The 1,153,433-nt window shown below is 48.7% G+C and overlaps 3 protein-coding genes and 2 long non-coding RNA genes across 9 annotated transcripts in view; 2 read left to right on the top strand and 3 right to left on the bottom strand.

Moving 5' to 3' along the window:
• Window positions 1-447,891: 447,891 nt before the first annotated feature.
• Window positions 447,892-1,044,136, bottom strand: IMMP2L (inner mitochondrial membrane peptidase subunit 2). 2 transcript variants are annotated; one of them, XM_028525640.2, is made up of 7 exons: window positions 1,044,074-1,044,136; window positions 1,043,534-1,043,606; window positions 1,020,725-1,020,861; window positions 1,005,284-1,005,387; window positions 641,306-641,371; window positions 581,663-581,765; window positions 447,892-448,185 (listed from the first exon to the last, which is right to left on the bottom strand). In XM_028525640.2, exons 3-7 carry the CDS (start codon window positions 1,020,857-1,020,859, stop codon window positions 448,066-448,068), a joined length of 528 nt encoding a protein of 175 aa, XP_028381441.1. In that variant the 5' UTR covers window positions 1,020,860-1,020,861; window positions 1,043,534-1,043,606; window positions 1,044,074-1,044,136; the 3' UTR covers window positions 447,892-448,065. The 2 variants fall into 2 exon arrangements, with proteins under 2 accessions (XP_028381441.1, XP_035866287.1); XM_036010394.1 differs by lacking the exon at window positions 1,044,074-1,044,136 and adding an exon at window positions 1,043,800-1,043,931.
• On the top strand, window positions 745,954-779,954 carry LRRN3 (leucine rich repeat neuronal 3). 2 transcript variants are annotated; one of them, XM_036010393.1, is made up of 3 exons: window positions 766,725-766,735; window positions 768,338-768,341; window positions 776,320-779,954. In XM_036010393.1, the coding sequence occupies exon 3, from the start codon at window positions 776,374-776,376 to the stop codon at window positions 778,498-778,500; it is 2,127 nt and encodes a 708-aa protein (XP_035866286.1). In that variant the 5' UTR covers window positions 766,725-766,735; window positions 768,338-768,341; window positions 776,320-776,373; the 3' UTR covers window positions 778,501-779,954. The 2 variants fall into 2 exon arrangements, with proteins under 2 accessions (XP_028381439.1, XP_035866286.1); XM_028525638.2 differs by lacking the exons at window positions 766,725-766,735; window positions 768,338-768,341 and adding an exon at window positions 745,954-746,462 and having other exon boundaries at window positions 776,016-779,954.
• Window positions 967,037-986,664, bottom strand: LOC118497016. Its single transcript, XR_004899558.1, has 3 exons — window positions 986,235-986,664; window positions 984,904-984,912; window positions 967,037-967,057 (listed from the first exon to the last, which is right to left on the bottom strand). It is a non-coding gene; the product is annotated as an uncharacterized LOC118497016 (long non-coding RNA).
• Window positions 970,125-970,715, top strand: LOC118497015. Its single transcript, XR_004899557.1, has 2 exons — window positions 970,125-970,168; window positions 970,418-970,715. It is a non-coding gene; the product is annotated as an uncharacterized LOC118497015 (long non-coding RNA).
• Window positions 1,044,137-1,095,854: 51,718 nt separating the features above from the next.
• DOCK4 (dedicator of cytokinesis 4) overlaps window positions 1,095,855-1,153,433 on the bottom strand; it is a 278,124-nt gene continuing 220,545 nt past the window's right edge. Inside the window, exons 28-53 of one of the 3 annotated variants that reach the window (XM_028526081.2) lie at window positions 1,151,665-1,151,740; window positions 1,149,513-1,149,613; window positions 1,149,024-1,149,082; window positions 1,142,112-1,142,260; window positions 1,140,290-1,140,375; window positions 1,135,930-1,135,956; window positions 1,135,688-1,135,783; window positions 1,134,849-1,134,909; window positions 1,130,898-1,130,991; window positions 1,124,939-1,125,087; window positions 1,124,531-1,124,617; window positions 1,122,540-1,122,644; window positions 1,118,914-1,119,055; window positions 1,117,386-1,117,552; window positions 1,114,818-1,114,904; window positions 1,111,096-1,111,272; window positions 1,109,728-1,109,811; window positions 1,108,513-1,108,632; window positions 1,108,094-1,108,215; window positions 1,107,680-1,107,800; window positions 1,106,697-1,106,778; window positions 1,106,501-1,106,610; window positions 1,104,954-1,105,026; window positions 1,103,201-1,103,314; window positions 1,101,159-1,101,220; window positions 1,097,994-1,098,446 (exon numbers count right to left, since the gene is read on the bottom strand). In XM_028526081.2, the coding sequence (XP_028381882.1) occupies window positions 1,097,994-1,098,446; window positions 1,101,159-1,101,220; window positions 1,103,201-1,103,314; window positions 1,104,954-1,105,026; window positions 1,106,501-1,106,610; window positions 1,106,697-1,106,778; window positions 1,107,680-1,107,800; window positions 1,108,094-1,108,215; window positions 1,108,513-1,108,632; window positions 1,109,728-1,109,811; window positions 1,111,096-1,111,272; window positions 1,114,818-1,114,904; window positions 1,117,386-1,117,552; window positions 1,118,914-1,119,055; window positions 1,122,540-1,122,644; window positions 1,124,531-1,124,617; window positions 1,124,939-1,125,087; window positions 1,130,898-1,130,991; window positions 1,134,849-1,134,909; window positions 1,135,688-1,135,783; window positions 1,135,930-1,135,956; window positions 1,140,290-1,140,375; window positions 1,142,112-1,142,260; window positions 1,149,024-1,149,082; window positions 1,149,513-1,149,613; window positions 1,151,665-1,151,740 (3,004 nt within the window). Of the gene's footprint in view, window positions 1,098,447-1,101,158; window positions 1,101,221-1,103,200; window positions 1,103,315-1,104,953; window positions 1,105,027-1,106,500; window positions 1,106,611-1,106,696; window positions 1,106,779-1,107,679; window positions 1,107,801-1,108,093; window positions 1,108,219-1,108,512; window positions 1,108,633-1,109,727; window positions 1,109,812-1,111,095; window positions 1,111,273-1,114,817; window positions 1,114,905-1,117,385; window positions 1,117,553-1,118,913; window positions 1,119,056-1,122,539; window positions 1,122,645-1,124,530; window positions 1,124,618-1,124,938; window positions 1,125,088-1,130,897; window positions 1,130,992-1,134,848; window positions 1,134,910-1,135,687; window positions 1,135,784-1,135,929; window positions 1,135,957-1,140,289; window positions 1,140,376-1,142,111; window positions 1,142,261-1,149,023; window positions 1,149,083-1,149,512; window positions 1,149,614-1,151,664; window positions 1,151,741-1,153,433 lie in introns of all 3 variants that reach the window. The other 2 variants (XM_036010391.1, XM_036010392.1) reach the window with 2 other exon arrangements.

Raw genomic sequence — 1,153,433 nt, 5'->3', positions numbered from 1 at the left:
CATCCATCCCCAGGAGTGTCTGCATCTTGTAAAAGGGAAACTCTGTCCCCATTAAACAAGAGCCCCTCATCCTGTCCCCCTCTCGCCCCTGCACCCACCAGGCTGCCATCTGTCTCTGTGAATTCGATTCCTCTGAGTACCTCGGTTAAGGGGAATCACATGATATTTGTCTGTTGTGGAACTGGCCTATTTACTGAGCACAGTGTTCTCAGAGTTCATGCATGGTGCACCAGGTGTCAGAGGGTCCTTCCTTTTTAAGGCTGAAGGTTATTCTGTTGTACGTGTGTTACACACTTTGCTCATTCATTCATTCATTCACCCCTGGGCAGTTAGGTTGCTCCCACAATTTAGCTGTTGTGAAAAATGCTGCTGTGAACAAATATCTCTTTGAGGTCTGCTTTCAGCTCGGTTGGGTGTATACCCAGAAGCGGAATTATGGATCATATGGTAACTGTATGTTTAATTTTTCTGAGGAAACTCCAGACCCTTTTCTGCAGCAGCTGTACCATTTTACATGCCCATCAACAGTGCACAAACGTCCCAATTTCTCTGCATCTTTACCGACATCTCCTACTTTCTGCTTTTTAAGGACTTTTGAGGGGGTATGAGGAGAGACCTCACTGGAGTTTTAGTTGTGTTTGATTTCGTATTTTATAAATTTGGTGTGGGTGATTTGGGGTTAATTTTCTTTAGATCGGTGTATCTTAAAGTGTATTCCAGGGATCACAGGACCAAAGTCAACCACAGTATTTGCTAATGGTGTCCCAAAAATTTACTCAACAGTTGATATTGTATGCAGAATCCTCAGGTGGTTTTTTGACACAATAACTTTTGCCACAGAAACAAGTGAAAAATATTCCCCCTGCATCAAGGTTACTGTCCTCTCCATAATCATATTGTCTACCACTATCATCTCCAAATCGTGTGAACAAGATCATATATATATTTAAATGTTATTGATATATTACCTGCCCCCCCTCAAAACCCTGGCTTATTTAGAGATAAATCAGATTCACTGAGGCAAGGCTCCTGGCAGCGGTGGGTGATTTGTAGGTCAAAGGAGCTTAAGCCCCATTTCGTCCTCAGGTCCTCCCGGTGACAGCCTGCCTGCCGCGTTACGCAGCCTGGGCCGTGTGTTTGGGCTGCCGGGCCCTCTGTCCGGGATGCGTGTAGACCCTGAGTCTCTGCGGGGTGTTTGCCCACGTCTCACATGCAGTCCCTGCGCCTCCTCCACGACGCTGTCCTCAGCTGAGCCCAGCCATGAGGTGCCGACCCGTCCTCCACTGCACCGGGCCGGACAGGGCTTCCCCGTGGCACTCAACACTGTGTGGCGATTTCGGTTGTTGGCAAGGCGGCTCTCAGTGCCTTGAGAGTAGAAGCTGTTCTAATTGTAATTATTATCACTATTACTATTATGGCCTAAGGCCGCGCCTTATATCTGGTACATAAAAATATGTTCTTTCTTTGCAGCGGAATTGTAACCAGTCTCAGTGCTCTGTCGGCCGAGCGGCCATTGCTACGGTGATACTGATGACAATGTCATACACACTGAGGGTTCAAGCTGAAAAGTCATATAGATCTCTTCAGGTTGGAAACTATGAGAACTTAGATTTTGTGAATAAAACAGAACAAGTCTAAATGACATCTGTAAGAAAAAATATTTTCTTCGTAATTCTTTTGCAGTAATAAGCAGTAAATGACGTTAGTAGGTGGGGAATAAGAAGAGAAAGATATTTGAACGTTTCCCTTTGATGCAACACGCAGGTGGAAAATGCCCCGCACGTGAGATACTAACACAGAGACCCTGCAGTGTACGGTGTACGACACAAGACTAATGATTAACCCACGGGCTTTGGCAGCCAAAGTGTTTCAATTATATGATACTGATGGAATGTGATTCTGAGATGCTATTTGGAGAGCATTTTCTAAGCCATAAGATGGAAAAATAATTACAGGAGGCCGATCTCACTGATGGCTGGTTGTTTTTGAGAACACGGTCCGGTCCTGGGGCCACGGAGCCTCCCCCCCCCCCCCCCCCCCCCACCCAGGGAGCCCACACCGGCTCCGCAGACAGCCCAAGGCTTCCTAACGTCCATCCCCTCCTGCGTCCTCGGATAATTAGTTGCAGGTGAAATCGATCCCTGTTTCCCCAGGGCTTCCCATTGCAGGGACAATAAAATAACCCTTTTCATTGTGTTTGCTACACTCTCCTTTCACTCTGGTGAACCGGTCCAAGGGCCAGCCCACCCAAAGTACTCGGTTATAAAATAACATCAACCACAAAACCACCATGCGATCTGTAGTGCCCGTGTAGAAGTGAAAATTTCACATGTGGCCATAGACAGTAAACCATCCATTTCTGAGCCACGTTAGCACTCAGAACACCAGCTGTGTGCTCCGGAGATTGGTGGCCGTCTGCTAGCTGACCGGGAATTGTGATAAGGTAGCAATTGACCAGGGGCTTCAACACAGTGAGCCAAGCGTTTTGCAGAAAGCCTGGGGGAAACAGAGGTCAAGGTCGTGCTGATAATGAGGACGTGAAATGCCTGTATTAGAAATAAACAAACCTACATCTGATGCATTATCTGGTGCAAAAATTTCTGCAAGAAGTCCCTTTAAAAATCAATGCATAGTGGCCCTTTACCTTCAAATCTGCCTCCTGGGAAACATCTGAGGGTTTTCAATTTGAGATTACAAAAGAGAAAAAGGAAAGAAAAGGGGGAAAGAATGATTTTTTTTTAATTTTTAGTAAAAGTTCTCCCAGGGGCTGCATGTGAAGTTTTAGGACTCCTTTGGGCCACCTGAGGAGCGTGTACGTTGGCGACCTTGAGAATGTCAGCTCGGCCCTGTGCCTGTCCTGACCTTCTCTCCTCCACCGTGTCTTCGTCCTCACCCTGTCCATTCCTCAGTCTCTACCTGGGACATGGGGGTGCTGGGGACGCTTCCGGCCTCTGTCGTCTGAGAGCTAGTGACACTCAGAGCTGCTGTCTGTCATAGAGTGCCATACAGAAAAAGAGTACAAAATGATGCCAGCTCTGCCCGGGTATCGGACGGTGATGATAAAATTCTCTGTCCAACCCTTCTGCCGACTTCCCACCACGCTGACAGGTGAGCCCGCCTGCAGCCTCACTGCATCGCCTCATTAACGTTGTGTTCCCTGGGGTTCATCCTCTGTCAGGGAGGGCCCTTCCTTCCCGCCGGCAAGTGGGTGGCGGGCGAGCGATCGTCAGGTGGGACAGGTAAACAGGTTGCTCGTCCTCCCCTCGGGGACATGGGTCGTCAGACCAAGATGGTGCCACCGTTCTCTGCACTCGTGTGGGTTTTGACAGATGGGCGGGTAGAGGCTGCAGGGAGCTGGAAAGCCCCTATGATTGATTCCATCATGTGCCGAAATCAACCTGTGGATTGGCTCCAGATGGGGGCACACGCTGGGGACATGAACCCCAAGTGTGTCTGCACCTCACTCCGGTCCTTTGGTTCGCTCGTGGCGTCATTTCCCTCGGTGGCCTCGGCGGTTTCTCAGCTGTACACGCTGTGACTGGAGCTCAGGGAGGAGCCCGTCTCGGACGCCCCGGCTTCTCCCTGGAACTGTGCTTCGTGGGCCCGGGAAAAGCCAGCCAGGTGGGCCTTCAGGGGACACCTGTCACTCGGGTCCCTTGGGGTCTATGTCTATCGGAGTGTCTTTTCCTTAGCTGACTCCCTTCTCGAAAGCACGAGACCCGCTGACTGATGGGCAGGCTCCGTGCTTGACGTAGGAAGGATGATGAGTACTTTCTAATGGTCGTGGATGCAGAAATGAGGAAGGAAAGGCCCCATAGAAGGTGTCGGTTCTGATTTTGTGCCACCGAGCCTAGGCGTCTGGTCCGTGGAGACGGGGTGTGCGGGTGGGCTCTGCCCCCCGCCCCCCGAGCTCAGCCCCTCTGCGCACAGGCCGCTGCCCAGACAGGCCCTCATTATCAATCTAGGGCATCGTGCTGGTTCCCGTCGTGTTTTGAGGCCTCAGGAGAACTCAGCCTTGCCTGTGCCGGCTGGAAGGGCCGGGGGAAGGGTGGTGGGCGCACAGGTTCGGCCTCGGTGTCCTGGGGAGCTGTGCACCCCCAGGGCGGGGCTGGGCGTGCGTTTTCTCCAGGCTGACCGAGCGGCCACTCGGGGACCCACCAGGGCTCCTCAAAAGGGCTGCCCGTGTCAGCACGGCCCAGCAACGGCGTCAGCCTGCTGCGGCCTCCGACCAACCGCTCAGAGCGCGGACCCTGTTGTGTGCACGGCCCCCCCAGCTGCTAGAGTTATTTTCCCATGAACTCGAGGGCAAGGACACTACACCCCCCCCACCCCCACCCCCACCCCCTCAGCCAGGCCCCCTTTAGCCATGACCGCAGCTGGAGGGACGAAAGCCCCCCTGTCCTGCCCGTGAGCAGGGCACCTCCGAGGAGGAGTTGACCGAGTTCCCACGAGGGACCGGGCTAATCTTCTCCTCCCCAGACTTTGCCTGGAATCCTTCCTCAGCTTGACGCCTTTTCCTAACTGCATCCCCCCCTTCAGTGTTTCCCAGGGGTCTTCAGGAGGTCACTTGCACTAGAATCCTGTTCCAAACAACTTGACCAAGAACGGGGGTCAAGGGTGAAAGTCGCCTTAGACCGAGCGTGCTCTTGGTCACCTGGCCGCCAGCACTCAGTGCCCGCGGTTTTCACTCATGAGAGCGGGCGTGGTGAGCACTTGGAGTGAAGTGGAGGCATCAGTCACCTGTTCCTGGGACAACTTACGTTTTAAGTGACAACACATTCGTAACCTCCAGCTTCTGGGTGCCAGGAAGTCTCTCCGTCAGGATCTCGTAAGCTGTAACCCAGGCCCAGCCGGGTGGCGGTCACCTCACGGATTATCTAGGGTCACACGCAGTCCAGGCTCACTCGGTGGCTGGGGGCAGGATTTGGTCCTTGTGGGCTGTTGGGTTCACTGCCTCTTCAACATGGCAGCCCGTGTCTGCAAAGTGGGGAACGACCAGAAGAGGGGAGAGAGGGAGGGAGCTAGAAAGACAGAGTCAAGGTCTTTGTCACCTGGCCATGGAAGGGCTGTCTCATCACTCTGCCATCATTCTGTTGGTGACACGCAAGTCGCCAGGTGCAGCCCCCACAGGAAGGAGACTGTGCAGGGCGTGCACACGAGGAACTGGGGAGTGGGGCTCTCCCTCTCCCTTCTAGATTGTTCCAGCACCTGACAAAAGGATCTGCTGACATTTGTGCACGCTCTCAGTTGTCACTCGGTTTCCTCCCATTAAAACTTTATACCCCAATGCTCATATTCAGAAGTAAATCCTGTAGAGTTCATTATTCTCCATAAAGAATTAAAGCGGCCGTTGACACATAAATACCACTTAAATGTCAGCATAAGGAAGAAATACTTGTAGTGGTTTTATCCTTGGGATTCCTTATAAAAAATAAAACAGTTGTTACACCTAAATCGTGCAGTTTAGAAACTTAAAAAAATCTTTGCTGCCACTTGGCATTTTTTTTGACATTTTCTGAAATGATGCTCAAATAATTTGCTTCTGTGCTTAATCTAGCTTGACAACTGGAAGGTGTTTTATGCTGGTCTTCCATGAAAAAGCCTGTGTCCACTTCAATGGCTCCAAAAGGAAGCCGCCTGTCTCCTGGTTATGAATGATTCATTGAATCTTATCTCCCCATGCTGGCTGCTGGGCTCTCGACTTGCTAATAGAATGGTTTCTAAGTGCTGCACCCAGATGCTCCCCTGGGAGAAGCCGGGCAGGGAATACAGGTGTGTGCAAAGACAAAGTTTATTTTGCCGTGGATTTTTAATGTGAAATCATCGTAGCCACGGCGTACAGTTAGACCGTGCTAAAGCCTTCCGTGCAGGGAATCAAACAGCCCCTTTGTCTCCACCCACGTGACGGTATGTTATAAGTTATATGTAACTTACAAAATAATATACACATACATAATTTGTATGTGTCCAGGTATTATTATATAGGTAATAAATTAGGTCTAGGGCCCGCACGGCAAAGCTGCCAGGATAGCCAGCATTTTGAACGTGGCCTCACACCTGTCTGAATTTTCAGAGGAGGTTGAGATGTGTCTGCCCCCACCATTTAAGGAGAAGACCAAGTGGCATTAGGAACCATCAGCTCCCCTGTCCCCCCTCAAGAGGCCCCTACACTCAGCGGGTCTGGGGTGCGCTGTGAGTGCTGACGGGGCGGGGAGCTCGCTTCAATATCAAGTGCGTGCGAAGGTCATCTCTCTGGTTTCCAAAACTTCCATCCACGGCATAATTGATTTTAAGTGGAGTCACCGTTGTGGCTAGTCATTAATTTAAAACATATGTATATGCATTTTCCAAAAATGGCAACAGCTAAGAAAGAGACCTGCATGGTGCTGGAATATTGAAAATGCACGGGACTCGCAGGGCACTGCCCGTGAGACGGCCACGCAGCTACACAAAGTGACGGAGCCACGCCACTCACACCAACACACACCCACGTGCTGCTGGAAACCCATGATTTTTCTTGCAGGACACTTCCCGTCACAACAGGAACAACATCATCACAACTGTCCAGTCACCCAGAGGCAGCTTGCATTGTGCCAAGGGCCCCAAACCCGGATTCTGGGAGGATTAGACAAGGGAGAGAGCTCTTGTCTCGACTGGAAGCCCCGCACTGGCTTCCCGGCCCTTTGCACCACTCCAAAGGGATGGACGAAGGTGCAAGTCAGGTCTCTGTCTGCCGCCGGAACTGTCCCCCGCGAGACCGCGTGCTTGCTGAGCAGGAAGCAGATGGCACCTCCTGCCCAGTGAGGTGAGGATCTCTCGCAGCCACGTGCAGGGGGCGGGGATTTGGGCATTTGGGATGCTAAGACCCTGCAGGCGCAGACCCCAGCTTGACGGAAGACTTGGACTATTTTCTAAAATCTAACAAATTCGGATGGAACAAAATATCTTCTTATTTTCAAAAAAACAGTATAAATCCAGCATTTAACATCGAGGTCAGTCGTCCAAGGGTTAACACAAAGAAACATTTTCATTTACAAACGCACGTGTGTGTGTATCCACACGCAGAGGCACCCACCCACACCCTTTTGAAAAACAAGGTCACCCTGTACCTGTTGTTTGTAAACTGCTCTCTGAACTCTAAAAGACATCACGAATACCTTGCAGATTGTGGTAGAAACTGTTGGTTACCTACGACCTGGTTACCTAACCGTCACTCCCTTTCTTCCTGCAAAAGGGCAAGTGTGAGGCAGGGGGTGGGGACCAGCACAATCCACTCCCAACGATCCCATTCCCTGCTTTTCCAGCTCTTCAACTTGTTGAGTGAACACTGGTCCAGTGAGGCGGGAGTTGGACGGGTTCTGGGAGCCTTCGTTTTCTGATTGGACGAGTTAGATGCACCTGGCGTGGTTCTTTCTCCTCTGTGGTGGCCCGGCCTCTGTCAGAGCATCACACGGAGACTCGGAGGCTGATGTGCTGGTAGCCACCTGACCACGAGGGAAAGGGGACGAGGTCACAGAGCAATGGCCCTAAGCCTAATCCCTGCCACCCTCTCCAGACTCCTTCGTTCATGTCAGGTTTATCACGAGAAAAATAAACAAACTACTAACACTGCTCTGATTGGGTTTTCTGTTACTGGAGGCCAAATATGTGTCTTTTATTTCTAATAAACCTCAGTGTTTTTCTAAATGTAGGATACATACTACTTATGATGATAAAATCTAATTATATGTTGTTTAGAACAGGGCACTGAATAATAATCATATAACAACTTTATCCCACTTTCTCCTTTATTTCAACTATTCTGTTCATTCTGATATTGTAAGGAAGAGGGTCTCTTAGTCTAACGGAATCAATCATCTAATTTTCACTAATCACTCTTTTAATAAAATACCCTAATAAAATACCCTAACAAGCTTATCGAGCTCAAATGTAATACTACTGTTTTGAATGCATTTATTTTTTATCATTACTCTTCATTTATATTAAGCAATATTGGTTCCTACTTTTGCTGAGACTTGGGGGAATACATTTAGAGAATATTAATGCAGATGGCCCATGCCTATGGCGAAAATCTTCCCTATGGAAAGGCAAGTGGCTCAAGCCAGGACTCCTCATGCTGCTCTGTCCCTCTCCGTGGTTGAATTCTGTCTGTGCTCTCAGAGGCTGAGTGCATGGCTGATGCTTAGGGGACTCGACAGCTGGCGTGTTACAGGCACCTGCCATCCACCAATGGCCACGAAGCTACTTCTCAGCTCTGATTGTATCAACCATGCACTTAATTAATTAATCTCGTGTCAATCATGAAGTTGTGACACACTAGTGATTAAATCTCTGCTAAATGTATTTGACAAGTAAATATTTGGGTAATTTCCTCAGGATAAATGTCTGTAAGTTAAATTTCTGGGAAACAAGCATAAATATTTTTAATCCTTTTCATATGTATTTGCATAATTATCCTCAGAATGCTTATACCAATTAGATCTCCACAAATGTCATAAAAGATGGCAGTTTTTTTCTGAATCTTCCTGTCATGCTTTTTGTACCACTCCAAACATAGAGGGGTATAAACTAATAATAACAAACTCAAATTAACATATACAAATGTACTCACACACTTTCTTTTGTTTTTGTTTTTGAAATGGGCCTGTTCATTCCTAATATTACCCACTTTGTTTTATTTGCAAAATATTACATCATAGCAATCATCCAATTCAATATAATTGATCTAGCCAATTATTTCAAACTTTCTGTCTATTTTAAATGATTAAAATCATCTGTGCATTTTCTAATCCAAATAATGCTGAGGTAGGAAAATAAAATGGTAATGGTCTCATCCTGCCCTCAAAAATAGCCGCCTTGAATTTATCTTATTAGCATAAATATCCCATATCTTCCTCTATGGTGAAACCCAAGTATAACAACATATATAGGCATAGGCAGGACCTTCAATTACTCTTTAGAAAAATATAGTTTTACAAATACAGTGTTCCATTTCTTGCTTTTAGTGTATCATTTATAACCTTCCGCATAAATAGTAAGAGATATAACTCATTTTTAGTAGCTACATTTTCACAATATTAATATTTTATAGTTAATTCAAATGTTACCCTACTGGCATATATGCATCTTCTTTCAAAATCTTTTACTATTTAAGAAGAAAATGTTCCTGTAGATATACAGGCTGGCGCAGAAATGGGCTCCAGTTGTGAGCACACAAAACACGGAGCTCACTATCACATCATTATTTATTAATTAGTGTATTATTTTCCACATGAACAACTGTAAACCTACTTTTGCCCCACTTTGTACACTTTTGTATTTCTATTTGTTTGTTTTTTCTCTAGGTTAGAGATCCTCCACACACACACAGAAATAGTGTTTATTCATCAGATTATGTATATGTTTACCTTACACTTGTTAAAGAATACGTGAGATCTCATTTCACCACAAAATGTCCCAGTACACGTTTCCCCATTTAATATTGGATGCTACTTCTTTTTAAAACTTCGGTAATCTGAGCCCGTATCAGGCATTTAGGATACAATGGCAACTTGTATGCATTGTCTATGATACATCAAAACTATACATGTTTGCCAATGCTACTACTTTTTCACACCTATTGTCTAATTTTTAAAACCCCTTAATAACTTGATGGATCATCTATAAAGTGAAAAATGATTTTACCAAGGAAATACTGATAGTGCACACGGAGTCCTTTAAAGCCACATGTTTAAATTCTGCAGATTACACCCCGATAACACCCAAAGGATTTAGGTTCTACAAAAAAAACTCTGTGGGATGTACTTGGCTGCACTTTTTAGACAATTTTTTGCATCATGGGGCTGAACTCTGAGTGCAGTTTGGGAAACTGTTGGTCGAAGAGCACAGGAAACCTCGCAGGTCATTTAAGCTCCTCTCAAACTGCTGGACAGAGTAGTTACACACACCTCACTGGCTAAAATATTGAGCAGAATAAGGAGAACTCATTACATACATAATTTTTCCGCCATAGATTAACAGTGGAATTTGCTGCACACAGACCCGCCCCCGCTCCCCCAGGATGACATACTGATCTAATCCTCAGCTTGTCGAATGCCAGGATGCGCGTCCCCAACACCTGATGGAATTTAAGACACCCTGTAATTAATGAGCTAAATAGCCGTGTTTATCTACACATGCAGTGATTCTGCAAAAATCATCTCACTTCCTGTTGTTCATTTTTTTGTTTTCTAGAAACCAACCACACAACACAACCCTTAATTCCAGAGCATTGTAGATTGTCAGCTGTCCAGAATTCATATCATGAATTAGCCTGTGTGGAATGGGAACCGTAACCATGGCTAGCACGCCTAGTAAAATGTGACTGTGACAGAGGACTGATAAATATCTATTTGTGTAATTGATATTACATCATATACGATCAACTTGGCCAAAGGAACAAATGAGATCAGTGATTTATGTTAAAATACTATAATTGATCTATAATACAAGCATCTAGAATTTTTCATAAAACCTTTTAAGTACTGATTTGACCTCTTGTGTCAAAAATCAAATGACTAAAAATCAACTAACGTTGACCTTTGAACAACATGGCTTTAAACTTTGAAGGTCTCCTTATATGCAGATTTTTTCAATAAATACAATAGTACTATAATGTATTTCCTTGTGATTTTCTTAATAATACTTTCTTTTATCCAGCTTACTTAACAACCCAGTATATAATACACATAAAATAACATACAAAATATGTGTTAGCAGGCTGTTTATGTTATTGGTTAGGCTTCCACTCACTCAACGGTCGGCTCTCAGTAGTTTAGTTTTCAGGGAGTCAAAAGTTCTACATGGCTTTTCAGCTATTTAAGGGTCAGTACCCCTAGCCCCCACATTGTTCAAGGTCAGTTGTAATCATTTGACAAAGTATTTACATTTATACACTATTCAGCAATCAGGGAAAGAACCAGTCAGTAAATATGTAGAGAGTATCAACCATGTCTACATGTACAGAATGTTACTCCTGTATATTCTTGAAGGTAGTAGAGTGGCTCTTTCTCTTATTATTATTATTTTATTGTTATTATTATTACCTACTAGAGATAATATTTAGATCAATAAAGGAGAAAAATCACCTTGAAATAAGCAAGAGTTTCCTTGGACCCACACGGTGTTTGCGGATACTAGTGTAGCATACTACTGATGGGCGTATGGATTGGGGCCATTCTTCATGGTTATTGAATTTTCTCAGTAATACTCCTGTGCTTCAACAGACCCCCTTAGGCACCTAAAAATACTGACTGGCTGATCAAGCCACTGTTCTCCATTCCTTCTCCTATTCGATTTGGTTCTTTCCCCCATGGTATCTGGGCTCTTTTAATAAAGTCATTATTTTAGTTTCCGTTGTTATTCCTTAAGAAATAAAATGTAGGGTTACCATATGCATCTGCAAATACTTAAAACTTACAGAAGAAAACTAAAGACTGGGCCTTTGGACCATCATTGTTGAAATAGGTCCATTGTCAAGACTCTCACTAATTCACCAACGAAACAGAGAGGAAGAATATTTTATTTAGTGCCCCATTACCTGGGCAACTCTTGCATTATTTTAAATATACTTTCAGAATGCTTTGTTGTTATTGTTTTTTAAAAAAAACTTTTTATTTATGCTCTCTTTCATTTTTAAATAAACTGTCCCACCTTGGAAAAATGACTGAGTTTAAAGGCTCACATCTTTCCTCTCTTTTAGGACAGCCTTACTGTGTTTCACCTGGGACATGGTATGATCATTAACATCCCTGTCCGGAAAACTGGTCCTTCATGTGCCGAAATTTATGACTCAGGGGACATAATGCATTGTACTATTGCTTTCATAGTTTATTTTACTCACCATCCCAATTTGAAGGTTTACAGTCTTAATAGGAAATTGTTTCGATAATATCAGTGTACTTTTTAACCAATTTGGGGGGCATGACATAATTTTCATAGAAGAGCAACGCAAAGGCATCGATGTTCAGTCTTGCTAGGTCAAAAAAGGATTGTTTTCTGGCTCTAAATCTTCAACAGATTTATAAGTCAATATGAAGGCTCTTAGTTCTTTCCTCCCATGAAAAGAGCTTTTCCCCAGGAAAATCCCTGGGCCCACGGAGTAGAGGATGAGCGTGGTGCCCAAGATGGAGACCGGAAAGTGAGCAATGGCAGAATTTCTTTGGATGGAGTCCACATCTCTCAGAGTTGTGGGATGGCACCCCTCCATCCCTCTGTGCAGGTTAGATTTTGTCGGCCAGATGTAGCTGCGACATCACTCAAACTATGGCCTTGGGTCCAAGCTGCTTCGCAAATTGCCCTTGAACTCTAAGGCAACGTTGATGATACGGATTCTAAGAGCAAATGCTTTCTTCCGAAGAGTGTCGATTTTTATTTTCACTGGCCGTTTTATTGGCTTAAGTCCTAGCTCCGCTGTTCCTGTTAGCAGCTGAGACCCCTCTCTCCATTCAAACACCCCTCTCTGGCTTCACACGGGGCACCGTGGGTTCTTCCTGGCATCCACACGGTCTGTGATCATCCAAGGTTTGGAAGAAATCTGACTTCCTTCTTGCTACAGCTCACCTCTTCGAGTCCCAAACACTCTGGAAGCCTTCACCCCAAACCTCTGACTTCTCAAGCCAGTAAAATGGTGGATTTCAGTTTAATTTCCAGCTTCTTTTACTTAAAAAACCTCGTCATTCCAATTTTACCCCAGTGTAGTTTTTCTTTTTTTAGGCATTCTCTTTCATTTTGTGAACATTTTGTCTGGGAGTTCCCGTTGCTCCACATCCTCCCCCCATTTAGGGCTCTCCGTGCCCTGCATTTTGTCCATTCTAAGAGGTGGGTAGTGGTATCTCATTTTTATTTTAATTTGCTTTTCCCCATGGCATTATTATATGGAACATCTTTTCATATGCTTCATTTTTTAATTGCAAAATTAATGTAAAATGCTTTGAGAGAAAAGCTTAGAGCTTTCATTTATATGCAGTGTCAAAGTCTTCAAATAGACAATTTAAATACAAATATCTACATTTTACAGCATGTAATTATGTATAAACTTATGAAGCAGAGGAAGATAGGTTGTAAAAAATATATAAAATGTGGCCAAAATCTGTGACACTTTCCATTAGCTTATAAGCAGTTCGATATAGTTAGTGGTAAAGGGAAAAATCGGTGCTTTTTGCACCCTCTTCTTGCCCCCCTCATTAATCCACCTGCTGATTGAGTACAGTTTTTAAATGTCATGGTTGATTTGTGAATTAAAGGACACTGTGAAAGTTCAATGCTGGATTCTGCCCTGCAAATGCTCATTTTGGACACTTCTTCCAGTTCAGGTGGAGCTTTAACTTCATGTGACTCTGCAGGAATTGCCATTAGTTTAATGATCTTTAGAATGTGACAGTTTACTCTGTGATACATGTCTTATTACTATGCTCACCAAGCTATCTGCTACATGATTGCCACTTAATGGGAGGAAGGCGGAGGACACCTGGGGTTTCGCGATGAAAAGAGCCACTTAAACAGTAGAGACCGCCGGCTGTGGAGCAGCGCTGAGCGCCACACCGTTAGAGGCAGAGGAGTGAGAATCCCGAAAGTGAGGAAGGGTGGGAAAATGAATGTAACTGCATTCTATCGCACTTCCTCATTATATTCTTTTCTATTTCTACCTGCACTTAAGAATTCTTGTAACTTCTTTTTTGACTTTGTGTTTCATAGGCACTAGGATCCTTCCATCTGTAAACGCCTTTAGATAACTAGGCCACAGTTTAGACACTATCTATGACCCTAGCAAAGAATTGAAAGTGCAAAGGTGGTCAATGCTGTGACGCCTTACAGAGGGGTCTCGGACTGGACGGTAGAGAGTGGGTCCTTCGGTCGCTAAGCTGCACTGCTCTTCCAAGAAGACTGGTTGCTCCTCACGGCCGCTCACGGCACACACCCCGCATCCAGTTCTCCCTGCTCTGGAGCTTGCTGACACCAGAGGTCAGCCCACACCTCAGAGATTCATTCTGTCGGGGAGGAGAGCAGGGCTGTGGCCTTGTGACGCTTCTCAGTGCTATCGTGCTTCTGCATAAATGTAAAACATGGTTTTTATTTTTTAAAAATGTTAAACACCCCCACTCCTTCAAAGTAGAACCCTCCGCCCATGAAGCAGTGTGTCCCCAGTTCTTTCTCTCTCCCCATCGCCGTCCCCGGGCACCGACTGATCTGCACCCTGTCTCTGTGGGTTTATCTACTTGGGATGTTCCTTCTAAACAGAATATAGAATATGTGAGACAGAATATGTGAGAATTCTATATTCTAAACAGAATATAGAATTGTTTTGTGTCTGGTTTCTTTCATTTAGCAAAATGTTTATGAGGTTCATTCATTGCAGCCTGTATCACTACTTTGTTTTTATGGCCGAATGGTATTCATATATACCTAATCACAGTGTATTTATCCATCCATCTGTTGCTGGACATTAGGGCAGCTCTCCCTTTTGGCTTTTGGGAGTGGTGCTGCTACAAATGTGTGCAATTTGTACAAGCGCTTATTCCAATATCCCTTTGCCATCCACTTGGATCTACATCTAAAAGTGAAATTGTGGGATCAAAATGTAATTCTATGTTTAACTCTTGGAAGAACCAACGAATGGTTTTCTATGCGGCTGAGCTAGTTCACATTCCCCTGAGCCATGGCCACCTGCTGCCGGTTCCCTACATCCCTGCCGACGCTTCCTTCCTGTCGGTGTGGTGTTGCACTCATTCTGGAGGGTGTGAAATGTCGCCTGCCGGCTGTGGTTTTGCTTTCCGGCTCTCCGATGACTAATGACCACGCTGAACACGTTTAATGTACCTGTTGGTCATTTCGGAGAGATGTCTATTCAAGACCTTTGCCTCTTTTTCAAATTGGGATGTCTTTCTGAATTGAATTGTTGACTAGTAAGAGTTCTTTCTGTATTCTGAATAATAGATATTTTCAGTTATATATGATTTTCATGTGTTTTCTCCCACTTTGTAGTTGTCTTTCTACTTCCTTGATGATGTCCTTTAAGGTACATTGTTTTGTTATTTTCATGAAATCCAATTGATCTGTTTCTAAAAGGTTTGTGCTTTGGGTTTCTAAGAATATCTTAAGAATTCATTATGAAACTCCAGGTCACAAAGGTTTACCCCACCCCCCATGCTTTCTTCTAAGCTTTGTAGGATCTCAGCTCCTCTAAGTCACTGACCCATTCTGATGGTGAGAGGTAGACACCAAGCTGTTATTCTTTTCATTTTTTCCTCATGTGGACATCTAGTCTCAGCACCGTATCTGAAAACACTGTTCCTTTTCCATTGAACGGCCCTATGTCACAGAGTATGCTGGCCCAAAGAATGAGTTAGGAGGTGCTTCCTCCTTTCACTAATGGAGAGTTTGAGGGTTGGTGGCAATTCTTTCAATATTGGTATATTTCACTAGTGATGCCATCTGGTCCTGGACTTTTTGTGGGGGGGGGGGGGGCTCCACCCACAGGGCCCCCCTGGCCACCATGGATGAGAATAAGTCTACCAAGACATGGTCTGCTTGGGGAGGAAAGGTGGCCGCTCTCAAAGCCCATTTTCCACAATGGGCTTTTATTGGGTTCAGTTTGCACAGGAATACAGTTAACGCTCATTGTCAGGCAGTAAGGATCAAACAATAGATGACATACAAAGAACCACAGGGGTTTATTCTAAGTCAGGGTCTGTTAGCTAAAGGGCTATAACATTTTGGAAATAAACTCATTTCCTGCCCAGACTCCTATCAGAAAATTGAGAGCATTCTTAGCCAAGCAGTTTTCACAGGAGTTTATGAATTCTTTCTTAGGCCTGATCACCCGGGGAGCCCACCCTTTCCAGCACAGGGCTGCACCGCCCTCTGTCGTTGTTTCAGGCTTAAGTCAGGCAGGGGAAGTAAGGCAGCCAAGAGATTAGGAGACTTCTTTCAGACAGAATGGGGACTCAGGCTCTGTCAAAGCCAAGGGGCAAGGGTCCATCACCCCCTTTTGCTATAGCTCCCCAAGGTCCTTCTATGAGAGCCCCTCATGACCATGCCTGTCTTAGGTCATCCCTTCCTTGAGGAATCTTACCCTTCATTGGCTAACCAGTCATGCACTGGGGGCCAGGCAGGGTGAAGTAAAAGGAGCAGAAGCAGCGCCCCTGCCAGGGAGATAAGCTTTGTCTCCTTAGTGGCTTATGGTCCCAAAGTCTCACTCAGCTTTAACCATGGGGGGGGTTACAGCTTCTGAAACCAGGCAGGGTGGCTCCCAACAGGGGTGGAGTTTTTGATTACTGATTCAGTGTCTCTACATGTTTTAAGTTTGTTGAAATTCTCTTTTTTTTTCTTGAGTTAGGTAATATTGTATTTATAGAAATTTTTCCATTTCATCTAGATTATTAATTTTCTGGCCAAAAATTTATCAAATTCTCTTTTAATCATTTTTATTTCTATAAGGTTAATAGTAATGTTCCCACTTTCATTGTATCCCTAGTGGACCTGCCTTATAGGAAATGCTACAGAGAGCCTTTTATGCTGAAATAAAAGGATGCTTGGTATCTCTTCATTTAATTATGCACAGTGTTTTTATCATAGGAGCCAATATTAGACTTCAGCTTCCCCCAAATATTTTAAATGTTTATTGAGTAATGGTGTTCTTATAAAGTACATTTATAATGGTTATGGCTCTTATCAGAATCATATTGTTTCTTTTTTGAAAAGCCGATAACGTATTACAAAATTTCCCGACTTAGAAAGTGAAAGCAAAGCTATATATACTGTCAGTGTTATCAGCTACATACATTTTAATGTGGGAGCCTGCCTTCCGTTGTTTAAATCCTAAAATATAGGAATATAACTAAATAACTCTAATAACTCTACATATCATAGAGCTCTATTATCTACAAAACCTTGTTAAATTACTTCTTTTTCATGTCTCCATCATTTCTCAGAGTAATAAGTTCAAATTATGGTATAAAGCAGAACTTCTTACAGTTGTCTTTAAAAGCACCCACACAGACAGTTGCAACTGGTTTGAAAATAGCTGATTACCGTGGCTCTCTTGGGATTCACGGGGAAGGATCGTAAAATGAAGAACGCTAAAATGCCTTATGTGCTTTATGTGTGGGAGTACGAGCATCGTGCACACAGGGGCTCCTGAAGTTTGGTGAGTACATCCGGCTCTCTGTGGTTCTGTAGATATAACTCACCGTCTTCCGGCCTTGATGTTTCCAAGATCAAAACCTCAGCTTTCTTTTTAAATTAATTTTAAGACTTTATTTATTTTTTTTGGAGAGAGGGAAGGGAGAGAGAAATATCAATGTGCGGTTGCTGGGGGCCGTGGCCTGCAACCCAGGCATGTGCCCTGACTGGGAATCAAACCTGCGACACTTTGGTTCGCAGCCCGAGCTCAATCCACTGAGCTATGCCAGCCAGGGCTAAAACCTCAGCTTTTTTAGGTTGCCCTTTCAGAAACTTCAGCCAAACTAGTCTTTATTAGTGCCCACTCTCTGCCGAGCGCGTCACTGGCTGGTTCTAGTTCACAGAAGAGCAGAGCAGAGCCCTCCTCCGCACCCCCTTTCCGACCTCACTGTCGCTTACTCAGTGCTTCCAACAGCCGCCAATTCCCTCTTGGGTGCGTCGTGGGGTGCGTCTGGGGTGGGGCAGCGAAACAGCGGGAGGATGCATGCCCTGTCATGAGAGGGAAATAAAATCCTCTTTGTGTCCCTCAAAACAGCAATGAATGCAACCACCCTCAGTAATTTCAGTGGGACTGTCCATTAGGAGAAAGAGATTTTCTTTCTAAACATCGTATCCAATTCTTCTCCTTTGAGTTTTTTTCTATGATGGTGACTTTTTCCCCCTTCCTGAAGTATAATGAATAAATCTCTGCTCCCATAAATTAGCTCTCCAGTCTTGACCCTTAGCCTAGTCCAGTCAATCAGTTAATACACTCGTGTGAAAACATGGAGAATAAAAACACCATGCGTGGATAAAAATTGGGTGCAGAGGAAATGTATGTACTGTTAGGGTGTGAGCACGGCACGGTAAACATCACAGTGTCCCCCACGCCCCTCTCTGGACTGCCCTGGGACTGTGCTCACTGTGTGCCTCCCAGCATGCAGTAGTGCTTCTTCCTCCATAGACACAAGGGCAAGATCTTACCCTGTCGTGACCAAAGGTGGGTGTTTACTCTCTTACGAATAAAACGAAGCTACAAAGCATGTACGGGGCCGCCAACCCATTTGCCGTGCCTGCCTTTGCCACTGTAGACCTCACCAGCAGTGTGCACTTTCACGATCGTGTGCTTGAAGGAGGTTATAAGTGAGAGATTCATGTGTCTTTTACCAAACTTGGACGAGAGGCCCCTTTGAATAGTGATCGGAATAGAAGATGGTCTAAATCGCCTGGAAATCCACATTCGTGTTTCTTAGGTTCTCATCAGTTCTCACCATCGGTAAGAATACGCTAGGTATGTAAGACCACTGACTGGATCTCTTCCCAACTCGCCGCCGTGTCTGAATTTCTGAAGGTGCGTTAGCTCTGCCGAGGAGGGGCTGACTCGCCGTGCGGGGCTGTGACCCTGGGGTCCTCCCGCAGTTTGGTGCGTCCCTCGCTCTTTCCAGCTTCTCTTTCCCTTCCAGCCGGTCTGAGCGCAGACACCGGGAAATAAAGGCGCATTAAATGTCCCCTCCAAACCTGTGACTAGGTAAATAAAACAAGTCTGTCCAGAACAATGACTCATTTAACAACTCTGTCGTCTCAACACCTCTGCTTGCTTAATAAAGTTGTTTATAACTGTATTCTCAACAGTTTTTTTTAAAAAAGCTTACCACTTCGTGGACTTGTCCCATCTTGTCCCCGCCGTGTTTTTGCTCTTGCTGTGCCTGTGCCACCAAACTGCCGAAGCCGTTCTTTTCTGGGCCAGATCGTTTTTCAAAGGAGAAGGCAAGTGCCGTGAGAGCAGCCGGTGACCCCGAGAGGAAGGAGCCGTTGGGCAGGGCCGGTCGAGATGGCAAACATAAAATGCACCATTTGGAATGGAAGACATTTGGGTCACGCCATTCTCCTCCTCTCCCGTTTCCAGGAACAGGCCACTGACTCCGGCATCTCGGTGGCGTTTCCGCGGTCACTGTCCCAAAAAGAGAAATGTGATGGATTTAGCTGCGAGTAGATAGAAGATGCAGAACACCCCGATGTAACAGAAGTCAATGGAAAAGTTACGAGGGACATGCTCTTAAATAACATCACACAGTGAGACACGAAGCATCTTCATGCTGTTAGCAAATGTGGCTGCATCAGGAAGCTGCGCATTACACACTCATTAACCGACCCCGGCGTCTCCTTTGTCAGGCGTTTTGATTGGAATCTCTCCCACCTGCCTAATCACCAGGTGGCAGTGTGGCAGCGCTCATCCCTGTCTGCGTTGGAGAAGCCTCGAACAAGTGCACTGCGGGGATCCTTTTCTCGTGGCGCAGACAGAAGTGTGGGTTTTAAGCGTGTCTAGTGTTATTCTCTCCCAGTGTTAAAATAGACGTGCATACATTTCATCAATTGCCTTTTGCTGGGAGTACAATGGAGATAGTTCCCTTCTCTAATTTTCTAAACTAGGAAATCTGAATATATATATGAATGCACAGTTCTTTGTTGTCTTATAATTTTACATGTGAACATTTTCTACATTGTAGTTGGACGTGAGCTATGGGATTTTTTTTTTCCCACCCAGCACTTTCCAACAATTGGATTAAGGCCGGGTTTCCCACGGCTTCCACAGAACCACGCGCCTGCTGACTATCAACCTCCACGACGAGCATTCTGACACTTCATTTTTCCTTATCGAAACTTCTCCAGCTGTCGTTATGCCATCGGAGACAAGTTCTCAGTCTATAGCACGATGCCACTCTATCAAACCCTTTGTGTTTGCACAATGTCCATTCAGCAGTTTAACTGCGACAAAGAAGCCAATTTCAACATTTGGTTTCAGATACCCAGGATTTGTTATGTATTTAAGGGATGCCTGGCTCCTTCTTTTTTGCAGATAGGGGTTCAGAGACCTGGGTAATGTCATCTGATCCCGTGTCAGCTTGTGGGTATAAGACAAAACCTAAAATGTGTAACGTCTGTGTTTTCTCTCTGTCTGAGTGGAGCGTTGAATCATCCCCAGATGCCCTTGATGGACTGGGAGGTTGCTGGGGAATGCCCCCAGAGCGGTGTAATGTAATCTTTTCCTGTATTTGGAGTTAGAAGGAGACTGTCTTTACCTATGGTGGAACTATGCAGGTACCATATGGGAAGCATAGGACTTGCCTTTTTCTGGAAGCACTGGGTACGGCCCTTTAAACGTGGACCACACAAAGACCTCTAGAAACAAAAAGAAAAGGCAGTACTAATTAATATATGACCTCAGAGCTGCAGGGGGTGGGGGTCTTAGAGAGCCCGTTTGAAGAAGACTCAGATCTGACAGGGAAACCTTTCTCCTGTAGCCAGTCTGCCTCCAGCGGCTTCGGGCACGATGCAGTCACGATCATGTCAGGTTCCTTGGCAACAATTTTCACTTGTTCAAGTTTATGAAGTGTACTGTGGAACATTTTGTGGAACATGCTAACGTTAAGTTAAAATGGTCAAGGCCCAAAACTAGGATCTTAAGTTGTAGTTGCTCAACTCAGTTCCCATGATGAAGTTTGTTGCCCCGCCTTGAGGAGCTTTTGGGGTTGTACCGGATTCCACACGTGTTCGGGACAAGACTCAGCCCTGCGTCGCGGTCACCAAAGCTCCTTGCTGGGGAAGCAGCCTTCCTCTGGGGAAGAAGTGCATGGATGGGTCTGCATTTTCAAAAGAGGACCACTGTTGCATGCAAAGGCATTTTGATTTATTGTCTTCCAGGATGTTCCTTCCGAAGTTCTTCGAATTAAGGCTAGTATAACGAAAATACATTAAGATTAATTCAACCTATGCGATACATACTAAGATGGAAATCTACATATAGCTAAGGGGTGAAAAATATTATGAATGATAATTTTAAGATATGAGATCCTCAACGTTTCCGTTACTTTTTATGACTGGTAAACTTTCAGATAAAGCCATTTAATTATTTCAGTAACTGGGAAGTCATGTTCTTAAGAATAATTTTATATAAATTATTTTAAAACAAATGTTAAATTAGACCTTAAGCAGTGACATTACATGGATTTTTTCCTACTCGTGGTATAAATTGACCAATAAACATTTCTAGAGATCTTACAATTTGAAAGAATTTGAGAAAGTCCCCTAGAGATATTACAGAAAAGCATGCATATTTTATAAATTCAGGAATTGAGACCCATTAGGTAAGTGCCTCGTCTAAAATGATACAAATAATCAGTGGTGAACTTAGGTTTAGAATTCTAATCTCCCAAGTCCAGCACCTTCCATAAAATTGTCCAACTTTTTTTAATAGAAATACCTGAAGTGTTTCATTTCATTCACATTTTATATTTTATATGTGCAATTCCTAATGGATTTCTAAAGTTTATTATGAAATTTAAGGCATGTTTTTTTCCCAATTTTTTCTTAGGAAAAGTTACTATTCTGGATCATTCTTGAGATCAAAGTAATTGACTAAATGTAACAAATAAAGAAACAAATAAGCCTGGACTCAAATCTCATCCATGTTTGTAACTAATTTTGGACAAATCATTTAACATCTCTGCTCTTTAATTTTGTCATTTAAATAGAGAAAATAAGAATTGTGCCTTTCTCCAGGCTTATGGCAAGGTTTAAAGAAAAAACATCTTAAGTGTTTGCATTTAGTTTTGCATTTATTATAATAATTATAACAACAATAGTGATTATGATTACTATTATTACTATTGTTATTATTAGAATGTTGTAAGTTTTCATCTGACCAGCAACAGGTTTAAATGACTATATAGGATTGACTGGATTTGAAAACACAAATTCACGCCCTGGCTGGTGTAGCTCAGTGGATTGAGCGTGGGCTGCGAACCAAAGCATCGCAGGTTGGATTCCCAGTCAGGGCACATGCCTGGGTTGCAGGCCACCGCCCCCAGCAACTGCATACTGATGTTTCTCTCTCTCTACATATATATATCCCTCCCTTCTCTCTCTAAAAATAAATAAATAAAGTCTTTTTAAAAAATTAAAAAAAAAGAAAACACAAATTCCTCATGAAATCCAGTGATTAATTCTAACTCTCAGTTGACTTGCATGCAACAGATAGGCATGCATTTTTTTAATTGAAAACTTATGAGGCATAGATACCACATAAACTGGAGAATAATTCAGTTCAGTCCCTGAGGCTAACAGTAGTCAGAAGATGTGAGGAGTCACACAGCAAATCAGTGGTCAAGTCTGGTGAGGAGTTCAAATCCTTTACCTCTGGTCAGAGCTCTTCTCTCTCCCGTTAGTGGTTTTCAGACTGTGCTTAAGGAACTGTGGGCATTCTTCTGAGGTGTCTCAAGGCCATGACACAGAGCCCAGGCAGCTCCCAGAAGCTAGGGCACCACAAACAAGGCTCCCTGACCGCCCTGCACGTCAGCCGGACCGTTGTGATGGGTGTGATTCCGTGTAAACACACCTATGTGCTCTGTGTGTGTGTGCCTGCACGTGCACTGCACCATCAGAATAGAGGAGTCGGTGCAGAGCCCCCGTGGCCCATAAAGCCTGAAATACTGACAACTGGGCCCTTGGAGAAAAACGCGCCAACCGGTGCTCTATGCCACGCCTCCGACGACAGCCTGACCGAATATATGCTACATTCTGACATGTTTGTCTGTCAGCTTTATGGGAGCTCCGTGAGAGCAGGTGTCCCCGTCTTTTTCAAATCTTTACCTCCGCCATTGCGTATGCCATTGTGTAAATATTGTTCACATCTTCAATGAACAATATTATTAAAACATGTTTAGATTCTGCGGAGGGCTGGCCGATTGCCATATCATTCAACATACTGGCTGCTTCTCTGTGGGCGGGATAATGCCCCACTGCATCAGAACCTGGCCTGGCCACCTCGTACGCTCTCCCCGGGGAATGGTAGCCCCCACCCTTTACGGCTGCCGCTGGGGAATTCAGACTGGTCACGTGACTAGGTTTGGTCAATGAAAGGCGGGTAGAGATACGCAATGTCAGTTTTTGAGTCAGAAACTACAAGATCCAGCTCTTGGGTAACCTGCTCATTCTTTTCCCTTTACCATGTGACCCACGAGGCTCAGCACGGGCCCTGCCCACCTGTCTCCAGGTCCCAAGAAAAGACCTGCCTGAACAGAGAGCCATGTGAGATGTGCTGTTAGAAGGGAAAATAACCGTTGTTACCGTACATCACTGAGATGAGGGAGGTGTGTTGTTCCAGCCCCACTTGGTCAAGTCAGGTGATACAGAAAGTCTGGGGGTGTGTGGAAGGAAAAAAAGAGAAAGGTTGTTAGGCCACTGCATTGAGTCTTCTTCAAATTACGTGGATGTATTTCCTCGGCCGAGCCCGGGCCGCTCTGCGTGTCTGTGCTAACCGTGGTCTCGCATCTCTGGTAACGCGGAGCAGATGGCGGCAATGATTCTCAGATGATGCTCTCTCGATCAGGGACACATCGAGCCATCTCGAGCCATCTTGAAATTCTTAAGAAATAATGTATTATTGTAAAAATGAGCTGCAAGGTATTTTTTTTTTTTTTTGCTTCAGGAATGACTTAGCCTAGAGAGTACTCACGATTAGGGAAACTGTGCCATAAGACAGTACGATTCAAGAATTCTAAATCTCACCTGCATTTTCTTTCATATCAATGTTGAAGTATCTGGGTTGTAAAAAAGTTCTGAATATTAAGCAGTTCCTGAATAAGAAGCACTGGAGACTGACACAGTAGAATGCTCCGGCATTCCGGGGGAGCGGACTCCAGGGACCGTGTACAGGAAGGCCTTCCCGCACAGACACGCAGGGCACACTCGTGAGGCGCAGGAGCCAAAAAGACAGAATTAAGCAACGTGGTTTGGCTTTCTAAATCCTTCCGTATAGACAGATGCCAAAAAAGAAAAGTAGCAATAAAAATACACTGAAAAAATCCTTCCAACATCTGGACATAATGTCAAGATGATAAAAACTTCATTTTTTTTTTCATCCTTAGTTTGCTCTCCTACCTAAGTTTTGAGCTGATGGATGAGTGTTTTTATCCTGTTAATGAGATAAGGAGGGAGGGAATGTACGAGCCTGCCATCCATCACCATGGACCCGATCTACAGAAAACACTCCAGTGGGCGTCACGTGATTTTCCTGGGGACCCTTTTAAGAAATGGTTTCATTAAAATGAATGACTGCACAGCTGTCGCATAGACCAGGATTTTGAAAAGTGCCCACTTCTGCCTGATCAGCCATTAAATACAGGTAAAGGGAAATGCTACTTTCTCGCTGCTGACCACGTAGGCACTGGTACCACCATTTTAACTTGAATAATCCTACAGATGTGGGTAGCCCTGCTACCTGGTTCCAGTTTAATTGTTATGACTACAGTAAATGTATCTTTGACGTATCCTAACTTATCAATATGTGTCTTAAAATGTATGTTACTATTCTTTATGTGTAAGTCTTCCACCTAAAAAAAGAAATATTCAAATTGTTTCACCGAAAAAGTACTCTATAGATCACACACGCTCGGAGAATGCCAAATTAAACAGTTAAATCGGTTTCTACTATATAAGAGATTTTAGAGCCTGTAGCCGTGAATCTCTGAGAGGAGAATGTGGTGGGAAATCCCCCTTCTGCTGTTTTTATGACAGAATTGTACGTGTGTGCGGAAGGCATGGGGTGTGCGGAGAATATGTGAACTATCTTGGGAAACACAAGTGTTCCACAGAACATAACTTGGGAAGATAGTCCGGAGTCTCGTGTGGAGGGACACCTCCGGGTAACTACCCGTGCCCTGTATGTAGACTCCTGACAAAATGCAGTTACGTCAGTCAAATAGTCTACCGGCCCGGCCCCCCTGCCTGCAGTGATGATGCCCACCAGCATTTCGATCGTTTCCCCAATGCCGCTGGTCACGCAGACTGCAGGCGATCAGGTCCAGAAGTCACTCTGCTAACCAGTTTCAGGCCATTGGCCATTTTCTCAGAAACATGCACCTAACTTCTGGGCTTGAATTTCAGACCCCTTGAACCTTCTCAGAGTACAGAGAGGGAAAGGGGCCACACTCACCAACAGTCTTGGGGTGGGGGTGGAATCTCTGCATTATAAAATTAAAGCCTGCATGATTCTGGGAACCATTCACATTTAAAACCAGGAGTCAGACATGGGACTCTTGCCCTGCGGCCCGAAGAAACGTGAAAAGAACAAGTGAGGGGAAGTGAGAAGGGACTCGTGGTTTACACTAACGGATAAGGAGAACCCTGCCTTTGAACACTCAACACATGCCCCCCCCCCCCCGCCCGCCCGCCGTGCATGGAATCAAACGGGAGTGCCCGTGTGGAAGCTCTCGGTCGCACCGCGGCGGAGGGCCTGGGTGAGGGCGCTGTCTGAAGGGCGTCAGGGGCAGAAGCAGGGCTTGGAGCACAAGCTCTGGGTGCGGACAGCGTGGCCCAGCTTCTGACCCCAGCAGGGCTGCCCGAGCAAATCGCTGCCTCACCTGCAAAACTCGAGTCTTAGACTAGCTCATGGGGTTGGTGGGATGTCCCAAAGAGTTCAATTGTTTAAAGGGCTTTGAACGGTACCTGGTCTATCTAGGTGGAAACACAGACGGACATATGTATCACTTACTGTTTGCTCTTATCATCATTTGTTTTGTTCTATATCTAAATAGATGATTTTGCTCAGTGGAAGGAGACCCTTACCTATGACTGATAACAGTGAAGTTCACATCACGTCAGTCTCTCTCGCTCTGCATATAAAGGAGCATTTTCCATGAAATGCTGCAAAAGACGATTTGGGGAATCGATTTTACCATTAGCCGGAAACCTCAAAAGGCACTAGCTGGTCTTTTATGGCCTGGCTTGAGAACATTATCACCATTTGTAAAATTATTTCTAGGAGGAAAGCTAGTCCTACTGTAAACAGTAACGACTTTTGCATAACAACCTATGCACGATGACGACAGCTTGCCACATCCGCGCTCTAACCTTCACATTGAAATGGACCCTTGGGGTATTTGAGTGCCCGTGTGTTGCACCAAAAAGACCTGAGGCGGACCCGACGCTGTGTGGGGGGAGGGCTTTGAGGGAGAGCAGCGTGGAAAAGCCTCCCAGCAGCTGGGAAACTTCTGTAACCAGAAAAGACACCAGCGTTCGGGCGGCCTGTCACTACCAAATCCAATAAGCAATGACAGTGATTGAATCTTTTATGGGCGCTTTATTCAGATGGCTGGCGATCTGAGAAGATAGCAGGTTCTCACCCTAACAAACCGTCTTCCCCTTTCTTTCCTGGCCAGATCTTTTATAAGGGGGTTGGGGAAGACAAAAAAGAAGTCAGTGAGGGTCCTTGAAGTTCGCAGCTGCAGCACTTCTATCCTGGGCAATTAGCTGTCTCCAAGTGGGAGGGGCAGTCGCCTGCTCTTCCCCACACGGATGTCTCCTGGGGGTAATCTCTAGCCAGCACCCCAGGAGGTCAGCCGCTTTTTCTCAGGCGCCAGAGGCTCCTTATCTGTAGTTTCTGAAACAAAGAGCTTAACTACGCATTACTTGCTAGATTTATGGCTATTTACCTTAAGCTAAAAATTTTCAAGTCTTAAGCCCCCTATCACTTCTAGGTTAATAAGACATCTTAAATCATAGGACATTCTTCTGCCCATTGTTTTTCAAATGGCCAATCCGTTAACTTGAAGATTCAGAGCAAGTCAGGCAGGAAGTACAAACTGACCGGTGGGCTGTGGTCAGCTGAAGCTGGACGTGGCTCTGAGCAACACGCCCAAAAGGAACGCTTGTCCCAATTCCGGCATTTTTCCGATAGAATTTCGTTAAACATCAACGGACAAACACACACACTAATTTTATTTTCAAGGAATTCGTGGCTTTGGTTCACGTGACTAGCAGTATTTGTTGATGCAAACCCCAGCCTGTGGGGTCCGCGTCATTGTGGAGGAAATACGAGACAAACTCACAGGGGCTACCGAGTCCGGTGGAGGAAAAGGGATGGGATGGCTTTTCTCTCAAGGGGAGCAAAAGCCTTGGTCCTTGTTCCAATGAGCTGTCATTGTCTTACTGGGCACATTACAAGAAGGATCCTCATTAACTATGCACAGGCTCGCTTTAGGTGGTTACCTTATACAGAAAACAAAGGAGAGGATGCTGGTAATCACATCACAGAAGAGGGATGTTTGCAAATGAAAAGGCAAAAATAGTTGGACAGGTTACACTCATCCTTGGAAGGTTTAGCAAGGTTTTTAGAAAGTTGCTTTGCAGTAAATGTCCTCAATTCAGGGTGAGCGAGTTTTAGCAAAAAGCAAGCCTCATAGCGGCCTAGGTACATTGCAGGCTTGATTCCCCATGGGAAAACCTATTCATGGGCGTGGGTCCTGTGCATCTCCCAGTGGGAGCTGGGCCCACGCCACACAGAGAGGCCTCCCACAATTTGTTGTTGTCTAAGGGAAACAGACATTCAAACATTAGTTTTTTCCTAGCATGTAAACTTTTGAATTTTAATTGTATTTTTCAGTTATAGTTTGCATTCAATATTCTTTTGCATCATTGGCTAGGAACCATATTAACAGTGCTGGTTTGCAACCCAAACCGTCTGGGGTCACATGCCCGTGTCATAGGTCATTGTCGTTTGCCCTGGCCAAATGCCCTGAGCATCCTGGGTTGTTTCATCAATATAATGGGAATGACAATTGTTTCTTACTAGACAGTTGTTGTGAGCATTCGATGAGAATACATATTTTAAGCACTGAGGAGAGAGCTTGGAAAACACTAAGAATGGATTTTGACTACTATCCGAGTGGATCACCAGACTGCACATAGACTGAGTCCCGAGCCTTTGTTTTTCTGTCTTTGCAAGCTGTCCTCCCCTAGGCCCTGACTCATGAGTTCAGCCTGATTTTCAGTGAGAACAGATTCCTTGTCACAGTGTGAAGACATTTAATAGATGTGATTCCCATGAAAAGATCGGCGAACTGTTAGCGCAGCACTTTCGGACTCCGCCGGTATTACTTTTCATTTACCGGAGCCGCCGCTCCCGGGTTTGCAATCATTATTGTGCAGCTTAGTGTGGAAGGGAGTGTTTAGCTTCAGTAAATCACAGATCTCGCTTACACCAAAACTAAGGTGCCAGCTGCGTCTGGGCACATCCCTACACATTTCTATTAGTGGTCTGGTGCACGGGTTGACGGATCACTCGAGTAATGACATCTGAAGTGTAACCCTTGCAGAGGCTCCACAGGTAGAGGTCTGACGGGGCTCATTTGGGGGAACTCTGAAGTTTGTAATGGGAACAGAGAGCCATTAGACTCTGATGTTGCAATATTATGAAACAACTCAACACTGTGCACCCGTTCAATTCAGTGTGGTAAGGAGCAGAGAGGAGTGGAATTGTTCCCTTAACAAGAGTCAGCCTGAGACTGAGGCAGTGATTTACATAATGAGAACCAGTTCTTGTGAGAGATGTACCAAGCGGAGCCTTCCTGTGTGTATCGCACTCCAGCAATTGTCAGACGGGCACTACCAGCACATCAGAAAGTCCTAGTTACCCTTAACGTCGATGAGGATCATCTATTCAAATGCCAAGTTCTTATAAGTATAGTTAGTGAAGTAACTGTAACTGGAAAAGACACCAGCATTTGGGCTGCCTGTCACTACCAAATCCAATAAGCAATGACAGTGAATGAATCTTTTATAGGCGCTTTATTCAGATGGCCAGCGATCCGAGAAGATGCTGGGTTCATACCCTAACAAACCATCTTCCTCTTTCATTCCTGGACAGATCTTTCATAAGGGGGTTGGGGGAGGACAAACCAGTTGGCGAAAGCCTTGAAATTCAGCAGCTGTCTCCAAGTGGGAGGGGCAGTCACCTGCTTCTTCCCCATATGGATGTCTCCAGGCGGTCATCTCTAGTCAGCACCCCAGAAGGTCAGCCGCTTTTTCTCAGGTGCCAGATGGGCCTTATGCGTAGTTTCTGAAACAAAAACTTAACATATACATTACTTGCTAGATTTATGGCTATTTACCTTAAGCTAAAATTTTCTAAGTCTTAAGCCCCCTATCATAACCAGCAGCAGATCTTTAACTACTACTGGCTGATGGCCAGTGCTGGGAAACAGGTTAGGGTGGGAATCCTGCCTCATCTGAAGATCGGGGAATTAATTCATTCACCGGTCAGTGTCGGTGGACTACCTCCAGCATACCCAATGTCCACGACAGTGTGGTACTGCCGTGTTGATTAAGGAAGCACTAAGCCTGGCTAATAAGGACAGTTTTTTTTTTTTATTTTGGAGACACCAGTTAGAAATGATAATTATCTATTCCTCTCCAACTTCATGTCGGAAAGACGTTACTCTCCAGATAGGCATTCAGAATTTTAGAGCAGATGGACCTTCAAAGAAAGGGAGGGACACTAAACGCTCTCATGTTAGAGTTGAAGGAACTCAGTCCGCCCAAGCGCAAGTTATTTGCCTGAGCCCAGGTGCCGGGTAGCCTGCTCCCCGGGTCAGTGAGGAAAGCTCTGAGGTTGCTTCATTACTTCCTACATACCCCTCGTTTGCTTCATTCCTCCTTTCTTATTACTCCCAGCAGCACTGACTGGGCAGCAGCATCTCCAGGGCACCGCACATCAGAAGTGTTTTCTACTCTCCATCCTGGATCCCAGCCTTTGAGACCCTTTTAGTGTCCGCCATCAGGCGTTTAACAGGGAAGAGAAACGCCAGGGTTAGGAGATAAGAAGCCACGGCCCGAGCGGTGTGTACTGCCCTGGGTGGCACGTGGGTGACTTTCAGTCATTGCCCTCTTCTCTCCGGCCTCTGCTGGCGTTGTGAGAAAGGCTCCGGCTTCTTTGACAGAAGCTGCCCTGCTTTAATCGTAGGTAACACCTAGAAACCATCCACATACTTGAAATTGTTTATCATCGCTACAGGAAAAGATCTAAGGAGAGATCTGGTCTATTTTCCCTCTAAAATATATTTGCTAATCTCTCCTGAAACAGTGCGTGGTTGGACCATCGGGGCCGATGTCTAACTCATAGCCTGAGTCTCTAGGAATCGAAATCCACCCTCGTCCATGATGTTCTCCTTCACTCTTTGTTAGAAACCAAGACATCACTAAAGTTTTAAAGTATTGCAAGCAAAACAAATATGAGTAAATGTCTGAGACACATCTAAATTCATCAAAATTTCTTTTGCCATGTTGGATTTCTAATGCATTTATATTAATATGTCTATATATTAATAAAGTATATAGTATATGCACGTTTAAACTTTGAAACATTGCATCATTTTGTACTGTTGTCCCTATAAATAGTGTTTTGCAATTCATCAATGTCAATAGATAAAACTTCAGTTTACTACCTACTACATATATAGCATTTATTACATAAAAATATCACGATTCATTTATTTTTTTCTGCTCATTGATGCTTAAGGTTGCTTATAATTTATTTCTATTAAAATGTGTTTTTTAAAGATTTTATTTATTTATTTTTAGAGAGTGAAGGGAGGGAGAAAGAGAGAGAGAAACATTAATGTGCGGTTGCTGGGGGCCATGGCCTGCAACCCAGGCATGTGTCCTGACTGGGAATCTAACCTGCGATGCTTTGGTTTGCAGCCCACACTCAATCCACTGAGCTACACCAGCCAGGGGCTATTAAAATGTTTTAATAAAAATTATTAAGGAATTAAGCAGAGGCAAAAAGTCTCATAGACACAGACAGCAGCCTGGTGATGACCAGAGGGAAGGGGAGGAAGAGGGTAAAGGGGAAATAAACGGTGACAGAGGGAGACGTGACTTTGAGTGGTGAGCACACAGTGCCATATCCAGATGATGTGTTACAGAATTGTACACTTGAAACCTATATGGTTTTATTAACTATTGTCACCCCAAATCAATATAATCATAATAAGTTCAATATAAATTTTGTAAAAAATTTACCTGTTTTACTATTTTTTGTTCATGTCTCATGTGTACCTGCATGAGATTTTCTTAAAGGTACATACCCAGAGAGTGAGCACGTTCACAAAGCGATTTCTGTTTCTACTCATCAGATCTTGTCAGATCGTTCTTCAAAATAATGGCAATAATTTAGTCACTAGTGAGCAGGTGACGAAAACCTGTTTTGTGAGACACTCTCAGAACACTTGCTGTTGTCACCTTTTTTTTTTTTTACCAATCAACAGATGTAAAATAATGTCTCATTGTTTTCATTTGCATTTTATGGATAGCTATGAAAATGAACATCTGTTCATATGTTTATTAGCTGTTGTGTTTCACATCTGTGGTACGTTTGCTAATGTCCTATATATTTTTCATTGAAATGTTTGCCTTTTCCTATTGCTTTTTCAGTGGTTCTTTATATATTCTGGATACTTAGTCTGTGTTTATGGCGAACATGGCAGGTATCTCTTCTGAGTCTAGGGTTTCTATTTTCATGTGTTAATGGTATAGGTCGATGACCTCTGAGTACTGTGTTTGTTTGGTTATACACAGGCGGATCACTGTTTTCCTCCTTTGGTTTGCTAGTTAACTACTGAAAGCGTTCAAGGGTCAAGGATCAGCAGGCAGCTATTAGCACTAGGCTGGGGAAGAGTGGACATAAGGGACCTGTGGACTTAGAATTTGTTCCTCCTAAGGATGAGTTCGGATCTCTTCAAAGAGGGGATGGCAGCCAAAACACCCAGGGTGCCCCCAGCAGAGAAAGTCATCAGAGGGCGCGGGAGGGAGCTGCTACCCAGAACTGACCAGCCTACGGCAGAGACAGCTGCCTGAGAATGTGCTGGAACCATGTAACAGAAAGGGTCTCCCGACCTGAGGGTGTGGCTAGAGCTGGCTTGTGCAGGCTCCCCGGCCTCCATGCTGAGCCGTACAGGAAGGCCGCACCTGGAAATGGAGGGCCTTTCTGGGGCTAGTGCCTCGAACCCTCTCTCCAGCAGCCTCGGCTGGCAAAGGCTAGCATTGCGCCAGCTGGCAGAGGGGAAATGGCCATGTAGTTTGGCTCCAGTATCACAAGTTTGCTGAAATACTCCAAACTGTCCGGTGAACTTGAAAATACATATAATATGCTAGTAGCATGTTAAGATTGTTGTCATGTAATGTGAGTCTTTCACCTATATTTTCCTTTTACATTAAATGGTCATAATACGGTTCTGTGAGATTTGCTAGTGAAAGTGCTGGTATTCTGCATTCAGCAAATCTCAATGAACAGTGACAGTTAAATGTCTTGAAGCACGACTAACTTCAACAATGAGATAGATTCAAAATGTTAAGCCTCTAATTTAAAAATACTTAACTTGTTAGGTCCTTGTACTAAAAAAATAGGAGATGTGTTTGTCTCCGTGGCTTTAGTTTTAACCCAATGAAGTTGGTTTTTCTATGCTAAAGCTTTTAGGAGCACTGTTTTTAGAACCAAGAGAAATGTGCCTAATGATTGTCCTTCTTCTTAAGGATTTCCACACAACAGAGTAAAAGTGGGATGTTGTTTCTGATTGTCAAGTGCATTATTTCTAAGGAAGAGAAGTGATATATGTTCCTTTTGACATCAACAAGTTTTTCTTAAGAACAGTCTGGGACACATGGATGAAACCCAAGGGGGTGAGATCGAGGGTGGGAAGTGGGGATGGTGGGGTGGGGGGCAGAGAAGTGAGGGGAAAATGGAGACAAGTGTACTTGAACAACAGTAAACAAAAAATAGTCTAGGGCCCCTTTTCATGAGAACAAATCTAGAAATTAGTATCCTTTGATCATGGGGAATAAGCAAGGCTATTCAATACCTCGCCACCTAAAAATGAGAAAATACGCTGTGGTTAAAATCACCAGACTTCAAGCAACCTCATGTCACCTTGCGGACCTCAAGAACTGTCTACCTAACAGTCAGCCGTATTGCATACCTACAGTGGCTGGTTTCCGGAGAAACCCACGGGCCACCTTTTCGGTGGCCCTTAAAAGTCTACTGTGTAAACATTATTCATCTGGCTTACAGATTTAGTCCTTTTTAAAAATGCACACATCTTGGGAACAGAAACGCTAAGAGTGTCATCTTTTCTTTCCATTTTCCCAGTAAATATGATTTAAATATTTTCCTGATAGGACCAACAAGGAGAAAGGGCAAGCCCGCCGGCAGCAACAGAGCGGTAGCACGTACACACTGCCCGGGGGCCTTAGTCTGAAAATTAGGGGCAGCAGGGCCCAAAGGGCCGACAACCACTTGGCAGGTGTGTCCACGCGTGGGCTCCCTTCCACACCTGGTGGCACTTGTGAAAATAATAATGCCAAGTAATGTGGATATCACTCCTGAAACATGTTTAAACATTTAGAGAACTGAGCACATCGAAAAATATAGATATTCCTCTTTTTTCTAAGATTGCTTAACCCAGCTGAAAGGCGCAACGGGCATGCTTATGCCTGTTTTATTCATCGTCCGTCCTAACGCTCAGATCTCTCCAAAGCGCTTTTACCTGGAAGAGCCAGAAGCTCTTGGAATGAGTGTTTTCATAGTTCTTGGGGAGAAATAGGGGATTTTTTTTTCTGTTCAGCTCTCGGGTTGAATAAAATGCTCCCTTTGTCTGTGAGTTTTTGCTTTTTATTTTATTTTAAAAATGTAGCCACTTTGGGGAGCCACAGAGAGGAAGGCTGGAAGTGGAGGGCTGGAGATCACACACGAGGGACTAGAGCTGGAAAGGGGAGCACAGAGGGAAGGCAGTGCGGACTCCCGGCCAGCTCGTGCTGCCGTGTCCTTGCGGGTTCGGCCACTTTTGTCCAAACTCTGCCTCCTAGATCTGCCCGCGCTTGGGCCGCTTCGCTCCTGGGCACCTGGGCCTCTGCCCCGTAGCCGGACCCTGCACTTTCCTTCCAGCACTGACCTATTCCCTGTGAACCTTCCCTCAGAACCCCCGTGACAACTAGCAGATGGATGGTTGGGCCGTACCGGGAGATGCCCATGCCTCAAACAACCTCTAGAATCAATGCTCAGTATTTGCTTTGATTCAAATCAAAACAGACAAAACAAACAAAAAGACTAACTGGAGGGAGAGGAACGTTGTAGAAGCATGCATTTGAGCAAAGCTACCCAGGGTCAAGCCCCAGCTACCCACTGCCTCTGTCCATCGCTTCTGTGCTGAACTCTTATTCAGCATCTTAAAACGTAAAAATGCTTCAGGGAAAGGTCCCGGTGATTTGAAAAAGTGAGCTGACTCTCCAGAGTCATAATTATGAAACTTGGGTTGAGAATATATTTTTGAAAGTTTAAAAAAAATCAGATGGCAATTTTTCTTGGGATGGATATTTAATGCATTTGTTGTTAGCCCTAGGAAGCTAGCTAACCTCAGGGGGAAAGATCCTTAAAATAGCCGGGACTTTTGAATGCTAGGTGGAGAAGAAAGCAGACTCGACTGCTCACCATAAAACGAAGTGAAAAAGGATGTTATCAGCAATTAACTACAAAGCTGGATTCTAAAGGAAACAAAGAGTCAAAGTAGACACATTTTTTAAGGAGACGAAAATGCTACCGGGCGCTCCACGGGGCATGGGGTTTCTGAGAGGTGAGAATCAGTTCCTGTCTCCTTGTATCTGGGCGGCATTGGGCTCGCAGTTGTTTTGCAGAGACGAGGAGTTGCACTGCTGGGAGCACGTGGAAGAACTGGGCTCGGCCAGGATGAGCCCGGAAGGTGCACCTCTCCCGCCTCCCCTCCTTTCCCCTCGCTGTGCATGGCAAAGAAGTTACCACCACGGGCCAAAACTGGAACTGGAACACCACAATGCAAGGCTTCATTAAAAATCAAACGCCATCCGACTGCTTGCAGTCATCACAACAAGACTTATGATTCACTGTGAAGCCACTCGGAGGAGGGCTGGCCCAGAGAGAAAGCAGTGTGCTGGCTGATAATTTAAGGGAGGAAAACACCAAGTCAGTAAACAAGCAGAGTCTTGTTAGAGACGTTGCAAAAAAAAAATGCTCGTGTCAGAAAGAAATGATTTTTCTGATAAAATAAGAAGGCTTCTGTTTGCCAGAATTTTCACGAAGTCTTCTAGGGGTGCGTTTCCGCATAACCGTGGCGTGGGGAAGCTCCCTGGGGTCTGACCTCCGCCCAGTGACACAGTGGGGCCGGATGGGCAGCAGAGGGAACTCGGCAGCGGAGAATCTGGGCCAGGTGTTAGGGAAAAGAAACATGTCAAAGGTCTCCCGAGAAACAGGCCGAGCGTCTTCAGACGCGCTGTAGGTCTGGGCAGGAGCTGAGCCGTACGTCTGCCATCAAACTCCCCGGGCTGATTCGTTACGACGCAAGCGTAACAGTCTCCAGGTTTCTTTCCTGTTCTGGCGCCTCCTCAGATCTCGCAGTCTGTCAATGTGCAGACAGAAGGTCTAACGGCGTAATTGCAAATTACGGTGAAGAGATCCAGAGAAATGCGAAAATTTAGTAGCATATGCCACAGATAATAGTTGTGCTTATTTCCTGCATTTCACTTATTTTTTCCAAATGTCAAGACGGTAATGGAAAATCACCACTCTTAATAGCCTCTTAACAAACAGAAACGGCCAAGGGAAAAAAAAAAAAAAAACTGTGACTCATCCTTCTCTAGTCTCCTCTTCTTCTCTTGCCTTCAAGTCCAGAAGTTAACCACGCCTTAGCGCTTAAACCTTAGGGCCGAGAGCGTGCACCCCCCCCCCCCCACCTTCCTTCGGTTCTGTCCTCTTTCAACGAAATTGCGTGGAGATTGTTCTGGATGTAAGCCACGGTCCCTTATGGACTGGCACACAGACACACGGGAAGATGACTCCAGCTGCCGAGTGAGGGTGGCGTTGATGTTGCAGGGCAGAGGAAAATGAGGTCCTGCCTGTCCATGGCAATTCATTAATGCTATCGCATAGGCATGGCCTGGCAGATTCGCAGGTGGCAGAACTAAAAGATTAATTGTTTGACTTTCGTTGTGCTTGGAATGGAACTGGGGACTAAGTGCTTTGATTCCCGTCAGTAATCTGTTTTCTATTGTCATTTCCCAACACCTGTCTTTCTGTTCATTCATCCTTCTGCTTATAAACATTAGGCACCTGAAGGAAGAACATCTATTTTTTTTCAGTCACTTATCTTGAACTAGTAACTTGGGAAACTTGCCTCTTTTTATCTGATTTCCCCTTAGTAGGAACAAAAGATACATTGTAAAAGACCACAGTTGGCCACAGGAATTGTTTTTCTCTCCCTAAGTTATCAATACATAAGACAAAGAAATGGGCCAGGGTAAAAGGACACAGAAAAAAGAAAACCAATAAAAATAACAATGAGTTCTACAAAACCCCGCCTCCTTGGCCGTCTTCTGTAGGCCTAGCCTGGTTTAAGAGCCAATAGCAAGGATTATTGACAAGTGAAAAGGTATCCTGTCTTCTTTTTTCTTCCTTTTATTAACCCAAAGTAGGCAATTTTTCAGATTTTAATTCTTTTTCTCCCATCTTCAATCTGTAGCATTTAAATATCCAAATAATACCAAAGAATGCCAGCCACTATATCTACCCAACACTTCCACCCAAATCCTGTGCCAGCTCCGTCAAGAAGGAGTGCTCCGCAGGCCTGGGGGCTGGGGGGCGGGGGCAGCCCCAGCACACCGCCTGCCTGTTCTGCTGTGTGGCTGGGAATTTCTCGCTGCTCACTTAATAATGCCGGCATTACCTGCAAATGCAGCCTTTCAGCAAAGGGCCGGTGCCCTAAATACCAGGATTGGACAAACCTACGGCCTGTACAAGCTACCTGTCTTGCTCCAAGAGCAAAGGCGCCTCTGCCGGTCTCCTCCTCAGGCCTCGGTAGTCTTTCCAGGTGAGTGGCATGTCTGACCAAACAGGAGAGTCAGGACTTGATGCTGGGCACCGTGGGCTACCCCAGCTTCTGTGTCCAACTTACAGTTTTCCTTCTTTCCATCTGTCTCTTACTTTCCTTCTGAAGGTACCTTCTACTTTTCCTTCTGTTTTCTCCCTGGGTGGGCTGGATCGTCAGTGTTAGGTCACGGACTGTGATGAGTGGGGGATGCAGGGGATGCAGCTAGCCAGCTGACGAGAGAGCACATCCCCGGAAGGCTGGTGTGATACAAGCAGTGTGGGTACTGTCTTCGAGTCAACAGGGAGCAAATGCTAAGTGGTCTTTAAAACAATAAGTGATCCTGTTTGTGAGGTGGGTGGATAATAGCAACAGCAGTAGGAAAGGCTAAGCCCTGTAGCAAGAAGAGGCTGTTGCATAATCCGGGCAGTAAGTATGGAGAGAGTCCATGAAGGAAGCATAGTATGAACGGAGAAGAGGAGGTGGATTCTAACAGTGTTGAGACCATCGGTTTAACTAGAGTAGGTTACCAGTGATATATGTTTTTAAAAAAGAGGACTAAATCAGAAATAACCCCCAAGTCTCTGAAGCTATGTTCTTGGCAGGTGACTGAGATGAGAAGTTTCAGTGATGAGTTCAGCGGGGGAGGGTTGACGTCAAGGTTTGGACAGCCAAGTGAAGTAGGGAGTTGTATGCTGGGGTATGCAGATTAGGAGATAGGGGACCAGTCTATAGATTTGCAAGTGATTGGCCATTACGTGGTCATGGAAACCACTTCTGTGGGAAGAAACCATTGGGAAGCTCTAATGATCATTGGAGCTATTCTCCGATCCTCTGACTTACTCTTTTTGTACACAGAATAGGATGATATTGACCTTCCCTTTTTTTTGTAAGATTTTATTTTTATTTTTTTAGAGAGGGAAGGGAGGGAGAAAGAGAAAGAAATATCAATATGCGGTTGCTGGGGGTCATGGCCTGCAACCCAGGCATGTACCCTGACTGGGAATCGAACCTGCGACACTTTGGTTCGCAGCCTGCGCTCAATCCACTGTGCTATGCCAGCCTGGGCTGACCTTCCCTTTTGATGTTAGACTTGACCATGATACTCACTTTGGCCAACAAAAGAGGAAGAAATGTACGCCTCTCTGGGGCAGAAACTTTTCAGTTGGCACACTCGTTTCCAGTGACCAAGAACACCCCAGGTGGGGGGAGGGTGTGTTAGCCTGTGTACCCGACTGAAGACGATGCAACGGAGACCCTCGGCCGACCTGAGGAGAACATGTCCTATGAGCAAGGAGTAAATGCCGATTGTTTTGAGCCACTGAGATTGTAGGGGTTGCTATCTGTGCCTGAGCTTGTCCTGTCTTGACGGAGTGACAGCGTGATTAGGAAGACTCCGGGACAGAATCATAGAAAGCAGTAGCTTGTAAACAAGAGGTATTGAAAGAAGAGTCTACAGAAAACACTGAGGAGAAGCAACAGGAGAGGTAGGAGGAGAAAGAAAACGAGAATAAAAGTCCCGGAAGCTTGGTTCCCAGTGGGAAGGGAGACCGGATGTTGCGGGCACCGACGGGCCACCTGGGCCCGGCCCACTTAGATGGGGTGTGATGTGGGCAGAACCCAGACCATCCCGGGCCGAGGAACAAAGGCAGGTGAGGGGAAATCCACACGGTGCATCGTACTTCTGAGTAGCTTGCTTCTCTTTGAAAGAAAAGGGAGAAGTATTATGTCAGCATAGGGGAGAAAAGGCTTGGGAAAGAATTCGGTTTTGTTGTTGTTGATAGATGGACACTTCTACAGCATCTTTATAAGCTCCAAGGAAAGGGTAGAGGGAGAGGTTCAAGGGTAAGGTCAGAGAGGGCCATGAGTGGCCGACCTCTCACACGTTAGAAGGGACTAGAACACTTGCTCACTTGAACACACTGCCTGTGGAAAATAATAAAGGGAGGGATTATATGTTGACGCTCATGAAAGACAGCGCTCACTGAGACTTAGCTATTGTGAATCCATTCACTAAAGTCTCCTCCATTGAGTTTACTCTGGGGCTTAGACCTGAAGTAGGTCTGAACGTGTAAGAATGCCGTCTGCATTAAAACAGAGAGGATGCGAAGCCACGATTGCCTGCGTTGGCATTGGAAAAAATAGTAGCTATTCCACATTTATCCCATAATAGTACAGGAAGGAAGTAGGTTTATTTGAGATTAACTGCATGTACGCTACATTTCTGTCTTTATAGTGTCTGGTGGCAGTGGTAGTGGTAAGGGACAGTGATGTTTCCTTTAGGATTGTGTACTAAGGAGGCAGATCATTTCTGAAGTTCTTGCTGATATAAAATATCAGCGCCTCACTGATCCTAAGGGAATGTGTGGATGAAACATTAAATTTCTCTTTAGAAAATTATCATATTATGAATCTCTGATTAGGTTCAGTTCTTGTCCTCAATATATTATGCTCTTCCCTGGAGGAGTTATTCACTCTGTATATTTGTTATTGGGAGCGATGCACTGCATACATAGTAAGGATATTTGCGAAAAATGTACTTTGTGCTTGTTTATTTGCATTTAGAGTTTTGATGATATTTGTGCTGATCTGATGTTTATAATTCTTTTAGATAAGGATTAATGAGTTTTGGGCAAGGGCTTGAAATTTTCAAAGTTCACTTTTAAATGTTCTTTTATGGTTTGGTATTTACTATCCTAAAATAATGATTCTCATACTTTCTTAGCACTATAATTTTGATAGATGGCCTAGAATTGTATAATTCTTTCTCATTAGGTTTGCTTTTCATAGTATCCTAATACATTTTTAAAGATTCTCTTTATGTTTTGGAAATTCTTTGGGTCTGACTTTGCACGCATTGCAGAACAAACCAGAGCGTGCCAAAGTCTCCTTCTCATGTTGTCATTGGGAGACTGATGTAATTGACTCCCTGGTACCTTAGCCTTCCAAACACGAGGGAGAATGCCAACATCTGACACAACAAACATGATTCACTCAGAAATGCCCTCATTTTTTTGTTCTATAAGTATGAAGATTATGCAGTCAAAAGTGTACAATGACAAAGCTAACCTAGACACTTGATATTCAGAAATAAAGTAGTAAGTATTGCAGAGTGCCTTATGTGAGAAAACTTGTGTGCTGTTGCACCATTTCCAGCCAATGTCCCATTTATTTCACTGCCGTGTCGAACACCCTTCCCAGCACGCTCTCCTGGTTGGCAGCGACTACTGGGTAGGGGGATGCCATGGGAAGAATCCTGCTTCAGACGTGAGCTCAATGAGACAGATGATGCCAGGGTCCTGGCCCAATACCATGACTTGACGACTCCCTGAATTCTAACCATTTTCGCCACTCTCAGTCCTTGTCTGACCCTCCAGCAGATTACTCCAGACTATTTCAGAATTTTTGGACTCCCCCTTAACCATCTCCCCGACTTCAACCTTGCCAAGTTAATTACTCAGTGTTGGTCTAAATTACTAAGCTTATAATTTGTGGTGGTAAGATAGAGCTGCGTTATTTATGCAAAGGAGGCCAGAACATTCTTTTGAAAGCAAAAGCACAGAATAAAACATATAAAATGAATAAGCAGTCATTCTAACCTTAAAATTTAATAAACAGTAGTTCTAAGACGCTGGGGAAGTTCTTCCAGGATGGCCAAACCAGCTCCTACCAGACAGGTTTCCCTGCAGATTAAAAACGACAAACCCTGGATAAAATATAATGACTACTTAAAGGTTCTAGAGTCAACAGACCCAGAAATGGTGCAGGGGTGTCCATCCCATGGCCCACAGGCTGCATGCAGCCCAGGATGCTTATGAATTTGACCCAACACAAAATCATAAATTGACTTAAAACATTATGAAAAAAAAATTTTTGTGATTACGTGGCACAATGTATTCAATGTATGGCCCAAGACAGCTCTTCTTCTTCCAGTGTGGCCCAGAGATGCCAGAAGGTTGGACCCCCCCTGGCACAGCAGATGAGCCGTGCTCCCTACAAAGGCTCTCCTTCGCCCACCACTGCCCCCTCCCCCCACCAGGGTCCGAACTACTTCTGGGGCAGGGGAGGGGCGAGGGAGCAGAAAGAACTTGCCAGAGATTACACTCCGCATGTGGGTGTGAAATTAAGATAAACTAAAAAAAGTAGGGGCTCTTCAAGATGATACAGGTACAACCTTACTGTGATGCTGACTGCCGCAGTCCCAGATCCCTAGCCAGGAAGAGGGGGTTTCCGGGCGGCAGTGAAATGTTCCCGGAACGTGGGTACGGGTCTCAACATCTGATGAGTGAGGACACGGTAGGGGAGCCGTTTTCCCTGAATAGAGGTAGCAATTTCTCTTTTAATATGTTATTCTGCACTCACGGAAAATACATATTTGTCATCACCCACAACTGCTATTTAAAACTTTTGGGTAAATAACATGCCTCTTTAAACAGTGCTTCTTTTAGGGAATTCAAATTATGAATTTGCATTTTTCAAAACAAATGTTTGTATTCAAGGAAAAATTGAAATTTCAATAAAGCATTTCTTCTCCATTTAAAACAATATATCCTTTACTAAATAAAATACATATAATTTTTCATTAAAGAAAGTATGTCGGCAGAATTATTAACAGAAATATCTTGAAGTAGCAAACCTCCTAAAATAGTGTCAATTCTTAAACACAGTGCCCTGATTTAGAGGGAAGAGGCTAATGTTATTTCCTCATTTATTTCAATGCCATGCAAGCCCTTTCCTCGGTCGAGGTACATTCTCTATACTAATCGTTACGTTACAATCACTCTGTGCTCGCCATTTTTGGGTCCTTGCCCTTTCAAAGCTGCTGCCCTTCAGCGACAGCCACTTCCAGCCTTGATCTTTCTCATCCGCCCTTTCCTTTCTGACACGGACTTGAACTCTAAAAGATCCTTGGTCCGCGGGACCACGGCTAACATTCTCCGCAGAACACGGAGGAGGCTGGGGTATGCTGCTGCCTCATTTCCAGCAGTTTCTAAGGGCTTGAAAAAAGGAGGGACCTTTGAAATAACAAAGTCAAGTCCAGGCCCAGAGGTCCCTGGGGGCGAATGAATGAGCGACAGTAGCGCCACCAGCTGGCGGTGTGCGCTGGGAGCCAGGAACACATTTCCCCAGATCGGCACGTTAGCACGGACTTGTTCGGTTTCCGACGTTGGCCGGCCGTAGGGAAACAGATACTTCACACGGCAGCTTTAAAATCCCGCCATGCGGATGGCCTGAGTCTGAATTTCAAGGCATCCCTTTCTCCGAGCTACTTAGGATTCCCAGCAGGTGACACGGGCCTTAGTGAGCCACACGCACCACATCCAGGAGACTGTGCATCAGGCTCCTGCAAACGTCTTCTCCCCATCCTCACTATTGTGGGGTCCGATGCAGCTATTTCTTAGAACCGATCATGCCTTATAAACGCCCTCGCTTGACCACCATCACAGCTGGGAGCGGGAAGAGTGGAGATGGCTAATGTCACTAGTTTAATCGACACCCATTGATGTGCCGACTAATCTGTGGACCTTATTATTCGATGTAACTCTACACCAAGCTAACTCCGGTCAAAATTGCGAATGAGGTAACATTTTTAACTTGCTTACCTGCTTCCACCACGACAGACTTTTTCCGTCCTTCTTCCTGATTTTGCCCCATTTCCTTCCTTATGCCCTTTTCCTGAATGTCCCCTCCTGTACTATTTCAGACATCCTAAAAGTAATGAACTAGCCCCCTCTAACAAATAATGTATCTTCTTATGAAAATAATTTTACTTACATGATTATATTTTATTTGATCCTTAGACAAATTTTTCGTGTAATTTCCATTGGCTATTTATTAGACATAAATAACTTCTTTAAAGTTGCCTATCGAGTTCTTAAAAGCTCTGAAAGCTACACTCCTCAATGCATGTGCTTTGAAAAAAACAGGTGTCCAGGAGGGTGACATTTAACACAAATGACAGAAAGTTTAGAGTGGGACTTTATGCTTGAGAGACGCTGATCATTGTTGTTGTTATGACTCAGAGCACCACGTGGCACGCCTACCTTAGGCTGGACCACATGCGTGCGTCCCAACGTCAGCAGCCTCATTACCTTATTGCTCTGTGGTGTAGGATACTGTGTTTCGACTTTCCTTTCACTCACACATCACATGGGCAAGTTTTGAAAAAATTTCTCAGCAGAAGAACTTTCTGTTTTGATTTTGTTTTTAATTTCCAGCTTTATTGCATTGCGCTATTGCAAAGCCTTTATTGAATTCTGGGCCTCGAATGTATCCTTATGTTCTCTGACTGTTTCCTGAGCCCCCCAGGAGACGCAGTATCCTGCACTCTCGGGGGACGAAGTGCCCGTGTTTGGCTGTCTGGCTCTGTTCCGTGCCTTCCGCAGCCTTGGTCCTTCCTGTCCACTTCCTGTTTAATGTGCTGCTAAAGACGCATTCAAGTTTCCTACTGTGTTTTCTCTATCGATTTCTCCCTTTGTCCTTATAATTTCTGCTTTCTCAATGTTGCTGTTGCACACTACATACACAGCCATTCAAGGCTATTATAAATGTCTGCGGAACAGAAATATTTTAGAAAGCTCTTTCTTATTCAGTACTTTCTGGCCTGACTATCAATATTCACAGTGAATACCGCTCTGTTTTGGTTTAAAATTGATCGTTATGTTTCTGTTTGCTATTTTTTTAAGCTTTACTTTTTTTTAGAGCGGTTTTAGGCTTACAGCAAAGGTGGAAGGGAAGTGCAGAGACCTGCCATGTATTTCCTACCCCCATCCATGTGCAGCCGCACGCACTGCCGGCATCGCTCCCCGGAGTGGTGTATTTTTACGAAGTCTGAACTTGCATCAGCACATTATAATCTCCTGAAGTCCACGGTCTACCTTAGGGTCCCCTCTTAGTGATGCATATACTGTAAGTTTGGGCCATAACCTTTTATTTTTAATATTTTATTGTTTATGCTTTTACGGTTGTACCAATTTTTTCACCTTCAGCCCCTGCCCCCAGCCAGCCCCCACTGCCATAGTCAGTCCCCACACCGTTGTCCATGCCGCCCACGTCTGTGGGCTTCATGTATGTTCTAGACAAGCCCCTACCCCTTCCCTCCCCTCTTACAGCTGTTCCGTGATTCCAGTGCCTCTCCAAAATACGTAAAGAACTTATACAACTCCACACCAGGGAAGACAAACAATCCAATTAAAAAATGGTCGAAGGACCTGAATAGACACTTTTCTAAGAAGGACATACAGAGGGCCCAGAGACATATGAAAAATGCTCAGCATCACTAGCCATCAGAGAGATGCAAATGAAAACCACAATGAGATACCACTTCACACTGGTCAGAATGGCCGTCAGAGGCAAATCAACAAGCAGCAAGCGCTGGCGAGGATGCGGAGAAAAGGGAGCCCTCATGCACTGTTGGTGGGACTGCAGGTTGGTGCAGCCACCGTGGAAAGGTGGAATTTCCATACCCTTTTATTTTCAAGCTTTATGAATCACTTTAATTTAGATTTGACTTTTCTAAAAACAGTGCTCTTATATATGGTGATATAATTGAAGGGTATCTTTTTCCATAACTACATTAACCCATTCACCATCATGGATGTGACAGACAGGTTTGATCTTAAATCCACAATACTAATGTTTCCTTTCCAATTTTTTTAAAAAGCATAAGAATTTGTATATTCTATATGAGTTCCTTGCTCTGAAGTGTGTGTGGTATGCACGTGCGTGTGTAGATAGAAAAGAGAGACAGAGAGAGTGCACATAAAAGCAAGGTAGACAGGTTTTGTTTTCGAAGCACTTTTTCACTTAGCGCTATATTTTGGGTATATTTGGATATATCAAGTACATTTCAGTCATTTTTAAAGTGTGACATCCTTTCCTTCATGATATCCCAATATATAAGTTATGGTAATTTATTTACTTGCGAGAAAAGGTGATTTCCAAATATTGGCTCTTATGAGTAATACCCTTATATTCAGCTCTTGGCCCATATTCTGGTTAGGACCCTACGGCAGATTCTGGAAGGTAGAATTAGCACCCTACACAGTAGGGACATCTTTAATGTCCTGTACACATAGCAGCATGTAGGTTTTTGGAAAATCTGCAATAATTTCTGTTTTGTCAGTATTAAGTGTAGCTGCTTATCTTCCAGCAATGGTCTGTGTTTGTTTAATATCCGACACATTGTCGGGAGAAAAATTGTTCTTATCTTTTAGTTTGTCATGGCTTCTATAACAAATTATGTAAGTTTAGGGGCATACAAATACCTTTTGGTTGTCTCAGAGTTCTGTAGGCCAAAGGTCTAGGCACACCGTGGCCCCACCGGTCCCCTGCCCCTGCTCTCGTGAGGCTGAGATCAAGGCCCCAGTGGTGCTGGGCTGCTCTCTGGGGCCTCTGGAAATTCACGCCTTTCCAAGTTCACCGAGGTCGGTGGGAGAGTTCAGTTCCTTGTGGTCATAGGGCTGAAGTTCTGGGTCACTCGCTGACTGCCAGCTCTCCGCTGTTAGAGGCCACTCAGGTTTTTGCGTGGGTCCTTTTTCTCCATCTTCAAAGCGGGCGAAGGCAGGCCGAGTCCTTCTCCTGCCTCTCATCTCTGAACCCTCCGTGTGCTTCAGTCATCTCATTACTGCGTCCATCCCATCCCTCTCACCCTGCGCTGCTTCTGCTGCTTTTAAAGGCCAGTGTGGTTACATGGGTAATGATAGCTTCTTATGATGGCTTTCAATTGTATGGGTAGAAGAGGAATTTATTTCTTGCAGTTTTATTGGTTGACTATATAATTTCTATTTTTTGTGAGTAGAAGTTTTGTTGCTTTCTAATTTTCATTGAGGGATTTTATTTTATGGCTACATATTTATATAGAATATATTATTTTGAATAAAATTTATATAGCATATAAGCTTATATGCATATAAGTTTATATGCTATATAAATTTTATAGTAAGGATATTGAATCTCTTTTGTTTTTATAATCATGTTTTAGAATTAGCATTTATGTTTTCTGGTTTTATTTTCATGTTTGTTGTGAGGTAAGTGTCAAGGATAATGATTTCAAATAGCAAATTTTCCAAAAATCTTTTGTGGACTAACTGGTCCCTTATTTAACATAAGTATTTTCACATATATTTTAAAGTCATCTTCTAGAAGTATCTATCCGGTTCCATTGATCTGTTTATTTCTTTTTGCAACAATATCGTTACTTGTGAAATACTGCAGTAATGTCCGCAGTAAAAAGTTGAAGTGCTTCCCCATCATATGTGTCTCAAAATTTACAATGCTACTTTTCTTTCATTTTAATTCCAGAATTATTTTCCTCTAAAGAAATCTATTAGATTAGAACTTCAGTGGGAGCTTCATTAATCCTAGAAGTTAATGTAGACAATCTTTCCTTTTTTTTTTTTTTTTTTTGAGGGAAGGGAGGGAGAAAGAGAGAGAGAGAGAGAAACATCAATGTGCGGTTGCTGGGGGCCGTGGCCTGCAACTCAGGCATGTGCCCTGACTGGGAATCGAACCTGCGACACTTTGGTTCGCAGCCCGCGCTCAATCCACTGAGCTACGCCAGCCAGGGCTAGAAGTTAATGTAGACAATCCTTCCTCCTTATGGTGTTCCTTTCCTAAAATGGTCCTTTTAAGACTGTGTACGTGGGTGTGATTGTCTCTCTCTTTTTTATATGTAGTTTCCACACACTCCCTGTTATGGTCATTCTGAGGAACTTTGTTCACACTATTGTCCCCAGGATTCCGTGGTTTTTGATAAGCCAGTTTGTGTATTTGGCCTTTGACCTGCCGTGTTTATAAATGTGTAAACTTCAGAATCATTCTACTGATTTTTGATATCGTATGCATAGATTTATGTTCTCCACAGGAGCCATGATTATTCTGGTTATTTTGACTCTTGCTTGCTAGTGATTGAATTTGCTTATATTGATTCTTGTTTTTGTGATGGTTATACTTCTCATTTATTTTTCTTGCTTATTGCAGGAATATTATCTTTCAATATGACAAAAATTAATTTTTGGAACCTTATTAATTACATTGTGAAATCATCTGTCATTTACTTGGTCTACTTCTTGTTAAAGAAACTAAAAAAGCATGTTAAATTAATATACAATTATGTTTGTATCCTTGTCTTCTTACATTTTAATAATATTTGCTTTACTTTTTAATATTCTTGTTATTTAAGCCATAATGCTTCATCAATATTACATTTTCTTCATACATTGCACTTTTAATGAATATATAATCACCTTCTTTCTCATGTAGTGTTGTTTAATATGTATTTTATTTTGCATAGAATTAATGATACTTATTTTCATTTAATTTGAATGAAACACATAAACATATTTCCACAAAAATAAAGATAATGCCTTTCAGATGAGTAACAAAATATCAATATTTTAGATGTAGTTTTATTTAACTGTGTTAAATGGTCACCGCCCGTTTAGATACACTACTAATTTTCTACCCTTGGGTTCCTGTTTCAGTGCAACTCTTAGCTGACTGAGCTATTTTCCAATCATCATTTTCAAGAATTATGCATCGTCCGTAACGTGTGAGTCCTTGAGGCTTTCGAGGTTGTTTTAGCGTTTCCTTGAAATACAGAAACCAATTATGCTCTTATAAAATTTTGAGGTCATCAGACTCTTGTTTCTATAAAAACTATTAGCTCATTCATATTTTTCAGAAAATGGAAAACCAAGAACAGCTAGATTTTGTTCTTTTGTAAGTGATTTGAGTAAGTGGAGCATCGTTTTCATTAATCTTTTGTAGAAAGTTTAAGAGGATTTTTCTTTGTGCCTCTTTCCATTAATTAAAGTTTATTAATGAGCTCTTTTAGCCTGCATATTCATGATTGTTTTAAACCTCAGGAGAGAGTCTTTAAACCATTTTATCATTGATCATTGACCGTTTAGCAGGTTCTGCTCTTTCATAATCAGACACATCTTTAATTCTTAGTGTGAATTCTGTTCTCTGTGTCATTCTTGTCATTTTGTGGATAACATTTTTTTTCTTCAGGTCTAAATATTAAGTAATTATTAGAAACCCACAATTTTAAAATATCTTTGGTACAGGGATTTACTGTTCCTGCTCTTCAAGAATATTCTTTATAAAACCTATTTTTGTTTTTCCTTTTTTTCTAGCTTGCCTATAATTCAATAAGGCGACATTTGCATAGATCTGTGCTGTGCAATACAGCCACCAACGGTCACATGGAGCCCTTTATATTCAAATTAAGATCAATGAAAAGCTAAGTTTTTCATGAGGGTAGTTATATGAAACTGCACATACGTGAAAATTACACCGAATGTTGGGACAGCTAGCTGTCCACTGGCAAGAAGATAAAATTGGTCTCCTACCTCACGCCATATACAAAAATTATTATATATCATATATTTAATATACATTTTTAATAGTTACATTTATTATATATATATAAACAGTGTGTTTTGCGTCTTAGAACTGGTAATAAGACACCTCCAAGTCTGTAAGGAAACACCACCAGTGCACTGTGAGGCCTCGGAAGACCGAGAAAATCTCGTGGAAGTAAGGCTGTCCTTGGTGACCTAGGGAGATTCGTGGGGGGGGTAACCGCCTCCTTATTTAGTGCGCATTTATTTGCGTTCAGATGCCAATGCAGAAACACAAGTAGAGCGCCACCTGGCTTTCCATAACGGATGGATGTTTGTCCAGCCGGTTGGCCGAGGGCCTGGGGTGTCGGGGTTGAGATCAGTGCCATAAACGGGCTTCATTCTGCTGCTTGGGGTGGTTGATGGCGTCCTTTGTTAAGTACCATATGAGGCAAATTGGGGGGGGGGGTGGGTGGTGGTCCTAGCTTCTATTAGCCATGTAATCTGGTGGCAGACAGAGTGTCATATGTACGGGAAAATCCCCCAGGAGCCGAGGGAGTGTACAAATGAGGGAGGGGTGCTGTTGGAAGACAGTGCTCCATGGGTTGCTTCTAGTTTTGTATTCCTAGCAACCAGCCGTGCCATCTTCCTTTGCTCCAGACAAGTTCAAGGATGGGTCTGCAAAAGGGCTGTATCTGTTTATTTTGGCTTATTGTTACAAAATACAAAAACCAGGTGGCTGAAAAATGACAGAAGTTTAAATTACACGTTATGTTTTCAGGGCTAATTGAATCTTAATTTATACCATTTTTCATAAAGTCCACGATGAACTCGTGGGTTATGCATCTGTATTAGGCAATCCTGATGTTAGCCCATATCCACCATCTCTCGCTCAGAACCTTCTTTCGGATGTGGTATGCCTGGCATCTGGGACACAGATATTTAGAAGATAAAATTGATCAAACTCAGGATGCTGTCCTTAGAATTACTCCCCGTGTACTAGGTTACCAACCATTATAACCCAATATAAACAATGTTCCCAAACATATCCGATATTGAGTGTGACTTGGATTAAATTAGGTTTCCAGGGCTTTGTCCTGGGCATAGTTATCTCTGCCTCTAGCTCCTATTAAAGAGAGGACGATATGACATCGTTTTTAAAGTTCACCTTGCACTCAAATTGATTCTGAGTTCAGGCTGCTATTACCAAGAAAAAAAACATGATGGTTTCAATGCATTCTTAAGTGCTACTTTCCCCAAGGTTCTCAGGACTAAACATTTATTTTTGATATTTGGGAATAGATGTTTAGTCCCTGAACTTTCTGCCCCCTTAAAAGGAGCTGAACATCTTCAATGCCGAGGCACTGCAGCTGTGAGCGGAACAGCCCTGCTGGAACACATGCAAAAACAACTGGCTGTCCCCTTTATAGGAACACCGTGCAGGAAGGGAGATGATGCCCTAAGATATTTTACGTGGCATCTCAAATGTTAAAAAAGATAAAATGGGACATTAAAAATATAATTGAAACCATTTAAAATAAAATCCCGTGACTTCGACACCATCAGGGTCAAGGTGGATGTAGGTATTTTTGGGGCCAAACAGCTAAGGATGGATAAATTTATCTTCTGTGTAACTAATTTCTGTTTCTGAATCCTTCATCTTGACATTAAATAATAATAATAATTAACAATAATAACAATAGCCTTAGGTACAATGATTCTCAAACACCTGCTCAGTCAGAATGAGTTGACAGTTTTTAAAAAATGGTGATTCCTATACCCTGCTTCACAGTGCTAGGATTTGGAAGACTGGGCTGGAGGCTGGGAAACTCGTGCTTTTTGGAAACTTCACCAGGTCATTGCCAGCTCGGTAACCACTGCAAAAGGGGAGCTGCCCCGGTCTCTCAGCCCTGCCAGACGTCACCACAGCTTCATAAGAACAGTAAGAAAACATATCAGTGTTGGAACATGACGCGCTTCTCAGCTAGCTTTCCTTTAACAGGCATCCTCTGTAACTTGAAAATGCTTCCCTCTGTGTGGACGTGCAGATGGGCTAGGCTGAATGGGAATTTAAGAACGGCCAGGGAGGGAGCAAGGCCTGCGTGCTGCAGGTCAGACCTGGACATGCGCCCTCCACGGACGATGCAGCGATGGCCCTGCAGGGATCAGATGAAAGGCTCTTACGTGGACTGGTTCAGGCTGCTATTTTCTGTTAACTCTCGTTTTTGGTTTGTTGTTGTTGTTGTTGTTGTTGTTGTTGGAACTGGTCTTCCACAAGTTCTATTTTTTTCTTGCTTCGAGTCCCTAGTGATATGCAGACTGTCAGTTAAGTAGGCACTCACACGAGCTAGTCACAAACCCACCTACAAGTTCAAGGGTGCGGTCATTATGATTTTGGAGAAATGCGGTGTGGCCCTTTGGATGGGTTTGATCCCCGATGAACCTCAAACTCAGAATGGACCTGCACCCCACCCCCAGCTTTGTCCTGTGGGCCCTCCAGCTGTGCCCAGGGGTGGTGCCTTCAAGACGGAGAGCACGAGACCAAGCCGAGAGAGCGCCCCCTGGTGGGTGGGGCTCTCTAAAGGACAAGGCAGCCATCTGCTCAAGAAGGGGTCAAAACAGGAGAACTAGGGACGGTACTCTACGGAACTCTGCACCATCCTCCAGGGCAAGACCAGAGCTGGGCAGGTTAGGAGCACCGAGAAACCTTTCCCTGGTCTCTTGGATTCACTGCCCCACACCTGGGGCCTTCCAAGGGCGAGGGAAAGGCCGGGGACGACTACGTGTAATCCCTCCGCTAGTCTCCAGGCCACGTCTTAGTCACAGCCGATGTTTCCAAAGGCGACATCTGTCTGACTAGCAGGATAGAAATCCCCCAAAGGGCAGGAAGCTGGATAGTAGAACTGGGGAACGAAGAGAATGCCCCCAAGTGGGTAGTCAACCAGAAAAGCAGGTAGAACTCTTCCAAGGTGCGGAGAGCCGGCAGCTCCGCTCACAGAGATGTACAGACTGCGGCTGCTGCGCAGACCCTGAGTCCTGCCCAGGAAAGGTCGGACCACACCCGCAGGGCTTTTGCAGAAGGTGGTGGAGTGAGAGCAGGCAAAGCCGCAGCAAAATCTGGACCCAGACCAACCTCGGACTAGGTTCACTCACCCTCACATACTAACGGTCTAGCAGCAGAATGGGTAAATAGCTCATGGTAAATAGCATTTTACTTTCTGGCTGTTATTCTTCTGAAGATCACATCTAATACGCAATCAAAAATTACAACATGTGTAAAAATGCAAGAAAATGTAAGCGTGTGGGGTTTTTTTTGCTCCTAATTTAGAATCAAGTATAATGTGAAATTTAAATGAGATCTTTTATGTGCATTTAATATTTCTAAGTCAATGAATTCTTAGTAAGTAAGGTTTTTAAAGAATTGAGATCATCAGTTTAGCATGATAAGAAGGCTGGGCAAAAGATATTGATTTAAAATTAAGGGGAAAGTAAAAGGTAATTTGGGATGGTTCAGAGGACTCGCAGCCCTGTGTTGCAGGTGAAACCCCCTTCGGTTTACATAATCAAGGCAGTTGTCTCCGTTTGCCGTGTGACACGATGAGCAGATTTCTCTAGAGCCCTATGATGCCATTGGAGAACTGCTTCGTCAGTGGGCTTTTTCCCTTTAAATACACAAGCACATTGATCTAAATAATCTCTGAAATGTATTTAAATCATGCCATTTTAACAAATAAATCAATATCACAGAATCATCATGTATCAACAGAGAGGATAATTCAATTGGCTTAAGCATGACATCGGATGCATCCCCACACATACCGAATCATCACATTTTGTGGTGTATACATACATGTGATTGCATCAGTCTCCATTTACAGGCTCACGAAGCCACTGAAGATTCTCTGAGTCGTAAAGAAACAAAATAATCTGAAATACAGCACAGATTCGTGCTTTCAAAATTACAGCCCGTGGCTTACTCGTCTTGAGAAATACTTCGTTAAAAGATTGAAAGTGGCTCATTGTCAAGTACATTTAGAAAACGCATCCATCCACTAGACGTCCTTATTTGTCCCCAGGAATAAATAACTGTTTAACTCAGTATTTCCCAAACTTCCTTTACCTTGAGAAGGTTTTATCCAAATAATGGCATTAAGTAAAGTTTCATGGGAAGGTGGTTTTGAATCGTTGGCAGAGAGTAATTCCTGGAACATAAAATGGCTTTTGGGAGGCAGACAGAGTGACGAGGAGAACCAAAGCACCGATTCTACTGTCAGCAGATTGGCCCTGAACCCGGCTCCCCCGCACGCCCAGAGGGTTGGGTTGAGGTGCCTGGAGGCCCATAGTCTCTCACTGGTGAGAGGGGGCGGAGGGAAGGCGGGGCCAGTTAGGGTGACTGGCTCTGGGGAGAGAACGGCTGCGGCTGCATTCTTCCCCCCACACCCTAGTTGTGTGATCTTGGACGTCAGGAGTGTCCAAACCAACGGCCCACAAGCCACATGCAGCCCAGCATGGCTGTGAATGGGGCCCAACACAACATCATACATTTACTTAAAACATGAGATTTTCTTTGTGATTACATATCACGGTGTATTTAAGGTGTGGCCCAAGACAACTCTTCTTCTCCCAGTGTGGGCCAGAGATGCCAAATGGTTGGACGCCCCTGGATCTTCACCCTGTCCAAGCCTCACGGGTAATCCTAGTACCTGCCTCAGAGGACCATGGGGTTAAGTTCTGAAATACACGCGAAGGACTTCAGTGCATACTTGGAAAAACAAAGTCGCCCCTCACAAAGCAGGTGTATAATAGTTTTCCTGGTGGTTCTGATAGTGAAAGGAGACTACTCAGGAAATGTTTAGAGGAATGCCAGACATCACTGGAACTCCATAGGGACCCTGGCCCCCTTCTTTTTTCCTCGGAATTGGCATCGATTCTCCCTTCTTTTCTAAAATAAGTTTTGGTCCATTTCAGAATTTCCAAAGTATTTTAAATAATGTATTCTATTGGGTGAGGTCTCATTTTCAAGGAATTTGGAGAAAGCAAATAGATGTGGAAATTGGGTCAGGGCAAAAGTGATGGTGTGGAGACAAATGACATCAGGAACTATTAGGAGAATGTATAGTCATTAAACCCACAAGTCGCTAGTAACAGGTAAATAATCTTCTTTTGGTTTCCTAGAAGTGAAAGTAAAAATGTGAATGAGTTCAGTGACAAGCTCTTACTATTTCCTGTATTTTTAAAGTTGGTCTCATCAAGTAATACTATTTTCTGGTTCTGAGACCTACAAAAACCTCCATATATCAGGAAAAAGACACTTCTGTGTTCAACCTGAGCACACTCTCTTCAATGCAAGGTGAAGACACAGTCACACAAGTCAGTCAAGTTTTCTACAAGCCCCCCCGATGGTTTCGGAAAACCGAAACAACGAATTAAGTGACTCAACAGTAATAAGACGATCTAGTGACACGAGGGGACACCCTCGCCCATCGTCACGTCCAACGCTCAGAGCCAGAGGTTCCATTTTGTGCTGAAGCCTGAAGTGCAGCTGACCTCTGCTGCCAGCTGGCGGCCCGACCACACTGTGGGTGACATCCTCGCACACACGGTGTGACCTGTCATCTCACGGGGACGCCGCGGCATCTCCGCACCAAGTCTCAAAGCAGTGCGGAGGTTTCCTTCTGACGGTTGAGTCGATGCCAACACAGGGGTAAAACGGCCAAAGGATCTGCCCGTGGACCCATCTTTATTATTTTTGTCTAGAATGCATAACTAACATTTTAAACTCTCAGCCAAGCCCCCCATCAATATTAACTGTTCTTTAATATGGACTCTTGGGTCATACTTTCATGAAGATTCCTTACAAACAATTTTTGTAAAGAAGAGTTGGAAGCAAGCTGGTTAGATATTAATTGTTGTATGCACAGAAGGATTTAATTTTAGGAGAGCTTTCTTTAACATTGTTCTGACAACATTTGGTAGCAAGACGCTTTGCAGCTCTTTTAGGTGACAATAAAGCTGTGTCATCAGTATGAAAAAATACATAATATTCATTCCTCAAAGCAAGAGGACATGGCTCTGAATCTTGCAGGAGCAGTGATAAGTCATGGAATGGACGTTTATGAGAGCCGGTTAGGACATGTCTCCGCTTTACACCACCGGAAATTGTCACCCTGTCTGTAAGTGACCGTTTCTATAGATTTGAGCTCAGCATATTAAGATGTAGGCTCAGTTTGAGCAAAAAAATAGGGGAATATTTACTTATTTCATAGAATTTCTATTTTGACTGAAAATAGTAAAATTAAAAAATCTTTAAGAGCCCATTTAATATCATCACAGAAACTTACAGTTTTGATAAACCAGAACATTAGCAAATTTATTAGCAGGGTTCTTAAATGTCATATTGATGGTAAAAACAGTAATAACAGTGATTTTAAAACAATAAAAAAGGATATTTTAAGAAGTTTTTTTTTCTTATAAGATCTCTCACTGTACCCCAGAAAGTGATGTTAGCAAACTCAGACTCCTTTTCTCTATAAAACACAAGCTGTTCATTTCAACATATAATTTAATTTCCATTCTGAGTAAATGAAATTCTCAACCAGGAAATATTGCAATCATTAATCTAGGATAATTAAAAAATGATTTTCTTTAAAAGCTACAGTGTGGCTAGATAACATAATTTGAAATTAATTTTTAAAAGAGAGTAACAGATACACCGAATCGTAGTGGGTTTGCTATGGACAGGAAGTTGATAGTGAGATGCCGGATGGGCATTCGCTGGAAACCCCGGGGGCACAGTGCCGGCCACGGGCAGGAGGGAGGAAGCCTGCGCGTTACTCTCCATTGCAAGAAGTGGAGAGATAGGCAGCCTGGGCTCTTTCTTTGTATCTTATTCTTCTGAGCATGTTCAAATAAACAGGAGTCAGAGGTGCCATTATTATATGTAGAATCTGTCATATACGTGCCAACCAAGGAAAGGTTATACATACTTTGTAAAGGTTATACAAAGTAATGCATACTTTGCATTAATAGGAAGAAACTGAGAGTCTTATATAACAAACACCTGGTGAAGAAGAGGTTTTGGCTAGGTCTCCTCAGAATGTTATAAGGCTCTCCACATTAATGTTTTGTAGTTACGCTTGATGTGGACATCTAGATTGTTTCATTCATCAGGGTCCCTAATTAAACGACAGTAGCTGGTGTGTTAACCTAGCCCTATGCTGGATAGAAAGGTCGCCTGATTGAAGTTAAGGCTGCTGTGTTACTGTTGTTGCTAAATGTTTTTGAAGTAAACCTGTCATGCTGTCATGCATGTTTCATCTTTATTTTTGATTCAACGGGCATCCATCAAAAACCCTATTGCGATGAGGAGACAGGCAGAGAAACACGACAGCCTTCTAGAAAGAAACACTCTCATTCTGCAGACATGAGCTAACCCCATGGAATAACCATCATGCACTGCCTGGTGTCAATACTTAATGAAGTGCGAAAACAAATTCTGCAGAAAGTAATGGCCAACACGCATCTGCACGGGAGAGATCAATAGAGGATGGGGCAATGAAGGAGAGCCCGATGAAGGGGGTGAGACTGGGTGCTGAGTTATGGCTGGCGCTGGGATAGGCTGCAGGCAGGGCGGGATGTCCGGTGGAAGACAGAGCTCGGGGGGTGGAGGCCTTCATCCCTGGGGAAGGCACACACTCAGGGCCCGTGCCTAGCGGAGCAGGCGGCATGCACCACGAGAGCTGTTTGGGTAGAGAGGAGGCAGCCAGATTCGGGGAGGCCGGGGCTTGTTGAACAATGTGATGGAAAGTTGAGGCATCATTTTACTTGCAAAGGAAAGAAAGCGAGAAGGAGAAGAATGTGGTTTCAGTCAACGCCCCAGTCACCAGTGCCACTCCTCTAAAATTCGTTTTCTCTCAGAATTTTCTAGAAGACATTGTAGGGGTGCCAAGATGTGGCCCCTCAGGAGAGTCGGGTGGGGTTTATGGAGGCTGAGCAAGTCTGATCTGACTCTGGGCTGACTTAACTCGTACAGTCACTTAAATATCAGCATTTTCTTTTTTTTTTTTTCTTTTTTTTTTTTATTTCAATCATTGTTCAAGTACAGTTTTCTCCCCCCTACTCCCATTCCAGCCCCTCCACCCAACCCTCCCCCTTCCCCCCATTACCCCCCACCCTTAGTTTTTGTCCATGTGTCCTCCAAATTTGTTCCTGTAATCCCTACCCATTCCCCCTTGAAATTCCCTCTTCAGCATTTTCTACGTGGGCTGTAATGGGGGAAAGAGTGAGAAGCATTGCTCTATAGTGTCGCAGCCATGTGGAATCCATCTCCTGATTTTTTATTCATTCAAGAGACGTTTCCTTCAGAAACATTTGACATGAGGGTTTCTGATAACAGAGAAGGCCTTGAAACACTCCCCTCCGCCTCACTAATATCGACGGGTTTCTTCTTGATCTCCTCTTCCCTAACGCACTTACTTTAGAAAACCTATAGTTATAAGTCCTCTCCCCGCCCATTAAAAATAGACGACATCTTTTTAACATCCCTAGCCAGTGTTACAGCCCAGGAATGTCTTTCTCAAGGACTTGGGAGCCATCTCTTTGAAACGTAATCATCGTAACACGCCTACTGTCAGTCTGTTGGGAGGGCAGGAGCCTGGTTTCAGCGGGGGCTTCTTGCTTCTAGTTGTTAAATCACCTCCTGCCATAAAGACAGAACACAGTTTACTGTTCTTTTCGGGTGCATTCAATTCACAAATGCAGACAGACCCTGATCTCCCCCCTCACCCAGGTCTTAGAAAGCCCCGTGGACTTCCGTTCCGCTGGGGCCGTGATCGGGCTGAGTTCTGCCCTCACGCTGCTGTGGCAGCAGCCTTCAACCAAGTCTGCCTCACCCGTGTAACACAGTCCAGTGCGGTTTCTGCTTTGACACTGAACTTGTGATTCTGCTTTGCCCTGTAAACCCTAACGGGTCATTTCCTGCTGGTCATGTGTTAAGAGGAGCCACAGGCGAAAGACCGTGTGCAATACACCGTTTGTATCTGAATCATTGCCATGGCCATTTCCAAGAAAAAAGTCTTACTTGCTGTGTTCTTTATTCCTACTTTATCATACAGCCACAATTTAATGCCTTCAAACAGACTTTTATTAGATAATACAATACACACAAAATAGTTCCTAACAGCCACCACTGGATGCATATTCTTATATATCTATTTAATGGTAATCTTATCCAGTCATGTAGTTTATCAATAGGTTTCCTCTAAATTCCATAGAAATTATGGCTGTAAAAAATATTTCCCATGAGTCTCATAGGAAATACTTATGATACAGACTATACCTCATCATAATTCAGCCAGAGCATAAAAAGATGAAAATATATGGTCTGACACCTTGCCTTTTAAATTTACTGTTATCTATGTTCGAAAGGAATCAATTTTCTATATTTTCGGCATTATTTTTATAGATAACATCTAAATATTCATTTGCATGGCTCATTTCCCAGCCTGTTCACCCATTTTCTGCAATACAGAGGTTTTATATCCATAGTAAAGGAAATATTTTAATTTGTAGATGAATGTTATATTCCATAATGAGTCAATTACTGGCTGAGCATATGTTTTCTTTAAATGTTACTATATCATTTTAACAAATACGCTGTATTAATTTATGAAGAAATGTACAAATCATCAAAACACCCGACAATGACATCATAATATGCTTCTGAAATGCTGTTTATTCACTTTATGGCTTTATTTATACGAAGCAGCAGTGAAATTTGCAAACCAGCTGTAGTGGTACCAGGTGTGCGTGCCCCCCGGCCATCCGACGGATAGACTCACTCGAAGTGGTAGTCTAATCACCCAAGCTCCATGGAAGACTAAATTTAAATCAGATGCTAATTGCCTCCAGAGTTCAGCTGATCTTTGCATTCAATTATCTCCAGGAAAGCCAAATGGAAAAAGACTTTGACTCAGGAAATTGTATATGAAATTCGCATCTGCTATAAGAACAATAGGGTGACAAACTGTGTCCATTTAAAAAGAGAAAAACCCTTACTCATTCTCAAATCTGATACCGACCCTGCTATCTCTTCGGTCTTGTCTTCCTCAAGCAATTTCTATAAAGAGATTATCTCTAGAAAAATTTCTAGGTTATGTAAGTCTATTTGGCATTACAAGCTTCTTTAAACAAGGAACTGGGGTCTTGTTTTGTTTGTATTGGTCTGTAGTAGTTCTGGCCTAGCAGAGTGTGCTGTCCACAGAAGGTGCCCCACGCACCTACGGCACCCTCCCTTAGACAACTGCAGTGGGCCTACCCCTGAACAAGTTATGTTCTCAGCTCCCTCTTCCTTCAATTAACTTAGGTTCCAACTTTCCCAGCTCCTCTTCCTCCCTCCTCCCCTGTACTTTATATGTGCCAGCCCTGGCCAGCGTGGCTCAGTGGGTTGGACTTCCTCCCACAAATGTAAAGGTTGCTGGTTCGATTCCCAGTCAGGGCATGTACCTTGATTCCTGGCTCCATGCTCTGTCTCTGGTTGGGGTGCTAGCGACCAGTCAGTGTTTCTTTCCCTCTCTTTCCTCCTCCCTTCTCCTCTCACTAAAATGACATTTAAAAAACAGAAAAAAAAATGTGTGTGTGTATTCCATGATGGACGAGTTCTCAGGACTGCTCTGCCCTGCCTTCAGTCTCTCAGAGGCTGGGGCAGTTTATCTAATGTCACCTCTGCAGATATGACTTCCAGGTCTCCGTCTTGGAGTTTGGTACCAGTGTTCTGGCTCTAGTCTGGCTCAGCAGGATGGTCTCTCTGGCAGTGCAGCTCCATCCACCACCTCCCCACCCATCCAGACGTCTGCCCCCTTCCCTTTTCTATAGAGCTGGTCTTTCACTGTTACCCTAACGGGTGTTGGAGTTAAGACTTCCAAAGGGGATTGAGCTCCGCACTCATCTCCTGTCATCCTTAACCCCCAAATGATCCACCCTTTCTTAAACTATTTCTGCTTTCTAATTTCTGATTTCTCTTTCTAATAAAAGTTCTAGTCCTATTGAGCTCTGTACAATTGTTACTCTGTGAGGAATGAGCATTGTCTACCAAACTTACATTTTCAAACCTCGTAGTGGCCACCATAGCTCTGGGAAGCAAGAATCCATGATACGCCTCTACATGCCTTGATCATATGGGTTTTGATTTTCTCGTCTTATAGACAATAACAACGTCACAATGCTCTTTAAATGTCCTGTCTGATGTATACCTTTATTAAAAACGAAGGGAGAAAATCTGCTTTAAGTTCAGAACTATTGGAATCGCTTCTATACAAAGGAGGCTGCGTGAAAACTATTACATTTCCAGGCCAAACAAAATAAAATCTATACTATGATAAATGTCTGTTCTAATGCTAAGCCAAATTAAAAGCCAGGAGTTGCAAATATGCAAAAAAAAAAAAAAAAGAAAGAAAGCTCAGGTCACTTACTTGTGGAGATAAAATCAATCGAGGCAGAACAGCATTGGTGCTGAGTGCCACGTGCCACCCAGCAAGCCCTGATTCGGGCATGCCGCAGAAGGCTCTGTGAGAGAGAAGAAAACACGATTAGTTGAAAATCCACCCAATTACCAGAAACCTATCTTGTATGCTTGGATTCTATCATGAAAGACATGTCTATAAACCTATCTTTTTATTTTATTATTATTATTACTTTTTAAATCCAGGCAGGCATTGAGTAAAAGGAGCTCAGATGTAATTGAAGACTGGAAATGCTGTGGGGTTTTTTTTTTCTTGAAAATCCCATAACATAAAACAGGCAAACCAATTTAAACTAGATTTAGAAAATAAAAAGTTGCTATCTACCTAGTTTAATCCCAGCAAGTTTTATATCAGAGCAATAAATCTCTAAAAATGCAGGCTTCCAATGGAACCTTGTTAAATATTTAATCATAGGCACTAGGCCCATAACCATAAGCCATGCTCCTTATTCTTATTTATTTCAACAGTAACTTTTACTCGTTTGATGGAAGAGATCAAATGATGAGGAATAATCTCTAATGTGAGCTTACCAATACCCATCACGGAGATACTGCTGCATACAGATTGCGTGTGCAAGAATGAAATTATAATAATGACTACTTCTGCCACAGGAAGACGGGGTGATCCCCCCCTCCACACTTGCTACTTGTGTGACATTAGGATAAAAGCGTATCTGTTTGGGGTTGTGTTAGCTTTCTATTAAAAAAATAAAAATGCTATTTTGAGCTCTCAGAAGGCATCAATTTAATGCTCAAGTACATATAGCACCAACGCAGGAGGTGTGCACACATCAAAGTTACTTCTTACTCGTCTTTCAGAGCTTAGCGTCAATGTCACTTCCCTAAGACAGCCTTCTTTGACCCTCACCCCCGAGTAAGTCTACTCTGATCTGTGTTCTGCAGAGACCTGGGTTTTTCTCTCATCGTATGAATCTCAGGAATGAGGGCTGTCCAGTTAGCTTCTGCTCTCCGTGAGCACAGAAACCGCGCCCGACCTGTTCCAGTCCACCCCTCCCCGTGGCGGCCTCGCCCTCACACATTACATGCTCTGGAGGCGGAGGGTGCAGGGCCACGTTCATGGCGAAGAGCCTGGCAAGTCCCGTGAGTCGTCGGTGACTGAACAGCGAGAAGCAGAGCTACGGATGGCTCAAAGGAAGTCTTTAAACTCCACCTGGCATGGCCGGGCGAGGCTGAGACACCCCCAGCTGCAAGTTCAAGAAAGAAGAGGTGACTTGGCACACTTCCAAGTCCAGCGGGGGAGCAGAGGGGAGCACTGGACTCCGGGCAAGGAACTGGTGAGCAGAGCTCTGGCCCATTTGGAATTATCGATGATGAGTGACAGCTGAGTGCCTCCCACCACCCCTCTTTAAATAGAAATGTCACTTCTGCTACCCTGGGCCTGAAGATCGTTGTGTGCTGGGTGATTCGGGGACAGGTAACTGCTCTCTTTAGACCACAAGTCTTCAGATCAAAAGGCATCATACCAGGGCACCAAGCCCAAGGTCCCCAGGCACACCTGGACCTGGCACAGGCAACAAGGTTCTGATTCTTGAACCTGACTTTCTAAGGAGATGAGATTTCTTACAGAGGTCTTTGTATTTTGATTTGCATAGTGGAAGAAAATAATTTACGGCCGCAAATTCTTTAGTATTCTTCCCACCGAGAGATGGAGGCTTAGGCCTTATCCTCCTGAGCTTGTGGCCACTTAAACAATAGACTAGGATACAAATCGTGCTATGTCACGGCGGGGGCTAAATCATAAAAGGCCATTGAGCACCTGCCTCGCTTGCTGTGACATTTACAAGGATGTTGTTTAAGACGTCCAGCCAGTCTGATGCCGTCATGCTATCAGGAACCCCAGTTACATGGGGAAGCTAGGCTGAGACCTGCCGGTCAGTAATTTCAGCTGAGCCACACTTGAAATTATCCCAGCTCAACAATAAATGAAGATGAGCGATTCATAAGTTTAGTCCATAAACCTCTAAGAGCCATTGAGATTCTTTCAAGGAGTCCGTGAGGTCGAAACTACTTTCTTAATAATGCCAACACACTGTTTGCCTTTTGTGCTGCGTTGGGATCGGGAGTGGTGGAAAAGCTGCTGATATCTTGTATGAGTCAGGGCAGAGACTTGACTCACACTGTACTGGCATTCTTGGCATTCTCCACCACCAGGCGCGTGCAGAAAAACAAAATGTCATTTTCACTTAAGACGATCCTTGGCCATGCAGAAAAACTATATTAATTCCCTCAACTCACAGTCTTTTAGTACTCATCTTTTTAGGATTCTGTGGACAAGATAGCCATGAATATGCATGAGGTTTATTGCCGCATTCCAAGTGTGGTGTGTGTCTCGAGGAAAAGCAATCGTGTAATGGAGCCGTGGGCTGAGCAGGGCGCTTCTTTCAATGAGCAACATTTGTGCACGAGAGAATGACTGGGAAACTATGGTGATTCATCACTAGATGTTCGGAAACTCTTTCCCTAAAAAGAAAGAAGTATTTCAAAGAAAAACATGACTATGGGCCGTCGGTGATACAGTTTTAGTGTGTATCTGCCACTATCAGCCGCATAGCTTCCCAAGACTTTTCTGATGAGATGGGCGAGGATTTTCATAAATGTCATTCTTTGATTTTTATAATGAAATATATCAACGTTTGCAAGATCTGCATAGCTCGATGAAGTAGGGCTTTCCTAATGAACTGTGCACATTATAAAAATCATTGATGGATAAAAAATCCATTCCAAGTGGAGGATATATCAATGGATTTTAATGTAACAGTGCAAACTGTTCACTAACACAGTTTAGATTCCTCTGCAACAGAAATTTAAGGAAGTACCTCTTATCAAGTTCTAGTGTAGTACTGAAGGGTAGTATTCACAATCTGTAGAGGTGATTAAAATCCCTCCTTTTCCATTTTACATCTGTGTACAATCAGATTGTTCTTCACATCATTTCAATCAAAACAAGATATTGTAGCACTGGACTCAGAAGCAGATGTGAGAAACTGACTGTTTTCTGTTAAGTCCAAAATGAAGAGATTTTGCAAAAATGCAAAACAATGTCACCCTTTTCAGATTTTGTTTTTGTTTTGGAAAAATACAGCTTTTTAAAAATGTTACATAGATATCAGTAAAAGAGCTTAGCATAGCTATTTTCAATAAATTAAAAATAAATCCTTTAAACATTTCTGCTTTAATTTTCAGTACGGCGACTATCGATGGTTGTAATGCACGTAAACAAAGACCCTTGCAGGTCCTCGGTCATTTATGACACACGTGAAGGTGACCCGAGGTGGAAAAGAAAGTGGCTCCAGATGATTCCAGACACCAGGGGTCCCGCCCGACCAGCCCTTCGGCTCTCATGGTCGAGGTCACAGCCCAACAGGAGCAGACACAGGCCGCTCCTGGGGGCCTTTCTGGTCCCAGCCCTTCAGGAGCCATGACTGAGAAGGGGCGGGGCTGCTTCTCTGGTCCGTGTGAGAGGACCACTCTGCGGTGGTAGCTACGGAACCCTGGCCTGCCTTGCCCAGCTCCTCTCTAAGCCTCAGGCATCTCACATCCCCGTTGTGACTGCTGTCTCCAGTCACCTACACCGGGATGCTAGAGTCTCCTAAGATTCCTCTCGGCCCCTCATCCCATTGCCTGGACCTACCAGGTTCGATAGATTGTACCTATTTGGTAGCTCACAAAGCCCTTTGCTGGCTTCAGCTTTCACGGCCAGGAGTTTATATCTCTCACCTAAAGACAGCAACAGCCTCTAATGGGACTTCCCAACACTGGTCGCTCTTGCCGTCAGATTGATACTTTAGGTCGGGGGCACTGTGATTTCCTTTCAAGAACGTATTTGGCATTATTAGCTTCCCGGTGAATGGCCTTCAGTAGCTAGTGTTCACCTTCAGGATACAGAGGAAACTGAGGGGACAGCACCTGGTCTGACGCCTACTGTCTGATTAGCATCATCTCCACCATGAACTTTTCTTAAATTGCAATGTTCTGCTTCCGGAAGAAACTACTATCTCTGTCAAAAACTCTGTGTTTGTGTGTTAACCTGTAACTCTGCCATATCCCACTGAACTCTCAAGAGCTGTGTTAGTAACCGTCTCTTTTTGGAAGCAACATATGATTCTAGAAGAATATGAGGTTTCCTCCCCATGTATTTAGATTACAGCAGTTTGCGCCTGCATTTTTACATTTATCAGGACATATAACTTCATACTGTACTGAGAGCTCATTAGAGATGGAATCATGTTCTGTGTTTGTGCCTTTGAAATGCTCTTATCTATCACAGTGACAAACAAGTATCTGAGGAATGAATAAAGGAACTGCTTTTCCTACAGTAGACATTTTCCGCAAGGATCTGAAAATAATTTAACCGTCTGTAGTGAGAATGCTGCATTAAACAAAGATTCAGAGTTAAAGAGTTAGACATTTTCTTTACCAAGTCAAGAACAGCAGCCACAAGAGTTCATTCGCAGTCAGAGTAGATGTTATTAGCAAGGACGTACCACAGATTCGGCTCATTTTCTTGCACTCTCTCTGTTTACCCTTTAACACCTGCTCAATCTGGCATTCCCAAGCTGATTCACATTTTCCCGTGCTTCCAAAGATATAAAACTGCATAGGATCAGTTAGCCACTTAATTCTACGACCAGATATGCTTTCCGGTGCAATATTCATGCTTCTACAGCTATACAGCATTTTAGTTTAGCACAGAACCATGATCCTTTGGAAATTGTCAGCTGATAACCTATCAGCTCCCTTAGCAAGCGGGGCAGCTGGGAAAACCATTAAGTGGAATGAGGGGAATAGGAAGGGTTTTGACCAAACGGTCTGGTCTAGCTCAGCTTTTAACATGATGGTTCTGGCTGCTGTTCTGAGATTCGCCTTTCAAGGAGGTGTGCTGATACCTTCCACGCGTACCTCCATGTGTATTCTCCATCCTACTCGGTGCCCCTGGAGGCCGCCCCCTATGAGTGGCATCAGCTGACAATCTTGCAGCTTCCAGTGGGACCCGGCCAGTGGCGCTGCACCACATTCCTTTTTTCCAGTAGCAGTTATAGTCATCCACAGGCTTTCCTCACTGATCTTCAATGCCCTGGGCTACCCCTCCCACGACAGGGGATGGGCCCAGATGGGTAAATGCCTTTCCCTGTCGCTGTTTGGTTGACGCATCTGAAAGTCAGCGTGTTATGAGAAGTTCCCAGAAGGATCAAGCTCCAGCTGCCTCTGGAGGGGATCCAAGCCAGAAATACACCCTGGCATTGCCTCTTCCTCTGTTTCATTTCCCCCTTCCAACCGTACACTCCTGGGTCACCTACTGAGTGATCCGCCTGCCTGTGAGTGCGGTCTTTGCTTCGGTCTCTGCCTCCAGGAAAACCCGGGCTAAGACCCGGGTAGGGAGGCGCTTCCGGGAGATCCGGAAGTCGTGAGGGGGATGAGGTCAGGAGAGCTATTTCTTTGGCTTCTCTGCCAGGTCACTGTGGGCTCACTCCATCCTGCTACTTAAGGGCAAAGACAAAGTGACAATAAGAGATGTACTTCTCTCTGCTGAAAATAAGAGTCACCTTCTTTTCCCTTGTCTTAGACTATTTACCGTAGAAACGTATAAGTATCAGTTGGAAAAAGGAAGGGACTCGTAAAGTGCTTAAGGTTATATAAAAAAAAATATGTTTGTAATGGCCTGGGGCGATGAGGGGTGGAGCTGCTGATGACTAATGGCCTCATTAGGGAAGAGATACCGTATCAGCCCGGAGACAGGGAGACGCACCACCAAACACACCACTAATGGCTTTGTAACTCTGCACAGATCACCTTATACGGCTCTGTCTCCCCGTGTGCAACCGGAGGATGATAATTAATTGGGATAATTTTAGATTGTTTATTACAGTGCCTGTCACATTGTAGATATGTGATAAATACTCATTATTCATATTGACTATAAGCATTAGTCTCATAAAGTTGTTTATTACAGCCAATTTGACCGAAATCACATATCTAGATATGATTTAGATATTAAAATTCTTTAATGATTAAAATGTTGAAGTCCTCACCCATTTCTGGACAGTTCTGATTGAATATCAAGTAAATGTAGTGCATACTTATTACATGCACATACACTGTCGTCTGTGCTTGGTGGCACATCCTAAAACCATTGCCAAGGCCGACATCAAGGACTTTTCCCCTGTTTTCCTCGAAAAGTTTGACACCCTTAAGTCCCTCTCTGTGCACTCACTCCGGTGACCCCGCTCCTCAGTAGGAGCGAAGGCCAAGGGCCCCGCAGGGCTCCCACAGCAGGTTGTGACCCGCCTCCCCGTCTCCCCGTTCTGCCGCCTGCGTCTCCGCCGTCTGTTTCCACTGTTCACTCGGGGCCGGCCTCACCTGCCCGCTTGCGCGTTGCTCCCTGAGTGACCCGCCGGGACCACTCGTTTTCCATTCCTCCTTCCCCCGCCTTCAGAACACCGTTACCGTTTTCATGCAGCTGTCGCCTTCTGAAGCACAACGTCGCTGAGGGGGCTCTTCTCTGCCTACCGGGATGCAAACTCGATGGGGGCGGACACGCGCTGCCTTCCTGGTTCACCGACGGTTTCCTAGCACAGAGGGCACGGCCTGGCGCAGAGATGCTGTTCAATGAGTGTGTGTTGCGTCAGTGCGTTAGTGCTTGGGAGACTGAGGGTGTTTGTTGTAAGATGCTCTCTAGTAATTTGTGAAGTAGCGGGAGCCCCTAACGCCGGGGAAATGAGGGACAGTCCCTCTTCGGCAGCCTGGAGACGCTCTACGAGCGATGACCTGTGAATGTGCCACCCAATGGCAGTTTCAACCGCAGGCAGAGCGCATCGTCACTCTGGAGGTCCGTCGGTCCCCTGCATCACAAGTGGTTCTTGAGAGACTGCGCGCAGGGCTTATCTTCCTGGAAATGCAGCCCCATGCCTTTCTGCTTTGGACACCGTAATTGCTTTCTTTAAAGCATCTTTAAAGAGGAGGTGCAACCGTTTCTGTAAGAGCACACCTAGTGGTCAGAAAAGAATGCCTGGCTGGAAAGCCTGTCAAAATTGTTACCACGTGCCAAGTTCACGGATTTCCTGTCCAAAGACCTTAACAACAGTGTGTTTTGGGCTTCCCAGGCCTTTTTTTTTTTAGAAAATCAAATTCTTGTTTTAAAGATTTTATTTATTTATTTTTAGAGAGGGAAGGGAGGGAGAAAGAGAGAGAGAGAGAAACATCAATGTGCGGTTGCGGGGGGTCATGGCCTGCAACCCAGGCATGTGCCCTGACTGGTAATCGACCCTGCAACACTTTGGTTCGCAGCCCGCGCTCAATCCACTGAGCTACGCCAGCCAGGGCTGGCTTCCCAGGTCTTATAAAAGATGCGGGTTCTTCACTGACACACCTGGGTGCTCATCACATCTGGCCTTTGGACCAGTTGTTCTGTTTAGCACAGAAAATAAATTTTCTTAAAATCTCTGCATATTTGTGCATGTGACTATGTTGATTAGATTTAAGGAGAAAACACACATTGCTCAGATACAGCGGTCTTCACAGAAAGGCCATGCATGCCAGCGAGTTCACAGAATGGACTCTGAAGGCAACTCCTTAAGCTCATATCCCAGCTCCACACTCAGCAGATACATGCCATTTTACACAATTTACTTAAACTCTCTGTGCCTCACTTTCTCATGATGGAAATACTAGAAACTATAGTAACAATCTTCATACAAATGTTGTTAAAATTATATGAATTTCATTTGGTTAGAGTGTCATCTTGATACCCTAAGGTTGTAGGTTTGATCCCCGGTCAGGGCATATATAAGAATCAACCAGTGAATGCATAAGTAAGTGGGGAAAAAAGTCTCTCTCTCTCTCTCATCAATAAATAAAAATATAAACAATTAAAATTAAATGAACTAATTGGTACAGAGCTGTGAATGATATGTGGTCCAAAACTACTTATCAGGTGTGAGCTATTAAATTAATACTTTGTTGTCGTATTGTCAGAATATCCCTAAAATCAGTGTTGTGATTAAAATCTTCGACAGCTTGATAGCTGTCAGAGGGGGCAGTGGGGTTTGGAGGGCTCAGTGAAATAGGTAAAGGGATTTAACAAAACAAACAAACAAACAAACCTTGTAGACACAGACAACAGCGTGGTGATTAGCAGAGGAGAAGGGGGTGGGGGAGGTACAAAGGGAAAAGGGGGAAAATGGTGACGGAAGGAGGCCTGACTTTGGGTGGTGAGCACACGGTACTATACACAGCTGATGTGTTGTAGAACTGTACACCTGAAGCCTATGTAATTTTATTAACCAGTGTCACCCCAATAAATCTGATAAAAACTATATTAAAACAGAATCATTCCTAAAGTGGAGGAAACGAAGATTGTGGCAACATCTCTGCTTCCACTGGACAGTGTTGAAACAGGAAGGGTGCCTGAGAGGGGGTGGAAGCCTGGTTCTTCTGCAGTGTCTTCTGGGACGCCTCCCTTCTTTTGTTTGTTGTCTGCTTTTTTTCAAATTTAATCCCCTTGCTGCAATAAATCTTTATCGTGTGTGTGTGCTGACTGCTAAATGCAGCCATTGATTGCTCTTGTATGTTCTACTAATGAGCCGTAAGAAATCGCTCTCCTGTCGCTTGGCACCGCTGACTTCGCCCACACCGCGTGAACCAACACCTGAAAACAAAGCACTGTCAGCTCTCATTAACATGTAGCAGTTTTCGGATTACTGGTGTCACAACCAGAAAGCATATTTGTGGGTGAAAAGTGCAGGTTGAAAAATGATGCGTTTCTTAGGATTGTATTCCAATTACCCCTTTCGGTGACGTGAGTGCTGGAGGCAGTACGGTCAAGTGCACAGCACCCAGGGGAAAGCAGGAGACTCGAGCTTGGACACCAGACCCTTCCCGTTACTGGTTATGTGAACTTGATGGGATACTTAATCGCCCTGAACCTCCAATGTTCTAGCCGTAGAATAGAATTCTTTTCTCAAACCCAGGCTATCCAGGGCAATCAGAAACCCTATTTCCAATTCAGTGAGAAGCAAAAGAGTTTGCAGAGCATGGAAAGTAGGACGTCGCAGTCCCAAACACTTGGCATTGGTGAAGCAGGCGTAGAGGGAGGGGCGTGTGGCTTGCCAGATCTCAGGACATAGAAAAAGGAGGTCCCCGGGCCGCTAGGTTGCCTTTGTGCGTACCAGCTGGCTGTTCCCGGTTCCACGGTGGTGTCTCCGGGCCGCCGGTCCCGGCACCTCGCACTCGTCCCTCCTGCCGGTCCACTCTTCTATGCTGTGCTGGGCTCTTGGGAAGCGTAGGTCACCCACCTTTGCTGAGTTCGGTTGCCCTGGACTCCTACTTACCTGCAGATGTTTAAAGATGGGCACGTGCTCCATCTAACGTAGCTGACATTGTCTGCCGCCAAAATCTTTCAACGCCACCCTTACCAGGCTCCCAACAGACTCACAGGCTCCCGGTTCGGAGTCTCAGAGGAACTGTGGGGGAGTCAGGTGTGCCCACCAGGGCTGGACCATGGCCCTCTTACGTCACTTTGTAGGTGTGGCCTCTACTCGGAGTCTCCCCTGGTGTCCCGGACCCAGGCAAGGGCTCCGTGCTTTCCTTACTCCCATCGTTTCATCAAACACCCGTGCAAAGGAGGCCCCGGCACACTGTGCCTCAGAGCACTCAGCCCAGAGCCCCTGGCTGGCCCGGGTCTCAGTGCAGGACTTCGGAGTCGGGGCCAGAAGAGGCGTGGCCGCTGCCGCCCCAGTCTTTGGGGATTCTTTTCCAGGGGCAAGCAGGCCGCTCTGGGAGATGTCTGAGTGCCCTGCAGGTGCCCTGTGGCGGAGCCCACGCTACCCGTGTCTGGGGATCAGGAGGAAATGAGTGTTCCACCAGGGTCAGCGCCTGCAGACACCCTGGGCCAGCCAGACCTGTGGGCGAGGGAGCCTTCCGACCCCTCGGCCCTCACTTGATTGCAGCCGCAAGGGAGAGGTGTCCTGTTCGAGGTCGTCCAACAGGGCGATCTTCAGTACTCACTGCTCCGAGCCAGCCTGCCGTGGGGTGGTACGCTCTGCAGCTCCAGGCGAGCAGGGTATATTCTCCCGTTTAAAAGCCGCAGAGGGAAAACTGGGGCACAATCTGCTCCTCACACTTCTGTCTACCTCTCTTCTTTTCCTGTCTCCGGGGGCTATAAATACACACCCGCAGTCACTGTCACGTGGTGCTGGGGACCGAGGAGAATCGGCGCTGGGGCGTTGGTGTTGGTGGGTTCGCACTGTCTTGTCCCACCCCTCTTCCTGTCCCATTTAAGTCTTCGTCGTTCATGGATTTCCTTCCTCACCCCAACACTCTCTGCACTTTGTTCTCTAATACTCTACTAAACAAGAAAACATGTTGAGAAGTCACGTGATTTAAGAAAACCGTACTCAAGGGGAGAGATCATTAGAGAATGGAAGAAGCAGAACAACGAGGAAGAGGCCAAGCAGAAGTGCGATTTCAGACTGTCCCGAGAACCCAGCTTTCGTCTGACCCTGCAGAGCAGCCCCGGAGTGTAACATTATGCCTCAGGAGTCAGTCCTGACTCGAGGCAGGAAGCTGATCTCGCACAACCCTGTCTGGTCCCAGGCAACAGAGGACGGCGGGCAGATGGACCTCCAGGACTTGGAGCCCTGAGTTCCAGCGGGCGAAGGTGCTCCAGCAGCGGCTGTCCACAGGTAGCCTCAGGTGTGCACGGCTGCAGGAGAACACGGAAGCCAGGGAGGCTGCACACAGTACGTGGAATCCAGGGGGATGTCTGTGGCACCACCAGTCTCTGCTACATCCCCCAGTGGGGAAACGTGAAAAGACATACAAGGGATTCGAATCTGGACTGTACTTCACAGGCAAACAGTTTAAGTTGGTTTACTGACACATGAAATTCAAGGAGCTTGGGAAAACCTCTTGTTGGGGTAAGGGAGGGATAAGGAAGAAAGCAAATTCTCATCTTCATTTTTAAGAAAGTCTATTTTTTCCCCATCTTCTTGTAGATGTCAATAGATATCATTCCCTTACTTCACAATATGGCCAACTGTGTATTCCTGTAAGAAATAGAAATATCTATGTTGTCAATCTGTGTCATCAATTTCTTGTCTGGTTTGTGGGTGCCATATCCTTGCATTGTAGGTGCTACCTTCAAGGCGTGGCCTTATTCCATGAATTGTTTAAGCAACCTGTGCATTTCGTAGGGAGTGTACCTGTTTGAAATGAGAGGTAATGATTTGTGTGCCCACTTCCCAGGCACTCATTACTGCAGTATGTCACACCATGCTGAAGGTCAGCCAGCCGGTGAGGATGTCATCCTTTGTGACAGCCCCTACTGAGGCCCGCTGAGTAGCTCCTAACATGTGGGTGACATATGAGCCTCTAACATAAGAGACAGAATTAAGATACCCTTTAAAACCTGTATGTTAATAGTAGTGGAGTATGGTCAATTTATTTTTCAATAAGTATTACATTTAAATATAGCATGCCATATATAGCATTATAGCATTTATCAAATTATGTTCTGTAACTCCCAGGGAATATAGAGGGTTTGGCAGAAGTAATGCCTGCTTGGTAGGGCAATAATATAGGTGTCATGGTTTATAGTTTTAATTTGAACACGTCACCTAAAATGTCATAGGGTGTGCTTGAGTGTGATATTGCTATGTTACAGAATCACATGCTTATGGTTTTGTAATTAAAAAAAAAGATGTTATTTTTGCCTGACCCTGGATAGATAGAAAAATGATAGATCGGTAGATCTGTATCTATACCTATCTATCTATCTGTCAATCCATCAATCTATCTGTGTCTTGCTTTTTTTGTATGCCCTCCTTCTTCCTAATTCTGGCTAGACCACGCCTGTGAGCAAGGGTTTCATCAGAATCCACACCATAGAGTAAACTCTGTGAGCGGAGTCCTTCAGGCCTGGCACTTGATATGCTAAAGAGATAAGATGATTTAGCAAATCCTCTCTCTCTAAAAGGCTTGCTTTCAAGGTTGTTTTTTTTTTTCTTTTTGCTGAAAATCTAGTGAATGTATTCATCCTCATTTGTATTTACTTAAATGGCTCTTACGATTAAGGGCCCGCTGTAAAATGTGATTTCAAAAGTGCTTTTTAGCCTTTCCTGCACAGCAGAGTCACCCGGGGAGCTTTTAGAGGCCCCGGCACCGGGCCCCGCTGCACGGGTGCTCTTGTCATTGGCCCACGGTGCAGCCTGGGCAGCAGGAGCTCTCCCGGGCTGCCAAGGGGCTCTGTGTGTGGCCACGGCTGCATGCCACCAAGGTTGCATGCCACCACGGCTCCGTGCCACCGATCCAGAGGGCAACATTGAAATAATTAAGTTTAATATGTGCAAAAAAAATACCATTCCTGCCGCAACATCTGCTATTCCCATAAGCCACGAAGCATGTTAAAGAGGTCACTTATTGCCAGAGGTTCCTTTTCCTTCCCCCACCCAACACCCCCCAGATATTCAGTTTGTGGCACAGGGGGGCCTGGTCTCGTGACTTTGTCAAAACGTGGAAAGTGGGAAAGTGCTCAGATTCAAAGTGCCCCCTGCTCCGTACCTCCCTTATTTCAAGAAGACACAGCCAGCAGGGCTTCCTACCGCTCCCACTATTAGCCTCCCATAAGTGTCCCATTAGCCTCGCTCTGAGCATCGCTGTCGTGATTACACAGAGCCACAGACAAGGCGCCTAATCTCTGGGGGTCATGTGAATGGGGTCATCTTTTTTTGAGTTTCTAGGTGTGAATGTAATAAAGATGTGCCACTTGAACCATTTTTTTAAACGTATACTTCAGTAGCATTAAGAGTCTTCATAGCTTTGTGCAACCACTATCATTATTTATGTCCATGAATTTTTCATAACCCCGAGAACAAAATCTCTGTAACCATCACACAAAAGCCGCCCATGTGTCCCTTTCCCCCAGTCTCTGGTGGTCTTTAATCCTGTGTCTCTGTGAATGTGCCCCTTCTAGATACCCATGTGAGTGGAATCACACAATGTTTGCTCTTTGGTGTGAGTGTTACCTCGATACTAGCTGGAATTCTTCTCTTTCTGGGATGATGCTTTTTGCTGGCCTACTTGTCCCAAGCGCCACCAGCTCCTTGTTCTTGTTCTCAGCAAATGTTCTCTGTCTATGTAATTGTGAATTCAATTCTTTATAGTATTATGCAAAGCATTATATACTCTAAAAATACACAAATGCATGCATGGATAAGTAGAACCCTTCCACAATCTATTTTAAATACTGCGGTATTATACTATCCATTATGAAATGAATTAATTGAGAGAAAAAAGTGTCTTGCTCACAATATTAATTAATGAAATAGCACATTATGCTTATTTGCATATCTTACTGCTAGCTGAAACATGCCAATTGAGCGATTATCTTAATGAATGGTTGTTCAGCGAACCACACGGTTGCAGTTCATAAAGAATTAAGATAGAGCACTAGCAATTTCATTCTCTTTAGTTCTGACACAGTTACACATCACACTGAACCACATTAAATGGTGGCACACTTGTGATACTCACAAACACGCACTCACACATATATATGTGTGTGTATATATGCATGCATATACACACACATATATTTGTTTATTTAAAACAAAAAATGTATTATGTTTCAGGCTTCTGGTGAGCCTCAAAGAACAAAAAAATGTGTAATAGAGTAATTATGTTTATATTTGTAGTGGCAAACAACAAAATGTGTTTTTTTCTTTTCTAGCAGAAAATTCAGTCCATCAATTTACTCGCTTACTCTGGAAAATACAAAGCAATTTCTTTGCTAAATGAAATTACTGCCTGTTTTGCTTAAAATTTTGACTATAAATTAGGGAGAAAAAAAAACGAAGCCTTGGTCTTCAGAATCCCCAGAAACAATCTATTTTCCCCGGGGATAGATTCATAGCGTATGGTCAGCTAGTAACCAGATAACACAGCCATCTCAGTGACAGCAGACTTATTTCTGGGGGCCGTGTTTTAGTAAGCATGTGGTTAGATGTCTTGGGGCCCTCTGAGTTTGGCAGGGCTAACTTCAATGACTCCTTCTGGGTCTCTGATTGTGAATGCCCTTCATCCGAGAAAAGAAATGCAATATCCCCCCTGCGTGGGTGGCCTGAGGCCATGGGGAAATTGGGCCCTGCTTCTGTCACCGTGGCGGGCCTCCGCGTGGCTTCACGGGAGAGGCACATCTGTGTTCGCCCAGCGCGCTCCAGCCCGCCCAGGGGCGCCAGTGAGGGTGCCCGGCGCAGCGCGTGCCCGGTGCCCGGAGCTGGGCCCTCTTCTCGTGCCTTATCTCGCTGAATCCTGATGACTCTTCAAAGTTGGTAGCAGTCGAATCCACACCGTCTTGTGTTTAGCTGGGCCTCGGAGACGGGAAGTGACTTGTCCACAGTCGCACGTGTGTAATTTCTGAGCAGCCGGGGAACTGGAGGACACGTAGGGTCCCCTGGACACCTGGCGGCTGTTACCAGCGCCCACGAAAAGGGCGGGGCCCGAGTCAGTAACTTCTCTGCCGCCACCGCTCCCCTTCAAAAGACGGTGTGCTTGCGGGCGACGGTCACCTGGTTACTGCGTCAGCGGCGGCGCAGGCCCTTCAGTCCCCTTAGAGTGGGAGCGGGCTGTGAAAACAGGTCGCACTAGCTTCTTTAAAGTCAATGTTAACAATTTTCACTAGATTAAAAAACCCTCAATCATTGGCTTAACATATTTATCTCTGACAGTATACACCTTAATCTTTATACTGAAAATATATATTTCCTACAACTCTGAATTATGTCGTATATAACATTGCCCTTCAAAATATTATTATTACTATGTAATATTTGCACATAAAATATGTAAGATCGGGTTTTCCTTCCTACTGCCATGCCTCCTTTCCAAGTAAAACAGGAGACATACCTTTGAGACAATTGGTAATAAACGGAGCCCTTTCAAATGGAGGCAGAGCCGCCACCCCGAGGAAAGACCTTGAACAGCTCGTTCCGTGCACCTTGGCAACTCAGGAGCCTGCGGACTGAGCCAGGCCCGCACTGGCTCACACACAGCCGTCTGTGTCTGCAAGGCTGGCAGGAGAGCAGCCGTCCGGGCCGCAAGGGTGGGTGGTCATGAACATTCTGTGGAATCGGTAAACAGCCACGTGTAGCTAAAGAATCACATAGCTTAATAGCACCAATAGAAATTCCTCTCTCCTCTTCATGTAATTATTTCCTTTTCTTTTCTCGTAAAACCCTATCCATGCCTTTAGCCCATTCACCCTATTATCAGGACATAATTTGGGATTCTGCCTGAATCTACACCCCGATTGAAATTCTTTTTTTTTCCTTAAATCGCAAATGCATGCTGCTGAATCTCACTTTGGCCTTTTATTTTTAGGTTAACACCTTCTTTGTCAATGTGCGCACCCAGCCTCAGCTCCGTCTGCAAAGCTCTGGTCTTCCTTCGCCGAATAGGCTCACCTAGGAACTCTCTGTTGTGTTTGTTTGTTCATGAACTCCTGTCTAACGCTGCCCTGCTCCGGAATGTCAGGCTCCGGGCAAACCTGGTTGCCCTCCTCCCAGCGGCGACACATGATACTCCCTCCCCACGGTCAGCCAGAGGGACCTGGGGGGGAGGGGATGAGAGTGAGGCTGAGGGAGTCAGGCCGGGCGTGGGGTAAGCTGCGACACAGAGAAGAGGCTGCCCAGCACATAACCAAGAGACCCCAAAATAGTGCTCTGGGGAAACTGTATCTACCAGAACTCTTTGCAAAACCATACTGCATGTGCCGGGAAGGAATACTTCTATTATTTAAAAGTAATTTTCATTATAGCCCTGGCTGGCATAGCTCAGTGGATTGAGCGCAGGCTGTAAACCAAAGTGTCACAGGTTCGATTCCCAGTCAGGGTACATGCCTGGGTTGCAGGCCATTGACCCCCAGTAACCGCACATTGATGTTTCTCTCTCTCTTTCTCCCTTCCTTCCCTCTCTAAAAAAATGTATTAGATGACATTGGTTAATAAAGGTATATAGATTCCAGATACACAATTATACAACACATCATCTGTGTATAATACTGTGTGTGCAGCACCCCAAGTGAAGTCTCCTGCCCATCACCATTTATCCCCCCTTTTCCTTCTTCTATCTCCCCTACCGCTTCCATCTGGTAATCTCCATACTGTTTTCTGTGTCTGTGAGGGTTGGTTTTTGTTTTGTTTTGTTCTGTTTTGTTTTGTTCCTTCACCTTTTCCCCCAGCCCCCTCCCGTAGGGAAGGGATACTTTAGAGGCCATCTGGACCTTAGAGTGGAGGTGGGGACAGGGAAGAACACTCCTTCCAGGAGCGTGCCCTTGGCTGCATCCGTAGGAGGAGGCTGCTATGGAAATAGGCCAGAGACGCTCCCACAGCAACGGCCTAAAACAGCCCCTGGGTTGCGCACAGCAGGCTGGAAACCTCCGCCTAGAGTGCGCTGGGGCCAGACTCAAACTCTCATGCTCCGACCACTTCACACACACGAGGTTTCGCTGTCCAGAGCCCGCCTCCTTGACATCCGCCTGAAACTTCGCCCCAAGTCGCTGGCAAGCCATTAGACAAACACAGGAGCTCGAAAAGACGGGCGGTTGCCCTCAGGAGCGCCCTGTCCAGAGACGCCCCGCCCAGAGACGCCCCACCTTGCTGCTGAAGGACGTCGTCTGAACACACTAGACCCTCTCCGAGCCCCCAATCTGGGCGGGGGCCTTGTGTTTCTGTTTCTAAAAGGTGCCGTGCTAGGAGGGACTTCCACTGCCTTGTAATCCTGTCCAAATACCACCCGTCCAGCGTGTGTGTTGCCAGCTCCTACTCCTGGCTCTTCCTGGATCACCCTCGACATTCTCGGGTCACAGGTCACTCCTGGAGATGGAAGTACTTTCTGTGTGCTCTGCTGGGGATATGGAAAAACAGGAAAACAAGGAAACGAGCATCCTCAGCTCTATAGCCCTTGGACCCATTAATAGAAAAGAGCCAAATTCAACCAACAGAAATGGTCCTTCTCCTCTTCTCCTCCACCAGTCCCTTCACGCAATAAACACCGAAGAATGATTTAAAGTGTGTTGCTTGGATGCAATACCGCAGTGTTAGCAGTTGACTCACTTGGGGTACCCCTGCTGGTGGGGACACGCAGTGAACCTTCCTGGGCCGTGAACAGGAGGCGGGGGGGCTGTGGGTGCTTTGGGGTGTCGACAAGAGATTGTGGAGAGGCTGACACAAAGCCAGCCACCCTAGCGCTTGAGCAGGTACCTGTGGCTAAAACCCAGGTAGGGCTTTCAGTTTGTTTAAACGCCTTAGTTTCTCCGAGATTATCCTAGTTCACCTACTGTGAGCGAGTTTCTTCTGCGTGCCGTTGATGGTGTTTGCCGTATCAGGGACTGCAGTGAAAATTCCGAAGTGGACAGCTCTCGCGTTGCCCAGGGAGGTGGGCTAGGTGCTGATATTTGCAGCAAGATAAAAGGGCAGGTAGGCTCGTCTCTCTCCGACATGAATGAAGCTTTTCTTTCTAAACTCTCCTGAACCGGGATTTAAAAAGCTCCTTCTCAAAGGGTAAGGTCTATCTATTTCTGGATTAGAGCTCTCCCGTTGAAAGGGGAGAGGAGCTGTCTCACTCCGAATAGAGCATAAGGCCTCACGTGCTAAAGGCGAACGGCAGGGGGGAGGGCACCGGGGAGAGCTTCGCAGAGAGGTTTGGCAGGAAATTAAATGCTTCATCTCAGCTCACTTATCATGCGCTCACCTTTAGCTGTGACACATCCCCAGTAATGGTGACATTTGCAAACTAATTTAATTGCATATTCTTTTTTTAGGAATGATATTACAGGACATAACTTCTAAATAATTACAAAACCATATTGATCATTAATTTTAGTTATTTTTTATTCAGCTTTCTACAGATGTATAATTATGGTCGATATCAGATAAAAACTAATTGGTCCAAATGGGTTCCTAGAGCACTGACTTGGTGGGGGGGCCCGCAGTGCCAGGGACCCACCCTTCACAAAATAATGCCGTTTTGGGGGGGGGTTCCCTGCTTGTGTATGTAGAACTAACAGTCTAAGGTCCACTGCTGTTTAGTCAAGCTCCTGAACCCACCAAATATTCAGCTTTCAAACAACCGAGACTTAAGCTCTGCTCCTCAGATGGACACATGTTTTGAGGAGACTCACCGACGCTGTGGTGGCAGTTTGATTGCACCGGGCCCCTTCCACCTGTAGGGGGCAGTGGGTCATCTTAACCGGAATGGACTCACTATTCAAAGGAAAGTTTTGCCTATTAGGGTCAGGGGTCCCCAGCCAGTGTCACTCTAAAAAAGATTTAAAAGTGTTGGATCCACTGACTGAGGTTCCCATAAATTATTGCATGAAGAGCACTCAGGTGATGGCCCCTGACCACGGAATTCGCTGCTTCCATCACGGCCTGGGCCAGCCGTGATTTCGGATAACTCGGAAGGGACGATCCAGCAAAGCAGCTTCCTAGCTGTCAGCTGAGCCGCGCGGTGCACCCTCAACCCTGTGCGATCAATCATGCTTTCGGAAGCCTCCATTCTGTACAAAAAAACTTCCTGCAAATCTCTGCCTCAGAGTGCATTTCGCACCCCCCAATATTCACCCCCCCCCCCATGGCAAGTCTAGAAACATGGAGCAAACCACGGGGGAGCCATTCCGCAGAACTGCAGGCTGCCCCGCGTCCTGCAACCAGAGCACGCTGCGGCCTGGATGTGAAGTATGACGCATCACACATAACAATCCCAGACAATAGTGTAGCTAAACTAAATTAACAGACACACAAATTCCTTTCCTCGTCATTGATTTAATAGCATAAATAATAAGAGGGTTGAGCAGAGCTCTGTTTATATGCAGTGCAATGTGAATGAAACCGAATAAAGGATTTCATTTGTGTTTTTATGAGACGTCAAATTAAAAGGCTGATGGGATGGTAAATGAACTGAAGCAGGAGAAAGAGTAAAAAAAATCCCGCATTATTTTTTGATTGCTGGTCACATAAACATTGTAGAGATTATCAGAACTAGGCTTTATTTAACAAGCTAATCAAAAAGAAGCGGGGATAAATGAACATTAATTGCATTTGCATTGGATATCAAATGCAGAGAAAATATTTTGGGCAAACGGGGCAATACCAGCGATCACACTGAAGGAGCTAAAGATCACTTTCCTAGATATGTCTTCCCTGGATGTGGGAGGTTGCTCACGTGACCAGTAGACACGGGAGTTCCTCACTGCTAAGAATCTTCAGCTTTGTTACAGCTGAATCTTCTCCTTAGTGTGGCTTCCTCCCAGGCACAATTCTCGTTGTTTTGTGACTCAGGCATGAATTGTGTCTAGCATTAATATAGCCCAGTCCTAATTTTAATCACCTGAACAGTTACTTTTGCTGGGACCTCATAAGCATGTTAGCTCAGGGTCATTTATGATCCAGTGTTTTTACCTCCAGCTAGGAAAGCCTTTCCTTGAAACACAAATCTAATATCCTGTTGGTAGGATTTTGCCATCTTCGGGGCACGCAGGGGAAGTTCACCGCCCTAGGAAGAAGGTCTCTGGACTTGACAATAGAAGAATTCAGGAGGGGGAGCTGTTTTGTCTTTTCATCGCAAATTCCATCACCGTATTATCCAAAGTCACTCTGAAATCAAGCTACATGAAATACTTTACGACTATGTTGAGTGTGTCCAGGTGTTTTTTTTCTAGCTCTACCTTGAGTAAGTTACATCAGCGTAGTCTCATCTGTAATAAAAATACCACAACAGGAACGTAGGTCCACCTGAAAGACTTACTGACGTATGTGAATGAGAATGAAAAAAGTTTAAGTGCTAAATGCATGTTCTCAGTAAAAACAAAGCAAACAAGCAAAAAAAAAAAAAAAAAAACAACCCAACCCCAACTATGCTGACAATTTTAAGTGAAATAGAAGGGGGGCATAAATAGTCAGGTGCACGGCCATCATAGTGAACGCATCTTCCCTCTTTGGGACCCCAGATTCTGGCTACCCTCTGCGTGCCAGCAGCAAGGGGTGGGGCAGGTTTCCCCAGCACTCGCAATGCAAAGGAAATCAAGGCTTATAACACAATCCCAATCTCAGTCTCCTGAAAAAAGGTTTAGCTCAGTGATGGATTATACCGTGGGCGCGGGGACAGACATGCTTTCTTAAAATACAGACATTGAAGTGCTGGGAGCTTGTGTTTGCCCTTCGCCTACCACTCAGAGGCTGTGTTTGTTTTCCTCATCGCTGTAGGGCCATTTATTTATTTAATAACACCATTGAGTTGCCATCGCATCATGCATTTCCAGCTTAATCCAGCCAAGGGGAAAATTGTAACCAATGGTTCATAGACCATCGCCTCCCGGTGCCGTGGCCAGGGAGCGTTCACAGGCAGCGAAGTTGTCAGTTCAGCTCCGGGCGTGGGCCTCCAGCCAGATGGCTTCATGCCCCATTACCTTAGAAGTATTGCTTAAACACCTTTTTTCTCCTCTTTCTTTTACTTAATGCTCCTTTAAACAGTATGCTTTCAAGTAGTGTTTTTTAGATACAGTGGGCCGGGAAAGCAACAAAATCCACCCAGTCACCATTTGGGCATCCGTAGTATCCGTCCCCATTCACGTAGCATGCTGGTGCGTCTACCCTGCACCAGCGAACAGGCTTGTTCTTTGAGGACACTGTCCTGTAGACTCTAGTCTCTGCTGTGAGTGACGCCAGTCTTAGCTGATGAGGTTCCACTCTAAATGTCAGAATGAAGTGACAGTCTCCAGGTTGAATGGGGAGACCATGTCACTGCTAGAAACTTCATCTCTTGAATCAGACTCTGCTTTCTTTCCTTTTGGTTCAGAGAGGCCTCGTCCAGCACCCTGCCTCACCCACCCCTCGCCCTTTGCATGTCCATGAGCTTAATCATGAAACCTTCAGGACAATGAGGGTCTGGGCTGCATCAAATAACCTCAGGATCAAAGCCGCAGGTCTGTCGACCACAGAGACAGAGTTTCGGTCAAACTGGAGATGACATCCAGGCCTCCATGGTGTTTCAGCTCCAGGCCCCCCAAAAATGGGCAACCAGATGAAGGAACACCCTGGCTGACATCAGGACCAGACGCACTGATCAGCTACCTGCTACCCTAGTGCCGACCAGTCAGGAGAGACCACAGCCCTGACCCCGCCCCTGGCTCCCTTAGGCACCCCGATGAATGATTTTTCTCCCCTAGGCAACCCACCCCCTGGAAGCCGCTGGGGAGCCAGGTTTTTGAGCATTAGCTCACCCATGTCCATGGGCATGGGCCGATTCCTAAAATAAACCCCTATTTTCTTTGCTGCAAACTCCTGTTTACGTCCCATTGGGCTTTGATGTGTGCAGGCAAAGGTACCTCTTCGGTCCACTAACAGCAGTTAGAGGGGTGCTAGATGCCAGGCTCATGGCCCCCAATGGGGGACCAGAGGGTCCTTCCGGAAGAAACTGACCCAAGAAAGAGGAGCGTCAGAGGTTGACATTTGCTGTCTCCCAGAAGACAACTGCCAGCCATGCTTGGATGGCGAAAGACTCAACCAATGACCAGTGACAGCACGTTGACAGTCACCTAGCATTAAGGACGCCCCTTCATACTTCACTTTTAACTATTCAGAGAGCTGAGAGTTACCAGACCTCTGGTGGAGCCTCTGGCGTGAAAGACAGAGACCAAAAGAAACTAAAAATAATGAACTCAAAGGAAAGAGCCAGACAGAGGAAAAAACAAGCTCAAAGAAAACTGAGCAAAAACAACAAAAAATTATAACCGATATCATCAAAGAGATGAAAGAAGATACTATGGACATGAGATGAGGAGAGGTTTAAAAATGGAATTATAAAAATGTAAGAAGGTCTTGGAAATAAAATTTAATTTTTTAAAAAATCTATAGATGTCTGGAATATGCACTTTATGACATGATTTTGAAATAGGATTAAAAAGACAAAAGCTGGAAAATAGGAGAAAAGAGTTAGGAAGGTCAGAGGATAAATCCGGGATGTCTGTCTTCCTAATGGAACTTCCAAGAAAATAGACTTCAAGGAGGAAAAAACTTATAAAAGACAAAATGTCAGTAGTACAAATCAGTGCACCAGCACACATTATGGTGCAATGGTTAGGGGCCCAAGCCTACGAAGACCACCCTAGAAACTTTCACAGGGAAGAAGTATTACACGGAGAGGAATAGGACCAGAGCTCACCACACATCCTAACACCCACCGTGGGAGTCGAAAGATACTGTTCCCTGCTTGAAAATTCTGGGTGAAGACATTTTCTAACTTTGAATTCAACGTGCCCATGTTCTCTTTTTGCCTTCATCAAATGTAATTTTTTAAAGCGTTTTCAGACCAGCAAATGGTCCCAAAGTATATTTCCATTCCACTCGTTTGACAAATCCACTGGTGATTATGTTCCACTGAAACAGGGAGGTAAAGTAAACAAGCAGGACAACGTGGGGCCGTGAAAGCATGAGTCTCAGACCCAGGAGAGGGGTGAGTGGGACTTCCAGGGTGACGGCAAAAGAAACACACAGGAGAAGACCTGTTAAGAAGCGGAAGTCTAGACGGAAGTAGGGCTGTAGATAACAGAAATATAAATAATAAAGGCAACGGCATATTTGGCCATATTAAAAGGAACTTTTACAGATTTCCTTTACAGCTCAGCTAGGGGTGAGTGATAGCTAATTAAAAAGCAATCAAATTGTGAAAATAAAGCAATTGTAAACCAATACTTTCTATGCTGGCCAGGGTGGTAAGCTATCACATTTTTATGTGATATACTATAAATAGCAGCTACAATTTTTCAGTCTTCTGAAAGTGTGCCAAACGTGTTTTCCCTCTGATCTTTGAACCTTGAAAGTAAGAATTATTGTTATTATACACATAAGAAAATGGACACTCCAAGAAGCTAAGTGACTTAATTCACACAGTTAGCAAGAAGTAAACTGGGGTTCAATTCGATCTTCTAAAGTCTATGCTTTTTCCAGTAAACATGCTTAATTAGCTGACACGTGTGTATGCATATTACATACACAAAAATGCGGCGTTGCAAAGCACGCTGCCATCTACTGCTGTTGTGTTCACTGGTGCTGTGTGTGGGTATGTGCAGTATATAATTTTCCCAACTAGATTATGAGCATTTTAGTAGAAATAAATTATATATTCTACACTCAAAATTACTATTTTTGTGGGTCCTTTACAACCTAGCAGAGAATGCTATAAACAAGCTTCCACATGCTGTTCAACTGCTAATATTTTTCTGAGCTCTGAAGAAAAATTTTAATGTAAAAAAAATATATATAGCATGAATACGTGAAGTAGTCCTATTCTTATGTGTGTTTCCTTTGGACTTTACTTGCAAGGTATTTTTACCTTAAAAAAACGAAGTACAGTGAGTAGGTAATAGTTCTTATATCTGCATGTGCTGGGAAAGGCATCAACACTTACATAATGGAGTTTCAGGGCCAACTTGACCTTGGATGGCATTAGATGATGCAATGATGAGGGCCAGGTTTCAGAAATCTGTAAATCTGAGGAATGACCAGAGAAGGAAGAGAAGGAGTACCCACAAAAAAGTTTGGTGTTACAGAAGCTCAGAGCAGTTTTTTAGGAAGAAGTATTATCCGACTGTTAAACAGTGCTGTAACGATTCCAGAAGGTTCTGCAGCATGCAGACCAATGGAAATTTCAAGAGCTGTCTCGGGGAGCAGGGCAGAGGAGGTGCGAGCCATACTGCTTATGTTCTGACTTCCCACTGGAACTGACGCTGCGTCAGGACCCGGCCTATTTCCTTTCTTCCTGGGGCTGTCTCGGGCGCCTGCTGGGCGCTGGACACGGCAGGCACTCCACAGTGTTTTCATTCGGTAAATCGTAAGCACAGCTGTACTCCAGGCCCTGTGCACAGGCGCTGAGAGCTGGGACTTAACCAGAAGAAAACAGAGTATTTATACAGCAGACCAGGGGATAATGCGTCCTACGGAGCAAATGTGGGGCGGGGGGGGAAGAGGACGGGGAGGGCAGGAGTACAGTGTTGTTGACATGCGTGCCACCGAGGTCACTTTTAGATATTTGGTTATGTTTGCACAAAAAACAGAAGCCACTGGGATGGGAAGCCGCAGCTAAATCTGTGGAGAGAACATTCCAGGCAGAAGACAAAGAATATGCAACATTTTTGATGTGAGACTCAGCCTGGAATGCTGGAGAAACAGCAAGAAACAAATGATTATTATAATTACTATTAACTTTTTTTTCAAACACGCTATGAGGTAATTCCTCATTCCAACTTGCAAACAATGGCATGCAAATTCAGAAAAGGACCCGCCCGGCAAGCTACAGTTCAGTGTCCTTGCACAAGGTCACGGCGCCTGCTGTGGCCATGGTTTTTCAGCAGGGGCACAGTTGATATTTGGGGTTAGATAAATCTTTGTCATGAACTGTCCTGGGCATCGTGGGACTCAACTGCCTCGATGCCAGGGGCACTGTTCCCCACCCCAAACCCAAATGACAATGTAACCTTCCTCCGGATGTTCTTCAATGTCCCCTGGGAACGCGCAAGGTGAAACCTCCCCCAGCTGAGAACCACCACCATGGTGCACATGGAGTGAGCAGGCGGGGCGTCATGGAGAATAACTGATAGTTAACTTCGGCCCTATTTTTAAGAAATAACTGAATTAGTTGCAGCCCGGTGGTGGTACATGAGCCTATTAATGGCCATTTTATGCCTAACTGATTGACTCAGCTACAAGGCCGTTTGAATCGGCTAGATAGAGAGCCCCAAACACCAGCGGGACAAGAGGGGGCTCAGGCTTTGCGTCACAGAGCAAGGGCTCCTGCACCCGGTAAAACTGAGAGCGCAGGGTGGGAATTCTGAGGGCTTTCGCTTCATTTTAGCATCAGAATATTTATGCACGCGTTTTATTAGCCTGATTCATTTTATTAGAGCATAAAAGGTATTTTATATTCCAAGGTTTAGGACAAAACTCTCATTAGGTTTTATTAATTTTCCCAGTAAATCAATCTCAAGATTCATGGACTCGTAATGAGTGTGTGCTCACTTCACAGGGTCCTGAGCTCTCCGAGGATGGTTTATACACCTCGCAACTAACAGAGCTGGGGTGTTTTAAAACACTGCCCACGCCAAGTTGCTGTGCGTGCGACATGGTAGTGTATTCACTGAGGTTTACCTGGTGTCTCTCCTTAGTAAGGGAATGCGTCATTGTGAATGAAGGAGGCTCAACTCCCGTCGTTTAAGTAAACATATATAACTTGTCGTTGCCTTATAAAGGCAGGTACCCATTTCTTCACTGGGTCCACCCTTGCCCAAATGAGTGTCAGTGTGAAAACTGTTTCCGCGGGACAGGAGGTCAAGCAGCCTGAGCGCATTCACCGTGGACGGAGGAACAGCAGGTCGGAGGGTTTTCCTGACCCTCCTTACTGTCTGCAGACCGGCCCTTACCTGCCTGACTGTGCGTCTGCCCAGCACCCGGAGCAGAGCCTGCGGGCGCTGGGCCAGGCGGAGGAGCGCGCCCCGGCTCTGTCCCCCCCACAGGCACTCAGAGCTCTCGCACGGGGCTGAAGACACAGCAGAATGTCGGAGAAGGGCCTGGGCACTGGAGGTGTTGTTTACAACATGCCTTGGTACAATTAAAACTTACAAAGACAAAAATGCATGGAGAGCTTCTCAAAGAGCCAAATGAGAATTCTAGTGCTGTTTAATCAAGCCCCAAATCGTGAGCTGTTTCGGGGAACACCACGAGCCTCTGATAGCATTTCCATTGAGATGCTTACTATGCACCCACAGTGTTCCTACACATAGAGCAAACATCGTGAAGCGTGTCACTGCGACCTTCAAGCTGATTGAGGAGCTCCACATAACGGAGACGTCTTTATGGTGGCCAAACTGATTTACGCAGCAAGGTTCATGACATCAGAATTGTACAGGGCAATTATCTCTCTTAGATTTCTCAAAATCTGGGCCCCCATCCTACTGATGTACACGCAAATAAAAAAAGAAAAAGTTCCTTTTCTCCCCAAAGGATACTTATTATTTAATGTGTGGCCATCTAGTAATGCTACCCTTTGATCATTTCCAAAAACCTAAAAAATAATAAAATCCCGATATTTGAATTTAACACAACAAATTCTTATCATCATCTCTACCAAGAGCAATTTTCAATCTAATCTTAACATCTGCTCTCTCTCTTCTTTTTTCCTTTATGTTTTTTCCTGCCATTTTCTAGAGAAGAATGTAGCCGAACAGAACTCTGTATCCTCCTCAATCAGGGACTTTGTTTATTTTTTCAGTATGCCAAAAGCAGGTATTTTGAGTAAAACCATTTCTCTGTTCTCATTATTGATTTACAGATTAATAAAATAAGGAGGGAAATTGGATGTGGGTTGTGAAACTAAAATAGGGTTTTGAGCAAGGGGGCGAGTTTCATGACCTACTATATGTTCCAGCGACTCTCCCAAGCCCAGGAACCCAAGCCTGGCGCAGGCAGCTCCGACAAGATCCACAAGTGAGGAACTCGCGTGTTAAGCAAGTGCCGCTTGTATTACTGTTGCAGTAAACATAGCTACTGCCAGCGGGGTGAGGCAACCCGGCAGCCTTTTTATCAGACTCTCTCCCCAACCCCTTACCTTTTAAAATCCACGTAAACAAATGAGAGGTATTTCGGTAACAGATTGCATGCATATTTTTTTTTTCAAAATAATTCACAGACTTTTGTTCGTTCTAGAAGAAGAAGGTTTAAATCTGGATGGCTTTTGGCAATTACCGAGTCTCGCTCTGGATCACAGTGCTTAGTAGAAGTAGTAAGCAGTTTCTGTTAAGATGCTTAATTGCAAATTAGTCTTTAGCACTAAAAGTATAGGCTAAGTCCAAGCTCTCGGTTCTGTGGTTTTCTTTGTCAGCAGTACTGCAGAATTAACTGAAGCATGTCTTATCAAAACTTTCAGCTGAGAAAAACAGTTTGCTTTTCTACCTCGGTGTTATTCTTCAAGTGAATGTGAATGAATGTCCGTGTGCCCGTGCATGCTTATGTGTACATGTGTGTAAGAGAAAGAGAGAGAGACAGAGAGAGAGAGAAGAGAAAGGGAGACACAGAGAGGTAAAGGTTCCAGAATTTCGTGAAAGATATTGGAATCTGCTGAAGACACTTGTTGAAATGAGATGGTGCCAGCACTCCCGGAAGGTAATTCACCGCGTGCTGCAGGGCACGGCCACTGTTTCTGAGTGGCGCGGAGGGAGGCGTGCCCTGCACGGCTGGCACGGATGCAGGCTGTGCCCCTAGCAGGTGCATCCGGGGCAAAGACTGCTCTCCAGAAGCTGTGCAAAAGACTGACATTTCACCGTGAGCTGTGCAAAACGACAGCTGTGTGACTGACATGTCACCCTGAGATTCACCATGTTGTCACCTCAACAATCAAAGGCGCATTCTCTGGGGGGTGTGACAACGAAGGTGCGACAGCTGGTTGGCTCCCCTCCGCTATTTCTCTTCGAGTGGACAACAGGAACAGGAAGGCTGTCTGCCCAACCTCACCTTCACCCTGTCTACCCCCTTGACTAGACTGGCCCTGGCAGGTGCAGGTAGGGTGTCCGTGATGGCGACTGTCAGCGTAGAAGTTCACGGGCCAGGAATGCTGTGTCTGAGAACTTAACTGAATGTTGCAATTTCCACTTATCCATAAATAGCGTCAAAGCAACATCTTCATTTGAACATACCCACTCACTTCTATAACATAGTCGCAGTTGTTTATGAAGAAGAAAAAGGGAACTACCTAAAATAGTTCCAGCGTGACTCCAATGTTAACGAGGAGTCTGATCGAGTTCCTTCATCGAGGTTGCTGTTGCCTTAAAATAAGCCTGTGTACAATACGGGGAGTTCAGCGGCTGTGTCTGGGAGTGAACGTGACCTGGGTTCGAGAACAGTGCCGCAGGGAAACCACATGTGGCACCTACAGGGGCAGCACCATCTCTGTCCTTGCTGCGTGATGACCTCACCCAGGAATTCAACTGAAGTTAAAAGTACAATTTACTTTTGTCCTCATATTAAGTACTCAGGAACAGTTTCTCTTTCTTCTGATTGCAAATTAGATGATGTGCTCGTAGGCGATTTCCCTTCAGATACAGCCGGGCTTTTCTCCTCATTTTTGAAGGTGGGAAATCAGTGTCATTCCAGTTCAGTGACGCTTTTGTACTGTGGAGAGATGTAGATCATGCTTTGGTTAATACCTGAAAAAAATTAATGATCCATGCCATTAAAAAGGTTTCCCAATAATTTCCAAAGGTAAAAACCATTTTTCTGTTAGGCTTGCCTTTCACTTTCCAGCTCTGCTTTATGGCGTTGTGAATAGAAAAGCTGATTTCAAAGAAGAAGATTCAAATACGTACTGAGCTTCTGCCACGTGTCATGCAGTGTACTAGACACTTTTTAAAATAAAGGAGAAGCATGAGATGACTATGTGGGCTATGACAGGCAAAAGCAGGTATAATACACCGTTTTTGAGAAATCCTCATCCAAGTATATGTTCTTATTGATTTTAGAGGGGGAGAGAGAGAGACATTGATGTGGGAGAGAAACATCGATCAGTTGCCTCTCATATGCTCCCGGACCGGGAATCCAGCCCACAACCTCGGCATGGGCCCTGACCCAGGATCGGACCCACGACCTCTTTTGGCGTACTGGACGATGCTCCCACCAGTTTAGCTTCCTAGCCAGGGCTGATAAAGAAATTTCTAATGAATTATTATACATGCACTTTCTTTTCTTTTCTTTATTTGGCGGATATCTTTATAAATGCAAGTTAGTATAAAATGCATCCTACAATGCCATAATGTAGTCATAGTGATTTGTTTAAAAAATCGAAACATTCTTTATTACACATATTCCCTGACTTTTATTGTATTCCACATTCCCCTAAAACTCAGCGGCTCAAAAGAAGCCTTTATGTCACATTCGCAGATCCTGGGGGTCAGGAACTCGAATAGGGCCCGGAGGAAGCATATATGTATGTGTGCTTTGTGTAGCGGATATTCAACCCGAAGGACTAAGAGCGTGAGCAGCTGGGTGGCTGGGGATGCGCTCGCAGGTCCTGGACGTCCAGGCCCGGCACAGGCTGCGGATGGAAACTCCAGGACCGATGCTCTGAAGACCCGCCTGTGGCTCCGCCCCCTCGCGGCAGCCTCCGAGTAGGGACCTTCTCACCAGGTGGCTCAGCGCTCCGCTGCTGGCTGTTTCTGTGACCCGGAACAGCCGCTGTGACCGTGTACATGGAGGAACCAATAGCGCAGCACCTTCAGGCATTTCAAAAATATCCAACTGCCCCTTGAATACGTTGAATTCTGTTCCTGTTATTTGCTCATTATATCAGTTTGCACGGTTTTCATCCTGGTCTGAGCCTTTCCCCTACGTGGAAGTGGCCTTTAATAGTCTTTGGTTCCCAAGTGAAACACATTTATTACGGTGAATTATGAAGCTCGAATTCTAATTATAATCGATCACAAGTTAGCGCTATTGACCGAAGTCAGACTTGTAGCTTGCAATCCGCTTGGAATGAGCAAACAATTAGACCCCGGGCTTGAGCTGAGGCGGACAACCAGTAAGCATCTCGCTCAAGGCAGCGGGTTGGCTCCCTTGCTTTTTCCTCTCCATCCATCAATGCTGTCACTGCTCTAGCGAATCAGAACCATTATTTGGGGGATGCATCGCCAATATTTGGAGTTTTTTTTTTTTACTTAGGTAATACTTCCTCACATATTTTACTTATCATCACACACTCTTCTTTTCAGTAACCTCCCAGTCACTTCTCATCACACGTAGAATAAAATCAGTCTGTCCTATCACAGCCTAAAGAGCCCTATGTGTGTGTGTTTTTATTTTGTGTTATCTGTTGATATTTGAATGTAGTTTTACTATTTGTCTACCTTGATTGACTGTCATCGCCAGGAAAACTGGGACATCCCAGAGCTGTCGGCCACCCTGTCCCTCGCCCTAAATCGGGACGTGCTTGGGCAGACGGTGCGGCTGGAGTGCTCACATAACTCTCCACCGTGGGAACTGGGTCCTTGTTGGGTTTCCCCCTCAGTTATTTCTCTAAACGTTAATAGATGTTTTGAGTGGAGTTTGCCAATTAAAAAGCCTAGAGCCTCCCACCAGAGATTATAACATTCCTAAATTTGTCACAGACTCTCTTCGTGTATTGCCGATTAACCTCTCCTGTATCCAATAGCAGTGCTGGTAACTTTCTTTGTCTTGGTGGTCTTCTCCATACAGATTATTAGGAAGATTCAAATAACACTCCTTTTCATTTTTGTAGCGATGATACAGTCTCTTCAAATGATCACCAAATTCTTTTCAAGATCCTGGCAAACCATGACAAAGTCTGAGCTTGAAGGAAACCCAGATCATCTTTTAAAACTCTATTTATTGATGTGGGCTACATGTTTTTAATGTATGTTTGCTTTAAGGTATAAAATGATAGATTCATTTTCTATTTTAAAAAAGAGCCTAAAACCACAAATCTAGGGTGAACTCTCATTTCAAAAGTAAGTGCTTGATGAACTATATGCCACTGAAGAATAAGAATATACTTGATTTTCTCAATTAGGATAAATAAACCAAGTTTAAATTTAAACTGTCTCCAAATATTGATTCTTATCTAGTACGTGTCTCAAGTTTAAAACAAAATTATGTCAAGAATTAAAATTCAAGAAGTGATATTTAATCGTTAGTTGTCTAAACTGTAAAATCACATCATTCCATACATTTTATAATCAATTTCTTTTTTAAGAAATTTTATTTAAATTGTTGTTGCAGTATCAATTTCTAGTAACTTTAGAATTTTAAGTTTTAAAATAGGAAATGTGATCTTACTTTTCTTCAAGCTTTAATTAAGGATGGAATATTCAAAAGTGTTGAACACCTGCTTTATAATAAATAAAAAATTATTTCAAATGCCAGATGGACCAATTAAAATATTCTTTCAAATGATGTAACATCGTGTGATGTAGGTAATTTTCTCCAGTCCAAATTAAAGTATGCACTATAAGAATGCAAAACTATCCAGTTGCATGTTAATGAAATACCTTCATTTTTACCCCGGAGAATGTGCAAAGGACTGAGCCACTTTCCTTCTCCTCCACTGCTCCCTCCTCCTTCTCGCCCTCCAAGGTCACAGCTATCACACCCCTGCTCTTGCTTCCCCGACCACTGCTGCTGGAAGCAACTCAGATTTTATGTGGAAACGAGTCCTCCAGAACAAAGGGAGAAGTACAGGTTTTTAGGCAACAAGTAACTGAAAATTAAAACTGGTAGGAGATAAAAACCATGAGAAAAATACACCTGAATTTGTACGTGAAATATGATGCAGACACCGGCCCACAGTGTCCGTGTCATTGTGGGTGAAATGAGACATTCACACAAACTAGCGAGTCCAGTGGAGGAAAAGGGACAGCGTGGTTTTTCTCTCGAGGGGAGCAAAAGCCTTGGCCCTTGCCGTGACCGGCCTTTAATGGGTTTCTCGGCACATTACATGATGGTCCTCATTTACTATGCCCAGGTTCGCTTTAGGTGGTTACCTTTTACAGAAAACAAAGGAGCCAATGCCACTGATCACATCACAGAAGAGGGATATTTGAAAATGAAAAGGCAAAAGTGGTTGAACCGGTTACACTCATCCTTGGAAGGTTTAGCTTGGATTTTAGGAAGTTCCTTTGCAGTAAATGTCCTCAACTCAGGGTGAGGGGGTTTTTTCACAAGAGCAAGACTCAAAGCAGCCTCAGTACATTACTGACCTGATTCCCCACGAGAGAACCTATCCATGGACGTGGGTCCTGTGCATCTCCAAGTGGGAGCTGGGCCCGTGCCACGCAGAATGGTCTCCTACAAAAATACTTACCAAGACCACGCCCTCAGCTGGCTCCCAGTGTGAACCACGTGGACGCATTTTGTTCAGCTCATACAGCAGGAGTCCCCTTCTACCGGGATCGCCCGGTAGCTTCTACCAGAGTCTCCCATCCAGCACATATTTCCAACAGTCTCCAGACAGTTCCAGGCAGAGGCCCTGAGAAAGCTTTGTTCGCAGCCCCGAACACCTGTCTTGTACCCACAGTTGTAAACAGCCGATTCTGCACTAAAGTGGCATAAGACAAGTCTTGGTAAAGGAGGATCGAGAATGGTAGCGGGGAAACGTAGAATAATTCAGGTTGTAATCCTGGGCGACAGAAACGTGCTTCTATCATTAACAAAGGAACGGTGTTTGTGTTGAAAGGTCAGAGTATCTGCGTGATGGAAGTTGAGTCCGGGGTCACAATGGATTACCCAAAGGGACATGGGTGTGAACAAAGGCGAAGCTATAGAACCAGAGATCAGAACCAAAGGGGTGTGTGGATAACGACGCCTGATAAAAAGGCGGGGATTTACTGGTGGGAGGGATATTGACGATGTCGGTGTCGCAGGTTCCATGGCGGGCGACAGACAAAGCAGATTTGGGGACAACAGGAAAAGGGAAAAGCAATGCAGGTCAACTGTGTTTAAACCACTTAACAATGAAAAGGAGAAATAGTGGAAAATATGAGTAATACGAGATATTTTTGAGTGCACTACATTTAGCCAAGATGTTACTCATGAGTGAAGACAAAAAAGTTCATTCTCCTGCATGCAAGTCCTTATAATACACTTACACTACATATACTCTGATGAATGGATATCACTTGAAATTTCACAATGGGTGACGATTACCTGTAATCCAGAATTCACGAATAGTGAAATGCCAGGAAAAAGAACTCATCAACATTGAAACTCTTTCAACATGTGGGCACATCAAAAACTGTACGTGTGAATGTGAATCTCCACATATTTACGTATAGGTTGTATCAATACTCCCAGAGCTTCTAAGAGAGTCATGGGAAATGACTGAAAAACGGACCCACATCTAGCGTGAAATCAGTGTGGTATCAGAACGTTTCAAAGACACTCCCGAGGTGGACTCAGAGTCTTTGGGCCTCAACAGCCCATTAGCCAAGGTGGCGCAGGGCATCCAAGTCAACCTGCCAACCCATTGCTCGTCCACGGAGGAGCATGGCTGCTGGGTCCTTAGCGCGGGGGCGGGGCCTTTTGTAAAATGTCCCGTTACGTCAAAGGAAAAGAATGAAGGCAAAAACAGGCAATTTGAGAGTTTGGACTACAGTTTACTTGACTTGGATGTCCACCATGGACTTAAAGCATAGTAGGATCTCAGTGAATCACTTTTAGAAGAATTAAAGAGCCCGGCCCTTTAGCTAACCATACTTGAGCATTACAGTGTTTTTGCAAAAGTACTATGAAATTAGAGTCCTTTCTTTTCTATAATTGATTAAAGCTTTAAAATTCTCTTTGTGCATTTTTTTTAGGTGACATGGCTAACACCAAAGGGAATATTTATTTGGGGAATTTAATGACATAAAATTAATTTCCATCGATCTGATTCTGATTTAAAATTCAAGGACATCCGAACAGTAGTTTTGTGAAAAAGGTGCTAAAGGCCTTCTGGCTGTTTCTTTCATCAACTTTTTTCCCCCCTCTACTCTCCTGCCTCCTGTCTAGCAGGCCTGCCGTAACATGACCAGGAGTTTGAAAAATAAATGATCGCAGCTGTCAGCGCCGACCGCCTGCATCCTCAGCTCCCTTTATGAATATTTGGGCCCCGCACAGCGTTTCCGAGTAGCGAGCCATTTCAGGGGAGACGTGATGGGCCTTTCATGTAAATGAGTTCCTCCAGCTGGAACTTACACGCTTAGCCCGGGGCTCTTCGTCGTGACTTTTGCATTTATTTAAAGCGGAGCATTTTGAAAATTGAAATGTATTTCTATTGAGTTTAACTTGTACTGGAGACAGCTGGAAATTATCACTCGATCTGCCTTTTCAAAACAGCTAACAAACACGCCCCTCGTAAGTGCTGGCTCCGTGGCTCTTTCTCCGCTCGAGGCTTGCTTATCTCCCCGGGCTGCATCCAGAAGAGCCCTCCCGCCCTCTTCCCGCTTCCCGCCCTTTGCCGGTATTTTTTCCCATTAACCCAAGCGGACTTTTAGTCCAGCACGTGACCCAGCCCGAATTTTAAAAGATTACCTTTTCAGTTGTTTGGAAATGCAGGCTTTCCAAAAATTGCAGTGAACACCCCAGGCACTTTATCCTGACAGACCGTACGCACTGCATAAAAGAAATATTTTTTTTCTGACTTTTGTCTAGTAAATCTCCAAATGTTGTCAACACTGCTGACCTTTACAGAATGCACTCTAATTGTTTTAGATATAGAAGTTGCCACTGTCATTTTAGCCTGTTTATTTTCTGTATATAATCTTGAATTCTTTCTAAGAACGTGAGGGATAGTTTTATTATTAACTATCTGGTTTACATTTGGAAAGAATTTCTTTTCATATAGTAAAATAGCAGACACCCCTGGGCAAGCTCCCTGTGGCGCTGAGACCCATCAGCACTGAAGAAAGGTGTCTGTTGAAGGCAATGGCAACTCTTTATTCCAGGAGACAAACACTTGTGGCCAGCAAACGTATGAATTAAACTTGACTGATAACAGGGAACACTTCATCTGTATGGATATGCAGTGCTTTCGAAAGATGATCATCTTTCAGTGTTTCGTCTCATACAAGAAGTAGAACTTGGGGTTTGGAAATCAGGAGAGCAGGTTTGAGTGCTGAGACCGCCACTGCGCTGTGTGCACACAGGACAAGTTCTCTGATAGCTTTGAACTTCACACATATCATAGGGAACATGGGCGGGGTAGCAGTCCCTACTTAACAGGTGTGGGCAAGATGAAGTGAGAAAGCCTGTCGAAGGCCTGGGTAGCGCCCAGCAGACTTGCGTGCTCACTGAGAAGAGAGGCTGTATAACAAAGAGTTGTAGAGTGACCGTGTGTGCTGGTGTGTCTGGCTACGCACTCAGATCTGTGTAAACAGACACTGGGTGAACTCATCCCTTGATTTTCCATTGAAATCGAGTGTCCATCTATGTCTCTATGTACACATGTATTGATGGTAAATGCATACGAGATGTGGCTTCTGGACAACTCACCTCTGGAGAAAGGTATCCAGACCTATAACCAGGGGAGGCCCCTGGTGTTCTGAGTCGGACGAAGAGTTGGTGCTGCACCAACTGTTATAACTCCTGACTGCCAGTCAGTGGTGATGGCTGATTCTCATTGTCGCTTTACCTGGTGCTGGTCCGCAGTCCCCAGTGTGTCTGAGTGTCTCTGCTGACATTTGCTGACATTTGGTTGGATGTGATATCTTAGGTAGTGCCTACCTATGTCCCTTACAACCTACTGGCTGCTTGCTCCCCTTCATCTTTTTTGTTTAAGGACGTACCCGAGCTCCGGGTACCACACAGAAAACCGCCCTCGCTGTGTGCTGAGTGCTGCGCGGTTTCCCCCAAATCGACCCTCAGCCCGTTGTCTTCGCTTATGATTTCCTTTACTACTGAAGTTCCTCACTGTGTGACCGCCACCCCAGTGTCCTCCTCTGTACAGCAGAGATGACGGTGACAACTACCGCATAGCATTGTTGAGGAAATTAAGGTACATTCTGAGAGTGCTTAGACCAGTGTCCCCATATCGTAAGAGCTAGTGTGTCTCCCTAGTAGCTGCAATCAGCCATCTGGGCATCTCTTTTGCCACAAAAACCTTAAATCTTCAGTCAGTAAAACAACGAGAGCAAAACCTCTTGTGTTTGTGCTGTATGTCAAATTTCCCGTATGTTCTGCAGAGAATTTTTCTATTTTCTATTTCACAGAGCTTTATTTCCAGATACCTAGACAGGTACACTAGTGCTGGCTGTGACATAATCTTGTTTTCTTGCTGAGATGAAATGCCAGTCTTGTCATTTAATAAATTCGTATATTATGAGATCTACCGTCAGATTCTGTTTTCTGTACCTCTGCTCCTAAGCCAATACCATCTTGATTTTATTATAGTGGCTTTATAGTTGTTCTGTGATATTTATTCTGTTAAATTATGCCTCTTTTTACCTATTGTTTATTTGCACTTTTCCTAGTTATTTTTGGAAGTCTGTAATTTCATATAAATTATAAATAATTTGACAAGTTTTCTCACAAAATCTAATTTGAATTCCAATTGAAATGACATAATATATGTATATTTATTTTGAAATATCTACTGAATTTCATTGAATTCATTTTCATCATTTATTGATATGATCATATGATTTTTATTCTTTAATTTTTTTGATGTAATGGATTATATAGGTTTTCTGATACTGAAATACCCTTTCATTCCTGGAATAAACCCCACTTGGTCATAGTGCATGTATTTTTTTTTGATATATTACTAGAATACATTGGTTTATATTTCAGCTAAAATTCTGCAGTGTAAGTGAGGCTAGCTTATATTTTTTCTTTTCTCCTCTATCATGTTTTGTCATTGAAATATACTGGATTCATAAAATGAACTGTATACTTCCCCCATTTCTCAGCTGCCTGGAATAATTAAAATAATATTGGAATTATTTGATTTTAAAACTTCAAGGAAGTTCCTCTAGGAGCTCATTTTATCCTGGCATCATTGCTTTTCCTTGGTAATTGGCCTATTTTTTTTTATCACTCCTTGGATACGAATGCAAGAAAAATATGCTTTCTTGAGGTTTTCAAATGTGTTACCATAGAGTAATTCCAGTATGCACTTACAATTATTTCATTTTCTCATACATTTCTGTAGTCATTCCTCTTTTCTTTTCCAAATACTGTCTACTTTTGTTCCGTGCCTTTTTTCTTTACTTGTTTATGAAAGAGATTTATATGTTTTATTGCATTTTTCAAGGTAACAGCTTTCTACTAATTTTTGTTGTTTACATACATTCCATTTGTTTTAGCTTTGATCTTAACTGTGTCTCCCTTTATATATTGTGTTTGTTTTGATGTCCTTTGAATATAAACTTCATTGAGTTTTCCTCTTTTCTCTCTAATGATAAAGACATTCATGGCTATAAACTTTCTGTTTAGAGAAGCTGTCACTGTACCTCACAGGTTTTGAAGTGGTGTCCTTTCATTACTTTCCAGAAAGGTTTGTTTTTTAAAGATTCTATTTATTTATTTTCAGAGGAAGGGAGAGAGAAAGAGACAGAGAGAAACATTAATGTGTAGTCGCATCTTGCACATCCCTTACTGGGGACCTTGTCCAAAACCCAGGTACGTGCCCTGACTGGGAATCAAACTGGTGACCCTTTGGTTCGCAGGCTGGTGCTCAGTCTACTGAGCCACACCAGCCAGGGCTGGAAAGTTTTGATTTACATTTTCATTTTCTTTTTGACCCACAATTTATCCACATGTATTTCTTTATTTCCAAGTAACCAAATATGTGAATCATGTTTTTATTACATATATCCATTTTCTTTTATTATGATAAACCTATATACCTTGGAAAACCTCTACTTTTAAAATATTATTAAGGTCAGAAAAAAAGAAGGAGCTCCTACCCTTTGCAACGGCATGGATGGAAATGGAGAGCATTATACCAAGTGAAACAAGCCAGGCAGTGAAAGAGAAATACCATATGATCTCACCTTTAACAGGAACCTAAACAACAAAACAAACAAACAAGCAAAATATAACCTAAGACACTGAAATAGAGGACAGGCTGACAGTGACCAGAGGGGAGAGGGGAGGGAATTTCTGGGGAATTTCAGGGGAAAAGGGGAAGGGTTTACAGGAACAAGTATAAAGGACACATGGACAAAAACTGGGGGGTGGGGTGGAAATGGGAGGGAGGTGGGGAGGGATGGAAGTAAAGGACAGAAAACTGTACTTGAACAATGATTAAAATAATTAAAAAAAAAAAAATCTGCTCACCTGTGGTGATTGGCTGATTGGCATTTTCTCCAATTACAAGAGAGTCAAACAGACTGTACAGAGGTGCACTCTTTGGAAGCAGTTATAAAACAGTCAGAAAACTAAAATATATATATATATTATTAAGGTTGTCATATATTTTATCAGTTTTTAAAGTCTCTTGGATATAACATAAATAATACCTACTTTCTGTCAGTAACAGGAGGTTCTAAATGTATCTAGCAAATCAACTTTACTTATTATGTGATTTAATTCCTCTAGCCTTTCACTTACCATGTTTTAAAAAATCTGTATTAGTCATGTCTACATTTAAAAGAAATATATTGAAGATTCTTATAATTGCATAGTTTTTAAGCTCTTGCATTTCTAATAGGTTCTGGCCTGATATTTTCCTGCTAAATTGTTTGTGGCTTTCAAATGGTTAGGTCTTTATATCTTTTATCATAATCTAATGCTTCCTCTTATCCTGTTTAGCTCCATTAACCTTGGAAACTACCTTGTCTGGCATTAATGCTTCGACTTCCGCCTTCTTTCTGTCTGTGCCTCGAGACTGTCAGCTCCTTCACCTTCAATCTGTCACACTTCGGTTTAAATATGTTTCATGGAAACATCTTATAGGTATTTTTTAAATATAAAAATGTTACTAGAAATATTTCTATAATTTTGTTTCTTGTTCAGTTTTTACAATGGTATCCTCTCTGATACTTTTTTAGGTCACAAATACAATGAAAACCTTTACTAAAATGTATAAAAATAGTAATGATGTCTGTTTAAACAACACTGAATTTCCACAGCTTTGGGGAAATATTAAAAGTATTTCATGCATAAGCCCTATTTTTAAATCAGATATATCCCAATTTTAAATACTACCTCAAGCAAGCTTAAATATTTAATTAAAAAAAAATGTTAAAGCCTATAGATTAAAACATGCATTTAAAAATAATTAAGGTGTTAAGATCATTTGGAATAACAATGAGGTTTCTGCTAAGAAGTTTTAGATTTGCTTCTAAAACATTAGCAGTAGTAAAATATCACATAATGTGGATCCATTAAATAATCTACCACTTAATAGATTATTGTTTCATTGCACGAAAGGAGGAATTGAAAGAATTATGGGGACTTCCTAAAAAAGTAGTTACTCTCAGGGGGACAGTATAAACCCGGGACACGGACAGGGACTCAGTGCTCTCTCGTGCTCCCTCCACGAAGACAGCAGCTCGCCGGAGGTGAACTCGAAAGGTCGAAAAGTGTTTCGCACTTTCCACAGAAATGTTTTCCAGCCTCTTATTCTATGTACATTTCTGTTGTCCTATTTTTCACTTTAATTTATTTCACATGAGACTACTCGATGTTCACATTTAGCCAGGAAGAATCTTCTCAGCATATGATTTTAGAGGTTAATGATAAAATAAGGCACCGACCATCTGCATGTCAGCATTCTTGGCAGATTCTGCTTCCAGACCAGCTCTCTATCTCTATATAGATAGATAGATAGATAGATAGATAGATATAAGTTGCTTTTGTGGCCTTTTCCCTCAGTTTCATTGACATCAGGAAATTTTTGGTGAAAATATGTTACCTTGGAATGTTCTGTGTTTACTGTTAATTTGGCTCATTAATTTCAATGTCATGTTGCATTAGTTCAGTGGTCCATCAGACTGCCTAGGAAGCTCTTCAATGAGGTGTGTCTCACAGACATACCTTGCGGGTATGGTGTGACTTATACCTGAATTGGAAAGACTAATTTCCACCACCGTCCGTGCTAATCCCGATCATGCAGTGAAAACTTACAGGCAGATTGTGGGTTACCTCTGTTACACGCTAAAGCTTTAGTTTTACCATTTCTTCACCATTGTCATTAATTTATAAAACAGTCTATACAAATTGCCGTGGGTATAGAATGTATGTTTCTTTTAAGTTTTTTTTTTTCAAATACCAGAAATGTAAATCGAAATCTTACTTCTGAGAAATCCTATACACGAGTCCACAGGCAGGTCATTTTCATGTTCCTAATCTTCAGTTTCTTCATTGGTTAAAAGAGGAATAATGATAATAGCTGAGGGGTAAGCCAGGAGGGTAGGTTTTCATGCTGTGCATCACCACCCAAGCAAGTACATGGGAGACTTCTCTGGCCCCGTATTCCCACCACCTCTCCGGGCATCAGGGAGCTTCATGTCGGCTTGGGAAGAGACGCGAGTGCGGGTGAGCACGGGTCAGCTCAGGCTGGAGCCAACACTGTCCTGACACAGGCAGGCATGACCCCCTGCCTCTGAAGGTCCCCGCCCGAGCAGGACAGCTGACTGAACTCGAGAGCAAAGGCTGGTTTCCAGGTAGATGTCTGGCTTTCAAGCACTTTCTGGAGACTTCTAGCAGGTAATTCCTTTCTTCCCCGCTTAGCAACACCACCAGCTTTTCACAGCCCCTTCCCAGTATGTCGGTTTCTCCAAAGCTGACCTCTTCTTCTTTCCCCCTGTGCTGAACAGAGGAAGCACCAAAGAACCCTTTGTAGTCATGCTCAGGAAGTGTAAAATAGAATTAATTAGAAAAATATATGCAAGCAGAAAAGCAGCCTCATGCTGGCCATCTCTCTGTTTCTCATTTGCAAACAGAGTAGCCTGCCTCCGTGAGGTTTGCTTGTGATGGACATACTGGGAAAGGGCTTCCCAGGGCGAGATGGCTGGAATGCTACACACACTTGTAGGAAGAGGCGTCAGGGAACACCGTTCCTGCTGGAGGAACCAGCTTTGTCTGGAAGGTGGAGCCTCTGAGGTCCCTAAAGGGAGTCTGCAGGCCGTTCTGAGATACGGTCCCTGGTGAGACAGCTACTATCGATGGAGCTCTGGGAAGTGTCAGGAAGAAAGCACGAACACCCGCCACTGACCTTAGAGCTTAAACCAGACAGAGACCAGCTCAATCCGACAGAGCCACGGATTTCACCCCAGGTAACCCCTGGCCTCGTTATACACTCACTGTAATACATTAGCATACTCAACAATGCACCGTACACTGCCGACACGATCGGAAAGAGAAAGCCCACAGATGGACACAGAATGGCCAATGAGGCTCTTCTGAGAAATCTCCACCCCTTTCCTGGGAGGGTTCTGAATGTTACCCCCCGCCCTCATCGAAGGTCCTAACCCCCAATTAAATAGAGGTTAACGCAGGGAGCAAATCCCACGGAAGGAGCTGCACTGACTGCGGAGTAGCCCATCCCCGGCTCACCGCTTCGCTGATGACGCACTTGCACGTTCAACTCCGTGCTGCCTCGCGTTTGAATTCGTTCCTGCATGAAGCCGAGCGCCCACAGCTGGGGTGGTTCTCAGTTCCCTGACCCCCAGAACACCTGCATCACTTCTCTGAGCTCTCACTTGAACTTTGGGGGACAGACGTTTACTCACATTCTGAAAGGGAAAGGAAATGAGTCCCCAGGTGTGTCCATGGTGTTCCTCCTCACTGTTCTAGTTCATCAACCCTCCTGTTCTACAGGTTAGGAAAGAGCATGGGAGGAGGAGTCGCCGGTATCTTCTTTCTAGGGTTTTATTTTCCATCTTCCCTACCAGCTTCCATGGTGGCCCACCCTTTTGATTCTCAACTGTCTGATGAGATCTCTTTTTAAAACACACAAACAACAATAGTTGCTTTTTAATTGCATTCTTCTCAAGACAGTGCTGGAAGGGGCTAGACATTCTGGAAACAAGAAAAGCATGAAGATAAATATGTCAGGATCTTATCTTGCTACTTCTATTTCACACAGTTTTTCTTGAGAATTAAATGAGATAAAGTATGAGAGGCATTTATCCTAATGTCTGCTAAGCCCAAAGGAAGGGATTGATTTATTGAGCTTCATTTAGGGAGCTATTAGTTAGCAGTCAAGTCTGTCAGGAAGTGCCCCTTATACAGAAGTTAAAAATGAATACAATAGCCCATTTCAGGCACATTTCAATACAGCCACTTGGTGATGCCCACTTCTTTCAGTTCAATCCCTTTGAGATGACTTGTTGAGTTAGGTGCTTCTCTGTTAATTTTCAAATAAAACTAGCTTTGTTATTCAGCCACTAACACTTCTATTTATGGTCATTGAAATGTATGGAATGGGACGCAATCTAGAATAATCAATAAACCAGTTCAAATTATATTAGCAATAAAAAAGTTGGATAAGCAAATAAAATAGAATTTAATAATACTTCTGATAACCTGTTGATTTTTAAGGATTATAAATAAAATACATTTAATATCCTTATAAAGATCCTAAACATTGGGTGTGTTTAGCTCCATTTCTTGGTGGGGAGAAACAAGGGTAGGACAAAATAAATTAATGACCCAAATACTACCTGACGACCCAAATACTACCTGACTACCCAATGAAAGGGTCGAGACTTGAGTCTAGGTCTACCCCATTCTCTAAATTCAGCACTTACTCTTAGACCAAACCACCTGTGTCACTCATTTTTCATTTCTCCAGAACCAGCAGCTTGGAGAAAATTTCACTGTCTGCATGTACCGTGTGCTTCTTTTCTGAGAGTTATGTAAAATGTCATATCCTTGTAGTTCTTCTAATGGGAAAAATAAACAGATGAAAATGCCATGGGAATACAAAAGGATATTTATCTTAATTACTTCTCAGCTCCTTTGGCTGTACACAAGTGAGGGCTTTCTCATCCGAAATAAGAATTAAGCACCCAGTTAACATCAACAAACAATAAAATGATGCCTGAACCTTAAGCAAAATTAATGAAGCCCCATAACTATCTCATCTATAACCCAGTGGCTACAAGGTATGACAAAATTCGAGTGGAATTTAAGCGAATTTCCATTGATTACTCAAACAGCAATGTTCTTTTCCTTCAACACTGTCAGTCCAGATAGGTTACATGGCTTAGAATTTTCATACTGAATAAATCTTACATTCAAAACTTACCTTAGTTTTTACTTTAATGAGTAAGCCGCAGAACTCCTGTGAGGTTGCTAATAATAAATGCTTAGCAAAAGGATTACTCTAACAGCTCCTCATAGCATGCAACATACAACCGTCACTTTATGTACGGAATAGATAGAAATGAATACCGTAGAACGTGGTTTATGTGCATCAGTATTTGGGAGGAAGAGACCTTTATTTTTGCCAAAATGGCACACGTCACACAGGCATTAAATGGTCTACATTGTCTCTGCTACATTAAATTCCCATCCTGAGTCCCTCAGTCGATGCATCAAAGATAGCCTTCTGACCCAGTAAAATAAGTCTCACAATCAGGGGGCAAACACCAGCATTAAAGACCCCAACAAGGGGAACAAGATGTAAATCGTCTTCTCAGTGTAAAATAGCAGGCTGAAAGGAAAAGTATGCTAACTTCAGGTCTTACTAAAGAATCAAGTCTACCTTCAATACACAGGGTCTGGCGCCAATAACGCCCCTTGTTATTACAGAATCTTTTATTACAAAATCATGAGCATGTAATTCTCTAACATAACACTATCACACTCAGGCACGCCCTATGACATGTTACGTGAAATGTTCAAATTAAAACTATAAATTATTACACCCATATTTTTACCCTACCAACCACACTCGAGCGGGCCTTACTTCTGACGGGCCCTGTATTTCATACATTCATTCACATCTGCCTTCATCTAGCAAACATTTATTTAGCCCCCACGTGTCTGGAACAATATCCTAGGCTTTGGTGATCGAGCAGGGAACAAAACAGGCAGAGGTCTCTGCACTCTTGGGGCGCACACCCCAGTGGACTGTGGGGTAGGAAGATAAACACAGACTGTCAGAGGGTAAAACAAGTTGCAGAGAAATTGCACAGGGGAGAAGGGTCAGAGTGGGGGTGGGAGGAGGTGGGGAGAGCCTGCTTGTACACACAGCCACCCGAGCTCGGGATCCTAGCAAAGGAAGGCAACCTGGGAGCCCTTGACTGCCTGAGATGATTGACACAACAACTGTAAACAACACCGTAGCCATAGTCGTGTTAGTTTTCGGGTTCCCCCGAGGATGATTCTGGTGCTGCTGTGAGGTCGCTGCTCCTCCTGGAAGGTGCAGCTGTCTCGGTACCCCCTGCTCCTGCTGCAGCTGATGTGAGGGCTCCGAGAGGCACAGTCTCTTCTGGGTAGCGAGAAAGAAGGTAAAAATTCCACTTAAAGTTATGTAACTCAATTTAATACTTGAGGAGAAAAGGGAGACATTTAGAAATTTAACTATTGGGGAACTGGCAGAATGATGAAGTTTCTTAAAACTTGCACTGGGAGTGACGCGTGACATCCTCGTGGCTATTTTGTAACTACTAATTTGTACTTCTTAAACCCTTCACCTTTTTCACCCACTCCCCCTACCCCACTCCTGTCTGGCAACAGTCAAAATGTTCTCTGTGTTTGTGAGTCTGTTTCTATTCCACTCGTTCATTTATTTATTTTTAGATGCAAGTGATGATAGGTATATACCTATTGCCATTTTATCATTCATAGTTTTGATTTTTTTTTCTTTTTCATTTTAAAGATCCTTTAACATTTCATGTGATACTGGTTTGGTGGTGATGAACTCTTTCAGCTTTTTCTTGTCTAGAAAGCTCTTTATTTCTCTTTCAATTTTAAATGACAGATGTGCTGGGTAGAGTAATCTTGGTGGAAGGTCCTTGCTTTTCATCACTTTGAATATTTTTTGCTAATCCCTTCTGGCCTGCAAAGTTTCTGTTGGGATATCATCTGACAGTCTTATAGGAGCTCCATTCTAGGTAACTAACTGCTTTTCTCTTGCTGCTTTTAAAATTCTCCAGTTCTCTTTAGCCTTTGCCATTTTAATTATGATGTGTCTTGGTGTGGGCCTCTTTGGGTTTATCTTGTTTGGGACTCTCTGTACTTCCTGGACTGTAACTCATGAATTTTCCTCTGGTTAGCTTTGGATTATATTTACAGTAAGTGGCATTGTTAACTGCATCTTCTAATTGTACATGCCTTATTAAAACACAACTTGTGCATGGGTCTTATATCTAGATAGCCTGATAAAGTCACTTAAAAATTATGACTATATATAATTATATATATAACATGACTTTCATACAATTCTGATGAAATCCTTATATCATTATTCTATTACTATTTTCCAGGTCTTTCTGTCTGAATCTCCTAATTAATATCTCTATTTTAGATAATTTTTCATAAATAGACTTACTAAAATTCAGTAACTTTTTGCCTAAGTTTAATCATTGTTTAATCTACCAATTAAACCTGAATTTAATTATGCATTTTTAATTTTTAGATGTACTGTTTAGTTCTTGTCAAATCTTTTTTCAAAATATTTTATTTATTTATTTATTTTAGAGAGGGAATGGAGGGAGAAAGAGAGAGAGAAACATCAATGTGCGGTTGCTGGGGGCCATGGCCTGCAACCCAGGCATGTGCCCTGGCTGGGAATCAAACCTGTGACACTTTGGTTGTTCTTGTCAAATCTAATTGGACACATTGGTATTCTCTGGTTCTTATATCCTACTTTATCATTTTAATCATACTAAACATACTTATTTTATATTTACCAGTAGCATCCAATTTATCCTGTGTCCCTAGTTTTAGTGAGACTGATTCTGACGGCCTTTGAATTGTCCCTCCCAGTCATGGCTTGTTCCTTGCATAGTCAGTGCTTTTTGATTTTGATCACACATTTCTTGAATTATATCTGTGGGATATTTTTTCTTTGGGACTAGGTTTAACATGTTAATTTACCTCTATCTGGTATGCAGGAGAAATATTGATGTGGGGTCTCCTTGGTATTTTTGTGCAAGGTTTTCAGATAACACAGCTCACGGGATTCTCTCCTCAAAGGAGCATGAGTGTAGGTTAGCCGTTAAAACTTTTCAGGACATACTTTTCTTTTTAGAACCTTCAGTTAAATTCAGTGTCAAATTAGGCAGACATTATATTAGATACATCTGCATGGTATGTTTCTCGTGTTTTGGGTTGTGTAGGTGATGGGTGTAGCTTCCTTTCACTCGTCCCTCCCAAAATTTAGCAATGATCCAACCACACATGAACTTAAAGCTGATCGTTATTAGTATATACAGTTCATTCAGCTACATGGTTACCTATGAAAGGGTTCAATATTTTCAAGAATGTCCATTTGTCTCACAATGATTATGTTTGACTTTATTTGCATTCTACTTAACTTCGTATTTGACTTTCTTATTCGTGATTTTTACTAAGGTTGATGGGTCAACATTTTAAAGTCAGAAATGAAAAAAAAAATGGATCAAATCAGAAATGACTCTAAGCTCCTTTCTTTGTATATATCCTAGATTGGGAAATTAAGTGACTTTCCTAAATGTCAGCCTGTGCTTCTCTTCTACTTCATCCTCTTCCATTGGTCTGGGATACTGTCCTCACCCCCCTCCCCCCAGCCCTATGCGGTAAAAGTCTGTGATGACCTCAAAGCCCAAGTGAACAGAATTCGAGAAGAACCTCCTCACTGTCTGCTCCCACAGTCACATCACACTGACAATAGTTATTTCTTATATCTATATATTTGCAATAGTAATAAAAATTATTTCTCCTTATTGTAGTGTTAAATCCATGATTATAAGATCTGATTAGAGAAATATTGATCATACTTGCTGTATGTTAAAATAACATGGAAAATATGTTCCTTCAGACAGGAGAGTTCAGAATTCAAAATATTACATATAGCATAAACAGAATCTGTAGTTCAAAGAAGGAAAATCGTCTAATGGTGCAAAAAGGAGATTGATGCGGAGTGACTTGAAGTAACAGCTGTGTAACTAGAAGTCTCAGGGTGCGCACTTGATGAGCATTCTTTTTTTGAACACAGTGCAGTTTTGGAATAACAAAAAGAAATGAGACTTGGATGCAATTCTTTTCAACTCTGGCTCTGAGACATACACTACTTTGAAAGTGGAAAAGTTACATTTTAGTAATAGAAAAACACGAATTAGCACATCTGATGGAATTACCCTAGAGACGTTAACACAGAGAAGTAGAAACCAATAAATCACCCTTCAAAGGGATACAAAGCAAAGCCCTCTCACAGATGTGTGTTTGGAAAACAGACCTTGCGTCATGCAAGCGAACACCTGAAGGAGAAATGGAAACCGGGTGCAATTTAATTGATTGCAGCAATCTCACGATGACAAACGCGGCAATGGCTTTTCATGAAAATTTATAAAAGAACCACAAGGTTACAAACAGTTCATGGCTTTAATGTGCCTTCATTACCCTCTTTCTTCACCTTCTTTTTTCTGCTTCTTTTATGTTTTCAACCATATTCATTTAGCATTCAGCCAAAAGAAACATCAGGGCTCTCTTGAACCTGCCACCAATGATTTATTAAGCTCATTTTCTATTCATTTGTTTATAGATCAAACGCAGAAAGAAAAGCTCAACAATATTGAACATATTTAATAAAAAGCACACACACCAAGTATTTCAACTTGGTGTTGTGCTAGGTTAGACATTTTGGGAGAAGACAATAATTACACATAGGCGATGGCTTCGATGTAGCCTGTGAAATCAATACAGCTGCTTAGCACGAGGTGGGCATTCATGCATATTTAACATTGGCTCTCCTTCCAGAGGGTGACATTTCAGGTGAATGTGCTTCATTGCAGACATGGGGAAACAGATAAATGAACTTCTTATTGACAGCCTTTTTCTCACTTGCTAGCCTTTATAAATGGGATGTCATTAATCTCCCATTTGCTACAACAGTGGTTTCCAAATGGGTTGACTGTGCACCCCATTAGGAAAAAGTTTTTGTTTTGGCTACTCTACAGTGTTATTTATAAGCACTAAAGCATGCTTCTCTATGCAGATTATAAAATGCACAAAAATTTCCAGAAGTAGAAATTTTATATGGATGCTGTCAACACTAGCAGATGCTCCAATCTCTTCCTTCCATGCTTTGTGGAGCACGTGGTTCACTCCCTGAGGTCCGCATGCATCCTCGTGAAGGCTGTCATTTTAGAACGTCCGTGTGTCCTTATGGCACACAGCAAATAACTAATAGAGTAAGTGCCTACAGAATGTAGAAAACTACAAGTGCTTTTCCGAGAGTTTCCCATGGAATCTGAGGGTTTTCACTAAGTTATCTTCATGTTTAATGAACATTATGAGTCTCTGACATCATTTCCACATAATACCCCATCCACTGAACAGATGTAAAAGCAAATGGCTCACCCATAGCTGGTAATGCAGAGAGAAAAGGCTGATCTAAGGTCCAGGGTAATTATGGGATATTCTATACAGTTGAGCCTGTTTTTTATGATACCATTGTTTAAAATACAATGATTCATTTATCCATTCTGCAAAATGAGCTCAGGCTATATTATCAAGCTGTGCATCCTGGTTCTGGTATATTTAACACTTATGTGTGGGGAACGAGGGTCTAAATTTTGAGCTTTATGTGATTCTACCATTGGTTTCAGTTCTCACAGTTTGTTCTATATGCAAAAGTATGGATGGCAGCAGTCAGCTGTATCTATTTCCCCTCAGTAATGAGGGCAGAGAGTAAGGTTGTACACTTGAATTATTATAGAGGTACATCTGCCCAGAAATACATTTAAAAACCCAAGTCCTCAAAATCTGAATTACTCAAATAAGGGGCTTTAGTGGCTAGTGCATTTGCACTAAAATCTCCCTTCACTTTGTACACCTAAGAAGTGGCAGAGTGATGAAAGTGTGTGCCATTTAGAATATTCCCTCATTTTAAACTCAGTGTCCTGTGTCACGTTAATAGTGTTGCTTTTTCATGATAAAAGTAGATCAATGATTCAGTACAGATGATACGTCTTTTTACAGAGGCCAGGATAGACTATTACAAGGTCTACATGATTACTGAAAAATTCAATTTAACCAGGCAAAGTATTTTAGCCAAAAAGAAATATGGATTTAAAACTGCATTTCGACACCTCCAATGCAAAGCTAGGCAGGAAAAGGAGGAGGAGCATTTTGTGTTGTGTGACCATGGGGAACTGCGTTGACAAATATCCCGTGGTGACCATAGCCCGTTTCTTTCATGCAGCTCTTTGGGCACCCACATAAAACGATGTGTTGCATGAACACGAATGAATGTGAGAATGAATCTCAACCTCTGAGGGTGGGAAGAAAATCAAAGACACAATTTTAGGATGCATACAAGATGGGATTATGATATTATGGGGCCTATTATTCTTTTCAGGAAACACCTAGAATTCTAGAAACTTAGAATATAGAGATCAGTAGATGCATCAATTTAATTCAATCTTCTTTTGTTTTTAGAGATGAAGAATCTGGGGTAGATGGGTGCAATACCTGGCTCAAAATTGCAAAGTGGGATAATACAAACCAAGACCAAACCCTGGATTCCTAGTCCTTGGTCTAAAATGAGCTTTTTATTATCTCAACTGTAGCATATTTCCTAGGCTACTGCATATATTGTTTTATAACTAAAAAGTAAATTTTACTCATTTTAACAATGAAAAGCCACTTTAACTTCACTTTAGGAAACACAGTTAATTTTTACAAAAGAAAGTGCCCTAACTATAAAATTAAAAAAAGCTATTTCCTTCTCATTATTCTTTTTATACGACAGCTCCAAAATGTCTGGACAGACAGAATAACTATGTTTATAATAAAATATATAAAAGTTGCCCTGGTTGGCGTAGCTCAGTGGATTGAGCACGGGCTTCAAACCAAAGTATCGCAGGTTCGGGTCCCAGTCAGGGCACATGCCTGGGTTGCAGGCCATGGCCCCCAGCAACAGCACACTGATGCTTCTCTCTCTCTCTTTCTCCCTTCCTACCCTCTCTAAAAATAAATAAATAAAATCTTAAAAAATATATATAGAAATAAAATGAAATATACAAATTAAAACAGAAAATAGGAATATATAAATAAAATAAATATATAAAAATATATAAACCAATGTATATATAAGTATGTGTATTACATATATACACATATGTACATATCCGATATACATTCATAAAGATTACATTGATTTGAATCATTGTATTTGCACATTTTCAAAAATCAGGTTTTCATTGTTTTGTACTCATTGCCTGTGAAATAACAAATGATGCATTTCATCGGCAGGAAAATCTCAGACATTCTGTGTGGCAGCATCTTCACTGACATGTCCCCTAGAGCAAGGGACATAAAGGAGAGAATAAACAAATGGGACCTCATCAAATTAAAAAGCTTCTGCATGGCTACAGAAAACAGCATTAAACTGAAAAGAAAACCAACTATATCGGAAAATGTAATTGCCAATGATACCTTGGACAAAGGTTTGATCTTCAAAATATATAAAGAACTCACACGACTCCACTCCAGGAAGACAAAAAACCCAAATAAAAAATGGTCGAAGGACCTGAATAGACCCTTCTCCACGGAGGACATACAGAGGGCCCAGAGACACATGAAAAGATGCTCAGCATCACTAGGCATCAGAGAGATGCAAATTAAAACCACAGTGAGATACCACTTCACACCGGTGAGAATTGCCATCATAAACAAATCAACGAACAAGTGTTGGAGAGGTTGTGGAGAAAAGTGAACCCTGGTGCACTGTTGGTGGGAATGCAGACTGGTGCAGCCACTATGGAAAACAGTATGGAATTTCCTCAGAAAACTAAAAATAGAACTGCCTTTTGACCCAGCAATTCCACTGGTGGGATTATACCCTAAGAGCCCTGAAACATCAATCCAAAAGAACCTATGCACCCCAATGTTCATAGCAGCACAATTTATAATAGCCAAGTGCTGGAAGCAACCTAAATGCCCATCAGCAAATAAGTGGATCAAAAAATGATTGTACATTTACACAATGGAATTCTATGCAGCAGAGAGAAAGAAGGCGCTCCTACCATTTGTGACAGCGTGGATGGAACTGGAGAGCATTATGTTAAGTGAAATAAGCCAGGCGGTAAGGGACAAATATCATATGATTTCACCTTTAACTGGAACATAATCAACAAATGAAAAATGCAAACAAAATATAACCAGAGACATTGAAATTAAGAACAATTTAACAATAGCCAGAGGTATGGGGGAAGGGGACAGAGGGGAGGAGGGTTTTCAGGAACTACTATAAAGGACGCGTGGACAAAACCAAGGGGGAGGGTGGAAGCAAGGGAGGGAGGTGGGTTTGTCTGGGGTGGGGGGGAGTGGTGGGGAGAAAATGCAGAAAACTGTAATTGAACAACAATAAAGTAATTTTAAAAAATGAATTTCAATCTGTGACGTGTTGAAACACAAACAAATGTATGACAAGGTATATGATGTCATTATTTACAAAGGAGACTGGACCAGAGAGCAAAGGAAGAAAACTGATCAAATAGTAGACTCTCCTTCTGATCAGCAAGAACCTCCAAACTTTTCAAATGAAGCAACTCTGGAAGATCTTCTCTGTACCACAAATTATACCGTTTAAAAGCTTATGGCTGTAATTGTGGGAGCCGTCTTGCCAAAACTGAAGCAAAATAAGGCATCCTTTGCAGGTTGATGAATTTCCTACCGCACAGCAATTTTGAGGAAACATAAATAAATAGTCCTGTAAAGTTTGTTCCACCGTGATGTTTGGTTTGATATGATTTTATTTGAATGTCTGCTTTGTTTCCTTCCTGATATCCCAGTGAGATTCATGGCTTCCTTGCAGGAAAGCCACATGATTTGTTATTGTCCTGCCTGTGAACGTTAAAGAAAAAATATACTATTTCAACCAGAACGTATCCCCAGGAAGGAGTCTGAAAAGAAAATATTGCATACATACATTATGTGTCAAGGGGATTGTATCAGAAAAAATAAAGTATTTGTAAAGATACCTAGGTTGCTCAGAAGAAAAGCACCACCACCTTAATCTGAAGACAAAAATTCTAGCAGATGAATGGAGGACATAAATTATGCTTTACAACTTTTGCCTTCTCAAATTAAACCAAGGAGCCCTGGCCGGGTGGCTCAGTTGGTTACAGTGTCACCCTACCGCCCCACGATTTCTGGTTGGATCCCCGAAGGCATGAATAAGCGGAACAACAAATTTGTGCTTCTCTCCCTTCCTCTGTCTCTCTAACAATCAATCAATCAATTAAAAATATCAATGCAATTAAAAGTACTCCAGTAACATTATCAAAAAAGTGACTCCCCACCATGATACTGAGCGCAACGGGGAAGTGCCGTGAGGGAGAGTGGGGTCCTGCCAGGGTCGCTGCTGCTGACAGCCCCTCCTTAGCCCTAGCCCACCTTGCAGGGTCACCTGGAGTTTAATGGGCAGAGCATGTGCATTGCTGGCCCGGGGCTTTTCGGTCTTGCCCCTGCGCCTGGTCTGGTCCGGTACTCAGCGTGACACAGGGGGCCATGCTCAGCCCATCCCCCTTTCCAACGCTGTTTTATCTAGGAAGATTTTATGGTGCATTGCCCTGGAATTTCCTCAAAAACGCACCAATCTCTAGGTGGTTCTCCATTCAAGAAACTTATGAGGTCTATGCAGGAGTATCCAGACATATAATATGAAAAGCAGAGACATTTATTGAAGAAGATACAATGTACAAGGAACATTGTACACAGGACAATGATGCCTCAGTCCCCTTCAAAGCAGGCAACTTGGGACCTCACATGGTTCTCCCAGTCGTCATCAGCTGCCCTGTCATACTTTCTTGAATATAACCAACAGTCTGAAATCTCTTCCTTTCAAAGGTGATTTTAGTTTTGGGAAAAGCCAGAAGTCACAGGGTGCCAAATCTGGGCTGTAGTGGGGCTGAGTCATCTGGGTGATTTGATGTTTTGTCAGAAAACTCTGCAGGAGGTGTGATACAGGACCAGGCCCACTGTTGTGGTGAAGCTGCCAATCACCAGTTGCCCACAGCTGCGGCCTTCTGAATCATCTATACAGTTTCTTCAGAAGAATGTTCAAGCTTGACACAAAATCTGATGTGGATTCACTGCTCTGCTCACTCAGTCATTTTGAATGTGACAGCCACACAGTGCATATGCTCATTCAATGGCATCTGCTTCCCCCAGTGACTAGTACAGTGAAGTCGTCATTGTTCACACATGTGCATTCCAGTCCACTCTCCTTGGCTGCCAGGTTAAATCAATGTTGTGCAAACCATTCTCATTATATTAACAGTGGCTGGGCTTTTTCTGGACACATGTCTCCATGTATACATCCCTTTCCCTTAAGTGAGTAACAGATCTTTGAGTGCTTTTGTCCACAATTTCCATGGAATACAATCACTACCAGGAAAATGGCGTGTTGCAAGGTGATTTCAGCATGACATTAGCATCAGAAACAATACTTTGAATTCAGAAGACCCAGACTTTCAAGAACTGATTAAATGAGTTATATGTGCCAATTAGTCACACTGTGGATTGATTTTAATTTGTAAAAAATTTAATAGGGGCTTTCCCATTTGACCTTTAATGAATGGACATGTAACTTCTAGTCATGAATTCTTTTGCCCTGAGAAAAGAAAAATTATTGTACATAAAAATATTACCATGAAGAATAGTATAGGAATTATTGCTGTACCACCAATGTTACCAATTATTTGTATATTTAGTCTTATGTGAGAAATTAAATATTGCTCTTCAGGCAGCCCACATTAACTAGAGAAATCAGGAGACTTAACTGAGATTTATCTCAGCTTCAGTCCTGGCCCTAATATCAACGCATGGAACAATTTAGACTTTATGCTCTGTGAAGCTTTACTCATACTCGACTGCAGCAATGCCAGCCCGGTTTTGGAGATAGGACTCTTCTCAAGTTACCTCCTTGCATAGAAACAATTCACAATTAATTTGTGAACTATGATCCTTGTTTTTATTTCTCTGAGGGTCTGCAGTGAATTAAGACTCATTATATTCAAAGTTAGAGGACAATGCTTCCTTCCTAAACAAGTTCATAGACATTGCTCAGGAATTTTCAGAAGATGTTTTCTCTATTGAAATGCATAATTGCTTTGTGAACTTTCAAATTTATTTTGCTTTGCAAACACTATAATATTATTTCTTAGAACTCACTTTTAGGTGTTGTGAAGCTCAACTTTAGATTAATTCTGAGAATCTAAGCAATTGTCTCTTTTTTGTATAGTACTCTAGTTTAAGATAATTTATAATTAAAGTTTTGGTACTAGAGTATTTTATAGCAATTTATTCACAATTTTGAAAAACTGGGATAATTCGGAACAATGTATATAGAATGATTTAATTAAACACAAGCATATATAGGAAATTCAAGTTCTATACCTATCAATTAAAATAGTTATGCAACACCATTCTGCTTAACAAACTGATAAAAATTAAATACAAAAGTTCATTCACGATGTTACATCGACAATAATTCTTATACATTGTTGGAAGTAAAGAAACCAAAATGCCAAGATAGTGACCATTTGTCGAATTTTATTTTAAAGGTAAGAAAGCTATATCTAAGGAAATTCCTTGATTACAGAATGTTTTGGGAATGATAATCCTTTAGGCAGAAATAGCCACACTTCTGGAAATTGTCCCAAGTCAGTACAGCTGTCTGTCACTCACTCTCCTGTGCCCGCTCCCACTCTTGCTGGTCCCAACGCCCTTTCCACTCCCAGAGCCTCCTGCTCTGTAAGGAGGACAAGTCGGGCATGCTGGTAACTAGGTGAGCCTTTTTCAGTATAAATTAGCTCCATTCAAGGTTTTATCTCGTACAGGTATTAGGCCTTGAATCAATAAAGGCTTTCATTTTAATTCTTTAATTTCTTGTTGTGAGATGACACAACAGCTCTCCATCAGAGAGACTTTGGTGACGAGCTCTGCTGTACAAACACGCAGGTGATGGTGCTGCGAGCACAAGACGTTCACGCTCCACCTAGACAGTTAGATACAGTAGACAATTAGGAAATGGTGTGAAGAACACCGAAATAGACATCAATGTAGAAGTTCTGAGCACAACAAAGCAAACTACTTTCCTCGGGGAGTCTGTGTAAGATGCTGGCACTTGGGAAAATGGGGTGGAAACAGGGATCCGAGGCAGAGGGACGCACCCAGGCCCAGAGGCTGGGAGACAGGGACCGCGTCTCAGGGAAGAGGCTGGGCTGCCGTGACTGCACTCGGTGCAAGAGGTGAGCTGCCGATGAGCTGGAAGGGCATGCTAAGAGGTTGACTTTCGTGCTATGGAATTAAAAAGCAAAGGTACATCGTGAAGGTAACTATGGTATTAGACCCTTGAAACCTTAAAATTCATTAGTAAATGAGGTTTTGCTACTGAGTGGAGGTCTTTTAGGGCTCCAAAGGGCTCTAGGAAAGACTGCAGGGGTGACGGAAGAGAGGTGGCAGAAGATGAATCTACACTAGAGGCCGTACAACTCGGTGTGGTGTGCAACTCGTTCCTGTGATGATGGATGACAAAAGAGAGACTTCTGGTCATAGTTGAAGGGCACCTGGAGGGGAAGAATGGTGCGCCTCTCAGAAAACTCTTGGAGGAAATAAGAATCAATGACAATCCAGATGTTCTCATTGGGGAAGGCGGATCACGGTTTACTCCCGTAGGTCGAAGTAGATTAAGCAGAGCTAGGCATGGCAAACTCTCTTCAGGGGCTGCTCCCAGGACCGCGTCAGCTTGGGAATGAGAACGGGGCTGCCCAGTGCCTCCCACGGTGCGGGCATCGAAGCCGCAGGGGGTTGTCGGGGATCGGTCTCGCGGTGGTGACTGGGAAGCGCTAGGAGATTCGGAAACTTCAGGGAGGCTGAGAATTCCAACATTGTTGGCAACTGGACTAACACACGCCACATCCTTGGTGACCATTGTTCTAGAACACTATATATTTGTGCTATTCGTAAAATATGTCAATCGAGAATGATTTCTTCACGAATACTTCCTGATAGCGGGTCCCATCTATGATACATGTATAGGCTCACCTTTCTATATTCACCTAGCATGTCCACTTTTACCACGTGCTGTTACTTAAGGAACTGCATGAATTTATGAAAGGAGAGAGAAACATGTAAATATCCTGAATCACATTTTTTGCTCTGCCAATTCATTGAATTATGGATAGGTTGTTTGGCAAGTACTCTCTTACATCATAAAAAAATATTTTTTAATTGGAAGCTAAAAGCTCTCACTCGATCTTGGCCAACACGGGACGCCATATAATTCACTATTCAGTTAAACCAACAACTTTGAAATATTTATAATAATTGTGCCAAGGTCCTGCCAGAATCATTTTGCTCAAAACTTTCAGCCTTTATTTGCGTTTAGTCTCGTACAGGATTTCTGCAGCAGATGGGGTCTTAAAATCATTATTGATTTCCCAATCTTTTTAAATATGTATGTGCTAACAAAAATTGTCTCTGGCCAAGGGAACTAAAAGCTGGGTAAATAAGTTACAAGACTAGATGAATCTCCTCACTTCCCTATCTTAGATACCTTCAGTCTTCCGAACCTCACTCACACCTTGTCGTTCGTAATTTAAAATATTCAGCTTCATGATTCCAGTGACAGAACACGAAACATTAAACACTTTCAATTCATTAACAAATACCACAAGGTGACTGACTTGACTGTATGGTATGAATTGATAAAATCCCACTCAAGGCAACACAAAATGAATAATGATTCTAGTTTGCAATAAAGTGTATTTTCGAATCATCCCTATTTGTTCATAAAAAATGAAGTGCTGAGGGTTGTTCCCCAAAGTCTGCACTCCAGTTATCATTTTATTGGCTTTCAGTTTAAAAAGTAGTTTGATTCTGCCCCTTGACATCCTCGATACGTACCTTTATTTCAGTAAAACTGAGATGTTTTTATCGTGAAATTTTTATTTATTTTATTTCTTCTTTCTACTTTTGCTACACACACACACCAGCACAAACAAGCACTGACACATACTCAAAAACAGATACAAATCATTTCTGTTTGAAATAATAAAATTTAGAGATGAGACTTCGGTTTATTTTCTCCTCCTGATGTGCTGTTGACTGTCCCCATGTGGAGTGTGAGTTCATAAAACAAAAGCCTACTCTGAAAAGTTGAGTCATTTTGAGTTCATCTTCTGGTTGTATTGTCAATGACATACAGTTGGATAAGTTTTAAAATAAGTCAGAGTCTGTGTTCTCCTATGTGAAATGAGAAGATATAGGACTCCTTCTACTGATACTTATGAAAAATAAATGATCCGAGGTGCCCAGCTTTTCCCTTCTGGTCCCGCAAAGACTAAAGAGAGTGAGTGCAGAGGGGCCTCTGAGTGGAGAACCAAAAACCAACTCAAACTTTATTTGAAGTATTATATTTTACATGAATATTGAAAGATACAATATTAATATTTGAAGATTCTCAGACTCCTTTATCTCCTTTGTGATTATCACCTCTCCTGCTCTATAAGGAATAAAAGATCAGAACCTTTGAAGAGTATTTTACTTGAAAGGCAATCAGAACAGAAGAAATATTATGCCATACACTGGCTAGGACAGCTTCACAATGAAGAATTAAAAAAATCGTAGGAAGCATATCATGCATAACTCTGTGTGAAATGAAGGAGAGAGTTGAGACAAGGGTAGACTGTGGGGACGTTCGGCCACGGTCAAGGGAGTTTTTTGAGTTTGCAACTCCCTGGAGCGTGCAGGTGCTAAAGAAGAGGGAAGGCGCCCGGGCACTCCAAGCAGCAATGTACTAGCGTTGTGATGTTGTGTTAAGAGTTGTGACATCTGCAACACGTGAAGACACCAGGGGGGTTAGCCATGTCCAAGCCAAAGAGAAAGGGCTCAGAAGCCATCAACCCTGAGGACACCCTGATCTCAGACGTCTGGCCTGCAGACTTGCGATAAATTCCAGTTGTGAAAGCCCCCACTCTGCGGTCCTTTTTTACGACAGCCCCAGCAAACACGACCACAGGACCTAAACTCCTTTAAACAGCAGTGCAATTATTCCCTGACCCATATCACAGAGCTCCGTCCCAAACTACCAGTGAGAGACATAGATGATTGAGTAGATCCATTAGTAAATGCATAGTAGATTAGGAGGCTAATAGGTGCATTAGTAAATCAGTAGGCTCTGGGGCTTTTTAAATATGCCACTTATTTGAGAGACGAGGTTTGAAAGCACATGGTTCTAAAATTAAAACAAGTAAACACTCCAGAAATGTTAGGGTGACCTCCGCAAGCACAGCTGCGTGCCACGCGCCTTCGCCCTTCACAGCGCGACCTCGCACGTGGCTGGAGGGAGTCGGAAGGCTCTGGAGAGAATGACACAGAATGGCTTGATCTTTATGATCTGGTAGCAAAGCGATTGCTATTTCTCATTTCTGGGGCAGCTGGTCCTTTTCCCTTTAAGAGGGAACAGTAAACACTTGAATCAGTTTTTGACAGCCCTCCTAACATCAAACTGGATTTTATTTTCCCAGGTTACTATTCCTACTGAGGTTTATAAAATGTTTTGAAGCATTTAAGAGCCTCAGATGTAACATATAAGTTGCTTATGTGTCGAGTGCACCCAGGAAGACAAGCGATACATCCTTCCAAAACTTCTATAGGAAGATTATTTAATGAGTAGCCTTGACTGTGGCATTATCTCCCTCCCTCTCTCTCTCTCTCTCTCTCATACACACACAGATGTCTCAGTGTCACAAGGTTGAGTTCAAAAATCAATTTATTTAAAGTGTTTTTAGTAAAAATTTGTTTTTATGAGCTTTGAGCTTTGCAATTTGCTTTACCATTGAGTATATACCTGCAATCTTAGGAAATTTTTGTTATCATTTAACAGTGCTAGTTTAAATATAACTGCCTGCAAAATTATAGAACTCTACCTGGTTTCTTCCCAGTTGTTTTTCAGTAAAACTTTCTGTGCCCTCATTTTATGAATATCAAACTAGTTTTAAAATATTGATATAAATGGCATGTGAAATGAGTTCCACAAATACATCTTAAGATATTTTAGGTATTAGAAAGTATACTATATTCCAATTTCATAATACTTTATTGTTTTACTAAATGATTTTATTGTTACTTTCATCAATCTCATTTTTCTGAAGTTAAATTTCTCCTCGGGAAGTTTACTGCCTTTAAACACCCCTTCACATTAAAAGCATGTCTCCTACTATGTTCTAGTTTCTTCAGAATAGTAGTTCCCCAACTCTATCTTAGGGTTTTGTTTTGTTTTTTAAATAATACTTCCTTTGTGTACATTTTGCATTAAGTTAATGACCTTTTATACTGTTACAGCAAATTTGGAGCTTAGAGTTCATAGTTGGCATTCTGAAGTAGATTTAGAAATCCGAACCCTTACCGTGGGGTGTTTATTGGAATGTCTCCAAACCACCAGACCCGCTATTCGAACCCAACACGCACTCCGGGTTTTGAACGCAGTGCAGGCAGCAGCTGGTTTCGGAATGAACCGCCCATCCAGGCTGTTGCATTTGACAGCCTCTCCCTCACTTTCCCTCATTGTGGCGCCTGTAGATGTTCGGGACCGATTATTAGCTTGAGAAAACCAGGCCCAGTGCGAAACATCTGTATGTGCTCTTTTGTGGACTTCCGGAACCATTTCTATGAAATCACTTAACCTCTCTGGGCATTTTATCTTACTTCTGTAAGAAAGTCTCTTCAATAGGTTAGAGAAATGTGGGTTAATGCATTTTAAGATTGCTGAATAAAATGTACAAATTAATCCTATACAGAGTTTATAATTAAATTCAATATAATTTAATCATGGCCTGTGTCAGCTCAGAAAAAAATCTCCTCTAAGGGGAAAAAAATCTATTATGGCTTTTACCTTCAGTTTCTCAACAAGTAACATTTTTACACTGAAGATTTATTTATGTAAGTGCTTTTTGCAATTTCCTATTACCTTCACAGAAGCCAAACACTCAGTATCACCAATTTTGCAAGTTGTTTTAAATTTGATATAAAATTTAATTCTGGGGAATGCATACACTAATGTAGACATTACTATGTTTGCTGAATAGATAATTACTATGTAATCTGACAGCTCAAGAAAGAGGTGGGAGAAAAAGCAAAGCCATTATAGAAATGAAAGTTAAATGGAAAGGAGTAGTACAAACAGACCCTGCTGAAAGCTGAAGTAAACTAAATAATTGATAGAAAGGAAACAAAAAGGAAGAAAAATTAAAAGTCACATAAATAAAATTTGAATTATTTGAAGAATATTCATGATAGATTGAAGATATCGAGTAAAGGCAATTCCACATATTATTATGAAATAATCATATTTGTGATAAATGTTTACAGTTATAATGAAAGGCAATGTCCCAGAAATGAAAGAAAACGTAAATCTACAGCTTGCAAAGAATGTTACATTTGTCTGGAAAATCCATCAGAGAGCGAGGCTGTTACCAGATTGGGAAAAAAACAGAAATAGTAGAGGATGTCTAGTAGTTTTAGGAGATATTGAGGTTTCAGTTTGGTAATCAAAGAGTTTTGTTTCTCCTTTTTTCCTGATCACAAGACATTGCAGAAAAGAAAGCAAGATGACCTGGGTGAACTCCCTTGCAAACATGTTAATATTATCTTGGGGAACTCAGAGAATGGGCCAGTTCTCACCTGTGGAATAAATACATCTGGCAGAATGTACCCAGATGTGCTAAGATGGCTCAAGGAAAACAAGCCTGAAATCTACGGATTTGTGGGGGGTGACTTCTTGAAATGATGTTACTTGTGGTTTGTAATTTTAAGTTAATAAAATGGGGATGTTTGATGACCAAATTAGTTCCCTTTAATGTAAGTGGCATCCTTCATGAATAACTAAGTCACTCATACATCAAATCTGGGTGGTCCAGCGTGCCCTCTCTGTCCAAGGACTTGCACCCTCGAAGTGACCCCACCCCGTCTGATGCTGGGAGAAATCGCTGACCCACGTGAATCGGATTCGACAGTCCAGCCTTCATGTTAACTCCAGTCATCACTGTGGGCAGACTTTTCTTTCAGTCTTGGGACTCACCACCGCTAAGCATTTTTGACAAAGAAAAGCAAAGGATGAAAGAAACTGCCAGCATTTGATGCCAGGATGGCTGTTTACCTATTCTCTATACAAAAGTAGCCAAATCCTTTGTTTAAATGAGTAAAATCTTAAAGGGGCAGGACGTGGGGACCAAGGAGTCTTTCCAATGGGATTTTGAGAAAATCGACCTGGATTTTCACTGAAGATGCAGAGCGTACAGGACAGGAGGAGAGTTAGTGAAGATTTCTATCACCTGCCTTTTGCTAGCAGGCTTGATAAAACCGAGATCCCAAAAGTAGAAAAGCTGAAGTAGTGGAGAAAATAGTGTAAATACAGTTTTTCCCATCTCTGGAAAATCTTCATGCTTCGGTGGCTAGTTGGCTAGATGTGGCTTTCGCTCACAGCTAACTCAAGGCCACTGATTAATTAATAATTAAACAAACAAACAAACAAACAAACACAAAACTATACAGGTTGTGGGAGCCCCAGCCAAAGCAAATACCCATGGAATTCCAAGAGCACAACAATGAATGGGAAGGCACTTTATAAAAGATATCAGCAGAAATCTGATTAATCATTATTGGCACAGGTGCTTAGAATTAATGATGGAAGAGACCATCACCAGTTTTAGAGGTTCGTAAGTGGTAACCAACGTTGGTGAGCACAGCCTCTGATGGTGTGACAGCTAACGTGCCCAAATGGGTGAAACTGGGGGGTTGGCCGCCCGACCCCGAGAGGGTGTCTTCCTGAAATCCGTGCCCCTGGCACATACTAGCAGGACAGCCCTTCTCCGTGGAATGCTGGAAGCACACTGTGTCTGAGCCCTAGCGTCCGGGAAATGTCACATGAGCCGTGCAATTATGAAAGGAAGGTGTTTGAGGACGGAAAGAGTGCCCTTTCCTGTAACTGATGTCCCACATGCATTATGGAAAGACCCCGCGCGTAAAAGCCAGACCAGAGCGATTCCAACACACAGACCTGGATCCGGGGAAGTGGGTTATGATCCCAGCACCTCCATGCTTTCTCTCTGCCCCACACCACCTGCATCTTGAAAATATTAGCAAATGCTGGTATTCTGTGAGATCCCTTTTTTTATGAGTCTGACCCGACCCTCCAGTCATCTGTGTTGTGGAATGAGCCCACCAGACCTAAGCTGCCCTGTTCACATGCCATGCATTCCACTAAGACGAGCGAGGCCATCCCCGGGCCAGCGGGATCACGCCCTAGAGTAAGGACTACTGAGACCTGTTCTTCAAAACAGCTTGCGACACTTAGTTTAAGAGAGTTACTATTTTAGTTATAAGAATGTCGAAGAATCTTGTGGTTACAAAATCGGGTATTTATGAGAGCCTTTTCAAGGCCCTATATTTTGTATCATGTCCAGATATTATGGGTAAATAACATTTTTCTAAATGCCGTTCCCTTGTGTGTGTTTTATTTCTACTCATTTAATAAAACTGTATATTGAAATAATCGCACCACTTATTATTTCACCTGAAATCCTGTTAAGGATATTTTGCAGCAGCTTGCTTCCTTCTAGCTCCGCTCAGCATAAAACATGAGATTTTTTAAGCACCTTCAGGCTTTCAGCAGCTCTGCGTGCTGTAACAGGACGAAGCAGCACATTCCGCCTAATGCTGTTGGTGCACTTAAGCCAAGACAGCAGTGACTCTTCCCTTACTTCACACCGTGGCGTATCGCTCTGCATTATAGTGCCACCCTTCCGCAAGGACACAATTCCTCCAGCCCCTGGCTCCTGGACAAAAGCTCCACGGACACTTTCATGGTCTCAGCACCTGCCTCCCCCCCATCCGGGACGTGGACCCTTGCAGCGTACACACCCCATGCCGCCACACTTCTTTCCACAACATAACACAGCGCGTGTGTCGCCAACGCTCTGAGAACCAGGCGGGACGCAGATGTTTAGAGACAAAGGGATAACTGCTGTGTTGAAGGAGGCGGTTAATGATCTCCCGCGGCCGTGCTCCCATTAATAAGCCCACGTGCCTGAACTGCTAATTGAAAAAGTGGCGGTCCACACCTCTTTTATTATCTGTCCCTGTGTCCTAGAACTAGAAATACGCCCTTCCATGTGTTATGGGATGTTCTTGGCGTTAAGTGCTTTTGTCTCGGTTTTAAGGTTTATAAAGGTCCCTGAGACAGACATTTGCTGAAACCACAAGGAAAGGCAAGGGCGACAGTTCCACCAGGTGCGGTGAGCACTCGATGACAAGAGCGACCCACTCAGTCCCTCTGGGTCCGTACACCTGCGTCCTTGCCACAGACACTCTCTTCGGACTCAGCCCTTAGTCACAGTTTCAGTTTAGTGGGTCCTGTGTCACATGCACCTTTACAAGGAACTTCCAGGTGGTTTTCCACGGTGGGTGCCACTGTCCCTCCCACCAGCAATAGTGAGGGTTCCAATGGCCCCACCTCCTCCCCAACACTCGCCATTTTATTTTTCAATCATTGTTAGAGCCACGTGGGTGAGTTTGAAGTGTAATGTCATCGATTTGATTTCCATTTGTTGAGGGACTATCACTGTTGGGTGTCGTTTCTTGTGCATATTGGTCATTTGTATGTTTTTGGAGAAATGTCTACCCAAGCCCTTTGCCCTTTATAGACTTGGGTTACTTGTCTTTTTATAAAGTTGTGACTGGTCTTTATATAACCTAGCTATTAGACCCTTAGGAGATATTTGATTTGCAAATATTTCCTCCCATTCTGTGGATTGTCTTTTCACTTTCTTGATAATGACCTTTAAAAAGCGAAAGTTTTAAATTTTGTTGAATTCTAATTCAACTATTTTTTTGGTTGCCCATGACTAGAGTGTCAAAACTAAGAAAGCTATGGCTATGCCAGGGTCATGACGATTTACCTCTATGTCTTTCTTTACCATATTTATAATTTTAGCTCTTACAGTTAGGTCTTGAATCCATTTTAAATGCATTTTTGCATATGATGTGAAGTAACAGTTCAAAGTTATTCATATGCATATGGATATCCCAGAGCCACTGGCTGAAAATACTGTTCTCTCCCTACTGAACAATGTTAGTACCCAAGTCAACTGATCATAGACAGGTTTACTTCTGGACTCTCAATTATATCCCATTGGCCTATATGTCTGTCCATCATCACACTGTATTGGTTATAATAGCTTTGCAGTGGGTTTTAAAATTGTCAAGTGTGAGTTTTGCAACTTCATTTTTCATTTTCGAGATTGTCTCTGCTGTCCTGTTTATGGGTCAGACTTTCTGATTTCTTTGCATGTCTCACAATCTTGTTGAAAACTGGAGATTTGGGCTAATGTACTGTGGCAGCCCGGGAAATCAGGTGCTCCCACATCCAAACTTGGTTTATGTTGCCACTTACTACATCACCATTGTTTGTTAGGTGATATTTCTGAACCAACCCTGAAGAGACTGGCTGTTTGTCAAGTGTGGCCACTAAGGTGTGTACTCATCCTACTTAGGGGTCAGTTAATAAGTAGGCAGAGATTCCCTTAAATACGCAGAAGAGTCTCTGAGCCTTTGCTGGGGTCTCAGGTGGGTGTTGGGTTACAGTTTCCACACTCAACCAGGTAATTGACAATCCCCTCTTAGCCTCTACTTCCTGCTCATAGAGAACACCGACATCAGTCAGAAGGAAGGGCATAGAATCTGTTCATATCTTTCCTGAGCATGTGTAGGGACCGATACATAGACATGGTCTTCTAGATTCCCAATTATGTTGGAGCTTCCCAAATCTCCTATGAATAACTTGTCCTCAGCTTTTCCTCTTAATTTTTTTGGAGGGTTAGTCTATTGTTTGCCCCGCTAGCTCAGAAAGGTTCAATGACAAGACATTCAACAAAGGCCCTACTGGAGAAGCTTTGTGGCAAAGTCAAGGTCAAGTAACGACTCCTTTCTCAGAAAAGGCCTTGAGAAAGTTCCGGCTGTGCTCTTCCAGGACTGGGGAACACGGGCTGTTATTTTTCAACAGCTCGGGAACAGGGCATTGGACTAGGACCAATTAAAAGACCACAAGTTCTCTGATTTTAGCAAAATTCAGACAGTTTTCTTGACTAAATGTACCCTAAGTGGCTGCAAGTCTTGTAAATTCCTAGAGTTCTCTAAAAGTGCATTCTGACCATTTTTTTCCAGGTTTTGCTGTTGTTGTTGCACAAAGGAGTTAATTTTTCTGAGTTCTTTATTTTTGTCTTCCCACTGATGCCACAACCAGTAACTTTTTATTCATTCAAACAATGTCTAGGTTGAATCTATGGAGCCAAATATTCACTTCTCAGAGGCTAACTTGAAGGACATCAAAGTCTTTGTGAGTGTAGAGTATATATGAGTAACAATGAATGTTTTAGGCATTTTACCCGGAATAAATTTAAAAATCTGAAGAATTTTATTAGCATTGTCATCTGAAAAGATCAACTATATTCAGCCTGAATTTGGATAATACATTCAGAGACTCTTAGCGATGTTCTACATAAGATGTTTATTTAGTAATAAACATTTTATCAAAGCCAGGCACGGGAGTTTTACAAAGAGGTGCAATAGAGGCCCGTGATTTCCACAGGCGACTCAGAACCATTTAAGTGTAATTTTGTCTCACATTTTCTCTGTCAAATCATTATGTATGCCAGAGGAATGAAATGCTTTACATCCATATGGCCCTCTGAACTTTTTCAAGTTCTGAGTTATTACATGCTGAGTAAATTGTCATCTATGTTAAAGCCAACCCTACTAAAGGCATAAAAATTGTACGCAGAACCAATAGATTTTCATACTTAAAACTGACATTTTACAATGCATATTGGGGATCTTGTGGAAAATCCACTTCAACATTTTCCTCTCCTCCTCTGGACTTAGGCATGCGCTCTGAGCTGAATATGTAACAATTCTCCACACAGCGGGTACTTTCTGAGAGCTTCTCAATGGGAAGACAGGAAACTAATGTCTTTGAAAAATAACTGATTTTGCCCTGGCTGGCGTAGCTCAGTGGATTGAGTGCAGGCTGTGAACTAAAATGTCGCAGGTTCGATTCCCATCAGGGTACATGCCTGGGTTGTGGGCCATGACCCCCAGCAACTGCACATTGATGTTTCTCTCTCTCTCTCTTTCTCCCTCCCGTCCCTCTCTAAAAAGAAATAAATAAAATCTTAAAAAAATAAAAAATAAATAACTAATTTTTATAGACATTCACTAAACCCTAGCTGACTGCAGGGGAAAGAGTAAGTAACTACAAGTCGGGAAAGACAGTACAGGGATAAGACGTTTAAACTAAATTTTGCAAAATGAATAGAAATTTGTCATTTAACATGAAGCCACGTGTATTCCAGAAATACAGAACTGTATACATATGTAAAATATGAGGTCTGTCTGCAAAAAGTCCAGCCATTGTTAATATAATGAAAACAGTTTGTGTGACATCAATGTAACCTGGCAGCCAAGGAGAGTGGACTGGGATGCACGTGAGTGAACAATGACGACTTCACTGTACTCGTCAGTGGGGGTGGTAGATGCTGTTGAGTGAGCACGTGCACTGTGTGGCCTTTGGATTCTAAATGACTGAGGGAGTAGAGCAACAAATCTGCACCAAATTTCACATTAAGCCTGAAGATTCTTCCTGGAAAATATTCAGATGATTCACAGGGCTTTCAGGGACAATGCAATGAGTGCAGCCCAAATAAAATCGGGGCACAAATGCTTCAAAGATGTCTGAGAATCTACTGAAAGTGATCCATGTTCCGGAAAGACTACAACAAGCAGAACACCTGAGAATGTTGAACTCAGCCCCTCTCCAGCCCCGATTTGGTGCCCCGTGGCCTCTGGCTGTGCCAAAAACTAGAATCACCTGTGAAAGGGAAGAAAGAGATTTCAAACCATTGATGAGATACAAGAAAATACAATGGGGAAGCTGATGGCAATGAGGAGAACTGTGTGAGGTCCCAAGGTGCCTACTTCGAAGGGGACTGAGCTGTCATTGTCTTATGTACAATGTTTCTCATATCTTCTTCCATAAATGGCTCTATTTTCCATGGTACCTGGCTGGATACCTTCTGGAGACACCTTGAATGTATCACTAAGTAGGTGCACCCCTTTGGATGCCTGATGAGACAAAAGGTAATGACAATTTTCACCAAGATGATTTGGTTTCACGTGGAGCAGGAGTGGAAATTAATTCTAGGAGGCAGGGAGAACCCCCTTCTCTGTCTGAAGTGGCTCCAGGAAGCCCACCCCCTTGGCAGCAGCCCCCAGCGCCCTGCCCCAGCGCAGGGGAGCCGCCGTCATGCTGAGGACCCACTGGGAAAGCATGCGGTCTCGGTTCTGCTTGGGTAGCTGATGGAAAATGAAAGACATGTAATGCCTTTTGACGTGTACCTCCAAATACCTTAAAAGTACCGTCTCACCAGTTTAAAGTATTCAGATACAGACTGTCCCAGAAAGTATGAGTCACTCCCAAAACGTCCAATCACAGCATTTTTCTCTTAAAGATAACGTGGCAATATACATTCAGATGACTTCAGAAAACCCAATGGTACTCCTCCGCCTAAGTAAGTGATTACTTTCTTTGCTTCTACGGCAAATGTGGCATTTTTTTAGGCATTGGTGATAGAGTTTTAAATAAGATGGTGCAATTCCTGTGCCTGTGGGCTTTTAGATTTTATCATTAAACAGGTAGTCACACAATTATTCAATTATGATGTTCATGAGTATAGCAAAAGAATGGTAAACAGTAATTTCAGAGCATGCTGTGGTCATGTAACCAGAGGCCGGAGGGCGGGGGCTGATTGAAGAGGAGTGGAAAGAGAAGGTATTTCCCGCTCCACAGTCCTTCAGAACAACATAGCCGGAGTATGGCATGGAAACAGTCACGCTGTCTTCAGTCACCCGGGGAAGCTTCTCCTAACCTATTTTTAATGTTTTTTTTTCCTTTTTTTAAATTTTAATCATTGTTCAAGTACAGTTTTCTCCCTTTTACTCCCCATCCAGGCCACCCACCCCACCCTCCCCACTTCCCTCTCATTACCACCCTCCCCCTAGTTTTTGCCCATGTATCCTTTAAATTTGTTCCTGTAAACCCTTCCCATTCTCCCCTGAAATTCCCTCTTCTCTCCCCTCTGGTCACTGTCAGCCTGTCCTCTATTTCAGTGTCTTTGGTTATATTTTGCTTGTTTCTTTGTTTTGTTGATTAGGTTCCTGTTAAAGGTGAGATCATATGGTATTTGTCTTTTCACTGCCTTGCTTATTTCACTTAATGTAATGCTTTCCAGCTCCATCCAAGCTGTTGCAAAGGGTAGGAGCTCCTTCTTTCTTTCTGCTGCATAGAATTCCAATATTTTTAACATTTTTCTAGCTCCCTAGTTGATTATGGAGAAATAGACAAAAATATTTTCCTGGACTCAGTACGTATCATAAGTCTTACTAAAATTATCCTTTATAAAAGTGAAAAATGATTTATTATACTCTTGGAAATAAGTAGCAAAAAAATCACCATCTGGCATCCTTCCAGTTTGCCAACAAAGTAGTAAAGTTTAAAAAAATGAGTCTCTCAGTTAGTAATTTTAAACAAATCACTGCTCACTGCAGTCCAATTATAAGTGTACTATTTATAAGCAGCACTTTTTAAAAAGTGATTAAAATTGACAGAGTAAATAAATGGTCAAACAAAAGATTGTTTCATTTGTTTTTCAAAAAACATACTAAAATATTCATTAAGTTTTTTTGAAATAGGACTAATAATCTTAATGAAACAAGACCTTTACACACACACACACACACCCCACAGTGCTAACTCTTGTGCGTTAAAAAAAGAATATTTTATTTGTTTGACTTGGTTGCAAATGAGGAGAGTGGCAATTTTTAATGACACTGGGGGTGCTGGAGGAAACATTAGAAGTACTTGGATGAAATTGGGAACAATTATTAAAGAAGGTGGGGAAAATGAGAAACTGTCTTTAGATAATTAGAAACATAAAACAGCTACCTCTTGGATAGAGAGACCAGGGTAACAATAATTTATGTGGTAAGAAATGGAAAAATAGCGCCGACTGAGAAAACGCCAGGAACAATGGAGACCAGCAGAATCGCTAACACACACATAGTTGCCGAAACAATAGAATGTAGTCACAAATGCATCTGAAATTTTAGCAGGAAACAGAGGCTTGTAGGCCAAGAGAATGTTGAACTCTAAAAGATTGATTGCTGTCCGGGCAGAACCTGTAAATCCACTACTAATTCTCTCAGTCCCGTGGAAACTAGTTCTAAAACAAGAATAAATTGCTGCTAAACATTCTTCTTAAAATTCATAATGAACCTCTAGGCACCTTGACAAAGGGCGGTAATGGCGCGCGCACCGGCACCCCGCGCTGATGGATACTCGCACGCAGGGAAAACGGCAACGCGGCCCTTCTGCAAGCTCACATCCATCACAATGAAGACAGAGCTCTGGGAGCTCTCCTGCCATTTCCAGAGCAATGTGACACGGAAAATCCTCACATTAAAATGCTCTCTATTTAGCAGCAATTATCTAATGGATTTCACTTCCATGGATGCAGTCCAAGTTTCTTATTTCTAAACGGGAAGCGTGGGGCATGCTGCCTCCCTGGGAGGTTGCGTGAAGTGGGGGGCCCTGCTGTTCTGCTTCTTTGAGCAGAGTTCTGGGAAAAGCATTTCGCAGGATGAGGCAGCAGAGGGCTGGAGCGGTGTGTGAGAGCTGGTGATTGTCACCTGGGCTGGATTTTCTGTGTCAGCTGTGCTGGATAATGCATGCGTGGAGTGTAATACGGACCAACATTCTGATGCAAGGCCCTCACTCCGCATGCGATTTAGTTCAAGCTAAATTAACTGCCCCTCTTTTTTAATTCTCAGGCAGCAATCCTACAAATTGAAATATGTTATTAATGTGGTGTATAAGCCGTACATTCAATTCCACAGAGATTTTTTCCCTTATTAATATTAGAAGCCTTCTGAGCTGACTACCTAATTCGGCTTTCTATTTTTAAGAGAAATAATAATTAGAAGAATCATAAACCCTTATTAGTTCAATCTCTTGGTAAGAGAAAGATGAAGCTTTAAATTTAATACTCAGCTTGGCTTCCCAGGAAATCAGAGCTGGAAGGGAGAGCGGATGGGATGACACTTTATTTGGAAGCGTAAACTCAGGACAACAAGAGCGTGCAAAGGGGAACTTGAGGTATGGGTAGGGGGAAAGCCATGTGCAGTCATGAGCAATGACGCACAGCAGGTCACCCAGCAGGGACGCCCACCGGGTCTCACTGTCATCCCGGGGAGGAGAAGAGAAACGCATGGTAGCTTCCTGATTCTCCTGTTCTCTCGTTCCCCACAGGTGGGAGTTTGGGGCCATTGGAAATAATTCCCTTACACTTCCACGTTGCAGCCCTGGCCCTTTCAGCTGTATTTCAAATGTCAGACACCGTGCTCTACAGTGTCTTGTTCCATCCAAATCCACAAGAAGTAGAAGGGGACGGAACCCTAGGGCATGTGGCTGACCACTGTGGCTACAAGGGGGACAGAGAAGGAGAACAGTGCAACACTCTCATGGAAATGCCTGGTCAGCCACAGACAGCGGACAGTTGGGCCATAGGAGTTGGGTTAAACATGTGAAACAGAAGAAGTAGCTGAGAGGATGCCAACCACCCCAGAAAGGACCCACAGTTTGAGTCTGACACAAGGACCAATAAATGACAAATACACAGAACGCATCGGTAATAATGAGGACGCATCCGCATGTAGCGAATGAGAAGGAAGACCGAGAAGTCAGCATTGCTGCACCTTCAGGGTGTGCTGAACCAGTGATAAGAGCAAACAGACTGGGGGAAAATGGTTTCTGAATCAGCAGTGAAAACAGAGTGATTTGCTAACTCTTCTTTTGATTTGTAGGGGTGACTGGTGAGGATATTCTATTTGTTTTATCACTCAACAGAGGGGTTTGATTGAAATGTTTAATGGAAGGAATCATGAGGGAGGATAGAGCAGCTTTCACCTCGTGGAAAATGATAGTTATGAGTAATTCAACGGCGGCACAACTGTGAAAATAAAAGGGGGCACTCACCAGAGAAAACCTCTGTTGAGAAAATGCTTTCATTTTCATCATTCGGCAAAAATGTGTTGAAATATAAACCTGCCAGGTTAAATGCCTCACAGAATTCTTTTTTCGTTTTGGCACTGTGTTGGGGATTTCAATTCCACATATAAAGCTAGTTTTGTTTTATCTAGTTGTATATTTTTCCAGAGATAAAGTCAGAAATAGAAAAGTATATAAAAACCTTCACTTGACTGGCTCCTGTTCTAAGCCCAAATAAGAAGCACTTTCAATGCGTACATTTGTAATGAATTCTATTAGAATATTTTCACCCCTGGATGACATAGCTCAGTGGATTGAGCACAGGCTGCGAACCAAAGTGTCGCAGGTTCGATTCCCAGTCAGGGCACATGCCTGGGTTGTAGGCCATGGCCCCCAGCAACCGCACATTAATATTTCTCTCTCTCTCTTTCTTCCTCCCTTCCTTCTCTAAAAATAAATAAATAAAATCTTTAAAAAAAGAATATTTTGGAGGCAGAGAAAAGAACTCTCAGAACATGTGTAATATATCATTAGAAGGTATAGCGTACAGTAGAACCTCGTTATTCACAGAGTCCATACTTGTGAATTCATCCACTTGAAAAATCTATAACCCAGCCCTGGCCAGCATAGCTCAGTGGATTGATTGCGGGCTGCAAACCAAAGTGTCGCATGTTCGATTCCCAGTCAGGGTACATGCCTGGGTTGCAGGCCACGACCCCCAGCAACCACACATTGATGTTTCTCTCTCTCTCTCTTTCTCCCTCCCTTCCCTCTCTAAAAATAAATAAATAAAATCTTTTAAAAAATCTATAACCCAAATATCAATGCTCAGTGTACCTTCCTAGGCTTTCTTGGACATAGAGACCACTAGAAAATTTGAGTTGCCCAATATGTATGTGCCCAGCTGAGGCGAACACTCTGCCCTTCTCACCATCTGTTTAGTGCCACATTGTTCACTTTTTGTGCATTTTGTTAGTTGATTTCACCATTGTAAATGGTCCATCATCACTGACCTGCCACTTAAAGCTACCAAGAACACAAAGGCTGTGATGTTGAATAAGACTGTGTGTTGATCAGTTCACATGTTGCCACCGGAGGCTCCTAGGAACCTAACTCTGAATCTTCTCTCGCAGCAGTGGCTCCGTATTCGATAATTCGGTGTTCCCGATGACTTTGTAGCACGAAGTTCCCATGGATGATGCAAACTGAGGGTACTTGGAAAAGAGAAACAACTGAAAATCATATTAACATTATCCTATACTCTTTCTTCGCTCCCTTCTTTACAAAGAGTTTATAGGCTCATCAACAGGAAATGCTTAGGATAGCGATGGGACAAAGAAGGTACAATAAAGGACATTCTTCTTAAGCTCAAAACTAATGGAGAAGTTGACATAAGCATCAGATAGAGCTCAAAATGTGTGCTTTATTACTGACAGAGGCTACATGAAAGGACATACATTAGCTTCTCATTTAAAGGTGCCTTCAGTACTGAACTCCATTCTAGAACTAGACTCCAGACTTAGAGGCATTCATCCACCCGGGCACCGGCAGTGCTGATCCATTGCAGGGACCCCTTAAACAGGGCCAGAGTCTCTTCTGCAAATTTTAGGCTGGAAGGGAAGAGAGGAGGGCTGCTCCTCCAAAATAAAATGAGTGAAGAGTGAAAGTCGAAGGACTGCTGAGCTAATTTTGATCCCATCCAACAGATAATGCACCCCTTCTCTCCTGGGGAAGAATGCTGTGAGGTTCCGGGAGTGTAACTCCTCCTCCACACAGAATAAGGAAATGAGGAAGAGGAGGGCCCTGCCACACCCTGTGGGGCCGTACACTGCATTGTAAGAGGAAGTCATTTAACAACATTCGGATCCCAGGAGGATACCAACAGGTCTGCCGACCTGTATAGAAAAAGTTGGCAATCACTGCAGAAAAAGCAGCCATCAAAACACTGTCTTCAAATGCCAACTCTCAAATCTATCTGGACAAATGACAGACTGTGACACAGAAATAATAAAAGCTAGAAGACAATGGAATCTCATGCTCAAGGCACTTAAATAACATCCAACCTTTAATCCTATTTCCACACAAAGAAAAACTAAGAGAATATCTAACCAGAAAATTTGATTATATTAAATAGTAAAGGATTTTTTCAGGTCAAGAAACTGAGCCTTGTAGGAAATACAGAACTGTAGTGAGAAATAAATAGAAACAGAAAAATAGATGAGTTTGATTCAAAATGAGTATTGGCTGTTTAAAACAATAACACTTTAATCTGAGTTTAAATTATATGTAAAAATATTTACTTCTACTCCTAACACATAGGAGTTACTCTTTGAGCAAAGCGCTGTAGTCTGAGCTAAATCCCTGAGGTGTTTAGCAAGACTCCTATGTTTTGAAGAATCCCTGAGACTTAACCTATACATTGCTAACATTGTGAAATTTTACATATGTATATATAAAATTATATTTTATCCACATACTTGCTACTGTTACTTGTTTCTTACAGCATTCCCTCACATCTGTAGAAAACAACAAATATGCCAGAAAAAAAATTGTGAACAGTGTTTTGAGTTCATCTCTATGTGGTTTCCTCCTCATTGATATTTCAACCCCTGGAAATCCGAGTTGCCTCGCCTGCTTGGAAATCCTGCTCTGCCTACTGGAGAGCACTAAGCAACATGCACTTGGACGGACTTTTAGTCCCTGCATTAAGAATGATCATTTTTCTAAGAATAAGAAAATGAACGTAAGTCCTGGCCAAGTAGCTCCGTATATTAGAGCATCGTCCCAACATGCCAAGGTTGTGTGCCGATTCAGTCCCCCATCAGGGTATGTGTACGAACTGACCAATGAATGCATGAATGAGTGAAACAATAAGTCTCTCGCTCTCATCAATTTTTTTTTTAAATTTAAAAAGATAATATAAGAATCATTCATGAATTTTTCAGGAGCAGAGAAGAAACCCTTCAAATACTGGCTGCCATAGTCACTATTTTCATGCTTTCAAATAGTGTTTTTGTATTTGGTGTCCTGCTGTCCTGGCTACGTTTGTGAAAGACCTAATCTGATACAAACTCTATTGTCATGTCTGGAAGCAGAGCTCTTATTATGATATTTTCGTGGTCAGATTTATCCTAAACAATAATACAATGAATCACTTCAAATTTGTTTAATAATATTGAATAATAATATATACCTGATGAGAAATCTAAGGAAAGTAAAAGTGATTTTTTATTTTTATTATTTTTATACTATCTGATTTCCCAAATATCTAAATTAAATGGATGCCTTTGAGTTGTGGGAGGGGTGTCAAAATAAAAGAGATCTAATTTTTACCAAACATCATAGCAATTTCAATAAGCATCATGTATTGTTATTATTCTATTCCATTTGTTTGAAACAGTCAGAGCCAGGAAATGGGTGGTTGCCAGATACTGGGCTGGCGTAGAGTGTGGAGTAAGTGCTTCAGGGGCCTGGGGTTTAATTTAGGAGTGAGGATAATGTTCTGAACCAGACAGATGGGGTGGTGGTGTGACATTGTAAAAGTGCTTAAGGTCACTGAATTGTTCACTTTAAAATAGTTACATGAACTTCATCTCTAAAACAATTAACATATGGACATATAGTAAAGCCATATTACTTTTAAAAATTAAATAAAAGTAAGTGCTTTTAGGAATAATAACATTTAACATGTGACCCAAATCTGAAAAGCTACAATAATTTTAGAACCATAAAGAAATTATACAGGGGGAAATTTTAAATGAACTTGGCTTGGAAAAAAAGACAAAGGCCCCAGGGCAAGGAGCATAAGAGTTCCCCTGAAGGAGGTAACAAGGGTAATACAGCCTGATGTGGACCCTTGGGTTGGTTCTGTGGGAAACAAGGAAATATTGGTGTTTATTGTCATTCTGAGCCTCCTAATCAGTACTTACAACATTATAAAAGGACATTTAAGCTTTCCCTTGATCCTTCTTGTTAATAGTAAAAATTTCCAGGGAGGGAGAATATGGTATATTTGGCTTTTATCCATCTGTAAAATGTCTTCATACAAAGTGATGGTAAAAAAATATGAAAAGAAGCCACGATTGAAACTATTCAATCAACTTCCACTATTTCCCTATTCCATTTTCTATGTCCAATTAAAACCCAAGAAACATACAATTTAGGATTGCCAAACTACCTGGATTTTATGAACACTAACATGGTTTTTACATGTATGTGTATGCACGATCCTACTGTCACACAATCAGAAAGCAGCAATATTCATTCTTATTGAAGTACCTTCCACGTGCCATACAAATGGACTCCTTTGCTACTTTTGCCCGAGAAAAATTATTAAGTCAAACTAGAAATTGGCACAGATGCAGATATAACAGTCAATCCAAAGACAATATATGAGAAGACCTAGAAGACTTAGGTTAACTCCCTCGAGAATTTAAGCAAGATAAATTACAGGGCTGTGCAGAATGCATTAGAGATGTGTCAGCTTTCAGCAGATGCTTCTAAAGCGAAAGGCTTGTTCAAAATGAGGGATCTCTGTGATACGAAAAGGATGCCAAGGAATACCAGCGTGTCCTAAAATTGCAGACGCTACTTTGCTCTCAAGGGCGGGAAGAGCTGGCTTCCTGGGAGATCAGTGGTTTTATCAAAAACGGTGTTTGAAAACTATGGGGGAAAGAGCAGTCACCATATCAGCGCTCACCATAGGACAGGCCACATGCCTGTCCCTCGCACCCCATTTCCGAAGGACGTTGTCAGTCGCACTGACGGAGAACGCTGCGGCTCACTTCACGGTGGCCAACTCACGGAACCAGCGTTTTAGTAGTTGCCATGGTTTCGCTCCTTCAACGAGGCAGAGCGATTTGGTGATAGCCTACCACACTCAGTGTCTATTTAAAACTCGAAATATTTTTTGTCACAAAAACCCGGTCTTGTCATGAATTTCAAGTGTAAAAGGTTTAAAATGAAAGGTTTAAAATGAAAGGAAAAGACCACCAGGAATCAAGTCATCTGCCTCAAGTCCTCATTTAACTTCCAATTCTCACCGAAGTCACTAAAGAGATAAAATAAGAGGGAAAGTCTGTATTCCATCCTAAGCTGTGAAGAAGGACCGTGCACATTTCCAACACTTGGAGTGTCGCACAGTTGACCCTTAAATGAGACGAGGGTTGGAGGCACCAACCCCGCATGCAGTTGAGAATCCCAGTATAACGTTTGACTCTCCCCAGACTTAACTACTAATAGGCTGCTATGGACTAGAAGTTTTACCCATAACATCAACAGTGAATCAACACATATTTTGTATGGTATATGTATTATATACTGTACTCTTACAACAAAGTAAACCAGAGAAAAGAAAATGTTATTTTAAAAAATCACAAGAGAAATACATTTATAGGTTGGTACTGTATTTATTGGTACCATAAGTTTAGGCTGCCTGTTTGCAAGATAAATTCTCTGTCGGTACCCACATCAGTGTCGTCTTTTACAAAACAAAACACTGTAGATGTTGCACATATTTGTAACACTAGACCTCAACAACGAACAGACAATGTAAGAAAGAAATTCATGTTTACTTACAGGAAGGATGACTCACGCACTGATAACAACAAAGCAGCCATCTGATGGCTCTATGGTAGTCAGGTGTGACTGATATGGAGTAAGTATGGAGGAGTAAGGAAATCTAAAAAAAAAATGTTCCAAAATATTTATTGGAAAAACCCTGCAAATAAGTGGGACCTGGTCAAACCCGAGTCGGTCAAGGTCAACTGTATTAGTTTTCCATCACTGTGTCACAACGTATCCACGAGTTCAGTGGCTTGAAAGAGCCCCCATTTGCTGTTTTATGCTTCTTTGGTCCAAGTCCGGCTGGATGGGATCCTCTGCTCCAAGTCTCACGAGGCTAAAGTTGAGCAGTTGGCCTGTCTCCATGTCCTTCCGAAGCCTTCTTTCTGTTCCAGGTTCCTCACGGCGCCATCCTCCTGTCCTGGGTCCCGGAACTTTTCTGCAGGAAGATTGCCAAAGCATCTGTCCCCTTCTGCTAGGTCAGCAGGAGGGTGTCTCTTTAAAGGGCTGGCCCCGTGAGGGTTAGGCAGCCCCACCCAAGTTATTCTCATTTGGTTCGACCCGGAGCTAAGTGATTGTCGCAGGAGTGACATCCTGTCATATTTACAGGTCTGCCCACTCTAAAGTGTGGGGGGGCAGCTGAGTAGGGTGTGCACCACACTGTGTGGGAACCCTGGAGGCCAGCTGGGAATGCCGACACCCACAGGTGTTACTACTGAAGGATGCAGGGCAGGTAAGATGACATTTAAGAAAGCGTAAGTCTTGAATTCCTTGTATTTGAAATAAGCGGAAGGAAGTGGTACCGTTATCAAACTTAGTTGCGTGAGGAACCATGTATAAGGATATTTGGGGGCCACTCAGAAGTGCGCCGTTTGCTAGCGCTCAAGGACACAGAGAGAAGAGACAGTTCCCCAGGGAAGGGCACCATTTTTCGGGGACCCTCGGGCTCTGAAAGGAGGGACCAGGCAGATGAGGCCGGGTTACTTGAACGTACTCTCCTTTCTTTGCTTGAGGACTGGCCGCTGTCTCCTCTCCCATGGTAATTCAAGGAACCCCGATTTGTATGTCCTAACTTTCTGATCAACTTCCTTGCTTGAACTTGTGCAATTACTCGGGCAAAGGAGTGGATAAAAGCGATGCCCCAGCTTTGGTCCACGCAGTCACTGGCTGATTACAGTAAAGTTGCATGGATGAGTGCAGATGATGGCTTACTAGGGATAACGCTAAAATGCCTTTACTTAGTGTGTGTGCATAAATGCTGCAGAGATTTAAATTTAGAAAGGTTCATTTCCATACTAAGCCAATTAAATTTGCCTGGCCCTTCAATAATCCAAGATCCAGTTAGCTCTTTTAGCTATCTAAATAAATAAATAAATAAATAGAACCTCTAATGTCAATATATAAATGTAGTATTAGGGCTTAAATGGAGAGAGGACTAATATTTATAAGTAAGTCTTGTTTAAATCAAAACCCTTCCATCACTTCTTGGGAGAGTAAAAAAGAACTATTTTTTTCTATCATCTTATAAATCTGCTTTTAGAAAATAACTATAGTATTTGAATTACTAATCACCTCCATTTTGTTTACAAATACTCTGTACAAAAATTAAAATAATAGATGGATAATAGAATAATCTTTTGTTTATATCATCACATTACAGAAACAAAAGGGCAGTTTGGAATTATTAAAAATAATCTGCTTCACATATCTCATTTGCTGTAAGAGAACTTACTATCTGAATAACGGTAAGTTCTTCAAGTGAAGGCACAGGCACAGAATCAGAGCCCATATGTGGGAATTATCCATCTAAATTGTCTAAACAAAGCAATCGTAAGATACAATGAATTTCCTTCTTTCTTTCTTATTGAATTTATTGGGGTGGAATTGATTGAATTTATTGAATTTATGGACGGTGCACAAATCCATACAGGTTTCAAGTGTGTAACTCAGCAAAACATCATCTGCACACGGCATTGTTATTTAAAAATCATTAACATTTCTCATTCTGTAAGAATTAGCATTTCCTAGGACAGTCTGCACCTGGTTTGGGGAGACCTGGCCCAGGGAGTATTCGGATCAGCGAAGGGAAATCCAGCTTTTCCCAGGCCTCTCCCACTTGGGTCTTAGCACCCAGTGGCCCTCAGAAGCACGAGAAAATGAGGGTACGTCGAGAGGCCCTGGCTGGGCAGCTCAGTTGGTTGGAGCATCGTCCTGTACACCAAAAGGTTGCAGGTTCGATTCCTGGTCAGGGCATATAACCAAGTTGCAAGTTCCATCCCCTAGCCCCAGTCAGGGCGGGAGCTGGTGGCAACCAATGGATGTTTCTCTCTCACGTCAATGCCATTCTCTCTCACTCTCAAATCAATGAGCATATCCTCGAGTGAGGATTTTTTTAAGAATTTTTTAAATTTTTATTTTTAGAGAGGGAAGGGAGGGAAAAAGAGAGAGAAAGAGAAATATCAATGTGCAGTTGTTGGGGGCCGTGGCCTGCAACCCAGGCATGTGCCCTGACTGGGAATCGAACCTGCGACACTGGTTTGCAGCCTGAGCTCAATCCACTGAACTATGCCAGCCAGGGCTGAGTGAAGATTTTTTAAAAATAAAGAATAAGTACAGGCATTCAACATCAGCTCAATTCTAGCCTCTAAATAGTGGCATACGTGTAGGTTTGGGGCCAATGAGCACAATTTTGCCAAAACTCCCCATCCCTCCAGCCCCGGAGTTAGCCCTGCCAATGCCATCAGAAGTGGGGCGGGGCTGAAGGGTCCTCACACAGTCCAGGCCCTGCTGAGGGAGATGGGCAATGAAAGGCCTTCTCACAAAATAGACTCATTTGTAATGGTTTGACTTTACTTTGCGGCACGTCAATTTTGTGAGACCGTGAGAGGGTCACAGGCCACAGCTCCTTTAGTCCCCAAAGGTTACCTGACATCCCTCAGAGACACCACAGAAAGATCATCAGCGGTCATCACACTGGAAAGATTATCCTTGACTTTGTAGGAAGAATCTATTTCATGTTCATTTCACTTTTTAAATAAGAACACATGGTACTCAGACAGAGTCAACTCTTCTGAAGGATTGAATATTTGTGTGTGTGGTTCTTTATCGAACTCATTTCCAAAAGGCCGTCTGATTTCTAAGCCACAGTTTCTGTCTGGTTGCTTCTACGTGCAATGATTTATCAGCTGTCATGCACCTCTCAGATAAATTTTGAAACTGTTCCCTGCAACAGGCAGGGCCTTATTTTTAACAGAAATAATTGAAAAGGCACCAGGGGCTCCTTCTGAGCTCTGTCGGAGCCACTGCAGGAACACAGTTTCCTGAATCAAGTCAGGAAGAGCAATGTGAGAAATAGGTTGCAAGCAATGCCATTTTTCAGGAGAGCAAGTAGATACCGGTGCTATTTAGAGAGCACCCTGCCGTCTTCGGAAAAAGGCAGATCCATAAAATGTCCTCCCCAGCCAAGTCCAGTTGTTGACCAGCGTCATTGTAGGGTTGCAGTCATCACAGAAAAGTGCAAGTGCCCTGCTCGTTGAAATTCCTGCATCACGACATAGTGACAACGTTCTCTCTCCTGACCGGTCTGCTGCTCATCCACGCTGACCGGCGGGGCAGAGCTAACTGCCCCAGCACCAGACCTAGGTTCCCAAGAGCACTGCTGTTCCTTTAAGGCTTGTGTGTTTTTTCTGATGCCTTCCTTCAGCTACTCAAGCAGGTGAGCGTGCACAATAAATGCAGCGAGGAGAATGAGTTTATTTGAAAAGAAAATGTGATGTTCTGAAACAACCAAAGCCAGAGAATGAGTTTGTTCCTGCATACTTAGTTATTTCTGTGAAGGAAAATGTGCGCTTGAGACAATTGGCAATGGGGGCAGGTGTAGCAATCTACGGGAATCATAATTCTGCAGCTGCAGCTGGAATAGAAATGGTATTTATTGGCTCTCGTGCACCGAAATCTGCAGACCTTGATTTGTGGAAGATCATGCCTTGTGCTGCGGGGTCTGTTGCTTCGGTTCTCCTTCCCTTCCCTCCGCCTTCCTTTTCTCCTCTTATTCCAATTTTCCTGTCTATTTCATTGTAAATTCATTACTGGGAGAGAAGATTGTAAAATGAACAGTGGTGGTGAGAGTGAGAATAGAATTTCTTCTGCTTCCTCGGGCTGAACTGTGGCTTCAGAGTGGCTCAGGAGAAAAACAAAAACAAACACACAAACAAAAGTAGGAGTACCTCGTCCTTGTTTCCTAAGAAAATTGCTTTGGAACATTTTTTTTTCTGAAACCAATTCATTAGTAGGAGAGCTTATTGAGAAAGTTTTTGCTACCCTGAGTCCATATTCTTTTAAAGATACAAATGAAATGGCTTTTCAGCCTGAATTTCTCCAGATAAAACAGGTCAATTATAAAATTCCTCTTCTTTTTAATCTGTTTTTGTACAAACAGCCGCAGTAAAGTGGTTCATCGAGGGCATCAGGGTTAGAACACGTCCCCTGGGACTCTGACAACAACACCCCCCAGTGTCCCCCAGTCATCACCTCTGAAATGATGCTGTTCTGTGGTGCTAAGACCGTTGCAAATCGGACAGCTGTGCATTTCATTTTAACTGGCATGTTGAATTTATTTTGCCTTTTAATTGCTAAGTTTTGATTCTTTACTTAATTCCTTACAACGATTCCATGGATATTTCCTCATTCCGAAATCGTCCATGCATGTTTATGTGGAAATGGAAATAAAATGGGTGACAGAAAGGATATTGAAAAGACGCCAAGTGACTTCGAGGATATGTAAATAGGCAGCTGGAGCAGTTTCTGACCATCACAATGATGAATTATGCGCTTCCTCAAAGGCTGCAGGCCAGGCAAACAAAATTGTGTTTGCTCCATTTCTTCTCACGTCTCGGCTTCCTCCTCATCAGTTCTCTGTCATCTTAGGAGAAGAAAAATTAAATCATTCCCTAAAATCTAACTGAACCAAGTTCCAAATTATATTTTGTCATGGGTTTTCCAGACTTTTATAGAGATCTGAAAGTGTTTATACATACCCATTTTTTTCAGTTACGTGTATTACTTTTTTGTTGGTAATTCTCTTTATAGCCACAACCACAAAATCCCTTCTTTTTTCTTACTAAATTAAATGCCTGCCTATGCTATTTTCCTATAAGGCTGTACTTAACCTCAAGTTTCTAATAACTTGTTATTAGTTAAAAACAACACTATTAATAAAACTGCCAATATATGAGTATTTCATGTGGCACATAACAAATATCAATAGACATCTCACTGGTCCTCATAACATCCACACAATCTGAGTAAGTAGATATTATTATATATCATTGTATGGAAAAGAGAACCAAGGTTTTAAGAAGTAAATGCTATTTTTCTTAAGGTCACTTGGTGATAAGTACCAGAAAAGGAGCCCAAATGCAGGTATTCAGACTCAGGGTCTCAGGATGCACCAGCCTCGGAGAGGCCCCGGGGCCTTAAGGACGGATCAGTCATGCCTGCCCTCCTGGAGCTCACAGTCCACTGTCGGAAATGTGCTCAGTGTCCTGTGGGTGGGGACAAATGGTAGGAGCTTTGAATTCACTGTGGCCTAGTCTGAAAGGATGGCGCACTGAAAACGAACATCCTGAAATGAGACTTGAGGACTGCAAAGGAGTTTGCCAGGTCAAGTCTACAGGGATGGGATAGGGTGTATCCGAACTGCTGCTCCAATACATCCGGTTGCCTGGTAAGAGAGGGTAGTAGCCCGCACTAGGGCAATAGCATGGGACTAGGGAGGAAAAGATGCATTTGGGTAAGATTCAGTGGGAAGGAGTTCACACGTGACTGGACTTGGGGATGAGAGTCATGCAGGGTTCAAGGCTGACAGATCGAACGGAAGACAGTAGACCCCCAAATGAGTGAAGGAATTCGGGAAAAGCCAGTGGTAGGCACCTCCCTGGGGCCAGAAGTAGAGATGTTAAACTCGTTCTTGTGACTACGGGCCTTCAGGGTAGCAGGCGAGGCATGGGCTGCGCGGGTGTGGAAGCCACCTGGATACCTGGGAAAATTAAAAACAGGAGTAAATTTCATCGTTCAGGAATTGCCTGTCACGTGAGAAGAGTCATGAGCGGATAAAAGAAGGCTGAAGAACACTGAAAGTTAAGGATCAGAGCAGCAAGAGTTCAGGAAATTAGAAGGACCGATGGCATGAGCTCGGGAGTGGAGCTGAGAGAAGGGAGTGGTCACCGGCCTCACGTGCCGGCAGAGGCTCAGGAAATGGAAGTGGTACCGGCATCTGCCAGTCACCGGAGCTTTCGTTGTTGATGTTGACAGTGATCTTCAGAGGTGTGCTTTCCCTTGGAGTCCGCTGGGGAGACGCTTCTCTTTACTAGAACCGCAGGGTCAGGGTCGTTCTTCTTGCTTCATTAGTTCCACAGGGAGGCGCAGAAAAGACAGCAGAGAGGTGAGGGCTCCCGGGCCTCCTCCCTGGCCACTTGGGTCTTAGCTCTCAGAGGGAATCCTTGAGCAGACGGTAATGCAAGCAGCGTTTGCACCCAAGCCAGGGGGAGATGCAGCCTGTGACTCGTCTCTGTCTGAAGCCAGCACAACACATCCCGAAACACCCCGCTCCCAGCACCCTTCCTGACCTCCTGCCTGTGCACCAGGGTCTCCGAGTCGCCTTTCCCTCCCTGGAGGCGTTCCATTGCATTAACACTTGTTTCTGCTCCTGGTGATGGCTTGTGTAGTGAATACATACGGTTCCTTTTTATTGCCTAGACCCACAAGCCCTCTCTGAAATGGGACATGCCCTCCCTTTTGAGTCCTGGGAGAGGCAGAGCCCATAACTCTGGATGAAGTGGGCAGTTCCAGCTCCTTGCTCTCCCAACTGTTCAGAGGAGTTGCCCGTTTTCTCTCAGATCCATTTTCTTGCTTTCTCTGCCACCCTCTGTTTTACAGGAAACGAGGACAGACTTCTGGGGAGGTTGGGCCAGTGCAGGCAGCAAAGGATGTTGGGAACATGGGAGCAATGGAGTTGCTGCACAAGGGACGTGCCTCTCTGTTCAGGGGGCACCTTGGTTGCATCTCCTCGAGGCCTCTCTCTCCTGGGCCAATTTGTCCCTCATGGTCCCAACATTCTCTAGGTGTCCCTTAATGTAATCTCCCTCTCTTCTGGGTTCTGGGAACACCCCTTTGTCCCCTAGCCCCAAGAAGGCTGGAGTTTGCTCTCGTTGCTAATCTCTGATGGTCTCGCTGTCCTCTTCTGGCTGCTCTGCTCCTCCATCACCTTCTGTTCAGCTTGCAAACTGAGGTCCGGATTGGTGTGTCTACCTTCGGGGATATTTCCATGGAGCGTTAGGAGATAACTTGGCCCTGCTTATCAGCCACAATGTCACCAGAGTCCCCAGTCCCTGCAACTCACGCTACAATCGATTGTTTATGTGCCTGTCTCTCTGACGTGACAGTGAGCTGCTTAACAACAAACACAGTGTCACCTCGTTCTATAGTCTAAGACCTAACAGACAACAGGAAAGATGTTTGGCAAATATTTACCAAACAAATGAACGGGTCCCGGAGAACCAGACTGAGAAACTAAAACTGTGTTCTGTTTTGTTTCTGCAAATGCAGTCACACCATGTAGAACATTGTGCTCGGAGAGGGCATGCCGTGCACTTATTTCAGCTGTTTTCCAGCCTCCCCCAGGCCTCTTTCCTCCTGTCTGTTGATAGTATATCTCCATGACGGCTGCTAGCATGTCATGTCCGGGAAACTTCCTTGTAAAGCACCCGTTGTTATCTCCTCTGTGCTACAGTACCACCCTGCACTTATGCTGATAATGAGAATGATTGCCTGGCGCTGTGGTCACTTGTCTGATGGTCTGTATCCTCTGTGAGACTTGGGCTGTTTCAATCGCCAGAACCACAGTGCGGGACATGCCTCAGCCCTTTGCAAGACCTCAGGCACATTTTAGGACTGGGGCTCTTCACAGATTACTTGGAAGGATTCATTGAGGCTAATTTTTAATGCATACGGCATGCGTGCAGATGCATGCAATTTTTTGTGGGAAAGGTTCATAGGTACTTGAAAATATTTATTTAATTTGATCAAACTATATTAAATATATTTTTGGTTTATTGTATTTTAAGGTTTTGCAATACATTTGACACCATCAGATCTGATTTATGTTGTTTCCATGGATACTCTTTCCATAATGAAGTATAGAAATTTGGAAAAAGGGAAGAGAAGGAAAAACAAAGAGGAAATACTCTGTTCCTCTGGAGAATGTCCTACCTGCTCTCCTGTTACTCTCCCGGGCAGGAGACTGCGGTCCACTCTGAGCTGAGGTGTTACCTGTTACAGAACGGGGAGGGGAAAGCACAACGGCCCTGAGCTAGTGGTTCCGACTGGACTCCGAGGAGGCGTTCAAGTCACTTCATTTAACTACCGGGGTTACAAACACGTCGCTGATTTTTCTTGCCAGGATTTGTTCAGTCCACAGTCCTTTATTCATGTGAACTTCTTAGGGACGGATGGGTTTTTCAGTGTTGGAATTTGCTAAATTTGAGTTTGACTAAAATGCTACTAAGATAAATGGATTGCATATTAATTAAGCAGCACCTTAGCAAAATGTGGGGCGCTACGCCAAAACCTAACCCACTTCAACACTCTAATGCTGTGACAAACTGTATGGGGGGTCAAAGGAGTGGGATAGGTAAAGACCATCAATAAACATCATTCTAGTCAGATTTTGAAGCCAAGTAGTTCAATTAAGTCAAGTTTTGCTGTCCTTCCCCCCCACAAAAGCACACCAATTTTCAGAGTTATCTGGATCTAGGAATTTCAGATATGTATTCAGCTTTCACTATGAGAACCTTTATTATCAATTTTGGAGTTGAATTCTTTGCCTTAAACTATATCTTCTTTATACTCATAATGGAGCTTATGAAAAACTATCACTTCCAGAAGAGCAGTAATGCGTACAGGAACTCTGGAGCAAAGAAACTCAGCATCATCTTAAATCAGCATCTACTACAAAAATGACTTAGAGATTCAGAATGGATGTACATACGTGTGTCACAAACGTAAACTCCAATGCATGTGCACACACACCAAATCAGCAATGGCAGGCGGAGAACATTCCGTGTCCTACAAGCCTGACCCAGCAAGGTGACTTTGGATGCGTGTACATACGGGGTGGGGCAAAGGGAGGTTCGCCGTTGTTCCTGTGGAGAATCATACAGTAATTACTAACACCAGGGCAAACTCTGTGTTTCCTGGACTCGCAACTGTAAACCTACTTTTGCCCCACCCTGTACACCTCGGTGGTTGAGTGGTGGGGGGTGGGAAACGGGACACGGAGCGATGAGATTTTCATGGTCTCGCCCCTCACAGCCTTCAACCTTCCAGAAGGAGAGCGACGACACACTCATGGAGCAGTTACAAAAATTAAGGACCCCGAATTTCTGAACAGGGTGGTGTTCGGAACCCCTCTGCTCAGTGTGGACTTAGTGGTTAAGTGGCTTTCAGCAAGCTGACAGGCCAGACATTCTAGTTAAAGCCTTTCTCTTCCCGTGCTCTTCAGCAGAGAGACATTCTAGTTAAAGCCTTTCTCTTCCCGTGCTCTTCAGCAGAGGACCTGCTCCGAGAGACACCTTTCACAAATCACTGGGACGTGTTTCACTGAGAAAGTAAGAGATAAGCAATATAAGCTTCCTGTTAGAAAGTAATTTCAGATGAATAGAAACAAGAAATACTGAGATGAGAAAGTGAAAAATAAAAGAGCGTTCTCTCACGCCCATCATAACCATTTTATGTCAACTGCTGGTCTTTTATTAATAGTTCTTTGAACCGTAGCGGCCTGCTCAAGGACACATGAATCCACACACGGGAGCCTAGGTCACGTATGAAAATGTGCCATTATTAAGACAACATGTGCCATCTACCAATTGTTATCAGTTATAATTTAGAATACAAGTAAAACTTGCTCAGTCAGATAGTTAGAAATCAGGTTTAGCAAAGTCATTCTTGGTAGTAGTGTTCTGAAAAAATATTTCAAAATCATAAATGTTATATATATACATATATAAATGTTATATATGTATATATATACATTCCTTCGATGGTATCATGTGCCTGGAATCAAACTAGCAGCCAGTGCGTGGGACATAACCAAATTCCCCCTGCTTCTGACAGAGAGGGAAATATATACACCTGGGATATGCCGGAGACCACATGTTCCGTCTGCAGATACGATTTTCTCCCCAGTAGTCGCTCTCTGCCTTGGAGTATCCCGCTGCACTCTTTCATCGTGGGTTGTTGAAAGCAACCCCTCTGGGGGAAGCAGCGCTACCTGTCAGGGCACTGGAGCAGATGGCAGGTGGCACATGTGTCCCGAAGTCTCTCTGAGCACCAACCACAGTAGCTGTAGCTGACGACAGCCGAGTCTCCCACATCTTCCTCAGGGAATATTTCTTTCCTCCTTTGACTCCTTTCCTTGTTTGCTGCTGTCACTCCAGCATTTTTACTGTTTCAGTTCCCTGGCTTTGCACTTCTCCCTCACTTCATGCCTCTTCTTCTTCCGTCTCCCTCAGAATCCAGTCTCGAGCCAGTATATTAGAAAGGAAAATCTAAATACAATTGTGTTAGAAAATAATGAAATAAATCAATATGGCCTCCTTAAATGACCGCATACTTGATTTGGAAACATTATAAAGCAGTATACAGCTTAATGACTGTAATTGTCTTGTTTATATAGATAAGTAACACGTATAAAATGTGTGAAAGACTTCACTTGAACTAGTGTTCCCCACAAGCCAGTATTACTAAGCGCTTATTAATCAGGATACCTTTACTGTTTTGATTAACAGTTCAGCTCAGTCATGCACTATTAATCCAGCTAATAATAATTTCTGTTTAAATACTTTCAGATTTTAAATAAAAATTAATACAAAAGAGAGAACTAGGAAGAGATTCAAGAAAGAGAAAGAAATGTGGGTGGCATTTATAAAGAAAATAGTTATCACTGAAATTGTTACTCTATTTTATCATTTTGAAATCATAGAAGATGCCACTGCCGGCTCTAGCCCCAGAGGCCTGGGAAACAACATATTTGGGAGTTCTTTGAAGTAAACCGATGGAACATCGAAGCTTCTGCAAATTCCTCGGTGGGAACGGTTGCTCTCACTGTCCCCGGCCCTTCTCAGCAACTGGCGTTCACAGCGGATGAAAAGCCATTCCCCGTAAGCTGACAAAAACAACCAAATCATCGAACTCATCATTTTAATTGCAAAATAATTCATCTCTTTTCATAGACCTCCCACAGACTCCAGTGAAATTTCGATGCAAGAATTCAAAAATTCAGGCAGCTCACTCATACAAAACTTAAAAAAGAAGGTAAACTGTATTTTGAGAAGGATAAACATATACCAGGCCAAATCAACAGAGAAATTTCTATCTGCTGTGATCAGGTTCACCCATCTGAAAAATACTTAAAAGTTCGTTTTTAAGTTTCTATTGTCAAGATCAGTGTCCACAGCTACTGCTGGTCCTGGCGACAGCGCTGCAGCCTGCCCTCGGCCCACACGTGGGCAGACGCTCTCTCTCTTTATTTTTTAAAGTTTTTATTTATTTATTTTTAGAAAGGGAAGGGAGGGAGAGAGAGAGAGACATCAATGTGCGGTTGCTGGGGGTCATGGCCTGCAACCCAGGCATGTGCCCTGACTGGGAATCGAACCTGCGACACTTTGGTTTGCAGCCCGCAGTCAATCCACTGAGCTACACCAGCCAGGGCCTAGATGCTCTCTCTTCACTGGGCCAATAGGACAATCGGCTAATGCCTTTCTAACATAATTTACATATCATTCTTTATTTTTTTACCTATTTATTACATATCCTATCCTTTTGTATTCTAACAAGAACAATTAATTTAGTAACCCTCACCTCTTATGAGCATTTCTAATTAGGTTCTGATTCATAAAAGATCACCAAGTGTCTGCATTAATTGAATTCATTTGTATTCAACGCTCTATGAGATGCCGTGCAAAATAAATTCACAATCGTATCTCCTGTTTTATATTCCTGAAAGCAAACAGCCTCAGTGAGGGGAAGAGAGAGGTCAACGAGAAACAACCACCCACGTTTGAGCGATGACAGCGAGAAAAGGTGAGTGACAGAATCTCTTTGGATTTACAATTTTGCCTGCAAATGACATTACTATTAAGAAAACACTTATGTTGAGATGCACATTTAAGACTCAGGAGAATAGATTCTGAAGTATTTTATGAAGCAATTTTTTTAAGTTTAGGAGAATGAGAAAATTTTTAAGTTTAAGATAACACGTTTGTTCCATGTTGCTATTTTTCATTGGGACTAAGTTGTGCTATTTGGATTAGACCATGGAATGAATTACAATTTAAAATGTCATCTTCAATCAATATCTTACTTATTTTTATAATCCTTCTTGCCAGTACATAGCACAGTTTTTTTCCCCACAGTAGGTACTTCTAAATATTTCAAAATTGAAATCTGTTCAGGGAGTAAGAGATGTTCATTTATTATAAATGGTCAGAGATGGAGAGTTTTTACAGATAGTCTGTGTATCTATGCGGCTAGAAAATAGAATCATCTGAAAAAAAATAAATTAAAAAAGAAACCTTCCTGGTGGACTAATTATTGACTGAAAGGCAACTTCCGTATACTCTCTTCTGCGAGAATCTACAAACTGCATTTCCCAGACTCTCCGGAAACAGAAACCGCGGGAAGGAATGTTGCCTTTCTTCCCCTGGCCTGAGAGTGCTCGGCAAAACTGTTTATATTTCGTCCCACTTAAAGCGGAAAACTTCCTTTTATGAACATTAACCAAATGTTTTGTCTGTTTTTGAACTCTATATGAATTCAAGATAAGCTAATAAAGGTGAAAAATGTAGCACAGCGGAAATATTTTTTAAATTGGGCCTTGGTAGATTTAGATTTTAAATATCAATTATGCTATTATATGTAAAATTCTATACATTCTAACTAAAATGCAGACATGTTAGTAAGAATTAATTAACGATGAACAGAAAATAGTTTTCCCAAGATATGCTAAATTAGATTTAAAAGTTGAGGGAAAAAAAAGACGGGAAAAAAGAGAAACATGTATAAACTAACCACATGGAAGCTGGTGTAGCTATATCAATATCAGTAAAAAAGACTTTAAAAATGTACCAATAGGGGATTTAAACATCAATTTTAGACTCACTGATGTTTTCTTCCTCTCAAAAGTGATGATCTCTTTTTCAGCAAGTAATTACCTTGATTAGGCTCAAACTGCAGTCTCTGTTTCACTTAAAATAGATAACAACCCAATTCTCAAGATGAAAAAAAAATGTTTTAACCTGTTAGCCAGATGTCTGCACGGGCTGTTCCGAGATCCAGCAGAGCCCTGGGCCGCGGTCGTGCACACAGCACTGGACTCTCCTCCTGCGCCCCCTCCTGGCCGGGAGAGTCCTCTCTCTGATAACATGGTTATTACAGCATCAGCCTCTAGCAGTGGGCTGCCCACATGGGCCACCCCCCAACACTGAAACTCACCCACCTGTCCCCAAGTTTCAGCTGCTCCCCCAAATCTGCCTCCTTTTGTGTATTGTCTGGGGCCCTTGGGTAGTAGGTTTTCCTTTTTCCGCATTCGTCCAGAGTTCATTCATATTCGGTTTGGGATGATCAGAATATTAGATCTTTATTTACCCTGACAAATGGTAACAGAACTCCGCCCATTCTCTATTTAATGCCATCTTTCATTTCAGTCAGCAATTTCATTCTAAAATTTGGTGACCATCTCTTTCCTTTTCAAATCTTTTGTGGCTTCCTTCCTCATTCTTGTTCTTCTTTTCTCATTGGTCTGATCATTTTTGTCAGTTTCTTACTCCTTTTTATGGTAATGATCTATGGTTTTTAAATCTATATTTTTTATTCCTTCAAGCGTTTTAAAAACAATTATTTTATATTCTATATTAAGGAATGCCCCTGTCAAGAGTCCTTAAAAATAAAGGGAGATTATTTGAACTTGAACTTGCTTCTCTGTCACAGGCCTTCCGGTTCTGTAAACTCACACCCTCTCCAGTTTTCTGCTTAGAATTTTCTGAACCTTGACATGAGAATAAATTTAAATTAGAATTAATGTGAGGAAGGCCCTATGGTTACCAATTCTTGGAGATTTTGTTTTCCTATCTTGAATCTGCATAAAATAGACAAGTTGTCGTGTCTTCTTCCTTTGCCGGAAGGTCAACATTTCTATCACCCTTGTATTGACATCGCAGCGCTTTGAGGGTCCTTGCTTTATACGTGGGTGTCAGTTCCAAGCCGTCACCCTAAGAACTCGAGATATTGTATTAATTTCACTTCAAAGCTTTTAAAATTCAAGGGCAGTTCCCAGTAAAAGCAAGTGTGCCAAAGCATTCACAGATTCCAGATTTGCATACTCTTTTAGTTACGTTTCTCATTTTTAAAAAACATCAGCTATTAATGTTACAGCCTATTTGGTTTATCTTTTCTGCCCCATAAGCTTTACGATGACAGTGCTTTTCCGAACATGTAGCCCACGATGCCGGTAGAAGTTCCAGATTCTCCGCCCACCCCTGCAGCCGAGCATTTCCCTCATTCCCGCTAAATTAACAGAACCATGTCAGGAAGCTAGACAAATGGGCTTATTCCAGCACTCTCTAACTCACCAATGATTTATTCCTATCCAGTTGATTGCCTTTTCTACTTTCCTTAAGTCCCCGATTCCTTTCAGCGGATAATCTTATCTTACTTTTCTCGGAGAAGGCCATCCCGTATTAACTGTGTGTTCTTCCGGTTTCCCTGCCTCACATTTTCTGTATTTTTTCTCTTTTCTTCGCCTTCAGTCCACAAGATGAACTCTGACGCCGTGCCTGGCTTTTGCTCTTCCTGTCATCTTCCTAACCATTGTGCTTTGCAGGTTTCTTCGCCATGCTTTGGCATAGCCAGCCTCCCCACGCTGTCTCACTGTACCGTACAGCCCTCACGCTCCTCAGCCTCCTTTGAACTTACTGCTCCTTCAAGCAATACGTTCCCCTCCCTCTGCTGTCAGATATTTTCAGAAAGCGAGATGTCCCTTCATTATTACCCACTTTATTTGAAATCTTGCCGACACAAATTCACCAATGATTCACTCCATTTAAGCTCGTTGCCCTTTTTTCTCGTCTCCTTAAACTTTCTGCAAATTATCTTACATAAACGACATGTCATTAACTCTTCTCCCTTCCGGAAATCTCCTTACTAACTGTGTTCCTCGTTCATGTCCTTATCTAACGTGTAGGCCATGCTCAGGGGTCTGGGTTGTGTTGTCAAGCTCCCATCCCCATGCCTCTCCACACTGCATCACTTACTGATCTCATCGTGTGGTTCAAAATAGTACCTCCATAAAGTCCATCCCCAAGTTCAAGGTCCCAAGTTCCTCCTTTTCTAGCAGTGCTTTAAGCAGAAACTGCCTCAGACATTCTTCATTCCTCCCTCCTTCCTTCCACCTGGCCGGCAGCAGTTGCTCCACTGGGATGCGGGTCCTCACACAAAGTATTTTCTCCATTCCTGCCGGCGTCACTTTACGTTACAATCGCAGCCCCCAGTTAGCCTCCTGACTTGTCTGCCTGACTTCCTTCCCTCAGTCTGGTCTGCATGCTGAAGCTGAGTTGACATTTCAGGAGCATCGCTCTGCTCCTGTCACCCCCATCCTGCTCAGGAACCTTCTGTGGCTGTCCCCGGAGTAGAAATACTGATGGGCACCAGGGACTTCTGTCATCTGAGCCCCGTGAGACCTCGCAGTCTGTAGCGATTCACGGCAGGCACTCTGGTTACCCACCAGTCCAGACTCACCTGTGATCATAACGCCTTAGCCAAGACTCGGACTTCAAGGGATGGAAACCCACTCAAGCTGGTTAAAACAAGGGGTGGGGTCTACTGAATTGGTGAAGCGTCTTTAAATAGGGCCCAAACAGAGTGAAATCCCATGAAACCTGAAGATCAGACTTGGGAAACGAAATATTAAAGATGGAGGCAATCTCTTATAAATGTCTCTACTGCTCCGTAGCAAGCCTACCGGATATCGCATCCAGTGCCAGGAACCTACTGTACTCCTGTGAACTGTCGCAGTTCCTTTGTTCCGTATACATTTTGAAGGATACAGTCTTAGTGGCAGCTGGCCAACCCACAGGAGAATTCCAGGCAGGTGCCATGTCCTGAGAAGGAGTCTTAACCTAGGCAGGCCATCACCAATATAAAGCCAAGAACATATACTGTTTTCCATCTCTCAACTATTTTTTTATTATACCTTTTACTTGTGGTTGTATGTACTTTCCCCAGGACCCCTCCATTTTTCTAAGCACTCAGAATTACTCATCCTTCAAGACCTACATGCTCCTTGAAGTTCTTCCTGACCTTTCAACTGAACTGAATCTCTGCATCCTGTGACTCCCATGGGTCTTCTTTGGACACCCTGTGGTGTCCTCTTACCTCCCAAATTCAGCTGAAAGCAGAAACTGTAGTGTTTATTCCCCTGAGGTGCTTCGGTCAGTGCTAGGAACACAATAACCACTTGGAACGTGTTTGCTGAATGGCAGGTAGGACTCTAAAGGATAGTTAAAGGTGTGGAGTACTTCCAGACTTTACACTGAGCTGTTTCAGAAAGTATGTCATGTCTTGTCACAAATGTTCTTAAAAGAAAGAAAAAATTATGGGCATTTGAATTCATTCTAATTCATTCTCAGTTTTTTTTAAGAAGACTGCTTTTATGTCCAAAATGATAGATTTACTTTTAAGAAGGAAAAAAATAAGAATAAATAAATAGAAAACCATTCAATCATTCAGTAAGAATTCACTAGAGGCTTAGAGGGCTCTAGTCCCGTGTTACAGCCCTCCTTGTAGGGACATGTTCCTTCTTTCTCATCGAGAAAGGGAGTCGGGGAGGTGGCAGTGGGCCGAGGGGAATAAGGGAGGACTGAAAGGGGCTTTGTTACCATGGGTAGTTAGCTACTTATTCATAAAGGAAGGAAGCAAAGGGAATCAGGCATAGTTGAGCGGAATCCACTATGGGGAGCACAGCCTATGGGCTTCATCAGGGAGCTGCGGCTTCACACACCCCAGGGGACCACAGCATCGTCCCACCAAGGATGACACACCCCTTCCTTCCCCTCTTTGGTGCCAGACTTTCGGGGGGTGGGGGTCAGTGCAGGGGGAGGTAAGCACATGTGCAATAGAAGTCAAAAATGGCCCAGGAAGAGGTGCTTGACCCTAGAGGCCTGTGAGTCCCACCAGGGGGTGGACCCATAAGAAGCCTGTGCAAGTTTGGGAAGTGGATTGGTTATGTTGAAAAAGCTCCCAGTAGCCGAAGCCTGAGAAAATATAAACTGGCTTAACAAAGAAGCATATTCTCTCTCTCTCTCTCTCTCTCTCTCTCTCTCTCTCTCTCTCCCTCCCTCCCTCCCTCCCTCTCTCTCCCTCTCTCTCTCTCCCCCACATACACACCCCTCTCTTCTCAGTGACCTGTGCTCATCCTCTTCCTTTGCATGTTCTTTCCACTGTCACCACGTGGGCCAGCAGCTGTGCAGCCAGCAGCCACACTCCACTGTCTCCAAACACAGGCTCCAGGTGGGAGCGTGGGCGAAACGGCACAGCCAGAAATAGTGCTGAGCTACCCAGATGGGGGCTGAGACGGCCCAGCAGCTGCTTGTGGGCCCTACAGGACTCATCTCTAGTATGAAACAAAAGCTTTCAACATCGGTCTTTGTTCTGGCCTTGCTGAAGACACGGATGCATGCTTTCCATGGCGGGATAGACTGAGATGGGACCCAGGGGCAGCCCTCCATTTCCACCCAGAAAAAGGTTGCCTCACCACAGTCCCTCGTGGGTGGGTCCATGAGATGCTTTTCTCGGGATCCCGTGCGAGAGCCCCCCTTCCACCGGTAACACCTTAACTTTGGGTGGTGAGCACACAACGATGTGGCATGCAGACAATGCTTTACTGAGTTGTACACATGAAACCTGTGCGATTTCATTAACAAATATCACCCCAATAAATTCAGTAAAGAAAGAATGTGGCTGTTAGTTAACCATTCTATTACCCTCTAAACAGAACAGTTGTCAGACTCTGTTGGATCGTGCATCAGCACACCATCACCTGTGGAAAGAGGCAATGCCAACATGGCACAGTTCTTTAGTGTCTGCTAGTTTTTTAAACTTGAACTTGTATACACTGACTATGCAGTTATCTAAGGGGACGGGCTAGACAGAGACTGTCTAGTCCATTATTCAGCAAGGGCTTCTTAAGCATCTCTGTGCCAAAGTGCTAAGACTCATTAAATTACTAAAGTGGCAGCTGTTATTGTGCACGGGAGCAGGGGCAGCGCACACCTGTCCGCTTCAAGACAGGTGTTCAGGCCCTCTCCGGCACACCATTGACAAGCGGGCCGGGGTTCAGGGGAGCATTCTGTTGGCTTTTGGGATTAATAGTTTAGCACGACTTGATCTCTGCAAAGTTCATTCTGTTCACTCTGCTGTTTCTACTCAATGTTTTACCTCCTTACCCAGGCCCCTCTCCGGCTTCCTGGGGAAGTTTATCTTTCTCACACATTTTAAATAATACTTTTGAACTGTACACGGTGACATGTATTTGTGGTCTGTCTGTATTCAAGGGTTTTGACCCCTTCTGTATAATTCTTAGACAAAGAGAAGTAAGTAGCCTTTCAGGGGACCATCATGTATTTACCATAGCCCCTGCGCTCCTGGGAATTTCTGACGAAACGATATTGTCTCCTCTTGCAAAGCTTGCTGCACTTTCGTGCTTCCCTGTCTGGACTAGAGTCTTTAGCAGGAGTATTTTCAATGTTTGCATTGTTTCTAGACAACATTTCTCCATGGGAGTCCTTTGCACTGGTCCTAGATTTGTCAAATAATATTCCAATGTCATTCTTGTTGGATTTTTTTCCTTAAGTAAGTTTTTTGGTTATAGTCAATGCTATCACCAAGGTATGACTTTAACCCCATAAACCTAAGGGATCCTCTCCAAAGTTTCCTCTTCCAAAATAGGCATACAGTATAAGGGTAAATGGCAGCTTCTAGAAGCAGTTTCTTGTGATGCTTCCCTTCTGACCAGACTGTTATCCTCGCCCCTCACACACATGCATCCTTTCTTACACAGCTTTCCACGCACTCCTTCCTTTGAAGGGGGAAGGATTTCATCCAAGCTTATGCCTGTCTTGTAGCATTTGTCACTGTCAAGCACGTGTACCAGATTCGCAATGGCTGCATGATGAACAGAGCTACTTTGGAGAGGTTCTTGTCTGCCTTTGGGCGGAAAACATTTGTGTATGAGGTGGTCTGTGTGCATGTTGTCAGTCTGATCACTGGGTGGTCGGTACACTGAGATGTGAGTATAAGTTGATTCAGTTTTACTTAGATGTAATAGAACATAACGATGTTTAAACTTTTCTTTTAGAATAATAGTGAAATGGATTGTTTCCCCTAGGCGTAGCCTGCATAGGTCTTGACCAGATGTAGCACTTTTTTTCCATTATTAATATGTAAAGGTACCAGTGAATCTTTAAGAGATGTAAAAAAGTTATGCGATGCTTCAGAATTAAGTGTGTCACACCATTGCTAGTGACATGGTGTTACCAGTCCTTTAATTTTTTACACTGGGTCATCTTACAAACTTATATGAATACCAAGCAGAAACTTGGAGTCCTGAAAAATACACCTCAAAAATAAAAATTCCATTGCCATTGGTTAACCTACTTGTTACATGTATAGTACCCTGTTTTTCTTGGGGGGATATTTTTCTGTTGTTAGTGCCCTCTGCTTGCTTTTTCTTTGTGAAGAATAATTTAGCCATCCTATTCTTATACTTCCAGACCCTGTTTAAAGATTATCTGCTTCAAGAAGGCTTTCTTTATTCTTTATTTTCATCTTTCATTGTCTCACCTTCACCAAACTGTGATAGCACATACATATGTTTTATTAAAGTTATTTTAGTTATTTGTCTCATTAAACCAGATACTTATTGAGATTAGTGACTTAGTCTTATTTTCTTTGTATTCCTAAATCCTCAACTAAGGCCTGAACAACAAAATTACCTCTCTCTCTCTCTCTCCCTCTCTTTGTATACACACACACACACACACACACACACACACACATATATATCTTGATATGTGTGAATATTTGGGAAAGTTGAGCTGATGTTGCATCTGTATTTAAAGCCTATGCATATATTATAACAGTAGTCTTGTCAAATGTCATTTCAGAAGTACCATGACAACAAGTGTCAATTGTCAACTGCAGATTGCTAGTTCAGGAATGATTTCTGATTAAGACAATTCATCCTTGTCATTGCAAGGTCACTACTGTACATTTAATTTGCATATTCTTGGGTTAATTTCTTTTCATTCTTTAATCTTGTAATCACTCCCTAGTAATACTTTTGAAAAGGTGACCTTAGGAGGCTATCAACATGTATGTTTAGAATAACAGAATAATTGATTGTTGATTAGTGTAGTGTTTGAACAAATAAGCAATAGATTAACCCAGGAAGAATGCTTCTCAAACTGGACAACTGGTGGACAATGCTAATCTACACTATGTTATCTTTTTAAAGAACAAGTAATGTACTTATTAAAACATTAAAGGAAAATAAGCTTTTGGTATAAACTGACATTCAACAGCTAGCTTTCCATACAGCATTGCTTTATCACGCTTTGTCTCCTTATATTTCCCTTTGTTTTCCTCCTTGATTCCTGTACCATTTCTTCCTGAAAATACTCATTTGTACCTTAGGCTCACCCCCACGCTTTATCAATGTATTTTGGTAGAATTCCTGTTGCTATAGTTTCCACAGTCTGTCTTCCATCCTTTCTCTCTTTCTCGTTTCTTCCTGGTCTAGTCCTTCTAAGTTTCTTCTTTATTTTTACTTCCCAGGATGCTTTTCACTTTTCTGACACCCTCCACATCATTTGTCACGTCTTTTTCTTCCTCCTCCTGCACCACAACCTTCACGATAACTTGCAGTTCTCTTCCTGTATCCTGCAATCCATTCTGATTCATCTGAGCCTATTGCTTCTCAGACTCAAACTTCTAGTTCAAGTGTGATTCTGACTCAGTCTCCCCTTCTTGTTTAAGGGGCCACACCTAACTGTATTGCAATTGCCATCAAAAGAGGGCTTTGCACAGGGATCTTCCACATATTTCACACATTTGAGTGTTTTCTCCATTTCTGATGGAAAGTCAGTTCATGGTTTTGAGAAGATGAATCTGGACCTTATGGTAAACAGCCTATCTTCAGTCACTCCCTACCTCATCTCTATTATTTTCATTTTATTGTTCAGAATATAATAAACCTAATTAAGAAGTTGGAAGTTGATTTTTTTTTAATTTTAAATTCAGTGACAATATAACACTAATCAACACTAAACCATTTAAAATATGCTGAGCCCACTTGATTGCAGCTGATTATCCATTTTTATGAAAATAAAAATATCATGTGTAGCCAGGCACACTCTTTGACACGAGATCTATTCTCTGTGGGCTATCAAATGGCAGTGGTTATTTTTACAAGAGCTGACTTTCACAGAACATTTGCTCTTTGCCAGGTGCTAGCCTAAAAGTTTCAAATGTATCAACTGAATAAGTCTTCATTGTGACATTATAAGGCATACATTATTTGTATCCTCTTTCACACAAACGTGCGGCACAGATAAAAAATACGTGCATAAAAACGTTGCCATCAGTTGCAAGGCTGTTAAATAATAATATGCAAATATTTCCATACATTTAGTAAGGTAAAATTATGATGCATTTCATCCCAACCCAAGACACTCGATTTTCAAACAGACGACTCTGTACATGCAGTAGCACAAAAGCTTATTGTACGAATCGAAGGATGAAAAGATGACTCCTTGACTCCATAGCAGATGGAGGGAGGTGGAGAAGGGAACAAAGACATCATCCCAGGGAAGGAGACAGAAAACCAAAGAGCCAAGGTGACTGACTTTCAGACTGGTAAGCGTTTTTTGGAGGGACGTGGTTATTTTGCACTCAGATTGCACTTAAAAATAGTTATAACACAGGAAAAAACATTGAAAGCACAAAATCAAGACAAAGCCTGAGAGCACTTCAGAATAAATGAAACTGCTGCAGGCTCACGGCAGAGGGAAGCGTTAAAGACCCATCTCTCTCTGTGCCCCTCGCTCTTGTTTCAAGTACAAAGCAGACGTGCTAACACTGTGATTGGAGGTTGCGTATAATATCCTTTAACCAGAGGCCAGTGTCCTGGAAAAAACATCCTGTCTTTGCCTGAAACTAACACATAGTAGGCTGTTCAACACAGAGTAGTTATTTCCTAGGTTGTAGGATGCGTATACTGAAGTGAGGGGTCACCTGAACAGTGGTATAACTTTTTAAGTCGTTACGACTCTCGAGTAATTGAAGAGTTAACGGTCAGGACCATGCGGGCTGTAGAGCTGAGTGTCAGCACGGATCACTCTCGTTTTCCATGGGGGCAAACGAGACTGGGAGAGGCTGACCAACCAGAGACCTTGCTCCTAAAGGCAGTAAGGCACAGAGTCAGAGCTCCACCCCAGTTCTGTCCCACGCCAAAGCCTGTGCCCACAAGAACTGCGGTATGTATGAAGGAGTCCCTTGTTTATGTCCACCGCCAACGTCTGTATGATAAAAAAAGAATGACACAATTTTCTATCAAAAAGTGGGCTAAGAAAATAGTCCAATTGGCAAGGATCTGCTGTGTTAGGTACAGGTGAAGTCAGGACGCCTGTCTGCTGACCACGTTAATATGAAGGTGACCTTTCCTAAAATATTTCCATGGCAAATACTCCCCTGCCAATGCTCAGATTCTGCCACGTGACAGTCTTCTGGCTGGGTTTAAGGACGGTCCCCAGTGCGATGCGTTCTGGGGTAAAACCCAAAGGAAGCAGATTTTAGCATGGACAGGAGACATAACTAGCCAATGCCTTTCCACGGTAGAGCAGGGGAGTGGGTGCTGATGGATGGGTCACAAGACCCGAGTTTCAGTTCCACCTTCGCCACTTACTGATTGGCGTTGGTTATGTCACTTGACCTTTCCGAGCCAAGTTTCTTCACGCAGTGGAGGTGACAATGCCTTTCTAGCTACACTGCAGCGTTGCTGTAGAAAATTCCATGTAATTATGCAAGCTAGTGTGTTCTTAAAGCGACTTGCCCCATCCACTTGCAAGCTCTTAGATTTTGGGGGGTAAAAAGGGGATAGATTCTTATTCCATGTGCAAAGTTGCATTGAGATGGGACAGAAAGGGGCTTCTGGGTACCTGGTGTCGGGGTGGGAAGTGCAGAAATTGAAAGGCGCTAAAAATCAGATAAAGGAAAGAACAAATGAATGTTTTACAGTTTTGTTTCCAGATGGCCCTGTGATTTAATGTACAAGAAAATAGAAGACTAACTGAGTAAATAAAAACTAAGATGCACGTTCTCTTTCATATGCTGTCTAGAACTCTCTTATTCTACTTACTCTGGAAATGTGAGTTCCTTTAAAATAAAAATTATTTTCGCATATTGTTTACAAATATAAATCAATTCTAAGATAAAGACTAGGATGGTTCTAGGAAGAAAGGAAGGGAGAGGGAGAGAGAGGAAAAGTAGGAGCGAAGAAGGAAGAGAGGAAGGCAGAGGAAGAGATTTAAGTATGAGTGCTACAAAACAGGCAATTTCTCGTTTAGTGTCCCTGCCGGGAACTTTGGCTTTAAACTTCTGCCGTCACACTATTCCTCCCGTGTCATGGGGTTTTACTTGCCAGCACTCGCCCTGAATGCTGAGCCATTTAGCAATCATTCATTCATAGCTTGGAAACCAAATAATGTCAGAACGTTTTCAGAGTAGAGATAAATTACGACTCTCATCTTACCACAGTCACCTCGGCTGGACTGCAGGATGAATTTAAATTAATCTGTCACTTTAAACCGATAGGAGATAGGACTCAGGCTTTTCTGCAATAAAAATCAGTTGCAGAAAAGTGATTTTGTTTCCTTAGTACACAGCCGTGACTTCACAACTATCTAGCTCCTAATTAATAAGCAGGGACTCATCCTGAAGGTACCCAGAGCACAAGACATAAAGTAGGGCAACTTTTTTCTTCTAGATTTATTTCAGCACATAACTGAAGTTAATGATAATTTTAAGGAGATATGTAACTTACAAACATACCCATCACTGGGTTGTATTTACTATAGCGGATGCTTTTACTTTTGTTTGTAATACCAAAAATATCCCCAAACTCAAGAAATATTTTAAAAATTATGAAATGTTAAAAATACCTTCTTTATAAACTCACGATCGTAGTGAGAAATGAGAGAATATTTCGTTCCTCGTGGACTTCCCACGTGTCATTATTGTGCCGCAATTTATCAATCACCCACGCAGTTAAGCGTCTGCAGCACTTACACCGTGACCTTTGCCACCGCCTTCGCCCTCCCGATGTCATTGAAAAGGCGTACAGACCTAAACGGAGAGTGATCCTTGATCGTTCTTGCAATTTTGGCTGTATGAGCGGGACTTAGAGAAATGGAGGGCTCTCCCGATACCTAGTAAGAAATCAATATAGAAAATTGATAACTCCCCACGTGGTTTTTGCTCCTTTAAACGGGAAGAATAGACATATGATGGAAAAAGAGAGATTTTGTTGTCCAAAGATGCCAGTTAGATATTGTATTAGTAATGAATATATAAAATAGTAGTGATTGATTAAAAAGGCCTAGGGTCTGTCCCCCCAAAGTGTCTTTACACGGCCCCCAGAGCCAGATAACGCCAGTGGACCCCGGGATAACCCTTGTGTTCAGTCCGACCCACCGGCCAGGAACCCCGCCGAAGCGAACAGCGCCCCCTAGCGCGCGTGACGTGCCCCTTCTCTCTGCGCTCAGACTTCCCCGGCCATTGGCCGCATTGTGTCTCCCGGAGCGAGCGAGAAACGAAACCCCAACGGTGGCACAGTGACCACATCAGAACTTCTTTCGGAATACAGGCGGGTACCTTCCCTAACTTAATGTGAAAGTCCTTACTTCACACAGGACTGAAGTTATCACTCATTTCAAAGTAAAAGTCTGAGGCTACAAATATAAAACTCATGTGTATTTGCCTTTCAATCATATACATATATGTACTGTGTTTGCAATGTACAATATGCACATGGTATGAAAATGGTAAGTGCCATGGGCCATTCTTCTGTGGTTTTTGAATGTTTTTCCATCTCGATAGAGTTCAAATCAACGTTCTTGCCTGCATAACACGTACAAATACTATCCCGAACTATGATCAAGTACTAAGTGATTTTAATATTTCCCAAAACAAATGAAAAAGAGTTAACAGCTTTGAAAATATGTTTGTTGGGTGTTAAGCTTGTTTCCTGTGGACTTTTCTGCTAGAATTTGGGCAATAAGTGGGTTATCATTTTTCAATATAGAACCTATGTGAATTTTATTTAATCTCATAAATGTCCATGTACTAAATGGTACCTGTTTACACATCATTTTCCGGAGAGCATTATGCTAATTTAACCAGGGGATAGTGGTTTTTAAATAGCTTCCTTGAGATATAATTGACAAAAGATAAATTGCATATATTTAATATGTATCATTTGATGTTTTATTATACGTACACAATCAGGATAATGAACATATCTACCAATCCCCCTTCAAAGGATACCTCTTGCCCCTTTATTACTCATCCCTTCACCCCACCCACCTCTACCCCTGCACCCCTGTCCCCAGGCGACCAATAAGCTGCTTTCTTTCACTATACATTGCATGCTCGCTCGCTCTCTCTCCCCCCACCCCTTCACACGCATGCACACACACACACACACATAACCTACTGGAAGCCTCTTGGTCTCTTTTAAGGTGAATTAGAACTAATTTTTTAAAAAACTGTTACAATATCTGATCAACAAACTGATTTCACTAAAGAGGGTTTAAAATTACTTTATGCCCTGACTGGTGTGGCTCAGTTGGTTGGACGTCATCCTGCAAACTTAAAGGTCACCAGGTCAATTCCCAGGCAGGGCACATGCCTGGGTTGCGGGCCAGGTCCCTGGCTGGGGACGTGCAAGAGGCAACCAACTGGTTTTTCTCTCTCCCTTTCTCCCTCTCTTAGCCTCTCTCTAAAAATAAGTAAAGAAAATCTAAAAAAAATTAATTTATATCTGTTTAGTGTTTTCACAGCCTTTCAAATTTCTCCCTGTCCATCATGTTTGATCCTCACAAACTATTATTAAATTTATACACATGTAATACCTATTAATAACTCTCTAACAAAGACCAGCACAAATCCTTCTAACATTGCATAGTAATTTCTAATTAACTCAACACCGACCTGTGTTTGTTGTTTTGCTACAATCTATTTCATCCTCCGTTATTATATAACATGTTTTTGCCTTTTCAGATTGTGCTGTAGAGTTCATTGCATATTCATATGGTTTACATATTTTTTACTGGTGGAAAGAGCTGGAAGCTTGAAAGCATCAGTTCTTCCTTCCTCACCCTTTCCTTTTCACAAAAATCAAAGACATTTTCCCATAACTGTAATTTACACATTTCCTCCCGGAGCATGAATGATTGGCTTTAATAGCCATTAAAAGCCTTTTGAAGTAGCACAGTCAGGCGCTAAATGCCACCCTGTCTCCTCTCTCCCTCATGTGGGCTGAGGCGGTCCTCTCCACCCCCAAACCTCAGCTCCCCTCACCCGCTGCTCACGCCAGAGGCAGCGCACACGACACCTCGGCTGTCCTGCACCCCGTACAAACACCTGTCTAGGACGGGTGTTGTGAAGAATAAGTAGAAAAGCACGTGTAAAAATAAGAATGTCGGACATTCAGTGATTAATACACAGTACCTATTAATTTATTACTCTTGCTGTCTCGTAAACATATTTTAATGACCTCATTCACAAAACTTATTTTCTTACTTATAAGCACAGGTGTATTTTAATTTTTTCTAAGTAATAGTTCTCTGCCTTCCCACACTTTTCAGTACTGCAGGATTCATTATCATCATAATGTCTTCTTCTTCACAGCCTGGCTTTTTGTTTGGAAATCTTCCAGTTAGTAGAAAGCTTTCTCCTTGTATTTTAATAACAGTAGGAGGAACTGGACCTTGAGCAATCACTGCCCTAAGTTATTTTCTGCCTTGATATTGAAAAGCCAACTATTGTACCCTAAAAACAATTCCACACCAACCAAGCCAACCTGTCTTTCTTCGTGTGAGGTGATCTATTTTTTTATTCAACAAATATTTATTAAGCACCGCCCTCGTGCAAAGCCTGTTGGGAAAGATAGATATGACCTAGACGCAGAAAGTGCCTGTCGGGCGCTTGCTGGGTAGCAAATATCTACTTCTATTTTTAAACAATTTTATTGTATTTTTCCTTTACCATTTAACCCCTTTATACCACCCCCCTCCTGCAACCCCCACACTGTTGTCCATATTCACGAGTTCTTTTTCCTTTTTTGCTCAATCCTTCCATCCCCTAACATACAGACAAGGTCCCGAACAACAGGATACATTGCAGTGAGAGGAGTAAGTCAGAAGACTCAGGTGGAATGCTTCGGTCATACCTGGAACATGGTACCTGATCCTTAGAGGTTAGTACTTTGCTGCGGTAGCAGCACATCCAACCGAGGGCATGGGGGGAGACCTCAGCGTCTTGAGCCACCAGCACCCCCGGTGGTTCAGTGGGCATCCGGAGAGGAGCTTTGCTCTGAGCTTCAAGGACACCCAGAGATACAGCCACGGCAAGTGGGAGCGGAAGAGAAGCAAATGACAGCAAGGTGAACGAGAGGAGGAATTCTCAAAGCACGTGAGGTGCCCGCTGCAGGTTTCTGACGGTTTGGGGGGCATGTGGCCATGCTGATGCTCAGGCTTTGTCAACAAATAAAATAAAATAAAATAATAAAATAAAATGCCAGTAGCTGTTGCTCCGCCCCAGTCTCAGCACTTACTTTTCTGGAGATAGCGCAGTAAACACCCTGTGTGATGTTGGATTTCTTCTAAATACAGTAAAAAGAAACAACAACTGCATCTTCTGTATCAGCCCCTCACCTGCTTCCCCCAGCCTCAGTAAGAGAAGCTCTGGAAACTTCTTTCATCGCTGCCTGAGGCTGCCAAAGAGCCCGGTTTCCGTGCTTCTCTATCGCTGTCATTAAGGATCACCAACGCGAGTTGTTTGGGAGCTCTTGCCATCTAGTGCTGGAGACGGCACCTTTCTTCCAGGTGCCACGGAAGGAAATAAGTGTAGTGCCCAGCTTCAGATAGTTTTCATATTTTCAGAATTCAGCTTGAAACGCAGTAGTTTGGTTCACTGAAAGTGCCTGGAAGGGGTACCACACGGTACTGTGAAATGGGTTTCGAAGAGGTGGCTTCTCATTTAGCAAGTCCCTGCTCTCAGGGCTCTGATACAGAGCACTGAGGGAAACCCTGGTCGGTCTCACCCAACATTGCGAGACTCCCTGCTCACCGAGGAACTAGACGTGGCGGAACAGTGGCTGATGGGACATGCCAGTCCCACACACAGGTGTCTGCAGCCGTCATCCTGACTCCAAAAGAAGCCGCCGTGTCCTCCTAACTCAGGGGACAGTTCTCTCTGTGCATTCCAGCGTCCTTAACACACGTATCTTTCTGGAGAGAAAATGTTTCCTCTTTAAGATTTCATTATGGGATGACATGTATCTACTTCCATTCTTTAAAAACAATATGGACTTCTTTGGCAAAGCCGAAGAAATATCGTAGGGGTCAGTGTAGCTACCCCATTTGCATTATATTCTGATTGGTGTAAACACCAATCAAATTCTGCTATAAATCCCTCCAGATACTGCATTTTCGTAATCCGAGTGAGAAGACAGACTTTGATGGCTTGTTTACATGCTTCAGCTTCGAATATCATGAGTAGATGGTATCACCCATCTGCTTCTCTTAGCACGTTTATAAAGATGCCCGCAATACTTCCACAAGATATTTCTTCTTATACCACAGATTCGCCTCCCTTAGGTGTTGTGCTTGTTTTTGCCAGACCTCATTCTGATGGATTCCTTTGTGTGGTTAAGCACATATGGTGCCATTTCGTCACATATTATTTACTAAGTATAACAGGCAGCCAAATGGGGCTTTATATTTATATCGATACTTTCACGTTGTGCACTGTAGAACATATTGGTGGTCTGTGGCAACTTTGGGTAAGTCACCGGGAGAAAAACCACGTGACTTCTTTAGTCTAGAGGAGGAGCTGGAACGTGCGTGTGTAAGATGCTCGTTCAGATGCTGTCAGGTACTAAGACTGTCATTTTCTAACACTCAAGTCTTCCCAGTGTTGGACCAAGCCACCTTCCTGCAGGGCCCGTATCGCAGTGAAAAGCCTTCTTCTAGAGATGATGAGCTCTCTCAGAAGCAGAGGCCAGAACGGCCTGGGTAAGGCTTCCCTTCACTTCGCCCTGTGACATAGTCCTGTTTTTCGGTAGGCAACGTAAGTGAACCCACTGAGCAACTGGGAGAATCGCCACATCGACCTCCCAGGCCCTGCAGCAAACGTCGTGAGGGAGAGGACCAGTGGAAGCCGTAGGACTGATTTCCTGTCCCTGCCGGAATAGTGAGCCATGGCTGTCCCACGTGCCCAGGGAAACTGGAGAGGTAAGAGCCACCAGCAGAAAGCAGATGGGTCTCAGGAAGTAAGTGTGCGCGATCATAACCTTAATCAGGTGATTATACTGATTACAACTGCTGCTCTGGAAAGAGCACATCTTTATTGGAGCAAATTGGCGGAGCCTCTGGCACGTGGATGCGGCTGGGATGGGGGTGCCTCTCTGCATTCTTCTCTCAGAACTGGGGAGGTGGGGAGGCGGGACGCCATGGAGGGCAGCAGGAGAAGCGGCGGGAGGGAGGAGTGGCAAGCGTGCTGAGCTGAGACCAGGGCAGCGGTTCCCGCGGGTGCCCTGGCTCCTGGCCCGTAGGCTGGGCGTCCTGGCCAGAGGCTTCCCGGGGACAGGCGCAGAGCGAGCCAGACTGCGGTCTCTCTTCTGCTCTCGCCCCGCCAGGCATGCCCCGTGAGTGCAGAATGCAGCAGGCCCGTGGCCTTCTTTCTGCTTTTCCTTTGTGAGGCGAGTAACAGCACGCTGACATGAATTCCACTAGAAAGAGGCGGACAGACCAGAGGCCGGAGGGTAGGAGGGGGGAGCCCAGGCAGCGGCCTTCCACCTGGCAGCGAGGGAGGGCTGGTGGGGTTCGTGCAGCGTTCCCAGGGTGCTGCTTGTTTCAGAGCCACCGCGGTCCTCCTACCCCCTGCCCCCCACCCCGTGCGTCCACTTCCTCTTTAAAAAGAAAACCCCAATCCATTTATTTAAATGATTAGTGTACAGAAGTTACAGATCCTCAGTGCTGCCATTCAGCTAGAAGGTTTCTTCAAAGGCCTCCATTTCCTCCTTCATCCTGTTCCCACTAATAATGCGAAGCGCCCGTCTGCGCGTTGAAGGTCAGAGCCCAGTAGCCCGCGCAGGTGCAGGGGCAGGTGCCTGGGTGGAGACAGGCTGCCGGGGAGGAGCGGGGCGGTGGCACGTGGCCTCACGCGACAGCACGGGGGGGGGGGGGGGGGGCGTGGCCCCACCCACCGGACGTGAGTGCGTGGGCAGCGGGACTGGAAGTGGACCACTGTGCCGGCGCACGCGCAGACGCTGAGCAGAGGGACGTCCCCCCGTGCAGCAGTCCTGGTCTGGCCGGACCCGGAGGCGCCATGCTGCTTGGCTTCGGGTCCAGGTGCCTGGGAGGCCACCTGTGGCTGGGCAGGTGCCCGCGTCCTCTTCAGCCCCGAGAAGGACCCCCGGGGGGGGGAGGCGGGTGTTACCTGACTGGGCTGAAAAAATGCTTGGAACCAAATTGATGCTGCAGTTCCCCGCCAAACTCCAGTCTGGGCGAGTCTGGGTCCTAGTGAAACCCTGTGGAACCCCACCTTTCTTCGCTGCATTGATGACAGCACGAAAATGGACCTGAAGAGGAGGAAACGGGAATCACCTTAGACGATTTCATGAGACACGTGCGCCCGAAGGTAGGGGGAGACGAACCCTGGGAAAATGCAGGGGTGGATCACTTCTTGACGGTTCTGGGATCTGGTTGTTTGGGAGGTGCCCCCCAAGCGAAGATAAATCGCTGCCTTTCCACCTGTTACTCTGCAAAACAGCCAGAGCGTGGGTGGTCTCTCCGGGTTCCTGAGACAGTCGGTGGACGCCACTTTGGGGGGAGCTGTTCCGCCACGAGGTCAACACTTTTGAGTGGGACCTGGAGCCAGAGAGGGGCCTGAGGTTGGCCCCGGGTTCAATGCCAGTCACGCTGCTTCCTGAGCCCACTGACACGGTGGATCTGACCATGCTGACAGTGTCTGACAAAAACAGGGCCCCGGCGATGCCCAGCATGCCCAATGCAGTGCACACGCACTGGGGCTGGGGAGAAAACCAGGCGCCTGCCACAGAAACACCCCGAACACAGCCCATCTCATCTCATCTGGGGAATGAAACCGCGGTTCTCTTCCACGGAACATTATTCCCTTGGCAACTGCTCCTTCTGCGTTGTCTCTTCTCCCTCACGCTCTGTCTGTGCCTTCATGGAAAGTTCCAGCGACACGCTCAGGGAGGAGGACAAAAACTCTGACTTTTATGCATGTGTCTGCACCATATTCCTGGAACCGACAGGAGGACTTCCCTGGCATCAGTGTTCCGTCCAGGAATGTCCTTGAAAAGAGTGTGGAAGGGAAATCCTCCCAGGAGGAGAATGTAGAAGCATCCCTTTGGTTTTCCAGTTCGTCCAGAGCAAGAGAGAGTTTGAGTATGCCTCTGTTCTGATGCGTGGGCAGTGACGGAGGATGTGGCTGGGTTGTCAGAGACATGGGACCAGGTTGGAATATTCCCAAGGAGAGGCAGGTGGATGAACTTCACCAGTGTGCACAGAGTATAAGGATCTTGGAACCCCACGTCCATGCCCCTGAAAGGGCGTCCGCTGTAGATGCGAGTTTCAGCTTTCAGGTGGAGAGGATATAACACCTTCTAGTCCTGCCGGCTCCTTCCTCAGCCACCCAGCGCTCGCCCAGTCCGTCTACAGGAACAGGACCTGTGGGCCTGCTCTGCACGGTCAACACATGAGCTGCTCCTCCTCTGACCCTTTCACTGCTCCTGTTGGAAACTTAATCCGCCCACATCAGAGACCAGAACGGACCCTCATTCCTTGGGGGTGTCTGGAAGACTCGGCCAGCTCCCTTTGGACCAGCTCTTCACTTGGGCTCCGCTTTATAAGGCTGCAGCTGAGATTCCTGCCAGCAGGAGGAACCAGCAGGAGACTGCAAGGTAAGAGGACAGAAAGGGCACCTGCTCCACCCGGGTTGCCTCCTACTGGTCAGCAGCATCCTAGCCATGGTGTTCCTTTCCATTCTAGAAGCCGCAGTCGGTTCCCAGTCCCTGACTTCTTTGGCGGTCTTAGGGACCCCCACCCCCTGATCCCATACCACCAGACAGACCAGCAGAAGCCAAAGGGTCCCCTGCTCTCAGCCTGAGCCCCAGCTTTGCGGGGCTTCCCCTTCGGCGTCTTGTCAACAGCAGCCAGGCAACAACCGTCCCTGCCAAGTGTGCACCCCGCTCTGCATAGCCTCCGCCTTCACGTCTGTAACTGAACATATTTTCGGCTTCTTCCCATTGTCCCCCGGTCGTCCAGGTGGTAGCCCCTTCAGTCACTCATTGGTGTCAGGGTTCCCTTTGGGTTTTTTCAGTCCCCTCAGTACCTTGGTAACCAATACCCTGTAGTAAAATTCTTTCTGTAGTAACAGCCAACGTGATTTCCATTTTTTCTGACTAGGACTTGAGGATACAATGAGAAAGTATGTAATGACCACCTGGTACAGCATCATAAGGTTGAAAATCTGAAGTAGCCCCTTGACTATAAATGTGAAAAGGGCTTTGAAAATAACATGGTCTTTGTTCTACCTAAGGGAATTCATGGGGAAACTCTGAGTGTAATGAGTGTGGGAACCCTCTTACCAAAAGCCCACCCCCAATGGTTGTCAGTGAGCGCAAGAATACAGAGGGAAGAAACCCTGCAAATGTAACAAAAGTGGTGACTGCCTTCCATCTGAAATCCCATCTCATTAAAAACTAGCAAGTACACACCCAGGAGGACCCCTGTGAACGTAACATGTACGGGAAACCCTGCCAACCATCAGCCCTCAACTTTTATTACAAATACACAAATAATCGTTGTAATAAAAGCTTTCGCATAAGACACATTAGAGCAGAGAGCACAGAGCAGGGGAGAAATGTGATAGAAACACTGAGTGTGGGAAGTCCTTCAGCCAGAAGCTGTATGTCACTGTCTCCCCGAGCAGTCCCATCAGCACCATCTCCAGGCCTGCGAGGCTGGTACTGGCTCCAGGGAGTGACCCAGTTGGAAGACCCCCTTGAGGCCATGGCTCCTCCCGGGGCACTGAGTTCTGAGAACCAAACGTAGGGTCCACCCAGCGCTGATGGCCTCCCTTCTGAAACACGCGGCTTGTGCCTCCGACCTCCTGACTCCCCGTGCACATAGCGTGGGGCCGGTCCTGGGGCCTGCCAGGGCTCGGGCCGTGGGCTCGGCCTCTGGTGATCCGCACTGGCAGTGGGTACCCGCTTTGGCAACTGGAGGGAAGAGCTTGGTTGTGGAGTGCCACACACGGTCGTGACCTGCCCCTCCCAGGGCAGCTTGATGCTGGACATGGGGAGAGAGGGGACAGGGAGCTGCAGGCGTGGGGGAATTCAGCCGTCCCAGTGACGATGCCCATGAACGCAAGGGCGTCAGTGCAAGCGCTGGTGAATGGAAGAGAACGGAAATAGGATGAAACACTGACCGTGTGGAAGTTGGAGTGCCTTCCGCAGTAAATGAAAAACACATGTCAGGGAGTTCATGCTCAGGGAATATCTTATTAAATATGATGTTATAGGGAAATACAGCTTTTCTCTTGGATATAATCTGTTGTGACCCATGTTTCAGATGTGATACCAACTACCTTATAGAAAAAAATTACATATTTTTTTAGTTAATAAGTTTAGTCCCTGTGGAATAGAAAGGTATTTCAAAGCAATTGAATAACTTTAATAATCAGATAATGTACATTAGAATACATACTTTCCCTGGGATAGAAAGAGTTTATATAACTAAAAATACAGAGGTATTGGGCCTTTTGTTAATCTGACATAACTGTGACTAAAAAATAAATGTAGTAAATAATATCTTAACTGGCACACATTTATCAAATTTATGAAGATTTTGTACATTCATACCACCACTATAGTATAATACACATTGGATATAAAATAATACTTTAGAAGTTTAAGCTGTCATTCCACAAACTTTGTCTATTATTTCTTAGAAAATATAAATGTAGCTCTCACATTTGTAACTCAATTGCCCTTTCAATTAAAAAAAAACTTATTTGGAGTAAATCGCAAAAAAAAATGGACTTTGCATGAAAAGTGCTCAGTAGAACATACCAGCAAATTGAAAAGTTTCAGGACTAAGATTAGGTTCAGGGCATTGCGGCGAAGCAGGTATTTTCATGGTAAAGTTTCTGAAACACGTTTTCCTGAGACCTGGGTTAAAGAGAAGTCTTGGAAATTCGGAGGCAGACGAATAAACAAGGGCCCCAGGGAGGGACTGGAGATTTAGCTCTGTGAAGGAGGTCGGGGAGGGGGGTGGACGAGGTGGACCCTGGAGCTGCTCCAGGGGTTGGAACGGGCAGAGGCTTGCCCCGCCCCCTCCCGTGCCTCCAGGTGGTGGCTCACGTTCTAGAACCTCCATTTCCAGCCTTTTCCTCTCACAGCACACACACACTAATTACCAAAACTCTGCGGCCCACCAAGAAACATATTTTTTCCCCAAGCTGACAAAAGAAAATAGGTGTAATTTTGATTCATCCTCACCAGACGGCTGTGGTCATGTGGGCCGCTGGCAGTCTTTTATTTGACAGTCTCAGGGAGAGGAGGTCGGTGCCCCTGACCGAATGGCCAGGTGCTGCAGGTGTGCACACCCGCAGCGTGCCGAGGCACGTGGCTGCAAGTCACTGTTCTTGAGACAGGAACCCACACTCCTTCCCTCTCTGTCCCAGGAGAATTCCTTTACACCAGGGAGTCGAGGCTGCTCTCCCGCTGTCCGGAGGAGAGAAAGGCAGTCCTCCTGTCTGAACTCCCAGCTTCTCGGTTTTCGTGGTCCTCCCTTAGAGGGATGCAGGGCGGGTACCTGGAAGGTGACACCTGCCTGCCTTTCACCACATCACCCAAGGAGCGGGGAGTCTGAGGCAGGGGGAACCAACGCAGGTATCGCTGTATAAGTCATAATCTCTTCCTGCCTCAGAAGCCTTGTGCAGTGTTTGGGACAACACAGATAAATACAGGTATGAGCATCTAACAGGTAACACCTCTCTACTTCCCGTTCCAGACAGGCTCACGTTCCATACCTTTTAGTTAACAGGGAAAGATCCTTGGAGGCCAGAAGGGAAGGAAGAAAGGAGGGGGAAGGCCAATGCCAAGAAAAGAATTACAGACGAGGCTGCTGGCACGTGGAAATGAGGGCGATCTGAAAGACAGGAAGCCTTTTAAGATTATGAGAGGTATACTGCTAAAAATAATCGTAAATTTTGCCTTATAACGCCGGCGATTGTTCCACATTTAAAGTCCTTGGCTCCACAATTCTCCAAGGGGAGGAACTAGACTGGCAAAGCTATGCAGCCAGCAAAGAGAGTACAACGCTAACACCCCCGTCAACTATGCCCCCAAATGGCACAAAATAAATGAACCTTACCATGAATGAACCCCAGGAGCCTCAGATTCCAGAGGAGCTCAAGGAGCATCGCCCCGGGGCTCCCACACTCCCGCCTGGAAGAATTGCAGAACTGCTTTAGACTGGGGGTGTTTGGTGCTGAGAAATGAAGCAGACGTTCTTGGTCACCAAACACCTGCGTGTCCCCCCAAACGTTCCCCAGGCCCCTGTGCCGTTAGGAGAAGTCGTGTTAGGAGTCGCTGCGGCCGACAGATGAAGAGGAGAGTGATGTGAGTGGCCGTGGGCAGAAGCATTAAGATCATACCCTCTGCTTCTTTGCACGGTCACCTGCAGGCCAGACGGTGTTGCCTCCTGAGACGGGCCACCTGGATCCCACAGCTTGGAAGGAAGCTGCCCTTGAGAACCCTTGGACTCACTGCAGATTTTGAGTGAGAGGTACCTACGTGAGTTCACTCCCGAGATGTGGGGGGTTTGTTCTCACGGCATTGCCTGTCCCAGGTCCGATGAGGGATGCTCTTCTCCCACACAGAGCTCAGGCTCACCCGGAATTTGGCTGCATGTTTTTTGGTTTGTAATTTCCCTCACCAAAATTAACACCATAAGCAGGGGTTTACTATTTTCCCCACATCTAGTAGATCTACAGTCATGACTAGATCATAGTAACTACCCAGTACATGTTTGTTGAGTGAATGCATGTACATATCTTGAGGGACAGCTGGAGCTATGTCAAATGTTTTAACATCGGTCATCCTTGGGTTGTACAGTTTCAAGGGGTTTTCACTTTCTTACTTACAGGTTTATATGCTGCCTCATGTCCTACCTATGTTACCTTTAGAATTCAACTTTTTTAGTTTTTACAGGAAAAGTGCAAGCTTAAAGGTCAAATACAGGAGGGCTGACTTGTGGAGGCGGCATCTCTGTTAGAGCCAGGAATGGGGAGATTTGTCACGAGTCTCCAGTCTGGCCCATGTCACTCTCTTGGCATCAAAGGGAACAGCTCCGATTCCTCTAGTTTTGTATTTGATAAGGATTTTTTGTTGCTGTTGTTAATAATAAGTCCATCTGCCGAAATATCAAAGTACAAGGAATTTCCTCTAATACCTCAAAGGGTTTCAACGCAAAGTACCAGGATAAAGTTAAAAGAAAGTCCCACAAATAACATGTGGTTGTGAAATAATGATTCCTGCCCAACCTCATTGATCAGAACAGCCCTTAGAAGCTAAGGACGGTCCTATGTCCATCACAAATGGTCTCCGCATGAACTGCCAAACAATAATAAAGAAAACATGAATGCATCCTAATGAGAAACTCTGAGTGCAAGCCACACTTGAGATAGTTAAAAAAACAATGGGCATTAAGTCCTGAGCAAGGATGCTAATCTTCGCTAGTGAATGAGACTGTATTCTGATGTTGCAATTAAAATGCCTGTATTTTCCTTTTGAAATGATGAGCACAAACAAAATAGGGAAGCTTTGAGATGGGTTTGTGAAAGTCTAGCCTGTGCCTGTCTCTGAAGACAAACCTACAGTGAATTCGGGTTGAGTGAATAAAAAAGAATGTGCTTCCTTTATGTACTACAGTGAGAAATTTTCAGGGAGTCAAAATAGATATTGAAGCAACGGCATTCTATGTTATCAGGTTACGAAGAGTTGTAATGAAAGAAGGGGAAGGAATTAGCCAAAGAACATATGCGTAACCCATAGACACAGGCAGCAGTGAGGTGACGGCCGGGTGGGGGTGGGGGGAGGGCTGGGTAGAGGTGGGCAAGGGTGCGGGGAAGGGGGACATCTGTAGCAATGTCAACAATAAAAGTAAATTCACAAATAACGTGGTAACCAAAGTTTATAAAAATGAAAAACTTTAGTGTTCTTTATCTCAATCAGTGAGTTCATTTTTTAAACTATGTTTTTTTAAAGATTTTATTTATTTATTTTTAGAGAGGGAAGGGAGGGAGAAAGAGAGAGAGAAACATCAATGTGCAGTTGCTGGGGGCCGTGGCCTGCAACCCAGGCATGTGCCCTGACTGGGAATCGAACCTGTGACACTTTGGTTCACAGTCCGTGTCAATCCACTGAGCTATGCCAGCCAGGGCCCATTTTTTAAACTATGTTTAATAGGAGAAAAAATACAAATGAACAGCTAGAAAGTACTTCAGACTTTAAAAGAAGGTACAAATGACAAAACTGATACAGAATGTTGAATAAACAATATTCATGGCAGCACAAGTATTTAGTTTGTATCTTAAAGAACATAGCCGAACTACTGAATCATTTACTTTAAAAAAAACAAACCTCCCATGAAGAAATAAAATGCCTCTTCATATAAATGACCGTTCAATCAAAATAGAACGAAAAATATTGAGGTTGTATCTCCACGTATCTGGAGAGCCGGTAATGAAATCAAGAGCAATAAGCCAGTAATGTGACCAAGCTCTCCTTAATAGATTTTCTCTTACTTAATGGCATTACCCAATTAAAGGATGTAACTATGAGCAGGGCACAATAGATGTTTTATGTTGGGCTTTCATTAATGACTTTGACATGATGTCCCCTGATATTTAACTTCCAAAATGAACACAAATTGGTTTGTATATAAACATAATCCTGTAGACAGGAAACTGACTTTTAGAGGAAGCTGAAGTTAGCCACAAATTAATATTAATGAGCCCATTGGCTAAGTCTCCCGTTGGCTCGCATAGCAGTGAAATTGTGCTTTGGAAGGCACTGGGTTTGATGGTAAACAAAATGTGTAATGGAGGGCTGACTAACAGGTAAAAAGGGCGTTTAAATGGAAGAGCAGTGAAAATGGTAAGGGGGTGTTCTGTGGGCTGTGGCAGGAACGGAGTTCCAGGCATGGGGACCGGGGGTTTAGGCAAGTGTCTCCTGGGGTTCCGTCGCAGGGAGCTGCCCCTTGGGTCTGGGGACTAGTCACATCTTCCTCTCCTCAGGCAGCCACTGTCTTTGCCCGAGGAGAGCAGCAACCGCCAAGGACTTGGCAGGTTCGGAGATTCTCGGCTGTTTTTAATTCTGTATTTTATGAGTTCACAGACGTGATCTGAAACTGGAACTTATTGGACAGACTTGGGGCATGTGAGAATGGTCAAAATGGATCACCGTGAAAAAACATGGAAACGTTATTCATTCATTGATTCGTTCTACACACGTTTACAGCGCTCCTCACCTGTGCAGGTGTGGCTCTAAGAGTTCCCCATACCCGGGAATGGGAGAGAGTCATCTTCGCCCCCGTGGACCTGACCCGGCAGTAGTCACTCCCCCTGGGTCTCCTGTCCCCCCCCCCCCGGGTGACACTCTGCAGACTAGGACGAGAAAGTGTGACAGACGTCCTCGAGGCTCACACACCGGGGAGGGGGGAGGGAATTTGCCTTCCCACACGCAGCACCCACTGGTTCTCTGTGCTGCGTCTCGGGAGACGCAGAGACAAGAAGCACCTGCAGCTACTCGGAGGAGTAGACGGGGCAGGAACGGGGCAGGGGCTGCGGGAGACCCTGTGATGGAACTCCTCAGACCAGCACATGAGGGGAGAGGGACCTGGACGGCAGGTGCAGCGCCTGAGGAGGTGGCGAGACACGAGGCAGCGTGACGTGCTCTGTTCTGGGGTCGGAGAGGGTGGCCGGACAGGAGGGTGCACAAAGGCCAGGACACAATGCATCACAGTGTGTGCCATGCCGTGAGTTCGGAATGCGGTCACGGGGAAAGGGGACTCACTGAGGAGTTCACGGCAGGGAGACAGGGTCATATTTATACACGGCTCATTTATATACGGTGACAAGGAAGGGGGCCCAGGCGCGGGATGGCGATGACACTGCAGTCACCCTGGGAGCGGGTGAGAAACCTGTGCTGGGGAATAGGGAGCTACTAGTCATGCGTACTCAGTGTAAGGTGGAAGGGATTAAAATCAGATGAAAAATCTAAGAGTCGGTTCTTGCATCACACTAAGCGGGCCCCAGATATCGCACAGAGCGAATGCAGAGCGTTGCTGTCATCCAAAAACAGTCCGTCCGCGGCAGCTTCAGGTGCCTCCCCTGGACGGGACGCCTCCTTTCGGGAAGAGAGGGAGGAGGTCAGGCTGAAGGAGGGAAAGCGGGCATTTGAAGGGGAGAGAGCTTTCTGATGTAACTAAATTTACATTTTTTTATTCTTTTACGTAACGAGCCCTTTTTTAATAGTAGAAAAGGAAAGATAAAGCATTCTGTGACTCAAAGGTGGATACCTCTCCTGTGATGTGGGGAAGAGAACCCAGGCCCCATGATCCTTTGTTTGAGATGAGGCCTTTGCAGAAAATAATCCCTTCGAAGTAAAACTGAAGGGGTTTTTTTGGTATGCCACTGCCCCAAGTGGGGTATTTCCCCATTGTCTGCTGGCTCTTCCAAACAGCGTGCCAGCCCGTTTTCATCCGGTCAAGGTCAGTTGGTGTTTCGGCGCCTCCACGGCCATTTCTCACATGAGAGAGACACACCCGGGCCAGGCCGGACAGCCCTGCTCTCCAGCAGCAGCGGCGGGGCTTCGGGCCGGTTCTACCCGGACAGCTGGACTGTGGCTCCTACGTAGCCTGGAGGTCTGGCGCACACACCTGAAGTCCAGGGAGTTCTAGAAGTCTGCATATAGGCTGGTTATCATTTGCTGTGGATTTAAAGGAGTTTCACAGAAAAGATGAAACATATATTTTTCACGCTGATATGAAAAAATATTTGTGGGGCTACATATATGGTACACACATATGTGTTAGGTTCAGTTTCCACAAATTTGAACACGTGTGGGTGAGCACTCGGCTCATATATACTTATAAACTGCAAGCTATGATTTTTAGGAACTGACAGTGTAACTAGCAGGTCAGCCAGCTTAGGGCTAAAAGTTGTCCGATGTCATTTTATTTTTGTTTCTATGTGATGGGATATAACTCACACCTGATGGGGGACGGGGGCGGGAAACATGAGGCAAGTAGTGAAAATAATGAGTGAATTTTCCTGCATAAAGCTTCCTATCGTTTGCTGAAAACAGCTAAATGATAAATTCTGATTTCCCCCCAATTCATTCACAAGTATGAATAGCTTCTCTTATTTTACATATAAACCAAAGCTTTGAGGTTCTGAGCTGCTTGCTAACTTTACATTTATTTAGATATCTCACTTGTTGAGGCTTCTGCCCGATTAATAATGGAGACATTCTTTAAAAACGTGCAATATTTAGCCACTCTTAATCTCACCAAGCCCAGAACGCCTCCTCAGCCAAAGCGGGTGTGTTCTACATTATGCCGTTGTTCCCAAATTCCATATCAAAATGAAAAAGTGAGGGAAAAAAACTGAAATAAAACTGGAAATAATAAACAAGCCATAAAATAAGTTAATGAAAGTAGGAGATGAAAACGGAAATGAAATGCAAGATTTAAAAGGATATAACTCTGTGTGTACTGTCTGGTCAGATGAAACTTCTCATCACCGGGCAGCACCGCGGGCTGCTGTGCCCCCCCCCCCGCCCCCCAGTCTTCTCTTCCTCTCGTTCCCTGGCTGCTCTACTCAGAAGCGATGCATCGTCTCATTGGTGCTCAGCCTCCCCGTACCCGTGTCCTCTCCACTGCAGCCACCACACAGTACAAACCCCCACCCTCTCCCTGAGCCCCCTTCCCATTTGTGTCCCAGGCTTCAGCGAGAAGTCTTCACCCTCTAGCTCTACTGTAAGCACAGCCTTTCCCAGAACACTGTAGCCAACAGTGATTCCCGTTCCCCTTTGTCATCACACCGGGTCTGGATCAGATTTCCCGTGGCCCCGCCCAGGCATTGCTCTGGCCGCACGTGAGAAACAGCCTCGCGAGTGTGCCGCCCCCACTCCTGCCGCATTTCCTGACTCCGTGTCCGCACCAGCTTGCACACTTCTAAGGTGCCCTGAGCATCTCTCTGTTCAGTGACATGAAGTACAGACACAGACCCCTCCTATTCACTGGCTGGACAAGCCCATGTTCCCCATTGTCTGAGCACGGATGTGGCATTTGTGGCCGTTGTGTGAGCCAGCACCCAGGGAGTCCAAGTGTTGTTTCGGAGCTGAAGAGGACCCTAGGGGCTACTGAGCAAGCCCGGTTGTTTCTCTTTCCCCAGTGAGGCTCAATAACCAGTTATCTCAGCTAACGTTCCAATAGTCACACAGGCAGTGACGGATCGGGTTCCCAAACCACAGCTTCTTAACTGGAGTCCACCGTCTTCCTGCGGGGAGACGCAGGTCAGGTGTGTCCTGGGCGACTCCTGGACCAGCCCTCTCCTCCAGCACGCAGCCTCCTCCAGCCCCCACTTCCCCGTGCTCCTCCCCTAGTCTCGTGCTCCCTTCACTGTTCCAAACTCGGGCCACTCCGTTCCTGGTGGCATTTATCTCCTAAATGCCCCTCGTCTTTCATTTACATTATTATGATGCGTGGTAAAGAATAAATACATATTCTTGTCGCGCTTTGCTGTTAAGAAGTCAGTTACTGGAGACACACTCACCGTGTCTTACGGGTCCTCGGAGCCCTCGTGGTCCCCGGCAGGTCAGTGTTCCACCGCATGCAGCTGCACCCGTCACAACATCCTGCTGGGTGGGAGGCAAATTGGTTAGCACTCCACATTTAATCTATCCGATTTGCCGCGGTTTAAGATTTTTTTTTTAAGTCTGGCACTTCTTATTCCTTCCGTTATTTGCAGGACCACAATAATAAACTAGAAATAGAGCAAATGGAAACTGAACTTCTTCAGTCACATCCAATTCGATCAAGTCATAGGTCAGGCATTCCCAGAAATAAAGCATCCCGCATTTTCCTCACTTCATGTCCCCGAGACCACGGCCACACGCAGGAGAAGTTCTGTGCTTATGTTTGTGTTGATATTAATGTTCATGCGGGGACGGGGAGCCGCGGGGAGGCTTGGGCTCAGCAGGGCCGGAATCCCAAGGGGGTGCTCGGAATGCTCAGCGATGAGACAGAAGTTCTGGTTGGTGCTTGCTCTGACCGGCAGAAAAAAACAGAAATGACCTCAGTCTTTGGATTTTCATCATGCTGTTTGAATGCTATGTGGTTACCCAAGGTTCACTCAAAGTGACCACCGTTTGAGAACAAGCACAGGGCAGGCTAGTGTCCAGGTGGTTCTCACGGAAGGCTCACTGTCTAGTTTACACCAGCCCATCCTGGGGCTTACCCCGTTGGCGTCATCTTTGATGTGTATTTGCCCTGTGAGAAGGGGAATTTTGAAGCTTACATTTATTTCATTTGCTTTGCAGCAGGTAAAAGGAATGTAACACAGTTGTTCTTAAGGACAGCCGCTTTTTCTTTTAGAACAAGATACGTCTGACACACTTTCTGTCTGTCTTCACAGGGTTCCTGAACCATCGTCTCAGTTCCCCGTCGTGCAGAGGAGCGGAGCCCACAGCTGCTTCGGGACACACGCCGACGCCTACTCACCTGCGCCAGTGCCTCGCGATCTCAGCTAAGCGTGAGTAACCCTCGTAAGAAAGCAAACGTTCTGTCGTCCTCAGAAGCCAGAGCACTACTTGTCTTCAGAGTCATTTTCTGAGAAAAGAAAAAAATTACCCAAGAGGAATTGTGCTGTGAACAGCTCACATATCTCAGATAGCGAGAAAATGTGAAATGTGTTCAAACTGGTTTTTGATGACCTATTGGAGTTTGACATGGTCATTAGCGTATGCAAATGTAGTCAGCATCCAGGTGCTGCCTGATCCTGCTCTCATGCCTAGCTGTGGGTCCACCTCCTCCTAATGCTTTTGCAGCTCTCTCTGCACGTGGTGCACACCTCTTACTTTGTGTGAAGTAAGTTTGAGTGTCACTTGCAAGACAACAGCCCCATAAGCACTCACAAAGGAAACACAACTCAGACACTTGTAACTGGGGCTCGTGCTAGCGACCTCGTTTGCAAGGGGCCTTCCATGCAACGGCAAAAGGAACTCGGTGCGGCAGCTGTGGGAAATCTTAATGCGAGTCGTTCTGTGTCCAGGCACCTCCGCTCCACTCTGCTCTTCCCTTGTACGCATTAGCCGCCCGCTCCAGGGGGCATTAGTGGGGCACACACCGCTGTCAGGCACTGTGCCGCGCACCGAGACGGAGCGAGAGCGCTGTGATGGCGTGTATGTAGATCAGTTCAGTGAAACAAAGCCCTTCTTTAACATAAGCTTCTTTTGTAATAGGAATCCATTCAAATGTTATTTAGGAGAGCTTCTTAAATCAGGGGTATTAGGCTTTTACACTCATGAATCTGATATATATATAATCATATATAATCATATGTAATATACATATACATAAATAAGGGTATTTTAGGCCCTGGCTGGCGTAGCTCAGTGGATTGAGCGTGGGCTGTGAACCAGAGTGTTGCAGGTTCGATTCCCAGTCAGGGTACATGTCTGGGTTGCAGGCCATGACCCCCAGCAACCACACATTGATGTTTCTCTCTCTCTCTTTTTCTCCCTCCTTTCCCTCTCTAAAAATGAATAAATAAAAATAAAATCTTAAAAAAAGAGAAAGCTATAGAATCCTTAAAATTAAAGAAAAAATAAGGGTATTTTATATATAGTATAGAAGGCTATTACGTATATAAGGATATATATATATATATATATATATATATATATATATATGGGTAAGAAATACCCTATGTCAAATGGTGCAAGAAAAATATTTACTCTTCTTTGGGCTTTGTAATATCTTTCCCCAGAATTCATTTCCACAGCCCGTCCATCCTTCACACACACACACACACACACACACACACGCGTGCGCGGCCATAGAGCTGGTGAGAGACCCTACCAAGTGGCCAGTGGGTTCCTGTAATGAGGCCTGGAGAAGGCGAAATGGTAATTTGGCCTGAACGTCTTCCCTGGGGGCTAATTGCGGGACAATAATACCTGCATCCAGAGAGCCCGTGGAGATGCAAGAATGGGTTTGATTACATCTAGAATAACTCTTGGAATGGCTTAGCGAGTAGAGCTATAATCATTTGCAGCAATATTGTGATTATCTATTGCCATGAGAGTGTTCACTTGTGTTTATGTAATGCCTTCCTTAGATTAATTGGAAATGCCCCATTTGAAAGCAGAGCAGTCTCTAGAGAGTGCCTCGGAAATGTCTGATCCATTAAAAATAATTCAGAGCCCGTTAACTGGCCAATGGAAAATGTAATGCTCAAGGAAGTCCCTGTGAAACACTTGGTACTTTGGGCCACCATGCGTGGATCTGGCTTTTGAATTAGCCCTCCGCGGAGTGCATGCCGTGTCAGGCACGGAACGCCAGCAGAAAGGGAGAGACCCTGTGTGGTGTGAGGGACTGTTCCAACGATTGAAAAGACCCCGCCGCTCTTCTCGGTCTAGGTGCGTCGAAGCAGCTTGTTGGAAAAATGGCCTCAAAAGGAAGCAACCACCTTATATTTTAATTGTATTTTATGGCAATTAACACGTGTTAAACAATGTGTATGTAATCCCATGGGGTCCTCGGAAAAACTCGATGAATCCACATAAGTAATAATAACGACAACGACGTTTTATTCAGGAGCTGCGCTGTGCCAAGCACACGCTAAGCAAAGGCACAGGTCCGTCTCCTAAGGCCCCTGCGGTGTGCCCCCAGGCCGCCTCTCGGGACCCAGGCATTCACTCCCCGGTGGCCGAAGGGTTCGCTCTGAAGCCCCTTCCTAGAGAAAGGGCTGCCTGCACCCAGTGCGTTGTTGATGAGAAGGTCCGGAGGCCTGAATCACTTACCCGGAGCCCCCTTCTTCAAGAGCCCTCCCCCCAAGAGTCTGGCTCAGGCCCTTGCTGTCACTGTATAGAAGTCGGCTTCTCTGCGTACATCACTCCTTCACAAATGCCGTTTCCGAGAGCACCGCCCCTACCCAGCAACCCTCCGCCACCTCGGTGTCTGTTTCCTGTCGAACCTGACCGAAGACACGGACCTGGACATCGTGGCCGAGGAGACCGAGGACTGGAATGGACACAGGAAGTAAGCGTCGAACACACAGCTGTCTGGGGCTCCCTGCTGCCTGGCCGGGAGGGCGCAGGCCCCAATCCCAGCACGTCCTCTTTCCCAACGGAGGACTATCTGAACTACAGGGGTGGGCAGACCTGTGTCTAGTCCTGATGAAATGAATGTAAGAATCTTAAAAACGAAGGAAGTCTTACATTTCACGACAGCAGGGCTGGACCCGGAGAGTATTACGCTAAGTGAAATAAACCAGTCAGAGAAAGACGAACACCATATCATTTTACTTACTTACGCATGGAATCTAATGAACAAAATAAGCCAACAGACAGAAGAGAAACAGACGCATAGATACAGAGAACACGCTCACAGCTGTTAGAGGGGAGGGAGGGTGGGGGCCAGGTGAAAAAGTGATGGGATTAAGCAAAAACCAAAACAAAACAACTAACAGTGCGACAGTGTGGTGATTGCCCGAAGGAAAGGGGGTGCGGGAGGTAGCAGAGGGTAAAGGCGGGAAAATGGTGACGGGAGGAGGCGTGACTCGGGAGGGGAGCACACAGTACCACCTGCAGATGACGTGTTGTAGAATGACACCCCTGATGCCTGTATAATTTAGTAGCCAGTTTTACCCTGATAAATTCAATAAAAATGCCTAAAAACCTTAGTAAATGGAAAAGCTATGAAAGAGTTATCCACATCACCTTTTTAAAGTAGTGCTTACCTCCGTACTCAATTTATTTATGAAGGTAGCAAATCTTAATGGACCCGTGCACTATTCCATTAATTTAAAAATCTAGAAGATCTAATACAAAGAAGTAGAAAGTAAGGAAATAATGCAAATGTGTGCTGTTTTGAAATGCATGAAGAAAAAAAATAGTCTGTGAATGAGCAAATTCCATCTCAAAAACCTAGAGCTATTGGCTGCCGTACCATTAAGAACAAATGACAGAACTTGGGTTATTTTCCACTTTTGCTTTGTCTTCATGCTCATTTAGAGAGAGCATTAGTTACTTTGTTGTTATAAGTATGTATTAGCAGAACAAACTAAAAATATTCCTTTCCTACAAAATTTCCATTCAAGAAACAAGAACCTAAAATATACCCAACATCTTGCTTGGCACAAAAGTCACGGGCCTGCATAAAGTAGGGCTGAAAGTTCTATATAACACCGTTGCTAACAAGTTTTTTTTTTTAATTCCAAAGTTAGAGCAGTAAAAGTCTTCCACAGCGGTGAGATATTGCAGTATGTAGGTTATTTGCATAATGAACTTGGGAACTAATACATTATATATTTTATGTCCTTATAATAACACTGATGCCGTGCAACACGTCTGATTTCTAGTGTAAGTAGCTTGTGTTATAACTGATAAAGGGTTCTATAATGTACAGGGCCGGGGTCCCAGTGTGAGGTCAAAGCCTCCCTGGTCCAGACCGTGTCTCCTTGGTCCTTCTCTTCCTAACACTTCCCGCGTCAGACCTCTGAGCCCCGCTTTCTTGGAATTCAGATCAGGAAACGTTATAACAGCAATGCAGTTAGATAATGTGGCTAAAAGCTGTTTGGTTTTTTCCCCTCTGTTTTCCTGCAGTAAAATACAAAATTGTAATATATGCCAGAAAGTAGAATTAGATGAGGGAAAGTCAAATACACTGTAAATCCCGAAAGAAGGCTCAAAATTGGAAAGATGCATTTTGCCAAACCACCTAATTGCTTACTAACCTCAGCCACAGATGGACATGAAGGATAGGAAATATTCTAAATCAACCAATTTGTCACGTGCACCAAATTTTTGCCCGAACCAGACCAACTACGGTGACCCCAGTCAAGCAGCGTGACGATGGCTCAGGAGCAGTGTATCAGTTCCAGATGCGGGGGCTGCTCCCTCCTTGAGTCTGGGTGGATGAGACACTTGATGTGGTCGGGGTTTTCACTAGTACGGGGTCCAGCCAGAGAGCTGCTTGGAAGAAATTCACTCATTTTCACTTAATGGCACAAGTTATTAAAATAGACTGAAACTCAGTGGAAAAAAAAAACTATCCCAGCGTATGAATGTAGCTGCTAATGATTAGTCACTGGTCAACAGGGCACCATAAGTCATAGCTTGCAGAAGAAGCCAGCATTTTGATATAGTAACCAGTGCGGGGAATTTTCCGGAGAGCTTTCTACTCTGGGAAGCCGGGATGAGTGCAAGGAGGTGCACATCAGCACTTACTGCAGAAACAGATGGAAAACCCACGGAACCACAATGGTTGCATTGCTTGTCCTTTTCATAGACTCGTTGAAGTCACCACGACCTTGATGGCCACAAAATGAGCCTGTTAGCCCTGGGGACTTCCCCCCATGCCTGGGCTCCGTGTCGCCAGCGATGCTCACAAGGTAGTACCTGCTTACCTGAAGGAAACAAGCACAGTGATTTAAGCAAGAAAAGGGCATTTGTTGCTACATATTAAAACACTATTGTACTTGCTTTCCTAATTAGCACCACCAAGAAGACAAATGCCCTAATTAAGGTCTGGGCTGTAAGAACTGTTGCTGGGGGGAGGTAGCCTGCAGGCCACACAGACGGGGTGCAAAGCTGGAGAACCTCTGGATTCTTGAAGGCAAAGCCGGGGCTTCACGAAGGACGAGGAGACCCCCCCGCCCCCGTCTACATTCTGGAGACCATTTGAGGTCCGTGTGCGTAGAGCTGGCACGTGTGAGGACACACCGAGCCTGGCTTTATTCAAGTTCAGTTAGCAAGGGTCCCTGCAGGTCTGCTTCCCGTGTACTCCGAGTCTTTGCTCTTTAATTATGACGTGCGTATTCATAGAAATGACAGAGACGTGGCCACAATACCGTGTTGTCCCTGCCCATGTGGTGTCACCTCGCCCCCTCCGTCAGCCGCTGTCCCCAGGGTTCTCAGAGCCTCACTCGGTGTCACACAGTCACCGGAGAGTAAGGGCCGCAGTGACATTGCCCAGTGGCTTTGGCTTGTTTTTATCAGGCTGCTTAAGGGAATATTCCTCCCAGTGGGCGCGTTTTCTGAGCGAGAAAATTACCCACATTCATTTCAGAGAGAAAGAGAGAGAAAGAAACAAAATTACAGAGCCAGGGAACAGAAAGGAGAGAAAGAAACCGAATTACAGAGCCACTGTCCTCGGGGAATTCCTGTGGTTTGTCAACCGCCTGGTCTCCAGGGGTGAGGGCTGGAGAGGGCTGCCCCGCTCCCAACCCGGGGAAGCCGAGATCCGGCCGCTTGCTCGGAAACCACCAGTGTGCGCTCACACTTGATCTTGTCTCTTTGTCCTTCCCTTCCGTCGGCTGTCAGGTCTGCCGCACTGGATGGCTGCGAGTTTAAGGAGAGGGCAGGAGGGAGGGAGAGGGTGAAAGGATAATAGACTTGTGGTGAGTTTATAGGCTTCCCTCCAGTCCTCTGCCGCTAGAAACGTAGGACCTCGTGCCATGAGAGTTCAGGAGAAATCAGGAATCCCTGGTTCTACCTCTATACAAGGTGCCTAGTGCTTGAGAGAAAACAACGGTGCCCTCTGAGAGTTCTCAAACAGGCAGAGCATTAAACAAGTATGATATAAAAATTATATATATATATATATTTATCTATGCCATGAGGTCAGGTGAGGCCCATCTTGAAAGCATCAGAAAGGGTGTGAGAGGAGGGGAGGGAGGGGTCTAAGAGAAGCTGTGTATGGGATCGGGGCTGACAGGACCGGCCGGCACTGAGGTTGGAAGTTTGGGCTCGGAGGGACAGGTGAGTGAGGAGTAGAGGAGAGAGCGTGCAGGGTGGTTTTGCAGAAACAGGCATGACGGAAAGACACTGAGAGCAATGTGTGCGGGAAGACGTTAAACCAAAACAGGAATGATGACCAGGGCCTGAGGGACAAAAGGAGAAGCCCGTCCCTAGGACAGTGCTCAGGAAGTCACTGAGGACGAGACGACGGAAGATGTCCCTGAAGACACGCACAGATGGCACCACGTATCACGGATCACACACGCAGCAGAGAGAGGAGACGAAGGGTCCCGTGGAGGCGGAGGAGGTCAGCCAGGACGGGGGCGTAATTAGGGAAGGGGGGCACAGGATGCAGGGGTCCCGTGTCCAGGACTCTTGGGGCTGGCCGGGGTGCAGGAGGCAGAGGAGAGCGTGGAGACAAAGCTGATGCCCGGCGCTGAGCCTCAAGCACGCGGGTGGCAAGAGGAAGAGGAAATAGCCCAAGGGAAACAGCACATCCAGGTTTTGTTATGTTGCTGTTGAGGGCCGTTTGAAGCAAACTGTTGGAAAGGTCCAGCTTGCAACTCAAAGTTTAAAAACGCCGGGACCCATCGGTCTCGTGGTTACGGCAATTAGATGCATGGAAGTCACAGGTAGAAGGTGTAGAAATGGAAGAAATTCCCGGGAGGGAGAATGCAGAGCCGTCCACACAGGAGGGCCAGGTGTGCGCTCAGGAGGTGGGAGGTAAGGAAAAGAAAAAACAAGAAAACAAGAAAAAAGGAATGTCCAAAGGGAAGAGGAAGATGAGAAGGCAAAGAAGGGACTCCATGTTTTCATATCCATGGGGCTCAATATTGAGGACAGTATTGGTGGCATTCCAATCTGAAGGAAATAAAAATAAAAATGGTCAACTAATGAAATATGAGAAAAGACCAATCAAGACCAGAGTTACTAAACAGCACGTCCATATACAGGAAAGTAGCATACGCTTATTTCCCCAAGTCTGGCGTATATTTGGATTTTGACCACTTACATTTGCGGAGAATGTTAGGACAAGGTTTTCATGAAATATTTGCTCCCCCTTTTCATTTCTTATTAGCAGTCCACAGGACAGATGTCTGAAGGAGATAAAAAGCATACCTTGGAACAACACAACGTACTCATTTTATGTTTGTGTCTTCAGAAGGCAGTGAATAACGTCAGAACATAACAATCAATGAAAAGTAATTTAGGCCCTGGCTGGTGTGGCTCAGTGGTTGACTGCTAGCCTTCAAACCAAAGGGTCGCTGGTTCGATTCTTAGTCAGGGCACATGCCTGGGTTGTGGGCGAGGTCTCTGGTAGGGAATGCATGAGAGGCAACCATGCATTGATGTTTCTCTCCCTCTCTTTCTCCCTCCCTTCCCCTCTCTCTAAAAATAATTAAAGTCTTTTTTTAAAAAAAGTAATTTAGCATTAGACTGGATATACAATAGGAGCACAACCAATTTGGTGTGAATTTAAATTTTCTCCTGAAAACTGCAGAGCTGCAGCCCTAGGAAAGGGTTGTGATGAGATTTCACGCTCCGTGCTCCACTGAGGTGGCGTGGAAACTGGTGAGCCCTCGGTGGCACATGAACTTTGTGAACACCAGAGACTCATATTCAAACGCATGGGACAAAAGGAAAATTTTTAGAAGATGCAGACACTCTACAGACCGATTACCTACATTTCCCTGCAGTATTAGCCAACATTTGGGATAAGTTTTCTGACAATGTTGCAAATATCAGCGGTCTTTTGACTTTGATAGGAGGGTAAAATGTGTAATTAGCATTAACAGTCTTTTTGAAACACTCTCCCGTGATATTTTATGCTACCCTGGAGGACACCGATATGGTGGCTTTGCCTCCTAAAGTATTATTTAAATCTACCTAAGAAGAATTACACAGGGCTTGAAGAACATCTCATTATTTACAACTCGCAAAAAGCAAGTCGGTGCAGCTACCTCTGAAAATACACTCACAGGAGATGGAGCTGTGCATTAGGATGGAAACCGTGATGTCAGAGTCAACGGGGGGTGAGAAATAGTCCCTTTTAGAGAAATGGGCGGAAACACAAAAGGATCGACACCATAGAGCACGATTCTATCCATGAGAAACCGGCAGGGATGATCATATCATTTTAAAGTGGATTTTATAATGTGCTCAAAGCTTAGAAACTCTGCCTGTGGTACCTGGCTGAGAGGGGCAGGCGAAACCTCCTGCTGTCCCGTTCTTCCCGAGTTCAGGTTGGCAGGAGAGAACATCCGTGAGAATTAGACCGTTGAACTGTGACTTGCGGGCTTGCTTTGGGGTGCCCGTGGCTTCAGGACCCCTTCTCTCCCAGGGACAGCTGCTGCCTTCTTCTTGGTCTCTGTTGTGTCCTGGGAACATGGCTTGGGGACCGTCAGGCAGGGGCCCCCAAAATACTGTTGGACAGAAATGCGGGCTGTACCCCACTGGTGGCGAGGGCCAGGTCACATCCTGGAGCTGCACGCTGTTCCACGCTCCACGCCATCCACCGCCACTGCTGTTGCTTTTCCCGACTTCAAAAGCCAGCGACCAAACCCGGCTGGCTAATGCCGGCCGCGTGGCCGCAGCTGTGCAGAGCCGCCCGGCTGAACCGTAGGATGAGCGGGCGGCCCCCGCTGTGTGCGGCGAGGACACTGCTCTGACAGGGGTTTGCTGGTGAACAGGCAACAGCAGGAAAAAAAATTTACATCCCTGATTCGTTGCATTTTCCCCCTGTGACATAAATATTCCCAGCTTGGCAGGTGTCAGACTACTAGTGTGATTTAACAGTCCCTGGGGGATGGGGGAGGAAATGCAGATCAGCCTTGGGGAGCAGGCCAGGCAGCCCCAGCCCCCTGCTGACAGCTGCTGTCTTTTCACCTGTCTCCATACCCAAGCCCCCGGGGCTCTGGGTGGTAGGAAACTGAAAGAAAAGTTGAACTGGGATTTTGGCACAGGTCGTGTGGACCAGTGGGTTTCCATGTTTTCCATCTCAGGGCACACATGAACTAGTTACTGAAATTCTGGGGCCCATCTGACAAAAAATGTATATTATTTCAATTCATTCACACCAGACAGTTATTGTTGTGTTGACTGTCGTCATTTTTTTTTGGACAATCTGAGGGAAAAGAGGTCAGTGCCCCTGACTAAATAGTCATGTATTGCATGTTTTACAAATTTTTTCAGGATGCCGGTTGAAAATCTCTGATCTAATCTAAAACCTTGAAAGAATTAGTGCAGAGCAATGGGAAACTATTGAAAATATAAGTACACACTCTAAAGACATTCTCCAGGTTTCGTATACAGCACAACCCAGAGAAAATAAATAACTCCCCCTCCTTAAAGGCAACGCGGGAACGCACAGGTGTCTTCCTCCCCGTGGGTGTGCGAGGCTGAGGCACCCTCCAGGGACCCGGCAGAGCGAGCCCCCAGTGCCCGGCCCCCCACCTCCCCGGGGCCATCAGCTTCCCAAGGAAAGAAGAAGATCACCACAGAGCCCTTCTCAACAACCCTCACCGCATCCCGAGTGTGGCTCGAGAACCTCAGCTCGCCCCCTGCTTGCGAGTTCTCCTCGGCCCTCAGTAAATGCGTCTTCATTTTCCTTCTACCTGACAGCATCGTTATTTCTTCCCGGCACCTGACTTATCTTGGGGAAGGGAAACTTTAATCTTCACCAGACAGAGAAAGGATACTAAAGGAAGGAGAGGAGGGCCCATCCCTTTCTAGCTTGCATCTGTCCACACAACACCCCTGGGCCTTTGAGACACTCAGCTTTTCTCCCCGCTCCCAGCAAAAGCAGGTAGAAGCCGGCCACTGTGTAAGCGTCGCCCCACTGGGGTAGAGAAGGAAGCAAGGGCTGGCTCTGTTGCTTTGTAAAATTTACAGTCGCCGCACACATCCTTCATCCTTGCCGCACACATCCTTCATCCAATGAAGAGAAAGAATTATTTAATGCATGGGTATTGGTTACAGAAGCTTAATAAATAATTTTATAGAGATCACAGTAGATACTTTGACTCAGACATGCACAAGGAAGAAAAATCTGCGAATGATAAAATATGTTACCCATCCATCGTGACTTCCACTTTCCCTTATGACAACGACCTCCGACTTGCCTGAGCCCCCGGCCGAGCTGCAGCCATGCGCGGAGGTGACAGGTGACACTCTCAGCCTGGCCACCGGACCCTGTGCGTGAGCACCCTTGTCCTGGCCGCACACCGCGAGCGCCCTCTGTTTGCCTGTGTTATCTAGTCCAACAGACAGCATAACGTTGCCGGTAGAAGCACTGCATAGAGCGTCTCTGAAGGAAGCTCGTCTTAGCCTGTCCATTTTCTTACTTGGGTGACAAATCATAATAAAGCCACATGTGACCGTTAACGTAGCTCACACGTTCCTTGAGGCCAAGAGCGATGCTGTGGCTTTTTCAGAGAAAAAGCCTGCAGTGACTGAGGACCTTAAACTAGTCCACACAGTTGGACAACTTGGAGAACACTGAATCTTCCGTACAGTCTTTATTTGGGTGGGGACTAGCATAGTACTTAAAGTGCTCATGCCTTGAAATGAACCTATTTCTCCTGGGCTGGGGTAAGCCCACTCTTTCCATCCGTCATGTCTCCTGCATTGACCCTAGCACAGGCATCGCCGAGGGGAGCTGCTTCTGTTAAATACATGGTTTCTGTGCTGTTGATGCCGTGTCGACAGAGGGCGACCCTGGGGATCTGGGTTTAGCCAGTGCCTCCCCGGCGCTGGGGATGGTTATGATCTGGTGAGTTTAGGCAATGCTGCTTTGCCAGCCCGGCCTGCGGTAACCACGGCCGGCAGAGACCTCGGAGGGCGGGAGGAGAAGCTGGGCCAGGAGGGCTGCTCGGCCCTGACGGACCTTGTCGCATCTTCAGGGGAAGCGGAAACGACGGCCAGAAAAGGACGAGGGTCCGCAAGGGGCAGCGCTGCAACCACAGACCGCTGCGGCTCTGGACCCACGTGCTTCTGCCTGCGCACGCCGCTTCGCTGGGACTCTTTCCTGTCCCACAGACCCCCGCTCATGCTTACATCCCATGTGGCTCCGGACATGCTGCTTTTTATAGTCCAGGTGCTCACGGTCTTCCGCTGTGGACCCCTTGACCGACGATCACAGTCTGCTGGCATGTCTAGAGATCTCAGGACGCCCAGCACCTCAGGGCCAGGAGGCATGGCTCTGGAGGAGGGGCTGCGTCCCTTCCGCCACAGGAGCTCCGTCTGCTCCCGCTCACCGCCGCTGGGGTCTGTTCTAAGCCTCCGAGCTTCATCCAGCTCCCTAAAGAGGGTCATATCCGTCCAGACAGGACCGTACCTGCCCTCATCTCCTCCACATTTCTTTCATGTAAGGCGTGTCGCTTCTCTAATTACAATTTGAACGCAAGATATCCTTGTAACAAATCCAAGATTCAATGCCAGTTTCTGTGGTGGTACAATTTTGCAATTGTTTGCAAAGTTGTCCAGAAAATAATTAAAAAAAAAAAACAGTACAGGTTTGCTTATAACCCTGTGGGGAGCCATACCCCGGACCCTTCCCCTGCAGCCCTCGGGTAGGGGAGCCTGCATCAGGACCCTAAATACAAGGGAACGCCAGCCATTGCGCTCACGTGTACAGGCGACGGCTGGACGAGCCTCTGTCTCTGATATTCGTCACTGCTCCAGACCCCTGGGGTCTGCAGGGCAGCCGTTGGGCATCTGAAAACAGACCTGAGAAAGTCAAAATGCTTCAGCAGCAATTACGTCAGCCTGATGCAGAATTCTGGCACTCCGGAAACAGGTGCTTTCAGAGTCAAAGGTCTATTGCAAAGGAGGGAAGGCAGTTGGACCGTGCTCTAACTTTGCCTCGCTGATTTTTTCTGTGAGTGCTTTTCTCCCTTTTTGGTTCCTAATGCTAATGGGGTCACGTTCCTCTCATCCGTCAGAATCACAGGAAATGGAGAGAGAAGATTTTTACCTGTGTACGTGTTGATTGGCTGTATCAACTTCTCCCACTAACAGGCCATCTCAGACTACAGCTGGCTGCATGCGATAATATAATCAGCAGTGTGTTCCCGCCTGAAAATTGAAGAAGGAAGCAGGCCACTCGTTCTGCTCCCCTGTCTGGCAGGGGAGCTTTGACAAATGGTGGGCTGGCTTGTTTGAATTTCAAAACAAGGACGGAAAATTGTGGTTTTCGAAATCGTCACTCAAGAGGAGTGTCAAGTTGTGCTATTCTGGGGGTAGATGCGAGTGATTTCAAACAGTGGTGATTGCATAAGGAAAATGAAAAAAAAATAAGGAAGGATTCAAAAGCTTCCTATTTTGTGATAAACAGATCATTTACAAGCTAATATTTAATCCTAAGGCAACACCGGTGTTAAAGCCAGCTTGAACAATCATGGCCTTTATTCTTGAATCACATCAAACTGTTCACAGCTTCTTAAATATTTACTTAAATATTTAGTTAAATCTACAAAGTGGGGAGGTGGTGTTGTTTTAACTGTCTGAGAGGAACCATGGGAAAAATTAAAGATATAGCTGGTTCAATGCAAAATTTTTGAAGAACCCTTTAAAGGTCATTAAAGATAGTTTTCAGGATAAGATTTCAAAGCTTGCATCAAGAGAACTGATTTTAGCACATTACTATCAAGCTTCATTATCCGTAAGCTGGGGGAGAGGGCAGAGAGCTAAGCAAACAGCTCAGATGATCCATTTATGGCCTTGCGGGGTGGTGGAACAGCTCCCGTGGAGACAGTTACGTTCTGACCAGTCAAGCTGCTGTTTGGGAGAGCAGTGAGACATTTCATTTCCAGACTGCTGTTCTCCTATTGCAGGGGCATAAAACTAAGAATGGGATCTTGGGGATATGTATATGCGGTATTCCTTAGGAGGCCAGAAACAAATGCAGTGATGTTTTCAAGCAGGTTCTATTCTTTGGTACATCGGGGTCCCACCCAAAATTTAGACACAAAAAGGAAGATGGAAAGGGTCAACTTTTTTCCTTTCCGTGCATCAGATTCATATGAGTGCATCCTTCCAATCTCTTTCTCTGTGTCTTTTTTTTCTCCCCTGTGACTGAAAGAGAGGGCTTAGCAGAGTAATCAGGGGCACGCACAGGTCATTGGTCAAGGGACTGATGAAGGTTATTGCAAGTTACTAGAGAGAAGCCTCCGCAAAAGAGTGATACCGTATTGATCCTGCACCTGGAACTGTGTTCCAACGCACCCCAAGCATGAAAGGCACTCAGAGCCTTATCTTTACACTTACTATAGAAATATAAGGATTCCTTTACTTTAAAAAAAAAATAAGTGCATTAGAACTTGTTGTGTTTGTATTGGTCAAAGCAATCCATGTATATAGTTTAAAAAAGAAGATAACGGTACAAGGCTTTATAGAATTACTGTTGCCTAAAATCTTAATCTTCGAGACACTTGCAGAATGTCAAGTGTTTGACCTTTCCTCTAGCTGAGCAGCCCTTCATTCGGGAATGTGCTCGTAATTGGAAAAGTGGTCTGGAGAATTGGAAGGTAATGTGTGAGAATATAGTCATGCCTACAAGCATTGCCTTGTTTAGGAAATTGTAATGTTGAAGAGAAATGCTAGGCCCAAGGAGTGTTCCAGTACATAACCAGAGGGTCCGAGTGCAGAATGCTCTGAAAAGGTGGTCGTCCTGGGTGGGAATCACATTTTCAGGGAGTCTGACGTAGCCCTCACGTCTCGGGCATTGTTTTCTTGAGACAGTGTCCCTCAGCAGGTTTGGAAGCCCGGACTCTGCAGCTGATGACAAATCAATATTCATAGTCTTCTGAATTATTTAGAGAAGTGAGTCCGATGCATAATTTATGAACATGTTTGTAACTGATGTCATTCCCAATCAATGGTTATGCACCTTTGTCGAAATAGCGATATGGACACCAGCAATCCTTCCCCTCCCCCGTGTCTCCTTTCCCCGGTTCTTGTCAATGTGTCCTTTTTGTTGTTGTTGCACTGGGATCCGTGGTTTTCATTGAAGCGTCCGTACATGTGTGGTCCCTCGTTGGTCCACATTTGTGCACTGCGGTCTTTCCTTTATTTGCAAATGTTATCCTTCTCGGAGAGAATAACTCCTCTTGCATTTTCCGTCTGCTTGCTTTTCTTCCAATCTCTTGCATACTTCTGACCTCAAATTCCAGACAATCTGTCTATCAGCTTTATTTCTTTTCTTCTGTCCTCAGCTTCCTGTCTGGCCTAATTGTCTACCAAGTCCACTTCTCAGACTGTGACCTTGGAAAGCCTACTTCTCTTTCCCGTGTTGGATCCCTTGTTTCCTGGACCCCATATACTATTCTATTTTTTATTCCTCAATTTTCTGGAGCAGATCCTCTAGTGGATTCCTAAGAAGGGGTACAGAGAAACATGGTATTTTTGAAAATTTGATATTAATAAAATGTTCCATTGTTACCTTCATATTTGGTTGATACCTAGGCTAGGTATAAAAATTTGGGCTAAAACCATTGCACTTAGAATATGGAAGGTGTTATTCTATTTTCTTCTTGTTTCCAGTACTACTTTTGGGAAGTCTGATGCCATTTTGATTCCTAATCTTTGTGTGTGACTAGTTTTTTTATTTCCGTGTTTATCTCTGACATTCTCCCATGTCTTCAGGGAGATCTTTGTTCCAAAGCTTTCAGAATGTATAACTATAGAATTTAGTTCTTGAAAACTTTTTGGGGTGTTATCTTTATTTAATGCCCCATCCATTTTCTTAGTTTTATCGTTATAGACCCACTATTACATGGATTTTTGATCCTCTAAACCTACACCGTATCATTTTATTTCTCTTCTATTTTTATCTCTTTTGTTTTTTATGAAAGGTATTGAAAATTTGAAGTACAAAAATATAATGTCAGTTGCGACATATTGTCAGAATGGGAATGGAGATGCTGGGAAGAAAAACATGCATCATGGTATTGTCATGTGTGTGTACTCCTAATGGGTTGACAGTTGAATAATACAAAAATTGTGGTTAAAAATAACTAAAATGAGCCCTGGCTGGCGTAGCTCAGTGGATTGAGTGCAGGCTGGTAACCAAAGTGTCACAGGTTCGATTCCCAGTCAGGGCACATGCCTGGGTTGCAGGCCACGGCCCCCAGCAACCACACATTGTTGTCCCTTTCTCTCTCTCTCTTTCTTCCTCCCTTCCCTCTCTAAAAATAAATAAATAAAATCTTTAAAAAATAACTAAAATGTATTTCAAACATAAACTAAAACAAAGAGAGGTTCTTGATACATAAAATAACACCATACAAAGGTCACCTATTATGTTATCAGTCGGAGACCTGTCAGACATACCGAAACCTCCCTAGATCTTTCGAGTAGGAACGTGTTCAAGGGAATGGGTTCCTCAAATGAAGGGCTGGGAGACATATAACAGGTTGGGTAAAGCCACCCCTAGCTCTCAGGAAATAAGGCAGGTGCAGATGACCTCAGGAAACCGTGATGGATGTCTTCAGCACCGAAGCTGTTCTCACGAGAGGATGCTCAAAAGCCGCTGGCAAAAGGCATGGCTGCTGCCTGTGGAAGCCAGAGGCTTGCCTTCCAATCCTCAAGGCGTCGCAACAGCTTTGGTTGTCCTCCTGCTTTCTGACTCTGAATCATGAAAGGGCCTCTCCTGGGCATGACACCCGCTGGCAAAGGGTTTGAGAAATGAGGCTGCCCCGCTTCCAGCCCTGTGTGACAGGAGGGGGCATGCTGGGAAAGCGTGGCTGAAGGGCAGTCCGGAGTTGTTGCAGTTATGGCGATGGTTAGCATCAATATTTCCCTTTTGAAATGTTGTGCTGCTCTTCCTATTGTCTCTGCTTTTCCTCTGCTCTCTTGCCTCTGTTTGCAGCTCTTTTTCGTGCTGCCGTTGTTGTTTGCTTACTCTCTGACGTGCCTGGGAACTCGTTCTCAGTGAGACACGGGGAGCCTCCAGAAGCCCTGTGTGTGGATGGGCTCGTTTCCAGGGCGATGGAGACCATTTCCAGATGGTCCGCCAGTGTGTGCCTTTGGAGAGCAGGCAGATTTTACGCTGGGAAATCCCAGATGCCGGTATCCTCCTGGAAGGTAAAGGGCAGCTTCTCCACAGGTGGGCCCTCCAGCTCTCTCAAGGGCGTGGATGACGGCCGAAAGGACGGTCAGCCTGTCATTAGGGATGACGGGATTGGTGCCTCCCCGTTGCATATGTAGATATTAATGCAATTTCATTGTTGGTGCCAATGCCCCCTCCCCCCCGCCACCTCTTGGCTTTGTGTCCTGAGCCTGGAGGCGCTCCGCAGAGCCAGCACTGTGGCCGCAGCAGCGGGGTAGCTGCACGGGGCACTCACAAGGGCCCCGTCCCTGCTTGAGTTCTCTACGAGCCACCTTGAGATCCTTCAGTTTTGAACAAGGGTCTGACGTGTCATTTTGCACACGGGCTCCACGCGTCATGTAGATGCCCTTGGCTCGGTCTCAGTGTCTGCAGTCTGTCTCCTGACTCCCAGAGGGACCGCCGATGGGGAGTTGCCCACCTCGCTCTGGAGGTGGGAGAGGAGAAGGGAGGAGGGAGAGCAGGGTTCTCACCGCTCCGTACTCAGCCTTTCCCTGAGCGCCGAAGACCGCCCCACGTCCAAGTCTTTCTGACGCGGCGCGGGTGACCCCCTCCTCGGACCCTGGGTCCGGTGTTCTGCTCATTGTGTCACGTGGCGACTCCGTTGGCTCTCACACCCTCTGGTTAGGGACACTGATGTTTCCAAGTCTCACTGAAGATCAACTTTGTGTCTTTTTTGGCCTTCTTCGATATTTTGGGGGTCACTTTACAAAGCAGAGGAGAACAGGAATTGCTGCTGATTGCTGCTGCCGTGACACGAGATGCCCACATAATGTTTTCACTGCAGGATCTGGAAACGGAAAAGTTAAGAGCCTTCCTCAAGCTGATCAGAAGGCTGACACTGATGGTTTTGAAACCTGTGGCCAAAAGGGGAGGTCAGTTACCTTTTTAGTATTTCAACCAAAACCGCTACTTGTTTCGTGTGTTGTAAACGCTATTTTCTAGACTTCTTTATTTACTGAAGTTAAGCAGCTAATGCATTGTTGACAAAGAGAAGCATGCCTCCCCCCACCATTCCAAGTGGCTTCTGCTAGATGTGGGGTTCATTATTTCCTTGTTTCCAAACCGAGAGCTTCAGCCATTTGTGGCCATGTATATTTTATTACGTTACATATAGTCCGCCTCATCAAAACATAATTTAAAATATTAATGATATACAAAAACAGTAAAGTCATTTAATAAAATATGAAATTATGTTCATAAAAAGACTGTGGGAGATTTAAGAACTTAGACATCTCCAGTGATGGATCATCGCATTAAGATCTGCATTTCCTGAGGACCAGGGCAAAAGAGAGAAACAGTGAGTTATATCGTGGTTAATTGTGGTTCTAATTAGTCGCCGTTACTGGAGATGATTTGCTGCGTGTGCAGCCGACCCCACTCCGGTGTTTTTCAGCAATGCCTGAAACCCTGCCCCACCCCGCCCTTCCATGAGCAGGACCCTCCTTTTCCCTCCGTATCAAGTCCCCAAGGGCTGTGCCCCTCACGGGCGTCTCTGAGCCACAGCCTTAGTGCCAGAGACTCACGCTGTGTTGGGAGCTGCTCGCTTCAGTCTAAACTCTTGAGGGTTTTTTTTCCTTTTTTTCTGTGCAGGCCTGCATTGAATTAGTTTGGATTTTTAGTATGCCAGTAGTCTTTACCAGAAGACCAATATATACATCATTAACCCATGCATTCCATCTGTGCAGTTAGTTAGTTATTTGTAATATTGTCCCGAGCAGTCTTTCCAAACCAAGTCTGGAACCTTAAGAATAATAGTCATTTTACTGTAGAGTTCAAGGAGGGACCTCTTCTGACTCCTCCCCCTGTGCCCCCTGTAACCTGAATCCTGCATCTAACATTCCCTTGCTTTCCTTTGTTTAACATACTACAGATATATCTGGTGGGCATAGGGGGCATGGGGGCTGTCCGGGTATGTATTCATTGTCATAATTTTATAAAAAGTTACGCTATACGCAATTGAGGGTCCTTACAATTTCTCCTTCCTACTATATTTCTAAGACTCATTCCTGTTTCTGTATGTTTCACTCACTTATTTACAGCCATATGATGTTATATTCTGCAAATATTCTTCCTTACCCCTTTCATTCATCTGTTGGTTCGTTCATTCAGGCAGTATCTATTGCACGCACTCTCTCAGGCACTCTGTATGCAAAGGTAAACAAAACAGCTCTTTCCTGTAACTTCAGACCCCAGCTAGGAGATGAATGTGTCGTGCTCCCCAATTTCTCTTCCTCTGTACTGATGGAAATTGTCTTGTCAGTGCATCAAACTATTTGTCTATTCATGAGCAGTAGCCCAAAGCAGTGCGGTGTTGAAGACGGAGTTTCAGGGGCCGGCGCCGGGGTGGGCGAGGAGCTGACAGAAGAGAGTTCTCGTCCCCCTCAAAGTCCACACCTTTGGGGGTCATCAGTGCCATATGCTTTCCACAGCCCCGCCCAGAGCAGTCTTCACATGTATAAAAGGACACGGAGCTATCGCTACATTCAGATTACATTCATGAACTATTGGAAAACGTGTAATCCCTCAATAAACCCTCAAACCTGAAACAGGGACTTTGAATCTAGCATCCAACGTGTAGGGCAGAACGTAACCGTTCCAGATAATGTGAGCGCATTTCAGAACTGGTACCAAATGAGAAGCAGGAATAATGAATAGTGTATGTTCCTTGGATGCCGAAGACTTCTTTCTTTCCCCCAAACTGTGTGCGTGTGCCCCTCCCCTCCCTCACTCCAGGCCAGTCTATGGAAGGAGCGTGCTTCTCCCAAGACACAGCTTCCAGGCATTTCATCAAAACAGCCCTCGCTTCTCTCCTGCAAACTGGAGCTGTCTTTACTTCAGGCTCTATCTTCCTTTATTATCTGTCTCACAAGCAAGATGTAAACACTATTCATTCTACAAAGGGAAAAATGACTAGTAGATTTTACTCCCTCAAAACTCATGTTTTAAAAAACACCATCATAAGAAATTAAAAGGCAAAGCTTTGATTTGAGAGAAGATATTTGCTAATATATAACTGTCAAAGGATTAGTATTCAGAATTTATAAAGGACTCCTAAGTTCAGTTAAGCAAACAAAGGAACACAATCCGTTAGAAAAATTTGAAAATTATAAGAACAGGACATTCACACAAGAGAGAATTCAGAAAAACTTCATCAGAAATCTGAGATGTACAAGTAAATACACACACACACACACACACACGCAATTTTTCAGGCCACAGATTAGCCAAAATAAGTCAAACAGAACAAAGTTTTGGAGAAGCTATGGAGAAATGGAAACCCTGTATAGTGCGTAGGTGTTTGCAGATTGGCACAGGTATAGAATGTATCGATAGCAACAAAGCAAATGTGCATTAATGCATTTACCCTTCCGGGTATATGAGGCAGATAACGTTTGCACATCTGGGTACATAATGCAGGTAACTCTTGCACATCTGTACAAGGAAACGGACTACAAGAATTTTCATCACCGTATCATTTCATAATAACAAAACAATGCTTTAAAATACCTATGAACAGAAGAATGGACGGATTAGGGTATAGTAGTACTGAAGACAGCGATTAAAATAAAGGCACACAAATTAACGTGGCTAAACCCCCAAAACATAAGGCCGGCTACGAGGAGCGTGTTGCCGAGCATGGATGCAGTGAGCCTGCGAGACAGACAGCGTGATGTAACTGTCTGCGGGTACATTTGAATTTCGTGTTGACATAAAACATGGCTGGAATGACAAATATCAAGTCCAAGGAAGCAGCCACAGCTTGGGAGGAGGCATTGGTTTCAAGAGGTGGGGTGTGCATGAGGGGGTCTCCGAAGTATCTGTTATGCTTCAGTCTATGCAGAAGTTCTGAAGCAAATACATCAAAGTATTAAGATTCGATAAAGCCTCTGAAGGCAAAATGAAACGGGCAGGACAGACCGTCCAAGCCAGAAGGCAGGCGGGGAGATGGAGTCGAGATAGGCATTTTAGTTCAAAACCTAGAAAACAGGAGGCGGGTTCTGACGGACGGGGGAAGTGAGGCCAGGAAAAAGTCCCCAAGGCCTCGGCCTGGACCACAGGCTCTTTGTGTAGGTCCCATGCGACCTCTGGGAAGTGGAGGCTGCCTTTGCCATCCCGCCTGCAGAGGTACGGCTCCAGAGACCTTGGAAGGAGCCACACCGTCACTGTCATCCACCCAGCGTGTCGGGAGTTGGGAGACCAGGCCATATGATATGGTGCCTCTGAATGCCCGGGACAGGCTGGTGCCAGGCATGTGTGATCGCTGCCTGTGGACAGCCCCCTGTTTATACAAGAGATGTGGAGACCTCCCCCATGGGGCAGCCAGGAAATCGGGAGGAGTGAAGCAGCACCAACTCCATCCCAGCAGCTGGTACGGAGGGAGGACAATGGGCCATGGGTCCCTGAAACTGCCCAGTACTGTCTCCGATTATTTGAATCAAGGCAGAGAGAGAAGACGATGAAGGACATTTGTACATAATTCACCAAGCTCATTTCCATGTATCATACACCATGCACCTGCTCTGCCTCCTTGGGGATCACAAAGACCTGGGCTACTTGTATGGTGTGGGAAGGCCTGGGGAATACTAGGCTCCTACTAATCCTTGTTTTCCCCAAATAATCTCTTCCTGCAATGCACTCGGTGAAAGCCTCTCCCAGGGAGATGGATGACATGGGGAGATGCGCTAAGTCATTTATTTTCTCATCCCATCACGAAAGGGTTCGAGGCTCCTGCTTTCAGCCAGCAGCCCCCTGATCGTGTGACTGCTGAGCATCCCTGACCCCCTCCCAGAGTACCTGTATGTTTTCACGAAGGCAGAAAGCATCCCGAAAAGCCTTGGGTGAGGCTGCGTGACATTCGCCGGGCCTGATGATCCCCCCCCTTACAGCTGCGTGCGGAGTCCGAGGGATACCCTGTAACCCAGAGGAGGCACAGTGTGCGTGGAGCCCTTGTCCGCGCCGCCTCCTTGGAGGGGCTGGCGCCGAGGCGCAGTCGCGCCCCCAGACCGGAGAGCCCCAGAGCACATTAAGCGGAGATTACTGATGCTCTCGAGATGCCTCCAGTCCTGTAGCTAAACATCTGTGATGCTGTCTCAGTAGGTGTAATTTAAATTGGTTTTTCAGAAAACATTTCAGGGAAACCCACAGGAATGTTGGTGTTTTTTCAGTACATATTCCACTCTCCTCGGTACCTAACGCAGCCATAAAATGTGGCTATTTTCGAGGGTCAAATATTCTCGAAGGCTAGGCTTCCTTCCAGATAAAAGACTTTTCACATTCCTGCTTCCTCATGAAATTTCTGTTTCGTAATCAGGCCGCAAAACCCCAGCTGCCTCCTTAAATGCCTTTCAAATGGTCGCGGGATGGAATCTGTGTTGCTGGCCCCTGATTGCCTGCTTGGCAATTTCTTTTCCTCAGGTTTCACAGCAGTGGGAAGTACCACTAAAAAAGCAGTCATTTTCCTCATGTGTGCAAAGGTTTAAAAAATCACATTTAAAATGAGAAAATCCCAAGCATTTCCATGGGTATGAATGCTCACCCATCCTGTATTCCCATCAACCATTTGGGGGGATGAAATATGCATCTAAAGGTCCTCAACATGACTAATCAACAGGGAGATGCCAATTAAAACCACAAATGAGAGATCACTTCACTTCTTCAAAGTGGCTATTACCAAAAAGACAAGAAATAGCAAGCGTTGGAGGGGATGTGTACTGTCGATGGGAATGTCAACTGGTGTAGCCACTATGGAAAACAGTACGGAGGTTCCTCAAAAATTTAAAAATAGGACTACCATACGATACCTCAATTCCACTTCTGGGTCTTTATCTAAACAAAACACTAATTCAGAAAGGTGTCTGTATGCCCATGTTCATTGCACCATTATTTACAAAATCTAAGGTGTAGCAACAAGCTGATCACCCATCGATTGGATAAAGAAAATATGGCACATATGTAATGGGTTAATATTCAGCCATATGAAAGAGGGAAACGTCGTCATTTGTGACAATACGGGTGGAATTTGCAAGCATTGTGCTGGGTGGAATAAGTCAGACGAAGACGGACAAATACCATATGATCTCACTTGCATGTGATCATCTAAAAGCGAAACAAAGCAAAAAACAAGTTCAGATTGGTGGTTCCCAGGGGTGAGGATTGAGGTGGGGACAAAGTGGGGTACGTGGGCCCAAGGATACAAACTTTTAGTTGTAAAATAAATGGCTAATGGGGATACAACGTACAGAGTGATGACTATAGCTAATAATATTGCATTGCGTATTTGGAAGTTGCCAAGAGAGGCAATGTTAAAAGTTCTCATCCCAGGAAAAAAATACTGTCAACTGTGTATGGTGACAGATACTAACTAGACTTGAGGTAATCATTTTACAACATATACAAATATTGAATGATTATGCTGTATACCTGATACTAATATCGTGTTATATGTTAATTATCCCTAAATTCAAAAAAAGAAAAAGATGAACACACTTGAGTTCCCCCTTGACTTTGATCATTCTCTAATGATTTCAAGCAGTTTTTCGATATTTCGTCCAGAGTTACAATCGTTATCTGCAGGAGGATTAGCCCAATAGCAGTTTCTCTGATATTTCTGAAAACAGAACTGAGCTCGAAGTATGGTTTCCTTTAAGTGGTTCTGCTTGCAGTTTTTAGTTGCTTCAATCTGTGCTGTGTCTTTTGTCAGTTGTAGGAATTTTTCAGCTTAAATTATCTCTTCGAATGTTGTATTTCTGTTGGCCTATCTTTCCTCCTTTTTTAACTCTACTTGCACAGATCTTTGACTGTGTCACATGTGCATCCTTTGCTTGTTTCTGTTTTTAATTCTCTTTCTCTCAGCGTCCATCTGGACACTTTCTTCTGACCTATCTTCTGCTTCGCTAATTCTCTCTTCGTTGTGTCTGAATTGCTATTAAATCATTCGTGGAGTTCCCAATATCCAGTGTTATATTTCCCTCTGGTACCCTTTATAGTTCCCAATTTCCTGTAAAGCTCCTCATTTTAGCATATGTCTCTTAAACATACTAATAATCATTATTTTAAGCTATTTGCATAATCCCTCCAATATGTGGATCTCTCGTGTGTCTGTTTCTGTTGTCTATTTTTCCTCTTGGATTTTGGGCAATTCTTGCAATGTTGGATACGTCACATGTTTTTAATTCAGTCTGAAAAACACGTGTTTGAAAAATATTTTGAATAAGAGAAGGCTAGTTAGAGATAATAACAGAGATGATTCAATGAATACTAGCATGAACCAGAGGAGATGTCTAGTGTTTGATCACCCCCCACCCCAGGTTATAGCCCTTTGGGTCTATACAGCCCTGTAACGTTCACTGGGCCCCCCATCCTTTCTGAGACCACCAAAGCCTTCGGTCAGCTGTTCAGTCTCTCTGCTACTGCATTCACACTGGCAAGTGCTTCAAGGAAAAGCAGGAGCCAAATGCTGTCGCCATCTCTTGGCTTCTCTTACGTTCAGGACACGGGCCCAGCAAGTCCGTGGTAGTGCTCACTAAAATAAAGGGCTTGGGTTTCCAGCGATAGTTGGTAGAAAGGTTGGTGCAAAGAAGGTGCTTCCGCGTTGCACGACCTGGACTCTCAGATGGCTGTGATGGGTGTCATGTGGGCCCTGGAGAGGGCTAAGTGTGCCGGCAGGACACACTCGAACCTCCTCCTCGAGTTTTGTGACCCAGAACAACCTGTTGGAATTTTGTCCCTAGTATACATTACTTGTTTATGTCTTGTCTAATGCACATTGTTATGAGAACAACATAAATTTTATGTAATGCGGTGTCCAAAAAATTAATTGATGTTTACGTACATTTCATATCTTCCTAGATATTCAAAGGAATCATATATAGCAGATATTTATTTCAAGTGCTTCTATTCTATTACACATTTCTTTGGTTTTATGTGAAATCAGATCAAATAGTCATTCACATGAATGCTTATTATGTGCCAGGAACTACTAAATAATGGTTAGCTAAAACCAGTGGGGAAAATGTCAGAAGGGATAAAGAAAGGCAGATGCCAACATTTAATATTTTTAATTTATGTAGCTAAATAATTCTTACTTGCCGTTTCTTCTTACCATACACCCTAATAACTTTAGAGTAGATAGATGTATTGGTGCAACACATCTACAGTGGAGTAATATAGTGGAGTAATACAGAGGACGGAGTAATTACAATCCTTTATTTATGGGCCATTATGATTTTTTATGCTGCTTATCCCACTCATCAGTTCTCTCCTAATAGTGAAGAGGGAATTAAGGTCGCAATAACTATGTATGGTGACAGAAAGTGACTAGACTTATTGTGCTGGTAACTTTGTAAAGTATGGAAATGTTGAAACACCATGTTGTATACTTGAAACTTATATCATACTGTATGTCAACTATAATTTTAAATAAGTAAATTTAAAAAAACTGGGAAAAATAAACTCAGGTATGTCTGATGATGATAATAATAATAATAATAATAATAATAAATGGTTTAAAAAGAGAATACAGGATACCACTTATATAAGAAACTTTTTTAAAAGGTTTTATTTATTTATTTATTTATTTATTCATTTTTAGAGGGAAGGGAGGGAGAAAGAGAAAGAGAGAGAGAAACATTAATGTGCAGTTGCTGGGGGCTGTGGCCTGCAACCCAGGCATGTGCCCTGACTGGGAATCAAACCTGCGACACTTTCGTTCGCAGCCTGCGCTCAACCCACTGAGCTATGCCAGCCAGGAAGAAACTTTTAAAATGCAGAGTTTTCTGAGTGGAGGGGGAAGGAGGGATGTGGAAGCAATGGTGTTACATAGTTTTCGTTGGAAAAAATATAAGTATCATATTAAATAATATTTTAGCATTTTGATTCTGCTTAACAGATAGCAAAGGTATTTTTAAGTTTTTAATCTTATTTTATAATGATGAGAAATATTTGATTTTGTAAACTGAACATTAAACTTTTTGCATTAAAGTTAAGTAAGTTAATCTAGCATAAATGGAGAGAAGTCATAGGAAATCTGTTAACAAACAGGAAATGTGTTCTTGGATGCATTGCTCTTTAGAAAACAGTGCTGATCATAGTCGGACAGCATCCCTGGCACCGCCCCCCCTTCAGCATCTTCCCAGAAGTCCTTGCAATGTAACTTACCTCAGTGCCTATAGGTTCACAAGGACTTTTGTAACAATGAGCTGATTTCCCTCCCTGCTTGTCGTACACAATGAGTGATTATACCTGCATCATCTCACCTTATCCACTCCCTTTGTCCATTTCTCATTACTATTCCCACAGTCAGAGGCCATTTCTTTTCCAAGACTGCCAGTAATCAGCTTCATTCTTACCATGGTAAGAAGCCTTCATGCCAATTGACTACTACTCTTTATTACAATTCTAAATTTCCATAGGTTGAAGCCCAAAGAAGAGAGGAGCCTTTGTTTTTTGTAAGGTTCAATAGCAACAAAATACTTTCATTAAGTTTATGTCAGAGCATACTCTAATACCTGGATTATAGGCTCATATATATATGTATATATAAAATATATATATGTATATAAAATCACCATTGGAATTCTTTATTTGTCTAGAAATATTATTTCTACTAAATTCACCAAATGAAGACGTTTTAGTATAATTCTTCTATCATAAAAAATAGAGAGCAGTTTTTTAGAGACTTAGAGTCCTCACTTAACAGGTTAGACTTCAGGTATATGGTGAAAAATATCTTTTTTTTAAGATTTCACTTATTTATTTTTAGAGAGGGAAGGGAGGGAGATGGAGAGAGAGAGAAACATCAATGTGCAGTTGCTGGGGGCCATGGCCTGCAACCCAGACATGTGCCCTGACTGGGAATCGAACCTGCGATGCTTTGGTTCACAGCCCACACTCAATCCACTGAGCTACACCAGCCAGGGCAGTGAAAAATATCTTAAAGTGACTGGCAGAAGTAGGAGCTAATAAGGCATGTGCACTGACTCTGGGTTACGTCACGCTAGAACCAATTTGAAAGTCATTTATTATTTGTACTTTAGACTGTTCCACCTTCAGATGATAAGCTGTGTTCACTCACTTGTCTTCATACACTCACTTCCAAGTGGCCCAGTGTGGATGCGCCTGGGATTTCTGTTTTCATTTTCAGGCTCAAACCACTGATAGATTGTGTCAGGAATGCATTTTCCCCCCGAAGTCCTCACCGCCATTTCCCTGTGCAGCTTCTCTTCTAAGCCTCTGACCATCTAGTGTCTAGTTGCACAACAATTAGGCAATTATAATATAGTTGAGGTTTACATTTTAGGGGATTACTTTGCATTATCATCTGAAGAGTCAATATCCTGTCATTAATAATAAATGAAACAAATGACAGTAGGGCTTTTTTTCTTTCAAAAATTTCTTCCCGGATATTGTTTGATCAGGAGTGGATATCATCTTCACATAAATTGTTACTGAATAATCCTGTGGTTTTATTAATCCTGTATTTTGGCCTTTAAAGATCTAAATCCTTCATGTGCTGCTATCATTTGATTAACATACTTTTGATGAGGCTCTAATTAAAGAAATGGATTTCCCTTAGCGCTCATTTAGTCTCTAAATTTAAGTGCCTACCTCTTCCTAAGACTGAGATTTTTTTTATATCTCCTCCATTTTCCTGTTGCAGCCACACATACTTTAAATCAAATTTGGAGACCTTTATAGCTAAACCTTATTTTTCTCATTAAGTTAGGTGGATATGAGCACACATTAATTTTTATTGAATTTAATTTTTATATGATTTTTAAAGTAAGGATATTAAATCTCCTAAATGGGATCAAGTTGCTGAAATTATACGATGGTCTGACATATGCCGAGTGGATGAGATCATTTAAATATTTGGGCCTTTTAAATCTGAATTTTTGGTTTCTCATTACTTCTGATTTTCCCTTCGAGAGAAAGCATTGTGGTTTCTAAAGTGTTGCCTTCTCTCCTGTGTAGTTCTCTCATACTCGCGCGACCAGTCTGATTTTCCCCACAGTTATGGCCGTGGGAGAGCACTGTGCAGGTGGGCGGGGCCTCGAGTACCCATTGTTCCCCATGACAGCATGATGCAATGTGGTGACAGCTTCCATGGAGTAAGTCCAGCCGGTGAAGCGATGGTGACAATGACAACAGTGGCAGTGACAGCGGCCATTCTCTGTTGAAGGCCTCTCATGTGACAGTGATCTCCATATTATCATCCAAACTTCCCAACAAGACCTCCTTAAAAGGTCTGTTGCCACCGTGACTCTGAAGTTGGAAAGGAGGAGCCTCCAAGAAGCGAAGATGTGTCCTGGGTCACTTGGCTTGGACATAGTGGGACCAAGAGGGACACCCAGTGTCCATCTGGCCCTCACCCTCACTGCCTTTCCTTTATTTTAGTGATTTCCCAGCTGGAACCATTGTCGCAGTCTGCTGGGGATCTTTCCTTTGAAGTACAAATAGTCGTGGATTCTAAGTCCACCATGAGTCCCAATTCCATCATGGCGTCTCCTTCAGCCAGAGAGCAGCTGCCGGAGGCCCGGGCAGGGAGTTCTCGCTTGCAGAGCTTTCAGGAGCTGCTTGCTTCCTTCCTGGGCCGCCCCCAGGGGCACCCGGAGATTCCCCAGGGGGCCTGGGGCCTATGCAGTTTTAGGGAATCATTTTTCACTCTAGCGATTCCAAAATTGCTCTGCTTGCCTTATTCCCACTCACAGAAGAAAGGCCTGCTGCCCCAGCCTCATAGTGTGGTACACTCCCGCACACTGTAAAACCTAGAGGCCAAAGAATTTTTAAAAATGGAAAATTTCAGGTGTTGGGAAGTGAGTGAGTCTGATAACGAGGTGGACATAATTTTGTGATTCTTTCAACAGAATTGAAGGAAGTCGTTTCTAATACTTTCAACAAAAGGAAGCCCTAAACTGAGCTGTCAGTTATTTTTTTTTTTTCCTTATGACTTGGACGTTCAAAGACTTGAACTCCTTCACGTAAAAAAAAAAGTGCATTCACATTTATTTATTGATCTGAGAAAGTTTCTGAATCTTTACATATATGACATTGAAAAACAGAAATTGAATTTGTGGTGAAACTTGTCTTATTCTGCCGATAGTATTAACCCATGGATACATGAAAATAAAACCTTATATACAAGATCATTAAAAGATAACATTTCAAAAAATTTTACTTTTGACATTTAACAACTATGAAAACTTGTAAAATATTGTTGATTTCATTGTGTACTAGTAGTAAATATATGCTAAATACCCAGTTCAGAAAAATGTGTTAATATCCATAGTCTATGGTTACAAAAACTAGAAAATATACACTTATATGCATATCTATATGTCATGTTAATCTATATTTACTGAAGTTTAGTGATAGCTCTAAAACAGGAATATTTCATGGACTCTTCAAGGTCTATAGTTCAGCTGCTTATATTTGTTTAGTAGGAAAGGCATTTAATTTTAAAGTTAATTCAAGGGCATTCCATAAACTTAATGAAGAGATTGTGTGGAATTCAGTCGCTATTTTGACACTGCTCTTTTGTAGCGTTTTAGCTCTTTAACTGCCGTGATCACAATCACGGGTACCAGGTCGCCCAGCCTCACTATTAGCTGCTTGTACACATCACCAAAAAAGCGCAAAGCCACTCAACAGTGTGAACAGCGGGTACCCTTATCTGTCCGCGTGTCCTCAAGAGATGAACATTTCTCAGCCTGAAGTCTCCTAAATTACTCTGGTGGTTGGCAGGGATACTAATATGAAAAAGCACATATTGACATTTTCCACATCATACCAAATCATTTTCCCGAAAGTCTTCGTTCCTGTTATAATCACCTCAAAAGACCGCCACAGATACTGGGCTAGCAAGAAAACAAAAACCTCTACCAAAAGGACGGTCTTAATAATATCTTGCTAAAACTAAAAGGAAAGGACTTGAGGACCAAGTTAGCTTTGCTGAAATTAGCTGCATTGTACCAGACGGAGCCATTCTTGAAAAGCATTTTTCTCTGAATTTCTCAAGATTATGTCTGAGTCATTGACCATACACCCTTAGCAAGAATCAAGTTGTTTCTTGGGGAACAAAATATAGAAAACCTAGGTATTGTATTCCAGTTTCCAAAACTTATTTTTTTTAAATAGCATTACTCATGAAGGGCTATGTAGACAGATGCTCCTTTTTTTTTATTTAACGATAGTATCACGTGAGGCAGAAATTGTGACGGGCGGAGTTAAACAGACAGAGGAGACTGCATTCAAGACCGTTGTAACGGGAGCGAGTGCAGTCGTAACAGAGGAGGGGGATTGAACTCCACTCCCTTGAAAGGGAAGCAAGATGGGACCGTTTCCCAGTGCTGCGTGAGCTATGGGAAAGTTCTGGAAAGTGCGAGAGGGGAGGCTGGTCGGGGCGATCAGGCGGGCTGTGTTTGACGGTCGGGACTGACGGGCGCTGGGCTTCCACTCTCCCACCCAGGTGCGAAGCGGGGGCACAGTCTCTCTGGATGACTGCGTTTCGAAGGGAGGGCTCCTAGTGCTGGGGAAAGACCTGCCTGGGTTACACAACTGGCCAGAGTTTGGGAAAGAAAGAGCGGCATCAGAGGGATGGAAAGGGATTTACGGTGGCCAGTCTTCTAAAGCAAATGCACTGAGAGAAGCCAGGTCGGAGCCCAGAGTTAGGAAGAAACCCGCCTGCCGTGGTTTACTCAAGCAGAGGGGAGCATTGAGACTGTCTCGGTCGGTCATAACAAGCGTGATTTGGACCCTTGAAAAAGTCCAGCAGAAATATGGCTGTTCGTCCTTGGGGAATTTAAAGAAAGTGGACATTATGTGGCGAGGACAGCGGGGTGGAACGCACGTCTACCCCTGGAGGACCTGGTCAGGCTCTGAACCCTGCAGGTCACCCGAGCCAATGCTACGGAATCGTCTAATGGGAGAACGACAGTCCTGGAGCCGTGGGTCTGCGAGCTGTCCTGGCACAGGGCGGGCCGGCGGTCTGCCTAGTGGAGCCGGGGAGTTCTCCCAGGTAAACCAGGGCCTGCAGCTAGAACGGGCCAACGTGACCGGCTCACTGTGGGCGATCCCGCCAGGCACCACCCGTGGGTTTCCGGGCACAGAGGAGCTTCGCACACTCTCAGGCAGATGATGGGTTCGGACCCCATGGGAAGGCACGCCCGGGCAGCTCAGGGACGGTAGCCCCAGCCTGGACCCGAGACCTCTGGAACCTGCCTCAGTGCACGAGCTCCTGCTCCTGCTGCACCGTGGCTTTTCCTCGTGACGAAGCTGCTCAGGGACTCTGAGCCCAGTCTCGCGAGTCCTTTCAGCAACGGAGCGCTTAAGGTAATTACCATGTAATTAATACGTGTCATATGTATAATGTATGCAGAAACATTTTAATTTATAGAGAGAAGCTGTCCCACGCAAATTAAATAGAGATCATTCATTTTAATCACTAGAATTTATCTGGCAGACGTTTTGATCATGTTGATAGTTGATAAATTGTTTTTCATGTTTGGACCGTCTATACATGGATTAATTTCTGCACACGGACTCTAAAATACGTGTGTGTCAGGGCCTAAAAATTTTAGACGGAGTTTTATCAATCAGAGGCCTCCAGGTCAATGTTAAAATAGGAGTTAATTTTTTAAATTTAAAAATGAGGAGATTTTCCATATAAATGCTGATTGCCTCCTTCGTAACAATCCACTGAACACTGGCTTCTCTCTCTGTACTACACGTGGCGTTTTCTCTCTGTCATCATCCACACTCAGCCTATTACACACATTCACGCCACCAGCCTGGCTTAGAACCATGAGGCAACTCGGAGATAATGTCGTTCAGAGAATCATTGAAAGAGATGGCATGTTTTACACTCGAGAAGAGAAGGCTTGGGGATGACACGATGGAAAATGGAAAATGTAATAAACATATTTTGTGTGACTCCAGTAACAATCCTGACCCCTGAAGTCTCCATAGTAACCTATCATTTATTTCTCTTAGCCACCGTCTGTAAGAGAGACTAAAATTCTGAAACCCACTTGACAGATGAGAAGACCCAAAGGTATTACAGAGTGTGGCTGTGGCCACAAAACTAGGCGAGGCGGAGAGCTGGGGACTGAACCCAGTCCCTTGCTCTCAAGGCCAACCAGGGGACACAAAACTTAATACTTCAGGGACCAGATAAATCACACAAATGTGTGGAGGAGCAGGAGGTGACAATGGGGAGAGTTTGGGTAGAACGCCAGAGAACAGCTGTGTCAATTAAAATTTAACTTAGAAACAAGGAGGAGCCAAAACACACCAGGACGGGGCCATGAACCTTGAACTTCTGTTCTCTACCATATGTTCCCTAGAATGGATGATGGATGCTACTTCATAGCAGGACAATCTGAAAGTGAGGTTACTTTGGACCACCCGGGGATGCTGTAGCTAGGATACAAAGTCATGACAAAGTAGGTGACTTAACACCTTTCCTGACTCTGACTCTGTGAGTCCATTTTTAAAGATACGCTTCAAGTATTTATCAAATACAGGATGGCCAAAGCAAAATAGGCACCCTGTTGAGGCCATAAGGGGATGTGCCTGTGCTACTGAGGAAAAGAAGTTCCATTGACGTGCTCCCTGGGCAGTAGACCAGCCTCCTTATCCAGCCCAGGGTGCCAGGGTGTTGTTGGTGCTGGGCAATCATACCAAAGAAGGCCACGCTAGCTGCTATCTGAGATAAATCCAAAAATATTATTACCAGACACAACAGAAGTGTCTTTCTCCCTCAGATGACTCCCAGGGCAGGGAGCAGTTCTGAACAGGGCTGGCCCTTCCCATGGCAGAGATTCAAGGACCTACCTTGCTCCAGTCACGTGGATTCCTATCTGTTTGTAGCCCATAGGTGGCCCTGGAGACCGTCTCCTCCCCTGCCAGCAGAGGTGACAGGAGTACGGAGAGTACTGCACAGAGGAGGTACCGTGGGCCGCGCCTGGAGATGGTGCTCAGCATCCCTGCCTACAGGAATGCCGCTGGCCTGGCCTCACTCACAGGTGCTAGCACACCTGGCCAGCACAGGAAAGGGCGGCAATGCTAGCCTACCCGGGTGCTCAGGGGGAGGGAAACTGGATCTGGTGAGTTTCCGTCATGGCAGTGCTCGGGCTAACTCTGAGATAAGCATAGATTCCCGAAGTTTTAGAAGCTACACAATCAAATAGCTCACCTTCGTAGACAGTTATGTATACTCGACTCTATAGGTTCACATTCTGTATTGCAGGTGGCCCTCACGACCATCCTGCACGAGTAACTAGGCTCCTACCCTTCTCGTCTTCTCTCATGCTGTAATGCAGACTCAAGCCCATGACCTCTGCGCTCGGAGATGCTTGGGTTCAAATCCCTCTTCAACTGCTTTCTAGCAACGGAATCTCCGGGGAATTCCATTCCATTACCTCCCTAAATCTATTGTGTCGTCTGTAAAACGATGATCATAGAAATGATGGGTAACATTGGATGATTATCATGTGTCAGATGCTCGTATTAGTGTTCTCATTAAATCGCAACGACTCAGTCAGGAGGTTCTGTCGTCATCCCCGTTCCACAGACGAGGACACAGAAAAGTTAAGTGGCTTTGGGGGTCACCTAGCCGGGGAGCAGCAGAGCCAGGGGTTTAACCTGGGCCTGTCAGACTCTCAAACCCTGACAGCGTGTGCTCTTCTCCGCCTTGCTATTCTGTTTTTACTATGCCGCGTACTTTGCATGGTTACAGGGAGGGTTACATTTAAAAATAAGGAAAACTATACATGCATGCGTGAGTCCTCGTGTTTATAATGGGACCATGTAGAACTAGACAGATAAAGATATCCGAGCCCTCTCCCCTCACCCGATTCTTTATCATCCTGCAGGCGGATCGCTCTGGAAGACAAGGACCGAAATGTTCACACGTCTTTGTGACTTTCACAAGATTATTCTACTGTTAGGATAAGAGATCAAATAATGCTGCCCAGGAAAGGCGTTTGCTTAGCATTCTCCTTGCTCTCTTATCCACCTCCTTTTCTAAGGCACATGGTGGCATTTTGTGGTAGTTCTTAGGAAAGATCTCAAATACAGTAGCATTAACTTGTGTGTGTGTGTGTGTGTACACATATATATATACACATTTTTTTAAACTTAGCAACTTTAAAATTTGCTATAGAAATGCCCGTGCAGAGCCGCAGTGGCAGTGGGGACTAGAAATGATTCACCTGCAGAATGTGACTCGCAGCCTGGAGTTGGTGCTCCCGGCGTGCATCGCGCACAAGGTGCTGGTGCCCCCGTGAAGGTCTGTAACTGGTGAGCGCATGTCACAGGATATGCTTTCTTTTCTTTTTTTTTTTTCTAAGATTTTATTTATTTATTTTTAGAGAGGGAAGGGAGGGAGATAGAGAGAGAGAGAGAAACATGAATGTGCGGTTGCTGGGGGCCATGGCCTGCAACCCAGGCATGTGCCCTGACTGGGAATAGAACCTGCGATGCTTTGGTTCACAGCCCGCATGCCATCCACTGAGCTATGCCACTCAGGGCTAGGATATGTTTTCTTGCCAGGGGAGAAATAAAAAATCTTATGTCTCCTAGCTCCAGCGTGGCTCCTATCACTTCAGTGTGGGGCAGAGTTACCTGGTTTTACCTGTTACCCCAGGCAATGCCCCGGAAGCATCTGGCAGAGTCTGCACCCGCACCCCAGGCAGGAGGTGTGCCACTCAGGACAAATGTCTTGAGGTTTCATTCCCAGGGGATGGCGGTTCCATTTCCCTGGGGAGGGAACTAAACTTTTAGTTGCAAGAAGCAAAGCTAGAAATAGCAATGTTCCTGGAGAATAAATGAGGAGCCGGCGGCAGCTAAGGGCCCTAGACGCATTAAAGACAAGGCCGTGTTTCTGATGAGAATGAGCCGTCCTTGTGCTTGCGGGCCGAGGGCCAGTGGGAAAGATAACCGGGAACCCTCCCAGTCCAGCCTGAGAGCCCATCTCCGCGGGGGGTCCCATCACCTCGTTCTGCTAATGGTTGAATCTGCGACTCTCGTTCCCTAGTTCTCGCCACACTAAGCGCCTCTGGAGGAATAAAAAGTTAAGCATCTGAAATACTTCCCTGACTCTTTCTGGAAAAACAGCGCTGGTGGCTGAACTTCCCAAGTAAAGAGAGGCTTGTGTCCGTCTTCGAATGGATCATTATGCACACAGCATCTTTCCTCTTGGCCCAGAAAGCTCAGTGCAGTCACCTGGAGCTCTTGCCGGCAGCTGGGGTCGAGCAGATCACAGACAGAGCTACACAGCTTCCTTCCCCTTTCCCAGTTCCTCCCTTAAGCTTCCGTTTCTGAATCGTCATTTTTTTAAAAAGATTTTTATTTATTTATTTTTAGAGAGGGAAGGGAGGGAGAAACAGAGAGAGAGAGAAACATCAACGTGCGGTTGCTGGGGGCCATGGCCTGCAACCCAGGCATGTGCCCTGACTGGGAATCGAACCTGTGACACTTTGGTTCGCAGCTCGCGCTCAATCCACTGAGCTACGCCAGCCAGGGCTTGATTTGTCATTCTATAAGGCAAGATGGGAAAGATAAATGTTAACCTGTAACATGGGGGAAGTGAATATGATAGATGTTATGCATTGCGCCAACTCCTGCCACAAATTTTCGGTCTGTGTTCACCATGGACCTCGAATACTGATCATATTGTGATGTGGGGTGCAGCTGGGACTCACCGTCCAGCGGGCGAGAGAACAGAACTGGAGTCCCGTGTGCTAGGTGCATGCTTTGGAGGAAAACAGTACAGGGAAAAGAGGCAGAGCAGGATGTAAGGGGGGCGTTGGGTTAGGGTGTCTCTGAAAGGTGCGTGTGACTTGAAAGACCAAAGGGAAAAAACGTGCTTCAGGGCTGGGGATGAACGCGCGTGCCAGTTCTGGCGTGGGAGGAGCTCGTCAAGTTCGAGACGCAGCGAGAAGGTCAGGGCGGCTGCGGCGGAGGGAGGCGGCAGAGCGGGGTCAGGGGTGGAGGAGAGCTGACGGAGAGGCGGGGTCCACGGCAGACCGCCTTCTCTTCTCCTTCCCTCCTTCCCTTCTCCTCTTAATCACCTTCTCGTCTCCTGAGCCGGCCCTCGTTTCCTCTTCCCCCTCCTGGCAGAGATCTACCGACCCTGCGAGCAAGGCCATGTTATCCGTCTGCTTTATGCACCCCGGGTGGAAACACCTGCGCCTGAGGGGAAGATAAAGCACGAGGACAGGACACCCCGAAGCCATAAAGCAGGGCCGCAGAGCCATCCTGACTGCCGAGCTCGCGCCAGAACGCCGCGCTTTGGGTCTGCGCCGCACCGCACCGCACCGCGGCGGGGGTGGGTGATGAGCTATCGCCCTGCTCCTGGACGCGGCACTGCAGCGCTTGTGGTTTGTAAAGTGACTGTGACCTTTGCGACAGAAACAGCCGGGTGTCCTTCCGAAGAAATTATATCACCACCAATATGCATTTACAAAGTGTGTTTTCCCCTCTCATGTTCTATCAGATAAAGTGGAGGCTTTAAAAGGCGACTCCAGGACGAGGAAGGAGCCTTATACAAATGTGCACGGTGATGCGAGACCTTGGGCCCCCCCTTTCCGATCCAAGGGCAGTGCCGCCCTGTGCTCAGCGGGCTCAGCTGCACACAGGGCCTCCCCACACACCCCCTTTCCTGGCCAGGGCCGCACTCCGTGCCCCGGGAGCCTCGGAGTCCCCGCCTGAAAACACCCACAGCGCTCGTCCGTAAACACACCTCATTGTCATGACTGCGTTGCCTATAGAAGCATCATAAACATTTTGGGAAATGATACTTTTCCTCAAACATTTAGACCTAATGGGAATTTTAGAATAGAAGAAAATTGAAACTTCGAGTCGTGTCCTTATGAAAGCTCTCTCTCCCCTTAATGAAAAAGTGCTCTATAAAGCTAATGTTTTTCTATCACCATTTATAGCTCTTTCCCGAATTGTTGAAGTCTGAGACTTCCAGGCTGTGAGATTGCGGTCGGTCAAGTAGGAAAGGTGCCTACCCGGGAACCCTGCCCCAGGGCCGGGACAGCCACTGCCTGCCTGCCCGTCCTCCGGCCGTCCTGGGCAAGACTCCGAGGGCACCCCATGACACTGTCAGATTGGCCCTGGCCCCCTCCAGAGTTGCCGGGAATGCACACATGAATAAATGCATATTTTCCTCTTTGGAGCTTTCTCCCAGCTGCCTGGTGGACTGGGACACAGGCCCGTCTCCCTGGTGTCCTTCGTGGGCTTGAACCGCTCTCTTTATCTTAGCGGTTTATTCTCATGCCGCCACCCCTGGCCTCCTTGTCCACAGCCGGTTCCTCAAGTCAGCTACCCTGAGCTACAACATCTTCCTTTCTTTAATTCGTCACAGCAGTGAGCCCGTTGTCCAACAGTAATAGTTGCTTTATAAATAGGTTGAATCCAATGCATCAATGATTCGACGATTTACCTTGACGGTGTAGCATTCATTTGCTGATTATAAGAAAGATGATGTTTTGCTACAAATCTAGTAGCTGAACTATCCTAATCAACTTTCCATCTCACGGATGACCGGTAGAACTTTCTGCAGTGGTGGAAATGGCCTGGATTTGTGCCAGCTGCTACCATCATCACCAGCTTCCCGGGGTCACAGAGCACCTGACTTGTGGCTGCTGCAACTGAGGAACTACATTTTTAATTTTACTTAATTAATTAAAATTTAAGTAGCCACACAATGAATGGTTCATGTACTAGACAGTGCAAATCTATACTGAAGTCACAAAAATATTTCTAGGAGCAGGGGAAATCCCCAGCCAGGTACCTCCTTGGTTAGAACTTCGTCTCTACATGTGAAGGTTGCAGGTTCGATCCCCAGTTGGGGCCCATAGAAGAAGCAACCAATGAACATGTGAGTGGAACAACAAATACATATTTTTTGAGTGTGCTCTCTCTCCCTTCCTCTCTTTCTAAAAAAATAAATAAAAACATAAGGGAACCTCCCTGTTTATATAAGTTGTGAAGGTGGCTTCACCTTAAACTCTGATTTCTATAGGCATCGATTTCCTTTCTAAATACTCTACACAGAACAGACCAGACACTTATTGGCTTCATGTGCGTTCCCCGGGGTAGTTGGCAAAGACAATGTTTCAGACGTGAGACGTCTTCCTGTCGCTAAAGCTTCCACTTTCAGGGGCGACATTATGAGCGTTTCAGTGATCCCCAATTCTCAGAAATGACTTTGGAAAATACTTTGAATTCCTAGACATCCCCGCAAGTGAGGAGAACTTAAATAATTTTCCAGCGATGCTGCGGGGTCAGCGCTGGTACAGGCACCGAGGGAGAAATATTTGAGCCTGAGAGTCAAACAGTATTTTCCAGTGAATTCCTTTTTTATCTTCGCCGGGAGGCAGTCACACATGGCGAGCATTTAGATGTATGTCTTTGCGACTACATTCTTCCTTTCAAAAAACAGCCAACTCTCAAAGCCGTGGTCTTTTTAGATAAGGCCCCTTCAGCGCATAAAACCAAAGCCATGATTGAAAACAACAGACAGGGATGGACCAAATGCCCTGAGCCCACAAGAAACTTATAATATGAAGAGACTTGGGTTTGACCAGAGCAGACACAGTGAATTCAGGATCAGCTCTGCACAGAGTGACCACGCGCGGTGAGAGATTCTCCACGCCTGGACTTGTCGATTGTGAGAAGGGGCACTCTTAGTGACTCCACCGCAAATGTAGGGGGGCACTGGAGTGAACACAGATGTCTGGTCCCCCTAACTTTTTGGGAAAACGTGTTCCAGGTCAATATTTATTGTTTGATTGCAGTTATTAATGGTTATAACAACGCTGCTCCTACAGAATGTTCTGGTTCCTTTCAAAAACTTCTGTTTTCAGAGTTACCAGGAACTGGGCTTTGAAAGTCAGTGACAGTTCCGGAAGTCCCGGATGCAGCTGCCTTTTGAGGAATGACCTTCATAACCATAAAGCTCTGTGTCCAGGTTCATGGTGGGCAGGAGCTGGGTGGGATTTTTAGATCACGTATCAACAAACTCTTTTCTGTAGAGGGACAGGTAGTTAATATATTACATTTGGTGGCATATGGCCTTTTTTGCAGCTACTTGGCTCTAGTTGTAATATGAAAACAGCCACGGGCATTATGTGAATGAATGGGCATGTCTCTGTTTAATAAAACTCTATTTACAAGAACAGGTGGGAAGCTCTTTAATCTAGAATAGACTCTAGTGTGAGAGACGTAGAAGTCAGATCACATTAAGGTTCCCTATATTGCCATTAGCTCCTGCTCACGCACACACAACCTCCTTCTTTCTTTTGTCCTCCATCCCTCCCTGTCTCCTTCTTTTCTTCCTCCAGTCCTAATTTTATTCCTTCCTCATTCATTAAGCAAACATATATTAAGAACCAACTCTACGTCAGCAACCGGAACTTCAAAGAAAGATAAAGAAGACATGATACTTCCTGCTTTTTCTTTGAATGAACTTCCAGTGTGCTGGGTACACATATCTGACTTGTCTTAGTGTCAGAGAAACGGGGCCAAGGTCACAAAGCGGTTGAAGCGGAGACAGCGCCAGACCTCACCGACTGATTCGGTCTACCGCGCCCTCCCTCACCGCTGCACCCGGCACAGGTCTGTGTGATTGAGAGAAACAGCAGACCAACACCAAACTATTTTTATCAGCCCCTTTCATCACTTACCTTCTATGCAGAGTAGCATTTCCTTCGTCTCCCACAGAACTTGGTTTTTAATACCCCAACATAAAATTAATAATAAATATATGCTTTCTAGATGGTGCTATGTTTTTTATCAAAAACCACTGGAAATATATAAAACAATATAATGGCAAAGTAACTGACCCAACATTTTTATAAAATTCAGCTAAATACTCGGCTATGTGATAAGTATACACTAATTAGTAGGAACAGTTATGCAAAAATGGTCTGTTGTTCTGCCATTCTTTAATTTTTTTTCCCAAGTGGTATTTATCTTAGAGTTGCATATTTTCCTTAGGTCTAATTCCTAAAAATAAAACCAACTGTATTGGGACGTAAAGTTGAGGTTGACCTTAGTCGTAATTACTTAATCTCTACGCTGCAATTGTATTAACCACCACGCTCAAGACTCCGGGGCCACCCCTGTGACTCTCCTCATGCAGCGCATGAATCGTGCTGGAGGGCAGCTTCACGTTCAGGCAGGGGGCGAGTGTCTGCCGCCCACCTCGCTTTACTGAACTTGAACCTGAGCTCTCCAAGAAATCTCACATAACACCCATAGCCATGCAGCTTCTCCTACGTTGTCAGGGTGGCCTCCAGGAATATCACAGCATCGTCCTGGTGTGTATGCAAATAACCGTTAGTCAGGATGGGAAATATTTGTTCAGCTTACCCTGAGTACAGAATTAATTAGGATATTATATAGAATAAAATGCCAGACTTTGTGTTAACATCTTCCATAATTCTTATTTAATCCTCATTAAAACCATGTGACTGTGGAGAAATAACACTTCCCCGGATTTTGCAGTGCTCTTGTGAAAAGCCCTCACTTCCTGAGACACCTTTCCCTCCATCAGGAGAGAAAAATCCTTTCTCCTCGCCCCTCCCCCTGTGCAGTGTCCAGCTGGGCACACAGGACAGTGAGCATGGCCTCATCGAATGGCCGTAGGGTGAGGACTAGAGAAAGGGGTGAAATTACTTACTATTTACTGCAAAGTTATAAGAAATCTGTCTGACTCAGTGTACATTCGGGATAAAATTAATATGAATATAAAAATCAAACAATGGGACAAATTCTTCATACAGATGAGAAGATGGGTATTTACTAGTGTATAAGAAAGTTTAAATTAACAGGCCAAGTGTGGATATTGAAATCCCTCCTGTCTTCATCCCCTTGGGCTGCTGTAACAAAACACCCAGGCCTGGGTGGAAGACAACAGAAACTTATTTCTCACAGTCTGCAGGCTGGGGAGGCCAAGGTCAAGGCCCTGGCTGATTCCATGATCAGTGAGAATCTACTTCCTCATTGCTGGCTGTCTTCTCACTGTAGCCTTGCAAGGGGGGAAGGGGGGAGGGTGAAGGGAGCCTTCTCCAGCAGCTTTTAGAAGTTCACTAATCCCCTTCAGGTGGGCTCCACCCTTATGACCTGATCCCCTCCCCGTGTCCCACTGCCTAACACCATCTCTGGGGGGTTAGGGTTCAACAGATGCATTTGGGGGCACACGAATATGCACCCATAGCACCCATTGATCCCGAGCTTGCACTGTCCTTGCTCCTGGCTGTTGAAGCGACAGGACAGTTGCTGAACCAGCTTTGTCTTGGCTCTAGCTGGCTGCCCGTGACCCAGGGCTTCAGCCCCCTGGACCCCCATCTGCCCCACCTTCTCCTCCGGTGCTTTCGGCCCTGTGGGCTGCCCTTCGGTCTCAGAGGCACTTGCACCACCTGTTTCCTGCCTGCGCCCCTCATGTCCTCAGGCCTTGCCATGGCGGAGGTTCCCTCCTCTCTTCACTGTTGCACTTGCCCCCCTCACAAAAATGGGGGTCAGTCGTCCATCAGTCTTCATGCAACGGAAGCCTTCGCCGCTTTTGTTTCTGCTTGCTTGCTCCCTTGTGCTTTTAAGCCTTCTCTGCCTCTCTGCATATTGCCCTCTTCATGGTGCTGGTCCGCCACATCTTACCCACAATTCCGTGTCTGAATTGTCCTCATAACTGAGATCTCTTTGTTGCTTGGTCGGTCGGTCAGTTGGTTGGATCCGACCTATTTGGCAGCACAACTCGCCGGATCTGCACTCATTGGGAGCACAGCCTGGCCTGAGTCCATCAGAGGTTTTTCAGAGATCATTTTCCCAGCCCGGGGTGGACGTTCGTGCATTCCCTGGCAGCCCCTGGAAGTGCCGGCCTCTGGGTTGCCGCTGGTCGTCCGGCGGTGGGAAGGGGGGTCTGCGGTCTGTACTATGAGCTCCATATTACCGTTCCGAAGTCATAAAAATATTTTAACTTGTAATTTTTCTATCAGTCACTTATTCTCACTCAATTTAAAGATGCAAGTATGAGTTAATACTTAGCTCAGTATGCTAAGTTTATTTTTAAAGAGAAGCAACTGTCTCGTTATAAAGTTAGTTAAAATCCACATTTAATGGTCTTTTTTTGTTTGTTTGTTTGTTTTGTTTTTTGTTTTTTATCCCCATGACTGTTTTTATAACTGGCAGTTTGCACATCTTAATCCCTTCCTCTATTTTTTTTTATTTTAATCATTGTTCAAGTACAGTTTTCTCCCCCCTACTCCCATTCCAGCCCACCCACCCAACCCTCCCCCCTTCCCCCCATTACCCCCCACCCCTAGTTTTTGTCCATGTGTCCTCCAAATTTGTTCCTGTAAACCCTACCCATTCCCCCCTGAAATTCCCTCTTCTCTCCCCTCTGGTCACTGTCAGACTATCCCCTTAATGGTCTTTTTTAATGTAATCAAGAAAATGATTTAAATGTGTCTCCTTGGGCAAGCATATTCATGGATTCTTTTGGACTGAAAATTTCCCTACAGCAAAGTTCTGGCATACTCAGATTTACTCTCCCGTGCTTGTTGAGTAGCCTCAGGAACGTCATTCAGAGCAGGACCCAACAGTGACCGCCCGCCGTGGAAGGTAATTAGGAACAGGTGGGAACTGGGACTGGGCATGGGACTCAGGAGATAAGCACGGAGCTTGGGCACGTGGTTGAGCGGGAGTAGCAGCTGGTTGCCGTGGGGGGACAGGAAGTGCCCTGGTTCTCAGCACCACTTCCTGTGTGGTGGAGGACCGAACCCGGGCCCTGCAGGAGGAGCCGGTGGCGTCAAATCTGGCAGCGCGGCTGCACTCCGGGTGCTCGGGTGAGTAGCCTGTGTTCAGGGCTTTAAAGTGCACCCCGTTTACTGTTCAGCCCGGTGTGTTAGATATGATAACGCCAGCATGAGGTCTGCGGCATGAAGCGATTCCATACCCATGCAGTGGAGTTGGACTTGGGAGACGGACACTGATAACTTAATTCATGAAATTAGAAAGAGACTGACCTCTGGGAAGGAAGAAGAGGCTAGCAGAGATGTAGTGTGGGGGCAGTCCCTCTCACGATGCATAGTTCCTACAATAAAGCGCAACTCTTGTCAACTGCTTCTTTGAGAATCAATAAAAGGAAGACGCTGAGCAAGGGACTACATAAAAATTGCGCCTCAGGACCAGTTATTACTATTCAAGTAAAAGTTATTGATAGCTGTGTTACTACATCTGCTGTGTGTGGATGTTTTTATTGTCTTAGATTAGCAAATGTATAAAGTATTTTAAGATTTTCTTTTATGATCTTAGTCATTCTATCATTATTTATTTCAGGAAGCTTTTCTGCTCTTCAACCTGAAACTCTCGCGGAATGGGGGGTTTTGGGAATGGAGTCTCTCCAGCCGTGCTGCGGGTTGGAGGCAGGGACGCCGGACATCCGATCTAAGGACGTCCGAAGTCCTTTACCAGCACAGAGTTCCCGAGGAGCAGTTACCTAAGTGTCGTGGCCGTGCCTCGAATCATGGGACAGTGGCCGCCACCCATAGAGTCCATTTCCTCAGACTGGGGTATTTGTTTCAGAGTTGTCTTTATAGTGGTCTAAAAGTTCCTCATGGGCAATTTCTTCTGCCCTCTGAAGCGGCGAAAGAAAGAACTCTACGGCCTTTCCTAACTGGTGACAGCTTTTATGGGTGTAGCCCAGTCCCTTCCTTAGTGGCAAGTTCCTGTGCTTCCGTCATTGTAACTCTGTTACCTCTGACCTAGCCCAGCAGTTTCAGTCCATCTCGCTTGGTCTCTCTCCCCGACCCTTCCTCCTTGCCCTTTCCCCACTCCAGCCCTTCCCATTCATTCTCCAGCCCTTCTTCCCACTCTCAGAGCCTCCTCCGCTCCCCGCCGACTACTCCTCCTTTCCTGCAAACAAGCACACGAGAGCCGGGCCTGGCACAAGCCGGCTTCCAGGTCAGGGAGAATCATTAAAGCTGACGTGGCTCATGGCCACCAGCCCAAGCAGAGGAGCTTCCCCGAGGCCGTGCCTCTCAGAGGCCCCACGGGAGCCGAACCTGCCAGATGGGACTGGAACCCCAGGGAACTCGGAGCCTGCAGCTCGGAGGCCCCAGAGCCCCGAGCCGGAGCCCTAGGAGCCGGGGGAGACCAGGGGCATGTTTGACAGTGTTTGTACACTTTGCATTTGAAATGCTGTCTGAACTCGGAATCTCTGATTTTCACAAAAACAGATTCTGACACTTAAAAATAATGAAGTCTCCGCGGCAATCCTGGCGGAGCAGTCTGGTGGGAAAGGACAGCAGCCGCTGCTTGGAGAGGGCGTGTGTTCTGCTGAGTGGCCCCGCCTCCTCCGGGCCTCCCTGCCGGCAGGCTTCACCCCTCCGTCCGTCCGTCGGCTTCTTCCTCTTCCTCAATGGCAGCGTCTCAGGCCCGTCTCCCAGCCACTGCGCTTGAGCACCGGATAGTGAGTTTGTGTCACCGACATTGGCACCCACCTAATCAAGACAGCCGGTAGGTGTTCATTCAACAAAGACGAGTGGCTGGCGGCTGGGGTTCCGCAGTGACTGAGACAGAGGGTCAGCACGGGGCCAAGGTTAAGTCTGTGGGCCGCCCACCTTTACCCCCGGCCCACCACTTCCCAGCTCCTCCAGCTCTTCTGTCCCATTTCTGTGCCTCGCTTTCCTCATCCACCTAATGGTGGTAAGAATAGGAATTACTAGGTAAAATTTAATTGTTCATTAAAATCTAACAGGGTTGTAAGGATTTTTTAAAAGACTTTATTTATTTGTTTTTAGAGAGAAGGGAAGGGAGGGAGAAAGGAGGAGAAACACCAATATATGAGAGATACATTGATCGGTTGCCTTTCACAAGCCCCCAAATCGGGGGCCCGGCCTGCAACCCAGGTATATGCCCTGGCTGGGAATCGAACTGGTGACTTTTCAGTTCACAGGCCAGCACTCAATCCACTGAGCCACACGGGCCAGGGCAGGGTTGTAAGGATTAAATGTCTTCAGACCGATACATGTAAACCACTTACAACAGCACGTGGCAACTACTGAAGATGAAGTGTGCCCTCAAATTCTTTATAGTTTAGTAGAGAGAAAGAAGTTCCAATGGACAATGATACGCTGATTGGAAACTTTGGTTACGATCGTTAGGTCAGCTGGGCTTCTCCCAATAGCTCTGCTTTTCAACCGCCATTTTTTATTTCTCCACCTGGTCCATAGAGGTGTGTTAAGGTGGGCCAGTGACCTTCAGGTGCCTTTGCTGGGTTCGTTATGATCACCAGTACTTGACGTAGGACAGAAAGCATCGCGGTCCTTTTGAAAAGGTGTATATTTGCTGACAGAGGGCCTACCTAGTAATTCAGTTTCTGTAAAAAGTTGGGCAATGCCTTAGCTTGGGCCGTGTAACAAAACACCACAGACGATGTGGCATAAACAACAGACACTTCTCACACTTCTGGAGGCTACCAAATCCAAGGTCAAGGTGTGGGCAGAGGAGGTTGCTGGGAGGGGCCCACTTCCTGGCCTGTGAGCAGCTGCCCTCCGGCAGTGTCCTCACAGGACCTTTCCCCAGCGCACACGAGTGCAGAGCGATTTCTCCGTCTTCCCCTTCTTACAACGGCTAGCGTCATGTGGCCCACCTTCAAAATGCAATCTCTGCCTCATCGTGACCGTAGATAGTTAGCAAATTGTTAACAAGGAAGGGAGCAAAGGGAATCGGACATTGTTGTCCCTAAGCAAGCAGGGAGCACAGCCTGGGGCTTCCCCAGGGAGCTGCAGCTCCACACACTCCAGGGGACCTCAGCGTCGTCCCCTGGCAAGGACTAACCGGAACCTCCCTCTCCCCTCACCCCCCCGCAGTGCTAGATTGTTGTGGGGGCAGGGGAGGTGAGCACACATGCAACGGAAGCCCAAACAGTGCAGGGGGAGGCGCTTGACCACGGAGGCCTGTCAGTCTAACCGGGGGCGGCGGACCCGTCCGAAGCCCGGAAACACGTGGGAAGTTGATTGGTTATTTTGAAAACCAATCCCAATCATGGCCCTTCCCAAGATAACATAATACCAGGGAACCAAGAAGCTTTCTCTCTCCCCCGCTCACCTCGCGCATTGCCCATTCTCTCTCCGTGGCCATGTGGCCCCTGCAGCCACGTAGCCAGCAGCCACACAGACCACCAACCCGGGCTCCAGGCCGGAGCGTGGGCACCGCAGCACAGCTGGGCACAGTGCTAAGCTACCTGCCTGGGGACCGAGACCCCTTGGCTGCCACCTGGGGACTCAGCGTTACAATGACAGAAACTCTGGACACTGGCCTTGGTTCTGTCCTAGCTGAAGGAGAAACTGGGTTTGTTCAATGAGGGGGACGGATTGGGACAGGACAGGGAGGCAGCCTTCCACTCAGAGAAACCACCACAGCACAGGCTCCCACGCATGGGGCCATGGGGGGCCTTCCTCTCAGCGTAACCACCTCTCCAATATCCTGCCTCCAGACACCATCACACCGAGAGTTAGGGCTGCAGCATAAGCATGTCGGGGGGTGTGCACACATTCAGCCCGTAACAGGCAAGTTACAAACTCACCGATGGCTGCAGATGAAATCCTTCACCCGTGGAGTGAAAACCAACAATGCCAACGCTGCTTCCGAGGGCCGTTGCGGGTCCGCAGTGAGACGGTGGATCCAAAGCCTGGTCGGCGCTCGGGGTCCCACAGGGCCTTCCGTCCGGGAGCTGATAACCAGTGTGTGTAGAGGATTCCCAAGACTACGTATGGAAGCTAGAAACAAGTGTTCTGTATTAATTTGCACTGGGTAGATGGGTAATGTTTAACTCTTGTTCTGGCATTATCTTTCCACTTGATTTTTACAAGCAGATCAAAGAATTATTTCCATATTCCAAGAGGACCATGCGGGTGTCTTTCCAGAGCACAATCCTATTTAGTGGATGGCAGCTGAGAGGCATTCCAGCGATGCTTGTCACGCAAACATGGTCCGATAGACTTCTCGTTGTCCTCAAACACTGTCTTTCATCTGCAGTTTACTTTTCTTCAAGAAATGCGTCCTTCGCTTGGGAAGCCTTGGGCGTTGTGTACAACACTGAACCGGGCTTCTCGTGACTGCCGCGAGCCACGCAAACACCCTCAGACACGCCTGGCCTGGCTCGGTGGCTTCACGCTGGGTCTGAAGGTTCCCACCAATGGGCACTGCGGTGCCCTGGGAGCTGCAGGCCAATGGGAGCTTCCAGAAGGGGAAGAGAGTCTGTGAGCGGCCGGCAGCCTATGGGCACACAGAGAGGATGCCGTGAGGATCACACACGGGGAGGGGGGGATTTCTGCATTGACCGTGGATGTCTAGAAGGCAAGCAAGAACACGCGGCGTGCAAACTCTCAGGAGACCGCTGAAGAGCACTCAGATGCACGACCTGGCTCTAGCAGACGCTTGGTTGGTCTTTTTTGAAATTCTAGCCTGTGGACATACTTGTTTGCAAGAACATTTTGGCCTTTTTCTATCCACTAAAAAAAAAAACCCCAAAACCTTCATTGCACTGCGAAGCAAAATAGCATGTAAGAGACAGCCAGGGACACCCAGGCGGAGGCCTTGGGTTCCCAGCGCCTTCCTTCACTTCCAAGCCGGGCTGTTGAGGTCGAGATGCTCAGTCGTGTGCCACGCCGTGCCCGTGTGTGTTAAATGCCCGCCCGAGAAGGCTCGTGTGAGGACGGAGCGTGAGAGGGTCGCTGGGGGCCAGGACAACCGCGAGTGCTCTCAAAGCCGCGCTTTAAGTCACAGGCTGGAGGCGCAGCCCAAATTCCATTATGTTTATTACTGTTTCTGTTCGGTGTGAATTTAATTTGCCTTTTTTTCCTCCCCAAGTAAAAGCTTTTTATAAGTTAGAGAGCTTTAGGCTGCGCTAATGGAAAACCTAACTAAAAGTGTTTTAAATAACAGATAATTTATTATCTGACCTAACAAGAAATCTGGAGGCTGGCGGGGCTGGTTCACTCGGCAGGGTGATGTCATCGGAGACTTGCTTTCTTTCCATGTTCCTACTCCCATCACCAGCGTGTTGCCTTTGGTGTGCACCTTCTCCAGAGGTCTCTCTCTGCCCCTGTCTGTCTGTCTCTCTCTCAGTAAAACCAGGGAGAGGGTGGGGCAGGCCGCCGGATGCCTTAGACCTCCAGGTATCTAAACAGCAGTTGCAAGCCTTGTGGTGCGAGCCAAGAAAGGAAACAATTGCTTTGAGTAGGCAGTCAAGGGCAGTTCAATAGGCAACCCATTTTCAACTGTTGCCTTTCTCTGCGTGTCAGTATTATTCAAAATAAAGTAGCAAGTGGGAAAAGACATCAGCGTTTTCACAAAGCGGGTTTACAGAGGAATGCTTAGACATTGGAGAGGGAGGAAGCCAACAGCAGCAGGGAGAGAAATGTGATACATTTGCATCGAGGTACCAGGTCGGGTGCCTAGAAGCTGGAGACTGGGATAGCTTTGGAGAGCTGCGGGGCTTTCTCTCCTTCAGGAAACAAGACAGGCACGTCCCCTTAGGGCTGGGAAAACCAGAACGGTGTGGAGTGCTGGCCTGAAAGTGTGCTCCGTGTCTCCATTCCGCATCATTCAGCTTCTGCCCCGGGAAAGGGAAGCCAGGGAAGTCGGGCTAAGGAGCTAATCCTGTCCCTGTCCTTGTTCTCAGACACCCACAGGAGGGAGACACCCAGGGGCCCAGACTCGTCTGAGATGGAAAAGAAGCCACCACAAGCCTGACTTCCAGGAGAGCCCAAGAACTGGGGAGGAAGATCCAAATGGTTGACAGATAAAGGCCTTACAATCACCCTCCCAGCATCTTTCATACTGCCAGAAGATAATGAGGCGATATCTCCCCTTTAAAATTAAAGAGGGGCATGTATTATGTATAGGGAAGAATTAACAGCCAATAACATCTGTGAGATCTATGAGCATTCCAGGCTCAGATGAGAGGGTTGGGGAGAACGGGGGGTGTTGGCTTCAGATGCCGAAAGTGCTGTTTGGCAGAGAATAATGAGGTCTGGTTGCTTGTGTACCACACTGAGGTCTCGAGTGAAACCGGAGTGTACATTAAGGTGTAAGGGTTTGGAAGCTGTCACAGAGAAGGACTTCTGGGGCATCTGTGCTTTCACAGATCACAATTTGGTTGCTCCTGGAGGCCATATCCTATTTCTTTACCAATTTCCCTCAGAGAATAGGATCTCTGTTGTTTCTGTTTGATTCAGGAAGGCCAGGTCAGATTATGTTCCATGCTTCCTGCTAGTCCTTGAAAATAATTCTTAGTCATTCTAGGGCTTCTGGAGGAAACGCAAATGTTTTCAGGCTTCCCTCCGTGAATAGCAGCGCTGGCACGTGAGTGGTGAGTGCCGGCAAAGTGGTGACCAGAAGGGGGTGGGCTGCTTGCATTCGAACACACTGGCGAGAGCGTGTTTTCTCCACACGCGTTTATTTGTCTTTCTCAGCCATGAGACCGCTGTGTCAGCAGAAGCCCGTGTGTGTGTGTGTGTGTGTGTGTGTGCATGCGCACATGCGTGTCTCCTTTGTACAACAGACAATAGGTGCTGGGTGAGGAGGGTGCTGGTCTGTGGAAAACTGGAAGATGTTCCGCGCAGAGCACATGGCCAACCCCCTTGGAAATCTCTCCTGGTTTTCAGATGGCACCTGTTAGTTATATTTAGAAAGCATGTTCTCAGAAAATGAAAACGGAAACTGACGAATGAGAAGGGAGCCTGCTTCAGCTAGTCTAGTTCCTGCCAGAATGGAGATTCAAAATATCTCAAAAGGATGGAGGAAACGAACTTTCAGAGGGACCTACTTCGAACCCTTCATCTAATATTCCTTTAGCAGAACCCAGGAAGTAACGCGCTCACAGGAAGCTCTCCACCGCCCTTCCGTGGGTGCAAACACGTTTCCTTTGTTTTTTGGTTTCACAGACAAAAGCTGGTGATGCGAACATCACTAATTGGCTACCAGGGGAAACCACAGCCGCTCTTACAATCAAAGCTCTCGGGGGCTCGTCCCAAGGCTTAGTCTACTGCAGGCCCTGCCGACGCTTTAAAAAAATGAGTTGGATAATTCCCATAATTAATTTAGAAACCGGAGTCCATTTTCTGCTTTGAAATTACGTATTAACTTTCAAAGGCGAGACTGGCGTGGTAATGAAGAATTAGACGCACGAAAGAAGTAAACAGTTACTTTGCACGGTCAGGAGAATGCTGCTGAAACAGCGTGATCCGGGAAGTTACGATCCGAAGGGACCGTATAGAGACAATGTCATCATAGTTTCTAGAAACTCGTTGTTTAAAAGTCAAACTCCAACGATGTAATACTCAGAGTTTCTATAGCCTCTGAACTTCATTATCAAAATGAAGCTCTAATTATAGCTACTGCTATGCCCTGGGTAATTAATTTAGTAGTGACACCGTTTATTCATGTACACTATGATGCTTTATTGTAGATTATACTCTGAAAAAATTAATGCTGCTGCTGGAAGAAGACCATGTTTCAAAATACTAGGCCAACCTCAGGTCTATGAGCTGGATCCACCATATTTTAGGGTGTTCATCAAGGTTGCCTCACACGGGGAGAAAGTGAAATCCCCAAAGCCAAGTCCTCCAAGTCAGAGGTGAGTGAGGAAGGCAGGCAGACGCCCTCCCCGAGCCAGGCGTCCAGACCCCCGTCTCCCCTGTGCAGTGGGAGGCAGGGAGAGAGAGACCCCATTTGCCCATGGCAGGTGGCTGCCGCGTGGGAGCTGGAGGGAGGTGGGTGGCTGGAGGGTAACCTGTTAAGTCCCTTCTCTGGCTTTCCCACTGGATGGGCTGTTGTTATCTAGATCTCTCAGGTGACCCCTGAGCGGCCCCCAACCCCCCATTCCCACCCCCAGATCTGCCCTCACAGGGTGCATCCCGAGGCCCAGCGGTGACTGTGGTTCTCTGATGCGTCTGTCTCCCTGCGCCGGGAAACACAATTCTGGTGGGCCTCGGTGCCCAGCCACGCTTTGGGACTCGGCGTCCACGGCGCTTGTGCAGAGAGGCTCCCCCTGCCGGTCCGACTGCTGTTGGCTTCCCTCGCCCCGCTGCTGGCTGGCCTGGATCTCCTGAGCACCAGCGCAGCTTATAATCATGTGTTTGTTTTTCTAGAGCTGGGCTGCCCGATGCATTCCCGCACGAGACTCCCGCACGCGCTTGGCCTGCGCCTGGTCTGAGCTGAGACACGCCGGGAGTGGAGAACACACTTCGACAACCTCGAGCACACACATGGAACGTGAATGATCTCATTGGTGGCATTGAATGCTGACGACAGAGTAACATTATGTGGTTACCAGAACATTGGAAATAAATGCAATCTTTCCTGCCCTCTCCATGCCAGCTGGGGCGGCCCTCCTGGCCCTTCAGGGCTCCCGTCTGCCCGCCCCGCACCCCCCGCTTCTGCACAGGGTTTCTCCCCATCGCATTTGGCTGGGCTTTGTTCTCCTGCAGAGCGTTTCGGTTTCTGTGGCTGCTTCGTGTATCCACGGTGTTCCGGCCGCACCCTCAGCGTCGGTGTGTGGCTGGTTTCCCGGCTGCCGTGTCCTCGAGGCACATTGCGGATGCTCAGCAGATACTTGGTGAAGCGGGGAGCAATGGAATACATGGTCCGGAGCCTGGGAGGCGACACGCGCTCGGATTCACACTCCCGGGGTCTCCCTGCGCCAGGCCCGGTTCCTGGGCGCCGCGTGCACTACGAGCCCATGCGATTTACCTGCGCTTCCCAACCTCTCTCCGGCGGGGTCTGCAGAACCGGACTCACCACCCCTTCCTGGAGCCCCACTCCGGAACCTCCTCGTTCCTTCCAGCGTGGTCTCCTAAGGGGCCAAGCTGACTTACCCACGTAGTACATGTTTTGAGTAAGAAAAACAGGTGATTGGGCAGACTAAAGAATGAAATAGAAAATTGGAAAGATCTCCATTTTGAATTGTTTTTTTTTTCTTTTCGTTTTCACAGAATTCCACAAACTGATGTCAGTGGCTTTGAGAGTTGTTGCAGAATCCAGACACATGACAGGAATCCGCATCAGGAATGCTAGAATACAGTGAAAGGAGGCCCCATACTTTATCATGAATGACTTCGGTGATTCTTCTATTAAACTTACTCAATAAGCTTTTACTCCTCGAGCTGGCTCGTAGCCACACGAGCAACCCTTGTTTCAAGCCCTGTGAGGTTTCATTTTGGAGTTTTGCCTTTAAATACTGAAGGGCTGGTTCTAGAAGCCGGACTGATGTAATGCTCCACAACCAGGCTGAAGAGCCGGCTGAAGTTTGCTGCACTGGGACATCCAGACTCCATGATGAGTCTCGGTTTAAACTTTAATGTGACACTTCATAAATAAGCAGGGAACACTGCGTAATTATCCTAAGCACGCGTTCTTGCCCGAGCAATACTTTAACACGTGTAGTCTGGCTGCATTCTGTACAAAGAATACCTTTCAAACTTTAATGTGGCATCCCAGGGATGGAACAGTAACCGTTACCACGTGGCTAAGATGGTAGGCTTCCCCTATGAGTAGGGAAACAATTCTAATTAGGCCAGTGGGAATGTGTGGTATGGATTATCTATAAAAATGGGAAAACTGGACATCTGATATTCCTTTTAGGTCACGTAAAATCAGTGCCCCTCCAAGGTGGCAAGAGTGAATTTATGGATCACTCAACCTGATTCAACATGGTGCCCCAAATATGTGTGTGTGTGTGTGTGTGTGTGTGTATCCACACACAGATACACACTAATGATTACTCACTATTATCATAGTGACAATTTGGGAAGAGGGTAATTATCCTTCTCTTTACTACTACCCCAATCGTCTTTATTCTGTGGAATATCTGTCATGCTTATGTATCCAGAGGGCTCCCCCTTCCAACAACAGAAAGGAACCCCCATCCACTGCGGTGGGTGGACAGCATGGACTTTGGGGAGGGCACCTGTCAGGTGTGTCGGCTCCTTCCCATGCGTCTCCAAACCTGGGCAGATGATCCAGGTTGGGGCAGTCCGGTTCCCGTGTGCAGACTCAAGTTCAAGATGTGAAAAGAGAACTTTTTCTCTTCTCCAGTCATGAGCTCTGGCAGCACGAGCCAGATAAACCCCCACGGAGAAAATTGTCTGAGGGAATGAAGCCGACGGGGAGATCCAAGAGGTCAAACATCAACCAGACCTGTCTGGGACCTCGGTCTGAGGCCCCGGGGTCAGGCCCCAGGGTCAGGCCCACGTCTGCCTTTTCAGCAGATGGGTTATACGAGCCAGTCAATTCCACGTTGCCCACACCGGCTGGTTCACCTGGGATTCCAGCCACACAGGAAGCGCCATGACCGGCACATCCCACTCACAGGGCAACAAGCACGGCCAAGTCCAAAACCGTGTACCATGTCCGTCCCATGGAGCTGCTGCTCTCCTCCAACACAAAAGCAAAAACACACAGACAGAACCTTCCACGAGACTTGAATGAACTCCTATTCCTGATGAGGAGTCTTTTAATTAAAAAAAAAACCACGGCATTTTAAAAGAGTTTTATTCAACCTACACTCTCAAAAGATCCTCCCTCAGAAGCAGTCAGGACTGTCCAAGATCAATATTACACCGTTGATGTCAAGTGGGATTTGCATCTGAATGTTCCGCTGCGAGTTGCCAGCAGCATTTGTCCTGATGTTTTTCAAATCCGATCGCCCTCCAGCAGCAGCGTCCTCTGCCTTTGCTTGCAGGGACTTCGGTGCAGCAGCGTTAAGAACAAACTTAATTGATAGTCAGCAGGAGCCCGAGAGAACGGAGCTCACGAGTATCATATCCCAAGGTTCTTATGTAGAAAGGTTTTTGTTCTTTGGTGGCATAGGGCTATCACCTAAACCTGCATGATTTTTATTTCAAATCCATATCCCATGAAAATTCAATAATCGTTCCCATTTGAAATCTTGAGAACGTAACCAATGCAGCAACAGAATCCTAAAAGAGAGTTACCAATATCAAGTGTGATAATTCCAGCTGTCAGGGGAGGGGAATTCTGGGGCTGGGGGGGTGGGGGAAGGTGAAGGGATTAAGCAAAAACAAACAAAACCCGTGAGCACATACGGAGGTATGGTGATTACAAGAGGGGAAAGGGTGGGGGAGGTAGCAGAGGGTAAAGGGGGGATAAATGGTGATGGAAGGAGACTGGCCTTGGGGTGGCAAATTTGTAACTCAACAAAAAATTAGGGGTCCGGCTGCCTGTCACCACCACAGCCAGACTCGTGAGGCAGATGCCGGTGCAAAAGGAAAAGCGGTGTTACTCAGGGGCTGCGTGAGTTGGGAGAACAGCGGGCTCCGGCCCAGGCCCACCTCGTCTTCCTGCCATGGAGGAAGCCCAGCCATCCGCAGCACAACCAAGACGGAAGCCAGTGTCCAGAGTTCCCGCTCCCCTTTAAAGGACAGTCCTTCGGAGCCCACAGGTGGCTGCTAAGCAGTCGTCGTCCCCATCCAGGTGGCTTAGCTTGTCCCCTACTGCCGCTCATTCCAGACTCCCTCTTGCAGCCTGTGTGCGGAGCCAGCGCCACCGTGGGCCATGTGGCTTCTAGGGCCGCAAGGTCACGAACTCCTGAACGCACTGGCCTGTGCATCGCCAGGTGGGCAAGTGGGAGGGAGAGAGAGAGGTTCCCCCCCCCGCCCCCCTGCCCAAGGCTGAGGGGCCCAGGGAAAGCACAGCCCAGGGCACCCACCCCAGGAGTGCAGGTCACGAGCAAGAGCCTCTTTGTCCCCCTGGGTGGATATCGGTTTGGGCGTGGCAGGGGCGGAGTCCTTTCTCAAGATGACCAATCAGCTTCCTAGACTTTCCTCCCAACCAATCCCTTCTTTGCCCAGGCCGGACTGCCAGGCCTCTTGGGTTAGCACCTCCCCTGCCCCATTTACCTTCTGTGGCCCACGTGCCCGCCTTCCCCCAGTTCCACTCCCAAGCTGGTACCAGAAAGGGGGCGGGGGGGGGGGCTTTTTCCTATCCAACTATCTTGCTAGCTTTTTACCCTCGGGCTCCGTGCATTGACATTTCTAGTTTTCTCCAGCTCAGTGTAAGAACCTCCCCCACCACCACCTTGGACCGTAGTGGGGACACCCTGGTGGTTGGGCAGACCGGCTACCAGTCAGACATACGATATACAGGTGGTGGGTTATAGAGTCGTACACCTGAAACCCATATCATTTTATTAAGCCGTGTCACCCTGACAAATGTTTCTAAAAGGTTAAATGCAGCCATAAGGGTGTGGCCCTAACCTGATAGGGTTATTGTCCCTTTAAGAAGAGACGTGGTTAGAGCTGCCCCCCCCCCAGGACGCCCCCAGGACACCCCCAGCACACCCCCAGCACACCCCCAGCACACAGCAGGAAGGCAGCTGCCTGCGAGCTGGGGCGAGTGCTCTGACCAGAAACTCAGTTTTCGGACACCTTGGACTTCTCGCGTCTGTAACTGAGAAAATAAATGTCTGCTGTTTGAGCCGTCCGAAAAGAAAAAGAAGAAAGGAAAGGAGAGAGAGTTCCTGTTCGTAAACTCTTTTGTGAGTATTACTCTCGTGATAGAGGATTCTTAAAAGCCCCTCCTTCGGCCGCCTCACGGGTTCTGTGCCTGAGCTCGCACAGTCACGTGCTGGCAAGGAGAAGGGACTCCGCTGTGGAGACGAAATGCCAACATCGTTTTTTCTCTGGATTCAAAAATTATTGGACATTGAGTCTTTGCTTGAAAGTTATTTGTAATGGTGGTAATTCAGGTTATTCCAGTCAGTCATTTTGAAAAACGTGATTGATAATGTGTCAGAGAAGAGCTTGCATTTTCTTTTTTTTATTTTTTAAAAAGATTTTATTTATTTATTTTTAGAGAGGGAAAGGAGGGAGAAAGAGAGAGAGAGAGAGAGAGAGGGAGAGAGTGGGAGAGAAAGAGAGAGAAACATCAATGTGCAGTTGCTGGGAGCGGTGGCCTGCAACCCAGGTATGTGGCCTGACTGGGAATCGAACCTGCGACACTTTGGTTCGCAGCCTGCACTCAATCCAAGAGCTTGCATTTTCCATGAGAGGTTCCAAACAGCGTGCTCAGGTTGTGAAGGCAGGCTTTGGGCTCGGGAATTGGCAGGTTTGGGTTTGAACCTCGGCTCTGCCTTTACCAGCTGTGTAATGCTAGGCAGTTTCTTAACTCTTCCATTTCTTAATTTTTAAATTGAGTGATGCCAGTAGCACCCTCATAGGATTGTTCTAAGAATACATGTGATAATGTTGAGAAGGACTTAGCGCAGAACTGAGCAGAGGGAATGTTCAGTACTCCGTGTTTCTGTAAGAATATATCTATCACCCCCAAGGGCTTCTTTGTTCTACCTCCTAGTCTGTCCCCCCGGACCCCCCTGCAGCACCCCAGTGCCATGTCTGGGCAACCACTGATCTGATTCCTGTCATTATTATGTGAGTTGGCAGTTCCCAGAATTCATATAAATGGAATCACGTAGTCTATGTTCTTTTTGTCTGTCTTCATTCGATGTCATCGTTTTGAAATTCATTCAACTTATAGTGAATACTGAAAGTTCATTTCTTGAAAATTTCTGAGTTGCATTCCATCGTATGGCTATAGCCAATGTGTCTGTCCACTCACCTGGAGAAGGACATTTGGGCTGTTTCCAGTTTGGGGATATTCAAAATAAATCTGCTGTGGACACGTATGTGCAAGTCTGTATATGAACATATGTTTTCCTTTGTCCTAGATAAATACCTAGGCATGCAATGGCTGGATTCTATGGTAGGGGTGTGCTTAAATTTTAAGAAATTATCGTACCCATTAGCAGTGCATGACACTGCGCACTGCTCCACGTTGCTGCCTGAACTTCTCATACTCAGTCCGTCCTTTCCATGTCAGCCGCTCCTGGGCATGGGGAGTTGTGTCTCATTATGGTTCGGATTGCCACTTCCCTAACGACGAGTGAGGCTGAGCATCTCCCGTGTGCTCATTTGCCACACATATCTCCTTTGTTGAAGTGTCTGTTGAAATCTTTTGCCTATATTTAAATAAGATTTTTCAATCGCATTGTTGAGTTGCACAAGTGCTTTATATATTCTATACACAAGTCCTTTGAGGGATATATGTTTTGTCATTGTTTTTTTTTCCCAGCCTCTGGCTTGCTGTTTTATATTCTTAACAGTGATTTTAAAACCCAGAAGTTTTTAATTTTGATGAAGTCCAATTTGTCATTCCCTTTATGGATCACGCTGTCCATGTTGCCTCTAAGAAACTTTCCCCAAAGGTACAATGTTTTCTCCCCAAAGTTTTATGTATTGCATTTTTGTCTACTGTCTATTTTTTGAGTTAATAATTTTTATATAATGTGAAGGATGGATTAAAGTTTTTTTGCTGGGTTTTTTTTTTTTTTGTCTTCTGGATGTCAGCACCGTTTCTCAGAAAGACCATCCTTCCCCCACTAACTCACCTCTGCAGCGCTGTCGGGGTGATGGTTCCCGGGCCCCGGAGGAAGAAGGGAAAGCCAAAAACTCCGTGATGTGCCGACTCTGGGTGGAAGGATGTGGAGCTTTTCGATGCCTTCCCCCATTTCATAGAAACCTCCTTGGCCAAAGACCAGGGTTCTCCCGTCGGCATTTATGATAGTCATCAACTCTGGGGCCCGGAGTCTGAGCTGCTTTTGAGTCACTTGCTAATTCAAGTATTCATTTCCTCTGATGCCAAACGTCCATCTGTCAGTCAGGGGGATCCAGGCGACAGTGCGGCCTCAGCCGAGGAAGCCCTGTCATCATCCCCGGAAGAGCCCACTGCGATCCCCGCTGTCAGAGAAGTGGAAGGAGAATATACTAGTGGGAGCAGGTGACACCTGATCCAATCCAAGGTGATGAACGTGGTTTCCTGGTTTAAGGCAAAATTGCTGAAATGCCAGGGGCTCAGGGTTTCATTCGTGAGGATTTGGCTTCAATCCCAATTTAAAGAAGACAGTCCTGAGCAGAATGCATTTTTAAAATAACTCATGATCGATTTCCTTATCGTGGTTCATTATTATTATCATAAGAAGGTTAATTACATCATCGGCAATATAATCATCATTAAGCTACGGAGTCTAAGATTCATCATACGTCAACTTTCTCTTTTTTTAAGATTTTATTTCTTTATTTTTAGAGAGGGAAGGGAGGGAGAGAGAGAGAGAGAGAGAGAGAGAGAAACATCAATGTGTGGTTGCTGGGGGTCATGGCCTGCAACTCAGGCACATGCCCTGACTGGGAATCGAACCTGCGACCCTTTGGTTCGCAGCCCGCGCTCAATCCACTGAGCTACGCCAGCCAGGGCAATACATCAACTTTCTGATTCGAGAAGGGATCACTGGCCGAGACCTCGTGATCGGTCATTTACTATTTCTCATTTGGAACTGAAGATCGATTCCTTCCAGTCCACCCTGCGTGAATACGATGGCTTTGTTTGAGCGCACCTGTGGTGGACAGGAAGGGACATGTCCTCAGTGTTTGGTGACGCTGCTGTTTCTGTGTCTCTAAGAGGAGAAATGTGTCCTCTTTTTAAGCCAGCGCCGCGTCCCGCCTGGGGGAGCCTGACATTCTCCTCACTGTGCCATCTGCAGGGGCGTCGGAGAGGCACAGAGATGTCACGCCAGATGTGTCTTCGGCTTCATCCCTTGGAGCGTTTGCGGCTGCTCTTCCTACAGGGAGGGACGGTTGTGTAACCGTGGCCCAGGGCTGACTCCAGACTTGATTGAAGACACCTAAATATGTTCTATTTGGACAGGAGCTACGTGTCCCTTACGGGCAGAAGCCAAGTCTAATTTGTCTGGATGTCCCCAGAGTCTACTGAGAGAGGACAAGGGCTCGCTGTACCTTTATGAAAAATTGTGGGCAAATATCACAGGTATTTTTAACCGACGGACCGGGACCAGCTTGGTCTTCTTATGAGATGATGGGGAACGTCAGTGGATTTAAATTGTGTATGCCTACTTTGACTTTTAGAAATGGCAATTACATAAAATTATTTGGGAGAGTCCTCCTTGCAGGTGTACTGGCTGAGGCTGTTTTAGCAGCCAGCACTGTACTTCATGTGTAGCTGGTTTACGTAAAAGCAAGAACCGTCGTCTTATTAACGAGTCCGGATCCCCCTGCGGCCCCTGTCCTGCTGCGGGCCTCGCAGTGCATCTACTCAACTGAACGTTGCGGGGAGCTTGAGCGGAGCTAGCCTGCAGCAACGGGGCCTCTCTGGCCGGGCAGGTGCTGGCTGCGGTCCGGCTCAGAAACACCGGCACTCTGGAGGGCCTCTCTGGGACTGGCCTCCCCGCACTCCTGGAACCGTCACATCCTCACAGACAGGTGTCTGAAGCAGGTGCCAGGGGTGGCAAGAGGTAGAGCCGCTTCCTCCTTTGCCTCTTGTTTATCCAAGAAGAGACCCACCCCCAACCCCCAAGTCTCTCTCTGCTCTCACGGGCTTTCGCAGCTTCTCTCCTACCTGCGGGGCCAGACCTGGCTCCAGGCTCCGCCCCCTCCTCCTCCCGTGGATGCAGGCGCTGTGGGGCCCTGCTCACTGTCCTCTCCCTGGTCCTGAACAAAACCAGTGAGAAACGGGTGGCGTGACGTGGCTTTTAGATAATCAGCCGTGTCTCCGCCTCCGTCACAGAGCGCGCGCCGGGTGCAGTTTGCTAACCCGGGAGAGGCCTGCCACTTTGGGCACGTATGCTAGCTCATCTTGGAGTTCTAAGACTTTTAGGTGTTTTCAGAAAGTGGTCAGCGAACTGATGCAAAAGATGTTCAGGGTCATTCCGTCCGCCGTCCCCCTCTGAGGGTTTAATGGTCTTTCACCACATCCTAACCTCCACCAGATACACGCACACATCTCGTCTCTCTGTCCTTTGGTGTGTTTTAACCTTGGTTGTATCAGTGTAGTGCTTCTGTTGTCACGACCGTATAAAAACCATGTACGGCCGAGCCGTGCAGTGCGCTCTCATTTTCCTTCCCGTGTAGCACTCTGTTTGCTGAGGCTTTTCACAAACTTCATTTCACGAAGCGTGTTCCAACCCTTCGGGGTCCTCCGGCCATTCCGGTTGCCTTCTGATTCTGCGCGGAGACCCTGTCTTGTGCCCTCTCTCCGCCGCCGCCGCCCTGGAGGGCGTCGCACGGCGTCTGAGTTCAGCGCCGTCCGAGGACCTCCTGCCTTCCTCTTCCCTGGTTGCTCCTTGCTTCGAGGGCACGTGGCCATCAGGAGATTCCTGAGCTAAGGCCACGTAGGTCAGCAAGTAGAATATTGAGAGCCTCTGAACATTTGAAAAAAAACTGGTTTCTACCTTCACAGTTAATTGAGGATTTAGACAAGTAAAGAATTTTTCTTCAGAATTTTTAAGAAATTGCTTTGTTGGGTTTTGTGGTTTTTTAAAAGATTTTATTTATTTATTTTTAGAGAGAGAATGGAGGGAGAAAGAGAGGGAGAGAGAGAGAAACATCAGTGTGTGGTTGCTGGGGATCATGGCCTGCAACCCAGGCATGTACCCTGACTGGGAATCGAACCTACGACACTAGGGTTTTGGTTTTTATTGTTGCTCTTGAAAAGTTGTGTCATTCTTATTCTTGATCTTTTGTATGAATATATGTATTTCATATCCTCCTCCCAAGAAACTTGTAGACATTTTTTATTGGTCTCCAGAATTTAGAAATTTCACATGGATGTACATGGGGGAAGGATTACTTATTTATATTTATTTTAGTAGTAATTTTATTTAGGTAATTATAGATTCAGAGATAGTTGTAAGAAACAATATGGAGAGATTCTGTATACACTCTATGCACACTCTTCATCCAGTTTCAAATGTTAACATTTAAAAAAGCAACAGTTTCACTTCACAAGTAGAATACTGACATTGATACGATCCACTGTTATTCAGATTTCCCTGTCTTAGTTGTATGTTATGCTTGTGTTTCTGTATTTAGTTCTATAAAACTTATTCAGGTGTGTATATTTGTGTATCTGCCACCACAGTAAAGATACTGAACATATATATCTTTGGAGAATGTGTATTTAGATCCTTCACCCATTTTAACTGGGTTGTTTTTCATCATTGAGTTCTATAGTCTAGGTACAAGTCCCTGACAAGATACATGATTTTCAAATATTTTCAGTGTGTTGAAATTTTACTTTCTTTTCACTTTCTGGATGGTGTCCTCAGAAGCATAAAAGCTTTTTATTTTGATGAAGTTCAATTTATCTATTTTCTTTTGGTTTCTTGTGTTTTTGGTGTCAAATTAAAGGCACCTTTGCCTAACCCAAGGTCAAAAAAAATTGCAGTTAAGTTTTTCTTTTGATAGTTTCATAATTTTAGATCTTACATCTAGTTGATTGATTTTGAATTGACTTTTTGTGTACAGTGTGAGGTGGGAATCCAAATTCAGTCTTTTGCATGTTGCTGGTTCCTTGCACCATTATTGTTAGTTTAAAAGATGCTTCTTTCTCCAGCAAGTGACCTTGGCAACTGTGTTGAAGATCAAGGGCCAAAGATGTATGCGTTTATGTATTTTCTACACATGGATAAAGAAAACAGACTTGAGGGTCCAGAAATATGTATGTCTACCTTGTGCCACCAGCACACTCTTTCTGATCCCTCTAGCTCTGTAGCAAGTTTGAATATTGGGAAGCATGAGTCCTTGAACTGTGTTCTTTTCTAAGGTTGTTCTGCCCATTTGGAGCCCCTTGCAATTATTTATAAATTTCAGGATCAGTTTTTTTGTTTGCTATATAAACATTGACTTAATCCTTGTTTTCAATAGAGTTTCCACACTCTCTTGTGTGCTGGAGACCATGTGTCTACTATCCAGGAAAGGGGAGTCTCCGGTCCTGTCCCAGGGCGTGGCCACCTGCATGGAATCTAAAGAAAATAAATCCCGAGAAAAAGTTCTTGAGCTCAAAGACTTTGAGGTTCTGCCTCCAGATGCTTTCCTTGTTTGTGTTGTCATTAAAGAATGTTTTTCTTAACTGCCTCTTCATCCAAATTCCAGTCGTTCTTCATACGTTTAGTGCCTCCTTCACAACAGCTTTGGGAGACCTGGACGCCAATCAGTTTCATGCCTTTCCTGTTCTGCAACAAAATGGAAATCCAGTTGCTTACCGGTTCTCCCCGTTGTTGACTTTGGGCTCTGTTTTCCTGCATCTGCTGAGCCTGTGACCATATTTTTATCTGCTTATTGTTGCCATGGTCTCCTCTATTGTCTTTGTCTCAGTGGGTTTATTTCTCTAAAAAAAACCTCTTTACTGTCATTTTTAGAATTTCAGGAAGGAAGTGGGCCTACCTGTGTGTGTCCCATCTGCCCTTGCCTTGTTTTACTGGAAGTCTCCTTAGCTAGAGTTCCTTCGCATAAGATATTGAGAACTTCCAACATGACTAAATTCGTCTACGCAGCTTTTAATAGCTGCATCATGCTCTATTGTGGGAAAGTACCATCATTTACTTCACAACTTTCTTTTGTGTCATTTTTAGCTTTTCAGTTTTAGAAGCAATGCTGCGATGAACATCTGTGTGGAAAATTTAGTGCTTTCCCATAAGTGTTTTCCTAGAAAATTCCTAGAACTGATATTATTCACTCATAAGGTCTATACATATATTAAGAATTTTGATATATATTGATAGCCCTAAAGAGAGGTTTTATTGATTTCATGTCTATGAGTTGTTTCTGAGAATATTATTTCCCCCCACACACTTCTCAACATTGGATATTATCTTTAAAAAAAATCCCTTATACTATCATTTTTAATTTTTTAAAAACCAGAATTGGACTCAACACAATTGGTCTTGCTATAATTGATTATTAGGAAGAATGGCTTAAAATTCATTATCCTAAAACTGAACATGTTGTATTTGGCGGAAGTCTCTAAATTTAAATTCATTTATATTTAAAAAATGAAACCCTCCATATTAGATCATTTGGTTCGGTTGTTTAGAAGTAGGTATTCCTACTAATCCTTTCTGGCAGTTTCAACAGGACACTCTCTTGCACATTCACCGAGGAAAAACGAGACACTCTTCCTATGGAATTGGTAGAAATTTTATAAACCCTATTTAGATCATTTTCTGCACTACTCACTGTAAGAAAAATCAGGGGGAGATCAATCCTTTGTTCACATCTGGAACTCTTTTTTTCTATTTTTTGTTAATTTGGGGCGGAATATCTTGGCCTTGCCTGAAGGAATTCTTTTGACCACATGTGGGTAGCTCAGGACAGGGCCCCTGCATGACCTCAGAGAACAGCAGCCCTAAGGAACGAGAAAAACAGTCTGTGTCTGGATGTCCCAACCCTCTCAAGGCCCCTGAGTTCATCACAAAAGTGTAGGGTTTTCACGCACAGCTCCCTCCCTAACCCCACAAGTAGCACTGAGGCTGGAGGCGGGGGTGTGGCCTCTGTCTGTCCCTCCCCCAAGGATCAGCAGCCATTGGCGCCCTCTCCGGTAACACGAGTAGGAAATGGAACACCCACATCTGCTGGGCCTTGGCTGGTTTATTCATAATATCACGGACTGAAGTGCAGAGACCCAGTCTGGAGCTCCTGCGTTCCACCGCGTCGGTGGAAAGATCGAGAGCCCACATATGCAGGAGAAAAGCTTATCAGTTGCTTCAGAGTCGAGCCCAGTAATGTCAGCCTCGCCTGCTGTTTGTTTGGTTTTTAAAGGATGCGGAGCTCTCCTAATAGCGTTAGAACGTGCCTGTGCACAAAGCTGGCTCTCGTCTGTTCCCTCTTATTACATAAAACCTTAGAGACAACGGGTAATTATGAGAGAGGGTTTGAATGACAGGCAGCTCGCCCATCTCTCCTGAACTGTGACTTTCAAATGCCTGTTAGCTGCCGAACCTTTCCTTTGCATGAAAGTTTAAGTCTTGTTTGCTTGACTCTCTGTTACTCCTGATGAGGTGAGCAATTGCCATCAGCTGGAAATGCCAAGAACACTTCGCTAACCCTCAGAAAGAGAGAGTTGGTCATGTGATTGTGGGGCGCCCTTTCATGATCACCATGGCGTTGGAGCCAAATTCTCTGTGTGTCTGCTTCCCCAATCTCCTGGGGCCGTTTATTTACTTTTTCTGTGGTGGGACACATTTATATTTGTATTTTTCCTTTTATGAAGTTATTTTGTCAGCCCCTAATTCATTGAAATACAGGCTGAGAAACAAAGGAAAAGGAATTTTTTAAAAAGGGCATGGGCAATGAGAAACCCTTAAAGACTCCTTAAAAAAAATGATGAATTGAGTGTATGTGTGGTTTAGAAAGATATTCTAGGTAGCATTGTCAAGACAGACCAGAGAGAGTTCAGGCTGGAGGCAGAGTGTCCAATGGAAGACATTATGCAGTGTCTCCGGGAGTTCACGGTCCTTGATGGGAGCCAGGACACTGTCACACCAACACACACCGGGTTGGGCGTTCCGACAGAGGGAATTCAGTGACGGACGCTGTTTGCATAGGAGTTGGAGGAGCTGGGAAGCCAAACGCGAAGCTGTGAGGCAGTGGAGTTGTGGGACAGGGTGCACCCCGACAGCTCTGAAGGGCAAGGAGGGAAGTGAGGACAGAAGACCAGCCCTGGACGACTTGGTTAGAGCTGCCCCCAGGGACAGGCCCTAAATCCAGGACCAAGGGGAGGTTTTGTGACGGATGGTGGCAGGGAGAAGATGCAGCTGCAGTGCCGCCCTGGGGCCAGCACCACAACCCGAGGGTGACAGCGGGGAGCAATGCCCTGGCCTCTCCCCACCCCCCCAACATTCCAGTCATCCACTGTCTGCCTCTGCCTGAAACGACCTGGGGCTTGCGAGTTGACAAGGAAGGGAGGGAGATGCAGTGCTCCTACCGGGCAGGATGGAGCCCAGGTCTGAGCAGCCAACAGGCCAGAGGCGGGTCCTGCCTGTGCCGTAAAACCAGGGCGAGCAGTTTCCAAGGGCGCCGGGGGAAGATGGATTCCCGCTGGGCTGAGCCGCCACTGACAAACACCTGCAGGGAACAGTGTGTCCGCACTTGAGTGAGGGCTGACTCGGGAACAAGGAGAGCGAGGCTGGTGATAAATATAGCTGCCACTAAATTTTCACAGGTTCTGTTGTCTCACCAGAATTTTAAAGGGGACTGAGGCCTTAAATCCTTTGATTTTCAGACATGTTCAAGTCTGCAGTCAATTTATGTATGGAGAAAAACATATGGAAGTGGAGTTAAAAAAACGGATGAAGATTTTTAAATATTCAAAAGACAAGTGGCTTTTGGAAGTGACTTTTAGCCCTCCAGTGACAAGGGGCCATGAGCGTCACTGCCTGCCACTCAGCGGGATTTCAGGCAAGGCTGAGTGGTGCCACCAAACTGAGACTTTGGGCAGAGCCCTCCGCCCACCTGGCGCTGGTAGAGCCGTCGAGCCACGCTGGGTGTGTTCTACAGGCCCAGCATTTCCACAAGAACGTGAGACTAAACTCAGTGAAAGGGCCAGCCCTCAGACTATGCCGCATGATTCCAGCTCGAAACCTACCATGTGGTTCTTAGCCCCCTGCACCCCCAGACAGAAGCACCAAGCCCCTCCCCCTTGAAGTTCACCAAGCTGCCTTTGGCTGCTACTGAATGCCTCCGGGTTCTTTGTTTAGGTGTTTTTTGTTTGACTTTTAATCCTGAGATAGAGTAATCCCATTTTCTAAATATAGATAACATGCACAAAATTATTCTTTTTTTGACTGTTTATTTATATTGAGTGAATCCACTGTGACTCTATTGAAAACCTGAGTAAACTTCTTTATGTGTTTCTGTACCTATCAAGAGGAAAATTGCCCTGACTCTTGTGTCTGAATGTTTATAGCACCTTCTTCTTTTTCTTACGTTCTACCCTCCATGATTCTAGGCTATTCAAGAGCTCAGCAGCTGATGCTGCAGACCAGAGCTTCTGGAATGTTTAAGGAATCTTTATTTCTTGTTTTTTTTTTTTTTTTTTTTTCCATTAAATGTTTGAATGCATATGTAAGATTTCTAAGGTAATGGGTCTTGCCAAAGATAACACCATCATCCTGACATTATGTGAAATTTAAAAATCTCGGGTCTGGTCAACAAGAGAATATTCCAGTAGACTCCTTGGGTGAAGCCAGTTCTAGCTCCCCGGCTGGTTCGTGACAACGGAACCCGCCACCGGGGCCTCGGTTCAGCGTGTCATTGTGCGCAGGGCAGAGCCCTGGACCTTTACATCCGCAGCAGCGGACCTTCTGATGGGCGGGGTGGTCCTGCCTGTATGTGCCAGAGAAGGCAATAGAACTCCTTCTAGTCTATTACTGAAACATTTTCAACAGACTCCTTGCCCCTTATTTTCTTGTCACGGTTTACAGAGAATGTCCTGGAAAAAAAAGCCTGGCATGGTGCATTAGCGACTAAAAGGGACTGTTCTCCTCTTCATCAAAAAGTCACATTCGAAATGAAGCGATAACACACGGAGCACTATTTAGCCGTCTGTCTTAAGCCAACAGAAAGAACTTTCCCTAGCGCGGACACACCCGGGAGAGGCCGCATGTCTGGTTCCAGACCATCGCCACAGGGCGAGTCTCCCAGTAAAGGAAGCTGTAAGCTTTGCTGGTGGAGGGTCTCGCCTTCCGTTGGTAATGATGGCACCTGTGAGGCGCAATGAAGCAACACGCACGGGAACGAGGTGTGCCCATCATTACATTCTCGCTCTCCGCCGGTCGAATCCTTGGTTCTCGACTAGGAGTCCGATTAGTGCGAATTGTAGGCAGGACGGAGGAACGGGAGTCTAACCTCATGGAGTTGCTCGGATCTCTCACCACACGAGTCTCGTTCCCGCGCAGGAGCTGGGGAACAGAGCCAGCTGCTCCCCCTTTTCCTGGTGAACAACGGCACCCCAGACTGTGCTTGCACTCGGTGAGTGCTCTGGGTGGCCCCTCACCGCCCCTCCGCCCCCACTTCTTGATGTTTTTCTTTCTCCATCTCTCTGCCTCCCCCCCTGCCTCCCTCCCTCACAGAAAGCATATACACACTGAGGCTAATATTGACCTACAGTAGCAATGGTAAATTTCATCAACCTTGTAAAAATATAAAAGTGTGACATCAGGGATGCTCTTCTTTGCTGGGTACGAGCAAACGTCTCACGGGCCTGCAGGTGTGAGCACAACTTTGCAAACAGGATAGTGGAAATAGTGGAACCAGGCCGGAGGCACTGTCCCCCAAGGAAACCCGAGCAGGGGTCTCGGGGGCTCAAGTGGGCGGTGAGACTGCAGTGATGAGAAACACCTGGGCGGGGGGGCGGGGAGTGCCTCAGGGCGGGAGGCCCCGCCTCCCAGACTGGCCCGTAAACAGCCTGGTTTACACCGCCTACCGCCTACCGAGCAAACCCTGTCCTCTTGTTAGACTCCGCCCGCTCCCGTGCTCAGAGGCCCACTGGGGCCGCCACATAAGATGGGGAAGGTCCGGCGGCAGCTACGGGGGCTCCTGGAGCTGAACCCTGAGGATGCAATCCGTCTTCTCATCTAGCAAGGTCTGAAAGGCAAATGCTTTCTTCTGAGAGCTCACTAGACATTGAGATTTGATATGGTTGGCATGGCACTAAGGTAACGGAATTACCATTCAAAATTCCCATTAGGGGTATCTTTTCAAAGAGTGGAGAAATGTCCCTTCTTAACGAGCATTGTACCCATTTCGCTTCCCCGCCCCCAATGTTTGCATTATTGTATCTCTGCAATGTTCCAGTTCTCCAGCGCTCTGGGGGCCCAGGTCTGATCTCACAGTTTGGGGAATGCTTCGGGCTACGACCAGTTGCCACCTTTGTGTCCCATTCCAGCCTCTTAGATACTCGACGTTATTGTCCATCTGGCCAATGCCACCCTCTCTTGTCATTACTGGTTTATACTGTTTTGTTCCACTGCTGAGTTTTTGTCGTTTCTTCTGCTGGTTTTAATATTTCTATATTATCTTTTTTAAAAAAGTTACAGTAACATACACATAATGTGAAATGACACCGTAAACCCTCTTTGGCGTCCAGCTCAGTGGTATGGAGCACATTTGCGTGGTCGTGCCGCCGTCCCCACCGGCCGCGCCCACCCACGACCCTTCCCCCGTGAAACCGAAGCGCCGCACCTCGTGAGCAGTGGCATCTGCAGCCCCTCCCCCAGCCCCTGCCCCCGCCTGCCCGCTTTCTGTCTCTGTGATTCTTCCTCCTCCGAGTACCTCATGTGAGCGGAATCGCACTGTATTCGTCTCCTTGTCACTGGCGTTTTTCATTCAGCAAAAATGTCATCCATGTTGTGGCCTATGTTGTAGCATATCTTCCGGTCTCCCTGATTTCTTGGGTGGGGGTTCAGGGGGTGGACACCGGGCTGTTCGGTACCAAGGGGCTGGTGGGGGGTGTAGAGTGCCGTTCTCTCTTTGGTTTCTGTTTTGATCGTGTTTCCCTTATATTTTAAGTCCATGACAGCCTCATTGTTTCCCCCACCCCACCACCAGCAGCCCCATCCCAGAATTCTGATTTTCTGGGACGTTCTTAGAGCCCCAACCATTTCACGTGCTCCGCTTCCCTTTCCACCTCATTTCCTCCTGTACTTATCATACTGCTGTGCACCTGGTCACATTTGCTTCGCTCTCTTCTCCCAGTCCCAGTGCCCCCTCCATAGGCGTGATGAGAGACGCGGTGGGGAGACGGGCAGAGGGGCAGAGGCAGAAGAAGAACAGAGGGGATGCTACCTCTTCTGCTAAAATTAAAGAAGTTGTTTGGTGTCAGAAATCTCCTTATTACTGTTAGAGGCCCAATTTTATATCTGCAGACATTAAACAGGGTTGTATCGCATAAAAATCATTGTCGAAGTTTAAGTAGCTATGCGTTCTCTGTGCATGCAACACAGGGAGGAGGGAAGCTTGGGTACCTCTCTTCCCATCAGAAGCCTTCTCTTACCTTCTAGAACTGGACCTGCAGTGTGTGACTCTACTTGTGGCAGTGGCTTTGGCGGCAGAGCAGAGTCCAAAGACGACTGCATTAAGGTGCTGGAGCCTCACCTGGGGCCACTTAGAGATGTATCGGCATCTTCGTAGAACACAGAGGCTGATTTCCTCTCACTGGGCTTGAGCCTTTAACCTCGCCAGCAACCGTGGCCTGCAGGGACTCGGGGGTGCCCCAAGGATGGGGCAAACAAGAGGGCTGTGAACAATGTCCAAATCAATCTTTCAAATGCATCCTGTGACTAAGAAACATTTTAGTCTTGGACTCAGTACAAAATTTCAAAACTTAAGCTCAATGAGCCATAACAGGACTAATCATAAAATTCTTAGCTGTAACAGTCTTTAATTATATTGCAAGCTGCAGCGACGCTTTGTAATGCTAACAACAATGAGCTGCTACAACCCTGTCTTTTCAAACAGTAGAACTAGTTCAAGTACCCTGCAAAATAATTACACTTCCAAGTGTTCCCTGGGCTTCGGCCCAAATGGAACGGAGTCACACCACACAAAGACAGAAAGCTTTCCCCTTCTGTAGGATTTTTTTTTTTAATCGCAATTTATTGACGTGATGTGATCATTGTAATTGAAACTATCACCGAATTCCATCATTTCAGGTCTGGGAAACAAAAATTCATAGTCTTATTCATGTTAAAACTGAGAGCAATTTGTTCAAAATATCCCAGCGAGAGGAAAACTGCCTTATGTCTTTGAGGGGTCATAATAGTTTTCCGGGTCTTCAGTAAACCCGGTGCAGGACATAATAAGTAACCGCAAACAAAAGCTGATACGGGAAGACCGTTGGTACCAAGGTTACAGTGGGGAAGGAATGCAACTTTTAGGTTAAGCGATGCTATTAGCACCAAACCCGCCTGTGCCCACATCGCCCCCTCACTACCTAATGCAACATGCACTTGACCCTTCTCCTATAAAGCTTCCATCTCCCTTGTAACTTGGATACTTTCTGAGGAGCTAGAAACAATTTTTCCACCCACAATGAACACTTTTCTCTGAAAGCCTTTTCCCCAGAGGTTCAGCAAGCGGCCGCGTCCTGATCAGAGGGCCGGAACGAACTCTCGGGAGAAACCACCGTCACGGCCAGGCCCTTGCGTTTGTTTTCTGCCCGGTGAAATGAAAGCAGGTCCCTAGTGTCAGTATTGGTGAGACACAGGCTCGTGAACGCAAGCTGATCAAACTCGTGAAAGGTATTATTAAGTCTCTATTTTCACCTATACCTTGAAGGAAAGAAATAGGTTACTTTTTAGCCACTTAAAGAGGAATGCCTTCCCTCATCTTCCTCCGTTTCCATTTTTTCCCTCTCTGTGCATCCTGTGTTTGTGCACAGCACCTTTGGGTCCCTGTCTTCCCTCCCATCACCCTCTTTTCTCTCTCTCCTCCCTCTCTCCGGCTCTCCTTCCACATTTGTGCAGCTCTCTGCTGACGAACAGAAATAGAGGCATCGAGTTACATAACGCTTACGCAAAGCCTCGCTGGGAGCTGTGTCTTCAGTTTTGCCTGAAATCAGAGCTGAGGAGAAGACCCCATTCTTACCCCAAGGTCCTCCCTCCTGCTCTGAGGGAGTCTCCAGGGGTTCCCATAATTACTTCGGACTAAATTAATATTATCATGCAATCACCCTTGGCCTCCTAGGTGGACTCGCTCTCTCGGGTTCATTCCCTCCCATCCAATCTGCACGCTGCCATGGTGATTGTTCAGGCACACCAGGGGACTTCTCAGAAGTACTCACTGGGCTCCGTCACCCACGGTGATGCCAGCACCTTGGTGCGCCTGGTTCATCACCGGGTGACCTCTGCCCATAGGTCCAGTCCCTTCTCCCTCCGCTCCCTGCACGCTGACCTCTCCCTCCTGGCCCTGACCCCTGTTCTTCTCCCTGCTGTCTCGTCCTTCCTTCCTCTGAGCCGGGTCCGAAGCAGTTTTCCAATTTCAATCCCAGTGTGGGCTTTTGTCTGTTGACTCTTCCATTCTTCTGTAATAAGAGAACCAGCACAGTTTTTTTAAAGATTTTATTTATTTATTTTTAGAGAGGGAAGGGAGGGAGAAAGAGAGAGAAACATCAATGTGCGGTTACTGGGGGCCGTGGCCTGCAACCCAGGCATGTACCCTGACTGGGAATCGAACCTGCAACACTTTGGTTCGCAGCCCATGCTCAATCCACTGAGCTACGCCAGGCAGGGCTACAGTTTGTTTTTTTTTAATTCTTCACAATTTACCACATGGTTAGGCCAAAGGGTGAAAAAAAAAACAAAACAACTACTATCCAAATGAAGCAAAGAAAGACGTGAAGCCCTGTTTTTCTTCACAGGCACTCATTTAGACAGGTATTAATGCCGCGTTGCTTCCAAGAGCGGAACAGCCACTCACAACATCCTTGTCTCCTTGTCCTACGAAGGAATTCAGCACCCCGAATATGACACGTGGGCTCTTTTAATGGCGCCCATAGCCTGGAATGATTGGCTCGTTTTTCATACTTCTTAGGAGGTTCTGGTTTCCTCGAGCTGTTTGACAGAATGGTGTGAACTCATTCTGGTGTTGCGTTTCTTCCTGTAACAGGAAACTGCACACAGAGGGTTTGCTGCACAGATGTGAGGGTGTGTGACCAGCCTCCGACCGGCAGGAGCCGCGCGAGGGTCAGGGCCTGGGTGGGGAGGGCGCGGAGATCGGTGAGCTGTGCTTGCTGCTAGGAGAGCTCGCACACGCTGGCGGGGAGGAAGGGAGACCCAGATTAATTTAACCGATGCGAAGGAACTACCAGTGAACAAGGGTACTGACAACGCTAGCATTTGTGTGTGATTCCGTACTTAAAAGTGGAAAGGGAGTTCGAGTTTTACTTCTAAGGGAGATCTTTCTGCTCTCCACCGCCAAGAAGCGCGGCTTTCAAGGACGAAGTCTCTCCAGCAAAAGGGGTCTATTGGCACGGGGATTCTTAGCCCAGCTGAACCTCCCATCGTCCATTACCGCTGGCGTTTGCCGAGTGTTTCACCAACTAAACAATAGGCCAATTAGCAACTAGGCATTAATGACTCACTGTGGTAGCTCTCACAGATAATATATTTTCAAATTTACAGGAGCTTTCTTTAATCAAAATATTGGCTGTCGTGGTGGCAATTAGTGCCCACGTGGTGAACCCTTGGGGGGAAATGGTTTCAGGGAGACTGGGGTTTTGAGAGCTCTGTGTGAAGCACTGTGACGTTTTGAGACGGGATCCTACTCGCCAGCTGAGAAGCCAGCCCCTCAGTGTCGTGGGAGCTGGCAGGACAGGACATTCCCGGGTGGACACAGCGGGGGAGGTCTCGCGAAAGGCCACACTGTAACGAGCTCACAGCACCGGCAGTCAGTCGCCAGTCCCGTGGTTTCCTCCTGCTGCTCCCCTGCCAGATGGTGCCCGCCCACCTCCATGGGCCACGTGACACAGGAACGGTGAGCTCGGGGAACCCAAATCTTTTATACCGGACTCCAGAAAACCTGCTGGAGCTCTGTGCCAAAGGGAGACTTTCTCTTTACGACACTAGACAGTAGGCGAACCTGCCCTCTGCTCTGGGGGGAGACGCTGCCCCTGTCTCCCTATCAAACCTCCCTGGAGGGCAGCCCAGATGGAGGGACAATCAGCGCCTGCGCACTGAAGACGGCAGATGCGCCCAGCACCCGTGGCGCACTGCCTCGCGCTCCGAGGAGCTTTTCTGCAAGTGTCTCCTGTTTATTACGTGCGGGGCCACCTTCTAGGTGCATTAGAACGTGCTCGTAAACACCCTCATGAATTCCCCCACATGGTCCTTTGGAAGGCTGTTATCACTGCTGTTTTATGCCTGAGAGGGAGAGGAATTGTGTCCAGTGTAGTGTAAACAGCGACTGCCATTGACGGGCTGGGTTTCACCCGGATCTCGGACTGCGGGGCCCACGCCCACGCCTGCCGGTTTTGCCTCCCCCGTGGGTTTCACTGACGATGATGCAGAGCAGAATCCAACTTACAGGCCTTCACGCAGAAGGTGACTATGTAGCAATGGCAACCGAGTAGTGATTACCATGTAGCAAGTTGTGAAACCGGCCAATGATACCAGTCTCTGCTTACATGCTCCATTCTGTTTTTAAAAGGGAAATTAGTTAAAATAAAATAAAAATTTTAAAAAAAACAGGCTCACTTAAGTACAGAAGCTCTGGCATAAGCCTCTGGGTTGCTTTGCGTTTTACTAATTTCATTGTTAGAGAAGTGGGTCCCCAGTAAATACCGTCTTATTTTCATTTGGTTCATTGCTTGGACTCATTGGGACAGTTTATCACTATTGAGAACTTGATGGTATGGGAGCCTTAACTCACCTACTGCTCAAAACGACCTGTGTCCTGGACCCCTAAGGAGTGTCCAGCGTCGCTCAGAGACCTTTACCCGCCTCTGCAGTCCCACCTGGCGCCCCACTGTGTGCGCACATGTTTGCATGCACCGCTCCTGGGACCGCGGCTGGGCGCGTCTCATCTCTGGAGCGCGTAGGCAGCTCTTTCTGCCCAGTGCTCGCCATCCACGGGTGGCAGGAGGTGTCAGTCCCCCGCCCTGCAGACATGCCCGCTCTCTCCGACAGGGGGCAGTCTCTTCCTCGGGGGACCCGCAGACTTCAGTTTTCCTTTCCAAGAGTTAGCTCGATGGCGCGTCTGTTTTGTCCATTCATGCACCCCGTAAACGTCCTATGGCAGCTCCAGGCGTCTCGCTTACCTTGCACGTTGTCGTAGAGCTTAGACAATGGCTGATGTAAGACGCCTGCTTCGGAGGAGCTGGCGGAGGACGCCGGGGACCCGGAGTGAGGAGGCCGTCTCGGTGCCAGGCGTGCTCAGGAGTCCGGCCCTTGGGCCGCGGGAGAGGGCTGCCTGCTCGCCCTTCGGGGCCGGGCCTGGCGCACGCGTTTCGCTGCGGTTTGCGTCCCGAATGCGCTATTTCCCGCCGAGCCCCGAGGGGAGCTCCTGCACGTGCCTGGCCTTGTCTGGAAGGTTCCCAGTCTTCTTCGGTGCTGCTCGCTCTCGAGTCTTCCTGCACGATTCGTACACCAGGTGGGAAAAGCGTCTGTTCCCCAGGTTGTCACGCCTGTCGTAAAAGCCAAAAATAATCTCTTAATAATTGGTACCACTAATTAGTGTTGTGAGCAGATGGCTTTGCGTCTTCTTCCCGCTGAAAGAAGAATACGGGTTGCCTTCCGGTTCCCTGGATGCCACGGTCTCCATGGGACCTCAGCCTGCACGAGTGAAACTCAGATGGCACGTGTATGTTCGCGGAGACGGAAACATAAAATGTCCCCGCGACCTTTTGGTTTTCCCGCTGCTCGTTTCCGTCTACACTGATGTGCATTCAGTGTATTTACGTGGATTATGAGTGCAGATTTACGGGTATCTCTGACATAATGTGGATAGATGCACCCATAGACCTCAGTTCCAGTGCGCGTCTGTCCACACATTGAAACGTGTCTGATGCCAGCACGCTTCTTGCGTGGATTTTTCTATTTAACAAAGTGTTTCTCTGAAAAGGCTATCGTTAATTGGTGGTGCATTTTACAACTGAATTTTTTTTTTTTGGTTTAAGGAGTTATTTATAGCAGGAAGAGGCCAGTTGGAAAAAAAAAATCACCCTAGCCTCTGGTGGAAGATAGGGTTTTACCAGAGCTGCGCGCCCAAATGTTATGGCTGCCCCTTGGGTTTCTGAGTAAACCGAGAGGGAGAATCAGTGTTTGGCTTCAGTGTGGCACTTTCAGGAGACGGCCAGCTGTCCCGAGGACACTGCCACGCCCGAGACACCATCTTCTGCCCGACGTCACAGTCATCTTGGCCGGCAGTAGCACTGCCTCGCGCCTGGCAGAGCCAAGCCCGGCGGCGTCAGGAGGCAATAGCAGTGTGACTCCCGCAAACGGGGCCCGAGTGGGGGCGGGGGGGCACACTTTTGTCCCGAAGTTTCCAGGGATGATCCTGATGCGGCAGATGGCACACATGGAGAGGTGGAGGGATAGGGTTTTTTTTTCTGAATGGTTTTCAAGCTCAGATTAGATTTTAAGGGATGAGCATTTCAGTTTAAGCTCAGCAGTTTTGATTTAAAGAAAATAAAAAATAAAAAGAAGCCCTGGCTGGATAGCTCAGTTGGTTAGAGCACCGTCCTGATTGCCAAGGTTGTGGGTTCAATCCTAGGTCAGGGCACGTGCAAGAAGCTACCAGTGAGTGTGTAAATAAGTGGAACAACATCCATGTCCCTCTCTTTCTCTCTCTCCCCCTCCCCATCCCTCTCTCTCTCTCCCTTCTTCTCTCTCTCAAGTCAATAAATAATAATTTTAGAAACAATAAATAAAATGAATTTATTTCCTTTCCAGGTACAGGAGTTGCTGCAGAGCTAAGCTTTGCTGAAAACTTCTGAACAAACCCTGTTACACTGCTTGTAAAACCTGTTTTATTTTGCATCCACTCACCTGTCATACTACATGTCTATTTCACTCACATTGGGAGAGACGAAATGTTTTCTTCTGAAATAACATTCTTTTCTCTTTTTTTTAAAAAATGGTTACTTGGCAAGGAAGCCCTTTTCATTTCTAGGCCTCAGTTTCCCCATTTAAAAAGCGGGGAAAATAATAGTTCCTGCTTCAAATAGTTGTTTTGGAGAGAGAGCTATATCATGTCACTCAGGCAGTGGCCTGGTGCTTGATCGCAGCAGAATTTTGGAAAACAGCAAGTGGCCAGTGAATGCTCATTGCATGGAGATACTTTTCTCAGTCACACAGTACTTTAGGTGCCCTCACAGCCTGCCCCCCCCAAATCAGCAGAATGTGCCAGCTCGAACCCTCAGAATTCGGGCTTTGGGTTTTCATCTTCTGGTCCAAGTGTCCCCACCCTCGGCCGACACGTCCCCAGATTCTGTCTATGAGAGGCTTATTTCCCAGGGTCCAGGGTCCATGGGCTGTCACTGGCGCCATGCTGAGGGCTGGTTTCGGGGTGCGTTCTCCCCGCCAGCCGAGTCGCCGTGGTCGGAGCCAGGCTCACGAAAACCCTGTCCAGCTTCCATTCCACCTCCTGGCCCTTGTCCCTCGTGTGACGAGCCGCACCTGCCACCCTCGCCCCCTCTGCCAGTCACTTTCCATCCCAAAGCACAGTGTGACTTCTCATCTCTGATCTCCCACATCAAAGCCAATTCTTCTCACTCTTGTTGCTGGTGGAAAGTGAATTAAGTCCAAGTGTGAAGTGCAGCCGCCCATAAAATGACTCTCTCTTTTTTTTGCTAAGCAATGTCATCAGCCAACAGCCGACATTTCTCTTCCTGGCTTTGTTTTTTTTTTTTTTAAATTTGCCTGCACTGGATGTGAAACTTGCACCTGGGAAAAGACTCGGACTTTTGCAGAGTAAGAAGCAGATCATTGGTGTCCCCAATGCAAGTGGCTCGTCTTATCTGTCTCCGTTTCTCTGCATGGAGAGCGAACACCCCTCTGCCCCAGCCAACAGTTGCACCTGGGCCTACTAGTGCTGAGGCCAGCCTCCAACCAGCCTCCACCCTGCCTCCGGGGGCAGCAGCTTCTCTTCCACACCGCACATGTCATCAGCCGGGATGGAAAAGGGAAAGGGCAGCCGGGGACCTGGCATGTACTGACTGGCATCCGTGTTCCATGAACTAGTTCAGATGTTCCTCTTCTTTAAAACGAGCCATCGCAGGTGATGCCTTCAGACCTGTGCGACCGCCATGGTGTGACGCCCCGGAAACCCTCCCCTCTGCCACGGAAGACCGTCACCAGTGCCGGGACAGCCACCAGGGCCCCGTAGGGTGTGGCAGAGTGTCCCTTCACAGTCCCTTTGTTTGTGCAATGGAAGGGCGGGGATGGTCAATCCTCTCCCACAGGCCACACGTTTGGGGGCCCTGGAGCCATGGGAGGTCCAAGCCAAGACTTGAATGGGTTTATCAGTGATGCTGTGGTTTTACTCGCACTTATTTAAAATGCTGGTTAGCTGGCGGATGAGGTTTGCAGGGTCTTCTGGTTATGATCTTTCCCCCCTGCTGCTCACTCTCGGGCCACTTCCACCCTCGTGGATGTTTCCTGGCTAGAGGGGTAGTGAACACGGGAACGGAAAGGAGCCATCTAACGCCTTCCTCGGAACTCGGAGGAGAGGGCTGCGGGGGAAGAGGCTGAAGCCTTGGATGACAGTGAGATCCGGGACGTGTCTCAGATGCTGATGAGGGTGGAGAAGGCGTTCTTCCGCTTGTGTGCTGTGTTGCCACTGATAAGCAGATGAATGGCTATCACGCAAAGAAGAGTTTGGAGCAAAGGGCTGTACAGTTCTTCCCTGCACTGAGAGACACTGTGTGCACCACCTGGGCCTCCAGACCGATTTGGTAAGGACTGAAAGCTAATTACCATTCCCGAAGGGCCAGCATGGCTTACGGGTTAGGGTAGCAGGTGGGAGATTTCAAATATCTACCAGGACAGGGCTTTTCTTGGGAGCTTTGACTAGCCAAGGCTCTGCCTATCATTGAAGAGCTATTATCATTGTTGTTATCCTAATTAAGCACATTGTGCACTTAGGAAGCACACACAAACACCCCACTTGGGGATGGGAAGCACCCCTCCTCCTTCCCGTGGGCCTGGCACTTTGCCCCGTTCATTATATGCTTTATTTCGCTTAATTCTAAAAAAAGAGCAGTAACATCTGCGGTGCCCAAATGTATTGTAGTCCTTGCATGCCAATGGGAAGGCCATTGTTCTCCAGCACACTTATTTTTTCCCTTTCTTCTATTCATTCCCCTTTATCTCTCTCTCCCTGTGTCCAAGTCCGCTTTCTTCATTGTCCTTTCCTGGGCTCCTTGGGCCTGGCGGCCGATGTTCATAGCTTTTCTTCTCCCGCCTGCCTTCCCTGCAGTCTTGGGTCTGCCCGAGGCTCCCATGGGCGTCCCGAGCCCCGCTGGTAACTTCTGCAGCTGAAACTGATGCCGACTGCTGGCTTAAGTCAAGTCACATTTGGCAAAATGTGCGTTGTGCATCTGGAAACTGGGTTATACTTGTCCTAGAGCAATTAACTGGATAATTGCTCTGGCACCGAGACAGCCTTCTACTATTCTTGCAGCAAAATAGATAATTTTAACTATAGCTCCTCCTAATTCTTCCAGGAACTGCTAAAAAATCTGGCGCATTCTTGTTTTAGCTGCATTAAATGTCTCTGAAGCTCCTTCATCTTCTCTTCCACAGAAATTCTGTGGGCCTTAATCTCTGCATTGTTTCCAACAGGGAGTCAGCCCCTGGTCTCTCACGAAATAAAAGCTAAGTGCTTTTTGAATTAGGCAAAGTGTACATCGGAAGGTAGGAAACTTCACCGCCTTCTTCCTTTAGTTTTCTTTGCCTGGGCTGCCTTCCTGGTTTGTTCCTGGTTTAGATCAGGCCCTGCACGGAGGTGAGTGAGTCGCTCTTGACAGTGGAAAGCATTTCCGAAGGAGAGGAGGAAGGGTGTCCCTGGTCCGCCGTCGGTGGGGTTTACACCAGGGACCAGTCACTCTGCCTGACCTGACTGACAGTCAGCTGCGTCAGGAGAACCTGATGTGTGTGCCCAGCTTTGTGCTGCTCCGCACACAGGAAACGCAGCGTGGCATCTAACCCCCAAGACGGGGCAGGCAAACCCACCCGTGAGGCGGAGTAGTGAGTGTGGGTTTGTATTTTGTATTTTCCTGGCTCTGTGACCTTTCCCCAAGCCTCAGGGCCGTCCCCTGTAACAGGAGGATGATGGCAGCACTTACCGCTCAAAAGGTTCCTTGTGGTACTCGTCATTCACGCAAAGTGTGGTTCCGAGCCCGGAATTCCAGGTCCGGTGCTAGGCAGGGGGATGCAGAGGTAAACACGTTGGACACATCTGTGCTTTCAAGGAACTTAGAGCCCAGCAGATGCTGAGCTGCAATACGTAACACACTCTGCACAGTGTCCGACTCCCAGCAAGTCTTCACGGCTCGTAGGTGCGCACTGGCTGCTCTGGTCGATGACGGTGACCCACTCGGGGGAATGCAAAACAGAAGAAATACCTTCAGTCTTTCTTCCGACACAATTGCACCAGCCAACAGTACTTTGCAAGTTTGCTATTCTGTATCGAGTCTTTAAACCTCTTTGAAAGCTTCCCAACATAGTGTCTCGATAAACCGGTTGTTAATAGATGGGTGAGCTCATGCATTAGGAAGAACTCGACCCCACTGACCACAGGAGTTCCATCTGAAGTCCTCAGCCAGCCCACGGGGAGCTTTGACCTGAGAGGTCTCTTCAGAGTCGTCCCCAGCTGGGGCAGTGTCAGCAGGCTCTTCTGGCCCCGTGTTGGTCAGTCCTGGGAAGACGGTTGTCCCAGGAGCAGGGCACGGCTTCTCGTGAGGTGGCTGTCTTCAGCCAAGGTCAATCCGTAAGAGGGCTGGCAGGAGAGTCCCCACTCCTGGAGAGTGGTCAGTGTGGTGCCTCACAGCAGGTGCTGCACATATATATGCTCTCTAAACGGTGAATCTCGGGCCGAGACCAAAGTGGTTCCTAGTTACATTCCCCCATGAAACTGCCCATGTCTGTGTAAAACAGTTCCAGAGTCAGTGTTCAGTATCTCAGTTCTCCAAAGGCTTCCACACAACAGACACTGGACAGGGTAACGTGACTTGGACTTCCTGAGATGCAGAGCTGCTGGGGTGCGAGAGGAGGCCGGGCATCATCCAGGCAAGTGGTGCATCTTTATGACCGATCGTCCCCCCTCGTTGAGTCATACGTGTGGTATAGCCAAACCCATTGCTCTCTTTTCTGAGCTCATGCTTGGGTTTCAAGCCAGCATTCTCTCATGGAAATGTTGTAGTCGAATTAGGTAATTGCCTGTCATGCACTGCCTTTGCTAGCCCATGTGTATCCTTCTTAATCTTGTTTGTGTTAGTAATAAATAGTTCCCAGAGATGATAATGATGCTTGGATTGCCATCAAGCTCTGTGAGTGCCGGTGTGGTCACATCGTAATACATTGCTGTGCTGAGCTCAGCTAATGACTCTCGCAACAGTGAAATAAACTCACAAATGAGGGCTTATTCCATTTTCTGTAATTGTGGGTTTAATCTCCCAGGAATGCATAAACTGTGGGGCCTTCTGGGTCTACAATTATTTTCTTGCTTTTAAATTAATTTAATCTGTTACCCTATAACTGATGTATTTTAATTCCGATACAGAGGTTGAAATCTTATATTGTTTAGAAACTTGTTCTTTAATGTGGTTATGCTTTTTAAAAGAAAAAGAACTATGAGGTAATACGGTGGGGGGGGTAGTAAATGACACATAAAAAATCCATTTCCATACTAATGAAGTGTGTTCTAGGAGACGCTACATGCTTTTAGAGAGAAAATAGACATGCTCCAGAAATTTATTTCCTTGGATAAATGGTGTTTGTTAAAAATATAAACCACGAGTTTTCTAGTTTACATTTTCCCATTTATGCATCAAAGAAAGTGTTTTGTTTGAAATTACCAGGAAAAAAAATTCCCAAACAAAACAAAATCGATTAACGGCCCGGTATAGACCTAGGACTCTCCATTTCTTATTTTCTGTAGTTAAACCTAAGGCTGTTGTTTTTAAACTTTTTAAAGATTCAGAATATTTTTACTAAATATTATAGGTTGAAAAACAGAATACTAATTTTATTTTAATAAGCAAGGATCCCTACCCTCTATCACTAAAGTGTTATTTTTATCCCTTCTTTTCTGTACTTAGAAATAAACTTAATGTGAAACATTCAAATGCATACAAAAGTATAAAGGATAAAATGATAAAACTTCTATGTATCCATCACTAAATTTCAGTAACTGCCAATTCATGTCCAGCCTTACCTGCTTATTGCTATCCTACCCAGATTACTTCAATGTTATGTAATTTCACCTGTAAATGTTTTATACATACCTTTATATGGACTCTTTAAAACTCAGAACCACAGACCTATTATTGTACATAAAAATCATTGCCTAATAGCATTAGGTACCCAGTAAGTGTCCAAGTTCTCTAAGTATGTCCAATTATTTTGATTCAGATCAATATGTAAACAGACTCAGACGTTACTATGTCTGTGGTTGTGTAGCTCTGAAGTCCCTTTTGTGATATAGGTTTCCTCTCCATCTCTAATTTTTTCTTACAGTTGCTTTGTAAAGAAATCAAGCCATTTACTCTGTAGAGTTTCCCACAGTCTGGATTCCGTCAATTGCAATGCAATGTGACAACCAATTAACAAGTTCCACTTCCCCCGCTATTTCCTGTAAATTGGCAGTAAGAGCTCGAGAACTGTTCAGAGTTAGCTAAGTATTTGACGGAATGCTTCCGAAACTATTTTGTACTTCCACCCATCAGGAAGCAGGTAATATCCAGTTAACGTTTTTTGTTTGTTTGTTTGTTTTCAGTGTTAACAGCAGTCATTAATGATTATTACCTAGATGCATTATTTATCATTTTAAAACATAAACATTTTATCACTCTCACTTCGTGGGCTGGGATACTTCTATAAAGAAATGCCGCTTATCAGCTACTTAGCCACCCCGAGGTGCAGTTTGTACACAGACTCAGTGCTACTGATTCTTTGCCTTTATTTACTGGTTTTCAGAATAACAAGTCTGTTCCCAGCATTCTCTAGATATAATCAGTGACGTTTTTTATTATCTCTACCACACTTTTGCATGTTGTTGACGTTACTCCATGGCAGGTATTCATTCAATTTTTCCACCTTTGGCCAGGGTGGCCTCCGTAAGTGGGTTTGTACATCCTTTGGTGGACCCCTTTGCAATGCTCGTCAGTGGCTTCCTGATTTCCTGGTATGACAGGAAGTGCCAGGTTAATTTCACCTACTTGGTGTCCCAGGCCGGGATCAGCCCCGCCCCCAGAACTGTAGGAAGTGGTATTAGAAGTAACGCTTTGGGGGCTAGCGGTCCATTGCTCACTGATCGAGTCTATTTATTGCTCTCGGGTTGGCCGTTGTGGCCAGGTCTCTTCAGCGGACAGAGCTTTGGTGTTTCGTCCTAATAAGTGACATCATGAGTCCTTACTGATGTAGTCTGCTCACTCTTAAGACGATGGGGTTTTTATTTAACTGCATCGATCTTCCATACATATCTTGTTTGTCTCGTGCTGAGTGTCTCAGTTCTCAAAGACATCAGTACATTGATAGAAGTGTTCATTTGCTTTGCCCCACGGCACACAGGCGATGGACCCAGAGTAAAATACACACCCGGCCACCGGCCACATGACTGATACAGTTTGATACAGATATTTTTGCAGTTCTTTGGTACTCGGGAATATCTCACTGGGCATAGGAAAAGCTGCTGTGTTTCCAAGTCACTTAAAATAGTTGTCCTATTGGGCTATGAACTCAGCATATAGTCGGGTTCATTTGCTTTACTTTGCTTTAACTTTTTAAAATATGAAAATGATGTACAATATTTTCATTGTTCCGGTGTCACGTCTATAAACAACGTGTTCAGGGAAGTCGAGCTTCTGTCTTTGTCTCCTTGATGCCCCCCTTACCTCCCCACAGGTAAACCCTTCGAAAAAAATCGATTCTGCCCTCCCATCGATCTTTTTTTTTTTTTTTAAATAAAGGGGAACCACTTAGGAAGGCTTGCTTGTTCTCATTCTAATGACCAAAATGACCATTTTGTGCTGGTGCCCTTGTAACCACAGTTTCGCCCTTTCTGGGTGGTGTTGTCCTTGGGTTCCCTTCCCCACGGGAAGCAGCTAATGACCCGTTCCTCCCTCCCCGGCATTTGCTTTCCAGCAGTATCTCTTTCAGCTCATAGTCACAAGGTGATGGCTAATTTCTGGCTACTTTTCACATACTCTCCCCATTCTTCAGTTTTTTTATAGCTATCCATAGGAACGTATAGCCATTATATACTATGATGTCTCTATTATAAACCCCATTTAGCTTTTTCAGGTAAATATCCATTTAGTGTCCATCACTAGGCATGGACACTCTAGTTGTTTTGGTTCTTGAATCCCATTCTCAGTAAATGCCTGGAGAAGAGTTCATAAGCATGACACGGCTTTTCCCCTCCACGTCCTCGGTGCTAAATCTGAGCTCTTTGGTTCATATTCCTCCCGTGTTTTTTAGTCAACACATGGTCGTCTGTCATGAGGTGTCACCGTAGACAAATCAGTGACAATCTCATTGTCTCCTTTTTATTAGTGACCTGTTTTTCTTCGTGGCTACCCCGTGGGTTTTGCCTTCTTTATCCTTAAGATTCATCATATTAGTGGATTGCTCTCCGTTGATGGGTGTCATTGCAAGTTTTTGTTTGTTTCATAGTTTATCAAATTAAAAATTTTAGTATCGTATCTCACTGTGCATTTTATATACCCAGAGAGAGCACATATATATGATGCTTTTTAATTTTACTTCCTGCATTTTTATGATCTCTTAAATTTTTATATATCTTCATCTCTTTTAATTTTTAGAACTTTCTTTTCTATGCTATTTCTCCTCATATATTATCACTAGTGTTTACTCCTGTGTTTCTTCTAATTCTTTATTTCTGAAGTAGTTTTCTTTTTATTTATAAATCTTCCCTATATGTTTAAACTATTTTTCAAGCCTCTCTTTCCTCGACCTAAATTCTGAGCCTCTCTATGTCAGATTTATATCATTCTTTCATCATTATCTTAATTTCTTGTAGCTTATTATGATGTGTTAGACTACCATTTCCACCTTGTCAGGCATACATTTATGATGTGTACTCATTTGCTTATAGGATCCTTACCCACACTTTATTGTGTCTTTTTTAAACATATGTTATGAGTGAGGCTCCGTCATCCTCCTCCTCTCTGAGTCCTAAGTGGGGTCATGTATCTTCGGTTCCTGCGGGGAGACGGGCCATGATAGCTTTCCCACCGTGGAACTGCCGAAATACTTCTTTTGTTATTTCCACAAAGGGCTAAGACCATGACCTTGTACTTGCTGTGATACAGAGACCTCCCTTCTCACCTCCACTTTTGTCTCTGTTGGACCTTCCCTTTGTCTCTGTTGCCCCTCTCTTGTCCAGTTCGGATTCCAGCCCCACTAGCTTCTGCTCAGTGTGGGCCTACTCCTAGGGGAAGCTTCAGCTGGGCCGGCGTCCAGAGAGGAAGGGCCCAGAGCCCTCCTCACAGTCTGACTGCCAGTGGTTCCCTCTCCCACCCCCCTGCCTGCACGCCGCAGCCGGAAGCCTCTCTGCCGGCTCTGGCTGCTGCCTTCCGTGTGGCCCGTGGAGGATTCCGACGAGTGCTGCTTGTTCTCTGGGTCTGGGCCGTCTGCACGCTCTTGCTTTTCCCATTTCCTCTCTCCCAGCTGCAGAGTCCACATGGCTTTTGCTGCCCTCGGGGCTCAGTGACCCCCCGTTCGTATGTTCAGGTTGGGGGGACACCGTGTGTCTGCTTTGTTGCACACGGACTTTGCAGGATTTTGATTTCGCTTTTGTACTTGTTCTCCAGGTTGTTATGGACGGGGTGGTACTGACACAGATGCTCCCAGCTGTCCTGACCGCTGTCACCCTACCCCACGCCTAAGTTCTGTTCACCGTCTCGGAGATGCAGAAACCACGTGGGAACTTTCCATCCAAAGCTGTCTAAGTCGGAGTTAGGTAAGGCCATATTCCTACTTGAATTTTCTGGAAAAACAACTTCTGTGAAAATAGTGTTCTACAAAAATAAAATAACGTATGGTTACAAATCAGCCCCGCATTTTAGCGAGGACGAGTGGAAAACCACATGGTCAGACTTGGATTTGCTATCCCTGCAAAGTTCACCACTAATCACCTTCCTCAGCCGCCATTCTGTGCTGACCTAACACGGGCTGTTAGTAGGGACCTAACACGTTTCGTGAATGAATAGTTGAATTCATTTGAGTCCTGGTAGCTTCCTTGCCAGACTGTTAGGAGAGCAACAAAGAACATGTGGAATCCCCCTCCTCGATGACATCATCCTCCTTAGGCCTCCCAACGACAAATGAGTGCACCTGTGAGCACGTGTATGTGCACACATGAGGGCCTCGCTCATGTGTGAGTGTAGACTGTATCCATGTGTGAGGGCACATGTGTTCATGCATGAGGGCATTGCTCATGTGCATGCTACCGCCGCCCCCAGTACTAACAACCTACGTTCATCATTGTTTTCTCCGTGAATATTTAAGTGAATCCTAGGTTTGAAAAAGGGTTACAGCTAAGCATTAATGACTTTCTCATTTTTGAAACCTCTGAGGTTTCTGTGATGGGAGGGGGAGTCCTAGTTAGGAGCTTATCATTTGACCTGAGAAAAAGCTCAGACAATGTCAGAGAGTCCTAGAGATAGCAAAGGCTCTTATCCGAGGCTCTTGGTGCAGGCTTAGCTGGAACAATGATAAGACAGCGATTAGGAGCCACCAGAAGAAAAAAAATACCAACTTTTAGAAAAGATCAACCATGACAACAGTCCAAAAGGCAAAGACTGTCAGGCAGCTGATTGCTTCCGTCTCCCCAACCGCGAGGGCAATAAAACTGGACGGAGAGAAAGAGGTAAGAGGTGCCCAGCTTTGCCTAATGAAGAGAGCAATCCACTTCCTCGGCAGAAATCAGGATTGTTCTCTCTCCTTCTCAGTGGTAGGTTCCAGATTCACAGACCAAGTTCGGATCGAGCAGGGAGCCGGGCAGACTGCTGTTGGTGGTGGACCTGCTGCTCATTCAGGTAGCAGGTAGCAGGCAGCAGGTCGCATCCTCGGCTTCACCTCTAACCTTCTTAAATCCATCTGCAGATTAATTTCTGAAGGTGGGAAGTAGGGAAGACTAAGGACGCTTAAGCATCGTGGCAGCCCTAAACACCTCAGACACGCCGCTGCAGGTCAGCGCTGAAGTGTCAATCTTGAGTTTTATGTACTCCACGGTTTTGAGGCTTTGGAGATCCAAAAATAGGCACGGAGAAGATTCTGCTCAGCATAGCGGAAATCTAAAGGTGAATGCTTCAGAAACACTGGGGATAAAAAGCAATCTGGGCCCATGAATGCGCTTCTGACCTGAAAGGAGCCGCAGCACCTAGGAGGGAGTTCAGTGCAGTCGTAATAAATTGTCCATCCTAGAGTTCAATTCATTTTTACTTTTTAGTTACAGTTAATATGCAATATTATGTCAGTCTGAGGTGCACAGAGATTAGACATTTATATAACTCATGCAGTGGTCTTCTGGTAAGCCTGGTACACCCCGACACCCTGGGTAGTTATGGCAATGTCACTGTGTTCCCTACGCTGTAGTTTACATCCCACGACGATCTGTAGCTCCTAGTTTATCTTTCTCCGTCCCCTTCCCGTGTTCCCCCATCCCCCCACACCCCCTCCCATCTGGCAGCCATCAGTTTGTTCTCCGTGTCTTTGCGCCCCTCAGACACGGACACCTGCACTTATGCACGAACACATGTGCCCGCACACATACACACATGTGTGCCCTCACATGCAAACATGCTCATTCATCCTTAGGAGACGTTCATCATCGATGATGAAGGTGAGGAGAATGATTACATAGGTGCCTTGTTATCCTCATGATAATTTGGCAAGCAAGCTCCTCGTGCTCCAGTGAATCTAATTATTCATTCATGGGGTTTTTAATATGCACATAAGTAAATGGGGAAAAAATAAATAAAAAACAACTTGTGCCTATGGGGAAATAATCCCAACCGTGTGGAGAACACGTCGTGGAAAGTGAGCTGGTGTCAGGATTCACAGAGGAACTGGAAATACGACCTCAAAAGGCTCTGTCTCTTCAGGAGCGTGTTGGGAGAAAGGAGAGGTTTTGGTGACAAGTTAAGTGACATGAAAAAAGGAGATGGTGAGGTGATGGTGAAGGAACAAAAAGGGCACTAGCAGAATTAAGACCTACAGGGGAGATGGCACACAGGAGGAGGACATGGGAACTGAAGTCCGTTTTAACAAATGCAGCGTCCTCCAAGAGCATGAAGGGAAAGCACAGAGTTCGACCTCATGACAGAGACAAAAAGAGACCCCAAAACTGGCCTAGGCAGTAACAAGTGCCCCTGAATTAGACATGAGAATAAAAGCGATGTTTAAGAATACAGTTGAAAAGCACCTTTAAGGAGCCAAATACAATCTGAGAATGTAGATTGCAAACACTGCCCATGTTGATGCAAAGGTCAAGGACATCGACTCCTGGCTGAACCCCGACTGTCTGATCAGTTCTGTATGGCACCAGAGCGCGGTCCTCACAGGTTCTGGGGTGGTTAAATGTGTTTCTCAATGGCTTTTTACTTGGTGGAAGGCCTCGGGCTGTACTGAGACTTCCCTAGGAATTTGGGAGGCTTTGCTCTCCTGGCTTTGTGCTACCTGCAGAAAGTCTGAAACCAGCCTGATTTGTGTGTGTGTGTGTGTGTGTGTGTGTGTGTGTCTCCCACGTGACTCGCTTTTTCTGCCTGGATACCTGGGTATTTATAGCTCTAACTTTTGTAACTTAACTTTCCCCAAGATTGTATGTGTAGGTCTTTTTAGGAATAATTTATGTGCAATTACTCCTAAGTGGCTATGGCCTTATCTTTAAAAAAGAAGGCACCGATTCTTTGAAAAATAGTGGCGGACAGAGGCAGGGAGGAAGATTTAGCCGAAGGGTGTTCGCAGTCGTTCCTGGGGTTTATTGTGTCTTACGCCTTGTCACTAAATCTGCTGCTGCTTTGACGCGGGGATGCATTTCTTTTTAATTTCCTCTTGCGGCTCCCAGCCGAGCTCTGTAGATCGCAGGGTCTCGGAAGAGCATTTGGTGGCGGCGGCGGCTTGGAACCCGCGTGCTCCCCTGCCCTCCTTGCCTTTGCTCGCCTGTGGTCTCCCTCCACTGGGAGGCGGGGTGGTCCGTATAAATCGTCCTGTGTTCTTCCTTCGTCGTCTCCTCTCTTGCTGTTCAGCGAAGTCAGTCTGCTCTGCCCGAGGGCGTGCCCGCTTCCCCAGGCCCGCTGTCTGTCTCCTGGGGCGGCTGGGGGCTGGGGGTGGGGTGGGTGCGCCGGGAACTGGCAGGCCCGTTTCTCGCCCCCCCGGGTTTCTCTGTCTGCGACCAGTGAGCTCCACGCACGGCAGTTGAGGGTTATTGTAACGTTTGTGTTACATCCGAGAAAGGGTTTCCTGCCTGTTTTTCATTCTGCGCTGCTTTTTGATGGGTATTAGGAGAGGGCAATGGATACTAAAATAAATTCTGTCTTTATTACCCAAATGCACTGCTGCGATGGTACCTTTAGTTACGTAATTGCACGGCAAATGCCCAGCTGCCCGCCCTAGACGGCCGAGCCTCGTGAGGACAGGGACCTTGTCCCTTTGCGTTTTCAGTTCCTCCCGCCTTCACGTTAGAACCATCGTCCGTCCCAGCCTCTGAGATTCCAGTTGTCCGTCCTCTCAGGCCCCTTTGTGAGGGCTGGAGTGGGTCCCAGAGAACCCTGGACATCCCCGCAGAGGGAGGGGGTGGGGCGCTGGTGGTGCTGTGGGCACATGCGCAGTTCCGGCCTGGCCGCACCTCCCTTCGGTGTCCACTGGAGAGGAGGAGCGGGGGTGGGAGGTGACTCCCGCCGTCTGTCTGCCTCGCTCCTGCTGCTCCCTCGCTGGGCTGGAGGTGAGTGGGCGGGCCGCGCCCTCACGTGCAGGAGGACACGGCCTGACCGTGCAGGGCCGGCGCTCCTGGAAACAGGTACAAGACTGCGTTTATACTCACAAGGCTCTCTCTCTCTATATATGTATTTTATGTGCATTCTATAAATCCCTTAATATATAACCTCTATTATGTCTCTGTGTAATCTCATGACTATATGTAAAATATCTCATTTTATAATATAGAACATATTTAGAGTTGTATAAAATTTTGTAGATGTGTATTTAGATATGTTTTAACTTGTCTGTATCCTTTAGTATGTATTAGCTGTATATTTATATAATCTATATAGTATCTACAAAATCTATATAGTATACTACATAGTATATGCTATATCTTTCTTATATTTTACTTAGGATATTATATAGTATAATATATAATTATACTATATAATATATTATATAGTATATATTATATAATATGTATCACAAACTGAACACATATGCTAATGTATTTAATAGATGAATGTACTATATCTGATATAATCTTTCTGTATAGATATGACATATTTTATATAGATTATATTGTCTTTGTATAGATTATGTCATCTTTATTAAATAATTTATCAGCGCTCTATATTTTTATCTCAGTGAACCGCTTGAGAGTAATTTACAGGCCTCGTGACACTTTATCCTAAATACTCCGTGTATCTCCTCTCCATAAGGGTGCTCCCCTGTGCAGCCACGAAGTAATTTCACACTCAGGGAATTTAGCAGCGATCTGATACTGTCACAGTCACATGCAGCCTAAACCCACACCTGTTAATGCCCAGTCCTGTTCTAGCTCTGCTTCAAAAAACCAGACTGTGATAATCAATCACTCACTGAATTTCGTCAGATCACTTTTGATCACTGCCCTCCCTCCCAACTCCTCCCCCTCCCCCGTTTTAAAGACATTTGCCATTTTGAAGGCCAGTGGTCTCCACTTATTTTCTCACGTTAGACTTAAAGTAAACCTTTTAGAAATAAGCACCACATAGGTGATTTGTGTAGTGTCACACTCGAAAAAAAACGTTCCTTCATCCCTTTACTAGGGATGCTCTATTATTTATTAAGTGGGTACTTACCCGGTCTCTCTATTGTGTGGTTATCTTTCTTTTCATAATGAGTAGTCAGTCTGGTAGTTCAGGCTTTCGCAGTGTGAGTAGCCTGATGCCCAGTCACCTTTCACCTAAACGCTAGCATCCACTGATCATCCTTGCCCACGGTGATGGTGGCAATGGTGCTCGCAAAGGAGTTTCGTCCTTTTTCTTCCATCACTAATCTAGCCTTTGGGATGCAGACCCTTTGGCACCTGTTTCTGGGTTTTAGCCTTTAGTGCATTCGCCTACCCTGGCACAGGTCGAGTTTCGGCGTAGCACCCTGATACACGGTGCTGTTAATATTTCTGGAGCACAGACTGCTGCTCGTTTTCCTTATCCACACTTCAGGGCCTAGCAGAATCCCTTCCACTGGTGTGTGCCCCCAAAACTAAGGCTGACTCCGTGTGAAGAATATTGTGCATGCATGAGCATGCGTCTCTAAGAATTTCACACCGGTTCTCTGATGACAAAAACCCTTTAGATTAAAATAACACAAGAACTTGGGGTTTTAAGAAACGTACTTGATTGTGCTTAAAATATGACAGTCGAGATGTAGTGTCGTGCACTAGTTAAATGCAAGGTTGAGATTTAGACGATCTGTGTGAACTTCAGCATATTCCTGAAATTCTCTAATTTCTGGAATATTTAAAATGGAACTAATAATGCCCACGTCTTGGGAACCTTTTAAGGTAAAATGACATGATGCATAAATTGTTTGGCATGATGCCTAACACGAGGCCATTAGGAACAGGGCCCTTGATAAATGGTAACCAATATTCTGTGTGCTTCTGAATTAGAGGAATAAAAAGTGGTACTTCTCTGTCAAATATATTGGTTACTGAAGCTTTTGAGTTTGTACAAGTACTATGTATAATTAACAAAATGTAAAACGACTGTCCAAACTCAACATTATCTGTTGGCTCTTCCGTGATGTGGATATTTATACATATTCTTTATGAACTTCGTTTATAGCAGATATTTAAAAATTGCTTCACAATCATGTTGCAGCTTCCTGAAAACACAACCCATCGTGTTTCGAGTCATGGTATGCAATGTTTTTCAAAAGCCGTTCCGGAGAGACACACGCAGGCTGTTTGGGGCTGATTTTCCCAAACACAGTGTCTCGTTTCGTCTGGAAATTCCCCAGGTCATTGAGCCCTCTTTAGTGTCCCGACAGATGGCACCGGTAAGGCCTGCCCCTTCGTCGCCCCTCCTGGTTTAGCTCTCTCTTTCCTATTCAGACGCCCGGGTTCACTCTGCCTGTTCCTCCCAGGACCACGGCGCTCACAAGCTCCTGCAGCCCCTTCTTCTTCAGCAGTCTCCCCTTGCCCAGCTGCGGGCTCCGCTCTCTGAAGGGTTAACGCCAAGTCCATCTGGCGTCTCGGAACCGCGTGCCTTCCGTCCATCTTCGTTGTATCATCAATGATCTCATCCTGCTGCCCTGCCGCGTTCGGCCAAACTGAAACAAGCGTTTTGAAGCCCGTCCCGGGTTGTCTGTCTGCTCTCCAGGTTTTGCCTTCACCTGGAGCAGGGGGAGCCTCGCTTCCAGCCAAGTCGGTGCTGGGGCCCTGGGATGTTTAATGACTCCTAATGCAGGAGAGACAGTTCGCGCTGATGGACTTGAGGGGTAATATTTATACGGCTCTTACCTGAATCAGGCTGGCTCCTCAGGCTGGAGGAAACCTCCAAGGATCATCTCTGCCCCCTCCACCTGGCCCCCAGGGGAGGTTTTGGGTGGTAACACCCCCCCCCCCTGCCCAACACACACTGCTGGCTGTCTGCTCCTAGCCCCAGTGGCTGGGCCACCGAGGGAGTAATCTTGGATTGTGCTGGAGAGCTGGGTTCCTGCTGTGTAGGAACCTTTCTCAGTCCAGAGCAACCCCTTCTAGAGGGGCCACTGTGTGCTGCCGAATGTGAGAACTTTGGAACGAGAAGCCATCTTTCTGTTCAGTTGGCCTAATGGTGCTGCGCTTGGCGTCGCCTCTTAGAGCTGGCTTTGAAACAATCTGCCGCGTGGCTTCCCACCTGTTTCTGACAGAAGTATGGTTCGCCACCCTGAGGCCACGGTTTCGCTTAAGGTTTTCACACTCAGGTGCCCCTGTGTGGACGGTGATCTGCGAACAGTCACCAGTCACCTTACACAGGAGCAGCCTTGGTGGTCAGGTGGGGACAGCCATGTAGCCTTGGGTAGGCTTTTCAACGTCCTTGATTTCAGCTTCCTGGGGACGGAGGAAGAGGAGGGCGTGCAGGCCAGACTCTCGGTGAGCTTGGGTCCAGGGAGGGGGCATCAGATGGGCAGCCCTTCGGCTGCGGTATTCCTGCCCATGGGCCTATGCCCAGCCCGGCCAGTGAGCAGAGATTCCGCCGCTCAGAGTGGCAGCTGGTGTGAAATTGCTCGTCTCCACCCCGGCCTTCTCTGGTCTCCCTGACGGAGGCGTTACGCTGACCGCTGCCTTCTCCTGTCCTCGTTTGGCACGCTCCTTTCCTTCTCTGCGCCCAGCTGGTTCTCACACAGGGCTTATTTCATATTGACTTTGCTCATCTGTACAGCTTGAAGGTTTTCTTCTCCCCATGCTCTAGATCCCGACCTTAATCCACTTTAAGCCCGTTTAAGCCTCCACTCGGAGCCTGGCTGGGCCGCTCCCTGTTGCTCCCTGAACAGGGCGTGTGACATGGTATGCTGAAAGTCAGGGCGGGTGTCCGTTCCCCCACACGCCTGCTCCCGCTGTTCCGGGAGAAATCGTCACTGCTTGCATCTGCATTGCCAGAGCTGTGGAGAAGACCCGGATGCCATGCTCCCCCTTAACTTACTTGCAGACAGAAATGGGTTTTTCAGAAATCATGGTAATCCCTGACTTTTCTATAGTAATTTCTCATAGGGTCTGGTGTTGGTCTTTAGGCTGTGGTAGATTATAATCAGTTCATGAAATAAAATAAAACTTTACAATATTTCCAAATCTAACAAACTCTCTTTGGCCTGTTTCTTAGTTCACTTCCTGTTCCCTTCTTGGGATGCTTTTTCTCTTGACTGTTGTGATAATACTTCTTCCATGTTTTCTTCCATCTCTTCTCTGCCTCCTTTTGTAGTCTCTTCATTGGCCTCTCTCACCCTCAGCCGAGACTTTATGTTGGGTGCGTGGGCCTCGTCCTGGGCATGTGCCTCTCTGTCCCCACTCTCTGGACTGTTTCATCACGTCCTGTGGCTCTGCATCCTGTCCGTGTGCCCACGGCCCGCAGATCTGTGCCTGCAGAGCACACTGCGCCCTTGAGTGGCTTGTCCCGGAACCCGAGGCCCCAGACGCCTCTGTCTCCTTCCCCACCCACACCTAGTCCACGAGCAAGCCCTGCAGTTTCTCTGCGCCTCTCCCCCGCCGCTGTCCCACTCCAGCCGAGAACACCGTCATCTGTCTTCTAAGCTGCTGCGAGTCCAGTGGGTTTCTTCCTTCGACTCTTCCCTGGAGAAATGTGAATGTTCTCAGTCAACATGACAAGGGCTTTGCCGCTCACGTACTGGAGGATCCAGATCCCCAAGGTGCTGCAAGGGACTCCCCACATGATAGTTGGCGCCTTCTGCCCTAGACTCAAGAGCCGTTCTGCTGTGGCGTTCCAGAAGTGTGTCGTGTTATTGGATTCAAAGCGTGTCTCACCTCCTTTCACCACTCATTCTAGAAGGAGCACCTGTTCAGGTGTGGGAAAAATGTCGTTGTCCAGGAAATTAAAACATACAAGCTTCTGACTGCAACTTACTTAGAGCAGGAAAATGAGCTGCTTCCTAGCTAGCGGCACCCAGCGCTCTGGAGGATGTTACGAGAGGGGGCTGGCAGCACACGGAACGAACAAACAGATGCAGGGCTGAAGCAGACCCGACTGCAGTCCTAATGGCTTTTCAGACGAAGGACAAGCAGTGGCAGTTTGGACTCTGACCCCCGCTGAGCTGGCCGCCACCGATCACCAGGTATTTTGTGTGCACTTGGCTCTCGGGCAGACTGGCTCGCAGGTGCCACAGCCAGTCCACTGCAAGCACAGACTCCCCACTTCCCAGCCCTGACAAGCCTTCATTTGCTCTGACCATCATTCCGCTGCGGCCGAATGCCCATCTGTCAGGGGGATGCTTGCAGGGCCAGCCTGCTTTCAGGCTCCGAGGAGGGCTATTTCTTTCCTCGGGGGCCGGCCCTGCCATTAGTCCACCCCGTGTTTGCTATTTCTCATTCCTAAGGGCTTGGGGCGGCTTGCGGATGGCTGGTAGGTTATTTGACATCCGGCACCACTGCCAGCAGTGTGAGTTTCAAGGAAAAAAAAAAGAACAGCTGTCAGGGCATTTTATTTTCTGTCCCATACCTGGTGCTTGCTTCCTCCTTTCTCAGCTTCTTCAATCTGTCTCTAATGGACCCTGGCGAACTTAGAAACCGGCAGTTAAATATAGAAGCTTTCAAGGACAAAGAAGAGAAATGGCTCCTGGTTGGTAAACATTATCTGCCGTAAATAAGTGAGGAGGAAGGGCTTGACACACACGTGGAAATAAAATGTATGAGCCCATTTGAGATGATGGTCTCATCGATGGGGAAAATTGCCTTCTCGATGAAATTTGGAGAAGAGTGTCTCTCTACTCTTGTATATTTTGCAAAAACAAAGACAACAATTTCCGCCATTCATTTTTGACGTGGTACTTTGGAGGTAAACTCCACGCGCAGTGAAATGCATACATCTTCGATGAAGACTTCAATGAGTTTTAATAACAGTCTATATCCATGTAACCCACACCCTATCCAGATGTAGAATGTTTTCAGCCACCCAGAAGTACATCCCTTTCTGATAGATCTCCCGCCTTGAAGAGGCACATACTTTCCTTATTTCTATCACTATGGGTATGTTTTGTCTATTCTTAAACTGCATATAAGTGGAACCATTGCTATACAGTGAATTATATCTGACTTTCTTTGCTCAGCATGACATTTTTGAGATTTATCCATGCTGTTTTGTGTATCTAAATTCTGTTCATTATTATTGCTGAGTAGTAGCTTGTGTGAATACAGCGGGTTTATTTTTAAAAAATTATTCTGTTGATGGACACGTGGGTCAGTCCTGGGTTGAGCCGCTCGAACACCCTTCTGCGAGTCTCTGAGTGTCTGTGTGTTTCCATTCTGCCCCGGTGAACACCCAGAGTGCGATTGCTGGGTCAGAGTACGTGCACGCTCGGCTCTGGAAGGAACTGTCAAACAGCTTCCCAGCACCAATGCACCCCGTTCCGTTGCTATAAGTAGCTGTGGGTTTCTTTTGCTCCATGGATGCCTCACAATAGCATAATTAGCCATTCCAGTGAGGGTTTTTTTTTACATTCTGACAGTTTTAATTTGCATCTCTCTGATGACTAATGCGCCCACTCTGATGGGCGGGGGAAGAAGGATTGTTCGTACAGATTGCTCTCCCCTCTCTCCTCCCGCATTATCTGATGCCTTTACTTTGGGGTGTATCAGTTGGAGATCTAGCACTGGACTTCAGGAGAAGAGCTGGGGAGACGCAGGATTAGAAGTCTGTGATTGGTTTAAAGGGAAAGCTACACCACTTCTAGTAACAGAACCCAAGTCCAGTTTGGTAATTCCATATACTGTTACAAGATAATGCTCCCCAGCCTTTCTCCTCTCTCCCCGCACTGGAATGAGAAACCATCTGGTCAGGGAAAGAGAAAGGTTTTTGCATTGAGGATGCACTGGGTCTTTCCCCTCCAAAATTGCAGAGGTTTGATACTACTGGTAGTCTGTAAAGAGAAAAGGGCACATGTTTCCCAGAGACCATGACCTATCCAAGGTAAAAAGTCTGGGTGTTCATAGTTATTTCTTTCCAAACCTCAAATTTCCATGGAATGAAGACCTACCAGAAAAAGTATGCAATGATTTTGGTTTGGGTTCTTTGGAAGGTTCTAGCACTGGCCGCTGCCATCTTTCTGCAAACTTACTGCTCACCCACCAGAGTCCTTAGTTTAGGAAGTTGGTAGATGAGTGATTCTCAAACTCAGCATCTCAGCAGATCCCACATGGTGCTTGGGATTCCAAAGGAGACATTCACGGGCCTCCAGAGATCCCCATTCGCCAGCCCTGGGATCGGGTCTGGGAATCCCCAGGTGGAATCAAGGGCCACAGGCAGTTCCGAGGCGGGGGAGCCGCGGGCACTGCAGGAAAAACTGAGATTGATAAAGAGCCCTTTTCGCTCTAGGTTGCTCTTACTCATTCTGCTTTTTCTGCTCGGAGTGTGAGAGTGAGCCTCACGGGGCTCCATATCCTGGTACCCTATTTACATACAATCCTTTCCATGCTAAAGTGCCATCTTCCCTTTACACTTACAGCTAATGACCTAATAATGCACAGTGCAGCCCACCCGTCACAGCGCCCTCTGAAGACGTGCTGCTTGAGCTCAGGGAGGCAATTTTATTTCTCCTGTGCTGACCTCTCCAACCACCGGCCTTTTCATGGCGTCTTCGCACGGGATTATTTGTTCAGAGCAGAACTACGGAGATAAGAGACAGCGGAGTGTAATGATACCCAACCTTTACGGAAAGCGTCCGCAGTCCAAACACTGGGACCAAATATTTTATATAGGTGTTGTAGTTTATGTTGTTGTGCCTCATGCAACGATGATCTCAAACGGGTTTTAAAAAATTAGCGCTTATTTAGCTCATACGTCTGTGGGGAGGCTGGGCTTGGCTGATCTAGACTGGTCCACCTGGACAGCTCCATGTCACGCGTGTCTCCTCTTTCTCCTGGGCCCAGGGGCGGCGTAGGCATGGGCTTCCGTGGCAACAGTATGAGCATGTCACCTCCTCTCGACTCTGTGGGCCTATGCGGGCCATATGGCTGAACCCAAGCAAATCACTGGGAGAAGAAATAATTTCCTCTGTTAGAGGAAGGAGTTGGAATGTCATAGGGAGAGCTGAAGAATTAGGGCCAGTAATACATTCTGCTACTGCCATTCATTTTGGCAACAATTCCATGAGGTGGATATTCTTCTTACCTGTTAAAGGTTAGGGGCAGTGTGAGGACGCCACCCGAAGGCAGACAGTGCCAAGTCTGTCACTGGCCTGCTGCTTACTGGCTGTGTGAATGTTAGCACTTGACCCTCTTGCACCTCAGGTTCCTCATGTTGGAATGGAGACCATATTTTTACCTGTCCTATACGGTGTCACCAGGAGTAAATGAGTTTATGTGTAGGATGTTTAAAATAGTGTTAGAGGCATAGTAAGTGGTCACTGAGTCTCACTCCCTCATTGACAGCTAACGTTCCCGGAAAGTAAAGCGGGTCCTGAAAACGTGTGACTCAGGGCCCACAATAACAGTGAACAGGACAATTGACGTCCTAGAACGTATCTGCTCTGACTCTTTTCTAGAATCTCAGGCACTGTTCTCCCGGTATTCACCACTAGCTTTTCTTTTTTTTTTTTCACTAAACAATATTTTTAAGACCTCTTTATAGGCATTGTTACATTTTATAATAAAACAAAAAATACAGCTCTGTTAGTAAAGGCTATATATTAATTGAATAATAATGGTTATTGACCACTTTCCAACAATTTCACTGTCAAACAGTTTTCAGGAAATATCATTTGATTCTCATGAAAAGCTTTACTTGCAGAAAATGTGCTCATCATTCAAATGTTAGATGTTTAAACATTTCTCTAGCTCAGGTGGACCCGTTATCCATAAGTATATGATTTGGAAGCTTCAGAGTTGCAGGGAAGGTATAAAGATTTAAACCTGAATATTCTAAAACCCTTCGTGAAGGACTCTGTATTTGAGGAGAGATTATTCCATCTCATGACAAAACGCAGAAGCAGATATTTATTCAGTCACAACATATTATAGGCTCTCCACTCTCAGAAAATCCTGCCGGAGTCATGGGGCGCGCAGATGATTAAAACATTGTTCATGTCTTCAGAGAGTTTACAGTCCAACGGAGAAAACCTTTCAGAAAGTCAATGATTGCAGTACAGTGTGATGAGCTCCAATGATTGTCAGCACGGCGTTCTGGGCATCTTAACCAAACAACAGGAAATTCAGGAAGCTAGAAACGAGCCCAGCAGAAAAGGAGTGCGCAGGGTGGGAATCTCAGGGCCTGTCAGGTGATCAGAGGGAGCGTCGGGTGCAGGTGTCAGGACTCCGACAGTAAAACAGCTTGGGACAGACACAGCGATGAGTTACTGCAGTGGGAGTGATTGGGTGAGTCTGGAGGAGTGGGCAAGGTTCAGGTCTTCGAGGACCTCGGATGGTGCTGTAAGGATGGGGGACTTTATTTAAAAGCACTGGGCAGCCAAGGAAGATTTTCAACTCAGTCTCGTATGCTCTCAATCCTTCTAATAATGGCTTTGCGGGCACTGGGCAGGTGAGAGGTCAAAGGCAAGCAGGAGGCTCTTGCCTCCAGGTGAGAACAAACGAGGCCAGACTTGAGACACAGCCAATAAGAATGGGAGAAAGGAAAGGATTCCAGAGGTATCAGAAGGACCTGGGCTTGGAGCCATACCCACCACGTACAAGGAACCCCTTTGGGGACTTGCTCTCCCTGCCTCCTAACCTGGCAAAGTGAGTGCATGCAAATACACGCACGCCAGTTGCCGCCACTCGGTTCTTCTGGTGGTTTTCGGTAGCTCCATGGAGGGGAGTTCCGGCATTCAGTGGGGAGCCCTTGCTGCGGGAACCAAGGAGGGGTGCACAGGCTGTGGGGAAGATCCAGACCTGTCAGACGACTCAGCTGGCCCAAGCCAAAGGTGCTTCCACTCAAATTAAATCCGGTCTATTGGCATTTGAAGGGAACCACACACACCCATTGCTCAGATGAGGATACTGAGGTCGGGAGACATTGAAGGGTTGTCAGTGATAAAGTGCTATTCAATTCCAAGTAGTCCAACTTAGTTTGTGACACTTTCTACCATACTCCACTGCTCTTATTTCATTTGTGCATTATCTTTATTTGAATTAAACTGTTTTCCTTGTCATTCTTGAAAGGGTCATTAATGATGTGCTTGTATGTAGTGTCAACATTTCATTCCTACTCATTTTCTTTCAATTTGTATTTTCAGTTCCACTTGACAATGTTCCTTTAATGGAATGGAATTTTAGCTTTACTTTGTACTGCAAAAGATATGGACAGAAATAAAACTTTTTTAAAAGAATAATTTAGCCTCCAATGCATCCCACAGTAATTTGATATGAGTACTTTTAAATAAATTATAGTTAATTAAGCATGCAAACACACTAACTACTTTAAGTACCCAATTAGCTACCTTAACTGAAATAATTGTCCTGAATTGCATATTTTTAAAGGCATTTTCCAAGGTACTTCATAAATCTTTGTCTCTGGTGTGAAAAATGTAATTACGTGGTAACAGCTGATTGTCCAGGAATACAGACGTTGCACGAACAGTGGCTTCTCCAGGCCCCGGTGTCTTCATCTGTGAAAGTGCCTGACCTGGAAACACACCAAGGCTTCCCACTTGTCCCAAGTCTTGCAATCGTTCATCTGGGAGCTGCCGTCTGCGGCTCACGTTGTCTGCAGGAGCCTGCGCATTCCCCCACGTCTGACCTCAGAAGCCGTCAGCAGCCGCTCCTGCACCACGCCCCACTCCGGTCCTCTTGCATCCCACTATTTCCTGTGTTCCACGAAATGGCCAGCCTCTTGAAGAGACTGTTTCATTATCTTGAAAAGGACCCCTCAGGTTCTGACCTGAAGGTATATTCTCGAGGGTCTGCCTGGCCTCTTGTTTTCTGTTGTTTACTTTTGTTTTCATTTGAATCCCCTTCTAATAAAAGCTTTCCGGATTATCTAGAAGACCCCCCATAACCTGTGCTGCTGCCTGGTTTCTATGCCCATGTTGTATTTTTAAAGTCACACGAAGGAAGGATGAGGAACACCCTGTCCCCCTACCCTAGCGCTTACATTTTGTTTTCATTCTTTTAGTATTTCCTTTAATGTTCAGTGGGCGTTCTCATCTTGATACAGTCTCTCAAGAGGAGAGTGCCCTGACCCTTACCTTGACAGGCTTTTATTGGCTTTCTAATGGCATGCATCAAAGAAGGTTCTCATTCATTATACTTAGGTTTGCTTTAGGTAATTACTTTTTACAGATAGCAACAGAAGGGATGTTGCTGATTACTTCTTACAGATTAACAAGGAAAAAATGTTGCAAATGCAAGGGAACGATGAGAGTGACAGGTCTGGTTACACTTCAGTCCTTGGGAGGGTTTGCACAGACTTCAGGGAGTTCCTTGAAAGACAAGCAGCAAGCGCTCACCACCTGAGCTCAGGGTGCGGTTTTGGCAAGAGCAAGTCACAGAGCAGCCTGGGTACCATGCAGGCTGGTTTCCCACGGGAGAACTTCTTCACCAGCGTGGTCCTGCGTGCCGACTCGTTGCTCCCCACTGGTTTCCCTCGTGGGTGCTACATTTCCATGCCCTGTGAAGCAGTTCCCTACATATGGGTGTTAAAAATCAACCTCCGGGCTACCGTTTATATATCATAAAATGCACACACCTTAAGTACACAATTGGATGAGTTTAAGCAGACATATCCATCCATTTGATTTTTAACACCCTCCAAGTTAGTCGCTATTGTTAGGTTGAATCATGTATATTTGCTGATAGGGTTCAACCTGGTTTTTATTGTACTTGAATTTAGATTTACTTACAATACCCTCCATTCCTTCACTTCTTTCATTCTGCTCTTTGGCTCTGTGTTCAATTTTTATGTTTTCCAGAAATACCATCTTCAGTCACCTGTATACAGAACTCATGTTGTGAGTTGTCTTTTGGGCATTAAAGGTGCTTTTTCCTCTGTTCTCTGCCCTTGTCATTGTTAAGTCTGCTGTCAGTTAATTGTCATTCCTTTGAAGTGATTCATCCTTTCTCTTTGGCTGCGTTTAGGCCCCCTGCAGTTTTACTACAATCATGTCATGAATTTACTTTTATTTATTCTCCTTGGGGTCTAGTGAGCCTCCTGAATTGGAGAACATATATTGTCCGTCAACTCAGAAATTCTCGTCATCGCTGCTTCCAGTAATAACCTCCCTTTTCTCCATTCTCTCCTTTGGTGTCTCCTATTTAGCTTGGTATTAGGCTTTATTTTGACTTTTGTGTCTTTTCATCTTTATTTCAAATTATAATATGTATATTTCTCTGTGCTGTGTTCCGGGCAGTGTCCTCAGTTATATACTGGTGTCGATTATTTATTTGGTTTTTGTGTGCAACATGGTTAACCTGCTCATGGAAATTTGAATTGACACTATCTGTCGGATATTATCTGGAATTTGCATTGTAGTCTCCACATAAAACGCAGTGTGGTAGTCGCCACCCCCATCCCGTCAGCCGGGCAGACTTCGGTTACACACCACGGCTTCCGTCAGTCCGTCAGATACCCTTCACCCTTCGGGCTCTGGGACCCAAGTTCACGGACCCCACCACGCCATCCAATAAAGGTGGGGTTTGGTGTTTAATATTAATATGCAGACACTTTATTGCACACGTTCCCTCTGTTTCCAGCTTCGTGTCCAAGAGGTGGGACTTTAGTGGTGTTTAGAATGAACCTCAACATACTCCTGCTCTTCACACGCAGAGGGATGTACAGGAAGCACACACGCTGACGGGAAGCTGGACCCTGCATTAGACCACCCACCAAGTTAGAGCATTACCGAGTCGTGAAGTCTCATGATGTCCCACAGTGCATCAGTTAGAACCAAAGAGTGTCTGGAAGTGGCTTTTCTTTTTTTTTTTTACCACAAACTGTGTGTGTACACACCCCAGGGCTACAGTTCCTCTGATGAGCAGCACTGTATCTTCTGTTCCTGTTGGACGTGATTGTGACGTTGTTGTGACATTGACCGTATCCAGGAAAGCATTGACCTAGCTGACCTGGTTGGAAGGCTCTGCTCCCAAAGTGTTACTCTGGATCAGAAAGGAAGCTTTTTTCCTTGCCAAAGAAACCGTAGTCATTTCACGCCTTGCAGGCTTTGCTATATGTTACAAACCTACCAGGAAAACAGAAGTAATATTTACTAAGATGAACTACTTTCCATTAAGCTGTGAGGAAACCAAAACCTTAGTAGAGGATTTATTCTGAACACTGTGGTACTAAGCTAAAATACCATTGCCTTATTAATAAATAGTGTAAGTATGAAATTATGTAGTTGCTCAGATTACTTGGAAGTGCTGAAGCAAGGATTTGAACCTGGGTCGGACTAAAGCCTGCGCTGCGGACCCTGATCCTGCGACTGTTGGTTCACCTCTCCAGACAGTGCGAGTTACTTCTCTGCTATGTGGCTTGACATCTACATTTGATGAGATGTGTTCTTCAGAAATTTTAACATTTCAGTTACTAGTAAACACTAGGCAAAGTTCCATGAAAAACTATGTATTTCTTCACTCTGAAGAGGTAAAGATCTCTTTGGAAGCAGCAATTGAAAAGCAAACTGACGTATATAAACCTAAATATAGTGAACTCCCATTTCTGCAGGAGGGTTGACAAAGACGGTGTCGTTAATAATTTTACGGAACTCTGCATGTTACAAAGCGTTCTAATGCATCATTCAGGATTCTCAGAACAGGCCAGTGAAACCAGTTTTCTTGCCAATTCAGAGTTTAAGAGACCGAGGCACGTCAGGTAATTGCTCCCCGCCCCGCCCCACCCCCGCCGTCTTGTATTAGCACAGCCCTGGCACTGGAAGATATAATGCTCTTATACTGATGGGTTGGAACAGCTTATCAAAGAAATAATACCCAAATTGTTGCCTAAGTTTTAATCTTCTAAAATCTCCCAAGTGATCAATTTTCTTTTCCCTATAGAAGGATGATTTTTCCTTCACAGAGACTGAAAACTTAATTAAACTTTAGTTGCTGTTTAGCCAAACTACAACACAATTTCATTGATTAGGCATGATGAATCATATTCATAAATTCAATAGCATTAGGAAATGAAAATATATAATTCAATACTTCAGGAAAAGTCACTTTTACGAAAGGAGAGTAATACACCAAAGGAATTTCTAAAGAGAAAAATCGTATAACATTCATTTTACCATCTTGTTTATTTACTGACAAGTCGATATCAACCTAAAAACCCATTTCTTGTTGGATGGTGGTAATAAGAGAGCCCAGCCTAATGGCCCATCAGTCCATATAAGCAGCTACAGACTGAGAGAGGGGTAACGTGTTGGACACGCAGTCTGTATTTACCACAATGGGTGTACATAAAAATGCTACCCCTGGAGTGATCTGCGTGGTCGTGCTTATCCAAGGTCCAGGTCACCTGAAGAGTTTCATGTCGGACCGTCTTCAAATCCCATGTTTGCGTGGCGGCAAAGCATCACTCACATCAAAGACGCACCGCACTGTTGAGAAAAACATTTTAACATCGTGTGAGAGACAGATGAAAGATACTTTGATATGCTTTGCATACTTAATTCAGGATTATTTATAGAGATTATAAATGATATGCAGTTGCAAAAAGATGTGACTGAACTGTATTTACTAGAATTCAGTGGGAACTCTGGCTTACGAGAAGAAAATGACTGGTAAAAAAATCATAATGTCTCTTTTCAGCAAAGTGAGAACATTCTAGAAGATGAACACCTCAAACATGGTTTCCCTTTGATTTATTATTTGCATTGGAGAGGAGCCTGACACGAAATGTCAGGAAGGAAGTGGGAGGGGATCTGGGGCTTTCTGTCAGGAGACGTTAGTGCTTTGAAATAGAAGTGCCGCCCCTGGCCCTGCGACTGCAGTGGCTTCATTCATTGAGAGAGGGTTTCCTGGGGGCAGGGAGGAGCGCTGGAAAACAGGAGCATCACAATGGAGCTTTAAAAGAGAACAGAGAATGGCTCTACAGAAAAGGCTAAAAGAGAATGGGGAACCAGCCACACTGCCCACCTGCTCCGGCACCCTGCAGTCCCCAGGATCGAGCTCGGTGGGGCGGGACTTGCATCCGTCGTCTCCCGCACAATTCCAGGGGGAGGCGTGCGTCCCACGGTGCCACCCCGAGAGGTCAGGAGCAGTCCGTGACCCTCAGGGACGGTACATTCTAGTTGAAGGATAAGAGAAGGGCAGAAGTAAAATAATAGAAAGCACCAAGTAAGACATTTCTCAAGAATTATAATAGTATATTGCACAGGGTCAGGGGAGGGAGGGATTTTCCTTAGCCTGGAGGGCCAGGGAGGGTTGTGTGGAGGAGGGAGCTTTTGAGACTGGTGCTGAGGGATGGGTCCAGGCTCTGAGTGGGAGCAAGCGTTGCCTTTGGGGAGAGCGGGCCAGAGCTTCCTGGCTGCAGTGAATGGGGAGGGGTGGGAATGCGGAGGATGAAGGTGGGGTGAATTGCAGGCTCTGGGAGGACAACAGGGAGGGGCAAGACTGGGAATGCCTGTGGGGCTTTGCTGCCGGGTCGGGGTTGGCTGGCTCCAGACAGGCGGAAGATTCCGCTCACCGGTACGGGCATCTGATAGAGCTCGGTGTACACCCATACTCTGTTCTTCACGTGCTGTGCTTCCTCGAGCAAGATTAAGACTCCTGGAACATCTGTCTCCCTTTTGACCTTAAAAATGATGACTTCTAGTGCCTTGCCCCAGAAGCCCTGAGAGTCGAGAAAGATAAGGGAGCCCCTCGTTGCACAGCGATGCTCGTCCCGTGTTTAGGATCGGCATTGCTGCGGGTGCCGTGAGGAGGGAGACCTAGGTCACGGCCGTGTGCTCGGCGGGTTTGGATGTGGACAGTGGGGAGACGGGTGAGGCGGCTTGGCAGAGCCAAGCAGTGAGGAGACGGAAGTGGTGGGAATTAGAAACAGGTTTTTACATATCATGAAAAGGAGCAGTCAAAGGGACCTTAAGATTTCATCCCCCTTTAGAGGGCAACATTAGAATGCCATGTAGGGTTTTCTAATGAGTAGGTGAGCGAGATTTAGGACGTGCTGAATCCGTGCTGTGGGCGGGTCGTTTTGGTACGTACAAGAGGCGGTCAGAGGTGCAGGTGGGAGGCTGCAGGGGGAGGCTCAAGTTAGTGGGCTGGGCTGGGGAGCCGCCTGCTGAGGGGTGTCACCTGCTGAGGGGTGCCCCCAGGCCCAGCACCCAGGAGGCAGTGAGATGAGCAACGGCTGCCATGGAGACACAGAAGAAGGTTAAGGACTGGAGGCTGAGGATCACATTCATGCGGGGTTGAGAGTGGGGTGGGGGAGCCCATCAAGGCAGAAGGGCGACACAGCAGGATGGTCCTGATGGCACAGTCTCTGGGAAACCACTCAGTGAGGGGAGGCCCCAGGAGATGGTCGGAGAAGGTGCAGAAATGTCAGAACGAGGATTCTAACGACCTCCCCGCCCAGCGCGCACCAGGCCCATGCCTAGAGGCTGCCTCCGCGCTCCAGCCTGGCAGGCCTGGGCAGGAGCTGCCCCCCTCTCCCCTGTCACTCCACCTGGCCTGTCCCCGCCCCAGGGGGGAGGGGGGAGGGGCTCCTTGTGCTCTCTGAACTTCAGACATCTGTTCCTTTGGTGCCCCTGCCTGCACTCAGGACCACCTAGAGCTGCAAGAAAAAAAAAAAACCTTTCTCTTTCTGTAAAAACATTTTTAAAACCACACCTTATGAATATTGAGGCTCCCAGGTGGAATCTTAGACTTGCCAGTGCCCGCAGAGGTGGTCTGATCACACCTCCGACCGTAGCCCAGGGCGCTGAGCTAGCCGCCATGGGCCAGGCGGTCTGGGGATGGGGCGGGGCGGGGTGTGCAGCTCCAGTCTCCTCTGCCCGTTGGGGAGGTGCCAGCAGCAAGGACACGGCTCTTGCAGCGGTGTCCACAGGCCCAGGGTGGGGATGAGGGGTTTAGTCCAGGCAGCACCCGGCAAGAAGAAGGTGAGCCCAGGATGAGGATCCTAGGACATCCGACAGCTTACTAGGGGACTCAGGGGTGTGGAACAGGACAGGGACCTGGGTAGCCATTCTAGAACACAGACGAAGTCTTCGAAAGTCAAGGGACTGCTTCAAAGTATGGCAGGCCAAGTCACACAGAGCAAGTGCGGCTCTGTGCCTAGTGCTGGGTTTGTTCCCCGCGTTCTTGGCCATTGTTCCCGATAGCGAAGCAGGGAAAGCAGCTTCCGGGCCTCGGTTCCAGGCAGAGTGACATTCATGTGTTACCTTCAGCGCGTACTGTTCACTCGGGGGTTTACTCCACATCCCTTTCCCTCCCTTTGGTCTGTGCATGCGGGAGGGATGAGAACAGCACGGGTCCCAGAGAACCGTTGAGAAGAGTAAACCAGCTAATACAGTGTGTAAAGTGCTTAGAACACCTAGTCGATGCTACGCATTAATTCATTAAGATCATTTATTGATGCCATTATTGACACTGACTGCTGTTACCAAGATCGGCTGCTAGGCGGGGGTAACTCACGGCCCTTATGCGTGTGACACGGTGGCAGGAGCAATTCTGCTGAGTAACCAGCGTGGGCCCCTCCTGCATCTCGGGCAGACGTGGCTGAGAGACCATGGCGTCCCTCCTTAGTGAACTGAAGTGCAGCTTCCAGACTATTCTCTGCAGGGAGGTCCGGGCAGTTCCTCCCGATCAATTAGGGCCGGACACCAACTTGACGTCTCTGTTCAAATGTTTCGGTTTCCTCGAAGCCCCCTAACAGATGCACACTGAGCTCCGTGATAAGCCTTTCACTGTCAACGAGCTCATTGCCCTCCAAAGCCATCTGCTGCGGTGTCAGATCCCCTAATTCCTCCACGGTTTTGGCGGGCCCTCTATGTCTCCCTCACTTACTGAATAAAATCAGAAAATAGAAATTTACCATTTATCTCAAACGCTTAAAAAGAGATTTGTTTTTACTATCGTATCACATGCACAGGTATACAGTGATGTCTTATACAAAGGTCTGTCAGCCTTTATGTTCATATTTAGAGTCAAAGACATTGTCAGCTGTTTCTCTGGAGAAGTGATTTTCATTTGGCAGCTGGCCTTCAGCACAAAGTTCAACGCTCTTTTTGCAGATATGACTTTGACATTTATACTTATCAGGACAAACACTATTCTGTGGCTTTCTTTCTTTCTTTTTTTTTTTTTTTTTACAGTATCCCATACATATAAAAGTAGCAGCAGCCAAGAAATGAGCTGAATTTCTATAAAATATGTTTGAATTGGTGTACCCTTATGATTGTAAATATGAATTTCTTCTTTCATCATGAGGTTTAATGACTATTTAAAAAAAACACCTCTGAAAACCAAAACGTCAATGATGATAGACCTGAATACTTGGGTGGGAACTAACATTAAGGGCAAACATCTCTCTTCTGGGTGATCGGTTTCATTCAGATAAAGTTGTGAGGACTTCATTAAAACAAAAAAAACATAAAATACACATATATTTTTGCTGCTGTTGCTTTTTCCCTCCAGTGTATAGGCTCCTGGGCCTGCTCTTCAAATATTTTAGAGAACATATGGGTGAACAACCTTCGTGTTTTTGTGTTAGGTTGTTTGGGGGATCCCTTCACGCCCAGTGTAAGTTCCGGCATCAGGGCCCCTCCCGGCCTGCCGCCCCTGGGCCCCGTCCCCACCGAGGCCTGTGTCTGCAGGACCCTGCTAGAGCGGCTGGTTTGAGGGACATCATTTCCGGTCCTGTGTGTAATATCCCAGACTAACAGGAGATAAAATGATTCAAAATAACAAGAGCTATTGAACAATGTTTGCATGTCAGGCAATTAAATACCTATCTCTCGTTACTTTAATCCCCCTGAGAGATGATGATGTGTGTACCCCTCATTCTGCAGACCAGGACACGGAGGCTCAGCATGGAAGCCACTTGCCCAGCGCCTCTCTTCGTTGAAGCAGAGCTGGTGTTTGAACCCGGGTCTGCCCGGTCTTGCCCAGTCCCCTCGTGCTACCCCTGCACCACCCCGGCTCCCAGAGGGATGGGAAGGCCGGTTAGTGAGAGCGCGCGACTGGCCGAGGAAAGGCCGAGCAGGTCCCTCGAGGCTGTCTCACGTGGGAACCCACGCGGGCCAAACGTCTCGTGGCCTGTGTCAGACTCAGGAGGAAAAAACTCTTAGAAGGATGAAAATACTCTAAAATGGAAGAAGTTCGTACCACGGAAGCCCTGAAATCCATTATTGTCGCCAAGTCTCAGCTCTAACGCGGAGCCGGGCGAGGCCTTCAGTGTCCGCACTGGAGAGACTCGCGCTTCTCCGTCGGTCCTCTCTGCCGCGAGCTGTCTCCGGCCCCAGTCCCACTCTGACGGGCTGCAGCCCTTATTACGGTCAGGCGAGTCGTTCTGTGTGCAATGACAAGCACAGACTCCCTTCCGTTTTCAAAATTGAGCATGTGTGCAAATTTAGATGGTCCTTTGGTTGGATTTTTTTTTCCCCTGCTGTATTTATCCTTCATGCTAATCTCCCATTTCTGTGCAATTTGTGTCTTCCGGACTGGATGTTGTTAGTGGCGGAAGGGGACAGGTGGAAAGAAGGTACAAGGTCCCTTCATTATCTCTGAATCTGTTTCAGACATATCAGTTTCTTGGTTTTAAGAAAAAAGATCTATATGATACGTTGGCAATTTGATCTTCCATTTTAAATGCCTCCTTTCCCGGTGACGGTCTTTCAGCGGCTTGATTCCGTGGAAATGATAATGCCGATGTTGAACTCCTCACAGAGTCTCCCACACTTCCCTTTAAAAACATAGATTTGAAAAGTCAACCCCCGTAGCTGATTCTGGGAAGGGGGCATTGGTGGCAGCCCAATTTGGGGGGGTCTTCCTGAACCCCCACATAAAAACAGGGACTAGAAAGCAAACGCTGAAGCCCATCCCAGTGTTTACAGCGACACCAGGTGTCACGGCAATGCCGAGAGCCCTCGGGTACAAGCAGGTGGGGATCAGCCACTGAGCGCCACGAGGCCCGTGTGCAGTTGGCGTTACCTGTGCCAAGGGAAGCGAAGGGAAGCCGTGTAGCCAACCACAGATGCGCCCCTTTAAGTTGCCCTGCTGGAGACAGGCAGTTAGCTGTAAACTTCCGTCCGATCTGCCTCACTTTTGAACTCACATCTTCCGTGGGGCGGGGGGCCCAGCCAATGACGCAGCGGGCCTGTGACGCACGGCCTAGCCATTTCCGCCCGAAAGAAGCGCCTCTGACCCAGCGTGGCGACCGGAGGCCTGCCCGGTGGTTGGGTGCTGTCCCCACCCCGTCTCGCTTCCTCCCCCTCCCTTTCAGAGCGTCACCCTTTTGCATTTGTGAGTCTCGGCGTCTCCTTCCGGGGCACTCTCCTGGCACAGAGGGGGGAAAGGAGGCAGGCAGATGGGGTGGGAGGTGGGATCGTCCCTGGCACAAGGCGGGGGGGAGGGACCAACTGCCCAAGCGCTCCCTGGTGTGATGTGCAAGAACGTCTCGGTGGAGGAGGCCTGAAGCTGCAGAGGTTCCGGCTTTGCACGTGTGTGGGGGGAACGACGTTCCCAAAGACGGCGGGACTGGCTGGTTGGTACGTTTCCTGGTCCCTCACAGAAGATGAATGGGAGGTGCAGGACAACGAGCACGCAGAACTGTGTCATCCGGAAGGTTCCTTGGGGGGAACTGACAGGCCTGTGTGTATCTCCTGCCAAAGGAAAGCTGAACGCAAACCCATCCCCTTAGGGAAAGACACTCCATCCCTCAGGGCTGGGAGAGGCCCCTGGGGACTGCTCCTCCTTCCACTTCTGGCCCCCAGAGCGGGAACTGAGACTGAGCTGCAGCTTCCCTCAGCCGGGGCCACGCTGGGCCTGGTCAGGGGAGGGGGCAGTGCCGCCAGGAGCTGCCGGACTTGGGCAGCACGCAGTGCAAGGAGCGCCCGGAGATGGGGCTTCCGAAGCCCCCTTGGTTCAGTGAAGGGCACTGGACCAAGGGGACCGCGATGAAGACCGAGTAAGGGAGAATGTATTGACCCGAGGGCATTCTCCGGGGGTGTGGCGTGCAGTACCCTGACAAGGACCCCGGAGATGGTGCAAGCTCATTTCTTGGGCATCTCCTAGAAACGTGGAGAGAGCTACTTCCTGAGCTGAGAGAAATGGGGACGCCAGCCTTGCCGCAACAGAAGTAGAGTGGGGGGTTAAAACGTTCATGAGAGTGGGGGTGCGCTGCGGCGGCCACAAACTGACCGGGGGTTCTCAGAGGACACATCCTGCACCAAGGCCTTCGGGCATGGGGGAGGGAGAAGAGGACCAGCTGCATCTGGGCATTCACTGGTGGCTGTCCCCTGGAGAGCAGGGCTATCTATGCTGGTAGGAGACAGTGTTCCAGAGCTTGGCCTGTGCATAGCAACCGGAGGATGGGGACCTGAAGTAGTAGAAGCCAGGGGGTGGCACTGAACCTCTAGATGTCGTGAAGGGGCAGCCAAATGGTTTGCCCTGCAGAGCGTTGTAAACATCCTGAATAGACATGGCAATCGCAGGGGGGGACACAGAGGGGCAGCCCACGAGGTCCCTGCTGGATGTCCCTCCTGGGCAAACAGGGAATGGGCAGCAGGAAGGAGGAAGGGAGGGCCAGGAGGCTGAGAGCAGTGTCCCCCATAAAAAAACCACGATCTCTCTCTGGATTCCAGACATAAACCATTCTTCAGACCCCGAATCCATTGAGCAGTGTGGTAGCTGGGTCTCCGAAAGGAAGGACACAGTGACAGGAGTATGCTGTCACGATTGTCCTAGCCCTTCCCTGGAGGACCTAAGCGTCAGTGGGTTTTGGGTCTAAAACAAGGAATTTGTGTTCAGGCAATTCAAAAAGAACTCCTCAGTGTTTAAAGCTACACGGCCCACAAAGGTCAAATGGAAACCTTGCACATAGCTTTCCACTTTGGTGTCAGAGTGGTTGGTCCCATGACACAATCGTTTGTGGATGGAACAGACCGCCATGTGACTCAGTATGCTACCTTCATAAACCAGGCACAATTCTCACCCACCAGTGGCAGTATCCTTTGTCCTTCCCTCCATCCGCCTGCATCGTTGCACTGAGTCTACCAGCGGCTCCTGCAGAAGACTCTGTTGTTATGGCAGCTCTCGATGGAGCGAGATGTTCGAAGCCTTGGCCTCAAGCCCGTGTGTGTCCGGTGGGCCAGGTGTGGCCCCAAGGTCCGTGCAGCCTCCGTGTCCCTCTTGTTTCTCTTCGGCCCTAAAACTGAAATTCATTTTCTCTCCCATTCTGTTTCTGTCGGGTAAACCTGCTCAGTTCTCCCGTCGCTCATGGGTGAGAGTCCTAACTGGGCCTTGTCCCACTAAGATAGTCTGGTTTGTGCTGGGCTGGAGGGCAGGGAGTTTGTGCACTTTTTCAAGCCTCCCCCAGGCAGTGCTAAATGCAGGCAGGGTTGGGGCCAGGGGTGTGGAAGGGTCAGGAGGGAGCGGACTTCCTGGTAGATACCTCCCCGCATCCAGTGTACATGATGGGGAGCCCCCCAAAACTGGAATTATCTTGTGGAGTACAGGCCCCTTGGATTACAGCCTTCTCCCACCGGGTGAGTGTTATAGGAACCCAGCTGCATCCGTGGGCCAGCTGGCGTTGTTGTGAGAGGCAGTGTTCAGCTTCAGGGAACTTTTTTTGAAGCGTCAACATGTTCTCCCATTTCATGATAGGAGATTTACGAGCGCACCTGCCCACTCTGTGCTGTGTGTGCAGCAGTTTTTGACCCAAAATGGCATGACCCCTGTGCCCTGCCCTCTCTATTTACCCAGTCTCTCCCCTAGTAACTGTTTTTTAATCCCCAGATGAAGAAGTCCTCAAAGAGAAACATCTTGCCAATGTGGAAGGGGTAAAACAAACAGACAGACAAACAAACAAATATCAGAAGCCTTTTGAGGCACCGAAATTGATGAGTTCAAATGTGCTTTGAGCCATGGAAGAAAGTCTCGGTAGGTGTGTTGCATCAAATGCAGAGTACTTTGAAGGTGACTGAAGTTTAAACATGGAAGAAGGAATACACAAGCTTTTATAAGTAAATTCTGGTTTCAGGGGGTCTGCCCTCACAGAGCGGCTGTCAGGAGCAGAGGCTGGTGCCGTGGCAGTGAGGAGCTCAGCGGGGTGCAGCGCCATCTCGGGACAGCTGGCCCGAGAGGCGCGGCTGCCCCCAGGGGCCCGGGTCCGAATGTGCTTCTCATGCTGAATTGTGAAGCATTGCGCTTTAATGGGGGTCTGAGATTTTGGCAACTGAAGACTGGCTAAGGGTTGGAAAAGGCATTTGCAATGCCCAAGTAATAGTAATTGCTTCCGATGAGTTTACTTAGCTTCCTTTTGACCCTCAGTTGTGTGGCTGTCTTCTTTCTGGAAGTCTCCGGTTGGTCTGTTTGGGATTCGATCCTTCAGAGGGTGTACGCAGAGTTGCACTGAAAAGGAGGCATCTCTGTTCAGATGAGAAACCAGCCGCACACATCCTTCGGGTCTTCTGTGTCTGGGTCTCCCAGCAGACCCGCACTGGGCACAGAAGGACCCTAAGCGCGGCTCCAGCGAGTTCCCCGGAAGGTGTCCCCATGGCTGATGAGCAGCAACTTCCTTCCACTCCTCACCTCATGGCTCAACTGGGTGGTGGATGGCATGCAGTGATTGGATGGACCCAGTTTTGCCAGCTGGCCTGCGGGTGGTATTCACCAGGCGTCCATGCCCCCGCCACCCACCCGGGAGCCCGTGGCAGACGCGTCTTTGAATCCGTCACCCTTTCACGCTGCGCCTGATGCGGCCCCGGAGTCCCCCTGCAGAGAGCCACTCAAGGCGGCGCCGGCGGGTGGCCGGACGCGCCTCCCACGTGCTCTGTAGTGTGGTGGAGAGGGAAGTTCGGGGGAGACAATGGGAAAGAGCCCAGGTCCCCTCTCGGGGTTTCATGCCCCCCCCCACGTGAAGTGCGACGGCTGGTCCCTCCTCAATGGGCTCCCGTTGTCCCCATAGTTAGGGGTGCTGGTTAGTGTCTGCTGTTCAGTAGCTTCAGAAAGGTCAGCCAGCTAATTCCACGCGTGCTTCTCCAAGGTCTGTTCCGGCTGGAAAAGGGCACCACCTTGACCTTGCCTACTGAGTGGTGACAGGACGGCTTAGGCTTCCGCAGCGGCAAGTGCGTTTGGAGACGGGTACCAGTGAGCGTGCATGACACTCAGAAATGCCTTGTCTGGGAGCACAGCTTCTCCCCGACACAAGGAGTGGGGTTCCTTGGCCCCGAACCTCCCTTTCTCTCAGGCCTTTTCCGTTTTCTCAAATCAAGAACACTGCCTGCCCTACCTTCTGATGGGGTTGGCACATTTTCTCTTGGAGTCGGCTGTGAGATTGTTGACTGACTTCCAGACAGAAGCTTCCCAAGCTGGGAGTCAGCGAAGCGCACAACGAGATGGAACGCGAAAGGGGGACTGGCAGTTCATCGGGGATCCCTCCTGCTGTAGTGGGCCGGCGACCAGACCTCTCTCACTCACACACGCAGCCCGCACATGCGGTGCACTGCTTGAGCGAAGGGCTGGCCGGGTAGGGGCGCTCCACCGAGTAGCTGGCTCCGGGCTGGGCTCACCGTCTGCGTCGGCAGCCTAGAGTAGACAGAAGGCGCTGGCTGAGAACAGTGTGTTCTTTTCTCCTCCCAGAACCGGTCAGCTGAAAGGCAAAGAGAAACCGGTCAGTACCCTCCACCTGACGCCTCAGCTTCCGCTACCAGCGAGGGCAGGGATCTTAAACAGCCAAGGCCTTCCCGTTTGTTCTCCCTTTAACCTGAAGGACCCACGGGCAATCCTTCCTTAAAGATGTAGTGCATGAAGCAAGGGCTGTGCTCTCCGTGGGTGTTGCCCAAGACACAGAGGTGTTATTCATAATTCCTTTTACTGTAGAAAATGCTGCTCCCCGGCCTGGGCTTTGCTCGTGGTTATAGGAAAATCTGTAGATGGAGCAAAAGGGCAAGAGGGTGGCATCTGGCGCAACAGACTTTCCGAGATGGTTTTGGCCTGCAGCCTGCATTAAGCAGCAGAAGCCGGGGAAACCTATCGCACTGAACAGAAAAAATGAGGACAAGGCAGCACTGACTGATCTCTGGCAAACCTGGTTAAGACCGGTGTGACCGCTTTGTGGTTGTCGTGGCCCGAAATGGGCCATCGCCTCTCAAATTGGCTCTGAAAGATGGGGCACTATGACCATGTGATATTGTCCCAAGTGGCGGGGGCTCACCGTCTTCATAAATCCCCAGCGGGGGGACCCTGGACTTGACCACCCCGCCCCTGCCCCACAGCGAGTAACACACAAAAATGTCCTCACTGTGGCAGGGTCATCTTCACTTGACTTGTTCAGACACTCGCTGCACACAATCCGCCAAGGGCTGCTGGAAATAACAAGGAATGGATCTTGTCTTCTAAACAGCAGCGGCGTGGAAATTGCAATCCCTGTAGTTTGAAAAGAAAATCATGCACGGCTTGATACAAACAAGGAGAAATTAGGATGAAGTTTCTAAGTCGTGGAATTACTCGAGGCCCTCTGTGGGGAACTACCTTTGCAGGAAGCGAGTTTGAGAGTAGCAATTTCATGGGCCCACATTTTTCTTAAACTCTATTATTTTGCCTGTATCATCTCAGCGTGCAGCGGAGTGGGTGGGAGGGAGGGAGGAGGACGGCCATTCATTCTGGGTGACCGATAGCCTGTTGTTGCCAGCTCCCAGGCAGCGTTTTTGCTGGATTCTGAGCGACCATCCTTCAGTGAGTTCTGATCCGAGTGGTCTCAGGCTGTGCCTGTCGCTCTGCTGTGCATGCACGCCCGTGAGGTGATCGAGCCATGGCAACAATTCTGTGAAAAATCAGCCTTTGTGTTTGACCTCGGACCCCATTTAATTACCTCAGAGCTTGAACTTGACTGATGGGAATCCGTATGCCTTCGCCCTAGTTTCTCACGTGGAGATGAAAGTGAGCGTGTTGTCCATGGTGTGACCTCCATCTGCACATGACTAGGTCTCGGTGGGAGTTTGGCATGGGAGTCGGGGGCACAATATGGCCTTTGAGAGCTGATTCTAAATAGAACCTTGCTTGATTTATAAAGCCATGATTCCAGAGATTGAGCCGTCTTTGTTGGCTGAGAGGGAGTAAACTAGACCCACAAATAACGGGGTGCTACTCCATACACCGGCTCTACAGAAGCCTTCCTAGGGGAGGGTCCTTTGGCCAGGCATTAAATTACATGCATTTTTTGCTCCTAATTTCCCATCAATTCTCAAACAAAAAGTTTAGGCCCTTCTATCTGGTTATTTTCAGTAAAGGACACTTGCAAATCAAAGCAGACTGGGGAGAAAGTATTAAGTGAAGGGAGGAGGAGATGCTGAGAGCTCCATTGAGAGGGACGGCTCTTGAGCACTGATGAGGAATTCAGCTCTCCTGGGTGTCGGGTTGACGTGGCGATAGAGGGCAATGGATTTAAAAACTGTCTCTCTTGTTCACCTGCAAGAGTAACTCCTTCTATCAGTTACCTAGGGTCCCTACGCCCTCCCTCCACTCCATCAGACTGGGTTTGGACATGCAAAGAGTAGATCCCAAATGGAAAAGAGTCTGAGTCACACACGGAGGGTGAGGCTGTTTAGAATTAAGGAGGAAAGGGAGAAGAGCGAGTGAAGGCATCGACTCTGAAATCAGTTGGCACTTCGGTCCTACTCCCGCCATTGGCTCTGAAATCGGACGCTACTGCCAGTCCTACTCCTGCCATCAGCTCTGAAATTGGATGGTACTGCTGGTCCTATTCCAGCCACTGACTGGCTCTGTGGGTCACTACAACCAGGTTCTCTGCGGTTGGGGGATAACCTGAGTGGGTATGGTGGACCGGTCCTCAAAAATCCTTCCACCCTCTCTCTTGTCTGCCTTCCTCTCTGTAGCACAGAAAACTAGACCCTGCCTTTCTGAGCTTCTTCGCTTCTCCCCATGGAGGGTTAACTTTTATAGGAACTGTTCTTCTACCATAGGCAACTAGAAAGATAGACAACATTCATAAAGACAAGTGTTTGCACAAACTGGACAGCAGGTACCACAGACTGACCCCTAGAGAAGGGAGGTCGGTGTAGTGCCCAGAGGTTCGCAGCCGACTGCCAAGAACACGACCCGGGTCACTGCGTGGGGAGGGAAACCAAGGAAAGCCCAGTGGCCTTGCTCGTTTGAGAAGATGGAGATTCGAGTCCTGGGAAGCCAACATGGCTGTAATGCGCAAGGTCCAGTGCTGGACAGGAGAAACCCATAAAGAAAGGGAACTCTGAAGATTGGCGGAGGGGTTCCGTGTAGTCTTTACCGATGCAGGTGACCCTGGGGTGAGATTTTATGAGGCTGGGGCGGGCAGTCAGGGAGCACTGGCAGGCAGAAGGCCCAGTAATACTAGGAGTACCTCTCATTCTTCCAGCCGGAGCGGCGATGCTCCGTAATGCACACGCCAGTGGACGGACGCCCCAGAAAGGCAAGGCTTCCGTAGGGGAGATAGATTATCCCAAGGGGAGGACTGCTATGTATATGCCAGGGAATGAAAAAAAAAACATCCCAAAGCCACAAAAGCATCAAACCCAACTGAAAAGTCATTTTATTTTAGGCCAGAACAAAATTGGACATTTTAAAAAAGAATATAATGAAATCCAGCACTGATTATCTTTAAACACACAGTATCCGGTATCAATGAAATAAGAACCGGGCAGGCAAGGAGGTATGAAAATATTATCCATGACCAAGAGGAAAATTAATAGAAAAAGATGCATGAGTGATGGAGATGATGGGATTTACAGAAAGGAACCCTCCAACAGTTATTATGAATCTTATAAATTTGTTCCAGTGTATAAAAAAATTGAGAGAAATGAAAAATAGGAAAAAGATCCAAGTAAAATTTAAAGCAATGAAAGTAAAACATCTGCAATGAACTGGAGAGGATCAACCACAAACTAAACAGCACAGAATAAATGACCAGTGAACCTGAAAACACACCTCGAGGGCTCATTCAAAATGCAGCACGGAGGAAGGAAAGTCTGACCATCAGCAACATGTGCGGCAATGCCAATAGGTCTAACGTATTCACTGTGAGTCCTGGAGGGGGAAGGAAAAGGCGGGGTGGGGAGAGGCCAGAAGACAGTATTTGAAGTTGATGCTGGCCAAAATTTTTCCAAAGTATGAAAACTTAAGCCCATCTCAAGGGAGCCCAAGGAACCCCAAGCCAATTGAAATGTGGAAAGCTATAGCAAGGCACAACAAAATCAAAGTGTCATAAAAAATGTGATCATGAGAACATCTTAAGATCTGCCAAAGAAAAGACACCAGATATTGTCTTAAAATGATGGCGAAATAAGATACTTTGTAAATGGGAGTTAAGAGAATGGTTTGCGAGTAGACCCATATACTACAATGAATGTGGAAGGAATTTCTTCAGGCAGCTGAGAAGTGGTACCAGATAAAATCTGTACGTGTTAGCAGCACATGGAAAAGACCCTAAAGTGTTTTGTACTCCCTTTAACTATAATAATCTCATTACCAAACAACAAATTTTTGATGAAAATTAACTGTAAGTTCCCAAGACCCTCAACAATGAAAAGAGTAGCATTTTATTTATTTATTTATTTATTTATTTTATTGTTGTTCAATGACAGGTGTCCCGATTTTTTCCCATGGCTCTCCCCTGCCCCCCACCACAATCCCCCAGCCCCACTCTCACAGCCAGTCCCCACACTGCTGTCCATGCCCCCATGTCCATGGGCCATTCGGGTATGTTCCCTGACGAGGCCCTTCCCCTTCTCTCTCCCCTGACCTCCCTCCCCCACTTCTGTGCTCCATCAGTCTGTTCCCGGTTTCCATGCCTCTGCTTCTATTCTGCTTGCTCGTTTGTTTGGTTGATCGGGTTCCACTTGTAGGTGAGACCACATGGTACATGTCTGTCACTGCCTGGCTTATTTCACTTAGCATAATGCTCTCCAGCTCCACCCATGCTGTTGTGAAGGTTAGGAGCTGCTTCTTTCTTTCTGCTGCGAAATTTCATTGTGTGGATGTAGCACCGTTTTTTGGTCCGCTCATTTCCTGGTGGGCACCTAGGTTGTTCATTTTTGATGCGCTTTTTCATGTTTGATTTATTAAAAGTCAGGTAAATTCTCGTTTCTGTTTCAGCTTTTGATTTGTTGCAATACCCAATAATGTAGCCTGTAGAAAATGTCATGGAAAATTTATGAAAATGAAAGTGAAAAGATATATGGTTTAGCGTTACTTTAGAAACGATTTTGACTTCAGTGATCCCTAAAAGGATCTCTGGGGCCAGACCACACTTTGAAAACCCCTCCTACAGATCAATGGGACGGGATAAAGTCCAGAAATAGAGCCACTGATATGCTCAATTGATTTTGAGGGGAAGCACAAAGGCAACTTAATGGGAAAAGAGATAATCTCAACAAATTACATGGAGCCACTGGGCGAGCACACCTGGAAAGCGGTCCCCTGCCCTTCCCTCGCGCCACCGAGCAAGAGGGACTCGGGATGGATCATGATGGCAAACAGGGGGCTAAACCCAGAAACTTTCCAGGGACAATTCTTTGTGACTTTGGTTAGGCTGAGATCTTCTAGATAGGACTCGGATAAAAGCATAAACCATCAAAGTTAAAAAAAAAGACACATCAGACCTCATCAGAACTTTTGCTTATGGAAGGAAATGGAAAAGACAAGTCACTAACTAGAAGAAAGTATCAATCAATCATTTCTGTAACAAAAGACTTTTTTAAAGATTTTATTTATTTATTTTTAGGGAGGGAAGGGAGGGAGATAGAGAGAGAGAGAGAGAGAGAGGGAGACATCAATATGCGGTTGCTGGGGGTCGTGGCCTACAACCCAGGAATGTACCCTGACTACTGGGAATTGAACCTGGGACACTTTGGTTTGCAGCCCACGCTCAATCCACTGAGCTACGCCAGCCAGGGCACAAAAGACTTTTATCTAGAGTATGTATGTAATCAGTTGCCGCAGCCCAAAACTAAGAAGACAAATTACGTGATTTTGGACATGAAGGTAACATTTGAGCAGATCCTTCACACACGAAGTTATGTGAGTGATACATAAACACTATTCATCGTCACCAGTCATTAGGACCGTGCAGCCTGAACTTCAGCATGACATGGCACGCACACTAGACGGAACAGGAGAAGGACTGTGGTACCAAACGGAGAGGGTGGAGCCTCGAACTGGAAACAACCTCCACCGCCGCGTCGGTTCACAGGGAAGCGAAGCGGAGAGCCGGGCAAGGGGATATCGCTGAGCGTCAACCAGAGACACACCGCCGCTGGTGCAGGCAACACCCTGCAAACGCTGAGGCCTCCCACTAAGGGAAAAGGCAAACACGAACGACAGCATGATGTAGGATCCCATTTACGCGAAATTCTCGAACAGGCAAAACCAGAGGGGTAGGGAGTGATCCGTGGTTGCCAGGGGCTTCAAGTGGCCAGCCACGGCCGACTCGGAGGAGACAGCAGTGGACACTGGGGAGGTGGTGACAGTGTTCTCTGTCCTGATTGGGGTGACAGTTCCATAGCTGTGAGATTTCTCAAAGTTCATTGAACTCTACGCTAATATTGGAAAACTGCTCTGGAAACGACATGCCAATAAAACCAGTGATAAAGCTGCATCTCCAGTCTCGCTGGGGGGAGGGCTCCGGGTGTGATCGACGTCACCCCGTCAGATGCATTTTCTTGAAAGGCTGAAGTGAAACAGATGATGGGCTTTGCAGCTTCGGCCGCTTCTGCGGACAAAGAGGGAGGCGAGGCGTTTAACTTGTTCTGCGGCAGCCTTAGACCGAGGTTTGGGAGGAGAAAAATCGGCAGTTGACTTTTTGCTCATTGTCTTAAGTCAGTGTGGGTTGCCGTGACAGATTACCATAGATGGGGGAGGCCCTTAAACAACACAAAACTTTCTCCCAGTTCTGAAAACTGGAAGTCCACGGTCAAGGTGCCAGCAAACCTGGTGTCTGGTGAGGACCCCTTTCCTGGCTTGTAGATTGCTGTCTGTCAGGGTGCCCGCACATTGCAGGGGGCGGCAGGCCCCCCGACTCCAGAAACACCAGGCTTCGAATGCTCTGCCTCACGTGTGCTAAGCTTGTGTCTGCCTCTGGGAGTAAACACGGGACACTACGTCGGACTCCTGGGGACCTGACTTCCGCATCCTAAATCAGTTCCAGATGTAGGTGCCTTACACCCAGCGGTCCTCAGGACGCCTGGAGATGCGATTGTTGGTGTTTGATAAATCACAAAGGATATGAGATGTTCCAGGAGGAGGAAGGCTGGCAAATACCCTACCAATTTTTTTTAAAAATAGGGAAAAATTAGATTTAGAAAACTAGAATCCTAATGTAAATATCTAGAAAAACTCATGAATGTAGCACATGGGTTTCGGAGATTCGAGGGAAAGAATGTTATTAGCAAGAGGCAGCTTTAGTTTACCGAGAACAAGTTCAGTCAAGTTCAATGTGCTGTTTCTTTTTAGAGGAGGGTTGTGTGACTGGCAGACTAAAGAGAAGCTGTGGACAGACTTCTGCAAGGAAGCTGACAATGTTGTTATATTCTTAGGAATGAGATGGGGGAACACGAGCTGGCTCGTGACACAAGGCGGTGACCTGTTGGACTCAGCGTATGTAACAGGGGGCCAGTTAATGAGCGCCCACCTGCAGGCTCCGCCCCACCTGAGGCTTGGAGACCGTGTCTGACCCCGTCAAGATTAAGGGCAGGGATTCTGTGGTTTAGCATGCCTGTCAGCCTGATCCCCTTGCTTTCCCAGACATCCTGCCTAAAATCCTGATATGGGACCACCAAGTCCTTCTCGCCATCCCTCCCCCTTCCCACCTTCATTATCTAATAAACATTAATTAAGTTTGTCTTCTCCCAGTCATCCCACCTGCCATGTGCTTTAGTGCGTGTCTCCTCTTCTTTCCACTATTGCAACAGCCGTCTAACTAGTCCTTTCGCCACAGCGGCTCTGCGTCTCCCGACTGGTCCTCCAGATTGTTGGCACTCGTCTCCCCCAAAGTCCAATCTGACTGTGTCACTCTCCTGATTCAGTACCCTCAGGCAAAATGAAGTTCACACGTCTCCGTAATCTGGCCTTGATCTGGGCTTCTGGATGCATCTCCTGTGGCTGGCTGCTGGCACACAATGCTCACGTTCAAAAGCACTTCAAGTGCCCTGTGTCTTGGGCCTGCTAGTTCCATCGCCTTTGTCATCTACATCCTCACTCTCCAACGAGCCTGCCTTTTCTTCAAGGCCACGGAGACTTACGGGAAAAGGACACCACGCATCGTGGCCAAGTTTCAGAACCGCACGGTCTCCACTCACAGCTTGTGTGCAAGATTCAGCCCACGGCTGGTGCGGGCAAGCTCTTCGCTCAGAGTTCCGTGTGACTGACAGGCCTGCAGTTCAGGCACCGGGTGGCCATGAATATGCCAAGTCATAATGCCACACTGTCCAAACTGTGTGCAAACAGAGCACGGTTCATCTCCCTGCATTGTCCGTGTACTCCCTGCCCCTCCCCTTTCCAGGAGTGACCCTACATGCTGTGGCGTGATAGTAAACATTTTAGACCTTCTAAGGTGTTTGCTGAAATAAATAAGTGCACGCACAGCGTATGGCTTTTTTCCAATGGAAGTGCGAGCACAAGGCACGTTCTGTGCTGTGTGCGGCTTTCCTGCCAGGCCTTTCATTACGCCTTGGAGCGGGCTGCCGGGCCATGCATCTCATTCCTTTGGAAGTCGTTCCGTGTGTCAGGATTCAGTTCAAAGTGTCTACGGTTTCGTCAAACTCCTTGGCAGCCCCGGTACCGTTTTGTGAAATTCCTGAACACTGTGCATTCCTCTCTCGTACATATTAGAATGAATTACCGTTCTGTCTCCGCAAGTCTTTCTGTTTTCTCCCTAAGTAAATTCCGACATCCTCAGACAGACATTGGGTCTTGGGAGGGTGGAGTGGCTTGAAAAAATTTCTAGGAATGACAGTGACACTTGAGTCTTCCTCACAAGTGCAGTGGCAGATGGCAAAGGCAGCAGACGCCAGCAGCACGCCCTTAGCGCTTTGGACTGAAACGGTTAATTCCCGAATCTTTGGCTGTCCAAGCAGGGGTATTGATCACCTCATTTCCTGGGCATTTCGAAGGCTCTCTTTGGTAACATTTCTGGAGCATTCTGTAATTTGTTGTGAAATATGAGATGTCACAGTGAAATGAAAAATTGGGGGGTGAGGGGGAATTCCCATTCTCTAGGCTGGCAGGGCCTCCTTCACTTGGCCCTCGCGCAAGTGAACCCGAGTCGTTGCCTAGCCCACCCCTCCCTTTGCAGATACAAGGGGAAGCACCTTGAAAAGCCTGTTCTCTGTTACTTCACCTTCCTCTTTTGTTGCGGTGTCATTGACATAGAGCATTATATTTGTTTCAGGGTCCAGATCAGCGATTTCATGTTGGTATGTGTATGATAGAACAATCCCCACAGTAAGTCTAGTTAACCTCTGTCACCACACATAGCTACAGTTTTTCTCATCAGGTGACTTTTAAGACTTACTCTCTTAGCAACCTCAGATATACCACACCGTGTTGTTGACCAGTCACCACGCTGTACGTTATACCCCACAACATGTGTTTTAGGCCTGGAAGTCTGTACCTTTGACCTTCTTCACACCCATTTCACCCACCCCCCACCCCCTGCCTCCAGCAACCCCTGACCTCTTCTTCTCTGTATCTATGAGGTCATTTTTGAAAAGATTTTATATGTAAGTGAGACTATATGGTATTTGTCTTTCTATATCTGGTATGTTACTTAGTGTAATGCCCTCAAGGGCCATCCATGTTGTCTCAAGTGGCAAGATTTCCATTTACGGCTAAATAATAGTCCTGTGTGTGTGTGTGTGTATTCACTTGTGTGTGGCCACATTTTTTCTCCACCGGTCCATTGATGGACATATAGTCTGTTTCCATGTATGGCTGTTGTAAATAATGCTGCAGTGAATGTGGGGTGCGGATAGCCTTCTGAGTTGGTATTTTTCTTTTCTTTGGATAAATATCCAAAAGTGAAATTGCTGGATCGTATGGTAGTTCTGCATCCAGTTTCATTCTTATGCATGTGGCTGTCCTATTTTCCCAAGAGCATTTTTTAAAGAGAGCATCCTTCCCCCGTTGTGTATTCTTAGCTCCTTTATTGTAAGTGAGCTGACCGTACATATGTACGTTTATTTCTGGGCTCTCTCTTCTGTTCCACTGATTGATATGTCTGTTTTGATTTTGTAGCTTTGTAACGTAGTTTGAAATCAGGGCACATAATGCCTTTTCCTTCCTTTTCAAGATTGCTTTGTCTATTTAGGGTCTTTTGTAGTTTCATACACATTTTAGAATCGCTTGTTCTATTTCTGTAAAAGTTGCTATGGAATTTTGATAAGGATGTCATTGGATTGTAGATTGCTTTGGGTAAAATGAACATTTTAACAATATTGATCCTTCCTATTCCTGAGCACAAAATATGTTTTCATTTATTTGTAGACTTTCAATGGGTGGTAAGTTTTATGCTCTGTTAATTATACATCAGTAAATATGTAATTTTTAAAAAAACAGACTTTTTTACCAAAAATTTGAAGAAAGAAAAGCAAGAGAGGAAAAAGAAAGAAATGCTTTTATAATTTTTTTCCCCTTAAAATGTGCATGAGAGTGTGGCAATACACTAAGGGAGCATGAAAATTGTTTTTAATGTCAGCTTCCTACTAAGCAATTTTCCTGGCATCTCACTGAGGCAGAAAGATGCAATCTACCTTCAATAAAAAGTAAGGGAAAAACCATAAAAAAAAGACTTGGGCAAGTCATCCAATTCCCTGCAGAGGCAAAGTGGCTTCCTACGCTGTCATAACAACCTACCCTGCCCCGAGGGGGGCAGTCACGTGGTGTCACCCCAGTTCTTCCTATGGCATGTCAAACCCTAGACTTACGGGGTGTCTGTAAGTTTCTGCTTTGTTCAAAGTGATCACAGAGTTCCAAGCTAAGATCCTCTAGCTCATACATAAGGCCAGTCGCTGCAGCAGTGTTTGCCAAAGCAGAAATCCCCCGATATCCATCCACAGGGGTTTGGTTGAATAAACTGTGCTAAATGCATACGGTATCTCTATGCAGAGTGGAAGATCCATCCCCGGGGTATACTCCTAAGCAAAAGAGATGCCACTGGACAGTAGTGTGTCCAGCTTGTTACCACTTACCGAAGAAAGAGGGAGGCGGCTCCCTTTAGGAGGAGGGGACTGGGAGGTAGTAGTTTGAGTTTTGGGATGTGTCTTCTTTTGTAGATTTGACTTCTGAAATGTCACAATATTTTATATAATTCTGAAATAAGATTGAATTTAGAAACCAATCTTAAAGATTCAAATAAAAATGAAAATAATGGGCAGACCACTTAAATTGGACTTAAAGTTCATATGTTTTACATGATGGAGGGAAAAACAAAGACCGCTTGACCTCAGAGAATTCTAGTCAGGCGTTTTGGGGCCACATCATCTGGCCTTTTGTGATTTGTCCAAGGACCTAGAAATATGTATTAATGCTTTCATTAATATTTTGTAACTTCTATGCCAGACTGGTCACGTGGCTACCTAGCACTGAAACCTCCCGTTTCCATCTAATTTGATCCCCACGGGGACACAGGCTGGAATGATCTGCTTTGACAGCTGTGACCACTAAGACCTCGGGACATTGAGTGACCTGCCCAAGATTGGTTTGACCCAGCCAGGGCGGCAGCTCGACCCTCTAACCTGCTGCTCTTCAGCACGACTACATTACTCTTATTAAATTGATATCAGTGTATTTAAGGGTGTATAAGCATCACGATTGGAATGAATTCATGGAAAAGCCATGCTTCACTCTGATCTTCCCTTCAGGTGCATTTTACACATCAATTCCAGTAAGAGCTCATTCAGGTAACTCTTCTATCATTAAAGCAGTGTGATGTTTGAACATATTTTTAATATTGAGAAGCGTTTTCACTTACATCAGCATGCTACTTTTTACTTAATATAAAATTATAATTTTATAATATATACAATAAAATTTATATTAATTATATAAAATTATGTCTTAATAATATGATTATATAATTAAAACAAAATATTATTGTTTGCTTAGTAAATTATTTTTAATTAGTGTTTGCTGCGAAGTACCAAGGGATAATTTTTGCCATTTTATAGACTTTTTGATTAAACTCTCGGGGGCAATGATATGTACTTTTAAATGTGTGTTCTCATAACACTTATCACAGCGCTTAATATACTCTAGATAACAAGGGCTTGTTCGGTTAAGTTAAGAAAACGTGCCCCAAATAAGAACAGAATCCAGATTCTGAAACAATAATCACCTTTTAAATGGGCCAAGTGATCACCAAACTCAATGTCAAATTTCCTCCCTTGTGATCATCTATTTGCTTCTCAAGTTCTGCCTTCCGCCACCGAGTGCCGCGGGCACCCCGGGTGCAGCAGACCCTGCTCGCCGTCGGGGCCCTGCAGTGCCCTCTGTGGGCTCTTCACCAGGCCGGCGTTCCCCCTGCTCTGGGGTCCCTCACAGACACATCCAAAGAAGGACCCTAACCAAAGGGGCACTTTCTTGGGCTTACTTCTTTAGGCAGAATTCACCAGCTCAGATGCCCATAAAGCCCTGTTAGAAAACCTAAGGAAGTTAATCTAGGCAAGGAGCCAGTGGGGGGGGGGGGGGGGGCCTCCCTAGCAAAGTGGGATTGCACCATCCAGGCCCTCCTGTCACCCTGACGGAGTGTGGGGCCAGGGTTATAGGAAAGTTTCCGTGCAGAGAAGGTGAGAAAGAGGATTTTTATTTAAAATATCGCTACCTAGAAATGTTGACAGTGAGTGAAAAAAATCAAGCAAACTACAAAGAAAAAAGGCAATGTTTAGGAATAATGTGTGAGCCCCGCGTGGATCGGGCTGAGCAGAACCAGCTCGCTGACTGGACTTGGCCTGTAGGCCGGCCCCGGGTGACCGCTGCCTCACAAGATGTTCTCCGAGGGTCATCTCTTCCCTGGGGGGCTGGTGATGGGCATGTTCGCACCTTTCAGGAAAGACCCCAACTGCGAACCAGTCTTGGCCTCTTTCTGTGATCTCACCAGAAAGAACAACAGCCTAAAACATAACCTAAAATGCCGGCATCTACACTAAATCCATAAATTTCTACTTCAAGACCCAGAAGCATAATCTACAGCCTCTTTGCATGCATGTTTTACAGTTGTTTCTTTCCTTTATGCTGCTCAACATTTCAGGCTTGTGTTTCCATCATTTGTACTCTTTTGCCTTTGTGCTTGATGCCAAACACACTCAAACTCAAACCAGAATTCTCTGAAGAAGAAATAGTTTTGGAATGCATCGACACTTCTGAGCCTGTGACTTGATTTTTATGTCTTACATGTTCCTAGCAAAGGCGACATCATTCTCTTGGAACGAAGACATACGACTGTCAGTTTTTAGACATTAGGAATGTAGTTGGTTCTTTGTGCTCACAACTCAGCTCTCAGGACCCATTCGCTGTCACCTAGGGACTGGAGTCCTAGGTAATGATGGATTTCCTCCTCACAGCCTCTTTCTCGCATAAAATGCTAACTGTGGAGCTAGAGTAAGAAATCTGAACTTTCAGTTCCTCCTTCCCAGCTTCCGTTTGAAGCACACTAGAATTCAGGAAATGATTCCTTAAGAATGGGGAGGGGCAACTGGTCTCTGAAAACCGCTGGTCAAGGAATCAATACCTCTGGTGGAAGGTATCAGGGACTTTATTACAAGAATACAGGTAGGCCACTGTGGCAGATATCGGCCCTCTCAGTGCCCAGCTTAACCTATTTCAAATAAAACTTCTGCACTTCAGAGTCTGGAAAGTAAGAATTCCCTCAATACTAGGAACTGAGACATAATGTGGAGTCCTCCAGGTTGATGTGCTTTCTCGAGAGTCAAATTAGGAGCTGGGATGAATGTAGCAGAGAAACGTGGTTCTACAGTCGGTTGGCTGTCATGGCGACACCCTATTTCCACAGGGAGCTTCTCACTGAAGCAGGGGCAGAAGCTCCCTCCGTGGCCCTGTTCTGCAATGGGGTTTTGCAATTATTCCTGGAAGCTCAAACAGGGGTCTTCAACCCTCTTAATAATTCTGTAAATCACTTGAAATTATGTAATAAGCCCCTTCCATACAGTTAAGGTGAAGAGTTAATCCCTTTGTTGACCTGCTAAGGTGTCCTAGAGCCAAACCAAACACTGAGCTTCCAAAGAAGTATCATGCCTCCATGTCTGGGTAAGGTGTGAGGTAACACAGGGACATTAATTTGCAAATGAAAGGAAGAAGCTTCAAGGAGAAGAACGTGACCAAGCACCTTACTACTCCTGTCTAATTACCCAGTCATGTCTCGGGGACTCCGAACTCCCCCAACGACTCATAGATAGTTCCCCAGGAGATTTATGGTGGCCTGGGAATGGGGTTCAGGTGGGTTGTATGATTATGAGTCACCCGTGACGCGCTGGCCATACACCCACCAAATCCCCAGGTGCTGTCAAGTTCAGGGGCTCTGGAGCTTTTCCTGTTTCATGACACTGTAGGGATGGCCTGCAGACCCGGACCAAGGCCCATGCAGACCCATCAGGTGAGGCTCAGGTTTCACCTGGAGCCTCAGCTCACGTCACCCCTGAGAAAACGTTCTTGCCCAAGCTGTGTATCAGACCTTGAGATAGGGAGTCCCTCTTTGTTTCATATCCAGGGTTACAGGGACGTTTCCATCCAAAGAAGGTGGGAAACTGGATTTTTATTTAAAATATTGCTACCTAGAAATGTTGACAGTGAGTGAAAAAAATCAAGCAAACTACAAAGAGAAAAGGCAATGTTTAGGAATAATGTGTGGGCCCCGCGTGGATCTGGCTGAGCAGAACCAGCTTGCTGACTGAACTTGGCCTGTAGGCCGGCCCCGGGTGACCGCTGCCTCACAAGATGTTCTCTGAGGGTCATCTCTTCCCTGGGGGGCTGGTGATGGGCCACCCCATCATCTAACCACCATCCAAAATGTAGTTCCCTTTGCTCACCTGGCATTTTTCTAGAATCTCATCTCCACTTCCTATGCTTTTTCCCCCTGAGATTACCTGTAACTGATTGCTTCCCTCCCAGTCTTCACATCAGTTCCATCTGGAATGTTCAGTCAGTGATAAAGGCACTCCTACGTGGCCATCATCTTTTCAACTGACCTCTGCCCCAGGTGCATAACCTGAATCAAATCATGAGGAGACAGCAGATAAACTCAAGCTGAGGAACATTCTACAGAAAAAATTGGCCCACAACCTTCAAAAAACAGCAAGTGCTGGAACGCCAAGGAAAGACAAATTGCTTCAGATAGAAGGCGACTGAAGAGGAATGACACTACTAAATGTGTGTGATCACGGACTAGACATCTTTTGCTACAGATGACATTATTGGGACATTTGTTCAGGCCTGAATGAGGTTTGATCACCAGATGGGAGCCTTTTATCAATGCCAGTCTCCTGACTTTGATGGTGGCTTTGCAGTCATGGAGGAATCAACAAATAAAACAAAAAAGTTCAATGTCACCGTATTTTATCCTCCGTGGCCAGTAAAGCCTGGATGATTGTGTTAGGAACAGTTAGCTGTGCCCTTCGCTTCCACGTCCTTCCCTCTCCCTCGTCTGAGCACACTGGGGTTTTCCCTCTTCTCTTTCTCCCACTCCGCCTTAACTGCTCCCCAAGGACTCCAGTGACATCTCGGCTGACCAGGCTTGAGCCACTTAGTGACAGTGTGGCCTTACAGGCTTAACCTGCTCGCGATTCCGTTCATTGTGGTAATTAATTACACGGGAGATAATGCAATTACGTTCAAGGCTTAAACGCATATGAAGTGCCTAGAACTGTTCTTGGCATATGTGGAGTGCTCAGAAACCATTGTCTGTGCGTCAGCGTCACAGTCCTGTCCGTCCCAGAATTCTTGCCTGCGATCCACGTGTGCACATTCAGGTGCCCACTAGGCATTTTGACTTGGGTGCCCCACAGACGCCTGGGCCACAACTTGCCAAAACCGAGCTCTGCCCACCGGGGCTCGCTCCTGTTCCCATGTTCCTTATCCTGGTGAATGTTTCCGTCAGAAGCCTGCACAGCATCCTTGACTTTCCTTGTGTGTTTTTTTTTTACATATCTTATTCAATTTATGGCCAAAGGAAGTTAGTTAATCCCCTTACTATATTGTTATTCAGTCCCTTCTTCCTCTGTCGGCCTCGTCAGGCTCTTAGTTCCTCATCTCGTTGTCTCTCCTCTCACTGACCGCAGTCTGCCTGCTTTCCTGGTTACCCTTGACCGTCTCCAGTCATTTTTCTATCCAGCCTCAAAAGTGATCTTTCTAAAGTGTAACTATGAGCAAGTCCACCCTTCTCCTTCTAATGAATGCACACTGTCCTTTAGACGCCCTTTGTTTCTTCTTCTTTCTGTTGCTTCATCCTACATCTCCAGGCCAACTCGGTACCCACACGTGCCAACTACATTCTCTCCCAGATCTCTGTAGAAGCTCGCTTCTTGGGATGCCATTGCCCAAGTCTGTTGAGATGACCTTCACTCCCTGTTTAGACGCAGCTCATGCGTCATCACCTGCTGTGCCTAAGCCTGCTTTGGTTAGATTCTTCTCCACCTTGTGCTTCCTTTGCAGCCCTCAGCACGTGGGTGCATAGGTGTGTATTTCCTGTGCCTGAATTACACTGAAAACAACCTAAGGCGGGGACTGGGGCTGTGGATGAATGTGTGTCTGCTCGTCTCTCTCACTGTGTTCCTAGCACCTAGGACATTGTCTGAGGACAATGGGCATCTTCTAGGGCATTTTTAAAAGATTATTGAATGAGTGACTGACACTACCTGCACTAGTGACTTTCCCCCTATTTCTACATTATTTTAGACTGATGTCTGTGTATAGTGTATTGGCAAAAGATCATGTGATTATGGTATATTGACAAGTTAGTCAGTATTTACTTTCTAGTCTCAGTATCCAGCTTTCAATAAGTGCTCAGTAAACATTTTTTCTTGATGAATATTTTAAATTATTATGCAGTCTGTGGTTAATAACAAATTAAATAAGCTATTACATGTTAGTTTATATTTTTTCTTCGAAATACACTTTTTTTGTCAGCCAGATGTCTCTGCCTATAGTACAGGAACTTTCTAGAGCCTTAAGATCCTCACAACTTTTAAATATCATCTGCCTCGTCAAAGATGACAACGTGATTTTTCAGGAGACCCATTGCCACCGTGCATGGCAGTGGCACTGGGACTGTTTCCCACTGCAGCCGAGGCCAACGGGTCCTTTTCTTTGTATTTCCTGCAGATTTATAATCACCCAAACCTCATATGATCCCCAGAAGCAGCCCAGGTATTTTATACCACAGGAGTTAAGAGTTCATAAAACAATAAACATAGAAACAATCAATAAATCCTAAAAACGAGTCTCTTGGAAGTCACAAAAGCTCCGAGGCGTACCTCCAGGTACATGCAGGCATCGCTTTTAGAAAGTTCTAGATTTCCAGACCTTCCTTGGGTATGCATGAAACCTCAGTGGCTTTAGCTCCTATGACTGAATCAGACATGACTAAAGAGCTTGTTTTTCATTTCATACATTTTCATGACCCTGAATTAGCATCATTAGTATCTAGTTTACGGGATGGAGTAAAATAATGTACTCAGTGCGGAATCACCAGAGACTTCACTAGTGGACCCACGCCTGGCATTTCTTTCCAGTGATATATAAAGAGTCAACAGATGAGGTACCTCCGTGTCCAGGATTCTGTCAGTGTTCTTACAGAGGGCTGCCTGCATGGGTTAGCTCTGTTTTGCCATGGCAACAGAACCCATCTGTCTACATCCCCGGAAGAATGAATCCCACTGAAAAATGACCAGGAAGTAGCAGGACAGGCCTTCATTGAACCCCATGCTCGGAGTCCAATTTCCTAGGAAATGATGCCTCCATCACTCACATATATAGTGGAGATTAATGTTTGTCTTGGGACCTGAGTGTCTAGGACACTAGGTCACTTGAGACATCAATAGGGCATTATAAAAGCAAAGCTTCCGGAGGAAAAAAGGTAGACAGGGTTGTATTTAATGGTCCTTGTCAGCACGAGAGCCCCAGGGCTGGGAGGTTAATCGTGCTGCACACACAAAGGACGTGGCCGAGAGGAGTTGACGGTCCTTTGGCTCTGGAAGGATTCTACAGCCGAAGGCCACCGCGTCGGAGTCCGTTTACATGGCCACTGGCTGCAAGTCCTGGGCGTGACTTCCAGGGAAAGACGGTTAAATTATCAGAACCATCGGAAGGTGAGAAGAGTCCAAGATTCTATCATGGGATTAAGAAAAAGTAATTTATAAAGAGCAAGCAGAAAATAGGCTAGATCATCTCTAATGTTTCTTTCTAATTGAATGCCCTAGGTCGGCCCAGGTGCCCACGATGCCCGCCTAAGAATTTCCACATGTGGGTAAAGGTGTTCAGTAGATTTAACTCGGCGACTTCAAACAAGTCATTTTCTGTCACTGACACTCAGAGGCAAAGTGGAACTTGGTCAAGTGGAGTCCGTAATATGTCTCAGAGGGTCTCCTTGTATAACCAGTGCCTAATGAGTGGTAGCCTTGGCTTTAGTGGTTCTCAAAACCCCAGGAACCATTGGGAGTGCTTGTTATCTGTGCAGGAAATAGACTGTTGAGTAATTATTTCCACTACGTTTCCTGTAACTTTTGCCGTGTGTGCACATGTGAGCTGTTCGAACAAATAAGCCAGTGGTCAGCGTAACTACAGGAGGGACGCCATAGTCCGCATCTACCCAGGGTCAAACAGGCAGGAAAATGCAAGAAGATGCAAAACAGAAATCCGTTTTCTGTTTTAAACTATTTGTAGAAATCTATCTGCAAAGCACCGCCGTTCACGTCTGGGGAGCAGAGAGGGCATCCGTCTGTCTGCGAGTCTGCAGTCTAGCGAGGAAGATCGGGTGCTGCTGTGAGAAGTGGACGATATAAAACTTAAGAACACTATTTTTTCTTGTTCTGTGTCACGAGCCCCCTTCGGCAACGTGATTAAAGTCCACTAGGGAACAAATTATAGTTCATTTCGTGAATTTTGCTGCTTAAAAGGAATTCTAGCAGAAGTGATGACTATAGTTTTTAAAGAAGAAGGATGCCAAATTTGGTCAAAAGTAACCATGGCATAGAGTCTGAATCATGTCCTGCAGTCAGGAGGAATGCATAATTTTTTGGTTGGAGGGCCTTAAACAAATAACTCACATGTATTAGCTTTCAACTTTCTGGTTCCTGGGATGTAAAAGTTAGAGTGCATGGGATTGAAGAGAGATGTAAGGCGAAGGCAGCGAGAGAGAGCACCCTGTAACATAGATACAGTGTCACGTATGAGGCGATGAGAATCTCGGGAGATGAAGTAGCTTCTGAAAGGTTGTACGAGGGAGTGGTGGGATCGTGCCGGGGTTCGTACACTGTTACTGCCCTTCTCACCTGGGAGGTCAACAGGAAAGACAGCTACTGCATTTGAACTTGGCCGTCTTCACAGTTCCAGGTCGCAGCTACCGTCTAATGCCTGTGCACAGTATCAGTGCAGTGGGTCTATCTCACTGTGCCATGAGTGTTCTCTGGCAGGCTTGTTTAAAATCCAGATTTGGGGATGCCCTTCACCTCCTATACTGAGTCACTGTATCTGGCGACGGACCCCAGAACCTGCATTTTTAACAACTGCTGCCCGGGTGACTTCATTGCAGGCGGCCCCTAGATCGCATTGTGAGACACGTCACTCTCCAGTCCCTAGGGGGTTGTAACAGAAAAGCAAGATGTTGTTCAGTTTTCAGAGAACCTAATGTATCCACAGGGTCTCAGTTCTGTAGAAATACCGAGTTAAATACTGGGTTGGCCAAAGAGTCCATATGGGTTTTTTATTCCATAAAATAAAGGCACATTTTTCATTTTCACTAATAACTTCATTGATTTGGATACTTTGAGTATGTCGGCTATCTTCTGCTATTGGCTTCTAGTGGGTGGAGGCCAGGGGTGCTGCTAAACACCCACCAGTGCAGAAGACAGCCCACAGCAGAGAATTCTTTGGCCAAAATGTCAATAGGACCAAGAAACTTAGCAAACTACTTTTGACACGTTCAGTCAGTCACAGCACCTTCTCCATACACTGCACAAATCTTTTTTGTGTGTTTCAGTTGCATTTTTACCTTTCTTGAAATAATAAAGGATGATATGCCAAAATGGTGCATATTTTCTTCCATGTACAATATTAAAATGGCTGTGCAAAAATTCACCAATTTTGATACGTTTTTTAAATGCACACTGATATGACAGCCGTCACAATACAATCTAACAAAATTATTTCAAACGAAGTTAAAGACAATGAAACACTACTGTAGTCATCGTATGGAAAAAAAATGTAATTGACTTTTTGGCCAACCCAATATGTTGCATTAAGCTGAAATGACCCAACAGTTTAGTCTGCTCCAATGTATACTTATTTGAACTAAGCCTCCAAAAAGATTCAATGCATATAGTTATGTGCACATAGGCAAGGTAGGTGCTTTCTGTGCTGGTAGAAAGCAGGAAGCATTAGCTGATCAAAAAGTATTATTATTCACAAAGTTCAGCTAGGTTGGATGTCCTTAAGGGAAATCTATGCTAATTAGGTAATAAAAAAGTCTGTAAATTTAATTCTATTAAAAAGACAAAATAAAGAATTTTAAGGCCATGAGATAATCTTTCCACAAATCTTTGCACAATCCATTCTTGAGACATCATAGAAGATGTTCTATTGATGTTTTCATAAGTCTTCTACTGCGTCTGTTCATCAGATTGACTTCAGTCTAAGTGGACCTGCTCAGCTTATCCAGCCCCTGGCACTGCACCCATCACCCTCTGCCTGACCTGAGACTAGTGATAAATCAGCCCCTTGGGCAGAAGGGCTGCCTGCCTTCCTTCAGGTTGGTGGGCTCCTCACCATCCCTGTGGGTGCCAGCCTCAGGAAGCCAATGCTTTTTCTGCTTGCTTGTTTTTAATGCTACAGTGACAAAATGTTTATGGTATTCTTGTAACATTTAAGAACTTTAAGTCCAAAGACAAAATAAGAGGCCAGACTGGGGGTTTTTCTACTTGATCAAAGGTCTGGAATCTCTGAGATGTAGCCTCTGTCTATGTGTCAGTAAACCAGGTTTGTTTTTTTTTTTCTCACAAAACCTATTTAGTGTCATTTGCACTTTGTGGGATTTTGCACAATTGATGCACAGTGTGATGACTGGGTGCCACACTCCGAAATGCACTTCAGTAACAGTTACAGATGTTTTTCTGGAGAAGAAACATACCAGTGTATACCAATATGTATCTGAAGTCTAATAGACTCAGAGTCAGCAAAGCACTTGAAGACCACCTGCTTTCATCCTTCACCTAATGAGGGGTCCCTAGTCTGCTTGGCTGTTGTTTTTTAAAAATTCAAACACAGTGAGGGCTTGGCTTGTAGTTAGAAAATCATGTGGCTGAACCTCAAATTTATTTTAAGAGAATGTATATGTATTTTATGAAAAATCTAAAAAAGGTAATTTTTTTTCTATATTAACATATCAACATATTTCACCTGATTTTTCATGCTGCTTAGAGGAAGCAAGCTTTGTGTAAAGAATTTATTAAGAGCCACAGCAACACCGATTTAAATTCACTTAACCAAAAGTAAAGGTAGAAGCAGTTCACAGTCAGTGCACGATTAATAGTGCCAGCAGTGTCATAAGCCCTTGAGATGTATTCCTCTCAACAGTGTTAGGGGGGAAGTATTGTCACCAGGTGTAAAATCGAGAATGCAGAGTTTCGGGGAAGCGTTCCGTAACTTGCCCGATTTAATGTGATCGGTAACAGACAGAACGAGGCGCTCACCATTCTTGCTTGGTTTGCAAGCCCATGACCTTTCTCACCGAGTCCTTCGCCCCTTTCACCTGTGCTGTTTGCAGAGAGCTCGGCTGAGGCCAAGCCCTGCACGTGCAGCCCTCGCCCCGCCCCCCACATGCGTTGGGATGTGTCATAAGGATGTAGCGGAAGAGAAAGGGCTTGGAAATCAAACCAGACCTACTGAACTGTTGGTGTAGCTTTGGAGAAGGTATTTACCTTTTGCAGTTCAATCCCGCATCTGTAAAGTGGGTATAAAATAATCTACTTCAACAGCAGATGTCCGTGTTGCCTTCTTCGTGTTTCAGTATGAAAAGAAAGAGTGGTGGGGGTTGGCCAGCTGTACACAAGTAGGAGAAAGCTTATTTTTCCCACCATTAAATGGCATGACCCGTCCCCAGACTTAAAGAGCTGCCTTAGAAATATCTGGCTGAAACAGTTGACCTAAGACATTACAATCTATTACAAAGACAGATTAAGGTTACTAATGAAGAAAAAGAACATTCTGTAGTTTTGCTTATGAAGCTATTAATTAAAGTCACTTCTATTATTCCTGGGTATTAACTCTGTAGAAACACAATTCTCCCAATGCAACCCATGCCCTATATTGCAAATTTTCAAGGGGATTCTCAAGAGTCGAATATTGAACATACTTTACCAAGAGGACTCTTGGCTCAAGAGCAACTTGATTGAATATTAACAATACATTTTATTGCATCTTTCCTTCCAAGAACATAAACACATTTTAGTGTAATCAGAGCATTAATCGCCCTATTTATTCAATTATTTTGAATAGGTTAATTGAGGTTTGTCCTATCATTTCTTTATTGAGCAACATAATAGTAGATTAACACTATATACATTCCTAACTTCATGGTATTCTCTTACTCGTGGTGACAGGGTGATTCACCTTTGGAATTCTTCTTTCAAGCTGCATGTACATTTCTGTGTTTATACTTAATCAATCATTAAACTGAGTTTCCCCTTATTTTTCCCTAAGATAGATGTAATCTTTTTGTGCTGTTGGTTTTATTTTCACCTAACCTTTTTAAAGATCAACACATTTGTCATGTCTGTAGCTGAATGCCAGGACCAGCTGTGAATTAAGCAGAGACAGTGGATCCTGCAGCTCGGACGGCCTGGCCGCTCCATCCCCGCTCCAGGGAGGGGCTCTGCTTTGGGGACGGTGCGTGTGTGGAGGGAGGGTGCTGGGAGAAGCTCTGGGTTGGCGGTGACCTGGGTCCCGGTTCTGGTCTCGCCCCTACACATGTCCCTTTACGTTGCAGGGGCAGGATTCCCGTATGAAACTGGAAGTTGGGGTTGGATTGGCAGTAAGTTCCCTTCTGCCTGGAAAATCATGGAGTTCTATGGCTTTCGAGGCTTCATGTAACTCTTTAATATCCGTAAATCCTCATGGACACTTTCAGTGTGTCTCCTTCTACTCTGTGTGTAGCTTCTGTCAAGCATTCCTTGATGCAGATGGGTCTGGCATGATGTTTCAAAATCCTGCCTTACTAGCACCTCGCAGTGCTTGGGGAAGGCTAGTCTCCTGGAGGAGAGGCAGAATCTTGAACGGGTGGACCAGGATCATCGGTAGAAGTCCTCACCACTTTCTTTCAGAATGTGGTATCAGCCCTGGCTGGTGTGGCTCCGTGGACTGAGCACCAGCCTGTGAACCAAAATGTCGCCAGTTCCATTCCCAGTCGGGGCACAGGCCTGGGTTGTGGGCCAGGTCCCCAGTAGGGGGCGTGTGGGAGGCCACCGAGCCATGTCTCTCTCTCATGGATGTTTCTCCCCCTCTTTCTCTCTGTCCCTTCCCTTCTCTTCACAAATAAATACATAAAAATATTTTTTAAAAAGATTGTGGTACCAGTCACTTTTTATCCCTTGCCTATTCTCTGCCTCCCTAAGAGCTGTGATCACATACCTAGTGCCCGGCTCAGGACAACGACCCCATTCAGGGGGAGTTTCAGAGGACGAACCCAGGTGCCTCCCTGCGTTCTGCATTCAGGGAGCACTAGCCCGGGAAGAACGACTGTAGAAACCTCCTGGAGGAAGGGTGATGATTGTGTCCACACTTGTCATACTATTATTCCGGGGTTCTTTTCACAGATTATTGATGTCGCCCCTAAGTTTTCAGTATGCATCATTCTATTTTGAAAGGGCACAGGCGAATACCAAGATAACGGCGTCTTTGTTATCTTTCTCTAATTTCCTCACTCCCCCTCAACCAATTGTAGTAGCCTGTCTCTGTCGACATTGACACTTTTTACTTTAGCATTAACAGTCAATTTAATTAATGTGTTGTTTACCCCCATTCTGTTTCCTTAATAAGCATCTCAAATTACTGGACGCAGACTCCCCTTGCATGACCTGGTCCTAACACATCCCTTGAGGAGGAGGATTCATTTATCATTGCCTTAAGACGTTGACACATTTTTAAAAGTCATGCATCCCGATGCACTGATACAAAAATGAACAAGCATGAATTTCTAAGAGTAAACTCAGCCTGCTTGTTCCTCCTTCATTTATGGTATTCTAAATCCACACATTTCCTTTTACTATTGTTTTAATTCTTTTTTCACTTCCGTTGCTCATATTCAGAGGAGATCATTTACAGAAATCCTCACTCTAGAAATTCTTGATGATTTATAAATTGACAAGTAAATAGTCCAAAGAACCATGCGTTTTCTTTACGTTCTTTCTTCAGATTGCTCTCAGTCGCATCTGAGCTCATTTCCACTGATGTGAAAAAGCAATGGATAAAAGCAGGTTGTCAGCCCTCGAGGACAAAACAATGCCATTCATTTGTATTCCTCACAGAGGTTTGACTAGCAGATACCTAATTATTTCCTGCAACCCCCAGCAGACTGTGAGCTCCACCGGCGTGAAGAGCACTGTGTACCGGGGACCCACGGAGCCGGCGGCGTGTGGGCGGATCGGCTCTCTCTGTCTCCTTCTTTCTCTTTCTCCCAATCCATGTGTTGTTCACATCCACGCGGGCTTATTTTTTAATTATCTTCATTGATGCATAAGATATTTCCAGTGAAATGTGTAGATCTTAAGTGTAGAGTTTGATGAGTTTTGACAAATGAACACACATTGTAATACACATCCTATCGAAATGAGCTTTCTCACGCCTCCCCCCCAGGCCAGACCCCACTGCCGGCATCAGCTGCCCTTCTCATATTCGGTTGGCAGATACAACTTTCCCTCTTACAGCGCTTCAGACGGTAGCTTCAGATTGTGTCTGGCTAATTTTACCCATTTTTGAGGTTTATCCATGTTGCTCTTCCATTACTAGTTTGTTTCTTCATACAAAGGGACATTGAACATACCAGAATCTTCAACCCATCCTCCAGTTGTTGGAGAATCAGTATTAGTCTGAAATAACTAGCACTGTTTACCATATTTTTGTTACCATAAATTGAGCTGCTGTGAACATTCCTGTACAAGTCATTTGTGTGTGTGTGTGTGTATATATATATATATATATATATATGCGTGTGCCTGTTTTTATTTCTCTTAGACAAATACCTAGAAGTAGCATCGCTGGGTCAGAGAGGTGGGCATATGTTTAAGCAAATGAGAAACTGCCAGATTGATTTTCAAAATAGCTGGATCGTTTTCGTACTCTCATGAGCTGTGCGTGAGAGTTTCAGTTCCTCCAAGTTCTTGCTGACACTTGGTATTTTTAATTTTATCCTCTTGGGAATATGTACAGCGGCTCAGTCACTTTGTAGAACAGTTGGCGGTTCACGAAAATGTTGAAGATAGAGCTCGTGTGACCTGTACCAGCTATTCCTGGGTATGTTCCCAAGAAAGAGGAAAACATGCCCTCACAGACACTGGCACATGTATGTTCATAGTGCCCTTGTGCATAACGACCAAAAAGTGCGAACAACCCAAAGCAAGTCATCCAGTAAATTGATAAAATATCAATGTGGCATAGTCATTCAATGGAACATTAATCAGCAATAAAAAGGAATGAAGTACATATTACAGCACGGATAAGCCTTGAAAAATTATGCTAAGTGAAAGAAGCCAGCCACGAAGACTACACATGGTGTGATTCTATTTCTATAAAATACCCACAAGTAGGAAAACATAGAGTTGGAAAGTAGATTTATGGTTGTCTAGGGCCTCTGGGGGGGGTGGGTGAGGAGAAGTGAGGAGTGACTGTTAATAGCGATGGGACTTCTTTTGGATGGACAACGTGTCCAAAACTTGATACAGGTGATACTTGCACAACTCTGTGAATATATTAAAGACCATTGAATTGCAAATGTTATATAGGCAAATTATTGTATTTTACTGTGTATAATGCTCACTCACATTTTAGTGCTGATTCCGATGTATAATGCGCATCCTTATTTTTCCCTCAGAAGTTTGGGCAAAAAAAGTGCACATCATGCACAATAAAATGCAGTGTATCCAGCATATCATATTATTTATATGGGCGAATTATATGATATGTGAGGTATATCTCAAGCTGTTCTTTTAATAAAGGACCTCGTGCAGAGGGGGCAGTGAGTACAAAGGCCCTGTGGCAGGAACACGCTTGGTGTGACTAAGGGGCAACAAGAAGCTCAGTGGCCTGAGTGCAGTGACCACAGCAGAGAAGGTAGTGCAGGCGCGGCTGGAAAGGTAGGCAGGGGCCCAGGCCACACAGGGCTGTGCAGTCCCTGGAAGGGAATTTAGATTTTCCATGTGCATTGTGGGAAGCCGGCAGAGGGTTCTGGGCCTGGCCGTGGCATGAGCTGACGGGTATTATAATAATCACCTGGCGGCACAGTGGGGCGAGAGCTGCAGACTGGCATCAGGAGACACAGCCCGGAGGCCTCTGCAGGCATCCGACGAGAAACGCTCAGGGTGGGACCAGGCCAGAAGCTGTGGCTGCTGTGAGGGGCGGCTAGACCCGGGATGTACTTGGAAGACCAAACTTAGTGTTTACCGGCCAGCCTGGAGGTTGGCCTTGAGGGAACAGAAAGCAGCGTGTGTGTGTATCTGTGCATATCTGCATGTGTACATCCGTGTGTGCGTTCAGCTGTGTGTGTGTTCAGGGAAGCTCATTCCCTTCCTGAGAAAGCCAAAGCTGGCTGCGTTATTTTAATCCGTTCTAGAGGAAAGACATTTTATTTGGAGCAGAACATGGTCATCTTTTTGCTTCTGTGCACTTCTATCATTAATTCATTAGATATGCACATTCAGATAAACTCAGAGAATATTCTTAATGTTGTCGATGTAAGAAATAAATCACCCCTAAGTTTCAAACGGAGTGTGTGTTGCACACGTAGTGGGGGTGTAAGAGGGAGAATGCTCGGTGGACTTGCACACCGCCGGTGACAACTTCATTCTGTGGGGCTGCATGGAGTGTTTACGACGGACCCTATCTCACTCATTTGTTACTTACCGTTTAGATGGCTGTTGACATTGTAGGGATCCTTTCCTGTTAAATAGTTTTGTAGCCATTTTTCCCTTTCCACCTGGCTTCTTCTTAACATCCGCCATCATTTATGTGTTAGAGCTGAATCTATAAGTCTACGTCCTATTTAAGTTCAGCTTTCGTTCCCTTTATGTAATCATTTCATCGTTGGCCTCTTTGGAGCAACACATTTCTTTTTTGAATAGCAATTTTTTAAGTACAATTTACACTGGGAAAAAGTGTCAGCCACGTTTACATTTTGTACTTTAAGTGGCCGTTTATTTATATGCACATTGCACCTTGCCTGTGCAGTGTGAAACCAAAAGAACATAAATAGTTAGCTAACCTCAAAATGTGTCAAGTGCAAAAGCCACCGCGAGCTATACTTTAAGCCAGTGCATTTGCATTAGGGTATTGAATTGCATAATTATGCTATTGTTGTTGAGGGGTAACCTACAGTACAGGTGCCCGCAATTATTGCCCAAGACTGCTATCAAGGTAAATGAGAGTCTTAACTATTCAAAATAAATCAGCCATTCTGGGACTCTTACAGCGTTGTAGGCTTGCATGCGTTTCAGAAAAATTCCTTTATATGTCACACACATTTCGGCTTCATCTTTCTACTTTCCTGGCTCCCCCGTGCGTGAAACAGGAAGCCTTTCCAGCAAGATCTCCTTCTGGTTTTCTTGATAGCAAAGAGTTCGAGAATTCCCAGAAGTGGGTGACAGTATCGATGAGAATTCTCATCCACAAGAGACTTTGGAAATCTAGCAACGTGGCTCTGATCCATTCTCTGCGGGTCGGGTGTAACCTTCGCAATTCGTCACACAGTGCGGCTGACACAAGGCTGCCCGACAACAAGTCCCCCAGGGCTCCTTTCTCCAGCTGCATCTTTTTTCCCATGTCAGGAACCCTCTTGAAGGATGAGGAGTACACAGGAGTGGGCTGTGCCTCCCAGGGTGTCGAAGCAAGAGTTGCAAGTGCACGGCTGTTGTTCCAGGGACAAACAAAGTGGGGGCCCGTTCCTGTTGCCCTTGAAGAATTTTAACCACCGCTAGATGTCTGAGGGCTGAGTCCATCCATACGTGAGGGCAGATCCTGGGGATTTGGAGATGAACCCTAAGTACAGGGAAGGAAAACTTCAGGGAAGGGAGGAGGGATAAGGGCAAAGGGGGCGGTTGCTCTTCCCCGTCAGAGGATGCCCTTGCCCGACCCCACATGTGGTACCACCGGGGGCTGCAGACCCACCGCCATAAACACGAGGGAGCTGCTGACTGGCCGCCTGACTTCAGCTGCTGGTCAGGACCCCAATGACTGCTCCTCATCACGAGCTGCGTGTATCGTGGCTTCGTTCCTGTGTGCAGCCTCGTGCTGTCTCGCAGTGGAGATAGGTCTCATTTCCTTACTCGCATCCCATAGTGGCCACACAACCGGAGTCAGCAATCCAGGGTGCAAAATGATCGGCTGATCACATGAAAAACAGTGCCAACTAATCCGCGAGGCACCTAGCTCTGCTCCATCTCGGGCTCCACACGTGCTCTGCTCTTTCCACGTGTAATTATTGCATCCTATGCTAACGGGTCTTGACTATTGTGACCTGGGTCCTTATGTAGGCACTGCAAATGCCCACCAATTGAATGAGAATATAAAAAATAGCTGTACGTCTTTCAGCAGCTCTATCTATTAATAATAAAGTATAAGTGGGAGAAATGGTCTTGTTAGTGCTTCTCAACTTTTTTAACCTCATGTGGCATGTATGAATTAATTCACCTAGCCATATGCACTTTTATACATGCAGGGGAAGCAATGATAATAGGTCCCAAAGAATCTATTATTATTCCAATTATCATTTTTATCCAGTGAGTGAGTTCAGAGGTCAGAGAACTAGGCTCTGGACTTAACTCTTAAACAGAGAAGTTAGGTGATGGAATTGAAGGTTAATCAACTTTCAGTGTTCTTACCAGGCGTAGAGTCGACCTCTAGAAAACACCTTCTTTCCTCATCCGTGAGAATCAGCTTCTCATCCATGAAAGATTTGGGATGAGATTGCAAAAACTCAGTCACAGCTTCAGGCTGCACTTCTAATTCTAGTTCTCTTGCTGTTCCTGCCACGTGGGCAGTTAGTTACTTCCTCCGCTGGAGTCTTGACCCCTCAAGGTCATCCGTGGGGGTGGCAATCAGCTTATTCCAAATTCCTGCCGATGTTGGTGTTTTGACTTCTTCCTGTGAATCATAAATGTTCTTAATGACATCCAGAATGATGAATCCTTTCCAGTAGGTTTTTAATTTACTTTGCTCAGATCCATCAGAGGAAAATCTCTTCATGGCCTTGTGAAATATATTTCTTAAATAATATTTGAAAGCCAAAATTACTCTTTAACCCATGGTTTTCAGGATGGGTGTTGTGTGAGCAGGCGTGAAAACAGTATTAATCTTGTTGTGCATCTCCCTCAGAGCTCCTGGGGACCAAGTTCATTGCCAGTGAGCAGAATAGCTTGAAAGGATTTTGTTTCTTCTGAGCAGTTGAGCAGTTGGTCTTAACAGTGGGTTTAAAATATTTAGTAATCTGTGTTGTAACAGATGTGCTATCATCCAGGCTCAGTTGTTCCATTTATAGAGTACAGGCAGAGTAGAATTAACCTAATTCTTAAGGGATTTTCAGGGTGGTAAATGCACACTGATTTCAACCTAAAGTCGTCAACTGCATTAGCCCCTCACAGGAGAGTCAGCCTGTCCTTTGATGTCAGAGTAATGATTTTTCTTTTCCGTGAAAGTCCTGGATGGTATCTTCTTCCAAGAGAAGGCTCTTTTGTGTGCACTGGAATTCTGTCGTTTAGTGTAACCACCTTCATGGGTCATCTTAGCTAGGTGTTCTGGATAACTTGCTGAAGCTTCTACAACAGTACTTGAACTTGGATGTCATGGAGACGGCTTCTTTCCTTAAGCTTCATGAACCAGAATCGGCTAGCTTCACACTGCAGCTTCCTCACCTCTCTTCACCTTCAGAGAATCAAAGAGAGTCAGGGCGTTGCTCTGGAGGGGGCTTTGCCTTCATGGAATGCTGTGGCTGGTTTGATCTCCCCACCAGACTACTGAGCTTCCTCCGTATCAGCAACAAGGCTATTTTGCTTTCTTATCATTTGTGTGTTTGCTAGAGCAGCACTTTTCATTTCCTTCAGGAGCTTTTCCTTTACATCCACAGCCTGGCTGTGGGATCAAATACTGAATAAAAATAATTCTATTTTTTATCAACAACTCTCTTTATAACTAAAGTAATTCAAATGCCACAAATACCATACCTGGATGTGTCCATAAAATGTCATTTGGTTAATAAGATTCCTTAAATAGGAAACATCTGCTCTTAACTAGTAGTTTTGAGTGATATTATACAGAGTCAGTACAATAGCAAAAAAAAAAAAAGTTCACAGAAGTTTTGACCTCTCTCCCAGGCTGGCTGGCTCATTGCCAAGAACAGCTGAAGGAAAGAGAGACCCTTAGGAAAGTTCGTGACCTGACAGAGAAGACAGAAGAAAGGGAATCTCATTTGTTCAAACGTAGGAGCTTTGGGGTGGGCTGAGGAGAGGGGAAAGAAGTAAAGCTAAAAGATTTGGAAACATTTAGAGAAAATCTTAGACAAAGTGAATTCGCTGGACGAAAATTACATGCTATATCCACAAGCCTACCCTGCCAAGAAAGAAGGGAACGGTGTGATCAATAAATGCGGTAGTCAGTCTCTCGCCTGCAATTTCCCCAGGACTTACGAGTGCAAACTAAAGCGGGGGGTGATGATGTGCTAGCTCTGAAAGGGAATGTAGACATCTGTTTATGTATAATTAAACAATGATGATAAGAAACTTGTTGGAACACTATAATAGTTCTTTTGTTGGCATTGCATAAAGAAAAAATGATTTTTTTTTCTTTTAGTCTTATGGCAAAATAGATGTTCTAAGGACGATTTCCTGTATAAAACATTACGTTTCAGGAAAATCAGTCTACTACTTGAAAGTCTCATGGATTAGAATACTCCAGAGTGCCAATCATATGCAAAAGTAAATTCTCATAGAATATAACTTAAACCATGACATTCAAGATTACTATAGATTTAATTATTTACTATATGGTTTTAATTTTTAAAAAAACATGAAAAAGCCACTATGAGAGAAAATCAGAGGAAAAATTTAATTGTGGAATTTGATCTCAAAGAACATTAGATACTGAGCCCTGGCTGGCGTAGCTCAGTGGATTGAACGTGGGCTATAAGAACCAAAGTGTCGCAGGTTCAATTCCCATTCAGGGTACATGCCTTGGTTGCAGGCCATGACCCCCAGCAACCACACATTGATGTTTCTCTCTCTCTATCTCCCTCCCTTTCCTCTCTAAAAATAAATAAATAAAATCTTTTAAAAAAAAGAATATTAGATACTGAAATGATTATAAAATTTAAAAAAATATTAATAAAATATGTAAGAAGTAAAAAGGCAAAATTGATAAGATGACCAAGAGAGAAGAGGCTCTCACAAGTAACCAGGCAAATTTGAAAAAGAAACACTCATAACATTAAATATAAAAACATAAATATTGACATTTAACACTAAAAAAATTGTTAAACAGTAGTCCAAAGAGAGCTGAAGGGAAAATTCGTGAATTGGAAGATAGGTCTGAGGAAATTGGGCAGATTTCAATATAGAGAGAAGAAGAATTCAAGTTGATAAGAGGGAGGTTAAGAGTCAGGGGCACAGAACAGGGAGTTCTCGCATGTTTCCCGATGTATTTCTAGGCACAGTGTGGAGTGGGAGCCGGTCAGCATTCACAGCAACCTTTTCGGAACAGATCACAGGTGTGGATTTCGTTTCTAGAAAGTAGTCAATTCCAAACAGGGTCAGGGAGAAGAAAGCTATTTCCTGGCTTGTAGTAAAAATATAGCCAACAAGGACAAAGAAATGAAAACTGGAAAGAAGTTAGAATGAAAGAACAATTCCTTCAAAATAATAACAATAACCTGATAGGAAGCTCCTCAACAGTAATAAAGGAAGCAGGAAAAAAACAAAAAATTTCCTTCAAAAGATTGAGGAAAAATAAGGATGAGCATAATGTCATATACCCATAAACAGTTATTTTGAAGGAGAGCAAGATTAAGCCAGTTTTGGTGAAATAAAAATGAAAGAATGCCAGCAATTGGATCTGTAAAGTTTACTTCAGAAAAAGGACACATGATCCCCAAAGATGATATTAGATGCGAGGAGGAATGAAATTCATAAAGATGTAGAATGAAATAAGCAAATCAGTAAAATCGCCATTAAAAATGATACCAGTATTATTAAAAACATGAAAAAAATTTAAAGAGACATCAAAATTTTGAATAATTTAGAGATTTTAATAAGAACTAGAAAGAACTACAACATTGTTAAAAAATACCATGCAAAGTGTCGCAGGTTCAATTCCCAGCTAGGGTACATACCTGGGTTGCAGGCCATAACCCCCAGCAACCGCACATTGATGTCTCTCTCTCTCTCTTTCTCCCTCCCTTCCCTCTCTAAAAATAAATAAATAAAATTTAAACAAAAAATACCGTGGGAGATAGGAAGAGGCTAACCGGGGCTGGAGGGTTTGGTTCTCTCCCTCCCAAGTCCCGGTTTGTTTGGGGGAAGATGGGGGTGTGGGATACGTTTGGATTTCACATTAAGTATGCAAGCAAAAGTTGTCAGGGTCCCCACACAAAAATTATAATAGGTTAGAACTGAGGACCCTACACTTTTTCATCTGTAAATCCAGCAGACATGTCCAGCTCTGGAGCATGTATGGCCTTCGTCAGGACAGGACAGCAGCCGCGGACGCCGCGGACCCCGTGGCAGTGAATGAGTGTGGCGGCTGATACCCACTAGAACTCCGTCTGCAGAAACAGGCAGCGGGCCAGGTTCAACCGGTACGTGGTTTGTTTACCCCAAGAGTCGAGGGCATGATTATCACACAAACAGAAAGAAAAACAAAATTTCCCTGGCTGGCATAGCACAGTGGATTGAGCTCAGGCTGTGAACCAAAGCATCGCAGGTTCAATTCCCAGTCAGGGCATATGCCTGGGTTGCAGGCCACAGCCCCCAGCAACCGCACATTGATGTTTCTCTCTCTCTCTCTCTTTCTCCTTCCCTTCCCTCTCTAAAAATAAATAAAATCTTAAAAAAAAAGGAAAAGTAAAACCAAAATTTAACAATAATAGATTTAGTAAATTTTATCAATCTAAATGTGGGAAAGAAAATTAAAAAGCAGCAAGATTGGAAAATCAAATGACTCCATAATGATATAAGTAAACTAAATGCAACTATGTAGTAATAACAATAAATATAAATGAATTAAAGTACTTAATTTAGGGAGATTACCTAAAAGGCACAAAACAAAATCTAATTATTTACTTATTTGCAAAAACCAAAACTAAACTCTTAAGCCACAGAGGGTTGGAAGTAAATGCATAGACAAAGATATACCAATAAAATACTAATCAATAGAAAATTATGATAGTTGCATAAATTTTAGAGGAAATACAAGAGAAGTAAAGAAAAGTCATTATTAGTTATAAAGAAGAAAGTTGGGGATGATAAATTATGAATTCATCATTAAAACACAACACTATTAATAAATATAGATTGAGCAAAAATGACAGGATTGTTATGGAAAAATGGACAAATGCACCATCATAATGGGAACTTTTAATACTCCTCACTTGGGAATTGTTAGAACAATCAGGAAAATGTTAGTGAAGATATAGAAAATTTGATTAACACAGGAACAAGGTGTATCTAATGAGCAATTATAGATTTTTGTTCTATGAAATGATAAGACCTGTCCTTAAAAGCAATTTTTTAAAGATTTTATTTATTTATTTTTAGAGAGGGAAGGGAGGGAGAAAGAGAGAGAGAGAAACATCAATGTGCAGTTGCTGGGGGCCATGGCCTGCAACCCAGGCATGTGCCCTGACTGGGAATTAAACCTGGGACACTTTGGTTTGCAGCCTGAGCTCAATCCACTGAGCTACGCCAGCCAGGGCTTACAATTTTCAATAAAATTTAATGACTGTCTCATTTGACTACAGTTACTCACCTCAGTGTAATTGTTAGGAATCAACTTGATTACATAGCCTCAATAACAAAACAGAAAATAATTGTTAATCCTTTAACAATTTATATATTCAATGTATTGACTATACATTTTAATGTATTGAGTGCACAATAAAAGTCCTGTTAGCAGTTTTCTTGAAACATATAGAATCTAATAAAATATATATGGAAGAGTATGAGCAGTAATGACAGTTCTAAAAAATAAAGAGTTCTTTCCCAGAAATGAAGACTTGTTATGAAGCAATGGTAATCAAGACAAATTGAGCGAGCAGAACAGAACAAAGAGCCCAGAAATAAACCTATACATGTATGGAAACTGAATGTAGAATGTGGCATCACTCCCAATCGTTGGGGAGAAATGGATTATTCAAGAAATGAGGTTGTGAAAAGTGTCTAATACTGCATTCCTATGCCACAGCACGCTCGGGCACACCCAGACATATACACGTAGTAATTTCAAGTAGATAAATTACCAAAAGAGGAAAGTCACATCTTTAGGTATTTTATTTTATTTTTTTAAAGATTTTATTTATATATATTTTAGAGAGGGAAGGGAGGGAGAACGAGAGAGAGAGAAACATCAATGTGTGGTTGCTGGGGGCCGTGGCCTGCAACCCAGGCATGTGCCCTGACTGGGATCGAACCTGGGACACTTTGGTTCACAGCCCTCGCTCAATCCACTGAGCTACGCCAGCCAGGACTATATCTTTAGGTATTTTAGAACAAATGTAGGAAAAGAACTGCATCCTCTGGAGTCATGGAAGCACTTCCCAAACTCGTCTGAACACTCGATGACCCTCTAATATTGGCCGGAACTAAGCAACCGAAGGTGCTTTAGCACCACACGCAGTAGCTGCCTGGGGCGGGAGCCCAGGGTCAGGTGTGTCTGGTCCCTTCACACCACCGCACTTCACAGCACCAAAACGAGCCACTGCCTGCTGTGCCCCGAGGCCCCGTGGAAAAGACAGACGGTTTTTGTAAGCAAATGTAAGCAGGTGGTAGCAGCACTTACTTGTAGACAGCTAAAGGGCTTACACACATTTGACAGAAGATATTTAAAGTCTCAACCTTAAAATAACAGAAGCCGAGCCGTAGAATTGGATGTTGTATAGGACTGACTCCTCCTGGACATTGGTAAACCCCAGCTAAGTTCCAGACAGCTGGGTGTATGTATGCTCTCAAAGCTTATGAAGCCCAATCCCTGTGTTATCCTCAGATGGCTTCTGCAAGGAGAAACAAGCTAGGAGGCACGAATCAGCACTGTGCTAGGTGGTTGGCTTGGGGGGCTTCCCTTCCCCTCCCCACCTTGAGTGACGGAGGCTCTGAGAGTCAGAAGTGCCTCCAAGAGGAGGAGACCAGCGTCTCATTTCTTGCCCGGAGGCCCGTTCTGCCGCGGACCTTCTGCTTCTCTGTGCGTGTCATTGCGGGTGCCGGGAGGGACGTGGGAAGGAGACTGGCGAGAGACGGCAGGACCACCAGGCTGGGGTCAGCTGCGGAGCTGGCTGCTCCCTCCTGCCGCTCGGTGTGGTGGGAACACAGAGCTTCCCGTGAGTCTCGTGGACACCGCGGAAGGAAGCTGAGCTCGATTCGTTCTTGGAAGGATGTCAGTGAAGAGCGGACTGCTGGACTGGATGGGGCTATCGCCTGAGAAAGACGAGGGAGGGAGGGAAGCCAGTGAGGGCCGGGAGAGAAGTGGTCCCACTGGAGAGAATCTCCCAGTCCAGGGACAGGGCAGAGGAAAGGACCTCCGGGCAGGAATGCATAGGTGTTCCTCCCGATACCCGAAACCCTACCTTCCCCTCTTTCCTTTCCCCAATTCCCACTCCGGGCCACTGGGGAGTGCAGAGGAGGGAAAGGGGACCACCCAAAGACACGGTGAGGGGTGCATCTTACTAGCAGACTAGGTTCAAAAAAATGTGAGCTGAACTTGAAAGCACAAGAAAGACATTTCCGTCTGACCAATGGCAGGTTCAGGAAGAAGAAGAAAGGAGAGAGGAAGGCAGGAACTACAAATAATTAAAGAAAAAGCTTCTCTGCTAAAGAACCCCATATATAAATGTTAGTTGCAAATAAGATATTGAGGAATTCAGAATTCCAAGAATAAAAATTAAAATGGCCCCAGATGTGAGTAATGGGTTACTTAAAAAGAAAATCAGACTGGAATTAGACTTCTCATTTGTACATCGGAAGGTGGAAGACCACATAATAACAACTACTAGATTCTCGCATGAGAAGTTCTGAAACACAAGAATTTATTATTCTAGTTAAGATAGCATTCACCTGTGAAGAAAAAGAAAGATACTTATTAATGCACAATATTCAAAAATTACTGGTATATCAACTACAGAACCCTATACGAGAAAAATACTTGGGAAAATCTTCTAACCAAGTGACAAATCCCCATGGAGACACCAACAAAGGGAATGGTAAGGAGAAGAAGAAGCAAGGATGGCAGTGACCCCGTCTCCCCATCTGCAGGTAGATAAACACGTGATGGGTAATCTTAAGTAATAGCGCAACTTACTAAATACCGTATCAGGTTCATTCAGGAAGAAGAAAAAAGCAAGAGAGTAAAAAATACACTTTGTTAAGTAATGAGAAAATGAACAAATATTAAAGATAATAGGTTGAAATTTATGGCAGCAAATTTTAAAAATTAAAGGAAATGATCAAACGTCACCCTGAAAAGAAATGAATGACCATAAAAGAGATTATAAAGATGATTAAAGATTATCATTAAAATGAAAGACTAGCATAGTGGATTCATGCCTAATTTGTATCTAAATTTGAAAGATACTTTTGATATTACTTAAACTATGTCAGATTATATGAATAATTTTCAATTACTACATGAAAGCTCTATAGCTTCAGTATAAAAATAATATATGCAATAACCTCAAAAATGGACAGACAAAACTATATGATACATATAGTTGAAAAGCTTTTTTGCAAGGGTGATTCAATAACTGAAAATCTGTTAATGTAAGTCAAAATATCACCCCTTTTGTTGGAGAGAAATGATGTGATTATACCAGTACAGGGTGGGGCAAAAGTAGGTTTACAGTTATGAGTACACAAAACAGAGTTTATTCTTGTATAATTATCTATTAATCATTTTATTATTTTCCACATGAACAAGTGTGAACCTACTTTTGCCCCAGGTTGTAGTTTCTGAAAAACCCTTTGATGAAAGTCCACAGTGATGCCTAATAATAACTTCAATTAAGACAAAAATAGAGTTAGACTACTTAAGTATGATGAAGATTTTTGCTTGTCCATATGCTGTAATCACCATTACTAATATTGCTATAAACTGACAGGTATCTTTTAGATTAATTAAAAATAAATACAAAAGAGATTTACCTCTCTCTCTGATGCTTTTTTTAGTATTCTTTCTCTTACTGTTATTATTGTTTTGGTGCACATCCACATTTCTGATACAACATTTCCTTCAGTTCTGAGTGTTTCACGCCGCTCTCTTCTTGCCTGTGTGCTTTCTGGTGAGAATGTGTCTGTAATTCCCGCCTTTGTTCCTGGGTAGATAAGTCCGTTTCCCCTCCATGTCCTCAGGCTTTTCAATATCTTCTCTGTCTTTGCTTTCTAAAGTTGGAATATCATACGCCTGCCAATGTGGTTTTTAGTTTTCTTTCTGTTTGTTTTTGTTTGGTATTGTTCTTGTTTTGTGTTCTCCGAGCTTTCTGAATCTGCAGTTTGGTGTTTGTATTGATTTGGGGAAGCTCTCAGCCATTCTTGCTTCAAATATTTCTTCTGGTCTGTTTTCTCCTTCTGGTGTTCCAAACACGTGTACATCCTGTCTTTGACGTGGTCCTGCGTGTTCTGTTTCACACTTTTTGAATTTCATTTCGGGAAGTTTCCATTGACCTCTCTTCATGCTCATGAATTCTCTCCTCAGAGCTGACGTTTAGTCCGCTGGTGAACCCACGGAGGGTTCCAGTGGTCCAGATCGCCCCCATTTCTGTTCACTTCGCCTCAGAGTTTCCATCTCTCTGCTGGCATTACCCGTCTGTTCTTGCATAGTTTCTCCGTATTCCATTAGCGTTCTTAAAATACCAAGACTTTTGGCAATGCCTATTCGCAGTCTAGATGACAGCTAAATGGTGCTTTTTTTCTATGTAATACAAAGAAGTCTTATGGATACACAAGATAAAAAATACCAATAGGCATGTGGCCAGTTCACAAAAAGCCAACAAAATAACAAATCCATGAAGAAGTATTAAGTTAATTGATAGTTAAAGAAATGCAAACAGAAGGAACAAAACTTAAAAATTAATATTAAAAATGGGTACTCATAAATATGCTGGTAGAAATGTGAATTGTTGCAACCTTTGGGGGAAAACAACCTGGCAGTCGTTATTGAAATAAAAAGTCTGCAAGCCCATAGCCCCAGGCAACTTGGAGTTATGTATCTCTCACATATAGATAAAGCAGACCAATGTATGCATGCAGATGATGACGGCATGCAACTATAAAGTGAATGCTCAGTGCTAGGAAAACACTGAAATCAATTATGAAATAGCCAAGAACTGGAATATTTTGCACTCATTTGCATGAACAGATGAATTAGAGCTGTGCCAGTTGACTTGGAGGGACTGCCGTAAAGTATTTATGAAAAGTAGAATGTGGAAAAATATGTGTGTAATATTGCTCAAATTTTGGAAAAATGTGAAAAAACATAAATACTTAGATCTACTTCAGTATCTTGCCAAAATTGCAGGTTCTTTATATAGTATGACTTTATTATAGCAAAATAAACAACTGAGAAAAGGAAATGTTTGAAACTTCCCTCTCTGTGTGTGGAGAGGCTTGTGTACATTTGAACAAGCAAACTGAGACGTATGGAAAGATGCACACACAAGGCTTTCACAGGGGCCGGCTCCGAGGATGCGGTGGGGAGGGGGCATGGGCGGGGGATACATTCTTTCTTTACACATCTTCGTGTTTTTTCACTACTTTCAAGCTTATAGTAAAGTAGTAATTTGAAAATATCAAATGTGCAAACTCTAAAGAAAAAAGCACATAGGTGACTACCATACAGATTTTACTGAGTGTATCAGGCTGGATTTGGCGAGGGTAACAGTTGTAAGTACTGTAGGAGTAAGTACTCCTATTTAACACAGGAGTTCAGTGTTACGTGGTCCTGGCAGGGAATATTTAGCTGAGGGGATATTGCTCTATGAAGCTGTTTCTGGAAAATCACAGAAAGGTACTGGCCACTCTTGCAAAGCCATGGGGTCCAATGCTCTGTGACCTCCCCAGCAAAATCTTTTGATTTTTTTTTAAATTCACTTCTGCCTTATCTTCACCGTAAGTCCTTGTCATCACAGACCTGGTTGGATGTAGTTTCAAGCTTAACCAAGTGGACAAGATATAAGCCAACAGTCCATGCTTTTGTCAACTTGGCATTCTTTTAAACTTTCAAATCAAGATGATGAGCACATTGTGCCTCTAACTAACAATGCACCTACATGTCAATCGCGTATACATGGTTACCAACCTAATGCACATACCCGCACACACGTGTGCCCGTGCAGGAAAATTAATACCACTGTCCTGGCCCTCCGTCCTTATTTCTGCATGTGGGCCCAGGGCCAGAAACTGGTGTTCCATCTTCCTTCGTCTCTCCCCTTGCCGCACACACTTTGTCCTCAGCCAGTCCCCCCCTTGCTTGTGATTCTCCGAATGGTTGGTGACCCAAACTTTTATTCCAGAGGAGGTTTATGCCATCAGCAGTCCTGCTTATCTTACAGTTTCGTACTCAGCTTTGTCACCAGAGTGTGAAGAGGTGTCCCAAGGAATCTCCTGAATGCTGAGCTATTGCTGTGTAACGCATTACTACACAACCTAGCAGTTTGAAAGAGCACGTGTTTATTATCCTGCAGTTCCTGTAGGTTAGGAATCTGAGGCCGGCTTATCTGGATGTATTGCTTCAGGGCCTCTCCGGGCTGTAATAAAAGTGGCGACTGGAATGAAGTTATCTCCAGGCTAAAATGAGGAAGGATCCATTGCTAAGCTCATTGCGGTCATTGTCAAGTTTCAGTTCTCCTTGCACTGTTGGACTGTGGGCCTCGATTCCTTATTGCCATTTGTCTGGGGCTCTCCTAAGTTTCTTTTTTTAAAAGATTTTATTTATTTATTTTTAGAGAGGGAAAGGAGGGAGATAGAGAGAGAGAGAAACATCAATGTGCGGTTGCTGGGGGCCGTGGCCTGCAACCCAGGCATGTGCCCTGACTGGGAATCGAACCTGCGACACTTTGGTTCACAGCCCGTGCTGAGTCCACTGAGCTACACCAGCCAGGGCTTTCTCCTAAGTTTCTTGAGAAGCAAACATAGCAGCTTGCTTCCTCAGACTGTGTGAGCTGATACAAAGATAGAGTCCAACCACACAGAAGTCACAGTATGTTATAACCTCATTGTGAAGTAGCATCACGTCGGATGAGGAACGAAACCCGTTGCTGTGTTCTGCTGGTAGCTAGCACCTCACTAAGGGTGGCCCATGGCCAAACGGAGCGGACCAAAGAAGGGCATAACTATCAAAAGGTAGGAATCATTGGGGGCGATCGTAAATGTCTGCCTACCCCATCGGGCATAACCCCTTCTGCCACCGTCGGGATTAGCAATCCATTGTACCACACAGGCGAGTCACAGCTTTTTGTGCGTGTTAATTCCACGGCGCAAGAAACTCCAAGTGGCCAGGTGGCATTCTCAGCTTTTGGTTTAATGGAACCTGTGTTTTATCTCTTCATAAAATTATTATTTCCTTGGAAACGAAGAGCTCCAAACAGCAGAAATGTTTTTGGGCATGAGAGAAAATTCAGCCAGCTTAGGTGTCTATTCCAGTAGGAATTATTGCTCCTTTCGTGGAAGAAGTGTGATGAACCTGCCGTCATGCAGCTCTCTGGACGCCCCGTGGGGTGCTGTCACACTTGGGGCTCACGGTCTGTCTCTACTTCCTGCAGGCGGGGTGCTCTGCTTGCCATCGGTGCACTGTGGTCAGCCTCGTTGGGTGGGCACCCGGGTGTCTATTCCGGCTCTTCAGTTTGGAGGTGGGAACAGGACGTGAAGATGGCTTGAGGGACCCACTGTAGATGGTAAAGCATTACATCAATCACCAGCCCTCGTGAGCCTCCTTTCTGAAAAGTGGGTCACTGTGCTGTGTTGTGTCTCCGAGAGTTTGTGTTAGCTCAGAGCTCGTGTCCAGTTACCCCTGAGAGGGTGGGCTCTTTCTCTCCCAGAAGCACAGACGCCCTGGCAGATGACTGCAGGTTCTTTCGGAAGAGGTTAAATGGATAGTTTATAATCACACTTTCGGCGGTGTAGCGACACCCTTCCTCAAGGGGGCCAGGCCTCCCCTTCCTGCAAAGGGGCAGCTCTAAGTCTGCAGGCCACTCAAGTCCAGGAAGGGGACGAGGACCCCAACTCTGTGGAGCCACGCAAGTCAGGCCTCTGGTCACCCGGCCGACACAAACCAAGTGGGCCTTCCCTCTGTGCTAGCCCCGGAGATAGAATTACTCAGCCCCAGACAGAGATCTCTACCTGTCCAACTAGGGGACTTCCACTCCCTCCCTGCTACCTGTCATGGTAGCCATGCCCACCTTGACCCCCGGCTGGGTAAGGGCCAGGAGCAATGAAAGGTGGCACGGGGCTCCTGCCACTTCAGTGTCCCGACATCCCTGTTGTTTTCTGGGAGCCTGTCCCACTGAGAGCATCCCCCCGTCCTGCCTGGCGTGCCAACACTAGCACTGAGGAGCCTGGTGGGGCTGCTTGGTTTCCCCTCGTCAAGGCGGTTGTGAAGAACCTGGAGAAGGGTGTGAGTGTGAGCCGTGGGACACCCCAAAGCCACCCTGGTTTCCATGCGCCTCTGGATGCTGCTTTCTGCAGTTCCCTTTGGCCACCACAGAGACCCTGTTGTGGTCAACCAGCCACGCAAGCTGTTGCAGCTGCACCCACCCGTTCAAGGTCACACATCTCCCGCCGCGCGTGACGCGAGAGCGAGTCATACAGACCCCGCCGTGTGCTCTTTCTTCCCTGTGCTAACATCCTGAGAAGCCGTCCTCCCCGTGGCCACTGAAATTCAATTGTCAGAATAAAATTCAGACTGTCAAAATATTCCAGCCCTTTCTGTGTGTGTGTCATATTGCCTCCAGAGTCAGACTTGGTGTTTTTGTACGATTTGAGTCCAGTTAAAGGTTCAGACTCCATGACAGGTGGTGGAGCCGGTCTTTACGAGAATCAGCTTTTCCCCACGAGCCGCAGGTGGTTTAGTAAGAGGAGGTGAAACTAGTTAGGGGAGCTTCCTGCTGAGTGGAATCTGGGGGTTCAAGGTCCCCGGCTTCATTGTGATCTGTCCAAATACCTCTCAAGCCATTTTTAGACTTTTATCTCTTCCCAATCAATATCATAGATGTGCTGTAAGAGACCCTGAGAAGTTATGAATTTGATTTACATCTTAACTCTGTCCATCACAGTATCCACTATTTTTTGTGGTTCTCAAAATGTTCCCACCTGCAACTAAAAGCAATAGGTAATTTTTCAAGATAGTCAGAGATGTTTCTGGTTTGCTGCTTGTTTTTTTTCAGCGCTGTTAAAATAGCCAGACCACCTCCCTGTACTGCAGGCCGTACATCCCATATCATGATGACAATGGCTTGTTTAAGTGGGTCGCTGAAAGCTGTAGGTAGCTGTCTCCAGGTGATAATTCAAGAAACGACATTACAATTGTGTATCATGCTCCATAGGCTGCTTACCGCTGCCAATGAGGTTATTAATGCTTTTAAACCTAATCACATTATGGAACCAAGTCCAGGCTCCTATCTTCACTTTTCTGTTTGCCTGCATCCACTTTTAGTACCAAAGGCTCCATCCATCTGGGTTGGCTCAGGAAAACCGAGCCGCCACCAGCATGACGGGCGTCAGCGGTCTGACACGGTGACGGGGGTTTGTACACACTCGCTGTGCAGCTGGGTGGAGGCTGGCCGGGAGGCTAGAGGACCAGAGAGACCTTGCCCTGAATCCCTGGCCTGCGTGCAAAACCTTGCCGATGCTCGTGATGTCATGCCCATGAACCCTCCCAGGGGGAGCCCACGAGGAGCCCTGGGGAAGCTCCGCAGTGACGGAAGTTTGGTTCTCGTTCAAGTCCCTCGGCCCCCGGAGAATAAAGGCTTCCCCGTGCCTGTGGGAGGCCTCTCGTTGGCCAGCTCCCACTTCAAACCATGCAGGGAAGAGGATTCTGAGAAACGTTTCCCAGACTCAGCTGGAAATAGTGACGTCTGTGTCAAGCTGTCAACAGACAACCCAGTGCGACCTAGTTCTGTCATTCTGTCCTGTCTCTGCCATAGTCCAGCCATTCTTGGAAGCACTCTGTAGTACGGTGTGGAATTCAACCACCACTTTTTGAGAGCTCTGTGTCAGGCACTGTACTAAAATGTAGGGATGCAAAGATGAACAAGTCACAGTTTTTCAAGATCTGATAGGCTGGCAGGGGAAAAAATACACAACGGCAAAAAGGCAGTGGTTATTTGAAAGATACTTTAATGGTGGTATAAATTACAGTAAGAGTGAGGAGTAACAGATTTTTGTTGAGTGAGCCAAGGGGAGGTCATTCTGAGAAAAAAAGAACGGGATGTGAGAAGGCCTATGTTCCAAAAGAAGAAGCATTTAGGAGAAATTCGAGTGGATTTGTATGGCTGGAAATTAAGATTTCAAAGAGACAAAAGGAGAGATTCAGTTGGAAAAGCAGGCAGAGGTAGAGTCAGGAGCAATGTATATACGAGGGCTGTTTTCTGTAGAAAATTGAAACCAATAAAAAGTTTTAAGTCCTGGAGGCTTGGTTCATATAAAAATCACTCTTATAGCGATATAGTGGAGGAACTGGAATGGGTCAAGGCCAGAGGTAGAAAGGTATATCAGGAGTCAATTGCCATAGTCTAGGTGCAAATTATATAAATGTTGTGGTAATTGAAGAGGAGGAAGCGGTTTCAAAAGGAGGTTCCACTTAATTTGGTGATTGATTGATGAGGCCTGGAGATGTGTGGGGAGAGAGGCTCTCTCCTAACCTTCCCCGTTCTGGTTTGGTTGACCAGATAATTAGGTAAAGGCTATTATCAGCTGAAACAGCAGTTCGAACTAGTGTGTTCTTTATGAGAACTAAACTATGGAGAAATATCTTGATCCATTTTATTTTCTTTGAAATGGAACTGTTTTTAAAAAACATAAAATGTACAAAATGTTCCTGTGTCTCCATGATAGGTAAAAAAAAAACATACTTTAACAATGTCAAAATAAGAAATGTAATATATGTGCAAATTTAGATGTTCAACATGACCTTTCATATCTGTCCGTTAGACACCCTTGTAAATAGTGTGCTGTGAAAGTCAGAAAATGTAGGCAGCAATACAGGAAATTTATGGGATTTAATCTGAGCCATGCAAGTCAAAGCACAGTATAGTCTTCGCTCTCTCCCTTTTCTTCATTTAATTTGTACATTTTGAGTTAACAGTCCAGATCTTCATCTTACATTTTTCTTACCACAGTAACTCATACATTTCTCTTCATAAATATACTGTCTGAATAAATAAAATAATCACATAGTTAACAGAGGAATCAAATGAAAATAACTGTATTATCTTAAAATTATTGCCTTACAATCATAACGACAGCAAAGATTAGGTCGGGAGGTCTGGGTCCTGGACTCAGATCTGTCACCAGGACGCGTGACCTAGGTCACCCCTTCAGCTCCGGTTCCCCCATCTGAATGATGGATTGCTTCTGCCTCTGCACGTCTAGGACTCTATTTTAATGTGTTCATATATAGGGTAAGGGTAAGGGCAAGGGACGGGGCAAGCAAAGTCTCCTAATCATTACCGTCATCCTGATGACTAATCCAGTACCAGGCATGTGGTAGATGCTGAATAAATAATAGTTCGAAGATTAAATGACTGCCTAATTATTAGGAATGTGAAGGGAGATTGAGGTATGGAACATGGGTTCAACACAATATTTAGACCAAAACTGAGGTTTGGAAGAACAACAACAAATCAGTAGTAAAGGCAGGGGGAAGTGTGGACCTCCCAGCTCCAAGAGAGCCAGCCAGCTCTTGGGGTCGAGAGCTAACACCAGGCTTGATTCTGAGCAAGAGTGGTTTGCGTGCGACCCATTTTGGCTTTTGAGCCAACCGTGAGAAGTGCTAGGTTTGAGAATACAATGTGCGAAATCATTAGTTGGAGATCCACTGCTTCTAGGCTGTTTTCATTCGTTTGGTGCCGGAGGAGGCAGTGGTAGTGGTAGTGGTAGGGAGTGTGGGATGGTTAATGAGTTGGACTAGGCTGTTTTTCTTTAAATGTTTATTTCAAAGAGTGTGCTCTTCAAAGTCAGAGCCAGTCTGTGGGTAACAGTCCACCCCGGCTTCCACCAGTGCTCGTCCAGATCGTGCCCTCATCACCGGGTCTGGCTGAGGCTTCAGATTCTCCCACAAGCTCGGTCTGCTGGGTCAGGAGCCTGCGAAGAGGAGAGGGAAAGGCAGGCACAGGAAAAGCTGTGGGTTTTGGTTGATCTGCACAACGGGGACCTGTTTCTAATTTGCATTGGGGTGCGTATGTCCCTGTCCTGACGGCGCCAAAAGCTCAGCTGGTCACCGGGGTGAGTTCTGACTACAGAAAGCATCCCAGGTGTCTCTACATGTTTCTATTGTTTGCCACCTGGCAGCCTCCTCAGACTAACGCTGGAGAGGATAGTGAATCGCTTCCAGTAACTTCATGCACAGCCCCTCCTTTAGAACTTGGCACTGAAGACATTCTTCTCGAAGGATCCACAGAGAAATAAGAAATGCATATGTATGCGGTGACCCGCTGCCACGAGCCGTTCCCCCTTGATCTTTGTAAGAACAGTTTTCCTGATTTCCATGCCCTGGAGACATGATGAATAAAGGACTGATGAGAATATTCCTCATTGAACGGACGCGCTTCCTGAAACACCACCCAGGTTAGAGGTCTAGGTGCTCCAGAATACGTATGTTTTGGAGACTTTGGAGATGGGGCTGATGTGTAAACATGGTTCTCTTGGGTTTCTCACCTGGATCTAGTCTTCTCTGTTTTCCATTTTGATTTTAAAAAAAAAATAGGACAGTTTTGAACCAGGCAAAAATATCTGAATGTTCCCAAATATTTAAGCCAGCTTGTGACTGGGTGGTGGGTAAGATGGTAAAGGTGCACGAGAATATATTTGCGGAGTTCCTGCTCCTGGTCAACACCAGGACTGTTTGTCCTGGGAAAACCCCAGCGGCCCTGCTGCCCAACTCCCCAGGTCCTCCGAGAGCTCTCCTTCGTCTTCTGCTTGACTGCCGTCCGTGAGCGGAGCGGGAAGACAGAATCCTTTGGTTCCTGTCTGCTCTGCGTCGTTGGGTGGCTGCGATCCCCGGACACTCACCCTGATTTTGAACCGAAACTCTGTCTTCCTGGGGACCTGTCGCTTCAGATTCATTCTTATGTCTCTTATTCTTCTAGTCCAAGGTACTTGGCAATATTCTAGAACAAACAAACAAAGCAAAGCTAGTATTTTTCTAGGTCAAAACAGTTCTAACTTGAGTTTTGTGTCTTCCAGGCTGATTAGCCCCAGGGCTGCTGACCATTCTGTGTACCGTCTAATTTCCCGAAATCCACTCTTGCTTCTCTTCCTCCTGTCATTTCTTAGTTTGGCTAAGGACCCCCTCAAAGACTGCCCATGTTTGAATTCTAGCTCCACTCCTTACTAGCTGTACAACTTCAGACAGCTACTTAACCTTTGTTCCTCCATTTACTTATTGCATGTAAAGCATTAATTTATTTTACCGATATTTATAAAGCACCTCCCTTGTAGCACACAATCCCCTAGGTGGTTGTGAAACATCAGTGAAAAAAACCCAAAGTTTGTTGCTGTCGCAGAAATTGTATTCATTCTTTTTTAAAAAATGAGTATTATTTTAAGTATCTTATGTATTTATTTATTTATTTATTTATTTTTAGAGAGGGAAAGAAGGGAGAAAGAGAGAGAGAGAGAAACATCAATGTGCAGTTGCTGGGGGTCATGGCCTGCAACCCAGGCATGTGCCCTGACTGGGAATGGAACCTGCGACACTTGGGTTTGCAGCCCACGCTCAATCCACTGAGCTACACCAGCCACGGCTGTATCCATTCTTAGGACAGTTTCTGGAATGTAGTAAATGTTAATTGATATTATTTATATGTTTATATGTTTATGTCTATTAGTGTATGAGTATGATGACCACAGGAGTCCAGATATATCAGATATACTCTCACTAGTACTGAATATATCAGGATAATTACCTTCTGGAAACTGGATGGATATTTTTTTAAAGCCACATAAAAGGAAGGCTTCATTAACGGGGTTGATTATTGCTCTTGGGAAGGCTCAGTTTAGCAGATCGCTCCCATCATTTTGTTGTAGCACTGGGTGCCATTATTAATAAGTGTAAAGGCTCATCAGGCTGTGGGGCGCAAACATATGGAGAAGACTAGAACCTGTCCCGAGCGTATTTGCACGCGGACGGTGCCCTGGCCTCCCCTGCCCACCGTGAGCTCGCCTTTTGTCTGTCCGCCTCTCATCCTTCCGCCCGCTGTCCTCAGCCCGGGGGCCTGCTGGGGCCGGCCTGTCCCTGCTGTTCAGCTGATTGTCCAAAACTCAGGAGTTTTAGAAGCTGGTGTTAGTAGCTTAAAAATAGCCACAAAGAGAGTATTTACACCACAGACATCAGCAAACCCTACACATCAAAACGTTTTTTGAGCCCGCTTACCAGCCCACTGCTCCAACCCAAAAAATACCTGACCCAGGGTCTCATGATTGTGTTTTGGGGGCTGACTGAGCCTGGCCTGACTCCCTGCCAATAATTAGACTTTGGTCCGACACATGTTCAACTGCACTTTCCATTGAGGATATTGGCATTTTCAGGCAGGATGTTTTTTTAAGATGAAAAGTCTTGCAAAGCCTATTGAAAAAAAGCTGCGATGGTGAGAGGTCATTCCTCAGAACCGCCTGAGGACAGGAGTCGTCATTCTTGTCACCCATGTCTGTCATCCTCGTTGAAGAGGAAGCCCATGCAGTACACAGTAGGTGTTCAATAAATGCTGTAGAACAAATGAACGCTTCGCTTATCGTAACTAAACTGGAGTAGCAAGTAGTCCAATGACAGGTTATGCAGCTAGGAGGGAGTGAGGTTCGAATTCAAACATGGACGCTCTCGAAAGTTTTCTTGGTGGTGTTCTGCTTCTCAGAATGGAAGGGGTTGTGACAGCGGTTCCAACGGCCGGCCTGGGATTCGCTCACCTCCCATCCAGGGTGACGGATGCTCTGAGGGGAAGAAGAGAAGGCAGGTGGGCCCCCAGAATCTCCTCGAAGCTGCAGAGCAAGGATAGTACCAGCAGGGAGAGACCCCTCACGGGGCATCACTGGGAGGAGCCCCCTCGGGGGCCCGTGAAGCCTTTGGCCAGTGTTCTCTGGGGATGGGGGTGGGGGACCCTGTGCGTATGAACAACGGAATTAAGTAACATGTTGCCAAATGAATGGGTACACGTCGGGGACAGTGATGTGCTGGTGACCATTGAGAGGGCTGGGCGGAGAAGTGGTGCTTGAGCGTCTGTTTGCTTCCTGACCCGGCTACGGGATGCGTCTTCGCGGCCTCTGGGCAGCATCTCCTTTTGTTCGTGTGGAGGAACCAGGCTCGTCAGGATCTTGCTTCCCCAGTGGTCCCTTTCCGGCTGATTTTGTGTTTCCCTTGCCAGAAAAAGGTAGTCATGCTGCCGTTACAAGGTCACGGGTCTCCAGGCTGTATTTGTGTTGAAACTCTGTAGTTCTGCCGTCTCTTTTATAGTCATCACTCAAATGATGCACGTTTTTATACTTTCATAATAGCAGTGGCATTTTGTCCCCTCTACATCATGTGCCTTTATTTATTCAAAAGCAAAGGTGGCTGCCCACCAGTTGACAGTAGGGGGGTGATTTGCATTTACATTTTAAATGTTGCTCTGGAAACAGGCAATTAGTTACAAGCCAGGCCTGCTGCTGTCATTTATTGATGAAGGGATGCTGGTAGTGCGTTCCTTCTTTTGTAAATCTGGGATGAGCCGTCCTCCCAAAGACACCAGGATGAGAGGAGGCCAGGTGAACTGCCTTTTTGACAGACCGGGCTCCCCTGTCCCTTTGCACGTCTGCTCCGGAAAGAAAACCATCAGATGCCCCTGCCGCTGGGAGTGAACTGCAAGGGAGTCCGGTTGGCCTGGGGCGACAGCCAGCCTGTGGGGTCCTGGCGGACTTGCAAGCACCCTGTTCTAACGAATGCCCCTGCCCTGCAGGGGGAGCCGTGAGGACCGCTGATCCACCCCTGCCTGCCGCCGGAAGTCCTCGCTATGGCCCCGCTGTGATTCTCAGACCCGCCAACGAGGATCCGGCCTGAGTTCTCGGTCCTGTAAGGTACTGTGAGCTATTTCCATGCGTGTGTTTTCGGGACCTGACTCTTACTGGGAAGGGACTCCGTTCTGTGGGGGCAGGACACCAAGGACAGTTCACTTGCCCCCGGATGACTTGGACGAAGGGCTGGTTCATAGTAGAAGCTGAGAAAAAGTGATGCTTTTTACTACAGATCTTGGAAATTTAAGAAACGGCTCAGGGGGACAGTAATACAATAGAAACCACTTAATTAACTGTAAGAATGTGTCTGCAATGACCTCAGGCTTCGCCAGCACCTGTGAAGCCCAGTGACTGGGCCCAAGTCTCACGAGACAGCTGTCCCCCGCCACCCACCCCCCACCCTGGCCTCCTCTTGTGAGGAGGAAGTCCACGGACTCTGAGACGGGCCAAGACATACTCATCACTCTCTTCCCTGCTCTCTTAACTCACTTCTCCCCTTCTGTGCCAGAAAATACTGAGCCTTTTCTATTTGTCATTATGTTAAAAAGTGCTGATGCATTTTCACAGGCTCCATCTTCAGAAGCAATGTGTGAAAGCCATAGAGCTCATCGTTTTATTCTTAAGTCTGTTTTTTATCCTTGAAGAAAAGTCAATTTTACTAATCAGCAGTTCAAAACAATTACAAAAATTAACAAAAAAAATAATTGTAAGAGAATTTAAGGTAAGCCACAGACTCTGTTTACTGATGTAAAATAAAGGTCAGGATACTGAGGGATTATTAGAATAATTAGAGAATCAAAAAAACGAGGTAATATTTGAACTTTTTCCTAGTAACACGGAAATGCTGATATGTTTAACTTGCAAAATAACCCAGATTTGTCTGCCCTGAAGCCTGCAGGGGGTAACCCGTGACAAGGTGTGGCTACCGGGGGGCGGCCTGCCTGGGTGGGGAACTCGTTAAGTGCTGACTAACTGTTGATGCGGGAATTCTGGCCTCTGCCCCCTGCTGTTCTGGCTAGAGCGGAAATCCTACAAATGTACGATGTGTGCACTGCCTGGTTTGTCCTTGGTTATTATCCATATGGTGTGAAAAGACAAAGATGCCAAGGATACTGACAATATTTGCACGGCGGGCCTCCGTGCCGGTTGTGACGAGGTGCCCTACCTGCGCCCGCTAAGCGCTCACAGTCAGACACGCATCTGGCCCCTCCTGGGCGGGGTTAGTACGGACCCCGCCGGGGGAGGGTCGAGAGTGTGACCTAAGGCTAGAGAAACCCACACCCAAGAGGTTTACAATACAAGGGCACTGATGGTTTGGTTTTATTATTCCACAGAATTCCCGTCTCACTTGCATTGATTCTGTTTAGGAGCAAAATGTGCAATGACGAGGAAACAAGAATTAGTTCCCATAGTCTTTTGGAAAATTGCTAAAAGTGATTACTGCGTTTATTTATCACTTCCACCCACAAACCCACTGGAGGGATTTCAATAAGGACGTGCTTTGTGCCAGAATTGAATCCTTTAAACCACACACTTCTTGAAAAGTTAAAAATCAGTTTGACAAAGAAACCCTCTGAGTTTTCTTTTTGATTCAGATTCTTAATATAAATTGATTATGGTTTTCTGGACCTGGATTTTATCTGGCTTTAATTTTTGTTAGCATAAGGAAAGAAAACAGCTCCTCCTAAATTATTTATCTCGTTGTTTAATGATTGTGAGTGCTGCTGAACATGACGGCTCCTGAAAGTCCATTAGTCTATTGTGAAATATATAATTATAGACGATTATGAAAATCAGAAATTTTTATTACACATATGCATTTGACAGCCTGCAATTAGTTTAGGCTGTCTAATTAACATATGTTTTACTTAATGGTGAGTGATTATAGATTATCATTTAATTATGGACAATTTCAAATTCTCATCCTTTTTTCTTTGGTGAATCTTAGCATAAAAATAAACATTTGTCAGGAGCAAAAAAAGTGTACTTTTCTGCTTTGTTTTAGCCCAGTACCAAGAATTATTATGACGTGAGCAGTAATAAAATAGCTTTCCTTTGAGCAAATTGCTGAGTTTTTTTACTATATATATGTCCTGCTATGATATTTATGAATGCTGCTTTTTATATGAGTTATTCATGAGTAATTTTTCACATCAAGAAACAATCAATAGGACAAAGAGCTATAGAAGCTGTTGTGAGTTGCATTAATTGAATACCTTTTTTTTTCTGAGTAGTCATTCTAAACACTTGGATTTCATCAGTCTACCCTAATTAGAAGAATATATTTGTATAATCAGGTTACAGAACAAATTATACTTTTTAATGTACTAGTACCTGACCAAGTTTGAATAGTTCTTTTACATATATACACACACACACACATGCACACACATATATTTGATGAAGATATATAAATATATGTATTTACATATATAGCAAGTTAATAGTTCTTTTATGTATATATTTGATGAACTCATAAATATACATATATGATTTCAATGAGCTCATGGAAGTTTTTCTACTTGGTGGTTTTGTTATATCTCACAGATAAATTTCTATGATTAGAAAAACAACATAGTCATAGGAAAAACAGGAAGCATAGGAATCCATTTCTCCCTCTATATATCAAAGGGACACCGCCATCAAAATGTAAGCCCTTGAAATTCTCTTGTTTGTTCTTTCTATAGATCCAGCTAAGTGGAATTAATGAATTAATATTTCTAAAATCAGAATCTTCATTGAGGTTTATAAGCATGGAAAAGATATCTAGTAGTTGCTTGCTACATCTTTCTTGGTATTTATGATTTAATTTTCATTATTGACAGAATAGGTTGCTTTAAAAAAAATCCACATGTTACACAATATAAGTAGCTATAAATAGGACTGTAATTAAGTCTGGGCTGTGTAGATGTTCAGTGAAAGTAACTAATGTCCTAAAGTAGATTTTGAAAGGAGGGCTTAGAGTGACCCACTGTTGCTCTATGTGAAACAAAAGTGTCCTAGATACACGCACCGCTTCTCTGTTTCCATAAAACCCGAACTAGCTGGAGGAGCAGTGCGTGCTGGGTGACTCCCTGTGGCGGGCAGAAGGGCGGCCCAGAGACGAACGCAGCCTAACCCTGTAAACCTGCGAGTACGCTGCTTCCCCGGGCCCAAGCTGCTTCCCGGATGCGATGAAGGCTAGGCGGTCTGGGATGCAGAGCTCATCCTGAATTTCCGTGGGGGGCCCAATCGCAAGGGTCTTCGGGAACAGAAGAGGCAGGCAGGAGAAGAGAGTCCGGGGGAGATGCGAGCAGGGAAGAACAGTCAAGAGACACATGTGGTTTCCTGGGAAGATGCCTGGGAGCGAAAGAATGTGACTGGTTCCTGGGCGCAGGAAAAGAGCTTCACCCCCAGAAGCTCCAAAAGGAAACGCAGCCCCACCCGCACCTGGACTTTAGCCCAGGGGACCCATCGGACTTCCCACCCGTTCACAACGGGGTTTCTGCTCGCTAAGGTGAACCGTAAGATAATGAGCTGGTGCTGTTTTCAAGTCACCAAGTCTGTGGTAGCTTGTTACAGCAGCAACAGAAAACGAATACACATGAACCACAACCACAAGGTCATGACAGCTACTAGGAATAACAAAGCAGCTGATGTGTCTTGACCAATCGTGTGCCTACAGCATGGGGATATTGCAACATTGATTTAAATCGCACAGCAAGTGTGTGGGGCTGGTACTGTCGCTAGCTCCGTTTTAGAGATGTGAACACTCAGGCTTCCAGCCAGCCTGACCACAGAAACTTCTCTCTGGAGCACGCTCTGCAGCCTCCCTGTCTGGTCAGGCGTGGGCGGAACGGAATCTTCTTCTGGTTCGATTCTGGTTATTGGAAATCTCTCCAAAAGACTCCCTACATGTAATAATATTCGCTGAAGTTTAGCAAAATAGAATAAATATAATTGAATTCTTTATTTTTATAAGCGAGTGCCTTGGAGTACCTCAAGAGTATCGTAAACCCCGCCAGTTCTTAGGGGGGAGAAATGCAGGGAGAGCAAGGCCAGGCCTGGGGTGACTCGAAACTGACTCTAGGGCGTAGGTGAGCCTTAAGTCTTAAACAAGTCATCATTTCCTTGTCCCAGTTGAATCAAACAAAATGTGTCCCTTACCCAGCTTTTATATTATTTGGATTTCCATCATCCAAGACCGGAATTCCCTGTTTTCATTCTCTGTCTGATTCCATCCTGTCTGCTTTTACCCCCTTAGTAATTTGAAAAAATATAATCTATAAATTGTTATTTATCTGAGATCAATAAAGCCATATTTATTTAAAATGTATCAGGTATTCTGTATTTCTAGTAACTTTCTCTGCACAGGAATTTTCCTTTTACTTTATTGCCTCTACATTTTTCTGAAAATCTTTACGTTCTTAATCCTTCCAGAGTTTGCCATCTTTACCTGCTTATCATTGCCCTCTGAATCTGATTAATCAGACCAGCATACTTTTCCTAAATAGTTTCTTTTTTCCCCCCTGGGTTTATAGTAAGTATACGATTGTGGGCTGGAATTATTTTTCTTAGACTCGTTTCTGATTTTCTCTGCACTCGTTAATACTAATATCACCCAGCCCCTGGGGTTCCCTGGGACACTCCCTGATGAGGACGGCCGAGGTTGTATGGTGGTCCACAGGTCATCTGAAAGGCATTGGGTGCCTGCCTGCTCCCTGTGCTCAGGACAAGGTCTGCGGCTTGTCCAACTCCAGCTTCCTCCTCAGAGCTCGGGTCCCCCCCGTGGGCTGCGGTGCGCCCTGTTCCTCCGGACGGGAAGCCAGAGAGATGGAAGGCACCTCGTTTGTTTCATTTGAAAGCAGTTCTTCCGCATATTTCCTGTTCCCCCACCCAGAGTTCTAGTTGTGTATAGGGGTTGGGCAAAATTACCCAACTTACTCCCCCAACCAAATTGCTCACTTCAATATGGTAAGGGCTTAGAGAAGGGCATCCAGTGACAAGTCTAGAAGCTTCTTTTAATGTCTGAAAGGGGCATCAGTGCCAGATCTGTAGGGGGGGGGACACCTGCAAAATATGTTTGGCAACAAACAGGAGAGAAAAACAGTCATTTTATATCTGTGTCTCTCCAAGTGCAGAGGCTAAAGGGTAGAAGAGGAGTGTAGGTGAGAATGCCCTTCAGAAATTCTTTTCCGTTTGCATTTATAAGAGGAAACCGTATGAGCACAACTAAAGGTCAGGTGGCTACTACTGGGGTTTGGCAAATCCAGGGGAGACTGATCCCCAGAGTCCCGGACTGAATATGAGCGGAGCCGACTTCTAATGTTCGGGTTTAACTCCCCAATGAGTCGGATGTGGTTGCTTTCGACACTCACATCACTTCTGCCCAGTTTCACAACGCCTGCGGGGATTTGCGCTCACATTTCGATGCTCTTCTAACCTCTCTTTATGCTTTGAATCCCGCGGAATTAGTATTTCTGGGGATCGGGGTGGGAGGATCAATACAACCTCTGAGAAATTTAGAATCGTGCTCTTCCGTGGACCATGCCTCTAGGGGCAGTAGTCAATCAAAAATTTTTTTTTAAATCCTCACTGCCTTTATCTATAGACGGAAAGCGCTGAATTGGAATAAATCTTGGGATAATTTAACTTGGACAGCCTGTGATTCTGGCCTCTGAACTCGTGTCTGAGCGACCTGCCTTCTTCCCCCTCTTTGTTTATTTAATTACGATCTGGGGCCCAGCCAGGGTGCTAGCTCACCTGCCACGCTTGTCCTGACCTCTTCCGAGTCCTTAAGCCGCCTTATGACTTACACATAATTGGTCACGTTCATTCATTACATATTTTACAAATTATTTAATGTATGCAGTGTCTGGTTTCTACCTTCATGTGTATGAATGTAATTGCCATTCGCTTGTTTGCTCACTCATTCAAGTACTCAAGCGGGCCCCTAGTCGGTGCAGGTACTGAGCTAGGGCGCAGCGCACACCGGCGCAGTAAACACTGTGGTCCCACCCATGCAGGGTGGAGTAGCAGAGCTACGCATCGAGCAAAATATATGCAAACGTACGCCTGGCCAAAAAGTTCACTTGCTTTCATTCCTGTACGATGGCTCTAGGAGTGCTCAGATGCCTTTAACTTCATTTGAAACAATTTTATTAGATTGCATTGTGACAGCTGTCATTTACTATGCGTTTTTTTAAAAAAATATCAAAATTGGTGAATTTTTTGTGTAGCCATTTTGGTATTGAAGATGAAAGAAAATAAGCAACAGTTTCAGCATATTATGTTTTATTATTTCAAGAAAGGTAAAAATGCAACTGAGAGGCATTGAAAGATTTGTGCAGTGAATGGAGAAGGTGCTGTGGCTGATCAAATGTGTCAAAAGTGTTTTGTGGAGTTTCATGCAGCTAGAGATTTGTCGCCAGGCGCTGCTCCGTGGCCAGGTAGACCGAGTGAAGTTAATAGTGATCAAATTGAGACACTGACTGGGAACAATCAATGTTCTACACATGGGAGATAGCCAACGTACTCAAAATATCCAAATCCATAACGTTATTGGTGAAAATGAAAAATACGTCGTTTATTTCAAATAAAAAAACCATATGGACTTTTTTTTGCCAACCCAATACAACAATAAACTGTGGTAAGTTCCTTGACAGCAGGAAGTGCTCTGTGGAAGAGCGTCAGGTGAGGCCCGATGAGCAGTGAGTGGCCAGGAAAGTCTCTCCATGAAAGGGGAATGGAGAATAAAAAGTAGCCCTGGCTGGCGTAGCTCAGTGGATTGAGCTCGGGCTGCGAACCCAAGTGTGGCAGGTTCGATTCCCAGTCAGGGCACATGCCTGGGTTGCAGGCCATGACCCCCAGCAACTGCACATTGATGTTTCTCTCTCTCTCTTTCCCCCCTCTTCCCTCTCTGAAAATAAATAAAATCTTAAAAAATATATTTAAAAAAAAGAATAAAAAGTAGGTAGCTTGGCAAAGAGCATGGGGAAGGACGTTTTAGGGGTGAGACACCTCCAGGTATAAAATGTGGGCTGGGCTGGAGCCCCACGCCGTGAGGAGAGGGGGAGACAGACCGGGCTCAGCCCGGCTGATGTCAGTAAGGGGGGAGGGTGTGGCAAGGAAGGCGGAGGGGCCCTGCAGCCACACCGCGGGGTTCACTGTATTCTCACGTCTGTAGAAGTTGCGTAATCGCTGTATTCTGAATGGGGATGAGCCAGGGGGCAGAGCAGTGCTAACAAGGGGGACGACCTCCACCCTCAGGAGTGTAAGGAAAAGGAGAGGATGCGAGAGGGTAGTAGTTTTCAAACTTCGGTGTGGATCAGAATAATCTGTATCCTTATCAAAAACGCCTATTTCTGGCCCTCACGTGCAGAGGTTGAGCCACGTTCCCTGTATTTGTATGGCTGCCCAAAGGACTCTTTCACAGGTAGGTAGCTGTGACTTCATCCTGGGAAGTACAGGCCTAAGCAGTTAAGTTTTTCTTTTAACAACGTTATGGTAGCAGGGAAGCTGAGGGAGTCCAAGGGGACACGCGGACGTGCAGACGACCCCACGGATTGAAAGGGGTAAGGCGTTTCCACACCCGCAGGGGCTCGTTGTGCAACGCGATGTGGGTTCAGTCCTGAAATACTGAGAGTTCAGCTATCACACTCTAAGCCACAGAAGTTCCAGCCTGATTTCTCAACATCAAGGGCCAGGCGGTAATATGTGTACCTTCGAAGACTGTGATGCGCCTGATAGAACTTCTCATCCTGCGTAGTAATTGTCATGGAGTCGGTGATTTATTTGCGTTGAATGCATGAATGCATGCATTAATGAATATTTTCCTGATACCTCTTATCATGCTCTGTCCCACCCCTCCCCAGCTCACTTATCGCCTTTCCCGCACAGCTTGGGGGAGAGCGAGGCCCTGATAGTTCTAATAACTGATATATTGCCTCTTGGAATGATTTGAATAATGCATGGAAGAGAACAATGATTAACCCAAAGCAAACGATCTTCCATCTATGTCTTCCTAGCACTTCATAAATATTTCTATTATGTGTGCGTATATAAAAAATAATCGCAATAGAGTGTAACACATATTATTTCTTTCTAATTGGACTGTGAGCTTCTCAAGGGCTGGGACTCAGTCTTCTTTAGCTTTATTTTGTATACAGTCACCTTCTATGTCTTCTTTAAGAAAATTATGTTGAGCCCTGGCTGGTGTGGCTCAGTGGATTCAGTGCCGGCCTTCGAACTAAATGGTCACTGGTTCGATTCCCAGTCAGGGCACATTCCTGAGCCTTGCTCCACAGAGCCCTTCCTTAGTTATCAGATTACAGTGTTTGTGGGCCAGGTCCCCAGCAGGGGGCGCATCAGAGGCAACCACACATGGATGTTTCTCTGCCTCTCTTTCTCCTTTCCTTCCCCTCTCTCTCAAAATAAATAAATAAAATCTTTTAAAAATTATGTTGAATTGGGCTGAATTATAATGATGGTGTTGTAAATATTTTGGCAGCTGGATGGGGGCGGGTTTTGCAATAAAGAAGCCTTTCGATGCTTCTCAATTCCTTTGTTTGCACCAAAGTTGACCACACAAGCACACTGATGGGGGAGAGCCGTGCCCCCCACCCCACGCTGCTCTGGGTCAGGGTTGGTATGTTAGTGACAGAGTTATAGACCACGAGCTGGGATGCCACATGTGAGCGACCTTCAGACCTGTTTAGAAACTCGGGTTAAGTCAGACGTTGATTTCTTGACACCGTGGTGCCAACAGCCGTTGAATAAGGCAGTGTTCGATGGCCATGGAAGAGCTGATCTCAAATCCGAGCTGGGTGTTGTAGGCACAGTCTTGGGCACGGTTTGGGAGCTGGATCCCCTGAATCCAGAGCTCAGATCCGGAAATGGCTGCAATGAACACAGAGTGAGATGTATATGGCGGTCTCCGGTTCCCAACTCAGGCAGGGGTCTGAGGAACCCTCACAGTGGTCCCTACGGTGAGGCGTGGGGCCCAGAATCTAGCTCAGGTAAACAGTCTGTCAGGAGAGACGGCCTCAGTTATGGCTCATGCCAGGACCTCGGGTTTAGAAGGGGGTGGAGCACTAGGAAACCAGGCAAATGGAGGTAGAAATTACACCACATCAGTGTGCAGCAAAAGACTTCTGGTTAATCTTGCCTCCTCGAGGTGATACGACGGTGTGGGAGCAGTAGCTCTGTGTGTGTGGAGAGCTGCCGAATGCACATAAACAGTTCACTTAAACCGCACCCGGCTTTATTGTCATGAGGCTGACCTCACCCATCCTGAAGCAAGCGGGAGACAGAAGCAGTGTTAACTCGTTTGGCTAAGAAAGGCCTTGCCCGAGGGGCTTGCTTTTCAGAAAAACTCCTCTCCCCGCAAAAAAATTACTTGCGAAGAGCAGTTTTACTTTCTCCTGAAGAACATCTTCCGCGGACAATTTCGTCGTCAGCTGGTGCCTGGCTCTTAATCAGCTCCTTTCTAAATTTAATTTTCCTGTTTCCTTTTTTGCTCCACTGAGCCCTTCCTTAATTATCAGATTACAGTGTTCAGCATGATTCCCGGAATTGTTCGCTTTGTCAACCAGAGAGAAGACAGACCCTTGATATAGGTAAGGCTGTGCCTCCTCATTTAATGATTCTCCCATTAGTGTCCCGGTCAATCTCGGGAACCACGTCTGAAGTAACCAGTGAGCAAACTCCCTTCCTTTCGGCTCCCTAATCTCCCTTCCACGACCCACTTCACGCGTGAACTGTCAGGCAGGGTTTGATGGAAGAGCCAGTCATACAGGCTCATGGGAAGCTCAGATCACTGTGTTCTGTGCTTCGCTCTCCAGTTCAGTGAGTCTGTCCTTCCGCGTGGAACTCGGGGTGTCCAGGTGCTGGCCTTGGCCGCTGGGCCTGGCAGTGCTCAGTTTCATTAACTGGGTCAGTAGGTTCCCCGGGCTACTGAGTGCGCTGGGAGGTACCCTGGCTGGCGTCAAGGGTGCGCACCCTGGAGAGCCCGTGATCAGAAGGGCCTGCCTCTGACGCCGTGCCCTGGTGGTGTCGTTTTGAAACTCTTAATACTTTGTCTTTGAACGTGTATTGTGTCAGTGAAATTTGGTGGGACGATGGAGCATGCGTGTGAGTACAGGAGCACAGAGAGGTATGCCCACCCTTCTGACTACCTCTCTTGCACACAGTGTAGGTGATGCCCCGTGAGCACAGAACTGGGGTGGACTCCCAGGTGTGGCTGTTCGGCAAGACACTCAGTGAGCGCAGAACACGCAAGTCGCATCCACAGCTGAGTAGGTGGGCGAACTGACATTCTGGGTATTGTGCTTCTTCCATCTGAACCAAATTTGCTTCACATTGGAAAGGGGACAATAGCGTTCCACAAAATATAGATAAACGCCCTGGCTGGTGTGGCTAGTGATTTGAGTGCCAGCCTGCAAAGCAAAGGGTTGCTGGTTTGGTCCCCAGTCAGGGCACATGCCTGGGGTGCAGGCCAGGTCCCCAGTAGAGGACATCTAAGAGGCAGCCACACATTGATGTTTCTCTCCCTTCCTTTCCCTCCCTTCCCCTCTCTGTGAAAATAAATAAAAGTCTTTTAAAAAAAGAAATCCAGGTAACAGTGAAATAATAGAAAATACAGACATCAGTGTCTGCCCCACAGTTCCTGGCACAGAGCTCCTAAAACCATGCGCACCCCCTAAGTGGGAGCTCCTTTTTTTCTCTGTTTGGCCTTAGACCCCAATTCCCGACACAAGAGTTCCTAAATCCCTCTCAATGCCCTGGGTTACGGGCATCTCCTTTGCTCTAGGTGGTACCTCTGGCTACTGGCCAGGCCCCAGAAAGACCCTCCACGATTAGAAGCTTGGAGTGTGGGCTGCATCCCTCATGGCCCAGGAAGAGGGCGGCTGGAGGTTGACGCAGGGTTGATCCCACCCATGTGATGAAGGTTCCATAAAACGCCCAAGTGCGGGGCTGGGAGAGCTCCCAAGTTGCTCCCATTCCTGTGCAGGATGGGTGGGAGGGTGGCCCCCCCCCACTCCATGGGACAGAAGGTCCTTGGCTTGGGGCCCTTTTAGGCCTTGTCCCAAGCGTCTCTTTCACCTGGATATTCATCTGTGTCCACCATCGTATTTTTTAATAATAGACCAGTAGACATTAAGTGCTTCCCTGAGCTCTGTGAGCCATGGTAGCAAAGGATCAAGGGCAAGAGGGGGTCGCGGAGATCCCAATGTAGTGCCAATCAGTGAGAAGCACAGGTGACAATCTGAGACTGGCAGTGGCATCCGAAGTGGAGAGGAGCGCAGTTTTGTGAGACCGAACTCTTAACCTGAGCGTTCTCCTGGTGGCATCTGAGTTAAGTTACAGGACATCCGGCGGGTGTTGGAGAATTACTGGGGTTGGGACCCCCATCCCGACACACACACACACACACACGCATACACGCTCACACGCATGCTCACACACACTGCCCAGAAGAGCCAGAAGTGTCCTGTGTGGTAGTGCAGGAGTGCTTCTGGCTGTCCCATGACCCAGGAATCGCACCAGGTCCTTCCTCACTCACACCACTTCCCCGATTTGCCAACCCCAACATCGAAAAGGCTGCATGGAGGGAAGGGACAGTAGAGAAACCCTAGTTTCTTCCCCTCCCCTTCTCCTTCACTGACCAGTGAGCTTCACGCGGGCAGCGTGGATACAGTGGGTGCATGTCAAGTGGCGAGACAAAGAGTCGGTTTACTCTGTGCTGCATTTGTCCTGCTCTGCCTGGAACGCCACATCGTACGTAGGCGTGCACAAGCTACAAGACGCGACTTGTGTGGTTTTTGTTGATTCTGCCATTGGGGGAAATGCTCTCCTGGATGCATTTAGAACAGGCATTGTACAGCATAAACAGGAATGCTACAATCCACGCTAACAGTCAAAACTTGCCATTTCCCTGGCTGGCATAGCTCAGTGGACTGAGCGTGGGCTGCGAACCAAAGTGTCACAGGTTCGATTCCCAGCCAGGGTACATGCGTGGGTTGTAGGCCATGACCCCCAGCAACCGCACATTGATGTCTCTCTCTCTCTCTCTCTCTCTCTCTCTCTCTCTCTCTCTCTCTCTCTCTCTCCCCCCTCCCCCTCCCTTACCTCTCTAAAAATAAATAAATAAAATCTTTAAAAAAAACTTGCCATTTTTCTTGACTTAGAACGACGTTCAGTAGCAAGTTGTAAAATGTCGCGACAAGTCAGGAGAAAGGCAGGAAGAAAGGAAAGTTTGTGCCAGCACCTGCCATGGCACCTTGTTCCTGCGGACGCACAGGACCCCGTGCACCCCCATTTTCCTTCTCCTCAGGCCCCGTGGGATGTTCTCAGGATCGCCTCTGTGTTTGCCTCTCTTTATCGTGGGTCCCCAAAAGCGTCTGTGGCTGCAGGACGAGGCTGAGCGACAGGCTTCTCCGGTGTCAGGGCACACAGCACACAGGCTGGGTCCTCCGGACCCGGGGGAGGGCCAGCTGTGCACGTCTCGTCTTCCAGAGACAGGGACTCCGCAGGGCGAGGCTTGCGGCGCGAGTCCGGCTGCCTTCCGGCCCGGATCCTTTTCTTCATTCATAGCCAGTGGCGGCCCCACAATGCCTTGGTGGCCAAGAACTCCTTAGGGCCAGACATGGAGAGAATGTTTTGCTTGTTTCGAACAATGCATCGGTTCTAGGTTAGCAGCAGCTAAGAACACAGGGTTGGCATTTCAAGGCTTACAGCCGCATCGCTGAGTGGGGGCGACGGGGAGGGAGAAACCGTGTGTCCGGAGATGGGGTGCTAACGTCATGTCTCTTCCTCTCCAGTTAGTTACAACCAGCCTCCCCACACCACCAGGAATTCCTGAAGATTATTTTCTGTGTTTGGGGGCCATAGAGCACATACTCGAGCTTTTACACTGTTGATTTCTTCTAATGATAAAATAATACAGACTACTTTGGAAAATACAGGAGAAAATCGGAAGATGAAAGAAACCTGTAATTTTATCATGCAAGTTAACATTTTGGTGAATTTTTTAAAAAATATTTTATTTATTTATTTTTAGAGAGGGAAGGGAAGGAGGGAGAGAGGGAGAGAGAGAGAGGGAGGGAAAGAGAGAGAGAGAAAGAGAGAGAAACATCAATGTGCGGTTGCTGGGGGCCGTGGCCTGCAACCCAGGCATGTGCCCTGACTGGGAATCGAACCTGCGATGCCTGGTTCTCAGCCCATGCTCAATCCACTGAGCTACACCAGCCAGGGCACATTTTGGTGAATTTTGATTTTGTCTTTCTCTCTTCATCCTTTCCATCCCTCCTTTCTCTCCTACCTTCTGGCCCTTCATTTATTTTCTTTCTCTCTCTTGTCTCCTTCTCTTTTTACATATCTATGATATCTATGATATCTGATATCTGTGATATATAACATAGATATATGATATAGATATATCATAGATATATGATATCCATTGGGTTAAGCAATGACAAATCTGCTATTTTCTGCAGTTTTAAGATTTAGGTGGTCATGCAGTGACTTTAATCAACTGTGTGGTGACTGAGAATTTTAAATGGCCCAAACCGGAACAGAATCAGCCAGTCAGATATCTGTGAACAGGAACAGCTTTCATCATTACAAGATTAATCAGGAAGGTGTTAACATACACCAATAAAGCAGAGAGATTTCAGATTAAGAACTTCTATCATTTAAAGTCTCACCCCATTATCCTTTCCATGAAAGTGCCCTCAGGCTTTCAAATTAATGGCGTGTGGTTTAAGAAGGTTTAAGATGAAGGTGGCACACTCAGCAAACTTGACCATTTCTATCTTAGTTTAATTAATCTCTTTATTCGGGTCACTCAACACCTGAATCAAAAAAGTAAAATCGTGTTCTTTTGAGTTGAGGAAACAATTGAATTACAAAGTAATCCGATACAGAACGATCAAAGTCTGCAAAACTTAGAATTCCCAGCAAGTGCACCTGAACGGAGTGTCCTTTTATACCGGGTTTTTCATGCTTCTGTGGCGGACTTTTCTTCCAGGTTCCCTGGATCCTGCCCCTTAGCCCCTTGGGGTTTGTGAGCACAAAGCTTTCTGCCTTTGACGCAGAGCTGAGGCTGGTGTTCTAAAAATGACCAGGTTTGCAAAGCTATTCCTTTTTTAACCGTAAGAATTTAAGGCTCCTTTGGAAACCAAAATCCTCTGGAGACGACTGGGAAGTGTTCTCTTTTTTCATAGCAATCCTTGCCTTGCATATTGGAGACTTGGTTAGATTGTAAATACTTGTGTGCCTGCATTCACTCACTTACCCTCAGAATATTTATTGACCACCTACTACGTGCCCATCCTACTGGACGAACAAAACCTATAGCCTCTTTGCTCTTGGAGCTCATTTTCTGCGGGAGAAACAGACATTAAATAATCATGTAATCAAAGTGAAATAGCAAACGTGAACGACGCTGTCAGGAGAGGTGGTTGATGCTGGAAATGTGGAAATGCTGACAGCAGCCACCAGGCCGGGGCATCCGTGGGACGGGAAGGGGCAGGGGAAGGAAGAGCCTTTCGGACGAGGGGACCGCACTGGCGAAGGCCGTGCGCAGAAGCACTTACCAAAGGTCACACTGGTGACAGTGAGCCCAGTGGAAGGGCCGTGAGACCCTAAAGCTCAGAGCTTCTCTGGGTTGGCGGTGAAGTCCCTAATGCAAATGAACCTCGGAGATGACGCAGATTAAAAGTGTTGTTAAAGCTGCCCAGTAGCACTCCGAATTATTTATAGGGGATTTTATTCAGAGAATGAAAATAGAAATGCAAAGAAAACGAAGTTAAGACTGCAACGTTCAAGGCCCTAGGGACACACTGCAACCACAGGGAAGTAACTTCGGAGGCTGGTGCAGAAGGACTGACATAGCGGCTTCAAAACGCCCCGCTCAGCAGCCGTCATGTCAGACCCGGGTGGCGGTGGGGGGGGCGGGGTTTGGGGGAGGCACTGTTCAGGGAGCCACAGCTACTCCAGTGACAGACAAGACGGGGTCGCTGCTCTCAGGGGACTCCGATCTGGTGGCGCAGACACCGGGGCCAGTCCCTCCTGCACGGTGTGACATGCCCAGGGTAGGTGAGCACAGAGGACCCAGGCCACGGAGTTCACGGGACAGAGCATCCCCCTGGGCGGGCCCTGGACCAGGTGTCAGGGAGGGTAGGGTGCTGACTCTGAGTGTGGAAGAGAGACTGAAATTCTCGAGGGAAACGTGAGCAGGAGGAACCCAGGAAGCCGAAGGAAGGGCGTTGTGTTGCGCTCCGCACGCAGAGCCGGGTGGTCCCTCAGTGGGTCTGGGCTTGCATTTTCACGGGTCCCTCACAGATGAGAAAAGTGGGATGGCCAAGGGCACGCACAAGGGCGTGTTCAAAGGCTCGCCGCTGTCCCGGGCAGGCACCAGGAATACAGCAGCGCGCAGTCCCGGCCCGCGGGACGCTCCCATTCTAATGCGCAGACAACCTGTAAACGCCAAAGAGGAAAGCGCTTTCCAGTAGAGAGAAGCGCTTTGGAGGAAAGGAAAGCCGGGTGAAAGAAAGTGACGGGAGACGGCGTTTTAGGCGCCGTGGGAGGCACATCCACCGAGGCGACAGGCGGATGGGTACCCGCTACAGCCAGCCAGTGAGCCACGCCTCCACCTGGATCCACGCGGGTCCCCAGCAGAGGGAACAGCCAGCCCAAGCTCATGGGCAGGAACAGGGTCGGGTGTTTAAAGCAGAGCGAGACCCGTGGAACCAGGGCAGACGCAGTGGCCAGGGCAGGGATAAGACAGGGGTCTGAGAGGACAGCTGGGACCGGACTCTGCAGGTCCCGTCCCTGCCTCCCGTTTCCCTGGGGGGGGTGTCCGGACGGGGAACTCGGGCTCCGCGCCGCCGTGCTGGCGGAGAACGCATCCAGCTCTGCGCTTCCCTGAGGGTATTACTAGGAGCATCTGCGATGGGAAATGTGCTTCTAGGAAACACGATAAAATAGACGGTGAAATCCAGCATGCTGTACTCCCCTGTGGCAGGTTCACCACGAGCCTAAGCAGGTTCTTCTCAGAAGGAGGCCGGGGACGGGATGCAGTGGCTGGTGGTTCCTTCGGAGAAGTGAGCCTGAGGGGGAGGGGCCTGAAGGATGAGAGAGGGGGTGGGGGACGTGCGGCCCAGGGTGCACTGCTGCGCTGCGAGCGGAACACCAGTCCGGGCACTCGGCAGCAGCCCATCTCAGGGATGAGCCAGGGGAACTCGGTCTCCTTAGTGCCGGGCATTCTTCTTCTCTCTGACTTAGAGCAACGCTGTGTTCTGGGGTTGCTTCGTGTTTTCGGGCTTAGAGTCTGTTAAAGCTCCCCAGTCTTTGTCCCAGGGCTGGCAGCGTGGCAGCTCGGTGGCATGAGGCTGGAGACCTTGCCCGGGTGGCCTGGGCACGAGTAGCAAATAGAATAATCTACACTAGTCAAGTCTTCTTCACTCTCGGCACCTGCTCCCCCTTTTACACTCGAAGCACTCGGAGTGGCTCTAGGTGGTGGTTTTCATTCATCTGGTGTCCCTGTGCAACACTTCCCGTGTGGAGCTCATCCTCTGCACTCGGGCGGTGCTGTATTTAAAGACCTGCGAAGGATGATTAACCCAATTAGGCTTTATGCTGTTAGAGTCCTTTTATAGTGTTGGGGGTCTGAGTTCTGATACCCTATGGATCTTTGTGCCTTGTAAACTTATTACATGTGAAAATCTCACCGGAGACTCTGAATGCTCCCATTCAAGATACTGGTAAACACAGGGCATAGAGGCTCTCTCATAGTTTGGTCCTGGGGTCGGGGGGAATCTAGGGGACAGGGAATGTGACACTTCCCAATTCTGTGTAGTACAACGAAGCACCCAGGAATTGAGACAGGTAGGCATCGGCGTCTGATGGAGAAACTGATGTGCTCACACACCAAGACAAAGCATGAAGACAGCTCTGAATGCTCAAAACAAGCAAGTGGCACAGGATGCTATGGGAGAGCAATTAGTGTGTTTTTATGAACAACCGTGTATGTGAGAGCCGGTGGCAGACGTTAAAATATTATCTCATAGTTTGAGATCTCAGAAATAGAGTTCTTTTTCTTGGATTCAAACTTCTTCATACTATGTTTTCTATTAGAAAGTGAGGTGCTTTTTCTAAAAAAAAAAATTGATTAGTTGAGTTTAATTATCCTCCAGAGCCTACTAACTCCTGAACAGCTCACTACTCCCTTAGATTTAGTTACACCCCCTGCGAAGTGCCCATACGCCACTCCCAACCTCCGGGTCAGTGGGAGGCAGGCTTTCATTCATCCCTTTCCTTAACGACCGCTGAAACTGACACGCGCCAGTCGGAAGAGCTGATTGACCCCGCCCGCGCTTCATAAAGAAGAGGAGCGAAGTAGAGAGGAAAGAAAAGCCTTATCTCGATGCCCACTAAGATGCTCAACGAGACACACTTCGAGGGAGCTCCTCACAGGGGTCACCCAGCCCGGGTTCCAGTGCGGAGCACACGCCCCAGCAGAAGGGGGTGAGGCTGTGCCTTCCCCCATCACGGGGGTTTGATGAAAAGAGCGCAACAAACAAGACATGTTTGGACAAAGGGCCGAGGAAAGGAAATGCACTTCTCCTCTACAGGGAACGTCTTGGAGCACCCCGGCACCCTTCAGGGGCATCTCAGTGACTCTGGCTTAGCTCTGGAGTCTTCTCTCGGCCTCACAAATGAGCGCTGGGAGCAAAGCCAGTTCTTCTCACATATTTTATGTCACTGTCTTAGGGACACTGTCTAAGGTAGGTTTCTCCCCACCCGACACCCGGGAAAGTCAGTGTGGGACAACACCCACCAAATACAATGAAAAATTCTAGAACTCTCCCAATCTCACCGTCAGTCCGTGTTTCAGGATTATAGCAACACCTGCCGGAGAAAACCCAGAATCCAGAGGAGAGAGAAACATGGGCCGTGGTTACTCCGCACAGACAGAATGCGTAGCAGGTTTTATTTTGAGGCAAGTCCCCACGGCGCTCGGGGAAGAAGTCACCACATGTAATGTCCCTTCGTCTGCCTTCTGGGAGCTGGTGCGTTTGTAGCAATTTCAAATTCCTCCTCTTTGGATTCTGCCATCCTCGTCTGGTGCTCTGCGCAGGAGTCTTAAATTAGGGTTCTCCCCGAGAGGGTCATCGCACGTGGGATTTTCAGAAAAATCCACGGAAAAAACTCGTTTGGCTTAAACCACGCAGGTGGTTACGGTCATGGCTGGGGATCATGCATGCATGATGAAACCATGGCCCCGCCTCTCGTGGGTACAAATAGGGTCAGTAAAAGAGAGAAAGAAGTGATTCCACTAAAGACAAAGCAGAATGAGCTAAACAGTGTAGCAGACACATCCCGTAGCGGGGGGCGAATTGCGAGGAAGGAGGCACACCCAGAGGCTTTGGGAGGGAGGGACCGGGGAGCGCGCCTGGAAAGACCCGGGTGGGAAAGGCCGGCTGGAGCAGAGAACCTTGCGCAGAGGCAGCGCGGCCGCCGGAAGGTGCGCGCCCACTGAGCCCGTGGAGAAGACCGCGGGGCGTGCGGGCGCGGTGTGGAGGGGAAGAGGCGGGAACCAGACCAGGAGGGACTGGCCGGGTCGCAGGTCCAGTGAGCTGGAATGAAGTGTTGACGATGTCACCGATGTCACCGCAGGGAGGGGGCATGCGGATTTTCCGTCCCGGGAGCGGCACGTGCAAATCTGCGTTGTTGGGGGTCAGGGGTCACGGAGGGAACGCCTGGCTCAGAGAAGTTAGGCAGTGAATGGAGTCGGTTCCGGTGACAGCTGGGCACCATGGCAACGGGAACAGTGCAACACGGACCAGCTGAAGCTGTGTCACTTACAGGCCGGACTGCCACCTCCACTCTAGAAAGGGGCTCGTGAACCTGGGGAGGTTATCATTTTTCATCCTCGAGGACAGAAATTTCTAAAGATTAAAAAATTTTCAGAGGTCTTCCTTGCTCTCCTTGTAGATCATTTAAAAAGGCCTCAGTTTCTAACAGGCCATGTCTATCAGAAACACAGCCAGCGTGTCCTTAAGTATCCAACACACGAGCATCGTAGCTCGTGATAAAGACGCAGGCCTTCTCCCGGTTAGAGGGACTTCTCTGTTCTGAGCAGGAGGCAGGAAGCCCGCTCGGATCGCGTCTCGTCCTCCAGCCAGAAGGCTCACACGTGTGTGCTCTCCGAGGCCTCAGCACGGCGCTGGCGGTTCACTCGGCTCAGCACCGCTCGGTGAAACCCTCGTGCTGCCGGAGTCCAAGAGCGGCGGGTCAAGCGACATTGATGGATTCGGTGCCGGCTACTGTGAAGAGACTATTTCGCCCCATTCGGTGGCTCCATCCCTGCTAATTGGAGGGCCGATCCTTAACATTGTTCGCAATTTAAACCTCAGTAAACCGTCCCGAGCTTGCATGGCGGAGCCCAGCCTCAGGATGATAAAAGATGACGAATGCCATACGTTTCTTATTTCAATATTTGTTATGTGGACGGGCCTTGAATTAAATCTATTTCTGCCATGACAGTACAGCAGGGTCATCATTCCTCAGAAGCTTCCATGAAAAAGCTGGAAGTGGACTGTTCAGCATTGGCTCGGGGCACAATAACCCTCTTATCAAATTAATTTAATCATCAACGTAAGCGAATGGAAAATTAAATGCGATGCCCAATATGCTGTAATTCCTGCGTGTGAATACATCTTATGACCATAGGTTTTCTAAAATGGTTAATTTTATATAACGAAATGTCACGCTGCACAAAAGCTCTGGTTTTCTTTCATAACTTTAATTCTGGAGTAGGAATGATGCCATTTCTGCTCTGATTGGTAAATGTATGTATGTGCACATGTTTGTCTCAGCTCTGTCTGAACATGATTCTTGAATGAATGAATCATTTGTTCTCATACCAGGGAAGAGTTAAGGTACAGTTTGAAAAAGCATAATCGACCTTATGCCACTTTAGTATTAAAAAGGAATGCCCGTCTAGTCTATTGGTTTCATAAGGGAATTCGCTGATAGTAAAATTGGGCAAAAATCTTTTTGACTCGGTGGGGGATACACAGAAAAGGTTGATTTCAAGCAAAGGCATGACCTCCTAAAGTGGGTATCAGAGTTGATGAAATTTTCATGCTTGCTGATTCAAAGCAAGTATACAAAATGGTTGAGAATCCCGGCGGACTCTCAGGGAATACTTCCTGAGCATACATCAAAAAGAAAAAAAAAATCTGAGATGCAAAGTGCCCAAATCTCTCCAGTCCACAGTTTTGTAGGCAGGGGACAGGCACTCTACCTGTGCCTTCTGGTTCTGACACCTGACACGCCGTCCAGATGGCAGAGTCCCATCGGTCCACGGCGTTGTCTCTCCGTCACAGCTCATCACTGGCTGGCTTTCTTCTTGCCCACGTTCTTCTTCATCGGTCTCCCTGCTTCAGATATGACATCAGAATAAAAAACTATGGAGATTATTCTCTCGCCTTTCTATGGAAAAATATCAGGAATCACGCAAGAAAGCCCATCTTTTCAAGTCGGTTCACCCTGCGTGACAGACACAAAGGATTCGCTCAGATGGCTCAAGAGCTGAATGTGCGTTTTCAACTCGAAGGCGGCCTGTGGATAACCTAGGTTTGCATCAGCTTGAACACACCTCATACCCCAATAGCTATAATTTACATACAGATAAAAATCTGGTTATGAGAGAGTGCTCAGTGAGAGGTATTACTTGGATATGCTCAAAGGATTATTTTGACTAAAGGGGTGTGTGTGTGTGTGTGTGTGTGTCTCCTGGTAAGATGGCATATTGCCATCAAAACAAAATGATTTGGCTGTATTGTCAATGTATCTTTGGGCCTAGTCCAGGTAGTTAATTTGGTTGGAACACCACTGATACACCAAGGCTGTGGATTCGATCCCTGGTCAGGGTACATACAAGGAGCAACCAATGAATGCATAAATAATTGGAACAACAAATCCATATTTTCTTTCTCTTCCTTCCCTCCTCTCTCTCAAGTCAATAAATTAAAAAAAAATCTTTCTTTGGAGTTCCCCAAATGAGTTGGGTGAAAGGTTGTAACTGTACCTAGTCATCTCATGACTGAAAGCTTTTCTGAAATTCACAGACGAAAGACAAACGTGGGTCCAGATCATATGGATTCAGAATTGTCAGCTCACTTCTCCAAGCCTCATACGCTGGTAAATGAAGGCTATTAATACTTTTAAATAGGTCTTCCAAATAATTAAGCAATGTAATCATATTTAGAGTGTTCAAACCAGGTGGGAAATCAGTATTAAACTAGCCTTTAAATACAGGTATATAAGATAAGATAATATATTTTTAAACAGTGAATTGTAGATTCTTTTTTAATGTGTTTTTTTAAATTTTAATCCTTGTTCAAGTGCAGTTTTCTCCCTTTTACTCCCAATCCAGCCCACCCACCCCACCCTCCCCACTTCCCTCCCATTACAACCCTCCCCCTAGTTTTTGTCCATGTGTCCTTTAAATTTGTTCCTGTAAACCCTTCCCATTCTCCCCTGAAGTTCCCTCTTCTCTCCCCTCTGGTCACTGTCAGCCTGTCCTCTATGTCAGTGTCTTTGGTTATATTTTGCTTGTTTCTTTGTTTTGTTGTTTAGGTGCCTGTGAAGGGTGAGATCATATGGTATTTGTCTTTCACTGCCTGGCTTATTTCGCTTAGCATAATGCTCTCCAGCTCCATCCAAGCTGTTGCAAATTGTAGATTCTATATCAGTAAGAAGATATCAATAATAAAAGATTATTTCCATGTGAAATTATTCTAATTCAAAAGGCGAGTATAACGTTGACCCTAATAGCCTTGCTGATCCATGGTTAGAATGTAAAATGTATGGACGATGGGCATATGTCAAGATTCGATTATAATTCACATTCTAGTCCTCTCATTTGGCATGTCGGCCAGATCCTTCAACTTTGTCCTGCTTTTCTTTCCTTTTCTGCCAAAAAAAGTTTCATCATCATTTCTACTCGCCAATCCCGGGTTATTTTCTGCCTGACTGTGATATGTGGCACCAAGTAGGTCCTTGGGCCACATCTGAGAAACATCTGTGAACACACATGTCAGGGTAAACAGGTAAAGAGGTGTGCAAATAATGTCTGTCTAGACGTCCGCCTGAGTGGTTCTGGAGTGTCGAGTCAGATCGGCTTGTGGCTGCAGACCCCCCGAGGCCCCTTTGGGGTTTTTTTCTCAATTTCGTAGTTGGAGCAGTGGCTGGAGAGCCCGGAAGGAGTCCCTGCTCTCCCACAGGCCCGCGCGGCTGCGGGGCACCCCTGGGTCCCCGCCCTTTCCTCTTGGGATCCTGCGTTCGGGTGTCCAGTTCCGAGACCTGCAGCTCAGGTTAATTAATTGATGTTCTTAAGGCAGTTAATTGATCCCTTGCCTGTGACCGTCTCAGTATGCACTCGTATACACACCTGTTTATTCCGCATGCGAACACCGGGGGCAGGAGCTATAAAGGGTCCAGATTTTCATCCTCTTTGAAAACCAACAAGACGGGCTGCTCAAGTCACGTGGGTGTCGGTGCACCGCGTGCAGCTCCTGGGTTGGGAAGCGGAATGTTGTAACTCGTGGTGCAGCAGGCTCCTGGCGCTGTGTGTTCACATCGGTCCCCTTGTCCCAGGTCCCACAGGAGTGGGGCTGAGGCGGGCAGATCCGGGGGACCGTGGGCTCACAGTCACGCCTCAGGAGCCTCGAACTTTCAGAAGCATATCTGTTGAATGTTTGCCCCAGAGGGAGACACTGTGAGGAAAAAAGCCTGCTGGTACCCCTGCTCCCAGGACGTGCGGAAATGCAAGGCCTGCCAAGACTCAGCGACAGCAGGTGGCAGGTAGCGCCGGCTTCATCCCTCCGTGCTCGGATGCCCGTCTCCTGACACTGAGCGCTCTCCTGCTCAGCCACATTGCCACTGCAACTCCTAAGGACATTAGCCTTCGTCCTTCTCTTTTCCCTCAATTTTTGATCACCTGCTGTAGGAGACCATTCTGCATGGTGTGGGCCCAGCTCCCACTCGGAGAGGCACAGGACCCACGCCCACGGATTGGTTCTCCAGTGGGGAATCAGGCCTGCACTGTGGGTGGACTGCGGTGAGACTTGCTCTTGCTAAAAAACTCCCTCACCCTGATCTGAGGACATATAGTGCAAAGTAACTTCCTCAAATCCATGCTAAACCTTCCAAGGATGAGTGTAACCGGTTCCACCACTTTTGCCTTTTCATTTGCAAATATCCCTCTTCTGCGATGTGATTAGCGGCATTGGCTCCTTTGTTTTCTGTAAAACGTAACTGCCTAGAGCCTACCAGGGCATAGTAAATGAGGACCATCACATAATGTGCCCAGAGATAGAAATAAAGGCCTGTCATGGCTTTTTGCTCCCCTTGACAGTGAAGCCGCTTGCTCTTTTCCTCCACAGGACTCCGTAGTCCGTGTGAATGTCTCTCCCCCATCCACAGTGTCGTGCAGACCCCATGAGCCGGGGTCCACATCAACTTTCCTCTTGTGTAGAATATGAGTATTTTTGGCACATGCGAGTATACATGATGGTGACCAATTTACTCACTCATCATGTTCTATACAGAGTTCTCTAGCAAGAAGCAATCACTGTAAATATATTTAAGATCTCAGCTGTAGCCTGTGGGATAATGAGAAAGGATTGAACAGGCAAAACTTGTTTTTGCTAGAGAAGAGGAAAGTGTGATGTTGAAATACGGTTGCAAACACAATTATAGTGACGCCAAAATAGCAGTAGCTGGCACTTACAAAGCTCCGATCATGTACTAGGCACTGTGCCGAGGCTTTGCGCCATTTATTCAGTTCATTGGTATAGCCGTGCCGTGACGCTCGTCTCGATAAAGAAATGAACTTCCCCAAGGTCAGCAAGTCCCAGCAGAAGCAGGCCCTGAGCCCAGGTGGGCCGGATTCTACAGGCTGGGCCCTCCCACACTGTTCGCTGTCGCAGGGCTGGCTGTCCTCTGCTGCCGTGAGGTCGCCGCTGTGACCTTGCCAGCACAAGTCTTTTCCGCAGCGCTCTGTGCTCTTCAGGGGTGGGCTGATGTACCTCTTGGCTCTGTGGCTTCCCACGCCAGGTAGAACCATCACCAAACTCAAGACTTGAACCAGACGGCAGCAGTGTGCCGTCTGAAGGCATCGCTGCCAGGTCCCCAGCCATCTCGGTCTTGGGGTCAGACAAACAAAATCCACAGTCTTTCTGTCAGAACCGGGCAGGTCAGCGAACCTGCGTCTGACTGCGCTTCTGGGAAATGGGGATGACGGTGATGCTTCTGGCCTAGGACAAAGTCAGTATCAGAACAAGTCATCGATGACTCTTCACGCAGCGCCACCCTCTGCCCCAGCTTCCCTACGGGGAGCAAGAAGGAGCCCAGGGCCGCCTCAGCCCAAGCAGGGAGGTTGTCCCGGCTCTGGATGAACGTGTGTCCACAGGGCTGCTGAGCAGTGGGTGTCCCCTCGGGCTCGTCCTTGGCTCCCTCCCGGCGGCCCTGAGGACCTGCATTGCCTGCGTCATGAAGCAGCACTGTTTACCGAGGACCACCCAGACCCGACTGGGCAGGCCGTCTCTCGGTGTCAGTTCTCCAGAGGACTCCTGAGGGCCCTGCCTCAGACTCCTGCGCGCCCTCCTTCTTTTTCTGGGCCAGACCCCCTTTCCTAACTGCCGCCCCCAAGCCTGCGGTGGGGCTGCAGCCACCGCTGACTCTGCCTCTAACACATGTTGACTTCATTCGCCTGCTGCAGCCTCCCGAAACCACTGTCCTAGGACCTGGGAGGAGCGAGGGGGAGGAAGGTCCCCTCCACACCCCGCCCTGTGACAGTGTCACTGAGGTTGGCCTACAAGGAATGTGACTCTGGTCGGAATGCCCGGTCAGACTCCCACCACGTTCTGGGCGGCCCACGCCTCACTGGAGAGCGCTCTATCCAATGTGGGGTGTGGAATGTCTCTCCATGGGCTGGAGAGACATCACCTCAAGGTTCCCCTGGGAAGATCGCACTTGACTCGGGGTGCTCCCAGTATCAAAAGATACACTACAACTGTTTGAAGGCTCTTGTGCTATTTATTCCCTTCGGACTCAAGCCCAGGACGATGGGTGAAGGGGAGCCTAGTTTCCAGGCTTAGCGCCACAGAAGTGATCTATCCAGTGTGCACACTTGCAGAACCCCAAGGCAAAGCTCCCCTGTGCTCCGCCTAATGCTGGGCCTCCCCCTCTCTGGCTCTGGACACCACACAGGCAGAGCTTCTCCTGAACACTCCCCCTTGGGTCTGATCTCAGCCCCCAGCGGCCACACAGGACCCTAGACATGTCTCAGCAGGAACAATTTCTGATAGATCTTCTGGCTGTCCGTGATTGGAAGGAAAATGCACAGTGAGTCAGCCCAAACTTGGGGTGGCTCATGCCTCTGTCCTGCTGGGGTTCCAACCTCCCAGAAAATCAGGTGAGGAACTCTTTCTCAAAAGACCACATAGTGAGCCTGACATGTTGGACGATGCCACCATTTTCTTCCACGAGATTCTGGAACACGTCACAGAAGCCGAGGACATCACACCCGCTGACACGAAGTCCCCACAGCAACTTCAGGTGCGTCGTGCATGGGCTGCCTCCCATCCCTTGGATTCCAGAGTGTATACAGATTTGGAAGTGAAAATGGGATCAGTAAATCAAATAGTTTTACATTCTTTTTAGCCATATATTCTTTTGTTCAAAGAAAATCGGTCGTGTGGACGGCTAGCAGAAAAAGGGTAAGGGAAGAGGCACGCCAACCGAAGCAGGGGTCGCGGTGACGTCGGCGACGGTCAGCGCCCTCTACGTACCGTCCCAGCCCTTCGCCCCACGCCGTGCCAGCCCTAAAGCGCTCCTGGAGTTCCATGGGGCACAGTTTGGAAGGCCTCACTTTAACTAGTTCTCTCCATGCACCAGACACTGGCTGAGCCCCTACCACGTTGCTGACACGCCACTAGGTACTGAAGCAGGAGGCGAGTGGCTGTGGTTGCAGCCTGCGAGGGCCGTGCAGCCTAGAGCGGCTTCGATCCACAGTTGAATGCGTTCAGTGCCGTGTTCTCGAAGTTTGCCTGCGGCACGTGGATGGGGCCGTGGAGAGGTGCACTCGGAAATGGAAAAGGCGCTTCCTGGGGGTGCCAATCTGAGGTCGACTTGCTCTAGTGAAACGACCTTGGAGATGTAAACAGGACACGGAATCGCACAGGCTGGCTCGGAGCTTAAGAACCCGGGCTTTGGAGACAGGCTCCCTGGGCCTGCCTCCCTGCGTGCCCTTTGCCAAGGGCGTCAGCGTGGGTGGCAGAGACATCCCCTCGAGGTTCCCCGGGGAAGATCACACTTGACTCGGGGTGCTCCCAGTATCAAAACTGCAACTTGTGTGCTATTCATTCCCCTCCGGACTCAAGCCCACGATGTCGGGTGAAAGAAAGCCTCGTCTCTAGGCTTAGGGCCACGGCAGAGGGGACCGTGCTTTTGAAAAAATGCCCTTCTGCTGCTGCTGTTTCAAAATTTGCCACGTCATGCCCTTCAGGTCACTTCAGCCTCCAAAAGGGAAGGCTTCTGAAATTGCTACTGAACATTTTTAGCATTTGGGATTTTTTTCTTTAACCTTCCCTCTGCACTTGGTTGTTGGGGAATTAAGTCTGATGGCGTGCGTCATTTCTGCAAGCTTTTCTCCTGTCATTTGCCAAGCACCTAAGTCCGGGAACAAAGGTGATCATGATGACAGGAAGTGGGGATCGATACACACGCTCACACACGCCCCGTTACTGCCTCCTGTGGTTCAGCCGTGAACACGTGCTCACCTTCCACAACAGGACACGTTTCATTTCTTACATGTTGTAGTCATGTGTGACATCGATGAAACTGCTTAATTGCTATCCGATTTCTTGTTTAAAGAAACTATGCAGATGAACAATGATTAAAATAAAAAAAAAAAGAAACCATGCAGAAAGAGGTAGCAGGTGGCCAAAAAGGCTTGTTTCAGACTGAAACAGTTGCCATTTCGCCCTCGGGTGTTCTAAATTTATCACCATGACCCAAAAGAAAATTCTACAAAGGAGACTCCCCCTGATCTCCGGGTATGGAGATGAGTGAGACTTTCACGTTACTCCTTTTCACGTTTCTAGGATTGACTGATGAGGATTCCATTTGCCCTTACGTTTTTCTCCCATTCCCATCATCCGTCTGAAATAGATGTGGAAAGACGCCCCTGGGTATATCATGATTGTTTTCTGTCAACCTTTTCTCGCCTTCGGGTGTCTGTGCAAGTCCTTATTAAATAAATGTTTGTAAAAATAACCTTACCCTTCTGATTCTCCACTGTGACTTTCGCAGATAGATTCTTCATCATTTATTATCATCTACAAAGCATGCCTCCAGCCTTTCGTTTAAATCTGATGATGCTTCTTGCTCAGGGGAGAGATAAATGAACCTACCACTCAGGGAAGCTTTAAAGGGATTCGGCTTGCCAGGCAGTGTGATTTCCTCTTTGTGCTTTTCAAGGAGGAAGAACAACCTTGTTCTGCAGGGAATTACCAGCGAGATTTTAATTTTCACCCATTCCCAGAATGCCTTGGAATTCACACATCCTCGCCCAAGTTTTCTCGGCTATGTTTGAAAGGCTTGGCTAAAAGAAAAAGAAAAACAAGAAAGACAAACTCTGCTTGCATTTTCTTTCCTGCATCTGTGGTCCGACCTAAGTGACACAGAACAGATCTTAAGGGGCTGTACTCTCAAGTTCCTCTCACAGTGGGCCACACTCGGCATCCAGCCCAGCACTATCTCAGATCTCCTTTCGTGTTAATCTTCAGTGTTGGAGCCTGCAGGAGCAGTACAACTGGACTCGTCCCAGCCTGTCCCAGGAAAGGTGGTTCCAAAGCATCAAGTGAGCCACCAAGTACCTGTTTATAGCAAATGCATGATTTGTGAGTAGCTGATGAGCACCGTCCAAGCAGAGAGACAGAAAAACATCCTGGTGGGGGAAAAAGAACAAACGTGTTCCTTCAAGAGAACGCCTCTCACTTCTCTATGATTCCCACTGAGGATTGTTCTGCGAGCTAGTTTAATTTACTTCTCGCAGCACAGTCGTGAGCAGGACTGAATTCCAGATTTCCAGATTCCGTAAGTAAGCGCTCTGCACTCCAAATGAAGAAGCGGTTTGTCCTGGCTGGTATAGCTCAGTGGGTTGAGCTCGGGCTGCAAACCAAAGTGTCACAGGTTCGATTCCCAGTCAGGGCACATGCCTGGGTTGCAGGCCACAGCCCCCAGCAACCACACATTGATGTTTCTCTCTCTCTCTTTCTCCTTCCCTTCCCTCTCTAAAAATAAATAAAATCTTAAAAAAAAAAAAGAAGTGGTTTGTAGCCTTTTCTCACGTGGTTGCTCCACCGAGTCGGAGGTGGTGGTGCTGTGCTTGTTGGAAACACAGGCACTAGCCAATCAGACATCGCTCCTTAGGAGCCTCCTGGACTTCTGCTTGTTGGGCAAATGGCTCTACAGCGAGCCTCGTTATGAACCCTGGCGGTGAGACGTTTTTTCTATGAACCGGTGAGCATTTTTGATGGTCTCATGCCCTTGGGATTTGTTTTAATGTTTTCTCTCTTTCCCCACAACAGACAGCGATGTTGGGGTAGTAGCCTTTGGGACTGTCTGCTAATATGCAGCGAAAGGACACCAGGGAAGGAGTGTCCGTTAACATGATTATCTTCACTCCTCCATGCAACACGTTATGTTCAGTGCACACTGCGCATGTACTCGTCACCGCATGGAACCCCGGGAGGGTGAGGCTGGGCCCCACAGCCTCCTCCTCGGGGATCTCTCAGTAAGACGGAGACCAAACGAGCCGACGGAGCAAGGCGCTGACTCAGCCGGGGAGCCGGGACTTGGGGGGAGAGATGACACTCATCACCGAGAGACAGACTGGTGCGTGGGGCTCGTGGGGGCAACAAGCTTTGAGATAATGCAAACTCTGTAGAATGGAGAAGACATGGTGAGAGGAATTGGACATAAATGGGAGTCAGAGTTGTCAGAAGTGAGAGTGCAGAGGGAGACAGGAGCCAGGTCGTGGAAGGGTAAGAGTGGGGTTTAAAGACTTCGTGTGTTATCCTAGGAGCTCTGGGGAGGCCCCAGGGTTGGTTCCCTTCCTCTCTGCCTCCCTCCCTCCCTCCCTTCCATTACATCCATCCATCCATCCATCCGTCCATCCACCTGTTCATCTATCTATCATCTATCGTCTATCTATCTTCTTTATTAGATATAATAAAAACCACACATCCGCACATCTTTTAAAAGTGCCGTTTGGCCCTGGCTGGCGTAGCTCAGTGGATTGAGCACGGGCTGCGAATCAAAGCATTGAAGGTTCGATTCCCAGTCAGGGCACATGCCTAGGTTGCAGGCCATGGCCCCCAAGCAACCGCACATTGATGTTTCTCTCTCTCTATCTCCCTCCCTTCCCTCTCTAAAAATAAATAAATAAAATCTTTAAAAAAGTGACATTTGATAACTTTTTTTTGAAACTATCATGAAACTATCAACACAAGATGATAAATATGTCCACCATCCAAAAGTCTCCTCCTGCCCCTTTGTAATCTGTTTCTTCACTGGAGGTTAGTTTGCATTGTCTACAAATTTATATTTTTTAACAACGATATGTACATTTTTGGGGATCTAGCTTTTCACTCAATGTACTTATTTTGTATTTATCCATTTTGTATTATATAATTTATTGGGTGAATACATCATACTTTGTTTATCCACTTATGTATTGATGGACATGTGGGCTGTTGCTATTATAAATAAAGCTTCTATGAACATTTCTTCACAAATATTTGTGTGCAGATATGATTTCATTTCACTTGGGTAATTACCTAGCAATGATATGGGTGAACATTATGATAGATGTTTAGTTTTTTTTAAAAACGTCAATCTGTTGTCCAAAGTGTTTTATTTTACATTTTCACCTGCATGTGTGAGAGTTCTAGTTACTGCCTACCCCTGTCAACACTTAATATAGTCAGTTTTTAATTTTAACTATTTAACAAATGTGTAATAGTATATCATTTTGGTTTTAATTTGCGTTCCTTTAAGAGCTAATGATGTAAAACGTATATTCTTATTTGTTATTGACATATCATCTGGGGCAAAGTTTCTGTTTAGGTCTTTTTTTCAATGGCTTTTCTTTTTCTTAATATTGATTTTAGAGAGTTCTTTGTATATTCTGGATACAACTCCTTGTGTCCAGAGATGTGATTTGGAAATCTTTTCCTTCAGTTTATGGTTTATCTTTTTATTTTCTTAATGGCATCTTTTAAAGAGCAGTATTTCTTAATTTTGAGTTCATTTTATCAATATTTTATTTTATCTATTATGCTTTTGGTACTATATCTTAGAAGTTTTTGCATAAATCCAGGTTACAAAATTTTTCTGCTATTGTTCTTTAGGAAGTTTATTATAGGAATATTAGGAGTTAATGTGGGAGTTAATATAGGAATATTTCCTAATATTAGGAAATATTAGGAATATTTAGATTATGATTGATTTTGAGTTAACTTTTATATAAGGTGCCCTTTACAGGTTGAGAAAGTTTTCTTTTTCTTTTTTTAGTTGTCTGAGAGTTTTTGTGAGGAATACACATTCGATTTGGTCAGATGTTTCTCTCTGCATCTGTTGAGGTAGCCATTTATTCCCCTTTGTTGATATGGTCAAATACATTGATTTTCAACATTAAAGCCTCCTTATTCTTCTAAGATGAACCCAATTTGATCATGTTGTATTAGACATTTTATATATTGTTGAATTTGGCTAAACTATTAAATTTCTACATCTATATTCATGAGACATTTTGGTTAGTGCTTCCCTTGTACTATCTTTGTCTACTTTTGATATCAGGGCCATGTTGTTCTCTTAAAATAAATTTGAAAATATCCCCTCTTCTTTAATTTTTCATTTGCATAGATTTGATATTATTTCTTTCTTCAAGTTGGTTAGCTATCACGTTTGAATCCATCTGTACCTGGAATTTTTTGTGGGAAGGGTGTAAATGGGAAGTTCAATTTCCTTAGTATTTTTAGAGCTGTTTACTTTTTAAATCAGATTTATTGGGAGGACATTGGTTGATAAGATTATATAGGTCTCAAGTGTACAGCTCTGTGATACATCATCATCTATGTATTGTATTGTGTACTTCATTCTTCCTGAGTAAACTCTGGCAGTTTGTGACTTTCAAGGATTTGGTCCATTTCATCCAGGTTACCGATTTTCTGATGCATGTTTATTTATGCTGTTTCCTCATTATCTTTTTGATATCTGTGGAACCCGTAATGATGTTCCCTCTCTAATTGGTGGCAATGTTATATTTACTGTCTTTTTTTCCTGTCTGGTTAAAAGTTTACAAATATTGCTGATCTTTTCAGATAATGAGCTGTTAGTTTTATTGATTTATTTTAATTGAAAAACTTTACATTGTTTATGTATTGATTTCTTTTCTTATATTTATTATTACCTTTCTGCTGTTTACTATCTAGTTAATTGGTCTTTTTTCTCTAATTTCTTTTTTTTTTCCAAGATTTTATTTATTTATTTTTAGAGCGGGGGAAGGGAGGGAAAAAGAGAAGGAGAGAAGCCTCAATGTGTAGTTGCTTCTCGTGCGCCCCCTACTGGGGACCTGGCCTGCAAACCAGGCATGCGCCCTGACTGGGGATGGAAACGGTGACCTTTTGGTTCCCAGGCCAGTGCTCAATCCATGATCCACACCAGCCAGGGCTTTTGCTCTGATTTCTTAAGGTCAATGCTGAGGTTACTGATTCAGGATCTTCTTTTTCTGACGTAGGTATTTCATGCTGTAAATTCCTCTCTATTGCTTTAGTGTCATCTCACAAATTTTATGTTGCATTTCCATTTTAATTCAATTGAAAATACTTTAAATTTTTAAAAAATTTCTCCTTTGATCCCTGAGTTATTCTGAATGTGTTGAATATGTTGTTCAAATATCTGAGGGTTTTTTTTTCAGATATTTTTCTACTGTTGCTTCCTAATTTAATTATATTTGTTCTGAAAATATAATTTGTTTGCCTTGAACAACTTTACATTTCTTAAGATTTGTTTCATGCCCTGGAATGGTCCATCTTATGAAAATGTTCTGTGTGTAAATTAAAAAAGATGTGCATTTCTTTTGTACATGGTGAAGAATTCTGGAACATCAAGTCGGTCAAGTTGGTTGAGAGTGTTGGTCAAGCCTTATTTTACCCTCACGAACTTTTTAATCCACATAAACTATCAGCTGACAGAAGGATATTGAAACGTCTGTCTACAATTGTGCATTTGTTTATTTCCCATTGTAGCTCTGTTGGTTTAAGCATCGTGCATTTTGAGGCACTTTTGTTAGTGGTGTTTCTTTCGCTTTCTTGGGTTCTCTTGAGGAACTCATTCCTTTCTCTTCGACCATCTCATGGAGATAAAGGTGGAAGGAGTGAAACACGGTTTTTCCAGCATTTTATCTTGTACATTTTCAAGCATACAATGAAGTCAAGAGAATTGTGCAGCGACCACACGTGTATCCACCATTAAGTGGGTTCCTGCTATTGTAGCCTTGTTTTAGTATATTGGCTTCATCACCTCCATCCATCCATCAGTCCTCAGTCCCTCTCAGTTCTTGGTGTTCATTGAAGGTATCAGTTCAATTCCTATTAAACACTTCAGCATAAATATCTTTTAACTAGAATTTGTCATTTTAACAGTCTTATTAAGCTAAACACCTACATGCATGAAAAACACATAAGTGAATACTTACTGATTTTTGGCAGGTGCGTACGGCTGTGTGCCCCAAACTCCTATCAAAATACGGAACGCTGCTGTCGCCTCGGAAAGTTCTCTCACGTTCCTTTCCAGTCGGTCCCCTCTATTGCTCTCCCACGGGGGACTTCTCATTTTTTTCACTACAAGTTAATTTTAGCTGTGCTAGACCTTATTATAAATGGGAATGTAACTATTCATTTGCATCAGGGTCCTTTCCTTTAGCATGCTTTCAGATTTACTCATGTTACATAATCAGCAGTTTTTAAAGATTTTCTTTATTTATTTTTTGAGAGGGGAAGGGAGGGAGAAAGAGAGAGAGAGAAACATCCATGTGTGGTTGCCTTTCACATGGCCCCCACTGGGGACGTGGCCTGCAACCCAGGCATGTGCCCTGACTGGGAATCGAACCTGCGATGCTTTGGTTCGCAGCCCGAGCTCAATCCACTGAGCTATGCCAGCCAGGAGCATTTTGTTCTTCATCATTGCCGAATAGTATTCTCACGATGTGACTATTCCATCTCGTTTATCCGTTCTCCTTCGGAGGGGCTTCTGGCTGTGTCTGGTACGAGGCTATTACAAGGAAGCCGCCAAGAACATCCCTGTGGAATTTCCTGGGTGGGTATACACTGTACTTTCTCTTGAGGAAGTACCTAGGGGTGGGATGGCTGGATCATAGCATATACGCACATTTACTTTTGTAAAACGACTACAGACCACCTCTTTCCAAAGCAGTCACACCATGTTACATCCCACTGGCAAGGTGTCAGTGCTCCGGTTGCTCTCTGCCTTCAGGTGGTCTCAGCGGACTTTTTGTTACAGTGGCTGTGTAGTCATTACCTCTTTGTGGTATCTGTCTGCAATTCTGCGATGCTTTATAACACTGAGTACCTTTTCAGGTGCTTGTGACTATTTGTATAATCTTTTGAAAAATATCTGCTCAAATATTTTGCCCACTTTTTACGGAGTGGTTCGTATTGGACATTGAATTGTGGGGGTTCAAACTAAATGACCAATATTAAAAGGGAGACACGTGTCATGCATTATATCTCTCCAAACCAGCACAGGGTCTGGTACATAATACATGCTCAAAATGTATGCTCCTTACAAAATAGACATAACCTGGGACTTTGAATTTTGGGAAATGCTTCCCATAAATCATACCCTGCTCTCCAAAAAAAGTACAGACCTACATTGGCTCACTCTCTCAGGGTTTGAGAGAAGTCTGCCTTTGCTGCTGTTTATCACTTCTTCTGAAGAGAGCAAAGGGGGCAAGAAGCCGTTTTTAGGTCTCGGAGTGGACCGTGCCTGGGGTGGTAACTCAGGGTCCCTGTGCAAACCCTGCAAGGGGGGCATTTTTGCAGTCAGCCTCTGCAGCCTGTGGATGGAGGGACAGGGGAGGTGCTGGAACCCACAGGGAAGCCTGGGAGGCCTCCTGAAAAAGGCGGAGCAAGGCAGGAAGGTTTTCTTTTCATGGAATCTGCCAATGGCCATGGGCTGCTCCACTGTGGTGTCCTGCGCACCGTCACAAGCAGGGCGCCCTTGAGGGGCAGGGTTGGCCACAACAGACCTGCAAGGCATCGGTGCTCCTCCAACAGTGGTAGGTTCCAAAAGAGCTTTGCTAGTTTGCTGGCTTTCTCTTCTGCCTTTTAGAAGCCTGAAGGACCAAGGATGACGTGATGTTTGGTGATACCGGTGATACCGAGATTGAGACACGCAGGCCCAGAGACAAGACATCCGCCCCTGTCTCCTTAATCTGCACTGAGTTAGAGAGAGATAAACGGGTTCATCCTGCATAGCCTTTCCTCCTTCTCTGAGATCCAAATCAGTTGCCATGGACACACTGTCATCCTCACCGCTGTGTTAATTCCTCCGCCCCCTCCTCCATCTTCCTCCCTTTTGAGAAAATCAGCGCGAGGAGAGCCAGTGCCCCTGGCCGCTGATTTGCTCTGTCAGCGTTCTGCGCTCCCTCGGGGTCGTAAAACCAGGGGGGACGGGAAAGGGCACCTTATCAGAAAAATGCAGGAGCTCCTGTCGTGTAAAACCCCATTCAGGGTTGCAAGTAAGCCTGGCTCGAGGGGCGAGGGATGTTTCACAGGGGCCTGGGACATCCTCCTTAGACAAGACTGTGATTTCCTTATGCTTCTTTAAAAGCAGAGACAAGAGAACTTGGGATGAGCACACTGAGTGACAAGAGGCAGGGAGACGCTGCTGTCTCAGGGGTCCCCTCTCTGAGGGTTTCCAGAGCTGGGGTTTGAGTTTGCAACCTTGTTGAGCCCATTGCTGATGGACTGCCACGGGGGGTATCTTTCCTTCAGTGAGAAGGAGTGAACCCTGTCTCTGCGGTCTTGCTGGATGGTTGGCTCTGTGTGGGGGCCAGCGGTCCCGACACACAGGTCAGAGGTCAGCACGATTCTGCCCCACTCATACAGGTCAGAGGTCAGCACGATTCTGTCCACCCTGCGGCCCTCAAGTGTATGGAGCGGGAGAGGGAGCAGGTGGTGGGCGCTGGCTCATTTGCTCTTCCCCACCCTGGGGTCAGCATTGGGTGCACCAAAAAATTTCCTCTCTGATTCATCTCCATTCACAAAGGGACCATTTAATCCAAAGCAAAGCTCTTTTAATAACCCAACTGAAAATGACTGTGGTCAATAAAAGAAGAGGTTCATTCAACCAGTTTCTTCCAAATACGTAAAACTGCAAGTGCTGGTGAAATTGCTTTTCCTTTCTTTATACCTTTTAAAAATAATATGATAATTTTTTCCAACATCTAATTATGTTTTGTAGGATTGGGAACAAGAAATCTGCTATTTTGGTTAGTGACCCAGAATTTGCTATTATTAAATAAGAGCAACTAAAAGAAAGAGATATACCACATGAGGTAGAAAAGAGTAAATTACATGTTAATTGGGCTCTGTGCTTTCAGTAGTTTTGCCTAAAGGATTTTTGAGTTTAAGACAAAACAGTAATTTTTTCATCTGGTTTCCCTTTCCACCGTTGCCCCTGCCTGGAAGAATAGGATCTACTCAAAGTGATTAAGTTGCTAAATTAAACATTTAAATATTTCATAAAGGATATTCCATCTGTAAATATAATATCAAAAAATTATATTTTCAAAAATAATACTTAAGGAAATAATCTCCTTGGAATTAAGATGATCCAGCTGTTGCCTGGCCTCCTGAAGACTTTCTGGCCTTCAACAGTAGACAATCAAGGCGCGTCCCTTTGTTATGGAGACAGAAATGCGCTTGGCTCTAAGGCCAAGATCAGCCTCCACGGAAGCGCCGTGTTAATGACCTTCCTCCTTTGAGGAGCCATCATCATTTGTTTGTCCACAGGCACCTGGCTGACAAAATGAGGAAACTCTTCTCAGCTCCGCTGAGCCTCCGTCCCCTCCAGGTGCAGGATCTCAAGGAGGAAGGAAGTCCGGCAGGTGCCCGGGATGACAAGGGAAAGGGGTTCCGGCCCCTTCCATGTCTCTGCCTCTGCAGCTCGGGGTTCTAATCCGTCTTACGGTGTTTTGCTGCACTTTGGTGTTCAGAAAATATTCGTTTCTGGACGTGCAGAGACACCTGCGACTCCCGTTTCTCCTTATCTTGAGAAATACGTAGAAGACTAATCCACAAGTAATGTACCGTACAGCTAGTTCCTCGTGCACACCTTAACACTTGTCCATGAGCTCATTTTGAAAGAGTGGAGCTTTCTTCTAACTTTTAAAGTTTATTTGTGAACAATTCATGAATGCATAAATAGAAATAACCACCCATAATGTTACCAGTGAGGAATAATAGCTGTTACTATTTTGGTGTGTATGTACTTCTAGTCTTTTTGGGTTTATGCACACGTAGGCATTTTTGAAGCAGCCCAAACTTAAAGAGTATGAATGTGAGACCTTTGGTTTTTCTTCTGTTATGACCTGACTCTTGGACTAGGTTGCTTAATCTCTTAACATAAACTCGTGCAGATTCCAAACTTGCTGGTCACATCCCATTATTAAAGCCGATAAACAGCAAGGGGCTGGAACAAACACAGACCCCTGCCTTCCCGAGGTGGGTGAAACCCGCCGTCCCATCCCTCATTGAAAGCGCTGTGTGGCCCCGGTCTCCAGGCAAGTTTTCAGACCGAGGTCTTGGGGAGAGGTGTTCTCCACCTCTGCTCGTTCTCCCCACTCCCTCACCACGCAGTGAGAGGGGTCAGGGTTGCTCAGGTCCCCTCCTTCCCATCCTTGCCCCTGGGAATGTGTATGGGACGCTCCGGGCCAGAAGGGCCAGAAGGAGGGAGAGGAAATGGCCTGATGTCACTTAGGGATGAACACTCCCTCCACCCGCGGAGCCCGCACCCCTGAGGACTCTTTCAGCTCTCGCGATGTTTTGTTCCCTTTTCGTTCTTCCCCTCGCAGAGACGAGGTGCAGGAGAGCTGGGGAGGTGGGTGGAGCCTCGGAGTTTCCTCGGTTGTCTCTGGCTCAGCTCCGAGGGAGTCTCCAGAGGCTGGGTGGTGTCTCCCTTCGGGAAGTGAAGGGATTGGAGCCACCTCGCTGCCAGGTTTTGGTCAGCAATTCTGGGAGTACAGAAAAACTCCTGCTTGAATCCCTGTGACGAGTATGCGTAGGACATGAGTGGCAAGTGCTGCCCACGTTAGTGCTCTCGTCTCTCTCGTCTTTCTCGTGCGTGCCCTCCCCCAGGCGGAAGGCACCTCTGCCCGTGTTGGTGGTTGCGTGCGGGAGTGGACAGGTTGGGATTGTAGATGCTAAAATTATTCTATTTCTTACAAAGTGTTAAAAGAGCATCAAATTTTATTCTAATTGTCCATTAATAAAACGCTGTGTGTAATAGTGTTCTGCAAATATATTTGTGTCCACCTGAACAAGCATCTTGTTGAGATCTGTGTTTTTAGACCTAGAATTCCTCTTGCGTGTAACCCTCGCATTCGAGGGAATGCAAGCATTATATGCGTTTTCAGTTTTGGTTTGTTTCGCCAAATTACTGGTTGTGAAGACTGCACCCATTTTCGCGGCTCGCAGTATCCGGGGAGCAGGCCTCCTCCCCACTCAGTGTTTCTGGCGCTGGCCCATGAACTTGAAAATGCTTGCAGCCCAGCGCCCAGCCTGTACCTTGAGGTCTCTAATGGAGAAATCCTTCCTCGTGTTTACCGGGAAACACACACAGAGGGAGTCAGTGCAGCTTTTGAAATGCGACGTGTTTTCTAACGTGAAAAATCGGATATGAGCCAAATAGCCACCAGTAGTCATGGACAAAGGTGATGCATTCAAACAATGGGGTGCTGTGTAAAAGTTAGGGTTTCAAAAACATAACAGAGGATAAAAAGGTAAGTTTCAGAAAGTAACCCATTGTATGTTATTTACAGATATGTGTGTTATGTATAGATATGTATGTTATTTATAGGTATGTGTGTTATTTACAGGTATGTGTGTTATTTATAGGCATGCATGTTATTACAGGTATGTGTGTTATTTATAGGTGTGTGTTGTTTACAGGTGTGTGTGTTGTTTATAGGTGTGTGTGTTATTTACAGGTGTGTATGTTATAAAATAACATGTTCACGTGTATGTTGGGAAATTGTTGGAGCTGTGTTCACCCAGGGAGTGACGATAGCAGGGCGGCGCCTCGGTGGTGCGAAGGGAAAGTCTGGTGGTCTGTACAAGCGGGAATTCTACTTCATCTGCTCTACTTTTTGTTTCTTTATTGTTACATAGCATTCATCTTCAACAAAATGGCATTGGCATCGCCCAGCCCTGCGTGAGAGGTATACAAATACTGATTTCATATCCATTTTTTTTATAAAGAGAAGAAATCCAGGTCCTTTGGTTCCTCGCCTCTTGGGACTATTCTGACCAGCAGCACCTGAGCCCACGCCTGTGAGCTTTACACATGGTACACATATGGCAGCAGCGTGTTTAAATTCACTGAAGCCCTGAGGCTAATATTAACAATCGAGTTTCCCCAGACTGCTCGCTCTCCTCGGGCTGTTTTCCTCGCCCCAGTGCAAGTCCGAAAAACACTTGGAAAGTGGTTGGTAACTTTCCACCGCTGGTTAAACCACAGGTTCTTTTCTCCTCTGCAGCCGTAAAGCAGTAACGAAAAATTGCTTGTTCACATAGTTGAGAATCAGATTCTCACTGATTGGTTAGTGGGCTGAGTTACTTTTTTAAAAAAATTTTACTTATTTATTTTTAGAGAGGGAAGGGAGGGAGAAAGAGAGAGAGAGAGAGAGAGAGAGAGAGAGAAACATCAATGTGCGGTTGCTGGGGGCCGTGGCCTGCAACCCAGGCATGTGCCCTGACTGGGAATTGAACCTGTGACACTTTGGTTCGCAGCCTGCGCTCATTCCACTGAGCTACGCCAGCCAGGGCTGAGTTACATTTTTAAAAGAAAAGTCTGTAGCCAACCAGAGCAGCTCTGGGCTGGAAACCCAGAGGCAGCAGGACCCTGGAAGCGGCGTGGACGCGGGCGGCCGTGCGGGCAGGTGTGCGCATTCCCTCTGCAGTTGTACTACGTAAGGCACGGCCACTTGTGCTGTTCCCTTACGCTGGACAAGACCACCTTGTCTTACGTACACTGTTGGGGCCGGGGACTGAAATGTCTAGAATAGATGAGACCCTGAGACCCTGACTTAGTTTCAAAATGCTGGCGAGGCAGCCCGCAGCCCCGAAAGGAGAGCCCAGCCGGGGCTCTCAGGTGGGCCTCCCGCCTGCACCTGCAGCATCGGCCGGGCCCTGGTGAGCACGGTGTTTCACCAGATTTGTGGGGCACACAGGAAGACATGCATGCGCTTGTTTAAGGGGAAAGCCTGGGTTTTGGAGATACATGGGTGGCTGGAACCCTCCTCTCCGACAGTCACCTGCCCTCAACCTCAGTTCTGGTCGGATTGCTATGCGGAGCAGTGGTCCGGCCTGACCCTCCTGCCTGCCTGCTTCCTTAGCAGTTGGCGATTCCGACTTTTCCTTTTGGCAGTCAGTGCTGCGTGTTTATTGTTTCGCTTGCCGTTCCCTCGTTGCTGATGACATATAGCTCCTTATGCCCTTATCGGTCCCTCGGTTTTCTCTTCTGTGAATTGTGGCTTCGTATACTTTCCCATTGACTTGACCTTTTCTTACTGGTGTGTAGGTCACTGATACTCTGAGAGAAGATCGTTTGACTATTGTGTGTATTGCCAACTGTTCTTGCAGTCTTTAATAAAGTGGCTTTTACCTTTGGCTACGGAGTCCGGTGGAATGTTTCAGTTTCAGTCATGTCGACTGTATCGGCCTCTTTCCTTGGCTGATTACGCTGCTTCCTGACAAAGACATTCTTTCCTATGTCAAGGTCATGGAGAGGGTCTTCTGTGATTTCCCCTGATGGCTTCAAGGACTTTTTATTTTGTTTTTCTTTTGTCTGTTTGTTTTCATGTTCATCATCAAAATTCTGGGTCTCATGTCAAAGTATAGTTTTACATAGGGATCTATTTTTTTCTAGATGAAAAGCCAATTAACAAATGCCATTTACTAAATATCTAACATTTCCCCATAATATTTATTTCTATTTCTATTATATATATACTGGGTATCTATATATTTGGTGGTTTATTTTGGTGTACATAATTTCATAACTTTGATTATGATTTATTCTTTAGCCTATGCACTATTTATTAGTGCATAGTAGTGTGCACTTTTAGTTGAACACATGTTTTTAAGTAGCTCCGACATGGTTGTGTGTAATGTGATTGTTCTGTGGTAACAGGATGGGGCCCGTGTACCAGCCATGTGAGGGGGACTTTCGGAGACTTCCTCCATGGACTCATGAGTGGTCAGCTTTCGAAAAGTTTTATGCGCCTTGAAAACTAGTTGAAGGTGACGTTTGAAACATTCCTAACAGATACCGTGTGGTGCTGTGTGCTGTCCGAGTGTCCTCCCGCCAAACTAGCCTTACAAGGTTCCGTCTGTGGGCTTCTGAAAGGTAATTTAAAGTGTTCTGCTTGGATGGTGGGCTCCTGAGTTGTTCCCTGGAACTCTGTCAGTTTTCTGCCTCATGTGTTTGGCACAATGATGTTAGCTGCAGAGAAATCAGGGTTTCTGTATCTTCTTTGTTGAACAGGTGGACCAAAGAGTGAGTTTACCATTGTGGTGCATGACACACAGTTTATTCTCCTATTCCTGATTAATTGTATTATTTCCCACGCAGGCAGCTGCAAACCTCCTTCTGTGCCGCCTGTGTAACTTACTTCATTGTTATACACTGTGTGCGTATCTTCAGGGCGTTCGTGTTGTTTTCCTCTGCAAGTGTCTGGACACGAAGGGAGTCCTACACGGTGGTTTCCCGTCCCCCCGCTCTGGCCTCACGGGTGCCACCATCTCTGACCCGCTGGGGTGCTCACCCCCGGCGGCGGCGGGTCCTGGTGGATTCCGTCCGTGGGGAAGTCCACTCTCTGGTGCCTGATCCCTCTCTCAGTCCATGGCCTCGTGGGAACAGCAAACTCCGTGGTGTGTCCCCAGAGTCAGTAGGTGGAATTTCTCCCAGGTCACGTCCCTCTTTCAAGCCCTTCGTGTCCCCCGGTTTGAGGCTGCAGGGGTCACCCAGCAGCAGGAGTGATCCGGCCGTGAGCACGGGGTCCCACCCCCATGGCCCCTCCAAGTTAGCGCTTGGTGCTAAGCAGGGGGTCCTCCTGGGGGGTTCACTCCCTGGGGCCAGGAGAGAGACAGGTGTGCCCAACATGGACACGGACACGGAGACGCCCTCCTCCACCCCAGGTAGCTCGGTGGCCTTCAGATAAGTAACTGTATCTTCCTGGGCCCAACTTTTTTTTTCCTTCTGAAAAATAGGTCATTTGAAACTGGTGATTATTAAAGTTGTTTCTAACTCTAACATTATAAAGTAGAATGATACAGCTCCAAAGACGACAAGTGAAATCTTGTGGCGACAAACAACTGTGCCCACCTCATTATCCTCACATGCTTTCTGTCTCATTACAGTGACTTATGGTGATCGCAGGATAATTTCTCAGCTCCCCAAAGAACCATGGGTTTACCTGGTTTTTGTAAAAACATCAGAGAGAACAGAAATCATTTCCAAACCAAAACAGGGGTGCGAGAGAGAGAATCTCTGATCTTGAGAGGCTATTAGTCAAACAAATGAGAAAAGAAATAATTCCCACACCCTGCATTTCAATTTTACTGGAATTCATTAATGCATGTATCAAGTGCTTTGTGGTGTATAGTTACAACACCATATCCTGTATCGCCGGGGTCACTGCTCCTACCAGAACGCACTGCATTGGGAAGCTCTCTCCTGTTTCCAGGGAGACGAACTCGCAGTGACACACTGACGCCTCCAATGGCAGGCGGTGCTGCTTGGTGTTTAAAACCCTTTACAACAGATTCCCAGTCAAGAGAGCACTTCTCAGCATATTCCCCGGCGAACAGATATACCCTGTGCATGTGGACTTAAACATGCATATATTTATACATAATATATCATATAACCTTACTAGACAGTAGATTTGTAAGCTCATTAATGGCTGAGTAGCTGAGGAGCTGAGAGCACAATGTCAAGGACAACTGTCTTATTCTGCTGCCGGGATATATGCATGCTGAGGTAATTCCATCAGGTGCACGGACTTCTAATGACAGCTGTTTTTTATTTTTTAATTTTTAGTAATTTATCTTTTGTTGTATTTTTTTCCATTAGCATTTATCCCGCTTCTACTTTATTCCACCTCCACCCACCCCTGACAACTTATTTTTTAAAAAAATTCTGCACATGTGTTTTCTGTAATTTAAAGGGCAGGGGATACATTTTGTACAACGGCAATATAGTTTTCTCTAGAAAGTTAGTTGCTCGCTTTAAAAGCCTTTTCTTTGAGGATGGACTGACACAGTAAGCAGTCTGGGGATTAGGTGAGTGTAGGGAACCATTCCGCGTGGTGTGGGAATGTAGCTCAGCCCCCACCTGGAAAAGCCAGTGGGGAGTGAGTCAGCACACAGGACCTGAGCCCACGGATCAGCTCTCCCGTGGGGAATCGGGCCTGCATTGTACCTAGGCTGCTATGAGACTTGCTTTTGCTAAAACTCACTCACCCTGGCTTGAGGCAGCAAGAGCTTACTGCATCTTCCTAAAATCTGTGCTAAACCTCCCAAGGATGGAGTGTAACCAGTTCAACCACTTTCCTCCTTGATCTGCAACATCCTTCTCTTTGAAGTAATTAGCAACATCCTCTCCTTTGTTATCTGTAAAAGGGAGTCCCCTGCAGCAAACCTGTGCATAGTAAATGAGGACGACCCCCCATGTAATGTGCCTGGAGAAGCGATAAAAGCCTGGCCAGGCAGGGACTGGGCTCTCTGGCCCTCTTGCACTATCTCTCTCTCAGAGAGTGGCCATGCTGTCCCTTTTTGCCCCCAGGATTTCTGTTGTCCGTGTGTATTTGTTCACGAGCAGCCACAACACACACAGATCCTGCTGGCCAGGATCCGCCACAGGCGTCAACGACTCACGCTCTCTGTAACATTTCTCCCGTGACTGCCGTACTTCGTGCAAAACTTTGTTAAATGCTGGTTTTCCTACACCGTACCTGTGTCAGAGTATTAGGATTTACTCCTGAACAAAATATTCCCAGTCATGACCCTGTTTACACAAATGATGTTTGATGCGATTGAGTACTGAAGCCAGAGACACAGCCAAAGTCTCAACCGCCCAAGTCACAACCACAGAAAATCATCGAGGGGGGTAATTATTAACTACTATTATGTTAAATTTTAATTCTCCCCTGATGTGGATCCTGGCTGGCAGGGTCTGTGTGTTGTGGCTATAGGGACAAATTCACACGGACTACAGAGTCCTGTGGGAAAAAAGGGACGGCATGGCCACTCTCTGAGTGACAGAGAGGCCCCGGCCCCTGCCTGCACAGGCCTCTATTGCTTCTCTGGGCACATTACATGGAGGATGGTCCTCATTCACTATGCACAGGCTCACTGCAGGGGACTCCCTTTTACAGATGACAAAGGAGAGGATGTTGCTAATTACTTCAAAGAGAAGGATGTTGCAGACCAAGGGGAAAGGTGGTTGAACTGGTTACACTTCATCCCTGGAGGTTTAGCACAGATTTTAGGAAGTTGCAGTAAGCTCTTGCTGCCTCAATTCAGGGTGAGGGAGTTTTAGCAACAAGCAAGTCTCATAGCAGCCTAGGTACAATGCAGGCCTGATTCCCCAGGGGAAACCCTCTCCATGGGCGGGTCCTGCATGCCACACGCACCCCACTGGTTTTCCACGTGAGGGCTGAGCTACAATTCCACGCCAGGGGAAGTGGTTCCCTACAGAGGCCAGTGGTGAATCTTCACTTAGTAATTGCACTTAAAGGTTAAAATGTATTCTAAAATTGTGTGTGTACAGAATATACTTCTGCTAAGGAACTCAGCAGTTAAGACATCGAATTTGTTCAATTGGAGATGGCCCCTGCTCTGGGATAACTAAGCGCAAATACGCAGCCTGAGCAGGGAACACCAGCGTGGGCGGGAACGCAGGTGAGCTGATGCGCATCCTTTCCCTCCACGTGTCTCCCGAAGACACCGTGTATCCCGTGATCCCGTGCTCCCTGAGCATCACAGAGCGCTTCCCGATGGTTGGCCTGACCTCCTGCTGGTCTGACTGAAGCAGCACACGTGTAGCCATCTCCCCAGCCGGGACCCTGTCCCCGCCTCCCCCGCCGCCGAGATCACACCGAGGGACCAAACCCACCACCTCGGCTGGGTGATTGCAGACGCCTCTTACCTGATGCCCCTAACCTTGCTCTCAAATAGTGTCGTTTCAGCCCATCAACCTGTGTCCACTGTTAAAATGTACACAGGACCGGGGACCTCTTTGCTTGAAAGCCTCTCCCGGCTTCCCGTCTCACTGGGAGTAAAACGAGTCTCCCCGGAGGCCTCCAGGGCCCCAGGGGATCTGCCACAGGCCCCGCCTCCTCTCCTGCCAATCACGTGCGGAGCACCGTGCCTTCCCTTTTCCCATTTCCCGAGCACGCCGTGCGCCTTGGGAGCGGGGCTTGGCACCTGCTCTTGTCCACATCTGGAGGGTTCCTTCTCCGGGTGACTGCGCGGCTCGCCCCCTCCCTTCCTCCAGCTATGTACTCAAATATTAGTTTCTCAAGGACTCTTTCTGGGTATTCTGCCTAACATTTCTAGTCTCTTCCTACCCTAATGGGCCTGGCTCTCTTCTTCTTCTCAACACGTATCATTGTTTAGCAAGGAACCTGTTATTCGTTTTTCTTGCTTATTGTCTGCCTCTCCTGATGGCACAGAAATGCCAGGAGGAATGAGAAGTTTGTTTTCTTCACGCGCTCCTGGCTGCAGTGCAGGAGCTAATGCTGGGCGTGCGACAGACACTCAGCACGTTTTTGCTGAATGGAAGCAGGTTCGGATGACAAATGTGCGTGGACAGTGCTTTTACACCAGTGGGCCCCAGTGTCAAGTTGCTGCAAGACAGAGCTAACACTGGAAGGAAGAAGAAGAGAATTTCTGTGGGGCCTGCATCTCTGCTTTCCCCCAGATATTCATGTTTCGGGACAGTGAGAGGCCTCCTTTAATTAGTGTGGACGAGGCTCTGGGCCCTCCCCCGTGAGTGGACAGGCAACCTGGAAGGACAGACGGCTGGCTGGACTTGTACGGGCTCCTCTGTGCTCCCCTGTGAATCCGAGAGACACCACTGCTCACCCCCAAGGTCCCGGGTGTCAAGGAGAAGAAACTTGGGGCTGGTGAAAACAATAGAAATGTCATATTGGCTATTCAGAAACTGTATCTTATTTTGTTCTTTACAAAGCAACCACTCCCTGGTTCCTGTGTAGAACAGGACAAGGAACTCAGAACTCAGCGTGAAAGAGTTCAGCGGTAGGTTGAGCCCACAGCCGGCTCCGTGTGAACTAGTCTCCAAATTCAGTGTCTAGCCAGAGTTTCAATGTCGTCTGAAGCATGAACGCAGCAAAACTTCCTATGGACGGCGTAAGAGAGCGGCTTGAGAACGTCAGCTTGATGTGGACCTTTGGTTTTCAGTTCGCATCAGAAGTTGCTTTCTTGCGACACCGTCGGGTATCCCGTGCAGAGCACACTGCTTACACATGACGTCTGTCCACTTTGTAAGCCTGCAGGGTCTGCACCGCCAGAGGTCAGCTCTGCCCCCATCCTGCTCCTGGGACCGATACTACACCAGAGAAACCATGTTGCCCTAGTAGCAGGCCACCTGGAGGCACAGTGGGCCGTGGCGTGTGTGGCCATTGACTGTGTGTGGCCCCTGCAAGCTTTCCTTGCCACACGTGGTCTCTGTGACCGCCAGAGTCACGGCCCCCACAGGACCCTAACAGTGAGGAATTCTGTGGCTCCGTCAGGAGTGTCACAGGCATCCACTGGTCCACGGCCTCTTCCTGCAATGCCACTTTGGATATTGTTCTGCAGCTACCCAAGGCAGCATCGCCAGTCCGTGCTGACAGCAAAGCAGGAGAGCTGCTCCCAGCACAGTCCTCCTTCTCAGGCTGAATACTGAACTCGGAGCTTGCGGCTCGCCCCCTGCGCTTTCAGCATGTCCCAGGACGACCGACCGGAGGGGAGGACAGCCCATCCGGAGGCAGGGGGGGTAGGATGCTAAGCACCTCATCATGGTGGCTAAGCGCCTGGGAGCGAAATCGTGATTTGCACATTTCCTTGTCTTCTCCGACTGCGGGCTTTGGAAGTCTGGGGCTCAGCAGAGGCTGGATGGGGATAAGCACAGGCACCAACTCGGGGTTCGCCTGCCTCCGATGTTTAGTGGCATGAGAAGGCCAGGAAGCAAGTGGTTTTATTCTAAAGCTGAAAAGATAAACCACCCAAGGGCTGTCTGGCTTTATTCAAAATGGGATTTTAGGGCCCCAGGGTGGCACTGGAGAGGGGGCATCCACTGGCTCCCCGGCAGTGTCTGTGTGTGCATCCTGGTCTGTGGGTGCTGCGGTGGCATCTGGACAGCCCGGGAGGGCCTGCAGGCAGGGGGTCCCCATGCCCAGGCGTGGGCCCCTCAAGGCCACCGAAGCCTAAAAGCACCGTGGGCCAACACCTGCCAGCCTGAAGCCAAAGAGGGTGGGTGCTCTGTCTTCACCCTGCTTAGCCCCCAGAGGAGTCCCTGCCTTTCTGTGGGACGCCAGCACGTCCCAAGGAAAAGCCAACATTTCGCTCATTCTCGCTGCATTTTGTCTGCCTACCCCCGAGTCCCCAGAGTGTGTGATGCTGTGTTTGCATTCTGCTGCCTCTTGTTGGACAGCGAAGTCTAATGTGGCCAGATGTGCCCGGCTGAGGCCCTCGGAGGCTAAGGTGGGAGTGTTGGAATGCCCCATGTCCCTTACCAGATCTCGTGTCTTCCCCAGGAAGCCCACAGGAGCCACTGAGCTGGCCCCTCCTTCTCTGGTTGAGCCCGTGCATAGCAAGCTGGCATGCCCACAGTGCCCTCCTTTCCTAGGCCACTGAACTGCCAGGGCAGGAGAGCCCTGCTGTGAGCGGCACAGGCAGTGAGGAAGAGTCCCTGCACACGGGTTCCTTGCGCTCCATGCGCTTCGGAGCCGAGGGGAAGCGTGGGGCCGGCAGAGCAGGGGGGCTGCGGGACCCGAAAGGGTGGACGTGGAGCCCGGCCGGGAGGGTCCAGGAGCCATGGGACCCTCTGCAGGCCTCCTGAGCATCTCAGGGAAAAGCGTCTGAGAACACCCAGTGTCCCCCTCCTCCCGGGATATGTGGACAGTGTGTCCACGTCACAGACTCCATGGCGTTGGGGAGAGAACATGCCTGATGTTCACAGAAGGAAACGAGGGGTCGTTTCTCTGATGGGAAGAGACTCTTCACTGTACCTCCCTGTGCCCTCCTGGCCTGCAGCAAGCCTGACGATTGTCATCGGCAAATAAGGAGGGGCTCACAGACAGCCTGGCTGCTGTGTGAGCACCTCAGCGTCACTGCCGAGCAAACCTCCCTGTGAAGGACACGCGACAATCTCGTGAAGATAAAAAATAAGTCATTCTGAGGAGCACGGACCGGGTCGAAGGTGGAGGCATGCATTGCACTTTGTCCCACGCAGGGACTGCGAGGCCACGCAGGGGCCAAAGCCAGAAGCCGTGTCTGTGTTCCGGTGGCAACTCGGAGGTGTTGCTCACCACGGCGATAAGGACCTGCATTAGGACAGCGAGAGCCCCTCCGGGAAGACTGGCCGGAAGGGAAGGGGGCGGCGCGCTCTGCAGACCGAAGCCAGCACGGCCCGTGACGGCGGCGGTCTTGGATTCTCTCTGGGGACGGGGGATGCTTGCTAAGTTACCATCGCACGAGTTTGCTGTTTCTCTCAAATCACACGGTAGAACAGAGGCTCTGGGGGACGCTGCGGGGCCAGGGGTTTTCGGCCAGGGTGCTGCCAGCATCTGCACAACACGCACCACCTGGCTGTGTGGTCGGGGCCCTGACCCCCTTTCCCTTGGACTGTTGGAAATAATGACGCCGGCCAGTGCAGCAATGGCCGTCCAGTGTGAATGAATCAAAACGATACCTGTTTTGTCAGATCGGCAAATAATGTAATATTTTGTGTGTGTGCGCCGCAGCATTTTTTGTGATTTGTTTATGTGTGCTGGGAGACGAAAAAGGACGAAACCTGCCGCTGGTCCCGGCCTCCGCAGGCTCCCAGAGGCAGGCGCCCTCGCCTTCCGGAGCACGCGCCGGGTTCTCCCCCAGCTCCCGGCCTTTGTCAGCGCCGTTCGCTTTCCTGACACTGTTTCCCAGCCCGCCGTCCCTGCACGCGCCGTCACACGCCACTTTCCGTGTCCCAGCAGGGGGTTAGTTCCGTAGGCATTTCATTCACCTTAACCCCCATCACAGCTCCTTAAGGTAAATAGTATTGATTTCAACATACGATCATTCAGTTGGTACCGTGGAGACCCAGTATCGTGTCCACGGCCAGGCAGTTGGTGAATGGAGAACCCAGATGTGCATGTAAGCCCTCTGACTGCACCTGACCTTGCTCTGAGCCACAGGGTGACACGTGTCCTGCAGTAGACCGAGCACTCTCCCACGTTCCAGGAAGCCTCCGCGCTCGGTTTTCGTCCGTAATCCCAGGCTGTCTTTCCATCCCAACAGCACGTGACGTTGGTGACATTCAATCTGGTGCTTGGCCTTATACTATACTAGAAAATTGTCTGAGGCATTTCTTAAATTTTTTTCCCATAAGGTTGCACGTTCTCTGAGAGCACTGTATATTTGTAATCTGCCTCCATATTTCCAGTAGTGTAAAGACGAGACAGTACACACTCAGTCATCCCTGGTACTTGAACTGCACAGGCCTAGTAACAGAGGTGCAATACGGTGATGAAACAGGAACACACCGCAGCCACCGTCCTGAGGTCCGTTTTTACAGCTGTCACTCACTCACTCACTCGCGGCCATGGAAACCTCCACCACGCCGGTATGACCCCCCTCTCAGGGGTCAAGCCCAGGGATGGGAGCCGTGGAGGAAGCCAGCTCTGTGGTGCAGGCAGGGCAGGGGTGTACATTCTGGAACAACAAGCAGTTCAGTGGCGGATGGGTCAGAGGGCTGTCAAGGAAGAGACGCTCAAGGGATGTGCTGAGAACAAGCCGCCGGAAGCCAGGCAGAAATCAATAAAGACATCAGAGGAGTAGCCGGGGTGACCGGACCTCTGGGGCAGGGCTGCCAGGCAGCTGTGATCCGGCGTATCCACGAACCAACCGCTGCTGCCACGACTGCATGGAGGCCATGTAGCCGGCGTTGGCCCCCTTTGCTCAGGCTTTGGGGAGATGGAGCAAGGTAAACACGCATGTGTACTTGACGCTTCTGAGTTCGCCGGTCACCGGCATGCTTGGAGGCAGCTTACCAGCCTGAGCCTGTCAGGGAGCGCCCTTGGCCGGTACAAACAAGAGTAAGGTGACTCTTGCAGGGGAAGCACCAGAGGCTGGTGATTAAGAAGACGGAGGGAAATGAAGCTGGCTGCTTGACCGCCGCTTAGATGTGAGAACTCGCGCGGGTTGCCCCGCCGCTCTGTGCCTGTTAGCACGCAGTGGAAAGCGGGCATGTCGAGTCAGCCCTTGTAAATGAGGCGATGTACGTAAATGCACATCCGTTTCCTAGTGCAGGACCTGCCTGTGACGGTGACACCAGGAGAGAGAAGGAGGTGGTGGCAGGGGTGGGCGGTAACGGGAGGAGACCCTTCCTTTACTTCGTCAGTACTTGCTGAGTCTGCTTTGGTGGGTGCCAGGGACAGAACTCCAAACGAAATCCACCTGAGCTGTACTTACTTGTCCAGGGGAGGAGACAGACCATAAAAGAGTTTTAGAAAAATAACAGTAGTATTAAGTTGTGAAAAGGGGCTATGGAGGAAAGTGAGACAGCTGAGAGAAAAATGGAAGAGGACCTATGGTATTGATTGATTTATTTTAACAATGACTATAGAATCAGCGTCTTTTTTATTGATTGGTTGAGAGGCGGGGAAGAGAAACATCAGTTCGTTCTACCCATGGATGCATTCATTGGTTTCCTCTTGTATGTGCCCTGACGGGGAATCGAACCCATAACCTGGAGCATTGGGATGATGCTCTAACCAAATGAGCTGCTCTGCCAGGGCGAGGACCTATTTCACATTGGCTGTCAGGCCCAACATTGTTGAGGGAGTGACAGCATCTAAGGTGCAACTTTAAGGTGAAGACAGTGCAGGGATGACAATGGAGTGGCGTGTGGAAGCTGTCCCAGCAGAAGGAGTCCCCTGGCATGAAGCCCTAAGGGAGGAAGGAAAGACCTTGACCTGACTGGTTGTCAGCTGAAAGGAGGCTGAGGTGATGGGCGGCAGGGGCGCGGGAGGGAGTGGCCCGAGTGCCTGGAGGCGGGCGTGCAGGCGGGTGCACACCTGTTCAGGGCATCTGTAGGCTGCAGTGAGGGCTTTGGATTTAGTTATAAGGGCAGTGAGAGGTGGTTGAAAGGATCCAGTGTCAGCAGTCTGCTTCGTGGGACATGAGAGCAGGAAGACCGGGTAGGAAGCCTTCCTAGTCGTCCATCTGGTGGGGGGGGGGGGGTGCTTGGGCGTGGGTGGGGGCAGCAGGGGAGGAGACAGGTGGACGGAATCGGGGTGTGTTTCAGAGGCGGCATCAGTAGGCGCCCGCGGGAGAACCGCAGTTATACTGGCTGTATAAAGGGGTGTGGATTGGCGATCCCACTAAAATACACGTCAGCTTTAAATAGTGTATTAATACAAAGATAGCTGGTGGGACACTTGGAGCTGGAGCCCATCGTATTTAAAGGCTTATCAATGCTAAGATGCCATTTTAAAGTTTTAGTCTCTCTGAAATCAGGATTATCTTATAATTGAAGACAGATGAAAGGAAATGTTATGCTTGTCATCGGTTTTCCTTTCCAAACAGCAGGAGACATTGCCAGGTTTTACATTTTTAACATTTTCATCTACGTGTTCCTGTAAACGCATCCAGTGAAAGCTTCTTTCAGGGAAATCTTCAGGCTGCCGCCGAGCAGGCCCCCGAGGCCGTGCGATTCAGAGCCCCGGGCCTCAGAGCACACCGCCGGCTCGGGCCCAGGTGGGTGCCCTGCGCTCCGCTACACGGTGGTTTCCGTCCGCCGAGAAGGCGGGATGGGTGAGCCTGACAACGAAATGTGGCTCGGCCTGCAAACAGGGGGTTATTATTTATTCCTCGTTACACAGTTACTCAGCAAGGAGTACGATTTCAAGGTATTTATGCGAATTAGGCCGCCACATCCTCCCTGTGTGATGTTTTGAAGTTTCACCCGCACGGGTGCCGCTGCGTTCCTAACCACACTGGAACCGTTTGCTGGCCGGCTCCAGCCCGCAGGTTCACTCTTAGCGAAGTCGTCTTCTGTGTCATGTAACGTGACGGTCGCCCGTGGACTACGTAGGAGTCAGCTCACTAGTCCTGGTGATGTGCATCCTGTCGCTTTGCTAGACCATCCGGCGGCATAGCCTTTCTGGGTGCACGTGAGATTTTCTAGAACTGTGGTCCAGGAGCTTCCATCCACGTCTCTCATCCGAGAACTCACCGTTTCCCGGCAGCAGAACACGGGGCTGCCACCCCAGTGAGCCCAGCCGACAGACCCACCCAACTGAAAGCCATCACGGACAGAGCATTGGTTTTGAACAAATGGACCGCGAGAGCCAGGCGGCAGTGAGCAAGAGCGGCAGTCCAGAGCCGGCCACGCCCGTGGACCCACTAAGATGCTGCCTTTCTCTAGGACTTGAAACGTCCTTACGGAACCCGCCCTGCAGGCATTTCCCGTTATTGATACAAACTCATGCGGGCCTCCGTGATGTGGCGCCTGTGAGCTCCATTACTGGAGGCTCCAGGAAAAGGCATGTTTCTTTGGGAGAACCCTTTTTAGGTTCCCAGGTCCTTCTCCACACCATACAGCCAGCTCCCCAAAAGTGTTCCCGCCATCCTCAGGCTGTCCAAAGGCGCTGTCCTGAACTCTTCTTTAAAGTGAGCTGCTCTTTCACGCTTTTTTTTTTTAATTTGCAGAGTGGGGGCTTATATACGAACAACTGTAAAAAGGCCTTTCACACCTAGAAATAATTCTAATGAGTTCCTCTATCAGATGATAAGTGCTCTGATCACAGTCTGGCCATGAAGGAACAGGACAGTGTTCGGGTGAATGTGGTAGCGGAAGGAAAGTTGCCAAGAATGAAATGTTGGGGGGGTTAGGGAGAGGAAAGGGTGAGGGCAGTAGGCTGGGGCCATTAGGAGGGAGATTAATCACAGGTGCAGAGTGGCTGGCTGCCTGGAGGACGTGGTGTTTCATTCAGAAGTCGCTCAAAGAGCTACGTTGGTTCAAATTCCTTCTAAATCACCATGTAGCTGCTTGTTGGAGCTACGGAAATATGTATGGAAGGCCTATAACTGGGTGGATAGAATCAAATGTGTGTGCCAGTGTCTTGTAAAGTGTGTTATTTTAAGTCACCTTCTTGATTATTTGCGGAATCTGGGCTTGTCAATCCCAGTGATACCACCGCGTCACTTTCTATGGAGTCTGGAAAGCCCCGCCCCCCCCAACAGCAGAAGTGTCATACACATCGCTCCACAGTGGGCATCCTTGACGGCTTCCGGGACGTTTCCACAGAGTCGACGCAGTTGGGATTAGGTGATGTAATTGCACTTGCTTAACCTGATGCAGCAAACTCCAAAGCACCTGGACTTGCTCCCAGCCAGTGAGTGAGTGAGGTCTGGGTTGTGGCTCTTCCCCCGCCCTGAGGGCCTTCAGGACACTCCCAGGACATCAATGATGGTGACTGTCTGTCATGCAGGTTAATGAGGCCCCCGGGCCCGTCTGAATAGTAAATATTAGCAAAACATTGCTTGGATATTGGCACAGTCTAAAATGTGCGTTCTAATATTCTCTTCTTCCGTCCTCCAGTTGATGGCCTTGCTTACCGCCTGGGCCACGTCCAGCCTGTTTTGGGGAGCACTCGTTCGTATTTCCAGGAATTTCAATTTCAAGTCCGACCTGTGGCAGGCCCGCCCCCTTCTCAGGGGGGTGCTGTCCTCTAACACAGGGCTGGCCGGGTGAAGTCGCAAGTGGAACTCTCTTTGCCACCAGGACGGCTTCTGTTTTTCCACCCCGTACACAGATAGCACTCGGAGCTTATTTTTGAACAGATTGTAGCAGAGGAAAGTTCCTGGAGGGAGTCATTCTGGGCCTGGATGTGCAACCAAACAAAATGACAGAGGCGTTTGGAAAGGAAAGGAGTAACATTCCGGCACAGAGCCATTTTATTTTATGTGACAAAGATTGAGGTGGCCTCACTACTTTGAAGTGTGCATGTGTGTGTGTGTGTGTGTGTGTGCGCCATGCATGATGATCTTCTAGAACAGGCACGTGCAGAACTCAGAAATTAGGTCTGCAAAACTTGCCCCCATTTCTAGTTGTACCATGAGCAACTCTACTGTTAAATTAATCACATTAAAATGCACAGTTCGTTTAATGGCTATTATCCCAAGATCCTTAATCCAGAGAGCGTAAAGAAAGCATCTAGTGCAGTTGGTGCCTGACCTGTATTTTCAATAGGCAGGAACTGCCATGCCTGTGACGTCGCCACCCTGTATTTCAGGGAGGGCACAGCCCTTGTTCCATAATTAATGTTTCCTTTTCAACAGACAGCAGTGCAAAAGTGCTATTGACATACAATAACAAAGAAATTAAAAATGGCAAGCAAAAATAATACACTCAGCCACACATATTTAAGTGAGAAATGCAGCAGCCCTTTGGGAATGTACCAGAAAATTGAAGGATGGGAATCTTTAATAAAAGAGAGATCAAACAATTCCCAAGAATATGTAGGAAGGGGCAGGATTGCATATTAACAATCGAGTAGCACATTGCAGATTGTTAGTGAAAACAAAATCTCACTAATTCGCATCATAACAAGTACAGTTGAGTGGTTGGTTCCTAGGCTTCTGAATGATGGACTGTTTACCCCATCAGGGCTTTTTAAAGAAAACTTCCCAGAGATAAAATATGCCACAGATGCTTCAGGAGTGTCTCCATCTGGCATCGTGGTTGGAGCCCACTCAGTGCCAAGCCCTGGACATGATGAAGAAGCACCCGGAAAGGAGGGAGGGCTGGTGAGAAGGGAAGAGACGAGCCAGCAGGAAGGCCGGGTTTCAGAATGCTCTGAAAGGGCTGGTGAGAATAAACTTTGTTCAAGAACTTTGGGGAAAACTTGCCGGGACTCTCAGCTCCAGGTGACTGTAAAATGACCCTGTGACGCAACCACTCCATTCTTAGGTTTGCGCCCAACATCAACACACACACACACACACACACACACACACACGGGCTCTGAAAGACCTACGGAAGGGTAGTCTGAGGGCCACTGTGACTGGTAAAGAACTGGAGACAACCCAGATGTCTGTGACCAGCAGAACAGACGCGTGCATGGTGGTCCAGTTACACGGTGAACTACTCTACGGCAATGGAAACACATACACACTACAGCTATGCGTTACAGGGAGGGCGAGTTCACAGACACAGTACGGCGTGAAAGAATAGCGAATACTCTAATTCCACTTCCATGAACTCCCAGGCACTCAAAAACGATCTGTAGTTTGAAGTCAGGATCATTTGGAGGAGGAAAAGGGGCATGTAATGATTAGGGAAACATACTTGTTTGCTTACAAGCTCTGGGAAGGATAATGGTGGTTGAAATTGGGGGTGAGATTTAACCCAACTGGTTAAAGCATTTATGCTCGACAGTACAGCGTACACAGTCTCAAAAATAGAAATGATCACGTAGGATCATAAAAAGATTATTAGCATGGATGTGTGCGTGCCTACACAATGAGCAGTGTACTAAGCTGTCCATTGGAAGCAGACCTGTGTGATGCAGGTACAGAGGCCCCGGGATTAGTGAGGGCCCTCTGGAGAAACAGAGCCCGCAGCATGTGTGTGTAAGGAGAGAAGGAGGCTTATTTTAAGGAATTCGCTTCATGCAGAATCATGAGGGCTGGCACGTCCAAAGCCTGCAGAGTGGGCCGGCAGGGTGGGGACAGGAGTGTTGGCAGTGCCCAGGGAGTGCGGGCACAGTCTGCTGGAGAAGTCCTGCTTTCTCCGGAAGGACCACCGGTTCGTTCTCCTGGGCCTTCGGCTGATCGGATGAGGCTTGCCCCCACTAAGGAGGGCAATCTGCTTTATTCAAAGTCCACTGATGTCAATAGTCTCAGCTAAAACCGTCCTCCCAGTTAATTAACCATCACAACCCTCTACATGTCACTGCAAATGGTCTAATGTATGTTTAGGGCATTCATGTCTAATTCCTCCTTATGAAGGAACTGGTTCTATATTTGCATAGATCTGACAAAAAAGATGTGCTTGTCATGTTTCTAGTTTTTTTTATCTGGTTTTGCTTCATCTTTCTACATCTTTTGTGAGCGTTGCGATTTCACCCCCGCGTCTGCTGTGCTACACTGACCGCAGCGACTACGCACGTAGAAGACACATCACTCACAGGCTTCTTCAGCTGTGTGTCTGCACCTCCCGGGCAGCGCCTGCACTTGTAACTACAGCACAGCGCTCTGACACCGTGTGAAGATGCCGTCGCTGGGCGCGCCTCGTCTCTCTGCCTGTGTCGTCGGGCTCCTGAGAGGGATGAACTCTTTCAGCCTGCGCTGCCTCTGGGTGGAAAAGCGGTAGCTTCTCCGAGGTGCTTGCACCTCCCCAGCCAGCTTTCTCTCTCCACTCCTTCCCTCCCCAAGGCCCCGGAGAGACCGTCCTCGTGTGGAAAGCTCAGTTGTGGTTCTACTACAGGCAATCATGCCAATCCGCACTCGTGTTTCTTAAGGGGTGGATTTACTGGCTTAGAGAATCAGGGACATGTGCTAATGTGTTTCTCATGACATCCTTGTGAACGAGAGGAAAAAAGTGGGGGTGAGGTGTGAGTGTGAGTATAAGGAATTACGGTTGCATGGATGGAACTGGAGAGCTGTATGCTAAGTGAATTAAGCCAGCAGTGAGGAACAAATACCATATGATCTCACCTTTCACTGGAACATAATCAACAAAAGAAAAAAGCGAAAAAAAAATATAACCAGAGACATTGAAATTAAGAGCAATATGACAAGAGTCAGAGGGGAGGGGAGAGGGGACAGTGGGGAGAAGGGTTTTCAGGAACTACTATAAAGGACACAGGGACAAAACCAAGGGGGAGGGTGGAAGCAAGGGGGGGAGGTGCGATTGGCTGGGTGAGGGGGTGGTGGGGGGCGAATGCAGGCAACTGTAATTGAATAACAATAAAATAATTAAAAAAAAGAAATTGCAGTTGATCATGAAAACTCATGATCAAAGGGCATCCATCAATTCAGGAATTGATGTCATTCCAAGTGCAAGCTATGTGTGTGGCTGGTCCTGAGGCTACTTGGCCTTCCCTGGTGCTGTGACGGCTCCGCCGACGAACGGGGGAGGCCCGTTCAGGACGCCGTGTCCTGTGTGCACGCCCCGAGTTCGGCGGGAGACAGCACATGGGAAGGATACTTGTTCACCAGCGTGGTGGGCACCGTGGCAGAGACACGGGAGTGTGGGCGCTGCGGCGGAGCTGAGGGAGGCGCCTCCTCCACAGGCGCAGGGGTGAGGGGGCAGCAGGGGGGTCAGGAACAGCTCCCCGAAGTAGGCGAACCCCTAGTTCTCACTCTCCGACTCTTAGTGTCTGTACTTCCGCCACGTCTTACACGTGCTTCCCACCAGTCCCTCTTTGGGAGGGGGTTACAGGAGGGTATCATTTACAGAACCACACAAACAAACAACCCTTCCCTGCCCCGCCCACACCGGCAAATCAAGGTTGAAATAAGCACACAGAGACTGGGGAAAAGACAGTGACCGTTGTCCAGAGTCATGTCTGGGAATAGGACCCAGGCTGGGCTATCACTTGCTCAGTCGTTAGCATATTGCTGTTCAGGGAGCAGAGATGACCCCTATCCCATCAAGCACCCTGGCCGTCTTTCCCATTTTAGAGAGAAGTAATCCGCAACCACATATCGGGTTGGAAAGAGAGCTGCTCTCCCCCTGCAGTAAAATGCCGTAAGCCGCCTCACGTCTCTAATCTCGCCGTGTTCGCACGTCTCTGTGGGGCGCTGAGGGCTGGCCCGGGGGTGCACCTCACCGGTTTGCCCACAGGCGATCAGGAGGGCTGTTCCAACCCATTCCTAAAGCCCGTGAAACCTGTGTGTGTGTTTTAGATAACAGGACTAGCTGTGGAACTACCAGTGACATTTCTATCCAAACATCATTATTTTTAATTGACCAGATGCCAGTCCTGCCCCTCCTCTTGTTCTAAGGCAGGGCACTGTGACATGCCTTCAAAGCACACCTGATCCGCTTTGGAATCTCATGTTCGTCCATGCTAGTCATGCCAGCTTTATTGAAAATTATGTAGAGCAAATGATGAGATTCCGAGCAGTGCTTCATTGTCAATGACATTCTGTAACATCTTGTTTTCACTTCTCCCCTTCAATATACTGACTGATTTTTTTGAGGGGTTCACTAGATTAGCACCAAGGAAAAAAACTAGATTTGCCCAACATCGGTAATAATGGATGAAAATCACAATGCAATAAGAACTTTATTCTTTTGTGAGCCGGGGATAGCAAGGCCGTGCTGGCCACTGTTGCTGTTTGCTCGACTTCTTCACTTGACTTAAAACCACAGGGGCCAGCTCCTCGCCCCACCCCCACCTCCCATGTCACCCCACCCATCCACAATCTGCTTTTCACACACGTGGAGGTTAAACGCCTTTCTGACGGTAGCTGCGCCTCGGGTGTAGTGACTTTCTCTCGTCCAGGTTGGAAGCCTGGCTCTCCAGAACTCCTGGCTAGGATCTCCTACATCCCGGTGAGATGCGGCGGGACAGTCTCTCACATATTTCTCAAGGGATCAGGCAGGGCCCCAGGACACGGGTGGGCAGGGGGCTGATAGCCATCAGTCCCCACCTGTAGTGAGCCTCACAGCACGCTCCCAAAAGCCCTGTCTGACTCCCAGCACCTGTAAACGCGGCCGAATTTGGGAATAGAGGCTTCGCATGATGGACCGCCTGGTGAGTGCCGCCTGGACTCCGGGCACCGGGAACCTCCCACGTGGGAGAGGAGGCCGAACTGGGGAGAGTCGTCGCTGGGGAAGCGTGCTCTGGAGACAAGGCCAAGGGTATGGCTGGGAACCCTTCTGCTGAGGGCATCAGTTATGTGACTCATGAGCCCAGCTGGTCATGTCAGCAGACACCAGTGATAAAGACGGGGTTACCCAGGAAAGGTCTGTGGGGGAGCCTCTTGTTGAATGGTGAGGGTCCCCTCAACATAGAGGGTGGACTCCAAGGTCTCTGAGCACATGATACCAGCAGACACATCGTCAGCCTGGACCGGGGGGCAGAGACAGGGATCCGGAGGAGAAGGTTATGTGACAGGGGAGGCAGAGATTGTGGTTATCGTATCGCAAGCCAAGGAATGCCAGGAGCCACCTGAAGCCAGAAGAAGCCAGGAAGGTGTCCCTTGGCGCCTTCGGCAAGAACACAGCCCTGAGGACACCTTGGCTTCTGACTTCTGGCCTCCCGAACCACAAGAGAATTCGTTGTTTCGGGCCACCTGGTTTGTGGTCATTTGCCATGGCGGTTCTAGGAAACTAGTGTATCTATTCCAGTGTGTTCTCACTTAATGTCACATATAGGTTCTGCAGCCTGAAGCAAAGCAGCAGAGAACAGAACCGAATTTCCCATAAGGCTAGTCGAGAGAAACCAGAGTAAGTTGCTACAGCATCTCATCAACATTGCAACGAAGCAACGTCGAAAGAAACTAGTACAGGGCCCACTGTACTCTCTGATTCTGCCAGTGCGGTGATTGGCTCTCTCTCCCCTACACTCAGACTCGGGGTGCCTCTGACCCCGTCCCACCTACACCTATGCCGGCCTCGACTCTGCCGAGGGGACCACCTCAGCCCCCCTCCCTCCTGCCAACTGTGCCGGCGAACAGAGCACACCGTGTTGTGCATCCCAACAAAGCCACTTAGGTGTCCATCTTGGCAATGGGAGTCATTTGATCCAACTTCCACATTGTTTTGAGTGTTTCAGAAGACTGGTACACACCCCGTCGGGCTCTCACTGTCAGGCCTTCTTTGCCACTGAGAACGGGTCGATGTGAGACTCCCCTGCTCCTGTTTCAAACGCCCTCTGGCTTTGGTCGGGAAGGGAGAGTGGGACGAGAGAAAGGGCCGGGGGGGTTGGAGAAGGGTAGTGAATCTCAGCGCTAGGTTGTGTGGGTGGGGTTACATTGTCTCTCCTTTTAAAATACCACATTCTAAACTCATGCATGAGTACACCTTTGACTATTACAGTGCATGTTGTGGAGAACAAAGAACCTAATAATAGTTCATCCTCTGGCTCGCATCATGTGTCTTACGCACATAATAGCTGTGGCAGCGATAATGACTTCCACTCATGTTTAACTTCACAGTTTACAAAGATTTGTTAATGGATTATGGACGTAAGGTGCCTACGAAAATGGGTTTCTACAACAGTGAGTGGCACACGGAGGAGGTGGGTGCTATCCCATCCCACAAACAAGGAAACTGAGGCTCAGGCTTTGCAAGTTCAAGAGCAGGTATCGGAACCTTGACCAGAACCCAGGCCTCCTGATTCCTCCAGCCAGCGAGCTTTGGTTTCCTTCCGCTGGCTGTGAGAAAAATGACCAAGTGACATGGATCTAAACAAATTATAGATTTATATGTTTTTATCTTTTCCTCTATAATGATTTGGAACTTTACACATAAGGAAAACAGTGTGCAACCTCTTTTTTTATACTTTATTTTTTTAAATATATATATATTTTTTTAGATTTTATTTATTTATTTTTTTAGAGAGGGAACGGGGGGAGAAAGAGAGAGAGAGAGGGTAACATCAATGTGCGGTTGCTGGGGGCCATGGCCTGCAACCCAGGCATGTGCCCTGACTGGGAATTAAACCTGTGACACTTTGGTTCGCAGCCCGCACTCAATCCACTGAGCTACGCCAGCCAGGGCCACAACCTTTTTTTTTTTAATGGCTTATTTCTCTGAACATATGACTTGATCAAGAAATGAAACAAAGAGTGGAGATAAGATACATTTAAATGTATGTGTTTCCTTGTGAGAATATGACATGCTACTACCAATGTAAGTGATTTAAGAAGAAAATGCTCATGTCATACTGGATGTAGGGTGGTGATTTTTTTTTATGGCAAGAGAGGATGAAGCAGATTGATTGTATTTTTTATGTTATCTGGGAGCTATGGGAGAAATGAGGTTGACCCAAAGGGCAATGCATTATTGCTGGAAGGCCAAGGAGACTTCTAGGAAATAATTTAAAAATATGTATACACCGAGTTCCCCTAAATCCTTAACTAAGGAGAATGATTCATGATCCAGTGCAATGAGAAACCCATGTGTTTGATGCCAGTAATTTGGCAGGTTTACAAACGTAACCATTAAGGTTTCTTTTTTCTTTGAACTGAATGAATATGGACACATTTTGAGGGAACATTTAAAAAAAAAGTCCTTTAAAATTAATTAGGCAGTTTTAAAAAAACATTAAGGAACTAATCATTTAGCTAAATTGATACCTGGAAAATAATCTCCATCCAATAGAAATTTGCTTTAATGAAGAATACTTCCCAGAAAATTGCTAAAAATGTAATAAATGAAGCATACTCAAGTCATATCTATTTCCTCCTTGCCACTTCTGACGATGGTAGAATAACATGTTTCCAGAATCACAGACTGTCGGAATATCTGCAACATTGCTGAGTGGAAAACATATGTCTGTAGGAAGTGCATGCTCATGAGCGCGAAGGAACTGATCAGTCGCAGGATATGATACATTTTTATCTGCCTCGGTGAATTAGGCAAAAACCAAATGAACCACCTACGGCATTGGGCTGTTTGCATTGAAAATATGAACTTAAGAATCGAGAAACAGAAATGTTAATGTTGTCTCAGATTTTACATGTTGCATACGGAGCTTTCCTGAGACGGCTCACTAAATGCAGGCACCTGGAGTGGGGGGTGGGGCACCTCGTGCCGCCCTCAGGGACAAGGACTGTGACCACCCGGGGGGTGCAGACATGCAGGAGGCACCAGAGGGATGCCTGGAGGTCTCCAGGGCATGAAGTGACCACCTTCCTTTTCCTGAATCCTAATCTGGCCTTTCTGTCCTACCCACGGTGAGGGACCATGCAGCAGTTCCTGGTGGACTCAGTGTGCTCCGTGAAGTTGAACTCCAGTAGTGAGCCCTGACCGGTGTGGCTCAGGGGGCTGGCATCATCTCGCCAAAGCGAATGGTTGCTGGTTTGGCTCCTGGTGACGGCACATGCCTGGGTTGTGGGTTCAGTCCCAGCGGGGAGTGTGTGTGATAGGCAACCAATCAATGTTTCTTGGTCACATTGATGTCCCTCTCCCTCTCTTCATCCAATCACAGCCATGATTGTAGGAGAAAGAGAAACGGGCCGTTGGTGTTCATGGGTTTTTAAGGACCACGTTTGGCCAGCCCAGCTTTGGTTTGACAGGCATTGTGTGGTTTTGCTTTGCAAAAGGATGCGAAGTTTCAGAATCAAAGTCATGTATGACTACTGTTTTCTCATAGTTTCTAACTGAACACAGCTGTCTCCCCTCATCCGTGGCTTCATGGCCTCACAGTGAACCACAGGCTGAAAATATCAAATGAGAAACTCCAGAAGTAAACAATTCGTAGGTGTTAAGTTGCACAGGGTCCTGAGTCATGCGATGAGATCTTGCGTCCAGCCCGTGCCTCTGCCCAGCGGGCCCGCGCTGTGGCCACTCCCACCCTTTGGTCCCTCAGTAGCCATTTGGCTCAGCAGAGGGACTGTCCTGGCACTGCAGCGCTCACTTACTTACCAGTGGCATCAAGGCACGGCAGTGGCAAGGCCGGCGATTGGGCTGGGCCAGAGAGAAGCGGTGAAGCGCTTCTGGTGACGGGAAAGGCAGTCTGTGTGAGAACGATGCAGGTGCACATCCGGCTTGGTGCTGCCCACGGTTTCATGAATGGGCGGTGGAGGGGGGTCTCGGTCCGTATCCCCTGAGGGTGGGGGTGAGGGTAAGGGTAAGGGGATCTGCTGTGTGCCAGCAGATGGGATGAGAGGCCTGTTTAAACTCTCTGACCCAGAGGACTCCTAAAGAGATTCAGGAGCTCCTGTCTCTAACGCGTCCGATCTCCCGGCTGTCGGGTGAAGGCCTGCTGTCGTTTCCCGTCCTTCCTTCTCCTGTGGCTTCCTTCCCTGGCCCACTGGTCTTACTTTAGGCACTCGGACATCGCTTAGGATCTGCTCCCTTCCTTTTCTTTCTGCTTCGACCACCAAAAACTCTCCAGGGCAGGACTTTCCTGTTCCCCTGTGTCCGACTTGATGAATTCACTCCGGACACACGAGTAACTCCCCCGGCAGCTTCCCGTGGTGGCCGAGGGTGGGGCATTGGTGGCAGTGTGCTCAGGACAGGTCACTGTTACAAGGCATCAGGATGGCAGTCCTGGCTGTTAAAGGTCTTGATGGGCCCTGGCTGGCGTAGCTCAGTGGATTGAGTGCGGGCTGGGAACCAAAACATCATAGGTTTGATTCCCAGTCAGGGCGCATACCTGGGTTGCAGGCCACGGCCCCCAGCAACCGCACATTGATGTTTCTCTCTCTCTCTTTCTCCCTCCCTTCCCTCTCTAAAAATAAATAAATTAAAATCTTAAAAATATATTTAAAAAAAAATCAATTTTTAAAAAATAGGTCTTGATGGGGAGGGAACACCAGAAGGTGCTCACTCACAGGGGCCCGCGAGCTCCTCGGCAGTCCGAGCCCCTCCCAGCCCACCCTCCTGAGGGTCTAACGGGGAAGATGCAAATGACCCCCATGCTCTTCTGCTGCTGCTCCTTGACCTCAGTGTGTGTGCGTGTGCAGCTGAACAAGTGGGGCACGGAGCTACAGGTACTCCATCAGCAGGGCCTCCCCTCTGCACACCGCCCCAGACACGACCACCCCTTAGAAAGTGCCGGCGTCAGCTCCTCGTGCCCTACATCTGGGTTTCTGTTGGTCACACAGGAAGCCCGACACCCAAGTCACCCCATTGTTCTGTGGGTGCTCATTCTCAAGCAGCTCGGAATATCCTGTCATGGCCTCCACCCCCTCCCCACCCTCTGCAGCCCGCGCACTCTCCTTCTTCACCCTCTGGGACACACAGTCAGTCACTGGAAGGGACCCTTTGTGCTTGAGGCCTCCTCAGACGATGCCCTCCACCTCCTTTCTCGAGCTGAACTCTGCCTCTCCCTCCAGGAGTCTTCCCACGCGGCGGGGGCTTTCTCTCTCACCCCCCTTGGACTCCGGGCTCCAGAGTTGGATCCTCATCTTGCCTGACTCTTCCTGTCACTCACAGACCTCCGTGCCTCTCCCCCTCCTCTGGCCCCCCGGTTCCTTTTGACGTTGGTACCAACAGGTGACCCACTGCCCCGACTTACTGCAATTATGTACCAAGGCGACACCCTGACCACTTGTCTTCATTTATTGAAGATTTTATCACATGATTCACCCCATTGCTCCATTTGCTGCAGTTTTTGGTGATATCAACAATCATGCCAATACCCTGACTTGGTAGAGTTTGGGGATTTTTTGTTGTTTTTTTGTCCTCTTTCTTTTTTTAAGATTTTATTTATTTATTTTTAGAGAGGGAAGGGAGGGAGAGAGAGAGAGAGAGAGAGAAACATCAATGTGCGGTTGCTGGGGGTTATGGCCTGCAACCCAGGCATGTACCCTGGCTGGGAATTGAACCTGGGACACTTTGGTTCACAGCCTACGCTCAATCCACTGAGCTGCACCAGCCAGGGCTGTCCTCTCTTTTAACTAGAGTCTTGTCCTCCCATTTATATCAGCGACCCACTGACTCACGGAGTTACCCCACACTTTGTCGTTGCTGGCCACTGCTCCCCCTCCAACATCCCAGCTCCCAGCGCCTCTCTCCCATCCACCCTCACACCTCTCTAAGGGTTCCTTCCATTCCCTGCCCCCAGACAACGCATGGCCCATCTGGGATTCTCAGTCCACTGGTCATACCCCTTTTTCACCCCACACATCTTCTCAGTGCCCCCCTCACTCCTCCTTTTCCTTCCTCCACACCTAGATTCCAGGGTCCGTTTTCCATCTCCCCTCTCGTTTCCTCCTTGGCCTCCTTGGCCCTCTTCGGGGCACCCTCCCCGTGCTTGCCGCACTGGATGCTGGTCACGGTTAGCTCCCAGCCTGCTCTGCAGCGACAGGGTCCAGAGAAAGCCATCCACCACCAGTTACCCCTGATGTTGTCTTAAGTAAATGAGCGTTATCCTGAAGTTGGATCCCTGTTCTGCCCAGCAACTCTTGTCATTTCCTGCGTGAATTTTCTCTTCATCACCCAGGTGACTATTGTATACCTTCCTCTCCACTGTCAAACATCCACCCCTGTCACCCTTTCCTCTCTGAGCTAACAAGCTTGCTTTCTATTTACTGAGAACATAGAAATAATCCGGAGAGAATAGTGCCATACTCCACCAGCAAATGCACCCAAGTCCGTGGTTAATGATGGTGGAGGCACTCAGTGGGCCCTCGGGAGGGGCGCTGGGGTCCATCCTTTCTGCTCGCCATAGGGCACCGCTCCTGTAAGAGCCCCCCTCTCCTGCGTTACCCACTTTCCCCGCCCCTCGTTCATTGCCATTGGTAGATAAAGAGGCTGGCTATACTCTCATCGTACAAAAAGGACCCGACTTCCTTATTTCTCTCAACCTTACCGCTTCCCCAGGGGCTACCCTTGGCCCCTCCCCTCCCCATTGCAGCAGCCAGTCAATCAGTCATGCCTCTTTCATCCATTGTTTCTTGCTGCCACTTAGTCCAGTCCCTTACTAAAGACCATCTCGCTGAGCAATTTGAATAGACGCCCGTTACCCCCCCGGTCTTGGTTCTCTAGCCCGGGCAAGGGTATTGTGTTACATCAACATAGGAATGCGTGCAGGCTTCGGTAACTGAATCTTTTATGAAGTCTTTCTTAGGTTGATAAGTATGCTAAACCACAACTTATAACATATTTTTTTCAAAGACTTCATAAGGCTACTTGCTGCCTGTGGAAGAAAATCAGGATTTCCAGCTCTGGTAATGGAAGTCCACAGTGATACTTTCTGAATTATAGATCTGGACGGCTTTGCTGAATTACTGACCATTTCCTCCTCATGTCCTGTGGACTTCCTCAATTCCCTTCCTATACAACTATAAATGGGCCCTTTTTCAAAGTAAAATATAACAATGATTAATAGTAGCATGTATAATCAATGTCCATATTCTCACCATTGCCATTGCGAGTGAAAGCCAGTTCATCATCTCTTACTACAGACTGTTTTATTTGTCAGAAGAAAGGGAAAAGCACCGTGGCGAGTGGTCAAGAATCCTTAACCACCACCCACCACCCCGAGTCGCTTTCTTCCATAGCGCACCCCCCGCCGCCGTAGGCCACACCACCGCCTACATGTGGCTGTGTTTTCCGTCTTCTTTGTTGCCCACCTGCAAAAGTTATGTGATCCACTGTTTCCTCACCTGTTCACTTCTCGGGAGCAGAATCAAAGGGAGGGGAGCTGCGGGGGCTCATTTCTGCTGGAACCGCCCTGCCGTACGGACAAAGGACCCTCCCTCCAGCCTTCAGGGCGCAGACCTAGTGCTGCCCCACCTCCCCCCATGCTTCCGGCAAGCGGAACTCCCGTAGCAGTGCATTTGGAAGCCGTTTTTATGCCCAGTGCCACGCAAGTTCCACACACATGCAGCCATGCACTGCTTAACGAGGTGGACGTGTTCTGAGCCACGCACCGTTCGGTGGCTGCGACCCCGTGCGAGCACCCCAGGGTGACTCACACAGAACCAGGTGGTGCAGCCTGCTGCTGTCATTGTGTGTGCTGTACTTTTGTATGACCGGCAGCTCGGTGGCTTTGTTTCCACCAGCATCACAACAAACACGTGAGGGATGCTGTGCGCTACGATGGTGTGAGGACTACAATGTCACTAGGCAACAGGAATTTTTTTAGCTCTAGTCTAACCTCATGTGACCACCACTGTCTATGCAGCCGGCACCAACTGAAACATTGTTATAGGGCGCATGACGATGAGTGTGCGTGTGTGTGTTATCTTAAAATATATATAACATTTAAGTATAAATACACCTGAGACTGTCACTGCCTTTTGTCACTTTGACATTATCTTTAGGTGCTTCCACCTGCAAACTGCCTAGCAGAATATACACATACCCACACACACGCCCTCACAACTCTTCCCACACGTATCCACACGTGCATTTTTCCCTCTGCTCGCTCCTCCTGTTCCAAATATATAAGGGGATGAACAATAGAACGCTTGACGGAGGAACATGGAATGCTTCAAGTTCGGTAGGTGCTCATTATCTAAGTGATGTGCCGCACTGCTAATGCTTCATCCCTTTATTACACGCGGTGCTAGTAAAAAGTAATAAAGGGCTCTTAGCTACTCCAAGTGTTCCCATAACCTGTAGGAGCATCATTTGTCTTGGTGGCAGCCGGGAAAGGAGCAAAGAACAATTTGTCTTTTCTTGGACTCATATTTCCACTTAAATGTAGAGAGATAAAAAGCAAGAGACAGCTTGTACTAATTAGGAGGAGAAAATTTAAGGGAATATTGCTCTTGGCAGTGTTCAAAATACCAAGGTCAAACATGCGTGTTCCGTATCTCTGCTTCTCAACAGGGCAGTGCAGTGGGGGACAGCGTGGGGGGAACGTGGGGGCGTCCTTTCGGTCCCACACCAAGGGCCTGGCAGCAAAGAGTCGAGAGGTTGCGAGCTCATTTCTTAAATGGTCACTGGGAAACTAATATCCTGTTTATTCATTAAACACAGTTATTAAGAATATCAGTCTCAGCTTGAAAGATTCACACATCTGAGTCTGTCGATCCCTTGAGGTGCCATTTAGTTACTCTGTTGCGTAAAAGTGGCTTGGCCAATGGGGTTCAAGGACTGGCCCCTCCGTCCACCCCATCCACTCATCCAATCCTGTCATTCAGCAACGGCAGGGTCTCTGGCTGACCTGCGGCTCGTTTGCACCGGCTAACCATGACCAGCGATCTAGAAAACCACAGAAAACCACAGCTCCTGGAAAATTCAGTCTGTTCAGTGTCTTCCAGTTCTTTACTGGTAGATTAGGAAATAAAATAGATATTGCATAAAGATTTAATCATTCTTATTTTGTTTATCTGAAAAGGCAGGCGTTCCCATGAGGTTGTTCATCGGTCTCATCCATTTCTTAGGAAAGAATGAACCAATTTATGGAAACGTTCTGCAAGATCAGTAACTACACTACCAAAATTAACTAACTGAAGCCAAACTGCACCTGTCAAAATAAAGAGAATATACTTTGGAATGCAGTTTCTACATTTTGTACTGTACGTATTCCTTGAATTTCTGATCTGTACATTTTGATGACCCACAATGGGTCTCTTAGGATCTCACGTCTAATCGTCAAGGTCCCTGTGGGGGTTATTAAACCCTAAGTCAAATTAAACAGAAGTTTGCTTTCCATCTAAACAGTTCATCAAGGAGGCTTTCATTCCGTTCCCTCACTTCGTGTGTGTGTGTGTGTGTGTGTGTGTGTGTGAACTTGGCCTTGCTAAATAAGTGCAGTCTGCTTAGGTGTGACTATCCCCCGTGAGGACAAGAGTCTTTGATCACGAATATACAGTAGTTAGGGGGTTAGGGAGGCATCTCAGCAAGGAAGCAGGCCTGTGCCCACCCTGCACAGAGGGAGAAACCCCACAGCAGGGGTGTCTCGCGTGTCCAGGAACCAGCCCCTCCTGGTGTAAGCTCCGTGGGCGTGGCAGCCATTTCCAGCGTGTTCGTGACTGTTCACCCTGGTCTGGTCCAGGGCTTCATAAATAGATGCTCAATAAACATGACCAAAGAAGGGATGTTTCTGACCTTGTTTTACTCAGCCTCCATGATCCAAGTTCCAAAATAAATGTAAATATCCGGCCCTGACTGGCTTATGCAGATAACTATTATCTGTGTTTTTTTCTACGCTGACCCAGACCACCTGACCTTCCCCTTCTGCCTGAAGCATCACTCAAAGCCGTGTTTCAGGTTCTGTCATAACTCACCCACCTAAACTCCCGTGTGAGAGACTGCGTTTTTGACATGAATCAGGAATAAAGGGACACCTTGCTGGGTGGGTGTCATTCCTCTCTCTGTCTTCAGTTGGAAAACTAAATTACATCCTATTTTGGTGGGTCAATGGGCAAAAGAGTCAAGCTCATAACTGAGAGCTATTGCTTTTGTTCGCCTCTATGTTATCCTTGGATTCCGCCGTTTGAGATACATTGCGATTTTCCCACTTCTTCCAGGCGTTTGTTCAGGTCCTGGAATATCTGTGTCTGGGGTGTTAACACATTGTCAGTTGGTTTTTCTTTAAGGAAGCAACTTCGATATTTTCAATTTTTAGTAAATTAATTGGGGTTATATTAGTTAATAAAATTATATAGATTTAAAGGGTACAATTTTATAATACATCATCTGTATGTTGTATTGTGTGTTCACCACCCAAAGTGAATTCTCCTTTTATCACCATCTTCCCCCTGTGACCCTGTCCTACTTCCCCTCAGTCCCCTCCCCTCTGGTAACCCCCATACTGCTTTCTGTGTCTATGAGTTGTTTTTCGTTTTGATTCGTTTTGTTTTATTCTGGGTGTCTTTTGTGTGTTGGGGGGGGAGCTTAATCTTTTCTCCCTCCCCTTGGACAACTGGCAGTCTGTTCTCTTTATCTGTGAGTCTGTTTCTATTTTGTTTGATTATTTTGTTCATTAGACTCATATATAAGTGAGGTCACGTGGTATTTGTCTTTCTCTGGCTTCTTTTGCTGAGCGTAATACTCTCCAGGGCCATCCACACTGTCGCAAAAGGTAAGATCTCCTTCTCTTGTATGGCCGAGAACGGTTCCACTGTGCCAATGCACCACAGCTTTTCTGTCCACTCCTCTACTGATGGGCACTCGGGCCGGTTTCAAGTCTTGGCTGTTGTAAATAACATGACAGTGACCACAGGGGTGCATATATCATTTCAAATCAGTGTTTCAGATTTCTTCAGATATATTTCCAGAAGTGGAATCACTGGGTCATAGGGCAGTTCCATTCTTAATTTTTTTTAGGAAATTCCATACTGGTTTCCGTAGTGGCTGCACCAGTCTGCATTCCCACCAACAGTGCACCAGGGTTCTCTTTTCTCTGTATCCTTGCCAGCACTTGTTTGTTGATTGATTGATGGTAGCCTTTCTGACAGGTGTGAAGTGATATCTAATTGTGGTTTTAATTTGCATTGCCTTTATGACTAGTGATGCTGGCCATCTTTTCATATGTCTCTTAGCCATCTGTATGTCCTCTTTGGAGAAATATCTATTCAGATCCTTTGCCTATTTTTAATCAATTTTTGTGGAGTGTAGAGTTGTATAAGTTCTTTATAAATTTTGCATATGAACCCCTTGTCAGATGTATCATTGGGGAGTATGTTCTCCCACTCATGGGTCGTCTTTTCATTTTGTTGACAGTTCCTCTGCTGTGCAAAAACTTTTAAGTTTGTTGTAGTACCATTTGTTTATTTTTCCTTTAGTTTTCCTTGCCCAAGGAGACATATCAGAAAAAATATTGTTACAAGCAATGCCTGAGATTTTATGGCCTATTTTCCTCCAGGATTTTTATGGCTTCAAGTCTAACATTTGAGTCTTTAACCCATTTTGAATTTATTCTTGTGTGTGGTGTAGGAATGTGGTCTAGTTTCCATTTTTTTGAAAAACTGTCAAATTTTCCCAACACCATTTATTGAATAAGCTATCTTTAACTCATTATATGTTCTTGTCTCCTTTGTCAAATGTTAATTAACTATAAGGGTGTGGGTTTATTTCTGGGCTCTCTATTCTAGTTCATTGACTTATAGTTGGTTTTTATGCCAGTACCGTGGTATTTTTATTATTATGACCTTGTACTATAGATTGATTATCAGATAGCATGATTCCTCCCACTTTGTTCTTCTTTCTCAAGATTGCTGTAGCTATTTGAGATCTTTGGTGGTTCCATGCAATTTTTGGACTATTTGTGCTAGCTCTGTGAAATATGCCATTGGTCTCTTGCTAGGAATTGCTTCGAATCTATAGATTGCTTTGGATAGTAGAGACATTTTAATGACGCTAATTCTCCCTACTCATACATGCAGTCTATGCTTAGGGAAGCAACTTTGGAGACTGCCACAGACTCTAGCTTTTCCTGCTATATATAGAAGATAATTTGCTGCACCTTCCTGGATCGATTTTGCCATCTCAGTGAGTTTGTGAGAGATAACCGACATTCTTTGTACGATGACAACTGTGTGTGATGGATTTGTTCTAGTGGTTGACACCGGTTAGCTCCCATCAATCACGGAATTTCACGAGCAACCGGATTCAAAGTCTGTGTAAGACACAAGAGATTTCCAGGACAGCTAGACCGAACTTTACTAAAAGGGCTAACATATTCTCTCTTTGCAGAAATCTTCAATTTTCCAAAGTCATGAAAAAAGGTGAAAAGTTAGTAGACTATTAGTATAACACTATCTAATTTTCAGCTTGTATTATAACTGCAAAATTTCAAGATATGATTATAGCTAAATATTTTGATACTTTTACATCAAAGCATTTGAATCTTATAATAAATATTTTTAAAACCACATTTGCAAATTAGTCAAGAGTATAATTTTTCCTATAAAAAGAAGCTATTTCAAAAAGATGCACAAAGAAGCACATCAGTTATGTTTAAAGGAGTTTATATATATGATGGGGATATGTTCTGCAGACAATTTTCCTTGTCTACTTACAGATTAATGAAACACTCATAGAAATGGCGTTGTGTATTAAAACATTGAATGGCAGACAGCATATCTATAAAGGTTAATACATTTTAAGGGACCTTAAAACTTTTAAGCTGCATTTTCTTTTGTGATCATTTACCTAGTTGTTTATCTTCTCACACTGTATACTCACAAAGCTTATTTTCTTTTAGTATTCCAAGTTTAGCTACAGTTTTAAAACCTTGTCTCTGTATCCTTCAGAATGGATGTTATCCATTCTTCTTCATGTAGGTGCCCTAATACCCTGGCTCCCCGCTGCGTTGACCTGAGATAGCTGTGTGTCACCTCGCATTGTCCTTTAACTGAGCAGTGACCAGGCTGAGAATAGAATCTGCGTGGTGGCGGTGCTCGGGAGGAATGGCCCAAGCCCCCGAATTCATGTCAACACGAGGCCAAAATACCCAACTGCAAAGCACCATGGGTCATGACGAAGTGTCCAGACAATACGGAGAACAGTTTATTTACTAAGACACAGGCTCATTACTTAAAACAGATCGATGGTACTTAATGCATTGGTGCAATTCCTACTGTGTTTCTGTTTCACTTCCAGTTCGGCCAGATGATTCATTTTCACAGAACGTGAGAACCATCTTACTAGCCTTTTTTTTCTCTCCTGCAAAACTGCTTATACTCAGACTTCATGGGTCCCGATTCCTCTGACTGTATCTCTGGCCACCAACCATATTACTCTGTTTGACAGAGCTGCATCGTTTAACAAAGAATTTCCTTACTTTCCCATATTTTCTAACACAGTTTTTCAACTTAACCCTCCTGCTCTTTTGTAAGAGTAAACATTTTTCCTTTCCTCCTTTCTCTCTCTCCCTTTTTCTCACTTATTTTCCTCTCTCTCTTTCTCTTTTTTCTCTTTAATCTTCTCCCTCCTTTCTTCCCTCCCTCCCTTCCTTCCTTCCTCTTCTTTTTCTTTCATCTCCTTCCCTTCCTTCTTTCCTTTCCACCTCTTTGTCTCTCTTCCTCTGTCCCTTTCTTTCTCCTAGCTATTCTGTATTCAGTTCATCCTCACACAGGGCTTTTTGTACCCAGGTGTTTTCCTCAAAAATGAATTCTGACTCCCAACATTCTCAAAACTACGTACACGGGCTATCTTCTCTGTGTTCAGTAAACTAGAGAGAGCAGTATAATTCACTCAAAATTACAGGCTGCATAATTTAGCCCATGGTGGCTAAATGAGGCTAAACATGGATAAGGTTCATTTGCTGAGAATGTCCTCCCTGGGAAATGATTGATTTGCCTAATTTTATAAAATAGTCCCTTTGCTGAATTGCCCGTTCTCAGAGGCACGTCTATTTCAGTTCTCTCACTTTTTATGAACAGAGAAGCAACTGCTATGTTGGCCTATGTAAGTGTGGATTTTCTAAAGGTTACTTTTGCCATGGCTGGTGATTAACCAGCAGGACCCCGGCGAAAGCGTGCACACAGCAGAGAGAATACGAGCGTGTTTTGCAGACCTGATGCACAGCAGGGTGGCTGCGGCCGGTGAGCCTGCCCTGCAAAGTTGGAATCTGCTAAGAGGAGATCTTACGGGTTCTCAGCGCAGACAAACACCGCCGGGTCAGGTGAGGGGTGTGTCCATTAGCTTCACTGTGGTCGCCGTTCCACAGTGCAGAGGCACATCCGTTCATCACGCTGCCCGTGCTAAGTACACACAGGCTTCAGCTGTCAGTTACACTTCAGCAACGCTGGGGAAGCTTTCCCAGACCTCACGGAAGCAGGCCCTGTGGTTGTGGAGAGGTGTGCTCCACGGGGGGGCTGCGCAGAACATACTCTGGGATCGAGGAGGGTAACCCTGAATTCAGAGGCTATTGCGGGGAGACTACTCTTCTTTCGGCAGTAAGAGCTGGAGAGAACCTTGAGCGCTTTGACCTTGGGCACCCAGAGGGAGGGAACGTGATGAAGAGGGTAGATAACCGTGCGCAGACACACAGTGTCTGCGCGTCAGCGAAGCACAGAGGAGAGAGGGTGGGTTGTCGGTTGCCAAGAAGAACAATTTCAGACACTCCATCTGGACTGGCCAATCCGAATAGCGAGGTGTCCCTGAGAATCAGACATATGTGTAAACAGAACGAGCTCAGGTGACTTAGCTCTGGTCAGAAGGATGAGAACTTGGACCTCCCTTTAACTTTGTTGCCTCGAGACTCCTCACCTAGGAAATTAGGTAAATTTCTGTATCCCGAGCACAAGCTGAACGTGAGGCCAAATCACCAGTTGCCTCTAGAGATGGCAGAATTCAGGTCCCGTCACCCTAGCTTGCCTGGCCCAGCAAATGTAACTTGGAAGGTGAAGCACTAATCTCAATAACGGGTGCCTGGAGGCAGCCGAGGAAATACACTTGGCAGCTGGGCCGAGTGTGAACACGATAGCCTGCGAACCAATGTAACCCTGAAATGAGCGCTTGCCCACCTGGGTTGGGGAGCCAGAGGGAATGTGTCCTAACTCACCACCCTGGACAAGAGAAGGGAGCTTCCTACGCTTCTCCAAATATCACTCTTCCTTCAGTGTCATCCACCTCAGCGACGGGAGACCCAGTAGTGGCCTGGAAGCCGTAGCGTCTCTCTCTCCCATGCTCCCCACACCCACACTCCAAATCCTGAAACACGAGGAGCTCATCCATGCACCTCCCTCCACCCCCCCCTCTAACCTGTGCACCACCGCCTCTTGCCTGGCTTCCTAAAACTGTCCTCAGAGTCATCGTCCTAACACATACTCGATGCTGCAGCCAGCACGGTCTTTCTGAAGGGCAAGGAGAAACACTCCTAATCCTCAGCGTTGCTCCTGTCTTCAAAAGCCCGGCCACCTGCACGTTGCTCTGCCCCGCCCTGCACTGCCGGGTCCCTCCCTGTACCCCTGCCTCACCTGTCACCAGCCCTGCTTCTCTGGAGGGAACCGAACACCCAGGCTTCCCCATCTCCGCCCCTGCGTTTCGGCACACGGCTCCCCCTTTCTGTAACATATTCCCGCCTCCCTGGCTTCCACCCACGTGTCCTTCAGGTCTCAGGCTTCCTCGGTCCTTGGACTCAGGGAGGCTCCTCCGCTTCTCCGCCCTTCGCTCTCCTCTTCCAACCCTCATTGCACAGGGGCGTGACCGCCGTCGCCGTCTCTGCACTGTGACCGTGGAGGTCTCATAGGGGCTCTGGCAGCAGGGAAGGAACCCCAGCTTTGTTTAAGGCCATGTGTTTGTGACCTCATGCCTTTCCCTGAATGTGGGCAGCTGAGAAGCGGGTTTTCCTCTCCTTGTCCACCTGCAGCGTGAAGGTGGCATCGACTGAGTGTCGAGGGACTGGGAGATGGTAGAGCTGGCTGCCCTGCTGAGAACGTACCGGAGGAGTGGTGGTCTCCAGGCTCTCCACAGAGCCTTCCCTGGGGTGGAAGACTGGCGGGAGGCTGGAGGAAGGGTTCCACCTCAAACGGGACCGAGCAAGAATTTACAATGGCAGGTTTTCTAAAGCAAGTGCTCCCAGGAAAGAGAGGTCAGGCACCTGCGGTCAGGAGGAAACCCGCCTGGCGCTGAGTCAAGCCGAGGGGGAGTTGAAGGCCGTGTTGGCCAAAGTGGCCCTGCGGGGGGGACTCTCGGGAAGTAAGACGGGGCGCTGCCCAGGCTCCCAGCGTGAGCGCCGCAGGCTGGTTCACGGGCAGGTGCGGAGGCCACCGGGGGCCTCCAGCTGGGAGCCGGAGGGAGCTGGCGGGAGGTGAGGCCGGAGAGCGGATGAGGCCCAGCCGTGGGGGACTCCCAGGGAGGAGTCCGGGTTCCCTGGGAGGGGCCCGGGGAACCATCGGAGACCGTTACAGGAGCGAGCTTCACGACCCGCGTGGGAGAGAACGTCGCAGGCTGCTGGGCGAGGGTGTCAGGGGTGGAGGCTGGCACAGAGGGATGCGTGAGGGGGCGCTGCCGGAGTGGCGCTGGAGACTGGGGCCGGGCAGGGGCCAGGTGGGGGGGCGGGGGTGGGGTGGGGGATGGGGGGGCGGGGCGTACAGGACGAGCGTGTAGACATTCAGTGCGCAGCAGCAGATGTGCTGAACGTGTTTGAAAGAATGAATTCGCTCATTTCAGAAAGGCATATAAAACACAAATAATTGGGGAAAACAGAATTTTATTGGGTGTTTTTCAGAATGTGCCTGTAGACGAGATGGAAGACACTGTGACCTTCAGTCTAAATGCGGCCTTGGCGGGGCTCTGAACTGGGCACCCGCCTCTCCAAGAAACTAGTGTCAGCTCGTCCGGTTCATTTTTGAACATTTATTTTTGAATCCCTCCCTCGCGTTAAACAAAGCACAAGTGGCTGCGCATAAATGAATGATGACAGTCCCCATTAACGGGGGCGCTTTCAGTTCTTCGTTGACTTTCACCGGTGGTGGATGAAGCTCAGGGGGCCGTGAGAATCGAGCAGACCCAGACGAGCGCCACGAAGACACCCTCCCGGGGAGCGCCCTGTGGTGTCGCTCTGCGGGACCGTCGTTTTGTTTCTGTGTTTTTCTTCCACAGCTGCTGAGAGGTCGACCCACACGAGGTGGGCGGGGACAGGACACCGAGGGCCCTCTGCGTGCCTGCCTGGATCTGAGGGCGGTGCAGGGCGGGGGCGGGGACATCCGCGTGTGTGAAAGGGGCACAGGTACTTGCTCTTATTGAAGCCAAGAGACAATACGTAAGAGGAGCCAGTCGGCTTTGAATGCCAATTGGTGATGGATGCAAAGAGTCCATGTAACTTGGGGGGGGGGGGAACAGGGAGTGCCGGGTGGCGAGGGGGCTGCCCTGGTAAATAGAATGATCGAACCATCAGGGAGGTTGCACCCAAGGGTTATTTGAGCAAGGGTCTGAAGGAAGTTAGTCTGCCAGTCACGCAGACCGTCCTGCAAAGAGCTTGCAGGTAGAGGGGAGGGGGGTTTCGAGGCTGACACACAGAGGCCAGGTGAGAGGCCCAGCTGGAGAGGAGCGGCTCTGGAGCCAGGTGAGGGCGGGCGGAGCAGGAGGAGGTGAGGTCAGAGAAGCGGTGGAGGCCAGGTGGGGCAGACCTTCAAACCACTGTGGCCTCGGGCCTTGTGGTTCCACGGGCACCTCTTAGGTGTACGCGGGTGTCCTTACCGAGGACACCACCGCGGGAAAACCGGGGGAAGCTCCGCCTGCACTGGTGACTCGTAAACAGCCACGAGGCGTCAACAGGCTTTACTCAGTCACCCAGCAAACATTTGCGACCGCTGGAGTCTACCCGGTCACGGCATGTCTCCCTGCGGGGCCACTGGGAAAGCTCTGGAAAGTGCATATGTTTATGCTTTTGGTCCAGTTCCCATTTCTGATCCCGGGACTGGCAGCTGCTTTCCCCTCTAGTATCTACTACACATGAGAGAAGACATTGGCCAAAACTACGGGAACACTCACTGTTTCCCACACTGCTTTTGTAAAAACTTACCTGGCTACGTGTCCGGTTTCTGTGTCTTCCGGTCTGAACCTCTGGTGCAGTTCTTTTTTTTTTTAAAGTGTTATATATTTTTAAAGATTTTATTTATTTATCTTTTAGAGAGGGAAGGGAGGGAGAAAGAGAGAGAGAGAGAAACATCAATGTGCGGTTGCTGGGGGTCATGGCCTGCAACCCAGTCATGTGCCCTGACTGGGAATCGAACCTGCGACACTTTGGTTCACAGCCCGCACTCAATCCACTGAGCTACGCCAACCAGGTGGTGCAGCTCTTAGAGTAGTGATTCATCTTGTGAAAACCCATCCTCGCACTGAGTGGCCCTGACATTGAATTTGGTAAATGTGTACAAGAAACGACTAATGGAGCTACCAAGATTTGTTAAACATGTTTTCAACCAAAACACTACTTTTACTAAAACAAAGCCTCTGCGGCGGTTTGGCACTACATTGACGCAAACCCCCGGGCAGGGTGATGTGAGCTGGCCCACAGTTTGAAAGGCTCGCTCTGGCCGTCGCTGGAAGAAGGTCTCAGTGGTTGGGGCAAGACTGCCAGCCAGGAGGACTCGGGAGGCTGCTGCCACCCCACAGGGGAGCTGTGGTGAGCAGTGAGGTCCGCGGCCGTGCCAGCGAGGCTTCCCTGGGGCTGTTTTAGAAGCACGGCTGGTGGGATTTGCTGAAAAAAAACATGCATGAGCTGTGAGAAAAAGGGGCCAAGATGACCCCAAAGTTTGCTGGCTTAGAAGGATGGGGTTCCCATTGACCAAGACAGTAGGAGGGACAGGTTGGAGGAGGAAGATCAGGAATTCAATTTAGGACAGCTCAGCTTGCCGTGCCCACGGGAGGTGCCGGTGGGGGGGGGCCGAGGAGGCAGGTAGATGCCTCCGTCTGGAGTTCAGGGGAGGTCTAGGGATCATCTCTCTAGAATTCGCCCACCCCTGCCTGGTGCTTGAATGAGTGAGTGTAAGTAGACAGGTCGTCCTAGGACACGCCAGGAGTGCTCCAGCCATGTTTAGAGATTGGAAGAACCAGCCAGAAACAGTAATGGCGTAAGAAAGAAAGTTGGCTGAGCGGTGCTCTGGAAACCAAGTGAAGGAAGCATTTGGAGGCGAGATCAACTGTATCCAACCATCGAGGTCCAGTGAGATGGGAATGGGGCACTGGGCAAGACGGAAGCCATCGGTGGTCTTGACCAAGCCATTCCGTGGGGACGGTGGGGTAGAGGCCACAGTTTAGGACGGAGCTGGAGGAGGGGGTGTGCTGGCATCAGTGACTATCGATAACTCCCTTAAAGAATTTTGTTGTAAAGAGAAACCGGTGAAACAGACCTTGACGGGAAGAACTAGTGTCAGTAGGGTTTTGTTTGCTATGTTTTTTTGAAGATGTTATTTCTTTATTATTAGAGAGAGGGGAAGGGAGGGAGATAGAGAGGGAGAGAAACATCAGTGTGTGGTTGCCTCTCCCGCATCCCTCACTGGGGACCTGGCCTGCAACCCAGGCGTGTGCCCTGACTGGGAATCGAACCAGCGACCCTTGACTTTGCAGTCCGGCCCTCAGTCTACTGAGCCACACCAGCCAGGGCTGTTTGCTACTTTTCTGAGATGAGAAAAATGTGTGTTAATCATGGCAAACTGGTTAAAAAGGAGAGATGGATATGTAGGTGTTATGGGAGGCAGGGAGAGGGAGAAACGCCAGAGTTCGGGCTTGAGCGGTAGCTTCTCCCGGGATGTGGTGCTCGGGGAGAGAAGGTGCCTGGCTGGACCTTCTGGACCGAGAACTGGAGTCTCTCTCTCCTCTGCCCTTGCTTCCTCTCCCTCCCTGCCTCCTTCTCTGTAACACACACACACACACACACACACACACACACACATCCCTTTTTCAAAAACGATTTAAGGTGCCCTACTAGAAACTTAAAATGTGAGCATATTAAAAATAGGATATGAAAAGGGGGGAACCACAAGGAGCTTGGCTTCTTCCATGGTGAAATGAGAGTGACGAACTTAGTGTTCAGATTCCTAATAACACTAAAATCCCATCTGCTTTTAATGTGTTAATATATTTATTTTTATCTCCTATGAACTACCTACTATATGTTACATTTGATTCAAAAGTATAATGCTTACTTCCATTGTGTGTGTGTGTGCGTGTGTGTGTGTGTGTGTGTGTTTAGTACCTGCCACTCATTTTCGGAGTAAATTCATCCAATATTCCGTCACGGAATGGCTTATATATGATTATGATGACATTTCTTAGCAATAGCTTCACATGGGATTTCAAACCTTTTCCTTATCAATCCACTCATTTTTTAAAATAGGATGAACTATACAACATGTTGATAGCGACACAACGGAACTATGCATGAAAAATAATTACCCATGGAACTTTAAAATTATGTCTCAAATGATTTTATTCCATTTTCTTCTGTAACTCTCCAGGAATAGGAAGCTAATGTGCCTAATGTTGGAATTCAGACTCCCCTGAAAAACCAAAGTGAATGTATGAATTCTTCATTAGATGCCGAAATCTAAAATAGATGAATCTTTATCACCCGTATCATCCTTTAACTGTCCCAAAGGGCCCCTCTGAGACTCTGCTCTGTCTTCCTCTCTCTCTCTTTTCCCCCATAATGAGCTGTGAATCCTGCCCTGTCTCCTTAAAACTATCTCACATTTTATGAATTCTGTTACAAACTTAGGACTTTCTTAATTTACTGAAATCACCAGCAAAAAAAAAATCAATTTCGTATTTCATTTGTAACAATCCAGCAGTGCCCCCCACACCCTGAGACAGCCCAGCGTGACACTGGTGGGCTCTACGGATGACCCCTGGACCGTCAGCAAGCCTCCGACTCAGGTGGGGACTCACAGCCCCCGCCCCATGCCCCAAGGCTGGTCGGCTCCTTAAAGCGGAAAGACTGGGGTGCTCCCGTTTATTTCCATCAGCCCCGCGTGTAAATGCCGCACAGTTGGGGTGGTCGTGCCCAGGCTAGAGCGCACAGGGGTGTCGGTTCTTAAACATGTGTTCTGGGCATTTCATTACCCTCAGTGACCGCCCGTTAAAAACCAAGTGCAAACCAAACCGAAGAAACCATCTCTCTCAAAATCAGGCAGCTGTGACTGCCCTTCCCCCCTGCAAAGCCACCGCCCCCGCTCGCTGGGCCGAGGCTGCCCCTCACCACTGATCTCTGACTCCCAGACCCCCTGAGCACCCTCTGTCCCTTTCTCCCTTGTCACCTGGGAGAAAACGGGACCAGAAAACTCCCGTTGCTCTAGATACATCGAACCAAAGCCTTCCTCCCTCCGCTCTCATGGCTTTAGGTGCGCTTAGTTTTTCATTCCTGGGTGGACACCTTCCCTATTTTCGGGGCCCACTAACTCTGTCTTTCCTTAAAGAATGGTGTCACTCGGAACCCCTCCTGCCTTGCCTCAGGAGTGGCCTCGGAGGTGCTGACGGCAGGCCGGATGATGGCCGGAGAGCTAAAACCTCAGCTGAGAGGCAGTGGAACGCAGCTAGAACTCGGTTACAATAGGACCAATGGGAAATCACTAGGAAGAGAATGAAGCACAGCACACAGATGAGGGGAAGCTGAGCGTGTGTTCGTGGTGTGGGGTTATCGGCTCCAACAGCATATAAAATCAGCAATACGCCTGACAGCTGGCGTTTTGGACTATTAGATCCCATTGTCTAAAGTTCGAATTCATGATGTAAAAACTCTGGCCAATATTTCATAGTTGATAGATCAAGAATTCCAGATCCAAGGACACTCATTCGTTTGTCTAATTCTTCACCATCTAGCGAGAGCTCTGTGCACATACATGCTCTCTTTCTCTTGTTTTGCCTGTAAAACGCTGGCCCCAAGTTCACGTTTGACACACAGTAGTCACTCGGTCCACGAACGAATGGAGTAATGGGTAAATGGACCTCTGGGTCTACTGGGAGGCTGCAGGTGGAGATTCGGACTTTTTATTAACATAACTACTTCTAAACGCATATGTGAAAATAGCCCCAGAAGGAGAAACCTAATTACCCTGTTATTCAAATGAAGTAGCAATCTAATCGACTCGCATACGTAGCTTTCATGAACATCTGACCCACGAAGCACCAGCACATTCCCTAATTCTTTCTTTGCTGGTAAGAGCCCATGAACTTCACTGCAAAGAAGGTTTGCTGCCAGGTTCCATGGAGGGGCGAGGCGCCCGCCTTACTACCAAACGTTTTCCAAGGGCGTAGCTCGACCGACGTGACGAGGCAGGTCCTCCCGCAGCTGCTGGCCCTGCGCTTGTCCGGTTTGGTCAGCGGTGACCAGAGGAGGCAGCCCATGGGCTCGGGCAGTTGGGAGAATTTCCTGAATGGGAGGTTCAGAGTGTAGACCTTTCAGAATGCAGCGCACGGGTATAAGAATTTTTCGTTCATAGTATTTTACATTTGATTCTGGCAATGGTTGTAGGGTTTTTATTTGTTTAATTATATTTGATTGATTATACCATTACGATGGTCCCGATTTTTCCCCCTTTGCCCCCCTCCACCCAGTGCCCCCTACTCCCTCAGGCCATCCCCCACCCTTGTTCATGTCCATAGGTCATGCACGGAAGTTCTTGGCTACTCTATTTTCTATACTGTCCTTTATATCCCTATTCTGTAACTACCTACTTGTACTTTTTAAAAAAAATTTTTATTTTTTGTTCAACTACAGTTGTCCCCATTCCCCCCCCAAATTCCCCCCACCCACCCACCCCACCTCCCCCCACCTCCCACACTCAATCCTATCGTCCCCATTGTCTTTGTCCAGGGGTCCTTTATACGTGGTCCTCAGTGACCCTTCCCCTTCTCTCCCCCATTGACCCCCTTTTAAAAATATGAACAGTGTTGTCACAGGAGGTGCATACAATTATAACACAAATGAAAATTTGGTGGTTATGTTTGCTGCTCAGATGATACCTGGTAAAATGAGTGTAACTGGCTTTAAAAAGCTGAATCCATTAAGCTTGTGTATGCCTTCCGAAGGGGCTCAGAAGCGGCCTCCCCGAGACGCGTCACTTTGGCGCGTGGATTAGTGAGAGCCGAAGGCAACCAGGCCCCTGAGGGCCCAGGAGGAACTCCTGCCCCTTCCGCAACCACCTGCAAATCTACACGGCGTGCCCGCCCGCCTGGAACAGGAGCTAGCGCCAGAAATACCGCTTTACCGCTTTACATCTGTAGGGCAGGGCAGGGCAGACACCTCGTTACGGAGCATCTGCTCTCCCTTCGTCCCGTGGGTGACCTTCCTCCCCACTGTGGCCTCCGGGCACCGCACCTCGCCCTGCGCAGGGAGTGTCATATGGGCCCCGGGTCACCTCTCTCCCCCTCAGACTCACGTGCGGGGTCTCCGACTCCTGGACGCAGGGTCCCCATACACACGCACGCGGTGAAGTCTGGTTATTGTCTGTCCTTTACCTGGCATTACTGCGGGTGCTGGGGGCCTTTTCCAAGGTTACAGGTGGCGGCCAGCAAAGAGCTGCGTGCAGGTGACGTGAATGGGGAAAGAGGGGAACAGGGCACCCTGAGGCAGGTCAGCCGCAGACACGGCCCTTCAGGAGTCAGGGTCATGGCCTCCTTGCGCACTGCCCTCTGGGCTGCGCCCCTGCACTGTCCACAGAGCCCCCTCCCCAGCCACCCGCAGCACTGACCCTCCCACGCCCCGTGCTGGGCAGGCTTCTCTGGGAAGGCGAGCACCTGGCCATCTTGCCCTTTACTTTCTGCACCGAAATGTCCTCCACGTGTCCTTCTCTGTTGGAGGACTGGACGCTTGCTAAAGGAATACTTTAGGGCTTGCTCTGGGATCAGGATGACTGGGAGTGTCTGGGCTTTCCCGAGATCACATGCGAGTACGTACCCAATGAGTAAGAGACAGAGGGTCTCCGGGGCAGCGTGGCTTAGAGAAAGCAGGGCGGCCCCGAACCTGGGAGCATGCCACGTACTGTGCGTGGACAGGAGTGGAGACCTAGGCAAATAAGTTAGACTTGGGATGGCTTGCAGGACCTGGTTAGCAGCCCTGTGCCTTCCACTGGGAAACACAGGCGTGCCCGAGTTCTGGGTTTACCCCAGGAAAAGGGGTTCAAGGCCAGTCACCGTGCATCCTGTCTGACACTGTACACGTTTCCGACACCCGGGTTCCTCCCTGAAAACCTGAAGGGAAACACGTGTTCTGCCGAACTCTCAGTAGACTGCGAGGTTTCGGACAGTGTGCCACATGCTTATGTATGGTTTCTCCCCTAAATTCAGAATAAAACCATATTTATGAGGGTCCACCATGCACCAGGGTTTACTCAATGTAGGCAAAGTTGTCCTCACGTTACAGATGAGGACACTAACAGGGAGAGAGGGTGATTTCCCCAAATCACGTTGGCAACGAGTATTACCTGGATGAGAAGGGAAGTCGTGTGGTACAATGTCCTATTCTCTCTCTCTCTCTGAAGTGAAGCAGAACAATGTACAGTGTGACCGGTACTTCGTTTCATTAGAAGGTTGGTACTCCAACGTGTCTGGTCGGTGTCCCCTGCGAAGTGGAGCCGGCCTTGCAAATGGCTTGGTGCCAGCTCGTAGCCGCAGAAATGGGCCTCTCTTCCCCTGATTTTCATGCTGTCCTCTTAACGTTTCTTTTAAATCAAGAGTCCTTACAGTAACACCGATTGTAAGTCCTTAAAATGAGTGAGTGAACGAATGAATGCATGCCCCTCATTCTGGCTATTGTACATTTAAATATACATTCTTTTTCTTTTTTGTTGAATGTACTGGGGTGACACTGGTCCATAAAACTGCAGAGGTTTCGGGGTACAACCCTATAACCCATCGTGTGCGTATCTGTGTGTCCACCACCCAAAGTCAGCTCTCTCCCCGCCACCATTCTCGGAAAGCTGGCCACTGCTTTACTCCCGTAAGGAAGGCTGGGTAGACTCCCGTGATAACTTCCTAAACCATCTGACAAATATCCAAGCAGAGGCTCAGGACTGTTGGCTGGTGTGTTCAGCACCGTCTCTAAGGAAACTCTCTGTCTTTCTCCTCCCCTCCTTTTTTTCTATAACCTGAGAATTATTGTGCAAGAGTGATCCTGTGAAGGGACGTGTTAAATTGTGTTAAATATTCACTTGCTCATTTTAGCATCTGGATAAAGATATTTTTTGCACTGTGGAAGATGCATGCCCAAGAGAAACCTGAGTCGGCATGGTGAACTATCTTTCTCCCCAGAGGAAGGATAAACAAACTGGGACCATACATTTTCTCATATTGCAAAAACATTAAAAAAGGCCATAAAGGGAAATCACAGTAGTAATGGATTGGTAGACCTGCTGAGATAGCTGTCATATTTTTTTTCAAACACTTTAGCATAGCCATATTGATTTTCGATACATGTGTATGCAGGTGTTTACGATCTTGCTATAGTTTACAATGAATTTTAGAGGCGTTACAAACAATAGCAGTAACACATGAATGATTAGCATTTCAAATCCGAGGCGGAGAGAAGGTATGATGAAACAGTAAATTATACTTTTTAATAAGTGCTTTGTTCTGCTGAAAGAGGTGATTGTATTCACCAGCAGCCAAATCTGTAGCGATGAATTGTTGTGTAAAAGCCTCTTCCCTATGGTATTTTTTGGTAAGCAGTTAACAACTGCTTGGCTAATTTTTATGTATGCATTTACCAATCTTTGCTTTAGTAACATTGTATACCAGGTTAACTGATAAATGTTTTTGATAGTATATTTATCTTTTCTACCTTCTTTTTCATTGAAATTTTCCAAAACAACATAATTCTCCCAATCACAAAGAGGGGAGTATAATTTTGAGAAATGGCCAGATTGGGGGCATAATCCGGGTGGATACCCATTGTCTTTTCCAGCCAGAAGCATTGATCTCTTTCTAGAGCTCCACGGTTGCCTTATCTCTGGCTAGCGTCACATATGGCAGGGTCTCCCCACCTGTGATTATCCCAAGACTGAACTTCTGTTTTATTTGGTGCCTCTTTTATCTTCAGGCCTTTAAAACTCACGAAAAATTCAGCCCTGACTGGTGTGGCTCAGTGGGTTGGGCGTTACCCTACAGACCAAAGTGTCACCAGTTCAATTCCTGGTCAGGGCACACGCCTGGGTTGCGGGCCAGGTCCCCAGTTGGGAGTGTGAAAGAGGGAGGCAACCAATTGATGTTTCTCTCTTACATCAATGTTTCTTTCATATGTCAATGTTTCTCTCCCTCTCTTTCTGCCTGCCTTCCCCTCCCTCTAAAACAATAAAAGCTTCATTTAAAATGTTTAAAAATCAAGGAAAATGCTTCTACTTCTGTATCTTTTTTGATCCCAAGATAGATTAAGCATAAAGAGAAAATAAGCATTTTTAAAAATTTGAACATAATTACAAATTTGCATTGTATCAGAGTTTGATATATTCTATTTTATTAGTTTATTTTGTCTTTTTGATTCCACATATGAGTGAAATCATATAGTAATCATCTTTCTCTGACTGGCTTATTTCACTTAGCATAGTGCTCTCCAGGTCCACCTGTACAAATCTGGGGGGGGGGGTCTTATAGTCCGAAAAATACGGTATAGTTCTTTTTACTGTTCTTGCCTTAGAAGATTCTGGTCTTGTGTGGAGATGGGTTATTTCTTAGCTGGTAAGGGCTTATGTCTTGGGTCCTGCAGGAAGTAGTTTGGACTTGTCATCCTGCGGATTGCTGTTCCCCCGGACACATGTGGGACTAGGGCGTAAAATGATGGTCCGTGACCCACGGTGCTGCCCTTTCCTCCAGGCTGTCCACTGGGGAGGGACCCCCCCCTTCTCCCTTGCGGCCCTCACTGAGCTCCAGCACCGTATGGCGGTTCCAGCTTGCTGCCGCAAGTCAACCGAGCCCGCCGCTTTTCGGGAGGCCGCGCGAGGCCACCCTACGTAAACAAGTTCTCACTGACAGAGGAGAGCCTCAGCCAGCCCATGAGCCCAGCCAGGGGACTGCCGGTCACAGACCTTGGCCTTAGGCCACAAAGCTTGTAAGTGGCAGAACCGGTATTGAAATCTAGGCAGTTTTTCTCCAGAGCAATATACTTAGCTGCTGTGCCAAACAGGTAAATATAAGAATAAATCAGTAATTGCAACATCTGATAAATGCTGTAAAGGAAAAATGAAAACCACAGTCACATGAGAGAGGATACAGGTGTGGTTCTCCTTCAGACGGGGTGCTCAGAGAGGACCTCTCTGAGTGAGGATGCGCCGCTCGGGCTGAGGCCCGTGATGGGGCCCAGTGGTCCTGCAAATACTGGATGCTCCCACGGGCCACCCACACTGTCCTGCTCGTTCTCGCCGCCCTGCCTTTGCCTGTGCCCTCCTGCTTTTCTGTGTCACCACGTCTTCCACCTAAGAAGTGTTCTGTGGCTGAATGATGACTCACCTCCTTCTCGCTCTGAATTCCTGTGACCTGTAACAGTTCACGTGTGAATTGCCTGACAGGCCCTTGTCTTGCATTTGTGTTTATAACTCACTGAGCCACGTAAACCACCAAAGTCAGTGGCATCGCCCCTCCCTGCATTCTGAGGGGGCATTGCCTTTGTCGGTCACGCCGTGCGAGGCCACCGGGACATGGCCACGCTGGCTGCAGGTGCTGGGGCCCAGGATGGAGCCTTGTTTCTGTGGGCGTTTCATGCCCAGTGCCCGCCTAGCTGCGCCAGTGACCGCTGGAGGGACCCGTTACGTTTCTAGTTAGCGCGGTCTGGTTGCCAAGTAGCCTAGAATTGGAGCGGCCTTCCCAGCCCTGGTGTTCCCACCAACCCTGCCACTTGGGCGTGACTCTGAAGAACGTGCGTGGTCGGGGAATCCCTGTGTTGGGTGATAGGAGGCGCCTGCCTGTTAAACCGGGGTCCTGCCTGTCCCCCACCATGCTTTAGCGGGGGAGTCTGGACGGTGTGCGGAGAGAGCAGAAGCAGACGACAAGGCACTGCGCTCAGAGACGCACACAAAGCAGGTGTTAGCTGTGTGGGACTCGGGCCGGATCTTGTTACGCCGCAGATTCCGATGCAGCCGGTCTGCACGGGCTCCGGACTTGCCTGTACCACGAGCTCCCGCAATGCTCGCCGCTGGCCCACGGTCAACAGGTCAGAAGCCCAAAGGGCGGGTGGCAGTCTGAGGAGCACCCCCTGGGCCCAGGCCATTAGGTGGCGCAGTTTCACTTCAGGTCGCCATGTGTTTCCCAGACTCAAAAACAAACCAGGATCTTTACTAAAAGCTTCCATTTGAAACGGTAAGTAAAAAGAAAATGTTTGCCCAAGGTCGATGGTCCCGGTGTTTTTCTCACACACACACTCAGAGAGCTGGTTTATCATCTGGTTGTTAAAATATTAATATTCAGAAAGAGGTTCTTTCTTTTATCTCATGTTAGGAACAAGTTGTGTGTAACCTTCTAATGTCTCCTGGCTAATGTCAGAGGCGGAAAGATAACCAAGTCCAATCACTTTTATTGACTAAACGAAGTGCACTTCTTGCCTTCCGGAGCATTTGACATCTCACCCTCACTTGTCGGGTCTCACTTTAACTGCGATGCGTCTCCAAGGCCCTTCGGCAGGGCTAAAGGGTGCTGGGATAGTGGCAGTTGGGGCAAGCATTTCAAAAACAAAGTAGGACCTGCAGAAGCCTAAACATAAATCTCTTCTGTCAATCAACAATTTTGAAAGCATTCAGCGTATCGATCGACACAACATGGATGTGCGATTGCACTGCGTGAGGTCCACTCTGGACAAAAGTGTGATAAAATACTAGTGATGGAGGGAGGGTACTCAGTGATCATTTGCTGTGATGCTTGACGCAGGTGAGCTGATGCAGCACTCGCGTTAACTTAGGGAGCTATTACGGTGACCTCGTTCAGAGAGGAAGGGACCGCGGCGTGGAGGAGGGGGACCGGTCAAGCATCACATGGCTACAGAGTGACGTGCCAAGACGCAAACTGAGATTTGCTTGAGTCCAACACCTGCCTTTCCAGTCCCGAAGCTCTCAGTCCATTCGGGGCCATTGTCATTCAGGGAGGGATGATGCCTATGTACGTACGTGCCATGACAATGGAAAGTGCGTGAAAGTCTCTCTGGCACGCAGCCTTCCTCTTTGGCAGTACCTCTGGTCGCCTCTGGAAGTGAGAGGTGTGTACATTTCAAATGAATAAAATTTTCAAATGCCTCTGCTCCCCTCCAAGCCTTCCTAAATCCATCCTGTGTTGTGTTAGAGGAGTGTGTGCCGTTAGTCCATGACGGATGTCTAGCTCGTTCTGGAGGGTCTTCGTCCTGGGACAGTTGAAACGTATCTGGAGAAATATGACTCCCAGGGTTTGAGACGCCTGGCAGTATCAGGTGTCTTTGATGGGAACCACCTCGTGGGCTTTGGGTGAATTAGGCGATAGTCTGAGTATCATGTGTGGCTTATATTGGTTCATACACAATTATGCCCAGCCTGGTAATGTTCGGAAGCAAACTGAGATGAGCTTCTCAAAATTAAAAAGACCATCTTTGCAATACATGAAGAGCTAGGGAAAAAAATTAAAACCAGGCAGAAAATCTCGGAGGTCCCCTCCTTGAGAGAAAGAAGTCGCTGTTCACTTGCTCCAGAACAGCTTGGTTTCCGACCGTGTTCAGCTGCTGGCGGCTGCGCGGCCGAGGCAGCGTGGAGACGTCTCACCCCCAGTTACAACATCTTAGTGAACGTGTGTGATCAAAAGTCTCCGCCGAAAGGAAGTGCCCCCCAAAACCGGCACTGAGGCAGCCTGCGCGGGGGAACGCTGCAAGGGTGTTTCTGAAGCTAGCAGAGATTTAGCTTCATTCGGATCCTTCATCAGAGCCGTGGGTTTTGTGGGTTTTGTCGGGGCTCCGGTGGCAGGGTTCCCAAAGCCCCCGCTGCCTTTCCCTGCGCGTCCCGTCCCTCTCCGTTCCCAGTTCTGCGGGACGTGCCGTTGCTCCCGGCCAGCCTGGACGACCGGGAGTCACGGGGAGACAGAGAACAAGCGTTTCTCAGAAGGTCATTGGTCCTGTCTTTAGCGGGTGCCCGAGACGACTGTCCACGCCCCACCGCTGCTTTGCGCGCAGGAAACAGCTTACGCCTTTGCTGGAACAATGCTGGCTAAGCGAGCCTACGAGTATGTTTAAGGTGGCTTTGTCATGTGGGGCCTGTGGAATTTAAAGCTGCTAACCTTTTGCCGAGAACGTTCCTGACATCATTCCTTTTTTCTAAATCGTGTTTTTGAATTACCGTTTAGATTCGGTAGTATTTTGCATTAGCGTAGGTGTACTGCATAGTGGTGAGACCGCATCACCTTTTTTTTTTTAATCCCCACCCGAGGACATTTTTTCATTGCTTTTGGAGACAGAGAAAGGGGGCAGGGATGGGGAGGGAGGGAGGGAGGGAGGGAGGAAGGAAGAGGGGAAACGTCGGTGGGTTGCCTCTCATAGACTCCCCAACAGGGGATCGAACCCTTAACCTAGATACACGCCCTGATGGGAAATCAAACCCACAACCTTTCCGTGTGTGGGAGGAACCGCCAACCAATTGAGCCACATTGGCCAGGGCTAGACACCATCACTTTTGACATATTAAATAAAATACACATTTTTATTAGATTACTCCAGAAGGCATCAATAAGACCAAATATAGGTAAGTAGTAAAAAGGCAGATCCACATAAGGAATCTGCATAAGAAAAATATTTTAAAAATTAGAATGGTCAAAAAAATTAGAACTGTCCATGAATGGATTTGCTAGCCGGTCAAGTAGTGAGTGCTGCCTGTCACTGGACTCCTTCTAGTGGGGATGGTACCTCCAGTGTTTAGGGCGTGGGATGAGATAAACAAGAAGTTATTTTCTAAAATAATCATCATCACTTCTTGAATGTTAGCCAGGTGTCAGACCCTGCACTAAATTTTCGCACTCATTTTCTACATACTAGATAAATAATTTTATCCTCAGTATATAGATGAGAATAAAAATAATTCATTCTATAAAAATCGAAACATTTGACATACGTAGTGTGGTTGATATCGGCTTGCTTTATTTTAAAAGGTACAAAGGAGAGGAAAACATGTGAAGACAATGTAAGAGAAACAAGCAGTGGCTTTCAAATTCCTCAAGGCAAAAATGAGAATAAACACTGTTGAGTGAGTGAAGGAATCGGGTATTTTGTGGTTGCTCTTTAAAAAAATATCTCCAAACCATTCTTATGATTTCATATTCCCACTGAAGTTGTACTGGCCTGTGATTGTGTCCAGACCTTCGCTCCTTGTTACAAGAGTTCTTCGATTCCCTCATTCTCATCAGTAATGATTGAACTTCCCTCATTCTTAGACTCTGCTCTCGCCCACCCTGTGTGTTAAAGTTTATCTACTCACCTCCGGTACTGCATTGTGTCTACTGTGTGGCATGTGAGGACTCTGTTGACCTCCAGAAACCTGAGCTATAACAATAGCTTTGAATAAAAATGATAATCAATGCTGACTTGATTGCCCGAGGACTGTCATTGATTTTACGAGTGTGTTTAAAGAATGTGAAGTATAGAAACCATCCAGGAACTTCTTGGGGTGTGTAAATATTGTGTCATATTTACATCAATTTTGATCCTCAACATCAATATTTGTAATGGAAAAGGAGCTAAATGGAATTGGGATTTTTCCTGGAACATCTGAACCTAGCACACGGATTAATCAAATTTACTGCATCGTTTGGTATAAAGGAGTTACATTACTTATTCATATTGACAAAAGTGGAAAAGATGAATTTGTAATTGATATGTTAAAGTGGATAGGCTTCATACTCAGGATTCCGAAAGTTTTCACTCGTAATCATTCAAAAAAAATCTATTATCCATTTAGGATACTGAAGCTGTGTGGGGTAGTGATGCTCACCAAACACCTCCGGGTTCTCCTGGGTCCTCCCGCTGCCTCATGGGAGATGGACTCACGTGCATTCGGTTCCAGTCGGTGGGCGTGGAAGGGAAGTGATACTGTGCTTCCGGGCTGAGGCAGTAAGATACGTATACAGGTTTTGTATCTCCTGTCCTCTCCCCCCAACACAGGGGTCTCAGCCTGTCTTCCAGCCCCACTCTTCTTCAACTTGTTAAATGCAGATTCTGACGTGGGTCTGAGGTGGGGCCTGAGACTTCTCGTTTCTAGCCAATCCCTGATGATGCCAATGATGCTGATCTAGAAACAGGGATTTAAGCAGCAGGACTCGACGTGAAATGGCTTCAGTGTGACAGGACCTTTCCCAGCCTTGGCCTCCGAATGACCTGTGGGGCAGAGCCTCACATTGAACTTGTAGTGCAAGGGTGACATAAATGTACTGGGCAAATGAGGCTATCAGGGGAGTCTCTTTCTTCAGAAACTGGCCTTTTTCAGTCATATAGAAGCCGATAATAGATATCTAAATTTAAAAAATGAGTTTAGTTATGGGTTCATCAGTTGCAACAAAAGCATCCCAATGATGCAAGTTGTTTTTAAATATATTTTATTGATTATGCTATTACAGTTGTCCCATTATCCCTCCTTTATTCCCCTCTGTCCTGCACACCCGCTCCCACCCACATTCCCCCACCTCAGTTCATGTCCGTGGGTCGTACATATAAGTTCTTTGGCTTCTACATTTTGTATACTACGCTTCACCTCCCCCTGTCTATTTTCTATCTACCATTTATGCTACTTATTCCCTGTACCTTTTCCCCTAGTCTCCCCTCTCTGCTGATAACCCTCCATGTGATCTCCATTTCTGTGATTCTGTTCCTGTTCTAGCTGTTTGCTTAGTTTTAGTTGTTTTTGTTTATAGGTTCAGTTGTTGATAATTGTGAGTTTGTTGTCATTTTACTGTTCACATTTTTGATCATCTTCTTTTTTGTAGCTAAGTCCCTTTAACATTCATATAATAAGGGCTTGGTGATGATGAGCTCCTTTAATTTGACCTTATCTGGGAAGCACTTTATCTGCCCTTCCATTCTGAAATGATTTTATGTCCAGTTGAATTTTCTGTCAGTTCTGGTTTCTATTTTAAAATTTGCTGTTGTCCTTCTTTTTGTTGTGCGAGGAGGCACAGTGTATCTTCCTACTCCGTGATGCAAAACGTTTATCATAGGAGAAATTATGTGTGCCACAGGGGTGGGGTTGTGTGGCACATCTTGATACTTCCCACTCAGTTTTTCTGTAAGCCTAAACCTGCTCTAACATAATCTGTTTATCTTTTAGAAAATTAATTAAATCCCCTTTTTGTCTTTTTCCTTCGCTAAAGAATACATAAGTAAATAAACAAGAGTCAAATGCTAATTTGGTAAGTGAAGTGAAGATAAAGAGACACGTTGTAAGATTGTGATTTTCTTAGGCAATAAATTCAGACAATTTAAAAAGTAAAACTCAAGTTTTGCTGTAGATCAGACATTATATAATGTAAGCCAATGTCTTCTTAATGTCTGAAACAAGAAGAGATCTTTACAACTATCCTTTCATAGGATAAAAGGATAGTTGTAATATTTTTCCTCAAAAAAATTACAAAAATTAGGCACAAATAAAAGAGACACTATTAGTTTAAGTTGAAAGAGAGATTAATTTGTTGTGTAAAAGTTATGTAGAAAACATAACTTTAGGAATAATTCAGAAATACTTTCAGATTTCTAAAAGTATATATTCTAAATGTTAACTGCTTCATAGTTGCTGTAGCAGGTATGAATGGAATGTATTACAACAGATGAGAGAAGCTAATTTTTGAAAATTATTAGTATAAAGTAATAGAAGTAATTGTGAAAAACTTACAAGGATGTAGGAAAGTACATGTAGAAAAGGGAAAGTCTCCATCACTTCTCGCCCTTTGGGCGAAGATCAAGTGTAAAAAGCACAGCCCGGCTCTCCATTCCCTTTAATCCTTCTTCCCAATTTCACCCTCCAAGTTTCGAAGGTTCCATACCTAACAATAATATATTTATGTCTAAATTGATGATCAAAATTAGAAATGAAGAATTTATTACATTTACATGACCTCACCTGCCCTTCCTCCTAATTTTGTCATTTGCATTATTAGTTTTTACCTGATTGAAAATCAGGAATTTCATAGGGTTCAACCTAACCCTGAGGGTTGAGGGCTCATTTATTCAGGGCAAGGCAAAAGCAGGCTTATAGTTGTGAGTATGCAAAACACAGAGTTTATTCTTGTGTTATTATGTATTATTATCGTATTACTTTCCATAGGAATGACAGCAAACCTACTTTTGCCCCGCCCTGTATATGAAAATATACAAATTCACGCATGTTATCTTTTTCCACTTTACGTTGACTATGGGCTGTGAACTGTCCGATTTAGAGTCTAACCTTCGGTAACATGTCTGAGTTCTCTAGATGTGAAATCAGGAGATCTGTCACCCGCAGGCGCATCAGCCTTCCACTCTCTCCTACACCTCACGGCTTTCTTAGCAGGACAACATTCTAACCTTGTGCAGCTGGATCACTTTACAAGCCTGCTCTACGGCCATAATTAGATCTGTGACCTAACTACATACAGGGTCTGGCAGAAGTAATGCCTGCTTGAGTGTGGTTGTTCGGGTGGTAATATGGGTGTGATAATTTATAGCTTTAATTTGAACATTTCACCTGCAGTGTCATAGGATGTGCTTGAGTGTGATATTGTTCTGTTGCAGAATCACATGCTTATGATTTTGTAATAAAAAGGGGTGTTTTTTGTGCCGGACCCCGTATCTTCTGTAGTTTAATTTTAGAACTTAAAATCAAATTCATAGACCTTTTTTAAAAAAAGTGAAGAAATACTACCTTTATAATATTGTTATCCCCATAAAACACATTGCGACACATTTCAAATACGAAAGCAGGTAGAGTTATTCTCCCACTGGAGGGATGCAGGAGCCGAGACGCAGAACTGTAAATAACTTTCCAGTGTTACATAATTAGATGAGAGGGAGAGTGGGTTAGAAGCCAAACTCTGTCTCTCTCCGAACAGGATGCTTTCAACTACTCTGAGCTCAACCAGTTACTCCAAGAACGCGCCGTCTAGCACCTCGGTGGGCCTCCCTGCTCAAGCAGCGCTGCTGATGCAGTCTTGATGATCTCCGGATTTCCTTTTAGCTCCAGCAGTGTGTAACTCTGATTCGTGACCTGTTCTGATTAAGAAACAGTTACTGTTTAAACACTGCTATAGACTGAACTCGATGCTGCAAGAGAGAATACCGTATTTTGCCGTGTATAATGTGCACTTCTTTTGCCCAGATGTTTTAGGGAAAAATAAGGGTCCGCATTATACATGACTACAATGATCACACACCTGGGTATAATAAAGGGCATAATAATCCTGTGTGTAATGCACACAAAGATATGGGTGTGCATTGTAAATAGCAAAATGCAATAGTAGCTCCTTGGAAAGGACATACCCCATAGGGGGAGTTCTTTGTCCTCACGGAATTATGGAATATGTGATACGCAGTCGAAGTGCAGCATATTTTATAGGCGATATTTATTGCACTCATATAGCTACAAAGTAATTTCTCTTATTTCTATTTACCTGCCAATTATAAAATTATTTTCCCCAAGATGAAGGATCAGCAATAGATTATGTACTAAACTTTATAAATAAAGATGCATGAAATCAACAATTTTTAAACATATAGAATATTGGATCTTTTTGATATTTTTCTTATTTTTTAAAAAAAATATGTACCCCTGATATAGTTTCCATATGATTAAGTGTAAATGGATACAGGAGCATTTCAAGGTGGGAGGCTGGGCGGAAGGGCAGGAATGGTGTATGAGGGCCAGTTCCGGAGGCAGGAGCTAGAGGCGCAGCTGGAGTGGGTTGGAAGCTCTCTCGATTCCTGCGAGAGTGACGGCCGCCAAGACTGCAACACTGTCGTTCATCCTCAAAAACATACGCGAGTTTATTTATCTATTTATTTATTTTTAGGGAGGGAAGAGAGGGAGAAAGAGAGAGAGAGAAACATCAATGTGCGGTTGCTGGGGGCCGTGGCCTGCAACCCAGGCATGTGCCCTGACTGGGAATCAAACCTGCGATGCTTTGCTTCGCAGCCTGTGCTCAATCCACTGAGTTACGCCAGCCAGGGCTCATACACAAGTTTTGTGTTCTGCTTTCTAATATAGGCATGGTTCTTTTCATATAAATATGCATTTTAAATTGCCATCAGCTAAAACTGACACCCCAGAAGGGTATGTTATGTAGTGTGTTCTTCAAGAATGGCTGTTTCATGTACAATTAATGCTTGATATTTGTTGGCTAAATACTTTTTTTTTAAAAAAAGAGTCTATTTCTTTGCTCCTTCCATATGGACGACACAGCCTGGCTTCTTTTCCCTCTCGTGAGCCTCAGAGAGTCTGCGGCAAAAACGTTCTTGTTCGTGTCCAGTTGCTATGGGTAACTCTCAACTTCACTGCTTTGCTGCTAATCGGCCCCTGGAACTCCAGGCCAGCTGTCTATCTGCTGCCAGCCTCCCGGTGCCCTCCCGGATGCTACCCAGGCTGCCTTTTCCTTCCCTGCAGAATCCCTGCAATGCAACTGCCGCAGGAGCACGGGGAGTGGAACAAATTACGGTGGAAGCGTGGCCATTCTGGGGGGAGCACAGTGTAGTAAAAAAAAAATGCTGCACCCACTAGATACTAAATATAACTTTTCATCTAGTCTACAGGGAATAAATTAAATCAATCAAAGGTTTCCCTCATTGGAACCTTGGTGTTTCTCTCTAATTCGACTTAGCTCCCCCCCTACTTAGTGCTTTCTGCCAAAACAAGAAAAAAATCGTTTTACATTTTTAAAAAATCTCCTCTTTGGTCTGGCTTCAGAGAGGACAGCTGGAGTCTCCTAGATACTTCTGCTTTCAACCTATTCCAGTATCATATGTCACGTTGCCTCTGGAAAACCCCACTTAGACTCCGGGCCTGGGGAATGAAAACGTCTAATATGTATTATTACCATTATTAAGGAAATAGATTGGGGCTTGCAGACCCCTCAGGGGTCTTCGGGATCCCGAGGGTTCCCTGGGTGGCCCTGTGAGAACTGCTGATAGGGAGTATTTAAAACAGCACCTGTCACAGGGTGAATTTAATTATACGAATGAGATCTCAGTATTGACTTTATTTCTAAAGCGAATAGGAATGTGTTGGCTTCTGTCCGTTCACATTTTCAGCACCCCTGCCTGCATCCATTCTCGCACATTCTTTGCCTTCCTGGTTCCTCTAATTTAGCTTCTTTCCTTGGCTCTCCTTTTCACGCTGGCTTTTCAGGCGTGGAGATTTTGCTTCCCTTTGGCTTGGCATCGTCGCTTACCTACTCTTACAAATATGTGTGAGAGGCGCCTGGCCTTTCAACGTCTTCCCCAGGAACTCAGGTGGGCCTTCTACCTGGTCTCCCAGCTCATGGGGGGAACCCTGGCCAAGAAGGGGGTCTGGATAAGTCACCCCAATGAAAGAGCCAAGGTGCATGTTAGGAGCTATGGTGGGCCTATACGGGGACCTCTCTGAATTGGACCCTTACAATGATGAGTACTTTGCCTGGGGTTGATCTACTTCTTCTGTAATCTGATACAAAGGCTAAAACACGGAAGAGCAGAATGGCAAAAAAGGAAAAGGAGGCAAGCAGCCGTGGAAATGCTAACTAAGTATTTACGACCTAGCATTCAGCAAAGATTTCTTGGATGTGACACTAGATGCATGATCTATAAAATTTTAAAAAATAAATTAGACTTTATAAATTTTTTAAAAAATGATTGCTCTGCAAAAGATCTTATTAAGAAGGTGAGAAAGCAAAGAGAATGTAAAGTTCCACAGCAACTAGGAGAAAATATTATTTGCAAAACACGTACCAGGCAAATTGTTTGCATACAGAATATATAACAAGCTCCAGAAACTCAATATTGCGAAAACAAACAACCCAGTTAGATCATAGACAAAAAATAATTGAACAGACACTTCACCCGAGAAGCTCTGTGGATGGCGAATAAACCACATGTAAAGATGTTCAACATTGCTTGCCTTTAGGGAGATGAGAATTAAAATCACTGTAAGCTATCAGTCCACGCCTATCAGAATGGCTAAAATAACAAAAAATACTCATAGTACCAAATGCTGATAAGGACCGAGAAAATCTGTGTCTCTCGTGCACTGCTGGGAAAATGTACAGCCACTCCGGAAGGGCAGGGTTTTTTAAAAAGTTAAACCCGCCCTCACCACAGGACACAGCACTTTCCTTCACCCCTCCTCCTCCCACGCCTTCCTCCTCGCCACCTCTCCCTCCCTCATGCCTTCCCCCGCTCTTCCTTCCTTCCTTTCCTCTCTGCTCCTTTCCTCCATGATCAGGATTCCACCGTTAGGTTTGGTTACTATGTCTTGGCCAGATAGTTATTAGGGAACTCTAACACACACTAGTTTATTTTTAAATGGGCATGTATTTAGCATGTATCAGAAAGATGGTGGCTTCAAGTAACAGATTTACTCATAGAAACATGTCTAAATGACAAGGTTTAGGGCCCACAAAAATTCAATGCCTTCAGCTCCGTTTCTTAGTGCATTAGGTGTTTCTCTTTTTCTTTTTAAATATATTTTATTGATTATGTTATTACATTTGTCCCATTATCCCCCTGTTATTCCTCTCCACCCTGCACCCCGCCCCCCACTATCATTCCCCACCCTTAGTTCATGCCATGGGTCATACATATAAGTTCTTTGGCTTCTACATTTTCTATGCTATTTTAACCTGCCGCTGTCTCTGTTCTCCCTTCCATTTATGCTATTTATTCCCTGTGCCTTTTCCTCCATTCTCCTCTCCCTTTCCCTACTGATAACCCTTCATGTGATCTCCATTTCTGTGATTCTGTTCCTGTTCTAGCTGTTTGCTTAGTTTGTTTTTGTTTTCATTCTTTTTTTAGGTCCAGTTGTTGATAATTGTGACTTTGTTGCCATTTTACTGTTGATATTTTTGATCTTCTATTTCTTAAATGAGTCCCTTTAACGTTTATACAATAAGGGCCTGGTGATGATGAACTCCTTTAACTTGACCTTATCTGGGAAGAACTTTATCTGCTCTTCCATTCTGAAATGATAGCTTTGCTGGATAGAGTAATCTTGGATATAGGTCCTTGCCTTTCATGTCTTGGAATACTTGTCTCCAGCCCCTTCTTGCCTATAAGGTTTCTTTGGAGAAACCAACTGATGCTCTTATGGGAACTCCTTTGTAGGTAACTGTCTCCTTTTCTCTTGCTTCTTTTAAGATTCTCTCCTTCTCTTTAATCTTGGCTAATGTAATTATGATGTGCCTTGATGTGTGCTTCCTTGGGTCCAAGTTCTTTGGGACTGTCTGAGCTTCCTGGACTTCCTGGAAGTCTACCTCCTTTGCCAGATTAGGGAAGTTCTTCTTCGTTATGTTTTCAAATAGGTTTTCGATTTCTTCTCTTCCTCTTCTCCTTCTGGCACCCCTAGGATTCTGAGGTTGGAATGTTAAACTTTTCCAGGAGGTTCCTAAGCCTCTCATTTTTCTGAATTCTTGCTTCTTCATTCTGTTCTGGTTGAATGTTTATTTCTTCCTTCTAGTCCAAACTGTTGATTTGAGTCCCAATTTCTTCCCATCACTGTTGGTTCTCTGTACATTTTTCTTTATTTCACTTTTCATAGCCTTCACTTTGTCCTCTATTTTGCCACCATACTCAACCAATTCTGTGAGCATCCTGATTACCAGTGTTTTCAGCTGTGCATCTGTTAGGTTGTCTATCTCTTTGTGGCTTAGTTGTATTTTTCCTGGAGCTTTGACCCGTTCTTCCATGTGGGCCTTTTTTTTTTTTTTTTTTTTTTGGTCTTGGCATGCTTGTTACATAGTAATGGGCGGGGCCTTAGGTGTTCACGAGGGCGGGGCAACCCACGTGGGTGCGTGGTGACGTTGTACGTGGGGGAGGGATCTGAGAGGGAACAATGGCGCTCGCTCTGCTCTCTGCCGGATTTCAGTCACTTCCCCCGCTGCCCACCAGCAGACTGGGTCCCTCTGGTGCTGGTTCCGGGTGGGTGGGCTGTGTACGCTCTGGGACCTGTGGGTCTCTCCAGTGGACTCTCCGGTGAGGCTGGGGGTCTCTCCCGCTGCCGCCGCCACCCCCACAGGTGCTTTCAGGCAGGGCTTTGGGACTTTATTTCCCCGCTGGGACCCCGGGTTGCGCGGTCTGTCTTGCTCCGCAGTTGCTCCTCCCGGTTCATCTGCACGTGAATGCGGGACCGCCCGCTCCGCCAGCCGCCTCGTCGCCCAGTCCTGCAGCCGCGGTCTCACGCACGGTGAGTCCTCCCCACCCGGCTGCCCTCTCCGTCCCTGCTCCTGGTCCGGATGTTCCTTCTTCGTCTCCTCGCTTGTCGGACTTCCATACAATTCAATTTTCCGTCGGTTCTGGTGGGTTTTTATTTTTAAATTTGCTGTCGTCCTTCTTCTGGTTGTGCGAAGGGGCACAGTGCGTCTGCCTGCGCCTCCATCTTGGCCGGAAGTTCTGCATTAGCGCTTTTTCTGCGGCTGGACGACCCCTCGCCAGGACGCTGAGAGGAAGAGGAAGCGTTGGCACACTAAACTCTGGCACAAGCGAGAAAATAACCTTTTTAGAAGAAATCAGGAAACCTCTTCTTGTCCTCAGTGTTCTGGAAAGAGTCCCATTTCCATGTCTCAGCCACACTGCCTGTGTATGGGGAAGCTCCAAGTCTGTGCGTCCTTCAGTGAAAGGTGTCGTCCAGGCCCAGGGGGTGACCTGGACTGCGGTCAGTTACCTGGAGTTGCTCCCGGAGCTGCGAGTCGGCCCCTCTCCCGCCCCCACCCCTCGGGGTGCACACAGACGGCAGGCCAAGTGGCAACATGCAGAGAAGAAAACCAGAGTATCAGCTGTGCAACAGGGACGCTGTATCTTTTGGAGAAAGGTAAGCCATTATACCGATTCGTGTGTCTACATTTTAGAAGATGACAAAAATGTTTAAGCATGTCCTTCAAGCTGACATAGTATTAGTTCTATTAAAATACTATGCTTGCTTATGTCAAGCCAAGAAAAGGGACGTTACACAATTAATGGGAAACAGTCACCCATTGAGGATTCTGCAGTGTATCTATGTCATTCACCTAGGGAGCCCTTAATGGTTTTGACAACTGAGATATTATCTTTATGGTAATGTATACAATATAATTTTCTGCAGCAAGTGCAATTTTCTGGCTGAGATATCCATCTAGAATCGTTATTGAATGATGATAAGAAAAGATTGCTTTGTAATAATAAGGCTCATTGCCAATTCTTTCGTTTCTCTTTTTCTCAAGTCATAACAAATGTGCTTAGAAGCATCTGTACGTGGGGCCAAATTTTGCCCGGATTGTTGTTCTGGCATGAAGGTTGGCAAAAGGCTTTTTCTCTTCCTGTTCCGTTGGCTCACCTTCCTCAGCGATCCGGGCATTCCTCGCTCTGAGACTCAGTGTCAGGACTGATTTCCCACTGGCTGAGATAACAAATCATGTCCAAGTAGACCCGCGACAGCTAGCTGGCTGAACAAACCTGTCTTCCCTCGCGGTACCTTCCCGAAGATTAACTACCTGCCTCACCTCTTCAGTCTCTCTGTGCTCCCCTGGATTTCGGCTGGGTTGAGTCTTTTAATAGTCTGTATGTCACGGTGCCTGAGGACTCGAGACAAGAGCCTCGCTCTCTAAGGTTCCTTGTGATGCTTGTGCACACGCATGTACAATAAATTGTGAGGGAGACTCACTGCAGAAATCGCCGTGACATTGGGCACGCCCTCCAGGGCAGGTGTGGAAGTGAAACGGGGCCTTTCCCCTAAGCACCGTCGGCATTTTCTGCGCCGCCGCCTCAGCTCCCTGTCACCTCCTGTTCCTCTCTCCGCCTCCTGATTGTCTCATGTTCCACTTTATCGTGACTTCTTCACTCAGCCTCTCTGCTCTACAAAGACAGACACAAAATCTACGCAAATGCCGTTATTTCCAAATTCCCATCTGATCTTTTTTATATCAGTGATTCGCTCTGTCAATATTTATGGAGCACGTCTATATGCAAGATTCTGGGAGGTTGTTTTAGAAAATTGAACAAACGAGACATAAAACTTCAGAAAGCTTAGCTAAGGGTGTTTTATTTAAGGCAGGAATGTCAAACTCATTTTCACTGGGGGCCACATCAGCCTCCTGGTTGCCTTCAAAGGGCCGAATGTAGTTTCAGGACTGTGTAAATGCAACTCCTCCTTAACTAGGGGCAAGGAGTTTGGTGCTGCCTCCAGGTAGAAACAAGGTGCCAGGCTGGATAATACAAGGTGGATGGCTGGATCAGCCCACGGGCCTTGGGTTGGCCACCTGTGATTGAAGGGTTAAAAACAAGAGTCCTGAGAAAGGAGTGGAGAGACCATGCTGCACACCCAAGGAGCGAGCGTGAGCTCTACCTGGGGAGACAGCGGTGTGGGAGCTGATCCGGCGTGGTCCGCTGTCCGTGCGGACCAGCAGCCTCTCGCCCTCGGATACTTGATCCTGCCCACTCTGGATGCTCCTGCGGCCGTGGGCCACACTATTATCGCTCTTTAACTGTAGGTTTGATCTTTGCTGAACTGCTCATTAACACTTAAATCCTTTCCACCTCAGGGCGAGCAGCTAGGTGAGAGTTCTTTAAGCCCTCCTTTTCTTCCCTCTCTCCGGCGGCGGCAGACGGAAAAGGCCGGAACGTGCACTGCTCCCTCGTCGCCCCCTGCGTCTGGAGTACCTGCCGCAGCAGCTGCTGCTTGCTTCGTGCGCTTCTGGCATGCTGCGTCTTTCTCTCCCAGAGAGCGCAGGCCTGTTACCGTGGCTACCTGTTCAGACATTTATCTTCTCATGAGATGATGTGTGCTCAGGGGCAGGCCCTGGAACGTAGTAGGTACTCAATAAATGCTTGTTGAGTGTGTTGATAAATGAGCCTAACCCATTGCTCAGTTACTGAAACCCATGGCCCAGAGCACAGGTGGCAAACACAGGGCCCGGGGGCCTAATCCGGCCCTGCACCTTGTTTCATCCACCCGGCACCTTGTTTCTACCTGGAGGCAGCTCCAAGCTCCTTGCCCCTGGTTAAGGAGGAGTTACACTTACACAGTCCTAAAGTTACATCCGGCCCTTTGAAGGCAACCTCGAGGCTGCTGTGGCCCCCGGTGAACATGAGTTTGACAGCCCTGACCAGGAACTTCATGATACCGAGATAAGGTGACTGATTAACGCCTTCCACAGCAGCTTGCCCATTGTGGGGAGCCAGCTGGGAGGGGCTTGGGTTGGGGGACAAAGCAAGGAGTCTCAGAGTTCGTCCTGACGAGTGAGCTGTCTGGCAGGGTCCGTGTCTACTTCCAGAAGAGTTAGTGCCACTCGGTTATTTTCACTGGGCCCCTGGTTATTTTCACTGGGTCACCTGGAGGGTATTGTTGAACCCTCGCCACCTCTGGTCTTATTCTCACTCTCAAGATCTTCTTAACTCTCGGTCCTCTTCACAAGCTTCAGCATCTCCTTACCCACGATTCGGGAAAGAAGGACCCTTTGTGACCGAAAGGACTGTATCTTGTCTCCGACAGACAGGGAGACTTCTTAAACCATACAAACTGCCAGAGCCATCCGTCCCCTTTCCCTCTGGCTGTATCTGTTCATTTGTTCACTGCCTCCCACACCGTTTTCTCATCTCCTTCGCTGCTTCCACTCGCAGCTGTGTTCTTTAGACGTGAATTCCACTGAAGGATTCCCACCTGCCCCACAGAACCAGTGAATGAGACCAGGCGAGAGGAAAGCGTGAACTATTCTCAGCACAAACACTAAGCACTCTTGGAAGCTTTTTATGAAAAAAGCTTTATTGGAGGTCTTTGGTGGCCTTCACATAAGAAGTTCCGTGGAGTAGGAGGGGCCGCAGCTTGGGGATTTGGTTGCAAAGGGAATGCTCGCAGAGGAACTGGAGACAGAGCCTGTGGGCAACTCTTTCCGGGAGACGCTTATAACGGAGAAGAGCTGCAGGACAGGAACCCGAGCACCAGGGGGCGTGTGTCAGAGCAGGGTGGTTGGTTAGATGCGGAAAATTATAGCACGTGTTTATGCGGATAGAAGTGACTATGAAGAAGGGAAAATTGGTGCTGTTAGAAGGGAAGAGGTTCATTGCCAGAGGAATTTTCTTGACCCAGTGAGAGGGTTTGGATCTAGTGCGCAGTGGACATAGAGAATCCTACATATACATTTTTTTAAGGAAATTTGTGCTGGAGTCTGGACAGATGTTCAGCTTTATCTTCTCAGTCATTAATTCTATTGTGTGAAATGAAACGGTGTGTTTTAGTTAATTCATGCGTAAGGACAGACAGGAAGCAGAGACGTGGAAACAGGCACAGAGAGGTGGCTCTACGTGATGTGGCAGGCCGGTGAGGTCCCCTCCTGTTCCCTCACAGGCTCGTTAAACTGGAAGCAGCACCATTAGCGGAAGGTGAGCGTTAGGAGAAGGTGTCACATCTCTGTGAGAGGAGAAAGCAGGGATCGATCTTCCACGAGGGCGGACAGATGATACAGACAGATACAGCGGGAGAATAAAGATGTGCTGTGGTTTGAGCCGAGACAGCAGTTTTATCTATGACATTTCTCCAGAGAGTCAAGTCTGTATAAAGAATGCAGAGACTGAAACAATCGGAGGAAATTGGTGCGCTGAATTTTGTTCTCACGGAAGGAGTGGGGTTGGGATGACCCGAGGGGAAAATATGTACCTTTGGGGCGCCCTTCTCCTCTTTGACCTCGGGGAAGTAGTGTGTCACCACAACAGAGGACATGCATTCTGGGAGGACTGAGCAGTGAGACGAGAGACCTGTGTTGGAGCGTGTCAATGGGGCCTCGCCACTGCAGCCCCTGGACACTGGCTGGGGAATGCCCCCTCTGGTCAGGGCCCTCGGCTCCTGTGTGCGCACTCTCTGGTGGGGGGTGGGATTTGGTTTTTTTGCTGCTGGGGATTGGACACCACCTCCTCTAAGGCCCCTGCTGGGACTGAGTAAGGACTTACTAATCTCATGGTTAAAGGCATACAAAGCGATGACAGAGTTACTGCAGCTTCCACACAAAAGTCAATGCGATCAAACTAACGTGAACCCCAGTGGAATCTGTTACCACGTAAACTAGTTGGCAGACTCGGTTCCTCCTGAGTTCTGTGGATAGTTGTGAGTCCACGAGACACACGGTTCACTAAGTATTGTAATAATCACCACCTGCATGTGCTTTCCCAAAGGGTCAACTGTAAGCCTGCCTCTGTCCGCGCCTGTGTTTTCCCAGGTGACTCGGGCACCTCCCCTTTTTGACCCGCCGAGTGCAAGCTCCCCCTCTGTGGGCTCACCCATCGTCTGTGTATCAAATGCGCGTAGCGGTGTCTTGCATATGGGAAGGTGAAGGATGGAGTAATGAGCTGATTTTGAGACTGAAAAGCATGTATGGCTTGTTTTCCAGTTTTGGCAAACAGAGACCTTGACCTGTTAAAGACGGACGTGACCGTCTTGGGCCAGAGCAGAGCCGACCCGAAGGCCTCCGGGAAGCTGTACTGGAGCCCTTCTCTAGAGGAACTAACCCACGGAATCAGGGTAGACTTGGTTCTAGTAACAAACTTCAGCATTTCTGTTGTGATGTTGCACAACAGACATTTGTTTCTTGCTCCCTGAACAGTCCTGGGAGGGCGTACAAGTCAGGTTGGCTGTTTTTTAGGGGGTTGTTCAGGAGCCTGTGGGGTGCTACCCTCAGGGCCTTATAACCACCACCGCCCCACGGGCAGGCACAGAATGAACCTGGGGGGGCCCGGGGTGATTTCGTGGGGCAGCCACAGTCATCACTGTCAGTCATAACCTGAGTTGCAGGAACTCAGACACATGGTCAGGACCGCAAAGGAACCTGAAAAATACGACTTAGAGGTATTTCGAGGAACAGGGGAAGAATGATTTTGTTGCGTCTCTTCTGTGATGATAAAGGAGAGGCGGGCTGTGGCGAGAGGAGGGCATTAGTGGAAATTTTGTTTCTGGCTCTTGGGTTGGTCACTTAGCGCCGTGTCCTGCGGGGGTGGGGGGGTGTTAAGCACTCCCCCTCCATCGGTTAATGTTGGAAGTGGCTGACACTGTCGCGGAAGCGTGCGTGCCAGGGAGCCAGTGGTCGCCTCGGCCTGGAGCTGCATTTCTGAGGAGGAAACCTACGAGCCGAGTGGCTTAGCCAGCATGAAGCATTAGTTCGGCTGGGGGTGTGCTAGGTGGCTGAAGAATACTCAGTTAAGTAGAAAGAGCACTCACCTTCTCTCCGAAGATTTATAATCTTGCATTCAAGTGTGAGTAGGAGCGACAAAGGTCGTCAATAAGGCAGCAAGGCTGAAAACCAGTGTGCCTTTGTTACAATGCCAGATTCTTCCATAGCAGCGGTGCATACCAGCTACCCCAAGCACCCCTCCATTTGCCGTCTGCCTTGTCCCCCGTCATTACTGCCCCCACCGCCCTCATCCGTGGTCCCCAGGCTTCCCTGTGTTCCAGCAACTAAAGAGGAGATACCCTCATGCACTCACTATCTTACACACTCCCAGGGGATGCACGTTGCCCAGAGTAAAAATAATGGCAGGCCTTTAAGTAGCAGTAAGTATGTGGCAAACTGCAGTGAAAGGCCAGAGCGAGAAGTTCAAGTTGGGGAAGAGGGCACAGTGGAACTGAAGAACTGGTGAAAGTAATGAGGATCCAGGGAAAGAGTTTCAGCATGTGTCCTTTTAAAACCTTAATTTTGACCGATCTTAGCACTGGCATAAGTACTCACCGATGGCTGGTGAACAAACTATTGTGATAGTGAGTTGTTGTTAGTAACATATGTGGGGTTTTGTTTTTGTTTTGCTGCTGTTCCTCTGTTCCTGTGAGCTCGTGAGTTTTTGGTTTTGGTTTTGGTTTTTTTTTTTTTTGCTGCTGTTCCTCTGTTCCTGTGAGCTCGTGAGTTTGAGAGACAGCGGGCCCTTATTTGGGATCACGTCTGCAGGTGACGCAGAAGGAAACAAGACCAGGCATAGGGAGGGCACTGGTTCGGAGACTCGGTTTCCATCCGCCCAAGCCTCTGGTCAGTGGGGGGAAGGAGAAAAGCTTTATAAACATAGACTCGCGGGCTGGCAGTTCACCTCCTTATTTATACAATTACAGAAGCTATTACACTAATACTGCAGCCCTGGACAATTGGTGATTTCAGTATTAGAGTCAGGAACACCGACCTGTCACTGGGGTAGAAATCAAACTTGGTTGATAAGAACTGATTTTTGTTTCCGCATTTCACTTACGACATTTTACCAAAGAGTGACCGAATATTGATAAATGCGTTTACTCATCAGTGCGAACAGTCATGAGATCAGACGTTTTTTAATTAAAAAGGACCAATAAGAAAGGCTTGTTTGCAAATATTGATAGAATTGGCCCCCCAAAGAGATAAGATATTCCTCATTAATGGGTATACAGGTTCAATGACAAACACCCACAGCGGTACCTGAGCAAATCAGTGTTTATTTTTCCAGCAGCTCCCCGTTCACCCCGGCGGCAGGAGCTGCCTGGTAGACGCTGTCACTTACAACGTAATTTCTCTCAGCGTGTGCATAACACGCTCCTTCGTGCTTCGTCTTAAGAGGAAATGACATGACTCAAGCAATAACTTTCATCAAATATTCATTTTCCTATTCTTTCAGCAGCAAGCACCAGAATCAAAACTCATCAATAGAATTAAATACACACAGCAAAACCTCAAAGGTACCCCCTATCAGACACACGGGAACAAAATGTTCATATTCCCAAAGGTCAGCATTTTTTTGGGGGGTGGGGTGGGGCATGAAACAATAGTGCATTACAGTTAACCACAAAATCAGGTGCCATTTAATACTGTTTAATATTTTAGAACTCTCTGATCATCTTCATGTGACAGCCGTGTTTCCTGCGCGGCCTCGTCACCGTGGCGGGATCCTCTTCCTGCGGTCGGTGCAGGCGGGGAGCCGGCGTGCTCACTCCTCTGCGCTCTGAACCGGCAGGCGCTCGGGAGGCAGCACGGACTCCAGCTTCTGCCAGCGCTCGGGGGGCCACAGGATGTGGGTAGCGTGGGCATGCAGGAGTCCCAGGGAAACCTGAATCCACGGGAGACACAGAGAAAGGCGAGAGGAAATTATTTGTAAGGGTCACCGTTAATCCTTTTTTTTTTTTTTTTTTTTACCATTTTGTTGTAGGATATTTTATTGGTGTTTATTAGGTGAAATATAATATGGAACTAAGAAAGTAAAAAAGTACTGTGTGCTAGAAGACCTCAAAACTAAAGGAAATTTAAAATTAATGATACAGATCTCTTTTTGGTAAAAATATTAATAGATTGGCAGTCTTACAAACGGACACGATTGCCCAAGAGGCCAAAATAAGGAGCAGTGTAAGGGTCACCGTTAGTATCTTGAAAACAGAACTCCATCCAGGCCTGCGGTTCCCTGGGAAGATGCTGCTCAAGATTAAACGTAGGAAACAGGGCGCTGCCTTTCGGGGTGCTTTCTGTCCGCAAGCCCCGTTAACCCTCCCAGCCACTGGAAGTAGGGACTGTCTTGCCCTCCGCTTGGCACATGAGAACCCTCAGTTCCAGGAGGGCCAAGAGCTCCCCAACAGCCCCGCAGCAGCGACCCAGCGGGGGGAGCTGGCTCCCGTGAAGGGCCAGCTGCTCAGCTCCGGGGGCAGCAGCCTTCACGCCGTCCTCAGTCGTCTGCTTGCACGGACCCCTACGGCTGGTTTCATTCTCAGAATTTTCTACTATAAGTCAGAGAGACATGAAAAAACATTTTGTTTTTTTTTTTGCAAAGAATATTGTCCCACCTACGGGACGAGCAGCAAGAATTAGATGTGAGAAAGGGTGGGAACCTCCACACAAGCCCAGGGAGCGACCCTGCAGTGGTGCTCGAGGGAGATGGGTGGGAATCCCCCACACAGCAGGATGGGGAGCCCCGGGAAGGACCCCAGTATAAAGATCACTGGAAAGAAGCCCCATCCACAGATGCACCAGAAGGGAAAGGCAGGATACTCCCCACAGAACTGAGGGCTGAGCCCCGGGAAGGAAGGAGCCCTTCAAGACGTCCTCCTGGGCTCCCTAGGGGCATGGGCTGGAGCTACAGAAGGGTGCAGCACACCTGACTTAGGTGCACATCAAAGCCCTCTCCCGGGATGTGACCCTTCAGCATCTGTGTCTTTGCTCTTGCTGTTATTAGATATGCTAATGATATGCAGAGGCTTATAAAACGCACTCCTGCTTAAGCACATATTTATTGAGTGGCAGCTATAAAGGAGATATGATGTATCCATTTTATTTTCAATGTTTTCCTTATACAGTGGAGCTCCTTGGAGGTTGACACACAATACTTCTTTTACCAAAGTCCCTCTGTTTACTAGCGTGCGCATTCGGAAAATCACATCGCCCGGAAACTCAAAGGAAAGAACTCAGTGTCAAGGGAGAGACTCCACCAAGATAACCCAAAACACATTTTTTAAAGAAAAAAGGAAACCTTCACAACAACTTGATATACAAACAAAAGAAACCCAAAGGGTACTAAGTAGCTCATGGGCCCAATAAAGAAATTTTTCTTCAACTTGTTACTTTGAAAATCGACCCTGCAGAGAACTGGAGAACGTGGTACAGAACAGCTCTCTTCCCTGAATTCACCCGTTGTTTGCATTTGGCCGCGTTATTCCTCCCTCACGTGTGGGGTTGTTCTTTGTACACACACACACTTTTCTGGGCCGACTAAGCGTTGCTGACAACAGGCTGAATTTACCCCCAAAGAAATAATTCTGCGTGTATCTCCGAAGACTTTCCCTACATGAACACACTGTATTATATGCAAGATAGTTAATACTGATATATTTCTTAATAGAAGCCCCTACTCAAGTCTTTCCTATTGTCCCAATGTCTTTGTTAGCTGTTTTTTAAATTCTTAATCATGGATCGCAAATTGTATCGTCCTTCCTTGCCATTGTTTTGCTCCAGTTTCGTTTACATCTAGTTCACGTGAGTGCGGAGGGCAGGCCAGCTTCCTCGTAAAGTGCCCGCACCTGTGAGCGCCGGCCTCCCCTCCGGGGCACGTTCAGCCGGTAGCGTGTCCTTCCTGTGCCGGGACAGCGGGAGGCCCGAAATAGCAGTTTGTCCCGTGGTTGTGACAAAAAGTTTAATCACTCGATTAAAGTGCTGTTGGCCACATTTCTCCATTGTGAATGAATCACTTTCCTTTGGTAATTAGTAATTAATCTGTAGGACACTTTTTTCAATTACAGTTGGCATGCAATGTTCTGTTTCAGGTGTGCAACATAGCGATTCGATATTTATATAAGTTACAAAGAGATCACCCTGCTAAGTCTGGTAAATAGTTACTACAGTATTATTGACTAATGTTCCCTGGGCTGCACTTTGCATCCCCAGCACTTGTTTCTATAATTGGCAATTTGCAGTTGTTAACCCCCTTCACCTTTTTTACCCATCCCCCAAACCTCCCTCCCACCTGGTAACCATCAGTTTGTTCTCTGCCTCTGTGAGTCTTTCAGTTTGTTTGTTTTAGTTTCCTCATATAAGCGAAGGCATCGGGCATTTGCCTTTCTCTGTCTGACTTATTTCACTCAGGATTATAGCTTCTAGGTCCATCCATGTTGTTTCAAACGGCCAGGTTTCATTCTTTCCTATGGCTGAATAATGTTCCAATATACACATGAGTACCACTTCTTTATCCACCCACTCATCTGTCAGTGGGCACTTATGTTGCTTCCTTAGCTTGGCTCTTGTGAACAATGCTGCAATGAGCAGAGGGGTGCATTTAATTTTAGGGGTGCATTTGATGTTTTGACGTAACTACATAATGCTTTCCACAGTGGCTGTAACAACTTAGGAAGCCCCCAGCAGTGACGGGGTTCGCCTTTTCTCCACGTCCTCGCCAGCACTTGTTGTTTGTTGATTATAGAGGATAACTGTTCCAACAGGTGTGAGGTGACCTCTCATTAGGGTTTTAATTTGCAGCTCCCTGATGGTCAGTGATGCTGAGCATCTTTTCATATACCTGTTGGCCGTTTGTATGTCCTCCTTGGAGAAATGTTCAGGTCCTCTACTCAGTTTTCCGTTGGAGTGTTCTTTTTCGGTGTGAAGTTATATGAGTTCACCATATATTTTGGCTATTAACCCCTTACTGGATGTAGCATTGGTGAATACATCTCCCACTCAGCAGGCTGTCTTTTCACTTTGTTGGTAGTTCCTTGGCTGTGCAAAAACTTTTTAGTTTGATGTACTCTCACTTATTTTTTCATGTATTTCCATCGCCCGAGGGGACATGCAAAAACATAATGCTAAAAGCAAAGCTAAAGAGCTTACTGCCTGTTTTTTTTTTCTTAGGAGTTTTATAGTTTCTGTTCTCACATTTAGTCGTCAATCCATTTTGAGCTTATTTTTGTATATGGCATAAGAAAGTGGTCCAGCTTCATAGTGTTACATATATCTGTCCAATTTCTCTAATACCATTTAAGAGACTGTCTCTACCCACATTATGTATTCTTGCCTCCTTTGTCATAGATTAATTGACCATATAGATGTGGGTTTATATATGGGTTCTCTATTCTGATCCATTGAGTTATCTGTTTTTATGCCAGTACCATGCTGTTTTGATTAGTATTGCCTTGTAGTATATAGTTTGATATCAGGTATCATGATAACTGCAACTTTTTGTTTCTCGGTACAGCTTCGGTTATTCAGGGTCTTTTGTGTTCCATATAAATTCTGGTATCATTGTTCTAGTTCTTTGAAAATGCCATTTGGTATTTTGATAGGGATCACACAGAGTTTGCAAATTGCTTTGGGGAATATGGATGCTTTAACGATGTCCATTCTTCCTATCCATAAGCACAGTATAGCCTTCCATTTATTTGTATCTCTTGCAGTATTTTATAGTATTATGAGTACAGTTTTAAATTTGGTTAAATTTATTCCTAGGTATTTTATTCTTTCTGATGCAATTATAAATGGGATGTTTTAAAATTTTTTCTTTCTGATAGTTTGTTGGCATATAAAAATGCAACTTATTTCTGAATATTAATTTTGTGTTATATGACCTTACTGAATTCATTTATTCTAACAGTTTTTTTTTGGTGGCTTCTTAATGGTTATCTCTATACAGTATCATGCCCACTGCAAATATTGAGAGTTTTATTTCTTCCTTTCCAATTTGGATGCCTTTTATTTATTTTCCTTGTCTGACCGCTCTGGCTAGGACTTCTAGCACTACATTATGTAAAAGTGGACATCCTTGTCCTATTCCTCACGTTAGAGAAAATGTGTTCAGGCTTACACAGTTGAGTATGATGTTAGATGTGGGTTTGCTATACATGACTTTATTACACTGAAGTATGTCCCCTCTGTCCAGACTTTGCTGAGAATTTTTATCATAAATGGACGTTGGATACTGTCAAATGACTTTTCTGCACCTATTAATACATGATCATGATTTTCAGCTTTTTGTTTTGTTCATGTGGTGTGGCACCTTAACTGAGGTTTGCGTATTGAGCCAAACTTGCATCCCAGGGATAGATCTGTGGGGTAATATTTTGGAATATGTACATATTTTGTATGTCAACATTTCATCTAATCATCCCGCTGTTCTCTAAAGGAAGCTGTCCTCCTAACCCTCTAATAGTTTTACCAGGCATTCGGGAACCTGCCTTAACCAATTATTACATCAACGTTTACAAAATAGTGAGGCTCCAAATTTATTCTTTCATAGTTACCTTCCATGCTTCTCTAAAAAGGTACTTTCCCTCCCAACCCCAAATTCTCGATTTTAATACCAAAGATTCTTTGCTAATTCAAAATCTGGTACTATTTTGGGGTTGGTATATTTGGTGCTCACGTGACCTCAGTGGGGCGGTGGGAGTCCTCTGCTTACATGGACCTGTCTCCAACAGCCTCTGAGCATGCCTTTACTCTTTGGTACCGCCGGATGTTGTGGGCTTACCTCGTGTTACAACTGACTCTCCCCGAAACCACACATCTCTTCAAGGAGCCTCGGTTTCCTTTACCAAGGAATGCTGTATAGGAACCAAGGTCTGGTGCTAGATATGATCCTTATTCCCGGTGGTGGTAATCTATGCCATTTCAAGGGATAACATAAAAAAACCCCAAACCACCTGTTTCTCAGCTTTCTCCGTTGCCTATCTCTACCTCCCTTCCTCCAGAACAAGCATCCTGGCTCCCCACAATGGTACCACAGTTGCACTGTCATACAATACGCACAAAATAGCTTTAAGGTCCGTATATTACCAACAACAAACCTAGTGACAAAGCCAAGATTTCTTTGCAATTATTTTGGTCCTTAAGATAGATCTCATTTTAAATGCACTGGCAAGTCCCTCCTTCAAAATGTACTCGAACTCCTTCGTTTCTCCCTCCCCATTGTAGTTATTTGATAGAGAGTTGGGTTCACTTGTTTCTTTTTCCATTTATACTTGTTTCCTTCTGGAAGACTAAAACCAAACACCATACACATGCATCTTCTTCTCCTTTCTCTTCTCCTACCAAAGGTAGTTTACTATGTATTGCCTCTGCACCTTGCTTTTATTTTCAACAGCATATCCTGAAACCACTTCACAGAAATGGAGCCGCCGATTGTTACGGTGCCCCCTCCGCCCCGAGTGATTCGGATCAGCTCCGCTGGGAATCTAGTCTGGACTTGCCACTTGGCTCCACCCCCTGAGGAGGGCAGGCTGACTGGTTTTAGAGAATCCCTTGAGTAAACTCAGCAATGGCCAAATATAAAATAATGAAACATTAATTACTAAACATACGTTTATCATAGAGAAATTAAAGATATCAGTAAACATGCCATGTGTTACATTAAAAAAACAAAACTCTAAAAAGTATGCTATGTGTTCCCAGACCTGGTTTAGCAGGTCTCTGGTTTAGCAGAGAGTTCAAATTGCTTACTTCTTAGTTTTCACTAGAAATTAGGTTTTTTTTAAAGGTTAATAATTCTAATCCATGTAATGAAAAATACAAAAAAAACAACAACCCAGGAATATGTTTTGGCCCCTAGTTAAAAGGTATGAGATATGATGGAGATGTATTTTTGAGGGAAAGGAAATTAATTTTGTGCTAGAGTGAGGCTGGTTGTTTCAGAACAGGAAAGGGAAAAAAAGTGAATGTAAAAAGGAAATCTGCAGAAGGGTTGTGGAAAAGGGATCTTGAGGAAGGAAACTGTATGTGTGGTCAAGCTGAATGTGACTAAAATTAATTTAACAAGCAAGTGAATTTAAATAGTAGCTAAGCAGAATTAGGGTTTGGTTTTCCCCTACTAAAGACAACTATTGGTCTATTACTGATAATGTAAGGGAGATTTCTGGCTAGAAAGTAAAGAGTCTGTGTTTTATCAAAATAGTTTTCTGTTCTATAGTGTCTTAAATTCCTTGATTACTTAAGAGCAAACTAAATCTCCATAGGAAGAACTAAGTCTTGCTAATTAAGTTTTGCTTCATAATTATTTATGATCCTATTTAGTCAAATGTCCAAAACTTTTGATATATTTTGACAAATTTCCCAAAATTTAAATTATCCCAGGAGTCTTGACCTGGGAATAACTTTGAGGTCTACCCCAACGACTCCGGGAACACCTCAAAAGATTTGTTTTCTCTTATTATAAAAGAGAAAGGTCACACTAATCAGGCTGGTTTTGGTGTGCTGAAATGAGGGGACGCAGGCGTGCAGACGGGAGGCGGGAAGGCGCCTTGGCCGTCTAACGGGCCACCGCTGGGTCTCACCAAAGCAGATGCTCAGTAACCCGGAGTCGGCTTGCCCTGCAGGCAGGTCAGAAAGCTCCGTTAGTCTCCTGCATGGGCATGGGCGAGGCCTCTAACGCCAGCGCTTCCGGGCGGCCGAGGGAGGGGCAGGCGTTGCTCCTGAGCTACAGCTCAAGCTCAAGCTGCCCCCACGCAACCTAACCCACACACCACAGAGACACGTCTGGGTTAGGGCCGGGCCGCTCGGGCGGACCCTGACCCAGTCTGGCCGGTGTCTGTGCAAGAAGAGAAGGTTAAGACACACACAGAGACAACAGGGGTGCATGCGCATGGAGGGGCATGTTGGGGGGACACAGCCAAAGGAGGCCACCTGCACGACACTGAGAGAGGCCTCGGGGTGGGGGAGAACGCCTTTGCTGACCCTTTGACCTTGGACTTCTGGCCTCCAGGACTGCGAGCAAACGCCTGTGGATAAGGCGGGGCCGTCCTGTGGCCGCCCTGGCAGGCTAGTGCGGGGGGGGGGGGGGGGGGGGGGGGGGGTGCCAAGGGCGCGGCACACGAAGCTGGCGCCACGAGACGTCCCAACACGCACTCAGAATGGGGGGGCAAAGGGCCATGTTGAAAGGGAAACATTTCTGTTACTGAAAGGAGAGAGAGAGAGCTTCAGCATCGATACTTTTCCCATAGGCTGAAGACTTTGACCAGCCATCCTAGTATTTCATTGGGGTTCTACCCTTCTCTCCTTGCCCTTTCGTGTCCCACGCATGACCGGGTCTCCTTCGGAGGAGTCGGGTACTTTCAAGCAAAAGGAATCCACTTGGACAGTGGGTTTTAAAGCACCTCAACAAAAACATTGCTTAACCATGATGAACCCTTAGCAGATTTTTGTATTTTTAGTGTCTACTGCAAGAAAGTAGATCCTTCACATGTACGAATGGGCCTTGGCCAATAACTCTCACTCACCCACAGGCTGGAGATCATCTAGATCAACAGTCACCAAAGTGTTTTGATTGTGCACCCCTTCACAAAAACATTTGAGAATATACCTCCATATTTATATATTTAAAATTTTTATACACACACAATATTAAGACCCTTTCAAACCAAATGTGAGTAAAGCTCGAATTCTTACTTTTGGGACCTGAAGTTCTATTCATTTGTCCGTCGCACCAGAGGATCCTCACACACACACCCCTGCACATCCCTACTCCCTCGTCAGACGCCCCTGCTCTGGGCAGCACCGCTACCGGCTGGCAAGCGGTCCGTGCGCCCCGTCGGCTGTCTGTGCCATGCATACCCCGCCGAGGGGCCACGTGGCCTGACCGCACTGAGCTGCCTGTACCCGAGTGAACTGGGGCCATGAACTTGCTCTGGCGTCCGGTAGGCAGCCTTCCTGAGCCCTGCTCTTCCCCCAGGTGCCAGAGATGCAGGGGTGGGCAACTCTGCGTCCCCCACCCCCTTTGCACAGACCTCCCATCTGCAGGACACCGGTCCTGTTCTCGGTGCAGGGAACCTGAGGTGGGAAGGACAAGATAAGCACGAGCACGAGAGTCCGGAAGTAGGACGGAGGGGCCAGCCCAGGAGGGGAGGGAGGGAAGGAGGAAGGAAGGAAGGAAGAAAGCCTTGCTGGGCGCAAACTGTTTAATATTCGGGGCCAGGGCCAGGGCCGGGAGAGGACCCACGTGGGGGATGAGACACAGTGCAAAACTTCCAGGCTCCTTCGATTAAACTGTTTCCTAAACAGGAAATGCAAACACATCTTATATGCACTATTAACAAATAAAACCTTTGATGAATTTACTTAGCAGCCTGAGAAGACGGAGGTTTTCACACAGACAAAGCAGCAGTCAGATGGTATTTATTCTGCCATGTATTGCATTATCTACAATTGCCTTTGAAAGTCAACTCCAAGGGGAACCATACTTAAACTCTGAAGGACTCTGTAAGAAGCAGCACTGGCTTCCCGAGGTTTACAGACCCTCAACCCCCTGATCCGACGTCTGATGCCTTTCACATACCCCGTCTTCCCAAACTCACCCTCGAGCCCTCCCAGCGCCAGCGGTCTCCTGGAAGGGCGCGGTCTCCTGGAAGGGCCCGGCCTCGGGCACCCAACCCGCACCCGCCACGCCCACCACCCTGCTACCCACGGAAGCCGCCCTCCCCATTGCCATGTGCCCCCTGTGCCCCTGGGATGCATCTCAGAAAACAGCGTCAGGTACGTGAGAGCTTCCACAACCTTGGGTGACGAGCCGCAAGGAAGTGACAGTGCTGCGGGAGAACTGATGTGGATCTTTGATGCGGTCACAAAAGAGCTCACGAAAGGTTTAACATGGAATTTAAAGCTTATACATGTGCCCTGGCTGGCATAGCTCAGTGGATTGAGCGCGGGCTGCGAACCAAAGTGTCGCAGGTTCGATTCCCAGTCAGGGTACATGCCTGAGTTGCAGGCCATGACCCCCAGCAACTGCACATTGATGTTTCTCTCTCTCTCTCTTTCTCCCTCCCTTCCCTCTCTAAAATAAATTAAGTAAAATCTTTAAAAAAAGCTTATACATGTAATGTAAATGCACAGGTTGCAATGCTTTATATTTCCTGCATCTTACAAAATTTAGAAATAATATTACCCACGCAAAGTCAATTGTGGTGACTGCGGTTTACCTCCAACACAAACGAACAACAGTAAGGAGGAGAGAAACTTACTACAACAGATCCCCGGGCCCCTGGGACGAGCCCCAGTGTGCATCTGGGTGGCTGATCCTCCTTCTGGCCGCGTGTCCCCTTCCCGCACTAACGTTCCCCAGAATGCAACACCGGCCTGCTCACAGATCAGCCAGGGAGCACATCTCAGCGCTGTGCTGACAAAGTGCTCTGGCACTCTCTGGGCCGGGGGACACAAGGGGCACGTGGCAGTGACCCCAGCGGGGCTCAGGGATGGGCGTGGGGCAGGGCGACAGGCCCTGCCCCAGACCTGACTCCAGGCTGGTGCTCTGGGCCAGCCTGTACCGCTCCATGGTGGCGGTGGCGGTGGAGCCACACCGGCCGTCGACCTGTGTGCTGGTCACCAACCCCAGGCAGGGGGCCGGACGGGGCTCCAGCTGGACAGCAGAGAGCATCACAGCGCCACCCCCCAGGAACAACAGTATCGGGGTCAGCAGGAAAACCAGCACGGCCAGGCACCGGGAGGGGCAAGCTTTCCGCGCAGAGAGACAGGGAACGGCCGGCTTTTACAGGGGCGTCACCGGCACTGGGCTCCACAGACAGGGAGGCCCCACCTTCCCGCCCCACCTCGGTGGTCGCTGGCCTCTCTGAGGTCAGCAGTGACAGAAACACATCTTCAGAAACGACCTGAAAGACAGAGAGAGAGGGGAGAGGAAAACAATTGCTTTCACAAACGGCATAAAAGCGCGCGCCTCTGTAAACAGTTGCTGAAAGAGGTGTGTGGGTCTTAGTTAATCAAACAAGACTAGAGCTAAAGGCGGGCGAGAACAAACACGTGGGAAAGCAAGCAGGGGCCCTGTGTAACGACACAAAACACAGGCTTGTAAGAAGACAGAAGAATGGCGATGATGCGACCTACTTTAAAGCACGGGTTAGCACCACAGATCGGAACCCAGCAATCTCATGCTTTGATTCTGCAGACAAAGGTGACAAAAGAGATGGGGGGGGGGGCACCGAACACCCGCACACGCTCCCAGACGCTCATCCGAATAAACATCTCTCCCCGAACAAACACACGTGGAGGCCGCTCCCCGTCTGAGCGAGCCCTGTCTGGCATCCGTGCAAAGACAAACTAGTAAGGGCCGAGCTTTTGTTGAACAAGAGGCCTCAGGGCCACGTGCCACAGACCCGTGCAGGAGGCAGAGGAGGACCGTATGGGAGCTCCTAGGAGCTGAGCTATAAGCAATACATATGGAGAAGGGAGGCTCTAGGAAAATGTAGAAGTCGGCTAGAGCGGAGCGGGAGCAGCAGATGAGGTCAAAGCCCCTGGGGCAGGGGCGGCCCCTGGGAGTTTTTGGCGGGGAAGGAAGCGGGGCCCCTCGCCCTCCAGCGGGGACCACGCTAACGGTGTCCGTTATGAAACACGCCCCCCTCCATAGACACCCGGCACCCTGTGCTTCCTCCTCGCGGAACTGACAAGAGGGAAGGTCCTGCATCTGTGAACGGGCCCGTGGGTGCGCCCCCTCCTGCCTGCAGGTGTAATACAGGGCCCCAGAACCTCACCTGCAAGTGCAAAACCCAGAGCGCACCGAAAACCAGTCAAGGTGTTCGTTCCTCTCTGGCAGCCAATCCTGGCCTGACCCCGGCTGCTAAGACATCATAGTCATGCTTTATCCCACGCCCCGAGACCAGTCACATTGTTGCGGTGGGGACCCTAACGCGCCTCGTCAGAGACGGTGCCCCAGGCTCTGCAGGCGGGAGATGTTCCATATGGCACAGCCCTTGTCTCAGGTGCCGTTTCTAGACACTGGGCTCACCTTCCCCGCAGTCAGAAAGCCTGCGTTTTCTGACGCGCACCTGCCCTCCCGCATCTCAGACACGGCATCCATCTCTTTAAATGTCTGCGAGGATGGATCTTCACCGAAGCACAGTGCAGTCAGTTACGGGCTCAGCCCCTGGCGGGATGCGCACCCTCAAGACAATCCGCGTCCTCTGCGACTTTGGGATCCGGCGGGAAAGACAGAGCTTAGAGAAAATGTCAGAACACAACCAGCCGGACTTGCGAGACGCAGGGAGCTGCCGAGCACCGCAGGAGAGAGAGGCTGCGCGACGGAGCCTGGGCAGGCGCCCTGGAGCAGATGTGTCTGAGCTGGCTGCAGTGGGCCCGGAAACAGCTCTCTCCTGTGACAGCCCCTGCCAGTCTTTTATCTGGAACAGTCCCCTGCTCCTCCTTGCCCTCCACGAAACTTCAAAGCTGAGACAATGTGATAAGATGATGCAATTCTGTCTTTTGCATGGAAAAAACCATATGCTTTGCAACAGATTCACAGTGAGACTGTTCTAAAGGCCTGGTTCTCGGACAAGTGTTTGCTATCGTTGCCGACAATTTTGGCTGGAGTCATTCCAGTGTCATTTTCCTGTTCGAGACCTGGCTTTCATTGACATGCACGTCCGGGTCCCTTTGCAGCCCCTGCGTGGTTTTCACTGGATGACTATGGAATTGCACATCGTCATCCCCGTTCCCCAGGACACCTCCAGGAAGCAGGCAGGTCACCGTTTTATGGGAAAATAGGTACAAAACAGGCCTCTAGGGCTATCTGCAGCTCCTACTCGTGAATTAATTTCCCAGGATGAATGCTTATGCACCAGCCTTGGTACCTCACGGTCAAATCACTGGTGCTGAAGTGGTCTACACGCTTTATGGTGCAGCTTGATCAAGTAGGGGATGAAATGCTTGAGCATAATTTGGATGATTAGCAACTTGCAACCCCACGGTGGGGAGCCAGGCGGATGGATGGCATGCTGGGCGACTCTCGTTGTTTCCTGGGTTCTCCCTGCAGCTCCCGTCCCACCTGTGCTCTTTTTACGGAGGAGAAGAGACGCTCACAGAAATACAGGAGGACGGAGCTGTGGAAGTCTCCATCGTTGCTGGACGTTGCTCTAAACCATGTGCAGGCTGCCTGGGCGGAGAGCCGCGGAGACGGAGCGGACGGGTGTGGACGAGAGGATATGGGTGAAGGTGTGGTGGGCACCGCCCTTCCTTGCCCTGGCCCCCGGGGGTCACAGCAGTGGTTCCCTGGCATCCCATCCCTGTCTGACCATCTGTTCCGGGCCCCAGCCCTTTTTTAGTCCTTCTTCCAATAAGAAAGGAGGAGGTTTACAAAACCACCCCCCTAGAACAAAAGATAAATAAGAGTCACATGGACAAGGGTCAAGCCAGTTGCTGGGGAGAGAGCCACGCTGGGGACCGTGCTTCCTCCTTCGCTGTGGCTCTCGGACAGCGAGCGCTGCTCTCTCAGGGAGGAGGGATGTCCTGGATGCTAGCGGGAGCTAAGCCGTTAACCAATCAGCTTTCTACGAGCTGTTTTTCCCATGAGGTCTACCACATGGACAATGTCCGCTGCAGGAGGGTGCCCCCAGAAGTCAGGAGCACAGTTTGGCTCGCTGGCAACGATGCGAACAAACGTGGTTCTGCGAGAGGCTCGGGCGGTGGAGGCCTGCATGTGAGGCAGAGGCGGCGCGTATCCCCAGGACGGGCACTCGGGTCGCCCGCGGGCCCGGGCGCCACAAATGACCTGTGTTAAATACCGTTTCTTTCAGCAGTCAGCGGCTTGGACATGCGGGAGCCGCTCCATGTGGTCTGTGGCTGGGGGGACGCCCTGGCCCCTCGCCGTGGCTGCGTCCCTGCAGGGGCTCGGGCAGTGGGCCTCGGGGGCCGTCCTCACGGGGGAGCCAGCTCGGTGAGCAGGGCCTTGACTCCTACTCCTGGGCGTCTGTGAGCAGCTGACCAAACCCCAGGACCTGCGTTGGTGAGGACGCCGCAAAGCGGGCGGTCCAGGGAGAGGTCCTGGAAGAGCGGTCTGAACCCCGGCAGGGCGGGCTCCTCCGGAAGGAGTGTCTCCCGGGCGCCTGGCGAGTCTGAGTGTGCGCGGCGAAGCAGGGCTCCTGGGGCCTTTGGGTCCTCGGGGGTATGGGCACAGCCCGAGTGGGACCCCCGGCCTTTTGGGGTTTAAGTATTCTAAAGCCGTTGGTTTTAATAAGCTTACAACCCAGTCAGAAAGGCGAGAGAGTGGGCGCTACAGGCACATTTGTTCCAAAGCACGAGAACCAGCCCGTGAACAGGCGTGGCGGTCCGCGGCGGGTCCCTGCTCAGAAACGGTTTCTGTGGTCGCTCGTGGGTGCTCACCAACAGGGCGAACCGTGTGTAGCTTACAGGGAACAGATTTTAAAAGTTGAGATTAAAGATGCTTGAAGATTCAGGATGAGAAAGTGTCTTAATAAAACATTCATATAAGTTGCGATCAAATACAAACCCGACCTTGATGTATATCAGTAAATTCCTAATGACATGGACTTGGGAGTCAGACAGACCTGGAGGCCTCTTGGCCCAGCCGGGTAGCAGGGGATAAGCAGTTTAACATCTCCATTGCCTCTGTTTCCAAGTCTCTGAAAGGTAAATCATGACAGTGCCTGAAAGGCCCAGCGTTGTGGGCAGAAAGGGGCGCTGCCATAAATCTAACCCAAAGTGACCTCAAGGGGGACCTGATCACAGATACCTAACAGTGCAGGGCGTGGGGGGCCGTCACACCCAGGCCTGTAACTTCTTTACTAACAGGCTTACCTTTGCCTGGAGCCGGCCCTGTCCGTCATTTCTGTGCATCTAGGTTAGCCCCCCTTTGAAATGAGCTAGAACCACCCTCAAGAGAGCACAGAATTCTGTTAACCATCCTGTAATCCAATCCCCACCTTGCCTCCTCCTCCCACCTCCAGTGAACCTTCCTTAATTTTCCTCCTTAATTCCAAATGCAGAAAAGCTGCTGCAAAGTGCATTCTGGGAAGCATTGTTTTCGCTCCATTGGGATCTTGCTTCCAGGTGGATGCTCTGTTTGGCTCGAATAAACTCACTAATGTTTCTCCAGGCTTGGACATTCTTAAGCCGATGCTATAACGATTAAATAAAATATAAAATACTGGTGGCACATTGCAAATGTTTAGTACGTGTGCTCTTTATATGTGAGAAAATTATTTTTTCCTTCTTCTACTGACCTGAAAATCAACAGCTCTCTTCCTAGTCCTTTTGTAATCAGCTACTTAAAAAGAGTCACATGAATGGAAAAGAAACAATAGACTATGGGAGAAGTAAGGAAACCGACTTTAAAAAGGTTTCCAAAATGCATTCATTTCCTTTAAAGCATCCAGAACCTTGGAGAGTCTCACAGAAGGGCACACGGTACAGACCCTGACCTTACCAAGTCTAGAAGGAAGGATTTTAGAAATCAGACACAGAGACCGGAGCAGCCCACTGCACAGCCTCTGCTCCTGGCCCAGCCAGGGATCTCCAAGCCCTTCTGACCACTCCATTTCAGCCTCTCCCGCCCTCGCCCTGCAGGTCAGCCCTGCTTCTGCCTTTCTCACCCAGGGTGAGAGCAAACTCCCAGCCTTCCACGAAAGCCTTTCCCTGTGTGGAGGCTCACGTCACCCTCTGGGGGGCCTTTGGAGGCCCTCGGGTCCAAGTTGCCTCCAAGTTTTTGCCCAGGAGTTAACAGAGCCCTTAAGAGGAAATCAGGTTACCCAATGACCGTGTTTAGGTGAAACCTCCACAAAACGTTCTTCCTTCAGGAGAAGCCCTCTCTTCATAGCTCTGCTGACTCCGTTCCCACAGGAAAACTTCTTGGGGCGATGGGACGCCCCACAGTGGAGACTCAGAGAGAGAAGGGGCCACCTCTGTGCTCCGCCCAGAAACTCCTCTGTGGCCCCAGCTCCACGGACCCTCCCTCTCGTCCACGGCCCCCAGAAGCACACCATCACCTGCAAACGGGGTTGCCACTCCCGGCCACTGAGTGTAACAGAATGAGAGCGGCCGCCTGTCAGCCTCTTTGCCCATGACCAGCTCTGCCTGTCTGGGAGCCTTGTGATGGCAGCGTCCCGGCCACCACCTTCTCCCCGAGCCGGACACTCCCCACAGTGCCCACCACTGCCCGCAGTCGAGGCCGAGGCTCCTGAGCTGGGGGTGGCACCGGAGCCGGGCCAGGCCCCTGGACACGGGTGACGCAAACACACAGAAACAGTTCCCTGCAGAGCTGCGAGTGCCAGGGAAGTGTCGGTGGCATCCGCTGCCCAGCTCATCCCCCTGCTCCTGTGTGTGATGACAGAAGGGTGCCCTGGGCTGCCCGCCATCTGGTTCCCGAGCCTGGTTCTCATCCCATCCATTCGGGGAGTTCTGGCAATGTCGTGTTTCTGCATGAATCAGTCAGGACAAAAACACAAAGTCAGGATGGGCGGTACCTGACTGGTGCGTGGCCATGAACGTATCGGAGCAAGAATGTTGTTCACGAGGATTTCAGAAATTCCCACAGCCAAGGAGACAGGCTCAGAGTGCTGCCCGCAGTCACCACGTGAGCCAGGGCTGGGGCTCGTCCTCACCCTGGCTGCGAGTCCCGGCCCTGTCACCCTACCTGTCCCTGGAACAGGTGGAGAGCCCCGGAAACTGTAACATGTGGCACGGGGCCCTGCACCGATGCTTCTGAGCTGCTGCTACCGCAGGGAAAAGCCAGGCCCTTCCTTCTCTGCGGGCAAAGCAAATGCACCCTCGTCCGTCCATTTGGGACGTGCTGCTGGCCCACGGCCAGCCGCAGGGCGGTGAGGATCACTCGCCGGCGGTGACCAGGAAGCCAGGGCTCAGCACAGAGAGTGAGCATGTGCGTAACAGACCCCGGGGACTGAAGACATTTAGGAAAACCCTCAAGTGCTTGCCTGTGGTGCCACGCACAGGGAAGGAAAAGCCCGCTGGGTACCAGGCCCAGCGGGGTAAGGTGTCCCAGATCCACCAAGATGCACAAGTCTTGTGCTCTGGTCTTCAAGACCTTGTGACTCAGAGAAGAGTTGTCACAAGCCTGACCCATGGAATGTGTTTGTCAGAAGGGGAGGTGGCAGGACATGAGAGTAACCTGGTGAGTGACGCAGGCAAGGTGAGGACGAGACAGGACACACCCTCTCAGGAGGTGCACCTGGGACTGGACCACTGTCTGGAGACAAAGGGAAAGGCAATGGGACAGGTAGGAGGGTGTGGCACTGGCACTGGCGCTGGCAGGACACACAGTGCAGGCAGGAGAGGAGGAGAGGAGGGACACCGTGAGGAGGGAATCCCAGTCTCCTAGCCCGGTCCCCACGGCCCATCACGGACGCACGTCTGTTTTGTCTCTGAGCACTTCGCACGCATCCCCTGAATCACTAACTACGAGGCGCTCACCAAGAGGTGGAGAAGGTGTCGGCCTATTTAGCACGCTTGTCTTCACGCCGCCCTCGCCGCCGCCCCCGAGGGTTCAGAAACTGTCAGGACCCACCCCCGAGGGTTCAGAAACTGTCAGGACCCGCCCCCGAGGGTTCAGAAACTGTCAGGACCCGCCAAGGCGGAGCAGAACCTCCACACAGCACCTGCAGCAAAGCTGCCCTGCCTTCCGATGAAGTCCTTTCAAGAAAATTCCAGCCACGTTTCGCCCACAGCCTCCAGCACTGCCTGGCATTAGAAACCACGGTTCCAATTAGCTGCCCCTTTTCTCTAAGTGTTTTCCACCCCAGTTGGCTTTCCCACGTTCCCTTTAACCTGAAAAGACAACCGTTTTGTTACTTTAAAGGTATTTTTAACTCAAGAGGGTGGAGAAAATATCTCAATCCATAGTAATGACACAGGGAGAACAAGTCCTGTCATTGTCACCAGCCCCACAGGCCGGCGGATGCTTGGGGGAGGGGAGGGCAGGCCGGTGCCAGCGCCCCAGCAGCGGAAGTGTCGGAACCAGACAACCGAGTTGGGGTGCAGACTCAGAAAGAACAGATGCGTCACCCCTGGGGATCTACGTCACTGCTTTCCGTCTGCCTTTTCTCTTGGTGAAAACGGGATCCGCAATCGCAACTCTTCCAAGTTCTTAGAACAAAACAGATGGGTGGGGGAGGGGTGGGTGCAGAGGCCCAGCAGAGGGCCTGCTCCGTGCCCACTGCCGGTCGGCCCCACGGGAAGCCGGGGCCAGGGGAAGCCTGAGGTGTTGGCAGCGACACCAGGGCCAGGAAAACGAGGTGCTGACAACGGCTGCATTCCGGTGTTCTCGGCGAACTGTTCAGGGCCCGGTTAGGAGGGGTGCCTTTGAGAAAACCTGCATGCGGTTAGCCTGCGCTCCTGGTTTTTAAGTACAAAGATAATGGCAAGAAATCTTGTCTCAGTACATTTCCTTGGGAACTCTCTGTGCAAAAGCAACAGGACACGGTGGCTGTGAGGCTCCATGCTTCCCCTGGAGCTGAAGTCTGAAGGAGCTGCCCCACGTGCCCGATGCGCCCAGCAACCTCGAAGCCCTTAGGATGAAGGTCTCGCCCCTGACGGGCGTCTGCCTCTGGAAGAGACACCTGCAGGAGTGAGCAGAGGTGGGGCGGGGGACGCCACTGTTGCCTTGCATGACTCGTACGACAGGTCACAAAGACGCGGCTCTCCGGCACACGGGCAGTGTGTCCTTGATTGCCCCCCGGCTCTTCAAGGCCGTGCAAAGGTCCGTTGGAAGAATACATTTCCTTAGCAAAGTAACACTGGAGTATAAGTGGTGCCAGTTCTGACCGCTGACTCACTCCTGACCCCCTGCCTGCTTCTCTTCTCACCACCTAACAGAATGGCGCCCTGAGAGATCACCGACGTCTCCAGCGGCCTGCCCCGCAGTCAGCCCTGCTGCCCACCCCCGCCAGAAAGTTGCCCACAGCGAGGACCTCACTTCTCCCCCGAGGGCTCTGAGCACCACAGGAAGTTTCGCTGCCTCGTCATCACCCACCCATTTCCCAGATGCGGACAGGTGTTCCCTGAGGTTAGGTCGTCTCCATTTTCCTCCTGTCTTTACGTGCTCTTCCTTGGCGGACGCATCTGCCGCCATGTCCCCAACTCGTACCGCCCTGCCGACGCCCCGCAGCCCACACTCCAGCCTCAGCCTGTCTTCTGTCCCCCGCACCTGATTCTCCGTGGCCTGCAGGAGGTCCCCGACAGGGCGCCTCCTCGTGGCACAAACACGACCCACCTGCTCTTCATCCGTTCACACAAATGCATGCGCAGCCCTGGCTTCTCAACTTGGGGGTCTTCCCTTTCTGCTGGCTTCGGCTGCAACCCTAGAGTCTCATCAGACTTCTGTCTGCGCTTTACCACTCTGCTCTCTGGGCGCCGGACCGCCTTCCCTCTGCTCCTCCCCGTCCTCACGGCGGCGGCCAGCCGCTGTGCACGCACGCAGGCCCCAGACGGACCGTCTCCGGCCTGGACTCAAGCAGGCCGCTCCCGCGATTGCCACCCCCGCGCCGTTCTTCACTGCCCGCCCGCACAAACACAAGAAGCCTGGCCGGGCATCCGAGCACAGCACTGAGCCCGCTGCCTCCCTTCCCGCTCTCCTCTCGGACTCCCCCTCCACCCGGCACCCTACCCAGGCTCCGTACGGGCTTCCCCAGGGGCGTCGGTGCCCAGCACAGTGAGGGAACTGCTCCCCCAAACCCCCGCCACACAGGCAGTTGTGCCCTCCGCCTGGTCGCCCCGCACCCACTCCTTCGCCCCTGCCGTTCCTCCGGGTGCTCCTCATCACCGCCTCCACACCCTGCCTCCGCCGTCCCTGGAGTTCCGGCAGCACGTCCCCTGCACAGCGTGACTCCGTTCCACCTGCAACTCAATGTCTCTCCTGCCGCCTTAACCGCGGTTGTACGTCATATTCTACCTTCCCCGCCTGACTCTGTCTACGGCCCTCTGCAGCAGGAGCCCTGTCTAATTCATCTCTTTGGTCCCTAAAGGACTCGACATAACATGCTCTCCGTAGTGGGCACTAAACATATATTTTCTTCATAAAGAAATAAAAAAATACAGAAAATAGTGGCCTTCCCTTTGACAAGACCAGTTTAGCAAGGAACCAATAAACGTGCATGGCTCACAACACAGGCTTATTCATTTTAGCACGAGACATTTTATAGCATGGATCATGTTAAAATTTAGATCTTTCCATTGATCCTAGAAATATATCTTTAAAGATAATTTTTAAAAATGTTACCCTTTTTTTTAAAGATTTTATTTATTTATTTTTAGAGAGGGAAGGGAGGGAGAGAGAGAGAGAGAGAGAGAAACATCAATGTGCAGTTGCTGGGGGTCATGGCCTGCAACCCAGGCATGTGCCCTGGCTGGGAATCGAACCTGGGACACTTTGGTTCCCAGCCCGCACTCAATCCACTGAGCTACGCCAGCCAGGGCAAAATGTTACCCTTTTTAATGACAGTTAAAGCATGTATACATAAACAATTCTGCTGATTTCTTTACGTGAATGGACCACCTGTGGAAGACTGTATTATACACATGTGGCCCCCAAATACGTCCCAACCTACTGCTCTTCTGCAAGGTAACCTTCCCATCTGCGCTGCCAGCACCCCTCAGACCTGCACTCCAGCCTCAGCCTTCCTTCTGACCCCCACACCTGATTCTCCGCGGCCTGCAGCACGTCCCCAGTGGGGCTCCTCCTCACGGCACAGACATGACCCACCAGCTCACCATCATCCCCTCAGGGGAGTGCTTTCAAAAGTGCCCCCCTCAAAAACAGGGTCTATTTCACCATCAGCTTGACTGTGGTGGGGTGGGCAGCGGAGACTGCTGTGATCCAGTCTGGGCATCACATTTAACTGGCCCGGCAGTTGGCTTCCTGCCTCTTGGACACTAGCCGTCCTATCGGCACAGTGGCCCTGTGAGATCATGGGCCACGAGAAGTCTGGGCCACACTGGGAGGCCCTGGAGAATGCAGTGCCACATGGACACCGAGGTGGTGACATAATTTTGGAAGTATTGGCTCCTAGCAGGGACAGAGCGCACACTCAAGAAAATAAGGAAGACAGCATTTGGCAGCAATGAAGATGTCGCAAACCCAGATAAAATCAGATACAAAAGAGGACAGATGTGATGCAGAAAATAAAGAGCCACAGAGGAGGAGCAGCCAGGAAGTCTCGGGGGGAAGTCAAGGGGAAGAGAAGTGGAGTCCAGCATTTAGGGCCTCAGCTGCTGTAAACCAGTCCTCGGTCCTTCCTGCTGCCCAGGATCGAGCGTGGCCTCCCAGGTATCGTGAGGGTTCTGTTCGCGGACACTCCGGGTGGAGCACATGCGAGAGATCGCTGGGTGGTTCTTTAAAACACAAACAAACAAAAGAAACCCAACCCAGCAATACGACTCGTAGGTATATATCTGAAAGAACTGAAAACAACTACTTGTTCAGAAAGGTTCACAGTAACGCCATTCACTATTCTGTGTAAATTAAGAGAGTCATGTGGTTTTTTGCTCCTTCATTACGTTAAAATGAAAATTGACATTGATTGACTTTTGAAAGTTAAACATTTCATTCCTGGGATAACCCCAACTTGCTCATGATAATATTATCTTTTTATATATCATTGGATTCAATCTGCTAATATTTCCATAAGGCATTTTTTAAAATGATGTTTATAGGAATCCTGACCTGTAATTCTCTTTCCTTGTAAGTCTGTCTAATTTTTTTAAAAAAGTTTATTTATTCATCTGTAGAGAAAAGGAAAGGCAGGAGAGAGGGAGGGAGAGAAACATCGATGTGAGAGAGAAATATCCATCTGTTGCCTGTCGTACGTGATGCGACCCAGGACTGAACGGCAGCCCAGGCGTGTTCCCTGACCAGGACTCTAACTGGCGGCCTTTCGGTTTACGGGACAACACCCCACCCACGGAGCCACAGCAGTAAGGGCGAGTTTTTGTCTAATTTTGAAACAAACGAATTCTTGCCTTCTCAAATGGGTTAAGAAGTATTCCTCCTCCTCCTTTTTACAGAGTGTTGTATTTAAAAATAAAGTACCACAAGAACCCCGAAACACCAACTCAAAGGAACCTATGTACCCCAATGCTCATAGCAGTGCAATTTACAATAGCCAAGCACTGGAAACAGCCTAAGTGCCCATCGGTGAGTGAATCACAAAACTGTGGTACAGTCATACAATGGGATACTGTGCAGCAGAAAGAAAGAAGGAACTCCTACCCTTCGCAACAGCATGGGTGGATATGGACAGCATTATGCTAAGCGAAGTAAGCGAGGCAGTGAATGACAAATACCATATGATCTCATCTGTATTACAGTGGAACCTAATCAACAAACCAGACAAGCAAACAAAACAGAATCAGAGACACAGAATAAAGAATAAATTGACAGTGACCAGAGGGGGAGGAGGTGGGGAATAACAGGGGAAAAGAAGGGGGAGGGTCAAGTCAAGGAGCACGTATGAAGGACCCATGGACACAGACAATGGGGGGACTGAATGTGGGAGGTGGGGGTGGGTGGGGCAGGGAGACCAATGAGGGAAAATGGGGACAACTGTAATTGAACAACAATAAAAAAATAAAGAACTGGGAGGGATTGATAAAAATAAAAAGCCCAGAGTTTGGTAGAATTTGTCAACATAATTTCTGCTTTACTTCCCATACTTTTACCCCCCAGAGATAATTCGTTTTACTTATGTGTTCTAAAACCTCAGTGTTTAGCTCATTCATATTTTAAAAAAGATCAATATACAAAATTGGTTTACCTTGTAGAGATAATTTAGTGGAAGTATGAGCTATGAGAAGCAATAGGGAGCCAAAAAATCATTAAAAAACTATATTATGTTCAGAAAGTAAAAATTTTGATGTTTTCAAATAAGTCTTTGTGTGATGAAGAGCACTGTTCATATAATGACTAGGTTTCAACATAAACATGTAATATAGTGAAGAGCTTATTGGATTCTAATTATATAGAAAAGGATAGTTTTATAATTGCTCCCAAACCCTAAAAATTTATCATAGGCAATAGGAAGGTTTTAAGTAATTTCCTCAAATTCTTAATAAGTTTTATAATTTCCAAAGAAAAGAGTCAAAGAAACTATATTTGTTAAATGTGTATAGTGGGAAAACCACCAATTTAATGTGTTAATAACAGCCTTAAGATTGCTGAATAAGAAAAATCAAATTTAAGTTACTTCAGGTTGAGTAATTACCCCTGGGAATATCACTCCTCCCTTACATTTGCAAGTTTTTCTTACACTATTATGACACCTATTAAACAGTGTAATTTTTCAATGCAATGTGCAACTGTAAACTATTCTCAGTAAAATTTATAGTTCCCTTGTCTTCGCTGCTTAGAGACGCTCCCCTAACTTTTGACAGGTGGTGGATTCAGCACCACGGACAGCCACTGCTGCGACAAGGCTCGCCCAGAGGGTCCCCACGGGGATGCAGATGACAACACGGAACATTAGACTCCGTGCTAGCTCCTCATCAGACTGTTAACTTTGTCTGACCCAGTTGGTCCGGTTTCTGTGGTGTAAATGTCAATTTCCATTCACTTAATTTATTTTCACTTGCTTTTGCGAGACTAAGAGTCAATTGCCTTTTCCGGGGAAAAGATAAGGAAGTGAGACTACCTGGAAAGGCAAACTCTGAGGTCTCCCGGGGCAACGCTAAGCACTGGTGAGGCCCGCCTTTCAGTTCGTGAAGCAGGTGGGGAGGCTGTTGGACTCCCCTCTTCGTCCTGTTTGTCCAGCGCTGCCCCCCATCCCGCATTTTATGCCTGGCCACCCTGATTCCGGGCACGTGCCAAATCTGAGGAACTTTCCAGGAAAGCATTTGCTTACACCAGATCAAATGTCTTCTTTTTGAGAAAAAAAATGTCAAGCTATTCTGTAATCTAATGATAGAAAGTCAGTAGCTCTTTGTGTATACCGTCAGCTCATTATGGTCATTCCCATCAGGGCTAACCACAGAGAAGTATGAAGAGATTGATGCCGACAGACTTTCTGCTCTTTAATGGCAGGCACCACGGGGACTTAGTGGCGGAGGGCTTTACAGCTACCGGGTGAACAGAGCTTACAAGGATCTGCAAATGTCTCTCATCCAAGCTGATCCCTTGCGAAGGATCGTCAAGAGCTGGCTAGGACACCCCCCACACCTCACTAAACGTCGTTTTCAACAGTTGGTTGGGTCGAAGGCATGAGGCCGTTACAGGACTTCTAGTAACATATCAGGGGAACAGGAAGGAAATGGCTGGTGGTATCTTAGACTAGAAAAAAAAGCGATGGTGCTAGTTACTGGGAGTGGCGACCCAAAATCAGAAGGTAGCCTGTAGAAATGTGGGGTGACAGGTCAAGACAGATAGATGCCTGCAGTGAAGGGATGTTTGAGCATCTTAAGAACGTTAGGGATACGGGCTGTTGAAGATCTGGGTGAGTGTTTGAGAGACCCTGGGAATTTTCATTTAGAAGGCAGAGGATGGCGTCCTGCCGGTCAGCGACACGTAGAAACAACATTCGAAGATGGGAAGCAAGGGCCTGCCCGAAATATGGAACCCACAGGGTGCGAGCTCGCGCAGGGCAGGCCCGTATGCCCACGGCACCTCCTGCATGACCTGGAACACAGCAGGTGAACATGTGCTATGTAACTGAACAAACCAGCCCAGAGAGGAACGCTCTGAAAACCAAACACGGGGAGTGCACCAAGGGGGAGACATTTGCAGTGGGACTGAGATGCGACTACTGGGTCTGGCAACTCAGAAGCCACGAAAAGAAACCTTATCCACATCAAGTTCTTGGGGGTTCGGGTGGCAGAACCCAAGGGGGGGTGCACCGAGGAGCCAAGGACTAAGACATTGAAGGCTGGTTTCTCTTTCAAAAACACCGGCGGAGAGGAGCGGGAATTGTGAACAGACAACAACACAGGGAGACACCCAGTTTCCTACACACGGTGGTGGGAAAACTCGGCCCGAGGAAACGCCGAAGTCAGAACCTGGGAAATCAAGTGACCAGGGCGAAGCTCGGTGAGTGAAGGACGGGGGGTTCAGAACAAAGGTGGTGGGCCGGGACCCCCACCCCCACCAGGCTGGGTCAGATTCTGTGACTCGCTCCCACCTGGCCTGAGGGCCACGGGACCCAGACCTGAGCATCTGTGGACGAGTCTACACAGAAACGCACAAACGTGAGGTGACATTCAGAGTCCTCAATTTCAGTAATAGGTATTTTAAAGTGATTAAAGTGTAAATTTTTTTCCACTAATTTTCATGACTCATGTATTACACAACCAAGTATCACAGGCAACTAATCAGGAATTTTTGAAAAACAGGTCAAATAAAAGCGTAGAGGTTTTACAAATGAATTAATAGCGCTCTGGGAAAAAATCCAGCTTCTCAAAATGTATCCTAACCTTTTTCTGGTCTGCAATTGCACAAACTAACAGGGAGCTCTTTTAAGCCTGGGATGTTTATAAGGACAACCTTTTTGTGTGTCAGTAAAATATGAGATGCTTTGTTCTGCTGGGACATCTCTGAAGGCAGGATCAAAGAAGCCGAGTGTCATTTGCATCGCCAGATGACCTTGGTCTGTGATCGTCACAGAAAACAAACAGCTTTCAATGAGAAGAATCTGTCAATCCGGCCATATTACAGTAACGATACAATACATCCTTCACACACTCTGTTCTGGTGGTTCTGAAATACAACGCTTTTGAATGTGGTTCCACTGCACATCACGACCCACTATTTTATGGTGTCTCTGCACTTCTAACCAAAATATCACACTAAATCAAACTGGAGATGAAATATTTTTGGCTGAAACCCATTCAATATGCTCTTGCTCCTGGCAGCTGTAGAACTCAAGGGTTATTTTACATCTCAGTGCTTGGAGTCTAAAAATGACAATTTCGGATGACTGATGTACGCCAACAAAGATTCTGGAAATCTCTCGATGTCCTGGCAATGGGCTGAGAGGGGCTGGGTCACGTCATTGGCGCTGGACGAAGCTCACCGGAGAGCCCAGTGAGGGGCCGTTAACTAAGAAGCTCAAAGCAAGACATACGAGGACAATTTTAAGAGCTACCCAAAAGTGGAATTAAGGCGTGGCTGTTCAAAACAATAAAAGAGAGAGATGTTCTGTGTTATTCTAGAAAGTCAGGTGAGTCCGGTAATTATTATTCTAACAAAACCTTTATGTGGAAAGTAGTTGTGCTTCTTCAAGGCAGTTGTGACTATTAGTAAAAGAAATAAAAGAAGACCAAAGGGATGAGCTCAAGCCAACATATAAACAACCGAACAGTTGGCCGCCACAGGGGAATATTGTCATAATTGCTTGCAATTTTATAAAGAAAATTGGCTATGTCGTATTATCTTAAAATAGTTTAATGCCACAGGATGACTCATCCTCATGCACTACAATTTAAATTTTGGAAAATAAGATGTCCTCTGGTTTTCACCCTGCTGCCTCGCTACTGGCTGGCTGCAATCAGAGTCAGGAGCGGGTCGCAGCCCTCTGCCCTTACATGAGCCGTCTTGTATGTGTTGTAGCATGGCTCTTGGAAACTCAGTGTCTACACTGAATATTTACAGAACCTTTTACGCGCATTCTTAATGGTTATGACTGCTACTTCGAAAGAGCAAAGAAATATGTGTGGATTCTTGCTGCTCTGTTTTCCCAGAAGAGGTGAAATTCAAAGTGCGTTTTCACCCACAGGTTCCTGAAAACCTAGACTTCTCCTCTGTGGCCCTGGGTGGGCAGCGCCTGCAGGAGCATGTGGTGCCCTGGGACCACCTCCCCGCCCCCGCTCTCAGCTGCCCACACCCCGGGTGTCCATCGAGACACACTATGTGCAAATAGTGTTTGTGACACAAAACCAGCCTCACAAAGATTCTCTCGCTTCGCTCTAACGCAATCACGGCCCTCAGCCCTCAGGCACACCGGTGACAGGCTGAACGGGAGAGGCACCATCTCACCCCGTGAGTGTAACGGTGGAACACTGTTGGCCACCCAGAGCCTCAGACTGCTCACGGCGGTTACAAGGACGCGTGAAACAGTAACTCGCCTTGTGAAGTGCTCGGGCCGTAGTCGGGCGGGGATGAGCGCTGGGTGAAGGGCCGCCAGCCGGTTTTACTACAGTTGTTACCGGGATTATTACCACTTCTTTCGAGTTCCCCTTGCCGACAGTGTATCCAAAGAAAGACCTGGCCGGGACACAATTTCACACTGGGATGCTGGAGCAAACTCATCAAAGCCCCGCCCTTCCAAGGCCTCCTCAGAGAGGTCTTTGTTCCTGGCATATGGCATGCATTTGCTAAAACATATACAACTACTCTAAGCAAAAAAAATATATATTTATAAGTGATAAAGAATAATAAAACAGCCAGTGTGTTCTGACTGAAACTTTGGGAACTGCCTCACAGGTGAGGGTTTTGAGCTGTTCAGCAACAGACACAAATTATGCACAGGTGGGCCAGGGGTGTCCCACCTGTGGCCCGCAGGCTGTGTGTGGCTCAGGATGGCTGGGAATGCGGCCCAACATAAAATTGTAAATTTACTTAAAACTTTATGAGACGTTTTTGTGATTCTGCATCCTGACACATTTAATGTGCGGCCCGGACAACTCTCCTTCTTCCAGTGTGGCGCAGAGACACCAAGAGTTTGGACACCTCCGGACCAGTTCCCCCAAGCCAGGAAGACAGTGGACATGACCGTCACTCCGGCTCCTGGAGTAAACTCCCAGCGGTCCAATGCAAACCTTGCCAGGTCTCCATCCTGCGGCTGGGGTGGGCCTGCCCCAGGTGGCCCTGCTCACAGGCAAATGAAATCCACGTGCATAGGGGTGTCCGGGTTGAACTTTGAAACTAGTGTTTTCACTGACCATAGCGAATAAAAGGTAGCAGGTAATGACTCATTCTTCAGGGTTTATTTTTTTAATCCTCTTAATGAATTTTTTTTTCTGATTAGAAATTGGAGCAGTTCTTAAAAGTGACTAATGAAGAAAAAGACACAGTCCATATGTCTGGCAATATGCTTTAATAAAACTCTTTTTGTAAAAAAATTATAATATCCAATTAGTATATTGAGAGATACTAACTGGAACCTTTATTTTATAGCCTCTGGTTATGACCATGGAGATGAATGGGAGACAAAATACAGGTGGTTACAGAGAGATGCTATGTAACTCTCAGCTAGAATCTCCAATGAGTCTCACACCTAAGAATAGCTATTACGGAACAGTGAAAACAAGGACTTTAAGAGAAAAATACTACTTATGAAATATTTAGCGGAAACATTTGCAAATGCTTGCTAGAAAGAGCTTGTGTGTAGTTTATATGAATTATAAATACTCACTAAAGGGTTTATGCTAAATTTCGAGATCTTACTTTGATGAATATCTTTCCTAGTTATTTTCTATTCTTTATCTAATTCTTCTTACGAGCAACCCCTTCAAGTATTGTAGAACACTATGATTATCTGAACTGATTTGTGACTGTCAAAATATCATTTCATATTTTAGGCATAAGTAATATTTTGAGATTTGTAACTCTAAAACAGACTTTAAACGGAAACCATTTGTTTGGTTTGCGATTTTAGTTGGTGTAGTTTTTCATCGGAAATGGAATTATGCTTCAGTAGAATTATGGGCGTGGGGGGGGGACTACTGTCTACACCCCTTGCCACATCCGGTCTCCCAAACTTGGTTTAAACTGGGAAAAACTGGAGTCGGAGTTGACGCCTTCATTTCCAAGCCGGGTCAAGTCAACCTTGTACCAAACACACAGTTATGAAGCGGGTTTCCTCTGTCGCACTCGGAAGCATCCTGGGTCCCGTGCGCTGCACCGCACGGACACGCTGCCGGGATTTGTTTTACAGTAACACTGTGGGTTCCCTGAGGAGCCTTAGGGGAGGGTTCTTCAAGGTTGCCAAGGGTGGAGGAAAATGTCCTCAGCCCTTTTGGTACGCAGGTGTCAGAAAAGAGACATTTTATAAATCAGATCCAGAGAAGACAAGAGGCATTCCGACAATTCTAATAGCTCTGTGTGTTTTCATGAGCACGGTTCTTAGCCCTGGGGGTTTTTTGAATGACCAGCAAAATTCACAGCCACTAAGCCCCTCCCATCAGCGATCGCCCGACCCTCCTCTTCACGCAAGAACCACTGACGCCAAGGGCACCGTGCACCTGGGAGTGAGCGGCTGTGAGGGGTTAAACCTGCACGACCTTGACTCAAGGACAAGTGCATCCAAGTGCACTCCCCCTCATCGCACCGCCCTGCCCTGCGGGAGGACGGGTCTGCAGCTGACGGGGCAGGAGAGCGGGGATGCTCGCGGTCCCTGGGGGCAAAGGACACGAGGAGGCAGCGCCCCTCCCAAGGTCACGTTTGTTCTCACCAGCTGTGGGGGTCTTGGCGCCTCTGCTCTGGGGGCCGCCCTGATGACGCCGACCTCACTGTCTCGCTGCTGCCACAGAAGCGCCGTCTCACGCACAGGACACCAGGGACGGCCGTGTCTGTGGGCGCTGAAGTCAGGCTCACCGTTTTCCTTACCACCAAACAGGTTCTTTGCTTCTCTACATTGTAAAGTCAGTATCTTGGTAACTTTTGCCTTTTGTTATTATACTATCTGATCCGAGTGTGTTTTGTTGGTCTAAATCAGTTGCAAGTATATAGCAGGCTTTATTAATTGTAAAAAATCATTTTCTTTTGATTTCCACAGTATTGACCTTCTACCTACAAATCATTAAAATGTTATACAATATCTTTTCTTATAAATTCGGTTTTAGATCTCCAGAGTTAGTTGCGCACTCCACAGCGAGAGGGGAAAGAATAACATTTGCTGACCGTGTGTCCTGTGCGTGAGCGCCGTCCCCAGCGGCAAACACACTGGCCGAGAAACGAAGGCGCTGCGCTGACCTTGGCCTTGGCACGCCTGTGACAGGGGGCGGTGAAGGAAACAGTGCTGTGTGCCCACAGGTCATAAGCTCTCGTGTCCCGACGGGGATGACTCCCACAGTAGGTGACATTTAAACCGAACCTCTCGGGACGGCAGCCGTACTGGTGACAACGACAGCTAATGTTGCCGCAACTTGCACCACACTGGCAAGAGGGGCCAGGCGTTGTTCTGAGCCCCCCACACACACCAGCTCCCTGAGCCCTCACAGCAGCTCTGCAGGGGAGCAGGAGCAGCCCCACTCTGCAGGCGAGGGCGCTGCGGTTCACTGAGGCTACTCGGCCTGCCCAAGGGCACACGGCTGGTGGGCGGCGGCGCTGGGACGGCTCCGACCACCCCCACCCGGAGCCTGCAGCCCACAGTTACTGAGTCCAACCGCCCCTCCTGCAGAAATGCACCGAGGACGAGGGGCCGTGGGCCAGCCCACACAGGGAATGGTGACGTGTCAGGAGCTACAAGACAAATGACCGGGCTGCCTTCAGTCCAGTGTGGCTTCGGGCACGCTCCCCGCCCCCACTGACTGCGGAGACCTGTGGAATGCGTGGCGCTGCCCCGCCCCGCCCACCACGGCCCTCTGAGAGAGAGGGAAGCGAGCGGAAGGGTAGCTACAGGCACACACACAAGGGTCCTCTGGGAAGAGCCGCCCGTGCACAGTGAAAACTACACGGTCAAAACACATTGCATGACAGGAAAAAATGTCCACGGCACAACAGGAAATGGATAAAGCAACTTCGGAATTCACACACACACACACACACACACGCACACACTCCTAGCGAGGCTACTCGGGTGAGAGCCTAAAGGGAAGCAGACCCCAGATTTAGTATCATCTAGGGCGGGGGCACCCACCTCACTTTCACCGGGGGCCACAGCACCCTCGCAGTTGCCTTCAAAGGGCCGAGTGTAATTTCAGCCCTTTAACTGTTGAGGAGGAGTTACATTGATCCAGTCCTAACGTTATTTCATCCCCCTGAAGGCAACCGCGAGGCTGCTGTGGCCCCCGGTGACACTGAGCTGGACGCCCCTGACCCAGGGAGTCCTCCTACTGGGGATGATTTTTAGCATTCGTTATCGTTTTCTGTATTTTCCAGATTCCCCAGCACAAATACATTACATTTGTATAATCAGAACTCAATGTACTGAAAATCAAACTTACTGAACGTTATCTTGCCAGAAACACAGACGTGGGTAGGTTCTCGGAGTGAGTGAACACGGAGAGATCTGTAGGTATGGAGTGCCAGGCCAGGGAGAGACGACGGGTCCCAGGGCCAGAGGAGGGACATTCGGCGGTGACGGGGAGCATGCAAATGCTCACTGAGTTGGTAATTATGCATAGTCTTGTAACAACGCACGCCAAACAATGCATTTGAATCTGGTATGCAGAAGTCACATCCATATGACGGACAGGCAACTTCCGGTGCCAAGTAAAAGTTGTCAACAAATGAGCTTCGTGCTTAAACACTTCCATCAAACACCTGTCAACAGGTGCCACTGGAGACCAGAGCAGACCCTTCCCAGCTGCCGATGCAGCCCCAGAAAATAACGCGCTGACTTAGAAAAGCTGCCAGGGCCGGCTGGAACAGCATCCGTACGCCCCTAACATAAACCTCCCAGTGGATAAACACTGCAGGGATTACCTGGTTTACGCTTCCAAGTGCAGGTTCCCTCTGCAGTGATATTGCTCCAAATCTCTGTGGTGTAAAGGATTAAAAAAAACACACACCTACGAAGAGAGTGTGGTTACGGCGTCTCCTCACCGATCGGGGCCTTCAGAAACACATCAACACATGCAGCGCAGAAGGCCCGGCTGTAGGATGTCAGGTCAACGCGAAGCAAGGGCCAGAGAGAGACTCGGTGTTGTTTACTCTGCACCAGCGAAGGGACTGTTCAAGGGCCAGTTCCAACAGAATGACTCTCTGGGACACTGGAACCCCTGGGGGGAAGACAGACAGACAACCTGGGGGAAACCCAGGTATCTATCTAAAACCTGAGTATCTATTGGGGGTATTCTGGGATTATGTTGCAAGTAGAAGCAAAGGTATATTTTAGATTGTACATATTTTCCATTTATCTTTATATATATTAAAAAATTTATCCTGACCCAAGGACATTTTTTTTTCATTCTTTTAGTGACAGGGAGGGAGAGAGAAAGAGAGAAACATCAACATGAGAAATATCGAGTGGCTGCCTTCCTTATGCACCCCAACGTGAACCCCAAAACCTTCACACGTGCCCTTGTGGGGGATCAAACTTGCAACCTTTCTGCTTATGGGACTATCCTCCAACCAACTGAGCCACGCCAGACAGGGCTGCGTGAATATATATTTTAACTAAATGTTCTTCTTAGCTTGCAACAAGAGAAAGGAACATGAATGACAAGAAAATAATATATTGATGGCAATTAAGGAGCTTCACTCTGGGAAATTTAAAATAACAAATAACAAAAACTCGAAACAATTCAATACTGGTGAAAATTTTAACCTAACTTAGCTCTGGCTGGCGTAGCTCAGTGGATTGAGCGAGGGCTATGAACCAAAGTGTCACAGGTTGGATTCCCAGTCAGGGCACATGCCTGGGTTGCAGGCCACAGCTCCCAGAACCGCACATTGATGTTTCTCTCTTTCTCCCTCCCTTCCCTCTCTAAGAATAAATGAATAAAATCTTTTAAAAAAATCTCAAATCCTAGCATTAAAAAATTTTTTTAACCTAACTTGACGAGGGTGTGCTCCCCGCCAGACACCCCCTCTGCTGGTTGCTGAGGCCGCTGCCGCCCGACACCCCGGGCTTCTCCACGCAGTGCCCACGTCGCAGGGAAAGGAGTCAGTCTGGGGCGGGGCCCCTCGGGTGTTTGCCTCGGGCGCCACGTTTAAGGGGCACGCACACACAGGGCCCCTCATTAATCCAGATAAATTAAATATTTCAAAAAATAAAGCTAATGTAAAAACACGTGATGAAAATATAACTTTACATAGTTAAGATCTGTTAGCAAACATGTAACAATGACTACCTGGTTTGAATGGAAGTCGTACCTTTTTCAGGCTAAAAAATGTTTTTAGGTATGAACTTCCAGTTCTAAAATAAGCTAAGTCCTGGGGCTGTAATACACAGCAGGACGACTGTAGTGAGAGAGACTGTATTGCCTCTTTGAAAGTCGGTAATAAAATAGGTCTCAAAAGTTCTCATCACAAGAAGAAAAACCTGGGCATGTAGGTGTGATGACGATGTTAGCCGCACACTGGGGTGATCATTTTGCAGCGCATACACATCGAATCATCAGGTTGTGCATCCAAAACTGATACAGTTTTAAGCCTCAGTTTAAAAAAAGATGGCCTATGTTCTGTATCTGTATATATGTATATGTATGTGTGTGTGTGTGTGTATGCATAAACTCACACATGACAATGACATGTTAGAGATAGGAAATGGATAACCCAAAAGAGGGAAAGAAAATAGATGGAAGTTTGGCTTTAGGTATAGCCATAATGATTTATTTAATGTAGAAAATAAATATTCTGAGGCAAATACTGCACATATAAATATCATTTAAATTTAGCAAGTGGGTAAATGATTGTCTGCAATATTGTTTTCTGTATGTTTGATATATTTATTTTATTTATTTTTTTTAAAGGAATTCATTCTTATTTTATTTTTTAAATATTTTATTTATTTATTTTTAGAGAGGGAAGGGAGGGAGAAAGAGAGAGAGAGAGAAATATCAATGTGCGGTTGCTGGGGGGGCCGTGGCCTGCAACCCAGGCATGTGCCCTGACTGGGAATCGAACCTGCAACGCTTTGGTTCGCAGCCCAAGCTCAATCCACTGAGCTACGCCAGCCAGGGCTTGATATATTTAATCAAATAAATTTCATTTAAGTTAAAAAACTTTTTTATACAAGGGAAAGTTTACTTAGAAGGTCACAGAGGTAGGAAAAGTGAGCCAGCTGGGCGTGGACTCGGGAAACAAGTTACAGAGGCAAGAGCAGGGCCTTGGAGCGTGGGTGGGAGGAGGGGGCGGGAGGCACAAGGAGCACGCGCCTGAGGTGGGGAAAGGAATGGGCAGGCTCCGAAGGGAGAGCTGTGGAAAAATCCTGTCTTGACATCACAGGAAAAATGCTTTCAGAATGAAAGAAGGCAAGCCTTTTTTTTTTTTTTTTGTATAGAATGTCTTTGTTTTTAATTATTTATGACCTTTTCAAAATCCTCGCTGGAGGACATGAACACAGAACACCATCCAGAGTATTTCCACTTTGTCCCTTACTGGGAGACTGAAAGGAAATCATGGCTCTTCAGAGAAAAAATAAAAGCCATCATGGAAAAAGAACACATTGGTATTTGCAGAGCAAATCTGATTATATACGATAAATAGTCAAAACAGGAAAAAACATGAAATCATTATGATTCTCCTTTAAAAGCACGTATTTTATATTTGCCTAGCATCCCCCCCTTTTTTTTCATTGTCTACACGTTTCAACTGGTTTCCTCAAGACTTTTACCGACTGTCTTTTCCAAAGCCAGCATTCAAGCAACTCGAAGAGGCCTTGCGGACTGGAGATGAAACATTCATGAGACACAGAAGCAGGAGCGGGAAGAGAAAAGGCCCAGCCCCGGGAGCCGCTGAAGGGTGCTCCAGGGAGCGTCTCTGGGGGCTGAGCCAGACGTAGCTGCAACGTGAGCAGCGGCAACGTGGTAAAGGAGGCTGTGGCTGTGACACACCGGATTAATAACCAGGGGACGCTGGTGCTGAATGAACTGAAGCCCTGGCTATTTAAACCTGTGCCGTGCTCTAGCTACTTCCAAATCGTCCCGTGACTGCATGTAACATTAAGACATGTTGTATTCATTTATAGGAAATGTTTGAAGAGTTTTAGAAGTGCATTGAGACTATTTTAAATAAATGGATAGATGGACATGACTTTAGAAGGGTATATGTATCCCCCCCAATTTTTTTTTTATTAACTTCTGAGCAGCTCCATTCCACTCTATCGCCGTCCGGTAAGCTGCCGTCCCCTGGTGGGAGATGATTGTGACTGCAGACCCCGAGTGAGCGCCACACTGCACGTTCTCAGTCGGCACTTCCAGGCCCCAGGTTGGAACGCAAGAAACTGTGTGTTCAAGAGGCGGTGCTTGCACGTGCGAGTCTGAGAGCCCCGGCCAAGTGCGGAGTTGGAACTTGGGCTTTTCAAGGCGGGCCAGGGTGCTCCAGGAGCAACCGATGGATCTCTCTAACATGGGTGTGCCTCTCTCTTCCGCTCTAAAATGAACAAACATACCCTCGGGTGAGAGTTAAAACTTTTTAAACTAATAACAAAAGAATAAATAAATTAAAGCTTCGACTGGGTGGAGAGCTCCATGGGGCCGATTCTGAGGTTCGGTGCTGCGGAAGTGTGGTGCACGGCATCCGAGGGTCCCCTCTCACTCAGCTCAACCAAGGTGGCTGATGGCCATCAGGACAGCGTGCTCAGGGATCACGCTCTGCCCTCCTGCAGGAACAGAGCCTCAGAGGGGTGCCAGGAGGCCTGCCAACCCTGACCTAGAGAGCCTCGGTGACATCCCAGTGCCCTGTGGGGTCTTTCCAACGTGGCGGTGTCTTCCGTGACAAAAGCACATTACTAGCTTCTTCCCCATTTGTGCACACATGTTTCTATATCCAATGATCCAACGTGTATTTTTAAATCCCGGTTTCAATTCTGCTCAACAACGGAGAGTGACGGGGATGCCCATTATTGTTCACGCTGCCGGTGGTTTGCTGTTGCTTTACATTTTATTATTTTTTAAAACATCTTTACTTTAAATTTCAGCTGATGTATGATACTGGTTTTAGGTGTAGGACCCAGACATTTACATAACTTACGAAGTGGTCACGGTGATGAAGGCGGCCCCCACCTGGTGCCAGGGAGCAGAGGTGTCACAATACTATAGACTGCAGTCCCTGCACCGTACACTACAAGTGCCCTCAGCACCAGCACTCCAGGGGCTCTGGATTCTCAGCTCTTCTCCGCCACGGCAACGTGGTTATTCTTGCATCGTGAACACCATGATGTGCACTCCCCCTACCCCCCACTGCCGCCCAGTTCAGGGAGGCCCACCTCGGGCCAATCAAAGAGGAAACCTCGGGCTGGGACGCGGGTGAGAGAGGAAGCAGCAAGCAGCAGCGTGTCTGAAGGAGAGGTGGGGTGGAGGATACACCACGATGCATCTGCAGGAAGCCGACCCACCGAAGGGGGCTGAATCTGCAGCAGATCCTAGGCCGTCGGTTACCAAGCTTTAAAGCCAGAACAGGTTGCAGGGAACAAATAAAGAAGGCCCCCTGTTCTGCCAAAGACAGAGTAAAAGCAGGGAGAGATGAAGGGAGGCACGCGGTTCCTTAAAATAAAAGCCCTGGTGCGGCACCCCAGTAACGCTGTTTACTAAGCTTTCCCTCCCTAGTAATTAAACTCTATGGGACATGCTCGGCTGAGCTTGAGGGTAAAGGAGACGGAAGAAAAAACTGCGAAGATCCCTGAAATCCATTCCTTCCTCATAAATCAGCGGTTACTTTGTGGATCTCCCCGCATCTTTCCGCCTCAAATCCAGTTAAGGAGTCCAATTAGCTTTCCAAGTAGCTCCTCGAGTACAAGACCCGACCCCAAGGTCTCGGACGCGAGAGAAGGGAGTGGAGGGAAGTAGGAAGGACCCGTGTGGATCGAGCACTTTCCGTTTAGGGGTTCCCAGCCAAGAAACGGAGATCCGGGATGTTTTCAGTATGGAGCCCTGCAGACGGGCCCAGGCCTTCTGGCACTCGACTCTCGTGACAAAACCCCACGTGATGTCATAGTGGAATTATATATGTACAAAGAAGCCCACTTTTCAGTGAAATGCTGAGTCCTACACCATCAGAACAACATTAAGACCCTGTAGGAGACCGCTCTGCATGGTGTGGGCCCAGCTCCCACTCGGAGAGGCACAGGACCCACACCCACCGATAGGTTCTCCCGTGGGGAATCAGGCCTGCACTGTGGCTGGACAGCTGTGAGACTTGCTGTTGCTAAAAAACTCCCTCGCTCTGATCTGAGGACATTTACTGCAAAGCAACTTCCCAAAATCCGTGCTAAACCTTCCAAGGATGAGTGTAACCGGTTCCACCACTTTTGCCTTTTCATTTGCAAATATCCCTCTTCTGCGATATGATTAATGGCATTGGCTCCTTTGTTTTCTGTAAAAGGTGACCACCTAAAGCGAACTTGTGCATAGTAAATGAGGACCATCATGTAATGTGCCGAGAAACCCAAAAAGGGTAGGTCACAGCAAGGGCCAAGGCTTTTGCTCCCCTTGAGAGAAAAGCCATGCTGTCCCTTTTCCTCCACCGGACTCAGTAGTTTGTGTGAATGTCTCATTTCATCCGTAATGACACGGACACTGCAGGCCGGTGTCTGCATCAAGACCCCTCCATTTTCTAACAGTCACGCACAGGAACCACAACTTATTCATCACTGATGGCCCTTAGAGGTGTGTTCTCACTGGTGGGTACCAAGGACGTGGGGTGGCACATGGTGTCTGGGTTTGCAAACAGCCAGAGGTGAGTGGCCTCAGAGGTGGACGGCTCCCATCTGGACCTGCAAGTACCGGAAGAGGAGCAGAGGTGGCCCCGGAGGAGCAGAGGTGGCCCCGGAGGAGCGCGCCGGCCACGGGAGGACGTCGCGCCTGAACATCACTGTCACGAACTGCCCGGAGGTGGGTTCTGACCTGGAGTCACTGTGCAGTGCGTGGGGATGGAGCAACGTGGGTCCAGCTGTCATGACTCCCTGTCACAAAGGTTTCGGGGTGCCACCCAAGCCTCCCCGGAGACTGGCCCTGAGTTTCCTCTTGCCAAACCAGGCACAGGGATTGAAACCACCATCACACGTATTTGTGTCGTAGAGATCCTTCTTACTGGCATTTTCCCAGGCTTCTCTCCAAACTTGCAGATTCCTGTCGAATGATGTATCTCTTTCTGGAGCCTGTCCTTAAGTGGGGTCAAAGGGTGAAAGATAGCAACATTCCGTTCAATAGCATCTAAGAAGAAAAGTCACGTAAAGCCTTTCCAGTTTGTCCTATGTTCTACTCCTTAAATAATCACGTTCCAGCTAATGTAACGAGTGGATACGGATGGTACTCTAAGATAAATGTTGCATCATTTCAGAGATGGCGAGGGTTAGCCCCACTGCCTTGGTTCCGAAAGTCCAGATTTAATAGCCTGCAGATTCGGAGTAGAGGTTTTCCACCTACGGACCGCATCTGTGTAGAGAATTCTCGGCTTCGCTCAGCCACTATCTCTACCCAAGGACATCTCTCTCCTGGAGGAAGTGTCAGTCCTCTCTTCCCTCTGCTGCGGGAGAGGCAGAGACATAATCTGTAGGAAAATGAAGAGTTATTTTGGGGCCCTAGTGACATGAACTTGGATTTCGAATTTTAGAAATTCTATTTAGGATTCTTTAAGTGTAAACATATGCTTACTGCTTAGTCTAAAGCTAATAATATTCAAGCTCATAAAATAATGTTATAAAAACTAATATGCAAAAGGAAATTTTCATGGTACCATAACATATTTGCAGGAAGAGCCTTTTGCTGGTAATTGGAAGATTTGGCTTCACTTCACTGTTTAATCACCCACAGAACTGTTTATTGCCCCATAGATCCCTCCAACAAGAACATTATCTCTTTAATGCGTCCCTCCAAAAACCACGGGAAACCATGGTTACTGCTCGTGCTACTCTTTTCAGCAGTGGAGCCAAGTTTCACCTAACCACCAGGCTCTGACAATGCGCCCTGAAATTAATATGTACTTAAATCTAAATGAATTATTACTTGATGCAGAATGACAAAAATATGGTCTCAACATAAATAATGTGTCTAAAATACTAATTTTACATAAATATGGTTGCTAGTGTGGACTATACAACTGTCATTTTTAAGAACTTCTTAAAATGTTTGTTCATCCATGTGACCAAGTATTGTATACTTGCGTGTTTTCACTTAGAGGGATACATTTAGTTTTCTTCCTAAAGCTTTTAAATCAATTTAACAATCGAAGTACTATTTTTTTTTTATTTTAAAAGCAATCTTTTCACAATCCTTAGGGAAAATAAAGCTAGCTTCCTTTAGTCCCTTCTGGACAAAAGTAGGTTTGTTTACATTATTGGTTAAAAGACCTTATAACTTAACTATTTCAAATTATGATTGTGGTATTCTACAGTTATAAAAATTGGGTAGTAGCCAGAATCTAAATGTAGCACCTGTTCATCCAATGTACGGAACGCCTACTCCGTGCTGGTCACGGTGCCAGGTATGAGGATACAAAAATAAAGAGATGCGTCTTCTCCAAAGGAGCTTCGAGTCCAGTGGAGAGCAGGGGACCTACACAGACGGTTGCAGTGTGCTATGCGAGGCTGTAACAGACATATTGCATGTGCTATGCGCTATGCGAGGCTGTAACAGACATATTGCATGTGCTATGCGCTATGCGAGGCTGTAACAGACATATTGCATGTGCTATGCGCTATGCGAGGCTGTAACAGACATATTGCATGTGCTATGCGCTATGCGAGGCTGTAACAGACATATTGCATGTGCTATGCGCTATGCGAGGCTGTAACAGACATATTGCATGTGCTATGCGCTATGCGAGGCTGTAACAGACATATTGCATGTGCTATGCGCTATGCGAGGCTGTAACAGACATATTGCATGTGCTATGCGCTATGCGAGGCTGTAACAGACACATTGCATGTGCTATGCGCTATGCGAGGCTGTAACAGACACATTGCATGTGCTATGCGCTATGCGAGGCTGTAACAGACATATTGCATGTGCTATGCGCTATGCAGGTCTGTAGCAGAGTTATTACACGTGCTATGCAGGGCCGCAACAGAGCTGTCACAGTTCCAGTGGAGAGGGCAGGGAGGGAGGTGGGTCTGAGGAGGGTCACACGTTTTCTGGGACTGTGAGACGGGGAAAGCCCTCTCTGCAGGAGGAACATTAGGTGCTCTGGCCGGCAGAGGCAGGGGAGACCACGGAGAGGATCCGGCTGACTGCGTACAGGGCCGTTGGTAAAGCGGCGGGGAGTGGGAAGGCGCAGAGGGAGGGAGGACCCGGAGGGTTCCATCTGCGCTCTACTGGAGCCGAGGTTTCCTGCTGCAGGTGAAGAGGCGCCCCGCCCCCCCCTGCCAAGCCAACTTCCCACGAGGGACACGGTGAGATGCGCACGTGAGAAGACCGCATCGGCAGCATGGGGAGTGACGGATTTAACAGCGCCGTGGAAGGTGAGACGACTACCTGGGACCGCTGTCACAATGAACTAGGGTGACCCGCGTGGAGGTGACTGGGAAAACCCAGACGTGGGTGACAGGTAGGAGGTGAGACGCGAGAGGCTGAGAGCTAACTAGATGGTGTATGCGGAGGGTGGAGAAGTCACCGGCCCCCCTAGGGTTCCTCCGGCTAGTGCCGGGGACACAGCGCGGGGGGGGGGGGGGGGGGGGGGGGGGGGGGGAGCAGGCTGGTGGCGGGGTGGGGGAGGGGGACGCCGGCACAGCCCCGTTCTGCGGCTCCACACCCCTGCGGGATTTCTGGGTCGCGCTGTGCGGTCAGCAGTCGGGCCGCGGCGCACAGACGCTGGAGCCCAGGTGGGAAGTCCCGGCTGGAGGCAGAGTTTGGGCCTCATCGAGCTGGAGGCCTGGGCTCAGACCGGGGCTCCGGGAGTTCGCTGGGGAGCATGCGCACTGAGCAGCGGGTGCAGCCGGGGATGCCATCGTCCCGGGAGGGTGCAGCTCAGCTCCACCGGGGTCCCTGTCCTCAGGGGACCCCGAAATTGTGTTCATGCGTACATTTCCATTCTAAATGCCAACTATGAGAGGGCTTGTTGTCATTACTGTGTCTATATAAGAAATTATTAGGACAGACGATATTAAAAACTGAGAATTTTCAAAACCACCCTCCCCGGTGGGAGACCGCGGCCTGCAGTCGCTAGTGCTGAGTCACAGCTGACGGGAGGGGCTCAGACCCTGGAAAGGGAACCCGGCTGAACCAGGGAGCTTGATGACCCCCGCCGGCCCGGCCTCCCTTCTTCCCCTTTGCAGGGGACCGCTGTATTCATCCGCCGCATTGTGCGTGTTTACGCGTATTTACCACATTTCCTACGCGTCAGGGAGGGCGCAGGCGTTACACGCAGTATGCAACAAAAGATACTGAAATCTCTGCCCCGGGAGTTGAAGCTCAAGCGAGGCAGACGGATAACACACTAACTTAGTGTGATTATACCGCGCGTGTGTGATGGAGACAGGGGGAATGGAGGGAAGAAAGCGGGGAGGAAGGGTAGGAATTCAGGGCTGGGGCGACGGTGGAAATCAAGGCTGGCTCCATGGTGTGCGGCTGCCCAACCCCTGCGGCCCCACCCCACCCCTTCCCGGGCCCCGAGTTCAGAAGGACTCCGTACAGGAGCTATTAGGAAGGACCACAGAGACAGGAGCACACTGATGACACAGGAGAGAGGCTGGGAGTTGTCAGAACGACATCCTTGGAGGTCAAAGGGGACGGATGGGTCTGCTGCAGTGAGGACGACGGACCAGCCTTCGCTACCAACAGGAGAGCCCTCAGGGCACGTGACACTGAGCTGTACAACAAACAATAAATCACTCGATGTTGGCACGTAGTCCTGCCACGGGAAAGCCTCCCAGTACTTTGCGAACAGTCGGGGCATTAGCAATAATGAAGATCTTGAAGTTTAACCCACTCTTTTGTCACAGATGAGCTCCAACCCCCAAACAAGACATCCAACCTTTGTATGGCTTAGTTTGTCTGTGATCAAGAAATACAGAACCTACTGGTGATTCCAGGGCGCGGAAAACCCACACGATCTGTAACAAAACCTTCAGAGCCACCGAGTCCTGCTCTGGCTGGCCGCTGCGGAGCTGCCCGGAGAGAAGGAAGGGGCGGCGCCCGCAGACCCTCGCACTGGCCGCGTGTTTGGGGGGGGGGGGGTCCCTCCGTGGTGCCTCATTCCCACCCCACAGGTCCTCTTCATGTGCCTCCCAGCGAAAGATGTTTGCTCATTATGTCTCAACACTCTCTGTAATTAAGTTTCGTTTCCGAGAAGGCTTATCTTTTATACACACAGCATACATTTGATCTCCCGGCTGCCATTACTTCTATACGAAAATTGCATGTTAAGCTCAACCACGGGCTCTGAATACGCCCCTTCAACCGGGGGGACGCAGCTCAGGCAGCACCTACTGCCGGGAGGCATTCCCAGGCCCCCCCGGGGACAGTGTCCCCATCTGTGTCCCCGTCACACCCTGTCCCTCCCCACGCTACGGCACTGAGCAGCCTGCCCTGGGGTGATCCGTTGACATTTCTGTCGCCCGCACCAGACGCTGAGCACCTTATCTCACTCCCCCGGACCCTCGGGAACTTGCCCAGAGTAGGTACGAGAGAAATATTTGCTGAACGACTGAACTGAAGTGTGAACACTTCAGAACGGAGGCTCATCAGATAAACCGTCCTGACAGAGAAGACATGGAGTGCACGAATCCATTCACAGAAGGTCTGCGTGAGCGTTCGTGAGAAAAGGAGGCCGCAGCCCTGGCTGGTGTGGCTCAGTGGGTTGAGTGCCGGCCTGCCAACCAAAGGGTCGCCGGTTCAATTCCCAGTCAGGGCACCTGCCTGGGTTGGGGGCCAGGTCCCTGGTGGGAGGCATGGCGAGAGGCAACCACACAGCGATGTTTTTCTCCCTCTCTTTCTCCCTCTAAAAATAAAATAAAATCTTTTAAGAAAAGGAGGCTACAGCACACATACCTACCAGTTCCGAGTATCTTATAGAAAGAACCTTGTTTTCAAGGACTGCATCGAGAAACAGAATCAGGGAACAAGCTCTTGACCAGGCTTTTTAACGTGAGACGCGGGTTTCTGAGCCGTTCCTGCCTTGGTAACACGCTGTTTGGACGCAGGGATTTGCTTGTTTCCTTAAGGAGGTACAGAACCGCCCTTGTCCACCTTGTATTCTAGGGGAGTGTTGACAGCAATGAACCCCTGAAGCTGTAGCGCCAATACTCCCGAGTCGGAAGGCATGTCAATGAACCGAGTTTACATTATGTGGCTTTTCAGCGTTGAACTTCCCGGTGTTAAGTTGCTGATCACTATTAGACTCACTCTTCCCCAGCCTGGTGCCTCTCTTCCCCCTGCTGTGAGGTCTCTGCCTTTGAATTTTCTATTCAGCGTGTTTAATAGACAATCTGCTTCAGCACTTTCTGAGGAGGAAAAAAAAAAAAAAGAAATAGCTTCCCTGCCCTTCTCTCTCCCTCCCACAATGGCAGTTACGCCTCGCACTTAATATGAAATCAAGGGGAGACATCTGTGCTTTGTCATCGAAAAAGAAAACAGTTTTATTTTCCTAATTATTATCCACTTATTATCTGCTTTGCAGCCTTGGGCTGAGAATTCGCTCGCCTCCGCGCCACCTTGAAGATTCAGCCTCAACCCCCACGCGGGAAGGAGGCCCGGGACAGAGCCGCCTGCCCCCGCCCCCGCCCCCCTCCGCCCCCGCCTCCCTGTCCCGGCCTCCTCCGAGAGCCGCGCCTCCAGCGTGGGCCCACCCTCTGCGTCCAGTTTAAATTGGAAACACTTTTTTCTGATAAAGCTCACCTGGAGCCCATTTGTCTTTAGGAAACTGTACCCGTTCAGTGACGGAGGGGAACGTTTGCGAGCTGCGGAGGGCTTTGAAGCTCACGTTTTCTCCCCTTGCAGCCGCTTCTGCGGGTGAACACATTCAAGGTCGGAAGTGAAATGCCCGCACCGACCACGGAGCAGCGGGCTCTCACCCGTCAGTCCCTGCTTTCGGCTTATACAGGAGAGATTTTGTTGCTCCGGCTCCCCGAGGGCAGCCGCTGGGAGGGAAGGGAGTGCCCAGAAGACACCAGACCGCAGAGAGGGCGCGGGAGGGACACGCGGGGCTTGTGTCCATCCCCACACGCCACGGGACTGGGTTTCTGCGCGTGCCTCCTCTGTTCCTGCGGTGCGCTTGTTTGGAATCTCTCGGGGCACCTCGAGGCCCGGGGAACTCTCCGAAGGTTCACTGACTGTCGCCACGACCCTGACCAAACTCCCACTCCTTACTCACCACCAGGGGGGACCACCACCGAGGACAAGCACAACCGGCACTCACGAGGTTCAGGGACACCCCACAGCAAACGGGGGCTCCATCCCACCGCGCAGACTGGTTTCCAAGACAGGTCAGTGGGCCTCCCCGGTGGGGGGCGAGGGGGCACAGCACTACAGAGCCACCGTGGCGAGGACGCTGGGGGAGCTGAGGGTGCCAGCTGTCAGACGCAGCACCCGCTGGCGGGCAGGGTCAGGGGGCCGGTGGTATCAGAAAGCTCTCCGCCTGGACGGCTGAGCCCAAGGCGGTCCAGCTTTCAGCCGCCCAAACGGCAAACTTCTGCTCTCCGCAAGTCGCTCTGACAGCGTGGCATTGCAGACAGCCACGCCGAGAGGTGTCTCAGCCCGGAATGCCACCCAGCGCTCCGCCAGAGCGACAAGGGGCTGGCTGCTAGACACCGTGACACCCCGAGAATGAAGGCGGGACAACCAAATGAAGACACAAACAACCAGGACAGCCATTCCTCTCGACTGGGCCCCCATCAGCCCTGCTCACTGAAGAGAGTGTAAAGCTTTCAAAGATGAATGATGTCATTTCCATGACAGAAAACTCTCAAATTCTTCACCTAGACTGAGATTTAATATTAGGGTAGAATTAGACCCATCTCTACTGGGTACCTGAAATCAGGAAGAATGTACTAAGCCCTTCCTGATGACCCTCGGAATCCAACATACTCTTTGGGAAGGTGCACAGCGCCATGACATTGAAGTCGATCTATCAGGTAGATCTCAAGTCCTTACAGAAGTAACCATTCCTGTTCCTCAGGTGCTTCCTCCAGGCTGGGAACGCAGCACGCACAGATGGCAAGTCTAACATAGTCCTTGCAATGATCTCACGGGGCGAGCGCAGCTATGAACCCGACGTTACAGAGGAGGAGCCTGGGCCTTGAGGAGCAGGAGCAAACCCCTGCCGTGGCCCAGGAGCCCAGCTCTCCACCTGCCGTGACCTGTGGCGGCCCGTTCACTTCTCTAACTTCACACCTGCTGTCGCAGTGACAGCTGTCAGGTTTACTGAGCGCATCCCTGGGGGCTCTGCTTGTGTCGGAGCTGAACACCCACAGCAGAGCCCTCCGGGCCACCGCCGGGTCCCCATCCTGGCCCCCAGCGCCTGGCGGACTCTGAGCCTCAGACCGAAGTCCTGTACACAGAGAATTCTTCCAATTCTTCCTCCTTTACCTTCCGTGGAATCGTGGGACTATTCAAGGCATCTAAAAATATGTAATAGTGACTCATTTTGTTTGCCTTCTAACATATTTCTAAATTTTATTGCTCCTGCAAGTCATAAAAGAATAACTTCACGGAGTTTTTACCGGGAAAAGAGACTTTTTGTAAACAGACTACTTTTTTCGGCAGTAATGAGCTTCGAAGTGCTATGAAATGTACAGACTACTTGAGCTATAGCACAAGTACATTCTAATTGGTATACAATGGTGGGTCCGCAGAAGCTGTAAATCCGGCTCATTCAGTCCGTGTGCTAGGAAAAATGGGTTCCAGTTTCTTTGGTAGAATCCTAACGAGCGTGGAGTGCAGGGCCTGGGCCTGACGCGGACCCCGGTGGGGGGCGCTCACCACCCTCTGCCCCTGCTCACCAGCCCCCTCCAGACCCACTGCGGGGCCAGCGTGACCTTTGCTCTCCACGTCTCCTCTGCTTCCAGATCTCGTATTTACCCTTCACTCTTCCGTATCCTTCTGGAGCTCCCCCACGCAAGCACCAAACCCTATTATTTTTTCTTTGAGCAGCTTTGTCTGGGAGGGCACAGGTCGGACCACACGGATCGGGATGGACTGGCGAAGTCTTCTGGAAGTCTCGAAGGAAATCTTGTCTGCAGAATTTCGTTAATGGCCACTTGTATTCTGGACATACGCCCAGAAGCGAGTGGACAGCAGGGTCTTCTAGAGGCAATACAACTCCCCCAAACAGAAAGCAACATAAAGTAACACAAAATAAGATAAGAAAACAAAAGGCAATGTTTGCAGAACAACGGTAGCCCTAAATATGCATCGTATTCCACCCTGTACTTAATCTTAAAAACACTGTTCCCATTTCTATGATTAATCTGGGACTTTTAAGTTTAATTTTAATCCTTCTCTTTCCCTTGCAACACTGTGTGCGGTGAAGCCCACTTCCGAGCCGGGGAGTCACGCTCTGCGGAGACAGACTCCCAGACATCAGCACAGGACGGAGCTCTCCGTGTGGTCACCGCTCCGAAGGGAGGAGGGGAACCGCTAGCAACTCCCCCCGGGCCTCTTCCCTTCCGCAGGGTGACACCCCGGGAGAGAAATCCACGACCTCATGGGGGTAACTGGGAGGGGAAAGAGGAAATAGAGTCAAGTGACAGACTGAGCTTGAAATGCTGAGAAGCTGGATATGGGGTTTCGAGGCTTGAAATCAACCCTTTACCTCAGCTCCCTGAAGAGATGAAAATGCATTGCTTATCCAACAGCACAGAAGAGAACCCCCTACCTTTATGCCACATTCTCTAGCACAGGCCAAAACAGATTCACTCACTCACTCACTCCAGATTCACCAGGCGCCTGCTAATTGTGAGCAAAGCCCTGAGATGGCACTGTGCCTGGCTGTGAGACTGATGCAACAATAACAAACCTCTGTGAAAACTATCGTACAGCATATCCAGACAATGGAATATCACTCAATGCAAAAAAAAAAAAAAAGGGGGGGAAACCAGCTACCAAATCATGAAGACATGGAGGAATCTTAAATGCATGCCACAGAGGGAAAGAAGCCAGTGTGAAAAAGTGTGAAAAGGCTACATACGGAATGATTCCATCTAATGACCTTCAGGAAAAGGTAAAACTACGGAGATGATAAAAAGACCAAGGGATTCTGGGGCAGGGGGCAGAGAGGGACAGGCAGAGCATGGGGGCTGTTCAGGGCAGAGACAATACTGTACGACGTTAATAATGATGAATACACGACATTGTGCATTTGTCCGAACCCATAAAATGCACACTATCAAGAGTGAACCCTAATTTAAAATATGGAGTTTGGGTGATCACGGTACATCAGTGTAGGTTCATCGTTGTTGTTAAAACACATACACACACACAGACACACACACACACAGACACCACTCTGGTTGGCAATACTGACGATGAGGGAAGCTACTCAGGGGTGCGTGTAGGGAATACGTGGGAAGTCTCAGTACCTCCCTGTCAATTTTGTTTTGAACCTAAAGCTGTTCTAAAAAATAGTCTTTAAAAATAAAAATAATAATTTTATACATTAATAATGAACCAGGAGAAAGAGAAACTAAGAAAACATAATTAAAAATAGAGTATTTAGGGATAAATTTAACTAAAGTGGTAAAAGACTTGTACTCAGAAAATGATGGGATATGAAAGACAGAAATTGAGGAAGAGCAACAAAATAAAAATAAACAAACGGGACTACATCAAACTAAAAAGCTTTGGACAGGGCGAAGGAAACCATCAACAAAATGCAAAGACAGTCTCCTGAATGGAAGAGCATATTTCCCAATGCTACATTAGGTAAGGAGTTAATATCCAAAATTTGTTAAACAATTCTGTAACTCAACACCCAAGAAACAAACAATCCAGTGAGAAAATGGCTAAAGGACCCAAACAGACGCTTCTCCAAAGAGGACATGCAGACGGCCAACAGACCTGTGAAAGAGGCTCAACCTCACTAACCATCAGAAAGATGCAAACTGAAATCATGGTGAGACACCACCTCACCCCCGCCGGCACGGCTGTCCTTAGTAAATCAACACACGCGTGTCAGCGAACATGTGGAGAAAGGGGGCCCCCGTGCACTGTTGGGGGGGTGCAGGCTGGTGCAGTCGCCGGGCCTGCCACGTGGAGTCAAACCTCAATGACTTGGAGTAACTGGGTTGAAAGCAGGGTAATAATGAACCAGCGAGGTACTGGGGAGGCCAAATAGCCCATTATGTCTCATTTCTCATTTTCACCAAAAACTTTATTGATTTGGATATCCTGAGTATGTTGGCTATCTCCCACGTGGTATAATGTTGATTGTTCTCAGTAGTGTGTCAATGTGATCGCCATCAACTGGTCCACCTGACTGTGGAGCACCGTCCAGCAAGAAGTCTCCAGCATGGGCACGGAACTTCGCAAGCCACTTTGGACGCGTTCAATCAGTCATAGCTCCTTCTCCTCACACAGCACAAAAAAAATTTTTTTTTTGCATTTCAGTTGCCTTTTCACCTTTCATGGAATAATAAAGCACAATATATCAAAAACATTGCATATTTTCTTCCCTCTTCAAGATTAAAATGGCTCCACAAAAATTCACCAATTTTGATAAGTTTTTTTTTTTTAGTGTACGCTGATAGAACAGCTGTCACAATACAATGTAACAAATGAAGTTAAAGACATCTAAGCACTACTGGAGTCATCTTGCTGAAGAAACATAACGGACTTTTTGGCCAACCCAGTATTTCCAGTAAGGGCCATTTTAGATTCTCATCAGTGTCTGCTGGACAGAGGTGGTCCTTAAGAACTCCAAACACTTGTTTGTATTTCAAGTGTCCATCATCCTTAGCTCTGTGGTGGTTCTCAAGGGCCCGAGGGTGCTGGATGCCTTTTGTTCTTCAAGTCTTGTTTGCACGGCGAGTTCGGTGAACGGGTCAGTGAGCCTCTCTTCACGGATGGTTGGAGGTCAACGGCAGCCCAGCCCTTTTCTAAATGATGGCATCTTCTGAACAAACGGGGCGCAGATTCATGAGGTCTTACTCTGCTTTGCATTCACAGGAGCCTCAAATGAAGTGACGCAGCCTTGCTCCTGCTCGATGCAAATAGCAACCAGGAAATGTAAACCTGACCAGAGCACCGGGGGCAACCACCTGGCACCTTTGAAGAGCCATCTCCTGGCAAAACCAGAGGGCTCTGCCCGCCACTGACAACGCCAACCATTTCCAGAGGAACGGGAGGCCAGACACCCCCTTACTGGCAGTAAGGCTCACAGTTTCACACAAGCACGTACAACCACACGGCACATTAACTATCACTAAGGGGATTTCTAACTTTCGGGGGGTTATTTGGCTTAAATCGTACAACAGATAAGAGTCTCCCCTGCCATATTTATTTCACCAAAAACAAAACGAGGAGGTGAGACGAGAGAGTTCCACAAAGCATTTCCTACAACTTCCACACACCTCGTGGCTACGGGGGCTTCTCTGGATGAAGCATGATTAATTTCTCTTCAACAACACTTGTGCAAAAAAAAACTTGTGAACGGAGCAAATCAGCTTCTATTTAGAAATGATTGCTCATAAAGTAGCACTTAATTACAATAATGAAAAATTCAGATGTAGGAGAAATTAGTGTGGCAATGAAAGAGAGTTATGACCCCACGGGGGGGATAATAGCTGGCTTCTTTTCTGTTCCTAAATTACTTGGGGACAAAATGTTAGTCTTTAAATACCGCAGCACCACCCCTGAACGCAATCCTCATACATCCATCAAACTCAAAATAAATGCTACGATTCCACTTTGGATCTTCTAGCCAACTGAGATGTTGTTATACGTTAAAAACTGCTTGTGTTAGTGTAGTTTTGAGGTGACAAGGGGAAGAGCTTCTGAAAACTGCACCCCTCTGGTGAACAGGCTCAACCTCGAGCCCCAAACCTCAACTTTTCCATCTGCAAACGGAAGGCAGGCACACTGCGGACCTAGACACGGCACTGGTCCATTCTTAGACAGCAGTCTGCAAGGAAAAAGCTAACATCTTAATACAGTGAAAAATAAAGGTCTGAAATATTATGTATATTTGAGGGCTGGATAATTGCTATGCAGAACTGGGTAGAATAAGAGGAACAGTTTTCTTTTCCCTTCATAAAATGTTGTACGCTTATAATAAATCAAATTGCTAAGGTTAATGATGAAGAGAAGTTCCTAACCATCAACATTATCAAAGGAAATTGAATGGTTATTGAGAAAAGTGATAGTATTTATACCACAAAAGAGAAGACAGGATTACTAATGAAATCTCCAATTTGCAGAAGTTGTGGGAAGGTTGAAGCAGTTATCATAATGCTCAACATACGCCCACTTAAAATAACCCGGGGAGAGCTATGTGGAGAGAAGAGAATGCCAAATATTTTTGAAATCACTTTCCCGGGTATTTCATTACATCCAGTACTTTGCCTGTAATTAGGGTATGCTGCCACTAGATGGCAGAAATGGTTAGGTAAGATCACTGGGGATAAAACCATTAAATATGTTTTTAAAATACACACTGAACACACTTTATATTCTATAAAGGTTACTGTCATGACAAATATGGTTTATTAATAAAACAAATCACATAGTCCTAGAGAACAATTTTTTAAAAATCCAAATACTGAGATTCACTTTCATTATTATTGACTTACTCCAATCCCTAATCATTCTTATGCATTAATCAAAATATCTTTAACAACTATTTTGAAGCCTTTAAAAAAAGATTTTGGCTCTTTCCATGGTTAATTTCCAAGTCTGGAAACAGTTTCGATGATTTTACTGAGTGCTAGAATTTGGTGTGGCTGTATTGGTGTTATCTAGAAACAGGATAAATCAAACATTTCCAACTAACAGAGAAGATTTAAATGAATTAACTGGTGAAACATTAGCTAAAGATAGGTTATTCCCAACTGTTTTCTGGCTCTTAATAAACTTATATTTTACTCCAACTCCGACAGGTATTGTCAAATATTAGTAGCATGACATAAACATATATGATCTCAAACAATAAAAATGAGAAAGCTTATCATTTCCCATTTGGGGGTAAAATTTCTCAGTAGGGATGGAATCGCACTTTTATTTTTTAATCCCTTTTGAACTATATTCCCTTGGAAACTGAGCACTCGCATTTGTTCTAACTCTTATTTTTTCAGGGGAACTTGCTTACCTCTGGCTTTCTGGTCTCCTATAAGACTGACAGAATCATAGCTAATTAGATTCCGATGAGCAGGGAGAAGCCATCATCAGAAACTTCAGCAGGAAGTACGCGGAGGGTGGGACCTGGTGTGGGCGACCCCAGAGAAACCTCCGGCAGTTTTCACGCCTAACTGGGCCGCGGGTCCTGCCTGCGTGGGGGAGGCAGAGGAGGTCTCGCGTGGCATTTTAAACGACCTGATGAACGACTCCCTGGAACCATTCATTTCACAGTCATTACAGGGCTGTCGGCATTTCCCGCTTTTCTCCTGCTAATATTTATTTTGTGAGGTGCAAAACTGACCTTTCAGTCTGTCACATAATTTACTTACCCTGTTCAGCCACACTGTGGTGGTTTACGAGTCAGGGAGCCCTGCCTGAACAGAACCCCACCAGGACAGACGGACGCGGTTCGCCTGTGCCAGCGAAGCTGCAAGGCGGGTCAGACGCACAAGCAGGGCCAGAAAGAGACCCCATGTGCAAGGGAGAAATCTTCTCAGGTCTGGATTTTTAAAAAATATATATACTTTCAATCTTCAGTTTATTTCACCAGTGCCTTAGAGGTGCGTTTATACTGTTTTTCTGTTTTTCCTGTTAATTTGATACTGAATGTATGCATGAACCTCAGGATTCCCTTCCCACCCTCTCCTGGTCTCTCTGTTCCCTCCACTTCCTTCCTCTGCCTCCTTCACGCCCTCTATTTGCTGATGACACTCAGGTGCAGGCTCCGGGGCACGCTGCTCCCTGCTCAGGGGCACCAGAAAAATGCCTGCACTTCTTCCTGCCTCCTCCTCCTCTTCCCACCTCGGCTTCGCGAATTGATCACCAAGTACGTTGTGTTCTGTCTCAACCTCAGTCCTTCCAGGGCCGTTCCCGAGGGGCCGGTCAGCACCCAGGGTGGGGGAGGGGCTGCAGCAATCTCACCGGTGTCCTACCTAGTCTTTCTGCCCCAAGTTCATGAGTCACGCCACGGCCGGGGATTCTCCTGAAGTCCACGCTTCTGAGAATGTCCTACTCTGCTGAGAACATCCGCTTTCAGGGTGCAGTCCTGAGAGCGGCAGTGATCTGTGAAGCCGATCTCTGCTCATCCCCTCCAAGTGCTGAGGGCGAACTCAATGGAATACCTGTGCTGTGCCCAGCACTGTTCCCGGCACAGGCAGTGAATCCGTGCCCAGAGTCCCCGCCCACCAGGTCTCACTGTGAGTGGCGGGAGGTAGGGGACATGAACACATTTAACCATGTCAGGACACACAGGCGTTACGCTTCACGTAAAACAGGACACAGCGGAGAGTGCCTGGAATACCGCTTTGACTGTGGGGCGACGGGGGGAGGCCTTCAGGAAGGGGTGACGGGTGACTGGGGTCTCGAATAATGAGCAGAAGCTTGAACACCAGAGGGACCCTGAATTTGAAGACTCGGGGACTGAACTGATCTTGATGCATCAAAGGGACAGAAATGTAGGGAAACTAGTACCGAAGGCAGAGCAGAGAGCACGAAGCCGGGGTGTTAAGGAGGAGCAAAGTGCACAACGCTCTACGAGGTGCGATCAAGTCTGGAGTCCACTCTGCTTGCCTTGGAACCCCCTGGGGGGTTTGAAGTAGAGAGAGGAACGACCTGATTTAGAACATTAAAACCTTGCCCTCGCCAAAGACTCGAAGACATTGGTGAAATAGACTGAAGATACAAGTAAGTGGGAAGACACTCTGGGTTCATGGATCAGAAGAGTAAACACTGTTATCACGTCCATATTACTCAAGGCCAGATTCAATGCAATCCCTATCAAAATTCCAGTGGCATTTTCACAGAGATGGAACAAACAATCCTGGAGTTCATAGGAAGCCACAAAAGAGACTGAATAGCCAATGGAATCTTGATAAAGAAGAACAAAGCTGGAGGCTCACAGGTCCTGGTTTCCAAGTATATTATAGAACTACAGTAATCAAAAAAGTATGGTGCTGGCATAAAAACAGACACATAGATCAGTGAAACAGAGTCAAAAGCCCATGCATACATGGTCAACTAACATTAGACAAGGGAGCCAAGGATACTTAATGGAGAAAATAGAGTATCTTCAACAAACAGTGCTGGGATTATTGGATATTCCCATGTGGAGAATGAAACTAGGCCCCTATCTTAAACTCCTTATAAAGATGAACTCCAAATGAATTAAAGGCATAAATGTAAGACCTGAAACCATTACATTCCTAAAGAAAAACATAAGTAAAATCTCCTTGATGGTAGCCTTGGCAATGACTTTGGTGAAGAACTAGCAATAAAAGCAGAAATAAGTGCAACTGTATTAGACTAAAAAGCTTCATCACAGCAGAAGAAATAATGAAAGGAAGCCTATGGAATAGGAACAAATATTTTCAAATCGCATATTTGGTAAGGGTTTAATGTACAAAACATATAAGGAATTCATGCAACTCAATAGCAAAAACCCAAATAACCTGATTAGAAAAATGGGCAAAGGACCTGAACAGACATTTTTCCAAAGACATCCAGACGGCCACCAGGTGCAGGAAAAGGTGCTCAGCATCGTCCATCATGAGGGAAATGCACGTCAAACCACAGCGAGAGTACCTCATGCCTGGCAGCATGGTTACTGTGCAAACACACACAAACACACACACACACACACAGAGGAGATCAGGGCTGGCTCGCTGTGGGTGAAACCATAAGTTGGTGCGGCCAGCATGGAAAACACACCGAGACCCCTTCAGATTAGACATAAAACTCCCCTACGATGCAGCGGCCCCACTCTGGGCACACAGATGCAGGGGACAGAGTCAGCATGTCAAAGATATGTCCCCCCTCCCGTGTTCATTGTGGCATTAAATGTCCACACTAGTTGAGTCCTGGATGCAAGGGAAGTGTCCACCCACCATGAATGGACAAAGCCCATGTGGTGGATACGGCTGAAGGAATATTCCTTGGCCACACAAAAGGAAGAAGCCCTGCCCTCTGTGACAGCCCGGAGGGACCCAGAGGCGTCCTGCTAAGTGCACTGAGTCAGAAAGAGAGAGACAAATACTCTACGTGGACCCTAAAACCAGGAACTCGTAGGAGCAGAGTGGGATGGTGGTTGCCAGGGGCGGAGGGATGGGGGGACGGTGAGATGGTGGTCAAAGGAACGAGCTTTTAGGTATAAAATAAACACATTCCGGGGATCTGGGCCACAGCCTGGGGGCCGCAGCCGACGGTGTGCACTGCGCACTTGAACACGGCTGAGAGACGAGCGCGTCCGTGTTCTCGCCGAAACAGTAACAACAAACAACACGTGACCCTGCGAGGCGATGGGTGTGCGGACCGAGCTCATCGCGGCAAACATTCTGCAATGCCCGCGGCCGCACTGTACGGTTTAAACGTGCACCAAGTCCTCTGTCAAATGTATGCCGGAAAGCAGGGGCGGGGAGTCCGGGAACTGTACGATCCCTTCTTCGCTTCCTCCTCCCTCGTGCTGTGCGGCGGCCTTGCTGAAGTACGTTGGCTTCCCCAGGGCACGTGCTCTCTGGCCGGGCCTCCGCACACGTTGCCCCTTCTGCCTGGAGTGTCTGCATCAACACCTCCCTCCCTCCCTCCCTCCCTTTCTCCCCCTGCCAGCTCCCACGTGCCCTCTGGACTCTCAGTCAGACATCGCTGCCCGGAGGAGGCCTCTCCTGCCTCCCAGCCCGAGGGAGGCGGGAACGGCTTGAGCATCGCGACCTCAGAGCACGCACCGCCCCCGGGGAGGGGTCTGGTTGTGCAGTTGTCTCTGCCCGTCACCGCGCCATCAGCTCCTGGGAACCACGCCGCTTGGCTGATTCCGTGTGTATCCAAAGTGAACATGGCGCCCTGACGGAGGGCAGGCATCCGGTGCTTTCTGAGTGAGCCAAGGGGACTGTCCAGGGCTTTCCAGGCCGAGGTGGCTTCATGGAAACAAGCAGAGAGGGAGGGACACCCACCGTTTGCCCGAGAAAATAAACAGCACGCTCCCACCATCCTTGGGAATGCCCGGTGCCTGTTCGTCTGACAGCAGGTTTCCTGAGAACCGCGCTCCCCGGGCACCCGTCTTCCGACAGTGTTTTCGCTTGCTCAGCACGTGTTCGTGAAGCGCTACTCCGCATGCCCCCACGCTTCTCTGCTGTTTCCCTAAATTATTTTCGTGATGGCTGGTGCGCCTTCCTTGTCATTATCATTTTCTTTTTTTAACCTCGTCTATCTTTAGACCCGTCTCTGCTCTCTCCTGGCTGCATCTGGCGCTTTGTGCCCAGCCCCTCCCACGCCTGCGCGTCCACATTCAGGTCCGGGCCATCCTGTGCTCGCTCGGCCCCATGGGGCTGGCCTCGTGAAGTGAGGACACTCACGCGGTGGCTCAGAGCCCCCTCCACTGGCACGCAGGCTTGTGACTTAGTATCCAGCTAGGTCCCCCCGACTGTTCCGGGACTGACTGTCCAGTCGACAGATCCCCAAGGTCTCCTCCTCCCCGTCCTCCCCACTGTCCACCTGTGGCCCCCCGAGCTCTGCATTCTCACTAGATATCATCCCGAGGTGAAGAGGGGAAGTGAAATGCAAAGGGATCCATTCCTATCATTTCGAGCAGTGTCCATGTGAAGATCCAACAGAAGACAAGATCAAAATTGTCGGCTCCGTTGAGATTTATAAACTGTCTGTGGGTGTCATCATCGTTCGTGCCGTTTCTGGTCATCACGTAACGTGGATGACTGAAACGCGAATGGGCAGAAGGTAGGTGGAAACAAAAACTGGAGAGAGATGAAAAGGAAGAGGAGAGAGAGCTGGAAGCCAGAGAGGAGTTGCACTGTGTTCTCTCAGGCCCGGGCCGGCCGGGGGCCACCCTGGGTTTGGAGCGGCAGCCTCTCTGTCTCCCGCACGGACACAGTAAATGCCCATCACAACAATTATTTACCACAGCACAGACTCAGAAACGAACCTGTGGGCTACCTGAGCTGATCCGCCTCACCATGCCCGCCTTTGTCCCGGCAGACGCCAGCCCCTGCGGAGGCCCCCGGCCCACTGTGCCCCCGGGCTCAGCCCCACGCCCACGCACTCACAACCTGGAAGGCACAGAGTCGTGCTTTCCTAACCCCAAAAGGACCCAGAGAGTCCACGTCTTTCTTAGGAACATCTACAAGGAAAAAAAAAAGAAAACTACCAATGCTGTGAAATCCCAGGCACTTGAGCCGAGCAATGGTTAGGCACTTGGGCCCAACTGGTGTCTGGGGGGAATTTCGGAGATGGAGAGTCTCCCCCTTAATTGCTGTGCAGCCGGGGAGCCCTCTGAGCGTGGGGGGGGGGCTCGGCGCTGCCCCAACGCCGCACTCTGCAAGCGGGGCGCCTCTGGACACAGCGGCGCTCTCGGCGGCGCATGTAAAAACATTCCTATGCATTTATTAAAAGGGTTAAGAGAAATCGGCCTTCGTTTATAATTAGAAAATATCAGTGAAATGCATGTTGCTTCACGGGCTTTTGTGAATACATTAACATTAAGGAGAAAGTAGCCTCCCCGCCCACCTCCCAAACTTCTTCAGAGACGTTCAAGTCCGTGTGTTGTCACGCATTGTCTCGCGGATGTGTCTGGTGGCAGTGGATGTTTTGAGAGCTGTTTTTATGTACACAGTGTGGCAGCGTTCCTTTGGAGCTGCTCTGTGTCTGCAGAGGAGGTGCTGAAGGTTGCATTTATGCTCTTTGGGGGGTCACTGTTACAAGAGGGAAGCAGAGAGAACGGCAGTTGCGGGGTGAAGGAGGTTTACCCAAAGGCGTAGTGGTAGGCGGCGGACGCGGGGGCTTCTAGGTCAGGTTGTCTGACCCCATAGGAGACGTTCCAGGAAGACCTGGGCCTTCTGTGTTGCTCTCACCACTTGTGTGTTCAGCTAGCTAACTCCCAATGATGCTGGGACTGGCTGTCCCATGGATAGACTACCAAGCTCCCCTCCTTCTGGCATACCCCCTCTGGCCTGTAATTAACATGCCTCCCACCAGGCCGCTTTGTCCCCAGTGGGCTCTGCGTGGCCCTTGCCCCGTGCGGCCTGTACCACCCACCTCAGACCCTGGCTGGTGCTCCTGAGCTGCTCCGCTGCCTGAGGGGTCTGTCCATGAAGAAGGTGACTCCTTCGTGTGCAGGAGCACAGGTGCCACCCCCGGGACGCACGGCCTCACCAGTGAGGGTGAAGCACGGCCCGGCCCTCCCTTCCTCCTCCTGACGCCTCCGCTCCTGCCTGCTGGACTCCTGAGGACAGCTGCCCTGCGACAGGCTGCCAGCCCTTCTCTGCACCCCGTGAGCCTCCACACTCGTGCTTCCACGGCCTCCCCCCACACCAGCCACGGCCAACCTCGCCGAGAGCCCCTTCCCTGAACGCCAGGCGAGGGGTCAGCAGATTCCCTTGGAGAGAAGAGAAAGGATGCGGCCCTCACGCTCGTGGGTTCAACACTCCTGGCTTGGGACAAAGCTCACAGGACCCAGTGTCTACTCAACAGTCTGGACCTCTTGACGGCGATGAGATGGGACCGGCTGAGCCTCGGCTTCCTGCTGGGGTCACCTGCAAGCACCAGCACCCCTGGGGCCAGAGCCCGGGGGAGGGGACCTCAGGCTTCCCAGCTCACACTGGTGCTGGGAGGAGCCTCCGGCTCTGCATTCTAGTGACTGACTGGCCCCTGAACTGTGCAGAGGGAAGCCCCACTGAGACCTAGACGCTCTCTCTGCCACTCTGTTTTTCCTTTGTCCTTTCAAATGTGTACTGCTGTTAGAAGAATTGCAAATGTGGAATTTTAGGAAGCAAATCAATGTATGTGCAGACACCTGCACACATACACGCATATGCGTACACTAATAGACACGTGTACACAGATACGTGTGCGTGCACACACTATATTCCCAAGGCAACGTGTAAGTTCCCAACAATCAGACTCAAAGACTCTTCCTTGTCACCGTGGAGCAAGGTTCCATAAGAGACTATCAAATGGGGAAAAGGTGGTATGTTTTTAGCTCAGTCAGTGTATGCTAGAAAACCAAGAATTTTCAGCTGTATAAACAAATGAAATGTTGAACCTGTCAATATTTCAAGGTCTCTGTACAGACAAAATGCTCACAGCCTGCCTGGGGCTACACCATTGCCACGGCTTTAGGCAAAGAGCACTAAACCCATCTCCTAATTGGCTGAGACACACGGAGAATTCAGGTGTCTCGGAAAGCAGCAGGAATGATTCACCAGACAACCCTTATCTGAAGCCATTCGGAACCAACGTCTCCACCGTATACTGTGGAACACTTTCCATGGAGGGTCCTACGTATGAGGTTAAACAATCAATCATTAGGTGGCAGGTACAGGGGCGGATCACGGTCGCCGTGCCCCATCCATGGGGGATGCCTTCCAAGACCCCCCAGGAGATGCCTGGAACCACTGATAACACCAAACCCCAAGAATACTTTTCTTTCCTAGACATGCATACCTATGACAGAGCTCAGTTTATAAACTAGACGGGCAAGAGATGAATGACAATCACTAATAACCAAATAGAACAAATACAATACGGGGCTATAATAGAAATTATGTGAATGTGGCTCCTCCCTCAAACCCCTCCCTGTGCCCCACGTGCCGTGTGGGTGCGCTGGCCACAGCGCCGGTCCGAGTCTTGGTTGGGTGGAGCGGCTCAGTGTGAGACCCCCGCCACACACAGGGACGGCCCACACCTCCAAATGTGCATATTGCTGACGTCTGGAATTTTCCCGCTGATATTTTGAACCTCGGTTGACTGGAGCAACTAAAACAGCAGAAATGAAACCATCCTTAAGGAAGGGCTGCCGTTGATTTGGAGCTCAGACCAAATGCTCTCTTGCGGCAGAGAGCTGCAGGAACGGTCTTCCGCAGGCTGTATTCCCAAAGGGCCATGCCTGCAGAGAAAACCGCTACAACGAAAACAGCTGTGCTGATATTATTCCAGCACCTACCTAACCTGGCTGTTCTCAAACAGATCGAGCGATGTGTCCACCCAGAATGGGCGCTCCAGGTGCAGGGGACAGCGCACGGAAACCGCCCGGGTCACGCGGGGGTCAGACCACGCTGGAGGGTGGGCAGCGGGGGCTCCGTGGCACCAGGACAGCTTGCTCTTGGAAAAACACTTTGAGTTTCTGCAGGAGTACGCTCTTTAGACCATTTTCCACTAGAGTTCCAACTCATGACATTGGATAAAAATCTAAAAAGGTAGAGAGGTCACCATTCCAAAAAGGTAGGTATTGGACATGGACACTTACTTTTTGTGTCTTTAGAAATGAAATTACTTGCGCCCTGGCTGGTGTGGCTTAGTAGATTGAGCTTGGGCTGCAAACCAAAGCAGCGAAGGTTCGATTCCCAGTCAGGGCACATGCCTGGACTGCGGGCCATGTGAGAGGCAACCACACATTAGTGTTTCTCTCTCTCTTTCTCTCTCCCTTCCCCTCTCTAAATAAATAAATAAATAAATCTTTAAAAAAAAAGAAATGAAATTACTCGCCTTTTGTCTCTGATGACCGTGGCTGTTTGTGACTGCTTACATCTAGCAACGCGCTGGGAAGGGCGGGCCTGAAAAACTGCAGGTATTCCGCATGAAAATATTGTCTGGAGTTCTGCAGTTTGACCAGAGTTTAAAACAACGGACCACATAGTACTGAGACAGATTTTTCAGAGAAAAGAAAATAGAATCAGTGATTTTTGCACCCTCGGTCACCCTGAGTTTGAGGAGGCTGTTTGATTGGCTGGAAGCTGAAACCGCCCTCCAGCGCTGCCGACCCGGCAGGGGTGGGGCCGGGCAAACCTCACACGGAAACAGCGTGTGTGCTGTGTGGGGTCCCTAGCTGCCGCCCCAGCGCCCAGAGCCAACGGTCATCTAATAAAACATATTATTTTATCTCTGAAGACAGTGTCATTACTTTTACCTACATGTAAACAAGAAACTTCATTGCATTTTTAAATAATTTAAACCTGTTTCCAAACCTTGTTTCATTCCATTTAAATACATATGCGTATATGCAAATACACCTTTAGAAAATAGACTTTTCAACTGTCAACAACAACAAAAAAATCCTGAGCATCAAAAACAATGGTAAAGGCAGTTAAATAAATCATGGTAAGTCCGTGGGACAGAATATTATGCAGCCAACAAAGGTCACACCTTCCGTGATTATTTAATGAAAATGCTCATAGCAGGGAAAATGAAGATACCAAACTTCATACGCAAAACAGCACTTTTGAACTAATGTATGCCTATGGAAATACCAACAGGAAATATTAATGCCTCAAGCACGAACTATCTTTTGATAGGGAAAGTATGCATTTGTTCTTATACTTGCATCCAGTGTTCCAAATTTCTGTAAGGAGCACATCATGCTTACGGCAATCATGCATGTGCACGTGTGTGTGTGTGTGTGTGTGTGTGTGTGTGCAGTGCTGATGTGACCTTGGTTTGTATTTGTAGCTTAAAGTCTGAACAGTTTCAGGAACAGAACTGACCGTGGGTTGGATTTGTCACCAAGAGCGGTGCCACCTGACGGAGAAATACTTGACTTCTCTTGCAAGGAGACACCTGAAAGCGACTGGAGACCCTGGGGCGGGGGGCGGGGCATTGTGTGAAGTCCTTGGCCACCTCGCCCGGCCGAGAGCGCCGAGACTGGACAGAAGGCCAGGCACGTTGTCCACGGGTCTCCCACGCTATAAAAGCGATGGCCAGTGATTTCAAGTTTCAGACAAATACCTTTGTCTTTCGTGGAAAGCCAGTCTTCAAGGAACCCTCAAGTGCTTCTCATCTTGTCCAAGGGTTATTCTTTCGTAATGGCCAGTTCTGAATAAGAACGACCCATCTCGTGTGAACTAAAGGTGGAGGGGAAAGCACAGCAGCCACCAGATCTGGGGGGGTCTCAGCCCTCCCCCACAGAACGGGGCCCGTTTCCCCTCGTTGACGCGCCGTGCCCCCTCACCTCCCAGGCTCTGCCCCAGCCCGGGAGACGGACAGAGTCAGCTGGCTGCTAAGGAACCAGAAACAAGCAAGCAAACACACACACACACACACACACACACACAACACCTGTGGGAAGTCACTTCTAGAGGAACGAACCTCCAAACCTCGCAGCCGGGTTAAAGCAGCCATACTCCGGCCACTGAGGTGCCTGGAGTTTACAAACAAATGTGTGACAAGCAGTGACTGTGTCTCTGACCGGCACCTGAGCAGGTGCACCAGTCACCCCCTCCCCGGGGCAGTTCGCGTCCGAGGGCTGCTGCCAGGCGCCCGCACGCGGCAGGTGGCCGCGTCACCCTTCAAATAGCACCAGCGTGCCTGTGCCGCAGTGCGAGTCAGTGGGCTCGGGTGATGTCAGAAATAACCCTCCTTCAGTAAAACCGGTGGTATTGCGGGGGGCGGGGGGGGGGGGCTTCCTAGAAAGCCTGTACGGGCATTTCTGCCCTCCCATGCACGGAATCTGAGAGCCCGGCAGGCCCAGTACCCGAACGGCACGGCACGTGGAGGATCTCCTTGAGCTCCGTGCCCCTTTGATGGGGGGCACCGCTCCCACTCCCGGAGAACACGGGCTTCCTGACCCCGCTACCCCAAGCCTGCAGCGCGCCTCCTCTGGAGGCGAGTTTTCATTAGAGCTCACAGTCGGGAGCTCCAAGAGGGCAGAGCCCTGACGAGGCTTGCGCCCGCGTGCGGATGCAGTTCCGGCAGGACTCTGACTAGGGCCTGCTCTCGTTTGCGTATCGGGGAGGGACCTCCAGCTCCCACTTACCCTCTTTTTCTGGAAGTCACCCGTGTTTGATGCAAGAGCCTGAGAACTGCGTGACTCAGACCAAGGGTCGTCTTCCCGGCCACGCTCCCCCTCCCCCCCCTCCCCCCCTCCCCCGCACGAGACCCCGCTGCTTCCTTGTTGCGTCCCCGTGAGTCCGGGCCCGTATTTATCCCATCCCATTACACTCCAAAAAAAAAAAAAAAAAGTCAGCGCTTTGCACGCCTTCCCCACTGACTCCGTGTTTCTCTGCACTTCAGAGTTTGGAGTAGCACTGTGCTAACCTCATCCCTGCAACTTCTGCGCTGGTGCTTGTTACTATTTGTAGCTCTATGTTTCACTGTGGCTCTATGTTAAACTTGGGTAAAAAAAAAAAAAATACTGAAGGCTTAGCATCACGGGAAATTTTTGTGACTGTCTCAGATACCCCCATCCGCACACCGTCCTGGGCCGTGCGCTTCGTGGGTGGGACCGTCCATGCCTGCGTGACGGCCACGCACCATCTCAGCAGGTGTGCCCACCCCCGCTCAGACCACCCCTGGAAGACACAGGCAGTAAATAACCACATGGACGCGGCCCCTCCGGGCTGCGGCAGCCCCACAAGCAACCGTGTCCCGTGGGCGGAAAGATGGGTTTGTGACCACGTGAACACGGGAGATGCACTCATCTGAGACAATCTGGGAGCAACCTTGGCACATGTACACATTCCCTACCCTGCATTTTGCCTGGGAGAAAAAATCACTTTAAATTTGCTGCTGCAATGCGATCCCATCCATGGAATAGTATTTTTTAGCCCATTCACTTAATATGAACATCCTATCCCCAAAATAACGCCGAGGAACACTGCAGGGAAGGCCGCAGCGCCGGAGAAGGAACCCTGCCTCTCGCACAGGATGTCTCACGTGACATCGGCTTTGTTCCATAAGTACGTGTGGCAGATGTGCCGCTCTGCATTATTTTCGCTCCAGTCTGCGTTATTCTGAGGATTTGTTTCAGTGGCGGCTTGCAGGCTGCCTCTATGAAGACGTCCATATTGACACAAGAGAAAAAGTCACCTTGGTACCAAATACACTGTCAAAGAGGACGCAGTTTGGGGGTTACAAATGCAGCCTCTTATTTTAAAAGCTATTACTTTAATTTTAAGATGATGAAGCGTTTCCTGTTCTAAGGCCAACGTGTTTGTCATTTATTATTGTTCTGCTCGTCTAAAAAAGGAAACCTAACATTTTCTAACTGATGGACAGCAGTGAATTCCTTTTCACTCCAAACACCCACGCTGAGAAATCCCTGGCAGTCTCCACAGCAGCGCTGGGTCAGGAAGGAGAGGGGAGTGTGTCAACCTAAGACAAAGACGAGCATCTGGTTTTCCCGCCACCCAGGGACGGCAAAAATGTAGGATGGGAAAACTACCTTTTCCTATAGAAGCTTTCCAGCGGAGACATCTAAGAGACAGACAGACTCCGGGAGCTGTGGTGGGAGAAAACGAAACATGGAGTTGGTATTGAGTGCCTGTTTTCACATGTGTCAGTCAACAGGGATCTTACGGAAAACACTGTTTTTAAGAAATGCATAGCAAGTGGAAGACGTGGGACAGTTGAGAACGTGGTCTTCGGGGAACACCCACGTCGCGTGTGCGCTGTCGTCGGAAGGAGCACTGGGGGTTGAAGACGGTGGTGAGCTCTTAGAACACATACACTGACCAGCACTTGGTTCTGTTGTGAGTTAGCGAATGCATCTGTTCTTGCTGCTCGGGCTTCGCTGCTGTCAGCGGCAACCTCTTTCAGCGGGAAAAATAACCTAACAGAACACAGCAAAATTCTTTCTCCACAATTTAGAGAGCTCTATGACTGTGGCTCTCAAATTTTACTATGTAAAATAATTTCCTTGGCCCAGACTGGTGTGGCTCAGCTGGTTGGCCGTCATCCTTAAGGAACTTTCTACCCAGGAAGTTAGTGGCAGGTCTGGATTTTGAGAATGTGTGTGTTTGTTTTATTGCTTTTAGATAGGGAGGGAGGGAGGAAGGAGGGGAGGGGGGAGTGAGAGAGAGGGACAGAGATCAGAACATCAATGTGAGAGAGAAACACTGACTGGTTGCCTTCTCATATGCTCCCCGAGCGGGGTTTGAACCCACAACCTGGGTATGTGCCCTGACCAAAAATCAAACCCATGACCTTTTGGTCTATGGTTTGACACTCCAACCAACTGAGCCACACCATTTAGGACTAATTTTTTTTTCCCAACCACAGGTTGCATATAAAGAGAATACACAATGTTATCATTTTTCTGTAAGGTTTTAGCATGAGCACTATCAAGAGCACATGCTCTAATGCTAATTAAAATCAGGAGGTCATGTCTTCCTCCTTTTTGTCCTGCCTTTGAAGCCGTCTCTGACATGGACTTGTTGACCCGGCTGGCTTGCCTCGGGAGCAAGCTACCGGGGAGGCCTGAGGTCGCCTGGTTCCTCCTCCTGCTGCAGGACGGCCTGGGTGCCTCCCAGCACAGCTCAGAGCGAGGCTGCCCCACGTGGCACCTGGGCGGTGCAGTGAGTGCTTCAGCCCCTGTCGCTGAATTAGCAGCGAGCCCTCTGGGTTCTTTCTCTATGCAGTAGATGGAAGAATGAGGGATCGTGTTTTAAAAAGTCCGATGTTATGGTTTACCCTGGTGCTGAGAAGAGAATCGAGAGCTCACCATTGGCAAAAGGAAAGTATTGCCCAGGAAAAAGGAAAGTATCACCCAAGAAAAGCGTTTTCCCAGGGTCTCTCTGTCTCTCTGCAAGTGGAGTAGAACTGACTCCCATGGAGGCATCAGGAGGGTACTCAGAAGTCAACACGCAGACTCCCGCGGATCCCACTGCTGTGCCTCCCTCCCACCTCCCGTTTCACAACTGTCCCAGCTCGCAAGCCTGCCCAGCCCCCACCCCCACCCAGGCTCTCGCCATTGCCGCTGCCCCTTCCCCAGGCGGCCAGCTCCACCTTCCCTCCCCATGGGGTTTGTAGTGAACACAGGGCCAATTCCTGGGACAGCGTCCACTGATGAAACAATCTGGGAGTCTTACCTGAAATCTCCTCTGCATTTATTTATTTGTTTAAGACTTTGTTGTCTATTTTTAGACAGCGGGGAAGGGAAGGACAAAGAGAGGTAGAGAAACGTCAGTGTGTGGTTGCCTCACGCATGTCCCCTACTGGGGACCTGGCCTGCAACCCAGGCATGTGCCCTGACTGGGAATCAAACTGGCGACCCTTTGGTTTGCAGGCCACTGCTCAATCCACGGAGCCACACCATCCAGGGCACCTCTGCATTTAAATGAGACTCTTCAGTGCCTTAACTCAAGTGGAGAGGAGGGTGTCCTCAGCCACCTCCTCTGGTGTCCCAGAGCCTGGGGCCGCGGCACCAGCCCCTCCCTTTGTGTCTCTGCATCTCTCACTATTTGCAGTCTCTGTCGCCTGAGTTTAGAAGCCACGTGAGACGGTGGCTCCCCTGGTGTGGGCTTATTACCCATTCATGCAGGCTTTTCATTAGAAGACAAAGATGTTGCAAGTTAGGACTTCACATGCATGTGCCCCTCGTTAACCTTGCAAAGCCAAGGATAATCATTGACCATGCTTTTGTCAGAGCTCATGGACCACGGAAGAGGCTTTTAGTGACACAGACTCTGTTTGACATTAATACAGGGCAACGCACACTGTGTGCATTTTCCTCGGCAATGTATCTGACCTTCTGCTGTAAGAAGCATCCTCTTATTACATTAGCAGTTGAAGGGATGGGCTTTTTGATCTCCGATAATGTAGAACATCTATATTTACCACTCGAAGGAAAAATTCTCAGCATAGCGCAATGTGACTTCTTCCACATGTGCAGATTTAAACTCAGCACATCATCAGGTTTTTCAGATAATTTTTCAATGATTTAAATGTATTGTTTTCCCTTAATTTCAAACTCAAACTGGCAAAAAATAAATCACTGAATTTTAAAACTTGCCATTATGGTATTATTAGTTATCAATAATATGAAATATTGATTCACTATATGACTTCTAAGATAGTGATATTTTATCATTTATTCTAAGAAAACTATGCACAGAATTTATTTCTAAAGTGAACTAAAATATTCATTTTCTAAATTCAAATATAATTTAGGTAAGATATAAGCGGAACTTATCTGACAACATGTTATGAATTGTCAAAAATCTTCATCCAAAATAAAATAGACCCATATAAAATATTATCCATAGCCTGTGCCTGGAATAAAACCTTAAAGAGATAATTATAAGGGAAGTCAGCCTGCCTAATTATGTTTCTTTTAATAACAAAAAGCACATATAAAGTTTCGTTATAATTATATACCTCAGGTGATATGCTATGTAGACCTTCAACTTTTTTGAGAAATTAATAGGCAATAGAAATCAAATTCTCTTTTTTTTAATCAAGAAGAATAATCACTTTATTCCATTAATTCGCAGCCTTACCCTCTGAGTATGAAGTAGGGAAAGACTGGGTTGGTACCCCGGTTCCTGTCTAGTCTCGTTGTGGGCGGGAGAGATGAGAGCTGAAGATGGACTCAGCCCGGGTCGGCCCTGCGTGCTCCTGGCTTGGGATGTGAGCCCATGGAGGGCGGGCCAGGGCTCAGCGCCCTGCAGCCGTGCACCAGTCTAACTCCTCAGCCGCCTCGCCCTCCAATCCCTGCGTGCACAGAATGGAGATTCCAAGACATCTGCTGGATGTGCAGTTTGTGGCTGAAAACATACTTTAAGCCCAGAGTAGACACGGTACACGATTCCAGTCCTCAACAAGATCCTATTTTCAAAGACAGACCATACACATGACGATTTTAAATTAGAACTAATAGTAGGGAGGAAATCAAACAGGGTATAAGAGTCCAAGCTGCCGCCTGAGTCTGACAGTTCCAGGAGGCTTAACCTTGGCATTCTAACTTTGCAAGCTTCCTTTTCTGAGACTAAATTGCTCAAATGCATTCATGCAACCTAGTCGGGGGAGGGGAACAGATGGAAAGGCACCCGTGTGAACTATACGAGTCCTTCGAAAACTTGATTCTCTCATGCTGTTTCGGAGGTCTGGAAGGCCACGTGACACTGCCTTCCCTTGAAGACGCTTTCTTGTGTATATTCAGTGCCTTCAGGTAAACACTAGGTATGTGGAAGAGAGTTTCGTTTGCATGCATATGAACCCCGAACTGAAGCTGACCTTAGGTGCTCGCTGTGCCCCAGGTAGCTACCTCCACAGAATTTGGTTTAGGGGTGCCCAACCTTTCGGCGTCTCTGGGCCACACTGGGAGAAGACGAGTTGTCTTGGGCCACGCATTGAATACATCGAGACACATCGCGAAAACATCTCACGATGGTTTAAGTATAAACCTATGATTCTGCGCTGGGCCGCACTCACAGCCACCCTGGGCCGTGTCCCTGGAGCACTGGCTGCACCCTCCACCACTCCTCGTTCAGAGGTGCACTGGCTCTTCAGCTGCGTGCAGAGAACTGTCACGGGCCTTGGACAGAACAAAGTGGCCAGGTGGTATTTATGGGGGTTACTGCTGCCTCGGACTATGAGAATAATGAGGTCTAAAGGCCAGGGATATAGGAAAAACTCTGAAAATAAAGTTTCAGAAAGGACCACACTGGGAATGTAATTCAATGGCAGAACTTCAGATGGTGGGTTCAAGTCCCGGAAGAAGAAGAAATAAGGGACGAAGGTGCTTTTCCACGGGAGGACACGGCTGAAGAGGGGACCGCTCACTTTCACTCATACACACGCACACATGCACACACACAGACATTGCTGAAACTGCATGACGCCCTCTCTTCTATTACTGAGCACTGTATAAAGGCAGGCGTGAGCACTGCTTCTGCTCTGATGACTCGAACTTCAGTGCCAGCCGAGTAAATGGCCCAATGCAGGAAACAAGCCGGTCGTATCAGAAATAGTGAATGTACGAAACAGGGATCCATGTTCCAAACAGAGTCCATTGCCGATACATAAACTAAACGTTAGGTCGCTTTCCAGACCGGGCCACGCACATCCTCTGCCTGCCCCACAGCGATGCCCTGGGGAGTCTGGGCTAGTTACATGCACACTCTTTATGGTTACATATAGACTTATGTATACACATATATATACTTGTATTAGTGCTATTTTTCATATTTTAATATTGTATTGCTAAACTCTAATTATAAAAATAAAAACTTGCTTTTAGCTTGGCAATAGGAACTACGTTATTTAGAGAGATACTGAATATTGATTAGAAATGTTGCCATATTTTGGTATATTACCTTTTTTAACTAACCTAAGTTTTTATGTTTGCTCAAATATCCACGATAAAAACTGCCACATTTTAAAAAATACTTATTTCAGTCTACTGTTGCCAGAGTTATTTTTCTAATAATGTCAAATATAATACCTGTTTCCTTGAATTTTCGTATACATCTTTCAATGAAAAAAATCAGATGGATTTCCAGTTGCCCTTTAACATTTAAAAACATTTAAGTGGTAGTGGAACATGATACTTTGCAGAGTGAGGCCTTTGGAGACACACAGGAGGGTAAACAGGACCTGTTCTACCTTTTTACCACGAAGACGCTGTGAATAGGGTGGGCATACGCTGGGCCGCAGTTTTCTGACACTGCTATCACTTTACTGGAAAATGAAAAACGGGGTGCGGTCTGTTTGGGGGCCCTGCCATAGAGGTGGATGGGCACCCACGCACCAGCCCCTCCATGATGCTGTCCTGCCAAAGGCCTTCTATGGCTCAAAGGTAAACTTCACACCGGGATCAGCCCCCAAATGCAGCATCTCCGTGCACCTGTACTGTGCCCAGAGTGCAAACGTAAATGAAGGCTCCCCAAACGGGGAACGAGGAACGAGACCCACGGCAGGGACGCGAAGTCACTGAAGGCCGTTTCCCTGCCACCGACACACGACACATTTCATGCTCAGCGGCGCCACCTGCTCCCACCTCGAAGTGGCGTGGGCACGCTGCCCGCGGGCAGGCTGGGAATGAACACACAGACCGCCTCCTCCCCGGGCGCTGCCCCTCGCCCAGGGAGCCCCAAACGTCCCGTGGTGAAAAGCAACACAGCGTGGTGAGCTGCTAGTTGGATCTGGAGTGCTCGCCGAAGAAAAGGAACTGGGGATACAGAGCACGACCCCCCGCCACGGCCGCCCTCTCCCCTCGCTGGGAACCGGCGTTCCCACTCCAAGGCAGAGGGGAAAAAGGACGTGCAGGAAAACACGGCATCGTTTGCCAGGACAAACCAGCAAGAACGACTCAGGGGAGAGGACAGGGGAGAGAGGAGAGGACATGAGTGCCTGTCACGGCCGGCACGACGACAACGATGACGACGCTGCAGGCGCACACGGTGCCTTCAGCTGCGGGTGGGGGAGTGTGTCCCTGGCGTCAGTTCCGCGTGTTCTGACACACGCCCCGTGACGTGTCAGCATGTTATCACGTGCGTTTTCCTAACAGGCAAGGCCAGCTAGAGCATGACAAGGTACTGTATTTTGCCATGGATAATGTGCACTTTTGGCCCAAATTTTTGAGGGAAAAATAAGGATCCGCATTATACATGAGTGTAATGATTATGCACCACGGGCATAACGACCCCGTGTATGATACCCACGTGGGCAAATGCTGTCCTAGGGATCTTGCATTAGTTCCTTACAGCTGTCACCTCTTGAATTCTAGACCTCTGTCCTGAGCCACGGAACGGCTGTTCAGTGAGAGCACTGGGGTGGGGGGGGGACGGGAACACCCGCTTCACACCGCTTTCCCGTCCGGCGGGTCTGTCGGAGGGAGACCCGTTTTCAGAGGTCTTCGAGCTGCTAAGGATGAGCTCAGCACCAGGCAGCTGAGACCCACCGAATGGCTTTCCCTTGAAGCCCCACTGCCATCCCCAGAAGTCTCAAAACGATGCCTTCATTACCGTATTTTTTGGACCATAGGACACACCTAGGTTTTAGAGGAAAATAGGAAAAAAAATTTTTGAAGCAGAAAATGTGGTAAAATATTTAACAACATAAATAATATAATATTTCACCAATGTGAATGTAAACAGAACTCAACAGCAGCATTAACAACCATTATTCCTCCCAAATTTGGGCCAGGGGGCGGGGGTGTATGTCTTATAGTCCAAAAAAAACACGATAAAAGGAGATGCACAAATCACGTCTGAATTGATCATGTTTGTAAAATAATTTTGAAAGGTGCTAAGCCAAAAGACAAAGATTCATCTAGGAATATTTTTAGATACTCACCCAACGATATGTGTATTGATTTTGAGAGAGAAAGAAAGAAACACTGATGTGAAAGAAAAACATCAATTGGTTGCTTCCTGTATGCATCCCAGCAGGGAATCGAACCCTCAACCTTTTGGTGTATGGGACAACGTTCCAACTAACTGAGCCACCCGAACAGGGGGCTGGGAGCAGGCATTCTTCCATGAAGTTATCCGCTCAAAACTTTTTTCTAAATACCCCCACGTGCCAGTTTCTGGATACCAGTAAGGCGTCACTGAAGAAGATGGGCAAAATCTTCGCCTTTGTGGAGCTTACGTCCTGCTGGGAAGAGAGGAAACGAGTAACTGTCTAAAGCCAGAAAGCCAGGAGCAATAAGGCGGCGGGTTCAAGAAGGGGTGGGAGCGTTCACAGAGCAGTTGGAGCAGGTTTCTCTGAGGAGGGCACATTTGAACAGGGAACATGAATGAGGTGACGGAAGGAACCTCCCCCTCCTCCACTCTCCACTTCTCCCCTCACCAGCATGCACATACAGGCTGGAACCTCTTCCAGCAAAGAAATGAAGGAATGAATAAAATGTATTCTGTGGTTGATCTGGCATCTCCCTGTGAAAACCATGCTATCCTATTGACTATCCTACTCTCTAAAAGATTTTATTTATTTATTTTCAGAGAGAGAAGGGAGGGAGATAGAGAGAAACATCAATGTGTGGTTGCTGGGAGGTCAGGACCTACAACCCAGGCATGTACCCTGACTGGGAATTGAACCTGTGACACTTTGGTTCGCAGCCCGCGCTCAATCCACTGAACTATGCCAGCCAGGGCTTGAGCTACTCTCTATAGTCCAAGTCTTCAAAAACTGTTGTCTAGACTTCAAGTCTTCTTTTCCTGCCATTTGTCCTCGAGCCCGCACCAAGCTGGCCCGGAGCCCCAGCACCCCAGGAGAGAGCCCCCCCCCCCAAGTCGTCAGTCACTGTCCTGTTGCCAAAGCCAGTTCTCAGGCTGTGCCTTCCCACGCCACCTGATGCGGCAGATCCTTCCTGAAACACCGTGCTCTCCGGGTTTCGAGCACGCTGCCCCTTGGCAGCGGGAAGGCGACACGGCTGTCTCCTTGGCTGCCTCCTCTCCTCCCCCTGACCCGGAGCGCGGACACAGCTCAGGCCTCAGTCCCGGGACACCCCCCTTCCCCGTCTGCGCTCCCCCGGCCGCCTTCCAAACGGAGGGGCGACCTCCAAACGTGTGTGCAGCACAGACCCGCTCCCGAGGCAGACGCCCAGCTGCTGCCGCTGACCTGCCATCTCCACTTAATGGCCTTACAGGTACCCCACGTCTAATTCTTATTTTTGCACTCCCCCACTCGCCTGCTGCCCCCCCCCCCGGGCGCTGAGTCCCTGAGGCAGACTCTGGGTTCCCAAGACGGCTGCCGCCGTAGCCTCCGTCCCACGTGCTCTTCCGGCGATGGGACCTGATTCACCTGCCGCTGAGCGGGCAGGTGCCTGTCCCTTCTCCCTGTGCTCTGGGTGGGCCTCTCTGGCCGTCTTGTCCAGAGAATGAAGGGAGTGGCATTGTATGATTTCTAACACTAGCTCATGAAAACGCCGTGCGGCCCGTCTGGTTCCCTCGGGTCCCTCACTCTCGGGGAACCTAGCCACCATGCCGTGTGCAAGCCCCAGCTGGCCCCCCAGAGGGAGCGCCCAGAGAGGCACGCGCAGGTGGGCCAGCGAACAGCAAAGCTGGGGTGCCGACCCGGAGCTGGTGTCCACGGCTAGACGTGTGGATGGAAACATCTCCAGAGAGTTCCGGTTCCCGCCCCTGAGTCAACCTGAGGCTTCAAGTCTTCGCACCTGGGGCTCCAGGTACTGTGGGGCAGGGACACGGACTCCATGGCGGGCGCTGTTGGAATTCCTGACCCCTGGACCTTTGAGATGTTTTATGCCACTCGGTTTGATACAACAATAGTAACTGAAATGGATTTACCAGCTGCTCAGACCAAACCTCCCCCAGAGCCACCTTCAGCTCTTCTCTCAGACCCACCTTTTCAGCCCATCGGCAAACCCTGTGAAACCTGGCTCTTCCGCTGAGCTACAGCCAGGCCCTGCACGTCACAGCATTATCCCTGCTGTCTGGGCTGTTGCAGCTGCCTCCTACCTCGTCTCCTTGCTTCTAGCTCGCTTCTCGGAACCACACTCTTCCGGAAGTGTAAGACTGCGTAACTTCGATGCTCAGCGCCGTCACGGCGTTCCGTGTAACAGAGATTAAATGCTGAGGTCCTTAAAGGCCTGTGAGGTCACCACCGCCTTTCCTAATCTTAACTCTCCTGCCCCTCTCCCTGCCTTGCTTGCTGCAATGTAGGGACAAGGCCTCCTTGCTCTCCCTTAAAAAGATCCACACGCTTGCCCCAGGGCCTTTGCATGTGCTGTTCCCTCCGCCTGGAATATGCTCTCCCCAAACATGCATGTGGCCTCTCACACCTTGCCTTCAGCTCAAGAGTCACCTTGCCAGAGAGGTCTTCTCCAAACAGTTTATGCACAACAGCAGCCCTCACACCCATCTCTGTCACTGTCCTGACTTACCTTCACCTGCACGAGAAGGCATGTGGCGTTTTGCTTATCTGTCTCTCTTCTATGAGATGAAAGCTTTCTGAGGACACAAACTTTTTCCTTGCTGAAAGCTCTGGTCCCTGGGCCTGGAGTAGTGCCCAGTGACGGCAGGAATTCATTAAACATCGCTTGTTGTTCAAGAGCATTCCAAGCACAGGAAAGGTCAAGTGCAAAGGCCCTGAGATCTGAAGTGGCTCGACTTCTTTGAGGGACACTGTGACCAGGACAGAGTGAGCATGGGGCTGGGCGGGTCAGACCAGGAGGCGGAGGCAGGCAGAGCCAGGTCGGGCGGGGCCTTCCAGGCCCCGGCAAAGACGCGTGGAACACACTGCCGGCCAGTGATGCGATCGGACTGGCCTTTAAAATGTCATCCTGGATGTCTGGCATGGAGCCTGCATGACAAGCAGGGACAGAGGGCCGGTCAGCAGACTAGTTCGGAGGCATCTGCAGGGATCCGGTCCCGCAGGAGACGGTGGTGGCTTGACCCGCAGTGGTAAGGGCAGCGTGTATTTTGAAAGCAGAGCTGAATAAACATTACAGTTTGGGCCCAAGATAATGAGAGCAATTAAGGATGACTTCTAGATGCTTGGCCTTAGTGAATGGCTAGGCAGTGGTACCTGTTTTAACCACAGTTTTATTTTAAACAAGCGCCCTGTTTTCATGGCATGAATTCAGGGCTGGCGAGCGAGTCCCAAAGCGATGTTCAGTTGTGCAACGGCTTAGATGAATGGAAGTTCCAAGACCCAATGGACAAATTCGTTGATCCTTAGAGAGCCCTGGATATGACACCCAAACCTGGAGAAAACTACATCAAGAATGAATAGTGACGCCTCGCATACTGGAGACCCGTGCACACCTGGCGGCATAGCCCTGCCACCTGCGTGCACAGATGGCCTCACTGGGCACCCCTGACAGGGCAGACTTGACATCTGGGACACAGGCCATGGGAAAGCGCCACACACACACACACACACACACACACGCAGAATCCTGGCCCTGGAGATGCAACGCTGCAGATCACTTACAGGTCCTCCGGGAAGAAAAGCCACACCAAGGCCCCAGCGCAAAACCGCTCATACAAGGAACTGGATACTTCCCAGCCTCTCTTTGGACACACACGTAAAAGAAAACAAAGGTGCAGGGCAGCTGCTGACCAGGGCTAAAAAGAAAAGTCACACATTGAAACAGTAAGAAGCACAGCTCGGGAGGGAGAGGCCATTCCATTAGGCGACGCCAGCTTGCTGGCCGCAGGCAGGAAGAGGGAGTTTCCCCGACCAGCCCTTCCCTTCCAGCTGCTGATAACCCTCTGAATGTGTCTGTGTGTCCTGTTTCCTTAAGATTCCCACAGTGACTCGCCTTTCTCTCTCTTCCCCAGGTATAAATGAAAACTCTTACTGTACTACCTTTAGTGATAATTATTCGGATATGCATCATGTATCTCCATCTTCTGTACTTGGTCCTGCCTATTGTTGAGGTTTTCAAGGGCTGAGAATTCAAAATTTCTCTTGTCTCCGAGCGTTTGGAACCAACTGAGAGACAGACAAAGGAGAAGATCAAAATGTCAACTCTATTATTGAAAAATCGGATCAAAGAATGGGGCTTATCTGTGTAACCAGAGTGAGCCCGTTAATACCTCCTAATACCCCTCCATTGGACGGTTGACAGCCATGTTGGCCACCTGCTGGCCACCTGCCGGCCACCTCCCAGGGAGAGCCCGGCCTGAAGGCTCACTGCGTGGAGGGGCAGAGAATGCCTGTCTCCCAGGGAGGTGCCGAAAGGAGTGATCTAGGCACAGTCATTTCCTTCCGGTGACTTTTTTTTTAAACCATAAATAAACCTTGGAAAAGCTGGACTGGAATGGGTGGTAAACACCACCAATCTCACATGCCAGTGCCTCCCTCTGATGCGGTTGGCGGGAGCTGAGGAACTGGACAGCAGTCAGTTCAAGGTCAAGGTCTATGCAAAGAACTGCTCACAATCTAGACCTTAGCATTCATGAATGGGATGCTCACCGCATGTTTGCCTAAAGCTTAGAATTCGGAAATGAAGGTCTACAGTGAGGATGTTAAAACCAACTTGTTTTTAAATTTTTACTTATCGATTTCCAAGAGAAAGAGGAAAGAGGGAGGGACAGATGGAGGGAGAGAGAAGCATCGATTTGTTGTTCCACCTATTTATGCGTTCACTGGCTGCTTGTAGAATGGGCACTGCCCGGCGATCCAATCCACAGCCTCGGGGTATTGGGATGGTGCTCTAACACACACTGAGCCACCCAGCCAGAGCCTGAAACCATCCTTTAAAAGGGGGGGCCTGTTCACTCAGTGCGGTTGCTGAGGGCAGAGTGCCGAGGATGCAGGGGGAAGAACTGGCTCCAAGGTGAGCCCGGCCCGTTCCATCACCAACTAGCCGGGTCCCTCGTAAACAGGGCCACCAGTCAAAAGGTGCCTCAATGGGAATGGGAGGCCAAATGTTTTTTAAAAAACTCAATCAAATAAACTCAGAGCACACGGCTCACAACCCGTAATTTAGTGGATGCGTTTCCATGCACGGAGGGCAGCGAGCTATCAGCACCTCCCTGGGGCTCAGCGACTCGGCCGTGTGGAGCTGGAAGCAGTGTCTGCCCGAGGTCCGCCCAGCTTTCTGGGTCTGGCTGGAAAGTCAGAAGCGTGCCTGTCCTCCGACCCAGCGCCGGCACACGTCACCTGCTACCGAGGTAGCTGAGGCCACTGACCCTTGAGGGGGCCTACTGCTGTTTACAGCTACTGTTCTGCTCAGCATGAGCCTGGCCACATGTATGGACTTTATCCAAACCACCCTAATTACATTGCATGTTCTGTGGACCTTGATCACAAAGCTGGATTTTCCAGCTACAGGCGACTTACACGTTGTTGTGGTTGTTCTGACAACAACTAAACTGGTGGACTGAGACTCTGAATAAGGATTACCAAAATCAAAAAAAGTGAACGGCAGATGTCCTTTAATAGAACCCTACAGAATGGGTGAGAAAACAATGGACATTCTTGTCTCTTTATGCTATTTACAATTCTAGCTATCATTAAAAATTGAACAGGATCATAGAATGTGAAAACAACTTCACTCTTCAATCATTTCTGTGTGAATCCTCTGAAACTATAAAAAAGGTAGGACATGGCTAGTCACATCCTCAAGAGTCCCATTCTGGTTATAAATGGACAATGCCTAGGCCCTGTATCCAGGCATCAGGCAAGAATAATTTCCCCGTGCCTGCATGGAGCATTGGTAAGAGCTGAAACGCTGGGTAACAGACATGGACATGCCGGTCGACCAGCTGGATTAGCCTTGCCCGCTGGTGCTCGCAGGCTGGCTGGGAGAAAAGGCAGGGAGGCCATAGTTCTAGGGCCCTCTTACTTAGCAGAAATGTCTCGTTCTGTATGGTAGCCAAGAACTACAGAACTTCGGCATGTTTCCATCAAGTCCATGAAGCCCTGGGCACATACCTGCAGCCTTACAAGATACAACAGTTCCTTTGCCGAGTTAGATCAAATTGGAACTAACTCCCAGTCAAAGATTTTGCCTATCTCTGAATCTAGGTGTGACTTCTGGGTCTAGTCCAGCACAGACAGAAAAGTGTGATGATTTAGAATTAAAATGAAAAGGAGCTTACACTACTAAAAACTATCTTCTGGATTTTAATGGAAATTCAGGGAGACTTGAGGTTCACTTCGTGGTATGATAAAGGAAAAAATTCCTTTATATTTGGCATTATCTAATCTAATTTTCAGGGTCTCAGCTAACTACTCTAACTGGGTCAACCCTTGCTAAAGTGGGCAAAACCTTTGATTCCATAAATCAATTAGCGGTAATCCCTGCTATTGGTCACAGAGGGACCCTGGGAGGATAGGAAGATGAATAGGTAAACCCGTAAAAGCACTAGGAAAACAGGGCAAACATATTGCGTGTGTTTAAGTGATAAGCTCTGAGGTCAGCGTAGATTCAAGAGAGTTGATTCATGCCCGTGTTCTGGAGCTCACCGCTTTAGACTTTTCTATACCACAATTTTTCAAAATGCGTGGTATTGTTTTCCATCCATTTAACTCATAGAAACATGAGCAGATTAGCATGGCAAAACGCATTAAAATAGAACAGGGACTTGGAAGGAAAGTGTGGTATGGATCCAAGAGAGCATTATACCTATTTATTGCCATTTATGACACCTGTTTATTCCACCAGTGTTCCATGTCTGAACCCTTGCTATCCGTGCGCTTTACAAGCTAATCCCATTCATTCTACGTGAAGAGTGACGAATTTCTAACAAATCTTCCAATAAAAAATATGGTTGGCTGCAAAACCATTTTTAATTAAAAGGATACCGCATGCTAAAATAGCACGTAATCACATATTTCTGTGCTCAGATCTATGGCTGCCAAATGTATGGTTAAATCTGCAATTTAGAAATAGGATCCAATTCAAGGCCCTTTTTTTTTCCTCCCGCCCCCCTCTGATTTCCTGGCAGAGAACGGCGAGGTGAAGGATGAGAACGTTTTAATCCTGCCAGAAAGTACAAGGGACTCTCAGAAGCTGAAAAGCATCTGAAGAAGGAAGGCGCAACACTTTCCTGGGGCGTGCCGCTGCCATGGTGAGGTGTTCACCCTCCATCCCCGCGTCACTCCTCGGTCGCTCTCAGGAGGCTGGCGCTGGCTCTGGCTCCCGGCTGTACGTTGCCAGCGTGGGCATTAAAGCCAAAGACGTGCTCTAATTTCACACCTACGCTGCTTGCAGGCATGCCTCCTGGGCTCCCCGTCCTGAGTGGCTGTTCCCTCGGAGGGTAGTCTCACGTCCTCCTGGCGTTCAGCCCCCAGTCGAGCTGGCCAGGTTCCCTCCGTTCTGTCCGATGCGGCATCCTCTCGCCCGTTCGCAACCCAGGAGGACGGGTCTCCACCCGGCCGTGGGAAAACCAGCCCAGAGGTGTGTGCCTGGACTTCCTGATGCAGGTGAGAAAACACTGTGTGTGGTGTACGCAGCTCCGTCTTGAGCAGAACAGACAGGGCACAGGCACGCCCACCCCTTCCTAGTGACCTCGCTCGGTTAGTGGTCCGTCTGTCCCTCTGGGTGTCCAGACACTAAGCTGAATCTCTGCCAAGTAAGTGTTTGATTACTTGACATGAATTCCTGAGGATTCACCTGAAAGAGGCTGGCATTCCCAAAACGATAGGTTGGGAAAATCATTTGAATACATGTGCACATATAGGACCATATTCACATATGTTCAAAAATGATTAAAACTCTGTATAGAAAACCTTCAGTTTATTCTATTAATGCCACCTCATTGCCTTTATGTAGTTGTTCAAGGTGTCAGTCACCCTACCCAGGAGAAAGCAAGTTTTCAGTTCCACACCCAAGCCATGTCACTGTCCTTACAGACCGACCCCCTGCCACACCGCCGCCTCCTGGAGACCCGCCTCCAGGCCCGAGAGAACCGGGTGGCTGTGCCCCACAGACACGACACGCGGCCTCCATGAGTTACAATGACCACGGTTTCTGCAGCTACACGCACCCAGAGGCTGTTGCTTAGGAGAAAGTAGAAGCCAGCCTACGGAAATATTTTCAAAAGATTTTAATTTGACTTTCAGACAATAAAAGATTGCCAAGGCTGGGGCAGTGAGCTGCAAAATAATGGGTGTGCACTCTAATAACTACATCCGACTATCTGCCCCTCACTCAACATCTGCTTAACGTGCGTATTTGGAGAGGGACCGAAGCTATAGGAAGACGTGGTCAGGGCTGAGAAATTCTACTGGAACACTTGCTACTGAGAATAGTTTCGTTTTTATTCTGTGCCCACATCCCAGCACACACTGAGGATTTCGGCACGGTGGCCACAGGCTGGTAAGCCGGTACGTGCGCGGGGGGGCTAATCGTCTTGGCACAGCTGGCATTTCAGATCCTTGGCCTGCAGCTGCAACAGGGGCAGGGACTTGGGGTTCTGTATCTGAGGCAGGGTTGTGTGTGAACTCGGTCACTAAAAGGCTGGCTGCATCTTCCGACTCTTGACTGGCTCAGCTCCAGGACCCCTGCAGAAAGCATACGGTGTGGGACCCGGGCAACCGCCCGGAGCCGTGCACGGGGCGCTTGGAGCTCTTTTGCAAAGAAGAGCCTAAGGTGGTCCCTTCGCAGCTGTGGGGCAGATGGTTTTCTTTATGCCATGCCGCTGAATACTAAACAGAAACTGCGGAAAGTTTGACAACGTAACGAACAAACAGCTGAGTGTCGGCTCAAATGCTCTCTGCCTCTATCAGAGATCAGCCTTCAGAATCCCGGGCCATTCACGAGACAGTGGGGAAACAGAGACGTGAAAACCGAATGAAGCGATTTTGAAATTGCACCTAAATGTGGTTGTGTGTGGTTCTCTTCAAAGTAACAGTGTACTAATTACATCTCTCTGCAACTTCAATTAGGGGTGTCACGATTCATGATCCTCAACGTCATCTAGGGCGTAGCTTCCCGGAAAACATGCAGAGATGGGTGAAGCTGCAATCACCCTCTCCCTCGGGGCGGGGCTGCAAAACCACCGCGACGTCAGTTAGCCTGCCCTCTCCCTCCTCCTTGGTGGGACCCCGGCACACCGTCTTCTTTAGAAATAAAGGTGCCCGGTGAAGCTCAGTCACCATGTTAGCTTCCGCTCCTTCATTCCACCCCGGCGGGAAGATCGTGTTTAGATAGGAGCCTGGTTCGTAGGTGGGAAAAGAGCCAATTCCCACCCAGGGACAGGGCTGGCCTGGCCACATTCTAGCGGGTGGTAACAGTATGTGAAGTCCCTGAAAACACTAAGGTCATAGCATCAAGAAGAAATCGGCTTACCCGCGTGTGTGTGTGTGTGTGACACTCTTCTAGGCACTGAGGTTGCGGCCAAGACAAAATTCTGTCATGCATGTAAATCCGCACGCATGCTGTTTTCAATGTACTTAGAGAACCAAAATACCACTTTCAGTGTCTGATTATGGGTAGAATTAAGGATAGGATTATGGCTAGTACTCAGGAAGGATTTTCCTTAAACTAACTTGTTTTGAGTCAGATGCTCTCTGAAATTTCTAAAATATTTTTATAATTTGAAACCTTATTTAAAAGAACCATGTTGGGTCCTTCATTAACAAGCAGGTCTCCACCAAAAGGTGATATTACTTTATATAAACTAAGTTATGTATTAGGTAAATGGAATGATTTATTTGTGTGTTCACAAACCTCCGAGAAAGTCAAGTGTCGAAATAAAGACCTCCAGAAGCTGGGGCAGACGGTCACTGCATTTCCCTACCGGGGCAACCAAGTGCTTTGTCAGCTGGACAGCCCTTGACTTGCAAACAGTGAGACAAGTCCATCAAAATCCACCCTGAGGCCCCACCACAAAACGGGATCACTCCCAAAACAACCTAAGTGAAGAGCGGCACTTCTCCTCCCTCCTGCGGCTCCCTCCTTCTGGGCTTTAGGTTCCAGATGCCTCTGTGCCCTTCAGGGAGTAGCAATGCCTTGCATTACTGAAAGGGCAGAGAGGAGTCCTGCCCTGGTTGTGGCCGGGGGTGGCAGGGGGTGGGGAACGTCTTTCTCCCACACCTGCCCCCTGGGCCAGGCGTCCTCACCACCCTACCTGGCCAGCACCCAGCTCAGTCCCAGCTCTCAGCTCAGCCGACAATGTTCGGCTTAGCCCTTGTTTATCCCTCTTGGTTTCCTCCTTCTCACTGGCCTGCGTTCACTCCACTCGGAGAGCCATGCCCACAGCTGCACCTAACTCCCTCAGTGGTGCTTAGCTGGAAAGGACTGAGGAGAACCCATGTACGGCCGCCCAGCAGGGGAAGAGACGGTTTCCATTCGAATCCTTCAGCCAGAAAAGTGGGGCTTAATACACCCAGGAAACCATTGCTTAAAGTGTGTAGAGTTGTTTCCACAGGGGCTAATATCTGGCCCTCCACAAAATCTTTATGTGCTGGGAGGACCACGTGCCCCTTCCTGGATACATTAGTGCATGAACAGAGCAGAAAGGAACGCTGACCCGTGGACGTGGGGGGTGGGGGTGTAAGTCTAACGCAGGCTGCTGTCCGTGCTGCACTGTGAGGAAGGCCGGGGTGGGCCTCGAACCTCCTGAGGAGATGGTAGCGCCTCGGCGGCACAGCTGGAGGCTGGAGGGACAGAGCAGACAGCCGGACTCGGCCTGAAAGTGGGGTGGCCTCACCGAGGGACACCCAGATTCGCTACGCAGCACTGGGAAATTATGTGCATCTCAAATGGGCGGTTGTCTTCAGAGTGACGGTGCCACCAATCTCTCAGGGGCTTCGCTATGGGCACCGTGACTCCTCACGAACCGTGGACGTTTGCCGCAAATGTGCCGAGACCACCTCCACCTCCATCAGGCCTGGGCCCAGAGCCACGTGCCTTCCCGGGAGGCAGGAGAAGCTGGGGGCGCAGGGGACAGGGGCTGGGGTGAACAAAACCCTCCCCGCACTGGGGTCTGATGACGCCCGGCCGCACGGGCTGGGAGGTTCCTGACTTGCCTGGCAGGTGACGCAACCAAAAAAATGTAATAGTTCCCAGTTGGATCGCTAGACCTTTAAGAAATAGTATTACTTTTTAGCAATTTCCTCTATGCCTACAACATGGGGAAACACTTTAATTGTTGCATGGAATTGAGAAGCACCATAAGGTTTAATAAACAAACACTTTCCCTTTGCCAAGTCTAGAAGAACCTTAACCACGAACAAAGACGAAGTCATAGAAAACCCGAAAACCCACCAGCGCGAGGCCTCGGTGCCAAGCATTCGTCTCGGGAGCAATGTGGAAAGGGGCCACGCATTTATAAACAAACACCCAGAAACAGACACAGGGGAGCAACCTGTTCCAAACGGCGCCCTGGGCTCACGCGCCAGCGGGTCTGCACCGGTGAGGGGTGGGTGTACACACGACTCTCCACGTTCGTCGCTGCTACTTTTTGTGTTTGTGATTTCTGGCATGAGTAGTAGTTCAACGCACATACCAACTGGATTAAGACTGAAAGCGCATGTATTTCTGTTTTTGTTTTTTTTTTAAGAGTTGCCATATGTAGCTTTTCAGAGAGCGAAGTCATGCATGGACGTTGTAAAGGAACGGAGAAGGCGGAAGAGTCAGCCGAGGGACACTCAGACGCTCAGACATGACCCAGGGACACAGGCGGACAGCAGCGCGGTGACGGCCTGCGGGAGGGGGCGAGGGCTGGGTAGAGGTGGGCAGAGGAGGGGGAGCGGGGTCACCTGTGGTAGTGCCAGCCATAAAGATGCAGTTAGAAAGAGGGGAATGTCACCACGGACGGCAGCTGTATGTCCTGCCCGCACCCACGACCCCTCTGGAAACGGCACCCGATTCTCCTTCCAGGCTGTTCACACTGGCGGTTGGGGGCCCTCTGCCACCGCCTGCCTTGCGAGTGAGCCCACCTAAGGAGAGTATTCTGACCCTGCGGCCGCAGGGCTTGCCTCGGAAATAAGCCAGTGACCTGAGCCATTTACTGAGGTTCAAGTTCAGAAGTTGGCTGCTGCTTCTGCTTGTATTTCTGTTCTCCAGGGATAACCACTGGTGTCCGTCTGCTACGTTTCCTTCTGGACTTATTTCTGTCATGTGTATTTGTCAGTATCATAAGCCTTTCTATACATATACACACATACACACACATATGTATACATACATATTTATGGACCGATATGTGTGCATGGGCTCATATAAATTAAAGTTTCTACCTAGAGTGGAATAGGGCATGAAGCTGATTTACCCCTTTCACCCACACTTAGATTATCCACGTTTCTATTTCAGGGCCTCAGAGGGACCGTAACTCGCTTATCATCGCTTATCACTTATGCCCCCGAGGGGACATAATTCACCACATGACCAGTAGGACACGCTGTCCCACAAGGAACTACAGGAGGGGACACCACTGGCCGGAACTCGCTCTGGAAGGCCCCGCAGCATTATGTCCCCCCCAGGGGGCCGTGCTGGGAGTCTGATGGAAGAAGGTGGGCCTGAGAAAAACGGGGAAGGAAGCGTCTTCCTCAGGGTCTCACCTGGGACAGCGGGGTGTAGCACTGGGAGGCGTTACCGAGCAGGAGGACAAAAGTCACCGGCTGGTTCTGGGGTGGCCTTGGAGCCGCCCCACCACTGCATCAGGGTTGGGAACTTGGGGTTGACGTCTCGACAGGCTCACAGGAGACGGAGGCTGCAGGTGCGTGAAGGCAGCGTCCAAGGACACCGCAAGTCAGTGAGGGTGGAGCCCTGGGGACCAGCGACTGTATGCGGCTCCTACACAAAACACGGACTCGAGGTGGCCCTTCCGAAACCCCACACTGCCCACACCCATCTAACTGTCCATGCAGAGGGAGTGTCCACACGTGAACCATAGCAGCTAGTGTGTCTTCCAGATCAATTCCTCAGACCAGGAACCATATTTGCTCAATACTATACACTTGAAATTATACTTTTCCATATACACACTGTACTGTTTGCAGGGTAATTACTGAAAACCAATACCCTTCACCCTTCTCCAAGCTTATTGAAAACTTAATTAACCATAGTGATTTGCTTAAAGTCTTTTGTTCACTAGCGTCTAAGTTCCTTTGGGCAGGACCACGCCGGTATTACACTGTCATATGTGCCTGACATGTATGTACACCACGTGCTCGGCTCAGCCGGTAACATTTGCTCAGTGGATCCACCCGTGAAACGTTGGAGAGAGGAGAAGAAATGGGGGAAAGAAAGGAAGGATGGAGGAGAAAGAAGGAGCCTAAAAAGGAAAAAGAAAAATCTCCTTTCAAAATCACGTAATCTGTAAGAGCAACCCATAAGAGAATAAAGATGAGATCTTTTTTCTGCAAAGTAACTAAGAATAAGAAACATCTAGAAAAAAATGAGCTGATAATAACTCCATTTTGGTTTTTCTTCCATTCGCACCCCAAATTTTATACATAGATGCTATTTCCTTCCACATTTCTTCTTTCTTAAAAAGGCAAGTCAAGCAAATGTCAAGCTTATTTTTATTATATCAAAATATATGTATATTCACATAACTGGCATTTTCAAATGGTATTGCCTTTTTCTTATGCAGGCTGGTTTGCTTAATAAATCCCCCAGAAGAGCTAAAGCAGCATGAAACTGAGCAAGAGTTATGAGAAATCCCCGGCAATAAAGTGCTTTTCCTTTTATTTTTAACTCTATCCTGTCTTTTCAGGATTAAGTCCATTGTGGAGAAGTCATACCAATCAAAAGACGCGGAGTAAAAAACAGGCACCTGAGGAGTTTTCCTATCTTTCTAGCCCACATTATTTTTGCTCTTTATGCAATAACTAATCCTCAGTTTAAACAGATACTTCTTCTCCTGCTTGAGCAAAAATTGAGGTCAAACTATTTTTCTCCTTTTGGATTGGGTCATTTTAGCAGGAAAAAATATTTCTCAGAATTACTTTCAGTCTGTACTGAGTGTAATAATTCTTAATTGTCTGTAGACTTTGAATTATTTAAAGGCATCAAATTAAAACATTTCTAAATCAAAGAGGCGCTACACCAGGGGGCAATGGGAGAGAAATGTATTCCTGGAGATAAAGAAGCTAAAGATTTTAATTCTGTAAGGACACATCAAAAGTCTCAAATAAATACTCAAGTATTTCTTCATTTCCATATAGATTCTGCCCTAGGCTAATGTAATATTCATCAAGTCTCTACTAAAGTACATTTTTAGTACCTTCTTATCTGAGTTTAAGATTTTAAAAAAAGAACACTTTAAAATTACACCCATAGGGAAGTCATTTAAGTGGGCTGCTTCCTCAGATAAATTAATTTCATCTAAACCAACTTCCTAGACGGAAAAATATTTTCTATACTTAATTCAGAACATGAACTGTTTTTATGCTTTTGAGTGTGGATTAACTAAAAACATCAATCTGAAATAAAAACAAATAGCAATCTTGATTTGATTGGCAGGATTGGGCTCCTTCAGCTTGAAATGAGCTAGGAAATGGTGCGCCATTTCAATTTCGCTTTATTCTCTTCAGGACCAGCTTGAAATGAAAAGGCGAGCAAATTCTACATTCCACTCCCGGTTTTCCTTCGTGGGGAGTCATTCCTATGTCACGGAAGTGGCACATAATATTTTTATACGCGGGGACTGGGTGGGGACGAGGTCCCATGGGACCGTGAAGGGCCCACAGTGGAAGCAGGCACAAGGCACGATGAACTCTGCACGCTGCTCTGCGTGAAGACGGGCGCTGGGGGCAGGTGTGTAGAAGCGTGTCCCTTGGGGAGCAGGCGCAGCGTGCTCAGGGGGTCTGGGGAAAACACGGCAGCGGCGAGCAAAGGGACTCCAGAAAGGTCTTGATGGACAGGGGCTTTCATCCACTTTTTCTGAGTTGTTTGTTCATGCACTCGGGCAAGCCCACAACCTGGAGATCACCAAGTCGCAACCTCAGCGTGAGGCTGGTAGGCATTCACTAGGAGCTTCTTAAACTACACAGTATGAGGGGTTTTTTCCTTTTAGTAAGTTAGGGCCCAAAGACTTTACTAATGCAATGTGTCCCATGGCACTACAGAATACCAGGATGTCTATGTCTCCACACTCTCAGCTTCACTGTTTGGAAAATGTATGCACATTGTTTTCACTGAGGAAACATTTCTGTTGTTTATGTTTGCATGTGATGAATAAGGACTAAAATTAAACAGCTTTCAGGGGTCTAAAAAATGTTCCTCTGCAAAAAAAAAACACGCATTTTAAAGCTAAAGGAACTCAGAATGGCAAAAACGACTGATAACACAAACTAAAAGGAAGAAGACAATGAAAGTCCCAATTAAATAATTATAAACTGTATCTTCCAAGCCAAATTACAACTATTCATTTTCATTATGTGCTTAAATTAAGACTGTATAAATATGTTATTTGGATCCTTTCCATTTTTTCTTTTACTTTCTCTATACCATTTAACTAATGTTTAACTTACTGTTCATGTTGGTTTGTTTTGTTTAATTTGCCATTATTTACCTTAGTTTTGCGTATTTGGGGCCCGACAACCCAGCTGTTGTTTGCTTCTGGCGACGCTTACAGATGTTTCCATTGGCGCCGCTCTCCTGGGCACATGATAACAATCTGTGCTCGTTTCCGTCACTTCTACCTCTCGTCTGAAGTAGCCCGCACAACTCTAATAAGAATCCGAATCTACTTATCTTCGGGGTGTAATACAAAATCCATCTATTTATTCAAGACTTCGATTAACACCATCTATATTTATGAGAGGCCCCGGGCTCTACAGGTGAACGTATTTTATATGAAACTCAAGTGTTATTAAATACCATTCTGTGGTGCTCTCAGCGTCGTGGGCAAATGTGCGAGCGTTCAATAACCTTTAGCCCTAGGTCTAATATTTTGTGGTTGTGAACTCACAAAACAAGAAAATCTCTTCTTAAAGCAGGAGTTGAATTCACCTAATAAATCAGAAAATATGACCAAACCGAAGTTATGTCAAGGAAGTGCCTTGTGGCGTCTTGGCATTTGGCTTCCCACCAAACACTGGGCCGTCTGCAAATGACTACCGAGTGACTATTAAATGTCACCTGAACATATGTGCATGAGACCATGAATATTATATTATTCCTATGTGGCCAGATACACACATACCCATAATGGTTCCTGCTCGACTTGAAGTAATATACACAAAGAGAAACTTCTGTCCACTGGCAGGTTTATTAATAAAGCACAACACTTCTAGTTCTACGGTGTATAAGAAATACTACCAGAGATTATCAGCGACAAGTATATTTTTGCTTAACCTACGCACAAAGGCACGAGGTCTGACTTCAACAAAGAGGGGTAACAAGCGCCCCAAGCTGATCGGTACTGGACTCTCAGGTCTTGATTCCTCTGGGTGCACGTGCTTGACTGCCTCACTAATTCCAGGGTTCCTTTCCCTCCCCTGTAAAATCGGTGCGATTATCTGCGACACCGTCCTGCCACACTAAACGCCTGCCATTTGACAACAGTGATGTGCTGCTCCTGCCTCCGATGACACCCATAAAAATACCCATTACCCACCGGGGCTCTAATGACCAGCCAGCCACTGCCCTATATGCTTTATATACACTCATTTAGCCTTCCCAACCACCTATGTGGCAAACACACTGATGATTTCCATTTCAGAGGAGAGGCTCAATACCTTGCCCACAGCCCAAGAGATAAATGGCTGATATTCAAATCCAGGCTGTTTGGGACTCAGAGCCGTGCTCCTGTTATGCAGCTTCACTACAAATGGCCCTGCTGCACCTACCACGCAGCCGTAAACACTGTCCTTGCCGGGGAAGTTACTAATCGCTCCATTTCTGCTGACGTGAATCTAATTCGTCTTTAATCGCTGTATCTGGCATTTTCTGCTTGTATATGCAACATTTTCCAGGGACTCCAGGGGGGTTGGGGAGTGAGTGAGAAAGGCGAGGGGATGAAGCAGTACAAATCGGTAGTTGGGGAAGAGTCACGGGGATGTCAGTTACAGAATGAGGAACATAGTCAATGACATCGTGATCACCATGCACGCGGCCAGGTGGGGACGTGAAGCAGTTGGGTGGCCTGCTACGAAGAGTAGATGGTTTTCTCACCACTCTGCAGTGCATCCGAAACGAGTACAGAGTAACACTGACTGTACACTGTGACTGAAAAAATAAATTTTTAAAAATGAGATGCTTCACACAACACCATGAAGGCTATTGAGCAGTTGCTTCTCATTTGAATTTCATTGATGAGAAAATTTAGAGCCAAGGCCCAGACATTTGTGAGACTTCCTGATTACAAAGCGAGGGGCCCGAGACACCCTGCAGAATGAGAAGAGGTCACACACGCTGTCACAAAGCTGATACTCAACACAGCCAGAGTCGAACTTGAGATTCCTGACTTCTACCCTGTCTGCGTGTTTAGCATTCTCAAGCCTTTTCTCCAGTCTGGGTCTCTCTCCTGGTCTAAGGTCTTGATAAATCAGATTGAAGAGGATGAAATGAAGTTCATCATTTTCTCCCAGATCAACTTTTTCTTCCAGATTCTTTTTCCTGATTGATGATACTCACAATTACTAACCTAACCCAGAAGTCTGGAAATCTCTTCCTTTCTTTCCATCAGTCTCACATCACCACTCGATTCTAGAAATTCGAGCTTCAAAATGTGGCTCCAATCTATTTATTCTGTTCCCACTGCTGTTGCTACAAGTCTGTGATCATTTGCAGGCTATCACAGGTCCTCCGTGACTGAGGACCATTAACGCACCATGCCCACGTCAGCTCTCCTGCACCCGAGGCTACAACCTCACCAAACAACTCACTTAAGTGTGTTACACACACTTAACACAAGTTCCATGACTCTGTGTGTGAGAATCTCTCTGCCATGAGCACCTCTTTATCCTAAGCACTTCATCTTCCAAGACTTGTTTTCTTAGCTTTCCCAGTCTCCAACTGAACCCCTCTTTCTTGTCCATGCCCATATTATAGTTCCTTTCCTAGAGTAGTTTACAGGTAATAAACGTGTCCTACCTGATGGGACTCAGTTCTAGGCTTTGTGCTTTGAAAATAGGGTCTTTGATGCATGAAAAAGCCATGAAATGAAAATATTAGTCCCATTTTAGAGACGAAAGTCCTGAAGCACAGGAAGGCTACGCAGCCATACAATTCAGAAGTGATGAAACCCAGGTTTAAAACGTGTTGTTCTGCAAAACCCCACACTCCACCCACTGTACCTCAGTCCTTATTTAATTATGTGTTTACATTTATGGCCACTGAACTCTTAAGATGTGAGAAATACATCTTATTCAGAACTGAGAGATCAGTACCGAGTATACCGTCCACACTCAACAAATGTCTGGTGAGTAAACGCACGAGCCCATGCATTGTTTAACTCACTAAACAAAATCCTATTGTTATTAACTACTGTTTAAATAGAAATGTCAGTTTCATAAATATGACTGATGTGGAAAGAAGATTTAAACAACGTTTATGAGTTTTTAATGTAATTTTTATTGAGTTTTTGTGTCATAATTCATTAATTAAAGACATAAAGAATAATGCTGATATGCTTTATCTCACCATATTATTCAAATTGGCGTTTTTCTTTCAATAAGAGGGTTGGGATAAGTTATTACTTCCTGTTCTTGCAGAAAGATCCATCCGGTTTTCACACAATGACCTATGTCCTATTTTATAAAAATGTATTTGTATGTACAATATGTGTAAAAACATATTGCAGTCATATTTTGACTTTTTAAGAAGTGGTACTGGCAATCACCAGGTGATTTTTAAAGAACATAATAAAATGTGAAATGTTCTTTATTTTAAGAAGGGAAATTGTGTCATTTGTTTTTTAGCCTACACCAACAATTTTCAACCTCTTTCATCTGAAGGCACACATACACTACTTACTAAAATTCTGCAGCACACCAAAAAATATATATTTTTTGCCAATCTGACAAAAACAGGTGTAATTTTGATTGATTTACAAAAAAATAATATTAATTACCATTTTTTGTCCAAAGCGACTTGTTAAAAATCAGGTTCCTATACTTGTATATTAGGATTTCTTGTACCATGAATTAGCCAATGAGATGAGACTTTACTATGTGACATGACCAATAAGATGCAACTCTATCATGTGACCAATATATTTATGGTTCAAGACAGGGCATTCACCCCAGATGGCTATTGTTGTGTTGTTTTGTTTTTTTTTTAATAAGACAATCTAAGAGAAAAGAGGCCACTAAATCGTCAGGTATTGCATGTTTTAAAGCCCATATTGTTCAAGGCTCACCTGTATTTTTAATGTCTGCAAAATATATACTACTTCCCTGCGTGGATATACTTATTTACCCACCTCTATTATTTTATACCTTGAGATACTATTTCTTGTGGTCTGGAAATATTAAATGGAAAATTCCAGAAACACATGATTCCTAAGTTTTAAGTCACATGCTGTTCTGAGAAGCATAATGAAATCTCATGCACGCCGCTCCCCCCCGCCCCCCCGCCATCCAGCCTGGGATTTGAATCGTGGCATAGTTAGAAACCTGTTGTCTATATTTTCTCCATTTCAAAGATGAGGAAACTGAGGTTCCGAGATTATGCGACCTACCAGAAGCCCAACAGTGGACAGCACAGCTGAGGTCCACACCCAGGCACCCAACCCCAGGTCCAGGTCTCCGAGCACTTGCCACCCTGCTTAGGACATCCTTCTACGGGCGTCAGACTGTCCCCACGCTCCTCGTCCTGAGATTTCACACTGGTCCTTGCGTTGCTCTCGGAGACGAGATGCACGGCATCCATCAAGCATTTAGATTTCTTCTGAGATGAGCCAGGGTCTGTGCCCATCCTGGGGGGGCTCAGGTGATAAGGCATCGTCCTCCCTTTCGAGGGTTTCACATGGGGCGGGGGGTGGTAAACACGTAAATACCTGCAGCCCCGCCTGATGAGCGCTGTAACAGAACCCTGTGCAAAGCATTCTGGGAGCATGGAAGAGTGATGAATTCCGCCCAAAGAAGGGAGGAGGAGGGGTCAGGGAGTTAGCCCAGGACAAAAGCACTGAATCCCTTCGGTCACGGGCCAGCCCTCCTCACATGGGGGCGCAACTGCTGTGTGCCTGTGCTAAGTGCCCCCACTTTGAATTAAGCGTCTCCATTGCCCTCAAGAACCTATGAGGAGGGTGACTATTACACACAAATCCCCACATCAGAAGGAAATGCCTCCTGAACACGTGTGTGGGTCCTTCTGTTGTAGGCAGACATTCGCATTCATTCACACCAACTGGGACTTAAGGGGGAGACGGGTGGACAGCGTTGCCACAGCCAAACGGCTTCTCCTAGACTCCAGTCAGGAGCAATGATGCGAGCGAAAGAGACTGTCACCAAGTGTCCCCAGCAGACTTCATAGTCATCTTTCTGCCAGGCCACAGGTCGGCAGCTTTCCTCTCCTGTGAAGGACCAGAGAGTATTGTCTACCCTGTAGGCCGGCGGTCTCCGAGCGCAGTGCTGGGCTCTGCCCTTGCGGTGTGCCAACAGCCCCAGACAGCAGTGCTCCCATAACCCTTTGCAGACCAGACAGGCCGTGGGGGGCCACGCGTGCCCGTGGGCTGCATAGCTGGGCGACTCCTGCCCTCTTCCCTATGTGTCCTCTGCTTCACCGTGGAGTGGAAAGCACCTTGGACTCGGGATGAGGAGAACTGGGCTTTTAATTCTGCCTTGCTCATAAGCAGCTGTGTGGTTTTCGGTGCATTGCTTTACCGCTCTGGCACCTGTTCCTTGTATCAAATCAAGTATTCGTGTTTCACAGTCAATAACGGCCCTTCTCATTGTACAATCCGAAGACCTACCGCAAAGTCCCTTGGCCCCCTTCCCCCAACACACACACCAGTATTCCTGACTCACTCCAGCACAGAATACACAGAGAGACTGAGGAAGAATAAATGTGGCCTCAGGTGACACCAACAGGAACAGCTATCTCAAACAAAGAGGGGCAGGCGTGCAAGGGTGAAGTTCAACTCTGAGTGTAACACCGACAAGACTGAGAAAAGCAACCAGGTTCCTTAAAGGTTCTACAAGTCTTAGCCAGTCAGGTATCCTTCAAAGAATTGGGCAAAGAGCCAAAAGCAAAAATGGAGTGGGCATAATGTTACTTTTTAAATGCTTGGAATCAAACAAAGATTAGAAGCTAAACAAAATGTTTCAGGTCACAATGACATTTCTGAGGCTGGAGTTGTGACCAAGCATAGATTCTCTGCCTTCTGACTCTTGGTAGTATCTTAGGTCTATCAAGTTATCGTTAGTAACATTGGAAAATACCACTACTCACTTGTATTTATATAGCTATGTAGAGATTTTATCTCTGGATATTATATTGTTTGAGCTTCCTGCGGCCCTATGACATTGACAAAGATAAACACTCTAGCCAGTCTACAAATAAGGAAGCAGAAGTTCAACAGGATTATTCTCTACCTCGAAGATTCTTGAGTTAATACCATAAAAAGGGGAGGGGCTAAAGCTAAGCCCACAAATTGGCTTAGGCAATGTAGACCAGACACTAACAACACACACCACCCAACAGTTGGTAGAACCTCATCCCCTAGGAAAGGGGGAGCTGGGGGGAGCAGGACTGAACAGCTTCAAAGCTCTTTAAATTCGGAAACAGTTGCCTAGCATTTTGTGTTAGCAGTTAGTGTTCAATTCACCTAGTTTTTCTGTTAAGTGTTTCAACCAAATGTCAATGCTGTACAAATATAGCTCATAAAGCGTACCAGGGGAGGGGGTTGCGCTGTATTAAAATAACCACCACTGAGAAGGGTTCTATAAGCAAAGGGTATCCCTTTCAATTTGATCAGCCTCACAGATAAGGGCCGTGTCCTTATAAAATTAAAATATAAACAGCTGTGAATAATTTAAATCACTAAAAGACATGAATGGATTCATAGTTTCATGTTATACTTGCCTTTTATCCAGATGCAACTTTGAACATAATAAATTTGGTTTTAGAACTGAAATCCTTAAACTTTTGAGGTTTTAAAAAACTATATGTATAATTAACTTCATCTTTGAAGGATCCTGAAGGATGTATGGGGCAGAAGCAACATGTTTTTATTCCAATGTGGGGGTCGGGGGGCTCCACAGAAAGCTACGGTGAGGTCTGAGAAAGTAGAGACGCAGAGAGAGCTGGGCGACCCGAAGGAGACAGGTGTCAGGGATGAGGGACTCAGCCCTCAGTTAATGTCTCGATTTGGTCGCTATCACCTTCCACCGGTCCGCCCGACCCCGGGGCGCTGTCCACAGCGGCACCCGCCCGCAGCACGAAGCTTCGCAAAGCACTGTTGACACCACGTCCAATCAGTCCCAGCACCGTCTCCATACACGGCACACGTCTTTTTCTGTGCCTCAGCTGCCTTTTTATCTTTCCTGAAATCATAAAGCACAATACGCTGAGAAAGTTGCGCATTTTCTTCCATCTTCAATATTAAAATGGCCACACAAAAATTTAAAAATTTTGCTAGGTTCCTTAACGATGCACATGACAGGACAGCCGTCACACTGCTATCTAACACAACTGTTTCCAATGAAGTCAAAGACGACCAAGAGCTACGAGAGCCGTGCCACGGAAAAACCCAGTGGACTTTTTGGCCAACCCAAATCTTACACGAGAATTTGTTTCTAAAATCAGCCTATAAAGCAAACATGACCTGGAATCAAAAGACCCTTGAAAACTCCTTCTATTTCCTAGAGACCAGCAAGTATGGCTTTGCATACACGCAAATCCTGTAACCACACACAAATATCACGTACCTGATAGTGAACACCTTGTAACAGAGAGCCACCTTGTACCCCCAAAGAGCCATTAAAATATTTAAGAATTAGAACCACACCCAGTCTGGCGGGCACCTAGTACCACGGGGCCTGCAGGAGCTGCTCAGAGTCCCAACTTCCTCGTGGGGAACGCCGGCCACGTGGCCTCCACCATTCCTGTTCCTAACGCCAGGCCCCTCTCCCCTCCTCTGTTCCCACTCCCTTACTCCCCTCACCCACCTCCCCTTCTGACCCGTCGGTCAAGTTGAAGCCACTCTGTCTCTGAAGTCCTCCAAAGCCATCCGAGCCTCGCATAGATCGGTTTTTATCTCGGCCACAGGAAGTTACCACAAACCACAAACGTAAAACTCCTTAGATCAAACACACCCGTGGAACAACACAGATCGTTACCTCACGGTTCTGTAGGTCCCGGGAGGGTCTGGCTGCTCCTGGTCCTCTGCTCTGGGCTTCCCAAGGCCCAAACCCAGGGGCCGGAGGCCGGGGGCCAGGGCTCCGGGGCACAGCCCCCGTGTGGCCTCGCTCGGGTAGGTGGCCGAAAACAGGTCCATGCAGGGGCAGGACTCCAGGCCTAGTCCCTTGCGTCTGTGAGCCAGGAATCCTGCTCAGCTTCCAGAGGCAGCCATTTGGGGGGCTCCTGAACCCCCTTTCCCATCTTTCAGAGCCTGCAATGGGGTTGAGTCCTCCTCCCGCTTACAAACCCCGTACCTCCCTTCACTGCATCTCTCTGACCTCTGCGTTCCCCTACGGATTTAAAGACACGTGATTACATTGGACCCACCTGTGAAAGCCCGGCCTCTTGCCTGTCCTCCACCTGCTGAGGGCTCACCTGCATTATGCCTGCAAAGGCTCCTCCCAGGGGCTCCTAGGGCAGTGTCTGAGTGGAGGACGTGGAGCCAGGAATCTCCTCCCTCCTTCCCTCCCTCCCTCCCTCCTTCCCTCCCTTCATTCCTTCCTTCCTTCCTTCCTTCCTTTTTTTCTTCCTTCCTTCCTTCCTTCCTTCCTTTCTTTCCTGAGAAGTTGACCTTAGGAAACCAGCCCAGCAGGAGAAAGGACTAGAAGCCTTTGCTCCTTCCACCTCCTGACCAGTTTTCCCCTGAGCACGCCGCCCACAGTGGACATGGCAGGGCTCCCCACCCCACACCCCACCCCACCCAAGCACAAGATGCAATCCACACACGTTGACGGTCACGGCGCATGTAACATGGGGGCCCCGGAGAGGCTCTGCACCGCTAACTCCCAGTCATGGCAGATGTTCACCCTTCCCCCCAGAAAATCCCCCCAAGTAAAGTGGACCCCTCACAGGTCCTCCCATCACTGCACCGAAGTGCCCTGAATTGTGTCCTGACGTCCAGGGGCGTCCTGGGACCATGTCCGATTTCTAGAGACTTCTTCGTAGGAGATTCACGAAGGCAAAACAATAGCATTAAACCTTCGGCTCTTTCAGAACCTCCACACTAGGAAGACCTGCTGGAGCAACGGCCATTCTGTGCCTTTTCAGTAGAACAACTCACACGTTACCCATCACCGTTTACGTTACAGAATGCCGAGCAGAGGGACGCAGGTAATCGGTCTCTCCTGGATTTCAGCTCCTGGGGAGCTGCTATGGGGGGTCTACTGCCGCCCCCAGCTCTGCTTTTGATTGGCCAGCAGAGATTGTATTTCCGTTTGCCTTTACGTCCAGTTCCTCAGGACGAGACAAGCAAACGTTGTGCCCTTATCTGCGGCTCACTCGCAGCCTCTTCGCTCAGTCCCTCCCCGGCCCGGGCCCTCGGGGCGCCTGACATGGGGTGGGGGGGTCTCTTCAGCTGAACAGTGAGAACCAGACGAACTCCCTATTTGCTGGTTCTGTTATGGGTGCCAATATCTCCAGCTTTACGTTCGGCGCTCACCGACATCCGTAAATCCACTTGGAGTCACTTCCAATTTCTTTCTCTTTATAATCTCATTGTTCTGAGTCTATTTCCAATTGTATTGTTACTTACTGCAGTTGGTTTTTTTTAAAGATTCCTCAACTCTGTTTTGTAAATAACAACGTCACCTTAGCTGTATCCTTAAGGGAGGGGGCCGGATGTGGGCCGTCTGCAGCACAGCTCAGGGGAGCCCTCTCCCAGCCGGGCACGGCGTCTGTCTGCAAGGGAGGGTCACTGCCTGCGGCCCCTCCGCCACAGCGACACAAAGAGGGCGAAGAGGAGCTTCCACCTACAGGTGAAAAACAGGCCACATTCGCAGATACAGAGAACGGACAGCTGTCAGAGGGCAGGGGGCGTGGCAGGCCGGGTGAAGAAGGTGAAGGAACTCTGCAAAAAACTCCCACACAGCCACAGACACAGACGGCAGTAAGGCGATGGCCAGAGGGGAGGGGGAGGGGGAGGGGGAGGGGGAGGTGGGAGAGGGTAAACGGGGATAAGCGGTGACGGAAGGAGACTTGACTTGGGTGGCGAACACACAATACGACACACAGATGATGTGTTACAGAATCGTACACCTGGGACCTACATCATCTTATTAACCAAGGTCACCCCAATCAGGTCAATAAAAATTTAAAAACCAGAAACAACAAAAGGATTCGCCCCAAACACTCCTGTGCCCCCAGCCTTCTGTCTATGGTCCGCGCACGTCAAGCGGCTGCTGGGGTGGAAGGGAGCCTTGCTCACGCCTCTGTGAACAGTCCCCTCACTAAACACCCCAAAATCACACCAGGTAAGTCCGCCACCTCCTTCCTCATTCTGATGCATGCGCAGATGTGCCGAAAGTCCAGCAGGGCTCACGGCACACAACAATCCGTTAGAAATCGATTCGCGCTAGTCTGCAGTCTGGCAGAGGGGTGACTGTGGTCCTGGGTGTCACCAGTTAAGGTCTGCCGAGACACCAAGGGGAGGGGGCGGTGCTGTCTCATAAATGTAGGGGGAGCAGAGGTGGGCAGTCCCGTGGGATGGCTTGTTACCTCTGTGTTGGCTTGAGACACTTTAAATTTGCATAGAACACAATGAAATTGCATTTAGAAACACAGTAAGAAGACTAAACGTGTCCGTCTCCCTCTAATTTCTGTGTGTGCAACGTGATATTGGAATGGGCAATTCATATCTGTGCCCCCAGTGATTATTTTATAGGCACACTTGTTTTATGAAAAACTTCTTTATTTCCTACATAATATTTGATTTTTTAAGCTTCTACATACTAGCTCAAATTCTAAAACTTTCTTTCATAAAATATTTTAAAATATATTAACAGATTCATACATTCTAGCAATTTGGTGGGGATCAACTCAATTTGGACAATGATTTAATTCTTAAATTAGAACTTTAATTATAATAATTTTGGCTGTGCACTTGTAGTAAGAAGGCACTGGCTTTCAAGGCCACTATTTAACAGTGTTATTTAATTCAAGGGTCCATTGCATGAACTGGAAAAAGTGGCACTTTCATGCTTAGAGTTAGCTTTCCATTTCCTAGCCCTCATGGCATTCCAGACACATCCACAAGTGTACCATGTACACTTCTCCGTACAACACATGCTTCAAAAATGTTAACTGCCAATTATATCCTGTCAACACGTAAGCAATGGATGAAGTAATTTTTAAAAAGGAGATAGTTCTTATCCTTAAAACTGACCCTGGGAAACCTGTGCCTGCAAGTGAGGGGCAGACCACGAACTCAGATCATCCCTCCACAGGGGTGCCTGTTCAGACGACTAGTACGGCTAATCTAGAATCATTCAGTCTAATTAGGATTTAGATAAATATTCCCACATGAATATTTTCACACTTGCTGTATGGCTTCCTGGCTGCCTTTCATCATAATAGATTTGTCAGGCGCACCACATTTTAGAGCAAACGCTACATGACGTTAATAGCTATATTACGGAATTAACAAATACTGAAATACGGATGCTTGCGGTCTTCCGTTCAGAATCAGCTTTCCGGGGAAAACTTGCCTTTGGGGAGGAGCCGCGGAGAACAGGGTGAACGATACATCTGGCTCGGCAAACAAAAGGTCCTTAAGCTTTTGCAGAAGTGACTGCAAGAAAACAATGTGCACACGATCAACTTGTCTAGACACAGATGCAGAATTCAAACATTTGCTTTTGTCCCAATGGCCTGGTTTTGGAAAGGGTGCGCATGTAAATGTGTCTGAGTTGGAATAAAGACCGGGTCAACAGATCCCAAGTTCATGAAGTGCACTGAGAGCCTGCAGGGGCGTGCTGGCAGCTCGGAGTGCATTAGAGGGTTTTAGCTTGAAATCCAGCCTCTGTAAAATGGGGCAGAAGGGCATTAAATACTCTTATCAACCTCAGCTCCAAGAGGATTACACTTTAGAACATATGCAGGCTCACTTATGCCAGATAGACTTCCCCAATCACTTTCTCACGGTTTGGGGAAGTTACGTGTTCTTCCGTATGCTTTTGAATCGATGAACCGGGAGAACAGAGAGAAAATATTTCAATAATCTATTTTTTTTGTTTCTTTGGCTAGAGTAGCAAGTCACGCAACACTTCTGAACATCATTAGCTTCCTGGCACGGCGGTTCCCCGTCTCTGTGAGCGCGGGGCCAGCTAACCAGATGGCGTGCCGTATCTGGTGCCTTTGAAGCGGGGGCTTGGGTCTGGGGCCACGGGCCACAGGACGACAGAGGCAGACTGCAAGGGGAGGTGACGAATTCAACTCGGAGGGCCTATCCGAGGACAGATCCAATGCCAGCTTCCTCTGGGCTCCCGCTCTTGTGTCTTTAATCTCCGAGGGTGGGGTCCAGGAGGGGAGGGGCAAGAGCCAGAGGTGAGAGATGCGGATGAGGTGAGGAGGAGTGGGAGTAGCACGGGTTTCCAAAATACCCACAACCTGCTACATGGGGGAAAGGGGAAGCAGGCGTCTGCACCTAGACTGGCCGTTCTTCGGGATTCCCTTGCACACGGAGGGGCGCTGGGGGAACCCTTCCTCGGCTCTTACTTGTGGGCACCGGCCAGTCAGCGGTCGGCCTTAGCACTCCGTGTGACAGAGCTTAAGGGACCGAAGCTTGACCGCAGAGAAGCCGGGGAAGAAACTCACCAGAGAAGACTTGAGACCTAAAAATCATGGGCAAAGCGGGCTGCCCAGACGGACACTGAGGAATGTAAGATGTCTTGAGTGGATGGAAAAACCAGAGCTCAGAACAACTCAAACCAGGTAAGAAAAATAAAAAAAAGCCCTGGCTGGCGTAGCTCAGTGGATTGAGCACAGGCTGGGAACCAAAGTGTCCCAGGTTCGATTCCCAGCCAGGGTACATTCCTGGGTTGCAGGCCATAACCCCCAGCAACCGCACATTGATGTCTCTCTCTCTCTTTCTCTCTCTCTCTCTCTCTCTCTCCCGCCCTCCCTTCCCTCTCTAGAAATAAAATAAATAAAATCTTTAAAAAAAAAAAAGAAAAATTAAAAATTTGCGGTAAAAGGCACGGTTGTTCTCGGGTTACCCGAGACAGTCTGGGCAGTGTTGCGTGGTGGTTCTAAGTCGGCCTTTGTGAGGAGTAACAACCACAAAAGGCCAGGAGGACGGTGAGCACAGCCTTTCCGGGGCACTACCTTTGTCCCGACCCCTGGAGCGGAGGTTTTAGGGAGGTGTTTTAATAATCGTTCCCCTGACAGAGTATCTAGAAGAAATCCAAAACAGATGAGCGAATAAAAACGTACTTTCCACTTCACTGGACAAAAACAAACAAACAAATAAATAAATCCAAATGTTACCACTTCTTCATCGAAGAGCAAGAAGTTCCCACGACAGTGCTGAGACTCAGAGGTGGCGCCCGTGCGGGCACGGAGGGCCGGCCAGAGCCGGTAGGAAACTGTAATTACTAGATGAACACGGGGCATTAGGGTCGCTGCACCTATGTACCCACGCAGAGACACAGGATGTCATGCCTATTACCTGATGCGCACACACACACACACACACACACACAGATGAATGCACACGCAGACAGAGCCACGAGGCCTCTGCGTCAGAGGCAAAGGCAGCGCATCACTTGCAGCAGCAGCGGCAGCCCCAGCCCCTGCGTGTCCACACGGTGGTGCCTGCACGTTCAGTGGGGTGCAATATCGGGGGTGGCCCACCCTGCCCCCCTAAATTAGGAAACGGATCTCACAGGGGGCTGCTGGTGGTCTGCCAACCCTCCCCTGAGGAGAGAGGAAGACGGGGATACCTTATGTGAGTTCTGGGGTGGAAGCAAACCTGGGCGGGGGAGGGCAGGTTTCCCCCAGACTCCCCCGGGCCCCCTCCCGGGAGGCAGAGCGGAGACGCCCCTAAGCTTTCCTATCCCGCGGTGCCTCCTTATGCGCACGTCCTCATGTTGGCCGCCACTGCCTGTCCAAGGACCGGGACCATTTAGAAATAAGGGGTAGTCATGGAGCAGTGTCTCCCAACAGAAGCGTGGGCCGCGTGGAGAGCCCAGGTGGACACTCTTCAATGGGCAGCGTGGCTGAGGGCCAGCGTCAGAAGCAGGAGTGACCACACGTTTCCAGGACCGTCCGAGCGGGCGCCACACAGGGCTGCACGGCCACCCCTGGCGGGCCCTGCCCGACACCGAGCACGCTGCTGGTGTTCAGCCACATCAGTGGGAGGGGGTGTGTCGTGCGGCCACACAGTACAGAAGAACATGACAAATTCCACTATAGGAGCGGCTGCAGAAGGAAATGTGTGAACTTACGTTCATTGAAACCCGTGCGTCTGAGAACGTACACACACCCAGACACAAAAACAGGACGCTGAGAAACGGAAACACAGAAACACGATGACAGAACAAATGGCTCCTTTTGGCGGAACCTGGCATTTCTGCTTTAGGCATATCAGTGTTAACTGATTTTTTTAAAGATGTATTAGTTTTATTTAAAAATATGAGTTTTGCTTTTATGAAATACTGTGCGTGTCTTGCTCTCTGGATTATGCCCTCAGGAGCGTTCATGGGTCCGGGCGCCGTCTCTCTCCCCAAGTGTCTATCGGGAGTGGGCGCTGAGCACACGCAGAGACATGCCAGGTGACCAGGACAGCAGCGGGGACACTGCTGGACAGTAGGGGCTGGCTTCCGTCCAAGCAGAGATGTCAGGCCGTTCTCCCGCAGCCTGGTTAGCACGGGACGTGAGGGGACCGCTGGGGGAGGGGGACTCCTGCAGAGGACAGTGCGCCCCTTGCCCAGCAGGGGGACAGCGCCTGGTCTGTGATTTTATTTTGAAACTTCACCTTGACTCTCGTGCTCCCATCGTTCTCTCTAGAAACACATGGTGAAAACAGGCAGCAGAAAGTTCTAAAGATGCATCATTCGAAATTGCGATTGTTAAAGATAAGAGGGTGGGTATAATAATTGCATGTAGCTTTTTTCATGAAACAAAAATTCAGTGAAAGAAAGTTTCAAGGCAAGTAGTCAATCGGGACTAGTTACGCAGATCACCCGGCAAACCTGCAGTGCCCCGGAACATGTGCTCTAACATGAATTGGCCAGAAAAGCACAGCTTCTGCCCAGTCAACAATGACCACAGAAATCTCTGGGCTGTATGTAACACATACCATGAATGCTGCTCACACATCAGGCAAAATGGTTTTCTTGTTTAAAAGTGTGGAGTCAGTGTTTACTACGAATATTACATCAAGCTGCAAACAAAGGAGTCCACTTCTCACGGTCATCAATAAAACAAAGTCCAAAATACTTAAAACTAATTGGTATTACTCTGGCAGGTACATGTGTATTATAAATACACGCATTCTAACATTCTATAAGCATATACTACTACCATAAATTCGTGAAGAAATAACACTACCTACTTTTCCACTTAGCACATTTATATTTTCCTTGTTTTTTTTTAAATTGACGATTGTAATGTATCGGTGGGAAACATAAAGAATCAATTTAATATTAAATATTAAGTATTAAGTACACTATGCTTTACTAAACCCCATGGTTGGGCACCCCGTGGAATAGTAAGAGTGAATGCATACTTACACTGGGTAATTTTGCACAATCCACAGGAGAGAGCTAGGCAGTTTTTTTATTATTAATATAAAATATTGGTCTTTATACGTGCTCTACAGTGAGGTTCATTCTGTCAAAATGATACCAGTGTGCTTGTGGTTCTTCCACCTTAATAACGGTGCAACTGGAGGTGTACGCTCCCAAGGTTACTGACTGGAACACCGTTTCAGGAGGCCTGGAACCCCGTGCCACGTAGTTCATTTAGCCAAGTGGAACACCACTAAGAGATGAACCGGTATTACCCCTTTCAAACACATAACTAGCCCACACGGACTCCGAAGACAAACCCATAAAGGTGGGCTAAACAGGGTTTTTATCAACCGGTCAGAGCTCAAATCGCAAACGCCACGATCTTGAGATAAAATGGGTTGCCTGAGCGTCTAGGCATTGTCTGCTTGGTCACGTCTGCCCCCGGCTAGACGCTCAGGCTCTGGAAGTCAGGGGCTGCCCCCGTGCGAGCGTGAAACAATGATCTGTCCGTGAGTACAGGGCTGCGTTCCCCCTGCAGAACGCACGTGCTCCGTTCCCAAGCCCGTGTCCATAAAGAATCCCTGAGGGGTCAGCTATGCACAGCTGTCGCGGCGGCTCTTCCCCAGTGTTAAGAAGGCTCACCGAGGTCTTCTTGGAGACCTCGCACTAATCATTTGCACTAGGAGGTCCGAGACCTCCTAGGCCTCGGACTAGGAGAGTCCGCACTAATAACAGGCAAAATACCCCCCCGGGGCCCAGAGTCGAGGTCAGTCATCATTTAGAAAGAACGCTTGTGTTAAAGGACTGCTAAAGTTTCTGCTGAGGAAGAAAGAACTTGTAGTACAATAATAACAACAATAAAAATGGGTTGCTGAAGTTACACAACTAAAGCCCTGCACACCGGCCACTTCGACCTCCTCTGTGGTCTGACGCATCCGGGAGGACGGAGACGGAATGCGAAGGGGACAGCGGAGCAGAGACAGGCAGGGGGATAAGCTTCCCAGGGAAGTGGGGCTTTCTGACTCCACCGGCCCCTCGGCCCTTCGGCCCCGGGGAGATCGGCCCCCTTCCCAGGGCTGAGTCGCACCCCACTCGATGGGCTGGGTCAGCGGGACAAGCTTCCCAATTCCACGCTGGCCCAGATCCCGTGCCAAGAACCACTCTGAGCAGAGGCCGACCCTGCAAAGAAAGGGGGGCAACACCCCCCCATCTGAACCAGAGCACTGGGTATCCCTGGCACCCCTTGGCTGTCTGTCATGTGTTCAGCTTGAATGACATTTCTGTTTTCCCAGCCCAAATGGGTCCTTCCTCCAGCTTTCACAGCCCTGCCAAAACTCGGCTTCTCCAAGATTCCTTGCCAAACGTCTCACCTTTATTTGAGGACTACAATCAGTCCTCCAATAGTTCAAATAGATACGCCGCTCCTAGAGCACAGCAGACACACACGTGTCAGTCTGTGTCTTAGTTTACACAAGATCCGTCCAAAAATTATCTGTCCATATACTGTGAAAAATAGAGGCATTTGTTGAAGTGGATACAAGATACAGGAAACACTGTACATAGGACAACGATGCCTCAGTCCCCTTCAAAGTAGGCACCTTGGGACCTCACACAGTTCTCCCAATCACCATCAGCCACCCTATCATATTTTCCTGAATCTCATTTATGGTCTGAAAGCTCTTCCCTTTCAAAGGTGATTTCAGTTTTGGGAAAAGCCAAGAAGTCACAGGGTGCCAAATCTGGGCTGTAAGGGGACAGAGTCACCTGGGTGATTTGATGTTTGACAAAAAAACTCTGCACAGGATGTGATACATGAGTGGGCGTGTTGTCATGATGAAGCTGCCAGTCACCAGTTGTACATAGAGGTGCAGCCTTCCGAATCATCTGAATAGTTTCTGCAGAGGAATCCTCAACCTTAACGCAAAATTTGATACAGATTCATTTCTCTACTCACTCAGTCACTTTGAATGTGACAGCCACACAGTACACACGCTCACTCAACAGTGTCTACTGCCCCCAGTGACTAGTACAGTGAAGTCGTCACTGTTCACACATGCGCATTCCAGTCCACTCTCCTTGGCTGCCAGGTTACATTGATGTCACGGCTGCCAGGTTACATTGATGTCACGCAAACCATTCTCATTATGTTAACAATGGCTGGACTTTTTCAGGACAGACCTTGTGTTGGGTGATGATCTGAGTAACCTCTCTATAAATTATACTTACTATGGGAGCATGAACTAATCAGTCAACGTGGCGCTCATAAAACAAGGCGACAGACCCAACAAGGAGAAACCATAAGCTCATCGTACCGTGAGGCTGAGAAAACGTGTTGCAAACACGGAAAGCCTCGATCTGCTCCTTCCCGCCACCTCTCCCGGGGTGTGAGCTGCTTCTCCTGACAGCGGCGTTCCTTCCGAACTGACGCGCCCTCTTCCCCGACGACCAGGCTTCTGGAACGTTCGGTAAAAACAGTGAGAAAAGGGCATCCAAACTGCCACTTAAAAAAACTCATCATCCAGTCTGTTCAAGTGAGATTGGAAGGAAAAGACAGTATAAGGGACTTAATCTCTCTTCTTAAGGCCGGGGTCCTTTTCGTGTCAAATGTTTTAAATGCGTCCTCAGCTACAACGCAGGCACAGACTTTGAAAGGCTGTAAGGACACTCAGGAGCAGCGTGATGCTACTGCAGAGACGGCAGAAAAACGATGCTAATTTCTGGAAGGGAAGCCGACCACCTACAACGGACACGCCGCCTAGAAACGGGGGCAAGACAGCAGCAGCAGCTGTCCGTGAGCCTGGGGTTGGACACCGGAAGTAGCATTAGTTGATCTGATCGAAATTCAAGAGAAGGGAAACTCAGGCTACTTTCTTATAAAAGACCAAAAGTTATGGAAGTGTCTACAGCAGCTAGCAAGACCTGGCGTGTCAAATCAATCTTCCACTTAAAAGAGACGTTGATTTGGAGAAGAGAGAATGCTCACTTTATCATCCTTCCTGGGACCAAAAAAGAAGTCGTGTTTCATGATCGTTTATATCGAGGTATACTTTGGAATGTGACCCGTTAACCAGCAGAGGCTGGGGCCGGGGCCTTTCCTTAACGAGAGACAAACACTCGGGATCTGAGGGCTCCTGTGTGCTCGCGAAGAGGCTTGCCACTCATCACGCAGGGGTGGTGCTGAGAGACCCGGGTTCTGGGACGCGGCAGCTGCGTGGAGGAGTGGCTCATCGTTGACCTTGGTGCAGTGGAACTACAGCTTCCAGCAGGCGCCCCCTGGCATGCACCTGCCCTGAGCACACGGCTGCACACGGCAGGTCAGCGTGCCCCGGCGTCTGGGGAGCACCGAGCAGCTCCTCGTCTCGGCAGACGCACCCGGAGACCAGCACAGGGTCACCCTCGGGTGTGCTGGACAGCTGTGTGTGATGTGGGAGCCACGTTCTCCGAAGATTTCCCAACAACAACGGCCTCTGCCTTGTTTTAACTTGACATTTGGGTTCATCGGTGACCCAAGTGCTGCAGCAACCTCGAAAACTCTTTCCCGAGGACAATCTGGCCTTGACCGGGAGAAAGTTATGGGCGGCTGGCCAGTCGTGTGGCCCGGGGCGCGGGTCTGGCTCCGTGGTGTTCGCCACAGAATGAAAGTCCGCCGTCGGCGCGAGCCCGGCAGCTCTGCCCCGGATGAGCAGGACAGAAGCCCTGCCACGCAGACGGTGTTCAGACGGCACAACGTTGAGCTCCTTGTAACTCCACTCCTACAACAAATTCTGACGGGCATAAAAGAAATGCTAAAAAGGAAGCCCAAGACAATGGTTCTCGAATGCTAGTGAGACCGGTTGATTCAGCACATCAGAAACCTGTTGAAAACACAGATGCTTGGGGCTCATCGCAAACTGATGAGCAAACTGACGAAAAGGGACCCTCCAGGAGCCAGGCCCTGGAACCTGCATTCCGAGCAAGGGCTTCACAGGCTGCGCGTGTGAACCACCAGTCCGAGCGAGGGACTCAGCGTCCAGCCCGTCCTCAGGCTGCTGGAGGCGCCCCTGGTCCTGGGCTGCGTGAGACCTCCGCAGGGATGGCCTGCAGGTAGGTGCCCGGGTGGAACAGTAGCTGGATTTATAAGCGTTTCCATGTTAAAGCATCATCTTTCATATTGACCATGAATACAGCCAGGTCATTTCCGCTACGACATTGCCGTGAAAGTGGGAAGAAGGGTGCTGGAGCCCATCACTCAGAGTTGCCTCTCTTTCTAATCAGTGGTACGAGCTCTTCTTCCTCATCATAAAAACGAGGCTGTCCGCAGCATCTCTATTTTCTCCTGGGGTGCCAGGGAGCTCAGACCCAAACCGACGCCAGTAACCCTCACGCTGAGCACCCATGTTTCCTCCCTTCCCTTCAGTCTCCTGTCCCTTTTGGTGACATTCATATAAATAAGGTTTTTTTAAGTAATGACAACAACACGTTCCCCAAGTTCTCTTGGAATGCATCAGGGAGTGAAAAAAAAATCTACAATAAAAATGACAGCGGCTTCATGATTTTTACAATGCACACGGGTAGCCGTTTGAGAATGGCTGCTTCTGTTCCCCCACAGACACTGCCCTGCACACGCCCTGCACACGCAGGAGGTCTGCGTGACTCACACGGCAGCTTCGTCCCCAAGCGCTCCCCAAGAGGGACGATTCCTGCGTCCAGGCTAAAGCTTTCGGAAGATTCTAACACACGTGAAGTTCCCTGAAACGGCAGGGAGGGGAGGATGCAAACCAGCTGTGCACCAGGGGGGATCCCACCGGCGACCCAAGTTCTCCACCCAGCACTCAGCACTGTGCAGGAACTTCACGGGGAACCCTCTGGCCTGGCTGGGGGGGGGGAGGGCTGCTAGAGGCCTGGGCCATCCCGAGGGAACTTCCAAGTCACTTCTCCCTGCTCCGTGACCCCATCTCCCTAACATCGCCAGATGCACCAGCCGGGGCGGAGCTGGCCCACGCCGGATGAATGACAGGCTGCCACTCTCTTCCTTTATCGTGTCTTTCCCCTTCCCCTGGGGATGACTAGTCAACTGGCTCCTTTGATTAATGTAAAAGGCAAGCTTTAGAATTCTATAGGCCCAAATGACAAAACGTGATAAAACAGTGCGCTCATAAAAATTCCGAGGATTTCAAAGTCTCTTTAAAGTCTTTTGACGGGAAGAACTGGATTAGAAGAGAACTTAGAGCTTTCAGAAGTCTTTTTCCCCCCCAATCTTTAACTATGACAGTCTGATATCTTCGCCACCCACAAAAGCCTAAATGCAAAAATTATAGAAATTCAAAGAGAGCGCTTAGAAAGGATTTCAAGGCAAAGTATGAGATTAAAATGTTTCTCCCGCATATTGATTTTCGCCCATAAAAAATGGATATGTCTGAGGATGGTGTGGGAACTGGCCATCCGCAGGCCAAAAGGTGGAGCTGGACAAAGACCTTCCACCCTTTACAAAAATTAATGAAACGTGGATCGGAGACCTCCATGTAAGACACAAAACTATAAAACCCCTAGAGGATAACACAGGAAAAAATCTACATGGCCTTGAGCACGGCGAAGATGTTTAAATACTCCACCAAAGCCATGATCCATGAGAGAAACAACCGACACGCTGGATTTCATTAAAATGAAAACTCATGCTCTGCTCCTCAGGATACTCTCAAGGGAAGGAGAAGACAGGCCACAGACTGGGGGGAATACTCTCAGAACACGCATCTTACAAAGGACTGCTATCTTAAATAGACAAAGAACCGTGAAACTCAACAATAGGAAAAGGAGCCAGTTTATAAATGGGCAGAAGATCTCGACAGACACTTCCCAGGGAAGGAAGATGCGCTGAGGGCGGACAAGCACAGGAGAGGTCACCCCGCAGCGTCCGTCCTTGGGAAGTCACAAACCCAAACGACAATGGACGTTTGCGCCTCTTAAAATGCCCCAGATCCAGAGCGCGGACGCTGCCGAAGGCTGGAGAGGACACAGAGCTGCAGGGACTCTCGTTCGTGGCTGGCGGGAGGGAAAAGCTCACGGCCACAGGAGGTGGTTTCGTGTGAAACCATCACGCCCTCACCACACAATCCGACAGTCACATCCCTTGGTTGGAATTCACTCAGACGAGCTGAAAACTTGGGTCCACACGGACACCTGCACACGGGTGTGTACAGCAGCTTTGGTCACAAGTGCCAAAACTCAGAAGGAACCAAGATGTCCTTCCCTAGGTGAGATGGACACCCCGTGGTGCATCGAGATGATGGAATGTTAGTTAACGCTAAAAAGCAGGGACCTATGAAACCACGAAAGGACACGGCTATGACTCAGGGAAAGAGGCCCACGGTGGGCGGCTGCCCACTCTGAGACTTCCAGTGTCTGGCCTTCTGGAAAAGGCAACACTGTGGAGACCGCGAGAGGGTCTGCGGCGGCCGGGGGCCGGTGCAGAGGGAGGGGAGGGATGAGCGGGCAGACGGCGGTGGGGTTTTCAGGGCGGCGAGACCATTGTGCGAGACAATGGTGCACACAGGCTCCTGCATGCTGGTCAGAGCCCACAGGATGGAGGCGCGCCTCCAAAAGTGAACCCCACGGTGAACTGTGGACTTGGGGCGATGGTCCCGTGTCAGTGTGGGAGCCCGGACAGGAACAGACGCACCTTTCTGGCCGGGGACCCTGGCCGAGGGGGAGGCTGGGTGGGCGTGTGGGCGCAGGGGCTGCCCGGAATACGTCTGCACCTTCCGCTCAACTTTGCTGTCAACCTCAAGCGGCTCTAAAAAGGAAGTCTATTAAAAATGTCTTTAAGGAGTAAATGTCATGCAAATAAAGTGTGAAAACTTTCTCCTTTGCCAGTGGTGCAGGGCTGCAATTCTAGACTTGAAATCAGCAAAGTACCCGAGTTATCAGAGACGACCCTTCACAATCACACTCACACAGAATCCCAAATTATAAATGTATTACTTGATCTTATCTCCTTTGAACATGAACGGCTGCTATATTTTCAGCTTACAGTATTAGGGATTCATGAACTAACATAAAACATGCATCACTGTTTATTTCTGCCATCGGTATAATCGAAACTGAGTCTATTCTGGATCAATACGGCAGAGACCCGCATGTTAGGACGGCCAGCGAGCCCACTGCGGGGCGGCACTGTGCTCCCCTTGGCAGAACGGGCAGGGGGACTGCGTTGCGGCAGAGGGAGAAGAGAAGGGGCTTAGACCACCTGACTCACCCACAGCGCCTCGTCCACTCCCCTTCACGTCCCTGAGACGTCCCAGTCATCTATTTGACTGTGCTGTCCCTGGGCTGTTAAGTTGACAGTAAATGCGGTCTCCTGTGGAGAGGCATTTGCATAGACAGTGTGTTCTGGGATTCCCTAAGATTAGTTAGAAAGCAATGCCAGAGCCCTGGTTGGCGTAGCTCAGTGGACTGAGCGCGGGCTGCAAACCCAAGTGTCGCAGGTTCGATTCCCAGTCAGGGTACATGCCTGGGTTGCAGGCCATGACCCCCAGCAACCGCACATCGATGTTTCTCTCTCTCTCTATCTCCCTCCCTTCCCTCTCTAAAAATAAATAAAAGTAAAATCTTAAAAAAAAAAAGCAAAGCCAAGTTGAAGGTAGTATTTTTAGTGGCCAACTCAGCGTTGACAGACATGCTCATAGAACGGAAATATGCACTTCCTACAAGCCAGACAACACGTTCCCCACTCCCTGAAAGCGTGTCTGTCCCCGACACAGTCAGCGCCGCGACAGCACTGTCAGAAGTGTGGCTCTGAGACTCTGGGAGCCGGGCCGGGCCAGTCCTACTCCTCCGTGCCAGCGGAGAGGCGCAACGTCCCTTTCAACCGGTGCGGCCACGGCCCTGGCGGTTGGTTCCCTGACACAGAGACGGGACCCAGCCGCCGCCTTCACACCCTGTGCAGCTCCGCAGCTCTGCAGCCGGTGTGAGTTCTCTTCCCAGCCCGCTCTGCGAGCGCGCCCACCTGCTTCCTCCCTGCTTCCTCTGCGTTGCTGTAGGTCATTTTGGAGGAAAGAAAGCCTAAGAACGTTAAAACAGAGGTTGACTAGGTCTCCCTGTTTGTTAAAAAAAAGAAATCAAAACAGCGCTTTTGATTTTGAAAGCTCAGAGAGTCATGCTTACATGGAATCAGTCAAGTAATATTAAGGGATAAAAGTGTGTCTCATGGATTCAAGCAACGATGCAAAGACCCATGTTTTCTGGTTACAGTGAATTGATAAGGCATTTGGAGAGTTTTCCCGTCTCAAAGACAAGGGATATAGGATGACTAATATCACAAGTTGTTGTAGGCTGAGCCATGGATGGATCGCTGTGGTGTGAGCAGGATCTACTAAAAAAAAACAACCAAACAAAAAAAAGATAAAGGAGCAAAATCACTGTGGCCCATTTAGTTCCCATTAAGAGGAGGAAAGCAAATTTAGTTCTACCAGTACAGTGCTTGTTGGTGGTTTTTATTAAGAATAAATATCATTTTTTTAAATTAGAAAAAGCTTTGTATGCCCAAATTTTGACAGACGTTAGGAAGGTAATCTTCTCACTCGGATTATTAAGAGATTGGGTTTGACAGCCTGAAGATTCAGTTCAAAATCCTTCTAAAGCCTGTGATCAACCACAGGCAGAAAGAAAAAAATAAAAAATATACTTAAAAATGTCTCAACTCATTCTAAGAGTCTGACAAATTGTAAGCATATGTCTAATTTAAAAAAATAATAAAATGACCACAGTAAAGTAATATAATATGAAAACATAAGTATTCCTGGTAATATCCAAGTATCTATAGCATATTCAGAAGATGAGAAAAAAGTTATTAAATTCAAGTTAACAATATTATACTATAAAAATTATAAATGATGTCCACACGACCAGCATAATTTGTTTCTGAAATATTTATCACATAAAAATGTGTATGTATTTTTGTGATAAATATGTGCATTCATGTATATTTTAGAAATTCTTTGTATCTCCAGTGTACCATGTATCTTCTTAAATAAAATGTGTGCAAGTATCTAAACAACGTGCATCACACACTCAGACCTACGTGTGCATGGAGCTTCGCACACCCCACTCCCCAGGAGGTAACAGGAAACTTGTGTCGAGAAGTCGACTTTTAAGGTGGAATTCAGTAGAAAAGGAAAAACTTTACACTGGATTCTTAAAATAACTAAACCTTACCCCCTATTGCCGTGCCTCTGTTTTCTGAACACATCAATTTATTTTAGCCTCCTTTTCAGCAGAGAGCAACAATTGCATTTTATAAATGCACTGAATAATAATGCAAACTAAGGCAAATACCTGCTTTCTGTCATGAGAATGTGACAGTCTTGGACATGTTCTTTCTAAATTGACTAATGTCCTAGTTTGTTCCGCCTCGCTGTTCTCTGGCATTAAGCGAGAAACACGCGTGAATGCAGCGCGACAATATTCAGCCTGGCGGAAATACAGAGGGTAGAAGGAAAAAAAACTATTATTTGATTCCAGCCTTCAGAGCTGCCAAGGGGGAGCCCACAGTCCTTACATCCCCCCTTGAAAGGACAGGAGAAAGTCTCATTTGCCACCCACTCTGGTGCGTGTCACCTTTCATCCTTACTGCTTATCTGTGTCACCTCCCCTGTCTTCCGGGTGGGATGGCAGCCCCTTAAGAGCTGGCAGGGTCCTCAGCATGCAATACAAATGTGTTGACCCAACACTAGTCAACAGAATGTGTCTCCCCACCTTCTGGCTTCTAGGATCAACTTACTTGGGCAACGTCAAGGTCCTGGATAAAATACCCCTGCGACTCATTGCGTAGAAACTGTGATGATGTTCACCCAAATTGATGCTTTTCTGGAATATCTATTTCTCTGGGAAAAAATTATTGATCGATAGCATATTTGCTAGGTCCAATCCTCTTTGTCTGTGGACAATACTTTTTAAAAATAAAATGTGATTGCATTCCCTAAGAAGACTGGTTCACATTCTTCTTTTATAAGTTCTCTTGGCAGGATGTGGGTTGAATTTTGTGGTATTTATCATAGTTATTACTTATATTATCTACGTGATTATGTATGTACGTCTCTTGCCCCCGGGAGCCCCAGGAGGGCAGATGCCCCTCTTGTTTTGTTCCTTCCCAGCTCTGCACTTGGTTGAGATACATAAAACTTCACTCAATCTCCCCCGAAGCTGCCCAGGCCAAATTAACGTGTATGGTTCGGGCCCTTCACGTTCCACACACAAACTCTCAAAAGAACAGACACACCCACTCACTGGAAGGTGTGATTTTGTTCTTAGAACAGAACCCGACACGCTGTAGGGTTATGCCAAATACCCTGCCGTAGCCTCTCTTGCCGCGCCGCCTCAGTCAGCAGCATCAGTCTCTCCCAAGTGGGCTGCAAACTGGAAGCCACTTCCAAGAGCCCAGAGTTAACACAGTGCATAATAGATATACAAAGAAATTGGGTTCCAAAACTGTGGGTGCATAGGCCACCACTTAGAAAGCCAGGGATGATTTAAAGACGCAAACGTGTATTTTTTTTAAGATGGTTCATCTTTCTTTTTAATTAATTAATTAGTTTATTTTTAGAGAGGGAAGGGAGGGAGAAAGAGAGAGAGAGAGAGAGAGAGAGAGAAACATGAATGTGTGGTTGCTGGGGGCCATGGCCTGCAACCCAGGCATGTGCTCCGACTGGGAATCAAACCTGTGACGCTTTGGTTCGCAGCCCGTGCTCAATCCACTGAGCTATGCCAGCCAGGGGCAAATGTGTTTAATTAGAAGACCTGAAAAGGCCTGCTAGCCTAGTATCCTTTTTGTGACAGACTTGCTGGATGGCTAGGCTCAGTGGCTTGTCCAGATGCCCTCACCGTTTCCTAAAGGCCAAGGGCACACATAGGAGACGGATGGCAGTCCGGCTGGCAGTCTCATAGGTGGTTAGAATCTCATAGCCAAAGGGCATTTATGGATGAACGGGTAGAGGGCAGCTGCCATCAGAAGTTTCTCGGCTCATTCTTTGTGGGTGTTTTCATCCTGACGCTGTGGAAGCACATTTATCCAACTTAAAGTAAGAGGTGCTGGTGGGTAGGAGCGGGCTTGAGGGACACATGCTTTGGAGTCCAAGACACCTGAGTTTGAATCCCAGCTCTTCCAATGAATAACAGGATCACCTTGGGAAAACCATGTAAACACTTGGGAGTTGAGTTTTCTTATACGTAAAACAGAAATAGTAAGAATTACCTTGCAGATATAAATTATATGAGGTCTGTCCAGAAAAAAAAATCCAACCAGTGTTCATATACTGAGAATGGTTTGTGCAACATCAGTGTAACCTGGCAGCCAAGAAGAGTGGACTGGAACGAGCATGTGTGAATCATGACAACTTCACTTACTGGTCAGTGGGGGTGGTAGATGCTGTTGACTGAGCATGTGTACTGTGTGGCTGTCATATTCAAGGTGACTGAGCAAGCCGAGAAATGAATCTGCAGCAAGTTTTGCCTTAAGCTTGAACATTCCCCCATGGAAACTATCCAGAAGACTCAGAAGGCCACAGCTTTGGCAACTGGTGACTGGCAGCTTCATCACAACCACGTGCCCGCTCATGCATCACGTCTTGTGCAGTCTTTTTTGTCGAACATCAAATCACCCAGATGACTCAGCGTCCCCCTACAGCCCAGATTTGGTGCCCTAGGACTTCTGGCTTTTCCCAAAACTGAAATCACCTTTGAAAGGGAAGAGATTTCAGACCATAAATGAGATTCAGGAAAATACAGTGGGGCAGCTGATGGCGATTAGGAGAGCTGTGTGAGGTCCCAAGCTGCCTCCTCTGAAGGGGACTGAGGCATCATTGTCCTCTGTGCAATGTCCCTTGCATCTTGTATCTTCTCCAACTAATGTCTCTGTTTTTCACATTACATGGCTGGATCCCTTCTGGACAGACCTCGTATGTGAGTTACTAGTACCGCACGGTGAACATACGTAATAAGCACTCCATGAATTGATATTTTTATGATAACTCAAAAAAATAGAGGCACTGACAGATGTGAAACAGTTAAAGGCAAACTTCCGGTGTGGCACCCAACACCTGTCGTATCTGGTGGCATCGGTTAGGTTACTCTGACCTAAGGGCTGTTGGGAGACAGTCCCCATGCGTCTCTGCATTACTGTGCACTCCGTGAGCAGAGGCACAGGCTGTCTTTGCTCCAGAATGTCTTTCGAGGGTGTCTGCATAGCAACCAGCCTTGGGAGACGCATAGAACACCTCCCCCCTTAGCAAAGTAGCCTTAGGAGCCAGAGCTGTCTCCCTCTCGGAAGCCTTGGACTGGCATGCTCACCGCCCCTTTTAAAGACGCAGACTCCATCGCTCCGGGCCCCTCTCCTGGAACACAACATGACATGTGTGTGGCTGTCGTTTGGAGCTCTTCGCATCACCCCGTGGAAAGTGCGGCTGAGGCGGCGGCACAGAGTCTGACTCCAGCCACCGCTGTTGCTGGAATAATGACCCACCCTGGTCTCTGGGCCAGGGGGCTCGCCCCCTCTGCCGGCCTCCACGGCCCCATCCCAGGCTCATTCATGAGCTCGCAGGCAGGGTGAGGTGTCAGACCCTCCACCGTTCCTGACAACAACCTCCCCCTCCAAGGGGAAGGGTCACACAGGTGTATTTCCCACTTTCCCAACATCTTGCCTACTTCCCACATCAGCCCCGGGTCCCTGCGGGCCAGCCTAGCTCGGCCCCACGTATCTTCTTCCGAGGCTGAGCGGACGGCCCCCACCTGGAACGCACTTGATTGCACGGCACAGGGCGAAAAGCGATGGAGAAGCTGCGGGAGGAGCGTTCTCAGCCCACAGAGACAAGGGCAGGAGGCGCAGTCCCTTAAAGGAGGGAGAGGGAAGCAGGGAGACAAGAGCACACTCACCCGCAGGTAACACACGCTCAGTGAAGGATGCCTACTTAGGACAGGGTGCACCGTAACTCGTTGGGCTTTTTCCATAACTGAAAATTCAAATGAAAATTCAAAAGACCTCCGTGTTTTAAAATTGTGTCTGACTGTTCTGCGAGACACTGATGACAGTAAAGAGTGTGCCGAGTCCAATAATGATTTTTTTAAAAACTCGATGGTAGAAATGTGCTCAATGTGACGGTATGTAACTTAGCATGAACGCAGTAAATACAGGCGGGGACACGCACATGAAAAGCATCTTTACAAGGCGCAGAGAGACAAACCGTTTGCTACCATTAGGAGAATAAACGGAAGCACGATGCAAAGCTCTGTCCAAGCCATCAGGAAATGATCACACAAAAGCTCCTCGAATTCCTGAACAAGTGTGCTTAGCATCTTGCGTGTTCCCATTTGAAATTTTCTGTTTGTTTTTCTCAAAATCACCTACAAGAGTTAGAGGGTTGTCCGAGGGTTATTTGTAACTCCTACCCTGGGTCATTTTAGATGTGATTTTCCTTTCGCCATCTTTTCATCCAACAGCCTCTTTGCGCTCGTGACCTGTGCACCCACCACGTGTCGGGTTCTACTCCGGCAGGACACGAACATGCTTTGCTTGGAGGCCAACGAACCAGCTACAAACTACCCGCTGACTCTGTGTGCCACCCTACAAATCAGAAGCCGTAATTTCGGAATTCTAAGAACAATGTCCATGGATTCCACGCCACCGCATCTTTTTACCCTTAACCATTTTCTCTTCGATTTGCCAATCCCACGGGACTGGACTCAACTGATCACATCCATCCTTCGTAACATGGCTATGTTCCCCCCACCCAAGGGATATTTTCTAAATCATCTCAGTGTTTAAATATCCACATACTTAATATCTAAATATATGTATCTATTATTATGCTATTTACCTAACATTATCAGGATATGCAATGATTTAACTGCTCTCATCCACATTGAACACAAGGGCTTATATTTCAGTGCGTGAAATGTACATATCTGAAGATAAATTTTAGCTATTTCCTGCATTACTCATTACCTTAAGGGTCAAGAAGGGCAAACACACATTTCTTCATTCATTGCTGGGCCCAGAAGTATTCACTGAATGAGGGAAAAGACAAGTTCTGACAAACACTAACTTCTGACCATCCCCGAGAGCTAAACATGAAGACTGAGACGTCCTTCCATTTTTTTTTCAGAACCAATTGTAAATATACTGCCTGTTCTTCAGCATTTCCCCATCTTGTCCCAACTCCCAGTTTCGTCCCTCACTTCATTCTTACCCGCCACCTTTAATCATTTACTCCGAGTGCCATTTCTTAAGCAGAAACAGTTGTGTGCAGTCCTGGCCGTGGCTGGTGTGTCTGCACCTCACAAGTGCTCTCCTCTCGGAATTCATCTGGGGGGGGTGGTGTCCGTGACAGATGGCGGGGTTTCTTGAGAGAGAAAAGGAGGCTCCGCACATCAGTGCGGATCTGACGAGGGACTTGATCACAAAAGACACTCTCTCTCAGAAGATAATCATGCAGGCAGCGCTGATGAACCCAACGAGAGTCGTCTTAGATACAGACTCTTCTGAATTTTTCTCTTTTTGTTAATTAAGCAAGTTCACAGTGAAGGCAGCTTTCCATTTATAGCATTTAGTGTGACCTCATTTCTGTTTCCAGTGGGAGAAATAAAGGAAGAATCCGGCATTTCTTCCTCTAATTATGATTTTTTCCAAAGAGTATGTGGGCATCAGTGCACTTAAGTATCAATTAAATACTAATACAGAGTAGAATTACTTCAAAATCCATCTCGGCACGTCAAGGTGCATCTGGGTACTGGGCGCTACGGGGATAAAGGATGGGGGAGACAGCAAATGTGTCTGAGAAATCCAATGAAAGGACCCCAGGCAGCAGAGGTTTCTATAGCCCTTGGATGATATTTTTAAGGACATAATTGACATGTTAAAAAAAAATTGTAATAGCAAAGCCTGAGCACAAATCCTTATCCACGAATATCTGCTATATTTGTGGGTTTGGCTCAGATTGCAGGCTTCTTGCTTTTATGGGGCCGGGAGTAATGTATCTTCGGGGTAGAGGAAAGGAAAGAGGAAAAGCAATGTCAGCAGGAAGCCCGAGGGCCCAAGGGACATGGGGACAAGCCCTGTGTGAGGGTCACGTGAACGTCTGTGACTAGCGGCTGAGACGGGCGTGAGGACCGCAGCGTGAAGCACTGGTCTGAGGACCTGCAGGGCAGAGAGAAGGCAGGCCGTCCACGCTGAGCACAGGGGACAGCGCCCCGTGCAGGGGACAGGGTGCCTCCTCCTCCTCCTCCTCCGGGCAGGTCCCCGCCCCTCTGCCGCCTGAGCTCTGCGGGGCCAGCTCCTCGCTGACCCTCCCTTGAGGGCGCGTCTCTGGTGGGCGGGCCGCCAGTCAGGCAGGAGACAAAAGAGAAGGGGGAAGAGGGCTGAGCCAATGCAGTCGGGGAAAACTACGGTTTCTCAGACACCCCGGGGAACAGCCCGCCAGCTCTCCAGTGCCGGGGCGAGGGAGAAACCCCCCAGGGGGTGGGGGTGGATTCCTTGGCTGAGGCAGGTGCCGTAGAAGCCGAAGAGGCCACCATCAAGGGGAGGAGAACACCTGGGGGGAGATCGGACAGGATGAGGAGCGAGCAGGAAAGTCCAGGGAGGAGGCTGGACAGTGGAAGAAAGCCTGCTCCCCCCAAGCCCAAGGAAACACAAGAAACAGGTGGCCCGGCCTCCTGTTTGGCCACCACGCCGGAAGTTAAGTAAGTAGCACAGGGTCAGCCTCCGGGCCTCAAGGCCAGCGTCAAGCTGTGGGCCCCGCTGACCACTCTGCGCCTGGACTTCTCAAGCCTGAGGAGCCGGTGGCCAAGGGGCCACGAGACCAGCTGCTCCCCGCCCCGGGGGAACTGCCTCCCCCAGGGCGGCCGCCTGTCCAAGGCGCCCTCGTAAACCTTGTCGCTGTGGCCCCGATCCTCCTCCAAGGGTGCCCCCGACACTCCCTCCCGGTGACCACGTGGGAGCACCTGTGTCCAGACCGGCCGTCCTCCGCGCTGTGAAACCGCCGGATCCCACCCTCCTCTTCCCGGAGCCTCCATGGTCCTTCCTGACACAACCCGATGCCAGCCTTCGGGATCACTCCGTGCCGAGAGGAAACAACAGAGAGGTTTCCACGCGTTACCCTTCGAGGGGCGTCTACGTTTGACCGTGGGCTTATTTCTCAGGGACGCACAGCTTTCACCCCAAAGGGATGGATCTCACATCCAGGGCATCTCACATGAACAGGTCCGTCCTTGAGAGGTCCCAGGGTTCTCGAAATCACACCACCAGCCACAGTAGGGTGTTTTTGTATTCCCCCCCCTTTTTTTTTGTTACAAGAAGTTCAAAGAAACTCAAGTGAATGAAAAGAATTTCGAATTTGCATATAGCAAAGAACGTATACTTCTACCTAAGCTATTGGTTAAAGGACATTTTATTAACATGAGCTATTTTTACACACACCCTCCTCAACCAGTTACCTCCACCCATTCACGGGGTGACCGATCATTGCTATGCGAGAATATTAGTCAGCTCGGCGGCCGGAACAAAGAACCCCAGGGTGGGCGGCTGCAGGAACAGGAGTTTATTTCTCACTGTTCCGGAGGCCGGGAGTCGGGGGGCAGGATGCCTGCCTGGCCGGGTTCTGGTGGGAGCTCCGGTGTCTCTCTGACGAGGACACTGAAGGCCTCACAAGGGCCCCGCCCTCACGACCTCATCCACCCCCAACCACCTACTAAAGGCCCCGCCCACGAACAGAATCACAGGTCGGGGGCTAGGGTTTTGACTCGGGGATTTGGGGAAGCCACGGCCCAGTCTGCAGCTGTGGGAGAGAGAACACCGGGAAACCACCCCTACAGAAACACTCCTGAGTGACAAAATAACGTCAGTGAACGTGGGCAGAGGATAAATGAGAAAAAAGAACACAGTGACGCCCTCCCCACCCATGTCTTCGCACGTGTATTTATTGTAACAAGCTTCTGAGCAGCTCTCCCCCGCTACCCTCATCTCCAGATTTCACTCCGGAACAGGCTGAACGGCATGGCCCTTCCCTCCCAGGGGAAGCAACCCCCCACCCCCCGCAGGTTCCTCCGGGCTTCTGGTGGGAAGCTCTTCCTTCCAGCAGGTGAGCCTCAAGCTGTCCCATTTCCACACTAAGCGTGACTGCACGCAAGGGCCACTCTCTGAAGCTGGCCGGCTTCTGAAACGTCTGACCTCATCATCCTCACGTTGAGCGTTCTGAAGTTGACATTTGCCAGCCGCTCCAGCGCACTGTGCGGTCCAGGGCTGTCCCCCCGGGAGGTCCCCTGGGGCTTCGGGGTCCCAGATGAAAATCATCAGCACACTGAGTGAGCAATGGCACAGAGCAATTAACTGAAGGCAGCTGACCTTCCAAAGAGACAGGCTCAAACTGGAACATTTCTATCTGCCGTTCTTTTTATTGTCAATATAAGGAGGCTTGCGAGTGGAAAAGAAAGTGTCTACTGTCTTTCAAGTTCAGTGATAAAGACAAGTACGAGGCACCGGATGAGCAGGGCTAAATCAAGCTGAGAAGGACACCTGGCATATATTATTTTGGCTGAGGACTTGTCTGTCTTGTTCCCCCCGGCTGATCTGTTTTGTCTGAAACAAAAGCAGCAGGAAATGTGTAGATTCCATAACCATGGCAATAGTGGCTACGTTGGATCCAGACGACCCTCTGAGCTAGTGTAGCCACCAGAACCACAGCCCATCACCCCCAGTCTAACAGCAGCCTGGTGTGTTATGCGGTTACAATTTTAATAATCAAATCTAGCCCTGGCTGGCGTAGCTCAGTGGATTGTGCGCGGGCTGTGAACCAAAGCATCGCAGGTTCGATTCCCAGTCAGGGCACATGCCTGGGTTGCAGGCCATGACCCCCAGCAACCGCACATTGATGTTTCTCTCTCTCTCTCTTTCTCCCTCCCTTCACTCTCTAAAAATAAATAAATGAAATCTTTTAAAAATTAATCAAATTCTGAGCCCAGGAGGTCAGGGGTTCAACGCATCGTACTGTTATTGCATTTTGTATTCCAAACTAGTCCAGTCGAGACACTCACTAAGCCTTTGAGTGGCGGGCTTTGCGCTGGGCACAGAGGACAGACACAAAGGTGCTGAGACACTTTCTGTCCCCAGGAAGTCTCTGACAGCAGCATGTAGGAAGCGCATGGGGTGGGTGCCGCTCCGTGCACACAGCAGTCAGGCAGCCTCCGCCTCCGGTAAACCATTTCCATGAGCAGAAGACTCCACGAGGCATTGTGCTTGGTTCTCTTCATAGGCGCCATTGTCCTCCAATCCACGAGCCTATGTCCATCACTCTTGCTGCCACTGAATCCATGTCTTGCTTTGGAAAAAGCCACATTTGAATAGTTCTGGACTTAAATGCAAACACAAACTTCTGACACAGAAACAAAATTCCCGGAAAAGAGAGGGGAAAAAAGTAAAGGAGACTCCAATTATTTTAATAATCTCTTGAAAAAGGAAGCTCTGAGTTTCCCTAAGACAAGAATACCAGCTGTAGGGACTGCAATCACCTTTACCATCTTCACGGTTCACACAGTTTCTTCAGTTTTCACCTGCTCACACGGGGACTGCTTAGGTAAGTCACAGAGGGCGGGCGGGCGGGCTTCCTGCTCCTGGAGTTCAGGGACATCGGCGGGTCGGAGTGCCTGTGGGCGGGGCTGCCCAAACTTCTGCTAAGAGAAACTACACATTTAAATAACCCTCTCTCCCATTTCTTCCACTTAATGTCCCCATTGAAAGTCTAATTCTCTAAATGCAAATAATTTGTAAATTATCTGAAATTAATTACGTTTTTCAAAACAATACAAAGATAGAGAAAGCAAGAGTATGCACTAGTGTAATAAAACGAGACTGTTTACTCCGTAGAATGAGCTGGGTCTGAGGTTTCACTATATCCACATAATCAACAGTTTAAACAAGAACTCCAGGCATTCACCATACCCTTGAACTCTGCTTAAATGCTGCGTGAGAGCAGCTAAAATGACAAGCCCATACATTAGTGAGTCAGATGCATCAGCTCGACACGGCGGATACTGGCCGAAACGCAGCATCCTCAAGCCCGCACACGTTTTACTAATCAGGGTCTGACGGAGTCCAGGAAACCTCTGTTTTTAACAAGCACCTGGGGGACTTTGGGGCCCACCAAGGTATGGCAGACACTGCTCTCAGACTCCAGTCCTGGGTAATAAGGATCCTGCTTAGAGATGAGAATGGGATGGAGCTACGGCCCCACCCTTGTTCTACCCGCCCAGGGAGCTCCGTCGACCCCCGGACTTCAGCTGTCCTGTACCGAACCAGACTTGGCCTTCTTAACATCCCACTGGTATCTTAAAAACACCAATATCTTGTCGTTTTATTACTGGCTCTCTCGATAAGGAAGGAATTCTTCTGTGTCCCCTAGGGTTCCTGTCACCCCATTTCTACTCAGCCCCTCTTCCAGGGTCCAGCCAGTCTGGGTCACTGACCCGTCACAAAAGCCCTGGCAACACCGAAAAGAAACCCGGGCCTTAGCTGTCCATCCTTAGCCTGTTTGCTTTGATTGAGTCATCATCATTTTTTTTCCTTTGGTTAGCTTTTATGGTTAGTTTAGACCATGAATTTTTTCAGGGCAAAGACCTCCTTAGTTGAGCTTTATTTTACTTTTCCTGATTATCTTTTGTATTTAAAAAACTTGAGCTTTATTGAGGTATGAGTGACAAGCTAGGAAGCGGTCCGTCGCACCGATGTGGGCGGAAATGGCAGGGTGTCCTCCCCCTCCCGGCTGAACAGTGTCCCACGCACGCACACGCCACGTCTCCACCATCCTCCGCGCCTCCGAGGCCGGACAGTCGGCTGCCTCTCTGTTGCGGCTGCCACCAGCAATGCTGAGGGCATATCTCTTTGACATCCTGTCTTCATGTCCTTTGGACACACACCCGGGAGCGGGAAGGCTGGATCATTCATCCCCACGTGGTTTTAAGGTGGAGATCATCTCACTCTCCAGTCTCATCAAATGCCCCCTGCGGAGGGCATCGTGCCACAAGCCTCCCTCTGGTTTCTGCTGGCCCCTGGGAGCACACGCTAGTCTGTTTCCACCGAGGATGTCCTTCTGTGGGCTCCCACTAACTTTTGATGTCTGAGCCGGGGGGCTCCCCCGAACTGAGCTCACTCACCACACAGAAACTCACATCCACTTCACCCAGGGGGAGGAGGGGCCTAGGGAAACTTAATTTCTACTGGAGGAGATGCAACTAAAAAAAAGGAAGTAAATAAAGAAATGAAATAATATAAGATAGTGCCAAGAGGTATGGGGAAGCCAACATAGTAATGCTAGTGATGCTGGAGGTGTGTGCGTATGCTCCATTTTAGAGCAGATACACTGAAACAGGGAAAAGAAGGAGCCAGCTACACGAAAACCTAAGGAAGAGAATTCAGTGAAGAGAAGCTAGTACAAAGGACCTCTGGCTGCCCAAGGGATGGGAGGAAGACCCGCACGGTGCAAGCAGAGAGAGAGCAAAATGCAGGGGACCCGTGGTGTCAGGTCCCTGAAAGCCATGGTCAGGTGAGTCCGAGAAAACTTTTTGGAGGAGGTTTGAAATTCTAACAGCCAACAGACTGCTGCTGACATGCTTCATGGGGGAAGAGGACCTGGTCTGCGGGCGAGATGAGCCAGCCGCTATCTAAATACAGGAATTAAGAAGAGTGAGGAGGAGGGGCTGTGGTTAGGATGCTCTGGCCACGAGCCAACTTGAACGGGGGAGGCAGCGGTGGGGAGGGAAGGGAGCAGACGAGCCCGGGGCACAGGGCTGCGGCCGAGCGCACAGGCCGCAGTGGGGGGCAGAGGAGGGAGTGGGGCAGTGAGACACCAGGGGGGCGTCTGACTCCTGGGCCTGCGTCACAGGAGAGATGGCGATGCCGACTACAACGATGGGGCAAGTCTGAGAAAATGAAGTGGGGTGGGCAGGAAGGAGACAGAGTACCACGTTAGACATGCTGCCGAACACCCAAGTGTGTTAAGACCTGGAGACAGAAACCTGAGCGCCGGTGCACAGAAGCATCACCTGGAGGCACGGGGTCGGCTCTCCCAGGGAGAGCTGTGCGTAGAGGTGGGGGTTCAGGAGGGAGCTCAGGCCACGCCAAGCGAGAGGACCGGCAGAGAGGGGTGGAATGCAAGAGGCCCGGGGAAAACGGCCGGGGGCCTGTGTGGGTCCAAAGAGGCTCAGGGTAGAAGACTCTCGCAGGGTCGGAAAGAGGAGTGGCCCCCGTACGGAACACTGCTGAAGGGCTGAACAAGAGGGACACGGGGAAAACGCGCTGGTGTTGGCAACATGAAAGTAACCCCGACACACCTGAGCCAGGTGAATGCACTGACCCTTCAAAGCCTAAGGCAGGTACCCGGCTGAGCGGCCAGAGGAAGCTGTGGGACAAAGGTCACCATGGTAAAGGGAAAAAGAGGAGGATGCGAGGAGCCTCTTCTTCCAGCTTCAGGACTTCAGTAGCTTTCAACCATAGACAAGCGACAGCGACACATAGATGTCATACAGGAACGACTACCAGTATAATTTTTTGGAAAACAACGGAACATACTATCTGATGCACATTAAATCAGTCTACATTTGGATCTCAGAATGTACGCACATGGGATAACCATGTTATTATTACTCCCAGCTCGGAAGACATAAGGAGAGTTTTTTAAAGACTTAGAGCTAATTATTTAACAAGAGCAGTCGAGCAAAGGCCACGAACACAGCCGCTGTGCAAGGTACTCTGAGGAGTGCCCGCTTCTCCCCACCCCGTCCTGAGCAAAGCGGCCAGAAAGCTGAGGATGGGCCCCAGCCTCCCCCGTGTTACCCAGCCCAGGTCGCCCCGCCATTTACCGTGCTCTGCACTTGGCCTTGCGGAGGTTGTCGGCAGAGAGCAGAATCTCAAAGCCACGTAAGGTCATAACCCTTCCTCTTAGAATATATTATTACTCTTTTCTGGCACTGCCCCCCACGGCAACCACAGAGCTCCATGCTACTTTTCCGGTGAGTCACGCTGCACGGTGCCCGGCTGACTGCTCCACGGAGGGATGGCACCACACGAAGTGAAGCCCATGGCAGCCGTGGAGGCCAGTGCGCCTGCTGGCCTGCCTCCGGCCGCCTGCTCGGCTCCGACTTCTGGTCAGTGCCACCGAGGCCAGGCTGGCCTCCAGAGCCGGGGAGGCTCCGCGAGTGGCCAGGGTTCGAAGGGCTCTTTCGTGCTCCAACAATTCCTAACCAGGTTCTCCAAATTACTTCCCAAGGGGGACTTCCTCCAAGTGTGGTCTTGTCTCCACGTCCACCTGGTCACTGGTGCTGTCCAAAAAAAAAACAAAACAAGAGAAGCAAATCCCAAAGCCCACCCTTCCCACAGATGCACCAGAATCTCTGAGGGGCGGACACAGACGCTGGACACTGCCTGTCTCGGGACGCCGGAGCCTGTCCTTCAGTTCCAATGGTTCAAAACACTCGCCCAGCACCACCCGCCTTCGCTGCATTCAGGCCCAAGTGGGGGGACCGTGTGATGCTTTGGGGGCACCACCACCGCACACAGAAGTGCCCTGCCAGCCAGCTGATCTCTACTGCTCTGTTCTTCCTTCTGTCTCCGGCGATGCCGAGTGGAGGAGAAAGACCCACGCCATGTTTATAAAGAGTTGAAAACAACGTTTGCAAGAGATGGTCTCCCTCCATCTTTGTCTCCCTCTCCCCCCCCCCCCAACTCTCTCTCTGACTCTCTGAAAGGTTATCGGACTTCCTCCCTTGGAGGAAAGGGAGAGGAAAAGAGTCAGAGGGCAGGGGGGTGTTGACCCCTAAGGCAGAAGGGGGTGCTGCTGCTGCCGGTGAGAGAAACCAGGGGCTGAGACACAGCATGCGTGATGAGCCGGGAAGACGCTGTAATTTATTCCAGGCCCCGTTTCCGCTGCACCGAGCATGAAGAATCTATGGAGCGATTCTGCATGCATCTGTAAATGCCCCTGCCTTGCATGATTCAGGACGGTTTGGGCTGGTTTATTTTTAAACTGGACTGAAGTTATAGAAAAGCACATTGGAACGGACACGCTAATCAAAGGATCATGGCAATGGCCCTTTCAGGGATTAAAAACAGAGGATATTTAAAAAATCATGTTATAAAAAGGGCAACCTTCTGGAACACAAAGGATCGTGATATGTCAATTAGGGTAATGGCCTTATACTCAGGCCTCTCCTATTTAAATCCTCTTCATGGTTTTCTTTTAAAAAAACTGAACACTCAATTTACTTTGCTGAGACAAAGGAAAGGCATTGTGGATAATGCACTCCAAATGGATTAGGAGTGAGGCAGTCAGAGGTACCGATAGGGTGGCAAGCACTTAATACAATTTCACACTAATCCAATACGGTCCCAGGCAGCCTGGCCTCAGGGCTCTAGAGAGAGACTTCCCTGCAGACAAACTGAGTCTCCCCCAAAGGGGAAAACACTTCAGCCAAAGCGTGGGAGCCCCCCCCCCGCCCCCCCCCCCAACCTGCCCAGTTAAAGTATAGGGAAGCATTATGTGCCTATAATAAAACCAAATTAAGAACTCACTCTGGAAAATTTATTTAAGATCTTATATAAAGTATACTTTTGAGACTCCATAGTCTAATACTAATTGAAAAGATATAGTGATTTAACCAGCAATGTCCATCCGGGCAAAAAAAAAAAAAAGGTTATTTAAATCCCACGCACTCCAATGAAGGACCTTTGGAATGGCCTTCCCACCGGGTACTGTTGGGTTTCAGCCGGTTCGGGCCACGAGTTAACTCTGCAAACACAAGCCTAGGGTAGGTACTGCCTTTCGGCTTCCAGAACCCACTCATCTAATGCCGTTGCCATCCCCTCGTCAGGACGTGAGTTTTCTTCATTTGAACGACCGAACCAATACCTATGCTCTCTGTTTTGGGGGTGTGATTTTGTTTTTTAATGTCAGAAGAAACACTCAGTTAAGTTTGTTTTAAAAGCCTCTGGACCAAATGTTGTAAGATGAGATTTTTTTTCCTTGGCCAGAGTCAACATAATTCCACGGTGACTTGCAGAAATGACATCATTTATCATCCTATTATGTTTTTTGAAGTGAAACCGAGTTTCTGCGAACAAACTAAATGTAATTACGGCTCACTGGAGAGGCGTGTCTCGCCGCCAGCTGCTTCCCAGTAAACAGGAGGCAGACGGGCTGGAAAGCCTTTGTGGGGCATGGGCACGCCCACGCTGCAGGAGGGGGGTGGGGGGGGACCTTTCGGTGGCTTCTGGCCGGTTGGGTTGCCGTCCCTCAACCATCAACACGATCTGCGGAGGTCCAAGTGAGACTAAAGCCTCACCTGGCTTTTAGCAGAAGTATATCCTAGTTCAGAGTTACCTTTGTTAAATCGGGTGTCTTGATCAAAACAGTAGCACTAATATTCCACAACTTGAGGAAGCCTTAGAATTCCCCTCCCCCTCCACTGATCGCCTCCTAATTTCATTCCACTATCACAAATACTCATTTTAATACAGTAATTTCATTTAGAGAAGCAACTAGTTAATTAAGTAAAAACTAAGTTTCTTTTAAAAAAAAACATTTAATGTAAAAATACATCATATAGCCCTGGCTGGTGTGGCTCAGTGGACTGAGTGCCAAGCTGCTAACCAAAGGGTTGCTGGTTCAATTCCCAGTCAGGGCACATGTCTGGGTTGTGGGCCAGGTTCCCAGTAGGGGGTGCATGAGAGGTAGCCACACATTGATGTTTCTCTCCCTCCTTCTCCTTCTCTTCCCCGCTCTCTAAAAATAAATAAGATCTTTTAAAAAAAAAAGAAGTTTAAAAAAATATAGATTTACACTTTCAGTGATAACTATAAATAACAACAAAAATGAAAAAGAAAAAGTTTAAACCTGCTTTCCTATCAGCCAGGTTAACCATGGAAATGTTTCCTTTTCCCTGGCACAGTTCCTTCTCACTCGCCTCTACCGCCCAGGAATCGCCTTTACCTTCTGAGACTGGGGCTGTGAAAGGGGTGGGCAGGACACCAGCTGTCAGGGACGCCGGGTATGGGAGAACAGGGTTCTAATGGATCAGCCCCAGCCTGCAAGTTCCCAGGAGTGGGGAGCAAGCCTCTCTTGTCCCTCCCCCGGTCACTTCCATGGTCCAACCTCTAGGAGGCAGCCCAGTGCTCGTCTGCCAGTCAACACTGGTGGCCCAAGTGTCAGCCCAAGCACTTGGCAAACTAAAGAAGCCTGGAGACATCACTCTGCCCCCTCCATCCATCCTTTGGTCTCCCACATAAAAATGACCACCCAAGCCAAGCACTGTTCTGACTTGAGCTCCTCGTGCTTAGTTTGAAAGTTTGCTCCTTCGGAGCTGAGCGTTTCAGCCAGAGAACTTCTCTGATGGACTTGGTGAGTTCATTCCGGGCAGCAGGATCTAATGCATACTCAGTCGAGTTTTGGTTCCTAAGGACCCTCACATCGATCCGCTTCTTCATATTCTTACTACCGTCACCCTTGTCGATGGCCTAATCACCTCCCGCCTGAACCCATGCCATCCCCCAGTAACTGCGTTCTCTACCTGCAGCCTGCCGGCAGCCTAAACTCCCAGTCCCAGTGTCCCGGATCAGGCTGGCCCACCAGCCTCTCCTCGTTCCCCTCCTGTCCGGAAATGCAAGGGGCTTCCCCATGCCCCTTCAGTCTGCATGCATGGAGCTCAGGACACAACATGAATGGAGACTGCTCCCAACTCTCTACAGGAAGGGCTGGCTACCTGCAAACTGAACTCGAAACCTGTGTCTAGACTTATTTCTATAAAAATATGCAGTAAGACTTAATTCATTCTTTAAACACTAAATGACTCAGCTTTATTTAAATAATTTTATTTAACCTTTTGTTCATGAGTGGTCATTTTTATTTCTCCTTTAGATTTTGAAAGGTACTCTTGATGTTGTACCAAAAATTTAGAAAATTTTGAAAAAATGGACTTTGTAATTTTTTGCATTTACTTTTCCTTTACATTTTGATAAACATCTATTCTGATTCTCTATATTCTTAATGCAATTAAATATTATTTTAATCCTTTATATAATTATTGTAAATAAATGCAAATGATGTGGAAATCTTGACTGTAACGGCAATTTTGCAGAAATGGAGGTCAGAAAATTTTTATGAGTAAGCATATAATCATTTGAGTTATAACTGCTTATATGAGATTACTCTTTCCAACATCACAGACCTTTCAGCAGAATATACACACTTGGTAAGGATAATTAAATTCAGTCATTTTATATGTTTGACGGTCTTAGCCATATGATGGTGTAGTTATGATTTTAAGAGAAAAGGACACATTTCGTTTGGCAGCCTGTTAACCCGACATAGTTGTTAACACTTTCAGGGACGTGTGGTGCAGACCCCCACGCCACGGCCCCACAGACACCGGGGGAGAGACCTGCCGTGAGTGATAGGCAGCTGCTGATGCCAACTTCGAATGCTTTTGCTCACGTGGGTACTGACAATGTTCTGTTGTGTTCCAGACGTGGAAGGTGTTCCTGCTCCAACGGACGCCTGTACGCCCACCGCCCTGCTTAGGTGGCAGGAGCGTTCCGGCTCCCCACAACCCCCCACCCCCACCCCGGTCACCTCCATCCCCTTCCCTTCCAGAAGCAACCGCTGTCCTGAAGTTTTACTGCTCTTCTGAATGGCAGGTTCCGTGAAGGTGGGTTTGCTCTTGTTGGTGCTGTCCAGACACGGTTTGTCACTGCACGTGACGGCTCTTTATGCCGCTAGTTCAGTGGAGGAGCTGTGTTGATGTTCCTGCAGGTTCGTCCTGGGTTTGCTAAGCAGGCGATCACGTACTTGAGAGAGAGAACAACAGTTCGGAATCTTCCTTTTCCATCTCCCCATCTTTTACTTCCCTCCCTGGCCTTCACCTGCACTGGCAATGACCGTTTTAGCACAGCGCTGAATGGAGGTGGTGAGAATGGGCCTTTTCATCTTGTTTCTGATTTAAAACGGAAGGCTCCTACCATTTCTGCGTTAAGCATGATAGGCGCTGCAAGCGGATGGCATTGTTTTAAGAAGTGGCAGGATGCGATCCAAGTTCTTTTCAGCAAAAACTCCAAGGGGCAGGAGGAGGGGGCGGAGCAGAGTCACCCGGGAGTCGTGTGCGGGGACTCACTGTCACTTATGCTGCAGCTACAAGGTCTGTGGTGTCCACCCGGAGAACAACACACCGCGGCTCAGCTTCTCCGCACAGCAAGAAAGAGCTGCACTGGATTCGCCAGGGCAGACGCACTGTAACGCACCCCAGAGCCGCAGGGGCCTCACGAAGGACGGTACTCGACACTGCAGTGACTGTGGTCCCTTATGGGCCCCGCCTTCAGCTCCGGGACGCAGGACACGGCCACCGGGGCCGCTGACCATCAGCACCAGCCTTTCGGTTCTCCTGCGAGTCGTTTCGGTAAATGCACCCAACGGGACGTTGACACAAAGCAAAGTCATCTTTGAGATCACTCAATACGCTTCAGGAAAATTAAAAACTTCCAAGCAAAGTTATCTCCCGGCAGCTGAGCCAAACGACAAGAGTCATGTACATAGTTTGGTGTTTACATAGAGAGAAAAGTGGACGGCAGCTACCCAGCGAATATCTTACAGGTGGGTGTCCATGCAAAGGAGGCGATTCAGTCTCAGACCTGGAACCCCAGCACCCTCAGTGGCCCTCTCTGCTGGCCGCATCCGGGCAAAGCAAGAGCCGATTTTTCCCCCCACTTTTGAACCCCTCGGATGGTCCATTTTATTTTCCTTACGCACTTGCCAGATGTGTCTTACACATAACAAGGGCTTTTCGATCTCCTTTTTAAAAAAGCCCTGCTATCCTATAAAACGGCTACATGAGCCACGTCGCCCGTGTTGCACTGAATCTGGGCCCCTGCCCCCCTGCCAGGGGACGCGCAGTCCCGAAAAGCGGACGTGCCTCGTGCTGTAACCGACCAGCCCGCAGGAGCGGCGGCCGCCCCAGTAATGAAGTCTGATGACAACGCTGCTGACAAGCCTCCTCTCCCAAAATGAAATCATGTGGGAAATGGTTTCTACACGAGCAGAAAGATAGAGACGCCAGACGGGATTTGATTTGGTGAAAATGGAAGCTGGGCTTGTCTCTGCTCTCCAGGCAGGGGTTGGGGGGGGGGTGATAATTAATTACGTCACCACTGTTTCTGGCTGCCGTTGTCTGCCCCTGCTCTCTTTTTAAAGTGACACGCTTTCTCGTTATCGTTGCCCACGTCCTGACCGTAGAGGGACGCCTCCAACTGAAAGCGATGCTGACCTGCGGCGACTCTGAGATTATTCCGGCAGTTCAGGCATCTCCGAGTTTAGAATATTGCTCTGGAAAGTGGCCTTCTGTTTCCTTCTGAGAGGGACCTGTCTTAGTTATACAGATATTGTCATTACAATGGCTTTCTTTTCATTGGCTTTGACCTTTTTTATGAAGTGCATGCCTCTGTCATATCCATACCAGCCCGATGAAAATCATACCTAAATAAAATACGGGAGGCTGCTGGTTCCTGGCATGGTTGAAGGGAACCCCGAGAAACATCCAGAGAAACCCCCAGGTGAGAGGTTCTATGACGCGGGGATCCACAGGACTGTCGTCACCATTAACTGCATATAAAATATGGATTGTTTTAGTTCCCAACAAAAGGCTTTAATGAGCAAAAGCAGGCCCTACAAGAAAATAAGAAAATAGGACCAATTAAAGTCTAAGCATCATTTTTCCAAAGAAAAACATAGATGGAACACTTCATTTGGATCCTCTCAACACAGTCTAATGACCTTTTTCTTTATTTGAAAATGGCTGACTTTAAATAAAAGTTACTCTGCCTGCCCGAGAGAATTTACACGAGGGAGATGCTACACTTCAAAAATAAATCACAGGAAATGTCAGTTCATTCGCATGCATGCACGGGATTGTCCTGTGTGGTCCCGGCAAGGTGCTGCCTGGGCAGCACTGGCCCATCGGGGGCGTGACCAGCTCCATTCACAAAATGTGTGCAATTGAGGGTGTTTCATGCAGTAGGAGAATGCATCCAGTTGTTTTTATTTCCCCCATTTCAGAATGCTGTCTCGCCAAACCCTTCTCGGAGACTGCCCAGTTTTCTCCGGTGGGTTTGCAGCCCACAGTTTCCACTCCTGCAAGTGGCCCTGTGCTCGCCTCACAGAGGGAACACATGCTGTGTGGCAGCTGCCTGGTGACTTGTCTGCCCCCCCTCTGGGCTCTCCCTCCTGGCAGGCAGGGCCTGTGTCTCAGTCCTTGTGTCTACCGGCCCCCTTCCTTGCTCCTCCTGGGCATCGGGGCGGCTCCTAGGCATCCGTGACAGAAGGCCTGGGCAGACTCACTGGTCCAGCGTGCTGCTCCTCGCCCACAACTTGAGTCTCTGCCCGTGTCATCTCTGAACCTTAAGCATCTCCCAAAACTCCACTGCACTTTGCCGTGTGGTCACAAGAATATCACAACTTCCAGTTCTTCCACTTTCTTTCACCGACTTGTACCTCTGAGAATTCTGTTATGCAGAATTCTGTTATGCCCTGGTTACTCACGTACCGTGATTTCATCTTTCACCAAAAATGCATGAAGTCGGGAAAATTTACAAACAGGCATGGCTCGATGGTAAACCTCCTAAAATGTTCACTTCCCACATGTCTCCCCTAATCTAGCCACCTCTCTCCATTTAATGCACCCGTCTCCCCTGATCCCTTCCCCCCATCGGAACCCAGCCCAGAAGCATTGTGGGAATCCAGTAGATGCTGAAAAATGTCTCGAAGACTTAAATGAAAGGCTTGCGTTGTATAAAAACATAAACTTTACTTTTCCTGCCCTTTACTTATTCACTAGTTTTTTTTAAAAAAAGTAAACACTCTTTGAATTTCATTACGTTCAAAAGAAATACTATAGAACTTTAACCTTCATTTCAACGTTTTCTGATATATCATCACTTTCAGACCCTCAGCTCAGTTCATTAGAAGTACCATTTCTAAGACACATGGATTCAAAAATTATTATCATCCACTAGGCATTTTTGCTTCAAGAAAATATTCTAGGGGGCTACTATTTTATCTAAGTAGGTGTCCATAAAACAAATGATTAGATCTTTTCCGATTGACTCAGAAGAATTCCCACTGAGCACAATGCGCAGGTCCGGCCTCAGGGGGCAGCGCTGCATGGGGACCCAGATACCTTCATACATCTCGGAAAGGTTATCTCCGCCTGGAGATATTTAAGGACGAGTCCCCCCCCCTTCAATTGTCCTGTGTTCAGTGAAGTTGAAATACACTATTTATTTTGGATACGAAATAACTACAGTGTCCACGAGAACATATATACGGCAAACAGTGAAAGTATAGTATCTTAGTGGCTCAGGACTTAAAACTAGATGAAAATGATAGACCACCAAAGACGGAAAATACACAACCTAAATAGGGGCCGTAGAAGGAGTCACATTTGTGTTTCTACCAACAGGAATGAATTGAATAAAAGTGCTGGAATGAGTATTTGTAATACATGGAAGACAGGAACCACGGCGTACCTTTTTAATTGAAGCAGAGTCTGAGAATTTGAAACAATTAAAAATCACTCTGTGAAAAATCACTGTTCACAGCTACGCGTGTATACCAAACAAGCAGAAACACCCATCAATATTGGTTCTAATCAGTCCCTCCTGGGCTGCGATAAACGACGTTTCAATGCCCTCAACACGGGAGGAGGGCGGGTGGAGGGGAAGACCCTAGTGTGGTTCACAGAGCCAGGAGTCACCGAGCGGAGCTTGTCCAATATCCTGAGCAATCATAAACCTGCATTTCAGAATCATCAGGCACCTTCGACATATAATCCAGTAAATGCACTGAAAAACACTTCCAGGAAATCATCATCGTTTTAAAGAACGCTTACAGGAGGTATTTCCAATATTAAGAATCTAAGTAAAGTCATACAGTAGTGAATTGCTGTTACGAAAAGATAGGGTATGTCCTATCATTGTGTGATGAAGATACGCTCACAAAGGTTAGGACCAAGGCATCCCGTGGAGATACATTCCTAATCGGAACATTTCCTATCCAGCCTCTCTCTCTCACTCTCTCTCTCTCTCTCACACACACACACACACACACACGCTCATTTTATCAATTATCTAAGATGGATTCAGAGAAGAGAAAATGTCTCCATCTAGACACAAGGAAATGCAAACCCATACAAACTGAGTGGTCTGTAACTAAGGTTATCCGATTTTGTGTGCTGTTACAATGTATCATCCATGATCACGAGCGTCTGCTACTTTCTTTCCACAACGGCCTCACAACCAGGCAGAAGGACAGGCGTGGGAACTTGTTCTGTGGTGATGGAGTCTATTACTCTAACTTGATATCGCTATTTTAAATTCACATTCCATCATTAATCTCTCACTCACAAAACTGTGCAATCCCATCGAGGGCCCACAGAAAGCGGCAATAAGCCAAATCAGAAACGCAAATTCAAATATTAAGAAATAAACAGGAAACTAGGTCGTTTTGTGCCCCAGACTCATACTATTGGTTCAAGGTGGAATAAAAAAGTACATTTCCTTTAAAAAACTTGATGTAAACCAAACAGAAGTCAAGTGCTACACACGATGTATTTGTCCATGGGTGTAGCATACTATAGCTTTTTAGCGTCACGAACACAGTGAAATTCTCCTCCCACACGGTTCTCACCTTCTCTCTCTCTTTTAAAGAGGATGCGACAGCACAGTTGCACACCTGAGTTCACCTGCGTGAACTCACGGTTCAGTGGTTCCAGGTGACGTGCCCAGAATCCAGCAGAGGGGCCCCAAGGACGGGGCACAGGGCGGGTCACGGGCACCGGGACCCCCATCCCCCTTTCCTCTGCCAAACGAGAATGCAGGTGGAGTACGGCGCACTGAGGGTAATGCAAATTATAGAAACAGTATTTCACTGGCTCATTAATAAAGAAAAAGCAAACCAGCCTCACACGTCTGTCATGCACCCCGCACCGGATCACAAAACGTTTTTTTAACACTCCATCTCAGAGTCACTACAAATGAAAACCCGAACTAACGTGAACTAACGTTTTTAATGCTGACGAGGTCCAAAATGTGATACATTAAATAGATTTAATCTTATGGATGACAGAGAAATAAAAGTGCTTTCAGGTGATTTATTTTCACTTTCAAGTTGTTACTGAACTTGCTCACAGAAATCACTTTTTTTACCACAGGTGACGCCCAGCACTTCTGATCCGCTCGCCCCGTCTCTGGTATAATACCCCGTGAATACCACACTGTGCTTCCGTAATAATTACTACTCCAAAGCAAGAAAGGCCTTAGATGTTTCTGTCACCATTGCAACTAGAAAAAAAAGAAGTAGGAGTAGCCTTCTAAACTTTTTTCCACTTACCCCTAGTTCTGATCCAATTGCATCTCTGGGTAATTGTGCTTTTAGCCAAAAGTGAGGCAAAGACGCTGTCCATTAGTGACAATGACTGGTCCCTCGTAACGCGAAGGGGACTGTCATACAGGCGCTGCCGACATTCAGTTTCAGGCGAAACCATGTGGACACATTTTTTTTTTTGCAAAGCTATCTGACGGTGTTCAATATTAACTTACACATAAATACTAAGTACAGATAGGACTCACTTGAGGAAGATCTAATGGGTGCAGACCCACATTTTAAAACAGACATAGGGAACTAGGGGTGAGGTGCAATTTCCATGAACTAAAAGGTTCTTTGCTTTACACAATGATTTATATAATGATTTATGTTAAGGGCTCATAAGTAGAGAATTTCTGTACATAGTGAAAATGTAAAACCATCTGTAAAGTACCAGTTAAGTCTCATATGCTATGTACCATGAACTTGGTTGGCATAAGGGACATGTGCATTTCTGTTGTACATTAAACGCTGACGAAATGTCACTTACCCATGGGATTTCCACAATGCTTGTGTTTTTTAAAGGATGATGCGGAAAACTAACGCCTACAGGTCTTTACCCATTACATCGGTTAAACAGCTGAGAAGATAAGGAACCACGCTGTTCTATGGCGGCGGGGGGGGGGGGGGGGGGGGGGGCGACTCTCCTGTTGGGGCCAGCAGCCAGCTGGAAGGCACTTTCCATGCTTTATGGAAGAGCCCGAGTTCCTTTCCATGAAACAGACAGACACGTACACACACCGGCGAGCACGCACACACACACACACGCACGCACATACACCCCATGTGGATGGCTTCGATGACCCATCTAAGACGCTTGCAAGGAGATTTTCAAAGGCAAATCATTCCGCTGCCAAGTTCGTGATCACCCCTGGCCAGGTGACTTGAGCAAACAATCGGACACACTTCTGAAGTCACCCCCTCCCTGTGAATTCCCGTGATGCCGGCGACCAGGTGACTTACGGGCCCGAAAGCGTTGCTGTCGAAGCTGTGGCCGTGGTGGTCGCCTTCCACCCAGATGTGGCCGCGAGGCACCTTGACGTAGCGGTTTTTGTGTCCGATGGTTCTGGGGAGAAACAGCACAGGCAAGGAGGTGAGCGCAGCCGAGAGATGGAGCAGCTGAGCATGCGGGGCGAGGACGGCAACGGTGCCGCCGCGGAGGTGCCCGCGACCCGTGTGGGCTGGCTGCGGGGCGTGGCCACAGCCTCCACGGGCAGCGAGGTGTGGTTGGGACTCCGCACCCTCGCCGTTGTCTTGTATTCACCTGTCTGCAGGCAGGAGTTCTGTGCTGCAGGAGAAGGCACCGGCACCAAATGCCGTGTGCTGCCACTTCATTTGAATTCGCAATAACCTAAATATGTCTTTATGAAATTCAATAAACCCTAACAAAATACTTATCTATTTAGTTCCCCTGACATTTGCTGTTAAGTCGATGTTCAACGCTTGGTCAGGGGTAATCTTCACTTTTTTAGTCAGAGGAACTTCTCAAATGAATGGGCAGCACTTTTCATGACCGCTTAACTCTCTAAAATTCAGGTGTATAAGCAAGAAAAGAAAAAAACCAAAGAAACAAACCCTCAATGATCTCCTGTTAGACACAAGCTGTTCATGGCGTTGAAAAAGCTGGATCAGCCCTGTTACACTTCACATGTCACTCCTGGGAACGAGAAGGGGTTAAACCATCCTGAAAAGGATTCAGAGGGCAGTGGTCAGCGATGCGCACTCACAGCATCGCGCAGTGTCCTCACGGCGGTCAAGGGCAGGGTGCGAGGACCGGCCCCGGCCCAGGGGTGCTGGCAGTGGAGAAGGGCGCAACCACTTTCTCCTGCTTGGCCAGGTGGGCCTAGCTTTCTCAGATTCACTTATCAGGCTAAAATGTTCATCGCTTCTGACCCAGTCACTCTACTGGCAGAGGTCCAGAGAAATAATCAGAAGTATGAAGCAATATTTTTATGGGGGTATGCAACATGGGCCTTTCGTGTATTATGGAATAGTTACATGCACAGCAGTATTTTACATGTATATTTTATATTTACATCCCTAAATATCCAACAACACAAGATTGCTTAACTATGACACAACCGGTCAAATTAAATTACAAGGAGAGAATTAGAATAAAATATTACCCAATTCCATAATAAACTCTTTAGGAGGCAGAGACTATTTCTTTTCTTTTCTTTTCTTTTCTTTTCTTTTCTTTTCTTTTCTTTTCTTTTCTTTTCTTTTTACTCCCCAAAGCCTTCAGGGAAATGCCTGTCTAGAGAGGCTGCTCGATAACTGGTGGCTGGATAACGAAATGAACGGACGAGTGGCTGGCCGGTCACCCCCGGTCTATAGAGTTAAGCCCAGAAACTGGGCTCTGCACCCCGTTCTCCGAGGTGCAGTCCCCGCCAGGCCATTTCTGTCACCGAGTCACACAGGCGCAGGAGAACTCGTAAGAAGGTGCCGCAGAAACGGAGACTGCCCAGTACCTAGGATGGGTTCTGATTTCCAAGGCAGTTTCCATGTTGAGTGACTCTGTTTTCCATCAGTAAAGCACCCGCGCGAGGGAGCGATGCTGTGGCCGTGGGAAGCAGACGGTAGGGTACCGAGAGCTGTCTATTTCTAACTACTCCCGAGAAGAAGAGTAGTCTCGGCGTTTTAAAGAAAAGCAAAAACAAGTTGAATGCATCTCCCTGCCACGTCCTCCGCAACGTAAGGGTTCGCTTAAAACTGGCAAATGAGAGGCCCTGGCTGGCGCAGCTCAGTGGACTGAGTGCGGGCTGTGAACCAAAGTGTCGCAGGTTCGATTCCCAGTCAGGGCACATGCCTGAGTTGCAGGCCACAGCCCCCAGCAACTGCACACTGATGTTTCTCTCTCTCTCTCTCTCTCTCTCTCTCTCTCTCTCTCTCTCTCTTTCTCCCTCCCTTCCCTCCCTAAAAATAAATAAATAAAATCTTTAAAAAGAAAATCGGCCAATGAGCTCTTGACGTCGCTGCTGCCTTTTCCACGCAGCTGCCTCCAAGAACCGACGTCCCGCCTCCAGTCTGACTGACAGGAGAGGCCCTTGCTCTCACGTGATCGTCGGCAAGGCACCCTCCGCTATGAAGCCCAGACATTTTTCCTTTTATAAAGACAGTCATTCTGGATAAGTACTTGGAAAAAGAAAACAATTTTGTCTCTCGGAACAATCATTCAAGCCAAATTATGAAAGAAAACCAGCATAAAATCAATTCTGCACTGAAAGGGTAAGATTTCAGTCCAACACGAACCAGGAAAACAGTATAAAACTCAGATTCCGTTTCAAGGTCATGCGAACCGAGACGTCAAGACACGTGTGATAGACAATGACAGTACCGTAGAATGACCCCTGGCAGTCACATACGTCCTTGCATTGCCTGTCTCGCCTACAATTTTAAACACACCCACCTTCCCATCGTTTTCTAGCCCAAGACAATGCTTTATTTTTCTCCCTTGCACCTGTTAATGCTTCGTTTATTGGTTGATTTGCTTGTTGCCCATCCCTCCCCACTAGAACGTGACCTTTGGAATGTTGACTTTCCTCTTCGCTGTTGTAATCTCCAGAGACTGGAAAAAGGCACGGCGTAAGGGGCTCGACACACGCCCATTAAATAAGTGAATGAATGAATGAATAAGTGAAACATACTGTCACAGAGGCAGAATGACAGAGTGGAAATTTCAGAAAGTCTAGAAATAGATGAGCCCGTTGGAATCTTGAAACTGTTGGCCCCAAGGAACCTTGTGCAAGTGACTGAGTTGTGACTTGAACTTGCCCATCGTTAAGGCGGGATGCATGAGGCACTCACTGAGTGGGCTGAGGGGAAGGTTCGCGGTCAGAGGACAGCACAGTGGAGAGAGGTGGCTGCGCAGCCGGGTCTCTGCAACCTGCCGACCTGGGACTTGTGTGTCTGGCTTTCAGGTTCACGTGATCTTGGCAAGGGGAGGGAACTCGGTGTCAGCATCTCATCCGAAGGACAGGGCGACTACCAGGACCTAAGTCTAAAAGTTCCTCTCTGGAGAAAGTGGCATTGGCTACACCCTTGGTAAGTGGATTCTCTTAAAATTGGAGCTTTTTTTTTTTTAAGTAAATACTCAGGACAGTTCTGATGTATAGTAAGAACCCAATTAGTGCTAGTAATTATTACTAGTGTCTTCCTTTGTCCACTACTTTCTTTCATTTCCTAATTCAGAATGTGTTCAGCCTCCACTCCCTATCAGCACTGGTCTGTCTCATCCAACTACCTGAGCTAAATGCTTCAGTAATTCCTTTTCCGCACAGTTGCACTGTGCCTCTGGACTAGTTTTGATGCTACAATGTATCTTTCTTTTGCTTTTATTCTTACGTCATTCTGAGATACTGTGAAACTCACGTGTGAAAGCACTGTCTCTTTGTGACTGTTTAAATAGGCAACGCGGTGTGTGTGTTTCACCTACTATTTACATGACCGCACGTTGCGATGTTAGCAGACCGTGGCTTCCCTAGATACGGGACCCGTAGGAAATAGTTTATTTGAGTTGTACAGCCCTGGTGAAATTCATACCACATACACAGTATATATTCTATGTCCCAGGTTTCAATCTCACTTTTCCAAAACCAGCCCCAAGTAGCTTTAAAAATATACAATGATAAAATATTGAGCTGGTCCCTTCTAGGACTGCCGAAGAAATATAACTCTCCTAATCGAATTCCTCTAGGAATGGAATTTTAAACAGCTTTGTGCTCCTGAATTCACATAAAAGAAAGACAAGATAATCTTTTAGGTGATTTAACAGTTAAACGGGGTGTCCGCCTACGAGGTTGTATATATATACACGGCCTGCAAATAATTTGGGTTTCGACAGTCAAAAATGAGTTCTGTATACTATTCTAACTACCTGTCTACGGAAAGGCACTTTTAGTGCTGGGTTTGCCAAGACAAGTTACCTGGGTGTTGCAAATGAGAGGAGGAGAGATTGTCTCCAGTGTGAACTGACCTTGAAAACAATGGTTGTTTTCGTTAAGTCCCTGAATCTGCTGAGTGTCATCCGTTGAATACAAAATTATCCATGTAACTCTTGAGACAACAGAAAGGAACAGGTTCGTATTCAAAGTATTTCCCAAATACATATGTACGTGTGCATACTGACACGCTCTCAACTTGGGTAATTTGTATTCTGAAGCCATGATTGATGGGAATATTTTATTTCTTTGTGATTCAAACCAGTCCTTTGGTTTTTCTCCTTGTCCACAGCAGTGGGTGCCCTGACCTGGATCCTGGACTTCTGGGTTTTGGTTGTCATGGGGAGACCAGCAGTGGAGGGTTAAGGATTCGGGGAGATCAGGAAAAAAGTTTGAGCGAGATCTTTTATCATCGCTGGTAGGCTGCACTTTACCAGAAAAAGGGAATTTTACCACCAGGAGAGAAAAATGGCAAGGGCATTTGTCTACCTAGGGTTGGCACCTGCACCAGGAAGAAAATCGCCCTTGAAAATCCACGGCTGGCTCTTGGCTGAGACCAGGGCTCGAGCTCACACTGTGTGTGTGTGATCTGGGGAAGTTAAGGGTGAGCTTTGATTGCTCCCAGGAACCCGGCAGAAGAAAATGCAACTCATCAGGGATAACACACCGGATCAGGGTTTTTGCGTTTCCTACAGGTAAGTCCCAGCGAATAGGCACTTAGAAGTCAAAAAAAAAAAACCCCAAAAAACCGGAACTCACGAGAAAACCTTCAGTATTAATGAGTCAGGATGAACAATGAGAAGAATTCGATCCCAGGACTTCAAGTGGTGAATTTATCAAACACAGAATATAAAGCATACATACTTAAATATTTTTAAAATTAAAAAAGGGAATTAAAGAGATGTGCAAGGAATACTATCCTAGTTTTAAAGGACAACCGAAAAAGAATCAGATAGAACTGCTAAAATGTAACATATACAATGAAATAGGTAGACAAAAAGTAGATTCGTGTAAACTAAAGGAAGAAGTGATGAACTGGAATATGTATCTAAAAAGTTACTTAGAAGCTAGCACGGAGAGGCAGAGAGATGGAAACCGTGTAGGAGCTATTAGAGAGACACAGAGAACATGTTCACACGTTAGAGAATGTTAAAAAGTATCATCAGAGTCCCAAAGGAAGGGAATAAAAGAAACAAGGAAGAAAAGATATTTGAAACAAGGAGGATAGGGGCAGAGAATTTCTCAGAATTGATGAGAGCGTGAATTCACAGATTCTGCAATCAAAGTGAGCCACAAGTAAACACGTCGTCGAAAGAAACTGCCGCTGGATACATTGTAACGAAATTACAGAGCACTAAAGAGGCCCTCTCCCCGCAAAATTTTTGTGAAGTTGCCCAAGATGGAAAAAGTAGATTGTCATCAAAGAAGTAAGAATTAAATTCAAAGCTGAGTTCCTTTGTTAAGGTATGACTTACATGAAGTATAATTCAGCCATTTAAAGCATACCATTCAATGATTTTTAAAAATCTATGCAATCACATAGTCGCTAGATCGAGATATAAAACACCTGAATGATCAAAAAAGGTTTCCTTGCACCTCCCAGCAGGTAAACCTGCCCTCACCACCGTCCCTGGCTCCAGGTAACCAGGGCCGAGCTGCCCCCGGTCACTGCAGTTTCGCCTTTGCTGGCCTTCCCTCTGGATGGAACCATTCCATAGGTATTCTCCTATTTCTGCCTTAACTTAGTCTAATGTCTGAGATCAATCCATGTTGTTGCAGGTATTAGCAATTTGTTACCATTTTTTCTTAATACTTTACTATTATACTGACACACTACAATTAGTTTTTCCATCAATGAGTCGTGGACACTGGGGTAGTTTTCAGTCTTTGGCTATTGTCAGCACAGTAGCTACGAACAGGTCAGTGAAAGTATTTATGTGGATACATTTTCCTTTCCCTTGGGCGACTGTCTGTGGGTGAAAAGGCTGGGTCACCGAGTAACTGAACGTTTAACCTTCCAACAAACCGCCCCATGCTTTCCCAAAGCAATGGTGCCAGCAAATGCATGAGTCCCAGGGCCCCACGATGCACCAACACTCGAGAATTATCATTCCTTTTCACAACATGAGCCGTGTAGGGGCACGGAGTGGTTTTAACGTACACCTCCCTAAGGACTAGTCATGTTATGTACTTCTTGGATTTGCTTTCTTCTTTGGTGAACTATTAAAGTTTTTAAAAATTACATTTGGTGGCTTGTCTTCTTAATGAGTTGCATAATTTTTTTATACAGTCTGGAAGAACTTTGATCAGATCCATGGTTTTGCAAATACCGTCCTCTAATGAACATCTTAATTTTGATGAAGTCTAGAACAATTTTCTTTTCTGGGATGGGATTTTTATACCATAACAAATTGTTCCTTAAACAAAAGCCACCAAGATTTTTCCCTAGCCTTTTCTTCTCCTTTTAGTTCTGTAATTTTTGTTAATATGGTAAGAAAGTTCAAGTTCCTTCCTCCCTCCCCCCTCCCTCATATGGATATCCAATATTCCAGCACTATTTTTTGAAAAAAACTATTCTTTCTTAATTGAATTGCTTTATGCTATGATCTGAGTTGCGTCTCCTCTAAGTTTCTGTGTTGAAGCCCGTTCCCCCACCCAGCCCGGCAGGGTGAGGCCTCCGGGAGGTAACCGGGGTCAGAGGAGGTCACGGGGGAGGGGCCCTCGAGGTGGGGTCGGGGCCCTCGCGGAGAGAGAGCAGAGAAGTCTCGTGCTGTCAGTCTGTCCGTCTGTCCGTCTGCCAGTCTCCCACGTGAGGGCTTGTACCAACGACATGCAGAAAAAAGGAAACTGAGTGAAAATATTTTTCCTAAGGTTTTTAAACTTTTCTAGTGAAGAGTAGAGATATTTAATATCATTAAATTTTGTTTTTAAAAAAAGAAGGGTAGAAACATAATCTATTACTTCCTAACCAGTAGAAAAAAATCGAATTTAGAAAGCTTAGTTAATGTACTAGAATTCAGAAAACACAGAAAGCAAGAAAAGAGGCAGAGCTGGACTAATAGAAAGTACAAAATAAGATGGCACTGAAATACAGCAGTAATTGTAACAAAAGTAAAATGGACAGATCTAGCTAATTGAAAACAAAGATTCTCCAATTAGGTTCTAGTTACGTGCTGCTTAGAAGCAAGAGGCATAAACAGCTTCGCACAATGGCAGCGACCTAGCCCCTGAGGTTTATCGGAGGTGTGATCACTGCTGACTGAGAAAGACGCGCAAACAAAGGACAGAGAGAATGTGACGGTAACAGTAAGACAACAGATCAGGAAACCGACAGCTCGGTGAGCGCCGGACGAAAGGAGAGCGGGTCTGTGGGAAGGACTGCGGTGTCTGCGGCCCGATCCGGAAACCCCGCGGGTGTCTTGTCATCATCCCCTCGGAGGAGTTTGCGCAGGGAAGGGAGGGGAGCTACCCCTTCAGACCCACGGTCAGAGTCCGCACTGTGAGCACCCCAAAGGTCTCCCTGCTGCCCCAACAGTGCCCGGTGTGCTCACCCTCTCCCCTGGCTCTGAGTGCTGCTGCTAAGGGCACGTTTGCTCAGTAACCAAACGTGGAAGCAGCTTGTATCGGATTGGGGGAAAAAAAAGTATGCAATTAATAGATGGTGAGTTGAAGCAAATTTGGCAACAGTATTTCCAGCAAGTGCCATCACCCAGAGCTACCTGTGATTACGCTTCTCAGGGTCGCAGCTGGAAGTCCTCCAGCAGTAATGTAATTAATATAGCTCCTCCCCGCACAGCTAATGCAAAGACGGAGCGTTTAGGTGAGGGCCCCGGCCGAGCCGGATGAGGGGCCAAGACTGTGGACACCAGACTCCACAGCCTCCTTCCCACGGCACCACGGCTCAGAGCCGGAGGTTCCCCAGAACAGGTCTTAGCATCTTCTCAAGAGAGAAAAATGAAATGTCATTTTTTAAAAAATAGACTGCAGGCTGTTGCTAGGTGATCGGGGCAACTCTATTTAGTTCATTTAAATTAAATGCTAGATTTATACATATTCACAATCAAGTTGCAGAATTAACTCTGTAAATTTAATATGAATGCTCTTCATACAGCTTTCTTTTTTCAGCGATGCATATTCCTGGGGTTTATTTTTTTTCCTCTAAATTAGGATTACGGGAGCTCAAACATGATGATTTCCTTAATATATAGAATGTTTTCTCCTGTTAAACATACTTCTTAAAAATACCTATGGCTGCCCGTGGAAATCACTGCAACTGTAGGGAGAATTTGATAAGATGACATTTACCAAACAAAGATTCCATCCACGCTGTATCAGGCCCCGTATACGGCATATACTTGGCTCTGCCGTTCACCCCGGCGACGGGCGGCAGGGCTTACCCTGTGCGTGACAGTTAGTTTGTGGGGATGAGCTTATGAACTCCGTGGCAGAAGAAACCCTGCTCTTTCTCCACTGGTAGGATTACAAACAATCACTGAACGACTCCTACGTGAGACAGGACAAATGGCACGGGGTCAGGTCCTGTTCCTTCCACCAAGATCGTAATGTGTCATCCACGATTCAACACGTGAGCAACGAAGTGAACTATACAATACGGATGGCCTTCTAGACTTCCGCAGACTGAATCTAACAAGTTGGAACCATCTGTGAGGAAACAGCGGAGGAATGGAGGAATCGATAAATGAATAAGTGACAAATCTCGCTAACAGCATCAGCGTTCAAAGGATGGTATGGGTTCAGGCTGGACTAGCCAGGAAAGGCATGACGGACAGGCAAACTAAGTTGTGCAGGGCAGATGAAGGGTACCAGGTAAGGAAGGTAGTACGGAATTCAAGTCCCATTTCACTTACAGAACGTGTGTGTGTGTGTGTATATATATATTTATATGTGTATATATATATACATACACACACACACACATATACCTTTCTCTTTCTTTAGTACATTATTTCCCTGAGACATGCAATCATAAATTAAGGGAAATATTTTATAAGTCACCTTATAATGAAGACATTCAGTCATTACAATTGCACAGAAAAAATATATTAAATTTTACTCTGAAGACATGATTATTAATTTTTGCTATTGTTTTCTTTTTTTTTCTTCACATTGCTTAAAAAGGCTTTCTCCTCAATCTTGGTTTGTACATGTAGCTTCTGGATTCTTTTGTTATTTTCTAAAAAGCCAACTTTTTTTAATGAGTTGCAGAACTAAGTACCTTCTTCTTGGCTTAAATTTGGGGGTTCGGGGAACCATACTCATCAAAGGGCTTGTTCACCCCAGCAGGATGCCCAGTAACAGTCATTCCTGTTTAAGCCATGCCACGAAAATGCCTTCATATACAGAGCTCCAAAAGGCTTGGCATTCGCTCCACAGGGCAGGAAGGTACGGGGGGAGGCCGACTTGTACCTCGACGCCTTAAAGGTTCTCAGCTGGGCCCGGGAGATAAATGGACATAAAACAGATTAACCAGAGGAAAGTACAGCAGGTCCCTGAATAATGTTTAATTCACATTGTTTTGTTAGAACGTTAATGAGATGCCATAGAAACTTAGCTCTGGTTTATATCAATTAGCCCACGGCAAAATCCATTTTGTCATACATTATTTTGTTTCAAGTTTTAGAGTCTATGCACACTAATAAATGAGGACTTAGTGTACACAAATGTATGCAAATTTTAAGTGACATGAGAGCCCTCCTAAGAAACAAAGACCCTCCCCCCATTAAAAAAAAAAAAAGAAATGAAATGAAAACCAAAGACAAGGCGGAACCTACATGTATTTATAATAGGCAGAACAAAGAGACGCGATTATGGGAAAATAACTGAGTTACGTGGGGAGGCTAAAGGAAGATAAGAATTGCTATAGAAGGCCTGCTTGTGGAGAATATTCTCCGTCTCCACTTCGTGTCCTCCATGATGAGAATGGTACTTTGTTTCCAGTACAAAGAGGATGACTTTCCCACGAGAACGTCATCTCCTGCTTTTAAGAAAAAGAAGAAAGTGGCATTGGCCATTTCTCTGGTCTCTTTATGTCAAAACAATTCATGTGCCAATGTGGAATATTTGGGGGTAGCCTATTGGCCACCCTTCAAAGGACAATGCTAAAAACCACCACAACAGCAACAAAACAAACACAAAACCGAGTAACAACAACAACAACCATGTTCTCCAGTGGGCCAGGAGTTGCTCCCCCTCTGGGGCTGGAAGGAAGAGAGGGGGTTACGTGAGTCGGGGTACCCACTGATGGGCTGAGACTGCTCGGGCCCTCCCCCACATAATTCCTTAGGAATCAGAAGACGCTCTCCGACTGCAGAATCGTCTTTCCTGGCTTCATGGCAACCACAGAACTTAGGCACCACCCTACATGGTCATCAGAATGAGACCCCTTATCTCCTTCTGGGTGGAAAGTTCTGGAAACCTGCCTGGGCACTCCTAGTTCAGGTTCGATGATGTGTGTTTCTAAGCCACTTTCTAGGCCTTCTGGGAAACGAATGCTACTCTTCAATCAGGCACACGAGCCGTTCGCCTTCTGTCCTTCTGTTCCGCATGGACGCCGGCAACTTTAGTTTCTGGGAATTCGTTTCTCTGTCAACTCAGCATTGCGGGCGGTGGCTGCAGAACTCGCTGGTCTTCCAAGTGCGGCAGGATGCAGTGACTTTGGAACATGACTTCTTATTCTGCATTTTTGCTAGTTATTTTAAAGTTTTATTTACCTACCAATAACATTTCTGCATTTCTGTATAAAACTACATCACCAGGCCTGGCCAGGTGGTTCAGCTGGTTAGAGTGTCAGTCCCCATATGCCATGGTTGTGGGTTCAATCCCCAGTAAGGGCACGTACAAGAATCAACCAATAAACACATACATAAGCAGAACAATAAACCTTTCTCTCCCTCTCTCTCAAATCAATTTTAAAAAAAGAATTAACCAAGCCCTGGCTGGCGTAGCTCAGTGGATTGGGCACGGGCTGTGAACCAAAGTGTCTCAGGTTTGATTCCCAGTCAGGGTACACGCCTGGGTTGCAGGCCATGACCCCCAGCAACCACACATTGATGTTTCTCTCTCTCTCTCTATCTCCCTCCCTTCCCTCTCTAACAATAAATAAAAATCTTTTAAAAAAAAGAATTAACCAATGAATGAATGAATAAATGGGACAACAAATAGATGTTTCATTTTCTCTCTCCTGTCCTCTCTCTGGAAAATCAATAAATAAAATTTTTTAAAAAGCTACATCACAAGAAACTATTAGAATCTGTTGAAATTGCATTAAAATTCTTCATTTTACATGATCAATATTGTAAAATAATAAAATCACCTAGTTAAAGTCAGCAAGAATTATCTTACTCATTCATCATTTTTCCAACCAGATATTCCTTAATAAGTCTTTAATGGTTTCCTTCAAATAGCATTATGGGGAGAGAACAGAATGACTTCTTGAGTTACCATACCAGATGACACATTTGACAACTCCTGATTATAGCTCACAAAACAGAAATGTGAGTAAAATAAGCTTTATAAAATACCAAACAAAGGACTCTGCTAATTCAAGCCCTATTGCTTCAGCTGTTTGGAACCTGCATTATAAACCCGTATCGCAACGTCCAGAGTAATAGCAGTCATACGTAAAGAGGAAAGTACGTTGCTACAAAGTCGGAAAAATCTGTGTCCCCTCTCCTCTCCCCGGACGGTTCCCTGGAGACGGGTCCCTGCCTAAGACCCGTCTGGGCTGCAAAGCATGAAGGAAGTCACCAATCAGACTGCCTCGCCGCCACGCCACTCTGCTGCAAACATAAAGCGTGCGGAAGCTTCCTAGGAGACCCTGTTGCATGAGTGTCTTCGAATATTTGCTCCCAGTGACTTAGCCTCAAGTAAGTAGAGAGCAGTTCTCTCTGCTGTAAGCCTGGCTTTCCGTCATGGAAGAGGAATTTCAAGGAAGGTTCAATTCAGATAAGAAGAACAGAAACTCACTTTTAATGAGGCTGTACTATACTTAGGCTGTAACCCCCAATAATATAAAACAGCATGAAACTGACTTGGATACCCAATGAGTTTGGATGGTGACCGTCTGCCCTGTAAGAAACTGCATGTGAGCAGATGAAATGCATCTTAAAGAAACTGTCACTGCTCACATTGTGGCGAAGGCAGAGTGCGTCCGCCGTGGACACACCTTCCTGCTCTTCTGCCGGGCGGGCCAACTGCTGCCCCCCCCGAAGTAAAGTTTTAAATTATATCAATCACCCTGTGAAGCTTTGAAACCAGAGAGAAAAAACGTAGCTAAAAGTAGGAGGAAAAAACCCAGGATTCACTCTTACTTCTGCCCGGAGTCCAGCAACTCCCCCTCCCCCCACGCCGGTCCAGGCCTCTGGCATCTGCTCCCCGGACCCCCTCGGCCACCTCTGCGCTGCTCCCCTGTCTCTGCCCTCCTCCGCCCCCAGCCCGTCCATTCGCCACCCCACCCGTCCAACCCTGTCCCACGGCTCTGCTGTGGAAAATCTCCCAGGGCTTCCCACCACGTCACACAGATGACAACCCCCCTTCCTCACCATGGCCTGCAAGCCCTCACATCAGGGGGTGGGGGCGGGGGTCACAGCTTTGGCACCAGGGACATCTTGAGTCAGACACTTCGCAGTCACTGTGCAATTCAGGATGTTCGGCAGCAATCCCAGCCCCCTACCCAGCACACGCCAGCAGCATCCTCCCCTGAGTGGTGACAACCACAGATGTCGCCAGGCACGGACTCCTGGGGGGCAGAATGGACTCCTGGGGGGCAGAACCGGGCCGTCTGGGAAACACTGTCCCACATGCCCTGGCCCCGGGCTCCGCCTCATCCCGCTGCACTGACCCCAGGCCCCCACACCAGTCCCGTGGACGTGGTGACCCCTGGACGCAGACCTTTTGTGCGTCACTCTTCCCTGCAGGGAATGCTCATTCTCCGGGCTCCTTTGCCAACCTGGTTTGTGTTCCGTGCTCCTGTTTAAACGTCCCCGCTCTCACCTACACTAGCTCCTCCTGTCACCCGCTGTCCCTCGGCACACTTTCCTTCATGCTCTTATCTGCCCGCTTCCCACTGGCTTTAGAACCCAGCTCACCGTGGACTTGGTTTCTGTCTGTCACCCCTGCGGGAATGAAAGTTCCCCGAGGGGGACTTGACCTGTTTGGTTCCACACTGTCGTCCAAATTCCCAACGCAGGGCCTGGCTGTGTGTTCAGTAGGTGCTCAATAAGTACATACTGACTGAATGGGCAAACGAGTGTGGATTCTGGGGGCCATCCTTTTCAGAGTCCCGTGAACAACTGGTCCTCTCGTTTTGATAACGGCCTCATGCAAACCGTACACCGGCCGGGACCGTACAAATCGCCAGGCGACACGGCCCCCTCACAGATGAGCAGCCAGTCTGAAGGCTGGAGAGGGCAGTCTGTCAACAGTGAAGGGTTTCGTTTGTGCTCATTGACTTCTGAACATGAAAATGATAAAAACCAAAGTCGGGGCCTCTCTTTGTAGTCTTCCCTGTGAGCACTTCATGCGCGGTGATGAGAGCTGCGGTTGCACGTCAGATCTTTGGGAAACTCTGAACTGGACGTGTGCACACGCACTGAGTGCACGGCCATCGGCCAAGAGAGCTACTCGTCACCCACCGCCTGGGCAGGGGAAGACCCACTTTGTCTCCGAGTTTTAGACGGTGAATTCTCTTAGCAACCTAGACAATGAAAGGTGCCAGTGAGAGAAAAGTAACGGACTGTGGTTTATAGAAAGTACGGTGATTTCTGATGATAGACTGAAGTCATTCAAATTCTATAAAGCACAGAGTGACGGACCCGGCCCCAGCACCACCTGCCGGACTCACACTTCAAGGACTCACCGAGTGGCTGCATCACGGCCCGGAGACCGCACGGGGGGTGGTGCTGTTGAAACCCACGGCGCTTAGACGCACGGCAGCTGGCGGTGATGCGTAACGTGATTAGTAAAGTGCATTCCTATCCACCGAACTCCATTCCCAGGTATTAAAATGAGCATCTTGCCCCGGCTGGTGTGGCTCAGTGGGGTGAGTGCCAGCCTGGGAGACAAAAGGTCACTGGTTCGATTCCCAGTCAGGGTGCATGCCTAGGTTGCAAGTCAGGTCCCCAGGTGGGGACACGTGAGAGTAACTGATCCATGTTTCCCTCCCTGCCCCTCGGTCTAAAAATAAATCAATAAAATATTTAAAAAATAAAATGAGCATCTAAAGTGGACATTTTAGAGGGTTCAGGAGGATTATAAAGTTAAGAATGGCAAAGCCTCCCACCTCCACACCCTGGTGATACAGTTTGTCCATAGGAAGTGTAACACACAGCAGAATGCAACACGTTGCAGATTGGAGACGCAGTGACGGCAACAACCTCCTATTGCCTGAGTACTGACTGCGGGCCGTGTAGTGTCCACAGTGACTGTGACTTAGGGTTGTTGTCCAACAAGAGAAACAGTGAAGGGTTTGCACCCAGATGCACAAACGCCCGGACACCTAACCACTGTCCTACCCGCCCTTAGGAAGATGACTCATTCTGACTGGCTGATCCTGAGCTGGGAAATGAGGGAAAAAAATAAACATCATCCTGAGTGGCACAGACGGTGACAAGAGGTAGGAGATGACGAGTCCCACGCACGGCTCCTGTTAGGAAACCTGGGCATTCTTTGGTGTGGCTGGACCGCGGCTTCACGGAAGCCAGCAGGGCAGGCTGCAGCGGGGGGTGGACGGACAGTGCAGAAAATGCAACATCAGTGCAGGAAACACATACTCTTTTGCAGGTAACGGGGAACACTTGCAGGCTGTTGATCTAAAAAGCCGCATCATTATCCTCGAAGGACTAGCAGCCTGGACCACTGTGTGGACTGAACAGATGGGGCAGCAGCCCGTGGAAACCATTCCCCCCGATACATCAACGCAACCCGTCTCTTCCGGAGGGAGCCCCTGCTTCCTACACACGCCACGCCCCCGTGAACCACGGGGACAGTACCAGGTGTGCGTGGCGTGCGGCCACTTCACCTCGGGATGATGGTTCTTCCTGAGGCCTAAAGCTGTTCCGCTGCTCCCCACAGTTTCGGGGCTTGCCGGGCGGCGCCCCCAGGGAAGCAACCCGACCGCTGCAGCACCCCTCAGGCTGCAGGGCCGTCTGCCAGTGAGCCTGCACCCTGGGGGACAACCTGTTCCCTCCTGTGCACGGGGACCACTTAATTAACATAATCTCCGCATCTTATGAGGGGTATCTAGCTGAGTCTAATAAAAGCACTCCTGCTTTTATCAAAAATCAGCCCACTTAGAGAATGAACACTTATCATTATAGTCCCTTCAGGACTACAAAACACCGTGGTGAGGAGACGAAACAGGCTCACCGTGGAAACCCCCGAGGCCACCGAAACCCGCCCTGCCATGCACTGCCTCCGTGGGGTCTCGCGTGTAGTGGCATGCCCTGTCCTGTCTGTCACTGACCGCTCTCCCGCCCACAGATGGTCAGCTCGACCACAGCTCCTACATACAACGAACCAGACAATGCGCCCTGAGAACAGGCCGTTCCTGAACCGAAATTCTGCCTGAACCGAAATTCGGCCGTTCATGTGGGTTCTCTCCTCAGCGCCGTGACAGTCTTCCGGTCACGGTCAAGTTTGTGGCTGCCCTGCAGGTTTATTTTGGATAGGATACTAGGATTAGAAAAGTCTGTGACCTGTCCTTACAGTCATACTTTTAAAGTCTGTCCTGTAACATCTTCCTCGTGAAAGCAAATGAAGCGTGAAAAGGATGAATATTTCATCATCCCCTCTAACTTTTTAATTACAGGTTTGTTTGTTGGTTTTTTCCCTGAGTAGGTGTTTCTGATAGTCATTTAGAGGAGCAGGTAGGCTGTCCTGGGTGTTCTGGAAAAAAATTACAGAACAGATGATATCGAACAGGAAAGATGAATCAAAGATAGTAAAAAATAAATAAATAAAAGATTAGGAAAAGGCATTTCAGGCAGAAGGAAAGCAGGTTCAAAGGCAGAAAGCGAGAGCCCACGAGGTGCCTCCCAGGTCAAGGTCAGAGGAGCCCTGGGTCCTGGGGTGCTAGTTGCTGGCGCTCCGAGCTCTGTGGTTCCATGGTCCAAAGGGACTAGAAACCCCCTTGCCCAACGCAATCCAGAGTCATTGTCATTAATTTTGTAACTTGGCAAGGCGTGGAATTATCTCTAAAAACCTTCATTTTTTTTCAGTCGTATCACTGTATTCTAAAACATGTCATGCACAATGAATTCAGCAGCCTTTTGAGGTGAGAAGCCGTGTTCTTTGGGTGTAAACCGGCCCACGCGTGGAAGCCCCGAGAGCCTGGTCTGCACCGCACTCGCACCCGGGCGGCACCGTTTACAACCCCCACTCCGGTCGGTCTCCCTGAACCAGGGAGAGCACGCACAGGGAGCTGCCACGAGCTCTGAGCGCCGACTCCACAAACCTTCCCCGCGTGTTCGCAGCTGTCTCCACGCATTTGACAGCCCTTTAGAAGGACAAACTCATCACATGTTGGTTTTTCCAAACAGCTGACTGTTTCTCTTACTCACATCTCACGGATCCGTACAATATTTAGGGAAATTCCATGTATACGAGAAGAGGCGCCACGGGCGTGAGTGTGTTTGGGAACAACCACAGCTGGTCTTTTCTCAGGCGTGCGTTTTAGCGGCTGGGGACGGAGGCGCAGGCCCCAGCCGAGTGAGCGGCCTTTCTGCTGGCGTGAGCATCCCTGGCCCCTGGCCCCAGACAGCTGCTGTGCGGAAGGAACCGAGCTCACCAAGGAGGGGGATTCGCTTAAGGGTGCGCACCTGTTCCGTTAGGTGCGGCGGCACGGTAGGACAGGAGGAGGCCACGCCGGTGGGAATTGAGGTCAGACCAAGAAAAGCCAGAGCAGTGCGGAGCCAGGCCCTGCCGTCGGGGAGCCCATCGTCGGGGAGGCAGCCTGAGCAGAGCCTCACCCTTGAAGCCGCCAGCTCCTCTGCCCGGGAGTGCAGGCTGCCGCCGCGCCCACCAGCCTTGGCCACCGGCGAGTTATTAACCCTTAGGGATTCAGCTCCCACGATTTTAAAACAAGGATTCCTTATTCACAGGGTGTTGTGTTTTTTAGAGGAGTTAACATTGTAAAATACGTGTTTAGAACAGTGCCTGGTCAAAACATTCAACTGATGTCAACTTCTCATCACACCATCATCACAACTGAGCTACACAGAGCCCTCTGAACGGTGCCTGGCCTGGAACAAAACTCTGGTACTACTTTGTCGGTGGTGGTGTTGCGATGAGCCGCTTCAAGGTTTCAAATGAAAGGGTGACCAGATCTGCGTTCCGAAAGAGACCGGGACGACAGTGAGAAGGACTAGGAATGGCTGTGTGGGGAGGTTAAGGGAATATACCCGACAGTAGGAGAAGCTTAGGGGGTGCTGGGCCAGGACACCCCAGGAGGGACAGGGAGACGACTGAGAGGGTCCAGACTCAGGCGCGTGGCGGCACCTGGCGGGGCCGGCTGCGTGCCTGGGCCAGGCTCAGGAGTGCGGCAGGAACAACGGGAGACCCTTCCCACGAGTGGGGTCTTCTCAGCAGCTGTGCTCCCACACTCCACACCTTGGGTTTATTAGTAAACTCGGGAAAGTGCTAAGAAAGTCAAAGCAGATATTTCTAAGAAATTCACAAAATCAGTTACAAAAGGAGAAAAAAATACATCTTTATAAACAATATGTCTGCACCCAGCCACCTCAGTGTCCAGAATAACCTGACCCCTTTTAAGCGATCAAACCTCTCTCCCCTCCTCCCAAATCAGTTCCAGTTTTGGGTCCCTGAACCATGCAGGCGGTTTTGTTTTGTTTCGTTTTTTTAATAAGATCCAGGCATGGAGGTCTTGTGGAATCAGTCTATGAACATCTTCCCGGAATGCGACCTTCCTGGATAGCTGATTCCGTGTCCGCTCTGCTGAGAAGGCCCCGCACACATCTGAGCAGGGAGAAGACCCCCGTGCTCCTTCCAGGGCAGCGTGAAGGGATCCCAGACGGTCTTGTCTTCCCTGGAATCGGACAACTATGGACACTTAAGATGCCCTAAGCTTTCCAAAAGCCACAAGGAGGGAGAAAGATACTCTACCCTGAAAGAACTGTCAACATGCCGTCTGTAGCAGACAAAAGATTAATATTTGGCTAAGCAGATAGAAGACTATGTAACCACAGATGCCCTGCTTTCAATAATTCATGCAGCAGCCTTTTCATGTGCTGCATTTGGATACGTTCGTGTTTGAGAGGGTTCAGGCAATAGGGCACGGCAGGGCTGCGAATAAGGCTCCTGTCTGTGCACAAGTGAAATGACAGGACTCACAGGTGATATTTAATAATGCTCAGTTCCCTTACTCCGATAAACACTGATTGAGCACCGCGCACTGGGACACAAACACGAGATAAAGCAGATACAATGCATCTTTTTAAGGAACTTCACACCTAGTGGGGAAGACGAGCACTCATCGAGGAATCACACTGTGAGAGGCGGGGCCGGGAAGCCCCACGCACCAGGGAGGTCTGGCCCCGGCTGAGAGAGCTGGGGGTGCTGAGCAGAGGAGGAGAGGGGCGTGCCAGGCAGGTTGAGGGCACGTGCACAAGTCCCAGGTCCCCAGGAAATTCAGGACACTTGGGAGACTCCACAAAGCCCCGCGGGCAGAGCGGGAGAGCGACAGGGAAGGAGGATGCCGTGGTGAGCGGGGACCCGGCCGTGCTCCCTTTGCGGGGAGAACACAGGAGGCCTGCCTGGTGGTTTTGTTGAGTCCGCTGGTCGGAGGCCTGAATGGAGGGCAGTCGAGTGGATGAAACGATCGAACCCTCCATCACAAGAAAACTGAGTTCCTTCCACATAGACATTCAGGTACCGATGGCCCCGAATGAAGTCCCCAACGAGACAGGACGATGTACCCTAATGGGGCACAACGAGGCTGCGTGACCGTCACCTAAAGACGCCTGACCAAAGCTCTCACATGCGGACAGCCAGAGGTCAACACCACGAGGTGACCCCGCTTGGGGGGCCCAGGCAGGACACGCTGGCCGGCTGAGTGAAGGCGAGGTTCTGCGGAAGGAAGCGGTCGTGACCGGAGCCTTCCCCTGGGCTTTCTGCCCTTGAAGAGGCTGCTGTTGGGCCGGGCACGACTGCCCCCTGCAGGCTGCCTGGAGCCCCTCCCTGCTCCGCTGTCACCCTCCAGCCACTGCCCCCTGCCCCCCAATCACCCAGCCCTGGCCTCCTGCTCCAATCCCCCTCCCCCCCCGCCCCGCTGACACCCAGGGCTGATCACACCCACCTGCTGGTCCCACCGGTCCATAAACCACCCTGCATTCTTCACAGAAAGAAAAGGGTGGATTCATATATTGTGAGTTGGGAGAAGCCTTACATTCAGGAACACTAGCAGTGTTAAAAAAAAAAAAAAAAGAGTGATACCACGGAATCCATCGGGGTGCCAAGAATGGAGACACTGGGGTGCGCTAAAGCTGAGGGAGGGACCTTTAAGTTCCAGGACTTGGGTTAGCCGTTGGGCTGGGAGGAGACGGGACCGGGCAGGTCACTGGGGAGGGGACACGTGGGCAGGGAACCCCAGAACAAAGGAGTGATGCATGCTGGGCCTGGGACGCAGTGTGAAGTGTTAGGGCAGAGAGAAAACCACACGCCTGCGACACGGCATTCAGGGAGAGCAGTCATCTGAGCAGCGGGAGGGGTGGGGGCACGGCGGTGGGGAGTGTCGGGCCTTCCGCTGGGCCGCGTGCCACCCACGGGAGAGCTGCTTGATGATGTCCGCCCTCTAATAAACTAACGCAGTAACTCCTGGGTTTACCCGCTCATTCAATACAGAGCTGTTCAGCTCCTCCGATGCCCCCAAGCACAGGGCTGGGTCCTAGGAGGGCAGGTGACAGACCAGGAGGAGGACAGTTACTAATATAAATGTTGAAAAGTTTGAGGTAGGGTGGCACCCTCATGGAGGGGAAGGAAGTTGCCGAGAGACCTGGACATTTTTATCCCCGATGGATCGTGGAGGTGAGAGGGGGGCACGGAAGCAGACGCCATGGTTTGAAGTCCACGAGGTGAGGGGACTGCTGTGTCAAGTACAGGGCTCGGCCGCGTTTGGGGGGTGGAGCGGAACCCCAGCTATGAAAGTTGAGGTTCCAGGGACAAATGGAGTTTCCAGTGGTGTGCGATTTCATCAAGTGGAGCGGCTCCAATGACAAATGGGGCCCGTGTACAGAATGAATAACCATTTCTGCTCACTCGTTATCCTCGGCCGACAATACACACTTCTGGTAGGCGAGACAAATAACGTGATTCCTACTCACTCAACGGGGAAGACATTTGTGATTCAGGAAATGTCTTTACTTTAATATTCTTCTGCTGATGAGATTTAATATAGTAGGAAGTAGCTAATAGGAGGGCTGCAGGATGGGTGAAAATAAAGATATTTAGGAGAGAACATTATAATCTCCTCTTAAATACACAGGGGCCAGCAGAAGTAATACCTGCTTGAGTGTGCTTGGTAGGGTAATAATATGGGCGTAACAATTTATAGTTTTAATTTGAACATTTCACCTAAAATGTCATATGGTGTGCCTGAGGGTGATATTGTTATGTTACATGCTTATGATTTTGCAATAAAAGATATTGTAATAAAAAGGGGGCATTATTTGTGCCGGACCCTGTATATGAATATTCATATGTGCATGTATATTTATATTTAATTATATATACATGCATATATCTTCAAATATAAATAAGTCTCTCTGTAACTATTCAGATAATTAGGTTCGATTCCCAGTCAGGGCACATGCCTGGGTTGCAGGCCATGACCCGCAGCAACTGCACATTGATGTTTCTCTCTCTCTCTCTCTCTTTCTCCTTCCCTTCCCTCTCTAAAAAATTAATAAATAAAATCTTTAAAAAAAACGATTCAGATAATTCAGAAGGCCACAGCTATGGGCAACTGGTGACTGGCAGCTTCATCACGACAACATGCCTGCTCATGCGTCATGTCTCATGTGGAAATTTTTGGTGAAGCATCAAATCACCCAGGTGACTCAGCCCCAATACAGCCCAGATTCGGCACCCTGCTACTTCTGGCTTTTCCCCAAACTAAAATCACCTTTGAAGGGAAGAGATTTCAGACCATTGATGAGATTCAGGAAAATATGACAGGGCAGCTGATGGTGATTAGGAGAACTGTGTGAGGTCCCAAGGTGCCTGCTTTGAAGGGGACTGAGACATCATTGTCCTGTGTACAGTGTCTTGTATCTTGTATCTTCTTCAACAAATGTCTCTCATCTTCATGTTACATGGATGACACACATAACGTTCACAATCATACGTGCATTCACGTGTGTGCATGTTTCCTCCCACAGAGATGTTATGGTGGAACTTTTCAGAATCAAGCAGAAGAGACTCAAATATTTATTCAAGACACACTTCAAGTAAACCATCTATAATTCTAAGTGCACATTTAAAAGGTTTGAATACCTTTTGCTGTTTAAGACCACTCATAAATATGAGCGATTAGAAATTAAAATTAGAATATACACACAGCCACAGAAAAGGAGATTACTCAGCTAGGAATTTCATCCCTCCTCACCACTGTTTACCTAAGCTATCTTGTACGGTAAGCAGTTTAAATCGAAAAGACAGAAGTTATAAAAATGCATAAATTCAAATGCAGGTTTAAAAGTAAAATTAGAAATACATTCTGAAATGTAAATCAGGAGGCATTAACGCCTGCTAACACCGCCTTTCCCTCGGAGGGTGTTTTAAGCACTCAGCAAACTTGACTTTAGCAGTCTGGCTCTGATTTCAATTATGTGGAAATTATTCTTTCACGGACGTGAAAACAGAAGAGTAAAGAATAAATGGCTTGTCCCTGTTCAAACAGGACACCAGAAACTGTACAAACAAAGGGATTCACACGTGTAAATGCTAAGCCCTCCTAATAAACCAAGTGGGCTGAAAGAGGCTGGGGAGGCAGTTTGGGAGGCTCCTCTGGGGGTGCGGTGTTAAATGCGTTCTTGGGGGGGTGCAGAGGCTCACCTCCCCTTCTCCACAACAATAGTACCCCTGCTCTGCGCTCCGTGACACGCACCAAATACTTCCTCTAGCTTTGCCCACACTTACCGAGGAAGAAAGAGACACATATTACTGCTGTCTGCTTAAACCTGTCTAATCCTTCCATTTCTATTCAAGATTTCCTGGGAAATTCAGGTATTTCTTTCAGGCGTGTGATGGAACAGTAAACATGTATCAAAATAATTTCCTCTATGGAAATCGCAGTGAATGCATTGAAAAATGTGTCCTCTGGGGAGGTAGAAGTTCCTAGAAGAAGGTTTTTGGTGGTATGGGCGATATTAAAAATATTAGTTAGGCATGCATTTCCCAAACTTCCATGCATCCTTGACTGGCACGCTCCTTTCTGGTATCCAGTATCGAGTTAAAATGCAAAGGAAGAAACGAATAAGCAAACGCTCAGACCAAAGGCAAGAACTCCCCAGCGCGCAGTCAACAAAAGAAGGCTGAGTCACTCCTGCCTCCCCTCCTTTTCCTTAAACAGGCAATTTGGCTGCACCTATTAGATTTTAAAATGTGTGAATGTGTTGGCCCAGGAAATGTGGCGACTGCAAACTGCACAGGGACAAAGCAAAAGCAGGATCACAGCGACATTATCTGTAACAGCAAAAAATGATAAGCCACGGAAGTGTTCCACAATAAAGAGCTGGCTTCGAAATGATAACGCAATTAAACTGTGCAGTGCAGGGCATAGATTACAAATAATGAGCTAGGTTTTGGGTGATGTAATGTTCATAATGGGCCTGGATTTTTAAAAAACAACAATAAAATGCATGCAGGTACCTGCAGATACGCTCCTCCGAGCATTAGAAATTACAGAAGGAGACACATTCAAATGTGAAGATTGCTCAGCTCGTGGAATAGGATAATGAGGCACTTTTTTTAAGGAAGTGAAACTCTTACTTTTAGTTTATACAACTCAGTATTTGGGTTTTTAAAATGTCATGTAAGAAGGAGAAAACAAACAAAAAGGTTGAGTAAAAGCCAGAGACTTTCTGGGAAGAGGCTGCTATTTGCTCCTAGCTGGACAAACAAGGGCTACCACCGCCCGAGGTGGAGGTGGGGCCTCCCAACTGCCCAAAGGCCCAGGACCGCAAAGCTGGAGCCCCCCCCCCACTTCGCAAGCCACACCACGAGAAGCTGGTAGCTGCTACCACTCAGTGGCAGGCGGGACAGACGCGGCTGGAGAGGGACTGGATCTCGGGGAATGACAGAGTGGAAGGTCAAGGTCATTTCCTGGTAAAGGCAGACACGTGAGGCAGAGTCAGAACGAACTCCGGGAGCAAGGAAGTCTGGGAGCTGTCATTTTTCATGTTCCATTGTCAAAGAAACTCTGGAGTCGGACTTAAGATAGTGAGGATGTGTCTCGTCTTCCTCACAGTCGGATAAGAAGGACGAGGAGAAGGCTCGCCCAGGAAGGGCCTGACCGACTGATAACCACTGGGCACTGGCCAGCAGGCGAGGGGCTGTGCGTGGGACCTCCCTCTGGCTGAAGATAAGCCAATGCGATTCAGGGAGCACTGAGAGGCCAGGAGCGCACTGTGTATCCTGTTGGTTCGCAAACACGAAATACAGCTATCTTTCACCTTCCTCAAAAGGCCAGAAAACAAATTTGCATCATTGAAAGTATTTTGTTACGTGTGCATAGGACTTAGTTAGATAAGGGTGAAAAGTTTAATCGCACACTGGAGGCTATTTACTAGTGAAAATCCTACCATCTCCTCAAGCACTCCTAACACACAGGCTGAGCGGGGAATTAAAAATACTAGGAAGCCATCCCTCAGTGTGAGGTTAATTGTTTAACCCTGCCAAGACTTTTGAAGTTCTGCCAACTTAAGAAACATGTCCGTGAAGAGGCTGACATCACGTACAATATCTCGAGGACCCTACTACCTTCACGAATATGTTGGTAGAATACAAGTCAATCAACTGAAAAAAAAAGAAAAGAAAACCGGAATGAGAAATCAGTCCACGTGCAGGTCTGGTCCCCCACGGATGGCAGCACACGGCAGGCCCCGGGAGGGCCCCCCCACGGATGGCAGCACACGGCAGGCCCCGGGAGGGCCCCCCCACGGATGGCAGCACACGGCAGGCCCCACCCCGGGAGGGCCCCCCCACGGATGGCAGCACACGGCAGGCCCCACCCCGGGAGGGCCCCCCCACGGATGGCAGCACACGGCAGGCCCCACCCCGGGAGGGCCCTGTGGACAAAGCACGGCGCTCACAGCCCTGGGAACCTCTGTCCGCACGCTCGTTTTCCTTCCTAGAAACGGCGACGCTTTGAAGCAGTCATAGGGATTTCCAACAAAACATTTAACACTTTCTCTATTTTTGTTCAAAAGATAGAGAGAGAAAATGCATCTGGTGCCACTCTGTCTTCCATCTTCTTTGTGCTGCCACGGAATGAAGGAGCTATTGTGCCATTAGCACAACGGAGCTGGGGCGCCGCTGGGACAGGAAATTAACCACGGAGGGTCAAGGTAAGCCTTTGAAGACTCGTCAAGCCAATTCAAGTTTCTGCTCTCAAGTGGGATTAGATCTCGTCCATGTGTTTTTTTCTTTAAGCCTCGGCTCCGTTTCCTTCCTCCTTCCCCACAGGCACGCAGACACCGAACCAAAGTGCGGCAGGACGATCAAGTAACTATACTTGCAAAAAAAAATGTATTTTTCCCTTTTTTGTGCTTGTTTTATTACCATCCGTTTGAAAACTTTATATTGCTTCCATATTGGCAATATTACAGTTTTCACTATATTAAGGGTCCTTGAAAACACGTTTTATATTAATTCATTCTTATAAAATAAATTACAAAGAGACAGTAATAATGGGTTAACTCGTATACCCCCAAAAGTATGTCCACACCCTAATCCCCAGAAGCTGTGATGGGGGCCCTCTTTGGAAAAAGAGTCTTTGCAGGTATAATTAAGCTTAGGATCTCAAGATGAGATCGTCTTCATCAGCTGGGCGGGCCCCAAATCCCAGGAGAGTCCTTGGAAGAGACACACAGAGGAGCTCCGCAGGGTGGGAAAGGAGGCAGAATCAGACGGACTCAGCTGCCGGCCCCGAGCGCCCGCGGACCCCGCCGGAGCCGGGACGGGAAGATCAGGGCCTCTCCCGGAACCTCTGGAGGGGAGGCAGCACCTTGATTTTGGACTTCTGGCCTCCGGAGAGAAGACACATTTTTTTAAGCCACCAAGTTTGAGGTCATTCGTCCCGGTAGGCCTGGAAAACTAATACAACATTTTTTCTTTTCATGCCCCTCCATCCTTTTGTTCAGAGGGCATGACGTAATCACACTCGCTGAGCACTCTCTGGACGCCAGAAACAGCGATAACGTCTTCACAGCCTTTGGCTCATTCGGACTTCCGAATAACCCCGGGTCGGTAAGATGACGATGCACTCAGCCTGGGGAGGCAGAAACTGAGAGCCAGAATTCAGACCCGAGCCAGTCTGATGCCAGCCTGCGCCCTTCCACGTAACAATGCGAGAGAAAGGGGGAGAATATAAAGTACATGAATACTTCTTCGCTTGCACCTGCACTTTATTTATTTTTTAAAGATTTCATTTATTTTAGATTTCATTTATTTTTAGAGAGGGAGAAAGAGAGAGAGAGAGAGAGAGAGAGAGACATCAATGTGCAGTTGCTGGGGGCCGTGGCCTGCAACCCAGGCATGTGCCCTGGCTGGAAATCGAACCTGCGATGCTTTGGTTCGCAGCCCGCGCTCAATCCACTGAGCTACGCCAGCCAGGTGTGCACCTGCACTTTAAAAAGTCTCTGGGAAGAGGGAAAGAAGAGGAAGGTGGGAGGCAATGTGGGAGGTATCACTCATTCGATTACACTGTCCAGCCTTTCTGAACCACATTAGTGTATTACATACTGAAAAAATAAGTAACAGAAGACTCGCCTAATGAAAGAAAATGTAAAATCACACAGGCAGAAAAAGCAATAAATGGAAATAAAAATCTGTGAGCAAAAGGAACAGTTTGGGGACTATACTAAAATAGTATCAGACTCAGTGAACAAGGAAACGTGTCCAGAAAATATCAGGTGGCTACTGGAGTGATGTTCTGCTGTTACGCAAATAAAAGTCAACTTTTCCTAACAGTATGTCCTGACCCTCACACCCTCCACCTCTCGGGAGCATCCTCCTACCACCGATGACGGGCCGAGCAGCCGCTCCAGGGCTCACAGTATGGGTCTCTCCCTCAGGCAGTCCCCTCCTCTCCCGTCTGTTTTAGCTCGGCAGTGGAGCTGAAAACAAAGCCTGAGACGGTGCATAAATCAGGGGTCTCTGCCCTGGCCGGGCAGCTCGGGTGGTCAGAGCATTGTCCCGATACACCAAGGTTGCTCGTTTGATCCTTGATCAGGGCACATGCAATAATCAACCAATGAATGTGCAAATAAGTGGAACAACAAACCGATGTGTGTGTGTGTGTGTGTCTCTCTCTTCCTCTCGCTCTCCCCTATCCTCCATTTGTCCTCCTCTCCCTAAAATCAATTAAGTAAAAAATTAAAATAAATTAATATATAAGGTGTCTCGAAACACAGATTCTGAAATTATTACTCATGGAGTTATAAACCCACATGTTCTGGATGATCTTTGAGAAAAATACAGGTTTTCTGTCCTGAGTGATTTGCATTTAGACTTAAAATTAGGAGAAGGTAATGTTTATGGCCTCTGATAGCTATTCTTGAGCATAAAATTTAAAATGTTCATGCCTTTCTCCATAATCCTCTTCCTAAAATTCTTCCCAAATAAGCCATTCCCCGTTTCATTAAAAAATACAGTAAGTTTCAAAAGATGAAATAAATTTTCATCAATGCATTATTCCCAATTAGCATTTTATCAAATCTTTACAACAACTCAATAAGCCAAAGGTGCTTCATCATTCGCAGAGACACCTGCAAACCCCAAAAGATAACTGAGCAGGTTAGAGTGAACCCCTATAAAATCTAGGTCAGAGTTAACGACCTTCAAACCGCGGCAGCCACAGCGTCTCCTGAATGGCCCGCCATGAACCAGGTGTGCTAACGAAGCCAAAAGTCGTGCAGGCCCTCGCCGAGACGGCCCGGGTCCACCTGCTGAGTTGCGTGAGACTCTCTCGCCTCACTGCATCGACTTTCAAATCTAACTTTTACTTCCCAACTTTCAGGAGACTGTTGAATGTCACAAACAGGTTCCTGGGAATTCATTTTTCACTGATTTGCCCTATGACTGGTGACTCACCGAAATGAGCCACAAGACACAGACACTGGCCGGGGTAGAAAACCGTGGCGAAGGTACACTGGACTCACCTACACCACCAAGGTACCAGATTTCAATCTGAAATCACGCGTGGAGCACAGAAAGAGCAGAATCAGCGAGCACGGAGACCCTGGGCCACGCCAGCCGTTCTCAGAGAGAGGCCCTATGTTCGGGGATGACGCACATCGGACCCTACGGAGCAGTGGGGGAGGAACATTGTCAAGGTGCACCCTCACGGTGACGAGGGCTTCGGGCAGTGCCTGTCTCACGGCTTGTCCCTCCAATGAACTCTGGGGAAGACAATAAACCACAAGTGCTCTTCCAAAAAAGGTTTTACGTACACACATTTTTTTTCCTAATGATCAACTTCAGTGATTCCTTGAAAAAAAATTCTGTGGATGCCTATTGTAAACTAAGGCATTAGGGAAGATCACAAAAATTCAGCCTCCTGACATGAGGGGTGGGCACCCCAGTTAGGGACACCGTGGGGTGTGGGAGCACCAGGCACCTGGAGAAGAGAGGGGAGCGGGTATTTACTCGGGGGAGTTCAGAGTCACCTCACAGACGTCTTCTGGATAGAAAGGCCATTGAAGAGCTAGTCCTCTGAAGATGTCGCCAGTCATCTGGCTTTTCGCTACTTTCAGAAGGAGGCTCCTGTCTTTGACCGTGTGGTGCCGAGGAGACGGCCGGGTGCAGGGTAAATGTGGAAGTCTGAACGCTGGGCATGGGACACACATTCTTACAGCTCTGAAAGAGTATTTTAATATTTAATATGCTTTCCTAAGCTTCTAGCTCTCATTACACTTGGAGGTTTATAAAGACTTATCATTATGGGGTATGGCGCACTAATCATCATAGATCTTACTCATGCCGCCCCTCCCCCAGTAACGGATCGGAGCCTTTGTTTAAAAAAAAAAAGTAGTTTGAGACAACTACAGACGCGGAGAGAGTTATAATAACAGCAGAGAGAGTGGCCCGGGCTTTCCTCACCCAGATTCCCCAAGGCCGACGTCTCACGGAACCACAGTAAGTGGTCAACACTGAGAAATAGCGTGGTTCCACACCATTAACTCAACTAAAAGCTTCATTCAAATGTCAACAGTGTCTTTTTTCTCCTCTGACATCTCGACTTAAAAAATAATAATTCAGTGAATAACCAGTTATTTGAGAGACAGAAGGGACTGGGAATTAGAATAGCCGGTCTCTTGAATGAGACCTTCGCGAGGAAGGATATTTTTTTGTGTTAGGCTTGAAACATTAGCTTTGTTCGGTGGGATGAACCTTGTTCAATGTAATTTTTTTTGTGTGTAACCTTGGCTGAACTCCGACACATAATAGATACAGAAAAATACCGTTTTCACAGTTCTCAGCACTCTCTCCTTTTCTCCAGCGCTGGAGGCGGCTCCTCCCTGGGGAGGGAAGGCGCGGTACCCTCTCCGAGGTTTCCGAGTCCCCTCTGCAGCGGGAGGTGGGAACGGAGCCGCCCACAAGATAGAGGGCGGGTGGCCTGCTAACAACAGGCATCCCCCTCCACCACCTCACATCAAAGCAGAGGCCATTTATCACCAGCACCTCTGCACACTGCTCGTTTTTACCTCCGGATTACTTCTTACCTAATTATCCAACAGAACAAGGTGCATTACTTCGAATTACCCTCCTGTCCAGGGTTTTATTGCAAAGTGCATGTAAGACGTGTAGGAGCCGGGCTGGGGAGAGTGCAGCTGGGCCTGGAGCCCCACCTAGCTCTTCCTCCTCATGCACCTTCTCGGACTTGGGCTCTGGCTGGGTCACGTTCTGTTTTCACTCACTCAGTAACCTGCAAGCTTGGACCTTAGAATCACAGGCGTGCTGAACTGCCCACGCACGCCCCGGGGACCTACATGTGAAACTGGATGTGTAAACGGCTCTGGCACCGGGGCACGCTCCGTCTCTCCCAGCAGCGAACTGCGGACCACTTCCGTGCAGCGAGTCAGGACCTGGCTTTGGAACAGCCCTCCAAGGTCACTGGCGTCAGCCAGACACATGATCTTTCTCTACGGTGTCATTTCGAGTTTACTGGAGAGCCCTTGCCTATTGCAGAACTCACAGGCAAATTACAGATTTGGTTCATCAGCTCAAGGAAAGAAAAAACAAAACGTCAACAGCCACAGCTTTCCCCTGGACTCAGTAAGAATCGGCTGCGGTCCGTGCCTTCCTCCACTTCCCCGTGACATCCGCAGGGCCCAGGCGCTGTGACAGCAGTGATCCCACTCCACTTTGAAAGCAGGAGCTTGTCTGAAACTGTGGAAATCATGGTTACTTGTTAAGGAGGCCTGGTGCTCAGGAGAGGATGGAGGAGCTGATGTTTGTGTAGAGAAATATGCAAACTTCAGGCTTCGGTGAAATTCCGCTCCTTTATGTCCTCCACAGATGCTTGCACGTAAAAATCCTAAAATGCTTGTCAATTATTTACTGTCTACGGCCCAGAGGGCCTTGGGAGTTTGAAGAGATGCTGAAGTCGATGGTTCTATTTAAATAAACACAGTGGAGACGTATATACAAGACATAAAAACTCCAATCAATTTCAAGCTTGTGGTAATGGAATATATTTTAGGTCTTTCTGATTGAAAGTTTACTTAAACCATCTAAATCCATTTGATATATACGCATCCCTAGAAGAAGCTGTGAAAAGTGAAATGACTCGAACCCCACAATAAAGGTTTGAAGCTTGAAAATGCTAATTTTTTGTCCTTTTCGGTTACTCTGTTGGTTGGGATCGGCCGAGGGGTCCAGGGGAATCAGGAAGACCCTGGTCGAACACCGCGTCTGGTTTCGCGCACGTGACGCGGGACTCGGAATTACGGGGAACGCAGCGGCTCTGAGAGCCGAGGCGCCCTGTTGCTTCACACATGCAGCGTGAGCGAGCAGCACGGGCTCCGGCTGCAGTCTGGGCGCCGTGGTTCCCTCACCAGACGGGCTGCGCCCACCTTCATGGGTGACAGGATGGAGGACGCAAACCGGCGGACCGAGATCGATTTTCTCATTCGCCCCCGCCCCGCCCCGCAGTCAGCAATTCGTCTAGAGGAGTTGCTTCGGGGTTTCCCCAAGCCACACCCCCTCCTGGGGGGGGGGGGGGATGAAGCCAGCCCGGGGCGGTTGCTAGGTGACCACGCCCCCGGCTGGGCCCCTAGGCACCATCACATGACCCCGCCAGCAACCACCTCCATGGAACATTAGTTCATCGACTCTAATGCGGAAAAGGGACTCGTAAAAGCTGAGTCACGGATGGATCACCAAGCGACCTTTAGTGATAAACAATGGCCACAATAATTCTTGATTTTTTATCAAGAGTAAGTCATTTTTGTACTATTAGAGAAAACGTCTCCATTGGCCAGAAATACAGGAAAAAGACAATTTCCTGTTGAAAAGCACTGTTTTGAGAATTAATTAAAATCAAGCATTGGATAGGGTTACTTACCCAATAAATTACCTTTCTAGACAAAAACAAGGTGCACGCATCTGGTGGCATTAACATCACGGACAAGAAGCAAACCGGAGTGAACCCTTGAAGGAGAGGGAAGCTGGCACGTGCACCCGTGAACAGTGGACCTCAGATCCCACGGATTTCACCTAAGAGGAGGCGTCCCCCTCACTTTCCCTGGCAGGGGGAGCCCACCCTTCTGCCAGGAGGATGTTTGGAATTCCTTCTCCAGGCCTCCCGTCGGGAAGCACTTCCCTTTCACCAGTAAACGCCATCAGATAAACTTTTCACATAGACATCAGGTCACAGTCAATTTATTGGTTAATAACGGAAACATGTTGTCAACACAGTAATTTGGTCGAAATCACGATGACTCAAACGTCTCACGTTTTAACTAGAACATTCCCCGTCACCACTTTAGTCTTCGCTGACGCATCCCTGTGAGCCGGACGGGGACTGATTTCCAGGAGCCGTGGTTCACGACCTCACGGCAGCCCAGTGAACTCACCATGATGTCCCCCCACCGCAGCCCCGTTTCTGCCGACTGATGGCACGAGCCCCGACGCAGACCCGCCCGGGGACAGTCCTCCCTGGACGGACAGGGGATCAGAAGCCGGCCCTCCTCGCTGACTTGCTGGGAGCATTCGTCTCACCCTGCCACTCGGAGCCCGGTGCGCCTGATGGACTCTAACGGGTGGCAAAGTAACAGCCCACAGGACTGTTTAAAACCCTGTCTTCTCGCTGCAGCCCTCCTTACCGCTCGGTGAAACTATCTGAATGGCCAGCCTTTCTCAGCAGGGAGCCAGACTTTGGCCAAGGAGTAGCTGGACTGTTTCCGTTCCTCCCCAGGGTTTCTTCAGTGCTCCTTACCAAAGCAGAAGGGGGAGAAGGGGGCCAGGCTTCTGGGGAGAATGCCCGCAGGTCTGTGGGCAGATAAAAGAGCATGAATGGGGATTAGGGCTCACTGATTTGCATGCCCCCCTGGCATCTTACACTCAGTACCCACGCCCAGGGAGAAGGTCCCCAGGAGGGTGCACAGCCTCTGGCCCCTCTGAGGCCGCAGCCCTCCCCGCTCTGCCTGCGGAGTCCCGTGGAGGACGCCCGAGGACCCGTCAGGGTCCCCATCACTCAGCACGTGTTTCTGTCACCGCGGGAGACTGGACTGGCTGGTTTTATTTTAAACATTGGGAAGTCCAGCGATGCAAGTCAACAGTGGGCAGGCAACAAGAGCAGGATTATCAAGTGAGAGAAAAATTCACACGTTGTCGAATGTTCCACTTCTCGTCACATCTGTGTCCTGTCATCACTGCCCCCAAGCAGAACTGGCGGAGGGCTGGGGAACCAGTTTGGAGACACGCTGTTGCTCATGCCTCCGCCCCTGCCCTGCCCTTTCACACGCATCGTTCAAGAAACGGTGACGGATGTTATCTGCAAGAGAAAGACAGCACAGGGACGGCTGAAGAACAGGAAGGATGCCTGCAAATGGACAGTGAAGGGAGAGAAGACAAGGACTGGCCGGGAAGATGGTCTGTGAAAACTCGCATTGCTCGGTGAACCATGAAACCAAGGCCCAGGATGTGGGCAAGAAAGATGATAAGAAACATATTAGGGCTAAAAAGGGGGAGGCAAAGGGAGACCAGCTTTTATTTTTCTCTGCAGGGATATTCGAATGTAAGAGCCGTATTCTTTTTAGGAAGCCGAGAGAGAGTTGAAAAGAAGCAGTTGTGCGTGCGTTTGGGTATTTGGACTTCGTGAGCTAACTCGAACTTCAAGGGCATGACCTCTCACGATGACCTCCCTCTTTCCGGGCACAGAGTGCCTGGGGCTCTGGCTCTGAAAATGAAAACCGACCCCTCAAAGGGTCCCTTCCCCCGGACACTGTCCTGGCTCTACGCGGCCGTACACTGTGGAGTAGACGCCGCACCCAAATTCCATGCAGACCTGCTGACGTCACGTCTGAGGGAAAGCAGCCCTTGGTGGGTATTCGGACGTCCTTTGTAGTTGCCCGTTTGACCAGGTTGCAGTAGGAAAAAAATACAACAATAATCAACAAGGCTACTCAAGTGAAAGCACATTAAAAAGCTGGCAAACTTGGCTTTCTACTAAACGCACCATGCAATTATCTTCTCGTTCGTCTCAAACAAAGTCTGTCCGGTGTTACCCCCTTGCAGAGGAGATCAGAGAGCTCATGGGCACGCACGTGGCTAAGTGTGTGAATGGTCAAATGATCCTGTCCTCCGCCCACGAGAGAGAAAACACTAATGAAGACAACGGGAAGAGGGTAAAAATAGGGTGATGGAATCGACCCCAGTGTCTGCCCCTCTCCTAGCAAAACACGATTTAAGAACAGGGAGTTTGAGAACGAGGTGCGTGGAATCCCACACTTGACCTTCTTGTTTCACTCACACTCCAATTTTTTTAAGTCACGTAAGACTTAAGCATCTTCAGAGAAACATTAACGATGAAAACCGACTACTGTCACTAGTTCACGTGCGAGGACCAGGGCTCCAGAGCAGCCGCTGGACACGTGGTGGGCGCTGGGCCTGAAACCTGCAAACAGCCAGTTCTAAGTCGATGTGTGTCCGCCCTCTCTGTGTCAAAGGTGCCTGTGTTTGCTTCTGTCTGACTCCGTGGGGGGGACCAGTGGACTCACTCCACCTAAGAATTAAACGCCAACCTGTGAAGAGTTTGAAAACCTCAAGACCTTCCCCAAACTAGCAAAGATTCTTTTTACTCCTGGCTCTTCCAAGGAATCGAACCTGATCTCTTTAATACCTAAATCTCCTTAAAACATTTTATCATAAAATATCATATCCATGGGAGATCGGCTGACGGATGTGTAGTCCATTAATTTTTCTACAGCCTTCAAGTTTTTGCCCGGGTTCTCTTTAACGCGTTAGAGGCTGATCTACTTGAAATAAAGCCTTTAGCAATTTGTAGGATGGTTTTTGTGTTTTCCTGAAATACACCTTGGTGCTGGCACTTAGGAACGCTGTAATAAACATCTCTGTGAGTTTCGCCGTTGCACTTTCTGTACATATACTGGCGAGACTGTCATCTTTTATGCCACACGCAGTGTCCTTTTATGAGACCCATGAACAGGATTTTATTTACTTGTTACCTCCAAGAAAAGCTGTTCGGGGGACACCGTAAATCTGCGAAGTAGCCGGGGTAGTTTTAAAACATGGTTGCAAATTCTTGGCCACTCCTCCAGCGTAAGTCCCTGTCCTTGACTGCGCCTTGCTTTAGTGACTCAGGCCCCATGAATCCAGCGACAGAGATGAGGTACCGTGTGATTTGGGAGGCGAAGGTAAAGAGAACACAGCTGCCATCCGTCCATCTCTCTGTCTACCTACCTACCTACCTGCCTACCTACCTACACTGGTATCTCTCCCACCCCTCCCTGGAGGCCTTAGCCGACTACATGAGAAGCTCTGCTACTTGAGCCACTATTGCTGGTGGACCCCATGGAGAGGCCATGCAGACAGACAGACAGACACTCAAGGAATGCCCACGGGCCCAGCCCAGCAGCAACCGACAAATGTCTGAGTGCAAAACCCTCCATATGATTCCAGCCCCAGCCTTCCGCCCAAGCTGGCTGCTGCCAGGAGGTACTGAAATGAGCTGTCCCCATTAAGCTCTGCCCAAATCACGGATCCATGAGCAGAATGGATGCGGTGACTCTTGTGTGGCGGGCAGAATCACAGTCCCCTAAAGACGTTCATGTCCTAGTCCCCAGAGTCTGTGAGTATGTTGTGTTACCTGGCAAAGGGAAATTAAGGTTGCAGACGGAATGAAGACTGCTCATTAGCCGACCTCAAGACAGGGAGTTTATCCTGGACTCTCCGGGCGGCCCAGTGGGATCATAAGGGTCCTCAAAAGGGGAGGAGGGGGCAGATGAAGAGAGTGGGAGTGAGATGCCCACAGGGGAGCCCAGCCGGACACGTGCGGCAGCATCACCGGCCGTGAGGGTGGGAGGAAGGGCCACAGCCAAGGACGGCAGCTTCAGGATGGCCGAGGGGCAACCACGGACCTCGAGATGCTGGAGAAGGCAAGGGAACAGACTCTCTCCCGGAACCTGCAGAGAGAAACTCGGTCCCGCTCGACTGCAGCCTGATGAGACCTGGGAGGCACCTCTGACCTCCCGGCTTCGGGGTCATACATTCGTGCTGTTAATTCGCTAAGTCAGCGCTCATTTACTTCAGCAGCAATAGGACACTGTGTACTCTTGTTTCAGGCCTCTAAATTTAGGAGGGTCTTCTTATCTAACGTTCTGTAATTGGAACAGTGACCTTAATTCTCAATCTTGGTGTATAGGAAATTCAAAATAAATCAACGAGCCACCTTTGACAACCTGCAGAACCTCCTACCTGAACCCAAAGTTTTCCTTTTCCTTGATTTATCTTCTTGCTTGCGTTACGCTTACTTTGTTTTAGTGCTGTCTTACATCCTTTTAGAAGGGGGCCAGAAATAAATAAGATCACTGAAATAATATATGTATTATGGCCTACCAGAAGTAATGAGGTAGGCAGAATAGAAAGTATCTTATCCTGGTCCCTGTTAAAACCCAAACCAAACTTCTAGAGCAAGGCAATCGCCACGGGACACACCCACCGAGAACAGAAGCAAACGTAATTTAGTTTAGGATTTTCCGAAACCAGGGAAATAAAGTGTTTCTCTCTTAAGCTTTCCAATTTAAGAAGAGGAAGTAAGAACTTCTTATCTAAACTATAATGAAAATGTGGGCGTGCCTGTGCGTGTACACACAGCAGCACGCATGTACCCACAGCAGCACGCACACAGGATCGCTCCGCCGTGCACCGTGCCCGCTCCAGGAAGCGAGCGCCAAGGAAGGAGCAAGTGAAGACCAAGAGTTAACAGAGAAAGAACAGGAACCGGAGGGAAAGGGAAAGGGAAAGGGGAGTGATAAGACAAGAGTCTGGGAGAGAGAGAGAGCCAGGTACTCACATGGCACATGGGGAACAGAAACTCCAGCAGAATGCGTGCGAAACACACGCAGAAGCAGGGACGCTGGGCTAGAAGAGAGGGGCACCCTCGCGTCTCAGGGTGTATAACTCACCCCCCTCCCACAGCCCGTGGAGATCGTACCAAGCGTTCCGACGTCGCCCTGGACCTGCACATTCCGAGACAGCGGCAGGGACGTTGCCCCCCGCTCTCGGCAGCGGCCCTGTCGTCGGTGAACCTGCCTGCCTAGGGCTCCTCCGCTTCAGAAGCCACATTCCCTGCAGGCAGCTGGGTCCGGCCCAGCTTCCCAGCCAGAGGCGCCTCTGCACCCAGGGCGGGGAGTGAACGGTACAGGCTCCCGGGATCCTTCCTGCTGCTGTGGGTGACCCTTCTGTACTCGCCAGCCCCCCTCCCTGCCACCCAGCCACAGCCGTCTCTGTGGGGATCACACCCACGCCCCCGGGTTTCTGCCTGGGGGCCCCTTGCATGCGCTTCCTCCCAGCGCACGGTGGCTGGAAGACCCGGGAATGGCCCACGTAACAGTACTGACTGGCCCTGCACCAGCACCGGTGCCCCAGGTAAAGCCACACGGGTAGTGACCTGGTCACAGCCTGGCTGCCATTTCCCGCTCCCTTTCAACAGCACACGCGGACACCTTATCGGGACCACTAGCCCGGCTCTGGCCCTGCAAAGCTGTTTGCGGAAGAAATGGCAGAGGGTTCCCCTCGCACGGGGGCAAGAGCAACGTGAGTCCGCTCGTCAACCGCAGGCCAGAAGAAAGAGCAACAAGAATGATGCATAAGTGTATATGTGGCCCCATCTGCAGAGAGCATGGGCTAGTACAGTGACTCATCTATTGGGGATCATTATGGAAAGGAGACAAAATTGTGGGGATTCTCACATACTGTGCCCTGTACTGCCCTGCGTCTCTGCAGGGGTTGGCATTCAGAGCTCACGGGACTTAAAGGCTGCTGCAGTTGCTCCCCTCGTCCGAGTGAGCAACACGTGGAAACCTGAGGCAGCGTGCAAGACTAACACAGAGACACTCACAGGGTGACTCTTGGATATTTGAGGGTAACACTTATTGGCTCCATTTGCAAACATGAAGTCCCCTCTAATCGTGGGCCTCCACAGGAACTCCTCCTTATCCTTGGGCAGCACCCCCACCAGGGTCACATCAGTGTTACATATGTGCCCCGTTTTCTACCAGATCGCTCCCCAGTTTACAAAGCGCTTGTGCATGAATCCCACAGAATAAAGTCTCCTTCTGTCGAGGCTGTTACTCTCCAACTGCAGAGCGTTGCTTGCAGATAATTTGCTTCCCTGAGCCCGCACTGAATGGCTCACGCAGCACCTGTAAATCAGGATTGACTTTTCCAGCTTCATTTTGCACGATTCAGCCAGCTACTCGGCACCCTCTGCCTGGGCAGGCTCGTGGCTTCTAAGGACTGGCAAAGCTAAACAACTGCCCACACCCGCCTCACACCGATTACAGGACAGAAAGGCTTTGCTTAACAAATCAGGGATGAGTCACTTTCTGATTCTTCACCGATCAAGAAGTGACAGAGGAGGTGCCATTCACAAAGGGAAATGTCATCAGATGATTGCATTGTGAATTTCTTGGAGTTGCCAATAATAAGACGAGGACCAGAAAAGGCGGGGGCAGATGGGGAGAAGGACGGCCCCGAAATACCCATCTTTCAGGAGAGAAACCGTCTGCATCTTGGCGGTGGGCTCGGTCTTGGCTCAGAGCAGCTGCACTCCGCAGCTCACGAGCACGCTGGCCTGGACCACGCCATCATACTTGGGTCTCAAGGCTGTGGGTCAGAAGCCCCGGGAAGTCCACACCTTGTGGTGAGGTGCTTCCCTTGGCTTCCTGGTCGGGCTGAACCCCTCCTTTCCCCTCGGGCACCATTCCTTGCAAAGATGGGACCAGCTCCTCCGTCAGATCAGATGCCTTTACTGCCTCCTGGTTCTGTCACCTTTTCCCACCAAGGTCAGCCCCCTGCCCTTGTGGCAAGGTTGTGGGCAGCAACAGACCTTTTGTAACCACCGTCCCCCCACCCCTGCTCCAGCTGCTCCAGGGAGGGACCCGTACCCAGAAACTCTCTCCTCTCCCTCCCGCCCCAGCAGCAGGTGACACCGATCACAGGGAGGGCATGGGGGTGGGGAGCAAACAGTTAAGGAATTCTTACATGTGTTGGACAACTCTTCCCATGTATTTGTCACAAAAGCCGCATAAGCAGGTTATATTTATTCCCAGTTTACGGAGGAGGGCTGTGAGGTTTGGAAGACGAGACACTGGCCCAGGGTCCCAGCTAGGGGTGCAGTAAGGGCGTGAACTATGACGTAAAACCCAATGCACTTCGTCACACGCTGATGACCTGAATCACTAGTGAAGTCCGGACTCACAAGGAAAGACCAGAATTCGCACCCCATCGCCGTCACCACACGGAAGTAAGTGATCACACGGCACTGTGGGATACATTCAGCCCCGTGGTTCCCACAAAGCTCCATCATCGAGTATCCTTATTCAGTTGTTTCATATGATTGTGTTTCCTATCTTTAATGATACCCTAAGTTCACGAGGAGCAACAGCTACGCTTAGACAAGTTTCAAGTTCTTGTTTAGTGCCAAGCTCAACGCAATTCATAAAACGGGTCGCTGTGTAGTGGTTGGATCGACTATAAATGGCGTGATCTCAAAACACACTCTGGGGGACTTAAATGGTACCTAACATCTAAAATCCAATGCACGTAAAGTGAAATTTGTCTGGGGATGGAGAGGCTGGAGGGAGAATTATCCTGGGGCTGGGGAAGGAGTAGGTTGGGGGCTGGGTGGTGGGGTGCTGGGCTCAGCGGGAGCTCCAACAGGGAGCGGTAGACAGATGCAAAGGGGGTGTCAGGGCCAGGACGGGAGCCCTGGGTGACAGACGCAGATGAGATGCCCTTTCCTTCGGTCTGTGCTCTACAGGAACCTGCCAAATGTTTCCATGGGGACAAAAGAGCACCAGGGGCTTCCCTGACTGAACCATTAAAGACCAACCAACCGACCAACAAACCACAGAACGGTGTCACTCACCCCCAAAAAGACGGCAGCAAAAGTCGCCCTTCTTAATTGAGCACAGTGTTCGAGTAACTCACCCCTCATTCCCGTCGACCTTCCTCCCGCCTAAGGTGCTCGCCCCTCCTCCTCGGTGAACCTCCCTCCCTGGATAGAGTCGCCCAGACCAGAGCCCAGGGGCCCCTGTGAGCCCCTCTGGCCCTCGGCCTTTGCCTCTAATGCTCAGCAAGTCTGCGGACTGGACTGTCTCAGCACCGGGACTCGATGGAGAGCCTGCAGGCCCTTCCATTAAGTTATTTTGTCACCCCGGGGGCGTGGCCACCATTCCTGTCTGCACTACTATGCCCCCACCGCCCCCACCGCCCCCACCCGGTGTCCCGAGTGGCTCCTTGTCCCCTCCTGTTGGAGCTGGATACGTGCCGGACTCATGACCGTTTAAGCACGTTGATGAGGTCACACCCCTCCCTTCCTTGCTTCAAACACTCCAGTGGCTTCTCACCTCCCCTGAGATGCAGCCCGAGCCCTGCCGTGGCGGCCCCCAGGCTTCCTGTGTGCTCGCCCCACCGCCACGTCCCATGCCACGGAGGACCCTCCGTCCTTCGATCCCTTCCTTGTACGTGCAAAGTTCACCGGCGCCTCAAGGTCTTGGCCTCCCCCACCCCGACCTGGAATTCAGAGACTCCGTGTCCTCACAGGGCTGCCCCTTTCTGTTCATCGGGTCAGGGCCACCGTCCCTGACTGCTCGGGCCCTCAGACACCCCTCCACCCACGAGCCCAGCCAATAACCGTCCCCACACCCTCATCTATCAATGTCACTTATCCACGTGGGTGCCATCCGTCTGCAGGTCCCATTTCCGACCCTCCTTCCTCCCACCGCAGTGACACGCAGACTCGCGGGCGGAGGAACTCAGCCCCACGTACCCCCGCTGCCTAGCGCGACACCAGGTCCGTAGCAAAGCTTGGTAGCTGTTTCCAGAACGAGTAAGTGTAGACAATAAAAGCCCTGCGCTTACATTAAGCCCTTTCTGAAAGTCCCGCTGAAGAATTTACTTTCTGAGTGCGCTGAGCCGTTTTTACATTCTCAGATGCTATTTGAAAAAATACTTGCTACGTTGGCCTTTGCCAAAAAGGGAGGCACGCCGCTCTATTTTCCTTGTCCCCACACTTTCAACACTGCGGTCCGCCGTATGGAAATCTCCCCTCAGGGCTACAACGGGGGGATGAAAGGGGTAATGGAAAGAACAGTGTAAAAAAAAAAATCTCGTGTTGCCTTTCTGCAGGATGCAATAGAATGTTCAGGCGTGATCTATGGCTGCGCACGCCCTCAGTAATGACCCATGACACCACCATCTCGGCGTATTACCCCGGGAAGAGCTTTCTCTTCCATTTTGCCACAGGGTTTTCCAGACTGCGGTTCCTGAGCTTACCTGGAACCTAATCACAAGTAAGGTGTGGAGGCGACAGCTGTATTCACTCTGCCACGGACGGTTACGGGTGCAATGCCCTTGGAAGAACTGCTCCTTCATTTTCAGCGTGCGCGACGCAGGGAAATAGACTTGGAGGAACATCCCGGTGGAGACGGAGCCGCTGGGAACCCGAAGGGCTCGGGCCAGACCACAGGAGGGTGATGAGACACTGACCAAACGGCGGGCTCTCGGGCTCACCGGGGCAGAACGGAGGTGCAGTCCCTGGAAGCGCCAGCCCAGGCAGGCCACCCACAGGAAGGTGTGGGCCAGGCCAAGGGGGTCTGAATCACCCTGCCCCCTTTAAAGCCAGGCCCGCCTCTCCCCCTCTCTGCACCCAGGCCTGTCTGCTTGCGCACGGTAAACACACAGCAGGGGCTGCTGGGAGCGCTGCAGCAGCCTTCTTGCGAAGAGAGACAGTACCTGACGCTGCCATAAACACAGGCGCTCTGTCAGCACAGGACTCGGACGATTTGTGAGTGTCTCCAGTCTCGCTCTGCACGTCTCGTCTGGGATGCTGACACGCCAGGCTCTGTGACTGTCGGGCCAGGAAACGTCCCCAGCCTCGCCCCAAACCTCAGTCCACGGACACCCTGGGGCTCACCCATTTCTAAGGCCTGCCTGGGCCCCGGGGCTCTTTCTCCTTGAAGGGCAGGGACCAGTTCTCCCTCCTCAGATTACTCTTCCCAATTCACAATGAAAACAAACACAGAAACCGAAGACAGTAAAAAAATGGCAGATGTGCCCTGGCCGGCATAGCTCAGTGGATTGAGCTCGGGCTGCGAACCAAAACATCGCAGGTTCGATTCCCAGTCAGGGCACATGCCTGGGTTGCAGGCCACGGCCCCCAGCAACCGCACATTGATGTTTCTCTCTCCCTTCCCTCTCTAAAAATACATAAATAAAATCTTTTAAAAAATTTCTCTAAAAAAAGTTGTCGATTAAGCTTCTCTATTAAAAAAATGGCAGATATAACAGTCCCTCCTGGGGCTGTGCATGTTATTAAGGGGAGTGGCTGTGGGGTTCTTGTTCGGCCCCCTGCCCTGTGCCAGCAGAGGGGGCCGCCACGGAGAGGGACCCCAATGGACCTAACACAGGTGTCAGGCAGCGGCTCCCGTCTGACCCTCCTCGACTTCCAAGATGGCACCATCGCGGGGGGCTCCACCTCAAGCAACGGGGGCTCACAGTGGAGGCGGGAGGAGGCTCGCCAGCAGACTCACCTTCCCGGGAAGAGCCCGTTCAGCTCAGACCACACCATGAGCTGCTCGTGTGTGGAAGCACAAAACCCATTCTGGGCTTTATCCCCCGCCCCCCTGGCAGAAGAGGCAGTTTCCCTGTGACAGTTGAGCTGTGCCCCTTCAGTGACTCTCGTCCGAGTGTCAACTGTGCCGACAGGCTGTGCACTGTGGGCCCTGCAGTGCGGATGGTAAGGGGGCGCTGGCATAAATACAGAACAGGGACTCACAGGGGGATCCGATCACAAAATTCTAACCGCGCGGGGCATGGTGGGTGGTCATGTCCCAGGCATGTAACTTCTTTACTAAAAGGCTTATCTTTGTCTGAAGCCAGCCCTGCCCATGATTTCTGTGCACCTAGGTTACTGCCCCTTTGAAATGAGCTGCTGCCATGCTCCAGAGAGCACATTGTCTGTTGACGGTCCTGTCCTCTGATCCCCACCTTGCCTTCCTCCGCCTCCAAGTCCTCTTCCTCAGTCCCCTCCTTCGTTCCAAACGCAGAAGGGGCTGCAAAACTGCCGTTCGTCCCCCGGGCACGGACACCCAGCTTCCCGGCAAGGTGGTCCGCTCATCTGTTTGGAGGTTTCTCACATCGACACGTCCACCAAACGTTTGAATCTCAAAGGGCTTACTGAAGAATGTGGGTGGCCCCCTCAGCTCCTCGGTACCCTGGACCCTTCCCCTTTCCCTTCTCTGCCCCTCCAGCCCCGCCGCCCCCCACCCAGAACTCACTCCCTGTTGCCTCCTCCTCCTCCTCCTCCGTGCTGATCAGTCCAGCTCTTCCCGCCTTCCGGTCCCCCAACTTCCATGCTCTCTTCCGTTAGGCAGGGGCAAAACAATCCACCAGGGTTTACTCTCCTTAAAATGCAGTCTCGCTTGTACCCACCCATCCACCAGCCTGTGGGCAGCGCCGTGCTGAGCGCTGAGCGGAAGGGCCTGAAACAATGGCCGCAAAAGACTTCTGCCAAGGAATCCCGTTTAGTTGGGTAGGCGGACGCCGCACGAGAAAAGCAGCACAGGTCCAGCCCAGTGGAGAAGTGCTCAGGGATGGCATTTTCTGAGACGGACGGACTTGGAAGTGATAATGCATATCCTTTCTAAAAACAGCCTCCTAAGACACATCTCCCTTTAAAGGAAACAACAAGTCCGAACAGTCCCTCCAAAACTAATTCATATATGCATGCCAATTACAGCTTCCACATTTCAGTAAGGTGGGTATCGACAGAGTTTTGATGAAAAAGAAAATTGATTTTTTCTAACGATCACCGAAGAAGAAAAATACCCCTAAATGCAATATGCAGTTCTCCCAGAAAAGGAGATAGCCCTGAGAGAGATGGAGTGGAGACCCGCGCTGTAGATCCTTCTACATGCAAATCAGTTTCCCAGAATGCATCGGGAAGTCCCCCTGCACCAGGAAACCCAGGCTTCCAACCCGGCAGATTCTGCACCGACACGGATACTGCCAGCCCACTCCACTCACGAGCACACGGGGTTGGCCGGAAAGTCTGTGGTTTTTTTTCCATAAAACAAAAGACACATTTTTCATTCTCACCAGTAACTTCATTGATTTGGATATTTTGAGTATGTGGGTTACCTCCTGCATGGTAGGATGTTGACAGTTCCCAATTAATGTCTTGATTTGATCGCTATCATCTTCAACTGGTCTACCTGACTGTGGAGCATCGTCCAGAGAGACAGCCCCAGCAACACTTCGCAAACCACTTCTGACACATTTGATCAATCACAGCACCTTCTCCATATATGACACAAAACTTTTTGTTTTGCATTTCAGTTGCATTTTTACCTTTCTTGAAATAATAAAGCGTAATGTGCCAAAAATGTCGCATATTTTCTTCCATCTCCAATATTAAAATGGCCACAGAAGAACTCACTGATGTTGACAGGTATTTTTAAATGCACTCTGATACGGCGGCTGTCACAATACAATCCGACAAAATTGTTTCATATGAAGCAAAAGACAACCAAGTGCTACTAGAGTGATCGTATGGAAAAAAAAATGAACGAACTTTTTGGCCGACCCAACACAAGTGACAGGCAGGGGTTCTTCTATTTGCTCCTCGGGAGAGAAGCTTCCACGGCGAGATCCCTGAAGCAGAAAATGAATGCTGAGTCCCAGAGACAGGAGAAAGTGTGCAGCGGTGAGTTCCAACCTCGGCTGCAAATGGATGTCCCCCGAGGAGCTGAGACGCTGGGTGGGGGTGGGGGACCGTCACCTGTGTCGGGGAATATTCGATCAGCCTGACATGGGACACAGCCGTGTTTTTAAAGTGTCCCAGGTAAGTTTCTAAAAATGACACATTCCTGGGCCCCATCCCTCAGGGTTGCCAATTCGGTTGGTGTGAGGTGATGCCCAGGAAGCTGTGTTTTGAACGGTGTCCTCAGAGCTTCCATGCTGGGCCAGGCTTTACCGCCGCGGGCCCGATGCACAATGGCAGAAACCGGAGTCATTTGGATCCAAAATCATAAAAGCTAGCATGAGGGTCAAAAAACAATGTGCCGACCCTCCTGGCGCTACAGGACAAAGGCTATTCTCAGCCCCAAGGACCTCCCAACGTCCCGGGCAACCTGGAAAGTAATGCTGACGGCACTGCAAAGCAGCGAACCAGCCTCCCTTCTTAGACCCTCGGCCCGAATAAGGTACATGACCGAGTCTCCTCTGCCCCCATTTAAGGGGAGACAAATGTACCCTCCCCTAGAAAAGGAGGCCCACGATGCGCAGCCACACAAGCAGGCATTGCGGTAAACCCAGTGGTTAACGTGAAGTGACGCGTGCCCATCTGTCTGACTGTGCCCATCAGCACCTCCGCAGAGAGAGCGCCAGTAGGCTGTCAGAGAAGCTGCCAGGTGACACCGCAAAGCCCAGGGGCAGGGGCAGAGACCTCACACAGAAAAGACCGTCGAGACTCCCCACAGACACACGGCAGAGGAGGATTCTCCGCTGAATTCTGGGGAGAGGGGAAAGAGAATCTGACCTTATAAGCTCCCAGGTTCAAGTCAGAAGCACAAATTATGAGTCCACCACAGGTCTGAAGTCCCTCTTGAAGGGAGCTCTCATTTCAGAAGTAGCATCGTGGGGGACCATTTGCAATGTTAAAAATAACAAAGATTTATGTAATGGCATAAAAAAATAGAAATAAGATGTCATATATCCTCCACTGGAGGTTATTTAATAGAAACCACAAAGTTCTGGAATCTCAGAAGTGTAATGATCTTGAGAGACCTCGTTCAGCCCCTGAGCCACCCCACGAACCAAGGACGACAGGAACCTTCATCGATTTCCGATGTGTGTGCTCTCACCCAGCGTGACTGAGGTTCACAGAGCTGAGCTTCAGCTCCTTAACTAGCTACACACACCAGGCAGGTCACCGAACTAGTCGGGTCTCCGGTTCTTCACCTCTGACATCAGTGAGCTGAACTTGGTCTCTGAAGTTACACAAACATCCATCACTCTATTTTAGTAAGTTCGTAAGGACACAAAGACAAGAAGCATCTTTAGATGCGTGGGTGCACTCAGCAGGCTTCCTGGGGAAGCCCAACGTCCGGGAGCAGCACCTGACGACCAGGAAATGCCCCAGGTGTCAGGAGGAAGAAAAACCACAACACAGTCTTTAGGTGACTGGATGTCTCAGGAATAAAAAATGAACGAACTCAGAAAGCCTTTATGGGTAACATGCTTGGACATGGCGTCTCCATCACAGCCCCACCACACGCCGACAGCGTGCTTGCCGCACGTGAAGGCCCATTTGGGGGACCTACTAAAGTGCTCGGGGGTCCTGGCCTCACTGTCGCCCTCCACCCATGGCCACCTTGGGGAGTTCCGCTGTGCATAACCAGTAATGCCGCTGCTTGGAAATGGACATCAGAAACCAGGTGGAGGTGCCCTTCCAGGTTGGACGCATCTCCCAGCAGAATGCTTTCTGCACTTCTCGCCTCCAGCACTGCAGCCGGTGTCCTGCCGGGAGCCACGCCCCGTTTTCGGGGTGCTCTGTGGCTGAGAGTGCTACGGCTGCCCGACACGCCCACCGACGCAACTTAAGACGACGTGCCACGCAGTCTTCGCCGTTGGGCGTCACTTGTTCCTAACTCTCCGTTTCCTTGCAGCTCCCGTGACTGGGAAGGCGTACATGGTCTCCAATATCTCCTCGTTCCTCGGGGGTGGTTCCAGCGAACTGTGCTTCTCTCCCTTTGGGTAGCAAAGGCAAAAAAGCTGTTTTTCCCTTACGGTTGAGCAAGAGTGTGAAATTTTCAGGATGACGTCAGTGCACTTAAGCTGGTAGTCAGCGCTCCATCTACGGCCCCCCAGGTCCTCCTGGAGAATAAAGCAGGGCACTTAACTCCCGAATGAGAAACAAGAGGTTTAGCCTTGTGAATCATTTAAATAAATCACAATTTGCTTCTATTTACTGCACTCATTCTCAGCAGGCTTAATGGAAACATCTCTGTGCTTTTAAAGTCCCCCCTGCAGGTCTTCCCTGTTGAGAAGGTAAAATCTCAGTCTTTCAAGGGTTCCTTCACAGAGTCCACGCACAATACAGCACAAAGGAAACGCACAGACTCGTTCGGTAATTGGACGCATCTGCAAGTTTCTTAGCGTCCGACAGTGTCACAACAGATTCTAATTTATTAGGGTTTTCGTTCCTCCTTCTTCACAGAATCGTGGGGACATAATTCTGAGTGCACTTTTGTTAAAACAGCATAGCGACCTTTAGTAATGTTTGAAAAATCATAACTTGGTTAAAAGACTTCAGAATAAGCTCCAAAACAACACAACCGAATATTAAATCTGCTGATCAGCCTTGCTTTGGCGTACAGAAGCTCCTGGGAGTCAAATAGTTTATTAAGACACAGTGGGTTGCTCTGGATTGTTTTTGTGGCTTATGTAACACATTCTCTTTCCGAAGAATAAATTCACCATTTATTTTCATCGTCAAATTCCACTTTATTCAAGAATTAAGTTTCTCAATAAATACTAGCATAATGTGGAGAGACGTTATAATTTTCCAACTGACTGGGAATCCTTGACATCCAAATGCTGATCTTAGCTAGCAGAATAACCCGTGGAAAAAAAAATAGGCAGTAGCAGAGTCAAGATTTACAACAAATATGCTAGGAGTGTTTTAAAAATTAATATTAAGCTGCTCTGCTTGGGTTAATTAGCTTTCTTCTTCATCTGCAAAGCATATATCTGTCTGGTTTTATGAACTTGGTCTCTAGTCCCCTTCCCGACAAACGTGTTTAATTAAAGTTCAACAGCTGTGTGCGCTTTCGGAACACCAGAATGATTTTCCTCCCTTGAAATCCTTAATCCTTTCTTAAAATATGATCCTCCCGAATATATGGGTAGAAGGCAATGGACGAGGAATAATCCGCAGCGGAAACCCCGACCCCCGGGCAGCGGTGCCGGGTCTCGGCGGGCAGACAAGCGAGCCGTCTCCAAGGCGGGGTCTCTAGGACCCACGCGGGGCTGGGGCAGATGTTTGCTCTCTGAAAATGAAGTGACGGCTACATGAAAGAACGGGCAGTGAATGGAAAATCGGATAAATAGGCAGGCAGGTAAAAAATACTATGCAAGTACAACACTTCGTGGGCTCTGTACGCCTTCTAGAGACCACCACCCACACCCAGCACCCACCCAAGGAGCAGGAGTGATTGGGGGACACCGGCTATTTTGACTAGTGTTAACGCTTAACACACGGCATCATACACGGGAATATGTATCTATTAAATAATTATGTGCATGCACGTATGTTACATAGATAGATAGAGACCATAAAATAATATGAAATGATGACAAAAATAGAAGGGCAAATAGATGTATGAACCCTCCAACAGTATCCTTTTATATGTAATAATAATAATAATAATTACAATAATAATAATAAAACAGAAAACTCATCCAGGTGCCAGCTGGTCGGCTAACACGTGTAAGCTCACGCCATCCCAACTCCGGCTTTATCTCCGGCACGCCGACCTGCCCACTGTGCAGGGACAAACGTGTGTATTTCAGGCCCCGCCCCCATAGTCGCTTCCTGGAAAGAGAGTTACCCGTTTACCACGCTCCCCTCCCAGTGTGCTCTCTGTGGTGCATGCTGGATTCCAGTGTGGGGCATATGCACGTGGATGCAAGAGCCAAAAGCAATTTGTGCTCAAGAGAAGAACTCTAAGAGGGATTGACAGCATGCACTTGTGTTGAAAATATGTGCTTCCCGCCCCAGAGGGAACCTTGCACGTATCCACCTTGCCCGGATCAGCCTCGGCCCCATGCCTTGTCTCAGCCAACAACGCCTGAGTGGAAACTGCACGTGCCCCTTCCAAATCAAAGCCCAAAGACGCACTGAGCACACCCTCGCTGGGCTAGACTGCCCAGGCAGGGCTGTGCTGGACGTGGGGCTCCAGACAGGAGTGGTGATAAATGGGTGGCGATGGAGAAGGGTCTGCCATGCTCGGGATAAACCATGAGCAGGGAAGTGTTCTCTAACCTGGAACAATATGTCCCCAGCCCACAGGGAGTGTCGTGACTGTGTGTGGACATGACCAGGAGACGGTAGGGGGTGGGGATGAACGGGGAAGGCTGTGAATGCCAGCACGGAGCAAGCACAGGGCAAGGGGGCCCCAGCGAGATCCAATCCCAGCCACAGGCGGTTTGGAAAACAGACGCCTGAACCGAATCTTTGGTTTACACACAAACAGACACACACACTCTTACATATTGGTGTGCATATGCATTTATATGCCTATACATATAATAAACATATGTGCATATTGCATGAGTGAGAGAGAGAGCCGAGGAAGAGGAAGGAGGAGGAAGAGGAGATGATGAAGGCAGAAGGGGAAGAAATGAGGGGTAGGGGATGGGGCAATAGGCTTTCCTGGCGGTGAAATGCTACAATATGAAAGAGCGTGGAGTGGACCATCTCCCCTACACTCCTGACCCCCAGACCCTCTCCTCCCCTTCCCTACGAGCAGAAGTCACACGTTTACTAGCGCCTGCTCGCCAGCTCAGATGGCAGAGAGTGGGCGAGAGGCCTGAGAAGGTGGCTGGGGAAGAAGAGGTGATGGGAGTCAGGACCTGACACCCGGCAGCCCACTCCCAGACGAGCACGAGTGGGTGTGTGCACCTGTGCACCTGCCTTTTCTTCCTCATTGTCCCAGCTTGCTGTGTTGCATGAATGCCTTGAACATCCCTGATGACGCTAACGTTCACTTAGAAGGTTCCGGGCTTTTGCTATGGTAAACAATGCTGCGAGCGACCCCCGTATCACTCCCTTGGGTTCATGTGCAGGTCTCTCTACCAGATGGATTCCTAGAACTGGAAAGGAGGAGACTCAGCCCAGGCCAAACAAAAGGCAACCATTTGTGAACGGGCACCAAGCTGCCAAGAAACCGTCACTTCTCTGTGTGGCTGGAGAGACACCCAGGGGCCAGACCACGGGGGGCCATCCGGGCTGCATTCCTGAGGGTGGGAGGCATGACGAGATGAACATTTTGTGTAAATCCCTCCTGTGTGCGTGTGAAGGGTGGGTCGGTCAGTGCAAGACAGGGACTGGGTTAGGATACAGACGCAGATACAGGAGAGAAATAATGAAGGTCTGGTGACCCGTCTTCCTGGCACTGTGACAGCAAGTCCTCACTGCCTGTCTCAGGAGCCTCTTCCTCGTGGGAGACCTCCGAGGCCCACATGCAGTCCGAGAGCCCGCGCGTAAAGGGCGGGCGTGGGGAACGAACCAGGGGTGGGACCCGCCCCTCCGCCCCTCAGCCCCTCCGCCCTGGAACGGAGCATCGGCCTGCCTGGTGCTAATCCTCCCACAAAAAATTTATGTACTGAGGGCTTCCCTCTTTCCTGCATCATAAATAACTGTAATGGGATCTCAGCTCAAGCCCTGCTGGAAATCATTCGGTGAAGGGTCCTCCAATTCACCACGAGCTGCTTTCCACTTCCCTGTGGGCGTGGGCACTCAGGGAGGGCTGAGGTTACGAAGGAAGTGGGCGGGGACCTCTGAAAAACAGCTGGGCGGGGAGTGGTGGGCAGGATCGGGCACTGTCATTAATGGACTCAGAGGAACACGGGGGCATGACAGCAATCCATAGGTTCTCCCACCCAAATTCTTAATGCAGACCCCAGCATGGGGAGTCTGAGCTTAGGCAGTGGGGCAGCCGCAGCCAGCACGGTGAAGGGCAGAGACCCACGATGCAAAGCGTCAGTACATCTGTCCGTGGGGAGGCAGCCCCACGCCGTGTGCCCTGTTAGGCCAGAGGGTAGCTTTGTACTACTCACTTCAAGGCCAAAGTCACTTGGCGTTAGACCTAATACTAGAGCCTTTCCTCAAACTTCAGCGCGCTTCAGGATGGCCCGGAGGCTTGTTCACACAGAGGTGGCTCGCTGGTCTCAGCCCAGGGGTTTCCGGTTCAGTACGGCAGGAATGAGAATCTGCGATTCTAGAAGGTTCTGGGATGACAGATGCTAAGGCCCAGAGTTCGCATTTTGAGAAACGTACTGCTAGAACAATCTACCTCCCATGGATTGTCTAGGGAAGGTACACAGATATACACATGGTTTTCTACAATAAAATATTTCTATATTTTTATAGCTTAAAATACTATAAAAACCATGTTACAATCTTTATAGTGTGGTACCTTTTCTCTGTATTTATAAACTGCATAGATTTGCATCAACGACCAACGACATTAACTCCCAATGGATAAATGTATAAAAACTATGTCCAATAACTCAATTTCCAAAGTTCTCTTTCATGGACCTTAAGCCATCAAAATTAGATTAAATGACAAAAGAGCACTTATTTCCTTATATATTCTATGGGAACGAAACTAAAGGGCAGATCACAAACTGGAAATATATTTGATCTTAGTAGGACAAAGAGTTAACATACATAATACATTCAAACCAAGAAGAAAATATTTAGCGCCATTTTAAAATGATTAATTCTGAAATAGACAGTCCTTAGAAAAGGAAATAAAAGGTTGATAGATGTCTAAACTATGATTCATATTAGCGATGAAAGTAATACAAGTGAAAACAACTGTAAGAAATACTTTTTTCCACCTCTCACACTGGCACAGACTAAAATGACGTGAACACATCACTGGCTCACTCCGCTGATGTTTTCATGCATTCCTGGGAATGGGGAAACGGAAACTTTCCTACAAGTTTTATTATCACCTCTTTCTTGACTTCCTCCACTTTCTTGCTGAGGATGTTGCAAGTTTTAATTTTCAAAAAGCATTCTTTTTTGAAGGTCATGTGAGGCAACTTGAGCTCAGGACATTATCAAGTTAGAAGTTATTTCCATTGCCACTTCCATCAGGCAGCAAGCGTTTTCTTGATTTTAATGATAGCTGTATTAGGTTTACAATCAGGCTTGATTTACACAACCCCCCCTCCACCCCCCACCAAAGACAGCCCAGAAATCCATTACAGGTCACTTACTTTCCCACACATGTTCCTACATTGGGAGCCATTCATTCTTCCTTTTCGATTATCATATCCCAGGCTTGTGTAAAGCCTACTGCTTATTACATGTTCATCTCAAATAGAGAATCTTTCGGTTCCCCTTTCTCTCCTCCTAAACTCCATTCCAGCGTGTGTTACTCGCTCCTCTTCATGTTACAGTAAGAGATTAAACAGTCATTTACTTTCTGATGCATGTAAAATTTAAACCCAGGCTCCAGAAATGCTCCTTGGAAATGTCAGTACACTGAGGGGTGCGGCAGCGGGGACCCCGCGTTTGTCACGGCCTGCTCGGGGATGCGTGTTGAAGTCGCTGCCTCCTCCCGGTCAGGGAGTGGAATCTATTTGTGTAAGAAGCAACGTAAGGGATCTTGGTCCCCCAGGGTCCAGGTGCAGAAGCCTGAAGTTAAATGACATCATACCCCAAACATACCACCTCCGTCGCCCCATTTACTCTCCCAAAAGAAAGTATCAACCGCTGTCAACCCCTAACAATGAAAAACATTAATTACGGTATTTTTCACTCACTCAAATTCTCACTGGAATTGCCACTACAAGAACGATCAATTGCAAAATCGTGTTAGTTCTGCTGGCGTGAACCATTTAGCATCTCGTGCAGGACCGCTTTGCGGGGGAACACGAGATGACACGTCTCTTTAAGGAACAATTTCCAATTAATATTGTTGTCAACAAACATTTTCCAGTTTCGCAACACTGCGAGCACAGACTTGAGTTTCCAAATCAACATTTTAAACATGGGAATAATTAGTGCTTGTACCTAAGATGCTATGATACGATGTACATGGGTATCTGTCATAATAGTGGGGGAGCTCAGTGATGGAAAATCTCGGTTTTAAGCAAAACTTAATAAGCTTAGTCATTAATGCACGTGGGAAGATCAAGACGGCATCTGAGCCGCTGTGCTCCAGTGTGGGACATCCTGGCCATCCAGGACACAGGACACAGGACACAGATAAAGAATCACCCGGGACACAGATGCCCAGGGCACAGATAAACAATTCGGACTGCAGCCTTTATCTGATTAACCTCTTTCCTGCATTCCAAATCCCTTACCTACACTTCTCCCCCTGAATTCCAAATCCCTTACCTACTCCTTTTCCTCCTAATGAAAAGGCTGGCCGGAAAGGAAACGTAAGTCAGGTGTGTTGGGGCACAAACCCGCTGTCTTCTCGGATCGCCAGCCACCTGAACACAGCGCCCATAAAGATTCAATCCCTGTCTCCATTTGCTGGGTCTGGTGGTGACAGGCAGCAGGAGGGCCGGCTTTTCTGGTGTCAAGAATAAGTTAAATGGCATCTGAGTATTTATCATAACAAAACGAATGAACTGAGGAACTCAGTTACATTTTTAAAAAAGGGTTCCCCTAGGATATTAGCTTCTTCTCTGCGTATCAGTTTGATCCCCACCCCCTGTCCAGGCTGAAGGCGCTCAGAAGTAACAGGCAAGTGATAGCTGGAGTTCTCATGTCTGCTTTATCAAAGGGGGGGTGGGAGCGAATAGCACGGGGTAGCGTCCTCACTTCTCCCAAGTGCAACTCCTTCTGTTAAGAAGAGACCATTTAGGAGGAGAGATATACCGTGCTCCTTATGGGCACTGCGGGTGCTGTCCGGAGGGGAGGGTCTGCGGAGTGTGATCGCTCGTCCTCACCCAGCCTGAGACAGATGTCTCCACTGGCCTGGGGCACCCATGTGGCCTCTAACAACGCAGCAGGGGCCCCTCTGCTCCCGCCCTGTCCCAACCCATAAACAACTAGAGAACCCCCGGTTTGTAGGCCCATTCTTCTGTTGCATTTAAACAAGTGGCCAGGACGAGAAATACGTTGTGTGTTTTCTACGGATTTCCAAGTTAAGGGAATCACAGTAGATCATACAGACCAAAGACTAGCAAACTATGGACCATGTGCCAAATCTGGTCCAAACACCTGTCTTTATTTTATTTTTTCTAAAAGATTTTATTTGTTTATTTTTAGAGAGGGAAGGGAGGGAGAAAGAGAGAGAGAGAGAGAAACATCAATGTGACAGTTGCTGGGGGCCGTGGCCTGCAACCCAGGCATGTGCCCTGACTGGGAATCGAACCTGCGATGCTTTGGTTTGCAGCCCGCACTCAATCCACTGAGCTACGCCAGCCAGGGCCAAACACCTGTCTTTAAAATAAAGTTGTACTGGAACATTCATTTACCAGTTGCGTTCACGCTACCGTGTCAGACATGAGTACTTTCTTTTGGCAGAGACAGTACGACCTGCAAAGCCAGAACTGTTTATTACCAGCCGTTCACAGATAACGTTTCCTGGTCGCTGCCGCAGACGTCACGAGGAACACACACCAGCAAGAATCAGGAGCACCGTATCTTGCAACAGGGGACCGTGTGCAGGGGGGCACAGGCCCAGCTCCCAAAGGCACGGGGCCAGCATTTCAGTGGGTGCAGGGGAAGTTTGAAAAGTGTCTTTCTTCCAAGTTCAGGGTTCATAAAATATGGACGTGGACCTTAACCTAGCAGTATAAGCAAGTCATTTCAACGACAAACAAAAAACTGGATAATCGACAGAGGGCAGGGCGTTCTGCTAAGTAAGCTCTTGCTGAGCTCTGCCCTAACCACGTTACAGCCCTCACCTCACACAGAGCATTAGTTACTAACACAGTATACTTTGATGGTGTGCTCACGGTTACAAAGGATCACTGTTTATATTATTTTTTCTAAGTTTGTCTCCAAAATAACTCTGAAAACTCAGAATGATTGGGAACTTTCCCAGGTCGTGCAGCTTGCAAAGACGAGAGCTGAGACTAAATCTCTTACCACCTTCCTCCGAGAGCAATACCCTTCCTATTATAGGATGCTACCCTTTTTTCCCTTAGGCATCCAAAAACCCTTATACCAAACATTTTTATAAGAATTTAAGAGCGTCCACAACTAATTAAATCAATACTTTAAACGTCCCCTGCAAGAAATTCTTCCTCCAAACATTTTAAAAGAGAAAGCATGGTCAATTTTAAGTTTAAAAAAAGGTTGACTGGAATTGCACAAAAATGGAAGAGCTATCTGTTCCTTAATTATTAATTATTCAGGCTGAAATAGTCTTGAATCTTTCTGCCATGCTTCTTAAGCTTAGTTAAAAAGGTATTTCAAGACAATCTTTTTAGCTTCCTACTGCAATAATTATACTTTTACATTTTTTCAAAATATTTGACAGAGTTACATTACTGTGAGCCGAGAAAAATAAGAAAATCAATATTTAGTTCAAAGGACTGTCAAAAGTTAGCATCTCTCTGTATTTTTACTTCGAGTTCACAACTTCAGAAAGTTACACTCCTAGGAAATGTAATTAAGGCAGCAACAAAAGAGGCCAACACCGCAGCCAGCCCCCCGTGAGACCGCGCCTGCTCGGAAACAGACTCCCAAAGTCAAGTCGCAAGGCCAGCCGAGAAGACAGACAAGGCGCTTAGCCAAAGGCATCCAACTTGTGAACCAAACACCACTTTTTAGAGCCAAGCAAGCAGATACATTGAGCTTAATAAGAAAGTAGTAAATAACAAAGACACTGTCTTCATATTCATTTTTGTGTTCTTGCCTTTAACTTGCTGTAGAAGGTTTTGTCTAGGTATCAGGGCTGCCCACCGATCTGTCTGTGGAATCTTTGCCTATGCTACTCCTAAGAATGTCACCTATTATCTAGGCACTAGAGAAGCATTCTGGAAGTGCTGCACTTTTAAACATGTGCCTCGAGCGCCAGCGAGGAAGACTGTATACAATCCACCAGGGGTGTCAGACTCATTGTCACCGGGGGCCACATCAGCCTCGCGGTTGCCTTCAAAGGGCCAGATGTAATTTCAGGACTGTGTAAATGTAGCTACTCCTTAACAGTTAAGCAAAAGCTCGGCCCTGCTGCCGGGTAGAAACAAGATACCGGGTCGGATAAAACAAGGTGGAGGCCGGATTCGGCCCACGGGCCTTGTGTTTGCCACCTGCGCCTTACACCCTAGGCAATGGCAACCCTTATAGACACATCTCAAATATATATAATTTTTCTTTTTGGAATATTCAAAGAAAAAACTGCCATTAGATAAATAGGCTTCTAATCCTTTAAGTCTCCTACCACGACAAATAAATTAGAAGGATACTCACCAGATGGACCTCGGGGAACCGTTCCTCTTTACTTCAGAGGCTCTGGTAGGGTTTGCATTTGCCACCCTGAGCCACCCTCTCACAGTGAAGGGGGAGGCTGCAGATTTCTTCCTCACCCCTAACTTGAACCCAGAAGTTGTCTCCAACACGGGCCGCCTCCTCAGGTTGACCAGAAGCCCCCCTTCCTGAGCTCCTGGGGCCGTTGGCACGCCCCCTAGTGGCAGTTTTCTTGTGGCACTGCATTTCTTTGTTACCGTGGCTGTTTCTCCCTCAGACTATCAACTCCGGAAGACAAGGACTGACTGCGGCTTTTGATGTTTGTAATCCCAGGGTCCAGCACGGTGTCTAGCATGTAGCAAACACCCGAGGCACTCAATACACAGTGATTAAGTCATGGTGTCTACTGCTAATAACTACACACGACACTGCAAAGCTGGGGTCCAAGTCAACACAGCCCGAAGTTACAGGTGACGCTCAGGACCTCTACGCCAGACCAAATGGGTAAACGCCTGTGCGTGATGAATGAATAAGGGAGGTTTACATAGCTAAACCAGAGTCCTTTTCACTAGACAGGGAGACCAAGGTAGAAAATGAAACCACTGAGGGGGAGGGGAGAGACCCCAATAACAGGTGTGGCCATTATTGGAAAAAGCAGTTTAATCTAAAAGGCCCAGTGACTCCCAGCAGCTGGCGCGTCTCCTAAATTGAGGGGCGCATCTCCTAAATTGAGGGGCGCACACAGCCTTCTTCGTGGCGCCTCTGAAACCTCCCTATGCTGCTCAGTGTACAACAGAAATAATGTGGACTTGAACAAAATCAAGATTATCGTTCGTACATATAAATGTAAGGTGACCATTGCACCGATGTTTAGTAAGAAACACCTAAGGCTAAGGCAGATGGTTTTCACTATCAATTCCATTTTTCTTCACAGGTACAGCCCCAGTGTGATGAGTGATCACCTCCAACTACATCAGGGGAAGAAATCTTTCCAAAAAGGCCTGGGTTCCCTACCAACCCATCTGTAATTATTCAGTAAAAATAATGACGACTGTTCTTTAGCAAGAAGGAGGTAAAGATGTCCAGACGACGCGAGTAGTTTTTCTGGTTGGCGTTAGAGGGAAACTGATGCTTTTTCACAAATGCCTCTTATTCAGTGGTAACCAACCACTGGACAGCCCCTGGGATGCTCAACTTCCCTGCTTAGGCCCTTGTTTACTCAAGGATCGCACTGGGCAGACCTCAGGCACTGAATAAGGACGAGCCACAAGTTGATTTGGAAAAAGGCAGGTTCAAACTAAACCAGGAAAAGGGCCTCAGAGATTTCTGAGAACCTTCGGGTCAAGTATCCATTGTCCGAGGCCCCAGAACGCAGCCCCCACCTGGCTCTCGCCAGCTTCTGGGGTCTAAAACAGTCTGTGCTCCAATCCTCTGTGAGGTCCCGGACACAAGTTGTGGGTTGTTTTTTTTTTTTTTCTGAGCTTCCTTTGTATGCTGCCCTTCCATTCCGGACAGCGTGCATCCCTAATTCCTGACCTACCAAAATGCATTGAGTGAAGGCGCGGTCCTCAAAGACAGCCGTGTAGACACACGAGGCTTCTCTTACGCAAAGCTACTGTACCAACCATCAGAAAAAAGTTAGTTACTCTGTACTTCACCATGTGTAATGCACACGTTTCTACCCAAATTTTTGAAGGAAAAAATAAAGATGAGCGTTATACATGAGTATAATGATCACACGCCATGGGCATAATAATGGGCGTGATAATCCGTGTATGATGCGCACAAAAATGTGGGTGTGCATTACACACGGCAAATACTGTGTATTGGGAAAAACTCAGTTTGGTTCTGTTTGTCCTCCCATAAAGCTTCCTCTTCTGCTGAAACATAATGTGACCCAAACATCTGTGATAGGCTGGTATTGACTTCCGTATCTCCAACTGCATATTTGGAATCAACAAGGTTTTCAGTGTTTAATGTCCATTGGTTCAATGGATTTTGGTTTTGCTAATAGCAGAAAGCTATTCTTAATGAATTAGAGTGTTCTGACCTTGTGCAGTACGGTTTCTAGACTTGAAGAATTATCATTCACACATTTTACTGTGAGAGAATTCTCATGCTTCTCCGCCCTTGACGACCCCGCAGCACCCACACCTGCGGCAGAAAGTCTGCGCGAGAGCAGAGCGCACGCACGCCCCCTCCACGCCGATCCTGCCGGCCAATCAGAGTCCTCCCGGGCCGGGGAGCGGTTCTAAGACCACTTCTGGGCATGCTCCCGAACAAGGTGGGGGGCAGTCACGGTGCAAACAAGATCGAATCACGTGAAGTGACTTACAAAGTAGATTCCATTTCACTGGTAGGGTGGCCATTTGTAGCGGCTCGCCTCGGAAGTCCAGTTCATGCCGATCATTAAAATCATCCCTTTCTCCTCTCCACCATGGCCTACTGTAGATGACATATTCTGTGGCTGCCCTGTTCACTGGGAACTAAAAAGACTCTTCTCTTTCTCCATCAAGGTCACTACCTGCACGGAACCCCAGACATCATGCGTCTGTAGACCGTGTTTCACCAAGCAGGAGGAGACGAGACACAAGGCCTGGTTTCTGGCAAAACCGTGAAGCCGGAATGCAAGGCTGCCAGTGAGAAACACGGACGCCTGGGAACGTCCAACTGGGGGTCACGCACAGTGCCTGCCCGCGCTCTGGGACTCTGGGCTCTTTGCATCCTTTTCTGAAACCGCGCTTCCGTGTGAGCCAGAGCAAACGCGTGAGAAAAAGCAGAGAACTATGCAACCTGTTTCGGTGCCATTAATGGGTCGGTCTGAATACCGCCGCCACGGGCTTCTTACTGCCGGTGTCACCGAGAAGCACGTGAGCTGGGGTCGGCATCGTGAGCTGACCGCATCCCTGGCGAAGCTACCCAGAGCGCCAAGCGATCGCCGATGACGTTAATCAAGGTTGACGCGGAGACAGAAAGTTCAGCCCTCCAAGAGCCTCCTCTTTCACAATCGGAGGGCTATGTGGCTGGATGCTCTGAACCACTGCTTCAAGCCCACGTTTTCGCCTTGTTAATGAAGCTTTTAGAAGAAAAAGGAGACCAAGCAAACACTCACAAACGCGACCCACACAAATCACACCTCGGCGGCCCCACTGACCCCGCGCGGGCTTCTGACGAGCAGGTCATCTTGACATGAAAATTGGGGCCACTCGTTCCGCGCCAGCGGCCTCTCCAATTGCCTCTCGGAGAGTCGAGCGGCCTCTGAGGGCTCCTCGACACTTTGAAAAATAATTGAGGTCTCAGAGCCGTTATGTTTCTCTGGATACTGCCTGTCAGTGTCGGCCGTTATTAGAAATTAAAATGGAGAATTAAAAAAAAAAAAACACCTTTAGTGATTCCACCTAAACTAACAATACACCTGCATGTGAGCAAGAAGAACACGTTTTGTGAAAAGCGTATTTATTTTCTGAAACAAAAGAAGACACGGCGAGAAGAGGGGCATTCTGAACGTCGTCGCCAGTCCTTTCAGCGCCCGGCTGAGTACAAGCCACCACGGCCCCCTCCCTGCCGCAGTCTGCAGGGGCGGCCTCACACCCCGGCGGCCTCGGGAGAGCTCCCCCAGACACGCAGGGAAATGAGGGTGGAAAGGACACACACCCTCTGAGTGTTATTAGGGTCTCCCAGAGACCCCCGGCCATCTGGGAGAACGCCCGGCCCACACTCCGCCCGCAAGCCCACCGAGGCTCACCTCAATGAGGTCACCTCATCTGTGCTGTCATTACTACGGATGCCTTAGGACTCAGCTTCTTTGAAAAGCAGGATCAGAACGCTTTCTGAATCTAGTTGTACCAGCATTTGCACTCCCACGCTGGATACCCCCGGCTACAATTTATTTAAAGATGCAAAACGAGACGCCACATCAACCTGCTTGCTGAATCTCAAACACTGTGCTACATTTATCAGCAAGTCGAATAAATAAGACATTAGTACACACTGTCAAAACACCCAATTGCTACAATGCTATTTGCTAAAGCTACTATGTTGTGGCTGATTCAAAGTTTGTTTCACATTTTTTTCCCATTTCCTCCATCCCTATAATAATAAAAGCTCCCCCTTAGTTTCTGTATTTGCTTCTAAAATAACCAAACGTTCTTAAATGTTTCTAACACGAACCTTTACGTCATAATCTAAAACAATCATGCTAATTCTCATACCTGAAAAACAGTGATTCAATCGTTGTTTTAGAGAACACGGTTAATTTCAGTTTAATTACGGTTTCTTTCTGCTGTACCTCCCAGTTAAAGGGCAGTGATAGGACCAGCAGGTCCATGCATGTCTTCCACCCCGAAACGGCTGAGTGCGTCCTCTCATTTGGAAGGTCGCCAAAGCTTTGGTCCTCTGTGAAATGTACTTCCCATGTAAGGTGGTTTGAAATGCAACAAAAACGTAGCCATGTGCAACTTGAACTCACAAACGCCAGTTTCAAGTACTTACTTTACAATATCTCCTTCCAGAGCGATCACTCTCTTAATGATCTTCTGTCCTGGGTTTTTGGGGGACCTGGAATGAGACAAGATTATGCCATCAGTTAGGTCTCTGTTGACTGAAGAAAACAGAAAGAAATTCTACAGCCAAAATGGCCTTATTCAAGGTATAACAGATTCACGAATCACGGATCCTTGACATTAGCACTACTTAGGCTCCACGTGAGATGGAGCTACTATCGAAGGAATTCTCTGGAGGGGAAGAAATCATGCTGAAACTTCATAAAAAGTAAAAATAAAGAGCGATAAAGAATTGCATTATTAAAGCTAAGTACTTAACGCAAAGAAGATTCACACGTGAAAAAAGAGCGGCATTTCTTTAAAAGGGTAACATACTGAAATTTCTTCATTCCATTTAAAATGAATGGAGGCGTTGGATTTGAATCCTCAAGAACACCCTGAGGATGGAGGCATTTTTTGAGAAAATAAAGAATTAGGAAATTCCTTTAAACTCTGTTCAGGGTTAGCCATTTAAAGATTATGCAACTCCGAGCGCCAAAACGAGGCTGCGGCCAGTCTAACCACGTGGATGGCTTCGGACGTACCTGGCGCGGGCGTGGCTTATTCTATGCCGCGACCAATAGCGGACGGCGAATAATTACGTAAAGTAACACCGTCCACGCTAAATAAATACCCACCCCCCTCTCTGCCTGCCCCCTCCCCTCCTCTCCCTCCTCCCCATCTGTCTCTTCGATCTCTCTTTCTGTGGAAGCCCGTCTGTGTCCGGGAGCCCTGCGCACCGACCTGCTGTGAGGAGCCACGGTCAGCCACGCAGCCCATGAAAGGACCTGGAAGCACCCCCTTTGGCCCCGGTCAAGTCCTCAGGGCGCAGCTCGGGCCAACAGCTGCACCGCAATCTCAGGAGAGACTTCGTGCCAGACAAACCCCCACCCCACCTGAGCTGCCTGTGGCCTTGTGACCTCGGAAGACGTGTGAGATGTTTGTCTCACAGGCAGCTACAGGCAGGCGGGGTAACGTTACCTAGCGAGGGGTGCCTCGGTCTTAATTTGTCCCATTTCCTGCCAATAGCCTTTTTTCTTTAAATTTTATTGTTAAAGATTTTATTTATTTATTTTTAGAGAGGGAAGGGAGGGAGAAAGAGAGAGAGAAACATCAATGTGAGGTTGCTGGGGGCTATGGCCTGCAACCCAGGAATGTGTCCTGACTGGGAATTGAACCTGCGATGCTTAGGTTCGCAGCCCGTGCTCAATCCACTGAGCTACACCAGCCAGGGTGCCAATAGCCTTTTAAGCCTCTTGATCTAACAGACCTATTTCACATAAAGGATCATTTAATACATATCTAAAAATCAGGGATAAGTCAAGATATTTTCAATTCAAGTCGCATTTGAATTACTTTTTTTAAAAGGTAAATGCCCCCAAACTGTAAAGATTAAGTACATTCAAAATGCAATACTCCATTCAGGGAAGCAGGAAGCGTCCGGAGGGTGAGTGTTTCACAGGACAGCTTGCAGAGAAAACGAAGTTGTCCGAACCATGTGCGTGCACTTGTGACAGTTAGTCTCAGGATTTCTTGCCACATCGATTATTTTTTATTCTGAAAGGAAATGGGATGGTGTTCGAACTGCTCCCCTCGCTGAACTGACTGAACATCGTGTTTCCATGAATTCGGTGTCCCCCGTGTACAGCTGCAGGGAGGGCGCCCCCCAGAGGACAGAACGCACGCCCTCCGCACGGGGCTGCTTTCGGAGAAGTCCCCTCCTGCGTGTCCCTCTACGGACAACCAGAAACATAAAAACAAAAAAAGAATTCTACCTCAGTGATCACCCAAGAGTTACGCATTAAAACAATGGAGTGCCATTTTCTTCCTGTGATATTGACTAAGAAATAGTATCAGTAACAGTTTGTTGTTGAGGGCTTGAGGACAAGCATAGCCTGAATATTACGTGTGTGGTCATGTAACATGCCTTTCTGGGAATAGGTCAAGATGTCATGTTCTTTTTAACATTAACAATGACACGTTCTGGAATTTATGCTAAGGAAATGATTACGAACATAAGCAAACACTTCACCTAAGTGGATGTCGTCTATTTCTTAAAAGGAGAAAAAAAAATCAACAAGCATAGATTGGTTAAATCAATTACAGCTCTTCCACATTATCAAACACTTCCCCGTCATTAAAAATGATGTGACGAAAGGGTTCTTAATGACTCCAAAATATCAGCAGAATGTACGGATGGGAAACGCAAGTTGGACTCTACCCTGACCTCGCACCCGCGGCTGCGGAGAGGAGGCACAGGCCGCTGTGGGGGCAGATCATGAAGGTCGCAGACCAAAAGGCAGGGTGGGCTGGGGGCCAGCCTGCATGTGGTGACACACAGCCCGCATTTTCTGTTCCAGTTACGGGGAAGCCCCTTGGCAGAGGACGGTTGTGTCGGGTGACGTTACCTGAGAAGAAACACCCCAGGTGGGCATGAGACCTGAGCTAAGTACTGGGTCCCCCCCACCCAATATCGGTGCAACGTTCACGTGAACGAAATAACAGGAGAAGCAACCCTCCTCAGCCTAAAACGTCTTCTTAGGCCAACAATCTTGAAACTTTGGAGATACTTGAAAACTATTTTATATATTTTTTAGTGTTTTATTTATTTTTAGAGAGAAGATGGGAAGGAGGGAGAAAGAGAGGGAGCAAAATATCCATCAGCTGCCTCTCACACACGCCCCCAACCAAGGATCTGGCCCACAACCCAGGCACGTGCCGTGACCGGGAATCGAACCGGTGACCTTTCAGTTCACAGGCCAGCACTCAATCCAACGAGCCACACCAGCCAAGGCAGAAAAGCTATTTTATATTTTAAAATAATCTATGTCTTACATAGCAAAGCAGAATATGCAAAGTGAGCTATCTATATAATTAAAGTCTTATGGATTACTACTTAAGTATATCTACAAAAATATATCTATACATTTTAATGAAATATTAATCTTGGATCTAACCAAATGAAATTGAAAAAAGCTATTACTATCATTAATCCCATTACTGCTCAACATCTATACTGTAATCATTAGGCTGCTGAAGTACGTAGAAGTGATATGGAAATCATTACAGATTTACATGGCGAGAGTCACTGAACTTCCCTCCGTCTAAATCTCCTTGGCCGCCTGCAGCTATGCGAGGAAGCAACGCATAACAAGTGAAGGATTATGCCTTATGTTCGGGATACAACGTATCCCTGCCCCATAAATACTAACATTTGCATTTACATTTGTCATTTGAGTGTTTTCCTAATAAGCATTGTCTGACGATATTTATTTCTGGAGCCCGGGTTTTAGTCATTCTGTTTCAAGCCGGGATTCAATTAGGCAAGGGTTCTCCAGGGGCTCGGGCGAGAGGCCTAGGATTTTCCCCGCACTGTGTAGGTCGGTTTGGTTTGGCAGGATTTGTCTCTAACGAGCCTGGCTGCGGAGAGGGGATCGTTGTAAGATGTACGATACTTAATATGCTTCTCGAATTTCATTTCCTATCTTGATAGAAAAGCTGCCATTTTTACCCTGGGACGGGCCAAACAGAGTCACACCTTAGGTCTCGGGATCTTTCTAACTGATTGCACATTCTCGTGTGTTCCCGAAGGTGGTACTTCTAACCCCTGTCTGGAAATCTGGGCAGGTGCTTTGGAACACCCCAAAGAGACATCTCTCATGTTTTGTGGGGTGAAGGGACTAGCAAGGGCCCCACCAGCTCTGTGCCTGACCCCACGCCGGTCCTGGGGTCACACGGGCATCTCACCCCTATGTCGAAGCGCTCCGACTCCTCTCCCATTGAGAGCAGAATCGTCAACCTTCCCTCTGTGGATCGTGTCGATTTTTATATTTATAACCTCGGTTCAAGGTTGGCCCCGGTTGTCGTAGAAAATCTTAGGCCTGGAGGTCACTTTGGCCACGGCCTAATTAATATAAACATTGATCCCTCAAAAACACCACAATCCATAGGACACTAATTGCATTGCATATATTACAGCAAGCTCTAAACTTTAACTCTTCATTAATGAGGTAAGAGTAAGAATATTCCGGGGATACCTTGCATCAGATAGCTGATTCTGTACTGTCCTTAGGGTGGTCACGCATTACATCACATAACTTGACACCATCATCATTTAAAAACGCAAGGATTGCTATTTTAATCATCGAGACAAGATGTCGAGCAAAAAATCCACCCAACACAGTTATAAAGACGCATATAAAAACGTCATCACATGACGGCTTCCCTTGTTTATTTGTGGGCTTGTTTTTTTATCTGGATTTATTTTCTACAATACTGCCCAGGTTTGCCATGGTTTTCACCGCACCTCACCCATTCCCCACGGCCTCAGTGCATCTGCGCGGACCCCGTGGGCCCTGCGAATCCCATGGACTTGGGCAGAGGAAATGGCTGGCACTACCCCCATGTGGCCACCAGGGGAGCCACTGAGTGCCAGCAGCTCCGTCAGCAGGTAGGGCTGGGTCAGAGGTCCCAAACCCGGGGCCGGATTATCACCACCTACAGCAGATAGAAACGGTTTTGTTTGGTCCTCGCATTATTTCTGTATTGACTTTTCAATCTTGAACTGGCCAAGCAAACAGCAGACTTCACGTAAAAATTCTAATTATCTCGTTCTTGTTGAAAGAAAAACAAGAGGAAGATCTGGTGGCCCCAGGTTCACGTACAAAATGTCTCGTGCGGGGGGGGGGGGGGGGGGGGGGGGTCGGGGGAGCTCAGGAGCCTCTGAGGTCTTGGCGATTTCCCCCACCCCAGCACCGTATAAGCACCGAGCAGACAGGAAGGGAAGTTCCGGCGGAGGGCCCACCACGCGGCAAGCGCTCGGTAAACTTCAGAGCCATCCTTTCTTAACAAAAATCCACACAGAAGGTCAATTAAAGGGCCCCAAGCACACCGTCACGATCCTTTGTTTAGGCTTGCCAAGACAGCATACTAATTTCAAAGACCCTCCAGTGAAAAAAATTCCAGAGTCGAATTAGAGGGCAGCAAGGGCATCTTCAAGTTTTGGTCAAGTTTTATTACACAATTAGCTGAAGCAATGTTAAAACGAACTATAATTGTATTCATAATAGAAAGCCACAGGTTAATTTTAAATTAAATGGGTGTTATCTGCGAAATCAAGATGAAAATGAGTCATTTTCAGCGTTGGATGCTGCCCGTTCGCACACGGCCCCATTTTTTAATGATTTGTTTTCTAAATTCAGGGTAGTTTCATTACGGAGCACTCTGGACCTTGTTGCCGAGGTGTGGCAGCTACACTGTTGCCCCTTGCGGACACCTCCCTCCACCACGTGACTCCCTTAAACTCACACAAAAGAAACTACACAGGCCCTCGCCTCTCCTCATTCAGAAAATTGCACATCTGTGATCCCTAAGAATAGCTTTGGTCCTGATATCTCAGAACATGCTCCCATCCAAGGGCCCCAGTGTCAGCAGAGTGAACTTGAGAAGCGGAGACGAGACCCCCCAGGTGAAGGTCTTTTATGCCAGCCACTCTTCTCGGGACAGGGGACAGGGGACAGGGCCAGGTGCGGGAGGGAGCCTGGGGAAGGGTCCCCACTGGGCAGGGACAGGCTCCGGTGATGGGTACGGAAGTGAGCCCAAGTGCAGAGCCCTGGGCCAATGGGCCGGGGGAGGGAGGGTTTGTCCGTTTTGTCTTTTCTCTCGAAGCCCGCCCTTCCTGAATCCGGCCACTGAGCAGCAGGAAGAGAGGGCTGCGGGGGACCAGAGGGGTCTCAGGCCGGGCTCGGTGGTCTGAGGAGGCAGCAGCAGGAAGAACAGGGTCAGGTCTCAGACTTGTCTTCTGTAATTACTCACATGTGGACGCGGACAACGGCAGGGTGGTCCCCAGAGGGCAGCGGGTGGGGGAGGTGAGAGAGGGTAAAGGAGGATGAATGGTGATGGAAGGGGACTTGACCTTGGGGGGTGACCAAGGTCACAGTATACAGATGATGTATGAGTGTGCACCTGAGACCTATGTAATTTTATTAAGTAATGTTACCACAATAAATTCAATTTAAAATTTTTAAATAAAAAAAAAAAATATATATATATATATAAAATAAAAAAGCAAACTGTATTTTATGGTTAAATATTTTCCTGGTTAAAATTCACAGTGTTTCACTGTCACTATGATTAGAAGATATTTAATAAGCAAATAGTGACAACTAGTCTTGTTAATAAATCACCCTTGAATATGTAACATCAATTAAGTGTGTATTATGATTAACTGCTGCAATAGGAAAGAGACGCAATAGTTTTGCACTTGAGTGTTTCGATTCTGAAAAATAAAGGTCTTCACTTAACTATGAAAAAAATCTAAGGGATTTAGTGTAATCTTAACCCAGAAGATAATTTCTACTAATATTTATTAATTCAAGAACTTCAAAACACAGAGGATAGCAATCTTCTAGTAGCAAACACCATTGCAATTCTATTTCCATGCCCAGAACAGGCTGCATATATGTGAATGTGTACAGCACACATATGGAATGTACAGTATACACACACACACACACACACACACGTCTTTGTGGATTCTACCGTGCAGTATGGAATCCTGCCACTTAATGAAATTTCTCTGACTATAAAGAAACTTCTGGGCTGGAAAACATATTCCCTGATTTATTTATTCTATAAATCCAGGTTTTCACATACTGAATGTGCTTCAAGTTGAGCGCAGCGGTGGACCCGGAGAAGTGGAAGACTTAACACATACGAAGAGTGAACACTGTTCCAGCATAGACGGCCAGAGCCCAGAGCTGCCCTCCGCCAGGCCGCTCCTCTGCGCCAGGTCCGAGGAGCAGGGCGTGCCCTCGGGCGTGTCGGACTCCTTCTTCTCTGGTTCAAGGGAGGGTTTGCCCTCTACCCACCCCAACCCCCGCTATGGTTCTGGGGACGCCTCTGGGACAGAGTTCCATTCAAGGCCATGGAATAAAACAATATTAACCGACCTTCAGAGGGACTGAAACATCAGTCTGGCCCTATAACCATAATACTGCAATGGAGCCAACCGGCTTCGTATTCCTGGCTCCCACCCGGGTGGGCAGCGGTGCCCCACATTTGTGGTCGGCCTGAGGGATGTACCACAGCCGGAAAGCACAAGGTGTGGGTGTTTTCTAGATCGAACCGCACCATATCTGTTGATGTGGCGCAGAAAGGGCAGAGCAGCTCAGAAAGGGTGCAAACGTGAATCCTGGTGTGGAGGAGCGGAAGTGGGGACGTCGTCACCCACGCCCATGGACCCCCACAGAACACCCAGGAAGAAGGCACGGTGTCGGGCTGTCCTCAGAGCTCACCCGCCGCTCTGCTGGGGCGCTGGTCGTACTGTGGGGTGACAGGGGCCACACCTAGGGCCGGGGTGTCTTGGAAAGAGTGAGGAGAGCGAGAACAAAGGCGTCCTGACCCTTTTACAGGAGCTGGCGTTTAACCCACGCCCACTTTTCACCGTTCAGTCCTCACTCCCCGGGCACACACCTGGGGGGAAAACCAGGCAGAATCCTCACCCTCACAAAGGTCAAACTGAGGATCGCATGGGGGAGGGGGGTGAATGAAGCTTCCGAAGGCTGCGCAACTGGGCCCAGTGGCCGCCCCTCAGAGGTCCCACTCTGAACCCTGTGGCCCCAGTGTCTCCAAGGTAATGTTTGCCATCTCTTTGTCACATGGCTACAGTGACCGCGTGACACTTTCCAGGGTCAGGAGATAGCTTATAAAGAGTCAGCTGGGAATGGGGGCTTTTCAGTGGCTGCCAGGAGGGAGGTAGGGGTGAGAGCCAGACAGGCCACGTACGTCAGGGGCCACCAGTGTGGGCTCGTGTGCCCGCCCGCTGCTACCACACTATGGACCCCCCCCCAGCTTAGATGCTCCTGGGGCATGATGCCCATACACATTAATGTGCCTCGAAACGTCCCACAAAACTCTGAAGTTTACCCCAACTTGAAAAGAACAGGCTTTTCTAACAATAAGAAACTGAAATTCAGGAATGGCCAAATAGCTATATATTTTTGTATACCTGGTTTTTAGGGCCTGAGAATTTGTAGCCCTTTCTTTTCTTTATTCCATCGTACACACCTGCAGGTCCATGCACTCTCTAGCGGCCGTCTCCACGTGCGTTATTAACACTGCGACTTTGCCACTGGATTCAAAGTTTCCTCGTGAAATTAGGGGTGTGTGGGGGGAGAGGTGGAATCCCACATGACTAGGGAAGCTACCCCAATCTCTAAAACGGTCGATCTCCTGGAGGTTGGTGGCAACGCAGAGGTTAGGGTACAAGGACACCAGGACTCATTTCTGTTCTAATCCTGTTGGATTTACTCATTTCTAAAATCCAGCACTAGTGTTTTGTGGGCGAGTTCTCAGGCTCCAATAACCACTCACAATGTGCCCCCCTGAAAATGTCAGCCGATGCCAACTGTACGCCTCCGGTCACAGCAGACCGAACAGTCCTCGAAAACTGTCCTCGGAGACAAGGACGTGGGGCTGGGGACTCCGCCTGTCCAACCGCGGCTGCTCCCCGCAGGGAACAGCAGCATCACCTGCTCCGCTGGAGAGCCACTTACGCAGCTCGCACTGCTGCAAGCCTCCAGGAACTTCTTCTACATATTTCATGGTCTGCACTTTGGACCGCGAAAAGGTGCTACTATGACAGTCTATTAACGCTTTTAAACTAAAAGGACACGAAGATTAAGTTAAATGCCCGACTCCTATTCTTAACGGTACGCATTTGTCTCTGGGTCTCCTTGTAGGACCACCCAGGCGCCTCTGCAGCTGAGAGCTGCGGACCTGCAGCGTGGCAGACTGGTGCGTAAGCAGGCGCAAATTATCAATGGGGGTTGCGTGGTTGAGCATAAATGCCTTTTACCAAAAGGAGGCAAACTGAGAACAGCGAAAAGAACATGGGTGAGAGTCAAAAAGAACTGTGAGAGATGGGAAGGGAACTTGGGGGACAAGAGAAGGCCCATGGGGGAGACAGCTTCCAGGGACTGACAGGAGTTATCATCCGAGGGTAAACCAAGTCACAGAGGCACACAGCAGTGACGAGAGGGAGGCAGAGCCGCGTTAGTCAGAGAGAGCGCGGTGTCGGTGGCTTGCACACAGAAGGACCAATGCCCCGTGCGGTTCTTGACTTGGGTTCGACCCTTTCACGGAGCCCGGAACCACAGGAAGTCAGCTACTTTGTTGCGACTCACACCCGAAACGTCCTTACCCTTACAGTTGTCCTGGGAAAGTGTCCTTCTTGGTAAGAACATCCAGAGGTCAAATGTTCCTGGCTGCAAGTGATACAGATAGATATGGATATGGATATGGATATAGATATGTAGATGTGGATCCAAGGAATCCCTTCCCCAAATCTTAACTGGATCTTGACCTGTGATACTGAAGATTCTCTTTTCAGCTGACCAGTTATAACTGTAGAGAGTGGTCAAGTAATGTCTTTATCATAAAAGCTTAGTATGTTAAAGATACAATTTGCCAGACTTTTTACCCCTTCCCATCACCATTCTTGAGTGTATGCACGTGGCAGACGCAATTTTATTCCAGACAATCGAGCGCCCACTTACAGGGAAACACGCAACGTCCGCCCGCGTGCGCGGTCCCCGCAGGGAGCCCCGCTGATTCCGCGGGGAGACGCTGACCAATGAGAAGGCCCGCCCGCCTCTCCGAGCCCCGGCTTCGCTTTCTGCGCGCATGTGACGCGCTCCAATCTCCACCGGCAGCACCTCGATCTCCAGGAGAGCTGTGCCTTTGACCTCTGGGAAGCCGCTCTGCAGCTCGGGCGTGATCAACAGCTGCCCCCTGCCCCCCCCCCCCCGCCCGCCTCACCGCTGTGTCCACAGAAAATTCCCAAGGCACCGGTTCCCGCGGGTTTCCACCGCTGAAGCTCCGTGAACACCTCCCAGACACAGGCACAGCCATCTGGCATCTTCAAACACCTCTACCGGGGAGGGCAACGACCGAACAAAACCAGGGAGAACGGTCTCCGACCGGCCATCCACGCCTGCTGTTCAAACGCACGGAGGAGGCGGCCTGGGTTTGAATGAAGCAGGTTTCAGAAACACACGCTCCCCACCCCCATTCTTCGCCTGAATGGTAGGAGCGTCAGTTTCGAGCCACCATGGTGGGGGCTTTGCCAAGAGACAGGAGCCCAGGAAGTCTGTGCCCGGGGCTCTCACCAGGGCTGGGGTGGGTGGAGAGGCAATGGCATGCCTTTTGGGTTGACCAGGCGGAGAGATGTTTGAAGCTATGCAACATTATCGACCCTGTTTTGGACTTTTAAATAACCAAAGGCTACTCCCTAAAATAAAATGCCTTTCTTGAAAAGATAGAATAAAATCACCGAAATACACCTCATGAACGTCCTAGGATTCAGCCTCATTTTTAAAAAAAGATTTTATTTATTTATTTTTTAGAGAGGGAAGGGAGGGAGAGAGAGAGAAAGAGAGAGAGAGAAACATCAATGTGCGGTTGCTGGGGATCATGGCCTGCAACCCAGGCATGTACCCTGACTGGGAATCGAACCTGCAACACTTTGGTTCCCAGCCGGCGCTCAATCCACTGAGCTACGCCAGCCAGGGCTGCTTTTTTTTGGGGGGTGGGGGGGTTCAGCCTCATTTAAAGCCCGCAGCCCCAGAGCCTTGCAGAGGCCGACTCTGCCTCTCCCCCACCTGCCACTGCTTCCTCCTCGCCTCGGCCACCTGCTCCCCTGGCCGTTCCCAGCGCGGTGCCCATGCCTCCAGGCTGGTCACTGGCACCCGCCTGTCTCCCTCTGGCTCTTTACAGCACGATCCAAGGCGTGCCCCGGGGTCTTTCCCAGCCCTTCTCTGCACGGATTTCCTTCAGCACCACCCCTGTCTGTTCTGAACACCCACCCTTCTCAGGTATCATTTTTCAGTTCGAGTAAATGCAAGTTTCTTCTGGCTTTCCGCCTCCAGCACAAGTGTTTCCTGTTGTACTGTTGTGTGTCCCACAGAGCCTCCCGAACACCTCCTCTTTCACAGCTACTGTTCCCCGAATCCTGAGAACTCAGCCTTTAAAGACTTAAGGACAATACTCAGAGAAGCCCTGCGAGGAAGAAACGGTTAATTCCAGTGTTTCTGAAGGAGTCGTGTTTCCTTTTTCATTAACTTTAGTGCTGCAGAGTCTATGTGCTCAGAGCCGTGCTAATCTAATCAGATAATCAATACCCGACTGCGGAATTATTACCAATAATTTAATGGAATTAAAGGAAAAAGGCAAGGACACGGAGCACAAAGGTTGTAACTCCACAGAACAAAAAGCAAGGTTAAGCGACCATAGTTGAGTCTCCTATGGTACCTTCCAAACTGTACCGCCACCCTTCTAAATTAAAAGCACATTTTCATTAGTTCTCAGCAATCCATTCCAATCGCTTTTAAGCCCAAGCCCGGGCTCTTTAGAATGCAGACTGTGCCGTGCTGTGCCTGTGCACTTGACCTCCTGCCTGTTAACAAAGGGACTCCATTAATGATTTGCTGTTGTGAGTGGCTGTTCCATCTCACCTCCACCTTTCCTTAAGTGTTAAAAGGCTCAATTACTTTATCACCTTAACCTCAGCTTCAGAGAATGCACGCAGCATTTCCTAAGTGCCCACGGAAAACCATCTCGATCCAGAAAAACTCATTTTCGGGACCGCCGCCTCCCACGTGCCTTTCGCTGAGTGAGCGAAGGAACCCACGGACCTGCTGCCACGCCCGTTCCCAGGAGAGCCTCTCCACTCCACTCGGTGGCAGCGTGTGCCTGCGCTGAGCGATCCCTCGAGGGCACGGGGACACACTGGCCACAGACTCTATTGTCACCGTCACAGGACACACGGGCTTCGTTAGACATCTTACCAAGAGCAAAAAAAAAAAAAAAAGGAATGCTTGTGGCATACATTGAAGGGATGTATATTAATAGTGCATTGTTTTTCTCATTGTAGTTTCAGTGTTTTCCTCTAGGCTTTTAGTTTCATTGAGCCTGGTTGTGTAACCTCCTATTTAAATCCTAAAACAGCAAACCAGAACAAGAAAACCACCTGGAGGTAAACGTGAAACCGGTCTTGAATGCAGAAATGTGGTGGAGCCAGGGAGGGGCTGGCGGTGGAAAGCTAGCCACGGAGCCCAAGGTCAGCGCCCGCAGGCCATCACCAATCTTCCCACTTCTCTGGAATCCTTACACTACCAAGACCACAGAACACTTCAGAAGCTCCCAGTGCCCGATATTCACTCATTTATACGCTACCCCCATCTCCACAAGGAGACCCTGACACGCGACAGCGGTGAGCGTCTTAACCTTCTCGCGGCAGCCAGCCCCACACCAGTCACTGGCACTCTAAACCGAGTACCAAGTAGTCGATGACCATGAGATCATAAGACCCACACCAACATGTCGCTGCTGGGCATCACGCAGAAGTGGAGTCACAGAGTGTCTGCCCCTTTGTGTCCAGCTTATTGCACTTAGCACAGCGCCTTCGATGCCTCCACACGCTGTTGCTCGTCTCTGCCTGCCATTCCTCACTGTTTTCCTGACCCCCATTCGTCATTGTTTCGTGAATATCCAACATGACTTGTCAGCCTAGTGGCAATTAGCTGGTGTATTTCTCATGGTCTAACTTAAAACATAAGTCCTCAGTCCTTCCCAAGGGAATTCATACTGACATGACAATAAGTAGTGTTGAGTGTGCAGATCTTCGCATGCAGGTTAGCGGTTCTGAAACTTTAGAGTCTAGGGCCGAGCCCTGGGAATCGGGAATCCACATTTTTAAAAGCATCGAGGTGCTTCTGACACCAGTGGTCCTACTCCCCCCCGACAGACACACCGGGAACCCTCCCCGGGGGGTACGGCATGTCGGCTCCCCATGGGTCCAATCAAGATGTAAGCCATAAAAACGCCACAGTCAAGTTCCGAAGTGAACGTGACACACGACACTGATGTTAAAAGCCACGACTAGAATTCTAAACTAGCGGGAAAATGCGATGTCCTCCTAGGGAAAGGCCCAACATCCTGAAAATTCCGTATGTAACCCGGAATTGGATCTGCAAGCGGTATGGAAGCACATAGCTCAGAAACAAGTAAAAACACCCCATTTCCAGGGTTGCTTAGAATACAAATCCTCACTCCAAATGGGCACAATGATGAAGACACTAGGATGTAACAAAGGCAACGGTACAGAAGAATTTACTTCTTACAGTCATTCACTCATTCATTCATTCATTCAACCAATATTTGCAGAGTGACTCCCAGGCACCAGCACTCTGGTGGGCGGTGGTCTCTGTAAGACCGACCTCATTACAGTGATGGCCTTGGCGGTATTTTTTTTATTATTTATTTTTAGAGAGGGAAGGGAGGGAGGGGGAGAGAGAGAGGGAGAGAGAGGGAGAGACATCAATGTACAGTCACTGGGGGGCCATGGCCTGCAACCTAGGCATGTGCCCTGACTGGGAATCGAACCTGCAATGCCTGGTTTGCAGCCCGCGCTCAATCCACTGAGCTACGCCAGCCAGGGCTACCTTGGTGGTATTTTTGATTCAGGCCCAAATGCTAGTAGCTGCATGGCCTTGAGCATGTCATTTACCTCCCTTAGCATCTCTCTTTTCATGAGGGAAAACAGGTGATGACAAGTGGTCCAGGTGGCCCTCCAATGTTGCGGCGAGGAATCAAAAGAACTACCGAACACCAGCTTCTGAGCAGCTGCTGCTTTAGACTGAGTCTCAAAGGGAGATAATCAGTTACGTCAGCCAGCTCCAGGGGCCCAACTCCCAATCCAGGCAGGAAAGAAGCTACGATCTCTGAAAGGAAAACCACAAAATGAACCTCTCACTGCAAAGATCACGGTGACACCCCACGATGGCTGTGTGGCGCTCTGTCACAGCCAGACAGCCATCCGGCCACCACGTAGAAAGCTTGACTCTATTTCCAAATTGATGTCAAATACTCAACAGTTCTCTCTCTTTTACTCTCTTCCTTCCCCTCTTTCTTCTCCTCCTCCTCCCCTTTTTCTTTCTTCCTCTCTCCCTTTTTAGAACCTTCCACATAAGACATTGTTTATTAATTAAAGATGGTACACAGATCGACTGAGCCACTTTTAGGCCCCGCCACTTCTTGATTTCCTTTTTTCATTAGTCTGTGAGCTGTTAAGCTTGAAGCTAAATGTATCCTTACAGTTTAATTGCTCCAGTGAAATGCAAAAGTTCAATCAACCAATTTGGTGTGAAAAGTGAAGGGAATCTCATTGTTCTGTCTGTTGTGTACTTAATTGTTCCTCAGGTAGAAAGCTAGGTAACCAAAGCAAGGATATTGTATTAACAACGTCCAGGAAATACAGCACACATGGTTCCCAGAACAGCCGTGGCGCACAAGTTGACAAGTCGAGAGCCTTGGAGATATTCAGAACACGGCGCTGGGGAGCTGGGAAGTGAGCCATTTGTCCCTTTTAGCCTCACGGCCCTTCAGCCTTCCCAGGATAATGGCTGTGCATTTATGAGTGCATTTTTAGGGGGTTATTCTGAGCATTTTCCAGTGCTCTAATTAACTTAATTTGGGTAGTTTAACTGGTTTGAAAGAGTGAAATACTGGGTGTCCACATTTTGCAATAAGAAAGGCACACCACGGGCGAGTGGGCATTGCCCCCCACGCACAGAGCAGACTGTCACAACCAAGACCAGCACCGTGGGCACCAGGTTTCCCACCTGTTACTCAGAAAGCTGTGTCACAATTTCCCATGCTGGCCATGATCATTGGCAACGGGGGTTCAGCGTAAAAGACCAATACAGAAAATGTGTAACTAACACCAAAGAGAAATTACTGATGGCAGCCTAAAATTATTTGTATTCTTTCTAAAAGTTATAGTCCCACAGTAAACTTTGACTTCAGATAAACAGATCACACTATTGTCAACAGAAACACATCCTATTTTAAATAAGATTATTCTTTACACTGAACATTCCATAATTTCATATGCAAAACAAATTATTTAACCCCAGTTTGAATAGATTAATGATTGATACAAAGTCCATGTAGAAGACACCTGACCCTTTGATGCCTAAATTCTTTGATAGATTGTTCTAAGGTGTACATCAAAATACAAAACCCTCTGTTAAAGACAAAAGAAAAAAATAATTTTGCTAGACTTAAAACACTTTGTTTTAACCTTTGCATGACTTAGAAAAATAATTCATAGCCCTGGCTGGCATAGCTCAGTGCATTGAGCGCGGGCTGGGAACCAAAGTGTCCCAGGTTCGATTCCCAACCAGGGTACATTCCTGGGTTGCAGGCCATAACCCTCAGCAACCGCACATTGATGTCTCTCTCTCTCTCTCTTTCCCTTCCCTCTCTAAAATGAATAAATAAAATCTTTGAAAAAAAAAAGAAAAATAATTCGAAATATGTAAGTATAATTTTAAAAGTATAATTCTTAATAGCAATCTAAGTTACTTAATGGGAAGGTCTACAGAGAAATTTAAGGCAGTTTGCTATTATTCATATTTTAAAGGCCAATAGTTGGTATTATACTGAGAGATAATCAAGTGTTGGACGAACTGTTTGGCCCAATAAAACCTTCTTCGTGAGCTTCACAGGGTGTACAGGCAACTTCTCCCAAGCATTCATGTGCGTGAATATCCACGCAAACCCACGCAGCATGTGCTGGTTTTCCCTGCGGTGCGGAGCGCCACACTGTCTGGCCACCTCTCCGGGTCTCTCCACAGACTTCCCTAGTGCTTCTGGCCTCTCACTACTTCCGTTCTGCCCCCCCCACCCCCGAAATCGCCCCAGCTCCCATCACTCAGCAATAACTGCTGGACACATTGTGGAATGTACCTTTTCTCATTTTTAAACACACTCTATATACCTATTTTCAAAAAAATGAAGTAGTATACAATGTTTTCTAACCTGCTTTTTCCAAAACTTTGTAGTTTCTTAAAACGTGTTTTTCCAGTTCTTAACTCCCCCCAAAGCGAGAAGTTCCAAGTAGACTAACACAAATTATAGATGAAAGATTTGTGACTGTCTCATTAATTCTATCAACACTGGTGGTCAATGAGAGACTAGCCCAAATTAGGGCTTGGGGAGAATCGAACTATCGGGTCTGGCGGCGGTCACACGGTTGAAATTATGTGGGTAATTAACAACGCTTGCCTACAGTCAGGTCTGTGTCCGGCCGGTCCAGCCAACGGGCTGTGCTTCATACATCATTTAGGAAAACCTTCATCAACTTACCACTGAGACTGGGCCTGACGAACAGTTATAAGCACCCTCCTGGAGCATGACGAAATGTTTGAAGAAAACGTGAGGGCTGTCTTACTGCCTTTTCCCAAACTTTTACCCCCACATCTGGCCCTGTCTGCTTCCGCCAGCTCCCTCGTTTTTGCTCCGTGGAGACAGGCGCTGCCCACAAGCAATGCCCACCACTCTGTGGGTTATTGAAACAACCGTACTCAGTGTCCAGAATAAAAGTACCATTTCTTAACTCTTGTTCCTGTTTCCTGGAACAAGAAATGGGGAACTAAATACATAGGAATTAATTAAAAAACTGACAGTGGGTATTTAAAGTCAAATACTCATGGAAGGATCTTTTTCGACGTCATTTTTTAAATTTTTGTTTTAGGATTTAATTGATTTATTCTGATAGAGAGGGGAAGGGAGGGAGGAAGAGAGGGAGACAAACATGGATCAGTTGCCTCTTACATGTGCTCCAACCAGGGACCAGGCGTGCAACCCAGGCAAGTGCCCTGACCGGGAATTGAACCAGCGACCTTTCACTGTGTGGGACAATGCCCACCTTACTGAGCCACACTAGTCAGGGCTCAAAGCCATGGGTTGTTTTTTTGTTTTGTTTTGTTTTTTGTTTTTTTTCAAGTTCCAAATATTTTATTTTCTTATTCATACAGTAGGAAGTTTTCTAAAGATTCCCACAACATGATGTTTCACGCAGAAGAAAAACTAAACATTCAACATAAACCACCCCTCCCCTCAACCCAGACACTAAAAAAAAAAAAAAAAAAAAGGAAGAACCCCATTCCCCAGTAAGGAAATACTGTTTGCACTATTTTTCTGTAACGCCAGCCAAGATATGCACAAGCAAGAGAAATAGAAAGCATTTGCTAAAATATTTGTAACAAATACGTATGTACAAAAAATTCACAGAAGACTAGTTCCCCCTTGAAGCAGAGCACATGGCAGTTGACACCGGAACAGATCAAACCGCTGGCTGGGCTTATGAGCCATGCACTGATCCAGGGTGAACGAACCTGAAATCGGACACGCCTGCTTGCCATCGCTGTTCCTTCCACTGGGTGCTGCACACCAGGGGCTCTGTCTGTGGGAGAGAAATCTCGGTGCCTGGTGTCCTTGCATGACCTGGAGTTCTGCCTGCAGATCGATTTAAACATGTACTGCTTGTTTACATAATTTGCATAATTTTAAAAGAAAATGTTGCCTAACTTTGGAAATGTTAATGTTCAAACTAAAAAATCTCCACGACATGTAACTTCCTTCCTCTGGATCAAAGCCATGTTTTAGTGTTCCAGCAAGGACTGTCCATGTAGCAGCCGTGCACACTAATTAATACCTGCATCAGATTTCAGGTTCCAGTAAAAAACCCCAGACAACACAGCGATTTTCCCTGTGTAATTGCCATGTTTTTTTAAAATATTACAGATACATGTGAGCTACTGTCCTCCACAAGCGAGACCCCGCTGTGTCCCTGAGGCGAAGGCACAGAACTGAATCAGGTCACGTGTTGAGCACATGTCTCCACGAAGCAGCCATTGATTTGGAACTCCCTATTCAGGGCACTTGGCCCTCACCAGATCACTAGTTCCTCCAAGTCAAGTGGTCTGAGTTGAGTTCTGACTGCATGAGCGCTCGTATGAGGGGGGAAGGTACACAGAACATCAAAATGCGCTCCTCTGTGGGCGGTCTCAGCGGAGAATCCCGGGGCTGAATAGACATGAAGACTGAGCAAGCCTCTGATCCCGGGAGGTGGCCCCGCTGGGTCAAGCCCGACGCGGATCCGTGGGCACCGTGCAGGAGCCCTCACACGGGGGTCTGCGAGCCTCCTGCAGGGGCTCCGCTGTGACTTCCCGCATCTGCTTGGAGACAGCTGCTGTGTGTCTGAAAATGTACCGACCACACTAATTTTCTCTTGAAAGTTAAGGGTTTTTTTATTGCTGTGAAGAATCCACTTTCAACTTCATCAGGTAGATAAAGGTATTTTTAAAGTAGAACTTTTACAATGGAAGTCTTTGTGGAAATGGTAGTGTGTGAATTTTCGTAAGTGACATACTTTTTCTCATCTGATTTGTAAAGTCATATAATGCAACTATTACTTAGGACCCTGTAACCCACAAAACAAAAGTCCATAGGTTAAGGACTGTTAGTTGAACCCTCCTAAGGCCCTCACCCCTCCATTTAAGACCCGATCTTTAATGTTACTCTTGTGCTCACTAAACATTGCACATGCCTAATTCCGATTGTTTTTATACCTGTGCAATTATCAGTCAATAAATCCTCCATGAAGTGAAAACATCTTATGCATTCCACATATATTGTGTTTTACTTAAAAATATACATAAATTGGTCACTTCTGACATTAAATAGAAGTTTTTGGTAGTTGTTCTATATGAAACAAACAAAAAGCCCCTAAGTGGTTACAAGCACTAGAGGAAGAAAATTATTTGACCCCAGACTTCAAGGAACCTAGCAGCCTCACTGTCAAGGTCAGCACACACAAACGAGAGCTTTGTCCCCCTTTCTAAAAAATAATGGATGATCTAGTCTTAAGGCTCCCAGTTTGGTGGATTGACAATACACATGACTTCCTGTAGTAAATTTTAAAAAAAACAATCTCCTCCAAGTTCGATCAGGAATTACTGCCTCCACACATTGTGCTTTTCCCGTCACCGCTTAGAAATTTAATTACGAGAATCCGGAGGTGCGACACCGTTGCCCAGGGTCACCTATGAAATGTGTTCAATACCTACCACTGCGATCTCTCGTAGCCCGACAGGTACAGTGAAAATTCGTTGGGTTCTACCTGCTCCACTCAGGTTGTCCAGAGGACTAGAGGTGAAATCCCCAGTTTTCACCGAGCGTCAGGATAAAGCGCTGGCCCGTCAGAAGGCAGGCAGGCTACGTGACCGACCCAGCACATACTGGCTGGGCGTCCTGAACAGGGTGAGGCACGTTCAGGCAGCACCAGGCGAAGCGAGTGGGGAAGAGGGCTCCTCCCCCCTCACTGTTTATTCAGTTACTCAGAGTTACGTATTTTGACTTTGCAGGTTTTCAGCTTCCCAGTTCCTGATCATGCACCCACCCCAACAAGTGAAACACCAGATGCCACATTTACAGGCTAACCCTTGACCCACCAGGCACGGCAGACCTGAGCAAAGGTCACCCAGCACAACCTGGAGGAATCCCCCCCACACCGCCCCCGGGGACTCAGATGCTGTGCCATCTCCGAGGCTGGTAACAGACAACACAGGACCGGGAGGCGTGGCTTAGTGGTGAGGTCGCGGATGGCGGCGTCTGCTCTGACCCCAGCCACCTGGTTTGGCGGAAAAGAGAGAAATGGGTATATGAGACGTCGGATTCATTTTACACATTCACTTTTTGCTTAAGCTGCTTGAGAGGTTTAGTGCTCTTATCCCCAAAATGGCCTGGATTCTTAAAGAAGAAGGAAAATCAGTAAAGGCAGACTCCTCTCTGCCTTTCAGTCAAAGTCAAGAAAAGAGTTAGGATGGTCACACCGAAGCAAGGGGTGTTTTCAATGCAGTGTCTTAGGTTCCACCTGAAAACACGAGAATCGTAAGTATCCTCCGGAGGAGCTCACGATTTTGGCTGCGCGAGAGTGGAAACCATTTGTAATGGCGACCAATCGGAAAAAATCAGTAGTCACTTTACTCAAGCATTCATTTTTCTTTAAATCTTCTTCGAGTGATATTTCCTCTTGTGTAAAATGAGCGCTCGGTTAACACTTTTGCTTGACTCTCATAACAAGAGAATTTTTGTTGAAAAACAAAGACGGCCACCATTCCCCTCCCGCCCCGGGCTCCCGGGGCTCCTGAAACCCCCGCTGTAGAAGGTGCCTGCTGCTTCCCCGAGGGAAGCCCGCCCCGCTAGCAGCGCTGTTCAGAGATGAATGAGAAACTACATGGTCTAGAGAGGAGGAGGCGCAGACTCCAGAGTCAGAAAACCTAGTTTTGGGCCCTGGTCAAATCTCATAGTGCCTCAGGGCCTCAGCTGGTCGCTTTGTAAAACTCCAACCCCCCCCCCCACACACACCCATCCCAGAGCTGTGACTATGGTGGGCTGACGTACCTCTTCGCAGCTGGCAAAACCCATCCATCCATCCATCAATCACTCAATCCATAAAACAAAAGTAAAAATAAAACAATACATTATCCCCTTCAAGAAAACTCCCTAGAATTTTCTGTTACATTCCACAGATTTTCATTTTTAAATATGTTTCCTCTTGGATTGCCTGTTTTCTTTCCTTAAGGAAGTTCCTCTGGTATAAAATTCTTCTAGAATAGCAAAAAAATCTTAACCCAGATGACAATAGCAGAGCAAGAAAAAAATACACATCAAACTAATGGAGAGGGAAGATGAGAGTTTAAATGCCACAAAAATGTCCCTTCTTCAGATTACTCCATCACTTTTTTAAATTTTATTTATTTATTTTTAGAGAGAGGAAGGGAGGGAGAAAGAAAGGGAGAGAAACATCAATGTGTGGTTGCCTCTCATGCATACCCTACAGGGGACCTGGCCCACAACCCAGGCATGTGCCCTGACTGGGAATCGAACTTGTGACCTTTACAGGCCAACGCTCATTCCACTGAGCCACACCAGCCAAGGCTCCATCACCACTATATCTGCCTGTAGCACGTGAGAGGTAAAAACCTAAAGTGCACAAAACACAAAGGCTGAACAACATCATTCACCGATTTAAATAACCTATAGTGTTTATAAAGATGTCAAGGAAGAAAATAACATAATGAATTCCCACAGCAATAGTGTCCCGGTTATTTTTAAACTCTCGACAGGGAGAAGGGTAATCAGGGTTGACAGATATCGACAAGGAACTGGGTTCCACTCAGCGAGCCCGTCTCCAAAAACACAGTGACATCTCTCCGTGAACCGCGCCGGTCCTCCTCCCAAAGCTACGTGTAACATTTAATGGTTCTTCCCATTAGCTTTTTGTTCATCATTTCCAAGGCTTCTCGGGCTGCGATGTCCTGGCACAGCATTCCGCCAGCTGTGTCTCAGGGACACACGCTTCAGAACTGTGTTAATGGCAGATCCTGGGGGCCAGCGCTCCCGGGCCCGTAGGCTTGGGCAGCTCGGGGCTAGAGACGGGAGGGGAGTTTCCTGACGGCTGGGTTTCTCGGGGCCTCGGTAAGAACAGACTCTCTTTTCGCCAAAAACGCGTTAACGTCTCACAGACGGTGTGGACGAGGCTGTTCTGTAATCTAATTAAAGAGCATTACATTCATTTAAAGACATTAATTAAAAACTGTAGCTGCTTCTATCAGCGAGGGTCCTCTTAGACTTATCTGTACCATCAAAAATAAAAACACCTATTTTTGAAAAGATTACAATTAATCTGAGCATCGAAAATAAGGGAGCGATTAAATGAATCACAGGGTTCCTAAAATAGAGTAGCACGTACACAATAAATATGAAGTTATGGAATGATGTCTGAAAATTTGGAAGAATTTTCACAATATATTAAGATGTATAAACGTTTGATCTAATTTCCCTAAAAACTTATATGGTTGTGAGCACATGGAAAGTATCTGGAAGGAGAGATATTAAGATATTTTTTCTGAGCACTTCTATTTGGGTATTGGGATTAGAGAAAGTTAATTTTTAAATTTTTGTCTGCTATTTCTCATTTTTGAAAAGAAATATATAGTATATTTAAAATAAATATTTCTAAATAAAAATATTTATAAGCAGCTAAATGTAAAACAATGACAAAATTCTGAAGCTGTATTATAGTAAAAGTAAAAACAAAATAACAAACATATATTTTATTTCTTGACCTACAAACATCTGATGAGAAAATTTTTTAAGACATCAGCAAAAAACTGTAAATTGATGGTAGTGAAAAAGTTAACAACTTCAACATTTGTTGGGATCTATTTTTATATTTTATAATTCCAACAAACCACAACATATTTCTGAGCACTCGCTATGACCTACGTGGACAAAAACCAACACTATTTGTACGACCAAGTGTGTGTGCTGACCGACATACCAGCAACCCCTTTCATCAACGGCCTCGCTCAGTAAAAGCCCTTACATGATCTTCTGTTTACTGATCTTAATGAGAAGCATACAGGGACGAGTAGCAAATAACAATTTACAATGCAATGATTCAAGTATGCATAACAAACTACACAGCCACATGAGTACGACATTTTAAGAACACATATTATAGCCCTGGCTGGCATAGCTCAGTGGATTGAGCGCGGGCTGCAAACCAAAGTGTCGCAGGTTCGATTCCCAGTCAGGGCACATGCCTGGGTTGCAGGCCATGGCCCCCAGCAACCGCACATTGATGTTTCTTTCTCCCTCCCTTCCCTCTCTAAAAATAAATAAATAAAATCTTAAAAAAAAAGAACACATATTATGACAATGTCCCTAATGCTTTATAACTCTAACTTATAATTATCTCCCGTAATCATGAGAACATTAAATAACATTTAAGTGACTCTCTTTGTGAACTTGTTTAATGAGACCTTAAAATTCACAGCCATTGCCTCCACCAGTGATCCCACCCAAAAATTCAGATGTGAATATTCTGATTCAGCCAATTCATAGGAAATCTGAAGGGACCACATCTAAGACCACAGATGAATATATTTTTATTCCTACATTTATGACCCGTGCTATATTCATAGTTAGCGCTGTTCCTCTAAATATCTCATCTCAATGGGTTTAGCTTTATTCTAACAAAGGGTAAGTACCCAGGGGACAGGATGCCTACTTTTTCTCAGGAACAACCCGGAATAGTGGCAAGACCCAAGTAGAGCTTGGGGCCAGACTGACTGCTTTTGATTTTTGCCTTGGAAAGCCTCCTTCCCGGTGTTATTTCCCAAACACAAGCCTTTGTCACCTCGAAGCCAGATTTCCGCGGGACCCTAACCAACCTCCCCAAGCTGCCTGCTCCCGGCTGGCCCAGGACCGAGACTGGCGTTTACAGACACAGCAGCCTAGAGAAGCCTTCTCCGCTTTGCCGGAGAACTATGCCGGATCGGCAGGGATGTGATACACAGGAAGTCAGACCCATGAGACCAGGCCCTACTACCACTCTCAACAACGGCAAATTCCGAAATGTCGCTGGATGAGAATTAACACCCGTGCACGTGTCAACTTTTTAATAACAGCACATTTTAATACTCTTCCTTTTTTTTCCTCCCTTGGAGGAGACAATTTTGTATTTTCCATGCACAAAGATGCAAATGCGTGTTTTATAATTGCAAGCAAATTCCGTGAGTTCCACTGGATAAGCGCAGACCCCAGAACCAGTGCACATGGTCCCGGCGTTTCAAACTCCACCACTCAGGATGACGGATGCGAAGCCCGCAGCAGATGCGCGGGTGGCGATGCTCTGCACGTACCACTGTGTGGACGCGGCGGCCCTGACGACGCCTCTCAGGGGTCGGGAAGGGCCCGGGCCCTTCCATTTCATGCGCCTCTCAGCACATTAAACACTGGAGAAGAGCCAAAACCAGAAAGCACAGAGCCTGGCTTGTTGAAATGCCTCTGTGTAGCAGATGAACGTTTTCAACATTTAAAAATGCAATATAACATAATTCTGCCTCACACACACTACTTTAGGTTTGCTATCATCATTTGGAATGTTTTATAATGTACTAAAGGCAGCATGGCCCAGTAATAGGAGCAAAGCTTAACGTTTTCTGACGACTGATTTTTTCAGTCTTGTCAGCGTGCCCTTGTCCCTATATGAAAACGTGAAACTCTCCTGTGTTAGGCCTTTCTGAAAGGAGACCCAGGTCCACAGGCTCATCCTGATCCTCCCTGTGGTGGGGATGCGTCTTTTTCGCAGACACAGGCCCGACGACCAGTCTTTGAAAACTGAAAGACCCACGACTATGAGAGTCCGCTGATTGCACAGGAAATCCATGGCTCCCGCCCAATGACCCTCATGACACCTTCCCAGTATCTACGGATAGAAACGCCGGCACACACCTCCTTCTAGCTGGCACACCTTCTGTCATATAACTCTCCGCCGACCTGGCCAGGGCCAACTTCAGGTCACACAAGCCTCCCCTTTGCTCCTGCTGAGGCTGTGCCCTCGGCCTGGGAAATGCTTCCTCCCCCTCGCTGGCTACCACTGGCACCCTATCCGCTGGCCAAGCCTTTTCTCAAACATCCTCTCTTTTATGAGGCTGTCACTGCTGACCACATGTCTGCTTTTCGTAAACCTCATCCGGCTTCATGTAGTTTGCATTACATGAATTATAATATACGTTACAGTTATATGTGAATTTCTTGTACTTCCCCAGGAGACTGTAAGCCTACCGAGGGCAAGGTGAATCTTGCATTCACCCCCACATTACCTGTGCCCCCTAGACTCATGTAGTATGCATGGTAAATGCTAAGTAAATATACAGGGTCCAGCAGGGGTCAGGCCCGCTTGAGTGTGGCTGGCAGGGTAATAACATGAGTGTGATAATGTATAGTTTTAATTTGAACATTTCACCTAAACTGTCTTATGGTGTGCTTGAAAGTGATATTGCTATGTTACAGAATGGCAGGCTTATAATTTTCTAATAAAAGATTCTGTAATAAAAAAGGAATGTTATTTGTGCTGGACCCTGTACATTAATTAGAAATTACAACAGCCACAGATTTTTGACAGCGTGCCTACTGAAGTGAATACTTCTAGTAGTTTCAAAGTTAAATATCAAACTATACACAGAATAGCTGAGTTAGTAAATAACATGCAAAATAATTACACATTTGTGACCCATATCAAGCATGCCAATAAAGTGTGGAGTTCATAAATATTACACAAAGAAGTATAATGATATTGCATCAATAATGGGATCAGCCCTCAAAAGAAAGATAAATCACAATCACAATCTAGTTTCATTTTCCAAACAGAATCTAAGCCACTTTTGAAATTCAAATAAAGATGTATTATTATTATTTTTAAACTAACTGCGCTCCTAAATGTCTTGGCAAGAGGTTTCTAACGCACAGCAGATTTGTCAGGTAGGAAGCTCCGTGAGATCACACAGGCATTTGCTCATAGGAAGAGTTCATCCAAATGGACCCAAACTCAGCCAATATCTATGGAAGTATTAATTAAGAATATATTCAGATATGATGCCGTAATTAATGCTTATTCAAATTGCCTACTTCTTGGCAAATAAATTCATGTGGTCCTTGCGGGCCACTTGCCTTCAGTGCCTGCAGTTAGAACAACTTGGCCGGACTCCAACGGCCAAGTTGGAGGGAATCCCTTGGAGGGAAAAAGACAATTTCCTTAGTGAGCATTCACGGCATCAAAGGGGACACAGAACATGGAAAATGATAACCTACCTGGACTTGCTGAGTTATCAACCTGCTGTTAGGCAAAAACAGAAGTGGATGCTTATTTTTAAAATCACAGGGAAGCCCTGGCTGGCGTAGCTCAGTGGATTGAGCGCAGGCTGTGAACCAAAGCATCGCAGGTTTGATCCCCAGCCAGGGCACATGCCTGGGTTGCAGGCCATGACCCCCAGCAACCGCACATTGATGTTTCTCTCTCTCTCTCTCTCTCTCTCTCCCCCCGCTTCCCTCTCTAAAAAATAAATAAATAAAATCTTTAGCAAAAGAAATGCAATTCTACGGTGGGGGGCCGGGGGGTCATTCTCCACAAACCCTTGTGCAGCGTGGAGAAGATCCTGAAGTAGAAATTCCCTCCAGGCGGGATGCATACAGGATGCCTTAGATGTCACCGGGGTAAAAGCCCGCGGGCTCAGTCTCAGCTCTACCACTGCAGCAGGTGGGTCGCTTTGGGCCCTCCTAGAAAACACCTCTGCACGTCGGTACGTTACAGCTCAAAATTAAGATGGAATAACGGCACACACAAGCGTACAACTGCATGTGTGATAAGTGCTACGATAACACTGCAGGAGGGTGGGGCAAGCCACTCGACCTAGTTTGGGAAATCAGGAAGGCTTCCCTGTGGAGGGGATATCACAGCAGAGAGAAGGCCACGGGACGTGGTATTTGGTGGGAGAAGGCACCAGCAGCTGGAGCACAGAGCGGGGGGCGGCTCGGGGGATAAAGTCACGGGGGGGGGGGGGGCGGGGGGGCGGGGGTTGGCCCACACAGGGCAGCAGGAGCCGCCATCCAGTGAAGGGCGTGAAGCCTCAGGGCCACGTGCACGCAGGAAGTGCTCACCGCTGGGAAGTGTCGTGGCCTTGAGATCCTGCCTCTGGGACCCAGAGACGGAGCAAGCCAGGGACCCATCCCTCCTTCTAGAACGGCATCCTTAAAGGCCTTTTCCGGAGTAGGCTACAAAACCACACAGGTCTTTTTTTCTTATTTTTCCCAATTTTTAAATTTTTTGAAGACCCGTAGAGTCACATACAGTTGTAGAAAATAATACAGAGACATGCTGTGGACCCTTCGTGCTAATGGTACCTCTTGCAAAGCTACAGTACAATGTCATGGCCACACCACTGCCACCAACAGGGTCCCCTGACCTTATGTAGACTTCACCGAGTTTGCGGGCCCTTACTTGTGTGTGTGTGTTGAGTTCCATGTGCTTCGACCCTGTATGTAGATCCCTGTGACTGTCACCCCACACAACACACAGAATGGTTGTACCACGGGGAGTCCTCGACTCCCCTTCGATTGCCCCGCCCACCACCCTCCCACCCCCTCCACGCCTCCGTGAAGCCCGGCAACCACTAACCTGTCCTCCATCTCTGTAATTTAGGAATTTCAAGAATGTGACAGAAGTGGAATCCTATCAAGCACACCTTTTGATTGCTTTTCCTCACTGAGCACAGTCCCTGGAAGACCCATCCAAGCTGTTCTGCGTCTCCATGGTTCACTCCTCTTGACGGCTAAGGAGTGCTTTTCGAGATGCAAAGCCTTTGTCGGACTCGTGGTTTGCCAATATTTCCTCCGAGTCTGTAGCTCGTCTCCATAGTGATGATAAATAATAATCAGTATGCGTAAGCCGGGAGTGAGGAAGGAATATGTGTGTGAAACGCTGAGAATTCACGAAATTCTTCATGCGTGGGACCCCGCAGACAGAACACTTCCTGGGGCGCTCTAGAGATGCGACGGGGAGGCTCTGCCGCACTTTTGAAGTTCACCCACTTGGTAATATCGACTCCGCGCTCCCACGCTTCATGTGTGTAAATTGTTCCTCGTGAAAGAGGCGTTAATTCAGAGATGGTGTCACTCACGGCCCCTCGGCAGGGACTGGCAGGCTTGGCTCGGAGGGGACGGTCAGCCGGATGGCTCAAGTGGGATCCCTTCCGGAAGGCAGCCGTGGGGTGGCTGGACTCTCCACGTGGCGGCCCAGGGGTCCCACGAGGAGCTGTCCAGGTGGCAGGGAGTGAATGCTGACCATTTCCTAAGGCAACTGGCACAGCGTCACGTCACAGGCCCCAGCTGGCCACGGCGGGCGTGACGCCCGCTCAGGTTCCGGGGAGAGAGCACGGGTGGCCTGCCTCCACGGGAAGGCTGTTCAAGAGCTCGCAGCAGTCTCTCATCCACCCCAGGATTTGGGGGTGCATGCAAAGAGACATGTCCTGCGTTCTTAAATATCTGAAAACACTGGGAGAGGAGGCAGACACCCCTTCAAGGTAAAAAAGAGATTCTCCCTCACAACCGAGAACCAGGCTCTATCTTGTGGCATCCAGCGCTGCATCCCTGAGCTCAAGGGGAACTGGGTCTGTGTTCTTTTTTAAGGTGTGTTTTTTCTTCTCTTGAAGGTTTTATGATTTCACGCTTATCCTTGGTGTTCCGAAGAGTCCGTCTCTTGGTGTGGATTCTTGTATAAGCACACTCACATGACAAATTTCCTTCTTCAGGTCTGGGTTATTGTCTACTACTATTTTCTCTGTAAATCTTTATTTTTTTATTTTTCATATTGGTTTTGTGATTCCTATCTTGCCTTATAGCTTTAGTTTTTATACTTTCTCTCTGTCTCCTCACTCTATTTTTGTATGATTTTATCAACGTTTTCTCACTTTATCGGTTTAATTTTGACAATCACATTTTTATTTTCTGAGAGTGCCCCCCTGTTCTCCATGGCTCCCTTATCAGAGTGTCCCTAAGTCTTGCTTTGTGCTCTCAGATCTTTCTGATTGTATCAGATGAATAAAAAATACATAACTAAGCTACTCATATTCCCTGAATTTTCATCCGGGGTCCGTGTTCTTCTGTGCTTGTTTGACTTTTGACGTTCCCATTGTTGGGCTGGAAGAAGCAGCTGTTGACAGAGGTCTCACTGGCCATGGTGACAGAAGGGCTCTTCCTCGAGCAGCCCCTCTGACCGGGAGGCTTGCAGGGCATAGGGTGTCCCGAGGGAGAAGGCCAAGGGCAAAGGGTGGACCCAGCAACCTGCAGGTTAAGAGAGCAGGGCCAGGAGCTGGCTCCGGACAGATCCAATCAGCCGGCTCAGATGGTTCGACAAGAGGGGCTTTGCCGAGTCTGCCGTGCATCAGCACCCACCGGGAGCCTCAGCCTCCCCAAGGCCCTTGTCTCAGCGTCCTTACCAAAGACCCGCCCGCTCTGGTCCTGGGCCGTGACTCTCCCCGATCTCCTTCTGTGTGGCTCTGCTCTGCGAACAGAGACCAGGGCGAAGGATGGGGCATATGGTGTTCTCAACGCACCCCCGTTCGTAGCTCCTTCTTTCCGACAGCCCCCTGCTCCTGCTGACTGCCAGCCCGAACGCATCTCTGCTGTGAAAGGGCCATCCCTGTTAAACGTTTCATGCGGGAGAGAAGGTGAGCACAGCATTCCCCGGCTACTGCCCCGGCCATCTCTCACATTCAGTCTCCACTCCGCCGTGATCACCGTTCCCGCCTTTACAGACACAGAAGGTGATGAAACTCAAAGGCAACGAGGTGACAGTATGCCGGGATGAAGGGGGGCTTCGTTTTGTAAATACCTTTTATGACATACCACTTACAATGTATCTGTTATTAAATTCTCGCTTCAAAAACAAACAGATGGGTGATCCCCCTGTGTAAACTAAAAATATGGAACTTCTCACCAGTATCTTGACACCCTTCTGCTTGTTTTGAAAATTCACAAAAAAATATAACCAAAGAGCTCTAAAGGCCAAAGTCAGCGGGAAGAGCACTGAATAAGAACCACTGATAAGAGGTGCTGTGTGGACAGCAATCCTCATTGGTCAGTGCATCTGCCTGTCACAGGTGGTGGAAATGCATGGGCCAATAAAACACGAGGAAGCCTCTGCCAGCGGCGCCAGTGGGGAGGGACTCCAGTGACACACCGGGTCTGCACAGACGGCATTAAGTCTCTAACACAGGTGCGGACACACCTGTCGGTTACTATTGTGCAAAACATTATTTTCCCAGAAAATGAAATAATACAATGTTTAATTATTTCAAACATCTTTTTAAGCCAATCTTCTATGAGGGTCCCAATATAATTAAAGTCCACTGAAGCATAACTTCAACTGACATATTTTTCATGCCCTTTATTATTATACTCAATGAAGTATAAAAGTGTGATAAAAGTATAAAACTATTACATAAATATAGTATGTCCTTAAATAATGTTTTGACGGGTAAAGTTTAAAGATATTAAAGAAAACTTGAGAGGGCAGGTTAAAATGAGCTGCTTTTATATCAAAAAAGATCTTGCTTCATTATAACTATGTGTTTTTTATTTTAATCAATACTTTATCATAGGAGATATGTGATTGACAAAAAAAAACATGAAAAGATGGTTAGCATTATTTATTCATTAGGGAAACACCAAGTAAAACCACCTCTAAATTCTACTACATACTTAATGAAATGCTTTTAAAACTGACGATATTGAATTTTGGAACTATGCAAGGAAATGGAACTTTAATACACTACTAATGGTCCAGTCACTCTGCAGAAGACACTTTGGCTGTTTACCCACTAACTCGGAAACTAGGAGTCAGAAGTTTGAACTTGCCAGAGAGGAGGTGTCAGCTGTGGGGGTCTTCAGCCCACACCTAATTCAAGATCCGCTCTCTTGCTAGTACGCTCCACTGTATTTCTTTCTTTTTTTTTTTTTGGAATATCAGAATTATTTTTAAAATTGATTTTCATTGTATTTTTTCCTTTGCCATTTACCCCCCTTATGCCCTCTTCCCCCTCCACCCGCCCCCACCTGAGCGCCCGCGATCACCTTTTGAATAACTACTATTGTGAAATTTGGAAGGTAGTTAATTATACCTCACATGACTCAATTAAAGAAAAATTTACTAGAATCTTGCAATTAATCTGTCAAAATCTTTCACTGCTAAAATGTGGTAAGTATGATAATTAAGTGTCAAGCCAAGTTCAAATACGAACAGTTCACCGTGGGCGTTGGTGGCAGACGAAGGTCAAACTGTAATCCCCGATTTATAATGGGCCCGGACTCTCTTCTCACGACGTCGCCAAGAAAAGCAGACGTGCCGTCCGTTTTCATGTGCGCAGGGCAGAGGTCAACAGTTGGGCAGACAGAGGCCCACGGCGAACAGCCACAGAAGTGACCACACCCAGATTCCCGCAACACACGCAGGCCCTCGGGGAGTTACGGCGGAACCCGGCAGACTGCAGTTGAACTGCAGCGCCCGCTGGTACATACAATATCAATAATGTTGTTAATAGCTATAGCCTTTTCTCCTTCATTTGGCAAAATGAATTGAACTTCCTGCTACTCTAAGAGTCAAGTACAAGGAGTACAAAGGCACACCGACCGAGGTTTTATCCAGCCGAGTCCTCAGGGAAAGAGCGGATGGATTTTCGGGCATGGGGTCCCCTGCCCCTCCTCCCTACAGATGCGTGTCTGTTTCCAAGTATCCTTCCTCAGGACTCTCTGGGGGTCGGGTGGGTGGTTTCAAACCTGAACCCCAAGTTCGTGTGGACCCTCCAGAGGCTGAGGTGGGGAAGGGGGAGGGGTGCAGGGAACGATGTGACCAGACCAGTTCTGCCTTCTCCTGGCATGCACTGGACCGAGGGATCCACGTCTAAGAAAATGGAAAAACTGTGATTTAGCTGAACTGCTTGAGCCATCCTGACTGCAGGTTCACCGCTCGGTGTTCCAGATGCTCCTCCAGCTTCCCCGCAGCCTGACTCTGGCAATCACCCAGGACAGCAGCCGCAGGCAATGTAGGTCACCGGGAGGAAGGCTCCTTTCAGAAATGACACCCACGGGTGGGTTTTGCTGTCACCGTCTCGTGTGAGTTCGGCGAAGGCGGGCCTGTGCCTGGCAGACAGGATGTCCTGGGGAACGTGGGCACAAGCCCGTCTCCAGAGGTGCGCATGGGGGGGGGGCCGTGGTGACAGTGTGGGTGGTGGCTCCCGAGCTGGGCTCTCGGTGACACAGATGCTGGAAACTTCAGATCCTAGATGCCTTTCGGGAGGATCCCTCCATGACCACATCATTCCTGTTCGTAATCTTATCATTCTTCATCAGGGTCAGCCTTCCGTCACACACCGAATCCGGACAGCCGGGGCTTGCCCTGCCTCCAAAACTGTTAGGTCCGGTCATTTGTCCGGTCTAACTTGAACTGCAAGTGGAGACGACACAAACACACGTCCTCTCCTCTCTGTCTGAGGGACTTGTGTGACATAAACACCAAATAATGCATTCTCTATGAAACAGCACAGAAGCTGTAAAACTCAGACTTACTTATTCCTCATGTACTCACTCACTCCCTTCATCGTACCATCATCACAATATTGCTTCGATAAAGCCAGAGGACAGAGCGAAATCCTTTGCTTTATAAACCACAAAGTACTGTGGAAATTGGAACCCGCTATTACCATGAAAATGTTCGTGTTCTGAACTTGTAAATTGCAGGTGCAGAGTTGAGTATAAACGAACAAAACAAACACCAAATTTGGTAAAAATAAGAAAAAGATATTTGTGCGAGTTGATGTCATTCTTTGCAAATCAAGTGCCTTGCCCACTCCACCGGCCATACCACCTCTCGTTTCATAATTGGAAATCCCACTTAAAACAGATTTTCAGAAAGAGGTTTATTTAAGAAATCAAGAGGTACCTCTTTGTAAATTCTCAACGAGTACGTACGGGTAAATTTTAGCAAGAAAGTCATGGCTCATCACCAAGCATCACGGATTCAATGAGTGAAAGGGCCACAGGCAGGGAGACCGGGGCCCCCCTACCCCCCAAGACAGCTCCGTGCAGACTGAGTCTGGGACCAGACCGCCTAGGTTTCCATGGCTTTTGCTACATTCTGTCTTAGTGATTATGCAAGTTGTCTCAGCTTCTGTAGAACAGGAAATGCCATCCCCATTTCGTGGGGTGGCCACAGGGCTAACAGGATTGGCACATGGCCCTTCAGTCAGGGCTGGTCCCTGAGTCGGCCCTGAGCAGTGTCAGCTGACAGGACTGCTGTCTCGGTGTCCAGTGCCCACTCCTGCCTCCTTGCTGAGGCGCTCTAAGGTCTTCTGGGGAACGAGACATTACCCCCAGAATGAAAGCAATACTATGGCCCCTGAGAAGTGCGCAGAGCTGAGGACAACACAGAGCGTCCTGGCCACCACGCCCTCCAAGGGCGCAAAGCCATGCCCTGCTGGTTCTCCCTGAGACACGGGCTGTGGGGGCCACGCTCTTTGGTTCCTGTCTCTGGGCACATCACCCCTTCAGTTTATGCTAGATGGGCAGTTTATTTCCTTCCCTTCCAGCAACAAATCCATTCCTACCACAACCGGGCATTGGGGAATACATGTAAGAGCTGGGTCTTGAAAAATCTCAGGGTAGATGTGCAAAGAAAAAGAAAAATATTCTCACTTATCACGTCAAAGCTATTCCATGAGGGCAGCTACATCTAATTCCCAGCGTTCCGGGGGGCAATGAGATCCAACAGGTGACACGGTTACTAAGTCACGGACGACTCGGGAGCGCACCCCACGGCAGTCCAGGTGCCCTCAGAAGGGCGGGAATTTGTGGTTCAACACTCACAGAGCCAGAGGACCTGGGCCAATAGTCCTGTTTGTGTGAATGTCTCTCCAGTGCTTCACCTTGTTCCTTTGCAAGAGGATGGCAACATTTAGAACCCCACCTATCTTTCTTTCTTAATCCTCATCAAGGATATGCCTATCGACTTCACAGAGAGAGGAAGAGGGGAGGCAGGGGGAGAGAAGAGAAACATCGACCGGTTGCCTCCCGTCTGCGCCCCGAGCGGGGATCGAACCCACAACCACGGAGTGACACTCCAACCAGCTGTGCCACCTGGCTGGAGCTTGGCTCCTAGACCTTTAACGCAGAAAGAGATTTTTAAGGGCAACCACTTGAATCCCCTTGAGCGAATGCATGTTTCCCCACAACAGCTGTTTATTCTAATACTCATTCATTCGTGAGACGTGTTTGAAGCACAGATCTTTGACAGCGGCTGCACCGGGGAGAGCCTGTTTCTCTGCTTTTCTCTCTCCTTTGAGAGCAACAGTTGGCTCCGGTGTCCCAGATTCCAAAGTCCTTGCCACCATCAGGTGACTGCCACAGGTCCCCTCCAGGCTCTGAGCCTTGGATTGTTTCAGCTGCCCTGTTGTTTGACCCGCTGTCACCGGACTCCTGCCTTCGGGGCCCACTCCCTTTTTCCCCCGAGACCCCGAGGCTGTCAGGTTTCAGCCAGGGCAGAGAGACACCCCCCCCCCAGCTCTCCCCTCTCGCACTTGCTTCCTCGGTTTCTGCCAGATTATTCTCAGCGACCACGTCTCTGTCCTATGTCTCAGGTCCCCGATGTCTCCCGGTGTCCTTCTGTCACCTGGACTTGGGTCGCTCCCATTCCATCAGAATAGCACTTGCTCCGGTCAGCACCCTGCCACAGAGCCGGCCCCCGTCTCCTCGGAAGGCACGCACACTCCACTGGGCTTCTGAAATACCATCCTTAACTGTGCTTCTGCCTCATCGGCGGCACCACCCGTCACCCTGGCCGACGGCCCCTCCTCTCCCTGACCCGTAGATGCTGGAATCTCCCCAGACTCAGACCTTGTGCCTTCCGTCCTCTGCACTCACGCCTCAGTTCATTAGTCCAGTCTGCTTGTTTACACACAGCTCACGTGTGCGTGTGTACACAGAGACATCTGTACGGAAGTATGTATGCACGTAGCTATATAAACAAAAGCACATATACACACAATGCAAGCATGCATGTATATATATTCACTCCAAACTTCTCTGAGTTTCCAAGTCATGCACCCAAGTGCCCCCCTGTCACCGCCACTTGGATGTGGCACATGCATCTCGAACTGCGCAGGTAGGTGCCTCACCAGAAGTTCGACGCCCGCTTTCCACCCTGTTCCGTGTGCGAGCCTTCCCCGGCTTCCAAACTGCACCTAAACAGCAGCTGCGTCCTTGCAGCCTGGACACCCAAGGGCTTCGTTTACCTTTTTTGTTATTTCTCCCCGATATCCGATTTACCAGCGAATCTCTACTGCTCTCCTGTCGAAACAGCTGTGATCCAACACCCACCCACCCCTCTTGCCTCCATCGGCCCCACCCCCCACCAGTGACTCTCTGCCGAATCACGGCAGCCGCCTCCGACCCTTCCCCCACGTTCCCTCTTGTCGCTCCCTGTTCTCTGTCCCAGCACACCGGTGGGAATCCTGACTGTGCCAGACCGGAATGTCCCTCTGCTCCATGGCAGGGTGGCTCCCAGCACCTCCCCGAATCACCCCCTCCCACTGTGCACCCCCCAACCCCACCGCTCCACAGGCCAGCACCCGGGCTGTCTCCCAGGGCTCCGAGCGCTGCTGCCTCAGGGACTGCGCATCCACAGTCCCTCCGCCCTGCTCCCTCGTCCCCAGACACCCGCATGGCTCCCGCCCTCGTTTCCTCCGAGCTTCGGGTCATAAGTCACCGTATCGGAAAAAACCCTTCCCGGAAAGTCAGGCAACACACACCGCTCTCAGGCTCCAAGGCACTCGCTCCCCCTCGTGAACCTGACGTTCTCCGTGCCACCTGGATATGGCTCTCCACACACACACACACACACACACACACACACACAGTAACACAAAATGCTGCTGTGACCGATTATTGCTGTGTCTCCTCCCCATCCTACGCATGAGTGTGTTTGCACGCCGACAGGGACCTCGGGGCGGGGTGGTGCTGCTGCACCCTCAGCCAGCAACCGTCAGAGCTCAAAAGTATTTGTCGTGCGAGCAGCAAGCTGGGGGCCAACACATGGTCAGGCCTGGAGGAATGACCAGGGGAGGACTCCACACTGGCCTGCCTGGAGTGGTCAAGAACGAGTCAGCCATCCCTAGAGGTAAAAGAGAATATTCTCAACCAAAGCAGGGATCTGCACTGCTCTTGGGCCACTTCGGGTCACTTCAAGGTCACGGTCCACGAAGACCCTCCCACCAGCCAGCCTCGGCTTCCATCCACTGTTCTCACAGCCGAATGGCTTTCACGTGTGCAGTCCACATGCAACCCAGCGCTCACTTCCATATTGTCTTGCGACACTTTTCCCTGGCTGTTCTTCTAATACAATCGATAAGTATTTGCTGTTTATCTGTGTGCCCGGCACCACCATCTGCCAGGGTCTCGTGTCCCTGAGACACAAGAAAAGGCTCGCTTATCCGGCCTTGATCAGATTATTCTATACCGGCACATTCTGTCCGCAGGCCGCCGTCCTGTTGTTGCAAACCCCTTCCTCAGCTCAGCCAGACTGGGCGCCCTGACATTTGGTCAGGAGCTCGGGATCGCAGTGTTTTCACTAACACCACAGGAGCAAGTCAAACTAATCGCAGATTTAATGCAGAACATACAATTTTCTCCGCCCATTTTTTCATTTCAGTTTTGGTCCTAACAATTCCCCTAAGACGGGAAATTTCAAGAGGGCAGAGCCTGTGTTACCGGGGCACCCAACAGAGTGCCCCGCCCCCAGACCCTACAAAGCGCCGATACCAATGAGCCGCAGCGTGAGCCGCAGGCCCTGGGGGCATCTTTCAGAGGGGAACCCCCCCACCATAATGTGAATCATTAACATGTGACAATGAAAAGCTTTGGCACGCTGAAAACGTGCCTGCTATATACGGCTCTCGTCGTATTGATTTTGGGGTTTGTTTTCAGTCTGTCTTGAAAAGCGACTAAAAAGAGAAAGTCGAGCTTTGGCAACACCATTAGCAAAGAGCCCCAAAGCGGGTTCCAGTCCCGTCCGCACTGCAGCCGGGGAAAGGGACTCGGGGTTCCTGGCCCACCCTGAGCTGAGGCTGAAGAGTCAGCGCTCCGGTTCGGAGGCTGCGAGAAAGAAGTTAAACGGAGGCTCTGGACCTCATTCTCGTTCGGCAACGGTGCTTCAGGGCAACGCTCTCACCGGTCATCGCACGCCCTCATTTACTCGGGGAAAAATCACAGAACGAGCTCCAGGGGCCGTGGTCCCCACTGCTGAACAGCCCAGCCCCCGGCTGACCTACAGCCGGGTCCTACCAGAGCAGCTGTGGCTTGAACTACATCCGCGGGCCTGCGGGTTCCTCTGATAAACACCCCAAGCGTTCCCTGTGGACTTCACAGGCCGAGGGAAGAGAAGAGAGAGAGTCTCAGGAAGACGAGATTCTGAGGAATACTTCGCACCGCCCTCTGCTTATCTTTCTTAGTTACGTCTTGCTTCTGACACATGTTTGCAAAGACCTGCTATTTAAAATATAAATGTTTCCATTAACGCCGAATGAAAGGTTTTAGAGAAATCCCATGGTCTTTTGCCTTTAGTAACTTAGCAGGTACTTTAGTTGAACAATTATTTATATGGAGACAGAGCTTAACTTCCTCCCTGGTTCTTTCTCCTTCTGGAGCCATGAATCACGTTTAATCATGTTGCCATGAGCTCCTCCATTCACGGGGCTGTGTACTCCCACAGATGCCTCCTGCAGATGAGGGGACGGCCCAGGGCAGGGGCACAGCCTCACAGGCACCGGGGAGCAGGGGCAGACACTCGATATCACAGTTACAGAGAATCCACAGCTCACCCATCGGCATGCTGACCGCAGAACGACTCTGGCTGCGATCACACTGTGGACAGTTTTGGAGCTAGAAGCAGGGTACACACCCAGGCCAGCGACTCTTTTACACAGAAGGAAACTGGGGCTGTGGGCGTGTAGCGGAGTTCTAAGGCCCAGAGCCGGCGGGGTCTCCAACCCAGGTGCACGGGCAGAAATCAGCTGGTGTCCAGGGGAGACTCGGCAGCATGGATGGTGGACAGAACGGCGCTCCCAGGCCCTAGTCCACCTGGGGAAAGCAGCCTCAGGCCTCCGCAGTACGGAGGAGGCACAGTTCCAACCAAAGGCAAGTTTGAGCAATGGCTTCAATGTCGGCCACTTAATGAAGCTATCAGAGCTGACAAACCATGGCTAGATGCAGGCCCTGGTACTGTGGGTGCCCCCGTGAGATGTGCGGGGTGTGCCCCGCCCCCCCATGGAGGGCAGGCCAGCACCGCTGAGACCACCAAGTGAGGGTGACGATTAGGGAAGGGCTGCAGGCCCGAGGGGCACTGCCGATGAGGGGGCGCAGATGTGCGGGTGCAGATGTGGGGGCGCAGATGTGGGGGCGCAGATGTGCGGACAGGTGGTGCCCATGGACAGAAAGCAGAGCATCCGTGCAAGGGGACCCTTGAATCCGAGGGCCCGCCGCCCCCGGGAAGAGAGAGGCTGGCGCACTGCCCTAACCCCGTGGTGCTGCTGAGGCTGGGCGTGAAACGGCACCCCCCACACTGTGCTGAGAGGGGCCGTGGTCAACACCTAACTCAGTTGCACAGCCTGAGCGCTGTGCTGGCCAGGCTGCTCCCCTGGAGGAGTCCTGCTCCGGCCCGTTCCCGCAGCCATGTGCGCACGGCAGGGACATGCGTACACACATGGGCTCTCACTAAAGAGCGGACGTGAAAACACACGCTGAAGGCGAAGGCCGTCCTCCTCCAGGGCCGCGGGACGTCTGGGAAGCGGCCGCTGAGGACCAGCGGTGTGGCGCTGACCACGGCGGGTACCTTGCAGACCCAGGCTTCCCGCTGACAGGAAGCCCAGGTGACGGAGGCAAGAACAGGAGGACTCTGGGACACAAAGGCTTCTTTCTCAGACCAAGTTCGCTTCCTGTACCTGGGGAACGACCCTTCTGCACACGATGTCCCCTTTCCCGAGACCGGGCAAGGCAAGTGCTCTGGCACCTCGAGGTGCTGGAGACACAGAGGCAGACGAAGGGCATCCAACAGCTCCCTTCGCCGCGAAGGGTCACTGAGTGGACACACAGACACACAGCGAGCAGGAGGAGACACTGCCCGCTTGCTTGTGTGACCTTGGCACCTGAGGCAGCACTGCTCGCCGGGAAGAAACCGTCCTGGCACGGGGACTGCGTGATGTACGTCAATGTGGCACTGACCGCCACCTGTCTGGCAGTTGAGGTGGAGGGAACCTCTCGGGACCTCAGCTCCCTGCACTCCACTGCTCCTCTGGGGCTCCAGAGCCCGGCTGTCACACTGGGGCTGGCTTCTCCTGGGTCACTGCCACCCCCGCGTGGGACGGCAAGTGAGCAGGGGGGTCGGTTCTCGGCCCCCACCTGTGTCAGGCGGCGCAGGTACTCATTGAGTCGGAGTGGGACACCATTTACAGGAAAGTACAATTCTTTTTTTTTTATTTTCCCCCTCACCTGAGGACACTGTTTCATTGCTTTTAGAGAGAGAGAGGAAGGGAGGGAGGGAGGGAGGGAGTGGAGGGGAGAAGGGGTGGCGAGAGGGAGAGAGGGGAACATTGATTCCACAGAGAAACGTCTGATTGGTCGCCCCCCGCACGCACCTGCACTGGGGATCAAACAAACCCGCAACGTTTCGGTTTACGGGTGATGCTCCGACCCACAGAGCCGCACGGGCCAGGCCAGAGAATTCCACTAGGGGAAGAGCTAGAGGAAAAGTGTTCTGTGGCCAGCTCGGTTAACGTTCGGTCTAGCACATGCTGCGGCGCCGCATCTCTGACGAGCTGCCAGTGTCCAGAGCGAACGGTGCAGTTACTTCCGCTGTTATTGGGGGTTTGTATTACATTCTTCCCCGAGGAGCTCCAGCACCCCATGTGGTGCCACAGCTGCCCTCGGGGGCCCTCCCCAGCACTGGCAGTGCGTGCCTCGCACCGACGCGGCGGGCGACAGAGAGACAGACGTGTGTCTCCCAGAGGCAGAGGAGTCCGAACGCAGCCGCGTCCTCCCCCTGCCGGGTTTCCCGGCGCGCGGCGAAGGCGTTCCCACGCAGGGGTGTTTACACGGGGCGTCAACAGGGCGACGGATCACACACAAGTTCAGGAGGCACACGCGACATTGCAAACGCGGAAACAGATCTTGGCGGAGATTAAGCTTTGGAAGGAAAATGAATACAGATTTAGAACTCTCTCTCTGACACACACACACACACACACACAGAGGGTTCGGCACAAATAAAGCCCCTCTTTATTACAAAATCAGAAGCGTGGACTTCTGCGACATAACGCTACCACACGCTCCAGCACGCCCCATGACCTTTCAGGTGAAATGTTCCATCTGCTGTGCGTTTTGTGTGAGACACTCACGCACCACCCCCCCCAGCCACACTCAGGCAGGCCTTACTTCTGCCAGAGTATTTTACATTGAATATACAAATATACAGAAACACAGATTTAGAATGGAAATATTTATCGATGAAACAGGAAGTGTTATAGACTTTACAGATGTGTATATATGATATATACATATACAATTATTTACATATAATTATATATTTATATATAATATTTTGTATCTATATATAGATAGATGGATGGATGCAAAATCAGCCTCTCCGGACTTTGAGGTCAAGTTCGGTGGCTCTATGTACACAGGATCACGGAACTGAATTTCCAGGGTGACCCGGCCCGACCCCTGTGGAGGACGGCAGACTAACCTGGAAAGACTCTAGCCTTATCTCACTGAGGGGGAAGTGGAAGCCAGGGGGCTTCACTGCACCTCACTCCTTGGGAACATCTTCAAGCCCCGCCCTCCCTGCCCCCTCCCGGGAAGGCAGAAAACAGCAAGGACACCGAGCTCCTGTCCCGGCCGGTGCAATGAGGAAGAGCACCTTGGACACGCACTGTGGCTCCGGTTCATGTCACTCGGTTCACACTGAGTGCCCCGTGGGCTGGGCACTGCGCTAGGCAGGCGCCAGGGTGGGACCAGTGGACGAGGTGCACGGGGTTCCTGGCCTCCTGACCCTCGCGGTCACTGAGGGACACAGACACGCGGGGAGGCACTTAGAAGGCTCCAAGAGAAAGGGCTTGTAAGAGGGGTGAGTGTGCAGTGACAGTGAGGCAGTGAGGCCGTGGGGGTGCGCGAGTGCCAGACGCCGGAGGGCCTGGTGAGCCGCGCTAAGGAGTTCAGTGACAGTCCCAGGGCAACTGGGGACCGAGGGTAAGGGACAGACGGGAGCATCTAGTGTTTCAGAAAGATGCCTCCTGCCTGCAGAAGGCCAGGCAGGTCCCTGAGACGCTGGCCGTGCCCCAAGGTGGAACTCGGGCCTTGCCGGGAGAAGGCGGCAGCCAGGCTACGGACGGCGGCCTCTGATGTGCAGGTAACACGGAAAGGATGTGGGGACGGACTAAATGTCCGGCGTGAGGGGGATGACCTGGAGGACTGGGGTCCACGTTCCTGGTTTGGAGAATGTGCGACCAGGAAACCACGCACCAGGAAACCACGCAGGCATAAAAAGCAGCACAGGACAGGGAAGAACGACACTCATCACTCCAAACTCCCCTCCCACGTCCAAACTCGCAGCCTCTGCTGATGGGGGGGGGGGGGGGGGATACTCATTTCATAGCAAAGTAGCCTAAGTCTGTAACGTGGTCATTACTACCGAGTTAAATGTTGATTAGCCAGATCTTTTATTTGAGTTTACTTTATCCGTGGCATATCTCAACAGATTAAACCTAAAGTAGTCCGCTTCTTTTCTTTCTTTTTACATAAACAAATCACGTTTCCTTCCTTGTAGTGTCTGCATGCTGCCAACAAAAAGTTTCGAAAGACAGACATGTGCCAAGTTCCCTCAGGAGTGTCTGGGGTTGGGGTGGCGGGAGAAGATGGGGGGGGGATCTGGGAGGGAAAAGCACACCCATTTCCGGCCTCCCTGGAATCACAGCCTCACGGCAAGGCGTCCCTGCATGGCTGGCAATCACCTTTCGGAACCATAGGCCCACTCATAATCAGGTATAAATATAAATTGCATTTTAGAAGTAAACACGAATGACTCCCGGGTTACCTTTTGTGTGGAATCCTGACCTCTTCTCACGGAGGGGTGGCTCTGCACGCGCCTCGGCGAGAGGCTCGCACACGGCACCGACAGCACAGGCCCCGGGAGCAGGAGCGGACCGACGGGCCGGCGTCCAGCTCAAAACCGGCGCGTCGCAGGGCGCGGCCCACGGAGAGAAAGAAACAGCCTACGGGCCTAGAGGCAACGCCGGCAGAGCACGTATCTGGAAAGTGGCTAATGCCTAGAGTTTTAAAAGAATTCCTGCAACACGACAACAACAACAAAATCAACTAATCACATTTAAAAACGGGCCAAGAAACGGAATAGACATTTCGCCGACAACCATGTACACGTGCAAAAAAAATGCTCCGCATCGCAGAGCAGCGGAGAGAGGCAGGTCAAAGCCTCGCGAGAGTTCGCCGCGCACCTGTTGCTATGGCTACACCAAAAACAAACAGAACACGGCACGTGTTGTTGCGAGTGCGGAGAAGGTGGACGCTTCGTGGGACTGGAACGGGTGTGACTGCGATGAAAAACAACATCGAGTTTCCTCCAAAAATTAAAATATGACCGAGCAATCCCAGCTCCGGGTAAAGACCCAAAGTCCTTGCCAGCAGGGCGTGGAGCAGGTGTTTGCACACGGATGCTCGGGGCGGCACCGGTCACAGGCCCCAGTGCCCACGGACTGGCGGGTGGACAGACCGAGTGTGGCGTCCGCACCAATGAAACGTCGGCCTTGAAAGGGGCGGACACCCTGCCACAGGTTACAGCCCGGACGGACCTCGAGGACATCACGGTGAGTGAGAGGAGCCAGTCACAACACGAAAAGCTGCGTGTGATCCCACCTCGAAGAGGTGTGTGAAGTCATCGCATCCGTGGAAATGGAACATAGAACAGCGGTTCCTGGGGGCCTGGGGGCGGGGCAGAGGGAAGCTGCTGGACGGACGTGGGGTTTCAGTCTCTCGAGATGAACGGTTCTGGCGTGGCCTTCACAGCGTGTGAGAACACTCCACACGGCTGAACTCTACCTAGAGTGGTTACGGTCACTATAAATAGTCCGTTTACGTTTTGCGTTTTTAACCACAAAGACTACATTTGTGTGTTTTTTTTTTTACTCGGAATGTCGAAAATGGGCAAATCCATACAGACAGAAAGTAGATGGATAAGCTGCTTAGGGCTGGGGGCGTTGGAGGTCAGTGAAAATGACAGGGGTCAGGGACAGGGTTCCTTTGGGGGGGCGGTGCAAGTGACCTGGAGTAAAATACCGGTGGCAGTTGTCGAACTGTATCAATGTATTTTAAACCATCAACTGTCCGAACTGTGCAAGAAGGGCTTCCTGATGCCTGTGATGGACACGCCTGCGCTCTCTCTCGTGCAGCCCCTCTCCCCCCGCCCCCGCCCCGAACACGGCCGGGCTGTTCCAAGCCCCTCGGCACCCCCTTCACACACTGAGAAAGATGATGGAGTAGTTCTCTCAGATACCTGAACACTAAATTATTTTCTTTGAGTCGCTGCATTCAACTCCCCAGGAGTTCTCAGGCAACAAGTAGAAGGCAGCATTAATAACTGAAAACAATGGATTATGCCAGAGAATTTCAAGAATAAAGATGCGAAATTCCCTTGCCCGAGATTCAGTATACATTGCAGAAACAACGGTATTGATCAGGCAGCTTGGATAAGAGGCTTTGACATCTTATCTCAGCATCTAAAATTAAAACTACATCTTCAATTTGCACTAAAAGCCTGGTGTTTCATCTGGGCTAAAACTCAGATAAGAATTTAGTGCGGAGAAGATTAGTTATAAGAATGCTTATTTGTCTTCTTTTTCTCCTCAAATTTGAAAATAAAGCTCAGTAATTGGTAAGCATCTTGTGACAATATAACCGATGTTAAGATGTACTGCTATGTCTACCCTTGAATAACGTTCTGAGCAGGAAAAAAAAAGCTGAAATTTCGCTGAGATGAGAGCAATGGCTTCGTCTCAACAGACGTTCCATTGTAATGATAATCAATAGACCTGCAAATTGTCTTTTCTAAATATATCTGCGTATTTTAACTCTCTGGGTCTTACGTATTTTCCAGTAATCTCCAAAGTCCAGGCAATGTCATCCCTCTTACTCTGAACAGGAATTACTACGTGGGCCTGTGGTGGGAGGGTTCTGTGCACCCCAGTCCCGTGCCTGGGAGCCGCGAAGAGGGCAGATCAGTGGGAAAAAACAAACAGACAACAGGAAGCTTCGACGCCCCAGTCCTGCCTCCAGAAACAGCCTTAGACCTTCCTCCTTCGAGCGGCCTTTCTCGTTACTCCCCATTCGGTTGGCGTCACGCTTGCTTTCATGTGGGACACAATCCCTTCCTTCCCGGTCACAGGGACAGGCCGGCGTCTCTCTGGCTTTGACCTTTGCAGCTGTGCTCCTGTCCTCGCCCCAGGAGACCCAGCTCAGCCCCACCCACACTCCCCATCCCTGCCCAACCCTGCACCACCCAGAGCTTTGAAATGAGCTTGTAACAACCTTGGAAAGGACAATATTCAGATTCATGCAATTTTGGAAAGTGGGAAATAGAGAATTTCTTCTAAAGTCCTAACCAGAGGCCATGCTGACTGGTTTCAGAGGGAGGGGAAGGGAGGGGCAACAACAGAGATGACGGGAAGGCACCCCAGCCCACGGGGCCGCACCAGCCGGGGCAGGGGGTAGCTAACGCTTTAGCGCAGCTTCCATTCGACTGTGCGGTCCGGCTCGCATATCTGATTACAGGACGGCACGGCACTCCCCATGAGGGTCACACGAGGCCCTCGCTGCTCACCTCACTGATGCACCCCCAGCACCCACCCCAAAGGTCCAGCCGGCTGGGCGCAGGCACTCCTGGGACCCAGGAGTGGAGGGACAGACAAACCTGGGACAGACAAACCTGTGTGGATGGCTAGATGGATAACAATCTCATTCTAACTAGTCTAGGATTACATCTTTTTTTTTTTAATACTATTTTCTCCAGAATAAAATCTGAGATTCCGGTGTCTTTTACCCAGACTCCTTAGAGTCTAAGCACTCCATGATGTGTGACAGGTATATAAGCTTCCCGAGTATATCATAATGCAGTTAAATGCCCTTGCCAACCCGACAGGTCTTTTGGCTAATGTTTTCTCCAAAAGAATGCAAATTAGGAAAAAAAAAAGGCAAAAGCAGGCAAATTGTTTTGTGCCATTATTACCAAAGTCTCAGGGAGCACATATTTTGAAAGACGAAATTCAGTAACACAAAGTCTACTACAGGCAGAACAACTGTACAATGTTACTGTCCTTTTACTACTCGGAGCAAATCATTTAAATTCCCGTCCCAAGTAGTCAGAAGTTAATATCCTTCTGCTCCCAATAACGCCTGGCAACCCTGTTTCAGATGGTGTGCCACAGACGAATTTCGCCATTTAATCCCGAAAACAAAGTTTCCCCTCCATCCCCTTCCTGCCCAGAAGAGTGATGTTGACGTAGGATCAAGCAGTTTGCCCTCCATGCCATTACGAATGTATAACAGAGAAGAAAATGTGCAACTTAGATTAGCTTACTGGTTCTCGGGGCTCTCTCCGGGCCAATTACAGAAGGCTTTTCATTTACATATAAATAGCTCAGAATTCCAGCACAAATGTGCTCGAAGACACGGAACGAAGTAGGTCAGAAAAACATGGATTAGGTGCACTTCAGTTTCATTTCAAGGTGTTTACAACGAGCACACATTCGAGTAAATAAAATAAATAGAATCAATTTTTCTTACAGAAAGCAACATCTTTTCAAATTATTGAAATGATTCCCACACCGCTCTGAAACCCTTCAGTCCGAGTGTCTTTGGCACGACCCTAGTCTTTTGGGGGAAAGAAAAAGGATTAAGTAGTTATTTAGGCTTCTGTTGTGATGCTCTGGATACATAATGCGGCGTGTTTATTCTCTCTTAGGTTTTGTCTGTCTAATGTCAGGGATGGCTCGTGAGCTGGCTTATGGAATACGATCTCACTTATACGTGAAACCTAATACACAAAAGGAACTCGTGCATAAAGTAGAAACAGAGGCGCAGACACAGGGGACAGGCCGTCTGCGGGGGGGGGGGGGGGGGTGGGAATGAAGGAAGGGAAGGGGTTGGATGAAGGAGCACAGGGTGGCCGTGGCCTGGGGCAGGGGCAGCGGGGGGGGGGGGGGGGGGGGGCGGGGGAGGGGAAAGCCGTGGGCAAAACAACTGTGATAGTGTTAACAATACAAAATAAAGGGACAATTTTTTTTTTAATTTTAAAAAGACGTAACGAAACCAGCTGCATTTTTCTAACGTAACCTGCTCTCTTCTTTATGTGTAACCTGGTTTACGTTTCCTGGCCCTGCCGTGTTCTCTCCCGCCGGAAGACGTTGGGTGACGAGGGGAACTTCATCGGCGGTCTCTAACCACCACCTCGCCACGGGCGGACCACTCACGCGTGTGGTCTACTGCAGTGACTGTCCACCGCCGTGCTGCCGGAATTTCTAAAACACGCAATACCTGCCTGTTTAACCTGGGACACTGACCTCTTTTCCCTGAGATTGTCAAATAGAAATATGGTAACAGCCAACACAGCGATAGCCACCCAGTGTGAATGAATCAAAATTATACCCTCCTCCCCTTCTTTTGTCAGATCGGCAAAAAATATATTCTTTTCGTGTGTTGCAGAATTTTAGGAAAAAGTTTACATGTGCCATGTGATGGAAAAGGTTGCAAACCGCTGGTCTGCTGGATAAAGGGCCACCCGGACTCTCGCTGCAGGCTCGCCAGTGGGTTCGACCGGCAGCGGGAACAAAGCCCACGGCAGGAAGCGGCGCTGTAGGTGACCGGGGGGGAGGGGGAGGGGGCCTCGGTTTTCTGAGTTGACCTGTGGGTCCAGACAGACACACAGGGAAAAAAGGAGGCTACTTGTGCTAGCTACTCACGCATTGAAACAACATTGATGGTGTTTATACTTTACAAAACATGCCAGAATTGTCTTGTCCTGTGTACATATCTAAAAATATTTAGTTCACAGATAAAATGCCACAGGCTGAAATGGTTGCAATGTCTCCTCCAAGCAACAGTGTGTGTGTGGCACTGGGGGAAGGGGGGAAGAGGGCAGGGGAGGGGGGGAGCCAGAGAAAGAGAAACTGCAGCCCACTCTGTAACCGGGACGCTGAGGCCCCGGCCCCACACGGAACTCTGGACAGTGCACATGGCAGAAATACTGACACGCTGTGGACCTACAGACGCAGCTGACGTGTTTGCTAAAAGGACGACCACGGGAAGTCCATCTTCAATGATAAACCACACACGGTTGTCAGTATCCATCGTGTGGGAGGAAGCCTAATACCAATTCTCCTGAGTTACACAGGACTCACAAAAATAAAATAAAATAAAATAAAAATCCTAATTTATATTTCAAGGGGCAGAAATCCAAAAGAAGGAAAAATCTAAATCCACAGCCTAAAGGATCATCATCATCATCATCATTATTATTTTTAATTACAAAGCCTGACAACTTAGAGAGACTAGGAGAAATGTTTTTGTTTTATTTTAAAGACAAAAGCAACATGAAACAAATATTTGTCTAACAGGCTTGTATACACAAAGCAAAAATAAATCTTGTACATTGCAGAGAATTTCTTAAAGCTTATACTTTAAAGGTTCATATGCTTAAATTTTTAAAAAATACCAGAAATAAACTGCAGACATAAATTTAAAAAAGAGTTCTAGTACAATTATTCACCGACCTCTGCTATTTCCTTCCCATTACAGGTATTTGTACAATCTCAAAGGGTAAAACTAGACTTCATTCATGTTTGCAGATAAGTCACGAAATTCAGCTTTGAGCATGAGGCTCCTTTGTAACCTTAGCCCAAGTTCGCTCATGTGGATTTCCATTGTCAAGTCCAGTCAGCCTAAACTCAGCAGCTCCACCATGAGCTTCCACATCAGACCCACTCACGCACTGCGCAGGTGGGCAGTGGTAAAGGGCGGATGCTCAGCCCGGCCTCTGCCTGCGTCCTGGTTCCCTACCCCAGTCTCCCCCTTCCCCCCGCCCCTTCCCTCCACAAATGATACAAATTAGATTTTGCACAGGGAAGTCTCCGTGTGACGTTCCTGCTGGATATACTTAATATTCATCTCCTTTCTAAACAAAGATAATAGCAAAAGGCTATGATGGAATTTTCATGCAATGGAAAAACTACCTAATTTGTTTGTAATGAATATGGTACAAAGGTCTGAAACTGCTTACTAAATATACTGTCGAAAAGAGGCTCTCTGAAAAAAAAAACAACGCTGTGTTTCGATATGGGCCTCATTATTTGAGAACTCGTTTCTATATTAGGTACTAGATGCTGCTGGCATGCTAAGCTTTGAATTAGTATTCCACGGTTTTCCTTGCTCTCTCCTTTTTTCTCATATCATGGCAGTTTTTGCTGAGAAAAAAGGCTACGTATTCAAAAGAACCATCGACACATACTTACAACCTAAAATGGGTTTGAAATAGGGAAAGAAATGCTATGAACGGCACTGTGGAAACTCAGTTGGAGAATACAATTGTCAAATGTCCCTGGAACCTAAAAGCTTCCTCCTAAGAAAATCTGCACTATACCTGATGAAGCAGGAAACACCGTGCGTCAATTAAAATTCTAGGATCTTTACAGAAAGTAACGACTACCCTTTAGGGTGCAAAGGCAATGTTTAAATACATTTTAGAAGTATTTCATAAAGTAAATCGCGGTAAGCAGCTTTTCTTAAACGGTCTTCCGAAAGCTCACTATTTAAAAGCTACTGCAGCAGCCGTTCAGGTGGAGCTATTTTGAAGAAAGCAAACACGACTCTCTCCCGTAGTTACAGGTGATCGGATGCCACTCGCTGCCTGAGCTCACAACAGGCTGGAAACTCGTGGGCATGGATCCAGTTCCCATGGACCCGTGGCAGAACCCAGGCACGGGAACAGCGCTTGACCACTCCCATAGCACGTGGTTCGTAGTTCGGGGAAGCCCCCCACCCCCCCGCCCCCGGAGGGTCATCTCAGGGGAAGGTGTGTGGGCCCGGCTGAGCTGAGAGGAGGCCTCGTCGCCTCCCTTTCCAACGCCCTCCCAAGCCGTGGGGTCCCCCGGAGAGATGCTCCCTCCATTTCAGAGGTGGGAAAGCCGAAATACAAGGAGGTTGAGTGACATGTTGAGGTCAGACTGCTGGTTAGTGGCTAGAGAGACGGAGCGACCAGCTTCTCCTCTGGCCAGGCAGAAATGATCTCCTCCCAAACACGTGTTTTGTCCCAAGAACCAAAGGATGTGAATAAAATCACCTCGCCCCAGCAGAGAATAAAATATCCCAAATCACCCCTATCAATACCCAGAGTCCACAAGTAATGGTCAAACTCCTTTGGACTCTCACAAGCCTAAAAACATGTATAAATGTAAGCCTACCAGGTTAGAAGGAAATCAAATGACCGTCGTATTTAGAAAATAAGGTGTTTGGATGTTTCCGCGGATTGCTCGCCCCTTTCCGCACTAGCTGTCATTTCAGCCACTCCAATCCAGAGACACATTTCTGGAACAACTGAGTGAACCTGGTATTTTGAATCTTTAAGAAAATTGTTGTTAGTCAGAGAGAAGAACAGCTTTTAAAAAAAAATATATTGACAGCCTCAGAGTGATTTCTGGCAAGGCTCCAGGTCACGTTTCGCAGGCAACACGAAAAGAGGAGAAAGAGCAGCCCCCTGCCGGCGCAGAGACCCAGCCTGCCAGCGGCGGCCTTGTCCCGAGTGGGCGAGGGGTGGAGGGGGAGGTGGGGGGGGGGGCTCCAGGGAAGCCAGGCCCAGCACCTGCCAGTTTGCTCCTGCCGGAGGGGGCTCCAGTCCTGCCAGCTGACACTCCACCCCACGAGCCACAAGGCAGCGACGGGAGGTGCCCAGGGTGGGAGGGAACTACTACATCACACCACGGGAAGGAAGTCAGTGAGTGAAGACAATTACTTAAAAAAAAAAAAATCAGCCCCCTTCCACAATCTCCCGTCATCTGAAGTGAAGAAAGTAACTGAATTTCCTGGCTGGCATAGCTCAGTGGATTGAGCTCGGGCTGCGAACCAGGCATCGCAGGTTTGATTCCCAGTCAGGGCACATGCCTGGGTTGCAGGCCATGTCCCCCAGCAACCGCACATTGATGTTTCTCTCTCTTTCTCCCTCCCTTCCCTCTCTAAAAATAAATAAATAAAATCTTTAAAAAAAAAGAAAGTAACTGAACAAAACCTGTCAATGTGCGGACAACTGGTGCCCCTTCGACACGCTTTTTCCACTTATATTAGCAAACCCTTACCTTCCCCGTTTAATGGGATAACATAGGACCAAATAATAAACGTCAATGGGTGAAGCAGTTCCTCTCATAATCGTGACATTTTTTTCCTCTTCCTTTTCCTCGTACGGACTTGGTGCAGTTGGGAGGACCCACAGAACAAACGTGGGGGGTCCGAGAGTTCGCCAGTGTTGACTCGGATCAAAGATGTAGGTCTGTGGCTCCCAGAGGAGCCCTGTTGAATTACCCCTGAGACTCCGGCCCAGGGAACCCTGGGCAGCGGGGGTGGCCTACTCAGCTTACCGGCTGTGAGTCAGTCGCGGGTAAGAACCATACCGACATCATTCCCGTCAGTGAAAAACGGTTGACACAGAGCCAACCACTGGCTTTGCCGGGCTGACCAGCTGGACTACCCACGGGGAGAATAGAGGACGAAAGCCAAAGAAAACCTTCCGTGAGGCTATTTGGATTCTGTGACATGGCCCTTCTGCCGAAATACTGACTTGATAAAAATAAATATTGACAGTATTAGTGATACCCCGGATAACTACTGTATATTTCTATAGTACTTCCCGATAGAAAAAAAGCATCTTCGTGTGCATTTTCTCATTCCTACGTAACCTGATGCTCTTTCACTGGTATAGTTTGCATGGCTGACCCTCAAAGAAGGCTGGTAAATAAAGTACATAAACTTTCAAAACGCTAAGAATTTTGAGACAAAAATGTGTCCAAAGGAAGATAAAAGCAAAACGGAACACATGCTTGTGCACACACATGCACAGACATGGGCCGCATGACGAAATGGGTGAATGTCGGGGAGTGGGGCCCAGGTTTCTCACTGTTTAAGTGGGAGGTCAGAGGTGAGCCAGGCTGGGATGGGGTGCAACTAGAATGACAGGCGTGGCGACAGATTAGACTAGGAGACATCAGCAGGCACTCGTGTTTAGTGTAGTATATGCAGAAATGTACATGCGTATCTTTGCATGCATACATATATACACATGCACATATACGTACATGCATGTGTGTGTTTCTAAATAAATGTTTCTAGTTGTGTGTACAGCCAGAGGTCAGTAATACATAGATCTACATCCCGGCTCAATCAGGTGAGAGACGCTCAAGGCACCCGGCCCCGGTGGCAGCAAACACACCTAGTGCTCAGGTCTTGGTTCCTGTTATTTCTCCGGAAAACCCTGACTGATACAAGCCCAGGATGGTAACACGATGAAAACAGCAGGGGTAACTGCATGGGTGGGCGAAGGGTAGGAAGTATGTGCAAACTCTGTACTTCCCACTAATTTTTTTCTGTAGGTCTGAAACAACTCTAAAAAGTAAAGTGTGCTGAATTAAAATGATTGCATATATGATGATAAAAGCAAAGTGACGATACAATGTAAATGCTAATATGGTGAGTGGTAGAGATTATAACTTAAAATTTAGAAGAGGTAGGAAGCATTTGCAATGAGGCCGATTCAGAAGAACTTCAAAGAGCTGAAATTTGAGCTGGTCCCTGGTACATAGGTGGTACTTGGGTGGGAAAAGAGCCACCAATTATTAATTATTAACATGCAATCTGTCTGAAACAAAATTAAATTACATTTCTCTCAATATGGCTGCAATATGCTTTGAAGTCATTTGTAAAATGTTATTCTGATAGATGTGAATCATTTCATGTTGCCACATGACTATTTTTCATAAGTGGAAAGCTGTTGAATCTTGATACAGAAATTTGTGTTAAACTACAGAAGCGATTAAGAAAGTGACATTTTTTCATGAGGCTATACGAAAGGATGTGTCTAGTCTCAGAATTAGTTCCAAATGCCCCCTGTTGCAAATGACAGCCATACAGTTTCTGTATTTAACGAGTTCATTATTTTCTATATTAATTCCGATGCCACAATCATTTCCTCAGATTTTCAGTGAACCCTTGAGCCACTGCAGGCAACAGTGGGGAATGCGGACAAAGTTGATCTAACCCCGCGGAAGCTGGGGGAACACGGACGGGGTGTTCACCAAGGCAGCACGACCTTCTACAAAGCTTCTCAGACTTCTCAATAAAGAGTAAGTTATGACTCCTTTAGCCTGGAATTTCTAAACTTGGCCTTGGCTGGGACCTCCAGGGCAGTGTTGATAGCATAGTTCAATGGTGAACAGAAGGGGGAAATTAAATGGGACACCCTTTGGCTGATCTTCAGTGGGAAGTATTCCATAGTTTGTCCCTAAGGAAGAGGGTTTTTGTACACTGTATTTTTTTTCATGGGGTCTCTTTGAAACCCAGTCTGCAGGACTTCCTTCTGTCCACAGTCTGCTGATGGTCTTCATGATGAAGGGTTGTGGCATTTCATCCATGCGCTATCTGCAGCCACTGAGATGCCTCTACTTTTCTTCTGTTTTACTCTATTAATCTGGCAGGTTGCATTGCATTGTTTTAATGTTACACCACCCTTGCATTCCTGGCATAAACCTCTCTCAGTTCATAGTATAGTATCTTTTTTAGACATTAACTGATCTGATTAGCTACAATGTTACTAAAGATTTTTACACCTGTGTAATGAAGGACATTGGTCTTATTTTTTTTCTTATAACTTCTTTTTCATCTCCAGACCTGCACTAAAAAAATCGTTAAAGAAATTCTTCAGGCAGAAGGAAAAATAACACCAGATGGAAATGCAGATCAATATAAAGAATGAAAAATGCCAGAAATAAAAATCCTGGCAGAAACTGACAACTTGATTATACCATTTATACAGATGTACAAAGGACTGAGGATAGTGAAAACACTTTTGAAAAGGACGAGTGGACTGACTCACACTCCCTAACTTTAAGACTTCCTGTAAAGTTATTTCAATACAGGCAGTGGACCTGTGGCATAAGGATGAACATCATGATTAATGCAACAAAACAGTCCAATAAAAGGCCCCATTTATATAGTCAATTTATGTATTTTTTTACAAAGGAGCCAAGGTAATTAGATGGGAAAAGGATAATAATTTGTCAACAAATTGTACTAGAACAATACACATGACCAAAAAAAAACAGAACTATGTCCCTTATCTCAACCATATGTAAAAATTACTTCAAAATAGATAGAGACCTAACTGTAAGGCCTAAAACTGTTACACTTCTAGAATGAAACATAAGAGAAAAATCTTTGGCACATTATATTAGGCAATATTTACTAGATAGAAAAATGTATAAACCAAAAAGAAACGATTGGTTTATTATACTTAATTAAATTGAGATTTCCACCCTTCGAAAGTGTCTGCAAAAAAAAAATTAAAAATTGAGACTTGTAAAAAATAATTGTAAGACTTATATCCAGAAAAATAAGGTCTCATACAATACAATTACCAAAAAAAACACAAACCCTCAAAAACCAAAAACTGAATTGTAATAATGGGTAAAATATTTGAACAGGTGTGTCGGTCAATAAGCCATACAAACCACAAATAAATGCATCAAAATCATTAGTCATTAGAGAGATGCAAATGAAACCACAGTAGGACACCACCACACACATTAGAATGCCTAAAATTGTAAACACTGGCCAACACCAAGTGTTGGCAAGGATGCAGAACAAGCCGAATTCTCATGCATTGTGGGTAGAAGTGCAAAAGTCTGAGCCACTTTGCACAGCATGGAACGTTCCTTATAAACTTAAACACACACTTAACCATAAGATTCCAAACTGGCATTGCTAGATATTTACCCATTAATAATGAAAACAAATGTCAATATAAAAATGTATATGTTACTATTTATAGCAATGTTATTTATAGCAACAGCCAAAAACTGGAAGTGACTAATTGCCCACCCACAGTTTAATGGGTAAGCAAGTTGTGGCCTATCTGTAAAATGGAATGCTACCTGGAAATACAGTGAAACAGATCCCTGACACCGGCAACTATATGGACGGGTCTCAAAAAAAAAAAAAACAATACGACAAGCCAAGGAAGCCAGACATGTGGAAGTGTGTGGGCAATGCTGGGAAAGGCCAGCCTACCACGGGGAGAAGCACGTCAGTACTCGTCAGGGGCCAAGGGGTTGGGGAGAGGGAGTACAATGGAGTTTCGGAGGTGATTAGAATGCTCTTCATCTTGATTTTCTTACCGCATGTAGAACTATACATTCACAATCGGCGAACTGCACTGCATGTACCTATGTCAATAAACCAAATTAAAAATTAAAAAGCTACAAAATGGGGGGGGGGATAAGTGCTCAATTCAGCAATAACATGTTCAGTTCTTGCTCAGCGCAAGGCATTGTGCCAAAGTCCAAAGATGTGATAAGCACCCTTCCAGCTCTGGGAAGACTTCTTAGTCTAGTGACGAAGATACATATACAGCTAAGAACAATGTAACTCCGGTAAGTCCAATAATAGAGGTCCAAACAAAACTTGGCAGGCACAGAGGAGAGTGGTTATGTCTACAATGTTCAGACACCTTGATAAAAAGGTGACAACTATGCTGGGCCGTAAGAGGTCATTAGAATTTAATAGGTGATACTCCTTAACTAACCAGAAAGTATATTACAGTTATTTCCTATATATGTTCATCCATCCATCCATCCACCCACCCATTCCCTCATCTTCCAATTATCTACCACTGCACTTAGAGGAACATTAATTTGTTAATATGTACCCTGTAGCCAAAGGTTTGTGCGTGGCATTTGTTAATTAACTACTTTATCCATGAAATTGATAAAATTAAATCTTCAGATTTACATATAATTAGGGTTGCTAATAACTATCCTGGTTGCTCAGGACTTAAGGGTTACTGGGATATAGGACTTTCAGTGCTAAGACCTGGAAATTCCAGGCACACGAGGAAAGAGTGGGGATTCTAGATGTATCAGAGAAGTTTTAATGATAGAGTAAACTTTATGAGTACAGCTATCTCTCTATAACTGGTTATTAAACTTCCGTTTGTTTCGATAGTACCTTATAAATCATTATCCTAAACATTAAATATACTTCGATTTTTAGAGTTTCCTCACTGTGTTCTCCAGCTATTACCAAATGGCCCAAGGAGTAATTTGTTTTTCAGTAGCTAGAGCTGCTAGAAATGTTGCTAATTTATGCAGGCATAATTTTAAATGTTTGCTAATTATTTCATAACAAAAGAAAAAGGAAGAAGAGGAGGAAGGAGGGAGAGGGAGGGAGGGGGGAAAGGAAGGAAAGGAAAGAGCTCCGGACGACATTCTGTGTTGCAGAACAGCAATCTCCACCCGCAGCCGGCACCGGGCAAAGTCACCCTCCCGTGCTGCGTTCTGACAGTGTCTGCAGGGCGGGCGGAGTGCACGTGAGGCCGCAGGTGCGCTTCAGCCTCGCTGCGAGCACCGGACCCGGACCCTCCGGACCCGGACCCTGCGGGGAGCTCGCCGCCTTCGCCGTGTGAGCTGCGGCAACGACCGGCTAACCACACGGACTGCTGATTCCGGCTTCCCCAGCCACGCGGGGGAGAGTTCCGTGTGGAACCAACCTATCCTTCCACCGCAGATCCCGCGGGTGCCGCATTTTTAGTTTTACGGTTGCATGAGTCACGCGAACCACAAGACGTGAAAAGAACCCAGGAAACATTGAGAAGGAGCCCGGTGCGCCCCCCAGAGGGTAAATAAAGCCCCGCTTCTCCTCGCCGGTGGTGTCGCTGGAGCGACCCCCAGGCCCCAGAGCCCCCTCTTCTGAGACCAGCAACGCTGGCCGACGCCCAGAACAGAAAGGCCCGGAGGACACGCGGCACCATCATCACGCAGCCCTGCCCGCGGTGCCTCCCCACGCAGACAACGGGAGCTGCTCGGGGAGCTGGCGTGGACACGCCGAGCACAATTCCCCAAAGCAAGAAGGAGAAGATGACACACAACCCCAAGCCAAGCCACACAGGGTGACACCAGTTTGTGGTTGGCCGCTGGACACGGGGCCACCATGAGAACGGGCCCTCCACCCGCAGACCTGGCGGCAAACAGTGGCTGCTTCCACAGGTGTGACACACCTCGAGTGACACGTCACACGCACGGGGACCAAGTAACCATGTTTCTTGTCTCAGTCACACACACACGCCGACCTACGGAAATTCTAGCCATAACATCCAGCCATGAAGGTCACGAGCTGTGGCTGGATCGCTGATTACTCCAATTAACCAACACGCCTCTTACCAGTGAGGGAAAGCTTATGGAAATCTTAGATACCATCGTGTCACAAAAGGAACTGCCAGGTCGTCTTTTTTAAAAAATGTTTTCCCCCTGGAAAAATTCCTCAGCACGGTACTTCTTCCACCAGAGGAAGGCGCCGGCCACTGCCCGGGCCGGTCACTACGCACCCACCTGCCCCTACCGCCTTCCAGGTGTGCCGCTGGGCGGGTCACCTCTCTGGGGCTCGCTCGGTCTCCTCACCTGCTAAATGGGAATGACGACGGCACGTCCGGCACACGCTCCTGTGGGGATGAGATGAGCCGCTGGGAGGAAAGGGCTGCGAGCGGGGCCTAGCACACAGGAGGTTCTAGAACTTCTAGTCGCTATGGTTACTGCCACCTCTCATTGTTCTATGCTCCCAGCCGTCCCTCTTGGTGTCAGTCTATGTCGAGAAACACGGAGTTGCTCTGGCTGGCGTAGCTAGTGGATTGAGCGCGGGCTGCAAACCAAAGTGTCGCAGGTTCGATTCCCAGTCAGGGTACATGCCTGGGTTGCAGGCCATGGCCCCCAGCAACCGCACATGGATGTTTCTCTCTCTCTCTTTCTCCTTCCCTTCCCTCTCTAAAAAAATAAATAAATAAAATCTTTAAAAAATTTTGTCCAAAATTCTCTCCTCTTTAATTGTACATTTACAAAAGAAAGAAAGAAAGAAAGAAAGAAACACGGAGTTTCAGAACTAGAAACACCCAAAAGCCAACACACGAAACTAAAATCTCTAGCTCTGGTTCACGGCTGTTTCTAATGTTATTTCCTACAAGCTCAAGATGAACAAATTTTCCCAGAATCCTCCCCCTGCACAAACCAGACCCCTAATGACAGCGAGAAAACTCCACAAATTAAATTCTGGTCTCAGCCGCGAGAAGCCCAGCAGGTGGGCCCAGGTAGGCCGGCCGCCACTGCTTCGGGGGTCTGGCTGACGCGTTCCCAGACGAGCGCTGGCACCTGAGGCTTGCCGGGCCCCTTCTAGGTTTAATATTCCGATCCAATAAATCCCGGAGTGCTCTTTAATGTGTTTATGTGGCATTATACGTTTGGCTTCCTGACGCTTCAGAATTTGTCTCTAGACTCTTATGAGATCCTAAGCATCGGGATCCTCCGGGGCACGTTTTTCTTCTTCTTCTCCCACCCCCCCACAGCACTTTGCCCCTTTGGAAATTACATGATTAGCCAGAAGCTGCCCAGTGAGTGGGAAATAAAGGATTAATAAAGTCGTCAGCAGTTCCAGCGGCGGTCTGGAATTTTATGGATATTACACTTACCTTTTATTAATGCTACTATGGATTAAAAAGCTGCTCAAGTCCATCACACAAAAGGGTATTTTTAAGGGCAACATACCCAGGGAAAAGGGTAATATGCAAGGTAGCTTACAAACCAGGTAATTGCAGAGTTTCCGTAGCTTTGGATAGGTGAACAGGGGCTTAACACGTTCTAAATTGCTACCGCCGATTCTCCTAATGCATCCATTAAGATTAGAAACCTCTCCTTCCTTCATATGGTAAGAAATTACCATGTGGGAGTTTCGCAGAGAAAGGGAAACATTTTTGTTTATTCGTGTTTTCAAGTGATAATGTTTTGCGGCACAATAAATATGCACGGGAACTGAATGTCAACGACCGATAATGAGCAGTCGGCTGAGCAAATCTCCGTGCAACGCCGCGGTCCGAGCTCGCCCCGATGGCCGAAGAAATACTTCTTGGGGGGAAATTTTAGCCAGCATTTTTGTCGCCATCACACCGTTCTGCTGCAGGCTGATCTTCTTGATCAAGGTCTTAGACGCTCGCACATGGAAAAGGCCACGTGACCCTCAGACACCGGATCTAGAACGGAACAGGAGTCTTAGGAACTGCGAGTTCACACTGGCAGAGGGGTGACGGTTTCCAAGGCCGCCAGAAATAGCCAGGTGCTCTCCCCAAAGTGGGGGTTCCTGAAAGATCTGGGCCGCAACCCCTGGTGCGCGGCCACGCCAGAGCGGAACCCGAGGAAGGGCCGGCACAGCGCGGGAGAAGCACAAGACAAGTCCGAGGCCGCGAGCAGGAGTCCCTGCCTTCCACCAGGGCCGTGGGCGGCTTTAAAGCCCCCTGCAGATGCACTGGTGGGACGTCGTCTTCGGTTCCAGGAGCCGCAATACCAAACCGAGGTGCTTCACAGTAAAGCAACCCTACAGAGCTCCCCCTTGTGAAAGGGGCGGTTCTGATTTCCCAGTCTTGATTGCCCCCAGCCAGGTAACTGGGCGAACTGTGAAACAACATTTACAATGTAAGTAAAACTCCACTGTCTTCAAGCAGGGACTTAGGATTCAAGTATTTACTCTCTGGGTGATCTCATGTATGGCGATTTACATAGTAGAATTTTGACCTTTTCAATATCAGACAAAAAGCAAGCTTTTCTAAATCAACTTAAGGTAATTAGTTATGTACGACTTGAAATAACCTCGCAAAGAAGGGCAATGGAAATAGACTAATCTAGCCTGGCTGGTGTGGCTCAGTGGATTGAGCACGGGCTGCAAACCAAAGTGTCGCAGGTTCAATTCCCAGTCAGGGCACATGCCTGGGTTGCAGGCCATGACCTCCAGCAGCCGCACATTGATGTTTCTCTCTCGTTCTCCCTCCCTTCCCTCTCTAAAAGTAAAAATAAATAAAAGCTTAAAAAAAGAAAATAGACTAATCTTTGGCAGAAAATACCAAAAATGAGATGGATTGGTGCTAAAGTTTACATGTGTATTTCCAGATGGCAGTTTAAAATGCACTGTATTTTATTTAGAAGTAAAAAAAAACTGTTATGATGTGACCACCCCACCCTAATATCTGCCTAGAAAACATCCATCCACCACACAAAAACTCTCTCCATAGGTGGGTAAGAGACTGCTGAAATACTGGTGAAACATCAACCACACCAAAGCTAGCAAATGTTGCAATGAAGAACCCTAATTTGAAATTCAAATATTTTTCTCAGTGGTAGGTATGACATTGTATCCTAAATTAAGAGAAGAGTTTGGGTCCATCTACAAACAAACAAACAAACTTACAGAATTCAAAAGGCAAAGAAAGGCAGTGAGGGTTCAAAGATGCTTCCTTTTACAGAAGCTAAGTGTAATGACTCAGGTTTCCTGGGTAGCAAAAAAAAATGAAAAGAGAAGCAATAGATTAGTGGACAGTAGTTTGGAAGAGCAACGTAAAAAGAGTTAATGCCCAGCACCGCCTGGTTTACAGTTGAGACTCTCTCCTCATCCGTGACAGGCCGTGAAAGGGGGGTGGAGGTCAGGGAGGAGTGAAAACCACCCTCCTTTGCCACCTGCTAGAGCCGTCTGCTGGTGGGAGGCAACAGGGCGGGTTCCGAGACCCCCATCTCGGCAAGCAAGCTCACTGAGTTCCACCATGAACAGCGTGCCCTGGGCAGTCGTGGTGACCTTGAACAATGACCCGAAGTGGGAAGCGGAGAAGGGAGGTGCTGGCCCGGTCAGGAGAACAGCCCAGGGCACACGACGCGGCTGCTAGGGCGCAGTGGACAGGTAGCTCGCCGTCGCAGGGCGCACCTGCGCTGGAGTTGGGTGTGCAAGGAGGAGAGCACCCTTTTCCAACACTTTGCTGGAACTAATTTTTTATCTGAGTTAAAATGAAGCACAGTTTAAAATCAAAGGAGATCATCCTCATAAATCATGCTATTAATAGAGAACAAATTAAGAAATCTGCAAAACAGGATATTGGCAGCCTTCCAAAGCATAAGTAATAGCCAAGGTCAGTCCTCGGAAGGATAACTCATTAGCCAAAATTAAGGTTTCCACTCGTGACCCCGTATAAAGAAGAAGGAAACAGAAATACATTTCTAAGCCTTGAAATTGAGGTTGCTCCTTTTTCTTCTTTCTCATCTCTGATGGAAGACACTTGGGAAACAGGAGTCATTGCCGTTGGACTACAGTGAGTTCTCTCCTCAACGTGAACGGCCACAATGCACAGAACAGGACGGCCTGCTGGAGTGACACGAAGATGACCTTGACCTCAGAACATCCACATTTATTTTTTATCGAAGAGGTCACCGCATCTCCTAGTCCAATCATTAATTCAAAACACATGCCCTGTTTTAACTTCAGAAAACATCACATCTCAGTTATTCAAATGACAACTGTGGTGAAAAAAAAAAACAGAGTAGAGGGCTCCGCTGAGCGAGTCATAAAAATTTCCAAAACAGCTGGCTTGTTTTTAATAAAAACAGAATATACTTCCCTGGACATGGCACAGTGAAATCTATTAACCCTCATGACGAACACACATATGCCTTTTAAAAAGACGCGTGCGGCAGCTGTGTTCGGTGACGCTCACTGGTAGGCAGGTGTCACCTGAGAAGTGAAACTTTATTTGTAGCACCGATAGCCCCAGCGAAAGAACGTCAGATGAATCCAGGTCAGGGAGCCCTCCCCTCAGTACTCTCCGTCTGTTCATTGGCCTGCGTGGTGAAGTGTGAACATACATGGCAACAACTTAAACATGGCAGCACCAACTAGCAACACTGACGGCACTCACAAAAACGGGGGAGTCGGGGAGTCGTTCCAGCATCTCTGTTCCTTCCTTAGTCCCACTCGCGTTTTCCCTGTGGAACGACCTTCTGCCTCCCCGACCCTGTGGGTGTTGCCGCCCTAGCCCACAGCTCCTGAGCCCGGCGCGGTCACCCCGTCTGTCCAAGGGCACAGCCCCCACATTAGGTGGTCCCTTCCATGGACTAGGACTGAAACCGAATTTCCTAAAACAACTGAGTTGACAAGAATTGGATATGTCACTAAATGACTAAATTCCTTACGTAGTTATGGGAGTTGCTGAAAGGAGCGGCCGTAATTCACGTAATCCACGAGTTGGGGAACAGCAGGGCGCAAAGAGGGGCAACAAGAGGGGCGTTGCAGACTCGACTCCCACGGCTTGAGTTTTCATTGGTCCTGCAGCAAAGCACCAGGCTGGGGACTCTCTCTCCCCCGAGTTTAATGAAATGCGTTACACCGAACCGTTACAGCCATGAGAGTATCTAGGCAAAGTCACCTAATGTATCACCCAATACGCTGAAACATCGCACGCGCTCTCTCCTTACGGAAAGAATCTGCGAGCGCCCCCACAGGTTAGGACACCCTCTTTGAGAATGGCACGCATGTAAGGAAAGGTTTATGAGACTTTAACCACGGCGCTAAAGCGCTGCATGATAAATCCAGTTTTAGTTACATCAAAAAAAAATACCATAAATTAATATTGATGCCATTGCTTGGTTCCAATATTGCACTGAAGGGAAATACTGAAATCACTCACTCTAGCAAGCAATCCGATTACAAACGCACAGTGTCATCGCAGGACTCGGGCGGTTCTGAATCATGATTCACAGCCTGTGTGTGTTTCGGCACAATCCGTCTCCCAGAGGATCGGCCTGCGTCGGGATTGCTGGCCGATGCTGACAGCCGCGCACCACCTAGGGAAATTTAAATGATTGTCTTCCTCGGGCTCATCCGTTTTGGATATCCCTTTGTTAAAGAAATACGTAAGTGTCTATAAGGTGAAAGTATCTTAAGCTGGGTTGTGGTCAAATGCATACATTTATAGGGGGAAATGCCTTGAGATCCGCTGATACTGTTTCCCACATGAGTAACAAGTGTGCTTGGCAGAAAATCCAGGCAGGTGCTCGCGCTCCCTAAGACGCACCTCCGCTGCCACTGATTCTGCCTGCTTCCCGCGAGAACTCCGCCCGGCTCCGGGAGAACGAGGCGCTGCCCCGGTTCCCGCTGGAGCGCAGATCCTGGAGGCGGGGCGCCTGACCTGCTGGAGCGCAGATCCTGGAGGCGGGGCGCCTGACCCGCTGGTTGCAAGTACTTGAGCAAGTCATGTAACCCTGTGTGCCTCAGTTTCCTTATCTGTGAAAGATAAGGAAACTTACCATCATCATCATCTACCTAGAGGGCTGCTAAGCAGGTGACATGAGCTTAGAATGGGACCTGGCACATCATAAGTCCTAAGTAAGTACAGTATTAGTTCAGAAAATAAGAGATACTACAGGTTAAGATTCTTGAAATCTAGGAGGCTGTTCTGCGTGGTGTGGGCCCAGCTCCCACTGGGAGATGCACAGGACCCACGCCCATGCATAGGTTCTCCCGTGGGGAATCAAGCCTGCAATGTGCATAGGCCGCTTTGAGTCTTGCTCTTGCTAAAAAAAACTCCCTCACCCTGAATTGAGGACATTTACTGCAAAGTATCTTCCCAAAATCCATGCTAAACCTTCCAGGGATGAGTGTAAACGGTTCCACCACTCTTGCCTTTTCATTTGCAAATATCCCTCTTCTGCGATGTGATTAGGGGCATTGGCTCCTTTGTTTTCTGTAAAAGGTAACCGCCTAAAGCAAATCTGGGCATAGTAAATGAGGACCATCATGCAATGTGCTGAGAAACCCAATAAAGGTCTGTCATGGCGGAGGCCTTGGCTTTTATGCCCCTTGAGAGAAAAGCCATGCTGTCCCTTTTCCTCCACCAGACTCGGTAGTTTGTGTGAATGTCTCATTTCATCCATAATAACGCGGACACTGGGGGCCGGTGTCTGCATCATTGAAATATGCCTTAACATCCCAACATACGCTTATTTTTGGACAGCCGAGTGTCTCGGTTACAAAGCTGGCTGCCACACAGAATACATAAGCAGCTGATCTCCCGCGAGGGCTAAGCCTGCAGTGACAGCTAAGTTCAAGGCACTTGGGGTACAACGAGCTCAGGCAGGAAGCTGGAAGCCAGAAGCCACAGGGAAGGCCAGGCCAGCCGAGGAACAGCTCGGTCTGTTTCATTCTCCGGTTGGGGTCTCGGTGAGGACCGCAGGCCCTGGAATGGGGTGCCTCCCCTGCTGGAGCAGATGGCGAACATCGAGATGGGGATTTCAGGATCTTAAGAGACTTATAAAGCTCCGCTGTGCCCCACTGCCTCCAGCCCCTGGTCGTCTTGTCCCTTCTCAGGCAGTGGCGCCCCAGGCAGAGGAGAGGCAACACAGAAGTGATGGAGGGCCCTGCGTTTAGAGTGGGCAGGCACCGCGTCCGGTTCACACACCCCAGCACCTTGCAGGGTCCCTGGCATACAACTGAAATGCAGTAAATACTTCTTGAATGGAAAACAAATGTCAGAAGTGAACAAGGCTAAAGAGGTCAAATGCCTGTTTTTATAGCTGCTGCCACCGACGCCCCTGGACTCAGAAACACCCATGTCCCGGGCTGCGCCCCTCCCTGCCCACCACCCACACATCACCCCGTAAGTCTCCACGGCAGCTGCTGACCTCCCCACGTGGGCTGTGTGCCACAGGCCTTCTTGGAGTTCCGCTGTTAACGTTCAAAATGTGAAATAAGAAACAAATACCTCTATAAGATCCTTTCCTCAAGGTCTCTCATAAATTCAACACACTCAACAAGTGGGTTGTTTTAAAACACAGAAGTTGACAAAAAAGCACAAATACAATACAGTGATGTGGCATTATAATCAACTCACCAAGACGCCTAGGATTTCATGGTTACTTAACTACCCTTCTTCTTGCCTCTCCCCTCCCAACATTAACATTTTAACAGTTTATTTATAAAGCACCTAAAAGTGCCTGTAGGAAAATACATAAACATTAAAGGAGATGCAAATTTGACATCTGTCATTTCAGCCTTGCAGAATTTTTTGTATTCTCTATCTGGGCTAAATTTGCAACTTTTCTTTAGGTAGGAACTCATTCCCTTGTCAGTTCTATGGGTTAAAATTAGATATTAAAGAAGAGAACAAAGAGAACAGGAAAAAGTTGTGTTCTGATACTGGAAAAGGACAGTCTGGTTGTGTGATCAGACAGAATGGCCTTTTTAATCCGAAAGGGACGTAGTTACATCTGTGGTCTTCATGCGTCCTCTGCGGAGGTGCAGTGGGGATGTGTGCACACGTGTGTTCCAGACAGGAAGGCAGCTTAGGATACGAGGCTCTTAATTAGGAGCCATGAGAGAGGAGAAACGTTGTGGACGGGAATATTCAACAGAGCTGTACCTTCCATGGGAAGAGAATGGCTAATTATTGGTCAGCCCTTTCGTCAGCGAGGGCGTTTGAGAGAGATGGGTGAGGACGTTCGTAATCCAAGAAGGACTGAACCTGTAATAAAGATGATAAAACTCTGAGGCACTCGCCAAGTTAATGCTTGCATTTCAGTATCAATCAGGAGACTCTATGCCCAGCAATTGTGTCTCTGAGCCCTCTTCAGCAGAGAGAATGTGCTGTTTCCCCGGATGCTTTCTGATCTGTTTGCAGATTCCTCCTCGCGATCTGTAAAAACGACATTGTCATCTCCTCTTTCCTTGCCATGGAAAGCAGAGAACGGAGAAAACGAAACCAACACAGCCTTGACCGCTAGAGACTCAGGACTGGTATCGCACACGCTCCGTAATTTGGGATATTTTTATAAACCAACCCGATCAACTCTTCGTCAATTTAACTATTTAAAGTTGCCTGATGAGTGACGGAGAAATAAACAAATTCCGGTAACACAGATGCAAAAACAGAATGATTGATGAACAACACCTAATGACTGATCACATCTGATGCTTTTTTTATACCAACAACAAGCAACGCGTGTGCGTGTTAAACGACATTATGAATGACGAGCGCTGTGAAGGTCACATACGTGGACAGGGGACAATTGACAACACGGGGTGTCATCTGGTTATAATTTATTCATGTTTACTTATAATTTCTTCATGCTCTACCTTGATTTAAGGCAGCTTTTAGAGCTGCAGATCATATATTGGGAAAAATTCTTTCAAGCGAGGATAGTGTGGAGAGAATAGAAAGAGAGGAAAGTAGTAAGGGGCTAATAAGGAGGTTAACACACAAAGGACGGCGATGCTGGAAGGAATTAGTGAAAACAAACTCACGAATCTCGCCCTCTGCTTCCAGACGCCAGGATGACAACACTGGGAGGAAAGGCGTTTGACTCGCTCCTTTGTGACATAGTCAAAGCAGCAAGAGCCATCCTTGCTTTTTCCTTATCCTTTACCTCCCTGATTTTTCTGTTAGTTAAATCCTGTAGGTTTTATCCTCAAAATATGCCCACTCTTCCCCATTGCCAATGTCCCACCCTCTCTCACCTAGACTATCCCAAGGGCCCTCTAGCTGGTCTCTCTACCATGTGCTGTCCCCACTGGGGAAAGTAGGGTCACTTAAAAACACAGATGGAAGCATGTCACTCCTCTGTGCACAGCTCTCTGTGGCTGCCTATTGGACCTTCACTGGATTTCAAGCCCTCCCCATGACCTTGGGGATCAGGACCTTGAACTCGGCCCCTATGGCTCTGCCCGTGGCCCACGTGCTCCAGCTCATCCTTTCTGTTCTCAGCATAATACACACACACAGGCTCAGCTCTGCTTCGGGCTCTGCGCTTGCTGCCGCTCCCGCCCAGACACCCAGCCTCCAAACCGCAGCCTGACTAGTGGCTTTGGTCGGGGCTCACTTCCACTGTCACCTCCTCAGTAGGACCTTTCCTAAATCCCCAGATAAATGTGCTCGCTCTCTCCCTCTCTCTCTTTCTGTCATATAGCCCAGTTTTATTTTCGTCACAACATTTCTACATGAAGTGACCTTATTAACTTCCTGGGCTGTTTGTGGGCTATTTCCCCATCCCCAACGGAGATGTATGTATGTATGTTTCCGTGAGGAGAGAACGTAGCAGCCCCGTGACTTGGAGCCAAAGCTCAATGCAATAAAAATAGTAAGAGATACTGGGGTTGAGAGACACTTCAGAGTGAGTAATAGATTTTCTCCCTAAAACGTAAGCCGACATTGTCATGAAAGCATGTGATTCGGTGAAACCGACTGCGCAGGAGAGGGAGATGCTGTGCATGTATGTGCTCCTGGCCTTCGGCTCTCTGTGGTGGGGCATCGTCGGTGAGCAGATCTTAAGAGCATCTAGAGTGACCTCTGAACTTTATACCACCCATGAACTCTGCTCTTCTGAGACAAAATTTCAAAAGGAGCAGCAATGAGATCAAGAATCTGTTGGCTTACAAGACACAAAACGTAGCTACGCTGGACGAGAGGGTGCAGTCATAAATAGTCCGCCTGCACCAAAACTCAGAAAACAACCTAAGTTGGCTCACAGTCCTAGCTGAACTAAGGGACTGACAAACAAACATCCTAGAAGGTAATTTTGGGAACATTTCCAATCCAGATGACACTGATTTCATGCTTGGAGGCCATGCCTCAGTGAAAAAAAACTCAAAGCAACAAAAAAAATGAGAGAGAAGAAAAAATTTTTAAATTTGCTGTGTTAAAAATAAATCAACATTTCAGCATAACCCTCCTCACCCTTCCACCTACGTAAACATCTCTACTGCCGAAAGGAATTATCTTCCCAGCTTCAGTGTAATCGGTACCCTTTTGAGTTGCCCAGAACAGCTGTCAGGAACAGAACAACCAAGCAGCCCAGGCGTGGGGGCTTTGGTCTGCTGGCCCCCAGACGGAGGAGCGAGGAAAGGCAGTTAGCAGTTAATAGCAGCACCCAGGAGACTGGCTGGGGGCCAATGAAACTCCCAAGATGGTCAGCAAACATGACGGGGTGGTAGGCAAAATAACGGCCCCAGAGATACCCGTGTCCAATCCCTGGGACCTGCGAGCACATCAGATTACACGGTGAAGAGGAACCAGATTTCATATGGAAGTCAAGTCGCCCATGAACTGGTCTTAAAGTAGGAAGATTACCCAGTGGGCCCAGTAACTAGGGTCACAAACGTAGGAGCAGGAGGCAGAAAAGTCAGTCCCAGAATGATGCAGTAGAATAAGGACTCGCAGGGGCATTGCTGACTTTGAACATGGGAGGGGCCACGAGCCAGGGATGCCGGCAGCCACTAGAGGCTGGAAAGGTAAGGAAACTAATTCTGTCCTCAAGTCTCCAGGAGGAGTGCAGCCCTGACCTTGAATTCAGGCCAATGAAACATATGTCAGACTTCTGACCTACAGGACCGTGAGATAGTAAGTCGGATTTGTTTGAAGCCGCTAAGGTTGTGTTAACTTATTATAATAGATACAAGAAATGAACAAAGATTCTAATTAAAACCTCCTATATAAGAACATAAATAATCAAAAATTCCAAAATGCATTTAAAAAGACTAACAATGAGAAGGAAATCACATTTTCAAAACTGGCAGTAGTTACCAGAAAAATAATTAATGTAATCTAAGACAGTTCAAAAGTACAGTTTAAAAAAAAAAACAAGTAGGAACAAGAAGGAACAAACCATATGTAAACACAAGACATATAAAACAGTCAGAAATTAAACGGCAAGTACCTATGAAAAAAGAACCCATTAGAAATTGGGAAATAAGAATTTGAAGTCACTAAATTATTTTAGGAAAACAGATTGAATAGCCTGTAAACCTGCCACCGCTGAAGGGAGAACTGGTCAGTTTAACGCCGTGTGGAGAAGACACCCCAGCGCACCCTGGTAGGACAACGCAATGCAGGACAGGCGCTCGGCCGACTGCCACGCAGGAGACGCTGAGAAGCTCCAGTAAGAGTTACGCCAGAGGACAGAGAGGAAAAGGCAGACCAGCGTTAGGAGAGCTCAGGAATGAGAAGTTTCCAGAACTGAGGAACATTATGTGGGAAATTATCCTCCGAGGACCACGGAAGAAAACAAAACAATAAATCTACCTGCAGCACCAGCACCGGGAAGCTGCAATACATCACGGTCGAGAGAAACGCTTGGTGGCTTCCAGAGAGAGAAGGCCGGGTCTAGAAGCCGTGCTGACTGGCAGCAGCGTCCTCACAGGGCTTCGGGAATGGACTGTGTTTGCCATACGAGGTATGCAGAAAATGTGTGAGCCAGCGTCTTAGCAGGCAACAACGGGCTGCCCGTGTTGAGACTGCATGTGTTGCTTAAGTCTTTCTCCGCAGCGGACTGCTGATCTGTTTAAGGAGGGAAAGGGATAGAGCACACTTTTGCTTATCTGCCTGAGGACAGTCGAGAATCCTGCTGTATCCAATTGCAAAACACACAGAGTCAGGCGGGGAGTGCTCACTACCTGGTGAGCCACTTTTCCTGGTGGCCAGACTGAAAAAAAACAAAACAAAACATGGGCTTCTTGTATTCACCACTATCTTAGCATTTATCACAATGAACTGGATCGGCCTGTGAGTTCCTCCAGACCAGGGCCTATGACTCAGTCGTAAACTATATTCCCACTACACCACAGTACATGGTACATAGACTGTGCTAATAACACGTGTAGCATTAATGAACCAAGAAGCTGGCCCCTCGAGGGCTAAAACATCCTTTGTGACGAAGGGCAGTCGCTGACTACAATACCTGTAGTTACCGGTGATTCTTGAGCTACTGTGGGGGGGGGGGTGGCAATCCATAAATGGCCACAAGTCTGGACACTTGGAGAGATGGCGGTGAGTTTAGCTAGAGAAAGTGACAGAGCAAGACAGCCGGCAGCAAGGACGCCCAGATCTAACCCCTTGTTGTCACCTCCTTTACCAGGAAGTATGGGTGGGGCCAACCCACGCTCCTGTGCGCAGTTTGCCTAGGAATAGGACGGGAATGCACATCCATAATCCACTGCGTGTTTAGTTAGAATGTTCAGCAAAGTAAGTCGTTGAGCCAACTACTTAGAAACTACTCGATAACAACTGGAGGACTGATAAATACTTAAGGTAAGGCCTTTCCTTCCAAGCCTCCATTTTTAAGACGAGGACCAACGTCTGGGTGTCTCAGAAGCAATGGCTGGCGGCCGCGGCTGCCCACCAGCCTGCCCGCCGTGCTCTGGGGTGACTGGTGTGTGCGGAGGTTTGAGCGGAAGGATTTCGAAGCTCCCCAGGTGCTTCTGCTGCAGAGGTCACCAGGACGGCCCGCACGCTGAAATGGTCAAACAGGCACTGTTTCCAGAGCACCCTGTGTTCGGCAAAGCCACTCGGAAGTCCTACAAGGGAAGGACGCGAAGGTGGTCCCTGTCTGCACGAGAGGTTTAGAAATATCCAAATACTATTTGCATCCGTTTGAAATCTAAGAAACATGGCCTATTCCGTGGACCCAGAGTTGTTACACTGGCATGTTCAGCACCTCTAGCAGAGACCAACTTAAATGCCATATGTTGCAGTGTATGGTACATTCCTGTGTATAGTACACACCCATGTTTTTGGGCCAGGCCCAAACTTGCATTTTATTTATTTTTTATTTTTTATTTATTGGTTTGTTAGGCACAGGAGAAGGAAGGAAGGGAGAAAGAGAGGAAGAGAGACATCAATGTGTGGTTGCCTCTCATGCGCCCCTTACTGGGGACCTGGCCCACAACCCAGGCATGTGCCCTGACTGGGACTTGAACCAGCGACCCTTTGGTTCACAGGCCAGGGCTCAATCCACTGAGCCACACCAGCCAGGGCTGACCCAAACATTTAGGGCAAAAAAAATCTTTCATTTTAATTTTTAATTCAATTATTGATTTATGTATATTTAGAATCAAAACCAATTATGGTATTCCAGGGTATTATTTTGCATATGGATAGCATTATTGCTTTCTAGCATTACACTTTTAATGCATAAGCAAAAAAGAATCAAAAATATTTATATAGATACAGAATTAGTACTGCCCAAGTATAATGTGTGTCCTTATTTTTCCCTCAAAAATTTGGGCAAAAAAAAGTGTGCATTATACACAGCAAAATACAATATCCACCATTATATCTGATAGTGAAATACGTCCAGGATCTCTTTTAAAAATCACAATATTAAATAAACTGCTTTATTCTAAACCTAGGGCAATGATTTAATGATACTTCTAAAGTATTATAAAATATTATGATTTTAGCCCATATTAAAATGACTTTTTAGTTGTAAAATTCTTGGTAACCAATCACTCTCAGTAAAAACCCAGTCATCACCTTGGAATTCCCGCTCCCTCTGATCCACCTAAATTCTACATTACTTAGGTTCCTTCTTTGTAAAACAGTATCTAACAACAGGATATTAAATTGGGTCTTCATCCTAGTTTATCTGAAGCCCCAAAAGGTTGAGAACAAAAGTTGTCAAAATGTGTCCAAAATAAAGTCCTTCCAAAACAAATTTTGGAGTACAAGAAAATGCTAGCCCTCTTTTGCAGGACTATACAGAAAGTAGTAAACAAACAAACAAAAAACCAGTTTTTCAGCTCGACGCCCAGCTCACAAATGGAAGGGGACAAAAGCAGAAATTAGAAAGATGAGATCCTTCTGAAAAATCAGTCCGTGTGCTGTGACTCCCATCCCTTTCCACAAGGGAGAGGGGACACTGAAGGATTCACTAGAATACGCCGTCTGGGGACACAAGGACACAGCACTGTGAAACCCCGCGGAGACACCTGAGAAACAGAGCTTCTCTCTCCCTGTCCCAGGGTCGAGCGTGGAGTGCCCTCTGGACCAGACGTGAGGGAGAATGCTGGTGCTGGCAAAGGAAAACCTTACCCCACCTTCCGGGGTCTTTCAGCCGGCCTCATGCTGGAGCCCACACGAGATGGGCCAGCAAGAGAAAATAACCACATGTAATTACAGCAGTCCATATGGGGGACCCCACATACATGGGGGGTTCAGAGACAAAAAGGTAAAATGAGGTATACAGGGCATCCTGTGTCAAGGAAGAAGGTACCATGTTTTGGGGACCATAAGACGCACCCAGGTTTGGGAGGAGGAAAATAGGGAAAAAAATTTGAAGCAAAAAATGTGGTAAAATATTTAATAACATAAATAACATATTTCACCAATATAAATGTAAAGCTACATTCGGACTATAAGAGGCACCCCCATTTTCCTCCAAGATTTGGGGGGTAAAGGTGCATCTTACAGTCCAGAAAATACGGAGGACCCACGAGACTCCACAGGGAAAGAGCGTGATGTTCAGAACGACAAGAGCAGACGGTCAGTAGTTAGATGTTTGCCTTGCCACACGGGTCACAGAATGTTGTTTCTGGCGACAACACTCACCATGGGCAAGAGCCCCCATCCAGTTCCTTCAGGGGGAGGCAAACGTTTCTCTCGAGCCCCCAAGGTCTCCATTGCCTTCGGCTCTGAGCAACTCACACGCTAACGCGAGACCCCTCGGCGAGGTCTGGTCTGAACCCCGGCAAGAGGAAGGGGGGTGGGGTACACTCTCAAATTCTGAGGCTTATTTTATTCTAACCATGCTGGTAAAGTATAGATGATTGTGCTCCCACAGTTTTACTTCTAGGAATGCAGCCTGTGCCCTGCAATCAGTAAGCACTTGCTGGATACTCCTGGGTTGCCCGTTCCTCCGCTGAAACCCTTTCGAACCCCTCAGCTGCTCCGAAGCCACAAATAACCGTATACATCTGGGAGCCAAACTCACCAAATGTCACATTGGTACTCTGACACGTCCACCTTCTGAAACTTTGGGAAAAAGAAAATTAACCTCTTGGAGCTCAGTTCTCTTGTCTCTAAAACAGAGATCGCGAAACCTCAGTCGAGGGTAGTGGCTCAGAGAGAAAACCAGCCACGGGAGGCGTCCATGCAGTCCCCAACGGCACTGAAAACGTCAGCTCGCCCTCTGCCACCTCCTTCTCCTCCACGGACTCTCCTTTGGGGAATCTAACGTTCCATATCCTGGCTGAAAGCAAAAACTTCTTTTCTCTCCTCTTCCCCTGGCAGATGGCCAGGCTTCTTTACCCAGACTTTGCCAGATCCGTGAATCTTCTGCTGTGTGTGGGTTTCCGTGAGTTAAGTCTCAGTTTTATAGATGACTCACTGTTGAACCTAATTACTGCCTAACTACTGAGGCGAGCCTAGGAAAGATGCCCGTGTGTTTAGCTCAACCACATTTGCGCCGGAGATGCCCCCTATCCTTTCGGAGGTGTATCGGTGTATTTTGTACCCCTGAGAACGCCCGTCTGTGGCAGCCGAGGGGTCTCTGAGAGGTGTCAGCGCTGGGTTAATTGAAAAGCACAGGATACACTGGCATCGCCCAGTCATCCAGCCTCTCGTCTGGAAACCTCAGTGAAAGCTGAGTGAGCCGATTCCGGGAAAATAAATTAACAAATGAGAAAGCTGACCGAAGAGCTATTGGAAAACAATGGATAGGAGAAAAACATGCCGCCCTCTACAGAGGGAGGCCGTGGAATCCTTTTGTTTTGTTTTTTAAAAGGATCTGAGTATTTTTATGCATCTTTTCCACTTGAAAACAAAGGGAAAGAGGCTAGCATGTGACTGTTTATTCCTATTTTGTCAGCGTTTTTACTAAGCCACGAAGTTACTTTGTTCTGAGCACACGAAAGGCGGCCCCTGGGGAGCCCAAGGGAGCCTCCGGAGAGCTCCCCTGAGCACACACATCCAGCGAAGAAACAGGATGAAGAAACCTGGCATCAGTCTTGGTTCTGTGCCTCCCGAAGACACATCTAGTCTTATTTTCATCATAAAACACTTCTAAAATGTTCTCAACCCCTTGAATAAAATGTTCTCTATAAATACAGGGCTGCTTACGTCAGGATAAAAATACACAAAGACTCACTTCCATACCTGAAAATCTCCTGGGAGACAATATTTGAGCAGTGTCTACATTGTGAAATGTAAGTGGGCTGTCACAACAAAAATGGAGTCCCTCTGGTTGGGACTAATCGCAGCAGGCACCATGGAAAAAACAAATCTTCAAAGCAGTTACGTGTTGAAACATTTTTGTGGAAAACCTTAGACTGTGCCATTTAAAAGCATCATGGCAGATGAGATGGTTAAGTGGCCTCTCTTGGGGAGCAGGAGACAGAGAACATTGGGAACTCAGCAGTCTTTTGGGAATGGGGGGAGACGTCAACTGCCCCCCCAAACAGGGGCTTCTCCAGATGAAGGGCCTAAGTTAAGAAGCAGCTTCTGCCCTGGCTGGCGGAGCTCAGTGGATTGAGCGCAGGCTGCAAACCAAAGTGTCGCAGGTTCGATTCCCAGTCGGGCCACATGCCTGGGTTGCAGGCCACGGCTCCCAGCAACTGCACATTGATGTTTCTCTCTCTCTCTCTCCCCCCCGCCTCACTTCCCTCTCTAAAAAATAAATAAATATCTTTAAAAAAAAGGCAGCTTCTGGGTTTGGTCCCTTGCTCTTCCCTCCTAATGGGCTTCTGTCCTCCCCACCAAAATTCAGCGCCATGCAAGCTGAGCTGGGCGTCAGAAGACAGACAATAAAATATGGCGGAGAAATAAGTCCAAGAAGCATACCTCGGAGAAGAAACTCGATTCGCTGTCACATGTATCAAATGATCTGATAAATAAGTATCTCTGTTGAACCAGTTCCACAAGACTAAGCAAGAGGGAACTATATCAGATTACGGAATATTAAAACTCCAACTGCTAAACAAATTAATCATTCTGTGGTTAGTACTTTAATTTAAATTAATAGAGGTCTTTATGGTAGTGAAGGAAGGCAATCCAGGAAGAAACAAATCATCCTCAAAGAGAAATTAGATTTACTGAGAGGAGAATCAGCGAAGAGGTAATTTGCAATAAAAGGAAAATGAAAAAAAAAAAAAAAGAAAAGCAAATGAGTGCACAAAAATTTCCAAACCGCTATCTTCTTTGTGAAAACCTATTTTTAAGATTGTGCTTTAAAAGAATTCTATTTGACATTTTTTAATATGTAGGCATTTGAAGATTCATCTATATATATAGCTATCTCAGTTTTCCAAAAAACCTGTGTCTCGAAACAGATATTTTAAATCATTCTGTTGTTTTGACTTTTTTAAAATGTCCTTTCCTCTCAGAAATTTTTTAACCATGACAAATGGAGCTCCCCTGTCTTGAAGACATTTAAAAACACTTCGTTTGGAAGACACGATTCAAGGCGCGCCCACTGGCATGGGCGCTTGGTTGGCATCAAGACGCGCCGACGGGCCCCCTGGAACCCGGCGCGGGTTTTGGGGTTCACGACGGACGGACGGACACCCAGGGGACGTCACGTGCTCCGCGTGCGGAATCGGCCTCAGCAGTGAGCTACGCCCTGGGAACGGAGCCCGCGGATCCCTGCGGGAACTTCCCACCCAGAAGGGAAGCAGGTTTCAGGGCGGGGCATGCGGCCAGAGGAAAAAGCCGCCCACGCCCCCCTCCGTGGGAAGGGGCATTCCCCCGCCCGGCCATCAAGTCCCCCACTTGTTTTCCCTTTCTCTACTGCCCACCTCCCCAACACTTCCGAAAGTCCGCTCAGGGTGACCAATTTGAAGGAGGAGATAGTAAAGGCTACAAGAGCATCATTGGTAAAATTTCAGGCTCAACATCCAGGTCCTCCATGTGAAAAATTAGGAATAGCAATACATTAACAGGAAATAGGATAGTGCGCTGGCTCAGCAGGGCCACCACGCAAAACCCGGACCCCACGGCACTCCTTTCTGCAGCCCCTGAGCTGGTGGGCCTCGGGGCGTGGGGCCTCGGGTCGTGGGGCCTCGCCTGCAAGCCCCGCCCTGCCTCAGAGGCAGGGGCTCTAGTACCTTCGCCTTCTTGACTTCCTCTTAGGGATCGTCTGTCCGTTGCTAGGATACCCGTGGGATTCCCTCCCGAACGCGCACAAGCCCTGGCCTGGGCCTCCGCACTCTGCTACCTTCCGCCTTCCTGCTGGGTGCCGGGGGACAGGTTCTGCTCCCTCCGCTGCCTGCCTCAGCGAACCAACCCCTCAACCTCTTTCTTGCACTGGACCCTGGAAACACGGCTCTTCCCCCTCTGCCAGGATGAGTTGCTCCTGGTTAAGAAGGCAGGACAGGCCCTGGCCGAGGAGCTCAGTTGGTTAGAGCCTTATCCCAGGGCTCCAAGCTTGGGGTTCCACCCTCAGTCGGGGCACACAACAGGAAAATCAACCAAAAGAGCCCTGGCTGGCGTAGCTCAGTGGATTGAGCGCGGGCTGCAAACCAAAGCATCGCAGGTTCGATTCCCAGTCAGGGCACATGCCTGGGTTGCAGGCCACAGCCCCCAGTGACCGCACATTGATGTTTCTTTCTCTAAAAATAAATAAATAAAATCTTTTTAAAAAATCAACCAAATGAATATATAAATGAGTAGAACAACAAATCACTATTTCTCTCTCTCCCTCTTTCTCTAAAAGTCAATAAAATTAAACAACTCGAAAAAGAAGGCATGACAGTGTGTGGTTGAAACGGATCCAGAGGCTTCAAAGGACACAGTGGCCTGGAAATGAAGGAATGAAGGGGACACGGCCGTGACCTGCAAACCCATCAACACCAGCCCGGCCAGCAGGTGCACACAATATGCAAACGTGCCTCCTGCTAATCTTGAAACATGACATGCACATCCTTGTGGCCGGTACAGGCTCGTGCCAGAAACCCATCAGAGGGATGTATGTGTGGCAGTAACACACATAAGCTATTGCTCTGAGAACTGGCATGTCTTATAAAAACTCACGGCATTTAACAGTTCTTAAATATTGTGTATGACTTTAATTTTATTTATTAAAACCTAACTTATCCATCAGCCATGTTATTTTAAATTCAGCTCCAATCTTCTCTTCAAAGGTGCATCTCTGAGCAAGCTGTTTATTTATTTAAAGAAACCATGTGTCTCCGAGTATGCTCATACCTGTCTGGCACAGCAGGGCACTGACCGGAATTAACATTATTAATGAAAGTCTTCTAGTAAAAGCACCGTGAGTAACACTAATGCGGGCTTCATCATCGGCAGCACATCCAATTACGTAAAACCCTCCGCTAATGGCCCTCGATGAGCCACGCCGGCCTGGGGGACGGCACTGATAACTCTGCTCAGTCATCTCTGCGTCCTGCCTCTGGGCCTGGGGCCAGGACGGAGTCTGCGGTGCCAGAGAGGCAGAAAAGGAAGCTCTTGTGTTTGCCGGACTCCCTTGGAAGCTCCTCCCAGGGAGTAGCTCCCAGGGAGGAAGCCACATACTTCTACACATTCTCGTATACCAGCATTGTCACAAGTAAGCTATACATTGTAGACATTGAAACTGTTTGAGGTGGGCCCCTTTCAGAACAACTATACCAGAACCCTCAATCCGCTTAGTCGAGTTAATCTGCTTCAACTGGATTTCACTTCTAGCTGTAATTAACCTGGAATTCTTTCTTGCCCACAGATGCAATTTTTGCAAAATTGTGAATAACAGTGTTTTCTCCATTTGGCTTGCCATGATAGTAACTAATTGAAGAACCTTCTCCCATGAATCACAGTCCCCCCTCCCCCACTCTGCACTTCTCAGCGCCTGTATCCCGTTCACGGGCATTGGGCAGGGGTGTCAAACTCATTTTCACCGGGGGCTGCGTCAGCCTCGTGGTTGCCTTCGAAGGGCCAAATGTGACTTCAGGACTGTGTAAGTGTAGCTACTCCTTAACAGTCAGGCGAGAGCTCGGTGCTGCTGCCGGTGTAGAAACAAGGTGGAGGGCCTCGTGTTCCCCACCTGTGACCAAGTGCTTTCACCTGGTGCCGGTGACGGGCCCCTGGAGTAGAAGCAGCCACCTGCCTCATCCACGTGCCGAAGATGGTTCCAGCTGGTTTGCAAATAATGATCTGTTTAATTGCAATCCTCACTCGCCACAGCCCAACATTGAAGAAACAAGTCTCACTGAAGAGAAACGTAACAACTCATGAAATAACGTGACAAAAGGGATCCCTTGGTTAACAGCCTGTGGGTATTCACTTTAAAGAGGGTTCAGCAATATTTACCATTCACAGGAATCCACATACGCGGAACCGAACAAAAGGCAAGTTGTAAGTCAAGACTGTCAGTGCGATCGCATCTGCCTGTCACACTAGGACCCTCGAATCAAACAAATGTGACTTTTGGGGTCACGGATGTTAGGTTTAAACCCTCAGTCAAAACTCCCCTCAACTAGATGCTCGTTAAGTACTAATTATTAGTGCTTTCTAACCCGAGGAAATGCCACCTTTAATTCTGCAACAATGGAAAGAAAATAATCAAATCGCCACTGGAAAACTTCCTTTCTTAATATATGTGGCCACTGTAAAACACTCTTACCCACAAGACATTTCTTCAGTTATACATAATATACACACATAGCACATGTGGACCACATGTGTGTGCAGCATCCTTGTGCTACAGGAGACATCAGGCAGGCTCTCAGCAGACCTGCTCCCTCACAGCACACGGGCCCACGGTGAGTGACGTTTCCATTTCTGCAGGAGGCAGAATTTGGTCACCTGAAAATTGCAATGCCGTGGATGTCCCTACCCCCCCGATGGCCTCCTTTCATCCTCTACCTGGCCACAGAGATGTGGACGGGGGTGGGGGGTGGGGGGGCAAGGCCACAGCCTCTCTAGTGGACACTGTCACTCCAGGGACAGATAAGTTCCAGCTGCGAGTTTAAATAAAGACAATGAGTAAAAATGCATCTCTACGGACTGACGCCGTGACTCTACGAAATCATAATGTGCACTTGAGATTTATTTTTGAAATACACTGGCTAGCCCGTTTGAAAGACTCAGACTTCAGATATAAAACAACATAGAGTTCTTATAAGAAAATAAGCTTACACTAAGACGTGTTCTTGGTGTTTAGAAAACACAGGGTGTTTCCATTAAATGTGAACTCAGGATGCAATCACAAGTGATGTCACGATGACAGAGAACGTGATGCTTCTTGTCACATACACTATATATCTTTAAATAAGTCCCCCAGGATCTGGGAAAGTGACAGCACCAAGAACAGAAGAGGAAGTCTCCATAGGAGACTCCATTTGCCACCTACCTCCCAACCCATCTTTCTTAAGTACGAAGCGTTAAGAAGTCTCAAAACACATCGGCTGATCGAAAGCCAAGAACAGCTATCCAAACCACTGCCATCTTTCCTGCCCTCAGAGAGACCCGGGGAGGTCTGGGGGACCCTTGCCCCCAGCAAATGGCCCGGCATGCACTGACGGAGCCCTACCGCCATATTTCTGCTTCAGAAATAATAATAAATCCTTGAAAATTGAACTACCCAACTGGGATCATTATCTTGATTTTTCTTTAAAAAGTCGTTATATTTTCTCACCTCAATGCTTCCTCACCAGGTTCCTGTCTTGGGGCTCCCTTCTCACCGCTTATCGGGGGCAGCAGAGGAAGGCGGGGCCTCGGCCACGTCAAGCGGGAACCACAAAGTGCAGTGAAACTGGGCAGGCTGTGGAAGGTCGTTTGATTGTGTATGTTCACCTACAAGGTTCGGGGAGACTGCAGCCCCCTTGGACTGTGCCAGGGATCTCTAGGCATCGCTCTCCCGGCAGCCGCTGCCGTAGTCACGGCACCCCGAGTGCAGTCCCCTACGCACTTCACTCTTTACAGCCCTGCCTCCCCCGCTAGACTGGAGGCCTCACGAGAGGATGGCTCCGTCTTCTCATCGCCTCTGTTCCCCCGGGATCTGAGGCCGTAGCCGGAACAAACAGGACACCCCACTCAAGTTCAACGCATGATTCCATACGTTTGGCACAGACATTTGTCATGTACGGAGGGTGCTGAGCAAGCAGGACAGACGCTGAGCAACTGCTGCTCACGGTTTCAGCAGGACACCCCAGAGCGAACCCCACCCCCCAAGGCTAAACCCAATGCTCTCATTTTCCCACGTCGGGGACGTCGAGGGTCGGCGATGACAGCTGTCCACACGCCGTGAGAGAGCTGAGTCTTTCGTTCGGAGTGTGCACATGTACGTACCATTCTCCCTCTACAGCATATGGTGATAATTTTAAGATTAAATGCCCAACTGTGGGAAAAAAGGAGCTGTTCCTGCCAGAACCCAGTCCTGTGAAAGGGGCCAACCCTGTCTCATTAGTTAGCGAGCTAATGGCAACGTCGCCTGCGTTTCTTCCCAAGTCTAGAAAACAGAGCCCTCTGCGTGCCAAGTCCTCCCTGATTTATTTCTGTAAACAGCAGGCTAATCAACCCGAGGATGCCAAAATAGCGCATTTTAAAAAAATAAATATTCATTTGCTATCGAGATGAATGCGACCTCTATCCCCAAGCCCATTACTGACAGCCCAGGAAGACCGTGTGAACTGGCCATTCATCTGGGCCGCCTTGGCAGGCAACGGCCATGGCCAAGTTCAGACACGCCTTCCGTCCTGCATTCCTGCAGCTTTCATAGAAGAAACCGCATTGCTTTTTCCCACATACCTTATTATTTTCTGACCTTTCAGGAAAGTCTGGTAACAAAAATCTAAAAATTAAAACAATACACAAAGCCTTCCGCTGTTCTCCCTCAGCGTGCCTGCACTTAACCTTGAGTTCTGCACGCATGGTACCATAGAATCATGAACAGGCCCATCGTGGGGTGTGCTCCAGAGCTGAGCTGTTTGAGTCCTGGCTCCAGCACTCACTGTTGTAAGACTTTGGGGCAAGTTATCATAGTTCCCTAGGTCTCGGTCTTACCTACGAAATGCAAATCGTTCTGTACCCATCTTGTTATTTTCTTCAAAGGGCTGAAGGAATTAATGCATGGGAAGCATTAGGACGATGCCTGTGACACGTTATGGACTCAATAAAAGTTAATTAGTACGATGATGTGATGATGAGGACCACTGATTTAAAAATGAGCTGTTTGGAAAAATAGATTCTTGTATCTAGTTTCAGAGCTTGTTTGCTTTGTCTTTTTTGATTCAAATAATGTCTTAAAATTTTAGGTATTTTACTTAGCTGCATTTTACTCTCACAAACTATTAGAAAAAAATGTGTGGCCCTGGCCAGGGTGGCTCCGTGGACTGAGCATAAGTCTGTGAACCAAAGGGTCACTGGTTCGATTCCCAGTCAGGGCACGTGCCTGGGTCGTGAGCCAGGTCCCCAGCAGGGGGTGCTTGAGAGGCAACCACGCATCAGTGTTTCTCTTCCTCTCTTTCTCCCTCCCTTCCCCACTCTAAAAATAAATAAATGAACTATTTTTTATAAAAGAAAAGGTGTATGGCATATTTTCTGGGACTTGGACCACGTTAGGACCCAAAGCAGAGGATGGACTAGCATGGGTTAATTTTCTAAAACAGATGAGATTTCAATGGTGAACGCCTCAGACAGTCTGGGCAAAGTCAGGTCTGCAAGCCTGGAGAGAAGCAGCCGGTTCAGAGCACACCAACGCGTCAGACTGCGTGGGGATCTGTGCACGCTGGTGAAGAGGTGACCCGTGAGGCCGGCAAGGCCAGGGCCCAGCTACAGAGGGTCCTCGCTGGCTGGCTGAGCCTGCAGTGCGTTCCTGGGGCCAGGAGCACAGTGGCCTCGGACGGCTGGAATTCCAGGGATGGCTGCCTGCAGGCAGGAACCGGAGAGGAGGAAGCGGCGAGTGTACGGAGAATCTCCTCTGGCTCAGAGACCGGCTCCACGCACATGCTCACAGGGGGGCGGCAGACGGAGGGGTGGCTGGAGTCCTGCTCCGTCCCCACCTCCCCCTCCCATTCCTCATGGACAAGACCTTCCAAACTGCCTCCAAACGCATGTCAAATCCACAGGCTCTTCGCCACGTCCACCTCCATCGCCCTGACCACCCTCCTCTTTGACTGCTCCAACCGACTTCCAAGGGGTCTTTCGGGTCCTGATTTGTACCCGTTTCCTGCCCCGTCCACAAACCACACCGATTCTCCACAGAGCGGCCAATGTCACATTTAAAAGCATAGGCTGAATAGTGTCATTTATTTGCATAAAGGCCTTTTAGGACTTCCCTGTGACGCTTGCATCGAGTCCATGCCCCCTCCAGAGCCCTTCACTCACCCAGCTCCCGGCCACGTGTGTGTGTTCCGTCACGCACGCATCACACCAGCTCTCTGCCACCCCAGGAGACGTTCCCTTTATGGAACATCCCCCCCCCCAACACCGCCAAGTCACCGCAGAGCTGCCCCCTTTCCACCCGCCGCACCCCAGCTTTTCCGTCCTCTCCATCCCCACCTGGTGGGGTCCCCCTGATGTTCTTTAGCTCTGCAGCCTCCCCCCTTCCCTTGAGGCATTTTCTAGAACTTAGAGCTAGTCCTCTCTTTGTTGACTTGTACATGTGCATGTGTGTGCATGTGTGTGCATGTGTGTGTGTGTGTGTGTGTGTGGTCTTGCTCTTGTTTGTGCCCCGCAGGAGGCTGTAAATTCCATGCGGGCAGGAGCCGTACCTGTGTTGGGATAAAGTGAGCTCTCGAAAATACGGACTTAATGAATAAATTCATGAGTAAATGAATGGGCTTTTAAAATATGAAAATCAACTAAAACACCAACGGAGAAGTCACAGGAACATATGCTTTTTTTTTGAAGTAAAAGGGGCTCGAAGGATGTGCTTAGAAAGACACCATTTTATATAGACAGGGCTCCACGTGCCATAGGAGGTGCTCCACATTGGTTGTTTGTGAAGTATTTGTTTACTCCTCACCCAAGGACATGTTTGTTGATTTAGAGAGAGAAGCAGAGAGAGAGAAACATCCGTGTGAGAGAGAAGCTCTGACCGGCTGCCTCCCGTACGCATCCCAGCCAAGGGGCGAACGTTCAGTCTGGGTCTGTGTGCTGGCCAGTGGTCACCCCCACACCTTTCGGTGTGCAGGACAATACTCCGACCAACTGAGCCACCGGCCAGGACCGAAGTGGTTCGTACAGACCGCGGGCCGACAGCCAACCGTTCCCAGCCACATGCACACTCCACTGGTTCCACTGTGCACCAGAGAGTCTCTCTCACGCAGAGTGAGGCCTGGCCCGTGCCCTCGGCCTCTGGGAAGGAGTCCCCACCGGTAAGACGTGAGCGGAGTCTCTGGCTGCCTGCCAGCCTCGGGTCGGGAGGGGTGGTCTAGCCACGTGACATGGGGTGGGGGCTGGCTGTGCCAGAGAAACCAACCACGTGGCTTAGGGTGGGGACGTAGGGTCACGTCACCTCATTCAACCTAGAGACTAACATCAATGACTCGGGCAACCGACCCACCAACCAGTCAACCCCACCCATGTCATCGAGTCCCAGCGGGAACTCCGAACGCTGCGGCTCACGTGAGTCTCCCTGGCTGGCGACAGCACGTGACTGCCATCGCACACGGACCCCAGGAAAAGAGCGCGTCCTGACCCCACAGGGACGGGATGGGGGAACCTTTGCACGTGGTTGTCTCCCGGGCCCTGCCCTATGTGCTGCTTCCACCGGTGGGTTTTATCTGCATCCTGTCCCCGCAGCAAACTGCAACTGCAGACATCTCGGATTTCAGTAAGTTGTGTGAGTGCTTCTAGCAAATTATCAGCCCTGCAGGTGGTTCTGAGGAGCCGTCCGAGAAGCTGTCCGGAGCCTCCCACACCGGAGAGCATCATCTCACTGTGCGGATGAGAAAACAGAGGCTCAGAAAGGTCACTCGACCCACTCAGGTCCCACAGTGAGGGTAGAAGTGAGACTTGGCCCCAGGTGTGTCTGGGGGGGGATGATATGCGCTGCCGTCAGGACAGGCAGGGGGGACTGCACAGAGGCGAGAAGGAAGGCCAGAGAAGTCGGCGGAGAAGCAGGAACGAGCGAGGTCCCGGCCTCTAGCAGAAGGATCGCAGCCAGAGATCGGGGCTGTGGCAGGGAGGGGTGTGGACGGTGCAACACCCTTCAGAGAGGACGGCCGGAGTGCGCAGCAGCCCCTGAGACAAACCGACGTGACAGCGTCTGCAGTGCGAAGCAACACACACACACACACACACACATGTCGAGTCACGCACACATTCCAAGGCCAGTGTGAGTGTGCACACCGCCTCGCACGCCCACACAGGCTCCTGCACAGAGACCGGGGAGAACACGGAACACAAGCGGTGTGCGCGAGGACAGATGGCTCGATGCATCTCGTGGATCACTAATAATTTTGCAAATATGTTTGTGACTGACAGGCAGCATTTTTCATTGCGGAAAAGGAACATTTCACAATACACTTTGGCAGTGAAGAATGGATTCCGTATGAAATAATTTCTCACATTTCCAAGCTGATATAAATTAATATGCAAACAGCACTAAGGAAAAAAAAGTGATTGATTTTCTTTGTTTCATGAAATCAATATGCAGCTTAAATTTTTCATTTTATGAATATTTTGCAAAACAGTCTTTCCTTCTAATTCTGCGGGGAGGGGTAAAATGACAAAAGACACGAGGTGTAGGCTGCAAAATTGAGCAAAGTTTCTTGAGTTAAGAATATTGTTGAGGAAAAACAATAAATTATTATCTTTTCCAGCTATTTTTCTCTTTATGTTTATAATAGCCCATCAACTTTAGGCAACAGGAAGAAAAGCCTCTTTGTGCTGACAAAAACAATTAAAAAGTTCCCTTTCATTTCCAACTACAATTTAATCCGGAGAGGAGCAATGCTGAAAGGCACCCTGTCTGTCCTCCGAATCTCAGACTTCCCAGAAGAAACCATGAGGTCACCCTCGTTTCAGAAATGACATCTCTGAAGTCTAACTCAGCTCCCGTCTGCCCTCGGTTCGATGAATTAATGGGCTAATCGCGGGTAGAGCCAACTCTCTCTCTGCCAGTAACAAGAGGAGACGGGTTCCTTGAGATCACTGCTTTTCACTCAGCACTCGGTGCGGACCTCAGCTCGGAGGAAAGGCTGGGCGGGGGGACGCACTCCAGCAGGGGGTCAAGGGGTCAGCTCAGCAAGCGATTCCTTTTGCAATCGAAGCAAATGACGGCACTATCATTTTTCTTTGATTTTCTCTTCTTTGAATGGAAGAGACTGAACTAGAAGACTCCTTCCCCTGTACTAACTCCTTTTTCACCGTGAATAAGCTGGGGGTGGGGGGCAGGCAAAGGGGCTTTGCGCTTTGTAGGAAGGGGCACTTTGATCGATTAGCAGTGTCTGAATGTGGGGGGGCCGGCATTGGACATGATGTTTTCTTGACAGGTGGCTTGTTACCTGTCCTTCCAACTCCAACGTTCCGTACGGTGAGGAATAATCATAACGAACTAATCTGTGATGACAGACCATAGAGAGCACGGAGCCTGAGTTTTTTCATCTATAAAATTAGGAAGTTTTCATGGACAATATCTAGGCTCTCTGGGAACATTCTGTGTTTCCAGGTGGAAATGTTTAAACGCGTCTGATTGGCGCCCGGGAACGCATGCGTGTGATGAGCACCGGGGACCGCACGGAGCGGTGTAGCTCCAGGCAGACAGACGCACAGAGCAGCGGCTCCCCCGGGGCCGTGGCTGTGCAGCGCACCCGCCCCATCCAGTCACCGCGGAGGGCCTGGGTGCCCGAAGGAGGCGGGGCTATCTGGAGCTGGACTCCTCCCTGGGGGGACAGCTAAGGCGGAGAAACAGCTGCACCGGTTTCAGAGAACCTGTCCCGTCCCGCCCCCCTGCTCTGTCTACCCAGAACGTGCTACTGAACCAGGTTCTAGGCCCCGAACTGCTTCCACTCTGCAAATCCCCGAGGGAGCAAGTCACGTTTCAGTCTCTGCTGCAGCCTCGTGGGCGTGTCCCGTCCAGGATGCCGGCCGTCCCCGCCCTCCTCCAGCGAGGGTGCGCATCCTTTGTACGTAACACAGCCGAGCGGGGCAAAAAGACAGGGTGGGGCAGGGGGAGGTCCCCAGGGCTCCCATGGAAAACAATGCAATGCTGAATAAATAGTAACACCAGAATACACTCCGTGGTTCGTGTACTCACAACCATGCGGCTACTTTTCCCCACCCCGCACAATCCAGCATCTCACAGCACAGATTTATAGGTTGAAAGGAAAATAGTTTTAAGAAAAGTAGTTTGCATTTTGTCAAAAATATAGGACTAGGTGTAAAAGCAGAGTGAGAAGAATGCCTAACAAAGAAGCCTCTCTTTTTTTGTTGTTGTTAAAAGAATTATATAGGTTTCAGGTATACGATTCTACAATACATCATCTGTATATTGTATTGTGTGTTCGCCACCCCAAGTCAAAGAACGGTGAATACTGAAAACAAAGCTGTAAGTTCCACCAGGAAAAAAACACCAAGTGCTGTGGGACTGTAATGGGCTGAGGGTTCCCCCTCGAAGGGGACGTCGGTCCCTCCGTGTCCCGCAAACCGTCCCACCAGAGTGCAAAGGGCACTGCCCAGGGCTGCCCCCTGAGAACGCCACTGCAAGCAGCGATTTGTGTTCGGCCGATGCAGAACAGGGAAATAGTTATACAAGGAATATGGCTAGAGAGAGGTATCATTTATTCATGTATTGGTGAAAGATAAATGGTACTTGTCTAGACAGCAACTGGTGATCAGAGACTTTTCGATTAAGCAAATAAGGAAGACCAGCAAAAAATCTTAGCCAGGTCAAGTGGTTTTGCAAATTAGACTTTACAACTCGGCCACACTGAGCCTCAGTGGGAAGTACTAATTGAGTGTAAAATGATTTCCCGGTTGCGTTCGGACCGCAGATTCGCCGGGTAATCCCCAAAGGCTCGAGCCAGCCACGCCGAAGCCGCGTCGGGCGGCAGAGATGGCGGTCGGCACTCTCGCGGAGCCCGTACACTTAAAGATGGGACCAGCCGCCAGGTCTTAATTATGTGTAAAGATAGACATGTGACCTGGCTGGCGTAGCTCAGTGGATTGAGTGTGGGCTGCGAACCCAAGTGTCACAGGTTCGATTCCCAGTCAGGGCACATGCCTGGATTGCAGGCCACGGCCCCCAGCAACCACACATTGATGTTTCTCTCTCTCTCTCTCTCCCCCTCCCTTCCATCCCTAAAAATAAATAAATAAAATCTTTAAAAAAATAGACATGTCTCCGATTTTTAGTAAAGTAATTAAAAAGAATTTATTAGATAGTTTTCTTGACACTACTGTTAATTCAAGTGTGTTGATTTAAATTTCATATCAGACAAAAAGTCATGACTTTAAAAATATTTCTGCTTTTTAGTTTTAAAATAATATGTTGTGTGTTATTATAAGTTTATAACCGATAAAGAACGCTTACAACTCAACAACAAAAGCCCAAACAACCCACTTCAGAAACCAGGCCAAGGACTTGAATAGACAGCTTTTTCTCCGAAAAATGATAAACAAATGGTGAGCAAGCACATGGAATGATGTGAAACGTAGGCATTCAGGAAATGCAGGCTGTAAAGGTGCCGGTCCATGCCCCCTGGGAGGGCGAGAATAAAACCACGGAAACTGGGAGGCGCCGGCGAGGACGGAGAGAGCTGGCGGGGACGGAACTCGCTCAGCCCCGGTAGAGGACTGCTGGGTCGCTCCTGGAGAAGCTGAACACAGAGTCACCACGTGACCCAGCAACTCCACTTGCTGGTGTACAACCCCCAACGTTGAAAACGATTTTCAAACAAACACTTGTGCATGAATGTTCATCGCGCCATCATTCACGACAGCCAAACGGTGAGAACAACTCCAAGGTCCCCACGTGGATGAATGGACAAGAAGCAAAACGTGTTACATACACATGAAAGAATATTGTCCAGTCACACAAAGAATGAGCACAGATGTAGACTACAATGGGGATAGGCCTAGAAAACACTTGCCCAGCGGTAGAACCCAGACACAAGAGGTCACCTATGGTATGATTCCACTTTAATGGAATATCCCGAGTAGGCGAACCCTGAGACAGGAGCAGGCTGGCGGCTGCCAGGAGCTGGGGGGCAGGGAGCAGACGGAGGGAACGGCTGGCCGGTGGGTGCTGCTCCCCTCGGGGCTACGGGGAACGGCCGCTGGACGGCGGCGGGACGGGGACAGGCGGTGGCCACACCACTCCGTGAGTGCGCAGGACACCGCCGCACTGTGTGTGGTACACCTTGGGGGGATGGCTTTGGAATCACGTGGATTTCCGTTCACTTGGTCAGGGTTACAGCAGACTTCTCGGGACTGCGCTGACGGTAAGTGCCCACGCAAGACTGGATGGGGTCATGACAATGGGCGGACGGACACTTTAAAAGGAGGACGGACTGCCAAGTCTCGGACAATGTGAGATCACCATGAATAATGACGGTGACAGCTCCCAGCTCCCTGTGGGGAAGGGAGTCATTAGGCCTTCCTGGTACTAAACAGGGAGGGGGAGGGAAATCATTCCTGACAACAGGACGCCAGCTAATAACTGTAAGAGGGGCGGCGGAGTTACAAATGACCCTTCTGCACATCACAACAGCACTCGATTCAGGTGAGAGTCGTCCCTGGACACTGAAAGTGCCGCACAAGGGTTGACAAAGATAGAACATTTCCGCTACATACACGATCAAATTCATCAAAGTGAGTGCGATGGTGAGGAGACCTGGCCCTCGCCACCTTGCCTCAGGGGTCAAGGTCGATATCACCAAAACGGCAGCAAACTGATGGTCTCCTGATATGGTGTACTGACCTTGTATTATTGTCCAGATCTAAAATCCCCAACGCAATCATTAGGAAACTGTAGCAAAACCCAAGATACGGGACACTCTACAAAGTTAAAAGGAAAAGTCAGTGTCATGAAAAACGAAGGCCATCAAAAAAGACTCGACGACTCCAGGTGACATGTGATGCCGGGCTGGACCACTGGTTAGGACACAGTGCTGGCTCTAAAAAACAGTATTGGAACGACGAGTAAAATTCAAACATGGACTACATATTAGATAATAGCACCGTACTGATGTTAAAGTCCTGAATTTGATGATTATATTGTGATTATGTAAGAGAAAAGCCACTTAAAAAGGATTTAGGGCTAAAGGGTCTTCAATCTGCAACTCACTTTCAAGTAGGTCCACAATAATGGTGGCAATAAAAATGATGAGCACGTGTGCACATGCACATATATGCAGTCACCTACATGCTGCACACATGTATGTGAGGAGGAGAGCTCAGATTACCATCCCAGAAGATGCCTCTTAGGGACACCGGTTATTTTGAAGAAACAAAAGACTCAGAAGAAAACAAAACCTTTGCTCTTGACATCACTGCCTAAAAGATTTCAGACAGAAGACGTGCTCCCAAAGGGAGCTGTCCCTGTAGGTCACTCCAGTGGCGCACGAACCAGGTGTGACAGACGGGGAGGAACCCCCGCAAGGTCCCTCCGATCCAAGCCCTCTCTGTCTCCCACTGTGGAAGATGCCCCAGCGCACAATGGTTCACAGAACACGTGCTCTCCCGTCCCCATGTGAAGTGACCCCCTGCCCTTTGAAGCCCCAAACCATAGCCCTCCTCCCCTTCTCCCTAGTTAAGATGGCATGTGAGCCTTCCCAGTGGGCTATGTCCGAAATCTTTAGGGTTCATATTCTTACAGAACCCCGACACGTACATAAGTCATAAGTTTGGTCACTTTCTCTTGTTAATCTCGCATGTTAATTTGATTATTAGCCCAGCTGGAAAACTCTGAAGGGTAGAAGGCTAATGAGAGAGAGACAGAGAGAGAGAGAGAGAGAGACAGCGCTCAAGCCAAAATGTTATTCATTGTTGAGAATATTTAGGAATTCATCATACTACTTGCAACTTTTCTATAAGTTTAGATTCTTTGTCAAAATTAAAACCTAAATTTTAAAAAAATTGTGTTTCTGAGATCCGTTTATCTTCACTCAGGCCTGCGCGCCTGCACAGAGCTGAGACCATGTTCTCAGCTATGTTCTCTCTTAACTGCCGTTTTCCCGTTAAAAACGTGGTGAACTGAAATGAGAAATCCCATTTACTTATCAAGTCTAATTGCTTACTGGTGCGAGATTATTCCCTGCGGCTTTGCTTTTACTGCTATTTTGGGTCTGCTGTTAGGACCCCCGATGTGTGATGAGTGGGACTCCACCCCTCCCTTGGGGGCATCTTCTGATAACTGTTTCTCGCTCAGATGGAGATCCCCCTTCGGCGTTTCCTCGGTTGTGCGGCCAGTGTCGCAGCAGGTCTTGTCACTCGGGGCGATAAGTGCTCACTTGTGATGGTCTGTACCCCATCTTACTTTCATTGTTCAGCGCTGGCTTCTTTGTAGGGAAATTGGAGGAAAAACACATTATGTGGAAAGACATGCGTGTTTTTACCGGCTTGGCCTGGCCTGGCATTTGGATCTAGGACAAGGTCAAAGCTCTGATCATGTGTGTGCAAGAGACACTCCCTGGATTCTACCTGGTGAACTTGACTAGTCTTTGTTGGAACCATAGCCTCTCGAAGCTAGAACGGACCTCAGAGACAACCAGCTTTAATGATCTCATTTTATGGATACAGAAACTAGGTCCAGACGCATTAACCCAAATGAACACATTAAATTGAAGCTGGAGCTACAATGAGAAACCGGGTCTATCCACTCGCCATCATGCCTCATGAAGCAGTTTAGGATCTTTCTTTTGGCTGACCACCTCTTTAGGTGTTTGAGAGAAGGTATAGAAGACTAATTTGCTTTTTGCAAACAGTACACTTGCAATAATCTTAAAGCTGAAAGAGCTTTATTTCTTAAGGTTTGGAGCAACACCAGCCAATCTTGGTCCTGTGTTAAATACCTGGGCACATCAAGCACACCCTTGTTGCTCCCGGTTCCGGACACAGTTCTGCCCCAGTGCATGCCCCTGACAGCTAGGTGGAAAGGGAGTCAGCTCACGGAGATGTCACACACACAGGCGCTGCTAGGAATTGATGTTCTGACATTCTAATATTCTTGCAAAAGGGGCTTGATTACAAAAGGAGAGGCTTGCAGAGTCCCAGTCTTCCTTAAAATACAAGGTTTTGTCCTTCCCGAAACATCTGAATATCTGTTTTTTCCTTCCACTTCCAGTTCTGGCCAAGATGGCAATCACGTATGAAATCTCAGCAGTAATGATAGTTTTGTAGTACTCTGTGCTATAAAACCAACCAAACAAAACCCCGGAAACAGGGACTCTGACTCCATGAAGGCGAAGGGTAAGAACCGTTCTATGGGGTGACGGAGACCAAGAGCCAATCAGGGGGCACGAGGCCCTGCAAGCCAGGACGTGGGGATGAGGGCTGCAAGGTACCATTCTCAGAAGTTTCATTGTATTGGGAGCAGGAAAATTGAGATGTATATTCTAAAAACCTTGTTTTCAAACTCCTAAAGGTCTTATTAACATACGTCATAAATCTACATCAGTGGCCGCCAAGTCGACGGCCAATATTCTGTAGCACCCCAAACCACAGGGGCCTCTCCCACAGCCACCCCCTCCTTCCTGGGCTCCCCAACACCAAGCCCAGAGTGTTGGAGAGGCTTCCTTTCTCCTGGTCGCTCCTTCTGCCCCAACTCAGGGGGCTTCTCCCCTTTGGCTCCACAGGAAGTGACCCTTGGGGCAGATCTCCAGGCCCCTCCACCTCCTGGGCACGCCTGCCCGCGGCTCCCCTCTGAAGACACACTGAGGACTTCTGAACCCTTATTGCGACACTGACCTCTCCTCCAGGCTCCAAGGCCCGACACCCCAAAGTGAGGCGGCCATTGTCCTACTAACAAGCGAACAAAGACAGACTCACTCATCTGGAATGCACAGAGGGGAGAAAGTGCTGTTTTAACCGTTATCTACAGGCAGTGGCGTTGTTTCACCTGGCCATTCGCTTGCGAGCTATACGAAGGTCAAACGAACTGAATGTGTCCTATCTAGTTTGAACATGGTCTCGTCTGCTCATATTGAGAAATCCCTCAGGTGACATGTAATTTCCCCCTAGGAAAGAAATACACTTGGTTCTTCCTGGAGCCCCCGCCCCACGACGTTGGTGGGGAGGGGGTCCCACGGCCTTCCAGATGATTCCGTGCGTACACTCCATGTGGCCCACCAACCAGCTGAGGCCAGCCAGCCACCACTGACCTTCTCCAAAAACCGGAGGATGCTCGGTGGTGATTGAAATGTACATCGGTTCCCGAGGACGGCAGGTGTGACAGCTGCAGGCAGCCAGGACTGCTGTGATGACTCATGGTGCCTGGAGACCTTTGGAGAATTCCCCACTAAGAGAATGAAATACAAATATAACCACACAGGCCTGACACAGCACAAGGCTGCTTGACAGACAGATGTGACTCCGTCCTCTCGGCGTGATGTCATCCCTCGTACACACACACAGAGGCTATTTCACAGAGAGTGATGGGTGACAAGGAGACGTGGACAATGCAGGAGCTGGATGTTGAGTCCAGTTAACCATTTGCTGTTTCCAATCATGTGGCGCTCGATCAAGCCAGGCAAAGGGTCACTGATAAATGATGAGTTGGCTGTGTTTCTCCTCTCTGACAATCCGGTTTGGTCTCCTCTCCGAAGGCTCACTGTGCGCAGCACGAGCTGAGTACCGACAACGCCAAGGCACGCACAGCCTGACCTTTGCCTGACCTTGACAGCATAGCCAATACGGGCCATGTGTACATGCAACTGAAGTCAGAAACTCCACAGTGAGTCCCAGTGTCGGGATTCTCTCGTCACTGGCTCGACGGCGGAAGTGCTGACAGACACATGGAGGAGGCAGTTCACAGCCACCACCCCCTCTGATCAGAAACGGCTGGCACATCAGGCTGCTCGTTTCCAGATGGAGTGAAGACCTGTCCTCAGAGCCCGTGAGGGTGGAGCCACAGGATCGGTGACCATGGACTTCCACCGCCTTTCTTTGTAATTGAGGGCCCTTTTTTAAAAAAGATTTTATTTATTTATTTATTTTTAGAGAGGGAAGGGAGAGAGAGAGAGAGAAACATCAATGTGCAGTTGCTGGGGATCGTGGCCTGCAACCCTGGCATGTGCCCTGACTGGGAATCGAACCTGCGATGCCTGGTTCGCAGCCCGAGCTCAATCCACTGAACTACGCCAGCCAGGGCTTGAGGACCCTTTAAATGGCGTTGGGACACAATTAAATTCTAGAAAGCAACTCAGACTATTGGCATTTCTCAAACTTGGTCAGGCAGGAAATCTGAAGGAGACAGCTACTTGAAATATATGTGTACTAAAAATGCACAACTGCCAATACATTTGAGTCAAGTCGAAGAAAAAGGAAACGTTAAAAAAAAAAAACCCAAGACTTTCTGACAATGCTGCTGGCTTTGATGTCCATTAATTTTCCACTTATTGACCTTTAAGAATCCACGAAGGAAATAAACGTATCAGGCTTGTGTTTGGGTTTCCGGCTGGTCAGCAGCGTTAGCCACAGGTGTTCCCAGGGGGGACCCGAGCACTTACTTCCGCCCACAGGGGCCACCCCCGGAGCACAGCTCCAGTCGGCCCCGGAGTCCAAGGGTAACGTTTGGTCTCTTGTTTCCGTGAGGACAAGTCACCTCGCTGCTAGGAGTGTCAGCTAAACAGCAAAACACCACGGAATCCATGACTGCACGTGCATTCCTCCTTTGGAAACTAATTGCTATATGGATGCATGGAAGATTCCAGGAGCTCAAAACGGAGCTACTAACGCCTGCACGGCCTTCTGCTCGGGCTGTCCTCACATTTAAGAAAATGTCAACTGCCCCTATCAAAGAATGGGAGCGACCATGGTGGAGAGTATGTTGTAAACAAGGTCCCTGCAGCGTACTTTCCAGGGAGAGGGAGAAAGGAAGACATCTGACTTCTCACCAGGAGCAGGAAAGCAGAGCAGGAACCTTCTAGAAGCAGTGTTTCTTCCTTCAAAGCTGCACTGGATGCTGCTGAAAGAGCCCTGAGCACCAGCTTGCAGTGTGGCCATTCTGAATGGAACAGAGACAATCTGGAGGCTGCGCATGTTGAAGTCTGATTCCGAACATTTTTAAAATTTTTTTTATTGGCATGGAGACGGCACTATACCACTTGGTTAACAAAGCCCAAGGAAGCAAACCTGGATCTCCGTGAAAATCCGCATCTGACCCTCCCTGCGCTCTAGGGCGCACTTCTGAGGGAGACCCTCGCGAGAGCAGGAATTCAGAACAGGTCAAAGAACATCTGCTTTGCTTATTTTCATTACACGGAAAAGGCAGAGGAATTTGCCTCTGTAATACCAAAATAGCCCGGAATGCGGCAAAAATACACGCACCTTCTGTCTCCTGGAACGTTGTTACAGTGGGATGCTTTGTGAATGCTCGGTGGCACTTTCAAACATTTCTTTCTCCCCTCCTTCCTTTCTGGGCTCCGTAATGCGATCCTCACGGTTTGAGCACTAGACTTCAAATGAGAATCTATTCAGAGCGCGTGCAGACAGAATGAGCCGTTTCCTTAGCAATGGGGACTGTGGGGGAGCCCCCGCTGCCCCAGGCCAGCCAGCCAGGGTTCTCCCTACCCTGCAGCCTGCACGCAGGCTCAGGCTCAGCTGGCAGGGAGCAGTCCCCGTCCCCACCCTGGGAGAACCCCCAAATCTGAATATTCATTGACTGTTGTGCTAACAAGTACCCTTTACAAAAGGCTAAGGATGGAAGAGTACTCTTACCGCTGAGGGTTAATTTACTCATTTTCTGCATCGTGTCTGTGGAAGAGAATGAAAGATACCAGGTTGCACAAAAGGGACACGTGGTGCTTTCATGGGAATGTATTTTAAAGGATTTCCTTGCCTTCCACACCTAAGCCCGTCTCATCCCTTTTCTGTCTCCGCCTAGAGACCTCGGCTTCCCATCTTCCATTTCCTCTAGAGCGATCACCTTTGCTGAAGCTCTGAAATTCTGTTGTTAGGAAAGTCTGTACATTGTGCCTTTTTATGGTCACAAATATATTTAAAAAATGAAACGTAAAGCGGTTTTATGTATAGCTATGTGCAAGTTTTATGTATGTTACCTAGTAAGCCATTTATTTTCTTATTTTTAGGACGACACACTTAGCTGACTTGTTTAATAGAGGGGCACGATCATTATTCAGCTTAAATATTGACTCTAAAAGTCACCCCTATCCTAGAATAAAACCAACATGAAAATCTTAAAAAGTTATCTGAGTCGATGCCACGCCGGCCTTGGAGGACAAGAGTTTCGAGATGCGCCCGCGCTATGTTGGAGCCGTCCGATTAGAAGGCAGGAGTGCAGGCAAGGACGTCAGAGTGAGAAGAGCGAACCGCAGCTAGACCGTCGTTGGTGTCCTCCTGTGAGAGCGCCGTGTGAACTCAGTTACAAACAAGCAAACTCAGGAAGCTAAAGTTTTCCCGGAGAACATGCAGAGGGGAAAATGAGGGGGTCTCACACGGCATTTGAGGGGGAGAAACCTGTAATTCCGCCCGAGCTCCTCACCACCTGTTGACTGCAGAGCGGGCGACCTCTCTGAACCCCGTTTCCTCCTCTGTGGAGAAGGGCCAATGCCTAGCGGCCTCACAGCACTGCCGAGGTAAAACGGGTGTACGCGGCGCTCGCCCCATTCCTGGGCTCCGCACGTAGTTAACACTCAACAAATGCTATTTATTATCATTCGAGATACTTTCATAATGGCAGCACGCATAATTGCTTGCGTCTGAAGAGTGATATATACTTCACATTCGGATCTATTCCACCGCCCTTTATGGATGGTCAAGGAAAACCATTTGTATTTTCCTAGACAACTGCAATCATAAATGTAACAACAAGATTTAAAATATTAAGCTTGTACCAAACAGAACACCGCTCCCCACCAGTGACAAGTTGTCGTGACAGGATGTTGTGACAGGATGTTGTGACAGGATGTTGTGAGGTCTTCTTTCTAGAGTCTGTGACGGGCCTTACCCCCTCGGGGCCACCGTCCGCACCCCCGGGCCTCCGTGTGAACCAAGCGGGTGCCTCTGACCGGTGAGCCACAGGTTACGGCCATGGCTGGCACACGAACCAGGGCAGAACCCTGATGTCAATCTGCACAAGTCTACGGGCCACGATGGCAGATTTACAGACGGAACGCTGCTGTGTTTAAACCGCTGCGACTTCCCCATCAACGCTACTCCAGACCCATCTGCCCACATACTCGGGCAATACGTTGGGTCAGCCCCTCTGTACCGCGGGCACAGAGGGACAGCGCCCGTCCCAGCTGCTCCCGGCAGGGGCACGGATGCCCCGCAGGAGGGAAGGGTGGGCTGAGGACTTGCGGGTGTGAACAGCGGGAGGGCTGCCTGGCTACAGCAGCGCGGGGTCCTGGCTGTGAGGGGCGGGGCGGCACTCCCAGCGTCCTCGATGGTGTCGGTGAAGACCCAGAAGAGACAAAAACCAGCATGTGCTCGAGGGCAGCAACTCGTGATGTGGCTGGGGCGACATGGGACCAGGTGGGGGTAGGCCTGGGGGCCTGAGAGCCAGGTTATGGGGTGTCAAATACTTTTCTGCTTATCATAAGAAACACATCAGTGGTGTTTTTGTTTGTTTTATTTTGTTTTGTTGGTTTGCTTTGTGTTTTAACACTGGATGATCTAGAAGCTGGCCCGGAGATGAAGTTGGAAGTTGGAAGCAAGTGCAGCAACCGAGACATGAGAGGACGGAGACCAGGCAGAGGGAGAAGATGGTTCAAGAAAAGGTGCAGCTAGCCCTGGCTGGTGTAGCTCAGTGGATTGAGCACGGGCTGCGAACCAAAGCATCGCAGGTTTGATTCACAGTCAGGGCACATGCCTGGGTTGCAGGCCACGGCCCCCAGCAAATGCACATTAATGTTTCTCTCTCTCTCTCTCTGTCTCCCTTCCTTCCCTCTCTAAAAATAAATAAATATTTTTTTAAAGAAAAGGTGCAGAAAAAATCAGCAGAAATTCCTGACGGGATGGTAGATCCGAGATGTAAAGCTGAAGAGGAAACCAAAAGACCCTGAACTTCCCTGGGTAAACAGGCAGGACTACAGCAGCTGAAGCAAATAACAAAGAAGTAAAAACCAGTTCAGGGGAGCTCAAAGGTCAGCTGCTCACACAGACAGTGCGCGGTGCCAGGGGCCCCGTGCGTGCAGAGCGACGAGCACCATCAGACAGCGTGGGGAGTGGGAAGCGTCCTGTGAAGGGGCGTGACATGGATGGCTTGCCATCGGGCCCCGGGGAGCCAGAGGGCACGAGCTCCCGTGGACACTCGTGGACATGCACGGGCAGCCCCCCACATCCTCGGCCCTCGGGCGTGGGGAAGGGAGTGTTCTCCAAGCCCCAGGGTCAGAGCAACAATCAGGTCCCAGAAGGAAATTAGAGTTCGGCCGGAGGAGGAAAAGGAGGAGGCCTGGGAGACCGAGGAAAGGACGGCAGACCTGCTCAGCAGAGAGGAATGGGAGAGTGAGGAGACTGGGGAGGTCTCGTGCGGACGCAGCCAGGTGATGGGATGCGAGTGGATGCCAGGGCCTCCTCCCGGGCATGGAGAACAGCGCGTGGCATGAGGGGCAGGCTGGGGAGAGCCCTGCCCCAAACGTCCAGTCGCCCACAAGCACAACAGAGGGCCACGTTGCAGACAGCGGCTGGACCAGGGATCTGATGGAGGCGGAAGGTCACAGGGCCTTGATCTCAGCTAAAGGCCGAGGACAGCAGGGGACAGCAGAAAGGACCAGGCTCCGGCCACCATGCCCGCTGGCTGTGCGGCTGGGCTGAGAAGCAGAGGCCTGCCGGCCAGACCGCACCACCGCGCTGCAGACAAACCCACGTGAGCGCTCGTGGGTAATCTCATCGGGTGACGAACAGCACAGCGCTCAGCACAGTGCCCGGTTCAAAGCTCAGGCTCGGCACGAGCGGGCCTCTGACCCAGGCTCTGCCACGTACAAGCTGTGCCGTGGGAGGTCTTCATCTGTGATCATCTGTGAGCGCAGCAAGATCTGCCTCCAGGAAGAGGTAAGAAACGAGAGCCGCTGGAGTCAAGTGCGTACCGAGCCCCGGGCCTGGGGCACAGCACCCGTGCGTGACATCTCACGTTATTGCGTCCTCACCGCTGCTGGACTGCTCGCCTTCCCTTTCCCGGGCAACTTCTCCTGGCCTCCGCCCTCCAGTTTGCAGGGGAGGGGTAAGAAGGAAGAGAAGACTTTATCCACGGAGAAGCGGATGGCCTGAGCAGTGCCGGCCAGAGATCTTCCCCCCACGGTTCTCAAACTGGAACTGAGAGAAGGGACAGTCCTGTCTCCGGTGCAGAACTGAGGCGAAGGACTTGGGAGGTCCTCGGTGGCCAGGCTGCCGGACACGTGAAGAGGGAAGAAACCCAACACTCCAAGGGATGCAGGCAAGGGGGAAGAGAGGGGTCTCCAGTGTTTGAGTCCACGGCCAGGTTGTCTCCGAGGCCCAGCTTCCCTCCGTCCAGACGAGAGCCCGCGAGACTGCACGTCCCCAGGATACCTAGCACGTAGGGTTGACCTACGTTTAACCTAAGTTTGTTTTAAACCTAAACTAGTTTTAAATAGGGAGGGACTGTTCCCTCACGGGCGAAAAGCATCCTGATCACCACACAGACTCAGTATGGGCAGCTACTCGCAAACTCCAAACAGAGGAGAAGGGCGGGGGCCGGCCCGCTTTCCCTTGTCCTGGCCCGCTTGGGTCTGCTCTAGCCACAGCAGAGGTCACTGAATGCCACCGACAGGCCCCCCGAATGCTGTCCAGTTGTCCAGACACATTGGACGTGATTTCAGCATTCCTCGTACTTCCCAGAACTTCTACCCTTTCCAGCTCCCGGAGTCAGAAACCCGCTGATGCAGAGGCTGAACCCCGGGAGATCCGGGCCTGAATAAAGCTCAGAGTGATCATCAAACAAGGCGGCACCCCTCAAAAGTAAATCTGTATGGAGCGCTGGCTATGTGCCCAGAACCACCTCTACCTCATCACCCAGTCGGGTCATTTCCGAAGGTGGTCCAATGACTCAAGATCTGAGCATCCGCGCCCCCCACAAGTGGCCCTACCAGGATATAGTAGGATGATAGGGTGGGGTGAAGGTAATTCTGAGATTTAAAGCTGGAATTCCAGCTGTGGCATCAGTGTGGGTGACAACCACAGAAGTCCCCACCTCCTCTGCCACCTTGCTGGTGCGGTGAGAGGCCTCCGTTCCGGAAGACCCCAGCCCCACGCTGAAGGAATGACGCCACATCACTGAAGGAGCAGAGAACTCCAGCCCGGACCTCCCATGCTCTCCTCCAACGGACAGGCGGCCATCAGCCAAGAAGGGCATCCCGTCACCTCTGCTCTCCCATCTGCTGGAGGTGGAGCAAAGGTGACACAAAACACTCGTGAGGATCCAAATGACCCTTCAGCCGCTGGATGATGCAGTATGACTAGATGCATAAGTAGTTTACTGACAAGAGAAGTTTGCCTTCTCTTGCTCAGAAATCACTGCCTTGACCTTTTGCTTAAATATAAACTGATAATTTTCAGTAGCCACCTTTACAAAGAACCCACATAAAAGCAAAAACAAACAAACAAACAACAACAACAAAAAAACCCATGCAACAGATTCTGCGCAAGAACTTTGGACACAAGGCAAAATGTCCTCTCATGCCATCCTGGTCCTCAGTTTTTTGTCTAGAACTTACATACCATCCTGGTGCTCGGTATTCAATGTTTGCCTAGAACTTACACGAACCCAGCTGCATCTAATATGTGCCAAGGAAAGAAGGTGAAGAGAGGAGCGGCCAGCAGACAAAGGCCACACACGTCAAAGACTGTGTGTTCTTCCACCAGCAACGGCTTCCTTACGAATGACCTTCAGTGCAGCTGACGTCCCTGATCTGACCCAACTTACCCTGTGGCGGGAGGTCTTTTAGCAACACAGTGATCCTCTGACTTGACCTCAAATGTTTGCAACAAAACTAGCACACTGAAGAGAGTAGTTAATTACTCCTCGGGTCACCCCCTGAGGTTTAATGAACCAAACACCGGCCTTTCACATGCAAGCTGCACTGAATCGAGCATGCCAGGAGCAAAGAGGACCCATTTCTTGCCTTCAGGTTGCTCACCTTCTCGGCACAGATAACCCCTAAATGAGATACGTGTGTAACAAGAGAAGAGGAATATGATAAATGTGACAAAATAAGCGACATGCTACTTTTCATTGAGAGCAGGGGGCTTCTTCCCGGACGGGGGTTTCACGCAGAAGCCTGCGGAACTGGCGTGCTCGCTCACAGAAGGAGCAAACAGGCGAGCATGGACCACGCAGGACCCGCTCAGGACAGGCTGAGGCCCCGGGTACGGCTGCAGGTGGCAGGCGCTGGGGTTGGGAATGGCGAGAATGACAGGACAGCCACATGGGCCACGTACCAGAGTCTTAGTGTGACAGTGGTCACACCAGTCAGCCTTGGAGGCAGACACACTTTGGTTTGAGTGCCAGCTCCCGTGAGCAATGAAAGTTTTTGCACACTCAGCCCTCAGTTTTTCTGATCCATACAATGAGACGAATAGCTACCTAGTATTTTAATGGGGAGGATGGACTGAGACAATTCAGGGAGAACTCTTACCAGACTCGTAGGCAAAGAAGTGCTCCATAAAAATGCTGTCTACTGTTGTTGTTGCTGGTTTAATTATTAAATCATGGAGGGAATCGAATACTAAGTTAGGTATTTTACTAAATTAGGTATTTACTAAATTAGGTTTTTACTAAATTAGGTTAGGTATTTTACTAAACAAGATGGTGCCAGTTACAGAAGTAAAGTTCTATTGAAATGAATTTCATATCTTATCTTTAAAATACTAGCCATTATCTTTATTATAAATATACTAATACATATTGACTGTAGGAAGTTTGAGAAATACGAAAGAAAATAAAACCCCCCTACAGCCCATAAAAGGTAACTACCCCCAATGGTTGGGTATAGATCCTTTTTTTTTTTTTTAAAGAATCTTTTTTTTTTAAGATTTATTTATTTATTTTTTAGAAAGGGAAGGGAGGGAGACAGAGAGAGAGAGAGGGAGGGAGAGAAGCATCAGTGTGCAGTTGCTGGGGGTTATGGCCTGCAACCCAGGCATGTGCCCTGGCTGGGAATCGAACCTGCGACACTTTGGTTCGCAGCCGCGCTCAATCCACTGAGCTACGCCAGCCAGGCCTGATCCTTTTTTGATATACTTCTTTTCCACTATTTCTGTGCAACTTACAAACTACCTGTCTCTCTTGCTACTTACCTATCTACCAACTACATATACATATGTTTTTAAAATCACTTTACTGCTTCTCTACTTCCATGGCTAGGGAAGCAGTGAAGGTCAGCCCTCTGAGAGAAAAGAACGGAGGGATGCAGAGACAAACCCGGATGGGGGCTGGGTCTCCAGGGACAGACCCGGGGCCGAGGGGGAAGGAGGAAGGAGTCTAACGAACAGACACACGACCGGGATTATTGCCTCCTCGATTTCTGCCATCTTTCTGAGTCCCGGCTGAGAATCTCCTCAAGTGGCGAAATTACTCCCCTTCCACAACTGCGGTCACATCCCTCGTTAAGAATGAGACCTGCCGTGAAATGAGAAACCCGTCTTTCCTCCGATTCTACTTTTAAAGACCCCGTGAAAAGGCAGACGAGGCTCTGACCCAGCCTTGTTTAGTGCGACCTTCCCACAGACAGCCACCGCCGCTCCCCTCCCACCCTGGTTCCCACTGAAGAGCCCGTCTGCTGTCAGAGTTACACCCCAAAGGACCCTGTCACTGGAGAGCCCCCCCCGCCCGGGGTCAGCCCCTCCTCATCGGCGGCCACACACGCTTATTTTGCTTTCCGGTGACCGCGGCGCATCCTCCCCTGCTGGGCACCGCGTGTCTCCGGAGGTCCGTTTCTCGGATCGTGCCCGTCATGGAAATTCTGTCATCAACCACCGAATAAGCAAAACGCACGGTCTCACAAATGGGAATCAAAGTACCCACTGTCCAATGCATAGAATTCATTCCTTTAAAATAGTGTTTTATTTTTAGCACGCTTGTTGCTGACTGCGTCGAATCTGTTGGCTCGGTCATCGATCAAGCATTTATTTACAAATAAATATTGAGCACCTTGTGCAGTAACAAGAGCCAAGACTCTGTAGGCAGCCGGAACTGAGTTCAAATTTTAGCTCCATTATTTCATCGTTTGGGGATATGGGGCGAGGGACCTAATTTCTCTGAGCAGGTGTTTTCTACACAACGGGAAATAAAAAGTTGTGAAGTGTAAATAACTTTTGAAACATATAGTTTTGATTCAACAAATGTTTTCTCCTTGTTTTTATGTGCTACGGAGCTTAACGATGAATAAGAAATCAATGCCCTCCAGGAGCACCTTATAAGCTAAAAAGGGAAATGATTCAAATTATAGAGATAATTAGACTACGTTTAAAAAGTGATTAGTGATTGATGAGATAAAGGATGCTATTTGGGGTCAAAGAAGCAGCATATCTGGGTAGAGGGTCTCAGAAGACTCCGCAGGGGAAGCAGCCGTTGAACCAAGCTGACCGGCCCAGGACTCGGTGGACAGGCGAGAGGCAGGCACCTGCTGTAAGGGGTACAAGGGGCTCTCCAAACGCAGGGGACAGGTGCAGCAAATGATGCCGAGGCGATGACAGCGACGACGGTGACCAGGACAGTAACGACCACAGTGCTGGTGCCGAACACTCCCTCCAGCCGAGTGTGTCCCGGGCACCGAGCTACGATTTTACTCACACGCGCTGCCTTCACCCTCGTCGTGACCCTGGGGGAAACTGAGGGGCAGCGATGTCACGTTCTTGCTCAGGGTCACAAGGCTAGGGAGTAGCCAGGTGGCACTCAGGGCCAGGCAGTCTGCCCTTGAACTCGCCCTCGGAGCCGCTACCCAGATGACTCCCTGACAGCAGCAGCAGCAACGGAACGCACTGCCCAGGAGTCCACGAACTGGACTATCTACCAACCATCTTCGCGAATTCATAACCTCAACCTTAAATCAATGAATAGATACGCACTTTACCCCTGTATTTTCATGCCTGATAATGAAGGCAGAACCCTTTCAACATCACTAAAGGACTGTAATTATTCATTTACGTTGTGCAATCATTTCAGCCATTGTAATCGGAACGGGCTACTCATTCGGGAAACCCTGCCGGCATTCGCTGCAAGGTAGCCGACAGGTACGTCCAGGTATCAGAGTGCATTTCCAAGGGTAATCTTCTCTCAAGGTTCAGTAGATCATAAAGAAAAATACTTGAAAAGGAAGAGAAAAGAGGGGGAAGAAAAGAAGAGAAGGCAGAGATCTGTCAGTGAGCCAGGAGGTGGGAGAGGGCGGCATGGTGGGAAAAGTCTCGGAAGACCCGGGGGCTCTCATTCCTGCTCCCCGCCTCAGCTGCGGGGCACTGGAGTTTTTTGTGTGTTTTTTTTAACCTTCACCCAAGGATATGTTCGTTGATCTCAGAGAGAGAGGAAGGGTGGGAGGAAGAGAAGCATCGACGTGAGAGAGGAACATCCCCTGAGTGCCCCCTGTACACACCAAGACCAGGACAGAACCCGCAGCCTAGGTGTGTGTCCAGACCGGGGACTGAACCCGCAACCTTTCGGTGCATGGGACAAGGCTCCCACCAACTGAGCCTCCTGGCCAAGATGGGGCGCTACAGTTTTAAGATTCTCTGGCTCTGATTTGATGACCCTTGACAATCGTACAAATTCAAAAGCCCTGCAATCCGTATTCAGTCACCATTTAATGTCTCCATTTGATACTTCATGAAGATGCGATGACTTGGTAAGTTTCTAACATGTCTTTTGGGAGAGTCACTTCTCATATTTGCAGTAAACGAGAGCCCTGGCGGACAGGTGCCAATCACCGGAAACACCGGTTTCTACTAAGCTGCTGAAGCTCTTGCAGCAAAAGGAAGCTACGATCAAAGAACACGATTCTCACCCTTTTTCATACCCAAAGCCAGAGTTGTTTGCTCCCACGCACTGGAGGCTCACTCCTAATGTTCCATGGCCTTACGTTTGTAAAAACAAGTATGAAGCCTTTTGAATTTATCATAGATATGCCTACATCAAAAAGACACTTGTAACAAAAGTAATCTCACTCCCTAGATGCCAAAAAAGGTAACCATTTAGTTAAAACAGTGCCCTGTGATATGGCAGCAGGTAGCATTTAGAATGTCCTGCTCTCACAAAGTTAAAGCTTGGATATTTTTTGATTCCTGGAAGAGACTAAAATTTTAAAGATTAGGTATGATAGCTGGTTTCATTTAGAAACCAAGAACGTAGCTTAATCACCTGTTTGATTATCACCACTTACCTTCATTACGAGAGTACATTATAATTGGTTTGATCGCTGGATTTGTCAATTACACAATCAATACCAATCAAGCAAAATGAAATGCTTAAGGAACCAATGGCAGGAAATGAAAAATTCTTCTTCTCAAATAATTATCACAATTTTAATATTACTGGTTCCTATGTGGAGATAAAATCCTGAAAGTGTTGAAGTGACTTGAAATACGCAAGAAATTGAAGCTGGAAAGAGTAAACCTGGGGGAGGGGCGATGAGGACGGTTACCTCCATTATCCGAGGGCATTTAATTCTGTGTGGGCTCTCGGTCACAACCCCCCCACACTCGACCTCAGGTCCCTAACATTCACAGAGTAATCGCCAGCGTCCCCGGTAAAGAATAAAAGCTTGCAGTAACAGTCTGGAATAAGGATTATCAGATTAATCAAGAAACTACATTGGTCTTGAATCTATTCATATCCCAAAGTTTGAAAGCTCTTTGAATACATTTTCACAGACGGAAAACATAAAGCGTTTGGAAACTTTTAAAAGAAAACCGCAGAGTAAACACATTCCGTTGTTAGAAATAACACATTGTTTTATTTCATTTTCTGGCATCGTGATCATCATAGCTGCAGACTGCTGGTCTGGGTCATTTCAGTAAACACTTAGGGAGGAATTAGACTAGAGGTTTTTCCATGCCCCAAGTAAACATAGGAAAACACAAAAGCGTCATTTCTTTCTACTCCACTAGAGGGCAGCCTCTCAAAACTAGGGCTACATCATGAATTTAGCCTATTTTTGACCTGTTGATAAATTAATCCCATGTTTCATTCTTCTCAATAACATGGTTTACTACTATGCTAATTAAGGTTGTACAACGAGCATGTTTAAAAATTGTTCACTATTTATTCACAGATGTTCCTTCAGAAATACACAATGTTAGGCTTTTCGGTGTTTCCCCCAATTTCTGATAATTCAGTAAGTCTTTTACCTAATTCAGAGTACATAGCACATTTTCCTGGAGAATATACATTCAGAGTTGATAGGTCTAAGAACAAAGAAAAATCGTTTTCTTGAGTATTTAATATGTTACAGTTGAAACAGTGCCCCAGAATGGTAAAACATACACCCTAAACACACGCGCACGCACGCACACACACACACCCAACACCCCCACAAGCTCCGGCTCCTATGTGGCTGGCAGGTTAATCGCATCACATAAGGAGAAGTGAGTGGATGCAATTGGAAATACATATTTTTCAAAACACCCCCTCATATGCCAATGTTGTGAACACGCTTTATTTTTAAAAATCTGGTCAACCCAGAGAGAAAATGCCACTGCTTTAAAAACAACGTTACTGAGCCGCACGCGCCTCTGCTGAAACCGGGAGGACCTCTGGCGAGGCGAGGGCCGCCCCGGCAGGCAGCCCCGGGCGGCTCCGCTAGCTCTTCTCCAGCGACGCGGCCCTGCCTCCTCTCCCTCCCGGAACTTCCCGGAGAAGGAGCTGGGGCCTCTGCGACCCTCCCGGGGGTGGGGGGTGGGGGGGGGGGGTACCATTTGGGAAATTCTTCTAAGTAGTAGTGTGCCCAGCTATTTTCAGAGAGAAAACAGTTTCTCTGAAAGACTGATAACCTAAAAAAAAAAAAAAAGAAAAACTTGTCCAAAAATTCCTCCCCCTCAAAAAAAAAAAAAAAAAAAAAAAGGGCGGGGGAGGAAGGGTGGGAAGAAGGCAGGGAGGTGGGGGAGGGGGGAAGCAGGAGGGAGGGAGGGAGGGAGGCAGGCAGGGAGGGAGGGGCGCCGATCCCCAGAAGATGTGCGAACCTGTTTCATTTATTTCATCCCAAGCAGCAGCGACACGGAACAGACAGGCCGCGGCAGCCAACCGGGCGGGAGCAGCCGCGAGCGCCCCCTCCCGGCGGCCCGGAGCCACTGGCTCCTCCCGGGCCGCGGAGGCGCTCGGTTATTAACGACCGCCGAGCTGGCAGCTCCGTGTCAGCGCGACAGCTGATGGGGTGAGCGCTGCGCCACTAGCCGGCCGCCCGCCATGGAGACGGCGAGCAGGCCCGCGGGCCCCGGGGACCGGTGCTCCCGGCGCGGGGAGCCCCAGCCGGCCGACTGAGCGCGGCTCCGGGACGGGCGAGGCCGTCCGAGCGGCGGCGGCGGCCCGCCTCCCTTCCCTTCCCAGCGCGGAGCGCGGAGCTGGAGGCTGGCGTGTGTGGGCGCGCGTGCACACCTACGGCACATGCCTGTGTGTACTCGATCACACACACACGCGCGCACCTCTTCACGCCCGGCAGGAGCACGGCCATGTGATCCCCGCGGCTCGGGAGCCAGGCGACCCACACGCAGGGGCGCCGGGGTGCCGCCGCGCTCGCCGCGCCCGCCGCTTCGCGAGGTAAGTTGGAGACGTGCCTCGCTGTGGAGCCGGGCTGCGTTTCTCCTCTCGGCTCCATCTGGCGCGTGCTTCCACGGCTCGGCTCTGCCGTGCCGCGCTCCTGCTGCCGGGATGCCGGGAGCCTCCTCGCTCCCTTCCACTTCCGAGAAGGGATGGACACGCAGGGGCCCCCGGGCTCCGCGCCGGCCCAGCCGGGCGCGATGCTCGCTTCCCCTGCGGGCGTTTCCGAGCCGGCGGCCCGCGGAGGACCAGTGCGGGGGTAGCGAGGAAGCGCGGCGGGAGGCGAGGGGCAGGGAGCGAAGAGGGGGCCGGGGAGAGGAGAGAAGGGGGGGGGCAGGGGGCGCTGGCCGGGTCCCCCCTCGCCCCCTCTTCTTCACGGTATGGGTGAGGGCCGGCGGAGCGCCCTTCGGTCTGGGTGTCGAAACCCATCCCCCCAAACGGGGCAGTTGTCTCCCCGGCACCCAGCGGAGGCAGGGGAAGGCGCCGCTGCCGTGTGTCCAGAGCTGGAACCCCGGCGCGGAGTGGGGAATGAGAGTGTCGCCCACAGTTGCTGACTGTCTGCCAGCCCACAGCTTGCGGCTTGGGGTGAACGACTTCCCCTGAATGACTCCCCCTCGCTGGTGGCTGGTCGGGAGGGACGGCGCAACCGTCTGATTGCTAATGCAGCTGGAAGTGACACGCAGCGGGCGAAGCCATCCGGGCAGGGCAGCCGGGAGAGTCCCTGTCGTCCCTGGTAATGAACAGCCTCCCCGCAGGGCGGCTTTGAGGCTGGGTTCCGATTCCAGAGGCTTGTTTGCCCGAGCCCACCGCCCCCTTCCCTCTGCTGGCACGGAGCTGGATGGCTTCACCTGCCCCTAATTTATTCCTTTTTAACACTATGTCCTTGTTCCCGAGCCTCGCATTTCGGGGGACGCAGGCTTGCGCGTGTGAGTAGGACCTCTCCAGTTTGGTGAAGAGGGGGTACTATGAACAATAAGAAGGGAGGAAGTAAGGGTGTGAAATATCCATGGAGAGGGGCAGGGTGCCCCCGGTCCTGCAACTGATGCTGCTCCCTGTTAGTTCCAGAAGCGATTCCTGGGAGACGGAGTTACTCTCAGTAAACGGGGGCATCCATGATTCATGGATGATTCACGGAGCGCGGTGGGGTTAATTCATGCCTCCCGTCTCGTAGCAGGGCGCCGCTAGCAGGAGTGCGCGTCCAGACAGACCGGGCCAGTTGGGGGTGCTCGCTGCCCCCTTTAATGGGCCCCGCAAAGACGCGGGCACCCAGGGAGAACGTGCATTCCGTCTCCGAGGCCCTGGCCTTCCTTGTAGTCCCACTAACCCAACAGTTAATGGAGTCGGCTTCTTTCAAACTGCAGGCAATTTTTTTTCTCCCTACGACTGTGATTTCTGAGTTATCATTGGTTCCCTGGCTTATGATAGGAGCCAAAAAAAAAAAAAAAAAAACACCCACCAAAAGATAATAACCAGCCACTTAGATCCTGCCACTTTCCCGTAAATGTGTCAAAAAAAAAAGCCAATTTACAATATGGAATGTAAGGAGCCAATTAATTCCAGTGACCTTTGTAAGTGGTGACAATAAAGCAGCTCTGACAGCGAGCCAGCAGCTTCGATTCCCCCCCCCCGCCCCCCCCCCCCCCCCCCCCCCCCCGTGGGGAGCGAGCAAGTTTAGGGAGAGGTCTCCGGCGCCGACGGGGAAGGGATGGGGATGGGGCTGAGGCTGAGGCTGAGGCTGAGGCTCGCGGTCCCGGCAGGCTGGCCCCGCCTGCCCCGCACGCACATGCAGCCAGTCTACAGAAAACACTCGGTGATTTGTTGCAGAGAGGAAACGCCGTTCCGTCTGCGTGTCTGCTCCTCGTTGGAGGTGCCGCGGTGGCCGCAGAGCCGCCCTGGCATTTGGAGGCGCCTCCTAAGTTCCTAGCCTGGGGGGGACATGCTTGAAGCAGACAGGCAGCCTCCCGGCTTCCAACTCCCGTCGCGTGCAGCACTGCAGCATCGATTTCAGCCTTTCTCGGGCCTCTTCCGGGGAAACTTTCCACGCCAAACACACGCATTCTCAGACCCTGCCCGGCCTGTTGTGAAACTGCAACCGGTGACACCCGGGAACAGCAGGTGCGCGCCGTAACCTTGGCGAAGCTCACGGGCGTGTATATCCTGGGTCACAGGGATCAATGGTGTGTCCATGGGAGTGTGAGAACTGCCATCAGTCCAGGCCCCCGGGGGGGCTGTCACCTGGTGCGTGTGCCGGTGAGTCTGGAGATCTGATCGGCACCTGCCCACGGCAGGTGAGGAACACGTGAGCACACCTGGGAGACGCAGCTAGGGCCTGCCCCTGCCGCCCCCCGCGCCCCCCCACCCGTCACAGAGCTACAACAGAAATAATCGCTTTCAGGCAAAACAGGCTTCAAAGGGACCGCTTTCCGGGGTGTCCCTTGTCACAGGCAGCGTGCTGAGTTAGAATGCTGACGAGTCCACGGAATGTTTTCTCTGGTTGTGGTTGTTGCTGTTAACGGCTTCATACACGGTATTCTCTGGGCCGGCAGTTTAGGGACCGATGAAAAAGGTGATTAACGTGTGATTCACTCACTGTATTTTATTCTTTCTTTGTTCTTTTTTTTACGCCTACTGCTTTTTTCTCCCCCTTGGCCACAGCATGGGGTTGATGTTCTGCTTGCCCACACCCCCTCTCTGAGTTTGCTCTGGGGGCAAACTGCTGTGTGACGTGGCCCTGTGACGTGGCCCTGTGATGTGGCCCTGTGATGTGTACGGCGAACTAAGTGGATCGGAAAGGTTGGAAACCTGAGTTAAGGAAACAACACCTCTGTAAGTTAGATGCCATTACTCAGTTAGTAGCCCCCGAAGAGGGTCACAGAGGAAGTGTGTGTTGACGAGTCTGAAGGCCACTGAAAGGAGGCTAATGGCACGCTAACAACGGGCCCCTCCCCGCGGCCTCGGGAAGGGCGCCCCCCCCCCAAGTATCCCTGGAGCCAACACTGCTCCAGCCAGTCTGGAGAAACACGGACGCGCCTGCAGCCCACTCTCAGCTGTTCCGTGCACACCTGGTTCTGGGGGTCTGACCACCTGTGCATCCCTCCTCGGTCCCGGGCAGTGAAGACGAGCAGACAAATGTGAGGCAGCGAAGTCCCTGGGCGGGCCACCGCGCCCCTCCCCGCCTCTTCAGATAAAGTGGTGTCTGCTGGGACACCTGGGCGGTGGGACAGGATCGCAGTGGTCCCTGAGGCCCACGGTGTCAAAGGAAATCAAATTCTAAAGCAAAGAAAGTAGGTGGGGCCCGAGGACAGGAAACGTCACAGGGAGAAAGCCCAGTGTTTTCTGTGACTTGATGGAAGGGTAGAGAAAGATCCCAGGAGATGTGACTCAGAGGCCACTGAGTCCAGGGGCCGCAGGGGAGACAAAGGCCCGTCTCCAACCCCAGTGGAGAGCTGTGGCGCCCACCACGCCACCCACCGTATCTGCGTACCTGTCAGGTGTGTGCATAGCTGCTTGCTGTGGTGTTCACTTCTCTTGGGCTGCGGGGGCGGGGGGGGGGGTGATACTCTTAAAGGTGCAGTCCATAAATGTGCGTTGCATAGCTTCAGCATAGGGGAATGGAGACGGGGAGCCGGTTTTCATGTAATGATCGAAGTGTAGGATGGAGAAGGACCTTCCTTCCGTGGTTGGCCCAATGCACTTGCCTCGCAGGCGAGGAGACCGAGCCCAGAGGCTGTACCATCGCCGCCCCAACCGCACAGCCTGGTCCCGGCGGCCCCGGGCAGAACCCCTTCCAGGGCTCCCGCATCCCCCCGCTGACATGCCACCCCCTCGGCCTTCCAAAGACGGGATTTTTCTTCAAAGAGGGGGAGCAAGTTCATAGATGTAGGCCAAAATACAATAAAATTTGTAGGAAATGTCTTTAGATACGCAACTACCTAAAAGCAAAAGCAGACATTCGACGGCAGAGGCGGTAACGATGGGTTGGGCATACGGACACCCGAACACCAGAAACACATCCTTCGTCTTTTGGATACGGTCCACTGTCTTCTGCCGTAAAAATTAGGGCCTTGCCCTGCTTTTAAAACACCCGAATAACAATGGTGCCATCGCTCTGCTACAGAGATCAGCTGCGGGTCATCCCCTGGGAGTTTTCCAGGAATTCTGGCGACTGCCCACATCCTCTCTGACGGGGTTCCACTGTCAGGCACCCCCCCGCACCCTCTTTCCGTACCGCGTCCTTCCCTGGACCCCTGCTTCCCTCCCACACCACACTCGCACTGGGGGGCTGGGGGGGTCAGGGGGGACAGCACCCCTCTCCCCTGCTCCGTCGCCCCCACCCCACCTCACCTCTTCCTCTCGGAAGCTGGAGTGACAGTCTTGTGGGCACCTCCTTCATCTCACAGCCCTGTTATTTTTTCTTTTTGGCAAATGGCTCTCCATTTCTAAATAAGCTCTCCCGATTTTATTGAAGATGGTAGTCATGAACTGCCTTAGAAACTCTGGGGAAGTAAGGAGGGATACACACACACACACCCAGCATAACTGTGAATATCTGTTTGGAGCGCTACCGTTCAGAGAGCACATCCTACCAGCCCGGTGAGGGAGGTGTGGTGATAATCAGCTTTGCCGGGAGACTGAGGAAAGAGGTTCCGTGAGGCCAGAGAGATACAGCAGTCAAGGGGCTCACGTGGGGAGTGCGGGGGTCTTCCGACGCCCCAGGCAGGCACAGCACACGTCGGCAGGGGCACTTTGGGAGTCTGTTGGCAAAGATGCGTCCCCGTGGTCCCAAACTCCCACCCTACGCTCTCACTCTGCGTGGATAGGTGTTCACAAGGAAAAATCTGTACTTCTTCAGCCGCAGCTAATGACATGCCCGAGTTAAACAAGACAGACACAACCGACATCTATTCTTGGAGAAGAAGGCTGCGCCTTGTTCTACCTCCTCACCCATATGTTTGTCTGACAGCATCAGCACTTTGATAAACAGATACTTGGCAGAGGTTTCCCAAAAACATGGATAAAACGGGATGAGGAAGTGACTCAGGCGCGTTCCAGGGTGCTGGAAAGTTCTGAACGTGGTCCTCAGAGTCACTGGAAGCCTAAGCACCACCACCAAGCAAAGTGTCCACGTAAACGCCATTTCTTTGTCATCTCCTTTCCAGTCTGTTTGTCTCGGGGAGAAAATGACACTCGAAATGCTGGTAAACTCATTCACATCGTTCTGAGGGCCCTGCCCAGGGCAGATTTTGTCTTTCCACAGTGACACTGTCCTTGGAATAAAGGAACACCCCCCAACTCCATGTTCTGCAGGCTGTTGTGTTGAGCTACTTCCAGAAGGGGGCGCATTCCACACACGAGCAGCTACTCTGCTGGGGAAGGAGTGCAGACCTCCCCAGTCCCCGCGTGGGCACCGCGAAGACCCAGACTCCCCAGAGACCCCCGAATCCATTCAAGGCTTAGCACCAGCAGGCAACTGTCTCCGTTTCCGGGGGCCTGAAGCCCTGGCCTTCAACCCCCCCCCCCCGCCACCCCAAGGGAGGAAAGGGGAGGCGGGGGCCCCTGACTTGCACAGGCAGGAGCTCCAGGGGCGGGAACGTGCTCCCCGGGGACGGAGCCCGCCCACGTGCCATGGCCACGCGATGGCCTTCGAAGCCCCCGGACACACCGCACTGCCCAACGGCATCAACCGTGGGGGGCAGTTTGCGGAAAATACCTGGAGGCCTCATTTCATTGTGCAGGGAGGACTGATCTGTGCTTACGAGAAATCTTCTCTGAAATTACTAAGTTAATAAAATGACTACAAGGACCCGACAGGCAAGCATGTCGGCAGATTCGTCCACTGGTGTAAAACTGGCTCCGCAATATCACACAGCCTCATAGCGCTGACGGATCGAGGCATTGAAATCACGCTGTCGACTGGCTTACAGTTCACTATTGTTAAGAAAAATAGTAAAAACCCAAAACACGTTAAAAAACAGACGTGTGTTCTCGGCGATACGATTCACACTGGCCTTCGTGTCCGTGGAACATTTTCCTCGTCACTGTATCCCCACGCCCCAGACTCCCTGGTCTTCTCCCTGTTTGCCAGCGGCGTCTCCAGGCTCTGCGTTTCGGTCTGCGTTTCCATCAGGAATCTGTCACTCAGAGACACCAGATGCCGAACGTGCCCTGCAAAGGGCACAGGGGACCACGGTGGTCTTTACGGAAATTTCCATCATCGGCGGGGGTGATTTGAATATGCCTCTAGACAGTGGATTCTGATGGCCACCGAGGCCCACAGGTGGATGATGCCTCCCACAGCCCCTGTCCCCGGCGTCGGAGACAAGACCACGGGGAGGAGAAGGCGTAGGGCCGAGTCTCAGGCACAAGGCTGTGTGGTGCAAGGGGCGGCACACACGGCGGGAGGGGAGGACCCACGCTACCGCCCCAGGAAAAAGAGACACGTGCTGAGCCTCCTAACACCGGGAAGCTCTGCTCCCAGAGAGTCTCGAATGAAAACCAGAGAACACGTCACTCTGAGACGTGGGTCTACGAGACGGTCTTCGTCCGACGAGGCGCTGGCTCGTGCGAACAGCTTGCACCAACTCACTCTCCAAACACACCATTTATGTCTGTTCCTCTAGCTGTAGTTTGCCCCCCACGCGCTTTTTACACAAACACCGTGGCCGCTCAGAGGGTCACAGGTGACGCTCAGCCAACTGTTTAAAGCCGGGGAGGCGTGTGCCAGACTGCCACTGCCTGTAATGAGCAAGCACACTCCGTGTAAATACCACCGTCCTGTTTTCCGTGTACATGACGGAGTGTGTCACAGCGCACGGCTGTCGGGCCAGGAGGTCAGAAAGGAATGAAGCCTGAAATGCGTAATTCAGGAACAGACCGTATGCAAGCAGAGGCCCGAGTGGTCCAGAGTGCAGGGCCTGTTGCGGACAGCCCTCTGCTGGCCCAGGGCATGCGCAGAACACCAGCAGGCCGCATGGACCACATGCGAGCACTTTGGGACCACCGTCATGCTAAGCACTTCCCATGCATTTCCTCACTGAATCCTCATAAGCAGCACATAAAGCAAGTGAAATTCTTTTTTTTTTAAATCCTCGCCCAAGGATGTGTTTGTTGATTTTACAGAGAGAGGAAGGGAGAGAGAGGTAGAGAAACTTCCCTGTGAGAGGGAAACATGGATCAGTGGCCGCCCACGTGTCCCCAGACCAGGGATCAAACACGCAGCCTTTTGGTGTATGGGATGACGCTCCAATCCACTGAGTCACTTGGCCAGGGCAAAGCGGGTAACATTCCTAATTCCGTTTCACAAAGGAAGCAAACCGGGCTTAGAGGAGAAAAGCAGCTTGCTTCAACTAAGTCAAGGCCCGAGAGGAGGAGGAGCCCAGGGCAGGTGGCTCTCACGCGGAGGCCTCCGTGCAGAGGGTGGGGGACACTGCCCGGCTGTGGCCGTCCACCTGCCTCTGGGGGCCAGGTTCTCCCGCAGACTGCAGTCACGCTGCCACTTGTCATTTCTGCCATGCACGCTGCTCAGACCAGGGCGTCATCTCTTGATAGGATCCATTCAGTCTCTTCCTTTTTTGTTGTTTCAGAGAGAAGGGAGAGGACCTACTTATTTCTCTTTAAATACCAGCATCCAGGTGCTTAAAGGATTCGTGCAGGTGGGCTCACAGTCGGACCTGTGGCCTGGACCGGTCCCGGCCCCTTTTCCCACGCTGTCCTGCAGCTCTGCCTGGAGTCAGGCCGAGCAGAACCTGGCACAAGGGAGCACGCGGGTGCAGCTCTCGGTCTCGTGTCCTCCTTGCCCACGGCCCCCTGAGAGTCTGCTTCCCGCTGGTGGGTTCTTTCTCCCCCCGTGCATTCCCTTTTAAACACAGAAGCCACACAGCAAGTCCGAAGAGTTCCCCTCTGGTGGAATCGTCCATTGTCAGCGAACTCCATCAACCCCTCTCAGGAGTAATGGGCCTTTGGCTCCTCATGTTCACTGATGGAAGCCGTCTCTCCCCTTTTCCAAACCGATCCGGCTGAGCCAGATCTGGAACTTCCACGGAAGCGTTCCGTACGAGCTGTTGGCAAAACCTCGGTGCTTCTCACTGGGCGGCTTCCTCCAACCGCTCCCAGGGAGCGCGCTCAAGTGCACTGTCCTACATACAGGACGCTGAGCGGGAAATCGAGACCAGAATGTTCCTGAGGGTTCTTCCAATGTTCAGGGGCGGGGTTGAGAGAGTTCAGGTCCACATCCATTTTCTTTTCATACTAAAGTGGTTTTTTTTTTTTAATTTAAGTCATTGGGCAGCTGGAAAATAACATGTCTGTGCATCAGGGAAAACTGAACTCAACACATAAGAAATAAAGAATGCATAGAATTTTAAGCTTTTGGATTGTTTTTCCTGCTACTTCTTTTTTTTTTAATTTTATTTATTTATTTTTAGAGAGGGAAGGGAAGGAGGGAGAGAGAGAGAGAGAGAGAGAGAGAGAAACATTCATGTGCGGTTGCTGGGGGCCGTGGCCTGCAACCCAGGCATGTACCCTGACTGGGAATCGAACCTGCAACACTTTGGTTCGCAGCCCACGCTCAATCCACTGAGCTACGCCAGCCAGGGCTTTCCTGCTACTTCTTTATATGCACGTACAACAGTGAGGGGCAGCAGAGGGAGAGGGTTGCTGGCCAACAGCTGTTCATCCGGGACCACAGCCGGGACCCTGGCCGAGCTCTGTGCGTGTGCACGCCGTGCCCCCGAGCATCACGGCTCCTGGAGGGAGCAGAGGCAGGCTGGGGAGCATGTGCCCACCTTCCCATCACAGCCGCCCCCTGACTTGAACCCGGAACGTCGGACTCCGAAGCCCGTTCTATTAAAACCGTGCTATTGAGCCCTGGCTGGCGTAGCTCAGTGGATTGAGCGCGGGCTGCAAACCAAAGCATCGCAGGTTCAATTCCCAGTCAGGGCACATGCCTGGGTTGCAGGCCACGACCCCCAGCAACCACACATTGATGTTTCTCTCTGTCTCTCTATCTCCCTCTCTTCCCGTTCTAAAAATAAATAAAATCTTCAAAAAAAAAAAAAAAACAACAAACGTGCTATCGTGCCCCCCCAGAGCACGTTTTGTGGAATTAGCACAACACATTTCTCCTTTGGGAAGCATTTGACTTTTTTTTGTATGCAGAAACATCCAACAGTGGGCCCTTTCTATAGTGTAAGCTCCTCAGCCAAGCTCAGAAAGCGTATGTAATAATTAATCAGACTTCACAGCATTACCACATGGTGCAACCTGGTTAGCATGTCATGAATAATATAATGATCACTTAATATAACTCAACTAATCTAAAATAAAATTATGGCTTGTGGATATCCTACTTGAACATTCTCATTAATCTGTGAAATTTCAGAGGTCCAGTGTGGAGAAAAAGTGACCAGGTTAAACCCCAGAAGGACTTGTGAATGTCTCAGCCCTGTATTGTTTCTTAGGAAATAGAAATCGGGAAGGAAGCCGGGGACATTAATATCATAAATATCCCATAAATATCTTGCAAGTTGCACACGTACGAAAGTGTTTCAGCCGTCTCCCTCACTCCTGAATGGGTTGCTCAGCCTATTTGGGGAATATCTGAAACCTCTTTCCGTTTTCCTGAAGCTGATACACTTAGGAAGAAGTATGAACAGATTATAAGTTCAAATCTGCCCTGTATTTTTCCTGCCTTAGGCTGCTAACTCCTCCTTGACCGTGACATCCTGCCTCCACTCCTAACCACGCCACGTGGAAGGCAACAGTGTGTCAAGTTCTCGGCCTCACTTACGCGTGGGGCATCCCTTCTGACATAATTATGATTAATTACAAATCAGTTTACCAGTCTGTACTTTGCCTGATAGAGACCTCTATGAAACTTTGACAGGAAAGATACTGTAAAATAACGTACCACTCATTTAGATGCACCACATCATGGCCACTTAACCGATAATCACGGCTGCGTCGTAGTCAATGAACACAAACTTGAACTGCTGCCAGGAATGATGTATGTGTAACACAGCCAATCTTTATCTCTCTCTCTTAATTTTAGAAAAATCTGTATCTATCTATCTTAATTTTCTCATCTTAACATGAGCCATTCTGATTTTTGAAGGTGCCATATTGGAAAAGTTTTGCTAAACACATTCCTTGCCTAGACTATAGATATATACTCGTTTTAACATTAAAAGAAGTTTATTAAGCTGTCTCTGGGATGACCTACATCAAATGCACTTGGGTGTTTATTTTTAACACGGAATCTCAGACTCTCCGAGAGTGACACCTAGGAACCCCTAGTAACTTTCTGCACAGAGTTGCAGAGCGAGTGGTTCAGAATTCGAGTCCTTTTCCCTGGTCCATCGTCTGCCGTTTTGGTCTTGTTTTTAGTAGAAATCGTGTATTTGCGATCAGCAACTGCCTGAACATATACAGAGTGAGCACTCGGTGGGTAGACGGAGTGCTGTTTCCCCCCCGAAGAAGACTGGGACCGGGGTACGGCTGCGTGAGTTAGGGGGTTGGTTGTGGGGGGTCTGCCTGGGACAGTTGAGTAGACTCTGGTAGCTGCTATGGATGGGGGGAGGGGGCTGTGGCTAAGGACAGCCCCCATCACCAGCACCCCCGTCTAACCCGGTCCACCGCCACAGTCATCCTGTGGCTCTCAGACCGCATCTGCTGGGCGGCAGGTTATGCATCCTTAGGTGGGGGGTCTACCAGAGACAAACCAAACCCCCCCTTTCTCCCACATGCTCACAAACTCCTACGTTCAATCATTCTACCACCACCCACGTGGGACTCACCTGAGGGTCACCCAGCAACAGCCACAGGCATGAGGGATGGGTTCTACATGGATTGCGGCTTTGCTTCAAGGGCTTTGAGATAGTTTAAGGAATCAGAACCGGGAGAACAGAAGAGTGAAACAGAGATATTTTTAAAGGCACTAATCACTTGCTCAATATGACCTCACTACTTCAACCACTTCCGGGTCAACCGGAACCAGAAAGCAGGGGACTCACTGCTTGCCCAGTGGTTGGTTCGCCCAATGTTTTGACTGCGATGGCAGAGCTTGAACAAAATGGACTGTGCGCCCCTGTCCCAACATCCCTTTCCTGAAGCACCATTACGACCAAAAGCTCCCAAACCTGGCCTCCGAGAGAAACTCTAGGAGCCTCCTCTGCAAAGGGCCCGGGTCTGTGCACGTTCTTGGCTGCGGAAGCCCAGCAGAGGCCCGATTCCTGGCCTTGGTCACGGGCCCCGGGGCCTCTGTAGGGTGGCATTTTGCCGACAGCAATGCCTTGCCTCTCCACGGGCATCGGAGTGTGGATTTCCTGCACCTGGGGGCCTGAATGTGTGCCCTACAGTAGCTTTAGCTGAAGAGTTGTGTTTGTTCCATTTCTAAATCAGACAAATGAGAGAGAGAGAGAGGGAGGGAGAGAGGAAGAGAATAGTAAACTAAATGGAAAACCACAAATTAAAAAATGACCCCTGTACAAAAAGCAAGTTTCATGTTTATCCAAACTGGAGACGGAAGGCCCCGGTCCTTTGTGGCCCGCACCGTCTAAAAGGCTCTCTGGCATCCCTGCCCTAGTCCTCTTTCCTGGGACCTGAGGGGCTTTCTAACCAACAGCAAGGAACTACAGTTGTGAAATTATACATCTCATGACCTACTTCCTTTTCAACTTTTATGAAAACCTTGTCAGAAGTCCCCCTCCCAAGAATGCGGTGTCTCCGAGGACAGGATGACAGAGAATAGTGGGCACTCAAGGCCTGAGTTGTTCGAACGCAATTTTTAAACTGCTCACTATAACACGAGATGCCTTATGCAGCGTGTCCATTTATCACGATGACGTTCAGAGAGGGCGCTCATTTTTCTCTCGTGTGGAAGGTGTCCCCTGGGAGCGCTAATGAATAAGGCTTCCACCACCTTTCAGCAATCTCTGTAGGCCTTGGTCTCCCCCCACATGTAACCGTATCTCAGGAAATGACAACTGTCCTGTTCCACCATCTCAAAAGAGTTGCGGTCGCATGTCTGTGGACCTACAGTTGACAGAGAGGTTGCTGTGGCTCCATCCAGCCTGGGGCCCACTGGACACAAGGGTGCGTCCACTTCCCGCACCAACACTGGGCCCGTCGAAGCGTCTGCCAGCTCTGGATAGTTCTGAACAGTGTATAGACGTCTCGCTGACGTCTAGCCACACGTGCTTGTAGCCGGTGTCCAGTGCCTCTTCTCCTAAGACGTGCCACAGACTGAGGAGACAAATACCATGGTGCCCTTGAAGAGCTCTTTTCAGGGAAATAGCCAGAAAAAAATGTACAGGTCAAGCAAAACTCTACAACCGTCTGCGGAAACCAGAGTCGAATGCCACTCACATAGCTCCCTCCATGCACGCACATACATGTCTCCCTGGCGCACGGCCTGCGCTGGGTTTGCGTACTTGGACGTGAGGAGAACCCGGGGCGAGGAGGGGCAGAAGTCACACAGTTCCTGTTCTCCCTCCCTGTGCCCCGCGGTCCCGTACATGTACCGTTCCGTGAGCCACTTCCAGAATTCCACCAGGGGCCGACATGACTCGCGTGGTCACCGGCTTTAGACTGCCCACACGCCGCCCTGTGTTCTAGGAGGTTCTCCCATCTGCTGCTAGTGCTCCGAGTTTGTGGACCGCGAGTGTCTGTGTGCTGTGCGCTTCGACCCCAACACCGTCGCCCCCTGGTGGGCGCTGGCCTCCCTGCAGAAAGGCAGGAGGCGTGTCACGCGTCACGCGTGAGTTTTCCACAGTGCTAAGTGACAGCGAAGTCTCGTCACTCGTCCTGGCCTCGTCTTTTTGGGGTTGGGAGTTTTGAAGCAAATGCTAAAGGAATGTTTTTAAGTGCAGGGCAAAGGAGGGTGGTGCGTTGGGGTGGAGAGTGTGCAGGGCGTGCCGCGGGCAGGGGAGGGTCAGCGATGCGTTCTACTGAACTGGCCGCGTTACAGGCCCGCACGCAGACACCCCGGTCCCCACGCCGCTGGAGGCGGGAGCAAGTCTCCCCGGAGTGAGAGGGCCGTGGCTTCGGGACACGGGAGGAAAGGAAAGGCGAGCAGAGGGGGCGGGGAGGTCTCACTCACAGGAGGAAAGCCCAGGAAGGAAGGAGGACTTGCAGGTGGGCGCAACCCTGCCAGAGGCGAGCTGGGTCCCCATGGGGGGCACACTTGCCAGCACACGGGGAGCAGAAGCAGGGCCCTGGACTCCCAGACGCTCCCAGGGCAGAGTGCTCTCTATTTTCACAGTGAAGGGGTCACAAAGACAAACGTGGATTCATCTCTATAGGCTGAAAATACGTATCTTCAAAAAAAAAATAACTGCAAAAACTTGTAAAGTGCCCTTTAAAAATTCATTTGGCTCTTCTCCATGAGCTAAACCCAAGAGTCCATGTCTCCGCATGACAAACAGATGTCAGATACCCTTCATTCTGCAACAGCAACCTTCTCGGACTCCTCTGACCTCTAGTCGTCCCAGCGGACATCACGCACCACCCACAAACGATGCGGCCAAAGAAAGACGTCTCACTCAGACAGCACGTGGGAGAGAGCAGATGAGAACAAAACAGCAGGAAAGTATATAAATCGGCCAAATGAGATTGCATATGTCACCATCTTCTGTGACAACAGAAGTTTATTGACTGACAGTTTACATCTGATTTGCACCCTGATTCTGCAATCACAGAAATGGGTTGCCGTGGCAACTGCCACGTGCTCGTTAGCTTGCTGCGAGAGACCAGGGAAAAAACCCTCCGAGCACCTTCTCCGACACAAACACAGCGTGTGTCTTCTCTGTTCCTCCCACCCCACGAGAACAAACCTCCTGACGGTGGTGTTTTTTTCGTGGCTTTAAACATGGGCCTGCTTTCCGTCATTTGCATTTTTATTATGTATACTACACCAGTTTGTGCAAATGGAAAGAAAAACCCACAGAAATGTAAAAGAGGTGGGCACAGATTGCCTCAGTCGCACGGACGTGATAGGGCTGCTGCCTTTCATAGCTTCCCCGCTCCCATCATCGACAGCTCTCTCGGCCGGTTTAACTCCTCTGATATAGGCGCTGCACCCCTGGGTGGCGATACCCCGGGGACACACGGAGAGCTCACAGCATCAGCAAGGGCGAGCTCATCCTCCTGGACTGGAAACAGGGGTGAGGTGCAAACAGGGGAGATGGCTAATTGTCTTGGAAGCACGCTCCTAATCTCTCGGTGACACCTACCACGGTCTGCTCACCAGGATGCTGCGCAGGACCTTGGACACATCGTGTAGCCAGTCCCTGCGCACAGCGGAGGGAGCAAGTTTACGCCTCCACGCTGAGGAACACGGGAAGAGCACTTGTCTCCTCCCCATTTACTTCCCAGCCGGGACTTCGAAGGATGGAGGCGAATAGGTAGGACTTTTGAGGGCCTGACAATGGAATGACGGAAGCTGGAGCCATTGTTCTCCTGATGCGATGAAGAGTTTGATAACTCGTTCAACTCTCCGGGTATGGGTCTGAAGGAGCCCAGTTACCAGCCCGTGGTGCCACGGAAGTCTCTGCTCTCTGGAAGCTGGCTGATTTGTAGGAAGTTCTCTGAGAAAAACGGTCCACTTAAGAAACAAACGAACAAAGAGATAATGTCGTCACCACTGCCTTCTGCAGACCCTTTCTGGAGCTCGTGTGTGCTGGGCGTGAGTCAAGGACTCAGTACGTTGCGGCAGCGACTCCGACGGGGAGGATCCCTGCAGGGGGGCGCTGAAAGATACTATGATGTGCAGCGGAAATACACTAAGGTAACACAGCTAAAGGCTCAGCGTATGGAAACACCAAGTCTCCAGGAGGCAAACAGAAGTGTCCCTTGCAGATCTGGGAGGGAAAGTAGCTGGCCATCTGCTGTATTAGTCTTCTGCGGCTCCACTCAATTATACCAGAGAAACAGAATGAACACACAAATAGATTTTTTTCCACGTGTCCTTGGGCAACAATAGAGAACAATCAATTTAAAAATAATTGGAGAAATTTGTGTTTTGCTCAGAAGGAAAGAGCAAAACATTCGTTCAACAGTCCCACACAGAAGCATTTGCTTAATGGCAGCTCTAATATGTTATGCATTTATTCAATCCACTCCTTACTATATTAAAATGCAAAAACAATTACACTGGGTGTAAATCCTAGGAAACAATCAAAGTTCCTATTAAGCCAGAGAAGACACGGACGAGCTTCAGTGTGACTTGCAGATGCTCATGAATAGACAATACTTGGAGTTGCTCTCCCTCGAAAGTGAGAAAGAAAGGGAATTGGAGATTCGGAGATTCCTCCCCTCGCTCCCTTCCTTCTTTTTCTCTCCCTCCTAACCTCTCCCCCCGCAATCTTCCTTCTTGGGCTCCGAATAAGGAGAGTGTCTCTGTAGGCATTCCCAGGGTGTGGGCATGTAAAATTGCCTCTGCTACGTACCAGCCCTACAACACGCAGAAGTTTCCTCTGGGCCTTCTGTTACAAATAGCGGGCATTCCGCTGGTCGGTCCCAGGAGGACACGGCAGTCTCCACACTCCAGGCCCTCTGTCACACACATAAAAAAATGCCTGGTTTGTGTTTTTTTTTTTTTTTTTTTTGCATACTGCCTTTAAAGCCATTCCTGTTCATTAAAAATGCAAAATAAGCATGTTCCAGGAAAGGCAACCAAACATGAAGTAATGAATAAAACAATTCCGTGCAGGCACAGCAAACACTTGGTGTGTGACTTTGTCTGAAAGAAATTCTTAAAGCCCGCGTGCTTTCTCTGGGGCCGCACGGAAATACTAGTCTCACATACGAGGCTCTGTAAATGCGTTTCATGCTCTGATTGAGGGTCAGTCCCACGGGTTTGTTGTACCAGAAGTAGTGAGCACCCGTTCCGTCGGGTAATCCGGAACTCCCGGAGGTTTATGTGCAGCGCATCCATTGCAAAGCTCTGTGTTGCACGAAATACTTCTCATTCTGCCGGTACCGTTACAGAATCTAGCACACAGTGCATGCAAGCGGGAAACTGCTGTGCAGAGCTTAAGTTTCTAAGGGAATGTTGCTCATTTCATCTGCGCTGCGTGGATTCCGGGACCTTCTGCTGGGGCTTGGCACCAACAATATCTGCGCAGTCTTGACTCCCAGCAGGTATTGTTTTGCTTAGCGTCAGCTTTTTCATCACCAGAGCATGCACGAACTTCTGTTTAAGGAGGGTGCTGTTATGCCCTGAATTAATTAGAGACACACACTGGCTCCTAGGAGCGGAGGCTCTTTCATGGGAACTCCACAGGCAGTTGACGTGATGGCTGCCTTCCGCCGGATCACGGGAGCGGGGCGTTGAGTAAGGTCTGGCTCCGGCTTCTCCAGCCCGTGAGCTCCCTCCCGCTGCAGACAGGAAGCAGGGTGAGAGCGCGTGCGCAAGGATCGTGGGAGGACATCCTGAGAGTGGTCTTTGTGAGGACATGTGATACATGAGCATCTTTACAATATTTGTGCCGTGGCAGCCCATACTAACTAATGGCACCTAGGAGTGTCCAGCATACAGTTATCACCTGAATTTTTTGTTGATTTCAAATGCAATGTATCATTCAAGTCCCAGGTTACATCTTGCCACCGAAATAAAATGGCATTGCCACACACAAAAAGCAGCAGCAGCAAAAGTTTTAGCAAGGGCTTACGTTGCCCATTAAAGCAAAATTACAATTTGGTAGGCGTCACAGATGACACTGCTCTCCATTTCAAAAACATGGCCATTTAGTCTTCTTTTTTAACTTCCTCTTTTAACTTTGGTCCCTTCCATTCACCACTTAAAGGCAAGACTTAGTTCTTTTTCCTGCCACTGTTTTGGGGAATCCCACATTCCCCAGTCTGTTCATTACGCAGAAGCAGCCTAATGCTTACATGGCATAGCGGTCAGTTACCACTGGAGACTTACCAAAGTAGGAGGCGTCATAAAGCCCATTCTGAGCCAGTATAATGTGAACAAATTATGTGCTTGGGTTAGTAATTTCCAATGATTTCAAGGGGCTCTTAGGCAGCCGCATCGTGCACGGTTGTTTACGTGAGGCAGCCCTGCGTACCAACCCCAAGTGCGGAGCTGTCTCGAGCTCCTGTCATGTGAAGCGGCTGTAAGTTCCGTGACAGGAGGAGGGAAGCTCGCAGCTTTAACCTGCATCGAGCACCTTCTGTTTCCCCACAAGAAACGGCTAATAAAGCTCCAGCGGCCTTCGGTGTGGCAAGAACTAACTCGTCTGCCCGCTCAGGCTTCTTCAAAGTGCCACCATGTCAGGTCGCATCTGTCACTTGTCACCACACGCTAGGAGAAGAGCCAGGACCTGTCCAGCAGTGAGTTTTTTCTTACGGAACAACACACAGACGTGAGAACTGCCTGCAGGCCTTGTTGAGAGGATTGCTTTTGAAGCTCAACACCATAATTCAGGAAGGTGTTTTCAATGGAGGTTTTGTTGTTCCGTTTAAAAATCTCTCTAACAGGCCCTGGAAGCAGACACGGCACTGCCGTTTCAGGCGGACAGTCAGGGGTACAAGGGGAAGTCAAGAGCGTGAGGGAACTCGGCACACTTTCCAAAAAGACATGGGCAAGCGACCCCGCACTCGCAAGGAACTGAACCTGCAGGCCGCAGGAAGCGCAACATGAAAGTCCCATCCCCCACTGCCCTCGCGGTGGGCAGGCGCTGACCCTGGGCACTCTTGCTACAGTTTATTCATTCATTCTCGGACCGCGCTTCAGTTCCTTTCAAAACATGTTTTGTTCTCAAAACTCTCAGTAAAAATATAAAACATTGAAATTTGTGCAGCTCTATTACCATAGGCAGAACAGAAACTGACCTGCCCAGAGACCATGGACTCTGGGTCCCCGTCAGGAATGCGCTCTGACACGGAGATTTGAGTTTCCTGTACTAACTCTGTGACACAGATATTCTCCGTCTTCTGTCTGGAGCACGCCATTGGACTCCTGTCCGCAGGTCTGCTTATCTCCTTCCGTTCTGCCGCACTCGGTTCGTCAGCAGTCAACAAGTTGAAACACTTTGGCTGCCATGTTTTGACAGCAAATCTCTCCTGCGGACACCGTCCCCCCGAGACTGGTATGAAAGCACTTAGCTGTGACAGCCAACACAGAACAGACTCTTAGGGGAGGTTTCTCGGTAGACGCGCCCGCCACGCCCTCCCGGGTGCAAGACCGGAGGGAGAGCAGTGCGTGCAGGCCACACGCAGCACAGAGCGGCAGACGTGGGCCTGGAACCAACTCTAGCTGGAATCGCTGCTCCTTCTTTTCTTTGAACTACACCAGGGAGGGGGGGCCGTCTCCAGGTGGCTCAAAGAATGGGGACTTCAAAGACTTAGGGGAGGGTCCTTGGCTGTCTTCCAACGAAGAAGAAAACGATGTCAAAATTGCCTGGATTATCTGGGTAATTGGCCCACACGCTTTCATGTGAAATGCAGGCAGTTGAAAGAGGGTCCGCGGGAGACACGCGTTTCTGTCCGCTGTGCAGCGATGCACCCCCGCCATGTGCTCCTCCTGCCGCTCAGACAGGGGGGTCTGCTGGAGAGACTCTCCAGGGGCCGCCGGAAGTGCTTTTGCGGCGAAAACGGTGGTGTCACTTACAAATCAGCCCACCTCACTCGCTCCCAAGGAAACCAGAACTGGACAAGAAGAATGAGCTCTTAGAAATCAACAGTTTCAAGGAAAGGGAAAGCATATTTAGGAAGACAACTCTTCTTAGCCCATGTGATTGCTATAGAATGCAAATTGATGGGTGACCAAATCAGGTAGCCAGAACATACAGGAATAGAAATAAAAACGGGAACAAAATGGACAATGTTAGCTCGTAAGTTTAGTTCATCACAGGGAGAGTTTTCTGAGAAGTAAAGGATCTAAGTGTACACACACACATGCACATATTTTGCCAAGAGAATACTTATTTTTCTTACAAAACAGACATAAATTGTCCATGATGTGCAAGTAAAAAAGTTCTGTCCTAGTTCTCTATACATTTGTACAGGTCCTAAGACTCCTTCTAGAGACTTCTTCTAATCCTAGTGAAATCAGCACCCTTATCCATATGCCACAGTTTGTCATACATGTCAAACATGTGAATAAGCCTGATAAACCCTGAAAATATCATGCCATGTCTGGGTAAATTCTGTCAGTAATAGTGTACGACACTTGTACAAGGAAGTTTAGTGAAGCAGTTCTGAGCTTCCCTATCGGAGGTTATTATAAAAACTAGGTAACTTTAGGACCTGGAGGCACCTCCCATTCTGGAAGTGAAGGCACCACAGGTCCACCCTGCCTCTCAGGTTTCCAGCCTCTGCCAACACCCTGCGGCCCGAGTGCCGTCCGTCACGCACAGAGAGACCCGGAGCCCCTCACTGCACGAGGCAAGTTTCCCACGTCCTGCTCCCTAATTTGGAAAACAAGATGATTACACTTCAAGCGAAGATGGGTGAACGTTAAGAATTACGCAGGAATGAGTGCTTCCCCCGCAGATGCCTATGCACGCCACTGCATAAATGCCAAAGAACGAGGAGATGACAAACACGAAGTGAAAAAAGCAGAGACGGCCGTCGGCACCTGTGGGCTCTCACACACAGCGGAGGAAGCTCCAAGACGCTGTAGCAGAAATCAGTGTTCCCCATGCACAGAGGGGTCCTCCTAGAGTAGGTACAAGCGTGAAGGGACAGGTTCTGGCCTAGACATACCGTTGGTTTTGCTGCTCATGGACAGAAACCATCTTCACAGATAATGCTATTAACGAAGTGTTCGTTCGAGCAAAAATGATCATTAAAAATGGTTTTCACACTCGGAAAGGACTGTCACCACAAGCCGGTAACGTGTGAGGGCACAAAGGCCCCTGACACCAACACGAAACACTCCCGAGTCAGAGCTCACGCCTCGCTCTCCGAAAGGAAACGAGGTGGAGGGACGCCGCGCTGCGAATCGCCCTTCCTGGACGGAGCTGTGCTTGCGACGGCCAGCTCCCCCTCCCCCCGCAAATCCGGTGCTCGGGGGCGCCCGTGGAAGGTAACGTTTAGGGAAACCACCCTGATCCTGTCTTATGTTACCCCGAGGCTCTCCCTGCACGGCACCAGGCTGGAATCCGAAAACGATAAAAAGTCCAAGACTCCCTCAAAATCTGTCCAAACCATATTTTAAGAGTCGGGAGAATAAAGGAATTCTGCTATTTAAGAAGTTACTCCCGGTTTCTCTTAAAGAAACGTATTGCAGGGATCGCATCTTCGCCGAAGGGCGTCCGCTGAGCTCAGTTTCCTGAGGGGTGAAGACAGTCCCTGGGTCGCTTCCGATTTTCACTGACATTCTCTGTGTTCAAGTGTAAGGGCTGGGACGTGACAGGGACACAAAATAGTATCAAGTCTTCCCTCTTTGTTTCCTTTCATCGACAGTATTCCGTCATAATGACAGGAGGGACTCCTATCCTTGGCCGGTTTGAGGATCTCAAGGTGTCTGACTTGAGAACCTGAACATATCAGAACCGGAGGAAGTCACTCTCAAAGCCCGTGTCCATTCAACGCATGGGTACACCTCACATGCACTTTAGTGCAGAAACACGGTGTGGCAACACAGATAACTCTGCTCTAATAAATAAACTTCTCCACAATGATGATGCCATAATAAATCGCTATGGGATTTCCTAGAACATTAACAATCAGTTTGGAAGCAGTGAAAATGTTGTGGGACTGGAAGCCTGAGAGCAACGTGATTTAATGCAAACACGCAGCCAAGGTTGGCCTGGAAAGCAGGTTTTCTTTCCCGGGTCCCCCTTCTCGTCCTCGCTCGGCTGCCTCCTAGATGTCGCCTGAGTGAAGCTCTCCTATGGGAGGAGGAGAGACGGATGACAAAGGCTCTCGGACCCCTTCAGCTGGGGCAACCCCCTCTGAGAAAACACTGGACGAGGGCTGCTGCGTTAATACACACGGGAGAGGAAGCAGAGGTGTGTGTTAGTCCATGAACTGAGAGATGGTAAAATGCTCGGCATTTATTTGAGCAAAAGTTGACTTGAGCAGGGCGGCGCCACACCAGGAGTGGGGAGGAGGCCCCGCCGTGCGTGACAGGGAGAGCCCGGGAGAGACTTTCATGGGGAAGACGTAGGAGCAAAGAGAGGGGACCATGGGTTGGCGAGTGGGCCGCTGGGGGCGCGGTGTCCTGCACCGGTTTCCGCGTGGGCACGCCAGTCGTCTGCCGGCTGGGGTCCGGGGTGCCTGTGACACAGGAGCCCCCATGGCGTGACGGCCGCCCTGTGTAGTTGGTGGCGGGGAAGCCGGGCTTTCCAGAGGCGCAGTGAAGGATGCGGGGCCATGTCTGAGGAAGGATGAGTTGGCAAGACTCCCTCCTGGGTTTCGTCACAACAGTGAGGGCAGGAACAGTGTCTACCAAAGCAGCCGCCGTGAGGACCACCCGCGAGAAGCCCTGCGGGCGCGAGGCCAGGGGCACCCAGGACGTGTGTGCGGCTGGTGGATGATCAGCTGCCCTGGCCACCCCCATCCCCCCCTCCCTGCCACGGCATTTCCTCCTCCCCTGCCCTCCCTATGCAGGCCGCCGGCTGCCCCTCCACACCCTGAAGGGCGAGAGGCCAACGCGCACTCAGTCAAGGCCAAGGGGAACACACCTCGCCTTGGCAGCCCAGTGGCTGAGGGGAGGGTGGGGGGAGGCGCGAGAGAGCGAATACCTAAGGTCTCTCCAGATTGTCCACACCCCTCCACCGTGAACCACTTGGCGTGAGCCGTCTGACCTCTGAGGGCCCCCAGCACCTCGTTTCTGAGAGGCCACGAGGGGAGCAGATGGAAGGCTCAGAAATGAGCTCCTCAGAGCCCCCTCAGGGTCAGATGCCGTGGGTGGGAACGCCGAGCTGGGTACCACCTGAATCCCTCCAGATACCTGCCTCCCCGTGCTCCCCTCCCCGACCCGCCGCCTGCGCCCGCCCCCCTGGGAAAGATCTGCTGTCCTCTGCTGCCTTAGTGCGGATCCAGGTGAGACACTTGCATTTGGACAAACAGCTTCGCACCTGAAACGAGGCTGAGAATCCATGGACCTGCAAGTCTGTCCCTGCTAAAAATTCACATGATGTGAAAAGTATGCTGATTTTATATGATACCAAATTTATGCAGGAGATTCAAACTTGAATAGTATCAAAAAATCGTTTAGCAAAATATCATAATGGATCTATTTTTCATCTATCAGTATTAATTGTTACTGACAGCTCATTTTTGCTTCATTTATTCCATCATGGCAATTCACTTATCCCGTGGTTAGTCTGCCTTAATGCGATGATGAAAGTGACTCTCGTCTTTATTCCTACTGTGTACAAATAAACATGAAATGAAGTGAGGAAAATGGCAGGTGATTAATCTGACGGTGTTTAAAGGCCCCATCATGACAAAAATTCGCTGATCCTAATGTGTTGATGACACAAAACTGGAGTAGTAAATATAAACTTGTGCTGAATTAAATAGAAAGGGTAAAACTGGAGAAGACAGTTTACCGACGGCCATTTTTTAGACGCCGTTTTTAAAGGCCTTTCATGTTTATGGAGTGATATCATAGATGCTCAGAATGCGAAGAAACCTTAGTAACCACGTAGCCAGGTTGTAGTTAAATGTTAACTGTTAACCTGATGCAAAGGGACGGGAGGTGTCCCCTCTGCAATTACACAATCGTCTGGTAAATGTGGCCCATGTTGCATAACAAAACGCGGATTGTCTTCCCCTTTATCGAGTTTTTATAAACAGATGAACACTCGAAGATAGCATTCATTAAACTGCTCTGTGCGGTCCCCGTTACCCACGGCCTGAAAGCTGACAGAAAGACTCAAACCATTAGTTTTGGAAAACTGGAAAATACGTATTTCCCAAGGGAAAAAATAGCTTTTCATAGGAAGGCATTTAGTATAACTCAATACCTTTGGGATCTGGAATCTTCCATCAGAAACGAAGAAAGACTGAGTCTTACAATGAAGGAATATGAAGTCACATAATGAGAGAACAGAATTCTTTCTACAAATGAACTTAGCCATTTGCTATAGAAAGGGGAAAAAAACAGGTTTTCACGGTAGCCATGGCAACTTCCAGTCCTCGCCACTTTTTGAACTTCAGGTGACGATCACATCGTTCTCTCCTTCAGACTCTGTGGTCTCTGTGACACGCACAACGGGGCGCAGGTGGGGAGCCCCACTCTGTTCTGGCGCTTCAGCATTCTAAAGTGTCACCTGGGGAGCGGCGGGCTCCGCATCTCCCCACCCACGCGCGGCCCCCGTGTACGCAGCGGACCTGAATGCACACTGCAGGAGAACGCAGAACGCTCCGGCTGCTGCTGGTGGGCGCCCCGAGCTCAGCGCTCCCGCCTGTGGACGGCCACGGGGCAGGGCACACGTGGTTCTTCTACTGGCGGGCAGCCCTTCTGCTGTGGCTCCCGCCCGCGGTTTACCCCTCCAACAGCCAGGACCCTGGCCAGTAGCCAGTTCGTCTCGTCTACCGCTGGCCCTCCTGGTCTGCAGCAGCGCCTGCCGACGCATCGGTGATGGAAAACAAACGAAGCTACAGAACAGAGATCCTTTTATCAAATGAAAAGCTTTCGCCCTATGTTTCCACATACCCAGACACAGTTTCTGTACTTCGATTACAGAAATCTCCAGTTACAATGAGTGTTCATAGGTACGAAGGATATTGTCAGATATGAGAATTCTTAAAATCACTGTGTTTTAATGGCCTAGACAGCAAGTTTCAGGCCAGAGTATAATTCTACATATATTCCACGGTCATTGAAAACACAGAAAACATCCGGGTCTTGGACGCCCCCTCAGGCAAAGCTGCATGCGGGAGCCCATAAGAAAATCAAAGGTACCATGAAAAAAAATTCAGAAAGCACAGAAGGACATATGGATTAGAACATTCCACATCTGAAAATGCTTTTTAAACGTTTTTTTAAAAAGTCTTCTGAATCAACCCACCAAAAAGCCTAAAGTTAATGGCCAATGAAGAATAACTTTCAATCTTTCAATTTTTAAAACTCGTACAAAGCAAAGAGATGAGACACAAAAGCACAGTGATGGATACAGCAGGTCCTCAGCAAACGTTTATTGAAGGGCTGAATGGGAGAATAAATGAAAAATAAATGAGAAACCTAATAAGGGCGGACTTTGAACTCGGGTGAGTCATTCGTTCAAACCATTTAAGAGAGTCTTGGTCTAATGCATTAAGATGTCACTTTCCATTCCTGGTGATATTTCATTAACATCATCTTCTGAAATGTATGTAATAACATTCCATGATAATTTACTTTGCTTTAATATATGAAAGAGTCCGTTGCCTTTAAAACTAAAAGAAGGTACAAAAATACCTTCTGAAATAGTTTTACGTTAAAAAAAAAAACAACTGAAAAGGCAGTAGTTACTTATGAGTTGGCTCCTAGCTCCGGAGAGTATGAGCACGCATATGAATGAATATTCACCCCAAGACAGGGGATCATTTAATGAAAATGTATCTGCTGCTAGTGACATCTACTTGTGTTGGGTTTATTGACCACATTTTAAAGAAGAAAAGCAGTAAATTTTACCCACAAGTGGTCTACTTTACATCCGCCCACTCGGCCATCCATCCCAATGTGTTCATTGGAGGCTGCGCGTCCTGGGCCCTGGGCTCAGCACATGGCCTCTTCCAAAGCAAGAGTCCTCAAGCCTCGGAAACTCAAGTTGAAATGTTGATGTTTTGGAGTACAATTTCCCTCCTCTTATTTTAGAAGGGGAAAAAAATCCCAGCAATTGCTGGAATATGGAGAATTATACAAATAGAATAATAATAACGTAATTTAAGTTTCCTAAGCTTGAAAGCGTTTTTCAAAGATGTATTCTTTTTCTCGATGTATTCCACAAGGGAACGTGGGAGGGGTGAAGTTGGACAGAGAGAGGAAAAGCGACAGCGTTGAGAGCGTTAAAAATGTCCAACACGTAAAGATGGGATTAAGCGGGTCAAATAGTTTGTAATGATGTCATTGTTTTTATGTTTAAAAAAACCATACAGACGCATATGAAAACAAGCTGACATCTGTCCAACATAAACGCCACCACTATGACCGTGCGTTGGGCCAAACCCCTGAGGGCCCACGGCAGAGCGTGCGTGGGCTCGCGGGTAACGCTAAGGGCCACTCCCTACGGAGCAGCTGCGTTTTCGATCGGTGCCTGGAAAGTGAGCAGGCGACACTTCGAGGGACAACTGGGATACTTCTGCTTTGTCACCACCAGGCAATGAGAAAAAGATTTTGTCAAGATCTGGGGCCACGCCTTTTTCTCTTTTGTTTTTCCCTGCGGTTTTTTTTTTTTTTTATTGTCGGTTACTTAAGAAGGAAAAGTCCTCTTCATCACTATTCCACATGCTGTCCTCCAATGGCAAGTACAAACAGACCTGTTTGGTGTGAACACCAGGCGTGCACTTGCCGAGTGACCGACCGCTGCTTGGAGGTGCAGGGCTAGGTCCCGATCAGCCAAGTCAATGTGCTAATGTAATCACATCCAGAGTGAGTTTCGCACAGTCTCCAATAATAAAAATCTCATCATCTGTTCAGGGACTCATAATCGAATAACTGCATGTCTATTGATGTAATAATCTAATAATCTCATGTCTAATAATGCCATGTCCAGAAAGGAAACAAGAAAGGTAAATACATGATGAGGACACAGATGTGGGTGGCCGAGAATGAACCCAGGAGCAGTGCCCCAGCACAGGGGCCTGGGGTCCAAGGTCACGCCAAGGGCCCTGGGCTCAAGAGCCCCCATGTCATCCCGTGACGACGTTCTCTTTACGTCAGCGGGCACGCCAGGCTCTGCTGACCATGACAGTGAAGGACTCTGATCTGACTTCCCGCTTCAGGTTCTAGACTCGAGAGCCAGCTGCAAACTCCTGATTTGTACTCCCAGGTCTATTTTTTAAAAGTGGAGCAAAAGCCCCGACCAGCAAAGCCAGGCGTCCGCACTCTCTGACCGCCGTGTTTCCCGCTGCACGGCGGTGCTGGCGTTTCGGTTTTGGCCCCTGGGAGTTGCGTTAGTGCGAATCTCACACTGGTCACTACTAGCAGGGGGCTAAAACTAGTTTTCAGGAAGAGCTGAAAACCAAGGAAATGCCAGCCCTGCTGAGATGGAAAACAAGTGACTCGGAAAAAGTCATTCATCTCTTTTCCACACGCATGTGCAATGCAGACCACCAGAAAGAGCCACGGTCCGCAAGACAAAACCTGGGTTCTAATCCCACAGCATCGTTTTTAGCTCTGTGACTTCGGGCGCGTGGGTTTCCACACCCTGACCTAAAAATCAGGAGCCATAGTACCTCCCCACGCCCTCAGAAGGTCATGATTAAGATAAAATAAACAATGAGTAAGAGAGGGCTTTGGAACCCATCAAGTGCTGCACTGTAAAAGGTCAGCACGGCCTTACTCTCCTGCAAACAGCGCCTGCCAGAGTGTCCATTAGTGAACCCGCACGGTCAGCTCAAAGACGTGAGAAAGAAGGCAGTGTCACCAGGAAGGAAGGCGCAGGGGAGAACGGCCCCCTGCTGTGCTTCCCCGGCTGACGGTGTCTCCTACGGGCCTGGGGAAACAGGAGTTGAATCTGTTCGCCACTCTGAGAACTCGCCTTATTTCCAAAAGCCTGCGGGATAACTCTAGTTCAACTGTGGTTGTTTCTGGCATATGGCTATACAGTGATGAAGTGAGGTCAGAAAAGAGTTTCTAATTAAACGTAGATAGACATGTCAGAAAACGCTCCCAGGAATCATTTCAAAATAAAAAGGGATATTGTGACCTGCGCCCCCCACCCCGCCCCACATCCTACGTTTCATCGTTTCATCGTGAACATCTCTAGTGCTGCTGCTGCTGCTGCCGCCGCCACGGAGGAGGATGGGGGCGTGGCTTTGGGCCCGGGACCAAGGGGGCGGCGCCCATGCACTGGCCATCACGATGTCTCACACTGGGCTCACCCGAGTGGGCTTGGCCCTTTGTGTCTAGGCTTTCTGTCCACGTTGGGAATAAAGAGGCAACAGACTTCTCTGGTCGTTTTCTCAGGTCCCCATCTCTGTGCTGGCATACCCGCTCTGACACAGACTTGTACCCACCTGGTCCCCCGTGTCCCCCACTGACGAAGGGGAGAGACCAGGCTGGCTTTCTGTCCTCGAGCTCTCAGATCTCTACCTGGGACACAGAAGGTGCTCGTTAAAGGGGACTGAGTAAGTGAAGGAGAAAACTGCACTTATGAGATTCGCTTTTTCTTCAAGTGCAATGTTCCTTTATATTACTCTCATATTTAACCTTTGGATTCAGCAATGTGGCTAACACATTCCGTGTAAGCAGTACATTTATGCAAGTTAAAGCAGCTAAACACTGAAATTAGGAAATGAAACAGACTGAACTGCCGAGATTACAGAGAAAGGTGACTACGGTATATGTGCCCACGAATTAACGTGATTCACATATGGGTTCATTCGAAACACTTCTTGGGCATCTACTATGGCATAATTTCCAGGCCCGAGAGGTGAAGTCAGGCAGGCTCACGCTCTCGGGTGGACGGGCGGGCGCTGGTGAGGGACAGCACCCAGCAGGTGCTGTGGTGGGTGTGAGTCTCAGGGCTGGGTCCGCTGCGGGGGCAGCTGATGACAGCTGGGGTGAGGGGGCATCCAGAGGGCTCCCCAGAGAAGTGACGCCCGAACTGAGGCACGGGTCACCTTAAAACGGAGAAATAGGCGTTCCAGGCAGAGAGGAGGCCTGAGGCCCCCTTGGCCCCACCAGCAGAGAGAAGGCCATGTGCACAAGGCAGGCAGAAGCGGAGGACGGACAGACAGAGGAAGAATAGGGACCTCGGGTGGCGGGTGGCTCTGAGGGCTCAGCGCCTCTCAGGGTCCTTCAGTGAGGGAGGAGCTGCATTCGAGTCTTTCCCCGAGGGACCCGGAGTCTACTGTAAAAAGGTATTAAGAAGTACTAATTGGCAGTTACAGAGCAGTTGCAGGGAAGTGAAGCACAGCACAGGGAATAGGAGCGGTAATATGGTGATAACTGCGCCTGGTGCCAGGTGGGTGCTGGAAACGGGGGGAACTCCGGAGCGTACACAGCCGCCTAACCCCTGCACTCCCGGTACGCTGGGAGCAAGTACAACACAGTGATGAATGCAGACTGTCATGGGAAAATAGAATTAAAACAAACAGATTACAAGTAATAGCTGAAGGGTCAGTTAAGAAAATGTAGATAAGCAAACAGGACGGAAAAAAAAGGAAAGCAGACACTTAATTCGAGATAGCGAAATATATACCTGAACTTCAAGACCTGGCTTTAGATAAAATCACAGCTCTTAAAACAGGGGATAAGAGGAAAAGTAGGAGTGACTTTATGAGTTGTACATGTTTTAGAATTCTGAAAGACAACGGACTTTTTTTTTTAAATAAGAAAGAAGTTTCTCTCTCTCCATAGAGATGGCGTCTCCAATTGTATATTTCTCTGTCGCTGAGGCCCCATCTTATCTTAGAGTCACGGAGAATGCCTCCAGGAGAGCAATTGCTGGGCAGAGGGGAGAGAGTGCTCCTGTCTGTGCCCCGAGCACAGAGCCCCAGGAGGACCCGCCCACCCAGCCCCAGCCCCAGCCCCGAGCACAGGCCCGCGGGGCTCTCCTGCAGAGCCCTGAAGGAGTGAGCGTGTAGGCCAAGGTGGTGAGGCATGGTAACACCCAGCGCATATCAAAGCTGCACCTTGGTTCTGCGTTGCTTATTTTTATGTGAGAGACATCAGTATCCATTTAAAAGAAGGAATGGCTAAGTGCCTGTTTTAGTGCTGTAATAACGTTAGCTCTTTCCCTGTTAGTGACTAATAGAATCAAAGTTATTTTCAGGGAAAAAAAAATAAAGCAGTAAAACATGAATCGGAATTCCCCTTAAGAATGACAACATACAGGTGCATCCATGGCAAGGGAGACTTCATCTCTTCCAAATACCGCCAAGGTGAAGCCGCTGGATGCAGAGGACACAGTGGAGAGAAGTACCAATGCAAACAGGAAGTCCCGGCGAATGCCAGGACTTCCGGTTCGCGTCACAGGTGGTCCCCGGGGCCGGACGGACCGCGGGCTAATGCGTTTGCTTGTAGCGGAACAGTCCTGTGTCGTTACACCCTTTAATTCTGTCTGTGGAAGGGGGGCAAAGGCTGTCGCTGCTGAAAGGCTTCCTTTTCTTCCCATCCACTAATTGTCAAAGAGAATGCGAACTATAATAAATACAATTGCAAGGTACAAACAAGTAAAATGTGGAAATAACAGAAATATCGTGGAAGCATGTTCGTTGTGTCTGCTGTAACTTCAGCCTTCCGAAGATCCCATTGCTGGGAGCCTTGCAATGCCTGGGCCAGTCACTGTCGAGGCTAAAGTCACACAGTGAATTACCCGTCAACTCTAAGGATATATGTGAGCTCACCATAATTATTAGTTAATGGATATTAATGATGGTACATGTTTCCTTTAGACTAATTCTTTTTCTTCTCTGTTTTATATTTTACTTTATTATGCTTAGCGTCACGCTGCTCTTCCTGCAAGGACGGCACTGGCACGGGACTTGAACATGACACTCCTAAATACGTGAGTTGCTCGACTTCCTGTGACCACCTGTCCACACTGCGTCGTCAAAGCGCGTCTCAGACTCCTCCCACAGAGGCGGCAGTGACTGGCGGTTGTCCAACATGTATGACGTTTCCAGACGGGGCAACTGGGGTGCCGGCACACGGTCCCATGACAGAAGACACCGCGGGTCTATGGCGTTCACCGTGTGACCCGTGCCGCCACGCTCCCTGCCGGTTGGCGCTCGCTGAACTTCCCAGCAGTGACTGCGGAATCCTTCTGGGCCCGTGACATCGCCGAAGAGGGAAGCTAAGATGAAGGACACGCCACTCCGCATGCACGTGCTACTCGGCCTAGCGATCACGACACTGGTGCGAGCCGTAGACAAGAGAGCGGATTGCCCGCAGCTATGCACGTGTGAGGTCAGGCCCTGGTTTACGCCCCGGTCCATCTACATGGACGCCTCCACGGTGGACTGTAACGATTTAGGTCTTTTCAGTGTCCCAGCCGGGCTGCCTGCCGACACACAGATCCTGCTCCTGCAGACTAACAACATCGCCAAAATCGAACACGCCATAGACTTTCCCGTGAACCTTACCGGCCTGGACTTATCGCAAAACAATTTATCTTCGGTCGCCAATCTTAACATCAGGAAGATGCCACGGCTGCTCTCCGTGTACCTGGAGGAAAACCAGCTCACGGAGCTGCCTGACAGATGCCTGTCCGGGCTGAGCCACTTACAGGAACTCTACATGAATCACAACCTGCTCTCCGCCATCTCGCCGGGGGCCTTCATCGGCCTGCAGAGTCTTCTGCGGCTTCATCTCAATGCAAATCGACTGCAGATGATCGACAGCCAGTGGTTTGACGCTCTTCCCAATCTGGAGATTCTGATGATTGGGGAGAACCCGATCGTCAGAATCAAAGACATGAACTTTAAGCCGCTTGTCAATCTCCGCAGCCTGGTGATAGCCGGTATCAACCTCACGGAAATGCCGGACGATGCCTTGGTGGGGCTTGACAACTTAGAGAGCATCTCTTTCTACGACAACAGGCTTAGGAAAGTGCCCCGAGTGGCTCTTCAGAAAGTCGCAAACCTCAAATTTTTGGATCTCAATAAGAACCCCATTCATCGGATCCGGAGGGGCGATTTGAGCAACATGCTGCACCTGAAGGAGGTGGGCATCAATAACATGCCCGAGCTGGTTTCCATCGACAGCCTGGCCGTGGACAACTTGCCGGATTTAAGGAAAATAGAAGCGACCAACAACCCCAGGCTGTCTTACATCCACCCCAATGCCTTCTTCAGGCTGCCCAAGCTGGAGTCCCTCATGCTGAACAGCAACGCCCTCAGCGCCCTGTACCACGGCACGGTCGAGGCCCTGCCCAGCCTCAAGGAGATCAGCATACACAGCAATCCCATCAGGTGCGACTGCGTCATCCGCTGGATCAACATGAACAAAACCAACGTCCGATTCATGGAGCCGGAGTCGCTGTTCTGCGTGGGCCCTCCCGAATTCCAAGGCCAAAACGTCCGGCAGGTGCACTTCCGGGAAATGATGGAAATCTGCCTCCCTCTTATAGGGCCCGAGAGCTTTCCTTCCAACCTGGACTTGGAAGCCGGGAGCTACATCTCCTTACACTGCAGAGCTACCGCGGAGCCACAGCCCGAGATCTACTGGGTGACACCGGCTGGCCAGAAACTCTTGCCTAACACGCTGGTGGACAAGTTCTACGTCCATTCTGAAGGCACCCTAGATATCAGCGGTATAACCCTGGCAGAAGGGGGGTTATACACTTGCATAGCAACTAATCTGGTGGGTGCTGACTTAAAGTCCGTTATGATCAAAGTGGATGGCTCTTTTCCCCAGGATAACAATGGATCCTTGAACATTAAGATCCAAGATGTCCAGGCCAATTCAGTCCTGGTGTCTTGGAAGGCAAGTTCTAAGATTCTCAAATCCAGCGTGAAGTGGACAGCCTTTGTCCAGACGGACAATTCTCATGCCGCCCAAAGTGCTCGGATACCTTCCGACGTCAAGGTTTATAATCTCACCCATCTGAACCCATCGACTGAGTATAACATTTGTATCGATGTCCCCACCGTCTATCAGAAACACAGGAAACAGTGCGTTAATGTCACCACAAAGGGGTTGGACCCTGATCAAAAAGAGTATGAAAAAAATGGCATCATAACATTGATTGTCTGCCTTGCAGGCTTTCTGGGGATTATCAGCATGACAGGCCTCTGCAGCTGGCTCTCTCATAAAATGAACTGTGATGTTGGACAAAACTACGCGAGGAGTTACTTACAGAAACCAACCATCACGTTCAGTGAGCTTTACCCTCCTCTCATTGACCTCTGGGAAGCAGGCAAAGAAAAAAGTACAGCATTGGAAGTGAAAGCAACTGTTATAGGTGTGCCAGCAGATGTATCTTAAAAATACCTGACTAAATCTACTTCAAAGAGAAGCTCGAGAGTGTAGTTGTGCTTGGGGGAAAAAAAAGCATAGAAATATTACTTTCTAGAAGAAAGTTTAAGCTTCACCGATGCTGCTCCTGACCGATGGAAATTGTACAAGTTCAGCATTTTAATTCACCGGCTTCAAAGGGTACTGTGGCAACCAAATAAGATAATTCCACTTTCTTGAACTCTCATGTAACTTTTATGTCTGGACTGCAGTTACAGTGGACAACAACATTTCCGTGTTTTTTTTAAGTATGTAAGAGTAGTGGAACTGAGCGATACCTCCTCCCGTGTTGTATTACACATGTTAGCCACGAGTTTCCGCAGTGACCGGATAAACTTGAATTGACACGTGGTGTAATAAAATGGACAGACTCTGTAGACTAGACACAGTGAGTATGTGGACCTCTTTTATAAGAAAAAATACATTTTGGATTAAAATCAATTGCTTTTGTCTTGTTTTTTTTTTGTTTTTAAATAAAGAATAATTTCTGGGAAATGTCATCTGACCAGGTATCATTTAAATGACATTTTTTTTTAAAAAGTGTTTTTCTATAATGACATTTGAAATGCTAGGAGTAACACTCTTTTACTGGGTTCTGTAACTACCTTTTTATAATACACAAAAATGGACTGAGAGGCACTTTATCAATATTGAAAGGCAATCATCACATTTATTTAACCCTTTCACTAGTGATGAAAAGAAACCCCCCAGCAAATTATGTATTCGTTTAAAGGTTTTCTTTTCTTAACAAGAAGCTTTTGTGGTGGGTTTAATCATTAAGTTCACATAATGTAAATCAATATCCGAGGAACTGAAAGCCTTATTTTGATAATTAGTAGTAACTCAAATTTAAGATGCTTGCTTTGCAGAAAATATTGCCAAATTTTGGCAGGACTTCAGATCTGGGTGTAACCTTCAAATCTTTCTATGATTCTAAACACTCAATGCACTTTACTTCAATAATAAGCAAGTAATCCAATAATGTTCTGTGTTGCAAACATAGCAATGAGACATGTTCTACAAAATCCCAAAAGAAGGACATTTATATGCTTATATCGCAACTAACCTTAGAAGTACTGACTTGATGTCTGATCAAAGTAGATGGTCCTTTTACCCCAGAATAACAATGATTTTTTTTTTAATTTTAGAAGACTGGGATTTTTCAAGACTAAAATCTGAGAATTTTCCTTCAAAACCTATTGAGAATTCATAGTAGAAGTTTATAGGCTCCATCTTATGAAATTCTCCCTTTTATTTACTTCACCCCAATATAAAAAAGGCATGAGCCAGATAATTCCAGAGTTCAACAGAAATTTAAGAGGATGACCTTCTTAATGAAAGGAAAATCCCAGAAAAATTCAAAGTAAAAAAAAATTAAGTGCAGCTGTCTATGACTCCATTCAAGGCGCCTAAAAACACAGCTTTAAAAAATTGAGAGTCATTGAATTTAACTGCCAGAAACGTAACTGATTATTTAAGAGTCTTATATAGTAAACATGTAACTTTTACTTGAGAAAAAAAAACCCAGCCAATATCTTTTAGGGTTTTAGTTGTATTTACAAACAAAAACCCAGAGCCATGCAAAATAAATGTACTTGTGTACAAAGGAGATACCCTGGAACAATGAAAAACCATCTGAGACAATAAGCTACACTTTTTATAGGCAAATCACTTATCTCTGCAAAGCTGCAAGGTTTCCATGTTAATTGCTCGGTGCCTGTTCCTAATCAAGTGTTCAACTTTTCTTACAGTAGCTTGCTGTATAGTGTCAACATGCCATTGTCCTGTAAACACTTCCAGTACTGTAGTCATATCAACTTATCTGTTAATACTAGACATTTGCTTTTGTGATAGCCTTGACGGTTTCTAATTAAATCCTAGCTGTTTTTCACAGTGTGGAAGGTAATTGTTATGAACTCTTTGAAATGAAAGAACTGTGTTAATTTAACACAAGCCAAACTTGAGGCTTGATCATCCAGTGTGTTTCCCAAACACAGGTTTTACCACCTGATGAATCACTATCACACAGTGGCTGACATTAGAATTTATCAGCAAGACACGCTCGTACATCATGAGAGGTTTCAGCACCACGGACAGAGCTTTTGTAAAGGGCCAGGCTATTTGTCAAAATAGAGGAGCTGAAGTGTGACCTATTAGGGTGCAGGTATTGTAGAGATCAGCAAGAACTCTCTCAGGTATCTGGTATGTTTCTTTCAAGCCCATCTGCCTAAAGCACCATAACAAACATATCCTAAAGCTGAGAATCCATTTCAAGCTACATTTTCTTAGGGAAATTGTAGCAAATAAGCACTCTGAAATAGACATCCAATACTGAGCATTGAAAGGAAGTATTTTTGTTACAGCCAAATAAATACAGAAGCTCAAAGCAAAACATGTTTGCTTGATTAAACTTTAATCTAAATTGACAGTAAGAGAGAAAAAACACATTTGCTTCAACAAAACAAGAATGGCATTTCATGCTTCCTATGTTTCCCTCTAAATCTCACATAAAACCCACTGAGTCCCGGCCACAGGGCCCATGTAACTCACAACTCAGCGACACCGCACGGGTGCAGTGGCAAACTTTGGCTACGAGAGGATTCTGAGGTTCACACCTTTAGGAATTCCAAATGCTCCCCTCATCTGGTATGGGAGAAAACTTTTTTTTCCATACAAACAAATTTTAAAATATATCTATGTTGTGTAATTTAGGCTACAAAACAAAATTCAATTTTTTTAAAATAAGCATATCCAGTTGAATACAAGAATGCATAAAAGCACTGTGGAGAGAAATGTGTTATCGCCAGCAAAGCCATGCAGCCAATCACATGCAGATCATTTTTACAGAAAAAAACATGAAATATATTTATGGTACATACATCGGCCTTTTGATACTGATTTCAGCTCTTAATTTTTCACTTTAATTAAATAAAGCATTAAGTGAAACTACGTATCAGCAAGCCTAAGCTTAAAAATTATAATTTCTTCATCTATTCATGGAACTATATTTTATTTACATTCCCAAAATACCCAAGAATGACCATCAGTCACTGGAGACACAGAGTGAACAGGACAAATTCATCGTCATTCTGGGGCTCAGATTCTACTGGATTGCGCTCTGGTTGCACACTGCTGTTTTCACAAACGTGTCTCAACTACGTTACTTACTGGAGCCCCAGCTGCAAACCATACTTTCGAAGAAAGCATACTTTCATAGTCAGAAAATCATAGTTTGTTTTTTACTTGGTCTAAAATGTTTTACTTATCACAACATGCCAATATAGAAACTTAATCCAAATTTGTTATTGAAATGTATTATTTATTACTCACTATAGATAGGAATTAGCCTAATACCACCCTTAGACTGCTTAAATCAAGAAGCATGTCTACTAACCATAAACTATTTCTAGGCAGAGAAATATGGATAAATATGTTTCCTCTACTTTAAAAACAGAGAGATTGACCACACAAGAAATACAACAATTCAAGAAGGCAATCTAGCATTGACAAAATGTTTATTTTACAAAGGGAGCAATCAATTCTTATAAGATCTTTCAACAACTATGAAGGAAAACCTTCAAATTCCACAGATTAGCTTTTGACATGAAAAATCAGAAGTGATATGTCAGTAATCAATAAAGCAAACAATAAAATCAGCTAAAAGTTTAAAAGTACATATTTGCTAAAAAGGAAAATTTCTGAGAAAATATTACCACAACTACCAAAAATAGAAGAAAACTTTCTCACTGTATGAGGAGGGTCTCACAAAAAAAACCCCAAAATTATCTTCTGGAGTACAGGCTTCCCCCACTAGGCGAGTGCTCTAGGAACCCATCTGTATCAGTGCACCAGCTGGCGTTGTTGTGAGAGGTTGTGTTTGGCTTCAGTGCATTTTTTTCAAGCCTCTTTCAATACGTTTGCCCATTGCATGATGGGTGATTACAAGCGCACCTGTCCACTCCACCACGCTGAGCGTTCAGCAGTTTTTGACCAAAAATGGCATGGCCCTTGTGCCCCACCCTCTCTATTCACCTGATCTCTCTCCCTGAGAGACTTTTTTGTTTCCTCAGATGAAAAAAGTCCTCAAAGGGAAACATTTTGCTGATATGGAAGAGGTAAAACAAGCAAACCAAAAAAGGGCAGAAGCACTAAGAGGCATCAAAATTGATGAGTTCAAAAACCGTTCTGAGCCCTGGCTGGCATAGCTCAGTGGATTGAGTGCGGGCTGCGAACCAAAGCATCGCAGGTTTGATTCCCAGTCAGGGCACATGCCTGGGTTGCAGGCCACGGCCCCCAGCAACCGCACATTGATGTTTCTCTCTCTCTGTCTCTTTCTCCCTCCCTTCACTCTCTAAAAAATAAATAAATAAAATCTTTAAAAAAAAACTGTTCTGAACAGTGGAAAAAAGCACCTCAATAGATGTATTGCATCCAATGAAGAGTACTTTGAAGGTGACTGAAGTTTAAACATGTGAGAATAAATACATGGTTTTATAAATAAATTCTAGGAGGGTTTTTTTGGTCCCCCCTCAGATATGCTCCCATTAAATGGTGACTTGGGCTTCATTCCACCTGGAAATGAGGAACAATGAATAGTGACTATATAGGGACACCTTTCCTTGGATCCAATCTCCCTCCCTCTCTCTCTTTTTCTGTAACTTCCCAAAACAAATTATAACAGATAAGTAAGACTTGGGTTTCTTTGTTTATTTGTTTGTTTGTTTGTTTGTTTGTTTTTGAAGAAAATGGTTGTGGTAGATATGTTTACTATATCAAACATCCCACACGGTCATTTGGGGACATAGCTAAAGAGAAAGCCTGCAGCCACCTTCACACTGAGTCCCACGGCCCCCACTGCCATCACGTCATGTCACCCCAGCTAATGCAAGGCTCATCAGGTTGCCCCCCGGGGGCGTGGCCGTACTGTCTGGGAGCAGAGAAGCCGCAGCTACAATCTAAATGCTACACCCGGGATCACCGCGTTCTGGGGAAAGAAAGAAATGGACTCGTTTCAGTACACCCGGGGCTGCTTTTGTGCGTGTGCTTGAAAAGTGAGGACTCCATCCATGGCAACAGCTGACCACCCACTTAGTTTATTTTATTTATGCCTCTGAAGCAAGGGGAGCATAAAAACACTATCTGTAGACAGGAATGCGATGGCAAAATCAGAGTTCATTCGAGTACTCGCAATCCATGTAATCAATGCTTAGGATAAGATAATAAAAGATGTTAAAAAAAAGACGCTTCTAGTAAAAGATAGGTCATTTTCTAAGTCTGGACTAAACATTTCATTAATGACATAACAACGGTGCTCCTGAATCCACGAGTGAGCACTCAGCACTCTCGGGTGAGGAGATAAAGCATACGAAACACCACACAATTCCTTTTCGTTCCCGCTGAGGATAGACAAGCCCACAGACTGGAATTGACCTGTTCCAGTTCACTTGGTTCATTTTACAGTAATGCACCGCAGAGGGCTCTTAGCTTATCTTTTAAATAAGCCATACAGTCAATACCGACTAAGGGGCTCGATACATCACAGGCATGTCAATAGAACCTTCTCTTAAAATCAAACTGTGGCACTCAAATATGCCATAAAGTGACAGCAAATATCATACATATATTCAACAACTTCAAAACCATTACAGAAGAGTGGCCCAGAGTCACAAAGCCTAACAAAGAGAATTGAGGCTGACCTTGGCCAGCCTTTCAGAAGAATGAACTAGAATGACATCTGAAGACCTCGCAGTAATGTGTGTTTCTATTTCTATTTTCTAAGCCAAATGTATTTCCAAGAAGCCAATAGCATTGTGTAGCCATAGTGAGGAAAACCCAGCTTCTCGCTAAAACATATAGCTCCATGTCTGAAGTTACTGATTCTAACCCAAGTGCGACACCCATTTGTGATGTTTCCCAGCAGACAATGGGGTGAGGCAGGAACTCGGGCTGACCCTCCCGGCCCTGGCGTGGACTGACCCACTGAGAACACCCTCCCTGTCACGTGTGACGCCAGGCTCAAGGCTGAGCAAGACAGGGTCATTCTTAAACCACGCGAGGGGACAGGATTTGAGCAATATGGTTGAACACACCATAGGAGTTCTTTAAAAGATGAGTCAAAAAAAATAACTAACTTCCAGAACTGGAATTAAAGCCAGAGGCCTCTGGTAACATCCCTTCAACAGAAGCTCAGAGAAGAGTATTTAATACAGGAGCTTCAGAGCTGAGCATTTAATACAGAACAAGAAACCTCATCTCCAGAAGAACTTCAAGGCTCCTGGCAACCCCATCTCTGTTTCCTCACCAGTCTATCAATAAGCCAACATTGTAACATATACATTTTCAAATTACATCATTTATTTCATCCGATTTAAAACCCACATATAAATGTACACATTTTGGATGTGAATGATTATGTGATTCTTGCCACACAATTCAAATCCTTGAGTGTAAAAATAAAAATACTTAAAACCATGAATGTGAGAAAGAAAAGGTATAAAAACAGATGAGAACACGCATTTCTTTCTACCAACAAAATCTTTACCTACACAAATACACAGGAATTAATAGATTGCATTTAATGAAGGAGCTGCATCAGAAACAACTGTGTGAGGACAAGGGGAGTCCCCTTCCCTGTGTGTGTTTCAGGCTAGGCTCCATGCTGAAATGACAATATGATGCTCGAGGTATTTTCCTGGCCTGTAAAAGGCATGGATTTAATATTCTTAACATAAGATTATAGTTGAGTAAATATACACTCATATCTACTTTTTAAAAGATTTTACTTATTTATTTTTAGAGAGAGGGGAAAGGAGGGAGAAAGAGAGGGAGAGAAACACCAATGTGTGGTTGCCTCTCACGTGCCCCCCACTGGGGACCTGGCCGGCAACTCAGGCCTGTGCCCTGACTGGGAATCGATTCAGTGACCCTCTGGTGTGCAGGCGGGCACTCGACCCACTGAGCCTCACCAGCTAGGGCACATTCATATCTACTTGAATAGCAACATTAAAACCAGGAAGGGAGGGAGGGAGGGAGGGAGGGAACATCTACTGAATGCTACAAATGTGCCAGGCTAACCATTTGCTAATTTGTCTTAATAAATGCATCTTACTATGAGTCTGGCATACTGGTGTCTCTCCCTCCCTCTCTCTGATAGAGTTTAGCTTTGTCAGATAACTTCTCAAATCGTACAAACCTTGGGGTCTGAGTAGTTCTATTTTATGAATTGGAATTCAAGAATTGGCTCTGAGGAATTCTATGAATGAATTTGTTCTAGGAGAACCAAGTTATTTAATATAGGTTAGTTGGCATGGACTGTTTGTTGATTAATGGGGTAGCAAAAAGTGTTAACTAAGAACTTGACACCCTCCAACCTATCCATACGATGCCCATGTAGGAAGCTGGTCATCCATGCTTCCCAGGAAAAACAAGTCAGTCCGTTAAAACGAGCAAACACTTTTGTAGGCTATTGAGCTTCTATGACGGCAAATTGGCATGCAGACATTAATTTTATGTGTAAAGAAGTTCCTCAGTGTTCAATAAGTACTAATTTTTCTTAGAAATATTTGGAAGTCACTAGGCTGAACCATGTTTTGTCCAAATGATAATGTCCCCACTTTGATGTTTTAATGAATTGTCTTTATGGTAGAACTCCATCCAAAGAATGAGACTAGAAAACTACAGTAACCAGGCTCACAAACAGAGAAGGAGTGGTCCACGTTGTAACAGGGTGCAGCCAAGAGGGGAGCCCCAAATAGGGATTTGTAACAGGATTCAGAGGAGCTTGGAGATAATTGGCTCCACACCACAGGGCCACACCGGCCCGGAATGCGGGCAGGTGTAGCCAATTGTGGGAGGAGCCGGAAATGGGGCTGCAGAGGAAGATTGGTGCCGGGATTTAAACCCAGCGAAGCAGCCATTTGGCGTCTCTCTTTGGGACCAGACGTCTCTTTGTTTTTGAGAACACATGTCCCTTTTTTGGGACCACGCATCTGTTTAGGACCACGCAGCTTTGGTGTCTTGGTTCGGACCATGCAGCTTGGGTGAGAGTCAGGACCACGAGGCTTTGGAAGTGCTCCCTTTTGCCACGTGGAGGGTGCTGGGAGGACTGTGTGCATTTGTGGGGAACTTTAGTTTGTGTTATTTCAAATGAATAATAAATTCCTTTCCTTTTCACTGATCTCTGGTATTAAGAGACATCTTTCCTCAGGCGGCAGGCGAAACGAACCCAGATCGGTGGGGAGGAACCCCCTTTTGTACTGTAACAATGTTTTCATTCGTATGGGAATATCAGTCATGTGCCCTTCATTCACTGAGGACCCTCTGTGTGCCAGACGTGACATTAGCTACTAGAGATTCGCAAGCACTGCGACAGGCAAGTTCCTGGCGCCACAGAACAGCCCAGAGGCAGACACCAGCGCATGGCTCCAGTGTCGACAGTATAGGTTGGTAGAAATATGGTAAGCATGGGGAGAGCATACATATATTTATTTGGGGGCTACGGCTGACTATAAAAAGGCCCAAAGGAAGTTCTGAAAACAGACAGTTTTTACACACTCTCCCAACCGGGGAGCAGAGCGATGTTGGGCACAGGTCAGGGACAGTGTGAGGACGGTAAGAGGCTGCAGAATATAAAGAGCAAGGGAGTGCTAAGTAACAGCGAGAAAGTTCCGGAGACAAAAAAAAGGCAGAGCTGGCTTCAGAAAGAAAAAATGGAGAGATGGGTAAAAAAAAAATCAACCTGTGTTGCTACCCATGGTGGAAACGAACGTCCCAGTGGAGAATGACGAGGCCGAGTTTAAAACACTGGGGCTAATTTCTAAGGCCACAAACGTTAGACGGCCGTGTTTCAACTCTGTCCCCCTCTGTGGCCGAGTCCGGTCTGCCATCCAGTCCCTACTTCTCCAAGGCTGGGAATATGAGAAGTCACAAGTAGAAAAGGAAAGAGACGTAGGCACAGCTATATCCTACCTCCTCGGGCCTTTCCTAATCCAACACTACACACACACACACACACTCACACTCAAGATGCTCACAAGCATATACTCGGACACATGCCCTTCACATTCAAGGTTAGTAGAGTCTGTTATATGCCAGTGAGCTTAGTTTCAGATTTTTTTCCAGTTTTCCATTGCACTTTATTTTTTAATTTTTCAATTACAGTTTACATTCAATGTTATTTTATGTTAGCGTAGGGTCCACAGCATGGCGGTCAGACAATCCTTGGACGCTTTACCAAGCGTCCCCCAATATCGCCAACACCTGCCTACCTACCTGGAAGTGCCACACAGCCACTGCACTATTATTGACCATATTCCTTACACCGGCTGTTACCTTTCTCTGTTTCACAGCTGCCGGTCTGTCAGACGTTTAAAACCCACCTCCCATGTAATTAACAGAGGGAGGGGCACAATGTGACTCCAGTTCTCCCCTGTCTCCTCAAAGGGGGGAAAACCCTCAGCATTCTGGGCAATGTAACGTAAAATTAGGGTCTATATCCTAGAATGTAATACGGGTCTAGTTCTATTCCCACTATCCATTGTATTTCTGTTTCAGAAACTTCACATATATGTTACTTAGAGCTTAATAAGTAGCTAAATATAAAAAGAGATGTAGTAAAAGCAGGAAAAATGTGTCTCATTTTTTGGGTTATGTTTCTGCTGTACTAAAGTCGGTTCTAACGGGATCTCATAGGTGTCACTTTCCTCCGATGATAGAGAAAAAATCGCACTCTGTTATATTTTTACAGTTGAGACCTTGAACTCAAAATAATTCAAAGTAAAAAAGAATATTTGTAGAAGTACTGACACATGAATCAGACACTCATTCTACAGTTTCTAGAATTTTCTCACCATTGTGCTCTCCTAAGAAAACAAAGTTTTACTCAGATCGTCTAATACCAGCCTAATAAGGTTTTAGGGCAAAGAAGTGCATTATGTCACAGTAATTTAAAGTTCAATTTTCAAGATGCACTTAAATAGTAATGGAGGAGATAAGCATTAATAGACATAATAAACATAACACATAATATTAAATATAATCTAAGATGGAAGCATTAGCATAAACATTTGGAGATATTTTTGCTATTGCATTTGCTCAAAAGTGTTTTTGGGGAATTGTGTTTCCTAGACTAAATGAACTATTTTTCAATTCTTCAGTATTTTTTGAAAACTTTTGTTGGAGATTGTCACTTAAAACCCAGGGGGAAACTCCAAACAGAAAATAAACCAGGCGCAATTACGCCCACCTCCCGGGACATCTCGGAGGCTGGCGTCCGGGTGTGCCCGGAAAGGTCCGCAGTGCCCTGCGGTGGGCCCCCAGTCCGGGGGTGGGTACCCCGCACGGCGGCAGATGCACCTGCCCCACCTCCCTCGGGCACAGATCACAGGGAACAGCCGGGTGGCCTTCAGACACAGCAGTGACTAGTAGCAACAACGGAGCGATTTCTTTGGTTTAATCGTGCTGAGAGGAGTAACTTGGCCCAGCCCCGGGCTCTCGTGCTCAGGCCAAAGGGTCTCGGTGCGAGTGCTCAGAACGCCCGGGAAGGTGCGAGTGCGGCTCAGCACAGGCTGTCCCGACAGAATGGGTCAAGTTCCAGCTTCACAGAAGCCAGGAATCGGAGACACTGGAGACACCGCAAGGTCAGCAGCCCTCGATTTTGGAACCAAAGTTAAAAATCTTAAACTTGTGGGGATGTTATAAAATTCTCCTGATTACACACCTGTGTTTGAAGATGCACGCTATCTCCAGGCGCATCACATCTGGCACGTGAGTGTACTTTCCGCCCCTGCTCTGACGTCAGAGGGACTGGGTCACCTGCCCTGATGAACTACTGGTCACAGGGAGGGACAGGCCAAGTGAAACCGTCACCGGGCACAGCCACAAACCCCCAGAGTCTGCCCACGGCTCCCAAGTGGGCGTGGTCGGAGGTCTGAGTGGCAGGGGGCTCGTCAGTGAAGATGTTTGCTGCATCAGGAAGGGCCAGCCCGCGATCTGGCAACAATCCGGCTGCGGAGAGGGGGCTTTCTGCTACACCCCTCCTACAGCTTCCCTGGCTCCTCCTCTCAGACTTATCCTCGGGATGTCCCATTATCCCGTTAAAACATATGATTATAAAATATGACGTGATTATCTTTTAACATATTTTATTATAAAAATGGCATGTGATTATTACACAGAATCCAAGAAAATACAGTCTCACAGTCTCCATGCCCCTCATATGGACTCATAAAAAACCTGTCCCTTTGCTTTTCACACACTTCGTATTATCTCTGATCCTGCTACCTTAAGTCTCAACCCAGCCCAGAGCTCCGCAGACTTCAGCAGCGGCAGCAGCGGCCGCCCAGCTCACAACAGACGACGACCGCCTCTTCCCTGCAGGCCCCAGGATCTCCTGGGGACCGGACGGGCGGAAGTTACCATCCCCCACTAGATCCGTCCCCTCCACACAGCCTAGTGTGTTTTGAAAAGTTCTCATAGCACAAACGATTCCCCCTCATGGAACAATGAGAACGTGCTTCTTTCTAACCAACGCCGGTTTTATTCAGGGAGCAAGGGGTTAAAGGTAAGGGGGGCTCCTCGGGCAGCTCCGCAGCTCTGTCCAGTGATGGCACCCCGGGGTGTTCTCTGCCCCACACGGGAGAACCCCAGTCCTTAACGCAAGTCAGGCCCCTCTTCTCTGGAAGGGATCCAAGTCATTAAATCCTGTCTAAAAGCACAGCGCTGGAGACAGAATCAACCTTCTGGGTGTGCTCAGCTGGAGTCCCTTTATTGGCTTGGGGAGCCAGGCGAACTCAATTCCGCAAGCAGGGCCGCGTGCAGGCAGACAAGGCTCATCACCCTGATGCCGAGCCTCGTGGTCACCAGCACCACCCACGTCCCCATCACCAGCAATTCGTCCATGCCAGTCCCTAGCATTGAACCCCCACGGGGAAGAGTCTATCAGGAGCCATCTCTGAAATGACAGGTGAGAACACGGAGGGTCAGAAAGTGAAAGTAACCAGCCGAGGCCTCCCTGGTAAGTTTCTATGGGCCGTGGGTACAGGGGACTCGGTCTCCATGTAGAAACGCAAACCGACAGCTTGCCAGCCCCTACTGCAGACCGTAGGGTTTCTCACAGGAACTAACGCGGCCTCGCAGGTGCACGTGATCCAGCAGGTGGTGGGGGCGGCTCTGACCACAGCTCAGCCCAGTGCGTGCCACAAAGAAGCGGGGGAAGTGGGAATGGCTGTCACTGGAAATCAGATTTCCCTGATGGCACACTTCTGGAGTAAAGCCAGACACAGCCCACGAGCCAGCACAGAGAAGCAGAGCAATGGTGTCCCATGGATGCTACAGCATGAAATGCCGGCAGAGCTCTGAGACCTCAGTCCCCACCAGAGAGTCAGTCTGGCTGCTTGGAAAGCCGGCTCACGAAGGACATCCCCCTCTGCCCTTCACCGCCTCCTCCCACCCCACGGCGACGGAGGGAGACTCGACTTGGGCTGGTGGATGCACGGTGCAATTCACATGTGATTTATTACATGAAGCTACTTGGCTTCTAAGCTTGTTTTTAATTATGTTTCGCATTAAAAGAAATACAATGCATTGTGACACACACACACACACAAATTCAATTTTAGACACACGCACATTATTCTTAGCCTGTGCAAACTGATGTTTTCTATTTAATTCGAGTTCTGTTTCTGAAAATGCTGGGTGATCTACTAATTGATTTCATTAAGCACTAATGAGTCATGACCTGCAATTTGAAAACCATTGAGCACCTACCGGCCCACCCCTTGTCAGAAACGAACCACAAGTGGGGCAGTAACTGTGGAGCTACCACGTGGCTTTCTTTTCTGCAGTTTTCAGCGCGAAGCCGACTATGGCTTCTGCTCACTCGAGCATGCCAAGGGGCAGCAGCAGACACGAAGAGACAGCAGCGGCAGTGCCAGGAGAGAACAGCGTGAAGGGGCAGGAGAAGGCGAGCACGTCGCATACACACTGAGGTCCAGAGGAGCTGAATGACGTGCCCCCAAGGAAGGGCTGGGATTAGAACCCGAATCTGTATGACTCTGGCATGCACACTTTTCCCATTGGTTAGAGGATGGCCTACAGGAATCTAATTAATATCCCTAAGATGCATCTGTCTAAAGATGCTACAACTTAAGACCTCTCCAAGGGTAGAAAAAGAGCTGAAAATGACAGAATCAGGAGATTTTCAGATACACTCCCTATAGGTTTCCAAACAAGAATGTCCAGTGGCTGACTGTGCGGCTCTCAGCTGGGAACGCGGGCTGGGTTAGTGGCCCAGGGCCGCCAGAACAAAGCACCACACCCCGCCCCGTGTGGCTGTGTCTCTATGCCCAAATCTCCCTCCCCCTCTCTCGTTCCAGGTGCCGGTCATTGGACTGATTCCATGCGGCCTCACCTGAACTTGATCACATCCGTTAAGGCCCTATTTCCAAGTGAGGTCACCTTCACGGGCCTGGGGTCAGAACGTGACCTTGTCCTTCCTGGGGACCAACTCAACCCACTAGCAGCAGAGGGAAATGAGGAAATCTAGAACGCCAACTACAGTCCCTGTCGAGTTGGACTGTCGCAAGGTCACGGTGGCCCAGGCCAGCTCCTCATGGGGACAGACCACAGGAGGGGGGTGTAAACCTTCTTCCCCCTCAGCTCTTCGAGAGCAGTTATGACGGTGTAATAAAAATGCAAATGAACAAACAAAAAAGTGAAATCGATTTTCTGGAAGGATTCATTCTATGGTCAATGGATACTAATCATCATGCTGGGAGAGACATTTAGACGCTTTTTGAACATGTCTTCTTTTTTTTCCTGTTTGAAGTAAAGAATTTTAAAAATCGGTGTCTGTTTCATTGCTGATGATTCATTTCACCTTTTCCTAATCAAAGCAAAAAAAATAAAAATAAAAAGATATTAAGCCAGAATCACAAGTTTCTATCATGCAAAACAAGACTTACACAAAACACTGGCATATTGCTTTGTGTGCCTGGGAAGATCAATTTTTCTATTTCGCACTTTCAGACCACATTTCTCAAAGTAGCAAAAGGCAAATGTAATCAAGCTTGATAAGCCAAGAAGCCAAGCAAACGATAGGGGGAAAAAATAATTTGATTTGAGGGGTAAAGATATTAAATTACCACCTCAGTGCTCTGAATGAGAAAAGCAGAGACAAAAGCAGTTCAGTTTCTTCAGTTTCCCAGAGAAAAGCAGAAACCGGCGTTGAATGTCGGTGAGAACTTTAATATGAATGAGTTCGCAAACCGCACTTTAAAAACCTCATTGCAAAATACAGTGGGGATAAGCAGGACTCGCCGCACCTCTGCGTAACCGAATTTTCAGCTGCCCAGGGGCGCCCCGTTTATTTGTCTTGTTTGTCCTGCTGAACGTGGACACGCCCAGCGGCCCGAGGTCCGCTGCTGCCTCTGTTCCAGCGGAAGAAACAAGACTCTGCGGCTCACGGTGGCCTCTGCATCTGTCCGCTCGGCACCAGCACGGACAGGGGCCGTCTCACGAAGACACAACCGCAGAGGCGCGGCTCTGCCCAAGGCCTTGGCCTCCTTGCCACGTGGACGCCCCAGCCCTGCGTGAGCTCCTGGGGCTGCAGGGCCCATGCGGGGAGGAAACGCTGCCCTACTGGGCGGTGGTGGCTGCTCTTTGTCACCACACAGGCCGGACAGCGGCGGCCAAGGCAGGCTGACGGCCGTGAGTGCGTGAAACAGAGCTTCTCCTTGCGTTACTATTTATGAGTGACTGTCCTGTTTGTCTGTAGTAGGCAAGCCTGCTGTTTCCCGCCCGAGTCATTCACTGCTTCTTATGCAGATAACTGCTTCATTCATATCAAATTTTAAAAGGCAAAAGAGTCGCACCGTCAGGAGAGAAACCAGAGCAGGCCACCTTAATTTCGGTGGCCACCCACAAACCAACCAATGACACCGTGTATTCCAAGTCAGCTGTGAGGTACAGACAAACCCCCAAAGACAAAATTACTTAGAATAAATTAAAGTGGCCCAGTAAAAAAAGTGGACATGGCTTAAAAAAATTAGAGATAAGGCTACTGATACATAGTCCCCCTGGTTCTTGATTCACGTGAAGTCATACGCAGACCCTACAAGCCCAGAAGTGCCATGAGTCGCTTTGTCAGTGGAGAATGCCAGAAATTACGTGGTTGGTGGCCTGAAACGGCTTATCACTTGTGTGCTGTCAAATAACGAAACTTACTTGTAAAATCCTTTAAGGCAAAAACAGAACCACCTGTATCTAGGAAGAAAACACATGAAAATATTAAGCACTAAAAGTCCTGATGCTTCAAATACCATAACTACAGCAGAAAATGCCATTTTGCATGTTCTAGGTAATGTGCTTTGGAAGCTCCTCTCCGCTGACCCCTTTATTTAAATTTCTGTTGGGTTCTTGTGCGAATAAGTGAGCAAGGCAGGCATCTGGTGTCCACCGATGCTGGTGTTTTGCCAACAGAAGGGACAAACCTTGAATTTTTATCTCTGCCCTATTTACACTGTATAATGAAGAAATTTTTGGGAACTGAGCTAATGAAAAGACTAAATTAAGACACAATTTCACCGCTCTGGGAATCTCTGTGGCACCATTCACCGGAGTCCAAAATCCTAAATGATTCTAATAAACTGGCACAAGGGCCAGGGACCGGACTGGTCTGCTATTTTCCGTCCAATAGTGTTTACCAAGGAATTAAAACATTAGGAGCCTCGGGGTGTGCGAAGATGGGCCAGATAAGCACCTTGCCTGCCGGAGTTCAGAGCATTATCTGTGGTGGGAAAACCTCTGTGGGAGGAAACGGAGATAAGGAAGGCGAGAGCAATCAAGCAGCTCCCAGATGCCTTCTGTGAAAACTCCAGATAATAGCAACCAGCCTGACCCTGACTTGCAAGTTAATCACCTCTCCTAGCCAGAAAGTTGTTTTGTAACGGAAGACAAAAAAAAGTGCCCATCCTCTTTATACAAACGGCAACAAGTCTCCATTTTCTAAAATGAAAAAAAAAATACATTTTTTCCTCTGAACTAAAAGTCCTGTTTTGAGCTAGGAAAACAGAACGCCTATTAAGACATATTCCACCTGCTGACAATCTGGTCCACCCCCCAATTTCCCAGCACAAGGAAAAGCTAGAAGGATTCTCCCGGACGAGACTGCCCTGTGCTGCTGGCGTCACAACTTCTTCGCAAACGGAAACTCTCACTTGTTTTATGTCTACAGTTACTTCCACGCTTTCTGTGGCCCCGTCTACTGGACCCCAGTTACAATTACAGTTCCGCTTCCTACTTAGCTTATTTTCTGGAGCACAGTGAACAGGAGTCGGGGGAGGGAAGAGCAGAAAATAAGGAGAGACACAAACAGAGCAAACCAGTCTCCCGAAAAGTGGGACATCGAGACTCTAAAGGCAAGGCAAGGCGAGAACAAGGAACAGGCAGCCACCGAGGTGGGACCGGCTGGAGAGGGAGACAGAGATGGAGGCAGACAGCCGGAGACGCGGGACTTGAGAGGACAGTGCCCTCTGTCCCCTTGACGCACTTGCTGGTCTGCCCTCATGAGACGCTGGCTCGTGTCTGCTTTACCTGCTCTCCACTGCCCCTGAAGGGACTGGCTGGCAAAGGCAGGTGTGACACGAAGTGGCAACGACCTGGCTGATGGGAACCCAGGGGGTGGGTGGCATCGCGGACTTCCGAGCCCGGGTGAATTTAGCCCAGGTGTTGTCTGCTGGAGCCTCTAACCTGCGGGGTTCTCACCTGCATGGAATTCACAGCAAAGGCTGTACGGCCCTTCCAAGACACTCTGCTTCACTCGACGTTAAATACCTACTTTTCGAGGAACTTAATAAGCATTTGGAGCGCCAGTGATGCGGGAGGTCAGCAGCATCACTGGGCGGAGGTGACATTAAAGGGGCAATGGCACTTCGACCAGATGGCTTCCGGCCATTTCGGAAACGTCTGAATTCTCACAGGTGTCAGGGGTGGGAGGACTGAAAATATTTCCGTCTGCCTAGAGGGGCTCCTGCTCCTCGCTCATGCGGATGATTCCATGCTGCTCTCCAGGTTATTAAGGCCGTTGGGCTTCTTGAGAAGCAAAACTGCCTGCTCTGCTCTGGAAAGGGTCGCTCTCAAGCCACGCGGGTCAGTGGCTGAGTGACGAAGCGAAGCAGAAATTAATGCGGCTGAGAGAGCCGCTAGCAACAGTCGCTTCCTGCCCACTGTGTTTACCACGGAGGGAAATCTCCTGGATTGTGCAGTGGTGTGGGAACCTGGGAATAACGGGCCCTTCATTGAAACATGCACGGCGAGGTGGTGGCAGGATGGGCCCAGCACTCGGGTCTCTGGGCTGCAAACCCAGTGATCTCTCCACTCGGGATCCATGAACTCTGGCCTGGCTGGAGCAGGGAGATGGCAAGAGAGAGTCACGTGACTCTAACTCAGCTCCTCCCGGTGATGACGCTGCATGCCATACCTATACCCTGTCCAAGCCTCAGATACAATTTATTTACCAGAAATGATACGAGGAAGAATGAGAAGTCAGCTCCCTAATAGTCCTCTACATTTTTCCTCCCAGTCATTCCTCAACTATGATGTCATTGCAACTCTTTGAGTAACTGACATCCATACACACACGTGACCGTGACCCACTAGAGCCGACCACACAGGACTCGATGGCTATGATCCTGTTTTGTTCCTTGGACCATTTTGCATTCCCCACAGATAATCACTGTCTTATTCCTTTTTTCACTTCCGTAATTTTCTGTGTTCCCCAAACAGCTCACTGCCAGGTTCTCCGCACAAGTACAAATGAGCTGACGCCCCCAGTTTAATACGGAATGCGTCTCCTTCTCTGTATCACTGTGGGCCGATGTTTTCCCTTCCCTCCGTAGTGGTATTTTCGTGACATTTCAAGGAGAGAAGATAAACGCATTTGTTCAATCAACCATATTTAAAAAGGAGCTGGAGATTGATTTTTAATACCTGCGTGCAATATTGAAACATTACCAGATGCTAACAAATGCCAAAGTCGTAAAGCACAGAGTATCAGCACAATGAGGAGGTGTGGAAGAAATTATCACTACAAATGGCTTCTGATTGCTGAGAAAAAGAACCTCAAAAAAGAAGCCAGAATTTTCATCTTCCTTTTTTTCCCCAAGTAAATGGCTTGGATTTTAGTTTTTAATATGAATCTCCCTCACCACCCCCAGACTTAAGATTAAAGTCTCTCAAACTTCAGTGTGCACATGACTCGCCTGGGGAGCTGGTTAAACTACAGGTCGTGATGAAGTCTTCATTGCTAACAAGCTCCCACTTGATAACAGTGATTTTGGTCTAAGAACTACACTTGGAAAATTTCATTGAACCTTGTTATCAGCAGTACGGGAACTGGGGGAGACCTACTCAGGCACGGAAAATATCCTTGGCATGCACCTTGGCAAACACAAGGCCCGAGGGCCGAATCTGGCCCCGCACCTTGTTTCTATCCAGTGGCAGCGCCGAGCTCCTTGCCCCTGGGATTAAGGAGGAGTTGCATTTACACAGTCCTAAAATTATTTCAGCCCTTTCAAGGCAACCGCGAGGCTGATGTGGTCCCCGGTGAAAATGACTTTGGCACCCCTGTCATAAGGGGATTGAATGGGGTGATCCCTGACTTTAATATTCTATAATACTATATGTGTGTGTAAATTCCACTTTATTCATTTGCCCGGTCATGGAGTGATTTTGTCAGTGGCCAAAATTATCACCTCCTACATTGGTCAAGGTCAACATGAGCACCACCACAAACAGCCCCATGGTGCTGGCAGTGAAATTACAATCCAATAGCCACGTCAAACGATAAAACAGGGGGAGGGGGATGTCTGATACGAACTTGTCCTGAGCAAGCAAATTGCGTTCAACTCCATTCCCTGACACTAAAAATTAACTCAGTCTACTCACTAATTATGCAGAGTCGGAAACAAACTTATTATCATTTTCTCAGGTTTTACGGCAGACATTACAGATTTGGAGTGAAACCCAAATTCCATGCCCATCTGTGTCCAGGAAGGCAAAACAATATGAGAATATTTAATCCGCCATAAATTAGGAACATAAAACAGGAAAGAGCCCTCGAAACTTAATTACCATTTATCTTTCATCTGTCTTTCTCATTCCAGCTCAACTAATTGTTATTTGAACAGCCAAGGGCTTAGTATTTGAAATAAGAAACTCAAGTATAATGTCTGGTATTGGAAGCATGACAAAGCTGTCTGCAGAATTCCCGCAAATGTAATCATTGTATACACATGTTGAAGAAATCGGAAAATAGACAGCGAGCAGGGCTCCTTCTGACAGTTTTCCTTCCTGAACAGGAGCGGCAGAGCACGAGAAATGAGTATCTGTCCTGAATTTGCAGGGATCCGGTGAGAAAGGGATTCACCTGAAACAGAGGGTCTCAATGTCATTAACAGATTCTGAGAAACTGGGCCAGGCAGCAAGAGCACAAACCAGGGAGGTCAAGTGTGTTAATGAACAGAGAGCATTTATTAGCTTGCGATTTAGAATGTAAAGCCCTTCTCCCTCAATGGCTTAAAATGGAACAGTCCCCTGTACCTGCGGACCGGAGAAGGCAGTGCCCTCAATCAGAGGAGCAACTGTCGCAGTCCCCGAGCCCAATCTTCTGGGGACACTGAAGGGCATCCTTGTGACTTTACTTTTCGAGTGGGACACGTTTGTCCAGAAAGGAATTTTGTCGTTGTACTTTCGTTACCTGTCTAAAAGGGCACGTGCTACCTACACTCACAGCACCGGCACTGAGAGGAGGAGCTGACGGGGGCGGGGTGCACACGAAGGGAACCCACAGAAGACACGGCCGCGGGCTGGGGGAGCCCAGACGGCAGTGCAGAGAGGAAGCAGGTCGGTGCGATGTCAGCGTCAGAAGGTACCGTCCACGATCCCTCCCCACGGACCCCGTGATGCGGGCCAGGGAGAGAATCTGCCAGAACCGAGTGCCAGATCGCCGACTTGTACCTGTGTGGCTGGCAGTGCCGTTCCTGGCAGGAAACACTTCATGACGATTAGGTTTGGGCTGAAAACCAGCGTTTCGCCTGCTTTGCATTTGAGGCACCTTTAATGCATCCGAGTGGAGATGAGGAGTATGGAAAGTGGAGCAAAAAGGAGAGAGCTGGGCCTCCGTCAAACCTCTGAGAGCCGTTAGCAAACCAGTGGTAATTAAGTCCCAGGTACAAATGATGCCGTCCAGTGTCATCCCCTATTGCAACTTGTTTTCCATGGATTAGCATTCAATTCAGAATAGCCAGCTCTTCTTTCAAATAACTAACCTTTACTAATATACACGGATCCTGGTGAAGTCTCATCAAAAGCCAAGGGAAGAAGGGACAGAGCTGGGCAACGCCAAATGGCCCCCGGAGTTGAATCGGCACGGGGTGGGCGCTGGAGGGCGGAACCTCATAACTGCAAGTCACGGATGGCAAATGTCCACTGTGTTAAAATAGAGGGATCTCCCAGGGTGCGTGTAAGAATGGGCTGGACCATCGAAGCCAGAAGGTGCCCAATGAGATGTGCCAGGGGTGGTACGTCTCCTGGACGAGCCACGGGGCGAACTCTCCCACCTATGTCCAGGCTGTCGCCTCAGCGTCAGGGTGAGCACTGAGTCTGGTCATCACGGGCAGTCCAGCCGTCACGAGGGCCGGGCAGGGTCCTGAGCGACTCCTGACGTAAAGAGCATAACTCTGCAAAGCAAACTCGGGGGGATGCGAGGAACTCTGTGTAAGACTCACGGGGGATTCCCAGATAAATTAACACGAGGACAGCGTCACCCAAAGGGAGGCTTTGGGAGAGGTGCCGCTGAAGTGAGCAGCCAGGGCGGCGGGCTCGGGACACCCCGACTCTGCTCGGCCGTCAGAGCCCACACAGAGCGGCCGGTGAAAGGATGTGAGCGGGGACTAGGAGACCACGACGTGCCAGGAGAGACGGAAGGAGTACCAACCGGAGATAATTTTTGTAAAGAATAAAACCAGAAGGATAGTAAAAATAGACGAAGAGACGTGGCAATGTGCCACACCCCCAGAGGAGTGGAATGGCTAAACGTATCTTCTAGACAGCTAAACGTGTTACCTGCAAACATAAAAGCTTCTCGTTCCAAATGAGTGGCTCTGAGCCACTCTTGTGACCAGGGACTGTCAGTGACCATCTCAAGAGCTGCAGAAGCACCATGTCAGCGGGCACGGAAGGACGGGAAAACATGCTGGCCATATCCGTGCGCGTCCACACCCCCAGGGTCTGCCCCGTGGGCCTGAGCCACAGCTCCTGTGCCCTCCGTTTTCTCTGCCACTGCGGGGGTGCAGGCCAGCTCGGCCTCAGTCCCGCCTCGTTCTCAGGGCCCCGACATCCCACCCGAGACCCGGGCCCTCCCCATGACGACTGTTGTCAGCAGATGGGGCGCCACCTCCAGAATGGCAAAGGAAGACCCTCCAAACACTTCCTCCAAACACAAACAACTGCCCAAACGAACTCCTTCAGAATTCCAGAAACTCACCAATGGCTCGCAACAACCTGAGATCTTATGGAACGGAAACAGATGACTCTCGCTAAAAACAGCGAGCCTCGTGGCATGTGACGTCGGCACTTTGGAAAACCGCCTGACCCAGCAGTCCTGTGCACAGGCGTGCCCACAAGAACCGCAGCTGTGACTGCCACCCCGAAACCTCCACGCCACCGCTCGCAGCAGCAGGACTCACACGGGGCGAAGGGGAGAAACAACCGAGTCTCCATCAACCCACTGACGGACGGAGGGGCACCTAGGGTGTGGTCTGCCTCTGCGACGGACCTGTGCTTGGCGGTGAGAACGAAGGAAGTTCTGACTCGGGCTGCAACCGCAGAAGCTTTGAGCACACGCGGCGGGAGAGAGGCCAGTCACGGAAGGCCACGTTTCGTGTGGCTTTATGTGCGCGACGTGGTCGGAGGAGGCAGCTCCGGAGAGTCGAAGCAGAAGCAGGTGCGTGCCTGCCGGGGCTGCGGGCGGGGCGGGGGGAGGGGTGGACGCCGGAGAGGAAGGGTCTCTCCTGGTGGGAAACACCCCGACGCCATGCAGTGGCGGTGACCGCCCCGCGTGGGGAAGGCGCTGACACCCACGGAACTGCACCCTCTGAAAGTCTAAAACTGACGGCGTGTGAGTTATGTCTCCATCAAGGTATCTTTAAAAACACTTCAGCAGATGGCGGTTTTCACTCGGGGCAAAAATACCACATCATAAAGGGACCTTAACGTGAGGAGTTTAAATAATTTCTGGATTTTCTGGAGCTTCACAGAGATCACCTGATGGATACATTTGCTTCTGTCTGTATTCATTCTAGAAATTACAGATGTCTGTGTGGGGGGAGGGGGGAGCCGAGAGGGGAGACGGGGGGGGGGGGGCAGAGAGAGAGAGAGAGAGAGAGAGAGAATGCATACAGCAGCATTGTTACCAAATGCCTATATATTTATCACCAAGTGTTTACACCGAGTCCTGCACGTCCAAAGTGTCTCCCATGGAATTACTCACTGAATTCTCAAGCTACCATAGGAACTTGGTGCTGTAGGAAGCCCGGAGCAAAATCAAAACAGAGAGGTTAAGTCGGTCAAGGTCACAGACGCAGTGAGAGACAGAGCCCACCCCGAGTCGAGGCTGATGGGCTCCGTAGCCTGTAGCCACAGGGTCAAGCTGCTCCGCATTAAAACCTTTCGTGAGCGAGTTAAAAGCAATACAGTAAGTAGTGATGTTGCAGACAGCACACATGTGTTCCACGGGGAGGAGGGAAAGAAGCAGAACCCGAAACAACTTCCTCACGTTTTGGATAAAGAGGTGCCTCCAGCTGGGGACGTCACTGCCACCAAGAACGCCACGCAGGAGTCAGCGCCACAGGCCAGCGCGGGGCGCGGGCTGGCTCGCTGGGACGTGGCTCGGAGGCAGCGCTGGTGTGAGCGAGTCAGGGGGAAAAACCCAAACTTCCTTCACGAAACGTAACAGCGAGAATACGATCTCTAGATCTCAATCCGTAAATCACAGATGTGGCTTTAAATAACCTGTAGTACCATTAGTAAAGCAAAATGTTACAGGGTGTGCCAGCAGTCACCTGTAAGAACAAACAGGAGTCCTGTTGTGTCCGCATCTCTGTCCGAGCCACCCAAACGCCACCCCCCGGCTGTCCTCACACTGGCAAGCCTGGACATTGTTGGAAAGCCAAGCCTTGGCAGACTTTTATTTCACTTTTTATTTTTTATCTCATGCTCTGCGCTACTGGGATGTAGTGAACTTGGTCACGCCGGCCCTGAATGGGCAGTGACCGCCCAGACGGCCTCAGATCCCCCACCCAAGGCCATGAAAGCCACAGCAAACACAACGCCCTCCCCTCCCGGGGCGGGCTGCGGCATCCAAGTTCGAGAGAGGCACCGACGTGAACCGCCACGGGCACACGCTGTCTATCTTCAACTTTCAAATAAGGCCTCCCCTCATCTCGTCAAATGGCCCCTTGGTTTCCCAGCCACCAAGGGCATCAAGGTGCCCCACGCCCCCAGTGGTCGTCCAGGGCCCCCTCTGACACCACGGCGACCAACCAGCCTCCACACCCGCACCCTCCCCACCACCGCCAACCAGCTTCCTGGCGTGACCGAGGACACTGCCTGCTGCCGCCGCCATGAGGACCGAGGAACAAACCACGCATCTCCACGGCCCACACCTGGGCCATCCCTCCACCTGAGCCGGTGGCACGGACTGTGACAGGTCCCCGCGGTAACCGAGGCTTTGCCACGGAGCCGACTCTGCATCACAGACAGAAAACCGTCCAACTGAGGAGGCGCGAGGCCCGGGCGCCTTCTGCGCCCGTTTTCCCACCACGCCCTCAAAACAGGCACTGCTGGGTGGGTCTGCACTCGAGAAAACGGCTGCTCTGTAAATATGCATCGGCGGCTGCATATACACGTAGGTGTGCTTTCGTTTTATGGCAGAAATGCCAGCCTTACTCTCCTCCCGTCTCAGGGAAATAACCATATTTGTTTCGACAACTCTGCTCATCTTTCGTGCGCTCAGCTCTCTCCGTGGCCTCCTGGTGGACTGCCCAAGGCCCCCTGCCCTCCCGCGTGACTCCACGCGACCAGCCGTGCGTTTCATTAGCCGCACTGCACGCCTGCGGCCCGGACAGACTGTGCACGCGGATGGCATCTCCTCCTTAGGAAACTGGTCCTTGCCCGCGAGCTGCTCTCTCTGCGGAGCTAGGGTCGAGATGTGGCTGAACACCGCCCCAGGGAGCCTTGAGCAAGCCGGCGGAGTTGGCCAGTATAGCAGGGGACTTGCCAGTGCTCGTGAGTGGAACCTCAGTTTCCCGATGGGTAAGGTGTCGAGGCACCTGCCAGAGGACTCCGCAGAGGGCGGCCCCCGTCGGCCTTGGTGAGACTGCCCTAGTGACGGGGCGAGAGAAGCCCTCGGTCCTATGGTCTGGGAAGACCCCGCTGATGGTTTCCCTCTTTTTCCCCAGATCCTCAAAATGTCTAGAAAGGTCTAGCTACCAGCTTGGCTGAAACATAGAGCACCCAGAGACAGGTTTGATGGCCTTACAGAGATTTAATCAGCAACATCCAATGTGCGAGAAACTTTCTTTAAGACAACTAACTCAGCTTCTTCAACAAACAAGTTTTAATGAACGAGAGAGGGAGCAGGGGAGAGGCTGGCCAACCTATGGCAGCAGGAAGTTCTCCGTCTTCTGTCCACTGCTGGGCTCCTCCCCACCAATAGACAGACAGAAAGGTCCTTATTTCAGCGCCTCTGAGTTGCCCTACAAAGATCATCCATCCCTATTTTACTTCCCTATCACCCCGTCTCTTCCATTTCTCTCCTTAAATTATTATCTGTCTCTACTGGACTGTGAGCTAACGGGTTAGGAGCCAGTCAACTGTCTTCCCAGCACACCCCAGGCTGAGAGCGCTGACATGTGAAATGGTGGGTAACGACAACAAAATCAAACAAGCAAACACACGAGAAGCGTGTTTAAATAATTCAGATGGAGGCATGTCAAGCACTAAAGTAATAGTTTGTGTTTCTGAGTTGACTATAAACGCAAAAATGTGCAGTTTTACTGCGAAGAACTCTAAAAGCCTTTATGTTTGCCAAAGAGGAAAAGAATGGCATCTCTTTAAAAGAGGATTTTTATACGTTTGCAAGTACTGGCTCGCGGCCAACAGCTTTTAGGAGAAGGCTCTTATCAAAGCAATCTCTAAAAGTCGTCATGACTTTGGGGACTTTAAAGCAGATTAATTTACAGAAACGCAGACTTCTCTGTCATTAAAATGTCAGGACAGGGCATTATAGCTATGAAAGGTGAATTTTTCGCATCACAGACTGTGACAGGCTCCGGCAATAAATGCTGTGCCACTCCATGGGACTGGGGCTGTCGTTTGATTCATGACATACTCGACAAACAGTCTAAGTTTCTGGTGAGCAGGCCCGACTCTGTCACTTTCTGAACTGCCAAAGGGCGTCTCGCTTTGCGATGGACACCACCCTACGCCAGGCCGGTCTCGCTCAGGATGGAAACTGGCCAGTCGGTGTGTCAACTCAGCTCGACTAAGAAATCGGCAAACCTGGAGCCACGTGATTTCTCATCCCTGCACTCTTGTTGGGGACATAGTAAGAGCATCTGAAATGGCAAACCATAAATGCTTAAACGTTTAACAAATACATGTCGAGTACAGAAAAAAATGTATTTGCCTTTTAAGGAGAACTATGTATTTTTTTTTTCATGGTCCTTGCACAATAAGCACACAAATTTCGAAAAGTTACCAAGTCTGGGACAGTGTGAAAACCAGTTTGTCACAGACTGCTCACCCCATCCAGCGTGAGTCGCTGCCTTTTCCGCACCTTTCCCCACTCGCTGGATCAAACCCGGCTGATGAGGCAGAAACACAGTCCGACGTCCTCACACTCACGCGCCTTCTCCGAACTAGAAGCCGCACCGCAGACGGTCTCATCACATGGTCCTCCGGCCCCGTGCGCACTAACGAGGGCTCGGGGATCGGTGCTTTTTGCTTTTGATGTAAAGGAAAAGGTTCCCCACTCATTACTTAATGTTGTTTCTTAGTCGATTAAAATTAAAGATGGATATGCCTTGTTTTCCCCCACTATTATTATAGTCAATTGTTAGCTTTTAGAAAAGTATTAAAAATGAAATGGAAACTACTCTAAAATAGGTTTCATGGGTGTTTCCAAAACCTGACAGCCTCCTCTTTTCTGATCGGCCCCGTACTGACGGGCTAGCGGCTTATTCCTCACTTGGGTTCGTGAAGTTCTGTTACGAACACAAGCCGTGGTGTGTAGGTAGTAGCTTTACTGCCCACGGTGTGTATGTTGTTTGGGATTTGCCCGGTGAAAACTAAGAGCATCGAATCAGCAAATAGAATTTTATTTTTGAAGTATAATAAGAAAAACCCTTTGGGGTAGTAAAGTTGTTAGACCTGACTTTCAGATTAATTTCAGAAAGGGGACAACCGGCGACGGCTGGCCAAGGCGGGCGACAAGATCTGCAACCAGAGGTGTCGGCTGGGATACAGAGCTCGGGTCCCCAAGTCCCGGGGCCTGGGGCTCAGGATGACCAGCAACCCCCCTGGTGGCAACTGCGGCTCCCACGTCACACACGGAGGCTCTTGCCAGGAAAGTCACTGTAAGTCGTTATGACAACTCTGCCGGGGGAAGGGAGCTCTTCCAAGATGTGGGGACAGTGATTCCGCCTTCTGCTCCAAGAGAGCACGGCCTTTCAGTTTCTGGGCTTGTGCACGAGTTTGTGGAGCAGCTCCGCATGCAGCAGCTCCGGCCTCAGCCTGCTGTTTCTCTGGGGACAGCGATGCCAGCCCTGAGGACGGCAGGGAGGCTGCAGCTGGCTCTGGGTGGGGGGCCGCCCTGGAGCCTGCTTGTCCACCAGGAAACCCCGGGGCTGAAGGACACCCCCTCTCCCAGAAACAGTCTTCAGACCTGTCCTTGGTAGGCAGTGTCCTCTTCAGTAAGGTCCTCTAATTCACTCAATAAATGGATATTTCGTCTTGAGTCCACCACGGTCTCTTTCCACCAGGACCCGGTCCCGCGGACGCACCAAGGCGGGCGCAGGATCTGTTTCTTCGGAGAGCCGGGCGCTCCGGTCCCGCCTCCATCTCTGTGCACGTAACCGCACACGGTTTTCACATCAAACACTGTCTGTGCGTGTCACTACTCTCCCTTGTATCACCTCCACGGAGAGCAATGAAGGACAGCAGCAATTTCCTGCGGTATAGCCGTAATTAATTTATCTGGAAAACAGGCACACAGAGGCTGGCTCTTCGCCGCTAATCTTTGTTTTTATAGAGAAAGAGAAGATGCTGATCTCTGTGTCCTCCGGGGACCTGACACGCAGACAGGAATAGGAACTCCTGGACGGAGCCGGCAGGGCGGGAGCGTGCTGTGCGAGCAGTAGAACAGCAGCAGGGGCTCACCACAGACCATCCTGGGACCATCCTCGCCTCAAAGAACTTCACAGACACAGGGACTGGAACCTTGCCCTTGCCAGCCAGGGCGGAGGCCCCAGGTGGCCGGTGGGAGGACGGACATGCAGGGACGGCGCAGCCTGCCGGGGCTTCTGGCTTCCGGAAAGACACAGTGATGTGCTCTGATTACAGGAGCCACTCAGGTTCACTCTGAACGCAGTTGGGAACCACTCACAATCCCAAACCAGACAGACGGACAGACAGGCATGCTGCTACTGCCTGAAGAGAACATGCCCAATGTTAAGATGAAGTAGTTATGTGGTTGGTGCAATTTTTTTCTCATATAAAATTGACACCATGCAGGATATATTTATGGGAATCATTTTATTTTACTCAGCATTATATTTTGCCCCTTGAAAAAGGGTCGGGCAATCTTCAAAATGACCATGTAAATAGCCACACGGCAATGGCTTACATTAGATGTCCTATCATTATTTTTTAGTGAATCACCATGTTTTTCCTGGAAGTTATGTTGTTTCCAACTTCTTGCCATTTAGAAATAAATGCAATATACACATTATTTACAGTGATCTTTGTGTGCATTTTTTGATGATTTCTATAAAATAAATGTATAGAAGTCAATATTAACCTTCATGATAATGCTCCATGTCTATCTGGAAAAATGGGACCAGTTTATTCTCCCCGCTGGAGAACTCTTCATCTTAAAAAGAGAAGTACATTTGCACTCAAAGCTTAGAAGACAAAATCATGGTATCAAATATTTTGCACGTGTAGGTTATTCTAATAAAAAAAATTGCTTTGTAATCTTTGGAAGGGTTTGATCTCATGGGCCCCAAATAGATTATGGAACGAAATATAAAACTCACTGCACTGTATTAACTCAGTCCCAGAGAAGTATAGAAAGACTCACATGAATACTCAATTTAATATTTATATTTATATTACAACATATTAGAGAAGGACATAGAACCAGTTATGTTTTGTTACAAATATAAAGAGATATTTCTGCCTCTTAATAGCACGTGGATGATAAGACTTTTGTTCTCTAACACACTTACCCTCCTATACTCAAAATGACCCCACTGTCACCGTAATGCCTACAGGACCGGAAATGCCAGACCTCAGCACGGATAGAAATGATAAAATCGCTCTCCTCAGGAACAATTACAAATGGTCAGAAGGCAGGCGGTTGCATTTGCGAAATCCCTGCTCTGGCCAGAGGAGTGGGCTTTGGCTGTGAATCAGCACAATTATTCAGAAACACCTGTGTTACTGAACGTTGCCCAGTGAATCCATCATTTTCTAGAATTATCTCCAGGAGAAAATTGCTTTAAATGCCTCTCTTAATTTCTCTCCTAAGCACCTATTAATGAAAATTGATTCTTCGTACAAGGCAGAGCACACCTCTCGAAGGGGGGAAAAGTAAAAGTTTATACAGTGACAGAAACCTACTTTCTACTTTCAAAACAGCATTCTATTACAAAGCTGTGAGGTCCAGCAAAAGGAGGAGAGCATCGTTCCACAGTCAGCACACCTTCCGGAGACTGTCGGTCACTAAACAGTCAGATGACTCTCTCTGCTGCACGGCTGCACAGCCAGGGAGGAGTCCAGCCCCGGCGATGACGGCACAAAAGCCATTGTGCTCGGCACGGCGTGGCCGAGTTTGCGTTCCAGCTTTGCAGCGTGGGGGTGCTCTCCGGCCCCGCGTTCTGTTTACAGGGTGAATGCTTCGTTTTCGCTCTTTACTATTCAAGAAGCAAATACACACTCTGGCACAGAACCAGAAAATTATTAAATAAGATTGCTGTGGGGTTTTCTCACATGGAAGAAAACTTACTCCAGTATTTTCAGCTCTTCCAAGTGGTCTGATGATAGACAGACAGACAGATGGACAGATCCACGCTCACAGGTAAACGCCGCACCACGCTGTGTACTAAAGAAACCAACACCAGTGACGGCCGCACACCGTGCGGGAGGAGGGGTGTCTGGCTGTGTGACGTAGCCCATTCAGCCCGTGACGACCACAGACCGCTCACGTCACACAGGGGGCGGGGCCACTCCGCTCAGAGGCAATTACGTGCTTTCCCAATGGCTAAGCGTCACTTTAGAATGAAACACTGTTATGAAACGCAAGTTTAACTTCTATCCAAAACACTAAGTTTTCAAATGACACTGCTTTCAGTTATTTCAGGACGCAGCCGTATCTGTGGACCCCACGCCGCACGCTGTGTGGTGGTTCCCAAACAGGTAGGAGGCCCTACTGTGTGCGTGCTCTCTCAGGGGTGCGCATGCACTCATTCTGTCGGAGGTCGGGGTTGTGGACAGAATTGTTGGTTCTAGTTCTCTAGGATTTTCCAACAGAAGAGCACAAAGCTTGTTCTCTAGGGTAGAATGTAAGCTGCCATTCCAAACTCGTCAGCCCGCAGGCCACACAAAACCTGATCCGAAATCAGAGACTGGTCTAGTGTTTCTCCACCAGATATTCCATCAACCCACCTAAATATGTACCCTTTCCTACAAAACCAGCAAAAGTGGAACTGACACTTTAATCTTCTTGAATAAGCCCAAATGCTTAGTATCCGCACACTTACACCTCTGAGTCTCAGATGTACCTTTAGAAAACCTAAACATGGTCACTTAGAATGATGCCTGTTTTAAAATTTAAAATATCCTGGAAGCATTATGCTCAGAAACAGCAGTTTCTGTGCGGATTGCTGCTCGTGGAGTTTGTAACTGAAAACGCTTCCTGGGTTCCCGTGTTTTATGTGAGCAAACAGCAGCTTTCCCTGCGATGTTCCATGTCATCTCCAGTACAGAGGACACTCGGCCAGCCCAAATCCAATCGCCACACAAAAGGCAAGAGAAGGACACAGGCAAAGCGCCCCAGCCCAGAGGTCGGCAGGCCAGAGCTGGGTTTCTCCGTCCCTCGCCGACCTGCCGTGCGCAGGGAGAGGCTCACCTGAAGAACTGAACACCTGCGTCGGCCCCGCCCGAGAGAATTCACCGGCGAGCCACACGTGCTACTTCAGGATTCTAATAACCACATTGAAAAAGTAGGAAGATACAACTAAAATAAATTTTGATAATCTATTTAATCCAATATAACCAAACTATTATCACTTCAACATGTAATCAGCATAACATTGATTGATGAGATGCTTTGATATTCTTTTGTTCCTACGAGTATTCCAAAACCGAAGGTGTGTTTTACCTTTAGGACACATCTCAGTTCAGACCAGTGGTATCTCAGTGCTCCACAGGTAGTAGTACCATGCTGTTTGCTGCATGGTAGTACTAGTAGTAGTACCATGCTGTTTGCTGCATGGTAGTACTAGTACTACCATGCACAGCGGTACTAGTACCGTGCACTGGTAGCACCACATTGCACAGCGCACAGAAGTACTGCTACACAGTTCACAGTAGCTCTCGTGGTACTATGCACAGCACCCAACCAGTACTAGTACCACGGCTCACAGCAGCACCAGCGGTACGGTGCCCTGGCAGTACCCCGGGGCAGAGAACTACAGGCAAATTTATCTCACATTCATGAGATTATGTCATAATTATGTTTACTTGAAAAGTTTTCAAAGTTAGGAACGAAATGTTCAATAGAATTACCATATCAGATAAATTGGTAAATTCCACCAACAAGCCTTTGAGAGTATTTTTGTTTGAACTTACACCTATCACTGTAGCCCACCTCATTTTCAATATTTTACACTGAGATTTATAAGAAGATTTTTCTAAGACTCAAATTTAATCATACATATTTTAAGACTCATATGGTAAGTCATTTTGTTTATTTATAAACCAAGTAAAACTAATAAATATCTATTAACCAACTGACCCTTTACTCATTATCACATATAACAAGGGAACCCTTGGTTAAAAGCTTAAAGACATAATTTTTTTAAAAGATTTTATTTATTTATTTTTAGAGAGAGAAGGGAGGGAGAAAGAGAGAGAGGGAGAAACATCAACGTGCAGTTGCTGGGGGTCATGGCCTGCAACCCAGGCATGTACTCTGACTGGGAATTGAACCTGCAATGCTTTGGTTCGCAGCCCACGCTCAATCCACTGAGCTACGCCAGCCAGGGCAGGACATAATTTTTTTATTAAGACAGAAGAAAGGCTATACATTCATGAGCTAAATATTTTACCTAGGAAGTTAGACAACGAAAAACAAAATAAAGTTAGTTGAGGAAAAGTAACAATAAAGAAAAAATTAAATAGAAAGTAAAAATTAAACAGGAAATCATTAGCCCAAAGTTAATTATTTGGAAAAACTAATAACTCCGATAAACCAGTGAGTTTAAAAAATTAAAAAGAGAGTTGGAGAGAGAGAGATCAAATAATTATTAGAAATGAAAATAAAATGCAATGGGTAAATAACAGGATTTAAAGATACGAAGAGAATTCCAAGAATAAGTTTTTGCCAACATATTGGAAACTTTCAGGAAATTAAAATATCTTTATAAAAATATAATCCTATATATCTACAACTATTAAAGAAATGAAATTACTTGCTTAAAAGAATCCAAGTAAGTGCATCAGCATCAGATTTTTCAGAAGAAAGTTTTCTCAGGCTTTCCATAAATAAAATATTTCAATCAGACAACTTCCCAGAGAGTAAGAAAAAGGAAAGAGAGAAACAGGCGTGGAGGGAAGAGGGATTTATTTCCCAGCTCTGCGAAGCCTGTACAATCTTGACAACAAAAGCAGAAAGTGACCAGGGGACAGACGCTCACACGGCCACCTCACTTGGTCATACAGATATAAACAACAAAATATTAAAAAGCCAAACCCAGCGACATGGCAAAACATCCCTGCTGGCTGACTAAATGTGACTTTCAGGAGTGCGGAGGGGATTGCTATGAAAACAGCTACCAGTGCCGTTCATCACAGCAACGGGTGGAAAGAGGAGGTTATGGCCATCGCAACAGGTGCCGCAAAGGCATTTGATAAAATCCAGTGCCGGTCTTGGCAAAAACTCGGCGCAACAGAAAAGGGGAAAAGCACCCACCCCAGACCTCCAGGGTAATCATCGGTGATGCATCGTTAGACCCCCTGCCCCAGGGTAGTATTCAGGTTCTACAAACTCGCCGGACATTAGTTCTCCAGAGCTGAAGGATCTGAGCGGTCGGTACTCTAAACAAGTGGATACTGGAGGAGCACGAGGAATACCGAGTTGCTTAACCCAGTGGGAGACAGACTCCAGGATACTCGTTAGCTACAAAGGGCTGGGTTTTTAAAAAAATTCTATCAAAATGTGTGTCTTTTGCTAGCAAGGAAGCAATTCATGCATGTGAGTTGTAAATACTTTCACTGGCATCTCTGTATTGAAGACAATTTGATGGAAAAAAATGTTTCTACTTCAAGTAAAAGACCAAACTTTTAAGTTTCATGTGAGAAAATTGCCTTCAATGGTGCTCCGAGGCCGCACGTCCGCAAGACGTGAGTATGTGTTTAACAGCCATTAGAAATGCACGTTGGTCTGCAGGATGGTCCCGGCTCTGCATGGGTGCGCTGAGACGGCATTTACATCAAACTCTCAAAGTCACAGTGACCGCCAACAAAACGTTGGTTCATGCCAGTATTTTACACTTAACAGTAAAGCAGTTCTTTGTTAACTTTTTGTTAAACATTATGTCTTCTACGTCTCTCTCCATCTCCCTTCACACATGCACGTGGTTCCCGTTACACATGCACGTGGTTCCCTTCACACATACACATGGTTCCCTTCACACATGCACGTGGTTCCCTCCACACATACACATGGTTCCCAGGGGTTTTATAAATGTCCAGGAATGGAAGAAATAAAGTTTGAAGAAATGAAATAAACTTTGATTTGATTAGATTGGTCTTGGGATTTACCCCTGAAATCATCGCAAGAAGCCATGACCTTGGGTAACCATGTACTCCTCAGAGTCGCACGGAATAAAGATGTTGGCACGGTTAAAAAGGTGAAATGTGGCTTTTTAAAATGCTGGTGAGCACAACACTAATATAGTAAACTTTGCAAAAGTATACGTGAGATTCACCAAATGTGCCCAGCTAAGGGAGGCACAGTCTCCGTGGGGTCTACTCTGTTGCCTGTTTTTACACTGACTTTCTCTTTACAGAGTCACGTTTGGGAAGCACAGAAGGTTCTAGATCTTGAGTTACCAGTGGACTTCCTTACCCACTGTGGCTGCTCTCCACGCCCCAATGCTAGATGTGCTCTTGACCAAGACTCTGTCCTGGACCAAGCTCTGCTCGGGAATCTCTACGTCCTCTTATCAACTAGGCCTCAGCCTTGGCCCGTAAACTGCGCACCTGCAGCGCAAAGGGTTTGTGCACTCGATGTCCTGCCGCACCCTGCCACACACACTCGAGAGACCTGAACAGACACTAGCATCGTTTGTAAGAGTTCAAAGGCACACGCCTAGGGTGACCCAGTCCCCCTCCCCCAGACCCCAAAGAGGCTGTCTGGAGAAGCCCAACACCACCCAGACAGCTTAGGTTCATGCACTTAAAAATTTACTCTTTGGGAAAATAAAGTTTTCTACTCTCTAAGTTCATTTAGGTACACCTAAGGAATACTGGATGCCTAAACCTTTCTAGCGAAATCTGAAAATTGATTTTCTATTAGTTTTCTTAAAAAATAGATTTGAGTGTTAGAATTATTTATGAAAATAGATTTATTAAAAAATGAAGAGCATATAGTCTAACTCTCTGTGAATAGTTTTTACTTGTGGGTGTTTCTTTTCTTTTTCCAAAGGCTTCATCTTTGCTTTTATTCCAGCATTCCTAACTCATTTAGCTGGAAAACCAAATTCCCCGGGGTCCCATTAAGCACGCTGCTGAGCAAAGCACCCTCCGCATCCGTGAGCAGGAGGGTGAGATGTCGGCCAGACTCCCAAGCCGACGGGGGGTCAGTGCGCCTGGAGTCGGCACATCATGACAGAAGAGGGGAGCCAGGCTGCAAACCCGCTCACCTCTCCGGGCGAACACACACGCTCGCTCACCGACCTGGGCTCCGTGCACTTCACCTCTGACCCCTGCCTTCGGGGCATCTCTCGTACGGTGACACAGAGCTGACTTAACAAGGGCTCTGCAATGTGGAAAACAGATCCAGAGAAAATGTTAGCGATCTACTCAGATACCTTTCACAGGAGACTGTGAACAGTTTGTAGCCTTGCCCTGCAACCCTTCCACGGGAAATCATTTGTCCTGAAGACATCGTCTAGACGCTGCACCTGACCCCGAAAGCGAGGTTGCTCTGGCCTTTTAAAAGGATACTAGATTGTGTGTCACTGGAGCACACCTGGATTCGTTTGCTGGGGCACTGCCAACTGAGTGGCTCACACAGAATTTTTTTGTCGCACAGTCTGGAATGGTCCAAGTGCAAGGTCAAGGTGTCTTCAGGGTTGTGTCCCTCTGCGGGCTATGGGTGGGAATGTGAGCCACAGCTCCCCCCACAGCTCCCCCCCCCCGAGTTCGCGTCGTCCGCCAGACGTGGCAAACTTCGGCTTCCCGTGGCCTGTGGAAGCAGGTTCCACGCTGCCTGTGTCCCTGTCTCCGTGTCCGGGTTTCCCCTTCTTCTCAGGACCCGACCCCATGGCCTCATTTTAACTTGATCATCTGCAAAAATCTTTTTTTTTTCCAAATAAAGTCATATGCACGGGTAACTGAGGATAAGGAGTCCCACGCGTTTTTTGGTGACACCATTCAACCCTAAACGAAAGGAATTCATGAAGAAGGGTCGCAAACTACCCCAGCATGTGAGCACCTCCAAGTTTCTGTCTCACCCAGTGGCTGGACTCTTCTGTCACCTGCTTGTTGTTGCTACTGACTCCAGGATTCTCTAAGCACCGGAGTTACTTTAGGTTCAGAAAGAGAGGCGCATAGATTTTGCACTCCTGGGGACACATCATAAGCAGTTCTGTTCTTTATTGTACAGATTTTACGGACTGAGCCCAAATAGCAACCCAGGGTTTCACAGGGAGGACGGCTCACCTGGACCCACCATGTACTGGAACATGTGTGGATTAGCATTGGGAAGTACAAACAACTAATTCTACAAATCACTTCCTGAAACAGACAATCAGGCCTCTGTTTTGGTTAACCCGTGTTAGTTCTGACCCCCAGGAGGCCCAACTACTCGGCTGGGAAATCCAGGTAACTCCCAAACCAGGGAGTCCGGATGCACCTCGAACAGACGGGTCCGCAAGAGGAAGGGAGAGGCCGGCTGAAGCACGGAGCTGCCCACCTCTGCAGCTGCCCGAGGTGACCACAGCGAGAGCCCACGCCCAGGACAGTGGGCAGGAACACTGAGGCCAGAGGCCCGAGGCCAGCAAAGGAGCCCGGGATGAAGAGTTCAGGCGCCCACGCTGCGGAAGTAACGCCCGGGGCAGTCATTTCCAGAAGAAACTGACGGCACGGAGACAGGAGGACAGGCAGAGAGTGCAGACGGGGCCGCCGAGTGGCGGCGGTTCTGCAGACCCGCCCGCGCACTGGCACGGCTCCGTGACTCGGGCTGCGGTCTCCTGTCACCACCGTCGAGGCTCCGGTTCACCCACGGTGTCCTGTTCCCCGCACTGACTTTCTTGTGCTTGGAAAGATGCTTAAAACTGAAACATGAGACCTGGCTGGCGTAGCTCAGTGGATTGAGCGTGGGCTGCGAACCAAAGCATTGCAGGTTCGATTCCCTGTCAGGGCACATGCCTGGGTTGCAGGCCATGGCCCCCAGCAACCGCACATTGATGTTTCTCTCTCTCCTTCTCTTTCTCCTTCCCTCCCCTCTCTAAAAAAAGTAAATAAATCTTTAAAAAAAAACTGAAACAGGAAGCGTGAGATAAATGCCCCTAGCGTGTTAAAGGACAGTGGTTCTGTCCTATAATTAAGGCTATTCTGATCAGTTTGGGTTGCTAAGAAAGCCTCTGGAATCGGTATAAAAATCCAAACTTTTTCTAAGTGTAAAGCAATGAATGTAATCGACTTTTTCATAAACATTTTGACAACCCTTATCTGAAAAAAAAATGATGCCTTTAAAACACGCAAAGACAGAGAGAGAAAAGCATATGGCATACTTGTGTGTTTCAAATCACCGTGTATATTTTCCCATGAGGCATTTCAATATTGTGCCATCTTAAACTTACTAGACACTCACTAGGGTGGCACACAACCACAGCTGGGAATCAGGGATCTCAAGGGACATGATGTTTGAGTCTCCTGATTTTATAGATAGCACAAAAATTTCTCTCTAAAATTTCTCTCTGCCTAGAGAGGCAGAAGAACCACTAAGGGACAAACTGTGGAGCACAAATCATTTAAAGTTTTCTCGCCTCCATTTCCAAGGGTCAAGATTGTTCTGCCTCAGAAGAGAACATAGCCAATCTAACAGTTATGAAAAACACCACGGTCTTTCTGGAGAAAGCCCAGCCATGGTTAACATAACAACGGTTCATGTGACAGGGATGTAATGTGGCAGCCAAAGAGAGTGGACTGGAATGTGCATGCGTGAACAGTGATGACTCCACTGTACTGGTCAGTGGGGGTGGGTGGACAATGTTGAGTGAGCATGTGCACTGTGTGGCCATGGCATTCAAAATGACTGAGTAAAGCAATGAATCTGCATCCAATTTTGCATTAAGTTTGAACACTCCTCTGCAGGAACTATTCAGATGATTCAGAAAGCTGCAGCTACGGGCACCTGGTGATTAGCAGCTTCATCACAACCACGTGCCCGCTCGTGCATTGCTTTTCATGCAGTTTTTCGGCAAAACATCAGATCACCCAGGTGATTCAGCACCCCTACAGCCCAGATTTGTCACCCTGTGACTTAGGGCTTTTCCCAAAACTAAAATCACCTTTGAAAGGAGAGAGATTTCAGACCATTAATGAGAATCAGGAAAATACGACAGGGCAGCTGATGGCAATTGGGAGAACTGCATGAGGTCCCAAGGTGCCTGCTTTGAAGGGGACTGAGGCGTCACTGTCCTGTGTATAATGTTTCTTGTACGTTGTATCTTCTTCCATAAATGTCTCTATTTTTCATTTTGCATGGCTGGATACTTTCTGGACAAGCCTCATTATTACACTAACATTAGATGTTTAAAGACTATAGTCATCATGTTTATAATTTTAAGATTCTGGGGAAAAAAGCCTAAAATCCTGAAGGAAACATACAAACATCCTGACCAGGCCACAACTTGCTAAGGGTTTGTGTTAAGATTCTTGCACAGGGTATAACATGAACAATTTTTCTTTTCAATTAAAGTCCTGCTGCTTACAAAAAAAATCAGGTAACTCACACTGAAAGCAGATAGAAATACAACTAAAAATAGTAAATCAAGAATTCAAAAGGTAAGAGCCAAGTAACAAAGTAAGGTTAGGCATGGGAAATGAAACGACGAGAACAAAAAATCAGGGATTTGAAGGAGAGAATCAGCAGAAAATTGTGCGGCTGGTGACAGGAGGGCACAGGTATTTGGCAATTCCTTCTCCAGTTTCACAGAAACCAGCCTTAACGCCAGTCTAGAAAGTAATGTACACCCAGAAGAACTTCTTCGGTACTGTGGACACCATTGTTCTCGACGCTACGTCTCGAAGATAAATGCATCGCAGATGTCGTTGGCTGCATCTGTTTGCTGAGTGGTGGGACAGGTCAGGGAATGTCCAACACAAGCACGCGCCCTGTGCCTGCTCCCCAGCGGGGTCCGCTCTCCCCCGGGTTCTCTGCAGGAGGAAGACAGGCGTCCTAGCCGTGCTGTTTCCTGCCGATGTTGAATTCCACCTTGAGTTTTTAGTCCACAAGTGGAAACACTCCATGATGCAACTTCTTCTCTCCGTCAGTATTTCTTCAACGTGGAGCGGTGCATCTGATGGCAGGAAAGTCTCTCGTAAAGGCAACATGCCATTGTGTCCATTAAACTCAACCTGAAGATGACAAGGGGCAGACAGAGCACACACGGTAGAACACCGGGAAAACCGCTGCACCGGAAATGTCTCTTGTGAACAAGAGAACCCCCGTCTTCTATATGCAGAGGGGCGATGACAGCTGCTGGGGGGCTGTCCTCACGTTGTGTGCTATAGACAAACGAGCAGCACATGCAGTCGGCGAGAATTCCAGCAAAGAATAACCCGGAGTTTAGCTCTTCAAGGCCCCACGGGATGCTAATCACCCAGCAGTAGAGCGTCTCTCCAAGCATCAACCGAGACGCCGTAGTCGGAGAAAGGTTGTTAACAGCTTGAATTTTCTCCTTCAGAATTTAACTTAATTAGATGAGGGTGTCCGAAACCTTAATCTCTCTGTAGAAAAAACACAAGGTGATGTGCCAAATATTGCCTTTTCCTGATAAATGAATCTGTTGCAAAATGATTTTTGAAAGATGTTTCCAAAACAGCTTCCTAGATGAATAAAATTGTAAGTATCGACAACATATAAAATTAAAAGCTGATGCAAAAAAGAAAATCAGGGAAAAAAAATGATTCGATATTGAACTGAGAAGCATAAGAATTACATAAGGTAGTTTTTGTATTCTATTTTTATATTTCACATTCACATTCTATTCAACCATGTTAATTCATAACTAATAAGTATTGTACATTACAAAATACACTATGAGCAAACTAATCCCTTCATTTACTAGACCAGGAGTCTTACACCCACATACATGAACTTGCCAAAGGCCCTGCTGCTCACACTTAGGCTCTGGGCTGCTTGGTGAGAATGGCATTGTATTGATGTCCATGGCAGGTCCTAGGTTAAGAAATGATGCCTGGCGCCTAGGGGAACCAGTGCCCAATCCATCCAGAGGGTCTAACTCCTCAGGCTATTTCACCACGGAAGGATGCCAGGGCTCCCATCCCCACCCCGCCACGGGCCCTGTTCCAGACCGGGCAGGCCGGGGTTACAGACTGCGGGATGGAGGCAGATGAGGGTCTGATGGCTTCCTCTGATGGTGGTGGCAAAGGCTTGCCCTCTGACCCCTGACTGAAGGCATGTCAGCGCACATGCACACAGCGGGAATCACACATGTGTGACCTAGAGACATCATCTATATTTTTATTGTATGTTTTTCTTGATTTACTGATTTCAGAGAGAGGGAGGGGGAGACAGAGGGACGGTGGTTTGTCGATCCACGCATTTACGCGTTCGTTGGTTGATCGTCACACGTGCCCTGACGGGGAATCTAACCTGCAACGCTGGCATACCAGGACGACGCGCTCAGCCACTCAGCCACTCAGCCAGGGCCCGTGTGTTTTATTTCTAAGCTCCCACCTCGCCCAGTGCAGACACAGAGCCGGCTCCCAAGCGCACGGCGCTTACAAGAGATAGCCTGAATCCACTGGCCCTTGTTTGCTTGCTTTTAAATTTCACTATGGCATTCTCTCTGCTTCAGGAAATTCTATTACTGTATGAAAATCTATGAACCAGCCTCCTATTGATTCTGGTAAAACAATTATTGGGGGAAAAAACACGCAGCCCCATAAAGCAGGTGCAGAGCAACAAATACAACGTGTTCTTGGCACAGATGCCCAAGTTCAAGTTGCTGAGAAAGACTCTGGGAGAGATCCTGAAATCGATACATGCGCGGCAAACGCTTCCAGAGAAATGTGAAGGCAGGGAAGGCATACATAGATAAAACTTAGCATTAAAATAATTCTTCTAAGTGGGCTGGATTTTCCAATGAAAATATGAAAAGCCCACAAATCAAAGATCGATAACATCCCCAGTGAAATACTGGGCATACAGTAGGCACTTAATAGTTTCTTATTGCTGTAAAGAGTCTTTGTATTTTATGAAAGCAAAATTTATGTATGAAACAAGCCAATAAAAAAAGGTGGACTGATACAAAGGGGGGAAAGAAATGGCGAAATAAAATACTTCGTGTAGCCCTCCCCTCGCTAGCGACACCACTGCAGTGTTCCCAGAACCTACGCACCCGAGTCTGACCTCTGAGTGACCTGCACTGCACGCCCTAACACGTCCAAACCCTTCCACGGGGTTTCCCCGCCTGCCACGTGGATTATAAACTCACTACAGTTTCACGAGAGTATCTGTGCTTTCTTTTTATTCCTCAATGGTAAGGCTGTGTGTGTTTGAACAACAGTGTGACGCAGGCTTGGGGTGGGAGAGAAACACAGTGCAGGCCGCCCGCAGTCTGCTGTGGGGCGGGGGGTGGGGGGCCCACCATGGTTCACGCACACGCACGTCAGCCGCCAGACATCCCCGGGCTCCCAGGGTCGGGCTGAGCTGGAGAGACACAGGACGACCCCGTGACATGGAGCTTTGGTAACAAAAGCATGCAGAATAATTTAAATAGGGGATTTTTTTAAGTTTAAGAACTATATTTCTTCTCTTATGAAAAGCAGAATATTTGACTTTATATTGGGAAATATGTCCCTAAACAAGTACGAAGGAACTGTGCTTGCCTCCTTATAATCTCGAAGCAGCCTTTATTCTTTGAGCGCCATCTCGGTGTTGGCTGGGAAATGAATGGATGGCCAGCAAGGTTAGTTTTTGCACATGAGTGCCATTGTTCCGGTCTGAAGCGTGTTGTAAACCCACTCACAAATGCAGGCAGAGAAAAAGGCCCCAGTCTTTCACCTTTGGCTAACAGGTAAAAATTAAAAGATGCTCATGAAAGACAGTGTGAAATCGTTTAAACCCATTTATGCCACAAGGAGAGAGGCGTGGCCCCCAAATTCTCCCGCTCCCTAGGACTTTTCAATGGTGCCCCCTTCCAGTACGGGCCACTGTCCGCCTAATCCAGCTTCTTTTCCGAACGCACCACCAGTGAGCGAGAAGAGAGAGCCTGTGTCCCCCTCAGTGTTTCCCCTCACTTATACAATCCTTGTTTTCCTGAACAGGCTTTTTTTTAATGATTAGCCATATATTTTAAGATTTTATTTATTTATTTTTAGAGAGGGAAGGGAGGGAGAAAGAGAGAGAGAGAGAAACATCAATGTGCGGTTGCTGGAGGTCATGGCCTGCAACCCAGGCATGTACCCTGACTGGGAATCGAACCTGCGACACTTTGGTTCGCGGCCCACGCTCAGTCCACTGAGCTACGCCAGCCAGGGCTGATTAGCCATATTCAAGTGCACTGGTGAGTGCGGATGAAAAAAAGTCAGAAAAACACTGAATCCTGAGCATGCTGGTCGGGGAGAGTTCGTGACCGCAGCAAACCCTCGACCTGAACCACTGAGTCTCAAACCGCCCTCCCTGTTGAAGAGGAGTCCTCTGTTGTGCGCCCTGCCCTGTCCAGCGCTGTGTTCTGTGTTCTCCCGCCTCCCGGGACAAGGGCAGCCCGTGTCCAACAGCGACAGGAAGGACCCGCAGCTCAGGCCGGGCAGAGCTGCTGCGGGCGAGTCCTCGTGCCTTCAGTCCGTGGGTTTGCCGGACGGAAGAGTCGCTCCAGTGACCTCTAGAGACGACCCAGACACGTCATTCCCCGACACGAGCCTTTGCCCTGAAACGTCCCCTAAAAGTCAGGGACCCGGGAGATTCCTCTACCCACGCGCAGGCCAATCTAATGCGACAGGGAGACGGGTTTGGAGGCTCCGTGTCACCGCGAGTGGAAGGGCCCGCGAGTTCGCGGAGTCGGAGGGCAGGGAGCTGGGGCCCGGCCCCCGCAGCCGCCGTGGGCACTGGCCTGGGCCTTCCCACCTTCCCGTCCCTGTGAGGATGGGGGTCACGCTGACAACCCCAGGAGGGAAGAAACCACCTGACACCGCGAGGGAAACAGGAGCTGGAGTGAGCTCATTCCTTTCCACTCGGCCGTCCCCAGCCAGACGGGGGCTGTCTGCGTCCCTGGAGGGACCGCACACCCTCGGAGCCGAGAACCGCATTAAGGCACTGGGCTGAGACGCAACGCACCGATGACTCTCAGTGCGATTATGCGCACCTGTTGACAACGCATCTCATCCCTTCTTCACGTCGGCTGCTTTACGCGGGACTTGTGCCTCACGGTGTAAATTAAGAAAAAGTTTAACATACTGCATATAAGTTGCTGCATTTCCGGGATAGAAAGATGTTATTTTTTAAAGTTAAATCCAGCACATTAAAATAACATATATTATGGTGCTTGGCTGATGCTATGGAAAAGGGAAGAGAATATTTAGCTTTTACAACCACCAAATATTATACCATTATTTCCATGCTATCCATTATACCACTGTGACTACATTATCTTAGCATTATTATCACTATATGTAGACCTATTTAAATATAATTAGGAGTATACATTACCCCGTGTCCTTATTACCATATTACTTTTACTGCTAGTAGGCAATTTGCACATATGTTTAAGATCCACATAATAAGGCTGTCTCTAGCTCACGGAGCCCTGTTTCTCAGCTGTGGATGGCTGGAGGATAAATAAAGCGATTTTTTCACGGGGGGTTTCCAAAGCAGGAATGGACACTATCTCCCCTCCACGCGTCCTCTAAAACGTGCTTCTAAGGAACATGTTCTATATGTTTGCCGCCCTTTGCACTGTTCAGAGAGTGTCTCATTCCCGTGTGCTGAAAGAACATGAACCCCACGAACCGGGACCCCCTCTGTGCACCGCTGTGCACGCGTGTTCCCAGCACTGCCCGAGCCGGCCTCAGAGCTCAGTGACGGGATGTGATGAGTGAGTGGACCCCGGGTTCGAGCTCCCTGAAATGCTGGTGCAGTGGTGGTGTGAACAGGAGAGGTGGGGAGGCTGAGGCATGCATTCCGGGGGTGCCCCCAGCTCGGCCCACGCACTATGGCCCCACGGGCACGGCTCCCACTTGGGAGGCCCGGCAAGTGAGTCCAAACCCAGCCGGCCCACTCAGGGTGGAAAAGAAGGCCCTGCTCCCCTAAAGACACCCGCTGAACTTCACAATTCCGAACGAGGATCCCAGGATAAATGCAAAGGTTTTATATAACTCTAAACAAATGACCGGCTTTATTCAATCTGGTTGTACGCCACCAACAATAACAAAACGTTGCTCTTCACTCTTCCAGGAGCGCTGACGCCAGAATCGAGAGCACCGGAGAGGTCTCCCTGCGCCACACACCTGTCTGATGACTTCTTACAGCTGAAACCAATAGCTATCAATTCTCTAGCTCGCTGTCCCGTCACTTCGGATGTGCTCACAGCTCGCTTACATGTAGAACAGGTACTGAATGAAAATCTTCGGATTCCAAAGCTTTAAGAATACACATTGCAATATGCACAGCCATTCTGTGCTTCAATAAAAGAAATAAAGGATAAAAATAAACAAAAAGAGATGTTTAAGCTCCTCGCCCATAAGGGACAGGGAAGGAAACGAGGGTGGGATTGACACATAACATGCAGGACCTTCTTTTTCCCCTTCCGAGTCCCATCTTCGGTAAGTCCCCGTCACGTAAGGCTTCGGGCTCCACAGCGCGGCATGCTCAGTGGAACTGGGCCCATCCCCCCGGCAAACGGCGCTCACGGAGCTGAACCCACTGCTGGCTTCCCAGTTTCTGCGGCCCCCGGGAATCGGCATTCTGGCCCCACAAGACCCGAGGGGGTCAGCGCTGTCCTAGGGTCTCCACAGGAATCAGTCTCAGGGGTCTGGTCCCTTGCGTTCTGTGACAGAGCACATTCAAAGGGACCTTGGATTCCAGGTAGAGTTTGTCGGTGTATTTACCAACTGAGAAAGAACAAGGAATGTAGTAAGTGTGAGAAAGGAGAACTAGAAAATACAGCATAAAGTACCCACTGGGGAGGAAAAATCAGGGTTAAGGAAGCAGGAAGACATCAATCACGTTCACCTAAGAAAATGGTTCTGGGGCGGAGGCGGCACAGATCTAGGGCCGCCGGGACTTTGGGATCTGCTTTGCTGCACGTGACACAGAAAAGACCTGACCCTACAGCTACACCCGCTGGCCTTACAAGCAGAGGCATGAGAAGGAAAATGCCAGAGCTCAGGCGTGTTTCTCCACAGTCTGGATTTTTCTCACGTGGTTACGTAAATGGAAACGTGGAAGTCAACAATTCACTAATCAAATCAGCCCTTAATGTGTGCTACGATGCGAATGCCAAGCTGCCAGCCACGGATTGGCAGTTTCTCCTTAAAACAGGTGCCTCACTAGATTACATAAACACTTAGGTGAACATTATTTTATACTGAAAATTTAAAGCACCGCTTACGTTAAATGCAGAGACATGTTAACTATTTAAAAGTGCGCCTCCCATGTTTATCCCGTGGCTGCACCTAAACCAAACAATGAAGAGACTCCACAATGTCCTACTTAACCCCATGCTGCCTCCGGGCAGAGTATGTGACATTTCAAGTAAGTAATGAGGCGTAACTCGGGGTGTTTAGGAGACGCTTGTGAAAACCGTGCCGATAAAACATCCCCGTCCCGGAGGGGGAGCAAGCCACGCTGGCGGACGCTAATGTACACCTTCACGAGGGGTGTTAGTCATACACTGGAGCTTAGCTCTGGCTACACAACAGAAGTATGCTGGAAGTTCCACCCAGTTCAAACTCATTCAAGTCCTCCATGGCCTCTGATTAATGATGGAACATGGCAAGCTCGGTAAGGAAACCGGTTTTTTTTTTAACAAATTCTTTTCTTTTTTTTAAGATTTTATTTATTTTTAGAGAGGGAAGGGAAGGGGGGGGAGAGAGAAAGAGAGAGAGGGAGGGAGGGAGAGAGAGAAACATCAATGTGCGGTTGCTGGGGGCCGTGGCCTACAACCCAGGCATGTGCCCTGACTGGGAATCGAACCTGCGATGCCTGGTTCGCAGCCCGAGCTCAATCCACTGAGCTACGCCAGCCAGGACAGGAAACTGGTTTTAAAGAAGGAGTTTCTATTTGAGGCCCCAGCCTCCTCGGTTGGCCTCACGGTCCAGGGAGCCACTCCCGCGTGTCCCAGCTGACGCGGCACACCGCCTGCAGACACCAGTGGGGGGAGAGGACCCCACATGACGGAGCCAGGGCCACAGGCTCAGGGCCGCAGGCTCAGGCCCGGCCAGAAACCGACCCGGCCCCTCCTGGGCAGCGATGCTGACCTCTCTCCCCATCAGCGCGACCCCTCGCAGGCAGGGTTTCCGATGCTGCGGCTGGAACGGCCGCCCCTTCCAGCAGGCGTGTTTGTAGGTCATGTTGGCCCTTTCGCCTCAGAAGGGCAGAACGGCTGAATCACGAAACAGTAAATCCCTGGGAATCATCCGCCCGAGACAAGACAGAGGTTCGGGTGCAGAGGGAAGAAGAAGGGCTCTGGAGGTGGATGGGGAACGGTTTTTTAAAGCCCAGCAGGCAGGTCCATCTGGGAGAACCTGACTTTCTCCGTCTCGTTCTCTGGATTTATAAAATGGAAACAATGCCATCGAGTTGACACTGTTGCCCCGATAACGGGGAAAATATAAGGTGTGCAGCTCATTTATGAAAATAGAGAGCACCCATAAAGGGCAGTTATTATATTTTATATGCGATGAGTTCCATTTTTTTTCGCGTTGTGGTTCACTACTTATCCCAGGTGTGCGAGGAGCCACAGGCAACGGGAGCGCTCTCTGGGGTCTTCTCGAGGGAAATCGGGCTTCTGCCTGCGGAATGGGAGTGTGATCGGGGGAAACGGTGCAAATGGAGTCGATAAGAAACGTCCTCCTGTGTTCTTTAATCGCTACCTCAAATTATTTGCAGGCCCCATTTCCAGCCCCAAAGGTCATTATTTATAAAAGTACATTGTGTGGAATAAATTACATTGAGTATTCCAAAATATATACGTCTTGATAATGTGGGGCAGCCACATAACGACAACAGCCGATGTTGCCGTGGCCCGTCAGACAAGGACACACCCCCTCCGTTCTCTGAAGCACTGCCAACACGCCCTGGAGAGCTGGTCTGGGGGTCCTGGCGGGGAGCACAGCTGCTCGGACACCCTCGACCCAAGAACCATCCTCTCCTCTGGCGGGGAAGGCCGTCTGGGAGGGACACGCCAGGAGCAGTGGGGGAGGGAGGGGGCACCTGCCTCATCAGCCAGATCGGCCCAACTAATCCCGGCCATCGAGGGAGTGACAGGTGTCGCAGCCCGTGGCTTCTGCTGCTCCGGGGCCCCTGGCCGCACTGCCGCTACGGAGACCACGAGGAGCAGGAAGCGCCAGGAGGCTCCCTCCACCTGCCGCGAGGCCGGCCTGAGAGCACCTCGTGGGGGAGGCAGCTGAGCAGTCAGGACGCCCACAGCAGCAGCAGCAGCAGCGTGGATGCCTGTGTTCCCCCTGGCGTGGCCGCTTCCTGGCCGGGCCACCATGGACACCTATCCACGGATGCGTGTGTGTGTGTGCATGGGTGCGTGTGTAAGAGTCTGAACTCAGGCATATTCTGTGAGCTCAGAGAAAACCACTCTATGTCCCCCACCCCGAAGTTACCCCACGACACCGTTGGTGTGGAGTCTGGGTCACTGTGGAGAGAAGCTGTGCCCGAGGAGAGGACAGGGGAGGACTCCGACCGGGGTCCCCCAGTTCCCCGAGCTCAAGGGGCTGCTCAGAAAACCCAGGGAAAACGCACGCCTGCCCGAGGCCCTTCTCGAGGGATGGGCTCTGCAGGGTTCCGTTCCTTGAAGTCACAGGTTCCAGTCACAATGCCAGAAGCAACTGGAGGGTGAACCAGCAGAGAACCACCTGCCCCCAAAGCAGGCACGTGGCCTCCGTGGCCCCGGAGGCTGGACAGGCCCGACTCGGTAACGATGGAACGGAAACAATGCTCTCCTGAAACCCACTTTTTTTTCCCCAGGAAAAACATGAAATGCTACAGGCCAGAGAGGAAATTAGCTCCCCATTAACGACCAGAAAAACCGCACTAGTGCTAAATACACATGGCAGTCTCTCAAGAGCTCTTCCTTCATGCTTTTCCACTTCGCTCCTAGGCGCTCCTTTCACTCCCCTCTCGCCGACGACCCAGGTGCAGAACGGAACCAAAACCAGACAGACGCTTCGCCCCCACGCCCAAACCTCCGGGCCCGGAGGCTGCGCCGGTGTCCTTCCGCCACAGACCCGGACAGCGATGCGCACGCACGAGGGTCGGGCGGGTACTTCTCCCGCAGTCACGCTTCAGAGCAGAGCCCTTCTGCACAGCGTTGGACGGGGCTGAAGGTGCTCCCTTCACCTCCAGCACCGCCCCCCACCCAGGGGTGGGGCAGGAAGGGCTGGGACTGGAGAGAGGACTCGCTCCACCTTTTAAGAGACAGGATGCCTCTCCTCAGCTAAAGGCTTGCCCGAGCCAACTGCGATCAGGGCTTAGCCTCCCTACATCAGTTCAGGTATAAAAGGTTTTGTGGATATGGGACGAACCTTGGAGGGGGCACTGATGGATATGTCCACGAGGCAATTTGACTCGTACGCCCAGCACCAGCTAAAGTGATCAGCTGCCAGCGTATCAAAACAACAACGATGAAAAACTGTCTGCAGGTACACATTGCAAAGCCGCGTCTTGCACCATTTTTCCCACTAAATGAAATGCCTGGCCAAGAGCTAACATCTCCGCGCATGGAGCTGGCAAGGGGTGCTCTTTATCATGTCCTTTTATTTCCAGGGCAGCGGGATGGTTATTGTGTTTTATTCCTCTAAGCTTCCTAACTACCCGCCCTCTTCTTCATGTTCAAGGCAAACAGTGACATCTGCGAGGGAACAAGGCCCCCTCTCATTCTACTAGTCCTTCAGGCTTCCGTTCAAAATTAAATCGAGCGTCACTGCATCACCGAATTGGGGTGACTCGGCTTCTTCATTTATCACCAGAGGTGCGTCGAGACTCGCCACAAGCAAAAATTATTTTTGTTTTCCACAAAATGCGTGAAATCAATAACACGGCACGGGACTGGGGGAACTATTCCAGTTGTTGGTGCGCCAACAGAACCAGCCGAGAAGCAGGGAGGAGGGCGCTGGTTGAAGGACTGGGCTCTGGAGCCCTCCCACGCGGGTCCCAGTCTTTCTGGTATTTCCGTCACAAAGGATGTGGGACCTGGGGCGGGGGGACCCTCTCTGCAGCCCAGGTTTGCTCAAGTAGTCTGGCTTCAAAGGCCTTGCCCTTGACTGCTACGGCAGTGACTTTCAGCCGGTGCCACAAGCATGGTTAGAACACGCCACACCTGACTGTTCGGTCAGGGGCTCCGGCCTCCTCCCCCTGGGCCGGCCGGATTCAACAGGGACAACAGCCCACCCCACAGCAGCCTCTGACACGAACACCCCGTCTTGACCCAAGAATACGCAGGTCACACATCGGAGCTGCATTTCCTGAGTCACACCACACCTGATTTTTAAAATGTGACTTTGGAGCAAAAAGAGTAGGTAATTACATTATTATTATTTTTTGTAAAATAAATATAGAAATTAAACCTATTTTTTGCCAAATCAACAAAAAATATTTTTTTGGTGTGCTACAGAATGCTGGGAATTGGTTTACGTGCCCCGTGAGATGCAGGAGGCTGAGAACCGCATACTGCTGTGGGCGTGAGACGGGGCCATGAACCCGCGTGGGCAGGCACGTGGGTATGCGTGTGCATCGCGAGGGGATGTGAGTGGACTTCATACCCGTGCTGACCAGGGAGCCCGACTCACTGATGTCTGAAGCTGCAGGGGGACAGCTGGTGTCTCCAGCTGACAGTGATCTTGTCACCAAATGGGAAGCACGAGAAACATCTCACCCAAAGTCTGACACGGAGCGAACCCCCGCCACGCTCCCTCCCTTCCGGAGCGGGCTGTGAAGGGCAGAGATGAGCGGCCACGGCAGCAACAGCTGCCACGTGACGAGGCGGGGAGGAGGAGAGGCCGCACAGGCACCCTGCCGTGGCTCCTGAGTCTCAGTTCAATGCAGATAAGTGACTTAATACAATGCACAGGACGCTACATTTCATTCTGAAAAATTTTTAAAATATTCTTTGCAATATTCCTCCCCCAAACTGCGGGTAAAAAAACTAAGGCAGAAGTAAGTGACCAATTTTACTCAGCCTCCGAGAGTGGCTGAGGTTCCATCCCAGCACCCAAAATGCACTCACTCCGTCACGGCACATTAGCTCACAGAACAGCTCCAGAAATACGGTTAAGAGCTGCAAGGAGGTCAAGCTGCTGCTTCAACACGCACACGTGTGCACACACATGCACACACACCACCTGTGTGCTTTTACTTGGGAATCCACGGCCTTGACCAGAGGCGAATAACTGTATATTCCCTCTTCCCGGCTTGGAAGCACTTCAGGTTAGCTGCTCGGCGCAGTTTCTAAGGGTAGACGAGTCCAGCACTCGTTCCATTTCCCAGCCGTTGCTGTTTAGGAAGAAATGCGTTTGTTCTGCAGAACAAAGTATTTGGTTCTAATTGTGCAGCCCGGAGTTATGGGGCAGAAGCACATGAGGGGAGTTGCTGGCCGAGGCCCGGGAGGGAGCTGGCCGCAGGAAGTGAGGGTTGGTTAAGATGGGACAGAAAGTAACCGGGACAAACAGAGGGCACACTGACACAGCCACCTCACTTCTGGGACCAGCTCGAGTTTGGCTGAGGGACTACGTTTCCAAGTGGAAGAAGTTCTTTTCCGCCAGACAGACCCACAAGGCCACCAACTCAGAAGACACAATGAATTACAGAACCCTCACCAACCACGGCCAGGTGACCTGTGCCCTGAAGGTATCAGGAGGTTGCATGCCCCCACATATGTGATTAAAGTCAAAGGCAAATAGTTTAAAATAAAAATGGTTACACTATGAGAGAAGAAACTACAACAAAATTCTGTTTCCTAGGATGACTTTTTAAAATAGCCTACATAAATATTTTTCCAACATATTGAAATTTCTTTCCTGCCATACCAGTGCCCTAACTTGGTGTTCAAGTCTGCAAATTGACTGAATTAATACCGTCATCAAGGATAATTCTTTTTCTTCCTCCTTCTTCCAACAGAATTTGATATCTAAAATATGTGATCAATAAAATTGCATGAATTGTGTGCTTTTTAAAGGCAGAAATCTTGATTCTAATCGACAGCAGCTATAAATCAGTAAACAATTGGAAACGGACCCAGCTTGGGGTGCCTGGTCCAGCCAGACGGAGTCTGAGTGCAGACCTCAGGGGGGATCTGGACCACAGCCCTGGATTCAGGGGTCCTATGGGCAGCTTAATGAAGGAAAGTGAATGACGGATGGCCCGAGGGGGTGCAAAGCGTGGAAAGGAGGAAGGGCAGCTTTCAGAGCAGAGAGAGGGCAGGAGCAACAACCAAAACCAGCCACAGGGGTAAGAAGAGGGAGAGGGGGCAGAACAGATTGTTCGGGGCCGTAGATGGAGCATTCACACAAAGTGCTCTATAAATAGAATATTGACTAAAAACAACCGTTTAAAGATAAAGAAAGGAAAAGGAAAAGCCTTAAGGAACACTGGTGTAAGGAGTTCCTCTTTTCCGACCTTTTGCTTTTCTTTGAAGAGCTGAGCCTGTGTTGGGGCCGGGAGGGAGGAAGGGGAGTGCAGACAGAGCGAGCACAGGGAGAGTCTGACCCCTTCCAGCAGGAGGTTCAGAGCCTCCCGAGCACTCCCGAACACGGGCGAGCTGGGGCGGAGCCAGCGGGTGAGCCCACGTGAAGGTGCAGTGAGAACACCACTCAGGGAGGTGACGTTCGGTGGTGGAAAACTGCGGCCAAGACGCACCATGGAAACCCTAGAGAGGGTCTTAAAAACAATAAAACTCGGCGCAGCCATCTCCAGCCTCATGAGAAGCAAAGACAGTCCTTATGTCGCCCAGGTTTCCCAGCTCTGAAGGGTCAGCACCTGAGATGGAGGAGGAGAAGGGCGTTCGACGAGCAGCTGGCTGCTCGGTGTCCTGAGGTCTCCCCAGAGCTTTGGCCGGACTGGACGGCGCCTCCCTCATGGGGTGAGCAACGATGGGACCACCAACAGGAAACCTCCCAGGACACTGACGGAATGGGTGAACTAATGAGGAGAATCTAGGAGGGCCAGCCTAGATTCAAACAGTGTTTGTAGACAGCATAGTTTTGATTCTTTTCAATGTCACTTAATTGTACCTATTATGGCATAATACTCTCTTTGGACACACAATCGATCCGCTTCTCATTATTCAAGCTGTCCCCTACCCGTCGGCTGACTGTGAGTCCTTGAGGCCATGTCATGCAGATACATGTTTTTAAAATGCTGATTTCTTAAAATCTCTCTCCTCTCTCCTGTCAGTCCATGTTTAACTCAGGACTCGAGAGGCCTAATTACTTACAAAGTCACAGCTGCCTCTGTTCCTCTTTGAAACTGAGCAGTGACACCCTGGCGCTCAGATGGCCCAAAGACCACAGCCCTGCTCGGGGTCCCTGCCTTGGGGACGGACTCCCCCCCCTCCCCGCTGCACTCCCCTGTGGCTCTGGGAGTCCCTTCAGGGCGGGCACTGGGCCTGCTGGCTCCCTTGCCCTCCATGGCCACCCCGTGTCCCTTGCAGCTGTGCAATAAACGCTTAACGAACTGAGTGGTGCCCGTCTACGCTGCGTGTGTTTCTAATTCTGGGATGAACACTTACCTCGTTTCAGTCTGCCTCCCCACGCTGCTCGGTCTCATGCACCCCGCATCGAGCATGAACCCCGGAAGGCCCCTACGACCCCCGCCCCCAGCAGAATCGGCCCCCCCTCAGCGCCACCGCCTGTGCTCACAACACTGGCACCGTGCGTCACAGCCACTTGCTTTGAATGCTCCCTCCCTTGTCACAATTCTGAGCGCTGTGGACGCGAGAACCGCACCGTCTTTCTCCCCGCCTTCCCAGCACAAGGCCTGCCGCTGGCAAGCACTCTCAGTAACTAACGGTTTGCCAAGGAACGGCGCTTGTCTCTTCACACCCGGCAACACGTGGGCAGCCAAAAAGAAGTGAACCGTTATTTGTTCCTACATAGAAAATGGGCACCTAAAACACGAAGCGTTTCCGTTATGAGATTTCCTTTATGAAGTATTCTCACGTTACATTACAAATCACAGAATCGCCTACATAGACCACAGCCTGCCCAGCTCTGGTCGGGGCCGACTTCTAGAATTCTGTGCACTAACTTTCCAGTTTATTTTGCTGTGCACTTAAATCATCAAAAAATTAACTTTCCAATTCATTTTGCTGTGCACTTAAATCATCAAAAAATTACAATGAAGTCATTTTAGCTTACTATTTTTGTAGGTGATTTCCACCTACAGAAATACATTGTTTAGGTTTTTGTAGGCAGAGCAAGCTTTGAATAATGCCTTTTAGGGAAATGTCGAAAAAGAACAAATTACTTTAAAATACCGTGACGCTGCCAGAGGTCGGTGGGCCACTTAATGTGTTGGTTTTTAAAGATGTAACAGTGCTGCTTAAAGCTGACGCTGTCGAGTGCATGACCGATGTACCAAGGAATAGACTTTTGGCTCCCATTTATACTTACGCACAATTACAAAGATGTATTAAATCTGTTGGGTTAGCCCAATTTAATTTAGAGTAATAAAAACAGTAGAAACCGAAAACTCATTAACGTCCTTGGAAGGTGGCATAAGAAGCTGGGAATAATTCCTTAATAGCCTGGCTCTGCTTGAAGCGGTGCCCGTTTCCACGGTCACGTGACAAACCACGCGGACACTGTCGGCGGCTCCTGAAGCCCAATTTCCTGGATGCACGGAGTTGTGTGGAATGAGAACGACTCTGGCCGGCAGAATGCAAGAGGCTCCCCAGTGGGAGCGGTCCACGTATACTCAAATAAGGGTCAAAATTCAGCCCCAGCCGGTGTGGCTCAGTGGATTGAGTGCTGGCCTGCAAACCAAAGAATTGCCAGTTCGATTCCCAGTCAGGGCACATGCCTGGGTTGCAGGCCAGGCCCTCACTAGGGCTTGCACAAGAGGCAACCACACACTGATGTTTCTCTCCCCTCTCTTTTTCTCTCCCTCCCCTCTCTGAAAACAAATGAATAAATAAAATCTTCTTTAAAAAAGGGTCAATTCAGTGTGAATTTTCAATTGCATCCTTTAACGACTGTCATATAACCTTTCATATTATATAAGATTTTTATCAAAAATGGAGTTTTATTTTTAAAAATAGACAAATACTTTTACTGAAGGTCTAATATCAGGCCAAACCCTACTTAAGGATGTTTTACACATTTAATCTCATTTGTTTTCATTTTAACTACCTACCAGATGATTTCACAAGCATACAGGATTTCAAAACTAATGTACCTCCCAGAATATTATGGATTTAATGTTTAGAAGTTATCAGAAAAATATAGAATAAATTAAAACCAACACATTCATAAAAGCTTAACCTGAGGTCTTTTGAAATCTATAAATTTGCTTTGGCAATATGAACAGAATGCTGCAATGTGCAATCAAATTTAATTTTTTTAACCCAAGTTTAATTCTGCCATTACGAGATCTAAATAATCAAGATGATTATTCTTTTAGAATGAACTAAACAATTACCTCGTTCACTCAAAGACAAATACAATGCCTCACCGCAGGGCTTTCCACAGGGCACCGGGCAACCAACAGGGGGCGCAGCTCCGCTCTGCATTTGCAGACTCAAAGCACCGCATCACAGGAAAGTTTTACACTAAAATCAGGGGGTATTTTTCCCCCAGCTTCCTTACAGTCACTGTAAGTCAGAGGATCATGAATTTTCACTCGGAAAAGGTATGGAGGGGACCACAGAACAGCCTCCTGTTCTTCGTTTTCCGAGTAAATGGGTACTTTTCTAAAAAGCATTTCAGTTTTCAAAGGAATACACGATTATTGTGAAAAGAAAGAGAAAGAGAAAAAAAGGGGAAAGAAATCAAAGCCATATAGAGAAGTAGAAAATGAACATGAAAATGCAAATCCTTCTCGTTTTTCTTAGTTTCTTTTCCCAAAAGGAACCATTGTTAATGGCTCCTTGGAAGTCCTCCACAATTTTTCTCTGTATATCAGTTTCTTATTTATGTATCGGCACAGCTTTATCTTCACAGGAATGCACCCACACCATCTGCATTCTACATTTTACTTTTTCCCACTTAGAATATACCTTAGACGTCTCTCTCACAGCACAGGTGAGCCTCGCCCACTGGTGGTCACAGCTGCGTGGTATTTCACTGAATGGGTGTTTCACATTGATTTCACCGTTATGGAGGGTGACCTGACCCTGACCTACTTCCGGTTTTTTACTATTACAAACAAAGCTGCCCTAAACTCCCACAAATTCTCTAGAATTAATAAGCCTTCTTGAGATACTGAGAAACCTCTCACATGACCTGAGGGACGCTGAGACCGTGGAGGAAATGCGGCAGTGGTCGCGAGAGCCCCCACCCATCAACTGTAAACAATCCATGTATTTACAAGAAAAGAATCCTCAGGGCAATGGAATTAGCTCTCCAACTAAGAAATTGCCATACATCTTTTAAAAGGTAAAACTATAAAATTGGGCTTCAACAAACCGAAGCAGACTGCGTGGTCAGTTAAAAATGAAGAAGACACTTCTGCTGTATGGTCACCCACTCCAAGAAACCTTAGAGGAGGCATCTGCTGGAAGAAGAGGAACATTAACCGTGTCATTTATCTCTGTGAGGGGGGGCTCCAAGGGAGGAATAGATGTAAATGCACTTCTACTCTGCCGCCATGCCCCAGGACCCCGGCCTCGGGTCCGGACCCAGTCACCACCACCTGTGGATGTTAACTCGCATCCCTCCATGTCCTCGTTCAAGCACGCAAGTGTCTCTGTTTAAATTTGATTCCAACACTAAGACGAACTGGTCCATCTGTCCCACCACCGTTTCTCCCTGTGCAACGCTTTAAAAACACGGTTGCAGATACAACCATGATCGATGAAAATGACATGGAAACATGGGTGTGGAATATGGAAAACAGAATCAAATACAGAACATGTAAAAGCTGAAATCACCAAAAAGCAGCAAAGACGAAAAGGGACTGGTCTTTTCCTAGACATTAAAAGTATTACTGTAGCTGAAAGAAAGAAAAGGCCAATGGTAAACGCTAGCGATGTGGGTCTACATAAATTGTACGCAAGCAAGAATTTCACAGGACGACAGGATGACGTCACACACCAATTAGCGGGAGCATAAGCTTTGTCTTCCACTGCCGTTCTTGCTTCTTGAAGGACCTTCGAGCAGTAATTTACTATTGTCATTAACCTGATCTGGCTGCATTATTATCAGAAGATGCAAACTCGGCTAAAATGGAAATTCTAATCTTCTCTCTGAATAGCTGTCCATCAGGGATCACGTGCAAACCGCCGGCCTCGTTTGCACAGATCCCTCATCTCACATAAAATGCGCTGCTGAACATAAAGAGTCACTGGTTTACCTCCAAACGATCCGGCCCCTTCAGGAAACGGGGTGTAGTTTTAATAAAATGGGACTCATAAGTTTTTATTACTTTTATAATGAATGCTTTTCAGTTTTACAGGCTCTTGGAAGGAGCAATTTAGTTTCTCTATTAAAACATGGCTTTATATCCTTCACAACTCTCAGGTCTCAGTTTTATGTTGCCACCACTCTAAATATAAATGAAGATATGGAAGTTTTAATAAAGGGACAGAGTTATTTTTTACGGATCTGTATGGGATGCGAGTCTACAAAATTATAGGGGAAAGGTACAGAAGATTAAATCCCTTTCTAGTCTGACTCCTTCTGTATCCTCTCCATCATAGAAAAACCTCTGAAAACCAATCAGTGGTTATATCAAGGTATATAACACATTCAGGTATTAATAAAGAAGAATTCTCGATATTGCCTTTTCAGAGTAAAGTATAATAAAGTCCTTTTAAATTGACTTATTGGTGCAATGAAGAGGATAACCTTGTTTAATGTTTCTTCTTGGATATTTCATCAGTCTCTTTTTTATATCTGGCACATCCACATAAAATCTTCAGACAAGCCGGCTTTATTTACACACCGTCACAGTCTGACTCTGGCCTAACAGTGGGCGTTATTACAGATGAACTAAAGGCAGAACAAATTTTGCTTAAGTTTCCAACGAACTAACCTACCATATACTGGATCCACATTAAGGAGCTGATATTAAAACAGTGACTGGCCCCGGCCTGGTGCCTCAGTTGGTTAGAACATCATCCCCTACACCAAAAGGTTGTGGGTTCAATTCCCAGTCAGGGCGCATATGATAGGCAACCCATTGATGTCTGCCTGTCTGCCTCTCTAGCCCTCCGTAATGCCTCCTCTCTTTCTAAAATCAATAAACATTTCCTCGGGTGAGGATTAAAAAATAATAAAGTAAAATAAAACAGTGACTGAGGCATCCTCTCTACTCATGAAAACTCACTATCCACGGAAAGACAGAGACCCAGAGAGAGAAACAATCAGATACTGGGTGGCGTGGCTACAGGATGGATGCAACAGATACCTCTATTCATCTACAACGGGTAATTCAGAGCAGTAACAGAACCACGAGAAAGAGCAACCAGCTCGGCCTGGAAGTGATGTTTCACTGGGAAACTGAAAGACCACGAGGAGTTCGCCAAGCAGACAACAGACACACAAGCAGCGCAAACGATACGAAGAGCCACAGACGTGACTGCTACACCAGCTGACTTCGTCTGCTCCAGTTCACATTTCAGTTCTCACCCTCTTTATCCCACAATGATCTCAACAAAGATATAGCATTCCCACACACAAAAAAGAACTTTTCCTTATATGTTTGTTAGATTAAGTCTTCCACGAAGCAAAATCCGATCCCCATCATTTGTTTGATCCCCTTCATACAATCCCGGGTCTCAGCGTGGCTCGCTCAGCTGTTTGGGAACACATCTTATCTCTTCTTCTGAGAAATGCACACGAACATTCCGGCATCGCACGCCAACGCCCGGAGGGGTCCAAAGGCATCTTTTAAACACAAACAATCCATTAAATGGATATGCAGAGCGTGTCCCCGTCCTAAAGGTATATGGTGAAAATCAATGTGCTGTCCCCGACCAGCATTTATCATGTCAAATCCACAGGCAATTGCCCCAGTGGCAGGAATTCAATCTTTATGCAATTTTTTGAGAATTACACTCTGTCCAATCCATGAGAAAACTAGATACTAATCTCAAGGCACATCTGTCAAGTGATAGCTTCTTTACTAAAACGTTTCCACTGTTGTGATAACAATATCACTCCCAGGATGGGGCGGAATTGTTGCTGAGACACAATCAGAAGCTAAGTGAAGGTTTCCCTTCCCTTTAATATCATGCTATTAACTTCCTTGCTCCTTGTTGGCGGCAAAATCCCTTCGTGGAACCTCAATTTTTCTCAAATAGGGAACGATTCACGAAAACACTGGCCCCTGAGTCCACCTGGCTAACATTCTGATGACAAGCATCAAGAATCTAAACATGACTGCACTCAGCACGCGGCCCGAGCCTCCTGCCATGCAGAATTCTTTGGTACGGAAGTGCCTTCTCCTCTCCCGTGGACACCTGTCATTTAGAGTGATCTACTCCGCATACAACCACGGGGCAGAGACGCACGCCCCAGCCGGCGCTCCAGGGCCTCCGCTGGCTGCCCCCCCCCCTCCCTCCCTCCCTCCCTCCACGGACGGACAGCGAGGAGGGCGTGCAGAACTGACTCTCCACAGACACGAGCTGGACACGGCCAGAACACAGCATCGGAGGACAAGACTGTCTGAGCAAGGAGGGAGTTTGGGTGAATGAACTGGTACTTCTCTCTAACAATGGGATGAATGAAGAAGGAAGCGGTCAGTGATTTTACTCTACGGACAACTAGTTGACCTAATCCGGACCAAGCAGCCGAGTAGAAACAGGTCAGAGGGTGCAGGGGACGCTGGGGACCCCTGGACGGGTGGCCTCCGAAAGCCCATTCTGGAAGAGAGGTGACAGAAGCCGCAAGCACGGGAGCGCACGTGTAACGACCCGCAGGCGCCGCCACGCTGGGAGACCACGCCCGGCACCGACGACTGAGGGCAGGCTCCCCGTCCCAACCACCGCCGCTGACGGCCAGCCGTGAGGGAGCGGAAAGGCCGTGGCCCTCTGGGAAATCACAAGTAAGAATTAAAAACCTCCCAGGCGAGGACTCGTCAGGCAGGTGCCAGGAAAAGGCAATGGTTGACGTTTAAAGGGACAGTTCAGTGAGATGAGCTGAGTCTTGAAACGGACGCTTCCATGGAAAGAGCCACTCAATCCTCTAAGCAAGGCATCGGCTTGGTTTGGGTTTGTCTGGTTGGTTGGTTTGACCGTATTGAGGCCACAACAACAATGAACTGCAGGCACCTGTGTGTCGGCCACTGTTCGGGCGCCAGATACGGCGGAGTTTTTATTCTAACGAGGAAGACAAATGACAAATACACCAGACAAACACTTGCAGTGCAGTGCGTCCCAGAGAAGGCCAGAGCGCTGGGAATACTGTGGGCGGCGCCTATAAATAAAAGGGTCAGGGAACGCGGCACGTGGGCTTTAAAGGGAAGGAAAACGGTGATGATGTCTGGGGAAGAACAGGCTAGGATTACATTATGATATTAAAAATCAGTAGTTGGTTTTTTTAATTAAAATGGGAGAATAAAGGAAGCCCAAGAAATGAGATTTCTAGGGCCACCTGCCCTGCCTCTGGGGCTGTTGACCTCAGGTGACACAGCCGATCTCTGGGGTCCTCTTGTCCATCTTCCGGAAAGGAGGGACATTATCTGATAAGACTCAGAAAGACTGAGGGGAAGCTCAGAAGAATGCGCAGTACAATCAGCAACAGAGCTAAGATGATAGCTCCCAATTTGGGGGAAGGGGGGAAGCAATGCAATCTTAAATCCCCTGGAAATGATTCCCCCGTCTTTGGAACCATGTGGTGTGAGTGGCCCTCGTAAGAGCGTCATTGGGAAGGGGTTTAAACTGGTGGCTGGAATGATACAAATGCTCTGCGCACCGGCGAGCTGCAGGCCGGATCGGGCTCGCTGGTCCGTCCCTCCGAAGGTCTAACCCCCACAACCTGCGCTCAGAGGGGGCCTCCCTCTTTAGGACGGCCGCCTGCCACTTCGTACAGCGTCTGCACCTTAAAACACTATCCTAACACGGTATCGTCCCTCGAGTGGGTGAGAAATCGTCACGCCCCACCCAGGAACTGCTCAGGGGCCGCGCCAAGCCCCGCCCAGGAACCGCCCAGGGGCCGCGACAAGCCCCGCCCAGGAACCGCTAAGGGGCCGCCACAAGCCCCGCCCAGGAACCGCCCAGGGGCCGCCACAAGCCCCGCCCAGGAACCGCCCAGGGGCCACGACAAGCCCCGCCCAGGAACCGCCCAGGGGCCGCCACAAGCCCCGCCCAGGAACCGCCCAGGGGCCGCCACAAGCCCCGCCCAGGAACCGCCCAGGGGCCACGACAAGCCCCGCCCAGGAACCGCCCAGGGGCCGCCACAAGCCCCGCCCAGGAACCGCCCAGGGGCCACGACAAGCCCCGCCCAGGAACCGCCCAGGGGCCGCCACAAGCCCCGCCCAGGAACCGCCCAGGGGCCGCCACAAGCCCCGCCCAGGAACCGCCCAGGGGCCGCCACAAGCCCCGCCCAGGAACCGCCCAGGGGCCGCCACAAGCCCCGCCGAGAGTCGTTTGGAGAACCCAAGGCCACAGCGCTCACACGCGGACGTCGCAGGAGAGGGGTCCGCCTTTAAAATGCAGCTTACAAGCCCCTTCTGTTTTTGGTGAATTATGATACGAGCTGGGTGGCACAAATCAAAAACCTGCTTTTAGTCTGTAACCAACCCCAGAGCGCACAGTCGCCTCTGCATCACAACACGTGTGAAATAAAAATCTCTGATTAAACAATATTCTGTACAGTTCTCCACGCATACTAAGCATGCGGTAATGCTGACTGATGTATACAATGTATGTTGGCACATGAAGTAGCTACACCCGATAATATTACAACAATGTCTAAGCTCTCTCTTCCCATGAAAACTATGATACTGTATTGTTCTATTTACATTATAAATATCCAGTTATGAATGAGTCACACGCACGCCCCCCTTCTGGGCCACCACCTACACGCAGGTGTCGTGCAGAATGCGGTCACGTGAGTCACTCAGCCTCTGCCACGGGCTGGGAGGCACGGCTTCCTGCTCCCACCTGGAGGAAAGAGCCTGGCTCAGAGAAGGTGACCGCCTACCCAAGACCACGGAGTAAGGAAGGGCCTGGGACTCACAGCCCAGACTTTCAGAGCCAAATGCTACAATCCCTCTGATCAAAGAGAAACACAAACAAGCAAAAATAAAACAAGCACTTTAGGACAGAATGATATAAGCTAATGCTCTTTTCTCATAGAAATAGAAGTATCATATGAGATTATAATCCTTACCAAAATCCTTACCAAGAGCTAAAGAAATCTGGGAAAATGATACACCTTTTTTTAAAATTAACAATTTTATAGACTACAAATCATGCAGTCCCAAGACATCTATAAGTTGACCTAAAAATGATAATAATCTCTATGTTATGCATTTTACCACAAGAGAAAATTTAAACACATGAAGAAAAGAAAAACAGTAATCTAGATCCAATTCTATTTAGGATTCCTTTCAGAGGTCCTCCCCAGCTATTTCTACCCACTAAAAGTGCATCTCACTTACTTTTATAGAGACAATGGGGAAAAGCATCAAACAGACAAAAAAAAAAAGCCCTCAAGGACACAGAATTTAGAAGGGTATTGCAGGGAGACTTTGTGAGTCAGATATTTACTAAATAGGAAGTATTCTGGGCACCTCTCTGTAGCAGGCAGAACGTAAGGCAGGGAAAGCCAAAGAGAAGAAAGCAACGTTCTCATCTTTGAAGAGGTCTTACCTGATGGACGGATGGAAGGAAGGAAGGAAGGAAGGAAGGAAAAGAAAGAAGAAAAAGGGAGGGAAAGAGGGAGGGAGGAAAAAAGGAAGGAAGGAAGGAAGGAAGGAAGGGAGGGAGGGAGGGAGGGAGGGAGGGAAGGGAGGGAGGGGAGGGAGGGAGGGAGGGAGGGGAGGGAGGGAGGGAGGGAGGGAAGGAAGGAAGGAAGGAAGGAAGGAAGGAAGGAAGGAAGGAAACCAGGCAGTGAGGAACAAATACCATATGATCTCACCTTTAACTGGAACATAATCAACAAAAGAAAAAAGCAAACAAAATATAATCAGAGTCACTGAAATTAAGAACAATCTGACAATAGCCAGAGGGGAGGGGAGGGGACAGTGGGGAGAAGGGTTTTCAGGAACTACTAGAAAGGACCCAGGGACCCAAAACCAAGGGGGAGGGTGGAAGCCAGGGAGAGAGGTGGGTCTGGAGCGGGTGGGGAGAAAACACGGACAACTCTAAGTGAACAACAATAAAATAATGTAACTTTTAAAAAAGCAGAGAAAATCCGAGCATAAAACAGGAAGTGCTATCCACAATGAGTCCGTAAGGACAGAGGCTTTAGAGAAGATTCCAGGTGGAAGAGACAACAACCTTAACAAAGGAAAAGTGTGTCACACGCACCACAGTCACTTTCTCCGAGTGATTTCCCTGGGGTTGGAGGGCAGCCCCTGCGGACCCGTGGAGGGAGCCTCAGGTAGGAGCCAGCCCCCGAGGGCGCCAGATTATCTTTGCTTTGATCTCTCCCGCTTTAAGATTTCCTCACAGTGTCAAAAGAAAAAAACAAAAAAACTTGAAAGCTTGGACTTGAATAATGGCAAATATCAAAGGGACAAAATTGACACAACCAGGTCCTGCTAGCCTGGCAAAGAGATCACTTACTGGCGTAGCCATTATCGCTGGAAGGCCCACTTCTATTTTCATCGGGAGGGTGGATTGGGTGTGAAACACGACTATACGCTGCCGAGATGGGTTTTTCTCAAAATCCATCAAACACAATACACACACACAATAACACACCAAGACCTCATACCAAATGAGAGCAGCCCTTCAGAGTATTGCTACTAAACAGGCTGTCTATGCACTTCAAGGTCACTGTCACTGCCCCTCTTAGAACGTCTCTGGGGGACTGTCACAGAGCCAATGTACCAGGTCCCCGGGGGGGAAATCGGTCCCACTGAATGTCACTGCACATTAGAGGTCAGGAGCTCTCGCCTGCTAGTGGAACACGTGTTTTTCTGCCTCTTTGCATCTTTACCTCTTGGATTTGATTCCACAAGTGAAATTACAAGCTAACCATTTCAGTAGAAAGACAATCAATAAAAAAAAAAAAAAAAAAGAAAACAAAAACAAGACAAAGACAGAGTTTTGGACACTCAACAGAAGGTCCAATCAGGAGCCGTGGGCTGATTTGCCCCGCTCTGCTCCGAGCTGTGCGTGCTCGGCATGGTCCCACAGCGGATCGCATGGGGACACGCGGAGGCCGTTGACGTGGGGGCTTATTAGAGTCGCACCGGGAATCGCGTGAGCTGGGGCGAGTTCGTCCACTCATTGCTTGCAGTCCGTGGCGTTCCGGAGTGACGCGGGCGAAACCACCGGCTGGAGGCCTCCCGCATCCTCTGAATGGACGGCTCCAAACCCAAGCGCGGACGTCAATTAAAATGCGCAATGACGCACCACGTTCACACCCCAAAGGCAGCCCGATGACGCCCGATCTGCTCTCCTAATGACGCACCGGAACGCTGTAAAGCCACCGCAGACACGGCCTTATTCTCATACAACTGCTATTGAGGAGAAGGCTATACAGTCCCCAGGTCTCACTGCCAGCAAGGTCCGGATGTGTTCCATCACACCTGTCTCATCCTGCGAGATCCTGCTTGCTTTCCCTTAGGCCTATTTCCCCTCCATCCACCCAGAGGAAACAAATAAAAGCAGGTTTCTTTTAATCTCCCTCCATGCAACGAAGTCTCCGTGGATTTCCCGAGTGAAGCTGGGTAAGCCCGGGCTCGCCGGGCAGTTTCCCAGGCTGTCTACTGGTCCCCTAGTCAGCAGCTCGGACGGCAGTAAAGGGAGGAGGGTCTGTGTTGACACTCTGTCTGGAGGGCAGGAACCCAGCCCGTGACGGATCTTCACATCTGTCTCGTGAGAACACAGCCTGAGAAGCTCGTTCTCATCCTCCAAGCAGGAGAACAGCCATAGAGAACGGAGCAGAACAAGCGCACACACAACGGGCCTCGTCTGGGGAGACTTATTTCTCCGGGATGTGGCTCTTGGGGCCCAGGTGGCCACACCAAGTGAATGTTTCAAGGGAGTACATGCAAGAAGACCAATAATCGCCATTTACCAGTCACTGTCCAATTCTTTGGGAATAAAAGTACTTTTTACAAAAAATATTAAGATTTCCAAGGAAGGCTACGGTTTAACCTTGGGGGTCTCTCTCTGCTCTGGGGGGTGTAAAGTAAAACTTTCTACAGGGCCCCCACCCGCCACTCCCCCCGCATTTCATAACAGTCACTAGTCTGGAAACCATCACTAGTTTGGAAGCCATCACCGGGCTGGAATACACTCAGCATGGCTCCCGATAAAGCTTACCTTTGAGGGGTGCAGAGCGGCAGCCGAGCCCTGTGACTTGGGAAGTGGGCCGCGGGTTAAACACCTGGGCTCAGGCACTGACACAGTAAGCTGCACACCTGGGCTTCTCCATGGGAGGCTGGCCCTTTTCCCTGGGTCCTAAGAAGAACTGAGTTCGGTCCACGGACACAGAACACGTATTTCAGCTCCTGGAACAGAGAGCTGGACGGACGCTGGTCATCGGGGTGCTGAGGCCAAAGCAATCACTGCTGTCCCTCGTCATTCCCGAACGTCGACTAGATCCTTAAAACCATACAACACCGACCGATCAGTTCCGAGCAAAAGACAGAGCCTTTCCGTGTTAAAGGGTTAATTTTATTCCATCAGCCTTTGGGTGGGTTTGTTCTCGACATGAGCTTTTCGTCCTTTGGTGTTTGGAGAGTGACCGCTCGTGAGTCCACCCCCACCACACCTCGTGGGCACAGCACCCACCGCCTAACACCCTGCCTTCCTCCTGGGCACCGGGGCAAAGGACCCCCCCACACACACACACCACCACCCCCAAAAAAGCTGTGACCGGCCTCCAGGGTCAGTTCCTGCCCTTTTTCTAGCCTCCAGCGGGGAAGCAAGGGCCTCGAACACAGCCCCTCGCGGTGTTCTGTGGGTTGCTGCTCTCACTCAGCTCGGGTTTGAAAACCTCACACAAAACATTCACGTGGACCACAGCCGACGTGCCAGGGTGCCGTCAGAACCCTTTCAGGTGATTAAATCACTCAAGAAAAGCAAAGTTTTCATTGGCATGGTTTTATTCGATATTTTTAATAGTCCAAGTAATGAGAATGGTGAAGGCAAGACAGATTTTCTCTGTAGCACAGCTCATTATTGATTAGAATTCCGAAACCAAAGCAAGCCCTTAATTAATAACCCCTTTACATCATCTCATTTTTGTGACTGAACTTCCACACTGATACTTACTCATTTAATCATGTCCTGGCCCAGAGAAGTGACATTTTTCCTGGCAGGTTGTGAAATGTTTGTTAAAGCTATGAAGTCTAATTACAAAAGCCTCCTTTCAGGGGCTCACAAAGGGTGGAGGGGAGGGAGAAAATGATCTCCCTGGGGTCAAAAGACAAGTTACAAGGCAACTGCAAGCCCCTCCTCTGAAATCAGACCACAGAAACGCACGCAGGGACACAGCGAGCACGGGGATTGGGGGCTGGGCCGAGAGAGCAGAGCGGAAAATCAGAGGTGGGGTCTTGGTAGGAAATGTTAACATAAGTTACTTTTTTTTTTTCCAAAGGGTTGGCTGCAACTGAAGTTTCACGGTTGCTAATATGTTATCATTCCTCAAATAATTAGACTTGGGAGCCATGGATTTTTTTTCAAATTAGCTATCTCACACCAAGTGCCATTATAATCATCTAATTATCCTCTGAGGCAATTTACGCAGAAATGCTTTAACCACTCACTACCTTAATACCAGGGGTGCCGGCTCCACATTTACAGTTTGGAAACAACAGCATTTATGAACAGAGGAATGAGAACTTAGCGAGTGCAACTTATTTATTCTTCCAGAAATTCTAAAATAATGTTCAGAAAGTAAGCAATCACTAATTACATTTAACTTCAAAAATTAATATGTAGTTTCAGGTAATAAAAGTAATATTCACTTCCAATTTACCCACATACCAATAAGCCTAAAGGTATTTCTGGGCATAAATGCCAAACGTTCAGCTGTATTCGACCGGCAAGATTGCTTAGCTAGATGAATGATCACCCCTTTTCTCAGGATCTGGTGCAGTCCGACAAGGATGCAGCACCAGGTCAGCCAGCTTTTAAGAGCACATCATGTTTTAGAAGACACGGTTCCATGCAATGAGTCTCTAAAGAGCACCCCCACCTGGTCAGTAACCATACCGAATGGTGTTTGAACTATAAAGCAACTGGTCTTCGTTTACCTTTATGGTATGCACAGGTATAACATCAAGAATCTCACCCCCCCCCCCGCACCCCCGAGAGAAACAGATCATTGGACACCTATTCCTGGACCTGAAGGTTTGAATTGGAGAGAGAAAAGCGACCTAGGTGTGTGTGCTTGTCTCTAGGCCTCTCCTATCTGCCTTGAGACCCGTGCCAGGTACCTATCAGCCCGGTTCCAACAGGCGCAGGACCCCAGTGTTGTCCCCGCCCTTGAGATTGTGAGCCAGATGACCCCTTACCGAGAGGGAACCGCCCACCCTCGCCCCTCCTCCCTTCCAAGAGGTCGCTTTTCTCGGTGACTTTGTTTTACGCCGTCCGGACTCCCGGCTTCTTCGCAGTTAAACTGACCTCAGCCTCCGCATTTCCACAGGAAGAGACCTCTGGCGTGCAGATGACTGCACATGTAGCTGGAATATTTGTCTTCAAAATGAGAAAGTTATTTTCTAAAAAGATTTTATTTATTTATTTTTAGAGAAGAGAAGGGATAGAAAGAAATGTCGATGCGCGGTTGCCTCTCGCACGCACCCTACCGGGGACCTGGCTCGCAACCCAGGCGCGCGCCCTGCCTGGGAATCGGCGCAGGCAGTACCGCGGCCAATGCACACGGGTCACCTCTCCCAGCGCGAGCGGGGAGGGGTCCCGGCGTCCGTGAACCTGGGAGTCTTCACATCCTCAAGTCCGAGTCACCACATTCAACAGGCCTCCGCTAGTCCGACTTCAAAACGATACACATCCTTTCCTCTAAATGCTCACCGTACTGCCCCCAACAAGAAAGGTAGACACAAAAAAGTGCAAGACCACCCATTAAAAGGCACCTATTAAAAAAAAAGTCTAGCCCTGGCTGGCATTGCTCAGTGGATTGAGCGCGGGCTGCGAACCAAAGCATTGCTGGTTCGATTCCCAGTCAGGGCACATGCCTGGGTTGCAGGCCACGGCCCCCAGCAACCGCACATTGATGTTTCTCTCTCTCTCTCTTTCTCCCTCCCTTCCCTCTCTAAAAGTAAATAAATAAAACCTTTAAAAGAATAAGATGTCAATCTTGGGAGAAGCCTCGGAAGAAAACTTCAACACACACTTTTCTCCTCCTTTCGGAACTTCTCCGCTCCGAGCCTGCGTTCCCCCTCCCCAGCACGAACCCCGCGCGGGCTCGCACACACGGCCTCTGCAGTCCTCCGGCTCCCTCCGCGCGTTCCGTCTGCGCACTGCCCATCACCTTGTCAGCCAGACTGGGTGCTAACCCGCTCAGCTGAGATCTCCCACCCTGTCATCATTTCCTCTCTTGATGACTGTAATTTCTTCTTTACTTTCCTCTTGAAATTCATCCTCTCTAAGTCATGTGTGGTCAGAACATGCGGCTAAAATAACTTTTCCCCACACCTCTCTTTTTCTCTAACGCATCTCCCCTGTCTCTCGGAAAATTCCAGTGTACCTCTAAATCAGTCCAGGCACCTTTCTGGCACCCTGTTCTCTGCCACTGGAGTATGGAGCCGCTCGGGACCAATGTTGGCAGCTCATTTCCCTTGCCTGAGGTCGGAAGCAGATACTCCTTGAGGTATTCCCGTTTCAGGAGAATTATTTTTTCACGTGGAAAAGCAGGAAAACGCGGAAGGACTAACTCTACTTACATTTTCTTTCTACCCTGAGGAAGAACAAGTGCTTCAAAGCATACCCCACATTTTAGATTTGCTTTGAAAATTAATTTTTGGGGATATCATTTCTAACAAATTGGAATTTGCAAGTAAATGGTTTCTTAGACTCTTTGGGGCAAAAGATAAGAAGTCAAATTCTACCATAGGAGGCACTAAAAAGTGCAGAATAATTAGAAAACTAACTGTATCATCAAAAGAATGCCATTTTAAGCAATGGGTCTTTCAACTTCAGAGGGCTTAGCATTATGATTTTATATCCGGTCAGCCACATACGCATTTGAAAGTAAATTCAATGAGAAAAACAAGCATCTTTGAAGGGGAGGGGAACGGAAGAAAGGACCGTTTATCAAATCCGGGCAGCTGATTTGGTTCATACACACATGTGAATTAAAACCCCAAATGGAACATTTTAACTTTGCCTTTGTAAATTTCGAATATATACACACACACACACACACACACACACACACACAGAGGCACATTCCTCTGTAGGATGTGCCCCGTCTACAGATTCCTCTCCCCCTCCCCCAGCCCCTCCCACAGTGAAGTTACGAAGCTCCTGGTCTGAACGGTTTTCTCTGCTCTGAGACCCAGAGCGAATGTTTATCTTAAAGCTACTGGTCGTTCTCCTATCAGGATGCAGCCGGCAGGCGAAGGGGAGAGAGGAGAGTCAGTTCTGAAAGCTCTCGCGGACAGAACACCAAAGACCTTTCCAGAAAGGCGCCAGGAGCGCTGACCCTCACTCAGGTCAGCCTGCTGAAGTGGTCACCCAGCTCTTCCCCTAGGAAACTGCCCCAGGAAAGACAGATAGTGCCCCCACCCCCACGAGAGTGAGATGGAACCCCCTCCGGCAGGCAGGTGGGACGGCGCTCCGCCTCTCCGGAAGCACTGGGCCTACAGGAGAGCCGGGAGAGCGCAGGAAGGAAGTCAGGGCCCTGTTAGGGCAGAGGCAAAGGGGACCCAGGGTCCCCGGCTCTGCAGCGTCCGTCCACTGATCAGAATGAGAGCTGCAACAACTCCCCCCACTCCCTTTAGCTCTCACACAACAAAACCTGCCGCCTCCTGATGAGAAGCAGTCGCAGCAGTTTTGGGGAATCCATTAACCTCCCATCTCCACGCTCAAGAACAATGCCTGCGAGTGAAACGCCAATTATAAGGCAGAAAAGCTATTAGAGATGAAGTGACTGTCAACCTCCCCTATGTATTCTAGGAGCCCTATTTTTAATGTAAAAATTAAGTTCAGCATCCTTGGAACGTTCAGATCTCTGCTGTGAACTGAGGGCCTTAGACTGTCCTCTGGGGTGGAGGAAAAGGGCGTGGGCGCTCAGGAGAGTGACGATGTTTTTCCTTTTCTTCACTGTTTTTTTTCCCCCAAAAGAATGAGCTACAGGAACTGTGATCACCTCTTTATACTTTAATAAGCAATAACATTCAAAAGATTCTGTGGTGGACAGAAAACTTGAATCATAAACACGGTAATAAGGATTCATCTCTTTCTTTATCCTTCGGCTGTGTGAAACGGGCTTAGCCTCGCACGCACGGGCTTGTAAACAAATGCCAAAATAGAAACCAAGGTTCCCAAGGGGGTAAACTAAGTCCCTGCTCCCGCTCTGAAGTTCCCTGCGCAGGCAAGGGCCCGGGCCCGGCAACCCCGCGTGGTGCAGGGCCACCAGCTTCTGCGCACACCCTGTGAGCTGGTCAGTCCTTCTAAACGCCACGTTCCTCATGAAAACAAACGCCTTCCTCCTGGGCGGTCTGTAAATTAAGTGCGCGTGTGCAAGTGCGATCATGTGCTCTAGCTGCGACAGTGCGGAAAGCAAAGGGGTGAACGTTCGGCCTGTTTTCAGAAGTTCGATCAGCTGATTCCATTACAGAGTTAGACAGCACTGCACCCACAAAGCTCAGGCAACGCACGTAAAGCGCTCCCCGCGTAGTCTTGAAAGAGATCAGCGCAAGGTCCAAGGCTCACACGTGCGGCCGGAGCTAAACTATTTTCACGAACCGACAGGAGCTGTGAGAGCCCCTGCTGCAGGAGCGCAGCTCGCCGGCCTGGTTCGGGAGCCGCAAGGCTTGAGTTTAATCAGTCACCGAGGTGGCCATCGTTTCGGACGCTGTCCGGCTGGCCAGGGGTAGCCAGGCCTGCGCGCGCCGAAGCCGCTCCCTCGGCACAGCCACTTCCTTCCCCGCGAGCAGCTCTGGAACCTGGGCCCCCGGCTGAAACTTTTTTATTGCAAAAAAGTAATAAATCCTGGAATCCAATGGCCTGCCTCTCCTCACACGGGACAGGGGGTACTTAAAAAACAAACCAACCCGGGCTATGCTGCAGAGCTGAAATCGCGGCCACTCCCACAACCGCGGGGATCTGTGCAAATTAAAGACTGTTCTGTGCAGCCACGGGCACTAACGAAGGGGCTACGGAAGCTGGGAAGCACTTCAGGAGAGAGAGAGATCGGGCAGGAGCGGGAACACCACGCCTCTGGTGGACCCCACCGCTGTATTTCTGCAGTTTGGTTCACACATTCGCTGTTCACTACCCCAAATCCCATTTCCGTGGAAACCTTTAAGTGACTGTGCTTCAGCATCCGGCCACCGAAAGCATGTTTTTGTTTGCTGACCCGATGGCCACAGAATCACTGCTGCCTGTCGTTTCAGGCGCGTGCTGAAAGCCTGACCCTGGGACCGCCCACAGTGTCCCATACGCTGGTACCAGGCCCTTCCCGACGCCTCGTGAGCCAGCGTCTTGGGACCTGGGGCCCAGAGCCCCAAATTTCTCCGTTATTTTTCACTTGTTTGAGCTGTTGTGTTTCCCACTGCATCATTTTTTCAGAAAATAATAGAGCTCACTCAACACAAAAGTTAGCGCTAGTGATGACAGGAAATTATTCAGAGTTTAAGTAGCGATTCTTGCTTATGCATCATGTTTCTGTTAAACTCTCCCAGGATGTTTCCTCTTACGAAACAGTGAGATCGTATCTAATTTGATATGGCTGTCTTTTTGACTAACTCAGGAGGATAATTTTGAAGATATTGTGCCAGGTGGGAAGGCACGGAGACTCCTGCTATGCACACGGCACGGCATTGGGGCTGAGATGGACAGGTGGACAGACGGACAGGAGGACAGGGACAGAGCCCCATGCTGGCCTGCGCACCTGGCAGGAGGTGCAGTCGCACCCGTCAGGTGAGTGCAGGAAGGTGGGAGGAGCGGGAATTCCTAGCGGACACTGGCCACAAACCGCCACCGCTGACGGATTAGACAGACCTGCATGTGAAAAGCAAAATATAGAAAAGCACATCTTTCGATCACGAAGGTAAGAAGGATCTCTCTTCATGGACAAACATACGTTTTGTCTAACAATACACAAACACACGAAAACAACACTGCCGCCTTAAAAGGAAAACTTCTGTGCGAGAGAACAAACACAGCAGCAGGATTAAGAGGAGGCACAGGCTGGAGGAAGACGCCATCCACACTCGTAACCAACAGGCGACCGCTGTCAGGAGATAAACGGGCAGGCCCACAAGACTATAGTGGCTTTTGGGAAAGCTTCACAACCGAGGAGAAAACCAGTAACAGGATACGAAGAAGCATCTCACAAAGGAAACCAAAAGCTGGCCTCAGCAGCACTCCTCCAAGAACGCCGTATTCAGACTGACTCAAACTGGCAATCCAACAACATCGCGTGTTTGTGAGGGGAGATGAGATCGAAATATTCATGGAATATGTAAGGGAGCATAAAATAGCGAAACACACTTTTGGAAAGACTTGGGCACTGATTAGGGCAGTCGAAGAGGCATAAACCCCGCCTGGCTGCTCCGTCCACTCTGGGCACTCTCAAGGACTGCTGTCCGCGGGCCCGAGAAGTATGCATGAGAACATCTGCTGGGTCGTCGTCTCTTACAGGTGTGATACAAGGAGCAGAATGTCCCCAGGAGTTACGGCGTGCTCCTTCACAAACTCTATACGTTGGATACTACACAGAGGGCCACGTACAGGGGTAATCTCAGAAATGAGGTTACGGGGAAAAAAGACGCCTGTTGCAAAATGGTACAGGATCATAACGAATTTTATAAAGCGAAAAAGCACTATATATTTATCAAGACAGATATATGTATGGAGATACAAGAACAAGCATGACGCCAACGAACAGGAAATTGAGAACAATAATGAGCTCTGGGGAGCGGCCAGCACAGTCGGAGAGAGGTACACAGGGAGCTTCCGTTGCCTCTGCTATTTTTTTAAGAAGCAAATACAGTGAAATGTTAAAAGACAATAAAAACCAGATAGTGGCTGCATGGACATTTGATAATATCTATTATTCACAGTGTTTTGACACACTTGCTAACAAAGTTTAAAAAGGGAATTAAAAATTTTTCATTGAAGCGAACGCTAGGACTCATTTCAACCTTCTTGATGAAAAAGGAGCACAGCAAAAAATATAATAATGTTTAATTAACTTCTACAGCACACCAACGGTCTTGGCTATTGTAAACTCTTCAAAGACCCTTTCCCATTAATTCGTACCGGGCGCTTCAGCCTTTGTGTGACTGTTGCCGGCACGTGATTACAGATCAGCCGGCCGACTGTGTGTGTGACGGGCATCGCTGCCCAGCCCAGCTCCGTGCTCGGCCCTGGGCTGCCTCCTGTCGGCTGTAGAGTTCACTGCCGTTACCCCCCGCTGCTGTCCTTGCAGCGGGAAACCTCACACCTGGGCTGGCTGGTGTTTACCGCGAGGTTAATAAGGTTTTCATCTCTGTGGTCACAGCAGGATTCTGAGCGGCGTCGGCCTTCCTCCGTGCAGAGCCCGGCTGGGATGGAGAGGTGCCGTTCACTGTGTTCTTACCTGAGTCCACCCCTGAGCAGGTGCCACGCGATAGGGAATGGTAACAGAGCCACGATGCAGAGACTCAGGGGCAACAGGTGACATACCTGGGAAACTGCTACAAGGAAAGGGACAGCGCCCTGCCTCTCGGCTCAGTCCCTCCCTCACCCCCTGCGGCCTCGGGCCTCCTGCGCCCCCTCTCGCACCCAGGATCACTCAGGTGGGCATCATGGTGCTGTCCCCCCACCCTCACGGGATGGGGGTCGGGTCGGGCCTGAGACAGGGTGCACGGGAGGGTGCTCTGGGGACTGTAACGCATTCCAAAACCACAACGTGGCTTAGATCCTTTCGGAGCTAAAGAATGCCTACTTGTGAAGACAGTAAAATGCCCAGAAGCAAACCGATGAGAAGAATTAAGGCGGTGGCCTGTAGGAGCTGCAGTTTGGATGCGAGTGAGCATCATGTTCCGGGAGGACTTCATGGGAAGAGAAACAACCGCTAACGCTGTCTTCGGCAGGGACTCTGCCCCAAGGAGGCGCGTGCAAGGGGTGGGGGGGAGGGACATCTGGAGTGGTTTTCACCCCTGCTGACCCGAGGACACAGCTGAGGAGGGATCGCAGTTTGGGTGCGACATTTAAAGGGGACACTCCCGAACGGGAGCGGGAGGTGGGGTGCGCCAGGAGTCGGGGCTTTCCTTAAAGCAGGGGTTCATGAAGTGTGCTCCCTGGACTCCTGGGTCCCTGGAACCTTCCAGAAATCCATGGAGGCACAATCACTTCCCTAATAATACTTGGGTGCTATTTGCCCTCGTTGCCGGGCATATACTCGCCCAGGTGGTGCATGGGCACGAATCAAGTCCACGCACCAGACTGTCGGTGGCTGCTGTGCAGTTCACGGCCACGCGCTTGCGTTCGAACAAACAAACAAACAAACAAAGCCTGTGTCATTCAAGAATGTCCTCGAGGAAGCAGCAAAAGAATCTTAATTCTATTATAGCTCAACACTGAGCTGGGCCTGCGTTTTCTATCCCCCACGGTGAAATGGCAAACACCCAGAAGGCACTTGCTCCGGGGACACACCAGGGGTGGCCTCAGGGCGCAGCACCTGGGTGCCGGGTGCCGCTGGGGGCTGATCTGGCTTCTTTTTCACAGGCCACCATTTGTACTTACAGGAACAGCTGACAAACAGGTTGCAATGATTCGGGCCTGGGTTTCTGGCGGACATTTTCGCAAAAACCAATGAGCAAATCGGACAGCTCAAGGAAAACTGACAGTGCCCAACGCCAACGGTGACGCAGAAGTTTCCAGGGGGGATGGGGGGGACCGGAAGCACGAAACCCTCGGAAGGGCCTCAGTGTGGGTGCCGGCCCCGCAGCACGATTCTCTACTGACGAGACCACGGCTGTGTTAACAACGGGAACATGTCTGCCGACAGCAAGGTGCAGGGGCACAGGGAAGACCTACAGACTCTGGGAGGCAGTATTTTCCAAACGATGTTACCTGCTGCCGCCACACTACGTGTGCGCAAAACATTCGTTCAAAGGGCACGAGAGATCAATGCATTTGAAAGCAAGAAAATGCAAAAAAGGCCATGAACATGGTTTCAAATCCCGCATTGTGACTGATTGGCCAGAAAGTACCACTCGCCGAACCCAGGCGTGCTGCCAAAGGAGAAGGTCTACAGTCGTCCGGTTGGCTGATAGAACGCTGCTCCCGACCCCAGCCAATGAGGGCGGGCCAGAACCCCGTGCACCCGCCCAGAACAAGGGTGGAGCGTCGAGCGGTGGAAGGGAAGGGAACCTGTGTAGCCCCGTCACGCGGTTCTGCAGCAGGAACTGTGCCCGTGACCATCACGCACACGGTGTCTCCCCCGAGTCTGTGTGACGTGGCTCCCCAGACACAGCACCTGGAAGAGCTCTGACTTCAGGCTCCTCCGGCCACTTTACCCCGCTGAGGCTTGGACACCCCTGCCCCACCCCCTGTCCTCTCATCCCAGGGTCCTCAGCCCACGGCTGACCGGTGTGTGGAAGCTGGAGGGCCCTGCCCATGTAACTGGGGCTGCAGCGGGGGCATGACCCCTGCCGCAGAGCTCCCGTGAAGTTCAAACGGAAGCCGCCCTTGGACAGATTTTGCCTAAAACCACCACACCTGCCCGCCCCCCCCCCCCCCATCCTGTCCTTTCCATCCCATCACTCCCCGCCTGGTTGCACACTTTCTTAGTTAGTACGTCCTGTGCCAGCACGTCCTCATCGGGGCGTCTGCTCCCGGGGACTGCAGCCTGAGACTGCGAGCATGGAGCCGGTCCGCTGCCAGACCGGCGCTGCTCTCTGGACTCCCGGCGGGTGACGGTTAATTGGACCGTCGGCGACGAGAAGGCTAGCGGCCGGTGTCGCTTCACATCAGCATCACTCCAGCCGGACGCGGAGTGACGCCAGGAGGAAATTCTAGCTCTGCCGACAAAGAAACACCTGCTGGTTACGATCTTTGGTTTCTTGTTCAGAAAAGGCATGATCGGGTGTACTATCGAGTCCACGACTTTCTTCCCGAGAACTGCCTTAAAGGAAATAAAAATATCACAAAAGTGTGAGCAGACAGAAGGGGCAGAGCCAGAGCAAAACCCACGAGCAAGCTCACAGGTCAGGCCACACCTAGGTGGGGAGGAAGCAACTGGAGATGCCGTGAAAAAAAAAAAGGAATTTGGAAAGGATAAAAAATAAGACATTGAAATGTTGTGTCAGAAAAAGGATAAAGCGGATCTTAAAACTGGGCACGGAGACCCTGGGGTGTGTCAGATGACAAGGACCCTGGTCGGCTGCAGAGGGCCGGGTGGGGGCGACAGCAGCCCCGGAAGCTCCCGTGGCCAGGAGGGGGGGTCACCACCCCGGGCGGGGCAGGCCGGTCTGCCCACCACCAATGTCCCCAGCAGTGCGCTCTGTACAGTCAGCTTAGACCAGGGGATTGATGCGACTGATCACGGGTGCTGTCGATAAAATGTGACCTCTTCACTGCTGTCGCCACTACTCACGGAACCAGTGGAGAAGGCCAGTGGAAGGAATAGAGCACACTCACGCGACGAAGGCTTTTAAATTGCCTCCAGGGACAAAAGCATCCTCAGGACGTCACGCGGGACCATGAGGCAGACCTGACGAGGAGTTCGTTTAGCCAGGAAGTAGGACGGAGTCTGCCGTGGTAATAATAATTACTACCATACAAGTAGGTAACGGTTTCAGGCAGTGGAATAGCTAAGGAATTACACGAGTCACACGTGAAAAATATGCAGGCTTCCTGCAACTCGTTTCGATCCAAACGTCTGGGCCACGTTGCCAGTTCGAGGGTCCCACATCCCCACTGCCCCCTGAACCATCAGCCTCGCACACACACACAGAGAAGCCCCCAGGCAAATGAGACTTTTGTTTCACTTGGGCAGTTCCAGAAGAGTCACGCTGAACAAGGGGTGTCTGCTTTGCAAGAAGTCACTGAATAAAGAAACAATGTGGAAGCTGACTCCACCCTGCTTTCTCTTTCCTTTTCTTTTCTTTTTTTAAATTCTCACCGAGGATACGTTTATTGATTTGAGAGAGAGCTGTGAAAGAGAAACACCCATCCGTTCACTCCTGGGCACACCCTGACTGAGGACAGAACCCTCGACCTAGGTGCGCACCCGGACTGGGAATGGAACCTGCGACTCTCTGGTGCGGGACGGCATTCCAACCAACCGGGCCTCCCCGCTGGGGCTCCGCCCTGCTTTCTTAAAGATAATACGGTAAGTAAACGAAAACTTTCAAAAGATATTCTCAAAACACATTCATAAAAAAAAAAAACCCACAAGACTTCTTTAAAAGAAAAGCAGGTAAATGTGTAAACAACGTGTGCCCATACACACACAATGGAAAAAACATTTACGTTCCTGAAACACAGAGCTGTCCGGGTGTCCCGTCAGCAAGCACACTCTGCGGCCCGCCTACTCTCTGCAAGCTGCAAACCCGGATCTCCCTCCCCTTCCAAAGGAAGCAGACCCTCGGACGATTGCACCGTCGTCCGCTCCACCACCACCCGCGTCCTGCTACCACAGGCAGCCGAGCCACGCTGAGCAGCCCTCACTGCACACGCGTGGAAACGGAAGTAGCAGCGGCCCTCACTCACACGTTCTGGGCGGCTCTTCCCTGACTCTTCCGAGAAGCCCGGCCCTTCCCTCCCTCCGGCACCCTTCCAGGTCTCCACTCAGCTAAGCGAGGCCTGAGCGTCCACCAGGGACCTCCACTGAACACGTCACTTCTCCCGGAGGCCCTCCCTGCCTGCCCACCGTGGCCTCTCTCCTGACCCACCGTGGTTTTCTTCACACCAGGTGTCCACTGAGCGTGCTTATCAGTTCAATGTCTCCCCGACCCAGTATGAGCCCCGTGGGGGGAAGTTTCCACGTGCATTTGGTCCCCCGAGAGCCACACACATGCTCGGGCCTTAATAAAAAAAAAAAAAAAAACCACTAAGTAAAATGACTGAAGAAATGAGTGATGACCAAATAGATGAACCAAATACAGTCAGAGGGCCGTGAGCAAGTACAAATTAGGATGCTCATAAAAGTTTAAAGTTCTATCCGCAGAGACACTTTGAAACTAACTGAACTGCTCCTTGGAGAGTTTCTCAAGGAATCTCACACGACACAAGTCAAGCACAATCACGTTTCCTGTGAGGAGCCTTGCCAAACTACTATCTACGACGTCCGTTTGAATCTTAAGGCAAATCAAAATGGAAAATGGGCGGAAAAAAACTTCCCCAAAATAAAGACTGTTACTGAACAAAACCCCTTTCGCACAGGCAAAGACTCGGGACCACACAGGGCATCGAAGGAACGCTGGGTACGCGCGAAGGGAATGGACCCGCGGCTGGTGGGCTGGTGTGTCCGCCACGTGCGCCTGGGGACTGTGAGAGTACGCAAGTAGCACGGGTCACACTGCACGCTCCAACACAACCGTCCTTCCGATGAACTTGAGAGGGAAGTGAGGACGCAGACAGAGCTGCTGCCGCTGTATTTATATCTCCAGCTTAAAGAATTCACAAACACCAATAAAAATAGCTAGCAAATCCCACTGGCATGCAAATTTTTTTTTTCAGATGTCTCCATGTAGACTCATTTTGCGGGGAGGTCTTTAAAAAGAAAAAAAAAAAAAAACCACTGCTGAAACCACTCCATTGCCCGGGGACTCGGGAGCCATGGCGAGGGGCCCGCCCGGCGAGGAGGGGCTGGACAGGCGGGTCCCGAAGCCGGCCACTTCTGTTCCTCAAACCCCATCTCCCACGCCAGTGAATATCCTTCCCCCTTCTTCCTCCTCTTTTTCCTTCCTTCTGTGGCTTGCTGCTTTGATTCTATGCCTCAGAGCGTCACATAGAGCAAGCCCTCAGTAATGGTTCATAAAAGCTAGGACGATCAGAAAGGAGGAAAGCGTGAAGCATGAACTTGGATGTTCACAAAGTGGGGCTGGGTCCCAAGGTCAGTCCGGGACCAAGTCAGCCTGGGAACATCCCAGCACCTGCCTCTCATTTAAGCTCCCCTCCCCAAATAACCTAAAAGAGGCGTTTTTGAGCAATCAAGACCTCTCAGAAGGTGAAACATCCACCTGCAAAAATAGCTTGGATGGCATAAGCTGAATGGAAAGAGAGCCGGCATGGACCTGTTACACAAAAAGATCTATTTTTTTTTTTAATTTGTATGTGGGGAAGTCAAGGTTTTGCAATCAGACCTGCGTGAGTCCAAATTCTTGGCACTTATTAGCTGACTAACCTTAATTAAGTTCCTGGAAGTCTCTGAACCTTCATCTCCGCATCTGTAAAAACATGCATCGTAACAACCACCTTTCAGGATTATTCCACAAACTAGATGGGAACGCGTGCGATGAACTTTCCGTAATTGCAGTAATTGCAGCTTTCGTGATTGAGGTGGAGGCGCCTGAGATCGAGCCCCGCCCCCAGCCCGCGACCGGCGGAGGAAGATGCTACGCAGGGCGCCCGCCCCATCAGACCTCGAGGCCAGCACCTCCCGTCCTCCGCAGTGGTTTCGCCAAGGCCTACGTTATGCTAATTAGACACCGTGCCACTCGCCGCTGTTAAGCTCGCACACTTTTAGAACAGTGTGAATCTAATGTGCGCACACTTAATGACAAGACAGAGACACACGGTGTGAGAATTATTACAAATACCTCCCTGGCTGAATCCACTCCCTCTATGAAAATCTGGAAAACGAAAACAACACTCTCTCTTAAGGCAAAGGCTCTTAAACGCGGTGTGGCTGATGATGACGGAGAACAGGCAGACCCAGCTCAGCACAGCGACCTGCAAGGAACAGACTGACAGTGACCAGAGCGGGGGCGAGGGCAGGGGGAGGGTCACTGGGCAAGGAGGGGAAGGGGCACGTACAAAGGACCCGTGGACACAGACAACAGGGTGGGGACCGACCGCGTGGGGGGTGGGGTAGGGCAGGGGAGAGCAGCTGGGGGGAGGAACTGGGACGAGTGTAACTGAACAGCAACAAAAAAGAAGAAGAATGGCTATTTCTGTAATCTCTACCGCTGATGAGCCTCTGCGAAATCCAGAAAACTTCATCTCCCGCATATTCAACTGCTTATTTTTTTTCCTGCCAAGTCCCATCCGTTTGGCAAGCAAATGAGAGCAGTTACCACCAGAGAAAATGTGGGAGGGCAAAAAAGGAGCCAAATCAACTGATTCTGTTTCCATCGTCTATGTAGTCTGCACAGCGACAAAGCCTCAGTGTTCCCACGAAGTGTAATTAAGTGGCATTTTGCAATTTTTGCTTGAAAGAGAAAGAAAGAGGTCTTGCCTATAATTATATACCTTGTGTCCTTAAGAAAGATGGTAAAAATAATTGCTCAAGTAACAGTTTGGGTTCAGCATCCTATTTTCCCAATAATGAATGTTTTGACTTTGACAACGAATGGATTGCCTCATTAGTACACTCAAAGTTCCATTTGGACAAAGTTCTGGGGTAGAGGCTTTTGAAAAAACAAAGCATGTCCATAGCGCAGAATGTCTCCTTGAGGATACACAGTTACCACGATGTTTCCATTTCTCCGAGTTCAGAAATCAATGTCACCTAGGCCGTAATGAGTGGCAGCCTGCCAGCCACACTGGAGCTGCCTGGGATTCACCATTCCTTTCAAATCTATTCTTCCAGCAAGAAGGACTTAATAACTTGATTTATTTATGTGCGTGATTTCATTCAAACGTGCAATCTAACGCGCTCTGGAGAGCCTTTCACCCGTGAGGGCAGCGGCGGTCTCCGTCCTCGTTACAAAGGCTCACAGGGTTCCAGTGTCACAGCGCAGCGAGGTTCCAGGGAGGGCAGGCGCGCCGGCCAATTAGGAGGTGCCGATCCACACCTGCGGTTCGGTTCGGCAGGCTCCAACCCCCTAGGTGTGAGATCTAGTCAAGGCGCACGAAAACCAAGAAGGCACCAGCTGCAAACAACGATTTTGTTCTCACACAGTAATTAAAAGGAAAAACTGCACGACGTGTTGCATCCGGGACATGCCCACTGTCAGGTCAGGGACGGCCCCGCTGTCTTGAAACAGATGTGTGTGGGCTGCTGCTGTCGAGTCTGTCCTAAGGGCGGGTCCTCATGGGTCTGGGCTGTGGACCTAACGTAGATGGGCAGCCAGTCCAAGCTCCTTTGCTACATTTCTCTCTGGAGCACACCAGTTGGGTGTCAGAAAAATTAAACACTGTCAGCCTCATGCCACCACCCCTCGTCAGTGTCTGCCACGACCAGCTGTCCATCAGCAGCACCACACTGGACACCAGCCCCACCCACCGAGGTGCTGCAAACACTACACGCTACTGTGTCTGAGCACAGGCTCCCTGGAAACACCTGCAGGTAACAACAGCTTGCGGTTTCTATGTCTGAATTAGCCAATGTGCAACTCACATTTGCGTCTTCTTTTCTAGAAACTTTTCATTGAATACGCTTTTGACTGTCGCCGGTAACAGCGTATCTCTCTCAGACTTCTGTGCATTCACACCACACCTCTGACGGTGCGCCTCATTGGAGGGAAACACACAGTAATCCTAAATGACAAACAGATCTTTGCAAAGAAAAAAAAAGCAGTCACTGTAAAAACACATTCGCCGCTGCTGTCTATCACATCAAACTGAAAATGCGATCTGCCCTGTCCACACGGCATTCCCACACGAGACAGGAAGTCAAGTGCAGACGAGGGAGCTCGGGAGGCTGATGCAATGTCCGGCTCTCCCGCTTCCTCGCTGTGTGCTTTGCCCAGGTAAGTCGTTCGGTAGCTCTAAGCCTTGGATTTCCAGTGTGTCCCAATGGACAGAGTATTTACCCCAAGTTGAATAACAAACCCATGGCAGCCTGGCCCACTGAGTCTCGCCGATACACCGTAACCGCAGTGGCATTTCCGAACCCGGGACGCACGGCGCCGCACGTGGTGGTGAAGTGCGAGGGTCCGGCCACACGTGTGCTGTGCTTTGCCTCCACCTCTAAGGACAGGCGTAAACAGTGCCTCATGCATGTATTTTCCACCGGGGAGGAAAGTACCAGCTTTTCTGTCTCCGGATGGTTTATGCAACCAAATAACTTGAAACAAAATAAATATGTTTTAATGGAAAAAAAAAAACCAAGATGTGTAAAGGCAATAAAAAGGGGCATTTGCAGGTATTGCCGAGGTAGTTGGAGCCTCTAGCAAAGACACATTGTTAAATTTTAAAACACCCTAACGGTGTGGGTGAAAAAGATGAGAGAGCTGACCCGCCGAGGAAAGTGCCCGTAGCCAACCCACGAAACAGGTTTCCTTCGAGATCGTGAAGAATCACTCACCGACGGCACCACGCATCACAGGACTGACTTTCCCAAGCAGTGGCTGAAAGGAAAAGAGTAATCCGGACAAGAGCCCATGTGCTTCCTTTCCCTGCGCTGTCGCCGACTCTGCTCCAGGTCAGCAGAGAGGGCCAGGAGAGAGCAGGGCGTGTGGGCGGGTGCCCGCCCGAGACACTGATTTTCCCAGACAGCTGACAGACACCCGCTAGGAGCGAGTGCAACCGCTTCCAAGATTATTCCTGACAAAGTGCCCCCCCCCCCCGAGTCCCGTCTGTTGGTGGCACCGCAGTCGCTGCCATGCAGCAGAAGGGAGCCTGGCGCTCCAGCTCCCAGTCCGGAGCAGAAGGCAGGGGCGGGGCCCCGCAGCCAGCAGCACTGCACCCTGGGGCCAGGGCCGGGGGCCGGCAGTACCAGGAGGGCCAGGGAACGTCACAGGTACAAAAACACCTTATGAACCGGAGCCGCCTGCGTGCATCAGCGGGGTTTCACCGGCAGGGCGGGCCCTCTTGCCCACGGGAGCAGGCTGGGGCTTTCTTACCAGCGCCTCCCGCCTCGTCCTGCAGGCTTTGCGCATCACCCAGCCCAGGGGCGCGGGGGCCACGAGGAGTGCTCTTGCAGCTCAACCCACGGCAGCCTTCAGCCCCCGCACGTCGCCTCTGCTGACGCAGGAGCAGAGCGCGGGAGGCGGAGGGCAGGCACGCGTGGGGACGACTCCCAGAAGAAACGTGCATACGCACCCCTCCACCATCTGAGCCTGGACTCCTCTGGAAGGATTCGGTTGTGTAGGAAGCATCTCCTGCCTGGCCTCTCATCACTACTTCTTCATGTGCTTTCCTGACTAAGCTGTGTTGGGCTGGGGAAGAAAAAGGAGACCCTACGATTTTTTTTTCTGTCATATCGCAAATTTTTTTGTGCCCTTTCCTTGGGACTCACATGGCTGAAGGCAAAAAAAAAACGTTGTTGCTGAAAGAATGGCCTTTTTCTTTTTACCCCAGGTAAACTGAGGCTGCTTTCTGAAGAAACAATGGCAATTTTTAAATCACAACATCAAGTTGCCTCATTCACTGGACGTTCGACCCGTCCAGGACTATTTATCATTCTGAACATGCGATACTTGTCTATCGGCCTGCCGAATCATGAAGCGTATGCATTATGCTGGAAGGGTCCGCCACCTCGAGCAACCGCGCACCCCCACCTCTTACGGAACTACAGGCTGCAGCGGAATGGACGGGCACCCCACGGGGACGCACGGGGACCCGGGAAACCCCGAGTGGTCCGAGTGGACACTCCTTCCCGAATCAGCCTCTTCCTCGTCGACGGAGCTGGAGGTGCCCCGGGCCCTGGGGTGCGATCCACCGTGACAGGAAAGCTCTGACCTTCAGAAGAGTCCCAGCTCCACCCGCAGAGAAGCGCAAGGCTGCACCCCAGACCTCCTGGCCCCTGACACCGGGCACTTGCAGTCTGCTTCCCGGGACTCAGCCCTGGGGCCCTGTCCTCGGGGGGCAGTCCTGCTCGCGCTGACCCTCCACCGCACTTCTCGAGATGTGGCGCCACTGTGTCCCTCTTCCGGAGCTTCTGTCCCCAGACAAGGACGCCCACCGGCTGAGCCACGCTGCCCTCGCAAAGCAGGCTCAAGTCCGGGGGAACCGGGACGCGCACAAGGAGGAGAATCTGCGTTCGCCGAGGGCGAAGACAGAGCCTCTGAGAACCTCAGCAACCGTCCCCTGTCCGGGCAGGTCGTCCAGGGCAGGAGAGGCGTGCCCCCACCCCCCACCCCCTGTTCTAAGGCCCATGCTCCAGGCTCTGCCCCGGAAGGAATTCCGAGGAGGCCCCCGTTGACTCAGCTGGTGGTCCCGAGAGGGAAGGTCGGCAGCATCGAACACGAGGGAAGTCAAGTCCAGATCCACGTGTGTGCGCCTGTGTGCTCACGTGCACGGCTATCGACGCTGGTGTGCGGGGCCACCGGAGAGCGACAGGCCAAGGAACAGAGTCCCGAACCGGGCCGCACAAACTCAGGCCTGGCAAACAGACCCCAGAGATGCAGATCAGCTGGACAGGTGAACCAGCTCCCCAGGTACTGCTGTAAGACCATTTAAAATAGCTGCCCCGTGAACTTGAGAAGACCAAGGGACGTCGCCTTGGAGAGGGGAAGGGACGGGGGTACCTGGGGGGAGGGCAGGTGAGGAAATGGAGCACCAGCCCCGGATGAGCAAGAGTGGCCCCACCGTGGCGTTAGAGTGGACACAGGCCGCACACCAGCCGCACGCAGGGTGCTCTGAGTGTTTTAAACTCAGATTGTACTTTCAGGAACCCACAAAGTAGTAACAGTGGCATGACATGCAGAGGATCATTCACACACACTTTTTGATGCTGCTTCAGATGCGTGAGCAGCAGCTTGTTTTTTTGAGGTCTTGAACGCTGGACAGTGGAGCTCCCAGTGGAGCACTATTCGAAAACCTGAGGGCCTGGCCGGAAGCCACATGTAAAAGGTTGTTAGGGTCTGAGATGGATGATGACAAAGTTTAAAAGAACATGGACTGGCCCTGACTGTGTAGCTCAGTGGATTAAGCTCGGGCTGCAAACCAAAGCATCTCAGGTTCGATTCCCAGTCATGCCTGGGTTGCAGGCCATGGCCCCCAGCAACTGCACATTGATGTTTCTCTCTCTCTCTTTCTCCCTCCCTTCCCTCTCTAAAAATAAATAAATAAATAAATAAGCGTGGACTTAGCTCATGTGTCTATGAAATGCTTTCTTTAGTAGGAAAACAAATGAGAGCTACAAAACTTTCATAGATTTTCCTAATATTGCTGAGGCTTCTCCTCATTTCTACAAATGTTTCCACTTTTATCATTAGTAGAAAATACGGTAAAAAAAAAAAAGAGAGAGAGATGCGGAAGATAAAAGACTCATTGCGACCCAACCAAATTTTAGGTGATAGAGATCTCACTGAGAATATTTATGGATGGGGGGTGGGGGAGTGTTTGTTAATCCTGGATGAAAATCAACATTTCCCAAGATGTAAACTCTCTGAAGTCCAATGCTGTGAGAGAGTTATCTCAAACACACGCACACACACACACACACACACACACACGCCTCTGGAGCACCATTTACTGCAGAAGACCGCAGGTGCAGCCCGGAGGTGGAGGGCGCAGGGAAAGGCGGGGAGCCACGGGTTTCTAGGATTCACAGCCCCCGCAGTTGGGCCACGGGGGTGGGGGCAGCCACGCGGGAGCCCCATGCCCAAGGGCGAGAGAGCGCTCCAGGCGACAGAACGCACGAGGCTCAGAGGTGAGAGGGAGCCAGGTGGGATCCGGTCGGCGGGGGGGATGGCAAGGAAACGAAGCGCCCGAGAGAAAGACAAGACCAAGGTCCGGAACGCAGCAGCCAAGGTCTGCGGAGGGCGTCCCCGGAAGGGCTTTAACCGGCATGTCTCAAGTCCACGGTTCAGAAAGGTCACGCAAACTAATTGGGGTCAACGTTTGTTACCAAGGAATCACAAAATGTGTGTCGGTGTGTATGGAGGCTCCTGACCTCTGCTGTGAACAGCGTTCTCTAAAGTCAGGAGTACGTAGGCCAAGTTCACCAAGTTCACAAAGCCAGGCAGGGGACGTGAGCGGGGGTGGGGGAGGCCTCCCGGACCAGGGAGACCGCGACCACTCCCTGCCCCCCACGCCCCGGAAACCACACCACAGCCCCTCTTACAGTGAAAGGAAAACCCAAAGCAAGATTCCTCGGTGACATATGTTGACTTTTAAATCACAGCAACGACATCAATGTTTTGCAAAACAGTGACGAACCAGACAAAATACATGTGGAAATGACTTAACTCCACGGAGTGCAGAGACATTCAGAACACAGTCAGTAAGACACGGAACGAAGTCACCTCTGATTTGGGCTAACTATCCCCCCCACCCCACCACACACACACCCAAACACACACACACAGACGCTCGTGGGAGAGATTCCTGAGTGATATGGCTGTAAAAACCTCCGCTTTGGTGGCTGCAAGCGGTAGGGAAAAGCCAGTTCACTAGGTCCCATTTGAGCAGAACTCCGTTTGCCTCTGTGTGGTTGGGTTTGGCTCAACTCAGAGGAGAGTAGATGGTCCTGAACCTTCTGGAATGATCCCAAGACTCTTTAACAGATGCAAATCTTCCAAGGGGAAAGCTTACAAATACGGACCACTACGAATACAGAACAGCTTTGCTTTTACCTGGTGTGGGGAACAGAAGTGAGCACAGGAATGCTATCTCACGGGTGACGAGCTCCTCAGAGACAAGACGTCTCATGGCCTCGCGCTGCTCCCAAGGGCCTACGTCCATCCCCCGAGCGGCCGGTCAGCACACGGAATGCCAGGCTACTGGGCGGCTGAGGAGCCCATGTATTGAATATTAACGTTTTGCAAGTAAAAAGAGAAAAAAAATCAAGATACACACCAATGCTTAACTAGTCTATAAATATTGTTTCTACAAAAAAAAACCTGTTAGCTTTTTAATCAATGCTGATTCTTACACAGCTAACCTACATGCTACTTTCCGATGTAATTACCATCGTCCCGGAATCAGATACGCACCACCTACATCTTCCATCTGCATCCCAAACCGGCACAGCGGGTACGTTGGGGCCGACGGCACTGCCGGGGCCACAGCGGTCCCCTCCACGCCAACCACCCCTGTTGTTAGGGCCGCCACCCCAATGCACTGTTTCCGTTTCCTGACCTCCACTGACAAAAACCAAAATCCGATAATGACGCGATAGACTTTTCTTGCAATAGAGGTCTACGAATGAGACCGCTGGGACTCGACTGGGGGATAATATTTTGCTTCATTGGGATGCAAAGGGCGTGTTACCTCTCACCGCAATGGACTGCAGCTGTCCGCAGTTGCACCCTCAGTCTGTCCCCCAAAGAGCTGAACTTCACGTCCACATAAAACTCTGCTCGTCGGGCCTTCACGGCAGCGTTGCTCATGGTCGCCCAAAGTGCCCCTCGGTCGGTGAATAAGCAAAGGGACTTTGGTCCCGCCAACGGCGGGAGGTTACTGGGCACGAAGAAGAAACGCGCCGTGACGCCACGGAAAGACCGGGAGCACGCGAGCGCGCACTGCGGGTCTGCCTGCCACGCGCTGCTTCCCCACGGCGCCGGGCACAGGCGCCCGTCCCGGGAGACCCGTTTTAACTCCTCCCCCAAAAGTCCTGCCACTATCGACTTGAAGAGAACAGATAAACCTCAGCCGCAAATTAAATTCTGGCTTTTTCCAGCAGGCGAGAACGCACCCTCCGACGCACCCCAAGTACGCAGTGCGAGCCTGTGCTGGGGGATCCGGGAGGGCACGGGTGGCAGGGAGACGCGGGGACGGAGGGGGAGGTCGGGGAGGGGGCGTGCTGCTCGTGCGCCGCACCCAGGCCTGGGGGGGGGGGGGCAAGGGCAGAAAACTGTACTTGAACGATGATTAAAATAAAATTAGAAAAAAAATAATAAAATGTGCATGCCCTTTGGGAAAAAACATGACTCGCTGTAGGGTAGGGTTTCTTTACAGAGAGCCTTCTACAAATACAACGATGATATGTAAAAATGTTACAGTGTACACGTAACACCAACATTCACGTACGTGCCACCACAGCGTAACAACACCCTGAGGCGCATGGATTGTGAACACGGCTTACGAGGGAAAACAAGGAGGCCCGGGAGAGGCGGACAGTCTGCCCAAGACCTAAATGACAAAGGAGGCCAGGAGATGAGCTGAGGTTTGAACTGAGGTCGACAAAGACCAGGTCTCGCGCTCCGGCTAGCACCGGCACTTCTAGAAGACTCGGAGTGCAGAGATGCCCCGTATTTACTATTGCCCGATCTTTGACTGAACATTTAAACTTTTCTGAGAGAAGGTTCTCTATCTATACACTGTTTCTAACCAGAAAGTAACTCCCACAGACTAGCTTCGATTGTATACTATTGTTCAAAGCAGCAATTACCAAGGAATGTTTCTAGAAACAATGAATGCCTTTGATTTTCTTCTATTATTCAGATATTCAATAGCTGCAACATTCTAAAGCCTTGTCATCTGAAAGAATAAACCATGAAAAATTCTCTCTCCAAAGTGAAACTAAAGCATTCAGATTTATACAATACACCGCATGCTGCTTCTTGGGGAAAGTGGAATTGTTTTTATAGGAAACAAAAGAATTGGCTACTTGATTTAGAAAATATCCTAGGGAGCTCACAAACAAATCTGCTCTTTTTCCTGTGTTAAAGTACTACGCAAAGTTTTTTTTTAAGACAGACACATTTATTATTTATTTACCAAAGCTACAGGTCTACAAAGTAGCATATGTAAATATGAAACTTTGTTCCCCTTTAAACCAAACAGATCCGAGGCACCGCATCTGAAACTAACGCACATGTGAGCTATAATGCTGCTTTTTAAATGGCAGAAATCATGTTTGAATCTAATATTCCGTATTTTCTAAAAATACCACTTTCGTATAACTGCAGGCTTCAGACGTGGCAAAGAAATACGGCTCACATTCCCGCCAGCAAAGGGCTCACGAAGTGTGACTCTGGGGACCCATTTCGGTTCCCTGGATGAGACGGCACACATTACTCTCTTCCTCCCACTCGGGCCGGAGACCAGCTCCAAATGAGTCAGATAGATCAAGGACACGGCCGCGGGCGGGGGCGCCGGGCGGCAAACGGCGGCACGTTCACGAAGCAGCGGTTTCCCGGTTGGGAGGCGCTGGCAGCTCCTCGCTCCCACCCCAGATGTTGGTTGTTGGCGTGTCCGGTCTGCCGTTCCCAGGGTGCCAGGCTGCTGTGGGGTGGGGGGAGTGTTTCTTCAAGGAGTCAAGGCGTAAAATGGTCTCCACATCGCAGGATAATCGCAAGACCCAGGCCCCCTAAAGCGCTGCAGGTTGGCTCTTCCATAATTCACCGCTCTGCCCGGAATTGCCACGTTACACCGCCACACACCCTGGAGCCCCACCTTCTGAGAAAGCAGCTTTCAAGACGCCCGAACCGTCTAACAGACAGAAAATGGTGGCGAGAAGCAGTTCCAGGTACTTCACCAAAAAAGATCTGGGTAAACGCCAACTCCGGAGATCTTTTCGAATACGAGATGAGTCCATCACCGTTTTTTAGTCAACTTAAATGACCTGCAGCTTATAAAAGTGGAACTGGATTTATAAAATTATATTTGTGTAAAAAAAATGTAAACACCAAACACTAGAACCTGTTTCCCCTTCAGGGTGTTTACTAGATTACGCTCTTCACGCCACCGAACCAGAAACACAGCATCCTCGGGGGGGTTCTCGGAGGGAGGAAGGAGGCGCAGACAGACCCCCCTCGGTTGGCAGCGTCTCACATGGGACTCTCCATCCCCACCGAGAGCTGTCATTTCTCTTGCTAAGAATAATGTGGAAGAGTCCACATTATCCATTGACACGGGTGGTTATTCAGTCACTTTGTCTCCACTGAGAGTTCATCCAAAAGCCTACCGGTCCTGTTCAGGCCACTCGCTACTAAATTACACCTTTTTCTGCCTGTCCCCGCACCTCATAAATGTGCAGCCCGGGTTTAACTACGTCAGGGCTTCCTTCTGCACGGTCACCCAATCTGTCCTTGCTCGCGCAACCTAATTTGGCCCAGAGAAATTCAGGCGGCATCCGTTTTGCATTACACTCGAGTATTCATTTTTCATACAGTTAGCTGCCTGCTTCCGTCCGACAAAAGCTAGTTCAGCAGGGACTTTGCTCAAGTGATTCTTCCATTATTATGCGAGGCAAACTCTTCCGAGACGCTGCCCCTCTCCTGGCCCCACGGATTCATTCCTCCGTAAATGCAAAGCTCATTACGAGCTTATTGGAACCAGCTTATTTGCTTAAACAGCACGGTGAGTGATTGCCTGGGCACCAGACGGCTGGCCTGCGTCCGTCTCTGAAACACCTCCTTCCCAAAGAGCATGTGAGTCAGCAATTAAACAAAGCATGTTTCCCTGGCACGCTGATGCGCAACTGCTGAACCCCACAACTTTGCGTGAAGGCCAAAGAAGAAATCCTTGGAAGGTCAATAAAATAATGACAGCTCAGAGCTGTCCTTGTATGCGTCCTTCTATCACAAATGTGAACGAAGCAGACATTCGGAGAAGTAAATTCAAAAACCGAGTAACCTCCCCCCTCCAATGCGGGCTGATCACAAAGGAGTAGAACGCGCACAGGTGGGAAGAAACAAGTGGACCTGATTGACAACGAGGAGGCCAGAGGTGAAACACGAAGGGTGTCCACAGGACAGGAGGGAGAGCTCTGATCGCTCACGCAGTGCCTTCTTCCCGCTTCTTCACCCCCGTTCGTCCTCTCCCACACGAGGGCGGGGTGGGGGGGGACAGCCCCCTGCAGGTGCTGACTTCGTGCAGAAGAGTTCATGTCAAAAGTCCATCATCCAGTACCTGTGTTTGTGGCCGCTCTCAGATAACCGAGGAGACGGCACCATTAACTAACTGCCATGTGGAATCCACAGCGCTGAGATCCAGCCCCACTGCAGAGCAGAGTATCGTACGAGGTGGGTCATTCTTGCACTCGATCGGAACAGCGTCTCCGAAGTAGCAAAGACGGCGGTATTTGGGGGCAGCGCCGACAAGACAACGTGACAGCCCCTCCCTGTGAGGGGCTCTGCCTGACAGTACGCCTCTGTGCCTTAGACGGGGGCTTCCCAAAACATCTTAATCGTAGTAGATTGCGTTCCTTTAAAAATGCGTAAGAATCGGTTGTCCCTACGTGAAACAGAAGAGGAAGGCACTGTGTTCCCCAAGGACCATGCAATCGAACCAGATACTACACATTACAGGGATCTAAATTATATTTAAAAATACACGACAACCCAGAAAACCTATCAGGTTTCCCATGTGCATCGGCTTAATAAAAACACGCCAGGCTAAATTAAAAAATAAGTAGATAAATGCTAATTCTGAAATCATTATTTTTATGCGTCTTGATTTCGGTGCAGACACCCATGGGAATAAAACCAAAAAAAAAAAAAAACCTGTGGTGTCGGACCTGATAGATTGAGACATTCAGAATCAGGGACAAAGCTCCGGAAGCCGACAGTTGTGAGTCTCAGTGGAGAACGAGCCTTTCTCTAGCTGACGCTCGAGCCGCCGTGTAATACAGCGAGATCGAGGGTCAAGAAATGCCCATTAACTCCGCAAAGTCTCCCTCTTTAACAACATGACAAGGATTTAATTGTGATGAATTCCTCCAGGGCCTCCGAGCACGGGGCAAAGATGAGCAAGGCTCCTCCCCCGAGTCCCCTTCCCGAAATTCTGCACCTTGAAGGAAACGCACGGCGTCCCGGGCCCAGGGCAGAGCACCACACCCCTCCCCCAAGGGGCGCCCGCAGGGACACGTGCGGGGTCGCTGCTCTCCAGGTGCACGGCTGTGAGGACCACAAAGGAGACACTGCTCTGGGTCCTGGGTGACCGATCAGAACTATATTTTAAAAGTTGGTACCTATCTAAATGCCCTTTATTTTGGGGCTTCGGGCTTCCTGCATTCAACGTATTTTAAAGGGCCTGCTGTGAACCGGACTATCACGTGTCTGGGAGACACCAAATGATGGAACTCGGGAAGCTGGAAGTCTGGTGACCAGGGCAGGCATGTCCGAGGACAGCTATGACACAGTGCATGAAGCTGTGGCAGAGGCGGCCCTGCCTGTCGCGGGAGAGCCCTTCATCCGGACCACGGGGCAGCAGACGAAGCATTGCATCGAGGAAGCAGGGAGCCACTTACTCAGAGGACTGGGAAGGGCATTTCAACCAGGAAAACCCAGGAGCAGAGTGAGGGGGGAAGGCACATGCCTGTGAGTGACAGCGAGCCTGCAGTGAGGCCGGAGAGGGAAGCAGGGCCGTGGGGCTCCGGCTCAGAAACACGGGGCCCACCCCGAAGGCCACTGAAGAGGTTTGAGCAGGACCGAGGTCCCAACACAGAGCAGACGTGATTTCTAGAAAAGGTTGCACCGGAAACAACACGGGGAAGTGTATGGTGAGGAGACGAGCCCCGAGGTCTACGCGAGAAGCGAGGCAGGCGTGCCGGGCACGGGCAAACGGCAACCCCTTCGGCAGCGCGGAGGACCCAGCAGCGGGCCCGCTCTGGGCACTGGAGACACAGAGGAGAGAGCAGGCACCCCCGGCCTCGTGGGGACGGTGCTCTCGTGGCCCAGACAGTCTACGAGCAAGATGAAAAAGTGAGATGATAACATTTCCGACAGTGAGAAGTGCGGAATGGAAAAAAGGCTGGGAGACAGAAGAGAAGGTATCAGGGCTACAGTTGAGATTGTGGGGTTACAGTCTCCCCGAGAAGGTCAACACGGATCTGAATGAAGCGACGGAGCGGGCAGTGAGGACCAGTGGGTGCAGAGCACATTGGGGAGAAGGAAGATCGAACCAAACGGCCCGAAGCGGGACTGCGTGCACGGGCGGGACGAGAGAGTCGGGCTGCAGCGGGGATGGGGGCTGCTGGTCAGCAGGAGGTAGAGAGAAGGCACTACCCTAGCTGGACCCTGGTCACCTGGACTCCGGAGTCAGTGGACGAACGGCGCCTACCCAGGAAGAAGAAACAGATCTCGGAAAGGCCCGTAGCAGGACGCCCCCTGCTGAGGACCACGGGCAGTGCGGTGTGACATGTGTCTCCCTGTCGGTCTCACGTCAGATGTGTGTCATGTCCACAGTGCAGTGTGACGAGTGTCTCCCTGTCCGTCTCACGTCAGACGTGTGTCATGTCCACATGGTACGCGGACACAGCCCTCTGGGACATGAAAGAGCTGCATGTCCTCGCTGAAACAGCCCTCCCGTCGGAGGCAATCTCACGAACTACTCTGTGAATGCCATCTGCTCTGAGCCAGAGGCTCACGTCCAACGTGGAAGGGCCCCGGCAGCAGCCCGGGTGTCCCGGACCCCTCTCTGAAGGAGGCTCTTCTAAGCCTCTGGTGGCTGGTGCCCTTGATGTCATCTAGTAGGGTTACACGATGAAAGACCCCTCGCTCATGCTGCTCTGAGTGGCTCAGGGGGAGATGGTGAGGAGGCCAGGGGGGCCGGGGCACCGGGGCTGACAGGAGAGTCGCAGAAAGCTGAGTGCAGCGTGGGCACGAGGGACCAGGTGTGACAGTGACTCGGGAGGCGCTGTGAGACCTCGGGCTCATGCCTGGGGACAGCAGGGAAACCAGCACAGGGCTCGGAGTAGGGAAGTGACGCAGTCAGCCATTGTGATGGTGTTTGGAGAGAAAGCTGCAGGGTGCCAGGGGCTGGAACAGGGAGCCCGGCTAGGAGACGACAGTGTTGTGAAGACGGAACCAACGAGATCTGTGGGCAGATCGGGGGTGGAGCACGAGGAAAAGGAAGGACTCACGCACGAGCCCACGGCGCTTGGTCCAAGAACCTGCCGCAGGAGACGCGGGCCGGAGAGCAGCGGCCAGGGCGTCCACCTTGGACACACTGGAACGCAAATCTGATCGAACCAGTAAAGGGAGGTGGGCCGTGGACCCCTGGGGACGGGAGTCCGCATGTAGTTCAGAAGACAAGTCCAAGAGGGAGATCTAACGCTGGGGGCCCTCAGCAAAGAAATGGTGTTAGAAACCACGACTGTAGGTGAAGTCACCAGCACGCTCAGTGTTAGCAGAGAGGAGGTTCACGCCCTAGGCGCCAGGGGAACCCAGTGATCGGGGATCAGAAATGGGAAGGGGAACAAGCCAAGACTGAGGAGAAACTCGGGAAACAGGAGGGACCCCAGGGGAAACACGCCCCCCCCCCCAGGGAGCCAGGAGAAGAAGTGATTTCACCGGAAGCTCATCAGTGCCATCCTCGCTGGCAGTCAGGAAAAATGAGAATTAAAACCTGCTCATTGGGTTTAGCATCATGGCAGCCACTGGGATCCTTAATGGGAGGTGTTTTAAAGGCAAAAGGCACAGGTTGTACCCAAGGTGATGCCTAAGGCTCCGGCCAGGGTGACTGGGCGGGTGACGGTAATACCCACGGACAGAGGTACCGAGGACAGTCACTGTTCACACTCACCTGAGGTGTGGAAGGGAAGTCCCCAGTGATGTTTCTAACCAATAAGGTGCCAACACTCTGAGTGAGCTATCAACAGACATGTTTGCAGAGAGCCTGAAAGTAAAAGTCTCAAACAGTAAAAGCAACCTGCTTTTCACCTGTCTCTGCTTAAAATGAGGCCGTGGCCGTCCCGTGAACACAGGCCCCAGCTTGCCTCCCCTCCCTCCGGAGGACAGCGCTGGGTCCGGGAGCTCGCCCCGCACACGCTGCTCCCCTGGGGACGAAAGAGGCCCCCATGTCATTTCTGCTGGCAACGGCCGACAGACGGACTCTTTATTTCTGTGGTTTGGTTTCATTGGCCCCCGCTTGGCAAATACACTTCAAGAAAACTTTCCCAGAAGAAACTAATCCTCTGAACAGGACTTTTCTATTTTCTTTTCTTTTTTAGGTTTCTGCCTAGTAGGAATCCAACCTACGGATAAGAAATTGGGGGCTGGATGCCGACCATGAATTGTTAATAAACCCAAACCTGAAACAGACCGGAAATTCACTAAGCGGATGCAGGGGAGATGAGACCACAATGTTGGCATGGGGGGGGGGGGGCGGGGGGGGGATTCCCACGGCCAGCCCAGAGGCCCGCCCCGCCCCGCAAGGCCAAGGACACTGGGTCTGGAAGCAGCTCTCCCCTCCCAGGCGGCTCGCCACGGAAGCCACAGCTCCCGGGTCTCCGTGAATGCGGGCCCGGGGAGAGGAAGCGGAGGCTCCCAGAGGCGAGCCCTGGCCCCCAGGCCGTGCCCCGCAGAACAAGACCCGACAGGCATGGACACGTGTCCCGGACGGACCCCTTCCACCTCCCGCCCCCAGTCACCCGCGCCTGTTCCACAATTAGCAGGAGGGTTTGTTGTTCCCAGCAAGTGTATGTACAGATCACTGGAAACAATTATTAACCTGATGAGCTCCAAGGGGCTGCGGGATAATTTAGCGCCGGCCGAAAGAGGGAGACGACGTTTTTAAGATGTTGCTTATTTTAGCAGAAAACCGCCGAAGGCAGATGAGTTTCCGCGTGAGTCAGCGGGCCGCGGCTCCCCACACAGACCCACGGGAGTGCGTTCCCCCTCCCACTGTCCCTGAACACAGAGCACGCTACAGTTCTGAGAGTCTCTTCCTTTTCGGAGCAGGTCTTATTAAACGCATTTCTCGTGTGCCTTGGCTACATTTTCACGAGCAGTATGCTGGACGCAGATTGAAATCTTGTTTCCCCATGAAAGCTGGTAAATACCACTCAGTCGGATTCAACAAACGCTGCAGAGCGGAGCGTACCGCGTGCCGGGAGGCATGCTGGGAACGGACAGAGGCTGAAAGGCCTTTCCTCCGTTACCTTCAGGGAGGCATCTGGAATGGGGGCGGGGCCGGGGAGAAAAGCATCAGGAAAACCTTTAAGGAAAGGGACTCACTTGAGATGGACCGGTAGAAGAGCACTCCTAAAGAAACAATGAAGCCCTGACTGGCGTAGCTCAGTGGATTGAGCGCAGGCTGTGAACCAAAGCATCACAGGTTCGATTCCCAGTCAGGGCACATGCCTGGGTTGCAGGCCATGGCCCCCAGCAACCGCACATTGATGTTTCTCTCTCTCTCTTTCTCCCTCCCTTCCCTCTCTAAAAATAGAGAGAGAGAGAGAGGAGAAACAAACAAACAAACAAACAACAAGCAGAGATGGAGAAGGAGGGAAGGAAAGGGGGGTGGCAGGTCACAACACCAAGGACAGAATGTCCTGGTGGAGACGCTGTGGCCAGTGAGGAGGCACCGAAGATTTCCGCGTGGGGAAGTGATGTGTCTCTGGCCTGACTTCTTGAACATTAGGCGGAAGGCAGGATACGGAGGGGGAGAGACGCACAGGGAACAGAGAGCCCTGCAGCCGAGGGGAGATGCGGTGGCAGGTTCCCGTTCCCGTCAGAGACACCGGGAGGGAAATTCGGGCTCTCCGAGTCCAGGGGAGAGACCCATCAGCCAGCCTGCAAGGCCGCCCTCGACCCTCCCGTGCAAAATTGATCAGACCCCCCCGCCCACGCACAGCCCCCTTTTTTAAGGTAGAGAGGGGAAGGGAGGGAGAAAGGCAAGGAGAGAAACATCGATGTGTGGTTGCCTCTCAGGCATCCCCTGCTGGGGACCTGACCCACAACCCAGGCATGTGCCCTGACTGGGAATCGAACCAGTGACCCTTTGGTTCACAGGCCAGCACTGAATCCACTGAGCTATACCAGCCAGGGCTGTTTCCATAAACTTTTACAGGACCTCACGGTTGTGGGTGCTGAACTTTTCTTCTCTCTAAATACAAGTTCAGCATCAGAACATGTATGGTCCTACCAGACAGCTGTTTTCTTGAGACTGAAAAGAAGCACAGCAATTTTGAATTAGAGGAATTCTAAGCAGTTTGAAGGAGTTACAAAAAGTACCTGTGAAGTCCTTTGGAAACAGAGTTACTGAGATGTAGTCAACGCCGCCATGATTGCGACATGCCTACTTTGTTATTCTCTGGCGTTCACACTCCCCTTGGTTAGCACCTCGGTGCAGAGCTGCGGGGGGACGGGCCGGCAGGCCAGCTGCCTCCCGGCCAGCAGCACCGGTCCCCGGAGGCCGCTGACGGTGATTATAACACAGCCGCAAAAGGGACAGTCACTCAGCACCCTCAGAGGCCAGAAACACGGGTGTTCCTCCTGCAACCCTCTCACTGACGTATCGGCAGCTTCTTAGCAGGAGGCTCTTGACCCTGAGCTAGCTCTTTAACCCGGTCTTGAGCAGACTTGATAAGGGAAACATTTTTTCCCCTCTCAAGCTTTTAGATTAGATTACATTTTTTTCCTTTACACTGTCGTCCCAAGATAATATTACTTATCACCCACAAAGGTGTTGACTGGGTTAATTAAAATAGAACTGCAAGACAGACCTCCGACTGAGATGCTAAACAAGGATCACTCCCTCATGCCGCTGAGTTCACAAGCCACCGTATAAAACAGTCTCCGTGCACCCCTCTCTCTAAAAATAAATCTTTAAAAAAAGTCTCCGTTCATTCTTAATATCATTGCAGAGTGTCATCTTCAAAGACACTTTGTATCTTATCATACTTAGGCACAGTAATCCAAGGGGTTTTAACTGGCACTGATTATTAATAACCCCAGTTTTACCCACAAACACAGAGGGAGCAGTCACACATCTGCTTTGGAATTAGAGGGTGTCTGCCCCCCAATCCTCGCTCATCCACCCCTCAATGATGTTTGAAATTCTCCATGAGAGATTTATCTCGATGTGCCATGTATTATCTCCCTGACAGTCTCTTAAAGAGCTTATGGCCCTGGGAGACACAGGGTATTAGGGTGCAATCCATCACTACCACTGTGTGCAGGCCCCCCGCCCCCAGGCAGGGGGGGACGCGAGAGCATGAGGTGTTTGGGAGCCAGCAGAGCTAGAGAAGGGAGGTCGTGGCTGCCGATGACAAATTCACCTATTTCACGGTTTTGCCCAGAAGCAGGCTTCCAGTAATGGGTTTGAGCTTTGTGGTGGTAACAAAGGAGAAACACAATGGCAAGAAAGTAAACTTGCCGGTTTCAACAACTCAGGCTGGACCAAAACAAAAGGAAAAGAAAATGGAAAGTGCACCCCTAGGGCAGAGATCTGAACAAAACGCCCCCTTCCTGTTCAGAATGTCCTCGAGGGCCCCCGGTCACTGGGGGCCCTGGCGAGTCCTGTCCTCTGTCTCTTCTAAAGCACCTGAACAAGGCCCAGCGCCACGTGAGGCCGCAAAGCCGGGATGGATCACTAGGGGGCGGGCGAGGGCCCCAGGCCCCACACCGGCGTCAGGACAGGGCTCCTCTGTCTGCGGAGCGGCCGGGGTCGGAGATCGGACGCCCAGCCGGGATCCGGTGACGCAGCAGGACAGAGCCCGTGGGGACGAGCGGGGCTCCCGTGCAGAACTTGCATCGAAGCTGCAGCTGCCCATTTAAGAAATGCCTTTATCTGGCGCAACTCCCCCAAACTCACAACAAACGTCACTCTTTCTCGAGCTGTTGTACTATTGTATTGTTTTGTCATGCTCAAAAATGCGTAAGGAAGCATTAAGAAACGCCATGTGTGTAGGAAAAAAATTATTTCTAGGGGAAGGCTGAACAGATGACAAGATTTTAAAGCCAAACCATGTACATATCGTCTTGAAAAACATGCAAGTGTGCAAATAATTTTAAAATCCAAGTAGCAAATACAAAAACAATTGGGCCTTGGTAAATACTAAGGCATCTTTCTGCAGAGAGAGTGTCACTTATTTCATTTTATAGTTTAAGAATAAAAAGATGTATTTATTTTAAATGGTTGTTGTAATGGGATCACACCCTTAGAACCCTGAAACACCAATCCAAAAGAACCCATGCACCCCAATGTTTACAGCAGCACAATTTACAATAGCCAAGTGCTGGAAGCAACCAAGATGCCCATCAGTAAATGAATGGATCAAAAAACTGTGGTACATTTACACAATGGAATTCTGTGCAGCAGAAAGAAAGAAGGAACTCCTACCCTTTGCAACAGCATGGATGGAGCTGAAGAGCATTATGCTGAGTGAAATAATCCAGGCTGTGAAAGACAAATACCATATGATCTCACCTTTAACAGGAACCTAATCAACAAAGTAAACAAGCAAGCAAAATAGAACCAGAGACATGGAATAAAGAACAAACTGACAGCAACCAGAGGGGGAGGGGGATAACAGGGGAAGAAGGGGAAGGGTCATCAAGGAACATGTACAAAGGACCCACAGACAAAGTCAAAGGGGGTAGGATTGCGGGTGGGGGTGGGTGGGACAGGGGAAAATGGTAGCGGGAAAATGGAGACAATCGTATTTAAAGAACAATTAAAAAAATAAAAATATAGCCCTGGCTGGTGTAGCTCAGTGGATTGAGCGCAGGCTGCAAACCAAAGTGTCGCAGGTTCAATTCCCAGTCAGGGTACATGCCTGGGTTGTAGGCCATGACCCCCAGCAACTGCACATTGATGTTTCTCTCTCTCTCTCTCTCTCCCTCCCTTCCCTCTTCGAGAATAAATAAGTAAAATATTAAAAGACTCTTTATAAAAAAAATCTTCCTATGCATTTAAAAAAATAAATAAATAAAAATATAAATATAAATAAATAAAATGGTTTCTGTGAATTATTATAAGTCTACAATGAATACAGTATTTTCCTTCTAAGCAAATCAGGGTAAAAACAAATTTTAACTTCCAGTACATGTATTCCAGTTTAATAAGCAATAACCAACGCTCACAGCATGAGAGAAGAGGTAACAAACTACGGAATAATATGATCAAAGTATGGAATTGTGAGTTTGAGTCCAGCTAAGCCCCAGCGCTTTATCGGGAGCAAGACTCAGAGAACAGGAACACACCACATGGAAATGTGCCCCCGAAAGTGCGCCACCAATGTGTGTGATCACTTAGAAATAAATGTACCTGCAGGTCCACCATCCCGGGCTACCTGTGCCACCTCTCAGGAAGCACGTGCATCCTGCGCTAGTGCCCACGCACCGGCGTGGGACTGGACCCGTCCACTCCGCTTCCCTCTGGGACCTTCCATCCTGTCTTCTGCATCCGCCCCCTCTCCCTCCCCTGTGTACGTATCTCCCCCACTGACATGCAAACCACCAATTTGCTTTTTTCTAGTGCCTACCAAGTAGCTTCCCATTAAATGGGGCGAGAGGAAGCTAGCTCGCCTTTCCAAAAACAAGAGCCTACTTCATTCAGAGAAAATGTGTCAAGCGAATGTACTATGGCATAGATTCCATTACTGGAAAGTTATCATTGCCTGCCTCCCATTATGATAAATAAACTTCAGTACCACCTTAAAGAAACCTCTTCCGCCGATCTGCCTTTCATTTTTTACATAATGTTCAGTATTACTCTTGGGCACAGTGACAGAATGCAATCCCAGACTGGAGCGTCTAAATGCATTCCATTTGTCATGGCATTGTATTTAGCAAGTTGGATTCTTTTTATGCAGATGTCGGCCATCAATTATCTCGTATATTCATCAGAGTTCATTATAAGGGGAAAAAATTCTCTTTTAAAAAATATGAATCACAAGAGAAGAAACCTTATGCTATTATGTGAGAAAATTAGCTGTCAAAGACAACTTTAAAAGGCTTACCAAATAGCATCCTACCCTTTGGAAGGTAGTTTCCAAGGTAAAAAGTTTAATCGAAGTAACTTCTACATGATACCTGTATTTCAATAATTTACGGACTGTAAATTTGACCCCAAAAGATCTCCATCTAATGAAAACACAAGTATTTCTTTGCTTATTATCTTACTCATACCATTTTCCCTCAGTCGTCTAGAAAGATACAATCGGATTTCATTTCTGTTATATATACAAAAAAAGGACCTCTGAAAATAGTACTTACCCTTTAACTTACATGAACAATTTTTAGATTATTAATGCAGTTTCGGGACCTCACAACTCCTGTCGTGAACCTCCCATTCTCCGCCGACACGCCCAGCTTGAAGAGCCAACCACAGAGCAACAAGGTGCATCCTGAAGGAAGACGGCTTTTGGAGCAAAGCAACGCAAATACCCTGAAGCCCTCGGCCTTCTTTCTTCCCGGCTCTGCCTGGCACTACCCTCCCCAGCGGTCCTCAAGCCTCCTTATACACAGAGTCACATGGATGGCCAACTAATACAGAGTGCCAGGCCCACAGCATGTCTGTGCTGGGCCTGGGAGGTCACACGTCCAAGTCCCCAGGTGTCACTGAGGTTGCTCCTCTGGGGACCATGCTGTGAAAACCACTGTCCCAACTAACTGTGCCCACACAGATGCCTTCCATTAGTCTGAATCTGCATCTCCATCTTCGACCCAACTGTCCAACTGTCCACTTGGAGGGTCCTGAGTGCAGAACACCCCCACCGGACCTCTACCCAAAACCTGTCTCAGAAAAGATGCCACCACCGCCCAGCAAGCTGCTGAAGCACAAGGCTTAGGAGGCCACTGTCACTGCTCTCTCTCTCGGACCGCATCTGGTCAGCCAGCCACTAGTGTCTCCCCGGGTCCCCCCTCACTTCATCTCCAGCACTGCCCTGGCCCAGACCGCAGCACGCACGCTTGGACCGCAGCAGCCGCCTCCCAGCCGGGCCCCCCATCTCTGCTTTAGCCCCCTTAGCATCTGTCTCCCATAGGGCAGACAGAGCAGTCATTGCAAGATATAAACGGGGTGCGGTTAAAACTCTCCGACAGCTTCTACACAACCACTTAGAACAATGTCGTAACATGGTTTCCCGAGGACTCCCAAACTAGCCACTGATCGGCTGATGCACAGACAACTGCAAACATTTTGATATGTTAACAGAGGTGGGGAGGGAGCAAAGTAGAAGGGGTTGGCCGAGCTCACGGTAATGCCCACCACACAACCCCAGCCTGGTCAGTGAGGCTCCCGGAGCCCCTCTTGGGGCCCGAACACGGGATCCAGGAGCAATCCCGGCCCCTGGCAGAAAAGAGAGGAGCCCTCCATGCCTGCCGCTCATTGGCCCATCAGCCCCCTCGCACGGCCTGAGGACACCGGCCCAGCTTGCAGCAGCCGGGCTTCTGTGCGAGCGTCCGTGACCACCTCCCTTCTTCGCCAGCCCTCCTCCAGGGAGCCTCCACGCCTGGGTTTCAGAGTGATCGCCAGTACTCGCTTTCCTGCCTCCAATCCAGTACCTCTAAACTCCAGTCAGATAACGATGGGACCCAGACCCTCCTCCTTAAGGACGATCCTGACGACAGCCACCTGTCAGGATCTCGGAAGGCAGCCTTCCCCCGCTGCCTGCATACACGGACCCCTCTGCAGGATGGACAGGAGCCTTCCTCGGGAGCCACACTGCTGCCCCCGCCCCACGGATTCATCTCTTAGGTTGAAGGCTACCGACGGAATCTCTGCCCGTCCTGATTTTGCTCCAAGACCCAGCCTCCCGGCCTTCGTAAGGCCTCTGAGATATTCCTCATCTCTGTGCTTCCGTCCGTTCAGACACATACTGGGAGCCGCCCACGCGCCAGTACAATGCTGTTGAGGACGTGATAGTAAGACACGGCCTCTGCCCTGTACACAGACCGCTGAAATGACAGCCTGGGGTGCACACTGAGGTGCTCTGCACCCAGAGATCCGCCCCCTGACCCAGATGCCCCCCTGGAGGACACAAGGACCCAGTCTCAAAGGGTGACCCGAAACCAACTGTACTCTGGAGAAGAACACTGCAAGCAGAAGGAACACCTTGAGCAAAGCCCATAATCACAGAACACCAGGTGCCTCCTGTGGAAATGAAAAGAGGCCAGCGCCGCTGAAACCTCAGGCAGGAAGCCCCAGGGAGCGGGAGCTCGGGGTGCAAGATAAGAGCATAAAAACAGGGGTCGGGTCACAGGCAGCCTTATCTGACTTGGCATAGGAAGGGGCCTGGACCTTGTCCCCGAGGCCAATGCCACCAGTGCAAGCGCTTCTGGGGAAGACCGCCAGGGTCCAATCTGCACTTGGGGAGTCACCTCTAGGGGGCAGTGTGGAGAAGAGACCCGGGGCACAAGACTGGGAATAGGCACTTAAGACAGGCAAAGAGAGCCTCCCTGTGGTGGCAGGGGGAGGGAGGGGGAAGAGAGGAGGGCCCAAGAGAGGTGAGAACTCAGAGCCTGATGGGGAAGATCTGGAAAACCACTGGGTTTGGGTTGGCTCAAAAGTCCGCTCGTTTCTTCCCCTGCCATGGCTCCAGTAGCACGCAGTTATCTTTAACGTCATTTGAAACAATTTAGTTGGATTGTATTGTGACAGCTGTCCCACTAGGGTGCATTGTAAAAACTTATCAGAATGGGTGAGTTTTTGTGCAGCCATGTCAATATGGAAGGTGGAAGAAGATAGGCCACATTTTCAGTGTACTATGCTTTATTATTGCAAGAAAGGTAAGAACACGACTGAAACACACAAAAAAGATCTATGCAGCACATGGAGAAGGTGCTGTGACGGATCGAGTGTGTCACAGTAGCTTGTGATGTTTCCTGCTGGAGATTCCTCACTGGACAGTGCGCCAGTGTCGGGGAGACCAGTGCAAGCTGGTAGTGATGAAATCAAGACATTCATTGAGAACAATCAGCCTTCTATACCATGTGGGAGATAGCTGACATACTCAAAATCTCCAAATCAGTAAAGTTATTGGTGAAAATAAGAAATATGCCTTTATTTTATGGAAAAAAGCCGCATGAACTTTTTGGCCAACCCTGTGAATGTAACGCCGAGTGGTGAGCTGTGAGTTAAGGGCAGAGCTGGGGTCAGAAGAACGCCTGTCTTGGCATGGGTGTGGGGTCCCGGTGAAGACGGTGCATGAGCATCTGTGTTGAGGTGGCAGGGAGGTGCACATACATCATTGCAAGACGTTCACTTAATCAATTAGGGAGCACCTCCCCAGGCAGCTGGATCTGGAGGAGACACGAGGTTGGGGTGAGAAACATTCAAGGCAGCGTGAAATCACACCCAGCACCTGGAAGGTGCACCAACTGCTGCGCGAACAATTACGGTTGGCCGGCGGCCAGGGGCACACGGGGGCGGAGAGGAAAGGGGAGATCGGAGAGCAGGTTCGAACCCGGTGCCGGGACGGTGCACACACCCTGGCCACCTGTTGGATTTGTAACAAACTCTGTTTTACGTTGAGTGCTCTATGTACATTTCTCAAAATCTTTGAAAATTAATAACGTGACTCACGTTTGTTTCCTCAGCCAACACGTAATTTTGAAAATCTTTTCCTGGGAAGAAAATGTGCTTCTCTGACTTTTCCTTTATTTATTCTGCCAATACCGCCCCAAAATACTGCTTGCTCCTAGCTTTTACCTGTATCTGTTTTCCCCAGAAAGAAATCGGCATAAGGCAAAACGCAACAGAGCAGGTAGCTCTAAGATGTGAAATTAGTGAGACTAGCCAAACAATTCCTACAGGAAATATTTAGAAGCCTTTGATCTGGTAGCACAGCCTTTTAAAAAGCAAAAAGCCATCATCACGTAACGTAAAACATTAAAACTTCCATCAAAAGGCAGGTGTAAATGAGCCTTAAATAAGATGCACTCATATGAAAAAATTTTCTCACGGTACCCGAAAAGAATCTTAATTGTATTACTTTACTTGAACCTCTCTGAAAGCCTCCTCGCCAGGAATTTGGGCTGATGGATGGGGCCAATAAAGAAGAGCCTTGATTTTAACGCTCCTCCCTCCCAGCCTGTCCCCCTCGTGGCTTTGCGATAAGCTATTGTTAGATTCATTTACAGTAAAATAATCGCCAGCTCCCCCGGCAAGACACATCTCGGGTTATCTATGGTCCCCCAGAGGACGGCTGGACTGTTTTTAACAAGCATTCTAAATTACAAAAGCAGCGCGAGTGCAATTAACAGAGAGGCACAAATCACCACTCCAGTTACAGCTCGGAGGGGAGGAGGGTGCTCCGAAGCCCACGCTGCGGTTGTCTTCTGAAAAACTGTTGGGCGACCTTCAATTCAAAGACCCGTCTTTGGGCAAACAGGCGTGTCCCGGGATCGGGGAACACAGAGGGAAGAGCTACTCCCGCTGTGCCCGGCTGGGAGAGTCACCTGGTGGTGGGCCAGAGAGCTAAGGGAGGGCAGACGGGAAAGATCAGGCCTCCCCGTGGGTCCGGGTGGGGAGCACCCGCCACCAGCATCGCAGTTCTGTCTGTGGGACGCCCCTCCGGTCCCACGTCCCCAGGTGGTCGCCCGGGCACAACACTGCTTCCCCCTGGGTGCAGACCTTCTCACCTTGAGATCTGTCACAATTAAACCTGGCAACTTCCCAGCCTGTCTGAATCCCTCCGTGTTTGGAGAAATGCAACGGCAGCGAGCACACATTCACAGCAATCCCGTGGAGGCTCCTGGAGGAACTGCTCCAAGGGACGTGGGGACCACAGGTCGGCGCCTGTCGGTCACGAAGCTCGCAGGGCCCACTAGACCCGGGAGGGTGGGGGGTGCCCTCTAACGAAACGTGGGCATGGCCCACACAACTCTCCCTATGCAAATAACAGTAAAACACTCCTACAGAAACCGCTCTAAGAACAAAGTCAAACATTTCTGAGGGGAATCAGCTTGTTGGAAAGGGAGTTCATACTCTGGACTGAATTCCGAACGGCTTTCGGCCAGAATCACTAACGGAAACGAGGGGGAGAACAGACGATGCACCACCAGCAGTTGGAGACGTCAGGACGCCGCTCTCAGTGTGGGCGGGGTGACAGGACGGAGGACCCACAGGACAGAGAAGCTGGAGCAGCAGCGGAAACCAGCTCACCGCACGGACGTGCGGGAAACGCTCCCCCAGGGACGGAGCCCATACTGTCCTCGGCACCCGTGGGCACTCCCCAGGACAGACCACACGGCAGGCCACGAAGGAAACCTCAAAAACTTTAAAGCAACAGAAACCACACAACATAGCTTCTGAAACCACAACGGTATGAAATGAAAAACCAGCAGCTCAGAAGCGCTGGGGAACTCACAAACACACGGAAGCGAAACACCACACTCCCCCCACCTCCGTGAGCTGAATGTTTGTGACCCCCGTGACCCCGCCCCCCCACAAATGCACCTGGTGAAACCCCAATCTCTGACCTGCTGAAATGAGGAGGCGGGGCCTTCGGGCGGTAACGAGGCCCCGAGGATGGAGCTCTCCCAGTGGGGTCAGGGCCCTCAGCAGCGAGCGTGTTCCCCTCTCTCTGCCCTCTGCCGCGTGAAAACCCAGCCCGCACCCGGCCACACTGGCACTCTGGTCTCAGACGTGCAGACCCCGGGACTGTGCAAAGTCAGCTTCTGTGTTGATAAACCCCAGTGTGTGGGTTCCATCAGAGCCACCCAAACTGACTGAGACAGCCCTCGATGACCAGCAGGTCAAAGAAGAATTCAGAGGGAACCCCGAAGTAAAACAACCCTAACCCTAACCCTAACCGAGGGAGGGCGGGTGCCCAGGAGCCACTGGAGCGTGGAGAGAGTGGAGGCGGGTTCTCTCCAGGAAGACGCGAGACAGCCCCGCAGAGCAGAGCAGAGGAAGGGGCGCTACAGGGGCTCCCGAAAGGCGAAAGGGAGTTTACGGGCTCGGACAAGGAGGACGGAAACCTCAGAGCGGCAGCTCACCGGGGCAGGGAGGCGTGGGAGTGAAACGACGGGTGGGCCGGGTGGGCGCACAGAAGGAGGGCGCCGGGAGGAGGAAGATGCTGGAAAGGGAGGTCAGGCCCGGCGGTCACCGCTCTGTGGGCATGGACTTGACTTTGGGTCATGGGACACCGTTAACCCTTGTAAAAGGGGAAGCGGCGCAGCCAGATGTGTGGTTTGTATCGCATTCTAGCCCAGGGCATTCGTATATGTGACCATTTTCTCTTCAGTGCACGAGACGAGCCTTTAAGTTAGACAACATTCCCGCACGCTTCCGTCTCCGCCACAAGTGCTGGCATTAAGCTACGGACTTCAGTGACTTCATCAAAGGTACTGTTTTTACTGCCCAAACTGCAAGAATTCCTAGAAATATTTTGCCCATAAGCTAAAGGATATTTTTTTTTATTTTTTAACTCGGTTAGCTTTGCCGCCTACACAGTATAGTTGCACAAATTTCAACCGCATGGCGTTTCCTTACCTGTTAGTGCCACTAGGAAAGGAGTCTCCCATCCCCTTCTCCTCCCTGCAGGGAGCAGTGCGAGCAGCGGCAAAGCCTCACGGGAGCGAGGCCAGGAAGGCACCGGAGCTGCTGCTGCTGCTGTGCACACCCACACGGCGCCACCTGCGTCTAAAGGCCGCGAGCAGATCCGTAGCACGGCGGTGTGCCAAGCACGTTAAGTGTATTGCAACTACGCTGGAGAGAAACTGCAATGAAACGGAAGCACGCTGGTTTAGAAGCCTCCCAGCAAAGCTCGTCCGCACGCAGAAAGCCTGGGCACCACCCCCTCCGAGAGACCAGCCCCCACCTCCCTGAGAACCTGTAGCTATGATGCACGTGGGGCCGGAGCCACAGGAAAATAGCGACGGCCCAGGGAGCCTCTGAGGTCACGCAGCCCTGAGCCCCCTTTGACCCAGCCACCTCAGCGCTATCACTCTCTCAAGCAAAGTTTGCTGGAAACAAGAGCAGCTACAGCACGGGGGGGGGGGGGGGGGGGGGGGGGGGGGGGGGGGGCAGCAGCGGCCCAGAGTTCAAGCACGCATCTGGGAAAAGTCAACAAGAAAGAACTGTCAAAGATGCTAGCGAGGACTGCTCCCCGTCGGGTCAGGCAAACGAGGCCAAGACACAGACCGATGGAGAGAACAGACTGAGAGGTGGGCAGAGGAGGTCAGAGTTCACAGGGCAGGGGGACCCGGAAGGGCGAGTCAAGGTCCTTGCAGGTGAAACGGTTTGGGGAGGTGTGGTGGGGAAGCTGGAGGGACGAAGGTGACTCAACTCATGGGTACACGAGCCCAGAGGGCAGCGGAAAGGTCCATCAAGCTGAAAACGACAGTGAACCTGGGCAATGCGAATGCCACAGACAGGACACAGAGCGGCCCTGGGAGGCAGGGGAGCAGTGAGGGGGGCGCGGCCCTTCGGGGAAGAGGCGTGAAGCCCAGGCAGGCAGACGTGGGGCGGGGGGGGGGGAGCCGGGACAGTGGGCGGCCAAGCAAACCCAGGCTGAGAAGCCGCAGCTGAAGGGAAAGTGGTAAGTAATTTTGCAGAACAATGTTCTGGAAATCATAAGGCGTAGGAAAAAATGTGACCTACTCCTCCTCTGTTTTCAGGAGAATAAGGGGGCGTAGGAGAAGGACCCACAGGAGACGTTGGCAAGAAGTGCCAGGGGCAAATGTCAGGAGGAGCACAGAGCCATTAAGGAGGCGCAGGGCCCCTGCTTTGTTTATGCGATTGGAAGCGCGAGCCACATTACTTACTGACCCGGCCGTTTCTGGCTACAGCTACTGAGGAGGTGTTTCGAGAAAGGAATAATACCACATTGTTCTAAAAATAGAGCTCATCTTCCGCTAGCTTCAGGAACATAGTGTAACCTAGGATGGACGCTTTTCAGACTCGGCGCCCATAGAAGTCACCGGGGCATCTGGTGGAGAGGAGACTTCCGACTCAGCAGGTTGGGGACTGGACCCGGGATCCTGGACTTCCAGGTGTACGAACTCCCGTGGCACAGTCTGTGCACAGCGGTGAGTGCGTGCAGAGCCAGTGGGCCCTGAGCCAATGGGGGGCGCCGGACCCCCGTGCACGGCCTGGCTCTGACCCCGTCCCCAGGTCACACAGCACCTTACCACTGGGGGAATGGGGTGAAGACCACAAAGGCAGTCCCTGTGCTATTTCTGCCTCTAAGGCCCTACGCTTACTTTAAAGTAAGAAGCTACAAAAAGAGAAAAGACTGCCAATACGCCAAGAGTCATCAAGAATGTAGAGAAACTCGGTTGTGTATTGCCAGTTCCGGTGTGAAATGACACAACCACTCGGTAAAACATTTTGCCAGTTTGTAACACTGAATACGTACTTATCCTAAGACCCAGAAGTCCGTTCCTAGGGGTTTGCCCACAAGAAATAAAAACATGTCAATACGAAGATTTGTGCATAGAAAAAGAAATTAAAAAATTAAAAATGGGGAAAAAACAAAGATCTGTGCATAAGTATTCACACCAGCTTTATTCATCCCAGCCCAGCACCGGAAACGACCCAAATGTCTATCAATGGATGAATGGACCGGCAAATTAAGGTACATGCGGCCAATGGAAAACTGCATCACAATGAAAAAGGCAACCTAGAGTATGAGCAAGAGTATGAATGAACCCCCCAAAAGGTGCCGATCAAAGGAAGCCAAAACCGAAGCGTGCGTGTGATCCCACTCACTAAAAGCCTAGTACAGGAAAAAACACGAATGCATCGTGACAGCCCGATCAATGGTGGATCCGCGGGGGGAGGACAGAGTGGGGAGGGGCGCCAGGGCACATCTCGGGGTGAAGGAAACGTCCCACACACTGAGTGTGAGGTTGGCTACGGGACTGCGTACATCTGTCAAAACTCAGGGAACTATATACGCACAATGATTTATTTTACTGTATGAAATACCTCAATACAGTTGATGTTCGTACCACGTGGCGCATGCTCACAACAGAACACTAAGTAGCAATTAGAGGGCACGAACTTGACGGACACAGAGCAGGAAAGGAAGGGAAAGCACCGACCCAGATTTGCAGCCCAGTGTCTGGGTATTTAGAGCGGTGGCTTCGCGGAGAGGCAGAGGGTGTGGATTCCAGAGCCGGACTGCCCAAGTTCAAGGCCTGCCTCCACACCGGAGTCACGTACCCTTAGGCACGTGACCCCACCTTCATGGGGCAGCAGGGCTGAGAGCACCTACCTCACAGGGTTGTCGTGAGGAGTGAATACATGGATGTTAGTAAAAGCTTAAAACAGTATCTGGGGAGTGAAAAGGGGCTACATTGGGACATCTATTAAACACTGCACGTCCAAAGAGCAGTAACGAAACTATAACAGCAGGGGGCGCTGTACAGCATCAGCAATGAGAGTCTGCCCAGAGCAAACAAACCTCGTGCCGGCACGGGGCGGGGGGGGGGGGTGGGGGGGGGGGGGGGAGTACGGTCAAAAGGCACAACTATCTATGCCAGTCTTGACTCAAGCAACAACCCAGAGACCTTCCTCTTTGTCCTAAATTACCAGAATCATCAAGGACAGTTACCAAGGGATGCCAGGGAGCCATGAGGGAGAGGAAGAGAGACAAGGACAGAGGCACAGGCAACAGGCCAGCGCCCAGTCGAAAGTACACGCACACACTCACGTGCACGCACGCACACGTGCCAACTAAATTTTAAGTTTCCACCCTGTCGCGCAGATGGGACAGGATGACGGCAAACCCTGATGAGTTGCATTAGTTACGTGGCTCACCACGGAATCAACAGCCACAGGAGGATGGGACTGTCCCCCCCGCTGGGACACAGCAGTGACCCCCCAATAGCTGCTCATCATCCTCTTCAGTAAAAACCACCGAATGCCTCCAGGCGCTGCATGCACCGCTGAGCCCGACATCAAAGAACGAACATTGAAAATGCAGCACAGAATTAACCGGCGTCGAAAATCAAACAACAGCCTGGCATCCTCAGGAGCAGGCACAAGCCCGTTATCAATGGAGGTTTGCCACAACAGTCTCTCCAAGTGCAGCTGAAGCGGAGGAAAAGAAATGGGTGTTTCTGTACTTTAAAAAGATAAAGAAGGCAGGTCTCATGGAAAATAGCATATTAAACTTGTTCATAAGGTGACGGCCTACGCTGGTTTCTGATTACAAGCAGAGTGCCTGAGAAAGAGGCGTCTCGTATGTGAACTGGGTGTTGGGGTTTTTGGTGGACTCCTGCAGTGACCACGACCACGCAGGGAGACTTGCGGGTGTCCTGAGAACACAGGAGTGTATTGCCCAGCCTGGGCCCACGATAAAGACACGGGGGGACGAGAGAGGCACAGCACCTGGCAAGCATGAACAAGCCGGGGCCGCACCCTGGCCAACAAAACTACAGTAAGTACAAGGGATGAGAGTGATTATTTCAACAGGTGCCTGAAATGAAAGCTGAGTGGACCCTGGAAAAAACAGTGGAGTGAAACTCACTTTAAAGGGGGAAACACTCAGATATTTACAGACGTATGGATACCTCAAACGATCTCGGTTGAGGATGGGACACTGGTCCCCGGGGGCCAGGTCACAGACCTGCGGAGGCGACCGCCTGAAACAAGCATGGCCACACCCTGCACAGGGGGCCCGGAGGGACCAGCCAGCAGGCACACAGCTCCCCAGTCCTGTCTGCACAGGACGCCCCCCGGCGTCTTTCTGAAAGCACAAGGCAGAACCCGCTCCTGCCCAGTTCGACCAGGGTGTCTGGGCTGGAGGCCGGGCATTCTCTGCTGACCTTCCAAAACAATGTTTTGACCAACCTCCTCGTTGTGAGACGGTCGGGGATTCCCATGCACCTGTAAGCAACAACGCAGGCCCAGGCCCAGGCCACCTGCGCCCTCCACGGTCCCCCCCCACCCACCGTGGTCGGGTCTTGCAGGACGGCAGCGCAGGACAAGCGAGAACGTGCCAGTGACGCGGCTGAGACGCAGAGCGAGGCTGCAGCACAAGGCCCCCGCCGACCCCCTCCTAGACACGACAAGAGCCTCCCCACACCCCAGCCCCCACCCATCCTGACCTCTGCGTCCTGACGTTGTCCTCTCCGGAATGTTCTATACGCGGAATCACTCAGTATGTGACCTTCAGGGGCCGGGTTCTCTCATTCCCAATAACTGCCTGGAGACTCGGCCGCGCCGTTCCCAGTAGCACTCCTTCTCCTGCCCGCGGAGGAGTCCGGGGCACCCACGCGTCACCGGTATCGAACAGTCCGCCTCCGCAGAACACCTGGGCGTGCCCAGCTCGGGCTGATTACCACCGCGGCCGCCGGACACCTCCGCACGCGTGTGCACGTGCAGGTGAGTTCCTCCCCCGGGATGGAAGCCAAAGGGGTCTGGGGCCCGCTGGGCCGCGCGGTACGTGCGCGTCCGCGGTTCCAGGAGCCCGCCGCGGGCGTTGCGGGGCCGCTGCGCCAGTTCGCCCCCCTCCCCCGCCGCGGTGGGTGCGAGATCTGAGGTCTTCACGTGCTCACCGGCGTTTGGTGGTGTCACGTGCTCACCGGCGTTTGGTGGCGTCCCTTTTCTATTCCGGGCGTCCTGACAGGTGCGCGGCAGTGACTTAGGGTGGCTGTGACACACTCTTCTCTAGCGGCTAATGACGCGGGACATCTCCCCACGGGCCTATTGGCCGTCTGCGCGCCCTCTCCGGTGGAATGTCCCTTCACACCTTCGGCCCATTTTCCACCTGGATGATTAGCTTTTCGGAGTTAAATTTTGAGTTGTTTACATATTCTAGATACTAAATACGTATATTGACATATGTGTACATGTGTAAATATGTATTTTTTGGCCATATACATGGTTTGCACTGTATCTTCCCTCTAAGGGGCTTCATGGACCGGACGGATTAAACATTAACAACATACAAAACATCCCATCCACAGGTAAACTAGTAAACATTAGCAGCTCCTGGAGTGCGAACATGTCCTTCCTTCAAAAAAAAAATCACAAATCGAAGCCATGACTCTCTGGCAGACTGAGTTAAAAAGCTCAGCCGGAAAAAGCACATTTTTATGTACTTATATATGCTCGCTGTTTAAAGCAGGCCTATCTCAAGTGTGTGTTTCTGCAATACTCCTTATCTCTAGGAAAGTGCTTTGGGATGTCAATTCCATGACTGTGACTCAGCGAGGTTCGGACATCCTGCATTGTGGTCTGGAAAACAGCCCTAATTTGGGGGGGGGGGGGGGGGGGGGACGAATTCGCAGAACTAGCCCTGATCCATTTGTCAGAAACAACATCGGCAAGGAAGGCGGCTTTTGAGGAGGGAGCAGATGATGTTGGATGTTACGCTCCCTGAAGATGCGGGCTTCACAATTTCCTCGAACGTCTCTTCAAAGGGAAACACAGAAAACCATCTCGGCCCCTTTACTAGGGTTTTCCCAGGATTTCATACATGCTTTTCTGAGAGAGGTCATCGTTTCCCGGGGCAGGGGGGGGGGCGGGGGCGGAGGGCTCAGAGCTGAGGGCTAAAACCACGAACCCCCCAAAAGAGCTTTAGTCTGAGACGAGCAAAACCCCCTTCCGGGTCCTCTGACAGCTCCACAGCAAAAGAAAACCACGTAAAACTTAATCTCGTCCATTCATGGCGAGTGTATTGTATCAGAAAGAAGACAAATTCCCATACTCTATTAACTCCATACATTGAGGTGAGCTGGAGAAACTGATCACTCAAAAACAAAGAATGGCTTTGGGAAATTCTGCTACCTTGAAGGATTTGATGGTCAAGGCTTGTCTGGACTGCCATCGTGAGTTAAACTAACGAGTTAAACTAACGGGGGGACGGATGGATATGTGGTTCACAGAGGAGATGCTCCCAGACGTGCAAACATTCTGCCATGTGACGAGACGCCAACGTCCCAGCACCATGTGCCGCGGAAGCTTCTGCAGAGAGGAGACGCCACGGGTTTGCGGAAGCACCTCCTCCCCAAGCAGAGAGACCCTCGGGGGGCGGCCCAGGAAAGGGGAGCAGCAGGCGGTGTGGTGTCCGACGTGGACATAAAGTCAACACCCAAAACTGAAAAAGTCTAGTTTTCAAATATGTGCTTATTGTGCTGAGAGCTCTGTCATAAGTGTTAGTATTTTTTAACTAGTTTTAAAGGCATTTACTGTTACTCGGAAGTCACTTTGTCTTGCTTTTTAGCTCCACTTTCTCTGATGCCACTTAGGCATTGTCGTCCTCAAGGTCACGCAAAGCGTGTCCGTATGCGCGATGTTCTAGTGTAAAAACGCAACTGGGAAATGCCCGGTGACCTGTCGGACGGCAGGTCAAAATGCAGATGGCCCCAGGGTGATACTCGCGGCCCAGATCACACACACCATGTGGGACATACAAAGCTTCCCTTTGCATGGAAACAACAGGTTACAAAATGTCTGTACAACATTGTTCATTAATTCAAGAAAATACTTTTCAGGGCTCTGAGTTCCCCGTGCCGTGCCGTTTTATCACACTCGTGATTGACACCGTTTACCCTGACTCGTTGCCAGGACTTTCGTTGCCACTCACAACCACGTCTTTACGTCCTCGTCGCCTTGCTAACTTCCGTGGGAAGCCCGAGCACGACGTGTGTGGTGTCCGGGGTCCTGGCTCGGTGCTTCTGGCTGTGACATCTGAGGCCAGTAACGAGACAGGAGTGTGCTCGTTCTACAGAGCAGAGAACCCGGTACGACGACCCGAATCCAGGCCTGGCATTCGGAGAATCCGGAGTGAATATGTGGGCTGTGGTTGAACATGTTCGGCCACACTACGTTTTAGGGCACGGAGAGGCAGACTGGGTTGTTCTAGAACAACTGCACGGGTGAGCTCCCACTCCGTCTGGTAAGTGACCCGTCCCTGCACCCCTTCCCTGGCCCCGCCGCAAGCAAGCAGGCTCCCTGTCCACAAGGCCACGGGCCTGCATCAGCCACAGTCGAGGAAAGAGCCCCACACCAGGTCCCGCCCGCACAGGCATGGTGACGAAATGACCAGCGGAAAACGTGACAGTACGATGAAGTGACGGACTCTTAAGAGAAAGTTCTGTTTCGTGAAAGTGCAAAAGCAGGGGCGGCGAATGTTGCAGGGGCTGTAAGCGCGGGGACGTGGGGGCCACAGCCTGCAGGGATGACACGGTCACGGGAATCACGCCGACGTCCCCTCGCAGGGCCGCGCTCTGGGTCAGCACCGCCATCTGCGCACGAAGGGCCACAGCCGTGTCCAGGCGGAGGAGTCACTGCAAAGCCAGCAACACGAAGAGTGAACCGCTACAGTCTGAGAACGTCCGACTCCTCTGGGCCAATCGGACCCTCAAAGGTATCGACATGGAAAAGAAAGGATTTACACGGAACGGATGAAACAAGGCACCTCTGTGATACACTTTTGAAATACAACTTATAACGAAAAAAAAGTCTCAGGAGAAATTTTGGGGAGAAAAAAAGGGGATTCTCTGACAACCATTTCACTTGGCCCAAATGCATAAGAATATCCTTTAGTTTTACAAACTGCCTCCGCTTTGCTGAGAACCACTCTTTTTTTGCCAGTTTAAAATACGCCAAGATTACACGACCGCCACGACCACCACGTGCCGCCTTCAGGAGGGAACGAGGGGGGCGGGGAGCACAATGGGCGTGTGAACAGCCGTGTGAGGGCGCCGGCTAAAATGAGGTTCGTCGTCTCAGCTGAGCCTGCTAGCCTCGTGTCGCCAGATACAAACCAGTGCCTCGTTCAATCAACCGCTGATTTTCAGACGAAAGCACACAGCCCCACCTGCAAATAACCCAGTAAACACAATCGTGTTTCAAATGCCAGTGAAACTGTCGTCACGTGGGGTTGAAATGCTGGACCAGAGAGGAAGACCGCAGAAATTGTACCGTAGCTAGCTCCACTGGGTGGGCAAAATACAAGCGCTCTCATTATTTTCGGTTTCATTTGAGTGAGCTGACAGATGCACAGCAAATAATACATTTGTAAATACTCTAGTAAGAATTCTGTACCGGGCAATTAGTGAGGATGATTGCAGAGACTCCATCTTTTAGAGATAAAAATTTTAAATGCTACGCAACCAGTCTAGTTCCACATTACAAGTAAATGAGCTTGAACCAGTTAAAAAAAATTTTTTAAAGTGAATGTTCAAAATAATTTTGCACTAAAAGGTCCAGGAGGCACCATTTGCTATATTAGAAAAGTTAATTTACTATGTGGTATCTCACCGACCAAAGGGGACTTATTCGCATTGACTCTCTCGGTCTCCCCTTTCCATTATGTTAGAAGATTTTATTTCCCCATAAACTAAATAAAACATTGTACTAGAACATGCAGCTAAGCAACTATATTTCAAAGACAATAAATATTCATTTGGGGGGGGGGCATTTGTTACATAAATCTATTTAGATCAGGGGCTCTTTAAGTGGGGTTCATGAACCCCTCATCTACCAAAGAGCTCAACAGAGAGTTCAGTGGGGGGTGACCCACATATTTAAATGGAAAACAGATCACCTGTGTATTTTCACTAGCACCTAACTGTTTGAATTTCCCTTCATTAAGAATGTGGACAATCCTTGACAGTAGTGTTAACAGCTCTGTGACGGAGAGAAAACAGGCTTTGCAACACTGTGACACTCGCCGCTAACTCCAAAACCACTGCAGCTATTAGCAGCAGTGTGCATGTTACCATAGTGACGACTGTGCAATATTTTTATGCCTTTGATTCAATGTACCTGGTTTCCTTTGTAACCTACGCCGTCGGTTCCATGCACTGAAAAGCACTCTGTAACTGGACCCACAGACCAATCGGGTTCCTCCAATGTTTGGTCCAGCAAGCGAGGCGAGGGGAAAGGGAAGGGCACAAGAAATTCTGGGGCTTAATATTATATTTTTGTGTCAACACTGTGTTTTGGTTAAATTTTTGCTTTCCCTTTTACTTCTGGGAAAACAGTCGCCCTGGCCAGCGAGTGTCTGCTCTGCAGCCCAGGGTGGCTATGGAGATGGTCCCACACAAAATCGTAAATTTACCTAAACCATTACTCAGTTTTATTACTAAGCTTTATTGCTTAGACATGTACATTTTGTACATTAGTGATCACAAGCTTGGGATCTGCCCAACAATTTTAAAAGATTGTCGAAAGGGTAGGGTTATTATGTGGGGACTTTTTTGTTCATCTGTTGTGGCGGATATCATGAAGATCATCCATGCACCTTTTTTTTGCTCATCAGTTTTCTTTAGTGTCTGTGTGTCTAAGGTGTAGCCCAAGACAAGTCCCGTTCTTCCCGTGTGGCCCAGAGACGCCCGAGTGGCCCTGAAGCAACAGAGGTGGGGTGCTTCTGCCACCGCCCCGGGCCTGCTGGAGCCACAGCCCCGGGGGTCCGCCTGCTCCTCTGCTCTGCCCGGGGGGTCCAGTGTGAACACGTCTATTTTCAATAGGCCAGTGCTTCCAGGGATCATCACTCCTAGATAAATACTCCTTTTCATTTCAAGTATCAAAGCTCAATTTTGAATTTTTTTCAGTGGGAGTCTGGAAATACTGCATTTCTAAGAAATGATTTACCTTTTTACAACTATTTCTGAAGCTCTGCGTTTCTTAAAAAATGTGCGTGGGTATATTTTCTGTGGGGTTGGGGTGGGGGCGAAATGTCACTAGATTATCTGCGTATAGAATACAGCTGACACCCCCAGATTCATGCCACCCCGGCCCCTGTCTAACCTAAACCATTCACGGGGAGACCGTTGGCACCAACTAGCGCTTCAGGGATGAGTGACACTGAGTCACTTTTGGCAAATAGACACACAAGAAAAGGTTTCTTCGAGCCTTTTTTTGTAAAGGCCCCCACACCATCGCAGCAGTCAGCAAACCGGCACGTGGCTGATCTAGTGGAACAGCGGGCCAGAGGCACCTCCGGGACGTTCCCACGGCCACCCACAGAACGGCCCGCGATCCCCAGCACGGCGGCTCCAGGCCGGACTCGGCTGCCCGGTGAGACAGCGGGACGGGGCTGGGCCGGGAGAGTGGGAAGAGAAGGCGATCGGAGGACCAGCGGGATTCCCATGACACGCCCCAAAGATGGGCACTCGAGAACACCCCATAATCTGTTTTACGGGGAAAAATGTATTCCATAGGGAAATGCAGCATTTGGGGAAAGAGAGAGAGAGCACCAGTGACGGTGATGATGGTTGAAAACCCAAGGTTTCCGGAATGCCGAAACAGCCCAGGGGGAAGGAGAGGACAAAGATTAAAGGGACACCAGCACGCGGGCTGACACGCACCTGCAGGGCCTGCTGGGGGCACCTGAGGGTGCCGGGTCGGGGGCAACGGTCGATCGAGGGGCAGCAGCGACTCCCCGTGAACACTGCTTTTACTTTGCTCCTTTATCTGTGTCTTTGACTCTGTTACTGCTAAACAGACTTCTTTCCTCCTTTGTTGGCTATGTGTTCCTGGGCACAAAGGCCTCTTGTAACAAGTCCCCTCGTCATCCCATCATCCGCCATCTGGGGAAGACATCGACTCGGAAAGGGAAGACAAGTCATCGGTCCCCGGCCGTCAGTCACGTGAGGCTCCCGTGACGGCAGGTTCCACCTGGCCTGCATCCTGCTGGCGGGCAGGACACGCCCGGCCGGGTCGTCATCCCAGGACAGAAGCAGGTTCTGTACCGCGAATCTGAACCCGGTGAGCTTCCCGCGGGCCTTCTCCCGAGGCCCCAGCCACCTGAGACGATGGCATCAGTGGTCCTCCACCTGGACACTCATACCGGAAGCCTGGGAGTCACACGTGCCTCTTCCAACCCCCCCACAGGCCACTCGTGCAACGTGTCCGAATTCCTGTCACTCCCTGAATCTGCTCATTTCTCTCCCATGAACGGGCCCAGCCTTGCCCCACGCGTTTCCAAACCGGGTTACTCAGCCTGGTTCCCGGCTGCTTCTGTGACCCACAAATTCCCGCTCCAGGACACAGCCAGAGTAACCGTCCTACAACCTGTACGTGGCTCCAGCGTGCTCAGATCAAGTTCAAGCTCATTCACACAGCTTACAAGGTCCGTTAGGATCCGACAGGTTCACTCCTGCCCAAGCCCCACCGTCCCCACCTCCTCTCTTCGTAGCCAACCACGCCAGACCGCTCGCAGGAGCTCAGCCCGCCATCCGTCAGCATCGAGTCCCACTGTTCCCAGCTCCTCAGAGCCAAGTTCAAGTCTGACGCTCCAGGGCGCCACTTAGGCCTGTCCTGTGTAGCCACGTGACCCGTGAATGGGCTCCAACGACCCTGTAGTTCCAGTTATTACACGGTGTCATCCTGGTACACTGTGTCATTCTCTCCCGCCCTTCCTCCCTGACTGTGACATCCTCAAAAGGGGGAGCCACCGTCCCCATTTGTCTTCCACGGTGCCCAGCTCGTGTATTTGGAACACAGGACGAGACTTTCGATACATGTTTGCTGGATAAGAGGATACGGGAATAAAGACGGGGAAGGAATGGCACACACACACACCTGTCCTTCGGGAAAATGTGGGCACAAAATGTATATGAAGTATGCCTCCCTCTCGCAAAAAAAATAAATAAGTAATGGCTGACAGACTGTCCGCATGGGTCCTGCAGGGAGTCCCCGGAGGGAGAACTCAGGGCGTCACACGGACAGCAGGCCCAGCGTGCCCGGGTGGCCTCCGCACTGCCCCAGAGTCCCCCGTCCACACCGGGAGGGTTGTCGGCCGGCGCCCAGCGGTCTCAGCGTGAGATTACAGACTCGGCTGAAAGAAAAGGAGTTTAATCAAAACCCTGCTCCCTCCCGTGATTTAATCATTTCACACTGATTAGAGAAATGGCAGTAATTACAAAGAGCGCTTCCCATCCGCCCCAAGTGGTCCTGAGGAGCCCACCACGCTCCGCTCTCTGATTTGGGAGAGCGCACTCGGCATCCTCAATTACACGCAAGTATTCTCAACTGGGAAAACAAACCACAAAAAAATCTTTTTCTGCTTCGAGTATTTATCTTGGGGGCTGAGCTGCTCAGGTGTTTGTAACACACCTTGAGAGTGAGGAAGGAGGAGAGAACAAACACTGCGGACCAAAATCGAGTCCTGAATCCAAAGCGTGGACGCACTGTTCTGGAAACATGCCCCAGATCTCTCAATCCACAGCTCCTCGAACGCGGTTTCAATTTCAGTGTCCTCCCAACAGACTCACTCTTCAAAGCCCGAGAACGAGGAGACACAGTGTGAACAGTGGTTTATTTAATTAAGAAGGTGTAAAACTAGATGATTGGTATAGAAAATTTGCAGCATGCCTTTTCAAAGGTCCTGCAAACGCTTCTACAATTTTACTTTCATCTTTGCCTGGGTAACTTACCTAACAGCCCATAAAATAACGTGAAGTCGTGATGACTCGAATCCTTAACCCTAAAACGCCTCGGTTCAAACCCAAAGCATGGGAAGCAGGGTCCCTGTTCGCGGGACTTCCAGTGCTCCCCCTCGCTGCTGACCCCCGACATTGCCTGCGAAAGACGCCAGAGCCAGGAGACGGCCCCGCAGGGACGTGAGGGCGCCTGCCCGTCTGCAGCTCTGCCTGTGTCGCCAGTCCTGCACGGGCGGGCGTGTGACCTCAGGACGGGTAGCTCCTGAGCAGTGACTCCTGCACAAGCAGCTGTCCCAGAGGTTCCTTTATGCCTGACCCCGCCGGAACAGTGCATGTCGTGCAATAAATCCTCAGTAAGTATTTATGGAGGTCCCGCTGCCCCCACGACTGGCGGGATTCAGAACGGTGCCTCACATCCCAGAGCCTCCCGGCCACTGGAGGCTTGACTTCAGCCCGGCCTTGTAACGGGTTGTGCAGGGAACGTGGTCAGTCCCTTTCGGCTCCAAACCAACGACGCGCTGAGGCAGGAGGTAATAACAAAAGAATTCGAGGTTATGGAGCCAAATTTGAAACTAAGGGAGCTAAACCTCCAGGTGCCAAGGTCCTCGGAAGTCTGGATAGAAGTGGAAACTGAATCCAAAACACTGGAAATATACTAACGCTAACATCAGTAAGTGAATACGATCCTATAGTATAATACAGTAATACTAACATGCAAATGCACTAATAGCATTCCCTGTTCACAATGGAAAAAACCAAGGAACATCCTAATAATAATAATAATGTAAAAGGAGAAATGACCTTTTCACCCGAAGATTAAAAAGCGAGCTATTAACCAGTAGTTATAGTAACAACAAAAGCACTTGTCAGAGGAGACTCCATAGATTTACATAATTTTTTTAAACAGAAGTGATTTAAATGTTCAAGTCAAAAAGGTAACAAAAGATCAAGGAAGTAAAACAAAAGCATAAAGAAGAAGTTAATAAAAATAAAAACCAAGATATTAACAAAAATAAAACAAAAACTACAGAATTAGTAAGTCATTTGTTGCTTGTTTGAAAGCAACAAACGAACAAACAAGACGGACAAAGAAAAACTCCTGGACACGGATACCAGAACAATGGGCCCCACAAGGAAATGGGGTGGGGGTGGGGAGTAAAGGGGTGACACAGATGATGAGGAAGGAGATCTGACTTTGGGTGTTAAACCCACAGTGCAACATAGAGATCATACACACACACACATATATCTCACAGAATCGTGCGCTTGAAATCTACATAACTTTATTAACCAATGTCACCCCAATAAATGTAATGAAAAATCAATAAATCAAAAAGCTGGTTCTTTGAAATAGTCAACAAAATAGACGACCTAATTTTTAAAAAGGAGTGGGGAGGAGGGTGCGTGAATGGACAGCCCGAAACCGCAGTAAGAAATGACGCGTGAGAAACAACCGTCGAGTGAGGGCGGAACACGAGCGACAGGGGAACTGAAGACTGCGCGTCCACTGTGCACGCGAGCACATTTGAAACCATGGAGGAAGTACGGTTTAGCGTGGCAGAAACGGACCACAGCAAGGAGAATGCTACGGAGGAAATGCCTACAAAGGGAGGTAAAACCAAACTGCCACCTACAGACCACAATTCGTAAGAGGTCCCTTCGGTGAAGCTGAGGCACGTCAACTGAAACGAAAGCCACTGGGTGTTTTTAACAACATGTGCAGGGTCCACATGACAGAATCCACTCAAGGTCAATGTGTCCTTCACGTCGGATTTAAACATAATTTTTCCAAGTGAGAAATTTCAATTTAGAAGAAAATAATGTTCAATTGTTCAAAATAAATATTCAATATTAACAACTATCTCCCTACTTATTACTTCATAAATTTTTAAAATAAAAATTTTCATTCTAACGAAAAACAAAAAAAGGCAAAGGAACCCAAACTCGACGTGACAGACAAGACCGGGGGGGCCGAGGACGGTCCCTGGGACCCCGGCTTCTGCAGGAACAACGGCTCCACACTCGGGTGCTGCACAACCTGTTTTTGTTTTTGTGTTTTTACAAAATGTGCCTAGGATAAGTCTGTCACATCCATGAAAACACGAACCGAAATTAGTATGCAAATGATGGCACCTGTGTGGGATGCCATTTCATTAATTTCAATTCACTGACATTATTGTGTTCTCTAAATTGGTGCGTTTTGCAAATGCCATTCCATAGAGAATGGAATATTTAGTGAATATTATTTTAGTGGTGTGATATCCAACAATAGTTTAATCCACAGAAGAAAAAGATAATCTGAGGTTTTAGCCACAAAAGAATTTATATGCATTTGAATACGTAATCTGTGAGCGAACTGTGACAGCTTTTTAAAATGAATATATAAATTTCCACTTTTAAAATAACACCTGTCAATGCTAGAAACTTTGATAGGTTCAAGAAGTATATAAAAAAGGACCATTTTAAAAATCTGTAATCTTTAAATTACAAGTAAAAATTGGTAATATTTGTCATATTTTGTTTCAATATTCTTGTATGTAGATACTTTTTCTAAAAAACACAAATGTGATGTCTAGCAAAATAAATATGAGTTCCTGTTCCACTCTTTCCATTTAATGTGATTATTGTAGATTTTTTTACCATATCATTAAATTCCAAAATACAATTCTAAATGAATGCACATTGTGATAACTACATAGACCTATCAAAATATTTTTAATCATTCCATTGCTTTTGCATTTGGGCTTTATAGAATGTTTTAGTCATATAAATCCTTCTGGAATAGAACACTTCATGTAATTATTTGTGTAGCTCTCTGATTATTTCCTTAACAGAAATTCCTTGAAGTGCTAATACTGAACCAAAAGCTACGTCGCTTTTAAATTGAATTTATTGGGGTTACACTGGTTAATAATGTTATATACATTTCAGGGGTAGAACTTCATACTGCAACAGCCATTGGTTACATGTGTGCTCACCGCCCAGAGCCCGGTCTCCTTCCCACACCATGTACTTGACCTCCGTCACCCTGTGCACCTCCCCTTTCCCCCGGTAACCGCCGCGCTGCTGGTGCTGTCTAGGAGTCTGTTCATCTGTCGCCTTTTCTCTGATGCGCGTCCACTCACTACCCTCCAAAAAGACGCATGCCACCAGGAGGAGAGGGCCGCTCCCGGTCCCTGAACCCTGCCCACACTGATACAGTTGCTCAGCGTGGTTACCGGGGCAGGTCAAAGGGTCACTGCACCCTTGATTCCTTGGCATTTCTTTGGTAGAGAACTTGAACCTTGTGACACTTTACTACAGCAATAATCTGTCGAAATGTGAAACTACAGTTTTGCCTACACCTGAACAGCACGTGGCAGCGCGATGGGTAATTTAATACCGCTTTGCCGTCACAGTTGGTAAAACGTGCTGTGCTTAAACCATGCACAGTGCTGCTGCTAACGCTCCGTTTCCCAGACTCGCCCAAACCGAGCCAGAGTGAATGTCTTCTCTCCTCGCTTCCTGTCACTTTCAGGTTTGTAAACATGTGCAGAAAAGTATACTGCGTAGTTTTTTTTTTTTATGTGTTCGGCATTTTTAAAGCAATGCGTCCATCATCACACTTCAGTTTGGAATATAAACAGTCCATATGTAAGGTGACAGTGCAAAGCCACTAAGGATGCTTAACGATGGACAAATTTAAATTTTCAAAAAAAATTTTCTCGAAACGATAGAAAAAATGTTAATGAAGACCAAAGATCAGAATTAAAATATTTCTTTCTTAAAGATTTTTATTTATTTATTTTTAGAGAGGGAAGGGAGGGAGAAAGAGAGAGAGAGAGAGAGAAACATCCATGTGCAGTTGCTGGGGGCCGTGGCCTGCAACCCAGGCATGTGCCCTGACTGGGAATCGAACCTGCGACGCTTTGGTTCGCAGCCCGAGCTCAATCCACTGAGCTATGCCAGCAAGGGCTAGAATTAAAATATTTCTTCATCTGAGACACCAAAGCTCTAATTCCCAAACTGTGAACACGCATTCCCCCTGCGGGAGTGGAGTTCCGAGAAGGCTCAGTCCCCAGCGGTCTCTCACTCACCCACACGCAGTCCCCGCTGGGACCCCCACCTCCTGAATGGGGGGAGGGCAGGTGTCCTGGCGGAGTGCGAAGGGAGGACAAAGGACTGCTGGGGAGGAGAGGGAGCAGCCAGTTCCCACGCCCTCCTCTGCAGCTGACCCCACTTGGATGAACAGCAGGGGGCAAAGCTCGGCACTGCGTGCTGCCATGATGTGGTGGGAAACACTCCAATATTTTAGCAACAAAACATATTCCCCGGGAGGAGTCAGCTCTCTTTACTCCGTCACAGGCACCACCAACACAGGAAGCCCTGGGTTTCATTAAAAAGTGTGTATGGGATGGGGGGAGGGGGTCGGAGAGGGAAGACGCTGGAGCACCCCTCCGGGACTGGCCACCCAGGGAGCAAGGGGGCGACCCGCACCCTCTCCCACCCACCGCAGCCTCCCTCCTCGCCCCATCTCAGAGTGGTGTCTCAGAGTCCCGCGCTGGCCCCACTGCCACTGTAGCAGGAGGACAGGGGACCTCAGTGTGTGGCAGGTGACTGCAGGCTCAACCAGGAAAACGCAGTCGAGGCATCAGGTGATCAAGGTATCACATGATCAAGGCAAGAGGACCCAGGCCAACCTGGAGGGCCCAGGAAGGGGAAGACTTGGTGTGCAAACACGCGTGCCCACCTGCCCCTTCAGAGCGGCGGCGGGCAACGGAACCTGCGCGGGTGAAGGGACCTGCGAGAAGCTGGCGGAACCAAGAAGGGCCGAGGAGGCCCCACTGACACTTGGAGAGCCAGTGCAGGGGTCTGCTTTGCAGCTCCTGCCCCAACGCCTGGCCCTGCCAAGCGGCTTAAGAACCAGCTCGATCCCATTCGTCCCCCACAGGAACTGGCTCTTCTTGGTGGCCGGAGACTTCCCAACTGCTCCCTTTCCCGGGAGGGAGGACCCGCGCCCGGGAGAGGAGAGTCTCCCACGATGGACGGATGACAGTCCATGAGGGGAAACCTGGGGGGGGGGGGGGCCTCCAACACGCAGGGGGAAACCTGCTGGGAAAGGCCTCACCGAGTCGGCAACGTCTCTCCAGGGAGCCCCGTTTCTTCCACAGAGGTGGTAGGGCATTCTCTGGGGTGTGTGTACACGGCAAAGCCATGAGGAAGTCTCCCGGGGAGAAGATCACCCCACTGAAAAGAAGCCTCCTAAACCCTGGCTGGCGTAGCTCAGTGGATTGAGCACGGGCTGCGAACCAAAGCATCACGGGTTCGATTCCCAGTCAGGGCACATGCCTGGGTTGCAGGCCATGACCCCCAGCAACCGCACGTTGATGTTTCTCTCCCTCTCTCTCTCTCTCTCTCTCTCTTTCTCCCTCTAAAATAAATAAAATCTAAAAAGAAGCCTCCTGGGCACTCCGGAGTGCATGTTCCCTGAAATCGCCGAGCAACAAGGTTTCATTGTGACACACTTGGATGCGTCGGCGCCGAACTGGCCACCAGCCCCACGGCGGTCTGTCGCGGCCCTGGAACCTCCTGTGGCCACGCCCAGAGTGAGGCCGCCCACGACGCTTTGCCGAATTCAGAGGTAACAGCAGAAAGAAGGTAACCTTGGAGCAACTTAGAAAAGCCTTCATCGGCACACACGAATTCCTTTCACCTTTGCCCAAGTAAAACGTTTAATGTTTGAGTAGTTTCTAAATCTCTTTCCGGGAGTCCATCGACACTCCAGATGTAGCTACCTCCTAGTTGGTATTCAACTCGCTGTAACGGCTTCCACTTCATAGTGTTACATTGTATCTAAAAACTTTGCACCCTGGGCAGGATGTGCCCCGCCCCCCCTCCCCCCCCAACTGGACAGCGCCGGCTGTGAGGAAGGAAGAAACTGCAAGTTGACCGAAGACAGAGGAATAACACCACTGTGGACAGCGGCCTTTCCTCCCGGAGCCCTGCCCCTCCTTTGCGCCAGGCTCCACACGTGACCCTTGAAGGTCAGGGAACACGGCTGGTCTGCTGCGTGTCTGAACCCACGAAGAAAAGAGCCGTTGTGGTCGTGGGTCCCACCTGGTGTATCGAAGTGGTACAGACCTCGGGAAAACACGCGTGAGACATGACGACCTTGGGAACTGGGGCGGTGGCACCGAAAGAGAAAACCCTTCAGAAGGCGTTTTGGAGACACCTGTGGACTGGATATTGGATGACATCACGGAATTACTGTGTGACACACTAGAATGTTTTCTTTTCTGTGAGAACGAACCTCTTCAGTATACCATGCCTGTTCTCAAATGTCTGATCCCAACTTGCTTTTCTTTAAACTGAAATTGATTACATACATTAATAGTATTCGTGGAGTGTTGAAAATGAGGGTTACTATCATCATGTGCATGTGGGGAGAGGAAGAGTGTAAATATTTAAATTAGTTAAAATCAGCCATAAACACAGTAGTGTAAATAATACTAAATTAGGCCCAACTACAGATTATTGCCTTGTTAAGTGAACTGACTTAGAAAAGTTTAGAAAGGTGGTTCTTCATATCTGAACTGTTTGGAATTCTTTACCCCTTTTAAATTATCTCATAGTAAGTTTTGTGGGGTATGCTAACATCAGTCTAAGCATTGCCTTTTTGAGGTGCATTTCCTGTCCTGTTTAAAAGGACACCCTGGTACTTACTGCAGACATGGCTGAAAACAATCTGCTCCCAGTCCAGCACCCTTTGGGAGTCTGCTAACAAGTGTAGCTTTTCCTTGTTGAGTAAGCACAACCGTAGGAGAGTCATCCCTGCTTCAAACTCTCGGGTAGCCCCAGGTGCGATGACAAAAACTCATACAGTCTGTGATGGACACGGGCATCATTTTCTCTCTATTGTACTAATTTATTTTGTGCTTGAGAGTTTTCTCCACCAGAGACCTCTCTCTGTCAATGCAGCTGCTGTTTGAAAAACAATAAAAATAATGATTGTAGCTTTAAGCTGTTCGTGTACCAATCTTAATCACTTGCAGTTTTTAAATGCACTTTTACTTTATATAATTTATAATTTCAGTATACTATCTCAGATTTGAAAGTATGGATCATTGTAGGTGTTATATGTGTATGAACCAATGAAGACTGAAACCTACTTGCAGGAGGAACATGGAACAGCATGTTATTTCATTAAGCCACCAGAGTCAATTTAAATAAATTTCAGAAAGCAAAAAGAAACAATGTAAGCGTTCAGAAAATCTATATGAATATGTAACATAGGTCTTTTACAGAAACACAGAAGCAGCTAGCAAAAATCCTAGGCTGTGGAGTTTCAGACCTAAGGAAATCCCTGCACTGGGCTTTCAGAGATCTGCCCGCAAACCTTTGCTTCTTCAGTAGCCCAAAGTCACGTGCAAACCCAGAGTGTCATTGCTTAGCTCGAATCAGAGATGCCACCCAGCACTTTAATTTCAACAGTTGTTGTGTAAGTAACGGCCTCTTACAGCTGTTCACGGGGCAACTGGGCATCTGCACATTGAGATACAAAGTAATGTATACCTTTGGACCCATAGATTTTAACACTTTGGATATCTTGTTTTAAATAATGTAGACAGCCCCTAAAGTCAGATCAGAGGACGTAGCTAGGATAAAGAAAAGTGTGACCAAAGATGCTAATTCTTCAAACTTACATAAAAGCAAATACCTAAATAGGATGACTCATTTCACCTGCTTTATCCAAGTTGTGCCTCAGCTCAGATACGAATCGCAATGTAGCTTCCGTGAATGTGCTGCTGCCGTGGGATACTGTCCACGGCCCTGCGAGCATGCGCTCTGCTCTCTCCTCGCTGCACACGCCCGTGACCGCCATTCCTGCGAGGTGGCGTCCTCGCCGCCCCCGCGCCCACCTGCCTCGCCACCTCGGGAAGACTGAACCGCGCCTTCCGCCCTCTGCCGCACAACAAACGTGCAACACACAACAAGCGAAAGTTCAGCCAACACGGGAATATTAACCCACCTGTGTGGTTTCTAAATGAAAGAAAAAAATTGTTAAGTGTTTGCACAGGGGAGTCAGAAGACAGAAAGCCATCTTCTGGTATCTTGATCATTTACGGTCTATCCTCAAATCCCCTGTTTTACCCGGATGAGTGCGGAGATAGGAGGAGAGAGCCACCAACTGCTGAAGGTCAGCCATGGAAGCAGAAAAGCGTGGGCCACAGGGTATGGGAAATGATGTCCCCACAGGTGTGTACAGAGAAGACCCCAATGCCAGTGTGGAAGCGGGGTTTTAACCGACACATGACCCCCCAGGTGAACACAGCAGCTACGTAACGTGTGGAAATAGGCATGAGGACAAAGCATTGTGTAGCCAGGGACTGCCCCTGTTTCTCTGTCTTCCCATCGTTACCCCGGAGAGTGAGCAGGTAAGTGCAGTCAGCCCCTGGTGACCCCTCAGCCTTAGCAGAGCCGGGGGAACCACCAAGATCCGGCCTCGCTCCGTGGACACGCACGGTTTCCTAAAGGGGCGTCACTGGGGCGCTCCCCTCCAACTGTTCTCTTAGAAGCGAAGCTCTTAGAAGTCATTTTGAAAATTGTCAGTACAACTGGGGCTCTTTTCAACTCAGCTGCAGATTACAAAGGAGTATTAAAATGCTTCAAAAATTGGCGTCATTCAGGAAAAATCACTTAAACACTATGCCTGCAATTACGACACGTCACCGTGAAATCCACGGCGGCAAGAACAGGAGCCCACGGAATGTTCGTTAGAAATGCTTTCCTGGGATTAGTCCATGTCCCCCAGGAAGAAGGTAAGAGTCCGTTCTTGCTCCTAATTGGCACAGAAACAATTTCAGAAGCCACAGGCTCTAAAAGCATTACAAAGTTTGAAGAATACAGAAAAAAAAGTGGCCATTAGAAAAAAAAATGTGGCATTAGATTTCACAAGCGCAAATGCAGCAAGGCCTAGATTCAGTCACGCGGGTTAGAGGCGTGGACACGGCAGCAGAACACACGGACGTGCCGACGGGCAGGGCGTGCTCAGCGCCGACGGGCGAGAGAGACCTGCGACTCCAGAGACGTGGGTGAGTGCTCGTCATTACACAGCGCAGGAGCTGCTTCGGCAGATTCCTGCGTAACCGTTCCACATCAGACGATCTGAGCAAAGAGACAGCAGTCACACTGAGAGAGGAGGTCATTCTTTTATCATTTAGCCTCACGAAGCACATTAATGGGACTTTACACATTAATAACAGACAGACAAAAAGCCGTTGATTTTCACATTAGTAAGACCTTAGTGAGACCTCAGAATCCACTTTTTTTCTAATCTGCTCAGACTATGTGTCTGATAAGGCCTGTGATATATAAATTTAATAATTCAAGGTATCTTCTCGTCGTTTGGAAAGCTCTCACATAGCTTCACGATTGGGACTGCACCATACGCAGCATCAGGGAACGCTTCGGTTGCTACAGGGTGCTGGGCGCTCTCCACGGACAGGGAAGATGTTGGGTAGCCAAAGCAGTGGCCGTGGCGGGGATATGAAAGTCCCAACACATCCCGGGAAAAAGAAAAGTAACAGAAAGGACCAACAAAACTACTCAAGCTCACGACCTCAGCCTATAGGACAGAAACATCTCAACTTCAAATTACTTGTAAGGGTAAAGATACGTATTAAGTCCCAGCAAGATCTGCCCCGTCCTCCTGCACAAAGCATCACGGAGACCGAGAGCTGTTCAGGAGAAATGACACCAAGACGAAGAGGAGGGAGCGAACGGCAGGCGGAAGTGTGGTTTACAGCCTCCGCTGGAAAGAGAAAGTCAGCCCTGGATGAGCTGATACTGAACCGTCAACGACCAGATCAGAGCACGGAGAACAGAGCAGGGGCTTGAAGAGGCGCGTGGGACCGCACCAGGCTGCTCCCCTCGGAGGGAGAAGGGAGTTGAGACAGAAGAAACTGCAGGCAGAGAGGCACAGCGGCAAGGCGGGACCTGCAGAGTCCCGTGCGACGAAAGAAGATGTAAAAATCAGGCACAAGACTAGTCAAAAGGCACGCTGTCTCCAGTAAAGAAGCAATACAAGACTTTGCGTCCGGGAGAGAAGAGGGTCACGGTGAACTAGGAACATCATGACCGTCCCAAGTCACCGAAATCCCCACCACACAAACCAAGTAATGGCTACAAGAAGAAACTTGAAAATGAGAACCTAAACAGTTTAGCTGATGAAAAGTCCACTCCCTCTCCACAAAATTGGCAAAAAAACAGAAGAAAATGAGAACATAACACTCACAGCCGAATTAAATATCCACAGACCATCATTTGGTAGATGAAACAGAAATTAAAAACTAAAACCCTAAGCATAAACCCAAAACATACAATAATAGAGATGTTTTTACTGTGTATTAAACTCTACCCCCTGAAAACAGAAAATAAACCTTCCTCTCAAATGCATGCGGGGCCCCACAGAGCTGACCCGATGTTAGGTCGCAGGGAAAATAACACTAAATTCTAATAATTAGAAATGTTAAAAGCAGCACCGATCACAATGAAATAAAACTGGAAATTATGTAAGCAATTTGGGCTAAGGGTTTTTTTTACCTGGACATTTCAAAAGTCTTTTTCAAATAACTCCTGGGTGAAAGGGTAAATACAAACTAAAACTAAAACGTATCTTTTAAAAACAATAATGCAACGTATCACGTATGTTGCATTAAGCTACATGTATGCTACATATCACATATTTTCAAAGCACTGAACAAAGGAAAATTCATAGCCTTAAGCGTTCCTATCAATGAGACTGAAAGAGCAATGATACAGGAACTAAAACCCCGGCTCACACAGGCGTGCGGGATAACAAGTGGTCCGTAGCAGGTGCCTCTCACACGCGCATGCACACGCAGCCGGAGTGCCCAGGTGCGGCGGCGGAAGCCCGCGCCGTGCCTTCTGCCTGGTCCTCACAGCACAGGAGATGCTGGGGCCTGGGCTCCCCGAGCCACCTGGCACGGACTGCCCCAGTGTGCTGGACGCACCAGGCGGTTACATGCATCTGTTTTCTGCCCTTCGCTTTCTTTATTCCATCTCCCTCCACTCTTCTATCGGGCCTCCGTACACAGAAGACACAGAAAGAGCAAGGTGGGTCAGTTCCAGGTGAGACCGATCAGGTAACAGCAGAGACCCAGAGATGCGCCAGTTCTCCCCTGGGTCACACGGCTGTGGTACGGTTACCCGTGGCCGGCAGCTTCCCGGGGCCTCTGGCCCGGAGGCAGGGACGGGTCGAGGGCCACGTCCCGTGAGCTCAGCAGGGATCCCTGCTCCCTAGCCAAGGCTCTCCGGGAGCCTCGGCGTCAGCACTGGCCCGGGGAGCCGGAGGGACAGAAGCGGACAGCCCAGAGCTGTGGACCACCTCCCGCACCTTCTCCCTCTAACGGCTTTAAACCTGCAGTGGACGGGGGGATGCAGTCGTTATGTGGGAGCAAACACGAGCGCTAGGAAGGCTGCCAGGAGCCCGGGTTACGGCAAACCCGGGAGTTCTCGGAACTCCGCCGGACCGCACAAAAAGGCAAACTGTCAACAGACCGGAAACACAACAAAGCTAGGTGGCCAGCCGGCAGGGGGAAGGCTTCGACAGCACGCGCAACAGGAGGGAGGCTAGTATGTGTCATTATCCAGAACCACATACACGTAGGCAGAAGTTATCAACAGTTAGTCAACGGAAGAAATTGAAAGAAAGAAACATAAGAACAGGAGGTGTCCAGTATCACTAATAAATTAAGTACAAAAAATATCGAAATGTCCTTCCCGTGACCTTACGGGACTGAATAGCTTCACGGTATCCAGTGTCGGTGAGAGTGTGGGGGGGGCTGGCGTGCTTGCATGACACTCGCTGGAAGGGAACTCGGCACGACTGGACCGAGGGGCGGCCTTGCCGGTGCCCGACCACATTAGCCGTGGGCAGGCCACCACGTGCTCACCGCCTCCGCTCCTCCATCCGCTCATGGACGGTCCCAGAGAGACACGCCTCCACTGTGACGTTTTAAGGTGCGTCACGATAGGAACCATTTGATTTCTCTCATAAACACGAACGACGCATTTCTACTCGGGCGCACACTTCTTGTGCAAATGCTCAGGAAGGGAGGTGCACGCGGAAGGGAGGATGGCCCCCCACGAGGTGAGAGCAGCTGGGATCGGCTAGAAAGACTAAAGCGGCACTTCTGTTGTTTAAATCCATACATGCTTGCCGATGTTCGAGTTTCCTTAGTTAAGAATGTTTTCGTGCAGACTTGTATACATTTGCATCTTTAGAAGCTATTTTAAAAGTGACCAGGGGGTCCTGAGAGAGCGTGTGTTCAAAACGTTTTAGGCGCTTTCAGTTACGACAGCCCTTCCCAACCTAGCTCTCAGTCGCAACGATGTTTTTATACTTTTCTGTTTTGTTAATCTCCCTCTGCTTTGGGGACTGGTTCTCTGACGGTATCTTCCAGCCCAAGAACTCCGACACGGGGCGAGCTCTCTCCAGCGGCGTTTCACGGCCACGACCACGACTTCCAGGTCGGCGGTGCCTAACCTGATCTTCTCAGCCCCGAGCTTCCCTTCGAGGCCTCTGCGCTCTCCCACGAGGCCCTGCTGTAGGTCAAGGACAACCACTTCTTCACGCAACTCCATGCAAATCAACCGCACTCCCTTTAAAACCCTCCTCGGAGCCTTGCGTTAAGCTAAGGGTTTACGGGGAGGCGGGGCTGACACAAGACATTCTTCGGGCCCGGGGGGCACCACCACGCCACCACGTGGTGCAGCGCTGCGCCCCGCCCCGCCCCGGGGAGGTGGCCGCCGTGGGGCTCGTCCTCGCCGACACCTCACAGGGTCACAGCACGGTTCCCTCCTGGGCTGGCGACGTGGAAGATCTACGTCAAACTGAGTCTGGAGAAAGCAAACTCCCATTTGCATTACTGACGGAACACTGTGGTTCTCAGAAGTGGCCTTTCTCCGTGTTTTCTGTCGTTTATCGCCGATACGGCCAGGTGGTGCCGTGGAGACTGGCCTTGGCGAGCTGAGCCAAACACCAGACAGCGGCGCCGAAATACGACTGGTGGGCATCACCTGTATCTCGCCTTGGGTGCTCCCATCTTGTTTAAACTCCATCTTTAAATCTTAGTCGTAATGTCGCAGGTTCGATTCCCAGTCAGGCCACACTCCTGGGTTGCAGGCCATGGCCCCCAGCAACCGCACATTGATGTTTCTCTCTCTCTCTCTTTCTCCCTCCCTTCCCTCTCTAAAAATAAATAGATAAAAATCTTTGGAAAAAAATTGTAGTCGTTATTTAGAAGCAAGCCTACACTGTCATCATTTCATCTTTAATATGCAGCCTTCAGAAACCCTGCAGTATTCTCTTGATTCAGTAAGATTTTTACAGGAGCACCAAAATTGTAAGTAGTGCCAAAAGGATCAGCATTTGTCAATTAACTGAAAATGTGGTGGTGGCGTTCTTTTTTTAAAGCAAGGACTTGTAAAACCTAATACATTATATTAAATAGTTCATTTACCTTAGTGACATCAGCATCGATTTACCAGGCTTCTGAAATTATTTGAAGATAGGAAACAATTATTTAGGAATAGCCAATAACGTAATTAGTGTAGTCATCCCTTATTGGACTGATTTATTTTTCTGTTTCCCATGGTTTCTACCACATGCCTGGCACTGACGAAATGAAGCCCTTCGATACATTGTTTGGATGGAGAGATGTGTGGGTGGACGGATAAACAGATAGATGAGAATTTAAATCAACTGTTCAGCAAAAAGAATCAAGTCTGACCTCCACTTTGTCAAACCCGGAGGGTCTCAGTTACCCAAGGTGATCGGAGAAATGGCAAAACCAAGCACCACGCATACAGGGGCAGATTTTCCTTCCTGTTCAACCGCATCGGCAGGAGCAGAAGCGGCAAGGGCATGCACACACACTCACTAGCAGTCTGCCGAGGGGGCCTCTCCGAGGCTCCCCGGGGACACAAGGAAACAAAGACGCGGCCTCTGCACCCAGTGCTGTCGGGGAGGCAGAGCACACAGGGAGCTGTATGACAACAGAGCAGGGCCACTGGGCTGTGTGCAGGCAGCTGGGACGGAGAGTGGAGGGAGCCGGAGGACAGAGCCAAGAGCAGAGGGAAAGCCGTCGTGAGGGGCCGGCCCTCAGCTCGGGTGCAGAGCGGGTCCCGGCCACCAGGACCCCGGTGGCAGGGAGCACGGCCGTGGACTCAGTGACAGCGGTCTGGCGGAGCAGCGACTGCGGGAGCTGTGTGGGGGCGCTGGGCCTGATTGAAGAGTGAACGCCAACTGCGGGAGGGAGGAACCAGGTGCTCCTTCTGTAGCACATTCTCGTTTTACCAGGAATGTAAACATTTTAGATGCAAATGTAAGGCTGCCCCACCTCGGTTCTGTCCATGTGTCCTTCACAGATGTTCCTGAAAACCCTGTGGAGGGTGGGAGGCTGGGGCGGCGGGGGTGGGCGGGAGTGATCGGGGAAACGGAGACAACTGTACTTGAACAACAATACAAAAAGCTAGTTAAATAATAAAAGCAATGAAACGTAAGACTAAACTTCAACTGTCCGCCCCCATCTCCGTCATTCTAATTACAGAGAACTGTCATCAGGCAGGAAACGGGGACGAGGTACTCCGAGTAATCAACTACTTCGGTAAAAAAAAAAAAAAAAAAAAAAAAAAATTAATGCATCGGCCGTGACCGACACTGCCGGACTGCAATGCGTACACGTAACAGGAAAAGGTGACGGAGCACCACCTCAGTTGCCTCGGATAACGTGGCAGCCCCCGCACCTGGGCGCACCTGGGCGTGCCCGTGCGGGAGCAGGACCACTGCCAGCGCTGGCCGAGCACGCGGCAGGTGCACACGAGAGCGCGTGCTCTGCTCCAGGTGCTGGCGATGTGCTCCCGTGAAGTGTGTGATCCCTCTTGTTTGTGGACGACGAAACCCAGGTTTCTCGCCCGCTCGTGAGAGAATGAGCAATGGGTCTGATCCCACACTCTCGCCCCTTTCCCACAGTGGGCTGCGCGTGTGTGGGCGGTGGCGGGGCGGGGGGGAGGGGGAAAGACGGGCAGTGGACAGCAAGCTTTCCCCGGAACAAACTGAGTCATGGTGGCGTTTTCCCTGACTCTCAAGAACACTGTTCCAGAAGTCAGTGATTATGCCTTTTCCTTCTCGACCGTGGCGCACCACAGGTGAGTTCCTCTGGATTTTATTTGTACAAACGATCCTTTCTTCAAACTAAATTACTGTGAAAACACTTACCACAAAGGAAATTGCTAACAAAATCATTATCTACCTCAGTACAAACTAATGTTATTACCTCCAGGAAACAGAGGCAACTGAATTACATAATAGAAATATTGGTTTAAGGTCACTGGATGTCAGAATGGATCATTTTACAGAAGGCCCCTGAGGGACGCGATTCATCAGCAATTATAATGCTCGGAACACCAGGCTCAACCCACGATTCAGCGGAATCTCTGCTCCCTGGTTCACTCAGCACCAGCACGAAGTTCTGGAAGGGGGAGGATACTTATTCTCTCTCTGAAATAGTTGTTCCTAATTGCAGGGGAGAAGAGAGAAAAGCAGAGATGCCCACCTAAGCAATGTTTCATTAATATACATCTGGTCCCCTCCGTTAATGTTGTAACGTAGAGTACACGCAGAAACCAGGTCTAGAAGGGACCAGCTGAGTTCCGCACACTCATTTAACAGGGAAGGAAACAAAGACCCAGTGAAGCGAAGGGTTTACCCAAAGTCACAGAGAGACTGATGGAAAGAACCCAGAGTAAACTAGGGTAAACTACACCACGACCCACACAGGCAAACAGGAAACCAAGGTATGAGAGCTGGCGACACGTACCTTGAATGTGTAGACATGGTTCACTGTAACTTTAAACAGAACCACGAACTCTAGGTAAATGGAAAGAAGAAGAAAGAAAACCTTTCACATCAAATGAACAAAAATCTGAATTTTTTTTCCAAATTCCAATCCCAGAGTATCTGGGGGGTATACATAGGGCAAAAAAAGTCGTTACCACTGAGACACGGTTTGATACAGTTGAGCCAATAAAAGTAGGCAGTTGCCGCCTTAGGGAGGATGAATAGGGTCAAGGAGAAACAGAAGCTAATGTACTTGAGAGCCTTGATGAGCAAGAGGAAGGCCAGGATGTTCTGAAGACAAAGTGCCACAGGAGGGTAGGGGCGTTGGGAAGAAACCACAGCATAAGATTTCGAAGAAAAGGAAGCGAAACAACATCTGAATCCCAGAAACCCAGGACTGTCAGCTGGGGGGAAACAGATGGGGCCAGAAGCAGCAGGAAGGATCAACCCTGGCATTTCCCATCTCAACCTGATTTCTCCTAGAGTTTGCCCTGCACAGAAACATTAAGCATGAACACTGGGAATGTCACGGGGGGTCACACGGAATGCTCTCAGATTTTAAGTGTCAGGCAACCCCTTACAGCTCCCAGGTGGGTCTGACGTTGCCAGGTGTGCAGTGTGACGAAGCTGGGGTCAGGGAGAAGTGTCCGCGAGCCGTGCTCTCACAGCAAACTGATGCGGCGGTGCTCTGTGACAGCCCAGTGCCCTCGGGGCCTTCTCACGGTGGCCCCCGAAGGCAGGGTGTGTTAACCACCACTCTGCAATGAGCAGCTGTTTGCAGGAGATGCCCCACGCTGCAGACAACACTTGACTGTGTCCCAGGCTTTACAGGACATGGATTCCCAAAGGCCCGAGTGAACACGCCGGGGGATAGAAAGGGCAGCAGGCAAAGACGGAAGAAGAAATCGTGTGTGGTGTTTGATTACTGGAGGGCGGCAACTTATCACAGGAGTTGGTTACCACAAAAACCATGATCTGTAAATGGCGCAGGTGGAATATTCTGGAAAATAGCATGCTGTGCAAACATTGAGTTGACTCGTAGAACATCAGAGGCAGATGGCACCGTGGAGATTAAGGGGTGGAGGTTCTGGCTGGTGGGTAACAGGTCTGACTCCCTGTTCAGAATACAAATGTCCCATTTGACAGCCCGGTCACCAGCAAAACACCTGCCTCAGTTCCGTCCCAGAATTCTTCATAGCAAGTAAAAATTTGCTTTAACTCTTCAATTTCTGCCTATTGGGTTATACTGCCTGAAAGCAACAGAATAAATCAACTTCATGTCCCACATCCCCGCAAATATTTGGGGACAGCTTTGCATATCCTTTGCATCAGTCACCTCGTCTTCAAATTAAACCACTGTAGCTTATTCAGCTGTAACATTTGCTGTAGGACATAGTGTTGAGTCACCCCAATTACCTAGCTATTCCCTCCTAAATATGTTGCAATTGCTGTACTGCAGTAATCCTAACAATAAGAACCAACACACGTCCTAAGTGCTTTGCTCGTCGTGTTTCACTAAATTCTAATAAGGAAGCCATTACGGCCGGCATCCTAGAATGAAGACACTGAGGACTGCAGAAATAGAAGCACTTGTTTGAGGCAAAGTCTGGCCTGAACCCCTGTCCTAGACTCCCGCAGGGGGGACCCGACCGGAGCAGGCGGTGGGAGGGGGAGAGGGGCCTCTGCACCCCTGCTTCACCCTGACGCTGTGATTTAATGCCTACACTGACCCGGGTGTTCGGGCCTCCTGCTGTTCCCACTGCATCTGTCCTCAGGGAACTGAAAAGCAAAAGGCCAAACGAGACGAGGTTGAGGACAGGCCTTGCCAAACGCTATAGGAAGAAGGCCGAACATGGCATTAGGGGGCCATGGGGATTTTAGGTGATGAACTCATACACGGACTAATGAACAAATTCACGGAGGAATTTGGAAGCTGATTCTGAGAACAGACATGGTTGGATGAAAAGGAAGCTGCCCAGAGGCTGCGAGCAGTAAGAAGGCTCTCACCATGGTCCACGAGAGCCCTGGACAAGAGGCTGCGCTAGGTGAGTGCCGTGGGGGAGGCACCAAGCACGTTTATGGATTCCAGAAAGGTGTCAGGGGCAGGGTGGACGGCAGTGGTGACAATTTGGATTCATGCTGCAGTGCACGGGGGACTCAGCGTGGGCTGCGGGCTGAGGCCGGGTTTGAATCACAGCCCACCCTTCACCTCGTGTGGCTGAAGCTGGGCTCAGTGTCTGCACTTGTGAAACAGGCACGTGGGTACCCAGTGCAGCGAGATGACAGGTGGAGAGAGTGCAGAGGAGTCCCTGTCACCCAGCACACGCTCCGTCGGCGGTGACGATGCAGAAGGAGGAGGCGTGAGAAGAGGGACAGGAGGTGGTCCAGGTGACGCGGCTCTGCACACAGATGACAGGATGGACTCAGAGAGGGAACGTAGGCAGCAGGGCCAGCCCACAGGGGTGGGGGCCACGAGGTGGTGGGCCTGAGGAATCCGGGGTTACTGGGGAGCGACAATCGAGGGGCGAGGAAGTAGACATCTGGGTGCAGTCCATCGGGAGGGAACATGGCTATGAATGAGAAGGAGGCAAGATCCCAGGCAGGGAAGTGGCCTGTTTTTGGTGGACAACACAAGAACTTCGAGTGTGAGAGAGAAAAGCGGGAGCCAGGGAGAGGCTGCAGGTGTCGACAGTTAGAAAGGGAGCCGGGTGCAACCGGTTCCGGAGCAGTGGAAGAGAACCAACCAGTCAGCACAGCACAGGCTGCAGCAGGACCTGGGCGCCGTTTGCCTAGGGAAGCAGGAAAAGGGTGGGGAGGAGGATGGGCGTGGTCACGGTGCTGCATTTACCGCAGGAAATGGAAGGGGCTTCTCTCCGAGGCTCTTATTTCCTGAGAACCTAAGATCAATTCCAGGAGCAGTGGGGGCGGGGCTGGGGGCTAGGGAAATGGACTTGAGGACGACAGTGAAGATTCACAGCAATATTTGAAGAAAATAGGAGCAAGAATGACAAAGGAAAAGCAGGAGCTAGCTATTAGCTTCCAGGGCCCAATCCTATGGTCATTTCCTCTCCTGTACAACACTTGGCTAAAACAATTCTGCTACACAAGTCACTAGGGTGAACTCTGCTTTCTCTTTCCACTGGACCATGTTCCATCCAGCACTGCACTCCCCATGGCTCTCCAGGGAGCCCTCACTGCTCCCTGAGAGAAACAAGCCGATCTCAAACCACCAACCACACCTCATCCCTTGCGACTCTGCATATTATAGTGTCAGAAACCAAGCAACACCATTTTTAATAAGTAAAAAGGTAAATATGCAAAAAACACTTTCTAATAGCAAACGGTTCATGTGAGTGTGCCCCATAGGTAAGGCGAGTGTGTCTACAGGTGCCGTCCCAGGTGCCCGGGCGGCAGGATGAGCGTCCTGATGGAAGGAGACTGGAGAGACGGTCTTTAGAAACCGTCAGGGTCTCACTGGACAGTACGTCCCGGGCCCGCGATGTTCCACCTGTCGAAACGGAACCTCTGCCCTCCACCTGCTCTGTCCCCCAGCCAACTCTGCTGTCCAGGAGCTCTGGCCTCTGAAAGCAGGGGATATCTTTTTCCTGTGTCCTGCTCATGGGTACTCACCACAGAACTCCTTAGGGCCTTCCTAGAATAACTTTAAACTGGCAAAGAAATCCTTCCCTCATCAACAATCCTTTCAAGTATCTATTTCCCTCTGAGTAGACAGAGTTCTGTGTGTACTCGTTAATGCTTTATGAGCTCGGGCTTGGTGCTGAACGCACCAGCGGCTGGTTTATCTCCGGGCGCAGGGTTCCCGCAATTGCAGGGCCGGCCACGAGGAAGAGAGTGATTTCTGATGTACGACCACGTGGTCAAAACTGAGGGGCCTCCCAGAGCCCGAATTACCAAAGTCAGAACACCAAATTGTCTCAGTTCTATTTTTCTCTAAAATGTTAGAGATAAGCAAGCAAGACAAATTACAGAGAGGAAAGAGGATGGATCAGTTAGCTGACGAATCTGCACGAGCACCGACGCTGGGCAGCTGCCGTGTTGGGCCCCGGACGGGTAACCGAACTGCAGGAAACGGTCTCCCCGCCCTCCGGGAACCGTACAGGCAAGGGGCACCGATGCACAAGAAATAGCAGATGGGTTAACGAGGCTAAACAAGAGTTCAACCAATGCAGACAGGTCATTTGCAACAGGTGTCCTTGTCCTCAAACTTCCAGTGTTGAAAACCAGCTCTCCCTCCACACCGCAGTGAAGGCAGGGGTGTGCCCTGGCTTCCGGAGAGCCCTCCGAGCCTGGTCCACGCGGAGGCTGAGACGTGAGCAGATAATCCTCCACCACAGGCTTTGTCTAAGGGTGTGCGTAGGAGGGGAAGGGTGGCCCGTGGGGTGCGAGTGAGGACAGCAGAGGGGGGCCCCCAACTGATGCAGAGAGGAGGGCCAGAAAGGCCACCTAGGGCAATGGCAGGAGGGGTGGCCAGGGACATAGAGGGTCTTTCCCGGGCAGGGTCACTCTGCATCTTCTCCTGCCCGGCCTCAGCCAGCCCCTCCCTGTCCACGTCAACAGGCACGTCCCTTCTCCTCCAAGGCCCAAGTCTCCGCCCCCCCGCCACCCCCCTCCAAAATCATGGCTTCCCCTTCTCCACGTAAACTCACTGTGTCATCTCTTCAAAGAGCAACCCTGACGCCAACTAGTAAAATAATAAAATAGGTTCCACATCCTTACCTTTGCATATACAGCGATAGTGCTGACTGACTCACCATTGCTGTGCAATTATTAATGCCTCATATTATTATAAATTACTAGGGTTCATTCCTGGAGGGCAGGGGTCACCTTCACGTGCCCTGAACCGAGAGCGGTACTCAGTAGGTGTTCGGTGCCGTGAGATAGGGCAGTATTCCTTCCAAGAGTGAAAAGCTTTAGACGTCCACTAATTAGCTGAATCTTCTACAGTTACTCTCTACATGCGACCATACTTGCAACAGTGGATTTTACCTGAGGTGGCTGATTAGCAGGGGATTTGAACTTCACCTCACCATGGAACACTTTCATTTCCTTTCGACAGAGTGATTTTACAGAAAATGCAGAATTTAACATTTTCCCCAAAATAACCCAAAACATGTAAATCTCTCTTCCCAGCCACCATGAGGATGTTCGCCTCTCCCCCTCTGATCCATTGTGAATTGTACTTGAGTCCACGCTACCCTAGTGAGTGTCCTCAGAGTTTCCATCCACATAAAACAGAACGGCACACGCTAATTGCTGGGGGTGAAGACTTAGGGGGAAAGTTGACTATGCATTTCCCATCATTACATTTAATGTCATTCGGCCAGATGGCCAACTGTTACATTGTAAGAGATGCAAGTACAGCACAAATTGATGAGGAAATCATCACCCTAAAATTTCTAACAACAGTCAGGTATTGATTTTGATGTACAACCAAGAAGCTTACTTCATACTGCTTCTGGTCAATTCACTGTTTTTGTATTGTATTCTGGGAGGGAATGGTATTCTGCACCAACCGTGAATCAAAATGATGAGGACAGCATCTATTTTTCTTGCACTCAGTACGGATAACTGCCAGCTCACAAAGATAACCAGCAACGGGAGCCATCCGTCACCGAGATCGTCTGTCACCACTCTGCTTCCACGCTGATGCAAAAAAATAAAAAATAAAAATAAAACTACTCTTTTTGACCTATATAAATTTCAAATGCGTGTTACAGAAGAATAATGCTCCATGAACAGCTACAGTAACATAAGCCTGCCAAGAGAGAGGCACCCACTGCGGTTCATTATCACTATCTCATTATTTCATTATTATGTTCAAGTTCAAGCCACGGTTTTGAAACGAGCAAATGCAGACACATCGTCCATCACGACATCATTCACGTTGTACCAGGTGTCCAGTGAACTTCACTTCAGACTGTTTCCTGTGTGTTTCACGACCGCTGCTACACTGTTCCTCGGTGTGTTCTATTTCAGGTGATGTATGAACATAAACTTGAATCTGATTTGGCTGAAATTTCTCAGAGAAATAAGGTTCACCTACTTCAACATGGTACTTGACCGAATAGTTCCTTTTTCTGCCTCATTTTTAGTAGCATTTTATATCATTCTGCTTCTCATTAAAACAACAGACGTGTAACTGAAGAGTAAAAGGCGGGCGTGCAGGCACTCAGCTGGGCGTTGGAACCACGGGCACAAACACGTAAGACACACACATGCAGCTACAAGAATGATCCCTGGGTGCTACTCCGGAAACGAGTACGATGTTGCACACCAACTGTATTTCAAACATTAAAAGAAGTTTAAAAAGAAAAAAATAAACAATCTTTTTACATGTGTATAATAGTAAATTCCACATACACAAACATAGTCAGTTACATGTTCATTAGTTTTGAAAAGAAAACATGGTTTTATCCACACATTTTTATTCCTATCCCTCCCCCTTGTTCTGCAAACTCTTTGACGTATCAAACGCAGCTGGACACACGGCCCTGCAGCAGGACCATAGGCAGCGAGGTGGTCCAGCGGGCGTGCACCTGGAGAGGTGATCACAGGTACTCTCTGGGAGGATGTAAAGTTAAGGATAGAACACAGAGCTTTATAGTTATGACTAACGGAGAGATGAGGCTGCACTATCCCTAATACAAATAAGTAGGTATATCAGATAAAACTATAAATTCTTGTTTATAAATATGAATGCAAAAATTCCAAATAAAATCTTGACAAGCCCAATTGCATAGTGAAAAAATATCTCCTCGTGACCAAATGGGATTTACCCCAGGGATGCAAGACAGGCAGAATTAAACGCAGGCTCTTCACATAATATAGTCACCCCATTAACAGAGAAATGCAACACATACCCACTGCTATCTTGATAACACCTACTATCGAAGTCTGAAAGTACTTAAAACCTAATAACCTTCACTTTAAGATAAACATCTAATAAAAAAAGAAAGAAACCAAAAAAAAAAGCCACCTGAGAATCGAGGACAGAACCCTACTTCTACCTGCACACGAGGAGCCCAAAGCCACTATTCCATTCACTGGCCAAGAGCAGGAAGCTCCCCAAGAAAGTCGCGAGGAAGCGGATGGAGGCTGTGTCCGGAGAGAGAGAAGAGTGAGAAATGCAGGGCTTTGCTCGGCCCACGCAAGAGACGGGCACAGCCAACTGAAAGGGAATTAGAATGAACAGAACCTTCAGAAACGTGGCCAGGATCAAAAACCACCCAGTGACTTCCCCGCACACAGAGACAACTGATGGCAGATCTTACTGGGGAGAGAAATCTTCCGAGAGACAGCAGTGCGAGTCCACGGACCAAGCAGGAGTAACCCTAACAAGAGCCGTGCGAAGTTCATGCGAGGAGGACTCTAAGACTTCGCCATGCCTTACTTGATACCCAGTCCAGAGTGCTCGCTTTGTAATACGAAATTAAAATTCTGCAGGAGAATCCTCATATAAACATACCAGCTATGATTAAATTAGTTCACTTTCTGAACCGGCTGAGGTTAGAAACCCTGGTTTCAAAAAAAGGGAGAGAAGGAGCCGGCATGTTTACAAATGCTTTATTTAACAGGGGTGTCAAACCCATGTTCACCGGGGGCCACATCAGCCTCACAGTTGCCTTCAAAGGGCCGACTGTAATGTCAGGACTGTATATATGCAACTCCTCCTTAACCAGAGGCAAGGAGCTCGGCGCTGCCTCCAGGTAGAAACAAGGTGCCGGGCAGATGAAACAAGGTGGAGGGCCAGATTCGGCCCGCGGGCCTTGTGCTTGCCCCCTGTGCTTTAGAACATTCTTACAGTCCGTGTGTACAAACCAGAAGGTTATCACTGACCGGTCCCGGGCTTCCTGAACTGCAAACTCATGTTCGCCCTGTGATGAATCACTGGCCCCTTCAAAGAGATGTGGACAGAGACTTGCCCGACGTGGTATTTCAGATTTTTTTTTTTTGGTTAAATACGCACATCTGTGTGTTTCTGCTGAAAAACTGGCAAGCTGTAAAACCCATTTAAAATCTTTTTTTAAATACCATGCCGCGACAGTCCCTTGAGGCAGCAGCTTTAGAGATGGTGCTTAAACAAGGGATTTTTTTCCAACAATAACAATTTTCTTTAAATTCATTTACAAAACCTCACCACACAGCATGAGGCAGGCCTTCCTGGTAAGCAACTATCAAGTAGGATTAAGTACCCTCAAATGCCGATGAAACCAAGTCAGCCGGATCAGATGAAGATGACCGTGATGCAGTTACGAACGCGCTAATTTACACAGCCCCCTAACCATGTTTGATTGCCGCATTAAACATCCTGAATGCGCTCCCTCAGACGCCGGTCTGTGCTCTCGCAACTCGGAACAGTGTTGGCTAAACTCACTTGTTTTATCGGAATGGTGCACTCGGTCTTTTAATTTATATTACTGGTAACATTCACCAGCTCCAGCCATTATGCCTACATACTTTTATTAGACAAATTTATGTAATTAACTCCGTCAGGCTGATTTTTACGAGGTGAGCCATGCGTTAAACATCACTCTCTCAGCCTTGGGCCGTGCGAGTCATTGTGAAGAAGGTACAGAAAAGTACATTCCTCTCTGGTCCCTCTGACCATCTGGAACGCACCCCTCTCCCCATGAACTGGGAAACTGGAGGTGAGAGAGGGTGCTAGCCAGCGCTGCAGTAACCGCTGTGTGGCTGTCCGTCACCCCACCCGCCACCACGCTCCCCAACCCCCACCAGCCACAGGACCCTTCAGGCTACTCTGATCTCGGGACACACCAGGAGCCCACTCTCCACTGGACCGTCACCCACTCACCTTGTGTGTTCAAGTGCAAAACCATTTGGCTTGTTTGTGCCTCACCCTGGGGGTGCCTCTCTCGCTGGAATGAACAGTGTGATTGGAGACCCCGGTATGTTCAGATGTGGCTTCCGTCCGGGACTACACTTGACCTTCCCTCACCTGCACCAGAGCTTCAGGCGCATCACCAGCCGCCCTCTGCCCGCTGTCCCTCAAAGACGGGGATGCCACCCGAAGTTAAAGATAAGTTACTTACTCTGCCAGTTACTTAGGTAACTCTCAAGCATTAATGAAATTCTCTTCACATTATAAACTCTATAGAACAACCTTCCACGGGCAGCAGGGCACGAGAAAACGGGGCGATCCCGACCCACCCCGGGAAAATCACACAGCGTAAAACCCGAGTGGTTTCCTCCCTAGCAATGCCCTTCAGTTGCTCTAACGCCCAAGCTCCGTCAAGAGCTGAAAACCAAGACGCGCCTACGCCAGGCGACCAAGTGGCAATGACCATGGATTCCAACACACACACACACACACACACACACACACACACACACACACAGTTGCCCTGAAAGGCGCACTGAGCCGATTCGCTACAATAAGCGAATTGAGGGATGGCGGAAAGGTCTACAATTTTCACACTGCAAGTCAAGTCTTCTGCGGCCGCTGGAAGTGACCGGCCGGAACTGGGGCCTGGCACAAGCGGGGAAGCTCCATGGAAAGGACGCAGACTCAGAAGGGTGGGGACAGAAGTCTAGGCTCGGATCCCGTCACCCGGCGATCGTGTCTAGCAGCTTCGAACGCACTGGTTCCAGCCTTGTTCCGTGGGTACAGACTGGCTCCCAACTCCGCTCCAGCGGCATTCTTCAGTGCAGGCTCGCGAGGAGCCTCAGAGCTGACCTGGAAAGTCAAGGTCACGTCCTGCACACGCTGCAGCCAGCCCTGGGCACAAGCCCATGCCAAGCAGACGGGTCCGAGTTAACTCGGGGAGGTGGAGGCCTGGCCAGCTGCGACCGCCTCGGGCACTTTTACTTGGAAAATCATCCAGACAGAAGAAATCGGATATTTCTGCCGCATAGATCCTAGTGTCCGCCCCCATGGTCGTGAATGCCAAGAGTGAGGACCAGCTGCCTACTGCACAGGTGTGCAAACCATGGCAGAGACAACACGGCCCTGCAGCCAGCAGCCAGCAGCCAGCAGCCACCAGCAGCCTCCGCCTTCTCCAGCCCCTCAGCAGGGCAGACACCGTCCTCTCCCGACTGGGCACCTCGGGTGGTGGGCAGCCCCTCCCCACCAGCAGAACCGGGCTCCCAGTTCCACTGCACTTGAACTTCGGGGCGTTTCCGTCTCTGGTCATAAGCTGGTGCTGGTCCTGACTGATGAACAGCCCGACAAGTATTTATTCAATGAATGAACAGGAGGAAGGAGGAAGGGGTGGGGAGGCTGGAAAGAGTGGGAAAAAAAAAGATGGAAATCTAGATGATTTGAAAAGATTTCTGGGACAGATCTTTTCCAGGAGTTAGAATTCTCTGGTATCATTACAACCAGTTTAGCAAATAATAATACATCTGGATTCCTTTTCTCCTGAATTTCCTGAGTGAGAAGGAATGCTTGCTCATGATTTGTATCCCCTTGAAACTCACTTTCTCGTGCACCCCATAATTTCATTTAAATGCTTTCGGGTTAGGATTATAATTTTGTCATAGATTTAATTGCACATCCAAAAGTTCAGGGGAAAGTCCTCCATAATACATGAAGCTCCAATCACATGCAGACGGCACGGAAGTAACACCTGTGCAGAAGCTGCACCCCTTTCACCACGCGCACGCAAGTGACAACAGCGTAACAGAGCGTTTGTGACCGTCGTTTGAAGCAGCAAGTGCTCGTGGTCTGGTCCAAAGACCTCCGATGGGGGGAGAACCTTTCGGAGGTTCTGCAAGGACTCCCCTTTCCCAGGGCACCCCCCCGTGTGAGGGCAGATCTCCTTCCTGTACCTCCGCCAAAGCCACACATCGCAACGGAGCGAAGGCAAGAGCAGATACGGGGGCCCAGCTGTTTCTATTAAGCCAGATGTTAAGGAGACTTACAGAAAGGTAAGAAATATATTCGGAAATATATTAGGAAACTATATTTGGGAGTATTGTTATTTTTCACGAAAATACTTATATTAACAGGTAATGGGTTTATTCTTATTTTAAATGAATTGATAAATATATATTTTTAATTTTCCCAGTTTTAATTTCTAATATGCTAACTATTGGAAAAACTAAACCATATGAAAAAAAGCTCTTTGGAGGTCTTCATTTTTAAATTTTAATAAACAGTAAGCAAATTAGCAACACCTTGTATTACTGCCAGAATCCCTTCTAGTAAACAATAAATGAAAGTTAAACACAACTAGCTCTCTACCCGGATGCACTGCCAGGCGGGCTGTCGGACCGCTGCAGGAGGAAGCACGAGGCACTGAACACCTGGGACTCAGCACCGGTGTCCTCGCTCCCTGGCCGTGCGGGCGTCCGGCTCCCATCATCCTCACACCGATGCGACACACGCACGGTTACCCCAGCAAAACGGGAATCACTGCACGCTGCCCGTGCTCTTGAACACTTCATCACCCGAGATGGTACAGAGTGACGCTTATATAATTGTACACGTTAACTAATTCAGCTATCTGGGACTATATGAGGTCTGTCCAGAAAAAGTCCAGCCATTGTTAATATAATGATAACGGTTTGCACGGTATCGATGTCACCTGGCAGCCGACGAGAGTGGACTGGAATGCGCATGTGTGAACAATGACAGCTTCACTGTACTAGTCAGTGGCGGGGGGGGCGGGGGGGGGTAGATGCTGTTGAGTGAGCATGTGCACTGTGTGGCCATCACATTCAAATGACTGAGGGGAGCAACGAATCTGCATCCAATTTTGCGTTAACGTTGAACACTGCCCTGCAGAAACTACTCAGATGATTCAGAAGGCCACAGCTATGGGCAGCTGGTGACTGGCAGTTTCATCACAACAACACACCGCTCATGCCTCATGAAGAGTTTTTCGGTGAAACATCAAATCTCCCAGGTGACTCAGCCCCACTACAGCCTAGATTTGGCACCCTGCTACTTCTGGCTTTTCCCAAAACTAAAATCACCTTTGAAAGGGAAGAGATTTCAGACCATTGACAAAATTCAACAAAATAGGACGAGGCAGCTGACTGCGACTAGGAGAACTGTGTGAGGTCCCAAGGTGCCTACTTTGAAGGGGACTGAGGCATCATTGTCCTGGGGACAGTGTTTGTTTGTTTTTTGTATCTTGTATCTTCTTCGATAAATGCCTCTATTTTTCATAGTACATGGCTGGATACTTTCTGGGCAGACCTCGTATTTCACAGCCCACTCACCATTCAGAGTTACATATAATACGTTCTTTAGTAGCCGTTGAGGCATAACTGAAAACGGCTGAAACCATCACAAAAATGTCCTGACATATCCATCTTGCTTTATGGCGTCTCAACAAGGTGCTCACTTTGTTTCAGACGCCGAGGCACATCCCAGTGTCGCCCAGGGCTGCCCACACCTGTCCGTGAAGATGGGCTCCCCCGAGGGCTCTGGGACACTCGTGTGTGAGAGCAGAAAACCAGCTCTATCACAACCTGCGTGTCAGGCATCCCGCACCGAGACGTCGCTCTGTTACCCACACCAGAAGGAGCGCTCGATGCGCTTGCTCTCAAGTCCTTTCTCCATCGTCTGATTGTTACAGAAAATCTTGCTGAGCAGAGTGGGGGCCTGAGGAAGGTGCTCCAAAGCAGCAGCCTCCGTTTTTCTCTCCTCCCTTAGTCCCAAAAGAATTTTCTAAAATTCTGCACTTACACTTTTTCAGTTGACATCTAAAATTTCCACCACAAGCTTAAATGGTTGCAAAGGATGTAATTTTCCATATATTGTAAATGTTCTCATTCTAAAACTGTTAGATCACTCTTTACAGGGTACCAAAGAACTCTAAATTCACAGCAATTTGATAGAAAACGTTGTCTATTTTTAAACACATTATTTAAGAGTAAGAAATTTTACGTGGTTCTCATTTTTTGTGTGAGCTTATTTATATTCACTTCCACAAAGAATTTTACCTTACTATAACACATTTTTATTTCTGAAAGCTTTTTTATTGATTACCCCATAATTCTCTACAATAAAAATATTTGTGTTCAAACCTTATAACTGAAGTTTGAAATTTTGTTTTATTTTCTAAGACTGTGAAATTCAAACTAAAAATATGTATTACATTAGAAATGCAATTCTTAATGAAATGGATAAGGCTAGTATTTTTTCCTTTTAAAAGTTTTTCATAGGCCTCTGAATATTATTTATTGCAAGCACAGGACCAGGTCCCACATCAATTTTTCTATTGTTTTCTCTTTTGATGAAAGGATTGCAAAACTTTGAGCAGTTGAGTAAGTGGGTGAGAATGGAGAGAGTTTTATTATAACAATGCTGTTCCCTTCTTCAAAACCACATAGGTAATCATACATCAAATATTTTTAATAATCTATCAGCTGATAATGCAATTTCACCTTCCTACACACGTCTTGAAAACAAAGAATTGGAAACCATCCGAGTTACGAAAGGATTCGTTACCTAGTATTGAGGTCACTGCTGTTTTTACAGGTGACACCGGCATTTCTAACTGACCCTCCGCTCAACGCAACAGGGGCTCTCCAGCCCGGGGAGGCGCCCGCCGGGAGACTGGGAGCGAGTGTGGGGTCCATCGGCATCGCCTCTTGTGACACGAGAGAGGGCAACTGTGAAGGCGGGGACAGGAAGGGAAAACCTGCTGGAGAGAGAGGTGCCTTCCTAGGCAGGCCAATTTCAGGGAAGACTGGAAATCGAGGTCTTAGAAGTTGGAGTCTTCAAAGTCAACCACGAGTACTTTGCAAAGTGGTCACGTACCAGTTTGAAGACCTGGGGCTGAAGGCCTGTCTGTCCTTGCACAGCTCTGAGTATTGCACACTCTGTTTACCTCTGGCCTCAGCTCTCTCTGCACACACACAGCAACCAGGGCCCACGCACGGAGAGCGACCAGAGGAAAGGATCACCGCTGTGTTCGTTACAAAACAATCGATGACGGCACAACCATGGCAACAGTAAACAGGCTCCAAGTCCCTTCCCACGGGAGAGTGCTCGGAACAGCAACAGAGGTGTCAGCGGTGACCCTGGCAGACGTGCAAAACCGGGGGCCGCCCGGAACCTGCTGAATCAGGATCCGACCCAACACAACCCCCGGGAGACTCACAAGCAGATGAGCATGTGAGTGCAGGTCTGCGAAGGTGAGAAACACCTCCGGAAACTGAGTGGGGTGGAAGCATCTCTCGTGAAGAACTGACGGTGCCTCCTCTCTGACCCTGAGGCTCGGGCGGCCGCAGGTTCCCTGCCTGTCCGTCTCGCCAGCACACTGGCCGGCTCCTCAGCTGGAACTCAGAAAAACCCTGGGAACACAGTTCTTCCCCCTCGCCCCGGACTCCCGCTCGGTCCTCCCTCCCCTCCGTCTGGCCTCTCCTCGCTTGCAGGTGACAAGCCTGACCACGGCACTCCCCCACTTAAAAACCCTTCACGGGGCCTCCAGCTTCGAGTGAAAATATTTACAGGTATGTGAGGGCGTGGCGAACTGGCCCGCTCACCTCCCTGGTCGCATCTCCCAGCCGCGGGCCACTTCCTGCTGCAATTACTCCTTTAGCTCCCCACCCCGCGTGGTCACTGTGCGGCCAGCCGCCCCTTCCCGGGATTCCTTGGTCCCTGGCCCTTCCCGGCCCTTCCAGGGCCAGCTCGGGCGCTTCTGCAAGAAGCTTTCCCCGCACACACGCAGTGGGCAAGGTTCCCTTTCTTTTTTTTTAAACGATGTTATTGTGTTTGCCACGCAAAGCACAGGAAGCTGCCCAAATTCTTTTTTTTAAAGATTTTTTATTTTATTTATTTTTTGGAGAGGTAAGGGAGAGAGAAGGAGAGAGAGAGAAAAATATCAATGTGAAGTTGCCTGCAACCCAGGCATGTGCCCTGACTGGGAATCAAACCTGCGACACTTTGGTTCGAAGCCCGCACTCAATCCACTGAGCTACGCCAGCCAGGGCCCACAAGGTTCCTTTTCTTTGTGCTCCCACAGAACCTATCATTTTATATTCAAATGACCCGTCTCCCTAAACAGACAGTTATAGTAACAGTGTCAAGCAGGTGATGACTATGGAGTCAAGCGGAGTAAAATAAAATTTAATTCCTAATCATAACAACTGTAACAGCTCTTACAATTAGCTTGTTTGTTTCTTCCCTGCTCTTACACTTCTGGTGCTTTTATGTCATGTCGTAGTTGTCAGGTTTTGACTGTATTTTTATTTTTTTAATAACCTACCTCAATTCCTCTTTTGCAAATAGACAGGGTATAGGTGCATAAATAGACCGTGGCTGTGTAACTTCCGTGAAATTACATCATGTGTCTGAGTCTCAGTTTCTTTATATTAATGAAATCAGAATTACAAGATCACGTTAGGTAAGTAGTATCAAATTAGAGATGCACGTGAAATATTTTGTATAAACCATAAACATTTTATATAAAGTGATTACTTGCTTTTATTAAACTCATATCCAATCTAGGAAAATCACAATGGTTAGAACTTTAAACCAACAGGAAATGCCTTCAGAACAAAGGGAAACTTTAAATGAGAAGGTCCTAACCGTCTATGCTGAACTGTTACTACTTAATTCAGAATAACATTAGTATCCTGGAGTGACCTTTGCACAATTCTTCATTTTCGTAGTTTCCTGCACTTTAAGAAGGATGTAGAGAAGAAAGTGACTATTTGACATTGTTCAGCCCTGGCTGGCGTAGCTCGGTGGATTGAGTGCTGGCCTGCAAACCAAAGGATTGTTGGTTCGATTCCCAGTCAGGGCACATGCCTGGGTTGCAGGCCCAGGTCCAGTAGGGGGTGCGTGAGAGGCGACCACACACTGATGCTTCTCTCCCTCTCTTTCTCCCTCCCTTCCCTTCTCTCTAAAAATAAATAAATAATATCTTTTTTTAAAAAAGAAACTGTTCAGCTTCTAAAACACAGTCTGGTGTCATGAATATTTTACTTATTGAAAATATTTTCCCACTTTTCCTTTTCAAGGACCCCGCATCACAACGCTCTACCTCACCCGCCTGTGCCGGGCGTCATTACCGACCCCGCACGGCAGCTTGTCTCACTGGGCACCGGCGCCACCATGGGCTGTCCTGCGGGCACTGACACTCGGGAGAAATGCCACCGCGGGAACAGAGAGGGCTACCAACAAGGCGAAGAGAGTGAAAAGGTGGTTCTCTTCATAGTCTCACTTGGTTCTGAAGGACGCATCTGAACCGAAGTCAGAGAGACTCAGTAAACGACCCGTGTGCTGGAGGAGGAAAAGGGGGAACAAGCAGCCGCCGGCCCGAACCCACAATTTATCCACCTGCGGGGCCAGTGCCCCTGGCGCCCACACGGGGGTGTCCCCGCCTCTCCTCACTGGGAAGAATCCGGGCGCCTTGGCGAGGTGGCCGGTTCCGGGGAGGAGCAGAGAGGGCGCCCACGACCCTGGGGGTCTCGTTGTCCCAGGAGGCAGGGCAAGGCTCAGGGACGGGGGGTGTCCCAAGGACTCGGAACAGCCCCTGGCAGGGGTGGGGAGGGCGGGGAGAGCACCCTGGAGAGCAGTGGGGGCCAGTGGAGGTGCACAGAGCAGAAAGCTGAGAGCCAACCGGGACAAGTCGCGCTGCTGCTGCTGCTGCTGCTGCTAACTGGGGGGGGGGGGAGCATCCTCCGGCCACGGCCACAGCGGAGCCGGCTCAGGCAGGGATTCCCGCCGGCGGACAGAGGGGAGGAGCGCGTCCCCTTGGGAGCAGAACCTGCGGCAGCCTTACAGCGTCCCCCCACGACTGCTCACCTGTCACAACCGCAGGAAGTGGGCACGTCCTTGACCGGGGGGCCTAGTGCTTCCAGAGGAGCAAGCGAGAGCCAGGAAAACCTTCCAAGCGGTCCCCGTCTCCAACACCGGGTGACCCACATGATAAAAATATGCCATGCAGAAAAGGCCGGCTTTATGTGATCAGAAAAAGTGTGCCAGGGTACCCAGACCCCCGACGGATGGACGAAGTGACCCCGTGTCACCCCGAGGCTGCCACCCACCCAGCTCTGTTCCCCATCACTCCAGCTCCCTTTTGGGGTATTTCCCCCTTCACTGTGCGGCCCTGGTACAAGCACAAACCCAAACGCATGCACTCCGACCCCGGAACCAAAGACGACCCCCCTGGAGGCTGCTCCTAGCGACCTCCTGCTCGCACCCACCCCCCACCCCTCGTCCAGGCTGGGGAGCACCTGAGCCAAGCATAGTAGATCGGACACAGTCTCGCAGGAGCCAGGGAGTCCGTGTGTGAGCCAACGATGGGGTCAGACTTGATGGGGGACTGCCACGGAGCCCAGGAAGTTTCGTCCAATGTTCCCGCCACCGTGGGACCAGCCCGGTGGCTCTCGGTGCCCAGCACAGCCCCGCAGTCTCCCTTCCGTGCTGGGAGTGCGCCCCGCGCCAGACACTGCCTATACATTCCTTTACTGCTTACAGCCAGAGCCTATTCTCTTTGCTAGCCACAACAGCATGGCTAATAAATGTATGGAATAAAATATAAAGACAAAATGCGTGGAATAAATCCTAAAGACGGGCGGGGATAAAATTACATAATTGTATTTAGCATTCCTCCGGTTGACGTTTATTCTTTCCCGTGGCTTTGGTTTGTCGGAAAATGCACTGGCCGGAGAGTGCAGAGCTCCGGGACCCGGCCCAGGCTCCCCGCCAGCGGGAGTGCGAAACCATTCCGGCTTTTCGCTGTTTCGTTCTCTGTGTCTGCAAAGGAGGTGGTTTTGACGGCAGGTTTTCTTGTGCTCGTGAAACATTATGTTTTGTAGAAAGGAGATTCTTAAGACTCTGTAACAGCAATCCATACCTTCTTTCAAGAGGTAAACACGTGTGATTGTTGAATTGAGTATTTCCCATTCTTTTTTAATATTGCTTTTCACACAAATCAGATGGCACGGTAGCTTCGCACGACAAATAAACAGAAATCAGATACCTTCAGACTGCTTCCGTAAGAGATGACACCCCGTCTCAGAAGATTTATCCCCAAGGAGTAAAAAGGCCTGAAATATTATTCCTCTATAAATACATTATGAGATCCGCAGGAAAAGCAATGCATCTCCTATAGATTTTTACATTTTCTAATATCCCATTCTTCTGAAATATGCTTTCTTTCATGGTTCCAAATGTTGTGTAACTACCAGCCTCAGAGAAATGTTTCAAGAGAACAAATAATTCCTTTTAAAATTCATTGATGAGTTTGACAGACCTGTGTTGCTAAATACACATGAAGTGGATTGGTGCGGTTGGTAAGGAATACCCCCCACGCAGTGGGAGGGGTTCAGTTTCCCTGCCGTCTGAGATTGCACACGTCACCGAGGACTCCAAGGGCAGCTCAGCCTTCGGGGCTCAGGCTCCTCCCCTTTGCTCACTGAGTAAGTCCCGGCCCGCCCTTTCCCACTGCCTCATGGGATGTCTTTGTCATGCTGCCACCACCTCCTGGACCCTGGTCCCTGCCTCCCTCTGAAAGTCTGCACCCTCCAGCACCATTCCACCAACTGCACCCTCAGCTCAGAGGAGGGGCATCCTGGGACGCAGTCACCGCCCCATCCAGCGCACCCCCATGGAACCGAGTTCCCATGCCCTGGCAGGTGCTCCGAGGTCCCCAGGAGAGATGCCTGAGCACGGGCTCTCTGTGGTGCAGAAAGACGCTGTCTCGTGGGGAGACCGTGTGTACAGAGGCTGACCTCACGGGGCACAGCCACCATGTCAGGCCATTTCTGTTTCTTTTTCTTTTTCTTTTTTTTAGACAGAGGGACAGGGAGGGAGAAAGAGAGGGAGAGAAACACCAATGTGTGGTTGCCTCTTGCGCACCCCTTACTGGGAACCTGGCCCACAACCCAGGCGTGTGCCCTGACTGGGAACGGAACCAGCAACGCTTTGGTTTGCAGGCCGGCACTCCATCCACTGAGCCACACCAGCCAGGGCAGGCCATTTCTTTAAATACACAGAGGGTACGTATATATAACATATACTAGAAATTTAAAAATTGAAATGGTGTGAAGAGGCAGGTCTGTGTGTGTTTTAGCTTCGATAAGCTCAGCTTGGAAAACTACTTGTTTTCTTCCCTTATTTGTTTGATGTTGAGTGCTCAACCTAAAAATCACTGTTTTTGCGGTTGAGCACTCAACATCAAACACACATCACAGAGTGTCAATGGTCTTAAATTCCTGCTAGTCCACGTAAGCGAGAGTCCCCCAGCCGTGACACTCGGGATGATCAACAGTTGGGCACAATTCTGGCTGAGCGAGCCACGCCCACCTCAAGAGTGTCCCCCAAAGCCTCAGCCCCTTGATTTTCCCAGGAGGAACAGCTGCACCACACCAGCCCGGCCCGAGTGTTCTGTCCCGGACCCGTGGTGAAAACAGCCAGCAACTGCCAAACACAGCAAAGAGGACTCCAGCCTGCAGCCAGCTGCACGGTGCACACTCCCGTGAAACGCTGGAACCTCACGCACAAGGAGGATGCTGTCACGTGTTCTCTCTCTGTCAGGTGGCGGGCAGGAGGAAGCATGGCCGAGAGGTCATGCACGTTGCCCCAGAATGAAGCGGAGGCCCAGGAGAGCAGAGAAGGGGCGTGGAAGTGGGATTTTGCTGACATGGTCAAGGCCATGACCAAAGCCTCACTGATGCCGGGCCCGGCTCTGGTTCTTCCCTTCTATCGGCCCAAGAGCTCCTTGCACCGGACACCACCTCCCCACCTCCTGGCTTCCATCAGCACAGGGCTAGGGAGAGCCTGGGGGTGCCAGGCAGGACCCGTCCTCCTCTCCCCAAATCTGCACAGGCCAGCCACGCACGAGAACCAGACGCCCTCCCCGCACCACCACTTGAAGCTTTACTGAGTGTGCGGTCCGGGGACCGTCAGAAGGAATCTTCGCAGCCCCGCATTTCCCCTCTGCATGGGCTCTCAGATGAGCCTCGGACACATAGCTCGCCTCCAGCTCCCACACAGCTCTGGGGGCAGGGAGGCCGCCCCAAGGGCCACCAGGCGCCCCGGGCCTCGTCTGCTGGATCCTTCCCTGCGCCTGCTCGTAAATCTCTGGCGCACTGGGAATTCCACTCCGATTCCATTTGTGTTTGTTCCTTCCGTTACAATGTGGGCTCCCTGAGAGCAGAGGTGTGTGTCTCTTTTGTCAACCGCTGTGTCCCCAGCACCTCCAGGGCACTCGGTAGGTGTTTGTTCTGGGAAGAAATCGCCAAAAGAGCTGTTTAAAAGCAACAACAACAACAACATCCGAAAAAGGCAGAGGCAAGTGAAAGGCTGTTTTTTCTAGATTTGAAGGTTTCAGTCTTTGGGGAGTCGGGGAAGGCTTGGACACATAATGTTTGAAAAATAATATGCTCGACGCACACGACATTAACAAAACCGTGTCTGGCGACCCTGGAACATCTCTTCGACAGCTGTTTGGCCTCTTTTAATTTCTGTAACAACTTTTCACACAGAAACATACATTTGTTTTCAAGTCAATAGTAGTTTTCAAAAAGTAATTGCTTTCCAAATTATTACCAAAACGACTTCCATTGTTCACAGAATAGCTTTCAGAACCCAACACATGCAATCATTTTAATGAGTATGTTCTCCACCTTTTACGGCTTCCTTGAAAGCTCTGAAAAATCCATCGTCCTTCTTTCTGAAGCGTTCAGAAGGCGTAAACACTCCCTGCGTTTTCCTCAATGATTTGAAAATGTATGTCCCGATGAAAGTTTGTGTGCAAATGTTTGTACCGAGGTTGTTCCTACTTGTCAAAACTCGGAAGCAACCAAGATGCCCGCCCCTCGGTGGGTGACGGATAAAGAAACTGTGGCCCACCCAGACAGCGGAACATTCTCCGGCGCTAGGAGGGAATGAACGAGCTGTGACCCCACGAGAGGGCACGGAGGACCCTCACTCGGCGCGGACAGCGGGCGGAGGGGGCCATCCGAGGAGGCTGCGCACGGCCTGGCTCCGGCTCTGGGACGGCCCGAGAAGGCAGAGCAGAGTGAGACACCGCCTGCTTCCCGCAGAGGGGCTGCTGGAGGAACGAGCAAATCAGGGGAAGGAAGACACATTCCCAGTGAAAGGGAGACAGTCCTGGGGACGGGCAGAGCAGTCACACCACGGGAGGACGGGCACGTGGCACTGGGAGGGACAGGCCGGTGCCACCGCCCAGCGGCGGCTGCTGGGAGAACTATGTGACATGATGTCTGTGCCTGCACTGGGCAAACAGCGAGTGGCGCAGACCTTAATACTGAGGAGAACACCGAGGACAGGAGAGGAAACTGCCTTTCTCAACTTCCAAGTATGGGGCAGCGGAGGCGGCGACTCGGGGAGGAGCCCCTGAATGCTGCCCGGGGCGAGAGGCGGTCCTTGGTCCCCTCTGGACCATTTTCCTCATGGGCTGCATGAATGCCCATGGCTCCCGCACAAGACAAATCGGTCAGTGAGGATTATGAACCAGAAGAAAATGTCTTCAAGGGTAGGGGGTGATGACAGAATGAATTCTAAGACCAAAGGGAAGGAAAAAACAAACTAGGGTTGGGTCGCACGTGCTTTGTGCCAAATCAGCTTCTCTGCTGGGTAAGGTGGCCCAGAGATCACCTGCCCCCCTGAGCATGACCGGAAAACCTGCGGATCCATCAGGGACCAAAACAATCCCATTGTCAAGTTCAGGAACTCACGTAAGACAAGCATGGCTTATGCTTTTAACAAATAGAGGTTTTGAATCGAATCCTAGTTTTTTTAAAAAAAATGCTTTTTCCCTCCTGGTTTTTGGTGGTTATTTTGGGGGGGGTTGTTTGTTTTGTTTTGTTTTGTTTTGTTTTTAAAAGAGAGAGACTGAGAGAAGGAAAGGGAGGGAGAAAGAGGGAGAGAAACATCAGTGTGTGGTTGCCTCTCGCACACGCCCCGACGGGGGACCTGGCCCACAACCCAGGCGCGTGCCCTGACTGGGAGTGGTACCGGTGACCCTCTGGTTCGCAGGCCGGCGCTCAGGCCACTGAGCCACACCAGCCAGGGGGCCCCCCTGCTTTCTCAGTCATGAAGGACAACACGCCAAACACCTCTTTCCAGTGCCAGGCTCACTCCGCCTCTGCCTGCTGCGGTCTGCAGTGAAGAGCCGGCTCCTGAGAAGGGCGGAAGGCCCATCGCAGCCTCTACCGACCCCGTGACGAGCGCCGTCCAGGCAGAAACCCGGGCTCTAAAGATCGATCGCTCGCACGCCGGAGCCCGACAGAGTGCTCAGTGCCTGTGAATGAATACTGAATAATGCAAACTGGCAACCTGTTGAAAACGCACTTGCAAGAACCAAGGGAATTTGCTTGATTTGCTTGATCCGGGTAAGAAACTCACATCCGACCTGTTTAACCTTTGCAGCATCGATCATTCCGAAGTTGATACGTTCCTGGACGGGGCGGGCGACAGAAAATCAGGGGGAGGAAAGCATGGCGTCCCGGGGGAGGAGGTCTCGCACAAAGCTACAGGGCTCGGCGAGAGGAGCTGGTTCCCGGGAGGACAAACAGAACGGGACTCAAGTCTCCGGAGCAGCTTCTCCACGCCGGTGCCACCCCACGCTGTCATCGCCCGCACCCACGGGACCGTCACCGCCCCTCCGATGCGGCCCATGGCATCGGGCGCCTGGCAGCTCTCACGGTACCGGGTAAGGCCAGGGAGCCGTCCGCACAGCCACCATCTGTCCACACAGCGACCATCCACTGAGAGGCGGGGGACAGCCAGGTCCTGAGAGTCACTCGAGGAAAGAGGTGAATAAGTGGCTCCGGTCATAAATCAAGAGTGAGTGGGGGCGGAACACGAGTCTGACCCTTTCTCAGGGTTCTGCTCCCCGAGCCTGGCAACCCACGTGACCCAGCGGGCGGGAGGGGCCCTCGCCGGCTGGACGCGGCACTTGGCAGCCACGTGAGCCGAAGCACCCACTAAGACTGGACTGCGGTCTGCAGAGCAAAGACAGGGTGAAACCTTCACGGCAGAGATCCGAAGATGATTATATCGGATCTGCATCCAGGAGACTCGGCTGTTTTCGGTTCACGCTTCAATTTCCTCCCGGGGGTTTGCCTCTCCCCGGGCAGAGGTCACGCGGAGAACCGGGAGGTGCTGAGCAAGGACTCTTCCTGAACGGGGAGCTCGGCAGACTCCCGGCGTGGAAACGGCAGGCTGGAGTCCTCTCCGCCTGCGCGAGAGAGATGCCGTTGCCGCTAAGCATCAAAGGGAATGGGCCGGCTGCTGCGGAGAGTCCGGGAGGATCAGAGGACGGGAGTGCGGAAGAAACGCATCAAACAAAGACGGTGAGGTGTCTGCTCCCCCCCCATACCCCGAGAAGCAGTTCTCGTCCCACTGGCTTCGGGGCTGTTTCCTGGGCCTGGCTCTCTCTTACCTGGCAGCTCTCACCTGGCTCCTCCAGAAGATCGAGGGCGAAGCCTGGGAGGATGCAGTGTTAACAAACAGCCTGGCTGATCCTGAGGCCAGTGGACACAACCCTGGGCCCCCTGCCAGGCCTTTGCCAGCCCATGCATGCATCTCCTGCATTGGGTAAAAGCAGCACCTCATGAACTATGAGGTTCAAGTCCCCTCGAACCGTACTTTCCATGGGATTATGAAGGCAGGGAAGACTAAATGACAGCCATCGTAGCGGCATCAATAGCAACGCAACGCACTGGATAACCCGTATGCACTGAGGTGCATGCTAGTGACACGTGTGAGAGGTCAGGCTCCAGATTTACCGTGGCCTGGGTTCAAATCCTGCACCGTTGACTAGACCTCAAGAACATGGTGTACGTTCTCCAAGCCCCAGTTTTTACGGGTGTGGTACTCAGCTCGCCAAGAAACGATGAGGAGTGACTCATTTTGTGTTCAACCCTTACCTAAAATCACAAAGAATGAAGAGTGATGGTAAGAAAAAGACGGACAGATAGGACACATGCTTAGTTAAAAACACAAATTATGAACACACAAAGAAGTCATACTCTTACTCCTTTAAAATATATATATGGCCAGTAAGCACATAAAAAATGTTCAACATCATGAGCCGTCAGGTAAATGCAAATCAACATCACAATGAGATGCCACTTCAGCCTCAACAACCAGAAAGACACGTGACATGTTCAGGAGCATGTGGAGACACGGGAGCCTCCCCGCACTGCTGGTGAGAACAGAGAATAGCGCGGCCACTTCCGAAAGACAGTTTGGCATTTTGTCACATGCTTCAGTGGGATCCAGCAATTTCACTCCTAGCCACACACACAAGATAACTAGAAACAGCTATTTAAACAAAAATTTGTGCATGCATGTTCACAGCAACATTGTTCAACACGGCCAACAGGGGGAAACAATCGAACCCACTGATGAGTGGATGAAGAAAATGCAACAGATAAAGCAATGGAATGTTCCTCAGCCATAGAAAGGACTAGAATACGGACACCTGCCACGACATGAGGGGCCTGGGAAATTGTGTGCTAAGCAAAAAACACCAGTCACATAGGACCACATATTGTATCAACGCATTTACAGTAAATATTCAGAATTAGTGGTGGCTAGGAGCCACAGGGTGAGTCATAGGGAGTGTGGGTGAAATCTCAATAAAGCCGTTTTTAAATGTGTGTGTGTGTGTGTGTGTGTGAAATAAGAAAAGACACACCCCTCTCTGGCAGATCTCCGATGCTCCAGGTGCCCTGCACCCTGTCCCGTGCAGAGCGGCGTGAAAACATCTCCAGTCACACAAATCCCATGGCAAATCAACGTTCTGCATCAGCACAACGGGTTCTCAAAACTGAGTTCTTCTTGGCACTTGGAGAGCTGCAATATCAATGCCATTAGCGCCAAACCCTGATAAAGGCGAAATCAAATTAATTCAACACACCTAGTTGACAGACTTGGGACCTTTGTAAACACAAAAAGCAGGCAGGCACAGACTTCTGATGGTGTGGTCACCCTCCATCAGAAGTAGGTGTGCAATGCCGTAAGAATAAAAAATAACATAAAACACACTGTAACTACTGTAGAGATTGTTACCCGGTAGATGCTTCTGTATTTATGCATATTTAATTAAAATGATCTTTATCTAAAGGCCAATGAGACTATTTTGAATCCCATTTACTGAAAAGCTAATAAGACAGAACACGAGCTGTTTATTAAACCAGGCATGTGACATCTGTACACAGGAAGAGAAGACCAAAATTAAAATAAATTATCACTGTATGTGTATCACAAACCTTACAGTAAAATTCCTGTTAGAGACGAGAAAGGCCATATACAATGTCAGCTCCCCACTTAAACTGATAGGCAAAGAAAATGTATATTCCAGTCCAAGAACTTACCTAATGAGAGAATACAAATGATATATCCACTTTTCAGGATTACAGTTGTTGTAGGTATTTATATACAAATCATCTTTAAATTGCTACAGTGGCCCGATGCTTACGAGGTGAAGTGAAGTTTCCTAATTCTGCACCTTAAAACAATCTCGGGTTAGATTGCTGCACCTCAGAAAACATTGTCACTATTTCACTGAGCCATCGGTTTTTCTTTTTTACTTTTTTAATTGATGTTCAAATACAGTTGTCTCCATTTTCCCACCACCGCTTCCCCCCACCTACCCACGCCCACCTCCCACCCTCAATCCCAACCCCCCTTGGCTCCCTCACACGTGAACGGAGTGGAAGGAGCCACACGGAGGGGCCCGTGCAAAGGCCAGTCCTCTGCTCAAATAATGAAAACACTAGTAACAGCAACAATAGAGTCTGATGGCTTTCACCTTCAAAAACAAGAAAAAAAAATCCCAGAACTGTCAAAATGGTACATAGCGCCAAATTCTAAGCAACAAAATTGTTTAACACGTAATCACAAACTATTGCTCAAATGGGAACTCCGTTTTAAGATTAAGACAAGTAACAAGTCGGTTCAAGTCTTGAATGTTTAGGTGGAATAACATTCAAGAACAACTTTCTGGATGACGATCTTGGTTGAATTTTTTTTCTAACATCAAAAACAGGATCCATGTGTCCATGTAAGTTTAGGTAAAAAAAAAAAATTCATGCATACACTGCAAATGTTCTTTCCCCATAATTCAGTATTACAAATTATGTTAACAAAAATGAAAAGTGTATTCTAGAAGACGGGAAACACAGCTCATAAAAACTTTCCTGTGAATACTCCTCAACATAAATGAACAAGACAGAACTAAGTCATCGCTAACTTTTTTGTCAAGGAAAAATGATCCTTTATTAATGCACCTGCATAATTTGAAAGCCCTTCCCAGGAATACTTTTTATTAACACTTACCCAATGGTCTATTTATGAGTTGTCATACTGAGGGCTTGCCAAGGGAATTTTTAAATATTTATCAAGAAATATCTACATTCCAAATGAGATTGTACTTAATCTCCTCAGAGCATCTGAACCAGCATATTAGAGGCTTGTTGACTGCTGGAACCTGCTCCAGCCAGATAATGATCTTGTCCAGATGAGGGGCCGTCCAGTCACGGAGCCACGAGCCACACACGTGGGGTGTAATGAAAACAAGACCGGTCACCAAGCAAAAGGGAGAGGACTGGCCCTCTTCGTGTTTTTATTTTTATTTAAAATTTAGTTTCTGATCACTTAACATCTTGAGTCAATACACAGCTATTAAACAGCAGCAGACGTATAATCAATACCGTCATGTACAGCTATTCCCCAGGCTCTCTTAAAGATAAGCGTGGCATTACACGACATAGAAAATACCCAGTTAGGTTTTCCTGGGCCAATTTAGCCTGTCCGGCTACTGCATGTTTTGGCAGTGGATATGGTCACACTCTTGAGTGTGCGGGAAAGAAATTAGCCCTTTAACTAGCAGTCAAACCAGTCCAGCCACGAGCCGCCTGGCTTCCCTCTGACGGACGCTGACTGCGGGTCAGGTCATCAGACACCCCTGGACGTGCCAGGCGCACACCGCAGCCTCGGGGTGCACGGGTGCCCGGCCCCTTCACGGGAAGGGGGCGGGCCTGTTTTCCTCAGGTGTTCCAGGTGATTGTCACCCAAACCCATCGAGTTGTCTTCACTGTCCCCCGGTTTCCAGGGTGCCAGGAAGGGAGAACAAACCTGGGTCCCCATCCAGACCACACCACCCAGACCACCCAGACCACACCGCCCAACCCTCCAGACCGCCGGCACCAACTAGTGCCGCGGGCCCGCCTGGGCGGGGGAAACGCTGCCCTTGAACCCGTGTGAACGGCTCTTCCGCCCTTGCGTCACATTCCACAGATACACAATACGGAGCGTGCACGCTGCTGCTGGCTTTGGGTTTCTTACTTTCAAGTGTAGAGTCTTGTGAGAAGATACATGCAGGACAAAATGTTTAGCACAGCCTGGTAAATGTGGCCTCGTGGGTAGGGTGGCTGCGCGTGGAGACGCGTGTCTCCCAAACCGTGGCATCTGACTTGCCCGTGAGCCGCGGGATCGGCAGAGTCAGCCACAGTCAGCCGTTTTCATTACGTGCATTAGAATAAAAACCATTAAAGTGTGCGTCATGACATAAAGCTGTTTTTAGCTTCTGTTCCAGTTTCACGTGGGTATGGACTTGCTCTCTGGGCCCCAGTGCAAAGTGTCCTTCTTACTAGGTGTGCTCAAAACACTCAGAAATCCACCAGTGGAAGAAACTTGCTGCAGTGGGCGGAGGCGGCTTCCGGCGGGAAGCACACTCCGGCCGCCGCTGCCTGAGAAGGCGAGTTCGGGGGGCAGGAGGCTTCCAGGCAAAGACGACCAGAGTGCAGGCGGCTGAGCACACAGAGACGTGGTTAGGGCCACACACTGGAATAGTATTTTGGATATACTGCATCAAACAAAACAATTAAAACCAGTATCACCTTCTTCTGTTGTTAATGTGCTTACTGGAGTATATAAAAATAGACCCATCACGCACGGTGAATTTCAGACGGACAGGAGGGGGGCAGGGGGTGAAACGGAGGCGGCAAACCCGCCAGCAGTGATGCGGCTGCATTAGGCTGCCAACGCGGCCAGGGTGAGAGGAGGAGGTGGCGGAATGACCCAGAAGGGGGGGACCCGAGAAGGATGGGAGAAAAAACGCTCCAGGGAGGAGGGGGAAGTAGCAGAGACAGGGCGTGGTGGCTGACTACACGGAAGGGAGTCTGGGATGCTTATCAACACTCCGGGCCGGGGACCAACGCGGAGGCTGTTGCCACCCACCCCGACAGCAGGCAGGGGAGAGACAGTGTTGCTACAAGTGAACATGCCAAGAAGGGGAGGCCCCAGAGACGTGTGAGTGGAGCATACAGGAAGGAACTGGAGCTCTGGGTGCCGGAGAACGGTGTCAGCGGAAGCCAGGGGGTTTGGAGTGGCTGGCACGGAACTGGCAGCTGGCCCTTGAGAAGAGGTGTGCTTGCTTGGGGGAGGCTGTGCAGTGATAAGGGCCGGGGTCCAAGAAAGGGTGACACTATTTGACTATAAAAGAAAAATCAGAGACCTGGCCATCCTCATCTCCTCTCCGCTCCAGCGTGTCCACCCCCACCTGGGAAGGTGAGTGGGACGGAGTGTCACTGGGGTAAGAAATGCAGCTGTGCCTCCACACCCAAGCCCTGGGGTTCAACAGCCCTGGACTGGACCCCGTATTCATCCAGCCACGAAGCAGCACCTGAGTGCCCCGCTGACTTCCACGCCTGCAGCCCAGAACCCCAGAAGGCCAGAAGGGTAAGTTGAGGAGAATCCCACCTCGAAACCCCCTTCGCCAGAAGCCCTTAGCAACAGACAACAATGTGCACCAAGTTTTTCTGCCTCTTCGTTTTCCATTCTTTCCCTTAGCCTCATCCTCCTGAAATCGTCTCTCCTACTTTCATATGTTCGAGTCCCTGAGTGTCTGTTTCATCTGCCACCCACTCGAGAAAGTCCTCCTGACAGCCCGGTTAGACGTAAACATCGCTTCCTCATCCCAGCTCCCACGGGCCCTCTTCATATGTCCACCACACTCCCCATCGGAGCTCCTTGTACGGCCCCTGGTAAACCGGAAGGAGGTGGTGCAATCCAGCATGTGCCCCCGGGCTCATGCACACTGTCAGGGCTGGGCCCCACTCCATCCGCGGAGTGCCACCGCGCGCTGCGGGGCAGCCCTGGGCCGGGCGCTGCTCCGAACGGTGAAATGTCAGAGCTGTGACTGCAGAATGTTTGGTCTTCCTACCGTTGGTTTAAAAGCAAATGTCCTGGGCGGTGGGTCCTGGCGGCCATCCCACTAAAGTCACTGCCCTCCACGCTGAGCTCCTTGGCTGTCACGAGACAGAACGTGAGCCACAAGGAGAAAGGAAGGAAAAGGACGATTACCCGGCCGCACCCTCGGGTCAGTGTCTGCAGCGGAGAGCGTAAACCTTTCCAGAGAAGGGTTTGCGGAGTTCACTCAGCGCCTGCCAGTCACAAGGAGAAGCTGGTGCAGAAAGGGGGCGTACAGCAGCAGGCTCAAGCTAACGATAGTTCCAAATGTTCCCTAGATAACCTGGTGTGATCCTCTCTACAACAACAAAAGCTTCGCTGCGTCTCCATGAGACTCTGCCCTCTCCTTGGCCCAGAGTGCTCTGGTCTTGATACCGCTGCTCCTTCCTGACTCGTATGCCCCTCCACTCAGCCAATGTGATACAAACCCTGCAACAGGCCAAGTGCTCCCAGTGGTTACCTCTCTGAGAATGGTGTGTGTGTGTGTACACACACATGTATATATACACAAAAACACTCACAGGTTTACACACTGGCCCTGTGCAACCTCTGCTTGGGGATATTTCTAAGCATGTCAACTGTTTAAATGGAAGTGTGAGTGAGCAGGCACGCGTGTGAGTCAGTACCTGGGAGGGAAAGAGGGGGGATGGGACAAGAAGCAACAAGAGCGACTGGAGACGAGGCCAGGAGAAAGCATGAAGACTCGTGAGAAAAAGAAGACACAGTGAAAGAAAAGGAACGGAGGGAGGACTCACTTCTCTTCCCCAGAATCCCGTTCACGGCTCACCCGGTGCCCCGCCCACCCCCGTGTGCTCCCAGCGCTCCTCCCGGGAGACGGAGAAGCAAGGGCTGCCTACAAAGCGGTTTGCGAAAATACCTGTGCCATCCACTTGTAGCTACAAGCAAGTATATTTTATCCTCCAAAAAAAATTAGACTTAAAACAACTCCACAAAAAAAAAGAAGAGAAGAACCAATTCCCAACTCACAAAAGGGGCAAAGGAAAGAGATTTAAGCAAGACAACACCTTGGGTTTCCATCTCACCATCCATTAACTCCAGGCTTGATTTGGCTTTGTACGTCACAAAGCACGTATTCAAAAATAGTCAAACGATCCCTACACCCATGTTGTCCTGCAAAGGGAAAAAACACTGTTATTTGTATTTCTTGTTCAAACGCCGCAGAATAAAGGCTCTGTTTTGAGAAATGATGGGGCTCCTGCTGTTGATAACATTTCCCCGCGGGGCGGGAGGCTTTTTCTTGACAGAGAGCGCCCGGCACTCTGAGGACGGTCACAGAGGCAACGGCTCAGAAAGCCTTTTAACTCTGGCTCATTTCCTCGGACCACCACGCCACCGTCCTAAATTACAACTTCTCCAATCTGCGCAGCCTTTAAACCCAGCTTTCAGACTCCTTTCCATGGTGTCATCACAAAAGAAGAACATTTTGTTGCCAGAAAATAAAAGCGCAAAATTATCGGGCTCAATAACAGTTTTCATTATTGCAGACCAATAAACGAGGCTCGACAGAAATTGTTTTTGTGGAGAACGGTCGCTCCCCGAGCTGCCAAGAAGCCAGTCCAAAGGAAACCGAAGGCGGACGGACCGTCCCGACAACACACATGGCTTCCCACTCAGGGGCTCTCCGCGGTGTCAGAAGTGGCCGCACGTGTCCCAGAGTTATCCTTGTCATCCACAACAGAACCTCAAGCTAAGCACGAAAACCCCATTATTCACACCTTAGAATAGTAATTTTTTAAAAACTGAAAGACTGGGAAATCCCATTCTCACTGAGTACCTTCTTTTATGATGTCATCCAAACCAAATGCCTCCTGCTCAGCCGAATCCCTCTGCACCCCACCACACTGGGTGCCCACAGGGAGCGGTACCAGAGCCCTGAACCCGAGGGCTCCGGGGCCCCCACCCCACGTGCGAGGTGAGCGGTTGGCTGGCAGGGCCTGGGAGGCCAAGACCAAACTTGCCACGAGCCGGCCGGAGACGCCAGGGCCTAGCCAGGGGGTGGTCCATGCAGCTAGGAGACAGGGACACACGCAGGGGGTTGAGTAAACACACACACACACACACACACACACACAGAGGATAACGGGGCAGGTCCTTCAGTGTCGGAGAAGGAAACTGCAAGTACGAGAGGGGGGCAGGGGACTGTATCCTGCCCTTGGGGCTGGCACTGGAGACATCAGCGTGGACACGCTCCTTTAGACAGGCCAGCTGACACGCACGGACACACGCGTGTGTGGACACGGTGGGAATACACAGGGCAGGGCGAAAGCAGGTTTGCAGGTGTCCGTCTGGAAAAAGACACGCAGATTGTAATTACTACAGCAGCAGCTTTATCAGTGAAAAGAAGATCACGCACAGCTGTAAACCGACTTTGCCCACCCCTGTGTGCATGCACCAACCTGCGCTTCCTAGATTGAATCTCTAAGGTGACCTAGAAGCAACACTGCCCCAACAGCAACGGGACTAGACTTCGGATCTGGGTTCCTAAGTGTCACTCTCCACAAAAAGGAACCAGAAGTCCTTAGTGACCGACCCCAAGGCTGGGACGGGAAAAGTGTAAGATCGAGCCGGACCACCCTTTAACACGAGGAGTGGAGCTCTCCGCTCTGCAGCCCCGCCTGTGCGGTCATCCAGGTCACAGGGCACCGCCCGCACCCACTCACAAGCAAACACCAGGCGAACCCACAGAGAGATGCGCGGTTTGGCCGCACCCTTCCCAAACACCTGGCCGGCGGAGGGTGAGGCAAGACGGAGGGCCAGCTGCAGGCGGAAGACCAAACAGCCAGGAGAGCTCATGCCTGGGCCTGGGGGGGCCCACCCAGGACACTGCTGGGCCACGGGGGAGTGAGGAATGGGGTCTGGGCATTAGGCGGTTGTCTGTCATCCACGTGAATTTCCTACGTGGAAGGTGGCATTGTAGTTACGTGGGAAAACGTCCTTATTTTCAGGAAATACTAGCATAGTAAGGAAATATTAAGGCATCACGACCACGTCTTTTACTGTCAAACCAAACAAAAAAATCTTCAGAATAACCACATGTAAGAGCAAAGGGGCAGAGAGGGGAGAGAGAGAGAAAACAACAACGCAATTGTAACCAAGTGTTAGTAACGGGAATCTGAGTGATGGACATACGTGAGTTCTTTGTCCTATTCCTGGAATGGGAATCGTTTAAATCGGAAATCACTGCAAAATAAAAAGTTTTTTAAAAAGAAACATTTGGTCGTAAATGTCCATATACTGTAAAGAAAAAGCCTAACTTTCTATGAAGGACACAATCTGATATAATTTTTTTTAAAGTCTGCTTGGGCTAGAGACAATAAATACATAGTCTACATAATTTTAGAAGCACTCAAGTAAGACGTTAAAAGGGCTTTTATCATTAGCGGGTTTAAACAGTATGAACCGCTCACCCTTACGAAATACTTGGCTGATCAGAGGGGATACGCAGGGTCGGCAGAAGTGACACCAGTGGCAGGCAGGGCGCGTGAGTGTCTCGCACTGAAAGGACAGCAATTGTGCCATTTCACCTAAAATGTCCTATGGTGTGGCTGAATGTGATATTGTAACATTACAGAATTACATGCTTATGATTTTGCAATAAAAGATTTTCATGTGATAAAAGGGGGCGTTATTTGTGCCAGATGCTGTATACTGGGAATTCCACCTACCGTGAGGATACAACTGCAGAAAATCTCTGGTATTCATGAGCTAAGAAGACTGGGGTGGACACAGGGGTGTCACCCACACCCTGCCTCGAGGACAGACCTGCTCGCTGTCCCCAGGCAGCAGGGCGGTCGGCAGACCGCCTCCAGCCCTGCTGACGTCGTCATCTGCCTCCGCCACAGGGAGCAGCCCCCCCCCACGCTGGGCATTCCTTCTCTGGGGCCAGAGCAGGGGTGACAGGAGCCATGCTGGGGGCCACGCTGTGTCTCCAGAGCCCCCACTGAGCTGGCTGCAGCTTTGTCTAAACGGGCACCCAACCTACCACAAGGCCCTCCCTTCATAAAACATCGCTCCCTCTGGGCACGTTTTATAATTTTGTCTGCTGAGCTGGTGCTGTTTATTTCTGACTGATGAGACGGCTGTAAATTTTTGTCAGGAGAATTCTGCCTCCCGCTCTGGCCCGTTCGCCTGGCCCTGCTGTGTGACGGAGAACCGTACCTTCCCCTTGTCCTGGTAGCCAAATATGAAAGATAACCATTGTTTAAACAACACATTTCCCTCTTACGGTCCATTGGCTCCTGCTGCTTGTCCCTGCAGTGAAATGGAAATATAACAAAACAATTTCCATGGCAATAGATAAAAATCTAGCAAATGTGGATTTCTGGTTTGGCAGCAGAACAACACCAGAGGAGCTCACGGGATGCAGTGGAACTAAACTCCGGTTTCTGTGTGTGTGTGTGTGTGTGTGTGTGTGTGTGTGTTTGGTACCGCATTTTACAACAAAGAAAACACGGCCAAGGGCATGCTCACAGAACCACGAGTGGTTACACTCTGATCATGAGGTAAGCTTGGAAAACAGACCATGGTCTTCAGCTTACAAACTCAGTCCTCACCGTCACGACCAAAATACATTCAACCACCACAGAAAAAAATGTACTCGCAAATTCAAGTTTTCTTTCCACTTTTATGTGAAAGTCTGTTGTCTACTATGGCATCAGTTCCAGGCACTGATATAACCCACCGTGCTCATTTTTACTGAGGATTAAAAAGATGGCTTGTGGTTAACATGTGAACGGAAGATTCTGGAGGGACTGCAGAATCCTTAGAAAACAGAGGCCCGTGAGCATTACAAACACCCGGAGAGCCCGCAGTTCCCCGTCCCGTGAATCCCGCTGGCTGACGCCCCCGGGCAGGGCGCTGCAGGGGCCTGATACGGGCTGGGCCGACCCCATGAGAGCAGCCCTGGGCCAGAGTCTCAGGGGCTGAGCAGGGCTGCGGAGGAGAGGACCCCGGGACGTCACTCGGTCACGGGGTCTCCGGGAACCAGCGCCGACTCAAGGACACATAACGAACAAGGAAAGGTTCGTTTTGTTTCGTTTCTGTTTTGCATTTCCTGCTTTTCTTGCTCTTGTCTGGACTTTTTAAACATTTCCCTAAATTTTCAGAGTAAGTGCACTTTGGACCGAAAGGATTTGCTTTTACTTTTAAAGGATTTGATGGCGTGGTAACATTATGGTCTTGTTGAGATGTCTTAAGGATTGAGCCCGCCGTTCTGCATGTGAACCACCAAATTTACCACGAGTTACAACATGTCTCTAAAATAAAATGCAATTCCAATTTTCTAAGGAATATTTAGGTATAGGTATTAAGGGCAGTATTTTCACTCAACAAGTATTTTCTGACTGCCAACCTGTGCTAAGTGTTAGGGGCGAGCGAAACCGATGAAGATCAATTTCCCACCTCCGAGGAGTCACACTCTGCTGAGGCAGAGAGCCCTCCACCCGCTCACTAACAGTAACACCAGGTAGAATACGGTGGTTCCTCCAACAAAAATAAGCATGTTCTGTAGTGGCATAACAGTTTTAGCTTTAAAAGAATATAGAGATGAGCCCTGGCTGGTGTGGCTCAGTGGATTGAGTGCCAGCCCGTGAACCAAAGGGTCACCAGTTCGACTCCCAGTCAGGGCACATGGCTGAGTTGCGGGCCAGGTCAGGTCCCCAGTGTGGGGTGCGTGAGAGGCAACCACACATTGATGTTTCTGTCCCTCTCTTTCTCCCTCCCTTCCACTCTGTATAAAATAAGTAAAATCTTTAAAAAAAATTTTTTTAAATACAGAGATGATGAGTAGACAGGATTGAAACTGTAGCTCTAACACCCTTTTGAATTCTAATCCTCCTTTAGCAATAAACAAGGGGAAGCCGCCTGCCCATGCCCCTTGCAGAGGCACCGTGCACATTAAACCCCCGCGCACGCGTGGAGAAGGGGGCTTGGTCAGGCGGTGGGCCTGTGCTTGCTGAGCAGGAGACCCCCCTGTGGTCCATGCAGACCGAATGAGGAAAATGGCAGGCAGGGCACTGGGAAAAACAGCAGGTCGATTGTTAAGCTAGAGACTGGTTACATGCATACCAGGTGATGATATTTTTTTAAGATTTTATCTATTTAGTTTTAGAGAGGGAAGGGAAGGAGAAAGAGAGAGAAAGAGGAACATCAATGTGCAGTTGCTGGGGGTCACGGCCTGCAACCCAGGCATGTACCCTGACTGGGAATCGAACCTGCGACACTTCGGTTTGCAGCCTGCACTCAATCCACTGAGCTACGCCAGCCAGGCAGATGATGCTATTAAGAACAGAATCTGGAGGCTACAGGTTATCAAACCAGTATTTATTGAGGGTCTCAGTGTGACATGCTGGGTGAGCGAGTAAAATCCAGGGAAAATGTTATCCGGGAGACTGTCTCCCATGCTATACATCCTTGTTTCAAAAAGTAATAACAAATTCGGAGGCCAGTCCTTCATGCATTTACCCTTAAACGTCACACGCGTCCGAAGCAAAACAAAGCAGACGCCTTCCACCCTGCGACCGGCTGTCCATAAAACTCCGCAGCCGGCAGCCCCGGCCCTGACCTCGGATTCTCTCCCTCGCTTGCACAGATGATCCGCAAAATGAAATGGAATCGCCCTTCGCCTTAAGATGCTGCTTTTATCGCTTTACTTGCTCGACAACCTAAAAGCTTCCACTTACTACCGAAGCCAACTGAAGCTCCTCAGGGCCCTTCCGCTCTCTAAAACATCCAGCCTGCTTCCTGGCGCCTTCCCAAGGCCAGAATTTTCCGGTCCGGCCGCCCGCCACCCACACACAGTGTTTACCCATGTCTCTCCAGGCGGAGGTGCCTGTGGCCACCCTCACAGAGCAAATCCTCGCCCCCCCTACCTCCGGCTGCAGCTCTGACAGACCAGCTCATGCACCGCCCTCTGTGGGGGGGGGGGGGGCCTGCGTCCCAGGCCAGCCCCGCCCACACCACTTTCTTCCTTCCTGCAGAGGGGGCTCGTGCTGGCAATGCCTCCCATGCTGCCTCACATCACTGGGTTAAATTCCTCAAGTCGGAGAGTGTGCCTTTTATTTATTTCAGACTTCCTAGGGTGGTCAGTACATTGCATGGTGAATTAGTAGGTATTCAAAGTACATGTGCTGTTTTAAAAGGTCAATAAAATCATCTAGTCTAACAACTTTTTTTATCCACATGAATCAGAGGATGAAATTTTAAATAACTAGTTGAAAATCACACACAGTTAGAGAGCTGAGTCAAAACCCAACAGTAGTCTGTCCGTAGTAGTCCATCCATGGTAGTCCATCCACGGTAGTCCATCCACGGTAGTCCATCCACGGTAGTCAGTCCACAGTAGTCCGTCCACAGTAGTCCATCCACAGCAGTCAGTCCACAGTAGTCCATCCACGGTAGTCCATCCACGGTAGTCAGTCCACAGAAGTCAGTCCACAGCAGTCAGTCCACAGTAGTCAGCCCACAGAAGTCAGTCCACAGCAGTCAGTCCACAGTAGTCCATCCACGGCAGTCAGTCCACAGTAGTCCATCCACGGCAGTCAGTCCACAGCAGTCCGTCCACGGCAGTCAGTCCACAGTAGTCTGTCCACAGCAGTCCATCCACAGCAGTCAGTCCACAGTAGTCAATGCACTACCTAGAATATTTGAGAGGACAAAGGACTTAAATCCATCTGAGAAGGGAACGAACAGTATACCAAGGACTCAGGTTCAGCTTGATGCAATCCAGTGTGGGCTCCGCAAACCCTGAAATACAGGGAGTGTCAGGAGTCACTGACAGCCTTTTAGCAAAAAAAAGGATTCGCCCAACTGCCATTTGAGTGACTGCGAAAAGTCTGGCTTCTTACTGCTCTCCTCCGGCGCATGCTGTCTCTGACAGAATGTAAATACACTCAAATGTACCAGGCACCTGGGAATACCAACTATGAACAACCTCTCCCAAAATGAAAAATGCAAACTTTTGAGCAGAACTCTGAAGTGTTTTTGATGCTTTTGGGAATTATTTTGTTTTCCATTTAGGGATAACCAGCTCCACGTAACAGTCTGTGGGAAACTCAAGCACTATCTTTAAAACAAGAAGGCAGAAAGAAAGTCTCCAAACTCCACTTCGGACCCACTGGAAAAAAAATAAATCTGAAGGCCTCACCCCTGACCCAGACCGGGATTCCAGCGTCTCAGGCCACACCCGCGCGCAGCCGACTAGCAGGCACACAAATGTGTCACGTCTAAAGCTGGCGTTTCCATCTCCACCCACCCCCCCCCCCGCCTGCTGCTACACATTCCGTGTCTCCGAAAGGCGCTTCTGTTCGTCCAATTGCCTCGGCCAAAACCTTTAGAATCATCCTCGATTCCTTCCTCTCTCCTATTCCAAACCCCAACAGTCAAAATATTAAGTCGTCGAACTATACCCAGAACTTGACCACTCCTCACGCACCCCAGTACCACCGCTCTAACGCAACCCCCTTGCTCCCCTGCACTGACACAGCGGCCTCCTCAGGGCCCCTGTTCCTGCTCTCCGCCCCTGATGCTCTGCCTGCACAGAGCACCCAGCACGGTCACCCACTGCTGAAACACCCATCAGACCATACGGGGCCAGCTGCCAAAGCCCTGTGCACACGCTCGGGCCCCGGCTCCACCCCACGCACCACCCACCCCATACTTTCCCCACGTGAGCCCTCTGACTGGCGAGCCTGGCCTTGCCCAGGGTCTCCTCACTGGGCTGTTCTGCCTGAAAAGTCTTCCCCACATGCCTAGTTGCATCCCTTCCTCATTCCGTTCAGGTCTCTGCTCAAAGATGTATCCATTCAAACTGGAGGCCTCCTTCCTCCACTGCCTCTGAGCTAGTCACTCCCGTCCACACAGCAGCCCAGCTGCAGATGCAGAGCCCGGGATTCGGAGATGGGCGGAGGTTTGGGGGTGTGCTCTCTGGGACAGCATCTGGGGTGAAGCGAAAGCAGTAGGACAGGCGAAGGGACAAGCTTTGGCCAGTGCCACGGGCCCCGCAGGGGGAACTGCACTCCAGGACGCTGCCCGCTGCGGCCGGGGGCTGGAGCCTGGAGCCCGCAGATGGACGCACGCCCGGTGAGGGGGCGAAACCGGGAGTCAGGTGCGTGGGAGCGTGCGTGCTCCAGGGAAACTGGGGGAAGGCAAGTTAAAACCACCCGAGACACTGTTGTACACGCACAGGGATCCGCTGTGGCCCAAACGTCAGAGCTGGCGAGGACGCACAGAAGCGAGAGCCTTCGCACGCTGCCGGTGGGGGCGTGAAATGGCACACAGGGCAGCTTCAGGAAAGGCCGGGTGGCTGCTTAAACGGCTAACGTAAATTCACCCCGCGACCCGGCAGTTCCACATCTAGGAAGCCACTCGGGAGAAACAGAAACATGTGTCTTCAGAAAGGCTTGTGAAGGAGTACTTGGAGCTGCATTATTCATCAGGCCTAAAACCCGCAAACTACCCAAGGTCACTCCAATGGCGAGCAGACTTTCAAACGGGAGGACACTCGGACTGGACTACTGGTCAGCGGCACAGAGAGGAAGGAAGTGCAGATGCCTGCCTGCCCCGACATGGATGGACCTCAGCACCACGCTGAGTCAGAGGAGCCCACACACTCCCTGTGGAATTGCACGCATAAAGGGTCCAGAAAGGTCAACTAGAAAGCAGACGGCCGGTGGGCTGGGGGCAAGAAAGGGAGGGGCGTGCAAATAGGCTCATGGAGAGTTTCTGGAAAGACGGACAAGTTCTAAAGGTGGGTGTGGGGGTGGCCAGCCAGCCGGCCCTGCAAATCCACCGCACGCTGGTGATGTCTACACTTACACCGGGCAAATTGTGTGGGATGCAAGTGATCCATTCATAAAGATAGAAAAGAGAAAGAAGAACAAAGAAGACAACTGGCTAAGTGATTCTTCAATCCAATGTGATAATAATGATGTTGACACCTAATATTTACTGTTTGCTAGGGGTCAAGAATTGTTCTAAGAGTTTTCCATGTATGAATTCATTTAATTTCAAGCATAATCCCATAAAACAGGACCTATTTCATCCTCCTTTTGGAGGGTGAGGTAACTGAGACACAGAGAAATTAAGTGACATTAAGTCAAGATCACAGAAGGAAATAAACTAAGAATGTAATAACTAACTCATAGAAATAGATCACTCTACCTTGAAATGCTAAATAGTAGCATCTCCCTATAATACCAGCAGAAACGAAAGGTATCATGTGTATAAACGACAGCAAAGTGACCGTGAGTGGCATATTGAATGTGGTCTAAAAGAGATCAATCTGCAACACTTACCATTATCTCTGCCAACCACTGAAATCAGCCACAAATACACGTTCATCACCAAGACGGTCTGGTCAGTAACTGTGAGACTCAACTATCATAAGCAAACACAAAGCATGCCCACAACCTGACCTATTGAAACGATGTGTTCGTCAAGCTACAAAGTATCACTGTGATGCCTGTAAACACAGCGTTACTCCCCACCAGTCATGGATGAACACACACAAACACACACCGATTTTTCTAGGGCAACAATGTCACAAACCTGAAGGCCCATCATTGCTCCTGTAACCGAGAAGCACAACGGGACAAGACAAAATGACAGTGTGTTTTATCTTTTCCATCATCAGGTTGCATTATCCATGCCACATGGCAGTAAACCAATACAAATGGGAAACTTCAGAATAGCCAACTTCTCCTACATCTTCCGGTGAAACTCTCTCAAATTTAGAGACAGCTCCGGGCAAGAAAGCTGATAAATGAGCAACCTTGTATATAGTCGGTATAAAACAGCAACAACCAAGGCACCTCATATAAATAAGCAGCAGGACTATCGTGTCTGACAACAGCGTGTTTTATACAGTCTCATAAAACACGACACCCAGGCTGTGAAGGAAACAGCCTGTGCAACAAAAGCCACATTCACCTTCGATACCTTTGCAGGCTGCGACGGAAAAACCCACATCAGCACTTCCTGCCTTAATGATAAATCGACGCACAGCTAGAATAACAAGGGTGCTAAAACATGGGCCACATATAACTCAGAATAAATGCTTCTAAGTGCTGACAAGCTTCTGTCACTTAAATTGCTTCTATGCAGAAATATTTTTGCCTGCGTGTTCCCACTTGTGGTTTCATTAGGAAATTTTGCAATTAATGAATGCTCCACACTAATAATTAAACAACTTTTCTCTGGGTTGGTTACCCAAGTTTGGAATGTGCATAGTTAAGGCATTTATTTAAAGTTGAAGCAACCATTCCGTAACAGAAAATTAATTCCCATCTTTAATTCTCTTAGAGAATAATGTCTGCCTAGGAAGCCATGTACCGACAATAAATTTATTCTTCAATACGGGTATCAATCCGGAGCTGAACATTTGCAGATCTCTCTAGCCAAACACATTAAACCGCCCTCCTGGGTGACATATAACTAGGAGTGACTCTCGTAAGGCACCACGCACTGTGGTGAGGGCCGTGTTCATTGTGAGTCTCAATCCGTTTTTCAAACAACGTGTAGGAGCTGTCAGTGTAATGAATGAATCACCGACCTGCACCAAAAAGAAAAGAGAAAAGAGACATGACCTAAAGCATATCTTCACCTCTGTGAAAAATCCGTCGGGCTTCTTTAAAGATGCCGTTATGATTTAACATTGATTAAGTCATCTTTTGGTTTCTCTATAAAGCAGTTCTTTGAAACCCCTGAAAATAAAAATACACGTGAGCATCATGCTTACTTTTAAGAGGAACCAGATTCAATATTCATGTTTAGAGCAAGCAGCTCACTGTGATGAATTAAAGCAGTAAAAAGGATTATGCTGGGCTGCTGCAGGGTTACCCTCCCCAGTATGAAACCAGGAAAAAAATATATAAAAATTAACCAAGAGACATCATGTCATGTGCCAGGCCTTGGAAAAGGGAGGGCTCAATAAATTTCCAAGTATCCAATATTAAACTCACTCAGAAGACTTTCTTGAACTACAATGGAATGAAACTAGAAATTAATTTTTAAATAAGAGAGGGGGAGATGCCCTGAGATATTTGGAAATCTAACCATACACTTCTAAATAAGCAATGGAGAAAAGGAAGACATCACAAAGGAGATTTTTAAAATATCTCTTTTCTTTTTCACTTTGAAGAGTTGGGCTCAGTTTAGTATTATGTCAAGTAGATTTACAACTCCTGCACTTATCACTCTGCTGACAGAAGGCGAAATTTAAGAGGGATATTTTTCTCCAATGAAACTAAGTTTTCATGATCTTTAATGTAAGACATTCAATTGCACTGGCAAAGAAATGTACCTCATGTCCTATTCCAAACACACGCCCTACTACAGCTTGCTGCAAATGGGAAATTTTACTGGGATGATGCTTTTAACAGGGGTGTCCGACCCGTGGCCCACCAGCCCCCTGCGGCCCAGGATGGCTGTGAGAGCGGCCCAACACAAAGTCGTAAATGTGCTTAAAATAGTATGAAATTTTGTTGTCATTAGTGTTTGTGGGTTTCAAGTGTGGCCCAAGACAACTTATCCTTCCAGTGTGGCCCAGAGATGCCGAAAGGCTGGACGCCCCTGCAAGCCATCCATGTCTTACGAAATTACTCTTGGGGGAAATCTGACGAGAGTTGTCTTTACATTGTCTTCTTTACCCACAACATGTAGAAAAATCAGCCCGCGTGTCAAGTGCACCCACAGACCTGGGAAACAACTGTGGGTCAGAGAGGAAGACGGTCACCCCTCCCCCTCCCGTAGGGAAGCTCCGCCTCCTAATCACGTAAAGACTGATGATCGGCTGCCCGACTTTCCTGTTAGCAGCAAAGAACAAAAGCTAAAGCGTGGCCCAGTTTGTGAAGTTCTTCTGAAAAACAGAAGGCGGCCTTGGATGAAAATTGAAACAACATTATCGAAATGTATGGAGAAAAGCTACTGTAGCGCCTAGACCAACACCTCACAAAACGTGCCACGTACTAGAATCCCTGAGGGAGTTTCTAATAGCTCACTGTCCCCTAAATTTAGACAATCAAATCCAAACAGGTAGGGTTGGGGGATGGGCATCCGTCTTCTTTAAAGATGCTCAGATAATTTCAATTTGAAACCAAATTTGGGAGCTACTGGTTTAGAAGAAAATTATCTGTAAAAAACATAAATTTCTCCCTTAAGAAAGTAAAAAAAAAAAAAAAAAGCAAGCTAAAATCAAAGTGCATGCAAAACAGGAGATAATAAATATAAGAGAAAAACAGTCAAAGAATTAGAAAACAGACAAAGCAAAAATTGTCCTTACTGAAAATATTTTTAAATGACAAATATCTGCTGAAAATGATAAAGGAAATAAAATAGAGGAGACACAAATTACAAATACCAGAAATAGAAGATGTTCTATCGATGGCTAAGCATTAGAACAGTAACAAGGGAATATTATGAACAATTCTATGCCAATACCCCTGATAACTTAGAGTAAATGCATAAATTGCTTGAAAAACAAATTATAAAACTAAAAAAAAAAAAACCTCCAAAACTGCATTTCCAACCACGAGTCTTCCCTGGACGAAGACTCTAAGCGCAGATGGCTCCGCGGGTGACCCTACCAAATACTGCAGGAGGGACGGAGATGCTTCCTGCACGAACTCGCTCCGGGAAGAATGAGCGACGCTTCCCGAGGTACCTTCTGACAGCACGGCCACCAGACGGACACCACGGCCGCCAGACGGACACCACGGAAAAGGGAAACCACACACACGACCCCTCCTGAATCCAGACAGAAACATCTTGAACAGAATGTTACCAAAACATCTCTAGCCATGGATAACACGCAGGGAAGGAGGTGTGGCTTACCTAGGAATGCAGGATTGTGTTAACTTTTTTAAATCCCATCAGTGTAAAGTGACTGCACTAACAGATTAAAAGAAAAAAAAACAAAGCCGTATGACCTAGGTGACAGTTGCAGAAAAGTCAGGAAAGCAGCAGCCAGTTACCAACGACTCGCCTGTCAGTGCAAGGGGGCCCCTCATCGCCCTGCCCCGGGATCCGGGAGCTGGGCCCTCTAGCTGACCTTCTTCGCCAGCTGTCCTGACCTTCACTTTCCGCGCAGGCACTAGAGGGAAGGACTGCTCTTTCCCGCCCCAGGCTGCCTGCTTCTCCCCCTGCCCCGCGGCAGCCGGCAGCAGGGGGCGCCCAGTGGCACACACGCCCAGGCAGCTTCAGCAGCACCCACGTGAGCACCTTCCGCGTGACTTCTGCCAGCTCCCGAGGGGCCGGCTCACCCCCAACACACCCCACGGGACACGAAGGGAAGGGAGCACGGGAACCACACAGACAAGCCACTGCCTCCGACCCACACACGAGGCTCCCGAGAGAGCTTCAGCTCCCCGGCACGTCTCGGCGGGACCTGGGGGCAGCTTTCTTGACACGCATGGCCACCTGTACACGGACGATTACCCAGTGAGAGGAAGCGGAGCGCTGTGGAGCCACGGAAAGACAGGGCGGAACCCTAAATGCATACTAGTAAGTGACAGAAGCCAGTCTGGAAAGGCTACCCATACAGGCTGCATGATCCCCACTGTACGGCACTGTGGCCAAGCAAGCCCGTTAGTGACATAAAAAGACCAGCAGATGCCAAAGATTCTGGACGGGGGCGGGACGAATAGGGCAGCATGGGGGTTCTGGGGCAGGTGACACTATTCTGTGTGACACCGTAAGGGGGGATGCACGATCCCACACACTTCTCGAAACCCATGGAACTGAACAAGGAGTGAGCCCTAACGTACCCTATGGAGTTGAGTTCATTGTATCGTATCCACATTGGTTCATCATATCGTATCCATATCGGTTCAGCGAGTTTGACGAATGCAGAAGCAGCAGCAGCTAAACTGTGTGGAGTGGGGGAGGGGATGCATAGGCGCTCTCCATACTTTCTGCTCGATTTTTGTCAATCTAAAACTGCTCCAAAAAAAAAAAACAAAAATGCAGTCCGCTCATTTTTACGACATACACAAACTCACATTCACAGTCTCCCGTAGGGTCTCTGCGGAAGGCGGGATTCTAGAAAGGTCTCTGAGATCCCTGGCCCCTTCCCCGTGGGTGCAGGTGAGACCCTGAACCTGGCGCCTGTTATTCCCTGTGAGGGGAGGGGCTGGGCAGATGTAAATGAGGTCCCAAAGCTGCTGATGGTGAGTTCGCCAGTGGGGGACCACTCCGGGCTAATCAGGTGAGCCTTTACAAGGGACGGGGTCCTTCCTGAAGAAAGAACCTCAAAGCCCCAGAAAGATTCTCTAGTGGAAGAGGAGGGCCTTGTGCTGGGGGTCATCCTAGCAAGACCCTAAAGGGGCCTCCGGAGAATGAGATTGGTCTCCAGGCAACAGCTAGCAAAAGGGCGGGGCCCTCCATCACCCAACCGAAGAAACCGCATTTTGCCCACCACAGCGGGGGCATGGCAGAGAGCTCCAGGAGACCCCCACCCTGCGGAGATCTCCATTTCAGCCTGCGAGGGGCCAAGCGCGGAAGCCAGCCCTGCCAAGCCCATTAGCATAATGCTGGACCCAGGACAACGGTGAGATAATTAATTTATGTTGTTCGGAGCCACTAGTTTATGGCCATTTGCTACAGAGCAATAGAAAACTAATACAGTCTGTTACCTTCAAGCTGACAAACCACCAGAGTCAACAAATTATGCTAAAAGAAGTCATTTGGGGTTTTTCTTTATTCTGAAAAATGAACTGAATTTCACAGTCATAAAAATGTAAATTACTTTATTTTGCATATAACTGGTGTTTGACATTTTGAAAGCCAAGTGGCAAATGGCATATATGACACAACCATGGCCTATTTAAAAATGCACAAACAAGAATAAAATGCAAGGACAAATCCATCGGAAGGAACTGTTACAAAACGCTACTTAGGATTTCTCAAACTGTTACCCAGTGACCATTTGAAAACAAACAAACTATACAGGTGTTGGTCCCAACGAAGTACAAAGGAAAAACAAAATTTAAAATATCTACAAATAAAGTATGTCCTTAGTTCTGGATTTCTGAATAGAGTTTATATAATTTTCAAAGGTGGAATTAACGTTTATGCTTTTCTATATGAAACTCTCTAGAATATAAAAACGTGAGGACCAACCAAGCAAAACAGAGAAAACACAAAAAGCTGAATACCATGAGGTCCACACTAGAGTTTAAAATTCTGGTGAGGCTAACTTTTATGTACATTCTCTGATAAGGAAGAGAATATCGAAGATCTAAGAGCTGAAGGTTTTGATAACAGGTGGATAAAAAGGGTATTTGATTTCTTTGGTGGTTTTCTTTTCCTATCAAACAATTTTTAAAAAAAAATAACGACATCAGTCTCACAGATACCAAATTTTCTTTTTCTTCCTGCTTTACCACTCTATGATTCATCAGACTAGACTTAGAGCATGTGTGTGAGACTATTTCATTAGCATTAAAAATACTTTAAAGGGAATTTCATATATGGTATTTAACAACCCAAAACAAAGGATAAAAAATTAACGAATGGAAATGAGAGGGGAAAATGAAATATTGGCAATATTTCAGTAACCTAAACCTGAGGAGTATTGAATAACCATACACACAAATGTTGACCACCAATCCAGGCTTAGAACTGATTTTAAAAACCGCCGAGGCACACAGTGTCCCTGGTACTTCAGGTTCTCCGAACAGATGAGCGGATAAACGAAACTCGGCATCCCCACGCAGCCGGATATCATGCGGCCGCAGGAAGGAAGGGAGCCCCAATACGGCCACAATGTGGACGAACCTGAAAAGCATCCTGCTGAGGGAAAGTGGCCAGGAACAAAGGCCACGTGTTGTATTCCTTCCTCTATCTAAAGCATTCAGAATGGACACCCATTCCGGGCAGGGGGCTCCTCTGGGGATAACACGAAGGTCTTGGAACTAAGCAGAGCAGACACAACTCTGTGAACGCCAATGACTCACACACTTTACAGTGGTCAGTCTCGCGTTCCGTGTCTCACTTCCATTTCTTAAAGCTTACCCTCGTCGGTGTCCATGTTACTTACAATTACTACACACAGATGTACGCAGAACCCGTGTTCCCGATTCCCGTCCACACCTAGCGCTGCCCATGGAGACCACCAGCCCTCGAACAGAAAATCATTCACCACCCCGTGAAGGTCCACGTTGAAACTTTACATGTGGCGCTTGCAAGGGCACCTGTTCGCTGCGTTACTAACTAACAGAAACTTCCCATCCCATGCTAAGCAGATGATGCATATAATCTGCAAAGTTTCTCAGGAAATTCTATGTAATCATATGCCACCGCAGCGGTTCATGTCACCGTACTGAACAAGGTGTGTGTTTCCTCTTCTGTCCGCCACTCGAGTCCCCAGTCAGTGCCCAGGCCCTGCCCTGCAAGACGAGACAGGCCCGGATTCTGGACTCCGGGTCAGACCACGGGGATCGGTGAGCGGAGTACTAGTCAAGCCAGACAGTACGCATGTCGACCACATAACCCGCTTCCCTGTGGTCTTTGGAAACACATACACGTCCAAAGGGAAAAATACGTCAGTTTTTAACCCCTACTTTGAAAACACACCTTTTTAACCCACGATGTAAGATTTTTCAGTACAATTTAGCTCAAGTCTATTTTGTGGCAAGATACTCAAAAATTGAAACCAGAATACTTACAGGTGTTTTTTTCTCAGTTTAATATAGACAGACAGGCAGCGTAACTCTTGTCCATAATTACGAGAATTATGGACCGCCTACTTCGCTGAGTAAGCAATAAATGTATATTGTACCTGATGTAAAATTGAGGTCACAGTTGAGAGATTAATAACTAAATGACATCATAAGTTAAGCATAATGTGATATGATACATAGTATCCTTAATAGAATTAAATAAGCACTAACTTCACATTAAATATTAATAAGTAGATGCTAGACCTGTATGGTCCAGCAGAGCGACCATTAACCACTGCACACAATTGAAGCTCGTTTTCTCAGAGGCACTGATGACATTTCAGGTACTCAGGAGCCACCTGCTGCCTGGCCGCCGGCGCACGGGACGGTGCAGACTGGCCTCGCGGCCGAGACAGTCCCTGTCTGCCCAGGTGGCCTTCCCACAGACTGGCCGCATGGCGCTGGCACCTGGGGCGCCTCGCTTTGAAAGCCCCCCCACAGGGAGCTGGGAGGGCCTTTATATGTTTTCATAAAATTTGCAGGAGTAAGATGTTTTAACCACAAAAATCTTTCCCTTTCCACCCAGCGGTCCCCTTGGCCACCCTTCCCCTTGCGTCAGATGGTGTGGGTCACCGCGGGTAAGATGGGGTCAGGCCGAGAGGAAGGCGGATTGGTGATGACACGCGGTTCGGGGTTAGTGCACAAATGTCCCTGCTTCTTAGTCCTGTCCTCGTGTGACTGATTACTGCTGCGGAACGGCTTCTGGGATTTCACGGGCTTCCCCCTGCGCTGACTCCCCTGGGCACAGGACGTGGAGCTGTGGGGCTGCGGAGTCGGAGGTCCTGGGGGCAGGGGTCCTGGGGGTGGGGCCGGGCGTTGTTCCCGTGGGAACCGGAACTGGGGGAGAAGGTAAGTGGTGGATAACCCGGTCTGCAGGGTCACAGTCTGGGGAAAACTCTTCCAATCACGGCAGCGTACGAAGGGCAGGCAGCGAGTTTCAGTATTTTCTTAAAAAACGACTAAACTTGATCGCCAAACCGCCGCAGACATTCAGACTTAACTCCGTTTTGAACAGATGCCCAGTCAAAGCGGAGGCTTCCCCTTACTAGGAACGTGACGCTCTTAGAACTGTGAACGTGTCCTATGGCTCTTGTCTCCTTTTTGAGGGGACCCACGGGACACAGAGCTCCTCGGAGACCTGTGTTTGCGGAGCACACGCCCGCGGCAGCTCTGCACCCGGCACGTTTGTGCCCTCCCACTGCCCGTCGTGAGAACACACTGGCACTCGCCAGGCTGCAGGAAGACCGGTTCATCTTCCCACTCTCTCTGCGGGACGCCGTATCATGAAGCATTGTCGTGGAAAGACAGAATCAAAGGCTACACGTTTACAGACGCAGAAAGAAGTAGTTCGAGGGTTTGATCGGAAGTTTAAAAATGTTATTATTCTGAGTGTTGCGGTGAGTACGTCATTGGCTATTTGTAGGATATATGTCATCTGTCGTAATTTCTTTTTTCATTCTAAATAAATGTTGGCTTTTGTACCTAAATTGGTATTTGCATTTATTCCTTAAAGAGAACTCCCCCCCCCCTTCAACAGGTCTAAGTTTCAGGTTCCCAGCACAACCTTGACCTTCCCCTGAAGCTAGGGAGGTACGTCCTGATTAGCACGTGTGCTTCCCAGTCAACCGTCTCCACACCCCTGTCCTTTCCTTCCGCACGTGCTGCCACATCCAGTGACCCGGCCCTGCCACGGCCACGAACCCGGGGACCTAAAGGGTTAACTGCAATGCACCCCTTGGGCTCGCAGTGGGCCCCACCCGAGTCCCGACAACCTGCCGCACGAAAGCGCTCACGCCCCCCTGACACTGACACAGACGCCACGTGCCGCGTGCCCGGCAGCTCCGCCCTGCTGCCGCCTGGGCGTCTCAGAACAGCTGCAGTCGCGGGTCTTCCAACACCCGGCACTGCCCTCTGCGCACAAAACACACCGCACCAAACGCCGCCCTGGCCATGTCCATCCATTTAAGGAGAAAAAAAAAAAAAACAGACAAAAGAAAGCTCGGTCATCTAATTCCATTTGGAAAATGTTCTCAATGGCACCAACGTTGTTAAAAGCACCTTTGTGTATTATGAAAACGCACTTACGGTATAAATGTAAAATCGCCTAAGGCTGCGTGCTATCTATGTGCTCGTTCCTCGAGGTACGTTTTATTTATGCTTTATTTCATCTCCCCTACGCTTCAGTAAGGCCCACTTCCAATAACCTGGTTTGTCATTATTGTATTGCAAAGATATTCTCAGCCTGAAATTACATCAGAGAGAAATGGCAAATCAAACCTCTGAAAGCCACAGCCCAAGGTGGACATCGAAGGGAAAGCCTAACTCCACACCAGTGACTGCAGCTGTAGATAGATGGCCTTCATGGAACTGCCCGGGCACACGCACTCCACCGCCACCTCCCCGAGCCGTAGAGGAACGTTATTCTAACAGATAAGCAACAAGCTGGCAGTCCAGACAGGAAGATTTCAGTTGAATGAAAAATTAGAAGTCGTGTTCCAAAAACTGAAGAGCTGAATCCAGACTTGGAAGATACATGTTATAGTAGATAACTTATCTCGGTTAAGAAGCTAAAAGAGTTCTCACAGAGAGGATGGGAAGTAACAAGATAACTTACCACCCTTAACCCCCGCCCTCCCCCTTCCCCCAGAACTGTTCTACTTGTAGACATCACGAAGGGCCAAGTGTTCAAGTGGGGAAGGAGGGAGGGAGGAGGGCGTGGCCACCGGGCCGCACCCTCTGATGGGGACAGGCTTCAGGTGGGGAAGAGGAGGCATTCAGGAGATGGACAGCGGTCACGGTGGCCCAACAGCGAGAATGTCCTTAATGCCACTGAACCTCACCATTAAAAATGGTGAAAATGATGCATTTCGTGTTATGCACATTTTACAATAAAACTTTTTAACAACGTATTCGCTGACCTTTATTGAACTCTCACCATGTGCCAGGCCTTTCCTCGTGCATCCAAACTTACACCTCCCAACCGCTGTCTTAGGGACAGACCCGGTAGGACCCCCATTTTAAAGATGCAGAAAGAGCAAGGAACTTCCTTGGGGTCACACACCCGGCTACTGGCTGAGTGGGGTTTGACCCCAGACAGGGGAACCCCAGAATTGTCCATAACTATTGCTAATTTATGTGCCAGTCTCAATTCAAGAGAATTTGTTATACTTCTTCTTTATTCAGTAAAATGCTCTATCTGAATAGGAGAGTCATAAACGTGGTGTAGATTCATCTGTACGTAAACAAATCTTGAGTAAAGCTTGTTCCAGAATCTACATACACCTCTCATAGTACACAGGTGAGTACATGAACCTGGACACCCCACTTCAACAGAGCGACCCCTGGAGGCTCCCGAGCGCACACACAGTTTACTCCGCCCCCTCTGCCTGCCCGGGGTAAGTGCAGGAGGGCAGAGGGGAGAGGGAGTTTTGGTTCACAGTCCTAAAGAACCCAGTGAAAAAGAGGAATCAGCCAGTATTCCCAAAGATTTTTGGACCATCATCCTCATTGCCCTCTTGCTTGATTGTTTCAAGTCTTTATAACAATCACCCAAATCATTAAAACTAAAAAGAAAAAAAAATCTTGTTAACTTAAAGCTATCACTTCGCACCCCACAGATTTCTTCGCACCAGATGTCCCTAAGTCCGACAAAGAGGTGCTGTATATGATGTGTTTCAGGAATACGGGCAGAAGGGCACTTTCCGGACCATGAAGAATGAGTTCAATTCGTCCAGATGGAGCACAGGCAGGAAAAGACTGATTCTGGACTGCGGGAAATTGTATAATTAAGGATATGACACAGAAGTTTCACAGCTAAAAATAAATCCTATTCCTATGGTGGCTGCTTTTTGCATGTATCAGAATCTCTGAAACCAGTGCACATACATCAGGTCCTCTTTACTGACCCACGCGGTGCCCGGGGAGCTGCCGCACACGTCCCATCAGCAGCATCCTCTGGCGCCTCTCCCTCACCTCTGAGCCCGAGTGACGCACCCTCCGCTTTACATCATTAAAGGCAGGTCCACGTGGGATTCGTTGCTTCATAGGAATTTCTTTTCCCATAAGAAGTTTTACCGGGAACTCCCGTTGTCAAGCACTGCTCTCAAGGGGCTGGGATTACAGAGGGCTCCTCCCCCAGGCAGCATCTGAAAACACGACCTCTCTCACGGCAGCTCGACTCGGCAGAAAGCGCCCACAGCCCACATGCCAGAGCACAGCCTAAACGGTGCACAATCTTAGATATTTGCAGTGTTTTCCCTCTTGTTTGCTAAGGCATATGGATGGTGGCGTTTCCTTTAACGAGTACTCTGCCCGTCTGAAAAACTGAAGCAGAACTCTAGTGTATGTGGCCTTCCTTCCATGTATCTTATCTGCAAAATGCCAGCATCACTATTTACTCACCTGCTCAGTGTAAGCATGAGATGCTTTAAAAATGAAAAGCAGTGGGTGCTACCGTTCAATAAATAGTAATAATAAAAATAATTACCATATACATATTCATGTATTGTAAACCTTTTTTAATCTTTTACTTTTTTTATTTCAGAGAGGGGAAGTGAGGGAGAGAGAAACATCGATACTAGAGAGAAACATCCTTCAGCTGCCTCTTGAATGTGCCCCAACCAGGAATCGAACCAGCAACCTTCCGGTCTGCGGAATGATGCCCAACTGAGCCACACCGGCCGGGGCTGTGCACGTGTTTCATCTGGGCCAGGAGGAGCTACTGCGGGCCAGGATTCATCCTATCTTTGGAATTCGGTTACAGAGTCCTAACTCAGTCTCACTGCACTCCTGACCGCTGCAACGTCACGGAGAGTTTTTCACTCGCTCTCTTGCAGACGCAAGCTCCTCACCTCGCTGCTCGCCCAAGACTAGTACTCTTCATGGAGCTCACGGCAAAGACCTTCGAATTCTTTGATCATTTATCTGTTACTGGTGGAGAACAGACAGATCACCGGACCTTCACCTCAAATAATCACCGAAAAGATTCCCAGTGACCAGGCTGGGCCAGAGGGTCAGGCTCCAGGTGCTTTTGTAATTGGTTCCAGGCCATTTTCTTTGGGGATCTTCAGATGATCCCTCGGCTGAACGAGGTGTCTTGTTCTGAGGATCTCTGACATGTAAGGAAAAGTTCTTTCCGGGTGGTTCTTAAGACTGAAGACTGTATCACAACAGAAAATGAAGAGTATTCAGAGATTCCAGGGGAAACGGATTTGTAAGACAAACATAAATACAAAATCCAATTTCATCTGTTAGTACACATAATAATGCCTGTTATTTACTGAAACACTCCAGTATCGCTTTGACATAGAAGTGGGAATTTAAAGCTACAACTCTGAGATGCAGTTAAGTGATTCAAGTCAAGGAATCTTAAACAGCAAGGGAGCATTTCTGTACGGAGTTCCAGAACCATCTGCGAATTCCAGAGCAACCTTGCAAAACAATCTTGGTTATGGATCAGCTTAGGAATCTCCATCTTATGTTTCCACTAAACAGAAACCGAAGTATTCTTCCCATTGCCTCGCACACCGTAAATCTTGCCCAACAGGTCACGAAGACGGAAAAAGAGCTTGCTTCTGCAACGCCGTAAGAGATAATGCAGAGCCCGAGGCCCAGGTCTGCGAAGCCAGTCCATCACGCTGCCACTTCCGTCTCGTGAAACACATCGAGTTTTGAAGATGCAGGCGTGAGTCTCCTTCTGCTGGGACGTTAGCGACACCGGTGGGGACTCCTGGAGGCCAGCAGCGGGCTGCTCACCCCGCTGTCTCTCACTACCTGCCCTTGACACCTGTGTGCCGTGGGGCAGGGCGCTCGCACGCACGCCTGGCGGCAACGGGGCACACGGGCAGCTTCGTGTAGCTTCATGTGGCTCTAGGTCTCTGTTGGCCGTGCTCTAGGAGAGCGACCGCCCCTGCTGTTCCCTGACCTTGTATTTCAATCTTCGAGAAAATGATGGGGCAATTAGGGGCCTCATTTAGCAAATAAGTGACTCGGCCTCCCTTGTCCACAGAAATAATAGACACTTGGTTTCTTAACTAAATGAGAAGGACATAGGGCAGTGGAAAAAGAAATACTGAAAATGTCCAAGGAAACAGATGTTTCAATAGTATTTTTAAAGTAATAAGGACTAGGAGAAAAACAATTTAAATGTGTAAAATACTCAGGTGAGCCCTCATAGCCCTAAAAGGACCTTTATAAAATGGTTTTTATGGGAATAAGCAAATCTATTATTTCAAAAAGACACTTTTTTGGTAAGAGGAGTAAAATCTACACTAAAAACTTAAAAAAAAATACTTTGAGAGAGCATCTTTCTCAAGAAATGACCTGATGCATAACTATTTCGTTTTGACGCAAGAAAATCCTATTCTGGTTGCCGACCGTGTGCTGTATTTTAACACCAGCGCAGCACGGAAGGCTCAAGGCAGACTTCCGAAGCACAGAAGGGTCTACGACGCACCAGCCGCAGCTGAGGGACGGCACCGCCTTCCCGCCCCTGTAAACGCACAGACGCACGCTGGCCGCCCACAGACGAACGACGGAATGTTCCCTGGCTGAACAGCTTCACGGTTGCCACGATTCATTCGTTCATTTTCCACACGCACTCGGCAGCGTAGCTCCTGATTTCAGAGGAAATGAAAAGGGAGAAAGTCAAACATAAAAGGTTTTGACAAATAGGAAGTCTCTGATGAAACAGGACTCCCCCCTTTCCCCTTTCACTGGGGTACGACCTACAGCGGTCCTAAAGCTGGGGGGGTCACTGTGCTCCGGGGACAGGGGCGGGGGGCCCGAATGTCCAGGAACTGTAATGGGGGGATGCGGGTTGACATCGTGCACCCCCCTGACCATGCGTGAGACAGAGGGGGGCTGGGCGCGTGGACATCCTGTCGGGCACCTGTTTCGGAAGTAGAGATCAAGAGCTCCTTAAAGGCATCACGACCTAGAAGGCAGCTGTGAAGTTCTGCCCATTTTAGCAAACAGAAGGGCGATACTAGGTGGTCTTCTCCAAGCCGAGACTTTCAGAAAAACATACAGACAGACTCAGATGCGGGCCCTCCCTCACCACGGAGCTCGTGGCCGCCCTGAACGGATTGGAAATTGGATTGCTTAACGTAAGCCTCGTTTTTTAAAAATGAAATTGAAAACCTAAATGGGCACTGACAGCTCTCAGGACTTTGGAGACTTCAGGCTGAAGTCGGGACATGAAAGCTCAGTTGTCGGCACTCAGGCCTGTGTGCGGGGACAGCTCCTCACAGCACGGCCAGGGGCCCTGTGCCCTGCGACCCCACGCAGGTGTGCAGAACCGTCTCTCTCTGTCCAAGCACTCACACCAAGGGCGCCGGCTCCTCCTCCACTCTGGAGACAGTCGGCCTGCTCCCTCTGAAAAGCCACTGGCCACAGCGTCTCACCTGTGGTCCCCAGAAGGCCCGTGTGCGGAGGAGCCGGGCGGGCAGTCTGAACAGGCCGACACTCGTCATCCGGGGACCAGAGCGGCATCTGCACTCGGGGACGGCACTGGGCACGTTCCAGAACTGGGAGCAGCAGGATCACCTCCACCCAGGACATAGGCACGTGACAAAGCCCCGAAAGTCAGCTCAGACAAGACAATAAAACCAACCCAGCAGCCCCGATTTTGTGCTGATCAAACATCTCCCTCTCAGCCCTGGCTGGCGTAGCTCAGTGGATTGAGTGCGGGCTGTGAACCAAAGTGTCCCAGGTTCGATTCCCAGTCAGGGCACATGCCTGGGTTGCAGGCCATGACCCCCAGCAACCGCACATTGATGTTTCTCTCTCTCCCTCCCTTCCCTCTCTAAAAATGAATACGTAAAATCTTAAAAAAAAAAAAAATCTCCCTCTCACGACAGCCCAAGAGAGTTAAGTCGAGGAGTTAAAGACCCACCTCTGACTAAACTCCCACCCAGATGGCACAGCCCGTGTTTCTTAGAAACAAACTGCAGCGGCTGCCTCTGGCCTTTCGAAGCAGCAGAACATTAGAGAAATGGTATCTTCCCTGGCATGCCCCAGAGCTTTTAAAAACATTTATCACGGTGGCAAGTAATTTCATAAGTTTCCCTACTGGACATAGCTCGCACCGGGAGAAATACAGAATCCAAGAATCAAAATCACAGCAGGGGAGGGCAGCCCGGTGCTGCAGCGAGGATGCTGGCCCGGACAAATCTCCAGGTGCCAGTCGCAGCTCTGAAACCACTTGGATGCGCGTGAGGCCCTGGGCGAGAAGGATTGAGAATGATCGGATGCAGCACCTTTCAGAAGCTACGGCCATGCCCATGGTGAACGGACACAAAGGAAGGAACATAATTCTACTCTTGAGCCAACTGTACTCCTTGTCTGTGTGGCTTTGCCTCACAAACAGCAAAGCCGTGTACGAGAGCCTCATCAGAACATAGCAACTGGGAAAATAAGTGAAACGAGAATGCATAAATAAGGGTATTAGAAATTAATAACAAGGTGGGGAATATGTATTTGACATTTTCACAATTTCTGCAATATGCCTCCCAAATAAGCTAAATAACAGATGTCCAAAACCTGCTGCTGTTTTATCTAAAGATGATATACACTTGTTAGCCTTCTTTTCTTTCCTGGTAGGAAAAAAAGTGATTTATAAAGCACTTGAGCTTATAACATTTTAAGGAAAACTAAAGATATCATCAAGTACGCCTTTTAACCTGGTCCAGTATTTTTTTTAACCTGGGTGTAGGCCCTGGCTGGGTAGCTCAGACGATTAGAGCATCGTCTCAATAGGCCAAGGTTGCGGGTTAGATCCCCAGCTGGGACACACGCAAGAATCAACCTCTAAATGAATAAAAAAGTAGAACAACAAATTGCTGTTCTCTCTCTCTCCCTTCCTCTCTCTCGCAAATAAATTTTTTTAAATCTGAGTTTATAGTAGAATGATTTTGAGAGTATCTGTTGTTTCATAACTATGGGAGAGAGAATCATTGATACATTTTTATACTTTATACCAAAATTTCCTTAATTTACCAGATATTCCAAACTCAAGCCAAAATCCTTACTCAAGCAAGCCAAGAAAAATTAATCACTTAGAAAAGTAGTGGGATAACTATTTTAAACTATTTTGTTAAATAATAAGCTATGTTTTAAGAGATCTCAGTAGGGTGCAAAAAAATAACTCCTTAGCAGCTCATGAATACTCACATCGTTTTCTCTCCTACTCCAGCAAGTTAGCAGACCACAGACACCATGAATTTTAAATATCCCGTGCCCTTTTTGAACTTGAGGCCAGAAGACCTCCATGTCTCAGTAATAGCTACTGTACACGAGCATTTCCATTCTCTACTATGGCCTGGATTTGTTAGCACTTCGGTCAGGTGACAAAACCCAGAAAAACAGAAGAAATGCACTTCTTGGCACGGTGCCATAAATCCCTCAACTGGCGCACTTGGGACTTCCTCAAGATTCCACAAGTCACCGGAAAAGGAGGCTGTCCTCACAAGCAGGTCATTCATTCTGCGCTCTGGCCCTTGGTCTTCTGAAACTCAAGCAGGTACTTTCCTCACCAGTTCTGTTCCTCTGTAAACGCTTTGTAAGCAAAGGCCATGACACGCTGGCATCCACTCACACTGGGCGGCCAAAAACAACGAGAAGATTGCAAGACTGCCACGTTTCTTTCCAGTCGGTTCAACCTTCAGTTCTATAATCGTTTAGAGTCTGATCTTGGGGTGGGTAAGTCCATTAAAAGTGGTGAAACCAGTGAGAGGGTGAGAGGCCCACACAACCGTGGGGGTGAGACCAGCGGGGGCCCGACAGAGGCAGCGGTCACGGGCACGGCACAGCAGAGCTGCAGAACCACCTGGTCTGTGTGAGCAGATGCACACTGGCAGAGCGTCACAAAGCCAGGAGTATGATAGGAGAAGATCCATCAGATCAGTTAAGTCCTAAAAATATTTTTGGTGAATATGTTGTTCCAATTTCTGATTACCCACTTTCTTAACCAGTTGCCCATCAGGCCACCAAAACTCTGCAAAAGCCCTAGCTCTAACTTCCATGGGAAATCACAGATGCATGGCTTCTCTTTCAGAAATTTTTTTCCAGTTAAAAACCTTCACAGATGTCTAATTATAATTTGAAATAATTGAAATCAATACTTTCCTAATTTTCATTTTAAAATAGTTACGCTCTTAGCCCTGGCTGGCGTAGCTCAGTGGATTGAGCGTGGGCTGCGAACCAAAAAATGTCGCAGGTTCAATTCCCAGTCAGGGCACATGCCTGGGTTGCAGGCCATGGCCCCCAGCAACTGCGCATTGATCTCTCTCTCTCTCTCTCTCTCTCTCTCTCTCTCTCTCTTTCTCCTTCCCTTCCCTCTCTAAAAATAAATAAATAGATAGATAGATAAATAAAATCTTTAAAAAATAAACTAGTTATGCTCGTTGGGCAACAAGGGAAGGAGTACTTAGAAGTCCCTGTGTGGACAAATCTCTGGTAAGACTCCAAAATACAGAGAAAAAGCTGCAAGCCACACACCTATCCCCAAATTATTTATGACAGCAAAACTCCAGAGGTGCCTCAAAATCATTAGAATAAGAATGATTACATATACCCCCCTGAGCTTCTGTTTTGAAGCCAGTCAAAATGATGTACATGAAACCCAAGTGGCATTATGGAAATGTTTTATTTAAAAAAAAAAGGCAATAGCTGGAAGGGAATACATTATTCCATTAAAAAAAAGAACAGTTTTAACCAAACCAACATAATACAAAAGCAAAATTGCTCATCATGATATTTCATAAAGAAACCAGAAAAGTTAAACTAAATAAAGACACATTTTTAACTAAGACAGATCTGAGCTATCTTCCAATTCTTTCTTCTTTTGCTCAGAGATGCATATCACTAAATACTGGAAAAAAAATTTTTCTCTTTGTATAAAAACCCAAATAAAGTCACTCTAATTCTTTAAAACCCTAACTGTTTTATTATCCTTGGGATCTTGTCACTGATTTAAACAAAGAATTTAACATTAAGTCCCCGATCAAAGCTACACTCACTCTTTATATAAAGATCAGCCAAAATAGATCTTTTGAAGAATCCTGAGTGAAAACAAAGAACTGTGTCAGATTCAGCACCTTAGCAATAAAAGTACAAAACTAAGAGTCTCAAAAGATGTATATAAGTTACTCTTAATTGTGCCACTTACCGATTTTATTTTTTAATGAGCATTTCTTGTTATTTTACTATTTCCCCCTAATCTACACTAGCCATCGGGCCCTCATCACCTCGCACTGTTCTGACGGTTTATCCAGCACCTATTTTTATCTGCTGTGTTTCTACTTTATTTAACGTTCACTGTCCACGCCGCCCTCCTTACAAAGCAGACTCCTCGGGGGTGGGAGTGTGTCCCACTCATCCATCCACCCACGGAGCCACCCCACACAGGCGTGTCGCCATGTGAAGCTTCACATACATGAAGAGGGAGGACATCACTACAGGTATGCAAGCGCCAGTGGCACCACCGGACACGGTGGCCTCCCCGTGGTCAGTTATCACCCGTGTCATGAAACGCTAGCGACCTCACCGCTGGTGGTCACGCGACCCCACTCTCAGAACGTGTGCCAGAAAACGCTGTTCCTCAAAGCCCATGATTCCTAAATTTTCTTTAACATTATTTCACATGAGCATATAGCAACGTGTTCCCTGTTATTCTGTAACATTAAAAAATATATATTCCTGAGGCAGAAGCCAAATCAAAAGAATTACTCATTAGAAGCCAATCAGAAGTTATGATTGCATTAAGTTCTTTGAATTATTTTTCAACCCAAAAAAATACCACATTGTTTACTATTGCCTACATTTGAATTATTTTTCAATCAAAAAATACCATATTGTTTACTACTGAGTACATCACCTTTTAAAGATAGCATTCTAATTATTTCAAAAAATACTGTTTTATATATATACTAGTGTATATTCTGATGGATTACCATAACCTAACCCATTAGAATTTTAAGAATAGACAGAGATCTTAAACACTAAAAAATATAAAATCACTTTTTTTTATAGACTGTCCTTTCTGTTTTGTAAGCATAAGGGGTTCTGAGGTTTCAATCATTATTATATTCAGGAGCCCCATACTCTCTGTTTCCAAACATAGTTCTTTTTATAATAATGTCTGGCAATCCTCTAGAAAAAGAAAATTCCAGTTTTAATCCAAAGTAAAGGCTAGCACAATCCCTGGGAGACCATCCCGTCCGCACGAGGCGGGGCCAGAGGAAATGGCAAAGGGGCACAGAGCCTGTCTCTCGCAGGTGGTACTGCTCACCGGCCGCAGAAACCGGTGGCCGCGGAAGGCGCCGCAAGGCCACGTGACGAGGACGCACAGGACGGGACTCGCTTCTTCCTGGAAGACCACGGACGCTGACCAGTACGACTGCCGACCACCGACCTGTAACCTCCTCGGGCCCACTCCGCCCCTCCCACGCGCACCCCCATCAAACACAGATCATGCTGCACCTCCTGCTCCCCACCGGCACACACTAAACCCAACAAACTGTCATCTGCGTGCTCTGCGCTAGGCTCCAGCAGGGTGAAATACGACTGGAAAACACTACCTGCCCGAGGCGAGCTCACTCACACTCACGAGAGAACAGTATTTGGCGATGAAGGGACGTGGATGTGGGGTCCAGTCCACGTGTCCAGTCCACGTGGGGACCCACAGTTAGAACGGGCCCTTCGCGGCCTAGGCCCAGGCAGACTAACCCACCCCCATGCTGTCCTGCACCCCGGATCCGCACCTCCTCTGGAACTCGACCCCTTGCAGCTGGCCCCCTTTCCAGCTACTCCGCCCAAACCCCCTCTGCTTTCCAGGAGTGGCTCTTCCCAATCGCCCCTTCCCTCCCCCACTCCACTACTCCGGGGTCCCATCTTAGGCACTGCCCCCCCCCACCCCCAGAAGTACACCTGACAACCTGGACAAAGCACCCTGTGCCTGTCCCCCATGTCAGAGGATGAGAAGACAGCAGCATGAAAACACAGCCAGGCTCTGCACGCGGTGCTCTCTAAGCTTTTCGTCACAGCAACGTGCAAACCGCAAGGGACAGATCCCCTTGGGGAGCCGCCTACCACGTGCCACCAAGAGGTCCCAAGACAGCCTTCGAGTATGTGTTCCGCAGGAAGTTATAGTTACAAACTATTTCGGGCTTTTTGCCATTTCCATATGGGTTTCCATCACTGGAAGTAGCTTCAGAGGTACACAGCCGGGCACGTCATCATTTGCAGGCGACCGTGTACAGGGCACACACACACACACACACACACCCACGTGTCTGAGCCACAGAAAGTGCTACACGGCTGCGGCTCTCGAGCAGGCTACTCGGTTCGACCTGGCTCAGGCCCGGCTCCACCACCGGAGCCCGGACCCGTCACTCGGCCTCCATGCGACCCCTTCCTTCTCTGCAAAACAGAAATAGTACTGGTACCTGCTTCTTAGGGTCTAAATATGGCTAGATAACTTAAAGTTCGTAAAATGATCAGAATCGTGACTGGCATTATGAAATAGCTGTAGATCATGCTGGGTTTTTGGAAATTGCTTTAACTTCCTCTTCCTTCTCCTTCTCTTCTTCCTCTTCTCTTTCCTCTTCTCCACCATCATTGTCCCCACGGCAACATCTACCAAGTGCATCACGACCCGACCAGCAGTCTAGATGACTTTATGTCCTCAGAAAATACACAACAGGCCACGGCTGACGAACGATAACGTACAACACGCTAACATAAATCAGAGGGCTCACATTAGGCACCGGGGACAGAAGCACAGCGCCGGCTCCTGGTCTTCAAACCACGGCACAGAGCCGTGCCCCAGAATTCCGGGTCGATTTCTCCAAGGGGCAGGTGGGCACACAGAAGTTTAAGGGAAACTGTTTCCAGCTCCTCGACCTGTAAGTGAGCTCCTCCCTAAACTGTTACGTGTCAGGAAGGGCCTCCCAGGTAGAACTTCTGCGCCCATTTCCCTTCTCACAGCAGTCCCTCTTCCACTCCACAGGAAAAGCTCTGCTCACAGACCCCTAAGCACCTCGAGTGTATGCTTCTGAGACAGGAAAATACTGGGGCCACACACACACACACACACACACACACGATTCCTCATACCCTCTGTCCCAGTAGGCACGCTCAGCTCAGGTGAGGGCTGCCCTGCAAAGTGAGAAAACGTCCTACCTTCTCTCCTCCTTCCTACCAATTTATTCCCCCACTTTCCTGGAAGACGGAAAAATGGTGCGCACGCACACACACACACACACACACACACTCCCTTATATACACATGTTAGTTTAAACAGCCTTAGCCTTCAAAGGAGCAAAACCATGCGAGGGCACGCAAAAGAATAAAGCGGCACAGACGTGAAGCCAGAGAATGACAAAAACCGTGAAGTGCGAGGAGAGAACACGTGTCCACGCGTGTTCTCTAGACACGGCGAGCATTTCCGGGGTTGGGAGCTGAACGTCGATCATCCGTTTTGTGGAGAGCCGAAAGGGCAGAGGATGCAAAACAGGGTTCATTAAAGAAAAGGAGAGAACGAGAGAACAGAGTGGGAAAGGGAGAGGAGAGGAGGCAGGGCCAACGGACTCGGCACTAAAGGAGGAGCTCCTACCCGCAGACCAGGGCACCCAGGCCACAAATCGATGAGGCGTAGTCAGTGATCGGAGCACCTGACCATCAAAAGAAAATGCCCGCCTGGCTGGCGTAGCTCAGTGGATTGAGTGTGGGCTGGGAACCAAAGCATCGCAGGTTCGATTCCCAGCCAGGGTACATTCCTGGGTTGCAGGCCAGAACCCCCAGCAACCGCACATTAGTGTTTCTCTTTCTCTCTCCCTCTCCCTCTCTCTCTCTCTCTCTCTCTCTCTCTCTCTCTCTCTCTCTCTCTCTCCCTTTACCTCTATCTCTATCTCCCTCCCTTCCCTCTCTAAAAATAAAAAATAAATAAAATCTTTAAAAAAAAAAAAAAAGAAAATGCCCGAACGCCGCTTAGTCCATAAGAAACCCTGTGTGTTCTCCGACGTATCGCTACATAGCCTAGGAAAGAAATCAATGAATGCTCTTCAAAAGGAAAGCTTAAACAGAAGATAAGAGAAAATATGCAGGTGCCAGAATATATAAAACCAATAGTATCTTTCCATGTAGGCTTGCAACAACTGTCCTTGCAAATGAGCATGGGGCTGTTGGGACTGGACTTTTAAAAAAAACATTTATATATTAATTAAGATGCAGGTTTATAGTCTACTTTTGAGCCTTACTATAAGGTTCTTATCAGCAACCATTTTGTATAATCTACCCGACTATCTATAGATAGATATACATATACAATACATGTGTGTATATATATATCTGTATCTACACACACACACACGTATATATATCTCAGGTTTAGTTGTCAGGCAATTTATGATACATATTTGGAACTAAAAGCCAGAAGCTAACTATTATATTTTCACAAGCTGTCGAGACATGCACAGTTTTGCCAATATAACATTGTTGACACCAGTTTTTTGGAAAAAAATAAATCTTAGAAATCCTAAACAAACCAGAGGTACACAAAATTGTCATAAAACTCTGATGCGGCGTGTGACTCAAATGCTACCCAAATCCTTCATAAGAAAGATTTATTTCCACAAAATCATCCCTGGTGTGCAACTCAGGTAATTGGCTGCCCATTTTCCTACAGTGCGTTTCATTATCTTCCATTGCTGAAGAGAAAGGGACAAATTGCATCGCCGGTGCTCTATTATCATTAATTGCACAATTCTATCGCAGTCTTGACAAACACTCCAGGCCGACTCCCTCCTGCTCTGCCAGGCCCCCCCGGGGCCGGCTGGCCCATTCTCCAGACACTAAGGGCAGGGAGAGGCTGGGACAGCAGGCCACTGCGGCTCTCCCACTCAGGGTCCCGTGGGGCTCTCCTCTTCCTCCGGGGGTTCCGGAGTGCTCGCTTTCCAATGTGCCGTGTCTTCTATGCGTGGGTGGCACTTTGCTGTCGGAAGGAAAGTGAGCCTCCCAAGGGCAGAGACCCACCCCACGTACCTACAACAGCACGTGGCACAGGGCACGGGCTCACAAACAGACTGAGCGAGTGAACCCTCCCTCTGCCTGGGGGTCTGCTGGTACCGCACTCCCCGCCCCACGTAGCACTAACTAGCCCACCAGAGGCTCCATGTCTCATTACTTAATGTGCACATGAACTTCCTCAGCCTGATGGCATCACGGGTAAGAGCGCATTGCCGGGAGTGGAAACAAAACAGGCACCGTTCAGCCTTTAGTAGGACCTTTGCCATCCTTCTGTTCTGGGCTGAACTCCTTTTCTGTCTCAAGAACCAAAGCACCCCATCGCCCCATCGTGGAGCTCATTTCCTCCCCACACTGGGGCGGTGTCTTCCCAGAGTCTCCTGCCCGGAACCTCTCTCCAATTCACCACCCCACCCACTGTCATGCACCAGGTCCCTGGTGCCTTCCCCCGCGCAGTTACTCCTCTGTCTCCCCGATCAACACCGTCCCTCAACAGCCTCCACAAAGCCCACTAGGGAAAAAAAAAGAGGAAATTAACACTAAATGAGGTCATTAGGATGGGCCCTAGTTTGGAATGACGGGTGTCCTTGCACGAAGAGGAGGTTCGGACAGTGCCATGCGCACATAGAGAGGGACGACCACGTGAAGACACACGGAGAAAGGACACGCCGGCCACCTGGGAGGTAGGCAGAGGCCCCAGAACCGTGAGAACATGGATACCTGCTGTTTAAGGCAAACAAACAAACAAACAAAAAAAGTCCAAATATTTATTTCTATCCTTCCCATAAAGTTCAAGTTCAGTAAAGGGCCTTCTAAACTCTAAGATCTGTCAGAAAATAATGTGAAAGACTTTGAAACATGCAAAAAACATGTTAGTGAGTATCCTGTGTAGTGCACAATGCCAGGTCGTCTTGATTCCGCAAGAGCTCAAGTTTTTCCGTAGCAAGCAGCCACTTCGCCGCTCTCTAAACAGTCAATCACCTGACAATATAGAGGATTCTTTGCCACGCCGGTGCAGGTCAATTCTGCCCAGTGGAAAAGAATCCACAGTGGCCGGCCGTGACGCACGAGGGGACTGGCCTGTGGGGGTGACGGGTGTGGCACCTGTAGCGCACTCACCGCTGACCGACCGCACAGGACGCTCATGAACAGGCGGCGACACCCTGCCGGTTCCCCCATCAGTTAACGAGCAAAGCGAAAATCGGACACCTGTTCTGTCTGCCTGAATAAGAGTCTTGACTTTTTCAAAAAGTAACCTTTAGTAAAGTCGGTAACGCCTTTTGAAATGGCATTTACTTTCCATGAACACGTCTTAAAATTTCCACTAGATCATATTTAAATGACGCCAGCTAAAAATAACATAATATGCTTTGTCGAATCCTAAACACCATCATCACATGATGGACTTTCTTTCTTTACACACAACTAAGAAGGGAAAAAATCAAAGCAGCCAACTGAGCCATGAGGCGATGATTTCTTCCACTATTTAAGATGTCTTGGATCCTTTTTTTAACCCCCTTTGCCACGTATTCCGCTGCCCCACTTCCGTGCCTCCGTGCAGACACAGTCTACCTTTCCGAGGCCGAATGGCAGGACTTAGCGATGACGGGAGTGCCTGAAATGCACAGGACTGAGAGCCCGGACACTGTGACCACATTCACACATGCACAATGACAAGGACGTCGAAACCGCCACCTGGCTAACAGTGTGAGAAGCTATCGATGTAAAGACGCTCCTGGATTTCAGATAGGTGGAAATGTGGGGGAAAATGTGCATCTCACGAACCAAAAAACACCACAGTTAAAAGCGCAGAAAGGTATAACATGGCCATCAGTGGCAAACAGATTAAAATCGGAAACCCTATCGCTGGATGGCCACCATTCGCTTCGGTATTGGAGCTGACGTAACCCAGCTACACTGCTAGCAACGGATGGATCTTCAAGCTAAGAGACAAAATCTAGGTGAAGCCGAATAATTGTTTAGCAGGAGTGTCCAACCTTTGGCGTCTCTGGGCCACACTGGAAGAAGAGGAGTTATCTGGGGCCACACGTTAAATACATCGTGATGCGTAATCACAGAAACATCGCATCATGTTTTAAGGGAATGTATGATGCTGTGTTGCACCGCGTGCTCAGACATCCTGGGTGGCATGCAGCCCGTGAGCTGCCGCTGAGACGCCCGACCCTGGGGGTAAAAATAAAAGGTGGGTTCTTGGTGGAACCGTGGTGGCCTGATCCCAAGTAGAGGCCCAGGGAGACGCGGCAGCAGAGGGCGGGCTTACCGCACCGCGGTAAACAGGAGAGAACAATCGCCCAGAGTCTTCCTGAAGAGGCAGACGCCCCCCTGCCACTGCACTGCCCACGTTCCCTTTCCTTCTTCCACCCACTACTAACTAGTAGCTTGTAGACCTGCTGTTCTACTAACAGCAGTCTCGGCCCACAGATCGTAACACTCTTTTTTAAAGGATCATTTCTCCACCTTGTTATCATCTCCTTGAGGATAAAGGACGCAGAGTTCTCTCCTGAAGACCCAGGTGCCTTTTCCCGAATTTAAAACCTAATATGCTAACACTACCGTGAGTTATCAATCAGATGTCCTGCTAAACGTTACTTCTCAATATTTGGCCTTCCATAACGTGGTGGTACACAAGTTTTGATTCTCTTTTTCGCTGGGGTCTGCTGGATTGCCCAGGATAGCGGTCACAAATGTTGGTGGGCTGGACCTTGAACTTTCTCACGATAGCCTGCATTCTCACAGTTAACCTGTGAAGTGAGGTATGACAATCACTGTTCCCATCTCATACAAGACAAAACTCTAAACGTTTAAAGGGTTTAGGACTCCATCCAAAGTGGCACTGTCAGAACTGCGTGCCCAGCCCTGAGACTCTGGGTCCGACCCATGTCTCAGGGTCACAGACTCGGTGTCCCATGTCTAGCAGCTCTCCTCCCCGCCCCTAACAAATGGCACTTGTCCCAGGAGCTGGCCGCCTCGGCTACCAAACCACAGCCGCAGCAAGTGCGGCATTCCTAATGCGGACACTCCCTGCCTGGTCACACTTGCACTGCAGCACTAACCCTGGAAAACCAGGTACCGCGGAGACCACTGTTAAAGGCACGGGGTTGACAGGCGGGTGGCCGGCTTCTCAGGAGAACGGCTCCTTTAAGTTTCCTGGGCCTCAAATTCTGCATTTGCAAAAGTGAGTTGAAATGGAGATGAACAGAGGTACTTTCCTACTTAAAAACCTAATATCCCGAAACCTTAGCCACGGCAGCAATCAGATCTCTTGCTAAGTTTTACTCCTTAGCATTTCGTTTCCCCCTGTGTGTGCTGAAAGAAAAAGAGGGAACTCCAGCAGCCCGGCTGTCACGGAGGGACGACACTGGGACCAGGACACGAGGCACGAACAGAAACGCACCTGTCCTCCACACACCATGCTGGCCGATGAGGCAGCCTGCCCGCACTCGCCAACCCGACTGAGGGTCCTGAGGGCAAGCGAGGACGACGCCGATGTTGCCGGCACTGCAGCCGGGCCGGCTGCACGGGGTGCTGCCACGCGGGGCCAGCTCACAACACGCTTTCTGTTGCAGCTGGCCGGCCGGCCCTTTCCGCACTGCCAGTGCCCCGGGTCTGCCCACGGGGTTACGTCAAGTCTCCAAAGGTCATGGATGTGTCCCTTGAAGCAGACGTATAGAGTTCTGTGACGCGTGAAAAGCGCTCGCCACTCCTTTAGTCCCTTCCAGATACAGCATACAGATCACTGAGTCTATGAACAGAACCATACCACCCAGATATGTTGGTCTAAGAGATTTAAAACTTAAATTTCCCATATATATATCTTTTCACTTTTGCAGTTTTTAGGACACTAAATCTGCTTCAATCTCCCAGATGTAAGTTATTTCTTCAATAAGTAATAAATAAAATATGTATTTTTGACCACTTGGTTGACACAAAGCTTTGTATGAGCAAATTTTCCTCATATAGTTTCTCTGTATGAGTAAATTTCTATAATGCAAATTATTAAGTGATTAAATTATTTAAAATGTAAGTTATTTCCTCATAATCTGCCAGTTGGGCCTTTTACTGACAGTAGTTTCAAAAGAGTAAAAAAAATTTGATCAGTTTCCATAGAAAGTTATTACAATTACCAACAATAATGTCAATGATATACTTTTAATTTTTGACCTACTACCCTAAGTGACAAAAAAAAAGAAAATTGACCTTAAGTTACCAATAAAATTATTTCTCCAGTCTCTTCTCCTTTGCCTCTCTACTCTGTTTCATCTCAAAAAGTCCTTTCCTCCGAGAACCGGCGTGGGGTGCCGGAGGGGAGGGGGATGGGAAGGGGGTCAAACCCACGGTGACGGGAGACGGTCTGGCTCTGGGCGGGGTGCACACAAGACCAAACACAGACCCCGTGTCACAGAGCTGCACACCGGAAACCTGTATAATTTTACCAACCAGTATCATCCGAGTAAATTTAATTTTATTTCTAATTCTTCAAAAATTTCCCCAAAAGCAAAATTTCCGCATTCTCCTACCCTTCTCATCTTTTCATCACTTTCTTTGAGAAGGCAGCCAGAGCCTGGGATATAAAATGTTAACTCGACCTCAAGCTATCTGCATTTCAATGAATCTGCCAAATAAAACATAAAGATCTAAGGCACAGAAATTTTCTAAAGAAATTTTAACTGTCATTATCCAAATATTATTAGATAAGGAATATTTCTTCTTCAAATACAGTGAAGCCCATCGGCATTGAACAGTTTTCGCACAAATTCCAAGACGTGAAAGGCACTCGAGGAAGCGCAGCTAGAAATGAGAAGCAAACTTAACGCCAGCGAACATTTCAGAAAGTCGGGAAGAACAGCGGGGTATTCTGTCCCTGTTCTGCTTGTATTTCATCAGTAAAAGTGACTGTGGGAGATGGTTCTAAAAAGAAATCTTTGACTTCTCTCTTTCCGTTCACAGTGGCACAGAGAAAAAAGTTAACTAGGAAAACCAGGGCCCTGGCTGGCATAGCTCAGTGGATTGAGCACGGGCTACAAACCAAAGCATCGCAGGTTTGATTCCCAGTCAGGGCACATACCTTGGGTTGCAGGCCACAGCCCCCAGCAACCACACATTGATGTTTCTCTCTCTCTCTTTCTCCCTCCCTTCCCTCTCTAAAAATAAATAAATAAAATCTTTTAAAAAAAGAAAACCAGGGACTGAAAAGAGTCCTTTGCTAAACAAACAAAACAGAAACAGACTCCCAGACCCAGAGAAGCCAGAGGGAGGGTGGCGGGGGGCTGGGTACCAAGGATGAGGGGGTTCAGACGCACAGATGCACAGTTACGGGACAGGCCCCAGGAGGTGCAAGGAAGCACAGGGAATGACCCTGTGACAGCCATGTGTGTGTCAGATGGGAACTAGACGTACTGGGGAGACCACTATGCAGGTTACCTAAATGTCTGATCACTGGAGTGTGCACCTGGAACTAATATAGTATTGAATATCAACTGTAATTGAAATTCTTTTTAATTTAAAAAGAAGTCATTTGCAAAATATGCAATCCAGAAGATTTCTATCAATATCCTTTTTTTTTCATATTATTTGCTGTTATAATTAATTCCCACAGTTACGATAAATGATTAGTCAGGCGGTGGGGTTGTCTAAAGCCAGATATGGTGTTCTATGTTTTTATCACAGTTCAAGTTCACTGAATGTTTCCCACCATAAAACTAATCGATGGTCAACACAGAAGACACGGAGTATATTGAACAGCCAACAAAAGGGGAAAAGAACATTAGCCGCAACACTGTGATCCAAAAAGTTACGATTTCCTGTTTGGCCATATCGCCCTCTCACATTTTTCCAAGCCAAATTTTTGCCCGTGCATTCGATCCTATATACTGTTTGAATTACTTTTTATTCTTTAACACGACAACACAAGCTCTGACTCATGCTGCCCTGGACCCTCCCCAGGCTGTACCGTCGGAGATTAGCCCGTCGGGGCAGCACCGCAATTCACAATTCACGTCTGCCCGGACGCTGGTAGCTGCTTTCAATATTTCCCCATCACAAATGATTCCATAAGGAGCATATCAGGCATCAAGTTTTCCCAGTATTTCACATTTTTTTCTTAAAATACACTCCTCAAAATTAAACTACTGTACATCAGAAACAATAATGAAAATTAAAGAGCAATAAAAAGCCCAGAATCTGTCACAACATGACACAGGGTGGGGAATTAGATGGGAGTTACAGATGAAACGAGGCTGTGGATGTTGGCTGTGTATGTTTCAAATTTTCCAGAATATGTTCCAACAGAAATAAAAAGCAGACTGCATCCTAGAAAAAAAATTTATATGTGTATTCATTCTAGCAAAGATGAAAGTTTTCTAAGGCTCCGGAAGCACATTGCCAAATTGCTTCCCTAAAGAGCTGTAATCCTTCTTACTCCCAACATATAGCTTTAAGGTCTATTGTGAAGGTTTTATCTTTCAACCCACTTTTCTTTGAAGCCTTTCTTTATACACTGACTTCAGCACATCTCTCTAACCCACTGCAAATTTTTTCTAGTGAGATATGCTTCTGAGTTTTCACTTTATTCTGGACATTTGCAACGGCTTTCATGAGGCCCTGTTTACCTCATGCAAATACGGAGCCGCTCAGAACGAGAACTGGATAATACAATGATCTACCTGCAGGGATGTATATCATCCCGTTGTCTGCAAAGCAAAATGATGTTTAGCATAATGTTGTTTAGCAAAAATTGGAAGCAATCATTACTGTATCGCTTCCAGGGACTGTACAATATTCCTCTATTTACTGATATGGAAACGTGGGGAGTTCCCATTATGTTGTTGAATTTTAAAACAGGGCAACAAATCTTTGTGAGATGTAATTCCACTTTGCATGTATCGTATGCACACACATGTACCCAAACACGGGAAAAGCCCCAATGAAAACAGTGCCTTCTCAGAGGGTTGATGTTACAAGTGATTTGCATAAACATCTTTATCCTTATTTATGTGCTTTAAATTTTAACATTAAACATTGTAAATGGATACTTTTCTAAAATGATCAACTAAAGGAACTTTCAAAATCATCATTTGAGCGCATTGATTCTGCACGCATGTCAATTTCCAGCTCAATTATATCAACATTCCCCCAACTCGATACACTGAGTCTGCAATCACTAAACAATGTGATAGATACCATGGCCATCGCTTAATGCTATTTTGCTTCTAAATTTTCAAAATGGAGTTTTACACCCAAAGACTTTCCAAAGCTCCTCATACTAACAAGAAAGTTAACTTGTTAATTAATTACACTAATAAGGTAAAATTCATTAACACCCAGAAATTAACAATTACAATATGAAAACCTGTACATTATAATAAGGCTTTCCTTGACTGACAATTCAAAGTTTCCATGTATTTATGGACCTGACTGTCACACCTGTATGTCCACCTCTAACGATTCTTACACAGCCTGCCTCCCGGGCCCCAGCCCCAGCTGCCATTCAAGTTTTGTGGCCTGGGGCACGTCACTCACAGCCAAGCCCGGTGTTTTGCACTTGCTAATTTCTAAGGTCTTCAGGAACCTATGGCTGCATGTAAACTTAAAATTGAGAAGCTTCATCACACTGACTTGGGGTAGTGAACACACAATACAATCCGCCAGTGATGCATGACAGAACCGTACGCCTGAAACCTACAAGTTTACTAACCAATGTCACCCCAACACATTCAATAAACTTTTTTAAAAAAGAAGTTTCACCATGCTCTAAAAGGTACTAGTTTCCTGAAGCTGCCACAACAAAGCACCGAGAACTGGGGAGCTCGGAACAGGAACGCTCTGTCTCACGCTTCTGCAGGGCAGAGGATAAAGCAGGAGTCCGCAGAGCCGTGGTCCCCCTGCAGAGGCTGGGGAGGGCGCTGTCCCAGGCCTCCCGCCTAGTTTCTCAGAGCCGCAGGTGCTCCTGGGCTTGCCGTTGGCCAGCTTCTGCATCATCTTCCCTTCCTATGGGCCTGTGTCCGCATGTGGCCTTTTTATACGGACCTTAGTTACACTGGATTAGGACCCACCCTAGAGACCTCATTGTAACTTGATCACTTCCGTCAAGACCCCACTTCCGAGGCTGAGGGCTGTTTTTTTTAAGATTTTATTTATTTATTTTTAGAGAGGGAAGGGAGGGAGAAAGAGAGAGAGAGAGAGAGAAACATCAATGTGTGGTTGCTGGGGGCCGTGGCCCGCAACCCAGGCATGTGCCCTGGCTGGGAATTGACCCTGCGATGCTTTGGTTTGCAGCCCGCACTCAATCCACTGAGCTACGCCAGCCAGGGCTCAGGGCTGTTTTAAGACCAACCCGCCCTACGCGGCAAGCTCTCTGTTGGCCTCCAGATCCGCTGGTCCTTTCTGCTCTCCACCCAGCGGCTGCCTTCTGTGAAGGACACCACGAGAGCTTCCTTGGCTCCTAGCTTCCAGTTGGGATCAGCAAACGGGAGTCACCCCTAGTGGACCAGGTGCTACAAGGAGAGAGAAGGTGGGGCATCTGTCACCTGCCCTGCCCCCACCAGGCTGCTGTCCCAGTTCCTGTCCCCTAGCCCCTCCCCCACGCTTCTAGTTCTCACGTGTACAGGCGACCCCATCCCCTGGCCCTGCCTGGGTGAGGCCACCGTGACCTCCCACTGCTGCCAGCCCCCGGGTGCGTCAGGACGCCTTCCCGGTCAAATCCCGCTCTACCGCCCATCCCTAGAAAACGGTCCCTGCATTAAAGTCTCCCTACCCCACCCCCAGGCATGCCCCCCCTCTTTCTCACCGAGACCCTGTCTGGTGCATCGGACTGGGCCAGTTCGTTGCCTCAGATGACCTGACTGACCTGGTCACCAAAGCCCTCACCAGCAGTGTGACTCAGGCGTGGGTGCCTCAGACACACGCGGACAAGTGTGACCCTGCTCTGGATCACAGATGATAGGTTCCCCTTTGCCTTCCTCCCTCGTGCCTTCGTCTGGAGGCGTGGGGCGGGAGGCCCAGAGCACAGGCTGTGAGGGCAGGTGCCTCACGCCGACCCCTGCCCCCTCCACGCCCCTCGCTGCGCACTGAGCCCCTCCCGGCACTAATACCTGGGCACAAACACGGTAGCGTGCAAGTCACAGGGCTGCTGTGCACACGTGCTGATGTTCGTTTTATAACTGTATTCGCTAATACATAAAAACGTGCCCAGAACCATACCGGACACAGAGAGCGTTCTGTGAGCATTAGCGGCTATTATGGTATTATTAGTTTTCCTCTGATGTTTTCCCCTTGACCTGCGCCGTACATCAATCCAGCCCGAATCGCTTGCTGTGCACCCGACCTGCCCCGTCACGCAGATGCTGGGAACGTGAAAACAGCCAGCTGTGTGAGTTTCCCTCTCCGAACTCCCAACGGCCTTCAAGGTCGGAGAGGCCCCTGTCTCCTGCGACGCCTGGGTCGCTGACCCCCATTTGGCGGGACGTGTTAAGTCCCCAGTTTTATTTCCTTACAGCTCATTTTGGACGGCTGTGCTGTCAGACAAGATTCTGGTTTTCATCAATCGCCCTCCTTGGCCTCGCCTGGCTCTGCGGGAGGTGCCCGCACCCGCACCCGGCCGCCGCTGCCCCGAGGTCCATTTGAATGGGCAGAAGACAGTCACCAAACCTCTCCAGAGTCAAGGGACAGCCCTCCGTGGTGCTCCTCATCCCAGAATATGTATGCTTGGTTTCGTTTAACTGCAGGGGTAAGAGGAGGGGGTCGGGGCCAGACTGCTTAAACAGGACACGAATAATCATCAAATGTAGCACCTTCTTAGGAGCAGGTAAGGACTCGGGGAGAAGACCTGGGAAGGGAAACCCTCCTTGATCTTTGCGAGCCATAAGACTTCTTTCAAGTTAAAAAATAAACAAGCAACTTCATAAAAATGTGCTTACTTGGCTTGGCAGTATATACATCAGCTACAAAAACCAAAATAAACAAAGAGAGATTGCTGTTACTGTAAAAAAAATGGCTCTGAGGCACATTTCAACGTGCTATATTCATGTATTTATCTGTATGCTTGTTTAGCAATACATTAGGAATACCTACCTTCCAAGAAAGGTTCAGCTGGGAAATAAGCACGCCAGGTAAAAGTTCAGAGTGGTAGCAGCGGAGGTCATGACCAGAAAAACAGACTGGCTGAATGACTGGCAGACAGACAAACTGGCAGGGCAGCCCAGGGGCAGGCACATGGCTCCAAGGTCAGAAGTCCCAGGTCCGAATCCTCCCTCCTGCACTTACTGGTGACCTTGGGCCCTTTACCTAACCTCTGTGGGCCTCGGTTTCCTCACAATATAATACGGCTCTTGCCTCACAGGGCTGTTGGGAAGATTAGAAGAAATGTTATATACAAAGCATTTGGGACAATCCCCAGCTCCGAGTTAAGCTTTCGAAACCTTTTAGTCCTAGACTTCCCCATTGCGGCTACCGCCCAGAACAACGTACAGTTCTATAAAAGATGATACTCATTTTAAAGAGAATATTGTGCTGCAATTAAATATTTTGACTTTGGTTCCCTCCTACTTGTATGAGTCACGCTGATCATACACACGGCCGCACAACGACGCTGATTCTAGAGAATGAACTTTCAGCGGCAACTGGGGTTCACCCCGAAAACAATGCGCCGGACCCCGAGTTCACGCCTGGACTTGCTTGGAATCACAGCGATGAGGAGGTTAATTACCATTTTAAATAGGATAATTGGCTATTACCCTTTTTTTCTCTTTTCGAGAAAAGGGCAAAACATTTCTTACTCTATGCAAATATATTCCTGTGGACAATTTATTCATTGCTGTTTATGACCTCTGGTTTTCTTGCAGATCAAGCAATTAGATTTTAAACAAACACTTGTGAAATGAAAGCCCCAAAAATCACTGCCTTGGCATATTTAGTATTTCTGAAAGGTCTCGCAGCAGTAACGCTCCCCCATTAATATTCATCCTTCCTCCCGGCATGCGTGGCTGTGCCGCCTCGGGGAAGCCCGCTGCCGGCTCGCGAGGCTCATAACAGGATGTGGCTGGGTGAAGAAACGCATTGCATCATAAAGAACGAATAATATCTCATCCAACTGAAATGTGCCAGAAAAGTAAAGAGGCCAGGAGACGGCCCATTGTACTGGGTTGCCCAAAAAAGTCCACTACATTTTTTTCTGTGAAATAAAGGACATTTTTCATTTTCACCAATAACTGATTTGGATATCGTGAGTGTGTCAGCTGTCTCCCACTATTGGCTTCTAGTGGGCAGAGGCCAGGGGTGCTGCTAAACATCTTCCAGTGCATCAGACAGCCCCACGGCAGAGAATTATTTGGCAAAAACGTCAACAGGACCAAGAAACTTCGCAAACCACTCTTGACACGTTGGATCGGTCACAGCACCTTCTCTGTACACTGCACAGACATTTTTTTGTGTTTCAGTGGTGTTTCTTGAAATAATAAAGCATAATACACCAAAAATGTTGCATATCTTCTTCTATCTTCATTATTAAAATGCACAAAAATTCACCAATTTTGATGTTTTTTTAATGCACATTGATATGACAACTGTCATGATACAATCTTAACAAAATTGCTTTGAGTGAAGTTAAAGACAACTAAGCACTACTAGACCCATTGTACAGAAAAAAACCTAAGGGAACTTTTTGGTCACCCCAATAAAACTATTAAGAAATAGGTAACAACTAAAGCCATTCTTTCTTACCGCAACTAGATGAACTAACTGCCAGGTCCTTCCTACTCACTACCTCGGGGGATCTATTGTTTTCCTATAAAAGGCAGCGCACTGTACAGCTTAACCAGGATATTGTTAATATCCTCTTCTCAAGCCCTGGCTGGCGTAGCTCAGTGGATTGAGCGCGGGCTGCAAACCAAAGTGTCACAGGTTCGATTCCCAGTCAGGGTACATGCCTGGGTTGTAGGCCATGACCCCCAGCAACCGCACATTGATGTTTCTCTCTCTCTATCTCCTTCCCTTCCTTCTCTAAAAATAAATAAATAAATAAATAATCTGAAAAAAAAAAGAAAATCTTAAAAAAAACTTACAAAAAAATGTTGTAAAAAAACCTACTAGAAAAATTTCAAAGAATTCACTTCTCAACTCTTGTGTTATTAGCTGTCATGGGAGAGAAGGAGCATCACAGTGCTCTGAAGTACAATACTTGTAAAAAGTCAACAATTAGACAGTTCCAAGGATAGCCACAGTCTATGATGACAGAGCATATTTCAAATTCTGGCAGGAGGTTAAAGTCCCACTTTGCCAATGAGACCTTCAAATCTCATACGACCACTACGATCCGGGCCGACTGCTGCCTCTGGCTCACTGGTCATTACAACCAACACCACTAGCTGTGATTTCTTCAAGACTCCAAGTGACTGTAAATCTATTTGTATTTCCCCGTGAGAAAGGGCACACTGGAAAAAAAACAGAAATGAGATTTCCTTTTCATGCTAATTTTCCACGTGAAATTGAAAAATAAATTTATCACCTCAAACTGCACATATTACTTAATTCTTTGAGACAGTTTAATGAGCTAATAACTGCCAAAATCATGATAGTTATTTTCTTGGTATAGTTATTGCTCCAAGACACAGTGCTGGAAATGGAAGAGAGATTATTTGATTAGACAGCATGTTTATTTCATTCTGTATACCCATCCAGTGTTTATTTTAACAAATAAACACTGTTACCGGGATTCCCAAATGACATTACCAAGAGCGACAGGAATAAAGAATGCCGGCTTCCACTCCATGAGTACCTGCTGCTATCTGAATGCATCATGCAGATGAAAGAGAAAAACCTGATGCAAATCTAGGTAATGAGTCAGGCACGCACTGGGTGACTGATGTGCAAAGAGGAGTCTTCCTTGTTGACCCACGCATTTCCCATCCTGTGCCCTGCTGCCCGCCCGCAAGCTCGTCGCTGTCAAAGGCAGTGCCTTCTGGACTCTTCTCTGGTAGACCGTCCGCTGGCTGCTGGGACTCCCCCCAAGTACTGAGGCCGGTGCCACTGCCCGCTGAGCTTCAGCGCGTCCGCAAGGGCGTTTTCTGGTTTCCCTGGCTTGTCTTTGCCCCTTTCAGGCCACTGCCCATAGTAGGTCATCATTGAAGCGTGACCCGGCGTGGGGTCAGGGAGCCGCCGGGCCGGCGCGGCTGGATCAGGGTGGGTGATCATGGCAGCGCCCTCAGAGGAAGAGTGACTCAGAGGTGATGGGGCACAGGCACCCGGGGTCGACTCCATACCAGCACGCTGCAAAATGTTTACCACCAGCAACACTGGAACGGCCTTCCAATGTATGATCTGGTACAAGGGATTTTTTAACAGGGCCACAGAGGGACAAGGTCACAAAAACTCAGCGACAGCCTTCAGTTTTTCACGGCTGCTGAAACCCTGGCCATACTGGGGACGTCGCTGGTGGAGGCTAATCCGTGATTGAGACGCCGCTCTGCTAGCTCTGCTCGGACGCCTCGGTCAAGAGCACCAGGACTGCCCGCCTCTCCTTCCAGGCAACGTTGGCTCCCGCCTCAAACGTTTGCACCCTGCCCTTGCACACTCTCTCGCTTTTCTTTGGTCGAGGATCTACCGCCCTGTCTTAAACTCCCCGGTTCCAATCCAGCCCCTCCTCCTTCCTAGCGCAGTCTCCACGTCCTACCAATCAATCATCCGTGGGGCTCTGTGCACTCACCACGCTGCAGCCCGGGCCTGCGCCTCGTCTCCACAGCGACCGCCAAACACGCTCCAGCAGAAACTCCGCCCACTTTTCCACCAACAACGTGCTGTTAAACCAGGAGACTTACTGTTGTAAGTTTTAAGGCCTCGATGTGGAGTGCTTTCCAACTTTCTCGCTGTAAGTACTCCCAGCACCACTGACACCGAGCGGCCAACGCAGAGTAACTCGGAGTCGCTGAAGGTGGGGTCGGGAAGACTCGGGCACCCTGACCCCTGGGAGCCGGACCGTTCAAGCCCCGGGCCAGGCAGCGCATCTGCTGGCTTACTGAATCGCAGGCACCCCTCTGTGGAAGCCCGCCAGAGACCTTTTCTGCAAGCTTTGAAAACGCCTGTTTTTAATTGTGTCTCATTCAACACACATCCAGCAGCACAACAAATTCCATGAGGAAAGGTGCTCTTCCTACTTGTCCTCTTTGCTGCTGTGTCACAGCGGCTGGGTCTGCACCCCAAGTCGGCATTCAGAAAATGGTTGCCGCCTGGCTGGTGTAGCTCAGTGGATTGAGCGCAGGGTGCGAACCAAAGCATCGCAGGTTCGATTCCCAGTCAGGGCAGATGCCTGGGTTGTAGGCCACGGCCCTCAGCAACTGCACATTGATGTTTCTCTCTCTCTCCTTTTCCCTCCTTTCCCTCTCTAAAAATGAATAAATAAAATCTTAAAAAAAAAAAAAAAAAGAAAATGGTTGCCAAATGAATACATTGTCAGTATTTTTAAAGATAACAAAGTAACCTAGAAGAATCCAGTAGAAGCTGTGACATGCCTCCCATCGTAAAATAAATGTGACCTACACACAAGGAAAAAAGACTGTCAAGTAAGTTACAAGGCCCCTCTGATATCATCAGATGCAGTCCTGTCATCTTATTTAGAAGAAGAAGAAAGATCCGCAGAAGGTCATTGACAAGTGAATTGACACCCAGCGTCTAGGTGGCCGAGGGAGCCCAGAACCCAGGCCCCCCGGCTCCCAGTCCCCGACTCCACGGAGCAGATGACCTGCTGCTCCTGGGTCCCCGCCCACGTGAGCCCACGACCCGGTGAGAAGCTGCTAGCATTGTGAAAGGCAGGTTTTCTCACTGGCTTTCCACATTGACATCTAATGCCCAACTACATTTGCTATGATACCTAATGCAAGAAAAGTCAAGCTGATGTCAAGAATATCAGTGACAAAAGGACCATGATTATGAGGGACATGTCAGGTGTATTTTTTCTCCACGTGGCGTCACAGGAGCTGAGATTCACCCAAACTCTGCGTTCGTGCCGTCCTTAACTCTGGAATCGTCTATGAACTTCACTTTCTCTGCTCCTATCCCCTTCACCCGACCCTTGGTACAGAGGTCGTGTACAATTAGACCTTATGTTGTTGACTCCAGAAGTGGTTATCGCCATCCTCCCACAATTCAGACATGTAAGATCGCAAACTGTAAAAACGTTCAAGAATCTCTCGATGTCTTCATAAGACTTTCATAATGACATGCACACATATATGCGTGTGTGTGTATATATATAAATTATGGGGTTAATTGGAGAGAAGAAAAATCTCTCTTTTTTCATTATTATCATTTTAAAATCCACATACAATAAATGTGCAAAAGAATTACACCTCCTCAAAGATAACTAAAAACATCGGTCCCTCCACTTCTAGCACAAAAGTGTATATTCAAAGGTAATTGCAGTAGGTTAAGTTCATTACCCGGTACTCCCCTAACACCTAGGGCAGTTCTCTGATTTTTTTTTTAGGTGTGATCGTATTACTGCCTAATTATCTATATTGTTTTCCTTCCTCTTGGTTAAACTGAAATTCACTGAAGCCATTGAACCTTTCACTTAGAACCATTAAATGTACCCCCTCCTCCACCAATCACGGGTCTCTGTCTTTATTAAATAACTCCCCTCCTTGATTTATTACAGGTCTTTTTGCCAACTTTAGATCATTCTGTTAATAAATTCTTTACCTTCTTTCAACTCAATTAACACACTGTCGCTGTCATCCAAGCTTCCCTCGTATTTCTGCAAGCTCTTGTGGTTCTTTGAAGACCCCCCAGGAGAATGATGGATTTTTAATAAACCTGCGATATTTTAATAAATCTTACTTAATTCTGCAGTGAAGTTGGGTGAGACCTACTACTCACACTGAACCACTTCCTCCAGTAACGCCACCACGCTCCGGAGGGGCCTCCCAGAGACCCACACACAGATCTTCGCACTGCAGCTCACGACCTCTGCACACAGAGCGCGCCCTGTGACAACGGTCATGCTGGTAGCCAAACCCAAGGGCGCCAGCATCAACATGTCAGCCGTGTCGCCATCCGTGTGGTTTTTAATAAAGTGGCACCTACCCTCCTGGTGCCTCAATAAATATGAAGGTGTCCTCTGAACAGGAGTCGACCCGTCACTGTGTTACGCAAGGAGTAGCCTTTTATAACACGGGATAACATGGACAAAAACAGTTATCCAGCCCTGGCTGGTGTAGCTCAGTGGATTGAGTGAGGGCTGTGAACCGAAGGGTCACCGGTTCGATTCCCAGTCAGGGCACATGCCTGGGTTGCAGGCCAGGTCCCAGTAGGGGCCACCTGAGAGGCAACCACACATTGATGTTTCTCTCCCTCTCTTTCTCCCTCCCTTCCCCTCCCTCTAAAAATAAATAAATAAAAACCTTAAAAAAAAAGTTACCACATGAAATTTAAAAAAAAACAGTTATCCAGGGGCAGGGGGTGGGGGTTGGTATTCCTGTCCCCTTCCTAGAAAGAAATGCTTTCCTGGACTCCAAAACACTGACAGAGTCCAGCGGCTGTCACTTCAACCCTATTCCCATCCCTATCCACCAGAGACACCGTTCCCAGCAACACCCCTCCACTCACCAACACTGCCGTGCGTGTGTGCACGATGCAGAAAACCGGGAGGGTGAGCACTGACCTCGGGTCCAATAAGGTTACATGGAAGTTCAGTTTGGAGACTGTCCCCTTCCCCACCCCCCACCATTTCTGGGGCCTGAACCATGGAGCTCTGTGGAATCCAGCATCGTCATCCGGAGAACGAGTGGGCAGAGCGTTCACCCATGGGAAAGAGATTTTATGTTGGCCAAAGAGAGGAGACAACCAGAATAAGATTACCCACCAGTCTCAAAAGCTCGACTCCAAGAATGAATTACAAGGACTAAGGAAATGTAAGATTGCTATAGCTTACGTATTTTGAATCACTTTAGACAAACGAAGATTTTGTCCTTGTCCCCCTGTAAAACACCTACTACTAACTTTTAACTTCTCAATTTTCAGTAATTTCAAAAAAAGACCATCTTTTTAAAAATATATTTGATTATGCTATTACAGTTGTCCCATTCCCCCCCCCATTCACTCCCCTCAACCATGCACACCCTCTCCCAGCCACATTCCCCCACTTTAGTTCATGTCCAGGTGTCGTAAGTTCTTTAGCTTCTACATTTCCCATACTATTCTTGCCCTCCCCCTGTCTATTTTCCACCTACCATCTAGGCTACTTATTCTCTGTACCTTTCCCCCGCCCCTCTTCCTCCCACTCCCCTGTTGCTAACCCTCCATGTGATCTCCATTTCTGTGTTTCTGTTCCTGTTCTAGTTGTTTGCTTAGTTTCTTTTTGTTTTTGTTTTAGGGGTGGTTGTTAATAATTGTGAGTTTGCTGTCATTTTACATGTTTTTTATCTTCTTTATCTTAGATAAGTCCCTTTCATATAATAAGGGCTTGTTGATGATGAACTCCTTTAACTTGACCTTATCTAAGAAGCACTTTATCTGCCCTTCCATTGTAAATGAAAGCTTTGCTGAATAGAGTAATCTTGGATGTACGTCCTTGCCTTTCATGACTTGGAATACTTCTTTCCAGCCCTTCTTGCCTGCAAGGTCTCTTTTGAGAAATCAGCTGACAGTCTGATGGGAACTCTTTTGTAGGTTACTGTCTCCTTATCTCTTGCTGCTTCTAGGATTCTGTCCTTCATTTTTACCTTAGCTAATGTAATTATGATGTGCCCTGGTGTGTTCCTCCTTGAGTCCAACTTCTTTGGGACTCTCTGAGCTTCCTGGACTTCCTGGAAGTCCATTTCCTTTGCCAGATTGGGGAAGTTCTCCTTTATTATTTGTTCAAGTAAGTTTTCCACTTGTTGCTGTTCCTCTTCTCCTTCCGGTACCCCTATAATTTGGATGCTGGATTGTTTAAAGATGTACTGGAGGTTCCTAAGCCTCTCATTTTTTTTTTTAATTCTTATTTCTTCATTCTTTTCTGGTTGGGTGTTTCTTTCTTCCTTCTGGTCCACTCCACTGATGTGAGACCCAGCTTTCATTCCATCACTATTGGTTCCCTGTGCGTTTTTCTTCATTTCGCTTATTGTAGCCTTCATTTTTTCATCTAATTTGCAACCAACTCTGTGAGCATCCTGACCACCAGTGCTTTGAACTGTGCATCTGATAGGCTGGCTATCTCTCGGTCACTTAAAAGTACTGGTTGTGGGGCTTTCAATTCTGTTTGAGCCATCTTTTTTTTTCCTTTGCTCTGGTCGCACCTGTTACGTATGAGGGGCAGAGCCTTAGGTGCTCACCAGGGCGGGGTAACCTGGTCGCTGGGTGGTGACGTTGTACGTGGGGGCGGGGTCCGAGAGGGAACAATGTAGTTCGCTCCGTTCTCTGTTGGACCTCAGTCCCTTCTGCCGCTTCCCTCGAGCAAACTGGGCCCCTCTGGTGCCAATTCCCATGTGGGTGGGCTTGTGCACCCTGTGGGACTTTCCAACGACCTCTCCTGTGAGGCTGGGAGTCTCTCCCTGTGCCTCAACCCCCCACAGGTGTTTTCAATCAGTGTCCTGAGGCTCTGCTTCCCAGCGCTGGGACCCTGGGTTGCGCGCAGCACCCTGCTTCACAATCACTGCCTCGCTGGGTCCGCCAGCTGCTGCTTGCACGGTCAGGGTCCACCTGCTGGGGTCTTGCGTGATCCGGATGCCCTACACGCCTGGTCCCAATGCTCTCTGCACTGCGACCTGAGCCCGGCTGCCTGACTCCACCCCTCCTACCAGTTTGAATGAATGGGTCTATTTTAACTTCTTGGTTGTCCAACTTCCATTTTCAGATCAATTTTCTGTCAGTTCTGGTTGTTACTGTATTTCTAAATTGTTGTCCCTATCTTGGTTGTGCAAGGAGGCACAGTGAGTCCACCTATGCCTCCATCTTGGCCGGAAGTCACAAAAGACCATCTTAATGAGCACATAAAATCATTTGATGCCTTTGAGCAAAATGAGCCCCGGCATTCAGTGTCCACCAGGATTAGCCTTCTTTCAAAACTCTCAAACCAGCTTGGACTCTAGCTTTAAAAACATGCAACACTTTTTCCTAATATTCTGAGGCACTGATTCTGATGTCCAGCTTCCTAAAGACTCCGTCTCCATCGCTAAAGATATTTGTATGCAACTTTTTAATGGAAGAGGCCTCAGATCAACTAGTCTGTTCTTATTTTGCAAATACCCAAACCGACTCGGGAAGTAATTAAGACCACCTGGGCAAGGTCGTGCAGCCAATTAGCAGGCAATGCAGCTGAAAGTGGGATCTCCCAGAGCCTTGTCCCAGACTCAAGCACCAAGGACTCGTCGGGCAGAGGATGTGTGTTATGTAAAACAAAATAATCATTTTTAATTAATTAGTCCAGAAGTTCAATATAATCAGTGTTTTTCAAATGTTTGATAAGACTCTTTTGTAAAAGTTTATTTCCTTGTACATTTTCAGACAGTGATAGAACCATTTGCATTTACCACCACCACTTTCGGTTGCCACTCCAACAAAGGAACACAAATGGGAGGGTTTGAAATAACATGTATGCAGCAACCCGTCGCTCTCTAGGGCAGAAGTCAGAGGCAGGCCAGCCGGGCACTCTGCTGAGGGTCCCAGAAGGCCAAGATCCAGGTGTCCGCTGGCCTGGGCCCTCCTCTGGACGTGAGGAGAATCCATGTCCTGGCTGATGAGGTTGCTGGCAAAATTCAGTTCCATGTGGTCAGAGGACTGAGGTCCTCATCTCTCTGCTGGCCTTCGGTCAGCAGTCATTCCTAGTTTCCAGGGCACAGGTGGCAAACACAAGGCCCCTGGGCAGAATCTGGCCCTCCACCTTGTTTCATCCACCCAGTACCTTGTTTCTACCTGGAGGCAGCGCCGAGCTCCTTGACCCAGGTTAAGGAGGAGTTACACTTACACAGTCCTAAAGTTACATTTGGCCCTTTGAAGGCAACCTCGAGGCTGCTGTGGCCCCCGGTGAACATGGGTTTGACCCCTGGTCTAGAGGCAGCCTGCTTCACTCGGCCCCTGACCCCTGACCCTCCGAACCAGCCCCCACCTCCAACTCCCGCAGCACCCCCCCTCCCTGCACACCTGCCTCTGCTTTTAAAGGCTGCCGTGACTACACTGCGCCCACCTGGACAAGCCAGGCTACCCGCCCCATTTTAAGGTCAACAGAAGGTCAGCCTCACAACCTTCGTTACATCTGCAACGTCCTTTCAGCCACCCAGCTCATTCACAGGCACGATGACACATGGTGTCCATTGTCCTGGCAAGCAGGGACTGGAGTCTTCTTGGGGACCACAGCTCTGCCTGCTATGCTTAGCGCTCATTTTATTTAAGGAAATGTGACTGCTTTTTTTAACAGATCACGTTGTGCGAACATAAGGACTTACAATGACATAACTTGTCACCCCTCACACAGTACATCTATCTCTAGGAACGGCTCAGGTGAGTGCTACATAAGTCCAGTGCCCGCCCCGGCCCCAGGCCAGCTCCCCAGGGCTGTGACAGGTGGTGGCCACGCACGGACCTGCACTCAGATGCCCCTCCCTCCACGTGGGGCTGAATGCTCTGCAGCTGCCTTCGTGAAATCCGCACCACTCTCTCGTGAAAGGCGTCAGCAGGATGAGGCGGCGCGTGCTGGGGCTGCCGTGCTGGGAAGAAGTCTCGTCTCCCCTGCTCCAAGGAAGCGGTTCCCACGGGCACCACACTGCAGGTGAGAGTTCATCTCTTTCCCTCTAGCTCTTCTTTCCCGTCTCCCCTTCCCTGAAAAGTCAGCTCTGGTTTTGCTTCTTTGAAGGTACTACGAGCCCTGGCTGGCGTAGCTCAGTGGATTGAGCACGGGCTGCAAACCAAAGCATCGCAGGGTCGATTCCCAGCCAGGGCACATGCCTGGGTGGCAGGCCATGACCCCCAGCAACTGCACATTGATGTTTCTCTCTCTTTCTCCCTTCCTTCCTTCTCTAAAAATAGAAATAAAATCTTTAAAAAAGATAATACATTTTTTCTTCCTTCTGAAGGTTTTCTCCCTTGGTGTTCCGTGGGTCGACTAGCAGGTGCCCTACATGAGGTTCCCCCTTGTGTTTGTCCCGAGGGGGTCTGTAGCCCTTCTCACACCTGTAGGTCGTGGCCGTGTTTCGTGAGTTCAGAAAAAAGCTCTTGGCCTCTATGCAGATACGGGCCCCCCCGCCCCTCCCATGCACTCTCTCCCCTGCCTCTGTGACTCCGGGTGCGTGGGGCCAGACCTTTTCCTACATCCTGGGTGTCTCTGCACTCTTCTTCACTGTACGTCCCATCCCTCTGTCCCCCCACACCCCGGTCCGACACCCTGAATGACCTCTCGCCAGGGCCCGCAGCCTCTCTCTCCGAGGCCGGGTCTAACCTGCCAGTAAACTCACCTGCCGAGTTCCTCGCTTCAGCTACACTGGCTTCCATTTCAAGCCTTTCTTTAGTTCTCTTCCTAGAATCTGATTCTCTGATGAAATGACCCGTCTTTTCATCAGTTATTTTAACGGTTAATTATCATTGTTTTGTAGCCCATGTCTGGTCATCCTAGTAGCTAGATCACTACGAGATTCTCTCTGTTATTTCTCGTTTTGTTTGGCTTTTCCCTGGGTCCTTCCTGCCGTCTGACACGCGCGGTGGTCTCCCACTGATGGCCAGGTGCTGAGGACAGAATCCACAGAGACGCCGCGAGGCGCCCCTGGCTTCTGGCAGTGCCAGTCCCAGCAAAGGCAAGACTGCCTTAGGGCCAGGACTGACTGTATAAGGAGCTGCATTTCCGTGTTTGCACGTTGCGGTCTATTTCTAGCTTCCCCTAACTCCTTGGCTGCAGCCCTGCGGGGGTCCCAGTGAAACGTCACCGCCTCCCTAGCACCGAGAAACCACCAGAAGTTCCGCTCGGCGCCGCACACCTTAGCTGCCGCTGGCTGGCCGCTCTGCCTCCCGTCCTGGGCTGCGTACAGGGCGACAAGTAAGCCAGGGCTAGGAGCGGCCTGACTGTGGGCTCACCGCCACTGGCTTCTCTTCCGTCAGGGACTTTGGCTCCCTGCCGGCCCCGCCCCCGGCCCCGCCCCCGGTAGTGCTGCAGGCCTGTAGGCATTTGGTGGGCGTGGCCTCCGTCTGAAACAACCCAGTCCAGCGCAGCTGAGAGTGGAAGCCAGATGGACTGACCCTGGGGGCCCCGCCTTATGTGGGAATCGGTGTCTCAGTGGCTCCAAAAGTATGTTTAAGGGAGGCTGGCATACAGACGTGGAAGGTTACATTTCTGGGTTGCATGTCCTGCTCAAAACCTAAGCTGCGTCTCCTCTAAAAGTCAACTGTTTATCTCTTAGAATTATTGTGTGAATTTATGTTCAGAAAGCGTTTCCTCAGCAGCCTGATGGGACACTTTACCTATAATATATAATGGGTTTCTGGGACCTCCTCATTTGTGTATGCTTTCTTGCACTTAAAATCAACAGCGTTCTCAGAAGCCCAGCTTTTTCACAGTAAAAGAAAAACAGGGAGAAACATAAATACATCCTATTTCATAGAATGTTGCCTCTATAATTTTGTTCTTCGAGAACCTTGAGTCATCTCTCAAAGAATGTAAGAGTTGTGAAAGGGGTTGGGCTGTGTGTATCTCCTATAGTTAAGTTACCATAAAATGTCACCACTTCGAAATTGAAATTTATGATCACTGAAACATTTCTAAATGCAGCTTTTCTCTGAACTAAAAAAAAATGTTTTCTTGCATAATTAAATGTGCAAAGTTTTGAAGGATGGTTTATTCTAGTAAAGAAAGCAAACTTTTGGGGGGGGGGGGGGAAAGCAAGCTAATTAATTCAAGACAACCTCCAGGGCAGCAACTTTGCGTATGCCCACAAACAGCAGTTACACAGCCAGTGAGGCTGTGTCAAATCATAGCAATCACACTTATTCTATCTCACTTTCTTTTAAAGTATCCTTCGTAAGTCTACTTAGGAAGGAGTGCAGATTACTCTTCGTAATTTAAAGTTCCTCAATCTAAATCTCTCTTCGAAATCAACTGCGACCCAGACACCACACTCCAACACTTTTACAATGAATTTTTTTAATACCCCAAAATAAAATCAGGTACTTCACCATGCCCATAGAGCTTTTTTTTTTTTTTTTTCAAAGTCATTGTCTTTGGAAAGTTCTGTTCCTGAAATGTACAATACTAACTCCAGCCTCCGAAAAACACTTGGCTATCAACAAAAGAAAATTAGGAATCAATGCAGAGAGAACAGATACGTATACAAATGACATTCTCCCAGCTCAACAGAAAACTAACCAGCTTTTCATGTAATTGTGGGTCATTACTCAGTTATTCTTGCTCTGGGCATTTGTTTCGAAACATGCTTTCAGTTTCCAGCAGGCTCCAGTGAATTTCCCCGGGGGGGGGGGGGCGGGGGGGGGGGGGCAAAGGCCCTGCAAAGATCTACAAGCGCTCAGGGCACCGAGGAACCGGCCCCCGTAGTTCTTCTGTTTCATCCACTTCCTGGCTCAGAGCTCCGTAACCCTCTGCTGCTCGCGGTCAGGGCGAGAGGTGCAGCCATCACGGGGACCCTCTGTCCGTCAGGGGCAAGAATGCAGCAGCCCCGAACCAGCTGTCAACGTTGCAGGCTCATGACAAAGCGTGACTGCTACTGACGAAGGCTTCGTTTCAGGACCCACGGCCTCAGAATCTTCCGTACAGAAATGGGAAGGTGCAGCAACGCTGGGGCCGGGCTGACGTCTGAGTGGAGAATGAGTCAGTGTCCCCGGGCGGGCACCCATTGCCACCGTCCACAGAGGCGTTGCCAAGTGACGGTGAGGATCACGGGACTGGGTGGGAGGCGCTCGGCCCTCGGGGCCAGCTTTCACCGGCCGCAAGTCCTTACAGCAGTCCCTGCACCTCCCCGCGGCCCAGAGCTCTCGTGTGCAAAAAGGAGCAACAGCAGTATCCACGTGGTTGGACTAATTAAAACAAGACATAAATGTGAGTGCAGAAGCATTAATTAGCCCAGTGATCAGAAAATAGTGAGGGGTTAATACATAAAAGCTGCTCTCTCTGTATCCTGAGTGTCCTGTTCCCTTTATCTGGGACGTGGTCACCCCAACACTCTCACTGGCACGGAGTGCTGACCTATTTGGGGGTCTGCCTTGCACCGTAACAGCCACCAGAGTGTGGTCACACCCGGACTGGAGGGTCATACCTCAGGCCACCATATTAGACGCACCCCCGGAGCGCAGCTGAGGGTGACGGGAGAAAGTCCAGACACAGAGCTCTCCAACAGACATGTCAAGGGTGTCACGTGTAATTTCAAATTTTCTACTGGCATGTCACAAAAGGAAAAAACAGGTGAAATGAACTTCAATGAGATGCTTGACTGAATAAGTCCAAAATATAATCATTTTTAAAAACGGGCTTGAAACCTATATAATTTTATTAAATAGTGTCACCCCCATAAACTCAATAAAATTTAAGAAGAGAAGAGAAAACACAACTGTCAGAAGCCTCATGGCAAGTGCTCAGCAGCCACGCGTGCGCCCATGGTGCCGGACGGAACAGGTTCACGGTCAAACGGACCCGGGACTCTCGCTCTGTTTCCTTGCCGTCCACGGCTAACTCCCAGTTTCACTGGGTTAAAGATAACAACCTCCAGATATTGCTACGTGAATTCGATACAAATCACGGAGCTCCTAACACGAGGCCTGCTCTGCAGTGGTGCTTATGAATGAGAATTCCCCCACCCTCCCCTCCCGTGAACTTGGAGAACACTGTCTCCATGCCGTACAAGCTGTGACCCTGACCCTCAGCTCCCTACTCCCTCTGCCATACACCACAGCCCCCCCCACCACCCGACCTGCATGGCTCTCCTCACTTCCCAAGAGCTGTGACCTTGACTGTGCAGACTTACAGAAGCCATGGACCCTCTCAGATGTGACCCAGGTATGTGGTCCCAAGAGACTAAAAAGGCGTGCACCTGAGAAGTTCCCTCTCCTCTGGCCCTGTCCCCCCCCCACCCACTGTCACCTCCCACCGCAGCTGCCTCAGCAACCGCCGGTGACAGCCATGTTTCTCCATCAGAAGGTGGACTGGAAAATTAAACAGGTGGGGGTCATTCTGCAGAGTCACTGGCCAGGACTTTTCAAACGTGTCAAGGTCAAAAGGACAAAGACCAACCAAGGATCTGGTCTAGAAGAGGGACATTACTGGGAACAGTGGTGAAACTCCAATAAGCTCCACGGATTAGTGACCAGGACGGCACCAACGTCAGTTTCCTGGGTCCAGGGACTGTCCCGCGGTTGTGCACGGCCGTGGTGTTGGCGGGTGTACGATGAACCCAGGTCTGAGCACCCAGTGGACACCGTGAAGACTACAGATGACAATGCCGTATGGTATCGATTGGTGAAATCCACTGAGAGGAGAACTCCAGGCTGCTCACCCCGCCCCCCAAAAGGCACATGTGTGAGATAATGACTGTGCTACTTAACTCGGCGGGGAATCCTTCCCCGGTGTTCCCGTGCATCGCACCATCCCAGCGCACACTCCCCGTGCCTTACCATGTCATTTGTCAATGATTCCCCCAACGGAGCTTCAAAAAATATTGGTGGGGGGTACAAATGGAAACTCTCTATACTGTGTTTATAACTTCTCTTCAAGTCTAATATTTCGCAAGAGAAAGTCAATGCACTTATAAATGTGATTGTTTGACACTGTCCCAACAGACCATTCATTGACACACTGTTGGAACACGGCGCCACATACGCTGAGCGGACGGCAGTACGGCCATGACACAGGCTAACAGAAAGTCAATTCCAAGGTGCAGGAACCCCCACCTGACTCACCACTGCTGGTCTGCAACTCACTAAGACAGTATGATGTCACCTACCTACTTAGTAACACTGAGCACTTGAGAATGATGTTCTCCCAACCAGCCCTGCTACTCCACTAAGTAAAGTAAACGTACCTTTTGACTTAGCATCACTGACTAATAGGCTGAAACAAAAGGTCCCCTGAGGTCAGCTTTTTACAGAAAGAAAGTGGCAGGAAAAGATAAGGAAGAGGGGTGAAGGAGCACGTTGCAGCCCGCCCCCCACCCGGCCCCCACCCTGGCAGCCTGCTCTAAGAAACAGCGGTGGTCAGTGGGTTCTGAAGAAACCCCTCCAGACAAAGTGGGACGGGTGCTTCTGCCCCAGCTATTTTGCTTCTGTAGCGCACCATGAACCAGGCTCACGGCAATTGGTAAATGCAGAAAAGGTTTCCGTATGAGGCAGAGGCTGCACTGGTTCACACGTGATTTCTTTCCCCCGCGGCATCGATGTTCTGTTTCACTCATAACAGCACCTGAAGTCTAGGTCTGCTGGCCCAGTAGGCCAGGAAAGAATCTGCATGATGCATTCGACCCTCCCCCTAGTAGTGCTTATTGCAAGGTGAGCACTGGTCTTAATAAAGTTCATATTATCTATGTGTCTATACATTTATATACATACACATATATACACAAAGTAACACATGGCAATGAGCAGGGCAAACATCTCTGGTATTAGTGCACTTTGCACAAAGCTTGCTACTTTTCTCTCCTTGCGTTTTCTCCAGATAATGCCCCTATTGCTCTGCACACACAGGCAGCCTCGACCCTTGACCCTTGCTTCTGCCGCCCTCCCTCGAGCCACCTCCTCCATTGTTGTTTCAAGTAGAATTCTCCATTTACTGCAGTGTTTTCTTATCAGAAAGTTCATGTCTTTTAAAGTGCTAGCATTTTTAATGGAAGTGCTATTCTTTTCTTTAGCATTCCGGTTATGAAGCTGCATAAGCCCTGCTAATTTAAGTATGAATATGCACACTGAGAAGGGTGTGAGAAAGGCATACGTAATACAGTAGAAATGCTGTACCTCCACATACTCTGAACAGAATATGCAAAACGCTATTCCGGGACTATTTAAAATACAAACTGCCATAATATCTTGCTTCCAAAGATGAATTATATATCAATGCAATGTGTGCTTAATATTGATTTGTATTTTATACATTTTATATTTAGCCATAAATTCAAATTTTAGTCATGCATTTCTGGATGACTCACACATTTCTTAAGCAGGATATTCCAATGTGATGCTGACAATCATTGTCTAAGTTAAGACCAGATGGCTGCATTTTCTAAGAAAAGCAAATATTTAGTGTTTTTTATGTGAATTAAACATGTATTATGAGCATTCATCATGCCAACATCAATTTTTTTCAAACGAAGCAGTCTATAAAATATATAAAAATATAAAAATGTGTCTAGAAAGCATTTTTGCTCATAAAAGTAAAAATGCACTTTAAACAGTATCTTTTATAGTATGACCTCATACTGAAGAAGACTTTAGGATGACTTTTTATTTCTCAAAGGAAGAAACAATTAATACTTGACTATTTGTTGTTAAATAATACAATGCCAATCGGCAAGCATTCTTTTACACAGTAGCTCCTGCTGTCAACAAGCATTGTCAAAGGAAACTCGTTACTTGTAACAAGACAGATAAAGCACATAACTAACTCAACAGAAATACAGCTCAGCCAAAGGAGCTATAATGCATCCTCTCAACATCCATTTGAATATACCCTTTTTGAAATTAATGTATATAATAAGTAAAAATGTTATTATATTTATTATAAATATAATAAATAACTATAATTAACATTCACATAAAAGAGCATTGCTCTCTTTCCTTGTCTTCTAAGTAGTATATGACAGGCTAATGTCATATACTTTCAGGGACCATGCAACCCTGAATTTCAAGGAGCTTTTTTTCCCCCCAATTACCTGCTCACATTCACTAGCTGAGAGACAGCGCACTTCTAATGGAAAAACCAATGCACAGTTGTCTGTGTATAGTGTGACCTCTTTCCCTTGGGTGGGCACCCCCTCCAGCACCCTCGTCAAAGCAAAGGCGGAAGAGCCATGAGCACCCGACAGGCTGACCCGGCGTGGAAGGGGGCGCCACCCAGGCTGCACGAGCGGCCCTGGGGATGACAGGCTAGAGGCACCCTCCGCAGAGCAGGCCGGCAGCACAGAAAGCCGCCAGAGCACGAGGAGCATTTAATCCCATTTCCGGACGTCGGCCGCACGCAACTCCGCTCAGACGTACGTATTCCATCAGTTACCACGCAGACTAGCTCTCAGATTTGCAAAGGAAGGCTGGTTGGGCAGGCTGGACAGACACACACTTTAAGATACCTGCTTCCACAAAGCACGTGAGAAAGGTAAGTGTAAACGGGTAGATGATGGTCTGCTTCCAGCAAACAGTGACAAATACCATCCAACAAGAAACAGTCGTTCCCATTCGAGAATCACAAATATAAAATGGAAGGTTTCCCCAAACGATGGGGTTTTTACTGTTGTCAAAATACATGGCAAGAACGACTCGGTTAATTGCTATCCCAGTGCACCAACGGGAACAATATGGGATCACATGAAAACATTTTTCGAAGTGGCTGAAAACCAGAAGAAATACGGCAAGTTCTGTTGCCGTCCTCTCAGTGAGAATTTACTCTGAAAACAAACAAACAGGAAAATCTCAAATCTAACCATGCAAGCACGTGCGGGGACTATGTATTATATCATTGTGTCAATTATACACACTTTGCCATTCCTTTTCTACACTGAGACTGGAATGAAATTCAGGTTCCCAACCAGCCGTCCTACTTTTACAGAGCAACAGCGCCACCTGTGGTCTCAAACAGAAGCTTCCAGTGTACCGGTCTTCCAAACTTCCTTTTGTCCACTGAAGTACTCACAGATATGTCACCGGACTGATATGTCACCGGATTTCACATCACATTTCTTGTACTCTAGAAATATTCCATATGTACACAGAGGAATGAAACATGAGAATAAAAGATTGCTTCCAAGATGCTAAATTTTGAAACCATCGAAACTAATACCAAATACATGTATTTCAATCATCAGTATAACAACTTCCAATCAACATCTCATTAAACGCTTTTTGCCAAATCCAAGTAGGTCAATCAACTGATACATCTTAAATACAAAAGAAAAACTCTTTTTATAGCATCATTGCATTTCAAAATTGATTTTTGAAAACACATTCAATTCTAAATGTACCTGCAATTTGGGAATTGACAATATGGTATTAGCGGCAGATTACCAGGTAAACCACATCATTACAATTCGTGTACAAGCACAGTACGTTTCTGATCTACTTACACCAATGACACGATGTCGCCACGCTGGACTTCGAAATTCCTCACTTTCCAGTGGTTCAAAAGCACCACGTCGGACGACTGGCTCCCTCCGGGATTCAGAGAGGGCTAAAACACAGGGAGAAAGGGACATGTCTCTCATTTGTGTTTGTCAGTCTTCGTGGTGCCTCGCGTGGCACAGCCCTGTGCACAGCAATAAAGTATCTCAAACACAGTCACTTTCCATAAATTGCTGCTCTACAGTAGCAGCCAATGATGAGTTTTCAAAAGGGCTCGTCGGGATTCTGCACAGTGAACCAGGGGAAAATACGTGCCCGGTACTGACTGGGAAGGAGATGAGGTATTCAAATCTCCCCCAAACTCGAGTAACGAGGGGTGGAGAGCCTTAGGAAGGATTCAAGGGACACGAGGAGGAACCGAATCAACCCCCGACAGAAGACCCAAACAGGAGCTGATTCCACAATAGCACACGGCATTGTTCCATGGGGGGAAGGGCCGTCTCAACCCAGCCAGGAAACGCAGGGGAAGAAGTGAAATGAGCAGGAAAAACACACGATGGGACAAGCGTGGAAAACGTGGGAATGCCCCACGTTTGTCCTCTTCTCCCGAGAGAGCGGGCAGCAAGGGTCCTGGTCCCGGGGTAAGGTGGCCTTGTGAAAGGGGCCGTCGCCCTGGGATCAGACAAGCCTGGCCGTGCCCGAGGGCAGGCCGGGCAGGAACGGAGCGACGTTCTGTGGATGGACGCCCCTGACGGTCAGGGGCCGTCGGGCATAACGCGCCGAGTGAGGAGGCGTGACGCCCACCATCAGGCACCGCACGGGGATGCAGTGACAGTGAACAGACACACGACAACCCTGAGCAGGGCAGGTGGGATGGAGGACAGGGGAAGACAAGGTGGCCTTTTCACCGTGGACACTTCGGGGTCCCTTAGGGTGTCGTGGGGGAACGTCTGTGTCTGTGGGGGAAAGGGGCCGAGCCACAGGGTGTGCCTGGCTCTCCCCGGCGCTGGGGGTGGTGGCAGGAGAGGACATGACCTTGGCCAGTGCTCGGCTGGACCCTGGAGCCCAAGTGACCATCTCTTTCTTGAAAGATTCCTGGAATTATCTGTAGATTTTCTAGAAAGAAGACGGACAACACTGCAGGCATTTCCTGCTGGGGCCGTTATCACGACCTTGTATTTGACACCCCGGGCTTTCTGTGCCCGAAACCTCCCAGGTGTCCTTGGAGATGTCAGCCACTCCCACGGGTCCCTGAGTCCTTCGTGAGTGATGAGGCCTCAACAGAGACGCAAATTATTTCTGCCTGAAATGTTTCCCACTCTTTCCCCTTCCTACCTTCAAACACCTGGAATCCCACGGGAGACACTCAGAAGAATTCTTTCCTCGCACGCCCCTTCTCTTCTCCCCATTCCTACCCTCAGACTCCACGGGGCAGCCAGCCCTCCCAGGCTCCCCTCAGAGCCTGCGGTTATTCCTACCACAGCGCATCCAAACGTGCCTCGTAATCACTGCCTTGACTGTCTCTCTCTCTCCAAAAGGCTACGAGCATACTAAGAATAAATTGTTTCTCACCTGTATTCTGGACACCTGATCCCTTAAGATGGTTAATAATGCGAACTGGGGAGAATCAAAAAATAATCAATGAAATTCTTGAAGACTCCCCCCATCAATGTGCCAACAACGGAGCTCGTTTTCCACGCCGGCACCCAAATGAACTTCTGTGTCACCCTCGCTAGCTAACAGGAGGCCACTCGCCCGGTCCCCCTACTGGAAGACCCCTGCGTCATCCTCCATTTCTACCTTTCTCTGAGTCTCTCGCCATCAGACTTTCCCTCTGCTCAGAAGGCCTCTGATGGCAACTTCTCTGAGAATCCTTAAAAATACAACCATCACCACGCGCAATTCCCTTGCAAAAATTAGGACATGGCATCCTGGTGCCCCAGGGCAGGGAAGGAGAAAACCCCCATAGACTGGAATGCTGACCCTCGGGTCCGTCTGTCCTTTACAGAATGACTCACCTCTCTATGTCTCTAATACTAACTGTTGGAGCCAAAAGGCAACGCATTGTGAGCAAGAGATTTGTTCGGAGAAGAACCCCAGAAGGGAGCTGTCCGATTTCAAGCAGTGAGAGAGTAGAATCACCAGTCAGCACTGGGAAGGCCACATTTGCTTTTACACAGGAAACGGTGCGAGTTTGCTTTGACCTTTCCTCCCCTCCACAAGGTTAAGTGAATCCTTCCCCAACCTGTGCTCTCTTCCCAGGTCACGGAAACTTCAGGGATGGTTCCCGAAACCTTGTGACGGGCAGCTGCCTGCACATGACTCCTTCACCCCACTGGGAGCTTCTCAGATGCAGAAATCATGTCTTATCCATATTTGCACACCCAGGAGAGGGGCTGGGTAGGAGTATTTCTATAGTTTAAAGTTCAAAAGATGAACGGTTTTCAAAAGCATATTTAAATAAGAGGGTTCCTTAGCAACACACATGACCTAAACAATGGCTACATCTCTTCAACTGGAAACATATTCAAGATAAGTCTAGTGAGAAAGCCTTTGTTTTGCATCAAGTGAGGCAATTTAAGGGTTAGCAGTAAAGTGGAGCAGTGCTTTATTATTTATTTTCCATGATGACATCAAGCTGACCACAACAGAACACATTTTTTCCTTACTGTTCATTCAAGAATACGAAGAGAGGAATGTGACTCACACCGATCATAAAGGAACTTTCCTGAACTGGAAAACTACTTTATGGCACTCTAAACACTGCAGTTCCTTGTACTCCAATTAAGCAATTGAAAATTAAAAAAAAAAAAAAAAAAACACTATTTCCTGAGTTTTCCAAAACAACTTTTGAGAAGAAAAAAAAAATGCACTAACTTCAACACGAAAAATGTATAGGAAAAATTTAAGGAAACGTAACACGGATGCCGCTGTTCTAGGAAAACGAGTGAACGGCGTTATTGCTTGGAGACAGCACACGGACCGCGTCCCCCGCGGAGACAGGCGGCCGCGCACGCCCCAAACAGAAGGAGCAATCTTCTCAAGCCCAAGAGGCGATAAACACGAAATCTACACCAGATCTCATCAACTCCGGGAACCTGATGTAGCCACCGAGTCCCCACTTTCTGGTCGTGTTGTCAATACTTTTCAATCCCAGATTCCCAGGGACTCCATCCAAACTGTAACCAGCTTGAAGTAATAAAGTTTGGGGAAGTTATAAGCCTCAGAGAATATTTAATCTGGGAGTTCCCAGCCACATTTCAAAATGCGTGACTGTGCTGACTGTCGCTGCCGGCAGCCGAGGGGAGTCCCAGCGGTTAGGTGGAAAAACACTGGAAAAATCACTGGAATGAGCTACGAACAACGAAAGCCGGCCCACGGCTGCCCTGCCCGTCTTTTCTGTGTGACCTGCACCCTCTCCATCTGGCCCGCAGGCTCTGCAGGGAGGCCTCAGGTTCAACATCAACCTCGGGAGTCTTCAGGGCAGCCTTGCTCTAGAGACAAAACAAACAAACAAACAAAAAACACAACGCTGTTCTCATCTTGGCTCCATTTCCTTACTGACTAGCCAGAGGCCCTCACACTTTTTAACCTTCCAAGCCTCATTTCTCTGTCTGTGACATGGGGTCGCCTGACCACCGAGCCCCCCGGGGCGGCCACGAGAATTCTAGGAGGAGACCCACAGAGGCTCAGGACACAGTCCCCAATGCAACTCGGGGTCAACAGTCAGAACAAGACGCAATGTGGGTACCAGGACAGCGGGACAGGGGGACCAGCTCCCTTCATGCTCTTCCAGAGAAATCTAGCTCTTGCCTTCTGCCCTGCACATCTGTCATTTTACACACTGAGCTGGAAGTCTACGGGCTGCAACCGCTACCCTCATTTCCCGACTCCTGGGGGTTTCTTCATGGCTTGTAGGCAGGTACAGTGAGCACGCTTCATTTTGGATTTCCATTGTTCTGCCCCGAGGATGTAACCACCACAAACACTGGAATGCACACACCTATGTAGCTGTATCTTCTATTAAAACATCGTGGCCGGCCTATTTTGAGTTTTCATTTTAAAATATGCACACGTAAATATAAAATGATATACATGAAAGTCTAACTTCTTAGCTGTAATTAACATAATCATTTTCCTTTACTTGTTTTTTTAAAAAAAATCAAGTTTATCCATAAAAAGGAGGTTATTGTATGCTTGGCTCTGACCTAAGTACTTGGTTGTTCACTCTAAAAAAAAAAAAAAAAAAACAATGCAAGTCAGAAGACTTCAGCAGATATTAATAAATCATGGGAAAGCTAGAAATAGCAGGCATCACACCGGCTCCTGAAACAGGGCAAGACAGAAGTTGGCTTTTGTGCATCTCCGATCAAAGGCCTTGCTGAAGGAATTCCAGTGTTTGTACAAACAAACATTACTGTCAGGCACCCTGAATTCTCAGCTCGCGTCTGAGCTGTAATCATACAACAGTTTCGGGGGAATCTGTGTCTTGGCTTGGGAAAATAACACTCCCCTAGAGAATTAAACAGAGACACAATAAATGGTTTACCTGGTAAGAGTTAGCCCAGCCACCAATCAGTAAATGATATTATGCTAGTTTTGATTTTTTTAATAAATTTCTTAATTTTTTCTCATATGTTTTAATTTTTAAAAAAAGTTCACAGCCTGCAATTTGCTACTTGCGGTCTGCATCCCCACAAAGCCTGGTTTTCACCCCGCTTCTCCAGCAGCGATGCTTCCAGCCACCTCATGCACACCCAGCACCACCCACCGGACCAGAAATCATCTAAATTGTTGAATAAATGCTGTGCTTTTTAACGAGATGCTTCTGAGCTGCCATGAGAAACCAAGAGTCGCCCTCAAAGGTCCTTTGAAAAGTCATGATACTAGAAAGATGATTGGGGATGTCAGGTGACTCTTAGTTTAAAAAGAAGAGAAAAAACCTGAAATAGTACCATTTGTTTCCCAGTTCTGACCACTGCAGCACTGGCCAGGGAGCATGAACCACAGTTAACCTAAATGTATATTCTATTGATAGAATCATCATGATTAGATGCCACACTTTGGAAAGGCTGTGGATAAAGTGGTCTAGAATACCATCGCCCCCTCCCCTTGCTGTTCGGGGCCCCACTGTTTGCCTGGTGCCTGGAGCCCTTGAACTTGGCTCACTGGGTGCACACAGTCCAAGGACTCCAGCTGCACCCAAGGCCGCACAGGCCGTGGCCAGCCCCGGAGCACCCCTCCCAGGTAAAGGGCGCTTATTACCCTGAGCCCTTAATGCTTGACCCCTTACGACGAGCACCCAGCTAATAATCCAGAAATTACTCAAACTTTTGACTGGAGGGCCCCTCCCCTGGCCGGGTGATTAAAACCCACAGTCACACACACGTGTTACACTTGAGTGCTGAAAGGAGAAAATTCAAGTCACAAAGCCTCTCAGGAAATGTGTACGTATTAAGTCCCAGCTCCATCTGGCACGTCATTAATAAGTGCAGAATAACGGGCTCCTCGCACCTGCTCCAGCTCCCGCGGACTGCCCCCAGGAGCACCTGGCCATTTGCTCGAGCTCCCATTAGCACCCTGTCTTCCTGGAGTCACCTTAACGCTCTGTCCTCGACGGGTCACCCCGCCTGGCCAGCCAGTGCCGGCAGCCACTGCCTGCCCATATGCAAGCCTCTGGGCAGGTCCCACGTGGGCTGGGCGGGGACCGATTCTCCACATGCCCGACCCAAAGGGTGTCGAAGGGGAAGCAACTATTGGCTGAGGGCGCAGCGCTGTGACACCCTGTAGGACACTGTAAGGAGCCCACTGACAATTTCCATGGTCTGCCCCGAAAGCTCCTAAGCCAGAGCCCTGGGCTCGCTAGGTTCATCCTGCATATCCATTCCAAGGCCCTGCAGGCGACGGTTTTTCAGACTGCTGCAGCACCGTCAAGCTTGGGCCACCGTTACTCCAGTTTCCAACAGCAGCTTTCTCGCCCCCTTCCAGCTCCCATGAACAGTCGCTGGTCACTCGTCCAGTCTTGGCCAACAATCCCTTTACCGGTTCTCCAGCCCCGACCGCCACCCGGTTCCAAGGCCAGTGGCACATCCTGAAGGACTCCGTCAGGACAGAGCCTCAGTAACAACAGCAGTTTCTGTTTCGGTCACGGATCGCTTCATGACAAACCGCCCCCAAACTGTGCCTTAAGGGAGCAACCGTTTATTTGCTCGTAGGCTTACCATCTGGGTGGGCTCTGCCCTGAGGGGCATGCCCCCTGCTGGCCTCTCCCGAGGTCGCTGGCATGGCTGCAATCCTCTGGGGGTCACGTGGGGCCCCTCTGGGAAGTCCGAGAGGACCCTGCTCACACGTGAGGCCCCGACCTGGGGCTTGTGGGCCGGGATGCTCACTGCTCCCCACCCCCACAGTGGCCCCTCTAGCAGGAGAGCCAGGGTGGTCTTGCACGTTCCTATTGCACAAGGGGTCACCAAGTTTCTACCAGAATAACACGTGCCAATGCCACACGTGCCAATGCCACACCAGCTGAGGCAAGTCAGGTGGCCAGAGTGGGCGTGGGAGGAAACCACACCCATCAGTGAGGGAGCCAGGGCTGAGAACTCCTCCACACCCCCAGGCTAAGGGCACGGCCCGTCTCTCTGCTGACACTCTCTGTGCTTCCCATTGGTCATTTTAAAAACTACAGAAATACCTGGCTACGAAGGTCAGTTGATTAGAGCATTGTCCAGATACACCAAGGTTGCAGGTTTGATCCCCGGTCATGGCACATACAAGAATCAAATCGATGAATGCATAAATAAGTGGAAAAACAAATTGATTTTTTATTCTCTCTCTCCCTCTCTCCCCCCTAAAAATCAATAAATAAATTTTTTAATGTTTAATTTTAAAACTACAGAAATAAAAGATGGTTTATACTGCAAAAAAAGGGGAGAGAAATAATTAGCTGACCAAAAAATGAACTAAACCAACAAAAAATAAAAGATAACACTCATAAGCTACAAAGTACAGAGCATGCGTTTAAAAATTAAAGAAATAAAAACAAAGTTTATAAACCAAAAGAAGAATCAAAAGTATTAGAAATTACACCATTGACATAAGAGATTAGAAACAATAAAATAAGCTAAAATTAGCACAGACATATGACAAATGACTTACCAGACAAAAGATGGGGAATAAAAACTATATTTTTTAAAGGTATTAAGTTAGAATTCAAAAGGTTAATTAGGCTCTGTGGTTGGTATGGCTCAGTGGTTGAGCACCAGCCTGAGAATCAAAGGGTCGCTGGTTCGATTCCCAGTCAGGGCACATGCCTGGGTTGCGGGCCAGGTCCCCAGTAGGGGATGTGCAAGAGGCAACCACACGTTGATGTTTCTCTCCCTTTCTTTCTCTCTCCCTTCTCCTCTAGGAAAAAATAAAATGAATAAAATCTAAAAAAATTTTAAAAACACCAAGGCAATCAGGATTTCTCATGCAAAGCACTTCCCATGTCTGGTAAATCCCCAAAGAACCGCCCTTCCCCCAGGGTTGGGGCTCTCGGTCCAGGAACCAGCTCTCAAAGGTGAACATCTGCATAGCTTGCGTAATGCAGATTCCCAGGTCCTGGCCACGATTCTGGTTCCACAGACCTGGACTAGGGCTCAGGAACCTGCAGGAATGAGGCCAGAGGACCACGCTGGCCCCAGAGGGCTTTCTCGGACCACGGCCCTCGTCCTCTGTGCCGTCCTGAGTGCTGGCAGCCTCGACACCAAGCCCGCACTGAGGATTCCAGGTCGAAAGCCCACCTGCCCCCGTCCCTCCGTCACAGGGCACTTTCAGCAGCCTCGGCCTTTCCAGCCTCCCTCCCGCAATGAAGCATTTTTCAAATTACAGGTGACGACCTCTGCGGAGTCCCAGAATCACTGTAGCGGGCTGAGACCAGAATAGAAAGTCGCAGAGGGCACTGCTCGTAATGCGGGTGACTAGGGTGGAGGCATTGTTACAGGAACCCTTTGTTTCGGCTGTGCGTGGGCAGGGAGGCTGAGAAATCTCTGCTCTGAAGACGGGGACGGATTCATCAAGGAGCTGGAAGGGTTTCGGGGTGAAGAGTACAGAAACACCCTCGGAGTCAGAGAGAAAAATTTTAATGATGGTAATTTCATTTTATCCTATTTCTGCGGGGTTTAATTATGCAGGCACTTGGATGCTTCAGAGAACGGATTCCGTATGCATTTATGCGGCACCCCTGTGCACGGCTAGGGGAGAGGCGAGCGCGCCCTTTCTCGCAGCAGCTCACCAACGGGGTCCGCACGAACCCGTGAGACCACGAGGGGAGGATGCAGGAGACGTGCCCTCGGGCGTGCAATGCACCGTGCCGTGGGATTTCCAATAAGTGGATGGGGGGTCAGGGGTCAGGGAGGGCTGTGTGAGGAACACAGGGCTCGAGTGCGGTCCCACGGGAGCGCAGGAGGAGGCGGAGAGGAAAAGGGTCCTCGCGTCTAGTCCCGCAGCCGGGGTCACCGCCCGCGGAAGGAGCGAGGGGGTGCGGTGCGCCTCCCTGCGCATGCGCCCACTGCACCCCGCCCTGCAGAGCGGTCCTTTCGAGCAAATCTCAGCTCCTATGGATTTCACTGTCAATGTTACAGAATCCACACTATGTAAAAACTTTTTAACCTCACCACAATATCATCTTTATACCTTAAAAAAAACAGATGAAAGCACAAGTGGTTAAAACAGCACTTTGCTTGACAATTTTAAGTAATCGTGTTTTCAGTTCCCTCTTTAAACTCAGTGCATGTAACTGCTGAGAGATCTGATGTCTGAAGTCTTTGAGGTACGACTCTGTTAAAGGGGCGTGATGCGTGCAACCTTCTCTCAAGCGGTTCCGTAACCACACCCGTGTGGTCCACATATTACACGCAGATTGAGAGCGAGGCGGAGAAGCAAGGAGAGGGAGAGAAAGACAAGGAGGGAGAGAGTCAAAGGAATGCGGCGAGACACTGAAAAGCACTGAATCCGAGCCCAGGGCCCGTGGCCGTTCTCTGCAGAGCCCTCACAACCCCTCTGAAGCCTCGAGTGGCTTCCACATGAAAGAAGACAGCATGGTGGAGTCCGTGTCTCAGCAACGGAGAAAACCCTCGCTACCTCTGTAAAAGCAGAGTGTCCTGTTATGCTCCCTCGGGGGGGTGAGGGAAGCCCACAAAGGAACATTGGAGAGTTCCCACTCACCACCTGCCTCTGCGTCACGAACGTTGGCTACTGTAGGTACAAACTCATCTGTTTGAATTATCCATTACCATGAGGCTACAGACTTACATCAAAATAGGTAACATCCTAAGGGGTAAAGACCTCCGGTGAGATTTTCAAGCTGAAGGTAATTTGGAAGCAAAGGGCGAGGGCAAGCCAATACGCACTCGGGCTCAGCCTGCGGGCTGCATTCGAAGCCAGCCCAGCCCAGGGAGGGGGTCAGACAGGGGCAGCCAGCACCCCAGGAAATGTGTGCCCGGGGCCTGGCTGCATTTGGGAAGCTGGAGCTCAGCAGGCAATGGAACCCTCCCTAACCATGCCTCAAATTCTGCCGCATAAAACACAATGTATCTCTTTTCCTGAGAGTCTATTTGCATCTAGCTTTTTGGAATTCAAAATAGTAATAGGATCGATAATGACGGCTGAACATGAAGCCCACTGCAGGTTTCCATTTTTTTAATAAAATAAAACAAATAAATGTGACCGAGACACAGGGAGCGCGAGACTCTTTGTTTGCTTTTTTGACAGAACTTTTAATTTTAAACTCAGCAGGAGACACGGTAATGACTAGGCAGGGCCAGGTGGGAGGCTGAGCGGTTTCTGGCAAACCACTTTCTTCAGAATCATTTGCAGGTCAGGGGAGTCGAGACAATTCTGAGCCCAGGGAGGAGGTGTGTGCCTGAGGAGTAAGACCCGTGCGCTGATTAAACTCTCTTTCCCTGGCGCTCTCTGACTCTCTCGTGTATTCCGCACGCGTCTCTCTCTGGAGTCGGAGCTGCAGAGAGGGCATGGCGCAGCGGCGAGCTCCAGCGCCGTCCCCTCTGGCTCTGCAGAATGGCGAGAGGAGAATGGGACGCTGGACGAAGATGAGGTAGCCGCGGCTGCCACGCTGGACGACGTGCTTACAATGGCTTCTTCCTGTTGCTCTGTGAAGTCTTAGGTCGTCATTTCGAACATCGAAGGCACGGGTGCCCCTCTGACGAGAACCGGGGACGCTGCGGCAGCTGCTGTCACTGGAATCAAACCTCAGCCCCGGTGCCAGGTCGGTCAAGGGCCCCTAGGGCACGGTTCTGCTCTAAAGGCCTCTGTACGCCCTTGAACTTCTAATCCGAATCACTGCATCCCACCAACATCAGTTCTCCCTGGAGTTCCAGCTGCGCCCAGGGTGGGTCTTCAGTTCCTGCGTGAAGTGTAGGTGGGGGGACGCGGTGCTTCTTAAGAAAGAAAAACGTGCCCCGCTCACGGTGACTGCTCAGCGACCCCTAGGTGTGTCCCGCACACTCGGGGGGCGTGGCCAGTGCGGACAGACAACGAGGGGCCAGCCCTCTCGGCCGGCACCCAGCACACACAGCACAGGAAAGGGGTCCCCTCGCCCAGTCCAATGGACACGCCCACACACCTCTGTTTTTAAAAATCAAATGCTTTACAAACCCCTATTTCCCACAGAATTATATTACTAAAAATCTTTATTTTCGTGTGTGACTTATCTTCGACCAGCTGTGACTCCCCACGTTTGACCACCTGTAGCCTTCTGGCCAGGTGCCTACCGAATTGTAAATCAGTGTTGCAAACCTGCAAAAAGAACCACTGAGGTAGTGCTTAAAAGATAAAGAATTATTTCTTATAAGAAAGCATCCTGAAGGCGAGCTGCTATGAAATCCTCAGTCAACAGAATTGGGGAAAGACTCAAACACAGCTCGTACAGAAAAAACCATGTTCTTCAAAGTGAGTTTCCAGTGCCGCGCTGACAGTGTCCGCTCAATCCGCTCCCGAGGACTGGGACTGCCTGCCCCTTTAATGAGATCCCATCTTGTACTCCTTGGGTTTCCTTGAACAGCACATCTCTAGGTTGCAGAGTAACCTCTCAGAAAAGCCACTCTAAAGAGGCAATCCCAGTGGCAGGAGGGTGGGGTGCAATTTCCAGCCCAAACACGTCTAAAAGAGATGATCCCTTCCAGCACTGGTGGCTCAAGTTTCAGCCTATCCCGGCTGTGTCAGCCCTGGACCACAAAACCTAGTGTCATCCTAGGGAGACGCGCTGCCCGAGCCCGCAGATGTGGGCTCGGCCGGCCGTGTGACTTGCTCTGACCCACGGAACGTGGGCAGGAGAGAGGCTCTGAGGCTTGCAGGGGTCCTGAGTGTCTCCGCCACCCCGGTCTCCCACCAACACCCTCCAGAAGAGCACAGCCCAGGCGGCCGTGGCTCCTCCCGAGTGACTCCGGTCACCCCACGGCCTCGTGGGTGAGAAATAAAGATGTGCACGTGGGCCGTTGTCGGAGTAAAGACCAACGCGGTGGCTGACCACACACGAAGGGCTCCAGGATTACTGGCATTTTCTGGCACCACTCGGTTTCGGCTCCGGATCAAAATGGCCAGGTCCGTTCTCCAAATCGATGTGCGGAACCACGCCGGTCCTCGTTTCTGGATGTCCCTGCGCGGCACCGGCCCACGGCTATCTGACAGCTTGCTGTCTCCTGAACCTGGACACACACCCACCGACCTGGTGTCCTAGTTCCTGAACCTCCTCTGCTAACGGCAAAGCACCCCGAAGACAGACCTGTATCTGGCCCACCCTGGGGCACCTAAAATAGTGTGTTGCACCTATCAGCCACTCGACGATGACCCCCTATTCCGGTTCACAGTTACCAGCGAGTTTCTTTATGGTCTGTGCCCCAAAATGGCCTGAGTCACAGGCCTGTTCACACAGCTGAACTGAAGGCAATGACTCGATGTGACTTTCTACCTGGATACACAGGTGAGCTCAAGTGCTTTGCAACGAACGACGCTCAGGACTGCTCGCCTACACCAGAGTGAAACCCTTCCTCGGGGCCTGCCACTCCCGCAGCGCCTACCGAGACGGAGAACCGACGGGGCTGGCCCATCTCCAGCTGCCCACACACGTGCTGCACACGCGTGTCACCAGCCCGGGCGCAAGCCCGAGGGAGGGCCCGCCAGGGGCCTGTCCACCCCCCACCACAGCACTTTCCTGCCCTGAGCCTCTTCCGCACCGGCCCCCGGGGTCAGTCTCTCCCGCTCGCTGCCCCGGCTGCATTTTCTCTGTCGCCCCCCTATCACCCAACTCGTCTCTGCTCTTTTCTTTTTCTCCTCTTCTCCACATTAGCTGTTTTTCTTGCCTCTGGCTTCTGTGCCCTTCGTTCACGCTTTCAGGCCGTGGCGAAGGAGACATCACCGGACACGCAGAGCGCACCTTCCCCGCACGCCAGACCGGCCGCCTGCCGCACGCCAGAGAGGACCACCAGGCCTCCGAGCCGACAGAAGCAGGTGTGCTCCCCGCGGGGTGCTCGGGGACCTCCACAGACCTCTGCACGCCCTGCCGGCGACTTCAGTCTTTGCATCGTTAGGTAAGTGTGAACACAGGGCTGTTCTCCAGCACTTGCCCAAAACTCTGCTGAACCCCACGGCCTAAACTCATCCCTTCACCGGAGCCGTGCGGTAGGCAAGACGTCCTCAAACATGCTGACTCCCACAGTAACCGTATCTCGTGCCCGCAATCTCTGCTGCTGTTTTGAGAAAGACTTAGCGACAGCTACTGCAATTGTAAATAAATGTTCTGCTATCCTTAGAAGCAGTCTACATCTGTCCTTTCTTCCCAGCGAATCCTTTCCCCTTTTATTCTGAAAGTGGCCCCACCCCCTTCTGCCGAGAACTGTCACCCCTAGGTCACCTCGAAAGCCATGGAACAGTGGGGGGCAAGTGCGTGCTGTCCCTCTCTCTCCCAGCCCGGCCACAGGCGGGAGCGCGCGCCTGCCCACAGCTGGCCGACCGAGCTCTGTGTGCACGGGCTGGGGTGTATGTCCCGAGCTGACTCCGTCACAGTCCTTCCCCGAAACTCTTCCCAGCGAGGCAAGGAGGAGAGGGGAGCTCCCCCTCGGGCAGTGACGACATTGGCCACGCTGAGGCTGGCGAGCTGCCAGCAGCCGTGCGCCCTCCAGGGTGAGGAAAGCTGGTCTGCGGCAGCGAAGCCAAGATGTGGACGGTGCAACCGGAGAAGCTGGGCCCCCTGGCAGCACCCAGGGCCCCGGTCCTCCTGTCCTCGATGGCGCGCCCCCCTGCCTTCCTCGTGGGTGTGCACAGCCTGCCCGAGAACTCCCCTGTGCACCTGCGTCAGCACAAGCTGCTCCTCCGTACCCCGCAGCCAAGAAGACTCCCTGTAGCAGCACACACGCGGCAAGGTAACAAATCTGAGCTCTTGGGAGCAAGGTCTGGGAATACGGTGGGAAACGCTAATGTCCCTGCCACAGACTTAGCATTAATCCACTGACTGGCGTTTGGGGACGACACTACTTAACACCTTCTTTATAAGACGATTGATTTCTTATCTTGTTTAGTGACCATAGTAAAATTCCTCCTAACAGAAGCCATGAACATAGGTGGTCAGGGGGTAGAGGGCTGGGATTCTCTGATTGCCACAGGACTCTCTGGAATATCAGACCCAAGGTCAGGAGGTGTCATGTTCTGGAAAAATCCATCTCGGGAGAGTGATGTGCAGCAAAGCAACACTAATGAAACTAGAGGAAACTTTATTAATGTGATCATTTGTTAGCAAGAGTCACATACCTACGGATGGACTCACAGGGACCCAAGGGACCAAAACTGGACTTGGGCGGGGGGAGGGGGCTGGACAAGGCAGCTTTAATCTCATACGAAGGTTTTATTTCAAAATCTCGACCAAGAAAGTCTAGCCCTTCTTAAGGGTTGTGTCTGAGATGAGGTTGCCAGGCATTCAAATCCAAAGAGACAGGAAATGTAAAATCCAATCAGGGCTGAATGCATTCACCTGGTTTGGGAAGGAAGCCGCAGGCCTGTGAGGCCCTCTCCCTCTGTGACCCCCAGTGAAAGGGCTTTGCTCTCAAAGCAAGTGACCAGTCTGCTTGGCGCTGCTGGCCGCCACGGAGGGAGCCGGAGAGACGAGGGTTAGGCTCGGAGTCCCCTGCCCAGGAGAGGGCCCCGCGCGCCGGCCGGTGGCAGCTGCAGAGTCGGCACTCAGACAGCCCCCGAGATCCCCAGCTGCACCCCGCCCCCAAGCACCCCTCTCTGGGCCTCACGGAGTGCCCACGCGCAGGAACGGAGCCGATCCTCAGTACGGTGAATACGGCGAAAAGCAAATGCACTCGAACTGCTCAAGGCTACTGTCTGGGCCCCTAACAAGTTTTAACTCACACACACACACACACACACACACACTCATGCACACACACTCACATGCACACACTCTCTCACACACACACACACAAAGCTGGTTATTCTCTGTATGACCACAAGCTCTTAGAAGCTGGTATAGTCATTTTACTTATTTCCTTTACACACCTATTTAGCATCATATATGAACTTAAAACACACCAATAATGGAAGAAAACAAACCATATCACAAAATACAAATTCTTCCTAACTGCATAAACATACTTAAACAGCTAGGTTTTAGACATCGACTTTAGAAAAATAATGCTTTCTCTAAGTTATTCTAGAAGACCATTTGCATGTAACTTTTGGAAATGTCCTCTCCAAAGCCCTTCATTGAAACTTTTCAGTCAGCAACATGCTTACAGAGCACACTGGACCATCTGGGACCAGTGCTCTGGACTTTTCCACCTGCTGGATACATATTTGACCCAAACCCACCCTGTATCTGCCCTAATAATTTGGTCTTTAAAATATATTTATGTGCCCTGGCTGGTGTAGCTCAGTGGATTGAGCGTGGGCTGCAAACCAGGCATCACAGGTTCGATTCCCAGTCAGGGCACATGCCTGGGTTGCAGGCCACGGCCCCCAGCAACCACACATTGATGTTTCTCTCTCTCTCTTTCTCTCTCCCTTCCCTCTCTAAAAATAAATAAATAAAATCTTTTAAAAAAATATATATTTATGTATGGAATCAAATGGGATTCATTAAAATATCTTAAAATCCCAAGCCATGCCCACGGCCTGTGATATCATTTAGTAAAATGTCTTCAAATCTCCATTTACAATTCCCTTGAAAACACTAAAGAGACAGAGAATAACCTGGTCATTATTTTTATCCACCTCTCCTCTGCGTACGACTACACCGGAAGGCTTTATAAAGAAAGTTCTTCAAGTTCAATTTCAGTTCAAGATCTTTTTAAAACCTTTCCGCTCCCAGCCCAGAGCTGATGTCGACAAAGCCCGTCTCTAGCACTTGAGAAACGATGGAGCGTGTGCAGCAAAGATGATGTCATAGGAATTTTCACCTGCATCGACGCTCCCTCCACTCTTGCCACGCAGGCCACCCGGTCGAGGAAGGTCACTGCCACAGGCACCGCCACGAAGAAGCCTTTACAAAAGGCCTTGACGTATCTTTTCACCCAGCCTTGAGACTGCGCCATACCTGCAGACACAAAGAAGACAAGTATGGGATGGAGTCTTAAATCAAATATCAAACATGGGGGAAATAAAGATGCAAAAAGCAGCACAAGAAAAACTGAGTTAAGGAAGAGCCACCTCATCTCAATATATTTCACCCTCGTCCCTGGAACCTTTGGAATAAATCAGATTTAAAATCCCAAAGGCAAATGCATTCACTCTCTTTAACTCTTTTTGGTAGCTCCAGTCCACTGAATAACTTCAGTAGAAAATCTTCCCTTACGAAGCAATAAGGCAGAATAGTAGGAATTATAATGGATGTGCTCCTCATACCCTCAGACCTGTTCCCTTCCACGTAACAGAATTTTCAACAAGATACTTCAATGGCTGCCCAGCCTCCCTTGCAGCTAAGTGTGGCCACGTGACTGGGTGTGACGAATGAGGGATGAGCAGCAATGACATCCTCCCCCACTGTGCCCTTAAAAGGAGTATGTCCTCCCTTTTCTGTGGCTCATTTCTGATACCTGTGACATTGAGGTGGTGACAGGAGTAGGTAGGGGTAGCCATTTAAAGTTAACGATGGCAGATCGACAGAAGGGTCCCAGGTCCCCACCACCGTGGAGGCAGTTAAATGAGATACAAATCACTACCCGTCATTTAAAAACTCTAAACTCTACTTCCTATTTTCTATATAAATGTATATACACATATAAAAGTACCTAACACAGAATATCATTTTTATTATTGTTTTAACCATTTAACAAACACCTATATATCAGTTGTATAATTAAAGTATAAAGAGCGGCTGAAAAAAACAGTCGTATCAAAATGCTAAGAGCGGGTAATTGCAGATGTCGGGGATGCGGAGGATGACTGTTTTCTTCTTTGAGCTTCTGTTGGCTTCTGACCTTTAAAAAGGAAGGACCGCCCTAAGAAGTCACGTCAGTAGACGGAGCTGACTGTGGGGCAGTCCCAGTCCGGGTCCCTCTCCCATCACAACAAACAAGCCACACGTCCTCAGGCCAGGCCCCCTGCTGCGCGCTGCACAGCACACACCTGCGTGAGGTCTTCCCGTCCGTGCAGCGACCGACATGCGTCCCTGAGTGAGCGCACCTGCCGTGTGCGGCCGACGCAGGCTGTGGCGAACGGTGCCTTGGTGCGCTTCTGACCACATCCTGAGCGTTGGAACTTAGAAACCCTTGCTTTCCTACCACCCACAGTAAGCACTGTCGTTCAAACGGGGGGTGGGGGGGGTGAAACACTGACTATTCATATGACAACCCACCTGACGACTTGCCTATTTTAGGTAGTTAGGCAGTTAACAAACTGGCTTTAAACACACTGTACTTTAACAATCAGGTCCAATAGGCTTAAGCACCTGGAGGAATTAGACTCAAAAAATTAAATGGATGGGACAAATGTAGACTGGAAAACACGCTTCCACACACCTGTGGTTCTTAGACTAGAGGAGCCAACAGGTGACAGAACGAAAAGATCGTGTGTGCTCTTTGCTGTCCCGTGTGCCCTGCATGCGTGGCCCTCCGCTAAGGAACCAGGGACACCTGCAGCACAAACACTGAGAAAGCCTTCAAACAGGACGAGGCCACAGCTACCCGCCAGGGGCAGCGTGCGTGACTGCAGTATCAATGGAGGGAAAAAAGAGACACTGACATAAGTCGCATAAATTCAGATTCCGAGAATTTTGAGCCTCCCCTTCTTCCCAATATACACTGTCCCCCATGCTGCTACCCCATCCAGTGGCTGTGGCCCCCAGGACAGAGCACAGCAATGACAGTCAGGGTCCCCAAGGTGGCCTAGACCCAGCTGCACGGCTAATCGGCTCACTTCCGGGCCCCACTTTCCTCGGCTGCAAAAAGAAAAAGGTCCTTCAATGTCTAAGTCCCTTCTTGTGCCCAGCATTCTGTATGTCTGTTAGTTTTTCAACGGTTCCTCCAGGACTTACACGGACACCAAAATGGAGAAAAGCACTGAGACTAGGAAGACAGACAGAGCTGCCCTTTAGGGCTGAGACTTTAGGTGTCAGGAAGAGAAAAGACTTTGCCTGTATCGAACAATAATTTAAAAAGGAAACAAAGATGCTGGGCCCAGCCCAGCTCGCACACAAGAACATCTGAAGTATCGGGAAAGAGCTGGGAGCCGCTGCCCCTTTGGCTCGCACCTCTGTGTCCCGAGGCCGCCACCCCCCACCCCAGAGCCGGGAGGAGCACTTCCCCACCAAGACGGCCTCAAAGAGCGCAGGGCAGGTGTGCCACCCCGGACCAAGAGCCGGAGCGAAGCTGCCTGGCAAACAGGCGGTCACCCAGAGGTCTCAGTCCAGCCCTGTCCGACCCGAGCTGCAAAGAACCCCTGTCCCCCATAATAATAAAACACTTTGAAAAGCTTCTAATTACCCCCAACACACTCAAGAAAACCTACATAAACGAAGACACGAACACTATACTTCCAGGTCCAGGTATAAATATGGCATGCCCATTGTGATCATGGTAATGTGTTTCCTTTTCTGTCTAAATTGCCCAAGAATTATTGGGGTGGCCTGGTCTTTTCTTCACCCCTGAAATGTTGAACGCTGCCGTGCTAATAAGCACCTGGCATCCGCCTCCTCTGGGAAAATTTCCATTCAGCAATTACCCCATCCCTGGTGAAAGGGAATCATTTCTATTGGCAACCTCATTCTTCTAGAAACCACGCAAGTCACTTGAGGTTCAACACACTGCTCCTGAGAAAATGACTGCTTACGCAGGAGGCGCACCTGGTTCATTGTTGAGGTTCCTACGCTGAGATTACTCTGAAATTAGCTTTCGGGTTTGGCTGGAATCCTGCTTGCCCCTTGGCACATACAGCACCCGCACATGGAGGCTTCTCGGAGCCCCCGACCTCTGCCACACGCTGACCCGCCCTGCAAAGGAAATGCCTGTTTCCTGTCCCGACCGGCTGGGGTTCGATCATGCACCAGCTCATCCGAAACCACTCGTAAACTCGCTTACGTTTTATCCCATATCAGAGCACAACCACTCATCCGGAGCAGCCGGGCCGATAAGTACTCCTCAAGTCATCTTCATTATTATAAAAACGATTAAAAAATTGTGTGGGAAGTCTGAAGAGGAAAATAATAAATGACAAGGCAATACCTTCTATAACACACGAAGCCTTCCAATCACATAAGCTTGCACAATCAGATAATTATATCGAGATTTTATTTATTCACTCAAACTATACATCCAACTATGAACACCAGAGCACATAAGAACAGGATCCCGGCAAACTCCCCCTCTTTCAATCCCATTACCTTTGAGCGGAGTGTTTCATTACAGGTGCTCCGCTGGGGTGGGGGAGGAACGCAGTTTGGTTTGGGGGACACGAGAGGGCTGAGCAGAGGAGTAAAGCTGTCGGTGGGGAGTCAGGTGCTGTCTGGGGGCCAGGGAGCTGCAACCTTGCTGGGGGACCTCAAGGAGGATCTGGGGGCCCAAGGGCAAAGAGCCCGCCTCAGCGGTGACCGTTTCTGTACCCAGCACGGGGCCCTTCAGAGAAGGCTCGGGCCAGGGCCGGGCTCCAGGAGGCACAGGTAAGAGGAGCCCGGGACATCCTGTTACGCAAGCAGGTGAAGACGGGATCAGAAAGCAATGAGCACGCATCGGAGGGACCTGCCGGAAGGGGTTCCCACTGGCCAAACGAGGGGCGATCTGACCGAGTGAACAATTACCGTCAGTGATGACCATCAACCACCGGAAAACACCTTCAGATACGCTTAGTTTCTGAAATTAGAGAACATGAAAGAACTGGGGTGGTTAGCTTCCAGAGGTAAATTGGGCAGTGTTCATTTTAATTTAGTATGACACCATAAAAATACTTTATGAATTGATGTTTACTAAAAGGCAAAATATTATTTTAACGTAAGTCTTTGGGATCCTTCTCAGACGGATGTTAGAAAAGTTCCCATGCAAGTAAAGAAATTTTTTTTTCAATTCATCAATTATCCTTCAAACTATTTCTGAAAGCATAATTGTTGAGCTGAGATGTCCACCACGATTACACCTGCCTCTCCAATTACCGAGTGAGTCTGGGATCCAGTGGTAAAATGCAAACTCCGTGCACTTGAACTGTTCAAAATGCACAACGTTCTGTAAATCACCCTCAGTCCCAGCAGTCAGCGGCGGGACGCCTGTGGGCTTGTCAGGGAACAGCTCAGGTTGACATCAGCTAAGCCTGCAGGATGGCGAGAGAAGCGGAGAAGTGATTTCCAGAGAAGCGGTTTGGGCTGCGTCTCTCCCTTCGGCACCGAACTCCTTCCAGACCGACCAGCACTTCCCGAGACCTGCTGGGTGCCAGGCGCCTACCGGTGCCTATCCTGGAGGAAGGAGCACTTATCTGTGCAGATACTGAGCACTCAGCCTTGTTCTTCTGAATTGCTCTAGCCTTGCGGTAAGGCGAGGAGGGCCATAAAAATAACACGGAGAGAGAGAGAGCGATTTTCTCCAAGAGAGAGGCCGTTGGGACGTCGTGGAAAGACAGGCTGCACAGCACCCCACGCTGGCCTTCCCGCTCGCAGAGTGAGCCTGTCGTCCGAACAGCTGCCCCGAGGTCCAGGGGGCAGGCGGCCCAGGTGCCCTGTCCTGAAAAGGTAAGAACCGCAGCTGCCTCGTAACTCTCCACTTCCCACAGGGACGATGGTGCCCCGCCCCACCCCCACCCCAAGTCTGCACACACGGCCAACGGCGAGAAGGACGTCCGTGTCCCCACCGCGGCGACTCCAACTCCGCCCAGCCACGTGCGATTTCCGGAGCGCATCCAGCCCTCGCCCGTCTCCAGGCCCTGCTTCCTGTCCCCCCTTCCGACTCCCTCCCTCTTCCCTCCCTGCTCTGTCTCCGCCAGCTCCGATCCACCCTCCGCACCTGCTGAGAGGCAGCTCCGCTGGGACGCCCAGCCTGCCTCTGGGGGGGGGGGGGGGGGGGGTGTGCCCTCCCAGGTGGTCCCCTAACACCCAAGCCCCCCACCCCAACACAGCAGCCAGCACGCCTGCCTTCCTCTTTCTCCCCTGCGTGGGCATGCGCTCCGGGAGGGCAGGGTCGCTGGTCCACCGCCCTCCCTCCGTGCCTCGCCCCAAAGCATTTGCCGTGCGACAGACTCGTGGAAGAAGTTAATAAATCGCTTTTTTTTATTTAAATAAATAAAATTATTTATTTCGGCGAGCTAACCTCGAACTTTCCTGTCCGCATAAACTCTCTGTGCTACCCTCCGAGTGTGATGGATGTGACGGAGGGGTGGGCCTGACCACGTGTGACAAAGTGTGTGTGGCATGTGTGAGCACACGCGAGTGCAGGGACCTGTGTCTGCCTGGCGTCCCCGCCGCTCCTCGGACACGCTTACTGTGCAGTGGACGATATTCGAGAAAGTGCTTTTTTAAATGCATAAAACTTCAAGAGGTTGATTTGTGGGGGGGGTGCTTTTTTTCTTCAGTAAATCCTAGCACACAGCTCCCGGCTAAGAGCAGCAGCAACAAGTAACAAGAATCAGGTCATCTTTGATAACCCACTCCACTGCAAGGCACCAGGAAATGTCCGTTCAGTTGTTAACAGCTGACTTTCAGGAAGGGTTTGGCGTGCTGTTCCTCAAAAGCCGTGTCTTCTGACCCGTGCCCTGGTGCCTCCAAGGGGCTCGGGGGCCAGGGGCACTGGTCACGGCACAGAAGGGACAGGGCTCCGAGCCCCGACTCCCACCCTCACTCAGGGCGACTCTGCTTTTACCTGTTCTTGGTCTGCGGTTTTAATCATCGATATAAATAAATAAATAAATAAATAAATAAAAACATTTTCCTGGAAGAGGCATTCTCGACATTACCCTGGGAAGGATCAGGGGAAAGGTCAGAAAACACTGCCTTAAAGGATCGGTGGAGGGTGGAGGCTCACACTGCACAGTCCAAGCACTGATACCTTCCATGTTCCTCGCCAGGACAGAATGAACCTCTGCCAGGTGTGTAGGCCCTTGTGTGTGCTAAACTGGGAAATGCCACGTGATGCGGAGACGTCCAGGTGGGGAGGAAACCACGTGGGTTGTGAGAAGTATCGTTGTTTCTGACGCAGCTATTTCTAAGGGTATGCATCTTACAATGTTCAACAACTTTACTTATGTGCCAGCCATCCAGGTAACGATGCATAACACAGAATCCTGAAGTAATCCCACGGAACCACGGAAAAGCCCACTGTCAAGGCCAGCTGCTGCCACTGCGTGTCCTATACATGAATATCTCGTAACACTTTAATAATCTCTCAGTAAAAATCACCTTGAATGGAAAAATCTACCAAACTCACATTTAACAAAAACTGTAGCTACTTGCCAATGACGGAACAGAAAGGGAATGAGGTGAGTGACACTTGGGGTGCCCCACCACCCCACATCCAGAAGCCCGGTGGGAAGACAGGCTGTGCTGCCAAGCACCCCGAGGAGGTAGGAGCAGAAACGGGGCTCTCCCGTGGAAGCCCGCAGCCGCCGGGACACCACACCCCTGCTGTGATGCCACAGTGCCCGCAGGGCTCGCCGCCGAGGGACAGGCCAACAGCTGCGTACTAGCCCCAGCTCTGGAGGCTACATGCCAGTCAAGAGTGCAAGGGACACACTGGGTGACTGGAGCAGGCCACTGGAGAGCCAGCTGTGTCACTCCCAAAGAGCCATCTGCCCGCCCTGTTCTAGGGCTCCTTCCCGGGCTCGGGGCGCAATGAGACATCAGAAAACCTGGGCTCGAGGCCTCGCTATGCCAACGGCGAGACGATTCACTTCTACACGAGTGGACGCCCCTAAGGCTCTCTGCTCCAACGACCTAGGACTCCAGCTTCAGGCCTTTCCCTGTGGGGTCAGAAAGCCAAGGGGTGGCCCCTCGGCCCGTGCCAGCATCTCCATCATCGCTGCCCCCGGCTCCCAGGACGGCCCTGGCTCCGGCAGCGAGGTAACCGCACTCGGGAAATCAGGTTCACTTCTGGCGACGGCACGGTTAACCCTCCCGCCCACCTGACCTTGACTTCAGACCTGAGTGCGTTTACCACACACACAGCAGGCGGCCGGCTGGGCGGCACAGGATAACGCATGCACTTTGCAGAACCCCTAATAAATTCCTGCTTTCGGCATCAAAGGTAAGTGCCCCGGTTGCAAATAAGCACCAGTAACAATAAATAAAACTAAATGCCTTCCATACTGGTCGGGAAATAGGTTTCTCTCAACTTAATCAACAGCTCAGTAGCCCGGAGAATAACTCCCTGATCTTTTTAATTTTGTAAGGAACTTATTTTTTATTGTCTCCTCGACATCAAATGGTATTAGGAAACATAGCCATGGTAGTTACAGTAAATGGCTTAGAAAGAAAATCCAGTAACAATTCTGATAGATTTCAGGGAATATATGAACCAGATAAAAATATATGAGCCATATAGAAATTCAAAGCAGCTTAAATTAATACCTATCAGTTCTAAACAATGAGGAAGTTTTTCAGAACCTAATGTAGCTTTGTCCTGCAAAATGGCCAAGTCCTTTGCCATCCAATTAATCAGAAAGAAAGGCGTCCATGTGACCTCTTCATACAGGGCTAGCCAAAGATCCATCCATCGTGCAACTACAAAAAATCAGTCTTAGAAGTGAGGTGACCATAACAGAATCCTGCAGAAAACATTTGAAATGCTATTTCTCCTTGGCCAAGTTATGCCTAAAATTTTGCTACCTTTCGGGTGTTACCTTCAGTACCAATATTTAACAGTCACATAAAATTTCTGACTACCAGGACGGCAAGGTTTTGTGTCTAGATTTTAATGAAGATCGACAGATGGGCCACTCACAAAATCAGTCAAAAAAGTACCCTTCCAGAAATTATCAAATCTATAAATTCAGAAAGAAACAGGAATTGGAAAAAAAAAAAACAATTTCATTGGGAAACCAATGAAATAAGAATTTCAGTCCAGTAAAGACTATACACTATTTTGTGTTATCTAAAATATTGTATCACTATATCCATATTATGATAAAATTCTGTTATGCTAATGACCTTAGCTAACCACCGAGTTAACTCCATCCCATTTTAAAAGCTATAAGCTCCTGGCTGGCGTAGCTCAGTGGATTGAGCATGGGCTGCAAACCCAAGCATCGCAGGTTCGATTCCCAGTCAGCACATGCCTGGGTTGCAGGCCACAGCCCCCAGCAACCGCACATTCATGTTTCTCTCTCTCTCTTTCTCCCTCCCTTCCCTCTCTAAAAATAAAGAAATAAAATCTTTTTTAAAAAAGCTATAAACTGATGCTCAGAGGAGCTGAGCCATCCCCCAAAGGTCACACAGTCAGACAGCAGCAGAGCCGAGTCCAGGGGACCTGTCCCCACGGCCTGCGCCCTTGAGCACTCATGACCACTGGCTGGCGGCCACTGGCCACCCCCGCTCACCGCAGAGCAGGATGTTCCCGGCATTCCAATGTGACAGACGGGACAGGAGCTCTGACCACACAAGTGACCCCGGCCACTGCACAGGAGGCGAAGGCGCGAGGCTCACTCATCGCTGGTGAATTTCCGAATGGCCAAGGGGGACGGCGGGAGGAAAAGTACCAATCCACACACAGCAATTAGTGGACAGATACAATTAGAGTTGCCTTTGTACCCAACAAGCACTGAAAACCCTATCACCCCGTGGTCCCCTGGGCCCTCCAAATTGCCTCTGGAGTTTGGGACTTCACAGCCAAAGCAAAGCCGGGAGATGCATGCATTCCTCGACGTCGTGCCCTGCCACGGTCTCCCTGCTGCAGTCCCCACCCGGGTCTTTGAACACTCGGGGTGGGGGGGAGCCGCGCCGATTCACCTGCGTGTGTGGCGTGTGCACTTGGCACTGCCACAGCATCGGCGTGGCCTTCACAGGGTAGCGGCCCCCACCGCGTGTAGTTCATTCTCGGAAAACATCTTCCAGTGCTGGAAGCACAGTCTTCATAGGCAGTGTTTTCAGCAAATATAAAAGCAAATACAGAACAAAGACCTTAAAAGTCAACCTCACTTTCAATATAAAAACGGCAATTAATTTTAAACTCCCAGTCTTTCTGCAGTAGTTCCATTATCCAGTCAGTAACCTTTCACAACCACACTCGAACACTCTGCTTCTCACAGGCAAAGCTGGTGTGAGCGTTACCCCACCCCAGCCACCCCCTGCCACTGACAGGCCCTTCAGGCTATGATCAATTCCCCCCCAATCCACCCACATCCGTGTGCACGAAAACAAAGCTATGTGCCTGGCAGAGGGTCAAGATGAGCCATGGGCCAACAATTTGGCCCAAGACTGTCCGGTCTCGAAAGCGCACTGTCTCACCTACCAGACCCCTCCGTCCAAGACACTGGAAGCAGAGACAGTATTTAGGCAGTCGGTATTAGCATACAGTTACATGGTGTGTGGGAGCAAATGTGGACCTGTATCTTCAGCTCCGATCATACATTTGTGAAAAGGAAGAGAGATGCAAATCAATGCTAATAAGATGGCCAACATACCCTGAGAGAATCACACTTCAGGTAACTCACTCTTACAGTTTTTTTAATTCCATAATCAGGGAGCAATCCTTGGGAATATATCTTTCCCTTTTGACTTCTTTGACTAAATATTTTCAATAGAAGCAGATCAGAAAATACTTTTCTCAGCCTTTTGTTTTTTTTTTTTTTTACCTGTGCCTCTCCCAGCAGGAGGGAAAAACTAGCAAGACCAATGGCCTCAAAATGCACCCCATCCTCCTTGACCGAGGGGCGTGACGGGTATCTCCTCTGGCCTTTCACGCCTGGGACTTGGGGAGAAGAAGAGATGGAGGGAACCAGCTGTGGAGCACATTCCACCTGTGAAATCGGGCACGGTTCCCGTCAGCTCTCCGAATTCAGTCTGCGCGTCTTCAACGCAGCGAGGGAGACAGCATGCATGCCGCGTGCGGAGACAACACAGCAGAACGTCAACTCGGCCACCAAATCAGACACCCCGCCCGTCACAGGGAACATCGGTCAGGCCCAGCGAGCTCACACTGCGCTCTGGTTTATGGAGGGAAACTCCGGAACACGGCGTCTCTAGCTTGTTGTGCACTGAATGTAGTCTGCTCCGCTGACCGAAAGAAATCTTTTACGAAGATGGTCCCTGGCCGAAAGCCAGCGAGACTGGGCTTCCTACAACAGACAGGCGGGGCGACAGGAGGCCCCCGTTCCACCTGCAAAAGATGTATGGGGTTCCGATTTCTCCACGTCCTGGTCAACTCTTATTCCTGATTTTTTTTAATAACAGCCACCCTAATGAGTGTGAGGTAGTGATGTCTCGCTGTGGTTCTGTTTTCCATTTCCCTAGAGGTAAGTGATCTTGAGCATCTTTTCAAATGCTTATCGGCCACTTGTAGGTCTTCTTTGGAGACCGGGCTATTCAAGCCCTTTGCTCATTTCTTAATTGGATTGTGTGTGTTGTTGAGTGGTAGGAGTTTCTATATACTCTGGGGTATATGTAGGGGTTATACACTAACCCCTTATCAGATATACGAACCATGGAGTCTTTTAAATGCATTTTTTCTATTGTATTTACCATTCAACATGTAATAGAGAAATACATTTTGAGTTGAATAGACTTCTTCCTTTTTAAACTTTTTGTAAAATACAAAATTCAAAGTATCTAAGAAGGGGTGTGCAGTGGAAAATAAGACCCCTCCCCTGCCCTGTCCTCCAGCCACCAAGATCCAATCCCCAGAGGCAGTTTCCATTTTTTCAAACGATTCCCTCCAGAGACGTCCTGTGCCTGGACAAGAAAACAATATCTTAATTTACTCACCTCCAAAACAATAATCTGCTAACACCCACAGGTCTACACCTTACCTCTTCAACAATAATTACTCAACTTCGGTATATATGAACTGCCTCGTTACTTTAAACAACTGCTAAATACTCCAAGATAGGTGCCATAATTTATTCACCCGGGCCACTGACGGTGCGCATTTCAGTTGTCGCCAATAGCGGCCAAGAATATCCTTAAATGTGTATCATTTCACACACATACGAGACCTGTAGCATACAGCCATCAAAGAGCCTGTCCTTCAAGGTGTGATAACTATGTTCAAATTGGTTCCAGGGAGAATTCAGACTCCCATCAGCAAAGATGACACTGCCCGTCTCTATACCCTGGAAGACACATTGTGTTTTCAAAATGCGTTTCTCTGCCAACCTGATCGGCTAACGCAGGGAACCTCGTGGAAGGTTCATTCTGCATCTCTCTTGTTCTGTCCATTCACAGCCTGCACAGCTCTGTCTGATTTCCTATTTCGTTGCCTGTCTCTTCCCCTTTTGTTTCTGGAGTCCTTTATATATTTATGAAGATAGCTCTCTGCCTACGATATGAATTGCAAATCTTTTTTCCTAGTTTGTCTTGGCTTTTTGAAATAGTTTTTAAAGTTTTATGCTGTTCTTTGGCAATGCAGAATTTTCACGGTCAAGTTTTACCGTTCTCCTTTAATGGTTTCTGAACATCTCTTACTTTCTAGCCCCACAATTATCACAGTAAAAGCCCTTACCACCTCGCAGGTAAATTACAGTTTCCCGACTGGTCTCCTTCTCATTATCCCCTCTCCCTTCCCACTTACTCTATACCCTTGTCAGATTAATCTTCTTAAAACACACTCTGCCCCTACGAGTCCCCAGTCAAAAATCCTTCAATTATCCCCTCCCTACTATTTATAGACTACCAAGTCTAATATTTAGGTCACTCACAAGCTAACCTCAATTCGTATATCCCACAGCCCCTTGCTGTAGCCAGATAGTTTCTCACCGGCCCTCAGTGCAGGAGCAAAGGTGCTCCCACCCTGTCTTTGTTCAGCCCATACCTGACATTCTAAAGGGTCTTCCTTTCCTTCAGAGGTCAGTCCAAGTTGATCTCTCTACTCTCTCCCAACTTGTCAAGGTCACATTGATTCAACAGCTATGCAGTATGAGTCTAGTACACTGCACGATGCAAAAAGCATACAAATTTTGTGCTGCGGGAAATCAGGGCATGGAGACTCAACCCAGAGTGGGCAGCGGCTTCTACACCTTTAAGCTGCACCCAGAAAATGAGAAGGTAGGACCCAGATTTGAACAAATAAAACACAGCAAAGGTCAAAGTAAATCAGAACGCGTCATCTATACGCTAGCCTGACTGGGTACAGCGCACTGAGGCCGGCGTGGAAAAGGAGAGACACGCTGGAGGGGTGAATAGGGCCAGGGAGAGGCCAGTCCACCCGAGTCCTCACCTGACCCAAAGGGCCCCCGTAAGCCACGGCCGCTTCCAGCAGGGGAGTGAGCTGGTCACACGGGAATGTTACAAAGACCACGGACGACACTCCAGAGCTTCATCAGCCCTGCGTGTCCGGGCTTGAAGCTGATCAGAAGGCAGACGTGCCTCTACTTACCCAGCGCACCGGCTTTAAGCGGCTGTGGGGCAGAAGGCCGCGGAGGGCCCGAGTAAGGGGATGTGCCGCTCCGCCTCCCTGCCTGAGGGTTTCCAAGAGGGACGTCCCCGGTAGACGGGAAGCACCCAGACACTGACGGGAGTTCAAGCTGAGACTGCTGAGGATCAAAGACAGAGCCGACCCTCCCACTCTGCTTGCTTTACTAGAAAACCCAAGGCAGATAAGCAGGGTTCAGATTGCGTGACTCTGAGCCCTTCACTCAACCACCCCACTCTCCATCGCCTGTAAAGCAAACAGCCACACCTCCTCCTTATCCTGCTTTCAGGGTCTGCGACTGCGCGTCCAGGGAGAGCTCATCACGACAGGTGCACATCGCCGTGCGTCCCCACGTTCAGCCTGGGTAGGGCGTGGGAGCCCGAGGCCAGCAGGGGACGGGGCCCTCGTCGTCACCCAGTTCCCTTCTCCAAAGCAACATTCTATGTGGTTGCTATGAAGACGAGCTGTTCCAGACACACACCGTCAGAGAAGTTCTCCTGCCCGCTTCTCCGGAACGCCTGTCCCGTGTCCTCCTCTCCGTTCCCTGGGCTGGAGCCAGCAGCCCCTCCCCGGGCCCCGGGCACCACGCCCTGCTCCTCGGTGCGCGTCCCTCCGGTCTCCCCACGTCCCCCCGAGGGGCTGGTCGTCCGTTGGACATTCTTCCACCTTTCTCCTCAGGACACGTCACACTTCTGTCTTCAGCAGAATGATGTGTTCGAAGGTAACAGAAGAAAGTGGCCACGAAAAGCTGCGATTGCGACATAATGAAGATGTCAACCGCACTGGCTGCAAATGACTATATTACACTTTTAGTGTGAACCGAGCGCTGTCGAGACGTCTCAGACTCAGAAACGTAAAGTTTTCTATAACTTCAACTCATTCGTGTGTCCCCGGCCATCCCTCCAGCACTTTCAACTAGAGGGACATTCTCACTGAACCTAGAAATAGATTAAATAGATCACCTGCCTCAGGACTCCAGCGAGACCATTTTTTTCTCCTTTACCGAACTCCATGTGGCCCTAGCGGCTTCCACCACCCAGAGACGGGTCGTAAGAGCTTTAGAAACTCGCCTTTTCTCACCATAAACAGGAAATAGTGCGCCTCCGACTCTGCACAGAGCGCGGCGATGTAATTCATGCTTCCGGAAAGGAGACTACCACTCCGGCGGACAGCCGGGTAATAAATGTGATTTGGAGCCCGGCACACGAGCAGAGTGAACGGCTTTCCCGAGAAGACACAAGCAGGCTAAATCAATGAGACATATTCAGATAAAAAAAAAATTGTCAATTTTTTTTCTCCAACACAGCTAAATCATCTTTCCAGCAGCACGACAGGTCCTCGAATAATATTTCGTTCAGCATCGTTCCGTGATGATGTTGGTGAGATGCCGCAGGGACGTAGCTTTTGTCTGCATCATTTAGCCTTTGGTGAAATTGGTTTCATTATACGTTGTTCTGACACCCTTCCCAAAACCTATCGACGATGGTGAGGACTTCCTGTACTGCCTTCCTAACCTCAAAGCATCATTTCCCTGTATCACTTGTCTACAAAACAAGGCAAAAAAATGACAAAGGTGAAAATAGCACCCCAATATGACTCGTGAACCAATACTCCCTTATATTTCTTATAATGGGTTAAACTTACATAGGATTCTTACACACAGCTCACAGTCCCCAGAAATAACCTAGGAAGTACACACCTCCACGTTCCCAAAGACAATGAAGCTCGGAGACAAGTTCACGTTCGCATCACCGCCAGCAGAGCTAGCGCTTACATAATCTCCGTAACCCCGTCCGTGTGCTTTTCACTCCGCGCAACCACTCTCATGTCTAGAAATGCATGGTGGATGCCTACCTGACGTTTTAAAATAAAGGTGTGATGAAATGTTGGGGGTATTAACACCATGGACTCAGATACCCCAGAAGGTCTCAAACTGTGACTCTTCTAACCCTGCCCCCCCGTGTCCAGGCTCTGGGGCGCCTCTCACACCCGAGAAACACTGAGATGCGTAACACACACACACACACACACACACACACACTAATGGTGCCTATGGCGCTGAGAACCGCCCTTAAGTAGAAACAGTACTAAATAGCCCCTTTCCAACCAAACTAAACAATTACTGAGTATGTGAATCTATACTGATAAAACTCTTCTTAAGCAACTAAGCTCTTGGAAAAAATACAAAACATGCTTTGTAAATAATCTGCTCTATCGGGCAAAGTAAAAGTCCAGGGGAAACGGCTACACACTACCCGATTTCAGCTCGAGGGCATCCCGGAGAAGACCACACTGTGGACACGGGGAAGAGGGCCGGGGCAGCCAGGGCTTGCGGAGTGGAGGGGGGCGAACAGGCAGCGTGCCGGGAGGCTTAGGGTGGTGGAACCACACCCTACGATACTGTCGTGGTGGGTGCATGTCATTACGCCAACACACGCGTCAAACCCGTAACAGTGCACCAGCAAGAGTGAGCCCGAAGGTGAGCCATGACCTTGGGTGGAGACGATGCATCAGCAGAGGTCATCGGTGACAGCAAGGGCACCACTTGGGTGAGTGATGTGGCCAGTGGGGGAGGGCCGTGGGTGGGGGTGGGCGGGGAAAAGACAGGAAAGCCCTGCCTTCCACTCAGCTTTGCTGGGAGCCTAAAACTGCTCTAAAAAAAAACTGTCTATTAAAAAAAACGAAGGTAAATTAAGGCAACTGTAATCTTTTAAACAGTTTATTAAACTGTAATCTTTTTAATAGTCTATTAAAGTGGTAATCTCTTCAAGCGCCTATTAAAACTGTAATCTTCTAAATAGTCTGTTAAAAAAATCAAGGTACGTTAAGGCGACTCTGATCTCGTCCTACCGATTACAGCCCTCTAGTTCCGCTACTGCCGACCACCCTCGGCTTCGGGGAACGCTTCCGCACACACTCTGCTCCCCGAGGTGCCTGCCCGCCCCGTGCGGCCCACGCGGCCCCCAAGCAGACACCGGCGGCCTGAGCCCAAGGACACGGAGAAAATGAGGGGCGGCCAGCAGACGGAGAAGGCAGAGGAGTGTGGGGAAGGAGGCGGCAGACTCCTGAAGAGAGACGCCGGCACAGGAAACCACGCAAGAGAGAGCAGAAAGGAGAAACCGTTCCTGAGACGCTGCGAAGTCCTCGGTCTACGCGACGCAGAAACCGCATGCACACAGACCACGGCACCACGAATGCTGCACACGCGATTCCCAAGCCAGGGCTGGATAAGGTGTTGCCCGCCCGTCCCCCAGCCGTACACAAGACCATTTTTCAAAAGCGGACCATTAATGCTACGCACATGTGTCAACAGAAAGATATATAAGAAAAAAAGTGTGTGTCAAAGTGCCATTGCAAAGACCAAGCTCGCAGAATAAACTTTTGGATAAAATTCCAGAGATTAAATTTTTTTGTGATTTATGACATAAAAGAAAAACGTGTACTTCCACCTTCCGGGTATTCTTAGTCCAGAACGCACCGTGAGTTACCAAACCTGGCCGGAGTTCAATGAGGCTCTGAAGGAGTCACGCAGGAAGGACCGTGGGACGGGGGTGGGGGGTGCCTGCTCACTCTGGTCGTCCCTGAGAATGCGCTATGCACCTGGCTGCCACGTGAGCACCTGGGGCACTCTGAAAATTTCAATCTCAGGACCAGCCATCACGCCCAGAGATGCCGATGTCATTGCTCCGATCGGTCTTTGCCATCAATAGACGGTAAACCGGTGGTGGTAAGTTCACAGGAAGTTCACACCACAGGGGGCAGGCAGGATTGCTGGCACCACATACGTAAGCAGAAACATCTGGATCCCCTAGGAGCTCCCTCTAAGACAAAGATGCCTTGCAAGACATCAAGCAGGACAAGAAGGAAGAGGAGGTAGGAAGCTCGAACCCTCTCTGCTGCCATCATGGGGTCACCAAGGACTGCCTTGTTCTCCTGATCCCACATCCTGAAGCCTCCACCTCCCACCCCATAACTTCCCGGCGAGCCCTGGCTCATGCGTCACCTCCTTGGGGAGGCCTTCGGGATCACACACAGAAAAAAGTCTAGTGCCTGCAGCCACCTGAGCCTGAGCTCCACAAGGCACAGGGCACCAGTGTCACATCCATTCCTCGCACGGACTCCATGTGGGCAGGAACCCTATCTTACTCATCCTTCCCCTCTTCTAGGTCCTTGTGGCGCACACAGCCTTGAAGGTAGCAGATAAGTGTGCGCTACATTGAACGATTTCTCATGTTTGGTATGGCTATTCCTCCCTTAGTCTCCTGCTACACACTCCTTCGAAAATTTGCAACTTTTAATAAAAGATGGGGACCCCCCTCAAACCCCAGCTGGATGAGGCTCCAGAATACCGTGTGCAGAAGGGCCAGGCGGGGACAGCGCAGGGCAGCCACAGACCTCCGGCCTCACAGGGATCGTGGAAACAGGCCGTTCAAGGGTGGGTCGGGGCTGGACTTTTTTAAAGGGAGGATTAAACCCACAAAGGGACAACCTGGTTTGCCTCCACCAGAAACCGTGACAGTCACAGAACAGTGAGGACCACCGGCAAGGACACTTTCTACCTCTCCCTCCCGTGCGGCCCCGCCCCTCAAACACGGAAGTCCAGTCCGCAGGCCGGCTCTCCCTCCCCGGCGCCTGGAGAATCCCTCGCAGAGCTTCTGTACCTCTGCCCTGCACACCATGGGGTCCAAGCCTCCGAGGGGGGGCCGAGCATGCCTCCTCGCCTGGCCTCCTCGCCTGGCCTCCTCGCCTCCTGGTTACCAGGCCACCCATGGTACTGCGGCTTCTGCCCCTGCCATTCTGCCCCCGCCATTCCAACGAAACCAGGGACTTCTAATGAGCCCTTCACAATCTTCATCATACTGGATCCAGGGCACTGCATGCTTTTTTTTTTTTAAGTTTTTTTCATTGGTTTGAGAGAGAGAGGAAGGGAGAGAGAAACATCAATGCTAGAGGGAAGCATGAATTGCTGCCTCCCACACGAGGCCCAACCAGGACTGAACCTGCAACCTAGGTATGTGCCCTGATGGGGAATCGAACCCACAGCCTTTTGGTGTACTGGCAACACTCCAACCTACTGGGCCACACAGCCAAGGTGGCATGATGGATCCTAAGTTTTGCTTTAAATGTTCTAGTTTCCCTTCATTCTGCCACACCAGCCAGGGCTGGAGCATTACGTTTTTTCATTGGTTTCTACTAGAAATTCTACAGTTGGCCTGAAAAGTCTGACTTTGTCTATTCTACCTTTGGCCCCGACTCCCTGGCCCCTGCCCCTCAGCCCCCCTCCATCTCCCGTTTCCTGGTTTTCGCTCTAATGTGGGTGTTCCCTCAGACTTACTTTTAGCCCCTTTCTCTTCTCTTTCTGGGGAGCCCCTCGAAACACTTACACGCTTCGACCCCCACGCCTTCCCGGCTCTCCGGATGGATGCACGGCCTCAGAGACCTGCTCCTCCCGCCTCCCCGCCCCCTGCGATGCACCAGGATCCAGCAGCCAGCTACCCCCAGACCCCTCCTGCCACCAGTGACACGGGCAAGCCATCAACCATGACACGCCGAAACCTGAATTCATCGGCTTCCCTCGGACCTGCTTCCCCGTCCCCTCTCCTGACCCAGGAGCCTGAGCCGGGAACCTGAGCGTCGTCACTCTCACGTCCCCACGCTCCCACTCCTTTCACGTTCGGTCACAAAAACCAGCCAAAAAATTGTTCAAAAAACTGTTCAAAAATTTTTTTAAACAGTTTTCCCTCCCCTACAAACTCCCCCTGACCCTTCTCACTTCTAAGTGCCCACGACTCGCCCCGTGTCCGAGCTCTCCAACTCCGGGCCCGCAGACCAACCCACTGCCCGCCCCGGCGTGCGAGGCTGCGGCGCCCCACCCCCACCCGCTCCACCCGCAACCTGCCCAGCGCACGGCGCCCGCCCGGGACCTCGCGCGTCACACACAAGGCTCCAGTGGGTCACCACCGCACGCGGGATAGAAAGTGGGCCCTGAATCAGCCACCCACCTCCTTCCCCTCCTGACTTTGCCCTCCACACTCTCGTTTTACTGACCTACGTGCAGTTCCCGGAACACGCGCCGCTCCCAGAATCCCAGACAACCCCCCCCCCCCCCCCCGCAGGAGGTCGGCCACACCTGGAAGCGTTCCCTGCCCCCTGCGCACCTGCCCACGCCTACTCAGCGTCCGGGGCTCGGCTCCAACGCAACCACTGCCGGAACCCTTCCCGGGCATCTCCCTCAGGGATCAAAGCCCCTGGGAGCCTTCCTCTCCCTCCACGTGTGTCTCCAAATGGCCAATCGCACACGGTTTGGCAGAGGTGCCTGTTGTTCTGCCAGACTGTCAACTCCTTGAGCAAGGACAGCGACTTTTCACCTTTATATCTAGTTCAATGCACACAGCATATCACAAAACAAAAATTTTTTAAACAGGAATGAATGAGCTATAGGCCAATGAAAGGACAAGAAGCTATCCACTGGACTTTGAGTATAGGAAAAAAAAAACAGATCCTAATGAACTACAGACCTCTATGACTAAGTCCCACCCATTTTAAAAAAAAAATGAAATACAGGGTTAATCAGGCAGCGTCAAAGTGACTAAGAAAAAAGCTGATCATTGGACTACGCAGTCAGGGCAGAGTCTCCAGCAGAGCCACTGACAGGAGCGACCCAAAGTCCAGAGATAAAGGTGGTTCTTTCTCTGACTCCAGTAATCCATCGGCCTACATCCACGCACTGAGAAAACCTCGTCTCCTCTGCCCCTTCTCTCCATGCCCCTTCCCAGCCCCCACCACCAAGTCCCCGAGTCCACGGCGAGTCCCCCGCGTTGGCCAGCGGGTCGGCCTGGGCTGGAGGCGGCAGGGAGTCTCGGCTCTTGCGGCGAGGGCCTGGAGGGAAGAAGCTAAACTACTGTTTGCTGAGGACTCATCTTGTCCCCGGTGTTGTGCCACTTCACAGAGGCTCAGTCTGACAGTGGTGAGGAGTCGGGGCCCCAGGACACAAGAGCAGGGACTTGTGTCCGAGATCACACAGCGAAGCAGTGACACAGCCGGCCCGGGAGTGATAGCCTCCTGAGAGTTCCCACGGCCCTGACGACCTCAAAGTGCAGGGGGGTGCGGTCAAGGCATCCCAGGTTGGAACTCAGAACAAGTTCTTCACCAAAGCACCGCTACCCGTGTGGGTGGGCGTCTACAGAGCCACTCCTACCTCCTGGGGGTGCAATGGGTTAAAAAAGCTTAGGGGCCCTACCCTAGAAAACTAAACGCTACTTGTTATTTTACTCCTATAATTACCCCATCAACATCCCAAGCAAAAAAAAAATGGACTTGGAAATAAGTTTGGGGCATACATAGGGTCCTTAAATAACGCTGTTCCTTAAAACTATCTTTCTCCCACACACACAAAAAAAATCACCAAGAATAGATACGATTCCGCCTTAACTTGCAGGAACAATGACACTGGAAGACACCTGTGGGAGATGTGCTTTTCTGGCCAGGTGCTCATTTGCAGTGTGCTGTCATTTGAATAAAACATCACACTAACTCCTGCAGACAAGAGCTCACGACTGAAGTGCCACAGACCGTGGGGGCACGGCTGACGTGCCGGCAATCTACTGACAAAACGCACCCCTTAGCAAAGCAGGACCAGACGTCTCGTGCGAAATCAGGTGTCTGCGGGCCTGTCTGCTCGGCTCCCGAGCAGCATCAGTTACACCGACTACTCCGCTCAGCCGTACGATGAAACCCGCACCTTGGCAAAATCATGACAGTTCGGACATGAAGCATCAGCATTTTCATTATCGTTCTTATCAGCCACAGACATTTCTGAAATAGAAATCCTAGCTTTAAGCTCTCAGCTAAATACAGGAGTATGTCTTTCTCACTCTGGGCACCGTGTCAGAGCTTTTTCAACGCATTATGGAAACCCTGGCCCTTCCGTTTGCAAGCTGGCACTCCATACGGAGGCAGGGCTGTGGAATGATCAGACAGGGGCAGGGTGAGCCACGGCAGGTGTCAGTCCTTGTCCCAGAAACTCCAGGGTTACCTACAAGAGGTGATCGCTGTGAAATGCAAAACTCCAGGAGGCGTGGCACCCTCAGGGAAGTTAAATACGAGGCCGCTTTTTACCACCATCACAGGAAAAGTCGTAAGGAAGCGGTGGGCAACCAGATGGAGAAGTGAAGTAGGAAACCAAACAGGGCCGGCCACTGCTTTTTGTACACACTTGTTTTAATGTGCTCGCTGTTCTGTCCCGACAGAGGACACGTGAAGGAGCAGAGAAGTTTTAACTGGCCCCCAGTGGCAGAGCTGACCAGATCAGCCCAGGAACCACAGCACACCGGACAGACTACGCGTAAAAGGCATGTGGCTTCTACCTTGGGAGACTTGGGGTGAAACAGGTATGGTGGTAAACAGCCGAAAAAATATGGAGAAAAAAGGCAGAAATTTAGAATTTTGCCAAGTAATAATAGATAACTATGAAACAAAAAGTTGAAGAAATCAACACGGTTGACAGTGAGCACGTGAGAGTGAGTTCAGAGGAGACTCACTTTCTAGCTTTTATATCCTTGCAAGATTCCACATTAGAAAACTTTTTTTACACTTTGTGACCAGAAAAAAGACACCTCTTTCACTTCAATAAAAAATGAGGTTCAGCCCTGGCTGGCTTAGCTCAGTGAATTGAGCTCGGGCTGCGAACCAGGCATCGCAGGTTCGAGTCCCAGTCAGGGTACATGCCTGGGTTGCAGGCCACTGCCCCCAGCAACCACACATTGATGTTTCTCTCTCTTTCTCCCTTCCTTCCCTCTCTAAAAATAAATACATAAAATCTTTTTTAAAAGTCTATAAAAAATGAGGTTCAAGGTACAGGTACCCATGCACGTGAACTTCAGGGTTTATTTCCCTACGTGCAGCACCCCCAACACTCTGCGAGCTTCCTGATCTTAGGTCATCTGTATGGAATGATTCAAAAAATTGTCCTCACCAAATTGTGATACTGGTACAATATACTTACTACACTGGCAAAATGACGATACTGTTCATTCCAGGACACAAATCACCATAGTCAGTCAGCGTTGGAAGTTTATTGCTGAAAGTACCAGAGAGTCAGACACGTAACACTGTTCTCCCATAACACGGACAGACCCACATGCCACGTGGTCAGCACAGGGAAGGTCTTGGGCATGGACACTGAGCTAGTCAGAGAATCCACAGAAAACCGGTGCGGGCCTGACCCCAAACAGCCGTCTCCAGCATCATTCTACTGCCCCACTGACGTCAATAACTAAAAATCTACTGAATCAGTGAATGCACCCCTCATCAATAAACAACTGTGTCCTGGGTTTTCAGAAAGTAAATTAGGTGGTCACCTGCCACTTCATTCAAATGAACAAAAAGGCAGGCTCAGGCCACAGACAGCCAATGTCAGGGTCAGGGGGCGGTTCCCGTTTCCCTGCCTAAGTATCCCGGAGGGCAGTCTTCCCTGTTCCTCTTTGGGACAAACCTGAACTTGAATTAATTCAAAACATTGGTTTGTATGTTCCCACCCTTCTGGGAAGGGCCCAGCTTCATTTTGCGGCTGGGAGAGGAGTGGGCGGGTACGTGGTGGAGGGGGATGGAGAATCCCAGAAAAGGACCAATGACAGAAACCACACTGGAAATCACAGCCAACCTCCAGGGACTTCATGGGGCCGTGTGGCAACTTTTCAGAAATGAACAGGATGATGGTGCAGGCGTATCAAAAACAGGTCAAGAGAAAAAGGCCTTCCTCCCCAAAATACTTATAGAGGAAGGTTCCTCTATAAGCTTGAGAGAAGATCCCAAAAGAAATTCAACATGGGTGATACTGCTATTAACTTTATGCTTTGGAGTCCTCAAGAATTTTCACAGGAGTCCCCTTTCGTCAAGATCCCTGGGAGTGTTTTCCATTAATTGTCAAGGAGGACCGGGATTCTTTAACAGTACAGTCCCAGGGATTAGTCAGAGTCGAGAGGTATAAAACCAATGTTCCAAAGAAGTCAAGGGCAAGGGCAAACTCGCAGCCAACTCTGCATTGTCTGTAAGCCTGATAAAGCTCTTGAGCTTGGAGAATGTGGCCCTTGAACGTGGGCCTCAGGTTCCTGGTGAAAAAGCGGGGAACTGGGCCCACAATCCCCCGGGGGGCAGCCCCCGGGGTCCAGACCCTGTCGTCCCCTGCTCTCTCTGCACAATCCTAGCTCCCTCCATCCCTGCTCATTCCCTACTTACCCTTTCTCCCACTCTTCCTCGGTGAGAAGGGGTAAGTGGATATTGTGTGCCCTCTCCCAATTTGACCAAAACCCTACAAGTAAAAAGGACAGAGACAGACACGTGTTTTAAAATTCTGAGTTTCAGGCTTTTGGAACTCCCACCACTCGCCCAACACTTGCAGGAAGGGAGTAGCACGTGGTCACAGCGCGCCCTCCCGGCCTGGACGTGGGGCCGAAGAGGTTCCCTTCGGGGAGGGGAGCAGCGGGTTGACTCTGGGCTGGGACCGCGGTCTGCAGGAGGCGCTGGCGCCGGCTCGGCGTTTGCCAGGGGAGAAGGCAGCAGGGCGGCCTCCAGTCGCCACGCGCGCGCACACGCACGCTTGCTCCAGAGCCCCAGCCAAACCGCCCTCTGTTCACATCAACGCCCACCTCGCCTGGTGCCGCCTCCCGAGTAGGTCCCGGGCCCAAGGGACCCCCAACGTGGCGTCGGCGCGCCAACCCCCCACCCCGCACCAGCTCCCAGAGCCCCCCACCCGCCGCCGGGGCCCGCCCTCCGCACCCGCTGCGCAGCTCAGCCCTGAGGCAAGCCTGCGTGGCCACGCCTCCTCCGGCGGCAAGCCCCGCCCCCCGCCCCCAGCGTGCTAGCGCCTTGCGAAGCCCCGCCCCTGCGTGGTTGTACCCACACCCCGGCAGGGCTTTACGACGGATTACGACAGGTCGGTCAACAAGCAGTTGCCAGCGCGGAACCTGAATTTAGCACCGCATTGGTGGCGGAGGGAGCGACGGAGAGCTGAGCTGCGAGTCTCGGACGCTCTCTGTCGTTAGCCCCCTACCTTATGTTACACTTGGGGAAACCCCGAGTGCACGGCTGCCAGCCCATCTTTCCTCCTCGCTGGTCTTGCACTAAAGTGCATGGAGGCCACCCTCAATCCCGCTCTCACGAGCCAGCCCACAGCACTAATCCGAGACAGGTGCTTTACTTGGCAGGCGCTGGCACCGCCTTCCTAACCCCTTGCCCTCCAACAGTACAAACTTTTCACTGGGTTAGGACCACCCACCAAGAAAGTGCAGCCTAGAACTGCCAAAGACACTGAAAATGCTTCTTTCTCTTTGTTTTTGTTTTTTTTAAAATCCCTTCCTCCCCAATAGTATCCCTTATTTTGTTTTCATGGTCCTTCTGGATACTGCCAAACTACTCTTGCGTTTCCAGATCATTTAATGCAAAAATTATTACATTTTATCAAAATCACAATAATTTGCCCTGGCTGGCGTAGCTCAGTGGATTGAGCGCGGGCTGGGAACCAAAGTGTCCCAGGTTCGATTCCCAGCCAGGGTACATTCCTGGGTTGCAGGCCAGAACCCCCAGCAACCGCACATTGATGCATTGATGTTTCTCTCTCTCTCTCTCTCTTCCCTCTCTAAAAATAAATAAAATCTAAAAAAAAAAAAATAACAATAATTTTGGTTTAAAATCACAGTAATTCTAAAGGTTTAAGAACCATCACAGAGACTTAAAGGAACCCGATGAATACAACTCCTACGGTCTCTGGAGGACCGAGTTGCTCTGTGAAGGGGACATGTGCCGCTTTTGTAGTGTTTATCTTTGTCCCTGAATTACTGTCCTGTAAGGTTTGTTGGGAGGTTGGGGGAGGTGTTGTTTGGTTGGTTGGTTGGTTGGTTATTTTTGTTTGGGGTTTTTTGTTTGTTTGTTTGTTTCTCTTGGGTTTTTGTTTTGGGTGTTTGGGGGGGGGTCATTTGTTTCTTTTTTGCCATCCTTAAGGATTTAATTCCAAGAGCACTTAGCTGAGAGGACCTGTGTGTGCACCAGCACTGTGGTTCCATGGAGTTCCTGCCCACTGGTTGCTAAGTGTCTGCAGTGTGTCAGGAGAAGCAACAAAGACACGTGTGACTTTCTTATAGTGGAAAGTAAATAAACATGTGAAAGAGTTATTAAGTGGAACCTGACTTTTTCACTAAGATTCATCAAATGTACCTGAAAAGAAGCTGAGGCCACCTGAAAAGGTTGCACACTGTACAATTCCAGTGCTATGACATTCTGGAAACAGTGAGACAGTGGAGACAGTGAGGAGATCTGTTTGCCAAGGGTGGAGGGAGGGGGATGAATAGACCCTGAGCGGCACGGATCTGTCAGTGGGGTTCATCAGTGGTAATGAATGGACCGCTTTGGTGCCTGGGCGCTGATAGTTGGGGAGGCTGTGCACGTGTGGGGCCAGAAGATGTGTGGGAACCTTACTTTTTGCTCAATTTTGCTTTAAACTTAAAACCGCCCTAAAAGTAGTCTATTCAAAAGAAAGAAGTAGCTGTGGTAAAGCCTCAGAACATCCCACTTTCCTCAAATCCAGCAATTAAATTTGAAACTGAATATTTTGCTTTACGTGTGAAGTTGAAATATGAGTTGGCTCCTTATATTAGAATTACCCTCGCCCTGGCTGGTGTAGCTCAGTGGATTGAGCTCGGGCTGCGAACCAAAGTGTCGCAGGTTCGATTCCCAGTCAGGGTACATGCCTGGGTTGCAGGCCTTGACCCCCAGCAACCACACATTGCTGTCTGTCTGTCTCTCTCTCTCTCTCTCATCTCCCTCCCTTCTCTCTCTAAAAAAAATAATAAAATAAAATCTTTAAAAAAAAAAAAAAGAATTACCCTCCACATGGCATTAATGTCATCAGGGGAAAAGTGAACCATATATTCCTAAGGTACAACATTAAATTATGGTTAGACATCTTGCCTTACAAATTCTATGAATACATATTCAAATCTAGTCCTATCCATACATACTTATAATCAGTAAGCAAATAGTACAATATATCATGGAGGTTTTCAACTGTTTTGGTCTCCAGCTCTCTTAACAGTCTTAACAATGAGTGGGATATATATGTCCATATTTGCTATATTAAGAATTAAAATGGATTTTAAATTTGTGTTGAATTCATTTTAAAAATTGTAAACCTACTACATGTTACTACAAAGACCATTTTTTGAATAATGACCACCTAAAAAAAAAACTCAGAAAACTGGGCAGCCGGAAACCCATGGAGCACATGTTCCCAGGGGCCTAAACAGTCCCCCTGCCACACCTCAACCTCCGGAGTCTCCTGTGTGTTTGCTGAGTTGTGCCCGGGGTCGTAGTTACAAGCAGGAGGACCTGGGAGGACTGAGGCTACTTCAGGTTGGCCAGCCCCAGAAGTCCCTTTGTGCATGCTTGAATAGAAAAAAAGGCAAAGAAGGTATCAATTGCTGTAGAATATTCCAACATGAAATTAGAAACTAACCTAAAATCTGAAATATCAAAAGCGATCTCAATTTTCAAAGCCAAGGCAAATGCACCAAAGAAAATTAAATAAAGCAGTTACAAGAAGCTGTGTGCACTGTACTGACTGCTCAGTTTCAAGATGCTTTGGGACGCACTCTGAAGTCAACAAATATCAAGGTGAAATGAAAGAAATGCTTATATATCTACAATATTTGTTATAAACAAAGGTCAACACTATCAGCTAGGGCAATTCATGCTTTGCAAATTTTAATTTTTTACTTCAAAAATAATTTTTTATATGTTTTAATGCCTTTCAATTTCTTGATCACTTATATTTGGTGTTTAGTGTTAAGTTTCTCTCTCTTTAATTTTTTTCTGTTGTCAGATAGAGATCATTTTTACATATTACTGAAATATATGCTCTTGTAACAGGTATTTATTTATGTCTTTATTTTTATAGAAAACCTCCAAGACATTTAACATAACTCTATCATCAAAAAGTAATACTTACTATGGTCACTCATCATTATTTAAAAACACACAAGTATTGTCAAAATACAAAATAACTTTTGATTTGGGAATTCCTAATATTTTTCCTGAATCCTGAAAACATCTGTCGGAAATTTGGAAAACCATAAAAATGCAAATGTGCTGACTACCTTATTAACCAAGTTTCTTTTGTTTGCTTTTCTTTTTGAATGACAATCAAAATTTTTCTCTCTAACTCATACGTCCAAACTTACTTCTGTGGTCAGTCTGTGCACTCTGAGGCCAAGAAATCACGACATGTCCTGACACCACCTCGGAACACTCGGCCTAGCGGAGAGAATGCTTAAGTGAGAGCTACTTTCATCAGCCTCAGGGGCTGCCCTGGGCCAGAGAGAGCTCACTGACTCTGTGTGACCCGTGGGGGTAGAATTAGGATAAATGAGGTGGAGTTACAGGGGAAACAATTTTGACTCTCTCTATATATCCATTTTCCAGCAACTAGAAAACTCTGAAAACAGAATAGATTGCCTTAAGAAATAGTGATTTCCTGTCAAGGAAAAAGGCTGGACAATTGATGCAGACTCCGGCCCTCGGGGTCTGTGTGTTGTGGCTGTGACGAACAAATTCACATGGACTACAGAGTCCTGTGGAGAAAAAGGGACGGCATGGCCACTCTCTAAGTGACAGAGAGGCCCCCGGCCCCTGCCTGCACAGGCCTTTATTGCTTTTCTGGGTACATAACCTGGAGGACGGTCCTTATTTACTATGCACAGGCTCACTGCAGGGGACTCCCTTTTACAGATGACAAAGGAGAGGATGTTGCTAATTACTTCAAAGAGAAGGATGTTGCAGACCAAGGGGAAAAGTGGTTGAATTGGTTACACTCCATACTTGGGAGGTTTAGCACAGGTTTTAGGAAGATGCAGTAAACATTTGCTGCCTCAATTCAGGCTGAGGAAGTTTAGCAACAAGCAAGCCTCAAAGCAGCCTAGGTACAATGCAGGCCCGATTCCCCACGGGAGAACTGGGGTCCTAGTGGGCTCAGGTCCTGTGTGCTGACTCCCTCCCCACCGGTTTTCTGAGTCAGGGGCTGGGCTACATTTGCCATGCCACGCGGACAGGTTCCCTACAGACAACCACTCATCAGGGATATTATCAAAGGGACTCCACAACGTTTATGATTCTTTCTGTCTCTATTACCTCATTTTATTCTCTTGGTAAGATACACAGGACAGTATTCAAACCACCATTTATTTACAGATGAGAATGATGGAATTCAGGGAGGGTGTTGGTCAGTGTTCTTGGAAAATTATAAAAGCAGCTTGAGCTAGCCCAGCCCAACATGAAAGACCGTGAGAGACCGAGTGGTGTTCCAGGGCGCGCACGGCCCGTGCAGCGCAGCTGGGCTCCCACCTGGGACTGGAGCCATCGGGACTCTCTCTGGCTTGGCCCCGCTTCTCTCTGCACAGCTGCTTTTGTTCCTTCCAGACGTAGTTCCTGTGCTTCCCAGCCACAGGACAGGTGGAAGATGTTTACTCCAAAGTTCCCTAGTTTACATCTCTGCCATTGAAGAGACCGGCCCCAAATGACTGGCTGCGTCAATCATTCTGGACTTGGTGGTGCCAACGTATCGTAATACCATTCTCCCTTCTGACTCCTAAGTCAGTGGATAAATAGCCACAGTAAAGTGATTGGGGAGTGTGACTCCGACTGGGACCAAAATGATGTCTCCTACAACTTCCCCTTGAATCTCACTCCCTTGGTCACAAGCAGCTTATCAAGCAGCAGCATTTCTTCCATCTCAGGAGCAGGCCTGGCCAGGTGAGCCTGTCGTATGGTGAAGGCCAGAGGACAGGAATGCAGGAGACAGGGCAGTCCATTTGCACACGTACAAGGAAGGAAAAAGAGTGCAGTGGGACCCTGTGCAATGACCCCTTCTCCCAGCTCCCCGATTGAGTAAGCCACTCCACCAACTTCTGCAGGGATGAGAAACTTTTTCCACAGTATTTCCAAGAGATTAAGAATTCTGAATGATGGGCTAAGGCAGAAATGTGAAGATGGAAAGAGAAAAGCCTTCCCACCATTACCAACTCCTGTTCCAGGAGACGGAGCAATCAACGGGCCCCTTTGAAACAGGTGTTCACCTGGATCCAACCAACTACTGCTCGGACAGAGCCCCTCGAGGGGAGGACGTCGCTGGCTGCCCGTGGGTCCCCATTAGGGACGGCATGGGCGATCCTGGGAGGGGGTGGCTGAGCACACATCCCCAAAAGTACATTCAAAACATACACTTCTCTCTCTACATTACAAAGATATTCTCGACTTTAAGGTACAACTACATCATGTCCAAACACAAACACACACACGCACGCCCATTCGCATATCCTCTGAAATGGAAAACTAACCCAAAGAAGTGTATGTTAGTTACTCAAAGAATGAGTAACTAACTCATTACGCCCAACAGCGACATCTTGGAGCTACTGGTTCTCTCGTACACGATTTCCAGGCAACGGTCCTTTCCTCCTCGGATTCCATTTTAATGTAGTCCTCACCTTCTTACAACCTATGGACCAAATTACAAACTTAAACACCCCTGGCACATCGAATATGTAACGCTGGAGAGAAACGCTCATGGACAGAAGTAGCAAAAGGAAAAGCACATAGTGGCCAGTGGTTCAGAACACAGGGTTTCTTTCTGTCCGGGAAGATGACAAAGTTACGGAGCTGGACAGTGTGGTTAATGCCATGGAATTGTACCCTTAAAAAAGGTTAAAAGGGTAAATTTTATGTTATGTATATTTTTACCACAATAAAAGAAATTGGTTGGAAGTCCAATAGGCTTTGAAACTCTTTTAAAGTTCTGAGCACGCCAAATCATCTTCCTTCTTCCCTCATTAATTAATTAAGCATTTATTGAGAGCTTTTGTATTAAACAGTAGGCTAGTCACAGCAGAAAATTCAAAGGAAGGCATCCTTCTTTCCCTGAAATCCATAGTTTAGTTTTCAGTTAGTTTGCATTTGGAAGCCAGGAACAGGGAGAGAGTGGGGGGTCCAAGAAGGGAGTAATGTGGGGCGAAGGCACGTGGCCAGCTGCTGAAGTTGGGCACCAGTTTGATATCATGCCCCCTTTTAAGCCAGTGAGCTGGGCTCCAGTGTTCCCCAGACCACGCACACTTTCAATGTCCTTGAGAGAAACTCTAATTGTATTTTCACTGTAGTTTCTTGTATTTTTTTTTATTTGTGATTTAAGAAATGTGAAAGAGAAAATACACAGATGCATAATGATGCTAACAGTGTTTCTTTCCTTCCTATGCTCCAGAGCTAACCACTCTAAAATCACTCTTATTTGGTCATGCTATGTAGTGTAATTAATTATAACATAGTCTTTTAAATAAACCAATTCACTGATGAAACTTAAAAAAGAAAACTGTTAGCGGCAACAGTACCAGACATTAGTAAGCAGGTAGGCCAGTACTTGAGTTCTGGCTAAGAAAGAATTCAGAGCCAAGGCTCAAATGATAAGAGAAAGTTTGTTAAGAAAGGCACAGAGGGCGACGTGAGCCAGCCGGGCATGGGCTCAGGAATGAGTTACAGAGGCAAAAAGAAGGGCTCTGGGGGCGTAGGAGGGGACAGACAGGTGCCCTGAGAGTTGAAAGAGGGAGGAAAGCTGTGGTCGAGCTCAGGAGAAGAGAGAGAGAGCACCTATTGGTTAGTTCTTCCCAAACTGAGACTAAAAGAAAACTGTTTAAACTTTTATATACTTTTGTCTTCTTGGAAAAGGCAATGGGTGTGCTTCGGGGGGAGGGGGCGGTTATTTCACTTTACAAGTAAATCATTCAACAGAGTTAAATGGATTTTTTAAAACCGTGGGACTTCTTTAGCATGCTAATGTGTACTCTGAGTTTCGAAGACAGGATTCAGTAAACTGAGGTTCCTGCACCTATTTGATCAGGGATTCTTCGTTCTCTGGCTGCCCAGTTCATCACTGTCTCGCCGTGTGCGGTGGCTGCGGAAGTCGGAGGTTGGCCCTGAGCAGGATCCGCCTTATGCGGGTGCAGCCGCACACGCTCTGCCCTCTGTAATCGTGGCGTCCGTGCCCAGTTTGTCTTGTCCCCGAGTGTTCCAGGATGTGTGCGTGATTATTTTAACACTTTTTACATTAAAAATGTAGAGTAAACACTAAGTGCCTTTTGCGACAGCATGGATGGACGTGGACAGTATTGTGCTAAGTGAAATAAACCCATCAGTGAAAGAAAAATACCACATGATCTCATTCACCTGTGGAGTCTGATGAACAAAACAGAAGCAGGCACAAACACCTGGAACAGGCTGACAGCTGTCGGAGGGTTGGACGAAGGAAGGGGAAGGGATCGGCCCAAGGACAGGTGTACAGGTGTGTGTCACCCGTAGTCACGGCCCACAGGGTGGTGATGGCCAGGTGGGGGAAGGGGGGACGGGGCCTGGGTGGAGGTGGGCCAAGGTGGGGGAAATGGGAGTGTCTATAATCGTGTCAACAAAACAATGTTTTAATAGAAAATAAAGTTTGAGAAGCAGAAATATATATTAAACAGAGACTATAAAGTAATTTTCTGAAGTAATTTCGTACCTCAGTTTACAGTTCTCTAGTGCCTATAGATGGATTTAATATTCCTGAAAAAAAGTCATTTCCATTTTGGGGAGAAAGACTTGGTAATGGAGATTTTGCAGAAAATTGCGATGATGATGACTTTGTCGTATGTAAGTTCTAAACATTATTTAAATGTTACTTTCAATTACTGCTGATATTTAATGTTATTTTATATTAGTCTCAGGTGTACAGTATTGTAGGGAACCTGTCCGCGTGGCATGGGCAAATGTAGCCCAGCCCCTGACTCAGAAAACCGGTGGGGAGTGAGTCAGCACACAGGACCCGAGCCCACGGATCAGTTCTCCCATGGGGAATCGGGCCTGCATTGTACCTAGGCTGCTTTGAGGCTTGCTTGTTGCTGAAACTCCCTCACCCTGGATTGAGGCTGCAAGGACTTACTGCATCTTCCTAAAATCTGTGCTAAACCTCCCAAGGATGGAGTGTAACCAGTTCAACCACCTTTCCCCTTGATCTGCAACATCCTTCTCTTTGAAGTAATTAGCAACATCCTCTCCTTTGTCATCTGTAAAAGGGAGTCCCTTGCAGTGAACCTGTGCACAGTGAATGAGGACCATTCTCCATGTAATGCACCCAGAGAAGCAATAAAGGCCTGTGCAGGCAGGGGCTGGGGGCCTCTCTCTCACTTAGAGAGTGGCCATGCCGTCCCTTTTTCTCCACAGGACTCTGTAGTCTGTGTGAATTTGTTCATCACAGCCACAACACGCAGACCCCACAGGCCAGAGTCACATCACAGCATAGTGGTTAGGCAGTTGTATCCTTTCCAGAGCAAGCCCCCGATAATTCAGGTACCCATCTGACAGCATCCGTAGTTATTACCATATTAATGACCGGATCCCCGATGCTGACATTTACATCACATGACTATCTTGCATCCTAAACACTTTTAGTGTAGAAGAACAGAGCACCCGCCCTCATTCTTTTCTTGATAAGAGAACTCCTCTTACAAAGGATTCCCATCAACAGCCTTAGGGCCTTGTGATATTTCTCTGCCTTTGGATAAAACACAGTGTTTTGCAGCTGTTCTTAATCCTTAATTTTACAAACTGTTTCCATTGCTCATGTTACTAGGCCTGGGCTTCAGGTCTTCACCTTCAAAGATATACTCCCAGTTTCTCTGACTTTGTGCCATTTCTTTACTGTCACACATGGTGGACCAGTTCAAGTGCACTGAGAGCCTGACAAAAGCTAAAGATACAGCAAACTGGAGCCCCCTTTGTGATATTCATGTTGCTCTCAATTATACCGTCACTAACAGGACCACTTTCATGTTCGTGTCCTGCATCAGGATGTGCAAACAACAGCACAAGCATCTCAGAGGAGAAGAGACGGTGAAACTACAAGATCAGAATTTTGCTGTGAAAGGGGGCTGAGTTTGCCACCCCAAAATACGCCTCCTTGGGACATTGGTTATTTTAAGCAGGTTACTTTTAAGAAAGATTCGGGGGGAAAAAGCCTTTGACCTTCCCCCTAATGGGCCTGGAAGACTGGACCACCCACAACAGTCACCGTGTGAAAGATGCATTGGGTGTGACAGACAGGGGGGACCCACAGGGCCGTTTGTTCAGAGTCCTGACTGTGTCCCCGTGTTAAAGACGGCCCAGCCAGCATTTCTTCACCAGGCACTTGCTTTTCATCTTCATGTGAATGGCCCTCCTGCTGGCTCTGAAGTCCTAAACCACAGCCAACCCCTCCTCCTCCCACCCTACCCCCACCCCACTCCAACCCTTGTCCTTTGCTCAAGGTGGCATCGAAGCCCAATTTGTCCATTGGCCCCACGTTCTTGCAGAACTTCATGCACACATACATGCATAACCACGTTTGGGGGTTTTCTCCTGTGCATCTGTCTTAGGTCACTTTAACTGTCTGACCAGCAGAGAACAAAGAGGGGAAAGGCCAGTTTTCCCTTCTCTCGCACAACTGCCGGGCAGAACCGCCGTGTGCTGGTGCGCAGTGATTCTCAGTGAAGGAGGAACGCCTGCGTCCAGCACGGGGAAGAGGGCTGGGATGTGCACATGTGCCCTGGGCGGGGCTGCCGGTTACCTGGGAGTCAAGCATCCTAAATCCCAGGACTGCCTGAGACAGCGGAACAACCAGCATGCTCTGCACATTCAAGGATTAGCTCCCACTGGACAACCCCGGAGGACTTCGTGGAGGAGGATGCATTGGGGCTGAGCTCTGAGGGATAAACAGTATTCCCACCCATTTCTTCCAGACTGAGGATGGAGGCTGAGATGTGAAAATCCATGGTGTGCCCAGGAAAATACTTTCATACTGAAAAGTAGAGAGGGCACAGGAATGTGGAAGTAAAAGAAACTAGGAACCAAGAGACTGAGGCCAGATCACTAGTGCTAACCAGTTTAGGCATCTTTTTCTAAGTAACTGGAAGCCAAAGAAAGTTTTGGAGCAGAGAGCATGGTCTATGTCTGTGAACAATTACTCTAGTGGGCCCAGAGGGAACGGATGATCCTAGAATGAGGCGGGGAGGCTGGGAAGCTAATTAGAATATTTTAATTGTCTAGTGAGACATGATAAAGACTTGATTGAATGGAAAGGGAGAAAGAAATAGGGACATTTCAAAAAGAAAATTAACTGAGCTCGGTGAGTAAATCAATTACAAGTGCATTTGGAAGCAAGAAACAGAATTTGGGCTGAGCAGAGCTTACCGCAGACAGTCTCATTTCCTTCAAGCACATCCAGGTAGGTCGTGGCTGCTGTGGGTGCAGAAGTCTGGCACTATCGGGGCTGTTTCTGAGTTCTCTTGGTGTTCGCCTCCTGCTGGTGAACGGCTCTTTCCTCCACAGCTGACTGGAGGTGTCATTGGCCAGTGGGAGGTCACGTGGCAGCCTCCAGCCGCCCCGGAGGCTGGAGAAGTGCGGCACAGGAGTGCCTTTGATTGCCCGAGACCGATGATGGTCTGTGCAAGCACTGGCGTTAGGTGGGGAGCCATTTGTCACAGCGACTAATTGGACATAGCGGGAGTAGCGGACTGGATAATGCCCCCCTAGAAGTTCTGCCCAGCCAGAACCTCAGGCTGTGACTTCACCTAGAAGCAGGGATTTTGCAGGTGCCAGTGAGGTAAGGACTTTGACAAGGTCACATTGGATTAGGGGGGCCCTGCCTCCCATGACAGTGCCTTTGTACAAGTCAGAGAGAGACACATGTTAGTGGTGAGGCCCGATTTCAGTCAGCAGTAAACTACAGCCGTAGGGAAGAAGGTCCACGATTGTGAGCTGAATTCCACTTAAATTTGTGCAGAGGGGACAGGGCATTCTCAAGGAAGAAGGAAGGAGTGGGAAGGGAGGACGGCGAGGGTTGGAGCAGAGTCGGAGAAGTGGAAATGTCCCGAGGGTGGGGAGGGGAGGAAGGTTGGTGTACATGCAGTGCCCGTGGGTTTGCTGACCGGCACGGATCAGAGTTAGACTCCTACCCTCCCACAGGGACTGGGAGACAAGGCCCGCCTTCAGCGTGGGCTGGAACAAACAGTCAGTTCTTCGGGCAGCCTTGAGCTTTCCCAGGCAGAAACTTAAGAAGGCGGAATCCAAGGATGCAGCCTTGAGTGTTTAGAAACTTGACTAGTGTTTGTTCAAGTCTTTTAATGCAAGTGTGGTGCGGAGGGGGCGTGCTGGGACAAAATCGTGTATGCTGGGAGTCTGCAGTTTTTCTGGGCCAAGGCTGAGGCTCGTCAAGAAGGCGGCTTAGAGGTCGGTGGAGGGGAGAATCTTTGTCGTGAGATATAGACGCACCGTGAGGATGGCTGTGCCAAGGCAGAGGCAGAGACTGGAGTTCCGTAACTCCAAGGCAAGGGACACCCAGAGCCGCTAGCGGCTGCAAGAGGCGAGGTAGGCTCCACCCCCCACGCCCGCCCAAACACACGCACAAGAACCTGTGTTAGAGCCATGGCTCTCCTGACACTTTGATCTACAGTATCTGGCTTCTGAGCTGTGAGACAATTAATTTCTGCAGCTTTAAGTCGCCCAGTTGGTGGCGATTTGCTCCCACAGCCCTAGGAAACCGACACACCAAGTGAAGGAGGCGGGAGGCATCGGGGTGTAGGAGCCGTTGGGGGCGGGGGGGGGAATCAGTCTGTGGCTGAACAAGTTCACTGTGAGGCACTCGGGAAACAGTCCTGCAGGGCAGCGGGGCGGGGGCTGGGAGGGTGGACTGAGGCTTGGAGAACGGGAAGAAGTGCAGAGACTGTCGAGGAAGGACAACCCCCAACCTCCAGCCCCAGTCTGTGCGCTGAGCCTCGGGTTGTACCCTGCTGCCCCGGCCGCACACGCATTCCCCGCCCACACACGCATTCCCCGCCCACACACACATTCCCCGCCCACACGAGCATTCCCCGCCCCCACACACATTCCCCGCCCACACATGCATTCCCCGCCCCCACACACACTCCCCGCCCACACATGCATTCCCCGCCCCCACACACATTCCCCGCCCACACACGCATTCCCCGCCCACACACGCATTCCCCGCCCCCACACACATTCCCCGCCCACACACGCAATCCCCGCCCACACGAGCATTCCCCGCCCCCACACACATTCCCCGCCCACACGAGCATTCCCCGCCCACACACGCAATCCCCGCCCACACCAGCATTCCCCGCCCCTTTCCAACGCTGTTTCCGGTTGGCGAGGTCGGAAGAGAGCGAGCGTCGCTGGCGGGGAATGAACTTGGCTCATAAGGACCAATGAATCCCTTCAAACTGCATTCGGAAAGAGTCGGTGGTGGCCCTTTCATGTCCCGTTTGCTTAAACAGCAGATTTAGCAGCACTGTCTAAGCCTCGCCGTGGATTACTCGCTGCCCCATTTTTTTTTTAAGAAAACAATGAACACAGCCTCAGTGATCCTCATGTAACTCGGTCACATTTCTGGCATTGACGTTTGTCCCACTGCATGTGCATTACCCTTCCATTTCCTGCTCTACATTGTAAGTTTCTAAGGGCAATGCACCATTCTTGTTCATATTTGTATTGCAATCACTGGGCACGATATTCAGCATTTAAGTAATGTTCGTGCTTATTGTTGGATGAATTGCAAGAGCAGTAACAGTTAAGGGCACAGGCTCTGTGGCTGGACCCCCAGGGGTAAATCTGGGTTCTACCGCGCAGTACCTTTGTGACCTCGGGCAGATTACTGAACCTCAGAGCCAAACACTTCCCGAAGCTGAGGATTGCTGTGGAGGTGAGAAAGTGGCTTTCTTTGCAGAGCAGGAGTCACGGAGAAACAGGGAAGTTATTACTCAAAAGCCCAAACTCCTCGGTGGGTCACAGGCAAGGAATTTCACAGAGAAAATACGTGAACCATCCGAGTCGTGGCTGTGCTGATTGCTCAGTGCTTACGCAAGCCTCATCTGATTTCTTCGGCACCTGGCACCATCCCGCCTGGGGCTACGTGACCATGGCCAGGTGGCGTCCAACAGAAAGAAAGGTCTGTAAGACCTCCTGGGACTGTGACTTGGTGACGTCACCTTAGGAGCAGAAAGCAAAGGACAGAGCTACACGTTTAGAATAAACCTTCTGCATCTAAACCAGCCCCAGGACAGGACTACATTCCAGCAGTTAGGACTCTTAAAAAGGGCTGATTGAATCATTGCAATTAAAAGCTAATTTCTACTATATCTGGTCTCTTACGATCTGCTGTGGGTTTCAAGGCAGACTGGCAGGCAGACCTGGGAAAGAAGGACTCCCTGCTGTCTCTAGGATTGACTGCCTGGAGGTAGGATCCTGATATTAATGACTCCTTCCTATCCCGTTCCTGCTCATCGGGGCAGTTTTGACATCGGAATAACTGTCAGTGATATCGTATTCTTAGAAAAAGGTTGATGTACCAGGTGGTGACGGGACTCAGGACAGGCTGCCCCACTGTGCGGCACCTTGGTGTGTTACATAGTTTAAACTGAGGGACTTCGAGAAAAGGCAAATGGAGGGAGAACTGTCTGGCCTTCCCCTGGGATGGGCCACAAAACCATCCCAGACCAGGTGCCCCCCTACACCCGAAGGAAAGGAGGAGGCTTACGTCTGAGGACGAAGTCTGGGACACACAGAGGAATCCCAGGGCACGGGTCTTGCTGAGCCTCCCCTGCCCCCACGCCCACCTCCCCGCACGCACACCCCACCGCGCGCGGCTCAGGTCACACCCTTCGCCCTGTCCCGTCTCTCCCTCCTTCCCCAAGCCCAGCACGGAGACCCTCAGGCTCGGCCATTTCTTTCGCGTCTCCATTGCCTTACGAAGGTTTCCGTACCGTGTAAAACGTACACTGAATAAATTTCTGTGCTTGTGTCTCGTTCACCTGTCTTTCGCGACAGGGCCCCAGTGGGGAACTTAGGAAGGTGAGGGAAGGATTCTGTTTCTCCCCTATGCAGGAATAAAGTTCAATGTTGTTATGTTCTTTCATGCCAATGTTCTCTTTTTTTTCCCTCATCCTTCTTTTTTTTGTTGTTGTTTTTCTCCTTTTTTCCCTTTCAATGTTTTCTTTTTAATATGACCCATATATATATAGAGAGAGAGGGAGGGTCCATGGGGAAGAAGCAGCTGTTTTTAAAATCGGTCCCCTTGTTGGGAAACTGAAGGGATTTGTGAAATAAAACTGATAGACTCTTTAGAGCAGTCCAAGTTTCCCAGCCACCGAGCAGAGAAGCCTGGTTTCACGTACAGCCCTTCCCGTGGCATCCCGCTGCGTCCCCTGTGCGTGTCCCCAGAGGGGACACCTCCGTCATCTCTAACTCGCCCACTGTGACAGGCCTCGGTGCCGAGATCAGGAAGGATGGGAGTCCTCTTCTGTTTCTTTAAGGTCAGCGAGGACAGCCAAGCTCAGGACACCCGACATTTGTCAGAAGCGGAAGAGGTGACTGGGGAGGCGGCAGTGACAGATCGGTCCCTGGCTCGGCTCATTGTACTGAAGAACGTGTGTCCCCTGCTGACATTCATCAAAAGAAATTCAATTTCATGAGAAGAAGGATGTCAGGTAAGAGTGGCGGCACGGCGACCACACATCCCGCCACCACCAGGAGGCCAGGTGGGGGCAAAGGGAGCCAGGGGTGGCAGAGAAAGTCACGCCCACGCGAGGCGGGAAGCCCACCCGGGAAGGTCAGGCCCCAGGTACTTACAGCCTGTTACACCTTTCCCACCCAGTCACCTCGTTCTGAGATCCGCATCTTCTCACTTTGGAATACTGTCTTTCACCTTCCCCAAATATAAGGAACGGCACAAAGCGGGGTTTTGTTTGTTGGTTTGCTGTATTTCTGGTTTCCTGTTGCATCAGGGAAGAAAGGTAATGGGTCCCGGTAAAACCCCGCAGCACGGGGTACAATGAGATGCCCCCCGTGGGCGAGCAATCAATATTTCTCCTGGTGACGAGAGTGATTTTTCTCTGGCAGGAAAGGATACTCCGGGTCAAAAAATAAAACCAGGGGTGGTGACAGAGGTTAGCAAAAAAGAAAACGGAAGACAGAAGTCAGATTAGCATCAAAGGAGAGGATCCGATTGGGAGGCTAATGATGAAGCTGACAAACTACTGGGACAAGTTCATAGCGTTCTCCCATGCGGCATAAACTACTGGATTAAGGAACAAATTAAACCTCTTTCTCAGCGAGGGGTTTCTGCAGGACAGAACCAATTAGGCTGCTGTCTAGAGAAGGCAAGACACCTGACGAGCAGGTCCAAACCGACAGCAGACAGGAAGACGGTGGGTGGGACGCTGGGAGGGGAAGCACCTACTGTTATGCAGAGGACGTCTCCCGAAACGTGGGGGCGTTTCATCAGGGGCTGAAATACATGGGTTTTTTTGGGGGGAGGGGAGGGGGTGTTGTTGTTTTTTCCCAAACATCACTGTTCTTTGGCCTCACATTGGTCCAAGGAGGTTCTTGCGGATGCAAACGTCTCAGTCCGTCTCCTGAGGTGAGTGCTGGAGACAGTACAGAAGGCTGAGCCACGAAGCTGGTTTTCGCATCTCGTCTATGAATGTTCCGAAGCTCCATGTGTCCGGGCTCAGGGTGGCTGAGCAGCTGGCATGTAGGGGACAGCAGTGGTGAAGTGCCTGTGTGTGACCCCTTCCAGCCCTGTCCTGTCTGCACGTGACAACTTGACGCCATCCAAGGGCATCGTATTCGGAAAAGGGACCCTAGGAAGTCGCTGACTTTAGTCCACGACCCAGTAAGGCTCTGGGCTGAGCTCAGAGGCATCCAACCCAAAATTTCGGGGGGAATCCTAACTGTTATACTCCATCCCCCAACTGCCACTTGCTGTCTTTGAGATTTTCAAATTCAAGGTCCTGCAACGTATGCAGAATATTTAAAATCTTGCCTGATAGTTCCTTGAGCAAAAATAAATCCAGCTCAATAGCACATACACCAGATCCGTCTGCTCCTTTTTGGAAGATTTTGAGAATCAGTGTCAAGAAGACAGTCTCCTGCATGGCGTTAATGTAAGTATCATCGCCGGCACAACTTTCAAGCTTTGAAAATTCACACTAGGCTGGCTGCAAATATTTGCATAATTCATTTTGAATATAGGAAATAAATAACGCATGATCAGATACACAAAATAAGTAATAGGAAATTTTCATCCTGCATCTCAGGGGCCAGCCCACCTTTCCCCTTAAGGGCCAGATAGTCCATACATTTGAGTTTGCATTGCACCCTCTCTCACAGGCTCTGTCTGCTGTGTTGACACCAAAGGACCCACAGGCTATACAGAAACCAGTGGGCGGGGCTGCGTTCCCACTGAGTGTCACTCACAGTGACAGGCAGCTGCATCGGGCCAGCCGGCCATGCTTTGCTGACCCTTGCTTCATGTCATCATTCTCCCCCTTCATTCTTTTCCTTCCTCCCGTACCGCAAAGTCCCAGCCTTGCACTCAAAATGCTGCAAAGCTGCAGCTGCAGACCACACTGTGCAACAAAGATGGCAGTGGGGTGGGGGAGGGGAACCTGAGAATCAGTTCAAGATCTTTGCTGAATCATTAGTGAGAATATTAGAGTTCATTCATTCCCCACCCCGCCACTTGGGGGGATCTTTCTAAAATGCAAATTGGATTGGGGAACTCCCTAGCTGAAAATGCTTTGCCCACAGCAGACAGCCCAGGACTCCCCGTGGCTGACCCCACTTTCCTCTCTTATCTCTTCCCCGCCCCTCCCTTCCCTCTCCCTGTCTCTGCTCCGGCTACACAGAAGGAATTGGAAAGTCCGGAATGACGGAATGACACCTGTTCTCCTGCCTTCCAGCCCCCGCCCTTGTCCTCCTTCTGCCGAAACACCCTCCTGCACACTTCCCAGCTTTGCTCCGGGAGGACTGAGCTGCGGTGTCCCGGTGACCTGACTCCCAGCCTGCCCTCCCCGCCCCTCCGCGGCGACCTCCCTGCTCCAGGACACTCTGGCCTCTCTCCATAGATGATCGCTTCCTGTCCACTGCGCTAGATCAATTTAAAATTGTTGAAAGCTGACACTGCGTTTCCTTAAAATATGGTGTCTGGCATCATGGAGAACAACCCAGAAATGATTATTGACTCAATCAATCAATCATCAATTAAATGAACTCCGGGCCCCTCCATTTCCATCTGTAACTTAAGTTTTTCCCAACTGTGAGCAATTTATTTTCATTTGCATATTAGCTATAAATGACACCCCAACAACTCATAAAAATGAAAAAAATCACTCAATCCAGTAACTCAGTATCATTCACAGACAGGAGAAAAGTATTAGTACAGCAACTTGGCATTTACCACCTAAGTTGAGATGTGTTCTCAACCGCTGGTCATATGAGAGCCAGGTTTTATTTGAAGGAGGAATAAAACAGTTATGGGGCCTGCAGGAGACACGAGCAGATGTGTATAAAGACATCCAAAAGAACAGACTGGAAAAAATTACATTTTGAGTTTCAGTGGAGAACTATGTGTCATCGGCATGCAGCATCCCCTTCTGGGTTATGAGATCCCGGTCTCCCACGGTCTCCGAACCACTTGAAGAATCGTTGTGAGCTGCTGGACAGAGCTTCCCGGACTTCCCCTCGGCCTGTGGGGAAACCCAGTCTTGCCTGGGTTGTAATTCCTTCACTCCCCGGAACTGGGAGCCTTCTGACTTTTCCTTTAAACCAGTGAGGACACCTACCTGGTTTCCTCATGGAATCAGTAAAGTAAAATCTTTAACACAGGCTCATTTTTATATCTGGGAGGGACTCACGATTTTCTTCTTTCCCAGAAATTTACCTTTCAACAGTTTCGATGGCTCCCCCGAGATAGCCAGCAGACTCGGCCGCCGGAGCCGGGAACACCTCCCGGGCCGAGAAGGGCGCCCCTGGGCGGTTTACACACCCACGCAGGTCTTTCCTAGGCCCCCAAAGGCGAGTCTGAAACAGCCGTGGCACTTGGCTCCCTCGCCGCCCACCTAACTCAAAGCTTTCTCTCTGCTAGTTCTGGGCGTTGTGTTTTGGTCTTGGAGAGTTTGTGGCCAGTCGTCACTTCCCAGGGATTGTAGGGGATCTGGGCTCATCGTCTGATTACCCAGGGGTCCCTGGAAGTGGATCAGTAGTTTACAAAGCTCTCTCCCCGGCAAGGGATGGCAGAGAATCCGGCGTGGGAGTCTTTCATGTTGACTTTTTGGAGATCAAATCTATTAAGAATGTCATGCCCACTGGGAAAGTGATATCCAGACGGGTGAGTTTTCCAATTCTCTGTTTACTCTTGACCCGGGGCTAAACTTTTAGGATGGGAGCTCTGGGCCCTCTCCCTCCCCCTCACGTCTGTGTGCATGTGACTGTGACTCGGGAAGGCCTTTGCTTCTCACCCCATGAGCATGTAATTACTGTCCTCCTTCCCCGTGGTATCCATAAGTGGAATGACAACATCTCTATGCAGTGGAGTGGTATTCTCGCTGCTCCTGGACCACGCACCAGGCCACACCCACCGACCCCAGTTTCATTTTGCAATCAAGATAATCTCCTGAGGTGGTTTTCTGATCCAACGGGAGGGACTGTAGGAAAAGAACCACGTGCCTGTGGAAAACCACGCGTTACCCTTACACGGTCCGTCCTGGGTCACTAGCGGCCGGCCTTTCGCAGTGGCTGAGATCTCTCATGACTCCTGACTGACAGGTGGGCGGACCTTGCCTTGTCTGCAGAGTAACATCTTCAGCACGTGTTCATTCGCAAATCTCCACGACACTACGATTTCACCTCTTATTTTGAAAATTATTTTTCAACCATACATTTCAAAATGGGGGAGGGGTGAAGTCGGGTAAGAGGGAAGGAGGCAAGCGAAGTGCATGGGGCTTGGGTGGCCTCGTTTGGACAGCGCACAGACAAGCCTCGGAGAGACCCACCTGCCCACCGTGACAGCACCAGGTCACGGGAGGATATAGAGGCGGAGGGGAATGGCAGCTAATGGGAAAGGCAATTAAAACAACTGGAAGCAAGGGAATGAAAGCTGAGTCCCACAAGGGCCTCAAATCCCCAAATGAAATCAAAACCATCTTTTCTTACCTGAAAGAGTGGGGTAGACCTGCAGGGGTGGTCCTACCAAGTGGGTGTCAGAAGCAGCGCCACCTCGGGGAGGGGGTGTAATTCTAATCTCTGTGGGGTGTTGTCGGGAGTATCTATTAAGGCTTAAATGCCTGGGCTCTTCGACCCAGCAACTCTGTGTTTAGTTATTTGATCGGTAAAACACTCATGCAGCTATGGGAAGATACGTGCTTGAAGATGCTTATTCCCAGTCCTTCCATCACAGAAAGTTTGGGAACACCCGGAATTTCCGCCAGGGAGGGGTTGCTTCAGACAGAGGCTGTAGGACGGTCATTTTCCTGTTTAAAAACCACACATATAAGGCGGTTTCTCAGAGGGGAGGGCCTGCGGAAGTCCTCCACTACCCACGCGTTTGGTCTTGTGTTTGTATTACTTTTCCAATATGCAAACATGATACAGCGAAGACACAACTAAAAGAACCCAGTCTTTTCAACTTGGCACAGCTGTTTCTGCTGTTCCCCGATGGACTGCACCGTACGGATTAACTCACCTTTGCAACGCCCCGGCGGAGGCTTGCCAGTGGGAGAGGGGGTAGTTGTAGAGCAGCAGTCGGGGTCTGGGGTCGCCCTCCGTGGGGTGGGGAGACCTTACTGCTCTCTGAGGGGCGTCTCTGCGGATGCACTCAATATCCAGATGAGGATTCGATGGGGACCCACGCACCCTGCCCCGACCAATCAGACCCTTTACCTAACCGACAGACACGGGTCTTTGGGCAAATAACCACGAGAATTTCATCTGCATGATTTTGGGCAACTTGGGGACTATGGAATATATAAGGTATATGTGTGTGTGCGTGCATGTGTGCATACAAATATATTTTTTAAATGGGGAATGACTGAATGTCTTTTGACTGTGGCGCCCTTTAAAGAATGCAGTTGCTGCAGGATCAATTAACGCTAAATGACCCAAGGACACATCGCACGAATAATCACATGACTATAATTCAAATGGAACTCATACACTGTGTGTGTGGAGTGCACTGCCATCAAACTGCTGTGCTGCTCATTTCAAAATCGCTCACTGGAGGTGGAGCCTTTAGTTGGCACGTAGCATATTATCCTTCTAAGACTTTAGGTCACAAGTTACACTAAAATGCTGTAGGAAATAGATGTTATCAGGCCACCCAGCCCGATGCCGGGGCCCACTATCCATAGAAACCAGGGCAAATAATAATAACAAACATTTCCCACAGGCTCAGGGCACTGAAATTACTTCTGCCAGCTGCACCTTCGGGGCCCCCCAGGGAGGCGGGCTACGGTTCTCCCGGCTCAGGGAGCGAGCGCCTTGGGCTCCGAGCCAGCACAAGATTGACTGCAGGCATCCCGGGTGTCAAAGCCGGTGCGCAGACCGATGTCCTGGAGTCCTGACCAAGACATAACAGCTCCACAAAAAAAAAAAAAAAGAAAGAAAGAAAGAAAAAGAGCAAAATTGAAAACAAACAAACCAAAAAAACAAAGAAAAAAATTTAGAAAAAAAGAAGCAAGGCATCTCCTTAACATTTTTAGATTTTAGAAAGCCACACTTTGGAGTCCTTCCTGTAAGCAGAAAAAGGACCTTGAAGAAGTGTCGCAGGTTCGATTCCTAGTCAGGGCACATGCCTGGGTTGCAGGCCACGGCCCCCAGCAACTGCACATTGATGTTTCTCTCTCTCTCTTTCTCCCTTCCTTCCCTCTCTAAAAATAAATATTTTTTTTAAAAAAAGGACTTTGAAGAAACCAATCACATACACACCTGTACAAGTCCCTCAACAAGACCCTGTGTATACACTAGGGATGATACTCTTCAACTGTTCTGTCCCAGATTGACTTGCTGTTCAATATATGATACTTTGCCATGTGTAATACACACTTCATTACACTAGCTTGTGAGGGGAAATAAGGATGCACATTATACATGAGAAGCACTAATTCTGTACCTATATAAATGTTTTTAACTCTTTTATTTAGGCTTATGCATTACAAAGGTAACTCTAGAAAGCAATAATGATATCCGTATGCAAAATAATACCTGGGAATACGATAATCAGTTTTGTTTCTAATTGTGAATAATAAAAAACTGAATCAAAAAATTAAAATGAAAGATTTTTTTTCCCTGAAAGTTTGGGCCAAAAATGTGGGTGCTTACTATGCACAGGAGTGAGTGCGTTTACATGGCAAAATACCGTACATTGTTTCCAACTGCTTGCTATTTACACGGAAGCCGGAACCACAAGAAGCAGGGGTCTCGGGAACAGAGGGCACACGGGGGAGGCTGCTCCCCCTTTCTGGAAGTGGCGGTGGGCAGCCTTGTCACTGTGCTCCGAGTGGATGGGCTCTGAACACAGTGCGTGGCCGGTGGGCACTCCTGAGAGACCCGCCAGGTTGGAAGGAGCCGCAAGGGGATCTCGGAGACCCTATTTCCCAGGAGCTCCCCCACAAATACCGGGGAGGGGGTGACGCGAGGAGGTTTACAGTTGTTCACAGTATGGGGACATAATGCAGTTTTAAACAAACAACAACACAAGAATTCTGCATACTCGCAACTGTAAACCTGTGTTTGCCCCACCTGTATCTGTCTGATGGATTGAACCATTGGTGTGGGGGCCATTGAGGCTGTCCCATGAACAGGTGGCACTTTTGAGGCTATAATTCTTGAGAAAATACATCCCCCCCCCCAATCCTTCATGGTCGGTTGTGTAAAGAGGTAAAGAGAGCCTCTTACTGATACAGTACTTACCTGCCCCCCTCTTAGAAACGGATTTCTGAGTAATTTCTCCCGCACACGCACTTTAAAGGTGTGTAATTAACTGGTAACAGGTTATTAGGTAGCTGATGAGGTGTGAACCAGCCACTAATTTGTTTTCTTTATTTGCAACTTTTCTTGCACTCGAAGAGGGCGGCCTGGTGTTTTCCATTCCCTGCTTCCTTCGCCAGATTAAAAAGTGATTTGTGAAGCCATTTTTAATTCCTCAAATTCCATTATAAAGGAATCTCCAGGGGAGCTTTAATCAAGACATAACAGGCGCTAAAATGCGATCACACACAACAGCGCGTCTAGTGGGGCCCTATCTCAGCTCCGACGTGAAGGGGCCGCCTGCAGCCCCCTGCACTCGGCCCTGACACTGACCTATGGCTTCCAAAATGACGTCTGTGTGGCTGGCACGGGCTGTCCCGAAGGTGTGCTGCTCACCTGCTTCACGGCGTCAGAATTTATCATGTAACCCACAGGGACGATTTGTTACAGACATTCCATTCCTGTGTCATCACGGAAAGAGCTTGCTTTCCCCGTCAAATTGCCTGGCCTCCTATTTAATAACACATTAAAAAAAACAGTTGGAGAAGAAAGTAAAATAGAAACACAGTGGAACGGGAATGGTGGGGACGCAAGGCCGGAACGCCGAGAACGCAGCCAGGACAGGAGTGGGTACGCGTGGACTCACCGTGGAGCCAGGAGTGGTCACTTGGAACCAGGGGGAAGGCTGGGTCGCTGGATGAGTTGGCGAAGACTAACACGGGTGAAAACGTTGTCCTTGTGTTTCTGAAAAATGCGTGTCCACCCAAAGTGAAGTGCTAGGGAACGTAGAATCGTGCCCATCCCCCATACGCCGTGGGCGGGCAGCTAACCCCGGGCAGCAGAGCTCAGAGGTCAGCCCAGTGGCAGGGCCTTCCTCCCCGCTCGGCAAAGCCCAGGTGAGCACCTGCGTCCAGAGCGGGCAGGCTCCAGGGCCGGGCAACCTCCAGAGTGCAATTCTTTTCTTTTTTTTTTTTTAAGTCACTGTTTTTTAAGATTTTATTTATTTATTTCTTAGAGAGGGAAGGGAGATAGAGAGAGAGAGAAACACCAATGTGCGGTTGCTGGGGGCCGTGGCCTGCAACCCAGGAATGTACCCTGACTGGGAATCGAACCTGCGACACTTTGGTTCGCAGTCCGTGCTCAATCCACTGAGCCATATATGCCAGCCAGGGCTCCAGAGCACTATTCTTAAGTGCAGGCAGGTCCTGAGGCATCAATTCCAGAAGCAGCCACGGGGGCCACGTCTGTGTTGTATCACAGGTCCAGGCTTAGCGAGCAGGCGCTGTTTTTCTGGACTTGTAGTGCCTCGTGTTCCTTAACCAAATATACCCCAAAACACAGTGAGTTTGATATGAATGTAAGAATTGTGAATGAGATGTTTGACATTTTCCCCCATGCTAAGTCTTTCACATCCTGTGTGTGCCTTTTGCTGAGACATCGGCATGTGTGTGTGACGCCACATCTCAGTGTGGACCCGCCACGTGTCAGAGGCTCGCCAGCCATGTGGGACCAGCGGTGACCCCTCAGCGATCGTCCCCCACAGCCACCGAAAGCAGCCCCTCCACTCACCCTCCACCACTCTCCCCACTGGGTCTCCCCGGAGTCCTCACCTGGCAGCCTTGGAGGATCCTAGTCGCCCCCCTGGATTTTGTCTGTCAAGGTCAAGGCGAGGACACACTACTTTGAATGACCCACGGCACAGGGTGGGCGCTCAGTAATCTCGGGCCGTGTCTGCGTCCTTGTCTCCGGTGGCTGGCACGCCCCTGGCCCTCCTTTCCCCCCGCCCCTTACCTTGAGTTGGCCCCAGGCTCCTGGCCTCCCTTCTGCGGGCCCATCCCCTGGATGTCACACTGAGCTCTGGGCCTGCCCAGGCACTCTCCCACCTCAGAGTTCCGTCCCCAGCTGCCCAGGGGCTCCCGCCACGGGCCGTGGGGGACGCCACGCACGCGGGCTCCCTCCTCCCTGAGCGTGTGAGCCAAGGACCCGTGGGCCATGGTGACCAGTGGCTGATGTCCGGACGCCCGATTCCCAGCATTGAAAATCAATTCTGCTTTAAAAGGTAACCTTGTTTTAAATAAAATGGATTACCTGTGGGACACACTTCGGTGTGAATGCATCGGTTAGTTAACGAGCCGCCCCAGTTACTTCCTGGAGGGCACAAGACTTTGTTTCTGCCTGCACCCCATTCCCACACACAAGGCCGTCACCGAAAGTCCCCTCCCCTCCCCAGGATGGAGCCAAGGAGCCCTGTCCCCGGTCACTCCCACGGGGACACAGCTGTGCACGTGTGTGCATGTGTGTGAGATACGATTTACAGTCTGCTGTCCCCCACAGTCTGATATGTTTTGCTAGAAAATGAACCCCAATTTCTCACCTATGAGGCTCCACCAGAGAGGGGGCATATCGAATTGGGGGTGGAGGCAGGTGGGTGACGATAGAGAGAAAAGGCGTACAGATGCGCGCCGCCCAGAGACACTAAGGCAGGGCGGGGTGTCAACACTGGGTGAATCGGTGGGTGCCGGCACCTGGACCAGGGGAGGCAGGCGGAGAGGGGGGTGCATGCAGAAAGAGGACCCCTGAGTAGCACCCCGAAACACACAAAACCCTCTCCACGCTCTTGGCCAGAACCAGTGGCAGCCACTCTCGGGAGGGGCTCAGTGTGGGGGCCTTGGATGCGAAAGGAATCGGTACCTTCCGATGGCACGTGGCTGGAGCATGAATGTTTTACCAAAAAGGGTGGCCCGCAGGCTTCACCACACTTCTCAAGGTTGTCAGCGGCTCTAAAAATAGGTTAAGCATCCGTACCTTAGCCATGTCCTCATTATTCTATTCTTCCGATGCCGTTATTTTTCTTATCGACCCTTCTCTAAAATGTCTCCAATTTACGCTTTTGCAAAAACTTTATATCCCCATCGCTGATGCTGTCCTTAGAAGCACTCCTCACAAAGTCTGTCCTGGTTTGCAGGGGCTTTGACAGACTGGGGAGGAACACCCACAGACTAAGGTGCAGCGAAGGACAAGAGCCCGGAGTGAGACACCCCAGTGAACTTGTGAGCGTGTTTGTGGTGCATTTATTTGAAATCTGCAAAATACAAGCCCTGGCTGGCATAGCTCAGTGGATTGAGCTCGGGCTGTGAACCATAGTGTCGCAGGTTCAATTCCCAGTCAGGGCACATGCCTGGGTTGCAGGCCATGACGCCCAGCAACTGCACATTGATGTTTCTCTCTCTCTTTCTCCCTCCCTTCCCTCTCTAAAAATAAATAAATAAAATCTTAAAGTAAGTTTCATTCTAAAAAAAAAAATCTGCAAAATACTTTACTGACACGCCCACCTGCTTTTTCCCCAAATGCCACAGAAAAGGAGGGAGCATCCAGACGCAGGCATTAAAGCACCGCGAGGCCAGCCCAGCGGCCGTCCATCACGGGCTGCTGCTCCACACCCGCCTCCATCCGTCTTCTCCCAAGAAGGGGCGTCTGTAAACTGCAGCAAAACGGTTCTGCGCCCAGGCAAGCGGGTCGGTCGGCCTGGCCCCTGGAAGCTGTGTGAGACGCCCTCGTTTGGAATGTCCCGGTGGTTTCTTATGATTGAATGTGTCAGCCAGGGGAGAAAACGCACAGACATCTGTGTTCCCAGCAGTGCCTGGTCACACCCCTTCCCGTGCGAAGGGTCTTAAGAGGGACACGGTTACCTGCTTGCTGATGAGGAGGAGGCACCTATCTGTCCCCCTGTCCCTCGTAGCTGCGTGCCAGGTTCGTTTTCCCCGGCAGATGTGTAAGCATCCTGCCCCCTGGTCTTCCAGCCGTGCGCCCTCAGCTGTAGCGGGAACAACGCAGTTCAAACACATTCAGCATATTCCCGCGATTAGAGAGCGACTGTGAATCCTGCCCACCTGCGCACCTCGGCAATGCCAGAAAAAATTATCGGTGATTCTCTCCGTGACCGTTTCCTGCTCCGTCGAGAATGTCCACGCAGAGAGAAGACCGTTTCTTTCCATTTGTTTCTAAACAAACAATAATTGTTCGCTTATTTTGTCTTCTAATATAAAGTGTATACTAAGCTAAAAATGCCCATGCAAAATGCTTTTAGCTTTGGTTGGGGCGGAAGCTGCGTGGAGCCGGCCAGTGCACGAAGCTGGAGCGGCAGCTCTGGCGCCTTCAGCACGGTTCTCGAACGTCTCACCGGAGTGAGTGCAGACTCCATGCAGGAAACTCAGGTGAGCTTTTAGATTGCTTCGGTAAGCTATTTGCATTCATCAGCAGCATGCATAATTTTATTTTTCCATAAATATTGATCAGATCATCTTCGGGCGAGACCTGCCCAAATGAGCTCTTATTCCGAAGTGAGGATACGCAGGTTAATGAAAGTTTATTGTCCCAGTTGATAAAGCTGCATTAAAGAGAGGTGGAAGGTCACGAGGGGACATAAAAAATAGATGTCTTGTCTTTTCGTATAACGTCGGGCTTGAGAGGATCAAATGAAGTATTTCATGCTTTTTTCTCCCGGATGACGGTCTGAGAAGGGGACATTTACGATCCCCGCTGGCAGCAGGGTCCGGGGAGAGTGGGTGGCACTTGGATGGCGGGCGCCAGCCTTGGGGGACAGGATGAATTCTACGACGGCTTCCCAAGAGAGGGCCTGTGCTACCTTTCTAGCATTTGAATCTCAGAGGTTCTCCTTTTAAAATATAAGGATGTATTACATACTTAACATTCCTGAAAGGTGTGTTAATTATCCATGATGAAAGACAATGAGATGCGCGTCATTGAAGTAATAGTGTTCTGAGAAAAAACTAGTCTCCCTCTTTTTACAATCTATTTATTTACTTATTTATTGCCCGACGTGTCCCCTTAGGTTTCCGAAGCCTTATCTACTTCTCTTCAACCGCCTGTTTGGATCAGGGGTCCACCGACTGGAACCAGGAACGAGACAGCTGGAGCCGCGGGCCCGAGTTCTAAAGCCCACAAACAGCTGAGGTTCGGCCGAGGGCTGATGGCCGCCGTCAGGCGCCGTCCCATCCCGTCCCCTCGTAACGAAATTTAGGTCTGTTTGGTCGTTGTTGTTTGCTTCCTTTTAATCACGCAGGGGAAAGCTTTTGGTGCTTGAACTGCTATAGTTAATAGTACCTATTCCAAGGCAAGGACATTGAAATATTCCATGTCATTTCTTGTGATGTGTTACAAAAAAAAAAAAAGGATGTATAGAATCTTCATGTGAGCCCCACCACTGACTGACCAAGTTAGAATGAAAGTAAGTAGGGCTTCAAACTTTCTTTCCTTGGTCTCGAAGTGACTTTAGCTTCAAGACACCCCAAACAGAAGGCCCCAAAGTACATGGAACCAGTTCCTCGGGTGGAAGTCGACAGGTGAGCGGAGCAAACACTGTTATTTAAGCGAGTAGGGCACTGCAGCATCTCGGACTTCAGCCCGGGAACGCCAGGCAGGTTCTCTCTTCAGACGGTAAATCTGGTCGGTGGTAGGTGTTCAGAGCAGGGACCCACGCCCTACAGCTGGCAAACTACAGCCTGCAGCCCGAGGTCAAAGGCAGCCCGCCACCTGTCCTGTGCCCGTGTGTCATGGGGCCACGGCGGTGCTCCTTCAGCCCACACAGCCGGTGGCTGTTTGCACCCTCCAGCAGCACCGCTGAGCAGTCACAGCAAAGAGTGTTTGGTCAGCGGAGCCTAACTATGCACTGTCTGTTCTTTCGCAAAGAGTGTTTGCTGGTTCCTGGTCTAGAGTCCTGTGGTGGGGAGACCACCGAGGCCTCACCGGGTCTCAGAAGGGGAGATTGCTGTGGGTGGTCCTCTCCACGCCTGCTGTGTTCGTGGGGGAGCAGTGCTGTACCTACATCAGCCTAGTCCACCCGTCCCCAGAAGCAAGAACAGCATCACGGGAAGTGTGAGGTCTAACAGGGTAGCTGCGGCATCCAACCCAAAGCCTGGTGACCTCCACCGGGAACAGGAAGTTGTTGACTTGTGTGTAGCAGGAGCTGGCAGCAGGGATGCAGAAAGTGACGTCAGAGAAGAGAGATGGTGTCTCACTGGGGACAAAAGGAAACTTAGACAACCGAATCTATCATTCAAAATACAAGCATCTTAAGTTTAGTTCACTGTTCTGTGAATGGAAGTACTTGTTGGCAACATAGAAAGTTTGGAGGGAAATTCTGAGTTTATTTAAAGGAAGGAAAGAAGTCACAGGCGTAGGCAGGAACTCCTTCTCTCTCCTGTACCATCCTTCGCAGGCGCATACTCACTCGCTCTCGCAGTCACCCCCGCCCCCAATCAAAGCCAGCAGAGGGCCCGTGAATAACGACCCTTCTTGGCACGGACACACTGCAGTCAGGACTGGAATACGAGGCCAACGCTCATCTAGTGGCCAGAAGTTACTCGTTTAGAGTAAGCTTCAATACAGCTCTTGTGAATGAACAAAGGGAATACTTTTACCACTCCCTAGGTACTGAGGGCTTATTTCTCTACCGCCTGGATTCAGAAGAGAGTCTAAGGAAAGACAATTTAAAAGTGCCTGAAGATTTTTAGAATGTGGTGTTAAGGAGGTTTGTCAGTTGTAATGCAAAATCCTCAAGGAGGGCCAAGATGTAAACAACCCAGTGATGGGCAAATTAACAAAACAAGACATGCTGGGTAGGCCCCAACATGTCTGTGGGAATAAACCAGCCACGGAAGCTTAATTTCTCCCTTTGACACCCCGACAAAGGAGCAGGAGGAGATGTACTATATGTCTAGACTGCAGTAAGGCGTTTGATGCCGTTCCACGGCGCTTCCTTTCAGTAGGCTGGTGGTACACAGCTGGGCTCACGGCGCTGTCCAGCAGCTGAAGAGCAGCAATCAAAGCGGAGCTCTCGGGGACTTCTTGTCATCCTGAGGTCACTTATCAAGTGGTGTCCACCCGTAAGGGCTGGTTGTGGGCCAGAGCTATCCACAGGGCGATGGAAGTGAGTCTCAGTTCAATAAATTTGCTGGAGCAGCTTCTCGCACTTGGCAAGATGGGATGGCTTTCAGTGACCTTGATTTAGTCAGGCTGGGGGAGCGGTGCGATGTCAGCATCCGGATGCTGGGCCGGGACACAGTGGGCGCATCTTCTGTGCAAGAGGGCGCAGGGCGTGCCGTAGGAACACTCAGCAGTGTTTCGTTTCCAAACTTTTCGGAGGTGCTGCAATTAATTCACGACTCTCCATGACGCCGAGGACTTCACGGCCGCTGTGGGCATGCCCGTGTCCTGATTCGCAACATGAAGACTCGCAGACGTGTCTCACAAGGTTCTTACACGATTCAGACAACCCCCGGAAAGTACCACATGTTGTTTCCCCCATTGCTCCCCGTTGCCCCACTCTCGTTACAACGAGACTGGCGCTGGACGGGAAAGGCCCTGAGCTCAGCACAGACATTCTAAAGGAAATCAGTGCCTTTGGGAGACAAAGATGGTGGCATTGCACCTCAAGGGGCCCTCTGGCATGTCAAAATGTTACCCCCTGAGAATATTTGAACCACCGAGTGCAATAGTTTTGCACGGATGTTCCAAAGTCATTTTAGTGGGTAAAAGAATTTTAAGAAATTTACCTTCTGCCATCATGGGAGTCGGGATTATTGCTTCTTTTTCTTTGTGGATTTCATAGATGATTAGTTCCATGGCAGTGGTGGGTAGCCAATAGATGCTTGTTTTATTCACCTTGGAAGTTGTCAGAAGGAATGATCTATTTACAAAAAAATGACAGTGTTTCCTAATAACTCGGAATCCCTTTCAGAGCAAGGAAGGAGTAAGGAGTCAAAGCAACATCTAGGATGCAGTACACTCACAAGTTCTTACCTAAACCCAGGTAGAAAAAGTCACGTAAGTCCTAAGTTGTATTCCCATGAGTATTTGCTGATTCCCCTCAATAACGTGGCTGGGCAGACCCAGATGCCTGAAGGAGAGGGTGGCAGGGTGAGCAACGAGAAAGCTGGCAGGCCTTCCTGGTCAGTCTCACACCGAAACACACTCACAGGTGGCCTCGACTGTAAATGTCCCCACTGTGGAGGACAAGACAGAAAGGCCCCCACTCCCAGGTCCTTAAATCCAGCTGAGGAAAACGGAGAACCACTCTCAGAAGAGAGAGTTTCTGGCATTTAACGTTTCTTCCCCCATCTTCACTCTTGGCTGATCACTTTTATTTACTAAAATAAATTGGCCAGTTGAAAGAGAGCTTGCCCACATTTCCACCCCCCAATCTGCCAACCTGTGTGCACCTGTACCCCAAACCTATGCGCATCTGTGCCCCAAACCTGTGTGCATCTGTACCCCAAACCTGTGCGCATCTGTGCCCCAAACCTGTGCACCTGTACCCCAAACATGTGCACCTGCACCCCAAACCTGCCTTTTCTCCCGCCTCATCCAACCGTGTGCACCAATTCCATTCCCTCTCACCCCTGCCTTGCCCACTGTGCTCCCTCCCCCTGGGGTCATTCCCATGATGTTACATACATGTCGTTAAATCTAAAAAAACAAAATTGAAAACTGAACAAACATTTTTAAAACAACCTCCCTCGATCCCTCACTAGCCAGCGTTGCCAGAACTCCATTGGCTGGTCCCTTTCACCTCCGCACTCCGAAAGGAGTTGCTGGGATTTCTGTTGGTGCTTCCTCTCCTCTGAGTCTCCTTGACGAGACTGCACTCGGGCTTCTGTTCACTCGGCCTCACTCGGACTCCTGTCACCAAGAATCTACTAACCCTCCGTGCTGCTAAAGCCAGGGGTTAACTCCCAGCCCTCGTTTCACTCACAAGCTTGATCCCCTTATTGGATGGAAGCTCGTCCTTCACTTGACCTCCAAGCCCCCACTTGCTCTGGGTTTTTCTCCTCGGCTCCTTGCAACGGCTCTTCTGACCTTTAAACATGGGACCGTCCCCAGGACTTTCATCCTCAGACATCTCTTCAGTTTCTGTGCTTACCCTCTGGGGCCTGTCACCCAGTCCCAGGACCCACGTAACCCCCAAACACGGGCAGTCCCTGCACAGACACCTCTGGCTCAGGCCTCGCCCCTGAATCGCACACTCACATCTCTGCCGCCTGACGCTTCTGCTGTGCTCGTTCGTAGACGGTTTGTTCTCCCTGACCTCTCCAACGCAACACGTCCGCGACCGGACCCTTAATCCGGCCCGCCCCCAGCCGCTCCTTTCCCGTACTCGTCCGTCTCAGGACAGTCCTCCGTTCTTCTCCTCGCTCCAGCCAAAACCCACGGCGTCGTCCCCCACTCCTGTCCACGCCTCAGCTGCGCCAGCGCTGCCTTGGAGTTACGTCATCCTAGGTAGGGGAGCACAGACCGAGCCCCAGGGAATGCATTTCTCATCAGACCTCTGACTTCCTCGTGCATTCACCGACCAAACTCAGCCTGGAGGCAGGAGGGAGAGGCACCTGGGAGCCCGGGGCGCCCAGGTGAGCCTCTTGAAGAGTAGAGGTCCGAGGGCTGTAAACACGTTCCTCTCACACTGCGCGGCGTGAACTGCGCAGCAGCCCCAAGCTGTCACGTTTCGGGAAGGACCGTGTGCGGCTTGTCCTCCAAGCTCGGGCTCCCGTCCGGCTCTGCGGGCTTGGCACACACGTGTCTGAACAGCACTGGCTGATGAGCACAGACTCCGGGCGTCCTGTATGCTCCCAGTTATCGGTGTTTGGGGGAACAGGAGCACGGGGAGATTGGAGCGTAGTGGCGTGGACTGAGTTGTAGTGTCCCCGCCCCCCCCCCAAGCATTATAGTTGAAACCCTAACCCTTGGTGATGGAGGCAATGAGGGGCAGAGGGTGGAACCGTCAAGAACGGTCTCATTGCCCCATAAGACATGGAGGGCTTGCCTCCTCTCTCTCTGCTCTCCACCACGGGAGGACGCACAAAATCGGCAGTGCCTCGGTCGGGGGACGGCCTCCCTGGGAGCTGACCGACCGGGCTGGCACCATCACCTCCGACTTCCAGCCCCCAGAGCCACGAACAACGGGGTTTTGTCGTTTACAGCCACGCTGCCTGTGGTGTCTTGTTGTGGCTGCCCAGGTGGACTAAGACGCAGCGTACACCACGACCCTCCCCTCCTTCTGCCTGGAGGCCCGTGTTAGGCAGAATCATGGCCCTGCAGGTGCCCGTATCCTAGTTCCCAGAGCCTGTGACGGGGCCTCACACGGCCATGGGGGCTCTGCAGATAGGGGGCAGTTAGGAGCCTTGCGGCGGGGGAGGTTAGTCGGCGTTTTCCAGCTGCAGCCAGTCTCTTCCCACGCGTCCTTAAACGCAGAGAACCACGCTCAGCTGCGGGGAACCGGACGCAGGGCCGCTCCCGCTGGTTTGCAGGTGGAGGCAGGACGCCAGGGGCTGAGGGACCCGAGCAGCCTGTCCACGCCGGGAGAGGTAAGGGAACAGATGTGACCTTGAAGCCTGCAGAAAGGCGCCCCGCCAGCAGCCGGAGTGTAGCCTGGAGACAGCACTGTGGCCCTCCTGACCTGCAGGGGCGCACGCTAGTGGGCCTGTGTTCTTTGAGCCGCTGGCGATGTTTGCTGGGCACACGTAGGAAACTGTTCCTCTTTGGTTTTGTTGCAGGGGGCCGGGGGCTCGTTTCTGTTTCCTTCAGGAAGGAAGCCCCCGGTGTGTACATTTCTGGGTGTGTGATGACTGGCATTACAGGGTGCCACAGGCCCCGAAGTCTGGCCTGGCAGCACCGGCTCCGTCGGGTGCTGGGCGGAGGCTGCGTGCCAGTGTGCACAGTGTTACTTAAGAGTAAACGGATGCTTCACAGTTTCGTTCTTGGACTAGCTCCGCCTCATCACTGGAGAAGGTTTTTTTTCGGGGGGAGGCAGTGAAATAGGGAGAATAGCCTTTCAAAAATGGTCCCGGCACGAGGACCCTAATCGTGGCCGTGGGTAACTGGAGGAACCAACATCAACAAACAAACAAACAAAAATACCATGTCAACCACGAGGCTCTCAGTGTCCAGTGTACCTGTCCGCATGGAAGGCCTTGCTTCGGTGACACACACCACTGGCGGCGGTGGGGGTGGGGTGGGGGGGTTCTCGATCTACCTGCTCTCACCGGGGAGCTGATAAAGCACCATGCACCTCAAATCCCAGGTGCCTCCAGTGGCTCTGTGCAGGCACACACACAGTGTGACCCGAGTTGCAGATACCCCCGCCGCTGCGCCCGAGGGTGGCAGTAACAGGGCCAGAGGGCTGCAGGGAGGGCCCGTTTGTCCAGGCACTGACCGCCGGCGTCGGCTCTCCTCTGCTGTGTGTGTGTGCACGGACGTAGCCCTCGGGCCTCGGGTGCTTGGACGGGCAGCTGCCAGAGAAGGACGTGCTGGGGCCCCGCCAGCTGTAGAGCCTCCGAAGCACGGGCCGCTCCACAGGACAGAGCTCGTTTCCGGATCTTTCCCCACCCCCGCCGTGCAAGCGGCCCCGGCGAGGGGGATGGGCACCTGCTGGTATATGCCACTTCCTTTGCCATGTCTGCTTCGGACGTGGCTTCTGAGTGTGAAGTCCCGGGATTTGAGGTGGGAGAGTTTGGGCATCTGCTCGGGGGCGGGGTTGGGGGGCTCACGATGCAACGAGGCCCATGTGTCTCCGGACTCACGGGGCGCCCACACGTGCCGAGGGGCTGATGAGACCAGAGCCTCGGAAAGAAAGCGAGACACGGCCCACACCTGTTGACGATTTTCTCTCGCTGCAGTGTGGCCGTGGGGAACGGGTCGTGCCTCGCACGTCCGAGCAGACGGAGCAGAAGCCGCCGACGGCCTGTCTCTGGTTGCGTTTCCGGGCAGACCAAGTGGCCTTTACAACACGCTACTTACTGTGAAATAGTTCCAGAAGACCGGCGGGAAGCTGTAAAGAGGAAGACTGTCTGTCTGCCCCCCACGGTGACCTCTCACAGAGCTGCGGTACAACACCGGAACCGGGAAACTGGCCTTGGTGGAATACCGTGGACTACACTAGAGACCTCACTCTGTTTCAGTCTGTGAAATACAAAATAAAGAAGCTTATCGGTCTCTGCCCCCAGTCCCTGACCCCAAGCTCCTAAAACCCAGTTACCTCCTGACTGCAGGAGCTGCTTGGAGCGTCTTTGTTCTCATGCTTGGTCTTTGCCCCTGGTTCCTGGCGCAGGGCTCAAAGCCTGGAGCATCCTGGGAGATTTCGGCATGTTTTGTGTGTTCGTCTGTGTTTTGGATTCCACATCTGAGTGAGATTGTGTAGTACTTGTCTCTCTCTGGCTGGCTTATTTCCCTTAACATAATGCTCTGTAGGCCCACCCATGCTGTCACATACGGTCAGTTTTCATTGGATTTTATGGCTGAGTAGTATTGCACTGGATACCTATGCACCCCTTTTTCTGTATCTGTGCGTCTCCCAGTGCACATCGAGGTGGCTCCCATATCTCGGCTATTACCAGTAACGCTGCAATGAACACAGGGGTGCACACGGCTTTTCGAGTTAGTGTTTTTGTCTTCTTCAGGCAAACACCAGAGATCAAGTTGCTGGATTGTAGGTATGGCAGCTCCATTTTTATGTTTTTGAGGAACCTCCGTACTGTTTTCCCCAGTGGCTGCGCCGGTCTGCATTCCCACCAACAGTGCGCTGGGGGTCCCCTTTCCCCCACAACCTCGCCAGCATGTACTCGTTGACTTAGTGATGATCGCCATTCTGACCAGTGCAAGGTGATATCCTATTGTGGTTTTATTTGCATCTCTCTGATGATCAGTGACACCGAGGGTCTTTCCATGTGTCTGTTGGCCGTCTGTGTGTCCACTGGGGAGAAATACCTGTGTTGGTCCTCTGCCCAGTTTTAATTGGATTGTTTCTCCCATTCCCTGGTTGTCTCTTCCCTTTGCTGATGGGGTCCTTTGCTGTGCAGAGGTTTTTAGTTTACTTCAGTCCCACTTGGTTATTTGGCTTTGATTGCCTTTGCTTTTGATGTCAAATAAAAAAGAAATGGTCAAGGCCAATGTCAAGGAGCTTACTCTCTTCTTTCAGGAGTGTTATAGTTTTAGGTCTCACATTCAAGACTCTAATCTGTTTTGAGTATGGTGTAAAATAGGGGTTCAGTTTTACTCTTTTGCATGGTGCTCTTCAGTTTTCCAACATCATATATTTAAAGAGATTGTCCTTTCCCCATTGTACATTTTTGGCTTATTTGTTATGAATTAGTTAACCATATATGCATGGGTTTATTTCTGGACTTTCTATTCTGTTCCATTGGTCTCTGTGTGTGTTTTCATGCTAATACCATACTGTTTTGAAAACAATAGCTTGGTAATGTGCTTTGAAATCAGGCAGTCGATGCTTCCAATTTTGTTCTCTCAGGATTGCTTTGGGTATTCAGGGTCTCTTCCGGTTTCATACATATTTTAGGATTTTGTTTGTTATGAACATGCCATTGGAGTTTTGATAGGAATGTGGCTTTGTGTAGCATGAACATTTTTACAATATTCTCTCAGTCCAGCAACCAGAGTATCTTTCCACGTATTTGTGTCTTCTTATATTTCTTTCATCAGCACTTTGAAGTTTTCCCTGCACAGAGCTTTCACCTCCCTGATTAAATTTATTCCTTAGGCATTTTATTGCTTTTGAGGATATTGTGAATGAGATTGTCTTAAGTTCCCTTTTGTTTTTTTTGTTGGTGCGTAGAAACACAAATGATTTTTAAGTCTGATTTGTATCCTGCAAATATACTCAATTTGTTAATTCCAACAGTTTTTTTTTTTTTTTTGGTGTTGTCTTTAGGACTTTCTCTCTCTCTCTCTCTATATATATATATGTATATATAGAAATAAAATTCCAGCCCTGGCTGGTGTAGCTCAGTGGATTGAGCGCGGGCTACAAACCAAAGTGTCACAGGTTCGATTCCCAGTCAGGGCACATGCCTGGGTTGCAGGCCATGACCCCCAGCAACCGCACATTGATGTTTCTCTCTCTCTCTTTCTCCCTCCCTTCCCTCTCTAGAAATGAAGAGAGGTGAGGGACCTGGTGAGGACTCCCAAAGCTATATTGAATAAAAGTGATGGGAGTGGATATCCTCATCTTGCTCCTGATCGTAGAGGAAAAGTTTTAAGCTTTTCACCACCGAGTGTGATGTCCACTGTGGGTTGTCAAGTGCATGTGACCTTTCCTGTGTGTGGCATGTTCCCTCGGTACCCAGTTCGTTGAGGTTTTTTTTTTTTTATCATGAATGGATGTTGAATTGTGACAAATGCTTTTCCTGCATCTGTGGAGAGGATCGCATTGCCTTTTATTCTTCATTTTGCGATGTGGAGTGTCTCGTGTACTGATTTCCAGGTGTGGAGCCATCCTTGCATGCCCAGACTTAATCCCCCTGGACCATGGTGCATGATTCCTTTAATGTGCCGTTAAATTTGTTTCGCCAATATTTTGTTGTGGATTTATGCATCTGTGCTCATGAAACCAAACAGCTGTTTACCTTTAGGAAACCTACTTTGAGACATTTCAAGACCAGTTGCAGGGTGAATACTAAAAGCAGGTAGAAATGATTATAGATAACAATCCAAATGGTTAAATAGGACACTATTAAAGGCTTCCACTTAAAAAGAAAGCTAGGGGTGGGTGGGTGTGATAAATCTGAGGTACATTTAAACTTAAATGATTAATTCCCTAATTTTTAAAGTCTAGCAATGATGCTGTTCACATTGGCCCTGACATCAAGTTGGCAATGAGAGATCTGTTTAAAACACACGTCCACTACTAACACAGGCAGTGGTGGGATAACTTTCAGCTACAATAATGTGTCCTCTTCACAGTTTTTGCTGTATGTGTGCACTACCTGCGTTATCTCTTTCAATCAACCCACATTTCCCTCAATTCTCACCCAGCTCCTGTGGTACCACCTGCCGCCACCAGGGGCAGCAGACACAGCTGCGACACCAGCTTCCTCTCTTTCCCACGCATTTGAAATGGCGTGTCTTCCTCCACTACGGGTCGGGGAGAAACTCCGTCTTATCAGAAGATTTCCTGAGGGGACGGAGAGAACGAAGGAATGGTCCCACTTCACCGAACGCTGACCTAGGATGCTGCACGCTGACCTAGGTGACCCCGGCCCGGTTATCCCCGCTGACCCGGTGTGCAGGGTCCCTGCGGACTGACATGTGTGTAGGTCTCGATGCGCCGTCCTGTTGGTCAGAAGAGCATCTCCTTCTGCTCCTTGGAGCTGAGTTCGCCGCCCTCCGCCGCCACGCTGCCTTGGCTCGGCGGGGGCTCCGAGCCCCCAGCCTGGGGCAGGGGCGTGGGAGCGGCCAGGGAGGCCTGTGCTGGGCACGGGGCCACGTGCAAGGGTGAAACCCCCCGCGGGAACGCCTGTGCACCGGGAAGGTGAGGACAGGGTCCTGCCCTCGTGGGCCTTCTTTGTCGCCGGCCGGAGCTCCCACCCGCAGCCAGGCGCTTGCTTGTGACATCAGAGAAGCGAAAACCGTACAAGGCCAGGGGACACGTGCAAAGGTTTTTGTGGAGGCTGTCCTTGAACGTGGAGGTCACATGACCACTGTCCTGCAGGGTGGGCTCAGCTGCCGCCCCTGGTCCCTGCGAGGCTGGGCCACGCGCGGCCCTGGCGCTGTGAACCCGGGCTGCCTGCGGCAGTCACGGGGCCCCTTGGGAGCGCCTACTGCCAGCCCCGCCTGGCACGCTGCGTCTTCTCCTCCAGTGCGCGGCGGCTGCGGGAGGGCGCTCACGCGCCCCCAGTGCTCCCGGGGCACCGCCAAGGCCCAGAGCCAGGAGGCGCCGTCTGCAGCAGACGGCATCCACCACGCCGATTCGACAGCAGTCCCAGAGCCCAGGGCGCAGCTGGACACTCCCAAGGCAGCTGAGGTCCGTGGGTGTGTGGACGTGGGCCCTTTTCCGGCCACATTCCGTGGGATAATTTCCCGTTTTCTGACGGCTAGCTCTGGGGCTGCTCAGGCAACGGTGATGGCAAGAGCAGGAAGGGACACCGGCTTTAATTAAGCTGGTGTTAAAACAGGAGTAAGAAACCAGATTAGTAATTCACCATAACAGATACAACTAGGTGTCTGTGCGTACTGCAAAGAGTGCGAGCACTTGTCGGGGAAACCAGCCAGCCGCCTCTGCCAGGGCGAGCCGAGGTGGGCCGCGGGGGCGCTGGTGGTGCTGGCGGAACTGGCGCATCCCCTTCCCCCCCAGGCTCCAGCTCCGGGTGCTGCGTCTGAGTGATAGGGACAAATGTCATTCCAGGCACCGTCTCAGCATGCACAGGACGCCTGTCTGTAACACCGGCCTTGTCCCTTGCTGGGGTGTTGCAAAGCTTAATTAATGTTTGCAAAAACACTTGGAGAACCGTATGTGGAAATTACTGCGCACGTGCGGAAGATCCCTGCGAGGGAGACGCTAGTACAATTTACCGGGAGAGCAGGAGGGTGTGATGGGTAAATCCCATGCTTTCCTTTGAAAATTGTATCAGACAGAAGCCAATTGACTTTTTTAAGTGCCTGAGAATAAAGGGGACTTATCTGAATAAGGGCCTGTAAATCTAAGGTATTGTTAAGCTTCACGGTTCAATTTAATTTTGTTTAAATGCGTAATCATAGTACAAACCTAGCCACCTGCATGAAAACCATTTGTTACAGAGATTAGCATCTGTTCATGTGATAGCTGTGCCCTCAAGAGGCCCCAGTGCAGAAGGACCCTTGTTTTCTGTAAAACTCAACCAGCAAACACTGCAGCCACGAGACGGTAACTGGGTGAGGTCTTCTTATCACCACGTAGATCGGAAGGCCCGTGGGCGCTGCCTGTGGTGTTTATGAGATCACTTCTCACATAACTTGACCAATATCAGTTACGCCTTGCATTTTATTATAGTGTGTGTGTGTGTGTGTGTGTGTGCGTGTGCGCTTTCTGAAGCAGGACGTCTGAGCTGAAGTGGTTTATCTGATAACCCAAGTTCATTAACATGTGACTTGCAGCCATATCTTCCCCCACCCCCAGCCCATCTGTGGTACGATGTTAATCTTACTCATCAACTCTCATTTCAGGGCTAACAGGTTAAGTAGAATTCTTAGTCTGTCTAATTCACAGGAGCCAACCTTTGCAAACCCTGGCTACTGTGTGGCCCAGGGCGCGAAGGCTAGGAGTCAAGCAGCCCGACTCGGGGCTGAGCTAGTTCGTGGGTCCAAAGCAGCTTCCGCCTGCGGGTCCACGCTGCAGGAGCTGACATCTAGCTCACGAGGGCCCGCCCTGGGCGGGATGTGGAACGACACCGGACTGCAGGGACAACAGCTGGGTGGCGGCTGAGACGCAGGGCTGGCCAACCACCATCTTTCCCCAGGAGGGGCTGTTGGTCTAAGACATTCCCAGGATGGCTCAGGGGCTGTGGCCGGGGCCGTGAGATCCAAGAGATAAGGTTCTCCAAGAAAACAAGCCAAGACTAAGTTGCAAAGCATGACTTACCTGTTAGTTAAAGGGAGAGAGCTACTGTACCGAATGATCGGAGAGCTGTCTGATGGACCGCGCTGAGCCCTCAGGACCGCCCTCCATTTCTTCCTGGCCTAGGCTGCGGGGCAGAGCGAGGGGCAGGTGTGGCCGTGTCAGAGCCGGGCCTGGGGAAGCGACCCAGGGCTGCCTCAGCGAGAGCACCCCTGCGTTCTTGTCCCTCGTGACATCTCTCTGTCCCTTTTCCTCTCTCATGCTTGCGTTTCCTCTTTCCCAGCATTCAGGCATCGCCACACCTGAGACTTTCTATCATTCCCGCCACATCTGTGGCCCCTCAGCATCTTCATGGGGCTCAGGTTTTAGTTCATCAATGACCCTCAAGGCCACCATATATGACTGTGCATTCAGCAACACCCAGGAGCACTTCTCAGGACCCAAGATCACCTAAAGAGGTCACAACAAGACATTCTCGGTGCCTAGCCTGCCGGGAAATCGCTCCACACTGACAGAACGGAGAAGTTCAGAAAGAGCCCTGACTAGGCTAGTCCAGAAGCTGCCCCCATGCGCTACATGCTTTGTGTGAGCTGAAAACCTTCGTTTGAGATTGCAGCTCAGGGCCCGTGGAAAGCCAGGCAGCTCATCAGTCACCGGGGGGAGCTCCCTGGGCCACTGCTGACCCTGGCCCCGTCCCCGGTGACATTGCTGGAGTTTGGGGCCCCAAAGAGGGGCAAACACCGCCATTGTCCCGATTGCTGTGTGACCCTTGGGAGTTCCTGATATTTTCCTTACGTGCCACACACCATTCGGGTCACCCGAACACCTTCCCCATTTTACTCCCCAGCCCCCCCAACCCCTTCTGCAGCCTCGCTCTGGGACCCTCTTTTCATCCTCCTGGAAATCCCGCAGCTACGATTCGGAGCTGACCCTTAGCAAGCACCTGCTTCAAGGTGATTTACACGGCCTCTCTCCATTAGTCTTCATGGCAGCCTTGGGAAGCGGGTCTCAGGGTCTCTGTTTTGCGGATGTGACGTCTGTGCTGAACGTGAGAGCTAGAGACCCCTCCCACCCCGTGCTGTCCCCACGAACGTGCCGGTGTGTCACCAGTCGTCGAGTCACGGCTTCATGCCACGACAGCGTCGCCTCGTGAGTCCCACCCATGATCTATATTCCTAGTGACCAAATCCCACCTGCTGTGCCCATGACTCATTTTCACTCTGGGGTCACCGTGACCATTGCCTCCAGAGACGGCACGTAGGTTACTTCTCAGCATCTGGGCCACACGGTGGGCAGACCCTGCCGGACACTCTGTGTCGGGACGCCGCTCCAGGGCTGGGCGGGGAGGGGGGCCGGTGAGGCAGGCCTCCCCTGAGATCGGGAGCAGGTCGGGCTGCTGGAGCCCGTGCACTGGCCGTGCCAGGTGCCCTTTTCCGGAGGCACGTGTGAGCACGGGAGCATTTCCCAGGCAGCGTCCATGCGCTCTGGGTGTCTGATTTGCCCCAGGGGTGTCCGACCTGGGGCCACCTACAGGGATGGCTGTGAATGCGGCCCACCACAAATGATCAATTTACTTAAAACATCATAAGATTTTCTTTTGTGATTACATGTCACAATCTATTTAACATCTGGCCAGGACAACTCTTCTTCTTCCAGTGTGGCCCAGAGACGCCAGAAGGTTGGACACCCCTCGACAGTACAGCAGTGGTCTTTGGGGGGTCTCTGGTATCTCGAGTTTTAAAACTTAAATCCAGTTTTGGGAGGGTTCTGGGCACTACAGGTCTCTTCTTGACCTATCCCAGTATTACCTACCCACCTGTTCAAATAAATAAATACAGGAACATCCTGGAAAGACAGCCAGTGAGACTGGAGCCTACGTGAGACTTTTAAAATGTGTTCCAAAGCACCTTCACACGACACTCAATGAGGTTTTGCCAATTTTTGTGCTTGGAATTCCTGAATCCAGAATGGTTTGCCCCTGACTGAGTAAGCCAATAATAAACAATTACATAAATCCACGTGTGATTTCCTAGGTGAAATTTTTCAAAGTTTGAAGACCAGCTTAAGGGTTGAAAACCATCTTTGGTGGTTTGTCTTCAGAATTGCACTGTTTGACTGGTTGGCCAGAATTCAAGAATAGTGATTTTAAAAATTTAGCCATGTTTTTCAAAGCACCAAAATAATCATTTTTCTTTCTTCTTGCATTTAAGTAGGCCCCAGATACCAGTTTGCAAAGGGGCATCTAGTTAATATCTGAAAAGGCCACATTTTCTACTATCCATACATAGAAAATAAAATCTTTTCCCCTGAAATTTTTTGGATGTAAGTATAGAGCATGTCTGGCAGGAAGGGACTGAAAACATACACATGTGATTACAGTTAAATTGGTGACGTGTTCCAGGGTGGGGAGGACACAATTCTTTCCCACAAAAACTGTCTTACACGTAATTTAAGAGGATAGAGTTCTCAGAACTATTTCACCTTTGTGAGCCATTCATGATTTGAAAAGTTTATGTTTAGTATTTGCATATGAATTCTTTGTAAAAAAATTATTGGTTCTGGAAACAAAACTCATCTCCAAATTACAGTATTTTCTTTGAGAGTTTGGCTTTTCTCAAGCACCCCAACCACAGGCAAGTGAAACAAGAGAGGCCGCCTCCAGAGAAAATCCATTTTAATTGCATTGATCCTATTTCATAAGGTTAAATACAATGGTTCCCCAAGTTACATATCGTTTTTGTGGAGGTTAATGTTGAGTCAAGATCTAATTTGAACAGCTTCTTAAAGGTATCTGACCTGTTCCCTCAGCTACTTGATGGCACTTACTGTTCATTTGAAATTCCAGTTCACGAAGCCTCATTCCACTCACAAATAGTTGGATACGCTTTCGATTAATTATGGGTCATAAGAGGAGACTGTGCTATTTAAGTAAAGAAACCTCCAGAGATTCCCATTTCTGAACTACAGCAAACTTGATAACAAAAATAAAACCACGGTGGTGGTTCTGAAAGTTTCAGAAACGTGCCCCTACATTCTTTGGCACCAAATTGCATCAGCTTCGAATGAGAGAGAGAGAAAGAGTATAAAACAAAAGTGGGTCTTTGGAGCCCTGAACGTCTATGGGCAGGAAGCAGACTGAGAATACGTCCCGGATGCAAAGATGAGCTGGTGATCTTAGGAAAGGAAGGGCGACAAAAGGGTGAATCCCAGGACCCAGAGTGCGGCACCAGGAGCCATGCTAAACCATTTCCCAGGGGGCCTTGAGGCAGGAGACGGCAGGTGGCCGGGCCATGTTCAGGGTCACTGGGACCGGCGCCTGCGGTGCGCCCTCTTCCTTCTCTCTCACTGTGCGCATCTACTGCGGCAGATCCGGGCCTGCCCCGCCCTGTGGGTTGCTCAGATAGGGAGAGAGAACTTGTCTCTTTAGGGGACAAGTCTTCAGGGCGAGAGAAATCCTACCCAAGGAGCTGCAACCCCAGGAGTCTCATCCACCCCTGGCCCCGACCCAGGCGGCAGCGAGAGCCTGCCCTTCAGACCTGAACTTGGTGCTGCGGAGGGGTGAGACTTTCAGGAATTCTTGCCGGAGGGCAGCTGCATTGGGTAAGTGGGAAGGATGTCAATCCTTGCGGCCCGTGGGCCAGTGGTGGCGGTGTTAAAGTATGGCCGTGAATTCTTTGACACGTTCTCCCCAAGAGATGGGGCGCCACAGACTCTAATCCTTGAACTCGGCTCTCTTCTATTTGTGTTTTCCTCCGTTTCTTTCACTAGGGTCTTACGGCTTTCAGTGCACAGATTTTATTTTTACTGGTCCAATTTAGTCCTAAGTATTTTATTGTTTTTGATGCTGTTGTAAATGAGGTCATTTTCTTTACTTTTTGGGTAAGTTGTTGTTAATGTATAGAAATGCACTGAATTTTTGCATATCGATTTTGTGCCCTGCAGCTTCACTGAGCCTGTTCATCTGTTCTCTCAGTTCCTTTCGGTGGGGCCTTACGGATTTTCGCTGTATAAGGTCATACACAGAGATGATTTTCTTTTCTGATTTGGGTGCCTTTTGTTGCTCCGTCTTGCTTCACGGCTCCAGAGGACGTGCAGCCCTCCGCTGGGTGGGAGTGCAGGACTGCGCGGCGGCCCTCGTCTTGTGCCTGACCTTAGAGGAAAAGCTTGCAACCTTCTGCCCTTGGGGGTGATGTCAGTTAGCTGTGGGCGTGTCATGGACGGCCTTCGTTGTACTGAGATACGTTCCATGACCCAGGAGTTTTTATCACAGATGGATGCTGAATTTTGTCAAATTCTTTTTCCCCATCTACTGAGATAATTGTGTTATTATTTTTTAAATCTTTGATTCTGTTAATGTGATGTATCACATGTTTTGATTCCTGTAGGTTGAACCATCCTTGGATCCAAAGGAGGACTCCCTTGATCGTGGGGTACGATCCCCTTCATGGGCAGCTGGACTTGGCTTGCTGGTGTTCTGCTGAGTGTCTTCCCACCGGCACTCGTCGGAGACAGTGGTCTGTAGTTTTATGTCCCAGTGGTGTTCTTATCTGGCTTTGGCGTCAGGGTAATGCTGGCCTGGTGAGATGTCTGCGGGGTGTTTCCTCGGGTTTAGCTCTTCTATAAATATTTGGTTGAGTTCACCATGAAAACAATCTGGTTTGGGGTCCTCCAGGGTCATCCACATCGCAGCATTTGACAGGACCTCCCCCTTTTTCACGGGGACCAGCACACCACTGTGTGGGAACAGCGCATGACTGCACTCACATGAATTCTCTAGAAGGTCAAACTCAGAGAAACACGAAGTAGGATGGCAGTTGCTGGGGCCCTGGTGGAGGAGGACGGGGGGTCTCTGTCCAGTGGGTGTCGAGGGTCAGTCATTCGACAGGGAAGAGTTCTAGAGGCCCCCCGGGCAGCGTCGTGCTTGTCGTTAACACCGCCGTGCTGCAGACTGGAAATCATGTGTAATTTTATCACAATAAAGACAAACTCACAACTAAATAACATCAGTATTAAAACAGAGAGGACCGTTAAGGCACTCAGGCATGCCTGTGCACCTGGTGTTCAGATCGACGTTGACAAGAGTCTCCTGTGCCCACTGTCTGTGACCGCCCACGCCCTGCGCGAGCACGCTGGGACCCCACTGCAGTCCCGGTCACGCTGTGGACGAGAACGACCGCTGGAGCTGTCCCGGGGGGTGAGGGCCCGGAAGCCAAGGCAGACGGCGTGTCTGCAGGAAGGCCGAGTCCGGCCGGCACGGGCTCAGCCGTGTGCGTCTGCACAGGGAGAGCTGTCCCTGAGCACAGGAGCGCAGGCCTCGGAGGGCTGGCGGAGCACCAGGGACGGCTCCATCCCAGTGCCCATAGCTCCCAGGCAGGAGCCGTCTCCGGAGGGGAGGGTGAGTCGGGGGGCACTGGGTGGCCATCTGCCAGGGAAGTCACAGGAAATCCCTTCCGGCTCTGAAGCTCATTGACTCGCTGACTCAGTGACAATGCCTTATCAATTAAATTAGCAAATTATTCCAAGTTAAGCACCGAAGTGTCAGCGAGGACTCCCTTGACTCATTCTCTGCTCTATGATGAATGTCGGCTGGGACTGAGGACTGGGAACGGCCATCCAAACCTTCTTTGGAGACCCTGTGTGAGCGAGGACACGCCCCTGGCCTTCGGCCCTCCACAGCTGGGGCCAGCTAACCTCCTGCCTGGGCAGCGGGGCTCCTGAGTCTGTGAAGCACAGAAATCCGCTTCAAAACATTCAAGGCAGAAAGTGTGGCCACACCTGGCGGAATCCAGGCTGGGCAGGCCACCCCCTGCCACTGTTTCCCGCCACGCCGCTGTCTTTCTGCATTGCTCCACCTCCGTGGCCACGTGGCCGTTTCAGACTGTGAGTTAGCACCCCAGCTCCGTTCTTCTCTCTGCGGAGGAGCTTTCTCGGCTGCTCGCGCGCAGCACCATCTCGCAGGTGTGCATGCAAGCTCAGAGCCGTTTCCACACTTCTGAGTTCCTGATGGAGAGTCTGGAGCGTGGGTCAGGTGCCCGCCCGGATGGTCAGGGTGGGTAGGAGAAACATGGTCTCAGGGTTTGTGTCCATACGCAGGAGGCAGGTCTTGGAGAAGGAGAGCAGTTGATGAGCAAAGACCTGGATGGAGATGTCTCACAACTACAGAGGGCAAAAGAGTGGGCCTGGGACCCGAGTTCTACGTGGACGTGAGTTGGCCGCTTGTGTGGCTAGTAGCTAGGTGGCTTGAGGCTCACAGAATTTAAATTTGTGACTTAGCAAAGTTCCCACTGATAGTATCACAAACTTCCAAGGTCACTACTAATAAGTCAAGATTATGATTTTTAAACTTGGTAATAATGTCAGAGATCTATTATGATATTTCTGTCCTAAACATTCCACCTGTAAGAAATTAAAAGAAAAAGGCTGAGAGTTAGGTATACGGTTCCTATGATAAAATACTGATCTGTGGTCAAATAAAGTCGGCCAAGCCACTTCCTTGAACATTTCAAAGTTGTTCCCACAAAAATGACCCCCCCAAAAAATTGAAAAGCAACAAGAAGAAAACTGTTGACTGTGTTTTATCTTTGAAGTGTTTTTTTTAAAGAAAGCATTAGCTAAACTTGGGTATCTGACTTGGAATCGACCACCCACCACTTCTCAGAGAAGCCGTCACCGGGAACAGTGAGGTCCCCCCAGCGGGTTGGGGCTACAGCAGGTTCAGTGGTGGGGACACGAGCCTCATGAGAAAACATCGTCCACGGCACCCGAAGGTCTGAGCTGACGTGACTTTCATGTGACCACCCCAATGATCGCCGTATCCACTCTCTGCTGACTGAGAGCTAACGTCATTTGACATGAGATTCCTTGAGATTCCTAAACCCTTCGCTTCTTAGGCAAGTAAAACTCTTTTTGGCTTCAAAGGGATTTTGCCCACCTCGGCCACCAGGTCGTGTTTCCAGGCCCATTACCCGACCCGACCTCCTTCTGCCCACCCCGGCTCCCTGAGGGCTGCAAGTGCGGACGGGCCACACCCACTCCTGGAGAGGCGCTGCCGTGGGAGGCTCCCTGAGCGTCTCTCTCCTGTGCCTCAACTGCTGAGGGCGTGTTAAAGAAAAATCTGGTGGGCACACTCCTGAGCAGTCGCACGCTGTAATAGAGACAATAACTTAAAACATATCAATATGCACTTACAATACTAGCGCCTTTGTCCTGTAAGTCCGCGGCGCCGGCGGGACGAACAGACACAGGCGTTCCGGGCCCCCTCCACCGCGCCAGGAAAGCTCGGTCACTGCATGCTGCACGCGGGGTCGTGCAGGAGGGCAGAGAAGCCACAGCGAAGTGTTCAGTCTCGACTTTAAGGACTTGATGAGACACACCCCACCGGCCCTTCCGGTTCCCTTCCCGTGAAAACCACGCGCTCTTCCTCACCTCCCTGAGGAGAGCAGGGGCCATGCTTTCTCTTCAGCAAGCTGAAGCTAGGTTTTACTCGACACACCTATGCAAGTTGATGCTTCAGACGAAGATGTCTCAAGGAAGGTCCAGAGAAGGACCCAGACTGCCTTTGGTGTCAAAGGGCAAGCAAGAACCCCGGACTCATGTGTTTTCATCACTATTGTACGGCACCCACGACACGCGCGCCGTGGCCGGATTCCGTCCGAGCAGAGCAGCCTGTCCCCAGCCCCCGATGGCATGGGACCTGGCTGTGGGGTTGCCGGAGACCCGCCTCCCACGCTTGCCATCCCCCGGCCCGCCCTCAGCCACCAGGTCATTCCAGTTTGGGAAAGAAAAGCAAAGCTCAGCTATTTGAGTTGTTAATTAGTAACTCAGGTCATGCGATCATCACTAAGTTTGGGGCCACAAAGGCTAGAACAGACTTACTAATGATGATCCATTAGGGCCAGGTGGGCTTCTTGACAGCGGAACTCTACCCGACAGCATGTGTGAAGCCCTTCATTAGATTAATAGAGCAAACACGCTGACCTCCCACCTGCTGGCACCGCTCTTCCTGGGTAGAGCATCTCATCCGTTGCGTATGAAATTGGAAAACATGTTCCATCATCGACCCTGCACCGAATTTACCGGTCACCCATCAGGACAGCAGCCAGCGGCTGGGACCTGTCAATCTGCTTACAGCCCCTAGACCAGAAAACCGTTCTCTGAAACCACTGATGGGGATCTACACAATCCCACCCTCGCTCCACACCGAGGGGAGAAAACTCAGCCCCTTCCCTTTGGTCCCGTCTGCCAGTAACTAGCTTCTGAGCAGGGAATCCTTAGGCTGCAAGTGCCACTTTGCTCGGACAGCTGCAGTGACGTGCTGTGATCATGGCAGTGACTCAGTGACACAGGCAGAGCAGTCCAGCTGCTGCCCTGCCGGGAGGGTGGCATCGAGGCCTCACAGGTGCGTCCTCCTGCCCCCCACCCTGCCACCCGCAGGGGTTGCCCTTGGCCCAGGCCAGCGGCACTCTCTCAGTTCCCTGACCGCTGCTCTGGAGCTCCCTGCAGATCTCCTGACGCCCTGGCCAGGGGGACTCAGCTCAGCTTCCCCGAGGACACAGCTCTGTCCCGGGTTCCCCAACGACAGCCCTGGCCCCGAGCCTCTGCCTGGAGTCTGCTCCCCAGACACCCGCACGACAATGCACGGTGGTGACTCGGGGGCTGTCATTCCGTCCATGCCGCTCACTTTACAAGCAAGAAGTGCTCCTCCACTGCTTTTATTTTTCTTCGATTAGTAGTTTGCGTATTTTACATTTTTTTTGTGGTTCATCTTCTGTAGATTACCTGTTTACCTGTCTGTGAACATATTTCCCCCCTTCCTTTCCAGTGCTTATCCCTCTTTAAAAAAAAATAAAAAGGATTGCTTATTGAAAGATTTTGTCTGTTTTTAGACAGGGCAAGGGAGGAAGAACCAGAGGGAAACATCAACACGTGGTTACCTCTCGCATGCCCCCTACTGGGAACTGGTGCACAACCCTGGCATGTGCCCTGCCTGGGAATCGAACTGGCGACCCTTTGGTTTGCAGGCCGGTGCTCAATCCACTGAGCCACACCAGCCAGGGCTCCCCTACTTATTCCTCTCAGTACTGCCTGATTATGTTTTCAAGCAATTCAGGTGAATTCTGTAAAATGATATTAACATTGTCATATTTGGTGCAAATGAGTTTTTTGTCTGTTTGCTCTTTTATCTTGGCTATATTTTTCTTTGACTTACACAGGTTTTTCAAATGTAATACAGTGAATTCTGCCGACTTCTTAAATACATTCTTAAGCTTAGAAGGTTGCCTTGCCAAAAGGAATAAAGAGCAGAGGAAGGTAGAGAAGGAAAGTCATCTGAAGGTGGCAGATACGCCGTGACATTTGTCCTGGCTTCAGGCCCCGCCATCCCCTCTGGCGGATGAACCGGGGCAACAATCATGGTCAGATTCCCACCCCCTACCCCGCCACCCGCCTTCCTCATGGGAGGAGGATGAGGCGGGATCCGTCCTGGGGGGGGAGGGAGAGCTGAGCCCCTCCCAAGGAGGGGAGTCCCTGTTCCTCCGGGTTAGGAGCAAGGCTGAGGGGACACTGTGCAGGGGGAGGCCAGAGACGGAGGGAGGGAGGAATGGTGGGTTTACTGGAAGAGAGAGGGAGAGAAAGAAAGAGAAAGAAACATCTATCAGTTGCCTCTTGCACGCCCCCAGCTAGGGACTGAACCTGCAACCCATGCATGTGCCGTGATCGGAAATCGAACTGGTGACCTTTCACTTTGGGGCATGATGCTCAACCATCTAAACCTCACTGGTCGGGGCTTAAACTGCTACTTTAGATCTTAGGCATTGTCTACTGCCATCTCTGCATGGAGGACGAGCATCTATTCTCCACACACACACACACACACACACCTCTTCTTCCACTCACTCTTTCAGTATAAGCACACTGTACCCGGGGTTACTCCCATGCCTGTGTAAATGTTGGATGTCACTGACCCCACACAGTCCACTCTAACCACACTCACTTTCTTATATAAATGTGTCTTATTCTCTCTTGGGTTACCTTTTGTCACTTGTGCAGCTTCGTAGGTACCTACCTCATCCATCGCTCAGCTCTCCTACAAAAGCACAGTTTCCTTTCCGGAAGTTCGGACACGCCAGGCACTTCCTAGCCTCGTCTTCTCTGGGCCGGCTCACACAGCCGACTGGCCTTCTCGGTGCTTGGCCCCCTCCCTGTTTGTGCACGAGAGGGGTGACCTGGGCGTAGGCGAGCTTGTGCCTGTGGTCCTCTCTAGCGCTCTGTGCGGTCGGAGCATCTCAGGTGCCTTCCTAGTGGTTTGTTTCTCCGGTGCTTCTGACAGGTGTGTGCCAAGCTCTGGTGCCTGTTACTTCGCTGTCTACTTACCTCCTTTCCATTTCCGTCAGGAGCTATCAATTTCCTTAGCGCAGGATTTGGCAAAAGTACTTCATTGGCGATTAACATTTTCTCCAACTTTGGGCAAGGCAGCGATATTTTCTTCCCACATAGCGAAAAACACCGCACCAATATCCCATCCAATCTTGGAAAAAATGGTGGTGGCGGCCCTCAAGTGGGTACAGCACTTTTGGGAAATAATTTGTAAATACGCGAGAGAACTACAAAAATCACCGTTCCTTCGCCTTTGCAATTTTAGTCTAGGAATCCATTTTGAGGAAAGGAACTGAACCATGGAGAAGGCTGCATCTGAGAATAGTCCCCGTGGTATCATTTGTACTAGTTGAAAAAATGGAAACAACATAATGTCCATTAATAGGGGAATGGCTGAAATGCGGACACATCTTTGCTGTTTGCACACATGTCATACTATGAAAGCAAACAGTTGCTGTAACAGCAAACAAAGAGCCAGGGTAGCGCGTCCGGGTGCCCTGCGGTGATGACAGTGTAAAAGGCACAGGTCAAGTGCACCAGATTTAGACTCTCCCGGGAGTCTCCCGGCCAGGCGAACCCCTTTGCTGTTCTTAACAGGAACTTCTCCCCAGACCCATCAAAATGCCAATAAAAGCATCAATTAACAGTCTAAGTTCTAAGGTTCTTTGAACCCCTCAACTTGAAATCCCTGCCTTGTTCTACCCACCCTAAACAACCACATCATGATCTTGACCCGATCGCCAGGTCTGTCCACTCCAAGACCCACCTGAAACAAAACCTTCGAATTTCAATGAAACCTGGCCTTGCCATCTTGCCACCTCCCCCCACCTCTGGAGACGCTGCCACGCTGTGTGTGTGTGGGGGGGGGATGGGTGCTCCCCCTGCAGCAGCGACCTCAGCTCCTTTATCGACAGAGCCCTGTGATACCGCGTGCCCAGCACTCAACATCAGAGGAAAACCACACAGTAGGCAGATGCCGATGAAGACGAAAAGTGATGGTCACGCTAGGGAATTGGCAGCCTGTCCGTCTCTCCAGCCCGTTCCACGGTGCCCTCACGCAGCGGGGGCGAGGTGCTATCTCCTCAGTAACGAGAACCCACCTCGGCACAAGCCACCCCTAAACGCGTGACACTCACGGGAAGGCAGACTGGTGTCACTTGTCATTCTCTCTGTTGGCTTGCTGCTGAGCCATCAGGGACCAGCCGGGGGGAGGACGACTCGGAGAGCCGGCATGGCGCCCCGGACTGGAGCTACGCTGGCAGACTCCAGGCGCCCGTGAGCTTGGTTGTAAGGAAAGTGATCCAGGGATGCTCTGAGATTGCTTCGTGCATGTGGGGAAGCCAGCAGGAGGCCACCGACCACAGCCTTTGGACGGGTTTTGGTGTTTCATGGGACAGAGGCCTGGGACAGTGGCCTGCACGGCACTGGGTTACATGAACGACACAGACCCAGCCCAGCAGGAGGGCATCGCGCCACAGCGAGAGCCAGGCTTTCGGGACAGACATGGCAGTCAGTGTGTCGTGCGGGGTTTCCCAAATACCGTTCCTACCTGGGGCGGTTCATCCGCAGCAGACCTGGGTGGTTTGGCTGGTTAAATCGGTTCTGGTTCGACCCATTCACGGCCGGCCCTGATGGTAAATGTCACCTTCCCACCTGATATGAACCCACACGACTCCTGTTTCAGCCTCTGTTCTTACCACGCAAATGGGCTTTGTAGGTGGAAGGAGGGAACCCACCAGGACATAACGACAGCAAGGCAGGACCGACCAATGAGAAAGTCTGACTGTTTCTCTGAGATACAACCGAGAGAGTCACACAGCTTCTGGTCCGGGTGCAGAGGTGCCGGCGGTGGGAAGAAGGACAGAGGTATCAAGATTAATCAGGTAATTTTATTTAAGATTCACCCTCCAGCAGCAGCCAACAGAACGCCCGAGCTCACAGACTCTCCCGGCGTGTCTGCCCGCCCGCTGCCTCGGCAGTGCACGCCCGTGAGCGACTGCTCAGGGCAAAGGTCTTTAAAAAAAAAAAAAAAAAATGGCTTCAAGAGCAGATAACACTGATGTCTACCGTGACGGAGCACTTGTCAACAAACCTATTAAACTGCAGAGGAAAAGGAAAGCGAAGCAGCTTTGTTATCTTCCGCGTGTCACCTTAGGTCAATGCAAGGCTTCACGTCTTTGAAACAACGGAAATAGGGAACTTCCTATAAATATCGCTCTCTATTTTTTTTTAAGGAGGTGATTACAAACACGGCGTGTTATCATCAGGAGCAAAAGCTAGTTCAAGAAATTTCTGACGGCAAAACTCGCGAGATACAAAGCTAAAATTGATAGGTTCCTTTTCTCAATTGTGAATACCTTCACTAAACATAAATATTTTAACATATATTAATTCTTCTGACATTCAAAATTGTAAAGTCAATATGGCAGAATTATTGTTAAAAGCACATTATGTACAAATATTCTTCTCCCATACATAAAGTATTTGGCATAATTATAACAATTATACGGCTTCCACAACGGTTTGCTTTTATTTTTTTACTGTTTTTTTTTACACATAATGGTATCTCTTATTAAAATTAACCAGTTATGTACAAAAATACTTGAACATTTATTATAGAAAACCTCTATGACCAGCCTCAACAGCGTGTACCCGCTGAATGGTTTCATTGGGGGGTATAAAAAAATGGTCACTGCCTTCCAGGTGAGCTGTCAACACGGACACACACAGGGAAACTGAAAGGCGCTTCCCAACAAAGCAGGGAAAATATTTAACAGCATGATTCAAAATACAGCGCAAATCTATGGTCAGCTGAGTGTTAGAAAGTCAGTAAAAGGAAAGACAAAGATACAAAATACATTACTGCGTACAAGGTGCCTTGTTCACACTCCTACGGCTGTGGCCTTCGCCTCCCTGCCTACGGAGCTAAGACGCGGCATTCTAGAACCTTCCACAGCCGTCCTCCTCCACCGAAAGTGCGACGGGGACAGCCCGGAAGACAAGCTCCGCCGGTGAGAACGGACAGGACAGTCGGGAGGAGCCTTTCATGTTGTGCGGGATCGACCGGCCGTTAATGCCCTCGCCTTGTGAAAGTCCTTTTGCCATTTAATCATGCTAATATATTTTCTCTAAGGTTTTTTCCCCCTTTCCATTTACGCTATTGATTTAACACTGTCCTGTATTGATTCCTGGACTCCTGGTAATGGGGCACATTAATTTGTGCGTGTTTACTACATGGGTGCCTGCGCCTCCTCCATGACAGGTCCGGGGGAGGGGAGGGTCGAGCCGGGAGGCCCGCGCTTGGAGCAGGCGCACCTCGGAGGGAAACCCGGCAGGTGCCATGGTGTCCGAGAACGGGAGCAATGCACAGAGTGGGGCTGGGTGCACTCGGACGGCCCCCCTCGGCGGGGGGGGGGGGGGGGGGGGGGGGGGGGTCCAAGGCCACCTCTCACGGACAGGACAGCGCGCAGCCCCGCCCTGGTAGCCCCTGGCAGCCCCCGTCTAGAGAGCCTGCTTGCACGGTTAATTCTGCACCTCGACCGTCTGCCCGTCCAGGGAGCCAGAGACCTCGCCTCATCGCTGACCTTCTTCCAAAGGGCGGGCCCTGGGGTGCGGACGGGCGCCGACCTCCCGCTCCCTCTGAGTATCAAGTGTTCGGTAAAAAACGTACAACGTCGCCACGCGCCGAGTTGCTCGACAACACTGTATTGGTCTGCACGTTAGACTGTGTAAAAAAGGAAACATACAAAGATACAAAGGAGTCTCGATCACGCTGACCACGCTCCGAGGAGAAGCGTGTGGCAGGACACCCAGCCGCCCTTGCGCTCGCGTCTGGCGAGCCGGGTCAGTAGCGTTAGTATTGTGCAACACGGTGTTAGCGGGGTTCTAATCCCACGCGGGGAAGACAGACCTAAGGTATTATAAAGTGCCCACACTCAGCGTCTTCTCGTCATACTTCTCTCTCTCCTGTAAACGGCAGGGACGCCACCTCGGGCCAGCGTCCGGGGCTCAGAGCTGGGACACCTTCCTGGGCAGGGGCCGGGGCCGCGGGCCGGGCTCAGTCCTCCGGGTGCCATTCTCCAGGTGGCTGGCGCGCGCGGCCAGGGGCTTGGGGGGCAGGGCGGGCGGCTCGGGGGTGACGGGGATGGAGAGGCTGTGAGGTAGCGGGACGGGGCGCCGCAGAGTCCGCTCGTACACGCTGTAGGGCGGCGGCGTCTTGCTGTCCCTGCGCAGGGGCTCCTCGGGCCCGCCGTGGCCGTGGCCGTGGCCATGGCCGGTCCCCGCCCCGGGCGCCGGCGGCAGCTCGGGGGCCTGGCTCTCGAAGCCCGAGGTCTCCGACGTGCTGCACCGGCTGAGCGAGGAGATGCCGCTGCTGCAGCTGCCGGACAGCACAGGGGAGTTGGCGAGCAGCCCCGGCGAGTGGTGCTCCACGGGGGAGGGCGTGAAGGACTGTCCAGGGCCCTGCACGAGGGGACAAGGAGACAGAGAGAAAGGGGCGGGGGACACAGAGCACAGTCAGACCCCGGGACAGGCCGACGGCTGCCCCGCCCAATTCAGAGGGGGAAGACCCGACCCGGCACCTCCGATGGGGCTGTATTTAGCACGAGGCCCTGGGGGGGTCCTAATCTAGCCGGACTGCGGTGCTTACGGGAAGGGGAGACTCGGACACAGAGACACGAAGGTACAAGCATGCAGGGAAGAGACCGCGTTGCAATGTGGGGCAAAGGTGGCCCGGAGAAACCTGGCCAGACCTCGATCTTGGAGGTGGAGCCCCCAGAATAGTAAGAAAATAAATTTTGTCGTCTGAGCCAGATTTCTGGCATTTCACAGAGAACTGGAAATTCTGGCCACGGTGGCCTGGTTTCCCTTGGGCTTTCCGCAGGGTGTGTTCCCTTCGGTGGGTCTGTTCCCTTCGGCGGGTCTGTTCCCTTCCGCAAGGTCTATTCCCTTCCGCAAGGTCTGTTCCCTTCGGCGGGTCTGTTCCCTTCGGTGGGTCGTGGGTTCTTCTCTCGGGCACCAGAGAGACCCCCCAGAGCACTGGGAGTCCCACCTGCCCCCTCCTCTCACGCCAGCTGTGTGTCCCGCCAGCATCCGGACCTGCCCGGTCCCTGGCTGGCTGGTGTCTCAGGAGGTGTGCTGTGAGCAGGGGCTCGCCCCGGGCGAGGCTGCGCATGTCTGCATCCGCAGCTTCCGGTCTTACCGCGAGGGGGCCTCGGGGACCCTGGTGGGCGCACGTCGGTTCCTAGCCCTGGGGACCACAGGCCCTTTCTCTCCTTTGTCACAACACGGCCTACGAGTCTGACGTCCTTTGGAACACACCGTACGTTGCCGTGTACGACGCGCACTTTTTGGCCCAAATTTTTGAGGGAAAAATAAGGATGTGCATTATACACGGGTAGTACTAATTCCGTGTCTGTGTAAATGTTTTTAATTCTTTTGTGTGTGCTTGTGAGTTAAAAGTATAACTCTAGAAAGCAACAACGATATGTGTCTGCAAAATAATACCGTGGAATACCATAACCAGTTTTGTTTCTAACTTTAAATGATTTGGTTAAAAAATGAACGTGATTTTTTCTTGAAAGTTTGGGCCCAAAATGGGAGTGGGCATCATACACGGCAAAATATGGTACTCCGAAAACTGTTTTCCTGGACTCACCTGACCTAGGTCTCTCTTCGTAAACAAAACAGTGCTGGCAGACACAAACCCGTGTGTTTAGTGGGAGCCTAAAATTAAGCATGGCCAATTCAGAGATCCAAGTTCACTGCCATTTTTGTCAAAAAATCAGGCCCCAAGTTCAAAAGGAGGCCGGTGAGTTCAGACTCCCGGCTGGTGAGAACACGCACAGGCCTGCTCCACGGCAGGGCCCTTGGCGGCCGAACATTTGCGTCACTTCAGTTCTTGTTATTTCTAAGAGCCGATCTCTCATCGTCTTGTTACTACTCTGCGAAATCTAGTTGCATAAGGCAGGCATTCACCCCGGAGGACCCGGCGGGGGCCCGTGGCCAGTGCGGGCTCGTGGAAAGCTGGGGCGACGCTGTGGCCACATCGCCGTCCCTCCCGTCCCACCAGGACGGCGGGCTCTGGCGTGGAGCAGCTCCGGGCCCACGGACTCGCCGACGAGGCAGCAGCACAGAGCGACGACGGTCAGACAAGGGCTTGGCACTCGCTGGCACGTGTGTTCGTCAGGAGTGTGGACGGTGCAGACGGAATCTCAAGCCTCTGCCGTGTCCTCCAGGCGTCGGGTTTTGTTTTCCAGATGCTCGGCTGCCGCGAGCAGCGGCTGCATCCCCCGGCTCACAGCCCACCCCGAGTCTGCAGAAGCCAGGGCGCCTTTTTCTCTCCCGAGAGTCAGAGATCGCTCATCGACCGAAAGGGCAGGGACCACGTCACGCAGGCACGAAACCACACTTCCACACTCACACTGGCCTCTGGCGGGGCGGCGGCGGCAGCTCTGAACCTCCCCATCTGCGTGGACGGACCTCCCATGGGGCCCGTCTGATTCGCTCTGGGTGGCGGCTCATTCCCCTCGAGGGGCTTGTGTGTGTGTGTTCGGAGACGGCAAACAGCCTGCGTCCACAGACCACGCACGTGTCTGATGGTCACAGCTCTCCAGTGGCTCCTGGAAACTTTAAAATCCACCTCGCTGCCTTGATTCCCATGCCCACGCGGCCCCTCTGACAGCCGGAGAGGAAGCTGGTTCGCCTTTGTCCCCGTGGGTGGGGCCGAGGGTGACGGCCGGGGCACAGGGAGACCAGCTGGCATGATGTTGTGACCGTTAGAGACAAGTTGAGGTTCTGTGTGTGTGTGTGTGTGTGTTTTTAAAAACGTCCCTTAAACCCAAAGGCCAGACCGAAGACGTCCTGGGAGAGAACACTGGGCCCCTATTTCTTCCCTGATTCGGGGCACGTCACACGCTTTGCATCTGCACGCTCAGCGGCTGCATCTGTGGATAATCTGCACCCCTGCACACCAGTGGCGGTGGTTGGAAATGGGGGTCCCCGCAGGGCCGCCCCGCGCCCTCACCCCTGCCTCACCTGCCCTCTGTCGGGCCCGGGCCAATGAAAGCACCTCACTAATGTGTGCGTGTGTATGTGTGTGTGGGGGGGGGGGTGTCTGAAGGGAGAAGGAACTCGGCGCCCGTCTCCAGCCTCAGCTAGACCACACGCCCCTACCTTCAGGGGAGATCGCCCGGCAGGTGAGGGGGACGCCGACATCATCTGTCTCGCCGGGGAGGCTGTGGAGAGAGAGCACAGTCCAGCTCAGGAGGCCAGGCGGTGGTCCATCTGCTGAAGCCCTCGGTGCGTGCGGCCCAAACGGGGGACCGGGTGCACAGGGACCCCCGGGTGAGGGTGCTGGGGCGGAGAGTAAGGGACGACTCCCCCAGGGACGGCAGCACCAGGACTGGGGCAGTGAGGGAAGAGTCACCGTGTGTGCCACAGTGACAGGGTCCCACACGGGGCCACGCCCCTCCGCAGCTCCACAGTCCAGATGCTTCTTAGCTGCGTCATCTCTTTCCAAAGGTGCCATTAGGGGTGAGGTGCCCGGGAGCCGTCCTGGTGACAGCTGCTGACCTCGGCCTGCGTGGCAACAGGGAGACCCGGGTCCCGGGCGCGTAGACTAGCCCAGGGGCAAACATTGGCTCCAGTCCCCTCTGCACGTCCCCCCCCCCCCCACAGCCCCACTCGGTAGGAAAACCCTTGGCCTCGTCCCCATGAAGGTGGGAGGTGAGAAGTCTTCCATGCGGCCCCCTAATGCCTGTACTCGGGGCTCCCCTGTGTCCCAGGGACGTGGGGACGGGACCTAGGGCTCATCATGACGGCAGACAAGGGCAGTTTCTCGGGTCCTCCCACCAGGCGGTCCAGCCCTACGTCCAGGGCGCAGCGTGCGCGTGGGAGGGAGCTGTTCTGTGCGCGCCGCTGGGGCCCGACCAGCTCCGGGGAGCAGAACTGCGCATGCGTGCACCGCAGCTGCCCCCACGGTGGGCGTGGCCACCTCGCCTAACCCCGCCCACACGGGTTTCCTGCCTTCAGGGTTTGTCCCGAGCTGCCATTCTCCCAGCTGTCACTGGGGGGGGGGGGGGCTGTCACTCACAAGGAAACCACAGAGAGGCTGAACCGAAGACAGACAGCGACCACAGACGGGGACAGGGGACAGACGGGGACAGCGATCAGTGCAGAAGGGCGGGCAGTCCGGGCGGGCGGCCTGGCGGGGGCGGGGGGAGGGGGGTCGCCCGCGTGCTCCCGTGTGTCTGGCTCTATATTGAAAGGCCTCTCGCGCCTTCCACACCCACTGGGGCCGCGTAGCTTCGGTCATTGTAAAACGAACTGGGTGGCGCGTCGCTTACTTTAAAAAGAAAGCCACTTTTCTCTTCTTAAGAGAAAAGAAAATAGAAAAGATGCTGGAAGGCAGCAAAGGGAACACAGTCACCCAGCAAAGTCCGTGAAGGAAGAAGTACCCTATTTTCTCTCACCCTTCGGCCAGCGGGGTTTGCAAAGCTTCAAAGCTACTCTGGACACAGGGGAGTCCTGAAGAGACCATCCCGCTCCGGGGGCAGGTGGAGCCGCCACCGCCCAGCGGGCTCGGACCCCGTCAGTGACCGACCCCACCCTCTGCGGGTCACCAAGCGGGCGGCTCAGCCAGCAGGACAGGGGCCCTGTTACTGCCATAAACTCACAAAGGAAATTAATTTCTTAGGAGTAATTTTTACCGGTTCTCAAAATCAAAGTCAACCCTTTGGGAAATGACTCGAATGCGGCCGTCTCTAAGCAACTGTTGGCGGTGGGTGGGGGGGGGGGGGGCAGGGGTCCCCACAAGCCTGCCAGAGTCCTGTCGGTGGGCTCCCATCTGGGGGCAGCCCACCGCCACTGCTGCCTCGGCTCCCAGTTGGATGGAAGGAAGCAGCGGAGTTGGCAGAGGTCGGGAAGGAGGGGTCCCGGGGGCTGGCAAGGCCAGGGTGGCGCCCGAGTCCGGAGGATGGTGCCCAGCAGGACGCCCGACAGACCCTGTCCGTGGGGTCGGTGAGGCACAGCGCCCCGTCCGACTGAGGTTAGCAGGAGTCCGGCGAGGAGTGTGGACGCCATTGACCAGTTAGGCAGCAGGCACGGCGTCCACCTTGGACCCTGAAAGCCCACCTTGCTCCGAGGGGCCCCCAGGTCGGAGCGGTCAGGAAACATTATTTTACCCCAGCGATGGCTCCAGGGTGTCCGATACCCACCGGTCTGCGTGGGCCTCGGGGGGACCGGCGGGGAGAGCAGCTTGCCGCTCTCCGCCGCGCTCCGGGCCTCCTTCCCACTGTCCAGGCTCCAGCTGCTGGGCGTGGGGTTCACCGCTGGAAGGGAGGGAGAGCAAGGCTGAGACACGTGTGCCCGGGGCCCCAAGGAGGCCCGAGTCACCCGGAACGGAAGAGCAACCGGACCAGAAAACCAGAACCAAACAGGAGGGCTCCCGAACGCTGGCCCTTCCTGCGGCTGCTGCCTGCCTCCCGGGGACCGCTGACATGTAGTCAGGTGACGCGGCGTCTGTCGCTCGGGCTGCAGCACGCAGGACGACAGACCGGTGTGTGCAGACACTTGCTGAGGACCTCGGAGGTGTCTGGATGCCAGACGACAGATGGGAGACGCCGCCACGCGACTTGCTCAAAACTCGGTTTTCGGTGGACATTTCTGGACGTGCGGCACTCAAGAGCGGGGAGGCGAGGCCAAGGTGACATTCCCACCGTTGGGCAGAATTACCGGAAGGAACAGCCATACCCCACGGTCCCCGTGGGCCAGCTGGGGAAAGGCCCCTTCCTTGCTCCTGAAATCAATGTGCTCCACTGAGGTACGTCCTAAAAACTAATTTAGAATGCGGACACAACGTTCCTCTTTCGTCACTGGCCTGTTGCATGCTTCAGAAAGAGGCAGAAATGGGTGCGGCCCTGCCAGGAACAGGCCTGAGGCCCGGGGATATAAATAGCTTCCAGGCTATTCCAGGTTCGCGGGCCAGGCTTCCAGTCCCCAGGCGTGCAGCCGCTCCCTGAGCAGACACTGCCATCTGGTGGCCACGTCTGGGATGTCGCCGTTTGGCCGCTAAATGACAGCGTTCATTTAAGGGGATGAAATGACCCCTCTCAAAAATAACTTTTTTTTGGTTCCTCTTACATTCCTAACTTCTGTAGACAGAGATCAATGTTTGACCTGAACCATCAAAGCAAAAGTTGTGTTTTAAAATAATAGGGGCTACGGGTTCCCTGCTTTCGGTCTCCCGGGGCAAGTTTGACATTGAATGTCGATGATCGGTCCTCCTCCAAGACAGCAGGGTCCAGTCCCTAACGAGGACAACTCTAAGGTGCACCTGACGGGGACATCTCGTGAGCGACTCCCAATTCACTGGCTGTGGGACGGCAGGGACCCGTGAAGCCGGACCCGGAGAGGCCAGCGGGTGACTGGCTGAGCCCCCTGCCCCCTCGCCCCCCGCTGCCCCCCGCAGAGGAAGTCATCTGTGGAGCTGCACCCGCTAACCCCAACTGGCTGCTCACGGCAGTGCCTGTGAGTGCGTCCCCTTTCCCGTGTGACCCTGAGGTGGGCCCAGTCCCTTCTGCACTGGAGTGCCCTTCTGACATAGTGCCTGAGTCACCACCAACAGGAGGGGTGCTGGAGGAGGGAGCTGAGTGGGGACACGGGAGGTGGGGGACAGGGACTCGTCTGGGACGGTGCTGTTTTCATTGTGCGATGCAGAGCCGCCACTGCACCCCTGTCTCAGGACGCCCAGGGGTGGTGGCCTGGGGGACTCGGGGAATGACACCAGAAGGACCACCCTTCCTGAAGACGGAGTCCCGAGGGACCGTCTTTCGTTCACCCCTGAAGGGCAGGGGTGTCAGGAACGTCAAAGACCCGGAGGCCCGGCCTCCACGTGGACACACGGACACGGAGAAAACGAGGATGGACACACCTTCCCCAGGCCTGGGCGGGGGAGGGGCGGCTCCCTACCTTTCTCAGGCGCAGACAGGTTGGGGTCGCTGCGCGGCAGGGCGCCGTCTCCCACGTGGTTGAACAGCAGCCTCTGGAAAAGGGGCGAGAACCTGTTTTCACATTCCCACGTGGGGGGGGGGGACACGCGAGGCCTTCTAGAAAGAGAGATGATTGTCGCAGGACTGAGACTTTCTGTTCAAAATAATGTTTGTCTGATATCGGATGCCCCTGGAAACAGTGTAATTATACTTAAGGGGGAACGGAAAGAAGAGCCTTAGATTTTGAGAAAGAAAAACACAATGTTTCAAAAGTTCGTCTCAGAGTTTGAACAGAAACGGTGAAGAACTTCCCGTCATGAAGTGCAGGGAGAAAGCAAACAGGGAGTAGCGGTTGGGCTGTGGTGGGAGGGGCGGGCTGGGTGCAAACGAGGAGGAGAGGGAAGTGTGGGCTCAGAGCCCCCAGGGCAGGGCCTGCACGTTCTGAGCCCTGGATTAGGTTAAAGCGTGAAACCTGTGGTTGACGTTCTACAACTTTCAAGCCAAAACACGTGCCGGTTTCACATGTTCTCCCTAATATAACAGGAGAACAGGTGCAGGCCCTTCAAGGTGGACGCCCCACGGTGACGTGTGTTATTGAGGTTTTAGCAACATGTGCCTCGCTTTGGATTTCGCCCAGAGCTGGCAGCATGCTCTCCTGGAGCAGACGGGACCGACTGTCACGGTCCCTTGCAACGTCCCCTCGCCACGTCAAGGGGCGAGGAAGTCACACAGGTCAGCATGCAGAAATACCATCTGCTGGGGAGCGGCACCGCGGTGCAGACCAGGTGCCCCGGGGCTTCCGGGAAGATCGCACCCCCAGCAGGGGTGACCAGTCCAGTGCCAGCCACCAGCTCGCACCCTTGTCCAGAGCTAACCCTAACCTCTGCCCGGACGCGCAGGAAAATCAAGTCGCTCCCAAAGGCAGAGCGAGCCCTGGAGGTGCCCCGAGGGCCATGCCCGGGCCAGCCCTCACTCCGACTTAGAGGGATCAGTCTAAGTCCAAGCCCAGGGGCAGGCGAGGGCCCGGTCCTAGCCTCCTGGACCTCCCAAGGAGCAAGGAGCTTGGGGAAAGCCCAAGACCCACCCCCTTCTCCCTCAAGGCACTAGAGGAGGACAGAGGCAGACAGAAGTGGTCCTGCCCCCGGGGGGCTGGGAAGGGAGGGCCTGCTGCTCTGGGACCCGGCACAGGGACCGGGCACAGGCCGGAAGGCAGACCGCTGGGCGCACCACGCTGCTGCATGGGGGGCTGCTGCACATGCGAGGGGCTCTCCGGATTCCTGCTGCTCCCCGCACCCCCTCCCCTCACCCACCGGCCTCCCCCAGTGACCTTTAAGTGGCAGCCACAGCCCACGCGTCTGCCCCAGGAAATGGCTCAGGCGGGAAGTCCCCACAGCAGGCCCCTGTCCCCTGTCCCCCGAAGGCCGTGCCGTCTGACCCCGCAGTGTTTCTGCGGAGACGCGGAGGCCACTCCAGACCCCCCCCCCCCCCGCCCCCCGGTTTCCCAGGTCCCCGTCCCGCAGGGTTTACCTGCGAAGGCTCCACGGGGGTCGGGTAGATGGCGCTGCACGGCCTCTCCCTCGGGGACAGGCAGGCGCTTTCCCGGGAATGCTTGTGCTTGTCGGACAGCAGAGGAGAAGCTGGGGTGGGGAGGAGGGGAGGGGGCCGTCAGTGTGGCGGTGGCTCTGGGCGCCCTCAGCCCACCCCTCCCCCGTCAGTCACCCACCTCTGGCGCTGGACGGAGCAGAACTGGTGACGTTGGGCGAGGCCGAGTGGGCGGAGCTCAGGCTGGAGGTGGACGGGCTCGGCTGGAAGGAGAGGACAAGGTCGGTGGGCACAGGCCGCCCGGAGCCCGCGGCTCGGACACACTGGGGGCGACGCCACCGACACGTTGTGTGTGTTTGTTTTTTTGAAATTGGCCAAACCAGAAAAAAGGAAGGAAAAAGGAAGGAAAAAGGCCATCTGCAAATGCAGGAAAGCTCACTAGCTCCGACTGATAAAACCCGTCCGAATGAACCGAGAGTCGGAGATTTCGGCTCCTGCCAGAGGAGCGCCTCCAGCGGCTGTGCTGCGTGCCAACGCCCGGTGGCCAAGCGGAGCAGAAGGCCTGGCCTGGGGACGGCGGGGCGAGCGCCTGGAGGAGACATGGGGGGGCGGGACGCGCCTTCCCGCTGCCTCCGAAAATGAGTCCAAGGCATGCACTCAGCAATAGGTACGAGGCCTCTTCCTCAAAGACAGTGGTGAGGAAAACTCAGCCGACTTACTGAATTATTACAGATGCCACGTGAGCGATGTCTAAATAGAATTTTTGTTGCAAGAGACGGTGACTCTAAAATCCCCCAAAACTCTATTTTTCCTTGGTAAAATAACCCCCCTCTTTATTACAGTGATTGTTTGACATGTGCCTAAGCACAGAGATTTGATGACGGACCCGAAACCGTGGGTTCATAGAGGAGGAAAAGCCACTGGGAGACGCTAACAGGTGGCTGTGTGGTCCCAGGGTCTCGGAGCGGCCCTGCCCTGGCCCCGGCTCTGTCGCCTGCCCAGGGCCTCTTCTCTGACTCAGCCATCAGGGCGCTTAAAGGTTTGCCCTCCGGTCGGGACCCCCTCCGTGCAGTGCAGCCGAGCGGACCGAAGGGCTCAGGGTGGAGACAGACCCACAGACAGACAGACGTGGCTGGGCAGGCAAGAAGCCGTGCCGGCACCCACCTGCATGTTGAAGACCTCGTCCGAGCTCTCCGACTGCCCCGTGATGTTGCTGACCTCGGCGGAGGCCTGGGAGGACAGCGAGGAGGAGGAGTAGCGGTTGACAGCTGGGTAACTCAGGGGGCTGTTTCGGGGGAGAAGGGGTCGTTAACGCAGTCTCCGAGTTGCACTCGATCCCATGCTGGTCGGCATCAAGCCAACAGGAGGAAAAAACCAACACCCGTCCCGTTGGCCTCGCTCCCCTCGCACGCTTGCATTTATTTATTTCTCGTGCCACCGTTGATGCCTCCCCAGCTGCAGATGTCCGCGGCCGCCTGGCAGGCTAATTATTTCATTAAGAAATAGCAGGTGGGACCAACTGTGCCATAAAGAGCGAGAGGGACACCACTTTGCAAGGTAAGAGAGAGCGCACCGTACCTGCGCCGAGGAATCCCCCGGGCCCCCTCTGGGCTCATGGCGGCGGGCGCCGAGTTCCTGCAGACGCGCGGGCTCCCGTTGGGGAAGTGCACCGGGCTGGCTGGGAGGCCGGCTGACAGCTCCTGCAGGGGCGGCAGGGAAAACACGCGGAGGGGCGGTTAGCAGGCGTGTTCGTGGGCTCGGGACGCGTTCTAGGCGCCGTGACATCTTTACAAAGGGCCGTCAGGTAAGCCTCAGAACTGTTAAGCTCTCTCTCGCTTCCTTTCTCGTTTTCGTAGAAGCTGAGCACAGCGAAAAGAAGACCGTGCCATCTAAACACTCAGACGAAATGGTGAGAAGGTGCAGTTTGGTAGGGGAGCCCAAAGAGGTCGCTGTGGAACACGTCACGGCCCCCCAGGGCACAGCCACCTGGCACGCACCTGGATGCCTAGGCTCGACTTCATCACGAAGAACTGGTCGACCAGCTTCTTGTGCAGCGGCCGCATGTCTTGAGGGACGAACTTCTCGTGCACGGCCAAACCGAACTCCAGGATCTGGGCCTTGAGGAGGACATGCGGGAAAAGGCCACGCCAGTGAGCACCTATCCCCACAGAAGCCACTCCACGGTCCTAAACGCTGGACAGCCCACACGGCTCACTGCCAGTACCTTCCTCACCCCGAGGGCCATGTGGAGACTTACCGTGTTCCCTCTGTCCTTGCAGGTCAGACTCGGGTGACCCCCTTCTCTGTTCCGGAAGCTGTACACTGACCCCTCCAGCCCCCGACCCTCGGCCACGGCCACTCCCTGGGCCCAGGACTAAGATCTGTGGACTAGGCCTGCAGAGCATCAACTATGGACCAAACCAAACACGACCTCGCCGATCTCATCTGAGAGGGCGTGGTGTGTTCTGTTGCTGGCTTGCTTGTTGCTTTGGTTCTTTCAGGCGGGAATAGAGGCTCTGGGCATTCCGTCCCACTCACGTGGGCACACATGTTCACTCACGTGGGCACACATGGTCACTCGCGTGGGCACATATGTTCACTCGTGTGAGCATAAAAAGTCTCCATTCCCTACCTAGCCTGGCCTCCCAAACATCACATCTCCTAGCTCTGAGGTTTTCCAACTGAATCTGGGCCAAAAGCTGTGAGATGACCCAAACTCTCAGACTCCGGACTCTCCGGACTCGAAGACGACGAGGCCGAGCCTGGTTCTGTCCAGTCTGCGGGCTCCGTCTGCTGCGAGGGACGCCGTTTCCCAGCACAGGCCGGCGGCCGCCCACTTCCTCGCTGCACCGGTTAAGCAGCACCTGCGCTGGTTCACTCACTCACTCGCCCAGTCGTTTACGTTGAGCCCCAAACTGTGAGCGAGAAGTCAGCACCAGGCTTACGGCAGGTCTCTAGGGGGGACCTTTAAAGGATGTTCCAAGAGGCTCGTGAAACCGTTTGTTTTAAGGGGCTCCTCCCCATTCTCCCATTTGCTCTCGCGCCGCAGTGGGGAAAGGGAATAGAAACCAGCGATGCGGAATACACTGGGGTGAACCCGTGACCCCCGACCACCAACGCCAGCGCAGAAGGCCGCGCTCACGGTCTCCGGGGCGGCGGGGCGCGCACCGGTGTGCGCGGCAGGGAGAGCAGGCGGCCGGCCCCGCCCTTACCTGGTCCAGCATCAGCTCCCGTAACCGCGCGATCTTCTCCCCGTCTTCAGGGTGACTCAGGATGTAGTCCTTGACGAAGAAGGCCTAGACAGGGAGGGAACGGTCCGTTTACTGCAGGAGCCTCACGCGCCGGGGACGGGGAGGCCACCGAGGGGTTTATAGACCCAGCGTCTTGAAAGAAACGGCACCGTTGGACACCAGGTTTGGGTGGCGCACAGAGGGGCTCCTAGCGAAGGCAGTGGGTTGGGGGTTGGAATATGAGGCAGATCAGAGACTGTGTGAGTCTCCTGTAACATGCACAGCAAATCCAGATGCATGAGCTGCACAGGGTCCCCGCCCTTAGACAAGCTGCTGCGCCTGGTGACTCAGCGGGGCAATGCGGGGGCTCTGGCCCCCCAAGCTGCTGTGCCTTTCTGTTGAAAACTGGGAAGGCCGCGGAGCAGCCCACGTCAAGGATCTCCTAGCCAAGGGCAGGCTTGTTTGTGCCCACGAACCCTGTGCTCAGGGGCTCAGGGGAAGACTCCAGGTCATCCAAACAGCACCTCAGTGCGTGTGTCCCTGCAGGTGTGTGTGCACACTCACTCCCTCACCCTCACTGCGTGTGTCCCTGCAGGTGTGTGTGCACACTCACTCCCTCACCCTCACTGCGTGTGTCCCTGCAGGTGTGTGTGCACACTCACTCCCTCACCCTCACTGTGTGTGTCCCTGCAGGTGTGTGTGCACACTCACTCCCTCACCCTCACTGCGTGTGTCCCTGCAGGTGTGTGTGCACACTCACTCCCTCACCCTCACTGCATGTGTCCCTGCAGGTGTGTGCACTCACTCCCTCACCCTCACTGTGTGTGTTCCTGCAGGTGTGTGTGCACACTCACTCCCTCACCCTCACTGCGTGTGTCCCTGCAGGTGTGTGTGCACACTCACTCCCTCACCCTCACTGCGTGTGTTCCTGCAGGTGTGTGTGCACACTCACTCCCTCACCCTCACTGCGTGTGTTCCTGCAGGTGTGTGTGCACACTCACTCCCTCACCCTCACTGTGTGTGTTCCTGCAGGTGTGTGTGCACGCACTCACTCCCTCGCCCTCACTGTGTGTGTCCCTGCAGGTGTGTGTGTGCACACTCTCCCTCGCCCTCACTGCGTGTGTCCCTGCAGGTGTGTGTGCGCACTCACTCCCTCACCCTCACAAGGGCACGCACTGGGGAGCGGAGTGGGGACGCGCCACCAAGGATGACTGTCTGCCCCACTTCACGCAGACCCACGCCTGTGTCTGTGGCAGCCCCGCGTGAGTGTGCTCCCGTGTGTGCGTGTTCCGAAGAACAGATTCCTGAGGCCCCGAGAAGCCAGGCCTCCCAACAACGCGGAGCCCTCACCTCCTGGTAGCGGGCAACCCCGCCGTTCACGGCGGCGTCGATCACCCCGTTGAGGCACATGGTCAGGGGGTTGACGTTCGGCATCTGCCGGGCCTGGCACTGTGCGATCAGCGTCTTCAGCTGCTGGTTCTTGTTCTCCAGCACCTCGATCGCGTTCTCCAGGGGGCTCACTTCCACCTGGGGGGCCAGGGAGGCGCACGCAGATGGATTTCAGGACACTCAGGGAACAGGGCAGACCGCCCAGGTTCTAAATGACCTGTGCCCCTGTCTCCCCCTCCCCCCTGCTGTCCCATCGATGACTCCACCGGGGCCCTCCAGCGGAACGGACAACGATGTCCCTTTGTGAGGTCTGCAAAGGGATGGCGGTGACAGCCATTGGCTGCACTGCGGTTTGGATCACGGGGACCCTTCATTATCTATAAGCCCTGCGACCACCAACGTCTCCTTCAGAGAAAAGGAAGTCAGGCAGTGACTTCTGAAACACGTCTGTCTTCCCTTCCCCTTTCTAGACGCTGGCTGCATGCAACGCACATGGGAGACGCAAAGACGCCTTTGCAGGTGCTCCAGGGCCCGGGCGCCTGCAGCCCCACTGGGAAGACGGGACAGGGACGCGTACAGACCCCAGGTGCCCGTGTGCCGCCACCATACGGCTGCTGTGGGCAAGGAACCCAGAACCCAGAGGCAGGCGTCCCTGGAGAGAGGCCCAGAGAAGCCTCACAGCCGTCCAAGGTACACCACGGGATGTTTTGTAACTTAACTGTGCTCCCTGCATGAGGGACCCTGTGAGGTCCACGGAGAGACTCCCCTATACCACCCCGCATTGCTAACACTGATGTGGGACCCAGGGAACAGGAGGACGGGCCGAGGTCTCGGGTGTTTGTTTGCTTCATCTGAGACCTGAGACGGCCCAGAAAAGGCGCAGTCGGAAATCTAGCCCAAAGTGACCCCACGGCAGTGGGAGGGGGTCTGATCACAGATTCCTAACTGCACGGGGCGAGGGGCATGAGGGGCCAGCAGGCCCAGGTCTGCGACTTCCTTACTAAAAGGTTCCTCTGTGCCTGAAGCCAGGCTGATCCATCCTTCCTGTGCCTCTAGGTTAGCACCCCTTTGAAATGGGCTAGAACCACCCTCAGGAAAGCAGGGGGTGGTTAACTCTGCTGTAATCTGACCCCCCCCCCCTTTGTCTTCTCCAGCCTCCAAGTCCCCTTCCTTAGTTCCCGCCTTCGTTCCAAAGGCGGAAAACCACTGGCTGAGTTGCTCTGGGAAGCGTTTCATAGTCTGTTGTGACCTGGCTTCCAGGCAGAGCCTGTTTGGCTCCCACTCTTATCAACCCATTAAAACTTTGTACGGGTTTGGACGTTGCTAGGTGACAAGTTACTAGTAAAGCCTGCTGCCCTCTGATCCCCGATCCCCGTCTGAGCTGACACCCCCGCCCCCTCTGTCCGCGCAGAGGCAGATGGTCGCAGAGGAGACGCAGGAGCTAATGAGACGCGGCTCCCGGTGGGCAACGCGGAACCGCCTGAAAACGAGGAAGAGCAGTGAAACTTTCAGCCGATGCCCGCGGAGGGCTCTCACTCAGGCCTGGAGACAAACGACAAACGACGGAGCCCCACAAACAAACAAAACCCCTGGGGTGAACAGACCCTGGGTGATGTGCGACCGAACAGGGACCGGACGCTGCTGACCGAGGGACGACTGGCCATTATTTCCACGGGGTACCGGATGCTACGGTGGTTACGTCTTGGTGTCGACAGACACACTGAAGTATCTACGGACCGAGTCACGTGGTGTCTGGGGCTTAACAGGGGTGCCCAACCCGCGGCCCGCAGGCCGCCTGCGGCCCAACACAAAATCGTAAGTTCACTGAAAACACGGTCAGATTTTTTTTGTGATGGCGTGTCAGTGTGTCTAATGGGTGGCCCAGAGACGCCAAAAGGCTGGACACCCGCTGGCATCAAAGAGAAAGGGTGAAGGTGCAGAGGACACAGAACCGGCCTGTGGGAGCGCTGCGGGAGCGCGGGGGCTGGAGGAAATGAGTTCACGCTCCACCTTCCCCACTCTTGTCTGACCAGAAGCAGCTTGCTCTGCCCAGAAGGGACGGCGGGCACCTGCGGGGTCCGGGCACTAGGTGGCGCCGGCAGCGGGCCTGGCCAAGAGCGGGAATGGTTCTCAAAGTGGAGCCTCGTGCTGTCCTCAGTGTGAGAGTGGTCCCGTGACCGTCAGCTGGAGCTCTGAAACATCGTGTGTGCATTCTATTTTATGGGTTTTTCGTCTCTTGTAAAATTTAAAGATAAGCTCACTGGCTCATCAGAAAAACACTGATTTTTGTTTTATAGGCAGAAAACGAAATCGATCCCCAAGGAGCCAGCAGACAGGCTCTGTCACCCGGCACCCGGGGGGGCGGGCAGCAGGCACAGGCCATGCAGAAGGACGGCGACGGAGGCCACCGAGCTCCGCAGTCAGCAGCCGCTGGCCTCCCGCAGAGAGCCCGGGGTGCCTGCACCATGCACCAACAGGCGGGCGTGCGGACCCTGGACTCAGACCCGACAGGAATGCACGGCGCTGGATTTGTTTAGGACGCCGCACGCATTTTTGCCGCCGCAAAATGAAAATGCCATTAAATCCTTATCCTGATTGAACACAACAGCACTGGGGGAGGCGGGGGTGGGGGGGCTCAGTCACACTTAGGTTTCTGGTAGGACAAGCCCTTCTCAGGAGACGGCTGGGCAGAGGCCGCCCCGCTGACCCACGGACAGCGTGGGCCTGCTCGCCAGGTCAGCAGGGGGGTCGACGATATTTTCACAGCTGGCACGCTTCCTGTCACGAGAGGGTGGGGGTGCCCACAGGGCTGGCTGCGTGTGGCCCTTGTGATACCCTGGGGGCCGCAGGGCTGCTGCAGACAGCAGGGCTGCGGCTGATGTCGAGGGGGTTAGCCCGAGGGGCAGCCGGAGCAGCGGGAAGGGCTCTTACCCCAACGTGACCGCTGCCAGCAACTGCTCTCCCCGTCCCCACCACCGGGGACTGGAGCTGGGGGCCTGTCTGTCACCCCGAGAGTTCTCGGGCGCTGAGGCTCCAGGGTCTGTAATGACACCCCGAGCCCGAGCTGGTGATCCTCCAGGATCATGTGGTGAGACAAACACACCTCATCCTGTCCCTGCAGCCTCTCACCAGGTAGACCTACTGCGTGCCTGACACTGTGCCGGGCCTTCCCATGAGCCTCCAACTCCCCAGAAGGAAACTGAGGCTGGGAGAGATGAGCCCACTGGCTGTGGAGTCAGAAAAAGCTGGGATCAAGTCTGGCCTTTCTCGATGTCTTGCTGTGGGACCGACCTCGGGCAAAGGCCTGTAAGACCAGGGGCAGGAGGGAGGAGCGCGCACAGCTCAGAGCCGGGGCACGGCCGTGGCCTTCCCCGCGCCAGCCGGGCACACCGCCATCACCGCTGGGCACACGGCAGCAGCGATGACGATGAATCCCACCTCTGCACCTCCAGGCCCGCCTGCTCAGGCCCAGGGGCTTCTGAGGACTCCCGCCGGCTGGCCGGATGAGGATGCAGGACTGTGCTCCTTCAAGCCCTGGTCCTGGGGTCGGGACCACACACACATGCCGACTTGCTCCAAGGGCCACAGGGACTCAGTCAAAGGCAGACGCCGGTGACCAGGGCGGGACTGCAGGTGGGCACTGCGGCGACGAGCCAGTGCCAACCACGGGCCGCGGTCCTTACCACTTCGCGCTTGTCCACCTCGAACCAGCGGGAGATGCCGGGCAGGCTCTGCACCAGGAGCAGCGACGTCCTCTCCACCCAGAGGCTCTGCGGGACACGAGACCGGTCAGTCCCCGGGCGCCCTCCTTCCCCGCCGCCCCCGAGCCACGGCAGAGGGCTGCCGTTCACTCCTGCTGGGGGTTGTTTCTCCCCGCTGGTCATCGCGGTGGGGCTTGGGGAGCGGGAAGCCCTCTGCACATGTGATGCCATCGCAGCAAGAGGACAGGACACTGGGGCGTCCGTGAGCGGGGCCCCTGCGTTTCGCCTGCCCCCTTCTCCTGTGTGGAACACACGACCTCACGCGTGAACAGAAAACTTAAAAACGTCAACAGAGGCCACTACGCTGTCGTCTTCGCTATGTGTCTGAAATTCTGACTTGGGGTCTCTCTACTCCTCTGGGAGCCGCCACGCTGGTGTGGGGGGGGGGGGAGGGGACCGTCCCTGCTCGTCAGTCAGCACAGGAAAGGGCCCGGGGGTCCCACAGCTGGGCCTGCTGTGAGCCAGGACACCGAGACCCAGGGAGGCGGTGCCACCTGCTCCCAGTGGAGCCCGGCCCTTCCCGCTCTGCCCCGGCAGCGGTGGTCCAGGGTCGCTCTGCGCTGCAGCCATGGGGGCAGGTGTGTGTGTCTGAGCTGGTGTCCCCAGGACACCCAGGATGCGGCTGCCTTTGGTAAGAGCTGACGTACCTATGCCTCCTTCCTCTCATGTAAACACGGCCCGTTCCCAGGGGATAACAAACTGTGTGACATTCCCGAAACAGTGCCATTGACGCAGCAGCAACACAAACAAAAATGGAAGGACTTCCGTGAGCCAGCCAAGGTGTGCTGATATGGCAGAGGGCGTCCCTGTGGCGGGGGCTGGACGTGTCCTGGTGGTGACGGGGGTCAGCCTGTACATACGGGCTCGGGACACAGAGAAAGGGCGGCTGCAGGTGCTGGGAGAGAACGGAGGGGGCAGCTGGCATGCACGCCAGCCGGGTGGGGCTGGGCAGGCCTTCTCAAAGCAGGTGACAGCGAGCGAGCGGAATTGGGAGAGAGGAGGTGGCAGTTTGCCGGGTGGGGGCGGGGGAGGCGCAGCAGGGGCAGCAGGCACAGAGAGGGGACGAGACTGGGAAAAGGCATGGGAAGACCTGCAGGGAGAGGTAGGGAGCCCCAGAGAGAAGCAGGGAGCCCCAGAGAGAAGCAGGGAGCCCCAGAGAGAGGTGGGGCGCAGCTGAGGCAGAGGTGGGTGAGTGGTTGTGATGCCGAGGCTCTGGGGGCCGTGCGCCCAGGGAGAAGGAGCCACACTGATGATGATGATGATGATGATGATGATTTAGGGGTTGGCTCTACCACCGGGAAACATTTAGGGTGATGACGACGAGGAAATGCAGTGGAAAGAGCAGTGGAGAAGGTACAGGCTCTGGGGCGGGGTCCCCGGCCGTCGGAACGGCAGTCCGGGCAAGTCCAGGGCCTGACTCGCGTGCAGTGTGACTGTCGGCTGGAGGCTCCTGCCGTGGGACTATCCCACGAGCTCTCCATCTTTAAGTGGGTTTGGAGGGTGGGAGGGAAATGGGTGTCCCAAAGGAGCGGGAAGTCATCGCAGCAACTTCCTGGGGCCCCTCCTCCGACGGCCTCCCGGCCTCGCTATGTAACCCGCCGGCTCCCCTGGCCCCACCCCAAGGGCTGGTCTCTGTCCAGTCCCGTCACAGCTCTGCGAGACCGTCCGTCCCAGCTGCCCCTTCCTGTCTCTGGGCTGTGACTAATCCCAGGTCACCCAGGCAGAGGTGACAGGGCGACTGAGCAGGAGACAACCCTTGGGACAGTGTTCGGTTTCAGTGCGAGTACAGACTCCTGGGAAGGAAGCAGCCTGGCCGAGGAGCCCTCGGGGGTGCACCGGCTGTGCCTGCTCTGCTCAGAGGGCAGACTGCAGACGACCTGGGGGCCTGTCTGGGCTCACCGCGCCCCCGCTGTCAGGACGAGGACAGAGCAGACGATAATTCGTCTCCGCAGTGACCTTGCCCCTTGACCCCCAGTGGGGCTCCGAGAGCCCTCCCTGGCCGAGTGGGCCCTGACTCTGCAGGCGTACTGGAACCTCCGAGAACAGAGGGCGCAGCACGGGCCAAGGGTCTACGGTTGGCTGCTCGCCTGGGCCCTCTCGGAAACCCTGACGACACGCCCTGCTGACAAGCAACAGCAGCAGACCACGGTGCAGGGTCCCCCTGTCCCCGGCCGTCTGCCCACCGCGCTCTGCCGGGAAGTCCTCTCTGCTCAGCATCCTTTACTCGTCGCCCTGGACTGCACCTGAGAACACCTGTCCTGGGCCTCCCACGGCTGGCTGGCCGCAAATGAGTGAGAGGACTGAGCTCAACCGGGAGAGGTCAAAGGCTGCGTGAGGCCCGCGGCCACGAGACCTGCGGCAGGAAGCAGACACCAGGACTCGCTCTCAGACGCACCGGGTTAGAATCCCTGGGCTGGGGGCAGGACTCGTCCCGGTCAGTGAGCGCCCCATTCGCCCTGGTGCCCGGGGAACAGGATGCCGCCGCCGTACCTTGAACTCGTTCTCCTTGTCTTTGGCGCCTCTGTGAAAGGGGCGGTCGTAGCGGAACTTCCAGATGTGGTTCACCCTGTAGAAGCTCTTGATGTTGTCCGGGACGCCCTCTCGCTGCAGCACCTCCTGGCTCTCCGGGATGGGGGTCACGGCGTAGATCTGCAGGTCTGGGAGGGCGGGGTCAAGGAGGAAACCCGACGTGCTGACGCACCGCGCAAGTCCGGCTGCCGCGGAGCGGGGTGGGGCGGAGAGGAGGGGCTGGGCGACAGCCTGCCACTCGTTCTGCTCTGGCTCGAAGCAATTTAAAACATTCCTAAGAAAGTGCCCAGAACTCTGTTCACACCAATCACTCCTCCAATGACAGGCCTTGAGTTAGCTCTAGGTAGGCGATTCTAAAAATATATCCGTTTAACATTTCTATGACCCGTGAACTTATCACTGATTTTCTTTGGCGGGGGGAGGGGAATGCGCAGGGATTGTTTGGATCGTGGGTGCTCGGGATTGCATGAGTTCTAACCCCTGCACCTTATCTTCAGTCATTGTAGGGGACGCACTTGTCTTTGCCCCCCTGCTGCCCCCTTTTACCTGTATCCGTGTAACAATGTATCAGTGCCCAGGACTGGGACCAAAGGCTGAGCCAGCCCCAGGGTGACGGACACCTCCCTGCGAGAGGCTCTCAGCTGCAGCCGGGATTCCTGCCTTTGCGCTGCCCACTCTCCCGAGCCTTGTGCCGGGCGAGAAGTAGAGGTTCAGTTGTAGCTGGTGTTTTAAAAACCACAGATATTATAATCGCCTCTTTACCTCCTCTTCGCATTCCGAGGACAACAAAGTAGTTTTCTCTATGCACAATTATTGGCCACTGTTGCATTTTAGGTTCTACTCTGGATCGGTGCCCACAGTTACCAGGGGTCTTTCGGGTCTTTGAGACCCACCCACCGCTTCAGGAAGAGACGGGGGGGGGATTCAGAAAGTCCCGGCTGGGGGAACGGCCTTTGTCTCTGACACCTATGTGACCTCAGCTGACTGGCTCCCGTTTGCACCACGGGAGGGTCAGCCGTAGAGCAATCACACAAGGCTGCCCAGGATGCCGGGGCCAAGAGCCCCCAAAGATCCTGGGGGCCCTCTTTTCCGGGCCTCCCTCATTCCAAAATAAAACTGTCGAGGGGAAAGGGGGTGACCCATACATTCCCGTAAACATAAGGCCGTGGTGTCCTTGAACTGAAGCCGGTTCCATAGGGTAGGGCAGAAGGAAATGTCTCTAAGGGGAATCACTAAGAAGGGCTCTGCGAGCAGAGCTGAAGACACGGAGAAGTTTTCATGAAAAGGAAAAAAAAATGGAACAGGATCTTCAGGAGATTCCTCTCCAACTGACGTCGCGATCATAAAGAGAACAAGTGTGCTCAGGAGGGCCTGAGCTGGAAGGCGCTGACGGGAAAGGGGGAGCAAGAGGCCCGGCCGGGACGCCCCCCGCCCTCCTCCCCGCCGGCTGCCGCGGGGACGCGCATGCGCCCCGGGCCGGGGCGGATACACTGCGCCTCCGCCTGGAAGATGGTCTCGTCGGGCTGGTTGGCGTGCTGCATGGCGATGGCGTGCGGGAACTCGGTGAGCATGCGCTGCTGGAAGGCCTCCAGCCGCTCGTAGTCGTGCCCGCGGCACACGAACTCCTTGTTCTGCGGGCGGAAGGGAAACGGACAAGCTCAACGGACGGACAGACGGACGCTCGGACACAGAGGGCAGCCTGACAGCTGCCGGCGGGGAGGGGGCGACGGGGCTGGGTGGTGAGAAAGGTGAAGAAATTAAGCAAAAAATAAAAAACCCCACAGACACAGACGGCAGTGTGGTGGCCAGCAGAGGGAAGGGGTGGGGGCGGTGGCAGAGGGTGAAGGGGGGACAAGCGGCGACGGAAGGAGACTGGACTTGGGGTGGTGAGCACACAACACAGGTGATGGGCTACACAACTGCACACCTGAAACCTGCATAATTGTATGAACCCCCGTCACCCTGGTAAACGCAATGAAGGGTAAAAACAGCCAGGGCTCCACAGCCGAGCGTGTCGGCTGCAGAGAGAAGCCAGAAGCCACGGCGGCTCTGGCAGTGAGGGGGCCCGTGGCTCCCCCGCCCCTCGGACAGCCTGAGAAACGCGCCCAAACACGAGAAACGCAGGACGGCGCCCGTGAGCTTCGCCCCCTGCACTTTCAGTAACCCCAGCAGCACGCCTGCCCTCCCCGGTTCACCTGCCTGAGGAGGCAGAGAGGGTCCTCGCTCTCAAAACACGGCGCTCATGCCCCTCCCCTCATTCACGCGCACTCAGGCCGAAGATCTGTTCTGTAAAGGGGATATCAGGCTTCTCCCAGGATGCGGAGGAAAAGAGGTGCCTGCCGCCTCTAAAGACGCAGTGCACGGCACCCTCTCGGAGGAGGCTGCAGAGCTGAGCGGTCCTGCCTGGATCCTCCCGGAGAAAGGCAGGCTGGGTCCGCTGGGGCTCCAGCTCCCGAGCGAAGGCTTAGGCTGTTCAAAATGCTGGACATCTGTTTGCGTTTTCTGTCTTGTTCTACAGTCGACGTGCCTCCCGTGGGGCAGGACTGTCTGGCACCAGGTAAGAAGGGGGAAGGTCGTCCTGGAGGTAGACTGGGCAGCAGGAAAGGTGGGCCGGTTCCAAAGAGCACCCTCGTGACGGGGGCAGTGACTGGGGTGGACGTGAGGGCACTCTCGCAGGCGAATGACGGTGCCATTAGAACTGCTGGGCAGCCTCTGACCAGGCAGTCCGACCGGGCGCTCTGCCCCTGTCTTATTTAACCCCCAAAGGAAATGCATGCTCTTGGGGGGGGGGGATTTAAATGGCACAGGGCGCCACTGAGCAGTGACAGCCCCCATCCTCGCCCCTAGTCATTCTCCCCAGAGAAACCGTTCTTCGGGTTCACACACGGCCAGGTAAGAGCACGTTTCCCACGAGGGTAAAAAAAATCTACTCAGATCCCTCAATGTTTCAATCTGTCTGAGCTTTAAAAATTACCTTGAAATTGATCAACCAGAGGAAAATTTAGTGTTGATACTTGTTTTTTAATTGAATAATAGACTAGAATCTAGCCTAGGGATTCCTAAGGGTGCAGTGCCTTTAAAATCCAATAGAGGGCGACGTTCTCCTTCATTTTGAAAGAAATGCCATTTATATCCAGAAAGGCTGTTTTTAAAGCCTGATGATGTAGAGATTGGTCTATTCTAATAGACTTTTTTAACAAAATTTATTTTATTAAATGCTAAATTCCCTTTAAAATTATGGCTCTTCAATGACTTTGGTTCTTTTAACTTTATACCTTTAATTCACATCAATCGCATATGCTAGGTGGCCATCCAGGGCACCTTACAGAACACTCGCCGGTTGAACTTGAACTTGGCCAGGACGCATTATGACTTCTGAGAGTCCCTTCCGCCATAAACGTGCTAGAGATCTGCTGTGCGGCTGCTCTGGTGTAAGACAGACATGCGTATAGCCACAGTAACTGATGTATAACACAGTAGAATATGTAACAACTTTTTAAACCTCAACGTTCACTTTTTTTCTTCTGATTCTTTAGAAGAAATTAAAAACAGATTTGTGGACCATCTAAAATTATCTTGTCTAACCACTGCCTACTGTGCGTAATGGACCAGCAAGCCCTGAGGCTAATATGGAAGGAAATGTAATCTCTTACTTTGCACGATCCTGAGCTAACAGGAAGTGGGTCTGCTGTAGCAGGGTCACCCGTGAACCCTCCTGGAGGTCACCCACGGGGCCTCGGGCCCCCGTGCTGCTCACGGCCCTAGCATGCCCCCCGGGTGTCTCAGAGCCTGGTCCTGACCAGGTGTGCCACGCAGGGGTGCCGGCCACAGCCAGGCCCGCAGCGGCTGGCTCCCAGGAATCAGCCTTGGCCATTGCTCCTGCTCCAGAAGGGAGCTTCCCCCCATCCTCGGGCCACCCGTCTTCAGGGTTAGCTTTGGGACCACCCCAACATCGCGTCTCAACCCAACAAGGGGATTCCACCTGTGTCCGTGTGGCACAGGTCAAACCCAAACACACGGTCACTGCAGCCGGTGAAAGGTGGGGCCAGCCTGTCGTCTGACGTCTGTTCCACGTGATGCTGGAGTGAGCCTGTGTCTGGTGTTTGGGTAGTTTAGAATATGATACTGTTCACTTGCCTGAGCCAGAAGGAAACCAGTTGGTTCAGGGACACAGAATCCTAAGCCCCGTGAGCTCCCGGGCACCAACACCTCCCACCTGAAAGGCTGGTGCCTGTTTTCTGAGTGACCATGAACTTCTGTCAGCATTGTCCTCCCCCTGGCCTCCCAGCACCCCCCACCTACATCCACTCCCATGTGCTGAGGGCAGAGCAGGGCTTGGGGGTGCACAAATACCACCTATGTACTGCACGTTGAGATTTAAAGTTCGTAATGAAGTCGCTCAACTTAAATAACTGTCCCAGGCTTCTCTCCCTGGTTGCTTGGGGAGGCGCGTCCCCTCTCCCGACCAAAGCTTCCACAAAAGTCAGACGCTGCCCATCGGCGCGTCCGGCAAGCACCGAGCACACAAGACACTACTCGGCACAACGTGGAGAACAGGACAGCGGAGCCGAGCACTTGACTGCCCAGCAGGGACCCTGGAGCACCTGGAAACTTCCCTTCTGCAGAGCGAGTTTATGCCAGAAATCTGCGGGCTCGCTTTGCTAGGCGACGCGTACCCTGCCACAAAGGCGTCACGCTGCCACACACCGCTCTTTGCCCGGACCTGCAGGCAGGCCTCCATGGGACATGGGATCGCCACGTGGTCCATGGTGCGGGACCCCCACCCCCCAGCCGGCCTGCCCTTTCCTCTGATGCTGACTCTGAGGAAGAGTGACCAGCAGTCACACCAGTGAAATGACTCTAGTGACCAAAGATTGCCCATCCATTCGGCAAACTTGGAGACTTGGGGAGGAAAATCAAAAGGTTGTTGGGTGTCTCGGGAAATTATTCAGAGTGAGGCCCTCCAAGCAAGTGTGGGGTCCGCAGGCTAAGACGGGAGGAGGGCGTCTCCTGCCGTTCTGGTGTCTGAGAGGGTAAATGCCACGAGCGTCTCCGCGGTCCAGACCGGGACACCCGCTGGGAGCGTGACGGCCGGTTACACAGCACGTTACTCACTCTTAAGAAAAACGGAAATTTCTTCCCATAAAATCCGACCCTGAAGAACTCTGGTTCGAGCCGCTGCTGGTCCATGATCTTGTCGTACAAAGAGGCCTCCATCATCTGCAAGGGGAGACACACCGCTGAGCCCTCGCACTCAGCCCCAAGGAGGACAGGGGAGGGCGTCTCGTCTCGGGAAAGGAGACCTCGTTCTGGTACTGAGGGGGCTCAGGGGCTCACGGGTCCCGGCTGGAAAGGGTCAAGTGCATTCTTCCGTGTTCTTGCCGGAGAACATGATTTCTGTGCACACCGTCTACGGGGGAAATGTTCTCCTCCCGACTAAACACCGTCGGCATGAAGTGTGGGAAGCAGCCCTTTCGGGAGAGGTCTCTGGCCAGGTGTGCACACCCCTGTGGGTCTGCCTGCCCTCGGGCCGGGCCACTCAGGGCAGGGGCAGTGCTCACTGGCTCGGGGTGGACGGGGAGAAACTGGGCAACCACCCAGGGGCGGCCCACGGCGCCGAGTGGAGTGCGGTCTGAGCTGGGCGCTCTGAATGAAGCGCGTCTCCGACGATGGGGGACTTGAAATCGCAGGACGCTTACTGCTCCCACTGCTGGTATTGCTGTCCCCAGGGTTCCAGAGAAGGACTCCTACTGCACCCGAACTCCGCCCCCGCCCCCACCCCCAGGCACAGCACCTGGAAGAGCAGGTGGCCCGAAGCTCGAAGCCCCAATTCTGTACAAATCTCAGGGACGGTGGCACCCACGGGCTCTCCCAGGAAACACTGCAGCCTCCCTCTCTCACGGGGCCTGGAGGCCAAGAGCAGCAAGAGACGGTTTCATGGGAAACCACAGGGCCTGCGGGAGCCAGCTTGAAGGACAGGGGCCTCAATGGGCGTGTCCTCACCGACGCCCCGCCCACGGGAAGTACTGCTGGTGACCTGGGCCGGCTCCAGCCCGCTCAATGAGTTACAGTGGGGGCAGGGGAGTGACCTGGGCCTTACAGGTTAGGGTAGCATCTCTCCAACGGCTACCGCGGAATCACAAGGCAACATCACTGCCGCTTTGCTTTACAGGTAAACGCTGGTGACCCTGTTTCGGAAACCTGGAGGAACTTAAGGACATGATGACCGATGTTCGCGACTCTAAGGAGCACCACTCGGAGAGCCCGCGGGACTGGGCTGGGCCTGCGAGAGGGGGAGGAGGGGACCCAGGCGTCGCCGACACCGGACTTGAAGCTGGAGCCCTCGGGCGGGCGCTGGTTCAGGCTGGGCCAACACAAAGACACTTCTGCAGCTGAAGGCAGCCGGCGCCTGCGGAACTGAGCCCCCAAACATTTAAAAACGGGTCTGCTAGCGTCTCTACTGTTCTGCTGCTCAGACCACGGCAGGAAGAGTAATATATCGTTACGCAGCTTTGTGTCCAAGGGGGAAGCTGTTCCAACAGTGGGGATTTTCCTCGATAAACTAGAAGTGTCGATCCTGGCTTCGACTGTGTATTTCTGATGGGGTGCTCAGCCTACACCCGCGATTTTTAACCGGGGGCCACAAGAACGTTTAAAACACGCAACACCTGGCCATTTCGTCTGAGGCACTGACCGCGTGTCCCTTAGACCTTCAATTAAAAAAGTGACAACGGCCGATATAACAACAATAGCCATCTGGTGTGAATGAATCAAAATCATACCTAATTTTTTTTGTCAGATAGGCAAAAAAATGTATTTTTGGTGAGCCGGGGAGTTTTAGCAATGAGTTCCCGTGTGCCTCGAGATGAAGAAGGTTGAAAACCACCAGCTGGGGCGGGGGCGCGGGGGCCAGCTCACTCTTCGCATCCCACGGAAAGCATCGCGCAGAGCCTTTTGTGGCTTCTTGGTCTGGCAGCCGAGTGGCCCCGAAGAGAGGCCCGTCTTCACGAAGCTTCCTCCCTGCCCTACGGGACCTGCCTGGGGGCGCCACCCCCCTCCCGCCCCCCCATGCCGCGCACGGAGCGCGCCCCCCGCAGGCGCCTCACCCGCATCCTGCTCAGGTTTCTGTAGTCGTAGAAGCTCTCGTACTGCTCCGCGATCTTCCGGCAGAGGATGATGCCGTTCTCCCAGCACTGCGGCCACGGGGACGGAGTTAGCGATCCATCCCCTCCCCCCCACGTTGCGCACCCCCGCCCCGAGGTCGGACGGGGCTGCAGTCCGGTCACGGGGCTCCTTCCTCACCCCCAAAACCTGCCTCCCCGAGGACCCCTGCCACGCCGAGCAGGAAGACAGCACGGAACCCACGTGGACACCAGGCGCCCCCTGCAGACCTGCTTGGTGGGAATGCCGAGGGCGGGCCCGGGGAATCTGCACTTTGACGGCCGCCTGGGTGTGTCTAAGGCACGTGGGCACCCGAAGGCCCCGGCGGGGGAGGTGCCGCGGCGGGCGCTCACCTTGCCCCGGTCGAAGTTCTGGATGATGGCCAGGTGCAGCTGCTCCTTGCGCTGCCACTCGGTCTGCATGGGGTAGCTGAGGAACTCGCGCAGCGGCCGGTCCGACCACTCCAGCAGCTCGTCGTACAGCAGCAGCGTGTAGGCGGCCTCTGCAGGGAAAGGGGGCCACGGTCCACAGGGGGCCCCGCCCCCGGCCGCCCCCGCAGCGCCTGCTGCCTGCTGCCTGCCAACTGGGAGGGGGCACGGTTTTCTGCGCTCTTGCTCCGTGAGACTGAGGAAGGATGCCGGGGCCACGGGCCACCGCGGCAGAGCGGATGGCGCCTTCCCGGGTAGAGGGGGCCCTCAGGGGTTTGCATCCAATCGTCTGGCCCCTTGCAGTCCCTTCATTCGCTCTCTCCCTCTCTCTCCTTCCGTTCTGCCTCCTTTCCACAAGGCCCGGACGCGAGTGTCATCACAAAAACGTCGAGAGACGTGTGTCTCAGGGACACGCGCCTCTGTGTGCTAGGGACGTTCCCGGTGAGTGCCTCCACGTGGGACTACGAGCCTGTTCCCAAGGGCCCATGTGGGAGAGCAAAGATGGTAGCTAAATGCTCCTGGGTGGTCCCAGGCTGCAAGATTGGGGGACGGTGTGGGGTTGGGGGGGAGTCCGGGCACAGGCAGGGTGCAGGAGGGGCGAAGAGGCTGGAGGGCAGCGGAGAGCACAGGAGAAACCCAGAAACTCCAGGGATAAACGTGGAGTTAGAAAGCACAGACGTGTTTGGTGGGGTGTGCGTGTGTGTGCACGCGCTCGTAAACAAACCGTGGTAAGTGTGGACACCAGGTAGCCCCGGCGGGCCACCAGAGCCAGCCGACCGATGACTGGCGGCAGCACGGGGAAGGTGCGAAGACAACTCACAGCTCTGTGAGGATTTCATTTGGCAAAATGATGATGGCTACCTGGGGCAAACAGTTTTTGTAAAAAAAAAATCATGCAATTTTTCATGAACTGAAACATATACATAGCTTTGAGGCACGGACACCAGAGCAGAAGACGGAGGAAGATTTTGAACTTACTAGCAAGTTGCAAGTGTTTTGTTGTGATGTGTTGTGTGTTTTTCTGTATCTTTAGTAGGTGATATTATGCATTAAGGATGGGAAAATGAATCGCATCCAGAATTTCCAGCAGATCCTCTTTTAAAAAGCGTTCCCAGTTTGAACACGAGGCATCACCGCACGTGGGAGCGTGGGCGCCTCACTCTGTCACAGGGAGAACCGTGCCGTGAGGCCGCCACTGGACAAGGGAAGCGATAACGCAGGGGGACTGAGGGGGACTGGGAGTGAAACTCCTGTTGTAAGCGGCTGCGGAGGGCCGTGCACTTCAACAGGACCCTCTGAAGACAGAAGAGTTTCCCCGTCAATCTCACTTCCTCCGGGGACACACAGGAATGAGAACAGAAGGAACAAGATGAATAAAACGTCCTGTGGGGAAAGGACTTATTTCTCGGGACTCTGGGAACATAAAAGCTGCAAATAAATGAAGAAGAAAGATTTCCCAAGTGCGAGGAGCTGGATTCGGACTGGGCTCGGGAGAACCGACACAGAACCGCTACATGTCTGGAAGAGCTTCTCTCATGTGTCCTCAGCTGCTTCTCTCATTTCTTCTTTTTCTTTCTTAATGAACTTTAAATAAAACAAGCCTGACAGGTTTTTTCCCCACAGATATAAAAGGTAGGTTTGGGGTCAAAGTTGGGGGGAGGGGGGATTGGAATAACTGTAATAACAAATGATAAAAAAATATTTTTAAGTTAAAAGCAATGCATTTATTTAAATCTCATCTTGCCAGGCCCTCCTCTAAGAGCTAACGAGACCAAAGAGAATACACTGTGTCTGTCCTCAGGGAATTCACCCTTGGACTGGAGATAAAGCCTTTTCCTACCTACCCACCTACCCACGCACGTGCACCTCTGGGCCTTACATAACTATCGACAAAAAGGGTCTGACACCTCCAGGCCTTACATAACTATTAATGAAAACGATATGAGGGTGCTGCGATCGAAACCTGGAAGACGGCCATAGGGAAAGCCTGGGAGACAGCCGCTCGGCGCAGGAGAACGGCGGCGGTGGGAGAGGGAAGGCGGAGTCCTGGGAGGGCGCAGGCTGCACGGACCACCACAGGGGCTGGCCCCGCAAAGGCGGAAAGGGAGGAGGGCCCTGCCAGTGGGCTGGTGAGGCTGGAGAGACGGGGGCTGGTTCCCTTAGGACCGGCCTTGAACAGAGAGCTGGGACTTTCTTTTGTCAGAAGACATACACTGGCCATGGAGTTGCCAGTTATAGCGAGAGACGAGGCTGGCAAAACTTTCTTGAAACCCAGATGGACAACAACACAGGCTTGCAGACCATATGGTGTCTGTTGTAACCACTCAGCTCTGCCGCGGTGGCACGAAAGCGGCCACAGACAATGTGACTCTAAGTGGGCCTGGCTGGCTTCTAGCGACACATTCTTTCCCAAATCAGGCGCCTGGTCCAGCTGGTGGAAGGTGGTTGGCATTGCTCTGGGGAGTAATTTTGGTGATCGCGAAAAAGCAGTCCAGCTGAGAGATGGGAAAGGCTCATTTAAGGAAAGAAGTAGGAACCATGGAAGGAAACTATTTTGAGAGATTTTTTAGGCCACCACCTCACGGGCGACGACGTGAGGGGCGTGAGGAACAGGAAGGGCCAAGGTGGGCTCAGGTCTCCCGACGCAGCAGGGACGGTGCTCTCGGTGGACGGGGGGACCGGCCACTGGAGGCGCCTGGAAATTCCGGGAGCACGGGCACCACTTCAGAAAGGACCCCCGTGCCCTCGGAAAGGTGAGGAGTGGCCACAAACTCAGGTGTCCCCCGGAAGGACAGTGTAACAAAAGATGGGGATAGGCCGTCCCCGGGCCCAGTGCCGGGGTTCCCGTAAGACACAGCACGCACACTCCACCCCGTTTCCCCGGCGACTGCCGTGGAAAAACCCTCCACGGAACACAGAGAGCAACCCCTGAAGGAGTCAGACATACCGGCTGGCCAAAAAGTTCATTTATTTTTTCCATACGATGGTTCTAGGAGTGCTCAGCTGTCTTTAACTTCATTTGAGACAATTTTATTAGACTGTGTTGTAACAGCTGTCATCCCAGTGTGGATTTTTAAAAAAGCTGACCGCAATGGGTCCATTTCTGCACAGCCATTTTCATACTGAAGATGGGAGAGGATATGTCACATGTGTGGCTTATCGTGCTTTCTTATTCCAGGAAAGGTGAAAACACACCTGAAACACAAAAGGGATCTGTGCAGTGTGTGGAGAAGGGGCTGTGACTGACTGAATGTGTCAAAAGTGGTTTGCAAAGTTTCCTGGTCCTGTTGACGTTTTGGCCAAGTAATCCTTTGCCGTGGGGCTGTCTGATGCACTGGAAGGTGTTTAGCAGCACCCCTGGCGTCTCCCCACGAGAAGCCAATAGTGGGAAATAGCTAAAATACTCAAAATGCCCAAATCAATAAAGTTATTGGTGAAATATGAAAAATGCGTCTTTTATTTTATGGAAAATAAAAACCACATGGACTTTTTGGCCGACCCGGTAAATCAGAGCAGGAAGATGGCTCTGATGGCCACAGAGCAGGAAGATCAGTCTCCGATGGCCACAGTGTGGACAGCGGCCTCGGTTTACTTGCTGCCTCTCGTCTCCCGGCGTGGCCTGCCCTACCCTCCAGGAACCACGCCGGGAGACAACAGGACGCCCTCCCAGGAGAGCCCCGCCAAGTGGAGGACAGCGACGAGGACCGTCTGTGGGTGGAGCACGTGGACTCCTCCAGGCCACTCTGTGTCCCGGGATCAACACCGCAGACAAGCAGTGGGGACAGTGGGGATGGTCATAAACAGGCTTCTGCAGGCTCCCCGGTGTCACAGCTTGGCCCCCAGGCAGACCCAGCACAGGGGGTGCCTCCCCGTGCGGAGAGCATCAAGCCTGGGCTCTGAGTGTCCTGGCTCTGACTGAGTCAGACAGGAGGCGAGGAGCCCCGTGAGGACTGGAGAGGGAGGGGGATGGCAGATGGAAGGGAGCTGGTGGGGGGGGGTCTTTAACTTCCCGTGGATGACGTCATGGGCTCGTCCCCCAGATGCACAAGGGCAGGCAAGACCAGACTCAATGGAAAATGGTTTTGAGAAATAACGGTGGGACAGGTGCCTGTCTAGGTCCCAGACCCCCTGGGCGACAACATCATGCCGGACAGACGAGAACAATGCTGCAAAGGCTTTGAAAACTAAACCAACTTTGGGTGGGGGGTCCCGATTTTCAGAAGATGGTTCAGGGAGGTTTGAAACAAACTGGACTGTTTGCTAAACTTAAAAAAAAAAAAAAAAGGTCAACATTCTCCAGAAGATTTTAATCAAAATCCAGAACCTCACAAGATAATATTAAAGAATGTTCAGGATACAATTCAAAATGATTTGATAGTCAAAGAAACAGGAAAAACAAACAAATCTCAAAGGGAAAAGGCAATTAACAGATGCTAACCACAAGATGACTCAGATGTTGCAACGACAGACAAATAATGTGAAGCAGCTATTATGACCACGTCCCATGGATTAAAAGTCAATGCTTTTTTTTTTCCCCCGCAAGGAAATGGAGGCCACGAGAGCCCGATGAAGAGTTTAGAGCCGAATAGCACGGTGGTAAACGGAGGTGGACATCTCTCTGGAAGGGCTCCCCGCTCACGGCACTGACCCAGGGGAGTCGGTGGCCTTGAAAATGGGTCAACAGGAATCATCCGATCTGAACGACGGAACACACAGAAATGGAAAAAAAAAAAAAATAATGAACAGCGTCCCAGGAAGTCACGGCACGGTACCAAAAGGCCTAACCGTCACTTCACCGGAGTCCCGGGAGGAGGGGAAAGACGGGTGCAGAAACGTATTCGAGCCAACAGTCCCCGAAAGCGTCCCGAAGTCGGGGAAGGAAGCTAGCTTCTCCATCCAAGGAGTTCCGTGCCCCCAAGAGGACAAACACGCAAAGGAAACCCTGCCCTGCAAGTCGTAATCCAACTGCTGAAAACCAAAGACAAGATCTTGGAAGTAACAGAGTACAGGTCACAGGCAGGGGGCCGATCTAACGACAGCGGATGTCACATCGGAAACCACGGTGGAGGCCAGCACAGCACCGGAGCGCCGACACGCCCCCGCGCGCTGAAGCGAAAGCACAGTCCACCCGGAGCGCCGTCTCCGGCAAGCGCGTCCCGCGGGGGTGGGGGGAAACACAGGCCCTCTCAGGCGAAGCCAACTAAGAGTTCCTCACCGCTGGGTCTATGTCAAAGACCTCTGGGTTGAACGAGTATGGTGACAGGGGACCTGGGAACTCCCTACATGAAGAAAGAGTGGTAGAAAATGGTGAACAATACCTAAGTAACTATGATTTTCTCTTGATATTTTTATCCTCCTCTAAAACAGGTACGACTGTTGAAAGCAAGAACTAGGACACTCTCCGGCGGGGACTGCGACGCCTGTAAACGCAACAACGCACACACGGCGGCCACCACACAGGGCAGGGAGGATGGAAGGGCCGGCCCCCACGGCCGCCGCCCCCACATTCCCCGCGAGGTGGTAAAACACGCACTCTCGGCAGACTGTGAGAAGTTAGCTGTGCGTCTTGTAACCCCCAAAGCAGCCTTTAAAAAACCATGCAAAAGGATATAGTAAAATATATATATATAATATATAAAAATTGAAGTACAAAATGATCCAATTAAAAATAAATTTCAATTTTTAAAAAATAGGTGGTTCCTCACCTGATACAGAGGTTGGAAACAGAGAACAAGAGACGGACGCATTACACAAGAAGCAAACTTCAGCTTAGAGGAGGCATGCTCGCGTCCCCGGCCCTGATGCCAGGGAGCGCAGGGTGTGTCCTGGCCAGCACCTGGGAGGCCAGCCCCACCCCCCACCCCGCGCCAGAAGACAAGGTTACCTGTGAAGTTCTGCGCTTTGAGGTGCAGGTCGTAGAGTTTGTGGATGTAGCGTATGTACATCTCTTCCTTGTTCAGCTCGGTCTTGTAGAAGTTCTGGAAAAAAGAAAGTACAACGTGGATAGTTCCTCCGCAGTCAGGCCTGCGTGTATCTTGCTGTTACTCCGAGGAAATCTCATCAAAGGGAAAGGATACTTCTTTTCGTACAAATGTCTCTAAAAGCATGAAGTCAGGAGGCCCGGGGACATGGTTCCGATTCAGCACGGCCTGAGTTCGCTCTGACCCAGCAGTCGCTGGGCGCGCCGGGAGCTTTCATGGGTGTTACCACTGCTAACATTTCTTTCGTGACTTTCTATTCTTTTTCATTAAACTGTCAATGGGCAATCAGCCTATGGGGAAATATGCAAAAGAGCACCCTGCTTCTTAAACTTAATTGGTGATTTCAAGGGAGTTTCTTTCAAGTTTCAAACACAGGTTTACACCGAGGAAAAATAAGACATAAAAGCAAGGATGAATAAAAAACAATGTAAACACACTTCTTCCCCCAAGAATCCTGTGAAAGAGGGGAAATGAAAAGCCCTTTGCTGACACGGTGTCATCTGGGGTTTTCCCCTTGCGCTGGAGTTTAAGTATTTCTGCTTTACGTACAAAGCATAAAGGGATTAATAACAACATGTTTTGTTTCCAATTATCATTAGAGAGGCAAGCTGATTGAAAATACTGTATTTATTCATAAAGAAAAGTATCTGGGTCTTACCAAACCTCACTAACGCATGGTAATGTCATCGAACTCAACTTGGACTTCACCTGGGCGTGTGACCTCGGCATTCAAAGGCACGTTAGCAGCCCCCGCCTCCAGCCCCTCACCACATTAGACACACTTCAGCCCTCCCGAACTGAGTCCACAGAGGAGCAAGCGGGCATGCAGCTGGGTTCCGGCAAGAGCATGGTGCCGTGCAGCTCCAGTGGGCACTTTCAGGGGTGGAGCACCAGGTGAGAAACCCCACGCACAGCCCGGGGGCTCCCGCCCTGCCCGCTGCGGTCACTCTGACTGGGGCCACTTGGTATGAAGGGGGAGGACCATGCGGGAGATCAATCTGAGGACCTGACCGAGTGACAGGCTTTTCCAAGGGGGAAAGGCCATGAATCCTGCAAGTTTTTGAAGCCGATTAGTTAGCGAGGGCTTTGGGGATGGACTAAATTAGCCAATGCGGCTCCTTAAATTGTACTTGATCTTGAAGCCTGAGCACTCTGCAAACTGGTGCTCTGAGCATGTCCGTCAAGGTCCTTTCTGGACACCGCCTCCTAGGAGTCCACTCCTCAGTATGAGGATGCTTCCAACCTTGAGACCCTGACGTGCAGTTGAATGTAAAAATGATTTTTTCCAACTTACACTCTTCCCCCTCCCCCTTTTCCTCTCGTGTTCTATAGATCTGGGCGTTCTTTAAACAGCTCAGTAACAAATGCTCTGCACAGCTCTCATTATAACCCAGATCATTTTAATTAGCAAGAACCGCTGTACCGTAAACACAAATCTAACAACCCACGGCAGGTTTCTGCGTTATTAAAGGATGGTGTGCTCTGATAGCTTCCTGGGAAGGCACAGCCCTCTTTGAAAACAAAATAAGGGATCCCTTTGTAAGTGAGCAATTCTGAGAGAGAGAGAGTGAGAGTGAGAGTGAGAGAGAGAGAGAGAGAGAGAGGAAGAACTCTCATCACACGTGGGAATATTTCACGTAGTCTGGGAAAACTTGTGACACAGAACAACGACATTCCTTGCATGAACCACGCCCAAAATCATGCGCGTTTGCGTTTACCGATTTGACACTGCAGTTGAACTCTGAGGGTGCACAGAAAGCCAGGGCCCCCGCCCCGAAGTCCAGCGGGAGCTGACCCCCCAACAGTGCGGAGGAGGACCCCTGGGAGGAAGCGAGCGGTTGCAGAGGAGAACCGAACTGCTGTGAGAGGACACCAAGAGGCCGCCAGATGGGGCGGAAGCGGGAGAGATCGGCTTCCGTGTTACGTATTTGCCTCTTGAATCAGCCGTGTTCGTGTGCGTGTGCTGGTGGAAATGAGAACGGCTTTCCAAATGGTAACATTTTCTAGAAGGACTATTCTCGGTCGCTGCAAGCTAACTGGATAGATTCTTTGCAGCCACTGGTTTCATTAAGCATTTGTTCCTTCCTTCGGGGAGATGAGAACAAACACATTTGGGGCGGAGTATTAATTCCTTCGTCTGAGGAAGCGGTCCTTGTGCTATTCCGCTTGAGGCAATGAACTTGGGGAAATGGACCTGTACCTGTTTCCCTCCAGGCAGCAGGCACTGCGAAAGGAGGTGGAGGCAACAGGGAAAAACTCTTTTGGAAAACGGTGCAGCTTCCCTGTGACGTTATTCATGAGCCTTTGCCTGGCGCTGGGGCAGAGCCAGGAGTCAGGAGACAGACCGAGAAGAACCTTAAAGCTGGGCCTTCCTCCCCACACACGCAAGCAGGGAGCTGGGGCTCAGGATACGGACTGGGGTGAAAGCTGGGGGGGGGGGGGAACCCCGGGGAAACCCAGACAGGAGGTTTACAAGTGGGAACAAACTTAGTCAAGTCCCAGGTTAGAGATGCACGCGAAGAGGGGAGGGACGCGGGCTGACCCACGAGCCTGGCCCGACGACCCGAGGTTGCCGCCGAGACCGCTGACAGGTTATGGGAGACCGTGCGTGGCGAGGTGCGGCCCGCGGGAGGGTGCGCGGGCCTCACTATTCTTAGAGGCTGGTGTCGGAGGTGGAGGTGTAACAATTAACTCTGAAGGGAGGAGGAGGAGGCAGCGGTGGGTGTGGGGAAGAACAGGGCAAGAGCTCAGAGATGAAGGCAGTGCGGTGAGAATAGGGCAGGGAAACAGAGATGGCCAGGGGTAAGGAAGGGAGCACTGAGAGCCGTGAAGAGGGGCCGTGTGTGTGTGTGGGGGGGGGATACACAGAACCTGGCGCACCCCCGCACGACTGACCGAAGCCGGTGAGGGAGGCCAGGCAGCATCGGTGCGGGGGCGGAACGGGCTGAGCCCGGGCGGACACCGGACGGTCCGTGCGGGAAAATCAAGTACTGAGACGCGACAGCGAGGTCCCATTTCCTCTGCGACACGAGCCCCCCGGGAAAGCGCGGTGCTCACAGGTTTGGAAGCAGAAGCAGCCACAGGGTCCTGCCTTTCAGATCTGATTACGGGAAGTCACCACGGCACCAACTCACGGGTGTGAGCACTGAAAAGGGGTGTGCGAGTGTGCGGCCATCGCTGTGCCCCACGGCGAGCGCCTCACCCAGTTTAACCCCTGGTTGTGAGACATGTAAACAAGGATGCAGCTTTCCCGGGCGGGTCTGGGGGAGCCTGCTAGCCTCACATAGTATTTCCTTTGACCCTCAAAAATACCTCCTTTGGGTCGTAAAATATATAGGATCGTCCTACGTCTAGTCCAAACCTTAACTAGTAGTGATCTAGCAGGGTTAAGGTACAAGGAAGCTGGAGACTAAAAATCAGTGCGTTTACCAGAAAGTTGCCACTTAGTCCCGAAAGAAGAGATCACTGACATGTACTAAAGAAGGATGCAAAGAAAAGCACAGCATTCTCCCTGGGGGTGCTGTGCTCCTTGCCAGAGAGCGGCAGAGGCTACGGAGTGCAGGGCCCGGCCACAGGAGCATGAGGGCACCGGGGGTCCGTGGGGGCTGCTGGGACCCTGGGGGATTCGGCAGTGCGCGGGGCAGATCACTTTCTGGGATTTAATTCAACCTGAAGCTTGCTGGGCTTCTTCTAGGCGTACTTGTAAACTCGTCTAAGAAACGACCAGGTGAAAACTCACTGTGCACAGAAACCACACAAAATGCACTATTTCTGTAAAAAAACAAAACAAACAAACAAAAAACCACAAACAGCGTTAGGCTACGGACGGGAGGGGCGGGCAGTGGGGTACTAACCAGAAGGCTAACTGTGCAGCCAATCTTCTTGCCGTCCACCTCCCCCATTTTCATGCAGTCCCTGGAAACAGAGAGCAACAGTCAGAACTCGGAACTCCCCGCCTAGGGCCGAGCACGGAGGGTGCTTTTAGGGAAATGCGAGGCAGGTGGCCGCTCGGATGAAGGCTGAGCAGCTGGGGGAACTTCCCAGGGCTGCAGGATCTCAGGTGGGGCGGGGGCTGACCCCCGAGCACCCACCGCTGCACAGTCGTTCCCCTCCAGGGGGAGGTGCCCCCTCCTCCAGGCCGGGGCTCCGGGGGGAGAAGTGAAGGGGTGTAGTCACACAGTGCACCTCCCGTGTGGGCGAGAAGGGGCGGGTAAGCCGGGCTATCAACGATGGGGACGGGGGCCTCGTTCTCAGAGTGAGACAAAAACACCGCACATCGAAGTGGGCCAAACTGCCTGAACAGTTTAGGTCATTTAAACATCTAAGACATGATGGCTATAAAAAGCAGCACGGTGGTGCAATTCTCCGTTCCACTGTCTTCACCCTAAAACCGATGGATCTACTTACTGGCTCGCACGGGTGAGTCCAGACAAAAAACAAAAATCCCTTTGATAATGGGACCTGAGAACCCCCTCCACTCGCCGAGACTTTGAAAGAACTGCTGACCCACACGAGACAGAAAGAAAGGGGGAACCCCACGCAAACACTGCGCCGGCGAGTTCCAAGCCCATGATCTCCGTGCACCCGGCCCCCTGGCCCCCGTGGGCAGAGACGCACGTGTGGGTGAGGGCCACCACGCCCGGGCTGCCTCCCCAGGGCGCAGCACACCCGGAACCCGCGGCACGTGGCTCACCTGTAATCCAGCAACCTCTCCATCAGCCGGGTCACGGTGGCGATTAACGAAACCCCACTTTCCCGCCATGTTTCCCGCTCGATTTTCTTCAGCAGGCTGGGGGAGAGAGAGAACCCGGGGCATTTTTAACGTTTATTTTTATCAGTCGCCATGACAACCATTTTACTTTCCTCAGCACCTTACATGTCTTAGCAACCACCGCCACGTCGTACAAGGAGCACAATTTGCAAACGGCATCTTACCTAGGGTAGGGACCAAAGAGTGGAATTCTAATCCGGGAAGCATTGACAAAGCAAACGGATTTTCAGATTATCCAAGTCATCAAGTACGAGCACATGCACACAAGCACATTTTCAAAAACAGACGAGCACACCGCACAGCCCACAGACCCCTCTCTCCTGGCTCCTCTGCGGCGGGAGCAGCTCGCGCCTCACCCCATCGGGGAGCCTCTCGCCAGCCCAGCGAGCCCGGCGGCACCTGTGAGTTTGCTCCTGCGCACGGCCCGGCCGGGCTCAGGGAGAATGTCCTCCTACCTCTCGGTGGAATGCATCCTCATCCGAGCAACCCCACCGCACGGCACGGCAGCGCCACAGCAAGGTCCCGGTGCAGGCGGCGTGACGCCTGGCGTCTCCTGGCTCACTGAGCAGTTGCCCACTCGCTACAGAGTGTACTCTCCGCGCGCTCGCTCCCCAGCTCCATTCACTGCGTCACCAGCCACGGAGGCTTTCTGTGCGGCGCTCCCCGCGGGCTGCTGCCCGGCCCCCAGCCACACCCACGCCCCCACGTGCCTCCTGCCTTCCCCCTGACCTCAGGCACCTGGGCACGGAGGCGCTCTGTGAACACAAAGTAACTCCAGTCGCAAGAACAACTAGCGTCTGCTCCCCTCTCCTCCCTGCTTCTCGGCAAGCTAACCGTACGGTGGGCAGAGCCTGAGAGCCCCATGTGCCCCGTGTGCCCCGGGGAGTGGGGCCAGAACGCCGGCACGGCCCTGCGAAGACAGTCCCCCGTCCCTCTGAACCGAAGGCTCGTGCTTCTGCCCACATGTTTCTTGCGTCTCCTTCATCCTGGGCGCAGAAGTCGCCGGGAAAACGGTTCTCACACAGAGCGCAGCCCCAGCCTGCTGCTCCACGCTGTGCTCAACGGGAAGAGAGGGCGTGCAGGGGAAAAGCTACGTCGTCTCTCTGGTTTGTTCTGCGCCGGGTCCTAGATGGCGGTGGGGAGGGGGCGGGGTGGGTAGCACGTGAAAGGACGCAGCTTTCCCTGACGGATCCGCCCAGGGGAAGGCCCCCTCATTCGACTTAAATGTGTTTTCGTTAAAAACAAACATACAAACAAACCCCCCCCCCCCAGAACAGCATCTATTTCGAGCTTAAATGCCAACGTGGCGCCGAACCAAGAGCTGAAACGCAACCGTGCCTGCCAAAGCAGCGCGGGGTGCCACGGAAACGGCCCCAAGTGGCAGCCCACACCTCCTGTGCTTCAGACGCTGAAAAACAAAGAACCCGAGTTAAGTGATCGCTCTAAAAATACCCGGAGGCTTTGCATGGGTGTGAGCGGGGCTCCTGTGCACCGCCTCCCGAGGCAGGAAGGAGCCGGAGCATCTCGCAAGGAGAGGCAGAGCTCTGCACGGCCTGCTCCCCCGACGGGCCCAGTGCCCACAGGTGGGGCCCAGCGCGAGGGCTTCCGCAGCCAGCTGGATCTTCGTGTCGAAGCTCGCCCTCCAGTCGCACCTGATACAAACCCCAGGCTACCAGCGGGGGAGGGAGGGCTCTCTAGCTAACCTGGGGGAGGCGGGGTATTTTCATCGGGCCCATAACCCAGCCCACGTGCCCCGGCGAGTGCACAGGGGACTCGTCCAACGACAGCGCGAGGCGCTAGCTTCTTCACGCGAATACACCGTCAGCGGGCACGCACGGCGCCGGGCTGCAGAGTGACGCAGCACCCAGCAGGTTTCACTCCAGGAAGGAAGCTTGGGGGGGGGGGGGCGTGGATGTGACCCTCAGGCTACCTGTGTCTGTGTGTCAAGCTGGATTGTGCTGGGACTGTCACGCGTGCATAAAGCACCTGTGTCTGCACACTGTCTCAGTCCCCACAAAAGCGTCAGGTGCCTGGAGGACAGATCACGGAGCGAATCCTCTGTCTCCAACTATACCCTGCTGTGATGGCCGAGTAACTCTCTCAAGGGATCTGGAGTCTTACTGGATTGCTCGGAGCAGCACAGCGGGGAAATCCGAGGTGGGGGTTACCTCTCCTGGAAGCTCCCCCAGGAACCCCAAGGCTGGGGGTCCCCCGCCACGTGCTCCCCCAGCCCAGTCCCGCCTGCGTCCCCAGCCTGAGGACCGTCCTGGCACGGGCCGGGGCTCAGTCAAGCCCAGGGAGCGCATCAGGACCGCCAGGGGGAGCCCGGTCCACGTCTGACCCTCTGTTCTGAGCGCTCACACTGGCGTCTGCGATCCGCAACATCCGCGTTATGGAGAGTGGTAAACCCCGACCCTTGCTTCAGAAGTACGCGGTGTGGGTAGATCCCGACGATGTCAGGGTTGGAGCAAGACGCTCGAGTGGCTGGGAAGGCGCCGTCGGAATGGAAGGGCTCGCTCTAGGGCAGCTGCTACGTTTCAGAAGCAGGGACCTGCTTTCGGCTCCTGAACGAACTTCCAGGAATCCCAGGCACGCGCTCCGGAGAGCCCACGGGGCTCTGTCCTGTGACCGTGTAGCGGTGGGTCGCTGTGACGGTGCCACTTCACCCCGATTCCCACGGCCAAACAGCGTGTTCCCGTCACCCGAAATTCACGTGGGTTTTCACTTGCTTTTCTGGGCCCAGGTAGCAATGAGGATGTAATGATCACCTCGGGTTTCATGTATCCCCACTGCGCTGATCGTCCGAGCAGGAAAGAAAAGTATCTATTGTAAGACATTTCTAGTATCATGCCAAAAGAAAAAAAAAGCGCAACACAAGAATAAAAATCCCCATTGAATAAACCAGGCCCTTTAAATAGTCCTAATTATAGATGCTTAATATGTTAAACGTTGCTTTGATTCCAATGCCGAGGCCTCGCTGCTGTTTGAAAGTCCTGTTTGCACACCGGCGGTCCAAGCTGCTCACTCTCAGGCCGCTACTGAAGCAGCTACGAGGCGCCACAGAAGCGTGCGAGGGGTTCTTAATCTTGCGCATTTATTACCAAAATTAATCCCGAATCTCAAGAGACTCATTTCACTTGAGTGCCTTCTCATTTAGTGCTTTGTTCGAACAAAGGCCTCGTAGCTGGCACGAGGGCTGCTTTCAAGAGCAATTTATTACAGCCGATGGGGTTTTAATCAGTGTCCTCGCTCCACGCCAGCTGCTGTGAGGGGCTCCCGCTTCGCCCACAGGAACGAAGGCGGGCTTGCCGGACACTGACCCCGGCTCCAGGGCAGTGCAGCGCCAGGAGACACGGCGCTGTTTGAGGTTCCATGCGCAGAGTGAGTGCATTTTCGCCACCCCTCCCCGCCCCCACCGCCCCAGGAAATCTGCACACCCGTCCTTGGCTTGTCTTTTCCACAGAATCTTCCTAAAAGCTGCAGGAACGATCCTGAATCAGCAAGTGGAAGTCTCCCAGTCGCTAGCAATACATTTCCGACCGAGGTGTGTTCTTCCACCCAGGGCTCTGAGCTGTGAGCGTGAAGTCAGCGCTCGCATGTGCCTGTCAGCGCTCCAGCGCTCCTGCTCACTGTCGGGTGCGCCCGGGCGCAGGGAGCACTGGGTAAGTGTGCAGGCTCCAAAGCGACGAAGGTGCACAGAACGCTGGAGAGAAAGCAAGTGCTGGCCTGAGAATCCTGAACACGCTTCCGTGTCCACACGGCCACATCCCACGGCAGACACTCTTCTGTGTCCCCGAGGCCATGTCCCACAGCAGACACTCTTCCGTGTCCCCACTGCCACGTTCCACGGCAGACACACTTCCGTGTCCACGCGGCCACGTCCCACGGCAGACAGACACCTGGAGCAGCAGCCCCTCCCGGGACAGGCCCCTCTCTGCTGATGAGGACAGTCTCGGCCCCCTGTCCCGTCCCTGTCCCCCCTTCACTCTCCACACCCGTCCCCAACGCAGAATTTACTAAGAATGACTTGCTCCTCTGAGTCTCTAACGGGACACTCTCAGGGAGCCACGGACGCCGCCCGGGCCAGCGGCGCAGCAGGACGACAGCAAGCGCTGGAGGGTGGATGGGGGCTGGAGACTGGGGGCTGGGGTCAGGTGGCCAGGCCACTGGGCCTTGCAGGCACCGCGCACCAACACAACAATCACGTGCTTTGGGTCTCCTCCCACTGTCAGCCCACCTGGAAGTCATTCTCCTCCCGCCCCTGTTCGCAAGTTCCTGGGCAGGAGGAGGGCGAGGGCTGCCCTGGGCCACAGGACCGGTCCCGTCGGAGACGAACATGAGACGAGTGTAACCATCAGTACAAGCCAACCCGAGTGCTGGAGTCAGGCCAGCCCCCTGGACCTCCCCCTCGGCAAAGTCAAAGTGCACCCGTGAGCCCCAGCTGCCGCCGCGGCACCCAGCTGTGCAACGCCAATGCCAACCCCAACCCCCGGCTGGACCCCGAGGCGGGGAAACGCTACTCACATACTGTTGAAGAGCTCACGGTAGGTTTCGTCACCTTTGCCTTCGGACATCAGGCTGTCCAGTTTGTCGATGAGCCTGGTCTCCACCTGAAACACACCCGAGTATGACTCCCCGCCCCCTCCACGGGCGGCACGTCCCGGCAGATGGAGACAGAGAGACCTCGGCAGGAGGACACGCCACGCATGGCCGCGTGTGGGAGTGACACGAGCCACTGTGGTTAACGGCGGTCTCCCCACCCCGCCCCGCCCCACCCTGGGCCTCGGCACCCCCAGGGGCGAGCTCAGATGGAGCAGCCTGACTTCCGGCAGCTCCCCACAGGGTGGCTCCAGCGGCGGCCAAAGCACCTACTGGTCGCATGCAACCCAAACGCTTGAACCCTTTTAGCAGCTATGAAAACTGGCAAGTTAAACCCTGTTTCTTTTCTTAAAAATCACTATGCATACACATACACATGAACACCCGTCAGCTAACAGATCCTTGAACGTTAACTTAAATCTTTGACCTGTTTTCTGGGGTTTTTTTTTTTTTTTTTTTTGCTCAAACAGGTCGAGGCTGCACAGAGCCCGACCAGCAGGTGGGAGGCGCCCGTCCACGCGCAGGCGGGCCCTGAGACGCTCCGCATCAGCAGTGAGCAGGGGGAGGGAGGGGGGGACATGGCTCCCGAGCACCGTGGGCAAGGTGGCCCTGCCTCCCAGAAGGGCAGTCCTCCGGGCTTGATGGCACCCGAGCCAGCGGGAGAGACAGAAAAGGACAGACCTCTCCAGCCAGACACCTGGACAAGCGGGGCCTGCGGAAGGGCCTGACTTTGTCCCAGAACTCGGCCCACTGGCTCCTTGGAATCACATGTCAGTGAGGGGGTGGAGACCAAAGGGAGTCGGAGTGGGCCCCCCACCCCCCAGTATAGTAATTCAGTGGCCTCTCAGTCAGCTACTCGCTTTCTCGGAAGCAAAGGTAGACACAGACACGGGGGAAACGCCAGGCTTTCAGCCACAGGACGGTTCTGTGCAGGCCATCAGCTTGCGGGTCAAGTGGGTGGTGGGTGGGTTTTCTAAGATGCGAGCAAGGTGTCTTCACTGGGAGGAGACGAAGCATGCAGGCGAGTGCAATGCAGGTGAATGCAGTGCAGGTGAGTGCATGCAGGTGAGTGCAATAGGAGGCGTTGGTGCAGTTCAGGTGAGTGCAGTTCAGGTGAATGCAGTGCAGGTGAGAGCAGTATGAGTTGGTGCAGTTCAGGTGAATGTAGTTCAGGTGATTACAGTGCAGGTGAATGCAGTGCAGGTTGAGTGCATGTGGTGAGAGCACGCGGATAGATGCACTTCAGGTGAGCGCACGCAGGTGAGCGCAGTGCCTGGGAGCACAGAAAGGGGTCCTCGTGTCTGCAGCCTGAGCGACGCGGCAGGGCGGAAGCGGCTGACTTCTGACACAGTCTGGCTTTGGAAGGGCAATATGCATCTTTTCCAAAACCGGACCAGAACTATGAGAACCTACACCGACAGAAAATGATAGGTTCCTCTGCTTGGGATCGCCTTTGCAAGGATTTCCACCGCTTTCCCCTTTAAATTAATCCTCAACGCTTGGAGCGCAGAGGCATCACAGGTGCCGCGCGTCAAAGGCTCATCAGAGCCGCCCGAGCACAACGTGCAGACCGCTGTGAGCCGGATGGTTTTAAGGCTCGTTAACCTTCTGACCCCCCGTGTCGTGTCCGACGGGGAGCAAAGGAAGTCTCTGCCCGTCCTTAAACACAGACATGGGAAATCACACCACTTTTTAGCTGAAACGGAGGGAAATGGCTTTTCAGGGCTTCCCGAGGGGCGGCCCCCACCTGCTTGAAGTTGCCGCTGCGCCTCTGCTCCCAGTCCATCATGTCGTGGAAGATGGGGATCACGACGTTGCGCAGGTCGGGCTGCGGGATCAGGGTCACCTCCAGGAAGGGGCCAATCAGGGCGGGGATGAAGTGCAGCTTGTGTTCTCCTGAATTGAATAAAAAGGTTGGGTTTCAGGCTCGTGCATCTTAGTAGGACTTCAGAAAATTAACACTACAAAACTTGTTTAAAACTACTTTAAGTACCGTTGTCTCCATTACAACCGTCTCCTCAAGTGAGGACACATCTCCCGAAGCAGAGATGTAAGCAGTAAGTTTCAATGTGCTGGTTAGTATTTCTCCATTTTCATTAAAACTAGAGAATTCGTTTTTTCATAGTTATAAAAAAGCCCTAAGATACAATTAAAAATTATATAAATCACCAGGGGTCGGTTGTGTATTTGCCCAAACACTCACCCACTGGAATTTTTATGCTGCCAGTTTATAATTGAGGCTGAAGGGCAAGCAGGTAAAGGTCTTCAGTGTCATGAACTGGAGAGGTAAGGCGCACCTTCCACACAGGGGTGTCACACCCATCTTCCCCGGGGGCCACGTCAGCCTCGAGGTTGCCTTCGAAGGGCCGAGTGTAACTTCAGGACTGTATGAATGTAACTACCCCTTAACAGTTCAGTGAGAGCGGGCCGGATACAACAAGGAGGAGGCGGGATTCGGCCCGAGGGCCTTGTGTTTGCCGCCTGTGGTTTAGAACAATGTGCGACAGCCCAGATGACATTCCCGGGGCGCGGCCCCGGTCATTGCCTCCCGGTGGGGGGACTGCAGGGGACTTTTATGTACAAAAAAGGCGGTTGCAACCTGTATATATATTTTTTACATCACAAACACAGCCCAAATAAAAATCTACATGGTGGTCCCAAAGAAAAGAATGTATTGTAACACATTTCTGAAAAGGCTGCACTGTAACAATAGCGAATCCAAAATGGTGTGTTAGCAAGCCTCAGATTATGGAACTGGTAAGGGGGAGGAAGGGGCGTGGAGGGCGGGGTGGACACGGACAGTGCCATCTGGCAGATGAGTCAAGTTGAGTTCGGTCCGTCACCCTAATCACCTGTGTAATGTCTCACGGTTTCTATTTTTATCAGGAGACATCTGTGTGCTGTGGAAAACGCACCGTTTCTCAAGAGCAAACCCTCAGCCTCCACTTACAGCCGCCCAGGACGGGGCGGGGAGTGGGCTGAAGTCACCCCGCTCCCGGGAGAGGACCATCTGCCCTTCTGTCTGCTTCCCGCCTTCAAGCTCTGGTATTTGACCTCAAGGTCAGATACACACAAAAACCACACTGTCCGGAGTTACTGCCCACTTTGGAACTCCATGCCTTCTCATTGATTTGTTTTGTTTGAACTAGAAGGCATCCGGGCGGCCACGGAGCTCGGACATAGATATAAACCCAGGAGCGAACAGTGTAATTTCCCACGGACGTGGGGGTGTGTCAGAGGAAAGGGAACGTGAAGGGAAGGGCGTGAAAGGAGGGAGAAGTGCCGGAGGCGAGTGGAGGTGGGCAGGCCCGCGTGGGTGTCGGGGAAGCCACTGCTTTGGTGACCGTGGTGCCGCACGGTGGCCCTACCGTCTCCAGAAGGGGGTTCCACCCTGGACCCCAACGCCATGAGCACTCAGCAGGACACCGCCGGCAGCCCTGCCCGTCCGGAAGCCCCTGGACCATGGTCGCCGAGGTCACGCAGTCCCTTCCCCTCCCCCGGAGGCTTCGTCAAAGGCAACTTCACCGTCTCTCCCCATCTGTGAGGGGTGCACCCCCCTCTGTCCGTGGTGGAGGCAGGACACTGGCTGGTGACTCCTCCTGCTTCCCACCCTGACCTTTGACCGAGGACAGCTTAGCTGGCCTCACCACCAGAACCCTTTCCTACTCGTCGAACGAAGTGTCCTTAGCAACAGGACCCGCTTTTATTTTCCTCCAAACCAGCAGCACTTGCAAGACAGACAAAGACACTGCGGCAGAATCTACACCCGCGCACGTCCCTCTGCCCCCACCCATCACTCCCCCCCCACCCCATGCACATTCTGAGCAGGCGGCTAGCACCTGTATTTGCCGTTCTTTCCCTTGGCTATTTTTTTCGGGGCGGAGAGCAGAGAACCTGAGCTCAGGGACTCACTGTCAGCAGCGGTAAAAGCCAGACGTGCTCAGGGGCTGTCCAAGGTGTCCTGGAGGGCAAGTGGAGGGAAGGGAAAGGGGAGCGGGGGCGTGGATCCTATACAGACAGGAGCCGGCAGGTCCTGCAACGGGCCAGCCTGACTCCTGCTCCCTGGCCCAGCCCCAGGAGACGGCTGCAGGGGTTCAAGGTCTCCCACCAGTGCTCCGGCACTGCCACCACTGCCAAGGGCAGAACCAGGAATGGAGGACAGAGGCCACCTCGTCATGGACTAATAACCAGGAGGGCCTCCCAGGACACTGGGGGGAGGGGGGGCAATGGGAGAGGCAAAGAATTCAGACTAACGTGGGACTCCTGCCAGCGGGCGGTCCCACCAAACCTGCATGGGTGGGATGAGACTTAGGGCCACCACTGTGACCTCTGCTTGCGACCTTTCCGGAGCCTGGCAGCCTCCGGCCTCTCTAGCGAACGTCATCACCACAGCCTTCCTTTAGCCCCCAGCAGTCTCTTAGGAGCACTTTCGAATCTCTTTTTAAAAAATCTCTTCCATCATCTCTAGACAGTTCATGGCCTGCTTTTCTTTTCAGAACTTTTTTTACTATGCACAATCTCCATGCATACAAAATTGCCAAGAACAATACAACAAATCCTCACCTACCCACTATCTAGCTTTGATAGTTATCAGTGTTTTCGGCCAATCCTGCTCACCTACCGCCGCACCTCCTTCCCCCCCCCAGGGCATCTGAGGCCGAGTCAGCCATCCCAGCTTTTACTTGTACACACGTCGGTAAGCATCCCAACAGGCGGGGTGTTTTAGAACTATGGAATCACAATGCCTTTCTCTCTCTTAACAAAGGCCAATGGTCGTTTCTTAAATCCATCTAAAAACATGGCATTTACAGTTGGTTTCTTCCAGTTGCAACTCCAAGTCCTCGGGCTGCATCTTGCAGCCGCCTTCTCCCCGGGCGGGCAGGAGGGCGGCCCTGCCTACCTGTGAGTCGCTGCGCAGGACGCCTCACCTCCGGGCCTGCCGAGAACACGCAGGGGGACGCGGCACCCGCGCCAGCCCGTCCCAGCCCCTCCCAGCCCCAGAAACCCAGGTCCCGACCCCGTCAGCAAAGCGAAACCTTGAGCAAAGCGTGCGTGGCGGGAGCAAAGGCGAGGTCACCGAAGAAACCACAGGCTCCTCCGAGACCACAGGCTGAGGACGCCCCCTGTCTCTCACCGCCCACCACGTGGTCCCGTTTGGAAGAATTTAGGGCGCCCGCGACTGGGGCGGCTGGGGGTCTACACGTGTGCACACGGAGGAGCAGGCGCCGGGGAAAGTACTGATTCTTCCACGGCAGCTACAAGATGCCATGGTTGCCAATGTGGAAGAAGGAGCCCGTTTATATTTAGTGAGAACGTTAGTTCAACCAAAAATAGGGAGGAAAAAGCGGAACCTTGCGGAGCGCTGGAAGCCGAATGCGGGGCAGGGCGGGGAGGACGCACCCGTCTCCCTGCCGACGACCCCTGCGAGCGTCTGTAAGACACGTGACATTTGGGGCGGCAAACGCGCACCGGCTCCCTTCCCCTGGCAGAGCGCTCCCAGTCCTTGGACTTAGAGAACGAAGAGACCGAGGAGGGGCACTGAGGCAAAGGCGCTCCCCTGTCTCTACTGGGTCTTCCCTCTTGAAAACTGAAGCATTTGATCAAAGCCACCAGGACACGCCACCTCCCGCCCAGGAGAGCGGCTGCCGTAACGACATTAAATAACAAGTGCTGGCGGGGACATGGAGGGAGGCCCCAGGGCCTCGAGCACGCTGGTGGGGAGGGGGCATGGGCGGGGGGGCGGCCATTGAGGGAACAGCGGGACCCGCCTCCAACCCTGGACGCGGAGCTGCGGCCGTTCCCGGGCAAGTCCAAGCGATCTGTTTAAAAGCCGACTGACCGCTGAATTGCGAGGGCCCTGGTTCCCAGTCCTCAGAGGACGCCAGACAAAGCCAGTGTACTCCTAGCACGGGGGAGAACCCCCACGCTCCTGCGGCAGACGCCCGTGGCTGGAATCTGACGCATGCCCGTTGGCCAGTAACCCCGGTGTCTGCGGACCGACCGGCTGGGCGGTGTCCGGTGGCAGACGGTGCCACTAGTGACGCTGGGCATCCGCTCTCTGCGTTTCCTTTCTTGGACTTAGTGACTGCTGTTCCTGCTGACGATGACAGGACCTTGACTTATGAAATCATGAAAGTTTACTTGCTTTACTGAGACACGTGAGTTTGTCTATATCAAGCTCCCCCGCCATACATTGAAGGAACAATTTAAAATATAAGGTTTAATAGCTAACTTCTTAATAGGAACGGACCATTTTTTTTTCTTGTACCCCCCAGAATCACTTCTTGCATGTAGCCAGTGCTTTATGAACTACGGTAAATTGAATTTATTAGCCTGTTCCATTAAAAAAATAAAATCTATAATTATCTAAAATATGTTCCTTTCGTATTCAAAATACTCACTACGATATATTGATAGGTAAACCAAATTATAACTAATGTATTTTGATACGCCTAAGTAACAAGCTCACTTAAGGTGTGTGAGGGGTGTTCAAATCCTACCTGGAATGCTTAATTTTTCTGACCACTTTATATAGAAATATATACTGGCAAAGGAGCTTCGGCTTCTCTGAACATTTTCCAATTCTAGCTGCCGTACAATAGCAACGACCTCTGAAATTCAACTGATGCTTTGGAAGTCTCAGAAAACTTAGGATACCACCCTGGGGAAATAAGAAGCCACAGAATGAAGTGAAAATTGCCACTCACCGGGCCCTGACCTTCGGCCTGCGGGGGGCGCGAGCAGGGGACGAGCGGGGGGAGGGTGGTTGAGTGCAACGGGGGTGACCAGCCTGCTCCAACAGGGCCCGTCTCCTGGGTTGGGCACACAGGGACGGGCCAGCGCCCCCTAGCGCAGCACTTTCGCATCTGCATCCCCATGCTCAGGAGCGGGCTGCGGCGTGTGGAAGCTCAGGGGCTGGGCCCCACCCTGGGGGCTCTGGTTCAGCGGGTCTGGGGTGCCACCCAGACCCGCGTCTTCTACAAGCTGCTGGGGACACTTGTGGCAGGTCCCCGAATGTCCCTGTTCTGAGTTCTGACATGGCGGTGCATTACGGGGCCAGCACGCACACAGGCTCTCACATTCTCTAGATCTCCCAGGAAACCAGAGGAGCCATTGAGCCTAAACAGTTTTGTTCTGAAGACAGAACGGAGAAGAGAAGTTGATGATGTGCATGGCGACATCGCCTGGGGCCAGCTCTACGGAGCGAGCCGGGGCTCCTGGGCCCGAGTGCACAGGCCTGTCCAGCCGGGATAGAGGCTGACACACAAATAACCGTACGCAGCGATGCTAGGATTTCTAGAACATTCTGGTCACCCAGACGACTCCGTCCTGGCCTGCTCACTGAGCCTGGACAAGAGCCTCAATCCACGGTCCCCCCAGAGCATCTCCACGTGGCATTCTCTGGAGACTACCTCGGCTAAATTAATGCCGATGCCATGCGGACACTCCGAGGGCCTCGATGTACTCCTGGGAAATGAGGGCACGAAGAATGACCGGAATGTGACCACGGGCAGGAGTGCTCTGCACAGGGGACAGACGGCTGCTCCTCCTGAGCGGCCTCTAGCGACACGCCCTGGGCTTCTCAGACGGCTGGACGCTGCTCTCCGGACACTCGCTGTCTTTGCCTGATAGGACCAGCAGGTGGAGGGCACGGAGCTCGATGACGCGCAAGGCAAGGCTCCCTTGAACTGCTGTGTGTGTGTGCGTGTGTGTGCACGTGTGTGTGTGAGAGACAGCGAGCTACACACACCCTGGTGGAACACCGCTCTAATGTGAATGAGGTCTAACAATGATGCTTCTATTCCCAAGCACAGAAAACATACCCGGTCGCCTCCAAGCTGCGCTCGGATGGGCCCGAGAGAAAAGGCACCTTTAGGTCACTGCACAGTCAACTCAAAGAGGCTCGTGGTTTGAACAAATCACGAGGAAGAACACCACACAGCGGCGGTGGATGAACACTATACACATGTACAGGTAATGTACCACACGAAGGAAGTAACACGCCAAACAAAGGAAGTAAATAACAAAAACCCTCTGCCAATGAGATTCTAGAACAGTCTCTTTTCCAAGTCCCGTGATTTTCTACGTAACCAGACCTGTGGCATCGGTCTGCTGGAATAATTCGCTCTGTCTGCTGTGGCTGATTCACAGAATTGACCTAGTAGTTTCTTAGCAACCGCAGACACTTTTAGATCCTTTGGTTACCGTCTTCATGATATAGGTCAGTGGTTTTAATTTTTTAAGAGTCATGACACTCAAGTCAATTTTCATGACGTTTAACCTACATTTGTTATGATTCACTACCTCAGTTCAGAGTTCTAGAAATTTGGAGGTGTCACAATTTCTAATTTCGACAGGTTGGTGCATTGCTAAAACTGTTTGTATTACTGGAGAGCTGGGAGATTATACAATTTATCTTTTACTGATCATGAAACAGATAAAGGTAAGGTGGCTTGCTTCCGCCAGACACCAATTTAAAGAATTAGCCGCTACCCTCTCCAATGCCAAAGTGTCATTAGTTCCTCTAGTCTAGACAGCTTAATTGATTCAGACACTTGGGTTCCCGCGCTGTCATCGGGAAATCGCCAACCTCACTTGGGCACGGCAGGGCACAGTGAGAAGCTGCGCGAAGCAAGTGGCTTCTCTCTCCCTCACTTACCCAGGTTCTGCCACATGCTGAAAACCTCACAGCCCATGGTCACCCGCATGTCACCATACCTGCAAGAGAACACAAGTCACTCCTGACACCCAGCCCCCAGAACAAAGGGCATTCGTGTCTCTTTAGGACATACTCTCGAATCCTGAGTTCAGTGACAGTACGTGTTTAATGAAGGATGTTTAATGGACTTGATGCCTCCAATTCAAACCTTCATATAAATCCTTTAGTAAAACAGATTTGTCTCATAATTTTCACTTCGACAGTAATCTTGAATCCCGAAAGACTCAGGACAGAAAAAAAAAAGCTTAAATAAGTTCAGAATACTGAAATTGCCAGAAAAGCTGGCTTCTTGCCCTCTCGCTCATTACCCTCCGCTGCAGCTCCCACTGACGGACGTCTCATTTCTGAGTCACTTCAGCCGAGCAGCCTGGAAAAGGCTTGGCACTGGCTGTGCTGCATATCCCCCCCAAGTCAGACGCCGGTACTTACTTTTCCAATACCTTTTTCTTTTTGGAAGGTGTGAACATCTCCAACTGCAGACACAACTGGTTTATAAAAATGACGGCGAGGTAAAAGTAGGAGTCCCAGATCTGAAACGAGAGCAGAGTGTTTAAGTGCTACGGTGTCCTAGAGATACTCACAGGCGAAGCGACATGGCACCTTGGGTTGGCTCCCCAAGCAGCCCGTGCACAGGGCATGGCCGGTCACTGCGGAGGCCGGGTAAGGGCGCCTGGGCTCCTCACTCGACTCTCTCCGCTTTGCCATGTGCTCCGGGCATCCCGCCACAAAGGCGGGGACGAAGGGAACACTGTGTGTGCGAATGGCTGTAGTGCCGGGTCCCAGGCTTCTCGAGCTCTCTGGCGTATGCTAACCGGCACACGCCTGGTTTCTCTTGTAGCCTACGTGTCCCCGAGGGGAAGAGGCAGGACATGGGTCACGGAATTCCTGTGTGAATTCATTTTTGGAACGCCTCTCGATGTGGAGCTCAGATACATGCGTACACTCTTTGGAAATGTTGGTTTTCTTACATTTGGACAGCACAGAACAATCCCCTGCCCGGACAAAGCGTCTGAGTCAGGGTTTTCTCATCCCCCAAACAGCGTCAGACGGAGGTCAGCATAAAACTCCTGGCAATAAACTCAATCGAAACCATGCAGGACATCACAACAGGAAACCACTTCTCCACTGACACCATGCAAAATTAGAAATAAACAGGAGAACTATTAAAAAGGATAGCTACCTTTCATACAAAACTGAGAGCTCACAAATGATGAAAAAACAAAGTATGGTAGAACCCCCACAGGATACTGAACACAGGTCCCGAACAGACAATTCACAAAATATGAGTTTTAGTCAATAACTGGTCAAAACCTAATAACTAGCAACGAATCTATAACTAATAACTAGTAAGAAATGCTAATTAGAGCAAAGAAGATTTTAACCCTTAGCAAACTGTCAAAAAAAGCTGTCTCTGCCAGTGTTGGTGCAGACACGAGGAATTGAATGGTTGGTGTGACAGGTTAACTCAACAGCTCCACTTACAAACATTTGGCCAAAGAAATAATTAGGGACATAAACCACATTTTATTTTGTAAGACTACATAAAAAGAGTGATTTATAAGAATAAAATACTAGAAACAACCTAAGTCTTAAAAAGAAGAGCTTTAATTATGTGATTTTGATATGCTAATTAAGGTCTGAGACAAAAAAATATTATGCAACCATTAAAATTCCACTGGTTTTTACTGTATTTGCTTTTTTTTGGGGGGGGGATTCTCTAGTTATTCAATAAGGACATTTTATTAAATGTTTAATGTGAAAAATGTTATTTAAAAAAGAATAAGCATCTTGGCTGGTGTGGCTCAGTGGATTGAGTGCCAGCCTGCAAACCAAAGGGTCACCAGTTCGATTCCCAGTCAGGGCACAGACCTGGCTTGCGGACCAGGTCCCCAGTAGGGGGCACACGAGAGGCAACCACACATTGATGATTTCTCTCCCTTTCTCCCTCCCTTCCCTTCTCTCTAAAAATGAATAAATAAAATCTTTAAGAAAGGAAAAAGAAATAAAGATGGCAAAAACGCAGGCTCTGCCCACATTGTCACCGTCACCATCTGCCATTTAAAACTAGGCTATCGAGAGTTCTCAGAGACCCAGACACAGCCCAGCACAGCACAGATGTCCAGGGTTCTGCCTTAAGGAATGTTACTAATCTTTCTTTTTTCCCATTAATGTAGTCTAAAAAAAGAGGAAGATGAAAAATTAAAGGAAGTGATGGGATTACTTTGTACATTTTTTTTTCATATAAACTGTCTTTTCAACCATGTCTTAAAAACATTATGTTCTAAGTCCCCTTTGTCATGCACGGGGACCATACAGAAAAGAATAAGAAAAATGACAGTAACAGTCAAGAACTGTCTTCTCTTAAGTACTGTGACTTCCACCACGTTGATAACTACGATTACAGTCCTAACTTATTCACATATGCAATGAAAACCCTTCTAATAATATCCACAATTAAAACACATATGGCCCAAGGTTAGTCTGAGGTAGCTGGAATACATTTATTTTCCTATTATTAAGAGGGAAAAAAAACCCACGAGGTAATTTCCTGAGTATGAACAGTCACATAATTGATGTTTACCTTATAATCGAAGTTTTCATTTAGGAAGTTCTTACGGAGCGCGTCTGACAGGTAGAGCACCGTCGTGATGATGACGCTGGGGACCAGAGAGAGCACAGATGGCGTTAGGGCGTCAGGGGCTCCACACCAACAAAAACCACTTATCAGATAGGAATACAAAGCAACCAAGACAAAGGAAAACCTGTGGGAAGAAGTAAGCCTGTGGAACAAGATGAGGTAACTCGCGTTTGAAACTTAAAAAAAAGAGAGAGGAGAAATGCCAGGTGAAGGAAAGAAGGAAAGAAAGGAGGGAAGGGAGGGAGGCAGGGAGGGAGGGAGGGAGGGAGGAAGGGGGATCTACCACAGAGGTCGGATTCTATGGAAGGATACACAGGAAGATCTATGATTTCATATGACTCAGGCGGAAATCAGTGGGTCTCTTGATGCTTTCTAACATTTTTATCAATTTCTGAACAAAGCAATGATCTGATATGGATATAATATCTGGTTAATAACCTCTAAAAATAAGACTTGCCCACGGCTAGAGAAAGGTTAAAACCACTGCACTCCAGCAGCGCTCACTTGCGCTTGCACTGAACAGCCCGGGTCGGAGGCGGCCCCCAGCGCTCCCTGGGACCTCAGCCCTCAGTCGGTTTCCGGGCACGCAGGTCCCCGAGCCAGCTCAAAGCATTTTTGCAGATTGCTCCTTCTCTCTAGTGGATACCTGCGGTGTTCAGGAATCTTTCTTTACTTGTTCCAATTTATCCAAAACCACGTGGCTCCTTCGGTTTTATTCTGTGACTAGTGACTCAGCGCTGCAGCTCAGCAGCCCAGAGAGGGCTGCAGTCTATTATTACTGTAAATGGCCAAACGACTGGAATCTGCCACAGAAGTGCGGGCACCAATTAGCCCGGACAACCGCGCTCCGTGGGCAGCGCGTGGTCAGAGGTGCACATGAAAGGCACCAGAAACCAAAGTTGCTGCCCCAAGTTGCCCAGCTGTGCCCACATTCTGGGATTCGGGACAGATCTCTAAACTGTGCTGTTTCCGCCCTGCACAAACCTCCTCTCCCATAATCTGTGTTTCTGAAAACCGCTCCAGCCCAAGAACCCACGCAGGCCCCACTTCTCCACTCTCTTTAAAAACGGCAAACTTCGTCCAAGGAGCCGCCTGCCACGGCTGGTTTCCGACCTGCTCTCCAGCTCATGCCAGCAACCCCGCCCCCCCACCCCCCGCCCCCCAGTGTCTGCACCACGAGTCCCAGGGCCAGCTGTCAGTCTGCACCACCCCAACCTCCCAGCCGCTCCCGACACTCCTTCCTGCAAGACAGACTTCCTCCGAGGGATCTCACGCTCTTCCCTTCTCGCCTTCCGCCCTGGGCTGCTCCTTCCTGCCCGCTTTGCCAGACGCTTCTCTGCGCCCTGACCTGAAGTGCCGGCGTGCTCCACGCCGAGACCTAAGGACTTCCGTTGGGTTGATCTACGCTTCCTCCTTGGGTGTTTTCAAGCGCAGTCCGCATGCTGGTGACCCTCCCACGCCCATCTCTTGCCCCGACCTCTTCCCGAAGCTCCCGTGAGCACGCCTGGCTTCCTCCGCCACATCTCCACCTGGGGGTCTCACATCCTCTCACACTCGCGTTCGACACAGGAATCCTCACCTGGGCTCTCCCGCAGCAGCCACCCCCCTGCTCTTTTCCCCCTAAATGAATGGCAACACTGTATGTCCTCCAGTTCAGGCCAAAATCCTAAGTGCCAGTTTCTTTTTCTTTTTCTTCCACCCAGTAATCTGCA

This window comes from Phyllostomus discolor, chromosome 10 (assembly GCF_004126475.2).
Source record: "Phyllostomus discolor isolate MPI-MPIP mPhyDis1 chromosome 10, mPhyDis1.pri.v3, whole genome shotgun sequence".
NCBI lineage: Eukaryota > Metazoa > Chordata > Mammalia > Chiroptera > Phyllostomidae > Phyllostomus > Phyllostomus discolor.
This window is presented reverse-complemented; position numbering and strand designations above follow the sequence as displayed.

Coding starts and splice junctions, on each gene's coding strand:
- LRRN3 (XM_028525638.2), top strand. CDS start 776,374: ATGAAGGACACGCCACTCCGCATGCACGTGCTACTCGGCCTAGCGATC.
- IMMP2L (XM_028525640.2), bottom strand. CDS start 1,020,859: ATGGCGCAGTCTCAAGGCTGGGTGAAAAGATACGTCAAGGCCTTTTGT. Junction 1,005,388..1,020,724: donor TGGAGGGAGCGTCGATGCAG/GTGAAAATTCCT, acceptor CCTGTGTTTTAG/CCCTCTCTGAATCCCGGAGG. Junction 581,766..641,305: donor CTGGAAGGAGATATTGTAAA/GTAAGTACTTGA, acceptor GTTTCTCCCCAG/AACCATCGGACACAAAAACC.